General features: G+C 43.4%; 6 protein-coding genes and 4 long non-coding RNA genes across 16 annotated transcripts; 5 read left to right on the top strand and 5 right to left on the bottom strand.

Moving 5' to 3' along the window:
- Nucleotides 1-30282: 30282 nt before the first annotated feature.
- KCNQ1 (potassium voltage-gated channel subfamily Q member 1) lies at nt 30283-610804 on the bottom strand. Of its 2 annotated transcripts, XM_075928134.2 has the most exons (18): nt 610251-610804; nt 510573-510663; nt 444254-444380; nt 441936-442014; nt 440779-440875; nt 438177-438317; nt 425296-425406; nt 422622-422717; nt 421480-421608; nt 419888-420029; nt 417309-417335; nt 414264-414329; nt 410420-410540; nt 202939-203014; nt 190994-191088; nt 190278-190324; nt 189475-189536; nt 30283-32586 (listed from the first exon to the last, which is right to left on the bottom strand). In XM_075928134.2, exons 1-18 carry the CDS (start codon nt 610664-610666, stop codon nt 32401-32403), a joined length of 2109 nt encoding a protein of 702 aa, XP_075784249.1. In that variant the 5' UTR covers nt 610667-610804; the 3' UTR covers nt 30283-32400. The 2 variants fall into 2 exon arrangements, with proteins under 2 accessions (XP_075784249.1, XP_006134967.3); XM_006134905.5 differs by lacking the exons at nt 414264-414329; nt 417309-417335 and having other exon boundaries at nt 610251-610731.
- A 58181-nt stretch (nt 610805-668985) lies between these two features.
- On the top strand, nt 668986-717202 carry TRPM5 (transient receptor potential cation channel subfamily M member 5). Its single transcript, XM_089778668.1, has 24 exons — nt 668986-669144; nt 672305-672485; nt 674755-674921; nt 677675-677855; nt 679107-679171; nt 682047-682238; nt 684071-684173; nt 687978-688096; nt 688750-689100; nt 690293-690424; nt 691431-691554; nt 693246-693391; nt 694770-694882; nt 695447-695542; nt 698970-699228; nt 701347-701465; nt 702426-702558; nt 705443-705617; nt 707264-707429; nt 708236-708414; nt 711892-712024; nt 712888-712960; nt 714404-714494; nt 716597-717202. Exons 1-24 carry the CDS (start codon nt 669028-669030, stop codon nt 716695-716697), a joined length of 3516 nt encoding a protein of 1171 aa, XP_089634794.1. The 5' UTR covers nt 668986-669027; the 3' UTR covers nt 716698-717202.
- A 5417-nt stretch (nt 717203-722619) lies between these two features.
- On the bottom strand, nt 722620-727596 carry TSSC4 (tumor suppressing subtransferable candidate 4). 4 transcript variants are annotated; one of them, XM_075928141.2, is made up of 4 exons: nt 727441-727596; nt 726666-726796; nt 725439-725511; nt 722620-724814 (listed from the first exon to the last, which is right to left on the bottom strand). In XM_075928141.2, exon 4 carries the CDS (start codon nt 724727-724729, stop codon nt 723689-723691), a length of 1041 nt encoding a protein of 346 aa, XP_075784256.1. In that variant the 5' UTR covers nt 724730-724814; nt 725439-725511; nt 726666-726796; nt 727441-727596; the 3' UTR covers nt 722620-723688. The 4 variants fall into 4 exon arrangements, with proteins under 4 accessions (XP_075784256.1, XP_075784257.1, XP_075784258.1 ...); XM_075928142.2 differs by lacking the exon at nt 725439-725511; XM_075928143.2 differs by lacking the exon at nt 726666-726796 and having other exon boundaries at nt 727441-727515.
- Nucleotides 727597-736295: 8699 nt separating this feature from the next.
- Nucleotides 736296-815058, bottom strand: CD81 (CD81 molecule). 2 transcript variants are annotated; one of them, XM_006134911.4, is made up of 8 exons: nt 814788-815058; nt 783093-783207; nt 756568-756665; nt 750958-751032; nt 744158-744274; nt 743172-743270; nt 742388-742471; nt 736296-740636 (listed from the first exon to the last, which is right to left on the bottom strand). In XM_006134911.4, exons 1-8 carry the CDS (start codon nt 814851-814853, stop codon nt 740574-740576), a joined length of 717 nt encoding a protein of 238 aa, XP_006134973.1. In that variant the 5' UTR covers nt 814854-815058; the 3' UTR covers nt 736296-740573. The 2 variants fall into 2 exon arrangements, with proteins under 2 accessions (XP_006134973.1, XP_075784261.1); XM_075928146.2 differs by lacking the exons at nt 783093-783207; nt 814788-815058 and adding an exon at nt 768297-768582.
- Nucleotides 815059-840219: 25161 nt separating this feature from the next.
- On the top strand, nt 840220-846736 carry LOC142829243 (uncharacterized). The gene is made up of 2 exons (XR_012903670.2): nt 840220-842065; nt 843554-846736. It is a non-coding gene; the product is annotated as an uncharacterized LOC142829243 (long non-coding RNA).
- Nucleotides 844649-921002, bottom strand: TSPAN32 (tetraspanin 32). Its single transcript, XM_006134912.5, has 8 exons — nt 920891-921002; nt 917235-917349; nt 912576-912673; nt 893848-893922; nt 856186-856287; nt 853863-853955; nt 850968-851051; nt 844649-847871 (listed from the first exon to the last, which is right to left on the bottom strand). Exons 1-8 carry the CDS (start codon nt 920954-920956, stop codon nt 847776-847778), a joined length of 729 nt encoding a protein of 242 aa, XP_006134974.3. The 5' UTR covers nt 920957-921002; the 3' UTR covers nt 844649-847775.
- LOC112547731 (uncharacterized) lies at nt 856178-861461 on the top strand. The gene is made up of 3 exons (XR_003091543.3): nt 856178-856308; nt 859439-859602; nt 860624-861461. It is a non-coding gene; the product is annotated as an uncharacterized LOC112547731 (long non-coding RNA).
- LOC142829242 (uncharacterized) lies at nt 871270-923215 on the top strand. Its single transcript, XR_012903669.2, has 2 exons — nt 871270-871805; nt 922530-923215. It is a non-coding gene; the product is annotated as an uncharacterized LOC142829242 (long non-coding RNA).
- A 33608-nt stretch (nt 923216-956823) lies between these two features.
- On the top strand, nt 956824-959538 carry ASCL2 (achaete-scute family bHLH transcription factor 2). 2 transcript variants are annotated; one of them, XM_075928149.2, is made up of 2 exons: nt 956824-957949; nt 958654-959538. In XM_075928149.2, exon 1 carries the CDS (start codon nt 957190-957192, stop codon nt 957925-957927), a length of 738 nt encoding a protein of 245 aa, XP_075784264.2. In that variant the 5' UTR covers nt 956824-957189; the 3' UTR covers nt 957928-957949; nt 958654-959538. The 2 variants fall into 2 exon arrangements, with proteins under 2 accessions (XP_075784264.2, XP_075784263.2); XM_075928148.2 differs by having other exon boundaries at nt 956825-957949; nt 958651-959538.
- Nucleotides 959539-1035199: 75661 nt separating this feature from the next.
- Nucleotides 1035200-1090542, bottom strand: LOC142829012 (uncharacterized). The gene is made up of 4 exons (XR_012903226.2): nt 1090465-1090542; nt 1074554-1074644; nt 1049560-1049637; nt 1035200-1035512 (listed from the first exon to the last, which is right to left on the bottom strand). It is a non-coding gene; the product is annotated as an uncharacterized LOC142829012 (long non-coding RNA).
- Between the last annotated feature and the right edge of the window lie 29818 nt (nt 1090543-1120360).

The following is a 1120360-nucleotide window of genomic DNA, read 5'->3' on the forward strand; positions in this document are numbered from 1 at the left end:
TAATAAAATATAGTAGAAAGTGAACACTGTGCACTTTGTATTCTGTGTTGGAATTGAAAATAAGATAGAAAAAGTAGAAAAACAGCCAAAAATATTTAATACATTTCAATTGGTATTCTATTGTTTAACAATGTGATTAATTGTGATTCATTTTTAAATCACAATTAATTTTTTTGAGGTAATCATGTGACTTAATTGGGATGAACCAACAGCCCTAATTTTCACAAATTAAATGAACTCCCCATTTCACTGACATTATAAGGTGCATTCTCATTCTCCCCTTTCATTCTAAGTTACCTGTTGTTATCTGTGACTGGCAAACAGATGTTCCCCCTTCAGACAAGGGTTAAACTAGCTGCACCAGGAAAGGTCACTTATTTTATTTTGCTGACAATGCATTATCTCTGGTGCACTAATGTGTTTATTACCTTTTCCAGGGCAGTCCTTGAAGCAGCATTCAGATGAGCTGACCAATGAAACTCTATCTTTAACTAAGCACAAAGGTTAACAGGGGGTCATTGTCTATACATGTCAGGCATCAGCATTTTCTAAGTATGTTTAGTTAGAGTCAAGTGATTTTAATATAAACACAGGCTCACATTCCAGAGAAGCCTATTACATAGAAGCTGTTTATTACACAGATTTACAAAATAGAGTACACCCAAGGAAAGACTTCAGTGAGCAAAATAACCATGGAAAATTTGCTGCCAGTTTTCTTGATGAAAGTGTCACACCCAAAGTTTCCCCAGTCCTACGATCCTTATCTGAGTCAAAACTCCCACTTAATGCAGGGAATCCAGAACTAAGCTCTAGCTGAATGTGTGATTTAGAATTTCACAGCAGTTCAAATCACTCCCCTGACTGTCCCATCCACAGTGGGTTTTGGCCAATGGATCTAAGTAGCTGTTGATCCACTGGCTACTCTCCTACTGCACCCCACCACTATCACATAGCTTCATAGAGTCTTCATAGAGTATTAGCTGCCCCCCTCCGCTAATACAACACAAATTAGCCTCAATAATACGTTATGCGGCTGAGGCATAGAGTTTAGCAGGAGTCCAAAAGGCACTGGATATGAATAATAGGAACATTTGTGGTTACAGGACATAAGATAGAAGAATTAAACAAAAAGTATGAAAGGACAATCAGCCACCCTCTTGCAGAGAGAGAACCATCACAAAAATTCTCTGTGAGCAGTTTATTCCTGGGGCTTTTTGCATCTGCTTCTGAAGCATCTGACACTCAGGCTACATTTACACCACAGGGTTTTTGCGCAAAAATGGTCAGTTTTGCACAAAACCCCTCGGAGCGTCCACACCTCAAGCACGTTTTTATGTAAATAAGTTTACAGTGACTCAACAGAACAGAGGGCTTATTGCGGTATAGGTATTCCTACGAGGAATAACTCCTTTTTGCGCAAGAGCTCTTGCTCAACAATATGGCTGTGTCTACACTGGGCCACTTATTCCAGAAAATCAGCCGCTTTTCCGGAATAAGCTGCGAGCTGTCTACACTGGCCCTTGAATTTCCGGAAAAGCAACGATGCTGTACTGTACAAAATCAGCCACTATTCCAGAAAAACTATTCTGCTCCCACTCGGGCATAAGTCCTTATTCTGGAACACTGTTCTGGAAAAGGGCCAGTGTAGACAGCCCAGTAGTCTTTTCCAGAAAAAAGCCCCGATCGCGAAAATGGCGATCGGGGCTCTTTTCCGGAAAAGCGCGTCTACATTGGCCACAGACGCTTTTCTGGAGAAAGGGCTTTTCCGGAAAAGCAGCCTGCCAATGTAGACTCTCCTTTTCTGGAAAAACTGAAAACGGAATAGTGTTCCGTTTTAAGCAGTTCCGGAAATTCATGCCAGCGTAGACACAGCCTATGTGTGTGGACGGGCAGCAGGGGTTTTTGTGCAAGAATTGGCCTCCAGGAAAAATAACAGGTGGTCTCTTGGCCACTCTGTCCAAGTTAATCTGAACACTATAGTTCCTGTCTGCTGGTCCCCCTTAAAGCTGCAGGACAAACCTTGTGGCAGGACATTTGCAGAGAGCAGGTGCCTTCACCGCGCAGCTCTGCTTCAGCCACAATGGCTGACCAGCAAGCTCCCTGAGACTTCCCTGGCCCTTCCAGGGAGCAGCCCCAGGGGTCCCAGGACCCCCCAGCAGGACAAAAAGGTGTGCACCGACCTGAAGTGACCTGGAGATTGCGACTCTTCTCGAATTGTGGGGCGAGGAGGAGTTGCTTCAGGATCCCCGCGCCAAGCGCCGCAATGCGGAGATCTTCTCCTGCATGGCCGTATACTGGGCGGAGTGAGGTCATCCTGCCCAGATCATGGAACAAGTTCAGGCAAAGGTGAAGGAGCTCTGTCAGGGGTACGTGAGGACCATGGAGCGCAGAGTGTGCTCGGGGCAGAACCTCACACCTGCTCCTACTGCCCAGAGCTCCACCACATCTTGGGGGCTGGGGAAACCTTTTCCCCTCATCATGATGGACGCCAGCCTCGACACCCTGGTAGTCATCTATTCGGAGATTGCCCCTGAGGAAGAGCCGGAGGGCCAGACCCAGCCGGAAGAGGAAGAGCAGGAGCCAGAGACCGTCACCCTGTCCCTCAAGCTGGTCCCTGCCAGCTAGGACTTCTGCCAGGCCTCCTCGGATGCCTGGGAGAGATTTTCAGGTGAGTTGGCACACACACACACACACAGGGGGTGGGAGGCGGGTTCACAGGGATCAGGGGACACAGTGTAGCACATGGTGCTGCAGTCTGTGCAAGTCTGTTTATAAACGGGGCCGCTTGATGGTCCGGTGCCCAATGGGGATGTGCATCCCGTCAATGGCTCCCCCTCAGTTGGGGAACCCCAGGGCAGCAAATCCAGATGGATGACTCCCCGCAGCAGCAGGGAGTTGATGGCCCTGACCACCTGCAGAAGGAGACAAAGAAACACACAAAACAGAGAATGAGAAAGGGGGTGCATGAGCCCTTGGGAGGTGCCCATCCCCTTTCCCTCCTGTTCTCCAGCCCCTCCAGGAATCACCCCCTATGAGCCTGTTTCCCTCCCCCCAGCAACAGGGTTGTGTGAAGGGTGGAACAGCACAAGTCCATGGGGACAGGGCTTTCCCCCACCCGCACTTCACCCCCTTCAGTCTCTCCCAAGGGTCCCTTTATCCAACATTCTCTCCTTCCCCACATCCCCTGGGCAGGGACTGCAGCCCGCAATCTCCTTGCCTGCATAAACAGAGACCCAACTTTCCCACCCCAAACTGGTTGGCCACAGAGAGGTAGCTGTCTGGAGTAGCCAGCTTCTACATGGCTATTTTGACCCACTTCTGCAGGGGGATGGCGGGCCACAGGTGGCTGTCGTGTCTTTGGAGGGCAGGTGCCAGCCAGGCACACAGCTCCAGGAAGGAGGCCTTGCACATTCAAAAGTTATGCAGCCACTGCTGATCACCCCACTGTTCCAGGACAAGCCAGTCCCAGCAGTCCGAGCTGGTCTCCATCCTCCAAAAATGCCTCTATTTCCTGGGGTGCGGCAGCCAGACTGGAGCAGCTGCAGCCATGCAGAGGGTCCTGAGAAGGAGTTCGGAGTCAACGTCCAGCATGAAGATGTAGGCATCTGGAAGCAAATGCTGAAAGAACTGCAGCATGGCCATGTGGGGCCATCGCCTGCCCAGGGGCAGCTCCTGGCACACACAAGAAAAAAGCTGTGGCGTTCCAAAAAAGAACAAGGCAACCACAGCAGGCACTGCTGAAGTTTTTCTGTCCCTCAAAAGAGGTCTGCAAGCAGGCAGCAGAAACAGAGAAATAGCTGTCCAGGGGGGTCCCTTTAAGCACGTGTCTCTGCAGGACTCCGGCAACAGCAGTCGAGAGCAACTGGTGACCTAATGCCCGGATAGAACTGGCTCCGAGTGGTTTTATGTGTGGGAGCGCGTCCAATGAGTGTGGACGCTCTCTTGCGCAAAAGTGCATTGCTTTTTCAATACGCTTTTTTGTGTGGACTCGCTCTTGCGCAAGAAGTTTTTGCGGAAGATCTCTTCCACAAATAGCTTCCTGCGCAAGAAGCCTGTAGTATAGACGTAGCCTTAATGATTTCCTGTTCTGCCCCTTCCCTCTAGGGGCACCTAGCATTGGCCACTATTGGAAGACAGGATACTAGGCTAGATGAATCTGTGGCCTGGCCCAGTATGGCCGTTCTTATGTTCTTACTCCTACATTTTGACTCAGTCGGGAAGATCTGACACCACTCCCCTCACCCAATAATTGATTTCATGTTGGTTCTTAAGCTAATTTTGCCTTCTCATTACAACTAATCCCAAACCTTTTTAAGTTGGCAGTCTTATTTAGCTATGTGGGTCACTTAATCTATCCTACCTTTTATTCTTAATTCCCTGACTTTTTAAAATTTAAGCCAAGCTCCTGACAATATTTAATGCCGACTGAGGAGTTTTAACTGTCTTGTTTTCGTATGTGTGTGCATGAATTATATTTTGGTACATATTTAGTTTGCAGAACAGGAATTTCCTTGTTGGTCAATAATGGGAGAGCCTGGGGAGAGGAGTGGGAAGACTCCAGTAATTTCATTAGGATCATTGGCTTTATCTAAAGCTAAAAATCTGCTAGAAAGTGTGACTGAAACTTCATTCCTAAATGCATATGCACCAAACACAAAGTACTAGGTTAAACTAACATAAAAGTTCAGGCAATTCATAACATTTATCTGAGATATAATTTAAAGCTTTGGCTGCATACTTTCCAAAACAATTAAAGACACTTGTTCTGGCTCACTAGTTTTCTGCCTAGCTGTCTCTTTGCTTGGTGCTTTCATCTAGAATTGTGTGACCCATGTTTCCCTCCCTACTTGACAGAACAAGGTTTTTTTTCCTGGAATGCCCTGATTTGGTTCAGTTTCTCACTTTTTTTGGTGTGTTGTAATCAAGGCTCCAAGCACTTTACAGCAAGCTAGTCTTTAATTTTGTAGCATGGCTTCTGTATTTTCTGGGGAGGCAGATAGAAAATTGTGCAGGCAATTTTCAATGAGCTAGAAATGAACATATATATATATGTGAGCCTGCCTGTCTGCGAGTCTGTTTGTTCAAGAATTCCTCCTAAATGGTAACAGCTAAGAGGATCAAATCTGATATGCAGCTTCCTCTTATCCTAATGGAAAGCAAGATCTGGGCCAGGAAAATGGGATATGCCTGGAATTCGATTGTTTTCCATAATATGGAAAGGGAGGGGGCTGATTAGAGGGATGCGATACTGCAGAGTGACCACTGGAGGCAGCTGCACCAGGTCATCTTGCTAGGTAAGTGTCCCTCCTGCCCCAAATCTCTCCCCCCAGTCCTTGGCCCCAGCACCAGACTGGTGGGTGGAACACCACCGGGGCCAGGCAGGCAGCCCTACCCCCCGTAAGAGCCACAGACCGCCCACCAACACCGCGGGGCCACCCAGCGTGGCCATGCCTTGCTGGTCTACGTGGCCTTCCCTACTCCCAGGCTGGACCTGAGGAATGCTGGTGGGAGGCCTCTGTGGCATCCCCCTTCTCCTGGGCTGGGCCTGGGAATCACTGGCGGCTGGCCCCCCTCTGGCCCTGCCCCCCAGGCTCCAGGCTCCACCTTGGCCTCTGCGGCTTCCCCTCTGTCCCCAGGCCAGACCCAGGCAATGCCAAGTAAGTCTTCTCGTAAAGAATAAAATAATGTCCAGCTGTTGTTTTCATTGTTAGTTTTGATATCCTACACTGTCCACTTCCTTTTCCAGTTTCCCACATATCCTATATTTTTGCATAATCTGGATTTGTAGAAGTTGCCAGAGAGAAGAAGGTGGCGGCATCTGGCAGCTCGGAAAACATGGCAGGCATTTTAGGTTTATGGCATCAATATGTTAGTTCCACTGTATGATCAGCTGTGAAACAGTTAACAATGTGATACTTACAGTGATTCACTGATATTGTTGAGACAGAAGAGTAAATAAATACCATAGGCCTTTCACCCGTAAGAAAACAGAATACCAGTTAAGGTATTTGAGGTGGGGGCTGCTGAATGTGGAGGGGGGAAAGGCTTAACTGTGCACAACACTATTAACAAATGAAATGGTTTTCATTTTTTTCATTTTTTTCTGTTTTAGAAAAACAACAACGTGGCCTGGCACTGACATTAACAGTAAAGTTATATCCTTACAGCAGCAGCTGTATTTGTTGGGTATCAAAAACTCTGGTAGTCATCATATGCAGTGTGGTAGCTGTGTCGGTCTCAGGATATCAGGGGGCCAGGGTGGGTGAGGTAATATCTTTTAATGGACCAACTGCTGTTGGCGTGAGACACGAGCTTTTGAGACTTCATCGTAACGTGGACACGCAGGCGCTCAGCTTACAGGGAACCTTGCTCAACGTGTCTTTTTTTACTTTCCTACCCAATCCAGTCTGCACTTGAAGGTGATTCCTGTTGGTTGCGTTACCAGTTCAGTATGTATCCAGACAGTTTACTTAGAGTCAGTGGTGCTCACAGCTTTGTCGGCCCCTGGAAAAGGCAGGGGAGTCTGCTCCAGAGCGAAAAGGGTGGGGCTGGAGCTAAGCAGTCTTTAGTGCTGGCGGGAGAATGCCACTCCCCTGGCCCTAGTGCTGCCCAGAGCATGGTGCAAGACTCTCTAGCAGCTGTTTAAAGGGGCCAGGGCTTTGGCTTCTGTCGCTATCTTTTGAATTACTGATGGTAGTGGAATGCCCCTCTCCCCTTCCCCTCCCAGCTTGGTCAGCAGGCCTGACTAGAGTTATGTAGGTCTCAAACTTTAGATACATATATGACGGTGAAGAAAAAAAAAAGAAGAGTAGTGGCTTCTGACTGCTGTCAAAGTTGGATTGAGTGCCAACAAGTGGCACTATTGATGCCAACAAGCTGTTTGAGACAGTAACTAATTAAAAAGAAGAGGATGTGGACTGCAGTTGTGAAGGTAACTAATTTATACATCAGGCAGACAGAATTTCCTTCCACAAAATCAGGAATAGGCTTATAGAACAATAACCAAATCTTGGAACATTCTCTAATGATTGTATAGTAACACCACCACAATTGCTAGGTAAATACCCAGAAATTGCAGTGAAATTTTCACTGTTAAAATGGTATTTCACAAAGACTTCTGCTAGCACATGTATGGACTCTGCAGAATACGTCAACATGCTTTGAATTTTTTGTTGTTATTTGCGAAAGTGCAGTACAATGCAACAGAAACTGGTGATAGGACTAAAAATTATTAATACTTTACAGTTAAGCACAATGCACAGCTGAAAATGTGCCAATAATATTTGAATGTAACTTCTCAGAGTGCACATTTTTTGTTGTTGCAGGTGCTAATTGTAGTAGCACAAAACTATATGGTTCAAAACTTTGCTGGAGTTGAAAGTTCTCTTACAAAGCAATGAAAAGTTTGCAGACCAAAAAGAATATTGTTTAGACTTGTTGAACCGCTCAACATACACTATAGCACACAAAGTATTCAAATAAAAATACAGTACCCATTTGGGCCTTTCAAAACCATTCTTGGGACTTTTAAACATTAAAGGTGGTTCTTTGAATTGGTTTTATGTTTCTGGGAGATTCTTTTTTGTGAGGTTTGCTTTTTGTTTGTTTCTTTTTACTTCCTGAGTTTGTAGCCTGTGAAGTGGAAAAGAAATTTGATTAAGGATCTGCACTTTGCTTAATAAAATTAAGAATCTTCTAAAGACTACTCCAGTGGCAACTGCCTTTAAAAATCCCAAGCGATATCTTTGTGCGCTGATGGCTTTTAGTTTGGCCACTTATAGATGTATAGATCTCAAACAGACCTTTAGAAGCACCAGCCAGTCAGGATATGAACAAACAAAATGACAAAGCTGTCCACCACTGTGGACATATTCTGTGCCAATAAGAAACTCCTTCTATAAGTGGCCAAACTGATCCATCTCTCTCTGACAGACCCTTTGTCTAATGTGACTGTTGACTGAAGCTTTAAAGCTATGCAGTGGATAAAAACTTACAATCGACCATGTCCAATGACTGACTCAATCATGTGACGTTTCCCCCATGTACATAAAGGCATAATTGACACTGTAGACCTTGCAGATGTTTTGCAATTCATTTGGTTCCCACAATGATATCAGAAAATAAGTCTTGTGAACTGGCAATAACTGTTTTTCCTCTGAACACGTTCTTATCTCTAAAATGTATTTAGATGCAAATTGCATCATGGCTCATGTCATTGCTTGTCCCTCCACACCTCATTAAACAGACTATGTGACTGACTTTTTGGTGTAAATATAAAAAAAAAAATATTCAGGTTCTGTAAAAATAAAAATTGTGTCTGGCTTTTAAAAAGGGAGTCTCCCCCATATGTGTATATCTTAGCGCCTTCTCCTGCCTTCTGTGCTCGGCCGTCTGTCTTATTCTCTCTAATTTAATTTACCTTTCTGATCCATGTCCCTCTGATAAGCTAAAAAGTAAACTTTTCTATTGAGAATCCATTTGCCGTGCTCTCAGTTAAAGCTGATGCTATATACAAGTGGCCATATTTCAGCTGCATGTGAGAGGTGGTCTGGTCAAGTGAATAGAAGCCTGATTATAGCACTGGGAACTTTTGAGATCAAATACCAGTTCAGCCACTGACTACCCATGTGACTTTGGGTAAATCATTTCATTTCATTGTGTCTAGTTTTCCTGTCTGTAAAATGGGGATGATCACATTTCCCTACCTGCTTCACACTTCACAGAGATGTTGTGAGTAATGTCTGTACAGCACATTAAAGGGGGAGTGTGAGAAGAATTGCATTGTCTTCACAGGCACTGTATGAGGCTCCTTATGGCCTCCCCTGAGAGACTGCACACAGAAACGCTTTTTGGATTTACAGCAGAAATGGTTGGGGTTGAATGTTGCAAGTGCAGTATTGAATCTAGAATATACCACTATCCCTTCTCTCAGTGGTTCTGGTATGGGTATGGGTAGCCTACTCCTCCAGCCAGAAGAACTACTAGAGGTTAAGCATAACACTCCTGGACTAGCCAGAGGGGGCCAGTCAAGAGCAAAGCAAAGCACTCCTCCGTAGAAATGAGTATTCTGACTGACCCGTCCAGCCTTTGCTGGCTGGAAGCGTAAGGGATGGACACTATCCTCAGGCTTAGATGTCCCACAATGCAGTACTGACAGATTGAAAACTCAGCCCTTTTCAGTTACAAGTTTTGCAATAAAGAGTACTTGCTTCCTTAGATTGTGATTTCTTGTTCTTTGCCTCAGGCACCTGGTTCTTTTCTCTGTCACTTTCTCAACAGCTGATCTGAAGCTGCCAGGGGAATAAATGTAGAAATAAAAACAACAGCCCTGTAACATACAGCGGAAGCCCCCACAGTTTACCTGCGAGATTCAGGATTTGTCAGACTCATGAAAATAACCAACCTTTCCTTTCCCACAAATGAAATAAAAATATTTCCATTAACAATAGATTTTTTTTGGACTCTGAACCTAGACAAGAATTTGTACAAAAGGTGAAGTAAATTCTAAATGATTTCTTTAGAGAGGTTCGCTTCCACTCTGAAGCCTGAATCATCTTTTTTTTCTCTCTCTCAAGTTCCTCTTGTCAAAAATTACAAAAGCCTTACTCAGATCAGCAGTTGGCCTTCTTTGGAAGGAGCTCATATTCATGCACCTTCCACACTATCTTAGGTACCAAAGTTTAAGTCAACTTGATTGACACTCTTCTTAAGCATACTTGGCTTAAAAGTGGACCAGGGACTCTTGATAACATTACCCAAAACAAAAGAGCAGGGCAAGTGTTGTGCTCTTAGCAGCAGCATCCTCTGGTCAGCAAATAGGGACAACAGTCATTCCAGTCTTGTTTTTCTTTAAACAGAGCAAAGAGACTTATTCTAATTCAGAAATCTCATGGTGTGTCCTTTTAGATAGCTGACTGCTGTGCACTCCTTTTTTTTTTAAGTGAATTTAGGGCTAGCAAAAGGTGCTCGACTGACAGCGCTGGTCACAGAAGTCCTTTTGTGCACTGCATGTATAGAACATAGGCAGCTGCAGTGTAAGCTCCTCTTTTGTCCGCTCCATCATACACTACCCTCAATACATATAGAGAAAGTTTAAGGAACACAATGCCTTCTCAGGAGTGCTTGAAGAAAGAAAAACAACCCCCAAATTATCAATGCAAGTTTCTTGTGAGAAACACCTATCTGATTCTGCAACAACATGGTCTTGGGATGATTTTACCAGGGTTTCAAACAGACTTCTTAGAGTTTGCAGGTACAATATCAGTCAGAAGAGAGAATCAAACTTGTATCTTCCTCTATCACATTTCATGTCTCTATCTCTACCTTTTTCTCACTATGAGGAATTTTTGTGGTCAGAACCGTATCCTTATTAGTTTATATGTGCCTTATTCCTGCTAGTAGAGAATTGTTCCCTCCAGTAAAGGCTCTTAAGCCTAGTGAAAAGAGGCATAACTAGAACCAAAGGCTGGGGGGCACAAAACAGTCAAACCCAAGTGAGAAATATAGGAGGCCCGACTTGAGACGCGATTGGTTCTGGGGGAAGTGTCACAAGTCAGGGGCGTCGTAACTTGAACCTGCATTTACAGCAGGTGCTGTGTGCCATCGTAAATGCACACTGAGGACATAAGTTAGGGGTTTCCAGCCCCTTCCGCACTTACAAAAATGGTTGTAAGTCCGGGGGGTCAGAACTTAGGTGGTTGCAAGTTGGAGCCTCCTTTATGGCACAAATGTTTAGTAGTGAGAATGTAAGGGTACATCTACACTGCAAGCTTCTTTCGGAATAAACTATTCTGGAAGATATCTTCCGGGAAAGCTTATTTTGATATGAGCATCCACACTACAGGGAAGACTCAAAATTAGTCCGAGGCAGGTTCCCCTAATGTGGACGCGGTATCTCGATTTAGAGCCCCAGGAGGCACTGGGGAGGAATAACATTAGAATGGCCCTGGTGAGGAGCTATTTAGACGTAGCAGCAGTGGAGCATCCACACAGACCCTCTTCTGAAAAAGCTTTTTCGGAAGAGGCATTATTCCTTGTGGAATGAGGTTTATCAAAGCTGGAAAAAGCCCTCAGTTATTTTGATTTTTTTGGAATAACGGCTATTATTCTGGAAAAATGATGCAGTGTAGTCGCACCCTAACTGATGAATTCTTAGTCACTTGTAGTTCTCAGATCAAGACTGAATGCCTTTCTGGAGAATATGCTTTAGACAAACACAAGATATGTGTTAATCACAAATGATTGGTCTCAATACTGAGTTAAAAGGAAGAAGTTCTGTGGCCTATTTTATACAGGAGGTATAAATGGGTTCTTTTGGTCTTGGAATTTATTAAACTCTGAAACAAATACAACTAGAATGGGACCAAATAGCTACACAATCTTCACCATGGTAACTCATTATCTGGAGGGGACAAATGGAACATCCATTCTAGTTCATCTTTAGTCACGTTCATTCACTGATGTTCTAGAGTTACTGAGGGATCTTTGGGCTATAGCTTGAAAGTCAGACCCACGCTCCTCACAGTGAGTCAAATCAAATAGGGGAGATCCTTGGTCTCGGGGTGGAGGAGAATGCCCTTTAAGATGAGGGGAAAGGGTGCCAGGTCCTCACAACAAAGCATATGTTAGGTTCACGGTCAAAAATGTAGGGATCTTGCAGGTAATTTTTTCTGTAATCTTAGGGTACATCAACACTGCAGTGCTATTTCGGGATATTTCCGGTATCCTGAAATATCTATTCTGTGTCTTGATAGCATGCCCGTTATCTTGAAATATCTTTCGAAATAATGGGTTCGCTCTTCCGACATCCCAGTAAGCCTCATTTCACAAGGATTAAGGGACATTTCAGAATAGCGGTTTATTTCAATATTAAAATTACAAGTAAACTATTTTGAAATACACTCGAAATAAACAACACAATTTGAGTGGCACAAATTGCCTAGCTTATTTCGAGCTAAGGGTGCTGTGTATACGCACTCTTAGAGATAATTATGAGAAAAGCATCTTGGGTGATGTATGAAGATCTCTGATATTCTTTATCCCCCCCCCAATCTGGTATTCTTTCTGGGATTACCCTGATTTTCCTGGGTGATAGTCTCTTCCTAGTGACGGACACAGGTCAGATTTTCATATTGGTTTGATACTGGATGGTTTATTACTGTCACCTTTTATAGTCAGTGGAAGGGGAAGAATGCAGCACATTTCCAAGCTAAACAACTTCCTTCTCTGTAGCGCTGAGGTCAAAACTGACCTTTTCTTATAATCACACCTAACCACATTGTGTGCCAGACTCAAAGGCTGATGCTTCGGGCTGTGCAGAGTTGCACTGCCACAGAGGCACTAGAGGGAGGGATGTGCCTCAAGAAGATTGTTCGGTGTGCACGCTTCTGTGTGTTCTGCTACTTGTACAGAAAAGTGCCAAGGAAAGAGGGGGGCGGGATCACGGGGTCTCTGACTGAGCCAGTTGCTCCCTGCTAGTGCACAGAAATTGGTGCTCTTTGGACTATGATTGTCCTTGGCCCATGAACACGACACATAGGAGGCAGGAAAGGCTGTTTGCTCTTTTCCCTACATTGCTCATTTGCCCATGTGCCTGTGAGGAGTGAGAAAGGCTGCTTTTGGGTTAAGGCATTAGATTGGCCTTTGGGAGAGCTGGCTCCTATCCCAGCTCTGCCACAAGGTTTACTGTGTGATTTTGGGCACGCCCCATAATCTCTAGGGTACGTCTACACTACAGAGGAAGATTGAAGCTGTTGCTGTCGATTTTCCAGGGTTCAAATTAGTGGTCTAGTTAAGATAGCTAATTCGAAGCAAGAGGGGCACTCCAGTCGATGCTGGTAACCTGGCTTTCATGAGGAGTAAGGGAAGTTGAAGGAAGAGTGTTCTTCCTTCAACTTCCTGCAGTGTAGACAGCGCCAAAAGCCACATGAAGCCACTTTGACTTCAGCTATGCAATTAACATAGCTGAAGTTGAGTATCTTAATTTGACTTTGTCCTGTAGCGTAGACATACCCTATGTGACTCAGTACCCTACCTGTAAAATGGGAATAATGATAATTCCTTTGTCTGCATTACCTGTCCACTAGACTATAAACTTGTAGGGGCAAGAACTGTCTCTTATTATGTGTGCCTGTGACATCGACAGTTTTAAGCTGGGACCTCTCAGTGCTACTGCGATAGAATAATTAATAACAAAGAGGCCCTCTCAGTTTTGTTAAGGTTGCAGAAATTGGGAAGAATGAAAAATGAGTTTGTAAGATGGAAAAACCATTTACAATTTAAGGAACAGCATCAACTGGTTAAACAAGAAGCTCTTGGGCTGGATTTTGATTTCTCTCACACTGGATTTTGATTTAACTTCTGCAGAGCCATTCTTGACATGTGTCGGTTTAGGTGAGATCAGAACCAGTCTCTCAGCCATTGGTATGGTTCAGAGAGATCATGGTAGTAAAGAATGGCAAAAGCACTGCTGTCATTTACAAATGTGAAGTACTGCAATTAAGAATTATAGTATAGACCAGACCTAACCACACCTACATAGGATAAGCATAAAAGGACCCATTTTCAAACAGTCTTTATTAGTGCATCCATACGAGCACAAACTTACCTTCCACACCACACTTCACAGATGGAGAATGTTGGCTAGCTAGGGTTGGGAATGCAAGGCTTCCAATACTCATATCAATGTAGCCACCCTAATGGAAAATACTAGAGCTGGGGTGGGAGGGGAACTATAAAAATCCTAACATGTTCTTCCTATTTTTCATTGAAATTTCAACAAAAGTGCTATTCAAAATCAAATTTTGGACAATTTCAGCCAGTTCTAAATCATGGTAGAACAGAATAATGGGCCTGAGCTTCAAAATTTAGACTGGGAATTGGATTCTGAACTTTCCAGTGTTTGAGGGTGGCTGGAACTAGGATTTGTTTCAGCCCATTGCATTTACTTGACACAGTCTCCATCAAAGTCAAGGCTGACTCTGCCCCCACCAATATGGTCCAGGATGGCACAGTTCGGCTCAGCTTTCATTGCTTATGCACCATCAGGGCCCCAGCTCAAATCTGAATTGTGATAATGTGTGGACCCTCCTTGCATGGAAACACACACATGAGTTTGTTTTCCAGGTACCTTCCTGTTCCCAATCCACAGAAGATATGAGTTAGTTTCAGTCCTCCTGGCTAGGGTGTCTTGCAGGGGTGGCAGGTGAAGGCCCAGCTAGGGAAGGCAAGCTGAAGTCCCACTCCTTCCTCCTGAAGCCACACCTCTTTCCCCAAGACCATGTTCCTTCAACAACCCTCCCCCCCACCCTCAGCAAACCCCGCCGAATCCCAGCTGAGGACCAGGGCTGTCATGTAGCACAGACTCAGCCTTCCCCTGCCTCCGGGAACTGCGCGGTGCAGCGCAGACCCAGACCCTCATGGGCAGCTGAGCAGTGTAGGCATTTTTGGGAAGGCAGTACCTTCCTTTGCCTACATTATCTGCCATCCATGCAGTCTTGGTTCTTTTGCTCAAGCTGTAGCAGTAGGTTCCCACTGGTGCGTTTGCCAACATGAAAGCCATTACCCCTCTCTTAGACATTTCCAAATCTCCTTTTAGGAGACACATTTATACAACACAAATGTTAAAAACATTTTACAATTAGAAAAAAAAAACCAACAGCAGCAACAAACAAACCCCCCAAGCCCCCAACAAAAGCAACAACCCCCCCCCCCCAAATCCCCTTATCCAACTCTATTGGGTGTGTTTTCAGTCCTTTCTCCTTTCCATTCTCACTGATCAACTTATAAACAAAGCTCTAGTCCATACTTATCACTATCCCTCCTATGATACAGTCTTTAGTTTCATGACTTCTCAAACACCACAATATTTCCCTAGCTGTATACTTTGTGAGCCTAACCAAAAAAAAAAAAAATGCAAACCATACTGCATGTAATATCCAATATCCAAAAGAGTCCCAACTCAATCAAATTAAAATCAGATTTAGCCAGTATACTCAAAGCACCTTCCATCACAGAAAACTGTCCCCATACTATATTCTAACTTTTTGCCTTCCAAGTGTTTTGGCTGTACAGTTGTTCTAAATAAGATTGCAAAGATTTTTTCTTAACAGGAAATATATATATATATATATATTTTTTGCTGACCACACACGAAGAATTTGGCTGAAACATTTTGGCCCAAACTTTAAAAATAAAGGCTTTATGCAAGTAAACAAGTGTGAAGATTTCACTTTGAAAGGTAAAAGCTTTAGAAAGTTATGAATGACTGAAAATAATGACTTGAAAATAAACCAGTATTCACACTTAGTTGCCACTTTTTCTGTAATATCTATATAGATGACTGAGATCACTTTATCCTTTAACACCAGTATAGAGGACTCTCTCTTCCACTGCTAGGCTTTGAATCCCTGAATTTGTCACTTTGCTTTATTATGCACTATGGTAAACTGAGACCGATATTACAGTATGGAGTATTTTTAAAAGTCACTCAGGCCCCGATTCAGGAAAGCACATAAGTTCATATGCTTAACTTTAAGACAGGCTTAGGTTCTACTGACATCCAGTTAAACATCAGCTTAAATGTTTTCTTGAAGTAAGGCCTCATCGCCAATGTTTAAATTTAAAAAAATTATATTCGGTTTGCTATATGAAATAAGTATCAGAGTCCACCTGGGTTTAAGATGCTGTTTCTTAAATTCTACTTAATTGGAGCAAGTTAGGGACAACAAATGAAGGTAATACAACTAATCTGCAGTAATAAAAAGGATAATGTGGCACTCTGGGATCTTACTGACAGAAAAAGTTTTTATTTTCTATTGCTAATGTTGTTGGCAAACCTTTCTGGTGTGCTTTTCTAAAACTGGAATTTCATTGGACAAGGTCATGTATTATTTATGGTGTTTGCATTTGATGATAACCTAGATATTGCTTATTTAAGTCTCCAAAGAATAACAGCATTAAAAACAGTTATTATGGAGAAGCTGAAAACTGAGCAACGAAGGAAAAGGGAAATTTGTATCACACACTGGCTCTAATACTTAGAAAACTGGAGATCTTGTCAGTGAACATACCTATTTCCACAGGAAACTATGAAAATACATAATATTTTTTGGGGTTTTTTTTTTTTTGGTTCTGGATAAAAAAGTGCAATTCTTTAATAAATAAAGCAAACAACTATTTTTTAAAAAAGCCACCTCAGCAATTCATCGAAATGCTGGCTTTCGCAAAGGCTTGTCCAACCACAACCTAAATAATTCAAAGCATTGTCATTAGGCAGCAGCAAAGCCCTCCTTCTAAAAAGGCACTTGCCTTATCACTCTACAGCAGATGCTTCAGTCAACCATTGGATATTGAAAACATAAATAATGAAACAAAATTTGGAGACAATAGTATCTTGGCTGGGGACAAAATACTCACGGATACTGTCAGTCTCTGAGTAACCAAGCAGCAAAAGCTCAAGTGACAACAATAGCAAGGAGAAGAATAGAGACAAGTGAGGAGGCCTGTAGCTGAATAAGGCCTAGAGCTGCACATGCTGCTGTTACCGTAGAAACTAACCTCTCCCCTGAAGAGGTTTGCTGGGGCATTGTTTGTGGGACACAAGATGTGTCATACACCAGATGGTCGTGTGCTGTATAACTCAGTTATCTGAGAGGACAGAGTAAAGGAATGTGCACTACAGATCTCTTCAGAAAGCAGAGCAGGGCACCATCTGTTCTTTCAGACTGACGGCCCTTTTTTTTTTTCTTCCAAGAAAGGGGGAAGACGAAGACCAAATTTAAAATGATTCACTATTCAGAAAAAAAAATCCCAGTACAGTCACCATATTTGACTTTCATTTAGCTAATTTTATCCTTGGGTTTTATGTCAGGTGAATTGCATTTTTATGCATGGGAGAGCAGCAATGATTTCTCTCTCAGGAGTCTATCATTTATAAATAAAACCCTCTGGAGACCTCATCACTCCTTTACTATAGGAAGCCCTCAAAACAATTTTAGCCATATGTTCTTTAAAGTCTCTCTGCTCCCTTTATGTTGATACAATATGGGGGGAAAATAAGTCTTCCTTTCCAGGAATGGTTCTATATTTCAGCCAAGAGTTGTCAGAGCAGAGGAGGGGAGGTGGCACACAAAAAATCAGAATCGTTTGAATGACTGGTGTAGGAAGGAAATTTTAATTAGGGTATGTGTAATTCCAAGCAGCGATGACTAACATATCCGGTGGGTGAGGCAAATAGGTGTGGGCAGAAGAATAATCCCACATCGGTCTGCTGTGAAGGAAAGAATCACTGATTTCATTGGGTTGTATATCAGGCCCTTAGGAACTTATGGCAGTGGGGAAACCAGAAGGAAATTAAGATTCAATACATACAATGTGCTTTGATGTGATAGTGAGCCTGAGTGCATCAGTGCAAAGAACTCAGAACAGTGGAAAGTAGCAGGAAACCGGAATGTGGCTCCTTGTGGCTCCATATTATGGGGCTTTTTACCCTCTGACACATTAGGGGTTACTCACACATACGTCATCTGAGAACGAAATTGAGCGCTCATTGTTTTGTAACACTCTGTTAAAAATCCTTTGCAGCAGATCTTGGTTAAGTTCCAACTTAACAAGGACCTGCTTTGAATGAATTAGTTGGGACTGGTCCTGCTTTTAGCAGGGAGGTTGACTCAATGACCTCCTGAGGTCTCTTCCAACACCTGGATTCTATGATCCTGCTCTCTTCTCTGTGGGTCAGATTCTGTGATCTTCTGGTTCTGTGTTGAGTGGAGAACTCAAGAGGGAAGGGAAAAGTGACGTAAAATCATCTTTTTGCCATCCAGTTCTGACCTGTCCTTGGACTGCTGTTAATTACATCATTTTACAGAGCCTTCCAGAGCCATTATGCCAACACAGAAAAGTTTTAGTGAAGTTCTGAGGATGAGGTAGCAGCCACAGAGTGGCAGAGTGAATCCTGTGGAACCCTGAAAGGAGAGGATCCCATTCTTTCAGTCCCCAAAGAGATCCCTAGCACCCAGCTTCGCTGAGCTCTGGTTGTGCTGGTGGGTGGGACCTTTAATTTACAAAAAGTGAATTATTTTTTCCCTTGACATTCTCTGCCTTATGGCTGCAGTAACAAACACTGTCGGTGTTTCAGATATATATAAATAACCCAGCCATAAACTGCCCTCTCCCAAATGTGGAAAACTTTAGGTAAATAAAATATTTGCTTGATTGCACATTGAAATATCAGCCATATCTTTGAAAGAAACGTGTTTAAACGTGTTGAGATAATGGCTGTAGCTGCCTGCACGCTGGGGCAATTATGAGTAGGGAGCTGCACAAAGGCACTTACAGAAAGACTTCTGAGCTTGAATACATGTACTTGTGGGTGATTTGGATTTGAGAAGACAGCAACTGTAACTAATAACCCAGCAGAATATTATCCGGGAGAAGGCGAGAAAAACGTACCTTCCTACATCTGGATAACTGCCGTGCGTCCTCTCCCACAGAGGACAGGTGAAGTGTGAAGTTTTAAATTCTTGTGTTGCTCAAGAACCAAAAACACAACAACAAAAAATAGCATTAAAAATTTTAAAAGCATGGATGTCTTCTATTTCCTGAGCAGCTGGGTTCTGTGACTGGAGATCTCAAGGGCTGGGAAAGGAAGGAATCCACAGCCAGGATTGTAGCCTCAAGCCGTCCTACTCCCCTCACTCTGAACAAGGAACAGAGTCACTAGCGCCACACAGAAGTGGATCTGTTGGTTGAAGCCGCATGCTTCTGGGCTATCACCATGTGCCTGCTGCATGGGGGTGAGTACCTCTGCATGAAGAGGTAAGTTTTCTGGTGGACAAGGGATGTACACTCTCTATATTCTGTTTCCTCCTGAACAGCTTGATCACACTGGCTCCATTGGGAAAGGGTTTTGTTCCTCAGCGGATGCCTGTTTCATTAACAACAAAGATGAGCCGTGCCTGACAAAATGGATCTGAACATTGAGATTCACTGAAATCAACTGGAATCCTTCCATTGATTTCAATGAGTTTTCAATCATCCCCACGTGTGCTAGTGTCCCCAAACATCTTTATTTCTCAGCCATTTTTTTTTACAAGTGTTCCTCACTGAGGGGACTATGCACAGGTGGAGTGTGAAGTTTTAAATTCTTGTGTTGCTCAAAAACCAAAAACACAACAACAAAAAATAGCGTGAACAAATTTTAAAGCATGGATGTCTTCTATTTCATGCCCCCAAATCAATTAATAAATACTACTACTACTAATAATAATAATGAGCTGGCTGTATTTTTACCAAACATTAAAAAACAAAAGCACCTTTGGTCTGAGAACGTGAGCATGAAAAACTGTAGCCCCAGAGGAAAAATGTACTAAGAGTATTAGTACTTGAAAATCAGGTTTACTAATTTCCAATAATTAATATCCACAACCTATGCTTAGCTTATGTCTGGGAAATGTGGGCATTTCAGTATCTAAAATTTCTGTATACTCTCGGTGGGCCAAATTGTGGACTCTAGATACACGAGCTGGCTGGGTGGCATGCTGGGGATCTCTAGAGGAGCTAAAGAGAAAATAGCTCTTTTTCTAGGTTGTAGAGAGACAGAAGAAACTGCACGGCTGCCACTGGCCCTGTAGCATTCTGCTGCTCCTTTGCATGAGAGCGATTGACCCTGAAGATGTGTAGGCAGAGGAAAATGCATGAGTTTTACCTACCCAACAGCTCCTACCAGTTACGACTATGTGATGTGTCTACACTACAGCTTCCATCAACTACCACAACTCTATAGTCATGCTATACTACCTAGCTCCATTATAGTTATACCTGCTACCATTATGCCGCAACCATAGTACATTGCCTGTCTTCACCACAGCTTCCGTTAGCTATTGCTGGTGAAGAATTACAGCTACTAGGCTTGCTAGTACAGAGGTGGCCTAGATGTGTACTTCAGAGTACGGTGAACTCCACTTTGTGCTCCATCTAATGCCTATGAAGCTTCCATGTTCCTGAGCGGAGGGGAGCATCATGTACTGCTGCTGATTATTTGATTTCCATGCATGCTTTTATGCATGCACCTCTTCTGTGCATGGCTGCTGTGCTCACCTGGACCCACAAAGCTTGGCAAGTCTCCATCCAGCTATTTATAATTACTGTACATGCATGTAGGTTAAGCATTTTCCTTTACGCTATGCCAGGGGGTTTCAAACATTGGGTCATTGCTTTAAGGGTAAGCTGCTAACTGGCCACGAGGCATTTTGTTTCCCTGAGCATCTGCAGGCAGGGCCACTCACAGCTCCCAGTGGCTGCAGTACACCATTCCTGACAAAAGGAAGCTGTAGGAAGCGGAGCATGCTGGGCCATCACTTCCTGCAGCTCCCATTGGCCAGGAATGATGAACCACAGCCACTGGGAGCTATGAGTAGCCATACCTATGGATGCTCAGGGAAACAAAGCATCTCACGGCTAGCTAGTGGCTTACAAGCCATGACTCAAATTTTGAAAACCCCTGCACTATGCATTACACTACCCAGATAAGCCAGGAAGAGAAGGAATATTTTAATTAACACATAAAAAATCACCACAAGGAAATAACATCTACAAGGTGATTAAAAAAAAAAAGACAGAAATGGCGGGGGGAAGGGGAGGAGACAAGGAGATTATTATTTACTGTAGCACCAAAAAGCGTTAGTAATAAACTAGGACTTTCTTGTAATTGGTATTGCTGTACAGGCACAGAACAAAAACATGGCCCCTGCCTCACAGAGTTTTCCGGACATGGGGCAAAAGAAGGCTACAGACAGACAGGGAGCACAAGAAAACAAGGAGACTGTTGGTCAGCATGATAGGCAATGGTCTCTACACACCAGCAATCTAAATGCTGTCAAGTTTTTTGTAGGCATCACAAGAGAGTTTTAAGGAGGGAAATGGATAGATGTGTAGCACATGGGCCACAAGAAAAAAAACTGGGTATGCTTTATAGGGAGAATACATTAATAGGTAGTTAATAAAAATGTAATGAACAGATTTCATAACAGTTAATCTATAAGTAATTGCTCTTAATGATAGTTTATAACCATGTATAGTACTTTTTACTCGTGCTAACAGGCAACTGCTCATGTCTATACTATGTTTATATCCTCTATTTCTTATTTGTTAACTCTTTCTAAAACATTTATCAGTGTACCCCTAGTATAAATAGGCATTGCAAAGCTCCATGTTTACTTTTGTACAACTTTGATAGATACTGCCCATGCAAAATTATGGATCTTAAGATTCTTTAAATTTTTATTTACTTATTTATATTTTCACAGTTATAGGAAATTGTGAAGGGAACCAAATAATGGGGGAAAGGCGAGAACATTCAAACTATAATTATCAAATGACAGTAGATATTGAGATTCAAGAAGTTAAAGCTTTATAACGATTAACACACAAATCACAACATCACATGTCAAAATATATAAAGAAAATATCATCAGATCAAAAGTTATGGAGCAGAATTTTACTTACTTTGCAAGGCTATAAATTTCAACGATCACCGATGTTAATATTTTGTTGTTTTGCAGGTGTATGGTGAAATCGACACGTACCAATAAAAATGTAAAGTGAGACTAAGAATGGAATAGCTATTTTCTTCTAACAACTTGTTTGTAACACCATTCACAAAATGGTCAGTGTCCAACTCCCTCCCAAATAAAAACAATGTACAGAGGAGTTGATTTATGTCCTCGTAAATTGTTAAGTAGATCAGAATACAAAGTTTAATAACAATAAAACATGTTCAGTTATAATTAATAAAACTGACAAATCATATCCAGGGGAATGAGAGAGATAGAGATAGAGAGTGCTTGTTTTCAGGAAACTCCATCAAAATATAGCTGTCAACATTTCTGTTTCTAGACACTAGACCAAATAAATGAATGCACAAAAACCTGCAGAAAAGCAAAAGCTTTTAGATCTGCCACAAATTGACATGATAAACTATTCTGAATATAAAACAGCTACAAAATATTTCAGCCTAAATGTTTTTAGTTATATTTATGCATGTGGTAAATTATGGCCAAGGAAATTACTTAAAGACTCTTATTCACCCCTAAAAGTTTTGCTGTTCTCTGTTCCAAACAAAGCCTATGGAAGATTGTAGATCCTACTTCTGCACCTGGCCTAGTGATTTACCAGAAACTTGACAGGGTCGTGGAAGCTTTATTTTCTTTGTTCCATGGGTGCCTGCCATGGAGAGCCAAGGCTGGATTAACTGAGTCTAAATCCCTGGGCAGTTTGCCAGAGCAATGTTAACGCTGAAGAAAATGGAACTCCCCAAAATGATTTCAGAACCAGCTCTGTATATTCGTTGTTCCTATGCTCAAAAACCATGGGAAGAAAGTATAATGGCGCATGTCAAGCTGGCAAGCTTTTCTCCATAGGGTCTGCCAGTGTGAGAGCTAAGTGAGCTACCTTGGACAATGTTTTTTCTTTGGGCAGGGCTGCCGAAAGGGAGGTGTGTGTGGGGGGAGGAGGGAAAGGAGGGGGCGGAGAGGAGCAAAGAGAGCCTGAGGATCTGGACTGCCAACGCTGCTACCACAACAGCAGTAGCATCCGGAGTCCTGGGCCCTTTAAATTTCCACTGTAGCCCTGCACAGTGTGGTCCAGGCAGCACTAAGAGTCTGCCCTCCCACCAAGGCCCTGGAGCTGAGCTCCTGCCCCCTCTCCCACCCCGACATTGCTCACAGTTCAGCAAAGAATTGTCATCAGTTCTTTTCTGGTAGCACTCTATCACTAGTAATGTGGGTGTCTTTGTGGCGAAGAAGATACTGCATTAAGATAATGTGCCTTTCCAGTCTAATTTGCCTTCCCAGTGCCTCCATAATCTTTCTTGCTAGCATTTCATTTTGCTTGAGGCTCTGCCATGTCCACTTTTCGCACACTATCATTCATAGGGCTCTGAGCAGAGTTAAACCCTATGGTAGCGGTTGAGTTATAACCTTGCTGAAACTGATGATAGTTGTAACGCTTCACTTGTAACAGACAGATGAGGATCACAGCTAAAACAAGCCATAATGGAGCCTGCCCATAAACTAGCACTATGTAGGCAAGATTTCCACTGGGTATTATTCTGCTAGTCCATACATTATGGACAGTAATCAGATCACCTCTTAATCTCCTCTTTTTAAATCTAAATAGACCAAGATTCTTGAGCCTATCACCATAAGGTATGTTTTTAAATCCTTTAATCATTCTGATGGCCATAAGCACCAACTCCATGGCCAAGAACAAATGCCACAGAACTCACCTGAAACATACCTGCCTGATGATGAGTCTCCATTTACAGTTACATTTTGAGACCTATCAGCCAATTTTTAATCAACTTAATGCGTGCCATGTTAACTTTATATCATTGTAGCTTTTTCTTCAAAATGTCGTACGGTACCAAGTCAAATGCCTCACAGATGCTGATTACATCAACACTGTTACTTTTCTCACTGAAACTTGTAATTTCATTAAAAAAATAATGAGTTAGTTGACAGGATTTGTTTTCTTGAAACCCATGTTTATTTTGATAGACTTGAAAGGACCAATGTGAGATTAGGAAGGCTGGTAAGAAAATTGTACACTATGTACAATAAAAAGGGTTAAGAACACTTTATATACAGTATATAATGTATACAGTATATATATAACCAGCTTATAGTACCTCCTGATAGTCCGGCATATCTGATTATCCGGCAACACCTAGGTCCCATAGGTTCCAGATTATCGGAAGTTTACTGTACCAAGATACAATATATTATCAGACAGATAGTGAGAGACAAAAAAAGCATCATTTAGAAAGTACAAATTAAATCCTAGTGAGGAAAATAGAAAGGAGCATAAACTCTGGCAAATGACATTGTACAAATATAATTAGGAAGGCCAAAAATAATTAGAAAAAGAGCTAGCCAAAAATTCAAAAAGTGATAGTAATTTTTTTAAGTACACAAGACGCAGGAAGCCTGCTAAACAATCTGTGGGGCCACTGGACAATTGAGATGCTAAAGGAGCACTCAAGAATGATAAGGTCATTGCAGAGAAACTAAATGACTTCTTTGCATTGTTCTCCACAGCTGAGGACATGAGAGAGATTCCCAAATCTAAGTCAATCTTTTTAGGCGACAAATCGGATGACCTGTTCCAGACAGAAGATGTTTTAGAATAAATTGATAAACTAAACAGTAATATGTAATTTGGATCAGGTGGCATTCACCCAAGAGTTCTGAAGGAACTCAAATGAGAAATTGCAGAATTACTAACTGTGGTCTGTAACCTAGCTTTTAAAACATATTCTGTACCAAATGACTAGAAGATAGGTAATGGGACACTGATTAAAAAAAAAAAAAAAAAAAAGCGCTCCAGAGGTGATCCTGGCAGTTACAGGCTGGTAAGTCTAACTTCAGTACCAGGCAAACTGGTTGAAATTATAGTAAAGAACAGAACTGTCGAACACATAGATGTACATAATTTGTTGGGGGACAGTCAACATTGTTTCTGTAAAGGAAAATCATGCCTTACCAATCTACTAGAATTCTTTGAGGGCGGTCAACAAGCATGCGGACAAGGGGGATCCTTTGTGTAATAGTGTACTTAGATTGCCAGAAAGCCTTTGACAAGTTTCTTCACCAAAGGTTCTTAAATAAAGTGTCATGGGATAAGAGGGAAGGTCCTCTCATGGATTGGTAACTGATTAAAAGACAGGAAACAAAGGATAGGAATAAATAGTCAGTTTTCAGAATGGAGAGAGGCAACCACAGTTGTCCCCCCTGGGGGGGTTTGTACTGTGACCAATCCTAGTAAACATATTCATAAATTATTTGGAGAAAGGGGTAATCAGTGAGGTAGCAAAATTTGCAGATGATACAAGATAGCTCAAGATAGTTAAGTCCAAAGCAGACTACGAAGAGCTTCAAAAGGAACTTCTCAAAAAACTGTTTGACCAGGCAGCAAAATGGCAGATGAAATTCAATGCTGATAAATGCAAAAGAAACAGCCTGAGTTCAAACATAGGGCAGAAGACTCTGAAATGTCTCTATATTTGTTCCCCTCTTATTTTTAAAAGCCACAGTTTGGAAATACTTCAAAACAAAATCCCAAACCAAACAAACGAAGAGCAGGAAAGATATATAAGCAAAGGAAGTGGATTCTCCAGTTTTTCATGTCTTCAAATTAAGAATTCCTTTCTGAAGACAACCTTTAGTCAAATATGCTATTGGGCTTAATGCAGGGGTAACTGAGTGAAATGTATTGGCCTGTGATATACAAGAGAGCAGACTAGCTGATAAGGCCTTCTGGCCTTAAGCTTTATGAATTTTTGAATCAGGGTTTGCAGTATATGAGGGATCAAACCATGCTGTAAATGATATTGGGTGCTACTTCCTTGTACTTGGATCTGCAAAAAGTGCATTTTCCTATAGCATATCTAAGATTATATCAACAAATTAAGTGCTGAGGAATATGACATGCCTTGGCAGCCCGAAGTATAAGAGAAAAGTATTACAGATCTAAAACTGCTTTTTCTTGTAACAAAAGTCTCCTTTAGGTAGCATACATTACATATGTAACCCTTCTGTCAAGTTGATCCAGCTGCAACGAGGGCTGGATACCATAGCTAGAGGTTCCTTTACAACAACAAAAATGCAGAACGGGCTTGAGTCCCCACCTAGTACCCTGGAACAATTATCCATCCCACCGGGCATGTCTGAGGCAATACTTCCCCACTCATAAACAGAGCCTGAGTGTAGAAAATACTTTTAATGAGAGAAGGAAAGACATCTGACATTAATTAGGGAAAATGCCAAGAGTAGGATTCATAATCATAATACTATGAGCAGGACACATATCCCAGAGTGTGTGGAACAGAGTCTTCTGCCTCATGTTTCTTGAGTCCTACAACTAAAAGTTCTTTTTCTGTGTGCCTCTCTACTCCTTCGCCATTCTCCACTCACAGTGGTTGACCTTGGTCAGTGAGGACCCAGGTTTCAGAAGTGCATCTGTGTGAGTTCATCTTCCTCCTGGAGAAGAAGGCTTACTCCACCATTTGAGCACTTCCTCTGGCTGGCCACCCCAATAAGTGGGGTCCCCCTCCAATGGCTCTCCTGCCAGCCACTGCTCCTCTCACCAGTTACCTTCTGCACTCTGCCTCTCTGGTGTGACCTCTGCATGTCAGTCTCTTGAGATTCCACCCAACTCTTAGTGAATTTCAGCTCTGTGGCTGGGCAGAGATGCAGTTCCAGCACTAGTGATAGAAAAGTAGCCGTGTTAGTCTGGTGTAGCTGAAACAAAAAACAGGACTATGTAGCACTTTAACCATCTTGTTAGTCTTTAAAGTGCTACATAGTCCTGTTTTTTGTTCCAGTGACTAGTGACTGTCAGCTCTTTTGAGCCTTTAAAATAACTAAAAGCTCCTAATGGAGTCTTTTATCTCTGCCTTTGAATAGTGGAGAAGACAGGTTAAACCAGACCAGGGACTCTCAGGAAGAGGTCACTCCTCCTTGCTGGGATACTTATCCCCACACTTCTCTATTTTCCAGGGCTCTGGCATTTGAGCCCCTGGCCTAACAAGGCCCTTTCAGCTGAGTGTGCCCTCCTCATTTGGGACAGATTAAGCAGAGCTGTGTTCCCCTTTACTTACACAATGAAGACATTGATAATAACATTGCACTATCCCAGCATTCAGTATTAAAGTGATTTGTAACCCAGCCAAGAATGATCACGTAAATCTATGCAGTTCCTGTCTGCTAGATACCTAGGCAGAATAGGTGAGAGTTCATTCAGACTCTGCATTAGATAGATAGATAGATAGATAGATAGATAGATAGATAGATAGATAGATAGATAGATAGATAGATAGATAGATAGATACATAGATAGATAGATAGATAGATATTAAAGTGGAGTTTACAAAGCAGGAGCCAAGATCAGAGTAGATTCAGTCAGGGTAGATAGGTGTGTTTTTTCGACTAATATTCACGATCCTTTTAAAATCTATCACTATTTGCTCAGAATCAAAGAAGACACATCCAACAACAGTCATGTCTGATAGGGAAGATCATGCTGGAAATCTCAACTGGAATAATTTCTAAACTGTAGCCAGCTGGACATGAAGAGGTGCTCTCAAAAGGCACAGGCTGGGGAAGAGCCAGAGCTGAGGTGTTGAATTCTTACACAACCTAAAAAAAACAGGGTAAAATTCTCATTTTTACTCCCCCGCAAAAAACTGTAAATGAAATAGCGAGGTAGCCCTCTGAGATATGACATTTGTATTTTGATGAAGTAGTTCTTTCTCCCCCACCCCCGAATATGTCGACTCAATGTGGGTAGGATAGGAATTTCCATACATGCACATTCTTGCTTCGCTACTCAGTTTCAGCTGGAGACTGGAGGCAGAGGTCTTGGTAATGGACACAGCATTCCAGAAAATTGTGGCCAATTAACTGAAGCCCATGTCTAGCTTTCACTTGCTTTCTCCAACATCCCCTACCACCTGCTGGTGAAAGCACTCTTTTGGTGACTCCATTTCTGCTGCCAGCATGCTCACTTCCTTAATCCAGACCGCAGCTAGATTAAGACATGCATGGCAAGTAAAAAAGAGTTTTCCATCCAGAATCTGTACAGCTGGCCAAGAGGTATAAAAATTCTATTTACTGTACCTCTGAATGAAGACTAATGGGTGGGTCTTCTCTACTCCAGGAAGAACTATAGTGCCTATATTTCAGATGACAACCCTGTAAACAGGCTCTTTTCAGGAACAACTTGTCATAATTTTGACCATCTTAACAAAAGGGGGCTCTGACTGATCAGAATGTGGCCCATTCCCGAGGAGGAAACTCATCCTGGACTTTGAAAAAGCATAAGGTTCTGTACAAATTCTAAGCAATGTTAGTGTATTTTGAGTATCTAGTACAGTTTGTCATACTGATCTTGGGACTTAATTAGAAAATGTAAGAACTATGCCAAAAAGAAGTCACTTTAAGTTATCAAATCATTAATAATAACAGTTCCGATGGCTCAATGATTCTGTGCAGATATGTGATTATAGTACTGCCTGTAATCTTCCTTATTATTAGTAAGGCTACTAATCAATGAATTGTTTTACAGGAGTTCATCTGCTTCGGCTATTTCCTTCCGACATGAAGACAATCCTCTAAAATACGTGGCCTATAACAAAACTCAATAATGAGTTTTGGCTTTTGAATCTTTTATTTTTGGCCCAAGAACCAAGATAGATGGCTTAATTAAAAAAGAGGTCCCCATTATCCCAAACTGTCAGGCTACACTTTCCTGTCCCTTACAGCAGGGTAAATCCAGAGTAACTCCATGGAAAAGGAGCTGCTCTAAATTTACACTGGCATAACTGACAGCAAAATCTGATTCCTTCTTTCTTGGGTGATTCTTCTGAAAGAATAATACAGTGAAACCTTTGTTATCTGGCACTCTGTTAACCAGAAAACTTTGTTAACAGGCATTGCCCCCAGCCACAATACTGTCACATTTTCAGGCGCACAAGCCTGCCTTGGTTTACCATGATTGGCTTAAGAGTTTTTTATTTAAGAAGTACTAATCATCTTTAACTCAAAATAGAAATGTGAGACCAATTGCCTCACACTACAAAACGACTAATATTAAAAACTTGAGTTTTACTATTATTGTCCATTGGTTTTTCCTAGGTTGAAGGGACCCATAGATAACTGGAATTTTTAGATAACCGAAATGCCCTAATCCCCGAGCGTGCCGGATAACATAGGTTTTACTGTACTACTACTACTACTACAACACAGATATGGGGAAGACGGAGGAGAAATTGGACATGAGTCTCTTACACAGTAATTCTCTTTACCTGCCTCTGGCAATATAGTGGAAATTCTTTAACTCCACTTTAAGGCCTATTTACACTGGCAGAGCAATATTTCAGGAATAACTAGGACTCTGATCTCAGTGGTTATTTGAATCCATGCTTCCATTGGCGAAGATATCAGGATTCCTCTGGAAGGACATTCTGTGCTGCAGAATGAAGAGTTAAGCCAGAAGAGATTTAGGATAGTGATGGGCAACCTAGGCTAAGTGAGTGGGCTGCATGCATGGCCCTCCATTTCAGTGGGCCACAAGACTGCCATATCCAAAAGAGTGATAGAAAGGTAGCCGTGTTAGTCTGGGGTAGCTGAAGCAAAATGCAGGACAATGTAGCACTTTAAAGACTAACAAGATGGTTTATAGATGATGAGCTTTCGTGGGCCAGAAGTGGGTCTGGCCCACGAAAGCTCATCATCTATAAACCATCTTGTTAGTCTTTAAAGTGCTACATTGTCCTGCATTTTGCTTCATATATCCAAAAGAGTCTCCCAAGGTAGGGTAGACTGCATTTGCGTGCCTAGAATTTGCAAGGTGTGCCGAAAGAACCATAGCAGCACTTTGGTCGCAGAGGGAGAGCACGGCTCTCACAGCAAATGTAATGTGCATTCAGCACATAGCTCACTTCATGTCTTCATGTGCCCTTGCTTTATGTGCACTTTAATAATACTGGTGAGAAAAAATCTATGCAAACAGAAACCAGTGGGATCTGGCAACCCTGTCATGGGCAACGGTAAACAAAATGTTTCAAGGGCCACACGTAGAACCCTGATGGGCCACATGCGACCCATAGGCCTCACATTGCCTACCACTGATTTCAGAGCTGGTCCTATATTTCTGAAAATAATAACTATTTCTGAAAGTATAATTCTGGATCCAGATCTGGAATAGTTAGGTGTAGACCTGAGAAATAACCACAATGAGATTTGAAATCTTTTGGGAACAGACTCTAAAGCAGGATTTTGGTGAAGGTGGTTTCTGAAATGTATACATCAATGCGTAAACTGCTTGCTTTTGGATCCTGTGGCCTGAAACGTATTGTGTTCCATGCTATTCATACTGAGGTTTGCCTGCCAGAAAGAAAAGGAAGATATGATCTCAGAAGGATTAACTGCTAGCAACAGAACTTTCTTGACAGCTGCCCCGGGTCTCTGGAAATGTGTGAACACAAACCTGGTTACTTTTAGAAAGAGCTGCCTCATTGCTTGGATCTTCTCAAAAAATTAAATCCTGTTTTCACAGCTTTCTACTTAAGATACGGGCAGAACAGGAAGATGGAGGTTGATCACTCTTACTGAGACCTTGTGTTTCAAATAAGGTACCCACTCACTATGCTTATGGACTCAAAAATATTAGTCTTTCTGAAATGTACTAAGTCTGTAAATTTTAGAACAAATCAAAGGCACAGTATCCCTGTCTTGTATTTTATTAGGAAATTAACAGTCAGATTAATAATCTGAAATTACATAGTGAGCCTCATTAAAAAACAAATTCAAAATCATCACAATTATTTTTGATTTCTATAAAACATAATGCCCAGAAATAATCCCTGTTTAAATCTGGAAATATCTACATCCTTAAAATCATCTATTGTACAGCAGCAAGACTGAATAATGTTAACAATTGATATGAGGAGATACACTATGGTTTGCTCTTTACCCAACAAAGAGAAAATGTTAGAAAATGAAATGTTTAAAACAAAGTCCAGAAATATTACCTATAATAGGAAAAAGACTCCCTAAGAACTCAGTTCCATTGACATGCACAAGTATTTCAGATTACTCATATGTTTAAGTGTGGTGAAGTTAACTTCAATATAATATTAAATGGCTTAATATTAAGTGGCCAATTCCTTTCAAATGCACAGGACTAAGTACTCAGATCTTGGATTTTTATATCTATTGCTAAAACAATAGAAGAGTTTGTGACCTAACTCATCTACCCTCCTTTTCATTTATCAGCAATTAACCTAATTGTTAATATGGCTTATTTGTTTTGTAATCTCAGTTTCAGTAAGGGTGAACTTCATCCATGTGCAGACAGCCAACACAAGACTTGTGCACCACTGAAATCCCACTGAAGCCCTTAAAGTGAACAGGCTTTTTTTCTGGCTTTCTCTATTAGGTGAATTTCACTCTATGTCACGTAAGTTCACATCCTGCTTTTGTCAGTCATGTGAGTAGTCACACTGGGCCAAATTCTGCTCTTGTTAATACAAAACAAAGTGTGAAGAAACTCCATTAACTTCAGTGGAGTTACTCCAGATTTAAACTGAAATACACGAGGGCAGAATTTAGCCCGCTGACTTCAGTGGGAACTACTTGTATGAGCATGACAGGTTGGTTTTGGAGCCTGGTTGAATGATCAAGTCAATGAGAGTCTCTGATTTTAATGGCCTTGGTTCCCTACATTAGGGCTTAAGCTTTTGAGATGTTGAGTGTCTCCAAGGGGGAGCTGAGTATTCTGAGTCCCTGATTCAGAAGAGCACATGATTAAGTCTATTGCTAGTCAGGAAAAACATGCATAACTTTTAAGGATTTAATGTATGTGCTTCCATGCTCTACAACTAGAAATGCCTTTCTGAGTTGGGGCCTCCATTCTGATGGTGGATTCAAGCACTTGACCAGCAATATCCAGCTTCTTTAGACTTCTGTATATATTTACCTGTAACATTTTTGGAAGAAAATGCTACAAAAATTAGATATAGAAAGAATATAAAAGCAGTGAACATTCATTTTTAAAATCTCTTTCTGGACACGCACATTCAAATAGTTGTACTAACATTTAAATATAAACTCTTTGGCAGCCGTTTTCTAGAAAGTTATTTTTTTCATTGCAATATTTTATCCTTCTCCCATGAAAACTTCATATCTTAAAAAAAATCTATAGCACTTTCCCCTATGAATGGTATTGTTTCCGATTAACCACTATTTCTTCCCTGAAGAAAAAAAAAAGATTGAAAAAGCAAATCTAGTCATTATCAGGTACGTGTTTATGTAACAGAAAAAAAAATAATAATTCACTGTGCGGTTTGTCATTCTCTAGAAAGTTAGTGGTATGTTTATACAATAAAATCAACATAAGTTACCCCATTTTGCTTTAAAATCTAGTTAGTAAAACTAAATTGCTATCAGTAGATTCATAAACAGAATGCACACATTGCTATCTAAGTTCAAGTATTATTATTTTTCTTTAAAAAGAGCCATAAATTCCTTGTAATTTTGTTTGTCTTCTACATTGTTTTGGTCTTTCAGTGCTATGATGAATCGCACTTAGGTGTTCTTGAACAAAATAAAAATGGAACTTAAGAATGCACTGTGTTAAAACAACACAGCACAGAGGCCTTGAGGCGTATTAGCTTGATAAATCTTCATCTGATATGAGTGACTGTCTTTGGAAGGAGTGTTTCAAAGGCTAGACACATTGGTACAGTAGTGATGTGTACTCCCATATGGCCGAGATTTCCAGATTCACACCTTTCATGTCCATTTAAAAAGGGAAAAAACAGTCCCCTGTATTTCTACCACATCAGGATATGTCATCTTGGATTCTTCTTGGAACTGTCAGTTGTTCGTAAGTCGGGAGGAAGAAATCTGAGTTAACTGTGTTGGTTCTCTGAGATGATCCATTACTGCTTTGGCCATCCTGCTGATTTGAAACCAGGTGTTGCAGCATATCTGTAATGAAGTTCAATTTCTTGTCCATTTGAATTACCTACAAAACCAAAGAGAAACATCATTCAGGGTCAGAATTTGAGAGAGTAACACGACGACATGGCAGAAGAATAATATATTAAAATAGCTGTTTCATAATTAGCATTGGCACCACTCTTTCTTATTCATGCCAACTTCTGTTACTGAAAAAAACCAAGATACTGAATCCATCCAAGTGCTGGTGTAAGAGAGGCTTGTTAGAATTCTAGCTAGGAATGTGCAAGTCCTAGAGGAATCAGGGTCTTAAAGAGCAGGATTCACATGTCAAAAGTTAACTGGGAAGCAGAACTTAGGGCTGAAGAGTCTAATTTAATCTGTTTTTTAAAAAAAACCATAAGAAAAACTTCTAAAAAGTCTATCTGTGCTAACTGTTTCAATATGCAAATTCCTGCTTTTCTTGGAGTGATCTTTTTGTCAGACACAAACTTGTGAGTAAAGCTTGTGTTCCTTGGGTCAGATTTTCAATGGCATTATGACCCCTTGAAACTGCTCAAGTCACAAAATGCCAAACAGACCCTTGCTGGAGGGGAAATCCCTGCTGGTATAAATGCATGGCAGCCAGGTCCTATGTCTGGGCCAACTCCTAGTCCAACTTAAGTGGGTTCAGAGGTGCCATCTTCTCCAGTTCCCAGGTGGTGCTCAACCTCTGCTCCACCCTAAGGCCCGCCCCACTCCATCTTTTCCCCAATACCTGAAATAGCAGCCTGGAGATGCTAAGGAATAACTTAGAAATGTCACTTCCTTAATTATCCAAATATTTTCCTAAAAGAACTGTGCACAAACTTTCTCTTTCTCTCTCTTCTCCTATGCCCCCTTCCCCGCAATAGGGATCTCACTAGAGAAAACTCTGATAAAAAATCTATATTGATGGTGCTCCTGCAAAGGTGAGCTATTCAACTCAACAGTGGGTTGAACTGAGGTTTTTCAACAGCTGTGCATCCCGGTGATGAAGCTATGGAAGAGTAAGTGAGAAAGGAAGGCTCTTGCTGGGAAATCAAATTATCTTGCTGGATAATTTTCTCTAAGGAACCAAGGTTAGCTGCAGCAGCTGTGCAGAGCAGGAGGCCCACAGAAGCGGATGAAAGGCTAATTATTATTGAGCTGAGCCATCTGAGATTAAAAGTACAGGCCTTGCTCTGTGCCCCTGCTTTTCTGTGTGAGCCTTTAGAACCACCAGGCAGAGTTTGTACAATGAGATGGGGCTACTTGGTTCTAATTATTGGCATTGAAACTGTTTTATTTTTAAATAAAGAAAAAAATATTTCCTACGTGAATTTAGTGCTCATGAAGGGCTCAATCCAAATCCCACTGAAGTCAATGGCAGTTTTTAGAAGTCATAAATTTCCACAGACTTCAATGGGCTTTGGATCAAGCCTATAAAAAACTGGATTAATAGCTCGAGATGCTGAACTCTTTCTATAGATAATTAGGGGGTGGTGAGATTTAAGCACCCTTATGCTGTTCCACTCATGTGACTTGTCCTGGTCAACCTGTATCTTCTATTGAGACTGCCAATGGATGTCCTCCATTAGGAACTTGGCTGAGAACAACAATAAATTTCACAAAAGCTAAAGAACAGCCACCAGAAGGCCACAGGATTTTGCTGCCACTCGCTTTTGGTGCACTGGAACCAGTGGCCCTGTGGTGAAAGACACTCATGCTAGCCTTTCCTCTGTCTTCCTGTTTTCAACCAAAGATTAATCCATAACATATCTCTGCAAACTACTATTCATTTGCACTAGTTACAAAACTATTACAAGGAAGTAGTAATAACAGTATTATACTTAAAGAGGATTTAAATACATTTAATATATCTTGTATAAAAATGTAAGATTTCCCCTTGAAGCATGCTTTCAAACACATTTACTTGATTAGAAATTAACGATGGTGCCAAAAAGTGTAAGGAAAGGAAAGCAAACACAAAAACTGCTGATGTTAGCGTAATCTCAACTCCTCTGGACAACTCTGATCCTTTTACTTAAAAAAGCAAACTGTGCTAATAAAATAGAAAAATAACTCACACTGATTTTGTTTTTTTATGAAAACACTAAAGAAAGTGCTTTTGGCAGACTTGATTATATAGAAAAAGACTATGCAAAGTGTATGTGATCAGATGCTGTAGATGCAACTCATTTTCAATGTGTGTATGTTTTTATTTTGTAGAGTTGTTGGAACTGGGCAAGCAGTGGTTTGAAACTTTTTTTTTTTAAATTACCCTCCGGCATTATTCTAAAATCACACACAGGAGTTTCTGTGGATGAAAGCAGCATCTCCCCCACAAGAATAAATGTTCTCTCCTTAAAAAAAGCATGTGCACAAGACACATACATAGACTTCAGTTGAGTTAAGTGGATTTATAGCATTTTATGATCTAGCTCATAGAAACTAATCTAAATCCTCATGAAGATACATGAAACTGAAATCATACCAGAATAGCTTTACTCAAAGGCTGAAGGTTCAGAGAGAAAACTTGGGATCACTCATCATGAGCAATAGTTACTCTCACTCTGATGAAGTTATGGAAGTGTGTGCTTCCTCCTACACACCACACAATCCATTGATTGCACTATGTCATGATGAGCCACACAAACTATTCTGTTTTATGGCATGTTTTCAGAAAAAAGCTGTTTAGTTCTACATAGTCAGAAATAAAAACACATGCCAGCTTTCAAAAATGGTACGAAAAGCATTCCGGGGGTGTTAGTGAACAAGACAGAAATTATTCTTGTTGAGAAGGGGGGGGAGAAGTAAAGAGTAATTTGTCTTTTAAAGTTCAGTAGACCTGTATACTCTTTTCATTTTAAAGATTCCATAATTTTAAGCATCCATGCAAATTTACAGTCAAATTAGGAAGATGAATGATAACAACTAAACACATAATAATCGAGTGTGAAAGCCTCACTCCCACTCCAGCTCTTTGATACCAGGTAAACAGGCCACAGTGACCAAAAGGGGCTGTAACAGCGCCAATTGCAACTGGATGAAGATTACCCAATGAAGTCAACATGGAAGGCTGCCTTCTGAGGAACCAGCTGCAAACCCCGATGTAAGGAGTGAGCCGGGGAAGGAGGACGGATGGGTCAGGAGAAATGTTTTGGGGAGCGGAGCTGTCAACTGTGGAAACTTTGGGAAGTGCTGTGGCTCACAGGAATAACTTATGATACCATCTACATGTTTTGTTAGTCTTTAAAGTGCTACCAGACTTTTTGTTATTTTTTTAAGATTATCCTGTATAGACTAATTCGGCTACCCCCTGAAGGAATAACTTAGACAGCTCCCCTCCCCATCCCCCTGCCGATTTCCTATATGATGCTAAGGAACAGCTTTGGAGCAGGAGGGTGCAAAATGGATGAAAGCTGCTTTAGTTCCTCCTGAATTCTGTGTCTCTGAAGCATAGCATAGAACAGGCCTACTCAATTTTAGAAGCCCCAGGGGCCACAATGATACTCACAGCACATGCCAAGGACTGCAACTAAAGTGGGGTTTCATATACATGCAAATATATATGCAAATATAAGCAAATAGCTTCTTTCACACTGACATGCATGAATACAAAGATTAAGGCAAGACTACACAAAATGCAGTCCCCATTTAAATCAGTTCTGCTGATATTAATAAAATGCAATATTTACCCAATTTCCACCCATATGATGGCACTTTTAATGAACGACAGTCCAGGAATTTAACTACTAAAATGCATATCAACATAAGACCATTATATTGACCACTTTTTTGTTTTGTTTTGTGTGTTGAGCACTAAGACCCAAACACAGTGCAGTTTGGATTTACGCGGGGCTCCTATCCCTGCACTCACTCTTAAAGGGGACATGCTGTTTTATTTTAATTTTTTTTTTTGCTCAACTTAGGTCTCCCTCCCCTTTTTTCCCCTTCAACAGAATTTTTTCCCAGTGTTTTTTTTTGGGGAGGTGGGGTGTTCAGTATTTTTGTTTCAACCATCTGGCAACCCTAATACTCATGTATGAACTAGTTAAAATGTTTAAGTATATGGGAGAGGTCCCTAGTTATACTCCCATATGGCTTCTTATCGAAAAGGACCTGACTGTTTTTTATTGTGCTATATCTTACAGTCATAATTCTCCTTATTCTCTGGTCCTCTGAGGAGAAACTTTTGCTTTCAGCTGCTCCGAGGCCTTTCTTTGTCATTGCAGTATCCTCTCTCTGTGGATCACATTCTGAACAATCCAATGTTTTCTCTGGCAAAAGCAAACTTTTCTGTTCACCTTAGGAATCGCACAATCCTCTTTAAATGGGCAAGATTCTGAACTGCAGGGAAGGTTGTAACAGCAGTACTCACAAAATTCCTTACATTAGTTTATGCAAGCACATGAGGAAAAGATCCTGTCTCCAACTGTAAGACTCTCTACATTACCCTTTAGAAAACAGGTCTGGTATGTCTGGAGCTAAACTCCCTTTTGCAAGCCATTGTTCTAACTGACTGTGGTATCAGTCTCCTACATATTTTATGCAGGTTTCTTGATAATAGGTGGAGAAGTTTCAGATATCCAGTTCTCTAGTTCCCTTCTTATCTATATCACCACTTTTAGTATTTCAGCACCTACAGAAGATTGGCTACGTCTACACTGGCCCCTTTTCCGGAAGGGGCATGTAAATTTCACCAGTCGTCGTAGGGAAATCTGCGGGGGATTTAAATATCCCCCGCGGCATTTAAATAAAAATGTCCGCCGCTTTTTTCCGGCTTTTAAAAAAGCCGGAAAAGAGCGTCTACACTGGCCCCGATCCTCCGGAAAAAGTGCCCTTTTCCGGAGGGTCTTATTCCTACTTCAAATAAGACCCTCCAGAAAAGGGCACTTTTTCCAGAGGATCGGGGCCAGTGTAGACGCTCTTTTCCGGCTTTTTTAAAAGCCGGAAAAGCGGCGGACATTTTTATTTAAATGCCGCGGGGGATATTTAAATCCCCCGCGGATTTCCCTACGACGACTCGTGAAATTTACATGCCCCTTCCGGAAAAGGGGCCAGTGTAGACGAGCCCATTATGTTTAACCATGGAAACTAGGGATGTCAACTGGTTAATTGGTTACCCTGTTAGCATCCCTCTTACTGGGTGATGCTTACTGGGTAATGGTTAACTGGTGCCCGGGAGCAGCCACGTGCCTGTGGCCCACCGTGGACAGAGGGCTGCTCCAGCACCGCCAGGCCCACAGCCACTGCAGCCCCGCATGGGCCAGCAGCCCCGAGGGGGGCTGGAGGTGAAAGAGCAAACAGCCCCACACTAGGCTGGAAGCAACAGTCTTGTGCAGGGTGGGAGCAACAGCCTCGCACGAGGCTGATTAAATGGGATTTTACTTCCCTAGTGGAATCATGGGTTCCAAACTGTTCTTTTTTGTTATATCCGTGGTAAGAAATGGAAAAGGAAGATAAATCTTGGTGGCACATTAATTTCATTGTTTCTGCTCTACCTGTGGTAGAAATAGCTAGTGGAGTCAGTATTCCTAAAGAGGTTCTTTCTGTTTAGGTGTGGTTCCAGGACACCAGAAACCTTTGTTATGCCATTTATAGGACTCAAGATCGCAGATTCATGAGAACTAGAGCTCCTGATTTAGCTTTGTTTACTCTGTAGTCAGAGATTAGGCTGAATGCTTGCAGTAGGCTAAGGCTAGTCACTGAAGCATTTATAGGAAAATATAATTTGCACGAAGAGAATTTTTTTTTCTCCAGACCATCTGTACTTTCCCCTGAGAGCTAGCCAAAGAAGGGTAGTCTGTGTGTGGTTGGTGGGTGGGTGAGGTACATCGGAAGTCCGACCAAAGCGGAAGCCCTCTCCTTTGGTACACAAATCCCTGGCCTTAGAAAAAGAAAAACTTGAACATTTGAGCAAAAATTAGAACGTTTTATGGGCTTTACGTAACATGTTTCTTTGCTGGTCAATAAAAATTATAGTCACCATGGCAACTGCTATGTAAAAAATGCTACCTTGGAAAAAGAAAGCACCTGCAGATATAAAGACATTTACTACACCCCAAGTTGATTTTTGTAAAACTCACCAGGCCTGAAGGAAACCTTCCTGCACAAAGCTGGCAGTGTCAATCTCTCCCTCATTTAGAGGATACTAAACTCATCATTTTGTCAGTAGAGACTGGCATTGCTTCAGACGTACTCCACAATTTTAGAGTAAAACTTTCCCTCAATTCTTTTTAAAGCTCTAAAATAGGAACCTCTGAATGGAGGGACTCTTTGTTGACAACAGCCGTGGTCTGGCAGGACCACATATGCTGTTAGACCAGAGAATCCTAGTGGAGGGCGAGAAGCGGGATCCCTGTGGGGGGACAGGAGCCCAGCCAGGCTGGCTGCAGGAGCACCAGCAGCCTGGAGTCCTGCTGCAAGAATCTGGCTGAGCCGGCATCAGGGCGGCTGGAACACCAGTGGGCTCTGGTGGGGCAGTGGTCTGCCCTGGCAGGGCTGGAGTCAGCCATGGTGGGGCTGGAAGCCCTGGCAGCAGGACATGGGCTACCGCCGCAGTGCTGGTGGGGCTGGGAGCCTGACATTGCAGCGGGCTGCTGGTGGGGGAACAGGGCCAATGGTGGGATGCGGGGAGCAGATGGGGAAGTTGACAGCTGGGCCAAGAAGAGCTAGGCTGGGAGGTAGGGATGTGAACAACTAGTCGACTACCTGATAAGCAAATGCTTATTGGATAGTCGACACGCTAGTCAACTAGTCACTTCCCCCCCCTTACTGCTTCTATCAGAAAGGTAGCAAGGGGGGGAAAGAAGAGAAGGTGCTTCAAAGTGGTGGCACCACATGGAGCCTGGGGCCAGACCCTGGGCTCCATGCAGTGCTGCTGCTTTTATACACTGCGTGGAGCCCAATATTGGACTCCCTGCAGTGTTTCAAGTAGGCAGTGCCACATGGAGCCTAGGGTCAGCTGGGGACTCTCCTGATGATCCCAGGCTCCATGTTGCACTGCTGCTTTGAAACACTGCGGGGAGCAAGATAACAGCGGGGGACTGCTTTAGTCCTCTACTGGCCCTGGTCTCCCCGCATTGCTTTCGCCCTAGGGTTGTTTCTACACTTCAAAGGCAGAAGAGCCCTTATTGACTAATCAAATAGTCTATGCAAATTGCATTGACTATTCGATTAGCCAAATAATCAAAATTTTACATCCTTACTGGGGGCCAGAAATAACCACCCTTGTTCCAGCAAAATTCCTCATTAGGGACCAATCAGGTCCCAAGGATACTGGACCAGGGAGGTCCAACCTGTACCTAGTCTCTGTTAATCAGTGAATGACAAGGTGCGTTTTCAAGTATTCAGTGATGACCTTGGAAAGAAACTTCCAACTCATCAGGTGTGGAACACAGCTCAACACAACTTGGATTACTGTGAGGTGCTTTCTGTCTATATTAGCGAAGCATTGGCTCTGGTTTCTAGCGACTTATCTGGATCACAAACGGAATTGCTGTTAAAAAGTACTTGATACTATAAATTCCTCATGCACTATAAGGAAATTAAGTTTTGTCACATATTTCTTAACTTTGGCAAAAAGCTAACAAATTGATAAAGCAGTTTCTGAGAAGCAACACCAGATTTTCTTGGATGGTACCACACATTATATCCAGCACCAACCTCTGGCCATTTAATCAATGACTGAAGGGTTCTTGGCGTTTTAAAATAAATTTTGCATGACTCAAATGTACTGTTCCACTTATAAAATCTTTAGTGCTCCGGATAGTCAGGTTACAGGTAAAGAGCAAATTGGGTAATTTTTCAAAATGAGATGTTTATGTTTATCAAAATTGGGGGATTAGAAAAAGGAAACCATAGTAAGATGGGGTTTATTCATGTGAAATATTACTGAAAAATAAAAGTTGCTGATTCTGTTCTTATTTCCTAAGGTGTAAATATATGTCAGGTACTTTACACAGCCCTCTTCACCACAGTACTGGAGCGCGTCACAATTTTTAGTATGTTTATCCTCAACTCTGTGAAGTAGATAAGCATTGTCCCCTCCAGTTTACATATGTCAAACAGAGACACAGAGAAACTAATTGGAAACTTGCCCAAGGCCACATAAGAAGTCAGTGGCAAAGCCCCATCCACCAGACAAGCCTTAGTCCTCTAATGCTGACGTGAATGAAACCAATGGAATTAGCCCTGCTTTTAACACTGATATAATCTCTTCACACATATCTTTACCAAAGAAAAATGCCTCATAGCTTTTACCCTGAATGTTTTATGTGAATAAAAGTCACAAGTGCTTGAGGCCTTTAATTCAGAAACTCCAAGGGAGTTCCACAACTTCATGCTAAATAATCCGATCCCTATTTGTTACATAGTATTAACTTAGCACAGTTTATTTAATATGAACATGTTTGCGCAGTATTTTTGGGAGAGGATAAAGAGCTATTTTCATACTGTTTTTCAGAGAGTCATGTGAGATTCCCCTTTAATTTTGTTCAGCAACATGACCGGTCATAAAAGAGCAGCTCTGACAAATTAAACACACACAATCATTTTGGAAAATTTTTTTTAAATCGGTGCCTTCAGAAGCTGTGACTTGCATAGACACCAGCACAGAAGATGGGTTGCACGTTTGAATGGCTGCACTTTTTAAATGAACGTCTCTGCAATTTGCAGGAGGTGGACAACTCACGAGGAATGCTCAAAGAGAGTGACAAGCTCTTTTCCCTATGATGTGCAATCAGAGCAAGCACTTCACATAGGACGAGAACAAGGTATACTGTACAATAAGCCATTCAAAGACTATTTTTGATTATTTCTGGCTACTCACATGAACACCATTTACAATCCCGTGTTCATGTTTCTGGCAAATGGTCAGAATGGCAAGCACATGTAACTGTTAAGAGAGATGCGTGAGTGTGTGTCTGCCTGTGTGTGTGTGTGTCTGTCTGCCTGTCTTGATGAGATAGTAAAATGAGCCTAAAGACTCTATGGATGATTAAGACTGGCAAGGCTATGGCATGATATAGACAGAATATGTAAAACATGCAGGATGTGTTTTTTAATGAGGCTTAGTTTGATGTTTGACATTGTTTAGGAAGTTATGTTTGTTAAGCATCCAACAATCTGCTTCTTCTGATAAGGACTGAGCAAAGCTCCCACTTCACATCTCCAGGTCATTTAAGAAGGGTTCCAACAAAACCCGGGAACAAGTTAATAGAAACTCTCCCCCCGCCACATACTGGAGTCTGAATGAGTATGTGTGTGTGTGTGTGTGTGAGAGCATGAGAGATTCCTTTAAGTTCTTCATACATTAAAGGGGGGGGGGGGTACAAACACACAATTTATTTTTCCTTTGCAGGTTTGGTTTTAGAACAGAGTCTGAAAATATGACACAATGATAGAGATTCCGTATCTGAGAGTGACTTAACATATCGTAGGACCTTCATTAGCTCTAAATAGAACGAATTATCATAAGAACCTGATGTGCTTTAGGAATTATTGCTCTCAGCTATGGCTATTGCAAATGTGAAGAACCATTTTCAGACCAAAGTGATTTTACAACCTAAATTGATCTATAATTTCAAATCCATACAACATTAGTGGGCTGATTTTTTAAAGCTGTGCCACTGATGCATTTATTTCTCAAGCATAGCCTTACAATCAGAATCACTCACTTTTTCCTCTCCAATTCCTGTCAAGGGGATAGATTCACTCATGCAAGCAGCATGGGTAAAGAGAGTCATTAAGCAGGAAGGAAAAAAATGAAGCTCAAGTTAGTGAGGCAAAAGTATCAGGAAACATCCTTTCACACAGACTCTTTGTCCTCTGCTGCAAATATTTTTCAAGAGAGGCAACTGATACTACAAAAAGGAGGGACAAACACCCCAAAAGCACCTCCCTCTCTCCCTGCCCATCACATTGATGGCTCCTGAAGCGACAAAGGAAGCATTCATTGGATATTCAGAGAAGGGGTCCTGATCAAAAAGCTTGGTCTGTAAAATACCGAGGAACAGTCTTTCCATGACCAATCACAGCTTCCCCAGATCTTGTCTCTAAATCTGACAGATCATCAGCTTTGCAATGAGGGAATAACAACAAAACCACTATCAATTTATGTTTAGACAATAACATCTCACATCTAGCAAACACCTTTCATTTCAAAGTGCTTTACCAATGATACATCACTGAAAAGCAGTGGTCCATAGGGTGGCAGCCCGGGCTAGACATAACAGGATAGGCAAACCCAGACTTAGGGGCGGGCGAGCCGGGCAGTTTCCCGGGGCTGCCATTTTCAAGGGGTCACCAACAGAGCCCGACGGAAACCTGCTTGGGACACATGGCAATTAAAGGGGCTGCACCCGCATTTTGGCAGACCCTGTATCTTTTTTTTTTCTCCTCCCTCAACAAATTTTTCCCAGCAGTTGCCCAGAGCCATCAATTGGTTAGGACCGACCCTGAGGATAGGTGAAAGGAAATATTGGCCAGGGAAACTGGAATCAGGCCCTATCAACAGAGGGGGGGAAGGGAGGAGGGGAGGGGAGGAGGAAGAGAGGGAGCGAAGGGCCATTTAGCCTGGACCTCAGGAGAGAAAGGGGCCTCAAATTTTGACATTTTTCTATTGAATTATTTCCATTTATTATACACCTTGTAGCTGTAACAGAGACAACAAAAGAAGCTGTATATACCTGCAAAAAATTGATTTAAATCATTGTGGGACCTCTGGCTTTCACCAATTTTTCGGTCACATCTGAGTTTTCATCTCCATGACTGGACACTGGGCTAGCTTCTGTGTTTAGTGATTATACATTATGAAACGCTGTTTACAGTCTTTGCAATGTTTAGAGGTTTTGAAAGTCATAATTAATTCTGTTACCATAAAGTGCTTTTGCTTAGTCTGAGGGTGAGTTTAACCTTTAAATTAGATATTTATCTTGCATAGGAGATTTTCGGACTACTGTTTCTTCGTATGTGTCTTTGTATACAATAACCATATCAGGCTCAGCTGTAAGCTACCTCTTCATCCGGTTTTAGATTCACCTTTAAAGGCTTTTTTTTTGTGATAATAAACTTTATATTTAATCTGGCAATTGCCCCATGTTCATATTCATAATAATGCACCAGTTATTAGAGGAATTTAATGATGGGAACATGTTAGCAGATGAAATTTCAAGACTTTGAAATAAGACTATAATGGCTGCAGTAAATAACACCCCCAAACTGTTATCTAATATTCATTGCAAAGTATATATAATTAAAATGTTGTATGACCAATAGCCTTTAGTGAATTAATTTATTATTGTGTGTTTCTGTGTTTTAAAAGAACCCCTTTATAAAAATGAAGCAAACATTTGAAAGTGGTGTAAATAAGAGATAACGAAAGCAACAGAATGAAGCAGTAGTTAAGAGTTTAAAGCCAATAACATCATTTTCCATAGAAAAAATGCCTCAGCCATTAGATGGTGACCATACTGACAATAATACTTCTGATGATGAAAACTTTATGCCCACAAATTACATTTCAATGCCACTACCTCAAAATGAGGAGGTCATTAATCAAGACACAGAAATGCCAACAGTAGCGATAGATGCAGAATCTAGGCTCAATTTAGAGACTGTGCTGGCAGAAAATGAGGACCTCAGAGATGCTGTGCAGAAAGAGCAAGAACTTATGACTAGCACAGGATGGTGTAACAATAGGACAAGAGTGTTTGAATGGGCTGATAATGCTTAACATTAACAGTGATGTTGGAAGTAAATCAGATTTTTCTTCAACTATAAACAAGTTTGCATACAGAAAAGCATTCTTAAAATAAAGAGTTTTGCTTGCAATTTCATTTTTAATATACATGCTTTAGTATAATGACTTAATTGTTAATAAATAAATGTCTGAAGTGTTCATTTTCATATATTCTTCGGGTTTTAGTATCACCCTGTGGATGAGAAGTTAGATTCGTTGGGGATCTTAGGCTGGGCTGGGGCCTCTAAACTCAATGTGGCCCAGGCCTCTATCATTCTCTGAAAGGGCCTGACTGGAAGACTCTTCTTTGGAAAAAATGCACCATAGGATCCTCAGCATTCACAGACAGTGAGTAGATTCTCAGTTTGTAAAGACCTGATTTGAATGACTGGTTCACAGTTAATTCCATGGAACTCAATATAGGAAGCTCTCATGAAAGGCAGAGTCAAGCCTGCTCTGATTTAACATTTGTATAGGCGCATATATTGCTGAGTGGGAAAGAAAATGCAGTGGGCTAGGGACAGCTCTGACATTTATTTCCACTGGTTATGAATTGGCTCCTAATTCATGAGAGGTGGAAACAAATATGGCTGACACTTTTCATCCTCAAAGCAATGACCTAACTGCATTTAAATCACAGCAAGAGAGGTATAGGTTGGACATTAGGAAAAACTTCCTCACTGTCAGGGTGGTTAAACACTGGAATAAGTTGCCTAGGGCCGTTGTGGAATCTCCATCACTGGAGATATTTAAGAGCAGGTTGGATGGACATCTATCAGGGATGATCTAGATCAGTGGTTCCCAAGCTTTTTTTATGCCACGGACTGGCAAACCCATTCACAAACTTCTAGGCCAGCCAGCAACATTTTATTTGCACATTCGCATATTCATCATGTAAATAATGAATATGCAGATAAAATGTTACCAGTCTGCCAAAGGCCTGCAGAGCCGCCACACAGCAGCTGGCTTCAGCTGTTCATGACGGTTCTGGGGAGGAAAGAGCCTAAGGTGCATGGGACAAAAGTGAGACATGCGGGACTCTCGGGCCCGGCATGGGGGAAGAGGGGTCTCCGCATGTCTGGTTTCTTCTGCCCTTCGCCAGTGGCCTGATCGCACAAAGCAGAAACACAAAACCTGCCAGGAACAAACTGTGTGAGGCCATTGGTGCATTGGAGGGCCCGAACAGGTCTCCATGGCCCAAGTAGTTGAGCATACCCTTTGTCGCTGCGCCGCTCTGGAGGCCTGCCACAAACAGCCAGCTTTAGCTTCAGCAGCAACCTGCCATATGGCGGCTGCTGGAGCTGAAGCTGGCTGCTGTGCCCCCAGAGCCAGCCTCGGCCTCCAGAGCTGCCGCAAATAGCCAGCTTCAACTCTGGCAGCCTGCGGTCCGGCACCGGTCTGTGGACCGGCAGTTGGGAACCACTGATTTAGATGGTGCTTGGTCCTGCTGTGAGGGCAGGGCACTGGAGTTGATGACTTCTCGAGGTCCCTTCCTGTTCTAGTGTTCAATGGTTCTATGATTAACTGGCCCTCACTCTGCCACTGTGAGGTAGCTAGGTCTCACAGACGGGAATCGCCTGATTTTCAGGGGTGCTGAGCACTCTTCAAAGTTCCCAAGGGCACTTTCCATAGGAGCAAGGTGGGGAGGTTTGCCCTGGTTTCTCTGGGCAGTATTTCTGCCCCACTGCCTGTGTGCAAAGTGTTGGGCACTGGCTGTTGCATCTGAACAGGAGTTGTGTGTGCTCAGCACATGTGAGAAGTCACATTCTAAATAACTAGGCCAACCCCACAGAATCAGTCAGTGTCAGAGCAAAGATTAGAATTTAGCAATTTCCAGTCATGTGCGCAGACCCCTGGGCTACATCTCTCTGTTACATGCCTTACTGATTTTGGATATTAGATAGCAGCATTCCCCCAGCTTCTGCTGCTTTTTATTAAGAAAGTGGAACAGAGGAATAGGTAGACATTCTAGGGTTAAATAAGCAAAAGACTTGAATTGGAATAAAGAAACCTCCAAAAACTCCTTAACTTAAAAAAAAAATTGACTTCTTTCCAAAGTGGACTCTAACGTTTCTTGCATCCTTGGCTCTTATTCCAGTGTGATACTGGAAATATGACTAATAACCCCCTGCCTGAATACTGCTGATAATTTCACCATTGAGTAGCTGTCCTGGTTCTGGTTCACCATAGTATTCACTGAAGTTGCCAAGATTTTATTAAAGAAAAAAGAATGAGATACACACGCAGAGGTCCCTAGAGTTATAAGTACACTTTTCAGTCCATGCATTTCGCTTCTATGCTGTTATAAGACATTTTCCACCCCACTCCCCAATAGTTATTTTCAGATGCCTACAAAGACTGTGGTTCTCTCTTTTTGTCTCTGACACATGCACTTTTCTTAATTCAAAACAGGTTTGAAACTGCTGCTATTTATTTTAAGCAAACATGCCATGTCTCACACTGGGTTAGGTCAGCACTGCTTATGTTATGTTTCACACTTCACCCAGAGAAGGGAGTCATATTCCTTTGCAGAGCAGAGAAAACCAGACTAGGTGCCCTGGCTTTCTAACTGGAGGAGAAAGCTGAGGGACACTGGCATTTTGTGCATTGCATAGGAGGCCCCCAGTCCTGCTTACAATGGAAACTCAGTTGCAACTTTAACTATGATACCATCAGCAGCTCTTCAGAAAACAAAATAAAACAGAGGGGGGAGGGGGGGAAGAACACCCTCCATTAATCAATAAGCAATTAATTTTTTGCATGAGCACTCTCCACAGCTTGAGACACTTTTAGCTTTCATAGATTCCTGGATTCCCAGACCGGAAGGGACCATTCTAATCTGACCCCCTGAATATCACTGGACATAACACTTCTCACAAGTGAATTCCTACAACATCCTTTAAAAATATCCAATCTTGATTTAAAAATGCCAACGATGGCAACTCTTGATAAGTTGTTCCAACAGTTAATTATGCTCCTTGTTAAAAATATAGGCCTTATTTCTAGTCCAAATTTGTCTAGCTGCAACGTCGAGCTATTTGTCTACAAACATGAGGGAAGGTAGAATTTAGGGTACGTCTAGACTACATGCCTCTGTCGCCGAGGCATGTAGATTAGGCTACCAGACCCCTGGGATGAGGTTTAGCTGGGTGGTCGACAAATACCTTTGATGTCGCCATCCACGCGTCCAGACTATCGCGCTGAGCCGACAAACAGCTGATCAGCTGTTTGTCGGCTCAGCGCGGCAGCCATGTCAATTTAAATGAAGCGGCGATTATTTAAATCGCCGCTTCATTTTACTATGTCTGGTAGCCTAATCTACATGCCTCTGGCGACAGAGGCATGTAGTCTAGACATACCCTGAGAAAGCTCAAATCTATGCGAATTTGGAAGGGGCTGTCCTGCAAAGCAGTGTGCATTATCTCCTGTCCTGAAAAACACAGGCCATTACTCCCTGTTGTAGCAGGCCTTCTATTCTCTTGGAAACTTCAAGAAGAATGTCCCAAGGGACAATCATAGAATCACTAGAACTGGAAGGGACCTCGAAAGGTCATAGAGTCCAGTCCCCCGCTCTCACGGCAGGACCCAGTACCATCTAGACCCGTGGTCCCCAACACGGTGCCCGCGGGCGCATTTCAATGCGCCCGCCAGGTGCTCGGGGCTGGCCTGGCCCCGGGCACATGGCGCACGGGCGTTTGCGGGGGGAGCACACTTGGCGGGGGGAGCGCCGGGCGCGCGGCACTCGGCGGGAGGTGGCGGGAGGGAGCGCCGGCCCCGGGCGCGCGGCACTCGGCGGGGGGAGCGCCGGCCCCGGGCGCGCGGCACTTGGCGGGAGGGGGGGAGCGCCGGCTCCGGGCGCTCGGCACTCAGGCGGGGGGGGGGGGGGGCCGGGGGCGGGGGGAGTGCCGGCTCCGGGCGTGCGGCACTCAGGCGGGGGGGGGGGGAGCGCCGGCTCCGGGCGCGCGGCCCTTGGAGGGGGCCCTGCCCCCGGGCGCGCAGCTATGGGGGGGCCCCGCCCCGGGCGCGCGGCCCTTGGAGGGGGCCCTGCCCCCGGGCGCGCAGCTATGGGGGGGCCCCGCCCCCGGGCGCGTGGATGGGGGGGCCGCCCCCGGGCGCATGGATGGGGGGGGCGCCCCGGTCCCCGCCCCCTGGCGCCCGGCGGGCAAACAGCCACGCCCCCTGGCGCCCGACAACCTAAAAAGGTTGGGGACCACTGATCTAGACCATCCCTGATTGATGGCTATCCAACCTGCTCTTAAATATCTCCAGAGATGGAGATTCCACAACCCCCCCTAGGAAATTTATTCCAGTGTTTAACCACCTTGACAGTGAGGAAGTTTTTCCTATTGTCCAGCCTAAACCTCCCTTGCTGCAGTTTAAGTCCATTGCTCCTGGTCCTATCCTCAGAGGCCAAGGAGAACAATTTTTTCCCCTCCTCCTTGTGACACCCTTTTAGATACAATCTATACCTTACACCCAAAACAGCCTGGGTGCAATCCCTGCACTGTGCTTGGGGTCATATATATGAACAAGAAAAGGAAGCTAAGCAAGAGAGAGTTCCTGAAAGACTCCCATAGGCTCCAGGACACTAGCCTGGCCTGACTCTTAAAGATTCAGTTTCTAAGAGGTGTCTACATCGTGCAGCTTTTAATGACAAGGCTGTGTAAGCACAGCCCTGTTGCTACAAGTCATCGTGTGTGAATAGTTTTTGCCTGCACTTTTGCGGACAAAATATTTCCACCTCTAACAAGTGGGTGTAACTTTGCATTCACACACACACACGTGGGGGAGGGGTTAAAGTACCCATGAACAACAAAAGTTTTGTCAAGCAAGTGTGCAGAAAAAGCGTAAGTTTGGTGGCTCTCACTCAAGGTTCTGGGGAAGAGCATTATGAATTTGATTAAGCTGCTCCTTCCTCGACCTAAAGCTTAAGGGAAACAGAGAGAGACCCTGCCTACGTCTGAGAACAACAGGTGTGCTAGAAACTCTGCAGCTCGGAGTCTGTTTGGAGGCCTTCTTAGAAGGAACCGTTTTTTTAACTCCTTAGTTTATGTCCCCCTTTTCAGTTCTAGGTCAGGGAGACATCTCCAATCTTTCAGTCCCCTTCTTATCTCCAGGAAATGTCCTGAATTGGAAGAAATGCACACTAGACATGATTTTCAAAAAATGACTAGTGACTTTGAGTGCTTAGGTGCTCAGCTTGAGACACCAGAAAGGAGCCTGGTTTTCAGAAAGCATTGAGTGCCTGCTCTCAGGACATCAGGACCATTTTAGAAATCAGGTCCTCAAGTAGAGCACCCAAAAATCACTGCCACCAAAACACCAGGCAGGAGAAGAGGATAGCTATGCAGCATGAGCACATTTCTCGCTGGTACAGTATGAGAGGAAAAAGACTGGCTCCCCTGTAGTCTCCCCGGGCACATCTATACTTACCAGAAGATTGACACTCTGGAGATTGATCTTCTGGCATTTGATTTTGTGGGTCTAATATAGACCCGTAAATCAAACACTGAGGGCAGCTCCTACTGGCATCCGTTACTCCTCCTTTCGTGACGAGTCAGGGAAGCCGACCAGAGTGTTTGCCCCTATCAGCCTCCTGCAGTGTGGATGCCACCAAGGCTCAGCTTAAGGTAAGCCAACTCCAGCTACACATTTTACATAGCTGGAGTTGCGTACCTTAAGCCAACCTTCCTGGTCTAGTGTAGACCAGGCCTCAGTGTGGAATCCTGATCCTACGGAGGTGGGGGAGGAATGGGCTGGATTGAGAGTCTAAACTCATTAAATGTTTGAGTTGCACTGAGATCCCTGCATGGTAGGTGCTTCAGGTGTGGAGAGAATAATCATTAGATTATTGCAGGATAAAAAAAGACCATTGACTTGTTTTAATATTTAGCATAAAACATCAAGGATGACTTCAGTTAGTTTTTCAAAAAGACTTTCTGCCTGTTAATTTTTTAGCATCTGTGATCTATTCATTATTTGCAATTTTATCGTTATTAAATGGGCAAAAAAAGACAAAAGCTCTTTTATATCCTAAATCAGTGCACAAAATTAATAACCCTAAGATGACTTATGAGCAATCAAAAGAGAGCGAGAGAAAAGCAATAAGAATAACAGCTAGTTGTGAGATTCCCTGAGGGCCACTGGTGATTAAACTAACACCAGCATGGAATCTGTGTTTGATGTGGTCACGAATTTGTTTTCAAAAAGAAAAAAATTTAAAAGGGTTCTTTGAAGATAAACTTTTGGAGCGCAAGCTCAGCAATGTAATTGGACCAGAAATACTTCGATAAATATTACAATAATGAAGATGTCATTTATGAGCTAGTGGCATAGGAAGGTTAGCAATCCCAGTGATAAGCACACATTCCCTTTTGAACACACACAAAGCACATTGTATGTAAAGGGCTGCCTGTATTCTTTGCCATTACATTCACCTTTACAAACAAACAGACAAAAGACAAAAAACTGTAGTGGGAAATCTCATTGAAATTAAAGGAAATCACTTAGAATCCCAAAGGCACTTTTTTTTTCTTACTAGGGGCTGCACAAAGTACAACTGACATTTATTTGTGACAAAATGTCTGAAAGCAAGATCTACTCCACTGCTCCTTTAACGGCTAACCCCACCTCTCTGAAATGGTGTTGCTGGAAGTATTTCCTCCAAAAGGATGTGAAAACAGCGGTCTCATTTTTCATATGTTCTCAGCATCACAAAACCCACTGAAGTCAACGGGAGACAGCAGCTCTGGCTATCATAGTTACTTGTTGGCCATTTCAGTTGGCATCAGGGCTGAGGCATGTAAAACCAGGGCCAGGAGGCAGCAAAGCAGTGAAATGGATTGAATGTATCAGTCAATGAGAACCCCTGTGTATGGAAGCAGCAGAATCATTCTGCTGGCCTCTCTAACAGGGAGAGTAGGAAAACCTTACGTACAATAGTAAAATAAAAAAAAATAAAAAAATCCTGGGCTCCACATGGCGCTGCTGCTTTGAAATGCCACATACAGCCTGGGGACACCTGAGCTGGCCCCGTGCTGCACGCGGTTTTTCAAAGTGTCAGCGCCACATGGACCCTGGAGTCTTATAGAGGCAGCAAAGGGGGAGGAGCAACTAGTTGACTAGCCTGTTGACTAGTCATTCACATCCCTAGTCACAAGAGTGAAATGCCTGCAACCTGCATGGAAATTTTAAAAAAACAATATGATAGAGGCTCAAACTAAATATTTACCCCAAGTAAAGGGGTAAAAAAAACCCCAAAAAAACCCAACAACATCATCATGGCTAAACAATAGGGTAAAAGAGGCAAAAAAGGAAGGGTATCTTTTAAAAACTGAAATTCTACTGAAGAAAATAGAAAGGAGCATAATAAACTCTAGCCAGTCAAATGTAAAAGTTTTACTTGGCACAAGATTTTGCTTTGTTTCACATCTCATCCAAAAGATGACACCTTCATCTGCACAGTGTCTCTTTACTACATGCTGGGCATAGTTTATTACTGACTCAGGGCAAAAATATCACTTAGTGAATCACCACCACCATTTTCTACAGCAAGCAGAGTCCTGCATATCCTGGAAGTGCCTCACTCATGTTCCCAGACAGCCAGCCTGATGCAGAGTTTGTAAGGTCTGAGAGACTCACAGTACAGTCTGGCTGAGCTGCAGGCAGTTCTTAATTTTCCTTCACATGTTTTCCTTGAAAAATTGAAAAGGGGATACTATGATGTTAATTATTTCTTCCCCCCTTCTAATCTTTCCTCTGCACATTTATGCAGGCATTACAAAGTAAAGTCAAGTAGGGTTAAAGCTGAAGAAGAAGCTTAAGCAAATGGAAGTTATTTAAATCATAGCAGGGTAGCATTTTTTTAGGGCTGTCACAATTAATCACAGTTAATTCATGCAATTAACTCAAACATTAATTGCAATTAAAAATTAATCATGATTAATCACAGTTTTAATCACACTGATAAACAATAGAACATCAACTGAAAATTTGTAAATATTTTTGATGTTTTTCTACAATTTCAATTACAACAAAGAATACAAAGTGTACAGTGCTCACTTTGTACTTTTATTACAAATATTTGAACTGTAAAAATGATAAACAAAAGGAATTTACCTCATTTAAGTACTGTAGTGTGATTGCTTTACCGTGAAAATGCAACTTATAAATATAGCTTGTGACATAACTGCACTCAAAAACAAAACAATATAAAACTTTAAACCCTATGAGTCCACTGAGTCCTATTTGTTGTTCGACCAATCAGTGAGAGAAATAAGTTTGTTTACATTTGCTGGGGATAATGCTCCCCACTTCATATTTACAACATCACCTGAAAGTGAGAACAGGTGTTCCAATGGTACTGCAAGGTATTTATGTGCCAGATATACTAAACATTCTCTTTGGGCTCTTTGTGCTTTGGCTACCATCCGAGAGGATATGTTTCCATGCTGATGATGCTAGTTAAAAAACTAATGCAATAACTAAATTTGTGACTGAACTCCTTGAGGGAGGATTGCATGTCTCCTTCTCTGTGTTTTACCCACATTCTGCCATACATTTCATGTTATAGTAGTCTGTGATGGTGACCTAGCACATGTTATTCATTTAAAAAACTCTTTCACTGCAGATTTGACAAAACGCCAAGAAGGTACCAAAGTGAGATTTCTAAAGATAGCTACAGCACTCGACCAAGGTTTAAGCATAAGGTTTAAGCATCAAGTTTAAGCATTAAGTATCAAGCAGAATCCATTAGCAGCATCGACACATGTCTTCTGGAGTGGTGGTTGAAGAGTAAAAGAACATACGAATCTTTGGCACATCTGGCATGTAAATATTTTGCAACACTGGCTACAACAGTGCCATAGAAACACCTGCTTTCAATTTCAGGTGATGCTGTAAACAAAAAGCGGACTGCATTTTTTTCTGCAAATGTAAACAAACTTGTTTGAGTAAACATGAAGTAAGACTTGCAGGTTCTAAAATTTTACATAGTTTTACTCTCGCAAACAATTATTTTCTTCATGTGTAAGTTCAACTTTCATGATAAACAGAAGAATACTATTTCTTTGTTTTTTTACAGTACAAATATTTGTAATAAAAATAAATATAAAGAGAGTAGTGTATGCTTTGTATTCTGTTTTGTAATTGAAATTAAAATACTGGAAAAGGTTGAAAACATCCCAAGATATTTAAATAAATGGCATGCTATTATTTTTAATCACATGATTAAGCATGATTAATTTTTAATTGCCTGTCAGCTCTAATTTTTATAAGAATATTTTATATAAAACTTTGACTTCTACACATTTGGAGTGCAGTATTGCAATATGCTGAACCCTCTAAGGTATTCTCTACTCTCACTGAAATGTTGAACTATTAAGATGTACACATTCAGGAAAACTAACTATATGTGAAAACACACAGTGAGTCTTGAATGTGATTTGACCTCTCAACTGCATCATCTCTTGGGATACAATACTTTCCTACGCAGCCCTCTCCTTTCAGTGCAAGGTTCTTCTTTTGCAAAACAGTCAAGATTTTCATCTTGTTATAGAATTAGCTAATATCGCTTGTCTATTTCTTCAGGATGTTTTAGATCATCTGCAGGCTAAATTACCAGTAATAGTCCATGAACTCCCACTCAAAAGCTGAGTGCATACCTCCTGTGCACTGCAGTGATTGCACAATACAAGAGGTCAAAACAAGGTTTCTCTCCTTGTGTATTGTAACCACAGTCTATTTACAATTCTATGGATAATTTCATTATTGCAAGAGGCTTGTATATCAAACCTGGACAAAGAAACTTTCCATGTGTAGAAAATGACTTGAACTTGACCCTTGTCTACAGTCCCCACAGCCTGTGAGTTCTTTTGTTTGTACAGTGAGCACCTGTACTAATTACGCATGTCACTAACTTGAGGTCACTGTTTATGGCAAAGGTTTGTATTCACCACCACAAGGGACAGACCATAGGAGCTGGAAGCAGGGATGTGGGGGGTGCTGCAGCAGCTTCTGGCTTGCAGGGGTTTCCATTATATACAGGATTTACAGTTTTGGTTCAATGGTTCTCAGCATCCCCTCTATAAAATGTATCCAGAATCACTGGGACAAACCTTATTATATTACTATAGCAGTCACTCCAAAATGGTAAAAAAAAAAAAACCTTCCTTACCAAACCTCAGATCAAGCAAACTCAACAACATACCAAACATCAAATTCTCTGTAGGTAAAGTTTGCCTACTGAAAGGTTGCAATATCCCACTGCACGGCCCGTCAAGACCGTGCTACTCTAGAGAATCTAATTGACAGGTGAAGATGAAAGGAGTAATTGGATGTTATTGTCAAAATCTAGTATTATTGTTGGCTTAAAAAAATCAAACAATCCTTTTAACTTTCATGTGGACTACTTTTTTTTGATAGGATCTTATCGTACAGTAAAGCCCTGACACAGCAAAGCTTACAAGCATGTGAGTAATGTCAAATGAATCATTTCACTCACTGTGTAATTCATGGGGACCCCTTGTGTGCTTATTGTTGCACATGTGTTCAGTGCCTAAATCAGCACCGACCCCATGAGCGAGGGGCCCAGGCATGACAATCAAACAAATAATAATAAACGATTGCCTCTGCTGAGTTCCATATTTTAAGTCCATTCCAGCCATTGAAACATTCTTCAATTTTCCACATTAGGTTCTCTCCCTTTCTAGGCGATATTAGTCATCACCATGAGTCTCCCTAGCTAGACAGACCATTGTTAGCTCTGGGCTGAGAGATGTAAGTAAGCTGGTGAGCCCCGGTGCACCACTCCAGCAAGGAGGAGCCGGCAGACTGGGGCGCTCGGCTGCAGGAGGCAGTGCGGCACACTCCCAGCCTGGCTCCTGGGGGCTCTCCTGTGGGAGAGGGAAAGGGGCTGGCTGAGGTGCATGCCACACCACACCCGGACAGCCCCAACCCCAAGCCCTCTCTCCCCTGGGGACCATTTAGGGAGGGCAGAGTGGCTGAATCCCCCCCTTCCCCAAGAGTCATACTATTGTTTAACAGTGTGATTAAAACAGTGAGTAATTGTGATTAATTTTTTAAATTGTGATTGGCTTTAATTGGGTGAGCTAACCGTGATTAATTGACAGCCCCAGTTGAAAAGTTACTTCAGGTTCATGCTTGCTCCAAATTAATACACCCCCTTTTTGTTTTGTTTTCCTCAATGTAGTAATTACATCATTCCTGTCACCTAGAGAGAATTCAGCCAAGTGGTGTGAACAGGGATCTCTGCTGAAATGCAGCAGCCATCTTGCACCAGCAGCAGCATACAAGATAGGGTACTCAGATGTCCCATTTTTAAAGGGACAGTCCTATTTTTCAGCCCTTGTGCAGGAGTCCCAATATTTTATTAAAAACAAGCAAATGGTCTCCTATTATCTATCTCCCCCCACATCAGAACTGGCGTGTCCCGCTGTTGGTCAGGTCCCTGCTCATCAGCTGCCCTCCCACTAGCAGTGAGTGTGTGTGTGGGGAGAACCCAAAGTGGCTGAGGGGGTGGATGTGCAAGGCTGGTGACAGGGTGAAGATACAAGTTCATGGAGTTGACTTGCTCCCCCTGCTGGTCTGCCAGTGTGACTCCTGCTGTGTACTGGTGCTCAGCCAGGTAGGCCCTGCCTCCTGCCCCGTTTTCAGCTGGCACCAGCTGTGCGCTGTGAGCTTTGGTGGCTGGCAAGTGCGGGCAGGCACCAATCAGCAGCCAGTTACCTATCACTTCTTCTGCCCACTCATCAGCCGTTTACGCACTTCCCCTCTTGCTGCCCTATCCCTGCTGTGCCCATTTGCTCCCCAGCTCTGCTGATTTTCCATATCCCCACTGGGGCTTGTACCACTCCCTGTGCTGTGCAGAGGACTAGCCGCTGGCCAGCAGGTCCCTTCTTTCCCTCATTGCAGGTGCCCTGGGAGAGCCCAAGACTCTCTGGTCTGGGGCGCTGGCCAGGAGGTGCTGAGAACTGTCTGGACCAAAGCCCCGCACAGCACTGGCACAGGAATGCCTCTCTACTAAGCTGTGGAGTAGGGAGCAATTTCCAGCCTGTTCACACCCTGCGTCTGCAGGCTCCATAACAGCCCCAGAGCAGAGCCTCAGAACCCTCTTCACCCCCCTCCAGTTCCCTGCCTGGCTCCTGCCCCCAGGGAGTGGGGGGGCTGCTCTGTCCCCTATGCTGCATGCACCCTTCTGTGCTGAACCACCTGTCTGGCTGGGTTCACTGAAGCCCCTGTGGCCAGGTTCCCTGGCCCTAGATGCACAGTGCAGTCTTAGGGCTTAACCCCTTCCTGCCTATGCTGTAGCTGGGGGAGATAGGAGACAGCTGGGTTATGTTGGCGGCTAGCAAGGACCTGGAGGTGTTAACTGCCTATTGACACTATGTGTCATGATCATGAGGAATGGACAGCAGCCTGGGGATTAAGGAGTTAACAGTACCTAGCCAGGTATCTGCTCAGCCAATAGAAATGCAGATAGGGATTTCAAACTGAGACAAAGGAATTTTTGGGTTTTTCCCTCCTTTGTCTCTGGGCAGTTTCTTTCCAGATACTGAGGGGGACAGACATTTCTCTCTCTCCAGGGCTGTGTCCAGACTCCATGCCTCCGTCGACGGAGGCATGTAGATTAGCCAGCTCGGAAGAGGGAAATGAAGCCGCGATTAAAATAATCGCGGCTTCATTTAAATTTAAATGGCTGCCCCGATCTGCCGATCAGCTGTTTGTCGGCAGATCGGGAGAGTCTGGACGCGATGCCCCGACAAAGAAGCCTTTCTTCATCGACACAGGTAAACCTGGTTTCACGAGGCTTACCTGTGTCGATGAAGAAAGGCTTCTTTGTCGGGGCATCGCGTCCAGACTCTCCCGATCTGCCGACAAACAGCTGATCGGCAGATCGGGGCAGCCATTTAAATTTAAATGAAGCCGCGATTATTTTAATCGCGGCTTCATTTCCCTCTTCCGAGCTGGCTAATCTACATGCCTCCGTCGACGGAGGCATGGAGTCTGGACACAGCCCAAGAAAAGATTCTTCACTATCTGTAAGTAGGGTAAAGTTTAGATAAACTTTATTGTTTACGGTTTGGGAATGGGAATCTGATGTCTGTGCATTTAAAAATGGGTTTTCCTCTCCTTTGTAACTAAGCTTTTGGCCAATGGGGGTCTCCCATGAGTGTATTAATTGGTGACTTTTCCATCTAGTCATTATGCTTGCAACAGGAGTATTATGGTGATAATAAAAGTTATTTCTTTTTTTATTAACCTGATAATTTTTGTGTCCTGGTTTTAATTTAGGGCTGAGATTTCCCAGGTGACTTCTTCCCTGGTTTTCATACCATTACTTGGGTGGTGGCAGCAGATTTTTATCCCCAAAATCTAGGTTTTTAAGATTTTGGGGGGAAGTATTATACCAAAGCCTGGAAAGATAAGGTTTTTGGGTACTTTTGCAGGTCCCCACTTCTGCATTCATCATGCCAGAGTGGGAAAAAGCCTTGAGAGTGGGCAAGAAGGAACATGCTACTTCCAGCCGTGGGTGGGGGCAGAAGGGAGGGGAGAAGTAGAGATGAGCTCTGCAAAGTCATCCCCCTTCCACTGTGTGTGGAAGCAGCTCCCATCTCTTCCCTCCCACACAGGGCCAAAAGGCTGCTGCTGGCCACATTCTTGTGTGAACCCTGGCAGAAATCTGGGAGAGGGGGGCAAAGGTGACCCTGCGGGCCCATTCATATGTTGCCTCAGAAAGACGCAGCACCAGATACCAGCGGGTCTGTCTTGGGGGCCCGGCCAAGAATGAATGTCAGAGAATGCTGGACAGGGAAATTTGGGCTTATTGATTGGCCACTCCCCTCCCCTGTGTGAGAGAGGTATACAAGAGTGTGTGTGTGTCCCCTCTCCCAGTAGGAACCGTAAAGTCTTAAGGATAAGATGGTAAATAAAAAGATCCAATTGCACAGTATTTCTTTTTTGTAGGGGCTCAGTCAATGTAACGTTCCCTTAAACGTTTGTACTAACTCACTTGAATGCAAGTAATTTTACCAAGTGTCCTGTATTCAGAAATATGGTCACCCTCACACAAGAGAACATAACTTCTCCAAATAAAACTGAAAGCAGGAGCTAGGTGGGCAGAATGATTGACAGATGGAGCCACTCTCAGCCACCCACCCAAAATATGAATGATAAAAATCCAAAAAGATCCAAATCCCCAGAATCATAAAAGTCTACACAGTAGGCCCAGAAATATTACTTACACCTTCTAAGCAAGACCTAGACAAATTACATGTTTTATAGAAAATTACTTCTAAGTAGGGTTGCCAGATGGTTTCAACAAAAATACCAGACACACTTGACATGACATCACAATCTACATTACATCATATTTAGAAAATACCGGACATTTATATTTTCTCAATTTGTTTCCTGAACAGAAAACTCAAATACTGGACTGTCTGGTTCAAAACTGGACACCTGGCAACCCTACCTCGACGTCCATTAATTATACTCAGTCCTGCAGCACATTTATAGTTTATGAGCGTGTGGTTTAAAATGTTAATGAAAAACATGCACATACAATTCTCATACTATTTATATGACCGTTCTCAACCAGATCAATTAAATAACATAAAAAAAAATGTCCCTCCTAGCATCCCGCTTTCTGGAGTGCCATGAAACAGCTCATCATTGCTCAAATATGAAATGAGCTTCCCAACAATGTATTGGAAACACACAATGGCCCTCGGCTGTTAGCTGGATTGAATCAGGAGTAAAGCCACTGATGTCAATGGAGTTAAACTAGTTCAAGTGAGCAGAAAATCAAGCCCATGTTTAATACTTCCTACAATGGTCCATTCCGAAGACACACTATAGCCCTCCCCTCCCCCAGTAATGACAATTTCATGTTGCTATCACCGATATTTTTAAGGGGATCAGTAATTCCTCTTTACACTATCAGGAAAATTGCAATGTATAGAAAAGCACAACCACTTGACATTTTTATTTCATTCTTTTATTTAAAGGTGCAGATTTCATTTCTTATAATAGCATGTAGTCTATAAATATACTGTAAAAGAGCTACACAAACCTGGCCGAATAAAGTCTAAGCTGCTAAAGTTTCAGATAGAAAATTACAAGGTCTTTAGAATGTACTGTAAAATTAATAAGTGTAAGGTTATTTGAAGTATAATTTTCAAAATTTGTTTGCCTTGTATTTAAACACCCACTCCTGAGACTGCGTGTAAAAGCCCCAAGCTGCAGAACAATAATTGGCTTGTGAATTAGGACTGTAAATCGCCTATTTTCAGATTGCGACAGACATTAGAAGTATACATGATTGAGTCAGCAGTTACTAAGATACATTCATACAGTACAGGCTACTCAAGACTCAAAACCACCATTTATCACTTCCCAAGAGAACAGTTTCTTGGCAAAGCTCCTCTGAAAACAATTTTTTTTCCAAAACAACTGACCATTCCAGCATGCAATGAATACCACTATAATTTGGACTATGTTTCATATCAAGCAGCCTGTGTGTTAGTTTTCATTTAATTAAAGAAGCCCTTTTTCCAGATTTCTAACGTCTGTTTGCAGCAGGGGTAGGTACTACAATGAACCAGTTCTAAAACAATGCCAATCGTGGACTGAACAATACAAAGTGTAAACAAAAACAAAGTTTGGAGTAATGTTGTAAGCCTAGCTTACGTAACATCATGTTCAGCTGCTCTGCCAAACTACTAGCTTTTGTTTGTAATAAAAATAACTATCTTGGGTTCATTTTTTTCTCATACTCAAAATCTGTAATAGCTCAGAGTTGTCTATTAGAATTCTGTCTTGTTGTATTATTGTCAAATATTATAGGTGTTGCAGCAGAAATGAGAGAGTGCAATTGTGATCAGGACCCTATTGTGCTAGGTACTATACATACACAAAGTAAGAGACCATCTCTGCCTGGATAAAATTGACAATAGATCAGACACAAGGTTCCCTCTAAGCTGCGCAGCAGTACAGCCCTGCAGTTGCTTAATCAGCCCCACCCAGTCAGGCAGCTCTGTGCGCGGAGCCCTGAGCCCCAGGCTAGACAGGGCTGATTAAGACGCTGTGGGGCTGTACTGCCACACAGCTTAGAGGGAACCTGGATCACACAAACAAGCGATGTAAGAAAGTTATTTCAATTCCCATTTTGCACATGGGGAACTGAAGCATACATGACTCACTGGCAGTCACACAGGAAATCTGTAGCAGAACTAAGAATCCAAGTTCCGTGTCCTTAACCATCAAGACAATCTTTCCTCTCTAATCTTACAGTCGCTTAGGCCATGTCTACACTAGGAGATTATTTCAAATTTACTAAATTCACTTCTGGACTCCCGATTTTAAAAATTCGAACTTCCATGTCCTCACTACGGGAAAGAATCGAATGGAGTCCGAAGCAGGCTCTGTTAATGTGGAGGCGCTACCTCTGACTCAGAGCCCCAGGATGCACTCTGGGGAGCTGCGGGAGGCCTCCTGGAGGCCAAGAAGTTTGAATTGGCAGCAGTGGAGCATCCACGCTAACGTTATTTCAGATTTACAAGTTCAAAATTAGTGCTATTCCTCATGAAAAGCAGGACTACAGAGTTCGAATTCTGCAACCCCTTATTCCAGAATAACGGGGTTGATAGTGTAGACACACCACTGACAAATTTGACCTGGGGGGGGGTTATTTTGGACTAAGGTCCTAGTGTAGACCGAGGCTTACTGCAAGAGAAGTACTTAGCAAACACTATCAGTTATAACCGAAATACGCAAGGGCCAAATTCTGCTGGAGGATATACACACAAAAGTGCCTGAACACAACAAGGGAAGAACCTGGTGATAGCTCTTCCAAGTTAATGTACAAGTAAACACTTGTGGGTCATGGCTCAAGGCTTCAGAAAAATCAAAATTGAAAAAACAATAACCCTTTTTTTTTTCTGCTTCCTTCTTTGGCAAATTAAATCTAGATTCCACTATTTCTCATGAGAATTTGTGCTGTAAACAGCCATAGCAACTATGGAATATGTCATACTTAGGAAAAAATCAACATTGAAGTAATCTAATAATGGATTTCTCCAAACAACTGACATGTCCTTCATCACCCTTTAGACGTCCCCTGTTATTTGCGAAACTTCAGTGTAAAATGTCTTTTCCTCTGGGCAGAAATAGTCTGGATCAAAAAACAAATAGTCATTCTCTTCCAAACAAACTGAAAAGTGATTAGGAGGGAGAAGGGGAAGGTTAAACTGTGCAGCAGAAGTTGGAGGAAGAAGGGAAAGAGAGAGAAAAACAACAAGAAATTCATACTGGCTGTTAAGCCAATTTTTACTCCATTCCCTCCCATCTCTTCCACTCACTAGCCATATAATTCATCTTCCACTCACTAAACATATCATTCACTATGAAGTATAAGTGCACCCTATGTGTGTTTCTCAATGAGCATGTACATATCATTGGGGGAACCGGCTGCATTACCTACACTTGGGGTTGCCCAATGCTTCTCATTAAAAGACCCTATTTCAGTTGCTTTTAACTTTTCCAAACTTTACCTTTTCTGGCTGAAACTTTTCCATTCTGGCTGTCTGCCCCAGTCTGCTGGTGGTGATTTTTTTTAGTTTACAGCCTGTCTCCGACTTACGAACCGGTTACGGACCAAGCAATTGGTCGTAACTCGGTTTGTTTGTCAGTCGGACCCCATTGAGTTACACATGACCGCGCTGTTCGTAAGCGCGGATTGCGTTCGTAACTCGGGGTCCGCCATTTATGAGACTTTTGGTCATAACTGCGAACGGTCATAAGTCGACTGTTCGCAACTTGGGGACCGGCTGTAATCTAAAACGGTTCCTTTTTTCAGAGAATGAAGTTAAGGAAAAATACATCTTTTGGCCTATGTTAAAAGGATTGTTATGATTATAGTGATTTTCTTTCCGAGCACGTAAGAACTGGAGTTTGACACAGGCTTACAATGTCATCAAATATGGAGGGTCTGTCAGGATAACAGGAAAAGACACCCTCCCAATGTCATATTTAAAGTCTCCACTCTAATCTGGGGCTGATAGAGTGGGATGTAGAGCTGAATTTCCATCTGCAGGAAATGTCAACATTTTGAAATTTCTTTTCATGCTGTCAAAATCTGTCAAAACTGCAAAAGATTCTGTGGAACCGAAATGCCCAAATATATTGATCCAGAAGCATCTAAATGATGCCATCAAAACATTTTATTTTGATAATGCTAAAACGTTTTCCTAATGTCAGACTATATTATTAAAATCGAAATGAAATTAAACAAATCTACGCCTACAACTCCACTCTCTTACTTCTTGTTCAACCAATCACTGAGAGAAACAAGTTTGTTTACAGTTATGGGAGACAACATTGCTTGCTTCTTATTTACGTCACCTGAAGGTGAGAACAGGTGTTTGGATGGCATGTTTGTACCCAGCATTGCAAGATATCATGTGCCCAAAATGCTAAACATTTATATGCCCTGTCACACTTTTATCACCATTCCAGAGGATATGCTTCCATTCTGATGATGCTCTTTTAAAAAATGTGTTAATTAAATTTTTATGACTACATTCCATGGGGGAGAATTGTATGTCTTTTGCTCTGTGTTTTAGTTGCATTCTGCTACATATTTCATGTGACTCAACATGTTCATTTTAAGAACACAGTCATTGAAGATTTGACAAAACACGTAGATGGTACTAATGTGAAATTTCTGATGATTGCTACAGCGCTTCACTCAAGGTTTAAGACTCTGAAGTTCTTTTCAAAATCTGAGAGGGATGAGGTGAGAAGTATGCTTTCAGAAGTCTTAAAAGAGCAACACTCCAGTGTGAAAACTACAGAACCTGAACCACCAAAAAAGAAAATCAACCTTCTTCGGGTAGCATCTGATTCAGATGAAAATGAACTTGTATTGGTCTGTATTTCTTTGGATTATTATCAAGCAGAACCCACCATCAGCATAGACACATGTCCTCTGGAATGGTGGTTGAAGCTTGAAAGGACATAAGAGTCTTTAGTGCATCTGTCATGTATCTTGCACTAGTGGCTGCAACAGTGTCACATGAATGCTCATTCTGACTTTCAGGTGATGTTGTAAACAAGACGTAGGCAGCAGCATCCCCTGCACATGTAATAAAACTTATTTGTCTGAGTAATTCGCCGAACAAGAAGTAAGACTGAGTGGACTTGTAGATGCTAATATTTTACATTGCTATATTTTTGAATGCCATTGTTTTTGTACATAATTTTACATTTGTAAGTTCAGCTTTCATCATAAAGAGATTGCACTACTGTATAGTTGTATTAAATGAATAAAAAATACTAATTATTTTATTTTACAGTACAATTTTTATAATAAAGCAAGCCATGTACACTTTGTATTCTGTGTTATAACTGAAATCAATATATTTGAAAATGTGAAAATATCCAAAATATTTATATAAATAGAATTCTATTAGTAAAAGCACAATTTTTAGTAGTGCTAGTAATTGTGATTAATTTTTTTAATCACTTGAGAGACCTAATTTTGATATTACAAGAATCCACTCAGGGGAATCACTATCTGAGGGAGTTGGCCTGTGAAGAAATTCCTGCCATCAGAGCTATCAGTTTTTAAATCTTTTACAAAGCTGGAGAATTTCCTGTTTCTGTCATTTCGTCTAGCTGGCTCTTTCCAGCAGGAATCCCTTGAGAGGAGTTTGTTTCACCCTGCTTAGAGCTGTAACTACTAATGCAATGAATAATGTGACTGAAAATAAAATAGGAATAATCTCAGGGCAGCAAAATATATCTGTCTCCAGATTTGCTTCCCTGAATTCCACTAGGGTTAATGGAGTAACATGACCTGCCTGGGGATCCCCCAAAGCATACTGTGTTTTGGATCAGCTGTCTGAATATATGTCCATATGGAAAATGCTACAATGGCACAGATAGAGACACCCCAGTGTCTTAAGTGCTTCAGTATAGACATTACGTAGACTGATTGGAGAGATTTGATCATCAGGGCAAAATATCCACCTACCTGACAGGTGGTAGCTATGGAAACAAAATAATTCTTCCATCATCCTAGCACTGTTTACACCAGGGGTTAGATCAGCATAGCTGTCATGGATATTTCATGCTCCTGAGAGATGTAGCTATGCTGATGGAAATCCCCAGGATAGACTAGCCCTGAGATGTTATAAGTCTGAATTGACAACTGATACTTTCCATTTCTAGCTCCAAAGGAGATTTGATTCTGCCTCACGAAAAGTCAGTGAAATCTATGGCAAAACTCCCAAAGGGAGCAGGATCAGAATTAGGGTCCTAAAGTGCTCTCTCTTTTCCAAAACATAGTTACTCTTGGGGCCAATCCAAAAGGTCTGCAACTCAGGTCACTTGATACTGGGAGTCCATTAATGTTACTGCTAAAATCAGTGTTTTTTGTATTTTTTTTATAAAAATGGTCTCTCCAGACTTTCTAGATTGCAGAATGTAAATCAGTATCAAGCGCCAATAGGCACATGTTGATCAGATCACAGGGAAATGTGGGCAAAGTCCCACTAGCCCATCCCTAATTGTAAGGTTGGCTTTGTAGGGAGAGCAGAAAGTCTGGCTGAACACTTATCCTTAATTGTTTATTTGGGGGATGTAGCAAATTCTGGCTCAGCAAGGGTATCATTGGATTAAAGGCCACACTTGCTTAATCTCCACCATCTGATGGGGTAGAAATCACAAACGTGATCTTGACTTTTTTATGGTATATGTTCCCAAGGGACACTGTATTCCTGATAGCACTGATCTTCAGAGCTTAACAATCATCATCAGCAAGGGTCTTATCTATAACTACATCCTGATGAGACCAGGTCCACCAATGGGAGGGCAAAGGGGGCAATTACCATGGGTCTGGTGAGCCAAAAAGGCCTGAGGCTCCTGGCTGCCACTAACACTTTTGCAGCAGTATCCAGAGTCCCAGGCCTTTAAACACTTTATGACACAATCCAGGCAGTGCTGCGGGAGAAGGGAGAGTGGAGTGCCATAGTTCAGGCGGTGCTAAGGGCTGGCTGCCTTGGCCCCTTCCCTTCTGGGAGCATGGAGCCCCTTCTCCAGGAGCCCTGTGGGTCTGTCAGCTCCCTTTTGATGGCTAGCAAGACCTGAAAAGGGCTGTTTTAATGAAAATAATTATTTGCTGAAGTTCGTTACATACAAAAATACTTCTGCGCGCTGAGATTTTTCAGAAGCACGAGGAGAACCGACTTTCAAGGGGAGTTGGGCATCTACTTCCCAAATGTGCCTTCGAAAGTCTTCCGCACAGATTCCAATGTGTTTTACATATTTAAATATTTTCTTATAATTTATTGCATCCTTTTCAGGAGTTGATATAGGTAAGAAACCCAATGTCATGCTGGCGACAGATGTAATTTCAAGCCACAGATTTAGGAGCAGCATATAGATCACTTGCCTCTTCCCCAACATCACAAGCCTTTGTCTTCAGGATTCTGGTTTGATCCCTTGGCCTGATCTGTGAACTGAAGTTGCTGATTTGGACAGGATCTGAAACAATGATGTCTAGGTAGATTCCAATTGGTTTTTCCATTGAGTTTGGGTCCATCTCTCGTTTGTTCCATATTGTTGCTGGAGGCTCCCAATTCAGGTTGAACCTCTCTAGTCCAGCACCCTCGGAACCTGACTGGTGCCCAAACCTGAAAATTTGCCAAACCACGGGAGGTCAATATTGTTTAGCAGCATTTCCAACACTTCCACAGCTTTCTGGGCTCTTAGAAGACATGTAGGGGTAAATTAGAGCTAAATAACAGCACAGAGCACTGAGAGCCAGGACTGGGGGCTGTAAACAAACTTTATGGGACCATGGAAAACTTGGCCACACCTATGTTAAGCGGACATCTTGGCTAACTACAATCATGCTGGACCATGGATGTTGCCAGATCAGAAAGTGCTGGACTAGAGAGGTTCAGCTTGTACTTCCAAACTCACAAACCATTGTCACGCTTTACATTCCATTAGGTAGCTTTTCAAAGGCCAAGGGTGGATCCAAAATGGTAAACACCGGAGCTATAATTCTCTACTAGTAAGGCACCATCAGTGGGTAGCAGCCCTGATAGAAAGTGTAGTGTCCAACAAGACTCATGCATTTTTACCACTTTGTCATTAACAGGACTTGGAGCTGTGGTAAAGGTGGCTGAAAAGCCCATGCTTTCTCTACACTTGTGGAGCTGATCTGGAGGTGAATTGTGTGTCTTAATTTCCCAAAATGTGTAAATGTTTTGCCTCCTTCCTAGGCATTCAAACCAAGCTCACTCGTCACCCTTTTTGCTGTGTAGCTCCTCGTTACTTTTCTCCATGAGGTGGCCATAACCCCTCTTTCCCCTCCTACTTGCACAGCAAAGTTGGCAGCAACTTTCTACATGAAGCCAGCATCACTACCACTCTGTGGATTGGTTGGTAGGTGGAAGAGGGCAATTAATCTCAACAAGCCGGTGGGCCAAAACTTTGATCAATACATTGCACAAAACTCCCAACAGTGGTCACATGTATAGTCCCCTTTGTATTTTCATAATTTAACAAAACAGTTCCATATCATTTCAACACAACATGCATCTTTTCATAGACTCTTTACAGACTCGATACTGTGATGATAAACCCACAGAACCAAAGTCCAGAGTCAGGGCCAACTGATTTAGGATCAGAGGTCTTGGGCTGCAGGACTGAAAACAGCAGGGCCTGGTCTATACTACACCAGGAAGATCAGCTTAAGGTAAAATGCATGGCTGAAGTCGTCTTACTTAAGCTGAGCCTTGGCGATGTCCACACTGCAGGAGGCCGATGGGAGCACACACTCCTGTTGCTTCCCTTACTCCTTGCAAAAGGAGAAGTACCAGACACTGGTGGGAGCTGCACTCAGCGTTTGATTTAGGGGTCTATACTAGACCTGCTAAACTGAATGCCAGAAGATCAAACTCTGCAGCGTCGATCTTCCAGTAAGTATAGACATGCCCTAGATATTTGGGCTTGGACTGGAGACCCAACTCTCAGGCCCACTTCCCCTGCATGGTGTCAGAGCCCAGATTCCAGCCCGAGTATCGACATTGCCATTTTATAGACTCTCCGCCTGAGCCCCACAACCCCGAGTCAGCTGACCCAGGCCAGTTGTGGACATGCCATGGTTCTTTTATTGAAAAGTGGACAGTATCCTTCCTGAATCTGATTGGCGGCATAATTTATCTTAAGGCCTCCCCACATTCTGTCCCTGTTTCCTGCAAGGTATCTCCTTAATAGACTTTCCATCTGGCTGATGCAGTGAATTCCTCCTAGGGATGCCAGGTGTCCGGTATTCAACCGGATAGTCCAGTTTTTGGGCCCTCTGTCAGGTAAAAAAATCCAGAAAATACCAGACACATGCAATGTCCGGTATTTTCTGGTTTTCTGGCTGGGTGCCCGACAGAAGGCTGGCACGGGCAGGAGCGGGGGGGTGGCTGTGAGGCGGGGTGTGAATCATTTCACAAGGAGTAACGGTAGTTCGAACTAGGAAGCCTAGTTCGAACTACCTAGTTCGTGCCCCGTGTAGCCGCGCTGCACGGGGTTCGAACCAGCGGGGTTTTAAAAATGGCGGCTCCCCACTTATGCAAATGAAGCCCGGGAAATTCAAATCCCGGGCTTCATTTGCAAGTGTGGTATGCCTACATTACCCTGCTAGTTCGAACTAGCGGGGTAGTGTAGACATACCCTGAGTTATTTCACAAAAGTTCCTGTTGAAAACAAAACAAATAGTCAATTTTCATCATATATAACTTGCTACTAATATTTTCCTTGCAATAGTTCCCATGGTTGTTTTTATACTAAAATAAAGGCCCAAACATTTATAGCCAGCACTCAAAGCCAACTAATAATTTATTTGAACCATATTACAAAGCTCAGGAGAATTTCTGAATGAAACATTTAGTGAACAGACTGATAGCCAAGTTCTGCCTTGGAGCCCTGCCACAGTAATACTGAAGATGCAAGGAGTTCTCTCAGTGACCAAGACATAAACTGAAAAACAATCAGATGACAGTAACTTTTAAATCGAAGTTAAGAAGGATAGAGTAGGTTAGGAAACTGTTAGTCTTAATATTCCTGACCTTGTCAGTGGTTCCTTGCTATGATGTCATATTTAACATTTACCACTTGAAAAGAAGAAAATCCAGATTTTATTTTTTATCCATATGACCATAGTACAGCTAAGGCAAACTGTTCATTTTCTGTGCAGCATGAGAATTTCCATTTACTGCTAGAGCCCTTAGCACAGTGGTCCCCAACCTTTGGAGGTTGCCGGGCGCCAGGGGGCGTGGCTGTTCGCCCGCCGGGTGCCAGGGGGCAGGGCCCCCCATAGCCGCGCGCCCAGGGGCAGGGCGGGGCCACCTCATATACGTGCGCCCGGGGGCGGGGCGGGAGAGGGGCCCCCCCCATTTCCACGCGCTCGGGACCACCTCCAAGCACCACGCGCCCAGGGCCGGCGCACCCCCCTCCAAGCGCCGCGCGCCCGGGGCCGGTAGCCTCCCTCCCCCAAGTGCCGCGCGCCCGGGGGTGGCGCCTCCTCCAAGCGCCGCGTGCCCAGAGCGCGGGCGGCCAATTCGCGGTGCTCCCGGGGCCGGTGCTCACCGTGCGCCATGCGCCCGGGGCTGGCTCCGGCACTGTGCATGCGCAACATGCCCAGGGCCAGGTCAGCCCCGAGCACTTGGCGGGCGCACACGAATGCACCGTGTTGGGGACCACTGCCTTAGCATATACAAAGTCCTAAGGATTCATTCAGAGTTACAGTGTTTGCATGTGTAAACTGCAAGATCAAGCTCTTACTGATTAATCTGAAGAGGGAAGCGCGCAAAAAAAATTCGGAACTTTAAGAAACTTATGTTTGGGAAGCTAAACGACAAGGACACATTTCATGGCTGAGCATGATGTCTTGCCAAATGTAAGCTAGAATCCCGTTTCAGAAGCAAACAGTCCTCAAGTGTACAGAGAAACAATCTTAGAATCTGGCTTTTACTTAGTTAATGAAAAAAAAAATCCAGAATCCTGCAAAAAAATTGAACTGTTCTGTGACTGAAAAAACAAAATACCAAGCTTAACACCATTGTGTAGCTAAAAGAAAATGTATCCAAATAGGAATACAATATAAAAATACAGACCTTCCCATTTACTCATCCCCTCGTGATGCAGAACAATTTGCTTCCAATTTTGCAATAAACTGGAGTTTTCTAGCACCCTGTGGCTTTGGCTGGACTGAGAGCACTGGGTTAGCCTTGATTTGAACTTGCTGTTTACAATACACTGTAAACTCTTCCCTTGCAGCAGACTTACAATGAGGACTGTGTGAAAACATTCTCATATCCAGCCAAAATCAGCAAAAAGCAACACACTTTAATTTTTTTGTTTCTTTATAAAATACTTTTTCTAGTACAAACATGAAGAATTTAATTTTCCACAGACAGCAGAAGTTTGTAATTTTTACCCAAACTATAGAATTTTGTCATTTTTACCATAAAATGCTGATTGGTTAAAAAACAAACAAACAGAAAAACCCCGACTTTTTGCCCTGAATAAAATTTCCAAAAACTTTTCATATGTGAACAGATGGGATGCCAGAATTGTTTGTTTCTTGTGCAGTCCTAATTTCTATATTCAGCTGAACTGTCTCATCTCTTCAGAACCATTATTCTGTGTAATCAGTCAAGCTGGGAATGTGTGTGGATTTTTTAAAGCTTTTAGTTTTGTAACTGATGGTTTTAGCTTGTGAAAAGGTTGGGAAGTTAGGTTCACTCAGCAACCAAACAGAATCTTATCTGGAACTCATCTGAGCCTCCTGAGCCTGCAAAAGTGGGCTCAATATATCAAGAAGTCTGGCTTTCTTATGGCATTTCAGCACTTCTAGATTCAATTTAGCGGCAGAAGCACAGACACAAGTTTTAAAAAAATTAAAAAGTGACCTAATTATTTTTCAAACCGAGAAAAAGTTTCTGAGTCAAGGTTGAATAATATTTCAACTGACTGATCCATCCCTATCTTATTTTGCACATGGAGGACCCTCCCCCCGCCTCATCTGAGAATCCCTTGGTGCTAAGTGTGGTACAAACAGAGAACAAAAAAGATCGTCCCTGTTCCAAAAAGCCTACAATCTATTCCCAACACTTTTGTAAGAGAAGGGATATTTTTCCTATTTTCTGGATGGGCTAAGTGAAGCACTACAAAGTTAATGAGTTAGCCAGAGCTGCAAAGCATGAGCGAGTGGAAATACAACTCTAGCTGGACGGACTCCCAGTCCCGTGCAGGCTGACACTAGACAATGTAGTAACAGACAATTTTAGCATGTGATTATTTATAGCCATTGGAATTTCTTAGATGTGTCACTTCAAATCCCTTTACCATGACAAAATTATAGATTAATTAGTTGTCCAGGAACATGTGGAAGGAAATTTAGTTTCCTTTGTTTAAGCACATCTATCCTACAATTAAACACCTGTGGCTGGCATGCATCAGGTGACTCAGGCTCACAGGACTCGGGCTGCAGGGCTGTAAAACTGCCATGTGAACGTTATAGGCTCAGGCTGGAACCTGGGCTCTGGGACCCTCACATCTTGCATGGTCCTATAGCCTAAGTCAGCTGACACAGGCCCTTGGTGTGTCTTTAATTGCAATGTAGATGTGCCCTTACAGCAGGAGTGGGCAATAATTTTTGATGGAGGGGCCACTCCAAGAATTTGGTAGGTGGTAAAGGGCTGCGTCCTTCCATTATATTAATGGAGGAGGTAAGGTGGCTGGGATGGAGGTTGAGTGCAGGGTAGAATTTGGGATGCAGGAGGAGCTTGTGACCTGGGGCTGGGAATTAGGGGCACAGGAGAGGGTGCAGTGTCTGGGAGGAGATACGTGCAGGAGCAGGGAGTGCAGAGGGTTTGAGTTGTGACCTGGGGATGCAAGAGGGGAAGCATAGGGTTGGGGGAGGAAGGAGCTGAAATGCAAGGTGCAGGCTCTGGCTGGGAGGCCCTTACCTAGGTGGCTCTCAGACATCAGCCCCAGAGGACCAACAGGCAGGCTCCCTGCCTTTCACATCTTTGCATGCCACTCAAAGTGGCTGACTGCAGGGCCATATGCTCTCTGAGTATCGTGAACCCAGGCAGCACTCAGTGGCTGGTTTCTTAACTCACGCTGGCTAACCTGTACTAGTAACTAGGGCAGGGCTGGCCTTAACATGAGAAGAACTGAGGCGGCCACCTCAGATGCCAGACTGTGGGGGGTGTGGGGAGGGGCACCACTAGAACCCACAGTGTAGAAAATTGTGACTGCTGCTGGTGCAGCAAGGGGGCGTCATTTGAGCTCCCTGCTCCAGGTGCCAAAATGTTGTGGGCCGGCCCTGAACTTGGGTTAAAATATCAGTGAAGACATGGGAACTCGGCTTTCAACTCAGGTTGGCAGCTGGAGTTCAAGCCAATAGGAGAGCCTAGAGTTGAACTAAAACTGCTAACCTGAGTTAATACACTGTCTTCACTGCTATTTTAACTGGATGCAGGCAAATAAAAAATGCACTTTTCCCCTCCAGCAGTGAAGAACATACCCTCGGAGAGAGAAAAAATCGGCCCTCATTCCTGGGGTTGCAAATTGAATGAAATTAGCTGAATGCCGAATTTAGCTGTTAATGTCTTCATAGTGTTTAGTACAAGCCTAATAAAAAAGCATGTGTTAAATGTTTGTTACTGTATATTTCTGTTAGTATATAATCTCTTCAAGTACCAGTGATTAAGCAATCAAGGTAGCATAGTAACCTTTTCACCGTCTGACTCTGTTATCTAAACAAAGAATATGAAATATGAAGCGTTGGAGTTTGGCTAAAGTTGTTGTGTAACAGGAACACTGGTGAAGCATCTTTCAAAATGGAGTTATTTATCAGACTCGAGAACTCTCTTGTATTTTTTCTCTCTGTGCACACTTACAAACCTGACCCAACTTGTTTCCAGAACATCGAGGACTCTTGTTGCCAAACAATGAATGCAGTCATTTTTTACAGCCACACGCTGAAATGGGGGAGAGGGAGAAGCTCTTTGTTTGCAACTGTGAACAACTGTGTCCAAACATGTCTCCTCAGATTTTTTTGAAGTTACAAAAGCAGTAAGGAAGAAAACTGATTTCCTTTGCTTGCACTGGTCTTTTCTCTAGGAACTTTCCTTTGCTCCTGGTCCCATTATGGATAAGTTAACTCTTCAGAAAAGAGCTGTCCCAAACCTCAGTCCAGATCAACAAACAGAACACATACCTTTTGTTCGGTTTTATAACCTTTGGTGAATTTTCCCCACCCTTGGCTACCAAAAGACCTTCTGTCTTCACATTAAATCGATTGGGTGCCTCAGTGTATATGACAATCTTTGCTGGCTTGGCTGCTAGCTTCAAATTTTATGGATTGCAGGGCTTCCCAGGGAAAGGGGAGGGACAATACTTTTTGGAGGCCTCTCCTATCCAGAGAGACTTGGAAACTCATGAGCTGTGAGAACTGCAGCTGGCTAAAAGCCAACACAGAGACTGTTAGACTTAAAAAAAAATCTCTTAATGGACAATCACCAAAAGCTCTGGGATCTGTTAGTGAGTCAGAGAGAAAACTAGGAAGCTAAAAAGATTTGGCTGGGTTGACAGTGGAGAGGGAAAGACAGGATGCATTAAAAAAGGGGGTGGATCTCAAAGGCAATAGATAAACATCAGAGGGTATGTGTCATCCAATATGCAAAGGCATTTCCAACCAAGAAAAGAGATAAAACAAACCTCATTGTTCTAAAAACGTTAAAAACCTCTTGCCAAAACCTGGCTGCTAACTTACAGCCTGCTGCGTGTAACTTGTTCATACCTGATCCACCCCGAATGTGGATCCTGCTCATTCTTGTTTACCTCTAAGTAAAACCCCAATCATTGCCTGTGAGTGCATTTTCAAACATGTGACCATTATAACACATGATACAAATGCACACATCTGACCAATGTTTTTACAGGCAACGGAGAGAAAAGGGGGAGGAGAAGAGCGAGATCTGGAAAGAGGGAGGAAGGGAAGCAGGGAGGGAGAGAGTGGTTTTGTCCATGCATGTTCTTGTAAATGATCTTGACTTAACCCTCCTGAAACAGATACTGGATCAGTTCATACAATATATTGGCCACTTCTCAGAGAAAAAAAAATGTCCATAAGCTGGATGGGTCCCTTGTTGCTAAACCCAGCAATGAAGCTGACTATGTGTCTTGCTGTGTTATTCTAATTTTTAAGCCAAACCCCAAATTTTGTTCTTCCTTAGGAACATACCAAAAGGTCAATACTTCAAGAAGAAACAGACTGAAAGAAGCAATTGGAACACAGTGTAGCGAGCTCTGGGTACAAAGCTGTGGAGCTACAGATTTTTGTAGCATTTTGCTACTTATAGTGGTACACATCCAGTTGGGCCGACAGATGCGCTGGGCCCTGGAGCAAGATGGGGCAGAAGGAGGGGGGGAGACTTGGCTCCTTGGAAGGAGTAAGGCCTCAGGTGGAAGGGGCAGGGCTGGGGCTAGCCTCCGCCAGGCAGCCCTCAGCGCCACCCAACCAGGCAACCCTCAAGGCTGACTTGAGTGCGCAGGACAGGCCCCCGGTGGTGATTTAAAGGACCTGGGGCTCAGGCTGCTGCTGCCACCACAGAAGCCTTGGCCCCTTTGAACTGCAGGGCTCCGGGGCAGTTGCCCCCTTTGCATCTCCTTCCCCACATCGACAAGCCTGCACATATCAAACAAATATACTGGATTTAGTTATGTAATGAGATCACCAGTGTTTTTTTCTCCAGGGTTCTCTTAGGCCAGTGTTTCTTAAACTTTTTAAGACCGAGGAATACCAAACAATCATTTTTTTTTAATGAGGAACACCAAGAATTTTTTGTTGAGGAAAAAAAAAAAAAAGGTTGGGGGAAAGTTATTTAGAAAAAAAAGTTGCCTGCCCCTTTAAGGGCAGCCATTTTGAATTCTGTTGTTCTCCGTGGCACACCTCCAACTATCTCACGACACACCGGTCTGCTGCGGAACACAGTTTAAGAAACACTGTCTTAGGCTGTGCAATCAAACCTGTTAGACTGGGAATTAACTGGATGCACAAGCAATATTACATCTCGATTTTAGAGCAACAGTGCTTTCCACAGGGCTGAATGGCTTCAGACAGTTGGTAATGGGAGGAGGAAACTTTTCATTTCTAGAGCACTTGTTTCAATCTAGTTCAGGTATGTACGTCTAAAAATTATCCTCATCTGATGGCTGTTCAGTGGCTTAGCTATGTAATGAGTTTCAGTGGACAGGTATCAACATCACAATCAGCTTTCATTAAAACCTTGGACGTGGAGGGTGAACTGTACTTTTAGCCTTAGAGTTGGTCCCTCCAACTTTGGGTTAAGGAAACTTGGTAGGACAGGGAGAAGAAATTTGAATTAACAGACTCAGTTAAGATTTTAGTCTCTAGTGCTGACAAATCCACCAACAATAAATTCATGTTAAAAGAAAAAAGGAAAGGTTTTATTAAAGCCATTCGTGCAAAGGATAGAAACACTGCCTCTTCAATTGGCTAGAAGGGGATATCGTGCTCTAAGGGTTTCTGAAACTGGAGCATAAAGCAGGGTACCTCTTATTAAAGAAATTGTCTCATGGATAACTTCCCTGCCATTCATGGCCACAATGATCTGTAGTTTCTATGGACAGTACTATACAGAAAGTTGCTAGGCTTACACCTTAAAAAAAAGCAGCTAGTTTGGATGCCTCCAGTACTGAATGCCCAACTTGAGACACTTTAAGGAGGTCTGGTTTTCACAAGGAGCACCCACCGTGGCATTGGAAAACGTTCAGAAAAGGGTAACAAAAATGCTTAGGGGTTTGGAGTGGGTCCCATATGAAGACAGATTAAAAAGACTAGGATTTTTAACTTTAGAAAAGAGGAGACTAAGGAGAGATATGATAGAGGTCCATACAATCATGACAGATATGGAGAAAGTGAATAAGGAAAAGTTATTTACTTTTTCCGATAACATAAGAACTAGGGGTCACCAAATCAAATTAATAGGTGGCAGGTTTAAAACAAACAAAAGGAAGTTTTTCTTCACGCAGCGCACAGTCAACCTGTGCAACATCTTGCCAGAGGATATTGTGAATACCAGGATTTTAACAGAGTTCAAAAAAGAACTAAATAAATTCACGGAGGATAGGTCCATCAATACTTATTAGCAGGGGTCGACAAACCGCTGAATCTACTCTCCCATGGCGAGTAGATTTCAGCCGGTTGCTCCGTGCGCCCCATTCACTGGTGCTTCGTGCATGCGCAGTGCCAGTCTGGTGCATGCGCGGTATGGGGCTGGCAAGTAGCTCTTGCTGGGGTTTGTCAGGCCTGCTTATTAGTCAGAATAGGTAGAAATGGTGTCCCTAGCAGCCTCTGTCTGTGGAAATGGTGACAGGGGAGGGATCACTTGATGATTACCTGTTCTGTTCACTCTCTGGGGCACCTGACATTGGTCACTGTTGGAAGACAGGCTACTGAGCTAGATGGACCTTTGGTCTGACCTAGTATGACCCTTCTTATAAAAAAAGTCAACCTTCTTTAAAATGTCTCAAATTGAAAACCCCTAAATGGAGGTACTCAAAATCACTAGCCATTCTTCAAAAATATTGGCCATGATGTTCTTACTTTCTTTGAATGCCATTTAGCATTTGCAAGCAAGCAAGACAGACAGACAGACAGCCCACAGAAAGGATCAGCCATCTGCCTGCAGGAGTTACAGGAGGAGTGCATCCCAAATGACAAGTAGTCCAGAGACTGTGGTTTGGGCTCCTGAGCTATGTTCCCTCAACAGTGGATTGTGGGTATTAAGAAATCCCTTTTCTGGATGCATGACTCCCCCCTCCTTCCTCTTCACAAAGACACTTTATTTTAGAGTTAACAAAAGAGAGAGAGAAAAAATGAATAAAAATATATGCTGTATATTTGGAGTAATCGTAACTGCACATAGATTATTTTTCTAAAAAAAAAAAAGTATTCGGAGGCCCAGAGCAGGGAAACAGTTATTTTTATATGTAAAAAGAAGCCTTAAAAAAGGTCTGAACATTTTGCTGGCAGATCTAATATGAGCTAAGTTAAGTTCAAAACTATGTAAGAATAAGTCCAGACTTAATCTTAGGTGGGCATATGAAAGCTTGCATAACACTAGATATCCTTTCAATATGCATCAGATAGTTGCCAACATTTTTATATAAACATTAGATATTAAACAGTGTAAAAGAACAGTCAAGCATTTCAAAACGTACCAAATGTTTCCTGAAGTAGCATTCCTTAAACAGGGAAAAATAACTACCTCATCAAGCCACCTGACACAGTATTCCTGGGTATGTCTACACTACCACCCTAGTTCAAACTAGGGTGGTTAATGTAGGCAACCGGAGTTGCAAATGAAGCCCGGGATTTGAATTTCCCGGGCTTCATTTGCATATTGCCGGGCGCCGCCATTTTTAAATGTCCGCTAGTTCGGACTCCGTGCCCGCGGCTACACGCGGAACGAACTAGGTAGTTCGGATTAGGCTTCCTATTCCTAACGAGAAGTACCGGTAGTTCGGAATAGGAAGCCTAATCCGAACTACCTAGTTCGTGCCGCGTGTAGCCGCGGGCACGGAGTCCGAACTAGTGGACATTTAAAAAAGGCGGCTCCCGGCAATATGCAAATGAGGCCCGGGAAATTCAAATCCCGGGCTTCATTTGCAACTCCGGTTGCCTACATTAACCACCCTAGTTCGAACTAGGGTGGTAGTGTAGACATACCCCCTTTGACAATGTATGTCTCAGGATATTGGAGAGTTTCATCAGCCCCTAACTTGATTTATGAAACCAACAGCCCTCTTAACCAATAATATTAACCAAACATGGTGCATTGGTTAAAAAAGACCCAAGAGAGCCCAGAACCTTCCCTAATTTTGAATTGGCTGTAACAAGTCACATAATAGCTACAAATGAACAGAGGTGGCCAACATGGTACCAGTTTTGCAGATGATAAATTGCTGATCCCAAAACTTACTTCTGTCTTTCATGGTGATTTCCAATTCCGAAAGCCTGTCTGTGGCCTCCTGACAAGTTCTTGAGATGCAGAAGTGGTGGTGAAAGCTTAAAACCTTTTCAGATTTTTTTACATTGATTTTATTCATGGTGCATTGTTCATTTCCCTACGTGTGCTTGGTGTTTAATTTCATAACTATGGAAACTCTTTAGTAAACAGATTATTATCCAATCATGGGGTACAATAGGATCCAGAATCTGTTGCAATTCAAAGACTAAAAAACAGTCTAGGGGAGGTAATTTCTAACACTTGAAATCTTCTTGAAATGGCATTTGTTGGGGTTTCGTTGAAGTACAGAGAAATGTGCACATATTTCACCAAGCAAGATGCCCTACCTATTTATACATAGTGAATATATCACAGTGTAGATTGGGACTTGGTGGATATTTTTATATTAAATAATATAAAGCACATGGAAATAGCCCCCTAAGTTCTCTGCTCACATAGTTAAGGGCTGGAATTTATGAAGGGAATTATTCAGATAAATAGTAGCCCCTACCCAATCTTCTTCCCAAAGCCAGAGGTGATAGCTACATACAAACATGGGCCAGCTCTTACATCCACTGACAACTTCAGTTTAGCAAGCAGTAAATTCATTCTCTTTTTTATAAGGACTTTTGACACGTTTAGGGCCTGACTAAGCTTCCACTGTCTGTGATGGGAGCTGGATTGGGCCATTAGTTCTTGAAGGAAAAAAAACATAACTATGGGCAGGGTGAGGGGTGTGGGAAGGGGAACAGCAACAAAGCCATTTGGGAGTTATCATTAGAAAGATGGAAAAAGGCGCTATTACACTGCTTAAAATAATGTATATTAAGTAACGGGTACTAACACGCACATTACATTAGTGTATGTAATTTCTGAAGGAAGTAGTTCAGGGGTAGGCAAGTAGTTCAGGTGGAAGGGGCAGGGCCATGACACTTCTGTGCTTCCCTGCCCACACACCCTGATTGGTCTGGGAGTGGGGGAGCGCGTGAAGTCTTTGCCCCCTCCTCCCCCAGAGAGAACCACCAGCTGTTCTGAACAGCTGGTGGTACCGTCTAGGTGCCCGGTCCCCTTGCAGGGTGGGAGGAGACTTTGCACACTCCCCCACCCCCAGGCCAATCAGAGCTTGGGGGCGGGGGAAAGCACATGAAGTCTCCTCCCATCCTACCACTTCGTGTAAGGAGCACACGGTGCTTCTAAGTGCTGCGCTCTCCCTGCAAGATGGGAGCAGGGCAGGAGGAGATTTTGTGCACTCCCCTTGCCCCCAAGCACTGATTGGCCAGAGGGCAGGGGAGCAGCAGGCCCTCCATGGGCCAGACCAATCTAATGCGTGGGCCAGATCCAGCCCACAGAGGCCCTTTTGCCCACACCTGACGTAGTCTCTAGCTCAGAAATCACTCAAATGCAGGGATACTTTAATTTCTTATTAATTAATAGGTACAACCCCACCCTCACATCTCCCCATAAATCAGGATTTATAAGTAAAGTTACAAAATGTCCTGAGTCCACAGAAACACACGTTCTTCCTTTCCCATCCTTTCTTAATATTTCATTTTGTAAGTGTGCATATCAGATGTGTTAATATCTGGTCTAGCCCTCTTCTGGATAAGTTCATTTCCTATGGAGGCACTGAGCCAAACTCTTCTTAAGCAGATAGGAATTCTATTCCCAATAGGAGTGAAGCTAAAGAGGTTTAACAAGCCTCTGGAGAAAAAAATGGCATGAATATGCTGTATGCGTGTAAGTTAAAAGGAATGATTATAGCAGTGATTTCATTTGCATGAACCAGAACCATTAATGAGCAGTACAACTAAAACCAAAATCAGGGTCATTGTGGGCTGGACTCTTAGCTGATGTAAATCACAGTGGGTCCATAGAGTAAATGGAGTTGTGCCAATTTACACTAGCTGAGGATTTGAGCCTCTATTGTTTAGTAAGATCAAAAAGTTTCAGAAGAGTCATCTGGTTTTCAAAAACATTACTCTGTCTTGTTAGAGAAGGGGTCAGGTGACTAAAGACACCATAGCTTTTAACGTAATTCAGGTTCAATTAATGGAAGTCGCAGTGTTTTGCCTTGTGTGTCACTCAAAGTATTACTGTACTAATTTTTTTCATACAAAAATGTTACACTGTTCAACAAACAAACAAATCCTTTATAAATGCTGGCATCGCATATTCAGACCTTATGTGACAACGGTTTACAATTACTTGTATTTACTTTACAATTCTAACAATGAATGGATTTATACCAACAATGCCAGTAAAAAGCAGCAAGATAAATAGAGTTTTCATCATCTTTAACTTATCCAATGTCTGACATTTCAAATGAGGGGTTAGTTACTTGAAAACTAGCAAGACAACATGAAAATGTAAAGATTTATTACTTCCACAAAGTGCTTCTCAAGTCATAGCAACTTGGTTTTCAGTGGGAAAAGTTCCGACATAATCCCTGACAACTTGGAAGTTTAATTGCTGACTTTACCAGACTCTTCAAATGTCTTTTGGCTTGTGCCAAGAATGAAAATTATTTATGAATTATCAAGTTTCAAGAATATGTTGTCTTCATGTCTCAGTACAGTATGTGCAATGTGAAACCATGGTATTATAACCACATGACAATGAATCAAGTTTAAAGTTTTATAGATATATATACTAATGGGGGAGAGATTATCTATTATAATTTAAACTTAAAACTTACTGAATGACATGTCTATTTTAACACAAAAATAGATTAAAACCTTTAAGTGGTATAAAACTTACAAAAACCAATTAGGTAAGATGCTTGTTCAGTACTTTAAGAACTAAATTTAAATTTTTATTATCAAAGATCATGCTTAGTGACTCCTAAAGTTGTGGCAGGACAAACGCCATTCACCCAAATCCTTTCAGAACAGGGAAATAAGACATTACAGGGAAAGACTTATGCATTCCTTTCCACAACATAAACACTATTGATAAAATACTGTGATACTCCACAAGGTTTTCATTTTTACATCTAACAGATCCCCAAAGCAATATGGCTCCTAAGTAGGGATGTAAAAATCCTGGTTAACCAGTTAACAAATTAAACGCTAAGTCAACCTAATGTTTAACCATTAATAGACTAAGTGGGATCTGAGGTGGGGACCGCTTCAGCCTTGCCTGAGCAGTCCCCAGGGTATGTCTACACTACCCCGCTAGTTCGAACTAGCGGGGTAATGTATGCATGCCGCACTTGCTAATGAAGCCCGGGATTTGAATTTCCCGGGCTTCATTAGCATAAGCGGGGAGCCGCCATTTTTAAATCCCCGCTGCTTCGAACCCCGTGTAGCGCGGCTACACGGGGCTCGAACTAGGTAGTTCGGACTAGGGTGCCTATTCCGAACTACCGGTACTCCTCGTGAAACGAGGTGTACCGGTAGTTCGGAATAGGCACCCTAGTCCGAACTACCTAGTTCGAGCCCCGTGTAGCCGCGCTACACGGGGTTCGAAGCAGCGGGGATTTAAAAATGGCGGCTCCCCGCTTATGCTAATGAAGCCCGGGAAATTCAAATCCCGGGCTTCATTAGCAAGTGCGGTATGCATACATTACCCCGCTAGTTCGAACTAGCGGGGTAGTGTAGACATACCCCCAGACAGCAGGGGTCCCACCCTCAGCCCTGTACTGGGGCTGGCTGCAGGCTCCACACCCCACGCTGGGGCTGGTGGTCCACCAGCTCCCCACCCCCAGCATTGGTCTGTAGTAGACCCAGGTCCCCGCAGACAGAGGCTGTCCCACTGGATCAGCTCCTGCCTTTGGGGCACCCCTGCAGATAGGGGCTGCTCTGGATGAGTGCAACCCCTATCTGTGGCGAGACCCCCCCGGGGCTGGAGCAGCCCCCTGCCCGAAGGAGGCACGAGGAGTAACAGTTAATTCGAGGGAAAGGTTTTGGATTGGACTACCGCGTCTACATGCGGCAAGTTAAATCGGGCGACCAGCATTTTAAAATGGCGACCGGCCATAAATATACTAATCAAGCAGGATATTTAAATCCCGCGCTTCATTAGCAACTTCGGTATGCTTCATTTGCCTCCCTAGTCCGAACTATGGGGCAAATGTAGACATACCCTAAAGGAGTTCTTCTTCTTCCTGCCGGTCCTGTATTAAACAAAATAAAGGCAGATTTTCCAAAAGTAAAGTGCTTTTTAATAGAGAGAATTTTCAGAACATCTCAGACTATGACAAAAAAGAACATATAGGGCAGGGGTGGGCAAAAGGGCCTACGCGGGCCAGATTTGGCCTGCCAAGCGGGTGGATCTGGCCCGCAGAGGCCCTGCTGCTCCCCCGCCCCCAAGCCAATTAGGGTCTGGAGGCAGGGGAGTGCACGAAGCCTCCTTCTGCCCTGCGTGCAGTATGTGGCACTTTGAAGCACTGTGTGCTGCTCACAGGGTGGGGGTTGGGGGGAAAGGGGGAAGAGGGAAGAGTCTTTGCACGCTCCCCCACCCCCAGGCCACTCAGGGCCTGGGGACGGGGGAGTTGCGTGAAGCTTCCTTCGCCCTGCCCTGGCCCTGTGAGAAGCCCGTGGCACTTCAGAGTGCCACGTGTTCCTTGCAGGGCGGGAGGAGGCTTCATGCACTCCCTTGCTCCCAGCTCCTGATTGGCCTGTGGGTGGGGGAATGTGCAAAGCTTCTTCCAAGGCATAGGTGCCTAGTGGGAAGGGGGGGGGGGAAGGGGCTTCTTTCAGGGCATGGGTGCCTAGTGGGAAGGGGGGAAAAAGGGGCCAATCATGGTCCAGGGATAGGGTAGCCCCACCCCTTCCTGTTTAGGCCCTGCCTCTTCCAGGGTGGCCCAGGGTGAAAAATTTTTGAAGTGGCCCCCGGGTGAAAAAGTATTGCCCACTCCTGATATAGGGCCTGCTTCTTCATTGCAAACTGAGTGCCACGTTAACGGAAATGCCACTGAATCAGAATAGCATGTGTGACGGGGCGGCCCCGCCCCACACTCAGGCCCAGGGAAACCACATGGTGCCGGGGGCGCAGAGGGCCCCACCCACGCAGCCCTACTGGGCATGCTCCCAGGGAAGCCAAGGTACAAGAGGCTGCAGGCCTGCTCAGAAGGGGCAGCCCGCGGGCAGAGCTGGAGCTAGCGCCCAACCGCTCGAGTCGCAGACCAGACCACCGGAGAGGGAGTCGCCAGGCCTGCTGAACGCGCCGCTGCCAGGCCCAAAACGGGCTCGACCCCAACGGCAGAGCCGCCGGCCGACACCCCGTGACCCAGGCACCGGACCGGCCACCGCCGACCCCGACGCTGCCTGGGGAAGTGCCGCGACAGCCGCCGGACTCGCGCCGACAGTGGGGCCGCGACGGGCTGGGAGCTGGAAAAGCCCCTGAGGGCTCGGTGCGTAGCGGGGAGGAACCCTGCCGAGCCAGCGGTGGGAGCCACCCGCCACTAATAGGGCCCTGGGTTGGGGCCCAGTGGAGAGCGAGGGCCCGGGCCCCCCTACCCCTCCTGCCTTTAACCCCAGCGAGTGGGGACTCAGCTAAAGGACTAGGCCGCAGAGCCTGGATACTAAGGACTAGGCCAGGAGGCCGTATTTCCCCTAATACAGGGGCTGGGTACTTTGGGACTAGGCTTCAGGGCCTGCGTACTAAGGACTAGGCTGGGAGGCCCTATTTCCCCTACTACAGGGTCAGTGTACTTTAAGACTAGTCCAGTGGGCTGTATTTCCCCTAATAAAGGGGCATTGCACTTGGGGACTAGACCCAAGTGGGCTGAATTATGCCCTGGACAGAGGCAGCAACCCCAACCGAGAGGGGATCCCCGCAACACGATGTAATACCTACTTTTTTGGGTACAAATGACTTTGCAACATATTCGGCAATGGAGAATTAGTCCTACTGCATCAGGTTTTCCCCTCACACCAGTGAGAGTGACAACACAGCTGAAATCAAAGGCTGTTACACTTGCATAAAGCTGATTTAAGTGAGATCAAAATCAGGCCCTTTGTTCTTAACTAGAAAAACTAGTTTTGAGGCTGAATTGTTTTCATTTATTTTCTAAAATAGCGTGTTCATAAAGACTTATCATTGTACATTCCTACTGTTTTCATACAAGAAATGGTGATGGACCAAACCCTGGAGTGCAACAGCTCCAAAAGTGGGCAAAGTTCAGATAAAGAATCAAACTTTGCTGCTACCTCTTGCCTATAATAGGCCAGGCCAAACAGCTAGCTCCAAACACCCCCAAACACTGGAAGATTTCAGTTCTAAATTTTGTGCCTCAGGCTCATCTTTAATGTATGAAATTTGTTTTAAAATTATATTGTATATGCTGCAGAGTCTTATACGATCTGATCAAAGCCTGATCAAAGCCTGACTGAAGTCAATAGGAGCCTTTCACCTGACTTAAGCAGGTTTTGGATCAGATTCATTGGGAAGTTAGATAGTTTAATTGCCCAGGGCATCAATCCTTGATCTTTCTCCTCACTTGACAATAATGGTCTTGTTGGGTTATTGTGGGGACTGGACTAAAACCAACAAGTTCATCCATATTGGCCAGTGGCTCTCAAACTTTTCCATATTATCATCCTGTGTTACAAGAGAAAACATCTCAGGATCCCTTTACCCTCTAGCCCTAAAAGATTGGAGGAACAATTTTCATGACTCCCAGTTACAGAATCCATGACATAGGCAATTTAACAGTGTATTTGTTTTTGACACATCAAGCAAATTACATTTTAGACAGAGAGAGATGGGAGTAGGAGGAAGTCCAAATAGCCTGAAACGTATGAGAGAATACAGTAAGAAAGGGTACAATAATTAGTGATGACTCATTACACAAATATATTAGGATAATCTTGAGATCAAGAACTCAGCAGGATTGAAGAAAGCGTTCCTGCATTTCATTTGGATTTTTTTTTTCAGTCTACAGTAAGCTGGGTTTGGCAAGGAATCGATACAATTGAACTAAGGTTCTGAACTCACGAGGAATAACCCAGGTCAGTAACAAACCATCTCTCTGTAACATACAACCATCAGAAATATCACTTTAATAGAGCCCTGCGCAGATACAAAATTTGTATCTGCATCCATATCTGCAAAAGTGAGCTGCAGATATCCAAAATTTGTAGGGTTCTAGATACAGAATTTGTGTCCACATCTGCAAAAATGAGCTCCGGATATCTGCAGATTTGCAGGGCTCTGCACGTTACGTATCACATACTAAAAACCTAGCCTAATCCCAGGCAAACATTGCCTATCACTGTGTTTTCTTAGTTTCCAGGAGTTGTGTTGTTCAGGAAGGTTTAATTCCCCCCCCCCCCCCGTCCCATTTAGGAAATCAGTTAAGCCTTATACACTTAAAAAAAATTTGAACAATTGCATTCATGACTAAAAAAAGCAGAGGATCTAAATATTAGTTTTGTTAGTGAATAGATTCTAAATGTCATCTGACAGTTCACAGTCATATGTATCAAGTGTCTTGGAAATAAAACAGCAAGTGTATGTATTCCGAAGGATTTATTTCTTTCCTTCCTAGAGTACCCAAGAATCATGCCATGGGATTGAAGACACACAATTCTGCCAGCTTCATGTAACTTGACAAAAATTTCTTTACTTCTCTTGTTTCTTCCTGGAATTACTGCTTCATTCTGACAAAACTGTTCTGAGTCTGTATGAGTGTGTCTAGACTAGAGGGTTTTTTCGAAAAAAGTGTCCTTTTTTCGAAAAAAACTTCCCCTGCATCTTGACTGCTGCCATGTTCTTTTGAAAGTAAATTGAAAGAATGCAGCAGCTTTTTCAATCGTGGAAAACCTCATATTACGAGGAATAACGCCTTTTTTCGAAAGTGCTCTTTCAAAAAAAGGCATTATTGAATGCGAACTGTGCTTTTTCGAAAGAGAGCATCCAGACTGTCTGGGTGATCCCTTTCGAAAAAGCGGCTCGCTTTTTCGAAAGTACTGGCTGTAGTCTAGATGCTCTTTCGAAAGAGGCTTTTTCAAAAGATTTCTTTCGAAAAAGCCTCTTTTGAAAGAGCCTTGTAGTCTAGACGTACCCTATATGTGAAACTTCCATGATATCTATTTGTTCACTTCTGTGATATTTCAGTTTGATAACAATGCAGACCTAGGACAGTATATGAGGAAAACTCCTGCCATCCTTTTCCTCTAACTCTTCCCTGACAATCGGCAGGTACTAGCAGGTTCCACTAAGCTACATCTTGCAAATGTGATACAGGTGAGCTGGAGCTGATTCTTCCACATTATTATTAGCATTACAGTAGCATGTACAGATACCAAGTAAGATCGGGGCCCATTGTAAAAATGGTCCTTGCTCTTAAAACTACATAGACAAGACAGACAAAGGAGGGAGAGGACACAGAACAGAGTGGTGAAACGACTTGTCCAAGGTCACACCTCAGATCACTGGCAGAGCTAGCAACAACACCCTAGTCTCAAAACAGGGCTTTTCCCTTAGACCATGCCTGCTCTGATGGTGACTGAACAAGAAGTAAGACTGCATGGACTATAGCACTAAGGTTTTATATAGTTTTATTTTTGAGTGCAATTATGTGACTATCTTCATCTGCAATAAAGAGATTGCACTACAGTACATGCATAAGGTAAACTGAAAAATACTTTTTCTTTTATCATTTTTACAGTTCAAACATTTCTTAATAAAAATGACATAATATCTTCAATGACTACAGGCAGTCCCCGGGTTACATGGATCCGACTTACATCAGATCCCTACTTACAAACGGGGTGAGGCAACCCTGCACTAGCTGCTTTCCCCCAGCAGACCAGGGAGACGCAAAGCTAGTGCCCCCCCAGCAGACCAGGGAGACGCGGAGCGGCTTTTCTCAGCAGACACCTCAGCTTGAGAATAAAGGACTGAGGGAAGTGAGGTGTGGGAGAATAAAACTGAGCTCTGGAGAAATGTTTGGCTAGAGTTTCCCCTACAATATGTACCAGTTCCGACTTACATACAAATTCAACTTAAGAACAAACCTACAGTCCCTATCTTGTATGTAACCCGGGGACTGCCTGTACTTCGTGGAGCAGCTGGTTCTGAAACTCACAAGAGGAGAGGCAATTCTTGATTTAGTCCTAAGTGGAGCACAGGATCTGGTTCAAGAGGTGGACCACTTGGAAATAGTGACCATAATATAATTAAATTTAAAATCCCTGTGACGGGCAAAGCACCACAGCAACCCAGCACTATGGCATTTAATTTCAGAAAGGGAAACTACACAAAAATGAGGAGGCTGGTTAAGCTGAAATTAAAATGTACAGTGCCAAAAGTAAAATCCTTGAAAGACGCATAGAAACTTTTCAAAGACACCATAATTGAGGCTCAACTTAAATTAAAAAACACAGCAGGAGAACCAAAAAAGTGCCATCATGGCTTAACAACCAAGTGAAAGAAGCAGCGAGAGATAAAAAGGCATAATTCAAAAAGTGGAAGTTAAATCCTAGTGAGGAAAATAGAAAGGTACATAAACTCTGTCAAATGAAGTGTAAAAGTAAAATTAGGAAGGCCGAAAAGGAATCTGAAGAACATCTAGCTAAAACCTCAAAAAGATTTTTTTTAAGTACATGAAAAACAGGAACCCTGATAAACAACTAATGAGGCCACTGGACGATCAAGATGCTAAAGTCAACATGGCTTCTGTAAAGGAAAACCATACCTCACCTATCTACTAGAATACTGTGAGGGGCTGGGTAAGGGGGATCCAGTGGATTTAGTGTACATAGATTTCCAGAAAGCCATTGACAAGCTCCCTTAGAAAGGACCTTAAGCAAAGTAAGCAGTCAAGGAAAGGTCTACTCACGGATTGATAACTGGTTACAAGATAGGAAACATAGGGTAAGAATAAATGGTCAGTTTTCAGAATGGAGAAAGGTAACTAGTGGTGTCCTGTAAGAGCCCAAACTGGGACCAATCCTATTCAACATATTCATAAATGATTTGGAGAAAGGGGTAATCATGGAGGTGTCAAAATTTGAGGATGATTCTAAACTGCTCAAGACAGTTAAGTCTAAAGCAGGCTGAGAAGAGCTTCAAAACGATCTCACAAAACTAGGTGTCAGGGCAACAAAATGGCAGATGAAATTCAATGTTGATAAATGCAAAGTAATACATGTTGGAAAACATAATTCTAACTATACATACAAAATGATGGGGACTAAATTAGGGTATATCTACACTACCACCCTAGTTCGAACTAGGGTGGTTAATGTAGGCAACCGAAGTTGCAAATGAAGCCCGGGATTTGAATTTCCCGGGCTTCATTTGCATCTTGCCGGGCGCCGCCATTTTTAAAGCCCCGCTAGTTCGGACTCCGTGCCTGCGGCTACACGTGGCACGGAGTAGGTAGTTCGGATTAGGCTTCCTAGTCCGAACTACCGGTACACCTCGTTCCGGGCTTCATTTGCAACTTTGGTTGCCTACATTAACCACCCTAGTTCAAACTAGGGTGGTAGTGTAGACATACCCTCAGCTATTATCACTTGAGAGAGATCTTGGAATAATTGTGGATAGTTCTCTGAATATACCCACTCAATATGAAGTTGAATTAAAAAAAAAAAAAAAAGCAAGCAGAATGTTAGGGATCATTAAAAATGTTAGGGACAGAGAATAAAACTGAGTATCTTATTGCTTCTATAAAAATTCATGGTATGCCTACATCATGAATACTACGTGCAGACGTGGTCACCTCATCTCAAACATATATCTTGGCATTGGAAAAAGTTCAGAAAAGGGCAACAAAATTATTAGGGGTATGGAACAGCTGCCATATAAGCATAGATTAGTAAGACTGGGACTTTTAAATTTAGAAAAGACAAGACTAAGGGGGGATATGACAAAAGTCAATAAAATCATGGCTGTTGTGCAAAAAGTTAAGAAGGAAAAGTTATTTACTTGCTCCCATAACACAAGAACTAGGGGGTCATCAAATGAAATTAATAAGTAGCAGGTTTAAAACAAACAAAAGGAAGTTTTTCTTCACACAGAACATAGTCAACCTGTGGAACTCTTTGCCAGAGGATGTTGTGAATGCCAGGTCTTTCACAGAGGTACAGAAATGGAGGCTAGGTCCATCAATAGCTATTAGCTAGGATGGGCAGGAATGGTGTTTCTAACCTCTGTTTGTCAGATGCTGGAAATGAGCAAAAGGAGATGGATCACTTGGTGATTATTTGTTCTGTTCATTCCCTCTGAGGCACCTGGCATTGGCTACTGTCAGCAGACAGGATACTGGGCTAGGTAGACCTTTGGTCTGACCCAGTATGGCCGTTCTTATGTTCGCACTGTATACTTTATATTCTGTGTTGTAATGGAAAATATAGAAAAACATCTAAGATATTTAATAAATTCCAATCGGCATTCTATTTTTTAGCTGGGCAATTAAAACTGTGAATAATTTTTAATTGTAATTAATTTTTTGAGTTAATCATGCAAGTTTATTGCAATTAATCAACAGCCCTAAACTGAAGTATTATTTTCTATGCTAAAAAGTCATACCCAATTGAAGTGTAATCTGCCAGTTGACTGTAACTACTGTAAATATTTTCATCATATTCCATTATATATTTACTGTACTAAGGTTGACAAAAAGCTTAAATGTTAAAGGATTTTCAAGCAAGTCCAATTAAAAATAATTTTCTTAGAACTTCATGAAGTATTGTGAAATTTGAAATTCAGTTCTACCCAAATACACGTCTAGACTTGAAATTTTATGTTCTACCCCCTGAGGTACTCTACGATCCCCAATACTATAGTATTCAAATGCCCCACGATTTGAATGCATTTATTTTCACAACATGCCTGTGAGATAGAGGAGTATTATTAGCCTCATTTTACAGATAGGAAATTGAGGCACAGAAAGGCTAAGTGATTTTGCCAAGGTCACACAGGAAAACTAAGCTGGGGTTCCTTTAGTCGTAGGTAGACACACTAACCACTGGACTATCCTTCCAATTGATAATGGCCCTTCTCTAATTAGACACAGCCAGAAGCAACTCATGTCCCTGACAAATCCAATCCCCAGTTGAGTTTTCCAGCAAAAGTAATTATTGACCTATAATTATCAATGTGGAAGAAGAAAAATGAAGCTACTTTCTGAGATTTCACCAGGGAAACAGTAATATTTAAACTTGCGTATCACAGGGTCTAGGCTCAAAATTGGGTTTCACAAAAACAAAACAAACAAACAAACCTGAACAAATTCCTAACACTGACAGTAAAGTTTATGACCCTATTTATTTGTATTTTAACTGTTCTCCTACAGCATTTCCAACCCAAACAGTACTGGCTGTGCTGATTCACAAAGGAGGACAGGGAATTCCACCATAAAAAAAAGTTTGATTCTTCAAAATAAGCAATAGGAACAGTGTTAAATAGGATACAATCATGTTGCTTTTTGAAATACTTTATTACTTAGAAGTGCTCTGACTTTAGCTATGCTGATGATGTTGTTTTACAGAATGTTATTTTTATCTTGTGTCCCTGTAACAACTCTTGAAGGTAACTCTTTCAAAGAAAGCGAACATGTAAAGGATACTTGCACTAGCTGTCCCTGCTAGTACTAGTAAAAAGGCTGCATCTTTACTTCAGATGCTGATAGCGAAGTTATTGCCTTTACTACTCTCCCACCGAGAGTGCTTTAAACAAGCCACAAGAGTTTTCAGAAGAGTCACTAGCTACCTTACCAGAGAGTATTTTTCTTCCCTTTCTTCTGTGTGCACTGGCTTAGAAGATTGTGGCTACACTTTTTGCATGACAGTGCCACCAACAATATAACCGTCACTATACAGACTGTACAGGTACAACATGTTCTATTTGTGACTACACCTTTACACCACTTGGAAGCTTCTGCTAGTCCAGGAAACAACTGCATGCTTACTGAGAAGTATTTCATGCATGAAGCATTTTCTGGATGCATTTTAAGGTAGTGACTTTGATTTATAAAGATCTGAATGGTTATCGTATTTCAGAGCAATGAGTTCTTAACTTTTTTTTTTTGCCCTGTGATTAAAAATAATAGGATAAAAATTGTCCGGTGACCTCCATGTCCAACAATCCTTTGCAACCACAAAGGCAGGTGACATTTGATTCATGACAAGAAATTTGGGTAATCTGTGGATGCTGGATGCTGCAATGGCTCGCCTTGAAGTGGGGTCTAGGTGCTAGTCAAAGGGCTCTCAAGGCCCCTGGAATGTGTCTGTGGGGTAAGGGCGGGGGGGAGGAGAATTTTTGATTATTTATGCTGTTGACAGCCAGGGTCACAGAGGGGTATGTTTGCACAAAGAACCACTTTACCTCCCCTTCTCTTGAGTTATGCTGAGCTCTCCTCAGCCAGGGCAAAAGATCAGAGCCTTGAAGTTCTCTTGTGGCACAGTGAAATTTTGTTAGCTGCATGAAGAAACTGCACTGGATTGAAAAAGGCGCACTAATGGACAAAATTCCCTCTAGATCTGCAAAAGTTAAACCCATTTCTTGGTGAACATTTAGTCATGTCAGAAGGAATTTTCTCCTAGGTGAAGGCTGGCTTTTCTGCCTACAATTGAGCTATTTCTATCCAGCAGAAAACACACGAGGCCCAGGGAGTTCTAGGATCAGACAAAAACATGTTTGCCTTTGAAGTGACCCTTGACTTCATGTAGTCCTTCTTGGGGTACCAGACTCCATAGTGAGCTAGCAGGATATTCTGTGGAACTCTAATGGGCAGATGTCTGGCAGGGATGAAGATTCACCGTGGAACTAAATCCTGCCAGACACAAAACTTGCCCTGAAATCCAATTGACTATTGCAGTGATGCTTCACAGAAGCAAATGAAGTCTTCACTCTTGTGCCCCTCCTTCCATGGGGCTGGAGCGTGAACGCTAGCTCGCCCCAATGTGCGGGGAAGACCCAAGTTTCTGCGCCCCCGTGTGGGGCCGGAGTGCGAGTGGAGTGTGTGATGTGTTTGCTTTTCAGTTGGGGACAAGGTCAGTACATTTTTCTTCTCACTGGTGTCTAGCCCCCACCCATTTTTTTGTGGTCAGTGGCTTCTAACCGAAAAGAGGTTCCCTACCCTGTCTTAAGCCAAACCAAAATTTCACAGATACCAGTAGTTGAATACAAATAAAACCCAGTGAAATGTAAAAGGGGAAATCCATTAGCCATGTGGACCCACATCGGGACCCGCGGGGGTTGTATGAATCTTTTTTTTGGGTTGGCTTTATTGGGAGCCTCTTTGGTCATCTGGGAACTGAGCTTCATTTTGTTTGCATACAAAACCAGAACTGAGCCCAAGTTTGAGTGAAAGTGGGCCCAGATTTGCTTGACAGACTGGAGAACTTCAACAAAACTTTCCATGCACCTGGATTGGGCTTTGAGTTTGTAATGAAACTGAAAAAGAGCCAAGTTTCTCCTGGCTCTGTTGCCAGGCTTTTGCCCAGATTTACAATTCAGTGCATTGTAAGACACCACATATTTTTCCTTTAAAAATAATCAATAAGAAAAAAATGTTATTTGATTTTTGAAAGGGGTAAATGTTAAAAAAACAAAAAAACCCAAACCCCACAAAACCCAATAACAATGCTGGTTGCTGTCCAAGAGCAAGATGCAAACTCGCAGCATATGAGTAAATATCATTGCAATTGGCCCAGCAGTTTTAGGATAGACTGATAGCTTCAAATGCAGGACACTTAAAAAAAAAAAAAAAAAAAAGATAGAAGACAGAATGATTGCTGTTTGTCTTGGCTGGCTAGCACAAACTCCCCACCTGCATTTGATTCGACTCAGTCTCCAACTCCTCCCTCACTCTGGAGCCATGAAAATACAGGAAGTCAGGAGGGGAACAGAGACAGAACACTTTGTACTAGCAGCCAGACCACTGTTTAACTTTTTCAGCCAAAAAACAAATATGAATATGGAAAGTCTTTATGGCTAGATACATCAACATTCTTAGCCATTCTGAAAACCCTTTTGCTGTTGCTCATTTGAGGTTTTCAACCTGTGGATTTCCGTGATTATTAAACCTGTATTTCTAGGGCACCTATTGAGCAATTATCAAACTGTATAAAAAGCCCCATCATTAACGGGATCTACCTGCTTTGCATCCTGCAGGACTCTGTAGTTGTCGCTTGAACTCTGTCTTGCTTATCTCTTCATTTTCACTACTCATTGATAAAGAAACACACGAGAATTCTATGCGCTTCACAGTAATAAAATCTGAATCCGGTCCAATAGAAATACACTGACTCCAAGCTTCCAAACACACAGGAAAGGACAGACATACAAACCCCAGCAAAACGCTTATAAAAAAGGTAGCGAGGGTTGTGCAGAATGTTTCATATGCAAAGTGAAACTACTAAACTTTGTCCAACTGGCAAAACATCGAAAGGGAAAAATAGTTTTCAGGCTAGTCTGCTTCTGCACATTTGCTTCACCCTAAGCACTAAGCAGCTTTCAGCAGCACCACCATCCAGAAGTTAGGTCTGCCACGGGGAAGAGATCAAAGAGTAAATTCCACTTTGTGTAAGAAGCCTTTGCCAGCTTAGGCTTCTCCACATAACCAGGATGCTTCAGCTTCATGGGGGAAGAGGGGATCACACAGGCTAAGTCTAGACTGCAGGCTTTTTTCGGAAGATGCTTTTCCAGAAGAGATCTTCTGGAAAAACTTCTTTTGAAAGAGAGCGTCCACACAGCAAAAGTGCATTGAAAAATCAATCTGCTTTTTTGATTGGACGCGATCTCACATTTAAGTTGTGGTTACTATGGAGAGAGTGACCACCAGAGTACCCATGCTTTTTCCTGAAGGCCTCTCCTTTCGAAAAAAAATCCCTCTTCTCCATCCTCACATGCCTTTTTCCAAAAGAACTCTTTCGTAAAAAGGCTTCTTCCTTGTAGAAAGAGGATTACCAATATCGGAAAAACCCCTCTGTTCTTTTGACTTTCTGTCGAAAGAATGCAATTGCACTGTGGTCATAAGTATGGTTTTTTCAGAAAAATTGACATTTTTCTGGAAAAACTCTGCAGTGTAGACATACCCACAGTCATTGAAGGAGACAAAGGCAAAGAAAGCGAATAAAGGGCTGAGAGATCTATCATGAATAGGGTTGCCAGATGGTCTCCCAAAAAATACCAGCCACGATTGCGCAGAAGCCTTGCGGGGGTGGGACGAGTGTCTGGGACTCCCAGGCTGGGAGGCGGGGCCGCCATCAGCGCTGGAAGCCTGTGATTGCGCAGAAGCCTGGCAGGGGTGGGGAGAGTGGCTGGGTGTCCCAGACACTCCTCCCACCCCCGCCAGGCTTCTGGGCAATCACAGGCTCCCAGCGCCGATCGTGGCCCCGCCTTCCAGCCGCTCCCCCCGCCCACACCAGGCTTCCGTCCGGTGCGCAGCCGGAAAAATCAGAGAATACTGGATATTGCACATGTCCGGTATTTTCTGATTTTGTTTACCGGACAAAGAGCGCAAATACCGGACTGTCCGGTAGAATACCGGACACCTGGCAACCCTAATCATGAAGCTTTACATTTGACAGCTACAGTACTGTATCTTGTGAGCCACACAGGTTGAAGTGTCCTCTATATTTAATGTCCAGATAGGCCTAAGCATTTGCCTGGGGACAGGGAAAAGTGCTGATCTGAATTTCACAGGCAATTCCTCCATCTAAACCAGACTGAACTGCCGAGCCTGAATACTCCAACTCTGGTTGTTCACAATCTGGATTTAGTTTTGAATTTTTCAGTTTGAGCCCAAATGGATAAAAGATTTACTGCGAGAGGAATCTTCCAAGTCAACAAGTATTATTACACAGGAATAGCAAGGAACCAGGGAAGGTTTACGCTAGTGAGTTAAACAGTAATGTGTTTGGGGAGGGAAAAGGGAGACGGGGGGAGCGGGGGACAGGAAAAAGAAGTTCTCACCGATTTGTGTGTATATGAGTGGGAGAGACAGAGTGGTTGGGGACTGTCTACTACTTTTTCAAAAACTATTTTTATACTTGTTTTGGAAACAAATCCAAAAAAAAATGAGAGGGGAAAAATCCTAGTAAAAGTCAGTCAGGCAAATAAAGACTCAATAGCAGAAGCTAAGCCTAAGTGCATGGGGTCTGGCAATACACCAAAAAACTACGCTGTGAGGAACAGACAGGGCAGCAGCAACTACTCCTTCAGGCCTTACAAAACCTCAAATACAAAAATGCATCCTCGTATTAAGATTTATCACATAGTGAGACATCAGAAGCTTTAAAGGCAAAACATGCATTGCAGCTAATGAAGCTAAAGCTATTGAAGAAAGCAGCAGTGGTGAAACACAAGACATTAAAGAGTCAGGCATCATGGATTACTTTGACAATAGAAAAACATCCCTCTGCCTTCATAATCAGAGCATCAGAGAGATTAATTCTAATATTCTGCTCTCACCTAAGGCTTGGGGCTCGCAGGGGGGTGAGAAACAATAATACAGATAGCAAAACCTGACTTCCAGTTATTGTGAGGACACTGAAAAAAAAATCAGGTTGTGCTAGGTTCCCCCTGGTGTGCTGCCTGGAACTGGGATGCCACCGAGTCCTCTTACTCACCAGCTTGGGCTCCTTCTCAGCACTGTGCTGGTGTGACAAGCTATATGTCCACCAGCATTCACACAGGCAGAGACACACCAAGCTGCAGTTACATGCAGGCTGACCAGCCACTGCATGAGCCAGTAATAGAGCCTACAGCCCAGACAGCTCCAGCTCCCCAGCCTAGCACCCCAGAACTGTACTGCCCTGCCGTGGTCAAAACTCCCAACAGTACGAATGTATTACCCACTTTGCTTCTCCTTCAATGTAATGAGCAATCTGCAACAAGCCTGTGTTAATCAAGCTGAGATTTTTACCAGACACTTCACTTAAAAACACACTGCTTTAGATAAAGCAAACCCCCCCACGTATTTATTAACTATAAAAAGATACATTTTAAGTGATTATACGAGACAGCAAACAGATCAAAGCATATCATAGAATCATTTTGAATTATGACCCTATCCTCCAAAGCAATCGCAACCCCTCCCAGCTTGGTATCATCTGCAAACTTAATAAGCGTACTTTCTATGCCAATATCTAAATCGTTGATGAAGATATTGAACAGAACCAGTCCCAAAACAGACCCCTGCGGAACCCCACTCATTATACCTTTCCAGCAGGATTAAGAACCATTAATAATTACTCCCTGAGTATGGTTATCCAGTCAGTTATGCACCCACCTTATAGTAGCCCCATCTAAGTTGTATTTGCCTAGTTTATTGATAAGAATATCATGCGAGATCATATCAAATGCCTTACTAAAGTCTAGGTATACCACATCCACCGCTTCTCCCTTATCCACAAGACTCGTTATCCTATCAAAGAAAGCTATTAGATTGGTTTGACAAGATTTGTTCTTTACAAATGGGAGGTGGTAGAATCTCCCTCTCTGGAGATATTTAAGAACAGGTTAGATAGACATCTGTCAGGGATGGTGTAGACGGAGCTTGGTCCTGCCTTGAGGGCAGGGGGCTGGACTCGATGACCTCTCGAGGTCCCTTCCAGTCCTATTATTCTATGATTCTATGAAATCCAGCCTGGCTGTTCCCTATCACCTTGCCACCTTCCAAGTGTTTGCAGATGATTTCCTTAATTACTTGCTCCATTATCTTCCCTGGCACAGAAGTTGAACTAACTGGTCTGTAGTTTCCTGGGTTGTTCTTGTTTCCCTTTTTATAGATGGGCACTATATTTGCCCTTTTCCAGTCTTCTGGAATCTCTCCTGTCTCCCATGATTTTCCAAAGATGATAGCTAGAGGCTCAGATACCTCCTCTATCAGCTCCTTGAGTATTCTAAGATGCATTTCATCAGGCCCTTGTGACTTGAAGGCATCTAACTTTTCTAGGTGATTTTAACTTGTTCTTTTTTTATCTTCTAAACCTACTCCTAGTAAATGAATAAAACAGCAAACTAAGCATAAAATGCTAGATAGATTGGATATGAATGATCAATTTTTTGCCTTGGCCAATGATACAAGCATTCTACCAGGTTTCCATTCATAGGCTAGAAAAGTGTTTCTCAACCTTTTTTTATAAAGTACCCCATTTAAAAAAAATTATAAGTACCCCCAGTACCTATAGTTTTCATACACACAACATTTTTTCTACCATTGCAACACATTTGTTTAAACAACTTAATTGTAGCTGGGATGAAATTTTTCAGTGTAAAAAGTACAAAAATAATAAAGTGCTATAAAACAAAAATTCAGTTTTCTCCAAATTTCAGTTGTGCTGACGTACCCCCCAGACTTCTCTAGAGTACCCCTAAGGGTACTCGTATCACTGGTTGAGAACCACTGGGCTAGAAAACCCTTTAGCCTGCCACCAACACTTCCCACAGTTCAGTCTTTGTTCCGCAGGCATTCCTAGGAGTTCTCATGTGGAGAGTAAGGCCCCATCTTACACAGCTTTCATATATGGCGGAAACCCTTTTTCCCAATAAGTGGTCCCAGCCCAATCTGTGGAAAAAGCCAGGTACCCCAAATGGAGTTCAGTATCATGTGGTCTGGTTGCATACCCTTGCTGCAATACAGTGGCTATTACTTAGAGGTGAGCCAAAACATGCTCGTTCACAGTCCATTGCCTTTGCTGATGAGCAATTAGCTCTTGCTAGCTTCATAATGGTTGTACCTGAATGGCCAGTGTGACAGGTTCCTCCTGGGGTGCTGCCTGGAACTGGGGTACAACTAAGCCCTCTGTCTCAACAGCCTGGGCTTCCTGTCAGTGGTGGCATAGCAAGCTGTGGACACGCTCTCCTGGTCTTACACTTCCACAAGCAATCACACAGGCAGGGACACACCAAGCTGCAGTTACATACAGGCTGACCAGCCACTGCATGAACCTGCAATAGAGAGGCTACAGCCAAGGTGGAAAACTTTGTCACAGACTTCACAGTGGAGAGACAATGGCTTCCCCATGATAGCGCATTTCCAATTTAAATTCCATTGCCTCTTAACCTGCTGATTATGTTTCAAATTGCCTGGCATGGTGCCAGAGGCAGTAATAAAAGTAAACAAAATTATCATGCTACTACAAGTTTGGTTTTGTGGGGCCTCCATAGCTGGGTGGTACCTAAATAAAACCGTCTAAAATGCCAGCAGTCAATCTGAGGTTTGGTTTTGGATCCACCCTTTGTTTAGTTTGGCTGTGGAGCAGGTCTAAAAGTGGGTGGGGTGAGATATAAAAACACAGAGGCCTCTTATTCCTGTGGGATGGCCATGTTTTATGGTGCTCTCCCTTTCCCTTTGTGGTGAGTTGCTCCTTTGGGCTATTAACTATGATCAAGAAAGCAGACACTCACTTCAGGCACTCTGAATGCACGTGGCAGGGAGGGACCTTGGCTTAAGAGTCAGAGCAGGAGTGAAAAAAATCCAGGTTCTCTTCCCAGTTAATGAAGTTTCTAGTGAATTGTTGTGTGATCTGGGATGAGTCATTTGTTTCCTATTTGCAAAATAGAAACGTCTCTATCTTAAAGGGGTAACGTAAAGTTCTTTGAGATCCTCTTACAAAATGTGTGATATTAAGTTAGATTATAAAAGCATCTCCTTCATGCCCTATTTATACCAAAGATTATTCCAGCAAATTAATGTATTGCCTCTGGAAAGCCCATTATTTTGCTCTACAAAGCAAATAATAGGCACTACAAACAACCAAAGATATTAATTTGAATCACCAATATGCTGTGAGTTGCAGTATTCTTGTTCAAGTAGATGCTTAGGTTTATACAAGGTGTGCAGCAATTCTTGCCACAGGTGAACTTGAAAAGCATGTTCTGCTTGGTGCTTTTCCTTCACCATAAACAAATTGTGTGTACAGTCATGTCCAAACCTTTCCATTAGTTATGCACAGAGTTGTTGGCATTATTATTTTTACATGACTTAAGTGTCCAATTCCCAGAGACTTTCAATAGGACTTAGGGGCTCTTGAAAAAGTTCCCCTCTTGTCTATTCTGCACACAAAAATTGTGCAGGGGCTTCCCCACCCCTTTGAATTTCCCTACTTTAGGAAATTTTCCCTGAAAGTTTCCCCTGTTGTTAGCACCAGTTCAGCTCCACCAGTGGCAGCAATGGAGTGCGAGTCAGTATAGACAAGGGGCCTGCAGCCACCAGCATTTTAAGCACCGGGTCACACAGAATTGTCCTGAGCAGGTTGAATGACATGGTGCTTGAAAGGGGAGCCCTGTCTATATCTGTCAACAGTGAAGCTGTCCTGGTGTGAGCAATAGTGGCATTTTACTTTATTTTTTCGAGAAAGCAGGCTAGCGTAGACAGATCTTCATCTGATGTCAATTTGTGTAACTCTGCAAGGATATGGTCCACAATTTTCAGATCCTCATTGGGGATGCATATTTGTTTAACTTATTTCTCCTCCCTCCACGGTTGCGGATTGGTTGCACACTAGTTGGATGCTGGCCTCCATCTCAGAGCTGGCTGCATGTCATGAGTGTTCTACCTCTATAGGCCCCTGTCCTATAATCAGATCCATGAAGGCAGACCTCTGTGCTTATACAGAGTCCCAGAGAAGACAACAAGGCTCTGCTGCAAGGGCTAAGGCTATATCTGGGGTGATCATCTGCAAAGCACCTAAGGATATCTCAGAATGAAAGAAACATTTAAATTACTATTATGTTTAAACAGCTTAGTTTGATTGCCTTAAAAAGACAACCAGTGAAAATGAGATCCATTTTTTTTTAAATCTTCCATAATTTGATGTGGAAATATAAAGCTATATATGGGACACGTCCAACCCACTTAATTATCCTTATTAACACGAGTCCAACAATTGACAGATACTTCTTCTGCTGTTACATCTCTTGATTTGTTGTTTCTACTCCAACTCATCTGATGAAGTGGATTTTACCCACAAAAGCTCATGATTCTATATACGTTGGTTAGTTTCTATGGGTGCCACCGGACCATTCGTTGTTTTTATAGTTAGTTTAATATCCATAGCTTCAAATTTCCCTAACAGCCTTTCCCCCAAATATCTGCAAGGATACCATATTAAAAACGTAATGCTGCTTCAAATAGCACTAGAAAGGTTTATGAAATCAGGCTATCCACAAACCTACATTGACTGGACACAAATAAAAATAAGAGATTTTCATAGAATTGGCTGCATTCAAGAAAACAATAGCTGAGAACAGGCCCCATGTAAATCAAGAGGTGCATCCAGCTCCTTCCTCACCTATGCCCAGCTATCTAAAAAGGAGAGGAACATATAAGTCAGCTGGCATGTAAAGAGTGCAACAGTAATGGAAGTCAGTAGAAAAGAAAAGATCTCTCTGACACAGGTCCTAGGGAGTGTTCCTTCCTGGCCACTCACTTGAATGTCTGTGAGAGGAACCCAAGCCCCTGTTGCTTTGGATTCCCAAGGATATATTAAGCAGTTGGGGTCTGAACACAGTCAATCCACTGTCCCAATCTCAGTACACTCTCAGGCTATGTCTACACTACAAGTTTTTTGTGCAAAACCCACGGTTTTTGCGCAAAAACCATCAGAGCATCCACACCTCAAGCGCGTTTTTGCACAAAACCCCCCAAAAACCCCACAGCACCAGTAAATCGACAGGACAGAGGGGTTTTCCTGGTAGATTTATTCCTCTCACCATGAGAAATAACTTGTTTTTACGCTACAGCTCTTGCGCAAAAAGGCATGAGTGGACGCTCCGCAGGGGTTTCGTGCGCAAAAAGAGCCTATCAGAAAAAACACAGGTGCTCTGATGACCATTCTGTAAATGGCTACCAGAGCTTTCTTGTGCAAGAATGTCCATGCAGTGTGGACGCTCTCTTGTGCAAAACAGCATCACTTTTGCGATGAGCTTTTGCGGTGTGGACGCGCTTTTGCGCAAGATGTTTTTGTGGAAGATCTCTTCCGCAAGAAGCTTCTTGCACAAAAACCCTGCAATGTAGTCAAAGCCTCAGAGCACAGACCTTTTCTCTCTATCCCCCATGAGTATTGGAACATGGGGTATGTCTAAACTACATGGCTCCGTTGACGGAGCCATATAGATTTGTTTGTTTGGCAAAGGGAAATGAAGCCGCGATTTAAATAATTGCGGCTTCATTTAAATTTAAATGGCTGCCGTGCTGAGCCGACAAACAGCTGATCAGCTGTTTGTCGGCTCAGCATGCTAGTCTGGACTCTCCCGCGCCGACATGAAAGCCCTTTATCGACCTCCCCGGTAAACCTCATCCTACGAGGCATAATGGGGAGGTCGATAAAGGGCTTTCAGGTCAGCACGGGAGCGTCCAGACTAGCGCGCTGAGCCAACAAACAGCTGATCAGCTGTTTGTCGGCTCAGCACGGCAGCCATTTAAATTTAAATGAAGCCGCGATTATTTAAATCGCGGCTTCATTTCCCTTTGCCAAACAAACAAATCTACATGGCTCCATCGATGGAGTTTAGACACACCCCTGCTGTCCAGCCGTTTCTGCCCTGGAAGTGCAGCAACGACCTTTCAGACTCTCCAGTACTCAAACACACTCCTCGCTCAGAACTCCACCCCAAAAGGTGTGAAATTTGTTTTACAGTGTGACTCTCTCCGGGGCATGTGGTAATTGTGAAGCAGTCAGCACATGCACACTTTCCAATCTGTCCAATTTATGCTCTTTACTTAACAAGAATAGCACAGGAGAAAATAGATCATATAAATCATCCTAAATCACAGTGTCCTTCACTAAATCCTAGCTCACGCTTCCTTTGGGAATCCTTGGCGGGGGAGAGAATTTGTGTTCTGTCAGTCAAGGAGGCAGGATCCTTCATTCCCTAGCCTATTCTGTCCCTGCAGCAGTTAATATGGTGAAAAATGGCTCTTCCCCATTCCCGTCTGAGTCCCTTTATACATGAGTTGTGCATGAATGCCTAGCTGACGAAGGCAGACCCCAGCCCCGCCCCTTCCACCTGAGACCCTGAGCCTTTCACAACCACTCTCCCGTGGATCCAAGCCCGTCCCCCATACCAGGTTATTGCCCTCAGCCCCATTAATCTCACCAGTCCGAGTGTGTGGCACGGCCTTCCTGCCCAGCCATAGTACCTGGTGGCTGGAGACCGGGTAGCTGCACCACAGCTCAATCCTTTCCAGACAACTGAAGGGCTGGACAACCATGCTGTGGCCTTAGCTCTCCCTGGCAGCCAGACAGCTGGGCTGTACCATGGCCCCAGCCATCCTGGGTGGCAGAAGTATGGGCAGTTTTGAGAAGCTAATGTCTTCCCTTGCCAACGTTATCCTCAGCCCATGCCTTTACAGGTCCCTGCTGGGATCATCTGATACTTTTGTTTTGTCCTCTGGGAATTTTCCATTGCTTCTACTACCCCATTGTCTTCAGAGATGGGAGGAAGTATCTTCTCCCAAGGGCTACATCTATACTGCACCTCTCTTGCTCAAAAGCTTATGCAAATGAAGAGGGGATTAGCATATTGCCATGCTTCATTTGCATAATTAATTAGGGGCTGTGTTTGCACAAGAGACTGAAAAAATGAGGAAGAACGGCTGTTGCGGAAGAGGAGGGGGTTGTGCAAAAAGGAGCCATCTATACAGCTCCTTTTTGTGCAAAAGTCTCTTGTGCAAAAACGGCCCCTAATTAATTATGCAAATGAAGTGTGGCAATATGCTAATGAAGTGTGGCATAGGCTTTTGCGCAAGAGAGGTGCAGTGTAGACGTAGCCAAGTAGAACAAACTATTTTCCCCAGGGTGTATCAGCACGCAATAATTGATCACGTATTCAAAGTAATACACTGTGAATAGATGCTCGATCATTGAGTACTGATGATTCACCATTGTCTCGGGCCTGTACACAAGGTGTGTGTGAAGGGTGCGAATGCACCCTCTCATGGTCCCTCAAGTAAGCCTGCTCCAGCTGGCCAGGAGAAGGGAAGGAGCGGCTCGCTGCCCAAACCTCTCTTTTCCAATGCTCTGGCCAGCTGGGGGAAGGTTGGGACTCCACTAGGAGTAATGCCCAGCCATGCCCCGGCCTCTATTCTGTGGGGAAGAGACTATTCCCCCTTGCTACACTGCTGTATAAATTCACATACACAATATAAGGCCTATGAACACCAGTGGTTTAATAGTCATCACCCATGCATGACTGACACTCCAAAAAAGTATAGCTGTGTCTAATGCACTGGGGAAATAATTCCAGAGCAATATATTTGTACACAAGTATCTATAAATACTGTTGATTGGTGATACCTAGTATTACTTCTCTCTGGTGTATGTGGTTGTTGTACCTGTATAGAGACATGGGAACACAGAATTTCTTTCAAAATACCACCCTGTTGGCCCTGATCCAGGACACACATTTGTGTTCATCCTTGAAGTTACACAAAGCACAACGGCTGCTTAATCACACCACTGAAAGAAAAGCTCTTCATATTCCATTATAAAAACTGTCATGGCTTCCAGATATTTTAGGATGAGAATGGGGAAGGGTGAATCCAGAAGAAACATCTTGGGCACAGACTGTTAATGGATTGGGTAAACAGTGGTAATGAGGCAGTTGCAAGGTTCACAGATGACTTTATTCATTTGCCCTAAATCTCATATTTTGTGATTTGTGCTGATTCTTTAGTTTGTGGGATTAGTTACAGTTCACTGTAAGTTCTAACTGTATTTCCATGTAGTGTGTTAAGGCCTGATTCAAAAGTAGTTGTATTTGATAAAAAACAGATGTTCTTAAAAGAGACTCTCTCCTTCGCAGTACAGAACATTAGTCTTATTAATTTGGTAAGGTACGTACAATTTCTAAGCACAGAATCCCCTTGCATGACATATGACATTATTATAATTTTCCCTGGGGAGGGACTTGTAAATCCTGGGGTCATGACCTCTCTGCCTCATGAGAAATGGAGAAGCACATGGTTCTAATTTTATCTTCAACCCTGCCCTCATACTGACATGTATGTTTACAATACGGTTCATCTGTTGACCCTTCACTCACATTTAAAATATTAGCTAACATTTTTCAGGCCCAATCATGGCTGTACACAGTGATTAGCTTTTAGACCCGTTGTTTTCCTTACTGAATTTCAACATTTGCAACTAAGCCAAAAGCCCTTTACTGGCTTTCTGATATGAAAACAGTAACAAACACCACCCATTTTGCATTGATATTTCTGCTCTTGTTCTGACACTGTGCATTTCACAGCCTTGCATACAAACCATCACCAGACTATTATGGAGGGAGAGAGAGACAGAGAGAGAGCATGTGTGTGTGTGTGATTACACTTTGAGGGTGAAGCACGGCTGCATAGCCCTCTGGAAGCGGTCCAAGAAGTTTGGCTGTGGGAGACACAGTCCCTCCCAGAACACCAGGATCCCAGAGAGATATGCACGCTCCTCCATCAGACTGATAGTGTTTTCTCTCTGAGTTTAGATAGCTTCACTGTCCACTGGAAGGGAGCACGTCAGCATCTCTTCCTCCAAATGCCCTTTGTTCTATGCTCCAGTACATACTAAGAGGGAGCAGTCTTTGCGCTTTGAGAATCCCAGGCTCTGTAACTGTTCCTGGCTTTCCTGCAACGTTGGGAAGCAGGAAACTCCTGGGCATTTTCCCCACAACCCTTGTACAACTAATAGACATAATCTAGAGCAGTGGTGGGCAACATGTGGCCCATCGGGGTTCTACGTGTGGCCTGCAAGACATTTTGTTTACCGTTGCCCATGTGCTGGATTGCCAGATTCTGCTGGTTTCCGTCCATATAATTTTCCCATCGGTGTTACTAAAGTGACACGCATGTAGAGCAAAGGCACATGAAGTGAGGTGCACACGGATTGCACACAACACTGACTGTGAGAGCCATGCGCTCCCTCCGCATCCAATCAGAGAGCTGCTACAGTTCAATCATCACAGCCTGCAAATATTATGTACGCAAGTGAAATTAGAAAAATTACTCTGTCCTGGAAGACTGTCTTGGTGATACAATTTTGCAACCCACTGAGATGAAGAAGGGCCACTCATGCGGCCCGCTCACTAGCCTAGGTTGCTCATCGCTAATCTAGACCTTAATCAAGGTGGGATTACTTATACTTGCCTTCCTCGCTACAGGGGTGTTGTGAGGCTTAATTAAGGAAAGTTTTGAGCTCCTTGGATGGAAAGGTGCTTAGAAATGCCATATGTCACCTCGCTATTTTTCATAATCTTACTTGTGGAAGAGGTGTCAAAAATGGATACACTGAAAGTAAAACTGGTAAAAAAAATTCAACACAAAACCGTTTTGTCAAAAACTTCTTTGTTGCAAATGAAATTTTCACAAAAAATTATTATAATCCTTTTAATTTCAAAGCACTCTAAAAAGAATTAAAGGGTCTTTTAAAAGGAAAAAGCAGATTTTAAAAATATATTTTTGGACCCCACCACTACATTGCAGGAAAATATTCACCTTTCCCTCAGTGGTTTACTCCTTTCTCTTTTTCAACTAGAAAAGTGGGGGAGAGGAGGGAGGTTTTTTAATTTAAATAAGAAAAAGAAAACTACTTTCAAAGAACACAGCACTTTCATTCTTAAGTGGTAAAGACTAAAAGAACACTTTATCTCACTCTTTAGCTCTCTTTCTCTTTAAACAAGGGGAAAGTAAAAATGATTTTTTTTCAATTAAAAAAATAAAAAGTGAGTAAAAGAGGCTTAGTTAAATTCCATTTTTCTCTTGTTTTAATTTCTCTGCCCCCATTATGCTTTAATCCTCACTAAAAAAAGGGGGGAATAGGAAGTCAAGTAAAAAGCTTGGAGAAAGTGTCTTCTCCCTCATGCTTTTGTTTCGCTTTTAGTTTTATTTCTCCCCACAATTTTCCAGTAGCAAAAACAATAAAACATTTTAATTTTAAAAAGTATGTTTTTCTCACCAAAATGAAGTAAAAAAACCCCCAACAATTGAATAATAAAAACTTTTAGGTTTTAAAAAAATGTATAAACTGCTCCCCCCAACAAATAACAGCTTTGACAAGATCTATTTGCAAGATTTCAAGAGGTGTCAGTGAACACTTTTATCTTATTAAAATGAGCTACAGTTCTTGAATTATTTCCATTATTTCAGTGATGAAAAATAAATATATATGATACCTCAAACTGCATGGCAGTATCACATTTGTAGCTTATCTGGCACAAAATATTTGCTACCACTTCATAGTACTATGGCTTAGCACTGTGAATTAGATACCATACAATCTACTGCCTAACTAGGTAGTATCTGCCATTATCATATTTGGTTTCCACCAAAATTACATACATCAAGAAACAATTTTCTGGCCTGGATTTTCCAACACTATCACACTGAGGTCTCATTTTGGAGGAGCAGTGCAGTTTGAGGGTTATTGTGGGAAGACTTTTTCAAAGCTCTGAAAGTGGTGAGATCCAGCGTTATTCTGATTTGTGGTGGACTGGAATACCACAGCCAAGAGAAAGCCTGACACTTGCAGGCCTTGCCTTGGCATAGTCAGCTTCAGAATCCCTAATGATATGTGCGTGTAGAGAGAGCACTGTAGTAACATGCTATCTTCATCCAGATATAAAATACACAGATGTACACTAGAAACCATAGACAAGTCACTACTTACCACACACTGACTTGGAGATCTTTCTGTTCCAACCACTGTGGGCACCACAGATGCAACCATGTTATAACTTGGCAAATAATTTTGTTTTAATAACATCCCTAGTACTCTCAGGATAATTTATAAGGGTCTAATCTTGCAAACTTTATTGATAGTCCTAGTGAAGTTAATGGGATTACTCATATAAGCTGGTGTTAGAGGATCAGACCCTAATATTTGAATTATTTCTGTATTCATATATTTCATTTAATTTGTTTTCCTTTCTTCTGTTGTCTATAATTACCAAAAACATCCACAGCTTGCCAAAATGCTTGGCAATCTTGTGTCTCAAGGGCTGATGCCAATGATGCTGCTATTGGAGTAGTACTAGTTTCCAGCATAGCTGGCGCCTTTCCTCAAAGCAATTAAGACATCATGCCACCTCTGCCTTCTACCATCTCTGATTTTATTACCTTGAACTTAAGAGTCTCTCAGTGTGGTATAAAATCAGTGAAAGCCAAGCTCAACAAGGAGGCTAACAGTTGTCACGTTTGCAATTTACTAATCGCTTGGCCTTATTCCTAGTTCTATATATATTTGTATGCATATCATTCTTGAGGGCACGTCTACACAGCAGCGTTATTTCGGAATAACTGACGTTATTTCAAAAATAATGTCGAGATGGAATTCTTCTTACTGCGACTTCTGTAACCCTCATTTCATGAGGAGTAAGGGAAGGCGAAGGAAGAGTGTTATTCCTTCGACTTCCTGCTGTGTAGACAGCACCAAAAGATGAGTTAAGCTATTTCGACTTAAAGCTACGCAATTAACATAGCTGAGGTTGTGTCACTTAATTCGACTTTTGCCCTGCTATGTAGACGAACCCTGAGATAGTTACACCTTGGAACACACTATTAACCTCCCCATGAAACTATTTCCAAAAGTTTCTAATGCAGCACTTTACATTGTTTATTTTGTGGCTTATGCACAATTGTAAGATACATCATCTGCTCACTGAAGTTGTGCCATTTAATCATACATGATAAAGCTGAATTTTTCCTCTTCAATGGCTGGGTAAAAAGCCAGCCAGTGAAGTGAAAGAAGATGCAGAGGTTTACTGGTACAAAAATTAAATTCTGATATATTAGTCTGGTGCTAGAAGATGTGGAATTTCCTGCCTCTTATTTTCACCAATACAAGCTTATTACTGGAAGCTTCTGTTTAGTGCCTGCATGCTTTTTTTATTCCCATACATCTTGTGACAGTGAAGAGCAAATACATTTGCCACACAATATTCTGGCTATAGATTGCAAAATAAAAAAAATTGTACGAGCTTAACATGGATTAGACTGGGGTGGGCAATAATTTTTAACCGGGGGCCACTTCAGAAATTTTTGAAGTCTCCCCAGGCCGCCCTCGAAGGGGCAGGGCCTCAGGTGGAAGGACACTTCCATGATTCTCTGCCCAGAGACCCTGACTGGTCTGTGGATGGGGAAGCGTGTGAAGTCTTTGCCCACACCCACCCCAGAGAGAACCGCCAGATGTTCTGAACAGCTGGCAGTTCCTTCTAGGCACTTGCGCCCCTGAAGATGGGAGGAGTCTTCCACGCTGCCCCCAGGTCAATCAAGGCCTGGCTGTAGGGGAAGCATGCAAAATATGCCTCCGCTCAACAAGGGAGCACCAGGCTTAGAATCACCCGCCAGCTTGCAATTGACTAAGTACTGAACCCCTTGCAGGGTGAGAGAAGACTTTGCGCGCTCCCCCCTCTTCCAGGCCAACCAGGGCTTGGATGTGAGGGGAGCGCACAAAGTCTCCTCCCATTCTGCTCCCGTCGAGGCCCTGATTGGAGGATTCAGATATGGGGACACAAATTCCTTTGCTGTAACAAGTGAAAGAAACAGTGTAATAACAATTAACTGAATTTACACAGCACCTTCCATCTAAGTCTCACAAAATGCTTTACACACATAAATGTACCCTCAGACCATGTTGGGGAGGAAAAGAGAGTGGTATTACTGCCATGTTTTACAGATGGGGGAAACTGAGGCAGGAACTCCCAAGATCATATTCAGTCAATTAGGGCATGTCTACACTAAGAAATTCTTTTGAAATAACTAAATTTGAAATAACTCCCAAAATAACAAAATTGAAATAGCATGTCCCCACTACGGCGGTGTCTCAAAATTAGTCCGAGGCAGGCTCCATTATCGTGGATACCCTAACTCAACTTAGAGCCCCAGAAAGCACTGGAAAGTAATTACTTCAGTTTACTCTGGGGAGTAGTTTTTTCAAAATAGCATCAGAGGAGCATCCACACTACCGCTATTTCAAAATAACTATTTTAAAATAAGCGTTATTCCCTGAGGAAAGCAGGAATACAGATTTTGAAATAATTAGCCTGTTATTTTGAAATAATGGGCTTGGTAGTGTGGATGCTCTGCTTGTTATTTCAAAATAAGGGGAGGGGGTATTTCAAAATAACTCCCTAGTGTAGACCAGGGTTTAAAGAGTAAGGAGATGAGCCCAGGTCTCTTGACTCCTTATTGTGCATTTTATCCATACCAGCATCCTTTCTTCTCATGGATCGTAAATTAATACCCAGTTTATACTTCACACAATATTTTTCAGTCAAGGGTAGTGGCCAGGGATGACTCTGAGCTATGGAAAGTGATTGGGAAAAATTACACCACATGCTACTCATATCAAGGCTTCTTTTTATGCCTAAGGAGCTCTTTCTGCCTTATACTGCTGATGTCAATATACTCTCTCCTGGCAGCTGGAAGAATGGCAAGCTTTTGAGCTTCTCATGCCAACCTAATGGATAACATTCTTTGTGTAGGAAGATACAAGATAGTATGTTGCTTTTGTGGGTATTTATATGCTGGAGCAAAGAGGAATATCTTGTGTATATTTTTCCATGGCCATAAACACTACTGTTACAGTAAACTGCAGCAGACTCATGCTATGTCTACACTACAAAGAAAAGTTGGAAAAGTATCTTTTCCTGCTTTTCTTCCAAAAGAGGCTTTTCCGACATTTGGTCTGTCTACAGGGGGCTAAATATCAGAAAAAAACCCTCTTTCAGAACATCCCTTCTTCCTCATAGAACGAGGTTTACAGGGATGCCAAAAAAACGCATCTGCTTTTCCGAAAGCTTTTTCGGAAAAGCAGATGCATTTCTTGGATGTGGCAGAGCTTTTCCAGGATACCTCGAAAAGTTCTGCAGTATAGACATAGCCTCAGTGTTTTGACTTCATAAAGGTGACAGGTTAAATCAATCCCATGGTTTCAGGAAGCCTATAGACCAAGTTCATAGTTCAAGTTCTTGGTGGCAGGAAAGCATGAATAAGGAGATGAGTTCAATATAACTAGGCCCCATCCACTTTGACACAGTATGCAGCTGGATATATTCAGAGGTATTTGTATTTTCAAATTAATTACATTTTAGAGCGGCAGGATGGACAGGGCACTGGACTGGGACTCAGGAATCAGGTTCTGTGACTAGTTCTTTCACTGACAAGCTGTGTAGCTTTGGGCATGTTTCACCTCCCCATGCCTGCTTCCCCTCCTGCCCTTTGTCTGTTTCATTCATCTTCTCTTCCATACAGGAACTATTTATTTGTAAAAAGCTGAGTGTGATGAGCATTGAACCTCACTGAGTACTACCTTAATACAAATAATTACTATTGACAAATAAAAGGCATCAATACACATTTCACTTTAAAATATGATGCACTTTGTTGACCACCATACTTATGGTGAGAAAAATTGTTTTATGTATTAAAAAATTGATGAGGACAGCAGCATGCCTAAATTAATTTAAAAGGAGCTGGTTTGAACATTAAAACCACTGTAGTAGACATAACAAGAAATGCTTAAGTATACCCAGTGGCTGTGTCTACACTGGCATGAATTTCCGGAAATGCTTAAAGCGGAATACTATTCCGTTTTCAGTTTTTCCGGAAAAGGAGCGTCTACATTGGTAGGCTGCTTTTCCGGAAAAGCCCTTTTTCCGGAAAAGCGTCTGTGGCCAATGTAGACGCGCTTTTCCGGAAAAGAGCCCCGATCACCATTTTTGCGATCGGGGCTTTTTTTCCGGAAAAGACTACTGGGCTGTCTACATTGGCCCTTTTCCGGAACAGTGTTCCGGAATAAGGACTTATGCCCAAGCGGGAGCAGCGTAGCTTTTCCGGAATAGCGGCTGATTTTGTACAGTAGAGCATCGTTCCTTTCCGGAAATTCAAGGGCCAGTGTAGACAGCTCGCAGTTTATTCCGGAAAAGCGGCTGATTTTCCGGAATAAGTGGCCCAGTGTAGACACAGCCTCTAGTTTTAACTCTTTCTCTCTCTCTCTCTCACACACACACACACACTTTATCAGTTTATTAAGAATCCTCACATAAATCCTTTGCTGAACATCGGAAAACAAGACAGCTAGCCATTCACTCAGTTAAAATGATTTGAAAACATTGACTCTATTGAGGGTGATTTATTTATATCTGATTTGGGGAGGGAAAGAAACTTGACAAAGTGAGAATGTACTTTCAGGCTCTAAATGTAACAGATGTTGTTTTGGTCACTTCCAGCTGGCTGTGAATTTCGAGCCCCAGAACTGTGGTTTAGAATGTGGTACAAGTGTTGGCTGAATGTATGTTGGAAAAAAAGGAGAAGAAGCTTGCATGCAGAACCTGGCATGCATTGTTAAAAAAAAAAGTCTGTCTTCAATTATTTTCCATTACAGCATTGTCTGTATATAATTGTTCCATGTTTTCCATTATCGAGTGCCAAATGAATCAGTATGTTAGAGTATAGAATGTACAAATTCCACTGGTAATGCTGCCCTATCTCAGTAAACAACATGTAACACAAATCTCACTTGACCAGTATGACGTTCACATAGAATGAATCCGGATTTTTCAAATGTACAACATTATTTACCATAACTTCCATCAACAACTGAGACTAATGACCAAGGAAGCTATCCAGGCAATGGAAGCTTCGACACTGATTTAATAAGAGCAGGACTAGGCCATAACTTGTCACTCGAGCAGCTGTGATACATTTGGAACCTCAACTTGTACATGCAAACAGACATTTTCTTACATAAAACAGATAACAGCATATCTAACTGCTCCTTTTTTGTGCATGAAAATAGGCATTTTGCACAGTCAAAGCATGTGCATTTTCTGCAGGTGCCATGTTTGAAGACTGGCCCTAAATGTAATTTTGAACTCAGTTGCAATTATAAGCAGAGTCTCAATAATGCCCAAGAATTGGAGCATAAATATCTGCCCTCATCCTGCTATAATGCACTCTATTAGTCCCTTCTGCCGGCTACATGAATCGCAGACAGCAATGTGGGGAGGACAGCAGCCTCTGTGGAGCTGTTATGTTGCCTCCCACAAGTAAGCAGGATGGGGAAGGGAATGAGTAGAGCCTTGGGAACCTAGCTGTGTGAGTGGAAAAAGGGAAATACAACATGCCAGGGATGGACTTGGACTTGACACGGAATATTTGTCTCCTGGGATTTTAATTCTATCAGGTACTTGCTGCTCTTTGCTCATAGTTCATGGCAAAGCCAGTGTACAGGCAGTCCCCAGGTTACGTACAAGATAGGGCCTGTAGGTTTGTTCTTAAGTTGAATCTGTATGTAAGTCGGAACTGGCGTCCAGATTCAGCCGCTGCTGAAACTGACCGCCAGTTCTGACTTACATACAGAATCAACTTAAGAACCCCAGGCGTCCCCAAGTCAGCTGCAGCTGAAACTGATCAGCAGCTGATTCCAGGAAGCCCGGGGCAGAACAACTCTGCCTCGGGCTTCCTGTAGTCAGCGCTGGTCAGTTTCAGCAGAAGCTGACTTGGGGACGCCTGGGGCAGAGCAGCTGGGGTGCTGCTGGGTTGCTCCAGTAGCGCCGCTCCTCGGCGCTACTGGACCAACCCAGCAGCACCCCATCTGCTCTGCCCCAGGCGTCCTGATTCAGCCGCTGCTGAAACTGACCATCAGCGGCTGAATCAGGACACCTGGGGCAGAGCAGCTGGGGTGCTACCGGGTTGGTCCAGTAGCGCCCAGAGCGGTGCTGCGGGACCAACCGGCAGCGCCCCAGCTGCTCTGCCACAGGCGTCTGGAGAAAAGCCTAGTCTGCTGGGGGAGGCGGGGCGTACTAGCTGCGGACCAGGAAGACGCGGACGCGCCCAGCAGACCAGGAAGACGCGGGCGGCGGACCGAGACGCACCACGGTCCCGCCACCTGGGTCCTCCGCGGCTTTGCTCCCCGTCTCCCTGGTCTGCCAGGGAGACAGGGAGCAAAGCCTCTGAGGATGCCAGCCGCGGGACAGCCGCGGGGCGTCTGGGCTGTCCCGCTGCCGGCTTCCCCGAGGCTTTGCAAAGCCGCGGGGGGGCTTGGGCAGCTCCGCTGCCGGCTTCCCCGAGGCTTTGCTCCGCGTCTTCCTGGTCTGCAGACCAGGGAGACGCGGAGAAAACCCCGGAGTACACGGGTGGCAGGACCGCGAGGTCCTGCAGTCCGTGTCCTCTGGGGGAGCCCCGTTCGTAACTGCGGATCCGACATAAGTTGGATCCGCGTAAGTCGGGGACTGCCTGTAGTTGCAGAACAATTTTGCTTTTTATCTGTAATTAAACAACTAATTAATTTAATCAGAAAGTTAAATACATGACTAAAGATGACTACAGAATACATGCAAAGTAGTAAATATATCAGGATTCTAATACTATATGTATTAACATCACTATGTAATGGGTAAGAATATATAAATCAGACATATAGTTAACCATCCTTGTTTGTGAATTAGTGGCACCGAGATTAAAAACAGTGTGATTACACTATATCAGTAGTATATAGGACAAAAAGCTATGGGCTTAAATTGCAGCATGAGAAGTTTGGGTTGCACATTTGGAAAATCTTCCCAGCTCTCATGGTGGTTAAGCAATGGAATACATTTCCTAAGAAAGTGGTAGAATCTCTGTCACTGGAGATTTTAAACAACAGGTTAGACAAACATCTTTGAGAGATGGTCTAGATCAGGGTGTCTCAAAACTCCCAGCTTGCGGATCATTCCTGGCCAGAGCAGATACACAATCTGGCCTGGGAGTCCTGGTGGGCCGGGCTGCCTATTTCCATCTCCCAGCCCTCACCTCATCCACCTTCTCCCCTCAGGGCTTCCTGTCCTCTAAGGGACATAGCTTCAGGATCCCTGGGGGTTTCTGGTGTGGGCCAAGGGTAATAGTGAGAAGGAGCATGGCTTGAGATGGGAATGGACAGGCCTCCTCCCAGCCCACTGGGACTCTTAGGCCACATTGTGCAACTGTTCTGTCTGGGAATGGCCTATGAGTCAGGACTTTGAGACCCCTGGTCTAGATGGTAACTTGGTCCTGCCATAAGTGCAGAGGCCTGAACTTGATGGCCTCTCAAGGTTTCTTCCAGTTTTACGATTCTATGATCTGCAACATACCCATGCTATAATTACAATCCCCTAATTCTACGACCAAACTACCAAAAGGTACATATTTAGAGAAAGCAAACTTAAAATTGTATCGTTATATACAATACAACCTGTGGAACTCCTTGCCAGAGGAGGCTGTGAAGGCTAGGACTATAACAGAGTTTAAAGAGAAGCTAGATAATTTCATGGAGGTTAGGTCCATAAAAGGCTATTAGCCAGGGGCTAGGAATGGTGTTCCTGGCCTCTGTTTGTCAAAGGCTGGAGAAGGATGGCAGGAGACAAATCGCTTGATCATTGTCTTCGGTCCACCCTCTCTGGGGCACCTGGTGCTGGCCACTGTCGGCAGACAGTCTACTGGGCTAGATGGACCTTTGATCTAACCCATACGGCCGTTCTTATGTTCTTATACCTTGTCCTACCCCATTCCTTCTCTCTCGCTCTCTCTTTGTTGTTGGCCATACATTGCCCTCACTAGTCATATCATGTCTAAATTTTAGATTGTAAGTTCTTTTGTACTGCCAGCTCACTTGAAGCTGTTGATGTTTGAATGTATTCACACACTGAAATGTGATGTGAAATAGCAATAGAAACTAAACCAAAGTTATCTCCAGAAAGGCATGGCCAGGTCTCTCAACTTTAACGAGGGGAGTGACAACACACACATACTGACACCATCCAGATAAGCATTTTTAGGCAGAAGTTTCAAAAAAGGTGGGGGGAGTTGTGATTTGCCATGGAAAATACTCCGCTCATATCAGGGCCACTTGTTAATTGAACTTGGCAGAAGTTCCAAGTTTCTTTATATTATCAGGACACTCAGAAACCAAAGCTGGATCAGCTAATGGTAATGGAGCAAAATGTTCATGCATAATGCTTTCACTGGGGTTTGTTTTTAAAGCTGCTGTTGTATGGAATAAGAGCAATTGCAGCACATTTCTCTGGTAAACACACATTTTCAGAACAGCTGTTGCTACTTGTTTATTCTGAAAAAAAAGGCAGGGAATAATGGAACACAGGAACTGTAACATACTGTACATTTATAGCTGAATGGTCTGTCTAAAGTTGCTTAGTTCATCAGAGCAGTTCCAAAAACATGTACTTGTTCTGAAACCATATCTCACTAGGGATAGGACAGCAGGTTTTAAATCCACACACACCAAACAGCAAAAAGCAACCTACTTCTAGGTAGGAATGTAAGTGAGTAGTCGAGTAGTCAACTACCTGATAAGCCTAGGTTTATCGGGTAGTCAGCTGGGGGGTGGGGGGGGGGGGGGGGGGGGGAGCCAGCTAAAAAGCTGGTTCCCCTAGCACCATCTCTGAAGTGCTGCCTGGCCCTCCCCCTCGCACTGCTGCTTCTATCAGCCCCATCCAGATTGTTTTTTTGGTGGGATCAGGGCTTAGAGAGTTTGCAATGTTTTGGCAGCTGAAGTCACCGAACAGTGTCACTTGAGTTTTAGTAGCTAGCGTTTGTATTGGGACTCCTGTCCTGAGTACTTTTTGATGCCACTGGTGATGCTGACAGTGGGGGAAACTCAGAGTTAGGTTTTGTAAGACAGTTTCCAATGTTAAGTGTCCCCAAAAAGAATATTAATATTCAAACACAATATTCTGATATAACTTTTCAAACCCATAGTACATGTGCTTCAATCTCTCTTCCCCCTCTCCCCCGGGATCTGAACTGCACTCACAGAAGTCAGACATGTAGTTGTGAAAAATTGGGCCTTAATATTTAAATATTAACCACAAACATTTTAACCTTAACTTTTAAAACAGTTCTAAAGTCACTTTTCATCAAGAGGCCAGGAGATCACAAATACCAGTTGTAACTGAAAGCAAAAGAAGGCGTAGGGCCAATTCACAAAGTTCAAATCTGTAGCCAAACTTCAAAGATTGGAAAGGTTCATAATCACAACTTTGGTTTGGGTAATTAAACAGCTAGACAAGTAGTTTGAGGGCGTTCAGATTCTGGGGTTGTGATTTGAACTACAACCCCCTTCAGCTGTTGAGTTCAGATCTGAATATTACAGTGTGGCGAGAAAGGTTTCAATTCTCAGATAAGGCTTTAGGTCCATGTCTATCAGATATAGATGGTGGTACATTAACATTTCTTACTGGATAGTGTTCTGGACTGAGCGAAATGAGCACAGTTTTCTTTTTAGAAGAAGAGAACCAAGTAAGTTAAGTTATGGCTATAACAGTCCCGTGCTAAAGCTCTGGTGTAATCCCTTTTTAGCATGATATGGTTTATTAGGGAGTATCTTATCCCATGGAAGTACAGGCAGTCCCCAGGTTACGTACAAGATAGGGACTATAGGTTTGTTCTTAAGTTGAATTTGTATGTAAATCGGAACTGGTACATATTGTAGGGGAAACTCTAGCCAAACATTTCTCCAGAGCTCAGTTTTATTCTCCCACACCTCACTTCCCTCAGTCCTTTATTCTCAAGCTGAGGTGTCTGCTGAGAAAAGCCGCTCCGCGTCTCCCTGGTCTGCTGGGGGAAAGCAGCTAGTGCGGGGTTGCCTCACCCCGTTTGTAAGTAGGGATCTGATGTAAGTCGGATCCATGTAACCCGGGGACTGACTGTATCTGATAAATAAACATGGCAAACAACATTTTGTGTTTCCAGAAAAACTAGCTGTAGAATATTTACACTGCTCAGGCCCAAATTCTACTTTGTTACTGTGGATTTACATTAGTGTAAGAAAGAGAATTTGGCTCCCTGACCTTATTGAAACAGGTAGTGATAGCTGAAATATTAACTGATCTTAGAATAATATTTTTGCTGCTAGAGATTTATTTCTGTATAAAAGTTTATGGAACATCATATTCTTTGCCCTTTAAGTCTGATACCAACATATGTAAACACCATTGGAGTTGGTGTGCCCTAGCTTAATCCAAACTGGCTAAAACAATGGAAATATCTTTCTGGAACCATTGTGGGTTATATCCAATATAGTTAAAAACATCTGAATGCAACCACAAATATGCTGGTATTTAGCTGTGCTATAAAAACATTTTTCTGTCAGAAAGTACTGGGACTAATACAGTAAACTACTAGTACAGTTAACCCTTGGAGTGAATTACATTTAGATGCTTGATAATTAAGGTACTGGGATTTTTTTATTTTCTTACAAAGAGCACAAAAGGTTCCTAAGGTCTAAAATATTAAATTACTACTCCTATGTTTATGACATCTTTCAGCCAGAGTATCCTAAGCATTCAGAATTTGTGAAATTACTGTAAATACCAGCTCTGGACCTCACCCTTCACGCCTTACACAGGGTGTCCTCCAGTAGCTTCAAAGGGACCTTTGCCTAAGCTGAATGAGTGGAATTGCACTCTCTGTGAACAGAGAGGTTTTTGCTTCATCACTGAAATGCAGCTGTATCTAGGGGAGAATGGAAGTTTTAAAACATCACAGAGTAACATCACATACCAAATAAGAGAAAAGGAGAAAGGTGCCTTATCTAGCCAAGATATCAGGGGCATTTTTAGGTTGCAGAATATAAATATCCTGTAATGAAGCCAGAACACTACTGGGACTTTACTGTAGTTAGGCAAGTCATGAAAATTCAAAGATCAAATAATTTACTGAGAAAATTCATCTAGGAGATGCAGGGGAGTGGACTTGATGATCTCGAGATCCCTTCCAGTTCTAGCATTCTATGATTCTATAACACAGCTAGCTTTAGCTTTAATAGTCCTTGTCTAGTTGAAAACTGCTCTGGTGTTTTTAATAAAAAATGGTCAAAAGCCTAGGCTGGCATACTGAAAGTAAAGGCCTCCACCAACACACTACTCCTGAGTGCAGTCCTGGGTCCCTGGCTTAGTATTGACTCAGAAGTAAGAGTATCACTTGCAGTAATTCAGGTCAGTACATATTCAATAAACAGAGTGCATACAATTGTTAAGCAATGTGCATAATTCTTAATACATATATTTTTATATAAACATGGTGTTGTCAGAGTGGAATTTTTACACACACACACAACACAGGTAAACATTTCAGATGTGTGTAGGTGACTTGGTGACTTAGACATTTCGGTGCTGAAGTCTCAATGAAAGTCAAAACTGCTTTGGAAAATGGGCCTTAGACATCTAAGTACTTGAATATTTTGCAAGTGTTCCCCTAGTTTTTATTTTTTCAAGAGTAAAAGAAAATTTAAGAGGTAGATTGTAAAACTCTTAATCTAAACACAGCAGTTTATTTTTCAAATAAATTAATACTCAGTGATTAACAACACTTGCATCCATATTCAAATTCTACTCAACTGCTGATGGATTGGAAAAGGTCAATTATATAAGATGGAAAAAAATGGCAATTTATCGTAAGTAGTAGCTTGGCCTCCTTAGTAGTTTGAATATGGGCATCAGTTGCAGACATGCCACTGACTGTGTGATCCTGGAGCAAAACACTTAACTTCATTTCTTTGTGCATCAGTTCCTCTTGTGTAAAATGGGACTAGTCATATTATCTCACAGAGATGTTGTAAAGATTAATTAATGTCTATTGTGCCTTGCAGTTGTGACATGCTATATGGGTGCATGCCAAATATTATCATTAGCTGCTAAAAGGCAGAGATACTTGTAATGCTTTCAGGATCAAAGCTTGCTGGGCATTTGGGATTCTCCTCAGAAGGAGAATGTTGAACTTAGCATATGAAATTGAAATGGAATAGATTTATCCAAATATGAGTTCCTGGTTTTGGCCTGTCAGTAACACAGTCTTTGTGTTTGCAAATTGATTTAAAAGCAGCCCCTATAGCATGCAATATTCGCAGAAAAATGTACTATTATAATATTCTTTGGTTGGAAAATCATTAAAATACTGTCCACTACCATAAAATAAATGTCAATTTCACACTTCTAAACCAAATCAAAGGGGAGTGCTACAGACTGAAGCAGCAGTCAATTTAACAGTTATATGTGTGCAGAAACAGTGCAAATAAGATAACCTTCTCCAGCTGGTTGAAAATCCAAGCTTTCCAAGTTTTTTTCTGGACCTTCACTACTAATATATCAATAATTTAATCCACTGAATGCTTACATTAATTTATAAATAGGAGTGGCATCTGTTTCTGTACTCTTAAAAAGTAGCTGGTGGTTTTTAAAAACGTGTTTATTTGCACATATGCTCCCCTTGTCTTCATGTTCATAGTTTAAATGCTGTTTTAATTTTTTTTATATGAACATATATAGGAGTCAGACATACAAGTTCTTGAGCACTCTGGCACTGACCCAGCAAAGCCCTTACATAAGCATGGCTCCAGTTCAACAAAACACCATCCAGGCAAGCACTTAAGCACATTTTAAAGTCCCACAGACTTTAATGGGAATTAATCTCATGTGTAAGTACTTTACAGAATCAGGGGCTATGGGCTTCATCATGCACTATACAAATCACTAGGAGCTTTCCCACTGATTTGAATGAGAACAGAATTAAGCCCCATATGCCTAAATTTTAGCAGCTGAATGGTTTAACAGAAGACCATTGCTGACTGGACCAGAGTGAGGCAGGATTGAACCTGTGGGGCCCTGGTCCATGACTGGGGTTCCTAGGTATCATAATACAGATAACACCATAATATAAAGGTGTATCAGTGAAATAACCTAGAATACAGTCAAGTTGAAAACTACATTACTAAACAATACAAGGAATAGTTGATGAGTTTTCATTGTTGTATAAAAATACTTTCAACCACTTCCTTGACTAATGAGTTTATAACTGAGAAATTGGTTTTGGAGATGGGGTGTTAGATGTATGGACAATAATCTACATGTCTTTAGGATTTGTGAAACAAACAAAAACTGAGGTCTTTCAAATCTTTTTATATTCTTTCTCTAGGTATTTCAGGATAGGCAGCTAATGTTTCAGAATGATGTTGTTTGTATATATACATTTTTGCATAACTAATCTATTCCTTATCTTTACCTGTTCTTCTTATAGGAGGCTCACAAGTCCTCCTATTTCCCAGCTTCATTTTCATAATAAAATTGAACACACCCAGAACATGTGGTTTTGTTACAAAATCAGCCTCATCAGCTGATCAACAGTTTCATTGGCTTTCAAGACATTCAAATATGAAACTGGGTGGGTGGGTGGGTGGGTGAGAGAGAAAAATCCCAATGAATTGAAAATAGAAAGTTTGCATGACCTCTTTGAAAAATCAAACTTGCTGAATTTCACATAATTTCAGTCATGAGTAGCCATTGTTTAATTTTTGGTATAAAAGCAGTAACAATTTATGCAATCTGAATTTACAGTCAAGATACAATAAGATAAAATGACAAGTGTTCATTGTTAAGAGTGGAGTGACCTGTTTGCCACATAACTTCAAAAATCAATAATGATAGATATATGTGGAAAATGTGCATCTTTTAACACCCTTTAAATGTAGAAGAAGAACTTTTTAAGTAGACTAGAAAGCAAAACACATCTCTCTCTCTATATATGTAAAAAAACATTTTTCCTGCTGGACAACAGAATGTTCCCTGCTGGGTGACAGAATGATGTCATCACATCATCACTATCAACAGGCTTGCTCAGTGAAGCGAAAGTGGCCAGAAAGAGGAGAGTAGATGAGCGTTGCGAGCCGAGGGCGCAGCTCCCTAGTTTTTCTTAAAAATAGGAACGGAAATTGAAAAATAGCACCTAAATAGTGTGAGGTTAGAATTAATCCCATGTGTACTCTTCAGCACAGAGTACCATTCCCTTGATGAAAATAAATGAAAGGGAAGTGAATGAGTGGTATTATGAATTTGTCTGATTTTCAAAGGTATATCAGTAGTGTATCAGTCATCTCTGGCTGCATCTTGCTTAGCAGGTGGGAAGGTCAGACCTTTTATTTCCAGATATCTGAAGAGCTGGACAAGAGGACACTCAGAAGGTTCACTGCTGGATGGCCAATTGACTTCAAGGGAATGGTGTAAAGTACTACTCAATGCATGAAGAGAGATCACATTTTGAACTTTGAAGGCCTTTTTAAGATATGTTGTAGAAATATGTAAAAGAACCACATTCATTGCAATTTAAAAAGCTTGTTTCTGAAACATCAAAATTAAATGTTAATCTTTTTAAAAGATTTTTTTAAAAATCACTATTTGATGATTGATCAATGGATCATGATGATTCATAATTCTAGTTAGACCACTAAAGAACATCAAGTGGGAAATGCTAATACTTCCTTTACACAGTACGCATTTAACCTACTTATTCCATTTTAAACAATAAAGCAAATTCTTCTGGGAGCTCTATCCCCTTTCCTACTTCACTTCTCTCCCTAAAATGAACATTGCCAGATTACCAGTGTGAAATTAGTGGCTAGGATAAGTAAGGCTGGGAAAAAAATCAGTCTTGTAAATAATATGGTTGGGGCCAAGTGTTGACCTCAGTTATACGCACATCTCTCTCCTTTGTTTAAAGTTCTGATTTTGCAAAGCACTTCCGCACACATCCTTCTGTAATCAGAAAAGAACATAAGCTCATGTTTTACCTTAAGCATATTCAAGCATTCTTAGTGATGGATTTCAGCTTGTGCTTGGACTGAGCAGATAGAGAAGTACTTCAGCGAATTGGGGCTACAAGTAGGAGTTGTATGCTGCTATCATCAAAGGATAGCACTTGCTCATTACATTTTTGCATGGGGAAAGAAAGGAAATATGGGTTCCAATCCTATAATTCCTTATCTGCAGGAGCAGTCCTTCATTCAGCATAGTGCTACTAATGAAGTCAACAGGAGTTATTAAGGATGGATTTGCAGAACCCGCTCAAGCGTATGATGGACTAGATAAAATATCTCTGTAATAAAGGAAATATAACAGCAATAGATGTTTTTCACATTGTACATTTACTGCAAGGTTTCTTTTTTTCCTATATGTGTATTTTAAGTTTTCCCAATTGCTTGGTTCCATAAAATCCACAGCCCTCTGCTGGCTCTGCAGAGAATTTTAGAAGTAGAATGGAATTTTAAAAGGCGAAGACCACATGTCCAGTATAATAGCTAACTCTCTGTTCTTGGACACCATGTACATAAAGTAAGCTGTAGACCAGAGAAATACTTTTCATACCTTTCTTAATGGAGCACACAAAGATTCCAAGATTTTATTAATTCAGTTACATCTGTGCTCTCAAACCTTTAGGTAGTAGGGAGTGTGCTATTTATCTTTTGGTTTCTCGTATGGAATTCACACAAGACTTGTTGCTAAATCATTTTCCCTGTACTTCTAGTACAGGAAATTAACTATAAATGAGCTATGAAAACAAATCATTCTTCTACAATTTTCCATTGATATTGCTTTACAATTTTAGTACATTCAGGCAAAGCAATATAGATAAAAACAAGCTTACAACATATTAACATACTAATCTTCAATTATGCAATTTCCTGTTTTAACAGACATTTCTGTTAAATGCCATAAGACATTTCTTGTTTGTTTTGCATAGCATACATTTTAGCTGAAAACAACCTTACAATTACAGCACTGTGGTAACGCCCTAATAGTTAAGACTATAAATACAGTTTCATTTTGAGAACACTGTCTGCCAGTGCTCACAGTTTCAAGGAAGAAAAAACAAATTAAAGATAATTCCTTTTCTCATATTTTATGATGAACTGAATTTTAAAGTTTGGTAAAATTCTAGTTGGTCATTTTTGAGGTATTCAGGATGTTTTTCACCAGCTAGGGATTTTTTCGTAAGTTTTTCCCTGCATAAAAACTATACAATTAAAAAAATCCACAACAAAGTTTGGACTTAAATTGTTAGGACTATCCTTTTAATGTGTTTTAAGTAACTGGTTAAAACACATACTCAATATAGAATATATATTTGCCTCAAAAAGACACAGAAAGATACAAGTTGAACGTCTCCAGTCCAGCGCACTGGTCCAGCAATATCTGTGATCCAGCATGATTTAGTTAGTTGGATGTCCAACTTATCATGGGTGTGGCCATGTTTCCCATAAAGTTTGTTTACAGCCACCAGTCCTGGCTCTCAGTGTTCTGTGCTGTCATTTAGCTCTAATTGATCCCTAAATGTCTTCTGAGAGCTCAGTAAGCAGTGGAAGTGTTGGTAATGCTGCTAGATAATATTGACCTCATGTAGTTTGGCAAATACTCTGGTTTGGCGCCGGTCAGGTCCTGAGGATGCGGGACTAGAGAGGTTCAACCTATACTCATAAGATACATCCACACTAGCCCCCTAGATCGATCTAGGGAGGCTAAAGAGGGCGACTGGAATTGCAAATCAAGCCCGGGATTTAAATATCTCGTGCTTGATTTACATGTTCCCGGCTGGTCGCCGTTTTAGAAATTGACTAGCCCGAAGTAACTGTCATTTACATGTTCCCGGCTGGTCGCCGTTTTAGAAATTGACTAGCCCGAAGTAAACCTCATTGCAGGAGGAATACCAGCTAATTCGAGTTAGGGCTTTAAATCGGAATCCCGTTTCACTGCCACGTGTAGACGCGGGCAGTTACTTCGGGCTAGTCAATTTCTAAAATGGTGACCAGCTGGGAATATGCAAATCAAGCATGGGATATTTAAATCCCGGGCTTGATTTGCAATTCTGGTTGTCCTCATTAGCCTGCCTAGATTGCTCTAGGGAGCTAGTGTAGACGTACCCATAGATACCTTTTCCATGTCTACTAAGCTACTTTAGTGAAATCTTACAACAGTGAAAATCTGAGGTTAGTTTACATGATGTGGAGTGACTGAATGAAGCACTAGAATCTGAATCCAGTAAACACACACATGTCTGTATGCAGGTGCACATTGTGGGTTAGACATTTCCCAGGTGAAATGCAGCCATGCAGAAGAATAGGGGGGAATTTTAAGGGGGAGTTAGGCTAATACACCACTTGTGCATTCCTAGATGGAAGTGTCAGGCCCAGGGATCAGAGCAGAGATTGTCCCTCAGATGCTCCCACTCTGAGCAAGTAGGAAACATTGGAAGCCATAGTTCCATTGCCTGAGTAGAGCTGATGCCATGGGATAGGGTTCAGGAACTGGTAGGGTTGCCAGATGGTTGAATAAAAAATACCGACTCCCCCTCCACCCCCCAAAAAAAACCACCAGGGGAAAAATTCTGTTGAGAAAAAAAAGGGGGGAGACCAAAGTTGTTGGGGGAAAAAAAGGACCCTGAGAGTTATTAAGAAAAAAAAATTAAAAATAAAAAAACCCAGCATGGCCCCTTCTTGTCTTCCTGCTCTGGGCCAGAGAGCTCCCTTTTAGAACCAGGTAAGCGGGGTGGAGGTGGGGTGAAGGGGAGGCTGGGCCTGGTTGCTGAGTGTAAGGTTGCCAGGTGTCTGTTATTGACCTGGACAGACTGGTATTTTCACCTCCTGGCCTCCTGGGAAAATCAGAAAATATTGAACATTTTAGGTGTCCGATATTTTCTGAATTTTTTTACCAGACAGGAGGTGAAAATACCAGACACCTGGCAACTCTAGGAACTGGAGGGTGGGCACAGAATATGCTGTACCAAAAAAAAAGAGATGATACAAAGTATTTCCTGCTGAGCCATACACCTGTGGACTCCTACAGGGGATAATGCCTATGAAATGCAATGCCTCCATTGGCTTCACCTGATATTCTGTGACTATCACACCTTGCTACAGACTAGACTTTAGCACCCATATGCAACCCTTACATACGTATTTCTCTCTCTATATGTGCTGAGATTGCATGAATTTGGTCCTCTGTATTTTTCTGGCAATATGATTGTTTATAAATAAAACTGGTTGAGAAACCAACATTATTCCCCTGAAAATATTGTGCAGGCAAAATGCCTGCTTAAAATCTTTCAACTGAATTTTTTGGGGGTTTTCATGGAAAGTTTTGTAATGACATTTTTTGGTGAAATCCTGACCCTTTAAAAGTTTGTGATGAAGCTTCCAGTGGGCCAAGTTTTCACCTTTTATTTCATTCTAAAATGGCGTAGTGTTTGGATCCACATATCTTTGTGTCCTCTTCCCCCCCCCTTATCACTGTTTTCACTTTTTCAGGTATAAAAACTATGAGCAAGTGGAGAAAAAAACCTAATTTTTCAAAATTTCTTGCCATTTTCCAACTTTCTGGAAGGGAAAAGGAAGCAATACAAATAGAAAGAAGAAGAAACCTAAAATTCAAAAAATCATTTTTTTGTTTCAAAAACTGAAATGAAATAACTTTTTAAGTCAAAATAAAACACTTTTTTCATTTAATTCATTGTTTTGGGGAAAAAACCACAACAGTTAGTTGAAATAATAATTTCCTCCACAGAAAATTTCTATGAAATGTGTATGTTCCAATAAGCAAATATTTTGGTTGAAAAATTCTGACCATCTCTACTAATAGAGGACCTTTCATGGTTTGCAGAGTTATACTGTTAAGGCTATGTCAACAATGCAGGCTTTTGCTGGCAGAGAGTATGCTAATGAAGTGCAAAGCAGAGCAAAGCCGCGGAGCCCGAGGGCAGCAGGACAGCCACGGCGCGTCTGGGCTGTCCCGCTGCCCCCATGCTCCGCGGCTTTGCTCCGGATGCCTGTGGTACAGCAGCTGGGGCACTGCCGGTTGGTCCCGTAGCACCACTCTGGGCGCACTGGACCAACCCGGCAGCACCCCAGCTGCTCTGCCCCAGGCGTCCTGATTCAGTCACTGCTGGTCAGTTTCAGCAGCGGCTGAATCAGGACGCCTGGGGCAGAGCAGGTTGGATGCTGCTGGGTTGGTCCAGCGGCGGCGCTACTGGAGCAACCCAGCAGCACCCCAGCTGCTCTGCCCCAGGCGTCCCCAAGTCAGCCGCTGCTGAAACTCAGGAACTGTATATACTGTTCCAAAAAGAGCTTATTAGTGAAACAGTATGTTTGTGCAATTATCTCATGATATCTATCAAAATTCAGTCTTAGGGGAAAAAGGCAAAATACAGTATTAGTATTTGTCTGCTATAGCATAAACATAGTTATTAGTTAACAGATCTTTCCTGACAGTTTCTATCTATTCCACAACATAAATGTGGGTGATAGTCATTTAGCATTTTGTGTACATTTTTTCCAGCAGCCTAGCAATCTTCAGAAATTAGAATATGCTCTTTTAGGCCCTGATCCAAATTCCCTGGGAAGTACAGGCAGTCCCCGACTTACGCGGCTCCGACTTACGAACGGGGCTTTTCTCGCCCCGGAGCTCACGGGCGGCGGGTCGCCACCCGTGTCCTCCGGGCGAGAAAAGCTTCTCCCAGTCTCCCTGGTCTGCTGGGGGGGTCCAGCAAAGCCGCTGAACCCCCCCATCAGACCAGGGACACCCCAGCAAATCCGCCGCCTGGGCGGCTTTGCTCGTTTGCCCGGGAGCAAAGCCGCGGCGGCTTTGCTCTGGTGTCCCTGGTCTGCTGGGGGGGTCCAGCGGCTTTGCTGGACCCCCCCAGCAGACCAGGGAGACAGGAGCAAAGCCGCGGAGCACGCCCGCAGCGGGACAGCGCAGGCGGCTTGGGCTGTCCCGCTGCGGGCGTGCTCCGCGGCTTTGCTCCCCGTCTCCCTGGTCTGACCAGCAGACCAGGGAGATGGGGAGCAAAGCCTCAGAGCACGCCAGCAGTGGGACAGCCGCGGCGCGTTTGGACTGTCCCGCTGCCTGCGTGCTCTGCGGCTTTGCTCCGCGTCTCCCAGGTCAGCAGACCAGGGTGACGGAGCAAAGCCGTGGAGGACTTTGGCGGTCCCGCCACCCCCGTCTCCCTGGTCTGCTGGGGGGTGGGGAGGTGCAGCTAATGCCCCCCTCAGCAGACCAGGCTTTTCTTGCCTACCCCGGGGTAGAGCAGCTGGGGGCTGCCGGGTTGGTCCCGCAGCGCCGCTCCGGACCAACCCAGCAGCACTCCAGCTGCTCTGCCCCAGGCATCCTGATTCAGCCGCTGCTGGTCAGTTTCAGCAGTGGCTGAATCAGGACGCCTGGGGCAGAGCAGCTGGGGTGCTGCTGGGTTGCTCCAGTAGCATGGAGGAGCCGCGCTACTGGAGCCACCCAGCAGCACCCCAGCTGCTCTGCCCCAGGCGTCCTCAAGTCAGCCGCTGCTGAAACTGACCAGCAGCTGACTACAGGAAGCCCGAGGCAGAGTTGCTCTGCCCCAGGCTTCCTGGAATCAGCCGCTGATCAGTTTCAGCAGTGGCTGACGCCAGTTCCGACTTACATACAGATTCAATTTAAGAACAAACCTACAGTCCCTATCTTGTACGTAACCGGGGACTGCCTGTAATGAAATTCAGATAGAGTGGCAGATAAGGAGAAGCTGCACATTAGCTGTAGCTCTGAGGGCGTGTCTAGATGAAGAGTTAGGTCACAGCAAACTGGGTTATAAAGAGCTATCTAGAATAAATGTGCTGCATAGTAACTGTCTGTTTGGATCCCGCTTCTGTACAGTAGAAATTCCCTTGTTCATGCTGATCTACTCCCACATCAAAACATTACAAAGTAGGTCAATCTGCATGAGGGAACTTTTAGCGCAGGGTAGCAGAGTCCACACAAACAGGTAGTATAAAAATATGCTGTGCTCTACAACTATGCACAACCAGCTTGCTTTTCATTACATATTCATCTAGGCAAGTCCTGAGACATGGTAGGAGATAAGGGATGTTGTTGGATTAAGATATTAAAAGATTTTACATTGATGCAGGAGGAAGAAAGAATCAACATCACTGATAAAGAACTGCAATAGTAGCCATGGATTTTAATCTGATACAAATCAATTGCAATACAATGGTATAATGCAGGGGTAGGAGCTAGAATTGATGAATTCATTCCAGAGCTTAACTATCCTTGTTGTTAGGTAGAATTTTTTTCCTAATTTCTAACTTAAAACTCCCTTGCTGCAGATTAAGACCATTATTTCTTAGCCTATCCCAGTGGCCATGGAGAACGATTATTATGTGTTTATAACAGTCCTTAACAGATCTGAAGACAGTTATCAAGTCTCCCCTTAGTCTTATTTTCTCAGGACTAAACAAGCTCAGTTTTTTTAACGTTTCCTCACAGGTCAGGTTTTCTAAACCTTTTATCATTTTTGTTACTCTCCTCTATACACTGTCCAATTTGTCTACATCTTTTGTAAAATGTGGTTCCCAGCACTGGACACACCACACTAGATGAGACCTACTGGTGCTGAGTAGAGTAGGACAATTACCCTTTTTATCTTACATACAACATACTTCTTAATAACATCTCAAAATGGCATTAGCCTTTTTTGCAGCTGCATCACACTGACTCATATTCAATTTATGATCCAATATGACCCCCAAATCTTTTTCAGCAGTACTACCACTAGCCAGTTATTCCCCATTTTGTAGTTGTGCATTTGGTTTTTCCTTCCTGAGTAAAGTAATTTCCATGTGTCTTTCATTTAATTTAATCTTCTTGATTTCAGACCAATTCTCCAATCTGTCCAGGTCATCCAAGTGCTTGAAACTCCTCCCAATCAGGACCCATCCCCAGATTTTATAAGCATGCTCTCAATTCTGTTATCCAAGTCAGTAATGAAAAGATTGACTAGCAGTGGACATAGAACTGAACCCTGTGTGGGGACCTCACTAAAGACACCCTCCCAGTTTGATAATGAGCCACTGATAACTGTTCTCTTTGAAACAGTCTTGCACTCTCCTCCTTATTTAATCTAGATCACATGTTCCTTGTTTGCATGAGAGTGCCATTATGGACTCTATCCAAAACCTTACTAAAATCAAGATATATCATGTCCACTTCTCCCCATCCACTAGATCAGTAACCCTGTCAAAACAGGAAATTGTGTTGTTTTGGCATCAGTTATTCTTGATAAGTCCATGCTGGCTATGCATCAGAACCTTGTTAACCTCTAGGTGCCTACAAATGGATTATATAATATTTGTTCCAGTATCTTTCCAGGTACCAAAGTTAGACTGACAGGCCTATAACTCTCTGGATCCTTCTGGTGGTTCTTTTTTCAGACAGGTACTATTTTTATCCTTCTCCAGGCTTGTGCAACCTTACTCATCCTTTAAAAGTTCTCAGAATAGTTGCTAACAGCTCTGATTTGGGCCTTCTTCATGCTATGGAAATACAAAACATAAATAATATGAAGTGAGGTGACTGTTAAGGGTAGTGTGGGATGAGTGCTCACTATTTAATAAGTTTTCACATTTCAGTCACTGGGGGTACTGTGGATATAAATGAAAGAAAATTCAACTTGAAAACCCTCACTTTGATAAAAAGAGGAACACGTGAAGTGAAATACATTGGAAATGTTTCCTAGAAAGAGGCGTTATAGTTGGCTTGGGGGAGTATATACCATTATTCAGAACAAAATGTAAAACAGACAAAACAGTGCAGATCACTGATGGGTTGTTTAAGTTAATTGTGAGTGAAAATAGAGTTCTAAAAAGTTAGATGGAGCAAAAAGCTGCCATGTTGTTAGCATTTTATCAGAAGCAGCAAAGGGAATGTAAAGAGAGTAGTCAACGAAAAAAAATGAAGCACAAGTAGCCAAGTATATTTAGAAACAAAACTCTTAAAACATATTGGAAGATTGCACAATAAAATGAGTTTAGTAAGGCTATTAAGGGCCAGATTCAAAGCATGATGAAGTCAGTGGCAAGACAGCTATTGACTTCTGTAGGCTTTGGATTAGACCCTAACATAGCAATGAAGAAATTGCAGGTTACTAAAAAAAGGCACCTAAATGATTTATTTACCTCTGTATTTGAGACGGAAAATATGGACTACATCTTTGAAGGCTGTGTTTGTGGGTACTAAGGAGGACAAACTGGAGGAGTCTGTGATTATTGAAAACAGCCATAAAGAAATGTTTGGATAAAAGGAAGGATGATAACGGATAGTGATTTACAGCTAGAGGCAAGGCATACAATTGTGCGCGTTCACGTGCTCACTGTGAGGTTAATTTTGTAATGACACTCTGTAGTTCAAAGTCTGCGTGTGTAACTTTCAACACATACCTTATAGGTAACTGAGTATGTGTCTTTAGATAAAAATTAAATAGAGATTATTAAAACAGAAATTTATTGTAAAACAAAATAAAATTGGATCTCAGGGTTCAGCTGATCACCAGACTTGGTGTTAGAAAGGACTTTCCCCCTACCCCAATCAGATCTGCTGAGACTATATTTCCTCATCCCTTTCTCTGCAGCTTGGGGCACAGATTGCCTCTAGGATCATCTGGGCATATCCCACTTTATCAATTTCCTGTCATTGCTGGGCCTTGGGCACTGGCCGCACTTTCGTCTCTTGTTATCTAAACTAGGGACCTAAGTAAAGTCTTTGTTTGGCCTTAATACAGAGGTAATCAGATAAACTTTAGTAGCTTGTAACATACAAACTGGCCAGGAGATTAGACTAATAACTTCTTTTGGTCTTAAACTCTAATAAGAAACCATGAAATCTTCTTGGAAAGAGTTTGCAGAAGTAAATGGCACTTTTAGCTGTTACTTTAAAAAACAGTATTAATTCATTTCTAGCTTGTAAAGAAATTGAGATCTGATACTTCAAAAAACAAGTCAGGGCAGGTTTTGTAAAGAGATAGGATTTAATGGGAGAGAAGCTTTTCTTTGGTCTCTCTTCTAACTAGTCACATGAACATTAGCCAAAGTGAGACCTTTCAGAATATGAAGTACCACATATGGATCGAGTTCAGGTCCAGTCTCAGTTTAGACACTTCATAATATTAGCAAGTATAGGCATGTCTCAACAAAACTCTCTAAACCTTTAAATATGAGCTTACTCTTTTGGTCTACAATAATTATTCTTGAATACATGAGCAACTTACGCTTCCTTGCTGTAGGCAACAATTCTGTAAGTATAAAGTCTATTCTCACAATGTCATTTCATCGACTACCATTTTACAACCCTTCTCCTCATACAATGCCATTCTTTTGGTCCCTCAGGATACTGTCATAAACCAGTTCAAATTCTGGACTGGTAAGTACTGGTGTGTAGTACAGAAAGGAATCAGAGTTAATTTTTTGTGTAATTTCCCTTTAGTGTCTAAATAAGAGTATGTCTATAATGCATGGCTATTTCGGGATACCAGAGGTATAGCTACCCCACATCTACAAAAGCCACCCGGTATTTTGAAATATTTTTCAAAATAACAGTTGTGCTATTTTGGCAACCCCCGTGGAATGAGAGTTAAGGGGTGTCTTGAAACAGCACATTATTTTGAAATTTGGCACTGTGTAGACATGCGAGATTTCAAAATAAGCTATTTTTAAATAGGTTCAAAATAAGATACAGAATTTGCCTAGCGCAAATCGCATATCTTATTTCGAGTTAGGGTGCTGTGTAGACGCACCCTAAGTGTCCCTCTCCCACCTGGAGGGGTTGTGGAGGAGAGCTTGTTTCCATCAAAATGTTCATATTTTGTACAGCTTTGTCAATAGCATTCTCCATGATGCTTTGTTAATAGCATTCTCCATGATACTTTGTCAATAGCATTCTCCATGGCATTCTCCATGATGGATGCTAATGCTGCTCTTTGGAGAAGCCACCTAGATATTCTCATTTGTTTTCTTCGCTATGAAAAACCCAAGAGATATTTTAATCCATGGTTCCAAGTTGAGAACTACTGTTAAAAGTTTTCTACCTGAGAATGTTAAAAATTCATGACACAGTCAAAAGACATTGCCTTTAAAAATCAATCCTCTCAAGCATTGGGCAAGACACAGGCCAATCAATGCCAGTACATTTTAGTTGTTACTGAAGTACAAATAATTATATTCTTCCCCTCTGGTCAGGAAACACACACAAAGGTTCCCTCTAAGCCAGGGGCGGGCAAAATTCTTTGAAGTGGCCCCAGGCTGCCCCGCAAGGGGCAGGGCCAGGATGCTTCTGGGCTTCCCCACCCACCAGACCATGATTGGTCTGGGGGTGGAAGGAGCTCCTTTGCCCCCCCTTCCCACTACGCACCTATGTATCTGGCAGGGCGGGAAAAAGGTTCACACGCTCCTCCATTCCCAAGTCCTGATTGGCAAAGCCTCCTCTCACCCTACCCCCAACCCGCAAGGAGCACGGGGCCACATGCTTCTCGCAGGCTAGGAGGAGGCTTTGCGTGCTCCCCTGTCCCCAGGCCAATTGAGGCCTGGGGACAGGGGAGCTGCACGAAACTTCCTTCGCCCTGCCCCCACTATACGCTGTGTACTTCTCACAGGGCGGAGGGGAGGGCAGAGGAAACTTTGCGTGCTCCTCCTGCCCCCAAGCCAATCATGGTTTGGGGGCAGGGGAGCTAGGGTTGCCAGATGGTGTAACCAAAAATACCAACCCCCCCACCCCGTCAAAAAAACGGGGAAAAATTTTTGTTTATAAAAGGGGATGGGGGAGACCAAAGTTGCTGAGCCAAAAACAAACAAAAAAAAGGACCCAAAGAGTTATTATGCAAAAAAAATTAAAAAACCAGCATGGCCTCTTTAAGAACAGGAGGGGCTGGGCTTTGACTCTCCTAAGAGGCTGCCGGCAGCTGGTGGCCATCTTGCCTCCCTCCCTGCTCCAGGCCAGACAGCTCCCCTGCAGAACCAGGTAAGCGGCGTAGAAGTGTGGGGGTGTGGGCCCGATTGCTGAGTGTGTCGTAGGGTTGCCAGGTGTCCAGTATTGACCCGGACAGTCTGGTATTTTCACTCCCTGGCTGGGAAAAAAAATCAGAATATTCTGGACATTTTAAGTGTTCGATATTTTCTGAATTTTTTACTGGACAGGAGCCAAAAATATCAGACTGTCTGGGTCAATACTGGACATCTGGCAACCCTAAGGGGAGTGTGTGACGTCTCCTCCCGCCTTAATTGGCTTGGGGGCGGAGGAGTGGCAAGGCCTCCATGGGCCAGATTAGCCTTCAGAGGCCCTTTTGCCCACCCCTGCTCTAAATGGTGCAGCAGCACAGCCCTGTAGCTGCTTATCAGTGCTGTCCAATAAGGCAGCTCCATGCATGAGTCCTGAGCCCCTGACTGGGCAAGGCTGATTAAACAGCTGCAGTGCTGTTCCGCTGCACAGCTTAGAGGGAACCTTAACACATCTCAACTATTCCCAATGCAGATCAAATACAGGAAAATGTTGTGTGTTAAAGTCACCGAGACCTAGATTTTTCCTTAGGTCTATACTAATTAGACTCAGATGTTTGAATCTGACAAAAGAGGCATTTGGTTATCTAATTCAGTGATTCCTAACTACTAGGCCGTGGACTGGTGCTGGTCTGCAAACTGCTGGCTGTCGGGCTGCGGTGGCTTCCGGAGCTGAAGCTGGCTGTTCGTGGTGGCTCTGGGGTTGGGGCTGGTGTACATATTTTTGGCAGACTGGTAACATTTTATTCATATAGTTGCATATTCATTAGTTGCATAATGAATATGCAAACATGCAAATAAAATGTTACCGGTCTGCCAAAAGTTTGCTGGTCTGTGGTTAAAAAAAAGGTTGGGAACCACTGATCTAATTCACCCACTGGCAAGTGCATGACTGTTCCCTACAGTATAATATCCAGTGCTTTTTTCAGTGTCATTTTAAATATCCAAAGAGATTGAGCTTTTGGGTTTCCACCGTCTCCTCTCCAGTATTTCAGTTTTCCCCCTATTCTGCAACATGTGGCCACTACCAAGATTTGACTATATAAACTGAAGTAAATGAGCATTATGCCCAAATAATAGCAACTCTTATGTGGGTTGAGAAGCTTTCAGAGCCGCTGAAGAATCGTCCCACCAAGCACAGGCATGGATTATTGCTACTATACATGGAACTCTTGAGACTAATTATCCTGCCTTTCTTAAAATATTATTGTCCCGCTTTCACTTATTTTATTCTTTGTTAAGGTGACGGTGTGCATAAATCCAGTGAACACATTATGGATTATTATAAAACAATGTTATAGTAATTGAAAAACAAAGTTAAAGTGACAGCCAATTTAAAAGCAATCACACTTCGGTATGAACATTTTTTACCTGCTAATGTTACAGGTAACACCTACGACAGGGAAGGGAAACTTCAGGCCTGGGGGCCGAATGCAGCCCCTGGCTTGCCTGGATATGTCCCCTGAGGCTCAGGCCCCTTCCCCCCTAGCATTGAGCAGCCCATGCTGGTGTTCTAATCCGCCCCGCACCGCCCGCAAGGCTGGAGCACACAAAATGAACTAGTCTTGAACCCTCCAGACTCTGGTGTTCAAGGGGAATGTGGGGAGTGTCTTTTTCCTCAGTCGGGGGCCACATCAGTGTGTGCATGGTTTTTTGTGTGGTTTTTCTGGTTTTTTTGCTTCTCATTTGTGTGCAGCCCCTGACTGATTTCTCTGTGGGTTAGCAGCCCCTGACCCAAAAAAAGTTTCCTACCCCTGACGTTAGATAACTACAAAACAAAGAGGTTTGAGGGAAAAAAATTGAGTTCTTTTGTGCATCTGGCAGCACTTTGTCTCTGATTCAGCAAAAACACTCAGGCACATGCTTAAATGTGACTAGCATGATTATGCTTAAACGCTTTGCGGATTGGCCTTTCTGTACAATCAATTTCAGTGTTCCCCTGTCGAGTCAGGCGTGGACACCTGATTGCAGGACTGGGGCCATTTTCACTTTGCCCTGAAATCTGTGTAAGTCTTTCATGCAGTAGCAAACAGGAAGATGTGATTGAACTCCCGCCTTCCCCCACCCAAATTGGTAGGGAAGTTCAGGAGCAAGTGAAGTCCCTGAAAACACACGTTTTATCTCCTAATGCAAAGCACTATAGAATCACGTTACAATGAACTGTAAACTAAACACACATTTTCCCCTGCATTTTACAGTCTTTATACAGCTTTGAGAAGTGCACTTACTGCCTCCCACTCAGTCTGCCACATCACCAATCCACAGTCATCTCTGGTACTAACTTGCTTTGGCAATATTTCTCCACTTGTCCAACCCACAGGTCCCACAAACTCAAGTTTTCTTTGTCTGATCACCTTGCTATCCTGAATTACTCCAGTTATGCAGCTGATGTACAGTGTCACCTGCAGCATTTCAATTCAAAGGCAAAAAGTCGCTTATGGTACGTCTACCCAGCAGCGTTATTTCAGAATAACTGTTGTTGTTCCAAAATAAAATAGCACACGTCTATGCTACAAACCTTTATTTCAAAATACAGCCGCTCCCCCAGTTGCGAACGATCGAGTTACGACTGTTCGCACTTACGACCAAAGCTCCCATGAAGCGGTCGTAAAGGCAGTCCCTGAGTTACGAACGCGACCCGCGCTTACGAACAGCGTGGTTGTGTGTAACTCAGTGGGGTCCGAGTTACGAACAGCTCGAGTTACGGCCAAGTGTTTGGTCCGTAACTCGGAGAGATGCTGTAATGGCGAACCGGAGGACTTCTTACTTGCATAGACTTCTTACTCGCATAGACTTCTTACTCATGGTAACCTTCATTTCACAAGGAGTAAGGGAAGTCTAAGGATGTGTGTTCTTCCTTCGACTTCCTGCTGTGTAGATAGTGCCAAAAATCGAGTTAAGGTGCTTCAACTTCAGCTGCGCAATTAACATAGCTGAAGTTGCATATCTTAATTCGACTTTAGCCCACAGTGTAGATGTACCCTTAATGTCCTGGTCTCAAATACAGCAAGATGCTGATGGCAAGAAACTGCAGCAATTTCATTGTACACTTCATGGTAATACTCAGGGTCTTCCAAATGTGACTATGGGTTGCTAGAGTAGCAGCCATAAGTCCAATTCTATGTTGGATCTCTAAGGGATGTTTAGCATGCCTTGTAGTCATCCCAGTTAGGTTCTTACACACCCCAGTGCCTCCTCAGATTTAGGTAGAAATATCTTTGCCTTTTCAACTGACAGCGAGATATCACCATTTTGTCTTTTCATGTGATATCTTTAGATCTAACTCCTTTGTTTCAGCACAACTCTTTCTAGCAACTTTGTTTGCACCTCTTCTTGCAGTGAGCCAATCAGGTATTTCAGACCCAGAAAATACTAAACAAACAACAAAACAAACAACCCCTTCCCCCCAAAAAACCCCAAAACAAACCCACAACAACAAACCCTGAACCTGAGTAACAACAACCCTTATATATCCTGAGGAAGGAGGGGGAAAAAAGAAGGCGGCATTTGGCAATTTGTAACTATTTTTGGAATGAAATTATCTGGCCCCAATAATCACCTGGTACCTGATATTAGAGGGCTCTTCAATTTCTCAGACAAAGGCATAACAAAAGCCAATGGCTTTTGAACTCAAGAAAGTTTAAATGGGAAATAAATGCACAGGCAGAGTAATTAACCACTGGATAGATTACCAAAATGTGATGGGTTTGAAACTGCTCTGTAATAATTGATGACTACAGTCTGTTGGCCTGATGATTTGGGATGTGATCTGTATGATTTTATTAGTTTACTTAATACAGGACTCTTAGGGTGCGTCTAGACAGCACCCTTATCTCGGAACAACCTACACAATTTATGCTATGCAAATTATGTAGCCTATTTCAAATGAGCTTATTTCAAAATTTGGCGCTGGCTACGTAACACCAAATTCGAGACCTCCCTTAACCCTCATGGAATGAGTGTTACAGGAATGCTGGAATAGTGCACCCGTTATTTCAAAATCTATTTAGGAATAATGGCCACATTTAAAAGATGCACAATAGTTATTTTGGGATACTGGAGGTATCCCAAAATAGCTCCACTGTCTAGACATACTGTTAGAAATACAAGTAGGGGGAAAAAAAGAATGGTACAAGATAAGCCATTTCTCAGCAAACACTTGGGAGTTGTTAAGGGACAATCTTAGGATAGAAAAAGTCCCACGAACACAAGAGATCAAAAGAATGGTGGCAGGTTTAACAAATAGAAAGGAGTGGATACTTGTTTTACAGAGCTAGTCTGAGATACAGGCACCCACTGGGGGTGACTGAAGAAGTTAGATCTCGGTAGGTTGCCACCAGTTAAGGTGGGGTGCCTTTAGATAAAACAAATATGCACCTGGACCACCTTTGTTTCTTTAAAACCCTTCTTCTCTAAACACACTGTCCCTACTGTTAAATACATGGTACTTGGGTTTTAAGGCTGTTTTGTCATTGAACAACACTTGTTACAGACTCCTCAAAGAAGAACCCAGTTTTCTGACTGCAAATGAACTTGCAGGATGAGAACGGCCAATACACAGGGTAACATAGCTCAGGACCAGATGTCAGAATGAGAGAACTGTGGAATTTCACCTCAGGAGATATAAAAACACTCAAGAGAGATCATAGAGGGGACAGAGGTGCAGCTAGCTCTGCAACCATGACATAAGTGAGATCTTAAATTGCCCATCACTTGCAGCTTTTCAATCAAAATAGAATGCATGTTGTGATCCCTATAAGCTTAGGCTGTGTCTACACTGGCATGAATTTCCGGAAATGCTTAAAACAGAATAGTTTTCATTATAAGTATTTCTGGAAAAGAGCACCTACATTGGCCACAGATGCTTTTCCGGAAAAGCCCTTTTTCCGGAAAAGCATCTGTGGCCAATGTAGACGCGCTTTTCCGGAAAAGAGCCCCAATTGTCATTTTCGCGATCGGGGCTTTTTTCCGGAAAAGACTACTGGGCTGTCTACACTGGCCCTTTTCCAGAACAGTGTTCCAGAATAAGGACTTATGCCCAAGCGGGAGCAGCGTAGCTTTTCCGGAATAGCGGCTGATTTTGTACAGTAGAGCATCGTTGCTTTTCCGGAAATTCAAGGGCCAGTGTAGACAACTCGCAGCTTATTCCGGAAAAGCGGCTGATTTTCCGGAATAAGTGGCCCAGTGTAGACACAGCCTTAGTGTTTGGGTGGCCACCCAGCAGAGGTTCAAATGCCACCCAACTGATTAGGAGAGTGCTCACAGCCTCTCACAGCTTGCCACATGTATTTCTATTGGTAGTGCACATCTACACATGCCTTGGTGCACATAACAAAATTTATTTCATGCACGGATGGAAAAAATTAGAGGGAACACTGGATGGATGTCTTTCTGAAGGATATGGTTGAACAACAGAGTAAGTTGCTGGCCTCAATGCAGCTTAGGTGTTTATAATGGATCTTTCTGGCCTTTAAGTAAAAGAAACACCTGTTTTAAATTCTTACGGATAATTTAATATTTATTTTTTTAAATCTAAAACATTTATCACCTTTGCTTCCCTCTACACCTAGCCTCTAAGTGCTTTCCCCTCCAAAACAGGCATTTGCCTGCTCTAGTCCAAAGCAACAACAACAAAATAGCATTTCAAAATTATTTTGTAGTTTGGCATTCACATTGTACTGGTTTGGAAATGGGACAATGAGGTAGTATCTGTTTAGGCTAGCAAGACCCACTTCAATCCCATATGGTCTGGTCAATCACCCCCCAAAATGCTACTGGATTTCTACAAGGAGAAACGAACAACAATGCCATCAAGCTGCACACCAACCCCCAACAGTTAAGTGGTAAAACTAATAATACTGAAACCCAAGCCACGAGAATGTTAAGACTGAGTTTTTGTCATAACTTCTCCAGACCCCATTCTACTACAGAACTGCTGATTTCTTAGAAACCGAGTGCATAAAATAGACCTTTATAGCTTTAAAGGCAAGGAGGGGGTCTCTCTCCAGTGAGATTTTAATGAACAGACATTAAGACTTGGACTATAAATAAGTCACTCGGAGGACTGGTATGTATGCACAGTAGTGTAACATTCCTGTTGATTTTATTTCCTGTGATTACAGTCCCTCAGTGGAATGACAGTTAATATTTACTAGGCTGGGGCTAGTGTGGTAACAAACCCCAAGCAAGGTAAAGGCTCTCTATGTTCACTCATAAGCTTAATGCACAGAAACAAGGTGAAGCTGAACGAGACTGGAATGAGGTTAAATGTAAGCACTTCAATATTATTTTTAGAAGAAACCCAACAAAAGTTTAGTAAGTCAAAATATGAAATGCTCACTCATGTGCGGTTCAGTTATGTATAGTTAGATGTGTTTTGTACATAAACATTCCTCCCCTCTTCTTCATGTGTTAGGTGTTCTTGTTTTTTGATTTCAACATGCTGATTTGGTGTTCAGCACAACTTTCTTTGGTAACAGGACTAGCTCTTATGCTTTTGCACATGGGGGTTGAAAGAATTTGCCTACCAAGGCTGAGAACTTCCTCCCATGGGAATTTTTTTTAAATGAAAATTTCAGAAAATTTGAAGATATTCTATAGGAATTCAACACTTATGCCCATACCAGTGGATCAACAGGGTTGAAAGTGGTCTGGGCCCTACAGAATCCCCCCAGTTCACCTTCCAGCTCTTCTACTATCGGGTGTCAAGTGGGAGAGAAGGGCACGTGGCCAATATCTTTGTATGTTTTGGTGGTCCTTAGTTGTGGCATTGCCCCTTGGTAAGCTATAGCAACATAAAGCTGTTCTAACATACTTTGGTGAACCCAACCACAGTGCAAAAACCATCTCTGTTCTCCTCCCCTAAAACCTGTCCCAGATACCAGCATCTGGACCATGCTGTCTACAGAAACACCCAAATCGTACAGCACATATCTATGTCTGATCTTGCCAGGTGGAGATGGAGCAGTCCCAGAGCATTTGGCAGTCACTTTTCCAATTGCTAGTCTTGGGGAAATTAAAGTGAAAAAACAAGGAGGGCAGAGGTTGGTAAGACAAACAACAAGACATTACATGTCACTTTGCAAAACATGACCTCCAACTTTGTGTGTTCAATCCTGTGTCCACTGTTATTAATGCCAACCCTGGACTAAGTCTTGGACTTAGCACTTTATTACCTGATGAATTATAACTGCACATTATTGGTGATAACACCCAATCACGTGCAAACAAGTGCAGCATATTCTGCTTTGTATGCCTGCTATTAGTATGGTAAATTACACTACGCTTGGAAAGTGGCTTACAGTTAGGGTTGCCAGGCGTCCGGTTTTTACCCCGACTGTCCGTTATTCAGGCCCCCTATCCAGTAAAAAAAACAGAAAATACCAGACAGGTGAAATGTTCGGTATTTCCTGTTTCCCTTGGATGGAAGTCCGGAGGGGACAATTTTCCCCTGCTGTGTATGGTGGAGGTGGGGGAGTGAGGAAAATGTGGGGCCATTTAAAGGCACAGCACCCTTTTTTTTTTTTTTTTTTTTGCTTAACAACTTTGGTGGGTTTTTTTCAACAGAATTTTCCCGGTGTTTTTTTTTGGGGGGGAGAGGGGGACTGCTTGGTATTTTTTTGTTAAACCATCTTGCAACCCTACCTACAGTGCACACATTATATGGGACCAGTCATCCCAAGTGCTTAGTACCTTACAGCCTACATCCTTCATAGGAACATAGGATGATTAGTGCTTGTCAAAGTGCTGACAAGAGTGCACCATTTACATCACTGCAAAACAAATCCTATTCCAAGTGATGTCTGAATACTTTTCACCATTACCTTGGCATACAATAGGCTTAACTTTAAAGGTATGACTTGTTTGCCAGTCTGGGTGTGGAAACCTTTTAAAGAAAGAATTAACAGCACCAACATTTCCCTGATGCATAGCTCTTATCATCTGTGGATCTCAAAGCACTATATATAAAGGACACGAAGTATCATGACCCCAATTTTATATACAGGCAGTCCCCGGGTTACGTACAAGATAGGGACTGTAGGTTTGTTCTTAAGTTGAATCTGTATGTAAGTCGGAACTGGCGTCAGCCGCTGCTGAAACTGATCAGTTTCAACCGCTGCTGAATCTGGATGCCAGTTCTGACTTACATACAGATTCAACTTAAGAAACCCAGGCGTCCCCAAGTCAGCTGCTGCTGAAACTGATCAGCGGCTGATTCCAGGAAGCCTGGGGCAGAGCAACTCTGCCTCGGGCTTCCTGTAGTCAGCCGCTGGTCAGTTTCAGCAGTGGCTGACTTGGGGACGCCTGGGGCAGAGCAGCGGGGGTGCTGCTGGGTTGCTCCAGTAGCGCGGCTCCTCCACGCTACTGGAGCAACCCAGCAGCACCCCAGCTGCTCTGCCCCAGGCATCCTGATTCAGCCGCTGCTGAAACTGACCAGCAGCGGCTGAATCAGGATGCCTGGGGCAGAGCAGCTGGGGTGCTGCCCGGTTGGTCCGGAGCGGCGTTGCGGGACCAACCCGGCAGCCCCCAGTTGCTCTACCCCAGGGGTAGGCAAGAAAAGCCTGGTTTGCTGGGGGGGGGCACTAGCTGCACCCCCCCCCCCCCCCAGCAGACCAGGGAGACGGGGAGCAAAGCAGCGGAGCATGACCGCAGCGGGACAGCCCGGGCGCGCTTGAGCTGTCCCCCTGCGGGCATGCTCCGCGGCTTTGCTCTCCGTCTCCCTGGTCTGCAGGGAGACGGGGAGCAATGCCTTGGAGCACGCCCGCAGCGGGACAGCCCGGGCGTGCCTGCGCTGTCCCGCTGCGGGCGTGCTCCGCGGCTTTGCTCCTGTCTCCCTGGTCTGCTGGGGGGGGGGTCCAGCAAAGCCGCTGGACCCCCCCAGCAGACTAGGGACACCAGAGCAAAGCCGCCGCCTGGACCCCCCCAGCAGACCAGGGAGACCGGGAGAAGCTTTTCTCGCCCCGGAGGACACGGGTGGCGACCCGCCGCCCGTGAGCTCCGGGGCGAGAAAAGCTCCATTCGTAAGTGCGGATCCGACATAAGTCGGATCCGCGTAAGTCGGGGACTGCCTGTATAGGGAAGCTGGGACACTGAAAAGGGAAGTGGCTTTCCCTGTGCCATACAGTAGATCAGAGCAAGGCTAAAAACGGATCAAAGGCATCTTGGCTGCCGGTCTAATGTCTTTATCCATCAGTCTCTGCCACAGCCAAACACGCTTTTTTGGCAGCAAGGTGGATAATCTCAGAAGGTCTCATCTATTAATACAGCATACACTTGGACAAAGTTTTGTTTGTATCCTCTGCTATAAAATCTGTTTGTATTTATTTACTGCTTAGGAGCCTGTTCCAGTAGGACAGGGGCTGCCCCTAACTCCCACTGACATCAGTGGGACTTGAGGGCACTGATCAAACTCACAGGAGAAGCTGAATTTCTGGCAGAACTGGGAATGATTTTCTCAACCCACACTGGAGACCTTCCTACCTTTTTTTTTAAAAAAAAGAGAGACCTTCTCAGAATTCAAATGGCAAAGAACCCCACAATGTTTTGTTTTCTTAAATGCCATGGTTTTTAAGCTAAGTTCATAGTTTGTCAAGGCCTGACTCTAAGGTTTTGACTGCCTAGGATTGGCAATATCAATGAATATATTTATGTTTCCCTGTGTAACTGCCACTAGGCGGATTTGAATCTGGGACCTCTGAAACTGAGTATAGGAACCTCTACCTTCTGAGCTAAAAGCCAGCTGCCTCCCAACCCATGCTGTAGAAAAGTCTTAACTGTTGCTGTGGTCTAGGTACCACTTGCATTGCTCAGTAACCACACTATGTGTGTGGGTTACACCTGCAGACTCTAACCTAATCTCTAGATAATTTATATTAGGACTAGACTACAATGAGTCATGCCTAGCCTGCTGGAGGGGGCTGAGTAGGAGTTTAAAAGAACAATAAGATGAGAAAGGATGTTTTATACCAGAATTCTTAGAGCAGGAAGTGGAGGGCAGGGAGCAGGTGGTACCATAAATGTTGCATCCTCCCTTACTGGCTCAAGGAGCTGGAGTAGCAAGAAGAATTCATGCCACATGAATGGCTAGTGCAAAATGCACAGCACACTTTGCACCTGCTAGAATTACAATCTGCATCACTGTTCATCTGGGGTGGTGCAGCCCCACATGGAAAAAGTTCCCCAATTTTAGCCCTTAGTATAGAACTCAATTATCACCCCACACTCCATTTACAAACTGATCTGCTATATAATATAAAAATCAGCCTGGCTACAGAAACACGAGAGAGAAAGAATCATAACAGGAAAAAACTGAAAGTTAAACCAGATTTAATTCACAATAAAATGATCTCTTCAGCTGACGAAAAGTGCCTGCCTTGGTTTCTTTATTGGCCTCTTTGATGTGAGCAAATGTGCACTGTATTAAAAGAATTTTGAATAAAATAGACATTTGCTCTTTGACGAAGTAATGACTCAGAATCAAAAGGGGAGGTCAGCATGGGGACATGATGGTTTTGAGGTCACACTAATTGCTTGTTATACTGAAAATTAGCCTGTGTTCTGACAGAGTTTAACAAGAAGTCGTAAGGCTGATAAGTTTTAGATGTATTGCTTTCTACGGACCTCCCCTTACATCACAATATAATAGCACTTTGTGTGTGTGTGTGTGTGTGTGTGTGTGTGTGTGTGTGTGTGAGTGAGAGAGAGAGAGAGAGAGAGAGAGAGAGAGAGAGAGAGGCAAATGCTCCTTTTAAAACTGTGCCTCTCTGATGGTACCAAGGAGCTGCTTAGGGTGCCTCTAGCATGGCTGATTCTACATCAGTCTTTGCCAGCCCAGCCCCAGGGTACAGAGCATGGCAAGGTGTACAGAGAGGGGGAACAGCCAGACATAACGTCGATTTCCAGCTGGAGCAACAGCTCCTCATAGGCTGCTACACACTAAAGTTAGAGCAGACGCCAACTGTGTCTAACTTATGAAGGGGCTGAACTGACCCATGACTGGCAGGAGCCGGGAGCACAGCAGTGACCCTCAGCCGGCTTTGCTCCCTCACTGGGATTTGCCACATCACCAAACAGAGCTTGGCTGAGCCCAGGATTAGGGCCTTAGAGTGCTTTGCCCCTGCTCTTTTGCTGCTGTGCTGCTGGTAAAAGCGAAGCCATGAAAGATTTTGCTGTTACACCATAAATAACTATATTTTTAAGTTGACCTCTCATCTATCAGGCAATGTTTGCATATGGTAGTTTATTGCACACCTTGCTGCTGATTGTACCTTACTGAAGAACCAGAGTTTGGACTTCACACCCTTTCTTCTGTAAACATTATCTGTCTACTCTTAAAGTAAACATTCTTTACTCTGTAATAATGGTATCTTGGCCCTCATCTTCTAGGTAAGGAGTTTTAAAAACTATAAGATGAGAAAGGATGCTATTTCCAGGCTCCTGCTTATATGTTCTAACTTCTGCTTCATTTCTTTCCCAAAGTTATTTTTAGGCTTTGCATAAAGGTTATTTCTCCTACAAATACCCAAAGCATTCAGTATCCCCCTATCACTTTGAAAACAGCCTATATATGGGGGTGAGGTTAACAGTTTATCAAGCTCTTCAAGCTACACTGGACTAGAGGTTAGTAGAGACAAAATATTTACTTTCTTTACAGTGATCACAGCACATTTCTAAAAGCACATTAGACAGTTCACATTATACTCAAGAGAAAACAAAAATCTATTTCTTTTCACATATCTCCGCTGCGTAAAATAAAATGCTACACACCGTGACATTCCTGCACTGCTGCCATGAAATAGTTTTAAATGTGACTTTTGACTGAAATGTGTTGATTTTATTCTTGATATGATGTTTTTGTTATACATTAAACCTTGGGAAGCCCATCTGGTATTTGGCACAGGGCTTGCGTCCAAGTTCAATATATAAGCATTTAACACCATGAATTAGCTACTGTGCCTTTTGGAACATTACTAAATCAAGTTCCGTACAAATGAGGGCTCTGGGTTCAAATGACAGATGAGCCTCTGAGACTCTGTGCTATTTGGGCAAGTCACTTCATCTCATTATAGCTGAGGAGGGATGAAAAACAGGTAAAAGACAGGCTATGCTACTGAAATCCAGGTGCTGAATTAGCTACCATTTCCTGAGCAAATATATTTCAAAAGAAGGTAGCTGAGGTTTTGCTAATAGAACGAGACCATCCATACTGCTGGCTTATTTATTTTTAGTAAGAGGGAAAGTCAAGACATTTTCTCTTGTGAAATTGGTTTGGTTACATTCAATTGGTCAATTAACTCTGGAGCTACGGGGATAAAAATAGCAGGGTAGATGTTTGGGCTCAGGCAGGAGCCTCGGCTATGAGATCTCCTCCCTCACCAGGTTTTAGACCCCAGGCTGAGCATTTATACTGCTATATTTAACCCAACAGCCCGAGATCAGCGAACTGCAGTCAAGTGACCCGGGCTCTGAGACTCAACCCCACAGGTTTTTCTTTGCAATGTGGACATATCAGAAGAGGTTAGAGAGCCAGTCTGGAAATCAGGCTATCTGGTTTCAACTGTCTGTTCCAGGAGTGATTTCCTGTTGGGCAAGTCAGTTCTGACTCTCTGTGCCTCCATGCCCAGTCTTGTGAGGATAATTGTATCAAGGATCGTGAGATAAGAGCTAGGTGCCCAGTTTCCAGTGGGATTTATGCATGTAAGTCTGCTTGACTCTTTTGCAAATCCCAGTCCTACTGCAAAGGAATGAATTTATGGCCCTTCTATGTCTTATCTTATATGTGTTCTACCTTTCTGTGACTTGCTTCTGGCCTAGCAACAACTACATTAAAATCCCTTCCTCCCCAGAATTCAGAAACTATCTGTGAAAGACCATTGTCCAATAATACTTGTACATAAAAAAATGTATACTTTGCTAACACTGGTCATATTTTCCTCCATTGGATCAACTGTTGTCACCCTACTGGTGAGAATATGTGATTTTTCTGGCACGAATAAATATGAATGCTCTAAGCACAGAATCAGTATTCTGCTAATTTTCTTATGACCTGCTTCCCAAAAAACAAAATAACACAAACCAAACATATGGTATAGAGGTAATTGGTATTGAAAAAAATGATTAAAAAAAGGTAGCTAGCCATCACTAGAGGGGAACTTTTATGTATCAGCATTAATTTTGGCCTCTTTTATGAGAAATTATTTTAATCCCATATTAAGGGATATGCACATACTGGAAATATTTTTAATGCATTATAATTTAATGAATAGAAATAAATAAAATAAACCTAAATAACATTGCTAAATAATGCATTTTCCTTCTCCAAGTTAGCAGGGAGGACAGACTCCTCCCCTTTAAACTTCAAAGAAATGTCAAGTTTCAGAGGAGTAGCTGCATTAGTTTGTTTCAGCAAAAACAACACAACTTTTAATACCCATCCTGTATAGCACCTTAAAATCTAATTCCAGGATTCTGGAAACATAAGAAGTTTCTGTCTTTAAATAATTTGTCAGCATCTGATAGATGCTAAGTTAGAAAGAAAAATACAGTAGACTTACAGAGACACTTCTTGTATGTTTATGTTTACTATGTTTTCATTTGCTATAGCAAAGAACTCAGTGCTTCATAACCATTTGCCACAAGAGCAATGCACCTGTAGCAACTCAGAACCTGGAAACCAATCCTTTAAAAATCAACTTCAATTAACATGCCTCTATGTCACCTGGGGCACCTCTGAGGAGAAAGAAGTGGATATGAAAGTGTGTTTGTTTTACTTTGACATGCCATGCAATAAGAAATTTCATTCAATATTTATTTAAGGATTTCAGTAGTAAGTCCAGAGTTTGTGGCAGATGAATGAATGTTTTCACAGCACTGTTGTTACTGAAGTTGTAAAGTTTCACTTATGATTGAATGTTCAAGCTGGTAAAACCCCGTGTCTCTTTACTACTCACAGATGTGTCAGAAGTAAATTTACTAAATGTCTGTTTTTTATTACTGTTCTGTTGATCTCTTCTGTTGACGTTCCAAAATGCAAGTTAGGGGTATCAGGGAATGCATCTTTCAGATATTCACATTTAAGCATCTAATTCATGTAACATAAAACACACTACAACAAACTGTAATAAAACAGTCTAAAAATGTACAAAGAAAAGGAGAAAGTACTTTTGAAAGCAAAACTTGATTTTATCTCTCTCAAATGTCATTGATCCAATTCTGGAAAGATATATGTGCAAGCATATAAAATATGTGCGGAAAAATAACATCCCAGGTGTTCAGATTCAGTTAATTTCAGACATGAATGATTTTTACAAGAGAGATTTCATCCCTACAAATTTAACAACAAAACTATCAAGTCTACATAGAATAAGATGTTAATTTGCTTATATTTTATCTAGATGGAGATCATCAATATCTCATGGCATCAAGGTTAAATCCAAGACCTAATTGTACATCAAGGACAAATAACTTTCCAACTGTACAACTGCTAACTCCTAATAATCTTCTAGGAGTTCAAGGTCAACCATTCAAACATACTGTCCAAGGTTATGTTTTTATAAATCTCTGATTAATTTCTACTGTATTTCTGTTGCCCTCCCAAATATTCTAGGCTGTTGGTATGCTTCTCTCTATCACGGGGGTGGGTAATCTAAGGCCTTGAAGCCTGATACGGCCCCCGGTTTGCCTGGATCCAATCCCCAAGTCTCAGGACTGCCTTCCCCAGCATTGGGGAGCCTACACTGGTGCTCCAGCCCCTCTACTGCCCTACTGCAGGGCTGAAGCATACAAAATCTATTAGCTTGGGCACCTCAATGCTCTAGGGTGCGAGGGGAATGTGAGGAGTGTCTTTCTCCTTCTCAGTCAGGGGCCATGTCAGTGAGGATTTGAGTTTTTTTCTTTTCACTTTTGTGGAGCCCCAACTGATTTTTCTGTGGGTCAGCAGCCCCTCAACCCAAAAGAGGTTCCCCACCCCTGCTCTATCATATAATGTTTAGGCCAAGTTTATATACTTCCTATGAGGATTATAAAAAGAAGCATCATGCATACTTATGACATTATATAGATAAAAAAAATGTATTTGTTTTTTAAAATCCTCCATGTTCTTTACCAATAAACTATCAAATTAATCCCGGAGACTCCAATCCTGCAACCATGTATGTTTACACATAAGCAAACAGCAGTATGGTTTGGAGAAACGAGTATTCAGGAAACAGGGTGTCCTGAATTGTACTCAGGGGCTCTACCAATGACTTGCTGTGTGGTCTTGGGCAAGTAAAACAGAGATAATAATACTTACTCACGAATGTTGTGAGGATTAAATAGTTCAAAGCATGGTACAGACATTAACATGGAAAGCACTGTCTAAACCCTAAGGATTATTATTTCCATTGACCTGAATAGGTCTATAAGTATGAATAAAGATTAAAGGGTCAGATCCTTAATTTTTGGCTCTGGTAATTTTTTTTAGTGTGCAAATAACCTCTCTCTTTTTACCAGTTCTTGCTGATAATTCCTCCACTCACTTGTCAGTATTAGAGCATCATCTTAATTTCTGAGATAATCATGAGCTTTGATTGTTAATCATGAGCTGTTCAGGGTAGGGAGTACATCATAAAATGTATTTGTTCAGAGCAATGGGGGCCCCTGTTCCTGATTGGGTAGTGCCATAATGCATGTGTTGTTACACATTATTATGTATTTATTAGTTTAGGTACACTGGCACTGACTTTAGTAGGGCCAGAATTTAACCCATTCACTTGAACATGTGAATCTCCCCTGGAATAGGGAAGACAAAAATATTTTTGTTTGGGTGGTGTTACAGGTGCCAAGACACACATTGGCCTGATTTTCGCTATTGCCAGAAGGCTGTTTCTTTTGCCTTTTTTAAGGATGGCTTTTTTTTTGGTAACTCCTTTAGCCACTAAAATGAGAATATTTAATTTGCTGGCTTTATCTGTTGACAAATTAAGCAGTGAAAAAGCCCTTTTTTCTGATAAACACGACGTAACAAAGATTCATACTTAATGTGATTAAGGAACTGAAAGATCAAACAGTTGGCATCTTTCAGGACCCTTTATTTTAATCAAAGTCATTGGATTCTGTCCTCACAATGAAACTGACAAAGTGCTTTGTATAAAGCATCGACATACAATATAATAGTTTACTTATGTATATACTTGAGAACATGCTATTTTGTAGAGGAGCTTATAATGTGTTTGGATTGATAAATTATGTACAAGATTCAATACAAAAAATGTGGGTTTGTTCAGCATGGCAGGTATTTTAGATTCACCACATAGTATTTACATAATCAATGCCTTTTTTTTCATAATACATCTAGTTCAGATTCTGGTGAACCTAAATTAATTATTGATGTCACCAAAATGGGCTTTTCTGTGACATAGCTAACACACATGTATGTTTAAATACCTGCAAAATAACTTTGATTCTTTTTATCCTCTAACACCATGAGCATTTCTTTTTGTATTATCAGAAAGGAGTTTAATATCTTCTTGTCAAAGCAGCTGCTATTAAAGGATGTAATCTAAATGTGTTACATTCTGAATATTTACTTTTGCCTTTGACGTGACTGAGATTTCTTTGCTCAGAAGGGTTCAGGCCATGTAATGTATATCGCCTCTTCCCCCTTATGAGACTTCTTCCCCAAACTTATTCAACATATGTTTTTGCCTTTGTTACGGTTCACTTTCCTCTAAAATTATTTCTTGAACTGAATTACTGCTCATGTTATCAAATTCAAGAGCTGACTAATAAACTTAGCAAAAACAACATGTATTTCATTACTTGTGTTCTTCAGCTAAAACAGACCTCTTTTATGCACATGCTGTTATTTACCAGATAACACTGCAGATGCTATAGATCTGTCTGTTTCTTTTTAAATTGCTTTCCAGCTCTTTACAGTAAAGTTATTCATATTGGTCCAACAGAAAGAATTCAATATTAACCGTATCTTGGTAAGATAGTATTTGTATACAAATACTGTAAGATTATAGCTGACTTACATAATGGTGTCACAGTGACTATCTGGTCCCTTGCTCCAAGCACCCTTACTGTCCTTTAAATAAAACAGCTGTGAAATGCATCAACTCTTATGAGATGTAATCTACTATATCATAAAAAAAAATCCTAAAGTCCTAAACCGGTTTTGACATAAATTGCATGTGGCATGTACCATGTGGCTTCCTCCAGAAAGCAAGCCCAAGCCAGGACTGCTGGCAGACTCCACCTCCTTCCGTGACTGAGTATAATCAGAGGGAAGCAAGATTGAGCAGCAGAGATTTGCTGCAGGTAATGGTATAAGCACATAAAAAATGGCAGCTGTCAGAAGGATCCATAACTTGTTTCAAAGGCACAGTAACATGACCATGGCTAATGAAATATTTTGCAAAGCAAAAGTAGGTATAGGACAAACGGTAAATCATGTGTTTTCTTAGAGGTAACTTTCCTTTGGAAAAATGTGATTTCAAAGAGCAGACAAAAAGAGATGAATATTCCATATAAATCCATATCTAAAGAGCACACTGCTTTGATGGAAACTTTTTTCTTTATTGTTCTATGCTTTTAGGACCCAATTCTGTGCCTCTGAAGTCTTCATGAAAACCAGATCAAGCCTTTAGTTGCTGTAATAAGTTGCTTTCAGATCCTAGCATTGTACAGCTTCAGAACAGCCAGTACTTTCAAGTGCTCTTGTACTTTCTTGTATAAAACACAGAGTTGCTTTGATAAGCGTAGCTTGCTAAATTCACTTCATGAAAGTTATAAACAGGAGAAAGACACTAATTCTATTGATCCTTACACTTTCCAAATGTCCAATATTATTTTTGCAAAAAAAGCAAACATGATTCTGGGATGCATTAACAGGAGTGTTGTGAACAAGACACGAGAAGTCATTCTTCCACTCTACTTTGTGCTGATTAGGCCTCAATTTGAGTACTGTGTCCAGTTCTGGGCCCCACACTTCAAGAAAGATGTGGAGAAATTGGAAAAGGTCCAAAGAATAAACTGATGCACAAATATTAAGGAGAAACTGTAATGCTTAGTTTTGCCTCTGAAATATTATTTCAGACACATTTTAATTGTCTGTTTTCTACTCTTTGAAAGATGACTTCTGGTTTGGAAAAAAGAGCCACTGGTGAAGCGACTGTCTAGAAAGGAGTACAACAGAAAGGGATCTAGGGGTTATAGTGGTCCACAAGCTAAATATGAGTCAGCAGTGTGATGCTGTTGCAAAAAAAGCAATCATGATTCTGGGATGCATTAACAGGAGTGTTGTGAACAAGACATGAGAAGTCATTCTTCCGCTCTACTTTGTGCTGATTAGGCCTCAATTTGAGTACTGTGTCCAGTTCTGGGCCCCACACTTCAAGAAAGATGTGGAGAAATTGGAGAGTCCAGAGAAGAGCAACAAGAATGATTAAAGGTCTAGAGAATATGACCTATGAAGGAAGGCTGAAAAAATTGGGTTTGTTTAGTTTAGAAAAGAGAAGAGAAGACTTAGGGGGGACATGATAGCAGTTTTCAGATATTTTAAAGGGTGTCATAAGGAGAAGGGAGAAAATTTGTTCATCTTGGCCTCTGAGGATAGAACAAGAAGCAATGGGCTTAAACTGCAGCAAGGGAGGTTTAGGTTGGACGTTAGGAAAAAGTTCCTGACTGTCAGGGTGGTTAAACACTGGAATAAGTTGCCCAGGAGGTTGTGGAATCTCTATCTCTGGAGATATTTAAGAGTAGGTTAGATAAATGTCTATCAGCGATGGTCTAGACAGTACTTGGTCCTGCCATGAGGGCAGGGGACTGGACTCGATGACCTCTCGAGGTCCCTTCCAGTTCTAGTATTCTATGATTCTATGACCTTATAATGAAATTAATCATAACTTGCAGATGATACCTTGCTGGGTGGGGTTGTGACTTCTTTGGAGGATAGGGACATAATTCAAAATGACCTTAGCAAGTTAGAGAAATGGTCAGAGGTAAACAGGATGAGGTTTAATAAAGAGAAATGCAAAGTGCTCCACTTAGGAAGGAACAATCAGTTCCATACATACAAGATGGGAAGCGACTGTCTAGGAAGGAGCATGGCAGAAAGGGATCTAGGGGTCATAGTGGACCACAAGTTGAATATGAGTCAACAGTGTGATGCTGTTGCAAAAAAAGCAAATATGATTCTAGGTTGTATCAACAGGTGTGTTGTAAGCAAAACTCGTGAAGTCATTCTGCTGCTCTACTCTGCACTAGTTAGGCCTCAGCTGGAGTACTGTGTCCAGTTCTGGGCGCCACATTTCAAGAAAGATGTGGAGAAATTGGAAAGGGTACAGCGAAGAGCGACAAGAATGATTAAAGGTCTAGAGAACATGACCTATGAAGCCAGGCTTCATGAACTGGGCTTGTTTAGTTTGGAAAAAAGAAGATTAAGGGGGGACATGATAGCGGTTTTCAAATATCTAAAAGGGTGTCACAAGGAGGAAGGAGAAAATTTGTTCCTCTTGGTTTCTGAGGACAGGACAAGTAGAAATGGGCTTAAAGTGCAGCAGGGGAGGTTTAGATTGGACATTAGGAAAAAATTCCTAACTGTCAGGGTGGTGAAATATTGGAATAAATTGCCAAGGGAGGTGGTGGAATCTCCCTCTCTGGAGATATTTAAGAACAGGTTAGATAGACATCTGTCAGGGATGGTGTAGACGGAGCTTGGTCCTGCCTTGAGGGCGGGGGGCTGGACTCGATGACCTCTTGAGGTCCCTTCCAGTCCTATTATTCTATGATTCTATGATTCTATGATAACTGTGAGACACTCCAGGTGTGTAATGAACCGAAGATGATAAAGGAAATAGCATCAGTGTTTCTTGCACAACAGCAGTTCATCTCTGTTCAGCAAAGGCATGGCCCTGACACATTTTGACTTCAGTGGGACTTTAGCACATGGTTAAGCTCTTTGTTCCCCACTTAATTTTGCATCAAAATCAATGACAAAACCCCCATTGATTTTAATGGCTCAAGACCATGACTTTTCTACACTAGGACCAAAAGAAGTAAAGCAGATAGTATTATGATTACATGCTGTAGCACCTATCTCATCTACAGAAGCATAATTTTTAGCAATCTGAATCCTGCACTGGTGGATAGAGTTGAACAATAAGAAATGGGCTTTTTTAAGGCCTTGAATGAGTTGATTTTTATTTTGTACACTTATAGTTGGTATTTATTATTATAAAGTAGAGCTGGTTAGGCATTTTCTGTCACAACATATTTGAAGTAGAGGTTGGCAGAAAATGTGGTTTCTGCAAAAAATTGTGCTGAAATGTTAAGATTTTTCCATCAGAAAAACAAAATGTCTATTTTGTTTGGGTCAGGTTGAATCAAAATGTCTGTGATCACATCAAATTGAAATGTTTCCTTTTGGGTTGGTTTGATGTTAATTTATGAGCTGTTGAGGTGCCTTGCCATAGTTTGGGGGCACCAAGACCCTGTTCCCACCAGATTCCCTGGGTGGATTATGTCTCCCATGAGGTTCTATGATCAGAGAACTTCTGTGATGCACAGTGGTGGCTGGCTCAGCCAGAGAGGAGACCTCATTGCATGCTGTAACATGTAGTCCAACTGGGTAACTGTCTCATTTGAGAGAATGACGAGCCTGAGGCATCTAAGCTTCTATTCCAGTGAGGCACTGTGATTGCTTCAGTAGACACCGTTTAATATCAAACTGGCATCAAATGTACTATTTTCACATTTTTATTTTGAAATTTTTTGGAATTTTTTCATTCCACGAAAAGGTTCAGCATTTCATTTAATTTTCATTCCAATTTGAGATGAAAACCCACATTGAAATATAAGAATTTCCAACATGTTGGAAATTATTATTTTCAATCAGCTCAATTTCCAAATATGTTTTTGTCAGTCTGTTTTTTGGCTTAGTTTTCTATCAGGAGGAAATTTAAAAAAAAATGAAACATACAAATCGATGTTCAGTATTTGATTGGAAGATGTCTAGACTCATAAAGTTCAGAAATAATATGAGCCCAGATTATCCAATACAGTGGAGAAAGCCTCAGGAAAGAGTTAGTGGGGCAGGAAATCACTAAGGGTACATCTACACAGCAACATAAAAGTTGAATTGAGTAACACAACTTGAGCTACGTCAATTGCGTAGCTGAAGTAGAAATAACTTAATTCGGCTTTTGGCACTGTTTACACAGCAGGAAGTCAAAGGCAGAACACTCTTCCTTCAATTTCTCTTACTCCTTATGAAATGAGGGATACAGGAGTCAGAGTAAGAAATCCTCCAGCTTGCCATTATTTCGAAATAACGGCTTTCTGTGTAAACATACCCACAATGAAATTCTATGACCTGTGTTGTGAAAAAAGTACTTTTTAGACTGAAAAATCTATGAATCTAGAGAAACTCTGTGAACTTCACTCATCATAACCAGCCATATGGCCAGTGAAAACTGGGGGTAAAGAAGTGTATGTTTATATATGAAATCTTTACATCATATCTAGACAGAAAGGGGGGCATTTTTAACATTTAAATCATAGAATCAAAGACCAAGGAGAACAATTTTTCTTCCTCCTCCTTTTAATACTCCTTTAGATTCTTGAAAACTGCTATCATGTCTCCTCTCAGTCTTCTCTTTTCTAAACGAAAGCCCAATTCTTTCAGTCTTCCTTCATAGGTCATATTTTCTAGACCTTCAATCTTTTTTGTGGCTCTTCTTTGGACCTTCTCCAATTTCTCCACATCTTTCTTGAAGTGTGGGGCCCAGAAATGGACACAGTACTCAAATTGAGGCCTAATCAGCACAAAGTAGAGTGGAAGAATGACTTCTCGTGTCTTGTTCACAACACTCCTGTTAATGCATCCCAGAATCATGATTGCTTTTTTTGCAAAAGCATCACACTGCTGACTCATATTTAGCTTGTGGACCACTATAACCCCTAGATCCCTTTCTGTCGTACTCCTTCCTAGACAGTCGCTTCACCAGTGGCTCTTTTTTTCCAAACCAGAAGTCATCTTTCAAAGAGTAGAAAACAGACAATTAAAATGTGTCTGAAATAATATTTCAGAGGCAAAACTAAGCATTACAGTTCCTCCTTAATATTTGTGCATCAGTTTATTCTTCATGTAAAAGCAGTTACCCCGTTTAAAAAAAATAAATGTGGTATAGAAAGACTGGGAGAAATGCCAGAGGATATGAAAATCCACAGATCAGTGCTTTCAAAAGAAAACAAAAAGTCAACATGTAAAATTTTGCTGAGGAAAAGATGGCAGTTATATTATCATATTAAATGCTAATATCTTCATTTAAACAAAATGACAAACTGTGCTAAGTATATACAGTTTTGTTAGCTTACTGAAGAATATTCCTTCTTCTTCTCTCAGGGCACATCTACACTGCAGGAAAGATCAACGGTGCCAGTCAATCTTCTGGCATTCAATTTTGTGTATCTAGTATAGACCTACTAGATCAAACTCAAAGGGTTCCCACAGTGGTACTGGTACTCCTGCTCCCCACAAGGAGTAAGGGAAGCCAACAGGACTGTTTACTGCCAACAGCCTCCCACTGTGTGGACTGTGCAGAAACGGAACGTAAGATACGTTGACTCCAGCAACGTAATTTACATAGCTGGAGTTGCGTATCTTACTTCGACCTTCTGATGTAGTATAGACTAGGCCTCGCTGTCTTTTGTATACTGTTTTACTTTGAAGTTTTTATGTTTTTTTTTATAAAAACAAAATAAAGATACAATTTTCTGACATTCAAGATCATACAAGGCAGTCTGTGAATTGAAATGGGCATTGACTCCAAATCTCTTAGTGCCTAAACCACACCCCCATCCTTCCTTTCATGCACAAGTGGCATCTGCTTTCCTATTTTTGTTATTATTTTCTGTCTAAGGATAGGTCTACACCACAATTTAAGGTGTAACTGGTCAAACCCATGTTAGCTTTAATCTAGCTCAATGCAGGTCACAACAGCAGTGTCACATAGTGGCATGCATGCAGGCTAGCAATGTAAGTATGTGTCCAAGGGTCTGGAAGGCTTCGATGAAGAGCCTATGCTTCCATATCCTCATTGCTATGGTTACCGGTGCTAGGTAGATTTGAGCTATGGATGGCAAGGATTCCCATGCTACAATCACACCTTAACTGGTGATGTAGACCTACCCATATGCTATCAAAGTAACTTTCTTCAGAGTAACTTTCTATATTAAGGATCCAGTTTCCTGACTAGGCTCAGTTACTAAGGATTTGAGATGTTTTTCATAACAGCAAATGAGAAAATAAAACTTGACTATTTTTCAGGCTTTTCAAAAAGCATTTACAGCTCTAATCATGCCCCGTTTCCCCTAATCTGCACTGTCATATGAGATTTATCAGTGACTTCCTAAACACTATACAACAGTGCCGACTGCTGAAAAGGAGTAAAGGGCTGGAAGGAAAGCTCATGAGTCCAGTGTAAATGAATGGCACACAGGGGACTCCACTACTTTTCAGCAGTCAGCACCATAATATATAACTTATTGGCACATAAAGAAAACTTCTGAAGTTCCTAGTCTTGATTTCTCTGTAATGCACTGAATCTCTGGGAATCTGAGGTTTTTGTACTGGCAGATTGTTTAGTCCTCATCCCTGGAGATAACGGAGCTGACAATTTCTAGTGCTACATGGATTTAAAGATACATGGCTGGAGTCATTTGCTTTCACACATTGAATGGCATTTATATATTTACTCACACAATAGGATGTTAATTGTAATCCAACTTTCCCCATGAAAATGGAAGCTTCTTCAAAGTACTATAATTATATTTGTCTTTAGGAAAAAAAGAGCTATTGAAATACAGATCAAGGTAGTGAGTCAGTAAGATACTTAAGCACATGGCTGACTTTACGCAACAGAGCAGACAGGTGTCAGCTGACAGGTGTCAGCATTCACTTGTGCTTAAAGTTAGGTATGTGCTTAAGTAACTTACTGATATAGGGCAAAGTGCGTAATATTTAACTTTTAAATAGCCTTTTTCTAACCCCAAATGGGCTATAGTTCCAGGCAGCGCTTTCCGAGAGGAACACAAAATGGGATGTAGTCTGATCTGGAACAGAACATAGCATGCCAAAGCGACATAATTAAGAAGATGTGCAATGTAGCAGAATAGTTCCATGCAGACTCACAATTAAATGTCCAACAATTCTACTCTATGCAAGTTCCTCATCTTCTTTCACTGTCAGTTTTGCCTTTGTGTTTTACTTTCCCTTATATCAGGAAAGTATTTAAAATGGTGTTGGCCTGTTTTAAATTAGGAGTTACAAACAACTCCTGATGCTCAGTTCCTGCTGCCCTACAGAGGCACTCAATACCCGTTCCCCCCATGTGCATGTAAATCCTGTTGCCATTAGTGAGAGTTATGCACATGAAGGCAAAGAGAAATCAATCTCCTAAACGATTACTGTTTGTGAGGGCTAGTGAACTGGGCCATAATCATTAATAAAGAGGAAAAAACATAGCAATTTTATTTAACTGGATTATTCTAAAGATACCTAAAACCACAGAACACGGTAAGTTTCTCTTTATCTCTTTACTTCCCCTTTGCATTTTCATTCCCTTTCAGCTCGCCATTCTTTGGAGATACTATCTGGCTGGTTATAATGAGGGACACAGACTCTGAATCATGATGTGTATAGTCTACAGTGCTTACTAAGGAAATGTGCTGCCTGATACAGTCCAAGAGGACCGTGGCAGGTTCAAAGCATTTCAAACTATAGCATTCTTTGTCCTACTACTAAATATCCTGAAGAAAAAAATATAATAAAAAAGATACCACTCCACTCATCCTTCAATTCGCCGCCATTTTTGGTAGTGAACTATTTCTTGGTTCATCTAGTTCAGTATCATTTCTTTGACGTTAATCAGTATTACATGCCTCAGACCACAATATAAGAAATATCAAAATGCACATTATAGAATCATCTGCCTATAAGATGTAGGAAGAAACGTCCCCTATCAATTAGTAATTGTTATATTAGGGCATATATATATATATATACACACACACACACACACACACACACACACACAGAGAGAGAAAGAGAGAGAGAGAGAGAGAAGGGTGGGATTAGTAGTGTTGCCTATTATTAAGACTGCTGAATGCATTCTATTATAAGATCCTGTTTTCAGATATATATAACATTTGGTCAAATTTTTACCATTTGGGCTGAACTTCAGGTATCTGTCTCAGACTGACGTGTTTTGGAAAACTTCATCTGTTTCAGAGAACAAGGCTAAGGAAAAAGATGTTGTTGGACCATGTTAAATTCTAGTGACCTTTTTTGAAACCCTGTAGTGGCATGCTTCTTCAAGCCAGGAGTTGAAATTTGGTAATGTGTGGCTTTGTGTCAGGGATATGACTTTGGCCACCCCCAAGAAACTCCACTCAAATTTGGCCAAATTATAAAACTTCCAAACTTTGCAATTTACACATGCTCAACAGACTTTAGCTGCTAGATTCTCTGAAGAGTCTGTCTGCTCTCAGCACGCTTCAGGCTGGACCCAAGCACAACTTTCTCTGCAACCCCACCCAGGAGTTCTTTTGGCCACGACTGCACTGGGTCTCTGTAGAGATCCTGTGTCTCTCCCTGGAGGAGGGGGGACAGGGCCTGGTCTGCACGTACAGCCAGGTCTGTACCTTCCGCCTTCAGGCCCTGCAGAGACTCCTGTATAGTGCAAGTAGTCCGGTGTGGAGCACCAAGGGCTCCAATTCGTCTGGCAGCTCTTTCTACTTCACTCGAGAAATCTTCTGCAAAACTTCTCAGAGCTGCCGGAGAAGTTCCACCTGGAGTTCTACCAGGAACTCTTTCAGAAGCTGTTCTCGGTGACCAGGTCCATTGTGGCCACCGAGGGAGCAGACCTCCTCATGGAGTCCCTGCTACTTAAACCAGTCTTGTGTGTGCTGCTGGTGGAGTCTCCCTCGCTGTGCTGAAGGTTAATCCTGGCAGAAACCACTAGAAGTGGAGACCTTTGGGACTATGACAGGGGGGACTGGGTGGATCCCCAAGGGTTTGTTCACTGCATGGGGGTCTCCACCCTCCAAACCCCACTGTGCGTTCTCCAGGAGGTGAAGGCAGCTTTGTCACAGCACTCTCATTTTCCTGCAGCTAGCCCTGCAAGAGGGTATGCCCTTCCCCCTGGCACTGCAGGCCCTCTGGCCCATGCTCACCTGCAGGCACCACCCTCTTCTCTGTAGTTCCCTCTGGCTGCGATTTCCTGCCAATGGGAATTGTGGGAACAGAGCTTGCTGGAGCTCACAGAGATGTGTCTCCAGCTGGGAGAGAAGGAACGATGCCATGCAGAGTCGCCTGCACGGCCCCCACAAGGAAGGGCAGGCCCAGAACACAGGGGCTTTACAGGTAGCAGCCCGTAAAGCCCCTTTCTTAATCTGGCACTGCTGCTGGGGCCGGAGGAGCATGTCTCTCTCCTGGCTGTGGAAGCTCAGTGTGCAGCCACCCTGAGCGCTGGTGAGGGGCTTATTAGGCAGCTGCATAGCCACACAGCTTAGAGAGAACCTTGATGTGGGTGCTACAAGATTAAATCTTTGTTTATTCAGTTTGACTTCTTATAAAGAACTGAGTTAAAAGAACTTTATCAAGGTTACAAAGTCAAGTGCACAAAAGCTAGGAATTGCCAGAAATAACATTGTCTTTGCAACCTTAATTTGGCTCCCTTGTGTATATGCATTATAATGTGGTCTTCCATTGCATATCACATTCTATTTTTTCCATGGGATGCCTGCCTTTTTCAGTGCACAGAATGGACCAGCTCTGGGAGTAAATCAGGGGTGTGTAGTGAAGCAGTCAGTTGTGCGTCAGACCCCAGTTAGTTTCTACCGATGTTGGAAGGTTTGTAGTGAGGCAGGGGACTGCAGTAAAAGAAAGGATGCGATAATAGTTAAAGCAGTAGAATGAATTCTGGAGAACTGAATTCTATCCCTGGCTCTGCCACACCGTTCTTGTGTGACACTTGTTAAGTCATTTAAATCCAACTTTTCACAAGTGATTATTCATTGTATGTTCCTCATTTTCTGAATGTCTGATCTAAGACCTTCTCTGTGCTTCTCTAGTTCCCCATAACAAAAATGGGGCTAATAATACCCTCCCTTTTCATAAGGTCCAGGATATTATGAAAATGTATTCATTACTATTTGCAAATCACTTCCATTCCACAGTTATGAGTGATATAGAAAAACCAATAAGGAAACTCTATCATCAGAACAGGGTTTGAACAGTGCAGTAAATAAGCGCAAGATCAATATTTAGATTTTGGTGGATGTCCTCACAATCTAAATACATGTGTAGCCCTTTTAAAATCCTAATAACTTCTTAGTTGCAATAATATACTTGACAATGAGTTCTACAGGTTAATTACAAGTACTGTAAAAAAGGTTTTTCTTTTACCATTTTTATACCTATTGCCTTTGACTTTCATTGGCTGTTACTGTCTTCATGTATTATGAAAATTAATAAATAAGAGCAGCCAATTCATTTTCTGTATGCCTTTCATTATTTTGCATACCTTTGTCTTGTCCCATCTTTATCACTTCTATAAACTAAATAGTCCAAATCTTTACAGTTGCTCCTCAAATGGAAGTTTTTCCTTGCTTTTAGTCATATATGTAGCCCATTTCTGTACCCTATTTCTGCTATATCTGCTGTGAGACTGGATGAGAGTATTCCAAATAAGGGAGATCATCTATTTATACTATAGCACCGTCATATTTTCATTATACTTTATCCTTTCATTAAATATCCCAATATTTTCTTAGCATGTATGACTGCTGTAGTGTATTGAGTAGAGATTCTCATTGGGCTCTACTTATTTCAGAAGCCAACAATGTGTATGAGTAGTTCAAATTAATCTTTTTAACACTGCTACTTTCTACATCTTACTATATATTTTAGAAATGTGCATCTGTCTCTCTGTCCATCCATCTGTGAGTCCATATGTTCAAGAACTCCTCCTAACAGATAAGAACTAGGACTACCAAACTTGGTATGCAGCTTCTTCTTAGCATAATGTAAAGCCAGGTTAGGGTTTGGTTGTGCAGGATTAATGGGATGTGTGTGGAATGTGACTGTTTTGTATCAAATGGAAAAGGAGGGATGTGAGAGCAGGGACAGTTGTACTCATGCATGACCACAGAGGGGCAGCAAGCACAGAGGACAGTTACATTCATGAATGACCACAAGGGAGCAGCAGTCACCATCTCGGCCTGCCCCAGGGAGTACCGGTCAGCTGCTGTGTGGCTCCCACCACCCCCAGACTGCCCTGTGAAGAAGCTGGTGGGTGGCCTGTGTAACCCCCACCATCCCTGCCCTGCCCCCAGGGCCTGCATGGTCTCCCACCTCCAGGTCATCCTTGGGGAGCACCAGCAGTCTCCCTGTCCAAGCCCGGCCTCAGGGACAAGCCAGAGTACAGAATGCATGACCCCGATCCAGACTTGGCCATGCCAGGTAAGTCTTCTAGTTGTATTTATAATTCATGGATCAAGAATATCTAAATTTATTCGGTAAAAGACATGAAAGGAGTAGCTTTTTTTACATTCTACCTAAATGCAGTTATTCTTAAAAGGAAAAGGAAAAATTCTACAGTGTAAAATTATTTTTCCCTTCCAAAATAACACTGAAAATTGTAACAAATAAAAGGGGGAGTGATGTAATTCAGTTATTCAAATGCTCTTCTTCTCTAAAGTAACAGATTTTTTTCTCTCATAAGCTATAAAATCATCTTAACACCTCTCCCTCCCCCCCGCCCACAGAACAACTTAGCTTCTGGGTATTAACTGTAATCCACTTTACAAAATTAAGAAGGAAATGTTTTTTCAATAGGTAATACCAAGTTCTTTTGCACAATATTGCTGAAACAAGTCTATTGAGCCTGGAGGCAGCACTATAGCACCTGGGAGGAGCACACTAAGAGCCAAATTTTTCTCTTTGATCCCTATGTTATTCCCTTTGGTATGTGCATCCAAAGGCAGAATGTGACCCGAAATGCAATACAGCCCAGAAAATGTTAGCAGGACTGTCTTGCAGACACTTTCCCTTTCATTCCTTTCATTTATAATCATCATGCAGACTCTCTTTTCTGCTTGTGACCACTTACCATTCCTGTTGTAATTGCTCCAACTGAAAGCCAAGATCAGTATATTTTAGGAAAGTATTTAATGTACTTTTAGCTTCTTTTAATGCTGTTTACTAGCTGGAAATAAGAAGTAAGGAACCAGAACAATGTGACCAGCCAGCTCTCTAGAAACCCACAGATCACTGTCTAGAAACAATTGTTTTCAATCATGAAGAATAAGTCTGCACAAAAGATGCAGACAAATGACTAACATGACTTACCTGAGAAAACTGTCAGAACCACCAACTAATTAGATTCCACTAGAGAGTCAGAGGCGTACCAAATATTAAAGATGGGATGGGTTCCATGTTAAGAGAAACCAGGGCAAAAGATTTATAATAAATTAGTTTCTAGAAGGTCTCTTATGGGCTTTGTGCAATGTTTGTTTGGATTTTGCCCAGCAAGAATAAAGGAGTATGCAGTACTATAACTAAAGCAGTATACTCTGATAAACTATACCACCAAACTATTTTTAGCCAGTTCTAGGGTTGCCAGGTGTCCGGTATTGACTCGGACAGTCCAGTATTTTTGCCTCCTGTCTGGTAAATTTTTTTATAGAAAATACCGGACACCTAAAATGTCCTGTACTTTCTGATTTTTTCCTGGCCAGGAGCCGAAAATCCCGAACTGTCCGGCTCAATATGGAGGCCGCCTGCTAGGGCCAAAAAGCCTCACCACATGGTTTCTAAAGGAGCCACAGTGCTGCTGCTTTTTTCTTTTTTTTTCTTTTTTTTTTTTGCTGGCGTGGGTTTTTTGTTGTTCAGTATTTTTTCTGAAACCATCTGGCAACCCAAGCCAGTTCAGTGTACTGGAATAAAACAGGAGAAGCCAGCTGCCCTCTTCACAACTCCTCTTAGGCTTTCTGGCATGGCTGTACACCCCCTACCCTTCTACAGAGCTTTGTAGCTACGCACACAGCAGGAAGAGGGCTGGGAGTTCTATTCCTTTCCTCACTGGGAGGGGCTGAGAGGAATGGAGTAGAACTGCCAGTCCCACCTCCCCAGCCCTCATAGCCATGGCAGCTATGTAGAAAGGCATTGTGGGGTGGGGAGGGAAAGAGTTTCAGAGTCCTTGGCTGGGGTGGAGTCATGTGGGGAGGTCACACGGCTCTTCTCCTCCTGTACCTGCAAAGACGTGGGATTAAGTACGCAGAATTAGCAGTATTCAAATATTGGCCTCAATGAAAAACAGCACTGAAAAGTTTCTTCACTGAGGCCAACACATTATCATGTAGTTCTGTTAAATGTAGGTATGAGGCAGTTTTTACCTGAAAAAAACCCCTTGCCTTTTCCAGAGCAGAAAAATTCACACAAAATATTGGTGAAAATTCCACTTACTTTTTATTACTGTTATTTGTGAATCCAGGTCATCTTTTTTACCTCTGTGGCAAGAGGTTTACTGTAGACAAGTGTAGCTTTTCCCTGGAAATTAAATAACTGCTCTTCCATGCCCAAAATCCAAGGACAATGTTTGCGATATTAGGTCAAAACAGTTCATTCCTTCATCCCATTCCATCCAGCATATTTTTATATGCTAGAAAAGTATCCAAAATATTAAGCTGAGATACAAACTAGATACAAAAAGTATCCAAAATAGTACGCTGAGATACAAAACAGTCCTCAAGGCATAGTATATAGAAGAACATGTTTGAAATCAGAATAGGAACAGACTTTCTTGCTGTAAAAATATTTTTTTAAACTGCTGACAATGCCCTCTGCAAAATATTGCTAGAGAATTTTCATTCTTGCTAGCAATGTCATCACAAATCAGAAAGATTCTTAGAAACAGCCAAGAGGTTACCTGAGGTGAAGATACTGATCAGCCTATTCCTTCTAGAGGAGGATTATTTGACATCTCTCAATGTCACCTCATATGTTTACCAATCTAGACTCTATTTCTAATTTCATATTTCTTGCCTACTTTCAGAGGACAAAACTAATGCTGTCTTCTCTCTCACACATACACACACTCCACTGCCACCAGAATAAATGCTTACAGTCATTCCCATTGATGGTTAGCATGACAAGCAAAAATAAGTAACATCTTCCTATGTCATATTATTAGGAAAGCAAGAAACTGTGAGAGAAAGAGAGCCTTAAGACATCTCTTAAGGAAATTACATGATGACCCCCAACCTCTGGCCATTGCTGTACAAAACACAGGTCAGAACCGGCCATTTTTCGGCATAGCTGTAACTGAACTCTTACAGGTCCCTGCAATGTTGCCTGGAAGACAACTAAACACCTGGGCTACGTCTACACTGGCCCCTTTTCCGGAAGGGGCATGTAAATTTCACTAGTCGTCGTAGGGAAATCCGCGGGGGATTTAAATATCCCCCGCGGCATTTAAATAAAAATGTCCGCCGCTTTTTTCCGGCTTTTAAAAAAGCCGGAAAAGAGCGTCTAGACTGGCCCCGATCCTCCGGAAAAAGTGCCCTTTTCCAGAGGCTCTTATTCCTACTTTGAAGTAGGAATAAGAGCCTCCGGAAAAGGGCGCTTTTTCCGGAGGATCGGGGCCAGTGTAGACGCTCTTTTCCGGCTTTTTTAAAAGCCGGAAAAAAGCGGCGGACATTTTTATTTAAATGCCGCGGGGGATATTTAAATCCCCCACGGATTTCCCTACGACGACTGCTGAAATTTACATGCCCCTTCCGGAAGAGGGGCCAGTGTAGACGTAGCCCTGGAGTTTCACTGTTTTAACCAACCTCTACCCCATCATTAAATTGCTCTGTCATTGTTGGTTTTAGCTTTCTAAATGAGCCATCACTGTTAGTGTTGTTTTCCAAAAACCACGAGGATTGTGGAGGTTCAACATCTCTGAACATCACTCCATTAATTTATCCTATGTGAATTGCAGGACTGGGGCCTTTAAATCACCACAGGAGCATCGTGCCTTTAAATCACCCCACATGCCTCTGTCACTGAACTCTATTGTGTCAAAAGATTTTTCATGGACAGACTTTCACATGTACCTGTGGAAGTTCAAAGCTCAAATATAATCAACTTGACTAAGGGAAGACAGGAGAGGTCCAGTAGTAAGGAAGTGTTGGCACAGATGGCTCTGGCCTCTTCCAGATTCCTGTATATCCATATCGATACATAGGGATCTTCAGAGTATGTGGGTTATTTTCCTCCCCTTTAGCCCTTTTCACTATGTGAGGGAGAAAATTCTAGTCTCCAGAGTCTCTCCACGCATTGATTTCAATGGGGATTTTTCCTGCACCAGGATTCTTTCTGAGACTGGGAATAGGTGGAATCGTAGAGATACAACATTGAATTCATTGTTGAAAGAGCTATTCACCCCCTCCCTGCACACATCTTGCACTTAGTCTGGTTACCTTCTGACTGAATACAGATCACTCATTATAAAAGAAACCTGAAACACCTTGGCACTCTTCCAGATGCTAAACAAAAAGGAGTTGTAAACTTTAACCAACCTGCCTTCTTCCTAAGTCTGGCTACAGAGCCTGATTTTCTGAAATTAAATCTTCTTTGTCCCTCCCATCTCATAAGAAAACAGTACACTCCTGGAAGGTCTCTAGGATTAAAGACTTGCATGAGTCAAATAAGGGTCGCCTCTTCCTCTTCCTTGGTCCCCATGGCCCTCAAGGGTAACAACAGAGGGCATCTGACAGAATGTTAAACCCTTCAGCAAGCAATCATCTTGTCTTAGGCACAAAGGAAAGAATAAGCATGAGAAGGAAAAAAGGAAGAGAAAAAAACATGGAAAGTTGCATGTTATATTTTTAAAATACCACTAACCTCTTCCCTTCTCAGAGAGAGAAGGAAAAAAAGTCATGAGGAAAGTCAATGGTAGGCCACCTGATCATAGCCCTTGAGGACATGCTCAATACTTAATTGCTATAGATCATGGTGACAGGTGCTTCAGTTGTACCTGAATCATTCAGAGAGAGAGAGAAAATTCTCCATGTATGATGCTCAGATATTATGGTGGTTGCACCTTATAAATTCTTGTAATAAGCAAATAAAAAACTTCTTAACCAACATATTTTTATATGCAGGCCTACACTATGTACTCTTCTTGCACATGAAAGGCCCAGAATAAAACTGCAGGACTAGGAGCAAAGCCAGATTCCTCCTCAGCATTGGCCATTAAAATATGCCTAGTATCATTTACCTCACATGTAAAGGGAAGAATGAAGAAAAAAATCTAGGCCCTCTTTTTTTTTAAGCTTTAAACTAGGGCTGTCAAGCGATTAAAAAAATTAATCGCGATTAATCATGCGATTAGTCACGTCTGCTGCCCCTTTGTAACGCTGCGGTGGCATTTCAAAGGGGTAGCGCTGCGGAAGCCCAGAATCAGCTCGAGTCCTCAGCTGACCCCAGGCTCAGTGCATCTGCCTCTTTGAAATGCAGAGCGGTGTTTCAAAGGGGCAGCCCCGCAGGAGCTTGGGATCAGCTGGAGTCCCCAGCTGACCCCAGCTCCATGCAGCTCTGCCCTCGGAAAGGCCACTCCGATGTTTCCAAGGGGCAGCACTGCGGGAGACCGGGGTCAGCTGGGGACTCCAGCTGATCCTAGGTTCCTTATGCACTGCCCCTTTGTAGCGCTGGTAGCAGCACTTCAAAGGGGGCAGTGCAGCATTAATGCCTGCAATTAATGCATTCATTTTTTAAATGTGTTAATCCTTCCCTGTGTTAATTGCATGCGTTAACACAGATAAATTGACAGCCCTGCTTTAAATTAAAGGAAGCTGTCTCTTTTCAGCATCTGTACAGTACCTGGCACAGTGGGGCCTGAAGTCTGATCCATAGTATTACCATCATATATTTCTTACTATTAATAATAACTTTGGATCATTTGGGGGCACTTGTCTAAGTCTGCTCTTCTTCCTGTTTCTACAGAAATACTTTTTGACATAGTTTTTCAGGAGATTACATCACACAGTAGCCACAGCAAGTTGCCTGTGATTGAGAGTACCCATTTGTGCAGGAGATGTGACGTTCTATTCCTTCTCACAGTACACACATAGCCTGATTTTTCAGTGGTGCTGAGCACCCAGACCTCCCTAGTGCATAAATGGGAGTTGCAAGGACTCCGCCACTCTGAAAATCAGGTAAACAGTGAAAGGGCAGGAAAGGGAAAGGAAGGGGAAGCCACAGAGTTGCATCTCTCCTCCCCTTCCTTTGGCAGCACAACGAGCTGACAAAGAGTGGAGGAAATTGAGATGGGTGGAGCAAGACCCTTCCGCAGAACAATATGGCTGTGTTTAAATGGCTTTCTGGTCTCCGCACATACAACAGTCTCCTTCTCCTTACCACAGCTGCCATACTGTAGCTGGAGCAAATACTAGCCTGAGACCTGAAAGCAAAACTGGCCACTCTCTTTTCCCTGTCCAAACACCAAAGATAATTGCAAAAACAGTGAAAAGTAAATGAAGATTTTAAACTCCTTTTGGTTTTAATTATCTACTGTATTAACTGTAATATAAGTAACCACGCTGGTTTTTAAACATGTATCTTGTTTTTAACTTGACAGCAACCCTTTAACATTTTTTTTAAAGTTTGCTTTTATTTTTCTTAACGTTTGGGTGGAGCTTCTTGATCCTGTGCCCAGTTATATACAGTACAAAATGTTAGACTAAATTATAGATACACAGTATGCCAAGAAATTCAACACAGTATGGTTTGCCTAGGCTCCCTCAAAGAAAATATGCACATATTAAGGTTTAGAATAGCTGGCCCTCCAAGTCACAACACTTCTATACTCTGGCACGAGATGACTGCGAGTACCCTTAGTAGCAAAGGGACCGGTTAGCTCATGGACTCTAAGTGCCATTTATGGTCTATGTATAATAACATGCACAACTCACATCATCATTTTGGTATAAAGTAATACAAGAGGTAGGAAAAAGAAAAGGAAACGAGCACAGAAGGGAAGGTGGAAAACAAACCAGATATGTCAAAATGGCCCTCTTTGTTATTCAACACCAAATTCTCACAGAGCCCTGATATCAAGTTGCAAAGTGGGTAGAAGAGGCAACCCCCTTTAGTAGCAGAGACAGCATCTTGAGCATTGGCAGAAGTTGCTTATCGGCACTAGTAGCTCCTTAGTAGTGATGAGCTCCTGTATTTATCTCTGCTATTCTATTTGGTTAGCCTTTTCTGGACAATTAGCACCCCTTCATTAATTACATAGCACAACACATCTAGCCCTGTTCTCTTTCCAAGACATTGACTTTACCATGGGGACAAGATACTTCAGGGCAGGAAAAGGGTACTTGGCTCAACCAACTAGTCTTCTTGGAGTTTATCTTCCTTTAGGTCAGTTTTTTCAATCATGTCAAGGAAATATTTAGCTGTCTCAAACTGCTGTGTACTAAATCATTCTTGTAGATCAGTAGTTCTCAAACTTTTTGGCCCATGGACCATGATGACAAAATGGGTGTAGGAGGGGTGGGGGTGGAAGGTAGGATACAGGACTGATGGGAAGTTGTGAGGGGTCTGGCTGGGAGGGAGGGTGCGGGTGGGGGGTCTGGCTGGGAGGGATGTATGTGAGGGGGATGGGGATAAACGTCTGGGCATGAAGGTGATGGCAGGGCCTTACCTAGTTCTGTGTCCCCCGCCACTCCCAGGCACCACCCCTCACTGCTCCCATTGGATGAGATGCCAGCCAATGAGAGCAGCAGGGAAACCTCCAGGTGAGTGGTTTCTTGCACTGCCATTCCACCGGCCGGGGGTGAGGAGTGGCAGTGCATGAAGCGGCTTTCTCCCCCGGCAAGGTGGATCCAGCTTGCGAGGCGCCCTCTTACCCCCACACAGCAGGAAGCTGGCACTGGCACTGCAAACTCAAAAGGGGGCTCCCCACTTCCAGAGAGGTGAGGGCCAAGCCCCAAGCCTGAGGCCCACCTGCAAGACAGTCATGGATCTAGTGGTCCGCAGACTATACTTTGAGAACCACTGCTGTGGATTTCTGTGTCAATAAACAATATCCCCTGTCTTCAGAGCAAAATATTCACATTGTGCCTATAATTTTATTAGACTGTGTTCCCTGGATTTCAAATTTTTCATAAGCATGAACAGTTTAAATCTTGTACGGTTGAACTTGTCTTACTTTTCTTACATATTTTTGAAGAAATCATGTGAATTGCTCTGATGTCTGAGTGTCATCATGAGAGTAAGACTGACATATAGGATTTTCCACCCCCAAAAATTCAAATTTTAAATGATCCTGGCTGCCAAAAGATCCGCTCCTTCAATAGCAATAATTTCCTTCAGATGAGTGATCAAAATATTACAAAGTACTTTTTGAAAGTACTGTCATATGTGCTTCTTTGGTTTTACATTGACTCTCATTGATCTCTATTGATACATTTTGGTAAGCTTGCTTACTTCTTTCAGGATATTACAATTTTGCTAGAAGTTGAATTTCTATAACAGCTCCTGAATCCATTTCCCTTGTTGATGCACAACTTCCTTGTTCATTTTAACCATTTGGAGATTGTGAATTAATTATATGTTCTACCAGGAATGCATCTGGTATAGCAATCAGGAAAATATCTATGTTTCAAGTGTTATTGTGTATGTTTTGATTTGTTGCTGCTGGTCATACATAATTTTTTCTATGTTTAATAGTCTAAAGCACCAACTGAGGGTATGTCTACACTACCCTCCTAGTTCGAACTAGCGGGGTAATGTAGGCATACCGCACTTGCAAATGAAGCCCGGGATTTGAATTTCCCGGGCTTCATTTGCATAAGCGGGGAGCCGCCATTTTTAAATCCCCGCTGTTTCGAACCCCGTGCAGCGCGACTACACGGGGCTCGAACTAGGTAGTTCGGACTAGGGTGCCTATTCCGAACTACCGGTACACCTCATTTCACGAGGAGTAACGGTAGTTCGGAATAGGAACCTAGTCCGAACTACCTAGTTCGAGCCCCGTGTAGCCGCGCTGCACGGGGTTCGAAGCAGTGGGGATTTAAAAATGGCGGCTCCCCGCTTATGCAAATGAAGCCCGGGAAATTCAAATCCTGGGCTTCATTTGCATCCCTAGTTCGAACTAGGAGGGTAGTGTAGACATACCCAGAAGCACCAACAGAATCCAGATCCTTCTGGGCTACATGCACAACTTTTTAGTATTTCTACAAAATGCCCAAATTGTGGCACTACTAGGAAACTTTCTAGGCACCATCCAAAGATATAAGAGATAGTCCCTGCTTACAGGAAAAAGTATGAAGAGTTTCTAAATGGATAAGATGAAGAGTGGAACTGGAAACAGAAGAACAGTAAGGTGAGGTGACTTGCCTAAGGCTATATAGCCCGTCAGTAGTATAGCCAGGAAAAGAACCTAGGGATTGCTATAATATATTCCCTAATTCCACACCCTTATAAATGGATTGAAACTTTCCACTGTTCAGGACCGATTCCTTATTATATTACAGATCTGTTATACTGTTGCAGTGATAGAGAGCCAGAGAGCAAGAAAATCTGACCATCAGTAGTACCACTGGGACGGAGAGATCTCTGGGTGATGAAGAGCTGCCAAAATAGTTCTCTGCCATACTTCTCTCAGGCCCTGGCTCTGAAGGCATAGCCATGGGTTCTGTGTTCTGGCTTATCATGGTTCTTGGCATAGCACCTGTGGTGACTCTACAGTTTAGTAGAGGAGTGCAGAAATGGACAAACCTCATAGTATAGCAGGTAACACCTCTTATTATGGTTGCCCAACACTTCCCAGTAAGTTGTTTAAAATGACTTCTAATTTAGCCAAAATGTTAGCTGTTTACTCAGAAAATTTGCAAGCCAGTTATCTGCCGTGGGCCATTTTTTTTTTCAGATCAAACAGTTCAGCTCCCAAAAGAAACTAGGGAAAAATATTATGTTTTGTCACGTTAAAGAATTATGGGCAAACTTTTTTTAAAAAACATCTTATGCACCCATGGGTTGTGGACTTGAAATTTGGCATAGGAGCAATTTGTGTGTCAGGGTATATCTGTTCATGTCTCTGAAAATCCACTCAAATTTGGTCAGATTATAAGCTTTCTTGGGCGGGGTGGGGTGTGTGTGTGTGGATCACAGTATGCACATGCTCAGTACAGAATTGCTAAACCTTTGCAGTTAAAAATCGTTTGTGGATTTCATCTGCACTGGGCATACTCCAGCCCAAGGTTGAGCAGGATTTTCCCTGAAATTGCAGCTCTGGGCTCCTGTGGGTGGGGCCAGTCTAGGCCCCATTCAGGTCCGACATCTGAGCTGAGAACAAAAAGCCTGTGCTCTTCAGTGATGCACCTCACCCCTTTGCTGGACCCAGGCAGCACAGAGGAGGGAAGCTACATGAGCACAGGGGGCAAGTGCTGTGTCACCGAGGTATGGGGAGTCAAAGAAAATGGGAGAAGAAGCCACTGGCGAAAAGGAAGAGGGGGAGAAAGGGAGATTAGGATAAGAAACCAGGGACAGGATGGGGAGAAGAGACTAATATCAGAGAGGGAGACTGGGCCTAGGGGCAAGTGCACGGAATAGGGTTGCCAGGTGTCCGGTTTTTGCCTGGACAGTTCGGTATTTTGGCCTTCCGTTCAATAAAAAAACAGACAATAACTGACATGTAAAATGTCCGGTATTTTCTGTTTTCCTCGGACGGATGGCCGGTGTCATCTGCAAGGGTGGGGGGAGGGAGGGAAGGGAAGGGCGAGGGTGTTAATTTAAAGGTGCAGCGGACTTTTTTTTCTCAAAAAGAGGGCTGGAGGCATTTGCGAGAGCAGGGAGAGCAAGGAGCGTGGTAATTTAAAGACGCAGCAACCTCTTTTTTTTTCAACCAATTTTTCCCTGACTGTTTGGGATTTTTTGTGAAGGTATCTGGAAACCCTAGCACAGAATGGACAACACTGGCTTAAAATACAACTATTAAACATTTGTTTTCTCCTCATTATTCAATATGTTGCTAAATGTCACTGCTTCAATTTCGGTAACAAATGAACTGGGGTTGTATAGACATCAGTCAATATCCTCATACACTCCCAAAGCAGGTCCAGTCTGTGCTTTTATAAGAGGCATGAATTCTTTAGGGAAAACCTATGTGTGCTCACGTAATTAAAAATTACCATCACACACATGCAAAAGTGTACCATATTAAGTTGCACAGGTAACCTTAATTCTGTCAATTCCTAACTTTCAAGTGCTTAACTTTGCAATCTCAATATTAATTGCTTAATAAATAGTTTTTGTGTATGTAATAATACATATGTAGGCAGTCAGTAGACTATATACACAGAATTTGCTTGAAACCTAATTTATTTAAAGTTTTCATGGCACTGTGCAATAGCATTTGTGTCATCAGAGTCTTTCCCACCCTGCACCCATCCACCAGCTGTGGTGGGGGGTTGGGAAGAGACAAGCCAATCTTTTAGTCATTAAAATCAGTTAAGCATTTGTAAACAACAGCTATGTATGTGTAGTAAAAGGGTGAGTTTTTATTGCTGTAGCAGTCTCATGACTGACTGACAGATAGCCTGTGTTCCTCATTGATAATACATCTAAAAGGGTTTGAGAAAAAAAGTTATTTGTTTTGGGTTTAACTCACATACAATTTTCCTGGATTTATCCCAACTTCTCTTTTTAAAAAAGGCCACAATAAAGGTCTCTATTTCAAAGCCTGATATGTCGATCATTTTCTTAGTTGTATCTCCACATTTAAACCTACATTGTATATCCAGTGCATATACACAGAAATTAGGGTGACCCACTATGGAGAACTACTGCTTTTTTTTTTGGTATTTAATGTAGCTTCTTTAATTTAACTGGGATTTTCCCCCTTCATCCAGGTGAAATGCAACGGATTTATTTTCTCCTGCCTCTATCACCTGATCACAAACCCTCAAATATTCAAGAGTTCCACCCTTCAATTCAATTTGGGATGTCTGATGTAGCTGGATTTGTATGTCAATATCTTGGATCAGTCCACAAATATTCAGATCAGCCAAGCTGAGAATCTCAGCCTCTCGCACACTCTTGTATGCTACCCACATTTAGTTTAGTGGTTTAGCCAAAGCAGTGCAGTTTGAGCTGAGTGTGAGGGAAGAGAGTCACTGGCAACCAGTTTGGCGAGGGGAAGTCCACCATCGGGGCCCTCCTCATGGAGGTAAGGCACTCTGGGCCTGCAGTCCCTGCGAGGGGAGGGGGAAGTCCTGGAAAAGGGGCTCCCTCGGGAAAGGGGGATTCGGGGCTGGGAAATGGGGGTGGGGGGAAAGCCCCGTCCTTATGGGGTTGTGCCGTCCCGCCCTCACACAGGCCTGCTGCTGGGAGGATTGCCTAGGGGGTGTGGCTCCTGGGGTGTTTGGGGAAGGGGAGGGAAGAAGAGGAGGGCAGGCACCTCCCAAGGGCTCAGGCACTCCCTCTCTCATTCTCAGTTTTGTGTGTTTCTTTATCTCCTTCTGCAGGTTGTAAGGGCCATCAACTCGACTCTGCTGCAGAGGGTCATCCGTCTGAGAGACCTGGACCCGAGCGTGGCTGGATTTGTTGCCCTGGGGTTCCAGAACTGCACTGGAGCCATAGACGGGACCCACATACCGATCAATACACCAGAGCATCGAGTGGCCCAGTATATTAATAGGAATGGCTACTTCTCCATGGTGCTGCAGGCCCTGGTCGACCACCATGGACAGTTCACGGACATTTTTGTTGGGTGGTCAGGCAGGGCACACGATGCCTGAGTGCTTCGGAACTCTAGCCTGTACGGAAAGTGGAGGCAGGGACATTCTTCCCCCACCATGAACTAGCAGTTGGGGACATGCAGATGCCATTGTGCATCATGGGGGACGTGGCTTACCCCGATGCCATGGCTTAGGAAGCCTTATACCTGACACCTGGACCCCGCAATTTAATAGTTCCACATGCACGGACTGCAGCACAATGTTCAGCCTGAGTGATACTCACCCTCCGCCCCAGTGTGCCCACCTCCCCCGTCCAATGTGTGTGACAAACTGAGAGCACTCACCTGAAGATCCCTCCCCAGCATCAGACGAGGCCTGGCTGACAGGCATTGGCTTCAGAGACAGGGTGACGGTGCCTGTCTCCTCCTCCATGCCCTCCAGTCAGGCGATGGCGGGGGTCTCGAGGCCAGAGTCCACCACGGTGGATGGGGAAAACGTTTCCCCATCCCCCAGGATCTAGTGGAGCTCCTGGTAATAGGGGCAGGTGTAGGGTCCAGCCCTTGAGCGCAAGCTGCGCTTTCTGGCCCTGACGTATCCCTGGTGGAGCTCCTTTACCTTACTCCGGACCTGTTCCAAGGTCCAGGGTGAGTGTTTGCGCTCTGCCAGGGACTCAGCCATGTGCTCAAAGATCTCAGCGTTGTGGAGCTTGGAGCGGAGATCCTGCAATGTCTCCTCCTCATGCCACAGCTTGATCTCCGCTCCGGACCAGGAGGGTGCCTGCCTCTTGGTCCCCCTGGGTGGGTCCTGGAACCCCTGGGGCTACTCCCTGTGCGATCCAGGAGGGTTACTGGGGGCTTGTGGCTCCGCTATGGGTGGCAAGGCCTGTGGCAGGGAGAGCTAGCCGCGCAGTCGGAGCACTGCTTTCAGGCCAGCTTCCTGCCACAAGACTTGTCCAGAGTGCCTGCAGCTTTAAGAGCTGGCAGGAGACAGGAACTACAGAGTTGTTATTAGTATGGACGGAGTGTCCACCAGGGCACCTGTGTTCTTTCCTGGAGGCCTCTTCTTTCTAAAGAAAACCCTCCTTCCCATCCACACACGCCTTTTTCCAAAAAAGCTCTTCGGAAAAAGGCTTCTTCCTCATAGAAAGAGGAGTACCAATGCCAGAAAAACCTCTCTGTTCTTTCAATTTACTTTAGAAATAACCTGATTGCATTGTGGACGTAACTCAGGTTTTGTCAGGAAAACGACCATTTTTCTGACAAAACTTTGTAGTGTAGACATACCCAGAGAGAGAGAGAGAGACAGAGACAGACAGAGAGAGAATGAGAACAGAGAAAAGCAAGAGTAATGGATGTCGTACAAGGGTCAGTAGCTAACATTACTGGGTCCAAGACTTTTTAATAGTAACACCCTTACTCTCTGCTTAAATATTTAAAAAGCGTTTTAAAAAACATATATATAACACCTTTACTCCAGCTTATCCAGTCCCCTATATGACTGTGGGGGAACTGTGCTTGAAGGCCAGTTCCCACATGGTTTAAAAGCTCTTATATATAACATAGTTTCAGTATGTTTATATTGGCTGGAGTGGATTGTTCTGTGTTTTTAGAAACCCTTCTCAGGTGCTGAATATTTTTTAAAATTAATGGAACTCTGTTACGCCCCTGTCCTCACTGATCAATATCATCATAGGAGGCTGAAGAGGCTTTATGAAGAAGTATAGAACGAAGTGAGAGGAAGGATGGTTTGTAGTTAAGGCACTGGGTTGGGATTCAGATAATTCAAGTTAAATTCCTGGCTCAACCAGACTTCCAGTGTAACCTCGGGCAAGTAATTTGATCCCCCTGTGCCTTAGTTTCCTCTCTGTAAAATGGAGGTGATAAGACATCCTCTCTCCCACTCGTTTTGGTCCTATATATTTAGACTGTAAGACTAATAGGGCAGAGACTCTCTCCTGCTATGTATGTGTACATCACTGTGCACAGAGGGCCCTAATTTTGGGTGAGCTCTTTTAGCTACTATTGTATTACAAAAAACAAACAGCAACGAATTGCTACTTCTCACATAGTTCCATCCCCGCCAAGTAATAAAATCAGTTTATGGAACAGCCAGAAGCTCATATCTTAGTTTGTGAAATAAGGGCGTTGGTGAAGCCATTCTGACTACATTGTGTCATATTTGTATAAATTAATACACGTCTTTGATTTGCACACACAACGATAAACTGTGGTTTTGGCACAAGCTCTGTGAATGGGGCAGTGTGTTTTTATGTGTACTCGGGAGCTTTGATGAAAGCAGATTATGACCCTTTGTTGCCTTCCTGATCCCTAAGTGTGATAAACTCTGCAACAGCCCTATTCCTGGCGTTAAGACTCCATCCGTTCCCCACCTCAGCCTGAATGGGGGAGCAGTTGCACTGTAGGAGCTGAAACCCCCTGTTTTTCTAGTCTCAATGGAGTTAGCTGACACAGCAGAATACAGGAGAGAAATATTTTCCTTTTGTCTGCACTTTTAATGCAGCCAAAAAGAATCTAAGCTAAAATGATTCCTCTTGATTTTAATGCACTTTTTCTCCCTGATACCCATTTCAAATTAAAATAAGGATCAAAGATTTTAATTCTAATGTGGTTTTTTTTTGTAAATAAACAAGAACATTAGGCCAACTCAGTCCAGATCATCTAATTTCCCTGCAGCTGCACCTTCTTACACCGGAGTTGAATTTAGTCCATTATTTTAAAATATGTATTGATTTTTTATCAACAACAATTTAATACTATAAAAATAAATAAAGCTAAAAGAGACTCTTATGTTTGATTTTATCTAGATTTGAGAGAAGAAGCCTTCCTGGGTTTTTTTTATAACACTTTTCCCATTTTCTTTCCTGTAGGGTATCTACTCCAGACAACTCCACCACGTGCTCTGTCTGCATAGTCACTGTGCATTTCCACACCACATCAGACGTAAACAGCATACACATAAGAATGGTGTGGGCTGAGTTTCAGATCTTGCTTTCATCATCGGTTTATCTTTGAAATGCTAGACAAAACAGGATTTGTGCGGTTTAACGGAAGATCAGTCACCTCGATTTGCAGACCTTATGTCCACTCACATACCTACTCAAATATAAACACAACAAGATCCCCAAAATAGTAGTTAATTTAAAGTCTGTTTATTGGATTATTTATTTGATCAGCTGATAAACTCCTGATGGTTTCTCCTTCACATTTTGGTTTTTATGAGTTAAACACACACACACACACACTCTCTCTCTCTCTCTCTCTCTCTCTCTAACATAATTCCCACCCTGGGCACGGTGGGAAGAGCCAGCTCCATGCTCCTGGAAGGGGTGGGGCCTCGGGTAGAAGAAGCAGGGCTGGGGCAGCCAGACTTCAGTGTCACCTGACTGTGCTGTACCTTCCCAACCAGCCCTTAGCACCATCCAAAGTGTGCTGCCTGGGGCTCTGGAAACAATTTAAAGGGCTCAGAGCTCTAACAATTGCCACAGTACCGTCAGCTGGGAGCCCTGGGCCCTGTTGAATAGACAGTCCTTGGGGTAGTTGCTCCTTTTCTCCACAGATATTTGAATCACAAGGAACAGAACGTTAATCCTGTACATAAAAACTCATTCATTATTGCTAGTCCCAAACATTCAAAAATCATGAGTCAGGACCCCAGAAATCACAGCTGGCTTAAAACCATGCTTTTAAAAAAATACATTTTGTATTTGTTATTTGCTTTCTGGGTTTTGATGGGTCAGGGTAGATTTGAATCACATTTTCCATCTTTTCTATGCAACCATGAGAGCCAGAAACTGGCGATGAAAACCTGGTACCTCACAGAAATGACAAAAATCCCATTAACTTCAATGAGAATAGGATTTCATTTTTGCTTTGTTTTAACATGAAAACTGAGGGCCTCACATAATCCCATGACTCTAAGAGCCCTCAGGCTTTAAGAAAAAACACCAAACATTGTGAGACTTGGCAATATTGGCTTTTGTGACCCAGGTACACAACTTATAATGAAGTACTAGTGAAAATAACATTAATTTAATAGAATCAAAATTAAACTATTGATCTTTTTTATTTGTACTGCAGTAGGACCTACCGGCTTCACTTAGTTATTGCGGGCCCATTGTGCAGACATGGAAAACAATTTTATCACCTGAAACTAAACATACTCTTTTATAGAAAACTTTCTTCATATGTTCAGATTTTCTACGCTTTTCATTTTTGTTTTTCTCCTCTGCACTCTCAAATTCATCCACATCTTTCTTAAAGTCAGAATCGGACACAGTACTCCCACTGAGACCTCACCAGTGCTGAGTAAAGCAGGGCAATTATCTCCCATGTCTTACATTATACACCCCAGAATGCTATTAGTGTTTTTTTATCATTGCATCACACTGTTGACCCACATTCCATTTGTGATCCACTATACAGTGAACCCTCGTTTATCGCGGTAGATAGGTTCCAAACCCGACCGCGATAGTTGAAAATCCGCGAAGTAGGGACACCATATTTAACATGTATACAGCGAGCCCTCGCTACTTCGCGGTTTGACCATCGCGGATTCACGTATATACATAATGTAATGAAAAAAGTCCGCGAAGTCGTGAATCCGCGATGGTCGAACCGCGAAGTAGCGAGGGCTCACTGTAACCTCCACATTCTTTTCTGCAGTACTACCTACCACCTAACCAGTTATGTCCCATTTTATAGCAGTGTGTTTGATTTTTCCTTCTTAATTGCAGAACTTTTCACTTGTCTTTATTGAATTTCTTCTTGCTGATTTCAGACCAATTCTCTAATTTATGAACATCATTTTGAATTCTCATCCTGTCCTCCAAAGTGCTTGCAACTCCTCTGAGCTTGGAGTTGTTTGCAAATTTTATGTGAAAGGGAGATGTGGTTTCAATTCTGTTTATAGAAAAAAGGTATCTCACATCCCATAATACAGCACCAAACCAGCTACCTTGCTCTTACATTACTAGTTCAGAGATTCGGTATAAGGGACTAGTCAACTACCCGATAAGCATAAGCTTATGGGATAGTTGACTAGTGATGCGACTAGTTGCTTCCCTACACACACACTTGCTGTCTCTATCAGAGAGAGGCAGCGAGGGCAGGGGTGGGGGGGAGGGTGATGGAGCAGGAGCTAGTGATTCCCCTGCTGGCCCTGTGCTCTCTGAAGCATCTCAACCTTTAAAATGTACAAGAGGGGCTCTTGAACATTTAAAAAAAAAGCCCTGTGCTTTTGAACTGTAGCACCCTTCTAGACTAATCAAATAGTTGATGGAAATCCCATTGACTATTTGATTAGTAAATTAATCTACATTTAACATTCCTACTCTGAACAGAGAAAAGGGTCTGAATGGGTAGTGATTAATCTCTTCCACAACTTTATATTTATTTTAAATCTTCATTATCCATCACATGTATAGTTGCAAAAAAAAATTGTAGAGTTGATAAGTCATTATTTGCTAGTAATTATATCTGTATTATTGATTGGATAGATCTTTCTAAATTTAATTTCCAAACAGATCATTTTTAGTTATATTTCTGAGCATCCAGAAGACTGTATATTGTCAGATCTATCTCTGCATAATGCCAAAATTTAATATCTGCCTGAACTGGATAGTACAAATATAGATTCAACCTGCAAAATGCTGAACATCTCCTTCTGTGGCGCACTTTTCTGGTCAGGAAAATAAAAGGCATGACATTTTGAAAAATTTGTAATTATACTATTCACATTAACTTTTCAGCCTTAATATTCAATAAAAAATAACTTTTAACGTTTGTTCTGCTGTTGCTGTATACCAGTGTGAAAGACAGTCTTCATTTTCCTGGCAGGTTCAAAATACTTGCCTTTTAAGGATGTGCTGCTATTTATGGTACAGCAGGAAGTAGAGTAACAATCCCCAAAAGAGTACAGGTTGCTGTGCTGCTGCACACTGAAAAAGCACTGTGAATAGTCATGACTTAAGGAAGGCAGACATTTCAAGGAAAACGGAAAGATGAGCAATATGTTAAGGACTCTTTTCAGGTGTACAGTTGTCAGTATTAAAACCAGCATTTGCCAACAGCTTGAGAAACATCTAAGGGTATGTCTACACCACAGCGTTAATTCAAGTTAACTTAATTTGAAATACTTAATTCACAAAAACTATTTCAAAATAGCGTTTTATTATTTCAAAATAGCACGTCCACACTGAGTGGACCCTGAATCGAAGGTAAGGCTGGCCAGAACCAGTGCCAGCAGGGCTGGTTAGGACTTAGTGTGTGGGGCTGCTGCCTGAGGTTAACTGAGCTCCATGCTTAAAGGGACCCTACCCCCACCCCGGACAGACAGTTCTCAGGGTTCCCCGGTTGCTTGTCCTTGATGAGGGACAGCAAAGCCGTCCTGTCTTGGACTGCCCTGAGTGCCCGCACTCGGGACACCACAGCACTCGGTCACATGGAGCCAGAGCTGCCCCTGGGCACGCCGGTGCGTCTCGTGGGGTTGTTGCTATCATCCTGGCTGCACTTGCTGCAGGCTGCCATCTGAGGGGTTCATCGGGGGGCTGTCAGGATCCAGGAGGCCCTGCGGGAGAGCGTCCACCCCGAGGAGACCTCAGAGCCACCCCGATCCTTACCACTCGGGGCTCATGCCCCATTCCTCCCTCATGTCCTTCCACTTACCCCTCCTTAGCCCCCTTCCTGATGTCAAACAAAAGACACGTATGTTCAAAAATAGAAACTGGGTTTATTGAACAAAACGGGGGCAGGGGAATGAACCTCTGGGAAGACTGGGGAAAGGAGGTGGGAAAGGGGAAGAGAGAGAGTGGGAGAGGGGAGGAGGGAGCTGGAAGGAGAAAGTAAGAGAAAGAATGGGGAGGGGAAGCACAGGGCTCAGGGTTGGGGGTCTCGCTGGACCAACTTGATTTTCATGTGAACCTGCTCCTGGGTTCGCATGTGGCCTTTGATGGCCAGGTTGGCATCTATCCTACCATAGATGGCCATGTTCCTCCATCTAGTGTGGAGATCATGGATATTGGGGGCATCCCCCCCAAACCTGAATAAGGTCCATGATCTCCACCCTGGAGCAGGAAGGTGCCCACCTTCTCCGGCCCCTGTCAGGATCCTGGGAGCTGGCAGACTGCTCCTAGGGAGCAGTGGAGGGCTGGCTGCCAGTGGCTTGCTGGCTCATGTTTTGGGGCCACTGAGTCAGGGGCCCCGGTGGCCACTGCTGGCTCTGGGCTGGCAGGCTTGAAGCTGGCACAGGCACTATGGCCAGGGTCTACCCCTTTAATGGCTCTGGGGCTGGGGGAGAAGAGAGTAAGTTTTTCTGGTTGTGCCCAGAGTGGCCACCAGGGCTCTCTGGGAAGGGCTAGAGGCCCCTTATTTCTAATTAAGTCTCTACACAACACTTAATTCGAAATAGCTATTTCGAATTTGGAGTTACTCCTTGTAGGATGAGCTTTACCAAATTCGAATTAAGCACTCAGCTATTTCGAATTAATTTCGAAATATCAGTTTGCATGTATAGATGCTATTAAAGTTAATTCGAAATAACGGCTGTTATTTCTAATTAACTTTGCACTGTAGACATACCCTTGGATACTAGAGTTTTCTCCTGTATTTAAAATGGGAAATTACTGTATTAGGTGTGTGGTATAGTACCTTTGGAAACGTAGTCTTTTTAATGACGATCACTGTCAGAACATATTTGGCTTAGAAAAATGACAGCTCAATTAATTTTTTAGCTTCTCTCTCAGTCACCTCACATGAAAAAAAAAACCCTACTGCATATCATCCCCTTCACATGCTAGCCCTGTGGGCCTTATTACTTCCTGTGCTTCTGCACTGCAGACTCTAAAGGCATGAATCAAACCCACACAGAAGCATATGGGAATCAATACCAAATGCTGCCAACTTTGTCAGTGAATTGGCATTACAAAGAATGGAGACAAAGGTATTAATGACAATGTTCAAATGGATACAGGAATATCTATAGCTTCTTGCCATACGTGTGTCCAATGACAACAATAAGAAAGAGACTCTTGTTAGTCCACTCATTGTTAATACCACTCACCAGTGGCATTAGCTTATCAAGTAACATTAAAATAGAATGAACAGTACAAGTTCTGCTCAGGTTCATCTCATCATATACATTAAGGGAAGCAGTTTCCCTCTTCCGGATTTTTTTTCCTATTGCTATTTACATACATGGACTGTGACCTCATTTAATGTCCAACATCAGTGCGCACAGAGAATCCATAGGTGCGGTAAATACTTTGATTTATAATTATCACAACCCCCCCTCCTCCGCATTGCTCAGCAAGATGGGATCATAGACTCCAATGACAAATATGAATATCAACATTTTTCCACCCTTCCTGATCAAGGCAGATTCATATTTTGGATAATCATGACCACATTATGTTAAGATTAAAGACCTGCTTCCAAGTCCCCTAAGTCAAGGGGAACAGTACATTTGACTTTAATGGACTAAATCTTTTTGCACTGGATATATGCTTGGATTTTTTTATTACAAGTGGCATGGTGTACCATGTACCTTGTGATACTACAGAACATCAGCTTTAATACATGCTCATCGGTTTGGTTACATAGGGGAAATTGGTACTTGGAATTGAATAAAACACCACAAAAGTTTGAGCATAAGCCTACTAAGCACAGTATCAAAATAGAAACTATTCAGTAACAAGAAAGTTTGGAAAAGAAACTAAGATATGATTTGATTAGGGCGTTATGTATCCGGTTGTGGGGGGGGGGAGGGGGGCTGGGGTGAACCTTTCACCTCTGGAAAACAGGAGGGAACAGATGGGGGACATTGACTGCTGATTACAGTACAGTGTCTAATTTCCATCCATCGATGCTAGAGAGGAATGAAACACTCTAAACATAAAAAGCAAGCAAAAATATCCCCCTCCTTTTGAATGAAGTATTATGGACAATCTGTACCTAGAGTTTAGCAAAGAATGATAATTCTAGGGGTTTCCTCAGCAATAGATTGTTTCACAGGATGCAACACATTTGCAATGACAAAGCACAGGAAACAAAAGTTGTTTGTTTTGAATTTATGTTAACAGTGGGGAATGATGGGCCATGTTCTTGGAATTGTATTTAATATTTAAAATTGTATAGATGCCCTGTGTTTGGAAGTAGGAAGATATTGTTAGCATTTGGGCTTGATCATTTGACATGCTGTACTCATGACCGCTGACTGACTACAATGAAACTAATATAAGGTGCTCAGCACCTAACAGCATTGGCTGTTGAATATGTAAGAGATGCTTCATGCAGAAAATGTATTTTTTTAAGTGCCACTATTATAAGTACACAGTAACAGCATGGGGTAATGATTATGTTGATAATACTATGAACTTCTATAATGTGGTTTTTTCAAGTGTCCAAAAATATCTTCCAAATATTCAATAATTAAACTTTATACCACCTGTGTGACGTATATAAAGAATAACATATCATCTTTCACTGAAAAGCAGCTCCCACTTTTCAGTAAAAGTAAAACCCTATAGCTATTTATGAGTGTACAGCAAAAACATAAAACAGTTTAAAGCAGGAAGTGAGGAAAAATGCATCAAATTTCATACACAGTGAAATCTGTTAGGAAGACTCTAATTTACCAGTGTTCAAATTTACCCAGGACATGGGGGTTACTACACCTGTATTAATATGAAAGGGCACATACATTCTATAATGATGATAAGCATCCAGGACTTCAATTTTACATCTTGTCCAAAGATGCACTAAGGATTTTTTTTAAAAAAAACATGTGTCATCAATATGTAATAAAACTTGCAAATTACATATTTTATCAGTTAGATACCACGCACAGTATATAACTAGAGAAATACTTATTCATTATCCAGTCTAGATGGCTTTTAAACAATAACAGATGTAAAAATCCAAATTTCGGTATGAAATCTGCATAATGGGGTATTATTTGATGAGGGGCCAAACAGCAAAATCCAGGCAAAGGAAAATTAGTTCCAGTAAGCAACTGGATCTTAGATTCCATCCATATTTAGGATCCAAGGGTATGTCTACACTACCCCGCTAATTCGAACTAGCGGGGTAATGTAGGCATACCGCACTTGCAAATGAAGCCCGGGATTTGAATTTCCCGGGCTTCATTTGCATAAGCCGGGTGCCGCCATTTTTAAATCCCGGCTAGTTCGAACCCCGTGCTGCGCGACTACACGCGGCATGGAGTAGCTAGTTCAGATTAGGCTTCTAATCCGAACTAGCTGTACTCCTCGTGGAATGGCCTAATCCGAACTAGCTACTCCGTGCCGCGTGTAGCCGCGCGGCACGGGGTTCGAACTAGCCGGGATTTAAAAATGGCGGCACCCGGCTTATGCAAATGAAGCCCGGGAAATTCAAATCCCAGGCTTCATTTGCAAGTGCGGTATGCCTACATTACCCCGCTAGTTCAAATTAGTGGGGTAGTGTAGACATACCCAAAGTGAAGGAGTGAAGGAACCATGCTTAAATATGGCTCCCACTAAATCAGTTTCTAATACATCTAGTATATGCTATCAAATCACAATAGAAACCAATTTAGCCAGGACAGTGTTTAAACTAATTTTCAGATTCAGTTTAAAGCCCAATACTAGGTTTATCAACTCTCCAGAACTGGCTTGGAGTCTCCAGGAATTAAAGATTAATCTTTAATGAAGGATTATGTCATGTGATAAAATCTCCAGGAAAACATCCAATCAAAACTGGCAACCCTAGAGCACACAGAAGGCCACTAAGGTACCACTACTCTTGCAGAATGTAAATAAATTCCATACTTAGCTATTGTATTGAGAGACGAGTCCTGTAGTTGCAAAAGATTCTTTGTAGGGAATCTAAGTTTAACAATCACATGGCTTTTGCAGGGAAGTAGGTGCACTATACAAGGAAGGAGAATGGGAGGACTGTTCCAATTTGTACAGAAGCACAAATCACCACCACAAGAGGTCAAAATACCGCTGCATGTTTCTCTGTTGAGTAATAACATGTAGGAACAACTTCTCAAAGAGTTCTACTTTTAAGGAGCAATTCTGTCTTTCATCATGTCAATAGACAACAGAATAAATCACTAAATCATTCTTTTTATTATGAGAATTTAGAAATATTTCTAAGGATTATAAACTACTTCCCATGATAAATTTATTTTCAATTTGACTTGTATATCTAAATTTTACTATAGCAATGGATTGTAGCAATGATTTTATGAAGGAGAAGTCTATTTTAATTTCTCAAGGATTGTTATATTCTGCTCTTCATACACAGACAGAACCTTTATTGATTTCATTGGGAGTTATGACATATAGGTAGAGCAGATTATCAGAATGCAGCACTGCCAGGTTTTGCCCATGCTGTATGGTCAACTGATATTCTAGGATTTTGACATTAAAATATCTATGGGAAGTTAAGCAATGTGTCCACCTGTAACTAGAAAAATTCACATTGGGAATACTATTCCTAAAATAACAATTAGAAAGTAGTTGGATAGGAATATATTAATTTTAGTCTCAGCATGTATCTTAACAGTCATAAGAACAAAAAAATAAAATCACACTGGAGAGAAGAAAGGATCCATGACAAATTAAGGTTCTTGAGTGTATTGCAGACTTTGTCCTGGATCAAACTCAATGCACTCTGAGAATTAAACCATTGGTATGTAGTGTGTTCTGCAGTTTGATCAACAGTGGCACATAAAACAGCTGTGCAGATCTGGAAAACTGCTTTTGATTTTGCATTTGGTAGCCAGCCAGCAGCAGCCAGATTTCATGGGTTGTGAGTAGGCTGCCAGCAGGGCTGGACATTCACAGATGTTACAGGATAAAAAGAAAGCTCTGTCCACTGCAAATGAATTGATTTGTTCTTGCTGCATTCCTACTCAGCCACATCCTCTGAGGTGCAAGTTAGAGGAACAGATGGACAGGATGGGGTTCTTGACTTCTCTTCATCTTTCAAAGGACAAGGCACTCGATTCTGACTCTTATGTAGCACAGAACAGTAGCTAAACTAAAATGTGTTCTGAATACATATCAGATTGTGAGTTGTAACTCTTATTATTATAGGCCTTATAGTGACACTTACAGTTAAGGTTGCCTGATGCTATTATAAGAGTGTATTTTCAGTTGTCCACAACTGAAAAATTTAAAGTGTTTGGGGTGATTTTTTTAACTGTTTTTTCTTTAATTTAGCCCTGTGATGGGGTGTGCATACCCCTCACTGAAGCAGGTGGGGTTAAAACTCTGTGGTTGGAGGAGGTCTCGCCCCACCCCCACACCCAGACTGGGCATGCTCCAAATGCTAGGGCAGCATAAAAGGCCAGGAAGCAGCTCAGTCTTGGTGGGCCTCAGATGGAGAAGGACCTCCAGCTGGAGCTCAGGGCTCTACCAGCTAGCAACCCTGATAGCGTGAACCAGAGTCCCAGAAGATCGCTGGTACACAGCCCCAGAGGAGCCACAGGAAGAAGCAGTTGCTGGGGAACCAGAAGACCCAGCGACCACATGGATGCCAACCCACCAGCACTGGTAGGAAGTAACCCAATGAGGATGCACTTGGCAAGTTTTGGCTGGGTTCCCTGCTGAGGGAGTGGCAGACCACTCTGCCACTCACAGTGCCCTGGATTGGGACCCAGTAGAGTAGGGTGGGGCCAGGTCCCCCTACCGAGGCAGTTGCTGCCAAACCCCATGGACTCTAGCTGATAGCCCTTATCCCAGGGCCATAAAGCCTAACAACTGACTCTGGCTGTTAGGCCATACTGCCCTGAGACAGGGGCTGATGGACTTGGGCTACCAAGCTGTGTTGCCCTGAGTTAAAGGGTCAACAACCCCTACTGACTTTGGCTACCAGGCCAGGCTGTCCTGTGTTAATGGACTGTTCCTCATGGAAGCTAGCCTTTAGGCGGTACTACTCTGGACCAAGGGCTGGTGCTCCTTGACAGAAAGAGAGAGATTGCCAGAGGTTCAACAGCCAACTAGGTGGTGTCCACACCCTGGCATACCTTCTCCTAAGAGACAGGGAGTGAATATGCTGCGACAAGCCCCCTTGTGCATATGCATTATGATTCATATGATCATATACACTATTTTCCCTAGGATTCATTCCTCATTCAGTACACAGGATAGATGGGTGATATTTTATACAGAAATATTAAGGGGCATTTGTTTTCCCCTTAGAGATCTCATGAAAGGTGCCAAACTCCACCACAGGAAGAAAAAAATATTTATTTTAATGGAAACAAAGGTGTGTTTTATATGAAAATTCAAGGTAGTTTTTGCTGGTGGAAACCATTCTCCCTGCCAACTGTTCCTAATTTCTAGAAAATAATGTATTTTTGGGTGGAAGGTAAATGCACGAAAATTCAGATTTTTTGCCAAGAGTGCAGAATTTTTCTATAATACATGATAACTGCTGGCAAAAATGGTGACATTTAACTATAGATAAGAACCACTTATTAATACACCAATTTTTTTTCTTTCGCATACTATTATTTGTGAAGCAACATAGCTCTTGAACAGATTTGCTTGTCTCACCATTACAGACAAGTATAAATGCTTTGTCGGCAGTGACAGGAAAAGGCCTAAAAAGAACCCAAAAAGATAAGTGGTCTATAAGGTGAAGAGACAACTTGAAAAAGCAAACTACCTAGGTGAAATCCTGGCCCCACTGATCTCTATAGAGTTTTACCATTGCTTTAATGGGACAATTATTTCACCTCTGATATTTTGGCTATTATTATGCTATATGCCAGTAGTAACTTCGAATACCTCTTCTGCAGACAGAGACTGATAAATGGATGCAACTTGCCTTGGTACCCTTCCTGCTGGCACAAAGAAGCTGGAAACTATCTAGGGAGAAATTGCTTGGCATGGGGAGTCCTGATTTGGGACAGAGCCAGCTTATATGCCACTCCCCGCTCATGGGCAGACCATGAGTGGGAGCTAGCCAGCCTCTGTGTCCAGCTGGAGGACAGGCTATAGGACCATTGGAGCAACCTGAGAATCAGAGAGCTATAACCAGCTTCACGAGAGCCCTACACCAGCGATTGCCTCCAGTGCAACAGAGAATCTGAGTCTGAATCTCTTTATATAAAAGCATATTAGTTACCTATCAAACAGATGTATTAGATGGAGTGTTTATCTACCCTACTTAGGAAGTATCATATTTCCCCTGTCATATTATTTGAATATACAGTAAATGAAACCATGAATTCACACTACTGGGGCTCTTTTGGGTAACAATGATTCCTAATTTGGTTCCTAAACCACTGAGGTCAGAGTATTACTGTTCTACATAATTAATTACTATTTGCACATCCTTATCAATCAGTACACCTTGAGTTTATGACTGTTATGTCGAGTAATGGAAGTATAAAAATACTGCTTATTTAATTTTGGTCGATCGGGGGCAAATTTTAGCCTTGTTTTTAAGTATCAGATCTAGTTTCTTTGAAGTTTATTAGGTGATCTGATGGGTTCAGAGATGTACATTATCTAATCAATACAGCTAGTCTTATGTACAAAAAAATTATCTGAAAGTAGTGGTGAGATGAAAAAATAAAGACATTTCAGTTTGACAATGCAAATATGCTGTTGAATATAGTAGTATCTATGTCAATATACAAGCTATAATGAAATCATTTTTTACTGCAGCCACAGGAAGAATTTGAGAACATCTTCTGCCTTTCTCTAAAGAAATGCTAAACAACATGCTGAAGATAGATTTCAAAACAAAACGGAATCCTTAGAAAATACTGCCAAAAAAATAAAGATCCAGTGTAAAATTTTCAAAAGCATCTAAGAAACCTAAGTCACTTTTGAAATTGGGACAAAGATTCTGACGTTCTACTGACTTTTAATGAAACTTAGAACTCTGAGCAGATTTTCAAAGGCTCAAGTGGAAACTAATTTTCAACAAGAGTTAGGCACCTGTGACTTTGAGCATCTTCACATGTGAAAATGGCACTTAGTCTCCTTTGATATTCACACACTTTTGAAAATGTTACTCCAAATTAACAGGAGATGAATATATGTAGGATTGTATTGTTTAATAACTTAGTGCAAGTTAATAACTTAATTTGTTGTGAAGGCCAAAACTATAACAAGGCTCGAAAAAGAACTAGCCAGGATGACGAGGAATGGTGTCCCTAGCCTCTGTTGGTCAAAAGCTGGGCATGGGAGACTGGGAAGGGATCACTTGATTTTTGCCCATTGTAGAAAGATAAGATCCTGGGCTAGATGGAGCGTTGGGCTGAACCAGTATAACCATTCTTATGTTTTTATAAGTAAAAGCATCCAGATCGGTTAACTTAAACGGATTAATAATTAAATCACACACAATTTTTAAATCATCCACTGCAGAGAGCTGCACTTTGAGGAGTTGCTGCAGCTTGCAAGCTTCAGTCTGAATATACTTGGATTTAGAAAGTGGATTTCTGTTTTCTGAACCAGTTACAACTCAAAATCTTTTAACTGTGCGTTTCCAAATACTACCACCCAGAATCTACCTAATCTTTTGGTAACAAATTAATTGCCAAGGTGAGACTTGTTCAATGTTTGTGATGTTCGACATCTTTAAATCCACCTCGAGGATATACAAGGATAAGCAGAAGGCCAGATTTTTGAGAAATGGGCTGAATTTGTGTGTATCATTTCCAAGCACACTGCATAGCACTTACATTTGCAAAACCTCTTTGGGTGCCTATGCGGCCTTACACTGCCTTACCATTGTGTAGTACACACTTCTTCACACACCATCTCTGACCCTAACTCTTTAATCCATATATTTTCTTTAAAACACCATACACCACCACTACATAGAAGTAATCCTCTGAGCACAATCATTTACATTTTAGTGGTGTATGACGGAGAACTAAGTGAAAAACAAACAAGTTGTTGGTGAATGGCTGTAGATTAGGTGTTTTGTTTGCTAGAATTACGGTAAGAGCTTCTTTTCTCAAGATACTTCATAAACTGTGCTTCTAGTTATACTCATACCAGCACACTGAATGAGTGAAAACGATCATGATATTAAAAGAACCCTTGCAAATCTTAAAAAAGATTTACTGAGAGACAGGGAAGGCTCCAATCAATGCTTAAGTCTGTGTCAATCCTTAAAAAAAATTGACAATTCTATATTTCTGAATTTGACATAGGTCTTTATCTTTCTGTCTAGCTCATCATGTGTAGCTAGCATTGAAATAAAGGGCTGCAGCAAAGCACTTAATTTGTGATTATAGAACAGCTTTCCCCTCCCCCCCAGGCTTGATGTCACTTGAAAGGAAAAACTCCATTTGTCATAAAGAATGAAAACCAGGACAGAACAACATTTGCTCCCCCTCTCTCTAAGGAATAGTAGGTGGAGTTATATAAACAACAGAGCAATGATCAAAGAGAAATCTTGGGACTGTAATATATAAGAGTATTAAAGGAACAGAGCCTTTTATCTATCATGGAGGAAGGAAGTAGAGCATGAAGACATGTGTAATATATACCATTAATAATCAAAAACCAAGTGAGTAACAAAAAAGTCTGAGATTAATTAAAAATCTGATTTCTTCATCTGTGCTGTTAAAACAATCATGAAGAAAACACAACTTCCAGTGTTACAATGATTGTCCCTCACTTGGAAAAGCCAGGCATGTTACTCCATTTTAAATCCTATGTTTTTTCCGAAATACTATGAAACACAGCGCTGTACAATAATGCACCATCTCCATCCATGACCATTCAGGCCTACCTTGTCTTCCACTCTGTTCAACCTTGCACCAATCGTGTTGCTCCCTCGGTCTTTGCTTTTTTCTGTGGAGCAAGGCACATTTTTAAATGAACACACGTTGTTATAATAATATAGCATTAAGCCATAACATGGTGTGTTTAACTAGTCCACCAGTGCAGAATAATTGAACACCTTTGCTAGGATGATAGTTTTATTTAATACAAGTAGCATTTGTTTCTTTTATAGCAATAGTGCATACCAAGTTTTTAATAGCTCTTTAGTCTAGGGCACTTTCAATCTTAATGTTATGCTTTAAACCAAGAGAATGCTGTTCTTAAGTTTAGTTTATGTTTCTAATTACCATTGAAAAAACAAACTTCCACAGTGGAAAGCTCTACAACCACCTTGATAATGTGCATAGAGAATGTTTTATCTGCATTTTTTCAAAAAATTTAAAACCGGAAATGACATTAACAAATAGCTGTCAGAGGCCAACTGGATGATCTCTATATATGTTCAAACATATCTCAAAACAAATAAATAAATATACTGTTATTTAGTATAGTCTAATGATTAAAGCAGGGGGGTAGGACTCAAGGCTCCCGATTTATGGTGCTACCTTGGGGAAGTCCACTACCCTCTCTATGCATTAGCTCTCATGTTCGTAAAATACAAAAAGATACATCACATATCACCATAGTACCTGAATGTTCTACACATTTTTGTGGTTTTTAGCCATATACTTATGCAATAGACATTTTTCAATTCAAGCTTGTAACTGATAAGTCTCCATTTACTACAGGAATTAAAATGTATCATCTTACCTGAGACAGAAATAAAGAGAGATGGCTTCCCTATAGATTGGTCCAGTCTGTAAACAGAAACAAATTATATTGTTTGTTAACAGAAGGTAACTGTTCCGCAGATTTTAAACAACAGAATATTCACTTTCTTCAGTTGAAAAACTTCCTCTCTAAATAATAGGTTGCCGTGTTAAAGTCATTCTGCTTTACAGTTCAAATGAACAACTTCATTTGATCCAAAGTTGGCCATAGAAGTTAAGAAAATATCAATTCTATCTGAGTGCCTTAATTCTTTAGCCATTTTATAGATTCTAGCAACAACCAACACTTTTCATGATGATCAGTAATGTCTCATAGCTTCCTGAGGCTTCCTTTGTTGTATCCATCTTAAGTATTCTTAAATTACAGGATCCTTGGGGCAAGTACTGTCTTTTTATTCTGTGTTTGCATAGGGTCCGGCATAGTTGGAGTACTGATCTATGTTTGGGGTATGTAAACACTAAAGCAATACAAATAATAAGTTGGTTCAGATCATTGGTTCTATACGATTTCAACTTTTTAAAAACGTATCAAAATAAAAACCTTTAGTGTAAATTACATCAAACAGTATTTCTGTAATTTTGCAGTCCTACATGTCACTTATAATCCCTTAAATCTCATTCCCAGGTTACTGTACTATATATCAGAACATGCTTCACAGACATTTACAATTTAGGATAGAGAACTTTATGCTATACCTTCTTTGCAACTCCTTGATTCGCACCATCAAGTTGAGATGACCCTGAGAATACTGTTCAATAACATCTCGTACATCATAAGGTTTTCTAGCTTGCTGTAAAATAAAACCCAGAAATGAAGAACCTCAGAATCACCATAGCAAACACAAGAACATGCCTTTGATTTGTCTCAATAACAGATTTTTCAGAAAACTTGCGCTGATGATTTTCTGCCCTATTACATGCACGAGAGAATATTAGGACTTCACAGGTTCTTTTACCATGTCCACGAACTTACAAATTATGTTTTATGAAGGGTCTGTCTGTTTTTCCCCCTCTCTTTCCCTCTCCGAACTTCAGAATATGTACTTTTGGACAGGTTACTGAGGAATTGAGAGAGCATGGAAGAAGTGTTTGCATGTTGCTCCGAGGTTTGTGGTTATCTTGGGCTCTTCTGGAAGTAAGTGTCATGCTCAGAGGCCAGTTGCCATAAACTCTGTCTCTTGCAGACAGATTTCTCTCTGCTGAGTTGGTAAGCCAAAGGCCAGCACTTTTGCACTAGCCCATGCTTGAAGTACTCAGCCACTGGTGTCAAAGAAGATTGCCCTTTGACATGAGACAAGTAACCTTAACGTCAGGCCAGTGTGTTAATGTTGCTGTGCCAGTGACCTTATGGAGGACTGTGTCTTGAGAACAGGGCAGCAAGATGTCAAGCTAGAGACCTCCCTGAAATCTGGGCCTTCAATCAAACCAGTATTCTTGTTGGGTGGTTGCATAAAAGCTCACATAGGCCCGAAAGCTGACAAATACAGAGAACAAGATGTTCTGTGCAAGTAATCTTGACACGAGTCCAGCAATATATATTTGTAGACTCCAAGACCAGATGGGATCACTGTGATCATCTTGCCTCCTCTATAACATACACCATGGAACCACACCCAAAATAATGCCTACTGGATATCTTTTAGAAAAACATCCAATTATGATATAACAATTGTCAGTGAGGGAGACTCCACCACAGCCCTTAGTAAATGGTTCCAATGGTTAATTATGTTCACTATTATAAATGTATGCCTTATTACAATCTGAAAACATCTAGCTTCAACTTCCAGCTACTGAATGATGTTGTATTTTTCTCTCCTAGACTGATGAGCCCATTATTAAATATTTTTTCTCTATGTAGGTATTTATAGACAGTAAGTCACCCATTGACTTATTATTTGTTAAGCTAAACAGCACCAGAAGGCATATTTTCTCATTCTTTAACCATTCTCTTGGCTCTTCTCCAAACCCTCTACAGTTTATCAACATTCTTCTTGAACTACTGACATCCAAATGGACACAGTATTCCAGCACCCTACATGCCAGTTCCAGATACAGAGGGGAAATAATCTAGCTATCCCTACTTGAGATTCCCCTGTTTACATATCCAAGAATTGCATTAGACCTTTTGACAACAACAACAGTGACTCAGAAAAAGATTTAGGGATTGTGGTGGATAATCAACTGCTTGGGGTAGAAGTTGGTTCTTAAGAATTTGGGCTGTCTTCAAAGTCAGACACCTTCAGCAGACTAATGTTCTACTTCTCACAGGTTTAGCAGTTTTCTTTACTCTCTTGAATGTTTTCTCTTAGTCCATAAATTTATCAGATTACTACAGATCATCACTTCCTTTTCAAATCACTCTCTCCTTTCCTCCCTCCCGCCCCCCCCCCCCAGTTCAATCAGTTTATTAAGGGAATTTTAGTTCAGTCCGTCAGATTCCCATCACAAATCAGTGTAGCTTTGGGTCACTTCAGAATTGTGGAATTAGCAGGGGTGACAATTCCACCTGAGCATGGACAGAGTGATGGAAGACTTCACAGCAAACTTGACACTCAAATAAATCCTTTTGTTAGCACTAAAAGTCCAGACCCTGGCCCAGGTCAGCTCACTTGGGCTGCGGGACTAAAATTTGCAGTGTAGAGGTTTGGGCTCAGCCTGGAGGGCAGTGCCACATCAATTTTCAGCCCAGGAGGCCCAGCCCTGCAAGGCTAAGGCAGTTGACCTGGAGTTTGAGACTTGGTGCCCTGGGATTTTTAGTGCAATGTAGACCAGCGTTCCCTCTATGCTGCACTGCAACACTGCTTCACAGGGGATTAATAAGCCCTGCCCAGTAAGAGGCTCAGGGCTCTGTGCAGGGAGCTGACTGGCTGGGCAGGGCTGATAAATCACCCGTGAAGCTGTGCTGTCCTGCAGCTTAGAGAGAACACTGGTGTAGACAAACTCTAAGATTGTGTCTACGCTGGTGTGATCTTGCGCAAAAGCAGCGGCTTTTGCGCCAAAACTTGCTGCCTGTCTACACTGGCCGCAAGTTCTTGCGCAAGAACACCAACATTCTAATGTATGAAATCAGGGCTTCTTGCGCAAGAACTATGATGCTCCCACTCAAGAATAAGTCCTTTTGCGCAACTGTTCTTGCGCAAGAGGCCAGTGTAGACAGCCAACATGAATTTCTTGCGCAAGAAAGCCCTATGGTTAAAATGGCCATCAGAGCTTTCTTGTGCAAGAGAGCATCTACATTGGCAAGGATGTTCTTGCGCAAAATCACATCTCTTGTGCAAAGGCACATGCCAATGTAGACGCTCTCTTCTGGAAGAGTTTTTGCACAAGAACTTTTCCTTCCGCAAAAGAGTTCTTGTGAAAAATCATGCCAGTGTAGACGTAGCCTTAGATTCCTTAGAAAGGGGCAAGTTCCTCAGCTAGTATAAATCAGGTATTGCCAATTTGCACAAGGAGATAATCTTGCCCATGGACTGATAGTGTGTACACGATACAATAAAAAATGAGAATACACAACTATGCCCTTACAACACTGGCTGGGTTGATTTAGTTGGCATTGGTCCTGCCTTGTGCGGGGGGCTGGACTTCATGACCTCCTGAGGTCTCTTCTAGCTTTATGATTCTATGAACACTGAGTCAAGTAAAATTCAGAACAGCTTATGACAAGCCTAATTTAACAGAAATGAAAATAACAGGCCCGATCTTGCATTCCTCACACTCACAGTGATGGGATGTGGAACCCTGATAAAAAAAAAGTAGGTATGTAGCCTTCTTTTTAACTTACTCTGCTGCTTCTCTCACCTAAGGAATAGTAAAGATGGAGGCTAGGAAAGCTTATATTGTGTGTGTAAAATTAGACTGATCATATTTCCTTATGCTGAATATGGGACACCTGGTCAAATCACTTGTCTTCAACTGAGTTCAATGACAGTCCATCAGAACTATGCAGTACAAACATTGAAACTAACATCAAGCTGACTGAGACCCCGTTGAAAGAAATCCTGCATAGCTGGATTCTTTTTATGTACCTTCTTGTCTTTAAGGCTTTTTTAGAGTTTACACAGGGAGGGGTCAGACACACACTGATCTGATCTTCCCTGCCCAGCACTCTCGTTAGAATGGACCCATCCCTCTTGGTATCTGGTTCTGTGTCTTCCCAAGGAAATATGTAGGACGGCACGCAGGGTCACAGCCCCCTATCCCCTGCAGCAGCCTCCAGCCACGGCATGGAGGTTTGAGCTGGCCTGTGTCTCTGCAGAGCTCATCTCTTCCTCTTCTCCCCCACTGTCCAGTGGCATGAAACAGCTTGTTCCTTCCTGCCCACGCAGTGTGGAATGGTAACAACACCTGCAGGCTGCTGCTGGCCACTGACATAACTCAGCCACTTCCTGTCCCCTGCTACAGCACCGGCAGGAAGAGGTTATGCCCTAAGGATGCCCTGTGCTCTGAGGCCTAGGAAATCTGACTGCTGGGGCTTCAGCCAACTGCTGGGAGAGGTGGCTCAACCTGGGAGAGTGTCTAGGGCACAGAGCAGCCATGAGCTCCCTGAGGGCAGGGGGGGGGGGGGGGAAGAGGGTGCCTGAGGGGATGCTGTGAAACCTGCAGGATCTGCATATGAACAGTCTGGGAACTGCTTTCCCCACCTGCAACTCCAGATCTTAGTTGGGGGGCAGAGAGGCTGTGTGGGGATTTGACACACGCAGGGCTTGGCTCCTCCTGGCCAGTGCTCCCTGCCAGAAGGTATTGAGCTTTCTGAGGTGCTGGCCAACCCAGAGGCAGTGGGGGAAGGAAGGAGCCTGCCAGCCAGGCTATTAGTGAGCTGATTGTTCTTCCCAGTGGCTGGTTCTCCACACAGTGCTAGGAGTGAGATGCACCCCATTGCAGAGGAGCAGCAGGGCTGGAGAGAGGGGGTGAAGGAACAAAGCAGAGAGAGGAGAGCGAGATGGGGACCATGTAAAGGGCCCATGGATGAGCAGCAGAGGTGACTTGTAATTGGCTGGCTCCTGTCCGCACTCACCAGCCACCATAATGAGCAGCAAGCAGCCAGAACTGGCTAGAAACGGGATGCGGGCAGGACCCTGCAGGCCGAAAGCTGGCACACAGCGGGGCTGCACTGATGGACTGATGAGGGAGTGGCCAGCCAGCCATATATACTGAAGCTTTCATCTGCCACCACCCTTGAAAATTCACCCCCACTCCTAGCCCTTGGGCCATTCCCCCACTGTCCACTGACGGACAGGCTGCTGGCAAGCAGAGAGCTAGCCAACGGCAGGACTTGCCAGTTCAGAAAAGGGCAACAAAAATGATGAGGGGTTTGGAGTGGGTGCCATTTGAAGACAGATTAAAAAGACTTGGACTTTTCATCTTGGAAAAGAGGACAGTAAGGGGGGGGATATTATAGAGATCTATAAAATGACTAGTATGGAAAAAAGTGAATAAGGAAAAGTTATTACCCACAATATAAAAACTGGGAGTCACCAAGTGAAATTAATAGGCAGCAGGTTTAAAATAAACAAAAGGAAGTTTTTCTTCACTCAGAGTACAGTCAATCTGTGGAACTCCCTGCTAGAGGATGATGTGAAGATTAGGATTTTAATAGGGTTCAAAAAAGAGCTAGATTGATTCATGGAGGTTGGGTCCATAAATGGCTATTAGCCAGGATGGGTAGGAATGGTATCCCTAGCCTCTGTATGTCTGGAAATGGATGACAGGAGAGGGATCACATGATGATTACCTGTTGTATTCACTCCCCCTGAGGTATTTGGCATTGGCCTCTGATAGACTGGATATTGGGCTAGATGGACCTTTGGTCTGACCGAGTATGGCCTGTCTTACATTCTTACTGATGGGAGGAGAGGAAAACAGAAAATACGGGACCATTTGCCTGTTTTTAAGAAAAAATCAGGGCTTTTGCAGGAGGGCTTATATACCAGGCTGTCCCTTTTGAAATGTGACATTTGCTCATCTTATGTAAAGTTAAGCTGCATTTCTAGGTAGGAATGTGTATTTAAGAATCGGTGCTGATTATCTTGTGCTTATTTTATCTAATTTGGAGGGTATGTGAAAAATTGACACAGTAAATGAACTTTCAGGAGGAAATATTTATCATGATTTAACTTACTACTTGGAAGGTTTGTTAACTTGGCTGGCAAAAGAAAATCTGCAAGTTGGAATAGAATATCCAAGCCTTACAGTACTGGAAAAGGAAATATATAATCTAGTTCCTACATTTCAATGACACTGCCTGTTTCATGCTTTTACTAATTAGGAGCATTACTAATAGTAATAATTACCTAAATGTGTTGGTATGATAGAATATACCCTGTATTCAAACCTAATATAGTACTGTAATAGTCTTTGTACAAAGTCACCTTGTAAGGTATCAGTTGAAAATTTGTAATTTGCTGATCGGTATTGTCCTGGTAAAACGTGTATGGCAACATTGTATCGGAAGTTATAAGATTGTCCTGTATTATTAAAATATATTCTATATCCTACAGCTCTATCCAAACAAAGTCGGCAAAGAGGTCTGTACTAAACAAAGGGATGTGCGCTCTGCTTAATTTGCATTTAAGCAGTAAACAGTCACCGAGAAGGAAAGGAAAACAAAGGAAGTTCGAACAGGTGCAAGAACCAGGAGGAAATATCCTTCCACAAACACTTTGCATCCTGGAACTCAGCTGGAAATGTTTTTCAAGAGGGAGAAATGAAGCTATAAAAAAAAGAGGGACCCACCCCAAAAGCACACAGCCCCTTCCTACCTCACACATTCACTGTACCTGAAGAGACAAGAAAGCAGCCTCTGGACTCTGGAGGAAGGATCCTCACCTGAGGAGTTTTGTCAGTAATCTGCTGGAGCATGTGCTAAGAAATTTTGCTTGAAACTAACAAGTTTGTTAAGTTATTATCTTAATGTATCTTATTTTTATTTTTCCTGTAACCATTTTATTTCTCATGTAACCAAGCTGTCTGTGAGCAGTAAGACATAGTAAAGAGCACCCCCAGGTTACAGGACAGAGGTGACCCAGCTACTCATTAGTATGGATTGTATCCTGGTATGCCAGAGTTAGGAAAGAATTTTGCATCAAATTCAAGAAGAGAGTTTTCAGAAGGCACAAGAGTGAATGACAAACATTAAAAATGGGCATGGCTTCATATTGTTGTTCCTTATTAGATGCATGCTAAAGCAAGAGTCAAACTAGGGAAAGGAAGAGGAAAGCCAATGCTAAGGGAATTTCTGGGCAGCACAACCAATAGTCAAGTACAAATATGCGCAACAGCCTTTGAAGTACATGTTGCTTTGAACAATTTTGTTTTCCAGAGCCCTATACAGTGATTATAGCAGATTACATACACAGTTCGTGATTGATAGCAAGGTAACCGAATCACATATAAAGTACAGTCCAGTAAGTGGTAAAACTTTGAATTATAAGGCTATAAATACTTCAAGAACTTCTGGTGACATCATTAAAACCACAACAGAGACACTAGTTCCTCATGTCATCACCAGAACACCAAGCTGCATTTTAGCTTTGTACACCATGTACAGCAGATTTTTAATGTTAGATACTTACAGTGCATGAATGAAAGTTATTTTTTGCAGAAAACTAATTTCCTTTCAACAGAAAATTTCTGGAATGAAACAGATGCTTAAAAAAATAGTTTTAAGGCTCAGCAATCATATCCTGCTCTCCTGTCCTGTTTGTGTGGATCAGACATGTGCCAGTGCACATAAATTTGAGCCCAGGAGTTTAAAAGCTTTCACCATCGTAACAGCATGTAAAAATGTTATTATGCTCATGAATTAATTAAATAGGACGTTCAAGAATTGTACTCTGCTTTGAGAATAAATTATAGTGTGGATAAACTAGACTGTACTAGAAGTGGTTGATTGATTCCTTATGTGTGAAATTCACTCTTGTGCAGAGGGATGGAATAAGATTTAAGACAGCAGTAGGCAGCCTATGGCCTGAGGGCCACATGCAGCCAATTGGGGTTCTATGTGTGGTCCGCAAGACTTTTTGTTTACTTTGTGCCCATGCACAAGGTTGCCAGATTCTGCTGGTTTTCATCTACATAGGTATTTTTCCCTAACTGTATTACAAAAGTGACACACACGTAAAGCAAGGGTATGTGAAGTGAGGTGCATGCTGATGGCACACATTGACTGTGAGCTGCCTCTGCATCCAATCAATCAGCTTCCCCCCCCAAAAAAATTTTAGGTATGCATATGCAGTTAACAAAACGGTCTTATACCAGGAGTCGATCTTGGTTATGCCAATCTTGCAGCCCACTGAGATTAAGAAGGGCCACTCCTGTAGCCCACTGACTAACCTTGGTTGCCCCTAACTGACATAAGGCATTACCCATGATCCTGTTAAGCCCTCAACATACCATTTTCTAGTAGACTCTATAGAACAGTGTGCTGTGGAGAGAAGAGAATTCAAAATGGCCACCCTTAAAGGGACAAGCCTCCCCCCCCCCCCTTTTTTTTTTTTTGCTCAACAACTTTTCCCTCTGGGCTTTTTTTTTTTTTCTCAGCAATAAAAATCCTTGGTGTTGTCCATAAAAAAAATTATTGTTTGGTGTTCCTTGGTCTTAAAAAGTTTTAGAAACACTGCTATAGAACCTTTCCCTCAATAGTGATGTATTCACCCTTGTGGAGACAATGCAGCTCTGTGGCCGTGCCTAGTGATGCCATTAGACTTAGAGGGCTGTGTTATAAAATGGCCTCCAAATGGAGCATGCATTTCTGCTTTCCTCAGAAATGAAGTTGTCTTTTGGTGTTACTTTTCAAGCCATTGGACATGTCTATGTAGTCTCCATTTGGTTTCTCACAATGACTTTTTAACAAGTCTTTGAAACTGAGCTCTGATTGTCATTTTTCCTTGGCAGCCCCACCATCCCTTGTTGACTGATATCTTTTTCAAAAACAACATGTAGCTTCACAGAATTTGATAGACAGGTGTATCCTGAATAGATCTGGCACAGCTTAGGCACCTTGCTGCATTGGGACCTATTTTGAATACATTTGGGACATTTTCTTTATTCTTTCAACATCAAACTTCTGGACGCATAAAAAATAAATATTTAGGCACTGATCTTGCAAACACTTAACTTTAAGCACAAGTTGTCCCTCTGTACTAAGTCCAAATTTTTTTATTTTCTAACATCTTGATTTTCAACACCAACAAAAACATACATTTTCCACGGAAAGCAGACACTTTACATATTTAACTCTAAACATTTTATTCCTTTAAGGTTCCACTTTCTGGCCTACAATAGAACAAAGTAGATTTACAATATAATGTACACTCAAAGGAAGAATGCTTGATTTCTCCCAATTTGGTGCGAGTTTTTCAAAAACACATAATAGAAGCATAAATCCCATTGAAATTCAATGGCATTTGTGGTCTTTAAGACAAGTAGAACATTTTTTGAAAATTTTCCCTTAAATACCTTGGAACTTTTTGGAAAACCAACCCCTAACTTTATTATCAGAGATCTGGAAGTTTTGGATAGCTCCAAATAAAACTTAATTGGAAGATTCTGCAGCACATCATTAGCATGTAGAATGGTCTTGAGGTCTATTTCATTTAGATGTCAGCTGACAACTCTTCATTAATTTTGAATGGCTAAGACTAATTGTTAAAAAATAATTATACATGCTGGGAAGGTTAGACAACATCCTTACGCAATTTGGACAGACAGTGCGAAACATGTTTTCTTGCAGACGGGAAAACATATAGCAGAATGGAGGAGCCATGATGGCAAATTGGGTACCAAGCACAAATAATTTTAAGTATGAAAAGAATAGTCCCATTCTGTTCAGTCCAATGTTTTTTCAGCTTCTGTCTAACAACTGATCTGTTACAGAGGACTTTAGTTTACTTTCCAGGTAGATAATGTTGTACAAGATAATCAGGCATTTTTAAAATCTGTTTTTGACAAATCCCAGGTGGGAAGTAGATTATAAGGTGTGGAACTACTGTTAAGTCAAAACAAATATTTTCAGGGTCTAAACTTATGAGAGGAATGGTTCAGCAACTGGCAACACAACCAGATTCTAGAATGTGGGTAAATCAAAGCTTTATATAATTGGCAAATTCAGGCAGTTTCTCACAGTAACATCAGAAAAGCACATCTCTGACATCACGATGAACTCCTTTCGAATTTCAAGTCCCTGCCCCCAAAACATGGAGAAACCAGATTTTCTCAGCTAATTGGGTGTAAGAATTATTTTTTATATGGCAGAACACTGGATATTTCATTAATCTTATTCTCAGAAACAGCTAAGCCATTTAAATTGAAACTTTGCAGAAAAATGTGGCCTGAGGCAAAGACCCAGCATGGAAGGTTTCAGCCTGAACAGTTAAGGTTTGGCAAAGTTATAAGCAACCAGAGACAAGGCCTTATACTAGGAAGAATCAGGCAAGTCTAACTATAAGAGGCAATACCAGCTGTACCAAATTTAAAAATCCAGATGAGATTTTGTTTTCAGAAATCACTACACAGTAGCAAAGTAGTAAAATATTTTTGTAACATTAATACATTTCATTGGTGAAATCAGGGCCTAGATTTTGTGATTGCCAGAAATAAATGTGCCATTTTATATCTTATTAACATAGGGAGCTTTTAAGGGCTGCCAATAATTGTTGACCAACTTTTCAATAATTCTCATATTCCTTCAAACATTTAAAGTGGAGGAGTAACAAACTCATTTTAGATGGTGTGTACTGAAGGTGGGAAGTGTATTGTTAAGGATTAGGGTGGGCATATTTCCCTATGCTGAATATGGGTCACCTAGTAAAATTACTTGTATTCAAGAACGTTCAATGGGAATCAGTCAGAACTATGCAGTACAAACATTCAAATTAACATCAGGTTGACTGACCCCCTGTTAAAAAGAAATACTGTGTAGGTGGATTCTTTTTATTTACCATCTTTAAGGCTTTAGAATTCACAAGGAGGAGTAACACACACTCCCTTAAGCCCCCATTCATACATGGGGAGAGGTGACACATGCACACTTCAATACACCTATCACTGAGGGGTGGGGTGGCGGGGGGGGGGGGGGGGGTTACTGGCTAAAGCCCTGTGCTCTGGGTCCTCCATGCCTGGGAGGGCCCCCAGGACAGATTCCACCCCTCCCCCCCCCCCGTCTGGTACATAGTGCCAGATTTTCCTACGGTAATATAGGTCGGGGGTGGGGAGGGTTCACGTGCCCTCCTCAGATTTTTGTCAGGGTTCACACCAGAATGTGGCCAGCAGCAGCTTTCTGCACTGTACAGGAGGAAAGGGACAGGAGCTACTTTCAGCCACAGGAATATTGCATCTTCATCCCACCACTAGCCCTTGCATATCTATTGTCACTGTCGGCCACTTAACCCCCTACTCATCACTGGTGGGAGGCCAGCTGGTGAGCAGGGATACTGCCAACAGTAGGACCCACCAGTATTGATGGGGGGAGAAGACGACAAATATGGGACAACTTGCCCATTTTTAAGAAAAAGTTGGGAAACCTCCAGGACTTAATTATGGGACTGTATTGAAAATGTGGACATCGGGTCACCCTAGTTATGATTATTAATAATGGTGACGAAGTCTCTTTGGAAAATGGGACTTAGGTTCCCAAGCCACTTAACCCCTTTTGCAACTTTTACCTATTATGCCTATTGTGCCAGGATTTTTGAATGTATTAATTGAATGTATTACCATATATTTATTAATTCGAATTAGCAATTACAATAAATGGGGCTAAGACCTATATTTTAAAATGTAAAACTAAAACACAGAGAGGGAGATTTGCAAAAGGCCAAAGCAATATAAGGGCACAAAGCCCATTGACTTCCATTAGTAAATTGCTGATACAAGCTAAACTGATATGATATGATATGAGCTGTTTAAAATCAAACAGAGTGTTGACACAGGGGTTTCTATCAGGTCAACTAAATTGGTTTTAAAACACCCACAGCTTTGACAGACAGGTGCAACTTATTATTGACCAGGCCAAAGTTAATTTGCTATTGTTAAATGCTTATGTATCCAAAATACCAGCAACTAAAATGAAACAGAAGAAATGTCAATGTAGGCTACTGACATAGTGATAACTGATTATCTCATGAACTTGGAGAGGGGTTTCTTACTTTTGGAGAAGGAACAAGAAAAAGGAAGCAAAAACCTAGCAGTATGTGAACAAATTTCCATCACTATCCCTTATCAGGATTTCATTAACATCGAGTACAAGATAGAAAACAAGGTTAAGGTAGTATTTTAATCTCTAAGTCTACTGAGTCAGCATGACAGTAACTCACAACTCAGAATTAATGAAGACATATGAGAATGTTTGTATTGCAAGAATGAGACGGAGATAACAGCAGGTGAAAGGTCAAGTCCATTAGCAGAAAACAACATTTTAATTCAGGCTGCATTTCAGCAGCTTAGCCTATTCCCAGTATGTCCACAGTTGACTAACCTGCTGCTAAACAACCACCCTATTCAAGGACAGAGAGAATAGTGGGTGTGACTCACCATTACGGACTTGAATTGTGCAAGTCTCTTTTTTCTTAAATGCATAAAAGAAACAATAAGCCAGGAATATAAAAGGGTTTATTTAGAAAACCAAACCTCTGTTCAAAACGTACCTGAAACTTTTTCTTTGCCACAAAGTACTGCATCCGACGTATCACCTTAATAGCAGCACGGTGGTGTTCTCGCAGCCTGTAGGAAAAACATTATGAGTGAGTTGGATCAAAGAGAACATCTCCAGCCATATAATAAGGATAATAACTTTCAGTAAGGGCTTTCGTGACAAGTGGATGTTTATGAAAGAGGCAACAATTCCTTCCAGGCCACAACACACCGTTATTGGGACCACACACATACACACAATTTTATCTCTACGACTTACGCTTAATGTACTGCACAATGTTAACTTGTGACCATATGACTCTCTCCCTGAGGCTACGTCTACACTGCAGAGTTTTTGCGCAAAAACTCGTGGAGCATCCACACTATTACAAGTGCATTCTTGCGCAAGAAAAAGTACAGTAGATCATAAGAACACAGAGCTTTTTGCACAAGAGTTATTCCTCTTTCTATGAGGAATATGCCTTTTTGCGCAAGAGCTCTTGCGCAAAAAGGCACGTGTGGACGGGCAACAGGGGTTTCTTGCACAAGAAACCTGTATGGCTAAAATGGCCATCAGAGCTTTCTTGCACAAGAGAGCGTCCACACTGCCATGGATGCTCTTGTGCAAAAGCACAGCTCTTGCGCAAAAGCACATGGCAGTGTGGTCGTGCTCTTGCGCAAGAACTTTTTGCACAAGAACTCTTGCGCAAAAAATTATTGCGCAAGATGCCTGCACTGTAGACGTAGCCTATGTCAGGTGTAAAATGAGGTTTTCTGCGGTAGAAAAAACTGCTGTGAAGTTTTTTAGAAAAAAGGCCACTTTTTTTGAAAAAAGCCCTGTAGTGTAGACACACCCTCTCACATGAAGGTCTTTTACATGTCTGAATCTCTTGCAGAGCACAACTCAGCAGTATTATTAGCCCTACACATAATCTATTTTTTTTTCTGAGTAGCCACACATCTCCTCCAGCAAACTGGTTTTCCACAGTAACTGGTGAAATTTCATCTTCATTCACAAATTTACTCCTCCCTGTCTGGAAAACCAACCATTTTCATTTAGAATGGCCACATTGGTTCAGACTGATGGTCTATCTAGCCCAGTATCCTGATTTTAACAACGACTAGTTCCAGATGCTTCTGGCAGTTGGAGGTTTACAGACACCTGAAGCACGACTGTATCCTGACCATCTTAGCTAATGGCTATTGATTGACCTATCATCCAGGAAATTAGTTTTTTTTTAACCCTGTTATATTTCATCCCATGGCAATAAGTTCCACAGGTTGACAGTGCATGGTATGGAATACTTCTTAAGTTTGTTTTAAACCTGCTGCCAGTTAATTTCATTGGGTGACCTCTTGATCTTGTGTGACAGTGTGAATAAAACTTCCTTATTCACTTCCTGCACACCATCTGTAGTTTTACAGACCTCTGTCAGTGCCCCCCCCCCCCCCTATCTCTTTTTTAAGCAGAACAGTCTCGGTCTTTTGGATCTCTCCTTGTATGGAAGCTTTTTTATACCTAATAATTTTTGTTGCCTTACTATGCACCCTTTTCAGTTCACATGTATGTTTTTGAGATGGGGCACACATTATTCAAGGTGTGGGTGCACCATGGATCTGTACAGCAGCATTATGAATTTTTCTGTTGTATTATCTACCTCTTTCCTAATGGTTCCTAACATTGTTATCTTTTTTGACGATGGTTGCATACTGAATAGATGTTTTCAGAAAACTATTCAGAATGACTCAAAAATCTTTCTGGAGTGATACTAGCTAATTTTGACCCCAACACTTTGTACACATATTACTGTTTATGTTTTCCAATGTGCTTTACTTTGCCCTTATCAACAATGAATTTCATCTGCCATTTTGTCGTCCTGTTTTCCAGTTTAGTTCAGTTTCCAGATCCCTTTGTATCTCTTTTCTGTAAGCTTTGGACTGAATTATCTTGGGTAATTTTGTATCATCTGTAAATTTTGTCACCTCACACTTCATCTGCTTTTCCAAACCATTTATGAATATGTTGAATAACACTGATCCAGTACACATTCTATCGGGGTCAGCTATTTCTCTCTCTGCTGTGAAAACTGACCTATAGATAGCATCCTGTCTTTCAACCAATTACTGATCCATGAGAAGATCTTCCCTTTTAATCCCAGGGCTGGTTACTTTCCTTAAGAGCTTCTGTTGAGGGACCTTCTTAAAGACTTTCTGAAAATCCAAGCACACTGTATACATTGGATCACCCTTGTTCACATTTGTTGACCTCCTCAATGAATTCTAATAGATTTCCGTTTACAAAAGTGGTGTTGACTCTTTCCAAACTTACTGTATTTATTTATGCATCTCATAACTGTGTTCATTATTATAGTTTCAACCAATTTGCTTGGTACTGACGTTAGACTTACAGGCTTATATTGCCAGAATTTTGTCTGGAAACTTTTTAAAAAATATGTGTTATATTAGCTACCCTACAATTATCTGATATGAAGCAACTTTAAGTGACAGGTTACATAAGCACAGTTAGCCCTGAGATCCTCTTGGATGAATACTATCTGGTCCTATTGACATATTACTGTTCAATTTACCAGTTAAAATACCTTTTCACAGAAAAATGTTAGTTTTTAACCTGGTAAGAATTGCTTCTCGTTTTCATAACTCCTTATTCACCCCACCACATGCGGTTTTCTAGCACAGCCGTTTTTAATCACTCTTTGTTCAAATGTTAATATTTACTTCTATGAAAGGAAACCAGAAAACTGAAAGACGTTTCTTTTATTCTTCTACACCACATCCCCTTTAGAAACTCCCACATAATACTTGTTGTTCTGTTAACACTGAAAATACCTGAGACCCTTCATACAAGGTTCCCCTGCTAACCAAGGATCAAATGTTTTTGCAATAAAAGAAGGAATAAGGATTTTAATTAATAGCCAAGAATATGATTCTCAGTTGTTTGATGTCTTCTGCAAACTGATAACAAATGCTTTTGTAAATGTAGAGTTTAAACATTAACTTGCTATATTTGATTGTATGACCATCTGTAACACCTTGGTAATCCCAGGCAGAAAGGAGATGTATTAACAAAACTATAATTTCAGGAACTCCATCCTATGTGCATATTTTCCAACCAGCTGTATAGTACATTTTCCTTTTTTAAGCAATATTTTCATGACTTGCTGCACACTCCTGAAAATCTTTTAACTGCAAGTTGAGCACTCTAGAAATCTAGCCCCTACATTTCACAGGTTTGGACTTGCTTAGCTTTAGCAAAAAGTTTTGTAAATATTTCATGTGGGTGGGGAGAAAGAGAGCTGAGTTATTTTAAAAAAGACCATTTCCTTTACATATTTACATAAAACCGTGGATTAGACTCTATGATAAACTTTCGTTAACTTAATTGATATCTCTGAAGTGACCTGCAAGTAAATATTTGAGTGCTCCTAATAATGAAGAGAAGTATCCCACACATCATTATCTTAAAATTAAGCTTAAACATTTTATGCCCATAAAATCCAGATCTACAATCACTGACTCTGGCTTCAGGTGACACTACAACATACATGTTGCTGGTCAAAAGCCAGATAAGGCTTTCCCCCACCTTTCCTGGCAAGGTTTCAAAGTTATTTCATTCTCTTTCTCTGAACTCTCTCCTTCTTTAAGTGAATTTAATGTTGGTGAAAACAATCCATCCCTAATGGCTTGTTTTCCACTGCATAGGTACAGCATGACAATAGCTTGCAATGCACAGTAGGCTTGTTGTCAGGGTCATCTCAGGAGGTGGGAAAGATATGATAGTTTTAGTGTCTATTTGGTTTTCAGCCATAATGTTGGCAGTGTCGGTTTTAGCAGTGGTGACAATGATCTTGGATCAGAACCAAGAATTTATTTCACATAGCTGATTGAGCACCTATAAGCAAGCAAATGATTTTCAGTTGCTGTCAATACAATTTGAAATGAATTGGTGTTATATTGTAGAGATGAAAGACCTAAATTGAACCACCTTTTGTAAATAAGTTTAATGTTGATAGCATAAAAGGCTACAATAAAAAGAAACCCACACACGTTAGCAAAAAGCAAAAATAGTCTCAGTATTGAGCCAAAAAATATCCACCCCCCCAAAAAATAATTACACTAGCAAAAAAATCATGAGATCAAAAGATATTAAAAACATTGGTTCCTTCTCGCTTTCTGAGACATTAAGGGTGCGTTCGCTGCATCTTTTCAAGGTTTTCTGCAACCTCGAGGGCCAGAAACATAATGAAAGCTGAGATTCTCATGCAATATCATGATTTCAGCAACTGGGGCTTTAAGGAAATTGTGGCAACAAAAAGGAGTTGGCAACAAAAAGGAATGTCATTGGCAATTACAAACAGATCTGTTTAACACAGTCCCTGCAAACTTTTATTCACACGTTTGACTTTACAGATGTGAATAATCCTGTTGACTGTAGCTGACTAACTTGGACTTCAGTGGGATGGCTTATATCTATAAATTTAAGCATGTGCCTAAATGTTTGCAGGATCTGGGCTTTGGATTGTATGCCTTTTACACAGACATTCTTTCTCTGTGCTTTTGCATCTAAGAGTATATTATTAGCGCTCAGTTAAAATAAAAATAAATAAAACATAATGAAGCTTATCTGTCCCTTGACAGGCACTGATTTTTTTCATTATAAAAGGCACATAAAACATAGGACATTTAAAAACTAAAATAAATGAAAATGTCACCCATGCGAGCTGACAATTGTGTACAACATCCACACGCACAAACTATGATAGTGGAAAGCAAATACATAACAATGACAGGCACACTTGTTATTCTTTAAAGAATTTATGCTTATCAGTGAAAACCATGTGTGCATTATGCTGCGATAGATCAGAATCAGTTTACCCACTAAATGCCTTGACAAATAGTTGATGAACAATATGTTACACCACATTCAGCAATGCTAATTTGACTGTAATCCCAAATGCAATGGAAGCACAGCTGCAGTCAATAATATATATTCTGACACTCACAAACACTGTACACAGATCACGAGATTTCCATTGGGCTTGGAATGGAGAGATGGAATAACAAATAAACAATGGAATGGTTAACACCACAGGAATTGTGCCTCTGAATTGACTGAGATATACTTAGAGGGGCAGTTTTAATAATCCCTTGAAAACTGAAAGAAATACGAGGCAAGTAGGGACAACGGATTAATACAAACCAAAACCAGTTATATTCTGACATTTACGGACAAGGCTTTACATTTGCACTCAAACACAGTAATAATGCATGGCTGTCGGAGGCACTCCTTGTAATAACACAGTCGGGTGTGAAAAACCTAACACATAACTTAGTGAGTCAAGCCTCAATACCATACGTTAGACGAAATTTATGCCGTAGAATTGTTGGCGTTGGGCTTCTTCCTTTCCTTTCCTTTCCTTTCCTTTCCTTTCCTTTCCTTTCCTTTCCTTTCCTCCCCTCCCCTCCCCTCCCCTCCCCTCCCCTCCCCTCCCCTCCTTTCTTTCTTTCTTTCTTTCTTTCTTTCTTTCTTTCTTTCTTTCTTTCTTTCTTTCTTTCTTTCTTTCTTTCTTTCTTTCTTTCTTTCTTTCTTTCTTTCTTCCGCAACTAGTTTACTTGGTTATAATGGAAATCACCACTTGGAGAAATGTAAACTCTTCAGCAGCCAGTCAGAATTCTAAATCTGAAATGACAGCCTTACTCCCAAGGTTATAATATCAGGGCTGCCGATTTTTAGATAATCCTAGAATCATATGCTGATTGGCTAGTGAGAAATTTATAATGCTCAGCATATATTGTAATAGAGCCATTTAAGATAGAGCAAACGTGTCTTTGACCAAATAATCTTTTTATAACATAGTTTCCTAAAATTTTGACACATTTACAAAGGTATGTTCCCGTCCTGCAAGCCTAAAATTTACATAGACTCATGGTGAAGTGAATGGGTTTCTGCACAGATGCAAGAATCCACACCAGAAGTACAGATTGCATAGTTGGGAACTGAAGCCCCAAAACTGCAAATGAACTGGTGGGACACCCCATTGGGCATTGCTTTGTAGGATCAATATCTAAAAAAGAATTTCCATGAAGATACCTTTTTGAATATAATCTCTAAATGGGTTCATTAAATGCAGGAAGAAAGCAAGCTAAACCATTTTCCTATTTTTGTACAAAATGCAACAATTTTTCTGGAGAAAAGAAACATTTCAAAAGGTTGTTGTCCATAACAGAGCACACAATACTGACATGAGACAATTAGAGAATTGTTCAGTGTGAGGATTTGGTCATGTCTATGTGCAGTGTTCTACTAATTTAATAATATAAATTTTAATTAAGATACAGATATTTTATACACGATGAATTTAAACAACTACAATTCATTCAGTACAGGCTATAATACATTCTTAGAAATGATGATTAAATATTAGGAAACTGGTAAAATGTATGCAATTTTCAATGCTTCTCAAAAGATTTATTTTTCTTTTTTTGTTCCTATTTAAAATAGGTTGTCATATTCCACTCAGAAAAAAAGCCAGGAAGTTCCTAATTTGAAGTTGTCACTTCATCCCGAGCTCACGTCAATGTGGTTTCCTTGTTTGTTTGTTTTTCATAACAACATGGGCTCAAGGATGGATTGGCAGCCTAAACTTTGGATTTCCTGCTTTTTGGTGATTTGTGTCACTGTCTTTGTGACGTACATGTTTGGAACGCATTCTCTGATTTTGCATTTTGCTTGTCTGTTTATTTGCAAGAAGTTGCATAATTTACTAAGAGGCAGTATTATATTTAAAAATCTTCGTCAATTTCATATACATTCTTTAGTAATTGCTAGCGCACATACTTGTTTCAGGAAGGTGATTCACATACAGATTTAGTACTAATGTAAATATTAGAGCAGTGAGGCAAAGGAAAGGTGGTACTAATTTCCTATTGATACTGTTTGTTGATTTTGTTCACTTGCACAATATTATTACCATCAGGACCATAACGTTTGCCATGGTCCTTCCAAGGTACACGGACACTGATATTATCTGTGGTTAAAACTCAATACTGTCTACCCTGGATAAGCACTACAAGAACTCAGAAGCTTAGAAGGAAGGAGTCGCAGATTTATATTTTGTACAAAATGCCCATTTTTCTGTAAGTTTATCGCTGAGTTAAGTTGAGCTCAGTGTTTAAGCATATTTAAATTCTCTGCAGTCTTCTTGGATTTTTGACCTTAGACAGAAATAAAGTACTAAGAACAAAGTCTGAAGTTGGTTGGCTTGAAGTTTTTGGCACTAATCTGTATTTAGACTTGAACTTTATCTTTAACACATCAGATTTTAATAATACACTTCACAAGTGAACTGGAATATATTTTCCACACAGGCACAGAAAACTGTGCCTTGAAACAAAATCTGGTGAAAGAAATTCAGAATACCTACATTAAGCCATTTCATTAGTGCAGTTATGTCTAATGAAATCTTTCATCATTTGTTCTCTAGAGCTTTTCAGCATAGAATTTGCTATGGGCCAAGGTTATTCTTGTCTTTTCACACATTTTGTCATTCCTTGAACATTATGCTTGAGGGAGCTGCTCATTATTGAGCAATGTTTTAAATGTGATGGGTTGAAATGGATTAAATTGCATCTTTTTACATTATACAACAGGAAATGCTTGACCACAGTACTAGAGACTGAAATCAGAGTAACTGCCTATTGAAAACAATGGGTGCTACCCGGCTTTCTTTTATTATTATTCATTGTTGGAACTTGGAAACCATTATTTACAACAGATATTTAGGAAAATAGACTTTTGAAAGAATCTTTATGATTTATTGAGAGCGCCCAGCAAAAGAACCTCACCCATAAATGATTCATTAAAACATCCTGAGGATGTATTACCAAAAGTTGCCCCTAAGTGTTAGAAAAATACAATGACACTGTCAGGACAATATGAGTACACAATTTAAATTTAGTAAAAATGGGCTTTGACCAAGCTTAACATTAAGTTAAATGTTTCTGTATTATTGTCAAACTTATAGAAACTGCTTATTTGTAAAAGAACAACTTTCTCTCTAGTATTTGCAACCCAAACATTCCAGCTTCCTGCTAATACATGATTAGAAACTGACTGCAAACACAAATTAAATTGATTAGTTTATTTTTTCAATGACTACACTGGGCTAAATGCAAAAAATAAACAGTGCATAAGTGGTGACAAGATTTTTTAAATTCTTTCAGTTTTAATAACCAACTGTGTTATTATTAATTAGATCCAGGCAAGAAATTTTGTCATGAATCAAGTATTTATTTAACTTAATCTTTTTCTGTATGCAAACACGAAAAGCTTATGAGTGTCTCAAATGAATTCATTATTCCAACTACTGAATCATTCAGTATTGCCATTAAACACTTTCAGTGACGTATTCCTGGTGTGTAGTTTGCACTTTAGTAGTCTGCTGCACATAACTAATGCTAGAAACATGACCAGTTTTGATTAGACTTATACATCACATAATACTGTTTCTGTTCCCTGATTTGGGGGAGATAATGGTTTGGCTTTCCCTGTGAATACTACAGATTACAAATTCAAAATTCAAGCATGTTCTGTCATATTCACTTCAAACTCAATCTTTTGGTGAACATATCCACCCATAATTTTTTGGGGCTATAATATCGCTGAATGTCAACATAATCAAAGTTAAAATTTGAATTATATTTGCAGGATTTTCCCTAGTATTTTCACAGTTCCATTAGTAAAAGATCAGGAAACCTGTTGTTTTTAAATATGAATTTTAAATGCTGCAGTGTCCCTTCAATCCACTGCAACTTCTATTTAACACCAACCTTCACTTCTGCTCTCTTAAAAACAAAACAAAACATAGATTTAAACCAGAAATTACCTATGTAATTTATTAATCTCCATCTCTCTTTGCTTTAGAGACAAAACTGGTAGCTTGTTTTGTGGTTCCTTAACAGACATGGAAATACAGCAGCATCGCATATATGAAATATATACTATCATGTTGTCTTTGGAACTCTAATAAAGAAATGTGTTTAATTAACAGTAAAAACAGAGTAGTTGCTAATCAAAAGCATTTTCAGAAGAGAACAAAATTTTGTAAAGTATCTTTCCCACGGAAGGTTATAAAATGATTTATACAGCGTGCTAATGATGGTGTCTATGACAGTGATTCAGGAGAGCATAACTTTTTAGAACAGAATTTAAGATTTACTCAGTTCAGCGCCACGTAAGCATATGCCTGAATGCCAGGATGTGCCTAGAACAGGGATGGATTTTAGCATGTGCTGACTGATATGCTTTTGTGAACCTATGTCTAAATGTGCAAATGTGGCATCCAGAATGAGCTCAGCAAAAATGTAGCAAAGCACAAATGATATTCATAAGGGTAAGTTGGCCAGGACATTGGTGTAATGTCTCCTTTGAAGCATAATCTCTCTTTACAATGCAGCATCTCATTTATACCTCAGTATACTGGCAGAACTCAGTAAGGAACTCAAGTCTATTTGACAGTTGAATCTTCTAAGAACAAAATTCTGAGAAATATTTCTGTGGGACTGAGAGGATGGGCAAGGGCTTGCCCAAGGTAAAACCATCTGATGACTATTCTCGACTATAGTGTCCAGGGTGTGTGTCTTCTATCTCTTCCCAGGTTCTTGTGCACGCCCCTCACCACATCCTCAAAGTATTACAATCATTGACTCCTAGCTAACAGAGAATAGATCAGAGTCCACTGTTACAGTACTTTAACTGGTCAGCAGAAGACACATTTACATAGAATGCTAAATATTTTAAAACCAACTAGAAACCACAAACTCTGTTGTATTTTACTGAAGAGTCTTTGTATTATATCAAGCTTTAAAAAAGACTAAAATAGTTTGCATTTTAAAATTGGCCATAATTCATCTGTGCTGCCTACGTTCGTTCTTGTATATTTTGTGAAGGACAGCTAACTATTTTAAGTGCTGATGAGGTGCAAACACTATAGTTGAGGTCATATACAGTACAGTCTTTCAGGGCCAAATCCTCTGCTGGAGTAAATGGATGCAGCCCCAGTGATTTCATTGGGGTTCCACCCAGTTACACCAGGAGAGAACAGTGGCCCTCTCTTTGAAAGCTTAGGCTGAAAATCTGGTGAGAGCAGACTCTCTCATGAGATTGCATGTACTTCCTGAACAGTCTCTGGTATATATTTTGACACTGCTGCTTCCACTCTTGGCACCAGGATTTGCTAATTTACACAAAACAAACTAAAATTTGAAAAGAAAATATTCATTTTAACTCCAGAGTTTGGAGTAAAGATACGGCCCAGATCTCATTTATTTGTGATACTCATTCCTTTTCAGGCAAGTTTCCTGATACTAAATCACACATGCCTTCATGTCTTCCCTATCTACAATATATTAGGTCCGAAGAAAGACTTTCTTACATTGTTTTAAGGCCAAACAATTCAAGAGTAAGTGGACACAAGTGTGGTTATAGATAAGTAAACAGTTCATGGCACTCTCTTATAACCCTGATCTGATAAAATTAAGCTCCTTTTTTTACAGACACATAGGAAAGAACCCAGGGTTGTAACTTCACTGCATGAGAATTTTCGGAATATGCATTCTGTTTTGCATCTACTAATTAAGAGTACATTTTACTTTTAAAAATGCTTTTAACTTCCTCCTCCAGCAGAAATGGTGACCCCTAGAGTTTACTTATATGAAAACAGAATGGGCCAAAATCAGTGGTGATAAAAAGATTAAATAAACTGGTCAGAAAAAGGATATAAGTGGTAAAACAGTGTAGCTTGCACATATCTGTCCTCCAGTGAATGTGCAAATTTAATGTAACTTACCCATCAGAAGCAAATAAGGCATGCTTAATTAATAGGAATGTACCAGTACAGGTTGAACCTCTCCAGTCTGGCATACTCGGGACCTGAACTGTGCTGAACCAGAGAATTTGCCAAACCACGGGAGGTCAAGATTGTCTAATATTGCATTACAAACACTTCCACTGCTTACTGGGCTCTTAGAAGACAATTACGGGTAAATCAGAGCTAAATCACAGCACAGAACACTGAGAGCAGGACTGGTGGCTGTAAAGAAACTTTATGGGACTCTGGGAAACTTGGCCACATCCAAAATAAGTGGACATCCTGCTAACTAAAATCATGCCAGACCAGTGCTGGACTAGAGAGGTTCAACCTATATAAGAGAAAGCAGCCCTCCTGTCGTACTTGTTTTATACTCCCTGGTTTAATGCTCTACCAAGTGGCCCACTTGTACTGAATATCCTTGGAATGCCAAATTGATGCAAGTTATATACAACTTTATATACAATATGCAGCTTATGTGACAACTACCTCTTTATTGAATTTGTCCTGAGATGTCCATATGCCCATTGAGTTTAATCTTAAAATGGATGGGACTAGAACACCCACCATATGTGCGCTGAACAGATTACTAGAGCTTTGCAAGTCTGCAACTGTCCATTTTTTCATATGGAACCATGTTTGCATATTGTAAATCAGATGTGGATACAAACTGTGTATCCATACAAGGACCCACACTTTCCATACACTATTTAACCGAAACCTGCAAAACACTGATTGTGTAGACCTTATCCCACCAAGGCCTTGAACCAAACTCATCCAGAGGGCTTTGGCTGTTTGCTTTTGCTGCACATTGTAGTTTATTTAACCATGCTTTTTCAAAAATATGCTGCATCGCACATCTTAGTTTAGGTTTGCCATGTAATGCCAGTTAAAATCTTATTTAACCTTTCTTGCTTTGCAACAAAAGGAGGAATTCTTTATTGTATCCACAGCTAAAGTAGTTCACTGGGGAATTGCACTAGGTCAAAACAATAGTGCATTGCTTCTTATTAAATTACACATAATGGCTCCAGCCAGAGCCTCCTTCAATTTTTTTCCTCCTGCCCCAATAATTTGTTTTTCTTTTAGCTGTGGCAAATACACAGGCAAAGGGATTTCCTATGTTGTACAAAGAAATGACAGGCAAGGAGCCTGATGCATTGGTACACTCTAGTTTTTGTGCTCCAGCAAGGCACAGCAGTTGAAGGCTTCACTATACCCATCAGTTCTAGACAAATAAAACTACTTAGAAAATTAGTATTGACTATGGTCTCCTCCCAGTTTCCTCTGCTACTCCCTTTCCCCACAGTCAGCTTTGCTGTTACAATGAGAGGAGTCATAAGACAAAAAACACCAGAAAGGAAAGGATCGTCACTTGGCTTAAACCGTTATATTCACCTTTTTTTTTAAAAAAAGGAAAGGGACCCAGATAATGCTGTTGAGTGATTCCCAACCTTCTACGCACACACAATGAAGTGCTGAGATCCCTTCTCCCATTTAGCTGTAAGAAAAGGAAGGTGGATACAATCTCTTTGCAGCCCCTAGATTGAGAACCTATGTACTATTTCATGGTTGTGTGTGAAATATGTCTGGTTTTAAAAAAAACCACACACACAAGGCCAAATTCTGCACTGATTCACAGCTCATGCAATGTCAGGATTCAGCGGGGTTGGATGGGTTGTTAGGTTAGCACAGCTTTTGGCACACTCTCTCTACTGGAACTTTGGATATAACTTACACACACTGATAAATGTGTTGTCCTGCAGCTACATTTTGTGTGTGTGTGTGTGTGTGTGTGTGTGTGTGTGTGTATTCATTGAGGGAAAAAAGAGGACAATAAAATAAATCTCTTGCAAACAAGTTTTTTAGTTTGTGAAACCCAAAAATAATGAATACCTCAAAAGCCAGGTTACACAGGACTGTGATATGGATGCTTTGTTTCCCTTTTGAATACTATCGTAAGAACAAAAGATAGAATCATAGCTCAAAACTGCAACTTTTAAAACTGGAAGTGCTTTCAAAGATTTGTTGCTTTACAATGGTGGAGAAACACATGGGATTTTAACTTGCGGAGAGCAGCCTTTCCCTATAAATCACAGCGTAATCCGAAACCTAGAAACAGCACAGGGGCTCACATTTATGGATTTAAAACAGATGAATAAAAAACTTGCTCTTAACCCTTTCCTTATAATTTCTTCTGGGTACAAAATGAACACTAATACACAAGATCTGAATGAAAGCTAACATGGTAAAAAATCAAGATCAATACAATCCTGAAAATGTCTAAAACCTCAGCTGTTTGACCAGCTTCCCTTAGGCTACAAGTGAAGAATTGTCCTAATGCAGAGTATTGTCAAATAGTTAGAGCATAATCCACTATTCGGACTGTTCTTTCATCAACTTTTATTTAAGCAGTTTATCTTGTGGAGATTAGGATCTCTTTTATAAAGAATGAACAGCAAATGCAAGCCTCTGGTTTTGAATGTCAGGCCATATTTCACTGGGAAAACTCCAACTAGAAGCCTGTCGTCTCACCATAAGGGTATAAGCTACTTAATCAGGCAAAAGGAGAACTAATACCAACACATTAGCAATAATTTTGTCCAAAGAAAATTGTAATAGTACTAGCATGATATAAGCAGAGTTTATTTATTGTCTTTTAAGGCCTCCACCTATTACCCTGGTGTTTATTTTGGCCCTTCTTTGAGTACTTCCCTATAGTGAATTTGATGAAAGAATACAACACTGCTGAGTAAAAATAAACACTTAAATGGATGCTGTTCACATAAGGAAAAAACATAACAAAATAAACTTAATTGAAATAGCAACACTGCAAAGAAACTTCAGTTTAAATGATATCACGGGAGGAGGTTCAGCATCTCATTCACTCACATTCAGAGCCCGAGTTCTAAAAAAAATAAGTGCTGGAATGCAAGGTCAGGAGGCGGGATTTTTGAAAACAGGTTCGTATTAAAATTCCAATACGTTTAGCATGAATAATCCTTGGTTTACTTTACAATGATTAGAAGTACTGGGATGCTGTCCCTGCTGACCCCACACTCCAAAGAAGTGCTGTAAAGGCTTTCTCCAATGTTCCAACATAGCTTGAGCCTTGCTTTCCATTCATGACATATGTGTGTGATTCAACACGAGACTTCTTACTTAGGATTATCAACATGCACTTTTCATTGACACAAAATTGACACAAATGTACTGCAAAATATTACCCAGACCCAGACCCAGACCCAGACTCAGTAGGCATTTTGCTTTACTCTTTCCAGGTACCAAGAAGGCATATCCATGTCGGCAACTAGGTTTTCCCAGGTTGCCTTAACAAAAAAGCAAGAGCCTGACACAAAACTACACTCTTTTCAGCTACAGTACCCAACTGGTACAAATTGGCATAGCTCATTTCACTTCAATAGGTAGGCCAAGACGGAAGATGATATCTCTTCTCTTTTGAGCAACCCCACATCTGACACTTTTACCCACTTTTCTGTTCTGTCCCTCCATGTTGCTGTTACTGTTTAGCCAACCTCTTCCAAACAGCTTTCCTCTCTGACTTTGACTCTATGCTCTCTCTCTTTCTCCCTTCAGTCTCTCATGTTCTGCCTCAGTGACCTCAACTTCAGTGCTGATGGTCTTTCTGATCCTTAGCTGCACATTTTCATATCTTCACCTCTTTGCTCTACTCACAGCTGAGGTGCAACTTTCATAGTTACTAAAATGGCCATTCATTTGGTCTCACCAAGCACTGGTCTCTCTCTCATGCTCAGTTGCCTTTCTCTGAACCGCATCTAGTCACTTTCAGTATCGTCCCTCAGTCCTTCTCATCCCTGTCATTCAGATTTGCTGTGATGTCCAGTCCATCAACACGGATGACTCAACATCTGCTCACAACCCTATCCTCCTTGCCTTGTCTTTCTTATACAGTGGCTGATTCTCTGATCAACCTAAACCTTTGTTTGCCCCTGCCACCCAACTCAAGGTCTGCCCTGTTAGACCTCCTAAGCCTTAGCTCATTCTCCCCTTCTTTCCCCCAACCCCCCACAATTTGCTTCCAACCCCATGGAGCATCTCTGGCAGAAATCCCATGACCAGGTTGACTTCCTCCACGACAAATTCATTCTCTCCTCTTGCAGCTCTACCATCTTCCTTGCTACAGCTTCATGTCTGTAAGTTAATGGATTCCCACACCTGCAATCGCAATTGCGTTTCACCACCTTTGACTCACTCCTCAACTCACCTCCTCCCCTCTCACTGCAGAGGATTCACCAGTTTCTTTAAAGAGAAAATGGAACATAAACTTTCCCTTCCCATTGATGGTTCTTCTCTTTCTATTCCCCCTTATAAACTCTCTTGTCCCCCTCACAAATAGGGTTGCCAGGTGTCCGGTATTCTACCTGATAGTCCTGTTTTTGCGCCCTCTGTCCAGTAAAAAAATTCAGAAAATACCGGACATGTGCAATGTCTGGTATTTTCAGTTTTTCTGGCTGGGCGCCGGACAGAAGCCTGGCGGGGGACGGGGGGGGCTGGAAGGTGGGGCCGTGATCAGCACTGGAAGCTTGTGGTTGTGTGCAGAAGCTGGGCGAGGGGGGAGTGGCTAGTAGGTGGGGCACAATTGGCACTGGGAGCCCTCAGCTGATTGCATCTGAAGAGGAGTGACACCTTGGGGAGGAGGAGAAGCCCTGTCCCTGCTCCTGAGCACTGTTCAAGCGTGTTGTCGCGCCATAGTCCAGAAGAGAAGCCCGCAGGTGCTTTGTAGTTGCATTTAGGCACCTTCCACGGGCGCTCAGCCAAAACTGACAAGGGTGGAATTTCTGCTTCTTCCCACTGGGACACCCAAAGACCTGGATATGGGGGAGTCACCTTCCTACCCATGGTCGCCCTTCTCCCCCTCCCCGGCAGCTTAGTGGCTCTTGGTAGTAGACACACAGGATGTGTGTTCGGCGTTAGTGGGTTTTTTTTTTTTTTTTGCCCAACAAATTTTTAGCCCGTGTGTTCAGTATTTTTTGGGAGACCATCTGGCAACCCTACTCATGAACTTCACAATTTCTCATCTACTCTCCTCCTCTTCCAGCCCCGTATGCCCCAGTGACCTCACCTCATCCCTCCTCTTCCAGCCCCATGTGCCCCAGTGACCTCACCCCATCCCCTCAAGCCCACTATCCTGCCAGTCCTTATTTTTCTCTTTAACCTCTCCCACTGGCTCTTTCTCCTCACAATACAAGAACGCTTTAATATCTCCCATCTTAAAACAAGCAACCCGCACACATATCATCCTTAGCCCCACTTGCCTCTCCAGCTCCAGCCCTACAGTCCTCTTGCAGCTTTAAGCTCATTGAGCACAATATCCATAATTACCTTCTGGTGTTCTCCTCTAATTCCAAACCTGACCCTCTCCAATCTGGGTTCCACTTCTGGAACTCACATATTGTAGGAGGAGAAGAGCTCTTGCCAAAGTCTCTAGTGTCCTTTTCCTAGGCAAAGCTCAAAACCAGTACTCCATTCATGCCTTCCTTGACTTCTCCAGCCACTTTTACCTTTGCCTTCTCTATTGCATTAAACATAAAATGTTTGTCTTCACTTTCAATGCCCTATCCATCACATTATCCACACTCATCCATGATTGGCCAGTGATGCCAGAGTCCATTGCCCACTTGGCAAATTTCAAAAAGCAAACACAACCTTTTGGCTTTCTCCCATGCTGTCCCTCATGCTTGGGAGGAGCTTCCTTTAGTAATCTGGAAAAGTACTTCATTTTCCTTCACCTTGATATCCACTACCTCACCCCCACCAAATCTTGACTATAGTTAGACTGCTGGAGTATGGATATCGGCACTTATTGTCTTATACCTTGCAAGCTCTCTTGGGTATGGACTGCCCTTGTGTTGTATGTATGTACAGTGCCTAGCACAAAGGGGTGTTGGCCCAGGGCTAGTGCGACTCCGTGCTATCACAATGCAAATAATAATACATATTTACTAGCAAGCTGGGGTTTTTTTCTGTAACTTTATTTATTGCCGCTGGAAGCTTTTGGTTACCGGGTTTCATGATCAGTTAATAAGACAGATGTCCTACAGTAATAAAAAATAACTCTTCATTCTCAAATTTCCACCAGATCAGAGCAGGCAAGCTGATTTACCAGACCACATTAGAATTGCTTAGTAAGCACTTGGCAGATATCATGATAGAAAAAGGATAGACAATTTCCAGCTACAGCTTAAAAATATGAAAAAGTTCAATTTAGGACAGCAGTTGACAAAGAGGAAAATTAAAGACAGAAAGAGAGCTGGCAAGATGTGGTTCTGAGAATACTGTAGAATGCATTGTAAGGTGCTGAGAAATCAATCTGATGAGAAGCAACAAAGGGCATTTAGCAGCACATCTCCCATTGAAAGTCAATCAGAGATTGCCACTTAACTCCCATTTGTGCCTTTGAAAATCTCTGCAAGGCGCTCAGAAGAACAACTGTCCTATTCTTAATTATGCTATTCTTAATTATGTACACCATCTCTATTAAACAGTGATGACTTTGCAATAAAAATACACATATTAAATAGAAGAGTATTCTAGACAGACAGAAGTTTCTAGAAGGGTGGTAGCGGTATTTTCTCAGGAGAAGCTGCCCTGTTAGCTTTTGAATGAAAGTCCTAAAATTTAATAAATATGAAATTCCTCTCCAGTGTGGCAAAGTGCATCAAAATACCTCGGTAGCTGACTCATACCCCATCCGATTCCAGTTAGGGGTGCTAGTTAAATGTAGGATCTTGAATGAGGTACAGAGTTTTGATGTTGGTATATGACTTTGAATGACACAAATATTTTATTTAAATCCTTACCATTGTAGCCCTACTCTCCTTCAGCATTATAGCTGGTGGAGAGGTTAAAGTAAGTAAAATAAATATGGGCCTGGAATATAGTTAGCTGTACTCTGCCATTCATAGTACAGGTCTGAGGTTTATTTCTTTCCTATGCGTGGGATGCTATATCTGGAGAGAATGAGAAAGCAAGCAGAATGTACATAAGCCATAATGAAATGAAATGAAATGAAATGTTTTCAGAAGATTCAGACACATAGGGGATATTTGCATTACATTTGCATTCAGACACATTGGGGATATTTGCATTAGTCTTCCATCTGGTTTCTTAAACTTGCTGTCACTCAGTTAATATCTTGAGGTCATACTCAGGGTATGCAAAATGCTATAGAATTTTCTTTCATATTAGTAATTATCAATGATTCTCCCTCCCCATTTTGGAAAGTGGTATTAATTTTGTTATAGTGTTTTTTGTATGTTTTTTCTTTTTTAATTTTTCTTTTCTTTTCATTATTTAGGTTTCATATAATACATATTTATAAACTGCAGGACATAAATGAGTATTAAAGGAAGACTTTGGCTCCTGTCTGTCCTACTATTTGTAAGATTGTCCTGCTTTTCTTGGGGAAGTGCTTATGACCTATTCATGGAAATCCTTGCCAGAGGATGTTGTGAAGACCAGGACTTTAATAAGATTCAAAAAAGAGCTAAATAAATTAATGGAGGATAGGTCCATCAATGGCTACTAGCCAGGATGGGTAGTAGGGATGGCAATGACTATCCGACTATCCAATAAGCAATGCTTATTAGATAGTCGACAGGCTAGTTGACTATTTGCTCCACTCCACTACGCTCCCCCCCCCCCCCCCCCCCCGCTGCCTCTATCATAAAGAAGCAGCAAGACAGGGAAGGAGGAGGAGGGGGAGAGGAGATGCTTCAAAGTGGCAGCACCACATGGAGCCGAAGACCAGACCCCGGGCTTCATGCAGTGCTGCCACTTTGAAATGCCGCATGCATTCAGAGTTCCTGGTTGACTCCTTGTGGCACTGCCGCTTTAAAATGCTGCAGGGAGCATAGAGCTAGTGGAGGACTGCTTGAGTCCCCCGCTAGCCCCGTGCTCCCCACAGCGCTTTCACCTTTGAAGTGTAGCAACAGCCCTAGGGCTGTTGCTACACTTCAAAGGCGGGCACACCCTTATCGACTAATCAAATGGTCAATGGAAAATGCATCAACGATTTGATTAGCCAATTAATTGAAATTTTACATCCCTAATGGGGAGGAATAGTGTCTCTGGCCTCTGTTTATCAGAAACTGGGAGTGGATGACAGGGGATGGGTCACTTGATGATTGCCTGTTTTTATGGCCATTCCTATGTATTTATGTTCTTTTATTCATGGACCCTGAAATTCTGTTCTGAAGCCCATGTTCTGAAGTTCTAAAGCCCATGAGGGCTTCATGTGAAGAGCCATGAACATGACATAACATTCTGATGCAATTTCACCATGGTGTAAGGAAACGAATTATGTTACTAATGGTTTAAATACCAATGGGCAAACCAGTTAGGATAAAAGAAGAACCAATCTGAAACATCACCCAGCTTTCAAACCAAAAGTTAGACAAATGACTCAGGAAACTGGATAAAGGCCTTTAACCTTTAGATTGCTGCAAGAGTCTTGATGCCACCAAGGCTCACAATAACTGAAAATTACTCCACACTGATGGTTGCTAGGTGTCTTATAAAGCAAGCAAGCAAACAAACAAACAAACACCATCCTACAGAGTCGCTCAATTTCTAATGGACCAAAACCCATACTATCACAAAGGGTGCTAGCTAGAAACCTGGTTGGCTGTCTCAGAAACCAAGGGCTGAATTATAATGTCCTTAGGTCAGGGTTATGAGTTATATGAGCCCTATAGAAAAGCTTACTTTGCTGCTGCTGCTCATTCTGGGTGTAATTCATCCTTGTGCAAAGAGCCAACACAAGCCCGTTCAAAATAGATTTTACTGTGAGGGTAAATTGCACCCTCTGTGGATAAACAGAGAACTTCAACCACGAGTACTTCTCAGGATTGTGAGAGGCCAGACTTTTCAATTTTTTAAGCACCTCTGAAAAGCTCTTTGTAAATACAACCTTTAAAAATCTGACCCTACATTCATAGACAAGTAGTTTGAAATAACCTCAAACCAGAAAAGAACACATTTTTAGTTTTGAAAAGTATAGTTTAATTTGAAAGTTTTGATAACTTTCTTCAAGCTAATTTATTTAATTGTATTTATTTGTTTATGTATTTATTTATTTATTGTGCGTGCAAGCCAAGACTTGAAGCTCAAGTGCTGACATGCCACAAGAAAGACTGTTCCTATGGAATTTCCAGCCCTAGTTAAAGGCAGGAAGAACCAGAAAACGCACATGAAACTCTGTTCCCACAAGACTTCCAGCCCAAGTTTGCAAACTCAAGAGGTTTGGATGATTCGGAAAGACTCCATACCTTATGGTGTTTACTTGAAGCTTTTAATGTTTGCCTAACGGGTTTAAAGGTGAATAAATAGCATGGTTTGGTATGCCCTGCAATTTGCTTGCCTTCACCATATCTGGTTTTTCATTTATTTATTTAATTTAGTAAGCATGCAAGTTTGATTATATCTCATCTTATTACCCTTTATCCCCTTTCCTTTTCCCTTAGTTTTCATCAGGCTTGTCCCTTGGATAAAAATAAAGTAACAGTAAAGATGGGTAAAAAATTACTTGTATTATTATATGGTTAAGCTATATTTGTGTTTCAGTGTGAATTTATTTTACTAGTCTGAGAGGAGAAAAATTCTTGAAGTGCTCTCTCCCTTACTGCAGACTGGATTGAAAAACTTCTAAACTGCTGTTTTATCAAAGCAAGATTAACTCAGAGCCCCGAGGAGGATAGCTTGTGTGCAGCCAGGCCTGGAACCAGGACAGCTCTTAAGCATATGCTTAAATGCTTTTCTGAATCTGGAGCCAAGTGGATGCCATGATGTCGCCTGTATTGGACAAAGACTGCAGTAGAACAGACACAGTCAATTGTGTAAGGTTCAGCATTAAAGTGCCATACATTAATAATAAGTATTCCAGGCAACTAATGGCCACAATTGAAGCCAGCTAAGAGTACAAAGAACTGTTTGAGAAATACATTTTTGTTCTCCTCAATATGTAGGATAGTTAAAATAAAGCCTTGCAAAAGTTCAGTTCACTACAGTTGGCATTTCCATATGGTGTACGGTTAGCAGCATATGTAGATTACTTATAGACTAGATTCCATCCCCCTCTCCAATCTTAGTAGACTGACGGTCACTCATTTCCTACCCAATTATGGCCTGTGCCATAAAACTTAATAAGAATGTATAAATATGCTTTTGCCACATTAGTTTTCAAAAGTGTAAATAAAATCAACAAGACAGAACTATCTGTTTGGTTTTCAGTATCTACTATATATTTGAGGGAGTGAGTTTGTTTGTCTGTGCATGTCTGTCTGTTCAACAGTTTCTACTAGATGGTAAAAGCTAGAACCACCAATTTCAGTATATAACTTCCTCTTATCTCAACTGTAAACAAAATAAGGGTTTGGTTATTCTATGAGAATGGGATGTGCCTGGAATGGGAGGGAAAATGAGACAGAATCACCAGGCAGGTGAAAGGGGCTGGCCGGGGGCACCCTTCCCTGTCCAGGACTGTCCCTGCCCCAGCTTCCCCACCCAATTCATACACAAACATTGCTAGCTGTTTCCCCTCATCACGGAGTAAGGGGAAAGTGCACAGTTTGCTGTATTCCTTACTCTGGCTGGGAGTACACAGGGAGCAGAGGAACCTGGACTTGCCCCAGCTAGGGACATGCACCGCTCCCCTCCTGCCCCCGGCTCTGCCTGTTGGAGCTACAGCAATCATGGATAGGTGCTTATCACCTGCCTCAAGCTGCTGCAATGAAAGAAAGCTGGGGTAGTCCTCTGTCCTCAGGAGAGACTGCATACTGAAACCCTCATGCCCTGCCCCACTCCAGAGCAATTATTTAAATGAAACATGTACATTTCCATTTTATTTTCCAAAAAATAAAAATTGAATTAAGGACCCAAGCAATGCCAGGTAATCTTCTAGTAATATATGTTTTCATTATTTCCACCAAAATGAGGCTTATAAACCTCTCAATAAAAGTGTTTGTTTTTCTTTCACATAAAAAGTTACAGTTAATATTTCACTGTTCACAAACTCTTGGCAGTTTTAACTGGAAATCAAACTGCATATACTTTGCATATACTCTTGCTTGAATAGTGTAAGGATACTTGCACTGAGCTGCTGATTTTGTTTGTTTTAACAACAGTATATTGGCCTTTTTGTTTTGAGGAGAAAAGGCAAAAAGTAATACATGAAATGTTACATGTTGTGAATGAGGAGACAAAATTAGGCCAAATTCTGGGCTAACTTTGGTAATCTTTCAAAAAATATGATATGCTTGTAAAGTCTGTGTGTCTGACCACTGCATGAATATGCTGTAGCTTTTCAATTTAAAATTATTCTATAACATTTACCATATTACATCTCCAGTTACTGAGTGCCTTAAATTAAGTCACCGAGAATGCATATGAAGGTTTAAACATTATTCCTCATGGGGGGAGGGATAGCTCAGTGGTTTGAGCACTGGCCTCCTAACCTGAGGGTTCTGAGTTCTTGAGGGGGCCATTTAGGGAGCTGGGGCAAATCTGTCAGGGATGGTATTTGGTCCTGCTGTGAAGGCGGGGGACTGGACTTGATGACCATTCAAGGTCCCTTCTAGCTCTATGAGATAAGTAGGTATAGGTGTGTCTTTGTCTTTATAACACAACCTCCCTCCACTCCCTAGTGAATGACTGGAAGCAAAGCATTGGAAAACCTGGAACTTCTGGTTCTAAAAGCATCGGCTTGTACTGACTAAGTTAAGGGCAGGGCAGTTAGTCCAAGCCAGTAGAGAGGGACAAAGTCACGCCATATAAGTGCAGCTGATAGCTGCCTTACAGTAAGTACATTTACATAGAACCAATGAAACTTCCAAACTCCTGATCTAGTATGTCCTGGGCTCAAAAATTTTCGAAAAAAAATGTTCACTCTTTCATCATCCCTGTAAACCTCGTTTTATGAGGAATAAGGGATGTGTCTAAAAAAACCTTTTTCCTGAAATTTGGCACCATGAAGATGTGCCACATTTTGGAAACGCCTCTTTCAACAGTAAAGCGGAAAAAGATAAGCTATTTGCATACCTCAAATTTCATATCTTTAGCTGATTTAACTCTGCAGTCTAGACGTAGCCCTAGTCAAGAATCTGAAGGAATGGCCTCAGGATACTATGTCCAGTACTCTAAATAATGTGCCACTTATCAGTGTATGAAGCAGAGTGTGTAGTCAAAAAGGTGGAGGAGGGTTTCTGCCATTAAATTCAATAAGAACAACTCTTCCTTTTCTTTTGATTTTTCTGTAAAGTTTACAATGGTAATGAATTTTTGACAAAACAATTATCCTGATCAGTGTGATAAAGACATGGTTAAGGAAATTCTTGGAACTATGGTGGCCTTTGGGGAGAGATCTGAGTGTCTGAGATAGTGTTAGCTGAATATTAACTGAAAAGCCAGTATGGCCAAGGAGGAAAACAAATCCTCTGAAATATATCAGTTATACAATCTTCCAAGTCATCTTCCATTCAAAAAATGAACTTATAGGATGGTTGGAGAGTGTGTGGCTCAGGAAGTATGGAAAAGCAAAACACAAGCATCTAACCACTTGTGCTAGTCTTCTCTTAAAAGCAGAAAGGCAGGGAAATCCTGGCAAAAAGGACATTCTGAAATTATTTTTCATTTTTATCCATTCAGTGAAAATGAACTTTTTCCATTCAAGTTAGCTTTCTCTCCCAATCCTGATCTTACTGAAGTCAATGCAAAGCCATTAATTTGCATGAGATAGAATATCACCCATTATCTTCAAGTACATGGCTGACTCTTTCAATTTCTGCAGAGAGGGTGTGTCTAGACAACATGGCTCCATCGACAGAGCCATGTAAAGTAGTTTACCTGACATAGTCCATGAAGCAGGGATTTAAATAACCCCCACTTCATTAAAATAAAAATGGCTACCATGCAGTGCCAACAATCAGCTGATCTGGCACAGCGCGGCAGTCTAGACGCGGATTGGTCGACAACGGAAGCCTTTGTCGACCGCTCTGTTATGCCTCGTGAAATGAGGTTTAACGGAACGGTTGACAAAGGCTTGTCGACCGAGCCACGTTTAGACTGCCATGCTGTGCCGGATCAGCTGATTGTCGGCACAGCACAGCGGCCATTTTTATTTTAATGAAGCGGGGATTATTTAAATCCCAGCTTCATTGACTATGTCGGGTAAACTACTTTAACATGGCTCCATTGACGGAGCCATGTAATCTAGACACACCCAGATTGTTTAACAACCAAACCTGATTATTTTCAAAAAATCATAACTGCTACTAAAGATATTTCCAGTGCATCCCACCCTGAAAATTAAGCATCTGTAGCTTTGTTTGGTACAGTGTCAATTTAAAAAAAATGAAATTTGAAATTTGTAAAAAAAACATGTCTATTTGTAAAAGTTATAATTACCCTTGAATACTTCAGTCACATGAACAGGGACTTTTTCCTGGGTTTCTCTGTAATAACAAGAACCTCGTTAATTTGGAACATGCTGTTGGGGTGGGAACAGGGAAGTGAAAATATGTTTCCCAACCCTTTTAAGTTCCCCCCCTGAAGAAACACATGGCCAGAAGGATGTCACATGAAGATTAACCAATAGTAAAAAGAACGCATATGAGTGCATGAGTATTTCCTGACCACATCTCATACAGGCACATTGCTGCTAAGGTCAAAGAAAGTATATTTGGAAACAAAACCAAAAAGGATATCTTCCCCCAGTATACAGTTGGCTCCCAACTCAAATGAGCCATCATATATTTATGCATTTTCTGCTCATAGTGCTATTTCAGATGCTGACCAAGTTTTTCCCTTGAAAGCCAGAAAAAGAGAGGCATGCATTCTATTCCCAACTCTGCCAACAAAATTTCCAGAACACTTTTATATCTACAGAATGTCTAGTCCAGCCTCCAATGATCTTCTTAGATATTAAATGATAATTCCTAGCATAAGCTCCAAAATAATGAGGCAGAAAATACAAAAGCTATTTAAAATGTGTTAAGACATGCTTTCTATACATTTGTTAATTTGTCTTTTCATAATTTCCTTAGATTGATCTCTTATGATAGTCACTCAGTATTTTACTCCAGTGACTTACTCTTTGTATTTAATATAGTTACTTTAGTCGCCTATGAGCTCATGAAATTTTAAGCATAGTGTTCCCATTCAAACAATTAATTTTTTCTAACAAGATTCTGCTTGAAAAACGAATGAGATTGTAATAGACAGGAAAACGGCATTGTTAAGATCACCAAGATATAAAATGAATGAATAAATAAATTGTTGTCGTCTATGTTCATTAGCCCAAAGCTGAACAAATATATAGCTGACACTGAATGAAGTAACAACAGTTCAGCCATGTGTTTTTCTTCTGTAGACCTTCATGCAGAATTTTCTGTGCCTTTTTTCAAACATTAGTAGCTTGAAGATTCTGTTTAACACCTTACTTCACTTACGATCATTTTATGCAACTTTCATTGAAATAAAATTACCCGAAAGAGTAGTTTGACAGAACTTTACATTTTTACAAATACACAAGGGATGGAATACAATCTTGCTACTAGACTCTTGTCCAAATTTCTAACAGGTTACAAACATGTAGTTGGAATGTACTGTATAACTATTCTGCTACCAAGGACATAAAGGATAACAATGGTAACAAAAGATATTGTAAATTCCTAATATTCAGCATTAACTGGCATTGAGTGAACGCTGTGGCTTTTATAAAAACTCTTCATTTAAAATGTTACTGCCAAGAATAACATTTTGATGCTATGAACATAGAAAAAATGTATAGTTTGAGTAACTTTTTAGGCCACTAAACAGGATTAAACTTGGGTTGGACTAACCCAACCCCAAGTATTCAAATATCATGAATCAGGTTTCTCCCCCTCCAACGAGACTGGCTTATAAACCATTAGCTTTTAAAATACATTCCTCTTTCTATGAGGAGAGAGGAATGGAGGTGGTATCTGCTTTCTGGCTTTTAAAACACTAGGATACACTCTGGTTACATTTGCAAGCTTTTCTCCACAACCATTATTTAAAATGAAATTGGAAATTTTCACATAATTACCTGTTTGTAGATTATGGGGCTTTAATAGAACTATCAAATATCACAAGATTTATGATAAAATCATAACAACTGGCAACACTGACAGTGGTGCCAGCTATATGCTGGTGCCCCAAATCATCCCATTGGCTTGGATCGGATGCTGTAGGGTAACATGTGGTGTACCAGGTAGCTATTTTGTGAAGGTTAGGATTGCCAGGTGTCCAGTATTGAACCTGACAGTCCGGTATTTTCACCTCCTGTCTGGTAAAAAAAATTCAGAAAATACCGGACACCTAAAATGTCCAGTAGTTTCTGATTTTTTCCTGGCCAGGAGGCAAAAATCCCGGGTACTTACCAGGGGAGCTGTCCGGCCCAGTGCATGGAGGCAAGATAGTGGGTGGCCGCCAGCAGCCTGTTAGGGCCAAAAAGTCTCAAAAGCAAAGAGTTTCTTAAAGGGGCCACTTTTTTTTTTCTTAACAACTTTGGTCTCCCCCCTTTTTTCTGGTGGGTTTTTTTTGGGGGGGGGGAAGTGTTCAGTATTTTTTGTTAAACCATCTGGCAACTCTAGTGAAGGTGTGCATGTGCTACTGGTCATATAGAGCTGCAAACCACAACAGGCTATATACAGATGTTGCCACCTTGTAATGATGGTGCAATACAAGGGTCCAGTGGAGCAACTGGGATATATATTGCCTTGCTTTCTACTTAGGTCCACTATGTGGTATGGAAGGAAGTTGGAGTTACCCTGTACCCTTTCTCCTAATTAATCACATCTACATGACAAGCTGGATCTCCTTAAAAGCATGGCTCTCCATAAAGGGAAGGATTTTGCCTGCATTCGCTTGGCTCCTGTTATAATGAAGTTCTCACTAATCAGGGCTTTTAGTCCTGTAACATGCAGGCTACAGTTTTTATCTGTCTTCCCTCGGACTTTTTATCTCAACTAAACATGCCAAATTCTGTTGTCTTTGAGTTCACTAAAGTTTGCTGTATTTAAATTAGGAGAGTTCATAACAGATTCAGAAACAAAGTCTGCATCACAGTTGAAGCATGAAGGCCCTGATGCTGCAAACACATAAAACTTTAACTTTAAGCATCTGACTATTCCCCATGTGAGTAAAGTAAAGCACGTGCATAAATTGTTGCAGGATTGGGACCTGGCCTTCTTTTTCCTCCTGGTTACTCAAAGAGCAGGCAATAATCAGCTTATTAAAGCAGAGCTTTAGAAAAATGTTGATATTTAAAACTAAATGTAGCACCCTAATTATTAGTTGAACAGCATAATAGCAAATGGATGATCAAAGTCCGACCCCGAAACATTTTTTCAAAAACTACTCACATTCCACCAAACCAAGCCAAACTTAGGTTAGTTTGTCACTGATTAGATGAAAGTATACAAGCTTCCAGCCTATTGCAATTTAAATGCTTGAGGATATACAGAGATGATGCCAAGATGATATCCTTCCCAATCAAGTCAGTATCAAGAGCTGCTCCACTTCTCCTGGGAGATATGTCTTGCTTTGTTTTTAAAAAAATGCCCAAATAATTTTTCAAAATGAACATTACACACAAATGCTTACTTTACATCTATCCATCCGTGACTCATAGAGACCCGAACCAAAGCACTATAACATGAAACTTCCCAGCCACTGGAGTATTTCTCATGTGAATCCAGACTTCACAGTTTAATCTTTAATAAGTTGAAACCAAATAGTTCTGAAACTGGCAAGTCTGAATTCAGATCAGAACTTTATGTTTCAAACTCATTTTTAAAGAAGTAACCTATAGGAAGTCTCTATATTTACCAAATATTGATTTTAATCCATGCAGCCCAGTTTGCTGTGGAATACACTTCGACTTCTTTAATCAGGCCAACCCTGGGAAACAGAGCTAGGGATTAAAGCTTTTGCCAGGCCAGGGAGGGAGGGAGACGGACAGAAGTGGGTTACTTACCTGGTTCTCTGTGTCCCCCATTGCTCCCAGGCACTACCCCGTCACTATGGGACTGGCTGGGAAAAGCTTCTGACAGTGCATTGCTGCGCTGTGGCTTCCCCTGTTGGGGGAACGGCAGCGCACAGAGCTGCTTCCACCTCTACCTGCCAGGGTCCATACCACAGTTGTTCCCAAATTATTTTTTCTCTTTTATTGCAGTAAGTAGCACTAATTGATTTTTTCCCAAGCTGTCACACTAGTTATCTTCAGCATAATACTCTGCATTGGGGGGAGGAGGGAAGAGAGAGGTATCCTTTCAGGAAATTTAGAGAGTACTGGCTCTCTGTAAAAAACTTAAAAAAAAAAAAAAAGATGAATTGTTCGCTCAGTTCAGTTTCAGCACTATACAGTGGTTCCCGACCTTTTTTATACTGCAGACCAGCAAACCCATTCACAAACTTTTGGTGGGCTGGCAACATTTTATTTGCATATTAATCATACAAATAATGAATATGCAAATAAAATGTTACCAATCCACCACAAATCCCATCCCCCAGAATTCCCCAGTGCCAGGCCTAATCCCTAGATCACCCCGCCCCTCCACTACCTCTAGCACCAGCCACTGATCCCAGAGTCCCCTGCCTCTACCCCTTAGAGCCCCCCCACCAGACACCCCAGTGCCAGTCTCCTGTTTTCAGAGCCCCACTGCACCCACTTTTCCCAGCGCAAGCCCTCAGTCCCCAATATTAGGCCCATCCCCAGAGCCCCCAGTGCCAGCCCTACCCCCATAACCTCCTCACTACTAGCCCTGCTCTCAAAGCCCCCCCCCAGTGCCAGCTCCCCACCCAGATGCCCCAGTGCTCCCCCCAGTGTCTCTCCCCACCTCTTAAGAGTTCCCCATGCCTTAGAGCTCCCCAGTACTAGGCCCACCCCCCTCACCTAGCCCTGTGCTGCCTCCCAGACACCAGCAGATAGCTGCTGCCTGGCTCATGGCTGCTCTTCCGCATCCAGGAGGAGACCCACCCCGGCCCACTTCCGGTTGGCTGAGAGGTGGGACAGGACGTACCTCTCCCAACTGCCACAGTAGGAGGGGAGGGACTGGGCAGTGTACCCCAGACCCGGCCCCCAGAGCCACTGCAGTCCGGCAGCCAGCGTTTTGTGGCCTACCAGTGGTCTGCAGATTGCCGGTTGGGAACTGCTGGTGTATACAGCTACTGGTCCAATCCAGAGCCAAGATTTTGTACTGGGGAAGAGGAGGGGGAAAAGAAGACATTATAATTTTGACTGGCCTTGTGGGGCCCTACCTCTTTCTACCAAATCTAACCATTTTTCATTTGGTAGTACAGTAAAACTCCAGTGGTCCGTAATCCAATGGTCCGGCACTCCTGATGGTCCGGCACCATCTGGAACCCGGAAGTGCTCTGGGCAGCCGGACAATTGGAGCTGCTCTGCTCCCGGCTTCTCCGATTCAGCTGCTGCTGAAAAGTGACCAGTGGCTGACTCGGGGAAGCCGGAGGCAGAGCAGCTGGAGTGCTGCCGGGTTGGTCCCATAGCATTGCCCCTCGGTGAGCTTCAGGAGCGGCTGACTTGGGGAAGTCTGGGGCAGAGCAGCTGGGGTGCTGCCGACTTGGTCCCGCAGTGCCAAGGGGCGCATTCCCCCCATTCCACCCCAGACTCCTCATAGCCCCCCCCCCTTCCTATAGTCCAGCATATTTGATAATCTGGCACCCCCTGGGTCCTAAAGGTGCCGGATTATCGGAAGTTTACTGTACTTCGTTTTAAGCCTTGACTAAGTGTCCTGTATGGTGTTGGTTTCATGGGAATTTAGTGTCAAAACAAAGACTTTAGTGGCCAGTAATCATTGACTATATTAGGAAACAGAGGCTAAGAATTAACCTTTCATTAAAATTACTGTTGACCTTATAAGAGCAATTATTAGTCAATGAAAAACTTGTCCAAGCCTCACAGTTCATATAATTATTTATGTTTATTAGCAAACAAAATATCATCAAGGGCTAATGTTATTAAAATCACACAGTACTTTAATACTGATGATTTACAGGGTGACCCAAATATGTTAATCTAGGGCCTGTTAAGATTTAAAAATATGTTAATTTTTTGGTCTGATCTAATTACTACTAGTCACTGACCAAAGACTCAACTAGGCATCTTGGTTTTTTTTAGTGGAGGTGGAAATTTTGTTTAGAACACATAGAGTTAAAAAGTAACCACTAGGTCTTATTTGGATGATTGTGGAGTACCAAATTTAAATCCAAGAGAGATTAGGAGAAAATTTGCTGCAGGCTGTCAGACTTCATTAAGTTAATGGAACTGGTAAATTGGCTCATTTCCAGCACATTGTAGAAAGAAAAGTGTTTTCAGCTAAAGAGCGAAGGTGATCCAGTTTCGCTTTGGCAGCTCAGGGAGATTAGCTATAAATAATGGCTGTACTGAAATGACTTATATGGGGTTGCTTGATTAAAGTGAAGGGAGGGGGGGAGAAGATATAAAACCCCAAAGTTTAAAATAAATTATATAGGGTGCTTGTTGATTTTAGCTGAGAAATGTTATCTGTATATGTTTTCTCTGAAAGCACGGCTACTAAAAATTAATATCTTCACAAAAGGCTTTACTACTATTTAATGTACCAATAGACATGAGAAAAAAACCAACTTGACTTGGATCCCCACAGAAAAAAAATGTGCTAGAATAATGATTATTAAACCTCTATGCTGAGGCATCTAGCTGTGCACCCTAGAGTTAATCTAGTTTTCCATATTGGTGATACAACTTCTGAAATAGTGCACAGAGTTCTAAATGCCTCAATAGAAAGACGTCAACATGCTGGAAATAATCCAGAGAACAATACTTACTAATGTGCTGGCAACATTTAATCTTTAAATCTTATATGCATCTTTAACAACCGGTATGTGTTTGAGAATGAGGCAAAATAAATGATGATGTGACATAAGGCGACATAATTAAGCATAGTAATATAAATAGCAAGGAAATGTTAGGCCAAACAGCCCTATGAAAAGATTCCTAACAGTGATATCTATTAGACTGCAAAATAGCCTCCCAGAGGAAAAAGTGCAAGTTTCATTGCTTGAGTAGTTAAAACTAGACAAAACACTGAAGATTATATGGCAGAGCACTTCCTGAGTAGCAGAGAGATGGACATGATAGCTTAACAGGGCTTCTACATTTCCAGTTTCTGAGTCTACAAACTATCTCCAGGTGCCCAGTACACTGGGATTTTTACTTCAAATAATTGATAAGAATAGCTTTGGTAAGCCTTACTTGTGCAAGCAGTCTTTGGTAGTAACAAAACATTTGGTTGCACAAATAAAAGATTTGGGAGTATGCTCTCAACTGTTATTTAAAAAGGGAAAAAACCAAAATATTTATCATTTGCTAGTGTATCAGCTCAGTGCACATTCCTCATTTTCAAGTTACCTATGTCAGAAGAACTTGCCACAGAAAGGACGTGAGCAATCCTATGAAGTAGGTGTTTCCACACTGCTAACAAAGCTTTCAAATTGAAATTTAACAAGCAGACCCATCAGGATTTCCACAGACCAGTGTTTTGAGGGTATTCAGACCCAGGGTTCTGGACAGATCGTCCACAGAATTCAGATCCAGATTTGGGTTTGTATTTCTTGACTTTCAAGATGGGAAAGTATTCTTTTAAAATCCAATGAAAGATGCTGACTCACAAGACTGCAAAATGAAGTCCTACTTGTGCCTAGAGATGTTAAGAGTATAACCAACTATCTGATAAGCTAATGCTTATTGGCTAATGCTGTCAGAGAAGCCTCCTCCCTGGAGGCAGGCAGGCAAGGGCTGCTGGTTGCAGTCCCAGGGAGGCGGTTTTGTTGCAGCAGTGAAGCCACCCCCGGGAACTGGGTTAGCAGGGGCTGGCGGACCCGGTCTGGGGAGGCTTTGCTGCAGGCTCTGTAGTATAAAGCTTGTTTAAGCTTTATACTGCAAAGCCTGCATCGTGTAACTGATGAGATTTTCAACGGTTACACGGTTACCTATTTAACCGACTTTAACATTCCTACTTGGGTCTAACACTGCTACCAGCAACTCACTATTTTGCTTGAGTCTTAGTCCAGCAGGCATCCCTATCATTTTAGTTCTGTTTTGCTGGCTGGCTTGCTGGAGCTACCAGCAATGAGGATACATTAGTGCAGTGGCTCTCCATCCCTCCAGACCACTGAACCCCTTGCTTTGTGCACCCCCAAGTTTTACCTCACTTCATTACCTTACCTCAATTCAAACCCAGGGATCTGGACAGATCGTCAACAGAATTCAGATACAGATTCATAACTATCAGCTTACAAAATGAGAGATAAAAAATACAAACATCTCACCGCTCACTATTACTGAAAAGCTGCCTGCTTTCATTTTTCATATAATTATAAAATAAAGCAACTGGGATATAGCAACTGTATTTATATTTCAGCACATAGTATATAGAGTAGTATACAAAAGATTATCTGTATGAACACTAATGACGTGTGGGACAGAGGTGGGGCCTGCCAGGGGCGGCCCTAGACTAGCTGCTAGCAACTGGCGCCCTAGGCAAACCATGCAATCAGCACCCCCACCTCCAAACCCCTCAATGATATTGCGCCACCATTTGGTGCCCCATTTAACTTGGCGCCCTAGGCGACCGCCTAGTTCGCCTGTATGGATGGGCCCCCCCTGCCTGGGGCACATGGGGCCATTGTCCCACTCCTCTCCTCAGTGGTATGGGGAGGAATCATATGGGAGGACAGTCATGTGGCTGGTGCCCCTCGCTTTCTTCCTCATCATTCACTCCTCTGTATGACATTTTTTAGTAGTTATTAATGGTTCACAATCATGCTGGAAGGGCATAACAACTGGGGTGCTGCACGGATCTGTTTTGGGGCCAGTTCTGTTCAATGTCTTCATCAGTGATTTAGACATTGGTATAGAGAGGACGCTTATTAAGTCTGTAGATGATATCAAGCTGGGAGGGGTTGCAACTGCTTTGGAGGATAGAGTCATAATTCAAAATGATCTGGACAAACTAGAGAAATGGTCTGAGGTAAACAGGGTAAAGTTTAATAAGGACAAACACAAAGTGCTCCACATAGGAAGGAGCAATCAGTTTCACACATGCAGAATGGGAAGCGACTCTCTAGGAAGCAATACTGCTGAAAGGCATTTAGGGGGTAATAGTGGAGCACAAGCTAAACATGAGTCAACAGTGTGACACTGTTGCAAAAAACAAAAAAAAAAGAAAGAAAAACCAAACATGATTCTGGGACTAACAGGAGTGTTGTGAGCAAGACATAAGAAGTCTTTCTTCCACTCTACTCTGCGCTGATTAGGCCTCAGTTGGAGAATTGTGTCCAGTTCTGGGCACCACATTTCAAGAAAGATATAGAGAAATTGGAGAAGGTCCAGAGAAGAGCAACAAAAATGATTTAAGGTCTAGAAAACATGATCTATGAGGGAGGGACTGAAAGAAGTGGACTTGTTTAGATTAGTAAAGAGAAGACTGAAAGGGGACTTGATAGCAGTTTTCAGGTATCTATAAGGGTGTCACAGGGAGGAGGGAGAAAAATTGTTCTCCTTGGCCTCTGAGGATAGGACAAGAAGCAATGGGCTTAAATTGCAGCAAGAGAGATTTAGGTTGGACATCAGGAAAAACTGCCTGCCTGTCAGGGTGGTTAAACACTGGAATAAATTGCTTGGGGGGTTGTGGAATCTCCACCATTAGAGATATTTAAGAGCAGGTTAGACAGACACCTGTCAGGGATGATAGATGGTGCTTGGTCCTGCCGTGAGGGCAGGGGACTGGACTTGGTGACCTCTCGAGGTCCCTTCTAATACTAGTGTTCTATGATTCTATGATTTTAGTTTGTACTAACTTAGCTAATGCTTTCTATGTAGCCTGTTGTCAAACTAGGCAAATATCTCAGTGATTTAATGTACTCCCGAAAGACCTTTGTCTACCCTCAGAAGAACAAATGCTGCTGGCTGAGAATCACTACTTTAGTGTGTGAGTATGTGAGTAGCAGAGGACAGAGACAGAGTAAGAGTGATGCAGACACCTATAATCTCAAAACAAAAATAAAATCACTAACTCATAACCCTTAGGACACTTCTCGGCTGTCTGATAGTACTGACTTTTGCTTCACACTCACCTGGGCCACATTCAAACCTGTTACCTAGATATTACCAATTCCCCCAGGCATCAAGCCTCACTGGGGGTTTGTCTACACTACAGCACTAATTTGAACTAACTTAGTTCGAATTAGTTAATTCAAACTAAGCTAATTCGAACTAATGGATCCAGACTAAAAAACTAGTTCGAATTAGCATTTTGCTAATTCGAACTAGCATGTCCACATTAAGTGGACCCTGAACCGGGGTTAAGGATGGCTGGAAGCAGTGCCAGCAGGGCATCAGAGGAGGACTTAGAGCGTGGAGCTGCTGCCACAGGCTGTGCTTAAAGGGACCCAACCCCCACCCCGGACAGACAGTTCTCAGGGGTTCCCCGCTTGCAAAGCAGTCCTGGCTTGGAGTGCCCAGAGTGCTGCACTTGCCGCAGGCTGCCATCTGGGGAGAGGGGGCAATTGGGGGGCTGCAGGAGAGCTTCCACCCCCAGAAGCCCGCAGAGCCAGCCCAGTCCTCCTCATCAGGGGCTCGTACCGCATTCCTCCCTCACCTCCTTCCAATTACCCTTCCCTAGCCCCCCTTCCTGAGAAAATAAAGAAAACATGTGGTCAAAAATAGAATCTCTCTTTATTGAACAAAACTCGGGGAGACTGGGAAAAGGAGGTGGGAGAGGGGAAGAGAGAGGGTGGGAGAGGGGAGGGCAACTAAAATGATCAGAGGTTTGGAACAGGTCCCATATGAAGAGAAGCTAAAGAGACTGGGACTTCTCAGCTTAGAAAAGAGGAGACTGAGGGGGAATATGATAGAGGTCTATAAAAGCATGAGTGGAGTGGAGAGGGTGCATCAAGAGAAGTTCTTCATTAGTTCCCATAATAGAAGGACTAGGGGACACCAAAGGAAAGGAATGGGTAGCAGGCTTCAAACTAGTAACAGAAAGTTGTTCTTCACAAAGCAAGAGTCAACCTGTGGAACTCCTTGCTGCAGGAGGCTGTGAAGGCTAGAACTAGAACAGAGTTTAAAGAGAAGTGAGATAAAGTCATGGAGGATGGGTCCATGGAGAGGTATTAGCCAGGGGGTAGGAGTGGTGTCCCTGCCCAAAGTTTGTGGAAGGCTGGAGAGGGATGGCACGAGACAAATGGCTTGGTCACTGTCTTCGGTCCATCCCCTCCAGGGTCCCTAGGGTTGGCTGCTGTCGGCAGACAGGCTACTGGGCTAGATGGCCCTATGGTCTGACCCAGGACGGCCATTGTAAGCTCAGGGCTCAGGGTCGGGGGTCTCAGTGGACCACCTTGATTTTCATGTGCCTGGGTGGCCAGGCTGGCAGCTCTCCTGCCCAAGCCGGCCACTTTCCTGTGCCTAGTGCGGAGGTCGTGGACGAGGTCCGCACTAGACCAGGCGGGTGCCCGCCTCTTGCAGTCCCAGGCAAGTTCCCGGGAGCCGCCAGCCTGGTCCCGGGAAGAGGGGGAGGGCTGGGGGGCATCGGGTGGCTGGCTCGAGCTGTGCCAGGTGCAGGGTCTGCTAGCTGGGTGCTGGCAGGCTTGCACCTGGCATGGGCACCGTAGCCAGCCCGTGCCCCTTTAAGGGCTCCGGGGCCGGGAGGGGGGCAATAGAGTTTCCCTGGTGTTGGCCAGAGTGGCGACCAGGGAAAGCTGGGGAGGGCTAGCCTCCCACTTGTTCAAATTAAGGGGCTACACCACCCCTTAATTTGAACTAGTAAGTTCGAAGTAGGCTTAGTCCTCGTACAATGAGGTTTACCTAGTTCGAACTAAGCGCTCCGCTAGTTCGAATTAAGTTCGAATTAAGTTCGAACTAGCGGAGCGCTAGTGTAGCGCCTATCAAAGTTAATTCGAACTAACGTCCGTTAGTTCAAATTAACTTTGTAGTGTAGACATACCCTGGGTGTGTAGGTATTTCAATATCTGTGCATGTCTGGTTTTACTTTTGGTTTACTGGTGACTGATTTGTAAATTCTGCCAAAAGAAGTAAAATATCAGGTCCCCCGTTTATGAATGAAAGCTTTATTCTGCTATAGGATTTCTGCAAACGTGAGGCTGCCTCCAGTAACCAGCTGAGCTAAACGTGAAAAAAGACACATAAGTTCACTAACATGCAACACTTTCAACAGAGTGCTGGAAGAGGAATTTATCCAAGACTAAGAGTGCCAATCATGTTCTGACGCTGCTGAGGTGCCACTTTGAGGAGTTAAGTGAGGGATTTAAGCATGCCTAATACAGTGTTCTCTATTGCAAAAAGGCTGGAAATGTGACAACAGACAAAATTGTCAAGATAGAGTGAAAAAGAAAAAAAGTCCTTCAAGGATATTTTATCTCCTGGAGGGAGCAATATGCAATGTGGAAATGTCTCCAGAGGAATTATCACTAGGAAAGATTTGAACTTCGCTACTTCAAAAAATGATCCATGAAAATGGGACCAATTTATACTGTTTATACTATGCGCAATACGCTGAGGTAGAAAAATAATAGTCCTCTATGCCCTGAAGAAAAACATACACATGAGTACCAAACTAAAAAAAGATTTTCCTAGCCAGCTGGTTAGAAGGGAAAAAATAATGCTTCTTGCTTAACTCCCACTGCAAAGCAACAAATAAATAAAATAAAAATAAACATACTACCACCACAATCTACCACTTCACAGTACTGTAAAATCTATAATTAGTTTGTCACGTATTGAAGAGTATATTTAAATGATGTATTGACTCTCAAATCATTTGAATCTTTTTTTTCTTATTTTTTCAGGCGGCGGCCTTTCATTTACTAACCAACACAGAGAAGACAGACTGGTAATATTTTCACTTTAACAGTTATAATGTTGAACAGTTAAGCATGCAAAAAAAATTATGATATGTACTGTGCAAAATACATGATTTCTTAGTTCCTACCTCTAGTGCCTAAAGCATAGTCTGCTAACCCTAGCCAGGACAGCATGTGAACCAGACAATAGCTTTTCATGGCACTTTCAAAAAGACAAGCAAACCAGTCAGACGAAGTAGCAGCCTTTGCGGCTGCACAGGTAATAGCTCCATGTGACCTCTGAAGGTTAGCAGCTGCAGCAGCAGTTTGAGGCTGAAGAGAGCCCAAAGAAATGAGGTAACTACTAGCACTTCAGCAGGCCCACTGACAGGGACGAAGCAAAGCAGTTACCCCATGGTTTAGTTATTCAAAAGGGCCCAGACCTCCTGATCACTGCTGCTACTATGGCTACAGTGGCCAGAAACCTGACCTGAGTCATTTAAATTGCTACTGGAACCCCAAGTGGCTTGCTCCAGACAACACTAAGGGCTGGCGGGGGTTATGGCACCATAGTCTAGGTGGCACTGAGGGTTAGCTACCTAGGGCCCCACCCCTTTTGCTCAAGGCCCCACCCCTTCAGGGAGAATGTTGCTGCCTTGCCCAAGGACCTGGCAATTTTGTCGGCCCCCGTGCACTACAGTATCTAAGTAAACAGGGCAGTCAGAAATGGAAGCTGAACAAACTAAGATGACAATTTTGAGCTTCTTGAACCAAGGCCCTTCGGCAACCACCTAAGTTCATGAGTAGCCCCATTTAAATCGATGAGTAGGAATGAATTTGAGTATGTGCTTAAATACTGAAATCAGTCTAAGACAGCATGCATGAAATGAGTTCCAGAGGCTTTCAGACAATCAGTTCAAGACACACACCAAATTTCCAGATCTGGAGGCTAGGTGTTCTATAAAAAATAAAATCCAGTTTAAGGGATTATGTATTATATCCACATCATAATTCTTTCATTTGAAAAAAAATGAAGTAAACAATTGCACTGAAGTCATTCTCATATTAAGCTATAACCATATATGTATTAGTACTGCACAAGTCATTCTCCTATATGGATATATTAAAAGGACTATATTCAACTACTTTTTTATTTTGAGTCTCTTTTGCTTGAAGTTGTGAAAGCCTTTAAATGCTATTTATTTCCATACTGATTTCATCCATTTACAACTGGCAAACGTTATCTTTTCTAAGTACAACAGGAACCTGTATGATTTGTTTTTTGCTTATTTGCTTTCTTTTGCATTAGTATCAAGAACAGTACCAATAATTCACTATAGCAGTTGTGACTGTTTACTACTAATACAGGGAACACACAAAAATCTAACAACAAAACACATGTTCTTTTCTTAGTGACAAATTGGTGATTATATATAGATATATGAAATATATCTATGTATATATATATATAGAATTAGTGGCATGAAATTTGAACCTGGGCTATTTACACTCTAAGGGCATGGAGATCAATGTTCTGGCATACAATTAGCAGGTCTAGTATAAACCTGTAAATCGAACGCTGAGGTTCGCTTCTGCTGGCGCGTGTACTCCTCACAATTGTGAGGAGTAAGGAAAGGTGATGGGAACAAGTAGTTCCTGAACTGGTACAGCTGTTCTGCTGTACGATCTCTAGTGCAGACAACCTTAATCGACAGAAGAATTCTTCCATCAATTTAGCTACTGCCTCTCAACAACAAATCTCGCTGTGGCTCGGAATAAAACAATTTGTTGCTAAACCCACATACGTTTTGTTTATATTTTCCCAATGGAAAATTGAAAAATTTTGATGAAAAAAGATATTTTCTTTGGAAAGTTTTTGATTTTGTAGATACCACATTTTCATTACAAATTACTGCTCAATTCAGATTCCATATATACTTTATTTTCATAAGCTTTACTTCCATTTACAATTTTTTAAAAGACACAACACTGAACAAGAATATGAAACTTTAACAAACTATGCCTGGTGATATCTTTACAGCATAAAATATCTTGTCTGCTTTATTAATTGGCATTTTAAATAAAACAAAGCAGGTTACGTGTTCATTAAAGTCCATGGGATGCATTTTAAAAGTGGTGCGTACACTCTTCCATACAAGACTAGAAATTTGGAGGAGAGCTGACTTCAATTCTTTTATAGTACAGTATTACAAATACAAATCCTTTCACTTTGTCACAGAATTGAGTTTGTTGATATGCATGTAGCTCAAGATATTTCAAATACAAGACAGTAACAAATGTGGAGTTTTTCCTAAAATATTTGCTATGAGCATTTGAGGCCCATCATTGATTGGACAAAATCATTTTGCATAGATTACACTTATAAATTCAAGAAATTAAATATACGTAATAGAATTTTTTATTAATGTGCTTGCAAAAGGGAAGTAAAAGAACAGTTTTTCATTTTATTGAATAGTAATCACACACAGTACATTTAAATCAGAAACTTGTAAAGCTTCCATTACTCTCTCTATAACTAATTTGAATTATTTTGTGATTTGTAAAAATTTGTAAAAATTTTCTTTGCACTAAAATAACAGTTTAATAGGCAACTCGATTTTAAATTTGTTAGCAAATATTTTTTAGGAACTCTAATCATAATAGTCATGACATTTTTCAGATGGAAAAACCATTATTTAAACCTTTCACCTAGCATAGGCTGGTGTAAAACGTAGTGCATTCAGTTAAGTGGCAGGATTGTTTATGTAAAATTTAGTTTCTATAGGAAATGGTGAAGCATGATTTTATTTTGCACAAACAAATCTACAAACAAACTCTTCGATATATATATATATATATATATATATAAAAGATTATTAAACAGAAAATAATCCAGTATAACAATATACAGGAAGATGTCAAAATCATGTCAAGAAAACTGTTCTCATGCGGAAAATTCCCTAGCAACAATGCAATACCTATCTTCCAGAAAATATAATATAGTGCACACATGGGGTTTAAATATTTGTACTAACATTCCACTACAGTGTTTAGTATTCAGCATTTTTGTAAGGAACCATACAGGACTAAAGAGAGGTCAATAAACCAACTACTTTGGGCAATGGTGTAAATTTTACACTGTAAAATAAATATATAAAATAAATTAGTAAAATAATGAATGCTCTTTTTATTGTTTCCACATCAGAGTGTGTTAATAAATTGAATCTTTGTCATTATCCAGTAATTTCACTGCAACCAGTCTAATACTTATTTTTAAAAAAGACTCAATGCCAGTCTAATTAGATTTGCATTTCAACTGTTTAAGTCACAAACTATTTCCATCTCAGTTCAGAAGCCCTGTTTTCTGATATTCTTAATGAACAATACTTTTATTTAAAAGATGTGATCCTTTCATGAATTTCTGGTTGTTTAGTAGTTATGTGAAGAGGGTATTTCATGAGTTCCCACAGATAGCATTTAAATTTTGTGCAGATGCACACACACATGCACGCACTCAGGACAAACAATAACATTTAGCTATACCCAAGATTACTATAACCTAGAACTCATCTCCCTTTCATACTTTTCCATTCTTAGTTGCAAAATGCTAACTATTCACTTCCCCTAGTTAATATTTTAATTTAGTGCTTGTAAAATACGCTGATTTGACTGCTCCATATTTCCACTGATTTCTTGGCCTTTTTGTAGGGATGGTAAATAAGGGTGTCGATCAATGAAAAATCTTTTGAAAATTGTGTAACCATTCAAGGCCTTTTACGCCATCCAACAAAAAAAAATATGAAAGGCTATTTCTCAGTAGTTATGTTTAAGACGGAAAAGCTTATGCCATCTTTTTTGCATCAGATATGTGAAAATATTTAGCTAGTGATACAGTAGATGAGTGGGGTAGGAAAAGAAGACATCTTCCCCCCACTTACAATGTTGGATGAACACATCTTCACTATGAAGGAGAATCAGTGTGAACATTTTCCTGTGAGAAGGAAATCAAGCAATAGGAGGAGCTCTTTATCTGAGAACAGATAACAATAACAGATGACAATAACCAGGCTCCCCCACCTCAGTTGCTACGGATGAGACTCGCATACTGCATCTTTAACCAAGGTCACTGTTAATGAGGCACCATAGCAATCCGCAGTTAGGAAGCACTGACCCAGTAGTGTAACTAGAGTAATGAGAAACCTCCCCACCTCTGGCTAATCAAGCAAACAAAACCACAACATGCCTGGTTTCCTCCAGCCCAAATAAGGGAAATTCAAGGTTTCTCTCCAGCACAGCACAATAATCCCTGTGGAAATATAATCTGAACCAAATCAGTGGTGCACACCAATAAATACCTGCCTGTTCCTCACTGACTCAGATCTACACTCTGAATTCTCGGTCATTTCATGACCCACATATTCAGATACAGTAACTAAGCATATGCCCTAGATGGCTAGTATATATGCAATCCTGAGTTGCGTGCACACGTCTTCAGCACTCTTAAAATCAACAGGAGTTGCTCCTGTACTTCAGGGCAAATCAGGTTCCATTGAATGTTCTGGTTCTTTTTCCCTCTCACCATTCGACCCCCTCTTCCCACCCACACACTGTTTTAGAGCAGCTCCAGGGGAAGAGAATCAAGGGTTGTGTGTCAAAGCCTGTGCCACTCTTTCACTCCTGCCCAGCTCCGTGGGCAATCAAGCTGGGGAATCTGAGTCAGGAAGAGACTCTCAAACCACACAGAGCCTCTAGAGCTCCACCTGCAAGATGATCTGCCAAAGGGCAGACAGATCCAAAGTTCTTTGTTCAGCAAACCCAGCTGCAGGGCAGAAGCCTCTTGCCAGTAACATGCACAGAGGTTGCAAATTACTAAATCAGATGTAAGGCAGCACTATTCCCAAAATCATACATCTAATTCAGATCTCTGAGTTAATGTTTGTAAAAAGCCTTGAAGATGAAAAGTGCTTATATACACAGAGTTCTTAGTAAAATTATTAAAGCCAACACTTCATGAAAAGAGAGTAATTATGCTATTACTCTTCACACATATGCGTTTTCCATAAAAACAGAAATTTGAGCCCCAAATCAGCCAAGCAGTTAAACTCATGCCAAACACTTACGTACATGAGTAGTCCCACTAAAGTTAAAGTGACTATTTACTTGCTTAAAATTAGGAACAATAGACCCAGAACCATTAGGTGCCTCAACCCCAGCTAAATCCCAGTTTCAGGTGCCACAGCAACCCACAAAACCTCTTGACACAGAACCCTACAGGTCCCCAGAGTCACTTGGTGCCCACATGTTCCGAGTGAATGTTCCCAGATGCCTGTATGTCTGCCTATGTGCATACATGCTATAGTCTCTCTAGGCATCCAGATACCTATCTTTCACCAAAGCCCCAGTGTGATTCATGCCCATCTAGCTTCCCTGCAGGGCCCAATCGAGTAGGTGAATGCAGAGGGCACCTACTAGATCAGCTCCCATTTGAAATCTGAGGAGTTGGTGGTCTTCTGATAATGGTTAGCCCACACTTAGCTGGGATGTGAGACACCCAGGTTCAATTCCTCATCTCCCGCAGTGTGCCTCCCATCCTTTTCTTTTCTCTTCAGTATCTGAGGAAGTGAGTTGTAGCTCACAAAAGCTTATGCCCTACCCCAATAAATATCTTTAAAGTGCCAACCAGTCTCCCTGTTGTTTTAGCTGAAACAAACTAACACAGCTACTCTGCTCCCTCCTCCCCCACAACCTGTCATCAGACCTAAGCTGCCTGACTCCTGAAAAGGAGTTTACAAGTGTGGTTCACAAGCAGAGATACGAACTGTTTTACAGCCCAGACTTGAAATAGGCACCTACTTCTGATACAGGGACTAGGCTGTGTCTTGCTTAGGTGGCTCCCTGCTTAACAGGCAGTCTTTCATGGATCCCCGTCCCAGGATTTGTGGATCATATTGTTCTTAGGCACTTAAGTCCCTTTGTGGATCCAGCCCATACTCGAGTCAGGTCCTTTATGAATCAGGGATTTGGTCTTTATCATTTGGAAGTCCTATATATGCTTAAATTCCTACATTGATGAGTAATAAGTTTTTCTAATTACAATTCCTTAAATGAAAAATGTCACCTCGTTATGCATTAAATGACGTCATACCAGTGATTCAGAATTTAAAAGAAATACAAAGTTCTCCAGACTGAGTTCTGCAGTAATTGGGATAGTAAATTAATGTGAAGTAACTGTATGTATTTTATCACTGGTTTGAAACCACAGATAACTCAAATCAACACTTACCCTGGTTGCTTTTATTAAACATGAAATGTGAAACCAAACTGCACTAGCTAATATGCTCTATGTTCCCTGTTTTTCCAGGAGATATTACCTTGGCTCATTTTTATTTATGACTTTTGTACTCTTCATTCTGTATAGAAGGATAGATTCATTTTAGGCTGCACAGTTTATGTTCAAGGCAGAAAACAAATCAGAAGCCAAAAAGAATTCAAGATAAGATTTTTCACTGAACAATGCAAAGGAGCTGCCATTCTCCGGAAACAAATACCATAACAGAGAAAAAAGGAGGACCTTATTTTTAATAATTTATATTTAATTCCTGTCTCAAGAAATAGAGTAACCGAATTTTCTTCTCTGGAATTGGCTACATTGTAATGTACTGCCAAACAGATTCATTACAGGGGGAAGGGAAAACTTCTCAGAACACTTCCCTCCTTGTTATGAGCCTGCATACATTATATCAAGATGCACAGTTATCTCTCTCACGGAGGCACTAATTAGTGCTAATAGTTGAGTGCACTTTCTTCACCTCAGAGTTTGAAAATATCTGAATTCCCACATATGTAAAGCTAGAATTTTAAAACACTCATATTGCCTGCAAACTAGTGACTACACAATCAGTGACTTTTTGACAGCCAGAGGGGTCCTTATCATTTGGTAAAATTGATTCTGCTTTACAGGGGTTCTGTTGATTCACCCAGCAGTAAGGCTTTTACAAATAATTATGGGGAAAGGTGATGTTAGTGGCAATAGAGTGTAATTTTAGTTAAGTAAACCCTGACATGGTTCTTTGCTTCATTTATCACCAAAACGGTTAAAAAAAAAAAGACATTATCTAGAAATTTGATATCTGAAAGCAAAAAAATCCAGATTGCTTTGAAATGTTGTCTAATAAATCACAGATTTTATTGCAATAAAAGCTATAATTGATATTTATTGATATTATTTTAACTGATACCCTAAATAATGAATCAGTTTAATTAAAACTTAGTACATTACTGAGGTTAGTAGATGATTGTGCATGCTATGTACAATGGTTATGTAAAACATCTTTACAATTTCATACTCATGTGTATAAAAGCCACTGGTACATTTTCCGTAAATTTAATAATATTCACTTGCCACTATCTTATTCCAATCTGACATTCTCTTACACACATATCTATATGTACGTTCCTTATAGTCAGTGCTGTGAGAACTCCCCATCTGGTCTGCAAACTGTAGAATTTCCTTTCCCATCTATCTCAGAAATATAGTCCCATGACCCAAGGGTCACCATCTGCTCAGTTACACTGGCACAATGCCTAGTATGCTCGAGGTAATGCCACCGTCCTTTCCTCCAATTGTAAACTCCCAACAAGGCAGACATCTACCAGAGTGTTTGCACACAATGAGGCAGCTCCCAGTGAGATTATAGTTAAGACACCACAGAAATTCCCTTCATCTACAGTAGCCTAGGATGTGGGAATGACCAAAGACACATGCAGTCTCTCTTGATCAAAGGTCATTCTTAGGAACAAAACAGTCAGTGCTGATGTGTCCAAGATAGCATAATATAACACACACACACAAACACACACACAATTGTGTCTAGCATGTGTGGTTCCCCTGATTGCTCTTGTAATGATCTTTGCTTCACTCAGTATTCATTTGCGTACAATTTCCTATTCTCAAAATGCCCTAGAGCAGAACAAATTATACTAAACATAAATGAAATCAAGCAAAGTTTTCATTGAGAACTATTCATAACATTTACAAATAAGCCTCTCCTGTTAAGTTTCTCAGCTATAATTGGCAGGTCCAATTTTACACCAGAGATTATATTTTTAAAATATGCCTATGAAATGCAATGATGAAAGACATCTCATCCCAGTGCAAGATTTTAATAAGACTAAAAGAACAAGGACCAACTACACTGTTAGTATTGTAAAAGGAGAAATATACTTCACAGAAATAAATACAAAATCCCACCAAATTAAACATGATTTAAGTGCTATCAAATCTACAAATATTTTAATATTATAATTTCTTCAGCTGTGTATTCCTGGATATTAAAAAAGATTCTCTGCTAATGAGTGTTCCTGAGTATACGCAAGATTTATTACTTATTATGATATATTCCAAATTATTCTCTAGTACTATAAATCTGGAGTTACTTCACTGGGTTAAATAGAATTACTCCAGATTTATACTACTAAGAGTAAAAACTCCCCTTAGGCTTAACTACAGTAAAAACAAATATTTGCCCTTCTTGTTAACACTTTTGAGTTGATTTTCAATGTTTCCAAATATATCTTTAATTTAAATTGAGGTACCTAATAGATATATGCTACCCCAGACTGAAAGAAGGGATGCACACTTTATAAATGATTGGCTGTAGGGAAGGAAGACTCAGTAAAGACATACAATATAGTGCATAGTAGCAACATTATATATGCCAACAGATCGGATGAACAATGTCAAAATGGATACATAAATTCTGTGGCATGTCTGTTAATCAGATAAGAAGTATGCCAGTGCACAATTTCATCTCCGTGTCACATTAAGCCATTCTTCCTCGCCATTCAGAAGTATCAGACACAGTTCGTGTTTCTACATTGGTCTGTAAGCTCACTAGTTAGATAAGAAAGTATTATGAAATAGCAGTGAGTCGAAGACTACTTACTAGTAGGACCACACTGAAATAGGCTGTCGTAAATAATCTTATGTTTAATTTGAAATTACAACAAAATATAAATACCCTTCTCCTGAGCTCTTCAATTCATAATCATCATACAACCACAGAAAATACTTTTTGTCAGGTGAAGTTAAAGCTGAAGGCACATTTCAGTGGCTTACATATGTAGTACTTCTTAAGTTAAAGCTAACCCTTCCCTCCTAAAATGGCATTAGAATCCAGGAAATGCAGAATTAAGGATTCATTTCTCAATCAAGGCATCAAAATTTTGTTAAAGAAATTCCCTGAAAAGGATGGAATTAAGTTTTTGTTGCTTTTTAAAAAAATGGTCCTAAGCCCTGTTGGAGACGAGCCTTCTTCTCAGACTCCCAAAAGATGTACAAGAGAGGAAGACAGAGCCAGCAGACTTTAGTGGTGCTTGCGGGCTTAGGGGAAAGGGGAGAATGCCCACTTCAGCCAACATTTTCCATAAACGCAGCCAGTGAAGTCACAATGCCTAGAAGAGATTAGCTCCTGGATGAAGAACAACTGGCAAGAATAAAGTGATGCTAGCTGGAAAGGAAAATGCTTTGAGGAGACAGCCAGGATACAGTCCTCACATCTCAGAGAGCTTGTCTTTCTCCATTTAGTCAAAGTGGAGCCTCATGGCCTTATTTAACTCTAAACTCCTAAAAATATTTTTTTAAAAATTTTTCTAGTTACAGACTAACTCAGCTACCCCTCTGAAGCTTCTACATTCTTAGATGGAATCAATGACTAAAAGCACAACATTCTTCTACCTTCAACTTTGTAGGAAACTCCGTTTCTTCCTCACTGACAATGATTTGGCCAGTGATCCATGTGTTTGAAACCTCCAGCGTAGATTACTATAGCTCACCACACATGAGCTGAATGTGGGTGAAAGCAAACTCCAGCTTGCACTGCATATTGGACCTGCATTTCAGTGATTTCAGAAATGAAGCCTCCAATTACTAGAAGGTGGGACTGGAGGATGAAATTGCCCTGTTCCATTCATTCCCTCCGAATCACCCAGCACTAATTCAGACCATTGGTCTGACTCAGTTTTTGGCCATTCTTATTTTACATAAGCAACTAACCTGTTATAGTGGGAAAAATTCAAAAGTTCTACTAAGTGCGTATCTGCAGTTTTAGGTGCCTACCTTTGAAAATTTAATCAAAAGGCACTATATTGAGGGAACTGAAGATTTGCTACCTGGGTTGGAATGAGGAATACCAACTACTAGAGAGTCAGAAGTGGAAAACAGGAGACTGTTGGAGTGTATGTACTGGCACATGCAAGTTTCCAAACAAGGAAGCATATGGATGAAAGTGCGATTCTCACCTAGAAAACCACGATGAAAATGGCACCTCTGAACTAGGGATGTAAATAACAGTTTAAAAACTTAATTGGTTAAACAACTAAATGATAACGTTTAACTGGTTAACCGTTGGTGGGCAGTTGGAGCTCCACCTGCCCACCTGGATTGCTTCAGCATAGACGATGCTGGAATCCTGCCCACCTGCCCCAGTCGGGGCCAGGGTCTCGCTGGCCTACCCAGGTAGAGTCAGAGTGGCAGGGAGATGGCGCAGCACTAGCCTGCCCCACGCATCTGGATCTGGAGTCCCACCAGCATCATGCCCAGGTCAATTCAAAGAGGCTAGGGCCAGGGTTCTACTGGCCTGCACAGGCCAAGTTGGAGCAGCCAGGGTCCTTCCTGTAGCAGTGGGAGTTCTGCTGGCCTGATGCAGGTGCTGCCCTGCCTGCTGCCACCACACAGCTGGTTAGACTCAGCTAGGGCTGCTCCAGCCTGACATGGTGGGCCATCCAACCAGTTACAGAGTTAGTATTCTGGTAAGCCTAATGCTTACCAGGTAACTAGTGAACCGGTTAACCTTTTTCATCCCTACTCTCAACTCATCAGATCTCTTCCTTTTGTAGTCACATCTGCATAGTTTGCTGAATAAAATACATTTTCACTTAAAAAAAAGCCCTCCTATTCCCAATTCTAGAGGAGAGTAAACGCACGCATAACCAGCATCAGGAAAATATCTTGTTAATTAGAATTATAGTAAACAAGTTTAATTAATAAAATTAATGAAGGCAAAGGGTAAAGAGCATAAGAACTGCCAAACTGAGTCAGACCAATGTTCCGACTACTCCATTATCCTATCTTTGACAGTGGCTATTACTGGGGGAGTGTCCAGAATATGGACATTTTGGAAAGTTCCACCCATCTTCCTTCACAGCTTCTGGCAGACAGTGATTTAGGGTCACCCCCAGCATGGGATTTTACCCCTGACCATTTTAGCTTCTAATCACTGATGGACCTATCCTCTATAAACTTATCTAGTTCTTATTTGAAACCTAATATGCTTTTGGCTATCACTATATCCCATAGCAGTGAGTTCCACAACTTAAATGAGAAAAGAATAATTTCTCTTGTTTCTATTAAACCCTCTGCATATTAACTTCCTTAGGTGACCTTGACTTGTATTATAGAAAAGAGTTAAGAGCACTTTTCTATTCACCTTTTTCATACTTTTCACAATTATATATTCCCTCCCCACAATCATCTCTTTTCTAAGTTGAGCAGCCCTAATCTTTTTTAGTCTCTCATTATATGGAAGCCATTCTATCCGCTTGATCATCTTTGTTGCCCTTCTCTGAACCTTTTCATTTTTGAGATGGACATAGTATTCAAGATGCAGGCTCACATACATACATACATTATATATAAGCTGAAGTTTTCAGAAAATTATCCACAATGAATCCTGGAGCTCTTTCTTGAATGGTAACAGCTAATTTAGACACTATCATCATATACTCATAATTATTTTCCCCCATGTACATTAGGGATATAAGCAACTAATCCACTATACGATAAGCAAAAGCTTATTGGACAGTCGACACACTAGTTGACTAGTTGCCCCCCGCCCCTTACTGCCTCGATCAGAAAGAGGCAGCAAGTGGAGGAAAGAAGAGGGGGGTACTGGAGGGAGCAAGCTTAAAAGCCAATTCTGCTCAGCTCCAGCTCCATGGGAGGGAGCAGGGGAGAAGCAACGGACAACACTTCAAAGCTGGCACGCCGTGTGAACAGGGCCAGCAGGGAGTCCCCCGCTGATCCCGGGCTCCATGCGGCACTTCCGCTTTGAAATGCACAAGAGCCCCGACTGGGGGCTCTTGTACACTTCAAAGGCGGAACCCAGAAGTTCTTATCAACTAATCAAATAGTCGATGGAAATCCCATTGACTATTCAATTAGTTAATTAATTCAACATCCCTAGTGTAGTTTACTTTGCACTTATCAGTGTGAAATTTCATCTGCTATTTTGTTGCCCAGTCACTCACTTTTGTGAAACTCCCCTGTAACACTTGCAACTTTCTTAATTAACTTCTTCACTATTATGTAATACTTAAAGGGGAAGCTTCAAATTTATTTTGAAAGATTTAAATTCCATGAAACGTTTAGGACCAACACACTGAGAAGAATTTCTGAAGAGAGGCCTACTTCATACAATGCCACTAATTAACATTCTGTAAATGTGTGCTGTTCCAGGTCACCTTCCGTTCCTCAGAAATGGGATAATTCTCTCTACGGTACGTTTCTCTTGAAAATTTGCCAAGGGATTAACACATTAAAAGATGACCACACTGCGAAGAAAGTTGGCTATCTGGTTTATTTTGTGTTTGGCCCTGTATGATTGTAGATTAGGCCAGCATTACTTGTCAGATAATACATCTAATCTAGGAACATGAGAATAGACCGATTGCTGATGAATGCAAATGTCCTAATTCTGAAGCTTCACAAATGAACTTAACAGGGGCCAGAAAAGCCATATTAAATAATGATGCAGTTCTTAAGAAATAACTAGTAATTTAAAACATCTCTAAGGAATCAGTGGAACAGATGAAAAACAGCCAGTAGCAGCGTACCCAGCGAATGGTTGCTCTTCCTAAATCAATCCTGAAGGTAAAATTAATTTTGCCAATTAATTTTAATTAAGAAAATTAATTTTGTATTAAGGCAGTTGGTAGAGCTATATATCTTTATATCCAAGTATAAGGTCTGGCCCACTGCATTGAAATGAACAGTGTAAAAGTGAATATATTACCATGCAAATACAACAGCAATGTAACATATTGAAAAGTATCCAATTTTTTGATGATTAGCTAAATTCTTCCCCTTTTCCTCTTAAACTGAACTCTTTTTCTAACTCACAAGGGGGAGGGAGCTAATTATGTTTGCTTAAAATAAAAGTTATTGAATTGTTAGGGAATAAAGAGGCTGTCCAGTACTGCATTTTTTCAATACTGCAGTGAAAAGGAGACTTTCTACAAATATTTTCCCCTCCAATTATCCTGTGTTATATGAGTAGAAGAAATATTGTAAATTACAGCCATGGGCAATATAGTTTAATTTATTACTGAGTGGTGGGGAACACTGCTTTGGAAATGGCAGCCTGTGAAACTGTAAAACTAAGCAACTCTGAATTAATCCAGTTTCTTCTCCCGGAGGCAATTAGAGATAACACTAACAGACTTCTTTGTGACCTACTGAGATTTATAGCCTACCATGTTAGGACTCTGGTTGAGCCAGCAAGATTAAGATCAACAAAGCACCTGGTAGATTGCTATCGTTTAAGACAGACTTGACCAGTGGCTCCAGGCTAAAATGTGCATGAGAAGAAAGAGTCTTATGACACAGCCGTCTTTTAATTTTATCACAGATTGAATACATTTGCAATGTACCCATCTGTAACCAAACACTACTAATGTTAATAGATCTAATCTATGGACAATATTGTAACTAGCATGGAGGCTGTTTCCAAACTGTCAGGATAGTATTCTCATTAACATATAATGGGTGGTCCCCAATGTATTCTCCAGTTGATGAGGCCTCATGCAATTTGTAAGTCTTTGTTTTGTGCTATTTTTTACAAAAGCAACCATTAGCAACAGAATGAGCTATTGAAATACATCAGGAACCCTCACAAATCAGGGTAAAATCTCTGCCAATTTACTACTCTATGAGGACCTTGTGACAAAACAAAAAGCCTATGTCCCTTTGCCACTCATAAATATTTTATAATTTTTAAGAACAACAGCCTATGAGGTTAAAGTTCAGGTCCCTAGTGAACAATAAGACATTTGTCAGACAATAAAACGGTAAGCTATCCTTTGTTTTACAACAACACTGAGGACAACTAAATGAGACTGTTGGAAGTATGGGGGTTTGCCAATATTCCACTGTACTAAAATTCTTTAGGCAAGTTAACATTATTCAACGTTTGGCATATAAAATATACCTGATAGTCTACAGGCACATGCTACATGGCACTATATTATTGTTTGGACCGTGCAACTTATTTTTCAAAATAAACACCTGTCAGACTAAGAAATATTTATTTCATCCTCTTCCGCTGCTGGAAAGCAGTGTGGTCTACCAATTGGAGCAAAAGAACTGGGAGCAAGTTACTGCCTTCCATAGCCAATGCTGTCATCAAATTGCATAACTTTGGGCAAATCATTTTACTCACTGTACCTGTGATTCACCATTTGAAAAAAGAGGGATAATTACAATTGATTGCAACACAAGAGTATTGTAAGTTTAATTAATGTGAATAATACACGTTGGTTAATCAGAGATATAGATGAGATATTACAGCTAATGCTTAACATCCACTGTGGCCAATGTAACTTATGGATAAATAAATCATTTGCCACAGTTTTGTACCTGCCAACCACTATTTTTCATTTTACCGAATATGAATTGAAGCCCACTGATACATGTAACAATATTTAATTATAGATTTAGGCTTTTATTTTTTTAAATATTAAACTAATATTGTTTCTCATTTCATTAATAACTCATAAACCATCATTTAATTGGTGACTCTAAAGGAAACATTTCATTATTCATCTTTAAAATGAAAATACTATACATGTTACCATACACATGGAAGAGATGAAAGTCAAATGTTTTTATTACAGAGTAATTTTTTTATCAGCACAATTTCACAGCCTACCATTTTTGTAAGAGCAACCTCTCATTTACATGTCAAAATCAGTGCAAATGAATCTCTTAAGATGTTTGGATGGATAGATTTGTATCCACACTTATATGTGGGCACAAATATGAAGGCAAAAACCTGCGTCCACCTCACAGGCCAAATCAAATTCACTATAAAAACTGTGTTTTATATTATTTGTTCTGTGATTGCATCCAGAGTCCCAATTCAGGACTGGGCTCTACTGTGCTAGGCAAGGAACAAAGAGACCATATGGTCCTTAATATTGGGTTTTAGTTAAAAACCTTAACTGGAGTTTAATGAAAACTTTCTGCTCCACTGAAATATTTTCATCATCTCAGTCAAACCTATATCCGATACATGCCAGTAACATATATTTTGTCCTACAAAATGAAATGCAAAGTGTAGTCCTCAGCATGCCTCTTTTGTATGAAGGTTCAGCATTAACGTGTGCTCCTGTCCCAACACCCGATGATATTTTCACCAAACTGCTAAGGGCAAGATTTTCAAAAATTAGTGCTTAAAGTGAGGCTCTTAAGCTGATTTTTCAGTCACTCAAATCAACTGAATGATTTTGAAAAGTGTTGAGCATGACCCAAGAGCTGCTAATGTCATGGCAGAGAGAAAAAAAATGACACTAAAATTATAGTCAATATCCTGGTTAACACCAGACAGAGGTAGGTGTCAGAATGTCAGTCACCTGCAACATTCATTGATGGGTGATTTCTGCCACAGCATTTGATTGGTTACAAGCATCTGTCAGTATTCCATGAGCAGATTTGAGTGCAGAGTATCATACGTTTGTTGCTGCTTTTTTACTTCAATTTTGAATCTTCATTAAGCCTCACTTTCCTATTTTTATGGCAATCTTTTCAACATGGAGTAAATTCTAATTAGGACATTACTTTTTCCCTAGAACTCTGATCTTGCTGCCGTCATAGTAAATCTCTCCAGTGCAACAACAATTCACAATGCCATTTAAAAAGGTCTCTAAATATTTCAAGCAGTCACATCTACATCCTCCACAGAGCCCAACGGAGGGACAAAACAAACAGTTCTTCTGCTGAATCAACCTTCCCCAAATACAATGGCCCAGAAACTAGCCTGCTAGCATTTGTTACTTTTACTAGTGCTTTACAATTGCTGGAAATTTAGGTATAATTCTTTGCCCATTTTTAAGAAGTGCAGGTACAGTTTCCAACTCTCTGACAGGAAACAAGTGTGTATTTTGTTTCACATTGTCAAGAATTGCTCAAACTTTATTCCCTTATTACAAACTTTACTTCCATCCAAATGGATGTCCTCTTAACTGTTTCTTGAATGAACCTAGTGTTTCAGTCTTGGCAGTCTGTTCCACAAATTCACTACTCCTGGGTTAAAAATATTGCTAAGTTCTCTGTGTTTTTAATTTGCTTTTAAACAAGTTTACATTGTCCTCTTACATTTGTTGGTGAAAAAAATGAGAGCTCTTTTTGATGGAAATATTGCGGCTTAGGCATGGCTGAAGGCATGGTTGATGGGCACAGAGAATATCTTCACAGCTAGGAAGCTTAATTAATGGAAAGTTAGCTGACATGAAAAACCTGTGGGATTTCCTAGAGGAGATATCTTTTCTCTCTGTCTTCTTCATTATTAAATTGAATACATACATCAAAAATAAATGCATGCTGATAAATCTATAATTTCTCTTGACTACATAGGGTATGTCTACACTTGCACCCTCTTTCGAGAAAGGGATGCAAATGAAGACATTCGAAATTGCAAATGAAGCCGGGATTTAAATATCACGCACTCCATTTGCATATTTGCGTTATGGTGCTATTTTGAAATACAGGCAGTCCCCGACTTACGTCGGATCCGCACTTACGAACGGGGCTTTCTCGCCCCGGAGGTCGGGGCGAGAAAGCCCCGTTCGTAAGCTGCTCCGGTGCCCCTGGTCTGCTGGAGACCGTCTCCAGCAGACAAGGGGCACCGGGCGGGTTCCCGCACTTCTGAGGCTTTGCCAGAGCAAAGCCTCAGAGGCGCGGGGAACCGCCGCTGCTGCCGCTTCAGTCTGGGTGCCTGTGGTCTGCTGGGGACGGTCCCTAGCAGACCACAGGCACCCAGACTGAAGCGGCAGCAGCGGCGGTTCCCCGCGCCTCTGAGGCTTTGCTCTGGCAAAGCCTCAGAGGCGCGGGACCCCCCCGCGGCTGCGGCTTCAGTCCAGGTGCCTGTGGTCTGCTGGGGACCGTCCCCAGCAGACCACAGGCACCGGGACTGAAGCCGCAGCCACGGCGGGGTCCCGCGCCTCTGAGGCTTTGCCAGAGCAAAGCCTCAGAGGCGCGGCACCCCGCTGCCGCTTTGGCTCTGCTCCCCGTGCCCCTGGTCTGCTGGGGGGGGGGGCGCAGCTAGTGTGCTCCCCCCCCCCCAGCAAACCAGGCTTTTGTTTTGGACTCTGGGGCAGAGCAGCTGGGGCGCTGCCGATTGGTCCTGCAGCGCCGCTCTGGGCACTACTGGACCAACCCGGCAGCACCCCAGCTGCTCTGCCCCAGGTCCTGATTCAGCCGCTGCTGGTCAGTTTCAGCAGCGGCTGAATCAGGACGCCTGGGGCAGAGCAGATGGGGTGCTGCTGGGTTGGTCCAGTAGCACCGAGGAGCAGTGCTACTGGAGCAACCCAGCAGCACCCCAGCTGCTCTGCCCCAGGCATCTCAAGTCAGCTTCTGCTGAAACTGACCAGCGCTGACTACAGGAAGCCCCAGGCAGAGATGCTCTGCCCCGGGCTTCCTGGAATCAGCTGCTGATCAGTTTCAGCAGCAGCTGACTTGGGGACGCCTGGGGTTCTTAAGTTGATTCTGTATGTAAGTCAGAACTGGCGGTCAGTTTCAGCAGTGTCTGAATCTGGACGCCAGTTCCAACTTACATACAGATTCAACTTAAGAACAAACCTACAGTCCCTATCTTGTATGTAACCCGGGGACTGCCTGTAGCGCTATTTAGAAATAACAGATGCTGTTAAGATGCAGTTATTTCAAGAGAAAACCCAGAGTCTAGAGACGCTGAGCAGTTTTGCAGTCCATAGGCAGCCCTGAGGAGGCTTTTGTAAAACTTATCCTGTTTAGCCTCCTGTAGAGGCCAGAACGTACCCGCACTCCCCCCAGGCAGAATCTTTTGTGCAGTGCTCTCCTTGGAACATGCTTCTGCAGCATTCTAACTAACCCCAGCTAGTGCAGTTTCTTGCTCCAATGTATGCTGGATACTAATCCAATCTTGACTAGTTCCAGGAATCAGGACTACAAAGATTGCATTAAGCTGCCTTTGCACTTCCCCCTTTTTGCACTCTCCTCTACTCATAAGCCAAGCTCACTTTACTGACATTTTCAATGGAGCAGACTAGGTATGCCCAAAGGCAATACAGGTGTTGTGCCACACAACATATGCTGTATGTGGAATTTCCATTCTCCATCAGAGGGCTACCTTGTCCAAGCTTAAATACAACAAAAACTGCAGCTATACCATTAGGGAAAGCCAATATGACAATCACCCATGCATTGCCTTTTCTGGGATTTTTAAATATATATAAAACCTTTAGAAATGGCCCCTTTCTTCCTTTGACTTACTCTTTGAATATATGAACATGCACTTCTGATCAAGGCAAGAGAGACTCCTGGCTCATGAGGAAAGACATTTATGAAAGTAATATCAATCAGCAACAAAGGCAGAAAAGGAAACTGTGTTTAATCTTGCTTCAGTGACATCTTGGCACTGCTTTGATTGCAGGACCCACAGTAAACAGCAGTGTGTTTGTGTGCAAATAGCATTCTACTGAATGATGTCTGCACCTGTGTAAACTGACATCAATATCTTTTTATTTGGTTTATTTAAGGAGTTCACAAGAAACACCTGCACCAGGTCAGGCGCAGATGATTCTTCTTATTGATTCGAATGAAAGCAGGGGGGGGGGGGGGGGGGGGGGGGGGGGGGGGGGGGGGGGGGGAGGAAATGGGGGAAATGGAGGGGCGAGGGTTCCTTGGACACTTTATACAGCTGCATGTATTTCTCATGGATCTAAAAGAAGCAGAGGTGTTGCTTTAATTCTTACCCTCATTTTGTAAAGCTAATAACCACAAATATAAAATAGATCAGTAGAATTTAGAATACTATAAAAAAATCAAGTGATATATTTCAGGGGAAGGGGTGACCTTAAGAAAATAGGAATTAACTTTGCCCCCAGCCATAATCTCTAAGAGGGTGCCCCTTACAGCACAGAAGGGAGACAACAATAGGCTGCTGGGACAAGACAGTTGACAGGAAGACCTAGAGAGGACTTATTCCTTCTGGACACCACTCTGATCTTTCCTTTTCCTTCTCATTGCAGTCGGGGTTATCCTGTCTTTTCAGCTAGCTGCAGAGAGCCATGGAGAGCCTGCATTAACAGTGGCTGCAGCCTGGTTGCCTTCTTTTACCCACTTCCTCCTGCTGCTATCCTTCCAGAGTGTGCTATCTTGGACATCATAGCACAGCATATTCTGGTTTGGGGAAAGAGAAGAGTTCGAGGCTTTTAACTCCCCCCATTAAACTTAAAATGAAAATACGGATATTAGGGAATCACTGGGCTTACTTTTTGTTTTTGTTCAAAAAGCAAAGTGAGGAAGGCTCCTTTTAATGGATTTTGGGAGTTTCTGAATAGGAGGCGCTTGCTCTTTCAACTTCAGGAGAAGTGGAAATCTGGGATTCAATAATTAATAACATTGGAAAGAGGAACAAAATAATTTCTGTACTCATTAACAAGTGACATGCAGACTAACAGCTGACTGTTTTCTTATGGTGACTAGTTTATGCATGCTACCTCCCAGCTTAGCCAGATAGGAGCTGAAGACATTAGAACTTAATTCCTAATGAAACACAATACTTTTTATTTTTATATAGTGTTGGTAAGATACAGAACTACAAGATGATTTAGAGTCAACTAGAAGGTAAAGTGGGAAGAAAAAACAGATTTAAAGCAAAGCAAGATTTCATACAATGAAAGTGTTTTTGACAAAACTTGGGAGTAGGAGAGTGTTCCAGACAGATGAGGCAAGCAGAAGTGAATGATTAGCTATCTATGGAGAGTTATGGGACAGGAGACAGGGAAGAGACCAGAACTGGAGAAGCAAAATGAGCTGAGTGGAGAAAGCCAAACAGTTGCTCAGAATAGATGCTATACTGATGAGCATATGAAAATTAGACAGAGGTAGAACAGAAAACAAGCAGTTCATGGAGATCTCTGACAATGAGGAGGAACAGCTGGAAATTAAAATTAATAGAAAAAAGTGACAGAATTTGAGCACAGTAAAGCCTGCTCACTATGCCTGAAGGAATAGACCTATAGGAAATAACTGATTGGGGTCTTAAAAAAAAAAAGCATCTTTCTGGGATATGACTGACCTTGTTTCATTGCAATGAAATAATTGTTAAATTTGTAAGTAACACAGCAAGGATACAAACTCTTAAGATGCTCATCACAAACTGTTCCCAATGTGATATCTCAGGGTAAATTTTATGATTTCTGAATTTCTAAAAATTCATGGAGAGAGTCCAGTAAATCAAAGCAGGCAAAACACAATACAAAGGAATTGGAAAACCACATTCTTCCCTCCCCACCCCCCCCACCCCCGCCAAGAGGAAAACTCAATAATGGGCTCATTTTGCCAAAATATACATGTTTTCATTATTACAATACAAAAACAACCATTTCAGCACATTAAGCAGGTACTTCAGTCTTACTGAAATTAATGGGGCCTCTGTTAGAACTACTGTATTATCCTGTTTGCAGTTCATATAGTCACAGAATTTAAGACCACGAGGAAGCCTAGTGAGTGTCTAGACAGCCCTCCTGCTTAGCACAAACCACAGAATTTCACATAGCGATTCCAGAATCAAGTCCAGAGACTGAGGTGTGAACTTGAGTGTCTTTGGGAAGATATCTAAGGTTGTGTTAAAGGCTTCCAGTGGTGGAAAACCAACCCCAAGTCTTGGTAAAATGTTTTAAGTGTTAATTTCTCTTAGGCGTGGTCTACACTAAAGGGCATAATTGACTTAAGATACACAACTCCAGCTATGTTAATTACATAGCTGGAGTAAAAATGTCTTAAATCATGTTTTTGGGCAGTCCACACAGTGGGAGGTCGATGGGAGCAAATGCTCCTGTCCAATTCCCTTACTCCTTGTGAGAAGCAGGACTACCAGAGCTTACAGGAGCACCCTCTAAATTCAAAGTAGTGGGTCTTCACTAGATCCACTAATTCGAACCTTAGAAGATCAACTGCAGCAACATCAATCTTCCGAATAGTGTAGACATGGCTTTAGTGCTCAAAAATGTATACATTATTTCCAGTTTGATTTTGTCTGGATTTGGTTTCTAGACATTGGATTTTGTGATGGTTTTGCCTGCTAAATTAAAGAGCATTCTACTCTAAGCTATCTTCTCCCTTTGTAAGTACTTGTAGACTGCACCCAGGTCATCTAAATAGACTGAGATTAAGTCTCTCTAAGAGGCATATTTTTTCAACCCTTGAATCATTCTTATGGCTCTTCTCTGAATCTCCTCCAATTTTTCCTTTTTGAAATCGGGACACCAGAACTAGGCACAGTATTTCAGTAGTTACCTCACCAGCACTATATAAAAAGATAATATAACCTACTTGTTAATCCTTGATATCCCCCTGATTATACATCCCAGGGCAGGAGTGGGCAAATTGGTCTGCCAGGGTTAGCACTTGGTGGGCCCTCACACTTTGTATTTATCTGCACCTTCACAGGTATGGGGGATCGCAGCTCCTGTTGGCCGCAGATTGCTGTTCCTGGCCAATGGGAGCTGCGATTTTACCTGCCGAAGCGCAGATAAATATAGCGGCAGTGACGTACCAGTGGGTATGTCTACACTACCACCCTAGTTCGAACTAGGGTGGTTGATGTAGGCAACCGAAGTTGCAAATGAAGCCTGGGATTTGAATTTCCCGGGCCTCATTTGCATCTTGCCGGGCGCCGCTATTTTTAAATCCCCGCTAGTTCGGACTCCGTGCCCGCGGCTACACGCTGCACGGAGTAGGTAGTTCGGATTAGGCTTCCTATTCCGAACTACCAGTACACCTTGTTCCATGAGGAGTAACAGTAGTTTGGAATAGGAAGCCTAATCCGAACTACCTACTCCGTGCCGCGTGTAGCCGCAGGCACGGAGTCCGAACTAGCAGAGATTTAAAAATGGCGGTGCCCAGCAAGATGCAAATGAAGCCTGGGAAATTCAAATCCCGGGCTTCATTTGCAACTTCAGTTGCCTACATTAACCACCCTAGTTCGAACTACGGTGGTGGTGTAGATATACTCAGTGACTAATCCTGGTGAACCACCATCGTTTGATTGCCCACCCCAGCCCAATAGTTACATTAGCACTCTTTGCCATGGCACAGTACCTGAGAAACCATGCTCTCTCTAATTTTGTCGTCATTGTTTCTAACAACCATTTGATGTTTCTTATGGGAAAGCACAATGCTGTCAAACATTCCTTATCAGATATTTGGGGATACCAAACATTCTGGGACCTATGTTATTGAGCACCAATTCTTTAATGAGTGGATGTTTATTTGATGGTACCTCCAGCCACTGCATCCGTGATATGTTTTGACTGTCATTTAGTGGGACAGCAAAGCACTGTATTGTTTCCAGGTCAGATGACATAAGAATCATTTTTACATGTGAATTAAAATTACCTATGGCAAGGACCGGGTAGCCTTGCGTCATATACAATGGGAATCCAGAACCAACGATCCAGCTGGTAGGATGTTAACAACTGATAGGATGCTAACAACAAACCCGTATGGCAAATAAGGGTTTGTGGCTAGAGACCTGCATGGATACAACATTTGTATCCTCATCCATAGCTACAGAAATAAGCAGTAGATATCCACTGTGAATGAGGATATTTGTGGATATAAAGCAGTTATCCACAAACTGGCAGAATTCTAGATGCAAAACTTGTATTCTCAGCTGCAAAAATGAGTCACAGATATCCACATCCATGACCATGGGAACAAATACTTGCCAATATAACGTGGATCTAAAGCAGATATCTGCAGATTTGCAGGGCTATATAGATGGTTAAAATGACTGTTAATCTACTACCAAGTTCCTGCTGTTCTTCTATCCAGAGGATCCTTTGCATGGATAACACATTTGGAATGCTGCAGATCCTTATGTAATTCAAAGCCAAGGTCCTTTTCTGTGAACGGACACATTTGGAGTGGTTTTAAATCATATATTTTTGTGGTGGCTATTCAGATTGCAGGGCTGAGTCCAGTTCCACATAATCAGACCATCTCTACATTGAGGACATTTTAATTAGCTGAGATGACAATTTGAAGAACGTCAATTAAAAGCTCTTTTCTCAAGTTTTCACATACACATCCTTTTGCACCTTTGTCAGTTTTAACACATTTTATTGAAAAGTTCAATCTAACCCAGATGTTTGCTGACAGACATTTTGCAGGTGATGACGGGACTTCACTAACTCAATACATATGATTTTAGTTAATGTGAATTTCTGACCATTTTTATTTTATGCTCCTAGACCTGTATTCTAAAGCACTGCTTGAAAATCCTGTCCATGCATCACAGGAATGAATTAACAGTATGTGTATGAACTTTATAGATGTATTTACCTTCACTCAGGAGCATGCTAGACAGTATATTCTCTCAAAAAGTGTTAAACAGACATTAGTTTCATTGAAAGCTACTGAAGGATTTCCTGATGGTATGTGAAATAAATTGGTAGTCTCAGTGCCAGATTGATAACAAAGTATTTAGGTGCCTAAAGATACAGATCAGGTGCCCAGTGGGATTTTCAAAAGCATCTTAACAAGTTAGGTGTTTAACTCTCATTGAAAGTTAAGGGCAGCTAAGTGCCCAACTCACTTAGGTACCATTTTGTAATTCCTTCATTCCTAGCAGATATGAATTTAGATCACGTAGAGCACTACAACTGACACACTTGCTTGCACTCTCAGGAGACAGGCTAAGGGCTGAATGGGTGTGGGAACTGAACTACCTTTTCACTCCTAGAGATGGTTGCTCTAGATAAAGGCTGAGGTCTGGTCAATTTGGCAGAGCGGGCAATGGTCTATTTGTTCTACAGATAAAGAGAAGACTACATTGCACAGTTACTTAAATTCCCTACCAATTCTCTGCTTTAGTATACTTAATGCAGCAACACCAGATAGCAATGAACATCCAGACCCATTGTGTAAGAAGATGAAGAAACTCTATTCAAGAGCTAGACAATATAATAAATCAGGGTTCCAAGTGACCTTGGACTGCTTGTCTCAAGCAAGTCAAATTGGTGAATGGTTTAGTGCAACCCTTCAAGATGGTTTGATGCTCCATCCTATCCTCTCTCTGAGACTGAGGGCAAATGTCCTTCAGTCAAAGCACAGATCTGTCACATGGTGTTTCATGCACCTAGACACTCCATGCAAAGAGAAAATAGGAGGGGCAGGAAGAACTAGAAATTAGACAACAAAAGGGTCTTTATGCCCTTCTGTTAGCCATTTCTAACTCAACTTTATAAATAAATCATTTGCTTTTTAAATTACATTTTAAATGTTTATCTTTAAATCTTTTAAACCTATGGATTACTTCTGCTAAATTTAAATGGCAATTTCTTCATTTTACAAGTACTTTCTTGCACATTGCATGTGCTGCCCCGTTAAATAGAAATGTTTTATCACCACAATAAGACATGATGGGTTGTGTATCATGATCCAGTAATGACCCACTTACATTGGCTCAAGGCCAGAATACTCAGGCATGTCATTATTAGACCATAACATACTCCCTGTCAAGTCTCATTGCTTAAATGCATGATGGAAACACATTAAGTAAAAAGCCAGTTTAAAGATGTTACTTAAACAATCAAGGAAGTTAAATATGCAAGTAAACATGCTACACACTATATCAGAGAATCTTTAACTTCCAGAATCTTGTCTATCATATGTGAAGATTCTTCTTAAGAAAAGTGATTTTTTTTTGTTGCTTGTTTTTTAAAATTACTGTATGTTAACCACGAAAAAATCATCGTAAGGAAATGTTGCACAAAAAAAAATACACTGAAATAGCATTAACAATCTGGCTTGATTCAGAAAAAGAAACAGGAAATTCAGAGCTGAGTTTGAAATTCTATTCTTAACCAGCATTATTGTGTCTTTGGACTGCTGAAAATATGATACCTAAAATGACAAACTGAGTAAGGTTGGCTAATAATTCACTTCTACTTTTCAAGTCAGAATTTCCTTGTTTCGCCTCAGTTTAATGTTGTTTTTCTGTCATTTACTTTAGATTTATTTTTTCTCCAATTGTATAATACAGTCTCTCAGGGTATGTCTACACTACCCTCCTAGTTCGAACTAGGAGGGTAATGTATGCATACCGCACTTGCTAATGAAGCCCGGGATTTGAATTTCCCGGGCTTCATTAGCATAAGCGGGGAGCCGCCATTTTTAAATCCCCGCTGCTTCGAACCCCGTGTAGCGCGGCTACACGGGGCTCGAACTAGGTAGTTCGGACTAGGGTGCCTATTCCGAACTACCGGTACACCTCGTTTCACGAGGAGTAACGGTAGTTCGGAATAGGACCCTAGTCCGAACTACCTAGTTCGAGCCCCGTGTAGCCGCGCTACACGGGGTTCGAAGCAGCGGGGATTTAAAAATGGCGGCTCCCCGCTTATGCTAATGAAGCCCGGGAAATTCAAATCCCGGGCTTCATTAGCAAGTGCGGTATGCATACATTACCCCGCTAGTTCGAACTAGCGGGGTAGTGTAGACATACCCTCAGAGTCACTAACGTTTAGCAGTGCCATTCGTATACAACAATCCTTTGAGTTACAAAGGATAGCTCTTCAATACAAAACAGAGAAATGGAGGATGATTTGACAAGTAGCTATTTCATAACCCCAGAAGTTTTTAAGATTTGCTTGTGTCAACACTGTTAAACCTGTTTTATGAGGAATCTCTTCAAATGCATGGAAATTGGGCTTGGCCACACTTTGGGGCCAAGAGCATTATGAGGGAGTGATATCTAAAGAGTACTAACTAATGTGTTGTGCATGGTCCATATAGACTATGCTAGTGTGCCTTAATATAATACTGTTTCAAATAGCATTATATTAAAGTGCACTAGGGAATTGTAGTCTGCACCAGCTAGGTCCACATGGACTAATTAATGATAACTCTTCAGAGCTCCTGAGAAATCATACCCCCTTAGTACATATTACCACACAGTACAGACAATCCCTACAGGCAGCTGTCTAACAAATACTACTCTCAGAGTGCTCTTTCAGTTCTTATTATTAACTGCAACTCAGTTTAACAAGGGAGTGAAGCTCTCAAGTGAAGAAAATGTATCCTTCCTCTTTACGCATACAATCTTGCTAAGTCTGGGATTATATGGCTACTCTTTCAATATTCGGAATTTTTAGTAATGCCTCAACTTTTGGAGTCATGGGATGATGTGAGAACTTTAGTGCTTCACAAAGTTAGTTTCTAACTTGCCTAACTTTTCTCCAGACCTACATGAGCTAAAATGTTATCTCAACATAAAAGCTGATCATGAGCTGTAATCACCTTAGCCTAGGAGCTGGGAATCTATGAAAAAAAGTTAATATTGCAAGAATTGCAATACAAATTTGACAGAGTGGCAACACCGTCTTACAAGTTGTGATCTAGAACATTTTGCATATGTTGCCCCACATATTATATAGAAATTAGGAGAAGTGAAGTTATCTGTAGATAGCTGTTCAATAATAACAGAAACCAGAATTATTTGTGCCCAGGGTCAGTTCCCCGAAGAGTTAACAATCAAGATATACAATGTGAATAGGCAACTTTCTGTACAAATAAAAGGAAGGAATGAACAAGGGAACTGCAACCAATAAATTCAATGGGATCAAGTTTTACAGGAGTCTTAGTTATTCTTTTTAGTTGTTTTGTTTAAGAATTAATTTTTTTTACTCTTCTAGATTCACACTGACTAAGGAGGAAAGTGAGATTTAAAGAGGGCTTTAGAGGATGTTCAGAAGTGACTATATCATCACTTAAAACTCATTCGTTTTAAAATAATGTTACCTCAAATCAACTGAAACATTACTCCTCAACAAGGCGTATATAGCTATGTCTTCACAGCACAGTTAACCTAACTCACAGACAAGGGGATCAAATAGCAAAATCCCACCCTGAGAACTGTGACACTGCTGATTCCACACACACTTGCATATGTATCTCTGGTGCCATATCCCATTGTTCTTTATGTTGAGAAGCTCTGTGATTCCTTCCCAGTTAATTGTGACAATTGCTGGAGAATTTGTCTGTCCTTTGAGGTTAATTGTGTGGGGGGCCATTTTCTGCAACTCCTTCCAGAGCTGGTGGATGAGCATGAGTTAGAGTGTAGCATGGTGTCTCACTCATTCCTCCAACCATCTAATCTAGACCAGTCACAAAGCATTTCCAAAACTCAGTCAGGAGTTTTCCTGTTTGGATAGTAGGGAAGGTTGGACTAAAATCCATATAGGAGCTTGGGTTAACTGCACAGTAAAGACATATTCTATATGTGCCAAGTTGCATCTCAGTTGTTTTTGTGATAGCTATATACAAACAACTGTAGTTAGTTAATGTGGTGGTTGCTTTACGATAATTTTTACAGTTCCACGCTTTCCCATTGTTATAGAGACTTCAATTTTCAAACAGTAACATTTGGACAGAGACACAAAATTTTCAGCCCCCAAAGACTGTTTCAAAATATGTAGACTGATTTGTAAGTATAACTGTAACGGACACCATCATGCATCGTTAGAAAAACATTTTGTGCAAGGAATACTTCACAATTCAAATAACAATTTCTCACTTATTTAGCAGTAAACATGTTGCTTTTCTCATAATGCAACAGAGCTAAATTAAAGATATACCTATTCCTACCCCAGGAAATAAATTACTTGTTCAGTTAGTTTCTGCACAGTTTAAATATATCATTAGTATGAAAATGGTCCTTTTTTATGAGGTGTTGTTATTTCATAGGATATAGTTAATGTTTAGGAATGTGTATATCATATACAGAAATTATATATAACACATAATGAAACACATCTGAAATTACAGTGCCACTGCAATTAAGGTTCTGACAGACTCTCCTTTTATAAAAACTTACATTTTCAAGGGGTTACAACTCTAGGATGAATACTGTAAAATGCATTTGGATTCTGAGGATTTGTTTTGAAACAAATGCTTTTTTCCCCATAGAGAAAACAAACAAAACCAAACCTCTCAGTAACTTTGGGAAGCTTCATGCTCCTGGATTTGAAAAAGATAGTTTTGATTTTAAATAGTTTTTTATCACCCTTATTTTCATTGGCAGTTAAGACTGGATGGCTAATTTACAATCTGCAATAAGTAAGGGGTGGGAATAACTACACTGCTCCAGGGGAAGACCAGGGAGGCAGACGGCAGGTCTGGGTCTGTCATGGCGCACAAACAGTTTTATTGTGACAAACTGAAACGCACAGTAGAGAGAAGAACATGCAGATCAGTGCCGCACCATCTTGCTTGAAGTGGTTTCCATCATATACTGTATTGGTTTGCAAACTACGGGTCACGACTAGGATTACCAGATGGTTTAAAAAAAATACCAGACACACTTATCTCAGATCGGGGGCGGGGAGAGGAAGAGATGGACCAGCCGGGAGAGGAGCGGGGCTGGCTGGGGGAGATTGGGGGAGAGGGGGGACACAGGCCAGCGGGAAGCAGGGCTGGCTGGGAGGGGGTTGGGGGAATGGGGCTGGCTGGGGGGTGGGGCGGACCAGCTTCTGGGGAGCAGGGCTGGCCGCGAGAGGGTCGGGGGGAACGGGGCTGACCGGAGGTGCGAGCGTGGGGGGGGGGAACTGGCTGATGGGGAGTGGTGCTGGCCCAGGCTCACGCAGATCCTGGGGTGCTGCCCGTCCCATACACAGTCCCAGCATAGATTTTTCCCCATCTTGTGTGATCATCCAGAACATACAGATTGTTAAGTGGCTGAAAAGAATACCCAATAGCACACAGCCCTTATAGATGCTGCAACTTTATGCTTCTTTTGGTGTTCAGGTAAAGTGAATACTCAAAAAAAAAAACCCCAAAAAACAAAATACAACAAAACAGGCTATCCTTGGATTATTGCAAATAATTCCTTGACTCCTTAGGGGAAAGGATACATAATAGTAAATTGTGAGACAGATTTCTGTGCATTGTCTACAACAAACATATTTGTTCAAGAACTATATAATTGGAACAAAACCCTGCATGCCTGATGCCAAAGAAAAGACTATTTATGCCTGAGTACACTGGAGAACTTGTTCATGCTTACGTAACGATTGCCCCCATAATGCTGCCAAGGTCAGTGTCTGCATGGATTTATTTGCATCAGAAGTGAATGATGCCTGGGGGCAGTTTAAACTTGTGCAAAAGCCATTTAATTTTTCCCTCCTTGTTTATTGGTCAAGGTCAACATCTAACCATTGTTTCCAAGTTTGTCATATTCCAGTATAGCTCACCCCTACAGCCAAAAACACCCTACAGCACAGCAATGAGCAACCTAGGCTAGGGAGTCGGCCGCAGGAGTGGTCCTCCTTCATCTTGTGGACCTCAAGATTGTTGTAACCAAGACAATCTCCTGAGATAGGGTAGTTTTGCTAATTGTGCTTGTATTCCTAGAATTTTCAGGGTCGCCAACTGAAACAGAACAGTGATGTGATTGGATACAGAGCACACAGTTCTCACAGTCAATGCAGCATGCACCTCACTTCACGTGATAGGAAAATAAAAAACCCAAGATTGGTAACCCTGCCCATGGGCGACAGTAAAGAAAATATCTTGTGGGCTACACTTAGAAACACAATGCGCCACTTGCGGCCCTCAGGCTGCATGTAGCTAATCACTGCTATAGGATCTCCTTTCAGATAGAAGTAGATTACCTCAAATGTAGAAAAGTACGCTCAGATATTACTGTTAAGGGTTCGTGACTGGCATCCACATAACTACACATGACCTCTTGCAAAAGTGGCTCATAAGTGAGCAGGATCTTATTCCAGATATTCTCATCTATTTTAAGGCGTCAATCTTATGTTTCTTATTCAAGAAAAGCCTCACAAGTTGAAGTCAAGGAGCATTTTAATGTACCAGTAAAGTTCGTAAGCATGTACTTAAGTCCTCTGTACTCACTAAAGCATTCAATATGCATGCTTAAGTACTTTGCTGATTCAGGGCCTAAATAAATAAAAAGTGGAGAGATTCAAGATCTCTGTGCAATCTGATTTTACACAAGGCGTAAATTCCTTCAGAGCAGGCCATTCACCTTTTTCCCTCTCTAGAAATTACCAAAAATAAGGTATTGCTATGGTAAAACCTCACCTATGAGAGTCACTGTAGAAATCAAATGTGGTTCTGCTGGTTAAAGATACAATTGTCATCATTTAAGCAGCAACTCATTTTCAAAGTAGCAAAGAATTAATATATCCATTCAACATATTGTGACCTACTGGATCTGTTTTAAAAAGGAATATTTTTTAAAGTTATAGATGTACAGATCTTGCCCTCCATAAGTATAACTGCTACATTTTAGAGTTTATAAAACAGTAACTTCCTAAAATAACTCCACATTTTCTAAATTACATTTTCTTCAAAATTTCCAAAAATAAATTCCTTCTTGCGCTGACAGTTCATAAGCAAATTTCAGTGATTTATACATGGAAATTGCTAGTCAAATTACTGCTTTCTGTATAAAATCTTGTTCAAAACTTTATATTAAACAATGCTACATTGTGATGAAAGGTTCTTTGCAAGATTCAAAGATACTAAGTTCAGTTTTACATCTGGAATCTAATATCGTGAATTCATGTTTTTATTCCATTTTTTCTTATTATAGTATTTAGAGCATTTATCTCTAATGAGTAAACAAGCTTCTCTACTAAGTACTTTCACAAACAACTCATATGGGTACTGAGGGAGTAGGATGAGGAATCAGTTTTCTCTTTTCCCAATAGTTGTCAAATCTACATAAAAAAAATTAGAACATTTTTGCCTGGAATCTGCTGATACCTGATCAGTTAAGAGCTGATCATGGAAATATAAACCAAAGATAAGTAGGGACTTGTAGGACAGTATAGCTATGTTTGTAGATGCTGCAGAGAACAGCAATAAGGCTCCTGCATGACCCTGAGTCAGCCAGGGGAAGGCACCAGCTGAGATCACCTGAGGAGTGGACAAACTTCAGACAGGAGGTGCTGGGAAGCATAAAGACATAGTCCCTCAGGGTGGAAAGTAGGGGCTTGTAAGCACTACCACTTATGTTGGTATAACTTGTATCCTTAAGGATGTGAATAAGTCACCCCCTGGAGCAACATAAGTTACATTGACCTAAGTCAGGGATGGGCAATAATTTTTGAAGGGGCGCCATTTTGCGAATTTCTGGAGTGTTTGCAGGCCACACCAGAAGGGGCAGGGCCTTGGAATCAAGAGGTGGGCCCAGGAGACTTTGAGTGCTCCCCCGCCCACGGATGCTGATTAAAAAGCTGGCGGATCCCTTTAGGCACTGGGCGTAAGGAGACTTCCTGCATTCCCTCTATCTCTAGGCCAATTAGGGAGCACACCCCTGGAAAGAAAGAACGAACATCAGGAGGGGGGCTGAAGGCAGGCTTTCCCCTTAGTTTGGGAGGTACCTCGCCTCCCCTCCCCTCACAGTTTCACACCTCCCAGCTGCTGGGAAGGACCTGGGGGTAGGAGAGTGGACATAGTCTCTGGCTCCCCCGTCCTGCTCCGCCAGGGGCACAGTTCCCTCTGGTGCCATGCACCCCTGGCGGGGGAAGGAAACTTTGCATCCTCCCCCCATCCCCAGACCAATCAGAATCTCTCACCCTCCCCCCTCCCCCCACCCCATGCAGTTCCCTCCTAGCAGGGCAAGGTAGACAGCGAGAGACTTTGTGCACTCCCGTGTCACCAGGCCCTGATTGGTCTGGGGGTGGGAAGAATGTGCGAAGTCTCTTCCCCCTGCCAGGGATGCATGTTTCTCTCTGGTGCTGCGCACCCCTGGTGAGGAGAGGAGACTTCACATGCTCCCTTGACCCCAGGTCTCGATTGGCCTGGGGGCATGGGACTGGCATGGTCTCGATTGGCAGGCCTCATCCAGCCCACAGAGGCCCCTTTGCCCACCCCTGACCTAAGTGCTGGTGTGGATGGAGCTATGTTGATGTAGGTGATTTAATTACGTCAACGGGAGAGAACTCTTTCATTAGCATTCAGCATCTTTGCCAGGTGTAGCGCTTCTTGCATAGACTAGCTCTGGGATGGAGACAGCAGGGGTCTGGGTTTTATTTGAAAAGAAAGACTTTGTTATAATTTTCTTTATGAAACTAGTTCCACTGAGTTCAGTGCACTAGTCCTAAGAGTGAAGTTACTCTCATGCTTAAGTGTTTGCCATATGGGGCCTTAAATGGTAAAAGTACAAGGTAACAGTAATTTAAATGTCCTTGATTCTTAAATGCCTCAAGTGGAGAAATGATAGAGCAAATCTATCTCCCTGTCCCTTTCTGACTCAATCTAAAATTCTCCTAGAACTCATATCCAATGTCAAATGTAGACGCATTTAAACATATTCAGATTAAGCAGAGATTTCAAAATACAAATAATTCCACAAAAATTGCTGTTTTGTTAAACCAATGAGGAGTCCTGTGGCACATTAAAGAATAAGGCTATGTCTACACTGCTAGGAAAAGTTGGAAAAAAATTCGCAAATTGCAAACCGCAATTTGTGTATCTTTTTCCACTTTTTTTTTTTCCCAAAAGAGGCTTTTCTGAAATTTGGTCCATCTACACGGAGCCAAATTTCGGAAAAAACTCCTCTTTCAGAACGTTCCTTCTTCTCTCACTGAGAGGAATACAGGGATGCTGAAAGAACACGTCCGCTTTTTCAGAAACTGTTCCAAAAAAGCAGATGTATTCTTTGGACGTGGCAATGCTTCTCCAGTTATCCCGGAAAAATTCTGCAGTCTAGACATAGCCTAAGAGATCAGAGCTCATCCTTGATCTTCTCCTGTTTGCTGTACAGGATGCTGAGATGGTTTCTGAGTTTCTCTGACAGTGTATGGCACAATCTATCTATATTTCTGTGGTATGTTGAATGTAATGGATTTACATTACATTACAATCGTAAATTCATTATAATCAACCATTACAATCATTAAATACATTGTAAATCCATTACAATCAACATACTATATAAACTATAGTGAAAGACAGTGCCACACACTCTCAAAGAAACTGAGGAACCATCTAATTAGCATCCTGTACAGCAAACAGGAGAAGATCAAGAATGAACTTTAATCTCTTAGGCTACATCTATACTGCAGGCTTCTTACGCAATAAATTTTTGCGCAAGAGTTCTTGCGCAAAAGTTCTTGCCCTAGAACACATCCACACTTCCATGTACTTTTGCACAAGAAATGTGCTGTTCTTGCGCAAAAAGCCTGCAGTGTAGATGTAGCCTTAGTTTTTAAGGTGCCATATCTTGCTTTTGCAGATACAGACTAACACAGCTACTCCTCTGAGACTTGTTTTGTTTTAAAAAAATCTACTGAAGCATATTTCAACAGAAAATTTTCTGCCAGTTCTACTGAACAGGATAAGGCTGTTACAGATCTAGCATCAATGACCTGGCAGAGCTTGGGAAGTTCATATGATTGCTTCAATTTCAGACAGTTAGTGCTGGATGTGAACTCTCAATTTTAATTGGGAACAGGTGTATTTTTCCAAGTTAGCAGATATAATGAAATGAAAATTAGAAACACAGGAAAACTCCCTCAAGTTTCCCTGGCCTGTATCATTTCTAAAAGGATGTACAGACAAAAATCCATTTGGGAATTTAAAATTATTAATGAAAATGTGCAAATCACTTACAATTTTAAAAAAATAGTAAACTTGGCCTGTAGACAACACTTAAATAGCTCATAGAATATTAGATTGTTAAAGTTTCAGCCAGCTTTTTGCTTTTCATGCATACTGATTATATTTCATTAAATCTCATTTTACACAGAAGATAAAAGTTGTGTGTAGAAAACATAGGACCAGATTTCCAAACAGGCATGTATAAAAGCACACATACTTTTGAACTTGCTCAACTTAGCCACAGAAAAATCCTGATGAACAGTCTCAAGTCAAGGTTTGTGAGAGCACACAGCTATGCATGGTTACAAAAGCAGCTGAGGTGTTATATTGCAGAAGGGTACATTTCTCTAAAAACCTGGCCCATGAATAACCAACTCAAAAAGTTAGATAATTTTGTCCATGCTAGGGTCTGTAATAATGGCAGAAAGTACTTGGGGCAGATCTCCCAATTTTTTCCCATCTTAATACTTGACGAAAAGTCAAAATCTCCGAAGTTTTTATGAACCAATAATCCCTTTTTATGGATCAGGTCAATTAAACATTTCATTTTAATAATTTCAAAACTAAAGTTTAATTTAGATTTTCACTTTTTACTTTTTTAATGCTTTCAAATATACACTAACTAAAATTTTGAAACCAAAGGTAATTTTAAAATATGACATTTTATTGAGCATTTTTAACAATTTTGAAAACTTTTTTCAAATATTTTGACTCAGAAGACTTGTCAAAATGGACACTTTCTAAGGAACGGCTTCAGTTTCAAAGAAATGATATTTCCCAAGGAAAAAATGTTTTCTCAAAAAATTCTCAACCAGTTCTAGTAAATTACTGTGACCCACACGCCTTCTGGTGTGGTTCACGTTCTCCCATGTAGTGGCACTTACAGAGAGAGAAAATGAGTTTGTTCTACAGCCTTAGCTGGCTTTTTGCTCAAGCTGTAGAGTAGGGGTGGCCAACCCACGGCTCACGAGCCACATGCGGCTCTTCACCACAGAAAGTGCAGCTCACGAAGCGTACCAAGCGGCCTGCGAAGTTGCCCCCATGCTCCTACAAAGGGCCCCTGGTTTGGCACGGCGAAGCAAAATGGCATCATCTGACAGGAGCCTGATGTGGCGAAAAAGCCAAACTGGAGTTTTCATTTAAAGGGGTTAGCATCTTTATTTTTTTGCTCAACCAAAGGCGGTGGCTGGGGCTTTCCCCCTCCTCAGCTCTTTGAGCTATGTCCACCGCTATTTTGGCTCTTTGCCTGTAACGTGTTGGCCAACCCTGCTGTAAAAGCTCATACACTAAGCTGCAGCGGTCCTAGGTTCGGTTTCCCCTGTTGGCATTACATTAGCATTGCTTGAGTTACACCACGCTCAAGGTCTGACCTTAAGTTTTCTATGTTCTACAATATACCTGCATATCAGATTCTGCTATGTTTTCAATTTCATAGTTTTGTAAAAATCAGCAGGTTTAAAAAATCTTCATATATAAATTGAACCTCTCTAGTCTGGCACCATCTGTGGTTGACATGATTTCAGGTAACCAGATATCCACTTATCCTGGGTGTGGCTAAGTTCCCCGGGGTCCAATAACGTTTGCTTAAAGCCACCAGTTCTGGCGCTCAGTGTTCTGTGCTCTTATTTAGCTCTAATTTACCCCTAAATTACCAACACATCCATTGCTTACTGGGCTCTTAGAAGAGCCCAGTAAGCAATGGATGTGTTGGTAATGCCGCTAGACAATATTGACCTCCTGTGGCAATTTTCTGGTTCAGCACTGGTCAGGTCCCAAGGGTGCTAGACTAGAGAGGTTCAACCTGTATCACAGGTATTCCTGCAGCTGATGTCATTTGTGATTCTCAGCTAGTAAGTACACATTCATATTCTATTTTGTAAGAACAAGGCCCTCTGCCAGAATATGAAGCAAAGAAAAAAAAAGAGTGATTCCAGATAAGTTGAAAATATGGCCAAGAAGATGTCAGGTCAAAACAAAGTGAAAATCAAAATGCCTTTTAGGTAAGAAAACTTCAACTACATTTTAAAAAATTAATCTAAACCAATAAATCAACTCACTACAGTTCAAGAATAGATCTAATTGGTCTGTAATGAAAATGAATAAAATAACTGATTCCAAGCAATTATAGGTAGTACAAGCTCATAGTGTTTTTTGTTTGTTTTTCATTCCCTGGCTAACTGAACCAACACATCATTTTTCAAGATCTAAATGTAAAAATCTAGTCTTGTTAATAATATTTTTTTCCTAATCTCTTTGTTGTCTGCAGAGCATCCTGGAGAAGGACCAACAGCAATGTTTGCCCATACTGCTGTACTTTGATATCTTGTGCACTCTGCAATTATTTAGATGGTTAAAAGAAAAAGGACTGTGAAATGCATTGTGCAACCACAGATGACATCATGTTAACCCCTGTTACTGGATTCCACCCTCAGGTCAAATGCCTGAGCCAGTGTCTAGCACAGATGAATGATGTCATCCTCACACCACCTCTTTAGTAAGAAAATGCAGTGGTCCCTGTCCTTGTCTAGTCTTCACAGACCCTGAAGTTCCTAAGATAAAAAAAAATAACGAACCTAACCAGAAAATGACACAAAATGAACACAATATACCAACACCACTGAAATATGTCCTAAGAAAAGATGAAGGTGGGATCATATACAAAGAAGCCTGCATTAGCAGGTTGCAGTTGGCAATGATATGGACTTCAAAACAAAACACACAGAATGCACAACAGCAATCGGCAGCTAATCAGTCAGCAATCTAATAGAACAGTCCTTTAGCCAACAAACAGAATTCCATTACTCCAGGGATAAGGCTATAACCTCTCTCATAGATTTGTGACAGATGAGAAAGACAGATTAGATGGATTTATGCAAGTGAACATTTTTCATGGTGAACCATAACTATAGTGAGAAAATGTGCATATCTAAGGAGAAGGAAAGTCCCATGTTGCCGCAATACATTGTAATGTGCATAATCATTTTGATTACAGTGTTTTACTTCTGTGGGGGAAAAAAACTCCCTAAGGGTTCACTGTAATTTACATAATCAACTAATTAATCATTTTCTTTTGGGATAGCTGAGCCCTACAGAGACAGAAGGGCAAAATTCATTCCTGAATCCAGAATATACTGGGACCTTAATACATATCTGGTGCTGTCTTGATTTGGCTGTTACTCCGGTTCACGTGTGGAGGGCTGAAAAGCTTCCCTCCACCTCTTTTCAACTACAGTGGAGGGGGCCTCATATCCAGGGAGCTTGTGAAGGGGAATCTCTGCACTTTCCAGAGTACAGAGGAAGTACCATGGTCCAGCATAAAAAACAAGATTTTGGACAGGCTGGGGTCAGGATCCTTATTTCCAAGAGCCAGGGATGCCCTGATGCAAATTGGCAGCAGCTGTGATTCCAACCTTTAAGGCTTTGTGTAGTGGGGGTAAAAGTGGAGGGTATTGTATCTTAAATGCTGACTCTCCTTTCTCCTCATTCCAAGGGTTTCCTCCATTTTATTTCCCAAAATAAAGATATAATTTTGAACTTTCTGCCTTCCTATTTTTAAATATTTACACAGAATTTCTGAAGTTTTTAAATCTTTTAAATGACTTTAAATCATAATCTATCTAACACTGACTTCAACAACAGATGGATAATCAAATTTTACTATGTGGAAACAGAAATCATAGCTATAACATGGTTTACCCAGACTTCTAAGCTGCTCGCTTTCTCTCTCATCACCAAAAAAGTATTTCTCGCCTTGTTCTAACTCTACATTCTGATTACAGAAATACCATTAAAACAAACCCTCTCTCAAAGGAGTTTCAGTAGGAGTGAAATATTTACGATCAGGAATATAAAATATCAAATTCCATTTTCGTCTGACAATGTGGGCAGCTAAGAAATTCAAATAAATACATAAATGTCTGGTTTCATTTACATTGTTCTTTTCTTTTCCATCCAGCTACATTTTTGTCATACAGAAAACAAAGCTTCCTTTTTTAGGTTACATTTACACCATTACAATCCTCTTTTTTGATATTTCTCCCCTCCGATCCCGTCTCTCCTATATGCCAGTCAATGTAAACGTGAGTGAATAATCCATTGTCTGTATTTTTCCACTGTTACCCCTCTCCTCGCACCATCACATTCTTTTCTTTCTGCTAGGACTTCCCACAGCTTCCCCCCCGCTTTTTTGTTTTTGTTTCTTAAGGTAATTGGTAATCTGTCTCAAGCTATCATTTCACTTTCTCTGTCATCCTTATCATGTACTTCCTTCCCATGTTACCCTCTCTCCATCTTCACTACAGTCTCTGGCTCCGTGGTAATTCTCCATCTCTTTACCTTTGACCCTGCCTCTTCTGAAACCAAGTTTCAATCTCTCACACTGAAGGCCTTTCCTGTAGTCTTTAAACGTGCAACCATTTACCCTGATCTCCAGAACCTATCTACTAACTTGATGAGGCGGCTTCCACATTAGCTGCCTTGACTGCTTCCACCTTCTGTCCAGGAGCCCCTCCAATTAGGCATCTGTCCACCAATGTTCTTTCTAACCTTTTTCATGGATGTACATATTTTTCCCTCCAAGAGTGGAATAATTTTTTTATGTGCACTGAGGTCCATGCGAATGTGCGCCACCAGTATAAACAAAACCTAGCTATAGGCGCTCTGCTAATCAGGTAGGCAGTATTTGAATCTCTCCTGGGTGACCACACAAGTGTACAGCTTGTTTATCAGTGTATGTGTGAGATGACTGCCAACTAAAAAAGAGCTCCTTTAGCTCTTGCAGTAGAAATCTGTATTTTTATTATAGCTAAAGGACCAGGTATGTATTTTCACCACCAAAAGAGTTTGTGTGTCATGATTAGCCAGCAATTGTTCCTGCAGTTTATAGCACAAAGATTCATTACAGATAACTTACGTTTATAATACACATTTAATAAAGCACTTATCTTAGGTTGTAGGTGCCTGTGCACTTTGCCAGAAATTAAAAAGTCACTTACAAAAAAATAATGGGACCATTGGCTGCAACTCAATCCCAACCCCAAAATAATTAACTAGAGATTAAACAAACCCAGACAATACTCTCCCACCTAACCACAAATACTGGGCTTTGAAGTGCCGCTCCCGCCTCCAAAGCCTGAGCAAACAGATGGGCCCTGCAACTCAACACACCAGGGCTACTGAAGACTGAAGGGGAGAAATAGGTGCCAGCAACTTCCTGGCAGCTCCCTCTCTTCAATACCAAGTCACCTCCTGCTCAAGTGTTTGTCACAACCACAGCTGTGGCAATATGGTATGAGAAGTTTTTGCCTAACTCTTGGATTTGAACTCCTGTGAACCTGAGATGCTCAGGATAAGCGTGCATGGGAGGGAAGAGACTGGCTCTCTGTGTGCATGCATGCATGTGTGTTAAGAGAGAGAGAAAGAGATGCTGTCCTATAGGAGCTAGCTCAAGAGGAGGATAAATAGCTACCCAAGTACCACCAAAACAAACTCTCCTTTAGTTCTAGTAGCAGGTTTGTTTGTTTTTTAACTAAAGGATGAGAATTGTAGTCCCAATTCCCAAACTGCATGCTAGGCATGATTTATCTAGTAACTCTGTCTTCTGACTTTACCCATGCATGGATGCATTAAATGCACCACCCATTGGAAGGCATTTTGCAAAGTTATCAAATGACTTCCTCCTGATCTAGACGCAAGGCTGCTTCTTTATTCTAAAAAGTCCAGCACCTTTTACAATAAATGCACCCTCTGCACTTCACATACTTGGTGTCTGGGTAATGCAGACAGACCCTGACTGTCTACAGGTGGAGTCGATCCTGTGACCTGTGGAGCTTAAGTGTATGAGCCTCCATTGCATGAGCTAAAAGCCAGCTGACTGATAGCTAAGGCTGTAGAGCAGATCCATTATTTTCTCTGTAAGTGGTCTCAGTGCCCCTAGATGGAACAGCACACCACACCCACCTGGTCTAAACTAACACTTTAATCTGAAATACCCCTTCCCACCACACTACCAAGGCTGCTATTCCAAAATAAAGGGCTGCAGAATCTGATTTCTGTACTCCTCTGCTTTTCATGAGGAATGCTACTAATTCTGAACTTGTAAGTCCAAAATAAAGTTAATGTGGACACTCCAGTGCCGTTAATTCCAACTAATTGGCCCCTGGGAGGCCTCCTGCAGCACCCCAGAGTGCTTCCTAGGCTCTGAGTCCAAGGTAATGTGTCCACATTAATGAAGCCTGCCTCGGACTACTTTCAATGCTTCCCTGTAGTAAGGACTCGGAAGTTCAAATTTGTTGAGTCAGGAGTCCATAAGTCAAATTAGGAAATTTGGACTAATCTCCTAGTGTAGACATGGCCATCTAGAAGGTGTGGAGGTTATATCTAGCTGTTGCAATGGTTAAACAGAGTGACGATGTAAACCTATTTTCCCAAGTTTGTGACTTCTGTCGTCTCAGACCCAAGTACTCCCTTGTGGGAATTCATAAGATGGGTGACTTATTACAAAGTACTCCTAAATTTGATCTTTTCAAAATCCTACTGGTTAGTGCTGGGAAATGCTGGCTGCAGCTCCTGTCTACATTAAATCTCCCACCACCACAAACTTCAAGCAAAGAAAGGTTAATATGGGGGAGAGAAAGGGGGAAGAGTTTGTAGCGCACTTAATAGCCCAAAACTTATATAATTTAAAAATTAAGACTAAAGTGATGTATTCCAAAGTATGGCTAGCTGTTCTAATTCTGTTTTTAGAATTTCGTTGTTGTTGTTTTGTTTGTACTGTCAATGCCATTGTGACATTCAGGCCTAAAAATGCCACTTGTGTTTTTCTGCAAATGAGCAAAAGACCTGAACTGTGCAAGCCCTGAAAACTCTACTGTGCACTTTGAACCTAATTGCAAGCCAGGAACTTTAATGCTGGTTTAGAAGCAGACAGAGATGTATAAATAAGACTATTGTTTCTAAAGAGTAAAGCTTAAATTTTGCTATATGGTAGTTAAAGTGGAGTATAATAGACTATTGTTTCTATGAATAGGTTCTCCAAAGTACCAATCAACACCTTATCGTTAACATTAATCATTAGGATATCTTCCCCAAGATCAAACAAACACTTCTGGAGAGTTCAAGCTTTGACTTCAGAAAAGTTTCGGGGTAATAACAGATTAGATTTAAACATGTGCAACCGTATCCACGTACAATGGAATTCACTTTAATGATTAAATGTTACATAAAGTTATTTAAAGATTTAGAGAGACTTCCTTGAAACAAATGTGATAAAACAACAATGAAAAACCATATCTGGCAATGTATCAATGGCCATATTCTTATCATGTTATAGAGAACGATAATGCCATTTCCATAACAGTTACTTCTTAGAAGTGTTTTATTTACCAGCAAGAAGCTGGCAATATTATTGTAGAAATAAATTTAACTCTTTCCTGAAGAAGTATTTGTAGTAAATATCTTAAACGATTGTTTTACAGTGTTGCTGTAGCCAGGTTGGCTCTAGGATATTAGAGAGACAAGGGGAGTGAGGTAATGTTTTTTTATTGGGCCAACTTCATTTGGAGTGAGAGAGGCTTTTCTGTGACAGTCCGAGTACCTTTCCAAGACCCAAAGAAGAGCTCTGTGTAAGCTCAAAAGATTCTCTCTCTCACCAACAGAAGCTGGAACCAAAAAAGGAAATCCCTCCCCCACCCTATCTCACCTTAAACTACTAAAGTTAAAAAGTTGTGATTTGTTTTTCTGTTTTAGAAAGGTGGGAACTGCCACACTGGATCAGAACAGTATCCTATCTCTGACATCAAATGTTTCAGAGGAAGAAATCCTGCAGTAGGCACTTAGGGCATGTCTACACTATGGGATAATGTAGAATTAAGATGCGCAAATTCAGCTATGTTAATTGTGTAGCTGAAGTCCAAGTAGCTTAACTTGACTTTTGGCACTGTCCACACTGCAGGAAGTCAAAGGGAGAATACTCTCCCTTCGACCTCCCTTACTCCTCGTGGAAGCAGGATTACCAGCATCGACCGGAGCTCCCCTTTCAGTTCGAATTAGTGTGTCTTCACTAGACCCACTCATTCAAACCCTGGAAGATTGACAGCAGCAGCTTTGATCTTCTCTGTAGTATAAACACATCCTTAGGGAACAGCTTGCCCCAAAGAGCAATCTCTTCCAACCCCACAAGAATTGAAAGTTGGCTTATGCCCTAAAGTAGGGATAGAGAACCTAAAGCCCAGGGGCTGGATGCAGCCCCTGGCTTGCCTGGATCCAGCCCATGAGGCTTGGGGCTCCCCCCACTCCCAGCATTGGGGAGCCCATGCTGGTGAGGGGTGTTTTTTTCCTCACTTGTGTGCAGCCCTTGACTGATTTTTCTGTGGGTCATGGCCCTATCCCAAAAAAGGTTCCCCACCCCAGCCCTAAAGGCAAAGCATGAAGTTTTATATCCCTTTCAAAGTTCTTGGGTTGTTTGTTATTCAATATTTTTCCCATTATAACTGTATAACCTTATTCGCCATTCATGCAGGGGAGGAGGGCTTCCTGATCCTCTATATTAAAGCTTTTGGATCAAATTGTTCTTTGCATTCATGTGGCCAGGTAAAAGGTTTATGGCTAGGATTCCTCTGTGCCCTGCCAAGACCCACCTGTTGTAACAGCCCAGCAGAACAAATCGCAACTGGCACTGTAGGAGAGCAGCCCGACCTTATCTCCCCTGCTGTTTTAAAAAGGGTCTCTTCCCATATAAAAGATTCCAACTGCCTTGTTTGGTCATCAGCACTCTTTGAAGAGAAATACTCACAGCAGGAGAGTACATAAAAAGCTGCCTGCCAAATAGACACATTTAGCTGCCTCGCACAAGCAAGGGACCAGCCCTATTAGTGGCACCAGAAGAGTTTCTTCTCATCTGAAGGTGAATCTCTGCAAATGTCTGAAGAGTGCAAGCTTAAATCACATCTCACAGGCATTCAGGCAAATAGCTCTGACTGCAGCTACTCACAAACTGGGTGTGAATACTCCCCAAGTGAATTCATTATTCAATTCAATAAAACACAGAATTCCCCCCCCCAAATATTCACATACCTCTATTGTTTGCCCATTCGTAAAGAGTCAAATTTAAGCATGAATGATGAATTAAAGTTCTGAAGTTTCCCTCTATAATCTGGTGTTAAAGTCTCTTTGGGTATGTCTGTACTACAAAGTTAATTTGAACTAACAGACGTTAGTTCGAATTAACTTTGATAGGCGCTACACAGGCAAACTGCTAGTTCGAACTTAATTCGAACTAGCAGAGCGCTTAATTCGAACTAGGTAAACCTCATTCTACGAGGACTAACGCCTAGTTCGAATTAAGTAGTTCGAATTAAGGGCTGTGTAGCCACTTAATTCGAACTAGTGGGAGGCTAGCCCTCCCCAGGTTTCCCTGGTGGCCACTCTGGGCACCACCAGGTAAACTCGTCTGCCCCATTCCCGGACGTGGAGCCCTTAAAGGGGCACGGTCTGGCTACGGTGCCCGTGCCAGGTGCAAGCCTGTCAGCACCCAGCCAGCAGACCCTGCACCTGGAACGGCACGAACCAGCCACCCGCTGCCACCCAGCCCTCCGCCTCTTCCCGGGACTAGGCTGGCGGTTCCCGGGAGCCTGCCCAGGTCCGTAAGAGGCGGGCGCCCACCAGGTCTAGTGCGGAGATCGTGGACCTCATCCACAACCTCCGCAACTAGGCACAGGAAAGTGGCCGTCTAGGGCAGGATAGCTGCCAGCCTGGCCACCCAGGAGCAGGTTTGCATGAAAATCAGGGTGGTTCAGTGAGACCCCTGACCCTGAGCTTACAATGGCCATACTGGGTCAGACCAAAGGTCCATCTAGCCCAGTAGCCTGTCTGCCAACAGCGGCCAACATTAGGGATCCTGGAGGGGATGGACTGAAACAATGACCAAGCCATTTGTCTTGTGCCATCCATCTCCAGCCTTCCACAAACAGAGGCGGCCAGGGACACCATTTCTACCCCCTGGCTAATAGCACTCCATGGACCCAACCTCCATGACTTTATCTAACTTCTCTTTAAACTCTGTTCTAGTTCTAGCCTTCACAGCCTCCTGCAGCAAGGAATTCCACAGGTTGACTATTTGCTTTGTGACGAAGAACTTTCTGTTATTAGTTTGAAGCCTGCTACCCATTCATTTCATTTGGTGTCCTCTAGTCCTTCTTTTATGGGAACTAATGAAGAACTTTTCTTTATGCACCCTCTCCACACCATTCATGCTTTTATAGACCTCTATCATATCCGCCCTCGGTCTCCTCTTTTCTAAGCTGAGAAGTCACAGTCTCTTTAGCCTCTTCATATGGGACCTGTTTCAAACCCCTGATCATTTTAGTTGCCCTCCCCTCTCCCACCCTCTCTCTTTCCCTCTCCCACCTCCTTTTCCCAGTCTCCCCGAGTTTTGTTCAATAAAGAGAGTTTCTATTTTTGAACATATGTGTCCTTTATTTTGTACATCAGGAAGGGGGGCTAGGGAGGGGTAAGTGGAAGGAGGTGAGGGAGGAATGGGGTACGAGCCCCCGATGGGGAAGACTGGGGTGGCTCTGCGGGCTCCTCGGGGTGGAAGCGCTCCTGCAGCCCCCCGATTGACACCCCCCCCCCGGATGGCAGCCTGCGGCAAGTGCAGCCGGGCTGATGGCCGAATCCTGTGATATGCCGAGTGTGGGCATTCAGGGCACTCCGAGCCAGGACTGCTTTGCTGTCCCTCATATAGTTAGACAAGCGAGCGGGGAACCCCTGAGAACTGTCTGTCCGGGGTGGGGGTCGGGTCCCTTTAAGCACAGCCCTCGGCTAGCCTGAGACAGCAGCTCCACGCTCTAAGTCCTAATCTGATGCCCTGCCAGCACTGCTTCCGGCCATCCTTAATCTCGGTTCAGGGTCCACTGAATGTGGACATGCTAGTTCGAATTAGCAAAACGCTAATTCGAACTAGTGTTTAGGACTAGATGTACTAGTTCGAATTAGCTTAGTTCAAATTAACTAATTCGAATTAAGTTAGTTCGAATTAGTGCTGTAGTGTAGACATACCCTTTGAGTGCCAACATTGTCCTTCTGCAATGTATACTGGACAGACTTCTCATACACTTCGCCAAAGAATTAATGCCCACAAATCAGACATCAGACATCTTCACAAGGAAAAGCCTGTTTTTTTTTCATTTCAACCTACCTGGACATAGTCTTAACGACCTTACTACATGCATCTTACTTCAAAGAGACTTTAACACCAGATTACAGAGAGAAACTTCAGAACTTTCATTCATGCTTAAATTTGACTCTTTAGGAATGGGCCTTAACAAAGATGCTAACTACCTTACCCATTACAAAGATGGCTTCCCCACTTATCACTCCTGATTAGTCATTCATTGACTCATAAATAGCTATTCCCTCCCTCTCTCTCCCTCACCCCAGCTTCTATACTAAATCTGATTTGTCAGTTTAATAACGTGTTCACTTTTTTCATTGTATTCCTTTGGTATCTATGGTCATGCCAATTCTCTTCCAGAATATGATCTGAGGAAGTGGGTCTGGCCATGAAAGCTCATCACCTATTAAACCATCTTGTTAGTCTTTAAAGTGCTACATCGTTTTTTCTTTTGTTTTAGCAAGATCAGACTTACACAGCTACCTCTCTATTACTATTCAACATGTTGGGTCACCAAGTCTTCCTGAATTGTCAAAATGGGTCCCCATCTGGAAAAGGTTGGGAACTGCTGCTCTAGCAGCTTATTTCAGCAACAACAAAAGCAGGTGGAATCCAGTATCAGAGCAAGAATGTCTTTAAGTACTATACGTCAGCACTATATCAGAACTCACCCGAGATTCACTCACTATTTTGGAAAGGGAGAGATAGATAGAATGATGAAATAAGAGCTTATGTTGTAAAACCACTCCAGAGGAATGTCTTGCAAATCTAGTACATTATCTTGTGCTGGGAGCACAAATAATGATCATCCTGAAAGTTGAAACTTTTGCATAAAGTAGATAATTAAAAAATCTTCCAGTTCTGCTAGCTGCTTAAATTTACTGGAAAAAAATAGTTGTAGATCCCCAATAAAACATTGCTAGACAACGATGAGTGCTACCAGGTGTTTTTAAAAGCATTTTAAAAATAAAAATAAATCAACTTCTATGATTTGACCTTCAAGACTTGTGCTACTTTTTGTTCCTGAATTTACGCTGAAGCCAACTGAACAAGAGCATTATCTTAATCTTCTCTCAAAAATACAAAACTCTCTTCTCTGAGATAACTGTGGTAAATTGTCCTGGATAAAATGGGCCTGAGTCCATGTGTCAGGCACAATAGAATATAAAGCTGTTTGCAATTCTGGACATTTTCCCATGTAAATGAAAGAGTCTGGAGAAACTGATGAAGACTTGCAACTGCAATGAGACATAATCCTGGAAAGGACAAACCTCTGGCTAAAGCACATATCTGATAAAGCAGTTAATATTTTCAGGGCATAAAATATGATCTCTTTGAATAATCAAATTACTCTGATGATGAAATTAGGTCATTTTCTGGAATTCCAGCAGAAAGCAGGACAGAGCCTTATTTTAAAGGCCAGTGATATCTCAAAGTAGTGGCAAAATAAAGGCTGAACTTTCAGTTTGTTCAGCAGATTCTGCAGTGGAATTGGATAAATTGGACTGCACTCCTCCAGGTGCATTCCTGTATCAGTTTTGTTGGTTTTCAAAAGGTCTTGAAACAATTAACTGGCCAATTGACAGAGGCGCTGTGTCTAAGTGAAGATAATTAGTTTAAGGATCAATAACATGATTTGCTTTGAAAACCCTACCTAGGAGACAGTAGATTGCCTTGCCCTTTGAATCCTATCGGCTGAATTGTCTGGCCTACTACATTCATGCCCTGTTCAAGTGGCGCAAAGTAGATGGGAAATCTCTGCTGGCATGTGTAGAATCAGTTTAACTGACTCCTCTGTCAATCGTTCTCTTCACCCTGGTACAGAGGATGGGTTGGGGAGGAGGGGCCAGGAAAGCACTGATCCTCCATTAGCACAAGACAGTTTGGGAACCTTATACTAGTGGGCTACGTCTACACTGGCATGATTTTCCGAAAATGCTTTCAACGGAAAAGTTTTCCGTTAAAAGCATTTTCGGAAGAGCACGTCTAGATTGGCAGGATGCTTTTCCACAAAAGCACTTTTTGCGGAAAAGTGTCCGTGGCCAATCTAGATGTGATTTTCCGCAAAAAAAGCCCCGATCGCCATTTTCGCGATCGGGGCTTTTTTGCGGAAAACACTACTGTGCTGTTTACACTGGCCCTTTTGCGCAAAAGTCTCTCGGAAAAAGACTTTTGCCCAAATGGGAGCAGCATAGTATTTCCGGAAAATCACTGACGATCTTACATGAGATCGTCAGTGCTTTTCCCGGAAATTCAAGTGGCCAGTGTAGACAGCTGGCAAGTTTTTCCACAAAATCAGATGATTTTGCAGAAAAACTTGCCAGTCTAGACACAGACGAGGTGTATATCAGAGCTGTTCCTTGACAGCTCCAGCTTATGTGTGTAGCCAAGGAAGTGCGGGGCTGCTCTGTCCCCTAAGCACTCTCCCATACTGAGACACCTCTCAGTCTGGGTTCACTGAAGACCCTGTAGTCAGGTTCCCTGGGCTCTGATGCACAATGAATCCTTAAGGCGTAACCCCTTCCTGCCCACATTGTAGCCAGGGGGAAATAAATGGCTGGGTTATGTCAGTGACCAGCAGTAGCTTGGAGGTGTTAGCAGCCAGGAAGGCACAAGCTGCTTCTAGTCACAGGGAAGTGGGGAAAGGGGGGAGAGGGGAAATGAGATGACCTCTTCAAAGACTTGGGCCAAGTCATCCCTAGCTCCACTTCCAGCATTTGAAAGACCTTCCCTCCTGAACAATTGCTGACAGTCTGCTGCTGGCCATGTTCTGGTGTGAACCTTCACATAAAGCTGGGGAGAGTGGGCCTGTTACCTTGAGAATTTTACCAGATGTCCTGTATTCCCCATAGGGAAATATGATCACCATAATTATAAAATGATGTTCTGTAACCAATAGTAAGTAAACTCTGGTAAGGCAACCTGTGAGGACAAATGGGTTGCTAAGGTGGTAGGAAAATTAGGTTGTGTAAATGAATATTTTTGTAAAGAAAAGGCCTCTTTTGAGAATACATTTGGCATAATTCTGGTCTGTGCAGTTTCTGTGTTTTATTCAAACTAAAGCACAATAGAGGGGACTGCTTAACAGACACAACTTGCTCTAAACTCGTATTCAGTAAAGCTCTGCAAACTTCAGAAAAAGAAAACTTCAGAAAAGTTGTACAAACATCATACAGACAGCTCTTCTTTCAAGGGAGAGTGGGATGCTTTCCCAACTTTGCCTATCCCCAGGCTCAAGCATGACTTTGTGTTATGGGGTGCGTGGGCGTGCCCTATCTGGGACCCGCAAGCCCACGCCCTGCTATCGGTCCTGCAAGAAAACTCCTCGTTGTGTGCTCTCCGTCACCCACCCTTCCCCGTGTCCAGCAGGGGTGGTTCTCTCCTAAAATCCTCTCCTCCGGTGAGTCAGCGGGCCGGCAAGGTGAGGTAGGGGGGCTCGGACCCACCACAACTCTGAGCCCCGACCCAGGGCCCTAAGGACTGGGGACCACACCCCAGTTCCGGTTGGTGGGGGGAAGAATCCGCCCCGAAACACACCAACACCCCGGGATTGCTACCCTGCCCTGGGTCATTTCCTACCTATCCCGCCGAGCCGCGGTGGCGGTCTTGTCCGGTGGCCCCTGTAGGGGCGGCTCTTGCAGCCCCCCATGAAGCTTCCCACTGGGCTGCTCCCGCCATCTCCTCTGCACTTCCCTCTGTGCTCCTCCACTCTGTGCACCTCAGCCCTCCTCGGCCCTGTGCACCTCGGCTCTTCCTCCCTCTGTTCTGGAGGTAGCACTCCTTTTAAGCGTCCCACCGCCGCGACGTCCGGCACGCCACAGGAGGGGCCTGCGTCAGTTCCTCTGGCCAGTCCCCCTCCCTGACTCTCGGCTAACTCCAGCTCGGGCTGGAGTCGCCAAAAGGTTTGCGCATGCACTGCCTCTGGCGGTGCCGGGCTGCCAGCCCCACGGCTTCCCTGCTTCGCTGGGGCCCTGTGACCTCAGGCACTACCTGCCCTTTCGCACCCCCGGTCCCTCCTTGGATATGGCGGCGCAGGCTGCTCAGGGCCAGAGCCAGTGCGGGGCCGCCGCTTCTCCCCAGCACACCGGGGACGGTGCCTCGGCTGTGCGGGACGCGGAAGCCGCCCCGTCACACTTTGTCATATATATTTCTTCTTTGCAGGGGGAGTCTCAGTTGCCATAACGTTTGGGTCCTAATGCAGCACTCTCATATTAAAGGAAATCTGGCTAGTTCGAACTAGCGGGGTAATGTAGGCATACCGCACTTGCAAATGAAGCCCGGGATTTGAATTTCCCGGGCTTCATTTGCATAAGCGGGGAGCCGCCATTTTTAAAACCCCGCTGGTTCGAACCCCGTGCAGCGCGGCTACACGGGGCTCGAACTAGGTAGTTCGGACTAGGATTCCTATTCCGAACTACCGGTACACCTCGTTCCACCGGTAGTTCGGAATAGGAATCCTAGTCCGAACTACCTAGTTCGAGCCCCGTGTAGCCGCACTCCCCGCTTATGCAAATGAAGCCCGGGAAATTCAAATCCCGGGCTTCATTTGCAAGTGCGGTATGCCTACATTACCCTCCTAGTTCGAACTAGGAGGGTAGTGTAGACATACCCTCTGAGTTGAATGAGTGTAAGTGCTGCATCTACAACCACTCAAATCAGATTGCAATCCCTTTATTTGCTGCTGCACTCCTGAGTAGAACCACAGAGTCCAATGAGATTACTTGTGAGAAGAACTTGTCACAAATATATGTGGAGAGTTCACAACGGCTACGTCTAGACTACAAGCCTCTTTCAAAAGAGAGCGTCTAGACTACAAGCAGATTTTTCGAAAAAGTGAGCTGCTTTTCCAAAAGAGAGTCTAGATGCTCTCTTTCGAAAAAGCACACTTTGCATGCAATAGCGCCTTTTTTTGAAAGAGTACTTTCGAAAAAAGGCATTATTCCTCATAAAATGAGGTTTACCGCGATCAAGAAAACTGCCGCGTTCTTTTGATTTACTTTCGAAAGAACGCGGCTGCAGTCTAGATTCAGGTGAAGTTTTTTCGAAAACAGGCTACTTTTTTGGAAAAAACCCTGTAGTCTAGATACACCCAATGTGGCCTTGTATGTCTGCACAGTGCCTAGCACAACAAGCCCCACCACAACAGAAATTAAATAACTCCATAATAATAATGTAATTGATTCTGAGGCTACCAGGGATACAGATTCTTTGTTAGAAAACACACAATGAACTAGGGTTGCCAGATGGCTTCAACAGAAATACCGGGCACACTTGACATTACATCACAATCTACATTACATCTTATTTAGAAAATACCGGACATTTATATTTTCTCAATTTGTTTTCCGAACAGAAAGCTCAAATACTGAACTGTCCGGTTCAAAACCGGACTCCTGGCAACCCTACAATGAACAGAGATGAAACCTAATTTACAAAGTCACTATCCTGGGCACTATGTGCATCTCTTGAAAAAAGCCTTGAGACTCTTTAAGAACAAGTGATCAGAATTTCACTTTCAAGTCTTATCCACAAGATGCCACCTTCTGTAGCACAGTGCCCTTTAATACCATGTTGGAGCACTGGTTTAACAGTGAATCACAGGGGAAAGCGCCTCTTACTGAACCTTAGAGGTTTTCCGTTCAGGTCTCCACTCAGCAGGAGCCTTCTTAGCCTGTTAAATCTGTCACATCACTGTCTGAAGAAAGTTTGGGTGTAGCCCCAAGAAAGTGATTCCCATATATCTGAAACCCAAAAGAAGGTGGCTGTTTTTCAAGGCACTTTGCCGCTGCCTGCAGGGTGAATCCAAAGCAGAACAGCAGCATGTCATAATCCTACAGTGCTTTAACAATGACACTCTCCAGTGACTTTGTCACAATTAGCTAAGTCTGTTAATAGAAGTTTTCTTTAAAAAAAAACAACAACAAAAACCCAAGGTTACTGTGCTGTGCATATAAAGTGAGAGTATGAGATAAGGCTAGCCCGCTGCCAGAACTCAGAGCCATTTATGCTGTGTGAAAACGGAGCTGCCATGTTATCTTCACAATCCTTGACAGCACAGAGAGATGAAAAAGGGAGTGGGGGCCGGGCAACAGAGACAGTGGGTATTGAAAGAAGTCGGATGCTGGGAGGAGGGTGAAAGGTCCTGGCAGCTGAGAGGTGGAAGGAGACGGACTACCTACATTTCAAGGAAATAAAGGAGCAGTGTATTAAAAATATGGGAACAAGTTTATTATTAAGGGACCCCAGTTCACAAAGTTTTATTCATGATTCAAAGTCACACCCTGGTATCAGTGTATAATCCTTTGCATAAATCTGTTTGCAAATAGCACTTTTAAATTTCTTCCTCACTAGGCAAGGATTGAAGGCACCAAATAGGAGAGGTCCCTTCACATACAGGACAGGTGGCCTCCCTCAGTGGGAAAGGGCTGAGAGATAATGGTGGATTCTGGCATGAGACAGAAGGGGAGATTTGGTGAAAGAGGGCCTAGAAGCATAGCAAGATACACAAAGGGAGCCCCCTGACAGCACTCATTGTATCTAGGTCTACCCTTTCCGTACAGTTACTGTTGGCAGACTATCTGCTTACCTTTAATCTTGCCAAGTTCTGGCTGAGCTTTTTATTTTCCCCTCCTAATTATGCATCATTGCCCCATTAGGAATTGAGCAGTTTTTATTAAGTTGCTCTTTATCTGTTTGGGCGAGTTAGTGCTTGTTTCATTTAAAAAATAAACTTCTTTTTTACGGTTTTAGTTACATTATTAGCATTTACCCCATATCAATAATCGAGAGAAAGGATTACTTTAAAAATGTTCATCATTTAGCATTACTGAGCCTACGCCTTGTTTGTCTGCAACTGGCTTGCTCTGCAGCACAGGCATTACATCTCTTCTCAAAGTATTTTAAAACCACTGTCCATTCTCTCTCACACTCACGCTTCACTATCCTACTTAATCTTACTGTGACTTACTGTGATTCAGATGTTGATTTTCAGCCCAGAATAAGCTCCACGTTTCTTTTTGTGTTTACTGTTGCACAGGCACCAACACCAAATGTGAGTGATACTACACTCACATTTATTCACAAATATAACTGATGTCATTTAGACACCTGAGGACTGGAATATGCTCACATGACACCATGAACTGCACCCATATCAGTGGTATCCACATCTCTCTGTGGCAACAGTTTGTGGGAACAAAAAATGGGCTTTTAAAAGAAAATTGGTCCCAAGTCCTTTTAAATGTGTTGGCATTTCTCCACTGTGCTTGAACAGCCAGCACATGTGGAAACTGGCTTTCCTGACATTGCAACAATATACTTTATTAAATTTAATTTAAATATGAACATTTTAGTCCAGGGATTTCTTTTCTAATGGCAACCATATCTGTATTCATTTGTCTAGTGATCCTCTCAGAAAGCTTCAGAATTTGGATGTGCATACTTGAAAGGGGTTTTGAGAAGAAGCAAAGCACATTTATTCATTCTCAGAACTCTGGGTACTCATGCATAGCCTTGCATTATTTTTCATGTGGCTCTAGCAACTTGTATCCCATGAACTGACCTGGTAAAGTACACACACATCTTGTTCCTCTGTATTTGTTGCAAGCAAGACTGCACTTTGCTAGAATGCCTTGAACAAGCGCATATCCTTTCATATCCTTTTAGTTACACAAGTGGGAGCTTCTATTTCACTGTTTATTCTCAATGAAAGGGTGAGCAGTCAAGTCAAGCAGTAGGCAAGGCAGCAGATGTGCACAAAGCACCCATCTGACAATGGCCAGGGTTCCCACTGAGACTTCTGAGTAGAGAATAATTGTACTTTCTTTCCCCATGAACCAAGGGTACAAAATCACATTTATGTGTGTAAGCCTGTGAGCCTTCAACATGTGCACTAGTCTACGTTAGGGTGACTGATGAAGGCCAGCTTGACATTTGGTTCCAAAAACTGTGATGGTTACAATTTTGAATGTAATAAAAATAAAAAGTAATATTTGTTACCAGTTAGTCTTATTAGTTTAATTAGATTTGTGATGTAAAGAAAACAGATTATTTTAGAGCCTGATTTAAGAATACAGGAATCATCCATTGAAGACTTCTAAAGGTTAGATTTTAAAATGTTCTACATGCAGAAAAAGGACTAAAATGAATATAAAATGTTAATATTGAGTTTCATACTGTGTGCGGTTTTCATGTTGATCCCTTCTGGGTTCTTTCTAATGTTGTCCCTTTTGCCTCTGAATTCTTTCTCCTTGAAGTATTCTCAACCTGGTATTTTCTGTCTTTCTTATCCATTTCCATTTTTTTTCTGACCTATGTTCTATCTTCTCTGGGTCTGTTTCTTTAAATAATTGAAGACCTCCTCCTCCTCCTCCTCTCTTAACTCACTCACTCACCACCAGGACCTGAGACACTGAAATACTTATAAATAGTGCCATGTGCTTTGATAAAAACGACTGCTTTTGTATGTCATGAAATTGGCAGATTTAGAAAGTAGGGCAATGAATGGAAAAGCTCAAATATGAGTTTGATATACAGTATACAGTATTCCCCCTCACCCTCTCCACCTACAAACACAGGAAAACCAAAGCTGATGGAAGCTTGACTGAAGCTGAATTAAGAATGACCTCAAAGCTTCTCAGCATGGGATGGTTTATTAGCAGCCTCAAGACAAAACCCACAAAGCAGTTTTACTCCCTAAGAGCGAGAAGCCTTATCATGGAGCCTTTCAACTCCCCAAGAATTGCCTTTTCCCCCTCCACAGAGAGATAAAGGGGAGAAAGAATTATTCTTAAACTATGTTAGATGTTTGGTTACCTGTAGTCCACTGGATCTATTCCAATTCCTATTCAATTTATCCTCATAGCATCCAGAATGGATTAACCACAAATATCTTTTATAAAAATATAATTTTGAACTCCTCTTATATATTTGATTAGACAGCCGAATGGTAGAACCTGTATTAGTTGTAATCTTTCCCTATATGCTAGCACGCTTATCTTCCTACAATCTTGGAGCAGAAACTTAATTAAAAGTTCCTTTGGATTACAAAGATTCACAGCTCTCTAAGTTAGTGAGCCAGAACAGCAGTCTCCTCTGATAGATCATTCAGTGAATTAATATTCATCCCTCAATTTCAATTATCCAGTTTCTAGTAGGGGAAAGGAAGGGTTATTTTTTTAAACTGATCAAAGGTAATTGGAGAACTTCCCTCAAAGGGCAAGTTACTAAACATTCCTCAGGACGCCTGGTGCTCTTATTGGACAAAATGGCATTTAGATATGTTCAGATCCCACAATCCTTATACATTAATGGGAGTCCTGAACATGTGGGGACAACAGAATTTGATCTCAAACTTGTACAAAAGCTTTCATCCCTGGCCTTGAGACAAATCACTCCCCACTATGCCACCATCTTTCTGCGGTGCTGTAACATGGCCGTCAGGTCATACTGGGATAACAAACAAATAACCCACAGAAAGTGCTTTCGTTGTAATAAGAGGTTTCCCAGAAGCTGAAGTAGTCTCAAAACTCATTTGGAGCTATGGGATTTCTACCACTCCTTGGCAAATCATTCCAAGTGAACCATAAAGCCATGGATTATATTTATTCTGGGATTCAATATTGTAGCTTCTGAGATTGTTATATTTAAATTATGACATATCATAACAAGTAACACAATTATTTAATGAACACTCTCCAAACTTTTTTTCTATGCCCAACAACTTCTCATACTTCTATGAGATCAAAAATTCTTTAGCATGCACTGAGATCTCTTGCTCCAGTGATGGATAAGAGACTGCAAAATTCCCTTATGAAATCCTGACATTTTAATGTCACAGAAATGTTGGACATCAAAAAAATTAATACAGTACCTCACATGATGAACACCTATATTTACACACATTCCTAGTTACTATATGAAATAGGTGCAGATCTAAAATACAGACATACCAATGGAATATAACTTGCTGTAACTGAGAGCAGAAATTTGGCACATGGTATATGAAAAACTATACACTTACATTTTACTCCTTTATTTTCAGCCATTAAAGAAAGAAAACAAAAGGAACAAAGTATCATTTGATTTTATGCTGCTCACACTGTATTGCCATGACTCCTACACTGCAATAATCAAGATCAGGAAATTTCAGCCCACATCCACATGAGGGACTTTATGAGCTAGGCCTACTTACTAGAACTAGTGTCACACAGTAATGGGAGTATTTCTGCATATAGTGCTTTCAGGTAGGGTTGCCAGGTGTCTGGTTTTGAACTGGACAGTCCAGTATTTGAGCTTTCTATTTGGGAAACAAATTGAGAAAATATAAATGAGAAAATATAAATGTCTGGTATTTTCTAAAAAAGATGTAATTTAGATGGAGGTGTAATGTCAAGTGTGTCTGGTATTTTTGTTGAAACTATCTGGCAACCCTATTCACTGTATCCATCTAATTTTTCACCCACAAAGCACCAGATAAATGTATCAAGAGTAGCTCTTTGCTTTGTTCCTATAGATTTCCACTGGCCCAATGTGCTGAAAAATAACTTAACATGGTGAAAATCCTGTGACTGTCTGATGGATCTGTTTCTCCCTCTGTCTTGTTCAAGCTTTTACACCATTCCCCTCACCTCAGTATTAGAAAAACTTAAAAAACAACTAATAATTTAGCAGCACCTCAAAGACTTACAAAACTTTAAGGTGCTGCTAGACTATTAGTCTGTAACTGGAAAAACTTAAAAATCAATGAACTTGCCTACCCCTCTGAAGCTCAGTATTAGAGTTATCTCAAGCAAGTGATAGACATCATGGGAGTGTCTAGACTACAGGCTTTTTTCAAAAAAGGAGGCTTTTTTCGAAAAAAACTACCTGCGTCTAGACTGCTGCCGTGTTCTTTTGAAACTAAATCGAAAGAATGTGGGAGTTTTTTCAACCACGGTAAACCTCGTTTTACAAGGAATAATGCCTTTTTTTGAAAGCGCTCTTTCAAAAAAAGGCACTATGTAATGCAAACTGTGCTTTTTTGAAAAAGAGCATCCAGACTGCCTGAGTGCTCTCTTTCGAAAAAGCAGCTTGCTTTTTCGAAAGTACTGGTTGCAGTGTAGATGCTCTTTTTCGAAAGAGGCTTGCAATCTATACATAGCCCATGTGACCAAATCTGTACACAATGCACTGAATGTCAAAATGTATCATGCCAAAAATAAAATAAATAACTTGTTTCTTCAACATAGGACCATAAAAGTAAGATAAGTTAAGATGTGTTCTTGAAGAATCTGTAGGAAAGTTATTGAACAAATACGGGTAGAGTTATATATTGAGATAACATATCTCATACCCCAAGCACCAAATGTTAATGTGCTTGAGGAGATCTTTTAGCCCATTGCGCTTTCCCCTAATGTAGATGGGACCCTTGTTGGCAATTTCAGAATGAGAGGCTCCAGGCTGAAGCACTAGGGGCTAGTTCCTCCAACTTAGAAATGAGGCACAAAGGTTTGTGCTGCCAGTGCCTCTGGGCAAATGGTAGCAAAGATGACCAGCCAGCACCTTTTACTTGCACCTAATTATTCCCATGAAAAAATATATCAACAAAAGAGGAGGGGAAAATACTTTTAAGCTGTGGGACAGTGTGGAGTAGGGGGGCTCCGGTTTCACTCATACAGATACATATGAATGCAGCTGCACATGCATGAGACAGATCACTGGAGAGAAATAGGGTGCTTCTTCCTGAACTTGCAAAGCAGATGTGAAAACTGCATTGGAACGCATGAATTTGTAGATGAAAAACATCCTAATGGCAAAGACTTGTCAATGAAAGAAGATTAAGATAGGATAGAATGAACAGGCAGAACTAGCTCCATACGGTAATCTATGGGAGCCTTTAACACTCCAAAGCTATCACTCCTTTCATTGTTGTTTGTTTTTTCAAGCAACGCATGAAATTTATTTTCTAGAAGCTCCATCTCATTTATTGTTCCTAAAACTTTATTTGTTCATGTACTTATTTTCTATCGCCCCCCTGCCTACCCTCTGTCAGTCAGTCAGTCAGTCTCTCTCTCTCTCTCTCTCTCTCTCTCTCTCTCACACACACACACACACAAACATTTTTGAAAAATTGAGAATTGAGGCCCTGTTTAGAGTAACTCCAAGGCTCTCATTAAAGTGACTGTGCCATTAAAATGATTGTGCAAGTCTGCTGCTTGTGGTCCACACTGCAACCAAACTCTAATTACCACTGGGGGCTTTTAATTCAATTAGCATTTAATTACTGCATGAACCTTTTACATTCAGTCCATTTTTAACTTCCAGGCATTTGGAAGAGCAATTTTAAACAGTCTCTGCTGAAAAGTTAGCATGGTTTTGTGTTTCGAGTAACGGATTACCTAGAATATGAAAAAGCAATAGCAAGTGTACTACTCATGTGGTTAAATGCAATCACACTCCTCTGCTCCCTCCCCAAAAAGAACAACAACAAAAAAAGCAGAGAGTTTATACACTGAATTTCATTTTTTGAGATGTGTGGTCTTCCATTTTTATGACTCACTGTAATTGCTTCTCTCTCCAAACTGTGATTTCTTCTAGTAATGTAGCAGTGGAACTGATCAGTTAAATGAAGCATGAACTGCAGCCTGCAGAGAGCTGGATTAAAAACTGCTGAGTTTTCAACATGATCCTTAATCAAAAAAGCTTTTTGGGGAGGGAGGGAGCTAAGGAGGGGCTGGAGAATGTAAAATTAAAGCGGAAAAATATATTTGTACATAGCGGTATTTTTATTTTGTATATTTATAGTCTATAATAATTGTACCTAGATGCAGTAAAATGTATAGCAATTAAAAGATGAGTGCCTACAATAAAGGACCAATACTAATTTTTCATGTGTTCACACTGAACCATGTCACAAAGGCTGCCTAGAAGAAGGATGCAAGGAAATCATGCAAGAACAACAAAATAACTCTCTCCTCTTGCAACAGTCATCACATACATTTTCAGACAATCCTGAGATGCTAAACTCCTAATTCTTTAATTTTTGCTTTGTATAATCCTGGAATGAATATTTTAAAATAACAAAGAGATATCCTCAAACTCTGTCTTTGTGGTATTTGAATTAAGTCAACATTTCAAATAGCTGATAGAGTGAGAAGAAAGAGTACAAGGAAAGAAAGCAAGAAAAAAAAAAGGAAACATTATGTTGCTGTCCTTATATGCTGTCAAATTGACCTCCTTTGGGTAAATAACACATTTCCCCAGTTCATGTAGAAAAGCCATTTTCACTACTCTGCGCAGTCCTTTTTAAAATTAATCCTGTGCTCTGCAAGGCTCATTAACCATGTTTACACAGAAAAGTTGGGTCAGTCTGACATGCCAGTACCTACGCTTCATTTTCTTTTTGAGCCATAATGCATGCAAGTGTTTTTCAGATAACTTCCTGTCTCCCTCTGTCCAGGAGCACTCATTAATATTATAAAGAGTTGGACTTTGAGGATTGTTCCTCCCCCCAAACTAACCAAAGTCAGTTGTGTGTTTTATTATTACACAAAGCCCCGAACCCTATTGAAATGCTGCATGTGTATTTCTTTCCCTGCATCTAGATTAGTTTTACAAACCACAAACTTTCATTCAATAGGCAAGCTTCTTGAAACATTTTTAAGTGAAAACCAACCAAAACCAAAATTTCCACAGAAAATTTTTATATTTTTCAATGACTACATAGGACTTACCATCCAAAAAAAAAAAAAAAAAAGAGTAACAAGTGTTCAGTTTCCAGTAAATATTTGTATTTTATTTTTAATCATAGAAAATTTCAACTGAAAACCAACACACTTTACAAAAACAATTTTTGGCAATTTTTAAGGGAAATCTTTTATGGGAAAAAGAACATGTTGATTTTTTTTTTGTTTCCTCCCCCACATGTTCAGAAAAATAGAAAAAGTTCATTACAAGTAACTCTTGTTGTGCAAGAGTTGCTTCTGTGCGTTCCGAGCTGTAGAATATGGTGGCTTGGTGTTGAAATCCAGAATTGATTTTAAAATGTCATGTTTGTAGAGGGATGCTTGAGAAATCTTGTGCGAGGGTGACATCACTAATCTATGCCATATAAGAGAGTGCACTTCCACAACCGCCTCAGTTCCTGCTCTCTAAGGGTGTGTCTAGATTACAGGGTTTGTTTTTTTTAAAGTGGCCTTTTTTCAAAAAAAACTTCTCCTGCGTCTAGACTGCTTCCATGTTCTTTTGAAAGTAAAGGAATAATGCCTTTTTTCTAAAGTGCTCTTTTGAAAAAAGGCGCTATTGCATGCAAACTGTGCTTTTTTGAAAGAGAGCGTCTAGACTCTCTTTCGAAAAAGCAACTCACTTTTTCGAAAAATCTGCTTGTAGTCTAGACGCTCTCTTTCAAAAGAGGCTTTTCAAAAAGATTCTTTCGAAAGAGGTTTGTAGTCTAGACGTAGCCTAAGGGTACATTTACACAGCATGCTGATTCTAAAATAAGCTATTCCAGAAGAAATACTCTGAAATAGCTTATTTCAAAATAGCATGTCTACACTACAGGGACGCCTCAAAATTAGTCGGAGGCAGGCTTCCCTAATGTGGACATGCTACCTCAATATGGAGCCCAGGAGGCACTGGGGATTAATTACTCTGAATGGCCCTGGGGAGGAACTATTTCGAAATAGCAGCAGTGGAGCTTCCATACTACTGCTATTCCAAAATAGCTATCTGGAGTAGGTGTTATTCATCATGGAAGTTTACAGAAGTCGGCATAAGTCAGCCGTTATTTCAAATTTATTTTGAAATAACAGAATTGCTGTGTAGATGCTCGCATTGTTGTTTCAGAATAACTGACATTATACCGAAATAAAGTTGCCATATAGACATACCCTAACTACAGATTCCAGATGTTATATTCTACTGCAACATATAGGGGAAGGTGGATGGGTTGTTTAAATATGCAGAGGTGGCTCTTGAAGAACAACAGTTACTGGTAAATAACCTCTTTTCCCTTCTTTGGCAGTCTCTCTCTGTTCCTACTTGAGGAAGATCAATAAGCAGTGTTTCACCAAGTGGATGATGGGTGAGGAGTTCTTAGCTAAATATGGACCATTGCACTGCTCTTCCAAAGTAGGCTAAATACAAAGAGTAGTGCCTGGTGAAAGTGTTCACTGAACTCTAAATTGTTGGCTTGCTTACTTAAGAAAGAGCACTGATGCTATGGAGGGGCTCTAGTAGTGGCCCTATAAATCAGAGAGTACTGGTTTCCTACCTAAATGTAACAATGTTTTATATACCTAACAGTCCCAGTCTCCTCCTCCCCCCACTCTGGTAAAACCAAAGTCCAAGCACCTGCTTTACATGAAGGGTTTATATACAAGTTTCCCCTAGGAGAGAATGGGGAGTGAAGAAAACCACAGTGAGGGCGTGTCTACACTGCAGCGTTTTCCCAGAAAAACAGCCATTTTCCCAGAAAAACAATACTTGTGTCCACACTTCGATTGAGTTCTTTCGACAGAAAGTTGAACAAATGGAGGGGTTTTTTTCGATGGCCATAAATGTCTTTCTATGAGGAAGAAGGCTTTTTCCAAAAAAGCTTTTTCAGAAAAAGGCATGCGTGGACATAGAAGAGGGAGTTCTTTCGAAAGAATAGGCCTCCAGGAAATAACACGGGTGCCCTGGTGGCCACTCCATCCATACTAATGACAACTTAAATGCGAGATTGCATCCAATCAATCTGGATGCTATCTTTCAAAAAAGAAGATTGCTTTTTCGTAGCACTTTTGCTGTGTAGATGCTCTCATTCTAAATAAGCTTTTCATGAAGATCTCTTCCGGAAAAGTTTATTCCGAAAGAAGCCTGCAGTTTAGACATAGCCTGAGGCAGGTAGAAATCTGAGACCGCCATTAGCATGAAGCTAGGTTAGAGCCCCAGGGTGACTTTTGTGGAGCATAGCAGAAAGTAGACTGATTATCAAAACAGGAAGCTCACACTCTCTTTTAGCAGATGAAATTGTTACCAGGAAGGCTGTCTAGTCTGAAAATGGCTTTAGCAAGAGGCTTGCAAAGACAGCCCTCCAGCTTTGTTATGAGAAGACTTCGGACCAACAAGTCTGGAAGCTCCTTAATGTGTGTGTGTGGGGGGGGGGGGGGGAAGGAATATATTTACTATACCCTTGAGAAACCTGGAGAGTGGTAAAAGATAGCATTGTCTTCAATATAATTGTGATGAGCAAATATTGCTGCCAGATAGACTTGATGAGGCTAAAGCCTTGAGATTTAGAAGAAGATGGTTCTTGGCAAACAAAGGGACCCCAGCATGAACCCTTTAGTGGTGGCTCAGATAGAAAACAATTTCCAATTATGTTTATAGCATCTCAGGGTGAAACCCTTACTGGATTGCAAGAAGATGGGCTTAGACTCCGTAAGAGCAAAACCAGGTGATTCTAGTCAACAGATAATCCTCCACATTACAAAAGGTAGTGTTTCTGGGATACCATGTGACTGAGCTGGCTCTCCAAAGTCATCTCTGAAGGAGATGAAGGTGCACTGAAGTGATTCTGAACTGGACTGGAAAGCAGTGTCTAGAAGGGGACTAGCATGTAGTGCTAGAAGCCTTGAAACTGTACCCCATTCAGCCATGGAGAGAGAACAGGTTATGGGGGAGATTCCAACAGGGGAAGAGTCTTAAGATAGTTAGAGAAAGCTGGTGATGTCAGCCTTGTGTGAAATGTCTGTGCCTTACAACAGAGGAGGCTTTTCAAGGCAGCTCTGCAGCTGCACGTCAGGTTGCCCTACCCCACAAATGAGAATGTACAGTGCCCACAAAGGAGGACACATATTTTCCAGCCTACTCACCTCACTAAGTTGCAACTGTAAAACGGTACAAATAATTAAGATGCAAAAAAAAAAAAAAAATTCTGTTCAAAAGTTAGCATAGCAGCAATTTTGCTGTTCATTCAAGTTCCTGTGTTAAAAGTTCCTTAGCACAGTAAAGAGCCCAATTGTAATCTGAAAAAGGGCATTTAAAGAATCTAGAAAAATCCCATTTGTGACATTGCAGAATGGCTCAATGTCTTGATCTTGTCAAAGTTCACCGACATTTATGGGTGGGAAATGGGACAGTTACACTCTCTTTGTAGACAACTTGATTATAATAATCAGAGAAAAGAATAGGATATGGGTAGGCAAATCAGGTACAATTCTGTTCCACATTAGACTTGTTGTAATTAAGTCAGCTATGATCTCATAGCAGTATAATTTTGAGGTTGGTGTTGAGGAGAAAGGCTTATATTGAAAGCTAGTTTGACCGCCCTCAGATAAGAATGTGACTCATGTGAGTGGGAGAAACTAATGTAGTGAGATTTACATTTTTCTGTACGCACACAAAATAGAAGATTTGTATATGAGACAGAGAGACAAAAAGAGCACATACTTTTTATTTACTCACAGTTGTAAGGAAATGCTGAACAGGAAATGACCAACAACTCTGTTCTTTTCAGGACAGCTGACAGACGGGCAAAAGAGGACAATTGCCCCAGGACCTGGCGATTCAAAAGGGCCCGGGGCTTCCGGCCATTGCTGCTGCTACTGCAGCAGCGACGATGGCTGGAGCCCCCGGCCTTTTAAATCACCGCCAGAGCACTGCTCCAGGCAGCACTGAAGGCTGCCTGTCCCAGCTCCACCCCTTCTGCCTAAAGCCCCTGCCACATACACACCTTGCCCAGGGGCCCAGCAATTCTGTCAGCTCCCCTGGTCTCTTAATACAATTCCAGATGCCACCCACCCCGCTAACAGCAGGAGCGGCCCGTCCATATAGGTGAACTAGGCGGTTGCCTTGGGCACCAAGTTAAATGTGGCACTAAATGGTGACGCAATATCATTGAGGGGTTTGGAGGTAGGGGCGCCGATGTCATGATTCGCATAGGGCGCCAGTTGCTGGCAGCTAGCCTAGGGCCGCCCCTGACAACAGCTAGGGGTAATTGATGATATGTAAGAAGGGAACAGTCCCAGTTGCATGGGAGGGAGACACTTGCCAAAGGACAAACCTTTCCTTTGAATTTCTGGCCAGCTGAGAAAGACATGTGCTGATTGGCCAGTATTCCCCAGCTCTCAGTATTTAGACCAATGCAGGGGACATGTGGAACCTCCTTCAGCTCAGTTCCAGCAGCCCCATCCTACCTGAATTAAGATTGCGAACCTGACCTGATAGATGCAGGTCTAGCCAAATGCCTGTTTAGGACAGTCAGGAAGGAATTTTTCCCCTCTTCTGGGCCAATTGGCAGGGCAGTTTTTGCCTTCTTTGCTGCACCTTCAAGCCACAGTGGGTGAAGTAGGAACATGCAGGGTACTTAACCAAAGTCCTGGGATGCTGATGTTTATTCATCGCAACGCGTGGCTAGTTTCCAGTGAAATTGTGAGAATAAAATGAATGAATCCCAGAGGTAAAAGACGTGGGCTTTTGGTGATGAGCTTTGGACTCAGGAGATAAGAGAGAGACATTGTTGCCTTTGTGGGCAATGATCTAACCTTGTGGTCTCTAGTCTGGTCCATCCTGTGTCCCTCCTTCTGGTAGGGAGGATGCTAGGATTCAGACTGGGCACTACTGGGTGGCAGGAGAATCACCACACATTAAGGGTGCTAGTTACAGGTTATATAATCAAGAGCCCTGTAAAGCCCTCCTCTTCACTGGAACCTATTAAATGTCTGGTATAGGAGTGTATGGGTGATGGGGGGGCAATCCTTCTCCCCTATATTAAAGTTTAATAAAAGTTGCTACCTTCCACTTAATTCCATGCATGTGTCTGCCCTCATTTTGTCACTGTATCCGCACCAATTCCATGCTTTATTTTTGTGTGCTGCACTCCTCCTCTGCTAATATATGTCTAGCTCACCCTTTAATCAAGTGGTTGTGCTGTATTTGCTTCATTGACCTGATCTGATATTGTATAGTACATCGTGCTGTATGTTTACTGTGGTGTATACAAAATCATTCTGACACAGTTTGTTATTTTCACATTTAGCCCCACAGCAGTGCAAATAATCCAGCTTACTCTATATAGCATGGCAGATACCTTTATACAGCAATTCTGAATTTTACTTTTTATTTCAGATCACTCAGCTCTGACAAAAGCAGATAAGCTATTGAGCCTTCCTCAAAATACATAATCTCTTCCTATACAGTATGTTATCAAGGCAATATATCTTTTAAAATATCTAAACTGAACACAGTATGCTAAGAAGTTAGGCAGACTTGTAATAGTGCCTCATACAAGTCAATTGTCTCATGATGAATTCAAATACATTATTAGAATATAGTTTATAGTAAAGTAGAACCTAACTCCTGAACTGTTTAATTTAATTGCAAAGTGTGGACTGCAATGTTGGTTGTAATGAATTTCCATGTACCTTTTTTAATGTGAAAAAAAATCTATTGTTATAAAAAGTTTCTATTGGAGAGTGAAACTGTATCATATAGAATTTTGTTTTGTCATTGACAGAACTGAGTAGTTCTTGCCCTCTCCATCTGCCTCTATGTTTAAATGTAATATGCACTGGTCTCATAGCATTAGTGTTTATTGCTTATGCCTGGAGGTTGCTTTCTTAACAAATGTGTTACCAGCAGGGCTGACAGCCACCGGGGCTCCTGGGGCAAACTGTGTAGGGGACCGGCTCCATGCCCCCAGAAGAGGCAAGGCCAAAGACAGTCAGCCCTTAGCACAGCCCAGAGTGTAGCACCCCTGTCCCAGCTCTCAAAGCTGCATGGAGCAGTGCTCCAGAGGCAATTCAAAGGGGCCCAGATTTTTGGTCACCATAGCCGAAGCCTGTCTAAACATGTAGCTATTTGGGAACAGTTATTCCCAATTAACTTCAACTGTGTCTACAAACAGAGTTGGCCAGGAACAATTAATAAGGAACAATTCTACGTGTGGGCAAGCCTATTGTATGCTAAACTAATCGGGAACAAGGCATTCTTATTCCAGAATACATGGATTTATCCAGGAATAGCTGCTCCTGAATAGTTGTCCTTGGATAACTCCATGTCTACACAAGCCCTACTATAAACTATACATTAACGTGTTACCTCCACCTAGTTATCTCCTGATAACACAATTAATAACAAAGTATATACTAGCAATCTGGCTGTGTTACACTATATTTGTTGTTCTGCAATTTTAGCTTCAGTTTAAGGAAGATAAACTGCTGTCTTTTTTAAAATGTAAAAATCATTATAATAAGTAAAACTGTAAAGAGATCAAAATCACATTGATATGGTACGTGAAATACCGCTCTCAGAAACTAGATAAAAAATTCTTACTTTGATATCTTTGGTCTGAGGAAGAAATAAATTTATCTGACAACATTTATTCTTGTAAACTCATGGTACATTAAAAAAAAGCTAAGTTTTAATGGGGACCTAGAGACTACTTAACCTATCTGAAATTAGATTTTCCTGAGGCAGAATTAATAATGGCAGCTGCCACATTAACATTAAGGTAGAAGCCCTGTTCTTTTTTCAGGTAATAAAATAAGGAATTTTGTTCATCTTGTTAGTGAGACTTACTCCTGGGTAATCAATCATAGAACATGCTGAAAATTGTGTGTTCAGCAAGGTGCAAAGCTGTCAGAGTCCATAACTATTATTTAATGATTTTCACTAATATCTATAAATACTGACTTTAATGTAATATGTCAGGGCTGGTTGGTGCAGTGGGTTTAGTGACCTCTTTGGCTTCTACCTCTTGTAGACCTATGTTCAAATCCTGACAGATTAGAAATTACTATGGGTTTCTGAGAGCATTACATTACCCAATGGACCTTCATCCAGATCACAAAACCACAGTGCTATTTGGCATGACTGAAAGTGTGTGCTCAGGAAAGACCTAAGGCAGGATATCAGAGGTAAAGCAGATGTGCATTGATGCATAAGGGAAACTTGCCCAAACCATACCTGGCTCAAGGCACTGTTTTCAGTTTTTCATGAGTACATGAAAACATGATCTGGTAAAATTATCTTCAGTTGATGTTCTTTAATTTCAAAGGACAGTACCTAACTCAATAATAAAAGGACAATTTAACTCTTACTGGTAGGAAAATGTTCTTATCACATAGACCATGGATCCAAGCTGGGTCATTATGTTATTCTATAGATGGTGCAAAGTTTTTTAATAATGTAAATTGAAGTAATTTTGTTAGTTTTATTTTTAAATTATGGGACTACCCACATGTTTAGAGGTAAGCATGTATGTAAGCATTTGCTGGGTTAGGAGTAAATATATGTTAATGAAGAATAGTATTAATAGAAATCTTAGAAATGCTTAGAAATCTTATGTTTAGAAAAGCACCAAATTGTTTTTGTTAAAATAAAAGTAATCTTAGCTGAAATTATGTGTAACTAACTTTTTTGTTGGACACTTTGATTTAGGGCAAGGGATTCAATATTATATGCAACCTCATAACGTATTACACACAAAAATCTATATTAAGATAAAGTTAAGGCTGCACAGTAAACATTCAAAGATTTGGAAATGTCTGCGAAACCTTCATCTTCTTTGATCACATGCATGATGATATAATCAGGGCTGAAAGTAACTTACATTTCTTACAAGTACTATCCAATCACAGCCTACCCCCCTTGGACAGGGGGTGAAGGGTTATCATATGACAGTATCTGTAATAGATACAAGTGTGAAGTAGAGAGTGGGGGGCTCAGGGCATGAGGCTGGGGTGTGCAGGAGTCATGGCATGGGGCTGAGAGTGTGAAGGAGGCTCAGGGCAGGGAGCGTGGGGGTGCAGAGTGAGGGCAGGGGCCTGTGTGTGTGGGAGTCAGGGCAGAAGGATGGGGTGCAGGAATCAAGGCAGGGGCTGGGGATGGGAAGGAAAGTATCTGGGGGGCCCTGGGGCTGGGTTACCTCACCCAAACCACACCACCCACCAGCTGGCTCTCAGTGGAGACCCCTAGCCAGCTCTTGCCATAACGCAGCTGGTTCTTGCGGGAGCAGCGCGCCAGTATGCACGGTCTTATTTTCACCTCTGGATACAATCACTGATTACATGATCACATGCTTTCCCCCCCCTTGGGATTCCTGCCTCATTCTGTGCTCAGGATGGATAGTATGATAGTATGGAATATTTTGTTTTACTGTCATCATTCAGTACAGGCCACGCATCCTTACTTACTGCACACTATTCAGCCTCTGCTCTGAAGAGAGAATTATTCATTTCCTCCTGGGCTTTCCTATTTAGGAATGTGAACATTTCCTCCTGGGCTCATCGGTTAACTCTCACGGTTACACGCAGCCTCCCCCTGCCCTGCTGCCTCCCACAGAGGCAGTGGGGGGATGGACCTGGCTCCATGGAGCCATTTGCCCCCCATGCTGCAGCAGCACAGGGGAGTGTGGGGGAGGGAGGAAGGCAGGAACTGGTAAACACAGGCTTTCAAGCTGGCCGCAGGCACAAAACCCCATGCTGTTGCCTCCACAGAGGCAGCAGCACAGGGAAGGGCAGGTGGAAGCTCCCTATGAGCATCAGTTCCTCTCCTGTCACCCATTTCCAAACAAACAGAGGCTAGGGACACCATTCCTACCCATCCTGGCTAATAGCCATTGATGAACCTAACCTCCATGAATCTATCTAGCTCTTTTTTGAACCCTGTTAAAGAACTAGTCTTCACCACATCCTCTGGCAAGGAGTTCCACAGGTTGAATATATGCTGAGTGAAGAAAAACTTCCTTCTGTTTGTTTTAAACCTGCAGCCTATTAATTGCATTTGGTGACCCTTAGTTCTTAGATTGTGGGAATAAATAAATAACTTTTCCTTATTCACTTTTCTCACACCAGTCATGATTTTATAGACCTCTATCACATCCCTGCTTAGTCTCCTCTTTTCTAAGCTGAAAAGTCCCAGTCTTTTTAATCTCTCTTCATATGGGACCTGTTTCAAACCCCTCATCATTTTTGTTGCCTTTTTCTGAACCTTTTCCAATGCCAATATATCTTTTTTGAGATGAGGCGACCACATCTCTACACAGTATTCAAGATGTGGGTTTTATATAGAGGCAATAAAAGGGGACTGGAGAGGCTGGGTCAGCGCCCCTCCCTCCCCCTTCCCTGTCACCAGTCACTGCAGTTTTAAAATGTTGTTTTGTGTATACTATCTTAAAGCATTTGGATAGGTTTATCAAACAAAATAAGCTCAAATTCTAGTTAATATATTACGGCACTCTAAAAGCTCTCTCTTTTTAAAAAGCATAAAGTAAGTAAAAGGAGTATATTTTCAGGTCAGCAATGTTTCAAATAATATGACAAGAGAGATCAAAAGACTTTTGATAACTGTATCAAAACGAGAAATTACTGTTTACTGGACTCTGATTGTTTTAATGCGAAAGTCTGATTTAAAAAAAATCTAATAAATGCCACATCTACCGTATATTTTGTTCAGGAATTTGAAAGCCATCTCTCTATTTCTATATTGGTTAATATAGTTCAGTGGTTTTCAAATTGTGGGTCAGGACCTCAGAGTGGGTCACAACCCCGTTTTAATGGGATCACCAGAGCAGGCTTCAACTTCCTGGGGCTGAAGCCCTGATGCTTCAGCTTTGGGTGCCAGGGCGCAGCTTACAGACCCCCATGCTTGGGGCTTTGGCTTTGCCTCTCCCCCTATCCAAGGCAGCAGGGCTTGGGCTTTGACTTTCACCAGGGCTGGTGTAAGGTCTTTGTAGGCACTCTAATTATCATAGGCCTTTAAATTAGATTATATATACAAATATAAGGGAGAAATGCCCTCTCACCTATATGTTTAATAGTTAAGTGGATGTTATACCTGTATGCTGTGTGTTGACTAAAGATAGCAAATTATTAAGTTGGATTTAGCAGCTGTCTTTTCTTATTTTCAAGTCAATTATGAATTTTTTTTAGGCCCTACATTTTTTTGTAGGCCCTAGGCACCATGCCTATCGTGCCTAATGGATAATCCAGCCCTGACTTTCATTCTTCTGATATCTTGTAATAATTTTTGTTCTCAGAAGGGGGTTGCGGTGCAATGAAGTTTAAGGACCCCTGCCACAGCTCAAGTTATAAAATGTGGGCAAAGATATAGGACATATTTTAAGAGGAATTACACAAAAATGACAAATAATCATTACTGGAAATAATTTGGCTAGCTAACAATATGTACTGAAAGTTTTCTTAAGGGGATTAGGGTTGTAGTGCTGACCAAACAGAATATGAGGAACTTAGTAATGAGTGGGGGATTTCCACAAAATGCAAGCCTCTATTTGTTTGTTTAATCTAAAATTGGTTTATGCTGTGCAGAATCCTGACAATTATATCACTGCTAATTTCAAAATCTCAATAATCCTTCCTTACTATGAAAATCCTCTAAAGACTAAATCCTTTATTCAGTCATTAATTTCATTGTGTTTTATTAACATGCAACCTTATGGGCTCTCTACATGTGCAATTAAGAAAAAAAACCAAACCTTTGTGCAGATTAATGAAATCTATTCACTAGTGACAGTGCCTTTTTATACTTCCAGTGTAATTGCTATTTCTGTGTTTTTCAAAAGCATATTTTTGGCTCTCCATTCCTCTTAGCTAGGTCTGGATTTCACATTTATGATTTGATTTTTTTTCCAGTCCATACTACTTACTCTAAATGAACGCCTATAAAAACAGAGATGAATTTACATTACTCTTCTCATTATTATAAACCAGAACTACCTCCTCAACTTAGTCCTTGAATAATTTCCAATAGATAATATCTGCAGACACTGCCAAGATTCTCTTAAGGCAATATTCAGAAAAATGTCAGTGTTAAGCAATTTTGACTTCAGAACTTCCACAAGCTACTATGGTTCAACTGTGACTGAGCCAACAGTCTCTCTCCACTGCACCTGAAAAAACTGGACACACTGTTTTTGCAACACCTCGCATAAGGCTGAGGTCCAAAGTCTTCCTACACTCACTATCATGCCTGTTCTCCAAAAGTTAGCCTACTTGATGTGAAAATAAACCGGGCTAACAATACGTAAAGGGAAGACTTTCTAGTGTGAACACCATCCTCCTCAAACTAATGGATCTCTAAGGCAAATAAACTCAGGGTACATCGACACTGCAATCAGGGGAGTGACTGTGGCTTGTGTAGTTTTAGCTAGCTTTACTCTAGCTAAAAAGAGCATTGAAGATGCAGTGATACCGATCCCAATGCAGGCAGCACAAGCCTGTCTGGAACCCTAAGGATGGCTCATGTTATACCACAATCTGTTCCACCACATCCATGGTGCTATTTATAGCTATGCTAGTTAGAGTAAAGCTAGCAAGGGCATGCCTATCTGAGCTGCAGTCACACCGCTGACTGGCAAATCTTGAGAAGTAGCACCAATAGTTTCTAGGGAAGTTAAATTCCCATCCCTCCTCCCCCGCCCTCCTACCAGCAGGGGACCATGTTTCAATCCCCTCTTATTCCCTCTCTTCCCCACTCCTTCCACTCCCTCCCTTTCTCTCCTAGGACACCAGATCTCCTTCATCCAGGGAGTCTCCTCTCTCTCTTATACATATAGTATTACTGATGAAATAGCTGATGAAAACGCTGGTCCATCTAGAAGTTAAGGACAAGCTGTTTTCCAATCTACTATATATTTGAGAGATTTTGTGCAAGAACTGTCATCTGAAGAGGTGGGTTGCACCCATGAAAGCTCATGATACCATCTACATGTTTTGTTTTACAGTGCTAATAGACTATTTGTTGTTTTATACGTTTTTCCTCCTAAATAGTAAGAGGCAGGACCACCAAAACTGGTATGCAGCTTCCTCTTATCATAACATAAAGCAAGATAAGGGCTGAAACTCTGCCCCTCTCCCACCTAAAAGGACGCATAAACAGTGCAGGACCGAGCCATTCTGGTGCCCCGGGCAGACAGGTTAATTGCACCCCGGGTTGGGGGAAGGGCATGCACGGCTCCACCTCCACCCGGCATGTGGGGCAGGGCACGCGGAGCTGACAGTGGCAGGATGCATGTGCCCTGCCTGGCCCAGCTCAGCTACCACCGCTGGCAAGCAGGAGGCAGATGAACCTGGACCTGCTCCAGCCGGAAGACATGCACCCCTCCCCAGCAGTGCCTGCTGCAGCTGCAGTGGCCATGGAGAGGCGTTTCTCACTTGGCCCCAAGCTGATGTGGTGAGAGAGGGCAGGAGTAGGTCTTCTCTCCTCAGGACAGCTTGATACTGAACCCCTCATTCCTACCCGCACCCCAGAGCAATGACTTAAATGAAGCATGTACATGATTATTTTATTTCCCAAAACAAACAAAAATTAATTGAGTTAAGGATCTGACTAATCCGGTGTAAATCTACTGTTATCTTAATAAGGTCACTGACGTACAAGTAAGCACAGAGTCGAACAGTGAGTGCAACATATATGCCTGTTAAATATAGAGAGGAAAGTCCTGGAGAAATATTAGTAGTTGAGCATGAAGAGCCAATCCTTTGCTTGCTGCACTGCTGGAGTTACTAGGCAATAAACTGGAAGGTCTGCAATGGCTAAGATTCAGGCTTCATCTACACTAGCTCTTTTGTTAGTCAGGGGTGTGAAAAAACCAAACCGCTGACTGACAGAAGTTTCACCGGCACATGTGCCAGTATAGAGCATGCTATGTCGGCCGGCAGGAGAGCATCTACCGCCGACACAACTACAGCTGCTCGTTGGGGGTGGTTTAATTATGACAGCAGGAGAGAGTGGCTTGATGAGAGTGGCTTGAGAGTGGCTTGATGAGCCCTCACAGCAGAACAGCTGCAACAGTACATGTAGACATAGACTTCACCTCTGGGACCACTATTGTAGCTCCTGGCTTACAGTAGCTCCAGAAGGTCCTGTACGCCCACTTCCTAAGGAGAGAATGGCTTGTGGATCCAGAGGGTATGTCTACATTTTATTCCTCTTCCGAGAGAGGAATGCAAATGCAAACACCCGAAATTGCAAATGAAGCGTGGATTTGAATTTCCTGCGCTTCATTTGCATAATCGCATTATGGCGCTATTGCGGAATAGCGCTATTTTGAGAAAAAAAAGGGGTGATTTCGAGATAAAACCCTTCCTTCAAAATAACCGTTGCTCCTCATTTTTTTAGGGTTTTATTTTGAAATAACACCATTTTTTTCTCAAAATAGCGCCATTTGGCAATAGCACCATAACGTGATTATGCAAATTAAACACAGGAAATTCAAACCCACACTTCATTTGCAATTTCGGGTGTCTGTATTTGCATTCCTCTCTTGGAAGAAGAAGGAAGTGTAGACATAACAACAGAAGTTGCAGAAGTACTGTCCTTATCAAACTCCAGGTTTACTATATGCAGGAGTTTGGGGGAGGAAAAGCCTTCTGAAAGTGCAGGTTCCTGGCATCTTTCTGTCCCCATGGGCAGCACAACCATTCCAGTTCGGAGGTGTCCTGGCCACACAGCGGCAAAGAGTAGTTGCACGTGAATATTCTAATACTGCCTAGGAAAGAAGCCAGGTAATATTGAATATTCTACAGAACACATATGGCATAAAAGTAACATGACAAAATAGAAAACAGAAAAAAAATACCAATTCACGTTATAGTTTGGTATTCAGAGCCATTTTAATCCTGCTATTTCATTATTCTTTATGTAAAGAGAGCGAGAAACATAGTTTGCTATTTACAGAATCAGAGAATGTGGACCACATGAATTATGTATTAGGACTTTCAATTAGTGGGCGTTAATGCCTGCGATTAACACAGGGCAGAATTAACGCGTTAAAAAAATTAACTTGCTTTAATCGCACAGGTCAGCAAACCAGCATAAGCGGCTGTAGAGCTGTCTCTGGTAAGGCACAGTAATGCACACCACCACCAGAGGGTGCATGGAAAAACCAAGAAGCCAGAAAGGAGGAAAAAAACCTGAAGACGTGGTTCCAGCTCCAATGGAGAAGTAAACAAGAAAAGTAAAGACCCTGACACCCGTCACTCTCCCTCCCAGGTGACCATATTTTAAAAAATAAAACAGCCTGGAGGGGAAGGGACTTGCCCAAGTTGTCCTCCTCCCCCAGCAGGACTCTCCCAAGCAACCCTCTCTTTGCCTCCTGGGGCTGGGATTGACCCTCCTCCCATATCTGATTCTGGGGCTGTCCCCCCTCCTGAACTCTGCACTTCCCATGGTGGGGTCTACCCCCCTGTCCAGCCCTGGGACTGACCCCTCTCCTAAGCTTGGGAGCGGACCCCTACCCCTGAACCCTATGCCACCTGCAGTTGGAGGCTGAGCCCCTTGAACTCTGCACTGTCCACAGCACAGTCTACCCTCCTCCGGCCCTATGCTGCCCCAACAGCTGGGGCTGAGCTAAAAAAGGACTCTCTTGAATAGGACACAAATATATTGATTATATAGAAGAATTTAAGTTCAGCTTTCATGATAGAATTTGCACTACAATACTTCAGTGAGGTGAACTGAAGGTTTTTCTTACAGTGAAAATGTTTTGTAATAACAAATAAATATAAAGTGAGCACTATACACTTTGTATTCTGTGTTGTAATTTAAATCAATATATTAGAAGAGGTAGAAAATATCCAAAAATATTTAAATAGATAGCATTCTTATTACTGCTTTACAGCATGATTAATTGCGTGATTAATCGTGATTAATTTTTTAAATAACTTGGCAGCTCTATTATGTATGCTATTTAATGAGCATGTAGAGAATATGCCTATTTTTCAACTTTTCTATCTCTACAAGATCTACCAGGACTCAAGAAATACTAATTTTATAAATGTACAGTCAACTGTACTTTTGCCCAAAATTATTATAATAAGTCTCACTCCAATAAACCATGGACCAAAAAGCCATAAGAAAAAGAAGCTACAGCCTATACAAATATATAACAGCTCTATTAGGCATGAGGATTGGATCCACATGTGACTTTAATAAACATTTCATAGGTTACATCACTAGTTATGTGAAACTGTCACTTTTGGTAAACCTCAGATGTAAGGTGAAAAATATTCAGCTTGGTCCTATGTAGATCTTATCTCAATGTGCAAGGTTCCAAAAAACAAAACAACCAAAAAAAAAAAAAAGAACCCTGAACCAACCCATTTGATCTTTGCACTGTATTAACTGTTAGTTTAGGATTCAGCCTGCTGTGCAGAGCAATTGTTGAAAGACTTACTTTAAAACTCCACGATACAGCCCAGAGGCTGAGCCTAAAATATGAAATGCTAACTTTCATTTATATGACATGTTGTAACATTTATGTAAATCCTCAAAGATAACTTTTGTTTTTTATATTAGCTACAATGCCATTTAGAAAAGGTCATGCCTTGCTCTTTTCTCACTTTGTGTAACTAAATCTAAAATTCCATTCAAGACGACGCTGCCATGTAACCGCCTGAAAATTAAAGATTCTTCCAAATGCTTTAAAAAATCAATTAACATTTAAAAGCTCCATGTTAAAAAAATGTGCATTGAAAAATAGCAGGTACAGTACACAACAAATTAGTTCCACCACCTTTAAAGTAACAGAGACAAGAATTTCATCTAGGTAAGTGAGTTACAGCCAATGACCCCGAGGCATCAGTTGCAGCACACATGAATAGTCTTTCAAAGTGACCTGCCAGCACAGCTGTTTGCACCACCATCAAATGCTTTCATATAAAAAAGGCCCGAAGCAGGCAGCAATCTATCATGTGGAACTTGCTACTGGAGAGAGAAAGGGATGGAGCAAGTCTAAAAAAGTGGTAGGACAGGATTGTGGGGAAAGGAATCAAGGCTAAAGGGAAACAGAACAAAGTTCATTACTGTCAGGGCAGGGGGAGGGGAAGGAGATGAGAAAGAGAAACAAAACTGAAATGGAAGGGAAGAGAAGCCAAAAATCTCATTTTGTAGAGGTGTTACTGATAAGAGAGGAGAACAAGATAGTTTCTGACAACTCTTTTGAGACATTTTGCCTTGTTTTATGATGGCCAGTACTTTATATGGTATCAGGCAGGGCCAACCCGAGCCCTTTTGGCGCCCTTGGCCCGGGCACGCAGTGCCGCCCCCGGGCACGCAGTGCTGCCCCCGGGCGCACGGTGCATGCACGAGCCTGCCCGTGGGGCGCGGGCCCGCCCCCCCAGGGTGCGCAGGCCTGCCTCAAGTGTGCACGGTGCATATGCGGGCCAGCCACGGCCCCTGACGCGCAGCCTGGGGCCCGCCCCTGGGGCGTACGGCGCATGCGCGGGCTGGCCATGGCCGCTGGTGCGCAGCCCAAGGTCTGCACCCAGGGCGCACAGCGCATGCGCTGCTCAGCCCGACCTGGTCAGTGCTGCTGGCGTGCGCGCCGGGCCATGCAGGGCCCTGCAGCTGTGGGGGGAAGGGCGCTGCTGGCTGGCGCCGCGGGGCCAGCACTGCGGGAGCCGGGCGCATGGCGCCTGATGGCAGCTGTAAGGGATGCTGTGAGCCCCTTTCAGCTGATATCAGGCACCCCCCATCGGTTGGCACCCCGGGGCAGCTGCCCGGCTCGCCCATGCCTCAGTCCGGCCCTGGTATCAGGTACCAAGTTTTGTTATTCTCAGAGGTATCCTCTGAGTGTTCTGGGCAGATCCATTGGTAGTGCATATGCTACTAAAAGGGAAGTGGTGTTTAATTGTTCTAGGGGTTTTTTTTTCATCTGAATGCTGACAAATTTGTGATGCGTTTCTCTCCTAGGGACCATGTCTACACTAGGTGATTATTTCGAATTTACTAAGTTTGACTTCTGGGCACCTGATTTTACAAATTCAAAGTTCTGTGTCATCACTACAGGGAAGAATCAAATGTAGTCCAAAGTAGCACGTCCACATTGATGATGCCTACTTCGGACTCAAAGCTCCAGGCAGGACATGACAGCAGTTTTCATGTATCTAAAACAGTGTTACAAGGACGAGGGAGAAAAATTGTTCTCCTTGGCCTCTGAGGATAGGACAAGAAGCAATGGGCTTAAACTGCAGCAAGGAAGGTTTAGGTTGGACATTAGGAGAAACTTGCCAACTGTCAGGGTGGTCATGGCAAAGGTGTGGTTGGTGCCATTTCCCGTTGAAGGGACTAGTCACCCTGGTCTGGTCTACACTAGGACCTTAGTCTGAAATTAACCCCGTCCATCACCAGGTCAATTTTCTAAGCGAAGCATCCACACTACCAAGCCCGTTATTCCAGAATGAGGGGCCACAGAAATCGAACTCTGCAGTCCTGCTTTTCATGGGGAGTAATGCTATTCCCAAACATGTAAGTCTAAAATAATGTTAGTGTTAGGGTTGCAAGGTGTCCAGCTTTGAACCGGACAGTCTGGTATTTGAGCTTTCTGTCCGGGAAACAAATTGAGAAAATAAGTACGTTTTATTATTATCAGGAGTACGTAGTTGCGTACTGCGTGGCTGGTATATAGACTCACACTGCGTGAGCATGTCTACCAGCCAGGCACAGTACGCAGCTACTCAGTAGAGAGGAGGGGTAGGGGACGGGGACGGGGCAGGATGGAATTCCCGGGGACGGACTCGCTTGCGTGCCCCGCTGGGACTGTGAGCGGGACGGGCAGCACCCTGGGATCTGCATGTGCCCAGGTCAGCCCCACTCCCTGCCTGCTGGTTCCTCCCCGGCTAGCCCCGTTCCCCCCGATCTCTTCCCGGCCAGTCCCCCCCCCCAGCCAGCCCCGTTCCTCCTGACCCCCTCCTGGCCAGCCAGCTCCCCTCCCAGCCAGTCCCCTCCTCCTGTTCTGAGATCAAGTGTGTCCAGTATTTTTTTGAAACCCATCTGGTTAGTGTAGATGCTCTGGTGCCACTAATTTGAACTAATTGGCCTCTGGGAGGGCTTGGTAGTGTGGATGCATTGCTTAAAAAATTGAACAGGGGAGGAGAAGAGGGCTAATTCCAGACTTCTAATGGGAAAGTTGAGGAGAACAACCTTGGGGAGGAAAACTGAGGCATGGAGTGCTAGCCATGCCATACTTGACCAGCAAGGGGCATTCTGAGATATCCATGACAGCCTTCACTTCCTTTCTGAGAATGTGCAAGTTCTAACTCTTTGCTTCTACAGTTTTGCTTAGAACCTGTTCATGACAATGGCACCAACAAAGCTGGCTTAGTGGGAAAAATCTTGCATCCCTGAAATTGATGTCTCCTAATGATGGGCAAAAACCTAGGAAGGCTTTTTTATTAACACATTCTTGTGTTGGTCACATTTTGGCTTTGCAGACTTCCTCTATGTTTCTTGATTCACATTATTGCAGAATTGTCCATTACCAGGATTTTTACACTTCTTCCTGAAACAGGTAACCTTGGCCACTGTTGAAGACCAAATACTGGAATTTATGGACCAGTAATCTGGTCCAGTGTGGCAATTCCTGTATGTCTAAAACCAGGGTTGGTTTGGATCTGGGTCATATTTTATGTGAACACAGTCAGTTCAGTTTATAAGATTTGGGCACTGGAAAAATGGAGTCTTGGTTTGATCCCATCACTGGTATCCACAGGGTGAAATTTAGGCCCATCAAAGTTACTAGAAGTTTTACTATTTATTTAAATAGAGCTAGAGTTTCACCCACAGACTCCATTCCTCCCCCCACTGCACATGCCCATATGGAAGAAGACTATCAGAAGCTGCACTTAATGAAAAGCAGAGTACTAATGTTTCCTTCTTCCTAGCTGTGGAAAGGAGTCAACCACATTTAATACTTTATTTTAATACTTGCCCCGCCCCAAACAACCAAAGTGAGTATGATTAAAACCAAAGATCTTAGCTGCTACTGTAGAGATTTTGTTAGGAGTAATAATCCCAAGGGGAAACCAACATGGGTGACTTGTATCAGTGGCAGATTAACACATGGCCCATAGAGCCCTAGTCAGCTTGGGGCACCTCATAGCAAGGGCCAGAAACAGTAGAGAAGAAGGAGGCAGGTGGAGGGTCCAGGGCTCTCCACAATGGCTCAGGATTTCCGGGCCTTGCACGGGGGAGGAGAAGTAGGGGGGGACTCATGTTGAGGGGGTAAGAGTCACCTTAGCCCTCCCACCAGGAAGAGACTGGTGACACAAGCAGGAGCTTCACTTTGCGATAGGGCAGCTGATCATCCTTTCATGAAGTGCTGTTGCTGCTCTGTACCCGCGCAAGGCTACTACACCCATTTAAAGAGGTGAGCAGGCATAGCCGTCCGGCCCCCCAGTTTCAGCAACCCTGGTCCCCATGGAGTCTTTGTACCCAGAACTCCCAATAATCTGCTTTCCATGATGAGGTTGCTATTTGCCATGCATATAAGAATTGTGCTATTCCCTCTCTAACAACAAGAGGGGAAATCAAGAGGAAGGGATAATCTCAGGAAAAAGGGGGACAATGAGGGGAGGAGGAAATGAGATGGAATCAGGAAAAATTATTTCTGCAGTTTCCTTTTTTCCTTTTCCTGAAGCTCACATTAATCAAGGATCCTGTCTCTTATTTTGGGCTCTTGATGAGGTGAAACTGAATATGTTAAATGCTGCCTGAAATGAGGCATAAAATCGAACCATTGTTTGACTAAGAATTGCTATTGCTCTCATGAGTAGAGCCCATCCTTAAACCTGGGTGGCACGAGGGCAATTTCTGGGAGGAGTCTATTGTTGCGGAGAGATACATTTTGCGTTGACACATCTGTTTTCCTTTCTTTTTTTCTGAAGCCTTCAGTCTAGTTATTTACATTATCTGAACCTCATACAATATACTACATATGCCGATTCAGAGTACACGTCTGTGACCAATGCAATACAGCAACTCAGACTTTCCTATTTGACAGCAAAGGCATTAGCGAAGAGAAAATTTATCTTAATTTAAAAACATCAACAAGGAGTCGGGTGGTAGTTTGAAGATTAACAAATTTATTAGGGTATTAAAGCATAAGCTTTCATGAGCTACAACTCACAACCTTTCAGCCAATCCATTTGTGGATGGGTGATATGGTGCTGAAGTGATATGATGAATCCCATTTGCTTTCAAAGAATTTCCAAACTCTGAGAGACAAACTGTGGACCGCTGTTGCTCACAAGTTGTTCTGGAAGACCAAAATGACAAAAGATTCCCCGTAGTTTTTGGATAGTACTCTCAGCAGTAGTGGAAGGCATTATAGGGACTTCTGGCCATTTGGAATGGGCATCTACCACCACCAAGAACATTCTACCTTCAAATGGGCCAGCAAAATCAACGTGAATACGTTGCCATAGTTTTTCAGGTCAGTCCCATGGTTGTAGAGGTGCCAACTGGCACACCCTGCCATGAAATACAAGGGATAGCTCAGTGGTTTGAACATTGACCTGCTAAATCCAGGGTTGTGAGTTCAATCCTTGCGGAGACCATTTGGGGCAAAAATTTGTCAGGGATGGTACTTGGTCCTGCTGTGAAGGCAGGGGACTCAACTCAATGACCTTTCAAGGTCCCTTCCAGTTCTAGGAGATAGGTAATCTCCATTAATTTATTTTTAAGTTCTTGCCTTCTCTTTAATGGCACCACCAAGCCAGGCCACCTCAAATAACTTTCTGCTATTTCTTTCATGCACACCATTCCACAGTGACCTGAATGCAGCTGTTCTAACATCTGTTGTCTCAGTCTCTTTGGAATAATGACACACATTTCCCACAACAAGCACCCAGAATGGATCAATAACTCCATCCTTCTAGACATGTAGGGAACAAGGTAGGGTGGGACCTGAGAGTCCCGTAGAGATGTTCCATGCATCGCTAGATCCATAACTTGGGACAGTACTGGGTCAACATGAGTTGTACTCTTAACTTGTGCAGCAGTGATGAGTGTGTTCTCTACCTGTTCAAAGTAGATTTCCTTCTGGCCACTATTTTGATGTTTGACTGGCAAAGGCAGCCTAGAGAGCCTGTCTGCACTGCCATGCAGAGAGGTTTTCAATATCTGATGTCCCAAAAGCCACAATGCCCATTGATACATATGACCAGCAGCCAATGGTGAAATGCCTGTGCGTTGACCAAAAATTGCCATCAGAGGTCAATGGTCAGTGAAAAGAGTAAACTTCCATTTAAACATGTACTGGTGAAATTTCCAAAGCCCGAAAACAATTTCCAGTGCTTCACACTAATTTGTGCATAGCTAGTTTCAGCCTTGCTTAAGGTGCGTGAAGCAAAAGCAATTGGTTTCTCTTCTCCCGAAGGCATAATGTGTGACAAGACCGCTCCCACTCCATACGGGGAGGCAAAGGTAAAAATGGATCAAAATGCTTCAGGACCTGAAAGTTTAGAAATGCACATTTAGCCTTGTTAAATGCAACATCACAGGCTTCAGTCCACTTCCAGCTCTTGTTCTGGCCAAGGAGCTCATGAAGTGGTTTTAATAGTGTGGCTAACTGTAAAATAAATTTTCCATAATAGTTCCATGGTTCTAGAAACGAGTGAAGTTGACTAACATTTTGAGGGAGTGGAGCCTCCACAATAGCCTATATTTTTGAAGGGGACTTACGATTACGAAGATGCTGGTAGCAATGATGTGTCCCAAATATTCAACAAAGGACTGAAAGAATTCACACTTGTCTTTGTGGACTCGAAGGCCATACTCTTCCAGTCTTTGTAGGGTAGCCTCTAAGTTCTTAAGGTGATCCTCCTCGTTCCTGCCCATGATCAGGATGTCGTCAAGATAGCACTGGACTCCTAGCAAGCCACACAAGATCTGGTCCATAGCCCTCTGGAACAAAGCTGGGCCAGAAGTTATTCTAAAGGGTAAATGACAGTAACGATAAAGCCCTTTATGCATTACAATAGTCAACAGCTCTTGGGACTTCTCATCGACATGCATCTGTAAATATGCTTGACTCAGATCAATCTTGCTGAATTTTTGTCCCCCCAGCCAGGCCCACAAAGAGGTCATCATTGTGGGGAAGAGGGTATTGCTCTTCATGCAACACTGGGGGTATGTCTACACTACCCTCCTAGTTCGAACTAGGAGGGTAATGTAGGCATACCGCACTTGCAAATGAAGCCCGGGATTTGAATTTCCCGGGCTTCATTTGCATAAGCGGGGAGCCGCCATTTTTAAAACCCTGCTGGTTCGAACCCCGTGCAGCGCGGCTACACGGGGCACGAACTAGGTAGTTCGAACTAGGCTTCCTAGTTCGAACTACCGTTACTCCTCATTTTACGAGTGCAAATCTGAATGGAACCATCTTTCCTCAATATTGGAATTATTGGAGTTACCCATGTGGTATCGGCAACTGATATTAGGACTCCATTTTTTACTAGGCGCTCCAGGTCTGCTTTAACTTTTGGCCTGATGGCATATGGCACAGTTCTGGCCTTCAGATATTTTGGTTGGCTGCCAGGTTTAATGTTCATTTTCATGGTGATTCCCCTCATACTTCCCAGATTTTCTCCAAAAACAGCAGCATGTTTCTTTAATATATCGGTCAGACCTGTTTCTTCTTTGGTCATCCGGTGCGCTTATGCCCAATTTAACTGGATCTTCCTAAACCACAATCTACCCATTAAGTCTGAGTAATGACCTTTCACCACAAACAGTGGCAATTCAGCAGTCTGTGCACTGAGCTCCAACTTAACATCAGTAGTGCCCAATATGGGTGCTGCTTCTCCCATATATGTCTTCAGAAAGATCTTTGTTGCCTTAAGATGCTTTAGCTTTTCCTTATACGCAATGCCTGAGACCAACGAAACTGCTACACCGGTGTCCACTTCCATGCGTACAGATTTGCCATTCAACAATGGGATTACCCAGTATTCATGGGACCCCCCTGCCAAAGACAAAACGTAGCAGGGCACTTCTTCTTCAGACAGGTGGTCACCTTGATCATCAGGAGTCTGCTCAATGGTATGCAGATTTTCCTTTTTTGTTTGCCAGACCACAGGCCTTTTTTTCTTTTGTTTGCAGGTACAGTCAGCGTGTCCTTTTTTTCCACACTATCGACACACTAGGACCTTACACCAGCATTCTGATGCATGGTGACCCCACTTCCCACAGCGTAACATTCCTGCTCCCCACTGTTTTGTGGGTAGATTCTTGGGACACCTTTTGCACCTGCTGGGGTGCAATGAGGTACTGAGCCTCCGGTGTGGCCAATTCCATGGAGAATCAACATGAGCCTTCTGTAGGGTAAGCTGAGCTTCTATTAATAAACGCGTCAGTATAGCTTTGCCACACACTAACCTGTCACATATGGCATCATTTAACATCTCCTTAAATTCACAGTGTTCCGCAAGCTTTTTTAAATTGTACAAATTGTACAATTGTTTCACTTTCTTTTTGATCTCTGTTATGGAACCTATAGCTTTTTGCAATTACCAATGGTTTTGGAGCATAATGTGACCTGAGGATTTGCACCATGTCTCTTTAAGATTTGGTCTCTGGCTTAAAAGGGAGCAGCAAACTGCATAGCAGAGGTCTTAGCTCCTACAACACTTAAAAATGTTGGCACCTTATTCTCTTCATTAATGTCATTCGCAATAACAAATGTTCAAAAAGCTCGGTATATACATGCTATTGCTCTATAGTCTCCTCAAAAAGTCCCAGTTGCTTCCGCAACTCCATTCTTTCTTTCTTTTTTATTTTTCAGCCTCTGGGCTTCACTGATCTTAGTTTCAGTTTGCACTGCCAGTGGAGCAGTCAGTTCTTACCTCCACCTTCCAGAACAGCAAAAAGATTTGTTTTCTTACATTGACTTCTACTTCTTCTGTTCCTGGAGGCAGCACAGGTATCCCATCCTCATCACTACTTTGTTATATCATTTGGAGTTCCACAGTTTAGAAAGAAATCACTGGAAACACAGAGAGCTTGAGCAATTGCAAGTGTCCATTTTATTTCATAACACAGAACTAACTAGAACCCGCCTAAACCAGCTGGGCCGACCTCTAGTGACTTAACTCAGTTACTATAACAACAAGATCTAAATCTACAACCCAATACACAACAACCACCTCCTCCTGCCCTACATCACAACCTAAGCCACTGCACCCCAATCCTCTACCCTAGGTCACAACCACATCCTTCACACAAACTCCCTCCTAGACTCCATATCTCCTTCTGCACCCCAATCTCTTATCCCAGGCTCCCTTCTGCACCCAGCCTGCATCCCAGACCCCATACCTCCTCCATTAATATCATGGAACAGTGCGGCCCAGCACTTTCCAAAATCTTGAAGTGCCCCCCATGAAAAATGATTGCCCAACCTCGACCTTGAGTTTGCCAACCAGTGATGAGTGCATCTCTCTGACCTGCATTCCATTCATTTTCCCTGAGAGTAGGCAGAGTGAAAGATGTTCCAGCCAACCACATGTATTGCAGGAGATAATCCAAAGAGCCACTTGTGGTTGGTTATTATTATAATGCAGGCAATCCCCGAGTTACGCGGATCCGACTTACGTCAGATCCGCAGTTACAAACGGGGCCCTCCCTCTCCCTGGTCTCCAGCAGACCAGGGAGAGGAAGTAAAGCGGCGGAACACACGGGCAGCGTCTGGGCTGTCAGCTGCCCGCGTGCTCCGCGGCTTTGCTCTGCTTTGCTCCCCGTCCCCCTGGTCTGTAGACCAGGGGGACGGGGAGCAAAGCAGAGCAAAGCCGCGGAGCACGCGGGCAGCTGACAGCCGTGGAGCACGCAGGCAGCGGACAGCCGCTTTGCTCCCCGTCCCCCTGGTCTGCAGACCAGGGGGACGGGGAGCAAAGCAGAGCAAAGCCGCGGAGCCCGAGGGCAGCAGGACAGCCACGGCGTGTCTGGGCTGTCCCGCTGCCCCCGTGCTCCGCGGCTTTGCTCCGGATGCCTGTGGTACAGCAGCTGGGGCGCTGCCGGTTGGTCCCGTAGCGCCGCTCTGGGCGCTACTCGACCAACCCAGCAGCACCCCAGCTGCTCTGCCCCAGGCGTCCCCAAGTCAACCGCTGCTGAAACTGACCAGTGGCTGACTACAGGAAGCCCCTGCCCCAGGCTTCCTGGAATCAGCTGCTGATCAGTTTCTGCAGCAGCTGACTTGGGGATGACTGGGGTTCTTAAGTTGAATCTGTATGTAAGTCACAACTGGCGTCCAGATTCAGCCGCTGTTGAAACTGATCAGTTTCAGCAGCAGCTGAATCTGGAAGCCAGTTCCGACTTACATACAGATTCAACTTAAGAACAAACCTACAGTCCCTATCTTGTACGTAACCCGGGGACTGCCTGTAGTATTAGACAAAAAGAGCCCAAAGCAACACTTTATTGCAGCATTTAAACATATTAACTTACTAAAAGAAATACAGTAGACTTCTGATAATCCGGCACCTTTTGGACCTAGGTGGTGCCGGATTATTGGATATGCCAGAGTACCAGGAGGTTCTATAAGGGGGCATACTCCCCAACCCAATTGCCCTCCCCTCCCACCTTATGCCCTGGTCCTGGAGCCGCCGGTACAGCTGCGCGTCTCCTTCCAGGCACTGGGGCATGTGCGCTGAGCGGCCTGCTTTTCAATGAACTGGCCAGGACACCTTGTGCCACCCAATCCCCCTCCCCTCCCCTTCCATTCCCCAGAGCCAAATGCCTCCCCTCCCTGCTCCTCCAACCTTATGTCCGTGTCCCAAAGCAGCTGCCTGTGCTCGGTGGCCAGCTGCTAGCACATGCAGGCTGGACTCTGTGTGCGCTGGGGACTGTGAGCGGAACAGTGCGGGCCGTTAGTGCTCATGTGGCTCACAGCGGCCCGGCCATGAGAGTGGCTGACCTGAGCAGGTCCAGGTTCCAGTTGATGCTGGACTATCAGGAGTGCCGGACAAGTGGATGCCGGACTATTGGAGTTTTACTGTATTCATAAACTAGCTTTTCCTCTATATTAAATACAATATCTATACACAATAGGTATACAAGGCAGTTGGGTGATTGTGGTAGAACCTCCATGCATAAAATAATTGGCACTGTTTACTAACTACACCTGCAGCCACATAAGCAGTATGTTTTAATAATGGCAGAAATATTCGTCTTAAGAGTCTGTCACTCTATAAGCTGCTACAGAACTATAATTTTTACATTAGTTTAGTTATAACTTGGTGTGTGCACATACATATATACAGCCCAATTTATTAGTGTCACTTGGCATCTGAGTGTGCAAATACAGCAAGCCTGTCCAGGGATCACAGTGGTTCAATTTGTAGAACTCAAATTCTGCATGTTTGCATGCTAATGAAAGAAAAAAGAATTGGCATCTTCCCTGAATTATGTGTGGTGCATATTAATAAATGAACAGCACACTGCCCAGGGAATGAAACACAGGGATCAGAAGTTCACTTCCTTGCCAATTTTTTCTTGACAATTTCAAATATTTCATTAGTTTTTTGTTTTTGCAGAAGGAGCTGAAATGTGCTTAGACAACAAATGCATCTTTTAAAAATTATTGCTGAAGTTGTAGTCTATTTTTAGAAAAAATACTCACTAGGGAAATAAGCAGGGCATTAAAATTAATTATTCCATGGTCTGTGGCAGCATAGCATACATCTGCCTTTGATTAGCTGATGTAAGTAAAGTTAAATGTATCAAAAGGCTATATCATGGTTGTAATTAATTCATAACAATGCAATGGCAGCCACAACTGTATATAATAAACCAATTCCAAAGGTAATTTGCACGCATAGTTTATAAAGACCCTGTAGCTCTTTAAACATGTTTCTTTGATTGTAAACAGCTGATGTACTATAGTAGATTCAATTTTTCCAGCTATGCTTCCAAAAAAAGATTACATTCAAAGCATAATAAGGTGAACTAAATCATACTATAAATTGAAGCTTTATGCATCATTTTAACATACCACTGTCAATCTAATTTAAAGAAATCTAAATATATCAAAATGCTTGAAAACACTTGATATTCAAAATAATAATAAAATTCCCCTAGAATTAGTGCAGTGATACAAACTTTTCACAAAGAGACTTTATTGGAATTTAGCAGCTCTTTAGCAAGGTGGTATGTGACAACCCAAAATATACCAGGGAGAAGTTTCTGTATTAATTGTGACCGTCTCTCCAAGGAGTCTGCACAAGAGCTCCAGTCTCCTAGCACAGGTAGCACTGAAATAGCTCACCTATCAGCCTTCACTATCAATCACACATAGGAATCATGATAGAAATGTAGCCTATAGGAATCAGAGGACCCTTTTAAATGCAGAAGTTTCTTGAAAGAGCCTATAGGACTAAGATACAGAACCCACAGCACTTTCAGTGATGCTAAAAGATGCTGACCAGTTTTCAGGACAATTAACAATCAGTTAATCCATATGGAAATTTAACACTTCAAAAATCTCTCTTTTCACATGTCAGATTTGCCTCCTTTTAAAAGCACTAATCCTAGAGCAATGGGGGTCGGAGAGGGAAGTACAGCACTAACTTCTCTTACAACCTTTGATTGTTAAAATAAAAATAAATCATCACAGCATCAATGGCTTCTTAGATTTTTGGTTTGAATGTGAGCTATGTAGCAAATCACACAAGGATTTATATCACCAAGGGCTATGGTTCTAATGCTCTTTTCCATGGTGGTTAAAACCTTGTTCCATGAATAGTTCCAATGAAATCAAGGGAATACTTTGCAGAAAGCTACTACACATTGTGATTATAGATATCAAACTACAGCCCTAAATCTCCTTGTTTCCTTTGAAACCGATAAGGCTAAATCACTCTTCAGCACAGTGCCATAGTAACTTTAGAGTCTAAAGACTCTCATCAAACTAGGTGCTTTTATATCCACTAAGGATCTTCCCTCTCAACCAAACAAGAGAATTAATGAGGCCAATTCAGCTGCCATATATATATACACATAACAGAACTAGTCAGATTATTTTTTGCATGGAAATAAAAATTGATTAGATTCATTTGGTGGTCAGCTTTCATTTTGCTAATAATAATAGTGGATTTGATTATTGGTGTTTTATTTGCAGCCTAATACGATTTTTGGTATAAAAAATATATATCTTCTCTCTCGGGGGGAAAAAACACTCGGTGGTAGAAAAACAGTATTTCTACAGGGTTAATTTTCTGGTTTATTTTAGCATAAAGGTACTAAATCTAAAAATTATATGTTGAGTCTCTAATACCTCACTGTAAACCAATCAATTTTGTGACTGAGAAAAAAAATCCAAAAACACATTCAGTGGAAAGACCAGTGGCTAACAAGACATTTACATGATTTACATACCACGAACAGAAGGAGATCATTTTCTTTCCTATACAGGAGAAGAAAAGTCATATCCTGGAAATGTGTAACCAAAGATAACATTTGAAAAAGCACTACATGGTTTAGGAAACAAAGCAGTGCTTACTTTGTGCCAGAGCTTGCCGGGGTTGACCCCAGTCTGCTCTCTGGCACCTTTTTCATTACAAATTAAGCACTAAACCAAAGTTCCATTTTCAAAAGTTAATGGGACCTGGGCTCCTAAGTGTCTTTTGAAAGAGTTCGTAAACATCTCTCCATGTAGTCATTTTTGCAAATTTTAACTCAAGATTAAAAACAAGCAAAAGCTTCCCTCCACCTCAAAATAGACTGCAGATGTCACGTAGATTGCACATTGAATCCTAGGACATGGCTTTGCAAAGTTACTTATGAGGTGAAGTTGGTTCAAATATGGCCAAGAGAGCTGGTTGAAAAAAAAAACTGAGTGAAAAGGTTTTCGTTGGAAAATTCAGTTTAGTCAAAAGCCACGTTTTGAAAAAATTAATGGAAAAATGACCTTTCACTTGGATTTAATAATATCAAAAACAGTTAATTTTGATATGTTAAAGCCCTGTTTATATACTGCTAAAGTGTTTATTTCTACTTTTAAAAATTCATTGTACCTATGTTTCTATTATTAAAATTCTATTTTATATTATACTTATATTCAACATTTTATATTTTTACAGCATTTTGACATTATTGAAGCAAATTGATTAAATGTTTCTGAGCTGATTTTTTTCATAATTTATATTCCGCAAGAAATTTCAAGATTTCAAACTTTTGCTCCAATTTTGAATGCAAAAATTTTTCAAAATGTCAAAATTTCGCATGGAAGAGAAATTACATTTTTGGAGCAACTCTATTGTTCAACAAAATTGATAGTTAATTACTTTAATAACAAGGGACTAATTCTCATTTATACTAATGCTGCCTGACAGTGCTATGGCAGTGCAGATAAAAAGCTTCTCATTAACTTATATAGCTCTACACTGGGAGAACTGCTGGTAGTTCACTTAGGCTATGTCTACACTGCAGCACTATTTTGGGATACCAAATAGCTATTCCATGTCTTTTTGAGTGTGCTCGTTATTTTAAAATATAACGGGCTCGCTATTCCAACGTTCATGTAAACCTCATTCCATGAGGAGTAAAGGATGCTTCGGAATAGCGATTTATTTTGAAATAAATGCTGGGTAGACAGTGCCAAATTTTGAAATAAGCTATATCAAAACAACATCGAAATAAGATAACACAATTTGCATAGCTCAAATTGTGTATTTTATTTCAACCTACGATGCATTGTGGACGCACCCCTAGAGAACAAGAGTCACTGAAAAACTCTGTACAGATAAAACAGATTAGAAAAATATCAGAGCAAAAGGCAGGGTATCAGGAGACCAAAGCTTGAGTCCTAAACTGTGCCATGGACTTACCATGTGGCCTAAAATAACCATTAATCAAGTAACTTGATCTCTTCTGCTTTAGTTTCCCCATCTGTAAAATGGGGACAATAATGCTTACCTCAGCATGGTATAAGAATTGATTATTTAATAATTTTGGAGCACTCTCAGAGACCTCAGGAGAGAAGGTAATAATAATACTTTACTTTAATGAATGTGTAATTTATTTAGGCCCTTATTTAGGAAAACATCCCTATTTAGGAAGGGATATAGACACCTATTTCAGTGTTTTTCTGAACTCAGGCCTTAATCACTAACAATGAAAGCAAGTGTTCATGTCATAGTTATTTCTTCTTGTTCTTGCAAAAATTTTAAATCAATTCTAACTCTAATGTCAAAAAAATATTCTCATAATGATTAAATGAACATCTTATGGCCAAGTACGATAGCATGACATAATGAAGAATCCCTCTTAAAAAAACAAATTATATAATCTTATTCTAGACTCCTTGTGTGTGTGTGCTATGATGCTGATTTTAATATTATTTTCTACAGGATTCCTGCTTCATATAGTTCACTCTTTTTATCAGTAAAAGAGATATATGCACATCTGCTGCTCCCCTCCCCCCATAACAAATATTCATACTGGGTTTCATAATAAACAAAAGTGTTTTTATTAAGTATGAAAAGTAGGATTTAAGTGATTGCAAGTGAAAACAGACAGATCAAAGCAAGTTACTAATACATAAAACATGCCAGCTAAGCCTATATACTACGGGGCTGTGTCTACACTGGCATGAATTTCCGGAAATGCTTAAAACAGAATACTATTCCATTTTCAGTTTTTCCGGAAAAGGAGCATCTACATTGGCAGGCTGCTTTTCCGGAAAAGCCCTTTTTCCGGAAAAGCGTCTGTGGCCAATGTAGACACGCTTTTCCGAAAAAGACTACTGGGCTGTCTACACTGGCCCTTTTCCGGAACAGTGTTCCGGAATAAGGACTTATGCCCGAGTGGGAGCAGAATAGTTTTTCCGGAATAGCGGCTGATTTTGTACAGTAGCGCATCGTTGCTTTTCCGGAAATTCAAGGGCCAGTGTAGACAGCTCGCAGCTTATTCCGGAAAAGCGGCTGATTTTCCGGAATAAGTGGCCCAGTGTAGACACAGCCCGGGAGATTATTATTCATCATATTTCTCCCCCCAGTCCTTGTTTGAGGTAAAATCCTTCAAGTCAAATCTGATCTTTTTTCTAGCCTAGGTCTAACAGCTTCTTGTGTATCCTGGCAGGGAAGGGACTCAGAAGGCAGTTTCAAAAGCCAGTTGAAGACAATCATTGATTGTTTTCCCTGCCTTAAATAGTATTTCCTCGGGGTGGGAAGTCTTTGTTCCAGTCTCCCTATTCCGATGGAAAAATACCAAATTCAAATGGTTGATGATTACCTGTTCATTCCTTCTGGCATTGGCCACTTGGCATTGGTCACTGGTGGAGGACACGATACTGGGCTAGATGGACTTTTGGTCTGACCCAGTATGGCCATTCTTATGGATTCCAGCAACAGGTGACTGTGATGGGGCATCTGCCCCACACAGACCCTTTAAGGGTCAAAACCCAGTCTGGGAGAGGGCTGGAGCCAGCAGCTGTGGCAGGCATTAGCCAACTAGGGTGCAGCTGAGGGCAGTATAAATAACGGCTCCTGGAGAGGAGGAGAGACTCAGACTCACTCTTGCTCCAGCTGTGGAACAGGAGGGACCTAGCTGCCAGGGAAGCTGGAGGCTTCCTGACTTAGAGCAAGGGGAAGGCAGGCAGATCTGGGAAAGCTCTGGCCAGGCAAGCTTCCAGGCCGCAGGGCCTGAAGCAAGGCCTGAGGCTATTAGGGCTGCAGAGAGACAGCCAGGTAGGTAAAGGCAGCAGGTCCACACTCCCTTGCCAATGATAAGTGGCCGTTTCAGACTGCAATTTGCCCCTGTGGCAGGGGCTAGATTAAAACTGGCAGTGGATCGGTGCCACTGAAGCAAGGTGGGTGGGTGTTCCCCAAGGGGGAGGACCCCAGAGTGTGGAGGCACTACAGCAGGGCAGTACCGAGAGGGGAGGATGCCATGGTCTGGGAGGGATGTGGGTCGTAACACAGGGGTGGAGGAAAAATAGGTAGCAGTGGGAGAGATACCAGCTAAAAGGGGCACTCCAGGGCTGAAGAGCTAATACCCAAAGTGACCAGCAGGAGGCGCCTGTGGCAGTGAGGTCACTATGTTACAGTGACATAGTCATGTGTCTTTTTAGGACCAACCACAGTTTGGGCCTACAGGAAAAACAAAACCATTTACAGATTATATCTTGAGCACTGGGCCATTAAGTTCCTTAAATACCGCTTATGTCTTTCACTATAAGACCTGTATTTATAAAACAGGTTTTCACTTAATATTTCTAACTTCACATACAAGAATGATACATGGACACAAACAGAATATATACATTCTGGGAATTACTCTTGAATGGTAGGCTACTTGCCTTGTTCTGCATAAAGCATATTAGAGTTGGGCATATTCATATTCAAAAACATTTCCATAAAATTATTGTCGCACAGCATCATACTTAATGTGCCAAATGAAATCAATAAGATTTGTAAATGTTCAGCATTTCTGCTAGAAAGCCAGTATAGTCTGTAGAAATGAGCATTAGGTTGGGAGCCAGCCCATCTTAAATTCTAATCCTTGTTCTCCTATTGATTCACTGTGTAGCCTAAGGAAAGTCTCTGCTAGTAAGGGGATAATAATGCTCTCATCTTATGATGGAGGATAGATTCATTAATATCTGTGTGGCTTTGTGATACTAGAATCACGAGCACTGTATAAACATCTCTGGGGAAATTAATAATTGTGTATTCAGTAAGGGTTTCAGATGGTCTGCATTAAACAAGAGATGGGGCACCTCATAAATGAGGAGGATAAAGATGTTGAACAAGTCGCCTAACTGACATCCGTTCAGGTCACTCTGAGCCCTGTGTGTAAATCAGAATGGTTGCACACAACGATATAAGTGTCTAAGCAAGGTGCAAGCCTGTGGAGAATTGGGTCCCATCTATTTAACAGTAGATGAGAAGCTACTATTAGGGCCTTCGGAATATCTCTTACATTGGTTAAGCCAGAACAGTGTATTTCTCGATCTCAGTATTTAGAACAAAGGCCCGTATTCAGAGATGTTCCCTGTGGGTCTGACAACGCTCAGATTGAAACAACAACAGTCACCATTCACTGTAGAGATGAGCCACACAGATGAGTTCATGGCTGGCATTGGCAGGCCCCTTCTATAAACATCCTTGACGTGCTGTTGAATGTCAAGCTAATATCCAAGGGTGACAGAATGGGAGTGCGGCCTGGAATTCTTGATTAGTATGTGCTGAAGCAGGAGGGGAGATAGTTTTGACCTAACCAAATTGTTCTAAAACCCACATACATAATGACGTCTTGTCACGAATGATGCTGGATTTTATAGGCTCCTTTTAGAACTGTTTGGCAGAGCTGGCTTTTGCTCCAGCACAAAAACAAAGAGATGTTTAAACTGGACAGAGACAAGGTTGGCAGGTCAAAAAAAAAAAAAAAAAAAAATCAGACCAGCTCTCCCCTCGCCCACCGAGCTCTCAAATATTTAATTAAAACATCAATGTAAATGATTCCGTACTTGTGAAAAGGGGGAGTTGGAATTGTGCTGAATTTCTCTTTCAAAATAAAAATCACAGGCACTTATTAACAGCCCTAGAATAAGAAAATCACTTGAAATAGGGGAACAGAAGGCATTCAATTACAGAGGCGATATATAGTGACTCATCTCTAGGCCACCAACTCAAATATTGGACAGATTAGTAGTGACCGAAAATTAATACTTTAGGGTATGTCTACACTACAAAGTTAGTTCGAATTAACAGACGTTAGTTCGAACTAACTTTCATAGGCGCTACACTAGCGCTCCGTTAGTTCGAATTTAATTCGAACTAACGGAGCGCTTAGTTCGAACTAGGTAATCCTCAATCCACGAGGATTAAGCCTAGTTTGAACTAGCTAGTTCGAATTAAGGGGTGTGTAGCCCCTTAATTCGAAGTAGTGGGAGGCTAGCCCTCCCCAGGTTTCCCTGGTGGCCACTCTGGCCAACACCAGGGAAACTCTATTGCCCCCCTCCTGGCCCCGGACCTCTTAAAGGGGCACGGGCTGGCTACGATGCCCGTGCCAGGTGCATGCCTGCCAGCACCCAGCCAGCAGACCCTGCACCTGGCACGGATCGAGCCACCCACCCGATGCCCCCCAGCCCTCCCCCTCTTCCCGGGACCAGGCTGGCTGCTCCCGGGAGCTTGCCCGGGACCGCAAGAGGCGGGCACACGCCTGGGCTAGTGCGGACATCGTGGACCTCGTCCACGATCTCCGCACTAGGCACAGGAAAGTGGCCGGCTTGGGCAGGAGAGCTGCCAGCCTGGCCACCCAGGAGCAGGTGTGCAAGAGAATCAAGGGGGTTCACTGAGACCTCCGACCCTGAGCCCTGAGCTTACAATGGCCGTCCTGGGTGAGACCAAAGGTCCATCTAGCCCAGTAGCCTGTCTGCCGACAGCAGCCAACCCTAGGGACCCTGGAGGGGATGGACCGAAGACAGTGACCAAGCCATTTGTCTCGTGCCATCCCTCTCCAGCCTTCCACAAACTTTGGGCAGGGACACCACTCCTACCCCCTGGCTAATAGCACTCCATGGACCCAACCTCCATGACTTGATCTCACTTCCCTTTAAACTCTGTTCCAGTTCTAGCCTTCACAGCCTCCTGCAGCAAGGAGTTCCACAGGTTGACTCTTTGCTTTGTGAAGAACTACTTTCTGTTACTAGTTTGAAGCCTGCTACCCATTCCTTTCCTTTGTTGTCCTCTAGTCCTTCTATTATGGGAACTAATGAAGAACTTTTCTGTATGCACCGTCTCCACCCAACTCCTGCTTTTAGAGACCTCTATCCTGTCTCCCCTCCGTCTCCTCTTTTCTAAGCTGAAAAGTGCCAGTCTCTTTAGCCTCTTTTCATATGGGATCTGTTCCCAACCCCTGATCATTTTAGTTGCCCTCCCCTCTCCCAGCCTCTCTCTCCCCCTCTCCCACCTCCTTTTCCCAGTCTCCTCCAGTTTTGTTCAATAAAGACAGATTCCATTTTGGAAGACACGTTATCTTTATTTTGTACATCAAGAAGAGGGGCTAGGGAGGGGTAAGTGGAAGGAGGTGAGGGAGGAATGGGGCACGAGCCGCCGATGGGGAGGACTGGGCTGGCTCTGCGGGCTTCTGGGGGTGGAAGCTCTCCTGCAGCCCCCCAATTGCCCCCTCTCCCCAGATGGCAGCCTGCGGCAAGTGCAGCCGGGCTGATGGCCGAGTGCTGTGATGTGCCCAGTGTGGGCACTCAGGGCACTCCAAGCCAGGACTGCTTTGCAAGCGGGGCACCCCTGAGAACTGTCTGTCCGGGGTGGGGGTCGGGACCCTTTAAGCACAGCCCTCGGCTAGCCTGAGACAGCATCTCCACGCTCTAAGTCCTCCTCTGATGCCCTGCCGGCACTGCTTCCGGCCATCCTTAACCCCACTTCAGGGCCCACTTAATGTGGATGCACTAGTTCGAATTAGCAAAACGCTAATTCGAAATAGTTTTTAGTTCTAGATGCGTTAGTTAATTCGAACTAAGCTAATTCGAACTAATTCGAACTAAGCTAGTTCGAATTAGCGCTGTAGTGTAGACATACCCTTAGTTCCAATGGACAATCCCGGATGCACTATCCTAGTGATGTCACTATAGCCACTGAGCTCTTCTGACACTGGCCCCACAAGGGTTAAATAATTTTATAATGGTGGTGGGATTGTGTTTCAGGGGAAGAGGAGTACCTTAGTCAATGTGCCATAGCACCAAGATAGTGCACAGTGCCGGAGGCAACAATCCAGGCTGGTCTACATGCTGTGGAAGCTAAGAAAGGAATGAGTTTCAGACAGCCTACTCACTGTTCCTCTTAGCTGGATGAGGTCATGACTCATGAAACCCTTCTCTCTCTCTCACTCTCCAAATTAATTTCTGCTGGAAGCTATTCTTATTTTTTATTCCTAAATAAATCTTTCCCACACTCTCGCATATAAGTGACTGTCCATAGTTTGTCTTGCTTTTGTTAATCTTATCTTATTTCTTTTAGGGGCAAAGAGTAATAACACTTCATACACTAAGTCCTGCACAGCACTGTAACTGCAAAACTGGGTCCTGACTTTGTAACTTTCCTGTTTCGGGTATTTCATCTTACTCTGTGTGTGCACATCGTGCAACTTTATATACATTATTAAGTACTAGGGGGCTGCGCCTTCTGCTCACTATGCTTGCCAACCCCCCTCTGACTGCCGCAGCTGGAATAGGGCCTCCCCTCCCTACCAATGCTGCAGCGGGGGGGGGGGGGGGGGGGAGAGGGGACCCTGCCTACCAGCCTTTCCTACAGCCAGATGGGCGCTGGGTCCCAATTGGGGACTAATTGGCCAGGCTTCATTTTAAATAAAGTAAAATATTATGTCCAACACAAAAGATTTCAACATTGTCTTTAATTACAGCAGAGGTGGGGAACCTTTTTAGGGCCGGGGTCCACTGACCAACAGAAAAATCAGTTGGGGACCACACAAGTGAGAAGGAAAAAAAAGCCCCTCCAAAACTCCCAACCCTCACTGATGTGGCCCCGCCTAAAACACCTCATTCCTCTGGTGCTCCAGCACCATGCTGGGGAGAGGGAGGACTGAAGTTCAAGACCTCAGGCCAGATTAACTCTTCTGGGGTTCCAGGGTTAGTGGATTTTGTAGGCCCCCCCAGGCTGTGGGATGGAGCCAAAATGAGGAGTTCAGTGTGTGGGACAGGACTGCCAATGAGTGGGATAGAGATGGAGGTGCAGGATATGGGCAAAAGGTGGAGTGCAGGAGGGGGTGAGGGTGCAAGGTCAGGGTGGGAGCTAGGAGTGCAGGAGCAGGCTGGAAGTAGGCTGTATAGCCAGTGGGAGAGAGTGGTAGCAAGGGAGGGTGCAGGAGCGGGGGGGGGGGGGGGTTAAGGGATGTGGCCAGGAAGGAAGGTGCAAGAGCAGGGAGGGGGGAGGTGTCTGGCCAGGGGGGAGGTGCAGTAGCAAGAGAGGGTGCAGGAGTTCACCAACATCCCTCCACTCCACTACGCATGCCAACCCCACTGGCTGTTATACATGCCAACCTCCCCCACACTGGCTGGTACCCTCACCAACCTCAGCCTGACAAGATAAGGAGTTTTCCCAGGGAAAGGGATAAGTTTAGGGATGTTGCTTCCAGGTACCATAGGCCAGTATCCAGGGGGAACCCTGCATGCAGGCCTGGGACTCTCAAGCTCACCCAACAGCAAGTCCCACTCTTCCAGTGGCTGGCTCCAGTCTTCTCGAGAGAAGGAGCACTGGTGGCCATCCAGCTTCCATTCCCATGAGTCCCTATGACTCTAAACAGTGCCTCAGCTCTCAGGGGCTTAGTAGACTCTGAATCGGCCATTGGTTTCCCCTTCCTCCCAAAGACGGTGTGCCTCCTTGAGTTACCAGCACAAACATACCGAAGAGCAAAGTGAGTTCCTTGCAGGTTACGTGTGTTTGAGGGCAAAATGATGACTCTTTCCCATACTGCTAAGCCCTTGCATAGCATTTCACACCTAGATACTATAAATTGTTAATCTAATTCAGACAATAAGGTTTCAAGGATTCCTTTCTCTTTATCACGGATTTGTACATATGATTTCCAATCCATACATAAGGTGCTGATGTGTCTTGGCAGTGACTGTACCTCAGTACAAAGCCATTCAGATTTCAATGGAGAAAAGGTCAGAATAAATTGAATAGTTAGGCTCAAATACCTATCTTTGTATTGCAATTTTCAATTTGCAAGAATTATAAAATATACAAACTGAATGTCCAAAAAAAAAAAAAAAAAAAGGTAAAAATGTAAGTTAAACAATGTAGGCCCTGTGCATTGTTGCCTATTACTGCCACAAGGAAGACACAACTTGGTTTCTGTTGCAAATGATCTGTGATGTTTCTTTGGTGCTTTATTATAAAGCTGATAAATGGCTCACCAGAAACATGGTGAAAGCTTTTTGAATTCACTGTGCGATTGAAAACAAATTAGAAACTTAACTTTGTTGCATGAGGGATCATCCTTCACAGCATGGCCTTTACAATGTGAAACTAATTACTGCAAAGAAGATTTATGATGTTTACCATCAAGAATTCAGGGTCAGTTTGACCAAATCAAGTAACTTTAAACCACAGGCTTGTCTGACACTAAATAGAAGAATAACTGCCCCAAATATAAAAATAAAAATGAATATTGTTTTTTGCTGAATTGTTTGGCTAGAGTATAGGAATTAAGGGTTAAACAGATCTAGAGTCAAGCTTTTGCTTTATGGGATTTTTTTTGTCTTGTTACTCTTTCATAGACAAGGCAGACAATGAAGAGTCTTAGAAAAATGTGTTTTACTTTTTGAAGTCAAATTCTAATTAATCCACTAAATATTCAGAATCTTGAATGTCCAATTATTTGAATGCAATCATGCAAATTATTATCAAAATAGGAATTAGTGACTTAAAAACATTGCCAATAATACAACCGAGATGTTGGGCTTTATATCCACTCATGACCTGAACAAACATTAGTACAAATAAAATAATGCTGAGATTTTAGCCAGAAAATTTGACAATTGCAATAGATTTTTCTCAAATATATACAGAAAGCAAATTACTTAATTAACATTGCATTTAAATAGATGTTTTAAAATCAAGTATTTGCTTCCTGGTAATGAAATGTCATCCTACTTTTAAACTGCACAATTTTCTCCTTGTTAACATGCCTAAAAACATTGACCACACTATTTACTGCTTATTTGGAAATGGTCATTGTTACCTGACAACACCAGAAGATATTTACAGTTCACCTTAGGCAGGCTTGCCTCACTTAACAAGATGCATATACAAGTCAAAATCCTCTAGTATGGGAAGAAAATATATTAGAACTAGTCCTCCAATAATTGGTAAGACAAGTTTCATGATATTTTTCAAATAAATTAGACTATTTTTATTACTTACCCAGTTCAAAACTATTCATAATATGGGTGTTTATATTTCAGATCGGAAATAGCAAAGCTTTTAAGCCTGTGCTTAACTCTAACCATGTGATTAGTACCTTGCATAGGAACACATATAAATGATTTGCTGATTTGGGGCTCATGTGCCTGAAGGTGAAAAATGTTGAGTATCATCAGCTCCCATCAACACAAGGAAAGCACTAAGCACTTTGCACAAAATATAATTACAATCGCAGTTAATTGTGGTTGCAATTCTGCATTCAACAGTGTTGTGGAGACAAGAAGAAAGTATTTAGTGTTTGCTGGTGAAAGCAGATGCCTCCTAAAAAACGGCATGTATGAGACTGCCAAATCAATACTACCACTCCCAGATATTATGCCTCAGCCTACTAGTCCTGGTACAAAACTATAGCAATGTATCTGGGAGAGTGTGAATTTTGTCAAAAAGTCTGGTTTATCTCTATCCAATAGCTGTGCAAGCCTGGTGAAACTGTTGGGAAAAGGAGGAGCTGCTGCATAGGTAAACCAGTTTAATTAACTGTGTGTGTAAATATCATTTCCCTTTCAAAATACAATTTACAATGTTTTTCTTGGAAAACACTAGCTCATAGGTTCAGCAATGGCCTAGCCATGACCTGAGCTTTTCCAGTAGCCATGCCAGGAAATGATACCCAATAAGTAATGAGTATATTTTGGGAACTGTTTCCTCAAGGTTGTTTAAAAAAACCTCTAAATCAACCTTATGTAGGGGAGCTTTAATGGGGTTTGTCCCCTTAATCTGTTAGAGACTCTTGACAACCTCCTCTTCAGTTTAATTAGTAACACATATTAAAGTCTCAGAGGTCGGGTGGTAGAGCAGTTTTAATTTCTCTCAGGTCAGCACTAGTCTGTGGGATTTGGTTTTCGCTCACCATGTAACATTTTTCACAATGTTCCTGTATGCTCCTGACAAGTTAATGGGCAGGTGGATGGAGAAAGAGGTGAAAGTTGATGCTAAGTACTGGGCCATAGGACAAGTAATAGGGATGGAGAGGAGCGAGCAGGGCTTGGGGGCAGGGTCTTGCGGGGGAGGAGGTGGCATGGGGGCAGGGCCTCTAGGGAGAGGATGGCATGAGGTAGTGGGTTTGGGATAAGAGGCTGCATGGCGGCAAGGCCACAGTTTGGCCGCCAGTGGCTCCTGAATTGTTGGGGCTCTTCTACCACCTCTGGTGCAGAGCCAACAGAGCAGTGAGACAGTGAACAGGATTCCATTCCAGCATATATACCCTTATGAGATCTTTTAATTAAGACACAACTCCTATTTCTCACTAGCAATGATGGGTGAGATAGGCTAACACAGCTTGATTTTCAGATTCCAGTGTCAACATAGTAAACATTATTTGGTTGTAAACGAAGCAAATTCTGACACAGAGCCTCATTGTGCTATTTCTACAGATACTTTTCGTTGTGTGATCCATTTTAATTAATTTAGTCTCAACAAAACTCCTAAGGGGGAGGTATGTACTTTCAACAAAGGGCACACAGAAGTTAAAGGGAAGATTTTTCAAAGGCACAAACAGGGAGTTAGGCACCTTAACCCTATTGTTTTCAATGGAACTTTGGTACCCAGCTGCCCTTTGGGCTTGATAATCTCTCCCCTCGCAAGCAATTTCTTCAAGACATACCAGGAACACCCCAGGTCTCTTCAAGTACTGTACCATAACTACAACCTCCACCGCTACTATCCACATTCTTACTTTATGTGTTGTTAGCACTGTGCTTTGTGTTTGCGTGTCTCAGGCACTTCATTGAATTAGGCTGCCAGTGATATTAACGAACTATAATCCTGCTTTTGGAATGAGTGGAAAAAATTATTATTTCTGCCACATAATAGTAAAGTCACAATGAGTTCTTGGATAGGGTATCAGATCAGTTGCTGGCAGATTTTGGCAGGCATTAAACACAACCTACCACATGGCATAATTTCAGCAGGGATGTCAGATTGTGGTCCATGAAGCAGCTCATACATGATTTATTCAAGTTCGAAATATACGTCTACTAAATAGGAGTCACTGAGTCCTGAATGGAAAAGCTTATTATATTTTAAATATTTCCATAAGGGAGCAGCATTATCCAGTTCTCTTTTTTCTCCGATATAGTCAGAACGAAGTCATTTACTAGATTCAGTAAAAAAGGATTCCAGTTTAAACAGAACTGTGGCCACAAAAGGAATATGTTCGATCCATGTTACATCAGTGATGCTCTAATTAAAAATGCAACACATTTGGAAAAGGCAAACTTTTTTGATCTATTCTGAAGTGACTTCTTAAAGGAATACACTATGTGTAACTATAGCATTCTTGAATGTCTTTCACTATGAATGAGCTTTTTTCCATGGACTAAAATGACCCAACATACATTTAAAAACCACTGCAAGTTCAAATAATTTTGCTTCCCGACATATACAAAGATTTCACGTCCCAACATACACAAAGATTTCCTAGATTATTCAGTAATGCTTGGAAGCTAACCCAAATGTTTGGGAGCTCACCAAAATAACATTTCAGATATCTGCCCTAATGCTTTCAAGTTGAAAACCCTGTAAAATCTTTTCTTTCATTAAGGCAAGGACTCAGATTTGTAGCTTATTAATTGAAAATACAAAAGCTAACATTTCAAAGCTTACTGACCTCCATGTAAAGTTATCTTTCCTAGAATGAAGTTATATTTAATAAACACAGTGTCAGTAATCACAGAGGACCAGATCTTGGGCTAGCAGACTGGAGTGGGGGCACTCCCTTCATAGAATCACAGAATATAGAACACTAGAACCAGAAGGGACCTTGAGAGATCATCAAGTCCAGTCCCCTGCCCTCGAGGCAGGACCAAGCATTTTCTAGATCATCCCTGAAAGGTGTCTGTCTAACATGCTTTTAAATGTCTCCAGTGATGGAGATTCCACAATCTCCCTCTGCAATTTATTCCTGTGTTTAACCACCCCGACAATCAGGAAGTTGTTCCTAATGTCCAACCTAAACCTCCCTTGCTACAATTTAAGCCCATTTCTTCTTGTCCTATCATCAGAGGCCAAAGAGAACAATTTCCTGCCCTCCTCCCTATGACACCTTTTTAGATACCTGAAAACCACTATCATGAACCCTCTCAGTCTCTTCTTTTCCAAACTAAACAAGCCCAATTCCTTCAGACTTCCTTTATAGCTCATGTTTTCTAGACCTTCAATCATTCTTGTTGCTCTTCTCTAGACCCTCTCCAATTTCGCCACATCTTTCTTAAAATGTGGTACCCAGAACTGGACACGATACTTTGATTGAGGCCTAATGAGCGCAGAGTAGAGCAGAAGAATGACTTCTCGTGTCTTGCTCATAACACTCCTGTTAATGCATCCCAGAATCATGTTTGCTTTTTTTGCAACAGTGTCACACTGTTGACTCATATTTAGCGTGTGGTCTACTATGACCCCTGGATACTCTTCTGCAGTATTCCTTCCTAGACAGTCACTTCCCATTCTGTATGTGTGATACTGATTGTTCCTTCCTAAATGGCTTACTTTGCATTTGTCCTTATTAAACTCCATCCTATTTACCTCAGATCATTTCTCCAGTCTGTCCAGATCATTTTGAATTATGACCCTATCCTCGAAAGCAGTTGCAATCCCTTCCAGCTTGGTATCATCTGCAAACTTAATAAGTGTACTGTCTATGCCATCATCTAAATCATTGATGAAGAAACTGAACAGAACTGGTCCCAAAACAGACCCCTGTGGAACCCCACTTGTTATTCCCTTCCAGTATAACTGTGAACCTGTAATAACTACTCTCTAAGAACAGTTATCCAGCCAGTTATGCACCCACCTTATAGTAGCCCCATCTAAGTTATATTTGCCTAGTTTATTGATAAGAAGGTCATGTGAGACCATATCAAATGCCTTACTAAAGTCTAAGTATACCACTTCTCCCTTATCCACAGGGCTTGATATCCTATCAAACAATACTTTCAGATTGGTTTGACATGATTTGTCCTTTACAAAACCATGCTGACTGTTACCTATCACCTTATTTTCTTCCAGATGTTTGCAGATGAATTCCTTAATTACTTGCTCCATTATCTTTCCTGCAACAGTTAAACTGACTGGTCTGTAGTTTCCGGTTTGTTGTTCTTTCCCTTTTTATAGATGGGCACTATATTTTCCCTTTTCCAGTCTTCTGGAATCCCTCCCAACTTCCATGATTTTTCAAAGATGATAGCTAAAGGCTCAGATACCTTCTCTATCAGCTCGAATATTCTAGGATGCATTTCATCAGGCCCCGGTGACTTGAAGACATCTAACTTTTCTATGTATTTTAACTTGTTCTTTTTTTTTTAATCTTTATTTTATCTTCATTCTGGTACTGCTCTATTCTGGCCTTTTCCCCCATGCTGGTTTAGAGCTACCTGAGGCATGTTTTAACTTATACTGGACTACAATATCCCAAGGACCCAAAAGACAGCCCACAATTGACTGACCCCAAGAATAGTGTTCCTGTCAAAATCCCTTTCCTCTGGTGTGCCAGTGGCAAGGAGATGGATCGGTGTAAGACCCTATATAAGAACTCTAAGCCAAAGGATAACACGCTTGCATTGGAATCATCTTTTTGGGGCTGATTAAGTAGGCTTCATGGGCAGATTAAATCAGCAGCACAGCAGAAAACAGCTGACTACACTGCATCAGAGAATCTGGTTGTGAGTCACCAACTAGCAAACTCAGATTGCAGAACTAATTTCAGTACCCCCAATAGAGAACCAGATCTTTCTCTGAGAACTTCCTACTTGGCTCAAAAGGAATATTAGTGGCAAGAGTCCTGGAACTGTTTATACTATGGAAGGGACAATGTGAAGATGATATGGCCTCTTTATAATAAATACTATAACAATATATCTTTTAATAACAGAAGGTTAATCTGGGTCTCTGGGTATAAAAATGTCCCTTTTAATAGTTGGATGGCATAGCTGCCACACTAAGAAAAATACTGTGTAAGGTAGTTTCTATATTTAGTTCATTCAACCTCACTTCCACTAACCACAAAAATAAAGTGCAATTAACTTTACGATCTTTCCCTGGGAAAATGTGAGGTAAGAAAATCATGACATTTAAATTATTTTTCTAAAGGGCACACTATTTCCAAAAACTCATCTGAGTGTTCCTTTCCAGAACTTTCAGTAAGCAATTAGTGTCACTGAGCTATAGGAAACACCCTGATAGAGTATGAGTTGAACTATTAACCATCATTCTTCCCATGACTTTATTTCAGAATGTGACTTCAGAGTTCACACTTTATAAGGGAAGGAGGGTTTTATATTCAAAACACTAACAGAGGAAGCTGGAAGCAAACCTCAACAGAACTCCATTCAAGTTTGTTCTGCTCATCACAATCATGAACTCCTGTTCCCAAATTACTCAATAAAACAACAACTGAAAGAAAATTTACAACTTTCAGGTACAGTAGTATGTTACGAAAGAAACAGTTAATGCTTCTGTGTGTGCAAAGGCAATTCTGCAAACTACAAGTGCCATTTCTGTCCAACTGTTGAGCATATGAGCGTGTACTATTTGGCTGTACATCAAGAACAGCTGTCTGAAAAGTAAAAACAACACAAAATATATCCAGTTACAATACGGAGGAGGACACAATACAGATTTTTTCCTTTTACCGAATGGAAGCGTCGTACTGCCAACTTTCACAGTGGCTTGAAAATTAACTAACATCTTTGCTAGCATCTTTAATGAATTATCAGAGATGTCCCAGGATAATAAAAGGTGTCTTTCACAATTAAGTTATACTTGACACATTTTCCTGTGTTGTCTTCTTGCCCTGTTTTCAGGCATTGTTCACAAAATACATTCATTGTAGATTAACAATATGAATATGATGGGGGGAGGGGCAGGGGAAGACAAATTAAATACAAATATCAGTATCTTTAGGCATATTTAGGCTCTAAAATCATAAGAACAACATCTTTACTAATAATTTAACCACTGAAAGGTGCACTGTAATTTACATTTTTCTAAATAGGATTTTATATAAAAGTTTGTGGCAAACTTTGTGTGTCTTAAATGACACAAGTGGAGATATTTTTTCCAGAGAGAAGGTCTTTTAGAGAAAGAAATAGCCAATATTGCATGCTTTGGTATTTCATGTAAGTCTTTGTTGTCTAGGAGAGTTTAATAACACTGATTATTATTTATCCTGGTCTACAATGACTGCTCTACCATAGTCAAACATGACAGAATTCAGTAACGTAAACCATGTGTTTTGGCCCTTTTCACATCTCCTACTCCGAGGTTTCCTCTCTTCTGGTTTTTTTGGCTGTTACACCTACAGCCCTTTGAGAGCACAATAAAAACTGGCCTTTGTGCAGCCAGAGATGGAATTTAACTCCACAAAAAATAGGCCAAGTTTAGAAGTGTGAGCACAATCCAAACTTATTTTGACATTAGACTAAAAATTACTAGACATTAAGCATTTGCGGTAACACATTGACAACTCCCATGTGTAATCCTGAGACACTCCACCCCCCTCGCAGAGGTCAGCCCTATCAGAAGCTAGCAGAGTCCCTCCTTTGTTCTCACAGGAGGGAAGGAGCAAAGAAGTCTGGGGGTCTCCGGGTCTCTAAAACTCAGTCATCACAGCCAAAGGAAAAAGATGAAGCAGGACCTCACTAACCCTGGACGGTCAGGTGCTACACATAGTTGAACTGGAACACCCAAGGGCACGTGGTTGCATGACTGGCTTAAGTTGCACCCACTACCTAAGCCAGTGAATTGGGTAGGCTGTCTGAGCAACAGCACGGACTCTATGTGGCTTTACTTCAGACCTCACTCTTGGGTGTCTCCTGTGACCTTCATTCAGCCCCTTTTCCTGTTTCCTGCTCTACTCCCTTTCTTTTCTTGGTTCCTGCCTTGCTCCTTCTTGGTGTCTGCTCCTGGGCTTGTTTCTGGCTCATGTCTTTCCACTCCTGACCATTGGCAACGAGTCCCAGCTCCAAACCCAGCTTCTGATTTTGAATTAATTCCAAATTACTTATCCCAGCCCCACCCATTAGGCCAGGCTACCTATAGCCATGCTCCTAACATATTGTCCTAACTCATGTCTTAATCTCAACTAGTCTGCGGACAGGGCACACTGCTAAATCAGTCAAAATATATGCATGAATCACTAATCACCATAGGTCAATATCAACACTACAATTTCTTACTCCATTCAGATACTAATACAAAAAAAAAATAAAGAAAGAAAACAACCTGACTGATAGCCCAAGGAAGAGAAAGTTGTTTATAATCCTCATGAAAATGTGTATTAGCAATGGACATCCACAGAGGTGGAGCACACCACAAACAATACCTCATTAACCTTAGTGGCCACATGTTACTGAAGCAAGGGCTGAAACAATTAGAGTAAGTCATTAACTACTTCCAGCTATCTCATGTTCCAAAAATAACACATTTTGTAACCAAGTCACAAATGCCTGTAACAAAGAAAGTATTATTTACTTAATCCACATGCTAGCTGATAAACTCCAACAAAAATAGGGATGAATTGTGATCTCTACAACCTGGGGCAACTCTGCTGGCTTTAAATGAGTTATTCTGGATATATGTCAGCGTAACTAAGAGGAAAAGTTAAATCTTGTTTACTGTGCAGAATATCAGTACTCTGCTAATCATCATGTGGCTATGTCATGCAATGCTGACATAGTTAAATATCCCCAAAGTGAGGGAATGAAAATGTCTTTCAAGTGAAGAAGAGTAATTAGATAATGCCTGCAATCTGATCCATTGATCATTGACTACTTATGGTATAACTTGACAATGTCGTTAATCTTGGCAATTTGCTAGTTGATGGTAAAGGATATCTTAGTGTTGTATTAAATGTGAATGTGCCAAGTATAATTTTTTGTTGATTAGAAGTATAATAAAAAAGCCCAAGTTCAGCTACACGTTACTTGGCTTTATTAATTAGTATACAGCTGCTCTCCGAGTTACAAACGAGTTACGGACCAACACTTGGTCCGTAACTCAAACTGTTCATAACTCGGATCCCATAGAGTTACATGGCGACCATGCTGTTCATACGTGCGTATCGCCGTTCGTAACTCGGATCCACATTTACGACCGCTTTGGTCGTAAGTGTGGATGGTCATAAGTGGAGGTGGCCGTAAGTCAGGGAGCGACTGTATGTAACCTGCCCAGCACACAGATCATACATGCATAAAGGTTTTGGGTGTCAATTTTAGATATTTGCTCAGTTAGGTTACGTTATCATCTCTGAAATTTTATTTCAAGAAATGTCCCTAAAGCACTCAATAGTAAAACAGCAGCCAAGGCCTCAGAAAAACAGATTCTGTATGTGTATATGCAATCAACTTGACACAGATCCATTTTAATGTATTTTTTCTTTCTTTCAGAAAGAAAGCTGCCTTCACCTTGCAGCTTTCCTCCTCACTTAAAAAGAATTATTTGAGATTATAATCACATCTCCGTACCAACCAATTATGATGAACTAAAAGCAGGATTGGAAATTCAAGGAAGGAACAAGCAGTAATACCAAAACAGTTCTGAGCAATCATGTTGTTATATAAATATCAGTAGAGTAAGAATAGAAGAAAGGAAATCCGTAATATACATGATTTTTTCAGGATAGGTTTGATTTATTTGTAAATTATGAAGTCCTAGCAGCCCTTTAAATATAGTATTTACAATGATATGATGCAAAACTAGGGAAAAAAGATCAAAGTCCTCATTATCTAAGGCCCAGGATGACTGTGTCTCCCCTTATCTCTTCAAACTGCTCATTTCAACTTCCAAGGGAAACTGGGCTAAAGACAACAGGACTTCACTGAATAAAGAACCCATAAAACGAAGCTACATTTGAACAGGTAGTAGGGAAGACAAATACATTTTGGGACAAAAAATCAACAGTGAAGTCAACAGATGTCTTTTGTGATTATCCATCTCTCTTTAATAATACCTATTCTGTATTCTTTATATTGAGTCTGCCAGAATTCTTGAATAAAGAACATAAAAAAGACTCCCTCCGATGTTAAATACTACTGTTAATATCTTTCTATTAAAATAACTAGGTTAAATTAGGGAAGTATTGTGCAGCCTGAAGCGGGACAATGAGTTCCTCAAAAAGGTGTGTGCAGTTATCAAACCCTGCATTACTGAAATGATAAATAAGTAACAGAAAGAGAGCTGAAAAAGGAAGTCCCATCACCACAAGGAATGAAGGTAGGTGAACTGTTTGAAGAAGGGATATCAGGTGCTCTGCTAAGTAACAGTCCTGAGATAAAACATATACATTTTTTAAAAAAGATTTAAGAAAAAGGGGGAGATGTTGGGGACAGGGTCATCCTTGAGCACCAGAGGTAGTCCTCAGGCTCAAGACGTCTATTAAATTCTCTCTCTCGGTTCATCAGTCACCTCAGAATAAGACATGTTGTCATCAAAATGCTAGAATGTTATAGTTTGGAGCTATAACAGGCCAGCGTGCTACAAGGTACAAAGCTGATCCAGGGTAACTAGGTGCTTGCTGTATCTTTCTTCTCATCCTAGTCAGTGTGCTCCTGTTCACTAGCTACAAACCAATCAAATTAACCCTAACCTAAATGGAAAGAACTGTTAGCCCTAAGTGCAACAAGTCAGCTTCAGAGAGTCTTAGGGTGCATCTACATTGCACCGTTATTTTGAGATAACTATCGTTATTTCGAAATAACTGCAAGTGTCTACACAGCCATTCCATTATTTCAAAATAATTTCAAAATAATGGATGGCTTATTCCAAAATCTGTAAACCTCATTTTATGAGGAATAATGCCTATTCCAAAATAGCTATTTTGAAATAAGGCATGTGGAGACACTCCGCTGTTGCTATTTCGAAATAGCCCCTCACCAGGGCCATTCTAAGTTATTCCTCCCCAGTGCCTTCTGAGGCTCTAAATCAAGTAGCATGTCTACATTAGGGAAGCCTGCCTCGGACTAATTTTGAGGCTTCCCTGCAGCATAGATGTGCTATTTCAAAATAAGCTATTTTGGAATAATTGTTCCGGAAATAGCTTATTTTGAAATAGCCGTGCATTGTAGACATCCCTTCAGAGGCTACTGTCTACAAGGACCGGCAGTTGTATCTGCAGATAAAAAAAGGAGCAAATGTAAAGAAAAAGACTAGTTTGCTGGCTAGCAGTTAGAGAAGGCAGTCCACCTACAGTAAGTTACTTTTTCCTTAGGGTACATCTACACAGCAACATTATTTCAAAATAACTTAGTCTGTGTCTACACAGCAGGCAGTTACTTTAAAATAATGTCAAAATACTGTCAAGCTGGAGGACTTCTTACTCCATTCCTGTACGAGGAATAAGGGAAGTCGGAGGAAGAATGCTCTATTTTGAAATAGAAGCGCCTGTGTAGAAGCACCTAAATTCGAAATAAGCTATTTCAAAATAAGCTACACAATTGACAAGCTCAATTTGCATAGTTTATTTCAAGTTAAGCCCTGCTGTGTAGACACCCTATTATTTACACAAGCTGTGAACTGAATTCTGTGATTACATTCTTATAAAACCTTAGACACTGACAATTCAGTCTTCTGTGCAGAGAAGAAACAAATACAAATAGTCTCTCTCATATTTTCTGAGCTACTTCCCCTTCTTTCTCAGACAAGACAAACACACAAACACATTACAGGACAGTTGATCAATTGACTTGGATACAGCCAGTCCACCCCATTCTGTCACTGAGCATTTGTGCCACTTGAGCTAAGAGAAACATTTATACATTCCTTAGGGAATTCAGACCAAACTTCCAAAGTGGAGGATAAATGGAGCATAGCCTAATCCTAACTACAGAGTGAGAAATAGAAGATTTTAAAATAGAGTCTGGGGATGAGGAAGTAAAATTCTGATGAAAGAATGTGATAAATCCTTCAGGTACCTGCTTCACATTCTGAAGTTTATGCATCTGTCTGGTTGATTACCTGGAAAGCCCTTCTGTAGGAGATAAAGAAGTTGGCCAAATCTTTGTCAGAATTTGAATGTAAACTGAATCTTTTCAAATGCTAAAACAAATTAGTTTAAAAATAAAAGATAATTATGTTTGCAATCTGCTTCCAATCTGGGAAGGTCTGAAATCCCCAATTCTCTATATCTATCCAACTACTGGGTGGAGACACAAATTCATACCTACATTTTGCATGTTCCTTTAAATAGCCTAATACTTCAGGCATTTGCATTTGCCAGATCCATGAGTCATGACTTACATGCTCTGACACTGCAATGATAGGCACCATATAAATAAGTACATTAAATGGATTAGTTAAATTAGATACACCTACACAGAATGCTTTCAATTGATACCTAACATCCAGCAAAGTATAGGCATGAGTTTATTACACAATTTTGCACATCAACAAGTAGAGGATGAGAGCTGATCTCATGCGGGTCAATAACAAAGACTTTTTTTCTAGGTATTTTCTGCCTTACTAGATATCTGGCAGGAAAACAGCTCTTTAATGCCTTCTGGATAATTCAGACTGGCTATAGCTCCAAAAATGAATCCATGATGTGGCACAAAAGCAGCTTTACTTTGTATCTGTATTCTGGTTAGCAATGATCCCTCTCTCCAGATTACTCTTGCCAAATGCAGTAATAATTTATATGGGAATGGATAAGCGAGCCTATGCCAGCTCTTCTAAAACTCTTTGATTAAAGTTATTTTAAACAAGATTTTAAAATCTCTGTATTTATCAGCTGCTATTTACATTCTCCTATGCTGTTAGTAGACTGGAAAGAGCATTACATGGTATGTCATCATCTGTTTTCCCCAAATATAGAATAGACATATTTATTGTATTCTTCTGCCTTTTTTTAGCATCGATTGATAATTCAGCCATTATCATTATTATGATTTTTTTTGTTCCTAATATACATGAAAAACTCCTTATAATTCTTAAGTCTGCTTCTCATAGATTTCTCCTTAGTTCCCTTTGCTACCCTGAACTTTGCAGGTGTCAAATTTTCCACAATTCTTAACTTCTGATTTATACCACTCCTTCCTTTCATTTGTCCTCTGCCCTAGAACACTGTTAAACATGGCATCTGCCCCAAGAAGTTTGCCTGAGAAAGCCAGAGATAAGAACAGTGATAGGTCAACTATCTAGATTCAGGGGAATTAGAAGCACATGAGATCCAGCATTTGGATCCAATCACAGCAGACTGGATTCCATCCAGAGAACAGACCTGGACCTGGTTGTGATAAACATCCTAGCTTTTGAGTGTCGTCCAAAGAGAATTAAACCTCCAAACCATTTGAAGTTTACCCAAAATAAGTTGTTTAAAATAAATTAAAAATTCCAGAACATATAATTCCATACTGCACTATGAACAAACTGCTTGCAAAATAGTAATTCATTTGAAGGACAATAGGAAAGTTTTGGGTTGTAGAAGAACAGAAACGATCAGATACTCCTGTATTACCACTGTTTAACTGTGGTCAACTGAATTTGAATTAGAAGTGGTCCTAAGCTAAATCCAATATCTATGTACCCTTCCCCTCCAAACTTAATTATTTTCAAGGTATGACTCTGAATTTTGCACCTTGAACCCATCTCCAAATGAAAATAATCAAATTTAAGCATAAAAATACAATAAATACATAACTTAAAAACATATTCCTTTGTTGAGAGCAGACCTTCCATACCAAGATTTTGCCCAGAGCAGATTTCTATGGTTAAGCTATAAAGTTATGAAAATAAGAGTTTATAATGGAAATACTAACAGATGCTTAAATAAAGCAGTGTTAGCAGGAACAACTACAGGCAGTCCCCGGGTTACGTACAAGATAGGGACTGTAGGTTTGTTCTTAAGTTGAATCTGTATGTAAGTCGGAACTGGCGTCCAGATTCAGACACTGCTGAAACTGACCGCCAGTTCTGACTTACTTACAGAATCAACTTAAGAACCCCAGGCGTCCCCAAGTCAGCTGCTGCTGAAACTGATCAGCAGCTGATTCCAGGAAGCCCGGGGCAGAGCAACTCTGCCTCGGGCTTCCTGTAGTCAGCGCTGGTCAGTTTCAGCAGAAGCTGACTTGGGGACGCCTGGGGCAGAGCAGCTGGGGTGCTACTGGACCAACCCAGCAGCACCCCATCTGCTCTGCCCCAGACGTCCTGATTCAGCCGCTGCTGAAACTGACCAGCAGCGGCTGAATCAGGACCTGGGGCAGAGCAGCTGGGGTGCTGCCCGGTTGGTCCAGTAGTGCCCACGGGCGCTGCAGGACCAATCGGCAGCGCCCCAGCTGCTCTGCCCCAGAGTCCAAAACAAAAGCCTGGTCTGCTGGGGGGGGGGGGGGGAGCACACTAGCTGCGCCCCCCCCACCAGCAGACCAGGGACACGGGGAGCAGAGCCGCAGCGGCAGCGGGGTGCCGCGCCTCTGAGGCTTTGCTCTGGCAAAGCCTCTGAGGCGCGGGACCCCCCCGCGGCTGCGGCTTCAGTCAGGCTGCCTGTGGTCTGCTGGGGACCGTCCCCAGCAGACCACAGGCACCCTGACTGAAGCCACAGCCGCGGGGGGGTCCCGCGCCTCTGAGGCTTTGCCAGAGCAAAGCCTCAGAGGCGCGGGGAACCGCCGCTGCTGCCGCTCCAGTCTGGGTGCCTGTGGTCTGCTGGGGACGGTCCCCAGCAGACCACAGGCACCCGGACTGAAGCCGCAGCCGCGGGGGGGTCCCGCGCCTCTGAGGCTTTGCCAGAGCAAAGCCTCAGAGACGCGGGGAACCGCCGCTGCTGCCGCTCCAGTCTGGGTGCCTGTGGTCTGCTGGGGACGGTCCCCAGCAGACCACAGGCACCCGGACTGAAGCCGCAGCCGCGGGGGGGTCCCGCGCCTCTGAGGCTTTGCCAGAGCAAAGCCTCAGAGACGCGGGGAACCGCCGCTGCTGCCGCTCCAGTCTGGGTGCCTGTGGTCTGCTGGGGACGGTCCCCAGCAGACCACAGGCACCCGGACTGAAGCCGCAGCCGCGGGGGGGTCCCGCGCCTCTGAGGCTTTGCCAGAGCAAAGCCTCAGAGGCGCGGGACCCCCCCGCGGCTGCGGCTTCAGTCCGGGGCCTGTGGTCTGCTGGGGACCGTCCCCAGCAGACCACAGGCACCGGGTCTCATGCGGCAGCAGCGGGGGTTCCCGCGCTTCTGAGGCTTTGCTCTGGCAAAGCCTCAGAAGCGCAGGAACCCGCCCGCTGCTGCCGCTTGGGTCTCGGTGCCTGTGGTCTGCTGGGGACGGTCCCCAGCAGACCACAGGCACCGGCACCCAAGTGGCAGCAGCAGCGGTTCCCGCGCTTCCGAGGCTTTGCTCTGGCAAAGCCTCAGAAGCGCGGGAACCCGCCCGGTGCCCCTGGTCTGCTGGAGACGGTCTCCAGCAGATCAGGGGCACCGGAGCAGCTTACGAACGGGGCTTTCTCGCCCCGACTTCCGGGGCGAGAAAGCTCCGTTCGTAAGTGCAGATCCGACGTAAGTCGGATCCGCGTAAGTCGGGGACTGCCTGTATAATAAATGCCATCTTGATAAGATAAAGGTTCATGAAGTATCCTCTGTACCTACTGCATTTTATACTGCCATGTTCTTGGTTTTTTCCAACAAAAGGCCATCTGTAGCAGTAATCAAATCCTATCATATAACTTGACTTTCACTTCATATTTTCCAGTATACATTCAACCATTCATTCTTGCATTTCTACCAGCAGAAATATTTCCTCTGCAATCTAATTTCAATAGCTCTCTGAACCAACCTTTTTTTTTTCCTTACAGCAATTGTCCAATTAAATATGGGCACTAAGAAATTCTCATAGAAGTCAAGCAGCTAAATACACACATACACACCACACACTTCAGCCAAAGTGTAGACTTTTTATAAGACTACTTCTGGAAGACAAAGTGTTTCATTTATAATGAGACACGTTGATTACAATGTAGTATAGAGCCAAGGGCAATAAAAACAAGGCACTGCAACCATGAAGGTTTATCCACAGCTGCAGAGACGCTTCTAATTAAGACAAGGCATTCCAGCCAAAGCTTGGATAAGAAACAAGGAGAAAATGCTACCATGCTGCTTTTCCATCTTCGATGCTGTGCTTAGCCAGGTAGTCACCCTTCCAACCCTACAATAGCCCTTTTTCTCTTTTCTGTCAGGAGAAATACAATACAATATAGAAACATCATTAAAAATATCAGAATTCTGCACCCACTGAAGTCCATAGCAAAATATTTATTTTGATTTCATTGGAAGCAAGTAGACCAACAGTAAATACTTTTATAAACTCACCCCTCCCTTTTTCTTGCTTTTCTTGTTTTTTCCATGAGTTTTCTAAGGTTTTCTTTCTTAATTCCTCTCCTCGATCCCTCTTGTGCTTTGAGATCTTGCCCTCTGCAAAGCAGTTTCTTCAAGCTAGAATCTCTCTCTTATGCTGAGGCCTGCATTACATACCCTGGCCCATTTGGACACTGAGTTCTTTAGGCATGCAAAATCCCCCCTTACACCAGGAGAAGCAGTTGTAAGGGAAATACCTCTCCCTCCCAACAATGTTGGCACAAGTGAGTATGTCTGGCTGACAAAAAGTGCAGCAGTGCCCTAGAGATCCCTCACCCAATCACAACCATGTAGCCACTCACAGCCACAGGGCCGTTCATATCCATACACAGAATTTGCAGCTGCATGGGGCACAGGAAAATGTGGGGTATCACTGGGTCTTAATGTCCACCTATTACTATCCTTGTTCTGTGGCTCTGCTTCCTCTAGAGATGATCTACCTAACTTAAAAGTGAAAAAGCCTCCGAGACCTACTAGCTGAATACTGAACCTAAGAAAGAGCCATTCAAGTGATAATGAAGCCACTTAACAGGCATTTGCCAACCCCAGGCCTATATTGTCAGTTTCTGAATTTATTGTGTTAGTCTACAGGACCTTAGTTAAAATTCCCCTTCAATAATATTTCATTAGTGTGTTGCTAAAAACTATAAAATCTCATCTCTAAACAAATCATCCCCTCCCCCCCCCAGCTGCCACAGGGCACCTGTTTCATAGTACTGCATAGGGCCCCATAAATCCAAAGGACATTCCTGCAGAGCAGGGGTGGGCAATAATTTTTCATGGGGGTCACTTCAAGATTTTGGAAAGTGGTCGAGGGCCGCACTTTTCCATGATATTAATGGAGGAGCTGTGGGGTCTGGGATGGAGGTTGGGTGCAGAAGGGAACATGGGGAAAAAGAGGGGATATGGGGTCTGGGAGGGAGTTTGGGTGAAGAAGATGGTTGTGACCTAGGGCAGGCGATTGGGGTGCAGGGGTTTGGGTTGTGATGTAGGGCAGAAGGAGGTTGTAACTTAGGGCAGGGGACTGGGCTGGAGGAGGGGTACAGAGGTTTGGGTTGTGACCTTGGGCAGGAGTTTGGGGTGCAGGGTTTGAGAGGGGGTTTGGGTTCAGGAGGAGGACAGAGAGTTTGGCTTAAGTGGGGTGGTGGTAGAGGATTGGGGGAGGGAAGGGCTGGGTGCAGGCTCTGCTCAGGAGACTTACCTGGGTGACTCCCAGCCAGCAGCCCAGCAGGTTTCTTAGTCAGCCAGCCATCCTGCCTGACTCACTGCCACACAGGCACCAGGGGGCATGTGCGGCTGGGAATAAGAGCCTGAGGGGAGGGGAGAGTGATGCTTCACGCGCTGCGTAGTCCTGTGCTGGGGGCGGGAGCAGCACATGAAGCACCACTCCTCTCTCCCCTGGGCTCACAGCTAAGAAAGAAAAAAAGCTGTGGAAGCCTTTTCTGAGCGGTATGGGGGGGGGGGGGAAGAGTGCACAGGGCAAGCAAGGAGTCTGCCCGAGGCTCTCCGCTGCATCTGCAAGCCAGATCCGGTGACTTGGCCGGATCCAGGCTCGGGGCCATATTTTGTCCAGGTCTGCTGCAGAGCCAGCCTGCTGGATTAATAGAAGTAGTGCTTTTGTAAAACTTGCACAGGGAGCTGAGGCTAGTGGATCAGTGCATACATAACATGGGCAAAAAGTTTAAATCTCAGTATATTTTGCAAAATGACAATCTAAAAATAAATCAGTTTGGGTCCATTGCAACATTTTTATTATGATCATTCTGAGACATTTTGTTTCAATGTAGACATCCCTTCCCCCCCTGCTTTTTACAATCTTTTTAAGGAATACATTTACTAAAATTTGTAAACAAAAAGTGTTTTTGACTCAACCCTCCATCCCTCCCCCACCCACAACTTTCTGGTTCAACAGTGTCACAGCAAGATGTTTCAACAATCTCAAAACTACTTTAAAAAAAAACACATTTTTTTAAAAGCTGGTATCCTGCTGAATCCATAACTATTTCACAAACTGTTCTGTTTTCAATGAATCAGCATTTTGACCAGGTCCCAGCTGGATCCTTACTCTGGTTTATCCCATTGCTACCCTCTATACCTAAATACACAAATCCCTTTCATGAAACAAACGGTGTCCTGCATGGCCAATCTGCCTCATTCATGAGCCAGAGAAGAAGAGATGTAAGTAGGGTTGCCAGATGTCCAGTTTTTAACCAGACAGTCCAATATTTGAGCTTTCTGTCTGGGAAACAAATTAAGAAAATATAAATGTCCGGTATTTTCTAAATAAGATGTAATGTAGATTGTGATGTAATGTCAAGTGTGTCCGGTATTTCTGTTGAAACCATTTGGCAATCCTAGACGTAAGTGGGGCAGGGTCTTTATGTTGGCCTTCTCCATCTGGGGTATGTCTACACTAGCCCCCTAGTTAGAACTAGAGAAGCTAATGTAGACATTCGAACTTGCAAATGAAGCCCGGGATTTAAATATCCCAGGCTTTATTTGCATGCTCCCGTTGGGTCGCCATTTTAAATGCCAATAGTCCGGACTAACTGCCCGCGGCTACACATGGCAGCTAAATGATAATTCGAACTAAGTCCTTAGTTCGAATTACCTGTTACTCCTCCTGGGATGAAGTGTAACAGGTAATTCAAATTAAGGACTTAGTTCGAATTACTGTATAACTGCCGCGTGTAGCCACGGACACTTAGTCCAGAGTAGTGGCATTTAAAAATGGCAAACGGATAGGAACATGCAAATAAAGCCTGGGATATTTAAATCCCGGGCTTCATTTGCAAGTTCGAATGCCTACATTAGCGTCCCTAGTTCAAACTAGGGGGCTAGTGTAGACATACCCTGGGTGAGTTTCACTCCTACAGATTATGCTTGACAAAAGCTTCTCATTTGGCTCCAGGACAACCACTGTATGCCCCAATAATATATTAGTGTCATTGGCTGCACCTGTAAAATGTTTATCTTCTAGGGTTGCCAGGTGTCCGATATTCTACCAGACAGTCCAGTTTTTGTGCCCTCTGTCTGGTAAACAAAAATCAGAAAATCCCAGACATGTGCAATGTCCAGTATTTTCTGTTTTTCTGTCTGGGCGCCAGACGGAAGCCTGGTAAGGAGAGTGCCTGGGAGGCGGGGCCGCGATTGGTGCTGGCAGTCCTAGCCCCTACCCCCATCCCTGCCAGGCTTCTGCACGCAACCAGAGGGAGTCCCAGGCTGGGAGGCGGGGCTGCAATCGGCGTTGGGAGCCTTGGGTTGTGTACCGAAGCCGGGCGGGGGGAGTGGCTGGGAGGCAGGGTGCAATTGGCGCTGGGAGCCCTCAGCTGATTGCGTCTGAGGAGTGACACCTTGGGGAGGAGGCAAAGCCCTGTCCCTGCTCCTGAGCACTGTTCAAGCACGTTGTGGTGCCGTAATCCAGGAAAGAAGCCCGCAGGTGCTTTGTAGTTGCACTTAGGCGCCTTCCATGAGCTCTCAGCCAAAATTGACTGGGGTGGAATTTCTGCTTCTTTCTATTGGGACAAGCAAAGACCTGGCTACGGGGGAGTCACTTCCTACCCATGGTGGTTCCCTTAACACGCCCCCCCCCCGCCATTGTGTTGCCACGGGGGCTGCCTCTCTCTGCTTTGGGTAGCAAGCAGCAGGCTCTGCTGCCTCCCCCTTTGTTCCCAGCTTGGTGACTCTTGGTAGTAGCCACACAGGATGTGTGTTCAGTGTTTTTTTTTTTTTTTTTCCCCTCAACAAATTTTTAGCCCGTATGTTCAGTATTTTTTGAGAGACCATCTGGCAACCCTAGTAGCTTCAGGCAGAGCAAAAAAATAAAAGAATGTAAATATGCAATAATTAAAACAACAACAATTCAGACTAGTTTAAAATATCCTGCCATCCTCCTCCTGGTCCAATGTCCACTGGCGGTGGCATGCAGGGTACACATGTCACAGTGAAATGCAGGCTTCATCCACAGTCCTGTGTGTAGTTTTACAGGTCAGTGAAAGGCTCTGGCAGTGAGACACTACCCTGCTAAAAATACACAACTATCCTGCTGTTACTAGCAGGGTGTGCTGGGGGTGCAAAATCCCTTGGGAGGCTGTGAGCAGGTTCAGATGGCCATCCAAATAAGGCAGAAAGCAGGGCCAGCATTAAATTCACAGGGGCCCAGGGCAGAATGCCAAAACCTGAAGTTAGCTTAGTGGTGCCCCAAGGCAATTGTCCTCTTGCTACTCTCTAACACTGCCCCTGGCTTGTACTCTACTGGATATGCAGAAAACCAGTTGTAGTGACACAATGGGGCCATAGAATTTTTATAGCATGTTGCGGGGAGGAACAGGGGCTCAGGAAAAGAGATTGAGAAACCCTATTCTACATGCCATTGTAAGTGTAGGCATAGCCACAGAGGTTTTAATGCAGCTCTTCATCTGTAGTCTGATTAACTGACATTTCACTTGTTATGAAAACAAATATTCATGATGCATAACATGTTAACCTGGGATGTGATAATGGCCTAACTGTACCTAGAATTTCACCACAGAGATAAAATCCTGACACCAATGCAATTGTTTTACTATTTAAAAACCTTCACTATGCTTTTGAAGACAAAAATTATGATAGTGGAAGAACATGAACATACTTTAAAAGAAATTACAATGGAAGGCTAGTTCTTCCAAGGTGGTGGAACAGTGCTAAGTCAGGGACCAGAAAAGGAGGGTGTAGCAAAAATGGCTTCGTGAGGTATTTGCTGCTGCTCGTGGACTGGTTTGGTCCCTAGTTCAACTCAGAGCTGCTTTAAATATGCTCTAAATTGCGCCTGGCTGCCTAGAGCTCTAAGAAGGGCAATCCAGTTATAATCCCCCTTTTTCCTCCCAGCAAGCAATCAGAAGGATGCTATAGAATGAGTATAAATTCTCTGTACAATAAGAAATTAGCCATTTAAGTAAATTTTACAGACTTTTTGTGTCACAAATGTGATGTCAAGGGGCTGGAGTGAGGTTTAAAATTTGGCCCAACGTCAGGAAATTCAACACCTGGTTCAAAGAACAAAACCTAATTAGAGCCCCTTGTGCCTACTCAGTACTTTTTGGTATCATGAGCGTACTTGGGCACAGCCCACTTCTTCAAAAGAAGTGGGTTGTGCCCAAGAAAGCTCATGATACCATCTACATGTTTTCATGTTTTGTTAGTCTTTAAAGTGCTACCAGACTATTAGTTGGTTTTTTAAGTTTTTCCCGTTAAAGACTAACAAGGCTTTGAAGCTTCATTACTTTTTGTTACTATTGATGTATTTTACTTTAGAGCGTCAATACAAATAGCCTGAGCTGGGACTTTTGTGCTGATTCAATGCATAACAAAAGGTCAATAAACATTATGCTGAGATTTTTATTTTCTTTTTAAAAACTGAAAGACTTGAAAGCATTGGTGGTGTACAGGTCTACAGCTATACGAAAGGTGGAAACACCAAGGAGAGTGAGGAATTATTTAGCATGATTCATGGAGGTTTAATCTAGAAGTAATGGTCTGAAATTGAGTAAAACAAAATTTAAACTAAATAACAACAGTAAATTTCCTAACAGTGAAATCTATTAGGCTTTGGAACAATCTCTCAAGAGATGCATTATCACTTGAACAAGATAAAACTGGACAGTACAAAGCAGTCAAGAAAATATTGTAGGGTACAGCCCTGCATTGGCAAAAGTTTAAAGTTGATCTAAAATGTCTGACTTTCTCCACTTTCTATGACGTGTGGATTTTTTAAAAATGGGATTAGAGGATAGTACTGTATATTAAAATAAAATAAAATGATCTAGACCCCCCACACACATTGGCCAGCAATTTCTCCTTTTTAAGATTCCCACATTTTTCTCTCTTCCAATTTTAATAATGCATTTGAAGGGATCTAACAGGTGTGGAGGCTTTTTTGCTGAGCATGCTAGTACCACCCCTTTCAAAGTTGGTGCACTCTGGCATGTGCTGCACCCTACAGAGTGTGAAAACTTTGAACTTCTCATCAGGTCTTAACAACAACTCTGCCTCTGTTTGGTCTCTTGTACACAGATTAACACAAATATGTTTGATGGAAAAAAAGCAGCTTTTGGTTTTCCTACGCTGCATTCAGTGCACCATTTCTGAATGATGAAGACTGAAAATCGGCACAATAGTTCAGAGCAAACATTTTAAAAGAGAATGATTTGAGAAGGTATAAATGCAGATTTCTTGTGGGATTTTCAAAGAACTATTTCATCTTGAATATTGATTTAGTCCAAAGAGAGCATGAAACAAAACAAAAACATAAAACCCAACAAAACTGGTTTCTCTGTTGACGGAAGGCACTTCCTTAATTTCTGTTAAATCAGGTACAACTGTTTATCATTCTTCCACATATACTAAAACTTTTTGCTTAATGTTTCTTGCAGAATTTACTGAAAGAAACAACTCTAAAGAATAAGGCCCCAGTTCAGCAAGGCACTTAAACTTGTGCTGAAAATTAAGAACATGACCAACCCCATTGACTTCAATAATGTGCACAACTTGTTTGCTTTATGGAGATAGATCACTCATGTGCTTTAAGTTAACTACATGCTTGTGTGTTTTACAGAATGGGGACCTGAGTCTCACAGATCTCTACCAATGTAAATGAGAGTCACAAAGGGTGTAAACAATGTATGTTACTTTGGAAATTTACCAGCAAGTGTACAGAGGTTCTTTATCTTAGCAAACTGTGTGTAAGGATCCCATGAAATACATCTCTCTAAAAATACATAAATGAACGACAAGCAGATATTCAAAGATGGATGCTTGTCTATACACAGAAAAGTGGGCCACAGGGGAGGCTGATGGGGCAATGGGAGCAGTCCAGTCCAGTTCTCAGGTATAAAACCTGATTCTTTTACATAGCAAATAGCAAACATTGTACAATTTTTGCCATCAACTCCTTCTAAGGGTTTAGGATCTTTTGATAGTTTTGCAATATTTTTCATTATCAAAACATAAAAGGATAATAAAAAAGGACATTCTCCTTAAACTTAGATGGCCAAAGACTACAGACTTAATTCCCCACTCCAAGTATTTCATCCAATAATCTTTAAGACTGTATTTTGAATAACATTTCTATTAAAGAGATTTTTAAAAAATCATGTTTACAATACCAGCTCTGAAGGCAGCACAGAAGTAAGGTTGGCAATACCAGAATCCCCACTAAAATAATCTTGTGACTCCCCTGCAACTCCCTTTTGGGACCCCAAATGGGAGAAACTCTGGTCTCCCCTATGAAATTGGCATAATATAGTATAATTTATACCATAAATTATTTAAATATTTTTAAAAACTACTTAACTTCCACCATTTAAGATGTTTACATTTTCAGTGTGGTGAATTTTTTATCTTGGTTTTCACACAGTCACCACTCATTGTTCTGTTTGATGTGCAGAAAGAAAATTGTATAGGCGATTTTCAAATGCAAAAATGATTTAAAAAGTGACATATTTAAATGTACATGTATTTATTAACAATTATTGTATATAACAATATTTAACCAACATAAATGTCAGACACAAGGTACAGGGCCTGACAGTTGCCATGAAAATAAGCAAAATTAGAATACAATTGTAGGACTGGAAGGGACCAGAAAAAATCTTCTAGACCAGTCCTCTTCACTCAAGGCAGGACTAAGTATTATTCAGGGCCACCCATGACAGGTGTTTGTCTAACCTGCTCTTAAAAATCAACACTGATGGAGATTCCACCTTCTCCAAAGGCAATTTATTATAATGTTTAACTATGCTGACAATTAGGACGTTTTTCCTAACGTACAACCTAAACTGCCCTTGCTACAATTTAAGTCTATTGCTTCTTGTCCTATTCTTGTGTTTTGTTTACAACACTCCTGTTAATACATTCCAGAATGATGTTTGCTTTTCTTCCAGCAGTATTACATTGCTGACTTATATTTAGCTTGTGATTCACTCTGACCCCCCGGTTCCTTTCCATAATACTCCTTCCCAGGCAGTCATTTCCCATTTTGTATGTGTGGAACTGATTGTTATTAAGTGGAATACTTTCCATTTGTCTTTACTGAATTGCACCCTATTTACTTTAGATCATTTCTCCAGTCCGTCAAGATCAGTTTGAATTTTAATTCTATCCTCAAAAGCACTCGCAGACTTGCCCGGCTCTGTATCATCCACAACTGTAGAAGTGTACATTATCAAAATCACTGATGAAGACATTGAACAGAACCAGACCAGAACAGAACCAATCCCTGAGGGACCCCGCTTGATTTGCCCTTCCAGTTTGACTATGAGCCACTGATAATTAATCTGGGAGTGATTTTCCAACAGTGTATGCACTCACCTTATAATATCTCCTTCTAGATTGTATTTTCCTAGTTTGATTTAGGGATGCGAAGGACTAGTCAACTATCCGATAAGCAAATGCTTATCAGATAGTGACAGAATAGTTGACTAGTCGCTTCTCCCTCCCCTTGCTGCCTCTATCAGACAGGGGTCAGGGTGCTCCGTGCAATGCTGCTGCTTTGAATGCCATGAGGAGCCCGGCATCAGGCTCCTTGTGGCATTTCAAAGCAGCAGCGCCACGTAGAGCCCGGGATCAGCTGACCCCATGGGGACTCCCCAGCTGAGCCCAGGCTCTGGGCAGTGCTGCCACTTTGAAATGCCACGTGGAGCGTGGGATCAGCTAGGGGCTCCTTGCAGCTTTTCAAAGCAGCAGGGCACACCACATGGAGTCCAGGGTCAGCTGGGGAGTCTTCAGCTGACCCCGGGGCTTCAGCGCTTTTGCCTTCAGCGCCCTATCGACTAATCGAATAGTCAATGCAAAAATGCATTGACTATTCGATTAGTCAATTACCTGATACTTAACATCCTTAGTTTGATTATGTGGTTGTGCAAGATAATTTCAAAAGTCTTATTAAAGTCAAAATATGCCACATCTGCCACTTCCCTTCTATCCACAAGGATTGTTATTCTGTCAAACCAACCTAGTAGCTTTCTTTGACATGATTTGTTATCGACAAATCCATGCTGTTACTTATCACCTTATTATCTTCTAAGTGTCTGCAAATTGGTTGCTTAATTATTTGCTCTGTTATCTTTCCAGGTACTGAAAATCAAACTGAGTGGTCAGTGATTCCTCAGGTTGTCCGTATTCCCCTTTTATTGACTGGGATTATATTTGTTCTTTTCCAGGCCTCTGGAATCTCTCCCATCTTCCATGACTTTTTGAAGATAATCACTAATGGTTCATATCTCCTCAGTCAGCTTGTTGAGTATTCTAGGATGCCCTAGTGACTTCAAGACATCTAACTTGCCTAAATTAGGGTTAATCTAGATTCTAGATTGACAACATAATTTTGCCACAATTTTCCCTCAGACTTACCACAAACAAAGACTCATGAGAATATTGAAGAATATTTCTGTTCTCACTTTTGAAGGCCCAGTTCAGAGAAGCACTTAAGTACATGCTTTATTTAAAATTACGCATGTGTTGAAGCATTCTGCTGAAGTGGGAACTAAGTCTTTTGAATTTGTCCTATTTTTCGCCTTACACATACTTCAGCATATGCCTCTATCGTGTAGCACATAGTGTACCAAGTCCTGATTCAGCTACATGGATCTATTGGAGTTTTTTTAATATCTCTAAGAAGTGTATGTGAAGCTTTTTTCTTTTGGACTGGTATTTTTCTGTCCAGCTTTCTCCTGCCTGGCTTACTGAATCCACCATAATTAACTGCCCATCCTCCCAGTTAGTCACAACTGACATCTTCTTCTTAGCAGCACCATTCATTATTTCACAACAGCTGCTTAACTGACTTCTGGTGGATCCAATTTCGTAACATAGGTTTGCAAATTAAGGTCCTGGTAATAAGATTTGAGTTCAGGTTACGCTCCTAAAATGTTTTATGTTGCTCTTGGTTTAGTTCACTATGCCATAGCATACAAGTTCGGTTTCTATTTAGATTATTGCCACAATCATTACACATAAACAGAGCTTGAAAACCTAAGTAGGGATTAAGGCCCATTAAGTGTTATGCAAACAAACAAACAAAGACATCTCTGCTGCAGGACAAAATCTGGAAATGAAACAATGTAATGGAATCAAACCTTGTTCTTCCTGAAGTCAATGACAAAACTCCTATTGACTTTGGGAGGGCAGGATTTCACACCTCTCCCCCGCCCTTTAAGGAAACGTTGTTGATGATTTTGTAAAATACTAAAAGAGTGGGAAATTAAACCACACCCAAAATATAGTAACTGCAATTTTTGCATGGTACACTAAATTATCATCTTGTTGAAGCACCAAAGGTATATTTCAGACCTCTGTATATTCTTACTGCAATTGGTGATGCTTTTGACAAAAGTCTTGGTAAACAAAATTAGAAAGACAAGGTAGATAAAAGTTGCAGAGGGGTAGCTGTGTTAGTCTGTAACTGAATTTTTTTTAATTAAAAAACAACGAATAGTCCTGCAGCACCTTAGAGAAAAAATGTAGATGGTATCATGAGCTTTCGTGGGCTCTTTATTTGAAGAAGTAAGCTGTGCCCACAAAAGCTCATGATACCAAGGTAGATAAAATAAGATCTTTTATTGGACCAACTTCAGTCTGTTCTATATAAGGTCAAAAGCTTGTCTCTCTCACCAACAGAAGTTGGTTCAATAAAAGATATCTCCTCACCCATCTTGTGTCTCTAATATTCTGGGACCTACAGGCTACAAACACCATGGCAAAAAATAATGGTAAACAAACAGCAGACATGCTTAATATCTCCTCTCCCCTCCTCCTGTCCCCTCTCTCCCTCCCCCACCTCCCTTTCTCTATTAGGAAAAAAACCTGGATTATGTTACAAGTGAAAATAAATTTGGTTGGTCTTGTCTAGTCTCCAGCTGTCATTTGTCATCTTCACAAAACCACAGCACAGTTTGTCACTGTTTGGCACAATTGACTCTGTCTGTTCAGAAGAGGTCAAGGGCTGGAATACACAGGTTACAACTAAGGCACATTAGTGGAGCTATGTGTGGGAGGCTTATGCAGTCTGTGCCACAACATGTGCTGTGAGTCTCATGCTTTTCTGAGCATCTGTTTAATTAAATTAGTTTAATGGAACAGAAACAAATGGGGGAGGGGGGAGGAAAAAAGTGGAGAAAAATATTTGCCAAATGGGAAAGGACAAAATTGGATCCACAAAAGTATTTTATTTTCATGCTTATTTTCAAAATGAATCAGTAACAAGGGGCTGCTTAATATGCTCGTTAAGTTATATGAAAACAGCAGTTTGTCACAACACTTGTGTATTACTCTGACAGATTCTATACAATCAGGCAATGATGATTATTCTACTACTTGGATAAACCACTGATTTACCATCAGTGCTTAATATTGGGATTACTGTCCCTAGGAGCCTTCAGAAATTGTTGTATAATAAATAAAGTCTGTATATCAGCCATGATCTCATCACTAAATTATACAATGTTTTTAGGCAGTTTTATACACTCACAGAACACTCAAGATCAGAAGGTTTAACAATCAAGTTTATAAATGTTATTTGAAATTATGCATATAAAAGTTCTGTTGTTTTTCTTAAATCTCAGTTATTGCTTTAGTTAATTTTGAACCCTAAACACTGGAGGAAATGCAGGTCAGCTTATTTCTCTGAAATTGTAAGAGACTCTTTTTTTGTTACTAAGTTCCAAAACTGAAGAAATGACTAGTCCTGTGGCAACTTAGCCCTGGTTTACACTGGGGTGCTATTTTGAAATAACTACCCTTATTTTGAAATAACAAGCTGAGCGTCCACACTACCAAGCCCATTATTTTGAAATCAGGGGCTGGTTATTTCAAAATAATATCTCCTACTTTCCATGAGGAATATGCTTATTTCAAAGTAGTTATTTCAAAATAGGGGTAGCGTGGACACTCCACTGCTGCTATTTCAAAATAACTACAGGCAGTCCCCGGGTTACGTACAACATAGGGTAGGTTTGTTCTTAAGTTGAATCTGTATGTAAGTCAGAACTGGCATCCAGATTCAGCCGCTGCTGAAACTGACCAGCAGCTGACTACAGGAACCCGAGGCAGAGCAACTCTGCCTCGGGCTTCCTGTAGTCAGTGCTGGTCAGTTTCAGCAGTGGCTGACTTGGGGACACCTGGGGCAGAGCAGCTGGGGTGCTGCCGGGTTGGTCCAGTAGCGCCCAGAGTGGCGCTGCGGGACCAACCGGCAGCGCCCCAGCTGCTCTACCACAGGCGTCCGGAGAAAAGCCGGGTCTGCTGGGGGGGGGGGGGGGGCGGGGCTGCGCCCCCCCCCCCCCAGCAGACCAGGGAGACGCAGGCAGCGGACCAAGAAGCACTGCGGACCTGCCGCCCGGGTCCTCCGCGGCTTTGCTCCGCGTCTCCCTGGTCTGCTGGAGACCAGCAGACCAGGGAGACGGGGAGCAAAGCCTCTGAAGACGCCGGCAGCGGGACAGCCGCGGCGCGTCTGGGCTGTCCGCTGCCCACATGCTCCCCAGGGAGACCAGCGGACCAGGGAGACAGGGAGCAAAGCTGTGGAGCACGCGGGCAGCGGACAGCCCAGACGCGCCGCAGTTGTCCCACTGCCGGCATCCTCAGAGGCTTTGCTCCCCGTCTCCCGGGTCTGCTGGTCTCCAGCAGACCCGGGAGACGGGGAGCAAACTCCGTTCGTAACTGCGGATCTGACATAAGTCGGATCTGCGTAACTCGGGGACTGCCTGTACTCCCCAGAGTCATTGAAAGTATTTACTCCCCAGTGCTTCCTGGGGCTCTAAGTCAAGGTAGCGCATCCACATTAAGGGAGCCTGCCTTGGACTAATTTTGAGGCTTCACTGTAGTGTGGACACCGAAATAGTTATATCGGGAGTTATTATTTCGAAATAAGATATTTTGAAATAATTTTCTAGTGTAGACATGTCCTTAGAGACATGAGCTCATCTAAGGAAGGGGGTTTTACCCATGAAAGCTCATGATACTGTATATTCTTGTTAGACTCTAAGGTGCCACAGGACTTCTCATTTTTAAAGTTACTGACTAACACAGCCACCCCTCTGAGACTCAAAAACTGAAGGTTTACTATTTATAGGAAGCCTGTTTTCAAGGCCAACCGAAGACAGGCACTACACTCTGGGTATGTCTACACTTGCCCCCTAGTTTGGACTAGGGAGGCAAATAAAGCATATCAAAGTTGCTAATGAAGCACGGGATTTAAATATCCCGCGCTTGATTAGAATATTCGCGGCCGGTCGCCATTTTAAAATGCTGGTCGCCCGATTTAACTTGCCACATGTAGACACGGTAGTCTGATCCAAAATCTTTCCCTCCAATTATCTGTTACTCCTCATTGCACAAGGAGTAACAGTTAATTCGAGCGAAGGGTTTTGGATTGGACTACCGCGTCTACCCGCGGCAAGTTAAATCGGGCAACCAGCATTTTAAAATGGCGACCGGCCGCGAATATGCTAATCAAGCGTGGGATATTTAAATCCTGTGCTTCATTAGCAACTTCGATATGCTTCATTTGCCTCTCTAGTCCGAACTAGGGCGCAAGTGTAGACATACCCTCTGACAGCAGGGCAGACTTACACTTTGTAAGCCAGATGGAGGTTATAACTTCTCTAGAGATTTAAGTTGTCTGGTGCAAATGCTGGTACATAAATCCTTCAAAGTCTGATTTCATTGTGAAGTTTATTACTACCGGGTTAGTGCTGAGGCAAAAGCTCATGGCATAAGGAAGAGCTAAGTGAAAACACAAACATATAATATCGCCAAATCATCAACCAATTACCAGTTAATGTTAGTGATGAAAATATATAAGCAGCATGCTTGATATGAAGTTTTCTATTTATGTTACCAAGGGGTTTTGATTTCATTAGTGACCTGCATTAAAGAGTAAATGTAGATGAATACATGGAATTTTTGTTGTCATTTTAATTGGGTAAATAATGTGCCCTGCTGTTTTATGTTTGCTTTGGCTGGTTTGCAACAATAGTTAAAAGAGAAGGAGAGAGAAACCAGCCAAATATACACTTTTTGATTTGAAGGTTTGCATCTGTAAACTTGTGAGACAGCCTGCAGGAGCTAGTGATAATTCGTTATCTTATACAAACAGACAACATACAGATTACAGAGAAAGAAGAATTGGCTGAAACTAGCTAGGACTGCCCAGACAGTGAGAGGCAATTTTTCTTTCTTTTTGCTGTCTTAAGAAAAAGAGTGGGACTGTCTGAACTGCAGGCTCATCCTTCCACTTTTCATGCTGCTTTGGAATTTTGTGCAGATGTAAAAGCCTCTTGCTAGAACGTGTGTCTGATAAAGCGTAGGAAAGATATTGCTTTACATTTTCAATCAAGAAAACTGCTTACTTGAAACAGTGTTTTAGCCTATAATCAAAAGAGAGAGGGGAAAATTGTGAGTGCTCTGTGGAATGGACCATCTCTTTATGTGTTTGTACAGAACCTAGCACAATAGGGGTCCTCGTCTAAGCTCCATGGCATTACTGAAACACAAATAAATAAAGAACCTCCACCAACTTGATTTTCTAATTGAGTAAAACAGTCTCTCTCACTAGTTAGTCTGCCCTACTTTTCTTTAGTCAGAGCCCATTAATCATTGCAGCAGGCCATCTTTTATTAATATCTACTGGAGAACAACTCAATTGACATGCAAAAATGCTGTTTGTTTGTGGAAATCTCAAGTACTGAGGGGCACAAAAAATTTGTTCCACAGTATATGCAGTGCATACAATTGTCACAGGATGCCTAGATAACCGCATACAAATTCCATCTATGCCTAGCAATGAAATGCTGTGTTCAGCATAAGCTGGCATAAATGAAAAAAGTCGTCTTTTCAGTGGGACAGATGAATGAGAATATACTGTGCTGCTGATGCCCCTTCAATTTTGTATCCACTTTTTCCCAGAACACTCAATGAGCTAGGGTCTGGTTGCCTCAAGTACCATCTCTCTTTTTGCATGCCCAAGAATATTAGGATCAACAGGAACATTATGATAGGTAAAGTCCAGGGTTAAACTCTGAAGGAACCACACAACTGTGGAACTCTGTGTTGGAGAAACACAAGTCTTGCTTCTCTCAGACTCAGAAAAACATTTACAGTCCATCCATATTTCGCAAAATACTTAAACACACGTGCTGTTGTAACCAATGGGACTCAAATACATGTTATGAATTACATATGTGCTTCAACGCCTTGCTGAATAGGGATGAGACTACATTCATGCTTAAAGTTAATCATGTACTTAACTTGTTTTTTTGTTGAATCAGGGCCTTAGAGAAAAATGGAAGGCATATCTGTTTGTTGAGGCCTTCTTTCAGTAAGGGTACATCCTCACCAGGGGATTGCCAACCATCAGTAAATTTATGGACAGTCTGTAAAAAATTAGCCAAAATTGGACACGTCCGTAAATTCCGTAAAAAAATGCAGGTGCCTATAAATTTCATAGAAGTCCAGTAAAATTTCAAAAACCAGCAATTACTCTATAGCAATTAAATTTCTCCTGTGCTGCTTCAGCCATTTTACTGTGGAGCAGCAGAAATTGGACGTTTTAGTGGTTTATTTAGCTTAATGGTTGAGGTGACGTAACGTGAATCACGTGATCCACATGATGTTATCATCTACATTATCCCGCCAAATTAGCATCAGCACATTGATGTATGAATGACAACGATTACTTTTCACTTTTGGCCATTTCTGTCGTCTTAATATAGTATAAAAATTATGTCCATAAAAAAAAATTTGTATGTAAATTTTTCCCATTTTGTCCGTAAATGAAATTTCTGTCAGTTGGCAACCCTGGTCCTCACAGCAGTGTTATTTCACAATAACTAATATTATTCTGAAATAACTGTTTGTAGTGTAAATGTGGACTATGTTATTTTGACATAGTATCAGAATCATGTCAAGCTGGAGGACTTCTTACTCCAACTCCTGTAACCCTAATTTTACACAGAGTAAGGGAAGTCAGAGGAAGAGTGTTCTTCCTCAGACTTCCGGCTCTGTAGACAACACCAAAAGCCGAAATAAGCTATTTTGATTTAAGCTACACATAACAGAGCTCAAGTTGACAGCTCAAGTTGCACAGTTCAAGTTGTACAGCTTATTTCGTCTGTAGCCCTGCTGTGTAGCTGTGCCCTAAAGGAAGACTACATAATGGCTGGGGACACTTTTGATTTCCCCATGGTATGTTTCCTCCTAGAATAACTAGTAGACATAGGACTTGGCAGGACTTGGTGTTCGTAATCATGCAGCTAACTTTTGGGCAAACTCTTTGGCCTGAGGAGCAAATTTGGGTATGGAAATTTTAAGGAAGGCCATGAATGTGGATGTTACCGAGGTGGGACCCTATGAGGTGTAGCGTGAGGAAGTGTCCCCTCTTAGCTGCGTGGCCAGACAGCTTCACAGGTGTTTAATCAGCCCTGCCCAGTCAGTCAGCTCCCTGCAGGGAGCCCTGAACCTCTGACTGGGTGGGGCTGATTAATCACCTGTAAAACTGTGCACAACTTAGAGGGAACACTGGGAACACTGAAGGGGCTTTATAAGGGATATTACCGAGGGGGAGGAGGAGGAGTACTCTGTGTGGTGTGACATGGTCGGGGGGAGGAGGGTTGGCTCTTCCCAACCAGGCTGTCCCAGTCGAGGCCAGACTGAAGGGTCCGACAGGCCGAATATGACTCATGGGCCATAGTTTGCCCCCTCTGGTCAGATACTACTGTAACATGAAGAGAACATTAAAAATACAGAGCTGCAAACAGGTGCTGTCATATTACATCAAAGCATGTCAGAACACAGATTAATGAAAAGAGCTTTTGGTTTTGCATCCAAGCATTATTCATAATTGTTAATCTCCGGCAGTTCATATAGAAGTAGTACCTAGAGGCCTTAACTAGAAGTTCTGGGCTCTGTATATATACAATCACTATTCTGGATTGCTTACTAGCTGCCATGTTTATATTTAGTAGAATTGAGAATGATAAAAGCTTGAACTAAACATCTCTCTCTCTCTCTCTCTCTCTCTCTCACACACACACACACACACACACACACACACACACACACACACACACTATTGTAGATGATTTTTCAAAATACATGGAGATATCTAAGACCTTGAAAGCTAATATACAGAAATTCAAGTCCCACATTTTTTATTTGCTAAGTATCTAATGTCATTCTGAGTTAGTGTCTAAACCAGCTAAAACGCTAATGCTAAAATGTCATGTGAACTCAATGTAATATATAACCCTATATTGTGATATATAATATTTTATAAAAATAGAGATTACACCTCCAGAAGAACATTCTTTATTATACATCTATACACAGACAATGAAATCTCATGGAAAAATACACACTGTAAACATCAGTGTTTTCCAGTGGAGGACAGCTGCTGTAATATAATCCATGGTGCCTACTGCCAGGATTTTCCACATGAGTGCATCTTCTTTTAACTGCTGCTCAAACACCGGCTGACAGAGGAGCTGCTAGACTGAACATGTGTCTGCACTCCGATGACAAATACATGGAACAGCAATGGAATGCTGAGCAAACCTCAGAGTTTTGGCAGGAAGTGAGCTGTACTCCCTACACCTTCATCTCCAATTCACAAACACTTTTGTTTTTTCAGTTACAGACTAACATGGCTACCCTCTGAGACTTTTGTTTCAGTCCTTAGTGAGAGTTCTTTTACTTAAAGCTACAAACGAGTGTGTGGGTTGCAAGCTGTAGGCATAAACTATCTGTGGACTATTTAAGAAAATGGCAATATGGCAATATGACTTTTTATATTTAATCTATGCTTTACATAACGGGATCTGGGTGTAAGGGCTAGAGGTAGTTATTAGGCAAGATGTGATTAAACCATTTGCTTTGGCTTAGATAAAAGGAAAAGAAGGGTGTGAGAAGAAATCTGTCAGAGATATCGAATCTTGTCAGGGAAGGGAATGGATTGCTGGTAAGAAGCTGTTCTTAATATAAACTAACCCTAAAACAAGAAGCCACAGATTAGTGAGAGAACTGAATCAGATTTCCTTACAACAAAGGCTGTCTGAATTGCCAAAAGTACAACAGCAATTAAGGAGGACAAATCAGCTTAAAAGGAGAGCTGAGTAATGATGTGGAAAAAGTACAGTGCTCCCTTGAATTAATGACTATGTAAGAAGTGTGTATGGACAAAAACACATGTAGGCACCCACACACAGTTCTCTGATTTTACTGATACGATTTTCAAGATTCAGTCAATAGGTGGGTATATAGTTTTCTTTTACACCTATATTGAAAGCCTTAATAATGTCATCATTTTTTCTTGTTGCTGTTTTCCAGTTTTTACACTGGAAAAACCTTGTGAATGGTGCAGCAGCTGTACCAATCTTATATAAGATATCACAACTGCTGTTTAAGGAGTGTGCAAATGGAGTGGGAGTTGAAGTGGCTATAGTGCTATTCAAAAAAAATGTCTTAAGCACATATACATTTTTATTGATAAGACTGTTCAAAGACTTCTCTGTCACTGACTGAAAAATTTAAAAAATTGAAATCAAATATTACAAAAAGTGTAGATAAAATGAAAGGAAGAAGCAGTAACAGATTCATTTAAGAACAGAAACTGAAGGACTGATGTTCATTGGTTAAGGAAGCAATTAGGACTGAGGTTTGTGAGCACATTATAAAATCCATACCGTCCAAAAAAGTCTCACTGGGAAATGGGGAGGAGATAGGGACATAGGTCTAGAGAGAAACAAAGAGAGTAGGAAAGGAATTAAGTTCAATAAGCAAACACGAAAAGGTATTTTAAGAAACTGAGTATTCAGCTATCTTAACAAAACTTCTTTCGAGTGACTGTGAAACAATACTTAATCAGCCCCAATGTGCACCGATCCCCAAGTGATTTTGGCAGCACATATATTGTACAGAGATAACATCATACAGTTATCACTTCTTCTTTATTTACCTTACTAGTATCAGCTTCCCATAGGTTTCATTTCTTTAGTGAACGTACTGTCAGTATATGACTGTTTCCCCAATACTGTCTAATGTCTCCAGGCAGTATAAAGTAAGCCCACAGGTGCACCTGTGTACTACAATTATTTTGCGTCTAGACAGATCAGTGAACTGGTCAAACCAGTCAGGGAAAAACTGAGAGAGTAAAGGCTATTTCCTCCTAAAGAAGACAGAAGCTCCAGAATGGAGGCTGGAAGATTCCTTTCCCATCTCCACACCCCTAAGGATACCAAAGCACACTAAGCCTAGTAGAGAACACAGATACTTTCATTTCTGCACTTCGACTATGTATGTTTATTTGGAAGTAATCACAGTACTGCCAATCCCACGTATTAAAAAATCATGAGTCGCCACCCCGCCAAATCATGAGATTCTAAAAATAAATGTTGGGGTTTTTTTTTTTAACCTTCAACTTCTTGAGTTTTTAAGGTACACTTGAGTCACATTTTTAAATACCTCTTCACAGTAATGAAGGCTAGAAACATGACATCTGGGATTGTCATTACATGATTTCAAGAGCTGGATTTTTTAGAAAAAGATCAAATGCTGCGAGAGTCATGATAAAATGATGAGAGTTGGCAACCCTTTCTACATTCCCACTCTGGTCAGGAATCAGCAAAACACTTAAGCATATGCTTGACCCAAGTACAAATCTAAACCCTAATGAAGTCAACTACTGAGAAGTCATATGAACTTTAAGCACGTGCTTTAAGCACTTTGCTGAATCAAGGCCTATGTGGATTGAGAATGTTACATCCAAAATTCAGGTGTTCATCAGTTGACCTCTCTCCATTGATAACTCAGCAATTTTTTAGGGTGTGGCATGGGAGGGGCCTTTTTCGTTCAATTGGTCAATTCCAAGGACTATTGCACCTGGTTTTGTACTGTATTATTATTACAGGCAGTCCCCGACTTACGCGGATCCGAATTACCTCGGATCCGCACTTACGAACGGGGCTTTCTCGCCCCGGAGGTCGAGGTGGCGGTCGAGGGTGGGAGGTGGGAGGTCGAGGTGGCGGATTGACCGTCTCCAGCAGACCAGGGGCACCGGGCGGGTTCCCGCGCTTCCGAGGCTTTGCCAGAGCAAAGCCTCAGAAGCGCGGGAACCCGCCGCTGCTGCCGCTTCAGTCCCGGTGCCTGTGGTCTGCTGGGGACCGTCCCCAGCAGACCACAGGCACCGGGACTGAAGCGGCAACCACGGCGGGGTCCCACGCCTCTGAGACTTTGCCAGAGCAAAGCCTCAGAGGCGCGGCACCCCGCTGCCGCTGCGGCTCTGCTCCCCGTGTCCCTGGTCTGCGGAGGGGAGGGGGGATGCAGCTAGTGTGCCCCCCCCAGCAGACTAGGCTTTTGTTTTGGACCCTGGGGCAGAGCAGCTGGGGCGCTGCCGATTGGTCCTGCAGCGCCGCTCTGGGCACTACTGGACCAACCCAGCAGCACCCCAGCTGCTCTGCCCCAGGCACCCCAGCTGCTCTGCCCCAAGTCAGCTTCTGCTGAAACTGACCAGCGCTGACTACAGGAAGCCCGAGGCAGAGTTGCTCTGCCCCGGGCTTCCTGGAATCAGCTGCTGATCAGTTTCAGCAGCAGCTGACTTGGGGACGCCTGGGGTTCTTAAGTTGATTCTGTATGTAAGTCAGAACTGGCGGTCAGTTTCAGCAGCGGCTGAATCTGGACGCCAGTTCCGACTTACATTCAGATTCAACTTAAGAACAAACCTACAGTCCCTATCTTGTACGTAACCCGGGGACTGCCAGTATTGTATTTGGTTTTAACAGCTAACAATTCTATTACCAATTATTACCAACAATCCTATTACCAATAACTTTCCCGGGCACCCACTAATGGATCTAAAAGTGACGATATTATTACAAAGCAATTTAAAAAAACAGCTGAAGAGAGAAGCTACAGAACTCGGTTTCAATTACATGTCTGACACCTGTACTAAAGGATCGAACAAAGACCTGACCTGGATGGACCACTACATTCCACACCCTAACGATATAAATAGCTAAGCACCAGGTACTTACAGCCCACTCTGTTCGCCTCATCTAGCACAATCTAATTGACAATATTTTTTCCCTAGTTTTTTCCCTTCTCTTTCCCTCCCCATTCCCTCTCTTTCTCTGCTATTTATTTGTACCCTGTACCCCTTATTTCATTCACCTGAAGAAGTGGGTTGTACCCACAAAAGCTCATGATACCATCTACATTTTTGTTAGTCTCTAAGGTGCTGCTGAACTATTCGTTGTTGTTTAAGTATGACCAGTTATGCATTCCTAGTACATTTACTTGGAAAGCAGAATATGAAGCTACAGAGTAGTAGCTCCATGTTGATATATGGCCCCTGTGGGATAAGATGACTGAAACGTGTATTCATAATGATACAAATAAGCACATGCTTAGTTCAGCCATATGGATAACTGTCAGTCAAAAGGGCCCTTCTTAAGCCTACCTCTTCTGACCATTGTATTCACCCTTGCAACCTTTGACATTGTAACTTGTGGCAAAACAGTAAAAACAAAAGTGAACTGAAGGGCTCCTCATAGAATTTAACTTTCCTCTTTATCTTTGTCTGTGAACGTTGTAAAGCAACAGGTTAGCATAATTAAAATATGTCTGATCTGTGATGCCCCTTTTAAAAAGTAAAAATGTGGAGTAAAATATGCCAATTTGTACCAGTAAATGGTGAGAGAACTTACCACTGAACAGGAAAATGGTGGGGAAAGGACACTGAAATAGAACAAATGGAAAATAAACAGTAGAGAGCCCTAGGAGACAATGAAGTTACAAGTTTCAGGCCTGCAAGCTACTGAGTGCCTTTAGAGATACAAAGCACCCTCAGTTTCCACTGACTTTAGAGACTTCTGCTTCTTCCAAGAGGTGTTCAGCAGTTTCAGCACTGAACTCCTATGGTACAGCTACACCATACTCTTTCAAAACCAAATCTCTTGGGATTTAAGTCAATTTTAAAACTAAGTATTTTGTGGACATTATTTTATAGGAAGATAAGTATGGGAAAACGGAAAGATCCAAAGGCACTTTGAAAATCCTGTGATGCGAAGATGGAAAGCAGCAGAGCAGATACCACATTACCTTGCCCTTATAATTCGAGGCCAGGTGAAACCTGACTCCGTATTTTTGATTTTTCCACAGAAAACTGAAAACCTTTGTATATAAAGTTCTAACTGATGATTTCATGCTTTACTGGATGAGGCTCAGTAAAGCCTGCACCTCTGTAATGAACATCTATTATGTCAACTGGAGACAAGAAGGTAGCCTGCAGGGGGAAATCTCAGCGTGAACATCAAGGGTCAGACATGGCTGTGCACAATCAGACATTTAATGAATTTCTGCAGACAGCTGCTTACATAACCAACAGCCAAGCGATATTATGAGGCCTTCAAAAAGTCCTTTCTAAAACATTGAGGCTTTTGCTTGTTGGGGAGGGAGAAGTTTGAAAAGATAAGAAAACCAAAATGCTAAAATCCATAAGTTTCAATAGCCATAATTATTTATAATAGCTTACAACTACATGGATTAAGCTTTAATTATTGTACTGTAGCAATGTGTCTGTTATTGAAAGTGGTGGGAAGCCAGTTTTAACCTGCCAAATATGATGGACTTGCTATTTTAAACAAAGGCAGAAGAAATTTGTCACCGGAACAAAAATTCTCGGTGTTTCATTATCCAAATTCTTAAAATGATTGGCAAGCTTCACTTCTGAGTCATATAGGCTAATGGATGACACAGTGATCATGAAGGGTAATACTAGTAACTGCTAGTCTAGTCAGGTATTCTTTCTTCCTGGAAATGCAACCCAGGACACCCTGAGGGATTCTTCTTGGCACAGATGCAGAGAAAGATACACAGAAAGAGAGAGGACAGGAACACATTTTTCAAAATGTCTTTTCCCGTTGTTCATCTGTCAAACAGAACAAATGCATTGTCCATTCAGGATTATAAATGAGCACAAGCCTAACATTAAAACCAAACTTCCGAAAACACACATTCTAGCACTTTGAATTACATCCCTGACAACTTTTATTCAAGATAAAAAGACGTACAAGACAAAAAGTCATTTCCATAATCATACATAACCATAAGATAGACTATGAAATTATACACTTTACCATCAAATGAAACAGAAGAGACACTTGCCAGAGTCTCTCTCTTGTCCTCTAGAATTACACACTAATTTGACAGTTCCAGCATAAGGCTGATGCACAACCCAAGCATGATAAAGATTCTGTTCTTTCTAATTTTCTTAATCCCTTTGCTAAAAGTCTGCTAGTTACATATAGAACAGTCCTGAGGCCCTGACTCAGCAAGGAGCATGAACACGTGCTGTGAGCATTTGAGTACCCCACTGAAGTTAATAGGAGTGCTTCTTTATTTAAAGTTAGGCATATGCAAAAGTATTTTGTTGCTTTGGCACCTAATAGACACTGAAATGAGCTCAAACTGCCTCCCCTACAACTTAATGTAATCAATTTGACAAAAATAAACAATTAACACTAGCTTTCAGTTTAGGTTGGACTAAAGTAAATCTCCAGATAGACCTTTCCTCTTCCTAATGATCCTAATATTCATGTAACCTATTTCTCTCCCCAACCTATTTATATGTGCACACGCATGCATACACACGGACTGTTTGTAAAGATTCTCTTCTCTTTTACTTTTAAACAAGGCTTTAAATCAGGGGTTGGAAATAATTTTTGGTAGGGGAACCACTCCAATAATTTGGTAAGTGGTTGAGAGCTGCACTCTTCCATTATATTAATGGAGAACGTGCGGGGGTCTGGGATGGAGGTTGGGTGCAGAAGGGAGCAGGGATTTCGGGTGTAGGATCTTGGAGGGAGTTTGGGTGAAGGAAGGGAACATGACCTGGGGCAATAGACTGCGGTGAGGAGGGGATGCAGGGTCTGTGAGGAGAGTGTGATCTGAGGTAGGGTGCAGGGGTTTGGGTTGTGACTGGGACAGGGGTGCAGGATCTGGGAGGGGTCTGGGTAAAGTAGAGGATTCTGGCTTGGGGGAGGAGGGTAAGAGGAGTGCAGGGCCTGGGATGGGGTTGTTACATGGGGCAGGAGTGTAGGTCAAGGTGCAAGGTAGGGAGGGGGTTGTAACCGTGGGGCAGGAGTGTAGGACAGGATGCAGGGATTTGGGTTGTGCCAGGGACAGTAGATTGGGGTGCAAGGTCTGAGAGGGGGTTGTGACCTGAGGAGGGGTATTGAAGGGGATGCAGTGTCTGGGAAGGTGTACTGTAGCTGGAGCAGGAGTACAGATGGTTTGGGTTACATGGGGGTAAGGAGGCAGGGTTGGGGAACAAAGAGGCTGGGGTGCCAGAGACCAGCTCTGGTTAGGACATCTTACCTGTCTCCCAGCCAGCAGCCGAGCAGGTTCCTTAGCCAGGGTGCCAGCCTTCCAGCCCCTGTACTGCTCAGGGCAGCTTCTGGGGCCATGTTTATTGTTCTGAACTAAATGTTGTAAGCCTGGAGGATGAGGGAGAAGGGGCACTTCACATCCTGCCTGTCCTGCAAACAGGCAGCTGCTATTGGCCAAGTTACTGGGGGCAAGGGCAGCAAGAGAAGCCTCTCTCCCTTCCCTCCAGGCTCTCAGCATTCAGAAACACACCCAGCTGCAGTGCCTAGCGGGGGCAGGGCAAGAAGAGAGCCAGCTGAGGCTCTCGTGGGCCAGATCTGGCAGTCTGGTGGGACAAATTTGGCCCACAGATCATATTTTGCCCAACTCTGTTTTAAATAGTGTGACTCTGTACAAATGTCCTCACCTCACCCAGACTATTGCAGGAACCATGAGCAAACTGGAGAAGCCAAATAATGGGCAATTATTCCTTAAATTATGAAAATAGAGACAATACCAAAATAGAGACAATGGATTTCAGGAAGGCATATTTTATGCTTGCCTCAGAGAACTGGCAGGTAAGGTCTCATGGGAAGCAAGACTAAGAGGAAAAACAACTGAAGACATTGGGCTGTTTTTCAAAGGGACATTATTAATGGCCCAAAAGCAAACTATTCCACTGTGTAGGAAAGACAGAAAGTATGGCAGGAGACCACCTTGACTGAAAAAGGGCAAATATAGTGCCCATCTATAAAAAAGGAAATAAGAACAACCCAGGAAACTACAGACCAGTCAATTTCACTTCTGTGCCAGGGAAGATATTAGAGCAAGTAATTAAGGAATCAATCCGCAAACATCTGGTAGAAAATAAGATGATAGGTAACATCCAGCATGGATCTGTAAAGAATAAATCATGCCAAAGCAATCTGATAGCTTTATTTCACAGGATAACAAGTCTTGAGGATAAGGGAGAAACATTGTTCTCCTTGGCCTCTGATGATAGGACAAGAAGCAATGGGCTTAAATTGCAGCAAGGGAGGTTTAGGTTGGACATTAGGAAAAGATTCCTAACTGTCAGTGTGGTTAAACACTAGAATAAATTGTCTAGGGAGATTGTGGAATCTCCATCAATGGAGCAAGTTGGATAGACATCTATCAGTGATGATCTAGAGTTTCTAGATAGTGTTTGGTCCTGCCGTGACAGCGGGGGACTGGACTTGATGATCTCTTGAGGTCCCTTCCAATTCTGGTATTCTAGGATTCTTTTTTGAAGTGATAGCGTGAGGTAGATTTGAAGTACAGGCAGTCCCCGAGTTACGCGGATCCGACTTATGTCAGATCCGCAGTTACGAACGGGGCTTTTCTCGCCCCGGAGGTCGGGAGCGGCAGGACGCCCAGATGCGCCGCGGTCCACCGCCCCCGTCCTCCGGGGTGAGAAAAGCTGCTCCCCGTCTCCCTGGTCTGCAGGGAGACGGGGAGCAAAGCCTTGGAGCATGCCCACAACGGGACAGCCCAGGCGCGCTTGGGCTGTCCCGCTGCGGGCGTGCTCCGCGGCTTTGCTCCCAGTCTCCCTGGTCTGACCAGCAGACCAGGGAGATGGGGAGCAAAGCCTCGGAGCACGCCAGTAGTGGGACAGCCGCGGCGCGCCTGGACTGTCCTGCTGCCCGCGTGCTCTGCGGATTTGCTCTGCGTCTCCCAGGTCAGCAGACCAGGGAGACGGAGCAAAGCCGTGGAGGACTTGGGCGGTCCCGCCACCCCGTCTCCCTGGTCTGCTGGCGGGGGGGAGGGGTGCAGCTAGTGCCCCCCCCCCCAGCAGACCAAGCTTTTCTTGCCTACCCCTGGGGTAGAGCAGCTGGGGGCTGCCGGGTTGGTCCCGCAGCGCTGCTCCGGACCAACCTGGCAGCACCCCAGCTGCTCTGCCCCAGGCGTCCCCAAGTCAGCCGCTGCTGAAACTGACCAGCGGCTGACTACAGGAAGCCTGAGGCATAGTTGCTCTGCCCTAGGCTTCCTGGAATCAGCCGCTGATCAGTTTCGGCAGCAGCTGACTTGGGGACGCCTGGGTTTCTTAAGTTGAATCTGTATGTAAGTCAGAACTGGCATCCAGATTCAGCCGCGGTTGAAACTGATCAGTTTCATACAGATTCAACTTAAGAACAAACCTACAGTCCCTATCTTGTACGTAACCCGGGGACTGCCTGTACTGTCCCTCATTTGACTCCTATGATGCTTTAAACTCAGAGCTAGCTGGCTAATTGAGTGGAAGAAGTGGGGGAGAGGGAAGAGATTTAAAGCTTGAGTACTGCTGACACTGAGGGCAGGCCTACACAACAAATTTACATGGGTGCAGCTACACTGTTGTAACACATCTGGTGAAAACACTCTAAGCTGATGGGAAAGACTTCTTCTGTTGGCTTAATCATAGAATCATAGAATCATAGAACTGGAAGAGACCTCAGAAGGTCATCAAGTCCAGCCCCCTGCTCTAGGCAGGACCAATTCCAACTAAATCAACCCGGCCAGGGCTTTGTCAAGCCGAGACTTAAACACCTGTAGGGATGGAGACTCCACTACTTCCCTAGGTAACCCATTCCAGTGCTTCACCACCCTCCTAGTGAAATAGTTTTTCCTAATATCCAACCTGGACCTCTCCCACCACAACTTGAGACCATTGCTCCTACCATTGAGACCATTGCTTCTACCATCTGTCACTACTGAGAACAGCCTCTCACCTTCTACAAGAGGTGGTAGCAATGTTAGCAGGAGATGTTCTCCCAATGACATAGCATTGTCTACTATGGGAACAGGGAAGGCTTTAAGGTCCATACAGCTACATTGCTTGGGGATATGGATTTTTGCTTGGGGATGTGGATTTTTCACACCCGGAAGTAAACATGTAGTGTAGACTAAACTTGATTGACATGCACTGGGGGTTCAGGGACAGCTGGAGTTAGCCCAACTCATCAAATACTAATCCAATCAAACCATGTTGCTAAGCTTATCGCTGTGTAGAGGTAATACTGTGCAGTGTGGTTGCTCTCATTTGAGAGAAGCTTGGTGGCGTGGAGTGGAGTGACCCAAGGTGACAGTTGCTCTGAAAAAAAGACCCTATATAAATTGGAATATGGTAAAATTCATTCCCCATTGGAAATCTGAAAGTCAAGGCGTACAGTGCTTGGCCGGTGCATGAGAATACATTACCTGCATCAACTATTAAGGAAAGACTGTGCACCCCACAATCTGTATCGGTGTCTGAAAACATTAGTGTTTGATCCCACCCCTACAGATACTCCTTATCTGATAGCACTCAAAGCCACATTAGGTCATGTCTACACTACCATTCATGTCAGGAAAAGGTATGTGGCTGATGGGTATTAAAAACACCGTAGAGTGACAAATTTTGCCAGAATGAGTGGTAGTGTACACAATCCTGTGTCAGTGGAAGAGTTTCTACCATCAACAGCTACCATCGCTAATGAAGTGATTTTATTATGTCAACGGGAAAGTTCTCTTCCCATCAGTACAGAGTGTCTTTCCCTCCAGAGATCTTATAGAGGTGCAGCTGCATCGGTACACGTGTACAACTGTCAGCTCGCTAGTGCAGACATAACCTTAATCATCATTGTCAGAAATCTTGTCTGTTATAGTTTTTTTCCTAGAAGCACAGTCTGCACAAGAACCAATGCAGTGCACAGAAACACTGAAAAGAAGCCTTACCTAAAAATACAAATAATAAAAAGAAGAAAAGGAAGCTGGATGGGTGAGGAAAGGAAAAGAGAAGAGCATGGTAGGGGGTGACAAACAGGAAAGATCTTCTAGAGGAGTGAATCTAAAGAGTGTGAGAGGCAAAAGAAAAAATGAAAAAAGAAACTAGCAAGGGGAAGAAAAAAGCTCCTTCTCTTCTGAATGTTTCTGCAGTCAGAACTAGAATTTCATTTATGAGCCCTTTCCATCAGGATCAATAGGATGGAGTAAGGAATTACAACAAAGCAAACAAAGAAAATTATAGGCCTAACTTTCAGGGCTCCATGCAATGGGTTCACCTGCAAAACTCTCAGAGCACCTGTTACATTTGCATTTGTTTATGCTGACCTATGATTGCATGTGCAAATGAGGTTGTTGCATGCACAACAGTTGCTCATAGATTGTTACAGGTGCACTTGTTCAATTTGCAGTACCTTACAGCCCTTTATGGCCAGCCTTATTTCCCTCACGAGTTTACAAATTCTTTCCAACACTGTTGCTGGGAAAAGCTATGGCATAGCTCAGAAGGACAATAATATTCATAATACTTTCAACAGAAAACATCTCAAAGCACCTTGCAAACATTAATGAAGCTTCAGCACACAGTTGTGTGGTAGATATGGTTATTCTCACCTTTACAGACAGAGAAATTAAATAAACTGAATCAGACAGTCAGCAGTAGTCACAGATTGAGACCACTCTGATTATACAGTCTGTCAGGATAGAGGCCATAGAATTCCACCAGCATGAAATATTTTTTGTTCCTCAGGGTACTTATCTGTCAAGAATATTTGAGGTGCAGTAGTTCGATAATAATGCTAGTTAATATCACAGAATAACTAAGAAGGCCTTATGGGCGTCAGAGCTTTGATTTGTGCTAGGTCTGGTGAAAGCAAGCAAGTAACTTGATCTCTCTGTGGTTCAGTTTGCCACTTGTAAAATAGGCATAATAGTCCTTCCCTATGTCACAGAAAAGATACATACATTAAAGAGTGAAACTTGCTCAGTCATAAGTGCCATATAATTTTGGAAGTCCAATCAGTGTGAATGAGGTGTTCATTACTTTCAGCTAGCATTCACGTAAATACTAATCAAATAATATCTGAAATCAATTTTAAACACATGGACAGAGACCCAGGAAGAAAAAAAAATACACACATTGGCAACCAACAGGGAAAGCTGCCAACTGCTCTTCAAATACCATTTCAAACAATGTCAGGTTTGTATAAAAAAATCTATGTCCAATTTGCTGCTACTAGCAAGTTTTCATGGAATTCAATGGGGACTGTTATAACCATCCAGTCTGACTTAATTTTCTTTAAGAGACTGGCCTGGGATATATTGCACCATGACCACTCTGAATGATGCAGGGTCCCTCGGGGGCTTCAAGCTATCTGGCCATAGAGAAGCCCAGAGGCTACTGTTGTTTACGTTACGGGCCACTCAGGTCCTCAGGACAGTCCCAGTTCAGTCAAGGTGCCTATCTCTCATTCTCATGCTTGGCAGCAGTATAACACAGCAGCTGAGAACGGGGGCTACTATCGGTACATTCTGCCCGATTGGTTGGCATATGAATTCTGAAGTTAATGATAATAAAAATGACAAATAGCTAAGCACATTCCCTGCTGATAATCTGTGAGGAAACTTCCTACCTGTTGGGGACCATTAGTGTCACACACAACTGTGAGCAGAGATTGCGTACACTACTTTCCACCTCTCATCTGCCCCCTGGGCTATTCTTACCCTACACTTCTGTTTGCAAAACCCCATTAAATTATGGTTCCAGCACCACTCCTGGACAGAGTGTTCTATCCTCTTCCAAAGTGGTTTTGTTGGCCCCAAATTCCCTACCCTACATCAGAGTTTTGGAAGACTCTTCTCAAGCCTTTTGGCTTCAGCCTCACTTGACAGCCAAACCAATTGAAAAAAATGGCTCTGTGGGAGTTGTGCATGAGCTGTGTTTTAATATGGTTTTTAAACATAGCAGTATGCTGAGTGTAGATGGCTCTTTGGAATAAAAATAGGAGAGGATTTTAAATCCAGGTCAAATATTATTATTACACCTTGAACACAGCAACTTTGGAAATCTGTTCTTTCCCACTAAGCACTGTGCTCCTCCCACTAGTAGCATCCTGAGCATTACCCATTGGCCTTCCTAAGGATATGTTGTTCTGTGCTGCCAAACACTGAGGAAGAAAATTGAAATGGGTCTTCCCCAGTGCTATCATACAACCCATCCAAAATAAACAGAGAGACAGATCTGCTCAACCCTTTCAGAAACCTTTCGCAGAAATCCACAACCTTAAACCAAGTTTGCTTTCCAAAGAAAATCCTTTTTCTTTAGCATTAAAACTGCACCAAGGGAGATTTATGTGCAAGTTTCCTGTCATCTCCCTGCCATGAGGTGATATTGACATTTCAATGAGATTTTTGAGGGTGACAAGTATGAAACATATCGTAATCTGAACTATCCTACACCAGTGATCAGTTCAATAATGTTCCCCTTAAATAACCCATTTTGCCCTCAGGTGTATAAATATCACTTAGCATGGGAGCAGTCAAGCATTTCCCAGCTCATTTGGCTCCTCTCTACATCCAACATCAATGAATTTTACTTAAGTATAAGAAAAATGTGCTTATAAAAATAAAGTCCTAGTAGGTTCATTTTGTCATCCAGTTGCCTATTAACCCATGGTCAAGAACATGGAAGTGTAATTACAGTCTCAATATATAACATGACTGCCCTCTTGTGTTAAACTACATCCTTTGCATAAACTGAATACTGGAAAATTTCTTTATAGAAAATTTTGGTAAATGTAGACCATTTGGTGTACTATCCACTATACCTAAAACCTCTCATTTTACCTTTTCCTACATTAAAAATAAGTCCAATAGGAAATGCAAGAAATTAACAGCGTCAGACACTATTACAAACTAAGAGAGCTGTTTTGGATGTTTGGATGTAAACTTTTCAATTAATCAAATGTAAACTACTATTAAAAATGACATGATCACAAAACTAGCAGCACAGATAGTTTCCTTAAGAGTAGAAAACTGAAAAGATCCAGCCTCTCCTATAATAGCTGTTAAGAAGCTGTGCTTCTTTGCTTAAACTAACCTGATAAGTTAATGATATAACTGATTATACACTCCTTCGGAATACTGGAATTATAATTTAATAAACATCTACTTAACTGTGGAAATGACATCTAGATATATAACATGGTTTTCACCCAGACAGTTCGGTATTTTGGCCTTCCGTCTGGAAAAAAAACCCAGAGATACCGGACATATAAAATGTCTGGTATTTTCTGTTTTCCTTGGACAGAAGGCTGGCCGCTATTGCGAGGGCAAGGGGAGCGAGGTAATTTAAAGGCACAGCGACCTCTTTTTTTTTTTGTTCAACCAATTCTTCCCTGCCTGTTTGTGATTTTCCATGAAGGTATCTGGCAACCCTATGTGAGAAACTACTAATTTGCTTTCAGATTTATGCCTTAACTATATATGTAACATAATTTGTACACGCAAAACAACTAATTTGCTAAGTATCTGAGATTTGCAAGTCTGAGTTTTTGGGATATGTATATTTATAGGCATTTTTTGCACATTATAGAAAAATTAGGCCCTCTGTATAATTTACGCAAATTTATATTTAAAAAAATGTAGATCTGGCCTCAGGTACTATGGGTCCTGTCCCAAATTAGACAGGCAGGAGCCAAAAAGGCTTTTGGTAACCCTTGTAGTACATTTGAAGGGTGAAAGAAGGGCTGAGTATCTGACCAGACAGGATGGAGATGTCACTAGGGGAATAAAGGACGAATTCTTCTGCTGGCAGATTGAAAATGAAAACACTCGGTGGAAGGCTGCAGCAGGTGGATGGGCGTGGACCAAGAAGTTTGTCACTGAGAACCCAGGGCGTTATCGGCCTCATCTTCATGTTTCATGATGGGGAAAGAGGGGTGGGAAGGGGCACTGCAGGCAAGGGAAATAATACAGGAGGAGAACGCTGAAGTGCTGACACATCAGAATCTCCCAAAATGCCAAGAGCCTGTGATTTTTCACACACACAAAAAACATTTGATTAGTCCACATGTAGGGACAATAGAAAGTAGATCTGGTCAGGGATTTTCCAACAGAAAGTACAGTTCTCATATTAAGTTTTCCATGGAGAAAATTTCAATTTTGCTGGAATGAAATATTTTGTTTTGGATCAGTTTCACATCTATCAAAATATTTTGTTTTGTGAAACTGACCCAAAATGCTTAATTTCAAATAACTTAAAAACCACATTAAACTGTATTTCCTTATCAGTGTATTGTTTTGTGGGAGTTGTAGTTTGGACCCCCATTCCTTCTTAGGGTCTAGGCTCCTTGGAAGATACCTCCCATGCAGCAACATGAATTTTCCTCTGACAAAGCTGCAAGGAGCATCATGGGAGTCACATAAGTCTGGATGCATCATGGAAAATGTACTCCAGCCAAGGAGCCTGTCCTATAGGGAATAAAAGGAGCATCAGCCTCCCAAACTACAACTCCCAAGAGGCTATGTGCCACAGTTAGTTAATATAGTTTAAAGTGGAGCTGACTCAAAAGAAGTTTCTGATCAATTCAACCAACCAAATCAAACATTTGATTATGGGAGTGTTGAATTAATTTGCTCGGGTCAAAGATTTTGAAATAAAACCTTTCAACAATTTTTAATCTTTTTTTTTAATTTCCATTCTGTGGAAAATTTCAAATTTTGTACTCCTCAGTTTGAGTTGAGAACAAGAGTTTGAAATATGAGTATTTCCCACAGGATAGAAATCTTGGGCTCAGACCCACTAGCAAACATACTTTCTTTGCAGGCCTACCATCTGTGCTTCATCAAAGATTCTGACTAACTGGTCAATTTCCTTTCTAGGTTACAAAAAAACTCCCTCCACAGCCTTCTTGTGTCAGCCAATCATCATACTTCTTGCCCTCCATACCTTTCACTTCAACAAGAGACAGGCTATAGCTATACTATAAGGTAGGGGTGTGAGTCTCAACTCACACACACATCCTGGACTAGCTTGACAAGAGCTAGTGCATGCATGAACAATAGTATAGCTGCCAGAAATGCCAGTTTTCTACTCTCACAAAACCAAATACCCTTACCCTATGCCTCCAAGGCTCTGCCCCTTCTCTGAGGCTCTGCTCCCCACTTCCCCAGACTCACTCCAGCCCCTCTCCTTCTGTTGCTCACTTTCTTCACCCTCACTCACTCATTATTTTCACTGGCAGAGAAGGTCAGAGTTCCAGTTGGGGGTGTAGGCTTTGGGTTGGGAGTGCAGGAGGAGGTTCCAACCTGGGAGGTGGAGCTGAGGGGTCGGGAATATGAGAGAGGTCTCCGGGCTGAGGCAAGGGCTATAGGCTTTGGGGCTGGGGTTGCAGGTTCCAGGGTGAGGCCAAAAGTGTGGGGTTCAGAGTGCAGGGGATCTGGCTGGGGTGGAACTGGAGATGAGAGGGTTGGGGTGCAGGAGGGTGCTCAAGGCTGGGATTGAAAGGTGTGGAGAGCGGGAGGGAGATCATGGTTGAGGGCAAGGGGTTGGGGCACTGGGGGCGGGGGGCTCAAGGGTGCTCACCTCAAGTAGTCGTCCCTCCCAGTTCCTATGTGAGGCATGGCCAGGCCACAGTTCCCAGACAATGGGAGGTGTAGAGGTTGCACCTGGGGCAGAGGCAGTGTGTTGAGCCCCCTAGCTGCCACTATACATAGGAGCCAAAGCAGGGGAATGTCCCACTCTTACCCAGAGCTGCATGGAGCCACGTCAGGTAAGGAGACTGCCTGAGCCCTGCTTTGCCACTGACAGGACTTTTAACAGCCCGGTGAGTAGTGCTGAGAGGAACCTCCAGGGTCCCTTTTCGACTGGGCATTCCAGGCAAAAAACGGACACCTGGCAACCCCTAGCAGCTTCACTAGCCTGGGCAGAAGCAGCAGGGGCACAGCTTAACCCTGACAATTACAAACTTGCTTGAAATCTTTGTGTACATACTTAGTATAGCTCTGCCGTGCTACCGCTGCTCATGCCACTGTGGCTACAGGACTAATATATGGCAAACTCTCTCTCCCTTTCCATTCAAACTGTCTTTAAGAGCCTCTCTTTTCTGAGATGCATTCCAAGCTGTAATGGTCATAAACCTAGCATGTTTAATAGTGGACTGCATCCCTGCCTTTGGACTACAGGTTCTTAAAGGGTGGGACTTTCGAAGCATGGCATGCATCACACTAAGAATGAAATGGTAATTATAAATCGTATTGGTAAATATACAATTCCAGAACCCATGTACATGAAAATGCAATAACACTGATTAACTCTGAGAATTCAAACTTGCTTTCAGTTGTGCATGAGGTTTTTAAGATTATTTTTGTGTTTCAAAATGGAAGTGATGTAATAGTAGGTAGCAAATTTGAGACTTGAGCCCTGATATGATAATGAAGGATGGTTGTGTGAAACGTTACACATCACAACAAAACCTCATATCGCCCTGTAGGAAAAAACGTGTCCTTGAAGCTTGACAGGTATCCTTAGGTGGGTAGCATAAAAGCAAGAAAAGAGAAAATTATAAATAGCATTTATTATAACAAAGGGCAAAACAACTTAGTTCCAGAGCAAACAACAAAGGATAGATAAAGATTATGTCCAATAATATTATTCAAATGAGTATCTAAAGTCTTATGTGGCCAAGACCGATTTAAATTTCTAAAATAAAAGCCAGATGGATTCAGAATTACTGCTAAATTAAAGGTCTGGTAGAATTTCTCCACTTATTTCACTACCAGCCATTTTAGAGCCCAAATGGGGTGCTGTTCTTGCATGGAGTTTCATACTTCTGTTGGATGCAGTGGGAGTTCCATGTCTACAGAATAAGACTCTTCAGGAGGAAGTGTGTGTGTGCAAACTTCTGCCTCTCATTCGGAAAGCTTCAGTTTCTCCCAAAGCCAGACATGCTAGTTAAAGCAAAATTATCAGTGCAGACTGTAGTTTAACTTCTAAGTCTATTACTAGAGCTGGTTAATAATTTGAAGAGCAAAATTCACAAAGTTATGCTAATAAAACTATTTGCATGGGGTGAAACTTTCCATACCGTAGAGGAAAAGCCAGCAGCACATATGCAATTTTATAAATTATATGAATTATCTAAATACAAAACACTTTGAAAAAATGCTGTCAAGAAGATGGCTTCCACCAGTAGTAATAGCTAAATTACTCAGAAAGTAAACATAATGGAAAAGTTGATAGATTGTGTTTCAGAGCCCAAATTGTCATATGAAAGGCTTACTCTCATGTATCTCTCTGCCATATTTAATCTCCACCAAAAAGGAGATTAAATCTCCCTTCCTACTCCATGATATAATTCGAGTTTTTGCAGGGATCAGGAACTATTTTCAGCTCACACTCACACTTGCCTTCATTATTGATCTCTGTGATGCAGCCTACTCGGAAGTCCTAGCCCTGAGGAAAAGATTGCACCTGCTGAAGAATGCAGCATCATGCCTCCTTAGCAAAATAGATTACCAAGCAAGTGCCTCCTCACTTTGTTGGATCCCTATAAAATACTGCATCAAATGAAATGCCTCAGTCTTTATTTGCAAAAGGCTTTAACTGGCCAGCATTCAAGATTCCTAAAAGATGAAATTCCCTTCTGGGTTCTTAAGTACCCCCAACAGCACCATTCCTAAGGGACAATGAAATGCTACATCAAGGACTAAACTTATTTGTATAGGAAATGGAGCTTTCTTGATGGCAGACCCATGACTGCTGAAATCACTCTCACACAAGCCAAAATCGACAATAAACCTCACGACTTTCTGGTCCAAATACACTTTCCATCTGAGAAACTCAAAGTATATTCAGTTTAATGTATTAAGACGTGCACACCCACATTAAACTTTTCTCTCTGAAGGGAGCTACAGCAAGGAAGTGTAGCATAACAGTCTAGTCTCCTAGTTCTCTGGAACATCTCAGATACCATACTGATATGTGTGGCACAAGAACCTAAATAGAACACAAACTAACCTACATTTTACAACTGGACAAGGGTTTTAATTTTTGCTCCTCTTTGAAACATCACCTAATAACTGTAAAAGGTAAAATACCTGAGCAGGTAGATCTCTTGATGGTGAATTTTGAGCTTCTCACCTGATCTGATATGATGAGTGACAGAAAATACAAAAGAGCATATTTGGAAAGCAGAGACAAAATAACTCATTATAAATCATCTTATTCTAACATGGGTTCTTGACCTCCCTCCCCAAAAAAGGTGTAAAACTTTAAAACCTGGGGGGGAGGGAGACCTAGGAAAACTGAAGGCTTTTATTTGCATGCATCAGCAAGTCTCTCTACAATAAGATCCCCATTTTTCTAAGGCATGACACTATTTAAGATAAACAGCATCAGGAAGGAACTAGATGAAATCCAGGACACAACAGCCTCTGCAGAAGAGAGACTCTTGAATGTATTGGCTCAATAGAGGAGATATGAAGCCAAGGAAATAATAATTTATCTATTTTATAATGTATACATGCATCCATAACTAAGCCTCTGGAGAAGTATAATTATCAAAAAGTCTCAGAGGGGTAGCTGTGTTAGTCTTGAAGGACTCCTTGTTGTTTTTGCAGATTCAGACTAACAGATTTATTTGTACATAAGCTTTCATGAGTAAAAACCATGTCGTCAGATGCATCTCCTTTTGGTAATTACAATCAAGGAAACAATATCACGACCAAGGTTAACTAAAGCGAACTTGTTTAATACCATCTCAATATATCTTTATAATAATCTTCTCAAATTTTAAAGCTGTGCTCTATGCTGCATCCTGAAGCCCAGAGTTAGTGGCCTATTAGATGGAAGTTAAGCAGTAGATGTGATATATCTTGATTTGAATAAGGCTATTGGCACAATCCCACATGACAGTCCTCTAAGCAAACAAGGAAAATGTGCTTTAGATGAAACACCATTGAGGTGGATGCATAACTTTTTGAAAATTCATAGAGACATCCATGCTTTGACATCAAACTGGGAGGGTACCTGTAATGGGATCTGGGCGGTGTCAATCTTGAGTCCAGTACTACTCTACCTTATCAGTGAATTGATAAATAGAGTGGAAATTATACTTATAAAATTTTTGGATGACACTGTATTGGGAGGGATTGCTAGCCTTTTGGAGAACAGAATTAGAATTGAAAACCATCTTGGCAAAATGGAGAATGGATCTGAAATCAACTAAATTAAATTACATGAAAATAAGTGCAATTTGACTTCATTTGGGATGGGGAAATTCAATGCACATCTCTGAAATGGGGAATAACTGACAAGTTGGCAGTACTGCTGAAAGGAATCCGGGAGTTACAGTAGATCACTCAGTAATTCCAAGTCAGCAATATGATACAGTTGTTAAAAAGGCTAATATTCTGGGATGTATCAACAGGAGTAGAGTATGTGAGGCACAAGAAGCAACTGTTTTGCTCTACTCAGCACTGGTGAGGGCTCAGCTGAAGAACTTTGTCCAGTGCCACACTTTAGGAAAGATGACAACAAATTAGAGAGAGATCAGAGGAGAGCAACAAGAATTAGAATTGGTTTAGAAAATATTACCTGAGGAAAGGTTTAAAAAATTAGTAACAGCCTTCAAGTATGTTAAGGACTGCTATAAAGAGGACAATGATCTATTTTCTCCATGTCCACTGAAGTAGGACAAGAATTAATGGGATTAATCTGCAGCAAATGATATTTAGGTTAGATATTAGGAAAAACTATCTAATTATTGGGGTAGTTAAACTCCAGGGCTTTGTCTACTCTGCAGGGTTTTTGTGCAAGAAGCTTTTTGCGGAAGAGATCTTCCGCAAAAACTTCTTGCGCAAAAGTGCATCCACACCTCAAAAGCAATGTGCTTTTGTGCAAGAGAGCGTCCACACTGCATGACGCTCTTGTACAAGGAAGTTCTGATTTCCATTAACAGAATGGCCATCAGAGCACTGTGCTTTTTGTGATATGCTCTTTTTGCGCAAGAAACCCCTGTTGAGCATCCACACACATCTTTTTGCACAAGAATTCTTGCGTGAAAAGGAGTTATTCCTCATGGGGGAAGGAATAACTCTACCAGCAAAAGCCCTCTGTCCTGTCAATTTACTGTTGTTGGTTTTTTTGCGCAAAAACGCGCTTTGAGGTGTGGACGCTTCACTGGGTTTTGCACAACAACCTTGTAGTGTAGACATAGCCCAGAATAGGCTCCCAATGGAGGAATCCCTGTTACTGGACATTCTCTAAGAATGGGTCGGACAAACACCTGTCAGGAAAGGTTGAGGTTTATTTCATCCCATCTCAGTACTGGGGGGACTGTACTTCATGGTTATCAAGGTCCCTTCCCACCATACATTTCTAGGATCTTATTAAGTTTAGGTTTTGTGGGACATGTAGGGGAAAAGAAATGCAAAATCAAGGGCCTTCCTTTGAAAATATCTTATGTCCTTTCTCCATAGTTCAAAGCTAGTTATTAGCAGTGAAAATGTTCAAAAGATCATTTTAGTTGCCCTTATAGTACATTGAATGAAAGTTGTTATCTCAGGTAGTCAGAGCCAAACAACAGAGGCCTTTCTAGATCAAAAACCAACAACTTGAATTGCATCTGGAAGCAATTTGAAAGCCAGACAGAAGTGAGACAACAGGTGCAACATGTTATATATCAACACTGCCAAGGCCTTGTTTCCACATACCAGGGGAGTGATTCAGCAGAGATCAATCTCCCAGGAGTTAATTTAGTGGGCCTAGGAAGGAACCGCTACATCTACTGCTGATTGCATTCCTGCCAACTCTAGTACTCCACAGGAGTACCAGAGTAAGGGAAGGTAATAGAGACACTCTCTCCTGATGACACTCCACCCCCGCAGAGTGGGGATGCTACAGTAAATTGAACTAAGGGTATGTTAACTCCAGCTATGCTATTCACATAACTGGAGTTGTGTACCTTAGGTCGACTTTGGCCCCAAGCATAGACCTGATCTAAGTGAGCAGGCAACTACACTCAGCACAAGCTGATGCTGCTAAGTTTTCTCCAAGAACACCTTGATTATAGTAGTCTAATCGGGAGATCATAAAATGTGGTAATATCTATATCAGAGAGGAAATGTTACAACCTTCTGGCCAGATGATGGAAAAGTGTTTTGTTTTTTTTGTTTGTTTGTTTTTGTTTGTTTGTTTTTTTAAACTGACAGTACTACTTTTAAGCTCTCCTGACTTTCAGAACTCATTAACAAGCAGCGGGGCCTCATCTTCTGCAACCTTTTCATACATCTCAGCATCAGTCTGATCATGTCTGTACCAAACTTCAGCTCAATTGCCCAAGACCTCATTTTAGCCAAGCATTAGGAAATCAGAGAAAAATGTACCATGCAAGCGGGGTGTGATGCCAAAAGACTTCAACCTCAGTATTGTCAGAATAATGATATCATTGCAACCCACAGTCTCTATAACTGGTTGATTAGGGCTAGTGATGCAAGAGAAATATGCAGAACTTGACATGAAAGAGCCTTCTAGACAGATAAGCAATTGCCTAAAAGCAGCCTCTAGGACCAGAGCAGGATGGAATGGATGAATAACCACAATGCCGTTGTAACCCAGAATACTGAAGATTTCAGCAGTACAAAGAATCAAATCAACCACAGCTGAAAAATGTTTTCAGATTTGGTGATAATTCATTTATCTCTACTTCACATGGTGACAAGTATCAGAGGGGTAGCCATGTTTGTCTATACCCACAAATCAACAAGGAGTCCTGTGACACTTTAAAGATGAGCAGATTTATTTGGGTGTAAGCTTTTGTGAGCAAAAACCCACTTTGGCAGGCTTTGTCTCTGTTTCACAGAAGCCTATGCTATTTGGCTGTATTTTGGTGTACAAGGAAGTGGGCTGTGACACAACTGTATTTATCCAAAAAGTAAATATTTTAAAAGAGAGGGATTTTTTTCTAGGTGAACTTTTAAGTATCAACTTATGCTCATATGTCTTCTCTCTTGCTGATACATCTTAAAATATATCTGAGAAGAACAATGAAAATAACTATAAGTTGCAGTGTTTCTCTTTGTAAAACACAGTGGGGTACAGTTTGTAGAAAAGTCACAACTTTTGTGTGAGATATTTTATCCAGTTTTAGACCTGTTCTAGGCACAGATTCTACAGCTGCAAATTTCTTAGAAGATTACACTAAAGTTACATTAACTTTACCTACAGTAGTACTACAATAGGTATCCTACACCATTAACAGCTTTCCAAATCATTTCTTTGTGGCCCAGTACTGTGTGTTATTTTTCTTTAACATTTCTGCTTTATTCATTATATTAGTCAGGAACACTTAAATCAGTTGTTCAATTCTATTTTTCCAACATATCACAGTTGGCTACACACAATGGTCTCTGGTGGAATACATTTGAAGTGAAATGTTGCCCAAGAATTATAATATAAATCTCTTGAGCCACTCATGCAGTCACTGTTTATTGTCACGCAGTTTCAAGCCTGGATTTGGTCACTGAATTAGATGGTTAGAGCATTAACATACTAGATGTCCTATTCTCTCTAATGGTGACATGTTATGCTTTGTTTTCTAGTTATGTCACAAACTTGTCTATATTTATACTGTTGCCCATATTTCTCATCCTTGTAGTCCTCTGAGAAGATACATTTTAACATATTTTTTTTAAATTTGTTCACTGCTACGGGCAAAACTCTTCTCTCCAAGTCACATCATGTGATTTTTATTTAACCAGATTAGACAGATGAGAATTTTCCTCAGCAATGTGTTACTAACTAGTTCTGTATCTGATAGTAAACTAACATGCAGCTGGTAAGTATATCCTGGTTTATATTCTAATTTTGTTTTGGATTCCTGCATCTTGTATTGATGTCCAAGAGATACTCCTATTACAGAGCCTTGATAGCCATTCCGAATATTTTGTTACATTATTTTAATTTGGTATATATAGCATATGCTAGTATGCACCAATTCATATAACTCAGCATGAGCTGCACTATTTAATAGTTTTGCTGTATTTTATGGTCATCAACTCGGTAAGCTGCTTATTATATAATTAATTGGAAGTTCAACATATCATTGCTTGGGTCCTTAACTCAGTTAATTTTTCTTTTTCTTTATTTAAATCATTGCTCTGGGGCAGGGCTGGGGATGAGGGATTTAGTATGCGGGCTGCCCCAGTGAGAGAGGACTATCCCAGCCCTCTCTGACAGCAGATACTTGGGGCTAGGTAAGAAGCACCACTCCATTGCTTCTGCAACTTCAGAAGGAACCTCCCGGGGAGGGGCTGAGGCAGGTTTCAGGTTAATCTGCCCCTCCTGTGCTCCCCAGCCAGATTGAGGAATGGAGCAAACTGGGCACTTTCCTCTCACTCCCTGACAAAGAGGAACAGCCAACAAGGTTCTCATATAGGGTTGCCAGATGGTTTAACCAAAAATACCGAACACCCCCCACCCATCCTGCAAAAAAAAACATTGGGGAAAAAATTCTGATGAGGGGAGAAAAAAGGGGGGAAGACCAAAGTTGTTGAGCAAAATAAAAAAAACAAAAAAACCCCAAACAAACAAAAAACAAACAAAAAACAAAGCCGAGAGTAAATAAAAAAAAACCAGCGTGGCCCCTTTAAGTGCAGGAGGGGAGAGGTTGAGCACTAAGACCCAGGGAAGGCATTGCTTCCCCTTGCTTCAGGTCTTTAAGCTTTTTGCTGGCAGCCATCTTGTTTTCTTGATCAAGCCCTCCCAGGTGAGCAGGGGTCCCGGGGGAGGGGTGGGGGAGGCCAGGGGCTGGGCCCAATTGCCAAATGTGTCATAGGGTTGCCAGGTGTCCAGTATTTCTGCCTCCTGGCAGGGAAAAAAAACCAGAAAATACCGGATATTTCAGGTGCCCGGTATTTTCTGAATATTTTTTACCAGACAGGAGGCGAAAATACAGGACGGTCTGGGTCAATACCAGACACCTGGCAACCCTATTCTCATAAGAATGAGGAGGGGTGGCTGCAAGCTCCTCTCCATGCCCTTCCTAAAGGGTGCCTGGAGGTGGGAAGCTCGGGGTTGGGGCAGTTCCAGACTGGGGAGAGGAGTGCCCCCAGCCAGCCTCTTTCACCTGCCTGGTGATTCTGTCTCTTTCCTGTATGGTTTTATGAGTCACCGTACACATGGGGAGGGGAGAGGGAAAGCTTCACCTATATCGCCCCTCCCACCACCCTCCTGCACAACCAAACCCTTACCCTGCTTTAAGTTAAATGCAGGACAATGTAGCACTTTAAAGACTAACAAGATGGTTTATTAGATGCTGAGCTTTCGTGGACCAGACCCTGCTTTAAGTTATGAGAGGAAGCTGTGTACTAAATTTGGTGGTCCTAACTCTTGCTGTTTAGGAGGAATTCTTGAATAAACAGACAGATGGAACAGACTCACTCACAAACTCTGTCTCAAATACATAGAAGATAAAGCATTTTAAAAAAACCTGCTCAGTTTATTTGAAGTAACTTTTTATGAACACAGAAGATATGTTTTTTTCACAAGTGTTTAGCACCCAATAGATCTTAAAAGTTATAAAACATGCAGTATTTTAAATAGTCTTGTATCCATCACATTCACATCTGAAGAACAAATAAAGTTATCCTAATAACTAAAATGAGAAGTTTTTAAATTTATGCTTTTTAATTTTAATTCTGGAGTTAGATCAAGATAGTTATAACTTTAACACAGTGAAATACTAGATAAAATAGAACACTTTTACTGACTCCCCACAAAAAAAGTTTTTCTAGTTATTAACCGGCGTGGTGTGCAAAACAAAATGATAAAAGTTAGTAAGCAGAGAGCTGCTCATTGTTATTACATCACAGGAGCCCTGTGCTTGTGAATCACTAAGCAGCTGGAGTCTGGTTTAATTACTTAACATCAATCAAGATGTGTACCAGCACTGGGAGGCCAGTGAGTGTAACATTCTACCGCAACACAAAAGAAATAGCTAAGCTATCTTTACTTCTGCTTACGCTGTATGTACATAGGAAAATGTGTAGATTTTACTAGTTGAACAACACAGGGGAACTAATATTCTCTTGCATTGTTCTTTATATATGGCACACTTCTAGCATCTTTTCAAAAAGTTTTCAATACAGGAGCTTGCATTGTAAAAGGCAGAAATATAGGCACCAATTGTTTCATTGAGCTTTGATAAACCAAGGCACTCAAACAAAATGATTTCCATTGCACATGATGAAAAATGGAATGGTAAGTGCTAGAGCAAGTGAATGGATGTCATGAATGCTGAGTTCTCATCCTGGCTCTTTCCCCTGTAAAATGTTCTGATCTCCACAGTCCAAGTGCAAGGCATATTTCTTTGATAATGCCTTAATTAATATGAACACATTGGGCTCAACACAGGAGTAACAATGCGATCTGCTTTGGACACAAGTTCAAACTAGATTATCTAACGAATCCTATAGTGAAGTATACGTATAAAAAACCCAATCACTACACTGTACATACAATTTTCCCCCATTGTAGGGGACGAGAGAAATATCAACCCTCCTGTAACACATTAGTCATGCTTCTTATTGCACTGTTGAAAGGGCCTTGGATACCCAAATGCTGAGGGCGGTATAAAAAGCCTGCAAAAAATAACAAACGCTAACATCTCTGTATCTTGGTTTATCCATCTGTAAACTGGGAATAACAAAAATTACTTATCTCCTAAAAGACTTAATTAAATAAAGTTTAATCAAATTTGTAAAGGATTTTAGATGACAGCTCTCAAATAAGTGAAAGTGCTAGTAGTAGTAGTAAACATGGAATAAGCCAGAATGAAAACTCTCTGATTCAGTTGTCGAACATGTAGCAGGTTACAAATATACCTTTGCATTTCATAGAATCATAGAATACTAGGACTGGAAGGGACCTCGAGAGGTCATCGAGTCCAGTCCCCTGCTCTCATGGCAGAACCAAATACTGTCTAGACCATCCCTGATAGACATTTATCTAAGGGTATGTCTACACTACAGCGCTAATTTGAACTAACTTAGTTTGAATTAGTTAATTCGAACTAAGCTAATTCGAACTAACGCATCCATACTAAAAAACTAGTTTGAATTAGCGTTTTGCTAATTCGAACTAGCATGTCCACATTAAGTGGACTCTGAACCGGGGTTAAGGATGGCCGGAAGCAGTGCCAGCAGGGCATCAGATGAGGACTTAGAGCATGGAGCTGCTGTCTCAGGCTAGCCGAGGGCTGTGCTTAAAGGGACCCGACCCCCACCCCGGACAGTTCTCAGGGGTGCCCCGCTTGCAAAGCAGTCCTGGCTTGGATTGCCCGGAGTACCCACACTGGGCACATCACAGCACTTGGCCATCAGACCGGCTGCACTTGCCGCGGGCTGCCATCTGGGGAGAGGGGGCAATTGGGGGGCTGCAGGAGAGCTTCCACCCCCAGAAGCCCGCAGAGCCAGCCCAGTCCTCCCTATCGGGGGCTCATACCCCATTCCTCCCTCACCTCCTTCCACTTACCCCTCCCTAGCCCCCCTTCCTGATGTACAAAATAAAGGATAATTGTGTTCAAAAATAGATACTCTCTTTATTGAGCAAAACTCGGGGAGACTGGGAAAAGGAGGTGGGAGAGGGAAGAGAGAGGGTGGGAGAGGGGAGGGCAACTAAAATGATCAGGGGTTTGGAACAGGTCCCATATGAAGAGAGGCTAAAGAGACTGGGACTTTTCAGTTTAGAAAAGAGGAGACTGAAGGGGGATAGGATAGAGGTCTATAAAAGCATGAGTGGGGTGGAGAGGGTGCATAAAGAAAAGTTCTTCATTAGTTCCCATAAAGAAGGACTAGGGGACACCAAAGGAAAGGAATGGGTAACAGGCTTCAAACTAGTAACAGAAAGTTGTTCTTCACAAAGCAAAGAGTCAACCTGTGGAACTCCTTGCTGCAGGAGGCTGTGAAGGCTAGAACTAGAACAGAGTTTAAAGGGACATGAGATCAAGTCATGGAGGTTGGGTCCATGGAGTGGTATTAGCCAGGGGGTAGGAGTGGTGTCCCTGCCCAAGGTTTGTGGAAGGCTGGAGAGGGATGGCACGAGACAAATGGCTTGGTCACTGTCTTCGGTCCATCCCTTCCAGGGTCCCTAGGGTTGGCCACTGTCGGCAGACAGGCTACTGGGCTAGATGGACCTTTGGTCTCACTCAGGACGGCCATTGTAAGCTCAGGGCTCAGGGTCGGGGGTCTCAGTGGACCACCTTGATTTTCATGTACACCTACTCCTGGGTGGCCAGGCTGGCAGCTCTCCTGCCCTAGACGGCCACTTTCCTGTGCCTAGTGCAGAGGTCGTGGACGAGATACATGATGTCCGCACTAGACCAGGCGGGTGCCTGCCTCTTGCGGTCCCAGGCAAGCTCCTGGGAGCCGCCAGCCTGGTCCCGGGAAGAGGGGAAGGGCTGGGGGGCATCGGGTGGCTGGCTCGATCTGTGCCAGGTGCAGGGTCTGCTAGCTGGGTGCTGGCAGGCTTGCACCTGGCACGGGCATCGTAGCCAGCCCGTGCCCCTTTAAGCGGTCCGGGGCCGGGAGGGGGGCAATAGAGTTTCCCTGGTGTTGGCCAGAATGGCCACCAGAGAAAGCTGGGGAGGGCTAGCCTCCCACTAGTTCGAATTAAGGGGCTACACACCCCTTAATGCGAACTAGTAAGTTCGAACTAGACTTAGTCCTTGTAGAATGAGGTTTACCTAGTTCGAACTAAGTGCTCCGCTAGTTCGAATTAAGTTCGAACTAGCGGAGCACTAGTGTAGCGCCTATGAAAGTTAATTCGAACTAACATCCGTTAGTTCGAATTAACTTTGTAGTGTAGACATACCCTAACCTACTCTTAAATATCTCCAGAGATGGGAATTCCACAACCTCCCTGGGCAATTTATTCCAGTGTTTGACCACCCTGACAGTTAGGAACTTTTTCCTATTGTCCAACCTAACCCTCCTTTGCTGCACTTTAAGCCCATTGCTTCTTGTTCTATCCTCAGAGGCCAAGATGAACAAGTTTTCTCCCTCCTCCTTATGACACCCTTTTAGATATCTGAGAACTGCTATCATGTCTCCCCTCAATCTTCTCTTTTCTAAACTAAACAAACCCGATTCCTTCAGCCTTCCCTCATAAGTCATGTTCTCTAGACCTTTAATCATTTTCGTTGCTCTTCTCTGGACCCTCTCCAATTTTTCCACATCTTTCTTGAAATGCGGTGCCCAGATCTGGACACAATACTCCAATTGAGGCCTAACCAGTGCAGAGTAGAGTGGAAGAATGACTTCTCGTGTCTTGCTCACAACACACCTGTTAATACATCCCAGAATCATGTTTGCTTTCTTTGCAACAGCATCACACTGCTGACTCATATTTAACTTGTGGTCCACTATAAGCCCTAGATCCCTTTCTGCTGTACTCCTTCCCAGACCATCGCTTCCTATGCTGTATGTGTGAAACTGATTGTTCCTTCCTAAGTGGAGCAGTTTGCATTTGTCTTTATGAAACTTCATCCTATTTATCTCAGACCATTTCTCCAATTTGTCCAGGTCATTTTGAATTACGACTCTATCCTCCAGATTAGTCGCAATCCCTCCCAGCTTGGTATCATCTGCAAACTTAATAAGCGTACTTTCTACACCAATATCTAAATCGTTGATGAAGATATTGAACAGAGCCGTTCCCAAAACAGACCCTGCGGAACCCCACTTGTTATGGCTTTCCAGCAGGACTGTGAACCACAAATAGTATTTTCCTAGTTTATTGATAAGAATACAGGCAGTCCCCGGGTTACATGGATCCGACTTACATCGGATCCCTACTTACAAATGGGATGAGGCAACCCCGCACTAACTGCTTCCCCCAGCAGACCAGGAAGATGCAAAGCTAGCGCCCCCTCCCCAGTAGACCAGGGAGACGCGGAGCGGCTTTTCTCAGCAGACACCTCAGCTTGAGAATAAAGGACTGAGGGAAGTGAGGTGTGGGAGAATAAAACTGAGCTCTGGAGAAATGTTTGGCTAGAGTTTCCCCTACAATATGTACCAGTTCCAACTTACATACAAATTCAACTTAAGAACAAACCTACAGTCCCTATCTTGTACGTAACCTGGGGACTGCCTGTATCATGCGAGACCGTATCAAACGCCTTACTAAAGTCTAGGTATACCACATCCACTGCTTCTCCCTTATCCACAAGACTCGTTATCCTATTAAAGAAAGCTATCAGATTGGTTTGACATAATTTGTTCTTTACAAATCCATGGTGGCTGTTCCCTATCACTTTGCCACTTTCCAAGGCTATGTCTAGACTGCAGGCTTCTTTCGAAAGAGCCTCTTTCGAAAGATCGCGTCTAGACTGCAGGCGGATCTTTCGAAAGAGCAATCCGCTTTTTCGAAAGAGAGCACCCAGCGAGTCTGGATGCTCTCTTTTGAAGAAGCCCTATTTACATTGAAGAACGCCTTCTTTCGAAAGAGGAACTTTCAAAAGAAGGCGTTCTTCCTCGTGAAACGAGGTTTACCGCCATCGAAAGAAAAGCCGCGTTCTTTTGAAATAATTTCGAAAGAACGCGGCTTGAGTCTGGACGCAGGGGAAGTTTTCGGGAAAAGGCTACTTTTCCCGAAAAAAACCCTGAGTCTGGACACAGCCCAAGTGTTTACAGAAGATTTCCTTAATTACTTGCTCCATTATCTTCCCTGGCACAGAAGTTAAACTAACTGGTCTGTAGTTTCCTTGGTTGTTTTTATTTCCCTTTTTATAGATGGGCACTATATTTGCCCTTTTCCAGTCCTCTGGAATCCCTCCTGTCTCCCATGATTTTCCAAAGATTATAGCTAGAGGCTCAGACACCTCTTCTATCAGCTCCTTGAATATTCTAGGATGCATTTCATCAGGCTCTGATGTCTTGCAGGCATCTAACTTTTGTAGGTGATTTTTAACTTGTTCTATTTTTATTTTACCTTCTATAATTACCCCCTCTCTACTAGCATTCACTATGTTAGGCATTCCTACAGACTTCTCAGTAAAGACTGAAACAAAGATGTCATTGAGCATCTCTGCCATTTCCAAGTTTCCTGTTACTGTTTCTCCCTCTTCACTGACCAGTGGGCCTACCCTCTCCTTGGTCTTCCTCTTGCTTCTAATGTATTTATAAAACGTCTTCTTGTTTCCCTTTATTCCCATAGCTAGTTTGAGCTCATTCTGTGCCTTTGCCTTTCTAATCTTGCCCCTGCATTCCTGTGCTGTTTGTCTATATTCATCCTTTGTAATTTGTCCTACTTCCTATTTTTTATATGACTCCTTTTTATTTTTAGATCATTCAAGATCTCGTGGTTAAGCCAAGGCGGTCTTTTGCCATATTTTCTATCTTTCTGACACATCGGAATAGCTTGCTTTTGGGCCCTTCATGTCCCTTTTCATGCTTACAAGAGTTGGTAGGTCTCCTCAGCCAACCCCACAGCCCACCCCAATCTGCAATCCAGTTTACCTGAAAAAAAATGTCAACCCATGCAATGAAATCCTGTTGCCACTGAAGTCTATAAAAAAATTGCGACTTACCTTAATGTGGCTAGGATTTCAATCTTGATCTTTAACTACATTTCCACTTGGTGATGTCTTATAGTGAGGAGCAAACAGTTTGCTATGAATAATATTAGTTGCAAGTGCTGACACGTTTTCATTATGCATTTATTTACAAATAGATATGTCATTATTCCAAGTTTCCGGCCCAGTTCTTGATCCGCAGGCAAGCTGCACAGCTCAGGGGGACGACTGACCAGTGGCTTTAAGCCACTATGGTCAAAAAGCCCCCAGATCGGGGGGTGGAACCAATCATCTTCCAGCTAAATTAGAGTCACCCAAGGGCTGCTCTTATTTAGCAGGCAGGGGTCACCAAGACATTGGGTACTTTCTCCATCATTTTCCTCCCTCATACCTCCTGCGCTGAGGACCAGGAAGGAATGGTGGTGTAGGAGCTACTATTATGGTGCTACTCTGCTCAGACATTCTCCTCGTTCAAGGGAAAGCCTTGAATGGCTTGTTAAGTCAGCTCTAAAGCCACGTCACTTCCTGCAGTGCCCCAAAGCAGTTGGAACAGACCAGAGGATCACATCCCTCATGTGGCTGGAGTCTTACCTAAGTGAGATATTTCTGATCATTTCCAACCAATGCATAAGTTGTCCCAATTGCTTTTCATGCACACAGAATACCTCAAATGCAACATAGTTCCTCCTTTGTGGCTGATTATTAAATAAAATGGAAGCTGTTAGCAATATTTAGTGCAGAGTTTGAGATTGTGATACTAAGTGATTCTTTGTATCAAACAACTGAAAAAAGAAAGCTGCCCAACACATACACATAAGCACACAAAACATGTCTTTAGAAAGGAAATAAATCAGGGGGAGGCATAAAAGCAAAGGATAATGACCATCCATGCTTGTAAGAAAAAAAAAAAAGAAACCCTGCTTTTACTAAGATAATGTCTTATTATGGGCGACTGCTGTGATTGCTGCTCTGCAGAATGCCCTGCAATTAATGATAAAACAGGCCTTGTGCAAATCCTGGTTTAAATATTGTTAACTGCATTTCAAACAGAATTCCTGTGACAGCAGAAGTCTACCATTAGCACTGACCTCTTGAAAGTGAAAAAGCAATATTTGCTCAGACTTCACAAGGACGTTTGAAAATAAAAGAGGAAGATAAAAAAGCAGGAATCTTTTACAATATGAACTATCAAATCAACGCAAATAGGGTTTTCATTCCTTGATAAACCTATAGAAAAGACACAGATATAAGACTAAGTTGAAATGAAGGGTCAGCCACAAAATATCTGTAGTGAAAACAGAGATCATAAATAATAAAAAATAGCAAAGATGTGAGTTTAAAAAAAAATAACAACACAAGAGTGGTAACTATGTCACTACAATCACAATTTTTTATTTTTATTGTATTATGAAATGTCCAACTCCCAGATGTTTTAACAAATGTATTTTATTGTAATAAATTATTTGGATTATTTGCTATTAAATTTTTCTTGCTCTTTCATCTTTATTTGATGATTTTTGGTATTGAAATGATAAAATTAATTATGTAATTATTGCATCTATTGCACTGTTCAGGGCATAGAAATTAAAAAAAATCATGCTTATATAGTTGAAGTGTGAACATCTGTTACTTATGTATAAAATTATGTTTATAAATACACTATCATATCATAGAATCATAGAATAATAGGACTGGAAGGGACCTCGAGAGGTCATCGAGTCCAGCCCCCCACCCTCAAGGCAGGACCAAGCTCCGTCTACACCATCCCTGACAGATGTCTATCTAACCTGTTCTTAAATATCTCCAGAGAGGGAGATTCCACCACCTCCCTTGGCAATTTATTCCAATATTTGACCACCCTGACAGTTAGGAATTTTTTCCTAATGTCCAATCTAAACCTCCCCTGCTGCACTTTAAGCCTTGTCTCCTTGTCCTGTCCGCAGAAACCAAGAGGAACAAATTTTCTCCTTCCTCCTTGTGACACCCTTTTAGATATTTGAAAACCACTATCATGTCCCCCCTTAATCTTCTTTTTTCCAAACTAAACAAGCCCAGTTCATGAAGCCTGGCTTCATAGGTCATGTTCTCTAAACCTTTAATCATTCTTGTTGCTCTTCTCTGTACCCTTTCCAATTTCTCCACATCTTTCTTGAAATGTGGCGCCCAGAACTGGACACAGTACTCCAGCTGAGGCCTAACTAGTGCAGAGTAGAGCGGCAGAATGACTTCACAAGTTTTGCTTACAACACACCTGTTGATACAACCTAGAATCATATTTGCTTTTTTTGCAACAGCATCACACTGTTGACTCATATTCAACTTGTGGTCCACTATGACCCCTAGATCCCTTTCCGCCATGCTCCTTCCTAGACAGTCGCTTCCCATCTTGTATGTATGGAACTGATTGTTCCTTCCTAAGTGGAGCACTTTGCATTTCTCTTTATTAAACCTCATCCTGTTTAGCTCTGACCATTTCTCTAACCTGCTAAGGTCATTTTGAATTATGTCCCTATCCTCCAAAGAAGTTGCAACCCCACCCAGGGGTTACATGTGGTCTAAAATGAAGATTTTGTAAAAATAAACTGATACTGACACTCAGATCAACAGAATGTTTCCATAATATTATTTTTTACATAACTCTAACAGAAGCAGTTGTACATTTGTGTTTTAAAATACATTAGTCTATATTACCACTAACCTAAACATTTCAATATCACGTACTAGAATATGTCTAATAAAATACTAGTGCATTAACAGAGAAAAATTATACTGTGTACTCTGTAACTAGGAACAAAAGTAAAATTGAATTATCATTGTCCAATTTGAGGGAGGCAAAATAGGAGTTAAAAATCATGCAGGTTTTATAGAATTATCAATGACAGGCATGATTAACAACATGGACAGGGCTGGATTAAGGGGGTGGGCTAGCCAGGCAGCTTCCCGGGGCGCCAACCTATGGGGGGGCACATGATGGCAGCTGTAAGGGGCGTCGTGTGTCCAGCCACACGGCACCCCTTAGAGCTGCAATCAGGTGCCATGCGTCCAGGGCTGGGGGCTACGCGGCGCCCCTTAGAGCTGCCATCATGCGTCATGCGCCCAGGGCCGATGGCCACGTGGCACCCCGATTGCAGCTGTAAGGTGCTCAGCACGCACGGGTGCGAGGCCGCACATGCGCCATGTGCCCGGAGGTGGAGCCGTGCATGCATCGCGTGCCCGCTGCCCGGGGCGCAGGAATGGCTCGAGCCAGCCCTGAACATGGATGCTTATATTAGGAAACTGCTTTAAGTAACAAATGCTGTAAGCTATTCCTAAATGTCTTTTAAGCCTGTGATAATCCTTCCAAAGTGGAGAGGAAGAGAGAAATGCCAAAAAGACAGACATCCAGAAAATTACATGAAATTCACAATTCAGACTAAGAATTAAACTAACATTATATTAGAAAACCTTAAAAAACAACAAATAGTCTTGCAGTACCTTAGAGACTAACAAAACATGCAGATGGTATCATGAGCTTTTGTGGGCACAACCCACTTCTTCAGATGAATGGAATTATTAAAGATCCAGTTTCTAAATAAATAAATAAATGCTACATGAAGCTGAAGTAGTGAGTTGTGACCATAAAAGCTCATGATACCATCTACATGTTTTGTTAGTCTTTAAGGGCTATAACCTTATGTAACATGGGCATTCTAATGGACTCTTTCTTCCCCTTTTTTTCCTCTCCTCCCCCCCCCCCCCCCCCCCCCCGGTCTCCTATTTATTTAGAAACTGGACCTTTAATAACTCCATTCATCTAGAAAAGTGGGTTGTGCTCACCAAAACTTACAATACCATCTACATGTTTTAGTCTCTAAGGTGCTGTAAGACTATTTGTTGTTCTTTAAGTTTTTCCAGTTACAGACTAACTCGGCTACCCCTCTGAAGCTTTTTAACATTATATTGATATTATGTTAGGTCATACCTTCTTATGACAATTGGTGTTCATTTTATGCTCTAGTCTACTATCCTTACTCATGCTGACTATAAGTCCTACTGCGACCAACAGGAGCTTTGAAAAATCAGGCCATTTATTTCAGGTGTCCAAATGAGACTGAGGAGCCAGCTTTTGAAAATCATGATCCTTATTAGAATGGGTATGAATTTTTTTGAGAAACATTTTTTTGCATCAGAAAAGGCCATTTATCCAAAACTGAACATTTTCATAGCAAAAGGTTGTTTTAAGCAAAATTTTCAAATAAAAATAAAAGTTCTGAAATTGCTGGAATGTTTCACTTTGTTATTTTCAAAAGAAAATATTCTGTTTTTCCACTTCACAATGAGTTTTTTTTTCTTTTAAATTTAAGCTATAGGTTTTTTTTTCATAAAACGATAGAAATAAAAGAAAAAATAGCAAAAGAAAATATATTAATTGACCTGGATTGTTTATTTATTTATTCTCAGTTTGGGAAAAATTTTGAGATTTTGACTTTTCGTCCCAACTTGGTACAGGAACACATTTTTGTATATCTCAAAATTTTTTGTGATGGGAAGAATGTTTTCTGTTTACCTCTATCAGTATATATTTGTACACATAATATTAATTATTTTAAGAGGGATAAGGGATCTTTCGGAAAAGGCTTTATTTTCCGAAAGATCCGCGTCTAGACTGGCGCTTTTTTCCGGCAGAGCTCCATTAGCAATTATGATACGTCTAATTTGCATCCCTGTTATGAAAAAGGGATGCAATCTAGACGTAGCCGGTTTGTATATTTTGTTTTCTCACATATTTATTATTTTTTTCATTTAGAGTTTGCGAAACAATTAGCATGATAGAACTGTCCTTTCATATGCAAAACCCCATGGAAAGATCACAGTACTGGGCATCAATAATTAGCATATTCATCTCAAGAGAAATTTTTAGGTCTTAATCCCACAAAGATTTACACACACCTAACTTTATGTACCTGAATAGTCCTATTAAATTCAGTTGGAACTGCTCACTTGCTTAAATTTAACTTAGTGCATAAATCTTAGCAGGGCTATAACCTTTGATATTTATGATATGCCTAGAAGCCTAAAAAAATGCAAAACTAGAGATTCTGAGGTATTAAAGGTTACAAATTATTTCTATCAATTTAAAGTAAGTGAGACAAATAGAAATGTACCCATATCCTTCTAATATGAATGTTGCCAAGTAGTTCTGCTAATAGTACAGTAGGAAGCTTTTTTTTGCCACAGGATTTACATTGCCTGTCAAAAGGAAGTATTTTTATACTCTGAGGTAAAATCAATTTCCAGGTATGTTGCCAATCATATGCCTCCAATTAACCGGCAAGTATTACTCATGCTTGTGTGGCTTACAGAATCAAAATCTTTACTGGTGCTCATTTCTAGAGTCTTTTGGAGAAACTAATTTACATGTTACGGAATCAAGAGATGCTATTTGTTATGCACCTGGGCTCTGAAATGGTCTCCACATTGCGATTTCTTACATAGAATATGGATTGATATTAAAGTCTAAACTGCAGTTTTATTTGATCTGACTTTTCTATGCTAGTTAGTTACCTTCATAGTTCAGAAGGTATTTTTGTTATGTATTCTGGAATACTTGCATAATGGGTACTTTATCAATACAAACTCAAATATGAAGCATTACTTGTATATATGTTAAACAAAGTGCACTTTTAGAAAGCACATTTCTATTTCCCTCAGGAAATAAAAAATAATTCTCATTCTGGCAACTTAAGACATATTTATGATATCGACTGTAACCACAAACTACTTTTGTTTTTATTATATTGCAAACTGTATGATGGAAGCGGACTGGGTGCTTGTGAGACAGTGTGTGCAGCAAAGCCCTTTTATCTAGCATGCTGAGGGAAAGGGAGGTGCCACTCAACTGAAAACGCCAATTAACCAAGGTAGAGGTAGTTGTGGCGCCAGAAGGGGAGGTGCAAACAGTTCCCCATCCCTGCTGCTCCTGGCAGAGGTATGGCCAGGTGGCTCTGTTGCAACCAACCATAGTGCTTCCATCAGCAAGCATCGCCCCTCACAGCTTCCATTGGCCACAGTTCCCGGCCAATGGTCTGAGAGCCATGGAGTCAATGCACAGGGAGGGGAGACAAAGGCAGCGTGCCTGCAGGACCGCCTGGCCACACCACCGCCAGCCACAGTAGGGACAGGAAACTGGTTGTGGGAGATGGGGGCTGCTGGAGGTGAGTATCCCTGCCCTCCAGTACCCTGAGCCCCCTTTCAGACCCAAACTCCCATATTCCACGTCCTCTCTCATGCTCCAGCCCCTTGCCAGCCCTGCACCACACGCAGTGTAAACCAGACATTCTCTCCAGATCAGAAATGCCAATTTATCAAGCCAGCTGGTTGGTGAAGTGCCAGAGAAAAGGGCTTTTACTGTATATTGCTCATCCCTAAATTTCATGTCTAACATTATATCTGGATGCCAAACTTCTGGTCTTATGCCTGGAGTGAATGACGTGCCACAATTTTTCATATATTTGTTCCTTACAGTCTTTGAAGAAAAGAACGAAAAAGAAGCATGCGTCCACATAATAAAAGAACAATTTCAATCAAAAGTTTAGTAGTATCATAACTAGGCTTAGGATTATAGCATTACATAAAAATGAAATGCAATACAGAAGCTTGTTTTTCAGTACTTCACATAAGCACACCACTTTCTCCATTAACAAAACCAAGCTTCAGTATTTTGGTACCTCCCTAATATTTGATATGATCCATTACTTGGCATACACAACCTATTACTTGATGGTAAAAAACCTGAACATTTAAATGTATAAGTCCTCATCCTTGTCCGATGCTCTCTCATCTTTAGGACTACTTTATGTATTTCAGGACAAATATGCACCACAACATAACTGATAAGCGCAATCTCTAAGTGAAAGAACTTTACAAATCTGATAACATCCATTGTCTAAGACTATTATGTCCTTGGTACTTTGAAACAATTTTTTTTTTGAAAGAAAAAATATGGCTTACCCATTTGTATCTCTCTTTGGGAAACTGTCTTTCATTGCTAACACTACACAAGCGCAAAAGCATAATTCATATAAAGAGGTATATTTTGCAGCACTTTGGCACTCAGAACTAGAGCATCTGCAAGATGACGCCACAGATTATGATTGAGAAATTAGGATATAAAAAGAAACAGGTACATGACCCGTATGGTGAATTAAAATAAAATATGCAAAGGAAAACATCAGATCTGCTTTTGCTCCTCAGATATCACTGTCTGAAGGTGTTTGGAAATGTATTTCTTCCTCCTCCTAACTGAGCCAATAACAAATCTTTTAACACAAGATTCTTATATTTCTCCTACAAGTACATCAGTGTTTAAACAATTCAGCTGACAATGTAAACTTTTCATTTGCAGGAAGATTCAAACGTTCTCACAAAAGGGCCTACACAGTGGGGGGAGTTAAGAATCTTTTGTGTCAGAGTTGTTGCTCCCAAAGCACAGTCTGGTTCTGACAAAGCACTGGCTATGTGGACATTCTTGTCATGACCCTGAGACTTGAGACTTTCTAACGTCTCCCAGGCTAAGCAAGAAGACATGCTCAACTTACGCTGGATTAGATCAGACTCCTTTAAAGTTGACTAGAGAAAGATCTGCTCTCATGCTTATCAGAGTATTCCCTGCCTTCCCGATAAGCCCCCAGTGGGGGACTGTGGGAGTAGAGTCCCTCACAACTAAGTCAAAACTCATGGAAGAGAAAACAGATTCTTTGCTCTGTCAGGCTACCCCACCAACCAGGTCCCTGAAGCGGGGTCTGACTGTTCCAATACAGACCATGCAGTGGCTAAGATGGAACTGAAGAGGCAGTCAGTCTGCTCTGTCCTTTACCTCGTCAGAGATACAAGTAGATTGTGGGCACATGTGCAGACCAATGGACACAGAACACATGTGTACCCCAAGCATGGAATACACAGAGACCAACAAGCACAGGAGTAGTCAATTTTCTTTCCTGGTTTGTTGAAGGAATCCTTAGTACTCTGAGAACTGGAGTGGGAGACTGTCTCGCAGTCTTCTACTGTAGGGGTAAAGAAAAAGGCTTCTTCCAAACATCTATCAGGTGTTTGAGTTAAATAAGCGCTAACAAACAAAACAAAACAAAACAAAACATGAAGAGTTTTAAACTAACTAAAAATCCCTTCCCCTCTCAAACTGACCAGATTTCAATCTATTTTCTCTGGTGATGCCATAATCCCACTGCATCTCCACTCTTTTTAGGACTCCTCCAGCACCAAGTAGGAAGTCAGGGCCTAATATTTCTAACATAGCAGATAAACATAAGCCTTTAAAAAAGAAACAAATATTAACAAGTGCAACCCTTTTCCTGGCCACCTTTACACAAAGCAGCAATAAAGGTACAAATGATAATTTTCTCTGTTATAGGAAGATTCTCTTTTACAGGGGCTACAGCTGAAAATGAAAGACCTATAGTTGAGAAAAAAAAATATTTCAAGACACATATGTTGAAAACATAAAATGGGAGAATGTAACATAATCCTCAATAGAAGAGTGATTCACAAAGTACCGGTATCTATGAAAATCTTGAGTCTATCAACCACCAGCTGTCCACAGACATCAGCTAAAAACCAGAACCTTGTGTCACAGAAGAATGAACTTTTCTTTAAGTCAACATGAAGATTTATTTGCACTCAGAATATACCAATGTCAAGGTGAAACAGTTTGACTCAAATATTTGAGATGGCCTTATCAGTGCCATATTTCAGCTCCTTCAACTGCACTAGATGCACTTGTCTAAAGTCAACGATTCCCCTATTCAATAGTTAGTGACTTACTGTGAGATGTGAGTTATTGGGGTCAGCAATGTTTCACCCTCCAAGTCAAGCTCATCTGCAAAGCTGTTGGTCCTGGTGAAGGGCACCGTGTTCACATCTAAAAATGCAGGGCTCTTTTTCACTATGAGGAAATAAGCAGATAAGGGTTAGAACAGTAGGATGCTGCTGTTTTTAAAAGTCTGAATAACAGGCTTATTGCGTGTGAGGATACATTATAGTATTTCAAAAGCTAGTGGAAAAGGTACAAACAAGACAGACTTAAAAACAAAACAAGGACGCTAGAAAAAATATCTGTAAACGGGACAAGGGTGCAGTGAAAGCAAATCGAGACATTCTCTTCTTGCACAAGACTTTCAGCATCTGATCATGTGACACCCTAATGCCCAATCCTGTAGCAAAGGAGAAGCTGCTGTGCAAGAACCTCCAGTTGAGGTAGCGAATACAAAATTTTAATTTGGCGGAGTCAGGCCCATTTGGGTTAAAATGATCATTGTTCTGGGAAGGACAGGAACAGAGACCTGCTTCCCATCTGTGTGTGCCCATTAAGCATTTAAATAAAGAACACTCAGATGATTCAGGGATGGGTACTTTAGATGTAATAATAAGAACTGTCTGAGAAGAATCTGACACAGTATGGACTTTTTTCTGATCTTATTTATGCTCAGACAACCTAATCATTAAGTAAAGGCATAGGTCTGCTGTCCCTTAAATCCATAGGCACTGGAAGATTTATACCCCTGAAATTAATGTTTGATACAATTTACACCCTCTTCATGTACTATCCAACATTTAGCCCAAATCAGAAGGTATAGGAAGTAATCAACACACAATTCTTGGCCATTTCATTTTGTAAGGAGTAGATCAAGTGCATGATCCTGCTCCTATATAATTCCTTGGGGGTTTTGCTTTCACTGATTTCAAAAACCACATGATTGGGAGCATCTGGAAAAAAAAGAGCAAGTTTTTACTCCAATACTAGCAGCTGAAAAGCAGGGTTCCTTGATCACAGTACTACTCAAGAGCCAATTTTAGCATTAAGGTGATGGGAGTTCTATAGCAAACAATAGTGAACTCCAGCATCACCTACTTTTCCTCAGTAATATCCGTAGGATTAACACACAGCTACATTCAAGATAGAGGTTATGAAACAAAGAGCAGAAGAATTCCAGCTAAAACATACAACTTTACAAGGCCTTAAATAGTTGTGTTAAACAGACTCCTCTTTGGCTGTTATTAAATACTGAACATTCAGTGTTCTGCCAGGCATGTACGAAAACTCACTAGTTTCCTAAGTCTTAGAGGGGTAGGTAGCCACATTAATCTGTATGTGCAAAAGCAACAAGGAGTCCTGTAGCACCTTAGAGACTAACAGAGTTAGTAGGGCATTAGCGTTCGTGGGTAAAACTCACTTCATCAGATGAATCAGAGTGAAAATTATAGAGGCAGGGATAGATAGAGAGAGAGAGACTAGTATAACAAAAGAAGGGGGTTACTGAATAGAGCCAGACATTTAATTATTTTATTTTTCTCTCACACACACATCAGGCTTGTAAGTAGCCATAACGTGGGGGAGTTTGAGAAGCGGGATACATTCCATCAGTTTCACACAGAATATGTGTACTGAATAAGGATTTAGAATGGTTGTCTCACTACAAACCCCTCTCTTGGTATTCACACATCCCCATCAGCTGCTTTGAGTGAGCCAAATCCACACTGGTTCACATGCACATGTGTGTCTTTGTCCCCCTGCCTCTGAATTTCCACTCCAATTCATCTGATGAACTGGGTTTTACCCATGAAAGCTTATGCCCTACTAAATCTGTTAGTCTCTAAGGGTACGTCTAGACTACTGAGTTTTGTCGATAAAAGTGGACTTTTGTCGACAAAACTATACCAGCGTCTACACTACCGCTGAGTGCTGTCGACATAACGTCGACAGAACTCAGCAGTTTTGTCGACACTGGTAAACCTCATTTTACGAGGCATAACACCTTCTGTCGACAGAGTTATGTCGACAGAAGGTGTTATTGCCTGTAGGGTTGCGTCTAGACTACAGGGTTTTGTCGACAAAGCAGCTTGCTTTGTCGACAGAACTGAATGTGTCTAGACGCTCTATGTCGACAGAAGTTTTGTCGACAGATACTGTCGACAAAACTTCTGTCGACAATACCCTGTAGTCCAGACGTACCCTAACATGCCACAGGATTCCTTGTTGTTTTTGCAGTTTCCTAGAGAGGATTTTAAAAATCTCTTTATGCAGTCTGATTACTAAAGACAATGCTATTGAACTTAAAGCCACATGCAGTGCTTGCAAGCACTCATTACACTGTAGCTACATGAAGCAATGCTTACAAGAGGATTTCCAATTGTTCAGTTGTTACAGTTATTGCTTTCTTGTTTAAGACAGAAAAGGACAGAAATGACAGATGAAAAAGGAAGATGGAATTAATGTTGTATCCCACCTGATTTGAAAAATATAAGGATACATTCTCTCCTAGGAGTAACTAGAAGATAATAAGAGGGGAATTATATTTGCCTATTGCTTGCTTCTTTCCCCTGGAATTTTCTGGTAACTACTTAGGGACAGATTATGGCCAGCCCTGGTCTTTGAAGAATCCACTTCTACTCCCTAGGTGCTGTGCACTGTGCCATTGCTTCCTCTGAGAAGGAGAAGCAAACCTGATCTAGTGAAAAATTTGTCCTAATTCCAGACCAAAGAGTTCAGAAGAAGGTTGGATAAATTAAAAAATGTTTGTAAGTAATCTGTACTAAATTGATGGATTACTGTCTCCCCCTGCTCAAACTCACCGATAGGCTAGTTACAAGCCTGATGTGAGAGATACAGAAAAATAAAATCCTTAAATGGATGACTCATGTTTTTCTCATATGAGGTAAGTATATGGCAGTATCTGACCACCTCACACGGTTTTTAATGTACATATTCTCACTGTGAAATAGGGGGAAAAAACAACAAATGGTCTGGTACCACTTTATAGACTAACAAAACATGTAGATGGTATAAGGAGCTTTTTGTGGGAACAGCCCACTTCTTCAGATGACCGGAGTTAACCCCATTTCACCAGTGGAGAATGGAAACCCAAAAAGGCTAAAGTCACATAGGAAATCTATGGAGGAGAAGGGACTCAAACCCAGGTTTCTCAAATCCTAAGAGGCTAATTGCTGATCCATACTTCCTCACAGGTATTAGATATTACTGTCTACAGATATGTTTTTAAAGATGCTTTTATAAAGAAAGGAATCAATGTTTGTGAATTGATAAAATAATGAAATAGACAATAGATGCAGTGAGGAACATCTAGTCTGAGTTGTAGGGAAGACATTACAACCATTAGAATTGAACATCTTACAATTTTCTGCCACCCTACTGTCCCAATGACTGGAAAATCAAACATTAGATTGATACAATAATTTTTTCCAACCATCTGATATTTGTGTAAGTATAACTAAGTGTTCTAGTAAAATGTTTTAAAATATATTGCTAATAGAGGATATTTTAATAAATCAACTTGGATTTCACAATTTTACCATCAGCTTAAATACAATGGGCAAATAGGTTTACTCTTTTTGTAGGGCTGATTGACGATTTTCCATTTTAACTGTTTTAACTAAATGGAAATGCACTTTCTATGGAACATTTTGATTTTTGGTTTTCAGCTGAAAATTTTCAGGACACAGTTTAAATTTCCACTGACAAAAATGGGGAAAGGGTTGGAAACAAAAAGAAAAAAGCCCCTCATTTTGCCTGAAAGTCCAAACTTTGCAATGCAAAGACTGAATTCCTGTCAGCTGCAAAGGAAATGGATCGTTGAAATAGGAGCTTTACCTGGAGAAGGAGGTGCACTGGAAGATGACTGCTCTGCAGAAAGAGATGCCCAGGATTGCTGACGGTCTGAGTCACAGGAAAGATGCACACAAGAGACAGAAAGAAAGGAGGAGAGAAAAGAGACAGCTGGAGAGACAGCAACATGTCTTCCTTTAATGCAAAGTCTGTGTGGTATTTGTCAACTTTAAAATTAAGAAGGAAAAAGGCTAACACAAAAGGAGTTTTGATTCAGGTCTTTTCATTTACTATTGATTAAATATAAGTGTTTTGATGAGTATTTTGTTCCTCTTTTCAGAATCACTGCCTCCCTGTGCCTCCCCTCCCATGCACAATGTAAGTAAGTCTATAGACTGTAGCTTAACATTCACTCATGCACCTAGCCTGTTCTGCAGCAGGATTTGGCCATAGCTCTGCCTTTGTGGAGCCATGAGTACCCCTGCATAAAGGGAAGATAATTCTGACTGACATTTCCACAGTCCACACAAGCACCAAGAAGGTAAGTCTCCTTGTGCACTACCTCTCCCAACTATATAACCAAATAAGGACCAGACTCAGTCTGGCCCTTGAAGGTCATAGTGTAACTTCTTGTCATTTTTTCTCCCTCTTCAGTACATTATATTATAGGTGGACACTTTCCATTTTAACATCCTGTTCTCAATTGCTGATAGCCTTGCCAAACTTTAACCACTTGGGCTAAAATTTCCCACATCGGCTGTCTGCCTCAGACTGGGACTGATTGTGCCAAGAGACTGGGAGTCAAGGAGGGAGTACGAAGAATGACATGAGATGAGGAGCCCAGAGAGTGGGAGAGAGGGGAGAAGACTCAAGTTGGGCAAAGAGATCAGGCAGGGATATTAGGATTGTGAGTCAAGGCAAGATGAAGAGTAGGACTCAGGCAAGGAGCCCAGAAATGGGAACTCTGACTGGCTGGGCTGCAGAAAAATGGTATGTGATCACGTAATGAGAGACTTCATCGTAAGGCATATGCACAAGGAGGCTGACTTAAATTTTCACAGGCAACCTTAATGCTGGTATTTCCTACCTTTGGGGTGTTTCACTCTGCAACCTTAACATGACTGAAATGCCTTTTGTATGTAGAAATGTTCCCATGCTTGGCTCAGAGAAATATATATTTCTCTCTTTGTTTCCTCCTCCTAAAACCATTTGGAGGACACTGGGTGCCAGGTGTTAAGTCTACCAAGTTCATTTTGTGCCTGTGTAGGAAACAGATTTTATACTTGCTGGAGAATTCTCTCTGAGAATTCCCTGTCTTGGGAGAATCTCTTGGTGACTTAAAGTAAGTAGCTATGCTGTTCCTACTCCTCTTCTCTTCTACCCCTTCTACAACCAGAATTGCACTGATTGAGATAAGGAGGGGAAAAGTGCTAAGGACAGTATGGGAGGGAGGTTCTATTATGCTTTGGGGGTGCAAATTAAAGCTGCATCTCCATTCTCCCTGCAGCTTTGAGTTATACTACCAGGATCAGGGTAGAGCAGAATCAGGGAGCTACAATGAGCTTCCTCTCATCCCTCCATCACCACTATGCCTGGGTTCTGTGTGGGTACAGTGGAGAATTCAGCCCTGTATACATCTGAACAGAATAATCCAGTTCTGGAGTATTTAGATTCAATTATCTACTGCTTAAGTCAATGGGTGTTTGCCATTGTCTTCAATGGTTGCAGGTACTTATGTTACTATCACTGAAGTATTGATGGTTTTGCACAGCTCTTTCTCTAACTCTAAAACTATGTAGGAAACACTGAAAATGTAACTTATAAGGAAACACTCATAAGAAAACTGCACTATGACCATACTGAGAAAAAGCACATGGACATAATGGCATAAACAAAGAATCCAGACTGCCGTTATTTTCTGCAAAAAGAGAAAGTGTATTATTTAATTTTCAGGTGCCCACTTATCATCACAAATGCCTAAGTACATTTTTATAGAGGTATTCTCTTGTGCATGCATTTTTGTGTGAATGAAAGCGGAGGTGATGCCTGGAAATTTTGCTGGTGCCACACTATTTGCTTACAAAATGACACTGGTTCAATCACAGGTTGTTTAGTCATTTTTACAAAAGAGTATAGCTGGGTTAAGAATGAAGCAAGGAATGGATGGTGTCCACCACTGAACCAACAAATAAAAAAAACTTACTATATATTTTAGAAATGTCCATCTGTCCTTCCATCTGTGAGTGCATTTGTTCAAGAACTCCTCCTAAACATTAAGAGCTAGGACCACCAAATTTGGTATGCAGTTTTCTCTTATCATAACTTAAGGGAAAGGAAGGGTTTGGTTGTGTCAGGACAATAGGATGTGCCTGGAATTTGACTGTTTCTCATAAAATGGAAAGGGAGGGGTCTGGCAGGAGGGACAGTTATACTACAGAAGGACCACAGGGAGGCAGCAAGGGGCCAGAGATGGAGACGGAGCAACTCTAACCCCACTGGGCTAGCAGGAGGCAGGAGTGGAGAAAGGGACAGCTAGCTACTACATATTTCAGAGGGTTTGTCTGTTTAAGTGTCTGTTTGTAGGACATGCACCACTCCCCTGGCCATGCCTTCTGTAGCTACAGACAGGCACAGGCACTTCTCACCTAGCCCCAAGCTGTTGAGGTGAGAGAGGGCTGGCATTGTCACTCAAGGCAGCCTGAATATTGAACTCCTCATTCCCAAACTCACCCAGAGCAATGATTTAAATGAAGAAAAACAAAACTCATTTGAGTTAAGGACCCATACAATGCTGAGTAAATCTTCTAGTATGTAAGTTAGTAAATAAATATTAATAATATTTATAATATAATATTAATTAACTTAATACATATTTTATTAAAACATGTCCTCATAATCAGCTTTTTAATTATATTGTGATTGTGACCAGATGTGGGAGAAATAACATTTCTGTCTCACACACAGTCTTGAGTAGTGAAGAGATCATAGCAAGCTATTTGTCATTAGGCACACACAGAAGAGCACATCACAAGCTATGTTACATTGTCAAAGTCTGGCATGCTGTATATAAAATTATTTTCCTCAACTTACCAAGCCACTTTAACATTCCTGTTTGTCCTGTACACTTGTAAGAGTTTTGTGAGAACAAAACACAGATCAAAAGAAAACAAAAGAAGTGTCAGAAGAAATGAGGAAAACTTTTGATTGATAGCTTAAGAGTTGGTTCTGAAGGGACACTAGTATTTGCTTGCAAATCATATGTCCCCTTACTACATTTAGGGACACAAAATCTCCATGATGGGACTTGGCAAATTAAGCCATTCATAAAATTACCACATTGTGCTGTTTTGTGGGCAGATATTTCTTAATGATTGACCTATCCTTATTCACCTACTAACTACAATAGCATTTGGCACAACAGCGTTTAAGTGGCCATTGTTACTAAGGAGAAGCTCAGGAAGACTGAAAAAACAGGGAAGTTGCAGAATAGGGCTGTAGTACACCAGAGTGACATCGAGAGATTAGACTTTCTGCCTGAGCTAAAACATACCTGGTTTCAATAAACACTGCAATCATCTCCTCGTTTTAATGACTATTAAATTTAAACAAAGTCAGCCAAGTTTCTGAAGAAAAATTTAAGAGCTTAAAAATCAATATGATCTGTAAAATGTACCTTTAAAATTATACCTTATTTGATGTAGTTAATGTTCTTTTAGCCAGAATTAAAACATAAAACAGCTTTTAATACAATAAAAAGAAATGTAAAATAACTGATGAATTTACAATGCAACTTCAAAAGCAACAAGATTCTAATTGCAACAGGACTATAAAACAGGTTCCTTTCTCCTTCCATATGGATCGATGACCTAGATAACTCAGAAGAACCTACATTGATGAAAAGTGCTGTCTATAATAGCTAGATGGTATTATTATAAAACCATATTAGATGAACTTGAAATAATAGCTTTCTGCCTCCAAACCCAAACCAAGGTGGGGAAAAGGGAATACATAGCTTGCAGTGACAGACCAGATTTCAAGAACAGTCATGGGTCACTGTTTAAAGCTGGGTGTTAGCAGATATGGTTCACCTGAATTTAATTTGGGAAGAGAACATAGGACTGGAAGGCTACATCTACGCTGCAGCTCTATTTCAGGACACCTTCAGTATTCCGAAACAGCTATTCTGTGTCTTTTGAGTGTGCCCGTTATTTCAAAATATAACAGGCTCACTTTTCCAACATTCCTGTAAACCTCATTCTGCAAGGAGTAAGGGATGTTTCAGAATAGTGATTTATTTCGAAATAAGTGCTGTGTAGAAAGTGCCAAATTTCAAAATTAACTCTAAATAAGCTACACAATTTTCATAGCTCAAACTGTATAGCTTATTTTGAGCTATGGGTGCAGTGTAGACACATCCTATGTGACCTCAGAGGTCCTCTAGTCCTGTCCTCCACATGGGAGATGATGGAGACGCATTCATGGCTAGCTACAAGTACTACTTATAAGCTGGAGAACTAAGTGGCTTTGGCATCAGTTGCAAAGAATGTACTTTTCCTGTCAGTTAGGAGAAACCTTCAACCTTGTCCTGTCTGCATTTTCACTAGGGAGTACGTCTACATAGCAGCGTTATTTTGAAATAACTGATGTTATTCCGAATGTATATAGTGCGAGTCTACACTACAAGGCTTTATTTTGAAATAATGTCAAGCTGGAGGACTTCTTACTCCCACTCATAGTAACCCTCATTTCACAAGGAGTAATGGACAGTGGCGTAGTGATGGAGGAGCAGTTGCCTCCGGGCACCATGCTAGAGAGGCGTCAATTTAGCAGTAGAGGGAAGAACGGCGCTAGGAGTCCTAGGACCCTGTGGGTGCCAGCCAGACATGAGAGGGAAGGACAGCACTAGGACCCAGCAGGCACCAGCTACTTCTGCACCTGCAGGATATTGAAACTGAGCATGAAGCACCTGGCGGGGGTAGCGCACAGGACAGGGGTTCAGGCGGAGCATGCGCAGAATGCAGCTGGCACACAGGCCCCGTCTGTGTTACAACCCCCACAATCCCCTTCACCACCAGTCAGTCCAAAGCGCCGCCCATTGGGCTGCAGCATCCAGGTTATCAACTGTAGCCCGCCCCTCCGAGAAACCACAGCTGCTGATTGGCCAGAGGGAGTATCAGTCTGGCTGGAACTGGACTAGCCCGATGCACCGGAGGGAGCCCCATGTGGCTGCGGGACAGACAAGGGGGAGGGTTTGGCTGGGGGCTAGTGGGCGTAAATTTTGCCTTTGCCCCATGGCACCTAACACCCTTGCCACTGGTAATGGAAGTCAAAGGAAGAGTGTTCTTTCTTTACTTCCTGCTGTGTAAACAGCACCAAAAGCTGAGTTAAGTTATTTCGACTTCAGCTACGCAATTGACATAGCTGAAGTTGTGTAGCTTAATTTGACTTTAGCCCTGCTGTGTAAACGTCCCCTAGGAGAGCTATTGGGCCTCATCAAGACCAACTAGTGGCCAAAGCATGGATAGAAAATAATCCTTGTTTGGACTCCTAAGAAAGTGGGAGGGAGCAGGTCTTCTCTCATACATGACACTAACCATTGAAACTTAGTTCATTTGTGTAATTAATACATAGCCCAGTATTTTGCAGAATGTTATAAAGGAATTTCTTACCAGAATTTTCATATGCATCAATACTGAAATCAGATTTCCGATCATCCACCACATGGTCGTAAGTGATATGTGGAACGGTTAACATTTTATCTGGGGAAGAAGGTCCATTGTCCTTCTCAGTCTTAAACTTCTTCTTCTTCACCTAAAAATATGAACACAAATTAGATCTCTTGTAAGAATAAGGGATGTAAAATCCCATTTAAATGCGCCATGGGTGGGGGTGGCTGCTCTAGGTATGCTGGGCATTGGTTAACCAGTTACTTGGTTAGCATGTCAGTAAGGCAATACTTCCCAGGTAACTGGATAATTGGTTAACCCTTTAGATCTCTAGTAAGAATACACATTAGATTGCCCCGATAATGAAATTTACTTGTCAAGTATCAGAGGGGTAGCCGTGTTAGTCTGAATCTGCAAAAGCGGCGAGGAGTCCTATGGCACCTTATAGACTAACCGCAGCATTGGAGCATAAGCTTTCGTGGCCAAAGACCCACTTCGTCAGATGTAAGTGACGAAGTGGATCTTCATCACATGCATCTGACGAAGTGGGTCTTTGCCCACAAAAGCTTATGCTCCAACACTGCGGTTAGTCTATAAGGTGCCACAGGACTCCTCGCCGCTTTTGGAAATTTACTTAGTTAACCACAGAGGAGACTCTGACCTTTTAAAATCTCCCATCACATGAATAGAATGTTAAACTTGACGTCCTGGACAAGTTATAAATTGTGTAAATGCAGTCTGCCCACCAGAATTCTAGTTTCACTTGGATTACAGTATTACCTTTCATTTCTTGTCTATAAAGAGGTAGCCTGTCACCTTTAAGGAGAAAGGGCCTGGATCAGCAAAACCCTGTTCTAAGGCTGGTCCTTTAAGGAAAAGTGTTCTATAGGAGGATCAGCTGTCGAGCTAGGAATAGAAGTCAGGTGTCTAGTCAGGCGACTATACACTCAGCTGATAGAAAAACTGCATGGAGCTCAGTCACAGGTTGGTGGAAAGGAGTGAGAAATAGCACTTGTGAATCTAGTGTCCAGAAAGACTTGGATGGAGGCTCCCTGGAGCAAAACCTGCACCTCCATGTGGATAAACCAGGAAAGTTGATGAAGATTTCAGAAAAGCCCCAAGAAGGAGGGCTGTGGTCACCCTGTCTTAGGAGTCCTGTTTTTAGGGCTCCCAGCACCCAGAAGCCATTGTAGAAGGTGGGTATGGGCACCCTTTATGCTACTCCTCTGGTAGAGGTTGCAACATGTGGGTATTTGCATGTTTGCATAAAGCAAGTTTAGGAAGGCCTCTACTTTTTGGATAATTGATCCTCATGCTTGTGGCAAAGCAAGTAGGACAACTTTTTTTTTCAGATTTCATCCCAAAAAATCCCAAACATGTATATCATAGAACTCAGTTGTATCTGCCTACTACAGTTCAGTTTACCTTACCAGATATTTATTACAATTATACTATACATACACAGTTACCATTGCAATATCCTGTAAGACAAATACAATTTATAGCCTCTGGAGAGTGAGCAAATTCCATCTACTCTACCAAGCAAATGTATTCACTGAACTACCAAAATGGGAAAAGAAATCAAGGTTACTTACTGATACCATTGCTGATTTCTTTGGTTTTGGACTAGGTGACATCAAATGATAATTTCTTGCAGGTTTTCTTACGTATATTTTCCATGTAGAAGAATCTGGGTTTTCTGCTGCATAGCACCTCCATGCAGTCTAAAATAATTGTTAGCAGTACAATTATTACAATAGAGCATTGTTAGAGCTACTAAAATGTGATTTTCTTGAAAGTTAAAGAGGATATTAGAAATTATTGATGTGTTCAGGTTCCTTCAGAAACATAGAGAAATGTATCATTGGGCTTTGTGGAAAATCCTCATTTTGTAAATTCAATCCATCTAATTTAAAATTGTTTGATAAATAAAAAAGAGGGAGAAATGTGCATGTAAGCACTTTTTATTGCAATAAGCAGGATTAGGATAACACGAAGAGGGTATTCTGGTGGGAAGCCCTCTGGGCTGGGACAGAAGAGACCTCAGTTGAATTCTCTGCTCTGCATGGACTACCTGCGTGGCCTTGTTTGGGCTTATCACTCAATCTATCCTCTGCATCAGGTCACTATTTGTAAAATGGAATTTTCTAGACTGCCTGACCTCCCAGGAAGTCAGCTCCATGAGTAGTTGGCTCCCCAACAATCTACTTGATGAAGAGCAAGGAAGCTAGAATTCCCAATCTCTACAACAGTCTTCCTGGTAGGCTGCTGGAGTTACCCTGGTGAGTTGTACTCCTGGAAGCCTAGGGAGCAGAGACCAAAAATTTTCCATTTTGGCTCCTCCAAACTAGAATTTTTTGAGCGTGTTCCTCCCATGGGAAATTTTGCATATCCAGCATTCTTTTTAGACTTGTAATAGGTTTTGGGTTGTCTTTTTTTTTTTTTTTTTAACTGAAAATGCAAAAATGTTCTGTAGGATAGAAAATTTGGTTGCTACAAAGTACTAATCTGTAGTTGTTGCAAGATGAAATGAGAGTATTGTTGATCAGCTCTAACAATTATAGCATCAAACAACCAACGATTTATAGGATATTTTTCTGCAATAAATATTTCCAATTGCTTGAGCCTTTAAGGGTGGGATTTTCAGTCACCTAGCACATCTGGATTTCCAATTCATTTTAACACTGAAATAAAAAAGGAGACAATACATGAATTTAAAATGTAGCAGCTTAGGTACCTGAATGAGAGATGCAGCAGCTGGGATTTGACGGTTAAAGTGTTTCTGTCTTTGTTTCTGTTGTACCTTCAGGGCAAAGCCTGACCCAAGAATTCCCTATGGGAAGAAAGAAAATAAAGATCTAGCTTTTTAGGAAAAAAAAAAATTCAACAATCTGGCCAAATTACATCACATTAATAAAACTGTTTTCAGCATCATAAAACAACTTAACTAATTATTCAAGGGAAATAACTTAATGTGTAGTAGTTTTCAGTCTCAATTGGTATTACTTCTTGGAACTTACAATGTTAGTTCTTCTGTGGCCTGATCCAAAGCCCATACAAGTCAATGGGAATCTTTCAGCTTTAGAATAATAAAAGTAAGTAGATGGTATTTAAGAGTCTGAAAACCACAAAAATGTTTGTGCAGATGAAGAGTCAAATTTGAAAGAGAATCTTTACCCTGATTTGCCTATCCCTGCAGTGTGATGAGAAGTCAAGTATAGGTGCTTGTGTATTATTAAGTCATAAGCAAGTCTCTTTGGATGCATCTGTAGTTAGGGTTGCCAGATGGTTTACCAAAAATACTGAACACGCCCCCCTCAAAAGAAAAGCCAAAAAAACCAAACCACCGGGGAAGAAATTCTGTTGAGGAAAAAAAGGGGGAGACCAAAGTTGTTGAGGAAAAAAAAGGACCCCGAGAGTTGTTAAGCAAAAAAATTAACACATTTTTAAAAACCATGTGGCCCCTTTAAGAAATGCTTTTGAGGCTTTTTGGCCCTAACAGGCTGCCAGAGACCTTCCACTATCTTGTCTCCCTGCTCCGGACCGGACAGCTCCCCTGCGGAACCTGGTAAGCACCCGGGATTTTCGCTTCCTGGCTGGGAAAAAAAAACAGAAAATACTGGACATTTTAGGTGTCCGGTATTTTCTGAATTTTTTTATAGGACAGGAGGTGAAAATACCAGACTGTCCAGATCAATACCGGACACCTGGCAACCCTAACTGTAGTAGCAAAATTGGGACCTATGATTCTCCACAAGTAGTAACAATTGTGAAAGCAGCAGTGTTTTCAGGTCTCAGGTGAGTTTATCACCAGGACATCTGATCCTACTGAAGAGCAATCAAAATATAAGGAAAACTACTCAGTCATTCCAAAGGTAAGCATAGTCCACTTCTCTTGTTTCGTTAGCACCTCCTCTGTGGAAACATTTAACGTAAGGTTTAATGACATAGTGGTAAAAACAATGGAGATCTGGAACGGCACCACTAAAGAATATTGGGTTCTAATAATCCCAGCATAGGCAAGACCCCAGGACAGCTGGCTATGTCAGTTTGACTGAACTGATGTCTGCAACTCACCAAATGTTCCAATTAGAAATTAACAGAAAATGCATTTTATTATCTTTGAAAACCATTGAACAGAAGCCACAGGGGTGATGGTGATTAAACAAGTGAACTGTACTGCATTAGAAGCATACAAGCCTTAATATAAACAAACTATTATTACCAGGAGGAAAACACACAACTTCTGTTAGTTGCTCCTGCCACTGTGGGGAAGCAGATCGTAATAAAATGATCGTGCTCTGCTTCCCCTGAAGCTCCTGCCACCACAGGAAGTGCAGGACCCCCAAATTGCTTCTCTCCCTGGGACTCACAAAGCTGCACCCTAGGGGACAGTATGCCATGAGGGGGAGAGGGTGGGACAATAGTGGGAAGAGGTGGTACTTGGGAGCCAGTAATGGACAGGCCTACCCAGCCCACCAAGGATGTGTCTAAACTACATTGCTCCATCGATGAAGCCATGTAGATTAGGCTGATCAGCAAAGGGAAATGAAGCCGCGATTTAAATAATCGCGGCTTCATTTAAATTTAAACAGCTGCCGTGCTGAGCCGACAAACAGCTGAGCAGCTGTTTGTCGGCTCAGCGCGCTAGTCTGGATGCTCCCGCGCCGACCTGAAAGCCCTTTATCAACCTCCCCGTTATGCCTCATTGGATGAGGTTTACCGGGGAGGTCAATAAAGGGCTTTCAGGTCGGCAGGGGAGCATCCAGACTAGCGCGCTGAGCCGACAAACAGTGATCAGCTGTTTGTTGGCTCAGCACGGCAGCCATTTAAATTTAAATGAAGCCGCGATTATTTAAATCGCGGCTTCATTTCCCTTTGCCGAACAAACAAATCTACATGGCTCCGTCGACGGAGCTATGTAGTTTAGACGTACCCTAAGAGTCCACGGCCAGATTGCACAATTACTCCAGGTGGGGCTGGCCCACGGGCGGGGAGTGTGAAACTTCTGATTTAAACCCACTGCCATCAATGACACTTAAGCACATGCTGTAGTGCTTTGGGTTTATCAGGGCTTTAAAAAACTAAAACATCAGCATTAGTGCACTCACAACAAACAACTACCATGTGAATTTGATCTACTGTACACCTTTCAAACTTGAAGAGAACGGTGATCTCATTTAAACTTTCATTTTTAAGCTAAAAAACTGCTTCAAGGAGCACTCTTAACAAATGTAAACTGCACCAAATATAGCACTATGTAGTAAGGAAGCACTTGAGTTCTTTTTAGCTACTTTTGAAAATTTTAAATAAGTTTGGAAGTTGAAAATATTATTCTTAAAATATACAACAATCCATTAATTCCTTTAAGAACAAACTACCAAGAAAAAAAAATCCAGAAGAGAACCTACCGCAGGAAGGGCAAAAAACGAGATAGCAAACACAGAAAAACAAGATGCAATGGTCTTTCCTATCCACGTCTGAGGTACCTTATCCCCATAACCTATAGTCGTAACAGTCACCTGTAAAGAGAAGTGCATATGGCATTACCAAAAACATTAACATAGCCTTCATTCACTTCTTGACATGCAGATTCAGTTTGTTACAATCAGAGGTGCAGAATTATGCACAAGTGTATTTTTTGCATAAAGCTTTTATGTGTATTAAGAACTCGTTGCTGATATTAAATTCTAGTGCCGATCAAAAGTTTTTCCACACAGAAAAAAAAGTATACTTTTTTTAAAAGTTCGTTTTTAAAAAAACATTTGGTTTCATTTGAAATTTTTCATTTAAAAATATGGAAGGAAACTTTTGATAAGAGTTTAGTCTGTTCTTCAGTTTTTTTCCTCTCTTTCTCCTTGCTATGTGTTTTTGCTGTTTCTGGGGGCTTGTTTTCAGTTTTTATTTTGAAGGCTTTTTGTTTTGTTTTGTTTTGTTTTTATGGGAAAAGGGACGAGAGATTGCACTGCAGTGTTGAATTGGTAAGATTAGTCACATGGTAGGATTTTTCAAAATGGAATCTTTTTATTTGTGAAAATTCTTGTTTTGGGGGAAAAATTTTTATAAAACACTAACTTCCAATGGCATCTTCCCCTCCGTTTTTTCTTCAATAAGGTACATTACATTTTTTCGATCTATGTATTTATATGAAAGCTGTGTAGGGCATTTTTCAACATCATGAGTAACACTGAAAACAAAAATTTGGTACTGTTCAATTAAGACCGTTTTCAAATTAAGGTCATAATTCTGGGTCTTGTCACACAGAACATACAAAGCTCATTGAAAACAATGGGGCTTCATGAGGCTGCAGCTACAGGGCTGGATTGTAAACTGCTTCCAATATTTTCATAGGGCTTTGACCAGGATCTCTCAATAAGCTTGTCCTTTAGCTATGCCAGGCTCATGGATTCTTATTTTAATATCTAACAGAGGTGGTGGAGTGCCCTGAAAGACAGATGATGGTTGTAATATCAGCTGGGATGTCTGATGCTCAGATTTATTAACCTCTAAGGGAGGCTATGTTTCAGCATTTATAAAATAACTTTGCTACTATGTATTATATATTTTTAGACAGGAAGACTCCTTATTTTGGGCAGCTGGAAGTTATTAGACATTGGTCCTACTCCCATTTTTCCCATGGTCTGTATGACTTTGGGGAAGTCAATTCACCCCTCTGTGCTTGCTTCCCCATTCACTGAATTAAAAAAAAGAGAGAGAGAGAACAGGAAATTTAAACAAAGTACATGTTAACGTGTTGCAAAGTACAGGCATTGACTTGTCTTCATGAGTTGGAAAACTTTACACTCTTCCTTCAGCAAACATTGCCAGCCCAGTTCTGCTCAAGACTAAATTGCTGATTTTATTTACATGCAGGAGATGTTTGCTAAGATTACTTCATGGCTCTTACATGTAAAGAACATATGCATTGAATCTGTACAATACCATACAGGGTAATTCTGAGATACATTAGTGCATAATGTTGATGTAAGGAGCAAGGGCCAAACTGGAGAAATTTCTGTACCGTAACAAATCCCTAAAACTCACATAATATGTCAGCATAAACTACAAAACAACTTAACATGCAACACAAAGGAAACACCTGCAAGTTAGGTTTTCACAATACTGATGTGAAGATTACCACAATACTGGTGGAGCATAGTAAGGCTTATTAAGACTAGACCAAGTAATTATTTACAGGAAGTCATGGGTTTCCCCTGTGTGCAGCAGAAATAATGGAATCGAATATAACAATAACAACAACAGTGCAGTAGGTGTAAATTCAGCCCCCAAGACCAATTAAAATTCCCACCAGGTTTGGAAGCTAGGTATTCTATTGGGTAATTTTATCTGGTGGCTACATGTCCTAGTGACATGTCACTGGGACTGGAAAATGGGAATGTGGGTTCTAATGTAAACTATTCCATTAATTTGGGCAATGACCTTGGACAACTCACTACACCTCCGTCTGGCTTGCTTCCCCTCCCACCCTCTGTCATCTGTAATACAAATAACGATAACAATTAATTCAGTACAGCATGTTTCCACTTGGACGTCTGTGCCAGTGGTTGTCAGCTATTAATGATATTTTACACCCATGATATTTGCTTCCCAAAGTGAATTCAATTATGAAATTATGAGTTGAATTATGAAACATCTGAGAATGCAATTTATTAATGTTTTTATCTCTGTAAAATATATATCACAAAAATTAACAGTTACCAACTCACTTATGCTGCAAATTCACTGCAAGTCACAGCTATATACTCTCTAACATATATTTACCATATATACTTGATCATAAGCCAATTTTTTTTTTGTAAAAAATGACAATAAAGAGCAGGGGTCAACTTACGAATGGGTCATTGCGTTTTACCAATTTTTTTAACTTGGGGGGTGGGGGAGGAGTGCACAACAGACTTCAGTTCCCAGCCCAGCAGGGAAGCTACTAGTGCCCAGGATGTTTTATGTACCTGGAGTTAGGGATGTATGGGACTAGTTGAGCAGCTGATTCCCAGCTCATGCCCGGTCCCCTGCTGTGCCTATGCTTTTTAAATGGAGTAAAAGCTGCTTGGACACTGGGGGTGGGACTTGATTAGCTGATTAAACACAATTTAACATCCCTTCCTGGAGTGTCTAGAGCTCTTGAGCTCCCATTGGCTGCTGTTCACTGTACCCAGCCAATAGGAGTTGTGGGAAGTGTCACAGGACAAGGGATATGCTGGCTGCCACTTCCCGCCGCTCCTGTTGGCCAGAAATGGCGAATCACAGACACTGGGAGCTGCAGGACTGCATGCCCACAGACACTCCAGGTAAACAAAATGTGCTGACATTCTAGTGGGCTAACACTGACAAGCAGGGACTGGAGTTTGCAAACCGCTGGTGCAGAGTCGGCTTATGAACAAGTCATTGTGATTTTTTTACAATTTTTTTTTTTACTTGGGAGAGTTAGCTTATGAATGAATGGGCTTATGGTTGAGTATATTCGATATTTTAAAAAATTATAAAAACCCAATATTTAATTTCACTGAAATGTAGCATATTTTCAAACCTTCATCCCCCTCTCCAAAAAATACATTAAGGGCTTGTTCCTGCATAATGTAAACTGTATGAATAAATGCATAGGCAGAATTCAGGGGAACCCTATCTTGCATCAATGAGATTTCAGTGATCCATCTATCAAGTTACTCCTGTCTTGTAACAGAACTAGTGTCAAAAGGTGGATATAGCCTTGGGCCAGATTTTCAAAAGTATTTAGTTGCTTAATAATGCAGATAGGTCCTTTTGAAATCCCACTGGAACCCTAAGTATTGCAAAAACACATGGAATGTCACTAAAGATTCCCGTCTCCCTCCTCCCCACAGCCCCATGTACAATACCTCCCACGAGTAAATTAAGTTACCTTGCAGAGTGAAGAGATAGGCGAGAATCTTTTTTATTGGACTATTCAAGCCTTTCTGCTCCACAGAGCTCTTCCTCAGGTTTGGGAACGTATAGACGCATTGCAGATGCATTCTTCCTCTAATCTACCTGAAGCACTATGGGACATCCAAGGTTGTATCACAATGGTACACACTCCCCAGCCCATCTGGAATAAAACTGTCATCTCCTTCTGTTGTGATGGCCATTGGTCCAAATGCTCTCCTGTCTGCTTTCTCCAATGCCTGGCACCTTGCCTAGTCATCTGTTAATTGTTACACCCACTTTGCACAAGCATAAACAACTTATTAGGCTCTATATGCTCTTATTTTACTAGACAGTATGAGATCTGCACAAAATAGGAAAAAGCCCACAGCATATATTAAAGAGGCAGATAATATTACATTTTGGAAGTATTACAATGTGATGTAATTGTTTCTTTATTTACATTCCTTATATTAAAGATGTACATTGTAGCACCAAGTGTACCCCTAGAAATTACTGCCTACCCCCCAGATGTGTACATGTCCCTTGCCTCATTTCAGGGAGAAGGATTTGATTTATGTTCTCCACACGAGAATTAAGTGTTGTGTACTACTGGACACTGGCATTCTGAGAGACAGCCTGATATTCAATTTGCTTTCCTAATCATTGCTGTTGTATGAATATTCCAATAGATTTTTTTGAAGCAATTTCATTTCCTGACAGTCACCAGGTCAGCCTCATAAGTCCCCTCTGAGGTGGGTAAAGCATGTTACTATTTACCATGGCTATGTCTAGACTACATCCCTCTTTTGAAAGAAGGATGTAAATTAGATATATCAAAATTGCAGATGAAGCCGGGATTTGAATTTCCTGTGCTTCATTTGCATAATCGTGTCATGGTGTTTTTTCAAAGAACGCTATTTTGAAAGTGAAACCAGTCTAGACGTGGTTCTTTTGAAAAGAAAAGCATTTTTCAAAAGATCCTCTAAAACTCATTTTTTGAGGAGTACAGGATCTTTCGAAAAAGGCTTTTCTTTTTTAAAGAACCACATCTAGACCGCAGTTTCACTTTCAAAATAGTGTTTTCAAAAAAACGCCATGACGCGATTATGCAAATGAAGCACAGGAAATTCAAATCCCGGCTTCATTTGCAATTTCAATATGTCTAATTTACATCCCTCTTTTAAAAGAGGGATGTCGTTTAGACATACCCATGCATGAGAATGCAGCTATCATTGGGGCAGACTGCAGCAGCTGTTCAGAAGTATATAGAAACACTTCCCACCGTTTAGGAGGGGAGGTCACAAAGAATAACGCATCCAGCTGAAACGATTGGAGACAGAATATATTTGCTTCCAATTAAATTCAGTCAGGATGCTAGAATTAGCACTTGTACTCTTATTAAAAGTATCATGATGTCTCCTCCAAAAAACAGAAGCTCAGTGTCCCCTCACATAAAACTTGGTATTGAATCGGAGCTGACTGACAGAGAAAGTCTGTCGTCTTGTCAATTATCTACATCACTTTATACAAAACCTAGATGTTCTTTGTAGATCTCCTATCCAGTGACCAACCCTGAAACTACCTAGCTTAGGAGATCTGGCAGCTCAAGGAGGTATGCTAAAGTCTGAGTGCTGGAAACCAGACGAAAGCTTTGGACTTATCTGGATGTGTACAATAGTTATTTTCTCTGTCCTGAGAAAGAGAGGCCGGTACAAAATTTAACCAATTTGCCTTCAACAACTGCAGAGCTTAAGAGGCAAACCTGATGTTATTCCTTATTATTTGTAATGAAAGACATCACCTAAAAGACTTGTTACGAAGATTTTAAAACCTTCCTGCAATTTTCAGATTTAGAAATTAATATTTTAAAATAAAATTTTGCAAAAGTGAATTGATGATTTATTGCTTTCAGGGTTGTGATTATTTTTATTCAGAAGTAAATGGCTTGATTCTTACATGTACACACAGTCTTATGGCTCTATACATAGACAGTAAAACTCACAGGCTATGTCTACACTGCAAGGTTTTTGCACAAAAATGGCCGGATTTGTGCAAAAACCTGCGGAGCGTCCACACCTCAAATGTGCTTTTGCATAAGTAAATCAGAGCTTTCTTGTGCAAGAGCATCCATGCACTACTGCTTTGAGGTGTGGACGTGCTTTTGCACAAGAAGTTTTTACGCAAGAACTCTTCCACAAAACACTTCTTGCACAAAAACCATTCAGTGTAGAAGTACCCACAGAGAATACAGGTGACTTTGTATTTATGCCTGATAATTAACCCATTGTTAGGTGTTTAGATTTTACAGTACCCCGATATCCACTTCCATAGTTTGAAAGACTGAAGGATGCAGCATGCCATCCCACGTTTACTAATCAAATGAATAGGAAACAGTGAGAACTCTCCTGATCACCATCAGAATCAACAGCCAGCACCAAATACTGGATCTGAACTCCCCAGTGTTGAATCTGAGCATTTGATTCTAGAAATCTAAAGGAACGGAGAGAGTTTCTATGATCTAACTCTGATGATTTTGTGTAATGCCCAGTTTCTGCATATAAGACCTATGAATAACTTTGGCATGGTTCTACTGGCATGACCCACAAAGAGAAAGTAAAACAGCCAATCCTCATCTGCAAGATCAAAGAAAATGTTTGAGGAAAAGTTTGCTACATAAGAAAAGATCCCGATAAGAGGATTTTCCTGTGGGGAAATTTCTACAGATAATTTCTTCCATTCCACATTTTTACTGTACTATTCTTAGTGATGTAATAATGTTATCAGTAAAAGAAAAGCACTATATACATGACTCAGAGTTAAGAAAAACAAGAAAAAAGGGCAGTTTTAATTATGCAAAATAGTCAAGTATCATATAGTCCTAGATTTATGGATTCCAAGGACCAAAGGCACCATGGTGATCAGGTAGTCTGGTCTGTATAACACAGGCCATAGAACTTCTCAGCATCCATTCTTGATTTAAAAATCATCACTGATGGAGAATCCTCCACAAATCTTGGTAAATTATTGCAGGGATTAATTACCCTTACTCTTTAAAATTTATACCTTATTTCCTGCCTGTATTTGTCACTTCAGCTTCCAGTCACTGGTTCATATCATACCTTTTCTCTGCTACACTGAATGTCTCATTATGAAATGGCTGTTCCCCTTGCAGATATTTATAGACAGCAATCTAGTCATCTCTTGACTTTCATGTTAAACTAAATTGATCGATCTCCTTGAATCTAGCACTATAAGACATGTTTTCTAATCCTTTCGTCATTCTCATGGCTCTTCTCTGAACCCTCTCCAATTTATCATCATCTTATATGAATTGTGGGAGCCAGAAATGGACATGGTATCCCAGTAGAAGTCTTACCAAAGAGAGAGAAAATAACCTCTCTGCTGTTAATGGATATTGCCCAGTTTATGCATCCAAGGAATGAATTAGCCCAGGAGGAGGCAAAATATGGACAATGGGCTGGATCCAGCCTAATATGATCCTCTGGGCCACCAATGTCCCATGGGCCAGCAGGACCCTCAGACAGGCTCCCTGGGAGCTGCCTGGGACATGCTTGCTGGCATGTGCAGTTTTGTGAAGTCCCCCCAAAGGGGCATGGATGCATAGGTGCACCTGGCTCCCGCAGATCCCAGGACCAAACTGGATAGTCTCTGTGACAAAGGATAAATGGACGCAAATCAGACATCAGTAACGGTAACACACATGAATATGTAAGGGAATATTTTAACATACCTGGACACTCAATCATGGATTTAAAAGTAGCCATTCTTCCATTGGCATGTTGGCATGAGAAGTTTTGGAAGAAACGGAGAAAACCTATCCCACAGGTCTTTTCTGAGGAGGTGAAAAGTCACTTGGACTACCCATAAAGTCAAAGTTCAGAAACAAGATGCAAAATCCCAAGCCATTTGCATTCTGAAATCTGAACTTAACTCAAAAAACCTACAACATCCAGAGAAAACTAGGACGGGGCAAAGGTAAGTGCATTCTCCTCAGTTCAGTCTGCAAATAACAAACTGTAGTTTTTCATTATATGTCCAAATCTGAGCTCAATTTACAGTCTCCTCTGGAATTCCAGACTGTATTTAGGAAAGCCCCCAAATGATGTAGGCTCCCTTTTGTGAGACAACATTCCAAAATGTATGTGTAACTGCCATTAAATGATTAGAGTGGATCAACCAAATTTGATCAGTAAAGATCTTTGCTGATTCAGCAACTCTTTTATGCACTGATTAAAGTTGAGTCTGAAAAGAATTCCCATTCTAGTTCAGCAAAGCACTTAAGCAAGTGCTTCAGTCCTGCTGACTTTCAATGGAACTTGAACAAATGGCTAAAGATGGTATTATCTACATGGTTATGCTGAACTGGGCCTTAAATATAGAGAGGGGCAGCAAGCAGGCAGCTGTCTATAAATTATAAAATTAAAAGAAAGAAAAAAAGGACACATACCTCTTTCAAATAAATAAGCACAAGGCATACCAGAGCGGTCGACAAAGGCTTCCCTTGTCGACCGCGGAGCTTCCAGACTGCCCGCTATGCCAGATCAGCTGATCGTCAGCACAGCGCGATGGCCATTTTGATATAAATGAAGCGGGGATTATTTAAATCGCTGCTTTATTTTGCTATGTCTAGTAAACTCATCTACATGGCTCCGTCGATGGAGCCATGTAGTTTAGACACACCCTACCTGTTAGTCTGTGACCTCCCTAGAGCAGCCTGAAGTTGAGTCTGGCAGCATTGTATAAAATTTTTGCTTCATCAGTTCTGGCAATTAACATACATTCTATCAGAAAAGTGTTGCTACTTATTTATTACCAATTATTTATTATCTAGAGATAAAATACAAATACAGTGATATAAAACAAAGAGAGAAATATAGGAGGAGGGGCAAATCTAAATAATAGAATCATAGAATACTAGGACTGGAAGGGACTTCGAGAGGTCATCGAGTCCAGTCCCCTGCCCTCATGGAAGGACCAAATATGGTCTAGACCATCCCTGACAGACATTTATCTAACTTACTCTTAAATTTCTCTAGAGATGGAGATTCCATAGCCTTCCTGAGCAATTTATTCCAGTGTTTGACTACCATGACAGTTAGGAACTTTTTCCTAATGTCCAACCTAAACCTCCCTTGCTGCAGTTTAAGCCCATTGCTTCTTGTTCATTTTGCTATGTCTAGTTAACTCATCTACATGGCTCCCTCGACGGAGCCATGTAGTCTAGACACACCTGTACAGTATGAAGTGCCATGTGAATTCAAATTAAGGAAATTATGAAGAGGAAGGTTTTGCAGGAGATGATGCAATGAAAAGTATTTACACTAATTTAGCAAATTGTGTATTCTTTCCTTATTTTTCAAAAGGGAAAAAGCTGGCTGGGATAATTCTATAGGACCCTTTATCCAACACTCGCCACAAAGAGTCTTTAAATTAATAGAGATTGCCTATCTCCTAGAACTGGAAGGAACCTTGAAAGGTCATTGAGTCCAGTCCTCTGCCTTCATAGCAGGACCAAGCACCATCCCTGACAAATATTTGCCCCAAATTCCTAAATGGTCTCTGCAAGGATTGAACTCACAGCCCTGGGTTTAGCAGGCCAATGCTCAAACCACTGAGCTATCCCTCCCCCCTTAACTAATAAATTTTGCTATGTCTAGTAAACCCATTTTAAAGGTTGGCCACCACGACAAAGAGAGACTAAGTGACTTGCCTAAGATCACACAGGAAGTCTGTGGCACAGCAGAGACTTGAGTCCAGGTCTCCCAAGTCCTAGGCTATTGCCTGGGACCAGTTTTCCATTTGACCATGATTCTTCTCCATTGGATCATCCATCCACTTGGCTGTAGCCATCAGTATGGTAACGTGACTCATTTCCTCTGTGTCTCCTCCTCATTGTTCCCAGCTTTTATAATTATATTCTTTTTCCAACCCCTTGCCTCAATGAGACAGGGACCAGGATGAAAGATGGCAATTCAACGTTGACTACATGGAAGCAAGTGTATACATCAGACTAGTAGTGGAAGTGGAAAAAAGGAAAGTATCGAGGACAATGCCTATGCTTTGCATTACCCTACTGGCTAGCAGCCAGTTGATCCTAGTGGCTCAATCCTAGGTCGCAGCAGTGGCCTGTGATATATTTTTCACATATGGTTGTCCAGGCAATGGCAGCTGTTCTTCTCTGATTAAGACCTCTTGACTATTCTCCTTATTTCTAGCATAGCTAGTTTAAGCCTGGTCTACATTGCAGTGGAATGTCAAATTAAGATACGCAACTCCAGCAACATTAATTACATAGTTGGAGTCAACAAACTGAGTTTCCGGACCATCCACACAGCGGGAGGCCAACAGGAGCAAACGCTCCCGTCGGCTTCCCTTACTCCAGGTGAGGAGCAGAAGTACCAGCACCAACAGGGACACCTTCTGAGTTTGATCAGAGGGTCCTCACTATACCCACTAAAATAGACCTCCCCTAGAAGATCGACAGCAGCAGCTTCAATCTTCTGCATAGTATAGATGTGGCCTCAGATTATTATACCATTCTCCACCTAGCGACTAAATTTGGTATTAAAACATATTTTAAATCAAAATCCTTGGACTAGGGAATTCATATATTCTAGAACCCTATCTCTAGTAACGTCCTGCATTACAATGGAGACTTCAGCACAAGACTCTCCCCGTTATAAAGTGGACCAAATACATAACTTTGTCATAATCAGGGGCTGGGGAGAAGTGGTACGTATTACTCCCACATCTGATCATCTTGTTCCCTAAAGCAAGGCCTGACTGCATTGTTCTCCTTCCAGGTAAGAAAAGCTTTACTCTAATTTTAATGAACCAGTCATGCCTGGCAGAGGTACAACTTTCATTTCTAAGATCAAGATCAGTGTACTGAGATGTGGCTGCATCTGACACTGTTAATTTAAGTGTCACATGAATCTTGCACTGAAGGAGGAGAAAAGCATGCTGTGTCATCAAAAAAGCCCTGAAAAACGTACGTGCTAAATAGCAGCTTCCTTGTGCTGAATGCCAAGTTTCCTGATCTGAGAAGTGGCTATATTAGTCTTGGTGGACAGAAAGAGAAAGAGCTGTGTTTGCTGTAACAGCCTAATTAATTGGTGTATTCATGAGCGATACTTATACATTTCCTGCAGTTGATATGCTCATCAATAGATGTTTTAGAGTTAAAAAAGCAAGTGGTACCATGTGTAGAAATTGAGAAGACAAAAACATGATAGATAAATAAATAAATAAATAAATACAAATAAACAAATAAATAAAAATCCAAAAATGTATCTCAAGAAAGCACAATCTTCCTAGTCCAGACTGCAGGTCAGACGAATATAGTGCTCCATTTTTTCTTCCTGTGACCTATTATTTTTAGCCACACTATTATTAAAAACCAAAGTCTGCTATGTTATTTAAAGCCTGGGGAAAAAAACGACTCCAAAAATAAAGCATATTATAAAAATGCATATATTGAGAGATGGCATGGATGATCTAAAGGGTTATTTCCATCTCTCACATTTATAGCCTTTTGATAAGTACCATAAGGTAAAACAGTACTTTTTGACACACAGTGCAACAACTGTGACAGTCTACTACTACACTACTATAATTCAGAGAAGGAAAGTGGAAGTACAAAACAGAACTCTCAGAACATGGCTGACAAACAATTTAATAAGTGCATGTGAAAGGACAAGAGAGAGAGAGAGAGATCATTAGTAGATGCAACAAAATTGGTGTGTTATTAGAACAAGGGAATGGACAACTCTGGAGTCAGTAGGCCTAAGTTTTGACTCTTGCCTTAGCTGAGAGATGCCAAGGAATCAGTTCGCCAATCATACTATGAAGGCAGCCAAAAAGAACAAAGTTTCCATCATTCACAGCCTAATGAATGACATTTTGGAACACAAGAACAGCAGAACATGCATTTATGGGTGTTCTAAAACGTTCATACCAATTGTGCAGCAACTAGATAGTATTGTTACGTAAGGGTGCCTAGCCATTACCACAAGAGGAACCTTATAAATACCACATGTTAAAAGTGCAAGAGGATACTAGATGGTCAAAATTGGGGTATCATTGTGCTAGACACTATATGAACAAAGGAAGAGTTCCCTGCTCCAAAGTTCCCTGCACAAAGTTCCCTGCTCCAAAGTACTTATATTGCCTGGGCTTGATCCTAAGAGGTTGCTGAGCACTCTGTGTCCAATATACATTGCATAATTTTCAGCATGGGAGTAGCCTTACTGGCTTCAATAGGGTTACCCACAGGCTTAAAGCTAAGGTAGGGCATAGGTCAGTGATGAGCAACAAAGACTAGTAAGTGGCCTTTATGAGTGGCCCTCCATCTCAGTGGGCCTCAGCAGCCCACAGCCCACTGGGGGTACGTCTACACTGCAACCCTATTTCGAAATAATGAGCGCTATTCTGAAATAACTTAGTCCACGTCTACACAGCCGGCAGATATTTCAAAATAGTGTAGAAATACTGTCAAGCTGGAGGACTTCTTACTCCAACTCCTGTAACCCTCATTATAGGAGGAGTAAGGCAAGTCAGAGGAAGCGCATTCTATTTCAAAATAAGTGCCAAGCAGACACTCCCTATTTCGAAATAAGCTATTTCAAAATAAAATACGCAATTGAGGTAGCTCAATGTGCGTAGCTTATTTTGAGTTAAGCCCTGCTGGTTAGATGCACCCTGGGGCTCCACCTGCAGACCCCCTGTCTGCCCCTCTCCCCTATGCGCCTCTCACACACTGGGACACCAGAGCTCTTCACTTCCTACTACTTCACCTCCTTCCCTCCCAGCACTTTCAGAGCACCATGAATCCGCTGATTCGCCTGTGTCCCGGCTCTTCCCCCCTCCCTCTCAGAGCTGGAACACCACAAATTAGCAGGGTCTAGTGCCCCAGTGAATGAGAGGTGCATGTGGGGGGGCAGACTGGGAGTCTGTGGCCCACAGGTTGCCCACCACTGGCATAATCAGAGCTAGAATGCTCTGCAACTAACAAGAACTAGAAGTTACAACACATTAATGTAGCAAATAATTGGAGGGTACCAGAAAGGATGACAAGAGTAAAGTAACAAGAACTTAAACATAGCTTAGTTATGTGCTTGGCTTGAATGTTCCAAACCATTGTAAAGGGGTCACCTCTTTTATTAATAAAATAAATGTCCACAATCTACTGTTTCTGTTTATCTGTTTCTGTTTATCCTCACATGATAACAAGAAAACAACAGAAGATACTGTAACAATGAAGCAATTTTAATTTCACTTCTGCTGTACTCCCCATGCAGAAACTTATGTTTGTAAACAATAATGTATGTTAGCTGTCATTTTATATCACAAAGTGTATCGTACTTACCACTCCCCACCACAGGGCATCTGCATAGCTTCCAAACTCTGTTTGTCCTGAGTCATTCACAGCATCTTTTTCAGCCAGATACACAAAATAAGATGAAAAAATAAGGCCCAGAAACCCAATGTACAAGGTAGTTATCAATTCCTGAAAGCAGAATAAAAACAAATAAAAATATCATTAGAGAGCTTTAAACTGTGTGAAACTGGAGTTTTTGTGCAAAATAATAAAAATACAGGTTAAACCTCTCTAATCCAGAACTCTCTCGTCCAGAAACATCTGTTGTCCAGAATGATTTTAGTTAGCTGGATGTGCACTTTTCATGGATGTGGCCAAGTTTCCTGTGGTCCCATAAAGTTTGTTTATAGCCACCAGTCCTGGCTCTCAGTATTTTGTGCTGTATTTAGCTCTAATTTACCCCTAAGGGTATGTCTAGACTACATCCCTTTGTCGTCAGAGGGATGTAAATTAGAGATACCGAAATTGCTAATGAAGCGGGGATTTAAATATCCCACACTTCACTGGACTAAAAATGGTCTCTGCTTTTGCCACTTTGCCAGCAAAAAACGGCAGTCTAAATGGGGATCAGTCAACAAGGAAAGCCTTTTCCGACAGATTCCTTATGCCTCGTGCAACAAGGTTTACAGGATTGGTCAGAAAAGGCTTTCCTTGTCGACCGATCCCCGTCTAGACTGCTGCTTTTTGCCGGCAAAGTGCCACATCGGCAAAAAGCAGCGGCCATTTTTATTCTAATGAAGTGTGGGATATTTAAATCCCCGCTTCATTAGCAATTTTGGTATGTCTAATTTACATCCCTCTGGCAACAAAGGGATGTAGTCTAGACATACCCTAAATGTCCTCTAACAGCCCCATAAGCAGTGGAATTGTTGGTAATGCTGCTGGACAATATTGACCTCCTATGGTCCAGAAAATTATCTCGTTCGGAACCAGTCTCAAAAGCTCCAGACTGGAGAGGTTCAACCTGTAATTAATAAGCAAGTCTCAGAGGGTTATCTGTGTTAAGTCTGTATCTGCAGAAGCAACGAAGAGTCCGGTGGCATCTAGAGACTGAAGGTATGTCTACACTACCACCCTAGTTTGAACTAGGGTGGTTAATGTAGGCAACCGAAGTTGCAAATGAAGCCCGGAATTTGAATTTCCCGGGCTTCATTTGCATATTGCCAGGCACCACCATTTTTAAATGTCCGCTAGTTCAGACTCCGTGCCCGCGGCTACACGCGGCACGGAGTAGGTAGTTCGGATTAGGCTTCCCATTCCGAACTACCGTTACTCCTCGTGGAAATGAAATAAAGTTAATTTCAGCAGTTTATTTAAACAGGTCATCACACTTTCATCTGGTGCAAATTAGGGATGTAAAGGACTAATCAACTAGTCGCTTCCTCCCACCTTATCAGATAGAGGCAGCAAAGGGGGACCGGTAGGGGTGGACTTAAAAAGCGGCAGTGCCATGGAGCCTGGGGTCAGCTGACCCCGGGCTCCATGCGGCATTTCAAAGTGGCAGCACCCACATGGAACCCGAAGTCAGCGGGACTTCCCACTGGCCCTGGGCTCCACACGGCGTTCCAACTTCATAATGCACAAGAGCCCCCACTAGGACTCTTGTACATTTCAAAGGCGGAACGCAGAAGTGCTTATCAATGGTCTGCTACTCGACTAGTAAATTATCCCATCGACTACTCGACTAGTAAATTAATCACTAGACTGATCCTTAGAGCAAATCAGTTGAGCTCAGCAAAACTCAGCCTACCCAGTGTTGTACAGAAATGTACTTGTGCTTCAATTGCATATATTGGATTTCAAACAACGGTTCATGACTTTTGCAAATAATCTGGTGAGTGCTGCTTGTACTGCGGTTGCAATTGAAAATTAACTCTTTGGTCAAAATTTTGAGAGAGATCTGAGCTCTTAGAATCTTAAGTCTCACTGCCAGTCAATGAAATTGAATGAAACTTAGACTAAGTATCTAAGTCACTTGTGAAAATGGGACTTGAATGAAAATTTTACACTTAGGGAAGTAACCTGTTGTCCTTTAAACACAGAAAAGCAACAGTACTTGCATAAATTGAAACAATCACCCATGTCCCTAAGTTCATATATTTAACAAGAAGACGACATCTGCCTACATTCCATGCTTTTATATCATACTGTTTACAAGACAGGAGAAAACCTTGTCCCAGTAACTATCTATGAATTATAATCTATTTCCTCGGGCAAAGCAGTTGGGCACATAGATGATACAGTATTGGAGATAGAAAGGAATCACAAGAGAAAGGGATCTGGACCAGTTCCTGAGGAATCAAATCTCTGAGGTTTCTCTCTTTACAGCCATATTACAAGGGAACTTGAGTTTTACACCAGTTAGAAGCTAAAACTTTCTGTCAATTTAACTTAATATTAAATAGTCCTGGGAAACCACAGACCTCTGCAGTATGTAATGTAAAGAATAATAGCTGTCTGTGTTGTAGCAGTATTATGACCGAATCCAAGTACACTGGTGTGACACAGAAGACCTGAAAATGGTTATAGCAGGAAAAATTGTTTTCTTATTCTGTTCCCAGGCATTGTCCCTATGCCAGATGTGACTTACTTGTCTGTGTATGAAAACTACCGATCCCAACAGTCTCCATGTGCCACCCTGACGGTCGACATGCAGCATTCGTAAGATCTGCAAAAACCGGATACCCCTGGAATACAAATTTTAAGTAAGTGAAGCTGCAAGGGCCTGAAGATACAAGAGAAACCACAAAGAATGAAGGGAAATGATAAATTAAAATACACTGATTACATCACAGTCAGGTTACTATATTAAGCTTACAGGTTCCTCCTGTGTCCCCCATCTTTTATTCAGCTCAGCCTAGCCTATAAGACAGACAAATGTGAGCAGCTGTGGGGGACTGGGAATAGGCTTTCACTTATATGGTTAGCAGGAATGCCCAATGATTGAAAAATTCTAGAAACATATTGCGGATATTATGGAGATTGTTAACTGGCTGATCTTCAAGTCTCTGGTGGTGTATTTTAAGAGTCCCAAAGGGGAAGCAGAATGTGCAGAAACAGATGATTTTCCACAGCATGAAATTTAGACACCTTTTCTTTGGAGGTCTTTTCATCTAATGGGCTAGATAACAATTTGAGTTTCCAGAAACTTTTGCATAGTTGATCATGGAAATAATGCGCTCTCTAAGCAATCCTGTTCTACAAGATACGCTGAGCCGCACGGTCACAGAATGTTACTGAGACTAAAATTCAACCCATCATTCAGAGAAACCTGCTAAGCTGATACACCTGAATAAATAAGATATGTTCAGTCAATTGTTGGCACACAGAAATTCCCTCATTATCATTTCCAACAGTCAATCTCTAACTCCAAAGATACTATGAAGAACAGCCTAAAAAAAAGTAGACAGCCAAAAGAACAAAAAGTTGGGGGAAAAACCCCATAAAACTAGCTGGCAACAATGAACAAAATTTGAGCGCATCATTACTACTTTGTGGATGTAGTTTTTGTGAAGCTCTAGCTTTATTATATACAACTTCATTATAATGAGTGGGAAGATATGAGGGGAACACTCTAATCGATAACAGTTCATGGTAACAGAGATTAAAATCTGGTCTGGTGTGTCAACACAGAGGCCAGTGGGGTGGCCACTTATAGAATTTAAGGGCTGTTACAGAGAGAGGAGAGGAATAAAAAACCTTTATCAAAACAGACAACATTATCTTCAATTATTTATTTATTATTACCTGATAGCTGAGGTTGCAAAGACTTGACCTTTGGAGCCCACACAAAGAACTATCATTGAAGCAACAACTACAATTAAATCTGGAAAATAAAAATAAGGGAAGATAATGAGTTCAAAGCTTCATGCAATGCTTTGATAAGATTGTGATATAAATCCAATGCAGACATTATTTTAACTGTGAGAAGGGTGACATTTTTAGACAGCTATCCAAATAAAGTTTTAGGATTATATATCTACTAGCTCTGTTGTAACAGAGAAAATATATTGTGGTGTAGTAAAAATGGTTTTATTGCCAAGAGTCAGGGATGGCTGCATTTTTAATTAGTGGCAACATTAGATACAACACAGATCATTCCAATAGTGTGTCAAAAAGCCTACATGTTCTATATACCCTACATATTTTACAATATTTTGTAATAGTGGTTTTTTTAAATGTACTGGCACTGCTTTTTACTTCTCCCATCTATAAAATCAGGTGACATGTAACATGAATCTAACTGTTGAGACTTGGAAGAAAGTGAAAAAGTGTAACTAATAGATTTTACAAGTAGAGTCTTGCATGGATACAAATTTATATCCACAGATGTGGATATCTGCATATAAATCCCCATACATGGAACCACAGTTCTTTCCTGAAAGTTGCAGCGGTAAAAGTAGCAGAATGTGGAATCACCACTCCCAGGACCCTGTGCCCCGTGCTTGTAGCTCCTCTGGCCATGGTAAGATAAATAATCTTAAACTTTATTTGGATAAAAATAAATTTTGGATTAAAAACTTTTGTTTGTCTAAAAACGTTTCCACATTCAGCCCAGTGTTCAGGCCTGTCCTCATCCCTTCCACGCAGCTGCCTGCATCTTCTGTCCAGTGGAATGATAGTAAACCTAATGTTCACCCTAGAAGGGGGCGGAGGCGGGGGCAAATACAGCTGTGTTGGAAGGCATGGCAGCTCCACGTTCTTCTCCTTTCACAACTAGGGTTGCCAGGTGTCCGGTATTCACCCAGACAATCCGGTATTTTTGGCTCCTGTCAGGTAAAAAAATTCAGAGAATACCGGACACCTAAAATGTCTGGTATTTTCGGAATTTTTCCCCGGCCAGGAGGCGAAAATGCCCGGCACCTGGCTACCTTACAAACACTCATCTCCCGGCCTCACCCTCTCTCCCCCCCGAGCTCCTCCCTGGCTCCCAACACCCCTGACCCAAGCCCTCATGCTTACCTGGTTCCCCAAGGCTGCTGGCACAAAATGGCTGCCGGCCAAAAGACCTAGGGGAAGCATTGCTTAGTGCTCAACAGCTCCCCACTTCCTGCACTCAATCTTAAAAGGGACATGCTGTTTTATTTTAATTTTTTTTTGGCTTAAGTCCTTGGAGTCCTTTTTTTTTTTTGCGGGGAGGTCTCCCCCCTCCCCCTTCTTTTCCCTTCGACAGAATTTTTTCCCAGTGTTTTTTTGGGAGGGTGTTCAGTATTTTTGTTTCAACCATCTGGCAACCTTATTCACAACTGCAGTTCCCAGGACATCCCTGCAGTTCTGGAAATACCAATTTCAATTCTGCTCTGGGCTCTATTTGCAAACTTCTCTAAAAACTAACTAAAATAGCTTTACTTATGCAGCAGTGGTCACCCACCAGTTGATCACGAATGGCTGGTCAAGCCTGGGGAGTCTCTCAGTCAATTGCGATTGGTAGGCATCCTGCCCGCCCCTGCCTCATGCCACCTGCCCATTTCCAGGAGCTGCCAGAGTGGGCCTGCGTGTGGGGGGGGGGGGGGAGAAGGGGCAGAGGCAGGTGTCTCAGTGCACTGTTCCTACCTGAAAGCACCCACTACAGCTTCCATTGGTTAGGAACTGGAAACTGGGGCCAATGGGAGCTGATGGGGAGAGTGCCTGCAAAGCCACATGACCCTTATCCAGGAGCTTGCTGGCCCCTTCTGGGAGTGGCATATAGAGCCCTGTGTGGATACAAATTTCTGCCGGCAGTTAGATATCAGTATCTTGAGTCACAGGAGAGGAACACAAAAGCTAGTGCCCTGCACTGCCACTTCCTTCTGGCAGTGTGGTTAGTACATATCTCATATGCTGTGGCAGGGGGAGGGGAATCTGGGGAGGAGAATCAAGTTGAAAAGGTTTTTTTAAAACAGGAACTAACAATGCCACAGATTTCTCAAAGTTCAATTCTCCCCAGATACTAGTGATAAATGTTCTTATTCTAAGCTGGCTGGAATTACTAAGGAAACTCAATTTTTTTAAAATGGTCAAGGTGTTTAGAGGAAAGTGGCTTTTTTGTAGTGTTTATGATAGTTGTTCAAACCACGTATACTTACCAATTATAGAAATAGGCTTCCTAGCAAAACGAAGCCGTCCCCATAATCCAACATATTTACTACGGCATCCTGCTGACCATAAACGAACCACATACTCCGTTCCAAAAAATACCACTAATACAATTTCCTAGTGGAAACAGATAGGGAACTAGATTAATTTTCTAGTTTACATATTCGCTCGCTTCTTTCAGGTGACATTATGTAACACAGAAAATGAAATGTAAAAGTTGGGAAGAAGAAAAGGATGCAACACGCCAAGAAGATCCAAACTATAAAACCTCAGGAAACTGTGTAAGCAGTGGGAACTGTATGATAAAGAATAAGCTCAAATACCAGAATGGCATGCTGTTTGGATCTTCTCTATGTGCTAAAACTGAAACCATTCTGCATAATTTACTTGGCTTCAATAATTCAAACAGAGAGATGCTTGCCTTAGCCAAAGAAAACAAGCAGACTCTGAATTCAAAAGACAAATATTTTGCTAGTATATCTCATTTCCAGAAAAAGTACACTGTACACACCATCTGCAGTATCATCTTAGCCAGCTATTTACCTACCCTTTTATAGCCTATGTGCAATCCACACTTTTAAAAGTAACATTTTTGGTACCCAATTGTGGCTTGATAGTTTCCAGGCTGTTTTAAAACATGGGGCAAAATCCTGTTCCCAGCCCCTAAAACCAATGGAAGTCTTGAAAAGGGTTAGGAATTCACTTACAGAACAAAATGAAGTAAAGATTGATAACCAAAATCCCATACTAAGCTGAAATTCTGGGCTTTTGTAAGAAATGTACAAGAATATGGTTCAGGAATTTGGTTAAAACACTGTTCCGTGGCAGCTACACTGCCAGGCTGAACAGTTAAACATTTTAGGGCAGTGACCCAGGAGATTCTGGCATCTACAGTGGATGGACTGGAAGGATCTAACATCCCTCTGAATCTGACAGGAAAAGAACAACACAAAACTGGAACTTAGCTGGTGTGATTTTCAGGGCACTTTTATCTCCATTTTAAATCCCCAAAGAGTAGCTTTTTGTCAATTAGCAGATGATGGAGTTTTCATTATATGTTTTCAAAGTAACAGAGTTGCAATCCTGTATTTTTTTATTTAGAAGCCATGTTCAATTTGTATCTATTGCAACAGAATAGCCTAACTTAGCATTAAGTAAAACCTTAAAAAACAACGAATGGTTTAGCAGCACCCTAAAGACTAACAAAACATGTAAATGGTATTGTGAGCTTTTGTGAGTACAATTCACTTCTTCTTCAGATGAATTAGCACTAGGTAGAAATCATCCCTTATTGAGGGCAAAATGGGAAAATATACAGGACATAACACCTAATATGTTAAAATATTCACAAGGAATTATGGTTCTAAAAATAATTAAAAGGCTATACAACAAACTGCATGGTTTATTGGAAAAACAAGATGGGTGAGGACCATCTTCTGTTGGTAAGAAAGAGAGAAGCTTTCATGCTGTGTAACTCAAAAACTTTTCTCCCTCACCAACAAAAGTTGATCCAGTAAAAGCTATGATTTCACCCACCTTGCTTGGGACTAATACAGCTACATCAACACTGCATGCACCAATGGCTTGTTGGAGCAGTTTGGTGCCTGAGTAAACAAGAATGACAAGAGCCAAACATTTCTTCAGTAATAGACGATCCCAATTGTTGCGGACGAGAAGAGGGCATGTCGCCAGAAAACATTCCCTCTCTAAGACTAAATAACAGGACAAGTCTGTGACAGCTATTCCCTGTATGTCATGACATTGCACCACTTAATGATGATGACGATGAGAGAAGAAAAGGGCTGAGAAAAGTGACCACTTTTAGCTTTCATATAGGGGAGATTTTAATTAATTAAAACACTGAAGATGAAGTCCTGGTCCCACTAAAGTCAATAAAAGCATTGCTTTAAAGGTTAAAAGAGCAATAGGGCTGCCAAAACAGGAAAAAGAGAGCAACTATTCTTATGCATCATGGTCCCAGTCCACTGACTTTAATGGGAGTTGGACAGAGTTCTAAAATGCCAGCATTCTGATGGTGCATTAAACTGCTCATCTCTGGTAACTAAGTTGTGCAGGTGCAAGTTGAAGACACTCTGTCATTTTTCAAAAGGATGTTGGCCAACATTCCTGCTCTTAACGTGATGGGCCCTAATGCCCTGGACTTTAAGTTGTTGCCAGGTGCAGCAAGATAGCTCTCACAATTGTCTGCAATGTTTTTGTGCTCCTAAGAGTTTTTCAGTTTCAAGCAAAATGAAATACTGGCCACATCCTTGGTTGCTATAAAGATGGAAACTGGCCAATTTACATCACCCAAGGATCTGGTCCATAGTCTGTTCTAATGTGTGAAAGGAATAAACAGGAAACCTTGTGAGAATTTTATTCAGAAACACTACCATGTCATTTTTTTAAAACGTAATGGGCCTTCATTTGTAACACAGTATAAAACAATACAATATCCTATATTTGATATAGTAACTTCATATGCAATAGGACTCCCCTTTTAGTTAGCTTTAGTTGAATATATTTTAAACCTTCACTGAAATGCAAATGAGAACACTGTCCTGTCTATTAAAAAAGTGATTCAGTATTAAGGCAGGAATGTCATTTATTTTATGAAGCACTGATTTATAGGATATAATCAACATGCTCTAATATACTAGTACATTTCTTTATTGAAGCAGGCTAATGTAGCCTCTTTCATCTCTGGTATGGAGGAAACTCCCTCAGCGAAGGACAATGACAAATCATTAAGCAGAGAGTTAGCTGTTTCTTTCATGCAAACGACATTATTTAAGCAACAAACCTATGGCCTCAACTCATATGTGATGTGCACACAATAGTGTTCAGACTGCCCCAAATAGGGATTAACAAAACAAAAAAGAGAAGATTTACTTGGAAGGAAAGTTAAACTTTGTGCACAACAGCAAATGCTATTTCTTGACCAAAAACTGTAGGATTATCAAGATTATAGTTTCATTATTAAAACAAGAAGGGGAAAACCAAAGCCATGGCTATGTTGTTGATTTTTTAAAAAATGTGTGATTTTTTGAGTGCAAAATTTGCATGAGAGTTGTGTGGGTTTTTTAAAAAAAAGACTCTCCATGGTTCATTGGATAACAGGAACACTGGCAAGTATGCAAATGTGGGCTGTCCCAAAGACAATGAAACAGACATGTAGTCAATGGTTACTGTCATCCAGTTCTTTGCGTGACATGCAGACAAGCTTAGAGAACATTGATTGTTCTATAGACTCCTGTGACTGGAGGGAACGACCAGTCGGCTTACACCAAGACACATTTTTCACTCCTGACGTTTTGATAAAGGCTTATTGACCTAAATGAGATCCAAGTTATTCAGGGAACATCAGGGGTGAAAGTGCACAAGCTGTTCTTCATGGTTATACACAAAAACTCCAGGTATCCATTAGCAACTGGCAAATTCCCCCTCCTCTACCCGTGGCTGTGTGACAGACAAAAGTGTTTTTAATATCTTGCCTTGTATAAGTCTAATAAGTTATCTAGTTGGGGGGGATGAGGCAGATGAATTTTTGTCACTACATTTATATGTTAGCTGCCAGATAAGTTGCAGACAGGAGTGAGAAAAGTTATAGATATTTAAAATAACTCAGAGCAGTCATTATAAAGACAAACTTAGTTGTCCTCATGAACTCCTAGAATATTCCCTTTACAATCCCTCAGTAGCTGAGGTTTTGGTGATTTTTTTGGTAATTTTCTAAAATAATATGCGCTATTTTACAAAAGCCAATTGAACAGATAGATATTGGGGGCTTAACTCTCCTCTCAGACTGTTGTCAATCAGGTGTAAAACCAATGCAATGAAGAGTTACACTTGCATGAATCATGACCGTAAGTCACATCTCACTCCTGAGACTTTGAATAAATCTGAGACACAGCAGGAATAAACTTGGCCCGTTATTTATTGAAAATACTTTTTTCTGGGTGCTTGCTTAACGCATGTCCACTGAATTCATTGCCTAGAAAAGGCCGATGTGCTTCAGCATGTGGCCCACAGACCAGTAATATTGGAGCAAGAATACAAGAAGATCTAAAACAAAATCAGCAGAGTGAAAGAAAACGAAGGAGGAAAAAGGGAAGAGTGAACAGAGGGAAAGGCTGATTTGGAAGAAGAGACTTTTTGCTGGAAATATAAGGCACTGCACTATGGAATAGAGTTGGGAGGAGTTGCTGAAACAATGCAGCTACAATTCTTATGGTTCCCCTCCCACATGGAGTGGAAGCAATTGTAAATTACACTGTATCTGCCTGATCTGAGCTAGAGATCTCATTACAGATATATCACTAAAATTACTGTTAAATGAATGCTTACAAAATGACTGAGACAACACCTGCATGCACCTAGATGCATAGCATTGTGCAGGCCTGGCAGCTTCAAGACACTGCAAAAATGTTTCATGTAACTTTTTCACCTAGTATGGACAGTTCCCTTCTGGTTCTCTTAAGACTGCACAGTGCTAGCTGAAATACATAGACAGCAGTAAGATCAGATAGCCTAAGCAAGAAGTATCAGAAGGGTAATCATGTTAGTCTGTATCTGCAAACACAACAAGGAGTGTGGCACCTTAAAGACTAATAGACTTATTTGGACACCAGCTTTCATGGGCAAAGACCCACTACATCTTATGCAAAAGGTAAGCACATAGACTTAGAGGAAAAGTCAATAAGGAGGTAAAAGGCTTGACTTGACTGTAGTGCAGAAAGCAAGCAAGCAAAGAAGGAAAATTATGTTATGTTCCTTATGTTTAGAATGCATATTAAGAAACTGAAAGTGCCCAAATTACTAAATAAGGGTATGTCTACACTACAAAGTTAATTCGAACTAACAGACATTAGTTCGAATTAACTTTAATAGGCGCTACACTAGCACTCCGTTAGTTCGAACTTAATTCGAACTAGCGGAGCGCTTAGTTCAAACTAGATAAACCTCATTCCACGAGGACTAAGCCTAGTTCGAACTTACTAGTTCAAATTAAGGGGTGTGTAGCCCCTTAATTTGAACTAGTGGGAGGCTAGCCCTCCCCAGCTTGCCCTGCTGGCCACTCTGGCCAACACCAGGCAAACTCTTCTGCCCCCCTCCCTGCCCCGGAGCCCTTAAAGGGCCACGGGCTGGCTACAGGGTTTGTGCCAGTTGCAAGGCTGACAGCACGCTGCCAGCAGACTGTGCACCTGACACCCCATGAGCCAGCCACCCGATGCCCCCCAGCCCTCCCCCTCTTCCCGGGACCAGCCTGGCGGCTCCCAGGAGCCTGCCTGGGGACGCAAGAGGAGGGCGCCCGCGTGGTCTAGTGCGGAGATCGTGGACCTCATCCAGGTTTGGGGGGAAGCCTCCAATGTCCACGATCTCCACACTAGCCACAGGAATGCGGCAGTCTATGGCCGCATGGCTGCCAGCCTGGCCGCCAGAGGCCACCACCGCAGCAGGGAGCAGGTCCGCTGCAAGATAAAGGACCTGCGGCAGTCCTACTCCCGGGCCTGCCTGCCAGAGGCCGACCCAGAGGCCTGCCCCCCACTTTCTGGCTCTGGACTGCATCCTGGGGGCTCATGCCATCCCTGCCCCCCGGGTGGTGATTGACCCCGGGGCAGAGGGACCACTCCCTGACACCGAGGAGGAGGAGGAGGACGCCGAGAGCCAGGAGCCTGCCGGAAGCCTGCCCAGGACCCAGGACCCCCGAGGCACCCCACTGAGCCGCTCACCTGTGTCGTCCGAGGCCGGGGAGGCCTCCACATGTGAGTACCATCATGCTCCCCTTATGTGTACGGGGGGCAGGGGAGAGAGGGAGCCCAGGGACCGTGCACCTGGGCCTTGCCCACCACGGAGCAGCAGCTGGGTGTCATGCAGGGGCCCTGGCCTTGCAGAGGGGGGCTGGGTTTCACCCACCTGGGCCCCAGGGAGAATTGACCGCTGCTCTTGTTTCACCACAGCCTCAGCACCTGGGACTACAGGGCGCACCACCCCGCCTGCAACAGCCACCTGCGCCCGGGCCAGCAGGAGAGCCAGGAACCAGGAGGACTACCAGCGATGGCACCTCCGCTTCCTGGATCACCAGCTCCGCACCCAGGACCACTGGGTCCAGGAGGACCTTCGGCTGCACCAGCGGAGCTTGGAGGCACTGGAGGAGCAGGGCCGTGCCCTCAGAGGCCACCTCCAGAGCCTCCTCGACCGGTTCCCGCTTCCTCCTGCTCCTGCTCCTGCTTCCTCCGCAGCCCCCGTCCCTCCTGCCCCAACCTCCACACCCATTCCCCCCCCCCCCGAGGGCCCTGCACCTGCAGTGCTGCAAGACGGGAGAGGCACGCTGACCCCCACCCCTGAGCTTTCCATTCCCTTCCCCCCCCTTCCAGCTCCCTCCTCCCAGGTTTCCCCCTCCCCTCTCCCACCCTCACACCTCCCTCCCTCCACCCCACTTATGTTAAATAAAAAGAGATTTTTGTTGGCAAAACAGGTGTCTTTATTTGACATTAGGAAGGGGGGTTAGGGAGGGGAAGGTGGGGAGGGTGGAAGAAGGCCCCATTGGGGCATGCAGGGAGAGTTCAGTCCTCCTCCTTCTCCTCCACCAGGAAGCTCTCCCGCAGGGCTTCCCGGATCCGGACGGCCCCCCGCTGGGCTTCCCGGACAGCGGCGGTGCGGGGCTGAGCGTAGTTGCCAGCCATGTGGTCAGCCTCAGCCATCCAGGATAGCAGGAAAGCCTCCCCCTTTCTCTCACACAAATTGTGCAGCACAGAACATGCTTCCACTACAGGAGGTATATTGTGCTCGGTGAGGTCCAGACGGGTGAGGAGGCATCGAAAGTGGGCTTTCAGTCACCCGAAGGCCCCCTCCACCACAATGCGGGCCCTGGTGAGCCTGGCATTGAAGGCCTGGCAGGAGGGATTGAGGTGCCCCGTGTAGGGCTTCATCAGCCACGGCTGTAGGGGGTAGGCGGCATCCCCCACCAGGCAGACGGGCATGTCCATGTCCCCGACCCTGATGTGGCGGTTGGGGAAGAAGGTCCCGGCCTGCAGCCTCTGGCACACGGAGGAGTTCCGGTACACCCGTGCGTCGTGTGCCTTGCTGGACCAGCCCACATTAATGTCCGTGAACTGGCCCCGGTGGTCACACATGGCCTGCAGGATCACGGAGAAGTACCCCTTGTGGTTGACGTACCCGGAGGCCTGGTGTTCCGGGGCATGGATGGGGATGTGCGTCCCGTCGATGGCCCCCCTCCCCGCAGTTGGGGAAGCCCAGGGCGCCGAAGCCCTGGATGACAGCGTCCGGGTCGGCGAGGCGGACCACCCTGCGGAGCAGCACCCGGTTGATGGCCCTGACCACCTGCAGAGAGACACAGCAAAGCGCAAATCAGTGGGGCGCCCGGGTGGCTGGGAGTGTTCGTGCCCTGGCAGTGCCCCGTGCCCCACTCCTGGAAGCCACCCCCCCGGGCGGCGTGAAGTATGGCCGGGAGAGACTGGTGCGGGGCACTTTCGCCTCCTCCCCCCCCCCCCCTTTTTCCCTGGGGCGGCCCATCCCCTCCTTGCAGCCCCTCTTCCCCCCCGGTCCAGTGGCCGACGAGTGCCGTACCTGCATGAGCACTGCTCCGATTGTGGATCTCCCCACGCCAAACTGGTTCCCGACGGATCGGTAGCTGTCCGGCGTGGAGAGCTTCCAGAGGGCGATGGCCACACGCCTCTGGAGGGGGATAGCGGGCCTCATGCGAGTGTCCCTTCTGCGCAGGGCAGGGGCGAGCCACTCGCAGAGCTCCAGGAAGGTGTCCCTCCTCATCCTGAAATTCTGGGTCCACTGTCGGTCTTCCCAGCGCTTCAGGACGATGCGGTCCCACCAGTCGCTGCTGCTGTCCAGACGCCAGATGTGGCGGGGCACGCTGGCGTCCGGGCGCCGCCGCGGCTCCTCCATGGCCCCCAGGGCGGCCAGGTGGAGAGGCAGGGGGCTGACGTGCACCAGGTGGTGCCAGGCAGCCTCCAGCCATTGCTGGCAGGCTTGCAGCAGCAAGTCCAGAAAGTGCACCAGAAGGTGCAGGGCGAGCTCTGGCTCCATCTTGCCACCTGCAGCGGCGTCCCTGAAGGGAAGCACCAACACAGACGGGCACAGAGACCAACGCCTTGCTGTCCCTCGGCGAGGTTGGCAAGCAAGCAGAAAAGCTGAGAACTGGCTGTCGGGGGGGGGTCCCTTTAAGCACGAGCCTCAGATAGCCTCAGACAGCAGCCACACAAAGCAACTACTGACCTGATGCCCTGCCAGAACCGGTTTCAGCCGCCCTTAAATGCGCCCCTGCGTCCAATCAGTGTGGATGCGCTAGTTCGAATTAGCAAAACGCTAATTCGAACTAGTTTTTAGTTCTAGATGCGTTAATTCGAATTAGCTTAGTTCGAATTAACTAATTCAAACTAAGTTAGTTTGAATTTGCGCTGTAGTGTAGACATACCCTAATAGTGCGGGGGGAGGAGGGCTTCAGTTTAATTCTTGTTTTTTCAAAGATCTTACACTCAACCTTTATAAGTTAAGAAGAACATTAAAAAAAAACAAACCCTAAGAAGCCAAAACATTTTAGCTTCTCCCACAGAGCCTTTATCTTTACTTTAGAAAGTTTAGTGTTCTTTGCCAAAATTCCTTATCTAGCATATTTGGCATTGACTGATGTGGGTTAAACAAATATCAATGGAAAACATTAAAAAAAGGGTAATGGTATCACGCTTCTATCTTCAGAGTTCCATAAATTACTCCTAAGAAGTTACTGGACACAAGTAAAGCCTTTTATAAATGTTTTTAATTAGAATGAAATAATATTTACCCAAACCTACTTGTGTTTTGAATAAGTGAAGCTTATGATGAAAGAGAGTTGGAAAAGCTGATTGTTTTGCCTTTCTGTTTTTCCCTTAATCACAACTAGGAGCATAATACAATAATTCTGGGGTCTGCAAAGATCCTGTTGGCATGTATTTTTAGAATGGAATTTTTAAAAGGTACCAGACAATCAAATCTTATTGAATTTCAATAGGACTTGGTCATCTAATTCTCTTAGGCGCCTTTGAAAACCTGAGCCTTGATGCCCTTAGTTTTTTTCTCACTAGATTAACCTAAATCCCAGTGAAGGCAATGGGAGTTTCTTCACTGACTTCAAAAGACTCTGGATCAGGCCCCAAGTGTCTGTTCTGAGGCATAGCTTTGCATGTCAAGGCACACTTTCTGAGCAGCTTTGTTTCTGACTGGAGTTTTCACATAGAGTCCACTCCGGCAAGCCTTTCCTCACAATGCAACCCAACAGGATCTTCGTATTCAGCAATGAAATCCAAAAGTTCATGATGGGGTTCAACAGGAATTTGCACACACAAATAACAGCAAAGCTTGCCCATTTAGTTCATAGTACAGGTTGGACCTCCCAGGTCTAGTACCCAAGTGGTCCCAAAGAAGGAAGTTTGCCAGACCAGGGGAGATGAGGTCTCGGGTTCTTCCAGGGCTCCCCTTCTAGTCACTGGCTGGGCCAGTGCGCTGCCCTCCACTACTGGTGGGGTTTCACTCCCAGCTGCTGCCCTACTCCAGCCCGTTGGGCGCCCTTCCTCTGCCGACAACAGCTAAGCTCCTCTGGTTGTAGCATCTCCCTGCCCCGGGTTGGCAGAAGCCCCGGGATGGCAGAAGATCCATGTGTCCAGCCAGAAGGGGCTTCCCTGCTTCTGGCCACCAGTAATATCCACCCCTCCACACCCTGATGGCAGGGTTTCCACACTCCTGGCCTGCGGGGGCTCCACACCCCTGGCTGGCAGAGCTCTGCTCTCAGCTGGCAGGTCTCCCTACCTAGCCCCGCTCTAGCTGCCAGCCCCTGCCTGGGCTTCCTGTCCCCAGGCCATTAGCCCTCCAGGCTGCCTGCCAGCTGAGCTCCCAGCCGCTGGCAACATCTGTGGCTTGAGCTCTCTGGTCCAGCACCATCTGCAGTCCTTTTGGACCATGGATGTCGCCATGCCACAGAATCCCGGATTACAGAGGTTCAACCTGTACTTCATTTCATTTGGAGTTACTCAGTTATTAATACCGCAATGTCTTCCCCTGATCCCTCCACGGAATGTTCTGGTAGCTTGTCTTTAAAACTAGAGTATTTGGTAAGCATGAGGAAGCTTCAACCTCCTCATGTCTGCCAAAGTTATAAAAATAACTCCTTTCTGTATATTCAGTAACATGTCATTCAGGACTTCAAAAAAGTCTCTGGAAGAAATTCATCCTGGACTCACTCTATCCTGCAGAAGAGGATACACCATTATGGCTCCAAACCAGCAAAGTACCTATTCATACACTTAAATTAAATCCCATTGAGTTGAACAGTGCTACTCACAAATGAAAGTTTAAGCACATGCTTAAGTGCTTTTGCTAGATAAATATGAGCATGCACTCAGCACCTTGCAGGATCCAGTTCACAGATCATAGTTCACACCTCTTTCTTAGGACAGACAATATGTTATTACAGAATCACAGACATGTGGGGCTGGAAGGAACTTTGAGAAGTCATCTCTGACCGGTGTTTGTCCAACCTCTTTGTAAAAACTTCCAAGGATGGGGATTCCACAACATCCCTTGGAAGACTATTCCAGTGCTTAACTATCCTTATAGCTATCAAGTTTTTCCAAATGTCTAATCTAAATCTCCTTTAGATCAAGAGTGGAAAGGAACAGTTAAAAACCACGAAAGATTCAGGGGAAACCCTGCAGTCTACGTTTTTGTCCTATAGGAAACTTTGCATCATTAATACTGTTTACACAGAGGCTAACCATTTTCCCACAACTGGCTATTTTTGCCCTGCCTGCTCTCTCATTTTATGGTATTCTTTCAACAACCTTCCTCATTCATTTTCACAAAAAGCTAGATTCACCTGCTCCTCATCTTGCATTGCACACTTCATAAATCTTCCTCCTCTTTCACAACGGACACCAACATTTATTAAATGTGCCATTCCTTTCAGAAAGAAAAAAAACCCCATTATCTGTCTTACCCAAACTGCACCATCACTATTTATAAGGAAGAATCTGTCAATTGTCAGGCTAAGTATTATAACTGACCCTGCAAGAGCTTCATTTTATGCATTTAAAGTGAAATATGACGATAACTGATATTTTTAAGCTCTAAAGGCCAAATTCTACCCCTACTGTGCACATACAACTAGTCTGGCAAAAACAGCTCAAAGATCATTAGAAATCAGTAGTGTCAAAGATATGAATTAATGTAGAGCTTTTGTGTTGGAAGCCAAGTTGTAGAGGTAAACAGAATTCAGTGCAGGCTTCACTTTAAACTGGGCTGGTTGAAACTTCGTAAAGTTTCCGCGAACAAATTAAAAATAGGTTTTATTCCATGGGTCTAGAAAAGAAACATTTTTTTGTTTGTGAAAATTTTATCAAAAATTATTAATTTTCACTTTTCCCTCCTTGTCGTCCCTTTCCTCCCCTTTTCCATTTTATGATGGGAGAGGGGGTGACGGAGCGCACAAGGCAGGCTCCCCTAATGTAGAAGTGCCACCTTGATTTAGAGTCCCAGGAGGCTCTGGGGAGTAATTACTTTGAATGGCCTTGGGGAGGAGCTATTTCGAAATAGCAGCAGTGGAGCATCCACATTACTGCTATTCCAAAATAGCTATTTTGGAATACGCGTTATTCCTCGTGGAATGAGGTTTACAGATTTTGAAATAAGCCGTCCATTATTTCAAAATTATTTTGAAATAACGGAATTGCTGTATAGACGCTGTCATTGTTATTTCAAAATAATGGCCGCTATTTTGAAATAACTGTGCTGTGTAGATGCATCCTAAGTGTTAACTTAATACAGATAATCACCAACAACTTCAGACTCAGCCTGTAGACAACTGCACGATTAACCAATAAGCCTGGGCTTATTAGTTAATCTTATCGACTACACACACCCAGGGGTGGCCCGTGAGCCTAGGCGAGCTAGGCAGCTGCCTAGGGCACCGCTGGCCCGGGTGCCCGATGATGATGTCACGGCCATTGATGGTCATGTAGGCAGGGGCGCCGATTGAGCCAGCTGTTGCAGCCGGCCTTGGGCCACTCCTGCATGCACCGTCCCCCTTCATTTGCTGCCTTTTTTAAGCCAGCTCCCCACAAGCACTGGATCTCATGGAGCTCCTGCACTCCATCCCCCATAGGGCTGCCTCTGATAGAGAGGCAGCAACATGGAGGGTGAGGGGGGACAGGCGGGAGCCAGTACACACAGTGAGCCAGCTCCCCTCAAGGACTGAGGCAGCAGCACGGGAGTGGGACCAGGAGCGCAATGGCTAAAATTTGATGCGGTTGTATGACTATCCAATTACACTCTAAAATTTCTACTTCAGAATTGGCTTGCAAGGCACTGAGAGCCTTCAACTCCTACTGACACAGCTCCTCAATACTTATTAGCCAGGATGGGTAGGAATGGTGTCCCTAGCCTCTGTTTGTCAGAGGCTGGAAATGGATGACAGGAGAGGGATCGTTTGATATCTGACCTATTCTATTCACTTCCCCTAGGGCAGGGGTGGCCAACCCATTACAGATGAAGAGCCAAAATAGTGGTGGATATTGAGGAAAAAAAAAAAAAGGCCCCGGCCGCAGCCCTTTTAAGAACAGAGCAGGCATTGCCCTTTTAAGGGCGGACATTTTGAAGTCTGCACCAGCATCCCGTGCAGACAGAAATACGCTACCCCTTTCAGAACCACAGGTGCAGGAGCCGCAATTTTTTCTTTGAAGAACCACATGCCGTTCGCGAGCCACGGGTTGGCCACCCCTGCTCTGGGGCATCTGGCATTTGCTGCTGTTGGAATACAGGATACTGGGTTAGATGGACCTTTGGTCTGACCCAGTATGGCGATTCTTATGTCTTCAGAGGGAGTAAAGCATGCTCAGCAACTTGCAGGACTGAGACCTCACACACTGGGTTACAAAGGAAGAGAACACAGCACTGTATGGGAAGGAGAGAATTAGACCAGAAGAGGGAGAACCGAGGAAGGAGAAACACCAACTCTGAAAACAGGATAGGAGCGAGAAACGAGATACGCCAGAAAGAGAGAAGTGTCTCACTCGGAAAGGAGAAATAAAAAGAAAAGAAGAAATGGAGCTTAAGTAATTACTCTAGGACCTGGCTGCAGGCTCCTCTAGCCTGTACTGAAATCTGTGCTGCCACAGCTTCTCTGCTAATGATACTTTTGCTAGCTAGACTGATGTTAGCACAGGTATGTGAGGCAATCACAGCTCCAATGGCAGCAGTATAGACATTCCCAGGTTGTGCATGTATGTGTGCAAACATTTTTCTTGCCTCTTGTGCCGCTCATCTGATGTGGTTGCTAACATCCCTGCAAGTTTCTCGCCACCATTGGAATGAAACAGATTGCACCACAAATGGCTGATATTAAAATTAATCACTAGCTAGATGCGGTAGGAACATCCACTCCTCCCATACAAATAATTCATCCACTCTCCTGGTAAATCTTTAGTGTTATGTATGCTGCTTGGAAGCGCTCACTCAGAGTCATGCGTTCCTGTCCTTTTTGTTATTAAAAAATTCCAAGTAGCATTCAGTTTAGAGACCCCAGCAAGCTGATGGGGAAGAAAGGGTACGAATCAATCTTTATTTCCATTACTGAAAAGGACTAGCCTGCATGAATTCTAAGTATGACATGGGAAGAGGTCTCCGGAGTCAAGATGTTTTAGAGCCACTGATAAGATTCTGGTGCAACAAGCCAAGAGAATGTATGAAGTCAGCTTTGAGCACCAAATTACAACAAAGACATTGACAGATTGGGGGGAGTTCAAAGAAATGTAATTAAAATGAACCGAAGGATATATATGCGAAGAAAGATTAAAAGGTTAAATATGTATCATTCACCTAAATGCTTGTCTACATGAAGCAGTAATCCTTCCTACAGGAGGGATTTCTAATGTGCAGTAACAATAGATCAGTGTAGACTCTTCTGGGGAACCAACTCAAAGTTCTCCAGCGCTCTCTAATATAGCACTGTATGAAATTATATGACACGAACAAGCACCAGCAGCCTTGACATGGACCAATTAGTGTTACACTTTAGAAATCCATCTGAGCACTTGCTTTAGAAGATGACAAGACCAATGTGATGGCTAAGGTGGTCAGACATAACAGTCTATGCAGTACTGGAGGCAGAGGGAGAGGATTTATTTAACACACTGTAAGGAAAAATATTATTAGTCCATGAAATGATCTCCCCAGGAAGTGGTGGAAGCTCCATCATTTGTGACATTAAAAGCTAGACCAGTTGTGACACTAGTAAATGTGCTGTTGGAAAGAATCCCACATTGGCAGGAGATAAAATAATTCACCTACCACATCCATTCAATTTCTAAAATGTATTATTTTCTATCTTCCACTTTTAATCTGAGGAATTTGCTCTATTACTTGCCAAATGATTTTATTTTTAAAGAAGCATTTAATACCTGCATATTTTCGTTGGCAATTCAGATTTTTAAAGTCCATCTCTTCTCTTGTCATCCTGCTAGAGGCTAGATGGTAAGTCATATATTGAGGCAAGATACATTTTGAAAAATTAGATGATGCCAACAATCTGGCAGGTCACCAATAGCAGGACATATTTTAAACATATTATCAGATAATCCAGAGCTATGCCAAGCAATGATAATATTTTCCAATAAAAGTGTAGCTGTTATTAAATTTCAAATCGATTTATTTTGATTTCAAGCATTACCAGATTTCTGCCAAAGCAGAAAGTGAATTTTGAACAGGCTTTTTTTTTTTTCTTCCAGAATCAGTAGAAGGTGAGGCAAGAGAAGGCTATTAAGCTTTTAAACAAAAATTCAGCATGATCAGAAACCAGGTGTCCTTTTTACACATGTGGGCAATTGCTGGTCAGTTATTGGTATCACACTCTCTGATGATAAGAGTTTATGCACCATATTTCTATTTGACATTTCCATAAACACAACTTGCTTGTGCCTTAACATACTTGAATTCTCTCCCAGATCTGCTCCAGGGAATATGCATCATGCTCTTCCACACAGCTGCAATAACAGTCACACACTAAACCTGTAGTCCAGGCACTTAATACACCTCACAGGAAAACACATGTGCTAGTTTAAGCTAATAAAAAAAAACCTCTCAAATGCCATATGTGCAGAGCCCATTCAGTCAACATTTTAATGCTGCTTCTAAAGTTTGTGAAGGAGGAGAGAATTATTTGACATACAAATAAACCTCACGGAAGGCAACAAAGTCAGCATTGCAGCTAAGTGGCAAATGAGCTTCACATACTGAAGGCAAATAGTTTCCTTCTCTCTCTGATTTACTGGTGACTTCCAGTAAGTGTAAAATGACTGTGGCTATCATTCAGCGCATCAGGATTACAGGCATACCGAGAAAGGAGGTTAATTTACATCTAGCAAAGCACACGGCTAACCCAGTACACATTCTCCCTAAAGCTTTGATAATGTTCCAAACAGACCAAACACACTTCTATTTCCAAAATAAAGATTTAAGTCAGATCTCTCTGAAGTTACATACCCCATTAACCAAACTACTGTTACGTGCAAAGACTTATATTTTTAGTCACATTCATGTTTCTATCAGTCTCTGGTCCAACATAAACATATGGTGCAACAGAGGCAGTTCTTTTCAGAATTCAGTTATGGAATGAGTGTGCTAGTTCTGTGGAACTCCCTTAATTCACAATCACATTTTCCCCCTTCCAAACAAAGGACAAATGCACCATTCATTGCTGGGGAAAAAAAGTTCCCTGAAAAACTTATGGCCTCTCTCAATGATAGTTGGACAGACTTCCAAGACAACAGATACCTCAGGAAAATACTAGGTATTAAATGGAATAAATTTACAACAAATGCCAAGATTCATCAGAAAGTTCAACAACCCTTTATCAACAAACGTCTCCAGAAAATATGATGGAAATACCTGGGACGTGTGTTAAGAAAGAAGCCAGAGCATCTGCTATGGCAGGCATGCCACTGGGCAGCTGGAAGAACACATAAAAAGGGGCTGACAAAACGAATCCTTCTGCCAAAAAATTATTCGGAGGTGGAAAAATTATGGGATTTAACAGAGGATATGAACAGAGCAGCCCACAACAGATGAGCCTTAATGAATGTTTGAAGACGCTGGAGTTACTCTGATACAGAAGTATGCATTACGGTCTCAAAATCACTGCTACTACCGATACAGCAGAAATAGCAGCGATGTCTAAATATACTAATCTGTTGTGCCGATTAAATTAAAGAGGTGCAATAGCACCCCTCTATTACTGCATTAGTATTAAGTTTGGGTTCAGTTTTTCACTTACTATGTCTACACTCGCGGCTTCTTGCACGAGAAATATGCAAATGAGGCTAAGTGTGGAATATCGCCGAGCCTCATTTGCATACCTAATGAGCCACCATTTTTTTCAGAAGAGGCTCTTACGCAAGGAGGAGCATCTATACTGCCCCTCCTTGAGCAAGAAAAACCTTCTCGCGCAATGCCGTTACACCTATTACTTGACAGGAAGAACGGCATTGCGCAATTCATTACTAATTTAGGACAGAGGTCTCAAACTCCTGGCCCACAGGCCATTCCCAGCCAGAACAATTGCACAGTATGGCCTGAGAGTCCTGGGCATTACCATTCCTCTGCTAAAAATAACCTTGTTGAAGGGTCTTAATTACAACTTCTGCTTCCTCACAAGCATGTAACATGTGACATGCTTACCTTATACATTTACAACTATTTTAAGGAAAGTATAAATGAGAATCAGGACCATAGAGTCTTATCTTCCAATTCTTTAGTTTTATGCCACAGCCCTCTAATGGATTAACATTTCAATTGTAGTCTACATTAAAAACCTTCAATTTGCAGTAAATGTTGCACTAAATATTTATCAAACATCAACTGCCTTTCATGCATCCCTTGTTTTCACTTATGTGAATCATATCCAAGTGGAGCTGAGGTGGAGGCAAATAATCTCGTGTGTCCTGATGTTTAATGTATACAGCCACAAAGTTTGGTGCATTTTTTTGAAGCATTGTTGCATGTTCTTGCTTCAAGGATAGAGGATAAACACATTTCCTGGACAGCTGATAGGGCAAATCCTCAGATTACTGTATATAAGTTACAGGTTGAACCTGTCTAATCCAGCACCCTCAGAACCTAACCGGTGCTATATCAGAGAATTTGCCAAACCACAGGAGGTCAATATTGTCTAGCTGCATTACCAACACATCCACTGCTTAGTGGGTGGTTAGAAGACATTTAAAATTAAATTAGAGCTAAATAAAAGCACGGCAAACTGAGAGCCAGGACTGGTGGCTGTAAACAAATGTTATGGGACTGCAGGAAACTTAGCCACACCCATGATAAGTGGGCATTCAGCTAACTAAAATCACGCCAGACCATAGATGTTACCGGACCAGAGGGGTTCAACCTGTATAACAGCTCCCTTTAGTAAATAAGCTCTAACAACATTTAATTGCCATGACCATATTTTTGTCCCAACTGACAAATTCCTAAACCAAGCAATGATTTCTCTTTTTTAAATTACACCTTCTGTAGCAACTCAAAAAGTAGTTTATGTAGACAATACTGTCTTGGAATTTGCAGTTTGTGAGAAGTGGCTACAAATACTTTATGCTAGGTAGAAACAAAATTACTTCCTATCAGGTGTGAAATAATTTACCATAAAGAAAGTCACACAAGCCCTGATTTTGAACACATTGTATACATGATTTGCAGACCGTTGGAATGGTATCTTCAATTTGTATAACACTCTTTGGTCAATGATTTAGGAAAAACTGGTAGTTTTGTGCAAAGTGTTTAGTTTTCAGTGCAATAGGAAGGGGTTAGCATTATGGGACTCCTGTGAATACTAGGATTCACATGTTGCTGACTAAACCAGCACTGTGCTAAAAGTTAACTCAGAAGGATGGATCTTATTTATTCCTGTATTGAATAGTAAGACATAAGCTTAAAAAAACCCAAATAGGTTTTAACAAAACTGGAGATATTTGTACAATCTAATTGGCTTATATGCCACTGTAGTTATATTTTTCATGGAAATTCTCGCTGCATTAGTTTTGGCAACAATTAAAGACTATTTCTGGAATCTTTAAAACATCCAGGAGTGCCTTTCAACTCTAATTCATACCCTGTGACTTCATTTTTTATTAAAGCAATAAAAGCAGGTTGGCTTCACTTTACCTTAAACTCATTTTCGTGTTAGAAAAATTAAATAGATAAGCCAGCCAAAATCGGGGCACATCAAAACTCTACGCATGCATGCCATTTCCCCTTATTTTGAAAGCTCAGATGATCTTATGTTCTGGTCTAAGAAAGCATCATGACAAGGAGAGAGGAAAAATAAGGAGCGATTTGAAAGTTTATTCTGTTTCAAGGTGTCAAGTTTGTATCTTCATGTTACTACATTTTACTGCTGTTCAGTAACAATGTGTATTTCTGAATCACAGACAATATGATCATGGTACTATGCAGCAGAATTTACTCACAATATTGGTAGGTGGAATATTTCTGGCATTTTGTTTTATCTGAGTCACAGGACTAGAATTTGGCTGTAAAACTTTAACTCTATATGGTCTATTCTTCAGTCACCACAATAAGCTAAATTCCGATCTCCTTATTCACACCAAATGTCACTTTATTCCATGAACAGTTCCACTGAGGTCAATGATAATGCCCTTTAAGTCAGGTACTATCAATCATGAATAAGCTCATCAGAAGCAGGCCCTGTATGTAGGGGTGAGGTGGAGGGAAGAGAAAAGAGGGGTGGAGGGAAGGGAAAAGTTATACGTGAAAATCCCCCAGAATAGACAGAAGAACATAACTACTTAGTGAATATATATAGAATTACGACTTTCATAGGTAAAACCCACTTGATTCCTGTTATTTCCACTCCAATTCATCTGATGAAAACTCATCATTCTACATATTGTTGTTGGTCTCAGAGGCTACGTCTACACTACAATGTTTCTGTGCAAAAATGGCCATTTTTGCACAAAAACCAGTGGAGCGTCCACACCTCAAGTGCATTTTTATGCAAAAAATAAAAAACAACAAAAAAACAGTAAATTGACAGGACAGAGAGCTTTGGCCAATAGAGTTATTCCTCTCCCCACGAGGAATAACTCCTTTTTGCGCTACAGCTCTTGCTCAAAAAGGCATGTGTGGATGCTCCACAGGGGTTTCTTTTGCAAAAAGAGCCTATCAGAAAAAGCACATGTGCTCGGATAGCCCTTCTGTTAATGGCAATCAGAACTTTCTTGCGCAAGAGCATCAATGCAATGTGGACACTCTCTTGCGCAAAAGCACATCGCTTTTGCAATGTGCTTTTGAGGTATGGACTCGCCTTTGCGCAAGACGTTTTTTGTGGAAAATCTCTTCCGGAAAAAGCTTCTTGCACAAAAACCTTGCAGTGTAGACAAAGCCTAAGATGCCACAGGACTACTCATTATTTTAAAGTTACAGACTAACATGGCTACCCCTGTGATACTACTTAATGTTTAGCATGAGGCGTGATATTTTTGTAAGTTTCTGCCCATATATCCTTTAATCCTCCTACACACAAAGATTTGATACTATTGTAAATAATAACCGGAATTCTCACTTACAACACAGGTAGAACATTACATTCATATTGAGGGTGCAAAAAAATATGATAGTTATACCGCATCACTTAACAACATTAAAACTAATTTGTTGCCTCAACAATTAAAATACAAAAGACAAAAACTGTCTACAGTTTGAATTTGCCACTAGCTAACATACTGAAGAATATAATTACTGGGAGCTATTTTGCATTGGCAGGATGCTGAACCAAATGACCCAATAGGATTTTGCCCCTCAGGGGCCTGTGATCCACACGATAAAAAACAAATGAGCATCAGCAAGCTGCTACCCCAGATCTACATGTTTGCAACTGCAAAACCAAGAGGCTTCTCTACTCAATTTCCAGACAATCTCACCAATACGAGCTGTGCCTGGGGAGGGCATGGTGCAGTTCCAAGAACAATAAAACAAAGCAGTTTGTTTATCAACTATTTTATGCAGACTCTAAACTGGATGATCAGCCTGAGTGGACAGGAAAGGGGAGCAGCTCTGAGAGAAATGTGTAGAAGGCATTACAGTCATAACACCAGCTTGGTTTCAATGTTCTATGGTATGGATAGGGCCCTACCAAACTCACAGATAGGAAACAAGCATCACGGACTATGAAATCAGGTCTCCCTCCACCCCATAAAATTTGGTCTTTTGTGAGCTTTTATTTTATACCCTGTAGATTTCAAGGGGGAGGCCAGTGTTTGTCAAATGGGGGGAGGGACTGACCCAAAAAAAAGAGTTTGCAAAGTTATTTAGGAGGGTTGCAGCGTTGCCACACTTACTCCTGCACAGCCTTTGAAGCTGGGTGGTTGGAGAGCAGCAGCTGCTGGGACATGCATGCAGATCTGAAGGCAGCACATACCTGCCATCCTTACTTCTGTAGTGGTGGTTCTTCCTTCAGAGCTGGGCTTCCAGCCAGCAGTCCCCATTCTCCACCTGCCCAGTTCTGAAGGCAGGGCTACCATCATCGGCAATGTAGAAGTCAGGTAACAGTACTGCAACCCCCTAACTTTGACACCCTTTCCTCTATGTGTGTGCGCGCGCGCACACACACGCGCCCTTTGTGGGTCAGGACCAACGCGATGAAATTTCACATTTCAATAGGTGAAATCATGGAGTTTATTATTTTTAAAATCCTATGACCATGAAACTGACCAAAATGAACTATGAATTTTGTAGGATCCTAGATAGGGAGCTTCCAGAAAACCAAAGAACTGAAAGGTCCTCATGGAGTGGGCATAAAAAATCCTTAGGAGGTAAAATGGTGCAGTACTTCTGAACCCTCCCAATCTGGTTTCATCCCTTATTCCTTAATAATTTCAGATCAATTAAATTTTTTTCACTTCCAGATTTCAGCTCTGGTTCGATTTACCGGGGGTCTGTCTACAATAACTTTGATTTCCTCATTTTGGGTCCTGGAAATTCTGCAGAATTTCTTCAGTTTATTGCAGAAAACTCGTAGTTTTATTACCACTTAGGAACAAGTTACAAATACATATTGTATTAGAGTCTCCATACTACAACTCTTGATACTCTCCTCTAAGTACTAGGAACCAAAAAGTCCCTCCTCTCCACATAAACATTTATCAAAGATGCCCTGCCCTGATGATATCAGGCATCTGATTGAATTAAGAATGCTGAAAACAGAACTCATGCGGAGGGATTCTCAAAGGCTGACAACTCAGCTGATCAACCTTCAAGGGAGAGACATATGGTTTGGGCTATTGCCTGACCAGGCATTTTCATTTTCTGGTTCATGATGGTCAGAACAACCCACGGAGATGAACTATTTACAACCAGTGGCTGGCTGAAGCTGTGAGAAAAGTGAACCATGCATTTCTCTATGCCCCACACAGTCAGGATGTTGTTCTGGGGCCCTGAAATGACATTCGGTTGCCTGCACACATTATAGTTATGTACAGTTCATTCCTGTTACACACAGCATTTACTGACACCCCCAAAATTACAATGACTTCCATGTGTGAAGACTAAAAAATGTGTTCAAATACCAGTTCTGCTAGCAAACTGAGAAGGAGCCAATTTACCTGCCAAGTTTCAAGTGGCATGCTATAATCACATATCATGTCCAGAACCCACAGATCTTGTGGAAAAAATTAAAGTAACAGCAACAGCAGGAAACTCATGTATGCTCTATAGTCTCCACTTACCCTATTCTCCATCTGTAGTAAGCAGAAGCTTTTGGAATTTGTTCTATAGAAATCCGTCTACTATGTTCCTATGCTTTACATACAATTTGAGCGTTCATAGATTTAAACAATATTCACATATAAAATATTGCATGTAATTCCTCAAAATTAAAATGTTCTCTTCTGACCTTTTTAAGGCAATTTCAGGCTGAAATAAAATTTGAAAAGGTCACTGACTTCAGATTTTTCTACATAGAGAACCAAGCAAATTAAAACTCTTTCAGCAAATTTAACCTACAAGGGATTTAAAGATTTTTTTTTAAGTCCCAAATGAGTGCAATGGAAAACAATCACAAAAAATTGAAAATTATTTCAGAACCATAATTATCCTCTTAAAAATCCAACAAAGACTATGAAGAGAAAAGGCATAATTTAGAATAAAACAGATTAAAAACTGTCTTTGAAAAATAGTTTTGTCTAAAAGTAATTAGATAATCTTTGACTTTCCAAACTGCTAAATGAGTCAGTTATTTCTCATGTTCACCATCATAATATTAAACCCAGTCAAAAGTTTCTGTGGTTACTATCAGATGAAACAAGCTGATTTCCCTGGAGAATTAGCTACACTGACCAGATGTCTGTAGCCAGCTATTCCCCAGAATGAGCAGAGAGAAGCACATGCAATGCCTTCTCTGTTACCATGGAGATAGGTTTTCCCATCCACTATGCAGCCCTGCTTATAGTAGCTACCAGCTGTTGTCTAGTCTCTCAGTCCATCAGAGAGACTGAGGAAAAGTGGGAGACCTAGGACTGGTCTTCTCCCAGCCTGAGACCCATACGCTTTAACCACAGTTTCCAACCTTCAGTCTACTTAACCGCCACTTTGGCTCATTACTATTGTTTAAAGCTGTCTTACAGCATACAGTGTTTCCCCTGCCCTGTTTCACAGATCCATAATTGGTCAGCATCAGCAGACAACTGCTGGGTATAACACGCTCCAGGCTCAGGTTTTCCTGACAAAGGATTCTACCCCAGCATTCCAATCTAAATGGTTTTATAAGCTTAATTCCAAGTCTCCGATACTAGTCGATTTCAGGTTGCAGACATTATTCTCACTCCTCACTTTCAAACAAAAACTCTGTGGATTAATGACTCCCTATCCTTCCTGGCAGGCTGGTTAATGCCTTAGATTCCCATTGCTTTTTAACCTCTACAGAACATTAATCCCTCTCTGGGCATGATGATGAACCACAGAAAACAACATTGGTTAGGATTTTCATTCTTGCATTTTCCTTTTGAATGCAGCCAAGTTCAAATGTCTAATTACAACTTTGCGGAGTTAATGATCGATTTAACAAAGGCTTTAGAGTATCTTTGAAGTCGGAACAACAATCCAAAGGGGGTTTATAATATTAACTGTGCAGGGAGCCTACAGAGACCTTTCTTAAGATTGTTGTTAGCTAAGAGAGACAAAGTCAAGTAATTTCAAAATACCGCTTTCATAGACCCCATGGCTCTATCTGATTGTTGCATAGCACAAATCTCTAACTAATGTTTATTTTTAGCTCTGAACAGGGCTGATCATTAGCCTATTAATTCAAGCATGTTTAATTCAATGTTCTTCACCTAGTCAGCTAGGCATATTTGTAATCTTCAAGTGACTGCAAACAAGTTTATATGTGGTAACAAGCTGTATGTAATAGGCACTTAGCAAGACTGCTAATTATTCAAGTTAGGTACACATTCAATGAAGGATGTGTATGCATATAATTATGAATGATCACATTCACTGATGCCTAAGATAGGCAGCCTTCCTTCCCTTTGTTGAAGGCAAACATTTTTCCTCACATAATCATAGCAGTTGAATTCTTCCTTCAGTTGCATGCCCCACAACTCCTGCTGACAACTGTGAGAGCTGCAAATGCACAAAAGGGAGGGCATGTTTTGACCACTATACTTTGTTGATCTGACATACGTAGCCTCTCATGTATATATTATAGGCTGTAGGAACACTAAATCAGAACTGAGGTTTATTAAATAAGAGGTACTCTGGGGTTGCCTTGTGTGCCATGCCTTCCAATTTAAGTCTACCAGTTGTTTCTAAGTTATTAATCTCTTGGCTTTTTTCCCCACTAGCTGTGAGTCTTCCTCACAAGTACACAGAAGCTTGCATTGGAAACAGATGCAAATCAACTTCCCAGATAAAAACACCCCCAAAACTCTTTGGATCCATAGCCAAATCTGAACTCTGTTTTCTATACTGATCAGGTATAATATATAAGGTCAAGTCCTGCCTTAGCCAGTGCACTGAGTGTGCAAAGATATGCACCCTACTGTTGCAGGAATCCTGCTAGTCTGTCCAATGGGACACATTCCGCAGAGGATTTTGCATCCCCATGTGGAATCTGCTGCTGCTGCTGACTAGACAGAAGCTAGCTCGGTGAGTGGGAAATGGAGACGAATGAGCAGAAGATGAGCCTTAAACTACAGACAGCTTACACATGGGGCTATGCATGGACTGACATCAGCTCATGGGATTCAACCTATGTGAGGCTCTCTTGGGTGTTATGAAGAAATCTTGCTCTTTGCATGAGGTCCATCTACAACTTTATCTTCTTCTTGTATCTCATTGCACCACCGGGCTGGATTCTGTCCTCAGTTAAAGGAGCCCTTTGTTTCACACTAAGGCTACGTCTACACTGGCCCCTTTTCCGGAAGGGGCATGTAAATTTCACCTATCGTAGTAGGGAAATCCGCGGGGGATTTAAATATCCCCCGCGGCATTTAAATAAAAATGTCCGCCGCTTTTTTCCGGCTTTTAAAAAAGCCGGAAAAGAGCGTCTACACTGGCCCCGATCCTCCGGAAAAAGCGCCCTTTTCCGGAGGCTCTTATTCCTACTTCGAAGTAGGAATAAGAGCCTCCGGAAAAGGGCGCTTTTTCCGGAGGATCGGGGCCAGTGTAGACGCTCTTTTCCGGCTTTTTTAAAAGCCGGAAAAAAGCGGCGGACATTTTTATTTAAATGCCGCGGGGGATATTTAAATGCCCCGCGGATTTCCCTACTACGATAGGTGAAATTTACATGCCCCTTCCGGAAAAGGGGCCAGTGTAGACGAGCCCTAAGGGTATGTCTACACTGCATGTCTATTCTGTAGCTTCAGAGGGGTAGCCTAGTTAGTCTGTAACAGGAAAAACTTTAAAAACAACAAATAGTCTAGAAGCACCTTAAAGACTAACAAAACATGCAGATGGCCGGTCATCTGAAGAAATGGGTTGTTCCCATGAAAGCTCATGATACCATCTGCATGTTTTGTTAGTTTTCCAGGTGCTACTAGACTATTTGTTGTTTTTTAAGTTTATTCTGGAATAGTTATTCTGAAATAGCTTATTTTGAAATAGCACATCTACACTGCAGTGAAGCCTCAAAATTAGTTTGAGGCAGGCTTCCCTAATGTAGATGTGCTATCTCGATTTAGAGGCCCAGGGGAGGAATAACTCAGAATGGCCCTGGTGAGGGGCTATTCTGAAATAGCAGCAGAGGACCATCTACACATGCCTTACATCAAAATAGCTATTTCGGAATAGGCATTATTCCTCATAGAATGAGGTTTACAGATTTTGGAATAAGCTGTCTGTTATTTTGAAATTATTTTGAAGTAACGTAATGGCCGTGTAGACACTCACATTGTTATTTCGAAATAACACTAGTTATCTTGAAATAACTGTGCAGTGTAGACACACGCTAAGTGAGCCAACTGAATTAAACTTCAGGTTTATATCTTTGGAAGCTCAGCTGTAAAACAAACCAATCATATTTCTGATACTTTTTCTAAGGCCACATCTACACTAATATTTATACAGGCAAAACTTTTATCACTCAGGAATTTGAGGAAAAAACACCTCACCGAGTGATATACGTTCTGCCAATGTATGCACTCACGTGCATAATGCTTTGTTGGGAGATATCCTGTGGCTACAAGAGCGCTCTTTTAGTGGTGAGCTGTATTGGTAGTGTACACTTGTAACTGTAGACATGGCCTAAGTATGTAATTGGTGCACAGAACTGAAACATTTGAATTTCAGCACTGATTAAATATGTGCAATAGAAAACCCCTTCCTCTCCATTTAGCCCAATATGTTTAACTATTGGGTCAACCTCTTCTTTTGGCTTAGCAAGCAAAACTACCATTGCCTTTAACAGGAATTCTGCATGCACATTTAAAGAAAAATGGTGGCCTAGTTTAGTCTGAGTCAGTTGAACTGGATTTTGAGGTATTTCAGGATTTTCACAAGTAACCTATAGAGCTAAAGTACAAGACTACAGTAACTACCAACATGATATGTGCATTGCAATCTTTAACTCTGCTAAAGCAGAGCATTCTGCAGTATAACCTATGAAATTAATGTTCAGAATTCCATAAGAATCCATCTTTAGCCTGGCCAGTTGGCTCCGAGTCCAACATCCTGACTTTAATGAGAGTTCTGTTTAAGTAACAACCTCAGAATTTGGCTCAAAATGCAGAATATATCGTGACCTTGGTTATGCTGCATGCTCCTCATGCATACTCTGCTAGCAGGAGAGTAGCTGGTGATCAAGGCTTCCATCCAAATCAACAAGACCAAAGATAGTTTCATTGTCCAATTTAAAATGTATGCCAGATGTGGAATGGTTTGCAGATCAGGTCATGCAACTGACATACATTTTAAATCTGGTAAAAAAAATCAGCTTTTATCAAAGAATTTGTAAACAAATGGGTATTTTTTATATGAAACATTTGTTAGAAAACAGTAAAATCAAATAAGAAAACACTGATTTTTGTCTTTGTTTTACTGTTCCTGCGAAATGGCATACATAGGATACAACAATCCGTTATGATTGAGAGGACATATCCAGACTACTTAGTAGTCAGACAAATAATGCTAATTGATTATTGAGGCTCATCTGAGAAAATTGGCTTTCCTTTCTAGAATATATAAAGTGCCTTGTGATCTCTTTTCATATCTAAGGGTATGTCTACATTACTGAGAAGATCGAAGCTGCTGCTGTTTGAATTTCAGGTCTAGTGAAGACATGCTAATTCGAACTGATGGGGCACTCCAATCGATGCCGGTAGTCCTGCTTCCATGAGGAGTAGGGAAAGTCAAAAGGAGAGTGTGCTTCCTTCAACTTTCTGCAGTGTCGAGAGCACCAAAAGTTGAGTTAAAATACTTCAACCTCAGCAACACAATTAATGTAGCTGAAGTTGCGTATCTTAATTCGACCTTATCCGGTAGTGTAGACATACCCTGAGAGATTATTCTTCATTGCTTTATGTTAAATCATAACTTGATTACTTCCCTAGACTTTATCTTAATGTTATGTATTTTTTAACTCATGACTACTTTATGTATGCCTAGAGTTGGTCAATATTTGGGGAGGGGGCAAACAGTCTCACTTGACTGAAAGTTTCATTTTTCGGCAACTAGACTATTGGCAAATTCCGTTTTGAATTGTTTTGGCCGAATAAAATAATTTATTCATTATTTTACAAAATCACAACTGTTCATTGACATTTTCTAAACATTGTTTTGGCTTTTCATTTTGAAATGACATTTTGTTTAAAAAAATCAGAAAGATTGATCAAAGTAATGGAAAGGATAAAAACCATCTCAAAACACAGCACAATGAAACAGAAAATAATTTGTTTGGATCATAATTGGTTTGCCCCATAATGAATGTTTTTCAGTGAAGCATTTTGGTTTTAAAAACTGCAAAATTGTGGTTTCATTTCAACACAGAACAATTATTTGGAGAGGGGGGGATTACTTGGTTCTGTTATAGGAGCAAAATAATCAGTTACTTGCTCAGCTTTGTTCATAACATTCATTACCTTACAACTGAACCTTTTTAATGACAAAAGCTTGTAATGAGGCACAGGTCTACAGAGCACTATTTTAATAGGAGGCTGGGATACACCCTCTGCCACACACAAATTATTGTTAATGTCAATTCAACAGCATGCTGGATAGAGTTAAGGGACTGATGCCATGTTAAATTTTGCCACATAACTGAAGGGAGGGTGAAGTGGTTATCCATTTCTGATAGAACATGGAGCTATTCCTTTAAGAGACAACAGCACAAAAACACTCCCAAAGAGTAATATTTTGCCTTTGGGAAGAACTGATTATTAAAAAAAAATCCTGGAAGATCAGAAGATCACACCTAAAGGTCCTTCACCTAGCTATCCTTCTCACTTACCACCATCACCACCACCTGTTTCAGATTATACAACCTGGACATTGTGTTGTGCCAGCAACAGACTCACTATATTATTCAAGCACAAAGTATAAACATTTCCAGCAAAACGTACTCAAATATTAAGTTTGTTTGCCAAATGCCTCCCACAGCTTGGCTATGATTATATAAAAGAGTTTCGTTTAAATGGAAAAACAAATTAATAGGTTCCTTGGTCCCTCTCTCTGAAAGCATGTATAACCCTGCAGCACAGAGGGTTATCACAAGTTATGGCAAAACTTAAAAAACAATAAATAGTCCTGCAGCACCTTGAAGACTAACAAAACATGTAGATGGTACCATGAGCTTTCGTGGGCACAACCCACTTCTTCAGATGACAAATCTGAAGAAGTGATTTGAGCCCACAAAAATTCATGATACCATCTACATTTTTTGTTAGTCTCTAAGGCAGGGGTGGGGAACCTTATGCCCCGGGGGCTGGATGCTGCCCCTAGCTTGCCTGGATCTGGCCCCCAAGTCTCAGTCTCCCACCTCCCCAGCATTGGGGAGCCTGCACTGGCTTTCCAGCCCTCTCATTGCCCCACCACAGGGCTGGAGCACACAAAATCTATTAAGCTGGGCCTCCCTAGGCTCCAGTGTGTGAGGGGCAACTGGGGAGTGTCTTTCTTCTTCTCAATCAGGAGACACTTCTCACTTATGTGCGGCCCCCGATTGATTTTTTCTGTAAGTCAGTGGCTTCTGATCCAAAAATGGTTCCCGTCCCCTGCTCTAGGACTGAAGGACTGTTCACTGTTTTTTAAATCTTTTCAGTTACAGACTAACACGGCTACCCTGGTGAGACAAATTATGGCAGAACACTTTTGTGAGACCTCCTCGGCAGAAGATTACTCAATGCCAGCCAAAAGCTGAATATAAAGCACTTTACGAAAAAAAGATCTTGAGTGCCTAAGTCTCAATGTGCCTCAGTCTCTTTTGAAAATAGGACTTAGGGCTTGTCTACACATGAGTCAGCAGGCAGCAAACCAGGGTGTGAATCTACTGAGCACTAGCTTGCCACACACTAAACTGGCAGAGTGGCCCGTTTACATGCACTAAAAATTCCATCACACACTTTGATTAGGGTGAACGTGTCCCATTGTGGCTAAGATTTTTAAGCCTTGTTCTGACATTTTTGACAAAACTGAACATTTGTCTTATTTGCTCTTGGCAACTAATGATCAGTTGGCAAAACCAAATGAAACAAATGCCCAATTTTGCCAAAAAATGGTGCGTTCCTCCATTATGGTGTGGAGCAACATTTGGGGTGGGGGTGCAAGCTGCAACGCCAGGCAGCTCAACCCAGCCCTGCATGGGAAAGAAGGGGGACTGAGGCAAGCCCTCTCCAGTGTCCTTTTTCACTATGAGAAATACACACATATTACAACAAAAACAGTAAAAAAACTCCGGTCATCTGAAGAAGTGGGCTGTGCCCACGAAAGCTCACGATACCATCTACATGTTTTGTTAGTCTATAAAGTGCTACCAGACCACTGGTTGTTTTTTCCCGTTCAGACTAACTCGGCTACCCCCGAAGCTTCTGAACACATATTACAAAACATGAAGTATGGTAATGCTGCTAGATCATATTAACCTCCTGTGGTTCAGTAAATTCTCTGGTTCAACACTTGTCAAGTCAAGAGGGTGCCAGACTAGAGAGGTTCAACCTGTCTTACAATCCACTAAATGTGATGGGCAGAGCTCTGGAACAAGTAGTGTGAGCTCTTGTGTATCACACCCCACCAACACTACCCAGCGCCGGAGGATGCAGCACTAACCACAAAATCCTTGAAGTGCCAATCGATACCTCCAGATCAACAACACATAGTTCATACTTTAGAAAGCTAAAAGGCCCAGGAGGTTTGTGAGATATATTGTAGGTATTGTATTTTAGCGCAGTGTTTCTCAACCTTTTTTTTATAAAGTAACCCTTTTTCCAAAAAAAACCCCCTTTTTTTAAAAAATATTACAAGTACCCCCACTACGCACAGTTTTCAGACACACACATTTTTTTTCTACTGTTGCAACACATTTGTTTAGACAACTTAATCACAGATGGGCTGGCGATGAAATTTTTGGGTGTAAAAAGTACAAAAATAATAAAGCGCTGTAAAACTTAAAACCAAAATTCAGTTTTCTCCAAATTTCAGATTTCTCTCGAGTATCCCTGAGGGTATCCATAGCACTGGTTGAGAAACACTTTTTTAGTGTATAATGCACATTTAAATCTAGTCCTATTGTTGGTTTATCATACAGTGTGCCCAGAAAATTATCATGAGAACTCTTAGGTTTTTAAAAGCTGCTTTAAAATGTTGATACAATGATAAAAGCTTCCCCTTGCTCAGGATCAGCAGCTACCTCTCTTCTGCCAGAAAGGAACAGTCTGAAACCGCAATTACCATATGCCCTGAATTGTAATTGCAATTTCAGATGGCATATACATACCTTTACCATTGGGTAAACAGAGATGGTGTGCAGTCTGATAGTTACTTATATGCAGTTTGTGAAAAAACAAGCCCCAAACACGATCATCCTTCATTGCACATACTGTTGCATGCTTAGCTCCACTAAATTAAAATGGGCAGGTGTCCCGGATAGCTCTAGTTCTTAACACCCGGCAAGGAATTAAGAAATTTAGATCCATAGTATGATACGTGCTTTGGACACATCTTTAGAATGTGTATTAGGCAAAATGAGAGTTTTTATAATGTTTAGTATAGATGTGGTTTCTGAAACTTGTGGCTGTGATCACATGGAAACAATAATACTTCTCTTACCCCATCGTTTAATTTTATGGATTGGTTATACTAGCTATTAGTAACAGTATGTAAACTATCACAGCAATAAACAGAAAAGTTGTATTTTCCTAAGTGATATCATCAACTAATCCAAAACACTAACAACATCTTTTGCTGTCAATCTGGCAGTCATTTTAAGATGTGCTTACTGCATTTTAAGTTGTGGGGTTTGTGTTTTAATGTCCACCAAAGGAAATGTGGTAATGTGCTATTTTAATTCAGTCACTCTATAGGCTCATTATTATTACGACTTACTAGAGAGAGAGATGGAGTTGTAACACACATCCAAGACTCTTTGGTTTTGTCCATCACATAGTGATGGACATGAAGTTGGTCTCAGTTTCTAATGTCTTATTTTATTTCTATAGTGCCATGGTGTATAACAATTTATGAGGGTACCCCAAAACTACAATCTAACAAAACCTATATAGTAGAGAAGAGAAAAAAAAGGGGTTGTTTGGGCTTTTAAACAAATACAGTAGCTTATTTTTACCCAAGATTAAAAGCTTTGACAAGCCAAAACTGTTTAAGTGGGCCAGAAATCATTTGAAAGAGGAAACTCCCTGGTTTTCTGAAAGACTAGGAAAGGTGTGCTGTTTATTCTTCTGAAGCGCAATCTTTCCTGGATTAAAAGCTTTAAGTAGCAGAAAAGGCAAATGCAAGAAATTATTCTTGGGAATGTTTTAAGAGGCCTAGTAGAAATTTTAATTCATTTTGCTCTTTTCAGGATTCTGTGAACAACTTTAGAGAAGTTTAAGGGTACGTCTAGACTACATGCCTCCGTCGCCAGAGGCATGTAGATTAGGCTACCAGGCATAGGAAAATGAAGCGGCAATTTAAATAATCGCCGCTTCATTTAAATTTACATGGCTGCCGCGCTGAGCCGACAAACAGCTGATCAGCTGTTTGTCGGCTCAGCGCGATAGTCTGGATGTGCGGGTGTCGACATCAAAGGTATTTGTCGACCACCCAGGTAAGCCTCCTGGGATGAGGTTTACCTGGGTGGTCGACAAATACCTTTGATGTCGTCACCCGCGCGTCCAGACTGATCAGCTGTTTGTCGGCTCAGCGCGGCAGCCATGTAAATTTAAATGAAGCGGCGATTATTTAAATCGCCGCTTCATTTTCCTATGCCTGGTAGCCTAATCTACATGCCTCTGGCAACAGAGGCATGTAGTCTAGACGTACCCTTAGTCTGATATTTATAGGAGAAAAAAAGTTAAAGTCAAAATTCTTCTCACTAAATTCAGCAGGTTGGTTTTCTTGAGATTAAGTGTTCTTTGTAAGTTGTACTCAATACCAATGGTTTGAACCCAAAGTAAAGCTCCTACACTTTTTTAAAGTTATATGGAAACTATAACTGTTAAGCTGGTTAGTAATCAACTATTATGACATACACAAGTTCCATGATTAACAACTATTGGTTGGTAATGAATTTTAACAACACCTCATGACAACTCTTCTTTTCAATTGTTCCTATTCCAGCTTTTTGGAAATAAAGGTAGTTTGGGCTAGGAGTAAGAGCTGGGAGATAGAAAATTACATGTTACAGTGAAGTGGGTACAGATGCGTGCAGAATGTTTTGTGCTTGTGTACTTACAGGAAGAGCAAAGATCAGAATTATTAATGGTAAATTATGAGGCAATACGAAAAACTATTTATAGCTTTATTGTGTAGAAAGATGGGCTCAAATTCTTTTAAAGCCTTTTTCTACTTGTTTCTTTATGTTTGAATTATCAGGAATATTTATCTTGGAGAAGGACTGTGGCAATATTTTTGAGGACATGCACACTGAAGTTAGAGGCTGTAGCTTGTGTTCGGCTATCCAAAAATATAAATGAGACTATCAAACTGACATTTAAAACTGCCTTGAAAAAAGGGTATCTTTCTCTTAGTCATGTTTAAATAATTGTATTTTACAGTCTTAGACCCTTTGATTCAAGAGACATGCATGTTTTTAACTTTAAGAATCATGAATATTCCCATTAAGCATATACACAAGCATTTGCAAGATTAGAGCCTTATTTGGGGGCAGGATATGCCCCCAATAGTTATGTTCTTCACAAATCCAAACCCTCAACAAGATGGTTTACTGTAGGGTTGCCAGATGGTTGAAACAAAAATACTGAACCCCCTCACCCCCCAAAAAAACCGGGAAAAAATTCTGTTGAAGAAAAAAAAAGAGGAGAGCCAAAGTTGTTGAGCAAAAAAAAAAAAATTAAATAAAACAGCATTAAAACCATTAAAACAGCATGTCCCCTTTAAGAGTGAGTGCAGAGATAGGAACAGGGGAGCAGTTGAGCACTAGGACCCAGAGGAGTCATTGCTTCCCCTCAGTCTTTTTGCTGGCAGCCATTTTTTTGCCGGCAGGCTTGCGGAACCAAGTAAGCATGGGGTCTTGGGTCGGGAGTCTGGGAGTGTTGGGGACTGGGGGAGGCTGGGGCGGGGGGAGGCTGGGGGCTGAGTGTTTGTAGGGTTGCCAGGTGCCCGGCATTTTCACCTCCTGGCTGGGGGAAAAAAATTAGAAAATACCATAAATCTTAGTAACAGAGGGGTAGCCGTGTTAGTCTGAATCTGCAAAAGCGGCGAGGAGTCCTGTGGCACCTTATAGACTATAACTGAAGTGTTGGAGCATAAGCTTTCGTGGGCAAAGACCCATTTCATCAGATGCATGTGATAGATTTCCACTCCATACGGCTAAATGCAGTGCCTTGCATGGTGTCAAGAATCAGAGTGGTAGCCGTGTTAGTCTGAATCTGCAAAAGCGGTGAGGAGTCCTGTGGCACCTTATAGATTAACTGAAGTGTTGGAGCATAAGCTTTCGTGGGCAAAGACCCATTTAGTCAAATGCATCTTAGGTGTCTGGTATTTTCTGAATTTTTTTTACCGGACAGGAGGCGAAAATACCAGACTGTCCGGGTGAATACCGGACACTTGGCAACCCTAGTTCACTGATGATTTTATTACAGTAATTGATCAAATGGAGGGTCTCCTCTCTCCACTTATTTTTCTTTTCAGTTTTGCTCTTTCTACTCTGCACTTCTCTCCTGTTTTTTCTTCCAAGTCATTTAGTCAGTCACTCTCTTCCTTGAGCATGGAATTAACAAGTGCCACATTGCATGGGCTCTTATCTGAGGAAAAGAATGTTAAAGGAAGACAGATTCATACCCTCTTGGGTATTAGGTTGGGTTTTTTTCCCCCATTTTGAACTGAACGGAGGTGCCTGATGCCAAGTCAGCAGGTGCCTTATAAGTAACTAACTAGCTCCAAAAGCACCAGATGTAAAGACTTGGAAATATTCAAAATCATTGTCACTGTCAGAAGATGGAATCATGAAGAGGAGCTACACCCTCCCCCCATCCCTCCCACACACAAAAGATAGCTGAATAAGATGATTTATGATTTTATTAACAAGTCTGATTATTTCCAGAACAGGTGACACAGTGAGGCTTTTCTCACAATGTACTCTTCAAAGCAGATAAACCAGGCAAGTGATTCTGCATCTATTTTCACTGAAAACAGTAGATTTAACATTAAGAAAAAGTAGCGACTATAGCAACCATGATAAATATTCAGAGCCCTGGAATGAAGGAAAAATCATCCCAGATTACTTGAGAGACTATGAAAGAGGTGTGACAAGTAACACAATGTTCGGGCTAGTGTTTTATGCATGTGCACCAGAACCTTCCAACTGTTTGTAGATCAAAACCAAAAAGACATTCAATAGAATTTAATACAAGTGCTGTAGAAAACTTGGTGTCTAAAAAAACAACGATTAGCCCTGTGGCACTTTAGAGACTTAACAAATACATAGCATGAGCTTTCATGGGCAAAACCCTACTCTCTCTCCATATATATATATATATATATATATATATATATGTATTTATTAGTCTCTAAGGTGCTACAGGACTACTTGTTTTTTTTTTAAGTTACAGACTAACACAGCTACCCCACTGATACTTAGCTGTCTAGATTTAGAAGGGATGTTCTCCAATTACAGCTCATGTGGATTTACAGCATTCTGGGTAAGGCTAACTGTAAAAAAACAAAACTCAGCTGAACTTGTCAAATTTTACTTAGATATAAGATTAATGTTACACAAAATATGGCATAGTTTACATGATTCTACCTAAAACCACAACATTTTCCTTAGCACCTGAAATGCAAAATGAATCCCACCCAAGTTCACCCAAAGTCAGTCTACAACCTCAAAACTTGGCCTAAATTTCAGGAATCATAATAAAATCCCCCCAAAAGGTTGAGTTGTAGAGGCTGTTTAAAGATGAGCAGCGATCTCTCCAGAAAATGTTAATACCTTTTGCCCCCCTCATCACTAGCCCCATCCTCATGAGTGCCACTGGACAAATGGAAACCACCACATCACAAATCTAACCCATCATTCCTGGAAACAGTCACTGCAGGGAAAATCATTGAGTGTGTGTGTGGGGGGGGGGGGGGGAGAGGGGTGCAGTTTGAAATAACAGGATTTTATTGCTGTTGTAGCAGATCCTGTTAATGGGGACTATCTCTGTTTAGCAGTCAAATTAACAGAATACCTTGCAGCACAGAATCCTCCTGTGTTTTCTCTGTAGCACAGAAGGGCTCTATTGGCAATTAAAGTGTTAAATTCAGGCTAGCAAATATTTCTATTTTTTCCTCCAGATGAAAAAAGTCTCCTCCTATCAGAGTGCAAAGAGCCAAGGCCTTTGCAAATATAGTAAAAATTCTTTTAGCTACTTAAAATACAATGTTTATTTTTACATCAAAGATTTGTAGACTGAATTACCTTGAAGCACAGTGTGTGTCCAAGTGGTTTTTTTTAATATGCTGGTTGTTCTAGACCTACATGTTGCAGACTAATATAAATAAGTGCATCTTTCATAAAATTTATTTTGCAAACGGGCTAGACTGCTGGTTTATATGCAATAACTGTACTTTCACTTTTCATCATTCTTTTTGACCACAGGTTCCCCTCCACTCCTCCTCTCATTTCAACTTCCTGTGGGGCGAATATATTGGCATAGCCAGATGTTTCAAAGGGAAGTCTCTCCACCCTCCCCCGTCCCCCATGTGCTCAAGTAGCTAAAGTGGAGCACAGACCGTGCTTTACCGACACCAATGCCAAGATGAGGTCTCCAATGCGTGTGTCAGTGATACAAAGCTCCAATTCAGTGAAGAAAGAGGGAGACCCAAGAACAAAGATATGCCATTAGTCTGGATATTTGGAGGCATGTGATGGGTCTGACGAGAGTGTTATTACACATAAAAATACACTATGGAGATATTTCTTTTAGTCCACTGAAGGACTGGTTATTCCATTTATTGCTGCTAGCCCCCTAATATTTATATAGCCCCATTGCTGTCTGTGCAGCACCTAGCACAAATGGATCCTTGTCCATGACTGAAGCTCCGACACTACAGTAATGCAAATAAATAGTAATAAGGTCTGAGCCCTTCACTGTCTGTAATGTCTTTTATCCTCCCAACACCTCTGCCGAATATAGAAGTACTTTTATGCCCGTGATAGAGATGGAGAAGCCAAGGAAGAGAGAGGGGGCCCTATTCCCAAATATGGGGGGTGCCTCACAGTCTTCTGTTCGGAAAAGCGGCAAAGTTCCCTCAGAGACCGGGCTTACCACTAACAATGGCTCTGATGGTACTGAAGGAAGCCTGATATTTGAGATCTTGTTGCATTTTGGATAAAGACCATTGCTAGTACCGGTTGAACCTCTCTAGTCCACAACCCTCTGGTCCAGAAACCTCCATTGTCCAGAATGATTGTAGTTAACTGGATGTGCACTTCTCATGGGTGTGACTCAGTTTCTCACGATCCCGTGAAGTTTGTTTACGGCCACCAGTCCTGGCTCTCAGTATTCTATGCTGTTATTTAGGTCTAATTTACCCTAAATGTCCTAAATGTTCTTTTAACGGCCCAGTAAGCAGTGGAAGTGTTGGTAATGCTGCTAGACAATATTGGCCTCCTATGGTCCGAAAAACTCTCGGGTTCAGAACTGGTCAGGTCCTGAGGGTTCCGGATTAGAGAGGTTCAACCTGTATGTGACTAGATAGGTCAGGGGTGTGCTGGCCTCATTACTGGAGACAACTGGCAAGACAGAAGGAAGAACAAGCTCTATCCCAGAGCCCAGCATGTAGCCTATTCCCTCATGAGCCTGGCCACCTTCACAGGCTAGCGTGTATGATCCCACTTCTGCCATTGTGCCTTTTGTATGCAGTACTATTGTAGCCATGTTGGTTCCAGGATATTAGACAGACAAGACGAGTGAGATAATATCTTTTATTGAGTCAGCTTCTGATAGCAGGTGAGAGACACAAGCTATCAAGGATAAACAGAGCAAGCTTGTCTCTCTGACTAGCAGAAGTTGATCCAATATATTATCTCTCTCACCTGGTCTCTTTAATTGTGCCTTTTGGAGATTTTGCTGACAATGGAGCAGCTCCAAGCCCTTATCACCAGCATAACTGCGAGAGAAATTCTCCTTGAACTCTTGCCACTTTTTTGCCAAATGCACAAGGGCTAGAGAGCATCACACTGAAAAAATTGGGGTAACTTCTAAATCCAGGTTGTACTTGCTGTCCTGTGGATGCTTTCTTATCAAGGCATTATTGGACATTATTGGACTATTGGACATTATTCCCACAATTATCACCATTTTAAATGTAAATGATCATCAAGAATGAACCGACAGCATCTGAAGCATCAATTCATTTCTATGATGGCATGCCAGAGAAGCAGACTTCTGAGAGACTGGGCCAAATTCTGCCCAGTAAAGTGCCAAAGTGGGAACATAAGCAAAATCTGGGACATGTGTAGGCAGAGTATTTTTTCTGCACCAAATTAATAAGCTCTGTTTGGCATTTAAGTGAATCTTTCATGCGTTATCCCCGCTTTTCTGTTCTTTTTTCCATTTCCAAGGGCACATTTGCCAAAAGATTTTCTCACTAAAGAGAAAACATGTAGGGGCTGGTGTTCTCTATAAGCTGTGTGTATGTGCAGCCATTCAGGGGAGATTCAAATGCCGCCCAGGTGATTAGCAGAGTGCCCACAGCTAGGTTTTTTTTGCTTCTACTGGCCATGCACATCACACATGCTTTGGTGCACATAACATTTATTCTGCACATGGATGGAAGGATTAGAGGGAACATTGGTAGGGGCCATATTTCCCTTAAATACTGAACTACTATTTAGACACCAAAATAAGCACTTTTGGTGTCAAGCATTTTTGAAAACCAAACTAATTGTGAATGTTGATAAGAATTTGGGGACACATTTTTAGATTACTATAAAAGACAAGGCCACAACAATCTCAGAGATACAGACCCATATTGTCCCTTACACTTTCTGTTTTACTGAGTATTTTTGTCCTTATTTTGGCATGAAAGGGCATGATAAATGCATTCACTGGTCTATTTCATTTTACAAGCGATACAGTAAAAGAAATTTGCTCCTGGGAAAAGGCCTGTCTAGTGACATAAGCAGCACTGGTGACTGACCCCTAGGGCAGTGGGACAGTCACTACACAGATGGGAAATAGCTGGGAAGGAGCTACAAGGAAGCACTGACAACACATTAGAGTCTACTTAATGCCTGAAAACTCAAGTCCAGGGTCCAGATGCTATAATTTGAATGTGGTAGCATCATTGTTCGAGAACTGATACTAAGTGACAGATAGATTATATTATGTAAAGTTCAGCTTCTGGCTGTCCGCAGTGGATTTTAATTCAAACAAAGGGTTGGCAAGCTACTGACAATAAATAAATCAAATTAAAAGCCACACTGCTTTGAAACTTTAAGCCCTACAACCAGCAATATTACAATAGATTCATTTGATAAAGAACTGTCTGCCTTAGACCTAGTAATACTTTACCACGCCAATAAAAAATTATTGATTTCTTGTGGTTATGAACTGAGAAGAGGGAAAAGAGAGAGATTACAGACAAAAAGCCCTCTTTGTTGTGTATATCTCTTCCACTGTGCTAATCATCCTAATGCCATTGTTCTTTCTAGTCCCACTGCACATAAATGTTATCTTACTGGGAAATAAAACAAACTGAAGTAGAAACAAAAGAGTATTTTCCTGAGTTGCTTCGTTTACATCCCCAAATTCAGGTATAAATAAAGATCATGACAAAATAATTTCAAGTATTCCTCTACACTAGGCTAAAAATGTATTTGCATTTTAACATATTTAAATTGGGAATTGTTTGTGTTTGGCAGGGGAGAACAGGGTTTTTATACAAAAGCTGGAGATTTGTCCAAGGAACTAAAATAATTAAAAATACATTTCTAACTCAAAAAAGGAAGCTTGCATCACTAATTGCATCTTCCATTGTGCTTCCGTCAGTGTCTGTCCTAATTCTTACAAACAGCCAGTTTTCTGCCAGAGGCATAAGCCCATGTGTCTCTTCATTGGATCCAGGGTCACTTAATGCCAAAGCTGCCTGGCAACATAGCTCCAGTGAAGCCAGGGTCACTAGGGAATGCTGTCCAAATAGCTGCTCCTGGAACTCCCATTTAAAAGTGTTCCCTGGCAGCTACTATCCCAATGGTAATATAAAACTGTCCCCATCATGCCATCTCTCCACAAGTAGGTGCCAGCCAGTTGTAAAGTGCCACTGAGGCAGATGATCACAACCTCAACACCAGGTATATGAGCCATGCACAGATGTCAAAGGACTGATCCTGGATAGTGTCCCAAAACAGATGGTAACTTTAATTACATACACTTAAATTACTATTTATTGAAAGTCTCAACCAACAGTGAACTGGAGTGTTCCTTTTTAGTTTAAATTTATTGTAACAATTTTCTTATGGGCAGTACAGTTATTATGCAGGTTCAGTTCCTTGTACTCCAGCGCTGACAATTCTGTACAGTAAGTAGAATCTCAGTGTTACAATCTGACCATTCAACCACATTTATTTGGAACTGGAAATAAATAAGGCAGAAGCGGAGAAAAAACAAAACAAAAAAGCAAATACAGTACAGTTCTGTGTTACATTAAACTATTAAAATAAAGGGAAAGCAGCATTCTTCTTCATAGTAAAGTTTCAAAGCTGTATTAAGTCAGTGTTCATTTTGAAAGAACACACAACATGTTGTTCAGAATTACAAACAGTCTCCCTTCTTGAGGTGTTCTTAACTCTGAAGTTCTGCTGTGCTAGGGAGTTCTATTACATATCCTATCCCTCCTTGATTCATAAATCCAGAATGCCCCCTTGGCACCCCAGACAACAGCCCCTTCATCTGTAAGGAATTATCTTATTTCACAGAGATCATCTGCATGTGGATGGCTGCAAACACTACCAAGAAAAATCAGCCATAAGAAGTTCCTTAAAGAATTTTGGCCATTCACACAAGAACTACTTATGGAAGAAATGAAAGCAATAAGGTTCCACCTATGACTAACTCCTTACCTCCCTGAGTGGAGAGTAGAGAACACCAAGGACAAGTACTAACAGAGGCTCCTTTGCTAAGTGGAATCTAAAACAGTCAGCAATAGGGATGTAAAGAGTTAACTAGTTACCTGGTAAGCATTCCCCTTACTGGCATTCTTACCTAACTAACGGGTTAACTGGCTGGGGTTGCATTGACTGAACTGGGCCTGGCCTGGCTGGAGCAGCATCCCCACCTGCAGTGCAGTGGGCCACCCAGCCTGGCCAGAGCACCCCTCACCCATAGCACAGCAGGTTCGGCCTGGCTAGACAGGAGCATCCCTTGCCTGTGGTGTGGTGTGGTGTGGTGTGGTGTGGTGCAATGGGCTTGATCCAGCCTGGCTGAAGCAACCACCCACCCATGGTGCAATGCAGTGCAGTAGGCCTAGCTAGATTAGAGCAGCCTCCTATCTGCAGTGCAGTGTGGGCCATACTGGGCACACATAGGCCTACCTCAGCCGCTCCTCCCCCTCCCCCCCCCCCGCCATGGTTAACCGGTTAAACGCTTTGTTTAACCAATTAACCACTTAACTGGAATATTACATCCCTAGACAGCAACAGTGTGATCAGTGCTAAAGAAACCCTTGCTCCAAGAAACTACAGAGGTGAGATGGAAATACTCTGAAATGGCTCAGATCCCGCCCCTCTGTCCTAAGTCAGAAAGTCATCATAAGCAACTATTTCCTCTCCTCTGAAACCTTCCTCTAAATGTTCCCACAGGCTTAGGTTCCTTCTCCCTCTATTCCATATGTCTGCAAACTATTAGGAGAGCTAGTGAGACCACACAGACAGAAGGGGTAGCACGAGGAGAGACACACCCCAGTCTACCACTCCTCTACAGCAAGCAGCAACTTTTTCAATGCTTAGCCAAAATCAGCACCTGGGCGAAGGGTTACTATGCTGATATAACTGTACTTTGACCTAACAGCACAGTGAAGCAGGTGCACAGAGTAACAGCTCGGCACTGTGCATTTACCAACAACCGTCCCTCTCTCATGTTTGTTTTCTATATATTTGGAAGTCTCTCTCCTGCGCGCTGTCATTGCAGATGTGATCAGATGGCAAGGGTTATTAACCTTGAAGTTGCTTTCCTCTTCTACTGGTCTGAAAGTCAGTTTAGAAGCCCAAGTGTGCTAACCTCCAGGACTAGTAAAGGCTGGTTGACTAGTAACACCTACGTATTTGTTCTGGCTTTTTTCCCTTGGAAAGAGGCACAGCAGGCTGCATTTTTGTGTGTACCTGGATGAGTAGTTAAAGTTTCATATCTTTAGATGGTATCAGTCACCTAACCTGACATCTAACAATGGACACTAAAATTAAAAAGGGAATGCTTGTAAAGAGTATTTTATGTGATTGCCATACATTGACAGTACTTAAGAAACCACTACTCTTCTAGTATCACAAAACATGTTGATCATTTTATGCAAGATGCTAATAAAGTGCCAGCCAAGGGCCCAACTTGAAAACACATATTACTCAGCATTGTATTTATTATCAAGTATGCTGGGTGCACGTATTCTGGTGTAAGGAACAGTAAATGTTCAAGGATCTGTTCCTTACATTTCAAATGGGAAATACTGCTAGAACCAGCAATGTCTCTAGAACTGCAACAAAGCTTAACTACACACGTCCTAATCTCCTTTATGTATACCAATACCATACTGTTTGGGTCTAATTGTGCATACTACTGGTGTTGGAAGACACACATACACATATTGTAAGTACAGTATCCTGATTATGAGTATTAGTTTTAAGGGCTAACATCTTGTTTGTGAATTTCCAAAAGCAAAGGTGGTATCTGAAAATGAGGATGTGTTCATTTCAGAAGGCAAGGAGTTAGAGATCCTTGCTATAGCCACTATAGGCGCACAGTGCTCTGCTAATTTTTCAGGCTGCTTTCTGATGCACTTATCTTTTTACAGTCCATTTTTTAAACTCAAAACCATGGATGAAACCTGGCCCCAGTCAAGTTCGGAGAGTTTTGCCATAATATCACTGCATGTTTTCCTAATGGAACAGCCAGTCAGATACTTACTACTGTTTTACAATTACTGTTTTTATCATTCATTTTCAGCTCATTCCACCTTTTTTCCTCCTGGAAAAGGGAATATATGTCCCACACTGTTTAAATGTTTTACTGATACCTTGGATCCTAAAATTCAAGTCAGACATGTGACATATGAATATACTTGCATCTGCATTAAGTGATTTAGAGGGAAAATTACTATCTCAGACCTGGTCAACACACATTTTTTGTATTGGTATAACTAAGTTGATTTCTTAGTGCACTTTTTCTTAAACCAAAACATTTATAGCAGTGCAACTTCTACTATAGACACAATTATAGTAATTCAGAAGGGATTTATACCAGTACAGTTAATCTTTTTCTCTCACAGGGATAACCTATACTGGTATAAACAATTATAAGTGCTGATAGCATTTATGCCTGTATAGTTAAAGCAATACAAATAAGCCTGAAGTGCCCTTTCAAGTTCAATGAGCCTTGTTTAGATCAGCAAAGCCTTGCTCAGATACAAAATTTGTATTTGCATCTACCTCCATATCTGCAAAAATGAGCTATAGATAGCCGCGTCCATATCTGTAGATGCGGATATCTGCGGATTTGCAGGGTTCTCTTGATCAGGGCTCCCCCTGGCTCTGAAGTTTATTTCCTGGAGTACACAATTCCAGAGAAGATGCCACAAGAAACATGCAATGGGATTAGGATACAAACACATTCACAGAAATTGTTCTGTTACCTTGCTTATTTGTTTTCACCTTCTAGTTGCCAAATTAGGTACTGTGTGCCAGATCCTTCACTCAGTGTGAATCAGCATGGTCAACTTAGACTTCAGGGGAACTACGCTGATTTACACCCCCTGAAGGATCATGGCCTATAGATATGTCTATCAAAGCAATAAATAGGTGGTATAAATGGAAACAAAAACAGGGGTTGGCATTGGGAACTACTGAAATAGGCAAAAGGAAGCAAAGTGTGCCTTAGTGACATGCTTTTCTTTACCCTTTAGAGACGACAGATACCTCCTCTCCACATAGACTGGCAATGTCCAGTGCTCCACAGTTGGGGAACAACATGGGTGGAAGATAGCAGAGATGGAGATACAGAAGTCTGTGGAGGAATTGCTTTTGTAGCAGTAGGAGCTCCTTCTCCACCACAGCTGCACCAACATGCCTGGAAAATACAATTCTTGGCAGTTCAGCTCCTAAAGCATGGAAGGGCAGGTAGCCCTGACAACCACACAGAATGAGTGATTCTCTATGGGGCTAATACAGGGTGTATGTGGTTCATCACAGGTTTTACTGGGTATGTTGCCATCTCTCTTTGTGGTGGCACAATCTGATGGTTACTTCTCAAATTTTAGCATGAGGAAATTTGAGACATGCTTTAGAAAGGAAAAATGGTAGTATCGTTAAAGGCACTGGACTCGGGAGATGTGGGTCTAGTTCCCACCTTGGCCACATGCCCCCCACTCAGTAGTGTTGCCAGCTCTCAAGAGTTGTGGCTTCTGGAATCAAGTGGTAACTTGAGAGATTGAACTTTCATTAACAATAAACAGCCTTGTCTTCATGTCCCTGGAAGAGAGTTTGAAAGCATGACCTGAAGATACCTTAAAGCTTCAAAAACTGGAAGGTAAATAAAAAGAATCCAAAATGTATTATTTTGGGGGGCATATGAATTCTTGAGGTTGGCAATTTACTCTCTTGCTTTCTGTCTCAGTTTCCCCTCTATAAAATGGGGATAATACTACTTCTTCTCTAAGCCTTTGCCTATCCTTTCTATTTAGATTGTAAGCTCTCGAAGGCAGGGGCTGTCTCTCACCACATGTGTGTACAGTACTAAGCACAACAGGGCTACGCTCTTCTGGCTGGGCCCTAATATAATGAAAACAACATTAATACCTTCCCTCAACAGGGCAGCATCCAGCTTTATCTGAAAATCATAGCGAAAATCTACCGCTTGAAGTTTCATGTGGTAAAATCTTGAAGGCTATAATTGTCCCATCATCCCGCTGTGTGAACTGGGCTGATCAAGTGTGTTGGAAGATTGCAAGCATGAATGTGTTTAAAGTACTTTACAGACGCAGGATTAGTAAAGTATTTTAATTTCCCCATCACCACCACTCAAGGTTTCCTCTAGTCTTTTCCATTCACGTGCACATTTATTCCAGGCACGTGAAGAATAACATTTTATGTGCACCAAGATGTGTGTAAACGCACCACCAGTAGAAACAAAAACCTAGATGTGGGCATACTACCAATCAGCTGGGGGGGCATCTGAATCTCTCCAGAGTGGCTGCACAAGCGCACAGCTTACAGGGAACACTGCTACCACTACTATGTACAGTAGAGTCCCGATTATCCAACCTAAACAGGACCGAGACGTGGTCGGATTAACAAAAATGTTGGATAATACGGAGTACAGAATTACCTGTAGTTGATTACGGTGGCCTGGCCCCTTCCCTTCCTGCAGCCCCTGAATGAAGGCCGAAAGAATGGCCCTACTCGCTGCCCTGTAGCTCTGGGCATTGCTGCTGCTGCTCCTGCCGGCACCACTCGGTCTCCATTACTTCCCAGAGGGAAGGGGCCAGGCAGGAATGGGGACCAAGCGGCGCTGGCAGGAGTCTCCGACCCGTGAGCTGGACTCTCAATCGCCTGCCATGCGCTGCAATTCAAAAGAGGTCAGCAGCTGGGGAATGAGAAATGGGCCAGGTCACATGGCAGGCGGCCTGGGGCAGCGCGGGGTTTTAGTTTTGCTTTCAGGGGCTGCTGCTGGAGCCTCTTCAGCCGGGGAGGCTGCATGCGGCATGGCACCCTAGGGTTTATCTAGCTATGTCGGATAAAGCGGAATGTTGGATTAGTGAAGGTCAGATAATCAGGACTCTACTGTATATCCATTCCCAGCTCCTTTTGCTAAAGCTAGGAGTTCAAACATCTCCTGGAACACAGGCATCAACTTCCCTGTCTAGAGGCCAGATGTAGTGCAACCACCACATACATCTGGCCCATTTAAAAACTGCCCATTTAAAAACTGCATTGCAAATTTGCAACCAAACCAGCACTCTAGTATGTTACATGAAGATTTTGCTGTGATGAGAAATTGAATAGGATCATGCTAGTGAACTTCCCTTTGCAGCAGACCCCCCTCTTTCTCTTTTACACATGGAATGCCTAAAGGGATAAATGACAAGTAAATCAATTTCCCTGAACCCCAGGAGTAAAACACTTGTACCAAGTTGTGACTAAAACAAAAATCAGAAAGGATTTGGGAAAAGGCTCATACATGAGAACACTGACTGTGAGCTGGAGAAAAAGTAAAAGATTAGTAATTGAAAACGGGGGCCATGTCAGGAACAAGAAACAAAAAGAAGAAGATAAACAAGCCTAAGGAAAGGTCTCCATTATCAGAAATTCCCTAGCACACAACTGCATTAAAGGTCTTTTGCACCACTTATGCTGTATTTGTTATAGAAGATATTTTTTCAAACTTATTCCTTCAGTACACAGAGCTAGGACTAGCACTGAAAGAACAGAGCCACTGAATCAACAACTGCCTAGGGCACCCGTTACCTCTCTCTGTTTCTGATTAAGTCCACCTGAAAATTCAAATGCAACATGGATTCACTGACAGCTGCTAGACATTCTCTGTGTACTTTAGTGTTGTACGTTAGACAACCACAAAACCGTCAAAGGGAAGAAATACATAACTTTCTTTCACAGATCTGGGGGGATCAGTCTGCATGTTTATTTTTCCTAAGAGTAACTCTTTAAAGTCCTGCAGTTCCTGGGACCAAGTCAGAATTCTTAAGTTTCCATGATCCTAAAAATATTCTAGCGTGCAAAGGACTATGTGGAAATACCTGACATTTATTTGTATAATCAGTATACTGTGGTACAGTTCTCCTGCTGCAGCCAAAGCGCACTCTGCTCCGACAGGGGGAGTGCAAATTAATCATTCGGTCTCCAGGAACAGTTTACAGAATCCTACTCAGGTTGTTCTAATTAGGACTTCTGGGCCTGTCGCAGCAATCACCAGCATACTGATACACCCGCATCACACTTCTCGTTTTCCAAAACCTCCTGCCTTGGTTCCAAAATGGGGGTCAAAGTAGGGTTGCCAGATGGCTCCAACAAAAATACCAGACACACTTGACATTACATCACAATCTACATTACATCTTATTTAGAAAATACTGGACATTTATATTTTCTCAATTTGTTTCCCGAACAGAAAGCTCAAAACCAGACACCTGGCAATCCTAGGTCAAAGACGTACTATTACAGCAGCTCAAAACTATCTGGGTTCCTCCACTGGCTGGGAGACCAAGATTTAGCAGCTTGGTGCTGCTGGAGCAGGAGGATCTTGCTGTAAACAATTGAGTTCAGAGTACTATGTATTTATACTGAATATACTGTCACACAGCCTTGATCTTGCTAGTGCTATCCTCACAGAACTCTCAGAAAGTTCAAGAGAAAGGCACAAAGGGTTGTTGCTTTAATGGCTGTTAATTTATACTTGCCAAAGCCATGTTTTGTCTTTAAAGATATCAGAATACAAGTTGAAAAACAGATTTAACACGTAAGGTATTTATAGCAAAATAAGAGATTTTTAGACCAAGCAGCTAGTCATAAGAACATAAGAAGGGCCATATTGGGTGAGATCAAAGGTCCATCTAGCCCAGTATCCTGTCTGCTGACAGTGGCCAATGCCTGATACCCCAGAGGGGGAGTGAACAGAACAGGTAATCATCACATTATCCCTCTCCCGTCACACATTCCCAGCCTCTGGGCAAATAGGCTAGCGATGGCATTCTTATCCATCTTGGCTAATACCCATTTATGGACCTAACCTCCATGAATCTATCTAGCTCTTTTTTGAATCGTATTAAAGTCATGGTCTTCACCATGTCCTCTGTCAAGGAGTTCCACATGTGCTGCATGAAGAAAAACTTCCTTTTGTTTGTTTTAATCCTGCTACCTATTAATTTCATTTGGTGACCTCTAGTCAAAGTTGGAGCCTTGTATGTTGTTTGGAGGAGAAATTTACAATGAGTCTGATAGTTTTCTTGATGCTGTCTCGTCTATTTCAAGCCATGTGCAAAGTCCTGCAGGAGTTTCTTTGTTTATGCCTCTTTCCCTCCCACATAGTGTCTTTAGTAGCACTAGACCTAGAATCATAAGAACGTAAGAAGGGCCATACTGGGTCAGACCAAAGGTCCATCTAGCCCAGTATCCTGTCTGCCGACAGTGGCCAATACCAGATGCCCAGAGGCAGGAAACACAACAGAGAATCCTCATGTGTTCCCTCTCCTGTCATCCATTTCCAGAGAAACAGAGGGTAGGGACACCATTCCTACCCATCTTGGCTAATAGCCATTGATGGATCTAACCTCTGTGAATCTATCTAGCTCTTTTCTGAACCCTGTTAAAGTCCTAGCCTTCACCACATCCTCTGGCAAGGAATTTCACAGGTTGACTGTGCACTGAGTGAAGAAAAACTTCCTTTCGTTTGTTTTAAACCTGCTGCCTATTAATTTCATTTGGTGACCCTAGTTCTTATATTGTGGGAATAATAAGTTTTCCTTATTCACTTTTTCCATGCAGTCATGATTTTTTAGACCTCTATCATATCCTCCCTTAGTCTCCTCTTTTCTAAGATGAAAAGTCCAAGTCTTTTTAATCTCTCTTCATATGGGACCCATTTCAAACCCCACATAATTTTTGTTGCTTTTTTCTGAACTTTTTCCAATGCCAATTTACCTTTTTTGAGATGAGGTGACCACATCTGTATGCAGTATTCAAGATGTGGGTGTACCATGGTTTTATACAGAGGCAATAAGATATTCTCTGTCTTATTCTCTATTCTTTTTTTAATTATTTCTAACATTCCATTTGCTTTTTTGACTGCCGCTGCACACTGAATGTATGTTTTCAGACAACTATCCACAGTGACTCCAAGATCTCTCTCGAGTAGTTATAGCAAAATTGGTCCCCATCATATTGTATGTATAGCTGGAATTCTTTTTTCCAGTGAGCATTACTTTACATTTATCAACATTTAATTTCATTTGCCATTTTGTTGCTCAATCACTTAGTTTAATGTAATCTTTTTGAAGCTCTTCACAGTCTGCTTTGGCTTAACTATCTTAAGCAGTTTGGTATCATCTGAAAATGTTGCCACCTCACTGTTTACCCCCTTTTCTAGATCAGTTGAATAGGATTGTTGAATAAGTTGAATAGGATTGGCCCCCGGACAGACCCTTAGGGGACCCCACAAGTTACCTCTCTCCACTCTGAAAGCTTACCATTTATTCCTACCCTTTATTTCCTGTCTTTTAATCAATTATCAATCCATGAGAAGACCTTCCCTCTTATCCAATGACAACTTACTTTACTTAAGAGTCTTTGGTGAGGGACCTTGTCAAAGGCTTTCTGGATATCTAAGGAACTATATCCACTGGATTCCCCTTGTCCATATGTTTGTTAACGCCCTCAAAAACCTCTAGTAGATGAGAGAGGCATTATTTCCCTTTACAGAAACCATGTTGACTCTCCTCCAACAAATTATGTTCATCTGACAATTTTATTCTTTACTTTAATCCCCCTTTCAGTGTTCTTTCAGGGCCACACATAACACTTATCCAGGCTGTTCCTCTCTCCCTGACATTGTGTCCTGTTCTAGCTTGTACACATATGCTCTCTCTGGCTTGGTCAACACATAAAACTTTGGTTGCATAGCCATGACACTCAGGATTGCAAAAGCCCACTCCTCTGAGCACTACAGCTATGCTACTCTAATCATGTAGATTCAGCGAGAGGGACAGAAGAATGTTTCCAGCAACCTAGCTACTACCTGCAGGGAGGTGGTGTTCCTACTCGTGATGTAAACACCTAGTCAACTAGTCGACTATCAGATAAACATATACTTATCGGACAGTCGACTAGTGACTCGACTAATCATTCCCCCCCCCTTGCTGCCCCTATCAGAGAGAGGCAGCCGGGGGGAAGGGGAGAAAGCAGCAGACAGTGCTGGGGCTCTGCAGTCCCCCCCCCCCTCCTATCAACTAATCAACTACTCGATGGAAATTCCATCCACTAGTTGATTAGTTGATTAAACACTATTTAAAATGCCTAGTTCCTGCAGCACTACCATAGGTTGTGTCTCCATTAAAGAATTATGCTGGCATAGATACAATATCATAGCAATAAGCCACTGCGTTCTCTCTGTTTTTGTCTGAACCACAGCTTGTCTCACCTACTACACCTAGTAAAATCTTCTACCCACATGATGCTAGTTTCTAGAAAGACTTCATTATGCCTTGTTTTAGATTGGGCTCCTAAATCATCTCTTACAGCTATCTTACAGGAAGGGTGCATTCACACCCATTGGTTTCTTCAATGGGTGTTAACCCACAACAACATGCTCTCCCCCACCTCATTAGCCCCCTCTTTCGGAGGTGGGGATTATTATCACACAATGTTCATGAAAACATAATTTTCTTTGTTAAGTACAAACTTGGGCCCTAATCCTGTTAATACTTATCCACCAGAGTAATCTCACTAAAATAAATAGGACCCATCATATACATAAAGTTAATCACATGCATTTGCAGGTATGGGGGGTCTTAAGAATGACAATTAGAACAGGACCTGATCCTGTTGCCCTTATTCACATAGGTCAAGGCTGTACATTGAACCTTCAAAAATTGATTCTGATTACATTATATTTTAACTTGTGGAATAAAATCCCAATGGAGGAGCTGGAGGCTGCGTCTGACATCTGAAACTAAGCTGGAAATGATCTTGTACTAATAAGACCTTTTTGATCATTGCCTGAAGTATGTATGATGCTGGCTTGTTCCATTCTTACATATAGGAAGCAAAATGAAATGTACAAGACCCTATAGGGCCCAGATTTCTGTGTAGAGGTAGGTGTCTAATTGTTGTAGGACAGAGACAAGAGTCTAGCAGAACTCCTACAAATGGAATTTTCTATGTGCATTTTCCCTCCAAGTCAACTAGGTATCCAATGTTAGATATGCACTTTCAGCATGGAATAAGAGGGAGTTGAAAATAAAGCAATATTTAGAAAACAGTCTGCAATCTATTTTATCAGTTGCCAAAAAGAAAGCCTCCAAAAAATCCAGTCACTCTTCTTTCTTAGAAACTTAATTAAAACCATTTTACCAAATGTATTACCTAATTAGTAGTTGCAAAATAATATTCTTCGTATATTCTATTCTCTAGTAACTCATGGAACCTCCTTTCTTATAAATCTTTGGGATTCACTGCAGTTATGCAATTATGCCACACCTGCAGAGTCTAGTCAGCTATTCACACCCAGAGCTACTTAAAGTAATTCAACAGCCACCAGCTAGTGACAGCTGGCAAACCCAAACCTGTCTCCGGTAGTCTATCATATGTAATCAATTGCAAATAGAGCTTCAACAGACTCATCCTATTATTTCCTGGCTAATTCCCCCCGGGAAAACAAGCCAGCAACCCTCCGCTGTGAATCATGATGCTAGTAATACCCACCCTCCCTCTACCCCTCCTTTGCATCAGTTCACTACACTGCTTTGGCTTTTCAGCTTGGTATCCGTTATGTTATGTCAGCTGTTACATTACGCTTAAAACAATAGACTCCAGCTGGCTGAGGTCAGATGTAAAAACAAGGACCTAACAAAGCCACAGGCCCTCCAGTTATACTGAAATTGAGATACATACTCAATGTAGCACTTAATGACAAACTACTTTCCAGACATTTGGGCAAGGCATAAAGGAAACACCTGTCACTGCAAACATTACACACTAATCCTGATAAATCCTAAATTTAAAAATCCTTCTTTTCACTGCTTGCCTCTACCGTATGCCAGCATTTCACAGGCTTAGATTTTCCCCCTTCAAAGTGGAACTTATATTTTTCCTCTATTTATTAAAAAAGTGTTATACATTTTAAGGAATTTGTAATTACATGGAAGATGTGCTTGCTATTCTAGGGCTTTGGTTTTGAGTCACTGATCATAGAGCCACACTGACGAGGAACTCACCCAATATGAGCTGTCTGATACAATACAGAGAAAAACCGGATACAAAAGAAAACAGAATTATACTCTCTACAATTCTTCGTGCAATTTTTTTAGATTGACCTTCAAAACAAATAACAAATAGTCTAGTACACTTTAAAGAAAAACAAAATATGTAGATTGTATCATGAGTTTTTCCTGCTACAGACTAACGCGGCTACCCCTCTGAAGTGTCAAAACAAAAGTTGCTGAATCACTAAATTTCAGCTGCACCCAACATATGAAAAAAACAAAGACCTGGCATATATGTTTGAGAAAGGATTGACAGCACTGGAAATATAGAATATAGATAATCCAGCCCTGCCCTTCTAGTGTCCTTCATATATAAAGAGTTGAAGGAGCTTGCTCTAACAGTGAGAAGATAATTTAGTCTCCATACCTGTTCAGTCTTCCTCTGTGCAAACATTGCCAACAAGGGCACTGATAGTGGCAACAAGTACACAACATGGATTGTCTATCGCAATCTGTACTGAGGTCACCATGTCCTAGCACATTAGCCACCAAACAGCCAGCAGATGGCAACAGTTCATCACTATTGGCCTGTTCTAGATTGCACTCCTGTCACTTAACAGCATTACTTGGAAGGCCTTTCTTCCATGAGTCATTCAACCCCAGCCTTCAAGTATCAGTCCCACTAAACCCCAGTCACTTCACAAACATTCAATTCCATGTTACCAGAGAAATAACAAGCAAATTCTGTCACCCTTAGTCCAGGTCTACACTAGATCTAGAAAGTTGGCTTAAGGTATGCAACTCCAGCTATGTAGAATAAGTAGCTGGAGTTGCATACCTTAAGCCAAGCTTGGCATTTGGCTCACATCAATTTCCCTTACTCCTTGTCACTGCAATGATTACAAGTGCCACCAGAGCTGCCCTCAGCATTTGATTTACAGGTCTATACTAGACCCACTAAATCGAACACCAGAACGTTGATCGCCTGCGCAGTGAGTCAAGGCATGCCCTTAGTTAAGTTGGCAAATATTTTACTCCAGAAGTAGTTCTGCTGAAATCAATGGAACTAGATGCAGAGTAAACTACTCTCACAGTGCATAAAGGGTAGCAGAATCTGGCCTATATATTTTTCAGAGGACACATAAACCACACAGAACAAAGATGCAAAATTACTTTTGAATGGGCATAGACAAATTGGCTCAGAAATATTAAAAAATTCTCCCCTCCCCCATTTCTAGCACTGAACTTGACCCAAATATTTTTAAGAGTTTGGATACATTATTTGCTATCATTGGCAAAGACAAGAACCACAGACACAGCAACACTGGAAGAAAGGCTCTTCTATCTGTAATTCCTATTTTGAGCAAAAATGGAAAGGCCAGAATTTTCACAGAAACCTTCTTCTCTTCAGATTGCCAGTCCAATGTTCCAGACTAAAATGAGCACCCAAACCTACACCCATCTGCACCAAACAAGTAGAGGTAGTGAGACACCTCCACAACAAATGGGTTCATCACTAGCAAGCTAGAGATGTACAAAAAGGTCTTTGTGAGAAGCAAGATGACAACAGTTGCCTACTCTAGCAGTTTTATTGCTGAGACTTGTAATATTTGGTGTTTTTCTTAAAAGTCCCAATCTCCAGAGTCTGGCAAATACATGAAACTCAGCTTTCCTTAAAAATAATTCCTATCCCTTATAGCTGAAGGGAAATGCTTGAAAACACAAACCCTCAAGTCTCAAAAACCAGAATGCAATTTTTTTTTTCATTTTTTTATGTCTGTTACTTCTTGGGGCTGACAATGCTAATAACTATAACATGATAACATGGATGTGCCCATCCCAAGGTGCACAACACACTAGATTTGGTAGTAGAAAGCGAGACTTCAGTTCCATTTTTGGTACTCTTTCTTACTCTCTCTGTGCTCTGACATGTGGCGATAGAGGATTAAAGGAGTGTGTTTCCACATTTCTTTCTACAACTGTCCCTCTTACTAGGGTTCATAGTGTTGGTGTTTATGAAGTTGCTGCTTAGCTGTTACGTCATATTGCTAGAATGCATTTTTGGAAGTAATGTTAGAGCTATTGAACCATGTGAGTTTGTTTTCCCATTCAAGATTTTCAAGGGTAACAGTTATATGGAAATGCTGAGCTGTCAATAAGAACATTACAGGAGTGTATAAACACCTTACAAAGTAATCCAATATGACTTTTTCCTTCCTCTCTCCTCCTCAGAAATAATTTGAGTTGTGGGGTTCTTGTTTACCAATAGTAGTTTAAAAAGCCGATCTATTTTGAAAGTTTTAATCCTGTTTGAAAGATCATCTATTTATTAAAAGCTAGATCATTGTCTTATCTACTTGAGAACTTCGTGATTTTCGATTCGTGTATGTGCTGAAATTATTCACCCTAAAAGTCTCCTCACATGGTTCAATGGTGCTTCCTATAGAATTCAGATCAGAACTGCTCCTCCTCACTGTGCATGTTTATTTTAAACATACCCTTCATTAACCAAAAGGACCAATGGCCATTCTTTCTCTGAAGTGTGACTGTGGCCATATAAGTGGTGCCAAAGACCTTTAATGCAGCTATATTTTCTTGTGTAGCTACTAGTGTGGACACGTTTTCCCTCCGTTACTCCCTCTCTCCTTCCTCTGGACTTCTCCCCAGTCTGCTCCCATCTCTCCAATTCCTTCCCTCATCAGTTTCACCTGCATCACTTCCATAAGTCAAACACTTCTACCAAGCTGAGTAAACACACACATATGAGTACTTTGGGAAACACTCAGTCACTAAATTAAATACATTATTTTCAACCCAATTTAGTTATCCCATTACAACTCTTGCCTCCCCTCTCCCCCAAGGGCTCTTTTATTTACATTTTAAAGTGGCTTATTTTGGTTTATTTGAAACTGGTTTGTAATTGGCTTGAGATAAGTTTGGGGTAAACTGAAATAAAGGTATCTACATAGTCTTTTGTACTGGTTTAATTAAATCTATTTAAAATCACACTTGAAATGTAGTGGTTCAACTTTCTCATGTCGACACGTGTAAGTACCAAACCTGGGATCTCGGGAGCTTAGTGCATGAACCCCTACTGCTAGAGCTAAAAGCCAGTCAGCGCCGATATAAGGCTGCAGAGAAAACTCATTCTTTTGCTCTGTAAGTGGCCTAAGTTCCATGACGTGGGACAGTGAACCACATCCAGAAGGCAGGTGGGTTACATGAGCTCTTACTTTTTTCCCTTGTCATCTCTCTCCCTTTTCCATCCTTTTTACTTCTCTTGACATGACTGAGTGCAGGTCAATACAGTCACCATGGAGCATGACTGCAGCTCGCTTAAAGAAACCTGAGCTAGCTGTAATCTAATTCCAGAGCAGTGAAGCCCTGTGAAGCCAGGTTCAGCATAATTAGGCCTACACATCATTATCTGTTCCAGGCAGGCTTACCTTGCCCCCTTTGAATCTCCTGCTGCCACAGCTTCATTGGCACAGGCCCCAAAGCTAGCTAACTTGGATACACCTAAACAAGCGGCAGCCCCACCCTGTGATTGCAGGAGGCATACCCTGAGCTGGAAGATCCATTTGTCTGGCTTACTGCACACAACACAATGATGCACAAATGGGGCTCGCTGGGAAAAGCTGCTGGGATTCCTTGGGCAGCTTATCCTCAGAGTCCTACTCAGGAGAGAATGATCATTGTGCTTCCCAGAACAGAGCTGGTAAGAAATAGGCAGCTGGCCGGGGGAACAGCTGGTGGCACAGCTATCACCGGAAGAACTACACAGCAGAAAAGTGCTTGTTTGATTTATACACCCAAATTGCTGGGTTTCAAACAGGCTCTAGGTAGCAGCAAGTCAAGGAAGAGAGGGGACAGCTGGAGCCTGTGGGGATTTTTAGCCCTCTCTGCAGTGAGATGTCCTATGAGGTTACATGCCAGATATCTTCCTGAAATCATCTCCAGATGGCTTGCTGGTATTTGAAACAGGAAACTAGATCTTTATTTCTAGTATCAGTGGCAAATGTGTATTATGCTGGTTCAAATTCAGGTTATATGAATAATGGATGAAAGTATTAAACCTGATGGTTGTTTTGAGGGCACACATGATATTAAGAACAATTACGCCTTGAATGTAAATACTGATTTGATCACACACACTCCAAGTGCATTATTGCTATTTTCCAGGAAGGAGGGGGGGGGAGGACTAAAGCACAACAAGAATCAGGCCTGTACGCAGGAATTTTGGGGGGGGGGGGGCGGCAAGTGTGCTTTTTTTATAAATGTGAACCACAATTTTTTTTAAATATAAAGGAGTTCAGAACAGCTATGCAATGAGTGTGCGTGCATAAGAGAGGTTAATGAAAAATCTGAGTAGGGGAAAAATCAGTGAATGGGGAAAATGTTCTAAATTCTTCGCTCTTTCCAGAGAACAGATTTTTAATATGAGATTGAAGATTGATTTACAAATCTCTCTTCCCACCATCCACTAAAAGTCCTCATTAATATAGCATTAAGACATACCATATATGGGATTTCTCTTCTTAACACACAAATGGTCAGATCATGGCCATTACATAATGGAACTTTAGAACTGGAATGCCTAACATTTCAGAGATGTCTAAAATACCACAGCACAATCCACTACTATCAGAACTATGCACCAAAAAAACAGACTAAACCAACCAACCAAACCCTTTCCCCCTAAATATTAGGTTATCAGTGAATGAAAGTTAAAATCCAGATTAATGTCAAATGTTGCAGCTCCATTGTTGTACAAAAGATTGCCAAAGGACAGAAAATCCAAAGTAGACGGATTATGGGACAGCTCTTGGACAATGCCAGAACTGAGTTTGTGCAGCTCAATTGTTCTTTCAACCACCTTTATGCCTCTCACAACAAACCTGGCCTATGCCAGTTCCAGACTAGGCCCTCAGAACAACTCAAGTAGCTTTAGGACTGTATTATGCCTATCTGTCCAGGTCTGGCAGCTGAGGCCATCTGCAGAAAGAAAGATGCTCTGGCCACAATGCCTGTGCTTGAGGCCTGGTCGAAACTAACCCCCGCTGTCGATCTAATCTATGTCACTTCAGCTACCCAAATAGCAGAGCTTAAGTCGATAGACTTAATATTTCCAGATTCCAGGGCTTGGATCTGGAGATTTGCTTTGGCCACACATCTAGTTAATACAGTTATCTGAACTGTCTTGCTGGCTCACTACTTATGTGGGCTTTGGAAAACCATTCCAACTACAACGTGCTTGGCAACGACTGGATCCCACGGGACAAAACGCTCCACAAACTTAAACCTTAAAGGAGCCAGTTCTAGGGCACCTAGTCACCACCCCGGGAGAGAGATGTGCACTTCTAGGCCCCCCGGCCTGCACTCCTCACACATCAACTGGGCAGAGGAACTCCAGCCTATCTGCCGTGGTGTCCCAGGGGAAAGCAGGAGCAGCTGCAGCATGAAAAGGTAGGGTGCTCCTGCCTGCCTCCTGCCTGCCCATGGGGTGGGCAGGAAGGTCTGACATCTCCACAAGGGGCCTCTGTCCGCAGCCAGGGCTCCCTGGCGATCCCTTTGCCGCTCCCCCTGGCACCAGTTGGGTCCATCTTGCCCTGGATGCACCGCTGCTCCACACCAGGGGAAAGGAGCCAGAGCAAACACTCGGCCACAGGGACAGAGCTGCGGCAGCTAGTGTTCCATGGGGTGGGTGAGCTGTGAGCCAGCTTCCTACTCACTCCCATGGCAGCCCCAGCTGCCAACTGAGCTGGGTAGAGAGGGGAAGGCGGCCAAGGGCCTGGCACCCCTACCAGGCCTCAGGAGAGACCAGCACAGGGACCATGATGGGGGAGGTGCATTCGCACCCTTCGCACCCACCCTGCGTACGGGCCTGAGAAATGGTTTGGTCCAGGCCATACTGCAACTCAGTGGAGTTGTTAATAGAACCCAAGTCTCCCAACCTTCCGCCCAACATTCATTCCCTTGAGCCACAGCTGTCCCAGTGAGTTGTTGGTCTCATTCCAATTCCTTGGAAAATCTGTCCACATTGTAAACCCTTCTCCCAGCCAGCCAGCATGAACTGACACAGCCCTACCAACTCCATGCATTCAAAACTACAAGTCAGACCACACCCCACCAATCTTGAGATCTTTTAAAAATTAATTTGGGGCTCTCCATTGGCTTTCTTGGTTTTTGGTCCTTCAGGTCACACTCTGTTTATATGAACACGACAATATTTTCTTCTTCCCCCAAATGAAAGCTGAGATTCTAAGCTCCGAGAGGCAAGCTTTTGAGAGAAACAGCCAATGTTATGAGAGTTAGGAATATTACTGACATCTCCATTGGCTGTCCCAGCAGAGGGGAAAGGTTGAAAGGACATGGAGACCAAACTACCTTAGCCCTGGCCCTTTTGGATCAAGGCCCTTTTGGTATGCTGCTGGGACAGTGCAAGGCCTATATTGAAGGTAGTACCAGCCCCAGAGCAAGGAGTGGGGAAGAAGCAGCTCTGTGCCCTAGGCAGAAAGGGCAAAGCCTGGGGCAGCCAGCCTTCAATACTGCCGGGAGTGCGGCACTAGCCCCCTCCCAGCCTCCAGAGCCACGTGGCTTAAAGGGGCTGGAGCTCTGACTGCCACCACTGATGTAGTAACGGAGGCAGCGGCCACGAGCCAAAGGCCCCTTTGAATTGCAGGGCTGGCCCATAACATTTTGGCACCTGAGGCAGGGAGCTCAAATGACGCCCCCATGCTCCCTTGCTTGGGCCAAGACTTTGAAAGGTCTCAATTCTCTAGGTCCTAGTGGCGCCCCTCCTCCCCCAAGTCTGGCACCTGAGGTGGCCACCTCAGTTCGCCTCATAGTAAGGCCAGCCCTGTTGAATTGCCAGGCTCTAAGGCAATTGCTCTCTTTGCCCCCTGCCTTCCCGTCAGCAGGCCTGGATAGTCCATGGGTCTCTAGGCTTCCTGATCTTTTCACGCTGCCACCTTTCACATACAATAAGCTCACTTCATTTAAAAATAATAGATCAAACCTCAAAGTTCATCTCCCAAGTCCCTACTCAACTCCACATGAAGACTGGGATCGACTCTCTCGATGCGATTGTTTTGCTCTTCAGCTCTGATTCCAACCCTGTTTCTCTTAAAATTGAGAATAAATCCTCCTGGCAGCAATAGAAATAGAGCCTGATTGAGAGTCTTTTAAATATATGTAAATAGGACTATTTGTAGGGATAATATTTAGGAGTAGGAGAAAGAACCCAGAACATACAAAGCTGAAAATGATATATACTCGCCATAAAAATGTGTATAAAAATTCTGGGGAGGAAACTGTATTTAACTGAGATTCTTCTTCCAAGAAAATAGCTTTTTCAGGCACACTGAATAACAACCTTCAGTGGAGCAGAATATTTAATCCTCTTGGATCAGGCACTTGGATTTTCTTAGATCACGCTGAGATAACGGCATTTTGCTGCATTCTGGCACCATAAAATCCTTGCTTATGAAAGTAAAAGAAAATATGGTCGTTCTGGGAACATACAGCTGAGTTACTTTTTTCCCCCACAGTTTAAATATTGTACTTTAAAAAAATCAATTTTTACACAAATACATGACATTCTCTTCATGAGTCAAGGCAAAACTCTCTTGTACCAGTACTTTAATGGGCCAGAATACAGTCCATGTACCCTTCAAAATGATGAGCCTTTCACAGACTTGGCTCTGACCCTGAGCTCATATTGGCTACTTGCCAATGTACAACCTGAGAGTCAAAAACCTGACAACATCACCATCTAGTGAGGAAAAGTGAAAATAGCAGGCTGAAGATTGTGACTAGTTTGAAACTGACAGAAATCATTTCTAAACTCATTATAACTGTACTTAGGGCATGTCTATGTAACTGCCATAGGGCAGATTTGAACCTAAAACTTCTGGAGCTTAGTGTAGGAGCACAGCTTGAGCTATAAAGCCAGGTGGCTCTCAGCTTAGGCTGTAGCACTCCCATGTTCTTATCTCTCACTGTAAGTGGTCTAAGTGCCACTACATGGGTCAGTGAACCACAGTAGGGGTGCATCTACACAGCACCATAACCTTGAAAGAAGATACACAATTTGTGCTACGTAAATTCCATAGCCTATTTTGAAATAGACTCAAAATAAGCTATTTCAAAATTTGAAATGAAGCACTATTTCGAGTCATCCCTTACTCCTCATACAATGAGGTTACAGGGATGGTGCAATAGCATGTCCGCTATATTCTAGAATAGCAGACGTGTTGAAAAGATGCAGGGTAGCTATTTTGGGATACCTCTGGTATCCCAAAATTACTTTGATGTGTAGACATACCCTAGGTGTGTGGGTTACATCTACACTGCAAAAGCTATGCTGGGGCTAGCTTTTACAAGCTAGCTAGAATTTAGCCAGGATAACAGTGAAGACTGCAATGCAAACATGAGCTTTAGGCTAGACAGTACATGCCTGGCATGGATCCTGGATATGAACTTGTTTTGCTAGCCTGCTGTGAAGCCCATGCTGCACTGGACTGCACTACTACAGTTACCTACATTAGATCAGGTAGGCTAGTCCTCTGAAGACATATCATAAAACATAAGAATGGCCAAACATAAGAATGGTCAGACCAACAATCCATCCAGCCCAGTATCCTGTCTGCTGACAGTGGCCAATACCAAATGCCCCAGAGGGAGGGATGACAACAGGTAATCCTCACATGATCCCTCCCCCATCACCCACCTCCAGAGAAACAGAGGCTAGGGACACAATTCCTACCCATCCTGGCTAATAGTCATTGATGGACCTAACCTCCATGAATCTAATATCATCGAATAATATCATCAGCTGGGCCCGGCGGGAGCACCACCTAGCTCTTTTTTAAACCCTGTTAAAGTCTTAGCCTTCACCACATCCTCTGGCAAGGAGTTCCAGAGGTTGACTGTGCGAGACATATGCTTAGACATGGTTTTGCTTGGTGTTCTTCATATCCACATGTAGTGATAAAGTTCTTGTTTAACATTGCAAGCTGGAAAACACTTCAGAAATATGATTATATTTTATGTGAAAAGGTTACCCCTCAATTATTTTTGTAATTTAAAAGACATTATTTAAGACATTATTCAAATTTTTAAATGCTACTTCGTATGTTCTATATGTGATGAAATAATTCTCTATTCCCTAGTTTGTAGTGGAAAGACTATACTATTCCAGAATAGCTATGTTGGTATGACTCCCCTACTTAAATATATTAGCACAAAGAGATTTTATTTCAGTATAATTACTCCACTTTGAGCAGAGTAAGGTCTTGTTTATACACAGAGCTACTCTGGAATAGCTATTTAAAGTACACATTAGTTTGGTCATGTCTTTATTACACAGAAGATTGACTGTGGGAGGGTTGATCTTTTGGAATCTTCCAGGGTTTGAATTAGTGGGTCTAGTGAAGACCCACTAATTTGAACTGGGAGGTTGCTCCCATTGGAGCACCGAACAACAAACACTCATTCTCCCGCTTCGTTCAATGCTACCAATTGTTTTCCCCCAAATCAGTATTATTTATTTGTATTGCAATACAGCTATAATTCCTACACCTGGACCAAGCTTACATTATCCTAGCTGCTGTACAGATACAAAGAGAAAAGATATTTGCCAAACCAAAGGAGTTTGACAGAAGTTTGCTTTTAACATATGGGTATAAGCACTCCCACACAGGTCTTTTTGAGTTCTCCCCATGCCTGCATTTGCCTCTCTCACCCTTCTTACACCTCTATTAGGGCCAAAAGGTTGCATTCCTTGAGTCCTGAATGTAGCTACTCATTTCTAGTTCTTCCATCCTTGAGATCATGCTACTGTTTTTCTCCGAGTTCTTCCACAATTTCGTATAAAAGAGTATCCCAATTCCCATTGTCAAAAATAGATTTTAATAGCCTATTACATAAAAACATCACAAGATTAGCACAGAAAGTTGTAAATCTTTCTATATATTTTAGAGTGCATCTGTCTGTCTGTGAGTGCATTTGATCAAGAACTCCTCCTAAACGGTAAAAGCTAGGACCACCAAATTTGGTATGAAGCTTCCTCTTCTCATAACTTAAAGCAAGGTCAGAGTTTGGTTGTGCCAGGACAACTGGAAGCACTGGGAAAAGGACGGTTTCCCATAACATGCAAAGAAAGGGGTTGCTGTTCAGAGGCATGTGATATAAGAGTAACCACTGGGGGGCAGCAAGCTCACAGGGGAGAGCTATCCTGCAGTGTCTAGTGCAGGCTGCCCTACCACCACAGGAGTGGCCAACATGGCTGGAGCTCCACTATCTTGCCTGCCAGTATACCGAGTAAGTAGCTCCAATGCCCCAAACTCTTTCCCAGACCTTGGCTGCAGTGCCAGAGAAAAGGAGGAAAAAGGCCCCAGGTGGCTGAGAGGGAGCTGGGGAGGAGAGAAAATGCCCCTGAAAGCTGGGGAGGACTGGGGAGAGAAAAAATGGTCCTTGACAGCCAGAGGAGGAGGAACTGGGAGGGAGGATCTGGGAAGAGAAAACATGTCCCTGGCATCTGATGGGGGGCTGGGGAGGACAAAAATACCCCTGACAGCTGGGATGGAGGGCGCCCTGCAGGGAAGAAGAAATGCCTCTGGCAGATGGGACCCCCTGCCCTGACCCCTTCCTCAACCTCTACCCCTCACTCTCGCACCCCTACCACCCTGTCTCCTGCAATCCCCCCACATTCCCAAGGCCCTGCCCTGAGCCCCGCACACACCCCACCAGTCCAACCCCCTGCCCTGAAGGACCTGGCAATGCTCAGTAAGTCTGCCAGTACTAATATAAGACACATTCTGATATCCTTATATCACGTTCAATGGCATCTTAACTCCGGGTATGTCTACACTACCCCGCTAGTTCGAACTAGCAGGGTAATGTAGGCATACCGCAATTGCAAATGAAGCCCGGGATTTGAATTTCCCGGGCTTCATTTGCATAAGCGGGGCGCCGCCATTTTTAAATCCCCGCTCGTTCGAACCCCGCGGCTACACGCGGCACGAACTAGGTAGTTCGAACTAGGCTTCCTAGTTCGAACTACCGTTACTCCTCATTCCACGAGGAGTGAGGAGTAACGGTAGTTCGAACTAGGAAGCCTAGTTCGAACTACCTAGTTCGTGCCGCCTGTAGCCGCGCAGCACGGGGTTCGAACGAGCGGGGATTTAAAAATGGTGGCGCCCCGCTTATGCAAATGAAGCCCGGGAAATTCAAATCCCGGGCTTCATTTGCAATTGCGGTATGCCTACATTACCCTCCTATTTCGAAATAGGAGGGTAGTGTAGACATACCCTCCATGAATAGTTCCACAGTCAGATAAAGTCTCTAGGGCCATTCAAGTTACCGTGGAGGGGACTGTACCACAACCAGCGCCTTAATCATAGCCCATGGGGACACACCTTTGACCATTTAATGTAAAAATATTCCATGCTGACAGTCAAGTCAGTCATTGATGACAATGCTCTCATGAAGAATCTTCCATATAAAACACACAAAGAGCAATTTTTCACATATTTACTGTATAGATTTCATTAAACATCTGCCAGCTGACTCCGCCCTTTCCTGTATACTAAAATATAAACCCAGATTAATATTTGCTTTCGCATGCGTGTGTACACCTAAACCTCCATATAAAAGTTTACATGAAAACAATTTGGATGAACACAGAATACATTTCTTTATTGAACTGACTGAATGCCTGTACAAAGCCTTTTGTTTAAAACATGCATTTGATCTATTTTTTATATCAGAGGAACTTCCTTAATTAACCCTTTGGGAAAAGAAAGAAAGTCAGGATTTGCCATTGCTAAATATTGATGCATATGGTGCTTAATGATTTCTTTGTTTCGGTTTTTGTCAAGGAGATGGATGGTGACGGGATAGCTAATATAGTGAATGATAGTGGAAATGGGATAGGTTTAGATGTGAAAATAAAAGAACAAGTTAAAAATTACTCAAGAAAAGTTAGATGGCTGAAAGTCACCAGGGCCTGATGAAAAGCATCCAAGGAGCTGATAGAGGAGGTATCTGAGCCTTTAGATATCACCTTTGAAAAATCATGGAAGTTGGGAGAGGTTCCAGAAGACTGGAAAAGGGCAAATATAATGTCTATCTATAAAAAGGGAAATAAGAACAACCCAGGAAACTACAGACGAATCAGTTTAACTTCTGTGCTAGGGAAGATAATGGAGCAAATAATTAAGAAATCCATCTGCAAACATCTAGAAGATAATAAGGTGATCGGTAACAGTCAGCATGGATTTGTAAAGAACAAATAATGTCAAATCAATCCGATAGCTTTCTTTGATAGGATATAAGCCTCGTGGATAAGGGAGAAGCAGTGGATGTGGTATACTTAGACTTTAGTAAGGCATTTGACACGGTCTCGCATAACCTTCTTATCAATAAACTAGAGAAATGCAACCTAGATGGGGCTACTATAAAGTGGGTGTATAACTGGTTGGATAATCATTCTCAGAGAGTAGTTATCAATGGTTCACAATCATGCTGAAGGGCATAACAAGTGGAGTTCATCAGGGGTTTGTTTTGGGACTGGTTCTGTTCAATGATTTAGATGATGATGTTGATCAAGGCATAGAGAGTACAATTATTAAATTTTCAGATGATACCAAGCTGGGAGGGGTTGCAAGTGCTTTGGAGGATAGGGTCAAAATTCAAAATGATCTGGACAAACTGGAAAAATGGTCTGCAGTAAATAGGATGAAGTTTGATAAGGACAAATGCAAAATACTCCACTTAGGAAGGACAAATCAGTTTCACACATATAGAATAGGAAGTGACTGTCTAGGAAGGAATACTGCAGAAAGGTATTTAGGGGTCATAAGTTTAACATGAGTCAACAGTGTCACACTGTTGCAAAAAAAGCTAACATGATTCTGGGATGCATTAACAGGAGTGTTGTGAGAAAGACATGAGAAGTCATTCTTCCGCTCTATTCTGTGCTGATTAGACCTCAGTTGAAGTACTGTGTCCAGTTCTGGCCACTGCATTTCAAGAAAGACGTGGAGAAATTGGAGAAGGTCCAGAGAAGACAACAGAAATGATTAAAGATCTAGAAAACATAACCTATGAGGAAAGACTAAAATAATTGGGCTTGTTTAGTTTAGAAAAGAGAAGACTTAGAAGGGACATGATAGAGGTTTTCAAGTATCTAAAAGGGTGTTACAAGGAGGAGGGAGAAAAATTGTTCTCCTTGGCCTCTGAGGATAGGACAAGAAGCAATGGGTTTAAACTGCGGCAAGGGAGGTTTAGGGTGGACATTAGGAAAAACGTCCTAACTGTCAGGGTGGTTAAACACTGGAATAAATTGTCTAGGGCGGTTGTGGAATCTCCATCACTGGAGATATTTAAGAGCAGGTTAGACAGACACCTGTCAGGGATGATCTAGACAGTGCTTGGTCCTGCCATGAGGGCAAGGGATTGGACTCAATGACCTCTCGAGGTCCCCTCTAGTTCTAGGATTCTATTATTCTATACTAGTGGGAATTCCCAGTACAGGATTAACTAAATTAATCAGAACTTTTATCATTAGGTACAATAGAAATGAAGATTTGTTTTAGAAGTTAAGAGAGTAAGGTAATCAATAATCAGCAATAATCAGTTGCATGTTCCATGATAGCATGAACAAATGTATCAAATGCAAATGGTTATGGCAATGAGGTGTTTCACTGAATTTGATACCATGTACCCAATATGAAATATTACACTTACCAGCAACTTGTAATTGAGTGGACACACCAAGTGTACTATAATTTTTGAAGGCAATGTGATAAAAAGTTAATATTATTGTATAGATAAACAGAAATGACTACAGTTAATACAAAACTCCATGGATGCACTGAAACCTCTCTCTCTCTCTCTCTCTCTCTCTCTCTCTCTCTCTCCCTCTCTCCCTCCCTCCCTCCCTCCCTCCCTCCCTCCCTCTCCCTCTCTCTCACACACACACACAGAGCCTACTAAGCATGAAATTAAAATTATAAATGGTGTTCCTATCACTATGTGGTTAATTTAAAAATATGTACCAGGCACATACATAATGGTTCTCATTAAAATTTAGGCTAGGAATAGATAATGTGCCCATTACTGTCATATGCAAACTAAATTTAACATATATAAAAATTGATCTCCTTGTTACCACTTGTAGTTACTAATGACTATTTTTTAATTTAAGAGATCACCCTTTGATAGCACACCTAAAGCTGGTAATATTGTGACAACAAATGAATAATCTCCCCGAGAATTAGAATCTAGGCCCGGAGTGTGGAGCCACATGTTCATGTGCTTAGTGAGTAATGGAGATATTGCTCTAAGCTTTACATTTGTCTTTAGCCATCCCCTTGGCAAATACAGGTAGCAGCTTTCGTAGGCTCTGGAGAAAGCAGTCTCTACTGAAGAGAAGATACTTCCCCTCTCATCCTGGGCAGATCCTAAGCTATGACAAATTAAACAGGCTAAAAGCGTTCCCCTTGGGAAGTGGGGCTTTAAGGCTGGATTCATCCCCCATTAAAGTCAATGGGAGTCCTTCCATTGTCTTCAGTAGGTTTTGGTTTAAGTTCTAAGAGATGTTAAAGAAAGAGAAGTGGTACAGTCTTGTTTGAAAGTCTCAAATGGGTCATAAATGCTGCATCAGAAATTGTGGGTGTTCAACTGTCCTCTCATCCTGATTTTGTACCAGTGTGGCTACATTCATTTCTATGGAGTTATCCTGGATGTACAGTGACGTAAGGGAGAAAAGAAACACACGTATAATGAATGAGCACGTGCAGGAATTTACTGTTTTAAATTCCAGATAACAATGCAGAATATTAACAAGTCACAAAAATACAGACTCAGCAAATGAGAATTAAGAAAAAACAAAAACATACACAAACACAAACATATTCATCCAATGAAGGTCAATGTACATACCATCCAGAATAACGTCCCTGTGGCCAGAGTTGTATATTGTTCAATTGTAGAAAGCACACTGAATATAAGGCAGATCAGCACTATAAGGAAACTGGGGGGGGAAAAAAGTAAAAATTACTAAATATCTTATACTGTAATTTAGTTAAAAAAGGGGGGGAATGGGAGGGCAGGTACAATAAGCTAAATTTTCATTTCATTCTTTAATTTCTTTTGTACATACAGAAACCGGCCAATGTGAGCTGCTTGTTAGAATAACAGGCAGCTAAGAAGAATCACTCCCCCTCTCCTGGGTTCAGTTATCATGAAGCACATGGCCCGGCAAGCAGGCTGGATGGCTAGGAAACTTTTTAAACTCTGCAAGCAGGCAGGCAGGCTAGTTTGGCAGCTGACAAGTAAGTCTCTTGGCCACAGCCTGCTTCTGCCACCCCAGCCCTTTACTGCCCCAACTCTCTGCCCCCCACTCACTCAACATACCCAAACCCTCTGTCCCCCTACTACACCCATACCCCCTCCCAGATCTGGCATCCCAATCTCCTGCCCCAGATCACAATCCCCTCCTGCCCTAGGTCACATCCCAAACCCCTGCACTCCAGTCCCCTACCCTAGGTCACAACCGCCTCCTTCATCCAAACTCCCTCCCAGACTCCAGTCTCCCTCCTGCACCCCAATCGCTAACCCCAAGCTGCCTTCTGCACCCAACCTCCATCCCAGACCCAGCATCTCCATTAATATCATGGAAGAGTGTGGCCCTTGACCACTTTCCAAAATCTTGGAATGTCCCCCTCCCAAAAAAATGATTGCCCACCTCTGATTTAGGCACCTAGAGCACCTGGTTTGGCCACAGTTTTGTAGATCACAGGGGAGTCAGAACCTAGGTCTTGGACACCCATCTACCTCCGTGAAACCACCCTATGTGATTTGTCAAAGATCAAATACAGACTGTCAGTGGCAGGGCAAAACATCAACCTAGGGTTTCACGAGTTCCTGGGGTGAAAGTCTTAATCTCCATGCCATCCTCTATCATCATACCTGGACCTAAGTTATACCACATAAAATTCCTCATGAGTAGGACCCTAACAAGTTCACAGCCACACAAAATGCATCACACATTGTGAAATCTGGCATCCTCTTGTGAAATCTGGCCTTTTGAGCACCTTTACCCTTTACTACACAGATTTCAAGAGGGAAGCCAGTGTTTCTCAAATTGGGAGTCCTGGCCCAAAAGGGAGTTGCAGAGGATTGCCAAGTTATTTTAGGAGGTTTGCAGTATTGCCACCTGCCTTTAGAACTGGACAACTGGAGAGCAGTGCCTGTAATACAGTAATTCCTCATTTAACACTATAGATATGTTTCAGAAAATGATCGTGTAAAGTGAAAACATGTTTTGCAGGGTCAGTTTTCCCATTAAAAATAATGGAAAAGCTGGGGGGTTGTGTTTCAAGCGGTGGTGTCTGTTGGGACTGGGACATAACGTTGGGGGAGAAAAGGGACTGGGTTACGGCAGGGCGGGGAGGAGTTTGGCTATGGGGAAGGGAAGGAGAGGAGAGGGGAGGAGAGAGGGATTAGGTTGGGAGTATGCCCCTGTGACGGGTCTGCAGGGACTCGCACTGCGTCCAGCGAGGGGGGTTCAGCGGGGAATAGTGTGTCGAGCGGCAAACCCTCCGCTGCTTTGCCTGCTGGGCAAATCGTGCTTTGCCTACCGGGCCTGCTGGGGAAATCGTGTTATTCCGGGGATGGTCGTGTAAATTCAAAAAACGTTCCCTAAAAAAATAATCATGCTATCGCGAAAACGATAAAATAAAATAAAATAAAATAAAATAAAATAAAATAAAATAAAACAAAACAGCATGGCCCCTTTAAGTGCAAGAGGGGAGAGGTTGAGCACTAAAACCCAGGGAAGGCATTGCTTCCCCTTGCCTTAGGTCTTTAGGCTTTTTGTTTTCTTGATCAAGCCTCCTCCCAGGTAAGCAGGGGGCCTAGGGGTGGAGGGGCCAGAGGACCAGGGTGGGGGGATGGGAAACCGGGGGTTAGGCCCAGTTGCCGACTGTGTCGTAGGGCTTGCCAGGTGTCTGGTATTTTCGCCTCCTGGCAGGGGAAAAAAGCAGAAAATACCACACATTTAAGGTGTCCGGTATTTTCTGAATTTTTTTTACCGGACAGGAGGCAAAAATACCGGACTGTCCATTTCAATATCAGACACCTGGCAACCCTATTCAGAGCTGAACTCACAACCAGCAGCCACTGCTCTCCAGCTCCGAACTTGAAATAACAAATGCACAGAGAAGATAGGATACTGCCAGGACATAACTAATGTGTACATATTTCAAAGTATCTTACCCAATTACATGTTCATTTGCTTTCTCCATAACCTCCAAAGGAAGACATGCCTAAAGAAATACCACAGGCACTAGCTAATATAAGTGGGTATAGATACAAATATCTAAGGATGTCTTAGTAAAAAGCCAGACAAAGGCTAAAGAGTTCCTTCAAGAAAACTAAAGTTGAATGCAATGTTGTACATGGCAGCAGTTTTCAACCCGGGGTCTGAGGCCCTCTGGTACGATACAAGCAGGTTTCAGGGAGCCTCCAAAATGAACCAGAGAGCAAGGCTGGCATGAGATTTGCTGGGGCCCCGGGCAAAACGCTGAAGCCCTGGCCTTGCCAGCTAGGCTGAAATGCAAATCCCAGGCAACTTAGCTTCAGAGGGCTACCTGTGGTGTGGGGCCTGGGGGAATTGCCCAGCTTGGTACACCCTGAAACACTGACCCTGGCTTTTAATATACTAGATCTGTAGAAAAGCAGTTGTTGTGGCACAGGTAGGCTGTGGAATTTTGATAGCATTTTGGGGCAGGCTGAAAAAGAAAGAGATTGAGAATCCCTAGTACACGGCATATGCCTACCAGTGTCCATGAAAAGGGCACGTCAGCTAGCAGTGCTCGCTCATAACAAAATTTAGCCAGTCAATACATTAACCACCAGATGGCAGCAAATCACTTTCCTCTTTCAGGAAAGGCTATTGGATTTATCCCAATCAGCAATAAACACCAGTAACATCTCCTTATTCAGAAATGGTGTAAATCAGCACCTGCAGCATACATTCACTGAAAAGAAACAGCTCTTACTCAATGAGATATGTTTTCCATACAATAGCTCATGCTAGTCAGCCAGGAGTTCATTTTGGATTCTGACTGAGCGCACACTGACAAGAAAGGAAAGAAAATAGGTGTTGTGTTCTGCTTCATGGCAATATGAAGCAGAGCACATCAGTAGGGTTGCCAGATGGTTTAACAAAAAATACCAAACTCCCTTCCCCCAAAAAAAACACCACCACCAGGGAAAAATTCTGTTGCGGAAAAAAAAAGGGTGGGGGGAGACCAAAGCTGTGAGGGAAAAAAAGGAAGGGGGGGACCAAAGTTGTTAAGCCAAAAAAAAAGTTGCTGCTCCTTTAAATGACCCCACGCTCCTCACTCCCCTGCCCCTGCAAACACGGCAGAGGAAAATTGTCCCTGCTGGGCTTCCATCAGAGGGAAACAGAAAATACCTGACATTTCACATGTCCGGTATTTTCTGTTTGTTTTTTTTACTGGACGGGAGACCCGAATAATGGACAGTCTGGGTGAAAACCAGCCACCTGGCAACCTTACACATCAGGCTTTATGCAGCTATTAATGAGGATTAATATTCCCTGTGGGTCATTGTCTCAATGACTTGCACAGCACAGAAGCATTTTTTCTGCATTTACCTGAGGCATCAGTTTCTCATCCAGGATCAATCAACTCTTGGCATTGACTAAAGGGACCAATACAATGTTCACTGGAGACTTTTAATTGACTTTAATAAGTACCGTCGCAAGGCCTAGGATTCTGATGGGCATCACAGGGGACTACTATGGTTGATCCTATCTTGGCAGTCCCGAATCACTCTTCACTGCCTAAAGAATCTTTGCTGGCCTAGTCTTGGCACAGAACCGAGTACAAACCTTTCTGGATCAGGGCGTAATACAAATAGAAGACTGTGGGTTACTGCTTGGGAGGCACCAGGGAATGAGGAGGAGGCATAACAATGGTGCTTAGGGCATCAGTGCACAAAAGTCTGACCCACTTAAATTCACTGGTGATATATTAAGCAAGCATTGAAATTAAAGTTTTCCAGTGCCTAAAAGTAGAAGATTTCGTGTTTACAGTGCATCTGAGATTGTGCTTCCTACATCAGGTAGACAGGCACTAGATTTGCTGCAGTTACTATGCTAAAAATATTTGGGGGCAGGAGTGGCTTGGGTTATCTTCCAGAGTACATACCCATCCACACGGAGGATGCCCTTGGGTAGCTAGCCTGAATCGCCACCAGCACGACCCCCAGCTATAATGCTATTTTTAGCATGCTTGCTGAAGCAGAGCTAATGTGGGGTTGTTTACCCAAGCTGGGAAATCCTCTCCCAGCTGCAGTGCAGATGTACACAGAGTAATAGATGCATTCACCACTGTAACTCTGTTCCCCTTGCACTATGTCCAAAAAAGGAAAGACAAGGAAACTGATCATACCAAAATGACTGTAAAAGAACGCTTAAGTGCCAGTCTGTGTCCAAATGCAACAAATGAACAGCCTGCTTAGGCACCCATGTTTAAAAACAGGGCTGGCACTCATGGTTATTATGCATGAGATATCAGAATGCATATGGAATGGACATATGGAATATACCAACAGCTTTGATGGGAATGTATTCACATTTCTATGGGATTATAGATGCAAAAATAAAATGCAAATGCATTAGTTGTATATGGAAAAACCGTAGATGCACGATTCATAAAAAGCACTGTGCTAACAGAAATTCACAGACCTGCACAAAATGAATGTTTTAAATAGTTATAAATTAAATCCTTTGTGAAAGCAAAAGCAAATTTCTTCAGATTGTATCAGAATTCGAGCTGGTTGGAACTATTCCATTGGAATGATTAAAGAAGCAGAAGAAATCCCGTATCAGCAAAGAAGAAAACTACAAGGGCCTTTATTTCCGACCTGGTGTAACACACAGCTTCACATATATTCAGACAACTCAAACATGATCAAATTGAAGTTACTCAATTCCTCCTTGCGCCCACAAAGAATAATCACCACAAGACTGAGAAGAAATATAAGAAATTGCAGTTTAAAGGGTAATTTGGTAAGAAAGATAAAAGCACCTGAAAACACAGGCTCTTCGTAGCAATGCCTGCTTAACCATAAATTAAGTGGTAACATTGGGGTACTATGATATGCACTGATGGTCTACAGTAGCCGGAATAAGCAAGTTCTGGGCTCACCTGCTGAGTGGTGGCTTGAATTATGTTAAGAATTAATTTTGTTTTTAAAACATGTTTTTTTCTGATTTTAAAATATATTTTAAAAGACCAAAAATGAAGGGGATTTAACATAAATGCTTTTCTTCTGATAACTGAGTGCTTTGAGAATTAAGGAAGGAGTATCCCAAATGATTAAAGGGCTTCATTAACATAAAAATTATTTGCAAGTTACTAGCAGGGAGGAGGGCTGGAATATCCCACCATCCACCTGCATACTTTTTTATATTACTATGACCACCTAGCTCTAATACAGCGCTTTTTGTCAGCAAATCTCAAAGGAGGTCAGTATCAACATTCCCAATGTACAAACAGGGAAACTGAGGCACAAATCAGTGTAATTTTCCCCAATCACCCAGGAGGCTTGTGGAATAGCCACAACTAAACCCATGTTGCCAAAATCCCAAGCCGTTGCTTTAGCCATTAGGCCACGCAACCTTGTCTCTTCATTTGTTTTGTGTAAATTGTAGAACTAGGGCATTCTTCAAAGATTTCTTGATGCCTTCATGAGGGAGGTTTATCTGGTACTAAGAATGGAGTGAGGTGCACAGAACTGGCACAAACAAAAATGCTGATTCGAAGTTATAGGGCAGGCCTACCTGAAGCAAAACTAAGCCCAAGTTTTAGTGTGTGTGGGCAGCAGTACTAGGTCAGTGAAAGACAAACTGTTTTTAAGAAGAGGTTGTCTGTCAACATCAGGAATATATGAGGTTTATAAAAGAAAGAAAGAAGATTTAATTGTCGTGTTAAGTTCCATATCTTAGGGATGGAACTACACTTCCCTCAGGTTGGCAGGGTGAAGATACTTTAAAAAGGTGCCACCTGGTTTTGAAGTGGCACAAGCAAATGTGGATGTATTGGAAGGGAAATCCCTATCCTGGCAATTCTGCTACCACCTTGGCTTATATGTAAAACACATCCTGACATTCAGTCAAACGCTGCCCAGATAACAGTGCATTTCCAAATATCTAGGATTTTTATATTTAAAATACATATTAACAAGCACTTTTTCTACTTCCTAGAAGAGGAACTTTTTCTAAGTTATTGCCGTATAAAGCTCTGACTGAAATCACTACTGTATAGTGCATATTTACAGATGCATAAATATTAAATTTGTTCAGGATCTCCCACCAGCAAAAGACCTGGATATGTACCTATCTTTTCAGTAGCAATGATATGAAGTTCAATTCCACTTCCTCACAAGCACACCCGGGCAGCATCAGTTCCTTGTGCTTGCAAAGTCCTCCACATCAAGAGAGAGGATGGGATGTGCAACCTTAAGAGAAAGCCATCTATGCTATCCAGGAATTTATCTGAGGGGAAATATTCCCCACCTCACCAAACACACAACTTCATTAATAAAGAAAGGGACTCAGCCAGAAAAGCAACTCAGCCCCAGCAGGAGCACATCATACGATCACCATGCTATTTCTCTAAAGAAATGCAAATAGCAGTGCAAAAAAATTAGAGGTTGAAGAAATCTCTTAGGTCACCTTGTCTGTGGCCCTTCAAATGCAGGAAGGATCACTGCCAGCGTGTCACTATGCTATCAAATGATCAGCCTCTAATTGAATGGCATCTTTGCTCTGTGCCCTCTGTGGAGTGTCAGGCAATTTTCTAAATTTGCTAACCCAATCTCAAAACGTGTTTTTAAAAAAAATATTTTCAGGGAGTTTTCTCCTCCTCCCCACCGTCACTTCTGTATTCTTTTAATATACAGAGCTGTATTCATTTCAAACAAATGAAAAATGTGTGCATCATTTCAGTCAGAAATGAAGGGTCATATTCGCTGGCATGTTCTCTTCCCTTTATGCTCTTTGAGTACTACACAGGAAACAAAATTTATTGAGCTGAAGATTTCCCTGCTGTGGAGGAATCCCCAGCAGGTATAAAGCCAGCTTAACCAGCTCATCTACCATCACCCGACAACAGAAAAGGAAAGGCCAGAGGAGGCTTTGCTCAGAGCAAACCCCAGATGGTGGACAACTGTATTAGCTGCTGGAGTGTATGCAGCCTCCAAGCTGCTCTAAATGCCAACGGGGCTGTGGCCAGTATAAAACCAGACCAAGAACCAAGGCCATAATTTTATCAGGTAACAAACATAAGGAAGATTTATAGGGACTAGAATTGTAGCCATGGCTCTACACATAAATTGTTTGCAAGAAAGTGTTCTTTAATGAAAAGAAACAAACAATAAGAAACAAAGATATAGTCAATAATAGTTTGGATGTAAGCCTAACGTTTATGTACATTTCAATACACGCTGTAAATATTCAGATCAGAAGGACTGTTCTAACTCTAGTTTCTGTTCTGGAATACACGGCATTATTTACAACTTCATACTATTATTGCAAGAGTTTCAGCAGGAAGGTAAGTCACCTGGCAGCACAATGCATTCAGAGCACAGTTGATAACATAACATCAGTGTTAATGCATAGGTGCTAGAACTATAGGTGAGGCGGCTGCTACTGCAACCCTTTGCTTGAAGTCATTCCCATTGTACAGTACACAGGGCTTTCAGTTGGGTTCAACAGTTGTCAGCACCCCTAGTATAAAAATTATTCCAGCAGCCCTGTGTTAATAGGAGTGTTTTAATGCTTCGTTCTCCACTTAAATTTTTCACAAAAAGGGACACTTTTGCATACCATTTTTTGTCATGCAGATTACTTTTTGCTGTGAGAATGTTGTAACTGAATTTCTTCTGAGAATGAAGAATAAATTTGTCTAATGGAAAAAAAATCATTATCAGAGAAGCATATTTCCGTATTTACTGCAGAAGCCGTGCGTGGGAATAGATAAGACAAAATAAAGCCCTGAATGTACTTCTGTGATATTCCATATACACATCCATTTCCATATGCAAATTCCAGCTACATTTTGCACTACTCTGATCTTAGGAGCAAAACTACTAAGTAATGCTTGGTAGGAAAATAAAATAGCCACAAAATTATTTGATCCTATAATAAAGACTCAGAGGGGTAGCCATCTTAGTCTGTAATTTTAAAAACAATGAGTAGTCCCGTGGCATCTTGGGGACTAACAAAAATATATATAATATTTTGAGTTTTCATGGGCAACACCCACTTCTTCAGATGAGCTGGAGTAGAAATAATCGGAACCAAGAATTTATAACAGAAAAAGAAGGGGAATAAAGAAAAAAAAGTCCCTGTGAATTATAGTACCAGTGCTAATGAAGCTAATTGAGTGGGTTGGAAGTGTCCCTATACTTACCTTTTGATGTAAATGAGGAGTTAAGTGCAGGGAAAGCTGGCTTTATAATGCAACATCCAATTAATGTCTTTCTTCAAGCCCAGGAAAACAGTGTCAAATTTGCAGATGAATGTCAATTCCACACCCTCTCTTTGTAATTGGCTTGTGAAATTCCTTTGTAGAAGAATGGCTGTTTTCTCCCCTCTCTCCCAGCATTTTTGGAGCCCATAAATCACCTGATTCTCACTCGGTCCCTGCTGCCCCTAAGCTGGAATGCCATGAATCAGCTGTTCATGATGTTCCAGCTCTGGGAAAGAGAGGGAAATGGGGGGATGGAATGCAAATCAAGGGTTTTGCGGCTCCTCCAAAAGTGCTGGGGGGAAGGGGGTATAGAAAGTGTGGGTCTGTGGTGCATAGCGCTCACCAATCAAAAGTAGTAGACATTCTCAGGCTCTCACCCTGTAATAGCCTCTAACTCAGTGGTAGGCCACCTACAGCCCACAAGCTGTAGACCCTCTGACTGTCCACCCCTCCCAGACACCTCTGGGGCACCAGAGCCCCACAATTCCTACACCTCCTCCTCCCCCTCCGCAGCACTTCTGGAGGAGGCATGAAACCCTTGATTTGCATTCCATCCCCCCACGTCCCTTTCTTTCCCAGAGCTGGAACACCATAAACAGCTGATTTGCGGCATTCCAGCTTGGAGGATGGGGGCAGGGACCGAGTGAGAATCAGATGATTTGTGGGCTCCAAAAGTGCTGGGAGAGAGGGGAGAAAGGAGGTAAGTGCAGTGTTTCAATACCCCGGTGTGCAAGAGGTGTGTGGGAGAGAGAGGACAGACGGGGGGGCCAAGGGTGGAATCCCAGTGGACCGTGGGCTGCTGTAGCCCACTGAGGTGGTGGAGGGACAGTCAGGTGACTCACCCACCATTCCTGGTTGCCCATCCCTGCTCTAACTGAATAGACTATTGGATCCATGCAAAGCTCCAGTGAAGTCATTGGCTCTGCATGGCCACATCTGTGTGCTCACATGTTACTCAGGACTAATAACTATGGCGACTAATTCTTTAATCTAAAGGAGAGTCTTCAACAACAAACATTGTTCAATTCATTAACTCTTTTCAATGGCTTTTTTTGTGTATCATACGCTACCTGGGTTTGTAACTGAATCAAATGTACAGTTCAACAAAGGTATCAAATGCACTCCTGATCTCCAGATAGATGTAATTTATGGGTTACGCACTAGTTGAGCAATTCAGCAACGTTTATAAATACCTTAGATGCACTCTGACAATTTTTTTTATTTCATAAATCATTAGTGAATGCCAATTATTTATGGAGCGTCTCTGGAACAATATCTGAAAAATGTTAATGACTAGTGTTATGATGTAACACAAATTACCTCCAGTTCATGGCCCATTTCATCCTTGCCAATCATATCTTTTGTGATACAGAATTACTACTTCCTTTAAAGGTAGAAGAAAAAAAAATAATAGAGTGAAATTCCTTAGGGTATGTCTACAATTGCACCCTATTTTGAAATAGGGATGCAAATGAAGATATTCGAAATTGCAAATGAAGCCGGGATTTAAATATTCCACGCTTCATTTGCATAACCACATCTTAACGGCGTCTGTTATTTCGAAATAGCCCTATTTCGAAATAGCACCAGAATGTGAATATGCAAATGAAGCGTGGGATATTTAAATCCCGGCTTCATTCACAATTTCGAATATCTTCATTTGCATCCCTATTTCAAAATAGGGTGCAAGTGTAGACATACCCACAGGAAGCAAGGACGATCTTCCTTACAGGAACAAAGTATAAATTCAGAAAAAAGAAATTAATCACCCAGACAACACCTTTGGCCTCAAAAATCAACTCACTTCTAATACTCAGCTTAAAATGACTCATCCTAGGAAAGCCTCAGCAGTGGTCTGAAGGGTAAACAATTTTGTTTTCCATGACCCACTTACAGAATCAATCTTCAAATTTTGCCAAGACACACTTAATGTAGGAACAGAGATCTGATAATAAAGATGACACTTATTCCATAAGCAGGTCTGCCAACATCGGGTAAGCAAGGGCGGATGGGGCAAAGGGGGCAAGTGCTCTGTGGCATGGCAATTCAAAAAGGTGACAGCGGCTGGAGCCCCGGGCTCTTTAAATTGCTAGTGTCCTGGGTTGGTCTGAGGTCTGGCTTGTGGGGGACAGCGCAATGCAGTCCGGGAAGCTCTGAGATCTGACTTCCCCCAGCCCTGCCTCTTCCTTGTGAGGCTCCACCCCTCCTGGGAGTGTGGTACCTTCCCCCCCACACACACACATCTTGCCCAGGAGCCTGGCAATTCTCACAGCACTATTGGCCATAAGTTACTGAGGGTCCACTGGCACAATTAGAGCAGTTTCAGGAGTGTCTCAGCTGGGATTCCCAATCAGAGGGACTACCCAGACACGGAAAGAAAAACATGTCTAAGTGCATTTCTGGTTGGCGGCCAAAGTACACATTGCAGGATCAGGCTCTCTGACAGCTGCTTTATAATAACAATACTTAGCTTTTATATAGTACTTTACATGTTTAAAGTGCTATAGGAATTAATTTGTTAATATTTTTATAAATCCTCTGCCTTACTCCTGTGCAGATAGTGAGTATCAAAGGAAGCATAATAAGTAATAAACAAGGTCAAAGGGAAAATACTACTTGCTTCTGACAAGCTACTGGTGCATGATCATGAGGATTGAGATGTTCTTCAACATTCAGTCAAGAATTCGGCTGCTTTTGTAATTTTGCACACAAAGCAACTGATCCAAGGCACCGTCAATAAGAGTCCTTTAGATTGCACTGGGCTTTGGATGAGACTTAGAAAGACTACTGCCAAGCCAAGGGCTAAATCTACATCTACCTATGATAAATTAAGGATGGAAGACCTGGAAGGCAAGCATTTAATGACAAATACAAACAGCAATTTAAATTTTGTCAAAGGTCCTTGGAAACTCAAATATAAAATGAAGTTAGCAGTTCTGAGTACAGTAAAAGGAGAGCATCTAAGATATCCATTCTTTTCTGCATTGCTTCTTTTCCCTTTCCTGCTAGTTTTCACTGTCTCCTCCTGTCCTCGGAATAAACATTCTCATCACCATGATGAAGGAAAGTATGGAATAAATATATATTTCTCTCTCATACACAGTACTCACAGAAATATATGACAATAAAAAACCTTATGTTAAAAGATCTGTAAGGCCGCTAAATCAAGCACTCAAAAGTAAAGAAATGCCAACATTAAGGTTGCTTTGTGCAACTATAATTTGACACCCTCGTGCATATGCATTAGGATACAATCCTTAATTACACGATCACATGCTATTCTGCTCCATAAGACCCTTCCTCATTCAGAGCACAAGATGGATGGATTTCAGTTAACAAGCAGCTATTCAATATTGTTTTCTCCTCATTATTCCATGTGTGACCCCATGCCTTATTTACCAGACACTATTGAAACCTGCTCTGAAACCAGAATAATTAATCTTTTCATAGGCTTTTCTGTGGTGCTCATTTATAGTATCCAAGTTTTTTGCAACCATTAATTTATTTATTTTCACAATGCTCTTGTGAAATGAAGGGGTATTATCCCGATTTTATGAATTGAGACAGAGCAGTTAAGGTCAAAAGTACCTACTCATTTTGCATACCCAATTTGAAATACCTAAGGACCTGATTTTTCATAATACTGCACATCGTACAGCACTTAATATGTTCAAAGCACTGTCCACAATTATTTCAGCTGCAGATCTGAGTATACAAGCACTTCTGCAAATCAGGTCCCAAAGTTTCAAGTGCTAATCAGAAAACGAGAACACATCATTAGTGATCACCTGCAAAAGGTTTGGCTCAAGTGCCTAGCTCAACACCACACAAGAATTCTGTGGTGGAGGCAGGGAGAGAATCCAATTCTCCAGAGCGCAGCGTTCAATTGTCGTAACCATGAGACCATCCTTTCTCTTTCTACAGTCCCTCGCCTCATGAACTACACCTGTTCCAACATCTGAACAAATGAAACAGGGCACCTGTAGACAAACCTCTTTCTTAACCCAACTTTAATTCACTCCCAGAGCCGGTTGGTTTTTTATACCGAATGAGGCAGAGGTCCTGCGGAGAAAATAGTATTTAATTATATGCTCCCATATTATCACAACACATACACACAAATTCGGAGTGGCCATCCCAGTCACCATGCTTTGCCCTCCCCTTCCGCCCAGCGGCCACCTCAGCTGTCCTAGGGCCGAGCCTGGCATGGGGCAGCAGCAGGTGTTACGCCCCCCCCACACCCTAACCCTAACCCTAACCCCCCCCCACACACACACACACACACTCTCTCTCTCTCTGATGGCAGGAGCCAGAGCAGCCCAGAAGCATGCTCCATGCTGCCCTCTCCCAGACTGCTGAGCATAGCTTCTCTGCAGAAGCCAGAAGCAGAATGCTCCTCCCACCCCCTCCGCTTCCCAGCGCCACAGAGAATCAGGGCTCAGCAGGCTGGGAGGGCAGCACGGCATGAAGCAGAGCAGGCTGCTGGGCCCCACTCCTGTTCCCCTGCTGCCATGGTGACGGGGGAGACCCCGGTTGCCGATGTACCAGGCCCCTCATAATTCCCCAGCTTGAGGGAAGGGGCAACATGGGGGTGGAGCATTGTCCCAGGCCCTGCACCGGGGGGAGGGGTTTGCCTCAGGTCCCCTTCGAGATGGTCCTGCATATACACAAGGAGGCAGATATAAAATTGCACAGGCTACTTTAACTCTGTCATTTCCCAACTTCTGAGTGCTTAACTTTGTAACCTTAATATTATTTGATTGTGGTTTACTTGTATGAATATATAGATGTATGTACTTTGGTTAGAATTTCCTACTTTTTTTTAAAGTAAACTGAATAAAAAAGAAACCTGCTATTATACCAACACTCACACAGGTCAACAGTAGGATTAGAACCACTAGAGCCACAGCACGAACTTTTGGCCCTTGAGGTAATAGGCAATGCAGATCTTGAACCCAAGCCTGTGGAAACTGAGTGGCAGCCTTAAGTTCTGCACCAGGGAGGGGGGTTGTAACAAAATCACTAGATCTGCTGCTTATCATACGCCAAAACCCAGTTTCTGCCTCTTCAGTTGGTTCCCATTCCCTCACTCTAACTCCAGTTATTGACTCTGTCTTCCCCCCTGGGACAACTGACTCCCATTACATCCTTGATGTGGGCTCCTGTGGACCTGACCAAAGCTTTTGATTCTTTCATGTGGGAGTCTTTCCATTGACTTGAATGAGCTTTGATTTTTATTGTGGTTTTAGTCAAATTTTACAAATGATGATGGGCAAAAGAAATTAAAAAATAATAATATTATGAAACACCAATGGGATCAAGCTCTTGAACCAATAACTAGTTTTTTCTCTGTGTGAATGGAGCATAAGTGATAATGCACTGATGTTACTTTCCTGTCAGCTCTTATTTTCATAACAGCTTCTGCTGATTAATGTGTTACAAAGTTGGAGGTGTCTGACTTTCAGGAAGAGTTACATCACAGACCAGCAAGCGCTCTTCGTTTTATCCGAGAACATTTGCCTTGTGCTTTCTTGCATCTTGTTAACCCTTTCTGCCTGCCTGCTGCCTCTTCACAATTCTTCTGTGGATTTAACTTGAAAAACAAGAAATAGTCTGGTAGCACTTTAAAAACGGCCCATGAAAGCTCATGATACCATCTACATGTTTTGTTAGTCTTTAAAGTGCTACCTGATCATTTATTGTTTTTTAAGTTTATCCTGTACATACTAACTCGGCTCCCTGAAGCTTTTATGGGTTGGTTTGTTATAAATAACACAAACACACTCATCTCTGCAGGGGTTCATACCTTTTTCTCCAAGGGCCATTCTCCCAAACCTGCATCTTTGGATTTTGTTTGTCTGCAACTCATTGGGGGGAAAGTGCATGTAAAGCTTTCCAAGTTACCAGCCTGTCCAATACGCAGCTCTATAATGCAAACACTAGCACGGTTGCCTAAAACTTTTGATAAATAAATCATGTTTTGCTAAACAGCTTTTTAGCTGCCAACAATTTTGTGAAGCAAAGTTCAATCTCCACTAAAGATACAGTTTTGATAGTTCTGAAGCAAACAGAAAGTATGTTGCACTGCTCAGATGAAACGCTGGCAGATTCTGATCACATTCATCAACATCCATGATTCATATGCTATCTACATATACAAAGTGTTCGTTCATTATAAATGCATGACAGCATCATTATTGAATCTCATATCTCTGTGGTTTTAATATCTTAACGTTTCCATATATGAACATTTAGTTTTCAAACTTCATTACAGACAATGGTATACGAAAAGGACTTTTCATTTTGCAAGCACTGAAAAGGATTCTATCACAAGCTATAATCATCAAGTAGCTCACTAATTAAAAATGCATTGCATTGCAGAGAGTACACGAAAAATGGGATGCTGTTTGCCTAACAAGTTATTTCAAACTTTACACCTTGCTGGGTTTCCAGACTGGGGTTTCATTGCTATGCTAGTACACAGTGAAGTCTGGGATATAATTTATCTTGGGCATTTAATTAACATTACATCAACACATCTGCCCCTAAACTGTCAATCTCTTTTTGGCTACTTCACCCCTTGAATATTCTTGGATTAGTCAGTGGATAAAAATGTAGGTGCTTAGCAACCTGTGGGAGAAAGAAAAAGGTAGATTTTCTGGATGCAAAGAGGTCCAAAGCTTAGATAGAAAGATTGGTAGTAAACTAGAGTAGCAACTCAAGAGACTGTTATGCTGAGAAAAGCTAATGCTGGAGTAAGAGAGTTGAAGGGACTGACAGATTTGTGTAAGCTAAATGTCAAAGGACAACATGAGCTCTCCAACTCTATGTTTATAGAATTACCCTTAATGTGTCATTGAAGTGGAGTGTCAGGGATAGAGGATTAAGTTCATATAATCTGAATATAACAAGCAGTGGTTTAAAAAAAAGTGGGTGAGTGAGGAACTTTGCCTTGTTAAAAGCAGGATGAATAAAAAATTACAACATAATTATATTTTATTTTGATATTTAAATTATAATGCATTTTCTTATGGTTAAAAATAAATTTTAAAATGAAATCTAAATGTAATACAAACTATATTAAATGTATATGCTGTTCTCAAAACATTTAAATAAAATATACTAAATCCAGGAGCTTCTATTAAACATGAAATAAATATACTTTTTCACATAAAGAAAAATGTAAATACTATAATAACGAGCACCAGAGAAAAGCCTATGAAAAGATTAATTATTCTGGTTTTAGAGCAGGTTTCAATAGTGTCCAGTAAATAAGGCATGGAGTAACACATGGAATGGTAAGGCACAAAAGAAAGAATAAGGGGGTAAATGATTTAACTTTTGAGATCAAGCTTTATAAATATGACACAATGGGTCAGGTACAATATTCAGAGCTTGATCCTCTAGGGCAGGGCTACTCAACTTTGGAAACCCCGGAGACCACAATGATACTCACAGCACATGCCAAGGGCCACACCTTAAGTGTGGCTGCATTTACATGCAAATATTTATGCAAATATATGCAAATAGCTTCTTTCACACTGACGGGCATGAATACAAAGATTATGGCAAGACTACACAACATGCAAGCCCTGTTTAACTCAGTTCTGCTGATATTAATAAAATGCAACACTTACCCGATTTCCACCCATATGACAGCACTTTTAATGAGCAATGACAATCCAGGAATTTAACTACTAAACCACATATCAACAGAAGACCATTATATTGACTACTTTTTTGTTTTGGCTCCCACAGGCTGCATTTTGAGTAGCCCTGCTTTAGGGGACCTAAGAGATGTGCTATGAGTTCAAGAGATTAGCAGGCATCACTGGCATTGGGATCCAGCATCTGACTCCAGGAGATAACTTCATGTATGTCATCATGATCATCCTCTGAGCCTACTAGAGTGGTCTCTTTTCCTATTTTATATCTTCTCCCTACCGAAGCTCTGATTAGCTCAGTTCTCAAATTATGAATATTTAGGACTCCACCCATCATGGAAGCTTACTGTCCAGTTCACGGAAAAAAGAGATCAGCTCAATGATTACTAGCCCTTGTTCCTGGATGGTTCTGGGTACTTCAAGTAAACTGTCCTACTCTGTCTCCTCGTACATAGAGATACAAACAAACAGAAATCTATTTATTAGGGCTGTCAACTGACCTGCATTAACGTCTGCAATTAACGTAGGACAGGATTAACACGTTAATTTTTAACACATTAATCACAGGCATTAATGCTGCACTGCCCCTTTGAATGCTGCTCTGGCGTTTCCAAGGGGCAGCGCGTTAGGAGCCTGGGATCAGCTGGGGTCTCCAGCTGGTCTCTGGCTCCACTGTTGCAAAGCCCCTTTGAAGCGCCAGAGTGGTACTTCAAAGGGGCTTTGCAACAGTGGAGCCAGGGATCAGCTGGAGTTCCCAGCTGATCCCAGGCTCCTAATGCACTGCCCCTTGGAAATGTCGCCACAGTGCTTCCAAGGGGAGCGGCTGCATGGAGCCCAAGGTCAGCTTGGGATTCCAGCTTATCCCAGGGTCCATGCAGTGCTGCCCTGTTGAAACACCGCCATGGCATTTCATAGGGGAAGTACACATGATTAATTGTGATTAAATTTTTTAATCATGCTATTAATCAATTACATTTTTAATCGCTTAATAGCCCTACAATTTCTCTCTCATTTTCCTCCCTCTCTGTCTCTAAGAGCACGTCTACATGGCAGAGCTAAAATCGAATTAAGCTACACAACTTGAAATACATTAATTGCGTAACTGAAGTAGAAATAGCTTAATTCGGCTTTTGGCACTATCCACACAGAAGAAAGTCGAAGGAGGAACACTATTCCTTCGACTTCCCTTATTCCTTGTAAAATGAGGGTTACAAGAGTTGGAGTAAGACGTCCTCCAGCTCAACATTATTTCTAAATAAAGGCTGGCAGTGTAGATGTGCACTATGTTATTTCGGAATAATGTCAGTTATTCCAAAATAATGCTGCTGTGTAGACGTATCCTAAATAAAATACTGTAGAGTAAAAAGCATGTGTGTTACATGAGCCAAAGTATTAGTTCTTTTGTTTTGGGGGGGAAGGAATGCAAGATACAGGGAGGTACCAAAACTAGTGTAAAGGCTCAATTTAGTTTAAAACCATCATATTTGAATGGCTAGATCAACCAATGAGAATTCACCTTTCTTTAGAAAAATGAGTACAATAGGAAAAATGAGTAGTACAATGTCCCTAAAATCTAGGCTCTTCCCTTGAATTCAAATCGTGATTTAAATCAATTCATCCCGGTAAAAAGAATTTTTTGTGTGTTTTAAGAAAACCTTGCCTTTTAGTAAGACAGCAATATGTATTTAAAATACCACATAGAGCTGCATTCCTTATCTGATATCGGGCATGTATGGGGAAAACTTGTCTTACGATCAACGTGGATCAATGGGACATTGAACAGTCTAGGTCCATGAAAGTAAATGAGTACTTGGTTGTGCAAATGTTGGAGATCAGAGGTTCTCCAGAACTTTAATGTGTTTATTAAAAGGTTTTCCTTTTAAAATAGAAAGTGGACTGGGGTGAAAACAAAGGACTGGGAGAAAGAATTCCTATGTTCTACCTTTGGACTGATTTGGGGACCTTTAACAGTTACTTAAGTCTATTAAGCTCATTGTAGCTGTCAGCTTTGAAATCCTTGTATTAAAAGTGCTAGCTAACTGTCTGCTGCCTAACCAACTCAGCGAACAGATTTAGCAGAGAACCAATTAATCTGAGAGCAGTTTTTTAAATGGTGGAAATTAAACAGCCTCCACAATAGACAACTTAGAAATGTAACCTTTTAATTTGTGTCCAGATGCTATGGAAGTGGCAAAGCATGAATTACTCTAGCAAGGGCTTAGAGAAGAGCAATCACTTGCAAAGATCTGTAGCCAAAGGCAGCATCAGCAGGAACTCTCCAAGGATAATCACTAATGCTTAGTAAATAGAAAACTTAAAAAAAAAAAAAAGACTAGGCCAGCAGCACCTTAGAGACTAACAAAAAAATGTAGATAGTGTCACGAGCTTTCATGGGCACAACCCACTTCTGTGTTCACGAAAGCTCATGGTATCTGAAGAAATGGGTTGTGCCCACGAAAGCTCATGATACCATTTACATGTTTTGTTAGTCTCTACGGTGCTGCAGAACCATTTGTTGTTTTTTACGTTTTTCAAGTTACAGACTAACAGACTACCACTCTGAAGCTTAGTACTGTAAATAGGTTAGTCTTTACAGAAAAGGAGACAAGTTAAACATCGGGCAGCTCTAATTCTTCCATTTATATTACCTATGGATCTGCCATGTGCTTTATTGAGGAATACGTGTGTCAAGTTAGGGTGGAGAAACATGCTGCTTAATGTCACACCTTCCCCTTCACCAATGCAGTTGAGGCCACAAAAGGTATTTAACAGAAGGAAAAGTAGCCTTGTAGACATGTGGAACAGTCTCTTATCTGTAGGGACATACCAGAGTTCCCTTCATGGATTTGCACTCTCTCGCCACTGTGCAGTATCCAAAAATGTCCAAGGGAGGTCAAAGCTAACAGATTACTGTGCCAGTCACTTGATGTCACTTTCATCAAGAAGCCTTAACCAGATAAACAAAATGAGAATATCCTCTGCCTGTGTTATCTTAAGACTGGCAGATGGAGCTTCCTGTTCATTTGTATTTGTTCCAACTGTAAAGCAAACTACAGTTTCTGCTTCCTGCAGGAAACAGTGGCACTGTTTTTAAACTATCTGGGGCATTTTTAAGCAGAGCAGCTCCTTCTTCTAAATTCTGCATATGCAAGCTGAGAAATGGGATCATCTAGCTAAATGATCTAAAAAAGACCATCCAGCAGACAAGGTCATCTGCTCAATGAGACATGCAGAAAATGATAAGCAATACTAGCACCAGATTAAGGCTTATTTGGATCTTCTGGAAGATTAGAATAGTGACCATAAACTATTTATGTCTGAGAGAAACACAAAAACACGAAGTACACCAAGATTCTGAGTCACCTAATATACAGAGTTGCAATTATTACGGAAAAGGCCTTAGCTGAGTGTATGACTGGAACAGGAATGCGTGCCAGATATTAAGATACTCTATTTTATTTAAAAATAAAAGGCTACTGCCCACCATAAAGACAAGAGTAATGCCTTGGGGAAAAGGCAAGATGATTACAAAGCAGTGTTCTACAGTGAAGTCAAAATACTTGCATGGAATATTAAAAGGTGACCCAGGAAAGATTAAATATCAAATTCCAGAAACTTCACCAGTGTGTGTTCAATAACTTCAGAAGCGAGGCCACTTGGGAAATTGTGAATATAATTATCCTACAGGTCAATTAATTTCTTCTCTCTCCCTCGGACACGTCTTCTCAATACTATGCTGTAATGTCACAGCCAGCATTGAACCACAGCAAAGCAGGGAGACAGGCACAAGAAGTGTAGGGGAAAACATCTAGACCCTCTGCATCCCTCCCCAGGTCACCCCTCCTACAGCCTTCCCCAGGCCAGAATCTTTTCCTGCCCCCTTACCCCCTCCCAGACCCTGCACTCCAAACTCCTGCCCCGGTCACAACCCCCTCCTTCACCCAAACTCTCTCTCAGACCCCAGACCCTCTCCTGCACCTCAGTCCCCTACCTACTCCAAGCTGCCTTCTGCACCAACCTCTATCCCAGACCCTGCAACCCCTCCATAGAAAAGCGTGGCTCTGTCCACTTACCAAAATCTTGGAGTGCCCCCCATCAAAAATTATTGCCTACCCCTGAACAAGACTCTGCTAGCCTTTAATCAAAATCACTAGTTTAAAAAGTCTGTCAGCAGCAGTTCTGTAGAAGTGTTGCAAGTGTATCTAACATAACAAGCAGAACTAGTTTGAATAACATGATAAATGAAAATGGGCATAAATACTGTATGTTAAATTGTGCAACACAACTGAAAGCCTACCCTTTTTCTTACTGCAAGACACAAAACAGAACTTATACAGTAACAGTCTAAGGAAAGGTGAGTTTTTGGGTGGCGGTGAGGGAATTGGAAAGGTGTGTCCGAGAATCCAATGCTTCAGTACCAGTAAAACTGGTTTTCCAGCAGTGACACAGTACTGTTGATTTCAGGGCTCCCTGGTCAGCTTCTCCTCCCCCTCTTTAAGTTCAAGGCAACTTACTTTAGCATCTGAGTATCAAATAAACATTCAATCTTATGTTTGTTTGAAACAAGCCTCTGAAAGACTGCCAAGCTTAGACTACTGTTCTGGTGTTTTTAATAGGACCTCATTTTAAAAAAAATTAAAGTTACAGGTTTCCACTACATATACATGCATGCATACGCACACCCCCCCACACATCTTTTTGGAACACAGAAAACCTAATTTTGGGAAGCAGCTTTAATAACAGAGTGTACTACTTTTTCTCTGATTTTTTTTTTTTGTTGTTGTTTTGGTTTGGATGATGGAAGGAAGCAGCTATTACCAAGTGTTTTCCCTCTTCAGTCATAAATCCAAAGGACAACGGGCCATGATTAAGTAAATATTTCTGAAAGGGGCAATTGAAATGTGCAATGTATTTCATTGCATTTGTACATCACCTAGCACAATGGGATCATTGTCCATAACTGGGTTTCTCAGGTGCTACCTTAATGTAAACAAAGATAATAATATATGCTCTTAGGAACACCAAATAACTGTTCAGTTAAAGGTCATAATTCCACTAAAGGATGTGCAACAGTTTGCTTGTTTTTTATTTTATTACTAGAAGATTTACCCAAATTCGCTTTGGTCCTTAACTTGATTAATTTTTGTTTTTCTTCATGTAAATCATTGCTGTGGAGGGGAGCTGAGGAGCAGTGTTTCAGTATGCAGGCTCCGGGGATAGAAGACTACTCCAAATCTGTCTCACCGCAGCAGCTTGGGGCCAGGTGTGAAGCACCTCTCCATGGCTGCTGCAGCTCCAACAGGCACATCCGGGGGACGGGTGCACATCCCCTGGCTGGGGTAAGTCTAGGTTCGTCTGCCCCCTGTGCTCTCCAGGCAGAGTGAGAAGTGCAGAAAACTGTACAATTTCCCCTGGCGGACAAACAGCCAGCAACGTTCCTGTATGAATGGGGGTGGGGGAAGCTTCAATCTCCCTGCCCCTTCCTAAAGGATGCCTAAGGGGTGGGTGGTTTGGGGCTGGGGCAGTCCTAGAGGAGGGAGTACACCTCTAGCCACCCCTTTTACCTGTCTAGTGATTCTGTCTTTTCTGTATGGTTTTATGAGAAGCAATCCAAGCACATCCCATTTTCCTGACACAACCAAACCCTTTAAGTTAGGATCAGAGGAAGCTGCATACCAAATTTGGCAGTCCTAGCTCTTACGGTTTAGGGGGAGTTCTTGAACAGACACTCAGACAGACAGACAAACTCTCTCAAATTTATAGCAGATGGTAGACATCTAGAGGCTGCATGCTGTATGTGCCCAAAGCACATGTGTCTGTTTAAAACACTCTTGACAAAACAGTAAAGAAGTGAAAGGAAATTTCCCCATGTGACAGGTATAGAACTGAAGCACAGCGGGCCAGATTGTCAAAGGCACTGAGGCACCACAAGGTAGAACAGGTACTTAAGTGCTTCTGAAAATCCCATTTAGCAGGTTAAGTGCCGAACTCCTATTGAAATCGATGGGAATTAGGTGCCTAACTCTGGTCAGATACTTTTCAACATTTGCCTAGGCAATAAACGTCTGTATCATTAGTGCCCTGCCCCAAGGACCCTTCTGCACTCAACCTCCTTCCCAGACCCCACATCCTCTCCATAGAAAAGTGCGGCCCTTGACCACTTCACAAAATCTTTCTAAAAAAAATTTTTTTTTGGTGGGGGAGGAGGGCTGAAAGAGGAAGAAACTAACACATTCTATCCCACTTCAAACAGCTCTTGGGTAATGTTAGGTCTTGTATGTAAAGTCCATCTACCATGCTGGAAATTGTCACATTAAAATATAATCCCAGTAGCTCACAAATTTTTGTTTTCTTTTAGAACAGCTATATGTTAAAATAAAAGACCTGTACCAATGCAAGTTGGCAAGGAAGACAGAAATCCTGCTTGGATTGCAGGAACATCACCCTGTATAAATCCCTAGCTGTTAAAAGGAGGGAAAGGATTGTAATTCCCACCAGGGAATATTCAGAAATGAGGCTCCACCTTTTGGGTCTGCCTCTGGCTAGCAGGTGACTGGTACATTTTTCAAGCCTTCTATATTTCTGAGGTTCACATCCATGTAGCTATGGTGCAATTAGTACCTCAAAACAATTTTTACAAGAAGTACAAAAGTACAGGGCCCTTAAAGAAATTCCAGTTTAGTAACTAGGAAGTGTTGTTATTCCATAGGTTAAAATTCATGATGCACAGGAGGTGTCTAGCATGGATTGCTAACAGAAAAGGAAGTGTATCTAACACTTTTTCTCCTCTCTAGAGAGAGACCGGGATAGGAAGCGATGACAAATAAAACCTGGGAGAGGCTTTTGCTTTTGTTTTCCAAAAGTGAAGGAGATTTTAGCGTCTCAGGGAAGAAAATTGAAATAAGTTTTTGTCTTTAGAGAGAGCTAGGCAGTTTTTAAATCTAAAGTGGTGGATTCTCCTTCCAAATGAGGGGAACTTGACAGATTTGAGGATAGAAATCTGGAAATCTGAAATTTTGTGTACCCAAAAAACCTAAACTGCATAAGTTTCCCAACATCCCATTTTTCTCTCTCGAGCTCTATCTGCAAGTAGTTTTTAAACTCTGTAAAAATCAAACAAATGATTTTCAACCTAGTTTTTCAACCTAAAAATGTCTGAGTCCATTAACTTTATTATTCAAATACTACTTTTTGACACTCACAGAAATTCCATTTGTGTAATCCGGTGCTAACAGTTATCACATTTAAAAGCATTTCCAAATAATTCAAGTCTGTGATCTAAAACTGATTCTATCCGTTCACAAAAACCTATCACAGCCACAGACTATCCTGTGAACTATTAATAGTTTAATTCACCTTGTTCATTTGTTTACTTCTTGTCATTGTTATAAAAATGCAGATGAAATTAAATCAAACTTAGTTTGATTACATCACAAGAATGAAAGTGACTTTCTGGATGGGTATGAATTGTGCAACTTGGGTAAGCTATTTTTTGTAAATAGACATCACTAGCTCTAGATCAAAGATGTAATTAACAATGACAGTGTATGGAAAAATCTCTATGGATCCCCCTAAAAGCATACTGTCCTCCACTTCAGTGGCTTCTTAAAATTATTGTCTGAAAACCATGGCAAAATAAGAAACATAAAAAAAAGAACTTCTACAAGTAGTAATGTTAAACCAAGATCCAAGGGAGTAATTACAGTACTCAATTTTATTCCTTATGAGTCAGACAGATATTATGCCTTCACAAATGTGATGTGGATGCAGTTGAGGAAGTGCCAAATATAGAAGGGGCACAAAGTTCAGTATAAAAGTATATGAATCTTAAACCAAAACAATTAGAATTTCAATAGTACTTTCTCGTCTTCAAATTCATGCACAAGCATCAATGTGGTTTGCACTGAGAAAGCTTTCTGTATCAGTAGAAAATTGATTTAACTGCTTGGCAGGCTATTTATATTAGTAAAAAAATAAAATTACATAAAAATCAATGGAACTAACACGAGACATGAAATCTCAAACAAGGAAAAAAACTAACTACTAAACTTTCCTATAAATAACAACAGAGTAGGGGTAAAATATTCAAGAGAGTCTTGGGTGGCTGCTTTCATTCAGAATTAAAAGTAACCTTTAAGAAGGATAAAGTTACAGTGAATTTAGACCATTTCTGATTGAGAGCATTCAGACAGGGTTTAAATGCATTTTAATTTATCTTTAGTTAAGTCACCTTAACTTTTTAGCTCCCCTTGTGGACCAGCTGCCTGTCACCCTGTGCTGCTGCCTCTGATACTGAGGCAGTAGCGTGGGGTGGCAGCAGCCCCTGTCCGTGTTGGGGGAAGCAGGGGCGGGGGGCACTGATCTCCCGGACCCAGCGTGAGCCAGAACTGAGCAGAGCTGCCTGCCTGCCTGGCTCCTAATACACTTTAAAAGCAGAGCTGCAGCAGGGGGAAAGGGGAAAGAAATGTCTATAGCATTAACCTATAAGCTTTTGCTTATCTGTTAGTCTACACTATTGCATCACTAGTCTATAGTAAGTACTCAGTATAGTTTAGCTATCCTATTACTACCTTTAATAATGCAAGGGGAAAATAATTAAAAGCTCTTATAACTACAATAGCCTAGATAGCTCCAATCTCATTAAGTCTTTCAGAATAAAATTATTACGTATGTGTTGAAAGAAGGAAGTGAATTTCTATTAAGAGTGATACAAGACAAGGAAAATGGAATATAAGAATTTAATTAAACACACTAATCAACTTGAAGAATAAATGAAATGTCAATCTATTGTCGAAGATCTCATGTCTGATGATGCTTCCAATGAAATCCTTCTTAGTAAATAGGATAACTTTCACATATCTATATGCAAGAACTATCTTTAATTTTTCATGTAGGACAGCATGAAGAATATTTTAAATTTAAACTAGTAAATAAATAATGTAATCCATTTAAGAACTAAAGAAATGCAGTTTATTTAGATATTTTAAATAAAAGTTCTTACACTATGTCAATATATAGTGATTTCAAATACATTTTAATTATTTTAAGCCCCAATGATGAGTTATGCATGTACTTAATTTTATACATTTGCAAATAATCCCATTTACTTAATGGGACTATTACCCATCCACAAAGTTAAGCAGATGCATAAGTCTTTGCAGGATCAAGGCCTTACAGATTTGTTCCTGGGAAACTGAGTTGTCATGGCTATACTATCAGGAAATATAAAATGTCAAATTTATGTCACAGTTCAAAGCCCCTGAGGTTAAGCAGCTACTTGAGTGTGTATATTTAGAAAGTGTTGGTAGAATGTATTGAAATGATCTGCCAACATATCAAGAACATCTGTTTGAGCAACACATGTCCTCAATGTAAACTAATTATGCTTTGAGATAACACATTTTCCAAGCTATTCTTGGAGAGTTCTGAAATATTAGAAATACTAATCAGTACCAAGTCATTAAAATAATAGAACATACAGGCAATATAGTGAATTATTGTCAGAAAGACAAGAATAATTCGCTCATACTTCCCTATGTAGAAACTAAGGGTATGTCTACACTTAAGTGTTATTTCAAAATATCTTAAGATATTTCAAAATAACGCATCTACACACAAAATGCATTTTGAAATAGTGAGCATGTCCACACTGAGTGGACGCTGAATTGCATTTAAAGCCGGCCGGAACCAGGTCCGGCAGGGCATCAGGTCAGGAGTTACTTTGTGTGGCTGCTGTCTGAGGCTATCTGAGGTCTGTGCTTAAAGGGACTCCCCGCTCCACCCCGGGACAGCCAGTTCTCAGGTTACCCTGCTTGCTTGCCTACCTTGATGAGGGACAGCAAAGCATTTTGTCTCTGCGTGCTCTGGTTGCCCTCATTCGGTACACCACAGCACTCGGCCACATGGAGCCAGAGCTGCCCCTGGGCACTCTGGTGCTTCTCATGGAAGAAGCCTGACTGCACTTTCTGCAGGCTGCCATCCAGGAGGTCCATCGGGGGGCTGTCAGTATCTAGGAGGCCTGCGGGAGAGCTTCCACCCTGAGGAGCACTAAGAGTCTCCCTGGTCTGCCCCACTAGGGGCTTGTGCCTCATTCCTCCCTCACGTCCTTCCTCTTATCCCTCTCTAACCCCCCTTCCTTATGTCAAATAAAAGACAAGTATGTTTAAAAATAGAAACTGGGTTTATTGAACAAGACTGGGAGGGGGGATGAAACTCTGGTGAGACTGGGGAAAGGAGAGGGGGAAAGGGGAGGGGAAAACCTGGGAGGAGGGAGCTGGAAGGGGGAAGCAAGGGAAAGCTGGAAGGGGGAGGGGAAGTTCAGGGCTCAGGGTTGGGGGTCTCGCTAGACCAACTTGATTTTCATGTGAACCTGCTCCTGGGTTCGCATGTGGCCTTTGGTGGCCAGACTGGCTGCTATCCTGCCATAGACAGCTGTGTTCCTCTGACTAGTGCGGAGATCATGGACATTGAGGGCATCCCCCCCAAACCTGAATATGGTCCATGATCTCCACCCTGTGCCAGGAAAGCACCCGCCTTCTCCGGGCTCTGGCAGGCTCCTGGAAGCTGGCAGACTGCTCCTGGGAGCGGTGGAGGGCTGGTTGCCAGTTGCTTGCTGACTCATGTTTTAGGGTCACTGGGTCAGGGGCAGTGACTGCTGGCTCTGGGCTGACAGGATTGGAGCTGGCACAGGCACTGTGGCCAGAGTCTACCCCTTTAAGGGCTCCAGGGATGAGGGAGGGAGAGAGAGTGGCCACCAGGGCACCCTGGGAAAGCTGGAGGCCCCCTATAATAAAATAAGTGCCTACACAGCACTTATTTCAAAATAGCTATTTCGAATTTGGTGTTATTCCTCGTGGAATGAGGTTTATCAAATCTGAAATAAGTGCTCCGCTATTTCAAATTAATTTCAAAATAATGGTTTGGCTGTGTAGATGCTAGTAAAGTTATTTCAAAATAACTTTGCTGTGTAGACATACCCTAAGAGAACTGTCAGCATTAGGAAAGGAAAGCAAATCTGCAGACTGCACCACCGCATTTCATATTGAGAGTTTGCAATGGGATTTGGACATATCTGATAACTCATATAAAAAAAAGGAAGTCCCTAAACCTAACAGGTACAATTTCCAAAAGTGCTCAGCATTGACCTATATTCACTCCCTCGTTGTTACAGAGTTAAGCCCACACTGAGCACCTGTGAAAATGCCAATGGTTTCAAAGGCCACCTCTTTTTCTCCACTTCAAGAAAGCATGGGGTTTTTTTTTTTAAAAACAAAGGGCTACAGTGCTGTAAAATCTGCACAGAGCCAAGGCACAGGGAATATTTACCTTGATCTTCTTAGTCAATGTCAACTTTACACCTCCACATGGAGTTTCTCTCAAATAACTCCCATCAAGATAAAAGCTACAGGACCATTCAAAAATCCTGCACTTTCGATAGCAACTGCAATCAGGATGTCTCAAAGAATTTTGAAGACATGTAATTATTTCTGCCTCACAATCCCTCTAAAGCAAGCAAGCACTATTATCCAGCTGGAAAACCAGAGACAGGGAGTATAGGTATGTCTACACTGCAGCTGGAAGAGTTTTGCCGCTTGGGCAGGCAGACTCACCCTGGCAAGGCTTAATCTAGTGCACTGAAAAGCCGTGTGGACATAATTGCTTGGGGTCTTAAGCTTAGGGGATTGGGTGGGGTTGGTAGCCTGAACTCCAGTCCGAGTCTTAACTTCCAAACAAGGGATGTTAAATATTGGTTAATTGAATAATTGAATTACCTCATTAATTACTACTAGTTAGTCAACTATTCTATAGTTCCTGGGGGATGAATCCGACATATATTGCACTGTGGTCTCATTCCTGACGAGCCCCCTGTCATTCCAAACTGCTGCTTCTGTATCAGAGGCAGCAGCGCAGGGTGCCAGGCGGGAGCTGGTCCATGAAGGGATTTGGTTTAAAAAGTAGCTTCTTTGTGGACCAGTTGCCTGCCGCCCTGTGCTGCTGCCTCTGATATAGAGGCAGCAGTGAGGAGTGGCAGCAGCCCCTGGTGCGAGTCAGAACTGAGCTAGACTGCCTGCCTGCCCAGCTCCCAATACACTTTAAATGCAGAGCTGCAGCAGAGGTGCAGCAGGGGCAGGTCCCGGACCCGTCGCAAGCCAGGGCTGAGCCAATCTGCTGGCCAGACTGCTAAAAAACGTACTGGTGGGGTGGGAGGAGGGAAATACTTTTTGGCTACGTCTACACTGGCCCCTTCTTCAGAAGGGGCATGCTAATTTTGAACTTGGGAGTAGGGAAATCCGCGGGGGATTTAAATATCCCCCGCGGGATTTAAATAAATATGGCCGCCGCTTTTTTCCGGCTTGGGGAAAAGCCGGAAAAAAGCATCTAGACTGGCGCGACCCTCTGGAATAAAGCCCTTTTCCGGAGGATCTCTTATTTCTACTTTGAAGTAGGAATAAGAGATCCTCCGGAAAAGGGCTTTATTCCGGAGGATCGCGCCACTCTAGATGCTTTTTTCCGGCTTTACCCCAAGCCGGAAAAAAAGCGGCGGCCATGTTTATTTAAATCCCGCAGGGGATATTTAAATCCCCCGCGGATTTCCCTATTCCCAAATTCAAAATTAGCATGCCCCCTCCGAAGAAGGGGCCAGTGTAGACGTAGCCGTAGTGTACAGCATTAACCTATACGCTTTAGCTTATTGGTTAATCGACTACACTATCACATCCCTATTCCAAACTGCTATTTTTTTTTATGACCAGATCTTCAAAACCAGAGCTCAGTTCTCATTTAGGCACCAAAGGCTTCTCCAATGGGGATGTTACATCAGATTAACTGTAGTGTGCTAACCTTAAAGTGCCTTGCCTCCATAAACACTCTTTTTTTTAAAAAAAGAGCAAACCATTAGATGTCTTAGTAAGTAATCCTCATTGGAACAGGAATGACTGCTTTGCAGTGAGTTTGTTTGCATTAAGGTTCATGTGGATGCATTCCCAGCTACTCCGCTTCTAGCTACTGTCATTATGCTGCATGGTTTCACACCTGGACCTTTGTACCTGTGGGCCTTCTACTGCTTTAGGATCATCTTCATCCCTGATCTCTATCTAAATACAGAGGGCAGCCCAGGGAGCCCCTTTTCGATACCAAGTCATAGCAAGCTCACACTTTCAGAACCACAAACCCACTCTGGCAGCAACATTTGCTTCCTGAACTACTCCATACACACTCACCCACCCACCCACAGTGGCCCCTCTGTCCCCTGCCCTCCCCCGCTCAAGATGTGAGGGCCAAAAGGGTTAAGAAAGTATCAAACAATGTGCATGGCAGACACAGAAAAAGGGGGGAAAGGCAACAAAAAACGTACTTTGGTTCACAGTTAAATTAATGTACTCGGCTTTTAGCTAAATTGGGATTTTTGTGAGGTACATGGCCTACAGAGACATTTCAAAGGGCATCAAGATTTTTAGAGTGTGATAAAGACATTCATTGATATCTGAATGCCTGTGGTTCAGAAAGGCTACTGTGTAATTCTATTACATTTACAGTTTATTTTATGCTGATCCAGGGGGTAAAGAGGGAAGTTACAGCGGGGGAGGAAGCAGAGCCCTGGGCCCTTTAATTTGCCTCTGGAGCGCAGCTCTGAGGGCTGGGGGGGGAGGGGGGCAGCGCCACAGTCTGGGAGGCGCTGGGGGGTAGGGTGCCCCTGCCCCCACCCTTCCACCTGAGACCCTACCCCTTTGGGGGCACAGAGTCGGACCCTCTACTAGCTGTTGCCCCCGCCCCCGTATTGATCTGTAGGTATCATACAAGAGAAATTAAAGCAAAGACAGTGCTCTATTTTGGCATGCACGCCGCAAAGCAAAAAAAACCTCCCTTCGGGCTCTCCATAAAGGCGAGTGTTTCCCTCCAATTTCTGTAACTGGGGTGCATGTTGGGGTGCAGTGCTGCATGTTGTCTTGATTTGCCCACTGCCTTTTTGAACAAGACCCTTTTGCCTGAGAGTAACATTCTGCTACATCAGGAGAGTCTGCAGGGGTGTCCACGCAATTCCTAACTTGGCCCGGCTACCTGCACTTTCTCCCCTAAACCTCCGCAGTTTTCTACTCCCCCGTATCTAGGTATGGCTACACAATGCCGTTTTCTAGAAACAAGGCTGTGTCGACCCAGCCTTGTTGCTAAAAGTCAGCTTGTATAAACACTGTTTGATGGCACTCTTGCTGATAAAAAATAGTTCTAGCCAACAAAGCAGCATTCCTCGCACTTTCACATTCACTTGCCCCAGCAAAATTTTGTGTTCATGGAGGGACGGAGTCCAGCACCTTTGAATGATGAAAGTTTTGTCATTCAAGTACAAGTGTAGATACACCCTTTATTACAGGTTTCTTATACATGGGGAAAGTTATTTTTAAAATGTCTTACCAACTTTTAGTGAACAATGAAGTGGAAATAAAAGATGGGATTGGCATTCCAAAATTCCACGTGGAAAGTATTTTATAATTGCTGGCATGTAGACTAAGGATTAGGACAATAAGTTTCCCTTAGACCTACACAAAGAGACGCCTGCACAAAAAGGACCTTTCTCACCTGCAGAAAAGCTGCCTGAGGATGGGAGAGAGAAACACAAGACAATATGCTCCAGGAATTACAAATGCTTCTCAACAGAAGGCCAGGAAGGCAGAAATGTGAAGGAATGGTTTTCAGGTTTCTCCCTGGAAAGGGACATGATGTAGATACAAACAGCTGTAACGGAGAACCTTTTGTTACAAAGTTTATGCACAAGACCTTATAGGGTTGCCAGATGGTTTAACCAAAAATACCAAAATACCTCCCCCCCCCCCCCCCCTAGAAAAAAAAAACCACCGGGGAAAAAATTCTGTTGAGGAAAATAAAAGGGGGGGGGGGGGATCCAGAGAGTTGTTCAGCAAAAAAATAAATAAATAAATAAACAGCATGGCCCCTTTAAGAAATGGTTTTGGGGCTCTTTGGCCCTAACAGGCTGCCAGCGGCCATCCGCCACCTTGTGTCTCTGCTCTGGGTCAGACAGCTCCTCTGCGGAACCCAGTAAGCACCCAGGATTTTTGCCTCCTGCCCAGGAAAAAAAAAAATCAGAAAATACTGGACATTTTAGGTGTCTGGTATTTTCTGAATACCGGACAGGAGGCAAATATACCGGACTGTCTGCGTCAATACCGGACACCTAGCAACCTTAAAGACTTATCAATGTTCTGCAAACTATAAAGAATGCACCAGAGTAGGACCACCATTTCCACCACCCTAATTACAAGCTCTTCCAACAACAATCAACTCCACAGAGGAGAAAGAAAGATGATCCTTTCTATTATATCACCCAAAGTTTGGGCAAACTGATTTTAGCCACCAGGCATCATTTTCATGGATCTTAAACATGCATTACATTCTTAATTAATTGGTTTTGACTTTATTCACCGAGGAACATTGTTCCTTATGTTAACTTGATGCATTTATTTTGAACATCTTGGATGAAACATTTAGTTGCAGTACAACTCAATTCATACACCAGTGGAGCCCTACATGGATATAAAATTTTGTATCTGCAGCCGCATCTCTATCTACAAAAATGATCTGCAGATATCCAAATGCACATGACAAAGTGGTTTTTAACCCATGAAAGCTAATGCCAAAATGAATCAGTTAGTCTTTGAAATGCCACAGTGACTCCTTGTTGTTTTTGCAGATACAGACTAACATGGCTATCCCTCTGATACTAGTCACTAAAAAGAAATTTGAAAAGGTGAACTACATGTGTGTAATTGTCTTACGCTGAAACTGTTACTGAATTCCAAATAAGAAAAGGAAAAGTGTGTCCAATTACAAAATTTTCACTTTTACTATTTAGAAGGCTCCTATAGAAAATCCAGCTGTAATCTCTTGCAAAGATATGAATTCATCTTCTGTACAAATAAGTCAAAGAAGTTGTGATGCACAGAATTGATAAGTACAGTAGAACTACAGAGATAAGTACTGAGCAATAACAGCAGAGACCAAAAAACGCAAATAGAATACAATACCACATTAACCGTAAACTTCTAAAAAAACATAAAGGGAAAGTTTTAAAAAATTTTACAAGGTAAAAAAACCTGCCTTTTATTTACATTAAGATGGTTAACAGCAGCATATTTCTTCTTCTGAGTAAAGTTTTAAAGCTTTATTAGTCAATGTAAACTTTTGAAAGAACAACCATGGTTTTTTATTCAGTGTTCTGAACATTTCAGAGCTATGAAGCATCTCCATTCCAGGGCTACGTCTACATTGGCATCCCTTTCCGGAAAAGAGATGCTAATGTGACGAGTCGGAATTGCAAATCCGCGAGGGATTTAAATATCCCCCGCGGCATTTGCATTTACATGGCTGCCGCTTTCTTCTGGCTTGGGGATAAGCTGGAGAAAAGCACCAGTCTAGACGCGATTCTCCGGAAAATAAGCCCTTTTCCGGAGGATTTCTTATTCCTACTTTCTTATTCCTACTTTCAAGTAGGAATAAGAAATCCTCCGGAAAAGGGCTTATTTTCCGGAGAATCGCGTCTAGACTGGCGCTTTTCTCTGGCTTATCCCCAAGCTGGAAAAAAGCAGCAGCCATGTAAATGCAAATGCTGCGGGGGATATTTAAATCTCCCGCGGATTTGCAATTCCAACTCGTCACATTAACATCCCTTTTCCGGAAAGGGATGCCAATGTAGACATAGCCCAGATGTTTATAACTCTGAGGTTCTACTGTACATTGTCTTCAGCCTTCTCCACATAGGTTACAACTGCACAATAGCACTAAAAACTTCCATGTCAACATTCCTGACAGCTGATCTACCAGCACCAAACTGGCTTGCATTAATGGCCAGTAGCAGCTACGGTGGCAGGATCCACACAGGTATGGCATCACATTTCTCCATGTTGATGGACAGTCTCATGTCAATTTTTTGTCTCTACAACTCCAGAGTGAGCTCTGTACAGAGTTCTAGAAAAATAGCCTTTTGTCATCCAGAATTTCAGTCATCACTGCTGGTCATCCCAATTCTGCTTTACTATCCTGGCCCACCACTCGATGAGCTGACCAAGCCGAGAAATGGGAGTCCACTAAGTCAAGCTGTTCCAGAAAAGTGAAAAATTATCTGATTTCATCTGTCTGGTCCTCCTTCCTCTGTAGTCTTATTGCTGCAGCAAGAGTGGTCTATGTAACTATGCCTCCTGCATTGTGCCTAGCATAAATGGGGCCCCAGGCTTGGTTGGCACTTACGTATTATTTTAATTAACATGATTAATGATAAACTCATCTGCCTGTCAATGGATATGCATTCTGTTCGTAATAAACGTCACCATCAAGGCACTCAGCAATGTGACCTCTGGGCTATTCAATATCACTATGAATACGGCATTGGCAAAATGAATGGATGCCAGGAAAGAACTCACAAGACTATTAGTTTAACCCCTTCCTCCTGCACATCCAGAAGTCCATTAGGTTTTGGTAGGGATCTCTCAATGTACCGCAAGAAAAAAAGTTATAGAGCAAAGAGCTGAGTGGCAGAGCATTGCACCATGGGTTATCTGCCCAGAAAGCTTAACACTTAATTCAAACAAGCACATAGCTGGGTGGAAACAATGATTAACAAGAAAAGTACCTTTAGCCAGCAAAACAAGGCAGTGGGGTTGCACTTCTGTTTGACAAAGTTAAATCAAAGTAATACAATGCAACATTCCTGTGTAGACAAATCCTAAATGATGGTTGGAGTCTCAGGACCAGAAGCTCCATTTGTGACACTTTTACCTAGGTTTTCAACAAAATTCCTCTGGAGAGATGCTGAGTATATTTCAAAATATGTCTCTTATGCTACCTCTACATTGAAATGCTATTTCGGGATACCAGAGTATCCTCGTTCCACAAAGAGTAGGGGACATTTCAGAATAGAGGGTTACTTCAAAGTTTGGTACTTTCTAAAGTACAAAATAAATAACTACAAAGTAGAAAAGTACAAAATTGAGCTTCGCAAATTGCATATCTTATTTCAAGCTATGGTGCATTGTAGATGCACCATTAGTGACTTGCACCCGATTGCATAATAAGAATTCTGTTCTGCCACTGACATTTGTTCTATTCAAAAACTCCTTCTGTTTTAACTAAAAGGAGTAAAGTTTGTCATGATATTAGACCATCAGTCACCTTACAAGCATTGTAATAGAAAATAATGGTTTAGACAACAATATTTGAACCACACTTTTTAAGTGAACTAAGGGTATGTCTACACTACCCTCCTAGTTCGAACTAGGAGGGTAATGTAGGCATACCGCACTTGCAAATGCAGCCCGGGATTTGAATTTCCCGGGCTTCATTTGCATAAGCGGGGAGCCGCCATTTTTAAAACCCCGCTGGTTCGAACCCCATGCAGCGCGGCTACACAGGGCACGAACTAGGTAGTTCGAACTAGGCTTCCTAGTTCGAACTACCGTTACTCAGAAAACATCCAAGCAGTGTGCAGCCAAATAGAATGTTAGGAATCATTAAAAAAGGGATAGAGAATAAGACAGAGAATATTTTATTGCCACTATATAAAACCATGGTACGCCCACATCTTGAATACTGGGTACAGATATGATCGCCTCATCTCAAAAAAGATGTATTGGCATTGGAAAAGGTTCATAAAAAGGCAACAAAAATTATTAGGGGTTTGGAACGGCATCCCATTTGAAGAGAGATTAAAAACACTTGGACTTTCCAGTTTAGAAAAGTGGAGACTAAGGGGGGATATGATAGTTGTCTATAAAATCATGACTGGTGTGGAAAAAGTGAATAAAGAAAAGTTATTTACTTATTCCCACAATATAAGAACTAGGGGTCATCAAATGAAATTACAGTAGATTTCCAATAATCCGGAACCTATGGGACTTAGGTGGTGCCGGATTATCAAATATGCCGGATTATCAGTAGGTACTATAAGCTGATTATATATATACACTGTATACATTATATACTGTATATAAAGTGTTCTTAACTCTTTTTATTGTACATACCGTATACAGTATACTGTAATGTTTTAAGTTTTTTAAGCCTTTTTTACCCTTTTTGCTCAGTTCAGCTGCTGCCGCTGTTACCTTGTGACTCATTTTTTGCCGAAGCTCACTCACTAGGCTCTTGCCATTTTGATGCCGGACTATCAGGAGTGCTGGACTATTGGATGCTGGACTATTGGAATTTTACTGTAATTGGCAGCTGGTTTAAAACAAACAAAAGGAAGTTTTTCTTCACTCAGCGCAGTCAGCCTCTGGAACTCCTTGTCAGAGGATGAGGTGAAGGCTGGGACTTTAATAGGGTTCAAAAAAGACCTAGAGAGATTCATGAAGGTTAGGTCTGTCAATGGCTATTAGCCAGGATGGGTAGGAATGGTGTCCCTACCCTCTGTTTCTCTGGAGGTGTGTAACAAGGGAGGTATCATGTGATCATTACCTGTTGTGTTCCCTCCCTGTGGAACATCTGGTATTGGCCGCTGTTGGCTTACAGAATACTTGGGTGGATGGACCATTGATCTGGCCCAGTATGGCTGTTCTTATAAGTAGTGATTTTTTAAAGGATTAACATTTAATTTTCAAGTTTGGGAAACAATTTTTTTACATTACAGTGAATGTGTTTCTTTTAAATATTTCAACATCATCTTAAAGAGTCCTTGGGAGTTGAAAATGTAGGGTCAGATTGTGATCTCTTGCCTTGCCTTGAGCAGTACTTTATTCCATGCCCTGGAAGTCTTTAGAGGAAGGCGCTACTCATTGTGAGTAAGAGTATTTCCTCTAGCTTTTAACTAGTTAGTAGCTTCCTTGGGTTAGTAAATTTTTCATTAAGATGTATTATAATGTGCTGAAAGCTGGAGAACACCCATGATACAGAGCATACAATAAATAGTAGAAGAGTCAGCACTCATATCACATAAGAAATCTGGTATGGGTGGCATTACTTAATCCGTGGGCACCATTGCAAAGGCACCATATCAGTTGGTAATAAAATCTTCCTATGTGACTGCACCTTTCCATTACAAGTGAAGGCTTTGTTCTCTTCTGGAAACCTTTGGCAACAGTCTTGGAAAATGACAAAGTGTGGAACTGTTAGAGGCACATACATAACATAGCATAAACATGACAAAACTTGATCTGAAGAAGCAAAATTTAAATGTTTGCCTAGCCAATGCTATATGTATGCTAGCCAACATGAATGCTCTGCTCTGGTCTATAAGAAATTCTTCTTCACCAAGTGTTTGGATAGATTTCTACTCTACATGATCCATATGCCTTGGGCATACAGACAAAGAACCTTGGCTTTGAACATCAATAAGTAACTCAATGGCAGGTGAAGGCTGTGTCTCATATCCCTGGGCGGATTCAGGGCATGGTGACATGCACAAGGTGTGCTTGCAGCCCACAGGCTACGGCCATTCAAAAATTACAAGCTCATGCATCCAAGTTGCATGCATCTAGTACGGTATGGACCTATGCTTCCTCATGTATTTGTGCACTTCTGTATGTCAGACAGAGAACAGCTTTTATATGTGCAAGTTACCTTAGTTACCAACAAAAATTTAAAATGGGAGGGTAGTTAGGATTCATAAAAGCCTCAGCTAGGGAAACGAAATTCAGGGGTTATAATAAGCTGGCATCCAGACAATCATCTTAATGATCTCACAAGGTGTGCAATGTCTTACTCTCTCAAACTTGTTAGTTTTTAAAGTGCTGCATAGTCCTGTCTTTTGTTCAATAGAGTGACTGATATAAATTAGACCAGAGCGCCTAAAAAATTTATCATTCTGTGATTTATGACTACTTCTCAAGAAAGTGTGATAAACTTTGTGATTAAATCATTTTCTTTCACTGTGTTGCATAAAACGGACGTATGAGAACAGTATTTAACAGTAAAAATAAGAGCATAATCATCTACAGTTTCTCACCTCTCTACGAAGCTAACTGAGTCTGAGGGAAACCCAGCACTGTGGCCAGTAGCAATCAAACTAGTGCACGACTTCAAGGAGCTAGAAATGGGAGTTTGAGTGGTGGTGAACAACTCAGAAGTTTTACCCATAATGTACTGTCCCTAAAACAGATTTGTTATATTTAAGTGTTTCCTTTTGCCAGTGATAAGCAAGTGAGCCTCTTTACCTCAGACAAAAGTACCTTAATTTATAAAGCATTGAATAGAATTTCTGGCCCTGGAAAGATCTTAAACAAGAGTCTAAGATCCATCAATTTCAATTATACTGAAATACATGCTTAAAAGCAATTTCTTAAAACAGGGTCTTATGTGACCCTTATATCATCCAAAGGGAAACACATCTAAAACTCTTAAACATCCTTTCGATCCTGACTACCATGTTTGTCTAAGAATTTATGTCTCTGTAAAAGCAGGATCAGATGGTAGTATATACACTAGAACCTCAGAGTTATGAACACAGAGTTGTAAACTGACCAAACACACACATCATTTGGAACCAGAAATCCACAATTATGCAACAGAAACAACAACAAAAAGTGCTAAACATAAAACTACAAATAAAGGGAAAGATTTCACAAGATTAGGAAGCTGCTTCCTTGCTTGTTTCATTTAAATTAAGATATATAGTATAGTAACGGTTTAAAAGCTGTAGTTAGTCAACAATCAATTGTAAACTTTTGAAAGAACTATTATATTGTTTGGTTCAGAGTTACGAATAATCCCCCATCCCTCCAGGTGTTTGTAACTTTGAGATTCTATCGTACAGCATGTTTAACAGCATTGAAAGAGCTAAGAGTTATAAGTGGATGAGCATGATTGGAACTTTTGAGCAGTAACCCCACCACTCATAAAAATCAGGAAAACAATCAGAGTAAATGTACTTTCACTCCAAACCCACATGACAGTTACAGCTGTTAAATTAACAAAATATGGAAACTGCTACAAGTGAAAGTTCACTATGGATGAGAACTGCTCCAATGGAAATATTCCAGCAGGGGGCTCCAAAGCAACAGCAAGTGTTCTTTGAACAGCAGGGCAGGAGACCAAGCATCAATTTAAAAAAAAAAAAGTTAAGATACATACATTACAGCCGGTGAGTTAGAATCTCAACTAAAGTTTTGGATGAGAGCTTTTGATAAAGTATCCAAGCTAGGTTAAAGTGAACGAAAGCTTTTGGTTTTGTAAAAATATTCAAAAATTAAAGCTGGTCAAAATAATCAGGTTTTACATACAAACATCTACAATATATTCTTTATTTGGAAATTTCCTGTATAAAATTAAATTGCAACCAAATCTACTAAAAAGTTGGATGGTGTATAAATATTAACTACAATGCTGCACGTCTTTTTAAATTCTTATTCCTTAGTAAGTTACAAGCTATGTGGATCAAAGTTTTGGGCTATCACAAGAAATTCACATACTATCCAGGAGTAATGAGTTGGAGAATGGACTGCATATATTGCAGTAGACATAATTCACGGCATGCTGTTGCAAAATTATTCACGTCAAAGTCTGTAACAGAGCACTAACAAAGGTAATTTATAGCCCTATCTAACAACCAATGTTAGAAAACCCATTGTTTATTTTGAATGGTTTCTGTTGTACTCTGCCCCAAATGGGTTTGTAACTTTGTTATGAAAAGGCTCTCCCTGCATTTATTTCTTTAGCAAAAGCATCTCGTTCATCAACATAACTGACTACTGCACCAAACTGGCCTTCCTCAGTTTTGAGAAATGTCTCTTTGGTCAAACATCAGCTATGCTGATTAAGGAAATGGCTGCCTAAGGAAACAAATAGAAGTTTTTTCAGTGTTCTGAATTTTTCAAATAAAAAATAAAAATGTGATGTAGACCAGTAAATATTAAATAAAATGGTGTATTCCCCATATGTTCTTAATGCGGACAAGTCTGTCACAAAGAAAAATGGCCAACATAGTACTGAACCAGGTAAAAATAATGTTTAGATAAGCTTTCTGGGTCTCTTCAAGTTTGGTTTTTTTACAAGTTTACTCAACATACATTTGTCAGTCGTTTATATTACAGATAGCAGAACTGTTATTAGTTGTTAGCAGCCAGAAAGGGTTACATTGGAGGATTTTGTTCCTACAGTTACCAGTCAAATTGATGGTCAACCCAAGAGGAATTCTATCCATAAAGAATCACGTATAGCTCTGAGATGTACAACAGATTGATTGATTTTAGATGAATGTGTGTTTACTGACTGGCTCAAAGCCTTCCACAAACTTCCATAAACCTTATATGGGACAGAAGCTAACGTAAATTGAGGAATGGTCATCTTCTCTATGCTTCACAAAGTAAACTAAAACAAGTAAGGTTTTGATGAAGATGCTTGAATCTACAGTGTCACATTTCAAACGCCATGCCTGTCCCCATTTAAACTAAAACAAATATTGCCTTACCTCATTATTCTACTTTCTTAAATATTACCATCTCATTGCATACCAGCTGGCATAGTAACATCTAAACGGTCCACTGGCAGAATAATAAATGTATCTGGAATGATACTCCAAAGCTGTCACTCAAAATATCACAAGAAAAAAATATTAACACCCAATAAGTAGGTTGGAATGCGTAACTTTCTATCTAGTTCTCAAAGTTCAGAGAATTTTCTTGTTTTTAATAAATCTGCAAGATTACTGAAAAGTTTCTGTTATCTACTGAATATTGCAAGTCTAGAGGCACAGAGCTTTAGCATCATAGCTTATGATTAACTAAAACCAAAAAAAGTTGGAGGGCCATATATCTAATTTCAAATGCACAAGATCTTTTCAACTGACCATGGTAATTTTTATCATAGTTTTTCAGTCAAAAGACAAGGACATTAACCAATTCATGGTTAATTAATTCCACAAATGGAAGTTAATAATAAAGCAAAAACATGTTGCAGTTCTACACAAGCAACATTTTACATTCTGAGCCATCTGAGGACATCCTAATAGGTAGGTAAAAATGATCATCCTCATTTAGAGAGGTAGCAAGGTTAAAAGAATTCCCCAAAATCACACAGAAAATCTGTTGCAGAGCTCGGGATCCTGACAAATGTAGATTCACATCAATCAAAACATTTAATAAATTCATGTCAGATTTGCTCAATTGTTTCCAGAGAAAGAACACAAATGTTGAAACATTTCATTTTGATATTTTCAAAGTGAATGAGTCAAAATTACTTTTCATTTTTGAATGTTATTGCATTGGATCCAAAATCTTTTTCCCCTGACTTTTTCAGGTCTGCCACCAAAATAAAAAAAGTCAGCATTTCACACAATTCTAGACCTGATTCTCAATGCCAAGCTTCACATGAGACAGCCTTCCTCATATAATACAGCAACTCGTAGCTGGCAGGAAGTTATCTTAACTACGTTTTCAAGGTACCTCATGTTTGCTTTAAGGAACCTGAATAGAATGTACATCGTCTAAGGTACAATGCACATTAGGAGTGGTTATCCATCATTCCTGCTTCTTCCTTGAGCCATGATATTTAGGACCGAGTCTGGAGTCCTTTGCTCTTCAATATACCTCTACTGCATGCTACGGGAACAGGCAAGACGGCTGGGTTTCCTCCTCTGTAGTAAACAAGGACAGAATTTATTGATTCTCCTTTCCCCAAGTGAAGAGGAGCGTTTGGGGACATGAATAAATAATTGGTATTTTTAGGATGCAGCTCCACGATAACGTATTTTAACAGAATTTTGAAAAGGAAGGTGAAGCGAGAGATCCTTACTCCATCTTTTCTTATTATGATCTCCTGAAACATATCAGAAGAAGAGCTGTACAAATAATGGATTATTCGGTTTGTTGAAATTTTAAAAATGGGGTCAAACTAAACATTTTATTTCAATTTTGATAATTTATTAACTTTAAAAGAAATGTTGAAACAAAGTCATGACACAATTGGAAATAAAAGTGTTCATTTAAAAATGCTGAAATGAAATGTTTGTATTTATCCCTGAATTTTGGGGTCCCCCCCTAAAATGAACAATTTAGGGTCAGCAAATCTACACTTTTTGCCCAAAATGCTTTGGCTCTAATTAGAAGATACGTTATCAGCCAAGGGATTTCCATAAAGCAAAGGTGTCTGGTGACAATGTCAAAAAATGGATGACAGCATAAGAAAGACTTCCAGCATAGCCCTGAAAAACCAGTCATCTATATGTGGAGAGCACATGCCACAACCTGGGATATTTGATTAAAGGCCCAGTAGGGGCACCATTAGCTACCATGTCTCCACAATATCCATGCAGACCACAGATCTCATCTGTGCTCTTCTTAGCCCAACTTTCCCATGGTCATTTATAATAATTTTGGCCAATTCAGGGGTGCAATTCAAAAGGCTGACCTTGATCTTTAAGGCCTAAATAGAAATGGTTTGGATTCCTGACATCTGACTGACAGCCTCTCTCCTGGTGTTTTGGTCAGTTCAAGATCTTTTATTAACAGTTTCTTGATTTAACTTGATAAAAGCTGGAGGGAGGTTTTTCCTCAAATCTGCAGTCCACTTATCTTGCAGGTATAAAACATAGAGTGATAATCATCTTGGCACACAGAGTTCTGTGCTACCCTAAGTTCTTGAGTAGAATAAGGACTTGCATGAGCATTCTGCCCTAGGGCGAAGTTCACTTCTTCTGAGTGTTTTATTAAGCCATTACATTAATTTTATATTATTTTTATCAATGAGCTCCAAGACTTTGAGATCGATAAATCATTAATTTAAATCCTTGTAAGAAAGTGGCAGATTCTAGGACACTGGGTGAACTCCACTAAGTCAGTCTAATAGCTAGTGCTTGCACGCTCCAAAGAGATGCACCATTCTGAGTCACTCTACAGCTAGGTCAGGTACACCCAATTAGCTCTAATCTTACAGTGTATGAGAAGCAGGAAGTGAATTAACACAGTGCAGCTAGAACTAGAAAACAGCATCCGAGAGGTCATGAAAGTTCAGTTATTGGTATTTGGGTCACCAATAAAACCAAACCACAGTAACAAGTACATTAGAATTTTCACAGAGTACAAGTACGCTCTGTACAGAGTGGGGTGGGAGCATTTCCAGCAAAGCCAAGAAAAGGATCACATCATTCAGCTATAGCATTCTGCTTCTTGAAAGCACCATGAATTATAAACACCGACTAACTAGCCAGGATCTTATCTTAATTCTGGATTGGTGTGTAGGGACTAGTTTAACTGGGGACAAGTCTATGCTACAAACTTAAGTTGACATACATTGATGTACAGTCACTTCAGTAATTGCTGTATATTTTCATGTCCACATTGCCCTCCTACACACACACCTCCACCAAGAGTACATGAAAGGAGCCCTTTCAATGATTTAATGGATGGTGTTGTGAAGAACTGGCCACCAAGAGCCCTGACGCCAGGGCGGATAGTCCAGAGCGCCAGCTGCTACAAGTGAGGGTGGAAGCAATGGAGAAGGTAAAGACTTTGACAACACTTAACTCCAACCATAAAAGGTTAAGCCTCATGCAAAATAATTATGTCTCCCAGAACCACGGACTCAAATCTGGTTACGGTCCACTTGGCTTAGTTCCATGCAGTTAGTGCAAGGGGTTAGGAGTGATTTTACAATTTTAAAATGTTGTCTGGAAGTCTTATCTGCTCTTTTAAAAGGACATTAAAGATCAAGTAATTTTTGTAAGATCAATCATTTTCCTTAGCGAAAATTTCTTTTTTCTCATTTGCTGGGTGTTATATTCTGAGCCAATTGGTTGTCACCCTCTAAATATGTTTAACTGGCAAAAAGTGTATATTATTTGTAGAGCACTTGGACAAGCAAGGTTCCAGGTAAATATATATTACAAAGAGATGCTTTCTGAAACTGCTTAAGATAAGGTATTATCCTATCCCTTGGGTTTGAAGATGAAGTTATTTGCGTTTGGGACTGTTATAATAGTATCTCTCTTTCCCCTTTGTTACCGCTTTATAAATATTCACTCAGGCTATGTCTACACTGCAAGCTTCTTTCGGAAGAAGCTTTTTTTGGAAAAGATCTTCTGAAAAAATTTATTCCGAAAGAGAGTATCCACAGTGCAAAAGTGAATCAAAAAAGCGATCTGCTTTTTCGAAAGATAGTGTCCTGACTGCATGGACGCTCTCTTGCATGTAAGCTGTGATTGCTATGGATGGAATGGCCACCAGGGCACCTGTGTTTTTTCTTCTTTCCTCTTCTTCCGAAAGAACTCTCTCTTCCCCGTTCACACATGCCTTTTTGCGAAAGAGTTCATTCACAAAAAGGCTTCTTCCTCGTAGAAGGAGGATTATCAATGCCGGAAAAAACCCTCTGTTCTTTTGAATTTCTTGTGGAAGAACGAAATTGCAGTGTGAACGTTTTTCCAACAAAACTCTGTAATGTAGACATACCCTCCGGGTTAGATTCACATACCCTTACGCATGTGGAATAGCACCTATGACACCAGTTGTCTTAATGAAGGAAATACAGGCATCTGAAGAGTATGGTATGATTTAGTCTTGAGTATCCAAATCTAACCTTGAATAACTCACTTTTGTACAGGCTTTGTCATATTTATTTTTAAGCAAATCTGTATACTGCTGTGGTATTTTTTTAAAAACCTTCTAAAATATATTAAAGTGCTTTTCACCAAGCATGTGATTGTAAACCTCTACACCTTTGAGTGTGGGATAGGACAGACCTTTTAACGCTGAACAGGCTTCTTTCTAAATGGTCATTTGTTGCTAATGCTATTGATTTTTTGGCACTTCAAACCTTGTTCTTTTCAGCAGTACAACTGCATCTCTGTTTGCTAATAGACCATAACCACTCAGAGCATCACAGTTACACCCACCAAATATAAGCCTATATTTACCTATCCACCTGTGGTTTTATTTAAAAAAAAAAAAGTCTCAGCTAGTAAATGTTTTCCTAAATACTTTTAACAATATGCTTATTGTGACAGTGCACCAGTGTGTGTTCTGTACAGCTTTTCAGATACAGTACTGCATTAATTTAAAGGTGTGAATGCTTCTTAACTCCAAACCCAAGATTGTATTCAATCATGAATGGGCTGGTAATTCCTCTTCTCCATATACATCCTAAAGTAAAGTTTGTTATAAATGGGAGTTAATATTCTGTAGGGCATTTCTTTTACTATCGATATACAATCCAACATGGCAAACTATTTGGTTAATTATAGAGTCACAGATTGACCTAAGGTACAAAGTCAAGTTGTCATTTGAAACTTTCAATGTCTCCTAGTTTCATCTGGCTCAAAAATTCCACAGGAAAGCTAGGTTTTTTTCCTCACAATAGTGTTGTACATTCACTTTTGATCAAAGCTGACAAGTCAAAAGAACTGTACAAAATTTGGTCTAGTTCATACTTTGTCCAAATAGATTTTCCCACCAATTTTTTTAGCCTTACCGCCAACTATTCACTTAGACTAAGACTTTAAGACCAGAAGGGGAAATCATGATCATCTAGTCTCATCTCCTACACATCACAGACCACAGAATTTCAATCACGCACGCCTGTAATAGGCCCATAACCTCTGGCTGAAGTCCTCAAATCCTGATTTAAGACTTCATGTTATTTGAATTCTAAAACGGTCTGTCAGAATCCTGCTTTCCCAGAACTAGCAAAAACCAGGTGTGTCCACCATTCACTCTAGTTTAAACCAGCAAGTAATCTATGCTCCATGATGCAGAGGAAGGTGGAAAACCTCCAGGGTAGATCTGCGGAAATTCCAAATATGGCAATCAGTTAGACCCTAAGCATGCATGAGTGAGACCCACCAAAGACATGCCTAGGAAAGAATTCTCTGTAGTATCTCAAACCCTTCCCCTTCTAGTATCCCATCTCTAGTAGTAGGAGAGATCTGCAAATTTCTCACCTCCTCCCCTACTGACATCAATTCTCACCTCAGAGCAACCTCAAAAATTATACACTTGTTGGGCTCAGTCAGAATAAGTGCCTCAACCTCTATCCCAGTTACAGTCTTGAGGTAGAGATTCTTCCTGGTGCAATACCACTGTGAAATATAAGGCTTACAGGCCTTCTCTGCATTGTTATGATTACAAGCAGAAAAGAGTTCATGTATAAGCATCAAATAAAGACCATTGGAAGCATGGTTCCCATCTGAGAATAATTGAAAAGAAACTGTTTGTTTTAATTATCTGGATTCAAGGCAAAAAGATATGTGACATCATTAACACAGTTCTGGGCTGGACCAATTTTCAGCGATGAAAAAATGCTGCTCTAAATATGTAAACTAAAGTTTGTAAAGTGAATTCTTGCTCATATTTCTTTATGAAGCCCCCATGCCACAGAAAAGGAACAGAATTCCCCTTCAACAGAATTTTTTCCCTGGTGGGTTTTTTTGGGGGAGAAGGGTGTTTGGTATTTTTGTTGAAACCATTTGGCAACCCTATATCCAGTACACTATGATACTATATAAGTAACATTCAGAATATTTGAATTCTTAATTGTCTTTAAGAATCTTGCTTGTCCAGAAATAGCAAAAACCGATGCATCAGGCATAGACATGCAAAGAAAAAGAACTTTGAGAGTCTGGATCCAACTAAAGCCATTCAGAAAGAAAAGGCCATTGAAAAATAGTAACAAATAGGCCATCACGTGAAACAAAGGAGTTCAGCTATATGGGTGCTGAGCTGGCCTTCGGGAAAATGGAGCCCTGGGCAAACTTGTGTTTTGGTGCCCCTTAGTCCTGTGGGCCTAGTGCCACCCATGGGCTCCCCAACACCTGCACCCCCATCTTGTGTCCCCATTACCACTAATCTCTGCACAGTGCCCCCTTCATCCCAACCCCTGCAATTTCCTTCCACCTGTGCCCCCAAGCTCTGCGCTTCCAGCATGTCCTGCCACAATGCACCCGTGCCCAGTACCCCCCCCTTTGCTCATGCCCAGTCGCCCCAGACATGACCCCAACCCTAAGACCGGCCATGTATGGGTGTTACCTTGGTCTGTGTATCTACAGGCCACGTAGATGAATATTGTGCCTGTTGTTCAGGCCACAAGAGGTAGAGTAATAAATGACAAGCCAGGAACTGTCAATAGCAATTATCCCTATATTTTCTGAAGCTGAAAGTTTGAGTGATTAGCTATTGTTCTAGTGAGCAACTTTCAGAGGAGTAGTAGTAGCCAGAGGGTCACAGGCAGGTAGTTCAGCAGAAAGAAAAGCTTTTTTTTACTAAGCCTCATCAACAAAGTATTACAGTTAGTCCAACCCACTCCTTCTATATTCAGGGCAGAGCAGCCAAGTAAATAGCTCCTGCCTCCACTTCCTGCTTAAGGCAGAACTTCTGGCCTAGGAGGCAGCACTCCCAATGTAGGGTTGCCAGGTGTCCGGTATTCAACCAGACAGTCCGGTTTTGGGGCCCTCTATCTGGTAAAAAAATTCAGAAAATACTAGACATGTGCAATGTCTGATATTTTCTGGTTTTCTGGCTGGACTCCCAACGGAAGCATGGCAGGGGTGTGGGAGGTGTGCCTAGGAGGCAGGGCATGATCGGCGCTGGGAGCCTCTGGTTGGGCGTGATGACTTGGGGAGGGGGAGAAGCCCTGTCCATGCTCCTGAACGCTGTTGCAGCGCATGGTGGAGCCACAGCCAGACTCGCTCGTGCTTCGCTGGGACTGTGCGTGGGACAGGCAGCGCCCTGGGATCTGCACATGGCCGGGTTAGTCCCGCTCCCCGCTGACTGATTCACTGCCTCCCCCTGCTCCCTCCCTGGCCAGCCCTGCTTCCTGCCAGCAGGTTCTCCTCCTCCTGATCTCCCCCAACCAGCCCTGCTTCCCACCGGCCATCCGATAGGAGCAGGCTGGGGGGGGGAAGTGTCTGCCCCAGGGAGAGGGGGCAGGAGCAGACTGGGGGTGCAGGATCTCAGGGGAGGAACAGTGGGTACCGGATCTGGGTAGCAATTTTTTTCCAGTGTCTGTAACAGGGTTTATTAAACAGATGCAAGTCATTCCCATGTGGCAGCCAGCTGCTGCTCCACACGGTCACAGAATAAATTAGCAGCCCAAGAGCTGAGTGTGGAATGGAGGCCATACCTCGCCAGGAGCTCAGGGAGTCCGGCCGGCAGTTGAGCTTCTTGTAGCTCTCCAGGCTGGCCAGAGTCCAGCCTGCCATCGCCCTGTAGTCCAGGAAGAAGGTGCTCAGGCCAATAATGGGCTCCAGCAGCCCCACATGGCTCCAGTAGGTGTGAGTGCACAGCGCGTGCGAATGCAAAGTGTACAGGGGAGGCACAAAGTGGGAGTGGAGCAGCAGGGACACGGCCATGGCAGCAGCAGGTCCTTCATGGGCAAGATGGCAGCCGAATCTGCTTTTGCCCTCCAGGCTGCTCTCAGGCTCCCAGTCCCAGGCATGGCTTCCTGCCTCTCCACTGGTCAAGATTCTTTGTTACTGCTGCCAGAGGAGGGGAAGGGAGCAGGGGGGAGGGAGTGAGTGCACATGCCAGAGCTGTTTGTAGTTAGGGTTGCCAAGTGTCTGGTTTTCGCCTGGACAGTCTGTTATTTCTGGCCCCTGTCCGGTAAAAAAAACAAACAAAACCAACAAAAAACCAGAAAATACTGGACATGTAAAACACTGACAACATCTTCATCATATGGACCCACGGGAAGGAAACCCTTGAAGAATTCCACAGAGATTTCAACAATTTCACCCACCATCAACCTCAGCCTGGACCAGTCCACACAAGAGATCCACTTTCTTGACACTACTGTATAATTAAATGATGACCACACTTCCACCACCTTATACCAGCAACCTACCAACTGTTGTACTTATCTACATGCCTCTAGCTTCCCTCCAAGACACGTTTCCCAATCTGTCATTTACAGCCAGGCTCTAAGATACAACTGGATTTGCTCCAGTCCCACAGACAGAGACAAACACCTACAGGATCTCTATCAGGCATTTTCAAAACGAAAATACTCACCAAGGGAAGTGGGAAAAAAACAATTGACGGAGCCAGACGAGGACCCAGGCATCAGCTTCAAGCCAAATGTTTGTGCTGCATAGGAAACTACCATGAAATTTGTCTGGCTGGTTCATGTCTTTGAGGGGTGAGTGAGAGGTAGAATTGGGGAAATAGTTTGCCAGGATAAATCTGAAGTGCAGGTCCAGTGGAATGTTCACACTGACTCACTGAAACCAAGTGAGAGAATTTGTATTTCTAGTAACTCCTCCTCATCTATTTTAGGGCCATTTCTGCTCTCCTGCCTCCCTTTTATTAGGGTTTTTAGGTTCTCCCATTTTATTCATTTCAGTCCCTCCCATTCATGCCCCCAGTAGAGGAATCTGTAACAATGTGTATGTCACTAAAGATATGACATCATTTGGAGTATATTATTTATTCACGTAATATTCTTAATAAAACAGTACTTTACACGTCACGTACAGGAAAGAATGACTGCCTAACTCAAACATAAAAAGAGAGTAACTGTTCAGGGACAACTTAAAAAACAACAAATAGTTTAGTAGCACATTAAAGACTAACAAAACATGTAGATGGTATGATGAGCTTTTGTGGGCACAGCCCACTTCTTCAGATGACCAGAGTGTTGGAACTCCAGAACCAAGAATAAATAAGGGAATAAATAAGGAGGCGGGGGGAGAAGGAAAAAAATGGGGGGGGAGAGAGTGGGTAGATAAATTTCAAAAGGGATAGTGGAGCCAGTCTGTAACAGGAAAAACTTAAAAAAACCCAATATTAACACCTTAAAGACTAAATAGTTAAAAGAAGCTGATAAGAACCATTAGTTTGCACTAGGAAAGGAAGAATACTAACACCAGATTCTACACAGACATCAAGAACCATTAGCACCTTCATTGGTTGCTTCGTTGATAACGTGAGAGACATCGGAACAGACATGAAGACAGTAAGGATAAGGACATGCGCAGGAGTCATAGGAGAAGTGGGCTTTAAGGCAAGCGTGATGTAATGTATCAGGCATCAGCTGCCCCCTGCTGGAAGCCACACTAGCAGCTTACCCCATGATCAGTTTCAGAAAGAACCAGTGAGAATTAGTCCTCAGGCACCTTGAGAGTGCCAGGAGCAGGCAGATAACAATCAAAGACCAGCAGGACAGATTTTTAAAAAAAGAACCTGGTGTGACAAAGTTCTTGCTCTGTTCAATTTGTGATGTTACATGTGATTTCTACTGTCCTACAATAACCCTATGTGTGTGCCTGAGTTTCCCAGGGCACTGTACACACAGCAAGGTGGTGGTGGGAATTTCAGCGTGACGGTCCCCTGACTATACACAATGGTTGATGCTTTCTGTAACCTGAGCCTGGGAGAGGAAGTGTAACCAGGTGACACCTTTTGCCCAGAAAGCTGGACAAAGGCTGAAGGTACTGCTGGCTGCAGAGGGAGATGGGCTGCTGGGTGTGTGACTGAGTCTGGCTGGCTTGGGATGCAGAGACTGGGGACAGGACCTTTGGCTCTGAGCCCTGTCCCCAAGATGGGTTGTACTGACTGCTCCTGGATTCTGTGCTGACAAGTCTGTGTTACTCTGATTTCCCTGTGGACTAATAAACCTTCTGTTCAGCCTCTTAGCTGAGTCTCACATCTGACTGCAGATGGTAGTGCAGGGCCCAGTGCCTCCCCACACTTGGTGACAACTGGAAGATGTTACTAGGATGCATTGCTAAGCGAAGCCAGCACAGGAAAGGAAAGCTCTCCTTATTTTAACCAATGACCTGGTCCAGTCAAGGGCTCAATCTTGACAACACAGGCAACGGATCCCTACAAAGGACTAGTTTGTTTATGTTGCAGACTTTTGAGATTATTTATTTTCTGTAAACCCCACAGGACACTACTGGACTGTGTGCTGGCCTGACTGGTGAAGAGGACCATTGTAGTACTAGAGTGAAAGGCTCTTGCAATACTATGCCCTGCCACAAAGGGATGCTCTGGTGGTAAGTGCATGTGGAAGACTGGAAGAAAGTGAAACAAGCCAATTAAGCGAAGTGGAAGAACTTCCCATGGTAAAAATGGGAGAACAGATTGAGGGGAAAACCGAAATGGGAAGGTATAGAAGAAAATGAGTAGAAATACAAGAAACATCTACAGGTTAATTTAATTCAGAGAGATTATGGACCTATTGACCTTCAGCACAACTAAAGCAGGGAATCTGGTTACGATGCCCAATTACAACAAAGCTTTCAGTCTGTGAAATGGGCTTAATGCTACCCATATATCATAGCTGTTGCCTGGTTATGGTACACAGCACTGAACTCCAGTATATAACAAGGGACAACAGGAACAGCTGAGCTCCAGTTCAAGAGGACAGCAGCACATTTGTACATGCTCTGGCTGAAGCATGCCAATCAGGCAAAGGTGAGCTATTTTAAAGGAGAACTTGGGTTATGAATATCAAAACCAAGCTGCCATACAACCTATTTAAATGCTGAAAAGAATAACTTTACAACACACCGGTTTCTCCCACTTATCAACGAGGATAGAAGATTGCACCTTTGTGTCAACTCATTTTAAATTTTCTGTGGGGGTAACCTTGTAGTCCAGCCAGCACACAAATCTCACATAATATTAAAGCACTCCCACTACCCTGTTTGAGACACTCATTCCCAATTGCTATATCCATTAAGCCAAAACACTCTAGGGCAAAAAGCCAACAATCAAGCAATCAGGAAAAAGGAAATCCCTTGCATAAGATTCATTTGCCTGAAACTGTCTCTTCAGGATATAAAGTTCACAGTCTACTTCACTAAAAAAATACAAGTAAAGCTTCCTGGGCTTTGACCCAGAATAGACTTGTATATCCTCCTTGCGTCTGTAACAGAACAGGGGAGGAGTTAAGTGACAGCCAAAAGTTTCCAGGAACAGACAGTGCCTACAACTCTTGAATTCAGTTAGGCCTAGTCTTTAAGGTCTAAGCTTAAAGTTATTTCCCACTCAGGTCTGGATTTGTACCTTTCGCAGCCCTAAATATGGCATCTTCAGCATCCCCTTCCCCTCCCGCATCCCCATGTGAACCTGCCTGGAGCCCTCTGCATTCTTGTGTGGCCCACTCTGCCTCCTAAACTGTCTCTAAGAGCTCCTGCAACTTTTCACTTGAGGAAAAAAATGCATCCAACACCGGCCTGCTGGCTGTTTGCCAACTGCTGCCTGCCAGACCAGTCAGTTCCATCAGCCAGCTCAGGCTGCTGTGGCAAAAGGTGACATTGCAGCACATTTTCTGTAGAAAACAAACCCTACCTCCCTCGGGCAGGAATTCTGCACAGGCTGCAAGAGTTACCTAAGGGGAAAGGGCATGACATTAGACAAGAGCGTATGGGGCATCTTGGCAGGGGGCAGAGCAGATCAGGAAGTTCCCTCCCACCCGAACAGTACGGCTAGCAGTACAGCCCAAAATACTGCAACTCACAACTGCTAAAAAACCTTAGCAACTGACAGCTAACAATAGCCCAGCGGGGCACACAGGTTGATATGGAGCAAATGTTGATGCTGTGTTACCTATGCTGACCCAAACGGTCCTCTAGCTGTTGTCACACAATACCTGATATCAAGTGCTTTGGCCACAATTGTAAACTCAACTGCCCAGGGGTCCCACAGACCACAAACACGCCCTAACCCCCTTTAAAACTCTGCAAATTTTGAAATCCCTTTTCCTGATTGTCCAGCTGAGTGAGCACACCTACCAGTCCTCTACTGTTGCGTGCCATTACCAAGTCAACCATGCTGGCTACACACAGTGCTGGACTGAGCCATTCTGGTGCCCCTGGCAGACAGGTTAATTGAGCCCCGGGTTGGGGGAGGGCGCATGCACGACCCCACCCCAGCACGTGAGGGAGGGCGCATGTGCAGCCCCGCCCCCACACCGGCGCACGGAAGAGGGCGCACGGAGCTGGCGCGCAGCCCGGGGCCACCCGGGGCGGGCCAATTCTGGCCGTGCAGGGCCCCGTGGCTACGGGGGGGGGGAACGGGCGCTGCTGGCCAGCACTGCAAGGGTTAACACAGCCTCCATCCTGGGCAGCCGCTGCAGGGTGGCCGCTGGGAGCTGCTGCAGCTCGCGATCTGGGAGCCGGGCGTGCGGGGCCTGATGGCAGCTATAAGGGGCACTGTGCGCCCCTTACAGCTGTCTTCAGGCACCCCCCATAGGTTGGCGCCCCAGGCAGCTGCCCGGCTAGCCTATGCCTTAATCCGGTCCTGGCTACACACTCCAGACACACTCCCATCTAGAGTAGGCTGGAGATATTGGATCTGCTGGGCCTGTTACACCTGAGGGAATTCTATGCTGTTCCTCCCTTCTCCCCCCGCACCACCCTCAAAAAAACCAAAAACAAACAAACAAAAAAACCAGTCCCCAGTATTCTAAAATTCTGCACATTTTACTTGCCAATAAATAACTGTGGCGGCTCCAGCATGGTAGCAAGGAACTCAGGCCATTGTTGGCATGGAGGTAGGAGCTCATCCTGCAGCTTCCCGTACACTGACCTGAAAGAGCCACGGATGATGCATGCATAGCTACTGTGCATGTCAGAGTTCCTTTCCAGTCTTTCTTTATTAAGGCTCAAAAAATTTTTAAGTGAAAATCCATTTACTGTTATTTTCTTTTGATTCTTTGTTAGTTGGCTGTCTTCGTAAGTGAACAAACCTTTCATTTTGAAAATGATTTCTCTTTATGAGCTTAACACAAAAGGTTTCTAATGCCTGGTGGCAGTGAAAGTACGGGTCTTGTATGCTCACAATCCACAGGATCGGTGCCAAACAGCCCAGTTGTGATAAATTTACAAAAGCTCCCCAACATGAATAAGTGCACTGTCAGGGATGTATGCACAGATGTACACCACGCACCACACAGTTCCTAACAGGCCCCCAAACTGCGGTGACAGGTTGACCACAGAAAACCACAGTACCATATTGTGGCTCACGGTTAACGTGACCTTTCAGTGCCCCCTAAAGCCATTCAGTTCCTCTGATTGCCCTTGCACCTGGCTGTTGGAACACAGCAGACAGCTGCTCCACTACCACCCTCCATCTCAGCAGCGAGTTTTTGCCTTTTGCTTCACAAATATAATGGCGGACACAACAGGCAGCTCTGAACACAGATATTTTTCTCACTCAGTTCTAGCCTGTTGAATAACCAATGCCAGCACCATTTCAGTCTATCAAAAGCACATTTAGCAGTCATTCTGCACCGGCTGAGTCTGTGGCCGAATCTCTCCTTTATATTGTCAAGCCGATCAATGCACAGCTTCGTTATCCAGAGAGGTAAGAGGTAGGCAAGCATCCTCGAAGAACACTATTGGCATTTCAACATTACCTACATTAACTCCCCTGTCAGGAGAACAAACCCTTGCCTGTAGCTTTCTGAACAGTCTTAAAAATGCAAGCGGCACGTTCCTTCCCAGGCAACACGGATGTCAGTGAAAAGTCCTTGGTGACTCACCAATGTTTGCATAACCATTGAAACTAGCCCTTCTCGTTGATGTACTCTAGGGCAAGGCACTCAGAGGTCAAATCAGGGAGGCATATTGTCATCTAATGCTCCACTGCTGTTTGGAAACCCCATGGCTGCAAAGTCATCCACTATGTCCTGCACACTGCTGAGAGTCAAAATCTTGCATAGCAGGGAACGATTAATGACTCTTACACACTTGCATGACTACAGCCCCTCACAGTTGATTTTTCAACTCTAAAATGACTTCCTTCTTACTGGAAGTAATCTGTTATCGCAAGTTTCCACAGTGTGATTGCCACTCACTTCTCCACCATCAGTGGAGCTCTCGGTTTGGTGGCTCTGTGCCGGACGGCTGGAATGAGCTCAGCTCACAGATCTGGGAATATAGCTTTGTACTAAGGATGTTAAATTGCAGTTACTGACTAGTCGAGTAGTCGATGGAATTTCCATTCACTATTCAGCTAGTCGATAGGCACGTCTGCATTCCTTCTCTGAAATGTACAAGAGCCCCTGCATTTCAAAGCCATGGAGCCCGGAGTCAGCAGGAGACTCAGAGTCCCCTGCTGACCCCAGACTTCATGCTGCGCTGCATGCTGCATACCCAGCTGATCCCAGGTTCTGGGGAAATTACGCGTGGAACCCAGAGTCAGCTGGGGAGTCCAAGGCAGCATTTCAAAGGGGCAGCCACTGCACAGCTGATCCCTGGTTCAGCTGTGCAGCGCTACTGCTTTGAGGTACCCGTTCCCGCCTTTGCTGTCTCTATCTCATAGAGGCAGCAAGGCGGGGCGGGAGAGAAATCGACTAGTCCTTAACATCCTTACTATGTACATATGTAAGTTGCATCACATCACCCTGAACCTGCATTACAACGTGATCCCAACAGTCAATGCTCATTATTGGGTCAAGAATGTGGAGCTCCACCATTTGAATACCACCAGCAACTGTGAACTGGTTTGTGTTATGTCTCTCATCAATCTACCCTCCAAGAAATCATCAAGTTCTCCATAGTAGTTCTTGCAGTCCTGCAAATACCAGAGGATTGGGCAAGCTGGGCTTCCAACACTCATGACAATCACGCACAGCTGTCACAGATAGCAGACATAAACAAGGCCAGCATAGATTAGTGGAAAATTGCAAACAGATGCAAAAATTATGGTAGAAATATTACTGGATAGAGATTACATGATGGGAAGTTGACCCCTTGCTGCCACTCATCTGTGCACACCTCATTTATGCCTCGCTATGCTCTCCTAAAATTACCTAAAAGACTGCGTGCTGAATAGTGGCAGGTTGACTACCCTGTTCATTGACACAGCACTAGAGAGTATGCACAGCACAGACGCAATGAGCCAAGTATACATGTGCACAAACGATGTACTAAAAGTGGTGGCTGTATGCTGACGTAACTTGTATTTGCAGACCTTTGTAGTGGCCTTAGAAAGGGAAGATCCCAATCCTTATTCTTCAGCAGAGAATCGTTATTCTCTTATTCCTGCATTTAATTTCCCTTTCTTACAAAGGAGGAAATTAGTCTTGTTTCATTTCTCTGTATAACTGCAATCCGTAGCAAGAGATACCCAGCACGCGGGAATCAATTAAACCTATAATCAACGAAAAACATAACAGTATAGGTTTCAAGGAAAAATGAGCAGCTGTTATCAACTAGCATGCACTTAAAATGACCTTGTCTGACTCCCCAGGCTAGGTCCTCTGTGAATTTTGTTAGTATGAAAGATGAATTAGGATTTATGGAGTTGTCACACTCCGACAGATCCAAGTCTGTAAGACAATTCTACACTCCTTTATGGATGTGAAACGTGGGTGAGAGCACCTCACGAGCCTGGAGAGGTGTTACCAACGATGACACCAGAAGATCCTTCACATCAAGTGGGAGGATCGCTGCATTGTTGCACAACCATCAATATTCTCACTGAAGCCAATGGCACCTGCATTGAAGCAATGATCCTCATGCACATACAGGCAGTCCCCGAGTTACGTGGATCCGACTTATGTCGGATCCGCACTTACGAACGGGGCTCTCTCGCCCCGGAGCTTGCAGGCAGTGGGACCGCCCAGAGCGCAGCGGTCCCGCCACCTCGACCTCCGGGGCGAGAAAAGCTGCTCCGGGTGCCCCTGGTCTGCTGGGGACCGTCTCCAGCAGACCAGAGACACCCGGAGCTAAGCTGGGGAGGCAGAGGGGTCCCGCACCTCTGAGGCTTTGCTGTGGTAAAGCCTCAGAGGCGCGGGACTCCGCTGCTGCTGCAGCTTTGCTCCCGGTGTCCCTGGTCTGCTGGAGACGGTCCCCAGCAGACCAGAGGCACCAGGAGCAAAGAGGCAGCGGCAGCGGAGTCCCGCACCTGGTCCCTGCTGCTGCCGCTTTGCTCGGGTGTCCCTGGTCTGCTGGAGACGGTCCCCAGCAGACCAGGGACACGGGGAGCAAAGCGGCAGCGGAGTCCCGCGCCTCTGCTGCCGCTTTGCTCCGGGTGTCTCTGGTCTGCTGGGGACCGTCTCCAGCAGACCAGGGACACCTGGAGCAAAGCCGGGGAGGCGGAGGGGTCCCGCGCCTCTGAGGCTTTGCTAGAGCAAAGCCTCAGAGGCGCGGTACCCCGCTGCTGCGGCTTTGCTCCCCGTGTCCCTGGTCTGCTGGGGGGCGGGGGGCGCAGCTAGTGCCCCCCCCCCCCAGCAGACCAGGGAGATGTGGAGCAAAGCCCCGGGCCTGTGGTAGAGCAGGTGGGGCACTGCCGGTTGGTCCCGCAGCACCGCTCCTTGGCGCTACTGGACCAACCCGGCAGCACCCCAGCTGCTCTGCCCCAGGAGTCCTGATTCATCCGCTGCTGATCAGTTTCAGCAGCGGCTGAATCAGGACACCTGGGGCAGAGCAGCTGGGGTGCTGCTGGGTTGGTCCAGTAGCACCGAAGAGCGGCGGCGCTACTGGACCAACCCAGCAGCACCCCAGCTGCTCTGCTCCAGGCGTCCCCAAGTCAGCCGCTGCTGAAACTGACCAGTGGCTGACTACAGGAAGCCCCTGCGTGGGGCTTCCTGGAATCAGCCGCTGATCAGTTTCAGCAGCAGCTGACTTGGGGATGCCTGGGATTCTTAAGTTGAATCTGTATGTAAGTCAGAACTGGCATCCAGATTCAGCCACTGTTGAAACTGATCAGTTTCAGTAGCGGCTGAATCTGGACGCCAGTTCCGACTTACATACAGATTCAACTTAAGAACAAACCTACAGTCCCTATCTTGTACGTAACCCGGGGACTGCCTGTACTAAGCTGGGCTGGACTGTGACCTTCCAAGAACAAGCTCTCTACTCTTAGCTCACCGATGGTCAGAGGAAATGCTACAAAGACACAGTGAAAGCATCTCTCAAGAAAACTGATGTGAATATCACAAGATGGGAGAAGCATACCTTAACTAACCTTAGTAGTGCCACATCCTCAATCAGGCCGTGGCCTGCTTTGAAGAGAAACTGAAAAACAGAAAGTGAGAGAAGGAAAAAGAAAAATCTTTTTCCCAGCAGGCAGCAGACCTGCCAGGAAACATCTGTATCTACTGCAAGTGGACATGTGGTTCTAGGATTAGACTCCTGAGTCATCTCAGGACCCATATGTAAATTTGTGGTAGAGATTATCCTCGAATCGAAGTATCACCAGTGATGATGACTTCCCCCATACACACACAGGTTTTTTTATTGACAGAACAAGTGAGTTCTGTTCTGAACAGCAAAGAAATCTTAGTATAAACAGAGCTAAAACAGATTGTAAAAAGATGATCTATTGGTTTAAAGTAAGCCATCAATAATCTGACTTCTGGGCATAAAATCAAAGTAACTAATAGCAGAAAGTCTCATTTGCTTCTCTGCTAACTCTTCAATGCTGAAGTAATATTTGGGAGCCCTCATGGGTACTCGGATTCTCATGGGTACTCAGAAAAATCCTCCATGAAGTCCCAATCGAGTACTTGGCTTTTCAAATGATGGTACCATTCATTAGTATGAGATCATCACAATCTATGGGTGCATTTATAATTTAAAAAGACAATAGAAATAAACAACAGAATGCATAAAACTTAAACCGCACCCCACAGAAAACAGAATCAACCCTGTCAGGTAAATGAGCTTAGGTCAACAATCTCAGGCTCTATCAAGTAATTGGAAGAACACATTCCAAAATCAGGCATGCCAAATTCTCAGCCCCCATATTCTAAAAAGTCCCAAGCTTCCACACCAGGGACCTCAAATCTAGGGACCATTAGCAAGTGTGTGTTCCATCTATAAAGCAAAGGTATAATATGTTCTACGAGTATACCACTGATCATGTTGACCTCTACAACAGCAGAAGTTTCCATGGAGTCTTGAAAAGTAGCTCTGAGGTGTTAACTGTCATTGAATCAGAAATGGTAGGGCTAGAAGGGATTGTAAGATGTCTGAAGCAGGACCAAGTAAATCTACACAAGCCCTGACAGGTTTTTGTCCAAACTGTTCTTAGAAAATTCTAATGTTGGTGATTCTACAATCTCCCTTGGAAGCTTATGCCAGTTTTTCACCATCCTTACAGTTAGAAAGATGTTGCTAATATCTAAACTAAAATTTCCTCACTACAAACTAAACCTGATACTTCTTATCCTGCTTCCAACTGTTTTCCGTGTCCACAAATCATACTCCTCTTTATAACAACTCTTATAATAGTTGAAGGGATATCAGATTTCCCCACATCACCTCAACATGCCCAGTTTTTTCAGCCTTTCCTCATAGCTCAGGTTTCCTAAACTATTTTTGTTACACTCCTCTGGACTCCCCCTCCACAGCTGAGTGGAACAAGTACTTCCTGTGTCTTACACATGAGCAGGGACCCAACAAATTCACAGCCATTCAAACCAATTCATAGACATTCAAACCACATCCTGGACCATGAAATCTGGTGTCTTCCTGCCCTCCTGTGAAATCTGGCCTTTTGTGTACTTTTACCCTATGCAGATTTCACTGGGGAGACCAGCGTTTCTCAAATTGGAGCTCCTGACACAAAAGAGAGCTACGGGGGAGCATGAGGTTATTTTAGGAGGATCAGAGTATTGCTGGTTTTACTTCTACGCTGCCTTCAGATGGGCAACTGGAAAGTGGTGATTGTAATGTTGTCACGTGCCCAGCTTTGAAGGTAGTACTCTGCTAGCAGCCACACAGAAGTAAAGGTGGTAATACCAGACCCATCTAGCCCTTACTTCTGCACTTTTGCTGGTGGTAGCTCTGCCTTCAGAGCTGGATTCTTGGCCAACAGCTACAATGGATTATCCCACTGAATATAAGAAACGATGGTAAGCTCTTAACTTTGCAGGTACAAATGAAAAATAGTAGAATACATACTGTCCTCAAAGACATAAAGCCTAAAATAAAATACAAAAGCATAAGTGCTTATTTGTGGTGCATATATGCATACAATCAGGTATATTGTTGGCATTCAACTATTCAGCTCAGGTGCGCGTACAGCAGATGAACATCTATCTTGTCATCGTGTACTACAGTTCATATTTAAGAGTTCTTCGTAGCGCTGTTTAAATACACAACGGTGAAAACTCTGACGCAAGTAACCTTTGTTTCTTCTGCAACAGATTTGTAACATTAACTCATTGACCTATAAATATTTAATGTGTAACAACATTGTTTTTTCCTAAACCAATGCACTCCTCCATTTATTGAGATGCAGCTTTAAAATTGGGCTTTATCAGAGTGACTTTTCACTAGAATTTCCCAAAGTAGTTCACCTGGGAGGAGAGGGGGGAGGGAACTGAGCATCCTTCATATGATTTATCCACAGAAGTGGATGGTTAACCTTTTCTGAAGTGGCCATGAATTTTAAGTGTCCAACCTCAGACATGTGTTCCTTGGTTTTCAGAGCTCCAGGGATGTGAGTTATCTGCACTTTCATAAATCTGGCACAAAATGTTTCAAGCAACATCCCAAAAGTAGCTCACACTTTGGAAAATTTTGCAGTGATTACTGGGTGTGCTCATTCAGAGTGTGACTACTGAAGAATGTAGCCTTCGACACAGAATAGGTTAGATAATGAAGGCACCTCTCTGTGGTTGCATGTGTCAAACTATTGGTAGCTATATACACAAACCAGTATGTGGCAGATAAAAAAGGCAATGTGGCAATAAAAAACATTTTAAACAAGCACAGAAACAGACTTGAGTATCTAAGTGGAAGAAACAAACTTGGAGATAAGTTTATAAATATGTTACAGGCCTGCTTTTTAACTACACTGTCAAGTTATTTGTCATGACTTCATAGATAAGTAACATGTTGCCTAGGGGCTCATCTAGACTACGCGGAACAAAGCGTTCACGTAGTCTAGATGAGCCCCTTAGGAGTCAGGAACTCCTAGGTGCTGTACAAAGACAAAACAAAAATATGGATGCTGTCTCAAAGAGCTTACAACCTAATCATAGGACAAGAAACAATATAAATCCATGATACACCCATATCTTGATACTAGAAAAAGTTCAGAAAAGGGCAACTAAAGTGCTAAAGGATTTGGAACAGCTTCCATTTGAGAAGAGATTTCAAAGACTGAAACTTTTTAACTTAGAAAAGAGGAGACTAAGGGAGGATATGATAGAGGTCTATAAAATCATGACTGGTATGGAGAAAGTAAATAAGGAAGAGTTATTTACTTGTTCCCATAACACAAGAAGTAGGGATCGCCATATGAAATTAATAGGTAGCCAGTTTAAAAACAAACAAACAGGAAGTACTTCTTCATGCAATGTACAGTCAGCCTGTAGAACTGCTCACCAGAGGATGTTGTGAAGACCAAGACTTTAACAGGGTTCAAAAAAGAATTAGATAGATTAATGGAGGTTAGGTCCACCAACGGCTACTAGCCAGAATGGGTAGGAATGGTGTTCTTAGCCTCTTTTTGTCAGAAGCTGGGAATGGGCAACAGGGAGAGGGATCACTTGGGGTATGTCTACACAGGAGTGTTATTTCAGAATAATTGACTTTGTTCCGAAACAACACAGTCCACGTCTACACTACAAGCAGTTATTCTGACATAATGGTGAGCTGGAGGACTTCTTACTCTGACTCCTGTAACCCTCATTTTATGAGGAGTAAGGGAAGTCGGAGGAAGAGTGCTCTCTCTCAGACTTCCTGCTGTGTAGACAACGCCAAAAGCCCAAATAAGCCATTTTAGCTTAAGCTACACAATTGACGTAGCTCAAGCTGTTTAGCTTATTTCGGCTTCAGCCCTGCTGTGTAGTCGTGCCCTTGATGATTACCTGTTCTAGTCATTCCCTCTGGGGCACCTGGCATTGGTTGCTGTTGGAGGACAGGATATTGGGCTAAAGGTACCTTTGGTCTGACTCAGTATAGCCGTTCTTATGACAAGCATAGACACCAACTCCATAGGTTCTCTGGGGCCAGAGCACCCACCCACACAAAAATTAGAGGGTGCTTATCACCCACCAGCTGCTAGCTCCATCCATAGTGCACCCACTGATAAACTCCTCCTCTGTCTCCTAACACCTTCCAGTCACCACAATCAGCTGTTTCACAGCGAGCAGTAAGCTCTAAGAGGGAGGATCGGGGATAGAGTGCGCACAGGGGAGGGGGCAAGAAGAGGTAGTGCCTGCAGTGGGAAGATGTGGGATGGCATGAAGGTTTGGGGAAAGGAATCAGGCAGGGGTGGGACCTTGCGCGGAGTTGGGGGGTGAACACTTCCACCCCAGGCCCAAAGGAATCCAGCATGTATGCAGACGGGGGAGGGGAGCACATGGAAACAATGTGACAGGATAGGCTATGGGGTCAATGCATCTTCAGCCTAATCATTATCAAGTTTTTGGTAGACATCACAGCAAATAAACATTTCAAGGAGTGATTTGAAGGAGAATATCCAGATAGTTTTATGAATAAAGTTTACTCCCCAGAGCTCTATAGAATCTTAAAAATAAAACTGTTTTTCTCATCAAAATTTTTCAGATTGATACCTTTATGATGAAACCATAAAAGCTCCAGTCAAATTTAAAATCACCAAAACAGCTGAAGGATGCAAAGGTTAACTGTAAGGTATAAGGACACCCTAGGACTTTCAACAAATATTGGACTTTCATACATGTACATTAAAACACATTCTCCCCCATTAGGATGTTCATTAATGATACTGCTAATTGTTTATTTGGATAGTTGGACTTTGCTGCATTTGACATAACAGGGAGTCCTGGGATATCTTCCTATTGATTTGTAATTTTTAAAAAATCTTCCAGCAAAACAGTTGTGGGAGGGCGGGAGTGCAGGGAGTGTTTCTGTTTTTCCACCCATCTATTGCACATGTACTCTGCTTTACTACTGTAGAATGACTCAGGAATCCTGGGGTGAGATCAATAGTTTGTCCTTGTATATGGCTGGCTTTTCTTTTAATATTTTCCCTTCAAGACAGAGACACAGTAAACAAAACAAAACAGTTCAGAAATGTGTGTTGTTCCGTCTTGCTAGCACTAGGGATGTAATAGTGTAGTTGATAAACTTATTAACCAATAAGCACAAGCTTTTAGGTTAATGCTATACATTTCCCGTTTGTTCCCTCCCTCTTGCCAGTAAATTTTTTAGCAGGCTGTCTGGCCGCACAGCTCAGTCCCGGCTTGCCCCAGGTCCGGGACCTACTCCCACTGAAGCTCTACATTTAAAGTGAATTAGAACCTAGTGGGCAGGCAGCCCAGCTCAGATCTAGCTTGCACTAGGTCCAGGAGCTCAGACCACGGCCCCCCCAGACAGGCTGCTGCCACCCCGCGCTGCTGCCTCTGTATCACAGGCAACAGCGTGGAGCAAAAGAGCCAGTCTGGGAGGGGACCAGCTCCCGCCTGGCACCCCACACACAGTGGCAGGGGGCTCCTTAGGAGTGGAGACAGATTGCAATGGCTGTAGGCCCCACCCCTGGTGACTGTAGAATAGTCAAGTAATCAATAAGAATGCATGAGGTTAATCAACTATTCAATTAACCGGTATTTAACATCCCTAGCTAGCACCACTTTCATAGGTACAATAATTACCTTATAATAATTTTTTTTTTAAATCCCACTCTCCTGACTTAAGGATAAAATATAAGACATGTAATTTTCCACCATTCGTCATTTTAGCAAGTCAATAGAATGTGTGACTCTTTAATATCTAGGATTCTTTAACTAATTCATTAACCAGTTGTTTGGCTGTGGTTTGGTTGTGATTTCTTTTTAAAATAGGAATTATTAATACCACTTCTCTGCCTCTCTCCATCTTTGTCACCTGAACATTGTAGATCTCGTAACTAGAGACAAAACTACTTGCTTATCATCACCCACAAACAAACGAAAGCAATAAGTTACTGCTGCAGGATTATGCGACGACAGGTAACCACCAACATCTTAATTGTGTGCTTTTAAATCAATATCTTTAATGATTTGTTATAACCCTGCAGCAGCATGACAAATAAAATCAACACTTGGTAATATTAGAGCACACTGAATTATTCAGGATATACTAGAGATGTTGTTAGTAAGGTTAGTAAGTGTTGCTGTATCAGCTGTTATTTGAAACAGCATCTGAGGTGTCTTATTTTTAATGATTTGGGATGGAATTTCTAAAACCACCCGCGTGGCTTAGGACCACAAGTCCCATTAACTTTCTATGAGATTTATGACACTCATGCACTTTTGAAAAATCCCACCATTGGTTATCAGAAATCTAAGCCATGCTACCTACAAACAGTACCTGCATTGAACTGCTTACAACCTGCATATTCAAACTCAGCTTCTTTATGGTGTGCAAAGGAACAATTTAAGGCTTTACGATGGCATTATCAGAAGCCCAGAATATGAGGCAACACATAGCTGGGCTCCCCTAGAACAGAAAGAGGACCAGACAACTGTGAATCACTTCAGACCACTTTTGGTCCTGTTCCTTCCTTGCTCCAGGGCATGTGAGGTATATTCTGTAACTGTCCTTTAGCTGGCACAGATTGCTTTCCCCTGCCTGTCGACCCAGCTGCTGAATAACATTGTTTCCTTGTAAACAGCTGAAAGGTCAGCTATGCATATATGCCAATATGTTTTTTTGTTCAGTAAAAGAATTTCCAAGGAATAGAATTCAGTGGATGTAGAGGGTACTCAGCACCATCCAGGAGCAAGCCAATAACATATCTTGCAGTATTTGCCATTAACTATACAATTGATCCTTACTATAAAATTATAGTACACGTACAAAATACACCAAGTTGGGACCAAGGACATAGATGACTTTATAAAAGGTTTTGGACAGAGAGCAGTTTCTTGGTATGGATATTATATAAGTTCCTGGTCTTTAAGGAAGTCTTGGAGAACATACATGCAAACATTCACTACACGTACTATTCTGCTTAAACCTAGCTGGAGGTGTTTTGATAAATTGGGAACAATTTCCTTTGCTTAACCTCAGACTCAGAGATGGTTCCTGCTGAGAAAAGGTATCAAAATTCTAGAATGCAACTAGAGCACTGAAGAAGTTGGCTTACAAAAGACTTAAGCTGGAGAACTATGGAAGAATTTAGACACAGAACCTCGGGTGTGCCAGATTTCCATTCAAGACACATTAGAACAGCCTCAAAGGAACTCCTACAGTCTGATATGCTAGAGGTTCTTAGAATATAGTACCTTCAAGCCACACCTCCCCTCACTCCTGACATGCATGCTACACTGAATGGGAGCGTTGGGTGGTATAAACTCAGCCATTCAAGGAAATCCCCAGCTAACCTATTCAAGTACCTTCAGCCCCCTTTCTAAACCAGCCTCTACCCCAAAGGGAGGAGGCTGTGCAAACCAATTTCATCACATGTGAACCAGCATTGTATTTGGGGGCAAAGGGAGATATAGCCCAGTGTAAAGTTGTTACGGAGTAGTTCACCACTAACCAAGTAGAGAAGTACATGAATGGACATTTGGTGTTTTACTGGGGGGCTTACCATTTGGCTGGTGAAAACTGGGCACTGCAAGCTGAAGCAGTGGGGGCACAGGACCAGCAGGGGACTGGGCAAGAGGAGGAGGGGACTCCCCTTATATTTTAGCCTGGGGAACAGGAGTACTACTTAGGCCAATAGGCACTGGCAAGTTTTCCAAATGCTGTGTACTTCTGCACAACAGGTGCATAGAGAAATATGGTCAATACACACCCTGGGGTCTTCTTTCCACAGATTGAGTACGCAGTATGGGGAAGTGGACAGCCTATGTGGAGACATGTGCGCCACAGAAAAGACAGGATCACAGAGGAAGGATTCAAGTATCAGAGAGGTAGCCGTGTTAGTCTGGATCTGCAAAAGCGACAAGGAGTCCTGTGGCACCTTATAGACTAACAGATGTATTGGAGCATAAGCTTTCATGGGCAAAAACCCACTTGAACATGCATCTGACGCAGTGGGTCTTTGCCCACGAAAGCTTATGCTCCAATACATCTGTTAGTCAATAAGGTGCCACAGGACTTCTTGTTGTAGAGGAAGGATTGCTAGTCTGGGACTTGGAAGACAGTGGTTCAGTTCATTTCCTCAATATGCCACAAGCTTGCTGTATAGCTTTGGGAAAGTCACAATGTCTTGCTGCCTCAGTTCCCATCTGTAAAATGAGGATACCCCATAGAGACAGAGCATTCCATAAGGTTATAGATCCTTTGGCTCTAGGAAGGCTGGGCACAGTGAGTTCCTCTAGTTCAGAGCTACATTGCCTGACTAGGAACAGCACATGAGCACATCTTTGTTCCATTTCAGAGCTTGTCCATTGTTTTGACAAGATGGATAACATCCTAATCCAAAGATTGTCACACATACAGTTGTACCTCTGCAATCATACCTACCCTTGCACTCTCAGCTGTACAATATCCCTGTCACAACTACAGCAAAAAGTCATATTAGGAAAGTATGTGTCTTTTCCATGACACAGTATTTTGTCCACTGGGGAATTAGGCTAACCACAGCTTCTGCTACTTTATGCTCTTCATTTCCTTGCCCCCTGCTTTCATCTGTTCAATTCCCCCCAGCTAGGAGAGCATAGAGAGACAAATCCTTTTAACCAGCCTGCTTTCTCCTTTTGCTCTGTTGGTGCTCCATTGGCAGCAAGTTCTCTATGCATCACAGTTTGGGACCCTTTGCTTCATTGCATTTTTAAAGAGCTCTTCAGAACTGGATCTCGCTTTTTAAAGCCTGACACCATCAAGTTAGATAAAACCTGAATAAAAAGCTAGAAAAAAATAACACAAAACAAAAACCTTTCTAGTTGAAAACTCATTCAAAAATACTCCATAAAAATCAAGAGCGGTATGCCTGAAAACCAAAATGACAGCAACTCTACCAAAGAGCTGTCCCATGACTTGATCAGTCACATTCACAACATATTAATATTGATCTACTAAGTGATTAGCACAATGCTGAAAAAGTTAAGACCGTAGGGCTTTGAAAAGAGTCAGCTTCCTCTTTCGGCCAGTTAATCCACACTATATACAGTTAGACACTTGTAATTAAGTCTATCATTACTTCTCCATAGCACAAATAACTAGCACTCTCAATCAGCACCCGGGAAATAAAAAGATCGGCTACACTGACGCATTTGCATAGCATGTTCTGTTGTGGAAAAATCCTCTAACTTGTCTATCGACAGATACAGAATCTCCAAAGGAGATTGTGTTTGTTAAAGAACTGGTGGGTGCCACAGAGTTCAACTGATCATAAATTGTGTGTACAATCCACAAATGATTTGGTTGTTAACTGTTTGAAACTGCAGAAAGGCTGTGTTGGTTATCTTATTGGTACTACCTGTAGTTTTATGTAATTGCACTATTTACTTATTGTAGATAGTGTGCCTTTATAAAGAACCGCTCCTACTCTATAAGTAAACTGAACTGCTCATTTAAAAAACAAACCAAAATACAGGCCAGTTCCTTTCACAAGAATTGTGGAAGCTTGACAAGATTAAGTATGACAGTGTGAATATAGTGTGCTTATTTAAAATTAAGTTAGAAAAGTTAAGGGCACAATAAAGGAGGAGGTAAAGGAGGCACAGCAAAAATACACCCCTTCCTCCTAAATTGACTGAAGCAAAGAAATTGGCATAACTAGGTTGCCTCTCAAAACACTCAGGCATAGCAGTTCTGAATTGCTGGCTACTTGTATATTGCCTGGTCTATCTTCTGCCATCTGCCTACTTTTAGCAGTGGCAGGGGCAACAACAGCTGTCTACAGTGTTACAATAGAGAAGTGCTTTTCACCACAGGACATCTGAAAAAAAAAAGGGAAATGGTTTAAGATTGTGTAATCCCAGGCAATTTCCTTCCATAGTCAGTGCCATGTGTAAAATCCTTGATTGCAGAAAAATAACTGATTAATCCCAGCCAGGGAAAGTCAGCTTTCTTCTCCATTGGGGCATACTTTAACATAAGAATGTGAAAGTGAAATCAAGTAGCTACTCCAGCCTCCCACGGCTGCTTTTCTAAACATAACTTGTGAATACACCTGCAGAGAGCAAAGAAAGGAAGAGGCATAGAAAAGGAAAAAAGTACAGAGAGATACTACAAGGAAAAAAGGTTTAGAGATATGCAGAAAAACAAAGGAAAAGAAACAGACTAAGATGGGGAAGAGAATGTGATTAATATTTGCACAGTGCTTTCAGGATGCCCATTGCTATATACAAAATACAGGACTATGTAGCACTTTAAAGACTAACAAGAGGGTTTATTAGATTATGAGCTTTCATGGGCCAGACCCACTTCCTCAGATCAAATAGTGGAAGAAAATAGTCACAACCATATATACCAAAGGATACAATTTAAAAAAATGAACACATATGAAAAGACAAATCAAATTTCAGAACAGAAAGGGGATGCGGGGGGGGGGGGGGAGGTAAATGTCTGTGAGCTAATGGTATTAGAGGTGATAATTGGGGAAGCTATCTTTGTAATGGGTAAGATAGCTAGAGTCTTTGTTGAGACCCCAGTGTAGAGTGTCGAATTTTAGCATGAATGACAGTTCAGAGGATTCCCTTTCAAGAGCAGATTTAAAAGGTCTTTGTAGCAGGATGCAGGTAGTTAAGTCATTGAGTCAGTGTCCTTTCTGGTTGAAATGGCAAGAAACTGTTTTTTCTTTGTGATCCTGTCTAATATCTGTTTTGTGGGCATTGATCCTTTGGCGAAGTGTCTGAGACGTTTGTCCAATGTACAAAGCAGACAGACACTTTTGGCACATGATAGCATAAATTATATTCCTGGATGCGCAGGAATATGTGTTCTTGATCTTATAACTCACTTGGTTAGGTCCAATAATAGTATCAGCAGAGTGAATATGTGAACAAAGCTGGCAACAGGGTTTGTTGCAAGGGAACACCACCCTGGTACCCTGCTTTTTTAACATGTGCTGCAGTACCTATCCTCGTAAGTTCCCCTCTGGGTCTCCCAGTGTCTTACTTTGATCAATATGGGTTTCTACCAGTTTTCCCTAACTAGAGAGCTTTCCTCACTGCTCTGAGCTGCCTGCCTCATGCTCCAGCTCTCTTCCCAGCTGGGCTTTATCCTCACTTAAGACTGACTGTCCCTCTTCACTTCACCTTCTGCTCTTTATGGGGAATTGCCTGATTCACCTCAGGTAGTGCTCTTTCTGTAATCAGGTTTGCTCAGGCTTGGCTTGTCTAGACTAGTGTCTGAAAGGGTACCGCGGAAACACTTTCAGCAACACTTTAACTGGATGCCCCAGTTTGTTTATGTACCGGCGCCACAGCCACGGAGCCTCGCAGCTCCCATTGACTCCGTTTCGTCCTTTGCAGCCAAGGGGAGCTGCGGAAAGTGGCGTCGGCCAGGTCACCGCTTCCCACAGCTCCCCTTGGCTGCAAAGGACAAAACAGAGCCAATGGGAGCCAGGAGGCTCCGTGGCCGCGGCGCCAGTAGACTGGCCACCCCGGTTTAAGTGTTTCTGAAAGTGTTTCCGCGGTGCCCTTTCAGACACTGGTCTAGGCCACAAGGTAAGTTCTCCTGTGATAAGCACTCAGTTTGCACACAAAAATGTATTTCAAAATAAATGAAGAGGATGGGGCAAAACTGAGAGCAGGAGCAGGCACAACACATTTAGCAAAATGCCAAACCTATGCAGAAATCCAAATATGCAGCACGCAGGCCAGGGACCAAAAGCAATAAAAAGCAATATGTAGGCAAGATTTGTTTTAATTATTTCTTCTTTCCCCACTCCTCTTCCTCATGTTTATTGGCATATCGTCTAGCCTACAAGATATCTGGGCAGCGACCTCTCTTATAGGTTTATAAACTAGCCAAAACACTTAGGGGTGCTGTATAAGCAAAATAATATTCATTATACTCAAAGGCTGCGTCTAGACTGGCATGGTTTTCCGCAAATGCTTTTAACGGAAAAAGCATTTGTGGAAAAGAGCGTCTAGATTGGCACGGATGTTTTTGTGCAAAACCAGTTTTTGCGGAAAAGCGTCCATGCCAATCTAGACACGGTTTTGAGCAAGAAAGCCCCGATCGCCATTTTCACCATCAGGGCTTTTTTGCGCAAAACGGTTCTCAGCTGTCTACACTGGCCCTCTTGCACAAAGCATTTGCGCAAGAGGGCTTTTTCCCGAACGGGAGAGTCATTGTATTTGCGGGAGAACACTGACAATCTTACATTAGATCGTCAGTGTTCTTGCACAAATTCAGTGTAGACAGCTGGCAGTTGCTTTTGCGGAAAAACTTGCCAGTCTAGATGCACCATATAATTAAGGAATTTGTTAATTCCCACTTGTATTATTTCAAGAAAATTTTTGGGAATTATACAGAAGCCATACTGAGTATGGCAAATTTATGTCAAAACCTAGGTTTCCACTCCAGCTCATCTGATGAAGTGGATTTTACTCACATAAAGTCATGATGCTATATATTTTGTTTAGTCTTTAAGGTGCCACAAGACTAGTCATTGTTTTTAAAGTTACAGGCTAACACAGCTACCCCTGTAAGACCTAGGAAAGTTAGAAATAACTACATCCAGTGGCAGAAGAAATTTACCTCTCTGGACTCAAAAGACCTGATACATATTGTTATTTCATTTTACGTACAATTTCATTTGCTTGTCATGTCATACTCATTCTGTGTGGAAAGGCACACATATCATTACATAAGGTGACCAGACATCCTCCTTTGAGGAGGACAGTCCTCCTTTTGAGGGGCTTGCCCTCCCCAATAATTATGTCCTCCTTTTGTCCTCCTTTGAAAATAATTGTCCTTCTTGTCCTACTTTGCCAAAAAAAAAAATCCCGCTGTTTTTTAAAGTATCATTATACTGCAATCTAGTAGCATCGCTGCAAAGTTGGCTGATCCGTGCATCTGTCGAAGTGCTGGACGTGTGCACTTGTCACCTGTCAGAAAAGCCGGTAAGTTACAAAACCGATTGAACCCCTGTTAAAAGGCTTAATATACAGTAAAAGTATGCTATGCTAAAGATGTGAAGCTACAATCACTAGAGTGAAGAAAAACGCAAATGTTAAAGTTCCCACAGAAACTGTAGCTACTGTGACAGATATTTCAGCTTCCTGCAATATCCTTGGAAGACTTTAAGTTTATGCATTATTGTGGACTTAGATTGTATGTAAGCTCTCTGGGTATGTCTACACTACCCCGCTAGTTCGAACTAGCAGGGTAATGTATGCATACCGAACGTGCAAATGAAGCCCGGGATTTGAATTTCCCGGGCTTCATTTGCATAAGCCGGCCGGCGCCATTTTTAAATGCTGGCTTGTTCGAACCCCGTGCCGCGCGGTTACACGCGGCACGGGCTAGATAGTTCGAACTAGCAAGCCATTCCGAACTATCTGTACACCTCGTTCCACGCCTCGTGTAGCCGCGCGGCACAGGGTTCGAACAAGTCGGCATTTAAAAATGGCGCCGGCCGGCTTATGCAAATGAAGCCTGGGAAATTCAAATCCCGGGCTTCATTTGCACGTTCGGTATGCATACATTACCCCGCTAGTTCGAACTAGCGGGGTAGGGTAGACATACCCTCTGAGTGGGAAGGTATGATAGATATGAGACCTGGGAGTTCAAAAGATAATATTGAAAATATGTTAGACAAAGAATTTTAGACCAATAAGTGTTAAAAGAATTTCCTGGGTAACTCCTAGGTAGAGGTTAATGCCAATACCCGAACTCCCAGACTTTTGAAACATTGCCCTGAGGAGAAGACCACTGTAAGTGGATTGCCTGTTACAGAAGGCCTAGATCAATGGCTTAAGCCATATAAAGGAAGGACTGATCAGCCAAGTTTCAGTTCTGGTTCTAGAGCTAAGATAGATGAACTTCTAAACTTAAGAAGAATCCAACTATGCGGTTTTAGGATGTAAAACTTACTAGAGTCTCAAGTTAGAATTAGGGGTGACCTTTGGTAAGCTTTTTTTAGCATGTGTGTAGGTTCTTTTATTGTCTTAGTATGTTGTCTCAGTTTTGCCTGAAAAATAAATATATTCACTCAGAGGGAGCTGTGTGGTAATTTATAACTGCAGGCAATACACTGGTCATAACTCTCAGAGTATGTCTACACTGCAGTGTTATTTCGGAATAACTGACATTATTCCTAAATAACACAGTCCATATCTACACTACAAGCTGTTATTTTGACATTCTGTCAAAATAACGTCAAGCTGGAGGACTATTTACTGTAACCCTCATTTTATGAGGAGTAAGGGAAGTCGAAGGAAAAGCTTTGTGGCACTGTGTGCACTGTGTAGACGGCGCCAAAAACTGACATAACCTATTTCGACTTAAGTTACTCAACTGATGTAGCTCAGGTTGCGTAGCTTATTTCAGCTTTAGTCCTGCTGTGTAGATGTACCCTCAGAGAAAAAGCAAACTGCAGGCCTTTTAGGCAGTGTGGCTTGCTGGGGATAATCACAGTATAAGGTAGTGAGCAGTGTAGCCTGAAATTCCGCAGGGAGGAGGGAATGAGACATGAGACTCTGCCCATGAAAAAAGATAGGCCAGAAACCTAAAGTGTCCTGAAACTGTGTTAGTGTAATCATCACCAGACAGATCTGAACCTGGAGCTTAGTATAGGAGCCTCTACCCTTTGAGCTAAAAGCCAGCTGCTTCTCAGCCCATGCTGTAGAGGTCTCTTGATCTTAGCTGTTGCTGTGGTCTAGATGCCAATGCATAGGACAGTGAACCACACTAGATGTATGGGTTACACTAGCTCCATTTCATAAATTCAGTCATACCTACCTATTCCTCCTTTTCTGATTGAATATGAAATTTAACACTGACTTCCTGTCCAAAATCATATGCCATAAAATTAAAAATGCAGCCCAGTCAACATCTTCCTGAAACCACAACTTCTGTACTTCTTTACTGTGCAGTCTCAGCTATGCCTTAACACATTTTTTTTACATCAAAATATATAGCTCGTGGAAACACTACTTGCCAGAAACAATATCTATAAAACACTGCACAGAACAGAGTTGCCAACAGCAGATGACGTTAAACAAACAGCAACTCTCCACTGCCTAGCAATTAAAATTGATAAGAGCCCTGTGTTCTTCTGGAATTCTTTTCAACTAACAGTGAGCTCTGGAATTGCCAACCACTGAAGGTTTTTATGACATTGCTTTTTATGAACGCACAGTCTTACAGGAGCTGATAAGTGTTTGTGTGCGCTCTACTGGTGTTTGCGAATGGCCAAGACTGTTGACAGGGAGTTTATTGTTGTGAAAGACACCAACAGCACCCCAAGGACAGCCTGGGACATTCCAACACTTGTTAGAGAGGTGGCAATTTCTCATTAAATCGCACTTCACCATGACTTCACAGACCCCCAGCGGAGATGATAATGCCTTTAGACTTTGATGCATGGAGGTTGGGAGAAAGAGATTATTTTACTAATTCCAGAACACCAAGAACTCCTTATTGGGGAAGGTGGGGGTGGGGGGAGAAAATGAGGTTGAAAATACACTGGAGATGTCAGCCATTGCTGGCGAGCCACTGATGCTACTGAACTGGCAGAGACTGCTTCAGAAACGGCAGCTTCCAAAGACAACTGATTGCTGAGAGAGGGAGACAGGCAGCAGGGGGATCAGCATCCCCAGAGTGGGTGGCTTCATGCTGCCTTTTAACTGGGGTACTACAAGCTGGCAGGTGCATCCTGCCAGGGCACAGGGATTGGACTGTTCCCATCTTGTGTGGTTTATCACTGGAGTCCAGCTGCTTCTTCAGCCACAGGCTGGTATCTACCCAATCAGCCTCCAAGCTGGCTGCATGAGAGGCAGAGGCGGGGTGGGGGGGAGCAGCAACGGAGGAAGATTTACCTGGTGTTGGTTGGGTCATTAACTCAGTTAATTTTGGGATTTTGGAAAATAAAATGAAAAATGTACATGTTTCATTTAAGTCACTGCTCTGGGTTGGGCTGGGGATGAGGGGTTCAGTGTGCAGCCTGCCCCAAGGAGAGAGGACAACCCTGTACTCTCAGCGCAGCAGCTTGGCGCCAGAAGAGAAGCACCTCTCCATGGCCACTGCAGCTCCAGCAGGCACAGCTGGGGGAGAGGTGCATGTCACCTGGCTGGTATAAGTCCAGGTTTGTCTGCCACCAGTGCTCCTGAGCCAGAGTAAGAATTGAAGCAAAATTATGCACTTCCCCTTGCTCCCTGATGAAGGGGAACAACCAGCAATGTCCCTGCACAAATCAGGGGGGAGGGCATCAGCTCCCCCCCTACACACACACACTTCCTAAAGGGCACCTGGGGGTGAGAGGCTCAAGACTGCGGTAGTCCTGGAGGGGAGCACACATACCCAGCCAATCCCTAAAAGGAAAATGCATACCAAATTTAGTGGTCCTAGTTATTATTGTTTAGGAGAAGTTCTTGAACAAACAAACAGGCAGATACACAGACAGATGAACAAACTCTCTCAAATACATAGTAGATGAGGAGGCCTCAGACTGAACTTTTGTTTAGGGCAGCGGATTGGCATGAATGGCCTCTGTGAAAACTATTCTGTAGTGTCACTGCTATCAGCCATGATTTGATTAGTGAAGCTAACTCAAAATTGGTATATAGCAGTGATGCTATTTATTTATTTATTTGCACTGGGGTAGCACCTAGGAGCTCTGATCACAGACCACTTTGTGCTAGGAGATGTACAAACACACTGCAAAGATTATACCAATTCCAAAGAGTTATATTACCATTTACAGTACCTGCCAATAGGAGTTTCATAATGCAATCACACATTCAACTTATTGTGATCCACGCAAGTAAGAATGCTGTGACAACTCACAGCCACTATTGTTCAAAGATTCCTTCTCATCCAGTCTTGTTATATTTCAGTTTCAAGAAACTTCTGATGAAATGTAAGCAGGGTATCCATCAGGACTGTAAATCCCCATGCCCTACTTTTGCCTAAAGACGCATGGAAGTGACCAGTTGGACATGTTACAAGAAAAGTATATTGGCTAACAATATTGAATATTAAAATTAGCACCATGAGGCTACTTCTATTCTGAATGCAATTCTGCTCTTGAAACAAATGTTACTTACTCAATGCCCATAGCAGTCCATAGAAAGACAAGGATCAGGCCAGGCTCCATATTATTAGTCAAAAGCATCATTAAATGGTTTTAAATAAAAAGAAACCTGTTCCAATAGATATAGTAAAAAGGAATTCACAAAGTTTTGTTAATATTTTTCAAACAGTTCTTGTGGCTCAGGAGTTTGGAGTAGAAAACTGAAAATTGGAGTAGAGTATTTTTATTGAGGTCCAAAAAGTGTAGCTTTTGCATTCCCCAGAAAAATCTGTCCACTTGACAGGGGTAGTGTCACCCAGAAAGGCACCAACTAGTGCATTTGAAGGACAGTTTTATTGTGACATAACAGTTACACAAGTGCCAGCAACACCCCTCTGCCATGAAAATTGGCCAAACCAGACAGTCTCTTCGACAAAAGTTAAATGGATACAAATCAGACATCAGGAATGGTAACACATAAACCTGTAGGGGAACATTTTAACCTGCTTGATCACTCAATCCTGGATTTAAAAGTAGCCATTCTTCTACAAAGGAATTTCACTAACCAATTACAGAGAGAGTTTGCAGAACTGAAATTCATCGACAGATTTAACGCTGTTACCCTGGGCTTGAAAAAAGACATTAACTAGTTGGCACATTACAAGCCAATTTCTCCTGCCTTTAACATCTGCATTTCCAATCAAAAGTTATGTATGGCATGTATCCTTAATTATCCTCATCAACACAGGCACTTCTTCAATTGACAGGTGGTACTTCTGCTGATATATATGTATCTTGGTTTCTGTTATTTCCACTCTAATTCATCTGATAAAGTGGGTTTTACCCACGAAAGCTCATGATTCTATATATTTTGGTTAGTTTTTAAGGTGCCTCAGGACAACTTCACATTTTACAAAGTTCATACTGCTATTAGTGTGTCATGCATTCTTCCACACCATACTGAGTCTCTGGCATCAGTTTCAAATGATTATGTAGAGTTACAGCTACATATGAGTTGTAGACAAAATGGACCAATCTTCTCAGTTGTTGTGAAGATGATGTCCATAATGTTTGTGATGAACTTAGATACTAAGCTGATGAATGTTGCACAAATTGTCATCTGTCCGATGCACTGAATGAACAATTCCTACGCCCCAGGGAGTAAAATTTGGATTGCTAGGCTGCCTTCATTACCCCATTTGCTAAATCCGAAGACTGCTTTATATAACCTCAACATTCTTTTAACATGGGCTTTAGCATGGAATAGTAAATAGAATTATAACTAAATAATAATTATCCAAGCTAAAAGATGTCACCATTCATAACAGGCTGAGAAAATAAGAGCCATGAAAAGCTGCAATCCCTAATGTATATCAATCTGACAAGATCTGAGCAGGCATAATGTGTTTAATTTGAATATTTATGCTCATATATATGTGTCTCCCATATGTAAAACAAGTCAAAACAGAAAACTCAAAGAGACTGTTGAGTAATAGGATGTCAGATAACCTGATATCTTAGAAATTGCCATAGCCGACACATTTACTCTGTGGAAAATGTTGGGATAATATTATCTCAGTACTTTCTGGATCACTGATAAGATAACAGCTTATAATCACATGGAATTTATTCTCACTACTGTTATACAAATATATACTTTTTTGTATCCTTGTGATGTTTACCTTCATTTCTGTGTCTCCTAGGACACAGGTAAATGAAATAACCCTGAAGGATCTATTTACGAAATAGTCTGTGGGAGCGAGGATTTGATTAAACTAGTGAAGGTCTAAGAAAGCTTCTTTCTACATGACACAAAGCACATTGACCCATGTGGGATGATCATCATTTCTCCAAGGAAGCGTTCAAAATATTGTCACCTCCATAGCATTGTCTTCTACCTCCATTGGCCTGCATGGCAAAGTGGTCACTGGGATTGCATTAACTTAATGGAACTGGATCAGAGGAGACTGCTACTTTTTGCAGCGCTGTCTCCTGTTTTGCTCCCGGGTTTCCTGACAGGAGTAGACACAGCTTTTGTTCCAATTATAGTTATACTTTGATACCTCTTCTTTGCTTCCCTTTGTGGCTGCTACTGAACAGGAGATTCCAGCCAACCACAATGTGGTTTGTACTAAACTCAGACAGGCAGTCCCCGGGTTACGTGGATCCAACTTATGTCGGATCCCTACTTACAAACGGGGTGACTCACCCCGCACTAACTGCACCCTCCCCCCCCAGCAGACCGCCCCAAGATGCGCTGCGGAATTCCCGCCGCCCGCGTCCTCCGTGGCGAGAAAAGCCGCGGAGGACGCGGGAGGCAGGACCGCGGCGTGTCTTGGTGGTCCCGCCACCTGCGTCTCCTTGGTCTGCTGGGGGGGGGCACAGTTAGTGCGCGTCCCCCCCCCCCCAGCAGACCAGGCTTTTCTCGCCGCAGAGGACACGGGTGGCTGGACCGCCGAGACGTGCCACAGTCCCGCCGCCCCCGTCCTCTGCGGCGAGAAAAGCCTGGTCTGCTGGGGGGGGGGAGGGTGCAGCTAGTGTGCCCCCCTTGTCCCCCAGCAGACCAGGCTTTTCTAACCGCTGGTCAGTTTCTGCAGTGGCTGAATCAGGACGCCTGGGGTAGAGCAGCTGGGGGGCTGCCGGGTTGGTCCCACAGCGCCGAGGTGCAGCGCTACTGGACCAACCCAGCAGCACTCCAGCTGCTCTGCCCCAGGCATGTCCAATTCAGCCGTTGCTGGTCAGTTTCAACAGTGGCTGAATCTGGACGCCTGGGACAGAGCAGTTGGGGCGCTGCCGGGTTGGTCCCACAGCACTGAGGTGCGGCGCTACTAGACCAACCCAGCAGCACTCCAGCTGCTCTGCCCCAGGCATGTCCGATTCAGCCGCTGCTGGTCAGTTTCAACAGCGGCTGAATCTGGATGCCTGGGACAGAGCAGCTGGGGCGCTGCTGGGTTGGTCCCCGCAGCACCGCACCTCGGTGCTGCAGGGACCAACCTGGCAGCACTCCAGCTGCTCTACCCCAGGTGTCCCCAAGTCAGCTGCTGCTGAAACTGATCAGCGGCTGATTCCAGGAAGCCCAGGGCAAAGCAGCTCTGCTTCGGGCTTTCTGTAGTCAGCCGCTGGTCAGTTTCAGCAGCGGCTGAATCGGGGACACCTGGGGTACAATATGTACCAGTTCCGACTTACATTCAAATTCAACTTAAGAACAAACCTACAGTCCCTATCTTGTACGTAACCCGGGGACTGCCTGTACTGTCAAGAAGGAGTGTGGTTGGAAGACCAGCAGACATCCTTAGGAACCAGCTCCTTTCTGAGCAAAATGGGGTTCTCTTTCCCACAGGACGCATACAACTGTTCAACTGGAAAGGAGCAGAGTGTCCATAATCTGGCTCAGCCTCCCCAGTCTACTCTTACCAGAAGAGGCATAGTCAAGGAAAGACCATGAGAGAAGCCTCCTGGAGGTTTCTATTCTTGGTACATGCAACTGAGGAAGGAGCAGTTAGTGTTTCTGAGAACAAATCAGGGACACTAAGAACACACCAAAGTGGATAAAATATTAATCAAGGAAAGAAAAGTAACAGAAATGAAGTAGTGGGGAGACAAGCCACAATGGCTAGGAGCGTGTGAAACAGATTTCTAAAAAACCTATCAGTAACACCCAAACAGTTCATAAATTACATAACAATGAAAGTTGCCATACTTCTAGCTTCTGGAAATCTAAGTCAGCTACTCAAAATTCTCTCCCAGGCTTTTCCACATTGCAACAGAAATTCTGTAGAAATGTAACCATATGTAAAGTTTAGAGGTATAACATTCAGCCCCAAACTACTACCTGTTTACTTACAACTGCAACACACCTTTTATTGCATTCTCAATGCTATGTAATAATATCTACTAAAAAGTAAAGTGTCAGCTACTATTATACCCAGCACTCGAGCGCCTAATTTTTCTAGAGTGATTTTGAGGAGTTCAGTTTTAGGTTTAGCTCAGTGCCCAAATTGAGACAGAGCTCTCTCAGGTCCTGGGTCAAGACTGTGAATGAACTCCCACAGGAAGTAAGGACCATAAACATCACCTTTCCCACTGAGTGCATGGTGAATTGCTTTATTCCAGTGTTTCTCAAAGTGGTCCATGGACACACTCTGAGAAAGCGGCTACTGGGTCTCTCTGATTTACTTACCAGCTCCGAACCTGTGGAGCCTCATGGCTCTCATTGGCTGCGGTTCACCACTGGTGTATAGAAATACACACAAAGAGTGAGAGTAAAATAAGAATTTCAGAACAAATCACTCCACACACTTCTACTTCTGGGTAAGAGATGAGAAAACACATGTGACAAATGTTAGTCACACTGCTTGCTTACTGCATTACTGGAAGGCTCTCAAATACAATGGTGATGAGTACAGTATAAGAACCTATACAGAATAGAAATCTTAATGGTTTAGCACTTTCTGAAAAATTAAGCCCTTTAAAATGTCTCAAATTAGGTGCCAAAAACACTAATCATATTTGAAAATTTAGGACAAGCGTTCACAAAAGAGTTCTTATAATCATAATACAAATATCAATGCTCATGACACTTTTTAAGGCCCCTTTTAGGACACTTTCTATGCATGTTTTTTTAAGTTTATTAACACACACAGTCCATTGGAAATCAGTGGGGATACTCAAGTAGTAAAGTTAAGTATGTGCATAAGTGTTTGCAAGATCAGAGGCTAAGGTATTAATAAAAATGTACTTAATTATTCCTCTGTACTACTGGGAATCTAATCACCTTCATTGTCGGAGTGTACAAGAAACAGAATGAGAGAACTAACTAGAAACAAACCACTTCGGCAACAGTTTACCATGATTGGTTGCAAACAGCATACTTACATTATATGTAAAAAAAAATTAAATCATGGTGTCATTAGTGGCAATGGGTATGAAAATTCATTTATTAAAAATAAATATTGAGACTCTTTCAATTAACCAATTCACCATAAGAATATTTAGAAAAAGAATGACTTATATGACCATTTCTGAGTTTTTAGCAAGTTGCCTCAAAGGAAACCAACCAGCAGAAACTACAACAGTAGATGCTTTATCCTCTTTGTTTATTCTTGAAGAGAGAGCCAATTTGGGGCAGTTTTTGTTAAACAACCATTTGGTGCTATTTGTAAGTATGAAGAGCAAAAATTACATTGTCTAAAATGAATCAGGAAATGCTAAGCTCTCATCTCCACTCCGTGTATATATTAATTCTGATGAGTGCTATTAGGAGTTATCTACGTGCAAAAAATAAGTGAAAAAACTAGACACCTACACATTCCATTTCAGTTACTGGATTCCTCTAGCAACAAGATAGAAGCTTTCACAATTTCATATTATCACAGTTAGGGAACTGAATTATCAAATTATATATTTATATCATAACAACTCAATAGATATTAGTGAGAGGAATGGATGAGACACATATTGCCATTCAAATAATCAAATATGAAGCATGAAAAGATCTGAATCAATATTTGCAAAAGCAAGAGAAAATACAATGGAAGAGATGCAGATATTCAGCCTTGTACATCTATTTGGTTTTGTTCAAAATGTTCAAGTTTGATTTAAAAAAAATCACTTTGATAAGTAGGAATATATAAAACAGATACCTAAAATAATAATTAATTACATACAACTACATAGTATAGGCTAAGCAGTAGCAATGACTATTATTAAAACTGTCTGACAATTTCCCTGTAACACCCATTTTCAGTTCCTTACAACTTTTGCAAACTTTAAATGTTTTGGATTGTGGTTTTCCAGGCTTCAACTTGTGTGTGCCTCAGGCTGAGGTTTTATAATAAAAAAAAAGATTCAGACTCTTTTAAGAAAAGGAGGTAAATCAAAATAGGTAGTTTTGCTATGTCAATAGCTTTAGTACTTAAGGAGTTTGGAGAAGGAACTTGAAATTTAGCAGAGAGTAACCCCTGAGGTCAAAGAATTGACTATCATCATCCCTTTGAATATTGATCAAAGGACTGAAAGTCCTTTTTTCCAAGCCGGAAAAAAAGCGGCGGACATGTTTATTTAAATTCGCGGGGGATATTTAAATCCCCTGCGGATTTCCCTATCCTGACTTACCTGATTTGCATGGCTTTTCCGGAAATTGTGGCCAGTGTAGACGTAGCCCACTTGTCATTACCTATAGCCCCCAACTTAAACCCGTCCAACACATTATCAATAAACTATAACCTATACTGGAAAAGGATACTACACTCCGAGAGGCTCTGGGAGACACACCCATAGTCTCCTATAGACAACCACCTAACCTCAGGATGATTCTTACCAACAACCACAGGACATACCACACTAATACCAACCCCGGAACTTTCCCTTGCAACAAACCCCATTGCCAGCTTTGTCCACATATTTACTCTGCTGACACCATCATTGGACCTAACCATTTCAGTTACAAGATCAAGAACACATATTCCTGCTCATCCAGAAATATAATTTATGCCATCATGTCCCAACAGTGTCCGTCTGCTATGTACATTGAACAAAATTTTCAGACACTTCGCCAAAGAATCAATGCAAACAAAACAGACATCAGATAGTTTCACAAAGGAAAAACCGTTTCTTGTCATTTCAACCATACTGGGCATTGTTTCAACGACCTCACTACATGCATCCTGCTTCAAAGAGAATTTAACACAAGATTACAAAGGGAAGCCTCTGAACTGTCATTCATGCTTAAATTTGACACTTTACAAATGGGTCTCAACAAAGAGGCTAATTATCTTACCCATTACAAAGATAGCTTCCCCAATTATCACCCCAATATCATTATCTCATAGACACTAACCTCCCCCCCATCCTCTGCTCTGTTCTAAAATTTGATTTGTCAATTTTATATGTGTTCACTTTTTTTTTTAATTGTAACCTTTTGGTATATATGGTCATGCCAATTTTCTTCCACAATTTGATCTGAGGAAGTGGCTTTGGCCCACAAAAGCTCATCATGTAATATACCATATCGTTAGTCTTTAAAGTGCTGCATGGTCCTTTCTTTTGTTTCAGCAAGACCAGACTAACATGGCTACATTTCTATCCCGATTTTCAAGTTACTCAATTTGGGAGACAGCAGGAAGGAGGAAAATATAATTTCACCAACTTGCTTTTCACTTGTTCAGTTCTGAAAGAGCAGACTTGACCTGCACTTCACATGCTCCCAGACCCCACGGTGTCCTCCGCATAGTTTCTCAACAACCATGCACAAGTTATAGTTCCCAACTGAACACTCACAAAGTGTATCTCCTCTTGCTGCTTCCCCTCAGCAAAATCCCCTTTGTGCCAGGGGAAAAGGAAAACTGGGCTTGGAAGTCCACAGGGCTCAATCTTCCGTTGTGCTGAATGTGATGGAGAAAAGTAGCTATAAGCCAGCTTTCCCACTCCACCCAGTCTTGTGCTGATTGAGGGCTGCAACAGTCCCCAATTTAACTTAAAGAAATTTTGGAGCTGCTTGTAAAATGCCTTCAGAACCTTGGATGAAAGGAGCTGGAGAAGGATTACAATAACATGAACAAAGCAGAGAATATGGTTTCCTTGCCTTATTAAACCAACCCCCTTGGTTCCTATGTGTATTTTTTAAGCAAGCACTAGAGAGATGTTAGCAAGAAACCCACCTCATCCCTCATAACTTTTCAAGTAGCCATGTCAAATCACCAGAAGACACAATTCCACATTGCCCATAAGACGGCAGCAAGGAAAAGCTTATGAACACATCTGTCTTTCCATTGTCATCATTATGGGTGTGTCTAGACTACACCTCTTTGTCGACAGAAAGATGTAGATTAGGCACGTCGAAATTGCTAATTAAGCTGGGATTTAAATATCCCACGCTTCATTAGCATAAACATGGCCACCACTTTTTTCAAAACTAAGCTTTTTTGAAAAAAAGCAGCAGTCTAGACGCGGATCTGTCGAAAATAAAGCCTTTTTCGACAGATCCTGTATTTCTCAAAAAATGAGGTTTACAGGATCTGTCGAAAAAGGCTTTATTTTTGACAGATCCACAGGGGGACATGATAGCGGTTTTCAAATATCTAAAAGGGTGTCACAAGGAGGAAGGAGAAAATGTCTTCCTCTTGGTTACTGAGGATAGGACAAGGAGTAATGGGCTTAAAGTGCAGCAGGGGAGTTTTAGATTGGACATTAGGAAAAAATTCCTAACTGTCAGGGTGGTCAAATATTGGAATAAATTGCCAAGGGAGGTGGTGGAATCTCCCTCTCTGGAGATATTTAAGAACAGGTTAGATAGACATCTGTCAGGGATGGTGTAGACGGAGCTTGGTCCTGCCTTGAGGGCGGGGGGCTGGACTCGATGACCTCTCGAGGTCCCTTCCAGTCCTATTATTCTATGATTTTATGATTCATTTGCAATTTCAACATGCGTGATTTGCATCCCTCTGTCGACAGAGGGATGCAGTCTAGACCTAGCCTATACGTATTACAATGGAAGGCCATTATGCTAGGCACTGCACAAACATATAGGAAGATTCCATCTCTCTGTATGAAGAGTACAGTCTAATCAATAGACTTCTATTCATTTTTCTGTGGTTCAACAAGTCCCCTGAGCCTATATTGTAAATTTCAGCATTCCAATGTCTCACTTTTGACATCTTGATAGGGCCACAATGTTTTCTTCTTGCAGCTGAGACAGTGTTTTCCTAATTGGAACTGAACAGCCAAGCATCCACCAGCTTTACATCAAGCCACTAATGTACTTTCAGTGTCCATTAATCACAAAAGTGAGTTACTACACAGTTTAAATTGTCTGCAAAACATAGTGCATGTGTCTTCTATTGCATATGTTGGCACTGTTTGCTACAGTCAATCCAGAGCTCAGATATCTAGAACTAAGCTAAATTGTTTCATTACAACTGCGTGATCATTTTTGCTGCGATTCGATTGCAGTGAAGGCTTTCAGAGAGGCCTGTCTATAGAGCATTGCCTATTTTGTCCTACTTCCTCTGGAGCGGAATAGAATAAAACTGCCAGACTTGCCTAAGCAAGCATATGACATACCTGTGGCAATGTCAACATGATGCCCATTGGTTTTCTTAAGATCATTTGTGTGTGACTCTTCAGAAGGCTGGCAGAATAATTTTTCTGGAGAAGAATGTTTAACAAATATAATACCTCTAAGAGCATGCTTTATACAGATGATCATGTTCATCCACTGCTCCCAGGATTTGGAGGACTGGTATTCCAAAATTCACTTTCACATACAAAAGAGACAAGTGTAAACTAGTTTTTTTCAAGCTTTTATGCCAAGTCCACACAGAGGAGGACAAGCAGCTATGGCTATCAGGCACTCACAAAACAACCTCGTCAAAAGAACATTGCTAAGGTTGCAAAGTCCAGTGTGATGGAACATTTAGGAAATGCCAGAAATAATATGAGCTGTTTGGGCCTATGCGTTAGGATACAGTCTTTAATTAGACTCTTATTTTTCCACAGAATTCACCATCCCAACATACACCTCATTTCGTACCATGGCCCTGCTTAGTTTGTCAGAGCCTTAGTTTGTCAGAGGGCATGGTGTGGGCTTTTCCATGTGACAACTTCAGGCAGATGTCTTAAAATATGAGTTCAGTAGATTCACAACTACTACTAAAGCTGGAGTTTCGTCTAAAAAAAACATTTTAATTATAAAACCTTCAGGCTTCCACCTTCCTTCCCTTGACTGACATTTATGCAAAAGCCATTTCCACAGTTTCCTCATTCAACACAATAGAAACTGGCAGTATAAGTGCCAGTGCCATGATGGTACTAGACCATGTTGAGCATGGAATAAAGCAGGTTGTGCCACAATGCCTCACTGTACAATGTCTAATTTTTTGTTGTTTTTCTCCCTGATGGCATTCTTTTAATAATTAGCTAATACAAGAAAAAGTAATAATAAAATCAAGCCTATTTACATGGCTTAGTCGTGTTTCCCATTCCACATATGGTTTCCTGCTAGTCTCTCATTCAGTACCTTTTACAAAGAAGAACTGGAACACCCTTGACCTTATAATAAATGTTATTTTTGAGTTTCTATGAGGCTAAAGTTCAGTTTATCTTAGTCACTAGAAGCCATTGGTTATTACTGAATTGAGAGTCTGATTATCTTAAATGAAAGCAGATGCTCTTAAAATTGGAGAAAGAAAGAAAGAAAGAAAGAAAGAAAGAAAGAAAGAAAGAAAGAAAGAAAGAAAGAAAGAAAGAAAGAAAGAAAGAAAGAAAGAAAGAAAGAAAGAAAGAAAGAAAGAAAGAAAGAAAGAAAGAAAGAAAGAAAGAAAGAAAGAAAGAAAAAATGCTGTGGAAATTTTGGTGAGGGAGGATCTAAACTTGAATTACACCATATTGTAATTAAGAGAAAAGTCTTAGTCTATCGGACCCAAGAACAACAAAACCCGCTCTCTGTTAGAGCTTAATAGATTAGATTTGTATTTGTTTTATAGTAGCCCCCATCTTGTTTGCCAAGTGTTATCATACAGCATTATTCATTCCCCAATACCTGATTAGAAGGATTAAAAGCTGTTTGGATGCTTCTTGTTTCTTTTTATTTCTCCTTCCCCCATGTTTGTCACAGGAAATCTGCTCTCATAAACAAAAAGTTTAAAGTCTGGGATATCATTCAAACAGTGCATTTTTCTTTTCCTAAACATACATTAACATCTAAGAAGCCTAAGTACATACAGTACTTCCTTAACGCACATAATCATTACAGTATTTTGTTCAGATTCACACCTTCTAGTAAACATGTCTAAGGCCTTTTTGGATAGGTTCCTGCTCAAACTGGGCTTGAGTTTATAGAACTAATAAGAATTAGTGAGAAAACAGGACTCCAACCGATTTTAAAATCATGTTAATGGTAATCACATAAGTCACATGCTCAGACATTGCCTTTGCAAAAAGCATAATTGGTTGTTTTGACACAGCAAATGGTCCTGACCCCATAATACTCAGTCTTCAAGCAGTATTCTTTTGCTGAACTGTTTCTCCTCTACCTCACCCACCATGCTGAATACAGAACAAAAGGAAATACCAACAACTTCACATTGCTGTAACAGCAATCTTAGATGATGTTACAGTATTACACAGTGAGTCTGGGAGAGTACAAACCAAACAGCTGTGGCTGAGGACCATTAACTTGGTATTAAAAGATATTCTTGTCACTATGTAAACAATGAGAGACTGCGCTAGTTCACTAGGGCATTGAGCCAAGCAGGGAAGACTTATTTGGGAGCTGAGAGTAAGGTTTGCTTTTAATGCCCTCTATTCCAGACAATACAGTCAGGGTGAGGTGCTACTGTACACTAAACAGGCATGCCCTGCTAAGCCATCTGCACCGCACAGCCAACAAATTAGACCGTGGACTAGAGAGAGAGCAATCATCTAGATTGCTGTTACAAAAAGGAGGGTAGGAGCTAATGTGGATCCAGGAGACAATACCACACTGTCTCCCCCTCCTCATTCTCTCATCTTTGCTTTCCAAAATATAGAAGTGTGGCCACTGGACAAGCATAACCCAATAACAGGAAAGATATGAAGTGAAAAACAAATACTTGTCCGTCCTACCAGAGCAGAGTATCAGCGTGCTGCTAGAGGGGATTACAACACAACCTAGAACAATGGGTCCCGGTCCATGAACAGGGCTCCCAGGCACTACAGTAATACAAATACATTCCAATTAAAACTAGTGCTTAAAACCAGCACTTCTACTCCTAGACATGTGGGGAGGGACGAATTAGACCTATCCACTCCATCACCGCTTGACAGGAAGAATAACCTGTCTCTCTAGATACATGCACATACACTGGGTATTCTCCAAGGCTACTTTGATATTTTCTCGGCAAAAAATATGCAAATGAGTCCCTCATGAGTCAATCTCATTTGCATATTTTCTGCTGATCTGTTTTTGCACAAAAACAAGCAGTGTGGACGTTTTCTTTTTGAGCAAAAAACCCTTTTTCTGCAAGATCCGTCTACTGAACGCCAGCACAAAATCGAATCAGCAGAAAATATGCAAATGAGATCGTGAGTCCCTCATTTGCATATTTTTTTGCCGAGAAAACTCAGTGTAGACATAGCCCAAAGGAATAAACAACCTCATGTATGGTTCAAATATACACAAAATTTGAATATGCCATCCCTATTGACATTTTTTAAATGACATTGCAAGTTATAAGACTTTAAGTACAGGCAGTCCCCGACTTACGCGGATCCAACTTACGTCGGATCCGCACTTACAAACGGGGCTTTCTCGCCCCGGAGGTCGAGGTAGCGGATTGCTACCTGAGAGCTCTGGGGCGAGAAAGCCCCGTTCGTAAGCTGCTCCGGTGCCCCTGGTCTGCTGGAGACCGTCTCCAGCAGACCAGGGGCACCGGGCGGGTTCCCACGCTTCTGAGGCTTTGCCAGAGCAAAGCCTCAGAAGCGCGGGAACCCGCCGCTGCTGCCGCTTCAGTCGCGGTGCCTGTGGTCTGCTGGGGACGGTCCCCAGCAGACCACAGGCAGGGGACTGAAGCGGCAGCAGCGGCGGTTCCCCGCGCTTCTGAGACTTTGCTTTGGCAAAGCCTCAGAAGCGGGGGAACCCGCCCACTGCTGCCGCTTCAGTTGCAGTGCCTGTGGTCTGCTGGGGAGGTCCAGCTTTGGCTTTGCCAAAGCAAAGTCTCAGAAGCACGGGGAACCGCCGCTGCTGCCGCTTCAGTCCCCTGCCTGTGGTCTGCTGGGGACTGTCCCCAGCAGACCACGGGCACCGGGACTGAAGCCGCAGCCGCGGGGGGGTCCCGCGCCTCTTAAGGCTTTGCCAGAGCAAAGCCTCAGAGGCGCGGCACCCCGCTGCCGCTGCGGCTCTGCTCCCGTATCCCTGGTCTGCTGGGGGGGGGGCGCGGCTAGTGTGCCCCCCCCCCCCAGCAGACCAGGCTTTGGTTTTGGACCCTGGAGCAGAGCAGCTGGGGCTGCCAACTGGTCAGTTTCAGTAGTGGCTGAATCAGGACGCCTGGGGCAGAGCAGCTGGGGTGCTGCTGGGTTGGTCCAGTAGCGTCGAGGAGCGGTGCTACTGGAGCAACCCAGCAGCACCCCAGCTGCTCTGCCCCAGGCGTCCCTAAGTCAGCCGCTGCTGAAACTGACCAGCGCTGACTACAGGAAGCCCGAGGCAGAGTTGCTCTGCCCCAGGCTTCCTGGAATCAACTGCTGATCAGTTTCAGCAGCAGCTGACTTGGGGAAGCTTGGGGTTCTTAAATTGAATCTGTATGTAAGTCAGAACTGGCGGTCAGTTTCAGCAGCGGCTGAATCTGGACGCCAGTTCCGACTTACATACAGATTCAACTTAAGAACAAACCTACAGTCCCTATCTTGTACGTAACCCGGGGACTGCCTGTATGTGAAAACAGTACTCAACTCCAAGATAAGTGCACTTACAAAAATACTATAATTAACAGTAGAGATGTGAATGTTTAACCCATTAAACCAGTGGAGGCAGGAGGCTGCTCCAACAGCTTTTGTCCGCTGTGGACCCAGGCATCCTGCAAGGAGGAGCTGCTTCCACCCGGATGACAGAGCTGTCCCTGACTGCAGGGTGCCCTGCCCTGCTGCAGGCAGGGGCTGCTCCAGCATCCCAGTTGAAGCAGCCTCTGTCTGCAATGGGCCTGGGCACCCCACAGACAGGGGCTGCTCCAGCCTGGCAGATACAGCCCCTGCCTGTGGGGGAAGGGGCTTCTCCAGCCCAATGACACTATGTTTAACCAGTTAACCAATTAAATGGGATTTTACACCCCTAATTAACAGAAGGCCTCCCTGTACATTTATGGATTCATTTTATACTACCAAGAGGAAGGTAGGGTTGCCAGGTGGCTTCAACAAAAATATCGGACACGCTTGACATTACATCACAATCTACATTATATCTTATTTAGAAAATACCAGACATTTATATTTTCTCAATTTGTTTCCCAAACAGAAAGCTCAAATCCTGGACTATCCGGTTCAAAACCGAACACCTAGCAACCCTACTGGAAGGCCCTGCTTTGTTAATCAACTTGACTTCATTCATAGGTATAGACAAAGTTCACAAGGTGTCCACTTCCTTTGGCTTTTGCAAAAACCTTTGATAATGTCTGATCTTATAAGCGCCGTTTTAAAATGCAATTTATGCTGAGTGCCAGTTGAAACTGAGGAAACAAAGCTCTGCTGCAAAGAGAGGAGTTTTAAAAAACGATTAACAAAAGAAACAATGGTTTCCCACAGAGATTTGTACACAGAACTCTGTTTTCATTTCTACATAATTGCCCTATGCAAAGAAACTAATAGAATTTATTTCAAATTACAGGCAGTAGAATGCCACAGGTGTAAAAATTCTGGGAGAGACAAAGTTCACCATGAAGAACAAAACAATTTAACAATTAATATTTGATATGAATATAAAGCATTAGATTTGGGATTCAGGATCATGAGTGGAACCAAAAGCAAATATAGGCTACAGCTTTAAATATTAGGTCTACTGAAATGCAGTAGACCCTAGTGATTGCATTTTTTTAAAATAAAGAGCACTGGTGACATAGTATAGTGCCAATTGTTGTATTGCTATGTATTGTATAATTCTGTTAAAATTACACCAACCCAAACCTGTACCAACTAAGAATCTGTCAGAATTTTCCTTACAACTTTCTGATAAAAAAATGGATGACCATAACAACAGAAAAAATGTACTCAAGCTAAACCAAGAGCTTCATTCACTAGATGATCTGAAGTTTGTTTTTTTTAAATAACAAAATATCCACTAGTTTCAGTGTTTGCAGATTCACAGTCATTTTAAGTAAAGTCCTTAACTTTACTTAAAGTCGAACAAAGGAAAAACTGACCCAATCTCATACTCAACCCAAATGTTTCTGAGGTTTAAAAAAGGGTGGCTAAGGGGAGGTTTGGCTTATGTATTTATTCCAAACATTTAAAAAAAAGGCATCAGCATAAGAGCAAGTCTGTGGAGTTCTGTTTGTTTTGAAGTACGCTCCATGTGTTAACTCCGTGTAGTTGTTTTTATTTTTCCTGCATGCACTTCTACCATTTGCTCTAAACGTGAGATGCACATGGAAGTGTTGCATTGTTATGGAACAAGCCTTTTCTTAAAATTGGTGGCAAAACCTCAAAGTGGCAAGACTGGATGGAGAGAAGAATTATGACTATGTTCCAGCTAACTGACAATGAAATTTAGAGAAACAAGATGAGTGAGGTCATATCTTTTATTGGACCAACTTCTGCTGGTGAAAGAGACAAGCTTTCAAGTTCCACAGAGCTCTTTTTCAGGTCTGTGGAGCTCAAAAACGTGTCTCTTTCTCCAACCGAAGTCAGTCCAATAAAAGATATTACCTCACCCACCTGGTGTCTCTCACATCTTGGGACCAATACAGCTAAAACAACATGGCAAATAACAGAACATTTTGAAAAAGAAAAAATCTTCATTTCTGGACACCTTTTGCCTCCCATGACCATGTCTCCAGTAAAAAAAAGCTGTGTTTGCTGGCAAAAATGAAAATAAAACTGACTCAAAATGCTCTCAGAGCAAAACTGAGTTCTTTCACACAGTTCTTTTATAGCTTAGATATATCAATCATTGATTGTTATGTGTTTCTGTTTCTTGGTGTTTCGGGGGTGAGAGGTAGGTTTTTTTGTTTGTTTTATAATTTCTTATATTTCAAAGATGTGAATGTATTACTTTTTATGATTTGGCTTTCCTTTTTAATAACAACATGTTTAAATATTAAGGAACTGACTTCAAACCACAGAATCCAAAGTGAAGTCCAGAATGCTATCTATCTTTCCCTCCTTTGATTTACAAACCCAGATTTACACTTCTAGGATACAAATATTGTTAAGAGCATAGGGGGAGTATATGCTCTGCATATGCACGAGAAGTAAACAAATAGATGGATTCTTTCTTTGAAAATGTGTTTTCACAATCTGTGCTGGATAAACAGGCCAGCATTCCAGAAATACACTTGAAAGCAAGAATTTCAATATTGGGCCAATTTGCAGTTACATGTCTTTCTCCATAATACTGTGTGATAACACTGCATATTTAATAATTCATTATTAAAAAGGGTTGACCAACAATGTAATAAGAATACTCTGTCTGCCATTGTTTATCTTTTGTGCACACACACCCATGCTGCTATGAAAAATTAGCAAACTCTGAACATTCATTGCACAGTTTTAAAACTAGCCTCTTGGCTAACGTAAGTCTGTGTAAGCATCTTAGATGTCAAATAAACTGTGTCATAATCATCACTGATCAAACATGAGGTATACAAAGGCAAAGTAAATTGAGGCAGATACGTGGAACAGAATGAAGATAAGATAGAAGCTGCTTATTGTACACAGGAACATAAGAGTTGCTATATCATAGCAGGTCTATGGTCCAGCTATTCTAGATTGTTGTCCCTGGTAATGGCAATACGTTGTGCCTCAGAGGAAAACGCAAACTAAAAATAAAACACACCTAGCCACAAAAAAGTACTTATATAATACAAAAGGCAACTGAAATTTAAAAAAAAAACCACAACAGCAAAAACTTCTTTCTTCCAGGGGATTATATGATTTTAATCTACTAAGTAAAAAGGGGTTCTTTTCTTCAGATATTTTCAGTAGATTTTATTCATTGCCTTACATGATTCTGAATCTTTGTGTTTGTTATGAAAAGTCAGTTCCAACATAGGGGCAATGATAGTCATAGGGCTTTAGCTGCCTTCTGCAAAGAATGAACTGAAGCCCTTCCAGTTCTGATACTCTTTTCACTATAGGAAGCACAAGTAACAACGGCCACACACTTCCATCTTACTGCTTGAAACTGATATTTAGGAGGTGGGTGTCTTTGGTAACAGGTGCAGATGCTGGGAGGCCCTTAGGACCGCACCAACTCCACAAAATATTGGGAAGTTTCTCTGTAGCACTGTCTTCCTTTTCTCAGCTGTGGCACCTAGGATTGCCACGGGCTGGTTCTTCTCTCAGGCTAAGTCTACACTGCAAAGTTTTTCCAAAAAATACTGTAGAGCACCCACACCTCAAGCTGGGGTTGTCAGGTGTCCAGTATTGAATCGGACAGTCCGGTATTTTCATCTCCTGTCCGGTAAAAAAAATTCAGAAAATACTGGACACCTAAACTGTCTGGTATTTTCCGATTTTCTCCCTGGCCAAGAAGTGAAAATCCCAGATGCTTACCAGGTTCCGCAGGGGAGCTGTCCGGCCTGGCGCAGGAAGGCAAGATGGCGGGTGGCTGCTGCAGCCTGTTAGGACCAAAAAGCCTCAAAAGCACAGCGTTTCTTAAAAGGGTCACGCTGTTTTGTTTTGGGGTTTTTTTTTTTTTTTGTGCTTAACAACTCTCTTAAGTTCTTTTTTCCTTTTTTTTTTCCTTTGCTCAATAACTTTGGTCTCCCCCCTTTTTTTTCCTCCACAGAATTCTTTCCCCATGTTTTTTTTGGGAGGGGGGTGGAAGTTCAGTATTTTTTGTGAAACCGTCTGGCAATACTACCTCAAGCGCATTCGAAAGAACAGAGGGGTTTTTCCAGCCTAGGTATTCCTCATTCAACGAGGAAGAACGCCTTTTTGTGAAAGAGCTCTTTCACAAAAAGGCATGTGTGGATAGGGAAGAGGGGTTTTTGCGCAAAAAGAGGAAAGAGGAAAAAGCACAGGTGCCCTGGTAGCCATTCTGTGCATAGCAATCAGAGCTTACTTTCGAGAGAGTATCCATGCAGTCTGGATGCTCTCTTTTGCAAAAGTGCATCGCTTTTTCGATGCCCTTTTGCAGTGTGGATATGCTCTCACGCAAGAAGTGTTTGCGGAAGATCTCTTCTGATAAAAGCTTCTTGCGCGAGAAGCCTGCAGTCTAGACGTAGCCTCACACATACCAAAACTACTGGATATATTTTCATGCTAATATGTGAGAACTAATTTCCCAATAAACCTCTACTTGTATTCATAGAAACCATACATCTAAATCTCCCATTACTGTGCTAAGTTTTATTTACATTAGTAGTATGTAGAGCATACACTTGAACCAATTTACCTGCTTAGACCAATTACAAGGGATAAATTAAAATGACTAAACTTAAAATGATGTGGGAACAATCCACCTAGCAGCAATAACATTTTCTGTCACCTCTGGCTCATGAATCAACATATGTATGTAAATGTGCAACTTACTTGGTCATAAATTAATAGATGATTCCCAGTTCAACTCTCCTGACAAACTCTGCCCATTACTTATGATTAATGGATACAAAATACAACATTTCCTGTTCACAAAGATTTGTTGCTCATTCTGTCTTCTTCAAGATGATTCCCTGGTTTGGCCTGGGTGAAATAAGACATAGATCTTTCAAATGGCCTGGGCAGAGCCCAACTGTCTTATGCTACGTCTATACTGCAGGCTTCTTTCAGAAGAAGCTTTTCTGGAAGAGAGCTTCTGAAAAAAGTCTTCTGAAAGAGAGCGTCCACACTGCCAAAGCGTGTCTTTTTCGACAGATAATGTCCACACTGAATGGATGCTATCTCGCATGTAAGCTGTGATTACTATGGGCGGAGTGGCCACCAGGGCACCTGTGCTTTTGCCTTTTTCCTCTTCTTGTGAAAGAACTCCCTCTTCCCCGTCCACACAGGGTTGCCAGATGGTTGAAACAAAAATACCGAACACCGCCTCCTCCCTCTCCCCCCCCCCCAAAATAAACACCGGGAAAAAATTCTGTTGAAGAAAAAAGGGGGGGGGGGGAGAGACCAAAGTTACTGAGAGCAAAAAAAAAAAAAAAAAGACTCCAAGACTTATTAAGCAAAAAAAATTTACAGCATGTCCCCTTTAAGAGTGAGTGCAGGGATAGGAATGTGAGTGAGTGCAGGGATAGGCCATTTTGTGCCGGCAACCTTGCGAAACCAGGTAAGCATGGGGTCTGAGGATGTTCGGGGGGGGCAGGGTGAGACCGGGTGCTGAGTGTTTGTAGGGTTGCCAGGTGCTCGGGGGGAAAAAAAATCAGATAATACCGGACATCTTAGGTGTCCTGTATTTTCTGAATTTTTTTACTGGACAGGAGGCGAAAATACCGGACTATCCAGGTGAATACCAAACACCTGGCAACCCTACGTCCACACACGTCTTTTTCTGAAAGAGCTCTTTCAGAAAAAGGTTTCTTCCTCGTAGAAAGAGGTTTACCAATATCAGAAAAAAACCTCTGTTCTTTCCATTTTTTTCCGAAAGAATGTGATTTCAGTGTGGACGTAAGTGAAGTTTTTTCAGAAAAATGGCCATTTTTCCAAAAGAAATTCTGTAGTGTAGACATAGCCTTAGTCAGCAGTTGCCACTGCTGCTTATTCTGGCCTGTAAAAAAAAAGAAAGAAAAAAATACCTGAAAACTCTAAAAACAGAAACTGTCAACACCTCTTAGATGAAGGGAATCTGCTACACTATAGAATATGCAGTGGTCTGACCAGTACTAAAGAAACAAATTACTCAGTGCTGGAGACCTTGCAAACTATGGTCCAGTATCTAACACCCTTCTTCTAAGCAATCTAATTGAGTAGCTAGTGACAAACAGTCTCTAATACCAACTGTCAGCTGCCAGCACCCTGGATCCCTCTCAGGCAGGCTTCAGGCCAATCATCAATGCAACAGGTGCGGTCTCTGACCTCCTGCCAGTCACAGGCAAGCCAAGCACATCCACTGGCATCCTGCTGCAGCTCTAAGCAGCACTTGACACCACTGAGCACCGAATATTCCTGTCCTACCTCCGAGAGGTTATAGACACAAATGGAAATACCCAGACATGCCTCTGGTTTTTCCTTTCAGACTGAACTCAGAGGATCATTACTGGAGCTGTTCCTTTGCCTCCACACCCTCACCTTTGCAGTGCCACAGGGCTCAAACCTCTCCTGATGTTATTCAGCATCTTCGAGAAGCCATTGGGAACTGGTGGAGCAATGCAGGCTGAAGTGCCAGCCGTACGCAAACAACATCCAGCTCTACATTTCCTTATGTCAAATGTAAACAGTACTATATACACAGGACACTAGTTAGAGGCAAGCCAGCCAGCTGACAATATACTGGCAACTCTTCCATCACGGTATCTTTCTGGAACATCCTTCTCCTGCCCTCAGCCATGAGGTGCTTGCCAATGTCTTGGTGCTATTGCACACCCAAATAGAATGACAGCAAAAAAATACCATTTTTCTATTTGTGATTAGCCAGGAGATAAATCCCATCTGATGAGGCAAAGATTGGTCAGAATGATCTATGCATTTGTTATCTCCACTTTTGATTATTGCAAAGAATAGCTTAAAACACAGCCACATTCTCGGAAAATGCATAGTTTCAGACAAAATGCATCAGCCTTCCTACTTAATAACACAGGCTATCATGAAAATATGACTTTGGTGCACCTGTCCCTGAATACAGAGTCCTGTTCAAGGCTTCTGTGTCCTGCTTGTCACAACTTCCCATGGGATTTGCGGCCTTAGATCTCTGAGAGGGTAGCTTTCTCTCCATGACCCAGATAGCTACAGCCCAACAGAACAATGCAATTGCTGTCCAGCACTGTGAGGCATGGTGACAAAACTTCTACAGGAGCTGAGACAAGGCTATAGAATTCACAGGCAAACCATAGCCAAGAAACTCATCACATGAACAAATAAATGTAGAACTCTATCTTTCCACTGTGCTGTCCCTCAGCCATTTCTTTGTGCACACAACACACACAAAAACAATAAAGTAATGAAGCTATTTCTCATACAAGATGGGAAAGCAGAGAGAGAGAGTGTGTGTGCTCGCAATTGGTATTTCTATTTTTAAATATTTGAAGGACATGCAGATAATGATATGGCCATATAAAAAGAAAGTGCACCTCACATCTGAGTTTACTAATGTCCCTGGCCAACAATAGCCCTTCAACTCCATGGTTCACCCACAGTACATCCAATTCTATTGAAGAACCTCAGCTTGTCTGTTCCTTCAGTGTCCCATTTCCTTCAATGTAGAAAGTAAAGGTTGCCACCCACTTCATTTTTGGCTTCCGTATCCAGGTGAAATATTAAGGTTGCCAGATACCCAGTTTTTGGCTATCTGGCAACCCTAAATGGCACCCAAACCAAATATCCGGTTACCATGAGATGAGGGGAGGCACCGGGCCATTATCTTGCACCTACTCCTGCTCAGCTCCTACCTGCAGGCAAGCTCCTTGAGATGATCTAGTGAGCAATAGGGGAAGGGGAGAGGAGCCTGGAGGGGCAGGGAGAGATGGAATATGGATGGGGCCTCGAGAGAAGAGGTGAAGTTGGGGCAGTACTTGATGAGGAGAAGCAAGGGAGGAGTAGGGCTTCGGGAGTCCAGTTACCAGCAGTTAGAAAGATGGCACCCCAAGTTATCAGAAATTGGAGCAGAGCAATGGCCATACTGGATCAGGCGAAAGGTCCACCTAGTTCATTATCCAACACCCTTAACAGAACTGCCTAACCTCTGGCTTTTGGTCAAAGTGACCTTTTATTCAGGTCACTGGCAATTCATGGAAGCTTCCAGCTAGTCTAGCACCTGGCCAAGCTTTTTTTTTCTTTGGAGTCAGGGATGACTATTTCCTCTTAGCCATCACTAAAAGCGGTTGTCTCCTCTGGCTGCTGGAGACAGTCATCTAAAGAAGCCCTATCCTTGGCCTAGCCCCACAGTGGAGAATAAATGCACAAGGGGTTTGGTTTGGGAAGGATGAGGGCCCCACGGAATCACAGGGAGAAATACAAGAGCTGGAGGAGCACAGGCTGTAAACCAAAACTCCTGGAGGAACCCCAGGGCAGAGACAGGACTGCTGGAGATGGTGCACAGAGAGAGAAGTCTGTGGCTGGCAGCATACAAAAGAAAATACAAGCTCATCTCCCCCTGCTGGTAGAAGGCAGCAAGTGGCAAGTTTCTTTAAAAAAATCTTTACTTCCAAATGCCAGTCTGGGGAGGCAGTGGGAGTTCACTGGGGAGGTAGCATCTCCATTGTGTCCTTCCAGTCACACACCATGCATTCAGCCATGTGCACTGAGGTGTTGGAGAATATTTAGCATCACTGTCTCTCATCAATTCACTTGAACAGTTCTTTTGGAGCAGGGGATACTCACTGGGGTAAAGCTCATGCCAAACATTTGTGTGCCCAATCTTTCAAAAAAATAAAAATAAAAATCTTTCTGTTCACCTTGTAATTCCACTCCTAAAACAGAGCTGCAAGATCTTAACTTACTCGCCTCCCCCTCAAGCCCCAGGAAACAAGACTAGCCCACACTACCTACTAGCCACCTGCAAAATTCTATTTAAACAATTAGGGCTAAATCCTCAGCTAGCGTATATCAGCATAACACCATTAAAGTCAACAAAGTTATGCCAATCTATACCTGCTGAGGATCTGGCTATAAAATTTGAAATTAAGGAAACACAGAAACTATCTTTGTTTCTTTTTTCAATTGTATAACTGCAAAAGTGTTAAACTGTTCTTTCCTCCAGTCTATATTAAAAAAAAAAAAAAAAAAAAAAAGACTGCAGAATTGCTCCATTTTTCATTCAGGAGAGAACTGACAGGGCCCAGCTACTGTTTAAACCTCTGGATAATATTCAGGGGATATAAGTTTACAATCTGAGAACGACATGTCTGCAAAACAGCATGGATGTCACTGGCATGAATGTCACCTGGCCATGATTTCTGTTCTTCGTGTATCTTTGGTACACCCAGCATGAAGGTAAAACACCTATAATTTTAGATGATATTAGCAAATACGTTCAAAATTTATTTGGGTTGCCTCAATTTTTGGCACATACTGCACTCAGTTCTACAGATGAAAGATTCTGTATTTAGTGCATAATTATAGCCTTATTCATTATTAAATAATTACCAAATAGTTACTTTGATCATCTGAATTTTTTTTTAAAGTTATCTGTATCACTAGAATGGATTTGGGTCTCGCCATTAAAATGCCAAAGATGCCAGTTCAGATAGAACTTGCCTGATCAGACAGGGAAACCTCTGCACTATGCAGCTTTCAAAAGTGACTTTATGACACACTAACATCAATTTGCCTTCAGCCATTATATCATTTTTTACCTAAATGATACACTGACCCAAGACATCCATAACATTTCTCCTGGATCTTATTACCTGGATGTAATATTGCAAATTGCTCAAAGGCTATGCAAACCCTTTATACCATCGAGATTAAAAGGCATTAATTTTTCATGCATACATTTGTAAGCTGCTGATGAACAACAGCACTGATCTGCCACGGTGTTGGTTCAGGACTGGCACACTGCTCCATGTGAGAAGACACTATGGACACTGTACGTAATTCAGTATCTGAACACAGCTACAGCACCACAGCTTTAACATACCACAGAACTCATCTCCTCACTTGACTACAATCACTAGGGCTATGTCTACACTGCAGGCTTCTTGTGCAAGAACTGTTTTGCACAAGAGTTCTTGTGCAAAAGTACTTGCGCAAGAGCACATCCACACTGCCATGTGCTTTTGCACAGGAGCATCCACGCATCCATGGCAGTGTGATGCTCTCTTGCACAAGAAAGCTCTGATGGCTATTTTAGCCACAGGGCTTTCTTGCGCAAGAAACTCCTTGCCCATCCACACTGCCTTCTTGCGCAAGAACTCTTGCGCAAGAGGGCTTATTCCTCGCGGAGAGAGGAATAACTCTTGTGCAAGAAGCCCTCTTTTCCGACGCTTTACTGTAAATTTACTTGAGCAAGAACACGTGTGCAGTGTAGATGCTCCACAAGTTTTTGCACAAGAACAGTTGTTCTTGCGCAAAAAGCCTACAGTGTAGACGTAGCCTAGGAGTAATGGCACCATTATAAGCTAGGGAAAATGTCACGAATGACTGTCTCCATAATTGACTCAGGCTAGGTAAAGCTACCATTTCCATCCACTACAACATGACCCTCATCTGTCTTCCTTTAGAGGGGCTGCAGCAGCAGAATAATTACAATACCTAATGTGAAGGGGATGGCGAAAGAAATAATATACTGTAACTGAATAATTCAGAATAAATTATTTAAAAGCCTGATTTGCATCAAAGAATGAACCATTAAGCATTTAAGATGTAACCTACTTTATCTCTTTCTATATCAACAAGAAATAATTTGTGTCAGCCATAAAAAGAACACCTCGTTATGAAAGGCACCTGATGCTATTTTCTTATTCTAAGAAATATGTAAGGCATCTTCAATTCTTGGATTTTATTTTTTTAAGGCCCACTATGACACAACTATAGGGCTGTTTTGGACTTTTTATGCACAATCTGGAATGAGATGCCTATGGGCAAAAGTTTGATGTTTAAAGCTTGTTATGCCTACCAGAAAACCAGAAGACAAGTATTGCAATACTTCATAACTAAAGAAATTCAGTCAAACTCCTGCCAATCTGTAGGTCCTAGGGAAAGAGGTAAAGGCCATATAAAGTGAGGAAGTGGGTTAACAAGCTAGACTTTCAAAACAGGTGCTATTATTGCTCAGTTCAGTCATTACAAAGATGTTTGATGCAATCTTTATAGGTACTAAGGGCCCAATCACTTGAACCAGATTCTGGCACATTACCTACACTGACATTTTCCTTCTCCTCCCTCTGTGGGCCATAAGTCAATTAACAGTCCTGGGGATTTCTGTGTGAGTACTTGCAGAGTAGAGCACTATCCAGTGTGAGAAAGGGTAACAGAATCAGCCCAGAATAATTTCTCAAACAAGCATTAACAGATAGATTAAACTGCCCTGCGAAGAACAAAATTTATTTGCTCTGGTAACATGGCTAGCATAAGGAGTTCTCAATACTTCATGCCTTGCTCACCACCTTGCTCAAGAACAGTAATGAATGAATGGAACATGCATAGGTCAAATACATTCATTAAAAATAGATACAGGCCAGACTAGATAAGATTTACATTTACTTGACTAGGCAGATTTTGTTTAGAAAACCTAAAATGAAAGTAGTGTAGAATCTCCGCAGGACCCACATCTGTGCACATGCACACCTGACCCAGCAAAATAAATTTTTGCTCTGACCAGGGAGTGCAACAACAAACTATTAATAAAACTGGGGATGTGAAATGTACCACAGGCTGCTTTGTAAGTCGGTCGGCTGGAGTTTGAAAGGCAGCAGGTTAGCTCAGTGCAGTGTGTCCTTTCCAAGAAAAAGTCAGAGCTTTCCTTCCACAGCTGACTGTAATCACCATGCCAAAGCCTAGGAAGCAGGCTGCCCTTGCTCTCCACCCCGCCACCCCCACTTTGCCAAAGTGGTGCCCATGATGGCAGCAGCAGCAGCATTTGACCGCGAGCAGCGGCCAGAAGGACATCAGAGGGCGGGCTGCAGGACCCGGTGCTGATCGCCCCGCCAGGGCACGGTGGCCCCATGGGGTGCGCAGCGGACTACTCACACAGTGAAGTGATACACGAAGCACTTCCAGCCGGTGGGTCTCTCTAGGAAGTTATAGACCCTGCCTTGGATGTGGGTCCTGCTCAGCAGCGGGCGGCGAATGCTGTAGATGGAGACCCGAGGGTCCGGGCTGATGTGGGGCCGGGGGCAGTCCGTGTCCGTGTTCACCACCACCATCTCGCTCTTGAACGGCGGCTCGCCCCGATCCGCGTCCCGATCCGGCTCCGCGGGCGGGCTGGCATCCGGCTGCCTCGGCTCCTGGACCGCGGCCATCGGGGCGTAGTGGGCATGGGGGGTGTTTTCGGCCAGCTCCAGGGCGGAGGGCTTCTTGCTGGGAGTCATGCTGCCTTTCCGGGACGCAGGCAGCCGCCCCAAGCTCCAGCGTCTCTTCTCAGACTTGGGGGAGGCGGAGGTCATGACCGGAGGGGGAGGGAGGCGTGTGCGCGGGGAAGGAGGCGGCGGGGCAAGCCGCTGCAGGGCAGGGCAGGGCGGGATGCAGCCCCGGCGCTGCCCCGGGGAAGGAAGGCGGGAGGGACAGCCAGCCCACCGCTGGGGAGTCTCGCACGCTCCCTCCCCCGCTCCCGGAGCGCCTAGCCCGGCCCACCCCGAGGGACGGCCCCGCCGTGAAAGGTACGAGGTCTCCGCCTCCCTGCCACCCGACCCGAGGGAGGCTGCGAGCCCGGGTGGCAGCGGGAGCTGCCTGGCCCCCGGCCATTCCCCTCAGCCTCTGCGCGAGCTGCTCCGGCCGCCGGGTGGCGGCCAAGCCCGCGCCGGGCTTGCTGGGGGCTGCGCCTTTCCCCTCCCCCTTGTCAGAGCCAGTGTCAAGTCAACCCCATAGGCGCTGCCCGTTCGGGGGCTGGGACAGACAGTGCCCCGCAACATGTGGGAGGCTCCCTGCTGTGGGGCCTGGGCTGGGACAGACAGTGCCCCACAATGCGAGGGTGGCATGGCTGGCTCCTTACCATGGGGTCGGGGCTGGGACAGACAGTGCCCCACAATGGACGGGTGGCATGGCTGGCTCCTTACCATGGGGTCGGGGCTGGGACAGACAGTGCCCCACAATGCGAGGGTGGCATGGCTGGCTCCTTACCATGGGGTCGGGGCTGGGACAGACAGTGCCCCACAATGGACGGGTGGCATGGCTGGCTCCTTACCATGGGGTCGGGGCTGGGACAGACAGTGCCCCACAATGCGAGGGTGGCATGGCTGGCTCCTTACCATGGGGTCGGGGCTGGGACAGACAGTGCCCCACAATGGACGGGTGGCATGGCTGGCTCCTTACCATGGGGTCGGGGCTGGGACAGACAGTGCCCCACAATGCGAGGGTGGCATGGCTGGCTCCTTACCATGGGGTCGGGGCTGGGACAGACAGTGCCCCACAATGCGCGGGTGGCATGGCTGGCTCCTTACCATGGGGTCGGGGCTGGGACAGACAGTGCCCCACAATGCGAGGGTGGCATGGCTGGCTCCTTACCATGGGGTCGGGGCTGGGACAGACAGTGCCCCACAATGCGAGGGTGGCATGGCTGGCTCCTTACCATGGGGTCGGGGCTGGGACAGACAGTGCCCCACAATGGGCGGTGGCATGGCTGGCTCCGTACCATGAGGCCGGGGATGGGACAAACAGTGCACCACAATGGACGGGTGGCATGGCTGGCTCCATACCATGAGGCCGGGGATGGGACAGACAGTGCCCCACAATGCGCGGGTGGCATGGCTGTCTCCGTGCCATGGGGCCGGGGCTGGGACAGACAATGCCCCACAATGCGCGGGTGGCATCACTGGCTCCCTGAAGAGGGCCCAGGATGCTGCCTTAGGATGGGACCAGATCTGGGTGGCACCTCTGAGCAATACATAAGCCCTGGAAAGGGAAACGAAAGAAGCACCCCTGTCTTTGTGTGTGTCTTTTTTTAAGGGGTTACAGATGGGCTCACTACCACAGGCAATTTTCAGAGGTGTCCGGCTTGCATCACCCAAGCAGGGGAGCAAAGGCCCTCTTCAGCCCCTGCTCAAGTTAGTTACCTAACACTTTTGTGGATATGATCTCCCTGTGGAGTAAAGCAAGTGCGGAGTGGGGCGAGAAGATAGCACCATGTCACACTGGCCAGCCACCAGGGAAGGCTGCAGCTGTATCCTTTCAAAGGCTGCAATAAGGTGAAAGTAAGATAAACTTTACTTTTAAAGGATGTTTTTGAGGATCACTCTCTTGACAGGGCTGTATTCATGTAGTTGTAACACTGGTACAAGACTATGTCTACTGACACAAGGTACTCTGCTTGACCTCTAGGTGTAAATAATTTATGTCACACTTGAGTGCTAAATTGTTCTTTTTATTATTTTTGCTCCCTCACTCATGCTCCATTTGTCCATATTATCAACTGGTTTAATTGTATCTGGCATGCAGATTATGAGTAGGGCTTATCTGAAATGATCTCCCAGGAGGTTATTCTACTGGATATAGCTGATCAGTCAAAATGAAAATGTTTTGTGGAGAAAGAGTTCCTGCCCATTTGCCCTCTTGGCTCCTAGCCATTCAGCAGCCCGACTTGATAGGCTGACGAATAGTTGTGAACCTGGGAGCTTTGAGAATGCCAGCCCCCAAATTCCCAAGCTGTCAGCTCTTTCAGTAGGACAACCTCCCAAGATCCTCAGCTCCAGGGCAGCCCTCTAGGCAGACGACCCCTAAACCAGAGATCCCAGGGTCAGTGTCTTCAAGGCAGGCCACCACTCAGACTGCCCCAGAGATAGCAAGCTATTCCCTTTGTCAAATTAATTCAAACATTTTTGGATTTTCATGCCAAAGCAGTATCAAACTCATATTTTGAAATATTGAAATCATGTGTGAAATGGAATCACCTTTCTCCATGTTATTCTGTTTGTGAAGTTACAGGTGTGGGGACTGTCTTCCTTGTTATTTCTCTGTAACAGCGTCTTTCATAATGGAGCCCTGGTTTTTCATTGCAGTTTCTACATGCTATCATGATATAAATAAATGATGAATATGTGTTTGAACTAGAGAGTTTTGCCCCTCAGCTCTCATACCATAGTTGACTCACTCAACAACACCTTTAAAATATATTTACTTTTGTGAAGGCCCCCTGTTATATGTGTTGACCATTACTGTCAGGCTATATGAAGGCTTGGCCTAGTTTTTCTGTGTACTGTTTTAAGCAATGACTGACTTTACTATGACAAATTGTTTCACACCACAGTTACATGAGCCTACATTGCAGCAATTAACTAACAATTTCTATTCCCAGACAAAAAGGGGAATTATCTTTGATTTGGAGAGCTCTTTTTTCCCCTTCTACACCATAATAGAACAGAACTAGTTAACAAGCATAGCTGGGCTGAGTTCATAAGCAATACTTGTGCTTAAAAAAATGTTGTGGCAAGATAAGGGGCTATATAAAGTTAAACAAAAACAGCCTTACTAATTGCCACTTCATTCAAACCAGAGAGAGCTATGGAGGAGAATTGGGCCAGATCCTCAGGTGGTATAAATGAGTGTGATTTTATGATATGGCCTATTGTCTTTTAAATGAAGAAAAGAAAAGCATTGGTCTTACAATGAAAACTAATTACATCTGTTTGAAAAATAAGTTGGCAGTGATTGTTTGTCATGTGAAAAAAACAAACATGATTAGCAAGTCACCTTAGCAAAACAGCATGCTGGAAGAGGGGAGGTCTGTCTTTCACCTAATCAACAGCCAGCCAGATTGTGCCTAATTGGCACATATCCATGTTGAGAGTGACATGACTTCATACCAATCTGTCAAGAGCTTTTGTGCCATGTAGGGAGAATCCACATGCTGCATACCCTTCCTGACCCCGCCAGCTCCACTGATCATATATGGGTGTTGGAGGTCATGGTTGTGCCTCCTCACTGTCCCCCTTGTGGTACGTTGTGCTTCTGGGTTTGCTAGGAGAGAACAGACCTTGTGCTCCCCCAAGTGCACAGCTTGTAATTATGCTGGTGCATAGGATGTAAGGGGGAAGAGAGTATCTCTTCAGATCTTGTGCACCTGTAGAAGGGCCATGAAAAATCTGCTTTATCATAATCAATTGTATGACTTAAAAACAAGGTTTTGATGTCTAATCTAATCAAAATGATCATTGGTTTTTGGGTTAGCCAATTGAAGTGCTGATAATGCAGAGAAAAGTTTTCAGTTTCAGTAGAAATGGAATGATGCCTTTTCTCTGATCATCAGAATCGGCAGGGATTTTAGTAATATCTGACTGTGGTGTGTTGGGCAGTCAACAACACCATCCATGTGACTCTTTGGGCCAGAGTATGAGGATCCTCTACCCTTACTTATGTGAGGGTACTCACAAATAGAGAAGTAGGGTATTCACAAACTAACTTTTTGTATATTTCCAATCTCTCTTGTATATTTTTTCAGTTGTTTGTATATTTTTTCCAAAGAGACTTCCAGTCTCCTCTTTTTGTATATTTCCAATCCCTTTTGTTATGGGATTATTTAAGCAGAGTGTGTAAATGAAAATGTAAAACAATACAATTACTATCTATATCCACTGAGGTATAGCACATTGGTCCTTGACTAGGGCTCCTAGGCCCTATGATAATATCAATAAAGCTTTGACATGAAAAAATTAATATGTGTTTTTAAATGAAATAGGACCTCTCTATAAAATCAAGGCATGCCTTTCTGGACTATATAGTAATCCAGTGGTCATTAACCAGTAGAACGGGATCTACTGGTAGATCTCAGAGCCTTTGACAGGTGATCCTGACTGGTTTGGCCAGGAAGTTATCAAGTGCTGGAGCTTCAGTTGCTCCTCTGCTCATTGTCATGCTGCTCCTGCCCTTTGCCTTGGAGTTGCCCCCTGGGGAGCCTCCTGCTTGCTGTGCAGGGTGTGGGAGGAAGAAGGGGGAAGTGCTGATGTCAGGCTGTTGCCCCCCCCCCCCCTTATACCTTATCTCCACACAGATGGAAGAGGATGGAGGGAGCTTGGCAATGTAAATCTCTGTCACTCTTGCACACTGTGTGTCTGTCATTCTCACAAACACTCCCCCCCCAACCCAACACACAAGTGGGGGGGGGGGGGCTGGCGTTGCTTCTGTTACTGCTTGCAAAGTGTGTTATGTTTAGTTTTTGACTGGTCTGTGCATTTCATAATTTTCATTTTTCTCTTACACGTAGGTTTAATTCTTTGAGTAGTGAGTTCTAAAATGCCTAACCAGTCATGGCTAGAGTAATTATCCCTGTTGTAACTGCTGCTCCTGGAAGTGGCTAGCATGTCCCTGAAGCCCCTGAGAAAGGCAGAGCATGCTGTCTCCACATGCAGACACCAATCCTGCAGCTCCCATCGATCAATAAGGGGGAACCGTGGCCAGTAGGAGCTGTGGGCTCACTGCCTGTAGATGAGGGGCAGCACATGGTGCCATGGAGCCATTGCTGTATGTGCCAGCTGCTTTCAGGAGTGGTGCAGGGCCAGGGAAGGAGTAAGCCTGCCTTAGCCCCACTGCTCCACCACCCAGAAGCCATTTCAGTTATATAGTGCCCAGCCAAAGCATGCTTCCTGAACCCCGTCCCAGCCCTGAACCTCCTCCTGCCCCCAATCGTCTGCCCCAAACATCAGTCCCCCTGTACCCAAACTCCTCAGAGTTTGCACACTGCAACCCCTCCTGGATCCCAACTCTGGGCTAAGCCTGGAGCTCCTCACACACTCCGAACTACTTGGCCCAAGTCCAGAGCCTGCATCCCAACCCTTTACCCCAGCCTGGTGAAAGTAAGTGAGGATGGGGGAGGAAGGAGGATGGAGTGAGCAGGGTGAGGCCTTGGAGAAGGGGTGGAGCAAGGGCAGGGTCTCAAAGAAGGGGTGGGAAGGAAGCAGGACAAGGGTATTTGGTTTTGAGGTAGATCTTACACTGAACTTAAATTGAAAAAGTGGCAGTTAAAAAGGTTGGAGACCATTGCAGTAACGCCACACAGACAAGAAGATTGAAAAATCAAGAAAAATAAGGGACAAAGAGGCCTGAAAGGTAAACTTTAAATTTGATCAGGATGCTGGCTGAAACCTGAGTAATTGTTTTAAGGCTACTGTGACATGGTTTTATATTTTCTTAATTAAATTATCAGATAACAAAAGAGATGGCAGGAATTCTGAGATAGGTTTTAGACTTGGAGAGCAGGGAAACTTTTGCATAACTCAAATAAATTACTTCCAGCTTACACAACAATACCTAAGATGGAGTGAGTCATCTTGTTAAAGAAGTTAAAGAAGAAATTAAAAGGTTAAAAAATAAAATAAATATATTTATTCTTAAGTATCCATAAACAAATACAAAAAGGTGAACAAATAACATGAATTAAAGGTGATACTAAATGACTGAGTTTATGACCTAGTGGCATAACTGAAAGCTAGTGGGATGATTCTCTCAAATGAAATGTCAAAATTGAGTTCTTGAGTACCTGAATCCAGGAAATAAATTACTTTAATTATAATGCTGAAGAGTCATTAAGTGCCTGGTATTTTATCTACAGCATGCATCATCTTCAAATATAAACAATTATATAACATGTATGCACCAATTCCAGTTTCTTTTCATTACAAGTTATCCTTGTTTCTCTATTAATTTATATGTACGTTTTGTATTTTGTATCTACTTTACAAAAGACAAAAATAATTTAACCAGAAGAAAACTCTGAGGAGCCCTATATTGAAAGAAGATGGAGAAAGGTGTCAAAAATGTTTACCAAGTGATGCAGCAATATTTTGATACCGGGAATGGTAGAGAAATGCTTTGGGTCAGGAAGTTACGGGGAATTAAAAATTAAGAAGGAACTGTAATTCGGTCAGCTTTTGTCACTGTTGCTTAGTAGTAATTACAATTTACTATCTATGAATGACATGGTAAATATTTAAATATTAAAAAAGAAAGGTTAATAGCCATTAATTGTTATTTTAATTTATTACAATAAGGTTCTATGACATACATCTGCATCTGAAGGAAGAGGATACATTTGGAATTGAATTTTAAAAGGTGATCAGCATTGGCCTAACTCTGCTCCCATTGGAACCTATGGCAAATTTCCCAGCCCCATTAATGTTGATAGGAGCAGAGTTAGTCCATCTTTGAGCATTCTTGAAAATCACACCCTGAGTCTGTAGTATATCACAAATTTTTGTCCCATTGTGGGACTGTGTTTATATCTATCGCCTATGTATGCAGTTGAATGTGAGATGCATTTTAAGGGCTTCCTGATCTTTTGAGTATATTATACAGCATAAAAATGCTGAGTCACATCTTTCATTATTACTGAACATTTATAAGAAAGAGTTAATGCAGCAAGTTACAGAAGAAGGACACACAAATTTTTGCGTTGTTAATTCATGTAGATTGAAAGCGTACAGTTGCTCTGTGTATCTTGAAAACCAGAACACCTAGCACTAGCAATTATGGGCTTCCGTGTCAGACATAGTTTTTCAGCATAACTAAGTTTGACTGTTATGTCTGCATTCTAGCTGTTGCTGCAAAGGGTTTTTTTCCGTTTTCTTCTCTCTCTTTTTTTTTTTTTGTTGTTTTTTTTGTGCTACTTCCTGTTTCATCAAAACTTCTGTGCAGCTGGAGAGAGGGGGGTGGGGAAAGAAGTTTTTTGATGTAAACAGAACTTTCCATTAAGAAACAGCAAAATATGTTTTAACAACAACAACTTGCTTAAAATCAGTGCTACTGCATAGCTGAATTCACTGTAGAGTCTCCAGGTTAATCATTCTGTAAGAAGTCCGCTTAAAAAGCCAACCAAAGAAATAGGTAACTGTGACTCAGTAAGGAATTGAGCAGCATTGTCCTTAATGAACTATGGTTCAGTGGAATACTGAATGCTCCTGACACTTCCCTACTATGCAGAGTTTTGCAAACTCTCACAATATTCACTGTTTTTCTTAGAACCCCAACTCCAAGAGGCATGTAATTATGTGAGAATCAAACAAAGAAGAAAAAAAGTTTGTAGCACTCAGTGTTGCAGAGTAAAGCTTGAAAATGAGACCCCAAAGAAAGGGTAGGGAACCTCATGCGGACCCCCTTGCCTGGATCCAGCCCTCAAGGCTCAGCATTGGAGAGCCCATGCCGGTGCTCCAACCCACCAGCCACCCACCTTCAGGGCTGGAACACACAAAATCTATTAGCCTGGGCCCCCTTAGGCTCTGGTGTGCAAAGGGAATGTGAGGAGTATCTTTCTCCTTCTCAGAGAGGGGCTTCTCACTTTGCTTCTCACTTGTGTGCAGCCTGCGACTGATTTTTCTGTGGGTCAGCAGCCCTGACCCCAAAAAGGTTCCCCAACCCTGCCCTAAAGGATCAAAGACCAAAAAAGCAAATAAAAAGACCCCTAAATTTGTTTTATTTACTGTTTTAAATCTCATTCTCACTATCATGATTTTTGAGGAGTGAGTAAAAGTATATATAGGCTACTGCTTGGAGTTTTCAGTCCACATGTGAATGAATTAGACCTAGTTTTAAATTGTTAATAAATTAAAATGTGTCCTCATACCATACTACTACAATCAAATACTGAGATGTTTAAAGTTACATATAAGAGTGGTCACCCAAATACCATTAAAACTAATGAGGACTGAGTGACCAGATATGATGTAGAATTTGTCCCAGTCCTCTTTGTACTTTAACCTCAGGATCTCAGCAAAGGGGTGCATCATAAATACAAGTATTACAATATATTTTCTTTTAATTATTCTGTATCAGGATGAACTATTTTAAATAAAGCCTGGTCTACACTAGCAAGTCTTAGCGGTATAGCTATGGCAGTTAAACATCATACTCCTAACTTAAAAAACCCGCACAATCCTAACTAACAGCTCTGCCAGCAAAGTCTCAGTGTAGACATACTGGCAGAAAAAAAAATTTTTTTTTTTGCTGATGTAGCTTATTCTCTTCCGGGAGCTAGTTTAAGCCAGAGGAGTGGAGGAAGTTTTTGCTGTTATAAGCTGTGTTTCCCAAGAAGGGAAGGGGATGTGTATGTTGCTGGTATAGCTCTACCAGCAAACCTTATAAGTGCAGAAAAGGCCTAAATTTGATACTGACGAGGAACAGAGGTATTAGGTTTCTTTTTTTTTTTTTTTTTTTTTAGGGTAATAGTTTAGCACAGAGGCCCTGCTTTCACTTGGTATTCAGCAAACAGCTGGTGTAGCTCAGACTCAGACTTGTAATGTCAGAAGGGACCACCATGATCATCTCTTATACATCATGATCCCCTCCAACACATTGCAGGCCTGCTTCATCGCCACTCTGAAGATAGCAAAAAAAGCCTCAATTTACACCAGTTGAATTTACTCTGGTTTCAATCAGGGATAACTTCTAGCTGTGAATACTATGACTTCTCGTGTCTAGCCAGAAATTCGTACCCACGCAGCTATAATCACTGCTGGCTACTGATGGCTGAATTGGAGTTAAGCCAAATATAAACAAGACCTTGTATATTTCTCCCCTTTATGTGCACTTCTAAATGCTATTATTGTGCCTATGAATTTTAAGAACAGATCTCATTGGTATGTATTCTATTCCATTCAAGAGCCCAATAACGTACTTTTACTGTCCTTGGAATATTATGACTGAGCTTGGAATATTATGATTTGAACTCTCTGCTGCTGTTTCATAAATTTAGACTGTAATCCTCCAGAAATTTCTGAATAAGTTTAACTTTAAGCATGCAATTTATTCCACTGACTTCCCATTGAAGTAAATGGAATGATTTGCATGCTTACATCTGTGTGTGCTTAACTTTTAAGTATTTGCTGGACTGGGACCTTATTTTGCTATCCGTGGTTTAGGAAGCAGGTTAAGGAAATTCCTGCTTCTTTCTGCCTTGTCTACTCACTAGGTATTTGGCCTGATTTCAGCCATTGCTGGCCAACTATTGCTATAGCTTCACCAGCACAAACTCCTAGCTTAGGCAGAGAAACCTGCATTAACTACCCTTTACATCAGTATAGCTTACCCTAGTATCTGCTGTTTGGCTCCACTGGTGCAAAATAGGGGCTTTGTCCATGTAGACTGAAGATTTGTTTTTGCATAGTTACACAGGTAGCTGGAATTTCAGGGCAAACCTAAGTTCACTTTTTATCTTTTAGTCAGTGCATTGTAACTACTTTCCTGATCTATGCTAAGTGACAGCAGCTTCACACTACTAATGTCTTACTCATGTTATTGTCAGGCGAAAAGGGACACAAATTACAGCAGTCACTATAACATGGATGTTATGACCAGTAATCCCAGTTACAGACAGAAGGTAGCTACTTTACCTGGCACACATTTATGCTGGGATGCACTCAATACATAACAACACAGGAGTATGCTGCCAGTTCCTTTTAATAGCCCTAATCTACACTGTTACTAACTCCTCCCACTAGTCCAGCTCTACCGGTAGGAGCACTAGTGGAGGCAAGGCACCAGTCACCAGAATTTTAACCACTGAATCATCTAGACCTGCTCTGAATACAATCAATGATAGATAGCACCACTGGGAATATTAGGGTGCAATGTCCAGGATAGACCACAGTATATTATCATGGCTGACCTTTAACCCTGGAAATACAACAATGGAATGCTGATAGGCAAACAACATATACCTGCCTTTTCTGAAATATCACCTTCTTGTGGCCACTTCAGGGTCTAACAGCATTATAGAGAATAATTCCTGACGTGACTGAGCAAAGTGTGAGCAGGCCAAGTATAATATTCAGTGCATGAAGTCCGTGTTAACTACTCACCAGACTCATAGACTGTCAGAAAAGCATAGAATGTTTAAACATATGCTCTTGCATTAATTCTTTTAAAGAACAATGAGACCGAGACAATAGCTTACAATTTAGAGGGTTTTAACTGGTCTGAACAAATACTTTGCTATGGCAGTCTATTTTCTCTGCAGATATACGTGTGAAGTTGGGACTATGAGTGGTAGATAAGTAGTCACATTGCAGGAAATAAAGAGGAACATATTATTTAGCACATAGCAGAGATGGTTGATAAAACCTGACTTTAGAGGCTGCTTGGATAAGCTACTAGAAGACAAAACTACTATAATCAATTTTTAAAAGCATCATGCTTCTGGGCAGCACTTATACATAAAGCTCCAACCTTTCCTACCCAAAACACATGGAGCCCATATCTAACTTTATACACTTTTTCATCCCTGACATTAGCTCTTACACTTTATTTCTTTGCTGGCTTAGACATATTGGGGGATACATGTCTTTTTGCAGGAATTCTAGTGCTTACAAAGTGCCCTGGATTTAGACCCCAAAGCACAGACCCAACAAAGCATTGAAGCATACAAGAATTCCCACTACCTTGCAGTGTTTCAAGGCAAATATGTGCCAAAAAGCTTTGTGAGACTGGGGCCTACATTTTTGTGATGAAAAGTATTTTAATATTTGCTGTTTGTGCTTTCAGCTTAGTCCCCTCATTTGCATATTAATTGATGCTTCAGTTCCCTCACTGAATGTTGAAAACTATTATCAATAGGAAAATGTCTCAGACAAGCAACTTCCAGTTCAAAGTTTTGATCAAGTGAATCTTGCAAAAATCTCTGAAAATACACATTCTTTCTAGTTCTACTCTTGGAAATGAAAATTCACTTGTACAAATGTTAATGGAAAAGCTACACAGGAGGCTGTGAATACCATCTAGTTTCTATATTATTTGCCCAATACTAGTTAGTGGTGTTATCAGTGTGACCGAGAGCTTTTATCTGATTTTTTAAAAGAACATTAATGCTAGATATTTGTCTATTTAAGAGAAGGAGCTCGTTTCTCCAAGGGCCCTGTTCAGAAAGTATATTTGTGTAGGAATGAAGGAACTGGAATTGCCTATAGCAGAAGAGCACCTTCTATATACATCAGCTTTTGCTAAGGTTATTTTTTCTCCTTGTGATTAAAGCAAAGGCTGGTGGGACAAAAGGTGAATACTAAAGACTATGTTTGCACTGGAAAGATTTAGCAATGAAAGTACTATCAACATTCATAAGTTGCCAAAAAGAAAGTCGACAAATCATGTTTACACTGCCACCCTCTGTCGACATATCATGACCACAGTGCTAGCTCCCCCATTGGCAGAAAGAGCAAAGCAACGTGGGGAAGCATCCCATAGTGCCTGGCGCCATCTTCAGTCACTAGGCACTGTGGGAACACACAACGTAGTGCTAGGTATTTGGGGAATGTGAAAAACATCCCGTCAGCCATCTCTTTGCTTCCCAGCCCTTCTGGGGTTTCTGGTTTACTTTCACACTGCTTAAATGACAGTCCTGGCTGCAAACTCCAACATCTGCTGTGAGAAATCTTGGATCGCAGACTTCTTTCCCACATTGGGTTCAATGTGCTTAGGACATCACGCATTGCAGCAGAGCTACTTATGCACTTAATAGCAGAGGACAAAAACTTGGATAGCAGAGGACAACACCATGAGTGACAGGGACAGTAGCGAAGGGGCACAGCATTGAGTTGTCACAGATCAACTGTGTGCAGTAGAGTGTTGCTTTGGGACAAGGGAAGCCAGAACTGAGTAGTGGGGTGGCATTGTCATGCGGGTGTGGGATGAAGACCACTGGCTATAGAACTTTGGGATGTGTAAAGTAACCTCCCTAGAGCTGGGTGCTGAGCGGGCCCTCAACCGTGGCACAAGAACACCCGAAGGAGAGCTGCTCTCTCAGTAGAGAAGTGTGTGGCCATTGCTTTGTGGAAGCTGGTGACTCCCGATTGCTACCATTCTGTTGCAAATCACTTTAGAGTGGGGAAGTCCACCATTGGGGCAGTACTTAAGCAAGTGTGCAGGGCAATAAATCACATTTTGCTGCGTAGGACTGTGACTTTGGGAAATGTGGGTGACATAGGGGCTGGCCTCGCTGAAATGGGCTTTCCAAACTGTGGTGGGGCAATCGATGTCACACACCTTCCCTCAGAGTGCACCATTTGTAAGGGGCACTTCTCCATGGTGCTTCAGGTGCTTGTGGATCACTGTGGGTGTTTCACAGACATAAATGTGGGGTGGTCTGCAAAGGTTCAGGATGCACCCATCTTCAGGAATAGGGACCTATACAGAAAACTGCAGGTTGGGACTTCCTTTCCAGACCAGAAAATTACAGTGGGGGATGTGGAAATGCCTATAGTGATCCAAGGTGACATGGCTTACCCCTTACAGCTCATGAAGCCTTACATGGAGCACTTAGCGGTAAGGAGCAGTTGAACAACAGGCTAAAGTGATGCCACATGGTTGTTGACAGGCCTGTACGCAGGGGGGCATTGATGCGAAGGATGCGAACATGGCCCCCTCATGGTCCTTTGGTATATATGGTTGTGACAATTTTCTTCCACTATTTGATCTGAGGAAGTGGGTCTGGCCCACGAAAGCTCATCACCTAATAAACCATCTTGTTAGTCTTTAAAGTGCTACATAGTCCTGTTTTTTTTCTCCCAGTAAGTGTGAGGCTGGGGCAATGTGATGCCCCAGCCTCCGTTCCCCATGCTCTGATCAGCAAGGGGAAGGCTGGGGCTGATTTTGCCCTCTCCCCTGTCCCCTGGAGCAAGGCCAGAGGGCAGGGCAGTCATCAGCCCCTCCTACGGTTCACACCTCCCCACATACACAGAAATTCCTGCATATGGACCTGGTTGAATGTGCCTTTGGCAGACTGAAAGGGAGATGGCGGTATCTTTAGGGCAGGCTGCATCTACTGAAAGATCATATCCCCAAGGTGTGGGCTGCGTGCTGTTGCTTACATAATTTGTGTGAGTAAGATTGCAATGTTTGCCCATGCGTGGAACAATGAGACTCAGTGCCTGGACACACAATATGAACAGCCACAGGCTTGTGGTGTCAGAGGAGCCCATAGGGTGCCCATCAATATCAGGAGGCTAAGTAGCTTCTGTTCTTACATGCATCTCCTTACCAGTATTTGGTCCTGCCATGAGGGCAGGGGACTGGACTCGATGACCTCTTGAGGTCCCTTCCAGTCCTAGTATTTTATGATTCTATGATCATGCTCCATTTTCTCTGGTTGAAGCTCTGAATGCCGCAACGCATCCTTGGCCAGATCCTCCCTTGTCTTCTAAAGTTTTTCCTTCATTGACAGAGTCAGTCTGCAGGACACATGCCTGATGTCTCAAGATCTGCTCTGGAAAAGTAACAGTTAACAATAGAGCAACTGTACTATTATAACATTTCACTAACACGCACATATCTGAACAAAACTGGCCACTTTTCTTTTTACCCTAGAGGCAAACACAGATCTCTCTAGACCCTCTGATCAGGGTGAGTTTTAAAGGTTAGGGGAAGGGGGGCAAGAAAGTACAGTCTGTGCTTGTGCAGCAGGTGTGCATGGAAACAATTTGTAATAATCCTACACTTGTCCACAGTCTGCAATTACTCAGGCTAACATACCCCTGCTGAAGGTGAACAGGCAAACCCAGGCTCTGCTTCTGGATGTGAGTGGGGGAATGCCCTGCTCGATATGCAGCCAAACTCTGTGATGCTTTAATTTTGGCAGGACAGTCTGAGGAATGGTTTGGGAAAGTGTCGTACCACGGTGGTGGGGGAAATGGCAGCCCTGCCACGGATTCTCCATGAGAAAATTAATAACTACATCAGGAAAAGCTTGTCACCAACTCCATTCTATTGATATCGCTGGGTAGCCAGAAAGTCAGCCTCTGGTTGCTCCATGCCACTGCCAGCCCCATCCCTGGCTGCAAGAGCAACTTCCTGCACTGTCCCACCCCAATACAATACACAACAATCTACCACCCTGTGCCACCACTGACCTCCTTCCCTTGGCTGCACTTTAGCAACTTACCACCCTGAAAGGCCAACACTCCCCCCCCCTTTGCTTCTTGCATCTCCACAACACCTTACCCTGCATGTCTTCCCTTGCTTGACCCTGCGTCCCATCCCTTTCTTCATGCTCCACATCCAGTTGCTGAGAATCCTCATAAACCTCAGGACCTGAGAACAATTCCTGGCCTGGTGCACAAGTTGTCACCAGATTGAACCAACTTCTCATCCACTTCCACGTTTTCATCAGTAACTTCTGCCTCCGGGTTAATTCCTGTTTCTGACCCTGTGCTATTGGAAGTATCCACATTCTCCTTAGGTGTGGATGTGGGGTCCCCACCTAGGATTGCACAAGTTCTTTATATAAATGGCATGTTTTGGGTGCAGCACCAGACTGGTCGTTTGCCTCTTTCACCTTCTGGTATGCCTGCTGGAGTTCCTTTATCTTGACTCTACGCTATAAGGCAGGCATGTCCAAAGTCCGGCCCGCGGGCCAATTGCAGCCCGTGTTCCGGTTTAATACGGCCCTCGCTTCCTCCCCCTCTCCTGGCTCCCCGGTGCTCTTTTGAACTGGCGCGCCCAGCGCGCCGCCTCCGGCCGCGCCGCCGCCACCACCGCCGTCCATGGCCTCCGTGGTCCTAGAGCCTGCCCTGTAGGGCACGTCCGCAGCCCCGCTCCCCCGCTCGGCTGCAGGTTCGCCCTGCCCCCGGGCCGCCGTGAGGCCGGCGTGCCCTGCGCGCTCTGCCCACCTCCGACCCTGCGGGCCCTCCACCTTGGGGCTGAGAGTGCTGGGACGGCCCTCACGCATGTTCACTTCTTCAAATCTGGCCCTCTTTGAAAAAAGTTTGGACACCCCTGCTATAAGGCATCTCAATCGTACCCCTTCACAGAAAGGGCTTGAGAAACATGACCATACATGTCCCAGCTCCTACGGGTCACTGCACTGATTCTTCACACAGAACACTGATAAGATCCAAACACGTTGGGGAGCTCCAAGTAGGAGGCTGTCTTGAGCATTTAGGGAACCCTGTTTCCCTGAGAAGATGCTCTGAGGACCACTACACAATGAGCCAGACACCAGGAAAAGGATTTTAAAGTTCTGGGGGGTTGCAGGTGGGAGGGACACATCTGTTCACCTGTTTACATAACTGCAGCACAGCGGAGGTCAGAGCACTGGCCAGAGTGGCTAATCAGGCATTGTGGGAAACATGACAGAATTCAATAAAAAACCTGCCGTAATACACGCTACATGATTGTTGACAGGAGAGGGAGAGAGAAGTTTTGTGTCACCAAAACTGGGTACTTGTGACTTTTGTCACATTGCAATGTAAACGCTCTCCAGGGTTTGTCTCCAAAAAGAGTTTTTTGTCAACAAAACTTGCTAGTGTAGTCAAGGACTAAGTATTGTAAGTTAAGTATTATAAAAGCCCTGCCTAAGCCCTAAAGGAGACGCTCATCCTTGGCTAGGCAAGAGGAAACCATTGTATTTGTATCTCAAGCCTGTTTTGGCAAACAGCAGCCTATTTTCCTCCCTGCCCTACTGTTTAATTTGTTTATTTAGCTATTCAGGAATTTTCACCATGGCTCATCTGAAAATATTTCCAGAACAGGAACCAGAAACCTCAGCACAACCTGCAACACACCTGGGTTCTTTATGAATGCATGTCAGCCAGATTCTAGTCTCAGCTACATAGTATGACTGAGCCAGTATCTTAATGTTGCATCCAGTGCCATGTGTGACACTATATACATACATACATAAGTGCAGAAGCATCTAAGATTAGTGTCTGACTTCATTCTTTAATGAGAGGTCATATCATTATAACATCTAATTGCATCACACATTTGTCAAAACTCTCTTATTTATATGGGTCACATTCTCTCTCCCACATTGTAATAAGCATGTTCAACTGAACTCTGAAAAAAATTAGCTGCTCTTTCCAATCAGGATTCCTCAAACATTTTAAATTCTGCACCTGGATATTGGATACAGGCAGCATCTGTGGCTGCCAGAGAGGTGTTGCAATATTTCTGGGAACAGATACGCTCTCGCTGGCTGAAGCAAATTCAGAAATTGCTTTGGCACAAAGGTGCACCAACAGAAGACAGGTTGCTTACGTCTCTTACCTGAGGACTTCCAACAGGTCTTCTTAAAACTGTAGCTCTAGAAATACCTTTTGCTTCAGGACCTCCTATTCAATAATCTACATGCAAATTATGATCTTAAGTAACTTGAATCAGTGTCACTCAAACCATTTTACAAATCTGAATGAAGTTCATAGTAGTTCTTTGAGAGACGTTAGTATTGTTATCCCCATTATGCAGATGAGAAAATTGAGGTAAAGGGCTTGACTTTTAAAAGTTCTGAGTAAATACATTTCTCAGAAATCTATGGGAGTTGCAGATGCTCTTTAATATTGAAAAATCAGGCCTTTTAAGATTTTTCTCTAGATAAACTGTTAGAACACAAACTCTGAGGAGTCGGTCTTGCCTTGCCACGCCTTACAAAAACTGGCTTATGAATAAGAACATGCATAACTCTGAGACACTTTAGACAAAATACATCATGTAACCTACCAATTTTGAAGTTACAATCTGCTGAATGTGTAGATCCTATTTTTGTGTATGTATCATTCTGGTATGTGAAGTTAGAAATATGAAATGAGAATCTGTTTATAGTTCTGTATGTGTTAAAGAATATCATTTCAGATGCTCCCAATGTTAATGATTTGGCACAGTGAGTATCTATTAAAGAATAAAGTAACCTGATTCCATCTGGTCATATTCAGAATCATTCTTCTCTCAGAAAGCAAGTTATTGAAGTAGGCCTTCCCTTTCTCTATCCATGTCAATCATAAAACTCTAGTAACCCGAGTGGGAATTTAAAATAAGCAATTGATAATGGTTAGGCAACTGATGTTTTATGACTGCTGTTTATTTCACTATGCCATGTAGTTATAGCAATGTTGGTCCCAGGATATTGGGAGGCCAAGAAGGGGTGAGGTAATATTGGAGTACCTGTCCCAAAACCGAAGAAGAGCTGTGTGTGGCTCAAAAGCTTGTTTCTCTCAACAACAGCAGTGGTCCAGTAAAAGATATTACCTCACTCACCTTGTCTCACCTAATACAGGACAGGCACAACAAGGAAAATAACAGAATACCACTGGTTATCACCAACAGCCCCCAGCTAAAATCCCTCCAGCACATCATTGACAATCTACAACCTATCCTGGAAAGTGACCTCTCTCTCTCAGACCTTGGGAGAGAGGCCAGTCCTTGCTTACAGACACCTCCCAACTTGAAACAAATACTTACTGGCAGCCATACACCACACCCCAGAAACACTAATCCAGGAACTGATCTCTGCAACAAACCTTGTTGACAACTCTGTCCACCTATCTTTATAAGCAACACCATCACAGGAACTAACCACATAAGCCACATCATCAGGAGCTCATCCACCTCCACATCTATGAATGTAATATATGCCATCAAGTGCCAGCAGTGCCGCACTGCCATGTATATTGGCCAAAACGGACAGTTTCTGCACCCAAGGATACATGGACACAAACACCTGTAGAACACTTTAACCTCCCTGCACACTCAAATTTAACACGATCAAAGCTTCCTCATCTCCCCCTGCATACAGAGATGCATAAAGCCATACACAAAAGAGACAGAATCCCCAGGCAGGTGAAAAGGGCTGCCTGGGGGCATACTCCAGCCTGAGTCCTGAGCTTCTCTCCCCTCAGTCCCCCTTTGGGGAGAGTTGGGAGGCAGCAGCCCCCGATTTGCATGGGAACATTGCTAGCTGACCCCCTTGGTCTGGGAGCCAGGGGAATGAGCACATTTTGTTGCATTCCTCATTCTGACTGGAGAGTGCAGGCAGCAGACGAACCAGGAACTGCTTCAGCCGGGGAGACATGCACCCCTCCCCTGGCTGTGCTCGCTGGAGCTGCAGCGGCCACAAAGAGGTGCTTCTCACCTGACCCCAAGCTGCTGTGGTGAGAGAGAGATGGGGTAGTCCTCTCTCCCCAGGGCAACCTGAATCCTGAACCCCTTATGCCCAGCCCCATCCAAGAGCAATGCTTGAAATCAGGAGTGGGGAACCTCACACCGAGGGACCATATATGGCCCCCAGCTTGCCTGCATCTGTCCCCTGAGTGTCAGGGTTCCACTCCAGCATTGGGGAGCCTGCACTGGCACTCCAGCCCTCTGCCGCCCCACCAGGGGGCTGGAGCACACAAAATCTATAAGCTTGAGCCCCCCGAGGCTCTAGCATGCAAGTGGAATGTGGGGAGTGTCTTTCTTCTTCTTAGGTGGGCTATGTCAGTGTGTGTGGGGGGGTGGGGGGTTGGTTCTGTTTTTCACTTCTCACTCGTGTGTGGCCCCTGACTGATTTTTCTATGGGTCAGTGGCCCCTGAGCCATAAAAGGTTTCCCAACCCTGTTTTAAATGGGAAAAAAATTGAGTTAAAGACCAAGCAACATCAGGTAAATCATTTAGTAAATAATAAAGTTGAACCAAGGTATTTGTGACCTTTGACTCTCATAGGGTATGTCTACACTACAGCGTTATTTCAAAATATCTTATTTCGAAAGATATTTCGAAAGAGTTAATGCAAAATAAGTTATTTCGAAATAACGCATCTACACACAAAATGCATTTTGAAATACAGTTTTTCTATTTCGAAATAGTGCGTCCACACTGATTGGATGCTGAATCACATTTAAGGGCAGCTGAAACCAGTTCCAGCAAGGCATCAGGTCAGTAGTTGCTTTGTGTGGCTGCTGCCTGAGGTTATCTGAGGCTCGTGCTTAAAGAGACCCTCCTGGACAGCCGGTTCTCAGCTTTCCCTGCTTGCTTGCCTGCCTTGCTGAGGGACAGCAAAGCATTTTTGTTTCTGTCTGCTTTGGTTGCCCTGACTTGGGACACAACAGCACTTGGCACCATAGAGCCAGAGCCACCCCTGGGCACTCTGGTGCTCATTTTGGACGTGTTGCTGCAAGCCTGGCTACAATTTCTGGAGACTGCCTGGCAGCATCTGTTGCAACCCAACCCCCAGGCCCTCTTCCCGACCCCCCTAGGGGCCGGGGAGTAGCAGCAGCAGTGCCCAGACGCCAGCGTGCCCCACCGCATCTGGCATCTGGACACCAGCGGTGACTGGTGGGACCACATCGTCCTAGAGCGCTGGGGAGACCAACAATGGATCCAGAACTTCAGGATGAAGGACACCTTCCTCGAGCTCTGTGAGTGGTTTGCCCCTGCTCTGCGGTGATGGGACACGCACATGAGGCCCGCCATTCCCTTCCACAAGCATGTGGCCCTCGCCCTCGGGAAGCTCTCCATGTTGGATAGCTACCAATCCGTAGTGAACCAGTTCGGTGTGGGGAGATCCACCGTCAGAGCAGTGCTCATGCAGGTATGGCAATTTCCGGCCACTGTGCCAGGAGGGGGTGGTGCAAGGAGGGGATGGGCAGACCTAGGGAAAAGGGAGGGAGGTGGTGAAAGTCCCCTCCCCAGGAGGATTTGGTCTGTCTCAGCCTCACTACGGACTGTCCACGTTGGCCAGGATTGCAGGGGGGTTGCTCCTGAGACTGGGGGCGTACGACAATGGTGGGGAAGGAGCACTCTCAGCCACCCTGGCACCCCAGTGACTCTCAGTGGTTTTGTGTCCCTCAGCAGGTGGTCAAGGCCATCAATAGAGTGCTTCTCCGTAGAGTCATCTGCCTCACCGATTTGGACGCGATCATCGAGGGGTTTGGTGCCCTGGGTTTCCCCAACTGCGTGGGGGCAATTGACGGGATGCACATCCCCATCCATGCCCTGGACCACCAGGCCTCCCTCTACATCAACCGGAGGAGATACTTCTCGGTCGTCCTGCAGGCTGTGTATGACCACTGGGGCCAGTTTGTAGACATCAACATGGGCTGGTCCAGCAAAGCACACGATGCGCGGGTGTACCGCAACTCTTCCGTGTGCCAGAGGCTGCATGCCAGGACTTTCTTCCCCAACCGCCACATCAAGGTCGGGGACGTGGACATGCCAGTGTGCCTGGTGGGGGATGCGGCCCATCCCCGTCAGCCATGGCTGATGAAGCCCTACACGGGACTCCTGAACCCCTCCTGGCAGGCCTTCAATGCCAGGCTCAGCAGGGCCCACATTGTTGTCAAGGGGGCATTTGGCCAGTTGAAGGCCCATTTCAGATGTCTCCTCACCCGCCTGGACCTCTCCGAGCGAAATATTCCACACGTGGTGGTGGTGTGTTGTGTGCTGCATAATTTGTGTAAGAGGAAAGGGGAGGCTTTCCTGCCAGCCTGGATGGCAGAGGCCGACCACTTGGCTGGCCTCTACACACAGCCCTACATGGTGGCCAGCCGGGAGGCCCATTGGGGGGCTGTCCATATTCGGGAGGCCCTGCAGGAGAGCTTCCACCTGGAGGAGGAGTAAAGTCTCCTTGGCATGCCCCACTAGGGCTTTGTGCCTTATTCCACCCTCACGTACTTCCACTTTCTGCTCCCTAACCCCCCTTCCTGATGTAAAATAAAAACACGTGTGTTGCCAAAAACAAACTCTCTTTATTGACCGTAAATGGGGTGAGGGGGAAATGAGGGTGGGAAAGGGGAGGGTGAAACCTGGGAGGAGGGAGCTGGAAGGGGGAGGCAAGGGGAGGAAAGAGGAGGAGAAGCTCAGGGTTGGGGAGTCTTGCTGGTTCACCTCTTGCGTTCAACTCCATGTCAGCTAGTTGTAGTTACCCCTAAGGCTCACCCACAACCTTGCCCAGGATTGAAATGAAACACCCAATCCGTAGTGGCCTTGTCTACACGACAAATGCTGAAGAAGTGGGCTGTGCCCATGTAAGCTCATGATGCCATCTACATGTTTTGTTAGTCTATAAAGTGCTACCAGACCATTTGCTTGCTGTTTTTTTGCTAGTATAGATAGAGCAGTATAGTTATCCCAGCAGAGCCCCCTAGTGTAGATGCAGCAGATTCCAACAAGATTTTTCTGTTGGCACAGTAATACCACTTTTCAAAACAAGCTAAGCTAAGCCACGCTCAAAGAGGCACTCTTCTGATGGCTAAACTGCACCTACACTGGGGTTTTGTTAACATACCTATGTCACTAGGGCTTTTCATATTCCTGACCCACACAACTATGCCAACAAAGTTTTGAAAAGTAGGCCTGGCCTAACAGTGTACAGCATCACCACAGACCTATCCAGAACAGAAATTGAAGAAGAATGATAGTTCAAAGTGACTGTGCAGAGAGAATTTGAGGCAGAATTTTGTAGTTAGCCAAGCTAAAATTTGGTAAGTGAATGGGGCAGAGGGAGACGGGACATAATGTCTATTCTAACGCACCATCAGATTTTTTTTAACAGGATGTCAGGACTACAGTTTTCTCTCTCTCCCCCTGAAATTGGCACCTCCGACAGCACGGTGTCCTTTCAAACTAGGTTGGAGCACTGGAACACTACAGACACAGAATGGTAACTACCGAATCGCGGCTGTTCTGTGTATTCTCAGACAACCCAGTTTCCTTGTTTCTGTGAAAGAAAAGAAGGTAAACATGGGTGACAGGTCATTGAATTAGCACAACGGTTCTCAAACTGTGGGTCAGGACCAGTGTTCTTTCTAATTTTTCCCACCCTGGAGTGGAATTCATTTTGTACACCAATAGGGAGGTGATGTTCAACATATCACCTTCATGTTGGTGCACATAACAAAACTAATGTGGGAGGGAGCAAGGGATTCATAATATGGGAGGAAGCTCAGGCCTGAGGCAGAAAGTTGAGTGGCAATGGTGTGAGGGCTCCGACTGGGGAATAAAGGCTATGGGATGGGTCAGGGTTCGGGAAAGGTTTGGGTTAAAGGAGGGTGCTGCTGTGAGAAGAGAGGACTCCCCCCACCTCTCTCTCCTCACAGCAGCTCCTGAGTATGGGGGATCATCCAGTAGCCAGATGGAGGCTTGGCCAGGCTGGAATGGCAGCTGTGGCCAGATGGGGTATAGGGATGGGGCTGCCACAGCCAAATCATTGTGGCCAGATGGGGGCTCACTCACAGGGTCCTCCTGCAGTATCAGGACAGGAGCCAGGCTGATGCAGCCAGATGGGAGCTGGGCCAGGATCAGGGGCCAGAGCCAGGCCAATGCAGCCAAATGGCTGGGCCCGGATCAGGCTGGACTGCTGTGGCAGGATTCAGGTCAAGGCTGCACTGCCTGTGGTGGGGTCTGGTCTGGAGCCCAGTGGCCCTGGCCAGTGGAGGGTAGGCTAGTTTGAGGCTGGAGGGTAGGGCAGCCCTTCTCCGGCTGCCACAGGTCCCAGTACTGTGTGGCTTAATTAAGTGCCTGCATGGCACTAAATAGGCAGTTGTGAGGCCACTCAGCTGCACAGCTTGCAGGGATGTTAGGTTGGGACCCCAAAGTGGGACATGACCTCATTACAATGGGGTCTGACTTAGACTTGCTGGGGTAAGGCGGAGACCCAAGCCCCATTGCCCTGGGCAGCAGGACTCAGGTTACAAGCCTCCAGGGTTGAGCTAAAGCTCAGGTTTGCCCTCCACCCCAGGGCAGTGAGATTCAAGCAGACGCAGGCTTTGGACCTCCCTTCCTGGGGTCATGTCATAATTTTTGTTGTCAGAAACAAGTCACAGTGCTATGAAGTTTGAGGCGCCCTGTATTAGTAAATTTAGTGGCTCTTCTGCTCATCCAATTCCTCTGAAGCAAACACAAGAAAGGAGGATTTCCCCTTCTTCAAGCCATGTAGCAGCCCACTTTCAAACCCAGGGGCTTTCAAACCCACTTTCAACCCCTGCGTCCACAGAGAATATACTGCAGTCTGTTTGACCTTTGAAATGTATGTGGATCTCCAGTTAATTGTAATGGGAATTATGCACAGTTATTGAGAGGAGACACATGCCTCCAACGATCTCTGCTGTATGACAGTACTACAAAGACAAACTCTTATAAATCCAGCTATAACCAGAAAACCTCTGACAGCTCCACTAAAAACTAAAACAAACAGAACAAGTGAATCAGAGCTGACCTATCACAATGACCAGCTCCACCAACCTGGAATTTCTGGTTAGTTTAAATTCAGCAAGATTTGATTTTTCTATGGTGCCTTTCAGACCGGTACCCTAAAGAACTTAGCCAAGAAATGAGTTGCGAGATGACAATAACAGAGGCAGTCCTGGGGCTCGTAGACATTCTCTGCATTTGTGTACTTGTATTTTTATATAAATTCCCACCCCTGTCTCTTTTGTGGGGCCAAGAACTCCAAAGCCAATAGAAATGCCAATTCTAATTCTTCTCTTGTTATACTGGAGACAATGAAATCTGAGATATCTCTAGCAGTCCGCGGGGATAGACCACTGCAAAACATGTATAAGTGGGATCAGAATCAGGCCTACCATGTTAGGCTATGTCTACATTGCAGGCTTCTTTTGGAAGATACAGCTGTCCACTGCAGAGGTGTAAATCAGGAGTAACTCCACCGAGGTCAGTGATGTTACACTGACTGGTGTGAAGTCAGAAGTAGGTTCATAGTCTTTCCCTATCTAGTCTTTGCATTGATAGAAAAGCGAAAAGGCAGAGAACTTGGACATCAAAGCTCTCAAGATGCATACTGGTAATACTAAAATAACATTCACAGAAATTAGTGGGACATGTAACAAATTTGAAATGAGTTTTGGACAACCTATATATCTATAGACTAACAAAACATGTAGATGGTATCATGAGCTTTTGTGGGCACAGTCCACTTCTTCAGATGACCGGAGTGTCATCTGGAGAAGTGGGCTGTGCCCATGAAAGCTCATGATACTATCTACATGTTTGTTAGTCTATAAAGTGCTACCAGACCATTTGTTGTTTTTTTCTGTATAGACTAACTTGGCTACCCTCAGAAGCTTCTATATATGGTTGCTTTTGGTCTCCTAGGCTTGTGAAGAGCAATTAAAAGTCAAATGAAATTGAGGGTCACAGTAATGACTCTAATTAATTAAAAAAAAAAGAAAAGATCCTCACTACCTTGCTATTGCCTGCACAGAACGCAGCTGGATGGGTAATACTAAGTATTGCCCATAACACCTCCAAGCACTAGGGATGAAATCCTGGTTCCATTGGAGATATAATGGGAGTCTTGCCATCGACTTTAGTGAAGCTTGGATTTCACCCTAGAATTTTCCTATATTACCATTAGCCACTTGCTTCACATTAAAAAACAAAAACATCCTTTTAAATAGGTTTTGTAGTTTACTGGGAAATTCAAGCAGCATGGAAATTTCATTTCCTGCCTGAAGCAGCAAAACATAGAGCCAGTTAATTCTGATTTTCCTGCAATTTCAGAGTTCATTATAAACTAAAGAAAACAAGGCTTTGTTTTAACTATGCAGTTCATTTGGTGAATGTCTGAAATTTTAAAATTGCCATTGTCAATACAGTTTCATATTATATTCCTAGAGGTCCCTCTAGCGGCTAAAACAGCAGGCTACTTTAGCCCAACCAACCAGACCATAGTACAGTAATTCCTCATTTAACACTATAGATATGTTTCAGAAAATGATTGTGTTAAGTGGAAATGTGTTATGCGGGGGTCAATTTTCCCATTAATGGAAAAGGTGGGGGTTGCGTTTCAAGCGGTAGTGTCTGTTGGGACTGGGACATAAGGTTGGGGGAGAAAGGGGACTGTGTTACAGCAGGGAGCGGGGGTGTTTGGCTCTGGGGAAGGGAAGCGGACGAGAGGGGAGGGGGACTGGGTTGGAAGTATGCCACTGTGCCGGGTTTGCCGGGACCCACACTGTGTACGGCGAGGGGGGGTCGCCATGAGCGGCGGACCCTCCGCCGCTTTGCAGGGAGGTGAGGGAAGCCCCGCGCAGTTGCCAGCGACAGGCCGGCTGGGGAAATCATGTTATTCCATGGATGGTCGTGAAATTCAAAAAACGTTCCCTAAAAAAAAAAAAATCTTGCTATCACGAAAACATGTTAAGTGGGTACGTGTTAAATGAGGAATTACTGTACCAGGACAAGTGAATGAGACTGCCGGCAAGAGACATGGATCAGGGAAATAGCCCACTTCCTTCCCTGACAGGCCCACAAGATACCGACAAGCTGAGGGACACATTCCACTGGGGGACGCACTCCATCCATGTACCTATCCGCTTCACCACCACTGACTGTGACTCTATATGCAATATGGGTGGCATACCCAAGAACACTTATTCACTGATTATTAACAATTCACCCACCTTAATCTGGGACAGTGCTGATTATGTACGCTATGTATCTCGTGAACTGTGTAAACCGATACTTGTAATTTCTTATAACCTACACTTGACCCCAAATATACAGTGTCTTCTTTTTTTAGCTAATGCTATGTGAACTTTATTTGAAACATTAGCTTTAATACAATTCTTTTGTCTCATTGTGGTATTTACACACTAAAAGCAACCGATGAGGTTTTTCTCAGAGCAGAACATGAATGAATAAATTCTTTGCCCTTGGTTCCCTACCTCCCAAATGAGTCAAAAGAGTAGGAAAAAATCTCAGAATCAATCTTTTCTAAGGGATTCAAAATCTCAGAAACTTATTTTTTCTTAGTTATCAGGGGAGTCATCTTTTGCTAAAAGTTGGTCACAAATGTTTTGAATATAATTTGAATCTTCTGGTTTTGAAAATGTTTGTTCACAAGCTGAATTTTGATGTTTAGACTTCAAACTTGCAAACTAAGATGGCCCCCAAAATTCACCGGAAGGTGTTTGACATACCAACAGCATGTGTGCGAATTTGTCAGCATCAAATTGTTTGGCATAATTCCTTTTCACTCTATTAAGAATAGAAAATGAGAACACATAATTTTACCACCTATAGCACCCTAATATTCAAACTTGTAGTCATTCATGTGTCATAATACTAGAAACGGGGTATCATAATTCATAGTTGTCTCCTTTTATTGCATGCTTAGTATTTGCTTTGTGTTACATAGTGCTGTGTCACTAGAGTAGAGTTAACATAGATGTGATGGAAAGAGAGAGAGCCACAGTAGCTAGATGACACAGTGGTTTATGACACTCATATTGATCACAGTTGTGGGTAACTTATGCAACTACTAGTACATCTCAAGAGAGCCACACCAGTTTCCTTTTGTTGCTGCATTCATTTTCCCAGAACTAAGTAAAGAACATGTGAGAGAAACAGGTGAACAAGGATTACTCAAAGTAGACAATGGCCTCTAGAAAAAATCTGCAAGATGTCAAATACAGAGAGGCCATTGACAGAAATGAGTCCATCTTTCATTCAGAACAGGCAGTATCATTTGCATGGCACAGAAGCTGCTACGCCTTCATTATGCCACAGAGCAGCCTCTGTCTGCAGTGGGCACAGGCTGCTACAGAGGTAGTCGCTCGGGGTAGCAGAGTGCTGCCCAGGAGTGGAGGTGGGTGGGCACTGGCTGCCGGTCCTGCCCCTGGGGACTATTGAATAATCATGTAACCACAAAAATTTGATGCTGTTGCACAATTATTCAATTAATCGCTAACATCCCTTATAGAAACTACGCTTGGATTAATCTGAGATTGAGATCCATTGAAAATGTAGTGTAAGAAACAAAGATTTCAGTCCAGAAGTTGGCTAATGAAGGCACATTATGAAAATGAAGCTGCTATGCCCAATATACTAACAAAGGCAAAATGCAGAGGTAAACAGCTGTAACTGATGTCTCCCATGGGCATGCTATAGTGATTCCAACAAAGACATCAATGTCCGCACTGCAAGACAGTCCAGTACTGCCAAAACTATGGACTGAAGACAATACATGTGTTGTGATGCAGTGTGTTCTGAACAGAGACTCAACTCTGTAACTACAAGCAACAGTAGTTGACAGTTAATGAAGGCAACTGCATTGGACCACCAAATGAGTGTTTGTCTAACTGGAGTAAATGGTGGTACTGTGGGCCAACTATCACCTAAATGGTTACATCCCATTTATGAGGTCGGTGATGCAAAAGAGTGACGGCACCAAAATTACTGACACAGTGATGCTTTGGTTCCAAAATGCGCTTCAGCATGCAGCCAATTAAGGACATGTTTTGGAGCTATCTGATGTCTGGCATCGTGACTGCAAACTTGCAAAGAAAACAGGCACTGAAATTCCACATTCTGGCATGAGTCAAAGATCATCATTGAAGGAAAAACTCCAAATTCATACTGGGGATTTAATTCAGTTCATTGCCGGACTGGTCTCCTGCTGGGAAACAAAAAGTATAAATTTGTACCTATATCTAATAAAAGATTCTCACCAGGAGGAGGAGATAGCCACCCCTGTTTACTGCCTTCAGGAAGAGGAAGACACATTTCTGTCACTGGTGCATATTTGCATTGAAAATTTATAGAGACTTTGCTACAGAGCTTTCAGTGTCAGTGAGAATAATGTAGCTGCGTGTATTCCAAATAACATGTGCATGTTCCCACTGCTTAATTTATGCCAGGCCGGAGCACTGGCACCTCAAGGCTTGGCAGTTCATAGGCCCAGCATGTCTGGGCTTGCTGCATCAGTTATGAATGTAAAATAATTGCTTAAGTCCCAGCACCTCTTTCATTACAAATTAAGCTCTGCATGTTCCTCTGCCTGCTCTATGAGGGACAGCCTCTTTTTATGGACAATGTGATAAAGAGAACCTCAAGAAACAAGAAGCAGTGAAATTCAAGGTGCTTAGTGGCGAGGAGTCCTGTGGCACCTTATAGACTAACCGAAGTGTTGTGGAGCATAAGCTTTGCCCACAAAAGCTTATGCTCCAACACTTCGGTTAGTCTATAAGGTGCCACAGGACTCCTCGCCACTTTTGCAGATTCAGACTAACACGGCTACCCCTCTGATACTTGACACCATGCAAGGTGCCTAGTATGCCTCAAGAAAATACATATATGCTGTGAGTGGTGCAAAGGAATGGCCATCAAATCACACTGGTCTTGAATACACTCTCTATTCGGCAACAAAGTAAAACAACTTGTTTATTTTTTTTCAGGGGAGCAGCCACTGCATTAGTTATAAAGGAATCCTAAAGGCGGCCAGAGCCCTCACAGAGAAAACTATACCAACTATGGATGCTAAGAATGGCACTGTTATTTCTCCCTACTTGGTTCCCAGGAAAGTGTTCATTATGCAGCTGACAATCTTGACATAAATGATGCTTTTCTGGATGGCAAATACCCATTCCAACCAACCCAAGTCGCTGATTGTCAAAGAAGATCTGCTCCAGGCTATGTCGACACTGCAGGGTTTTTCCAGGATATCAGAGGTATCCCAGAAAAACTCCACCATGTCCAGGGAACACCTTCTTCTGCTTTTTTTTTGTGGAAGAGCAGATACACTCTTTTGGAAGCCCTGTCTTCCTCTTTCCACGAGGAAGAAGGGCTCTTCCGAAAGAGGAGGCTTTTCCGAAAGTTGGCCCAGTATAAATGGGCCAAATTTTGGAAAAGCCTCATCCGAAAAAACTATCGGAAAAAGGTGCGCAAATTTTTTAGCACACTTTGCGTACCTTTTCCCAATAAATCAGGGTATGTCTACACTACCACCCTAGTTTGAACTAGGGTGGTTAATGTAGGCCACCGAAGTTGCAAATGAAGCCCAGGATTTGAATTTCCCGGGCTTCATTTGCATCTTGATGGGCGCCGCCATTTTTAAAGCCCTGGTAGTTCGGACTCCGTGCCCGCGGCTACACACGGCATGGAGTAGGTAGTTCAAATTAGGCTTCCTATTCCGAACTACCGTTACTCCTCGTGGAACGAGGTGTACCGGTAGTTCGGAATAGGAAGCCTAATTCGAACTGCCTTCTCCATGCCGCATGTAGCCGCGGGCACGGAGTCCGAACTACCGGGGCTTTAAAAATGGCGGCACCCGGCAAGATGCAAATGAAGCCCGGGAAATTCAAATCCTGGGCTTCATTTGCAACTTCGGTTGCCTACATTAACCACCCTAGTTCGAACTAGGGTGGTAGTGTAGACATACCCTCAGTGTAGTCTAGACATCGCCCCAGATCTGATGCTGACTGAGCCATAAACAACAGTACACAATGTTCTTGATGCAACTGATGCAATCATACTAGCAAATGTAAGAAATAATAGAGCTGCGCCAGTATTCAGGGACTGTTTTTTGCAGAGAGTCATACTCTGAATGTGAGGAAAACCGCAAAACTGCAGTGCAGGCAAAGTATGGTATTTATCATTAAACATCAGAATGAGAACCCAAAATGAGATGTGTCTGGACACATTTCAACCAATTGCATGTGACAACAGAACCAGAAATAACTACCACTGGATACTTGCCAATCATTCAAATCCTCTGCCCATGATCTATACACCCTCAATGCTATTACAAGCACGTCATCAGTGTATGTGGTTATAACTGGTGACATTCTGATGGAACTAAAATGGACCACATCAGAGTAGAGAGAGTGACCTATTGAATAATTAGGAGTCCTCCGTATCCCAGTCAATTTTCAAAAATGTATAGGCCAGCACACACAGGCTTTAGGACTAGCAGATGCTTATACTGAAAGTGGAATGTTTGAACCAAGCCCAACAGAACAAGCTATGAATGCCAGGGTGAGGTGGATCCACAAATGGCATTTCAACCACTCTGGAGCCTGCGTCCTACTACTACTCTGGGACTTTATAGCAGCATGTGATGAAGAGCTCAAAAAGGGTATCGTCAAAGCTGATCGGTCACATTCTCATGGTGAGTTCACTTCAGTTCATACCTCACGAAGATTTTGAAATCTCACCTCCACATGTGGGAATACAAAAGGTGGAAAGTTGTGTGAATGGCAGGTTTTGGTGGCAGTACATGGGAAGGTAGCCCTACAGTTCATGTTCAAACATGCCCAGAGAAAAGGAAATTGATTGGGAGCTGCATCCCTTCCATCTGTCTGCTGCCATTCTTCCTGAGAGATGACCACACAAACTATGCAACGGGGCGGGAGGAGGAGGGCCCTCCGCAATTGCTGACATGCATTCATTTCCATTGGGAGTGCTCAAGGAGTTCCAGCGAGAGAACTTTGGTGTCAAGAGATCATGTCAGAATTTCTGCCTCTTTTAAAGCTTCTAATGATTGTTATCCGAGGGTCTGGGATGTATGTTTCATACCCTGTTACTCCAGCCAACATGTTAGCACTGCTAAACATAAGGCGCAATCACAACTATGACAGATATAACAGGTAACTCACGCTTTCCTTCAAACATAGGAGCCCTGATCTTGGTTCTGCTGCTGCTACAAAATGCTCTCCTTAGTGCAGCAAAATGACTCAAAACTTTTATGGACAGTTCAGCTGAGGATTCCCCTATTGTGTGTGTGTGGGGGGGGGAAACCTCAGTTACCATAAAGCCGGTGTTTTCAGTTCTCTGCCATCCACTCCCAGCTCCCCCTAGGCAGAGAGTGTGTTTGGGGCTGAAGGGAGCATTCCTTCCAGAAGCAACACCCTAGTTTAAATGACTACTCTGGCGTACAGTAACCAAGAGTAACCAAGCTCTTCAAGTGACTAGTGATCTCATCTGTCTCCACTTTTGGCAGCCAAGGTTGAGACATGTGGAAGCCTTCTTCTAGGTGTCTCAAGCAGGGGGCTCCAAAATCGAGCACAAAATCTCAAGGCATTTTTTTGGGAAAAAATACCAGTCTCTTCAAAGTTACATAACATCAGGGCTACCAATGGGGGAAGAGGGACAAAGGGGGCAATTGTCCAGGGGCCTTCCGATTTAAAAGGGTCCAGGGTTTCTGGCCACTGGTACCATGGCAGCAGCAGAGGCTGGAGTCTCAGGCCGATTAAACTGCCGCCAGACCCCCACATGGTGTAGTCTGGGTAATGCTAAGGGCTGAAGCTAGCTCACAGCCCTGACTCTTCTGCCTGAGGGTTGGCAGGAGCTGAGCCCTCTTCTTCCCCTCCAGCATTGCTCAGGGCCTGGTGAAGTCTGTCCACAATCTTGCATAATACAAACTAGTTTAGCTCTTTGGACTTGTCTAACTGATGAATTAGTGCGTGGCTAATGTGGGTGTAAATCTACACCATGCCACGTGGCTCCTGAGACCATGAACTAAGAATGTTGTAGTTTACTTTAATCTACTCTACCTTGCAAATAGGTGTAAATCAAAGTGCACTAGAGGCTTTTCAGCAAGCAGTAGCCAGGTCTACATGGCTGGTGAGCATGCAGCATGCTAGTGCATGGTAGGTTTACACCCCTGTTTGCTGTGCACTAATTTGCTACCTAAACAAGCTGTCACAGCACAAGGGTAGCTGACCATTTCACTACTAATCCCTTGATTGGTTGCTTGCTTAAAGAAATCTTTACTGTAGTTATTACAGAAAAGACAACTTTCTATTATGCCTGTAAAATAATGGAATTCAACATATACCTAGTATGGTAACTTAGTATGTTAACAGAAACATGGTTACAGTGAAAATAGTCAGAGGATGGAATGCAAACAAAAGAGTGCACGCACACACACACCATTTTAAAGCAATCCAGATGGATTAGGCAAACCCCCAGAAGAGAAACAAAACTGCTGTTCTCCTCAACAGACAAGGTAGAGATGTCTTCCTGCTTTCATATTAATTTGTGACCTGATTTGACACAAGGGAATACATTCTCCAAAACTACACCCCATGCCCTGTCCAAGTAAAGAAAAGGAATCCAGTCTGGAAGAGGCAAGACAGGTGAATTTAAAGCCTAAAGAAAACAGCAAGATCTGTATCAGGGACGCTGGGTATTTAGGACATAAATTATCTTAACCCTGAAAGGTCTGAAGCCCAACAAATCAGAAAAGCACAACCCATGGCAGTTAATGCCATCTTGGAAGGCAGAAAACAACAATGGAGGAGATGCGTCATAGAAAGCTGCCACCTGAAAAGTTCAAAGTTCACATCAAGCTTTAGTGGGTCAGCTGCTCCTCAGCATAACTCCATGGAAATCAACAGGGCCATTCAGATTTGCATCAACTAAAGATCTGGCCTTAGGTATCCAGCAACCCCATTCAGAAAGCTGCTTAAGGAGGCAGCTGCACTGTGACACTGAAAGGAATGAACAAGGAAGGTAATGCAACATATATACGTGGGTGGCAAAACAACACCGCTACATAAACGCACAAGTATGGCTGAAGTTCCGCGCACCACTTATTGAAGTTTTTTATCTTGAGTCCAAAAAGTTTCTGCCTCTTGAAGAGGTTTGGTTGAAAATCTAAGGAGCAGAGAGCAAAGAGAGGACTTGGATTGTGTAACCTGAAGAAAGTGTGCCAGGGTTTCTGCAGCTGGGGAGAGGCCATGGAAGGCTCTTGGCAAGGAGATTCAGGGTTAACTAGCTTCACTGATACATTTATTCAGCACCCAGTCTGGGGCATTTAGTTGAACACATCACCTAGAAAATGTATAAATATATAAAGTGGGATCCTTCTCGTGTCAAATTCTGATTGTCATTTCCGCTTTACCTGTGCAGAGACATTCATGTCTACTATTTGCATACACACATTTGTTTGATGAGGCTTCTATTCATTCCCTGAGTACAGCGATTGGTTTCATCAGGTGCTGTTGCTGTTTTCTTTTATTGTGTTCAATAGGAAGGATGCTTTGGCTCAACAAAAAACCTCTCCCTTCACAATAGGAAAAGGAAGCAGCATTCAATGCCTTTTATCCCGCCACACTGCACAGCGGCTTCAATAGTGCAGGTGGCCAGTCATGCCCATTGCGAAGGATAGCCAGCAGGTAAGAACATTTATAGTATGTAATTTATCCCCCACACAATAAGCTTTGAGAAGACGCTGCAGAAGTCATTCAGATTGTTAAATGAATTTGTCTCTGGCCTTTAAAACTTTTCCTTTTCTGGAAAAAGAATGGAGGTTCCCTCCTATCACCTCTCTTGGCAAGCCTTTGAAAATGACATAGGGGCTCAAGAGGTGGAGGAATCTAATGGGATGCTGCATGTTCTCTTCTCCTTTCTTCATCTGGCAGTAATAAGAAGAGAAGGTATGGACTATCCACTACTGCTTCCCTTCCATTTGAGCGGTAGGTATATAATACTGCCTGGGACATGAGCTTTTATATCTAAAATGTTATTTGTCTGTGCATTGGACTCCTTTCCATACTTTGCAGGGCATTATAGTCATAACTGTTTTGTTCAGCTGTTGAAACAAAACACAGAACATTTCTGCTTCAATATTGTTATATGAATTAGGAATTGTTTATGGTGATGGTCTGAGCTGATTTAGACCTCAACAGAAGTCTACTGTTTCATTCCCCTCTGCATAGGTGAATTCTATACTAGACTTGATTTAAAATCAAAATCCCGGATCTGAACATCTCCCAATTTATCTCTGTAATAATGAGACAATCAAAACTCTGCATGGGGCCCATCTCTTCTCCAAGGCCCAGATTCTGTGCTGTGATGCAGCTGCTTTGTACCACACTGCCGGCATGACACACCTATGAGGCCTGTTTACCTGGATATGGGAGAATCACCCTAGTGCAGGAAGAATCCAACAAATCCAAACAAATATTTTCTAGATTATATGATCTGGCTGTTTACTGTCCTTTTAAATGCTCCTGAAATCATGAAAATTAAGAAGAATGAGACTTGCACGGTAATTTAATTTAATATCTGATAATAGCATTTTAGGTTAGGTGTATTTTTAATTTTAAATTCAAAATAAATTTAGATGGAATATACAACGTAGCAGTAATAATAAAACTTTGCATTTCTACAGCTCTATTCCAACTTTGTACTTCTGTTGCTAATATTCCAGGATGCAACCATGCTTTGCAAAAATAAATAAATGACAACTTTGCAACACTTTTCTGATGGGTAATGCAAGACTTTTTACACTTTCCTAGCTTTTGCATTTCACAATTCATAACATTCTGATCTGAATATTTTTCAAGAAAGGAGACCAGCTATGTGAATTGGCATAGCTCTGCTGAATTTAAGGGAGAAATACCAATTTACATCCTTTATTTCCACCATACTGTCATGGTTACAGAGTAATCAGTGCCTCATACTCTTTTGTGGTCCCCTATGAATAAATTGCTCAGGTGACAGGTTTTACTAACATCATCCCTCTTTTCGGAAGGGAGGGTATCTGTGGTTCTAGACACAATCCTGGAATGGCAACCTCCCTGTTCCAGCTGCATTAACATGATAACAGTCCTAAAAGAATCAGGCACCGGCAACTAACTTGTCTCAGAGTGCCTAGGGCCCGCAGCTGATCATATCAGCTACTTCTAATCTAAACAAAGGTATTGGCTATATCCACTCAGAGGTCTGAGTCAAGCATAGAACACGGTTACAGCTAAAAAAAAGTCCTGTACCTCATTACTTCTCTCAAACCTTAAGTACACTTAAATTCCTTAGACACATCCCATAGAGTCTCTGCTTCAGTCTGACTGCCTTGGTGCTTTCTCTTTTTCTCAGGGTATGTCTAGACTGCATCCCTCTGTCAGCAGAGGGATGCAGATTAGGCAGGTCGACATTGCAAATGAGGCATGGATTTAAATATCCCATGCCTAATTTGCATAAAAATGGCCACTGCATTTTGCCAACAGCACTTTGGCAGCAAAAAGCAGCAGTCTAGAGGGGGATCTGTCAAGAAAGAAAGCCTTTTCCGACAGATCCTGTAACCCTTCTTGCAGGAGGCATAAGGGATCTGTTGAAAAAGGCTTTCTTTCTCGACAGATCCCCCTCTAGACTGCCGCTTTTTACTGCCAAAGTGCTGAGTTGGCAAAACACGACGGCCATTTTTATGCAAATTAGGAATGGGATTTTTAAGTCCGTACCTCATTTGCAATGTCGACCTGCCTAATCTGCATCCCTCTGCCGACAGAGGGATGCAGTCTAGACATAGCCTCAGAGTCTTTCAGTTCCATCAGCTGGTTGCAACTCCCTTCTTCCTTTCTCCAGTGAATGCTTTTTAAGTAGTAAGAGTCCTTTTGATCTCTAGGCAAAATGGCTACATAACTTTTGGCTGGTGCCGGAAAAAGCAACTTCTCAATTAATAATACAGCCATTGTTCCCTTAGTTCCCTTGAAGTTGTTTACCCAGGGAGGTCTCATCTCTGACTACTGTTTACTTCCAGATTGCTTTAAACAGCCCTTTTTAATTCACCTTCCTGCAGTCAGACAGAAAATGTCAAGCCCGTAAACTGAGGTACAGGTACTAGACATAACAAATAGTAGTCCCCTCGTTCTCCACAAATAAATGGACTGTCTGTTGTTAGGGTGAATATTTACCATGGTTTCCACTTTCCAACTGCATAATCAAGCACATTTCAATGTAACCGAAGTTCCATTAGCATGCCTACTCTCACATCTCCCTGCATGCACCAGACCACACCACCTCCATAGAGGAGATGGCTTGGTTGAAATATTTTGACTCCCTGGAATCAAATCTTTGGGTTCAAGTAGTGGCAGGGTCAACTGAACCTTTCTTTCCTCTAAGAAGTATTATAGGAGTATTATAGCACTTACTGTCATTTTAAATGGCAGAAAACAACTGTGGGCAGTTGTTATGGAAAACAGGCAACTGAAAGAGTTCAGAGATCATACCGAGCTTTACTGGACCACATTTTCCTCATCTGGTGTAAATTAGCATATGTGACGTAGTGGGGGTATTTGCTGGGCTGTGGTGACCTCTGCTGTCTGGAGCAAGACCCAGCAGGGAAAACCTCACTATGCAAAGGTGATGCCAAACTTGTTGAACCAGATACCCCCCATGGAGAGGAACAAAGGAAGGGGGAATGCTGCCCTGGCTGGGGAGCAGGGCTGGAAGAGTGTGGGTTGGTTGCTGTCTGGGAGCATGGAGGAGACAGCCTAGGGAAAGGGGCTGGAGTTTAGGGGCCCAGTCTCCCCCACATCTCAAGGGGGCCTGAGGCATCCTAGCCCAGATCTGTGACCAGATTACATCTGTGCTGTGCTGTATCCTGGAGAGGCAATAAACTTCCTCTATTCCACCGGCTGGTGCAGTCTGTTTGTGCCATTTCGGGGTGCAGGAGACGGGGGACCCCCAACGCGCCATCACAGCATATCTCCACAGAATTCAATGGAGCTATGATGATTGGTACCAACTGAGGATAGGTGATTGTATTTGGGATTAAGCTAACAACAGAGTTTCCATTTGTTCTGCATGGACATCAAGTTTCCATGGAACTACTTGTAGCAGCAGGGATTGGAGCTGTATACTTGGCAGAGGACAACAAAACCCCCAAACAAACAAAATAAAAACAAAACAACACCCTCCTCCCCCCCAAAAAACCCACCACCCCTTCTATTATCTTTCTACAATGTGCTATATAAGGCTTGCTTGTCTAACAGTTTGTCTGTACTGAGAATATTTGTACCAGTATGTTGCACCAATCCAATTCACCAGTGCAATATAGTGATATGGGTCTTGCATTGGTGCAACATATCTGCTCTGGGAATTGCATCTGCGTAGCTACAATCGTACAAATATCCCCAATGCAAATATCTACCACACGCCACCTGAGAAATGGATGCATTTCTTTACTGAAGCTGGGTGTATAGATTATATAATCAATTTTCTGCCCAGTTTTACTCATGGAAACTAGACCTGTACATTCCCCATGATAAAAAGTTCTTCGTATAATTGGTCACCATGGCACAAGGTGCCCACCCAGTAACCAATGTAGGCAGGCCAGGAGCCAGCTAACATAGCCCAGAAAAAGTGGGCAAGCTAGGCTATAGAGGGAACATAGTCAGGCGACTCAAGAAATGGGCTGCTTCAAGTAGATCATCTGGGCAGTCCTTACTGGCAGCCCAGCCATACACGTAAGCACCTTCCCTCAGAGGAACCCCAGAAGTATTGTCAAAATTTAAAAAAAACACTCCCCAAAATTTCAGATCCCTGCCTTGCTCTCACCGGGGGAGAAATCATTTGTTGCACACAGCTGATTCCTTCACCCATTGCAAATGGGAGTCATTCTAGCCCATATTTTGTAAAACACTTCAAGGAGTTTGTGATCATGCCTTTTGGGATGACAGATTCTAAACAGGTGTTTTCCTCCCTCATACCTAAACAATCCCACCTTCAGTAGAACTCTCTTACAGATCGGTGGCATGAGAAACCCAGTGAGGCATACCCTTTAAAGCAAAGAAATGTCAAATTAGGGGAAGTTTCTGTAACATTCCTTCCCCTCACACGTCACCTTCACCAATTCCTCTAAGTTGCACTAACACAGAACTTGCATTCTGACCATAGATTAAGTAAGGAGATGGGTGCACTAATGAATTGAACAGAGTGTTGAGTGGGCATGGGGAATTTGGCAAGCCCTGGCATGACTTTCTTTGCCAGAACTGGACCTCTAGTAAAGTCCTGATCTGACAAAACAAGAAGCCGACCAGGAAGGTCAGCTTAAGGTACACAACTCCAGCTCCATAAAATACATTGCTGGTGTTGGCTTACCTTAAGCTGAGCCTTGGTGACATCCACACTGTGGGAGGCCAGTGGGAGCAAACACTCCCATTGGCTTCCCTTATTCCTTGCAAAAGAAGGAATGCCAGGTACTGGTGGGAGCTCTCTTAGGCTATGTCTAGACTGCAGGGTTTTTTCGAAAAAAGTAGCCTTTTTTCAAAAAAACTTCACCTGCATCTAGACTACAGCCACGTTCTTTCGAAATTAAATTGAAAGAACGCGGCTTTTCTTTCGACGGCGGTACTCCTCATTTCACGAGGAAGAACGCCTTTTTTCGAAAGTGCTCTTTCGAAAAAAGGTGTTCTTGAATGCAAACAGGGCTTTTTCGAAAGAGAGCTTCCAGACTGTGTGGGTTCTCTCTTTCGAAAAAGCGGCTCACTTTTTCGAAAGAAGAGATTGCAGTCTAGATGCTCTTTTCGAAAGAAGCTTTTTCGAAAGTATCTTTCAAAAAAGCCTCTTTCGAAAGAGGCTTGCAGTCTAGACGTAGCCTCAGTGTTTTATTTACAAGTCTATACTAGATCCGCTAAATCAAATGCCAGAAGATCAACCTCCAGAGCATCAATCTTCTGGTAAGTATAGACATGCCCTGAGTGTGGAGGAGAAACATTTGCCCCAGTTCTATGGGGCATTAATAATATGGGTATTTCATGATGTGTGGTGACTAGGGATAAAATATGACTCAGACCAGTTCTCTCCCTCTGTTCGCCAAATATTCCGAATCAATGATTGCATAAAATCAGATCAATATTTCTGCAGTTTTGTTTTCTTTTAGAAACAAAACAGATTGCTATATTCCTGAGGTTTGGCATATTATAGCCCTTAGCATCTCTGCTTTATGCAAAAGGGACGCTCACTTTTGCATACACTTCCTCTTTGAACTGCACATAAAATATGCTTAGTTTCATAAACAATGTTATGCTATAAGTAAGGGAAGTTGTGAAAAAATCAGTCTAACAGAAGAGCAAAGTGTTTCTGTGATAATTACTCTGACGAGAGACTTATACATAAAAAAGATTTTGTGAGAATAAAGAGTTTAGGCAAAATTACTTCGTCCATTTTAAATGGGAAACAAGGTACTTTTAAAATACGGATTTAGCATTGACTTATATGGTGTTGTTTTCCTTGTCCTTGGCCTAAGTCTATTTCCATTGAAGTCTAAGCAGAATTAGATCAGCGCTGGGAACTTTTGAGAATTCTACCTTTCAGTTCTGGAGGTATAAAGATCTAGTAGATGAACAACAAACGCCAGATCTGAGTATAGCCACAGCAGACAACTTTGGGCCTTTCCTAATTCTGAACTGTGATTTTATTCACTTTATGGTACTTTCTCCAATTTCCTGTCCACGTGGCATTGCTCATATGCAAGCCAACTTATACAAAATCTTACCTGAAAAATTTCATTGGATATCTAATTCCACCTCCACTCAATACTGGTGATTCTATGTGGAACTGAAGAACCCACTATTGAAAGGGATTAAATACAAGTTCCTGCTCTGTACTATAGCAATTGTAACACTATTCATCTTACCGCTTCCCCACAGAACAAATGGCTTCACTTTACCCACAAGGTTATGGTTTGGCTCTGCCTGCTTATCAGTCTTTTCTTCCTATCTGCTTCTTCCACTGTTCATTTCCCTGCCATTTCTTCTTCCCATTTTATCTTTCCCCATAATCTCTTTCCAGCTGTCCCGCCCTCGCATTGATTCACATCTGAAACAAACTAGTTAAAACCCACAAGCAAATTTTTCCTATTTAAAATGACAATATTCAAATAGCCATGGGTTTTGTTTACTGCTGTCAGCTGACGATGTTAGAAATGAAAAGGCAAAGCATATGTATTTGCATTAGCATTTTGCACGCTAGCTTGTTCAAAAGGAAATGAACTTTTAAGGGGATGATGCTTAAGGATCCAATCCAAAGCCCACGAGATCAATGGGAAAACTTCAGTGAGTGCAGCAGCTGGCCTTTAACCCCAACATTTACCTACAAAAAGGAAGCAAAATGCCATGCAACATGTTCTGTAGCAAAAGTTTAAAAACATAATTTGATTCAATAACAAACATCTCAGCTTCTATACAGGAGGCCCCCGACTTGCGACACAGTCGGTTCCTGGGGAAGCGTTGCAAGTCAGGGGTGTCATAACTCGAACCCGTATTTACGATAGGCACTGTGCGCCATCGATCGTAAGTGTGGGCCGAAGACATAAGTTTGGCACCTTCCACACTTACAAAAATGGCGGTGGCAGTGGGTGGCAACTCTGGCCATCGTAATGTGGGGGTTTCCTGTATCTTTATCTGTTCTTAGGTTATTTCTGGTGATCCTCCCTCCCTCCTTTTTTGAGGGTGCCCTTTATACTGTCTACACATATACAAACACACACAAGATATCTTTTACATAAGTCCCAAACATCCGTTTTTCTGTAACAGAGACTGAGTAATTTCAATTAACAATATATGTTAAATCTTTCCAAGTACATAGTGACTCCAAATCACTTAGGATACGTCTAGAGTACAAGCTTCTTTCTAAAGAAATCATCTAGACAGCCACAACTTTTGCGAAAAAGCCCTGTCTGAAGTCAAGAACGCCTTTTTTCAAAAGAACTCTTTCGAAAAAAGGTGTTCTTCCTCGTAAAATGAGGTTTACCGCTGTCGAAAAAACCGCCGCGTTCTTTCAATTTAATTTCAAAAGAATGCGGTGGCAGTCTAGACGCAAGTGAAGTTTTTTCGAAAAAAGGCCACTTTTTTCGAAAAAACCCTGTAATCTAGACATAGCCTTAGGCATGTTTGAAAATGTTACCTATGGTTTTTTAATTTACTACTTGATTGCTCAGTTTTGTTTTGAGTCCTTTACTACAGTTGGTGTTTCCAGTCAGAAGATTTCTGGGCTTGGTATGTTTTCTCTCACTGTCTCTATCAATTGATGAGGCTCTCTGGTTTGGGAATGCATTCACAGTCATTGACAGTTTAAACCACAACTTTTTATCAAGGTTTGAACCCACATGTAGGCTATGTCTAGACTATAAGCCTCTTTCGAAAGAGGGTTTTTTGAAAGATAATTTTGAAAAAGCCTCTTTCAAAAAAGAGCGTATACACTACAACCAGTACTTTCGAAAAAGCAAGCCGCTTTTTCGAAAGAGAGCACCCAGGCAGTCTGGATGCTCTCTTTCAAAAAACCACAGTTTGCATTACATAGAGCCTTTTTTTGAAAGAGCACTTTCGAAAAAAGGCATTCTTCCTCGTAAAATGAGGTTTTCCACAGTCGAAAACACTGCTGTGTTCTTTCAATTTACTTTCGAAAGAACGTGGCAGCAGTCTAGACGCAGGGGAAGTTTTTTTTTAAAAGGCCACTTTAAAAAACAACAACCCTGTAGTCTAGACACACCTGTATAGGGCTGCAGTTATGTCAGCTGAGCTCAGCAATTGTTGTGCTACATTTATGGTAGAATTAAAACAGTGTTTAAATTGGATTTTTAGATCACAAAGAGGAGCTGACTAGAATAACTACACTTTTCCATATATATAATTTATTAATTTTTCCAGATTCAACAGATGTACCAACATACCAGATTCATCATAATTCACAAAGTTAGTAAAAAGGGTCAGGATGTAGTGAGGGAAGGGGACATACATTTCTATCATCAGGGTCTATATTAATCATAGACTTCTAAAAAGTGAGCCCAAATTGCTTTGATTTTTTCAAGCATTCCCCTTCCATAGCTATACACGCTATGTCTCAACGAAGTTTTATCGTCTCCCAGCTATTGGCACATTCATAAAATCATAGAATACTAGGACTGGAAGGGACCTCGAGAGGTCGAGTCCAGTCCCCTGCCCTCATGGCAGGACCAAATACTGTCTAGTCCATCCCTAATAGACATTTATCTAACCTACTCTTAAGTATCTCCAGAGATGGGGATTCCACAACCTCCCTGGGCAATTTATTCCAGTGTTTAACTACCCTGACAGTTAGGAACTTTTTCCTAATGTCCGGCATAAACCTCCCTTGCTGCAGTTTAAGCTCATTGCTTCTTGTTCTATCCTCAGAGGCCAAGATGAACAAGTTTTCTCCCTCCTCCTTATGACACCCTTTTAGATACCTGAAAACTGCTATCTTGTCCCCCCTCAATCTTCTCTTTTCTAAACTAAACAAACCCAATTCTTTCAGCCTTCCTTCATAGGTCATGTTCTCTAGACTTTTAATCATTCTCGTTACTCTTCTCTGGACCCTCTCCAATTTCTCCACATCCTTCTTGAAATGAGGTGCCCATAACCGGACACAGTACTCCAACTGAGGCCTAACTAGTGCAGAACAGAGCGGAAGTAGGAATAAGTAGGAATAAGAGATCCTCCGGAAGTAGGAATTCAAAGTAGGAATAAGAGATCCTCCGGAAAAGGGCTTTATTCTGGAGGATCGCGCCAGTCTAGACGCTTTTTTTCCGGCTTTTCCCCAAGCCGGAAAAAAAGCGGCGGACATTTTTATTTAAATCTGCGGGGGATATTTAAATCCCCCGCGGATTTCCCTATCCTGACTTACCTGATTTGCATCCCTTTTCCGGAAATTGTGGCCAGTATAGACGTAGCCCTTGAATATTCTAGGATGCATTTCATCAGGCCCTGGTGACTTGCAGGCATCTAACTTTTCTAGGTGATTTTTAACTTGTTCTTTTTTTATTTTATCTTCTAAACCTACCCCCTTCCCACTAGCATTCACTATGTTAGGCATTCCTTCAGACTTCTCGGTGAAGACCGAAACAAAGAAGTCATTAAGAATCTCTGCCATTTCCAAGTTTCCTGTTACTGTTTCTCCCTTTTCACTAACCAATGGGCCTCCCCTCTCCTTGGTCTTCCTCCTGCTTCTAATGTATTTATAAAAAGTCTTCTTGTTTCCCTTTATTCCCATAGCTAGTTTGAGCTCATGTTGTGCCCTTGCCTTCCTAATCTTGCCCCTGCATTCCTGTGCTGTTTGCCTATATTCATCCTTTGTAATTTGTTCTACTTTCCATTTTTTAAATGACTCCTTTTTTATTTTTAGATCATGCAAGATCTCGTGGTTAAGCCAAGGTGGTCTTTTGCCATATTTTCTATCTTTCCGACACAGCGGAATAGCTTGCTTTTGGGCCCTTAATAATGTCCCTTTGAAAAACTGCCAACTCTCCTCAGCTGTTTTTCCCCTCAGTCTTGACTCCCATGGGATCTTACCTATCAGCTCTCTGAGCTTACCAAAATCCGCCTCCCTGAAATCCACTGTCTCATTATCACTGCTCTGAGCAGATTTAAGTGAAACCCAGTTAAAAAAGACCTAGCATTAGTGAGCAAAGTTTAGAAAATGGTTTCTAGTACAGACGAGACCATAGGAGCTATCTATTCTTCTGGCTCATCAACCAAAATGAGGTTAATGGGAGCCACCTCGGCTATATTTTAGGTAGTATCCTACAATACTAAATACTTTCTGAACAAACATAGAGGATCAGAGTTGGTTGACACGGCCAAGAAAATCTAAACCAATGGGGACATGGCTAACTTTTCTATCCCTCTTCCTGCTCATTGTCTGGAAAGCTGTTAGTTTCATTGGGTCATACCTTTTAATTATGATTCACACCAAATTGACGGGATGGCTTCTGCTCCCCCATGGCGAAACTTCAGTGCAACCGGACTGGGTCTAAGGTATAGGTATGCTCTGATGTGCCCAATTAACTCTGCTTCTGAGAAGGGTGGAGATTCTAATAGTGACTGAGTCAGGGTGGGGAGTGTAGCTGACAGCAGTGTCCTACATTCTCTTTCCACACAGTGGTAGGTAGAAGGAGTTAATACTACAACTAGATACTGTGCGAACTAATGGCCAGCACCCTCCCACTCTTTCAGTCCAACAGCTCCACACAATTCCCTTGTGTTCAAAAGGAAACGTTAATAAACAAGGGGCAGCTAATAAACAAAAGGGGCAAAGAATGTAAAACAGAAAAGGACACGTCTCTTCAGGTGACATTTGCCGGCCCTGTTGTGACTATTGCCTGGCTGACTCCATCTTCATTGAAGTTCAAACTAAGGATTTATTCCCATGGACATTTAGTGGGTGGCAAGCGTGGGTATAGATGTGCCAGGCAATAGCTGTCCTTGTGGCTCTGGCTAGTGTGCCCTGACCATTCATCAGTGTTCTTTGACCTACCCTGCTTTAACAGGATGAGATCAATGTGCACTAAGGAACGTGCACACGAAGAGTTGATCTGAGGCAGGCTACTGTGGCAGACTCAGATGCTAACTTACCGAAAACTACGTGTTCCTGGAGACAAGCCCAAAGTTACCTGGCCCATGTGTAAAAATGGTTCATGCTCAAATAAGACCAGCACATGCTCAGATCCCAGAATGGAGATAACCCAGCCAGGGACTACATTGTCCACTCCTGTAGTAAAACCCACAGAAAGGAACCTTTGTAGGCACCCCATCATAGATTTCCCCCCACACGCGTTGTTACTTGGAGGGGGTGGGGCATGCCCTCTACAGAATGAACCTGGATTGACTCCCCAATCCCACAGGATTCGCAGGAGGTCAAAACTATCTACATTCAGGCCTAAGCCTCTGTACTAGCTCTGGATTCCCAGGACCCAACACCCCTCCCCAACACCTAACTCCCTGTGGCTCCCATGGAGCTGCTCTACCTGGGTTTCCATACTCCTCGGACCCTCTTCCGAAGCAGATCCCCAACATGAAGGGGGGTTCTCTGGGAAAGCTACTGCAGTCTAAGACCTTGGGAACAATGCCAGCAGGGGAAAGATGCTGACTATTCCATCTACTACTAGCTGGTATGGATGTCAACTTGCATGGAGCACTTTCTGCCAGAACTGGACAAATACAAACAGGGATAATTGGCCAGGCAGTAGTACACCTGAAAAAGATCAGGGGGCTACAGCAGATCACAAACTGAATGAGAAGTCAACAGAGTGATGCTATTGCAAAGCCGGCAATGTCAACCTGGGATGCGTTATTATGAATATCAGATGTAAGACAGGGGAGCTTAGTTTTCCACTCTACTCAGAACAGGGGAGGCCTCAGCTGGAGTACTCTGTCCAGGTTTGGACACCACCCTTTCAGAAAGATGTTAACCTGAGGAGAGAGTTCAGAGAAAAGCTACAAAAAGAAGGGACTTAGAAAACATGACTGAGACACTGTGCCATGGAAATGAGTTTAATATGAACACGCATAACTCAAATATGCTTTATGCAAATTGAGGCATGTGACCAGGAGTGCTAGGCAATTTGCAACAAGGTGGGGAGGGGCAGTTCCTGCCTTGTGTTTCATTCCATAGGGGAGGGAGAGTTATGGCCTAGTGGCAGGGGGGCTGTCCAGGCTGTTAAATGCCCAGGAGGGGTAGAGCAGCAGGGGGTAGGTCCAGCCCAGGGATGAAAGGAAATATGTGTCTTGAAGGAAGGTCTTAGGGAAGAGGTGGGGGTCCAAGGAGCCACTGTGGGGGCTGAGGATCACAGGGATTTGATAACTGGAGGACAACCCAATTCTAAGGGGGAAGATGATACCAGGCTTATTAGGGAAGGCTTTGTTATGGCTGGGAGCTGTGTGCCTACAGCTCCACAGGGGACAGATGGCCTGGAGGTGGGAGTGCAGGAATGTCTCCCCACCTTTTGCAAAGGGGCCTTGGAAGCGGGTGCTGGGTCTGTATCTATAATCCCAGTCTGCCCACCTGTCCTTCAGGTTTCAAGGGGGAATTGCAGGTCTGAGCTCCCAGAAGGAACCCTCTTGGGAACAGTGTCTGGGGAAACAAAGGTGCCAGACGGTGGGCTACCAGTACCTGTCAAAGCTAACACCATCTCTTTCAGACAGGAAGAGAACAACCCTAGAAAGGTGATCAATGTCTGTCAATAGCTTAATGGACCACCCCAGAAAGGCGGTGGTAAATACCTCACAACCAAAGGGTTTAAACAGAGGGTGTGATATGGTAGCCAAACTTGGAAATGCCCCTTTGTCTCAGATTTGCTGGTAACCTTATGACTTTTCCTACCTCACCTATGGATTGACAAAAAGGAACTCACATTGAAGTAAACCCTTTGAAAATATGTAACAGACATGATTTTTGGAGAAAGCTTTTAACATACTAAGGATAGAAGCATGCAGCTTCTAAGGTAATACCAGTACACAAACATAGAGCTGGGTGTAGCAGCAAGGGCATAACAAACCTACACTGCTGTGTGGACAGGGAAACTGAGGCACGCTGCCTTCTGGCATTGATGGCTAAAGGCCAAGACATCTATACCTTAAAAGACATTATTATCTGCATTCTTGGGGCACTGCTGTACCCCAAAATGTTTTCAGGTATCTGGGGGACAGGAACCCAGAATTTTGGAAAAACACCTACGAATGACATCACAGGGTTTAGTTACACTGCATGGACGTGTACAAAAGCCAGACAGAAATTCTGAGCAGAATGCCTCTGCAATGGACACTGTCCAATCCTGTTGTAGTGAACTCGGGAGAAGTGTGACACTGTACCCCCATATAATTATGGAAATGTGTTTAATATGAATATGCATGACTAAAATATGTTTTATGCAAATTGAGGCATGTGATCAATCATTCAAGAGCTTGCAAATAGAATGTGTATATTCTATTTGTGTGCATGTATCATTCTTATATGCTAAATTAGACATATGAAGTGTAAATCTTCTTAATCTAGGTTTTCTAGTGAAAGACATTAGTGGTACTTAAGAAACTGAATGTTCTGGGGCTCAAGGCAATGATAGTTTAGTTGTTCCTGTAAACCTGGATTGTGGTTGGTCCTACAAAGGCAGGTGACCATGCCCTTTGGTGCTGGAGTCCATCTTGAATTTTGCACCCTTTCACACAGGGGGAGAGGGAGAATTAAACAGAGAATCCCCATCCTGGGGAAATCTCATTTAAGGGGTAGGAAGCAAACAACGATTGTCTTCAACTGGTTTCACAGACTGTTCCCCACCCCAAGAGGATACATGAAAGGACCTGGAAACAAAAGAACTATGATGACAGGGGTGGAGATAACTTACTAAACTAGGTCAGGAAAAAGTTCAGCTCTGGCCTGAAGAGCTTTACCTGAAATAAGGACCAGAGGACAATTTGTAACAATTTCTTTTTGCATATTAGGGCTTAGCTGGCATGTTTTGTTTATTTTAGCGTAATAACTTACTTTGATCTGTCTGTTTTCACTTGTAAGCATTTAAATCCTACTTTTTATACTTAATAAAATCACTTGGGGTATGTCTACACTACAAAGTTAATTCGAACTAATGGATGTTAGTTCGAATTAACTTTGATAGGCGCTACACTAGTGCTCTGCTAGTTCGAACTTAATTCGAACTAGCGGTGCGCTTAGTTCGAACTAGGTAAACCTCATTCTACGAGGACTAAGCCTAGTTCGAACTTACTAGTTCGAATTAAGGGGTGTGTAGCCCCTTAATTCGAACTAGTGGGAGGCTAGCCCTCCCCAGCTTTCCCTGGTGGCCACTCTGGCCAACACCAGGGAAACTCTATTGCCCCCCTCCCAGCCCCGGACCCCTTAAAGTGGCACGGGCTGCCTATGGTGCCCGTGCCAGGTGCAAGCCTGCCCTCACCCAGCTAGCAGACCCTGCACCTGGCATGGCTCGAGCCAGCCACCCGATGCCCCCAAGCCCTCCCCCTCTTCCCGGGACCAGGCTGGCGGCTCCCGGGAGCTTGCCGTCTAGGGCAGGAGAGCTGTCAGCCTGGCCACCCAGGAGCAGGTGTGCATGAAAATCAAGGTGGTCCACTGAGACCCCCGACCCTGAGCCCAGAGCTTACAATAGCCGTACTGGTCAGACCAAAGGTCCATCTAGCCCAGGAGCCTGTCTGCTGACAGCGGCCAACCCTAGGGACCCTGGAGGGGATGGACCGAAGACAGTGACCAAGCCATTTGTCTCATGTCATCCCTCTCCAGCCTTCCACAAACTTTGGGCAGGGACACCACTCCTACCCCCTGGCTAATACCACTGCATGGACCCAACCTCCATGACTTGATCTCACTTCTCTTTAAACTCTGTTCTAGTTCTAGCCTTCACAGCCTCCTGCAGCAAGGAGTTCCACAGGTTGACTCTTTGCTTTGTGAAGAACAACTTTCTGTTACTAGTTTGAAGCCTGCTACCCATTCCTTTCCTTTGGTGTCCTCTAGTCCTTCTATTATGGGAACTAATGAAGAAGTTTTCTTTATGCACCCTCTCCACCCCACTCATGCTTTTATAGACCTCTATCCTATCCCCCCTAAGTCTCCTCTTTTCTAAGCTGAGAAGTCCCAGTCTCTTTAGCTCCTCTTCATATGGGACCTGTTCCAAACCTCTGATCATTTTAGTTGCCCTCCCCTCTCCCACCCTCTCTCTTCCCCTCTCCTACCTCCTTTTCCCAGTCTCCCCGAGTTTTGTTCAATAAAGAGAGATTCTATTTTTGACCACACGTTTTCTTTATTTTCTACATCAGGAAGGGGGGCTAGGGAAGGGTAAGTGGAAGGAGGTGAGGGAGGAATGGGGTACGAGCCCCCGATGGGGAGGACTGGGCTGGCTCTGCGGGCTTCTGGGGGTGGAAGCTCTCCTGCAGCCCCCCGATTACCCCCTCTCCCCAGATGGCAGCCTGCGGCAAGTGCAGCCGGTCTGATGGCCGAGTGCTGTGATGTGCCCAGTGTGGGCACTCAGGGCACTCCAAGCCAGGACTGCTTTGCAAGCGGGGCACCCCTGAGAACTGTCTGTCCGGGTTGGGGGTCGGGACCCTTTAAGCACAGCCCTCGGCTAGCCTGAGGCAGCAGCTCCACACTCTAAGTCCTCATCTGATGCCCTGCCAGCACTGCTTCTGGCCATCCTTAACCCCGGTTCAGAGTCCACTTAATGTGGACATGCTAGTTCGAATTAGCAAAACGCTAATTCGAACTAGTTTTTTAGTCTGGATCCGTTAGTTTGAATTAGCGCTGTAGTGTAGACGTACCCTTGTTTATTATCAAACCCAGTGTAAATAATTGTTACCTGGGGAGGGAAAAACAGCTGTGCATCTCTCTCTGTCATTGATAAAAAGGGTGAGCCTTCTGAGCTTTCTCTGTGTAAAATTTGTATACAGAGTAAGATGGATATATCTAGGGTTCTGGTCCCTTTGGGGCTGTGTACTGGGGTGCTGTGCCAAGTCCCTGTGACAGACCCTTCTCTGAGCTAAGCTGGTCTCAGTGTCTATTGCTCTACAGTGGGGTGTGACCCCAACTCTGTGTCTTTGCTGGGAGAGACCAGGGTGGACAGGGTGATGACGTGCCTCCAGGAGTGGTAGGTAGGCTCAGTGATATGACCAGGTGACAGTCTCAAGAGGATCTCTCTGATCCAACCCATTACATTGATCTCTGAGGAAAAACTGAAAGAACTGGATAGGTTTAGTCTAGAGAAGAAGACGACTGAAGGGAAACATAATAATAGTCTTCAAGGTATGTAAAAGATGATCAATAATTATCCATGTCCACCTACGGTAAGAAAGGAAATAATCAATAGAGTCTGGAACAATGGAGATTTAGGTTGGTTATTAGGAAAAGCTTTCTAATTATAAGGATAGTAAAGAACTGGAACATGTTACCTAAGAAGGTTACATCATCTTTGCCCTTGGGAGTTTTGTAAGAACAGGTTATACCAATGTCTATTAGGGATGGGCTAGATATATTTAATCCTGCCCTCAGTGCAGGGCAATGGACTAGATGACATCTTGAGGTGCCTTCCTTCCCAACATTTTTATGATTCTGTAACAGAACCATAGGGCTGGAAAGAATCCCAAAAGGTCATCAAGTCCAGTCCCCTTAACTCATGGAAGGACCAAGCACTATCTAGACCAGTGGTGGGCAATAATTTTTGTAGGGGGGTCACTTCATGAATTTCAGAAGTGGTCATGGGCTGCCAGGAAGGGGCAGAGCCTTGGGCAGAAAGGGGTGGGGCCAGGAGACTTCACGTGCTCCCCTGCCCACAGACCTTGATTGGCCTGGAGGTGGGGGAGTGCATGAAGTCTCTGCTCCCACCCTGCCAGGGATGTGGGGCACCTAGAGAGAACTGACAGCAGTTTTGAACAGCTGGCAGTTCTCTCTGGTGCCGCACCCCCCTGGCGGGGGAAGAGGAGACTTTGCATGCTCCCCCATTCCCAAGTCTTGATTGGCCTGGGGGCAGGGGAGTGGCAGAGCAGCTGTGGGCTAGATCAAAGGGCTTGGCAGGCTGGAGCCAGCCCGCAGAGGTTGTCTTGCCCACTCCTGATCAAGATCTGTTTGAATCCTCCCCCTTCTTTCCCTCTTTCCATGTGGGAGCAAGAACTCTTTCCACCTGGATTTAGACTTTAGTTCATCAAGTATATGCATAAGTGCTGTGCTGAATCAGGGCCTACATGGCTACTGTTTTAACCCAGTTTAGGAAATGGCTTATACAACCGTTACAGCCTGGATTCTACCAGTAAATACAGGTGGCTTGGACTATTACGTGATTATATATACCATTATATAATAATCTGTCCCTGCCTACCCACAATTACATTATAATGACACTTAAAAGTGTGCTATAGCCCAGGTATGCTGGTAGTACGGATGGTATCACATGACTCTAAAACATATTCCATAACATGTCTGGCTTTGTCTGCACTGGTCACTGGTGCCATTCAGAAACATGGTTCTGACCAACAGTTTGCTTGGATCAAAACAGATCTCATTTGGACCCTGACTGAGTTTCAGTGTCAGCTTTAGCAGGGACCAGTCACCACATGGAAGGCCCCCAAAGCAGGTAAATCATGGCTTGGCAGTCTGAATGGTAACAAATTATGCCATAGTGTTACAGACCCCAATATTATAATGGCCCAGTCCTGCCAGCCTGTCTCTAAAAGACTACTTCACAGAGATAGTGCCTCGTCAAAGTGGATCATACAGTGAATCATTCACACTTAGACCCTCCCTAGGTCTAAATGATGTTGATGTATGTGTAGGTGGCACTGGCAATTGTCTGGGTTTTTTAAATTGTATTAACTTGATAGGCTAATTTGAAATAGTTTTATGGGTTATTGAATTTCAGGTAAAGTATAATTAGAGCCACATTCTTTCCTTGGACATTGAAAATTAAATACAACAGAAGCATCCAGGTCAGGAACTGACCCACTAATACTAATAATACCTTTCTTTTATATTGATAATGAAGTTATAAAAAGATATGTTTACATAGACCTGAGCCATACCTAAAAGTAGGATGTCAAATACATTGTGTTTGAGCTTTAGAGTTGGTTGGTTTTTAAATATATACTCAGGTTGGTGGCCTGAATGGACATCTATTTGCCTCACAGGGAGTGGAAAACTCAGAATCAGAGCTCATTGAAATTTTCTGAAAATGTGATTTTATAATTAAATTTTCATTGATATTTCGGGGGGGAGGGGAGAAAAATATTTCTGGGGAGAGGGGAGAAAACCCTTCTGGTTTTCAGTGTCTTCTGCTTATCACACATTCCTCTCTTTTTCCTTCTTGGAAGGACTTGTTTTTAATTTTCTCCACTGCTTAGGCCTCAGTGGGAGGATTGTGTCCAGTCCTGGGCACCACATTTCAAGAAAGATTTGGAGAAGGTTCAGAGAAGAGCAACAAAAATGATTAAAGGTGTAGAAAACATGAGCTGTGAGTGAAGACTGAACGAAATGGACTTGTTTAGTTTAGAAAAGAGAAGACCGAGGGGACAGGATAGCAGTTTTCAAGTACCCAGAGCCGGCCCAAGCCATTCTTGCACCCCAGGCCTTGGGCGCGTGGCGCCGCCCCGAGGCACGTGGTGAATGCACAGCCCCGCCCCTGGGCGTGCGGCTCATTCTTGCACCCCGGACTCCAGGTGCGTGGCGCATGCGTGGCCCCACCTGGCCCGGCAGCATCGCGCGGCTCTCCTTACAATCCGGCGCCCTGGGCTATTGCCTAAAATGGTGTTACAAGGAGCAGGGAGAAAATTTGTTCTCCTTGGTCTCTGATAATAGGACAAGAAGCAATGGGCTTAAATTGCAACATGAGAGGTTTAGGTTGGACATTAGGAAAAACTTCCTAACTGTCAGGGTGGTTAAGCACTAGAATAAATTGCCTAGGAAGGTTGATCAGGGATCGGGGACCCGAGGGAAGCGGTGGCCTGGCCCACACCGCTTCCCACAGCGCCCCATTGGCTACAAACAGTGAAATGGAGCCAATGGGAGCCACGAGGCTCTCTGGCTGTGGCACCAGTAAATAAACAAACCGGCACAGCCAGTTAACAAGTTTTTCAAAGTGGTTTCACGGACCACTTTGAGAAACACTGGTCTAAATGGTGCTTGGTCCTGCCATGAGGTCCCTTCCAGTCCTAGTGTTCTATGATTCCATCAGTATATGGGCTAATCTCCTGTTGGCCACTTTTTCTGCATCCCTACAATCAAATAATAGAGCATATCCTCAACTAGCGTAAGTCAACAAGATTCAGCTAACTTCTATGGAATATGCTGATTTATACCATGTGAAGATCTTGCCCAACAGTGATAACATGATACGCTTGGGTCAGTTCTACACTAGATCTGGAAGGGTGGCTTATTGTGCCAACTCCATGACCACGGGGGGGCAGCAAGCACCTCAGCTGTATGCCGCAGTCGCTGGCCAACAACATGAGCCCCTCCACCAGGGCTTGTTTTAGGGAGCAGCTGCCAGCCATCTTGCCACCCTGGGGACCCCTCTGGCACCTCCAGATCAGCCCCGGAGAGAAGCTGATGGGTTGCCCCTCCACTCCTGGGCCAGCCCAGATCCAGGAAATGCCAGGCAGGTCTTCTAGTTTCATATAAAAAGCAGGCACTTAAAAGAACAATCTTGTGTTCCAGTTCAGCATAGTGATGCTGACCATGACAGCAGAAGCATTAAAATAAAGATAATCTGCACTCGTTTAGAAAACTTTAGCCACGGTGAAGAAAACCTTTAGCTTCTGGTAAGTATTTTAGTTTAAGAGCATTTCCATTTTGAAAACGGAAACAAGTGCAAATGATCTGGATGCTAGGATGTTTGCATTGTTGTAAGAATCACATGGATTCCAGCCCATAGCTGCCTAGAATAACACATGCAAAACAGCACACACACCAGGCTTTGCATTTGCATTTGAGGGCAAAATCTGCAAGTCAGTTGGAAATGATCTTTATGAATCACTCATGGGAGTTTGTTTTTGTGTTTTTGCTAAGAGTGCCCCTTGGAACTTCAGGATTGTATGGCCTGTGTTCTATAAGAGATCAGACCATGTGATCCCCATCATCCTTTCTGGCCTTGGAATCTATGAATGTCCTCTCCAAAAAGCATTTAATACAAAGGCAACATTTACTAATTTCATCTGCATTGCTTGTCACCATGCTTTGCCTGACATGCCACTGAATCACCACTTAAGTGTGGACATACTAAGACTCCTACTGATTATTTATTCCTGCTTAGAGATTAGATACAAGGGGAATAAGGCCTTGTCTACACTTACTGCTTTGGGGATTGATCTCCTGAGGGTCAATTTAGCAGATCTAGAAAAGACCCCCTAAATCGACTGCTGATTGCGCTCCCATCAACTCTAGTACTCCACTGGAGCGAGAAGAGTATGAGTAGTCTCCCATCAGCCCCCAGAAGTAGGGATGCTGCGTTAAGTCAAACTAAGGTACGTTGACTCCAGCTACACCAGTGTTTCTCAACCAGTGGTATGAGTACCCTCAGGGGTACTTGAGAGAAGTCCAGGGGGGGGGGGGTACTTCAACACAACTGATATTTGGAGAAAACTGAATTTTTGCTGTAAGTTTTACAATGTTTTATTATTTTTGTACTTTTTACACCCAAAAATTTCATCGCCTGCCCAACTACAATTAAGTTGTTTAAACAAAAGTGTTGCAACAGTAGAAAAAAAAATTGTGTGTCTGAAAACTGTAGGTACTGGGGTATTTACAATTTTTTTTTAAAGAGAGTACTTTATAAAAAAAGGTTGAGAAACACTGAGCTACACTATTCACATAGATGGAGTTGTGTACCTTAGTTCAACATTGCCCCCTAGTGTACACCAAGGATATAATATCCCCTTTAATCAGTTAACATTAAGTTTATCTGGTTAACCGATTAAGTGTGATCCCATGAGTGGGGGCCACCCTAGGTTGTGCTCCCCTGCCCACAGACCCTGATTGGCCTGAAGGTGGGGGAGCACATGAAGTCTCTGCCCCTTGCCCTGCCTGGGGTGCGAGGCACCTAGAGAGAACTGCCAGCTGTTTTGAACAGCTAGTGGCTCCCTCTGGTGCTGCACGCCCCGCGGGGGGAGGACTTTGCGCGCTCCCCAGTCCCCAGGTCTCTATTGGCCTGGGAGCAGGGGAGTGGCAGAGCAGCCACAGGCCAGATCAAAAGGGTTGACAGGCCAGATCCAGTTGGCGGAGGCTGCTTTGCCCACCCCGATCTAGGCCATCTATTTGAATCCTCCCCCTCCTTACTCTCTTTCCATGTGGGAGCAGGAATCCGGTCTGTATCAGGCACTTGCATGTAGCATACCATCCTGAACTCCTGAACTATACCCTGTTTCAGGGCTGATGTTTTGCCTTTCTGCTGTCAGAACCACCTTTCCTGCCTCGTGATAATGCAGGCCTGGATCACTACCCTGTCTGCTGTGCAGCTGTTGTACTGGTTATTCCCAACACTGGCTCCAGTATTATCACAACTGAGGCCGGGGATCAAAGCCTCCACATATTGATCACTGCATGAGAGTCTTTTATGATTTCCCCACTGCAAGGTCAAACGTAGGGTCAAAAAATTAGTGTCAGTCTTTGGAAGGGTCTCTCTCCAAAAAAACAGACAGAAACTTCTGTATATAACCAGAGATTGTGAATAGCATTAATCAATGGGTACCTGGAAAGTAAAGCTCTCATTCTCTGTGCATCTTTGTCCTGAAAATGGTGCTGGATAAAACATGCCCAGACTTTGGATAAATTTGGATCTGTCTCCAGATCTGAAATTTGTGACATAAGCCCATCAGTAATGCACAAACCAATCCCTCCCACCCATATTGAAATATCTCCAGATATTTAGTCAAGCTTGAATTCAGATTCAAGCTTTCGTGAGAAGTCCAGGCAAGAGTCTTACTACACTATCATAAAATATAACAGATACTTCTGATTAGCAGATTTACATCTAGCCCTTGGGCTATACCCTGCCTTACTTCCTGGCCTGCATCTACTAGGGATATTAGTGAGACTTTGTCCATGGAAAAAGGGTTGTAGGTGACCTTTTAACTATAACATTTCTCACAAAGTTTCACTTCCTTGTTTCTATAATATGTGTTGGGTCTAATCTGCCAGTATCCTATTCCTTATGTTGTACCAGTGCAAAATGGGCATCACACATTACCCTTTTGAATCTGATGGTGCATTACACATCTGTCAATAACTGCCCAAGAACATAGGAAATTGAGCCTTAAATTCACACTGTACATTCAAACCTGAATACTTGTATTCTCATCAAAGTCCTTTGTTCAGTGAATAAAATTCTATTGTAAAAAGATAATTGCCAAAAGCAATTACAGAATATTTACATATTCTTTTCCAGAATATTGTTCTCAAAGCTATTAGAAGAAAGAGCAGCATCTCCAATGACAAAGTGGACTTAAATAAGGTGTGAGTTTGGTTCTATGATGATGCTGATCTAAAAAAGGGACCCTTCAATGGAGCAAATCTGAAATCTCATTATTTAAGGTAAATTTAATTAATCTACAATGGCGCTTTTATAACTTCACAGGTAGCAACGCACCTGAACCAAACCCTCCTTTCCAGACACCTCCATGCTTGAGGGAACTCCAGATACATGTAGCCAGATATAACTCTTCTCATATGCCTCCCCCATCCACAAGTCTCTCCTGTTAATTCATTATTGTATAAGGCCTAAATCTTACCATTATTTATCTGACAATTACTCTGATTTTTTATTTAGGCAGAGCAAAAAGAGTACTAGGAACAGAGTACAAAAATCTCATCATCTAAACAGACAGACAGATGAGGGACAAAACTTGGGAAGCAACCAAAAGCAGCACCACTGAAGAATGAAAAAGAGCTTGTTGGTCCCATACTTTTTACAAATTAGTTATGGAGGTTGTTTGAATGATGAGCTAACACTTCACTGTGTAGGATGAGGGAGTTCACAGAAAAGACAGAGGTGTGGCAGAAGGATTGCAAAGCTGGGCAGAGGTCAAGGGTAGGAACAGGCTTCAGAAGAGACAGTTACTAAGGCTGTGTCCAGACTCAGGGGTTTTTTCGAAAAAAGTAGCCTTTTTTCGAAAAAACCTCACCTGCGTCTAGACTGCAGCCACGTTCTTTCGAAATTAAATCGAAAGAACGCGGCTTTTCTTTCGATGGCGGTAAACCTCAATTTACGAGGAAGAACGCCTTCTTTCGAAAGTTCCTCTTTCGAAAGAAGGCGTTCTTGAATGTAAATAGGGCTTCTTCGAAAGAGAGCATCCAGACTCACTGGATGCTTTCTTTCGAAAAAGCAAGCCGCTTTTTCGAAAGTTCAACGTGCAGTCTAGACGCTCTCTTTCGAAAGAGGCTCTTTCGAAAGTATCTTTCGAAAGAGCCTCTTTTGAAAGAGGCTTGCAGTCTAGACATAGCCTAACAGTGGAGAGAATAGAAAGAAGGAATGTAAAAGGAGAGAACAGAGAAATATGCTTGATGTAAGCTGTGCAGGGGACTTGAAGAGGGGGACAGCATGCTTGAATTTGATGTAGTAAGGCAAATTACACTCTATCTTCCCCCAGTGCATCACTGAAATATATATTTTAAAGAGACTCGCTTTTGTCTGTGTTTTGATCCTTGAAACAGAATCTGTCCTTTCGCAGGATTTTTACTCCCTACCCACTCTAGCTTATTACTCTAAAGGTGCTCACAAATGTTGGCATGCTGGCAAGACCTCATTTTTGTTTAATAACAAATAATCCACATTCCACATTTAAAAGAAGACCTGGATTTTTCTGTCAGTTTGGGGTGGGGGACGGTTGAGAACACTGGCAAAACATTGTTGAAGGCATTGAGGAGGTTGGTCTGTGCATGTCATGGATACACACACACAAGATTTGGGCACACTCACTTTGAACAATGTGACAGCTTGTTTCTTGAAGTCACTCACAGATGGGCTGGCAAGTGTTTCATTGCAATCAACAACCATTGTGAGAAAAATGCTCATTCATAAACAGAAACTTCTAAGAGGTGGCAATACAAAAAGGGAGGCCAGATTGTGGAACACCCAGGTATTTAAGGAATATATTTAGACATAGTCTCCATGTAGGTGCAGGGGAGTTTTGCTTTCTCTCAACTTGAGCATGCTAGATCATTAATCATATTCAGCCAGTCTGTGGGAAAGTAGCAGAGCCATGGTACACACATTACACTGACAGCATTGCTTGCTTAAACCCGATACAGCACAGGCCCATTAGATTCACTCAGGTAGTGCGGTTAGGGATTTCTCATAGATTTTAGTGATAACTGAGCTTGTGCAATGTTGGGAGCATGCTTTCCCTCTTCCGCAGAGGCAAATCTACATCCACGTATGGATGAGTATGGATGAGAGCGTGGGACTTTCAAGTTGTACTTAACAACTACAGACCATTCAAGTCTCAAACACTGAAAATGAGGCACATGCAATCACTGAGTCACTCCCACAAACAGCTAGGGCTGAACCTCCCCAAATACCTTCAGGCCAGTACAAAAGGATCAGCTTTGTTATTCTGGGTTGTTACAGGACAAGGTAGCATGAGGGTAGCCCAATGGGATGACAACATTGAGAAGCTGCACCACAGACATTGCTAGTTGTTGTCACCGGCACAAGTTGTTTTATACAAGGCCCCACTTTTCAGCTTGTGAGACATGGGCTCATTTCCTGGCTCTGAAATAGATTTTCTATGTGACCCTGGGCAACTCACACAACCCTCGGGCAAATCTTTGTGCTTTGGTTTACTATCCTCAAGATGAGAGTAATAGTACTTCCATCGTTTTGTCTACCTCAGTCCTAAACTCTGCATGTATATGCACAGTAGGAGCCAGCCTTCACACTGCTTAGCAAATGTGAAGGCTCTTGGCTGTAACACAGTGTTTTACTACAACTATAACATTAATATTAAGACAAAATGTTAAAGCAGGTATAGTCAATAGGCTGACCGCAGACCAAATCTAGACAGCCAGATGTTTTTGAACAGACCCCAAAATCTTGTTTATTTATTTATAATTATTATTGTTATTAATTTGTTTAAATTATTTTCTCTGGCGTCTGGGAACTTGATTATATCTTAACCATGAAATTTAGACTTTGACAATAACAATTGACGACTCATATACTAAAGGGCAAAATAGAGGCCTATATATGAACATCTGGAATGATTAGTAGTTTTTAATGATTAATATTAACTTTGGCAAATGTGACTTTCCCAGTCTAACCTGAATATTTGTGATCTCTTACTTTTAAGTGCTCCCTTATTTCAGAGAATTCAACTGCACTGATTATCATATCACTGCTCCAATGGAAGAGACAGAAGCCAAACTTTGCAATAATGACAAAGAAGAAGCATTCAGAAGGGAATTGCCATACTGGACAGGAGAAATTGATTTCCTGGCTTCTGGAAAGAAACGGGGGAAGGTACAATACTTCTTCCATTACGGACTTGAGAGGCTCTTGACTTCTATTCCTATTGTCTGATTATTTGCTTTGCAATCCAAAATCACGCAAAGGTCAAAACCAGAAGTGCAGCATCAGTGTTGTATGCTGTACAAGCCCACGTGGAGTCATGGTTCCTACCTCAAAGAGCTTACCGTCTAATTTCCAGTAAGACACACACATATATTTAACAAACAGGAGGAAAGAAGGAAGAGGGGAACAGTAATAAGGTCCCCTGGCTACATAAACACACATCATGCACCACTGGATGACTTTGAACCATTTGCACTTTTTAGTGTATTTACCCTTCCCAGCTTGTTTATTAGCATATTATTTGCCTTTTAAACGCATACCTATTTAAAACATTTTCAAAATGTCCCCTTTGCCTATTTATTAAAACTCTATTCTGATTTCTTTCCTCTGCACTTCCAGAAAGAGGCTTTTGTTACCTTCTGTCCATTCCCCATAGCTACGGTCTCCCTCTTGGATACAATCTAGTCAAACTCCCCAGAGTCCTCCACAGTCACCAAGACTCCAGAACTTCTCTCCCTTAAGCCACTCACCAAGGCTTGTGCCGATGAAGGCATGGGATTTGGAGCAGATCCTCAGCATAACTACTTTGACCTCAATGAAGCTGTACTGATTGACACTAGCTGAGGATCTGGCCTAAAATACGTAAAGTACAAAATAATGTTCAGGTGAAGGTGGAAAGGGGACTCAGGAGTCCCAAGCTCCCAGCCCTGTGCTCAAACCACTAGGCCCCACTGTCCCTAGAGCAGCGGCTCTGAACCAGGGGCATGCAAAGACCTTCCAGATGGTACATCAACTCATCTAGCTATTTGCCTAGTTTTACAATAGGCTACCTGAAAAGCACTAGTGATATCAGTCAAAACTTAAATTTCATACAGAAAATGACTGGTTTCTACTGCTCTATTTACTATATATTGAAATACAATATTTATATTCCAATGAGGAATATAGGGTAAAATGAGAAAGAAAGCACTTTTAAAATCCTAGTGCACGGTGACACCTTTGTATTTGTATGTCTGATTTTCTAAGCAAGTAGTTTTTAAGTGATGGAAACTTACGGGCTACGTCTAGACTGGCATGATTTTCCGCAAATGCTTTTAACGGAAAAGTTTTTCCGTTAAAAGCATTTGCAGAAAAGAGCGTCTAGATTGGCACAGATGCTTTTCCGCAAAAGCACTTTTTGCAGAAAAGCGTCCTTGCCAATCTAGACTCGGTTTTGCGCAAGAAAGCTCCAATTGCCATTTTCACGATCAGGGCTTTTTTGCGCAAAACAATACCGCATTGTCCACACTGGCCCTCTTGCGCAAAAGCATTTGGTCAAGAGGGCTTTTGCCCAAACGGGAGCAGCATAGCATTCCACAAGAACACTGACAATCTTACATGAGATCGTCAGTGTTCTTGCGGAAATTCAAGTAGCCAGTGTAGACAGCTGGCAAGTTTTTCCACAAAAGCAGGTGCTTTTGCGGAAAAACTTGCCAGTCTAGACGCAGCCAAGGTGTACAAGACAAATCACACTTACAAATGACACCAATCCTCTAGTATTACTCATTGCTCCAAACACAGCACTGAGAAGTTGAAAATCTCACCTGTGACAGTCCTCTATTTATTTTTAACTTTAGTAGGTGCTCAGATGCCACAACAATGGGTGGGATGTAGTAATCATAGGAAGGTAACAAACTCATGTGGTCAAAATAGGCAGATGAAAAAGAAAAGGCAGTAGGAAACAAAAATAAAGTGGAGTTTCCTGTCTAAACTGCAACCAAAAATATACTTTTAAAGTGGTTACTAGCAGCCAAGATTAACAAAAAAGAAGAGGAGTAATTTAAAAAATTGCTGTGGCTTTACAGAAAGTGCTGAACATCCAACCTCTGAAAAATCCTTTAAGATGTCTCAGGTTGAGCATTTAACAATAAAGAGAGAGAGCAAATAGGGCCTAAAAATCACAGAGCACATCTCACATCTGGCCTTATGTGTAGTGCTATAAATGTGCAATGCAAAATAAATTAAAATGGATGACCAAATTCTATGCTGTATCTCCATGGAAGGCAAGATTTGCAGATAGGAAATCGCCTCTGATTGTAGGCTGTGGCAGGACCAAAACAGGCCCTGGTGTCCGTTAGGCAGCCCAAAGAGCTGCTCTATGTTATAGCAGCCAATTGCCCCAATGGTTCAATCTGTATCCCTAGTCCTGGTTCTGTCCCCAGCACACATCAGTATGCCAGGACAAGTGCAAGGGAGTGCTGGAGGGCCCAATGCAAAGTTTATCCCTAGTTTATTGTGGGCTTCTTTACTGTCCTAGTACGCCAACAGAATGGCATGTAGAGATTGGAGTCCATACCCATTAGCTCTTACACTAAATTAAGATAAAAATGGAAGGACACATGAGATTCATGGAGGCAATGATAAAATGTGCTAATGAAAAGACTCATGGGGCACATGTGGAGAGTTGTATAGGCTGCTGATCAGTAGATTTTTTTTTGAACAGTAAGCTTCCTTGAAGAAACATATTTTGTTGTTTTTATATGTGTGTGTGTGTGTGTGTGTGTGTGTGTGTGTATATACAGTGGATTTTTTAAACTAAGGATAGGTACACATTGCAGAAACAAAAGAAAAAAAGTGTTAAAACCACCTTCTCTCTCTTTGTAACTTATATCTTATTTAACAAATAATACCTTTTATAGTATAACAAAAGCAAGCCTTGCAGAAAGCAAAACAGCAGGTACAGATGCAGATGTGGATACAAATTTTGTATCGACGCCTAGCTCTATACTTATCTGGCAAATCCTTCTCCAACAAAACCTCAATTGGATGAACACCAATCTTGATAATAGCCAGGTATGAACCATTTCCTATAATGGGAGGAATGGGTGAAGAGGGAAGGAAATCACAAAAAAATGATATTGAAAAAGGCCAAGTCAATATCCCTTCACGTTCCAATGCCTCCAGTGCATTGGAAATCACTTTGAAGGACAAGAAAGCAATGCAGTGTACCACACTGTAACTTATCCTTTGTATTTGCTTAAGTTTTGAGAGGCACAATGTTACCAATTAATGAGATATCAGTACAGTAGAACCCCTATCCTGTTATTCAATGCCCTTTTGTTTGTTACAGTTTGTTAAGGTTCCATGTGCTATCCATCCTGGAGTTATATTTGATATTATGATTAACAAGTGGAACCTACCTGCTCCCAACTTGGTTGTGTCTTTAGTTGGAGAAGAAGAAAACTTCCAAATGAAACCTTGGTTACGGGACACCTTAAGAAAAGGACTTGTAAAGGCCGCACAAAGCACTGGTGGGTTCAACTTCTAAATAGGGAACATAATTTCTTTTGCCTCCATCCTAAAGAGTTCCCATCCAACATTTGTTCTCTTTCAACATTAATTTCAGTAGAATTGCTCACATGCTTAAGAATTCAGTGCATGCTTAAGTACTTTAATGGATAATTGCCTGTACCTGTATCAAGATATTTATTAATAATCCAAGTTACTGTAGTGTGATCATCCCAAATAATTATTTACTACTCCATCCAACTTACTTCAGACAGTGGTTCTCGCAGCTGGTAAACATTTGAAGTTTAAAGTGCAGTTACACACTCACAGGTTACTGGAAAAAAGTCACAGTGGGCTCCCTATAAATGTTCTTTCTCCAATTCCCTAGTAATAGTGGGATTTCCAAAAGCACTCGGCATTGGCCTAACTCTACTGCCGTTGAACTCTGCGTTGACTGCCATGGGCACAGAGTTGAGACAAGAGAGTGCTTCTGAAAAATACCACCTGCATTTCTTCACCTTAAAAATGTAGGTGAAAGATGGATTATTTGGGGGGCGGGTTTAAATAGCAGCCCTGAACCTGGAATCTGAAAGTTCAACTTATCTATTGTATCTCATTCCACCTCTAAATTTCAGAGGTGAAAGTAAGTGGGTGCACCCAGGTGTGCAGCTCTGACAAGAGCTGGCTGAGCTGCAACCAAAGCCAGCAGGGAGCTATTTAAAGAACTGACAGGGACCTGGGTTGCAATAGGACTGTACCTGTAAGAAACTGTTAAACTACTTTTACCTCTGCCCCAATAAAGAATTTTTTATTGGACCTGTGTTGATAATTTTGTTGATGCAGAAACCAGAAGAGAATCCACCTCACTTTCTAGTCATTGCAGTGCAAACAGGAATGAAAAGTATTTGAAATATTGACACTAAAATGGGCAAATAGGATTGAATACACAAAGGATACACACCTGTCAGTTAAGAAGTCTTTTTTCTATTTGCTTCTGTGAGCGTAACTGCATGTTGAAATTTACAGAGTGCTTAAAGCATACTTTAATGTTCACTGTGGTACATACTCTGTTCATATTGCTTCGCTGGTTCAGGAATAACAAAAAAAAAACCTAGTGCCATTTTGTTTTTCAGCAAACAAAAAAACCAAGTACTAAGGTAGTATCAGAAGTACCATAAGCCGAAAAAGTTAGAAGGTCACTGCAACTGCTATTTATGCTATTTATGTGATATGTAGATGCTGCAGGCTCTGGCTTATTTTTCTTTCCTTTTTATAAACTGACACAGTTTGGGAAATATGCTAAGTCATTAAGGCCTGATCTACACTAGGCCAGGCAAGCCGGCTTAAGGTACACTGTCCAGCTATGCAAAATGCATCACCTCAGCATCTACACGGCAGGAGGCCAACGGGAGCACATGCTCCCATCGGCTTCTCTTACTCCTCCCAGAATGAGGAGTACAGGACGCCAGCAGAGGGTGCCATTAACATTTGATTTGGGGATCTACACTAAACCCACTAAATCAAATGCTAGACGATCGAACTCTGGAGGGTCGATCTTCTCCATAGTGTAGTCAAGCCCTTAGTGACAGTGACCCCAGGGTTTGGTTGCCACTCCTACATTCAGCATCTCGGCCTGGTAACCATTGTAGCTTGCCCTATGCACGTGAAGAACAAACAGAGCTCTTCTGAGGCGTACACTCTCCAGTATACCAGGGAGCAAACAGAAGAGCATGTCTGCTGCTTTCCCATTCAGCTAAATAGAAAAGCCCCAACCCAACTTCACATATACCAGCCATTTCCAACATTCCATTATCAGTCATCTCAATTTACTCCTCCATCCCAACTGTAAGATGCCACCCCTTCTCAGGTTCCCACCTTTCATATCTTTCTTCAAGAACTAGGAGTGGCCCAGATATGCAGACTGTCATATCTTTACTATCAGTAATAGCATTTGGCCACTAGATGATTCGCTGTGCTGCACTGAATATCCTAGCTGGAGTTTGGTCCTGGCTAAACCACGGTGACAAAGCCAGAACTCAAGTTGTCTGACACGTTTGTTTGTGCCTATTAGAGAAAAAAATGACAAACTATAAAGTTGCCCTGTTTCACACAGACTGTGATTCTGTACATAATCATATTGACTATTGATACCTGCTTGAGCCTCAAAAATCTAACCTCTCACAGGCCCTAAGAAAAGCTAAAGCCAGCATGGAAAGACACATAATTAGAGGTACTCATGTACCAAATGGTAGATCAGCTAACTCCATAATGTTCTTATGTAATTCATTTCAGGTGCCTGGATCTTTACCAGTGCTCTGCGTGTTGGAATAACGCGGCATATAGGGCAAGCAGTCCGAGATCATGCACTGGCTAGTACTTCAGCCAAAGTAACAGTGATTGCAATAGGAATAACTTCATTGGGAAAAATTCAGCACCGAGAGATTCTGGACAACATGAAGGTATTTTTCTCATAGAACTTCTAGAAGGTGGTCATTTAAATATAAACCGTCTTCCGAAGAATAATTATGAGCTGCCCAAAAGGACAATGCCAAGGAGCAAAATGAGAATGAACAGAAAAGATCTGAAGTTATATTAAGATCATAATTATGCTGCACTGTGTACACTGCATATAGACATCACGCCTTGCTTAACAAGCAAGTCTGCAAACATCCAGCAGGTTCTGGTATTATACATTTGATTAGTCCATGAGAAAAGTGCTGACTTAATAAGAGCTTGGAGGAAGAACTTTTTTTAATACATGATACCATTAATACTTGACACTTATACAAATTTTTATATGAGGATCTCAAACTGCTTTACAAACTTCATAAGAAAAAAAATGTCATTAAGTATTCATTGAATTTGAATGCCTGTATTTTTGGGTGCCCAGCCTCACATACTTTGGATCTGTATTTCAGAACTACTGAGAACCCCTTTTTTTATATGCAGTCAATGAGAGACCTAGGTGCAATTCATGTCCGAGTGGTCTCAATTATAACATTAAAGTCAGTGACCAATTTTGAAAATTTTGGCCCTAGTGACCTGATCAGAATCATAAAGTGACTCAAAAGTAGAGTCCAGAATGTAATCAAGGTTCCAGTTCTGCTGTTCTAACCACAACACTGCCTTACATATTATAGTCAGGGTGCATTAGAAAGCTTAGTGTTGAAGAGGGCCCCTGGACTTAGGATTTGGCCTTTGGCTATTGAAATGTTCTTCTCACGCTTGGCATCCAGTCATAAATTATTTAGATGGTACCTCTGCTGTGCCCGGAACTTTCCAGACAACTGCGATGACACATCCCTGCCCAGAGGATCTTACAATCAGGAGTATACAAAACAAAAAGATGGCGGAGGGACGAGAGAGGCTTGGAAGGGGAAAGGGAAGAGGCGTGGGTTTGCTTATTGAAAACCATCCTGCTGCAATATGAGCTAAATTAAAGGAGTCTGAATGAACTTAAAAAACAACAAATAGTTCTGCAGCACCTTAGAGACTAACAAAAAATATAGATGGTATCACGAGCTTTCGTGGGCACAACCCACTTCTGAGACAAAACAAGAGAGGTGGACAAACCTAGTTTGAGCTGTCACTCAAATAATAGCAGATAGATACGAAGAGGAAGGGATTTATTGCCAAAATGGGCAAATTATATAGTGTATATATAAAGCCATTGTGCCTAGTCTGTGGTTCTCAACATTTTCTGAGCAGTGACTCTCTGTAACAATAGGAAAAAACATAGTTTTGGAATATCCCACTTATCTGACATGGGGAAGAAGGAGAAAAAGAAAAGATTGTGCCCATCCTCAAAGAAATGCACACCATTAATCTTTTTGTAACTCACTCTCTAAAGGGTGCAACGCCCAGCTTGAGAACTGACTGATTAAGACCACACATTGTCCTGCCAATAGAGTAATGCTTCATAGATTGAATGAGCATGTATATATCATTCACTAAATGAACTGTTGGTATAAAGACAGTCCTAATACAGGCAGTCCCCGGGTTACGTACAAGATAGGGACTGTAGGTTTGTTCTTAAGTTGAATCTGTATGTAAGTCGGAACTGGCGTCCAGATTCAGCCGCTGCTGAAACTGACCGCCAGTTCCGACTTACATACAGAATCAACTTACATACAGAATCAACCCAAGCGTCCCCAAGTCAGCTGCTGCTGAAACTGATCAGCGGCTGATTCCAGGAAGCCCGGGGCAGAGGCTTCCTGTAGTCAGCCACTGGTCAGTTTCAGCAGCAGCTGACTTGGGGACGCCTGGGGCAGAGCAGCTGGGGTTCTACTGGGTTGGTCCAGTAGCGCAGCCGCTGGACCAACCCAGCAGCACCCAAGCTGCTCTGCCCCAGGCGTCCTGATTCAGCCGCTGCTGTAACTGACCAGCAGTGGCTGAATCAGGACACCTGGGGCAGAGCAGCTGGGGTGCTGCCGGGTTGGTCCAGTAGCGCCCAGAGCGGCACTATGGGACCAACCGGCAGCACCCCAGCTGCTGTACCACAGGCGTCCGGAGCAAAGCCGCGGAGCACGGGGGCAGCGGACACCCCAGACGCGCCTGGGCTGTCCTGCTGCCCTCGGGCTCCGCGGCTTTGCTCTGCTTTGCTCCCCATCCCCCTGGTCTGTAGACCAGGGGGACGGGGAGCAAAGCAGAGCAAAGCCCCGGAGCACGTGGGCAGCGGACAGCCCAGACGTGTCTGGGATGTCCACTGCCCGCGTGTTCCGCTGCTTTGCTTCCTCTCCCTGGTCTGCTGGAGACCAGGGAGAGGTCCCCGTTCGTAAGTCGGATCCGCGTAACTCGGGGACTGCCTGTACTTCCCATGTCAATGGAAATGCCCCATTTCCATGAGCAGAGACTTGGTCCTCAGAACCCTTCAGGCTCTGTTCCCCAGTCAAAGTTTGTGGCCCTTTTTGTTGTCTAAGCTCAGAAATGTATATTGCCAGTGGTTCTGAATGGATGCCCCAGGCACAAGTGCGACGTTTACTGTCAGTATATTTTGCAAAGTCCAAAAGGGGACCTAGAACACTTCATTTTCTAGTGCTGCCCAATCTTGTTCCTTTTCAAATATGCCATTCTTTTCCTGCCAATTTTAAAGAGACTTTATTGGAAGGGTATGAATATTTTTCTTCTGTGACAGTGGAAAATTACTAAATTGGACAAAAATATACAATTTTATGAAGACTAAAAAGATTGAAATGCATATCTTCTCTCTTAGAGTGAAAATCTTGTGTGCTACAAGTCAGATGATAATGGCCAGGGGCCACTGTACTCCCTTGACAACAATCACTCCCATTTTATTTTGGTGGATCAGATAAATCCAGATGAGCCAGATGGAACTACTAAACTACGACTCACTTTGGAAAAACACATTTCGGAACAGCGCACTGGATATGGAGGTAGGTAGATACAAATTAACTGAATTTTCAGACAATATATATGTGTTATACAAATTGCACACCATAGCAATCTGTATTCAGTGTTGGCACAGTTTTATATTTGAATACTATTATACTTATTTTTGATTTCTCATGCTAAGTATTCCATAGCTCTTTGTAAAGCTAAGTCAGCTGCGGCATTAGCAAATACAAAATTGTTCATAATCAAAACACATTCATTCCATATCCTACTATCAGTATTTTCATGGGCAGCTGGTTTGGAATGTAGAATCCAAAACAGAAATAAGAAAAGTACAGAACAAAAACAAGTTGAGAAACTGTTACAAAGTTGTGGGTTGGATTTTAGTGATGTGCAAAGAATGCTGCAACTTGTAAAATCATACTATGGATACTACTGGGTGAAATGCATATCTTTGATGCACACCTTCTGAGTAAGGGGACCATGCTGGGAGGTAAGAATTGGTTCTTGGAAAGGTACATGCATCTTCTTTTCATATTGTACTGCTTTTACTTTAGATGATACACTTGTGTATATTCAGTTATTTGGTCTCTTGAACTTTATTAGGAATGAACCATAAGTGTAATCAAACAACTGGCTACACCTTTTGGTCAACAAAATGCAAAATGTATAGCTGAATTCAGCTTACCTTAAGCCGAGCCACCACGGCGTCTACATTCAGAATCCTATTGGAAATGGAGAAAAGAAGAAAACATCCTCTTTTTCTAGCCTATACACATTGACAGTTTTTAAAGTCAGAGTCTATTAATAGTCAATCGTTAGAGTCTATTTGCTGTATGTGATCTAATTATATTTGAACCTATCATTCTAAATACTGGCTCTCCGAGGGCATGCCCATCCATCCTAGATACTTACATGGCACCCATCACTGTAGCATCTCAACACCTCACAATCAATGTATTTATCCTCACAACATGCCTGTGAGGAAGGCTGTGCTATTATTCCTATTTTACAGATAGGCGCCCAAGATACTAACTCGTTAGCCAACATCACTTAGGAAGTCTGTGGCAGAGCAAGGAGTCAAACCCTTGTCCCAAGCTAACAGTAACTATGGGACCATAGTGCTTTTCACAGCTCTTGCTATCAATCATCCTATTGCCTGTGCTCTCAGTGCCACTGCTCTTGTTTCAGTCTGTGGACCATATGATGGAACAATGCTCTCCAGAAGATGGCAGCAACACAACATCTTTATGGCTGTAATGAATTTAAACATTATGTTGTCTATTTCACAGGAACAGGTAGCATTGAAATCCCAGTGCTTTGTTTACTGGTAAATGGAGGACCAAAAACACTTGAGGTGAGAGGCAATGTGTGATATTTAAAAATTTATTTAAAAAATCCCCACAAAGGTAAAAAAAAATGTTTTGTAATGGCCGAATCTATCTATATATTTAAGAAAGCTGTGTGTCTGTCTGTGAGTCCGTGTGTTCAAGAATTCCTCTTAAACAGTAAGAGCTAGGACCACCAAATTTGGTATATAGCCTCCTAGTCTCCTAGCTTAAAGCAAGTTCAGGATTTGGTTGTGCCAGGAAAATGAGATGTGCCTGGAATTGACTGTTTTCCATAACACAGAAAGGGAGGGGTCTGCTAGAAGGGATAGTTATGCTCCACAATGACCACTGGGGGCAGCGAGCACAGGGGACAGTTACAGTGCAGAGTGACCACAGGGAGGTGCCTGCACTAGGAAGAGAGTGGCCAGCTAAGGCTGGAGCTCTCCATATTGCTGGCCACCAGCCCAGGTAAGTGGTCCCCCTGCCTCCAAGCTCTCCTCCCCGTTCTTGGCCACATTACTGGACATGGGGGGAGCCCTGCTAGCCAGACGACCTGCTGACGAGTGGCCCTGCTCCCCGCCAAGGAGCTGCTGGCCATCAAGGGGGGTTGGCCAGCACAGTCCTAGCCTATGAGCCACTGGGCAGCCAATGTCTTCTCTTCCCTGTAAGAAGCCTTCAGTGGGACTGGGCAACCTGGCCCCAACCACCCCCCCTTGAAGAGCTATCGAGAGGATGGCAATGCAGCCCTGCCCTCCCCCCATGGGAGCAGTTTGTGGGGGCTAGACAGAATGGCCCCAGTCTCCTCTCCCCATGAGGAGCTGCCACCTGGGGGGGCAGGCATCCCCTCAAAGAGCAGCTATTAGCTGAGGGTGCCAGCTAGTGCAGTCCTGACACCCCAGGGAAGAACTGCCAGGGTAGTGTGGCTCTGGCCCCTGGAAGGACCTGCTGTCAGCGCAGTGCCACCTTTGCCACTACTAGTGAAAGTCTCCCCTAATCTCCCAGCCCTATGGCCTGAGCCCTTTCTGCCCTGAATCCTGTACTCCTCACCTGTCAACTTCCCCACACATCCCAGCCCTCTGCCCTGCCTCCTGCACCCCACACACTACCAGCCCCCTTCCCTGAGCTCCCCATATCCCTAAGCCTCTGCCCTGCCTCCTGTGTCCCCCACACCCATAGCCCCTTGTCGTGGAGGACCGAGGAGTGCTGGGTAAATCTTCTAGTGTTAAATAAATACTTAGCAGAATGTTTTGCTGGGTGCCAAATACAACTCTACATGGTAAGATATCACACAATTTGCAACACGGTTGTTTTTTTAGTACTAAAAATGTTAAATTTAACATATTTATTAATTAAATCAGTACATACCTTACCTGCAAGAAATACTGCAGTTTGAGCAAATTCAACAGTAGTATTGCTTCATTTTTAAAGTATCAGCAGGTCACTTAAATTTCCTATATGACTACGTAATATGAGCCCAACAGCTTGTGCATCTCACACTAATAACTCCACCTGCCTTGATTTAAAGATTCCAAGTGATGGAGGAGGATCTACCAGACACCTTGGGAAGCTGTTACAGTGATGAATGACTTTCACTTTTTAAAAAATTGTGTGTGGTGGGGAGGGGTTGCCTTGTTTCTTATTTGAACTTTTCTAGCTTCAATTTCCAGACACCGAATTTTGTCAAGTCTTTATCTGCTAGATTCAAGTACCCTCTAGTATCCAAGATCTTCACTCCATGTAGACTGTGATCAAATCACCTCTTAACCAGTTAAATATAGCAGCAATTCCTAGTGCAAACCTACTGATCCTCTCCAGAAATCTTTAGGGAACAAGATTGGGCGAGCAAAAAAAGACTGGGTGGTTTTCACCTATGAACGGTGAACGAGTAGCCGACAGCAATGGTAAAAATAACAATCACTTGGTCATATCTATCAGGGATTATAACATGTATTTAAAAAAAAAAGGTACAGGCTGACAGCTGGCATTCAGAACTGCCAGTCTCATTAGCTATTCACACACCCCACAACAGAAATGGGCTGATAATGAATTATGATGATTTCAACTAGAATAATATTATTTTTATTTGCCTCCGAAGGGTACAACTTCCATGGCCTCCCTTGTATCTCATTGTGATTACATGACAGTTCCCATCTACATCCAGGAATAAATGCCACTCTTTGTGAATGTTTTCAGCAGCCTTCTTATAAACATTCAGTTGCCAGGTTTCATGGCTGATGCTGAGTAATAAGATGCAGTGTTCCCTCAAGAAATTTTTGCTTTACAGAACTTGCAGTCAACCTCTGCAGGAGTACTCTGGCTCACAGAGGAGTTCCCAATGTGTCTCTTTTTCTTCTTAATCCTTGTTCCAGTATTCAGAATTTGGGATTTTATAACAAGCTACCACAGACTAACTATTTTTAAATCTTGAATACCCACATCAGTCTTCTCAGCTAGCTGGGAAGATAATAGTGGAACAGGGTATAGAGTTAAGTGGCTATCTTGTATCATGAACAGAGCTCGTCCTAGGGGTGGGCTGCGACCGCATTTCAGTCTGACCTCCCGAATCCTCCCCCCAGGTTTCCTGACTCCCCTCCTTTTTTTTGCTCAACAAATTTTCCCTGGCGGTTTTTTGTTTTGTTTTGTTTGACAAATTTTTGTCCAGTATTTTTTTGAAACCATCTGGCAACCCTATGGGCGAGCCGGGCAGTTCCCTGGGGCAGCCAGTTGGTTAGGACTGGCCCTGATCATGAAGATCTTGAATTTTCGTGCTGAGGCTGACTGGGGTACGGAGTGAATTAGGTTCAGGTATTCAATCACCTCCCTAGTTGCAAGGTATTAATATATGAACACATTGCATTTTGTCTGTCCATCACTACATTCTACCGTATTTTTAAAATGCAGAGAATTTGCAGGGGCTTGGAAAACTCTGCTCCCTGGCTTATCTTAGCTGGATCTGGGGGTACAGCTGACATCTTAGCTGCAGCAGTGAATGAGCCACATCTTCTTGTGCCACAAGTTGTTGAAAAGCAACTTAAAGAGAAATTCCCTATGGAAAACTTTTCATGGAAGGACATTCTCCATTGGACAGCAACAGTAAGCTAACTGGCTTATTTTGTTAATGTATCACACACTCAAATCCTGATATCATTTCTATTGTATGTGCTTCGTCAGGTACCCACTGCTCATATTCAGAATTGCTGGGAGGCTTCTCAGAAATATGCTAGAGATACAAATGTCCTGAGATTAATGGTACACAAAAAGGTATCTGAGATCAGAATCAGGCATTCAGTTAAGAGTATTCTTATTTTGGCTTTGTAATTCAACAGAACACTTAGGGCTCTATCTTCCACTAAACAGCCAGTGCATGCAAACCCTACAGTCCTCCTGGAGGCAGAGACACATGATTCAAGCTCTGCAGTTGTGGATGTTCTGCAGTTGTGGAAGATGAGACCCAGCTCATGATGGAAGCTGGATTCCGGGAGAGTGTGAATAGACTACTGCTTCTCACCATTCCTTTCACTCTCTCCATCACCATTCTTTTCCAGCAGCAACAACAAAAGTTACTCTTAAAACAAACAAAAGACTAATCAATTCCCTCCCATCAGGCATATAAATTCCTAGATCAGAGGAACAATTTCCTTGTGCTGCTTGTAGGGACAGTTAGTTACCTTGGCAGTCAAGATGTGGGGGACAGTGGGCAGTTCAGTGTTTTGTCCCAAATAAACTAGTTGGTATATAAATCAGCTGACTCTGTCCTGTGACCTTCAGATCACTTCTTGTACTGTAATCTACAGGTTTAAAATTCCACACATCTGTCCCGTCTGTTAGAAGTTTGCCAGGGCATCCTCACTAGAGGATTCACGCAGAGGCATGAGGTCCTAAAGTCTTGTTAGCAGCACAATGAGGAACTCAAGAGGCAGAGACATTCAGGGGAGGAGGAAAAGAAAGCGTTTTGTAGACTTGCTGACTGTATATCAATATTGAATTGCCTTTCCACAAAGCAATTTTAAAGACCCTGGCCTTAAATAAAGGAAAGAGCTAATGGGAGGAAAGAAGACAGGTCATGGAATGGAAGGATGGAATAACTAGAACCCACTGCACGACATGCGCTATCTACAGAACAGCTATTGTCAGTCAAGAATGGGAGAGAAGAAGGGTCATGGACTTACTGCACTTGGACTCAAAGCTGGGAACAGATGGGCTACGTCTAGACTACATCCCTTTTTTGGAAAAGGGATTTAAATTAGACGTATTGCAATTGCTAATGAAGCGGGGATTTAAATCTCCCGTGCTTCATTAGCATAAAAATGGCTGCCACTTTTTTTTGGCACGGAGCTTTGCCAGAGAAAAGCGCCAGTCTAGACGCTGATCTTTCGAAAAATAAAGCCTTTTCCAAAAGATCCCTTATCCCTCTTGAAATAAGGGATAAGAGATCTTTTGGAAAAGGCTTTATTTTTCGAAAGATCAGCGTCTAGACTGGTGCTTTTTTCCGGCAAAGCTCCGTGCCGGAAAAAAGCGGCAGCCATTTTTATGCTAATGAGGCGCAGGAGATTTAAATCCCCGCTTCATTAGCAATTGCGATTCGTCTAATTTAAATCCTTTTTCCAAAAAAGGGATGTAGTCTAGACATAGCCAAACAGTTTTCAGATCTCAGATTTGCTGTGGGACCTTTTGGACAAAACACTTGTGCTCTCTGTGCCTCATGTCCTCCCCCCTTCGCCCCCCCCCGCCACCGCCCCAGCTGTAAAATGGGCTAACATTTCTCCCTTCCTTCCACATGCTCTGCCATGTCTATTTAAGATGGGAATTCTTTGGGGCAAGACCTGTCCCATCCTATATATGTCATCTCTACTGTGGCTCTGGGTCTGTCTGTAAGATCAGTAGTGAAAGGGTGAAGAATAAAACAATTTGTTTCAACCTCGTAGATTCAGAACATTGTCTCCCACCAGCATCTTTTAACAGTGCACAATTTTGAGCAAGAAGGTTCTGATGAATTAGACACCGTCATTTTGAAAGCTTTGGTCAAAGGTAAGAATCTCTTTCAGGTGGTCTTGCCAGTGCTAGATCCACTACGTCTATATCTGAGATTTGCCCACATTTTTTTCCAACCTGAGATTATTTGCACAATAATTTACAGTCTTCATCCCTGAGAGCAAAGTGTGCCTATGTTATTGCTCCACAAAGTCTAGTTGGCATGTGCCAAGAGCTCACTGAGACTACAGTGTTCAGACAAGATTTGGGAGCATTTTTAGAATACATTTTAAATGTGTAATTTCAAAATTTGACCAGAAAGTGAATTACTAAAATATCTAGTGTCCAATGTGAAACAGTAAAATACCTAAGTGCCTAATCCAAAACCCACTGAACTTAATTAAAAAGCTCTTATTGACTTCAGTAGGCTATAGGTCAGTCCTTCAATACTAATAGTAGCCTGATTAAAAAAATCTCCCACTCATCAAAATGTTTTTATTAAAACTTTTTTCTTTCAAAATACCCTAATGGAAAAGATAGACAAGCCAACTCTGTCTCTTATGAAACAGTCAACTCAGATGAATTTTTATCATGTGATAAGGGCTATATTTGTTATGTTTCTATTTTAAATAGAGGGGTTTTTTACATTTAAATGGATGCGCAGTTACAGTTTGAGGATGGTTAAATTATATAAGAAGTTAAGGGAAAGATGGTACCAGTTCTATTGAACATATTAATAAATGATCTGGAAAAAGCGGGAAATTTGCAGATTTATACAAAACTACTCAAGATAGTTAAGTCCCAGGCAGACTGCAAAGAGCTTTTTAAATTATTTCTCAAAACTGAGTGACTGGGCAACAAAATGGCAGATGAAATTTAATGTTGATAAATGCAAAGTAATGCACATTTGAAAATATGCCAACTATACATATAAAATGATCGGGTCTAACTTGACTGTTGCCACTCAAAAGAGAGATGTTGGCGTCACTGTGAGTAGTTTTCTGAAAACATCCATTCAATCTGCAGCAGCAATCAAAAAGCAAACAGAATGCAGGGAATCATTAAGAAAGGGTTAGATGAGACAGAAAATATTATATGCTATATAAATTTACAGTATGACCACATCTTGAATAGTGTGTGCAGATGTGGTTGTCCCATCTTAAAATGTACATTGGAATTGAAAAATGTTTAGAAAAGGGCTACAAAAATGATTTGAGGTATAGAACTGCTTTCCTTTGAGGAGAGACTGGAACTTTTCACCTTAGAAAAGAGATGATTAAGGAGGGGATATAATTGAGGTCTATAAAATCATGGCTGTTGTAGAGAAAGTAGATGATGAAGTGCTACTTACTCCTTCTCATAACACAAAAACTGGGGGTCACCAAATGAAATTGTTAGACAGCAGGTTTAAAACATATAAAAGGAAGTATTTCTTCATACAACGCATAATCAATCTGTGGGACTTTTTGCCAGAGGATGTTGTGAAGGCCAAGACGATAACAGGGTTTGAAAAAGAACTAGGCATATTCATGGAGGATAGGTCCATCAATAGTTATTAGCCAGGATGGGCAGGGATGGTGTTTCTAGACTCTGTTTGTCAGAAGCTGGGAATGAGTTATGTGGGATACATCGCTTGATGATACATTGGAATTGAAAAAAGATTTAGAAAAGGGCAACAAAAATGATGTGAGGTATAAAACAGCTTTCATTTGAGGAGAGACTGGGACTTTTCACCTTACAAACGAGATGACTTCTGTTGCCTCTTTTGTTCATTCCCTCTAGGTTACCTGACTTTGGCCCCTGTCAGAAGACAGAATACTGGGCTAGATGGACTTTCGGTCTGACCCAGTATGACTGTTCTTATACCACGCACCTTAAATAAGGGGTGGTTCATAGTGGCACTGCCCTTGGAACAAGCCAGAGACCAACCTGTGCCTCACAACTGTATCTCCAGTGGAAAAGTAAAGTAGTCTACACCATCACCATCCTTTCCAAGGCACAGCTTACCAGCTCCCACTCCCCATCCGCTGAGAAACACTGGCAGGCACATGGCAGACGAATGAGTCGAGGCTAGGGTGACCATATTTCCCCAAAAGGAAAATGGGATACTGCAAGGCAGCTGATCTAAAGACCCCCAGCATTCCCCATATGGGGCTGGCTCAAGTCCTCTCTGCCTCCCACTCATGAGGAACCAGACTGAGGCTCCCTCTCACCAGCCACACAGGACAGCTTTAACCCCCCCCCCCAACACTCACCCTCACAGGGCCAGCCAGGCCTATGACACTTGCCTGAGCCTACTTTCCCACTCACACATACATGTTCCTCCATGCTCCACTAGGGGTCACCCCTCTCTTTTGGCAAAACTGGATATCTGTCCAGTTTGATCTTGCCAACAGACGGAAAGAGAACTGGGACAAATCCCCAGTTTTGTAAAAAATGTTGGGATGGATGGGACAGGGTATGCAAAAGGGACTGTTCTGGCCAAAGCAGGATGTATGGTCCCTCTAGTCAAGGCTCTACCTGCTCTCAGCTCACCTAAAGGAGAACAGACAGCTCAGTGGAGGCTGCTTTCCCTCTCATGGGGCAAGTTGTGATGCTGGGTATTGCACACAAGGGAGCATCTTACTCACACATCCGCCTTTGCATGAGCCTGTAAAACAGGCCGCAATCTCATCCTAACTTAGCTAGAACCTTTACTCTGACATAAACACTTTCCTACAAACGCTGTGTAATCAGGATGCTCTGCACAATGACTGAATTGCATATGCCTCCCAGCGCAAGGATGTGGCTTTTACACCTATGTTCAAACTGATGAAAAACACAAAGCAAAAATTCACTTATTGAATTTTTGCCTCTGTTTGGAACCAAAAATCATCCTTCTAATAAAGAAAGAGTTAAATAATCTTAATGTGATCATCCAATGGCACAAATAGAAGCTTTCCTCAAGGTAAAGCCTGGTTAATTTTCACATGCAGGACTTAGGTTCTGCGCTTACAAAATATCATTCCCACTAAGTCAGACCAATAGTGCAGTGGTGACAATGGCAAGGGAAACAGAGAACTAATATCAGTGAATCTTATTCTTGAAAATGGGAACAAACAAAGTGGGCTGCTTGATCAGTGTTCGTGCTTGATGTACAGTCTTCTGTTTGCTGGTAGATGATGCAACAGGGACAGTTGGGTATAAGTGCTATCAGGTCACACTTGATGTTATGGAATTTTTTTAAGTAATGTGCACTGTCATATTGCAGTGTATTAAATGATGCATGGTTGCTGTCTGTGCCTCTTAGAAATAATACCGTATAGAGGAATTGAAATGTGTCCGAGATGTTATATTCTGATTACAGACATTTTAAGAAACTAAACACTTCAAACTAAGCTTCCATAGTGAAACTCCCACTGCAGTCTCTCTTCTGAAAGTATTCTATAGTAGAATTGCCAGCCATTTCACTCTGTGTTGGGTCATCCCATGAGAGGGGGCGGGGGAGAAAGGCGGGAGAAAGGAGGGAAGAGAGTTAAGACTTTACCAAAAAAAAAAAAAAAAAAAGCAGCAAGCCTCCAAAATCCACATCCTGAAGAACTAGACTGAGTTTAAAAGCCCCAGACCGTGTCACTGGCGGACTTTGGCTAGCAAACATTCAAAAGGTGAGGTAGATGTAGATTTTGAGTCCACTGTTTATCAAGTAAGAGGAAAGGGGGTGGGGGAGTGTGAGAGATTTCCAAGGAAGTAACTCACAAATCTGAGGTAACTGGACAAGATGTCTCATTGTATTGGACACGTCACACTGATTACGCTTACGTAATGTCCAGTTTAATATAACATCACACTGCTGAATGTATTCATGTTTCCTGTTCATGTCAGCCTGTAAAAGTCACAGTCAGGAAGCCCAGGAATACCTGGATGAATTGAAGCTGGCAGTGGCCTGGAATAGAGTGGACATTGCTAAAAGTGAAATATTCAATGGTGATGTGGAATGGAAGGTAATCGATTTTACTTGCTTAGATTGTAGCTGTGTTTATCATACTGTGTAGACTGATGAGATTGTCATATAGCTTGTGGAGCATACCAGATCAGTGTTACTAGAAACTATAGCCCTCTGATTCCCCATGAAAGCACAGTAAGTGGAAGTGAGCATTGTCCTAACGTTGCTTCAGTCTTTCTTGACTACAAAAGGAGTATATCAGAAGAGCCAAGAATAGATCAGCTGCCATAACTCTTCTGTCCTTCACCTCCCCTCAAACTGCCAACAGCCCTTGGGGCATCCTTTGGTTTTGTATTTGGATAGCAACTAATACAGCAGGGTCCTGTTCTATCACTAGGGGCCCTTACGCACTGCCACAATATAAGTATACGTACCATAGTAACAGGGTGCCAATAAATACTAATTGTGACTGAGTTTTTCCATTACGCACTCAATTATGCGGAAAGACCTGATCAGAGGCCATTCTTTCATTTCACTTCATGCCTCCCCTCCCACTCAGAGTCAGTCAGATGATGGCAAATTTCAATGACTGCTGATGCAGTCTGGATTTAAACAGTGGGTAAAAGTCTAATTTCCCCATCCCTACTCCTGTGTCTTACAGCAATACCCGTACAATATAAATATTTCTTTTTGCGTTTCATGGAAATCTAGTCCTGTGACCTAGAGGAAGTGATGATGGATGCTCTGGTGAATGATAAGCCAGAATTTGTAAAGTTATTTATTGACAATGGGGCCAACATGTACGACTTCCTGACGTACAGCCGACTTCAGAGACTCTACTGCTCCATCCCTCAGAAATGCCTCCTCTATGCGCTCCTGCTGAAGAAACATGAGGAAAGTAAGCTGACTCTAGCAGGGATCACTGGTCAACAACATAAAGAAATGGTGGATGTCTGCCCACTCTTTACCCTCCATGAAGTTTCTAGAGTTCTCAAAGATTTTCTTCATGATGCATGTAAAGGTTTCTATCAAGAGGTCAAACCAGGAAGCAAGAAGAAAGCTGTGAGTTACCGTTAAGTTTCACATACTAAACTTCTGTTCTCACTATTTTCAGATTTTATTTAGAGCTGTCCAAATTAGAGAAGGTCAGGGCAGAGAACTGGAGGAACTTGACAATTCTGTCATGTTTTTCAACCAACTATAAAATTAAAAAATCAAAACATTTTAACCAAAGTTTTAATTTTTGAACCAAAAAAATGGAGGATTTTTTGGGAAACATTTTGTGATTCCTCTTTATTCCCCCACCTCTTCCACCCACAGCTCTAGGTATTGTATCCTGAATTAAATCAAGTGTGAGTGATGGATTCATAGAAGAGAATGCAGGGACTCAAAAAATAAGATCCGTGATTCAGGTTTATCAGCAATTCTCTAGGACTCAGATCTCCAAACTACAAATTCCAGCAGAATTTCAAGTAGATATGCCAACATCTTCCCAGTTCTTTTATGGCTCAGGGACAAAAATAGCTGACAGACCTTGTCCACCCCAATTTCAACATGATCTATTTATATAGACTAAACGCTCAAAATATTTGAGGAATAAACTGAATTTTATTTTAAGCTATTTTTTGTGAGAGATGAGCTGTGAGGCTGAACAGCTAGTGTTTGGACTAAAAAGAGAAGGGGTAGTCCAGTGTTCTTCACTGTACATGGGGCCTTGTTGAGACTGGTTTTATTTTTAAATAAAATACTTTTTGTTGGTTTACCCTGAAGCGCCTTCCTTTGCCTCAGTTATGCAGAACCCTAAGTCCGCATTTCTCAAACTGTGGGTCCCAACCTCGCGGGGGGTTGCGAGCAACTTAGAGGGGGGTCACGGTATCTCAAAGTTTGAGAATCCTTGCCCTAAGTAATTCAAGTCCAATTTAGATGAGCTAATCACAGGTTTTCCTTGGATATTACACTCAGAGGATGAAATCCCAGCTCTAGTGAAATCAATTGGAGTTTTGTCATTGATTTCAATGTGTCCAGGATTTCATCCCAAATGTTCTCACACATATTAGGTTGTACTCTGGATACAAGCCCCTTTGATTCAGTATATAGACTGAATTAGTTACCTGTGGGTCCTAAGGCACAGCAAAAGGATTTGAAAGTTGCTGGCACTGCTGGTTTGCTGCTTGAATTGTGTAGCTGGTACAGACACATCTGACAATATATTAAATTACAATTAGATTTTAAGTTTTTAAGATATGTATTTTAGGATAAAACAAATGCAAAACGGTTACCTGGGCACTTGGATATGAACCAGAAGAGCGAGAATCCCTGGAGGGATTTATTTCTATGGGCAGTACTTCAAAACCGGCACAAGATGGCAAACTATTTCTGGGCTATGGTAAGCATCAAGATAGAACTCCTTTAGGCCTCATACTGGCAATTTGTTTTATATCTGAAATATTGGTATATTCAGTCGTGTGGTTATGAAGTTAAGATATATGTGTTTGCCCTTCAGGACATGAGATATGGAGTTTTATGGAGTTTTTCCTCTGAATTGCTATAGGGAATACAGCTCAGCCTGGTAGTAGCCAAAAGTTACATAAACACGGTGTGAGTCACAGCTGGCCTAAATCAATGCAGCTTCAATATCTACAGTTAAGCTCTCCTGATGAACACCATAAGAGCATCTGGCCCTTGATTTTAATCACTGTCCTCCAGGCAGTCAGTAACCCTTTGCCTCTGACCTCAGATTTTGTTCCTTTTTCCTACGGGTTAATTGTGTGTTTGGTTTTCGCACCATGAGGAAGGAAGAGGCACAGCAGCAAACCCATTGCTCATGATCTGCATCTGCGGGGAAAATGGGTTTCTCTGTTTCTACCAGTCACACTTCTCCTCCTGGCCCTTGCCTGCTGTTTGAAAGTCAGGGCCCTTTAAAGGATCTCCAGCAGGGTTCTCTGTAAGCAAGCTGAGGACTTGGGCAGCTACTCAGGAGAGATTCAAATGCTGCCCAGCTGATTAGCAGAGCATCCCTACCAGCAGCATGTGTTTCTACTGGTGGTGCACCTCTGCACATGCTTTGTTGCACATACAATTTATTCTGCACATGGGTGGAAAAAATTAGAGGTAATACTGGTCTCCACTGGGGTTTCCAAGTATGGAGATGACTCCCAAATTACTTGTCTGAAAAAAATATACTACATCTATAGTAGCAGTGCAACAGCATTCCCAAATCAAATATTTCAGCCCAAGCTTTTTGCTACTTGTGCCCAAGCAAACAAAAAAAAACTCAGAAATGTTCCACAGATTAACCTCCCCGTTTTTCAGCCATCTCCAAGTAACAGTCCCATACTTCAGAATCATTAATATTTATCATATGCTGCCCCCACCTCTTTTCCATTTCCTAGGGACAGGAAGGTGTAGCAGCAGCTCTAGCGGCTTGTAAGATCCTCAAGGACATGTCTCGACTAGAGACAGAGGCGGAAGTAGCCCGTAGGATGAAAGAAGCCAAGTATGATCGGCTCGCTTTGGGTAAGAAATCACAGCCTTTAAGATCATTATCAAATATTTAAGATGTGGCTTGTGCTGGAAAGCCAGCTAGCAAAAAAAAAAAAAAAAAATCTTAAAGTAATAACAGCCGACATGCTCCAGTGAGTAACACAATCTTTCTGAAGCTTTGCTGGTCTCAAGTTTTCAGATATCACACGTCAGAATCACCTCCCTCCCTGCCAAAATCACAAGAGTAATGTATTAATTATAAGATTTGAAAATAATCCCCTATTTAGGGTCTATCTTATGATTTTTAAGGCTTTCAAGGAAATTGACTAGCCCCAATTTAAGTGGAATCATTTTGGGTTCAAAGTACAATCTGAAATACACACACAAAAATGAAGGCACCTTGCTAGGCACTTGGGGAGATACCACTATGCCCTTCTAATCTCTAGGGAAAGGGGGTAAACTGTCACTCTCTTCTATCCCTGTCTTTATAATTGTGCCTTTGTCTCTCTCCATAATCTTACCACCCCCCTCTCACAAAGTTAGATTCTGAAGATTTCCAGAGCTGGCTGGTATTGTCCAAGCTGCAAATATCATATGAATATCTTCTCCTCCTGAATTTTAGTAACTTAAAGCTCCCGATCCTTGACTAAAGTAGGAAGTGCAGAAGTGTGTGGAACTGACAGAGAAAATAAAGAGGGAGCCAAAACACTTTCAAACCTCAAACAAGGTTTTTAAGTATGGGTTTGGAAATCTATTCAATAGCTTGTGTCGGTTTATTATTCAGACCAGCTTAATTGCCCAATAGATTTACTCCGCAGGCTTGTGGCAACTGTATAGGTACCAAGGCAAAGATTCTGAACAGCTGAAACCAATCAGCTTGCTAGATTTTAATTTAACACTCCATTCCAAATGGCAGCTAGAATTAAAAGAATCACAATCCATGATATATGACAGATCCTAGCAACAGCCAGGATTAGATTAAAGCAATCCAGGGCCCTAGGCCAGAGGTGGGCAATAAAATGGAGGCAATTCACTGGGGTTAGCCCATGGTGGGCCACTGCCGCTATATTTACCTGCACCTCTGTAGGTATGGGTGATCACAGCTCCCATTGGCCAGAAACAGTGATCTGTGGCCAACAGGAGCTCTAATTCCACATACCTGTGGAGGCGCAGATAAATACAGTGGTGTACATGCCCACCGGGGCTAACACTGGCAGACTGGATCCAGCAAGTGAGCCGATATTTGCCCACCCTTGCTGTAAGCGCACCCTGACACACAATACTCCATATGGCTTTGACCTCCTCATTGATGTATTGGTGGCAGTTCTGCATATGAAGTGGCTTCACAATTGGGCTATTAATGTGTATTTATGTGCTTTTAAAGGGGCTTTTATGCTATCTGTGAAAAAATTTGGGGATGAGAAATTTGTCAATAAAAAGTCAATATGCAAAAAAAAAAATTAAACTGACTCAAAACTGAGAAGAAGTCATATAAACAGGAAAGGGGCAATGAATGGACTCCTAAAGATATGAAGGATTTCTGCAATAGCTTTTTGCAAACACATATTTAAGGAGACATTTTCAAAAGCATTTTTACTACCATTCCCTGAATTTTGACTCTTTTCCCAAGAAAAATATACAAGTTCTCTCTTCTTCCCGAGGGTGTACGCACAGACACGTTTTCCATGTCAGACCTATAACTCTACGTTTCCTTTGCTGGGCAGAGCTATTCAGTGAATGTTATCATAACAGTGAGGAACGAGCTTTTGCTTTACTGGTGAGGAAAAACCAATACTGGAGCAAAACCACCTGTCTCCACTTGGCCACAGAAGCAGATGCCAAGTCTTTCTTTGCACATGATGGTGTCCAGGTAAGCAAAATGCAAGGAGATTCCCTTGTGACTTTCTAGGGGGCAGGGTTGTACTCTTAGGTATAAGCCTAAATAAAGGAGGAGTTCATCGATAAACTGCACCCTCCCAGGAAACATCCCGTGGATGCAGAATTCCTCTGGTGTTCCCCTCTGGCACCAAGGCATATTCTACTGCAGTCCATTATAGAGCAGCATACTCCCTTCCTTGTGTCCAGCCAGGCCACCAGTGAAGAGCTCAAATCTCTGGCTCCATCTCTGTGCTTTCTCCTGCCCACCCACTACCAGGGGAGCAGTAGGAATGCAGCTCTTATTCCCTATTTCACAACTGAAACCAGGATCTGAGCAGGCCTAATAAAACTTACATGGTTGTGTTAGGCCCAACCAAGGGGGTTTTTTTCTTCATGACCAAGTTAACTTGAATTTTAACTTGAGCATTGCCCCCAACTCAAGGTTCTGTTCACACGCAAAACCATTAGGGTATGTATGATGGTGCTTTTATCTTAAGTTTGCTGCCCCATCTGAGTGTACAAGCTCCAACTAAAGTTAGCACAATTCCATCCGCTGCTATCACCATCTCTCCGTAGCCTGGACACAGACTAGCTCCACTTGAGTGCTGCTAAGTCCTCCAATGTCTTCCCACAATTCCCCACACATGGACAGAAAGGAGATTCTTTCCAAGAGAATTGCAGGGGAACGTATCATAGAGGAGATCAGTTTGCTGCAGCACACAGAACCACAGGATATGCTCCTCAAAGCCTTAGTGCCACACATGAACAAGAGCCATGCTAGCATGGACACACCTGTTCTCATCTGAGATGGGTCATTTTGGCTATGTCTACACTGCATCCTTCTTGCATAAAAGCCTATGCAAATGATGCATGGATTAGCATATTGCCACACTTTCATTCGCATAATTAATTAGGTGCCTTTTTTGCACTAGAGGCTTTTACGCAAAAAGGAGCCATCAACACAGCTCCATTTTGTGCAAAAACACCTTCTTGCGCAAGAGCCGTTCTTCCTCATTTTTTCAGAAAGAATGGCTCTTGAGCAAGAGAGGGGTTTTGCACAAAACAGAGCAGTGTAGATGGCTCCTTTTTGTGCAAAAGCCTCTTGCTCAAAAATGGCTCCTAATTAATTATGCAAATGAAGTGCAGCAATATGCTAATCCACGCTTCATTTGCATAGGCTTTTGTACAAGAGGGTGCAGTGTAGACAGAGCCTTTAAGACGAATTACAGAGTGAAGAAATACCCACAGCCTAGTTTTAGGAAGTGTTTCCTGCCCTACCCTTCATAAAAGACAAACGTGATTTAGCTGCATGTTCACTTGCTTTGTCTCAAAGCCGGGTTCATTTTCTGTTCTTTTTCTTTGACTTTCAGGCCTTTTTGACCAAAATCTGGTGGGGAGACATGTCCACAAGCACTCCAATCCTAAAATTAGTCAGTGGATTCTGGTGTCCTCTCCTAATCTACACTAATCTCATAGCTTTCAGGTATGAACAAAGCATTCCTATGCATAAAAACTGTCCTGGGTGGGTGGGGGGGAAGAGTCTGAGTCAATTAAGTGAAAAATACAACACACGCTCAGAAATAATCCCAGAAAGAAATGAGGGTGAAATTACCTCTGCTCGGCCACAAAGCCCTAAGGACATGTCTGCACTGCTGCTGAGAGGTGTATGCTAATTCTGCTCATGCTAGTGCACTAAAAATAATGTAGATGTTGCAGGACAGGCATGGTATGGGGTGCTAAGCGACCACCAGTGCTGCAATGCCCACACTACTATTTCCTAAGAAGCCGTACGTGGTATGTTACAGTTGTATGGGAAGCCATCTGCCATGCTAAAAACATGAATGTATTAGAATGTGTTATAGGCCCCCTTTTGCACTGGCATCTACAGGGGGTGAAATTCACAGCCTTACAGGCTTTCTCTAGCCTCCTAAGAGCCTCTTAGCAAGAAGAGACTTCAGGCCAGGCTGCTGTAACACAGCAGCATAGATCTCAGTTTAGCTGGGAAGAGTTGCTTTCCATTCTCTTTCAAAATTATATTTTCTTACAGTGAGGAAGTACAGTCAAAGAATAAGCCAGACACATGCAGAGAGCTGGACAGTTTTGACACAGAAAGGACTTTGCTTTTTTCCAAAGATGGGGATACGTAAGTCTGAGTCAGTCTTGTTGTTTGGAAGTTTAATTAAGACAACAGTCAAAGCACAGGCCATTTCTCTGGGATTAATGACTAGCTGATAACACAAAGGGCAGCTGAGGTGCCCTTGTCAGTCATTAATCCTCAGGAAATGCCCTGCCTCAAGGTCATTAGTGTTATTGCTGTGTAAATGGAAAGGGGGATAAATAGGAACATGGAGTTATTTTTAAATGAACAATGAAATTTCAGTCAATCTATGCAGTTCACACACAAAGGACTTAATTAGCCACATTCTCCCAAATTTCCTCTTAGCATTCCATTCAGCTAACAACAGCTGCCGTGCATTTCACTTAAAGCCTAAAACGGCATAGGACCAAGTAGCAGGCTGCTGAAAGACATACAGAAAGCAGACTCTGGACTCATTCAGCTTGGGGAGCTGAACTCTGATACTTTATTCCTCTCTACCAGATCTTCATGGTCAAATCCAAAATAATAATCATTATTAAAACAACACCTAGTCCAAGATCTTTCTATCCTGAGCAGAGTCCTATCAGGCTAGGTGATTGACACACACAGCCTAAGAGACAGGCCTTGCTCTGAGGTGCTGAGGGCATGTCTACTCTGCAAAGGAAGGTTGTGATTGGTTGTTAACCCATGCTGAAGCCATTTTCACCATCTCTACACAGCTAGTTACCTACGCTAGCTAGATGAAACCAAAACAAGCTACAATCCCACCTTCCCTGATAGTAAAGGCATAGCCTTTATTTATAAACTAGCCAATTAGCCCGTCATAAGACGGGATTTTCAGGTCTTCTCTCCTGAGCTCTGTCTCTCTCTCTCTCTTTCCTCCTACTGCCTCCCCTGCTCTCTCTCAGCTCTCCTCCGCCTCCTGCCTCTCTCTCCGTCTCTTTCTTTCTCTTCTCCCCCTCCTGCCTCTCACTCTCCCTTTCTCTTCTCCTCCTCCTCCTCCTGCCTCTCTCTCCCTTCCATCTCTCCCCGCCCCCCTTTCCCTTCCCTCCCGCCGTGGCGCTTGGCTGAGTGCTGCCTGCTCAGCTGGGCTGCTATGAAGGAGGGGGGGGTGGAGCGGTGACGTACACGGCCAGGGGGCGTCACCGTCCTCCCTTCCCCTCCCACCCAAACAGCCCCTTGCGCTGCTGGCTCCCCTGACAGCCCAGCTGAGGGGTGCAGTGGTGCGCCCCTCAGCCGGGCCGTGCGGGAGAGGGGAGGGGGGGCAGTGACGTAGACAGCCTCTCCCCCGGCCGTGTAGGTCACCGCCCCGCCCCTTCCCTCCCTCCGTGGCGGCTCGGCTGAGTGTTGCGCGCTCAGTGCTTTTGCGGAAAAGCATCCGTGCCAATCTAAACGCTCTTTTCCGCAAATGCTTTTAACGGAAAAACTTTTCCGTTAAAAGCATTTGAGGAAAATCATGCTAGTCTAGACGTAGCCTATCAGTCTGTTTTCTGTTCCATTTGTTATTGTCTCAGGAGTTTATTTTCAACAGGGCTTTCTCTCCATCCCAGATCTGTTTCTTTTTGTGAATCCCAAGTTATAATTATTTACATCTGTCAGTTGCCATGGAAATGACTGGGCTCGTGACATAAATTTAGTGTGATGACAACTTCTCCCTGAAGAATCAATCAGGGAGAACAGGCTGCTGTGAATTAAAACATTAAGAAATTAGCAAAAATACCAGGAGAAATTTTAAAAACCTCACAGAAACAGTTGTTTTGTGTCTTATTGAAGATTCAGAGGAAGCTTTCCTCAGCATTCACAGCCCTTATATGATCATCTTCATGTCAAGGAAGACACAAATTAAAGGTGCAATAACATCCTTAGTCTACTGACAGCAATGTAGATGGAAATAAGCGCAGCCAGAGGAGACACTAAAGTTATATATAACTTTTATATGTACACACACATGCACACACACACACAGAATGAGAGATTTTACTGCATCAGATTGCTGCCAAATATGGTTTTTGGTGGGGGGTTTTTTTTTGCATTATATACACAGAATAACTCATAATTTACACTATCTAGTACTTCATATTCTGAAGTATTGCAATACATTTTCCATCAATTATCATAACACTCAGGCAACGGCAGTGCAGTCAACACTTACATTAATAACTTACAAGCCTGACTTCTTTACTGAAAAGTACTGTCATACTTTTTAGTGATTCACTATCATTTTTAAGCTTAGAACCAGATGGAAATACCATTACTAGCACTGAGTAATACCTAACTTCTTGAATAATTTCACTGATATCAGCAACATGAATTGAGGAATAAGGTACCACTCAATGTGAGTAAAGGTGTTGCAGTCTGGCCGTAAAGGGCTATACATGTTTTAAATCATATATTTAAAATAAGTCCATAAGTTATGTGAGTAAGATTGCCTTGGTTTATCAGAACCAAAATAATTTTAGAAGATAAATTTACTTGTCACCATTTATGATGGTTGTTTGTTTTTCACACCTCTCTCACATTTTGGACAATGAATAGTAACTAATCCATTTCCATTTTTATCCTCATGCACTAGTATGATGCTGCAGTGTTTGTACTGTAAAAGTTCAAGGGGTATGTTTAAATCCCAGCCCTCTCCTCCAAAAAAACCCCACAGACATAACAAACCAACCCCTTAAAAAACCTATTCCACTGTACTGAAAAGCAAACACCAAAATAAAGGAATGATAACATGTTGGATACTGTTTTGATTTAACATATACAAAGCTTTGCTGCTGTACTTGGCAGTGTTTCTACTATGGCAAGGTGCTTCCAGTCACTAAAGATCTTAGATTATTCAGGATCAGATCCCCAGTTGGCAAAAATCAGCATACCTCTGTGGAAGAAAACATTGTCCTCACTCTGCGTTTGTAAGCAACAAGTAGCCAGAGGCAGTTTTATTACGAGCTGCAGCACGGGAAAAACTGGTTCGGGGTGGGGGGGGGGGAAGGAGCCCCCACTCCCCCTACGAGGCAGATCTTCGAATATAAGCAATTATGAAGCAGTTTATATACTGTCTATAAATATAATAACAATAACAATTAGTCTCCTTCCCATTACAAACACCAATGGCTAACAGTTATTTAGTTCCACCTAGATGCTCCTTACCTCAAGGTCCCTGCCAGAGTCAGCATTCTATCCTTACCTCCGTATGGAGGCGAGAGGCAAAGCAGCATCTAATTACAGATCTCGCGTTGTCAGGCCACAGACTTAGCCTGACTCCTGCTCTCTTGTTAACAAGACCAAGATGGCTGCACACAAATTCCCTTATTCCCTTTTCCTGCTTCCACACCTCCAGTGATTTCAACATACACCAGCTGCAGAGCTGGCTCCCACTAGCTCAGAGAAGAACCTCAGCTCTGTGCAGGATCAGGCCCAGGGGTCTTGTACAGTTTTTAAGAAGCTGTCGCTATAACTTGATCTCTTTGTTTTACAGGGCAGATGTCAAATTAGAGAAGCAGAGTTCTTCTGAAAACATAGCATGGGCAACGTTCATGTTTACTCGCTGGAAAAAGTTTTGGAGTGCTCCTGTAACAGTATTTATGGGGAATGTTATCATGTATTTTGCTTTTCTGTTTCTATTTACTTATGTCTTGTTACTGGATTTTAAACCAGCACCGCCTGAGGGGCCTTCTGTTATGGAGATTATACTTTACTTTTGGGTTTTTACATTAGTCTTGGAAGAAATCCGACAGGTGAGTAATCTCAGACATACCTTCATTAATAGATTACTAAATTCAGGTAGTAAAATTCAGAGTTGATTTACAGACTGTGTAATCCCATTGTCCTCGAGAGATGGAATGTCAAGGACAGCTTTGCATAGGAAAGTGCTGAAAAACTTTCATTGCTCTGCATCTGCTCATTATACAGAGTGGCTATGTATTTCCTCCTCTCTCAAACCCAGCTGACATGCCCATCTGCCATCACACACACACAGCTGCTGCTCTACCCTCCTTCTTTCAAGAGAAGCTCCAGCTGCTACCAGTATGTTAGGCTACTAGGCTGTTTGCTGATGCTCTGGAATTACTGATTTCTTCCTCTGGTTACCTATGCAGCTCCACTCACCACAGTCAAGTTCCATTCCCCCAGAATTGCTAATCCACCCTACTTACTCCACTTGGAACAGTCCAATCTGATGGGCTGTGTCTAGACTGGCGTGATTTTGTGGAAATACTTTTAATGGAAAAGTGTTTCCATTAAAAGTATTTCCGCAAAAGAGCATCTAGATTGGCACGGATGCTTTTGCGCAAAAAGTGCTTTTGCACAAAAGCATCCATGTATAGACGTGCTTTAGTGCAAGAAAGCTCCGATGGACATTTTAGCCATCGAGCTTTCTTGCACAAAAAATTAACGTGCCTGTCTCCACTGGCCCTCTTGCGCAAGAGGGCTTATCCCTGAGCGGGAGCGTCAAAGTATTCGCGCAAGAAGCACTGAATTCTTACATTAGAACATCAGTGCTCTTGCACAAATTCAAGCGGCCAGTGTAGACAGCTGGCAAGTTTTTGTGCAAAAGCACATGCTTTTGCACAAAATCTTGCTAGTCTAGACACACCCATGCTGTTTTGCCTCCCTCTTCCTCCAGAATATTATATATATTTATATTCAGGAATGAAGAGATTAATGAGTTTTCTCCGTAATTAAATAATTAAACTTTTTTACTAAAATACTTTTCTGTTCAGTCCATTGGGTTATGCTTAAGATTTTTTTTTAAACTTTTCACCATTAAGCTTGCAATTATTTGTAGAACATCCTCAGCTTCCTCATTTAGCAGCTGAAATGGTATGTCCCCAATACTGTAGGAACTTGCCTACCTTGTATATACACAAATGGCCTTGTGTGTGTTTGGGATTGGAGGTGGGGGAGGGAAGGTGTAACAGGACTGCTTATCTTGTTGTAAACCCTAGAACTAAAAGCATTAGTGGGCCTTCTCATTAAACTCAAGCAGTAGGGACCAATGCTCCTGAAGCATGAGGATTAGTGTTATAGCCTCACTTTAACTGGAAAGCTCTGAATAGATATGGGAGCAACATTGTGAAAGTGCAAAAAAGAGCTAGATAGATTTATGGAGGTTAGGTCCATCAATGGCTATTAGCCAGGATGGGTAGGGGTGGTGTCCCTAGCCTCTGTTTGTCTGGAAATGGATGACAGGAGGGAGCACGTGAGGATTCCCTATTGCGTTCCCTGCTTCTGGGGCATTTGGCATTGGCTACTGTCAGCAGACAGGATACTAGGCTAGATTGACCTTTGGTCTGACCAGTATGGCCGTTCTTATGGTTTTTGGGGGAGGGTGTGGTCACCAATTTGTCACAAATCAGCTGAGCATATTTTAAATATGTTATATCAGACTGTTTCATCCTGTAGCACTGAGGTGATCAGAGAGACTGTTTGGCCTGAGGATTGCTTATAATACACCCATAAAGCCTCACACGCCCAGTTTGGAGACACTATATATGGCCAACCCAAACGATTAAAAAAAATGAGTCTGCCTTCAAAAACCTCAAGAGATTAGCTTAAATATCATGAGCTTTAAAAAAACCCCATATGTTCAGTTATTTTTATTTACATTCTGGTGCCTGAGATGTTAGTGTGCAGTTGGGTCATGTTTCTAAGCTTTTCTCTATTGCCATGGAGGGGAGGGGGTCAGGATTCAGAACATACATTCTTTAAAAAAAAAAAAAAAAACTGATATGCTTGAGTGATCATTTGACATTAGGAGCTGGGGTTTGCAGAAGAATAGCAAACATCACAGGGCTTGCAATAATATCATGGCAGCTGCCAACATAATAACAACACTGACAATTGCTCTCTTGCAGAGTTTCTTTACAGATGAAGACACGAATTTAATTAAGAAATTTAAACTGTATGTGGAGGATAATTGGAATAAGTGTGATATGGTGGCCATCTTTCTGTTTATAATTGGAGTGACCTGCAGGTTGGTATCTTTCCAAAGTCTTGACCCTGTATCTGTTTCATGTGAGATGGTCAGCTATCTGAAATATAGAGCCAGCTATGCATGTAGTGTAACATGGGGTAAGCATGATGGGCTGTTCTGCCAGAGTCCATGGGAGGTTCATGCATGCAACCAAGAGAAGGATCTGATTTGTATTTTTCAGTTTTGAGACAGCAGAGTCTATATTAGTAATAAATTGGGCTGAAAGCAACCCTCTATATGGGCTCTCCATTTCCACAGGGCTAAAAAGGCTGTCAAACAGACTACAGAAACACTTGCATAGAGAAATACTGTTTCCCCTTTGAGACTATACATCACTTATATCACATCTTATATGGCCTCATCATGTCTGAGACGGAGAGGCTGATGTTCCTGCAGTGGCTGGGTGCTTCTCAAGCTATGTCTAGACTGCTGCTTTTTATTGGAAAAAGGTACGCAAATATCCCTCCGCAATTTGCATACCTTTTTCCGAAGGTTTTGTTGGAAGACGCTTTTCCAAAATTTGGCCCATCTACACTGGGTCAGATTTCGGAAAAACCTCCTTTGGAAGAGCCCTTCATCCTCATGGCACAAGGACGACAGGGCTTCCGAAAGAGTGCATCTGCTCTTCCGCAAAAAATGTCAGAAGAGCAGATGCGTTCCCTGGGTGGAGCGGAGTTTTTCCGGGATACCTCTGGTATCCCAGAAAAACTCTGTAATCTAGACATAGCTTCATAGGCACGTTACATTCTTTTAACAGGGTGCGTCTAGACTGGCAAGATTTTCCGCAAAATCATGCCAGTCTAGACATAGCAACAGTGTAATGCCTGTGGCTCTTGTGAGGTACAGGCCCAAGCACATACCCTTTCTTCGCCTAGATGCGATATTGAATCAACATGTATAACTCTATAAACAAGGTATCTGGGTGGTGTTTGAGGCTGTTTCTTTCGGTCTGTTTTGCAGAATGCTGAACTCAACATTTCAAGCTGGCCGTACAGTACTTGCCATTGATTTCATGGTGTTTACTCTTAGACTTATACATATTTTTGCCATTCACAAGCAACTAGGGCCAAAGATCATAATTGTGGAAAGAATGGTGAGTATGCAGTCTTCCAGAGAGAAATTCTTGTGGATTCTGAAGCGCAACAAACAAAACAAAAAATTCTTGTGTGTTTATAATTTTAAGGAATTCAGTGCATCACTCTAATTTTTAAAGTTTTTTGGCTTATATTACATCTTCATTGTAGTCTAAGAGCTGTTATCAGCCAGATGTGGCTCCTCTCAAAGAGCTCTGTAGCATATAAGTAGTCATTTACCCTAATATACTTTTCACCGAGTTTGCTTAGGTGTAAATTATTATACAAAATTGCAGGGCAACTGTGAACTGAGCCCTTTTCTTTTTTGTTCACTCTCATTTCATACCTTTGCAATTTGGGCATGCACAGACTGCACAGAAGGATTACCATCACTTTCTTTCTCCTTCCCCACTGTCCTAGTCTCTTTTTCCTGTTCCCTTTCAGTGTAAATATAGCAGTTGTCTGGCTGAGAAGTTGAGGCTCCAACCCTTAGGCTACATCTACACTGGCGTGATCTTGCGCAAAAACTCTTTAGCGCAAGAGTTCTTGCATTAAAGTAGTTGTGCAAGAGAGTGTCTATACTGGCATGTGCTTTTGCACAAGAGATGTGCTTTTGCGCAAGAGCATCCTTGCCAGTGTAGATGCTCTCTTGCGCAAGAAAGCTCTGATGGCCATTTTAACCACAGGGCTTTCTTGCGCAAGAAATTCATGTTGCCTGTTTACACTGGCCTCTTGCACAAGAACAGTTGCGCAAAAGGGCTTATTCCTGAACGGGAGCGTCAGAGTTCTGGCGCAAGAAGCCCTGATTTCACACATTAGAACATCAGTTTACTTGCACAAGAACACGCGGCCAGTGTAGACAGGCAGCAAATTTTGGCGCAAGAGCGGCCGCTTTTGCGCAACTTCGCGCCAGTGTAGACACAGCCTTAGTGTATATTGGCTTTTAAGTCCAGTTGATGTCAACGTGATCTAGGTGTTTATATACTTTTGAGAAGCTGGGCCTGTGGGGGTTTTTGAGCAAAAAGAATCTGAAACAAGAGATAAGCCAGTTACAGAAGCCCTCTACCATCATGTGAGTGGCAGAGACGAGCATGGCCATCTAAAGATACTTTGGGTTGGTGCCTGGCAGAAGTGGGAGCTGCTTTCCAACCATAATTTATAATGAAAATTTGTAGTGCTCTGTGTGTTAAGGCAAAAGTGTTGATAGTTGTGTTTTTGGGTACAGACCTGAACAGTGTGGTGATTTTTATTTGGTTATGTTAACATGAGCTGTTTGACCTATATGATTTACAATTAACCTGGAGTTAATTTGACTGTAAATCCTAATATAGCCATGAACAAACTTTTATTTTTCAAGTCACAGCTCACCTCAGGCTCAGCAGAAATTCTATTCTAGACAAGACTTAAGATTAATAAACTGAAAAGCTACCAGATTGTTGACATCTGTGTTACCAGTGGAATCACTGGAACAGACATTCCATTGCTTGAAGTACTAAGAGGATAGATGAAAACCATGTATTAATATTTGTGTAGTATAGTCTCATAGTTTTTTGTTGCAAATTATGCTTACACAATGCACATGAGAGCAACTCACACCTGGAGCTCCTAACTCTTCCAGGCACAACATTATGCACAAGTGTTTGTGAAGGGTCTGTTACATTTATATTGCATTAAGTCACATAAGCAATTAATATTTTACAATGTGAATAAAAGCTCTCGTCTAGAGAAGACCACAGAATATGAACTTGATCCTGCTCCTATCCAAGTCAATGGGAAAACTCCTATTATCTTCAGTGGTACAGGATTGAGCCTTACATGAAAGAAAGGAAACCGTATTTCACTAAACATTCTCTCCAAAATTTTATCAACTGGGATAACATCAGACCTTTTCCCTTTAATAGCAAGGCAAGCCAAAACTACCTGTTAACTCCTTTTTCTATCTTGCCGTAGAACTAATGGCTTCTAACATAGAACAAACCCAATTATTTAATTAAATTCAAGTAACAAATACAGATCACAAAGAAATATTTCCAGATCATCCACTCCTCCTTTTTTAGCATCCACATCATAAACGCCATCTAAAGACAAATTTTGAATGATCTCAGACCACAACGTAAATTAGCAAAAGTTGAGACACTCCCACAATCTCTGTCAGTTTTATCTCATTTTACTAACTGGAATTTCAAATGATCTTCTGGAAGATTAAAATACCTAAGCTTTCAGCTATCTGACCAATCATAAAATCTAATTACAATAAATTAATGGACTGTTGGTCTAAAGGACTAATGGTCACTAATAGACTGTTACAAATCAGAAATGGATGAGACAAAACTATTCTTTCCCAATGGGAAAAAATTGTCAGACAAATATGTATTTCCAGTGTAAGTAAATATTTTAGAATATAATTACTTTTGCTTCTCTGGAGAAACATGTTTAAAGCAGAGGGCTTTAAAACTAATCTTCAAGCATATTACTCAGCAGAGAAATGGAAGCAAAATTGACATGAACCTTGTAAGCATCAATATTCATTCTCCATTTGGGATTTGATGCTGGAATGGGGAGTTTGAGCAGAACATCAGATACTCTTTAGATTCGCTTATTTTTCAGCAAGGTTGTCAATCCTTCTATGAGACCTTTCAGTACTTCATTAAACACACTTTTAATCGTGTAAAGGTCAGAATCTGAATTAAAACATGCCCTTAACTGGAATGGTTGCCAAAGAACTCACTGGGGGAAATCCTGATTACAAAACACAAAGAGCATGATAGCAGAGAGTTAAAAAGTACAGTGTGCATAAAAAATGTCTCTCAGTGCACCTCAAAAAACAAGCTTTAGAGAAATATGAGAAACCATCTGCCTGCTCTATATATTCATCTCAGTCAATATTTTTTTCTCTCCTTTTAGATGAAGGATGTTTTCTTCTTCCTCTTTTTCCTGAGTGTGTGGCTCATTGCCTATGGTGTGACAACCCAAGCCTTACTCCATCCTGATGACAGTCGAGTGGAATGGATATTCAGAAGAGTGCTTTATCGTCCCTACCTTCAGATATTTGGGCAGATTCCACTGGATGAAATAGACAGTGAGAAATTGGTTTTTAACTGATCAGACTACCATAGAATAAGTCCCATTAATCAGAGCACAGGCATCCATACTTAGGTTGTCACTTTCTTATCTTTCTCCTGTAGGAAAAAGTCTGCATGTTATGATGTAATGACATTTGGACTGCAATATCTGAATGTTATTATATATATTGTCAAGTTGTGCTGAAGCATCAGTGCAGGCCTTGACTACACAGTTAAACCTAGTTAGTTAAACTGATGCAAACCCTTGGGTTTATACTAAAGGTGCCGATTCCTCATCTTGCCAGGGGCTGCATGAAACCCCTCCTTCTCTAGGCCCCAAGCACCCCCCCCCCGGCCCTCTCACCCCCTCTTCCCACCGCTGCACCCTCTCATCATGCCTCCTTCCCGGAGAATGTCCTGTAGTCTCCCACTCCCTACCGGAGCATAAATGCTACCAGCTATTTGTAGCACTCCAGAAGCACTGGGAGGGATGGGGAGGAGTTGGTAACTGCATAGGCTCTGGTGTGTGAGAGCCATGGTGGGAGAGGGGAGAGCTTCAAGAAAGTTTTTTCCTGCAAGGCAAAACCCCAAGGTGGTAAACATTGCTGAGGCACTCAGAAGAGGCTTGCTTAAGATAAGGAGAATAGTCAGTAGGCCTCAATAGACTCTGAAAATCTGTTTTTGAACATCTCCAAATGGCCAGTTGCAAAGTCCATCTTGGTGATGGAGAAGCAGCAGAGGTCCATATCTCTGACAATTTAGTCCTGTGGGAGCTGCATATCCTTCACATTTCTCAAGCCAGGGCACCCTGTATATACAATATGGATGTGTATATTGAACCCACATTAGAAACTTTGGCTCTCTGTTACTCTCCAGTCCTCCTAAGAGGGTAAGGAGCCCGCTGCTTTCAGATGACAGAATTATTTCTGTAGAGCAGTAGAGTCTCATTCTTCTAAGTGCTGAAGCTCCAAATCCAGCTCTTGGACTTGAAGCCTAGTAAACCTGAGACATTTGGAATGAGATTCCCTTGGTGGTTACATCGAGTAGAGATTATATCTTATATTAAGGAATCAATAGTCACGGCTTTCGCTTAGAACATTAATGGAAAATGCATTGTTTGTTGTCTGAGTTTCTTGTTCTTAAATGAAGACAGGTTAAGGAATGCTAGAGTCAGCATTGTTCACACTGTACTTACCAAAGATCTATAGTACCTTGAACTTCAGGTACGATCCTTCTTGTGCAAAAGCTATCAGCTTGATGTAAAACTGAGAGGATGGCATGACCATATGAATGATTAAACATGGCAGCAGAACATGGAGAGTATGTCTGCAATGCCATTTAAGGTACACTTGTAGGGTAAGCATACCCATGCTAGCTTCCATCTGGCATATGTGGGGACAATTATAGTGAAGATCTGGTGGCACAAGCTAAATCTGCATGGGGGGTACAAGCCCACCAGGGATACTGGGTATGCAACACAAGGTCCTAGCCTGCACCAGGCTGTGTGCCACTGGACCTTCACGGCTGCTATTCATACTAGTTCAGTTAAAGCAAGCGTGGGAATGCCAACCCACACTAAAATTACACCTTATATTGCAATGTGGCATACCTGAGTGCAATATAAAACTATTGCTTTATTTTCCCCTTCCTCCCCACATTGCAGCATCACGCATGCGTCTTCAGAATTGTACCTCTGCCCCAAGGAGCCTGCAGGAAAATTCACCATTATGTTCTAATACCTATGCCAATTGGCTTGTCATACTTCTGTTGGTCATTTTCCTATTGGTCACCAATGTGCTACTTATGAATCTCCTGATTGCTATGTTCAGGCAAGTGTCACTTAATTCTGAGATGGGGATTGCACTGTGAGGGTGGGAAGAGAAGGGTTAATAAGAATGCATGTGTACATGTCCATAAATGCTCTCGTCTAAGTATTTTTGATCTATTAACAATGTTACTAGCTAGTGGCAATCTTCAGTTTGCAGGTAAACTTTTGTGATCACACAGTTTTTAATTTCCCCTCACACTTTCACTGTCTCCCTCAACGAGAGATATGAAAACTTTTTGCCTCTTTACCAAGAAATAAAATCAGATAAAAATCCACATATACACAAGGCTCCACAAAAGCCTCTTTGTATAAATATGCTGGTGAAAGCAGCTGTAAAACTGGCACTCTTGCCCATAGACGATCCTCTAATAGGGGAATCACTTGAACGGTTTAGAGGCTGACATAGCCTCTGAAATGTTCTGAAATGTGATTGTCCTTTTCATATGTGTTCATTTTTTTTTAATTGTATCCTTTGGTATATATGGTTGTGACTATTTTCTTCTACTATTTGATCTGAGGAAGTGGGTCTGGCCCACGAAAGCTCATCATCTAATAAACCATCTTGTTAGTCTTTAAAGTGCTACATAGTCCTGCATTTTGCTTCATCTTTAAAAAGGTGTGTGTCTTATTGTCCAAAGGCAATTATTGCAAGTAATAGCTTTTATTTAAAGAGAAACAATAAGAATTTTAGCAGTGGGGTGGCATTAACACAGACTAAAGTAAAAATGATGCTTTGGATTTTATAGTAATGAATTTTAAGATCACGGGGGGGAGGAAGTTTAACAATACTTTTTTTGTGTTTTAAAGTTACACTTTTCAAGTTGTTCAGGGCAATGCAGACATTTTCTGGAAATTTCAGCGTTACAACCTGATTGTGGAGTACCATGGCCGTCCAGCTTTGGCTCCGCCATTTATCATTATTAGCCACGCCAATCTGATTCTCAGACGAATCTTTAAAAAGATGGAGCACAAAAAGGAACATCTGGGTGAGTTGTTTACAAATAGCTAACCAGGAACCATGTGACTGGGAGAAGCCTGATGCTATATGATAAATCAGAAACAGAAGAGAGCAAATACAATTCATAAAACAAAATATTATATGTTCATGTATATGTCTTTATTCATACACATGAAAATACACAGGTGAAATGATTTATAATCTAGCTTATAAAATAAACAGTTCATGAGACATCAGCTGTTCTTTGTACAATGTAATTAAACTGTCTCATTTGTTTTTAGCAAATAGCATAGAGAAGGGAAGCATTAAAACCATGTTTGGATTCTATTCTCTCCAGTGGAATTCAAGTGAGAGGGGGAATGTTGTCAGAAATAGTAGCATCCTTATTATTTGTAAAGGGAGATTTTTTTTTATTTGCAGCCACTATACTTCAGCTTCTAATGATTGCTATGCAGAGCTCTCTAATAAAAAGTGCATACAATTTCATAATATCAACATGTTTCCCCTGCAGTAGAATCCTCCTTCCCTTATGCCACTTGTGCAGGCTGGCCCTGTGCTTTGGAATAGAATTCCAGGTGTTGTGTTTGACCTATAAAGCTCTAAACTGTTTTGGATCTGGTTCCCCAAGACACCGCCTCTCCCATTGTTAGGTACACTGCTATAGTCAGGGTCAGGAGTGCCACTATACCTGGAAACAAAAAGGGGCTGCTTGCAGGGCATTATCTGCAAGAATTCTCTTTTGAATTCATTCCTTCCCCTGGTTGGCCAGAGCCCAAATAAGTTAGTCCTCTGGTGGGCTGAAAGGATCTTTTTTTTTACCCTGGCTTTTGTGGAAGGCTGGCCACTTCATTTAAAATGTCATTGTCTTGGCCTACACTGCGAGTTTTTGTAGTAGAAAATATGCTAATCAGGGACTCATTAGCATAAGTCATGATCTCATTAGCATATTTTCTGCTGTTTCTTTTTGCACAAGGGGTTTTTGTGCAAAAACAAGCAGTGTAGCCGCTTCTGCTCTCTGGGACAGGCAAAAGGATCTTGTGCAAAATGGGGTTTTTGCACAAAACAAAAGCAGATACGCCGCTTTTTTTTGCACAAAAAGAAATGGCAGAAAATATGCTAATGAGATCACAACTTGAGTCTCTCATTAGCATATTTTCTGCTGCAAAAACTCAATGTATACGTAGCCATTATGAAATTAAAGGATATCCTATTGTCCTGAGTATTAAGAGGCTGTGTTTATGAAGCTTTATTTGCAGTGCTTGAATACCCCTTATTAATTATTAATTATTATTATTAATATGCCTAGACAAAGTGCATTTGAACCTGACTCTCCACAGGTTAAATCCCATTTAGATCACGGAAGGAAATGGCAATTGTATGAAGACTAAACATTTAACAACTAGCCCCACACCAAATTTCACTGTTGAAATAGCAATACTATATATTAAATCTGAAAAAAGCAGATTCCTCTTTCTTTTCTGTTGCTGCTAATGTAACTGAAGCATTGTTTCTTTACTTTAAAAGAGAGATAACTATCCATTGTTACAGTGTCAGGTGATTTTAAGGGCTAAAATTGCAATGGGGGAGGTTATAAATAGAAAGCCTAACAAACTTCAGCTAAACTGATCAGCGCTCACACATCAAGAGCAGAGTGGTGAGTCAGTAAACAATGTTATGTGTTAGGCCAGGTAAGTACCTAAGTTTGATAGCACAGAATAATGGCTGTAGTAACTGAACAGGAAACACATGGACCAAATGGAGAGAAGCGAGCAGAGTTATCTGGGACAGGAGAATGTCTGTCAAATTGAAGAGTAAGATCTACAGGAAGGTAATTTGGCCTATAGCTTTCTATGGCTCTGACTGCTGCACACTGAGGAAGAGGAGCAAATCTTGAATACAGTGGAAATGAAAACATTGAGATGGATGCCTGGAGTTACAAAGACGGACCGTGTTGGAAACAAATAGGAAGTATGAAGGTGGTATCTCAGAAAAGTTGAGGGAAATCAGGCTCAGATGGTTTGACCATGTAATAACAAGATCATTAAGACTATACAGGAAACAGAGTGATAAACTTAGAAGTAGAGAGTAACAAAAGACCAACAACTAGATGGTAGGGTGTTATGCAAAAGAATTTGATTAGCTGCAGACTTTCTGAGGAAGCACTTCAAGACAGACTAGACTGGAGAAGGAATCAAAGGGTGTGTCTAGACTACATACCTCCGTCGACGGAGGCATGTAGATTAGACAGATCGGCAGAGGGAAATGAAGCCACGATTTAAATAATCGTGGCTTCATTTAAATTTCAATGTCTGCCCCGCTCTGCCGATCAGCTGTTTGTCGGCAGATCGGGGCAGTCTGGACACGCCGCTGTCGACAAGGAAGCCTTTGTCGACTGGCGCAGGTATGCCTCGTGAAACCAGGTTTACCTGCGTCGATCGACAAAGGCTTCCTCATCGACAGCGGCGCATCCAGACTGCCCCGATCTGCTGACAAACAGCTGATCGTCAGAGCGGGGCAGCCATTGAAATTGAAATGTAGCCGCGATTATTTAAATCGCAGCTTGATTTCCCTCTGCCGATCTGTCTAATCTACATGCCTCTGTCGACGAAGGCATGTAGTCTAGACACACCCAAAAAGTCAATCCCCATGTAAATGGGATTAGAGCTAGACAAGAAGAAGTTAGGAGCAATGGGAAGGCATTCAGATATTCTCTTTGTAGACACTTCATCCCACTTCTGATCCTTTCTGCCTAGTGCCTTTGAGCCTCTGTGTACATCTCGGCTTCCTGCCTTTAAAGTAAAACCTCAAATAAAACAAAAAAAATGAAGGACTGGGCCTAGGCTTGCCAGATGCTTTCAACAAAATTCCCAAACATGTTAAACTTGGTTGAGCAAAAAAACAAAAAAACAAACCTGCGCCTTAAACTGTCCCTGCTGGGCCTCCGTCTGAGGGAAACAGAACCGGTGTTTTCTGGGTTTTTTTTTACCAGACGGGGGAACCCGAAAACCGGACACCTGGCAACCCTAACTGGGCCTCTGACTGTCCTGCCTCCAGCTATTTCTAACACCAGTCAGCCCACTCCTCTTTGTTGGAGTCTTTTTCCTTCACTAATAGTTAGCTTGGGGAGCATTGGTAAGGTCTGATAGTCAATGAGTCAGACAGTAGTATCTGTAAGTAGCTTAGAACTGCAGTATTTGTATAGCATTCATAAAAGCAGTCTTGAATGAGGTCACAAATAGGCTAAGGAAGATTTTTTTTTTTAGATATGTCAACACTCTTACAATGAAAAAAATGACCCTAAATTTTGCATTTAAAATGAAAACATGCAAGCCATAATTCTTTATATTATAATTTCATAACCTGATACTTCTGCCATGGTAAATCTACAGTTTATTCCCCAAATTGTAAAATGGCAAATCTACAATTCACTGACCTACCTTTCTGTACACACGTTGCCCCTTGTCCCCCTAGTGCACACGGATGCTTTTTATGTCTTTTTCCACAGAACGAGATCTCCCTGACAACCTGGATCAAAAAATCATAACATGGGAAGTGGTTCAAAAGGAAAATTATCTTGCAAACTTGGAACAAAAGAAAAAAGAAAGCAATGAGGAGAGACTAAAGAAAACATTTAACAAGTAAATTTAACAAAACATCTTTGGCATTTCCCCCAAGATGCATGGATCCCTGAGCTGCAGAAACTCCCAGCTAGAATACTTTAGACCTAAATCCCCCAGTCAGTAAGAACCTCCCACAAATGCCCATGAAATAGCAGCAACAAAGGGAGAGATTTGAAAGAGCTAGATTCAGAAAAGAAGTCACGGAACCCTTCAGGGATTACACTGAGGAGCATGCATGTATTGGGTCAAAGACAGACAGAAGCTCTCTGGGGAAAAGGCCATTGGGGGTGCATCTACACTGCACTGTAGCTCAAAATAAGACATGCAAATTGCATATCTTATTCTGATCTTATTTCAAAATTGGTGCTGTCTACACAGTGCCAAATTTCAAAATAACCCGCTATTCCGAAACGTCTTTTACTCCTTGTGAAATGGGACGAGGACGAGGATGTCCGAATAGCAAGCCGGTTATATTTCGAAATGACAGGCTTGTTGTGACGACGTGGATAGCTATTTCAGGATACTTCAGTATCCCCAAATAGCACTGCAGTGTAGACGTATGAAAAGGCATAAATTAGTTTGGATACATTCGGGTGAGCTCTGAAGAAGCTTTTGAACTTTATGGGGGGGAAGAGCTAGCATAGACATTGTGAGGTTTGTTATTCATTTAGAATATGAAACTAGTTTCTGGAAATAGAACACTATACTCTTGCTCTATGCGAGAGGGAATCTCTAAACATCCCTTTAGGTAGGGCAACCTTCTGGGTGCTTTGTCCTATCTCAGCAGTGCAAAGAAGGCAGCAGTGGGTCTATTATGAGATACTTGGCTGTAATTAACAGATGTCTTTGCTCAGATCATGTCTCTGCTTTGTTTCTTTTAGGATGGACAACCTGTCTAAATATTTTAGTGGAATGAAAGAGCAAGAGAAACGGCTTAGATCTCTGGAATCACAAGTAATACTTTTTATAAACTTGTTTTAGCTTTAGCTAATATTCTCTTTATTTACTGTTTGGACTGGACTTTGTCTACAAGGAGGGGCTGGTGTTGATATGCTTAGCTGGCCCAATAGTTCACTTGACATTACAAGAGCAAAAGGAAAGACGTCATTAGGGCCCTGGTGACTTGATTGTTTGTTCCTGTGGAGAAGGGGGAAAGAGAATCTTCACTGGCTTGCCAAATGTAGAAAGAAGGGGGAGGGTAGCTGCATTTCTCATTCTGCTGATCCTGCCACACCAGTCTTTCCCTCCAGGGGCTTCTGCTCCAGTGGATACTCTCGAGGGTAAATGCCAGTTCAATTTTCCCCATGTAGCTTTCTGCCTAACCTTAGCCCTTCAAGTCCTCCCTCAGACTGCCATTAAGAGATTTAACAGTGAAGTAACACTGAAAAACCCACAAAACTATTCTCCAGTCTTTGAAAGCAGGGAAATGGAAATCACTTCCATGCAATCAAAAGCCCCATAGAGCAGTTTCAGCAAGGGAATACCACATGGGCACAAGCTTTTGGAAAGTAAGATTTGATCCACAGACCTTAATGGTCACTCAAAGCACATACTGATAAATCCAAACACTACAGTATATAAAGCAAATAGAGCCCAAATCCATTGCCAGCTGGAATGTGTCACTTTTTAAAAAAGTGTGTCGTGCCTGCTGAATTTCAAGGCTCTGACGGGAAAAAATTAATTATTTACAAATGACACAGGCTGGCAGTTGGATTTTTATCTGTTAAAAGTAATAGTTTATGAAAATGCCCACATCCACAGTGACAAGTCATATTTCCACTGATATAATCTACACTGACTTGTTACCATATTGAATGCAAACAAGCGTTTCAAAGAGATATTCTAGCCTATAAATATGCAGCATTAATAATAGAAGGAAATTCCATCTTAAGTTTCTGATGACAAGCTGCTGAGGTTTAAATAAACATTTGTAAAACAGTTTTAAAATGTTAAGAACTATCCAAGCACTAAGTAGTACAGTTATTGTTTTCTATGTCACTAGTGCTCCCCAGTGAATGTCTGGCCTTGTGGCTCATCTTATCAATCAGAGAACTTTTCCACAATGCATTTTTCAGTACTCCTTAAAAATACTTTGTATTCAGTAAACAATGCTGACAAATGTACAGATAGATAGCCAAATTCAAAAGCAATACTCAAGAAATATTTTTAGCTCGATACATTCAGCCACCTATTTTGTTGGTTGAAAGTTTTTGTCCCCTGTAGATATCTGTATATAAACAATATAAATATTTATGGAACAAGCCATTAAGTTTTATTAGAAATGCTAAGTATGAAGTTTACATATAGCTACTGCTTAATTTTTCAACTTTTTAGATTTGCAAAAGTAATCTGGAGGATTACAGAAATTTATCATAGCAATCTCTGCTTGTTTTGTAGGTTAACTTCTGCTCAGCTGTTATTTCTTCAATGGCAGATACTTTAAGCAAAAATAACCTCTTATGCAATAGACCAGTACCAGAATATGCAAGTGAGTACTTGGAAAGATAATTGCAAAGCAAAATACTGCTGGTCAATAGTTCAGTAAAAGGATGTAAAAAGGCAAAGAGGTAGAAGACTCATGTAGGGAGGTAGTGGAGCAATGGGGATGAAATTATAAAGAGTAGCATTGCAACTATAGATCAGGGTGGAACCTAAGACCCCTGGCTTGCCTGGATCCAGCCCCCAATGCTCAGGGCTCTCCCCCACCCCCAACATTGGGGAGCCTACACTGGCGCTCCAGCCCTCCCAGCACCCGCCACCGTACTGTAGGGCTGCAGCACACAAAATCTACTAGGCTGGGTCTTCCTAGGATCTAGGGCTGTGTCCAGACTCCATGCCTCCGTCGACGGAGGCATGTAGATTAGCCAGCTCGGAAGAGGGAAATGAAGCCGCGATTAAAATAATCGCGGCTTCATTTAAATTTAAATGGCTGCCCCGATCTGCCGATCAGCTGTTTGTTGGCAGATCGGGAGAGTCTGGACGCGATGCCCCGACAAAGAAGCCTTTCTTCATCGACACAGGTAAACCTGGTTTCACGAGGCTTACCTGTGTCGATGAAGAAAGGCTTCTTTGTCGGGGCATCGCGTCCAGACTCTCCCGATCTGCCGACAAACAGCTGATCGGCAGATCGGGGCAGCCATTTAAATTTAAATGAAGCCGCGATTATTTTAATCGCGGCTTCATTTCCCTCTTCCGAGCTGGCTAATCTACATGCCTCCGTCGACGGAGGCATGGAGTCTGGACACAGCCTAGGTGTGCAACTGTCTCTCTCCTTCTCAGGGGTTTGGGGTTTGTTTTTTTGCACTTCTCACTTGTGTGTGTGGTCCCCGGCCCAAAAAATGGTTCAACACCCCTACTGTAGATCTGCAAGATTCCCAACATTAAAGAACATGGAATTTTTGGGGCTGGGATTGTCACTTATTACTTACAGCACTTTGCATAGCCTGACCTGGATAAGCTCTTGCCACTACCACAATATGTGTAATAATTATAATAGGGGAATAGTAATTGTCCAAGTTATCAGATGACGTAAATCAGCATCACCCCATTGACTTCAATGAAGCTACACCTGCTTGGGATCTGACCTTGTACCACTGGAAGGGGAAGCCTCACTGTTTGAGACATTTAAATCTTATCCAGACTAAGAAATAGACAATACACATTAGCTAGCTGGCACTGTGGCTGAGTAATAGTCTGATTTTCCATGTCTAATCTTGTCTGTCAAAAACAAATCAATATTATAAGGGGAAGTAACTAAGGAAACAAGATCTTGAATGGCAAGTGCCACAATATTACAAATTACACATGTAGAGGCCCAGATCCAGAGATCTATTATCTATGATTTGTGGCTTTATTGCCATCGCTCCTCCTTGATTTTTCCCAAAGTTTACCATAACAAACTACACAATCTACATTAGCAACTATAAATACAAGCGATTGAACATTTTACCAGTCACAGAAGGGGTAATTTGGAATATTTAAGAGTATCTACATAGTAAAGCATAAGAGTCCCCAAACATATTTTGTTTTCAGTGGGTTCAACTTCTGGAGTGAAGCACCGATCACTAGACACAAAGTCACGCAATGGAGTCTAAGTCTATATACTGCTATTTCTCTTACAACAGAGTTTGCAATAATGGACTGCTGTTAAAAGTGACAGTATTAGCAAATTCTCCCACTCCACCCAAGATTAGATTTTGTAAAAAATAAAATCCACTGTTTAAAAAAACCCACACTGGAACAATTAAAATATCTCCTTGTAGCATTTTCTGTTCAAGCATCATACTACAATCTCTCCATGAGAATCCGAAATTGACTAGAAACTAATACAAATGTTTTGTATTAGTACTTTTGTACTAGACAGTACTTGGTCTGCTATGAGAGTTAGGGACTGGACTTGATAATCTCTCGAGGTCTCTTCCAGTTCTAGTATTCTATGGTTTTAATTGCCTGAAGTGGAAGATGCAAAAATGAAACAGTTTAGTGCAGCTTTTCACTGACTGCTTAAATTTTGTATAGCTCTCCAATGGTTACTGTAAGTGTTTATTTTCATAATGCTTTTAAACTAATGCATTTTTTAAATCCTGTTAGGTTTTATGACTACTGCAAATCAAACATTCCTACCAGAAAGAAGTGAAGGCAAAGAACTTACAGAAGAGTCTGAAAATGACATGATGTACATTGATAATTAAATAAAGTTCTCATTTCCTCAGATGATTTTACCATTTTGAAGTACTTCTCTGATGAAATCCCAACCTCACTGAAGTCAGTGGCAAAACTGCCATTAAATTGTGAGGTCAGGATTTCACCATTAGTGTATTTGTGTATCATATTACTTCTACTTCCTTCTCACCATATTTATACACATGTAGTCAGCAGGGCGGTGGCATATTTCACACACACTTCATCCCATCCTTACACATACAATGCCTGCCAGCGTACCTGCTATATTTCTCTTAAAATATTTACTTACATTAAGGAAAAGCAGATCACATGCTAGAGACAATCATCTGCAGTAAGAACACTGCTCTCTGTCCATGTCAGACTTTTCCCTATAACCGTGTCTTGTATGAGTCTGAATCCTCCACAAAGATTGCCATGGTTGCCAGACTCGGCCCACAATATGCCCCAGAACCACTTCCTCTCCTGTTACATCTGTTCTGCACTCTTTGTTGCACCCTCTTCTCCTATCTTCTCTTCAACCTCCCATTTACTGGTTTTTATCTTCCCGTCTTATACTTAATGGCATCTCCTATTTCAGCCATAAAAAGGCTCCCTCTTCTACTCTATGTAAAACCTTAAGGCTGTGTCTAGACTGGCAAGTTTTTCCGCAAAATCATTTGATTTTGTGGAAAAACTTCCCAGCTGTCTACATTGGCCGCTTGAATTTCTGGAAAAGCACTGACGATCTCATGTCAAAAAGCATTTTCGGAAAATCATGCCAGTGTAGACGTAGCCTAAAGGAATTAGAATCATAGAATCCTAGGGCTGGAAGAGACCTCAAGAGGTCATCAAGGCCAGTCCCCTGCCCAAAGCAGGACCAACCCCACCTAAATCATCCCAGCCAGGGCTTTGTCAAGTCAGGACTTAAAAACCTCTAGGGATGGAGATTCCACCATCTGCCTAGGTAAGCCATCCCAATGCTTCACCACCCTCCTAGTGAAATAGTTTTTATTAATATCCAACTTAGACCTCCCCCACTGTAACTTGAGACCATTGCTCCTTGTTCCGCCAGTTGTCACCACTGAGAACAGCCTCTCTCTGGAACCTCACTTCAAGAAGTTGAAGGCTACTATCAAACCCCCCTCACTCTTCTCTTCTGCAGACTAAATAAGCCCCAATCATTCAGCCTCTCCTCATAGGTCATGTGCTCCAGTCCCCTAATCATTTTGGTTGCCTTCTGCTGGACCCTCTCCAATGCATCCACATCCTTTCTATAGTGGGGGACCCCAGTGGGCCTCCTAATGCACCCTAATATGCCATTAGCCTTCTTGGCTACAAGGGCACACTGTTGATTCATATCCAGTTTCTCATCCACTGAAATCCCCAGGCCCTTTTCTGCTGAACTGCTACTTAAACAGGCTGGGGACAGACTGAAACAATGCTTGGGATTCTTCCGTCCCAAGTGCAGGACTCTACACTTTTCCTTGTTGTACCTCATCAGATTTCTTTTGGTCCAATCCTCCAATTTGTCTAGGTCACTCTGGACCCTATCCCTACCTTCCAACGTATCTACCTCTCCCCCTAGCTTAGTGTCATCTGCAAACTTGCTGAGGCTGCAATCCATTCCTTCATCCAGGTCATTAATAAAGATGTTGAACAAAACCAGCCCTAGAACCAATCTTTGGAGCACTCTACTTGAAGCTGACCACCAGACAGACATCAAGCCATTGATCGCTACCCGTTGGGCCTGACAATTGAGGCAGCTTTCCAGCCACCTTACAGTCCATTTATCCAATTCATACTTCCTTAACTTGCTGGCAAGAATATTGTGGGAGACCGTATCAAAAGCTTTGCTAAAGTCAAGGTATATCACATCCACTGACTTCCCCATGTCCACGGAGCCAGTTACCTCATCACAGAAGCTAATCAGGTTGGTCAGGCACAACTTGCCCTGGGTGAAACCATGTTGACTATTCCTTATCACTTTCCCCTCTTCCAAGTGCTTCAAAATGGATTCTTTAAGAATCCCTACAATATTTTTCCAGGGACTGAGGTAAGGCTGACTGGTCTGTAGTTCCCTGGATTGTCCTTCTTCCCTTTTTTAAAGATGGGTCTTTTCCCAATCATCTGGGACCTCTCTTTATCTCCACAAATTTTCAAAGATAATGGTCAAAGGCTCTGCAATGATATCTACCAACTCCCTCAGTACCGTTAGATGCATTAAATCCAGACTCATGGATTTGTGTATGTCTAGCTTTTCTAAATAGTTCTAAACTTGTTCTTTCTCCAGCCAGGGCTGCCCACCTCCTTCCCATGCTGTGTTGCCTAGTGCAGTAGTCTAGGAGTTGACCATGTCTGTGAAGACAGGTACAAAAAAAAAAAAAAGCCCATTGAGTACTTCAGCTTTTCCCACATCATCTGTCACTAGGTTACCTCCTACATCCAGTAAGGGCCCCACACCCTCTCTGATCACCCTCTTATTGCTAACATGCCTGTAGAAACCTTTCTTGTTTCCTTTCACATCCCTTGCTAGCTGCAATTCCAAGTGTGTTTCACCTTCCTGCTTACACCCCTGCATTCTCAAGTAATAGATTTATACTCCTCCCTGGTCATCTGTTCTTGAATAGTAATAGAGAGGTATCTGTGTTAGTCTGAACTTGGTAAAACAAAAGGAAAAAATGTAGCACTTTCTTAATTGTATTCCTGTGTTATATATGATCATGTCAATTCTTTCAGAATATGATCTGAAGAAGTGGGTCTGGCCCACGAAATCTCATCACCTAGTAAACTATGTTGTCAGTCTCTAAAGTGCTACATATTTTTTTACTTTTGTTTTTCCACTTCTTGTAAGCTTCTCTTTTGTGTTTAAGCTCACAGAGGATTTCACTGTTAAGCCTAGCTGGTCACCTACCACATTGCTTTTCTTAGTGCGCATCAGGATGGTTTGTTCCCTGTACCTTCAATAAGTCTTGTTTAAAATACTGTCAGTTCTCCTGGACTCCTTTCTCCATCATATTAGCATCCCAGGGGATCTTGCCCATCAATTCTCTGAGGGAGTCAAAGTTTACTTTTCTGAAGTCTATGGTGTGTATTTTTCTGCTCCTTTCTTCCTTTTGTCAGGATCCTGAAACTGACCGTCTCATGATCACTGCTTCCCAGATTGCCACCCATACTTACTTCCCGTACTTGGTTCCCTCAGCACTTGAACCAGGAAGTTATCCCCAACATTCTCCAAAAATGTCCTGGATTGTCTGTGTACTGCTGCATTGGTCTCCCAACAGATGTCAGGGTGATTCAAGTTCCCATGAGAACCAGGGCTTGTGATCTGGAAGCTTCTTAGTTGTCTAAAGAAAGCCTTCTCCCTAGCCTATGTAAAGAATCCAGAGCTTCAACAGCAGAGAAGAGGTTTTTGCACTGATAGTTTGTCTCATCTCTAAATGGTTCTACTTTCCAGCATCTCATCTTGACTATGTTCAATTAACTCCTTTTCCTTAGCCCTACCTACTCATAGATGCAGAAATTGAAACATCTTTTGTCCTCAAGTCTTCACAGGCATGTTGTCCATTTCAAAATCCAAAGCATGTAACTATTCCACTCCCCTCAATTCTATTCACTATGCTCCCTGCATGCTACACTTTTGCTTTAATAATGGGTAACAGAAACTCTCCCAATGCAGTTTCAGAAGTTGGAATACCTTCTTTCCTTCCCAGAAATCTTTTGATTTGCTTATTTGTCTTGTCTAATACCTCTAAAAAATGAAACCTTATTCCACCAAAAAAAAAAATTCCTAGAAAATTAGGCCTATGGATATTTCACTTTTTGTATTTTCACTATAGTAATTAATATTACACTTGTATTTTTGACATGATTTTATTTGCCTACGTAGGCTAACTGGGTATGAAACTGTTAAACTTTTTTATGAGACAGTATACACAAATAAACTGAATTTTACCACTTAAAAAGTTCTCTTACTGTAATTTTGTAGAGATAGTGCCCAAATTTTTGGATGTAGATATACCAATATTGGCAAAACGTACTGGATTTCTTCGCTAGATAGGGGTTAAATTGGATTTTCTGTAAAATATACCTGTAGGCTCCTGTGTACCATAAGTGTTGATCCTGGTAAGTTGCACATATCTGTAGTCAGATTTCTTGATCTCAGAACCTACCTTCCTGCCACTCCATCCACAAAAACAGAACAGGTTTGAATGCCTTTTATACTCAAAAACAAGTTGTTTTTATTAATGGAAATTAGTTAAAGATATCCCACTATACGAGTTTCCTCATCTTATTTTGAAATCTGCTGTATCACACCTCAGTGGTCTACACAGGGGAGTAGATTTTGGCATCTATGCTACAATAGTTTTTTTTTGTTGTACTGATAGAGAGATGAAGCCAATAGCTACCATTTTAGGGACACTTTGTACATAGCATGCAGTCTTAATTTGTCAACCCAAAATAGTTTCTGCCACTTCTGATGTCATCAATGAATTCAGGTGCTTATTTTGCAATCAAAATATATAGCGACAAGTGTGAAAGTTATACCTCTTATCCAAAGTTCTACATGTCCCCTTCAAATCAGCAAAATGTGTGTATTTGGCTATGTCCTATTAATGCCCATAGACTCTCATTGTTGCACTCCAAGCCAATTTGTCCTGGACAAGGCACATTTCATAAGCCTGGCACTGTTGCCCCATCCTCTACTCATTGTACCTTGTTATTTGTTTCTGGAACCATCAACCACATACTCTGACAAAAGCAGCCCTGGTTCCTGTCCTGCAGGCAGTAAGTTTCTATAGAGATTTCAAGCATCCTATCAGTAATATTGCTAAATTTGCATGAGGGCTTAACCAATGTTTTTCTAATTAAAATACATGACTTTAGGGAAGCTGCAGATTCCAAGGAAAGAAGAAATGGCCTTTTACTGCCCAGTTATAGATATTACACCTTAACTGATTAACTGTATATTATTAAAGTATTAATTTAGAACATTAGTCAAGATAAAATTAAGCCAAATTGCCCTAGCAATATGCCATCTTCTAGAACAGCATTTCTTAAACTTTTTGAGACCATGGAACACCAAAATAATGTTTTTTAATGCGGAACACCTTAGGTTGCCAGATTTATTTATTTATTTTTTTTAAGAAACTAAGAGGCAGCACTAGGGAAAATTTGTTGAGGGGGGAAAAAAAGCACCGGGGGGAGTAACCAGGGAAACCTCAGGAGGTCGGACTAAAATGTGGTCACGGCCCCTTTAATTGTTGCATGTACCAAGCGGGCTTCTGTCAGCTGCCAAGAAAATACCCTAGGAACATCTATGATAATTTTCTTCCAAAAAATTTTTTAAATTTTTTTGTGTGTGTCATAACCCCTCCCTCACTCTCAAAGTAGTAACAAAACCAAAAAAAGAGGTTGCGGCACACCTGCGAGTTGTTCATGGAACACCAGCGTTCTGCGGAACATACTTTAAGAAACACTGTTCTTGAGCAGTTTCTCCACCTTTCTGCTACCAAGGACTGGCTTGCTGTGTTCCTAAACTGTACGGGACCACTCAGGGACTAGTTCTGGTCCACAGACTGGTCATTAAGAATGTCACCTTTCAACATCAGTTTTCTCTTATCTAATCAGAGGCAATGTTAGTATTTACTAACCTGCTTCACAAGTGTCTGCAAAGTGCCATGTACAAGTTTAATATTCATTGTAGTTGTTTTAATGATTCCATTTGCACTTTTAAAGCTATTTCAATATTACAAAAAAACCTTTAGTAGTAAGACCAAGTAAAAGAGGGAGGGAGGGGAATCACCTCTACATATTTAGAGTAAATTCCTCCCAAATTCTTACCTGAAATCCCAGCTTGCCAAATGAAACTTTGCCTATACTTCACTACTAATATTCCTAGTTGTATTTGATGTTAATATACCTATAGGTGGAAGACAGACCCAGAAACCAAATTACAACTGAATATTTTTATTGACATCCAAAGTCTAAAAGGTATCTCTTTATTGACCCATTTCTGCTGCAAATTCTTGCCTTCCAATTAGTCCACTTACAAGTCCAAATAGAAGCACGACAACTTATGGAGGTGAAACCACAACACAAGCACTGAGGGTAAAAGATGGTGGCTCTTGACCAATCAGTAGGCTGTCACACAAATTCCAATTGTACACTCAGCAAATTGAGAAATTGTTGAGGCTACTTCAAGCATGTAATGGCTAAAGTGTTTCCAGATATGTTTTCTCTCAACTGGCCTCAATTTTCTTTTAAACTTTTGCCAAATAAGATACCTTAAAAAGTAACAAAGGGAAGATACTCAGACTACCTTAAAAACTATTTAATCTGCCACCTGACTCTGCCCTCTCAAGTGTATGGCCAGTTACTTATTGCATTTTTATTTTCAGTGGCACAAGCTTGTCTCAATCTTTGCCTCACATGATCCCAGTTAGGGACATACACATTAAGGGAATGTTTCCCACCCCAAAGTAGGGAATTAGGATATTGACTTAATCCTACTAGTCTTTGTTTTTTAATACTTTAAAAGTCTCTCTCGTGTACTCATCTTCATTCCTTATCTCTTTTGACTCCCCACTTCTACAACGCTGGCCAATGGGTTCTACATTTTTCAGAGGATGGGAGGGTAGGTAGGTAAAGGAAGGTGGTCCTCTTGTATCCTCATTCTCTTGTTGGCATACTTGAGTTAAGGTAGCCTATCTGTGTGGTCAAGGACTCGACACTGCACCAGTGTCAGTTAAAGGGGCTTGCTCAAGAGAATACACTACACTCTCTACTCCAAGGACTGTGCTGAATCCACACTGTTTCCTGCAACAACCAGTCTGTGGATGGGGTTTTGGTGCCTTAATTTCTGACAAACACATTCAAAATAGCATATCTGGAAACCGTAAAACTGAGTGCTAGACAAAAGCCTGCCCCTGCCCCATTAGTGAGATATGAGCCAAGAGGGAGAAAACAAAGGTAGCCTTATATCACTGAAGCACCTGGATGGGTCTAGTTTGTTTCTCTCTTTCAAGACTCTTCAGCCTCTTCATGGTCTGCTTTGAGACGGAAATGCTTCCTACTCCTTTTCTTACTCCCATGAAACCCTACAGTTTCCACCAAATCATCTTCACCTGTGTGAGTAGAAACTGTTTCATGTTGTCTTTTTGTACCCGAATTCTCCAACTTCAAGCACTCCTCTTCCTCCATCATCTTCTTCCCTTCACAGTCTAAATGGCCCAGCTCAATTTTATCCTCCTCACTCAGGTAACTGGTCTTCTTGGGAGATTTCTGATTCAGACTTTGCATTGTGTTCATAAGCTTCTTACCATCCTCCTCTGGTGATCTTTTGTCTGAACCATGCATGCCTGTTTTTGTGGGTTTGGTAAAGATTATCCTTCCAGCACCATAGCTGGAAGGGTCCTGGTTGAAATATGGAGTGTAGCTGTCTTCAGTAGCTGAGCTTTGTTCTTCTCCTTTCTTCTTCAAACCCTCTAGGAACTCCATAGCAGCCATCCTGTTGGTCTTATCACTAGACTCTGAAACTCCCTCCAGACTGTACTTGGTCCAACGTTCTGGATGTGCCATGTAGTCAGGGACTGCTGGACTGCTTTTGGAAGCTGGGGGTGGCTTGCTTTGCCTTCCAAGGCTCTCTGCAACCATCTTGCTTGAAAGAGTGGGTGGAGGCAGAGGACGCTTAAACCTCCCATCAATAATGTTATCTTCACTCATTGAGGGCACTGCTAATTTGGCTGCCCCTTCCAGGCCATCAAATATGCTCTGGCTTCGCCGCGAGAACGTAGAGCTCATGCCTTTCAGATGGAATGGCTGGACAGGAGACTTAAGATTGTTTGAAGACTCAAGGATCTCATCTGAGCCATAACCTACATCATCCAAGGATGGTGGTTTTTCTGGAGAAACTGTATCGACTTCCGCTTCATCTGCTAAGCCAAAGTCTTCAGAGTCTGAATCACTGAGTGAAACTGTGTCAGAAGGTAGAGTGCCCTCATAATCTTTGTCCCCACCAGTCACTATACCCATAAAGGGCTCACCAGCACCTTCATCTCCCATCTTTGGGCTATTACTCAACTGTGCTCTCTTCCTTGGGCTCAGCTGCAGCAAATAAGGTCTTCCAAATATCCAGTGATTTTAAGGCCTGGAATGAGAAGGAACAAGTATAAATTCATCTGGGAAACAAGGACCACATTAGAAGAGGATGTTCTGTTCACATTACAGCAATTCACAGCCATGGAATATTGTGTGACTTAAGAAATGCTGCAAATGAAACAGGGAAGAACTAGTGTGAAGATACTGTTTCCTGCTCCATTCGGAGCTGAATATTCTCAGGACTCATTGAGGAAAGGGATTGCTGCAGCCACTGTGGTATTTTAAAAATACTGTGATTATTATTTCAACAAATATTGAACATAATTGACATTTTGTATAGTATGAAGTCATATTACTAGAAGTCTCAGGTAGATGTACCTCATTCTGTGACTTGATAAATTTTTGTTGGAAATAAAACCATGCTTTTGTGCACAAATGTGAACAATTAATACACATATGCAGGCTTATTTCAGAATACAGGACTAATTAAAAATAGGCTTTTGTTATTACCAGTACGCTACTTTTAATTAACAATTCAGGGTTTTTCCCCCTCCCTTTTTATTTAGATATCTATATTGAGAGAGACATGGGAAAAAAGATTACCCTAAACTATATAAATACAGGTTCTCAATGAAGACTGAAAACAGGCATGGAAAGTGTGCTAGTCACTCACTGTCTCTTGAGACTGAAACAGTTTCCCTTCCTCTGGGTCAGTTAAAGCCACCAAAGATCTCAGGTCCTGCACCCTAGAAAACAAATATCTATATCACAAGGTGGGAAATTTCTTATTTTAAAAGGTACAGTAAGCACATTTGTGAATCATCTTCCAATTGAGGCACTGATTCCTATTTTTGACATGAACCTACGCAGAGAAAAACCTTCAGACATTTCTGGGATTTAGGTTGGAAAAAGAACAATGCACTTTCTGCTGAGATAGACATCAACAAAGAAACTCAGGTCATAATGTCAAAATCATGGTCCTAGCCTATGAGTTCAATGGGAAAGGGGGGAAAAAATAGGTTTATTTTTTTTCTTTTTAGTTTTCTGTGGCTACAAAATAACCCATCAAAAATTGGATTTGTTAAATGAAAAGAGAATTTTAGCAGAGGCAGAGATCAAAATCAACGTGATCGGTATGAGTAACAAATTAGTAACCATTAGTAGCACTGCACACTACACCCATGGTGGTAAAATTTGCAGGGCAGAGTGGAGAATACTATGGACCAGATTTCAAAAGAGCTAAGCACTCATAACTGGGAACAGATTTTGAAAACCTGTAACCAGTTAGGTACCAAAATAAAAGACACATTGGGTCCTGCACTCCTTTGAAAAACTGGTCACGTGTCACAACAGACACACTTGAAAATACAGCCTTTACTTGAAGTGGAAAATGAACACTAGAAAAATCTGGCCCTGTGACACTTTACAGTCATAGTAGTTAGTGCAATAGCATTTGCAGAAACAACTGCAATCCTCTAAACGAGTGGTTCTCAAACTTTTTGGGCTCCGAAGCCTTTTACATGCATAAAAATTTATGTGTAGCCTCAGCGGTCCACTGATTGTATGTTGCGGAGCCCCAGCGGTCCACTGATTGTATGTGTTGTACCTATCGATGTTTCCAGTTTGTCAACTTCGCGGAGCCCCTGGAGATGTCTTGCGGAGCCCTGGGGCTCTGCAGAGCACAGTTTGAGAAACACTGCTCTAAACTATATGAAGAAGAAAAGAGCAAACCCAGGTACATAAGGGTTTCTTTCAAAACTGGTAGTTCACCACAGCAGGTGAGTTAAATTGCCTCACCAAGAGTCTCACCAAAAAGGAAAAGTTCCCAAGCTCTAAAAGCTGCTTGCTCCTTGACAACTCTATGGCTGAGTACTGACCCCTTCAACCCAGGGAGACTCACAGTTTCTTGGTGGTGAGCTGAATATGATATAACTCAGACAAGATAGCATCTCTCTGAATGGACAGGTCCCCATCAGAATCTTCCATGCTGGTCTCAGTCAATCAGGCCCCCCTCCTTCCGCCTCCTGCTGCCTGTGAGGGAGCCAGAGAGCACAGTCACTCAGACTGCTGCAGTGGGTCAGCTGTTACCACACTTGCAACTCCAGGGCAAGACCTTAGGGGGGACAGCGGTGAGTGATTGACCTCAGAGACCCTAAGCTTAGGTGGGCAAAGTCGAACCAGTTCTGCAGTTATTGCGAGCTAGCCACACCCCACCAGACACCACGAGCCTCGCTGACAGGGAGCACATCGCTATCTCACAGGCAACAACAAGTCAGCCGCATAGCACGTCACAGGCTGAGCTCCCAGGGGGCAGGAATCAGGAACCTATGACCCAGCCAGGGGGCGGGGTTTGGTTAGGGGGCGGGGCCTGGCTCAGAGGAACGGGACGCCTGGGAGGGGGGGATGACTGATGGGAGGGGGAAGGGGCGGGGCTCACCTCAAGGGATCGTTGACGCTGGGGAGAGGGCGGGGCTCGGTTCGGGGAGACGCAGGGGAGGGGTCGGAGCGGGGCTCGGAGGGGAAGGGGCGGGGCTCGGTTGGGGGAGGGGGCTCGGTTGGGGGGACGCCGGGGAGGGGTCTGTGACCACGGGTCAGGGAGTGAGGGGGTTGTACCCCGGTCAGACAGGCAAGGAACCGGCCCGCGGTGGCCGCACGGAGACTCGCCCGGGCCGTACCTCGCGGAGCGCGGTCCAACCGCCCTTCCTCGCAGCAGCTCTGCCAGCCGAGTAACATCCGGCGCGCTCCCCGGAAGGGAGCCCTGGCGGTCCGCGCGAAGCACGCTGGGAGACCGAGTTCCCGCCGCCCGCTGAGGCGCTCAGGGCCCCCCCTCCCCACAGCCCCGCCCGCTGCTATGCCCATGAGGCCACGCGGCGGGAGAACCAGCCGCCCGCTTGGCCTCCTGGGAGTTGTAGTCCCCAGCGCGCCGCGCAAAGAACGTAGGCCCACAGCGGCGCTGATCAGGGCCCAGGGCAAGGCCCCGGCCTGGCGAGGCGCCAGTTCAAACGCCGCCCTGTTCCGGCTGCAGCCTGCCGCTCGGTTACCGCAGCGGCCCGCATGGGGCACCTCCTCCGCCGCCCGCTCCAAGCCCGCCCCGGCCTGTGTGGGGGTAGGGCGCTTGTTGTCCCTCGAGCGCCCCCTGGCGGAGCTAGTGCTAATTCTCCCCAGCTTGCAGATGAGAACACTGAGGCCCGGCACAGATGGCTGCAGTAGTATTGGCAGCAGAGCGTAGGGAGCCCAGCAGCCAGTGCCCAGCTCCGTTGCTGAAATGAACATTCATTTCTAGTGCTGCTTTCATCCAAAGAACAGTACATAGGTTAGACCTCCCTGCTCCTGACCAGTCCTGAACAAAGGGCTTTTCTGGACCGGAGAGGTCCCTCCCCTCACAGCCCATGCCGAACTGCTACCACCATCCCTTCCCCCAGCTAGGGCTCCAGCCTGGGCCCCTGGAGCTCTCTAGCTGCTGCTGGCACCACTGCTGCTGGGGCCAGAGCTCCCTGACTGCAGCCCCAGCATTGCAGTTAGGGCTAGAGCACTCAGGCTGCAGCTGGGGCTGGAGCTCTGCAGCCAGGGCCAACCCCCTGCTACTGCCCAGCTGCTGTGACCACAACTCCCTGCTGCACCTCCCATCTTTTCTTCCCACATGGGGCCAACCTTCCCACTATGCTTCTTCCCCTGGCCAGACCTCCTTGTACTTGGACTAGTATAGTCCTGCCATACCTCAGATGTTGCTGGACTAGAGAGTCCTAGTTAAGGATAGGGGTGCCAGGTTTCCATTATTGACCCAGACAGTCTGGTATTTTCTCCTCCTGTCCAGTAAAAAAAATTCAGAAAATACCGGATACCTAAAACATCCAGTATTTTCTAGTTTTTTCCCTTGCCAGGAGGCAAAAATACTGGACACGTGGCAACCCTACAACACACTCAGCAACTGGGCCCAGCCCTCGCCCCCAGAACTCCTGCTTACCTGGTTCCACAGGGAAGCTATGTTCTGGCTTGATCAGGAAAACAAAATGGCCACTGGCAAAAAGCCTAAGGACCAAGAGGAAGCAATGCCTCCCCTGGGTCTTAGTGCTAAACCACTCCCCTGTTCCTATCCCTATTCTGACTGCACACCATACTGTTTTAATGCTGTTTTTTTATTGCTTAATAACTCTGTCTTTTTTTTTGCTCAACAACTTTGGTCTCCCCCTTTCCTCCCCTCCCAACAGAATTTTTTTCCCCTGTTTTTTTTTTTGGGGGGGGGGGGTAAGTATTTGGTATTTTTGGTTAAACCATCTGGCAACCCTAGTTAAGGGAGGTACAACCTGTACAAAGTAACTAATCTTTGCAATGCCACCCTTGTGAGGTAACCAATGATTCATAGCAGGGCAGGTGAAGAAAAAAGTATCACAATTCTAAATCACAATGCTGTAATTTCTGCCTGAGACCAAGTGAGAATGAGCCTCACTGGCCCATTAGAATGGAACACTAGTCTCTCACAGTAGCTTTGCATTTAGTAAGCAGGACATAAAAGTCTTCCAGACCTGATGTTTAACATTGTTCTGTGAGCTTGATCCAAACCTAGTTGCATTCAGTGGAAGTCTTCCAGTTGACTGCCTGCCTTGACAGCCTGCCCTGAGGTTTGGGCAAGGCCCTACAGGAATAGGACCTTTATTTTGACTGACAGTATGACTCTCATTCTTACCAGAGGAACAAAAACCAGGACTATGTAGCACTTTAAAGACTAACAAGATGGTTTATTAGGTGATGAGCTTTTGTGGGCCAGACCCACTTCCTCAGATCAATTTGATCTGAGGAAGTGGGTCTGGCCCACGAAAGCTCATCACCTAATAAACCATCTTGTTAGTCTTTAAAGTGCTACATAGTCCTGGTTTTTGTTTCAGCTAGACTAGACTAACACGGCTACATCTCTATTACTATTCTTACCAGAGGGTGTAGTACACTACATGCCCTATCAGTATGGGTATAAACAGTTGTATAAACAACAAGGAGCGGCCACACTTCAAGCGCTTTTGCGATGCACTTTTGAGGTGTGGACGCGTGGAAGATCTCTTCTGCAGAAGATCTCTTCTGCAAAAAGCTTCTTGCGCAAAAACCTTGCAATATAGACATAGCCCAAGGCATCACTTGGCAGAGTAAAGTATGCTTGAATCATCAGAGTGTAATGGAATGTTAAAGTGTATTATGCTGCTCAGTCATGAGGTGGCAGTGTGTCTAAATACATACTTTAAATTGAGCATTGCAGTATCTTATGATGAACACAAATAAGCAAGCTCTGTGATATGTCCGCAACTGGACACCGTCTACAGTAAAATAAAACAGAAAGAGCAGGAAAAACATCAACAAAGTTTGCAGTCAGAAAGAACAAAGCAACAACAGGTGCAGGTTCTAATCAAAATGCCACTCACTTCATATGGCAAATAAACTCCACAAAGAAACTGGAGATATATAGGTATTTTCTTTAATTTATACTATGGGGGAAGCAAGCAGAGCATATCTTTACATCCTTTGACATCACTGAATACAGTCAAAGATTTTGAATGGGTTGTAGCTATATTTGATTCATACTTTATACCCCAGAGAAATGTTGTTTATGAAAAAACCTGTTTTCACAAGTGAATTCAAGAACCAGAGGAAAATGTTTTACATGAACTCAGCATCTGTTAACCTGAGGGTTACAGTAGTCAGAATAAGAAGTCCTCCAGCTTGACAGTATTTCAACATTATTTCAAAATAACTGCCTGCAGTGTAGATGCGGACTAAATTATTTCACAATAATGCTACTTATTTTGAAATAATGTTGCTGTGTAGATGTACTGTTGGCCTGGGAGCTCTCTCTCCTTGCCTCTGATTTTATGATGACTTTTAATACTCAATTGTCTGTATATAGTTTCTAAGCTAGTTTTTGGGTTCTTCAAGTAGCTCCTGTCTTTTGTTCTGTTGTTGACTAATTCTGACTACTTTGCAATCTGTAAATCTCTTTTCAACTGTAGCTGTGAAATTGTGAAAGATTTTTATAACCCTATAACCAGCCAGTCTTAGATACTGTCACATTTTGTATTCACAAAACCACAGTTTTCAGCTATGTCTACACTATAGCCTTTTCCACAAAAACATATGCAAATGAGGTGATGCGTGGAATATCGCTGTGCCTCATTTGCATAATTAATGAGGCTCCATTTTTGCACAAGAGGCTTTTGCAAAAATGTGGAAGAACGTGGAAGAACGGCTCTTGTGCAAGAGGGTTTTTCCCCACAAAAACGGAGCCTAATTAATTATGCAAATGAGGCACAGTGATATTCCACGCTTCGCCTCATTTGCAGATGTTTTTGTGCAAGAGTCTACAGTGTAGACATAGCCTCATTGTATGAGGAGTAAGGGAAGTCAGAGGAAGAATGCTCTATTTTGAAATAATTGCTGTGTAGACTCTCTCAATTTCAAAATAAGGTACACAATTGATGTAGTCCAATTTGCATAGCTTATTCTGAGTTAAGCACTGCTGAGTAGATGCATCCCAAGACAGATAAATTCCAGCTGACATACATGAGGGGTGGAAAAAGTCATGTCCCAGGAGATGATGCATGTCCAGCTAGAGGTTCATGATGTAGCAAATGCATGAGCTATGGACATTTTGTATCTGCGTCACACTAAAGCAGTCAGGGAATTTGCTCATATTACAGATAACCAAGAGCCATTGTTTCTAAGATCTATCACTTGTGATGACAGAGCTTGCCTGGAGAGTGAAACTGAGTGGTCATGGTAAGACATTGATTTGAAAACTGGCTCAGAAGCGGATATGATGGTCATCTCAGAGGGACTTACAAACACCTTCAAGCCCTCTCCGAGCTGAAGTCACCTGACAGCTCTAGCTAGCCCTGCAGCTGTTGAGAATTGCATGGGCCAGTTCACCACAGAAACAACTTGCATGTGATCAGAGACCAACAATCTTCTCAGCAGCAATGTGGCAGGCATTCTCAATAGGCATTTTGCGTATCTTTTTCTGATACTTTTGTCAGAAGAGGCTTTTCCAAAATTTGGCCCATCTAGACTAGGCCAAATTTCAGAAAAAAAACCCACTTTTGAAAGCCCCTTTCTTCCTCATGGAATGAGGAATAAAGGGACTTCCGAAAGAATGTGTTTGCTCTTCCGCAAAAAAAAGCAGAAGAGCAAACAAGTTCCCTGGACTTGGTGGAGTTTTTTTGGGTTAGCTCTGGTATCCTGAAACCTCTCCCTCCCCCCCCCCCCACAGTCTAGCCGTACCTAAGAGCTACCAACTGTAGAACCTGATGACAGTGCTTATGTCAAATTCGATGGAGAAAAAAGAGGGACAACTCCAGTTGTAAAGAAAAAGAATTCAGTGCCCAGATCATATCTAGATGGACAGTGGAGAAGTTCAACAGAAACCATTTATATTTAGTTAGTTCCTCAGAAAGAAGAATCCACAGCAGTGTTTCTCAATAACTAGTCTGTGGGCCAGTGCTGACCTATGACATCTCCCTCACACAGTTTTTGAAGGCACCAAGTTGGTCCCTGACACAAAAAAAGTTAAGAGAAACAGAATTGAACATCTTATTTAAGCTAACCTGAGCTATACCTGACAGAGCATTAAAGGATTTTACGATGAATACATCTAGTGAGTAGAAGCAGGCTCTATGACCAATCTATGTCTGGTACAGAAGAACAGGACTCCCAATTCATTGGCTGAAGTGGATTTTGCTCACAAAAGCTCATGATTCTATATATTTTGGTTAATCTCTAAGGTGACACAAGACCACTCGTTTCTGAAGTTACGGACTAACACTGCTACCCCTGTGAGATTTTATGACTGTATGTATTCTATATGGCACTTTACTTGCCCATCCAGTGACTTCCCTGTTCACATTGTTTTTAGCAGTGCAGCATCCAGCTGTTTTCCTGTTGACACAGCCTTTCTCCTCTCCCCTCCCCCCGCAAAGAAAGGCTCCAGCAGCAGGAGGAAAGTGGGGGAGGCAGTTAGGGCCACATCTGCTGAAGTGTGCAGATATGCATAACCTATGTGCCACTGGAAGTGGTGTACAATGTGGATATAGCCTTAGAGGAATTTATTTAATCAGTTCTCCCAATACTGAATAATTAAGAAACAAACATTGCACTTATTCTAGGTCCCACCTAAAAACAAAGCTGCTATTTTATTCTCACGGGATATATGCACGATCTGCTATCATATCCCAATGGAATAAGGACTGTGGAGTAATCCTTGTTTTTCTGTCTCCAGGACCTCAGAGGTGTCTTCTTTCTGGGCATCCAACATGGCATCTATAGCTCCTATGAGAACATGCAATGTTAAAGTTCAGTTATGTTTGTGGTCTAAAATACTTGACTGAAACTAAGAGGGGCCTCATGGTGCATCATCTGTATTGTAAACTGCTGCTCTTTCATTTGCGCTGTCAGTTGTTAAATACATCTCTCTGCCTTCTGGAGTGCTGTTAACTACAATAATTTATGACACGAGAGCTGTGTTTGGAATACATTTTGGCAGCAATAGCAGGCAAAGTTAGAACAAAATGTCTTTCAGCTGGCTGTGGTTGAGCTGGAGTTTTAACACACAAGAGGCTTTCCCTTTTGGGGGGTCTTTAGAACATTCCCATGGAAACCTGCTTAGGTCAGGGTTTCCTGGCCAGTGGGCTTGTGTAGAGGACACCTGCAGAGGGCACCCAAGGCAGCAGTGCTGAGTACAGAGGCAAGGATAGGGAAAAGGAGGCAAGGATAGAGAAAAGAACCAACAGCGAGTACAGCCTAGCAGAACAAGGCAAAAATATTACACTGAAGGGCATGTGTGTTGGGGGAGGGGGTGACAATAGGGACAAAGCAGGTGATGTGGGAGCGAGGGGTTAGTGGAAATGGACTGAGGGATGCTTTTTAGTGGAAGTATTACTGGTTTGAAGGAGCCAGCCTGACCAGACGATCTAGCCCATCTCTTTCCAGCATCTCTACCTCTAGGTACAGGGTCCTTTCTGACTGGTGGCTTCTTGCCTACTGCATTTGCTGCTGTAATTCCCTCTTACAGCTTGTTTTGTACCTGTTTCATAGTGGAGGTCATTGTCCCTGTTTCTCCCCCTCCCTCCTTGCAGATACTTTAGTCCACATGCTGTGGAGAACTAGGGCTGAGCATACTTTCCCAGTCCCTGAAGGCGGAACAGCTTGTTCTGGCTGCAGCGGCAAGGTGTTGTCAAGCAATAAATGGAGTTACAACACAAAAATAGCAAGGTATGACACAAGCACGAACAGAAAGTAAAACAGCTTCCTCCCACCAATTCAGGCTGAGACAGCTGGGGGAGGAACCACAGAGCAAGGCAGCCATGCAGAAACCCATCAAAACAAGAAGGCAGCATTGCTGTATCGCTGCCTGTGGGACTCCGGATAGGCTTACACAGCTGCAGAGGAAGGGCATGTATGCACCAGTCCCCAGCCCTCCCCCGAGTACTGGAGCCCAGAATAACTTCTCATACTCCTCAGCCACTGGCAACCCAGCTGCCATCAACCAACCACTAGCTTTTTTTCTCCCTTCCTCACATAAATACAGACACAGAAGGCTGCCCATGAACTGTGGCAGCTCCCTCTGGGCTCCATAGCTGCTTCAAGGAGATGGGTTCATTCCTGGGCAGCATGACTCGACAAATAAAAATTACAAGAAGACTTTAAAGATTGGCTTTGTAAAGGTTGGAATGGTCTAAAAAGACAAAAGCTTGTTTTTAAATTGGTGTCTAAATGAACTGCCCAGCAGGCAAAACCAAAACACACACACACACAGAACCAAACACTTTTCCAGTTACAAGTGATCTTTAAGTGAAAGTTTTAAATGCAGTGTTTGGCAATTTAAATAATGCTAAAGCATAACAAAGGGGTCATCAGATAGGTGGTCTTCCCAGTGCTTGAGGCATGATTTCCTCCCATTGTTTTGGCAAGCTTTCCAATTAATTTTTCATGGTGCATCAGAAATAGTGTAAGCAGCATGAACAAAAGCACTAGAAGGATTACATGCTTAGTGATATTTAGTTGCAGTATCTGCAAAGTAACAATTACAGAGTTCTGTTGCTTATTTGTGTCATTTATCAGCTGTAAGAGCTCACTGCTGCCAGGTCTTCCTTCTGTAGCCAACCATGGCAAGACAAGCAAGCCTGCCTCAGTTTCCCCTTCATCTACTTTAGCAGGATTATTACCCTTCTTCACCACAGATCAGATCAACAGCCATTTAATTTGTCTGGGAAAGGAAGGCTGTTCCTCTGAGTCCAAATCTAGCCCTAGTACTGAACATACTTTATTAATGTTAACCTTTAGCAAATCCCTTCGACTCAGACCTCAAACTTCCCCTCCCCCCAAAGTACAGGTTAAAATGCAGCTGTCCTCTAGCTCTACATTCCAGACCACAAGTGGCAACAGCCACTTTGTTCTAAAGCTCCTCTGCTCTTATTCCAGGACCTCCATCTCTGTTTACATCTCTCCTCTTGCAGCCCTTGGCTCAGGACTTCTGTGATAAGGCTCCCTCCAAGCTTTCCTCTCCCCTGCCACAATCTGCACATCCTATCCCTTTTCATGGAGGCCTCCTTCCAGAATCAACTCTCTTGTTTCTGAGCTCACAGCCTTCTGTTCAGCTGAATTTCCCCAGCTCTGGCCGGGTCCCTCCAACAGTTCTGGATTGGGACCATTTCAAGGCAGCCTTTTCCCTTTAAGTGCAATGAACTGAAGGTGCTTCTCGGTTCACATAATAAAGGCTTTCAGACATGCCTTAGGTATACTTCCTGTTTTACATTTCTCAGCAGCTGAGTGATGGTTCTTCAGAGGTCTGGGAGAATCCAGACACCAATAGCCTTGACGGAGCAAATGAATTGGGCCAGGTCTGCTTTCATCCAGACCTGAAACCAGCTGCTCAGCGATGCAGAGAGAAAGGGATGCTTGGCTGATAGATATTTACTATCTAACTTTGAGAATTTAGTACTTAGCCTATGCCAGTTCACAGCTGTGAAACAGTTATGTGAATGACGCTATGATCTGCCATGCATGGAATTAAGCATCATCTGAGACCAAAGCTGACTGAGGACTCCTAGGGTTGTGTCACAGATTATCTATAACAAAGGAGCAATAAATTGTTAAAAAAAATTGAAAGAAATGTGTAAAAATTTGTACATGGAGAGAGTGTTTAATATCCTCACACTAAGGTATGCACTGCAGAGCTTCTGCTTACCCGTAGGAAACAACATGGAATGGATATTTATTCCTTTATTTGTAATGCTTCCAAAAAGATAACATTAAAAAAAAAATCATTTCCCCCCCAATGCGCCAATCACCAATGTGCACATGTCCAAATGGATAGCTAGGGGCCTTGAAGGTAAGGAAGCGGGAAGGGAAACTTGTCAAAAATATGACAATATATACTTAATAGTGAGGGAAGTTGAGGAGACAGTGTTCGCCCAAGTTTGATTTCAGCTCCCCCCTCCCTTCTCTTAGAAGAGGCGTCTGGGATCTTGTCCTCCAAAAGAGACAAACGCTGACACCACTTTTTTTTGTAAGTTTATTGTTTTTAAATATCACTTTTTTAAAGTAGTTATGTTTGACTCCATTAACATTCAGGTAATCAAGTGAAAAGACAATGGATGGGCATGATCTCTTAGCACAGGCACAGCCAAAGAGAGCAAGAAATGGAGGTTGCTTGTGTTTTAGACACATCTGTCTCCCTCACCCTCTCATTCCTGTTTCCGCAGAAGCCATGGTGGGAGCCTAGAGCCACCCTGGGATGCCTGTACTACCGGTCACAAAAGGTACAGGAGATGGAGATGAAAGGGCAGCTGTGGGATCACAGCACTGTACTTGCCCTTCTTGCTCAGTGCTAGAGCTTTGTCAGAGTGGGCAGATGGTAGCAGTTATCCCATTGCTGGACCCGCTGACAGATCAGAAAGCCATCCCATTGCACTCGGTTTGAGAACAATGAGCTCTTTGAGATATCCCCAGTGGCTTTTTAGTACAAAATTTGGTTTCTCCATTCGCCACCACAGGCCTCTCTGAATTTTAACCCTCTCATTTTGGAATTCATACTTGCTCCCCCACTGCCACCCCTCCCAATGGAAGGCATCTGCAGCAGCAGCTACTATTGGCAAGAGCCATGTGTCTTTACATAGTTCCATTCTAGAGGTTCCCCTCCAGCATGCCCATTTCGCCCCCTCCACCATCCCAGAGGCCTGGCCCTGCCCATGCTGTCTAAGCCTGGCTCATGAAGCATCCTGGTGTTAAGGTGAACTGGTTGTAAATCGTAGAGCATTGTCACACTATACATACTGTGATTAACATTAGATTTCTTTTCATAAAAAAAAAGTCAAAAACCAAAACAAGGCAGCTGGAGGAAGAAGTTAAACACACAGCGTTGTGGCATGCTCCACAATCTAAAAGAATCCCAAACATTCAGTTTAGTTGGCCGCAGCTCTGTTCCATCTTGGGTCTTCAATCCCAGTTTGGGTTAATTCCTAGCTCCTGTCCTCCCACAACAAAATGGGACTCGCCTCCTCTTCCTTGGCTTTATCACTGGTTTCTCAATGACTGGTTTCCTCTGGGAAGAGGATTCTCTTTACAGGGAGTGTTGAGCTCATAGCCACAATCTTGCAAAGCCCTAGATAGCGATGCCACTTCAATCCGCAAGAAGTCTTTGGGAGCAAGCCCTGGGTCTGCATGTTTGCACACACACATAGGCAGGATAGTATCTTGGAAGGAGCACGAGTTCTGCACTGTGCTTCTCTTCTTGCTCATCTAGCTTTAGGATCGTTATTCAGATATAGGGCAATGTCCCTTTTGGGTATACTGAGCAGTTCTCAGGGATAACTTGGGAGAGGGGGAATCTGCTCTCAAATTTTACTTAGGCCTCGCCTTATAAGAAATTTAGGATGAAAGATCAAAGGGGGGGGAGTGGTAGTTTTATTTAGCTGTTCCTCAACTCCTCAGGCTATTCTTGAGTATGACAGCTACTTCTCTCCCTCTCTGGCCTCGTTAGCTGAGAAACAAGGTATGGAACATGGTGATGCTCCTATAAAAACCTTGAAGAGAAATGGACAGGGCATTAATGCCATCTGGTGAAACTCATCTTTCAGCTTTCTTCGGTGACCCTCAGTTCCACTCTGTGGAGTCAGAAACTCCATTCCCTCTAACCTAGTCCCAAATCGCTGCCACCACATACAAAAGCCATTTCCCCAGCCTTCAGAGCTCCAAGTTCCATCAGCATCTCTTCCAGGCAGGCTTCTTTTCTAGGGCAGGAGGCTGCCAAGGTAGCGGACAACTACAAGGGCACTACCAGAGTTCCAAGTGCAGCGTTACTTTCTGGATGGCAAATTCCAGCCAGCCTAGGGCACTATTTGACCACAGATTTTGCTTCCATGTTTTCCCTCCCCATTATCAGGATTCAGATCACCTTGCTCCGCAACAGTCACTTCTTCCCACCTGCTGCTGCAAGAGGCAAGTCTAGTACCTTAAAGCTACAGCAAAGAACACACCTGACCTGCACTCCCTTCTTTGGAGACCCAATGAATCTTCAAACAGAGCTCCGGCTACTGACACAATATCAACTGAATAATGAACAATATCAAATATACGGTACAGGAAAAAACAAAACTGAAATGCTTAATGGCATATTTATACACATTTATCAACAGTCGACAAAGAGGCGGCAAGTTACACATCCATTCTGTATGCTAACAACCCTGATGCACATATATGTAAACACACATGCTCAGCTGATGAGTCACATTTTACATATAGCCACATATCAGAGGTGGCCCTAAAAATGTACAGTGGTGGAGGCACCTGGTGCACAATCTTCTCATTTCCAATGCATGCAAAATGGACATTCAGGGTAATGTTACTGTTAAGGCTGCTTCTAAAGTTTGATTACTTCCTGCTCAACCCCCAATCAATCAAGGGTGTGCTGATACACCTCTTCTCTAGGTTACTATTTTTTTAAAGCCCTTAAGTGCTGAAGAAAGGGAAATTGGGAGAAAAAAAATAAGCCTCTGGATTGATCAATTTACCCCATTGTGGTAATGCCTCATTCAGTGTGTAGCAATGGCTGTGAGCATAGTGGAGAGGGGTGTGTATAGCCTAGCAAGAATACAGGATCCCCTCACTCCAGACCTGATTTGGAACACTTCCTTTTGGCAGTTAAAAAGAAATACTTCAGAAAAACAAATATTCGTAAAAGGGGAGGGAGGAGGGAAGAGGGTAAAAGCAAGAGGAACCTCAGGTCTTAACTTGGCAGAGAATAAAAACTTCCTGCTTCTGGTCAGCCAACAGCTGCAAGATGCTGCAATCCCTGGCTGAAGTCCCCATAAGGATTTAGGGAAAGAGAAATAGCTTTGTTTAAAATATATCTATACATCTAGAGCATCTATATGAGAGAGAGAGAGACAGACACACACACAGACAGGCGTACAAGTTTTATTACATAGATTTTGGAGGCATATGCTATCCTCTGAGTATTAGCTATACTAATAGCTCAGCAGAGTGGCACACAGTTAAATACACACACACCACTTGCATTTTAACTATGCAAGAAGTGTGTGCAAACTGGTGCCTTTTTAAATTCTGAATTTCTCAGCTTCAGAGAGTTGGTTTCCAGCTCTTAATGTAGATTTGAAAGTGGAGGGTTTTTTTTTTTAAATGTTTAATAGGTTATGGGATTTTTGGCATAATTACAGCATATGATAATATGCCATGCACAAGCAAAACTGTATCAAAAAAGAATTATGACGCCAAGACAAAATGAGGTTAAATACACGAGGAAACACACAAAAGTCGCCCTGCATTTTTTTTGTGGATGATTTTGAGGATTCAGGACCTCAGCTCTTATCTACCCTCCCCCTTTTAATATTATTTATATAGAAATATTAGTTCAAATTAGGAACCAACAAAACCTGACTGGATGTTAAGCCTCTCCAGTCCCCATGTTACATGAATGGAAAGAAGCGTCCAGGAACATAAAGCAAGACTTATTTTTCAGTCATCTGCAGAATTTGAAGAAAAAAAAAATAGAGGGAATAAGAATTAATTCCTAGCCTATGAACTGAGACAGCTTCAGCCCTAAAGTAACAGGTCAGTTTGTTTTTTAAATGTGTTGCTAACCTCATGGAAAAAGTTAAGAGTTAGAATTTAAAATTGTAACTATTAAATTCACGTTTATTTAACATATACTGATCTTATTGGCACAGGCCATCTCTTCCAGATTCCTCTGGGCTGCATCTCAACTTGAAAGCCAGTGTCCCCTGCCTCTCATTTCTATCAGTCTTTGCACACCAGGGAATGCCACCATGGGGAAAAGAGATGAGAACAAAAGGACCCTGATTCAGTTTCCAGTTATGTTTTTTTTAGAAAATACCACCCCAAATAAAAAACCCAAGGCAAAAGTGTCCATTGTCCTCACAAGAGGCAATAGCCTGCTGCTCTGTCCCTCTGTTTTTGCACCATAACATCACTGAAATAAGAGAGAGGAGGGAGGGAGGGGGACAAAAAAAAAAAAAAAAGAGATAAAGGGTCAGAATTGCTGGTACAGTAGCTTTCCCTACCACACAAAACTGATGTGTAACTAACTCAGCCACAAGGTCATGGGAAAGTTTTACTTGTTTAAAAAAAAAAGTAGTTTAAAGTAAAAATGATAAGTACTGTATGGTAATATTGGAAGTATTTATATACATAGTTTTCTTTGTCTTTTGTTGAAATGTCTCCTGGTCACTTGGTGGCACTTGGGGTCCCTTTTGCGCAGTCATCTCCAACCTTCCCCCCCCCAGCTCTCCACTTCTCAGTACACAGAGCTGTTCCTTATGCCACAGCACAGTATCATGCTCAGGATCATTTCGAAGATCTGAAAGGAGAAAAAAGCTGCTAGTGAAATTTTCATTTGTAAGCTCCAGCCATGAGCTCTTCCTTCTGGCCAGAGCTTAGGGACCCAGAGAGTTTGCTTTCCTGGTCTGCTATGCTAACCCAGGACCCCCTCATTCTTCCTCTACACTCCTGGCACAAGAGGAAGTGTGGGGGGAGGGGTAGGTCACAGGTGGGACAATGCTATACCTGTCCTCCATTGAAGTTAGGCTCTTGGCTGCTCTAATTTCCTGCAGTGTTGGATACAACAGACTCGGGGCACTCTAGCTGGCTGTTTGCTGAGGTCCCTAACTCCACTGTGTCTTAGCAGAGCCTGTAGACAGTTAATAATTCAACCCATGATTTACAATGCAAGAACAAGACTATGGCCCAGCTAGTCCTGGTTTCTTGCTTCTGAAAGTAGCCAATGGATGCTTTGGAGGAAGAAGACGACATGTCTCATAAACTAACTGAAAAAAAAACATACAGGAAAATAAAATGTCTTGCTTCCCTCCAGCTGGGAGATATAGTTGCAGTGAAGAGAACAGGACAGCGATCTCTTAAAACATCACCTCGGCTAGAGCAGTTTTCAAACATTCTTAAGTGTCGAATGTCTGTGTGAAATTTAAAATGTTATGCCTCAATCACATCCTGCAGCAGAGAGTACCACAAGGTAGTTGTGCTTTGAATAAAAACATTCCCTTAAATCTCTAAGGGTGTGTCTAAACTACATGGCTCCGTCGACGGAGCCATGTAGATTAGGCTGATCCGCAGAGGGAAATGAAGCCGCGATTTAAATAATCGCGGCTTCATTTAAATTTAAATGGCTGCCGCGCTCTGCCGAGCAGCTGATGATCAGCTGTTTGTCGGCAGATCTGGGCAGTCTGGAGATGCCGCTGTCGACAAGGAAGCCTTTGTCATTTAAATTTAAATGAAGCTGCAATTATTTAAATCGTGGCTTCATTTCCCTCCGATCAGCCTAATCTACATGGCTCCATCGACGGAGCCATGTAGTTTAGACACACCCTAAGGGAGGGGCACCTGGGAAAATTCAGAACAAGCGCTTGTTCTACTGTGGACTTCATGAGTTAAAGCTCAGAGTAGAGCAGCCAGCCTGGAGACTTATGTAGTATTCAGTGGCTTGGTTGCAGGATGAGGGGAGAGAGAGGAGAAGACAGACAGAGTACTGATGTGAATGGGAACTAGAATGGATAAGGAAAGAGGTGCTGTGCTCTTGTCCCCCACTATGGTACGAAGCAGAGTGCATTATGGGAAGGAAAACAAACTAATTCCAGCCTGACTCTCAAGGCTTCCAGAATTAAAATAGTTTTGAAGGGAGATGAGATGGGGCCGCAGATTAAGGAATTTTGCCTTCATACTCCAGAGACTTGCCACTGAATGAGACTCTGGTACCAATCCTTCCACTAAAGCGACTCTAACTCTACTCTCTAGTGAGTCTGTGTTACAAAGCCAACACTCAACTTTGCACTCTTGGGATTGGTCAGGACTGAGGTGAACTGGTACAGCTGGAGAGACTGAACAAGGACTCTCTCAGCGAACAGGACAGGTCAGTTTTGTGACACAAACTCCCCCAGTAGGATTTTCAGGGTCTGTATTAGTAGTAGAGTGACATGGACTAACACAGCCCATGCTGTGTTAGTGAGTCAGTGGTAGTTATGTGCTTTCATGAACACTAGATTTATGGTTTCACTTAAAAAAAAATCCAGCTGAAAGTGCACCAGCATTCCTACTTACCATGATTACTGCCACCACAATGGCTGCAATACCAATCAGATACAACTTCTCTGAGAACAGCTCATCGATTTTCTTATGACAGTCCTGGTGAACGTAAGCAGAGAAGAACACATATCAGGGCAGCTTAGTCTCTCATTCTAGTTGTGTGCCAAGGCACATTTGTACAGAAAGGAGTGGTGTTCAATATTTCTACTATCCCTCCCACCCATTCCTATGAAACTTCATGGCATAATTTCCCATCATCAATAAAATAAATGGCAAAACGCCCACTGATTTCAGTAGGAATGAACATTTTGCTCTCCTTGGTAGCATCCAAAACCTTGTTTGGTGCATTTTTTGAGGAACAGCCAAGCTGGAGCCATCGCTAACCTTAGCATGCAAGGACTGCCCTGGACTGCCTTTTTGTGGAGGATTTGTTTGGTGCTGAATAGCCCATCCATTTCCAGTGGGCCTGTCAATGCTGGGGAGAGGATTTTCTTATCCTCACTCCTTTGCTATCTCCTACTTATTTCCCCCATCACCAACCTTTGCCAGCTAGGGGAGAGGACTGGCTCCTTAATAGAAATTATGACAGAAGATGGGTTAAGTCGAATGCATAGTGTTCTTCCCCTTCTTGATGGAGCTGATTTCCCCATCACCCTCCCAATTCAGGAATTGGGATGCAGCAACCCTATTGCTCTCCAAGAGAAAAGGCAAGTTTCCAATGTGCTTCAATCTTGACACAGAATCCCACAGATCTGCTCCCTCACCAATGTTCTATGGTAGTAACAGTAGCCATCCGTACCTGAAATGGACCGGTAAGCAAAGATTGTTCCTTTGGACACAGCTCAGTCATGAGCGAGATGCCGAAGGATGTCATGGCATTTGTACCGCAACAATCCAGCTGTAGGCGGAGAGAACACAGGGATAGCTTGGTTTGAATGGAGAGTTGCGAACTTCTAAATTCAATTTGGATTTCTGTGTGGTGCAGTAGCTGGATAGGATAACCATACCAGGTGTGTATTCCTGATTCCTGGAGATCCCAGGAAAATCTAGCTAAACCCAGCAGAAATGTTGGATGAAATCATCAGAGTTGAACTCCTCTTCCACGGGATTCTATTTAACGGAGGCATGGCACAGTTTCAAGGTAAGCAAAGGGGATTTTATTTAATCTCAGATCTAACTTACAACAGGGGCTATTCCATCACCAGACCTATCTCAGGTTTGTCTAATACCAAGCCTAAGCATCCAGGGCAAAATACTGAAATCTGGATGAAATTTAGTTCCCAGTGGGTCCTGTTTTTGCCATCCCTTGGATCAAATACTCAGACCTCTCTCTCCCCCCCTGTTCTTGCTGCCCCTCATTGCCAGTTATTTGAAGAGCCTTCAGAAAAAATGGTGGTTTTTTGCACCAAGTTCTGAAAATAACTAGGCTTGAGCTAACTCTGATCCTCACAACAAAGATCCTGTGCTGAGAAAGTTTGCCACTAGCTCCTGATCATGTTAAACTCCTCTCTACATGGAGTCCAAGGCACCAGCTTCTCAACCTCACTGCCTCTTCCCTCGCAGGAGGAGCAGGTTATGCACAGCAGTGCTTATTCCTGACCACTTCTGTGAAGTCCCATGAACTGAAGGAGGAGTCATCATAATCACAACACATGCATTGGTCAGATTATTCCCAGGTGCATATCCCCTGTGGATACCTGGCGACATTATATTTGGATGTAGTACTGTAACAGATTATTTTTGTACCCAATAGAAAGACCACCAGAACTATCCCAGGCAGCCTACCGTTTCATGGAATGTCTTCACCACAGTTTTTGCATTAGTTGCATCAGAAACCCCAACTTCTTGCTGCAATGCTTGTTGTAATGCTTGGTCATAAAACTGCTTCACATCTTTAGCAATCTGCAGAGAGAGAGCAAGAAAATTCCCTCTTACCGGCACAGAAAATAAAACGAAACTGATCCTCCCAACTTCCAAAACAAAAAGTGAAACAGACACCAGGTTGCCCAGCTAATGGCAGACCATTCTCAGTGTCATTCCCAGAAACCGGGTTTTATTTATGATCATTACAGCAATATCCTAGATGAACCTTATTGATCTATGTTGAAGTTCATTCAACACAGTTTAATATCCTTGGAGTTTATATTAAAAATGTAGGGGGATAATATGGAACTTCTTTGCATTAATCCTGTCTTCCTGCTAATCTCTAGGACAATACATGTAAAAACAGAATATATTTCCTGCAAAATACTTGGGGGTGAGGGAAATGCAAATGACTCACGCTGAATCTATTCTTTTGAAGCTACCTCTTGAGTAGAGAAACCTGTCGTCTACTGATTTCCTGCTCCTGAAATCTACAGTTCAAAGACTGTCAAACCATGTAAAGGATGGACTAACTTTTGTTCTGAGCAAAGAGTGTGATGAACTTGAAACCACAGAAAAAAACTGTGGGAGGTACTTTAAAGGAGTAGTTCTGCCAGAGAACACATTGGGGGAAGGTGATCTCTGGTAAGTTTATTAGCATATGGGAAAGGCTCTTATTGTTTTTAATATATTTGCTATAACACTTTTAGCTTAAGAATAAAATATGCTTGCTTAGAAGAATTGCGTGGTAAGCTTAATCGTGGGTAAGGTACACTTCTTGCTCTCCGAAGAGAAAATGAACAGGCCTGTTTAGGCCCATTATGATTATTTATAAATGCACGTTGGAGAGCCATTTTCCTGCAGCCTCACAGAGATCAAAGTACTTAATGTCAAGACAAAAATTCTAAGAAGAGCTTTCGGTCACAGTTAACTCACGTGATTAAAGTTTTACATTTATCTCAATTATTCACAGTTTTAATCACAATATTAAACAGAATATTAATTGAAAATGTATAAAAACATCCAAAATATTTAATTTCAAATATACATTTCAATTACAACACAGAATACAAAGGGTACTGTGCTAACTTTATATTATTTTTGATTACAAGTATTTCCACTCTAAAAATGGTAATAGTATTTTTCAATTCACCTATTACAAGTCATGTAGCACAATTTCTTTATCATGAAAGTGCAACTTATGAATGTGGATGATTGTTACTTAACTGCATTCAAACACAAAATAATGTAAAAGTCAAGAGCCTACAAGTCCATTCAGTTCTACTTCTTGTTCAGTCAATGACTAAAAACAAACAAACAAACAAACACAGCACCACCCCGCATAAAAACACCCAAATTTACAATTAAAGGAAATAATGCTTCCTGCTTCTTGTTTACAATGTCATCTGAAAGTGAGAACAGGCATTTGCAAAATACTTTGATGGCCAGCATCACAACATATATATGTTCCAGACAGGCTATGGAGTCATGGGTCTCTTCATGCTTCAACCACCATTCTAGAGGACAGATATCAATGCTGATAGTGGGTTCTGCTAGAGAACAATCCAAAGCAGTGAGGACCCATGCATGTTCTTTTTCATCATCTGAGTCAGATGCCATCAGCAGAAGGCCGATTTTTCTTTTTTGGTGATTCAAGGTCTGTAGTTTCTGCATCATAGTGTTTCTCCTCAAAGACTTTTGAAAGCATGTTCTAAACTTTGTCCTGTCAGATTTTGGAAGGCACTTCAGATTCTTAAACCTTGGGTCAAGTGCTGTAGCTATCATTAGAAACTGCACATTGGTTCCTTCTTTGCATTGTATCAAATCTGCAGTGAACGTCTTAAAATAAACATGTGCTGAGTCATCATCCAAGACTATTATAACATGGAATATGGCAGGATGTGGGGGCAGGGGTGTATGTATGTATGGGGGGGGGGGGGAGATATACACTTATCCTGCAAGGAGTTCAGTCACAAATTATATTAATACATTTTTTAAAACAAGTGTCATCAGCATGGAAACATGTCCTCTTGAACAGCGGTCAAGCATGAAGAGGCATATGAATCTTTAGTGCATCTGGCATATGTAGGCTCTAAAGGTTTACACTTATTTTTGAATGCAGTTTTTTGTGCATAATAATTTATAAGTGCAACTTTCATGATAGAAGTATTGTAGAGCAATCTCTCTATTAGGTGATTTGAACAATTTCATTTGTTTTTACAATGCAAATATTGGTAATCAAAATAAATGTATAGTGAGCACTGTACACTTTATATTCTGTATTGTAATTGAAAATCAATATATCGGAAAATACAGAAATAAATATGTAAACAGTATTCTATTATTGCTCAACAGTGTGACTGCACAATTTTAATTGTTCAATTAATCACAATTAATTTTTAAAATTGCTTGTCAGCCCTAATTATAAGCTTCATTCATTACACAAAGCCTTTCAGCAAATGATAGCTGTTAGAGAAAAGAAACTGCCCCCCCCAGTAAAAAAGTTTGGCCAGGCCGCTCTTGTTCTGCAGTACTCCTTGAGAGAAACCGGCTGCACCCTTCCTGCATACCATTGCCTTTAGAAAAAGGAAAGGTGTGAAAAGGGGAAAATAGCCTCAGACTCTCCCACCCGTCACCTTGGCATGAGAACTGCGGGGCTTACCTGGTCGCATGAAACCTGCACAGTTTCGGCCCAACCCCTGGGACACAGACCCCCCACTTGGTGACCATTGGGCCATATATGGTAATATGCAAGCGCAGGAAAGCGATGTACGGATTTGGGGATAAATACCCATGGCACAGTTTACTCTAGGAGGTCTTTGCAACACACGTACCACCGTGCATGTGCCTTCTCGTATACTTCAAAGCGCTGCCGGCCTGATCAACCAACCAGCCACCTCCCCCGACTCTCGGGCGTAACCAAGGCCTTCGCAACCAAACCGATATCTGTGAAATGTTCCGTGTGCTGTGTAAGTTGGTATGTATGATTTGATTTTTTTTTGTTGTATTTAGCTTAGTGTTGTAGTTGTTTGTGGGTAGTACATAAGAGTTTGTAGTTATCACTGTTATTTTATTACTGTAGCTGGATATTTTAAGATTAGAGACTATTCCCCTTGCCATTCCCATCCCAATATCTCTGACACGTTTTACTAGAAACCATAGAATAAATTTAATAAATACTGTAAATTCATTATTAACACGGTCTATTAAAATCTTAGAATAAATACTATAAATTCACCACTGTCATAAATAAATATTTTTTATTTGATAAAACTGCCCACCTGGTTCTGTCCTTCCCCCCTTGGGTATTCATTATCGGACCTGTGATTCTTGCGACAATAGCCAAATATTCTACAAATGTTCTCTGCAGGCCAGAAGCAGATTATGGTTTTGTAGGGCCTTGGGCTCAAGCAAGTGGGGGTCTATCCCTATCCGCAGTCTATGGCCCCACCCTCTCTGGCACTCCTGCCATGGAAATGGGGTCAGGACGTGGGGTTTCCCCCACCCCACCTGGCTTGCAGGGTAGGCGGGCAAAGTGAGTCAGGGCACAGGGGCACGCTCACTTTTCCAAATCCTCCACAATTGGCTGGGACCCCTGGGGACAGACTCCATTGGCCCAGAGACTACTCTGTCACAGGCTGATATATTCAAAGCTGCGTAAGAGGGATGAACATTATAGTTAATAGGAACTGGTTGCCAAAATCTGCTAGGGAGCTTTGAAAAAAAAAAAATCAACCGTATTGTATAATCACCCATTTCCTCACTAAAACACAGTCACCTGTGAGGCAGAATGTGGCAGCAATCAACAGTGTCAGGCATGCTATGCAGTGCCAGGGATACATAGTGAAGGTTACACAGCTGTTTCCTCACACTATACGTTAATAGAAGACCTCAGGATCCAGGGTGGTTGGCCTGGCACCATTTACAAGCCCTAAAACTCACTTTAAAATATCCTCCCTTGCAAGAAAAGCAGTTTTTCCTAAAGAAAAAAAAGGGAGGTAAGAGGAGCAGAAGGAAAAGGTTAGAGAGCAGAAACAGGAGGGGACAGAGCTTTTACACAACATCTGTAGCAAGCCATCTCTCAGAGTGCGGGGTGGCCAGCTCATAGAAACCCATTTTTATTTTATTAATTGCTCTTTGTCTCCCCTCCCTTTTACCTGAAACATTGGATTTGAGTGCGACATCAACATGCTAAGTCATTCATTATCACAGTCAGGGGAAATTTAATCCTTCCCCCCTCCCAAAACCAGTCTAAGCCATCTCAGAAATCAAGGAGTGCCTCTGATTGCCTAACCAAGCAGGCATGAAGGGTTGTAAGAAGAGAAAAAAAAAATGCAGCAATTCCATTTATTCAGCACAATCTGGACTTGATTGGTGGTCAAATATTGCTAACATTTCCTCTCAATGAATAGGATTCAGTACCACTGGTACCAATTAATGTAAGTGACCTTTTGAGCTGTTCAGCAGTGAGATTTACAGAAAGTCACCTCTCCTTTCACAAGAGTGCCCCCATCAGCCCCAGCTCTTTCCTCTCCCCCTGCTATTAGTTAGGATGGTGGCAGGGAACCTAAGACCTGGGTGCTGGATGCGGCCGTTGGCTTGCCTGAATGTGGCCCCTGAGGCCCAGGGGCCCCCCCCCAGCATTGGGGAGCCCACACTGTTGCTTCAGCCCCATCTTCCCACAAAATCTACTAGCCAGGGCCCCACTAGGCTCTGGTGTGTGAGGAGAATGTGTGGAAGGTCTTTCTCCTCAGTCAGGGGCCACATCAGTGAGGATTTGGGGTCTTTTTTTTTGCTTCTCACTTGTGTGAGGTCCCCAACTGATTTTTTGGGGGGTCAGTGGCCCCCACCCCAAAAAAAGGTTTCCCAACCCTGAGTTAGGAGGTGCTTCAGTAGGGTGGATAGGATGGGAGGGCAGAAACAGCCTGCCAGCATTATTAGCCAAGATTGCCAGCCACCACACCCTTAAGCACAGGGAAACCAGATACAAAAAAAAATTTGATCAAAGATGAGCTTGAATTATCTCCATTCATATTCAAATGTTCAATTAAAATCACAAGTAGCAGATTCAGCTGCTCTCATTATGTTGGCAAATCCTTGACCTCTTTTAGGGTTTTTTACTGCCGCCCATCTCCTTGGTATCTAAGAGCTTTCCATGCTTGTTGTTTTTTTTTAAAGCAAATTCCTAACGGGGTTTTACTCCTCTTGTCGCCTCTCGGACTGTCACCAACAATACCCAGACAAAAGTAATACTTACATAGCCCACCTTCAACCATCCTGAAAGGGTTAACATGCTTAGCCATGCAGAGTTTTTTCTAATAAAAGTAATGTGTCTATCCTATGAATCACTGCTTGAGTGTTTCTGCCCACAGCTGAGTGAGGTGTCTCAAACAGATCTGAAATGGAACTGACAACCACCTGCTTGTGTTGTTTAATTAAACTTCTTAATAAAGCAGTTGACTTTCCAATGCTCCCCCTCCCCATGCTGTTTCTTCAAGCACAGTAAATCTCCTTGTCTTCTTGAACCCCCCTGATGGTGATGTGACCAGAATATTAATGTCCAATTCCTCTCTCACTGCAGGATTGCCAAGGTTTTCATGCAGAGGCAGTCGATCCTTGGAGGAGAACAGAGCATGTGTGCAATGTTATACTAGTTTCCAAGGAGTGTTTTGCCAAAAGAAAGGTCCAGATGCAAAAGATGGAGCCAGACCCACTCTGCCTTCTCTCTTTAGGGAAGGCTAGGTTTTGGATGAGACATCTTCCCCCCAACATCTCTCAATCAGAAATCCAGGCATACTGCAGGGCTACTGAAAGGGAGGAATTGACATGGGGACTCAGTAATGTTATGTTTCGAAGAGAACTAGAGTTTGGTCGGAGGGTATCCATGCAAGGCAGCTGCGGGGTGTGGCAGCATGGGTGGGCAGGGGGAAGAGAGCAGAAAGGGAGATGTTGCTGCTATGAGGAGGAGAAGGGAGGGAGTTTCCTAAGGTTCTGTCCTTCATTTCAGGCACCTCAGAACAAACACACTCATCCTGAGGCCCCAAGGGTCAGACATTGAATACTGAAATTTCAGGCTCCAAAGTCCACATAGGCTTGCCAGAGAGTAAGTTTGTCATCCTCACCTCAGGTCTGGAGACGCCAGTACACAATACCTGGCCTGGACATGGTCTTTGCATCTAGCGCAAGCATGAAATTAAAAGGCAGCAGCAAGCTGCACCTGGCAGGATGAAAATCCACAGCAAGTACCTCCAAGGAACAGTAATTTGCAATAGAGCCCTTCTTACAGTGTAGCCTGGTCCCTAAACCAGGCCACTTGCTGGGGTTTGTTTCTGTAAGTTCAGAGATTCCCTTCATGCTGTGCAGCCAGAGTTGCTCTCCTTTTTCCCCAGGAGTCTGTGCAAGGGTCCACTTTTGTTATGTGTATTGCAGTAGCACCTATAGAATCCAACTGTGATCAGGGCCCGAGTGCTGACTTACTGAACTGAAGAGTATTATCCTCATTTTATGGAAGGGGAAGGGAGGCACAGAAAGGTTCAGCAACACAGCCAAGATCATGCAGCGAGTCTGTGGTAGAACCAGGAACTGAACCCACACATCCCGAGTCTCAGTATGATGCCTCAAGTGCAAGATCATCTTTCCAGCAGCTGAGACAGAACCATAATAGACTCTTGCCCAGCCACAGGATCGCACGGGAACAAGGATTTCAGGAATGTTTTTCTTACCTGATCTTTGTTGACGAATCCCCAGATTCCAGCAGCCACTTCACAAGCAAACAGGATCACCAAGCAAGTGAAGAACTGTGAAGACAGATTAGGAGAGAAACATCAACAGGCGTGAACACAGGGCAGAGAAAAGGGTTTTGAGGAGGGCAGCCCATAGTTCCACTGGATGAAGCATTGAGCAGTATAAACAACAGATTTTCCCTGGTGGGACAACTGATCAGGATAAAAATAGGACTTTGATGGCTTAAGGATTGTGTGACAAAAACATTCCATATTCATGGTACTGGGAGAGACCCTTGAGCAGTTCCACTCTGGGTACAAATTGGGCTGTTATGGCTTGGGAAGAGATCATCAGGGGCTTGTCTGTCAAGAAAGGAAGAGGGCTCTATGGGAAATTATTTTTCCTGGGATTACAGGGCATGTTGTGTGAACCTCTTGTCTTGCCTCAAGCCACTCTAGATTTGCTAGCGTGGGGCTAAAAGCACGTACCAGCCACTGAAGCGCAGCAGTGCATCAGGCTGTGATTTATGTAGGGTTCTCTTGGCAGCTGCCGCCTTGCAAAGCTACTGCAGTTTTTTGCATAAATATGAACACGTGGTTCTCACAGCCTCACCAGACTGCCACTTAAAGCGCATACTGAGGCTCTTTTCGGCCAAGCCAAAACCTCCAGCTACAAGATTCCAAAGCCCGGCAGAACCACTAGATCCTCTCATATGACATGCACAATGCAGCCTAAGGAACTTCCCCCAAATAATTCTTAGAACAGATCTTTCTGAAAGACATTCAGCCTCGATTTAAGGAATGCCAGCAGTAGAGAATCCACCCTGACACTCAGTAAATTGTTCCAATGGTTAAATTACCTTCACTGTCAAAAATGTCTGTCTCATTTTCAGTCTCAATTTTTCCTCACTTCAACTTCCAGCCCTTGAATAATGTAGCTTTGTATGTCTGGCAGAAGAGCTCATTATCAAATATTTAGAGACCAGTGTTCCCCGTAAGCTGTGCGCTCGTGCAGCTGCTTAGGAGAGATTCAAATGCCGCCCATCTGATTAGCGGAGTGCCCACAGGGAGGTTGTGTTTCTACTGGTATTGCACATAAAAAATATATTTCACACGTGGATGGAAAAGATTAGAAGGAACACTGTTGGAGACTAATCGAGTCACCCCTTAACCTTCTCTTTGTTAAGAAAATAGTAATTATAAGATCCCAGAGCTCTGTCTAAGACAGGTTTTCTAATCCTTTTAGTCAGGACTTTTTCCAACTCAGAAAGATTCTTCAATTGTGGACACCAGAACTAGACAATATTCCAGCAGCGGTTACACCAGTGCCAGCCTACTCCTACTTGAGATGTCTGTTTAATATATCCATAGATCACGTGAACCCTTTTAGCCATAACATCCCCCTGGTAACACCTGTTCCGCCATCATGAGGGACAGACCCTTTGGGTTTCTGGGTGAACCTGGGGGTTCATTTTCTAGTCTGGTTTTGGGAACCTAATGAAAAAAAGAGAAGCTCAACCACACTGATCCACATCATGTGCCCTCTAAGTGTTCCCGCAGCATTCCTGTGGGGACAGCCTTCTGAGCATTTCCCACAGTCTCTCCTGATTCACAGCAGAGTTGGTCTAGGGAATAGAGTAAGGCCAATGGCTCAGTTGCCTTGCAGCCAATTTCATGGAAGCTGAAATGGAAGAGAGATAGATGTGGAGATGAAAGAATACATCATAAAAAGGGAGAACTATATTATTGGCAATTGAGATTTCTTGCTCGGTTTCGCTCACCCACACACATGCCCAATGATCCTTGGCAGTCAGGAAAAAAGTTTTTTTAAACTACTTGGAACAATTATTCCATAGCTAGTTTTTGTGGCCTCTGATTTGGAACTTCAGAGGCTAGACTCCAATGTGTAAAATGAAAGGGATTACAAGAAAGTAGGAGAAGTGGGGTTCTTTACAAGAGAAAGCTGTAGGCACTTGTAGCAATGCTGGCAGTTTCTGGTGTAACTTAATCCAAACATCAGAGGGGTAGCCGTGTTAGTCTGAAATTGCAAAAGCGGCGAGGAGTCCTGTGGCACCTTATAGACTAACCGAAGTGTTGGAGCATAAGCTTTCATGGGCAAAGACCCACTTCATCAGATGCACCTATAAGGTGCCACAGGACTCCTTGCCGCTTAATCCAAACAGCTGATGCAAGGGTGCTGTAATTTCCAGACTGGACACTAGGTTTCACTCTTTCAGTTGGTATCTAGTGAGAAAAAGGTGCTTATTTACACGACCTAGGAAAGCCACACTTTTAATCATTTTGGCAATGTTTCGAGACACCCCCTCTAGACTCCCAACAAGGCACTTGGTACTTCCAGAAAAAAGTTACCTCCCCCAGAGAACCCATGTCAGATTTCACGTGGCACCCAGCGCAAGCAGGGTTGGGATTTAGGGAGGTGGGTCAGCTCCATGCAGGCACATGCTATTGAGGCTCAGTGCCTTGACTGAAGGTGCTCTCCAGTAACATGGAATTCACACCGTCTATTGCTTACCCTTCTCCTCAACTGAAAGCTTTACTACATTTTCCCATAAAGCAAAAGCCACATTCCCAGGGTACAGCTAGAAAGCTTGCACTTCTGTTTCAGGAACTCCCATTAATGTTCTAAAGGTCAGATTACTGCAAAACAAGAAGCAGTTTATTTCTTGCCTTCCAAAATGCTATCTAGCATCCCTAGAAGCAAAGCTCATGATGCATACTATGCGTGCATCTGCTACCAGCACCTCCTCTTAGGGCTATCCTCTTCCCGAGTCTCCTTTCCTTATGTAGTCTCCTATGCTCCTGAAACTTACATGGGTGGAGATGACAGCAGCACAGAACTTTCAAGGTGTTCAAGGGGAGGAAAACCATCCTCCTACCAGCCTCACAGCGAGAGCCATGCCTGTGGCATTAGATCATTTCTGTGGTTCCTAGTCTTCAGCATCTCTGTCTCCAGCCTGGCTTTTGTGGACAATTTAAATGCCATTGACGGCTCTGTATCACTCCTGTGTAATGAATGTTTCCCCCTCGAGCACATGAGGAGTGAGGTCACAGGAGGGAAACACATCCTGGTTTGAAACACTTGCCTGGCAAGCTCCATGTCTCAGTGCACAGCGGAGGCATCAGTTTCTCTCGCATAACCACGGCTTTTCAGGTGTCATTCAAAGGTGCCAAGTGAAGGCCGGCAGCAAGTGCAAACTGGAGGGAGGGAAGCTATCAGCACTGCTAATTTCATCCACAGCAGACAGTTTCACTAGGAAACCGTCTGTCACCTACCCATTAAATCCCCTTCCAGACTCCAAAGGGAGACCAGGTATTCAATTACCATAGCCCCTGGGCTTTACAAGAGCCTACTGACAGGAAGACTGTAACCTGCTGTTCCCAAGCTCCTCAGGACTCCACTCGGACAATGCCTGCCATATCTGCCACTTGGCTCCTCTTACCTTGGTGGTTATCAGTCATCATACCAGCTCTTAGACAGCACTCTTCATCAGTAGATCTCAAAATGCCCCACACAAGAAGCCCAGAATCATAATCACCATTTTATAGATGGGAAGCTGAGGCACAGGGAACAGAAATGACTTGCCTAACAATCACTCATCCAGCTGGCGAGTGCCGTGAAACTCTCTCGTGGAAAGCCAAACAAACTGGAGTCTAGTCTTAGATTAAAGTTAGTTCTAGGCTGGGTTGTAAACAAATAATCTTCCCCATTTCTCTGCAATTATAGCGGGGTGTTAAGACAAAAGTTAACAGAGGGGGCCACCGGAAATGGGCTCATAAGGATAGATTTATTTCCCAGAACACACAGGATGTATCATTGCAATGTGTCTTAATTCCAGGCACTCCACGAACAAACTTGGGCGCTAGAACTTCTCCAGCCATAGTCCTTTGCAGCACTGGGATTCAATGCAGACGTGAACTTTCACCCAAAGCTCAGACCAAAATTTCCAAGAGTCAAAGAAAGTTCAGAAAAGCCAACAGTTCCTTCCTTCACTGCTTATTTTACATATTCATATGGCTCTGTAGTTCTGGATTCTGCAAGCACCAAAATGTCACAAGAATGGAGGTGGAAATATCATGAAATAGTGTATTTTACAGACTCAGGAAACCAGACATAGGATTAACCCAAACTTACATCTCACTCTGAACACTAAGGTTGGCTAAGATTCCCTCTCTTCACTAGCACCAAAATAATCTCCACTTTTCAATGGTTTAGTTTACCGGGTCTCCATTATACACAATCAAGATATACTAGACAGCGTAAGCTGATTAACTGGTGACTGTCTACCACACATATATACACACCACCTACTCCAGATTTAGACACTGAATAGTCCTTACTGGAATTCCATGGCTAATGGACAGGAAGAGAGGTCATGGAGATCAAGATGAATGGGGACAATAGCATTGTGTTCTGGTCTATTAACATTTACACAAAACCTGCCTGCGGTTCTGAATTGTTGGATCACACGAATAATGCTTGCTTACATGTGTGACAGAGTTCCTAGCATGTCTCATGAGGGCCTGGCAAAGTGTCTGCTCTGGGACAATTCACCCTTAAGGAATTGGGTTGTCCCCACAGGTAGAAAATGATTTCCAGGTGGTTTATGGGGGGGGGGGGGGGAGGGGGGGAAGACTGGGTTAGAAAGAAAGGAGGCAGGGGAGGTGTCTGTGGCTGCCTGGAGGCACTGTGCCCAGAGTGGGACAAAAATGCCGTGAGTCCCAACTGGCCTTATTTCCCTGTGACTGCTAGAATGAATCACAGTGCATCCTGCTTCCTACTCCCTCCCAGTCTACTGCTGGCCGCTACCCCATTCCACACATCAGAAGTTAGCAAGGAGCTGATGATGGGCACCAGCAACACAAACTTTTTGGCAGCTAGTCCAGAACTGCACAGTGCAAGCTCCAGAGTTGGCTTGAGAGCAAGGGAGGTTGCTCCCTTTCAGACACAGACAGCAAACTTCACAAAGGAACAGGGGATGGTGGAGAGAGAGACTCGGGTACCCAGGGAGACTACGCTCATCCTCAGGAAACAATGAAGCTATTGATACCCTTCATCAGTATCCGAAAGATTATTTCCCATCATCATCAACTAATAAAGATAGGAGACAACTAATCTTATCCAGTGGCCAATGCAACATTCTTTCCCTAAATGCAAGGGCGTCGTTTCAGGAGAGCAGCAGCTGTGCGTACCAGGACACGGCTAGCTTTTCTTCCCGTTCCCTTGACGGTAAGGGAGTGAGGGGAAAGTATTTGCATTCTGTGAATTACTCCTCTGCCCTCTCCCTTCACCACCCAGGAGTGAGAGGCATGCACAGAAGCGGTGTACTTTCCCTTTGCTCCTTTATCATCTGGGGAATGGGAAGAAAAGCAAGCCGTGTCCTGGTCCTCATAGCTGCAACCCCTCCCCTTTCCCCCGCCTCCCTCCCCCGCTCTCCTGAAACACTGCCCTTGCTTATTTGCTTTCCTCCAGCGCTCCATTCATAACAGTTTTAAATGACTCCCATTATTTCCTGCAAATGTAATTTGGCAAAGCGGCTATTAAAAAGATCTGCCTGTACCATGCAATTATTCAAGGATTGTGTCTCTTACCGTTCCCAGAAGGCACTGGGACTCCTGGATAGCACCGTAGCATCCTAGGAACCCCACAAACATCATCACTGCACCCACAGCGATCAGGATGTAGATCCCTGCAAAAGGAGAGACACACAGAGGTTGGGCAAACATGGTAGTGAAGCGTCTTCCTCAGAAACATTCTAGCCTTTGAATAGACTTAGTGCTCTGAAAAGCTCATTACAAGGTTTGGATAACAAATGGACCAGCAGAGGAATAGCAGGAGATGCTGTGCACCTCAAATGTGCTATAGGAGCAGACACATGTGGAGAAAGTACCATAGCTGACTCTTCACTCTTACAAACACCTTACTTTAAAAAACAAATTCACACTAAAATTCAGACATCATAAAAATACTAGAAGATAAGTGCAAACAATTGCTAGTTAAGGTTGAGTTCCAATGTCTGTTTCAAGCACTCCTAATGCCCACCCTTTATAGCGATGAAGGAGTTACATGCTCTTGCAAAAGAGATTTCTTTTTCACATAAAAATGCCCATAGCTGATCTCTCAGTTTGAGCCAATGTCTGCTTGAAAATGAAGCATGTGTGCACACACGTCAGAATCTAAAAGGGCCTGAAGCTAGTCATTTCAATCTGGTCTTACTTTAAGAAAAATCTAAGAGATCAAAGCAGCCCTTGATCACTGTAAGCAACTCCAGCCAAGCCAGTCTTCATAAAAAAAAATTAAAAGTCAATGCAATCGAGGGCAAATAAACAAAGCAAAAGGTTGCCCCTCTGAGTCAGTAAGACAGTGCAATGCGGACGTAGAAAAGTCAAGTGTTTAAAGTCCAAAGGTGCTAAAAGTGAAGTTTCATTGGGAGGACATATCCAGTGGGGACTCACAGAGGTCCTTCCTGGCCTAGTACTATTAAATAATTTAACTAATGACTTGGATAATGGAGTGAAGAGTAGTAGGTTTATAAAAATCTACTGATTATACCAACTGGGGAGGGCTTTCAAGCACTTTGGAGGACATGATTAGAATTAAAACAACCTTGACAAATACAGAGAATTGGTCTGAAATCAGCAAGATGAAATTCAAGTGCAAAATACTTCATGTATGAAGAAAAACTAGCAAATGGAATGTCAAAGCAACGTTGTATGCATGACATGGGAGACACTTGTCTTGCATTATTCAGCATTGGTGAGGGCTCAGCTGGAGTACTATCTCCAGTTCTGGCGAAGGCATGGCACAGAAATCACCAGCCATGTGCCACCTCACCCAGCTTAGGGAAGGGTCATAACAGCGCCCTACTAACCTAGGCCCTGCCCTTGATCTGTCCCCACCCCAGCCTTCCTCCGTCCCCACCACAGTGACTCTTCCCCCAAGCAAGGCTGCCCAGTGTCCCTTCCTCCCGTCCTCTCCAGCAGGGTAATGGCCTCAGGCCACTGTGATCTCCCAGACCAGGGCCGGACGGAGGCATGGGCGAGCCGGGCAGCTGCCCAGGGCGCCACCCCATGAGGGGCACCTGATGACAGCTGTCAGGGGCGCACGGGATCCCTGACAGCTACCATCAGGAGCCGCGCGCCCGGCTCCTACAGAACCGGCCCCGAGGCGCCAGCCAGCAGTGCCTTTCCCCCTGCAACTGTGGGGCCCTGCAGGGCCTGGCACGCGTGCCAGCTGTGCTGGCCGGGCCAGGCTGGGCAGCGCATGCGCTGTGTGCCCCAGGGGTGTGCCCCAGGCTGCGCGCCAGCGGCCGTGACCAGCCTGCGCATGCGCCGTGTGCCCCGGGGGGCGGGCCTGCACACCCTGGGGGGGAGGGGCTCGCGCATGCGCCCTGGGCACCAAAAGGGCTCGGGCCGGCACTGTCCCAGCCACTCCACTTTCCATGGGTGAGCAGCGGTTGTCCCTCCCCCCGCAGCGATGCAGCCAGAGCTGGGGCCATTGCTCTGCTTGTCCCACCATTGCTGGCGAGGACCCCAGCTGCAGGAATCAGACCCCACCTCCCGCAGCCAGCCTTTGGGGCATGCAACCCCTCATCACCTCCACATGGACTATGGTTCTGGGTGTCACACTTTAAGGAAGATGTAGATGAATTAGGAGAGAGTTTAGAGGAGAATAAGGAAAATGATAAAAAAAAAAGTTTTAAAAAGCCTGACAAGAGGAGAAAAGGTTAAGAAAAGCAGGGCATGTTTAGACTTGGAAAAAAATATTTAAAGGGTACCTAATAAGTCTTCAAACATGGTAAGGGCTGTTATGAAAAAGAGGAGGATCAACTGTTCTCTCTTTCCCCCTAGTATAGGAAGGACAAGTAATCTGCAGCAAGGGAGATTTAGGTTAGAAAATAAGAAAAAGTTTAACAACTACAAGGGTAATTAAATACTGGAATAAGCTACTGAGGGACGTTATCGAATCCCAGTCACTGGAGATTTAAGAACAGCTTAGAGAAACACCTGTCAAGGATGATCTAAGTTTACTTGGTCCTGCCTCATCACAAGGGGTATGGACTAGATCAGTGGTTCTCAAACTCATTTAATTGAGCCCCATTCCCCACCCCTTCTTTGTGTCTGTCACTCCACTCACCCATCCCTTTGGGTGCCCAGTCAGCAGCCACCCAGAAGTAAGGCAATACCATACCATCCTTAATTCTCATTGCTGCTAGCAGCACTGTCATCAGAGTTGGGTGTCTGATCAGCAGCCACTGCTCTTTGGCCACCCAGCTCTGATTGTGTGCAGTAAGTCACCCTGGCCTCAAGATTCTCTCACACATACACCCCAAAATAAATTCCACACATCCTAATTTGAGAACCTCTGGACTAGGGATATAAAAGAGTGGAGACATTTAAACAGGTAACCTATCAGTTACCCAAATAATTACACGAGGCTCCTGGTCTGGCTCCTGGGGAGCTGGCTGTCTCCCTATGCTGCCTCTGTATGAGAGGCAGCAGTGCAGGACAGCAGCCAGCTCCCTGGGAGCAGGGCAGCAGGTGGGAGCTGGTACTCGCCAGGAACTGCTTTAAAAGCCGGCTCCTAGCATGCACCAATTCCCGGGGAGCTGACTGCCACCCTGTACTGCTGACTCTTTATGAGAGTCTGCAGCATTGGTGGATATAGGGCAGGGCGAATGGGGCGGCTGCCCCGGGCCCCACGCTTCAAAAAGCCCTGTGCATGCGCCGTGGCGCCACCGCACATGCGGTCACTGTGCATGCGCCGTGGCAAAGGGGAGCCTCACGAAATTATGCTGCCCGGGGCCCCGCAAAACGGTCATCTGCCCCTGGTCTGCAGCATAGAGTGGCAGCAGGCTCCTCAGGCATGGGGCCAGCAGCCAGTTCCACACTGGCTGCTGGCCCCTGCTCCTGGGGAGCCAGCATGTAACCGCTAACATTTTCAGCAATTACATGGTTACAATAATGACCATTTTTTAACATCCTTACTCTGGACTAGATGATTTCTTCTCCCCCAGAATTGTACATTTCTACCGTTCTATTCTATGGCAGAGAATACCGAGGGAGCAGCCAGAACGTTTCAACTCTAACTTTTGGCATGTTTAACGTTTCATTGGTAATGCTACATTTATGCAACATGTTGCTATGTACAGTCACCAGCAACTGGAGGAAACCAGCTGCAAAGGAAATAAAAGGCTACCAAGGCCACACTGAGACAGCCTGGCACAGAAGGAAATTCAGCTACATGAAACCCAAAGGGATTTACTGTCAGTAACCAACTTCCTCTTGGTAATGGCCTAGTAACAGTTATTGAAAGGCAACATGATTAATTGTGGGAGGAATTTCTGCACTCTCCCTGATCACAACCTGCAAGTGTCAAGTTTACCAGCAGAATCTACAGTGCTCAGGGAACCCTTCCCTACAGTATCAGGTATGTAGTTCTCCAAGGATAGCACCTTTAAGTTCTTTTATAGAAGGACTAAATTCATACAGCACTTAGCACAATGGCATCTTGGTTCACAACCTAACCAAGTGAGTTATAAGATCAAGAACACATATTCCTGCGCATCCAGAAATATAATCTATGCTATCATGTGCCGAAAGTGTCCGTCTGCTATGTACATTGGACAAACATCTCAGACACTTCGCCAAAGGATTAATGCCCACAAAACAGATATCAGACAAGATCACAAAGAGAAAACAGTTTCTTGCCACTTTAACCAGAAAGGACACTCTCTAAATGACTTAGCCACCTGCATTCTGCTACAAAGACCTTTTACATCTGCACTTGAAAGGGAATCCTCTGAACTGTCATTCATGTTAAAATTCGACACTTGCCAACAAGGACTTAACAAGACTTTGAACTTTCTCACCCATTACCAAGACAGTTTCCCCAATTATCACCTGTAATACCATTAACTCACAAACATCCCACTCTCCCTACCTTTAATATCAGCAATTCACAGACACTTACCTTCCTTCCTCCCCCTTCCCACCCCCCCGCATTCCCCTTCTGTTCTGCAATGTGATTTGTCCTTTTCATATTTGTTCATTTTTTTTAATTGTTTCCTTTGGTATATATGGTTGTGACTACTTTCTTCCACTATTTGATCTGAGGAAGTGGGTCTGGCCCACGAAAGCTCATCATCTAATAAACCATCTTGTTAGTCTTTAAAGTGCTACATTGTCCTGCATTTTGCAGGGCTCCTAGATGCTACTGAAATAAACACTTTCAGTAACCCCCCCCCCCATCCTCTTTTCTGCACCTCTGCATCCGATTCACACTCAGGCTGGTTGGAGTAGTCACATGGATCATCTTGCACACTACTCAAATTCCCAACAACCAGGAAGACTTAGATCAATGGCCCGCGGTACTGTAGACTAAACCTAAGTTTCAGCTATCATTGGCTGAAGTCGACATACTTCGATCTATTTACCGTGGGCTCTTCACTGCAGTAAGTCGACAGATGATGCTCTCCCATCGACTCCACCTATGCTCCTCATTTTGGTGTAGTACCCTAGTACCTTGGCAGCTGATTTATCATGGTTATACCAGCCATGATAAATTGACCCCTCCCTCTCACATGGACTGATTGCTGTCTGTCAATCCAGCCAGTTGCGAGGACATGCCCATAATGTGTTGTCCCTGCTCCTGCCAACCCTGATGAGAGTTGGCTTTACATGGTGTGGCAAGGTCCTTGCTCAGGCCCCTCACCCTGGGACACCTTCTTTGTCCACAAATCACCAGGAGACCCTTTCTTGTGCAATGGCTCGTGCCTTTTATTGTCTATTTCCCCATCACCTTCTATTTACAGAGCTTTGGTTTTCCAGCAGCTAACTCAGCTAGCTAGCTAGCTCTCTCTCTCTCTCTCTCTCTCTCTCTCCCCTCTCCCCCCTTCTGCCTGGGGAGTGTACACAGCCACTCTCTAGCTTCTCCCCTTCCACTTCCCCACTGGCTGCCTTATCTAGCCCTCTGGCTAATGAGGCCCACAGCTGCCTCTCATTAGCCCCTCAGACCTGGGCTTGCTCAACTGGCTGTAATTGGCCTTTTCAGCCAGACTGTAGTGGCAGAGCTCTGGCTTAGCCAGCAGTTTGTCACAATTGTAACACAAGTGCACAAACAAATATCTAGGTGATCACTGAGACTTATCAACAAGGACAGGAGTCAGGAAGGGGCAGGAGCAACTCTTGGTAGCAAGGAAGCTTGTGGCAGCTGTAAACCACGGGAGATCTGGAGCCATGGGACATATCAAGAGTTAAAATGTTGTGAACCCAAGAGTTCACTTTAATTTAGACGTGAGTTCAGCTGCCACAGGTCAACTTGTGACCAATTGTTGCAAAGAGAGTAACAGGGAGAGGGGGATCACTAGTTCTAGGAAAGTGCCAAAACAAAGTGGTAGGACCCCAGTGAGGTGGGAAGTAGGGATGGGAAGTAGCGATTAATTTGCTAGTTGAGTAGTCAATGGAATTTCCATCGACAAGTTGTTAGGGAAAGGTTCACTTCCGGGTCTCAGGACAACCCTCCCCCCTGTGGCCACTCTGTATTCTGAAAAGGACAGAGCAGCTGCAGGTGGCCTATGGATGTCTCAGCGCAAGCTCCTTCCTCCCCCTCACCGCCACTCTGAATTCTTAAAGGGACAGAGAAGAGGAAGCCGGTCCCATGGGTCTCTCTTACTTGAGTGCAGAGCAGCAACAGGGAAATGAGGGGGGAGGAGGCTTGTGCTGAGAGAGATCCACCGGGAGGGGTTGCTACTGCTCTGTCCCTTTAAAGAGAGAGAGAGCACGCGCATGAGCTTGTGCTGAGACACCTGCAGAACTGGTTGCAGCTTTTCTGTCCCTTTCACAATGCAGAGTGGCAGCACGGGGGAGGGTTGTCCTGAGACCTGGGTGGGGGGGAAAAATCAGAGATTGAGCCAGCGTCTTTGCGCACCAGCTCCTCTCTGTCCCTTTAAGAGTGCAGCGTGGTAAGGAGGGGGAGGGGTGATCGTGCTACATGATAAGCTTCTGCTTATTGGGTAGTTGACTACTTGTTCACACCCTAGTGGGAAGCAGTGTTTTGGTGTGTGCCTGGGGAGGAGGGTGCAGAAAGGCAAGAGGCGATGAGACGGCATTAATATGATCGTGTAAGATGAGGATTGGCAGGAGGTCAGCATACACCACCACACAGACACTGACTGTTGACAAAGTCATTACACAATTTCTGAGAGCCTGTTTTGAAGCGTGAGGGAAAAGTTATGCTTGGAGGCCTTTCCTTAGGGAAGATCTGCTCAATAGATGTTCACATCTAATAGATGTTCTCATCCTCCGCGGCGAGAAAAGCCGCTCCGCGTCTCCCTGGTCTGCTTGGGGGGGGGGGGGGGGGCGCTAGCTCCGCATCTCCCTGGTCTGCTGTGGGGAAGCGCCCCCCGTGCCGCTGGAGGCGGCGACAGTGGGGGAGGCACCCTGCACTAGCTGCGCCCCCCCCCCCCGTTTGTAACTAGGGATCCGACGTAAGTCGGATTGATGTAACCTGGGGACTGCCTGTATTCACAAGCTTGTGCTATATTCAAGCTTGTGAATACAGGCTTGAATAGTTCGGGCTGAGGGGACAACCCCACTCCTTTTAAAATTCAACATGCTACTTTTCCTCCTGAAATGGGATTTAAAAATTTGGCCAATTAATTAAAAAAAAAAAAAAAGTGAAACCTACCCAAACATGGCCAAATCAAAACATGGGAGGAAAAACCCTTAAAAAAAATTGACTGAAATGTTTGACAACTCAAAGCCAATTTGTTTGATAAAAACATTTTTGGGAAGCAGTTGTTTGGATTTGAAACAAACAGGATTCCTTTCCCCACCCACCATGTTTCAGAATTAGTTTTGTTTCCAAACAAAAAATATCCATTAAACTTGCTCAGCTCTGTTCAAGACAGAATGCAGATGCAGGGAGTGTTCTCCCATTTTCAGTGGGAACATGTGGGAGAAATATTTGTTTGCACACATGGAGATTTGAGGACTGGCCAGGCCAGGCCAGACTCCTGGGCTTCTACTAGAGATGTAAGCGAGTAGTTGACTACTCGATAAGCCCAGCTTATCAGGTAACCAAGTCGACTACTCACTTCCCCGCCCCTTGCTGCAAGAGGGAGAGGAGGGACAGGAGCTAGTGCTGGGGGGAGCTGGCTTAAAAGCCAGTTTTCCCAGCACTGTCTCTGCGGTGCCGCCTGCTCCCCTGCTGCTGCCTCTATGTAGGGGCAGGGTGAGGGGCAGGGGAGGTTTGGTAGGGTCGGGGGTAGGTGGGCTCAGGTGGGCAGAGCAGCCCCAGTCCGTGGTGGCCAGGGCTGGCTGTAGACAGGGACTGGTGGACCTGGTGCAAGTCGAGATTGAGCAAGCCCGGCACAGTCCTGGCTTGTGTCGGTCTGGGACTGCTGCAGCTCTGCATTTTAAATGTAGTAGGAGCTGCCCAGCTCTTACTACGTTACAAATGCAGAGCCATAGCAGTCCCAGCTCCGCAGTACCTACCCCTGTTGCACCTCTGCAGTTTAAATGTAGTAGGAGCCAGGCTGCCTGCGCACCTGGCTCCTGCCACATTTAAACTGCAAAGCCTTATTGATGAATCATGTAAGTGATACAAATTGAATCGACTACACGATTAGTCAATTACCCATCTCTTAACACCCTTAGCCTCTACTAGGAAAAGTTTATTGTACGGCTGCTTCTCTCATGCTCAGAAGTAGGAGCAGACAGACAACAGGGACAGAGCCCTTGCTTTCTCTGCCTCTCTCTCTAATGAGCTGTCTGTAGGGAAGGAAGTTGCAGCCAATGTAGGAGGTTCCCTATAGCATGCTGATTATTTCCTTGAATGAAAAGGAGAATCTCAACATGCCGCCAGAGTCTGCTTGTAATGTACTCCAGGACCAGCCCATGTAAAAAGAAATACCCAAACTGGATTCTAGCCCTCTGGAAAGGAAACTGGATGCAGATCCATTCCCAAACACTCTCAGTTCATGGCAGAAGAAAAGAAGGACTGATACTACAGACCCCAGGTCTTACTTGGCATTTCCTGACTGAAGTGCCGAGAATGGAAGTTGTTCCTCAGTCAGGGGAAGGGAGGGCAGATAGCCTAGCCGGGAAACGATTGGGATGGCTGGGCCCGGGCTGCACTCGGAAAGTGACAAAAAGACTGAAAGGCTTTTGGGACTCAAGCCAGTTTCTTTCTAAGACACAAACAAATGGCCTTTATGAGCGCCAGAGCAATGGAAGCTACTGGAAGCCAGCAGAGTGGGAGACTCCTCTAGAGTTTATTTAAACCAAACAAAAATACTTTATCAGACAATACGTTCTTGTTCACTGGAGACTCCACAGTGACCAAATTAGCAGCTTTCCCGAGGGAAAGGCAGTGCCAAAAGGTTCAAGACTCGAGTCACTTGGGGAGAGGTGTCCTTGCATATTTTCCCCAAGCTTAGAGGCTCTGAAGCCCCTCTGAAACAGGCCTGGGGAGAAAGGGTGGCCCCCCCTCTCCAGACCAGGGACTTGGCAGTCAAAAGAATTCCTCTGCCTTGAACTCTGCAGCCTGACCTGGAAAGAGCAGCCTTTCCCAAGGAAGTGGATATATCTCATTAACACTATACTTACACTGACGGAGAACAGCAATGAAGTGGACACACTTAATCCTGGCCTCTTAGAGCGAGACACACACATGCAGTTTAGCAGCACACTTCAAATCCGGCAGAACACCTCTGTTCTAGTGTGACAACTCCCATTACTTTCAGGTTTCCTGCCCATATTTATTCTAGTCTCCCTGTGACGCAGTGTGCATACCTTGCACTGAAACAGGGGTGGTTAAAACCCTGTGGGGAGAGGAAGTCCCGCCCCTTCACCCAGACTGGGCGTGCTCCAAGTGCCGGAGCAGTATAAAAGGCAGCAGAACAGTTCAGTCTGAGCTGGTCACTGAAGGAGAAAGATCTTCGGCCAGAGCTCCTGGGCTACACCAGCTAACGACCCAGAGGGAGCTAGAACCCCAGGAGACTGCTGTGTCACAGCCCCTGAGCAACCCCAAGGAGAAGCAGCTGCAGAGGAAAAGGAAGACCCAGTCATTTCATGGGTTACTGTCCCCACCAGTGCCAGTAGGAAGTGACTCAGGGAGGGTGCAGGAGCAGTCTCTCCCACCCAGGTAAACTTGGTATGTTTTGGCCAGATTCCCCGCTGAGGGAGTGGCAGACTGTTCTGCCATTCACAGCTCCCTGGGTTGGGACCCAATGGAGTAGGGTGGGCCCAGGTCCCCCTACTGGGGCAATTAGCCCCAATCCCCCCAACTTATTGACTTGAGCTATGAAGCTGTACCGCCCAGCATTGAAGGGCCATATCCTAGTAACTTGAGTTACCAAGCTATGCATTAAAAGGGCCATACCTTATTGACTTGAGCTACCCAGCCATGCTACTCTGAGTCAGAGGGCTGCTTCTCACTGACTCTAATCACTAGAGTATACTACCCTGGACAAAGGGGCGGTGTTCATAGACTAAGAGAGATTGCTGGTGGACTAGGTGGCATCCACACCCTCATGTGCCCTCTCCCAAGAGATGATGGGGCGTGCATGCACCACGACACATTCCATTTCTCTGAAGAAGTGGATTGATACCATCTACATTTTTGTTAGTCTCTAAGGTGCTACAGGACTTTCATTTGTTAAGTTCATTCGAAACACCACATCCAGATACTGCATGTTTAGTCTTGCCAGCATCAGGTTGTGACCTTCATAACAGGGTTTGCATCCTATTGGAAACTGCCTCAGGCCCCATGCACCTTTATAGGACTATACAGAACTACAATACCAATAGTTACTGTTCAGCGTATGCTACATTTAGATAATGGTTTTGTCTGCCTTTGACATTGAATTTCTCAGCGTGGGTTTCAACTTTTACACCATTTAAAATACAGTACTAGGGTTTTTTCTGATTAGAGATATTTAGAACAAATAGAAACCCAGAGCATTTTTCAAATGAAGCATATAATCCTGTGAGAAGCTAGAGCTGCATTAATAACAGCCAGACAGCCAAGAACTCATTGTTTGCAATTTCAATTCATTCTCTGCCCTCTGCTTCTAAGCATTATACCAGCCATTGCTAACAGGAGTGTTGGATCCTAGGGAACAGTGCACAGACAATATAGCAATTAGGACAGTGGAAAGAAAGAACGTAGACTGATTAGGCTACCAGACCCATAGTATGATTCCATAAAGTAAAATTCATCTATTATGGTAGCACTAAGAGGCCTCACCTGAGATCAGGACTCCATTGTGCTAAGCATTGGATAAACACATAGCAAGAAACATCTCAACCCCAAAGAGTGTATAGTTCTAGTTTATCAACAAAGTCAACGGAGAGAGGAAAAACAGGCTCAGAAATGCAGCTTCCCATGGGGTCACAGCTCAAAGTTCTGTAACAAACACTGACATCAGCTGAAAAAAGTTGCCTGGTTCTGCATTTAACTTATGAAGTTGGCAGACTTGGACCAAACGTCAAGAGAGTCACTGAGGCTTGAGAACTCTAAACAAACCCGGAAAAAGTTTTGAGTAAAAGCTAGGGAGTTTCCAACTTCAGCAGCAGAACAGGTAAAACTTTGCCATGTTAACAGAATTTCCTCTTTGAAAGAGGGTTGGGAAGGGGCATTACAGAAGAGAGTGAGAACGTCAAGACAATGTTATCCATATAATGGTTTACACAGCTGAGGGAATCAAAGCCACATAGCTCTAGTTTCTCTTTTCAGCTGCAGAAATGATCCTGAGAAATTCAGAATGCAGTCCATGAGCAGGACGAATACAGAACCATAAAGTAGGCCTGATGTGGATCTCCTGGACTGAGCTCCTGTAAGATTCTTGGGGCAGATGTGGCAAGACAAACCCTGGTATCTGAGGAATGTCTGAGAGTAAGTCGTTCTAGATACGTTCTCACTTTCTTCCCCTGTAATGGTGGGTGCTGGATAAGCTCAGAAATGCTGTGCCTCTTGCTTGCCAGTGCAGTCGCCCTGGATTCAGTTCTGTGATGCACTCATGTCAGAGGGAAGAGATCTGCACTTCCCCAGGAGGGGCATGATGGCAAGCACACTCAGGTTTGAACATTGGTTTCCTCCTAAGCACCCATGAGGGGACAAAGCAAAACCCACTTTGTAGCCCCCTCACATCTTCCCTCTGCTCCAGCCTCACTCCCCTCAGCTCCATGACCGCCCCCCAGCCTGATGCCCTGCATTGCCCCATGCCCCCCATGCCCCATGCCCCTCCCATCCTGCCCCTGCATCCTCTGTCACTCCCCATCCTACCCGCACATCCCTGTGCCCCCAGTACACTCACCGGCAGGGCAGCAGTGCTGGGACTCGCAGCCCCTCAGGAGCAGTGCAGGGACGAGGAGAGGCAGGGGCAGGGAGAGGGCAGAGTCTCTTCCCTGCCCCGACCAGCCCTTTGCCTGCAGGCTGTGGCTCTGGGGTTGGGGCAGGCAGACCCCAGGGCTGGCTCCAGCCCAGCCAGGCACAGCAGGGTGCTGGGGAAGGGGCTCCTATACATAGCAGTGCGGTGCAGCCCAGGCCTCGGCATGCCACATGTGCCAGCCGCCCAGCCCCAGCTTTGCAGAGCAGGCTCAGCCCTACCCTGTCCCGAAGCAGGAAGCTGCCCCAGGGATGCACGCATGCGCCTATACTGCCCTGTCTCCCCACCCCACTCTGAGGAGGAAGCCGGAGCTTCAGCATGCAGCTGCGCAGCTGGGGCTGGAGCCACAGCACAGGCTCCCTGCTGAGTGGGAGGGGCAGGGACGGGGCTGAGCACTCGCCCCACATGCCAGTTTAAAAAAAAAAAAAAAAAAAAAAAAAAAAAAGGCCTGCGTGCTGCTTGTGGCATGCATATCAGGAGTTGCCGACCCCTGTACAGCTACATCCTTATCGCAAAGCACACAGCATATCTACAACAAAGCTGCAAGTGTAATTTCTAGCCCCGGAAGTCATATCTATGTGAGCTCAGATCAAGACTCTAATGCACGAAACCCAAAAAGGTGCCGCTATCGCAATGTGAGTAGGTAGGTGCTTACAAAAAAGTATCTGCAGCAGAGTTGCCTGTAAGCTGAGCGCTTGGGCGGCTCCCCACCCCAGCAACAGCCAACTGCCACCCAGCTGATTCGCAGGGCACCCGCAGCCAGCAGCATAACGTTTCTACTGCTGGTGCACGTCAATTAAAAATTAAAGGGGACATCGATCGGAGTCTTAGACCTACAATACTCTGGGCCCTATCCTGTTCCCCTGCTCACACCAGTGCAGCTACACTTCTATTTTTAGTACACAAGCTTGAGTGGAGCTAGCACAGAAACAGCTATTTAAGCAGGAAATTATAACCTCCAGCTCCAGTGTACATGCACCTTAAAAGATTGTCCTGCCAGGCCAGATATGAGGCCTGATTGTGATTTTTTGAAGACACGGTGCCAGTGCTTGGTCTATGCTTAAAACAGACCATTCTGATCTGCAAGGCTGTCAATCCAACACTAACCTTATTTTAATTAAAAAGCAGTATCACATTTTAAATTGGAATTGAAGCAGAGAGGAACTGAGGCCAGCACTTTCCTGGTGGAGCGGCTCATGCGTCCAGGGAGCCTAGAAAATCCTCCTTCCCCCCACCCAATAGCTCAGTCTTGCTCCCCCAAACAAGAGCTACAATGTGTCCCATAAGCTGCAGCTCCAGTCATGTGGTTGTCTCAGTCAATGTCCTCTGCTCCTCTCGCCCTCCCCCCCCCCCGTCCCTTTTTGAGTCTCTCTCAGCAGCTTTAACTTGTTTAGCTAATGGAATACAGTCTCTTCCACCCAGGTTGCTATGGCAATGTTTCCAAAAAAGCCCAGCACCAAGAAAGCCTGGGACACATTCCAAGTCCTGTCTACCCGCTGTGAGAGCCAGCGCTCACCCCTCTCCTTGGGTTGCCCTTTTAAAAGGGGGCGAGTGCAAGGAGGCACTAGCACGGGAATTCCTGGCCAAGCCACACCCGGTCCACACTTCCTTACTCTCAAAAGGAAAGAAGTTCTCGCCTGTCCTCACTCCTTCCTCTGGATGTCAGCTCCAGGGACCATTTGTCCAAGCCTTTGAGACATCTGCAGTGCTCCACGGCAGTGGATGGTTCCTGCCTTGCTGGAGGCATACCCTTACCAAGTGCCACAGCATTTTCTGGAACAGAGTGACCTGGTTTGGGAAAACTAGGGGCGGGGGCGGAGAGTGTCATCTCCATTTTACAAGTGCGGTGGAGGATGTGCACAGTGAAGCAGTAGGGTTGCCAGGTGTCCGGTTTTGAACCAGACAGTCCAGTATTTGAGCTTTCTGTTCAGGAAACAAATTGAGAAAATATCAATGTCCGGTATTTTCTAAATAAGATGTAATGTAGAATGTGATGCAATGTCAAGTGTGTCTGGTATTTTGTTGAAACCATCTGGCAATCCTAGGAAGCAGCCCTGTAGTGGAGGCCCTCCCTCCTGTACAGAGAGAGGAAAGAGAGACCTATGGACTGGTCCCAGGCTAGGAGGAATGCTGTTTGGAAAAGCAAGAGCTCCCTCCAGGCAGCAACAGAAGTAGCACTGCCTTTAAAGCTAGGGGAGAGGCACTAGGCAGGAGTAGGAACTCTCCTCATATACAAGGGAGGGGTAGCAGGACCAGTTTAGACAGAGAAAAAGATCGGGAGGGAGAGCTTGAGCTGTTGAGTTTCCCAGTGGAATTAGCCAAGCCAGCCACTCTCCCCAGCTCTGGATTATTTCTGATTCATGTTTTTCCATAGCAGGAGTGGCAACACAGCTCTCTCCCCGTTTCCCACCCCTGGCAGTGATGGAATTGGGACAGAAGAGCCCATGCCTGGCCCCTCCTCCTCCCTCGCTTTTCCCTTTCCTGAGAGCAGAGCCGCTGCTCTGTGGTCACTAATGACTTCCAGATGACTTCCAGCAGCAGCACAAGTGAATGAGCAAAGCCCAGAAACACTCCCAGGGATCCTGCATCATAAGATACGCAGGGAGAGATCAAAGCAGAGCATTCAGTGTGTTTGTAGGAAGGGAGCAGGATCCAAGTTAATGCAGGGTTGCTCTTAAATAAAAATGGGTAAAGGAGCTGTCCAGAATGCCACATTTTTGGGGAGCATCTGTGCCTCCAATCTGAGGGCTTGAATTACTGTGGCTGTGAAGGGAAGTTCAGAAAAGCAGCTATTAGCTTGTTAGCTTGATTGTACCTCTCCTATCTCCCTTCCCGCAACAGGATGGAGAAAGGGCACTTTCAGCACGATTCCATGCTCCTTCCTCCCTTGGTAGTTGGAGCACTGAAAGGCAGATCCATCTTGAGACGGCTTGTCTAGGTATGCCACCCCAGAGAACAAAGCCCCATCTTCCTTCCCATCTATCCCCTTTTCCTGAAGGGGCCAGCAGCTGCACGAATACAAAATAAAACATCAGAATGAGCACAGTGGGTCAGACCAACTGTCTCCCTAAGGCTAATGTCCAGTCTGCTGACAATGGCTAATGTCAGATGATTTTGTCGTCAGAAATCGAGACACCCAGAACACGGGGTTGTGTCACTGACCATCTTGATCAGATGCCATTGATGGACCTAGTGTCTAGGAACTCCTCACACTCATCTGAAGAAATGGGTTTTGCCCACAAAAAGCTCACAATACTATCTATATTTTTGTTAGTCTCTAAGGGCGCGTCTACACAGCAGGGCTAAACTCGAAATAAGCTACACTAATTGCGTAGCTTAAGTCAAAATAGCTTATTTCGACTTTTGGCGCTGTCTACACAGCAGTTATGTCAAAATAGAGCACTCTTCCCCCCCACTTCCCTTCCTCCTCATACTCGAACTCCTGTAGAGCTCATTGTAAGAGTCTGTTATTTTGAATTTATTTTGAAATGACAGGCTTGCAGTGTAGATGCGCACTATGTTATTTCAGAATAACTGGAATTATTCTGAAATAATGCTGCTGTGTAGACATAGCCTAAAGTGCCACAGGACTTGGTTTTTTACTCCAGTTACACTTTTGGGTTTCAGAACATCCCCAAGCAAGGAGTTCTTCCATGCATTGTTGCCTATTCATTTCATCAAGTGATCTCTAGTTCTAATACTATGTGAAGGGGTAAATAACACTCCCTGTTCACTTTCTCCACTTCAGTCACAGTTTAGCAGGCCCCCAGCACAGTCCCCCTTAGTAACCTTTTCTCTAAAATGAGCAAGTCCCAGTCTTTTTCATCTCTCATATGGAAGCTGTCCCATATCCCCTCATCGTTTTTGTTGCACTTCTCTATATTTTTTTCTAATTGTAATAGATATTTTGAGATGGCGCAACCAGAATTTCATGCAATACCCAAGAAATGGGCATATCATGGATTCATATTGGGACATTATATTTTCCATTGTTATCTACCCCTTTCCAAACAGTTCCTAATAGGAATGTAAAATCCTGTTTAATTATCTGGTTAAACATTAAATTTAACGGGTTAACTGATTAAAAGAGACTGGGCCAGCCATAGAGCACTGTTAGCTTTTCTGATTGCCAATGCCTATTGAAAGGATGATTTCAGAGAATTACCCACAATAGCGCCAAGATCTCTTTCTTGAGTAGTAACAGTTAATTTAGACCTCATCATTTTGTACGTATAACTGGAATGATATTTTCCAACTTACATAACTTTGCAATTATCAAGATGGAATTTCATCTGCCATTTTGTTGTCCAGTCACCCAGTTTAGTGACAGCCCTTTGTGACACTTGAAGGACAAGTATTACATACCTCAAGTAATTTTGTTTTGTTGCCTTACTGTTCAATCCCTTTCCCACATAATTTATCAATACATTGAACAGCACAAGTACTGGCTCACAGCAGGGTCACTCAAAGATCAAAAACTGACCATTTATTGCTACCCTTTGTTTCCTTTCTTTTAATCACTTATTGATCCATGAGAGGACCTTCCTTCTGAACCCATGACTGCTGACTTAGACTTTCAAAAACCCTGACAAGCTGCCCCAACAAAAATGCAAAGTACTCTAGATCCACTGAAACACACTTGTCTGGAGGTTTGTTGACTCTTACAGATGATTCTAATAGATCAGTGAGGCATGATTTCCCTTTACAAAAGCCATGTTCACTCTTCCCCAACATACTGTGTTCACCTAGGTGTATGATGATTCTACTCTTTACTAGCATTTCAACCAGTTTGCCCAGTAATGAACTTAGGCTTACCAGCCTGGAATTGCCCAGGGTTACCTCTGCAGCCTTATTTTAAAAGCTGTTTGCCAACTGGTTCCCTTTTATATTTCTAGCCCTACCTAGATTCTGACAGCTTGTCATTATTTTTGTTTCCTCTTCTACTAAAATGAGAAGTACACAGGAGACTACTGTACAAGCCAAGTCCTGACCCTCCAAAGTTTCAGCTGTTCAATCTGATTTTTTTTTCTGCCTGTTCCTCACACTTCACTGAAAATACTCCTGTAGCCCTTCAGGCTGTAGCAATACTTCTATTAATAGTTTGTTCTGACACTGAGCAGATACAAATTGGCCTTGGAGCGTTAATTGGATACATTTTCAAGCCCCCTAGGTTACCAGTCTGAATCCAGCCCAGGTCACCGCTGAGAGTTATGTAGTAGCCATTGTGAAATTACTTTTGGGGTTTTTGGTTACTATGGAACTGAACTACTTTCATTAGTACAGAAAAGCCAGGAACTGAACTGGTGAAGAAGGAAGCGTGCCTTAGTGCTAAATATGCCAGACTTTGACATCCCTAATGTTAACAATGTGTAATTGACTACATGATTTACTGATAAGCCTGGGCATATTGGTTAATCTTGTCAACTACCTGCACTCCCTCTCCCCCCCCCCCCTCCACTGCCTCTATGTCAGAGGCAGCAAGGGGAGGGGGAGCGAAAGCAGGTCCCCATGAGGCTCATGAGCTTTCAGTAAGCTCCCACGAGCACCGGATCTGCTTGCCCTCCTCCCCCCCCCCCCATACTGCTGCCTCGGATAGAAAGGCAGCAGCACAGAGAGTGAGGGGGGCAGGCTGGAACCAATACGCACAGGACGTCAGCTTTCAAGCAGGCTTCCCGGACCCACCGGTAGCTGGTGCTGAGGGGAACTGGCTAAAAAGCCGGTTCCCCCCCAGCACCAGCTCTGCAGTGCCGCCTGCTCCCCCCGCCCCATGCTGATGCCTCTATCTTGAACCCCCCCCACCTCGTGGACAGGGACTGCTGCCACAGAGGCAGCAGCGTGGGGTGACAAGGAACTCCCCAGGAGCGGGGCCGGGAGCACACTGGCTGCCAGCCCTGCCCCGGGGACTATCGAATAGTCATGTAACCACTAAGATTTCATATAGTTACACGACTATTCAGTTACACAATATCCAACATCCCTAGTTAACATCAGCCTAACTTTAGGCTAAATCAAGCTCCCTCTTAAGTTGGGCACCCAAAAATCAATTGAAAATGGCAGTTCAATCCCAAGGACTTTTCCAAGCACTAAATTCAACAAAATCCCCAAAGATGTAATGCTTCAAACATGGTGTTCCCTCAGATGTGCTACTACTTTGCAGACTTGGAAAGTCTTCCACGGCCTTCTATAGAACGCCACCCGAAGTCTACTTCCACTCTATGAACTCTATGTAACTAAGCTCTTCTGATGCTTAGTTGTTTTATCTAGATGCCTCTTGACTCTTACTGCAAACAGTGCAATTGTGTGGACACATCACCACAAAAGTGAGATGTTTGGAAGCCATTTTTTGGGTCCCAAAGGCAGTCTCTAAAACTTTTAGGACTGTCCCATTATGAAGATAATGGGCAGCAACCTCCTTCCCTGCCAGCAATTAAATTAGAGCCACACTGGTAACTATAATCAGGTTTGTCCTTCAAGTGTTGAATCTTTGGGCTCATTTAGAAAGTCTGTGTACACTGCTGTTAATGGGCTCAGGGTGGTTTTGTTTTCTTTTTGAACTGGTGATTTATGGTTGTCACTAAAGAGAAAAGCACACGCTCTGGCTGCCTAGCAATAAGCATGTATTATTCTGAGCTATACCTGATAGGAAGCAGCATTGTATTCTCACAAGGATTTCGAAGCTGCATGACTAGAAGCATGTGTGGAATTTGCACAGGGTGGTGCACCTAGTAATTCTAGGTCTACACTATACTACACTATACGGTTTTTGAACAAGAAAATCTACAGTCAATCAACAGAATGGAGGGCTTTCTGTGATGCAGTTATACCTCCTTCTATGAGGAATAACTCCTTTTTGTGCAAGAGTTCTTGCACAAAAAGGCACGTGTGGACGCTCAACAGGGATTTCTTGCTCAAAAAGAGCCTATCACAAAAAGCACAGGTGCTCTGATGGCCATTCTGTGAATGGCCATCAGAGCTTTCTTGGGCAAGAGTGTCTATGCAGTGTGGATGCTCTCTTGCACAAAAGCACATCACTTTTGCAATGTGCTTTTGAGGTGTGGACGCGCTTTCGTGCAAGAAGTTTTTGTGGAAGATCTCTTCTGTAAAAAGCTTCTTGTGCAAAAACCCTGCAGTGTAGACGAAGCCCTGGTGTTTTACATGGAGAGCGTCCTTAGACTCGCATATTGAGGAACCCCATCATAATACAGAAACAGTCTAGAGCAGAAGTGAGCAATAAGTGCTGATGGGGGGGAGCACTCAAAAAATTTGGAAAGTGGTCAAGGGCCACACTCTTCCATGATATTAATGGAGGAGGTATAGGGGTCTGAGATGGAGGTTGGGTGCAGAAGGGAGCTTGGGCTGAGGGAGGGAGTTTGGGTGAAGGAGGTAGTTGTGGCACTGGACTGGGGTGCAGGGGATTGGACTATTGGATTGTGACCTAGGGCAGGGAATTGGGGTATAGGAGGGGGTGCAGGGATTTGGATTGTGAGCTGGGGCAGGGAATGGGGGTGCTGGATCAGGGAGGGGATATGAGTACAGGAAGGGGCAGAGGATTTGGATATGTGGAGTAGGGGGTAGAGGTAGGGAGGGGCTGGGGTGCTGGAGGCAAGCTCTAACCAGGAGATTTACCAGCCAACAGCCATTCCTGAATCCATTTCCCTGCCTGCCAGTGTTCCCTCTAGGCTGCGTGGCAGCATAGCTTCACACGTGATCCTGACCAGTCAGCTCCGTGCACGGAGAGCTGAGCCTCTGACTGTGTGGGGCTGGTTAAATATCTGCGAAGCTGTGCTGCCACACAGTTTAGAGGGTACACTGCTGCCTTCCCTGCCTCTGGAGAGTCCCCTTGTGCTTCATGGCTGCCTGTTATTAGAACAGGCAGCTGCCATTGGCTGGTTTCTGGATAGGCTTTTTTTTTTTTTGCCCCAAATCGATTTTTCTGTGGGTCAGCAGCCCCTGACTCAAAAAAAATCCCCCCCCCCCTCGATATACAGGATGCATGATGTAGCTCAGTTCCCCACAGCAGCACAGCCTCTTGCCTGCCTTCTGCTTCCTTGGGTTTTCTCCACAGAGCACACACATGGTTCCTCCCTCCTCTGAAGGCAGGAATCTTCTACTATACTTTGAGCCTCATGCCTTTACCCCCAACAAGCCTGAGGACAAATGATGACAAGCTCACTGCCTCTGTAGATAGCTCAGTTGTCCCCCACTTCCTACTCGCAAGCTCCTTTCCCCTGCAAGCTCCCTAGCAGCTTCACTTCACAAACTGTATCATGACATTCCCTGATAGGACTGAAGGAGGAGAGAAGAGGAGAGGAGTGCCTCGACTGCCAGGATCACAAGATTATAACCTTAGGGCTGAACCCTACAAATCATTCCTCCTGCAAGCAGCCCCAGTGCCTTCAGTGCAACTACTCATACAGCAGACAATGAAATATTTGCAGGATAGGGCTCCTAGCCTCACTCGGATCATTTAAGTCAACCAAGTAGGACAGAGCTCCTATTAGGGACTACATAACGAGCCCTTTGTCAACAGGCTCAAGAGCCCAAGCAGCCGCTGCTCCTGGTCTCATCCCCACATTACTGCCTCTCAGAAACTAAGTCTACACTTTTTGTGCTGTCAGTTTCACCAGCAATACTGAACCATTGGTTTGTGTAATCATTAATTTCCACAGTCAGACAGGGTTCACATTTGTAACACTTCCATTGCTGATGAGGCCAGAGCCCTGAGGGCAGCTATCCCACAATGCGGCCCTCTTCATTTTGTTGATAGGTCTTGTGGGAATGAGCAAGTGACCATATGACATCCTGGTTCCATGCACAGTTCCCTTCTCCCCCTTCCCCAAATATTGATCAGGTCCAGTAACTCAGCATTGCTCCAAGCAGGAGATCGGTTGTTCCATGTAACAGCCATTGTCACCTGGCCAGATGGGTATGTGCTAAGAAAACAGGAAGGGGAGTTTCAGAGTACCCAAGGCTTTACTGGGGGAAGGGGTGAATGTCTGTTTACCTGGTGTCACAGCAGAAGAGCTGCTGGCCACAGTGGTCACCTAGGCACAAGACAGACATCCTCTAGAAGCTAAAGCTGTGTAAACAGCAAGAACATGTCTTCCCTTAGACATCACCGGTAAGAACAGTATGCTTCTTGTGGAGACTATTTTCTTTTTGCAGTGAAACTTCTGCATTTCATCACAAAAAAAATCATTGTCAAGTATAAGCACTCCCACGGGGTTTGGGGGGTGCGGGGTTTGCCCAAAAACGGGGATTTGGGGGGCTTTAAATAACAAGTATAGATAAGTCCTACAGTTTAGGAGAGGGAAAGTTTAGGGAAGAGCAGCACCTGAAAAATGCTGTCATTCTAGTACTTACAGCCCATGCAGCTTGGAACACATTAACACCATTACACACAAGTGCTGGAACTAGCAGTGCTGCCGCACCCCTTGGCTTGAAGCGGGTTCCATCATATACAAAGTTTATAGTTCAATTTAATGGCTCTCAACACTCCCACTGTAGTAACTGTTCTAGTACCCCTGCTATTTCATTGGCTTAGATACTGCGGATGGTCAAGTGGAGAGGTGAAAGCATTTTTCAGTCCAGTTCTTTATCCAAGAGTACTGGTAGCTAGTCTACCCACACTCTGAATTAAGGGTTAATTGATATTTTAAATGGTTAATCCACTGTTAGTGAGTCTGACAGAACAACAGGCTGCTTATAAATGCTGCATCGGTAGTATCTTCTACAGATGCATTTCTACTCATCTACCAGCACATGCCATGTCTACAGTGTAGAGTGGGGCATCGCAGGTGCAATTGTGGCATGCAGCAGTGTTTCTTGGTTTGCAGTTATCAATAAGATGATGGGGAGGGAATGCATTTGGGAGCAAGCCAACTGCTCCTTCAAGACACAGAGGGAGATTTTTAAAAGACAGAGAAGACAATCAGGCACCCGACATCTATTGAAAGACAGTGGTATGACTTTGAAAAAAAGTCTCTCACCACTGGGAGATATACCCGTGAAAGTGCACGCACCTGTCAAAATCTCCCCACTAGAAAATGTAATTACGAGCAGGGTGGGCAGGTGCTCATGCAAACATTTTCCCACTAGACTAGAGGATGTGAAAGAGAACATTCACTTTCACCTTCCACACCATTTCTACTCTTCAGAGAGGGATGGTACCAGGAATCAGCCAGCCCCTTTAAAAAAACAGCACCAGGTAAGAGAAGCAGGCTTTGCCCGTGTGCGTATATGATGCAGGAGCAGACTGCTCTAATGCAAAGAAAGCATGCCCATTCATACGGCCATACTGCTCCACAACAGAAGCATGAAACCACTCCTCAGGAAGTGCTCCCTGCCTTGTTAAGCTGCTGAAACACAATCCCACTGTCTTTTACAACAGCTGAAAGGGTTAAATACTATTTTCTAAATGGCTATGTCGACCGTGGAAACAGAGGCTCAACATGAAGACAACTGCAGAAAGTAGCTATGATTAGATATATTCTAAACCAACAAACCGAAAGAGCCAACAAATGAAAGCTTATGTCATGCCCTTGGAAGCCAATTCAAAACAAGTAGATAAATGCAGCAGGTTGGAGACAGTGGGAAGCTAAAGCACACCAACAGGGCATTTCCTGCAGAAAACTCCAGCTTCAAGCGCCTTTCAACAAGGAGTGAACACATGAATGGGGGCGGCAGCTGCCCATTGGCACATGATTTTGTAGCAACAGGTGCATCCAACGGTCAAGGTCTGGGGCCTGAATCATGGGAGAATCTCTCCCTCCCTCTACTGTACTTCCTTGCAGGCTCCTCCCCTCCCTAAGGCAGTGTCCCAGGGAGCTCTTTTCTTAACCGACATTTAACAGTCACTCACTAGTAAGGCTCCAACTTCAGAATCAAAGCAGCAACACACATCAAGAACAAAAAACCACAACTCTCCCCCCTCCCACCATTCAAACAACATCCAGCTGCTCTACTCCCTCTGCCAAGATGGAATGGAGAAACCTGGAGAACAAACACTGGGAGTGAGTCTGTGTGCCAGCGTGGTCACGGGGAAAGCAACAGCCTCATTTCTGGAAAGGAAGATGGAACCTTCCATCATACCACTCCCAGTGAGAGCAAAGATGTCAGGCACTAAACTCCATATCCCTTGCAGCCTCTCCTTGCTCCTCCTCCCCCTTCCCCTTCTACATTTGGTTGTCACTTTACCTCCTCCACATAGGTTCCCCTGCAAAATGACTTTTGCAGAACCGAGCTCCAAACTTGCTAATCTGCCTCCTACCAATCCCTGTAGCCTTACTAGGTCTACCAACAAAGCAGGGCTTCCTCCACAGACAGGCCTATTGCTTCCTGTCATTCCATAGCCCGGCCAACACTTGTTAAAAATACCCTTGGCAGAATTTGTGAATAAACCCTCTCACTAAAATATTCTGCAGGGGAAAGGATAGAGCAGAGCAGTAGAAGGCATGTTCCAGAAATCCCTGACTATGAAATGGGACTGTTGCAGGGGAAGGGGAGTGGGGAGAAGAGAGAGAAAAGCAGGGCATGGTGTTTTGAGAAGGGAATGTCTCGATTATTAAGTCATCCCAGACTCAGGAAGCAGCAGGGAGCAACTGAAGGAAAGGATCCACTGCTATTACAGAATGGGGATTAGTCATCAGCTAGGCAGATCTGTTTATGAATAGAAATAGCTTTAAATAAATGTATCCCATATCCATTCTTGAGTGTTGGGAAGGCCAACACTCAAGTCTGATAGCCCCATGTTGGGCTGCTGATTCAGTCACTTCAAAACATCTGCAGCTATTCGAGCCAATCATGAGCATATTCATCCTTGCAGAAAACCTCAGAACAGGGAGAAACAAAACCCTGGAAGAAACCATTTGGCTACTCAATTGTTCAATTCTCCCAGATTATGGAGTTTCCTTATTTTCTAGGTAGAGTCACTTCGGGCAGAGGTGCAGGAGAGGGATTCACTGTTTTGCCTTGAGAAGGAAGTTGATCGTTGAGCCAGCCCCTGGGGTCACTAGAGGGCTAGCTACTCTGCCCCTTCAGTCTCACCATGTTGGAAAGAGGGAATGGTCTGAATAAAGGCCAATGGAGCCCAATGAATTCTGCAGTGGGCCCTGGTGGAAGACTAAGACTCTGTGGATTCAGGAATTAACATCTCTCTTCTCTATGTACAGCAACAGAAAACTGACTAGGTGCGTCATGTTGGTTGAGGGAGTAGAAGATGAGCAGGGATGCCTTCCTATGAAGCAAATCATACTGGCGCCTGCTGGTAGCAGGATCTCTGACCACACAAACCATTGGGTCTAGCCTGACATGGCAAGTTTTGCCCATCTAATACTTCTGTAAAATTCATTAGAAAGGAAAGGATCCAGGTGCGTTCAAGCAACTGTTACACGCATTTACAGCCAACCTTGGACAATTTGGGCACACAAGGTCAGATTTTCAAGAGAGCTCAGCATCCAATATGAATGTTGCATGGGTTGTGGAGTTGTACAAAAAGCCTGGTTCATTGAAGGAACATATATAGCATGTACCATGGCACTTGGATCCATTTATGAGTTCTAGGACAAGTCTCAACAAGATGTTACTACAATCCTGGGATTCCCCAGTTGTTCAATTCTCACAGTGCACTCCAGATAGCCAAATGGCTGTAGTGAGACTGTATGACCCATTGTTACAACGCAGGGAAGAGTGGTGTGTTGGTGTTATGGGAGTACTGTCAACACAACCAGAGACGGTATCCAATGAACCAGTACAGATCTGCAGCCTGCCATTATATTGTCTACTGATGGCCTGCGTAGAGGAGTGGGTGACAATTCTAGGAACAATTCTCCACCATCAGTGGACAGCACTCTTATTTCCAAGTCTCTATGCAATCTCAAAATGAGAAGGGATTATCTCTACACCTATAAGCCACAGAGCTCTATGACTATCCCATACTGGGGACAGTCACCTCACCCTTCCTTTTCTCCAGCATTTGGACGGGGGCTGCCCCTTAAAATATCTCCTTCCAGGAAGAAGTGTACTTGCAGATACTGAAGACATCTTGTCTGAGTGGATAGTGGTGGGGAAGAAATGGGCTCATATGCATGTGGGGGGAGAAAAAAAAAAAGTCGGTATGGAAATCAGGTACACCACCATTAAAGTCAGAGTTAAAGTGGCGCAGATCTGAGGAGAATCAGACCCGTGCACACAGTTTTGACTTGAACAGGAACAGAGGATAATTTTTCCAGATGTCCTCTTCCCTCCTGGTCCCCCATCTATGACAGCATCTTTTTCCTGTGTCTGCTCTTGAGAATGCAGGAATGCTTGGTCCACATCCAGTACCCTGCAGTCTCCACTTCCCTCGCGCAGAGCCTCCTCAGCATTCCCCTTGCAGAGAGGCAGCTGGTTTCAGATACATAGTGCAGAGGCCAACCCTCTTAAGAGAAGAGGCCCTTGGTAAGGTCCCACTCAAGCAGCACTCCAAGAATTGAGCTGCCACTCAAGTACAGAGAAGCACAACCAAATAAAGGTCTCCCCTTTCCAACAAGTCAGCATGCAGACCAATTATTGAAATCACATTAAACCTAACACACTCACATGTGTCTGGAAAACATGAGTCATGCTGGTCTCCACAGTTTATTTTCCATTGCTGACTGTTCCTTCAGCTGCTCCACAGCCTCTCAATAAAAAACCAACAATCCTAGAAAACAGCTACCACAAGCAATTCCTCCTCCCCCTATGCCCAGTCCCATCACATAACTTCCTAATGAAGCTAAAGATTTTTTTTAAAAGGATACCTGTGAAAATCAAAATAAATAATTCTTCCCTGCTTGCAGAGAAAAACTGGATTTTTTAAAAAGATGCGTTTTATTTTAACCCCTTTCACCAAAGGTAGGCAATAATTTTAGATGGGGGGGCCACTTCACTAATTTTTTAAGTGGCTCTGGGCCACCCAGAAAGGGGCAAGGCCTTTGGCAGAAAGGGCAGGGCCTCTGGCAAAAGGGGTGGTGCCAGACACTTCCGTGCTCCCCCTCCCACAGATCCTGATTGGCCTGGGGGATTGGAGAGCAGTGAAGTCTTTGCCCCTACCCCTTCCCCCCACCTACAGAGAACTGCCAGCTGTTCTGAACAGCTGGCGGTTCCCTGTAGGCACCTGCCCCGTTGCAGGGCAGGAGGAGACATGGCATGCTTTCCCCCGCCCCAGGCTAATTAGGGCCTGGGGGCGGGAGGAGCGTGAAAAGTCTGTCACTCCCTGTCCCCGCCCTGCAAGGGGCACACAGTGCTTGCAGGGTGGGGGCAGGGAGTGAGAGACTTCTCAAAACCCTCCCGCCCCCAAGCCCTGATTGGCCTGGGAGCAGAGGAGTGGCAGGTGTGCATGGGCTGGATCCACCTGGTTGGCAGGCCAAATCTGGCCCACAGAGGGCCCTGTGCCCACCCCTACCTGTGACTCTAGGATTTGAGATAAATGTATCCTGTGTTGCATGTAATCATTCAGGATTTGCACATGCATGCCATAGCTTACTAATATGAGATATATTAAGTTAATACATGGAATGAAATGTGCCATATGCCCCTTAGGGGCACACACTAAGTTTTTAGGATATCTACATATGAACAGTGCTTTCTGTTTGCATTTCTGAGCGTGTCAGCTTGGGTGCAACAGTAGTGCAGGGTACCACCACCAATGGAGATAAATACAAACCCCGCTGCCTGCACACCCACATCTTTCCTAGCAGTACTTACCAACATAGAATGTATTCGGGGCCTGCTTGTCACCAAGATGCAAGTACAGAATATTTGTGGTCTGTGAATCATGACGGAGCCAGAGTGCCACTCCCAGAATGATTCCTCCTGCGAGCTGGATGGAAACCAGAAAGAAGGGTCCATAATTAGCAACATTACTCATTCCATCAAATGCGTCCAATAATACAGTCTATTTACATAGAAATCAAGTGCTTCCAGGGGCCTTATCCAATGTACAGGGGGCGGAGGCAGCCCCCTCTCCTGCCTCCAAGGAGTGCACAGCACATAAATACACATGGACCCCGCACATGGCTTCTTTGAATGGTGTGCAGAGGATGGGGCAGGCAGAGAGCCTGCCTGAGGCTCTGCTGGGCTGCAGGACAGTGGTGGGCCAGATCCGGTGGTTTGGTGGGCCGAATCCGGACCACACACTGTATTTTGTCAGCCCCTGCCTTAATCACTACTTCTCTCCAGCTCTTCACAATTGAAGAGTTTGTGATTTTAGTTGGAACATTTTGGCCAGTTTTGGTGGAATGTTTCCTTCTTATGATAGGGCAAGATTTTTTCAATTATTCTATGACAGGCCTGCACAACTCGGAAAGTGACGAGGGCCATATTACTCCAAAGAAAACGGCTGCGGGCCACAAGTAGGAATGCTCTCCCAAAAAATACCAAACACGTGGCTAAAAAATTTTGTTGAGAAGAAAACAAAACAAAACAAAAAACACCACCGCGTGTCTCCGCTTGGCCCCCTGGCATTTGTCTCTCCTTCACCCTGCCCCTTGGTGTCTTCCCCTTTCTCCTCACCTGCCCCCCTCCCCTCAGCACAAGCCCCTTCCTCTCCCCTACCTGGCTTCTGCCTTTTATAATCCGGCAGTCGCTGGCCATGATGTCACACCAGCATCCTGGCGTCTGCTGACGTCCCGCCCTCTGGCTCACACCCCAACTCCACGCGCTGGAGCTGCACGCAGGCATCCCAGAGGCGAGAACTGACGCACTTCCCCCTCCCCAGCCGCGCTCCACTCCTCCGCCTGGCTGGCGGATCGGATGGGGCCGCGCCACCCGTAGTTGTCACAGGCTGCACAGTGAGCCCCTGCGGGCCGCATGTGGCCCTCAGGCTGTATGTTGCGCAGGCCTGTTCTATGATTGGGAACCCAGATGTGCATGGTTGCAACACTCACACCATAGAAACTCTGGATATTTACAAATATAGTTTATTGATATGGTTAGCACGGTCACAAACACCCCAATTTCATAAGACAGGGAATGTCCATCCGTATTTCCATACCATAGACTTTCATCATTCCTTCTAGAACAATCTTAGGCATTAGCCCATCATCTCTCTCATTATTTTCACCTTCCCCATCACCAGGGACCATCCTTCTGGCCCTTCGAAGGACTGTATCTTCTTCTCCCTATTGCCCCGTAGGCTGGGGTGCCACTTTTATACCAAGTGATGCAGATGATAACACGTTTGATGCATGTTCAATAGGGGATGTTTCTAATGCTAAAGTGTTCTTTTCCTATTGGTCAATGTATCATTGCTCTTAACTTACTATCACATATATCAATTCATTGCTATGGGGCTTTGTGGTTATCTATTGCAACCTGTGTCCTGATTTCTCAACACAGCCTGGACCAATTATTTGGGACTTTTATATAATAATACATCTGCTGAGCCGGATGGTATTTTTTCTACCATCCTGTGTGGGTGAAAGGTCCAGAGCTAAGTACCCCTTTTCAGTCCCCGGGAAACCAGAAAAAAACTATGACCAGTATCTGGTGAGATCATGTCTCAACCACAGAAGTCTGACACCCTCCGCTTCCGCTGAGCTTGTGAATGGCCTGTTGCAGCATGGACAAAAGATAAAATATAGCCCCATATTACTTGACCTGGACTGTGAGCTTATGTATGTTCTTTCATTCAAGTGCAGCCCTGACCTCTAATTGGCTGTAATGAAGACATGGCAGTCATTTGGAAAGTGCGTTCAGAGGCCATTTTAGTATATCCTAGAACAGGAGCCACTGCACTGCAGGGGAACCCGACTCACTAGAAAGCCTAGGGCTAGGCTGTATGGCACCCATGATGCTCCTATGCCTAATGGCATCTGGACTGCCACACAGCCCCGTCAGTGCACGGCACACCAACAGGCTTGTGGTTGGCTGTGTGGGGGAAGGCAAGCAGCATATGCAAACAGACAGGTACAAGCAGCAGGACCACTAATTTGGGGCTCTTACTAGACCCCAGCTAAGAAAGGGCCTGGACCTGTACCTAGCTGGGTTAATGGCAAAGCCCCCGCCTCCTGCAAGCAGTTGAGTGCTGCTGTGTTAGTATTAGTGGGCCTTCACAAACTGCAATGGGCAGACATAAGGCCTAGTGTATTACACCTGAACCCAGACATCAGTCCAGCTAACACAAAGGGCCTACGGGAATGCTGAGAGCAGTTTTTAGAAGATTTCTTGCATTACAGCTTTAAACTATTACCGAATTAATATGTTTGTATTAATTTAAATTATTAGCTTGATAGGCAAGTAACTTGGTACGCTATAACAGTGGCAAGCTCTATTATGAATGCAAACATATGACTGACTACTCATGCAAATTGTTATGTAGTAGCCTATAACACACTCACCATCACCCAATCTGTGCACACAAGTATAAAGCCTATGCAAGCATGCAAGTAGGTCCCCTGAAAAATTTAGCCCAGTAAACATCTAGTGATTTTGCCCATGTCAATTTTCAGGGACTTAGATACAGTATTTAACCCTCACCACCTCAGTTTGCTTCAGGTAGGTCAAGACTCTCTAAATATTTGCTATGGAAAAAGTGACTAAAGAGTGGGGGAAGGAAGGAGACAGAGTTCCAATTGAGCTCCATGTAAGGAAGGTAGGAGCTTTAAAAAAAAATTGGAAGTCAGAATCCAGTCTGGAGTTTCTCATTAGTTGTCTAGGATGATAATAAAATCCACATTTGTTTATTCAGTTGGAAAGAAGAGAAGGGTCCATAATTAATCAATGCCACTTCTAAGGCAAAAGTCTGTGGACAGCTGTTAGCAGGAGAACCACCCAAAAAGAGGATGTCTGGGCTCATTTGGACTTGACTGTTGCATTTCTGTGCCTCTTTTTGGCTGGCTCAGTCCTTGCCTTCGCCCATCTCACTCACCATAGTTACACACCAGCAAATGAGATCACATTTGGGAGGAATCCAGGAGCAAGTTGTCTCAAAAGGGTGTGTCTACACAGCACCCTAAACTCGAAATAAGATACACAATTTGTGTATCTTATTTGGAATCTATTTTAAAATAGCTTATTTTGAAATTTGGCACATGGACACAGTGCCAAATTTCGGAACAACACGCTATTTCGAACCACCCCGATCCCTCATGCAACAAGATTTACTGGGATGCCGAAACAGTGTGCACCAGTTATTTAAAAAATATTTCAAAATAACGTGTGGCTTGTGTAGATGCGGGATAGCTATTTTGGGATACCTCTGGCATCCCGAAATTGCCGTGCAGTGTAGACATTCCCTATGAGCTTTGAAGGACAGACAGGGAAGTATTTAAAGAGAGAAGAGTCTAAACACTTTTTTCATGATAAGGTTAAAGACAGAACTATGTTATCAATTCCCTGAAAAACATCCTTCCCTGAAAAACCACCAAAAATATATTAATCATCATTGAGGAATCTGGTAGGGATGTAGAGGGCTTACCGGCATATTTGCTGGGGTAACTGGTTAACCAGCACCAGGCCTCCCTCTCCCCTCCCCAGCCCATCTCTAGTGTGGCAGGCCCTGCCTAGCCTTCCTGGAGCAGACCCCTACCCTTGGCCCGGCCTGAGCAGCCTGGTGATAACGCAGTGGGCCAAACCGGGTTGGGGCAGCCCCTGCTGCCAGCAGCATGGTGTGTGATGGGCCGGTTAACCAGTAAAACAGGCAGTTTAACCAGCTGACATTTTAAACAGGATTTTACATCACTAAAATCTGGCCACTTGTGGTTTCACAGGGAAGGAAGCAGGAGGGAGAAAACTCATTCGATTGCCATAGCAACCCTGGCTTCTACTGGAAGAGCTCTTAGCCCAGAGACAGCTCATAAAACCTAGAGTTAGACATTTCCACCCAGACAGCAATTTCTCCATTTGCTTTTTTTCCTTCAGAGTTAGTGGAATTTTGGTAGAGTGAAAAAACAAAAATGCTGCACTGCTCCTGCTTTCCCACCACTTTCTCTGACAGCCCAGCTCTCGGCCTCAACTCCTCTGCACTCTGATTCAACAGCAAAAGGGAAGACAGTCCGCCATCACTGTGAGCTGGATGCAAGTAGTAACTGTCACTATGTCTCAGAGAGGACCTAGAAGCAGCACATTAACCCGGAAGCTAGGATTTACTGTAACTTCCACTCCAATTCATCAGATGAAGTGGTTCTTACCCATGAAAGCTTATATCCTAATAAATACTAGTTTCTAAGGTGCCACAGGACTCCTCGCTGGTTTCAGGAAGACCTTGCAAGCTGTGTTCTCAAATTTTCTATTGTCTTGTTTCCGCTCACCATCAATCCCAATTTGGATCTAGGGACAAAAGTCACACTATCCATAAGGGGTTTGAGAAGGTTTGGGACCTATCTCCACCCCATTTCTGGAACACAAGTCCTTCCTCTTCTGCAGACCCTCTGTTCCTTTTTACCTTTCCACTGCAACAGAGACTTCAAATATGAACTTCAGTCCAATAGGGCCTGAGATGACATACAGCAATGTGAGCCAGCTGCTGGGTATGATTTATATTACTGTAATGCCTAGAGTGCCAAATAAAAAGAAGAGACTCATTGTGAGACATAGTAAAAGAGACATACTGTAAATTTACAGCGGGGGGTGGAGGCTAAACTGTGTGAATTAGGAAGGGATAGCTAGTGTGACAATTAAAATGAGCTAACTAATGGAGAAAAAAAAAGCGTTCACACTGGGTCTCTGTGAATCCCTAAAATAGACATTTGCGGTCTGTAAAGCAGTAACACAGCCATTAGGTATCTTTATTTAATCCATTAGCATGAGTATCAAATTTGTGAGTATCAAAGTTTGATACTTATGCTCAGGGCTTGACAAACGGTGGTGAAACCTACTCGCCAGCCCTGCACTGCGCATGTGCAAGACCCGCATTACGCATGCACACGCCGCTGGTGAATGGGGTGGCTGGCTGAAATCTACTCACCATGGGTGAGTAGATTCAGTGATTTGTCAAGCCCTGCTTATGCTAATGGATTAAATAAAGATACCAGATGGCTGGGACTTTATCAACCTACCAAACAATGAAGATGCCAATAGTTCTTTGTCTGTCTAGGATCTGCTGTTCGTACTCTTCCTCTCTTATTGCCTGCCAATGGTTTTTATCTGCCTCTTTTGACTATCCAATCTTTAGGTGTTTATAGACTATTTGTTTTTCCTGTTACATTACAGCTCAATTTTCCCCTTGATATTTTTATACCCTCTGCTTCTTCTTGTCCCCCCCCCCCTCATTTTTTCCTTCTGCCCCCCCCCCCCCCCGTCCCCATTTATTTTAATTCTGGACATCCAACACTCTGGTCATCTGAAGAAGTGGGCTGTGCCCATGAAAGCTCATACCACCATCCACATGTTTTGTTAGTCTTTAAAGTACTACCAGACTATTTGTTGTTTTTTAAGTTTATCCTGTACAGCCGTGGTCACCAACCTGTCGATCGCGATCTACTGGTCGATCTTGGGGGTCCAACCAGTCGATCACGAGGCTTTTGGGGGGCCCCCCTCAATGCCCCATTCCCCAAGATGAATGCCACGCTGATGCTACCTCCAGGAACAACAGAGGTAGCGCGGGCTTCCAGTGGGATGGGAAGAGTTCTGCAGCTGCACACCTGGTACCGGAAGTGTGCCGGCTGCTCTTCCTCCCGCCCGAATAGCTGGTGCGATACCTAAAATTCCAGCCCATTGCATGCTGGGGACTTTGTTTCCCTGCTGCCTTTCTGTGCACGGGAAAGGGGTTGGGTGTCCCGGACTGCGCCGGCTCTGGCTGCTCAGGTACCTCGTGCTGCCGCGGGGAAGGGAGGAGTAAGGCGCAAGCTTCCCGAGAGGTTGGCATGGTCTGGGACTCCCCTCTCCCCCACAGGCAGGCAGCAGGGGAATAAAGTCCCCAGCACACCGGCTCCAGCTGCTCAGGCAACACGCGCTGCCCAAGCAGTTGGGGCTGACATGGTCTGGGACTTCCCTCTCCCCACCCACCCTGCAGGCAGGAAGCAGTGGAATAGCACGCCAGCTCCAGTTGCTTGGGCAGTGGGAACGGGGAGTGGGGGCAGTCCCAGACCACGCCAACCGCAACTGCTTGGGTTGCGCCTTACTCCTTCCCTCCCCTCCCCGCAGCAATACGCACTGCCTGAGCAGACAGAGCTGGCTCAGTCCTGGACACCAAACCCCTTCCCCGTGCGCAGGAAGGCAGCAGGAGCACAAAGTCCCCAGCGCATGACGGACCATCCTTTTAGGTTGGGGCTGGCACGGACTGGGACTCTCCTCTCTCCCCCCCACCCGGAAGGCAGAAGGGAATAATTCTCCAGTGCGCCAGCTGGAGCCGGCGCGGTCTGGGACTCCCCCTCCCCACGTTCCCAGCCCACACAGGAAGGCATCAGGCACACGACGAACCAGGATTTCGGGTACCATGCTACTGTTTAGGACTTGGGAGAGCAGCCCACGCACTTCCTGGGCCTTGGCCTGCAGCTGCAGGATCCCCAGGTACTGGTCCTGGTCTCCTCCTCCTGCTCAGGCCCCCACAAGTACCCTGCCTCACCACCCACAGGCACCCTGTCCCTTGCCCCAGCACCTAGTCTCCTGTCCCAGCACCTACAAGCACCCTGATCCCTGCCCCAGCACCCATTGGCACCCTACCCAGCACCCTGTCCCCTGTCCTGGTACCCGCTGGCACTCTTCCCCAATACCATGTCCCCTGCTCCCACCAGCACAGCTGGGGCCACATTAGTGAGGCTTGTGGGGGTTTTGGAGGAGTTTTTATTTTGCATCTCATTTGTGTGGCCCCAACTGACTTTTCTGTGGGTCAGTGACCCCTGACTAAAAACAGGTTCCCTCCCTTTTCATAAATAAAGACAATGCAGAAACTTTTTGGGTTTGACATAGTATTTTATTTAAAAATGAAGCCTGGCCAATAAACCCCCAATTGAGGCCAAGCCCCCATCTGCTCACAGCATCATAACACTGCTGCACTCCTCCTTCCCCCAGACCCTAGATCTGAACCTATCATACACCGAAACCCCCTGTCCTGAGCCCCTCACATACCCCAATCCAAATTCCTGCACCCTCATATCCACAAGCCTGTGGCTTGCTTAGTACTCCAACCCTCCATCTGACCCCAACACTGCCCGGCCTGAAGCTACCTCCCCGACTCCACCTCTTCTCCACCTCCTCCTGCATCCAGATTTCTTCCCAGAGATTGCACCTCTCACCCCTTCCCACACCCAAATCACTCATTCCCACCCCAGAGCCCACACATCCTGCCTCAACCCAGCGAGGGTAAGGCTATACTGCAGAGTTTTTCAGGATTCCGGAGAGATCCCAGAAAAACTCTTCTGCATCCAGCGATGCTTTTGTTCTTCCACTTTTTTTAGTGGAAGAGCAAACATGCTCTTTCGGTAACCCCTATATTCCTCTTTCCGCAAGGAGGGTGGCAGTTTTAAAGTGCTGTGGCACAGTAGCACTTATCTGAAGAGTTGCTTTAACGTTATGCTCAGCAGTGCCAAGCTATTCACATTTCAAAGGCCACCACAAAATAAGGATGGAATGTAGCCCTTCCAAAGAACATAAGAATGCCCATTTTGGGCCAGACTATCTAGACCAGTACCCTGTCTTCTGACAATGGCTATGCCAGGTACCCCAGAGAGAATGAACATCAAGTAATTCATCCTTGTCACCCATTTCCAGCTTCTGGCAAACAGAGGCTAGGGACACCATCCCTACCCAGCCTAGCTAATAGGTCCATTAATGGGTATCCTCCATGAGTTTATTAGTTCTTTTTGAACCCTCTTATAGTCTTGGCCTTCACAGCATCCTCTGGCAAAGAGCACCACAGTTTGACTTTTTGTTATTTCTAGGTGGACTTCCTTTTATTTGTCTTAAAACCAGCTGCCCATTAATTTCAATTGGTGATCCTCTAGTTCTTGTGTTATAAGGAGGAGTAAATAGCACTTCATTATCTACCTTCTCTACACCAGTCATGATTTATAGATCTTAATCACATCCAATGTTTCCATTAATCTTTTAGAACTATGTGTGGATTTTTCCATCCACGTGAAGAATAAAATTTTAATGTGTACTGAAGCAGGTGCCAGTGTGCACCACCAGTAGAAACAACCCAACTGTGGGTGCTCTGCTAATCAGCTGGGCAGCATTTGAATTTCTCCTGCGTGTCCGCAAAGGCGCACCTCTTACAGGCAACACTGATCGCCTCTTTAAAAAAAGAGGACTAAGGTGCAAGTATTCTTAATCTCTCCTCAAATGGAAGCTGTTCCATACCCCTAATAATTTTTGTTGCCCTTTTCTGAACCTTTTCCAAATCCTATATATCTTTTTTTGATATGGGGTGACCATATTTTCATGCAGTGTTCAAGACATGGATGTACTATGGATTTATATAGAGGCAATAGGATATTTTCTGTCTTATTATGTATCCTCCCTTTCTTATGGATTCCTAACATTCTGTTCCTTTTTTTGGCTGCTGCTGCACATTGAGTGGATTTTTGAGTGGATTTTTCAGAGGACTATCCCACAATGACTGCAAGACCTCTCTCGAGTGGTAACGTCTAATTTAGACTTCATCATTTTGTATGTATAATTGGGATTGTTTTCCAACATGCACTACTTTGGGTGACAAAATGGCAAATGAAATGTCATGTTGATAAATGCAGTCACTCTGTTTTGAAAGATCCTTTTGTAGCTCTTCACAGTCTGCTTTGGACTTCACAATCTTAAGTAGTTTTGTACTACGTGCAAGTTTTGCAACCTCTGTGTTTACCCCCCTTTTCCAGATCATTTATGAATATGCTGAAAAGGACTGGTCCCAGAACAGACCCCAAGGGGACACCACTATTTACTTCTTTCCATGCTGAGAACGGACCATTTATTTCTACCCTTTGTTTCCTATCTTTTAACCAGTCTAAAGCTTCAGTCTTTGGCCTGATTCACAATTAAAATTCAGAATGATTTCTCTACTTTACTCAGGGGTGACATAACCATCAGCTTAAAGGAAAGTTTCCGCTGACCTATCTTACTGCCATTTAGAATGGTGGTTTTTCCTACAGCAATGGAAACTTTCCTTCTGCCAACGTAAGTTGTGTCTACTCTATGGCAACATTGCTCAAAGTGGTCTGCACATCCACTCTGAGAAAGCATCTACTGGGCGGCTCCGGTTTGATCATGCTGCTTCCTGAGTCTCCCCATGGCTTTAAATGGCAAACCACAGCCAATGGGAGCCGCAAAAGTAAACAAACCAGAATGGCCCAGTAGCAGCTCTCTCAGAGTGGGTCCACTGACCACTTTGAGAAACACTCCTGTATGGGGTTATGTGGACATTGCTACAGCTATGTGATAGTTATGTAGTATAGTCCCTGAAGTGTGGACAAGACCTTTATATAAGAAGAGCTAATCTGAAGGACTGCCAGGGAAAAGAGACAGAGCAAGGGCTGATCTCATCCACAGGAAACCAAAGAATTTCTAAAAATACAGTATTGTAAAATTTTGCTGGCACCTTTACATCCCTCCCTCTCGATTTAGCAGCTAGATGTCTCATTTGCCAGCGAAAATACAAGTCAGTCAGCACGTAACTAGTGAGCTGCTAAAATTTCTTGCTCTCCCCCTTGTATCTTTCAGGAGCAAAAAGGCAAATACATGATGTATGCAGAGACCAGGAAGCAGGGAACAAACCAAAACCGATTCTGGATTAAAATCAGCTATGAAACTGCCAGCTGCTTCAGTGGGGATTGAAGAGAGAGGCGTCTGGTGGGGTGACCTCAAATCAAATGTGATCCAATTATTACAGGAAAAGGAGGGTTTACTGTGCTCTTTGGTCTGTTCCATAAAATCCACGTAGAGCGTTGGGGTGTGTGGATAGGTCAGAGACAGATGTCTTCAAGCCCCCACCCCCAGGAAACGTCCCAGTTCTGCTCAGACAGACTTGGCCCATATGCTGTAAAGATGAAAGTTACTCATTCAATCACACATCTCTCTGGGATGTAGGGGCATTGCAAGCGTCCTATGGGGACATATACCATTCAGGCTTAAATGAGCTGAGACTCAAGCTGCTTACAAAACTGAAAGGGTTATTATTCAATATATATTTTAACAGGATCACCACCACCTCTCCAGATTCCCTTCCCCCCGCCACACACACTTAACTCTCAGAATCAAACCCTTAAGCTATGCTCTTGGCATGTGCACATGACACAAACACAAAATAACTGAGCAGCTCGAGAATCACTGTGAAAAATAAACATGGTGGGACTAGCTACTTACAACCTTGTTTACTAGGCTGGTAATTTTAAGACTATAATGTGCCAACAATAGGTGCACGTCAAGTACAGACGACTACACAATTAACTGATAAACTGATAACCCCAAGCTTATCTTGTTCGATTACACGCATTCCCCTCCCCCCCAGCAGGCAGGAACCAATATATTATTGGGCGTGTGCCTCTCTCATGTTCACACTGAGCAAGTTTGCACTACTCCCAAGATACACAGAAAACAGTGACAGTTAATTAAAGCCCTGATTCTGCAATCATCTCCATGAGGGTACACCCATATGGTGCCTTTACAAGTAAACAAACATCTATGGTAATGGTAAACCTCAGAAGCCATTCAACAGCTTGGACATGGGTACATAGCAGTGGGCTTTAAAGTAGAAACAAAAAACAGGACTATGTAGAAACACAGCATTTTAGAGAGGAGATGTTTGTGCAAGATTATAATTTAGAAACAATATTATGATCCTAGGAATTTGTAGATGTGCCCTGAAGGTAGGGGTTGGATATAACACCTGGCTAACCTGCAACAGGTCTCTTTAGAAGCTCTCTAGTTGCTTTATTCCTTTCTCTTTCATTGGTTTGTTTTTTAAATGAACCCCAAGATCGTTAGATACATGACTAGATTTATTGTCAGTACTGGATAGACTGTTTATGTGTAAATCTATGCTTTTCCCGTGAGAAAAGTAATGTTTCCATGCTGAACTATACACTAAAAGGCAAAATGTAATTTACTAAGAAATCAAGTACAGAGAATAGCTACAATTTAAAAGCATAAAGGTCTCGAAAATAACAGCACATTCTTTGTATATTAAAATATGATAGAAACAACAAGGATCTCTTGAAACTGATAAAATAGTAATTAAACCAAAAGATCTTAAGCCTCAAATACAAATACTGAGCATTGACGTGATAAATGTTTTCACTTCATAGCACATCTCTATTTTCACACAAGGTATAACAAAAAAAGCACTAATAATATGAGCAAAAACCCCAAAGGGGGAAAGTAAAGAGCACACTACATACTATGTTTAGGTTGGCAAAATTTTTACCTGTTCTGGGAAAGAATGCACATCTGAAATTAGACTTCGTATAAAATAGATACACTGGGCAGAAAACAGATTTGAATTCACAGAGAAATGCTGAGGAACTGGCCCATTATTATTACTACTAGTCAGAGTACTGGAGTGTGATATACTAAGGGTGTATCTAGACCAGTGGTTCTCAAACTTTTTGGCTGAAACCTTTCTGTTGACCACCAGCCAACCACCCATGATGACAAAATGCTTTTGCATATCTCTAAATACACCTTAAATACTAAATCATTCATATCATGCTACTGGAGTGATAACATATGTGGGCATATATAACTGGTAAGAATGGAAATATCAAAAGAGAGACAACCACCCCCCAAAAAATAACCCTCCCTAATCCTCACTGATGTGGCCCCAAACTGAGACACCTCACTCCTCTCCACCATGGGGCTGGAGTGCCAGGGAAGGGCGGGGAGGACCAAGGTTCAGAGCTTCCCACAGGCCAGATTAACTTTTCTGAGGTCTCAGGGTTAGTAGATTTTGTAAGCCCCCCATGGCTCTGTGGTGAGGCCAAAATGAGGGGTTCAGGGTGCAGGAGGGGGCTGCAGGGAGAGGGCTGCAGGAGAAGGTGATGGTGGGGGGAGGGATCTGAATGGGAGGTAGAGTGCTAAAGCAGACTGGGAGTAGGGGTCTGTCTGGGAGGGGTTAAGGAGCCTCCAGACTGTGCTTCCCTGTGCTGCCATTCCCCCACCCTCCAGCATTTAAGTCACTCCCCCCTGTATCTGTGTGCACTTGTATCCTGCATGTCACACTTCGGCTTTTATGAGCCTAAATTACACTGCAGGGGGACCCTAGCCCACTCCCAGACTTTGCCCAGAAATGCCCATCTTGTACTGCCCAATCCTCTTCGGGACCATACAAGCTCATATAAAATCTGTAATTTTATTGCTAGAAATTCTATGCACAAACCTTGTTAACACTCCAGTTTAGATAAAACAATAAAACAATATTTTCAATGAATACAAGTAATAAGACTTAAAAGCCAGAAATGGATACCAGGAAAAACCAAGTGTCTAACTTAACATGCTCTGTTCAATTCAAAGCAGTATTTCTCATAGACTCATAGACTCATAGACTCATAGACTTTAAGGTCAGAAGGGACCATTATGATCATCTAGTCTGACCCCCTGCACAGTGCAGGCCACAGAATCTCGCCCACCCCTCTTAGAATAATCCTCTCACCTATGTCTCAGATATTGAAGCCTTCCAATACTTTGAAGGCCCCAACATGCAGAGAGTCCTTCAGCTGTGATCTGTGCCCAATGCTACAGAGGAAGGCGAAAAACCTCCAGGGCCTCTGCCAATCTACCCTGGAGGAAAATTCCTTCCTGACCCCAAATATGGCGATCAGCTAAACCCTGAGCATGTGGGCAAGACTCACCAGCCAGACACCCAGAAAGTTCCCTATAGCAACTCCTATCATCCCTCCATTGACCTATTTCCAACTGGAAATGAATGGTCAATTAGTTACCATTTCTCTCCTCACATGTCCTCAACAGTCTTACTGGCTAAATTCCTTAGGATGCTTTCCTCAGTCCTCCTTGTGCAGTTAAGAGATGGACAAAAAGAGGAGGGGAATATGGGGTGACTGCCCCTTCTTTTCATACAGTCCTTTAGAGAAACATTTCCAATTGGGAGGATGGTGACAGGCAGACTGCATGGATGGGAAGCCCATGCTGTTTCTTTGCTAAAAGGCAGATTGTCTGCCCATGCCCTCTTTCTTGCTAAGCAGGTACTCATTGGCAGGACATGGCCTACTGAGTTTGGTGTCACCTGGCCAAGGCATCAGCTTGCCCTCTGTCTCTGAGGAACTGGTTTTGTCAGACTTGGAATAGGTTTCAACCGACATCTATACTGCACACCTTACAGAAGCACAGCTGTGCTGCTACAGCAGGGGTGGGCAAAAGCCTCTTAGCAGCCAAAGTGCAGCTTAAGTTGCACCCGCAATTAAATCATACAACTTTACATATAGTATTGCCACACATTTTACCAGGATGATAATGATCCAACTTTAGCTTTCAAATAACCCTCAAAAGGCATATCTTGCGCAAAGATTAATACTATATAATGCACTGAGGTAAATACAAAAACAGTTTTCCGTTATAAGTATTTCCGGAAAAAGCGCGTCTACATTGGCAGGATGCTTTTCTGGAAAAGCACTTTTTCCGGAAAAGCGTCCGTGCCAATGTAGACGCGCTTTTCCGCAAAAAAGCCCTCATTGTCATTTTCGCGATCGGGGCTTTTTTGCGGAAAAGAAATCTGTGCTGTCTACACTGGCCCTTTTCCGGAACAGTTTTCCGGAAAAGGACTTTTGCCTGAACGGGAGCAGCATAGTTTTTCCAGAAAAGCACTGATGATTTTACAGTAGATTGTCAGTGCTTTCCCGGAAATTCAAGGGGCCAGTGTAGACAGCTGGCAAGTTATTCTGGAAAAGCAGCCGATTTTCCAGAACAAGTGGCCAGTGTAGACACAGCCACAGTGTTTCAGTGGAGTGGCACTCAAGGTAGAAAACAGAGAGAATGCCTAGAGTTTTAAGATTGAAGGACAAAGTAAAGAGTCCTAATTACTATTGCTGGCTCTATTACAGAATTGCCTAGAGGATATGGGCAAATGCTTTTCACACACTGCTTCTCTGTGCCACAGGAATGGGAAGGGATAATTCTTACCTGCATCACAAAGGGAGTTTGGAGTCTTGTAGCACATTTGTACAGGGATATGAGAACTTCTGGAGAAAGATGCTAATATTCACGGAGCCCACATAACATGACTAAAGGAACCCCATTTGTTCAAGGGATTCAAAATCCCAATTAGTTAACTGGTAAAATGTTAAATTTAGCCAGTTAACCAGTTAAATGGGTCCAAACTCCCTGTGAACAGAGAGTGATCTGGCAGCAGCCCCTGTCCACAGGGGGTCCCCGCCCACAACTCCAGCCCTTTCCCTCTCCGTCCATTAACCATAATGAGGTTAACCACTAACATCCCCGATTTGTTTTCAGACACCTATGGTATCTCTGAAGCACCAATTTTTTGTGCACTGTGAGAATGCATGTTTTTCATACTTGTCTGTTGTGTTCTTAGATCATCATTATGGTCTTAAACTGCCAGACTGATCTTTTTTTGTATGGTCTCCTTCTCAGAGTAGCTCTCTTAACACTTACTCCTTGTTGGGTATTATGGATATCCAGGACAAAAAGAACAGTGACTGGATCCATAGTCTTGTTCTTCAGAGCCATTATGTTCTCCTTCCCACCCCACTGTGGATACTTTTTAAAGGGAAGAAAGTCACCCTCAGTTGAGAAGTTGGAAATTTTAAGTCATAGCAAGACTTGCAACAGGCTGGCCACTCCCAGGCTTTAAAAAACACAAAACCAGAGAGCGGGTAAGAATCTGGCAATGCTCCCAGGGAGATTTACTGGGCAGGAAATGTCAGCAAACCATAACAGTGTCTGAATGGACATCAGTGAACACCTCCCTGGAGGAAAGGTCTTTTATGCCAACAAAGTTGACTTGTTTATCACAATAAGTTATATCCTACGTCAAGTGTAAGCTCTTCCAGCATTATATCACTCTGACAGGTTTAAAATGAGACTGAACGAGTTCACAAGGTTATGTCCCAAGTTCACATGGACTGCTCCCACAGTCGTGACACCCATAGTCTCAGCAGTCTCCCCTCAGTCTGTCCCTATTTTTCACCTTACCATGATTTAAGGCAGGGGTGGGGAACCTCAGGCCCAGAGGCTAGAGGCAGTCCCCAGCTTGTCTGGATCTGGCCTCGGCCCCCCTAGACTCAGCCCCCTCCCCAGTACTGGGGAGTCTGCACTGGTGCTCCAGCCTCCCCGGTGACCTTCCCACAGGACCGGAACACACAAAATCTACTAGGCTGGGTCCCCCTAGGCTCTGGTGTGTGAGGAGAGTGTGAGGTACATCTTTCTCCTTCCCAGTCTGGAGCTGTATCAGTGAGGGTTTGAGGGTTTTATTTTGTTTTTCGCTTCTCACTTGTGTGCAGACCCTGATTTTTTTTTGGGGGGGGGGGGGACTGTGATCCCCCAACCAAGAAAGGTAACCCACCCCTGATTTAAGCGATTGATTTGGTAAAATGGGAAGTCTGTCCTCCTCAACAGTACATCAGGAGTCATGCAAAACTTTGAGAACCATCAGGAAATTACACTTAAATTAGATGAATGAAGATATTGGGATGTCGATTGGTTGGTGAAGAGACTGTACTACATAACTCTTCCTCTTCAAGAGTAGAATTTCACCAGGCCCACAATATTGTTTGTAAAACAGTTTAAAAGGAAAACTCTAGTACAATATGAAGGCATATTCAAGGTCTTAATATGAGTTTGGCTTAAACCCCAACTATTGAAGACAAACATGAGACCAAACATGTGGGAAGGAGGAAATTATCCCATTATCTGCCTACTGCATGGATGGGAAACCTATATAGCCCATGCCCCCCTCCCCAGGAAAGCCCCCTTCTGTCTTCCCTCTCCCCAGAACCCCACACTCCAAGCCTGCTTCCCAGCAGTCCCTCCTCTGAGCCTCTTATTTTGGCCCCACCCCAGAACCTAGGGAGGGCCCACAAAATCTACTAATCTCCAGAAGAATTCATCTAATTCTGGGATTAAGCCCTGAGCCTCGGTGCCTTCCCCTCCCCTCATCTGTGGGGCTGGAGCTCAAAGGGAGTGAGGTGTCCTTTCTGCTTCTCAGTTGGGGGCCACATCTGTGAGGCTTTTCTTCTTCCTCTTTCTCACTTGGGAGCCAGGGGTCAGTGGTTTCTGACCCCCTCTCCCTACCCTCCTCCCTCTCTCTCAAAAAGTCTCCATCCCTGGCTTAACTGCAACAACATTTACACCTTCCTCTCATGCATCTGCTGCTGGCCACTCTTGAGACAGGACCTGGACTAGAGCAGCGGCTCATACTTTTCGGCCCACAGCCCAACCTGGTCAACACAAACCTTTTAGTGGACCACTAGCCAACCACCCATGATGGCAAAATGCCTTTTTTGGGTTGGGGGCCACTAATCCATAGAAAAAAATTCAGTCAGGGGCTACACACAAAGAGGCATCCCCCCAATTCTCGCTAATACGTCCCCCAACTGAGACATCTCACTCCATCCTCTCACGGGAAGGGGAGGAAGAAGAAAGAGAGAGGACAGGCAGGACCAAGGTTCAGGGCTTCCCACAGGCCAGATTAATTTTTGAGGTCCTGGGATTAGAAGATTTTGAAAGCCCACCTAGGCGCTGGGGCAGTGTTTCTTAAACTGTGTTCTGCAGCACACCGGTGTGCCACGAGGCAGTTGGAGGTGCGCCGCGGAGAACAGAGTTCAAAATGATGGCCGCCCTTAAACAGACAGGCGACTCCCCCCCCCCCCCCAACTGAACAACTCTCAACAGCTTCCCCCTGAGCCGTTTTTTTGCTCAATGACTCTCCCCTGACCTTCCCTCCCCCCCAACCCCAACAAAAAATCCTTGGTGTTCCTCATAAAAGAAAATTATTGTTGGGTGTTCCTCGGTCTTAAAAAGTTTAAGAAACACTGCTCTGGAGTGAAGCCAAATATGAGGGTCTCAGTGTGCAGAAGGAGGCTGCCAGGGAGCATGATAGAGATGGGGATGCAGGACAGAGTGAGGGTTGGGGGGTTGAGTGGGAGATAGCGCTGGAATGGGCTAGGAGTGGGGGTCTGGCTGGGAGTTTGGGTACAGGAGGGGGTATCTGGCCAGGAGGTAGAATGCAACAGCAGCCTGAGGGTGGGGTCCCAGGCTGGGAAAGAGGATGCAGGAACAAGGGAGGGTTCAGGAGTGGGCTGGGGTCATGGTGTCTGGCCAGGGGGCAGGAGCAAGGGAGGGCGTAGCGTTTGGCCAGGAGGGAGGGTGCAAGAGTGGGCTGAGGGTGCGGGGTCTGGGCTTGAAAGGGATGGAGGGCACTTATCTGGCTGTGTGTCCCCTGCTGCGCCCAGGTACCGTGTCCTGCTGCTCCCATTGGCCAAGATTCTGGCTAATGGGAACAGCGGGGGTGTAATATAACAGATGATCTGGGAGGGTCAAAACAGGGAGAATTGCTCAGAACAGGCTCTTTACATCTCAAGATTGGGGTTCTTCCCTATAAGGCACCAAACCAGTCACACAGAGCACGTCATCTGCCACCTTAGGCAGCAAGAAGTCTCATAAGCAATCCCCCTTAGATACTCTAGCTTTACCTGTGCCACAACTATGCCTTACACAGATGAGAGGTTATAAAACCAATCTCACCAACTCCAGATACGTTCTCCCAGTCCTAAAGGGCCAGCCGCAGTCCCAGGTCAATTTCTACCCCAGATCTTACCCAAAAGATCACGCTGGGCCAGTCCTAAAATCTAAAGATTTATTAATAAAAAGAAAGAAAAGGTTGAGAGTAAGATTGGTAAAGAAAACACATTACATAAATGAGTCACCAAGTTCTTAATGCAGGCTCTTAGCAGAGATGTAACCAACTGCAAGCTTACAAGTCTCTGGTGTATATCCTATGTTAGGATGGGTCCACAAAGCTTTCCGGGCCCTATGTCCTTATCAAAGGTGCTTCTGGAGCCAAGGGCAGGAATGAAGACAAGATGGAGGCAGCCTCAGGATACCTTTATAACCTTGCTCATGCAGAGGGAAAACCACCATTCTTCTGGGTGCTGGTGCCTCCCAAATGGGACTGATCACATGATCACCAAACCAGTCTATGTTCTTTCTAGGCAAGGAGCCATGGAGTTATTCATGTGTGCCCTTCTCAGGGCATTGTGTGGCCTCAGGTATCAACTGACAAGCCTTAAGAGCCATTGTCCATGCAGCCCCAAATTTGGGGCAAATGCACAATAGTGGGTACAAAAGTGATCTGCTTGTTCAGATTAAAATTCAATAACGTGACATAGGGAAAGCCTCCAGTCAGCGTGTTCATGCGCTGCCATTCCATCAGCTGGGGGTAGCAGGAGTGTCAGAGCAGGAAGCCAGATCCTGCAGTCAGGCTCAGGGCTTCCACACCCCCTTCCCACCCACCCCCCATCTGTGGGAAATCAACTCCGGGCCCTCTGACCTCACACGATTTCCATACCAGGGTTTTAGAAGTTGAAACACTGGTTACACTGTCTACCTTCCTCTATCACGTCAAACCACAAGGCCACACGCCATCGTAACAAGAACAGAAACACAAGGGACACACTAATGAACCCAAATGAGTATTAAATACAGAACCCCCTGTACTAACATCCCAGAGCAACTTAGAGTGTGTTTCTACTGTAAAGTCCTGAGGCCAAAGGAGTACAGCTGAGATTTAAAAAAAAAAAAAAAAAAAAAGGAGGCCCAATGGGTTAAGACTAGAGATGAGAGCATGTATCAGCAGCAGCAAGGGAGGGAAGGTGGGAGCTGGCTCCAGTGGGGGGCAGGTGGGAGCTGGCTTTAAAGCTGGCTTCTCTTGAGCACTAGCTCCCACCTGCTCCCTTCTCCACCGTATGTAAACATGTAACTGCTGAAAAAATTCAGCGGTTACATGTTTACCAAAAATTAGGTTAGCTAACATCCCTAGTTAAGACACACAACTCCCATTAATCTGAGGGGCAGTCAAGTGTCTAAATCTCCTAGACTGCGTTGAAAAACATCTCAGCATGTGCCTTTCTGAAGGATTACTCCCACTGAAGCCTGTCAGAGAGACAATGACGGTGAGGTAATACCTTTAATTGGACCAAATTCTGCTAGAATTTTTTGAGATTACATGGAGCTCCTCAGATCAAGGTACTATCTACCCTCCATCTCTCTCTTCGCTATTATGGGATCGACATTGCTGCAACACTGTATGCCATCCATGCACAAATAAAATAGTATTCCTGTCTTACAAGCCAGCTCTTCTTCTGCTTTATTGGATTACCATGGTTCATGCCTCTTGTTTAAAAGAAAGGGCATGAAGGTAGACAGGCAGCTTGTTATGCGAGGTTTACCTCATTTCACTTTGTTTTCTTTCCTTTCCATTCCAGGTGGTTTCTCTTTTTAGACTGAGTTCCCTAAAACAGGAATAAATAAGGAACCTAAGCCATGTCCATGAAAGGGAAGTGAGCAAAGGCAGGAGGAAAGTCCAGAAACATCCAAAGAAACAAAATAAAAAAACCCCTAAGTTAGAGACAAGAAACACAAGTGTCATTAATCAAAACCAGAAAGTGATCTTTCATATAATATATTCACCATGCCATGCCTTCCTCTACCTCTAACAATACCATATATTCCCTCTACAGACAAGAGAAAATAGCTATCTGCTGTCTGGAAAACAGAATTAAAAGGGAACTCTGTTATGCCATCTAATTAGACACTTCCCTGGAAATGCAGTCAGTGTGTGCTCTAGATCTGGAAGACTGCCACTGGCTGCATTAGAGTCTAAGTTGGGTGATCTTTTTCAGAGCAAGTCAATTTCTTCTTGGTTATGTTTAATTATATTTTAAAAGAAGCTATCTGGCTTCCTGTAGTCTCTCTGGGGACACTTCTTGGTGTGGACCAATCCAATTCTGAATGAAGGCAGCACAGCTCCAAACCCTGGACTGGGCTCTGCTTTCAATTCAGTCCAGTTAGTACAGGCACTAACATCTGCTTGCCTGCTCAAGATTGCAAAAATGAGATTGTGAGGGGGCAGAAGGGGAAGTGAATCAATCTTCAATGAAGTGAATAACCAAAACAAGCCGTGATCGAACTGTCGTTTAAAGATAACCAAACCTCTAGAACTAAAGCCATCATATCTACACACAAGACTGAAAAAGCAGTTCAAGCAACCTGCTACCAGTGACACTTCCATCTTGAGATATGAGGATGTGCAGTTTTTCTTTGAAAAACCCTATCTGAATTAGCACTACCTAGTGCATATTTTTCACATTTCAAAGACAGGTTTTCAGAGGAGCTCAGAACATCAATAGCACAGCTCCTCAGCAAACCTGGACTTTAACACAGAGAAACATGTGCTAAGTGCTTTGGAAACTCCTGCCCCAACTCTTAGTGCTGAGCACTTGGCAGTCTGGCCCTCAATGACCTAATGAGACACAAGCTAACTGCAGCCAGTATCAGCCCCTTTTGATGTCCAGATGTTGATTTGCACTTCTGGAATGCCTGTCTTCAAAGGATCTCAAAGCACTCTATGACTTTCCTATAGTGAAATGGAGGCAGAGATCAGGCGACTTCCCATTCACACAGCAAGTCAGTAGCAAAACTAAGAATAAAATCAACTCCCAATTCCCCGTCCTATGATTCGACATTTAAGCAATGCATTCAAGTATCTGGCCGTGGTTTCATTTACGACTACAACAATGCAAGTCAATCCAATTGAGGAGACCACCACTGAGAAAGAATTGCATCTGCTCATAAGGACTGAATTTTGGCACAACTCCTATCAACTTCAGCGGCACTGCCCTGGCTTTTGTCAGTGCTGAATAGGGCTGAAATGACTTCATATTTAAAGGAGCACTTGGGAACATCAAGCACGTTGCCAAAAAAGCCAGGCCACCACCAGCTGGTGAAAATGCCTCTCAGACCTATAGTCCTTTTTTTTTTTTTAAATGGAAAGGAGCTGCAGATTCTAAAGTCCTTTCTGAAGCTGACAGTGAGAACTGAATACACTGACACTTATGGAGTTAAATATATCAGAAGGGATGAGAACCCACATGTACGGTACATACGAATTACAAATGTTTTCCATATTGTTGTAGCCATGTTGGTCCTAGGATATGAAACACATAGTGTACTGTGAGCAAAAAGTCTCTTGTCTTGGACCAATACAGCTTGGGGGGAAAAAAAAGGAAAAAGCTCCTCTTCATAATTAGCTGTGATTCAGAGTATCTTCCCCAGATTGAAGTGGAAGAAATGTGTTAACTCCTTTATGCTTAACAATGTTGGGTTTGCACATCATAACTCATAACTCAGATCATCTGAAGAAGTGGGCTGTGCCCACGAAAGCTCTTGATACATCTACATGTTTTGTTAGTCTGTAAAGTGCTACCAGGCCTTTTGTTGCTTTTTTAAATTCATCCTGTACAGACTAACTTGGCTACCCTGTGAAGCTTCTGAATGTTTAAAGAAAACAATCAAAATGGAAAATAAACCCCTCTGCAGAAAGAAGAGGAAGAGATAGTGGACTGTTGTAGCAAGACATACAACTAGCAAGTTTCCAGCGAGTCCATGATTTTTGCTATCTTGCAGAGTTATGAATGTCGCTCCTAGGCTCATTTTTTGAAGGTGTTGGTCAGGGTTCCTTGGAAGAGGACGACAGAGATCAGATACAGAATGGTCATTCTGTGAGAAGTGTTCACCCACAGTGCTCAATCAACTACAAAAAGAGAGAACCTCACTCACCCTTCCTACAAACTGTAAATGGTATATATAGCCATTCGACCACGTATACATGCATAGGTACCAGAACTAGGAATGCTGCAGCCACCCCATGGCTTGAAGTGATTTCCACGGTAAAGAGATTTTATAGGTTGGCTCTCAGCTCCCCCTCATGTAAAAATTGTTGCCGCACTCCCTGCAAATGGCAGATTAAATCTTCTTTTTTACTACAGGCAGTCCCCAGGGTTATGTACAAGATAGGGACTGTAGGTTTGTTCTTAAGTTGAATTTGTATGTAAGTTGGAACTGGTACATATTGTAGGGGAAACTCTAGCCAAACATTTTTCCAGAGCTCAGTTTTATTCTCCCACACCTCACTCCCCTCAGTCCTTTATTCTCAAGCTGAGGTGTCTACTGAGAAAAGCCGCTCCGTGTCTCCCTGGTCTGCTGGGGGGGGGGGGGGCTAGCTTTGCGTCTCCCTGGTCTGCTGGGGGGAAGCAGCTAGTGCGGGGTTGCCTCACCCTGTTTGTAAGTAGGGATCCGATGTAAGTCGGATCCATGTAACCCGGGGACTGCCTGTATATATTTTGAAATGTGCGTCTGTCTATCCGCCCCTCTGTGAGTCCATTTGTTCAAGACACCTCCTAAATGGTAAGAGCTAGGACGAACAAATTTGGTATGCAGCTTCCTCTTCTCTCTTAAAGCAAGGTAAGGATTTGGTGGTTCCAGGACAATGGGATATGCTGGGAATTTGATTGTTTCTCCTAAAATTGAAAGGGGGGAGGGGTCTTGTAGGAAGGACAGTTATATTGTAGAACTAGCCAGTTAGCCTGTCATAAGACGTGATTTTCAGTCTCTCGCTCCGTGTCTCTCTCTTCTCCTCCCACTGCCTCCCCCCTCCCTCTCTCTCAACTCTCCTCCCCCTCCTGCCTCTCACTCGGGGGACCGCAGAGTCCAAATGGCCTTTTGGGCTCAACACTCCCCATGCTGCATAGGGGGCGCGGAGCCCAAACAGCTGCTTGCGCCACTTGCTCCCATGCAGCGGCCTGGCTGAGCGGCGCAGAAGTCAGCCGAGTGCCACAGCAGGAGGCAAAAGGGGGCAGGGTGGTGACATTCATGGCCAGAAGGCGGGGCCTGGAGCCGCTGTCACGCCGCCCATCACCGCCCCACCCCCCTTCCTCTCCTGCCGTGGCACTTGGCTGCCTTCTGTGCCACTCAGCCAGGCTGCCACGGGGGAGCAAGCAGCCGTTTGGGTCCCACATTCCTCATGCAGCATGGGCCGCTCAGAGGGAACAGCCAGCATTTCAGGCAACAACGCCCCCCCAGAGGGAACAGCCAGCATTTCAGGCAACAACGCCCCCCCAGAGGGAACAGCCAGCATTTCGGCGTTACAGACTCTCAGACACTGGGCTACTATATGATGATCACAGGGGAACGGCAGGGGGCCAGAGATGGGGCCCAGAACAACTATAAGCCCATTGGGCCAGCAGGGGACTGGGGTGGAGAAAGGGACAGCTATCAACTGTATAGTTCACAGAGTGAATTTGTGCATCTGTCTACCCTTGGTTGTGCCTTCTGCAGCAGCCATAGACCCAAACTGCTGCCGTGAGAGGGGGCTGGGGTTGTCCTTTCTCCTCAAGGCAGCCTGCATACTGAACCCCCACCCCAGAATAACCATTTAAAAGAAAAACAATAGTTAATTGAGATAAAAGCTTCAAGCAATGTCGGGTACATTTTCTAGTGTTTATATAAGCTAGTATAATATTTAATGTAGCCATCCATCAAAATTAGGAAGACTTCCACTATGCCATACCTGTTAGCATGGCCTCATAGCTTCTACATAAGGTCTTAGGCTAAAGGACTTAAAATAAGAAAAAAAAAGGGGAGGGGAGACCTTTTTGGTAGGACACTCTCCAATAAGTTGATAGAAAGAGACAGTCCCTCTATCCACTTCCATATTATAGCTGCCTTATTAAGAGTTCAAAAGGTACTGAAGGCTGAGAGGTGGGGGTGGGGAGGAGAGGTCATCATTTATTTACACTACAGCTGAACAAACATGGGGGCGGAGACAGAGGTTTTTCCTCTTGTTTGGTGAATGAAGTTAAAGCTTAAACTGCTTCCTTTCTTAAGCCTTGAAACAAGCTTTCCTTTAACATGCAATGAAAGTCCAGAGTTCTGCCAAATTGTTGTCCTCCCTCACGCTTCTGTGCCAACAACATGGATTCAGTGCAGATAAGCAAGTGAGTCTGGAGAACTGGCAAGGGCAACAACAAAGCAGCTCTGCATACCAACCAGCTAGTCTGCTGTTAGCCCTGAGAAACTGTGGGAGGCACCAAAATTTAACAGATCCTAAAAACTACTCCATAGGTTGAGCAGCATATTGAGTGCTGAGCACCTCTGACGATCTGGCCCCAATTATAGGTACCAAAGTCATTTGAAAATCTAGCTCTGTGCTCACAGAGAATGGACACTGCAAGGGGATAGTGACTTAGACTGAGTGGCAGAACTTCAAACAGAAACGTACAGAAACCTTACGTTAAGACCATGGTCACCAACTGGTAGATTGCAATCTACCGGTTGATCGCAGGGCCTCTATGAGTAGATCTTTAGCTCCTTCTGGATTTCGCGCCTACGCACAACTAATTTTGGATTGGCAGTCTGCAGAGCAGCTACTCATGGAGCAGCAACATAGGTGAGTAGCTGTGGTGGGATCTGTTGGGTCAGGAGGGCTGAAACACCCTGGCCAGCTGGCCCTGATGGAGGAGGCTGTGCCGCGCACCAGCTGATCAGGCCACTTTCCTTCTGCTCTAGCCCACATGGAGCATGGTGCCTCATGGCTGAGCACCATGGTCAGCTGGCCAGGCAGCCACTCCTCTTTGCTCCAGCCCAGTTGCCCTGCGCTCAGCCCGGGGAAGCTGCGCCGCTCTCCTGCTGGCTGGGAAGCCCTTTCTCTTTGCTCCAGCCCAGCTGGAGCCAGACTCAGCCTCCTTGGGCTAAGCGCCGTGCAGCTGGGCTAGAGCAGAGGGGAAGCTGCCTGGTCAGCTGGCCACGGTGTTCAGCAGAAGCAGAGGCTGCACTGCACTCCAGATGATCAGGTGGCTTCTCCTCTGCTCCAGCCCAGGTAGAACGTGGTACACCTGGGCTGGAAACCATGGCCAGCCGCTCCTCTGTGCTCCAGCCCACCTGAACTGCGCTCAGACGTGGGAGACTGTGCCTCACTCCAGTTGGGCTGGAGCAAAGAGGAAGGGCTTCCAGATCAGCAGGAGCGCGGAACAGCCTCCCCGAGCTGAGTGCAGGGCAGCTGGGCTGGAGCAAAAAGGAGGGCTGCCTGGCCAACTGGTCATGGTGTTCAGCCTAGGTGCACTCTTCTCTGCAGGAAGGGGGAGTTGGCCCCAGAGGAGGCACCCGCTGGAGCTTCCCTGCTCCAAAGGGGGAGAAGTCCTGGGAGGAAGTAGGTGCAGGGGACTCCCTACTCCCACTGGAACCCTGTCCCCTCTCCTCCACTGGCACCCTGCCCCCTGTTGCAGAACCCTCCCCCCTGCCCGCACCCCAGAACCCTGTCCCTTGCCCCCACTGCCACTCTGTCCCCTGCCCCATCAGCCACTAATACCCTTTCCCAATACCACATCCCCTGCTCTCACCAGCACAGTTGGGGATACATTAGTGAGGCTTGGGGGATTTTGGAGAAGGTGGGTTTTTTTGTTTGTTTGTTTTTGTTTTGCATCTCCCTTGTGTAGCCCCAAGTGACTTTTCTGTGGGTCAGTGACCCCTGACCCAAAAAGGTTCCCTGCCCTTCTCATAAATAAAGACAGTGCAGAAACTTTTTGTGTTTGACATAAGTCTTTTATTTAAAAATGAAGCCTGGTCAACAAACCCCCAATTGGGGCCAAGCCCCCATCTGGCCACAGCGTTATAACACTCCTGTACTCCCCAGATCCTAGATCTGAGCCTATCATACGCTGGAACCCCCTGCTCTGAGCCCCTCACATACCGCAACCCAAATTCCTGCACCCTCCTATCCACAAGCCTGTGGCTTGCTTAGTACCCCAACCCTCCATCTGACTCCAACACTCCCCAGCCTGGAGCCCCCTTCCCGAGCCAGCGTCCCCTTCTCCACCTCCTCCTGCATCCAGATTTCCTCCCAGAGCTTGCGCCTCTCACCCCTTCCCACACCCAAATCCCTCATTCCCACCCCAGAGCCCTCACATCCTGTCTCAACCCAGTGAGGGTACAGCTAGACTGCAGGAGTTTTTCCAGGATTCCAGAGATACCCCAGAAAAAACTTTTCTGCATCCAGGGATGTGTTTATTCTGCCGGGTTTTTTTAGTGGAAGAGCAAACATGCTTTTTCAGTAACCCCTATATTCCTTGTTCCACGAGGAATAAGGGGGCTGCCAAAAGAAGGGTTTTTTCTGACAATTGGTCCAGTCTAGACAGGCTAAATGTTGGAAAAACCTCTTCCTACAGAAGAATTGGAAAAAAGTGACAATGTAGAGTGTATAAGGGCTGGGGATAGCAAGTGATGGAGAGGAGGAGAATTGAGAGGGCGGGGCTTCAAAGTAGGAGTGGGGTTTTAGGGGAGGGGTGGGGCAGTAGATCTTCTCTTGTTCTGAGACTTAAAAAGTGATCTTGAGTGTAAAAAAGTTGGAGACCACTGCATTAAGACACCACTATCTCCTTCCTAAGCTCTAATTTCAACTGGTAATTAAAGATTTCCCACTAACCCCAATACAGTACATCAAGCATACGTGTTCCAATAAAGCACAGTTATGAAAGCTACAAGATACCGTTAGTCATGCCCTCCCAAGAGTACAGCTGTACAGGAAATAAAAATATAAAAAGCCACACACCACAGCAGCGAGTCTCAGGCATGGCTTAACTGACTGAGGCAATGGGCTAAAAATAGACAGGTAGAGGGTTAGGCTCCAGCTGCTCCGAGACCCTCCCCAGCCCAGGCTCCAGTTCAAACATCTACATGGCTATTTTTAGCCCTGCAAGCCTGTGTCAGTTGAATGGGGCTGAGACTTGCTTCTGCAAGGCTGGGGGGGAGAGGGAATGTTCCTAGCTGTGTAGAGATACCTTAAGATAGCAGTGGGCAACTCAGGCTAGTGAATGGGCCACGTGAGTGGCCCTCCAACTCAGTGGGCTGCAAGGTTGTTGTAACCAAGACAGTCCCCTGGGATAAGGCAGTTTTGCTAATTGCACTTGCATACCAATAGGAAAAAAACTACATGGACTGAAACCAGTGGTATCGTGGGCCACACTTATGACCTCACTGGGCTGCAGGGTTGCCCACAACTGCCCCAAGACATCTCCCAGCTTCTGAGCCTCTAAGCAAGCATCATTTGGGATGAAACTGCTTGATAACGAGGGTCAGTAGTGGAGACAGACACAGCTTATGTGCTGATCCCAACCACAACCAACTACCCATGGAAAGGTACCAGTCAAAACCTTCAGAATGATGGGCGGGCATAGTTCTCAACTCTTAGTCCTGAGTGGGAACAAGGATGGCACCAATGGATGGAGGCTCAACAGGGCCAAAGCAGTCTGTCATCTGTGCTGGGTTCGAAACAGCTCACTTGATGAAGCTTCTGCCACCTATGAGGTTCCCATGCTATTGCTCCCAGTTCCAAAACAGATTTACAAGGGAGTCCTTCGTGCCAATCCTTAAATCAGCAGAATAATTGCCACTGTGTGTTGCTGACACGCCTGTAGGTACGTTTGCTTTGCCTCTTTAGAGTGTTCTCTTCCTGGTGGAGATTCCAGCACTAAGACTAGACATCCTGTATTTTGGGGAGTTCAATGCCTCTCAGGACCATTTCTGACAGTCTGAACATTCCATTATTCATGGAACAAATAGGAGGCACTTCTATTCCTTCTCTGAAGAAGGAGCAATCAGGATCTCTCGAGTTAGGCAGCCAAAACACACTAGTCACTTCTGGAAACATGGGCCATGGCTTTTAATAGTAGGTGCAAAATGCCACTATTAAACAGCCCTTCTAATGAACTTAGAGCACAACTCCAGCTCTACCAGTCCTTGACCACCTCCTCCTCCTCCCAGTGTCAAATAAAATAGCTCTATTGGAAAGGAAGGCAGAGGGGGGAGGAGGCTCTGTCCCTCTCTTGACAGACGCAGGAAAGGGTCTCTTCATTAAGGACATTTTCAAAAGAGAGAAAAGAGAGTGCACTAGTCTCTACGAAAAAGCAACATTGACACAATTAGGAAAACAGTCATTTCCTATGAGACAGACCAGGGTGGATGTGAACAGGCAGGTTTGCTCTGCAACTGCATGTTGTTCATATAGTTGCTGTACATCCTTCCTGCTGGAGCTTAGCGTCGCCACAAAGAACAACTTCCCCCCCAGTCAAAAAAAAACCAACACACAAAAAAACCCACAACTAAGCCAGGAAACTAGGACAAAGAAAAGAAAAAGCTCCTTGATGAACTAGGTAACTGGGAAGGAACAAAGAAGGAAAGAGCAGTGACTCCAAAATATGGTGCTTAGATGAAGATGCTAATTTTCTACAATCTTGTTATAATGAGACTGTTGGAAATATTGCATGAGGCTCATTTTTAAACATGAATGTACACCAGAGATGAAGTGTCTACGTTCTGGTTATGATTTCATAGGGAGCTATTACATTGGAGAACATGCAGTGCAACAAGGGTGGGTTGCAGTTGAACTTACTTTAAAGGGGAATTAAGGAGATGCCAGTGTGTCCAGACAGTAGTACTGAATACATGGGAAAGGATAACAGAGGGCAGACATGTGGTCCAGCAGTTGGAACAGCAAAAAGTCTGAAGTTCCACTCCCAGATTGAAAACTTGCTCTCTGGATGCCCTTGGGTGTCACTTTACCTATCTGTAAAATGGAACTGATGCTTTCATGGCCAGAGCCATGTTGATTAAGCCATCCATGCTTGTAAATATTCAAGATCTTCTGAGGAAAGGTGCCAGAGAAGTTCACAGCACTGCAAAATGAGATCACATCTACACTACAGACTTCTGCTGGCATTAGTCATCAATCAGTGGCATGGTCCCAGACAGACACAGCTATGCCAGCCCCTATTACAGATGTCATTATACTAACAAAATTGTGCTTTGACTGGTACAATAAGTAGTCCTATGGCACCTTAGAGACTAACAAAAACATATAGGATTATGAGCTCAGCTCATCAGATGAGTTGGAGTGGAAATAACAGAATCCAAGGTGTATATATAAATGCAAAAGAAGTACCGGACAATTATCAGACTATTATGAAGACATCATCAGACATTATCGGACAATTATGAAGCTAATTAAAAGGGCTGGACGTGGGAATTTTTTTTAAATTACAGACTAACACAGCTACCCCTTAGACTTTTTTTATTTTTTACTGGTACTGTGTGTGTGTTGGGGGGGGATGGGACTGTAGGTGTGTGGAATACATTATACTGCTATAAGTACAGCTTTGCCAGTATAGCTACTTGCAGATTAGGCATGCTTGGCAGTATGGCCCAAGTTAAAAGTGCTGCCAACTTACTGAGGAGAGGAGAGCTGGAGCCCAGGGAAGCAAATAAATAGGAAATCCCCAGAAAACACAATCAGTTATCGGTTAAAGCAGTGTTTCCTGTGTCTATGACCAGCAAACCAGAAAAGAAGACATTTGTAGATAATCATCTTTCACTAGCTGGGGTGGGATGGGGATGGAATCATATAAACAGATTATCTTGAACAAGTGCTGTCAGTTCACACAACCAAGAAGAAATGGGTGTTTCAAAATAATATTTTTTAAAAACTTCAGACTTCACCCTCAGTGAACGCTTCATTTCACAGTTCCAGGCACTGCATTTTCTAGCTGTCAGCGGACCCAGGGATTCCCAGGGAACCAGAATTTCATGGGAATGAAAAGGAGTTCCCAGCAGTGTCTCCTTCTAGTCTAAACTGCCTCTCTGAGATGGTGCTGCTCAGCGGTGGGGTCCGATCAATGGAAATATATGCGGTCAACTCAGTTTAAAAGTAGGGTGAAAACGGATGTATCCTTTCCTGCCAGCAAAAGCAGGGCAGGGAGGTGGTGTTCCACTACTGCACAGGCTGTAAAAAAGCTGCAAGAACCACCAATCATCTGAGACAGCCCTAGTCATCCTAGCACCAAAGCATCACTGACTGACCCTAACATGTCCAGCAATAACTGGACACATCAGCTCCAACTCAGGAAGGAAAAGGCATGAGAAATAAATAGCCAAACAGAACAAAGAACACAGCCCTTCACCCACAAAAAACCCTGGGGGGGGGGGGCTCATAACTGGGACAAACATGTTGACCTTATTACACAGACAGGCCTATGCAACCTATTGTTCAATTAACACAGCGGTGTAGAGCTGATTAACTATTCATTGCAGGCAACTACTAGAAAACCCCTCTTGCTACGTACAGAGTAAGATTTACTTCTCAAATAACATGAAAAACAACAGGGCTCAAGTTCTTCAGACCGTTACTTAAAAACAACCAAAACCGGATCTCTTCTAAAATCTAGAGCCGTGGAAACTCAGGCAAAGATTTTCCCGAGATTCGGGGTGTGGTCCCTGCAAAATTCTCCAAGCAGGGAGAGAGTGCGAGACGATGGGAGGGGTGTAGATCGCCCTTCTATGTAGCTCGTCCTAATTTGTCTAGCTTATAAACAACTAACTGGCTTTTAACTCTCTCCTTCCTACCCGTAGCAGCCCTTTCCCAAGCAACCAACTCTCAGTCTTAATCTCACAGCAACAGTTTCCCATTCATATCTCAAGGCTGGGAAACATCTTCCCCCACTCTGTCCGGATTCCCTGTTCGCAATACCAGAGGAGGAGGAGCACTAGATAGATTTTTTTAAAAATCAGGTTTACGTCTCTCCTCATTTTGAGCTAATTTGTTTTTTAGAGCCAACTTCACTCTACATATTAGAACATTTGGCATCAAAACTAATTACAAAGATAAAAAATCTTTATAGAAGAGATTCCCCCCTTTAAAAAAAAGGAAAGGAAAGGGGGGGGGGAACAGGTCTGACTCCAGTTTCCAGCCTCTAATCACGGGTTTGCACGCTTTAGTGATTATTTAGTGCCCATCTACTAGAACGCCAGAAGACAAATCGGTGTGCAGATGTAGTTATAACTCATTCCCACGAGCGAAACACCCTCAGATGTTATGTAACTACGCACCAGACTTAGTACCCACACCTTCTCCACTCAGCAGAGATAAACAGAGCTCCTCCATGCCTCCCAAGCGTCTACCAATTCAGTTTACAGGTGGTTTACTAACTCTGGAGGGCGTCGGTGCATTTTAACCCTGGATCAATCAACGAAAGCCTTCCGAATGTAACAGCCCGTTAAAAACCACCTCTAGATTTACGGGGATTTTTAAAAAAAAAAAAAAAAACCCAATTCTGAACGGTTCCTTAGCAGGATAGGAAGAGCTCACGGCTCAGGCCCTTGTGTGTTTCCAATGCAACAACCATTTTTCCTGGGCTAAGCCTCCTCCATCTTCCAAGCCCTCTGCAGCTCCCTCATCGCTCGTAGCGGTTCGGGGCAGGAGGTTTTGCGCCTCCCGCTCACGCCAAGCAAAGCCAAGTCGCCGCTCCATGCTGAGCCCGCTGCATTGTTTGGGGGAGGGAATCTCCCCCCCCCCCCCAGCCAGGAGGAGAAAACACAACACAGCCCCCCACGCATCGCAGGAGACACCACGCCGCCCCCTGCAGCGCCGCGAGACCAGGGGGGAAGACGCGCACTCACCCAAAAGACAAAATTGAAGACGAAGAGCAGGTATTTGATGCACTTGGTGCAGCCTTCCACTCCCATGGCGGCAGAGGTCGGTGGGCAGAGCTGCCTGCCAGACGGGGCCTGTTAAATCAGAGCGAGCAAAAGCGCCGCAGCTCTTGTAGAGGGTGGTCCTCTCTGTTTTCCTTTGGGACTTCCGCTGACTGGCGAGGTGCTAGGCTGTTTCTCCGCTTTATCTCCTCCCTCCTTCCACTACAGACACCCCCCGACTCTGTTGCTAAGCCAGGATCCTCCCACTCAGACGTAGGTCGTTTTTCCAGAAGAGGCTACCGCCTCCTGGGGGCAGCCAGCCCAAAGTCCCCCCGCCGACTTTCAACCCACGTCTGAAATGCCACAGAGATGATAATAAATAATAATAATAATAATAAATAATACTTGGCCGTTCTCAAGCAACTCTGAGAGGAGACTGATGGATAAGTAGCTCTGGGTCCCGGTTTACAAATCAAAGTGACTACTGAAAAATATATTGCTAAAGGATCATTGAATTCAGCAGTGGAGCCGCTCTGTGCCTGGGAATTTTTCCAGATGCCTGCTGGAAATTTGGGGTAGTTCAGGTTAAATCTGGCCGTTTTAAATTTGGGAAAGCTTTTGCGCATTGATTTCCCCCCCGGCCCCATCCCCATCTAATATGTATAATTTGTATTAGACCTGATGCCACAAAACACCCTCGCATCCCCAGCTCCCTGCCATAACACCCCTGCACCCCCCCAAGCCCCAACCCTGTTCCCTTAGCCCATCATACACCTCAACCCCCCTGTCCTCAGCCCCTTATACATCCCAACCTGGACTCCTGCACCCCCCACAACCCCAGCCCCTGCCATAACATCCCTGCACCCCCACACTCCAACTCTGTGCCCATTATACACACCAGCTAAGACTCCTGCACCCCCACATCCCAGTCTCATGCTTACTCATGCTTAACTATACTGTGGGGACTACTCCCATTGAAATCAATGTGACTACTTAGGGAAGTAAACTTAAGCACTCCATCTGAGGCCTAATCAGTGTAGAGTAGAGTGGAAATCTTGCTGCTTGTGTCTTGTTTATATCAGTGTTTCTCAACCAGTGGTACGAGTACCCTTAGGGGTACTCAAGAGAAGTGTGGGGGATATGTCAACACAATTGAAATTTGGAGAAAACTGAATTTTTGTTTTAAGTTTTATTGCGTTTTATTATTTTTGTACTTTTTAGACCCACAAATTTCAGCGCCCACCCTGCTACGATGAAGTTGTTTAAACAAAGGTGTTGCAATGGTAGAAAAAAATTGTGTGTCTGAAAACTGTAGGTACTGGGGGTACTTATATATATATATTTTTTTTGTGAAGGGGTACTTTATAAAAAAGGATGAGAAACACTGGCTTATATCACTTCTGTTTTTACATACTGGAATGAGGTTTGCTTTTTTTGCAGCAGTGTCAAACTGTTCACTTGTAGTTAGTTTGCGGTCCACTATGACTTCTAGATCCCTTTCTGCAATACTCCTTCCTAGGCAGTCATTAGGGTTGCCAAATGGTTTCAGCAAAAATACTGGACACACTTGACATTACATCACAATCTACATTACATCTTATTTAGAAAATACCGGCCATTTATATTTTCTCAATTTGTTTCCCGAACAGAACGCTCGAATACTGAACTGTCTGGTTCAAAACCGGACACCTGGCAACCCTAGTCATTTCCCATTTTGCATGTGTGCAGTTGATTTTTCCTTCCCAAGTGGAGTACTTTGCAGTTGTCCTTATGGAATTTCATCCTATTTACCTGAGACCATTTGTCCAGTTTGTCAAGATCATTTTGAATTATAATCCTATCCTCCAAAGCACTTGCAACCCCTCCCAGCTTAGGATCTTCCACAAAATTTATACGCATATTCTATATGTAATTATATAAATCGTTGATGATGATAGTGAACAGAACCAGACCCATTACCAAGCTCTGTGGGACCCCACTCATTATGTCCTTCCATAATGACTGTGAACTATTGATAATTATTAGGGCTCGACAAACCTTTTTATCTACTCGCCTGTGGCGAGTAGATTTTAGCCGGTCGCCCTGTTCACTGGCGGTGCACACATGCGCAGTGCGGGTCTGGCGCATGCATGGTGTGGGGCTGGCAAGTGGATTTCGCCGCGGTTTGTCGAGCCATGATAATTACTCTCTGGGAATAATCAACCAGTTATGCACCCACTATATAGTAGTCCACTCTACGTTGTATTTCACTAGTTTATTAATGAGAAAGACATTTGAGATTGAATCCAAAGCTTTTCTAATGTCTAGGTAGACCACTTCTACTACTTCCTCTTATCAACAAGGTTTGCTATGCCATCAAAGAAATCTATCAGGTTAGTTTGACATGATTTGTTCTTTAAAAATCCATGTTGACTGTTTCTTCTCTCATTATCTTCTAGATGTTTGCAAGTGGATTCCTTAATTATTTGTGCCATGATCTTTCCTGTTACAAAAGTGAAAATGACTGGCCTGTATTTCCTGGGTTGTCCTTATTTCCCTTTTTATAGGTGGGCTTTTTCCAGGCTTCTGGAATCTTTCCTGTCTTGTATTATCTTTGAAAAGTCATGGCTAATGGCTCAGATATCTCCTCAATCAGCTCCTTTGAGTATTCTAGGATGCATTTCATCAGGCCTTGGGAACTTGAAGACATCTAGCTTGTACAAGTAATTGTTAATTTATTCTTTTTCTAATTTTTTTTAACTCCGGAACCTACCTTATTTTCACCAGCAATCACAATGCTAGGTGTACAATCACCACCAGCCATCTTAGCGACAACCAAAATGAAGCCATTAAGTACCTCTGCCATTTCCACATTTTTGTTATTGTTTTCCCCTCTTTACTGAGTAGTGGTTCCAACCTGTCCTTCCCCTTCTAAAACATTTGTAGAATATTTTCTTGTTACCCTTTATGTCACTAGCTAGTTTGAGTTCATTTTGAGCCTATGCCTTTCTAATTTTGCCCCATACATAGTTTTGTTGTCTGTATTCATCCTTTATAACTTGATCTAGTTTCTACTTCTTGTGGGACTCCTTTTTGATTTTCATATCACTCATGATCTCCTGGTTAAACCAGCGTGGTCTCTTCCGTACTTCTTATCTTTCCTGTGTTGTAGGAAAGTTTGCTTTTGCACCCTTAATAATGTCCCTTTGAAAAACTGCCAACTCTCCAATTTTTTTTTCCTCTTAAGGTGTGTCAATACTGCACTCATAGCTCGAAATAATCTATGCAATTTGAGCTATGCAAATTGCATAGCTTATTTTGAGTCAACTTTGAAATAGCTTATTTCAAAATGTAGTGCTGTCTACTCAGCAGTTATTTCAAAATAAATCGCTATTCCGAAATGTCCCTTACTCCTTGTGGAATGAGGTTTAGAGGGATGCCATAATAGTAAGCCTGTTATATTTTGAAATAACAGGTATGCTCAAAAGACGCAGAATAGCTATTTTGGGATACCTCTGGTATCCTGAAATAGCACTGCAGTGTAGACGTAGCCCAAGAGACTTGCTTCCCATGGGACCTTCCCTAACAATTCCCTGAGTTTATTAAAGTCTGCCTTCTTGAAATTCATTGATTTATTTTGCTTTTTTCCCTCCTACCATTCCTTAGGATCATTAACTCTATCATTGCATGATCACTTTCATCCAAGTTGCCTTCCACTTTCAAATTCTCAATCAATTCCTTCCTACTTGTTAAAATCAAATCTAGAACTGCTTCCCTCCAATAGCTTTCTCACCTTCTGAAATTAAAAAAAAAATGCCTCCAGTACATTCCAAGAACTTGCTGGAGATAATGTCTGAACTACATAGGGAGAATAATATCAAAATGAAGATGGCAAAACTATTATTTATGAATGTAGCACCTACAGGTGCCAACGAAGATCCAGGTCCCATTGTTCTGAGTATTTTATATACACATAGTAAGAGAGATCCAGATCCTCAAAGGTATTTGGACACCTACCTCCCACTGATTCTTAGGCCAGCGAGTCCTTGCTGCAAAGAGCTTACAATTTTATTAAACAAGATGAAAAAAGGGAATATCCCTATTTTACAGATGCGGAACTGAGGCACAGAGCTATTGAGTGATTATCCTCTTTTCACACACACAGTCTGTAGTAAAGCCAAGAACTGAACCCATACATTCCTGATCCTTAGTCAGTGCTTTAATTATAACAGCATTTTTTGTTTGGTCTTCTGTTATAATCTGTATTGGAATTAAATATCCCCCCGGGAACATTTCAAATACAGTATTCCAGAACTGCAATGCTGAGCCTTCCATCAGTTTAGCCTGAGATCAGTTTGATTCAATGTGAAATTATCCAGAGTGTCCACACTTCAACACTGGAATTATATCCACTTGTTGGCAACACATGCATATTTTATTTCCTTATACTAGAGATGGGTCAGTTTGCTACCAAATTACAACCAGATGAAATCTGTTCACCCTGAAGGGAATCATATTTTCTGGGTTAAATCAGCTGGTGGTGCAATACATCCAGGTTTCCTGTAAGCTTACACTGGTATCAGAGAAACACATTCCGTGACAAGCACTCCAGCTTCTAGGAATGTACCAGAAAGGAACAAGAGGGGGGCCCAGCAGCACAGTGTTTATTATAGCTTTTGAATCACTGGTGTCCATTTTATTATGGGTAAATGAAAGTACCATGTCAAAACTTGTGTTTTTCTCATGTGACCTTATTGGGAAAGCAGAGATCTGTAAAGCTATGGATGGTGTGGAAATCCACTTGGCCCCAGAGCCTCAAAGATAATTAGGTGCCTAATTCCCAATGAAATAAATACGAGTTGGGTCCTCTGAAGATCTGAGCCTTGGCTATTGGGTAAAACTGCAGAGTTAGATGTGTGTAAATATGAAGCAAATTAGTGTTTCTTACCAGCAAAATGACAGGCTTTGCTCAGGCTAGTTTAATCCTTCTGTATTCTAGAAGGAAGTAACGACAGGTATTATTCTCCCGGGGCACTCACAGAGAAACCATTCCCCCATGGAGAAGGAAGACAGGGAAGTATGGCCCTACTCCTTCCATGCTGGTCGTTGAATGGACCCAGCACAGTGGGAGGAACTCAAAGGCTGGCCCACACACTAGGAAGCTCGAGGAGACCTTATGCTCTCATTATGGTGGTGTAAAAAACTGCACTTAAGAGGCCAATGGGAATACTGTGGGCCATCATCAGGGCTTAATTATGACATTCTGAGGCCCTAAACTATGTTAAGTGTAAGTGGCCCCATACATTAAAAGGAAATGTATTATTTTCACAGAAAGGACATTGAATATATAAACACCAAAGCTCTATATTTGCAATATATACAAAGATGAAGTTGTAAAAACAGAATAATAATGGCCTGTTTGCATTACAAAATAGTTTCAAATTAACATTTTGTCTACAGTTTCTTAATTGGTAGATATGAAAACTTTATCTCTACAGCAACACAAAAGCAGTTACAGTTACACGGACCAGGTTGTTGGAGAGTGTTAAGCCTTTCCTGATTTGTATTTTTCATCATTAACTTTCATTGAAAGAGACCCTTTGAACAATATCTAATTAGGTTTTAAATGATCTCCTTGGTTTCTCCAATGAACATTTCCAATTTTGACATGCTGAGGGAGCTTTCTGTGTCTAGTATGAAATTTCAGCTTCAGTCAAGATGTCCCAGAGACCAATATTATTGAACTTTGTGCTCTTTTTTCAGCTGTGATTTCAGGCTCTATATCCTCCTTTAGTCTAGTGATCACATTCACGTCTCTAATATCTAACTTAGTAGAAGCGACTTGTGCTTGCTGTGGCTGATTCTCTTGATCAAGGCTGGACAAGATGCGGCCTGGGGGAGCTGCATCCAATCCACCTAACACATTGATCTGGCCCATGAACTACATCTGGCTGCTTTCTGTTTCTATCCGGCTGCCCGTGCCACTGAATTTCCAGGCAGCGGCTCAGGCAGCAGGATCCTATTTCAATGGCTCATGGTTCCCAGTTGTGGCACTACCCAGCAGGTGCCAGAGTCGTGAGCCTTTTAAATAGCAGCAGCAATCCCGGGCGCCTACTAGGCAATGTAGTAGTAGAAGGGGTAGGAGCCATGAGCCCTTTGCTGTGTTTTTAATTCAAAATCTCTGGCCGCAGACAACTCTGGGGAGAGTCTAGTCCCTAACCCTGACCCAGGTCCCACCCCTTTTGGGCATGGAGCCAACCCATGACCATCTACCAAAATTCATTAAGTGCCCCTCCCGTGAAAATTATTGCCTGCCCCTGCTCTTGAGTACAAGGTTCCTCCTGTCAACCTGTGGTAATTTAGCTGTTTTAAAACAGTTCTTTGAGCTGCTGCTGCTTTTTCTGAGTATGATGACAGCCACTTTCAAAATTTCTCATTTTCCATAGCCCTCTCTGTAATGATGACAGAAATAAGTTTTAGACAAATTCTTTGGACTAAATGTGTATGTAAGTAAAACAGAAGTAAACAATACAAATAAAAATACAGTAAATTATACAATTTAATAGAATCATAGAATCATAGAATAATAGGACTGGAAGGGACCTCGAGAGGTCATCGAGTCCAGCCCCCCGCCCTCAAGGCAGGACCAAGCTCCGTCTACACCATCCCTGACAGATGTCTATCTAACCTGTTCTTAAATATCTCCAGAGAGGGAGACTCCACCACCTCCCTTGGCAATTTATTCCAATATTTGACCACCCTGACAGGAATTTTTTCCTAATGTCTAATCTAAACCTCCCCTGCTGCACTTTAAGCCCATTACTCCTTGTCCTGTCCTCAGAAACCAAGAGGAACAAATTTTCTCCTTCCCCCTTGTGACACCCTTTTAGATATTTGAAAACTGCTATCATGTCCCCCCTTAATCTTCTTTTTTCCAAACTAAACAAGCCCAGTTCATGAAGCCTGGCTTCATAGGTCATGTTCTCTAGGCCTTTAATCATTCTTGTCGCTCTTCTCTGTACCCTTTCCAATTTCTCCACATCTTTCTTGAAATGTGGCGCCCAGAACTGGACACAGTACTCCAGCTGAGGCCTAACTAGTGCAGAGTAGAGCGGCAGAATGACTTCACGAGTTTTGCTTACAACACACCTGTTGATACAACCTAGAATCATATTTGCTTTTTTTGCAACAGCATCACACTGTTGACTCATATTCAACTTGTGGTCCACTATGACCCCTAGATCCCTTTCCGCTATGCTCCTTCCTAGACAGTCGCTTCCCATCTTGTATGTATGGAACTGATTGTTCCTTCCTAAGTGGAGCACTTTGCATTTCTCTTTATTAAACCTCATCCTGTTTACCTCTGACCATTTCTCTAACTTGCTAAGGTCATTTTGAATTATGTCCCTATCCTCCAAAGAAGTTGCAACCCCACCCAGTTTGGTATCATCTGCAAACTTAATAGATGAGTTCTCAATACATTTTTCATCTCTGTTGGGGTATTTAAATTGTGGAAATTTTTGTGTGAATAAGCAATGAGACTCTTAGAGGATTTAAAATGGCAGTAGAGGATATAGGATGCAGATAACCCACAAGCTTAAAGCTCAGCTCTTTATTATATTTGTGAATTTTACCCCAGTAATAAACAAACCATCAGAAAATTGTATGCAGGTCATATTTTTCCAATACATTGATTTGTTTTGTTTTTATAGAAGGTTATGCTGAATTACCAAATGTTGGTACAAAAATTAGTAGTAGAAAGTTTTTATTGAAATCAGTTTAAAAATAATTTTATATTATAAATGTTGAGGTTATTAGCAAAGTTTCAAAGAAAAATTAAGATTTATGAAAGTGGAAATATGCCTTCAATACTTTTATCTTTTGCTCAGCTTGCTGTATAACAAAAGGAACAACCAAAAGGAAGTTTTTCTTCACTTAGCACACAGTCAACCTGTGGAACTCCTTGCCAGAGGATGCAGTGAAGGCTAGAACTTGAACAGGGTTCAAAAAAGCGCTAGATAGATTCATGGAGCTTAGGTCCATCAATAGCTATTAGCCAAGATGGGTAGGATGGTGTCCCTAGTCTCCGTTTCTCTGCAAGTGGGAGACAGAAGAGGGATCATGTGAGGATTACCTGTTGTGATCCCTCCCTCTGGGGCACCTGGTATTGGCCACTGTCAGCAGACAGGATACTGGGCCAGATGGACCTTTGGTCTGACACAGTATGGCCTTTCTTATGTTCTTATGTAACTGAGGGTGAAAAAACGTTTTGTTTTGAAGAAGCAGTTATTGAGTCACTTTAAGCGGCCTGTGTCACAGGCTCTCTGAGGGAAAGGGCTTACTGGTAATTGTTGCTTTGTGTTTCCCTAGCACATGGACACAAGAGTGGCTGCAGCACCTCATTTCCTCCCAACAGGGTGAAGATAGTAAAACCTGTCCACCAAGGCTACGTCGACACTGCAGGCTTTTTGCGCAAGAACAGCTGTTCTTGTTCAAAAAGTTGCCGGGTGTCTACACTGCATGCGCATTCTTGTGCAAGTAAATTTACAGTACAGCGTTGGAAAACAGGGCTTTTTCTGGAAGAGTTATTCCTCTCCCACAAGGAATAAGCCCTCTTGCACAAGAGCTCTTCCACAAGAAGGCAGTGTAGACAGGCAACATGATTTTCTTGCGCAAGTAACTCCTATGGCTAAAATGGGTGCTGGGAGATCGTTGAGGAAAGAGTGCCACATGAATTCAAAGTACAGGTTGAACCTCTGTGGTCCAGGACTCTGGTCTGGCAACATCCATGGTATGGATGGACTATGGATGTTGCCAGACTAGAGAGCCTCAGCAGCAGACGTTCATATTTTTATGCTTCCATCTACAGCTTCAAGGCCTTTGGATGTCTCATACCTGTATCTCATAATCCAGCATTTTTTTACACCATGTCGTGATGTAACCCTGTTTACCCGTACCTGCCCCCTGGAGACTCAGTGGTTCTACCTCCCACTGGTTCACAGTTTGAGATTTTAGTGTGGATTCTTGGCAAGTACATTGTGATATGGCTTTATTTTTCAGCTGATCTGAGGCCTTCCACAGTATAGTTCTCTTACCTTGGCATTGGATGAAAGACTGTAATAGTATTTACCCCAGACCATACTTTTGTGATCTTTGTGTCTTTCCCCCTCATCCAGCATGGATTTATGTGGCACTTTTTCCCCCTCCATTAACTGATGATGAGGCTCTAGTATAATGGAGGTTAATATTCTCTTGCTGAAGTATTATTAGAAAAACTATATTCTCACAGGCTTAGTAATAATCTAACATCCTGTTGTGCTTTCTATTCTAATCAGAGCCTGACCTATTCTTAAAAATGTGATTTAATCTATATGTACAGTACAGTACAGTTTCTGATTAGTGGAAATAGTTAGTCCTAAAACTTTAGTAAAATGTCAACTTTCTCATGTTTTGACATGAATTGCCCTTGCAGAAAAACCAAGGGAGTTCAGATCAGATTCTTTCAGTGTTTCTTCATAGTTTATGCAATCAACTGCAAACTTTGTTTTAAACCAGTTCTCAACGTTGGCTAAAATGTAAAATTCTTAATAGAGTAATTTTACCTCATTTTACATTTATTTATTTTAATCGAGTTACTTCCTGGATTTGTAATTGTAGTCTTTCCGATATCTTTGACTCCACAGTAGAAAAACTGAACTGTAACAAGTTCAATAGGTGGGAAAAAAGCAGTAACAGTCAGAGTTAAGAAAATTGGGGAGATGAAAGAACCACTTGTTGATCTGTGGAAGACTGGTTCTTGTAACACCAGTGTTGTGCAGATTTAGCAGTGAACACCTTTGTGTAATGGTATGGATAACATCTATCAATATTTATTTTCTATGTAGAAAAATTGGACAGTTAATTTAGGCATATTGAGCTGGAATATGATTTACTTAATTATTAAAATAGTGTGTAAACATTGAATGGAGTCTTTGTATTAATGCATTTTCGATACATTAGTGATCTCCATGGGCAGACCCAAATGTTCTTTGTACCCACAGCTCCAATAAATCTGAATCTGCCTCTGATCTTAATGTACAGAATAAAAGCCTGGTAGAGACAACACAGATGGTTTCTCAGAATTATGTTTAGTTTGTGATGTTTTGTATTAGTGAGTCATGTCAGGGTGTTGCAGTATAGTACATGGTGGCTCTCATCTATGTGGAAGAATCCAAGAATGTGGTGCATCTTTTGCATCTTTGTGGGTTCACGGCAGAAATACTTTGGAATTAACGAAAAAAGAATTCATACTACATTAAAACGGCAGTGTGCCTCACGTGGTCTTATCCACCCTAAATACATAAGAACGACCATACTGGGCCAGACCAAAGGACCATGTAGCCCAGTATCCTGTCTGTCAACAGTGGCCAATTCCAGGTGCTTCATGGAGAAAGAACAGAATGATAATCAAGTGATCCCTCCCCTGTCACCTGTTCCAAGCTTTGTCAAACAAAAGCAAGGGACATTTTTTCTGGCCATCCTGGCTAATAGCCATTGATGGAGCTATCTTCCATTAATTTATTTAGTTCTTTTTTGACTCCTGTTATAATCTTGGCTTTCATAACATCCTGTCACAAGGAGTTCCACAGGTTGACTATGCATCATGTGAAGATATACTCCCTTTTTTTAAAAAATCTGCTGCCTATCAATTTCATTTGGTGACCCTTAGTTCTTGTGTTACGAGAAGTAAATAACATTCCCTTAGTTACTGTCTCCAGAATAGTCAAGGTGGGTGAAGGTAGGGTTGTGGGAGGCAAGCCTCAAACCTGCTTCTAGTCCTGCCCCTTTTGCCCAGGCCCCAATCCCCACAATCCCCCCCAGCATCATTGGGAGGGCAGGCAGGATGTGGCCTTGCCTCCCTGGCTCTGGAGCATTGGGGAGAGTGGAGGGCACATGGCCTCAGCCCCCTTTTCTCCAGCCTGCCTGTTATGTCTCTTGTGCCCTCCTTCCTCCAGCACAGCACTCCCCCATCTCTGTGCAGCTAGAGCAGAGAGAATACATATGCACCAGCAGCAGACACAATTTTCTACATTCTGGGCCCTAGTGGTGCCCCTCCCCCTCCCCCGCAGTCTGGCATCTGAGGCGGCTGCCTCAGCTCACGTCATGGTAAAGCCACGAGGAAACTGATTGTGACAAGAACATCAGAAACCTCTTTGAGATTTATGTACGTCACAAACGCAAGGCCAAATTTACCACTTCCTTCCTCAATGTGCAGGCCTATCAAACATATGCTTACAAGTAAGGCACTTTCTGGAGGTACACAAAAGCTTTGCAACCAGGGCTTGGCTCTGCCACTAGGGTTTGCAGATGGCTGAAACAAAAATACCAAACACGCCCCCTCCCGCCCCCCCCCAAAAAAACCCACCAGAAAAAATTTTGTTGAAGGAAAAAAAGTGTGTGTGTGTGTGGGGGGGGGGGGGGGGGGGGGACACAAAGTTGTTGAGCAAAAAAAAAAAGGACTCCAAGAACCTGGATCACTGCTAGGGGTTACCAGGTAGTCATTTAAAAGAAAACAAAAACCCGGACATGCTTCATTGGGGCGGGGGGAGGGGGAGGAGGAGACTGCGGTACTTGCCTGGAAACAGCTAACGGGGAAGGAGGGGTAGCAACAGGGCTGGCCAGGGAAGATGGGGGGGCCAACAGGAAGCAGGGCTGGTCGTGGGAGGGAGGGGGGGCTGGCCACGGGATATCGGGGGGGGGGACCGTCCGGGAGGGGGCGGGGCTGGCCAGGAGTAAGGGGGGCGGGAAGCACAGCTGGGGGAGATCGGGGGCCACGAGGGTGGCCTGGAGAAAGGGGGGGCAGAAGCAGAGCTGGCGGGGGCGGGGAGAGGTGCAGCGGCGCTATCCGGGGGAGATCTGGAAGAGGAACGGGCCAGCGGGAAGCAGAGCTGGGGGAGGAGGGGTTGGGGGCCGCGGGGCTGGCCAGGAGGAAGGGGGAGCGGGAAGCACAGCAGGGAGGAAGGGGGGGGCCGGAAGGAAGGGGGGCGGGAAGCAGAGCTGGCAGGGGTGGAGGGAAAGGTGCAGCGGCACTGGCCAGGGGAGATCAGGAGGGGAAGTGAGGGAGAATCAGCCGGCTGGGAAGGGGGGGGTGAGCAAATTGGCTGGCGAGGAGCAGGACTAACCCGGGCACTTGCTGCCTGTCCCACGCAGGATCCCGGCAATGCACGAGCGAGGAGGAGGGGAAGCCTCCTCAACTGACTCCGCCGCTGTACACCCCCCTGTCCTTGCCACACTCAACTGACTGAGGGGTCCCGGCAGCAATCGCGGCCCCACCTCCCAGCTGGGACTCCCAGCCGCTCCTCCTCCCCCCTCCCCCCCGGCCCATGCCAGGCTTCTATCCGGTGCGCAGCCGGAAAAATCAGAAAATACCGGACATTGCACATGTACGGCATTTTCTGTTTTTTTTTTACCGGACAGAGCACTCAAATACCAGACTGTCCAGTACAATGCCGGACACCTGGCAACCCTATCTGCCACTGGATTCTACCCTGCAGAAACTGCGTGCGCTCTCCATAAGGTGTGATCTTAGTGCTGCTTTATTTCTATTTCCCTTCACCAATATCATCACAGGCCCCCATGCTCCCACCTATTTACAATCTTTGCCAAGCTTTAGGCCCTATCAGCAGAACTTGAGGGGAACCAAAAGCTCTATAGTGAGGCTCAGTTAGATCTAATGCATAGGCCCCTGTGCGCACATGTGTACGTGCATGCTCGCTCTTTCATGTGCACACTCCTCTTCTCCCTCCTCTATTACCTTCCTGTTCCTCTTTTATTAGCCTTGGGCTGATGGGGCCAATAAAGCTTTCCCCTCCACCCAGACCTCCAACCTGATTAGATAATTATCTTAATCAGTTTCCCCTTGAACTCTAATTAGCCTCTAAGGGTATGTCTAGACCACATGGCTCTGTCGACGGAGCCATGTAGATTAGTGTAATCGAAAAAGGGAAATGAAGTGGCAATTTAAATAATCGCCGCTTCATTTACATCACAATGGCTGCCGTGCTGTGCTGATCAGCTGTTTGGCGGCACATCGCGGTAGTCTGGATGCTCCGCAGTCGACAAGGGAAGTGCTTGTCGACGGCCCCGGTAAACCTCATTCCACAAGGCATAACGGGGCGGTTGACAAGGGTTTCCCTTGTCAACCGCGGAGCATCCAGACTACCACGCTGTGCCGCCAAACAGCTGATCAGCACAGCGTGGCAGCCATTTTGATGTAAATGAAGCAGTGATTATTTAAATTGCCGCTTCATTTTCCTATGTCTAGAAACCGCATCTACATGGCTCTGTTGAGAGATTCATGTAGTCTAGGCATACCCATAGTGAGCAGAGCACAGGTACTCTTTCTGTAGAGCGTGAGCATGACCAAGACCCTCGTGCACATCTCCCTCGAGTGCATCAGATTGCAGCACTTTCTCCAGCTCCTACAGAATCTTCTCCTTAGGCTCTGGTTGCACTTTCCACAGCACATCCTGGATGAGCCCAGAGGTGAAAGTAACTTAAATTTCTTACAGTTACTGTCGTATTGCAACCTGCCTGGGGGAGGCTCAAGGCAGGGAACAGAGGGACTGGGATGTGCAGAGGAGGGACTCGGGGTGGGGAGTTAGGGTGTATGTGTCTGTGGTGGGGGCCACAGCCTGGAGCATGGGGTCTGGGGTGTGCAGTGAGGAGGAGGGGTGAGGTGTGTGCGTATGGTTGTGGTGGGGGCCAAGGTAAGGTGTGGAAATGTGTGTGTGGGGGGGAAGGGCAGGAATTAGGGGAAGGGCTTGGAGCATAGGGGGCTCCGGACTGAGACTGAGTGTGTTGGGGGTACAGGAATCAGGGTTGGAGGTGTGAGGCGGGGCTCAGGACAGGAGGTTAGGGGTGTGTGGGTCTGGGGGCAGGGGATGTGAGGAGGGACTCAGCTGAGGGTTCGACTGGGGAGCTCAGGACGGGCGTGGGGGGTGCAGGAGTCAGGGTTGAGGGTGTGTGGAAGGGCTCAGGGCAGAGGGTTAAGGGGCTGTGGAGGGCAGGGGGCTGAGAGTGTAGGGGCCTCAGGGAAGGGGAACGTGGGGGTGCAGGAGTCAGAGCAGGAGCTGGGGGGTGGGAGTGCAGGAGGAAGGGCGCCATTTAGGGAGGGCAGGGGAGACTGAACCCCTCAGATTCGTACCAGAACACTCCTTGCTCTTCCCCTTCTTGCCACTGTCAGGGAGCAAGAGGAAAGCACCCAGCATGGGCCACGCATTCCTCTGCCCCATGCCCTCACCTCCCCCGCCAGGAGGGTGAGGATTGCAGGCCAACTGTATGTTTTCCTCTCACTCCATGAGAGTGATGGGAAGGGGAAAAGCAAGCAGCATCCTGGGGAGTGCGGTGGAGTGAGGGGGGTGTTCAATCCCTCCACCCTCCTAAATGGTGCCCGGGGGGGGATGGGGCTGGGCCAGTCCTGAATTGATGGAGGGGCTGCACCCCCAGAGAACCCCTCCATTTGGCCCAGCCATGCCTCCAACATGCCTATGCAGCCTCTGGGGTTTCTCATCTATCTTGAATTACAATATTGACTAATGATATTGGATATAATTTGAGATGCCTCCACGGACCTGAGTTTCAGAACGTGGGTCCTCAGCACTTTCTGAAAATCAGGCCCATTTAAGATGTCTCAGATTAGGCGTTCCGTATCACCAGCCACTCTGAAAATCTTGATTTTTTTTTTAAACAAGGAGGTCTTGGGTAGTAACGGAATTTTGCTTGCTAGCCAGCACCAACAATATCAGTGAAAACTTTTGATTATTGCAGTTATGCAAGGATACCAGTGGACAAGAGGGAGAAGCCTTCCTGCCTTCCCCTCACGTATATCTATACACATGTGCATGTATCTGAGGAATAGACTAAACGGGAGTGAAACTGGATGTGACCAGCTATTATCAAGTTTCTCAAGGATCAGGCTATAAACACAACATATTGAAAATCTGTTTATTTAATGTTATGATTTGACAAATCAGGGGGATTTTTTTCATGGTTGCTTTGGATTACAAGGATTCTAATTCAATGGAGTACATTATGATTATTCATGGTTCAAACGGTAGTCTCAGGTTTACCCTTTTTCCCTCCCTCATTAATCTGTTCTGAAAATACTCGAAAAATCCCGACATTCTTAGCTGCAACATTTCTGAATAAAATTTGTGAAGAGCTTTTGGTTAAATTTCTAATCAATTAGCTTGGCTGTCACATTTTCTTTGCTATGGGAAATGTGAATGAAATAGCCTGGATTTCCAATTACCTTGAGTCTTACAAAAACACAAATACAGAAAATCTTTAAACAAGCCATCTTGGTATCACATCAAAAGAGTGTGTTTTGGAATTTTCAGAAATTCACATTGCAGTCGGTGGGTCTAAATCCCACAACAAGAATAATGGCAGACAGTACTAAGATGTTGGGGTCTAGCCCAGGGGAAAGGCTTGAGATTAATATCAAACAGCAAACTGTACATGATACACACTGTACATTCATTAAAAGTAGATTCATGAGGGTGTTTTATTGCAGGGCAAGTGTTGCTATCATGCTGTTTACTTGCAATATATTATTCAGACGCCAAGGCTATGGCTACACTGTAGCCTACTTCCGGAAAAGCTTATGCAAATGAAGTGTGGCATTGAATATTGCCATGCTTTATTTGCATAATTAATTAGCAGCCACTTTTGCACGAAAAAAACCCTCTTGCGCAAGAGCTGTTTTTCCTCTTTTTTTCAGGAAGAACCGCTCTTGCCGTCTACACAGCTCCTTTTTGTGCAAAAGCCACTTGTGCAAAAATGGCTGCTAATTAATTATGCAAATGAAGCATGGCGATATTCCATGCCATGCTTCATTTGCATAAGCTTATCCAGAAGAAGGCTAAAGAGTAGCCGTAGCCCAAGATTCCCTGTGTGCTGTATAAAGTTCCAGTTAATCATTGGTCCCTGGCAAACAATAGGGACAAAGCTGGAGTTTGAGTTTTGGGGAACCTATTTGCTTGTCGCGCTTTTTAAAATAAATACTTCTGGTTCAAAGGAGACCATGATTTCATATATCATAACATTCAAGAAGCTTAACAGATCACACAATGGGCAGATACACGTTATTTAATTTGCAATGAATGATACACTGAACAGACAGAACTATAGGAAAGAGATCTTTATTCAGCATGCATGGAGGTGTTACATGCAGAGGGGCCTGTAGTTCTCTGGTAGCAGCTTTGCCCCACCTTACATTCCTGAATCCCTCCTGAAATCTGACCCTCTTTAACTAGTCTAGTTCCTGTCATCACATTTACACGTAAATAGCGTGCCTGCTGCATGGCCATTGGGACGGGTTCAGCATGCTCTTTTAGTAGGTCTGCAAAGCACTTGTCTATTCAGAGAATCAGGAACTGACAGTCTGCCTCACCCCTATCTGTGGCTGCCTTCTTTTGCAGGGAATTAGCTACTCATGGGGTGCTGGCAGAGAGCAGATCTGTTCTAATTATGCTTGGTCCCTGCACAGAAATGTAGAAGGCAGGGGATTGAAGCTTGGATTCTTTCCAGGCAAATTTGTGAGTACTTTGTTACAGTGAGGAGAAAGCCAAGAGAGCAAAACAAAATAAAAAACCTAACTTGCTTTTGCTTGGCAGTGGATGCTCTAGGAAACAACATTCCATCAAAATTACATCCAAACCTCACCCAAGCAACAAGGCAGGGTAAATGAAGACACCACTACCACTAAGGGGACCCAAGACTTCGCACAAGTAATGTTTCACATACACGCATTTGCTGTTGTGATCATGCTGACACTTTCCCTGCAAGTGGAAAATCTCCCATTTCTAATGGGAATGAGTTTCCAGAGTTTGTTTTCTGTGAACCATATGGAGCAGCTGGCTCTTCCTTGGAAAATCCTCTATGCTCCTCATTTGCAAATTCAGCTCACTCCCAATTTTATCTTCAGCATTGTTTTTTGTTTGTTTTTTTCTTAGGAAAAATGTAGCTCTGCCTATTTTTTTCTGTTTTTAATAAAGACAACTACATGCTGTCTGTACAATCTGTCTCCCTTGCTACATTTAAATATTTATGTTGGTGTTTCTATGATGACAGTTGAGTTTCGTGTAATGTGAAGTAGGGAAGTATTGGAGCACAACTACCCCACGAGGAAGTTAGAGGCTTCTTTTTTGCTCAACAAATTTTTCCTGGCAGTTTTTTTGCTTGACAAAACCCTACTACCAGCACTTAGTGCTTTTTTTTTGTAAAAAAAAAAGAGTGAAGTTGGAAGGTATAATTAGTGTCACAGACTGTGTCTGATAGTTTTGAAGGGAGAACTGCTTTCAGAATAGTGATAGAAATGTAGCCATGTTAGTCTGGTGTAGCTGAAACAAAATACAGGACTATGTAGCACTTTAAAGACTAACAATTTGAAAGATCACTTTCAGAAAGCAGTGATCATTGGAGGAAGCCATGGTTTCCCATGCTAGGATACATGAACTCCCAGGATAAGTCTCCAAAACTACCTGAACTGTTTGAGCCTAGCCCTCTCCCTTCAGAAAATTAAGCTGGAAATCACAGGAGCACAAAATTTCCCATGAAATCTGAGGCACTTTTGATTCCCCACTGTAACGAAAAAGAGAAATGGGGGGAAGAGAGAAATAACATCACTATTTCTGCAAGATTTGGATCAACTGTGGGTTTATTAAAATGGATCACTCCTTCAAAACACTGGCGTTCTACAGATGGAAGGGAAGCCAGTTGTATAACAAATGCATAATCAGTAGGAGCTAAGGGCTACCAGGGATACCATAATTGCTGCTAATGTCAAAACTATAGAGGTTGTGGCCAAAAAGGGGACGAGTATGTCTACAAACAAATAGGGATAACTGAAGAGTTAAACAAAAACATGCCTATTAGGCTTTGGCGGCAAAGAGGGGATTTCTCTCTTTTCCGAAATATAAATAATGTAAATGAAGGTTAAAGTGAAATCTGCAAGGAAATGTGCCAAGAGCATAGTTCATTATTCTGACTAACAGATCTGAGGAGGAGCATTGTGAGGTTATCCCATAGGCAGATTTCTGGGAGTCATGGTGTGATTCAAAGCACCCTTGTTTTCTCATTCTGTGTGTTACTTTAATAATATCTGCACAAAACATGCCTTGTGAGATATTATTTAAAATTAACACACTGACAATAGTCTTGCTTAAATGTAAGTACTGAACACTTATAAATATCAACTGAAATTGTGATACATTTTGGGAAGGACTAAACTCATTTCTCAAAATCAAAGGACAATTTGATGCCTCTGGTTATTAGGGATGTTGCCATTGGGTTAAATAGGTAACCGTGTAACTGCTGAAAATTGCAGTGGTTACATGCTGCAGGCTCTACAGTATAAAGCTTTGATAAGCTTTATACTGAAGAGCTCACAGTGAAGCCTCCCTGGAAGCAAGGCTACAAGCCTCTGCCGGCCTGGGTCCCAGGGAGGTGACTTAATTGCTATAGTGAAGCCTCCTCCCCAGAAGTAGAGCTGGTAGCTCTTGCCCGCCTGGCTCCTGATGAGATAGCTTTGCTGAGTATAACTGACATCATTAACTGAGAAGCATCAGCTTATCCGTTAAATGGTTAGTTGTCTACACTCAAATATCCCTACTAGCTAGGTGTCATTAGTTGATTGGCAATTGCCTATCAAGTGGCCATTCTTTGGCAATGACGGAGAGCAGGAATAGATCCATCTGCATTTTAGCCAACATCATTGAATCTCTTTCGCCATGGGACTCCACATCCCCCCATCGTCACTGTTAGTAAACACTGTAGCTAGGGGTAACCTTTCGGAAAATATTTCCAAAGGTGACTGGACTATAACAATAAGGGGAAAAACCACTCCAATCTATAGTGCATTCTCTCTTTCCTATGATAATAAAGGAACCTTATATGGTTGCTGGGTACACATGGTGAGGATTTTACCTTGAACCAAATCTAGCTTGTTAAGTTTTAGCCACTAGGAAAGCGTTTTATCTTTATTTCTTTTGTAACCATTTCTGAGTTTACCTTATACTTGTACTCTCCATTGGTAGTTAAATTTGTTTTATTTCTAATCTAAAATAATGTAGTGTGGTATTTAAACTGAACTGTTTGATTATTCTAGTCAAAATAGCAAACTGTTAAATAATACTGACCCTTTACAGGGGAAACAGACCTTTCATATCAGATCTTCCCAGGAAAATGTTGGACAGTGCAGACACTTTTTTTAGAAAATTCAGATCTGGCAGTGTGTTGGGATCACCCAGAAGTAGTAACCAAGGCTGGTGGAAGCTAGAGTGTGACTCAGTGACTGGAGTGATGCTGACAGGTTGCTGGGGCCAGAATTACATCTATACCCAGACACTCAGGCCTAGTTTATACATGGCAAAATGTGTAGCTGGATCCGGTTTACCTTAAATCAGGCACACACAGCGTCCACAGTGCAGGAGGCTGATGGGAGCACATGCTCCCGTTGACTTCCCTTACTCCTTGCAGAATGAGGAGTACTGGACACTGATGGGGGCTGCCCTCAGCATTCAATTTACAGGTCTGCATTAGACCTGCTAAATCGAAGGCTAGAAGATCGCCCTCCAAAGGGTCAATCTTCTTTCTCGTGTAGACATGCTCTCAGGCTATGGCTCAGGCGGGTCCACACCTCAAGCACGTTTTTGCGCAAGAAAATCGACAGAGGGCTTTTGCCAGTAGAGTTATTCCTCTCCCCACGAGGAATAACTCCTTTTTGTGCTACAACTCTTGCACAAAAAGGCAGGTGTGGATGCTCTGGAGGGTTTTTTTTCGCAAGAAACCCTAGCAGAAACCCCATCTTGTGCAAGAGTGTCCATGCAGTGTGGACGCTCTCTTGAACAAAAGCACATTGCTTTTGCAATTCACTTTGAGGTCCAGATGTGCTTTTGCACAAGAAGTTTTTGCGCAAGAACTCTTCTGCAAAATGCTTCTTTGCGCAAAAACCCTGAAGCGTAGACAAAGCCTCAAGCTGTGAGCTGCATGCTGTTAGGCTGTTTGTGAGCAGCCCAGGTTGGGAGCTACAACAGCAAAGCATCTGAGGCATCCTAGCTTGTGGGGTAGGCGGCAACAATTGTTCATTGGTCTGGATTGCATCCTGGAATGTGCCATACAGCAGATGTCAAGAATATGTTTATTAGTTGGAAAGCACAAGCAGCGTCTTCAGCCTTGTCCAAGAAAAAGAAACAGTCCCTGCCCTAAGGAATTTACAGCTGGAATAAAAGGCCAGCATAAAGTGCACGAGTAGATCAAGATCATATCTTAAAATCTCTTCCTTTCCTTTCTTTTTTAACTATCTAGTATAATTTCTGGACCTAAGCTTAATAAACAGTAGGCTTCCCAAATGGTGATTTTCACTAATATGTTTGCTATTGACAATGATTCAATGACTCCTGTGCAAATAAAATCACCTGCCTTTTCAGAGTGGCTGTGAAGACACACCTGCTCCAAATTCTCATTCAAATATTTGAACTCATCTTGGTGACTTTTGCTTTTAATGAACAATACTGCAGATAAAAACATTGAAACAAGAATATTCATTTGATTGGCAGGAATAATCATTAACATTTTTTCCTCTATATTTGTCCAGCTCAGGGAGACAACACTTTTTATATAAGAAAAGATATCTTATTGGTGGACAGGTCTGGGGTTTACAATGTTGGAATTTATAACATTCCTTCAGGAACATTCTACTCCAGAACTCTCACAGACTGAATAACAGCCTTATATTTCTGCCATATAAAGAGAAGTGTTCTTATGTGCTCTTATGTTTAACTTTTTTGATGCTGGTGATGTCTAGCTCTCCCTAAGCACTCATTTATTTGGCTGCCTGAAAGATGCCAGTAGACTAAGATTAGCAAGATAAAGATAGCACATAATTTTTCATGGAACTCTGCCCTGAGTTCTCTCACCCAAAATTTGATCTTCATTGTATCTTCATTCCTATCACCACATGATAAAATAAGATCAAACAATCCAAAGTTCTTGAAACCTTCCCAAGAGCTAATTGGATTTGGAGTATCTCTCAAATTTTGTAGTTGAAAACACAATCTAAAGACCATGCTGTCCTAGAGCCCATATTGTCACTCCAATAGACTTATAACTTATTGTGGGTTTGAATAGCCAGTTCTAAAAGTGTTGTATTATGCAAGCAAGGTAGTAACAAACTTCAACAGAACTTCATTTACCAAAAGTGGAATCTCTTTACAAAGCTGCTGCAGCCCTCTGTAGCTATCATTCAGCCCCTGCCAATCTTCTCCCCCTCCTTCCTGTTTCCTGTGCTTCCAGACTCCCAACAGCCAATGCTTCCAGTTCTAATAATTACAAGCAGCATCTAACACACCACAAAAAGCTATATGTATATTTCCAAAGTGTACTCTCTCTTCAAATTGCCTCACCATTTTTTCCAGTACTTTTCTCCACTGTTCTACCGGTTGTAACAATTTGATTGACAAATATGATATTTACTACTAGCTGCTAATGCTTCCAGAAGAGGTTCTGTCTTTTAAACCCTTTCTTGTAACACAAGGGAAATAAATAGCACAAATAAGAGCTGTTGGCACTACCGATTATTAAGGTTTGCTAGTGTAGACATGACCCTAGTGACTTCCCATTTCAAGAACATTTTCAGCTGCTTATAACTTTGCCAAATTTTACTTGTTAGAGCAGAAATTTCCCAAGCCTGGTATCTGCTTCGGGCTGACTTCTTCTGGAATATTTCAGCCCAAACTGTTCAGCTGTTTCTAAGATCAAGGCAGGAGGAAAATGTGTTGTTTTGCAATGTTAAAAATATTCTGGCAAACTTTTTTTAGAAAAGCTCGTGTTCTCCCTCCTACTTTGAAGCAGGGACTTCAACATTGGCAGGGGTGGTCTCTGTGTCATCCCCATGAAAATCTTCCCTTATATGGCCATGTTATATGTCTTTTAAAAATCACACTTCACACGTGTTGAGCAGAGATATTTTTAGAGACCCTGCTCTAGGAATTAATATAGGTGTGCAGAGAAGGAGGCTGTAGTGGGTTGAAAGCTGCTTCTTTCACTGCAGAAGTTGGAAGATGTGAAGTAAGGCAGCAGATTGTAGGAAAGGAAATGATGGTCTCATGATTAATACAACTGAATGCTGCCAAGGGAACTAGATTCTATCCCTATCTTTACCACAGAATTTCTGTGTAACATTGGACAAGTCACTTAAACCAAGCCTTTCATGGGGAATCACTAATTGTGTTTTCTATTTTCCTAGCTCAGATGTGAAGATTTCCTGGTCACTCACAGGTGCTGCTAAAGTCAATTTAAGCTATGCTTTGAACACAGACAATGCTATATGCAAAATACACTGAAAAAACAAATCTTTCTCTAAGCGACTCAAAATTAGTGGATGCTTTTGACCCTAATCTCATTGTGCCTCAATTCCTTTTCTGTAAAACAGAGATTATAATATCCTGTGACATCACAGGTGTGTGTGAAAATAAAGACATTAATGTTTGTCGAACACTCAGGATATGTCTATACTACAGAGTTCTTTCAGAAAAACAGCGGTTTTTCTGAAAAACTTCACTTATGTCCACACTACAATTGCGTTCTTTTGAAAGAAAACCGAAAGAACAGAGGGGGTTTCCGACATTGGTAAACCTCTTTCTACAAGGAAAAAAACTTTTTCCAAAAGAACTCTTTTGAAAAAAAGGTGTGTGGAGACAGGGAAGAGGAAAAAGCACAGGTGCCCCTCCATCTACAGTAATCACAGCTTACATGCGAGATAGCGTCCACACTGAATGGACACTATCTTTCAAAAAAGGAGATTGCTGTTTCGATGCGCTTTGGCAGTGTGGATGCTCTGTTTCGGAAGAAGTTTTTTCAGAAGATCTCTTCCAGAAAAGCTTCTTTCAAAAGAAGCCTACAGTCTAGACGTAGCCTCTGAGATGCTAACATCATAGGACAATAATCACTCTTTGGCTACGTCTACACTGGCCCCTTTTCCGGAAGGGGCATGTAAATTTCATGAGTCGTAGTAGGGAAATGCGCGGGGGATTTAAATATCCCCCGCGGCATTTAAATAAAAATATTCAAAGTAGGAATAAGATCCTCCGGAAAAGGGCACTTTTTCCGGAGGATCGGGGCCAGTGTAGACGCTCTTTTCTGGCTTTTTTAAAAGCCGGAAAAAAGCGGCGGACATTTTTATTTAAATGCCACGGGGGATATTTAAATCCCCCGCGCATTTCCCTACTATGACTCATGAAATTTACATGCCCCTTCCGGAAAAGGGGCCAGTGTAGACGTAGCCTCTGTATTCACAGAAGGGTTTGAATCTTATGCAATAAATAAAGCTTAAAGCCCCAAACTGAAAAACAAAGAGAAAATAAAATACTGACTAGCTATACTTTTAAATTAGCAGCATCTACTCTGTGCACTGAAAGAGGCAGGGGTCCTGTGGGGGGGAAGGGGGAGACAGCATGTGATCAAGTAATTAAAAACTGGACCTACGGAATACACACAGGAAGACCCCATTAAGATTGCAGAGGCAACCTTCCTTCTGGCATTTTCTAACTTTGCAATGCTTGGCTTTGAAAGTTTGATGGTGTATTTTTTTAACCAGGGTTTGGTTTTGCCTATGTAAAATGTAACATAAAAGCCCAAACTCACAGAGAAGAGAAGTCTTTTCAGGTAGCAGTTTGGAGACTGAGCCACTCCTGTAGCTGACTTCTGACCCACAGGCTCTAGGAAGCCTAACAGGCTGCAGCTGCTTCAGAGCCTTGCTGGTTAATCCCTGCCTTTCTGTTGCTGAGCTCCACAGCTTTCTGAGCCAGGAAGTGTACTCCATCATACACCTCATTCATTTGACCCATCTGCTTTCCCTTGCTGGTTCTCCTCTTCAGCCGCAGCATTGGCGCATGCGCTTTCTGTGTTTCCCAGCAACATGGAGTCTGTTTCTGCAGCATTTGCAAACAGGCTTCAAGCAGTGTTCCTTCTAAGAGTTTCCAACCATGAGTGGAGTGTGTTTTGTCTTGTGTGCAAACCATGAGGTCGTGTGTCCTTGTTTGGATGTGTGCCACTGTGGCACCCACCAGTGGTGCTGCTCCCCGAGAAACTCTACCAGACAGTGCTCCCCCCATACCATGCGGCCCTGCTGCCTGAGCAATCTGGCCCCCCCACCACTCGGCCCCCAGCTGTCGGAGCAGCCCCGCATCCCCCACCATGCGGACCTGGCTGCAGCAGCCTTGCCCCCCCATCACGCAGCCCCAGCTATGGCCCTGGCAAGGCTGCTGAAGCAGCCACCAGAGCTGCCCCCCCACCACACGGCTCCAGGAGGAGCAGCTGCCTGTGACATGGCTCCGGCCGCCGGAGAAGCCATGGCCTGCCACGTGGCCCTCAGTTCCAGCCAGGGTTGCCAGATGGTCTCCCCAAAAATACCTGACACCTAGTATTTTTTGGTTGAGAGAAAAAAAAACACGGGATAAATGGCGATTGCAACCCTGCCTCCCAGCTGGGACTCCCAGGCTGGGAGGCGGGGTCACTGTTGGCACTGGGAACCTGTGATTGTGCAAAAGCCTGGTGGGGGCGGACTCCCAGCTTGGGTGGGGGGAGTGGCTGGAAGGCGGGGCCCCATCGGCGCTGGGAGCCTGTGATTGCGCAGAAGCCTGCTGGGGGTGGGGGGAGTGGCTGGGACTCCCAGATACTCCCCCTGTCCCCGCCAGGCTTCTGCGCAATCACAGGCTCCCAGTGCCGATCGTGGCCCTGCCTTCCAGCCACTCCCCCCCACAAGCCAGGCTTCCGTCCGGTGCGCAGCTGGAAAAATCAGAGAATACCGGACATTGCACATATCCGGTATTTTCTGATTGGTGTACTGGACAAAGAGTGCAAATACCGGACTGTCCGGTAGAATACCAGACACCTGGCAACCCTAGTTCCAGTGCTAGGGAAGGGCTGAAGCTAAGCCAGGGCCACGTGGTGGCTGCCTTGCTGCTCCTGGGGCAGGGCAGCTGTCCACCACATGGTCCTGGCCTGGAACAGCTGAGCAGCCACTGTGTGGCTCTGGTGAGGAGGTAGGCTGGTCTTATCTGTTAATCTTATGGACGCGTAAGGGAGTAGGAGTTGGTGCATGTGAAGAGCTGGCTTAAAAGATAGAAAGGCAGCAGCGTGGTGGGTGAGGGGGGCAGGCTGGAACCCATACTCGTGGGAAGATGGCTTTCATGCCAGCGCCCCACACGTATCGGCTCCCGCAGACCCACTTGCCTCCTACAGATACATTGTGGGGGGGGGGGGCAGGCAGGAGCGGTGCTGGGAAGGAGCCAGCTTAAAAGCTGGTTCCTCCAGCCCAGCTCTGTGGTGCCTCCTGCTTTCCCCACCCCACCCCACCCCCTGGGTCCTCTATTAGTGGCAAAAGCATGGGGGGGGGGGACAGGGCAGGTTGCCACGATGTAGCCCCTGTCTGTGTGGAGTTCAGACCCTCTCAGAGACAGGGGCTGTTGCTGCATAACAGCCTTGTCTGTGGGGAGTTTGGACACCCACCCCAGACTGCAGCTGCTGCCACAGGGCAGCTTCTGTCTGCGGGGATCTTGACCCCCCTGCGGAGAGGTGCTGTGCTACCCCACACTGCTGTCTCTGTATCAGAGGCAGGAGTGCAGGGCAGCAGGCAGGAGTCAGTCTGCGTGGGAAGCTGTTTTTTAAACTGCCTCCCTTTGCGGGCCAGCTTCTGTCTGTCACCCCACAGGCAGCGCAGAATGGCAGGCGGCTCCCTGGGAGTGGGGCCAGGAGTGCACTGGCTGCTGGCCCTGCCCCAGGGACTATTGAATAGTTGTGTAACCACTAAATTGTTATGCGGTTACGCAACTATTCAATTACACGCTATCTTAACATCCCTATTGCATTTTTGCCTGTGGAGACATGGCCCTATTGACAAGGGTGACAGATACTGCAACTCTATGCAGTATCTTCAGGGACCACTGTATCAAACTTACGAATGGTTTTACTTGTTCATGAGGGAGGGCTACACAACTCTTACAGCAGTGGTGGGCAGCCTGTGACCCGTGGGGGCTCCACCTGCGGCCTATGGACTCCCTGGCTCTGCCCCTCCCCCACGCACTTCTCACACACTGGGGTACTGAAGCCCTGCACCTCCCCCTCCTCCTCCCACATATCTCCTGATTTGCGCTCCATCCCGCCCCTCAGAGACTAGGAGGCAAAATATAAAATGCTGAGCTTAACCTGACCAGCGGTCTTCATTCTGATTCAGCAAATGGATATGGCTGTCCTTTGAAGGGGAATCCCAAACTCTCACTGACCGGTTGGAAGGGACGTTAGTCTTTCCCTGTGGAACATGAGTGATTTCTGGTACATTTTCTATGGGTCTAACTCTGTTTATTTTTTTTCTGTCTTTTCTCTGTAATGCTTTTGCCCTATTAACAAAGGTGCTTGCTTATAAAGAGCTGTGGGATAACATATGATTGCAGGCAAGATGCTGTTTACAGCCCTCAGAGAAAAGGCAACACACAGCTGCTAGCCATTGGGCAGACTGGCTTTGCTGCGAATATCATTTCACGGTTGAAAGGCTGGAGGGCTGTGCAGACTTGCAATTCCCCAGTCAGAAGCAAGTGGGACACGAGTTCCTGCCCAGAGACAAGTGACGTAAGACTGGACTTGGCATGCCTGGAGTAGAATTCATGGGGGAGGAATACACAGACTGTACTCCTGAAACAGTGAAGACAAATAATGATGCTCTATTCCTCCTTATTCACAGTTCAGGACAGATGTATTTAACCACACATTCTTTTAAGCAGATGGAAGCAGACTCACAATTCATAAGATTTCATTTTTCTGTTTCTGTAATGAGGCTCCTTGCATTTATATCTAACAGCCACATTAAATAACTTCTCTGTTTTCATGTGCCTAAAATAAAAGTACTAGTTTAATAATTAACAGTGATTCAATTAATTGGTGCTTTGTAGCTTGCTTTTTTATGACTTGCTACCTCTTCCTGAGTTCTCAAAGTGACTCTGTCCTGTGGGATGCTTAACAAAGTCATTATAAACACAGCATCACTGTCTTTCATAACACCGCCTTCCCTTTCTTCATCAACACTCATAAAAATAAAAGTGATTCTGTTATGTGCACTGCCAGTTTATAAAGCACAGCTTCATAATAAATGATAATACTAGGCTTTTCTGCTGTGTCTTTCAGCCAAGGATATAAAAGCCTTTCCAGTCATTCATCAGTCAGGACTTGCCAGTTGACAGATTTGGGAGGTAGGTATTATTTAATTTCTATCGGACTAATGTGTAAACTGAGGCATGGAGGGGTTACATAACATGACTTCCCGAAGTTTACCCAGCAAGTCAATGGCAATCAGGGAGGGGGTGACCAGAACAAGGAAGAATGTTTCCAGTAGGTACAACCAAGGAGGAATGGGCGATTATACTGGGGGCCAAAACAGCGTGTGGAATAACTTAGAGCAGTGGTCACCAACCAGTAGATTGGGATCTACTGGTAGATCTTGGAGCCTCTGACAGGTGATCCTGACTGGTCTGGCCACGAGGCTACCAAGTGCCAGCAAATGAGCTGCTCCTCCCTGCACTGCTGCTCATCTCCTGCCCTTTGCCTTGGAGCTGCCTCTCCCTCCCCCCATCCGCACCCCCGGGAGCCTCCTGCTTGCTGCGCAGAGCAGGAAGGTAGAGCTGATGTCAGTGTGCCCCCTCACGCCCTGTATGCTACCTCCACAGAACAGAGCGGGGGCACAACAGAGCTTGGGAGAGAGGTTGTTTGCTGGCTGCTTTTGAGAGTGGTGCAGGGCCAGGGCAGGGGTGGTGCCCCACTGCACCACCACCCAGGAGCCATCTGTGATAAGCAGTGTCCAGCTGGAGCCAGCTCTGATCCCCTGCCCCAGTCATGAACCCCCTCCTGCACCCCAAGCCCCTGCCCCAGGCTCAGCGCCCCTCTCACACTCCAAATCCCTTAGCCTGTCCCAATCCTCTGCCCCCGCCTGGTGGGAGAATGGGGGAGGGCGTGAGCATAGGCAGGGCCTCAGAGAAGGGGCGGGAAGAAGGTGGAGCAAGGGTGTTGGGGTTTGAGGTAGGTCCTGGATTGCACTTAAATTCAAAAAGTGATCTTGTGTTTAAAAAGATTAGAGACCCCTGACTTAGAGCAGTCACTGGCTTCTGTAATTTATGATAGCCAATCCCTTGCTTCCTATGGGCTGCTGTGGAAGCATGAACTATGGTGCCATTCCAAGCCCTCCTGTGCTGTGGCATGTGAAGGAGGAAACATACGGCCATTTAGGGATTGTGGGTTGCGTCCCTGACCCCTTGTAATGCCCTTACAGTCTTTGTATCTTGCCACAGTAGCGTACGGGAGCCAGGGTGAGAGGACAGAATCTGTCACCAGGAGTCCTGGATCCCAGTCACTTGCTTGAACCACTAGCCACTACTGCCTTTTAAAACACCTTTTCCAGCTTTAACCCAACTTACTGAATGAAGAGCAGCAGAAAAGAAAGTTACTGTCAATCTTCTGTATGGAAGATTGTGATTGTAAAGGGGGGGGGCATTATTTAAAGGTGGGTATAAAGGGAAATGGGGAAATCATTTGTTCAGCACTGGAAGGGCTGTGAGGAATAACCCAAAGTGTATTTTGATGTACTCATTATTTATATTTGAGGGGATCTGGGATACCCTTTTTGTTTTTGTTGGCCAGGCTGTTGGTGTGATGTGTGTCCACAATTATTGTTGTTGTTTCAATAGATTTTGGGCAAAACTCATTGAGGATTCCTGGCTGAATGTCCTGACTTCAGCAAGGAGGGGGAAACTGGCCACCTTACTGAACAAAAGTCTGCACTCTAAGTCTGCTTCTTGATCAGACACATAACTGGCTGTACTCTAGATGCACTAGACTTCTATAAAAAGGATGCATACCAGATTCCCAATCCCACCACGACAGCAAGCAAAAAGCTTAACATGCATTTCGCAGGAGGAAAAAAATCCCAGCCAGCTCGCTTCCCTGCCCCCTACATCTGCAAACTCCAAAACACAAGACCTCACTGGCACACACAATGCATGGATATCACACCATTTGCAGATGTGACAAATACTGGATACTTGCTTGCTTCCCACAGTGTAAATCTAGTGATTCATGAAAGACTTAATCATTGGGTTTGGGCTCTCTTATTTTATTTATGGAATATAAAGGCGGCTGAAACGATTTCACCAGCCCCTTAGGTTAGAAAGAACAGACTGGTCTTCCCTGGGTAGGCAGGAGAACTTCTTGTGGCTTCTCTGATGTTCGTTATCTGCTTAGTATTTTAAGGTGGGGGGGTGGTGGTGCTGACTTTAACAATGTCATCCTTACACCCAAATCTAAACTACTATAAAAGGAGAGGTGTCCATCACACCATCTGTCACAGAGAACATTTGAGAATACACTGGGAGACCTGAGAAGTTTCTAGAAATCTAATATATACTAGCAGCTCCCTCGGGCGTGTTGCCCCACGTTCCCCTAGCGACATGTCCTGGCTCTCCCACAGGGGCAGGCCTTTGTGATGCCGCAATGTGCCTCGGGAGCTAGAGTTACGAGGGGTTTGACTCGCCAAATGGGGGAACTGTGGGCAGCGTCCCAGAAGTGGTGTCAGAAATTCGGTGGCGGGTACCGCTGCTGCTTGTCCTGCCCTTGTTGCTGCCCCCTGCCCCAGCCCCAGCCCCAGCCCCAGCCCCCCTTTCCCTGGCTCCAGGCTGTCCATGGCAGCAGCAGCAACTTCTGCTGCCTTGCCACCAATTTTTAGGCGATCCTGAGGTGGCAGCTGTGATCTCAGCTCGGCCCTACATGGTGAGGGGACCTGGGGTCCTGAGAATTGGGGGGGCACTATCTGAAGGGGGATCTCGGCCACCCTATGGTTGCCAGGGGAGTCTGGACTGGCCGGGGGTGCGGAGCTCTCCACGTGCTGGAGCAGGTAACACCCTGCGGGCTGCTGCTCCTTCCCGTCTTACTCTCAGTGAGAGGTTTGTGGGGTGCCCTTTGCCTTGTTCTTCCTTGTGACTTCATCCATCGGCCCATCTACCCTACACTGGACCCACCTGTGGTCCCCCCTTCAGCCCTGGGTCAGCCCAGGGAGCCTGCGCAGAACCCGTCCCTCCCCACTCCCGGGCCCAGGCAATGTCAGGTGAATCTGCTAGTGTTCATTAAATATGGTAGTTAAATAGATGTGACAAAACAAGTAATGAACTAATTGCTCTTTAAACAAATAGGCAAATCATAATCTCTTCCTCTTGCATTTTGTGAGGTCAGACTTGTACTAGTTCTCCAGTCACCATGGAATCTTCCAGCCAAAAATAAACAAAAACTCCACAAACCTTCCGTCCATGTTCTTGACATGTAGTTAGATGCTCACTTGTTCTGTTTTAGCTTGCTTTATTGCTTCCAAATTACTGGCTCCTGATCTAAGCCCTAGTTGGTTACTGGTATGGGGAGGTGGATTACTGTAGCAACAAAGAACAGAAGCAGAGCTGGCTGGCCTGTTCCCCTTCCTCAACGCTTGATTCAGACATCTCTGTCTTTCACTGCTAGGATGTGCTTGTATGCCAAAGCGACTGCCAGCTGTATGCAGCTTCTCAACACCAAAAGAAATATTGTCACACCTAGTTATACAAACATCACAGCCACCCAAACAGCCCTGTGCGCCTGCAGAAGGAGTGAAGGAAGGTAGCATTTGGACAGGAAATAATTTTTTTAATGAAGTACTCAAGAGTCACATGACGTTCTAGCTGGCCTTTGGGATAAGCATAGCATTGGGTTTGACAATGTTACACAGAGAACATCAATTTAACTGTGTAATATGGCATTACAATTGTCTATCATACACTTAAGAAGTTGATTGAAACAAACAGTGGGGCAAATCTGCAGCTGAGGATATAGATCCTATGTGTAGAATTAAAGTAATCTAAAACGTTCTGAAATGGAACCTTGCAGTTTCAGCAAAGGGCCTTGCCAACGAGAGCTGTGATCACAAGATATTTCCTATAGTTAGGATAATGTTTCCCTTTTAAATTAGAAATGCAACCACGAGAAATAGCTAATTCATCATTAACAACACCTTGTTGTTTTATGCTAAAGAAAGTGATATGTCAATTAGCATACTGAACAGCCGAAGTGAAGTAAAAATCTTTATGGTGACCCTATCCAAATAGCTATAAGGATGAAATGACCATAACCGGTGATAAAGAGCATGGCTAGTAGATGACTTTATCAGTTAAATTGTTTCAGGTTATCTAACCATCTTGGTATATAGCCGTATATGGCTGTTTTGTCTGATTGTTTCATTATTGGTGTTGAACCAAGGAAATGGGTCAAGTAACTTTATATTGCTGCATAATGAACAACTACATCAAGGAATGCCATGAGACTCCATATAAAGACAAGAGGTTGAAAGTGGATATCTCTGCAAACTATAATATGCTGATGGAACTGCAGCCTGGGAAAGGAGGAGGAACTATGCAAAGTTACTCAAGATATATTACAAGAGAAGCCTACAAGAGCAGCTTGTGGAAGTCAACTGCTGACTGGAGCCTGCACTAGCAATTGTCTTTTAAAAGACTATTATAAAAAATGCAGCAATAGCGGGCAAAGGATGTTGCAAGCTGGTATATGACCAAAATGTATAAAATGTATAGTGCAAAAACTGGTATGTCCTAAGCTATCCTGTCCTATAGCAGAGACGCCTCTCAGAAAGATTAAGAGTGATTGTCCACACTAGGAATGCGAAGGATTAGTCGACAGGATAGCCAGCTAGTCGCTCCTTCCCCCCCCCCCTCAAAGTGGCAGCACCGTGCAGAGCTCCAGTTCAGCCGGGGACTCCTCCGCTGAGCCCGGGCTCCATGCAGTGATGCCACTTTGAAAGGGCGCCACAGAGTTTCAAAACAGCAGTGCCTCACAGCCATCTACACAGCGCTTTTTTGCGCAAAAACCTCTTGCACAAAAGGGAAAGGAAGAGGAAATGCAAATAAGTACAACATATGCAAATGAGTGCTCCATTTGCATTTGCTCTTCAGCAAGGGTCTCATAGTTTAGACAACGCTTTTGAGAGGAACAGTGCCTGGTTTTTCAGAGCACTCAGCGTGAATTTATGTGATTGATTTTCTTGTGATACATTGTAAAATCCCATGTTAAAATAAATCTTTTTTTACTTTCCAAAATTTCTTATTTGCTTTTTAAAATCTATTTTGGTCGGTACATTTATAAATTACTAAAGCTCTCTAGTGCGTGTTTTTGTTCAGGAACAAAATGGACTATGGGAAACTTGTAAATCAGTTAAATTAAGTTACTTATTCCATGTGCGTTCTGATGTATTTCTTTCTTCCAGGGGAAATTAGTTATTTGGAGGGGGGAGGGTAGGCAAGGTTGCTGAATGTGAGTGGTTGCTTTGCTAGGGTTTGTGGAGTTTGATTGATTTGGTGTGTTTGTTTTGGCAGTGGCTGAGTGGACATTCTCCTGGCTGAGAGTATTAACTAGACTATTTTTCCTTCTTGATGGCATTTTAGTTTTTTTGTTGCTAGGGTCTGTTTTAACACCTATCCCAGCTAGACAAAAGCCAAACCCTAATCTAATCATTTATTCCAGTGCCTGAAAAAAGGCTGGTTCTTCACAACCGTCCACATCTCATACCAATGCTAACCAGGCCTGTCTGTGTCTCTGCATGGCCCTGATTCCACAGCTCGCTGCCTGTCACATTTCCTGCCTGTCTTTCAGAAATGTCACATCTTCCTGCCCTGTGCTACCCCATGATCATTTCCACTAGTCAGCTGGCAATGCAGAAAAAGCAGGTAATGCAGTAAATGGAAACATGAAGGTATCAGGTCCAAGCTCTAGTTGCCTAGCCACCAGCTTCTTTGGGAACTCTGTGGATAACTTTCAGATGGTTTCCCAATTCAAAGGTTGGAAATCCTTGCTGTGGTGGGAAAGCGGGACAACTCTTTTCTAGCTCTCTCTCAGAATGTATTTGCCTTTCCGGTCCAGATGGTTGCTGAAGTGGATGGAGAACCAGAGGAATGAAGTTAAAATCATCCCATAAACCTAAGGCAAGGAATCAGAGAAACAAAGAATTAAATATCAGGACTGATTGTTGGATGTTACTTTATCAAAACCATTGCACAGGAGTAAACTCACATCAGTACTGAAGATAATACACAGGTCTCTCTGAGCTACTGTATCAGGCTGTTGCATACACAAAAAAGGGTCATGAAATGAAATGCTAAGGTTGAAATGTTAACAGAGAGAATAATACTGTGGTTAAAGCACTTTCCTGAGACTCTGGAAATTTGAATTCAACTTCTGCTCTTCCACAAACTTCCTGTGTGACCCTGGGACAAATCACTATCTCTATGCCTGAATTTTCCATTTATAAAATGGGGATGACGGTACTTTCTTTTTCCCATCCTCTTCCTGGTCTGTTTAGACTGAAAGTTATTTGGGGGCGGAGACTGGGGCTATGTCTACACCACGGGGTTTTTCTGGGATACCAGAGGTATCCCAGAAAAACTTTGCCAATTCCAGGGAACACGTCTGCTCTTCTGCTTTTTTTGGTGGAAGAGCAGATGCAGTCTTTTGGAAGTCCTGTCTTCTGCCTTCCACGAGGAAGAAGGGCTCTTCTAAAAGAGGAGGCTTTTCTGAAATTTGGCCCAGTGTAAACAGGCCAAATTTTGGAGAAGCCTCTTCCAAAAAAACTACTGGAAAAAGGTATGCAAATTGCATACCTTTTCCCGATAGATCAGTGTACCCTAGACATAGCCTGTTATGTACAGCATCTAGCATAATGGGGCTCTCATTTCAGTTCCAATACCATAACATCAGAAGTGAGTCTAAAACAGGAGTTTCAGTATTCACATTGCCACAACAAAGTTAAGTCTCCTCCTGTGTGCAAACAGTCTGAAATTGAATTGCAGCTACAGACTTATTCACTTATTGAAGGAAGATTTTTCTGGAGAATTATTAGAGCAGATGAAACTTAATATTCTATGCATGGAACAGGCCTCAAGACACGCACTCTGTCTTCTAACATGTTTTATTACAAGCCCAGGATCCTTCTGTAGACATAATCAATGTACATTGTGTCTGCCAAGCGGTGACTAGACACTACAGCAGGCTTGTACTGTTAGCAGCATTCTCCAACCATTGGCTGCTAGATGCACTATGTCTGTGCATCTGTAATGCAGTGGGATATCATCTCACTTGCCCATGCACCAACAACACTCTCCAGCCACTGGATTCCTGACCCTTTTTCTACAGAACATCCAGGGCTGGACTAACTCTTCTGGGGACTGCCTAGGTTCCAGGGTGAGGCAAAAAATGAGGGGTTCAAAGCAGTGTTCCTTGTAATTTTTTCCATCCATGGGTAGAATAAATTTTATGTGTATCAAAGCATGTGCAGATGTGCACCACCATTAGAAACACATGCTGCTGGCTGTGGGTACTCTGCTAATCAGCTGGGTGGCATTTGAATCCCTCCCCAGTGGCCGCCCAAGCTCTCAGCTTACAGGGAACACTGGTTCAGAGGGTGGTGGGTGCTAAGACACTAAGGGGGTGAGGGCTCCAGCTGGGAGTGTAGACTCTGGGTGGGGTCAGGGATGAGGCATTTGGGGTGCAGCAGGAGGCCCACAGGGTTTGGACAGCGGGCGGGAGCTCAGGAAAGGAGGTTGGGGTGAGGATGTAGGGTCTGAGCAGGAGGCCGTGTGCTGGAGCAGGCTCTGGGGTTGGGATGGGAAGGTTTAAAAGGAAATGAGGGTTCCGGAGGGGGCTCAGAGCAGGAGGTGGGGATGCAGGATCTGTGAGAGAGTTAGGGTGCAGGAGGGGGCTCAGGGCAGGAGGTGGGGGTGCAAGGTCTGTGAGGGAGTTAGAGTGCAGGAGGGGCTCAGGGCAGGAGGTTGGCCCAGGTCTGCAACCCCAAAAGCCCCTTCCTTAATCCGGCCCTGCTGACTTGCGTGGTTTTCTAAAAACAAAACTGTTCAGCACACCAGTTGTCTTTTCTCCTGAGCTTGGGTATTCTGCAGGGGCGAATCTACTCCCTACAGGACTGCACTTCACAGAATGCCCGAGAGTCAAGACAAGTCTCTCTGCTTCCTGTTTTCTAGCCTGCTTCTCACAGGATTACACAGGCCATCTGCCTGAGTGTCTCATCATACACTGGGTTCTGTTCTCAGCAGCAGCCTTTCTATACACTGCAGTTCTCCAGCTCAACTGAACTACTTGCTGGTTCTCCTAATACCAGGTAATCTTCAAGTAATCACCTGAAACCTGGCCTCACAGCCTCAGTTGGGAGACAGCTGACCTCCAGTCCATCATAGGCTTAGCTTCCACAACTTCTTCCTTCAGAAAGTTACTGTCTTGACTATCTAACAACATTGCAAATAACTGTTATTTTTGTAGGAAGCTTAATTATGAGAGGTTTTTGAGACATTTCCCATTATGAGTTTTCAAATTTTTTTCCACAAAAAAAATCGTAGTTTAAAAAACATAGTTGGTAAAAGTATCTGGGTTTTGGTACCAGTTTTCAAAGAAATCAAACTTTTACCAAAACAATTTTGATGTTTCTTCAAAAAATTTTGAGCAAGATGAACATTTTCTTTGACAAATGTTTCCAAGGTTTAAAAAGATTTTTTTTGGGGGGGGAGGGGCAGAAGTGTCTGATGACAATCTTTAGATCAGCTCTAAGCACCACAAGACAATGTTGGCTCATGTGGTGGTTAGAATGTGGCATATCCTCAGCCACAGGACATAATATTTAGACTCCACACCTTGACAATGGGATTCGGATTCTGAAAAAGCCAGTTTCCATGGCTGTTCCCCAAGCTCAGTGTAGAACCTATGGCTGGCAGGATTTTAGTAAGCCTGTTGCAACAGAGAACTGGCTGTGATCCCTAAACTGACGGGAAGCCCTATTGGCATCTAACCCGAGAGACAGTATAGCTCCTCCCCTCGTCTCTGTGGTGACTCACAGCTTCAAGGTTATTTCCTTTGCTACTAAACTCCCCGCTGCTGGCTCGTCACTGCCACATCCAAAAACCGGTCTCCTGGATGTGAGTTTTTCAATGCAACCGGCTCTCCCAAGCCACTGAACTATTCCTGCCTCACCTATTTAGAAAATTAGTGTACTAAAGGAACAAACGTAGCTACCATAAAGCAGATTGTGATGATCAGTAGCACAGAGACGAAAGCCATATGTTTTTTTAGGAAGTCTTGGATCTCTTCGAGGCAGTCCTGAAATGAGAGAGAGAGTGTATGAAAGCATAGTGACAGCTTGGGGGAATTCACCTCTTCCCCATCTCTCTCTGCCTGACAGGATTTAACATCGTCCCTCACTGCAGAAGCAGCTTGCAAGCCCTGTTTCTCTCAGACCCTGCATCATACAGACAGCCTGTCTAAACAGCACCAATCAGTTAGGTTTGTTCCAGCCTGCTTTCCTTATCCTCAGCCCACAGAGAGTGCTGCAGCAACCCTGCAAATACTCCTTGACTTTACCTGCTCCTGAATGCAGCGTGAATTCCGGCACCAGTGCCTTGCTGCAAATTGTGTTATACTTGGTGGTGAATGGGGTCTATATCTTCCTTGTTCTGTTGCCCTCTGGTGCTCTCCACAGTCAGTTTCCTGTAGTATATCTATCATTACCGTGATATTTTTGGGATCACACCAGGTAACATATATTTCAGGATTGAGAGAGCGCACGCATGAGAGAATGAAAGAATGAATTGTGTTTGCAAAGAGGGAAGAAAAAGGAAGATGGGCTGAAGGCATTTGAAATGCACAATAATGTTGTCTCTGACAAGCTGTGGTTTTAGTCTGCTATGCATGGTCCTACACGATGCTGAGCGCTCTAGTTGGAATTAGCAAAAGCACTTAAGCTAATGTTTAAAATTAAGTATATGAACAGTCCCACGGAAGCATGAGTGTCAGAGGGAGATGGACTATTCATATGTTCTAAGTTAAGCACTTGCTAAAATGCTTTGGATCAGGCCAGAGTGCTCAGAACTTCGTGGAACTGAAACCAAGATAAAATGAGCTGCAGCTGCTAGGACACACAGTCACTTCCTTCATGCCCATAAATACTACAGAATGAACCCCTGCAGTTTATCTGCCTTTACTATCAGCAGGAGGGAATTCAAAGCATAATAGCTATGTAAGCACCCTGCTGCTTCACCACCACACAACAGCCAAATTTCTTCCCATCACTTCCTTTCCAGGACCCGTATTATTCTCAGGTGCAGCCTGTTCTGCAAATTACACCTCAGAATTCAGTTGTCAGAAGATGGGCATAGTAGAAAGATTGCTAGCCCAGGTTACCCTGAATCATCATGAATTTGTCCCATGTTCTGCAAATTGACAAGCAAGGTAATTAAAATGTTCTGAATTTATACCCTATGTGTGATGATGTTGCATTAATACAGGATGCCTTTGCATTACCATAGCAACACAATCATTTTGCCTCCTAGGACAAATGTACATACTAAGATGGCAACTTTAATTAGCACTGCTGGTCAAACAGAGAACAAAATTAAACAGTCCAGGGAAATCTATGGAGAAAAATCCAAGTTACAGTCTCACAGCAGAGATTATCTGTTATTAGTTCTGTTAATTTGCTTTCTCAAAAAACCCCACAAAAAAAACCAAAACCTTGTAGAACTAACCAAAAAGTGGTCTATGCCCTTGAAAAAGAGGGTGGAGGGGAGGAGGAACCAGGTTTCTGGATTCCTAAAAGCTAGGCAATTTCCTGTGAATTCTTAGCAATTCTCTAATACCCTTGAAAAAATTTTTACATATGGAAATCTGCATGTTCAACTTGGCGCTATCAGCAGTCAAAGTACCTCTCATGTTTCCTAATTTAACTACAAATAGAGATGTTTGAATGAACTGATGGGCATCTGACGTCACACAGAAGCATGATGTCACATGTCCACTTCAAAGTCCGAGGCCAAGAAAAGAAGCTTCTGAGACATGACAAATTGAAAAGACAAGGCATTTCCAAGGCTCTTTAGGACTGCAAACATCAAACCAGATGAGGGAAGAGCTATGGAATTGTATCTGTGGCTCAGGGAACCACTGAGCCACTGCCAGCTCTTCTAGCTGCTGTTTTCAGTCAGCAAGACGCCAGTTTGTAGTTCTCATTAAAAAAAAATCAATACCCTTCTTTTAATGGCTACATCTGAGGTGTCTCTTGGCAGCCAGTAAGTAGGAGTAGACATGATAGCAAGGGACAGGGTTGGTAATTTCCCACCACTTTATTCCTCAAAAGGTCACCATTTATCTCACTCCATCTGAAGTTTCCCCTTCAGTAGTAGAGAAAATGTATGTGAAAATATGGTCAGAAAGCTCTAAGAGACATGGTCACGGTGCAAAGACAATAGAGGCAGGTGAGGGGGGAACTGGCTTTGAACTGGGAGCATGGAGTCTAGGTGAGATGGAAGATGCTCTTGTCAGTAGCTCCATGGAAAGGTTTGGGAATAATGAGCATCCTGTTGCTGCACTGGCCCAAAAGGCTATGGCTTGCCATTTAGACAAAAGACGCAAGTTAATAATGGTCTGTTGATGTAGAGGACCAGTCAATAGAGTCATCCAGAGGAAACAGCATGGTAACCTTAGTTATAGTACTGCCTTGGGTTGTAAAAGCTGACCAAGCTAAAGGGTGAGGCCTTCATTCACTGCTTCTCTCTGCCACATGTAGCCATTTCAGTTTAGACTAAAAAACAACAAATGGTCTGGTAGCACTTTATAGACTAATAAAACATGTAGATGGTATTGTGAGCTTTCGTGGGCACAGTCCATAACTCCGGTCATCTAAAGAAGTAGGCTGTGCCCACGAAAGCTCACGATACCATCTACATGTTTTGTTAGTCTATAAAGTGCTACCAGACCATGTGTTTTTTTTCTGTAACAGACTAACCTGGCTATCCACTGAAGCTCCAGTTTAGACTAGGTGAAGTGGTACTTTCCCCCCTACTCAAGTTAACTAGCAGCTAAAAAATAATGGGTCTTTCTTGGCATCTGACAAGTATGAACAGATCCTGGATTACTCACTTCTTTGGCTGTGCCCATTTGTTCTGATGGACATGTCTCATTTTCAATGCTTCCTGTTTCTCCAAAAGGTGACTGCTTTCCACAGCACAGAAACTGAGACACAAGAAACAAAAACTACATTACTGTCTGGGTTCTTCTCTTACCAACCTTCTCTCTGGCAGACTGCGGCAAGATGAGTTGCATCCAGGGGAGATAAAACTTCTCTATCTTCCTTATTCTGGGCTAAGATTTCATAACCCCATGGCTTCAGAGGATGAATAGTAGTATAAATATATCATTATAGCAGTTAAAATCAGAGGTTAAATGTCTTAGAGCCTGATCCAAACTCTATTGAAACATATGGAAGTCTTTACATTGACTACAGTTGGCATTGTACTAGGTCCTAAATTCTCTGTTCACAGAGCCATAGGCTAATCTGTCATTCCCTCTGCTCCTCATCTGTATCTCTCAAATGTCTGGACTCAGATTTTAAAAAGCTGCTGCTGATTTTGCGTGCTCAACAACAGATACTTGGGGCCAGTGCTCCCTGTAAGCTGAGCACTTGGGTGACCACTCAGGAGAAATTCAAATGCTGCCCAGCTGACTGGCAGAGTCCACAGCCAGCAGAATGTGTTTCTACTGGTGGTGCACATCTACACCACCTTAGTGCACATAACAAAACTTATTCCACACATGGAGGGCAGGAATTAGAGGGAACATTGCCTAGGGACTGGTTTTCATTAGTGCTGGGCACCTGCAACTCTATACAAAGCCACACACAGGAGCTGCTTGTGTTCAGCCCTCCTGGAAGCTGGGCCTAGGTTATTTGTTGATGAGTACCTACAATCAGTGGCCATTGGTGAAAGTGTTGGGCTTAGTTACCAGTACCTCAGGGGTTCTGACAATACTGAGAGCACCCAATCAGCAGTGCAGGGAGAGTCACCCATGTTCAGCCTGTGAGTGTAGTGGAGTCATTCCCCATGTGTTTCATTGATGATTTGCTAGTAAGAAAAGAGGAAGCTTTATCTAGTGGTTAAAGCCCAGCATTAGAAATCTGAAGAGAGAGGGTTTCTGCATGGTTCTCATTTCCAAGAAAACTTTGAGCAAGTTACTGAACTTCTCTGTACTTTTGTCTCCCCCCTCTGAAACATGGAGAGGGCAATACTTCCTCCAGCCTCACATGGGTGTTGCAAGAGTTATAATTATTGCCTGTAAAGTGCTTGGAGGAGCCCAGATGGAAACAATTCTACATACACGAGCACATATTAGTGCTGAGAAATCAGGACAGAAAATTGAGAGCCAGAGGGAGGAGTCCAGAAGCAAATAAGCAGCATTGACCTTTCCCTCCAGTCCCACAGCGTGACATTAGATCACTATTCAAACTGACCTTGCTGTGCAAGCGGATGGCATTTCCTTTACTCAGCTGTCTATAGAGGACTCCTATGTTTCTCTCCATAGGAAACATTCTCTCTACCACTGTGTTATCTCTTCTTGTACACAATAAGTGAAACAATCCCTAGGCTCTGTGCAGTCACATTAATCTACCTACTGAACCACAGAATCGGGGTGATAGATCTCCTTTAAATCTACAAGCTTTGCTGCAAGGTCAGGATTCCTCAGAGCTAGGTGGCTTGCTTTTAACATGTCAGTGGCTTAAACCTTTGCAAAACAAAACAAAACACAGGACATTTGGCCCTGATGTTGCTACATGGGAAATTTACTGCCAGTTGGTCGTATTGCTTAAGTTACGCCTTCAAACACCCTCACACATTGGAGCACCCCAGGCTATTGATTCTGGAATGGTAACAAGGGCTTTCAAGAAGAGCTCCCTAGCTTTCAGGTGTATAGGCTATTCAGCCACTATTAAGGACCTGGCATAGAATAGTAAAGTGACTACATGGGGGTTTTGGAGTGAACTGCCGACTCAGGGAGGTGAGGCTCTTGGTATTTGGCTGAAAGTGATTATCAGGAATCTGGATCTTCACACTGAGAACTGGGGAGGGGGTGGGAAGGTTACCATAGCATGATGATTGCAAGTCTTAATATTGATAGTACATAATCCGCTGTAGTCCTATGAAAGTCCTACTTTCACCCTGCTGCTAATTCAGCCAGCAAAACCTGGCAGTGCCAAGCACAGAAAGGCAATAGCATTAGTGGCCTCAGGAGAACTGAGCAGGAATGTTCTGATTGAAGGGGGAAAATATCCCACCACTGTGGTATTTGTGCAGTTCAGACAATAGAAAATATAGCTCTGATCCAAAGCTAACTGAAGGCAATGTAAAGACGGTGAAGGACAACATATCTTGAGCCTGGATATATCAAGAGTGGAAGCAAAGCGACTTACTGTTTCATGGATAGCAGCTAGTTCCTGCCGCCTGAAGCTGGATACGTTCCTCCTCACTTCCTCGTACACAGAATCATACACATCCATCATGGCATCTTCCACCTACAAAGAAGACATGTCCAGGTAGGGAGGGGGGGGTCTTACCAGACAAGCTACTTTCCATTGTTGTGGTGCAAACATAGGAACTCTTCCCAGGTATGGCGCAGTGGGGGTGGTGTCTGATCTGTGACCCAGGATCCCCCTGTGCTGTGATGGGAGATTCTTATTGACTTTCCCAAATGTGTATTAACCCAGACACCCAGGCTCAGCCTCCCAGGGAGGGAGACAAAGGAAGGAGGGCGGAGACCAGCACCTGGCTGGGGGGCAGGGCTGGAAGAGAGGTTTTTAGTTTTCTGTCTGGTATCATGGAGGAACCAACCTAAGCAATGGGCTGGTATTTAGGGGCCCAGTGTCCCCCATTTCAAGGGGGGGCTGAGGCATCCTAGGCCTGCCCTGTAACCAGATTGCATCTATGAGGTGCTATATCCTGGAGAAGCAATAAACTCCCTCTATTCTACTGGCTGGTAGAGTCTGTTTGTGCCGTTACGGGGGTGCAGGAGTCAGGGGAACCCCGATGCGCTGTCACACCAGGCTAAGTGGGTTAACTAATAAAGCCAAATAAGTAGAGGGCTCCCTCAGATCTATTAATGAAATTCAAATATAGATAAGAGGAATTTGAACTGCATTTCTTATATTGCCTGGAATAGAGTGTTCCTACAAATCTAGGGAGGGTGTTTTTTAAACACCGTCCATGGAAAGGACTGCAGCTGTTTCTGGGATTAGTACTAAGAGGTATAATATATTCAGTACAATATACAGAGCATTACCTGTTTGGTTTCCATTACAATTGATTTTAGTTACATGACGAACCCAGGAATTGTGCTGAATAATTATTCCTACATTCTCTTCTATGTGACATCATTATGAGCCAAGGTCTTTTTGTTTTTATGCACTAACATTTTTAAACTTGAAGTATTTGGCTAGCTCTAGCTCTAAGTCTTTTGATACAAAGATTTACCGAAATAGTTCACAGTTTTTGACCAGCTCTGAGGTGTTTTGTTGAAACAATCTAACTTAACACCATGTAATCCAGAGAAGGTTGGGGAGCCGACAGACTCGCCAGGACCCTGGGCAAGGTGGAGGAGGAGGGCAACTCTGTGCTCCCAGAAGGTGGGATGGATGAGAAAGAGACAGCCCGTGCTCAGGACCGCACCACCCCTCTCCCCCCTGCTGTCCTCAGTGCAATGCACAGCACTCTAGCATCAATTTAAAGGGCTCGGGGCTCCAGCCACCACTGCTACTATGACAGTGGGAGCCTGGGGCAATTACCCCACTTGTTCCCCCCACTGCTGTGTATGGCTAAGGCACTAGCCAGAAACCTGGGTTCATTTCTTTACTCTGACCCAGACTTCTTGTGTGACCTTGGACAAGTATTGCCTTCTGTAACATGGGGATAAAAACACTTCCCCAACTCGCAGGGGCAGAGAGCCAACAGGCTCTGCAATGGGTAGGGGTAGGGGCATCCAGCCCTCAGCACGTCCCGGAAGGCACCACTCTGGCCCCCAGGTAACCCTCAGCTTGCCCAGAGTGTGGTGTGCTCCCTCCCCTTAGCATTGCTCAGAGTGTGCGGTGCAGTGCTCTGGCAGCAATTTAATGAGCCTGGGTCTTCAGGTGCCATCGCTGTGACTGCAGCAGCAGCAGTGGCTGGAGCCTCAGGCCCCTTTGAATCTCCAGGCCCCAGGGTAACTATCCCCTTTGCCCCCTGAGGTTGGTGAGGAAAAACACATTAATGAGTATGAGATGCTAAAACATTCTGATAATGGGTGCCATGTAAGTTCCGTGGATAGGCAGCTACACCCGTATAATACAAAAGTAACTCCATTCTAAATCAGTGGACTTACGTGAGTGTAAAACTGGAGTAATACAGTGGGGAATCATCCCCTAAATATTAACTGAAAATGTGAAATCTCAGCTTCAGAAATTCAACCAACCTTTGATCAGCTTTCAAAATTAAACAAACAAACAAGTCAACTGCCCTTGGTTCTAGCAGGGAGCTGGAAAAATTCTACTTCTTTCTTTCATTTTCTCTTTCTTCCCAATATTGATCTGAATAGGTCGAAAGCTGAAGCTTAGCTCTTAGAACAGAAAATTAATCAGACTGACAGTAAGGGGAAGGAGAGGAAACAAGTGCAGTTGGAGCAAACCCATCTCTCAGCAAGGTTTTGCATCATGTCTTAAGGGTTCTGTTTAGAAAATTACTTAGAAAAAGACAGTAGTATTCTTTGCAGCTCAGCAATGAAACAGGGATCATTAGAAAATGTTAGCCATTACTGTGACATTATTCTGCTTTGCATGGCTGACCTAATTACAAGTCACTATAAGGGGTTTATAATTAAGGAGGAGGCTGGAGAAACAGAGATGACTTAATTTTGGCCTTAATTCACAGCAGGTATCAAAATACTACCCCAAAGGTATCAACAAGGAATAGATAGAAAGGGATTTTGAGATGCTTTTTTATTGTTATGGGGCATATTAAGGAGATTGTTAGTTTCGTAGCAAGGGCTTCATAGACCTTGCTAAGAAAGCAAGAAGTGGTAGAATGAGAAAATTTCACAAAATTCAGAGAATTGCAGAGGAAATAGCTGGTAATTTGCAGTCCAGTTGGTTCATCCATCAGTTCTAATCCACAGAATACCTCTGATCTCCTTAGGGTGATGGGGCTTTGCTATTACACACAATATAATCAATTAACATAACAGGTGTGGGTAGAGAGACCTAGTAATGCACTGATCAATGGTCTGATGAAGATACAAAACTGTCAGATGCGGTAAAACAAACTGCTCCCAGGAAATTAAAATTTGCCCTTGCACCACATGATACATGTTGTATCTGCTTGTTCAAGATGGAAGAACAGAGTGAGGTTGATCATTTGGGACTCCAGGTTTTCTATTTTGCAGTACTGCCACAGTCCTGCTCTTCCTAAGAAAACTATGTATTAGTCACAGACATGCTATTGTGAATAGACTAGATTTCAAACAGTGAGTGTAAAGCAGTGGTCACCAATCTTTTTCAGCCCAAGATCACTTTTTGAATTTATGTGCAACCCAAGATCTACCCTAAGATAATGTTGTAGATAAACAGTCTATTTTAAATGTATGCTATGTAAATCTTAAATCAAGTATTTAATTATACATTTTGTCCTCTATTCACCAAGTCTCAGTGACACACCTGTGACTGAACATTATCTGCCAGTGCCTTGAAGTCTGGGTTGTAGTTTGAGATTGCTAGTCGTATACAGTCCATCAGATGGGCATCTGTGAGGCGGATGTGATGCTTGGACTGGATTATCTTCATTTGGGAGAATGCTGTCTCTCAGAGGTATGTGGAGCCAAAGTAAGCCTTTTGAAAGCACAAGATGATAGAAGCAGGTACTTTTCTCTGTTTACAAGTCCCCCAAAATCACTGTCCCTTGCTCTGACTTTCAGCTCAATATCAATTTGCATATCATTATTTCCATATCAACTCCACTGCTTTGTAAATCAAACACCTAATGGAAGTTGGTAGCCAACCTGCCAATGTTTTCTACCAGAAGGAATGGATTCAAGACAAACATGACAATTTGTTCCGTCACATATAATTCCTGAACTTGCCCGTTGACTTCCTCTGCTAATTTCCTCAGGTGTGCACAAAGTTTTCTTGGTGGAACCATTTTTCTTTCTCTTTGATTTCTTCTAGTATTCTCTCTAGACTCGGGAAGTGATGTAGCATTTTATCCTTTAATTGGGAGGACCACAGGCCCAGTTTCAAACTGAATGCATTCACAGCACTGATCATATGTGCTAAGTCTCTGTCCTTTCCCTGTAGTTCACAGTTCAACTTGTTCAGTTTTGATGTTATATCTGTAAAGAACCCGAAGTCTAGCAACCATGCACTGTCTGACAACTCACTTCACACTTCAGTCCTTGATTTAAGAAAAGTTGATTTCAGGCATCAGATCTAAAAATCTTTGCAGGATCTTCCCTCGACTTAACTGCCTCACATCAGCATGGAGGATTAGTTCACTGTGGGCAACATTGAGTTTGTCAAGTAAGAATTTAAATAGGCGATGTTGAAAGGGTCTTGCTCGAATTGCGTTTACAATCTTAACAGCTTTCATTACATGAGAGAAGTCCATAACTTCACTCACTAATACTTGCTGGGGGATTATACAGTGATAATTGACAAAAGGAGGGTAATCAGGATCATTTCTGCAAAATGCGACAAAGCCAACATTTGCACCAAGCATGGCTGATGCACCATCCGTTGTGATGGAAACCAGTTTCTTGACTGGAATGTTTTTCTCGAGCACATACCTTTTGAATTCATTGTATATATCCTCATCTCTTGTTCTCTCTTTAAGGGGCAAAAGGGTGAGAAGATCCTCCTTAGTTGCCATATCCTTAAAAACCATGTACACAAAAACAATCAGCTGGACTCTGTAAGTCATGTCGACAGATTCATCGAACTGCAGTGATAAGCATTTGCAGTCCTTCAGGTCCTGCTATAGTTGCTAAAAGACGTCTTCAGACAAAGATTCCACTCGTGTTGCTACTGCGGAAGCATCAAGTGACATGCTCTGAATTGCTAACATTATTTCTTCTTTGTTTTTAAAATCTTTGAATAAAGAGTCAGTGGCCACAGTCGTTGCTTCTTTAATTACTTTGCCATCTGTGAATGTTTTGCCAGCAGGTGGCAAATGCGAAATGATGCTTCAGTGCAGGCCTTGCCTTTTGCTGCTGGTTGAAAGAATGACTGTCGAGCTTTCAAAATGGCCTTCAGTATGTTAACTTTCGTTGTACAAAGCATACTGTTCAAGAGAAAACTGTCCTTGAATTGACTATATACTGTTGTGTGGTGTCGTTCTAAATTACCCCTTTTACTTAGTGATAAACTTTGATTACATATAAGGTATACACTCTTATCTTTTACATTTGTGAACAGAAATTCATTTTCCCATTCTACGTGGAAGTTGTACATTTTCGACTTCTTAGGTGGCCCAAGCTGGCCACTCATCGTTATCACCAGCCAGGGACATTATAGCTAAAATAAAAAGCAAGATAGCACTAACTACCAGATGTGTGATATTTGTGTTTTGGTACAGCGTGGTGATAGTATTGTCAGGGTCAGACTGAAGACAGCTTTTACTGCTGCTTGGATTTAAAATTTTCATAATTTTTTTGTGCACACTAGTCAAAATGGTATGGTCTGCTGGAGCTGGAATCCAGCAGGGACAGCTTCACTGTGTCCTGGCTCCAGCCGGAGCATAGAGGGGCAGCTACCTGACCAGCTGGCCATGGCATTCAGCCTGCCAAGGCTGCACCATGTTCCAGCTGGTTGGGTAGCCTCTCTTTGCTCCCATATATGGTGACTTGGCTTTGGAAAGATGGAGCACCGCGTGTATTTCCATTATATGGGTACGTGTACCCCATCCACTCCAGCCCTTCCATTCTCATTCCCATGCACTGAGGGAAACTCCCTAGTGGGCAGGGCCGGGCAGATCTGTGGCTGGGGAGAGACCGAGGCTCCTTGAATCTGGGGGTTTGTATTTAAACAGCAAGGCCTGGGCAGGGATTTGCATGCGGGTTGCACCCAGCGGCTATAAGATGATAAAGAGATATCTAAGGCAGGACGCATTGTCTGGCGGAGCAGCCTGCAACACGTCGTCATGTGTGGGATGGGATGGGGAGGTCACAGGGCTGTAGGAAAAGCCTTTCCACTGAGTGCAATGTGCCGGTTTAGCAGGGTTTGGTGCGCTCCAGCAGTGGCACAGATGCCGCCAGTAGAAATGAGCTGCCATGAGTAAAGGGGAAGGCGATTCCTTTCTGCAATACTAATTAATGAATATCTTGCATGCGGATAGAGCCAGTGGGGAAAGTGGTGGAGAGACCCCAGGCATTGGGTCATGTCGATAAAGACAAACAACTGCAGTGAAGGAGACGGAAATGGAGACACGAAGGGACGATGCAGCATTGGGGTTTGTGTCATGAAGAGCTTTGACTGCACTCAGGGAGTCCCAACAGTTAACAGGCAGGGGAAGAAGCAGCTCGTGGTTTGTGTCACTTGAAAGTGAATCGCTTCATGGCTATTTAGCCCAAAAGCACCATTGCAATCAGCTAACCCAGTCCCTGCAGTGCAGCCTCGGCGGGCTGAACCCCATGGCCAGCTGGCCGGGCAGCCGCTCCTCTTTGCTTCAGCCCAGCTGCACCACGTTCACCCAGGGGAGGCTGCGTTGCACTCCTGCTGGCTAGGTGGCTGCCCTCTTTGCTCCAGCTGGAGTGAGGTGCGGCCTTCCCAGGCTGAAAGTCCCAGCCGGGTGGCTGCCCCTCTTTGATCCAGCCCAGCTAGCCGGGGTGTTTCAGCCCTCCAGACACTGCCCAGCCGATCCTACCAAGCTGCCACAACTACTCACCTTCTGATCTCTGGGTGCTGCTCTGAAAATAAGAGCTGATCTAAAAACGTAATTGTGCACAGCCGCACAGTTCATGATCAACTTACGGAGCCACCGCGATCAACCGGTTGGTGACCATGGGCGTAAAGGAAGAGATGAACTGTTAGCAACCTGTCATGAGACAGTAATTAGTGGCTATATAGACTGAGCTTTACCTGGCCAGCTCTCTAATACAGATTTCTAGAACCAGTCTGTCATGTCCCCTCCATTCTTGAAGAAAATTAGTTTGTGAATATGCATAACTCAAAGATGCTTTATGCAAAACAGGCCATGTAACATAATTTTTTAAGTTACCATCTGCTCAATCTGTACATCCTATTTTTCTGCAAGTATGTGAAGTTAGAAATATGAAGTGTGACTCTGTTTTTAATTCTAAATGTGCTAATGAGGGTCATTAGTGATACTTTAGGAACTTAATGGTTCAATACTAAAACCTCCAACCTGCGAATGGTTTTATTTTTCCTTTAAACCCAAACTGTTGTTGGTCCTAGAAAGACATGTGACTGTGCCACTTGGTACTGGAATCCATCTCGAATCTGATACTTTTTCATGCAGATGGGGAGACTGACCGGGAGGAAGGCCCAAGGAATAGAAGCAATCAGATCTTTGTATTCAGATGGCTTTCAAAACTGCCTCACCTCGCCTAAGAGGATACACATAAAGAACCAGAGGGGTCGCGAGCAACTTGGGGGGGGGGTTGCAGCTGGATTCGGTTTTTCACTTGTGACCCCCTCTCCCGGGCCATGAAGAGCGGCAAGGTGGCGGAAGGCAGCTGCCGGCAAGCCGTGCAGCATTGCTGGGGCTGCGGGACTCCAGGAGTGCAGCTCAACTGCAGGAGGAGGCTAGGCAGCGGGAGAGTGAGGCCAGCGCCGGGGCAGGAGCAGACGCGCAAAGGGCCAGCTGGGGCATGGTTGCTGGGTGACTGAATGCTTCTCCAGCTGGGAGAGGGCAGGGTCCCTCAGACAGCAGGCTGGGGGATAGGGTTAGGGCAGAGGACCCAGAGGTAAATAAGGGCACATGGGGGTCAGAGGAGGAGGCAGAGGAGAGGAGGGGGGGGGGACCCCAAAGGGACACGGAGCAGAAAAGAGGCACAGAGGAGAAAGAGATGGGGGGGGGGGAGGAGCCTGCAGGGAGGAAGGGCAGAAGGGACCGCAAATGCCTTGAAGGAACCCCAGGAGGGCAAGGAGTCTGGTGATAAGTGGGGAGGAAGAGACCCAGGGCAGTGAGGGTGGAAGCGGGGGATCACACAAATTCATTTAACATTTTAGGGGGTCGTGGTATCACAAAGTTTGAGAACCCCTGGTTTAGGGTAAGAATTTGCACATTACAAGTTTCTTAGTGTGTCAGAATCAGCTGGAGTCTTTTGTTTATTTTAACTCGGTAACTTACTTTTATCTGTTTTCACTTGCAATCACTTAAAACTTCCTTTTTATACTTAATACATGAGGTTTGTTTATTATTAAGTCCAGTGTAAATAATTGTTACATGGGGGACCAACCACTGTGCATATCTCTCTTCCATTGTTAAAGGGGACAAATATCTTTAGGAGCTTTCTCAATATAAAACATTTACACAGAGTAAGACAGATTTATTTGGGGGTTTGGTCCCATTTGGGGGTTGGTTTCCTGGGTGCTATCAGCAGCCTTATAGCTGAGCCCTCCCAGAGCTGATCCGTGCATTGGCTGATGGAAACAAAAGCTTATAGGAGGACAAGGTGGTACGAGCCCCAGAGAGCAGGAAGGAGGGCTCAGTGAGTTGATTAGACTGGGTATCAACCCCATGAGGAGTTTATAATCCAACGCATCACATAGTCACATTTTTATCTAATTCCCTAAAAGTAGTGGCCTTTCAATACAAACAACAACAAAAAATCCTCATGAAAAGATTCCTATTTTTATTGAAAAGTGAGACATTTTAAAACAAAAATACCTGAAAAAATTTCCATTAGTTTCCTGATTTACTCTCTTAATACTATATACTTCTGGAAAAACAAAGAAGTGAATGAGAGAAAGAATAAGCCAATCTGCTTCTCCTGCCAAGAAGCGTATTAACTTTATTTGAATTTTACCACTCCAAGTGGTAGACACAGATATAGATCTGGTCTGGGACTGAGCTGACCTCTTATTTTGTAAATCTGGACTTTGATTGGCCTTCTGAAGCACATCACTGTGGACTATATTTTTGGGACAGAGAGTGTATTTAACAGGATATTGCAAAATCCTGAGAAGGTTTATGGTGCTCTAAATGTAATTTTATTATATACAATTATCATGCTATTTAATATTGATAGTTAATGAAGTTAATTATTTAATAAGTTTGGCAAGTTAAAAAAAAGAGATCCAAAGAGACTTCTAAAATTGGGGTTTTTAAAAGGATGTAAATAACTTAGATGTTTAACACCCACTGAAAGTCAACTTTAGGTTCCTATATTTTGAAAATCTTGGCTTGAGGGTCCTGGAAAGACCCTTTCCATGGTACTGACTAAAATTTTGGAACAAACAAGCCAGGGAACGTGTGAAAAATCCAGAAGTGTTAATATTAAGATCTAGTAAATATTTGGAGAAGATACTTTGGGAAGTTTAGTTAGTTCTGAGGTTTCAAGCTTGCATGGATGTAGTTGGTCTTTGCCTTATTTAAAACCCATTAAAACAAGCGGAAAGACTTTTATTAACTTAAATTATTTTTGTGTCAGGCTGCTAGTTGTTTACCTCAGTGATGAGCCAGTGTTTCCTAAACCATCAGAGAGGCAAGACAGCATCAGCTGCTGCTTAAAGTGTACATGTGGTTAAAGAAATCCCCAGCCCTCAGTATGCTTCAGGTGACAACGGAAGTCTGTGACCATAGTTATTTTCCAAAAGAGTGACATTATGCAGGCAGTTCAATAGTCAAATTGGGTGAACATTCATACATATTCTGTATTGATCATGAACTTTATCCCTAGAAGCCCTTTTCAGAATGTCACACACTCATGTCACATGCAAACAATTCTAGCATAGATTAAATGCAGTAGTCTAGATGTTCACAGCTGTTTGTTGCAGAACACAGTACAGCATGCTTGGCTGGTACGTGATGGTCATAGCTGCATAAAGAGTGGATTCATTCTTCCTCTAAAGCACCGTATCATAGTGTGTATCGGAGGCAATATATAAACACCTACAAAAAGGAGCTGTGTTAGGGTAGGAACTTGTTTAGATCCAGACTACACCATTCCTGGGTAAGGGCAAATGAATCACTTGACACATTGCTTCTTTTGCATTGCTGTTCCTATCCAGCTGAAAATGGGATGCAAACTCATGGATGAGAAACTTCCCCTCTATATGTGTTCTAAGGAAGATATTGTGTAAGAACAATAAAATAAGATAAAAATGCAACTGAAAGAAAATGTGAGATTGAAACATCACACTGAAATTCTGTACCCAATGATGTCAAATGGGAGTTTTACTGATGTAAATGGGGCCAGAGTTTCACCATGGATTTTTTTCAAGCAAGGGGCAAGGCATGCTGGTAAACTAGCCTGCTTAATTTCTTTCGCACTGTTGTTCTCTCTTGATCCCTGGATTCATGGGAGTGGTACAGTAGCTGGTCCATTACCTCAAACCTAATGATTGTTTCCTTGGGTTTCCCAAGGCAGGTGCTGAGAATGCAGGGCAGTCACTCACAATTCAGCTCACAGGATGCCTTTTAATGTCCAGTTTGAGTGGTGATGCTAATATTGTTAGTAATGTGCTTTAAGAAAACCACAGATGTGCTAAGAGCCTCAACACGGACCTGGGGCTACTACAGAATGGATTTATCAGTTTCAACAAGAAGTCCCTGGGATTGATTTGTATCAACCTTTATTTTAAAAAGGCTTCCAAAAGCACTCATATCAGCATAACTGGGGTCAAGTCACTTTCTAGATTGCTCCCTGCAATCCTGATACCGAGGCTGTCTATAAATATGGCAAACCATGCATGTGCTTCTTCTTGGAGCTCCCCCTCACCCTGCTTCCAATACACAGCTTCAATTCTAAGCAGGAGCAAGAGAAACTACCACTTCTTTCAGTTCCCAGTTGTGTTCTTTGCTGAAACACCTCAAATTAGTCTTCCAGCCTGCTGACATGCCCAAGTAGGCTCTATGTTGAGTGAGGTACTCTCATCTCATTTACATCAAGGTTATTTGAGCAGTGTCTGGCATATAAACTGCACATGAGTTTGTTCCACATGAGATCAAGACTGGGTGCTTGTCACCCTCCAGGAGTCTCTCTCATCCCTTTCTCTCCCATCCCCATCCCCTTTCAGGCTATCCCAGTGAGCAATATGTTTAAATACAACTGGGGTTTTACTAGAAACTAGAGCCTCTTTGTCTCCTCTAGAGACTAAATCACATCCTTATCTATTACTTATCTTCTCTAAGTCAGAAATTGCACTTGAACAGTGTTCGGTTAGCTGTAAAGGAGGATTTTATTTTTAGGGAAATTGGAATATATGCATTACACAAGAGTGTCTGTCTTCATGTTTTACCTTACCCTTGTCATGCTAAAGATTGCCAAGGGAAACTGCTTCTGAACATCAGTGTTTAGGCAACCTAAGCAAGTCAGCCGATGGCTTATTGGAAAAATTAACCTGTTTAGAACTGCACCAAGAATGGGCCTAGACTACTTTTACCTAAAACAGTCAATGAAGATTGTTTACTAAGTAATCTGTTAGCAAACCTGGAATTTGAGGACAGATACATGAAGTTTTATCATCATCAAATGACTGGCCATTTTCTTGAAAAATGATGGCGCTGCACTTATTCTTATTTCATCAGCAAAGTCCTGATAAAGCAGAGTTATGGAAGCATTCTGCTACAGAGTGATTACTTCTTTTTGGTGGGGTAGGGGTGGGGCTTTGAGAGGCCACAACTGAGATCATTCATAGTGGCCGCAAAAGATATGATCATTTCAAGCTCCTTGTGGTCTGTAGCATGTTATTATTAAAATATTCTCAAATTTAACAGTTTTAGAGCATTGCCACTCTAATCCTTCATAATAATAAGGAAATGATTTTTACAATTCCATAGGTACTCAGTTTTTTTAAGTGCAAACCCATGTGTGTTCATCACACTTCAGAATCCTGGAAACATTAAAAAGCAAATTCCCTGCTCTGTGGGATTATATGAGCTAAATATAATAGGGTGAAAACATAATACACCCAGGTGGGAAGGACAGCAGGGAATTTAAATAGGAATTAGTGAAGACAGGAGTAAACAATGGTTGCACTGTAGTACTGTGCTTATTCTCTTTCACACTAATAAACCTTAATAGTCAGAACTGACAGAAATTACTACTGCCATGCATGTTAGGCCATGATGAGAATCTAGGATACTGGATCTTGATCATTCAAGCAGTGCCCTAATTAACAGCAAGGCCATCTGCTGGAAAGACCACCAGGGCTTCTGACAGTGGTAAAACCCGAACACGATAATCCCTCAGTAGTTAAAGATCCATCTACTATTTCCGGAACTCTGCTGCTACCTGACACCCACACAAGAATCAGAGCTGCAAGCTCATTGGTAAGTTCCCGCTGTGGGGCTGAAAAATTAAATCACCATTTTACTGAATTATAGCTAGCAGTCTGCCATTACTTCATGTATTGGTAACTTCATGAATTGGAAACACTTTGGGATGAATTTGTTAGTAGCCTTGCAAGAATTGCCTTGTAAGAATCAGTTAGTGTGACTTTTTTTATATTGCAACTAAAGCACTATTTAAAACTGTTAATACACTTGTAACTAGCATTAACTCCATATTGTAACTGAAACCCCATTTTAAACTCTCTACTGCCTTAAAGTTAGGTGTGTATCTGTAATCTACATAGGCGGTGGGCAAAGACCCCAGCCCAGCCCAGCCCCCAGCCTCTCCCCCACTTCTGCTGCCGAGGCTCCACTCCCCATGGGAGACAAGCAGCCTTCCCGCCTCTCCTCCCACCACAGGGAGGCAGGGCAGGACAGTGCACCGTGCCCTCCCTGCAGCATGGAGAGGGCAGGAGGTGTGCCCTGGCCCTGGAGCATGGGGAGAGCAGGTGGCGGGTGGTTCCAACTGCCCTGACCCTGGAGCATGGGTGCTCAGGGGCAGCAAAACTCCACCCCCAGAACACCCCAGTAGGCATTTGGGGGGGGGGGGGCAGAATGTGGGCGGGGCGGGGCTGAGCTGGTGGTTTGGGAAGGCAATGCCGTCCCCCGCCTACCAGACCCGCCACCCATGGTAATCTTATTTAGAAGTGTGAATGTGTGTGTAAAACAAGGGTGGGGAACCTTTTTTGGGTCGGGGGTCACTGACCCATGGAAAAATCAGTTGGGGGCCACACACAAGTAAAAAACCCTCACTGTGGCCCCTGAGTGAAGAGACAGTTACTTCTCACACTCCCCTCACACACCAGAGCCTAGGTGGCCGCAGGCTAATAGATTTTGTGTGCTCCAGCCCCACGGGGAGGAGGGGTTGGAGTGCCAGCTTGGGCTCCCCAATGCTGAGGGGACCCTGAGTTATGGCCCCTGGGCCTGAGGTTCCCCATCCATGGTGCAAAGGGATCAGTCCTGTGTGGGTGACCAGCTGCCAGCACTACCTCAATGGCAGAAGAACAGTGGCAGTGAGTCCCGTAAAAGAACCCACAAAGAAAGAGAAACAAAAGCCCCATCAAGAAAAGATCAAAGTCCCATCTGCCGTTAACTGATGATTCATAGTCACACAGGGTGTGTCTAGACTACACCTCTCTGTCGACAGAGAGATGTAGATTAGGCACAGCGAAATTGCTAATGAAGCAGGGATTTAAATATTCTATGCCTCATTAGAAGGGCTCGACAAAACCTCTTACCCACTGTCCTATGGCAAGTAGATTTTAGCAGCTGGCGAGCTGTTGACGGGGCGGGGCTGACCCACTGCAGCGAGGGCGACCTGTCCTGCACTCCAACGACACCGACCCGCGAGCTGCATGGGGAGCGCGGCGCTCTGACAGCAGTCTGCGTCATTTGCTCCCATGCAGCTGCCCCGCCGAGGGGGGCTGAATCCTGGGACGGGAGGCGGAAGTGGGGGTGGGGCCGCACACGGACTTAGGATGGGGGCAGAGTGTGCGTGCGTCCCTGACATCAGGGGGAGAGGTGCCAGCACAAGAGAGCACTGCATTCAAAAGGGGAGTAGAGGAGAGCAGAAGAGAGGAGGGAGGCAGAGGAGAGGAGGGAGGCAGGGGAGAATGAAGACGGAGGAGAGTAATGGAGGGAGAGGGGAGAACAGAGGAGTGAACTAGAAGACGGCGGTGGGTGGAGGAGTGAAGGGTGAGGATGGAGGAGGTCAAAGAAGGCAGGAGGAAGACAGGGAGCGGAGCAGAGAGCAGAGTGTGGGGGCAGAGGACGTGAAAAGAGAAGCAGAGGCAGGAAGTAGCCCAGGACAGAGCTCCTTAGGAGTGCGGCGGACAAACATGCTGTCCCGGTCGTCCCATTCTCCGGTGGGGGTCATGCAAAGGGGGTGGTGAGTCCCTTTTTTGTCTGGCAAGTAGGGTTTTGTATAATTTGTCGAGCCCTACTCATTAGCATAAACATGGCTGCCGCTTTTTTCGAAACAGTTTTTTCAGAGAAAACGGCAGTCTAGACGTGGATCTGTGGAAAATAAAGCCTTTTTCGACAGATCCTGTAAACCTCATTTCTCAAATCTAGACTGCCATTTTTTGTGTGAAAAAACTGTTTTGAAAAAAAGCGGCGGCCATGTTTATGCTAATGAAGCACCAGATATTTGAATCCCGGCTTTATTAGCAATTTCAATGTGCTTGATTTGCATGCCTCTGTCAACAGAGGGATGCAGTCTAGACGTAGCCACAGTGTCCTGGGGCAGTGGGACAGGACTAAAACATATAAAAAGATGAGTGCAAAACTAGAGTATTGGGTCTTTTGGTTCCACAATCTTCCTTCAGGAAGATCAGTGCGCACTGACACAACCTGTCTCCCCTCATGTTTAGAGCCCCTGGCCAATGGACTAGCATGAGCAACCGAGGCTGGTAATTATAGCCCATTTGTAGAACCATGTGTGTGTGTGGTGGGTAATTTTAGTAACTAAGGTCAGTAAAAGAATTCTGCCTTCACAATAAATGTGGCATATTGCCTGATGCCCCAAATAAGATTCTGTTAGTTCTATTTCTAAGGGTATGTCTACACTACCACCCTAGTTCGAACTAGGGTGGCTAATGTAGGCATTCGAACTTGCAAATGAAGCCCGGGATTTAAATAGCCCGGGCTTCATTTGCATGTTACTGGGCGGGTACCATTTTTAAATGCCCGTAGTTCAAACTACCAGCTTTTAAAAATGGCGCCCGCCCGGGAACATGCAAATGAAGCCCGGGATATTTAAATCCCGGGCTTCATTTGCAAGTTCGAATGCCTACATTAGCCACCTTAGTTCGAACTAGGGTGGCAGTGTAGATATACCCTAAGAGTAGACATACCCTAAGAGTCTAATAGCATTACTCCTCTGTGAGCAGACTTGTTTATAAACTATAGCGGCAGAAAAGTTAAACACACATTTCCTTGTTTATGAACAGCAGATAACAGGCCAGAATCTCACTTAACGGGCCAGTAAACAGTTCCCCCAGAGGAAGCTAGCAGAGCTTGCTCTTTCATCAGTGAACACTTCCCCTCCTGAGCCTCCCACACAGAGGATATGACAGAGCACAGCAGCAGAGTCAGGAGTTTGGTAGAGTTCAGTCACACTATGCGAGTCCTCAGCTGCAGTAAGTTAGTGCAGCCGGGAGACCATCCTAACTCCAGATGAAGCTGGATGTAGATGTGCCCTGAGGATCAGTGTTCCATAACTGATTGATCCAAGCCATAATCTGCAGAGGAAGCTTTCTCTTTGGAAGGTTGTATGTAGTTGTCATGGTCATGAGGGATGGGCAGCAGCTTGGGGACTAAGGGGTTAACTGTACCTAGCCAGGTAGCAGTCAGCCAATAGAAATGCAGATAGGGATTTCAAACTGAGACAAAGGAATTTTGGGGTTTTCCCTCCTTTGTCTCTGTGCCAGTTTGCTCTCTAGATACTGAGGGAAATGGAAGACATGTCTTTCTCCAAGAAAAAAACTCTTCAAAATGTGTAAGTAGGGTAAAGTTTAGATAAATCCATTAGGTTTTATTGTTTTCTGTTGTGGGACTTTGGATCTGATATCTGTGCTGTTAGAAATGGATTTTCCTTCCTTTTGTAAGTTTTGAGCCCATGGGAAAATTCCCCATGAGTATATTAATTGGTGACTTTTCCATCTAGTCATTATGCTTGCAACAGGAGTATTGCTTTGATAATAAAAGTTCTTTCTTTTTTTATTAACCTGGTATTGGTTCAGTTCTCTGTCCTGGAAAATCTGTCTGTGGGTTCCTGCATGTCTCTGACTAGAGGACAGCAACCACAGACTGCAGTTTATATTTTCTCTCTTTTTCAAGCTCTTTGGAGAAAAGAGCTTGGGGTGCTTTGGGGTTGGTTTCAAGTATCCTCTTTGTGGGTTCAAAAGCACTTGATGATGGCAGCAGATTTTTTTATCCCCAAAATCTAGCTTTTTAGGATTTTGGGGGGAAGTTTTATACCAAAGCCTGGAGAGAAGGTTTTGGGGAACTTTTGCAGGCCCCCACTTCTGCATTTATAATGAGTGGGGAATCAGCCTTGACAGTAGTCCTAGGTTTTTGTACACTGTGTCACTAGTGTACTTAATTTGCAAATGAATGGAAACACAAAAGGAAGTCTTTATCCATGAGGTCTGGAGAATGATCACATTATTCATCTAGTATACATCCAGACATTTAGATTAGACAATCAGTATTGAAAATGTTGGCTGAAGAGATTGATCCTGCTCCCCATTCAAGTCAATAGAAAAACGCCTACTGTCCTGAATGGAGAGGGCTTTAGGAGTCCATCCATGGAGTGTAAGTAACTTTACACAAATAAAACTGTAGGAAAAGAAATAAAGCTTCTCTGCTTAAGGAAGAGCTACCTTTTCCCCTCTCTCTTGTGTACGCCTGTCTAGGATGCAAGCAAAGATCCTTCCAAAACTGGGGCAGGGAAGTTGAGAAGAAAACAGAAGTGGGAATGTGGAGCAGAAAGCACAGTGACACAAGAAGCGGGGAGTGGGAAGATGGAATGGTGTGGGCGAGAAAGGGGGGGAATAAGAGATGGAAGTGTGTATGGGGAGATTTAGGCAAACCAGTATCTGAACCACTACTGCTTATTGCTAAAAGCAACCAAGGTAGCAAGCCGAAAATGGGTGTATGCAGCAGCCTCAGCATGACCGTGTCAGAAGGGGAGGGGATTTCAATGTCACAGAAAGTTCAGTTTGACCCCATGTCCTTCCAGATGATGAGGTCTCTGTCTAAAGTGCTGAGCTAGACAAGCTTTCAGTTTTCTAAATGCGTATGTCCCCACAGGGATGTGGTTGTCAGGGCCTCAAGGCATGCAAACTCTGAAAAAACACATCTGGATAACTGACGATCAGAAGGCAACCTCTTCCCTAACCTTTAAAATTGAGTTCTTAAGTTTTCTTTGAGTGGCATGTTATTGTAATACTAATGCATAAACAGGGAAGAAAAGTTTAGAGTAGTTGGATTCTTTGGGAGGGGCTGTCTCTCTGGAGACATCTTGTGGTTCCCTCCAGCAGATCGATGATTGGCCGTCAGAAGACTGCCACTATGTCACTTGAGAGCCACTCCCAATGTCGGTAATTATTGAGGGTTGGAATGTTTTACTAAGCTGTGACGGATATGTGTAAGCACTTAAGACTGAATAAAGTTTAGTTTTAAGTGAAAGCAATCCTGTGGTGTGCTGTTTGGGCCCTGAACTGCAACCGCTAACCTCTGAAATCCTGTACCTCAAAGTCTTTGAAGTAGTTACTGCTTTGTCCACCACAAATCTTTAGACCCTCCCGTAACGTGGAAATGTAGTAGTAAAAGAACAATATAGGCATCCCTTCTTCATTTAAAAGAAGTATTTACTGGAACCCAACTGGTTGAAATAAGAGGAAAATCTGCTTTTCAGACACGAATAAAGGTACAGTAAACTTCCGATAATCTGGCACCTTTAGGACCCAGGGGGTGCCAGATTATCAAATATGCCAGACTATTGGAAGGGGGGGCTATGAGGGGTCTGGGGTGGGGTGGAGGACATGGGGGGGCGGTGCTGTGGGACCAACCCGGCAGCACCCCAGCTGCTCTGCCCCAGGCGTCCCCAAGTCAGCTGTTGCTGAAACTGACCAGCGGCTGACTCGGGGAAGCCCAGGGCACAGCGGCTCCAGTTGTCCAGCTGCCTGGAGCACTTCCGGGTTCCAGGTGGTGCTGGACTATCAGGAGTGCTGGACCACTGGATTCCGGACAATTGGAGTTTTACTGTACATCTAAACTAAATTCTGTTGTCAAATTCTGTGGGAATTTGCATATCTTCTTCTGGTCTCACTTTCGAAAGTGGATCTTTCGAAAGTGAAAGTAGTGTGGATGCAGTTTTTTCCGGAAAAATCGCATAAACTTCATTTTTAAAGGAAGAGTGGGGTTTTTTTTTAAAGGGTTTTTTCCCCCAAAAAACTGCATCCAGACTTTCACTTTTGAAAGATCCACTTTTGAAAGTGAGATTGGAAAAAGATATGTGAATTCCCGCAGAATCTGCATATCCTCTTTCGAAAACAGAACGTAGTCTAGACATAGCCGAAGTCTCTATGCAGTGATGATCCCACCAAGAAATGGATGAGTTGCTGGATGCCAAAAGTTCCATGGAAGCCAAAAATAAAGTTGAAAGAGAAGGAAAAATGTTTGACGATTGAGTGTGGAAAGCTTCAGCCTTGAGAAGCAGCGTTCTGTGATCTCTGCTGCCCTACAGACATGTACCTCTCCTCTTTCAAAGCTCTGGGAAGGTATCTGATAGCTATGTGAGTTGCTCTCTTTAGGGAACAAACAAAGAACAAACCACTGTAATGCCTCTTTTCTGCCCTGACAGGAACACAACAGCAGGAAAACTGCTGCTGTAGGGAGAGGGCTGGAGAGATTGCTATGCTGCTTTGACATTCCTCAGCATGAACAGCTCACAGAGCTATGAGGGAATCCCAAAAAGTGCAGTGACCTTCCCTTAATACTGCACTGTGGGATGCTTACCCACAGTGCTTTGCTCTATTCTTATGCCACAAGGTATACCGATTTTGTGGAAAAAGGGTTTTGCGCAAAAAGAAAATGTCCACACTGCTTGTTTTTGCGCAAAAACCCCAGCACAAAAATGGATCGGCAGGAAATATGCAAATGAGATTGTGACCCATGCAAATGAGTCCCTCATTAGCATATTTTTTGCGGAGAAAACGTTCAGTGTAGTCGTAGCCGAAATGTCGACAATGGGAAGCAGAAAAACTGGTTTCACCAGTTTTGACTTATGGTGACTTCTGAATTTCAGTAGCACTTTTGTTGCCAAACTTTCCCGGTATAGACTTTAACCTTTGAGAACATGCAGAAAGTGCTTTTCTGGAATCCATTATTCTGATCTTTGCCTTTAAATGGGCACTGAAGGAGAGTTCACAGATAATTCACAGCTACCTCAGCCCCCAGCACGTGTCCCTGCAAGGAGCAGTGTTTTGTGCATGCTAGTCTGAGTTTTACATTTTTCATATACCCGTTGCTGCTTCTTCCTTTGAAATATTCATCTTCGCACTCGGAATTGTAGCTTATACAAGGCTAATTTTGATTCAATGCAAATTGAAAAGTGAACCAGTGTTTCTGATCTTTCCCAATTAGAACATTTTTTATAAAATGCCACAAATTTAATAAATAATTTTTTTGCAAAGGTGATGTATAATGGATTTCACCTTTGCTTAGCATTTAAGACTCTAGCATTTTGTTGTTACAAAGCTGCAGTTTTAAATATGCTACCCTGCTCAATAATAAAATATTCAGATGCTGCTTTATTGTGAGATGCCTTCAACTGAATTCGGCCCTTTAGAAAAGCTGAGTGGTCTCCCAGGCTCTGAAGGAGGATGCAAGAGGCAGAGGGAGGTGAGGAATGCATGGCAGATCGACAGGTTCAGAGATTGCTGTTAGTTGATTGCAATATTCCTGAGGACAGACATCAAGGTGGGTAATACATTTATAAATCTTATAAATAGAGAGGGGACAATCTTACATTATTAGCTCTAAGTCCTGGAGCATAAAAGGCTCAGCTTCTCTTGTTGTGGTATAAAGGAAGATCATAAGCATTTGTGTGCAGATTCCTGTGAAAAATCTGTGTATGGCATTCACCACTCTACAAAAGCTAACCTATTAATTCATCCCCCTAGATATGCACCATACAGTGCAGAATGAAGTGGTCTAATCATTATGTCCACTTAAAGGCACTTGGGAAAATTGTTTCCTATGAAAAGACTTAACTTATTAAATACAAGGCTTGATGTAAACAATGAAATGAGTTTGCCACATAAAGAGATGGGGTTCATATTCAAGCAACATACTGATCCATGGGCAACCAGGAGCCTTGGTTATATAGGCCTTTTGGACTCAAAGATTTTGATCACAGGTAGGGTTGCCAGGTGTCCTATATTGAATCATACAGTTCGGTATTTTCACCTCCTGTCCGGTAAAAAATTTCAGAAAATATCGGACACCTGAAATGTCCAGTAATTTCTGATTTTTTTCCCAGACAGGAGGTGAAAATCCTGGGCTGTCTGGCTCAATACTGAGGTAGACTGGCAACCCTAGTGCTTATCGGGTTCCATAGGGAAGCTGTCTGGCCCAGCGCAGGGAGGCAAGATTGTGGGCAGCCGCTGGCAGCCTGTTAGGGCCAAAAAGCCTCACCACGTGTTTTTTAAAGGGGGCCACAGTGTTTTGTTTTGGTTTTTTTGCTTAACAACTCTTGGAGTCCTTTTTTCCCCCCCAGTACTTTTTCTGAAGCCATTTGGAAACCCTAATCACAGGCCACTAGAATGTTGGAGAATGTAATCATTAATGTTAATCTCAACTTCCCTTTAATGATCCTAAGCCCAAATCCAGCCCTTCTCCTGCAGAGAGCCCCTGCAAATTATACACTGATGGATCATGGCAGGAGCTGGTTATGGAAGAATCTCTGAAAAAGTATTGGCTTTTAATGGCACATGCTGCAGTCATTCAAGGCCAGTCTACAAGGAGTTGCTAAATCCCTGGTTCCTTAATTATTCCATGAATGATTTAATACTTGGGCTTCTGTAGATTATACTACGTGGACAACATGAATTCTTTCCTACCTACCAGCTGTCAGTGTGGCCTCTGGCCACAAGAAGTCACAGTTCAGTGAGGAACTAGTTCAAGTGCTGGAACAGTGGAGGCAGATATGGGGTGATGTGATAGAGGTGGAAGAGAAAGAGAGGATGCTGCTACTCCTACGATCAGGGGTGGCAGCTCTTTTGTGATAAGAGAGGAAGTAACATAGGCAGAAAGGCAGAGGAAGGAAGGAGTTGGCCCCCTTTTACCAGCAACTATGGTTCTCCCAGAAAGGTAAGAGTTAGACGACAGGATAGACTCACTAAAGGGAGGGGGATTAGCACAGCTAAAAGGGCTGCCTTTGGTGGGGAAGAGGGGGAGGTGGATGGGGAGAGAAACAGAAAACTAGAGTGGAGAGAAAGACAACAGAGGATGGAAAAACAGGAGGAGTGAGGGAACATGAAGTGGATAAAAAGGCGCTAATAGGGAAGAGAAAGAATGAGAGGAAAGATTCTGATTGTCTGGAAAAGAGAAGAGATGACAGAAGGGGGAAAAGTAGGAAGAGACACAACAACTTGGAAATGGAGAAGATGAAAATAAAAAGCAAAGAGAAAGAAATGGAAGAAGGTTAAAAAAAAAGTAACAAAAACAACAGGAAATTAGGGTTGCCAGGTATCTAGTACTGATCCGGACAGTCCGGTATTTTCGCCTCTTGTCCGGTAAAAAAAGTTCAGGAAAATACTGGACACTTAAAATGTCCGGTATTTTCTGATTGTTTTCCACTGCCAGGAGGCAAAAATACTGGACACCTGGCAACCCTACACACACTCAGCAACTGGGCCTGGCCCTCGGCTCCCGTTCGCTTACCCGGTTCTGCAGGGAAGCTGCCTTCTGGCTCCAATCAAGAAAACAAGATGGTTGCCGGCAAAAAGCCTAAAGACTTTTCTTAAAAGGGCCATGCTGTTTTAATGCTGCTGTATTTTTTGTTGTTGTTTTTTCTTTGCTTAATAACTCTCGGGGTCCTTTTTGGTCTCCCCGTTTTTTTCCCCCTCAACAGAATTTTTTCCCTGGTGTTTTTTTTGGCGGAGGGGGGTACGGGATGTTCTGTATTTTTGGTTAAACCATCTGGCAACCCTACAGGAATTTATGAAGCCGAATTCCCAAGAATGCCGTATTAGCATTGAATAGCCAGCATCAACAAAAGTGGTATAAGCATGCACAAATACAGGCCCCTTTCATGGACAATACCACAAAAACACACTCAGTATTTACATGATAAACTTAAAAAACAACAAATGGTCTGGTAGCACTTTATAAACCAACAAAACATGTAGATGGTATCATGAACTTTTGTGGGCATGACCCAGTTCTTCAGATGTATTTACAGACCGCTACAGCACTTATACACTTTTTAGTCTGGGCGTCCATTTTCATACCTCAGTTTTGGGGAGTCTAACTTGAGATACCTTAGGAAAGCATGATTTTTAGAAAGTGCTGAACACCTGCCCTCTGGAAATCAGGCCCTTTTAAGGTGTCTCAGGATGGACAAGCAATAACTTTGAGGCACCCAAAATCACTAGCTACATTTGAAAAGAATTAGGCTTTCGTTTTCACTGGCATTTCTAAGATGCTCAGCGCCATGGTACAATTTCTGACCAATTCACTTACATTAACAAATTACGCCTCAATGCCCTAGTGTGATAGGAAAAATATTGTCATGGTACTCAAATATCTGCACACGTATTTCCCTCCAGATTCACCCCCATGTATGGGGCTACTTAGACATGCAGCAGCCCCTGAATACACACAGAATATATACCCATTTAGGTACAGGAAGGTATGCGTACTTCAGCACCGTCAAAAATAGGTTATATACAGACTTAATGTGGCTCTACTCTATAGATAGCTTTCATGCTTTAATTCAAAGTGCTTACACATGATGAATTACAGCCTAGCAAAGCAGTTTGGCTTATACTTGCAGGCTGTGTCTACACTGGGCCACTTATTCCGGAAAAGCAGCCGCTTTTCCGGAATAACTTGCCAGCTGTCTACACTGGCTGCTTGCTTTTCCGGAAAAGCAATGATGATCTACTGTAAAATTGTCAGTGTTTTTCCGGAAAAACTATTCTGCTCCTGTTCGGGCAAAAGTCCTTTTCCGGAAAAATTGTTCTGGAAAAGGGCCAGTGTAGACAGCCCAGTAGTCTTTTCTGCAAAAAAGCCCCGATCGCGAAAATGACGATCGGGGCTTTTTTGCAGAAAAGCGCGTCTACATTGGCCACGGATGCTTTTCTGGAAAAAGTGCTTTTCCGGAAAAGCATCCTGCCAATGTAGACGTGCTTTTTCCGGAAATACTTATAACGGAAAACTGTTCCGTTTTAAGCATTTCCGGAAAAGGGTGCCAGTGTAGATGTAGCCGCAGTGTATGTATAAGCTAAAGGAGCAAACATTATGCACGCAGCAGTCATAGCTCATATTCAGCTACATCAGAACCTGCCAGTGAAACTCAGGTTATTGGCCAGGACAGCAGGGCTGTTTCTCCCTTTTTTCCAACAGTGCCATTCAATTTTCAACTTCCATCTGGACAGCCACCAGAAACCAGCTGAGGAGATTTTTAATGGAATGTCTCGTTATTGATTTATGTCATGGCAAAACACCTCCAGGTCCCAGGCAGGGCCTCCATTGTGCTAGATGTTACACATACATCCCTTTCTGCCCCCTCAAAGGAGAATTAGCTGAAGAAAAGACAAACGCTGAAACACCCAGAGAAAATATTATTGAGTCAACAGGGAAAGGACCAAAGAAATTTCTTGTCTAAATTCTAGGCTGGGGGTGGGAAACCTAAGGCCCAGGGGCTAGATGCAGCCCTCGGCTTGCCTGGATCCAGCCGCAAGGATTGGGAATTGGGGAACCCATGCTGGTGCTCCAGCCCCAAACTCTCTCTTCAACTCTCCCCTGCAGAGCTGAAGCACAAGCACTGTCTCCTCGCTGCGGGGGGAGGAGTCCCGAACCTCACGGGCTGGAGTAAGGCAAGCCACAGCTAAATCTGATCCATGGGCTCTGCCTGGTGGGGTTAGCTAGCAGCTCCCCATGCTGCTGCTCCCCCTCACCCCAGCTGGCACTGTAAAGCATTGCCCGGAGGCTTCTCCCACCCCCTCAAAAAAACTACTAGCCCAGGCCTTTCTAGTCTCTGCCTGGAAGGGGAATGTGGGGGAGTGTGCTTCTGCTTTTTTTTTTGTTTCTCAGTTGTAGCCCCTGACTGATTTTTCTGTGTGTCAGCAGCCCCCAAACCAAAAAAGGTTCATCCCTCCCCCACTGCTGTTCCAAGCTAATGCCCATTCTACAAACGAGTACTGTATTGGAGTGTCTGACAGAGCCACAATAAGGTCCCGGAAAGTCCAATTGGATAGTATTATGCACGTGCTGGAACTAAATGCGTTGCAATATAAGACAATTTCCTTACTTTCTGGAATCTAGCTTTCCTACAAGCCAGCATTTACTGCATCCAAGAGCTGGTAAATGCACACCAAGCAAAGGATCTGTGAATGACGCAGGGCAAGCAAAGGAGGCGTTAGCTCCAGTTTCACTTTTCTTCTCCAACAGGTAGGCAGTGGGAAGAGCTGGAAGTCGAGCTGCTAGAGAATGAGAATGGGGAGAGTGCCTAGGAGAATTATTTGTAACAGGTACTCTGTGAAACTTGGGTTGGGAAGGCTTTGTTTTATGCCCATGTTCAACCTCACCTGCTTTTTGATCCATGCTCATAAAACTCTGCTCTGACTGCAAAAATCCATTCTTGCTGCAGTTGTTTTATTTTTGCTGAGATGGGACCTAAACTTCCTGAGCTCATGGGAAGGGTTTCAAGGTTACTGCTGGCAGTGGTAAGATGATCAAGAACTGACAGTGATATTTCTCTTACCTATTTCTGAACCAGAGATCCCCAAACAAATCCAGATTTTGGTGGTTAATGAAGACCTGGAATTAAACCAGTCCTGTTTATAAGTACAGGCAGTCCCCGGGTTACGTACAAGATAGGGACTGTAGGTTTGTTCTTAAGTTGAATCTGTATGTAAGTCGGAACTGGCGTCCAGATTCAGACACTGCTGAAACTGACCGCCAGTTCTGACTTACATACAGAATCAACTTAAGAACCCCAGGCGTCCCCAAGTCAGCTGCTGCTGAAACTGATCAGCAGCTGATTCCAGGAAGCCCGGGGCAGAGCAACTCTGCCTGGGGCTTCCTGTAGTCAGCGCTGGTCAGTTTCAGCAGCAGCTGACTTGGGGACGCCTGGGGCAGAGCAGCTAGGGTGCTGCCGGGTTGGTCCAGTAGTGCCCAGAGCGGCGCTGCAGGACCAATCGGCAGCGCCCCAGCTGCTCTGCCCCAGAGTCCAAAACAAAAGCCTGGTCTGCTGGGGGGGGGGGGAGCACACTAGCTGCGCCCCCCCCCCAGCAGACCAGGGACACGGGGAGCAGAGCCGCAGCGGCAGCGGGGTGCCGCGCCTCTGAGGCTTTGCTCCGGCACCCAGACTGAAGCTGCAGCAGCGGCGGTTCCCCGTGCCTCTGAGGCTTTGCTCTGGCAAAGCCTCAGAGGCGCAGGAACCCGCCCGGTGCCCCTGGTCTGTTGGAGACGGTCTCCAGCAGACCAGGGGCACCGGAGCAGCTTACGAACGGGGCTTTCTCGCCCCGACCTCCGGGGCGAGAAAGCCCTGTTCGTAAGTGCGGATCCGACGTAAGTCGGATCCGCGTAAGTCGGGGACTGCCTGTACTGTCTTTATAAGTCATATTTTCCCTTGCTTCTTTAAAAGGGAAGCTTAAAAAAAAAAGGTTTCAGTTGGTAAAGCCTAATATTACTACAGTAGACTTCTGATAATCCAGAACCTATGGGACCTAGGTGGTGCCGGATTATCAAACATGCTGGACTATCAGGAGTACTATAAGCTGGTTATATATATACACTGTATACATTATATACTGTATATAAAGTGTTCTTAACCCTTTTTATTGTACATACCGTATACAGTATACTGGAATGTTTTAGTTTTTTTAAGCCTTTTTTACCCTCTTTTCTCAGTTCAGCTGCTGCCGCTGTTACCTTGTGACTCATTTTTTTGCCGAAGCTCACTCACTAGGCTCTTGCCATTTTGATGCCGGACTATCAGGAGTGCCGGACTATTGGAGTTTTACTGTAGTTAGCACACAGGTGACAGGTGAGCCCACTTAAACACAGAGCAATTACTGGGACTACACCAGGCATGACAGCAGGGTTCCTGCTAAACTGGGCAATTACACAGCTTCACAGGCGATTAACCAGCCACTCCCAGTCAGAGGCTTAGGGCTCTGTGCAGGGAGCTGACTGATGGGGTGGGGCTGATTAATCACCTGGGACGCTGTGCTGCTGCAGCTTAGAGGGAACACTGCAGGACAGTGACCTGTTTTCTGAAAAAAGTCAATCCCTTGATTTCTGGATCCAGACTTTCCTAATGTAGCTGAAAACTATAAAATAATTTCACTCTCATGGTGGGACCCAAATCTGTCCAATTAAAGCAACACACACACACAACAATCATGACTCATTTTCCTGGTACAAGATTTCCTTACTGTATGGTATTGTCAGTGATATTCATAAGGCAGCTTCTCCCCTCTTCTAGAACTAACTGCTCTGCAAAATTCAAGGGGATACATTTGCTGCTTGTGGGCATTTAGCCAATCAGAGCATAGAGAAGTAAAGATAACACATGAGCCTTCCCCAGACATGATAGGTCACAGGTGGGAATATATTTGATTGTCTGAGTCCTGAATTACTTCAGAGAGGGCTCAGGGTTAGCATTTCAGAGGGGTTGTAGGAATGAAGGGCACCAGACCTAGAATTAGACTAACAGGTGATAGAGCAGAGTTAGATTGATTGGGGTGAACTGGTAAGAGTTGCATGGTGAGGGTAAGCAGAGCTGGGGATGAGGTGTGAGTTCATACTGTGTTTGGGAATGGGTAGGGTCGATTGCTGACCTTGTTGAGAATGAACAAGAAAAATCAAAACAGTTTTCACTTCACAGCTTTCTCTGAGTTGATTTACCCCAGTGGACTTCAGCATCTCTCCCATTGTTTGCCTTGCAACAATACAGATCCTTCTGTGACACAAGGGAAAATGTAGACAGGATAGAAAGGCCATTTTACCAGGGCTAGGCAAGATGTTGGTGAAAACACCTGTCCCCCCTCTACTCCAGGGATAATGACAACAATGGAGCTGCCAAAATTGAGATACACCTGGTTTGCTATAATTACTGAGCCTTTTTACGTCCCTTGCCTGGCCCCTGCAAGCATGTGGCTCCACCTGGCAGCTTCCAAGTGCTGTTTCTGCTGAGATGAACAGACCTGCCAGGGCTCATTAGCACCAATGCATGTGAGCAAGCTGTGGCTGCATAGTAGAGTAGAAGGGAAAATGTACCCATATAGGGATAACCCCAGCTCTGCAACAGCAACTTCCTGTCTCTTTATCCCTAGCAGCACTTAGGAGGGATGGACTGGAAAGCTCGCTAATGACTTGGGATGCTGTGGAGTGGAACTTCTGGGAGTTAATTTTCTATGCCAAACAGAATCCCTGGCTACACAGCACCATTGGTGAATGACAGAGCAGTCCTTTGCCAGGTGCAGACCTGGAAAGTCACACGTAGGAAAAGCTTCAGCTTTAGCACAAAGCATTATATTATAGAGGGCATTATGCAGGATCCCACCATTCATCCACTCTGGCACCCTGGCTGGCACGGCCACAGCACACCTCGACTTTAGCCCTGGTGTTCAGGAGGCTGCGCAGCATGGTTTCCTCCCACCCCACCCTACAGTGTCCTGAGGAATAGCAGCATTGCAATGCTGCGACTGCACTCCCAGCCTCAAGCTCCCCTGCAACCTCCTGCCCTGACCCCTCCTATACCCCAATCCCCTGCCCTGAGCCCCTTGCACACTCCACAATCCCCTACACTGTCCACACCCCTGCCTTGATTCTTGAACACCCTACCCTGAGCCCCTGCCCACACTCCTGTACACTCCCACACCATCCAGCTCCCACCCCCACAACCTCCTTCCTACCTTGAGTGATACCCCCTGCCCCACTCCATCCCATACTTAAATTTCTTACAGGTACAGTCCTACCACAACCCCCCTAACTCTCAGTTCTGACCGCCTAGGGGAGAGTTGCAATACCACAGTGCTGTAAGACATTCAAGTTACTTTCACCTCTAAGCATGTGTGAGTTAATCTAGATAAGGCATGGCCAACCCACGGCTCACGAGCCGCATGTGGCTCTTTCCCCCCTCCCCCATCAGTGCAGCTTGCGAAGCCACCCCTGAGCACAGCCCATGCCTCCTGGCTCACCAGGGTAGGGAAGCCGTCCTGATCAAAATGGTGGATCCAATATGGCAACCGGAGCCTCCTGAGGCCAAAAAACCTTTTTAAAGAGACAGTCTTTTTTTTTTTCTCTACAACTTTTTGCGCTGGATTTTGGCTCTTTGTCCGGAAAGGGTTGGCCACCCCTGATCTAGGTAATGAGTCTACAACATACTGTAATACGTAGAGCTCTCAGAAAGAGAGGTGTTTTCTTGTGAGGGTCAGATTGGGAGTTCATACCCATTCCTAGCCTTCCTTTTCTTGTCTTCTGTAGCACAAGTAGAAAAAGAGGCACATACCACCTACCGCAGCATGGCTGACCTACACATCTTTAGCTCTCCTACATATCTCCTCTGAATTGGATCAACTTTGGCTGCTTTCCTTTTGTCATAATTAGAACATCCTAATCCACAGCCCTGCAGAGCTGGGATTTATTAGGCTCCTACATTCCAACAATCTTCAGCACTCAGGATTTAATCACTACTGATTATGCAATCATAGAACAGGAAATGTACAATATGTGCACACTTGAGGCTGGGTAAAGAACTTAGTATTTGAGGGTCTATCACCCTGTTGCATCCAACTGATTACTTCTGTTTTCCTTCCTTACATTTCTCCCAAAACATTTTATCATTTTCTATGAAAACAGAACAGGACAGAATCTACCATATAATCATAGAGTGCAAGGACATGCACCACTTCTTTTCCTTATTAGAAGTACCCTCACGTAAAAAAGTTAGGGCATGTCTGCACTAGGAAATTATTTTGAAATAATAACTCCTGAAATAACTATTTCAAAATAAGTGTATTCCCCAAGGAAAGCAGGAGTTATTATTTCAAAATAGCCAGCCCCTTATTTTGAAATAATGGGCTTAGTAGTGTGGACACACTGCTTGTTATTTTGAAATAACTCCCTAGTGTAGACCAGGGCCTAGAGACCTCAGCTCAGAAAAGCTTTAAATCAACCCAAATGTGGGACACCATAAAATACCAAAAACAAAACAAAATGAAAGAAATTTAAGATGCTGAAGGATTCATCATATCAGTATAGATCACTATAACCTCACATTACCTCACATTCATGTTTCTACATTATCCATATAAATAATTTAACATTAAAAGTAGAGGGAACATCAAATCTGTGTGGAATATACGTAATTCTGGGACAAAATAAGGCACATTTCAGAGGTAAGCCTTCTGTGGAAAAACCAAGCAGATATGAAATAAGTAGATTCATCAAACTGAGTTACAATGATGTTTGAGGCATACAATGTTACCTAATCACATGAGTTATTTCCATTGTCAGTAGATGTATCTTTAAGATGGAGAAAGAGAAAAAACATCCTATTTTTAAAGTCTTTGAAAAACACTTCTGTCTAGGTTGGTTTCAAAATGTTCTGTTGAAAGTGAAATTGTGTAAGTGGAAGCGGAGATCTCTATTATATGAGAAATTTCATGGAAAGTATCTACTTTCTGCAGAAAATTTCAATTTTTTTGTCAAAAAACAATATGACTGAAAACTGAAAACAGTTTTTGGCCCCAAATCCAAAATATTTAGATTAAACTATGTGGTCACCATGCCTCATCTGAACTGAAATTCAGTTCTCAATGCATAGTGCTCCTCTCTTCTTGAACTCGCTCATGATGCTTGGCCTCCCCTCATCAAGAGGAGAGACCAGTGGGTATCATGCGAGATTTAGTCTGGCCATGAGAGCCACATAGCTCATGAAGGAGAATAGGTGGTTGAGGTACCTGAACTAAAACTTCCATGAGACACTGCAGTAGCATTTCCAGATTGAACTATTTGGCTTTTTGTCAAAATATTTTGATTTTTTTTGCTGAAAAGTAGAAGTTTTCTCCATTTTCCAGCCAGCTCTACTTATATCCCCTAAATTTATCTGCAGTCCATTTGTTGGTGTTGACTGGAGCACCAACTCATCTAATATCCCAAGCTCATACAAACTGGAAAAGAATAAAATGTTAGTGCTAAACCTTGAGGAAAGTGCTTCTAATATAGCTCTAAGTAGTTGTGAAACTTTTTACAAATAGACATAGTACAAGAGTTTGGCTTTTTTTTTTGTCTGTATCTCCAAATCTGCTCTGTTTGACACAACCAGCCTAGACTATGCTTTTAGGAGAGCATTAGTACCAGTTTAACATTTTATTTTAAGAATATCTGAAAGAGAATGAGCTTGCAGTGTCTTCTGTGTTCAGTCTGTTGTTGAAATAGGAAGACAGCTCTTTTCATTTTCCTCAGGCTAATCATTAACAGACTACTGCAGGGAGTTCAGCCCATTTAGGAGATGTCCTGCGAAGTGGATTGTGTTACCGTGTTTGTTAATAAGTCCTCTTATTATGGACAGTATATTTTGTTAAGGCAAAGTCTCTATTTATCTGTAATTATATCTATGGAAATATCTGTTGCGAGAGAGAGCCGCTTGACCTTGTAATTTTTACAAATGCATTCAAAGAACGCTTTTCTACCACCATGTATCATGTCCTTTATCCTGACTATCCCTTTTACCAACGCCACATCTTTAATATCTGCTTTATTTTGGCTTTTAAGGCACAGGTTATCCCATAGTGATGCATCAACTAAGCTAGCAAGGCTGGATCTTGGAAGCGGTGAAATTTACTGTAGATCACTGCTCCACGTTGTTGAGAAAAATTGGGTTCTCTCTTAATGGTGTAAGAAGCTGTGTATAATAGGAAAGACAAGGAGCAGAGTAAATGGTGCTGCCACCTACTTTTTAAAGCCCATGCAGTTGAACCATTTTACAATGTGTCTTGTGTGAAAGGCCACATTATAAAGATAAAGATTCTGGTAAATCCAGATTTTAGCTCTCTGAGCTTTTTAAAGGATGTGTGTGATAAGCAGGATGGTTTCCTTTTCTCATGGAAACGGTGTCATTTACAGATAAAGCAAAGAACTTTGCTAGCAGCTGGCTCAATACATTCTTCTAGGACATATGTTCATTTTGGCAAATTTAGTTCTTCCCATTGAGAAATGAGAAGAAGCTGCTACCTCACAATGCAGTTATAACAGGCAGAAGGAGGAGTGGGCACCCACACTGCACCAGATAAGGAACTGGGGGAAATAAGAGGGTGCATGTTTACCCACACAAGGGAAGTGGTGGGATAGCTCCTTACTGCTTTTAGCAACGCAGAAAAAGCTGTTCTTTCTTTTTGTTCTCTCTTACTTCTCTGTGATGGAGAAGATATTGGATTGCTAAGCGGGAACTGACCCTTTCACAAGGCCAAAGACAACTTAGAGGTGGTTAAGCTATGAGGGAAAGAGGAGAAAATTTCAGAAAAATTTAAAGTAGTTTTCACTCTGCATGTTTTCCCCATTTGTGGCTTAGTTTCATTTTATTCCTTTCCCCAATTTCTCACTTAAAATGGGCCTGGGAGGAAGAATGAGAATTGAGGGGTGAGTAGGGGAAATTAAATTCTTCATTTTCCAATTTGATTAAAAAAAGGCTGAAAATTTCTCAAAACATTTATTACCTATTTTGAAAATAAAAAGCCATTTCATCAAAAAGGAAACATTTTTGGTTTAAAAAAACCCCACTCAAAGCTAGGGTTGTCAGATGTCTGGTTGCACCCATGATAAGTGGACAGCTGGCTAACTAAAATTCATGCCAGACCATGGATGTTGTCAGACCAGAGAGTGCTGGACTAGAGGTTCAACAAAGACATTAACTGGTTGGTGCATTACAAAGCCAATCTCTCCTGCCATTAACATCTGCATTTTTCACATCAAAAGCTATGAATGGGACACATACAGCCCTCTTAATTAGCCTCATTAACACGGTCCTACAACTGACAGGTACTTCTTCTGCTGTTATATTTATCTATCTTGGTTTCTGTTATTTCCACTCCAGTTCATCTAATGAAGTTAGTTTTGCCCATGAAAGCTCATGATTCTATACATTTTGGTTAGTGTCTAAGCACGGTCTACATGAGAGACTATGTAGCACTTTAAAGACTAACAAGATGGTTTATTAGATGATGAGCTTTCGTGGGCCAGACCTACTTCCTCAGATCAAATAGTGGAAGAAAATAGTCACAACCATATATACGAAAGGATACAATTTAAAAAAATGAACACATATGAAAAGGACAAATCACATTTCAGAACAGAAGGGGGATGCAGAGGTGGGGGGGAGGGTAAATGTCTGTGAGCTAATGGTATTAGAAGTGATAATTGGGGAAGCTATCTTTGTAATGGGTAAGATAGTTAGGGTCTTTGTTGAGACCGACGCGTAGAGTGTCAAATTTTAGCATGAATGACAGTTCAGAGGATTCCCTTTCAAGTGCAGATTTAAAAGGCTTCTGAAGCAGGCTGCAGATAATTAAGTCGTTGAGACAGTGTCCTTTCTGGTTGAAATGGCACGAAACTGTTTCTTGCCATTTAAACCAGAAAGGACACTGTCTCAATGACTTAATTACCTGCATCCTGCTTCAGAAGCCTTTTAAATCTGCACTTGAAAGGGAATCCTCTGAACTATCATTCATGCTAAAATTCGACACTCTACGCGTCGGTCTCAACAAAGACCCTAACTATCTTACCCATTACAAAGATAGCTTCCCCAATTATCACTTCTAATACCATTAGCTCACAGACATTTACCCTCCCCCCCACCTCTGCATCCCCCTTCTGTTCTGAAATGTGATTTGTCCTTTTCATATGTGTTCATTTTTTTAATTGTATCCTTTCATATAAATGGTTGTGACTATTTTCTTCCACTATTTGATCTGAGGAAGTGGGTCTGGCCCACGAAAGTTCATCATCTAATAAACCATCTTGTTAGTCTTTAAAGTGCTACATAGTCCTGTATTTTGTTTCAACTACACCACACTAACACGGCTACATTTCTATCACTATTCTGCATTAGGGAGTTATTTTTATAACCTCCCTTATTTTGAAATAATAAGCAGAGCATACACCCTACCAAGCCCGTTATTTTGAAATAACAGGCTGGTTATTTCAAAATCTGTACTCCTGCTTTCCTTGAGGAATAAACTTATTTCAAAATAGTTATTGCAGGAGTTATTATTTTTAATGTATTTATTTTGAAATAATTTCCTAGTATAGACATGCCTTATGGTGCCACAGGGTCGCTCATTGTTTTTAAAGTTACAGACTAACACGGCTTCCTTCTGAGACTTATTCTTGTAAACCTTAAGTTCCCTGCCCCCTCCCTTGAGGTCTGAAGTGAAAAATGTCACTAGGTAACCTATTTGTCACAGAATTTCTCAAACCCAATCTCATGTATCTCTGAATTATTTCTTGTCTCACACTTAAAAAAAAAATCTCTTACCACAAGCACATTTTGTAAATTCATGCAGGGATGTTGTGATCTTGGCCTCCTTTCTGTGTTGATGAATGCTAAAAATTTCCTTATGAAAAAGTCAGTGTGTGGCTTTAGCTAAAGCCATGGGAAATACACATAAAGACTGCAAAAATCCTCTCTGGCCTTCTCAGCATGCTCAGTGTGATAGGCAATACATTAATTATTGGAGGCCCTGGGCTTCCATAAATACAGGGCTATAAGTTGCTATAAGTTGCCCCAGTGTACATCTGTTCCACACTAAAGTCGCTGACGCTTGTAGGAACTTATGCATTATAAGTCTTCCCATTTCCCGCACTTAAGTCGTGCAAAAAAAAATAGTCAGCCATGAGAAAAAAAATCCCCTCTTTAAGTTGTTTTGTGATAAGTCCATGTTCTTTGGAACATATCATGGATTTATAGCGAGGATGGCCTTCACAGGCTGACAGACGAGTGGTGATTTTTGTGATATAAATAGATGGTCTTTTAATGACCCAGGTGGCTTTTATGGGGATTTGAATGGCTGCAGACTTTGGATGCTCAGGACACATTTCCCAGGCCAGTGATAACCTGCATTAACCTTTGTTCCCCTCCAGCCTAATCTGGCCAAAAAGGGTAGCTTTTTAGTCCTGCTTTAAGGTTTGAAGAGAACAGTCATACCATAAAGTGACAGGATTTAAGGAAATTGTTCTGTGTGTCACATAAAAATAACAAGGCCTTCCAACACCCTACTATTTCGCTAAAAGATTCCTCGCAGGATTATTCTAATCATTCATTTCTAACCTAGAATATTTTAAAGGCTTTGGTGATTACTCTGTGTATCTGAGTTCTGGGAAATTATTAGCTGGAGTCTTATTCTAATTGACTTCTTCAGAGCTCATGTTCCTGGAAGCAATAACTCAATAAAGCATCTGCATTTCATGGTAACAAGGCTATTGGTTGGCTTTAATCACTGAGGAAATAAAGGCCAGTTCCAAATAGTTTAGCAGTACTGACATTTTAAAATGGTAGCAATTGAGGTATTTGTATTCTTTGGCAAGCAAGGCTCAAACAAACTATATCTACTTTAATATGGCCAAATTAGGGTTACCAGATGGCTTTCAAAAAAATACTGGACACACACAATCTCAGAATGGGAGGGGGGGGGCTGATTGGCAGGCGGTCATGGGGATCGGGGCTGGCCGTGGGAGATCAGGGGAAGGAACCGGCCAGAGGGGAGCAGGACTGGCTGAGAGGGGGTCGGGAGGACGGGGGCTGGCTGGGGGAGATCAGGGGAAGGAACCAGCCAGCGGGGAGCAGGGCTGGCTGGGAGGGGGTCGGGAGGAGCGGGGCTGGCTGGGGGGGAACCGGCTGGCAGGGAGCGGGACTGACCTAGGTGCATGCAGGTCCCGGAGGGGCGCACAGGCGAGTCTGGCCGCAGGGCTTCCATCCCGCCCCAGCCCTCCCTCCTCCCCCTCCTCTCTTGCCCCCCTCCTCTCTACTGCGTAGCTGCGTACTGCCTGGCTGGTGGATATGCTCACGCAGTGTGTGTGTGTCTACCCGCCAGGCAGTACACAACTACTTGCTGATACTCATGATAACAATAAAACGTACTTAATTAGAAAATATCAGAAATTTATATGTCTAGTATTTTCTCAATTTGTTTCCCAAACAGAAAGCTCAAATACTGGACTGTCCGGTTCAAAACTGGACACCTGGCAACCCTAGGCCAAACTGCATCTGAGAACAAAGAATATAGGCTGTACATACAGTGAGGGTGTGTGTGTGGGGGGGTGGAGTTAAAAGGTCTTGGGAGTCATAGTGGATAATTAACTGACCATGAGCTCCCAGTGCAACACTATGTCCAAAAGGGTTAATGAAATCCTTGAATGTATAAATAAGGGAACATCAAGTAAGCCCAGGGAGGTTACATTACCTTTACTCAAGTGAACACTGTTGGAATATTGTGTCCAGTTCTGGGATCCACAGTTCATAGAATCACTGAATACTAAACCTGGAAAGGACCTTGAGAGGTCAAGTCCAGTCCCCTGCACTCATGGCAGGACCAAGCATCATCTAACTCGTTCCTGACAGATGTTTGTCTAACCTGCTCTTAAAAATCTCCACAACCTCCCTAGGCAATTTATTCCAGTGGTTAACAACACCGGCTGATAGAAAGTTTTTTCCTAATGCCCAACCTAAACTCCCTCACAGCAATTTTCCCCATTGCTTCTTATCCTGTCGTCAGAGGTTAAGGAAAATAATTTCCCCCCTCCTGCTTCTAACAACCTTTTAGGTACTTGAAAGTTGCTATCATGTCCCCTCTCATTCTTCTCTTTTACAAACTAAACAGATCCAATTATTTCAGTCTTTCCTCATAGCTCATGTTTTCTAGACCTTTATCATTTTTGTTGCTCTTCTCTGGACCTTCTCCAGTTGTCCACCTCTTTATTGAAATATGTGCGCACAAGTGGACACAGTAATCCAATTGGGGTATGTCTACACTACCCCGCTAGTTCGAACTAGCAGGGGTAATGTAGTCATCCGCAGTTGCAAACGAAGCCTGGGATTTGAATTTCCCGGGCTTCATTTGCATGAAGCCGGCCGGCGCCATTTTTAAATGCCGGCTAGTTCGGACCCCGTGCCGCGCGGCTACACGCGTCACGGACTAGCTAGTTCTGATTAGGCTTCTAATCCGAACTAGCTGTACACCTCATGGAACGATTAGAAGCCTAATCCGAACTAGCTAGTCCGTGCCGCGTGTAGCCGCGTTTAAAAATGTAGCATTTAAAAATGAAGCCCGGGAAATTCAAATCCCGGGCTTCATTTGCAACTGTGGATGACTACATTACCCCCGCTAGTTCGAACTTGCGGGGTAGTGTAGACATACCCTTGGAGTCTAATCACTGTAGAGCAGAAGCATGACTTCTTGTGTCTTGCTTATAACACTCCTGTTAATAAATCCCAGAATTATTTTTTTGTAACAGTTGCACACTATTGACTCATATCTAGCTTGTGGTCCATTATGACCCTCTTAGTTTCCTTTTTTCAGTACTCCTTCCTAGACAGTCCCATTCTGTATGTGTGAAACTGATAGTACTCCACTTAGGAAGGAACATTGCATTTATCCTTATTGACTTTCATCTTATTTACCTCAGACTATTTCTCTAATTTGTTCAGATCATTTTGAATTATAATCCTATTCTCTGAAGCACCTGCAACCTCTCCCATCTTGGTATCATTCACAATACCTCATCCCAGGAGGCATACGTGGGTGGTCGACAAATGCCTTTGATGTCGACACCCGCGCGTCCAGACTATCGCGCTGAGCCGACAAACAGCTGATCAGTTGTTTGTCGGCTCAGCACGGCAGCCATGTAAATTTAAATGAAGGGGCGATTATTTAAATCGCCGCTTTATTTTCCTATGTCTGGTAGCCTAATCTACATGCCTCTGGCGACAGAGGCATGTAGTCAAGACGTACCCCTATGTCACTTCACCCCACCACTCCACAAACAGGTTTCCAATAGAGACAGAGTGAACATGTCATGATATAATACTCAGCCACAAAGGAAAAGGTACCCTGGGGAATTAAGTGTCAAACTGTGACTCTTTAGCTTCTTCATTCAGTAGGCCATTTGGCAAGGGAAATATCTCATCCTCCCTGCTATCCTGCTACTTGATTCTCAAAATGGGACATTCAGCATACCACCATGAAGGACTACTCTGCACAGTCCACTGTGGGTTCATGGTCCACAGTTTAGGAACAGCTGTTTTGTAAATATGGTCTTCCAGATGAGAGCTATGCCATATCTTCCTGAGTTTACAGACAACCTGAAATGAGGACTTCAAGAGCTATGAATTGCCCCTGATTCATTCATTTCAATGTGGCAGCAACCCAAGAATGATATTAAAACTGGTGGTTTCACTATTTCATTGCTGACAGTCCCACATTAGCTGGATGTTTCTATCTCCTATCATTGCCGGTAAAGGGGAAATTCAGATTGGTCAGAAACTATCTTCAATCTTTGTGCAAAACTCCCGATTGACATTAGTAGAAATGTCTGAAATTGAAAAGGTTTGAGACAAAAGATGGCTTTTGAAAGGAGCAAATAGTTTAGCACAATATTTATTTCCTTCTATGTTTTTTTAAAGAAATTATTTGAAATAAAATCTTCCTCCCAGATATTTCTTTTTTGGTGGCAGTCATTGCTATTGGATACCATCTAATGACTGGTTCTTGGTTTTTCTTAGTAAGAAACCTTTTACTTACTTCACTGTTGTTAGTGTATCTCCAGAATGCAGCCTGTATCAGTGCACAGAATATAATGGCAAAACAGAAGAATCCCTGAGGATAAAGAGAAAGCAGTGTTACTTACAGCGTTTCCTCTCAGCGGTTGAAAATATTTATGTGAAAACACAACTGGAGACTAGTCAATTACATTGGCTTTGACAGGCTTAATGCAAGTGACATTTAAAAGTTACTTTTTTTTAAGCAGAGCTCCAAATTTCAGGAGCTTAAAGGAAGCTAGCTACACAATAGCTTTAAAATTCCCTAACAGGGACCATAACTACCAAATGGTATATATTCCATGTTCTAGCAGTCTCATACTTGTATTGCAGATTTGACAAAATGCTAAGAAGATACCAATGTGAGATTTCTAAATAGCTACAATACTCAATCCAAGGTTTAAGAATCTGAAGTGCCATCTGAAATCTGAGAGGGATGAGGTGTGGAACATGCTTTCAGAAGTCTTTTAAAGAGCAACAACCTGATGCAGGAACTGTAGAACTCGGGGGGGGGGGGGGGGGAGAGGGAAGGAAAAGAAAAAAGAAAATCAACCATCTGCTGGTGGCATATGACTCAGATGATGAAAATAAACATGGCTTGGTCCACTCTGCTTTGGATCATTATTGAGCACAACCTGTCATCAGTGTGGAAGCATGTCCTCTGGAATGGGGGTTGAAGCATGAAGAGATTCTTTAGCAAATCTGAAACATAAATATCTTGTGACACTGGCTACAATAGTGTCATGTTAGCATGTTTTCACTTTCTGGTGACATTGTAAACAAGAAGAGGACAGCATTATTTCCCCCAAATTGTAACCAAACTTTTTTTGAGCAATTGGCTGAACAAGAAGTAGGACTGAATGGACTTTAGGCTCTAAAGTTTTACATTTGTTTTATTTTTGAATGCAGTTTTTTTGTACATTGTCCCACATTTGCAAGTTCAACTTCATGCTAAAGAGACTGCACTACCGTACTTGTTAGAGGTGAATTAAAATACTATTTCTTTTGTTTTTTTTTGTAGTGCAAATATTTGTAATCAAAATAAATATAAAGTGCACACTGTGCATTTTACATTCTGTGTTGTGACTGAAATTAATATATTTGAAAAGATAGAAAACACCCAAAATATTTAAATAAATGGTATTCTATTGTAGTTTAATCAAAAGATTTTAAAAATTGTACAATTAATCACAATTAATGTTTTTAATCTCTTGACAGCCCTAGAAATTAGATTTAAAAAGTGGTTCTGTTCTAAAGCAAGACTGACAAAAACTGAACCATCTTACTCAAGAGATCCAAACTTCCCATGTGCATTCTGAGCCTGTACTCTGCCTGGGGTAGTAATAAAAGACATATAGAACTTGTTTTTCATGGAAGCTTTTATTGCTTTTTGAAATTTAAGATTGGAATTCATTTGGGTGTTTATGTGCTTATCTGCTTTAACCCAGTAAGTAGCTCTTGTTTCCTTTTCCTTTTTAAGTATAGTAAATCCTAAGGGTATGTCTACACTACCCCGCTAGTTTGAACTAGCGGAGTAATGTAGGCATTCCGCACTTGCGAATGAAGCCCGGGATTTGAATTTCCCGGGCTTCATTTGCATAAGCGGGGAGCCGCCATCTTTAAAACCCCGCTGGTTCGAACCCCGTGCAGCGCGGCTACACAGGGCACGAACTAGGTAGTTCGAACATTGTCTTTGGTGAGAGATCTAAAATGCAACTGACTTGGGATAAATGACTAGTCTTTTGGGACTGGTAATAACCTGACTGTTACTGTGGTATGTGGTGTATCTATCACAAATATAAGAGTTTTTTTCCTTTGGGAGACAAGACAGATCAGAGTATTGAAGGCATCTGTCTATATCATGTTTAGGCTGTTACAATGCCTAAGGAGTTTACACATGATAATTGGTTGGTGAAATCAGTATAGATCTTACAATCAATATGGGATTTGTTTGTAATAGTCTGCCCTGAGCACGGTGCTCATGCTTTTGAATTAAAGCAGAACAGTTAGACAGGTATAACCCTGGGAATCTTTTTCCCAAGATCAGGAGGGCTTCATTTGTTTCCTGACTTCTAGCTCTCCTCCGCTTATTCACGTTCAGACACATCAGGCTGAAGAAGTCTCTGGCTACTGGCTTACGCCATTAACTTTGTGCTGCAGGAATGGAATCTGATCACAACACAGCTGATGCCCTTTGACACTAGGGGAGTATGTACAGCTGGTGTAACTGGTTCCTACGCTAGTGACCTCACTGAGAGCAGAGAAGGCTGTGGACAGAGCATCCCTGAGGACTAGATGCTGGTAGACAGAGCAGCCTTCAAGCTTCTTTTAACTCTGCCAGGACCCTGGCATACTGGCTAATGCCATAACTAGCTCTGTTGTGGCTTCCTCCCCTCTTCTGCACTGAATGAAAATTTAGTACAGCTGAGAATCTGGGCTATCATTTGTTAATAAGGAATGAAACCATAATTATGTTTTTAAAAAGATACCCAGCCTTTTTAAACCTCAGCCATAGAATGCAATAGCAATAGGTAATCAGGCAACTACCCCAACCCTCAATGCAATTTTTATATAAGCACTAAAAAGAGAATACCCAGAACCCATGATTTCAACAAGAATATAAAAATACTTGCAAGAGGCTTTTTTATAAAAATTCCAATATTTTTTAGCATGAATAATCATGTCTTTACTTCATAATTGTCTGAAGGACTGTATTGCTGCTTCAGCTCTTCCAGAATGACCCGTGCTCTGCTTTATAGTCAGTCTTTGGAGAAGAAGCACACTTTGATCTGGTCAGATGAGGCTTGAATTCATTATTAATTAGGCTGCCAAGAAACAGGTACACACGTTTGTCCATGTACAACTATGCACCTTTGTAAATCAATCAAGTGCTCGAATGATATGGCTGAATATGACAAAAGATGGTGATGAAAGTGGACTTTAAAAGAATTTGATACAGGAAAAATGCAATCTGTTTGCTTTCCTTTGATAAAGTTAGAGTCAGTCTGGACAGTGGATACTGCACAAATCTTTTGTATTCTTCTTCAGGCCTAGTGACGGCAGATCCTCTCTAACTTGAAGTTTTTAAATCATTACTTGAGGACTTCAGTATTTTAGCCAGAAGTTATGGGTCTATTAGAAGAATGGGTGGCTGAGATTCTGTGGCCTGCAATGTGCAGAAGGTCAGACTGGAGCTAATCATGATGGTCCCTTCTGAGGTTAAAGTTTATGAGAAAAGGTTGAAAATACACAGCATTACTGACAGTATTTCAGGCTCTCCAGGGCAATTCTCTGACATCCTGGATTGGGAGGTCTCAGTGTCCAATAAGCAGCTGAACTATTATAATACCCCATACTCCCAAAATAAGGCAAGTACGGGCCTGTCACTAGGGTTGCCAGGTGTCCAGTATTGAACCAGACAGTTCAGTATTTTCGCCTCCTGTCTGGTAAAAAAAAAATTCAGAAAATACTGGACACTTAAAATCTCTAGTACTTTCTGATTTTTTCCTGGCCAGGAGGCGAAAATTCTGGGTGCTTACTGGGATCTGCAGGGGAGCTGTCCGGCCAGCGCAGAGAGGCAAGATAGCGGGCAGCCGCCGGCAGTCTGTTAGGGCCAAAAAGCCTCACCATGCATTTCTTAAAGGGGCCATGATGGTTTTCTGTTTTGTTTTTGCTTTTTTTGCTTAACAACTCTCGGGTCCTTTTTTTCGGTATTTTTCCTGAAACCATCTGGCAACCCTACCTGTCTCAGAGGAGGGGGGCAAAGATGGCAGTTGTCCTGGGGCCCCGTGATTCTAAAGGGCTGGTGCCATAGGTGTGTGCAGCACATTTCATTAGGGAGTGCACCCAGGGAATCTTTTTTTTTTTTTTTTAGGCAAACATTTATTGAATACTCAGTCATAAAGGACATTATTTTTATTCATCAAACAAACTAAAGAAACTACAACTTAACTAAACTTAATTTTTTTTAAATTAACAACTACACTTTACTTAAAAAATACAAACTTAAGTATGGGATATTGTACTTCTTAGTTTGTTTTTTACATGTGCAATTTGGCGCTTATTGCATAATACAGCAATCCATACTTTAAAACTAAAAGAGCGTGTCATGCGAGTAAATGAAAATGCAAAGCCACTCTTTTTTAAAGACATTATAGGGTTACCAGGTAGTCTTAAAAAAAATACCGGACACACTTCATGGGCGGGGGAGGGACTGGCCGGGAGGGAAGCGGGGCTGGCCAGGAGGAAAGGGGGGGGGGCGGCTGACGGGAAGCAGAGCTGGTCAGTGGGGGGAGGAGGGAGGGCGGAGCAGGGCTGGCCGGGGAAGATCGGGGGGAAATGGGGGCGGCCAGCGGGAGCAGGGCTGGCCAGGGAAGCTCAGGAGGAGAAGGGGAGAACTGGCTGCCGGAAGCAGGGCTGGTGGCGGGTGCTGCGGGGCTGGCCGGGGAAGATCGGGAGGAAAAGTGGGGGAGAACCAACAGAAGGGGGTGGGAGGGAGGGGGAGGGAAGAGCGTATCAGCCGGAGGGGAGCGGGAGTGACCCAGGCAGTGCAGATCCCAGGGCGCTCCCGCCCCCCGCACGGTCCAGGCGAAGTGCGAGTTTAGTCCGGCTGCGGCTCCACCACGCGCTTGACCAGCAGGCAGGAGCACGGACCGGACTGCCCCTCCTCCTCACATGCAACCAGGGCTCCCAGTGCCGATTGCATCCTGCATCCAAGCCACTCCCCCTGCCAAGCTTCCAGGCGTCCAGTTGGAAAACCAGAAAATACCGGACATTGCACATGTCCGGTATTTTCTGGATTTTTTTTACCACACAAAGCCCCAAAAAACTGGACTGTCCAGTAGAAAACTGGACACCTGGCAACGCTAAGACAGTGATTGGAGCCCAGAGGCTTAGGCCCTTTAAATGGCTGTCGGAACACTGTGTAGCACTCTCTGAACAGCTATAAGTGCTCGGGGGGTACCAATCTCTGGACAGCTGTAAGGGCTATGGGAGGATGGGCGTAGCATGCTTGCTGCCTTGACTCGCCCCTTCTGCTTGAGGCCCCACCCCTTCCAGGAGTGTAGAACCCCCCACCCCTCTCATCCAGGGGCCTATCAGCTCCCCTGGGCAAGTAGATAGAAATGCTATCAGGTGTCAATACAGAGAGCTATACAATATAATAGATTGGAGAAGGAGGTTCAGCTATAGCAGAGAAGTTTCTCTTTGAGCTGTCCTTTGCTAGGTTTTGATTTCTTTGTAGCCAAGAGAACTTGAACTTGAAGGGTGACTCATATGTGTCCCTAAGTGGAAACCAAGCTGGGAATCACCGCAGCCACTGAGCTATCTGTTGTGCTGTTTGACAGCTGCTGCAAAGAATTGCAACAATGTGCAGAATCTCTGGGTAAGGCCGATGAGGAGTGATGTCATGGCTCTGAGAGAGGCCAAAGACAACACTACCCCTCTGTGCTCTGTGAAGGGACAATTCGCCACCACTTCCTACAGCTGGGTCATAGCACAAAACTGACTCTGCAGTGGTGAAGTTTTAACCATTGAAGGTGTAAGGTCCAGTGTGCTTCAACAGCAGCCCTGAGAACTACAAGTTGTGGACTACAAACTGCGGCATGTTGGGAGAATTTCCTGGTTCCTGCCAGGATGTACCCTCTGCCCCGAGCAGAGTCTCAGCAGGGACTGAGTTAGAAGCTTCATGCAGAGAGGAGGGGCTGCTGAACTGTGATCCTATTCTATGTTTTTTTACGGAGAGAATAAAGCCTGTTACTGGTGGTTTCTCTGAGTGGGTCTGGTCTGAGGTGCACATATAGTAATACACAACACAGAGCACACCAAGGAGCTGCAGGCCTAGCCTCCCACAGTTGTGTAAGAAGTCACAAGGCTCCCCCTATGAATAACCTCACACTGGGCTAGTGAACAGGAGGGGTTACAAAAGCAGAACCGGAGTCCAGAATGGAGGAGAGGTGAAGTGTACCCAAAAACAGTTCCAAGACGTGTTCTGATTACTATTCACTAGAGCTGGTTGAATTTTTCACATTTTTTCCACTTTAAAAAACAACAACACTGTTCATGAGAGATTATCAGCATTACTGAAGGTTCCTGCTTTTGATGGAATTTTCCAAGGCATTTTAACTCAAATTTGTATTCAATATCAGTATGAAAATATGGTTTTCAGAAAATGAAAAAAAATGATGATTATGAAAAAGGTTTCATGAAAAACTTTAATACAAAATCAAAATAAATCCATAGCCTTCTCAAACTTTTCTCCCCCACCCTCCTGAAAACTGGAATGGAAAGAATTTCAAAATGTGGCACAAAAATTTTCTGCGTTCTCCCCAACCAGTTCTACTACTCATCAAAACTTTCAAATATATCAGATTATTATGTAGTTTAGGATCCTTTTACACATCTCCCACTATGTCCACCCAGTCCGTTGCCTGTCAGTGTCTGCTCCACCAGTATTTGTTTTATGCAATTTGTTGCCAGTACTGATATTCACACCCTGTTGGGAGATCTCCTTCCATCTGCTCTATGATATATAATTATATAGCTCCTAGAGGTACTCATAAATGAATTAAAGGCGGCTTGTTCATGTTCTAGCCAGAAGGTTTGAGGCCTGAGCAGCTCTATAATTATTTTAGAAGGTATTCTTAAAAGCAGCATGTAGGTTTGTTCAAGTGCAAACAGCTTTGGTTGCCTTTTCTTCACTCCCCCACAATTCTAAGAAGACAGTGATACATTTGTTGCAAGATGATGCAGTACATTCTCTTTTATGAGATCTAGGACATTTGGCCCCATCCAGTGCTGTCACTGGGCAAGCATTCCTTCCTTACGAATTACCTTCTTTTCATTCTTGCTGCAAGGAACAATTTGTTTTCTGTAAACGTGGCCGAAGGCATAGAAATGTCTTCCAGTCCCCCGACTGGCCTATCTTTTTATCTACCTTTCTCACGTTTACCCTTCAAATAAAAACCTTGCTAGACATCAACTTCCCTTTTTATTCAATTCAGTGAAACTCAGATCTTATGCTGCATACAGTTAATGGTGCTATCCTCAGCTGTGATGGAGCTGATTTTCACTACTCAACTAATGCAAAACACCACCCAAACTAGCAGAACTAGCCACAGAAGGGGCACTCTGGGTTAAGGAGACTCCTCTGGTGGCCCAGATTCCATTCAACAGCACCTATAATAGTCTCCTGGAGCTAGAATAAGGCCTCCCTATGCCTTAGGAATCCCCACAAACTGTAACAGCTCGTTCGGGATACAGAAAGCTACAGTAAGTTAGAGTGAAGGCTGCTCTTATGCCAGGTGACTGGGCCCAACACAGCGGCCCAGGATTGGGGGGTAGGTAGGCAGGCTTCCAACTATCCTTGCATAACACTTAACCACACACAGTATATTTACGGTACAGTTCCATTGACAGGATCTTTTATTTAATCATCTGTTTAATCTGTGAAAAAAGAAAAAAAATACTCCCCCATTTATCCATTGAGAGGAAACTGTATTCTGGTTTTCTCTTTCTCCATATGATCTGCTAAGAAGCTGTGAGCTCCATCTGCATGAGACACCAATTTAGTGCTGACTGACTGAATGCAGCAAGATTTCAGTGTCGTGCTGGCTCTACCTCTGCCAGTTTCCTCAGGAGGGAGTGCAGCTTTCCATGAGTCCAGGTAGCCTGATTTCTCATTGACTGGTGCATAATTGATGCAAGTACAGGCTCAGCCTAGGAAACAGATGACTGCCAAAGCAAGGCATTGGAAGTGCACTGCTGTGCTCTTATGAATCCCTAACACACTTGCCTACAATTATACATCTGGGAGCAGTAAAGCAAACGGCTTCTGCTAAATGCCTGCCATAGTGGTACGTCACTCTCAATGACACTGAAAAGCTGAGCTGGATCAGACAGGACTGAAGGTTTTTCTTCTTGATCACTGGGCTGGAACCAGTCTTTGGCAGAGTTTACTGGTCCTGAAAACTTTCCATTCTGGCCTAGCAGTGTTTCCAGCCCTAGAAAGCTCAGTTATTGGATTTTCAAGATGCACCATTCTGATTGGCATGTTACTTACTGCTCTATTTTTCTCTCCCTTCCTTTGCACTTCTGCCAGAACTTCAGTACCCCACATCTGAAGAATCACTTGAGTTGAAGATGTTTACTTTATGCTAACTGTTCTAGAGAGACTGCTATTTCCTTCCCCTTGCATTTCAGCTCTGGGCACTACTCGAATGACAGGACATTTAGATTCAGTGATATGCAGTGTGCCACTGGAAACTGTATCCTTTCTTTTCTTCCTCACGGTTCAGGAGACAAAGCATAAAACCCTCACCGGCCCTTTGGTTGAAGATTTTTTGGACACTAGCGCAGTACCTTAAACCACCATTTCCAGTTCCCTGGAAACACAGCCTGAGCTCTGAATATTAACCTAAGTTCCACATGCATCTCCTAATTGAGGGTCTGACCACCACCCTGTGCTGTAAGGTTCACTCACACTTTTCTTTTAAATATCAAATTACAAAATTATGGTATATAGGGCCTATCTATACTGGGCATATGTGTAGTGGAAATATAGTAGAGCGAACTTCTGGGCTGTGTCTAGATTGGCCAGTTTTTCCAGAAAATCAGCCGCTTTTCTGGAAAAACTTGTCAGCTGTCTACACTGGCCACTTGAATTTCTGCAAAAGCACTGACTTCCTACTGTAAGAAATCAGTGCTTTTTGCGGAAATACTATGCTGCTCCCGTTCAGGCAAAAGTCCCTTTTGCGCAAAACTTTTGCACAAAAGGGCCAGTGTAGACAGCTGAGATTTATTTTGAGCAAAAAAGGCCCGATTGCGAAAATGGCGATCGGGGCTTTTTTTCGGAAAAGTGCGTCTAGATTGGCCATGGACGCTTTTCCGCAAAAAGTGCTTTTGTGGAAAAGCGTCCGTGCCAATCTAGACGATCTTTTCTGAAAATGCTTTTAACGGAAAACTTTTCCGTTAAAAGCATTTCTGGAAAATCATGCCAGTCTATACGTAGCCCTGGTGTAGGTGTGCTGCATTGGTATGAAATGAGTTTTCCCTTCAATGTGAATTACCTTGGTTTGAAATCAGGGTAAGCCCCACTACTGCAAGTCCCGTATCATTGCGTGCATTACACCACAATGCGTGTGTGTGTATGGGGGGGGGGAGGGACTGGAATAAAATGCCTGTAATTGGCCCTTGTGTGCTGAATTCAGGCTGGAGCTGTGGGACTATAAAACCACAGTGTAGATGGTTCAGGCTTGAGCTGGAGGTTCTGGATCCTCCTCCCTTGCAGGATCCCAGTGCCCAATCAGCTGCAGGTGTTTTATGCCAGTATAGACATAGCCCTAGAGGCCCACAACCAAGACTGAGGTGCCCCATTGTGCTAAGCACTGTGCCCACTGGTGTTAACACACAGCTCGTTCTGTACAACAGGGGTGGACAATAAGTTTTGAAAGGAGGCCATTTTGGGAATTTCTGAAGTGGTCATAGGCTGCCCGGAAGGGGCGGGGCCTCAGGCAGAAGGGGTGGGGCCAGAAGAGTTTACCCCCTCACACACACACACAAACACTAATTGGTCTGGGGGTGGGGGAGCATGTGAAGTCTTAGGCCTCCGCCCCCATTGCCCTGCCAGGAGTGTGCAGTGCCTAGAGAAAACAGCCAGCGGTTCCCTCTGGTGCCCTGTGCTCCTGGTGGGGAGGGGGTAGGAGACTTCTCACATTTTCCCATCCCCAGGTCTCGATTGGCCTGAGGGGAGGGGAGTGGCAGGACAGTTGCGTGCCAGGAGCCCTTTCAATTACTGCAATTGAAAGGGCTAGTTGCTGCCAGGCAACACATTAGCATCAGAGCCGGGAGCTACTGTGGGCTGGATCAAAGTGCTTGGTAGGCCGGATTCAGCCCACTGACAGCTTTTTGCCCAATCTAAATAGAAATGACAGCCGAAGTGTAGGAGGGGAAACTGAGACACAGGGCAGTAAAGTGACTTGCTCATGGGTCAGACAGTGTCAGAGACTGTACTACAACTCTGGTCTCTGGGCAGCTAGTCCAGCATTCTATCCAATGGGCCACAGGGACTCCATGTTGATGGTCTATCCAAGCAATTAATCTACATTGTGCATTGGCAGCAGTTTAGCTATATCAGCAGCAATATTCTCAGTGCAGCAGGCCCTATCCCTTTTCTTTGAGTTTCACAAGTATGCAAACATCAATGCCTTAGTTTCCTCCTCTGTTAGATTCAATAATGAAATCCTCCTAGCAAGATACATTTTATATGGAGAGACCTCTTTAAATCAATACCTAATGCAAGAGAAAAGATTGGTTCATCAACAAACAAAAAAGCTACAGAAAGGGACTTTAGACTGTTGCTGTTTAACACTTCATAGCCCAGGAGCATGCTGCAGTGCTGTGAGACCATATCTGGAGCTAATGTGTCCTAAATTCTAATCCCAGTCCTTACATCTCCTCTTCTCTCTATTGTTACAGGTAAACATTTAACCTATTTGCTTTCATTACCTAGTGGGCTCAGAGGACTGTGAGGAGTTGTTACTGAAATGCACTTGCATGGATAAACAAACACAGGATTAACCTGTGGAACTCATTGTCACAAAATATAAAGGCCAACAGTTGAGTACCATTTAAACAAGGAGAGGACATTTTTTATGAACAACATCTACTGCAACATTTTACATATAGAAAAAAAAAGGATAAGGAACACAAACTCTGGAGGATGTTGGCTAGCTACTAATTTAAGGGGATTGGGAAGGAATTTCCCCCTTGGACAGATAATGCTATAGTTGGCTATTACAGGATTTCTTGCATCTTTTTCTGAAAACTTTTCTACTACCCAGTATCAGAGACACTTTCTTCAGTAAGAGGAGCTCAAGGTTTAGCTGCTAGTAATGAGCTCCCGAGTTCTTTCCTGAATTCTTTCAAATTTAACGGAACTCTTCTGAGAATTTGGTATTGACTAAGCTGGCAACCCTCTGGCTGTGTCTACACTGCACCCCTTTTCCGGAAAAGGGATGCAGATGAGACAAGTCAGAATTGCAAATGAAGCGGGGGATTTAAATATCCCCCGCTTCATTTGTATAAACATGGCTGCCGCTTTTTTCCGCCTCGGGGCTTTGCCGGAGAAAAGCGCCAGTCTAGACGGGATCTTTCGGAAAATAAAGCCTTTTCCGAAAGGTCCCTTATTCCTGATTTTAAGAGGAATAAGGGACCTTTCGGAAAAGGCTTTATTTTCCGAAAGATCCCATCTAGACTGGCGCTTTTCTCCGGCAAAGCCCCGAGCCGGAAAAAAGTGGCAGCAATGATTATACAAATGAAGCGGGGGATATTTAAATCCCCTGCTTCATTTGCAATTCCGACTTATCTCATCTGCATCCCTTTTCCGGAAAAGGGGTGCAGTGTAGACACAGCCTCTGTGTCTACAAGAACTACTGTGATTTCCAGTTCATGTACGCACACATGTCTCTACTGTTTCCTCACCTTCTCTATTGTGCTTGCTTCTGTTATTTGCTGCTTATTGTCTAAATCCTATATTGTGTGCTTTCTGGGACAGAGTCTAGTGTTATCAGATTGTACATTAATGTCCTAACCCTTGTCTGGGGTCTGTAGGTACTACTGTAATACAAATAAATAACGAAATTTGTATGAAATCTGAAGAAGTTATTTGAACTTTCCATCGTTCAGCAGACGTGCTGGCCAGTACAGCTGGCTCTGGACTCAGGCTTTCACAATTAACACACAGAACAAGTTTAAACTTTACCACCGAATGAACAGCATTAAGCTTATTTGCAGAGCGGTGGTTGTGTAAGAGGCTGGTGAGATGCGTGGCAGTACAATCCGACCTGACCTGTCTGATAATGCTCTTCCTAGAACTATAGGGGACAAATACAGAGAAAAAACAGACAAAATGGTGGTGAGATTTGGAAGAAAATACTGACTCTAGTAACCAGATTGCAGGCAGCTCCTGTTTTATTTTAAGAACTTGACACCCTCTAGTGGTGCAGCAGGGAAGAGAGGATAAGTCCATAGTTTGTTTAGTTCAAAGGAAAACTCCAGCCATTTTAAAGGTTTTTCTGCTTAGAACTACATATTTCTGATTCCTTGTTTGGGTCAACAAGAAGCTTGGACCTTATGACCCCTCCCCAGTAGACATAGTCACAGCAGATCCAGGTAAAAAGAGGTGGTCGCTGGGCTCTTCTGTCCAGGGCTGGCCTTAGGACAAATTATGCCCTAGGCAAACTTATATTTTGGTGCCCCTTGAGTTTAGTATGTGGTAGTGTTAGTGAAAATTTCAGAAATAAAGTGGTAATCTCAAAAGTTTTCATAACTTTTCTAAAAATAAAGACACAAAATTTGATTCAATTTTATTAAAATAATAAAATGTCAGAAACTAAACATTAAACAAAACACTAAACTAATGAATAAGAACAAATACAAAATGTTGTTCAGCAAGATGCTTTTGCTGCTGCAAACTGTGACATTGCTTGTGACAGGGTGAGATTGTGAGCCACCGCATTCTCCATAGTCAGACAGGGGGGCGGAATTGGAGTGTCAGGAGATTAAGGGACCAGACATGTCCTTGGGGCACATGAAGGAAGCTGCTCAGTCCTTTGCTCCCCTGGGTGCAGGGCCTGCTAGAGTCTCTGCCCCTTACAAAGGGAATTACCATGATCAGTCCCATGGCCAAGCCCTTCCTTGAAGAGCTACGTGGGGAATGGATTATTTTAGATTAAATATTTATCCTAAAATACGAGGCACAGAAGGCAGGCTGCATGGGAATCCAGAATCATAGGTGGGGAAACTGAAGCAAAATGCAGGACAATGAAAGGCATTGCCTTCCCAAACTGCTAGGCATGGCCCTGCCCACCACCTCCCCTCCCCCAACACCTACTGTAGATGTTCTGGGGACAGAATGTTGCTTTCCCCAGCGCCTGCCCTCCCCACTGCTCCAGGCTGGGGAAGCTGGGGATGTGTGCTACATGCCCTCCGGGGGCAAGGAAGGCTCAGGCCCGCTCAGTCCGTGTTGCCTTCTCCCTCTCTGGGGAGGCTGGGGAGCATATGCTCTTCCCCTCCCCATGGTGGGGGCAGGGCCTCAGCAGAGGGGGTGGGGCTGTAGGTGGGGGCTCAGCTGCACTGACTGCCCATGGCAGGCTACTACTTATGAATGGCATCAGATTATTGTGAAATGGAACAGTGGGTGAAAAACCAGAGTGGGGGTCACACACGTACACACAGACCTGTGCACTTCTCCTCCCATGGCCCAGTCAAAATTGTAATTTCTCAATGAGATGGCTCCTCATGTCCCCTCCCTGTTCATCTGGGTGGCTCTCTCTGCACTCCTTCCTCCCCACAGGCACTAGTTGCCTACGTACACATGGGCTTTCTAGTGACTCCCAGCCTTTGCAGTTCACATGCACATTACCATTGAGTTCACCAATTTTACTCCTACAATAGGGGAAAAAGCACATTCTCCTACCCCCATATGCTACTAGGCATTTCTTCCACTGCTTTCCTCTCCCTTGTCCTAGATGCACACACACCACTCTTGCCTCCAGCACTGCAGGACTGTCTGATGCCAAGGCATCTCCATGAGTAGGGCCTAACACAAACAACAAGGCAGTGTCTAAGACTCTGTTGCTGAAACACACACAACTTCCACTCCCACAGCAAAACACAGCCTTCTCGTCTCCCTCCTTTCTCCGCCTGCAGAAGTGGTATTTGTTAACATGCTTGGTGCTTTACAAGACACAAGAGGGATGCTTTGAAGAGCTCAACACCTGAAAGATGAAGCACAGTGGATGCCCTGGGAATCCCCAAAGAAGCAAACCAGATGGTTCATATGTCACCTGATGGGATTGTTTTGCTAGAGGCGGTTGGCAGCAATGTCCCAAATGACATGGCATATTACCATGTCCCAAACAAAATACCATATTGCTTTAGGAAGCTAAAATAGTTTTTGTTGAATTAGAAAGCAGACCATATTTTCAGCAGCATTGAATCCAAGTCTCTGAAGATGCATAGACATGCATACACATGCAGTGGCAGACGTGGGCATGGCCAGGACACAGTTATTTGCCACTAAAAACTAGGACTGAGATGTCCAATGCTTGTTGGGAGATTTAAACACACAATAGCTCCCCTGAATATTCGCAGGAGCCATTTCCCTAAATTCCCTGTCAACTTTGAAACCCTCATCTTATTCGTTTGCTAACCCATAGGACAATGATTCATCCTCTGGTGTTTACCATACCGATTGTTGGACAACAAAAATTTCAGTTCAAGAAAGGGAGACAAGTCAGGTCTCTGGAGAGGTGACAATCCTGCTTGACTTTTGCCAAAACTCTCCCCTGGACTGTCTTTGATGTTTCCCCTCACTTCAGTTCCCTAGCTGCAGGCTGAGTAAAACAAAAAACAAAGTAAGAGGTATATCAAATCTGAATGAGAAGAAGGACAAGCTAAAAGGAGGGTAAAGAAGATGGATGGGCAGGCAACGTCAGTGTATCAGCTGGCTGGTAGGCAGTTAGGAGACAGGTGAAAAAGGACAGAAAGAGGAAGATTGTCAATTGGTATCTGAACAGCTCTGGCAGGCACTTAGCAGTATTGTCTTTTGGGTGCACTCAGGTCTTGTTTTCCAGCTATATCTCACCACTGTGAGGTTTAGAAGCACTCTCTCTCTCTCTCTCTCTCTCTCTCTCTCTCTCTCTCTCTCTCTCTCTCTCACACACACACACACACACACACACACACTCAAAAGAGAAATAATTAAAAGCCCACAAGATGGGATTGTTTTCCCTTATATACCTGAGATGGGGCTTTAAGAAAACCACCAAAACGACCAGCAGTTGGCAACCAATATATGTGACCTGGGAAAGGGTGCGCTCCCAGCCCCGACTTCTCATAGGAAGCACGATAGTTTGCAATAAACAACACATTAAAAATAATGCAGAGGAGAGTTCAGTAATCAACTGTCACCAATTAACTACCCACAAATGGGGCAACGCAAAGGTACTTTTTAGCAGGTGCCATGCTTAATAGTACAAAATAGGCCTGACAAGATTGTCCTGAGTCATTAGAGAGTTGTGATCTGAAGACTTATGGTAAATTACATTCCCAGGTGAGCCAATAGTCTCCCAAGGCCTCTGGGCAGGCTGCAGGAGCAGGGCGTGGAAGGGGCAGGGCTGGGGCAGCCAGCTCTCAGTGCCACCGGGACTGTGCCCCCCTGCCAGTATTGTCTGTGGTGTGCTGCACCGCCAAGGGCTCTGTAGCTCACCACTGGAGCTCCAGCAGCAATTTAAAGGGCCTGAGACCTCTTTGAATTGGGGCAGTTTTCCCCCTGTCGGTAGGCTGGTACATACCTTATATTTAAATAAATAATGGTAATTTATTATTTGTACTGCACTAGCATATAGAAGCTCCCACCAAGAAGGAAGCTTTGGTGAGCTTTGTGCTGTACATACACAGAGAGGGTGCGTCTACACTGCAGGGCTTAACGGGAAATAAGCTATGCAAATTGATCTACGTCCATTGCATAGCTTATTTCAAAACAGCTTATTCTGAAACAGAGCACTCTTCCTCAGACTTCCCTTAATCCTTGTACAATGAGGGTTACACGAGTCAGAGTAAGAAGTCCTTCAGCTCGACAGTATTTCAGCATTATTTCGATATAACTGCTGGCTGTGTAGATGTGGACTAAGTTATTTTGAAATAACATTGCTGTGTAGACATACCCAGAGAGACCTCTGCCCCAAAGAGCTTACAGTCTAAACAGAAAAGACAAAAATGGGAGGAGAAAGGATGCGTCATGGTCTCTTTACAGAGAGGGGAACTGAGGCAGAGACTTACCCAAGGTCACGCAGGAAGTTTGTGACAGACCTGAACCTAGACCTGATGAGCCTCACTCCAGTGCCTTAGTCATAAGGCTGCCCTTCTATAGCTGGGGTGGAGAACCTAAGGCCTAGGGGCCACATCCAGCCCTCGGCTTGCCTGGATCCAACCCCCAAGGCTCAGGGCTACTCTCCTGATTTTTCTGTGGGTCAATGGTCTCTGACCCAAAAAAGTTCTCCACCACTGTTCTGTAGCAATTACCATGCATACTCACATATAAAGTAACTTGCCTATAAAATGTCACTTCCCCTTATTTTCTACATGCTGTAACCACTAATCAATCATTGAGTCAAATAAAAAGTTAAGTGACAGGGTTAATATGCACCTTATTCTTTCAATTACAAAAACCACGCTATTCTCATCTATTTCAATTTAAAAAGTCATTGATGTGACTATGTTTGTGAATGAGTCTCTATTGTTTTTGGAAGTGTATAACCTTTCATTTGTATTCAATACTTCATTGTGAGGAAACCTAATGTTAGAGGGTTTGGTTTTGTTCTCCATACCAGCAGTAATCAAGCTATCTATACATTTCTGCCTCTTTCTGATAGAGGCAGCAAGGGTGGGGGGAAGTGACTGGTTAATTAGCATGTCCACTATCCGCTAAGCATTTGCTTATTGGATAGTCAAATAATCAACTAGTCCTTCACATCCCTAGCCTGCACACACAATTATACATTCTATTCTAAACTATACATTTATTTCTTTTCAATTGGCTATGTAGTTGACATTTTGAGAAGAAAATGTCCATCTCATGCATATACCAGCTGATGAACACCAATGAGTTTCTCTTACAAGCTTGTGTTAGGTAGAAAGTTGGCCTTGACAGCATGCTAGCACAGTTAATGCAGTCAAAACTGGGCTGGTGCCACCAAAAGTTCTAAGCTCACAATAATCCTACTATATATTTTAGAAATGTGTGCCTGTCTGTCTGTGAGTCTGTTTATTCAAAAACTCCTCCTAAACAGTAAAAACCAGGACCACCACATTTGGTATGCAGCTGCTTCTTATCAGAACTTAAAGCAAGGTCAGAAGTTTGGTTATGCCAAGACAATGGGATATGCCTGGAATTTGATCATTTCTCATGAAGTGGAAAGGGAGCGGTCTGGCAGGACGGACAGTTATACTGCAGAATGACCACAGGGAGAGGCCAGAGATAAGGACCAGGACAACTATAACCCCATTGGGCTATAAAGGGACAGCTACTTACTATATATTTCAGAGAGCGAGTTTATATATCTGTTTATCTGTGTGTCTATCTCCCAGCTGGGGGACATGCACCCCTTTCCCAGCTGTGCCTGCTGCAGCTGCAATGACCATGGACTGGCACTTCTCACCTAGCCCAGGTTGCTGCAGTGGGAGAGGTTGTCCTCCCTCCCTGGGGCAGGCTGCAAACTGAACCTTCATCCCTAGGCCCACCCCAGAGCAATGATATAAATGAAGAAAAACAAAATATATTTGAATGAAGGATTCAAGCAACACCAGGTAAATCTTCTAGTCATGAATATAAATGTTTACAAAACACTTCATTTTGTAATTCAGTTCACTGGAGTTAAGATTGCTATTACACAACAGGGCGGAACATAGGACTTCCAAATCTGACTCAAATATCAGAAAAACAAAGAAACACTTCATTAAGGACATCCTATCGAAGAATGTAAACCAGAAATAATGATCATCTTGGCAAATAGGCATTTCCCATTGACCCCAATCAGAGGCATATGCAGACAGCACCTCTGAAAAAAGAGGTCACATATGGATAAAATCACCTCCCCTCCCCCGAGTCACTTTGAGAGGTTAAGCACAATTGTGCCTTGAAAAGCAGATTTGGCTGTCTTCTCCCCCATATGTTTCTGGGGGTACAAAGCAAAACAATTAATCAGCACTAAAAACACTACATTTAACTTTCCATAAGCCAAGTGTTGGGAGCATGTGGGATACAGTCATAGCTTCTTCCTGTCAGGGCTGGCCCAACCCAGGGCACCAGACTTTAAATTAAACAGAAGTGATTTTTTTCTCTATTTAAAACATTTATTAATATGTTATCTTATAAACAAAAGTATCAAATATTGTATTTAGTAGTGTCAGCTACTGGGTGGTTTACCTATAGGCTGTGTCTACATTGGCACCCCTTTCCGGAAAAGGGATGCTAACGAGACAAGTTGCAATTGCAAATCCGTGGGGGATTTAAATATCCCCCACGGCATTTGCATTTACATGGCTGCTGCTTTTTTCTTGCTTGGGGATAAGCCGGAGAAAAGCGCCAGTCTAGACGTGATTCTCCGGAAAATAAGGCATTTCCAGAGGATTTCTTATTCCTGCTTTCAAGAAATCCTCCGGAAAAGGCCTTATTTTCCGGAGAATCACGTCTAGACTGGTGCTTTTCTTCGGCTTATACCCAAGCCGGAAAAAAGTGGCAGCCATGTAAATGCAAATGCCGCGGGGGATATTTAAATCCCCCGCGGAATTTGCAATTCCGAAGTCTACATTAGCATCCCTTTTCCAGAAAGGGGTGCCAATGTAGACACAGCCATATAGTGTAATTGAGCTAGGATGAATGAAAAGGATAAAGAAATCAATAAGCATGTTTATTTTTATTTATACATTGTTCATTTCGAATGCCAAGTAAATGAAGGTAAGTTTTCATTCGAGGCTTTTAATTTTTCTCTGTATAGAATGTGGGAGAGGGGGCACAAAGTCACAGTTCACATGGGGTGCCAAAAAATCCTTGAGCCGGCCCTGTTCCCTGTATCTCCACATCATGGTGCTATCACAGAATTTGGGAAAGCAGTTACCTACCCACCTGTGCCCATATAACCAAACACTTACCATGGCCATGAGGCACACTGATTCTCTCACTGTGGCAGCAGTACTCAGAAGGGCTGCAAGGACCAGAGTCATACTCAGACATATCCCGCTGGAGAATGCTGGGGGAAAGGCACACAGAGGAGTTTTAATAAGACATGAAGTCCTAGCTGCCTTTCTCTGATGGGAACTTCTGTTTTACCTTGGGCAGAGTTAGGTTCCTTTTGACAAGCAAGTTCTACAAACTAAAGCTCTCAGGAGAACTTGCATGTCATGAGGAACTTTTGGATTTTTGCTCCTCAAGCCACTAGGTTGGGAGGTCTGAGAACATCATGGAGCTAAAAAAAATCTCATACAACAAGCATCACACCACCCCAGCCTGCTCCCAAACCTGCTGAAATCTGAAAAAGGGTGACATAATTTTGTGACAGGACAGAAATTTTCATACGGAAACTGATGCCATTTTGCTCTGTTGAGCCTGAAAAGAAAGGACTGTGTTAAAGGGTGTACATAAGAATGGCCATACTGGGTCAGATCAATGGCACATCTAGTCCAAAGTATCCTGTCTTCCAACAGTGACAATACCAGGTGCTTCAAAGGGAGTGAACAGAACAGGCAGTTGAGTGATCCATCCCCAGTTGTCCACTCCCAGCCTGTAGAAGTCAGAGGCTAAGAACATCCAGAGCATGGGGTTACATCCCTGGCTGTCTTGGATAACAAAAGTAATCTTGGCAAATGGAAATAATTTATTTATGCAAAGTGTATAATATTAAAATGAAAAAAAAATAAAACCCCCCAACAACAACAGGAAAATGCCCTCTCTGGGCTTTTCTGTATGAACACTTAGTTTGTGGCAAGCTGTAATGTAAATCTACCCAGCTTGAGTGTGGCATTGGCCATGGTCAGAAGACAGGACACTGGGCTAGAGGAATCTTTGGGTACTTCTACACTGCACCAGACGTATCCTGAAATCGCTACCCCCATGTCTACACAAGCCGCCCATTATTTTGAAATATTTTTTGAAATAACGGACATGCTATTTTGGCGTCCTGGTAAACCTTGTTGCATGAGGGATTGGGGATGGCTAGAAATAGCGCGTTATAGCGTTTCGATATAGTTTCAAAATAAGATACGCAACTTGCATAGTGCAAATTGCTTAACTTATTTTGAGTTTAGGGTGCTGTGTGGACGTACCTTTTGGCGTGACTCCATATGACTGTTCTTAAACTGTGCACTAAATATTTTTATCTATGCCACTTTGAAATGGGATAGAGCACAGTGCTCTAGGAAACTTTTAGTGCACAGCAAGAGGGACAGCTGGTTGGCTACTTAGAGTGCATCTACACAGCACCCGTAGCTCAAAATAAGCTATGCAATTTGAGCTATGCAAATTGCATAGCTTATTTCGAGTTAATTTTGAAATAACTTATTTCGTAATTTGGTGCTGTCTATACAACGCCAAGTTTTGAAATAAAACCACTATTCTGAAACACCCCTTAATCCTCGTGCAACAAAGTTAACAGGGACGTCAGAATAGTGAGCCTGTAATATTTAAAAATAATGGGCTTGTTTCAAAGATGCGGAATAGCTATTTGCGGAATAGCTATTTCAGGATACTGGAAGTATCCTGAAATAGCGCCGCTGTCTAGACGCACCCTGGGCTCGTCTACACTGGCCCCTTTTCCGGAAGGGGCATGTTAATTTCAGCTATCGTAGTAGGGAAATCCGCGGGGGATTTAAATATCCCCCGCGGCATTTAAATAAAAATGTCCGCCGCTTTTTTCCGGCTTTTAGAAAAGCCGGAAAAGAGCGTCTACACTGGCCCCGATCCTCCGGAAAAAGCGCCCTTTTCCGGAGGCTCTTATTCCTACTTCAAACCCACTTTGAAGTAGGAATAAGAGCCTCCGGAAAAGGGCGCTTTTTCCGGAGGATCGGGGCCAGTGTAGACGCTCTTTTCCGGCTTTTCTAAAAGCTGGAAAAAAGCGGCGGACATTTTTATTTAAATGCCGCGGGGGATATTTAAATCCCCCGCGGATTTCCCTACTACGATAGCTGAAATTAACATGCCCCTTCCGGAAAAGGGGCCAGTGTAGACGTAGCCCCTTAGTGCACAGCAGACTAGTATGGGGCAGATATATACCCTGTTTGCCATGAGCACAAGTGTACGTATAGCTAAGTCCTGTGTGTGCACTGAAGAAAAATCAGTTACAATACTGCAATATGAAGAGTGCTCATATTGGATGTTACTGTAATATAGATAATGGCAGACGCTTGCTCTTCAGGGTACAGTACAGATGCAAAATAAGGGGCAGTCTCTGCCCCAAAGACCTTACAATCTAAGGTCCTGGCCCCACAAATACTTGCCTATATGCTTAATTTTTGGCATATGAGTAGTTCCAATGACTTCAGTGTGACTATTTTTGTGTGCGAAGCTAAGCACATGCACAAGCTTAGCTCAGAGGCTAAAAAGATACAAAGGGATTGGATTGCAGGAAAATGCAAGAGCCTTTCAACTCATCCAGTGATCATCTGTATATGGCTTCCTTGTCCCATGACACTACGTTTATCAACTTTTGTGATGTCCCCACGCCTCACCCTCTTTGCTCCCACAGTTCCAGCAGATTCACGTACCTGTTATTTTTGCCAGAAGATCACAAGTTCTCTTTACAATTATCTCTGTGGTCAGATAAAGATCCTACTGAATCACGGTATGTTCAAGGGGAGTTTGTGTTCCAGTACCCACTATCAGGATCTTATGCATGGCTGGTCTCCTGCAACAGTTGTCTCCTACTTCCGGGCCAGAGCAGAGTTCTGATATCCCCTGGGAGGGTTCAGGGAATGCCCGGATGCTCAAAGCTCCTCAACATAGTACTCATGGCTAATAATGTACTGCACTAGTACTCCTGGCCAGCAGGTGACCCCCATGGCTTAGGGAAGCAAGACCCCAAAGCCCTGCCCCTTCCTCACCCACCAGAGCCCAGCTCCCACACTGTGGCATCTGCTGGCCCGTGCCCTGCCCCTGTAGTGTGGCCACTGGCCTTTGTCCCCTCCCTGCCCTAGGGTAACACACCCTGCTTTCCTGGCCCCAGAGATCTGGAGAGCCGGCGTGTGACACGGCTGCAGCCTGCTTTGGAGAGCCGGAGGGTGGCACGGCTGCAGTCTGCTCTGGAAAGCTGGTGTGTGACACGGCTGCAGCCTGCTCTGCAGAGCTGGCGTGTGACACGGCTGCAGCCTGCTCTGGAGAGCTGGCAGGTAACATTGCTGCAGTCTGCTCTGGAGAGCTGGCGGGTAACATGGCTGCAGTCTGCTCTGGAGAGCCGGTGGATGGCATGGCTGCAATCTGCTCTGGAGAGCCGGCGTGTGACACGGCTGCAGTCTGCTCTGGAGAGCTGGCGGGTGGCACGGCTGCAGTCTGCTCTGGAGAGCTGGCGTGTGACACGGCTGCAGTCTGCTCTGGAGAGCTGGCGGGTGACACGGCTGCAGTCTGCTCTGGAGAGCTGGCGGGTGGCACGGCTGCAGTCTGCTCTGGAGAGCTGGCGGGTGACATGGCTGCAGTCTGCTCTGGAGAGCCGGTGTGTGACACGGCTGCAGTCTGCTCTGGAGAGCCGGCGGGTGGCACGGCTGCAGTCTGCTCTGCAGAGCCGGCGTGTGACACGGCTGCAGCCTGCTCTGGAGAGCCGGAGGGTGGCACGGCTGCAGTCAGCTCTGGAGAGCCGGCGGGTGACACGGCTGCAGTCTGCTCTGGAGAGCCGGAGGGTGGCACGGCTGCAGTCTGCTCTGGAGAGCCGGCGTGTGACACGGCTGCAGCCTGCTCTGGAGAGCTGGAGGGTGGCACGGCTGCAGTCAGCTCTGGAGAGCCGGAGGGTGACACGGCTGCAGCCTGCTCTGGAGAGCTGGCGGGTGGCATGGCTGCAGTCTGCTCTGGAGAGCCGGCGGGTGGCACGGCTGCAGTCTGCTCTGGATAGCCGGCGGGTGACATGGCTGCAGTCTGCTCTGGAGAGCCGGCGGGTGGCACAGCTGCAGTCTTCTCTGGAGAGCCGGCGGGTGGCACGGCTGCAGTCTGCTCTGGAGAGCTGGCGGGTGGCACGGCTGCAGTGTGCTCTGGAGGGCTGGCGGGTGACATGGCTGCAGTCTGCTCTGGAGAGCTGGCGGGTGGCACGGCTGCAGTCTGCTCTGGAGAGCCGGTGGGTGGCACGGCTGTAGCCTGCACCCTCAGGAGCTGAGACACCAGCCCCAATGCTGGATGGCCAGAGTGGCACCAGCACTGGAAGAACCGGTGGCACGACACAGCCCCCACCCTGCCTGCCCTTGCCTCTCACATGACAACAGCAGGCTGAGACAGGAGGTCTGGGGGACTCCGGTGGAGCATGGGCGGGGTCACATGAGGCAGTTTGGGAAGGCAGTGCCTTCCCATGCCTATGATACTCGCTGACCCTGCTGGTACTCTAGGTCTGGTCTGCAGTAGCTGAAGCCTGGGGAACATTAGTAGACTCATTCCTCCATTATTCCTCATATGAAGCCAAGCATGTGTCTCATACAGAAAAGAGGAACCATATGTCTATAGTGACTGCACTTCATGTGGAGTCTTCAAATTTCCTTTCACTACACCCTAATTTTATGCAACTCCAAAAAAGTTGGCCCTCCCAGGAAATCTCTGCTGGACAACAAAGGTCTGTCACTTACCTACACTGTGGAAGATTCTATAGGGGTTTGCTTCAGAGGAGACACCACTGATTACGCTGAAGTGAGCCCCATAGCGGGTGATAATGGTCAGTACGGTGACTGACAGCCCCAGCAGCTGAAAAACAGAGATTTTACTGAGAAAGGAAAGTAGTAAATGAAGGATTCACAGAAAAACTACCGTAGAGCTTATCAAGCGCACACAGATATTTTAAGCCATGCCAAATGAGAAACAACCTGTTCCCAGAGAGAATTAGTTTACAGTATATGCCTGAAAGTCACATGTGATGGGAACCTCTGGGCACTTTAATAGATTAAACTCTTATCAGATCTGTATAATTACTGCATCTGAAACCACACACTCTAGCATTTCTTCTGCTCCAGAATCCTAGGGACAGTTACTGGGAAAAAACAGAGGAATCAGGGTTTCACAGACATATCTTTCAATGTATTTACATGGCACCAATTCCTGTAGCATTTAGGTTCTGTCTAGGCTGCAGGTTTCTTTTGGAAGAAGCTTTTCTGGAAGAATCTTCTGAAAAAACTTCTTCCAAAAGAGCGCATCTGAAAACCTGAGATAAGCTACTTTGACTTCAGGTACACAATCAGGCTACATCTACACTGCAGGCTTTTTGTGCAAGAACAACTGTTCTTGCTCAAAAACTTGCAGAGAGTTTACACTGCATGCGTGTTCTTGTGCAAGTAAATTTACAGTAAAGCATCAGAAAAGAGGGCTTTTTGTGCAAGAGTTATTCCTCTCCCCACAAGGAATAAGCCCTCTTGCACAAGATCTCCTGCGCAAGGAGACAGTGTGGGCGGGGAACAAGGGTTTCTTGCGCAAGAAATCCCTATGGTTACAATGGCCATCAGAGCTTTCTTGTGCAAGAGAGCATCACACTGCCATGGACGCTCTCGTGGAAAAGCACATGGCAGTGTGGACATGCTCTTGTGCAAGACCTTTTGCGCAAGAACTCTTGTGCAAAACAGTGCTTGCGCAAGAAACCTGCAGTGTAGACGTAGCCTCAACATAGCTTAAGTTGAATTGCTTAATTTAGCTTTAGCCCACAGTGTAGACATACCCTTTGCTAGCCATGAAGACTAAGCATTGTAAGCCAACACAATGGAAGCCCCATTTATATATGAACTGAACAAGGGCATGGGAAGTTAGCAAGGCAAGGCACTGGAGATTAAATTGAACCATCAGATGTTACCCTGACTCAGGGGATGAAACTGTGGATTTGGGGGGAATGTAAGGAGAAGGCAAAAGGCAGTTTCACTTTGCATTCATGAAAGCAAGATCCCAGCCATGTTGCTGGGAGATTGCTTTAAGTGAGAAACTAATTTAGACAAGGGTTTAATCTGTTTAGACTCTAAGAAGTGTGTTATATTTTTTATGTTATATGTAACCGTTTCTGTTTCCATTATTAACCTTATCGTGTAAATCTGAATCTTTGATAATAAACTCATGACTGTTTTCACTATCTCAGTGCTGCGATGTTATGTAAGAGTTGATCCTCAGCTGACTCAAACAAGCTAGTGTGTACACTGTCCCCTTGAGCTAATAGACCTGGTATATCTGTGAGCGTTCAGGACTGGACACTGCAGGAATACTCCAAGGACTCCAGGGCTGGAGCGTACTTATTACGAACCTGCACAGAGACAGTAAGGCTTGCTATGGCCAGGAAGGAAGTGTTTGGGTTGATAGAAGCTGGTGATTTCAAGGAGCTAAGCTACAACAGGCACAGACGGACTTCATCACACTATGGGCAGGTGGCAGTGAGGTGTCTCACAACCGTTGGTGCCATTCTGGAGTGCAACATATACTGTAACAATTACCCCCAATTTCAGTACAATAGAACTTAAAAACAATTATGAATTTTTAGGTTATTTGCAACTGAGAATCTGTTATTCATACACAGTATCAGGTCCATACACAGAGGGGGTGCAAAGGGTAGGAAAGCTCCCCCTTGAGGTCTCCCAAGTAAGCATGCTCTGGCCTGCTAGAAGAAGGCAGGAGCAGCACACTGCCCCAAGCCTCCCTCCCCCATGCTCTGAGCAGCCAGGGGCAGGCTGGGGCTGATTTCCCTGCTTACTTGGGGGACCATGGTGAGGGTGCATTCATACCCTTGCAGTCCACATTTACAAAAAAAGCACCCCTCCACCCCCCCACATACATACACAGAATTTCCTGCGCACGGGCCTGAATGTAGTGCTGTGTCTAGCTTGAATCAGCTCAGATTTTCTGCAGAAATACCAATCTAAACAAATCCTCATAACCTCACAATTGCATGTTATTGTTTGTATCCATATGCATAGAATACAAAATAAGCTAAACTTGAGCTAAGCAACTCCCCCTGCAGCTGGTTTGAGTGCAATTCTACCTTGCGTATTCTCAGAGTCACAGACTTCGTAAGCACAAGGAGAATCCCTCTCTGAGGGTACGTCTAGACTACATGGTTCCGTCGACGGAGCCATGTAGATTTGTTGTTTTGGCAAAGGCAAATGAAGCCGCGATTTAAATGATCGCGGCTAAATTTACATTTACATGGCTGCCGCGCTGAGCCGACAAACAGCTGATCAGCTGTTTGTCGGCTCGCACGCTAGTCTGGACGTTCCCCCTGTCGACATCAAAGCCCTTTGTCGCCAGCCCCGGTAAACCTCATTCCACGAGGAATAATGGGGCTGCCGACAAAGGCCTTTGATGTCGGCAGGGGAGTGTCCAGACTAGCGCGCGAGCCAACAAACAGCTGATCAGCTGTTTGTCGGCTCAGCGCGGCAGCCATGTAAATGTAAATGAAGCCGTGATGATTTAAATCGCAGCTTCATTTGCCTTTGCCTATGTGTCTAATCTACATGCCTCTGCCAACAGAGGCATGTAGTCTAGACACAGCTTGAAGGAAGAACAATGTATTACAATAAGAGCTGGTCAACTACATTTAGCATTTACATTTTTTCAATGACTTTTTCCAAAACTTTTTCTCTCCCCAGTCTTTTCAACCAACTATAGAACTCAAATATTCATTCATTTTTCTTTCACTCTTTTTTTGAAAAAGAGGAGCTAATTTCAGTGCAGTTTTCCCAGAACTCCTTGTAAGAGTTCACCACATTTCATCACATTTGCTTCTCCAGATCTATAGATCTATAGTATTACATTTGGTTTGCAGTATGGACTTAGACGATTCCAAGTTACATTCCATCCAATACCCACATCAGTAGACAGCCTTATGTCAAACTACAAAGATGTTCCAGCTTATCCAATACCTCAAGAAATTGTAATAAAATACCATTTTACACATCCACGTGTAATAAAATACCATTTTTTAAAAGAAAGAAACAAGAGAAGATATCCCTGTCCTCATCTTAAAACTACCTTGTCTGATGGCTGAAACATATTTCTTACTTGAAGGCTAGCCCAGAATTGTGAAATAGTTGCATTACAGTGACAGCTTGAGAAACTAAAAGCTTATCAGTGACAGAAGGCAATGCTGGGGAGCAGCGATAACAGTTCAGGATGCAGTAATTCATACAGTTTACTTTTTTCGCCCCAGACTTTCTCAACTGAGAGAAACAACTTTTACCGTTCCTCTATAAGAAAGAACGTTAAGGTGGTCAGTTTACTTATCCCAAGTTGTATACAGGTTCCCTCTTACGGCTGTTACCATGACAAAGAGGCTGGTCACTAGCAGCTGGCATTTGGTGGCCCTGACCCAGTGTCTCCGTCCCATGTTACCCTCTTCTCATCAGTTCTGGCAACTAGTCCCTGGAGAAAAGTGCTGCTACTAAGCTGAGGCAACTCACAGGAGAAGCTGGCAGAAGTGCATCTTGGGAAGTGTAGTCTTACTACAAACTGGTATACCTTCCCCAGAATGGATTATTATTAGTAGCATTTTTCATCCAAGGTCCTCCATGTTTATAAGTTTTATTATTAGCTATGAATATGAGAGCTTGAAATGAACCTTTTTTTAAAAATATGTCACATGATTTTAAAGTCAAATGTATTGAAATATTTATCAAAATGAGTATTGAAATTTGTCATTTTACTGAAACCTAGTGTTTTGGGTAAATTAAAATGTATAATATTTTATCAAAAACATTATTAAAACAGCAAGTTTTTGTAATGTCTTTGATAAACATAAGTCACCAGGAAAAGAAACAATTTTGAAAAAAAGTTTCACAAAAAGCTTTGGAGTGTTTGGGAAAAAAATTGTTTGATGAAAACTGTTTTCTATTAAAAACATCTGCCTGCTCTGGATAACAACATATTATTTGCCTCACCCCCAAAATACAATCCTCTCTGACACAAGAACCTAGTAACATCCATATTCCTGGAAAAGAGAGAATTTCCCACGTATGTCTGAGGGTAGAATGTGGTGTGAATGTGACATGGCACCTGTTCTAGACAGGTATGCAGCTTGAGAGTCCTTTTTTAACATTTGAAGATCAGATTTCTTTGGTGGCCAAGAGTGTCTTTGGGCAACTTAGTTTAATCCACCAACTGTGACCCTTACTGAACAAACATGACTTGGCCACAGTGATCCATGCTCTTGTTACATCCCGACTGGATTACTGTAATGCACTTTATGTAGGGATGCCTCTAAAGAGCCTTCGGAAACTTCAACTGGTCCAGAATGCGGCTGCTCGAGTTTTAACCAGCACTAGTTATACGGAGCACATTATGCCAGTACTTCGGCAGCTGCACTGGCGTCCGGTATGTTTCCGGGCACAATTTAAGGTTTTAGTTATGACCTATAAAGCCTTAAATGAGTTGAGTCCAGGGTATCTGAAGGACCGTCTTCTCCCATATGAACCTGCCCGGGGATTGAGGTCAGCTGGGGAGGCTTTGCTTCATGTTCCCCCACTTGCGGAGATAAAATTAACATTTACGTGGAACAGGGCATTCTCAACTTTTGCTCCCAGGCTGTGGAATTCTCTTCCTCGGGATATTCGCATGGCGCCAATGCTAGCGTTGTTCTGGCGTCAGGCTAAAGCCACCCTTTTTACTCATGCTTTTATTAATGTTTGAGTCTGTATGTGTGTGTTCCTCATCTCTATGTTTTTAGTTGGTTATGTCCCTCTGAGGTCTCATATTTTAAATTCTCATATTTTAAATTTTTATATATATTTGTAGTTTTTGTTTGTTCTTTTAAGCCGCCTTGAATATTTTAAATAGAAAGGCGGGGTAAAAATATTTAAATAAATAAAATAAATAAATAAACCTGCAGAATCTTTATTGCTGCTGATGATATGGGAGAAGGAAAGGAGCCAAGCTGACATTCAGACTTCTGTTTGTATTTGCAGGGCTGGAAGAAGAAAAATAATATTTCTAACTGAAAACAGAGTACACTTGATATGAAAATTAGAGACAAACATGGACTCTCCCCTACACATGTCCATTTCCACAGTGACCTGTCTAGTAATGCTGCACTTCAAACAGGAAATCCAAGTTTATATTTTCCCTATGAAAATCACAATCAGCTTTAAGGACAATCTAGATGCAGTGTGACACCAAGAGAGGATGAAATCAAAGCATTCAGAATGAAATTCATTCATGTGCAGAAGGTCTGAACAGGAGTCCTCTTTACTGCTTTCCATAGACACAATAATCCTTAGCTTCAGGGCCAGAAGAGAATGTAAGAAATGTAAAAAACAATGTCTCCCTTTTCTACTGACTGATTTTACAGGTAACAGTATCTTCATCAGTTGGTAAGGATGAAAAAGCCCAGGAGAGGAGGAAACAAAATAGGCAAAGAATGGAAACTACATGATACAGAAAGAAAGAACATCAAAGAGCAAACAGATTGCACAACGATGGCCTGGGAAAACAACGGGACATTACACCATCTCAAGTGCATCAGTATTTAGTAAAGCAAAAGTTTTCTTGTGGGTTTGCAACCCGGAAATCTTGCAAGATTTGAGTGAAATTTACCACCACTGTTTGTGAGAAGGTGATCTTTGGAGAAGGAAAATAAATTGCAGGAAATATGGGCATGCCTTATATCTGAAGAAATTCCTATTTTAGCTGTAGCAAGAGAAATGTCAGTCCAGTGGTTAGGCCACTAAACTGAAAAGTGGGAGATTTGGTTTAATTCTCTGTTTTGGGCAAGTCACTTAATTTCTCTGTGCCCTATTTCCCATCTATAAAATGGAGATGATGCTTTCCCAGCAGCAGCAGGGCAAGAATAAGTACATCAATGATTGCCTGGTGCTGAGATACTATGCTAGTGGAGGCCAGATAATTAGAACTGCACCATTTTTCAGTTTCCTGGTAATTCTGGGTCTAGGTTGAACTACAGGCAGTCCCCGGGTTACATGGATCCGACTTACATCGGATCCCTACTTACAAATGGGGTGAGGCAACCCTGCACTAGCCGCTTCCCCCCAGCACACCAGGGAGACGCGAAGCTAGCGCCCCCCCGCCCCCAGCAGACCAGGGAGACGCGGAGCCGCTTTTCTCAGCAGACACCTCAGCTTGAGAATAAAGGACTGAGGGAAGTGAGGTGTGGGAGAATAAAACTGAGCTCTGGAGAAATGTTTGGCTAGAGTTTCCCCTACAATATGTACCAGTTCCGACTTACTTACAAATTCAACTTAAGAACAAACCTACAGTCCCTATCTTGTACGTAACCCGGGGACTGCCTCTACAACGTTTTTTTGAAATTTTTGGTGGATCAAAGAGTCAAAAAATTGTTTCAGTTTGAATGAAATATATTTTGATTAAATCAAAAAGCTTCCTCTTAGTTGTGACTATTTACAAACATTTTAAATTAAAATTATTTTTGAAACAATGCAGTTTTTAACTGAAAAACCAAAATAGTTCATTTTCTAAAAAATTTAAATAAAATGTATTGATTTATCAACTTTTCTTATTCTCCCTCCCTTGACAAAGTAGGGTGGTGCAGTTGAAACATTTTATTATATGTTTTAGTATCACCACATTTTTGGTACAGAGTTTTGGCTGAAAATTTTGTCCAGCTCCGTATACAGCAACTTACAAGATGGAAACAATTAAGGCTAGCTGTAGGTGGTACATAATTTTTAAGTGTTTACTTGTATTGCTTCCTTTTAGTATTGTAGGATCAAAAGAGAGACAGTTTTATTTCAATTCCTTCTTGTACATCCTGAAAATAAATCCCTGACACAACTAGTGCAAAGCCACTGAAGGCAGTTAAATAGATGCCAGTGAGGGCATAACTGGACAACTTAGTTGCACATAGGTGTAATTTAGCCAGCAGAAGCTTGATTGCAAGTGACATTGAATAAGAAAAAAAGCACCCAGCCTGACTGCCACATCCCAAATTGAATTTTCAGGCACAGCAACTAGAGATTGACACATCATGAAAGACTTAATACAGAATAAAAACAAGTAGTCCCATGACACCTTAAAGACTAACCAAAATATATAGAATCATGAGATTTCATGGGCAAAACACTCATTGGTTCACAGGACTACTCCCTGTTTTTAAAGTTACAGACTAACATGGCTACCCTTCTGAGATTTTGTAATACAGAATAATATGCAAGAGATCACAAGGAACCACAAAACCCCATCCTTTCAGTGACTTTTTAAGCCAACTGCACCTTTAAATGGTAATGAACATTAGGTATTCTTCTTTTAAAAAATAAAGATCCTCTGCTTTTCCTTTCTATTCTTTAGTTTCCTTCTGTAACCCAAATTCCATAACGCGTAGGACATATAGAAAGAGAAAACAGGCAGCAAATTCACATTGCCCACTAGAGGTCCTCACAGGCTAGGAGAATGGACTGACATTTTCAAGTAACCAACCTGTCAAGTTCAATTCTTGTGACAAAACTTGATTTTTCCCTCCATTATCTGCATATACTGGTTCTATTTACAAGATGTGGTAGTGTCTCAAAGCTTCCCCACCATTTCCAACAATGGTAGAGCTTTATCGGTGTAAATAACACTTGGAGCCCTAGGGCAAAGAGAGATTTGCTGGCTGCCCCCACTGCTTTATGCAGCATTTAAATTACAAGATGACAGGGTGGTAAAAATGCTGGAAACCAATGAAGTTTTGTCTACCTTTGGGCTCCCTTAGGGCCATGTTAGGGACTGATAATTCTGGTAGGAATTTTTCCTCAAATACCCAGAATGTCATTCTGTTACAGTAGGTTGCTAGGTGCACGCCTACACAGCAGGGCTAAAGCTGAAATAAGCTACGCAACTTGAGCTATGTCAGTTGCGTAGCTTAAGTCTAAACAGCTGAATTTGTCTTTTGGTGCTATCTACACAGCAGGAAATTGAAGGAGGAACTCTCTTTCTTCGACTTCCCTTATTCCTCATAAAATGAGGGTTACAGGAGTCGGAGTAAGAAGTCCTCCATCTCAACATTATTTTGAAATAAAGGCTTGCAGCGTAGACATTTGATCCTTCACACAGGATATGCGAGCTAGAACAGATATAGCCTAGGATACAGCATTTTATTTGAGGGGCATAGAATTATGCTCTTTGTTCTACATAATAATAGCGGTAGAAGATGACCCGGAATAGGATTTATACCCCATCCACCACACAAGGGCTGTGTCTAGACTGCACCCCTTTTGCGGAAAAGGGATGCAGATTAGACACATCACAATTGCAAATGAAGCGGGGATTTAAATCTTCCCCGCTTCATTTGCATGAACATGGCTGTCGCTTTTTTCCGGCTCGGGGCTTTGCCGGCAAAAAGCACCAGTCTAGACGGGGATCTTTTGGAAAATAAAGCCTTTTCTGAAAGATCCCTTATTCCTCTTAAAATCAGGAATAAGGGATCTTTCGGAAAAGGCTTTATTTTCTGAAAGATCCCCGTCTAGACTGGAGCTTTTTGCCGGCAAAGCCCCGAGCCAGAAAAAAGCGGCAGCCATGCTCATGCAAATGAAGCGGGGAAGATTTAAATCCCCACTTCATTTGCAATTGCGATGTGTCTAATCTGCATCCCTTTTCCGCAAAAGGGGTGCAGTCTAGACACAGCCAAGATGTTTTGTTCAAAAGCTTATTGTAAGTTTCTTCTTCTCCCCGTCCCCTTCTCCCCCCCATTCCACAGCAGTAGGGGGCAGTCCTGAGATTATGCTTTCACCTAATTTCACAGGGATGGGTATTTCAGGACTGCATAGAAATTGTAGAACTGCAAAGCAGGAGGAGACCTCAAGATATCAACTAGTACATCATCCCCTACACTGAGGCAGGGCAAAGTATACCCAGAACATCCCTGACAGGAGTTTGTTAAACCTGTTCTTAAAAACCTCCAATGAAGTTTGCAAATTCTGCAACCTCCACTGAAAGTCTATTTCTGTGCTTCTCTATCTTTATAGCTAGAAAATGTCTCCTAGTAACTAACCTAAATCTACCTTGCAGTAGATTCAGCCCATTACTTCTTGCCCTGCCTTTTGTGGACATGGGGAATAATTGATCGCCCTCCTTTTTATAACATCCCCAAACATTTAAAGACTCCTGAAGTGTGGCTTGTACAGCAGCAGCTCCAGTTGTCTCTCTATGGAAGCCCTGCAGATGGCAGCATCCCAGATTTCGAAGTAACACTGCATCTGCATTCTCTCTGCATTGTTAATAAATGATGCTGAGAGGCTCACCTGCCAAAAGTTAGACCAGTGTTCTTAACTCGTTTCAGTCCATGGACCACCAGGCCAATCAAAAAATTTTCGTGGACCACTTCCTTTTTGAGACATGATAAAAATGAGCAGACAATGAACATTTTGGTTTGAAATTTATTTCTTACTGACAGATTTTTGGATTTCTTCTCACTGACAAGCTTTTCAACGTTTGGCGTAATATTTGATAATGCACAATGAATATCGCTTTCCACTGCAAGCCGATTCCTCTGTTTGGACTTAACGTGCAACAAGCAGGAAAATCCAGTCTCACACATATAAGTTGATGTAAATGGCAAAAGAAATCTGGCTGCTTGTGCTGACAGATTTGGGTAACTCCCGGTCACACTGGCCCAAAATTTCTCTATGGTAGACTGCTGGTACATGTCTTGAGCCACAGAATCATTTTTCAGATCCAAGATCTGTTCCTCCTGCAGATCCTCTGGAACACTATTAACATCTATTGTAAATGAATTGCTGATGAAAGATAATCCATCCCTTGTCCTGTCCACCTCCGGAAAGCATCGTTGGAATTCGTCTTGTAGCTTCCGTAAATGATCAAGAATTTGTGTCCGAATGGCTTACTTTTCCCCGACCATGGCATCCACATATGGAAATTGAACCAAATTATTGCCTTAGACTCTTATGATCCAGCGTTCCAATTTGTCAAGAAAAGCCTTGATGATGCTTTGGTGAGAGAACAGATTTGCACCTTTCTCTTGCAGCTGAAGATTCAGTTTGTTCAAGATTCCAAAAATATCGACACAAGGGAGCACAAGTTGCTCTACAATGGTATGAGGCTTCTTGGCCTGTGCAACTTTGTATGCAACAATGTAGGAAGTGCGCACCGCATTGCTTGTCTTATTGTAGAATGCACTTGTTGAGTTGAGGCGCTGCCGTTTCAGACCTGATAACCACTGCTCAAAAATAGTCTTCATCCTTTTGCAACAAGTTGGGGTGACAGTTTTTGAGATGGAGTTTCAGCTTAGCTGGCTTCATTGAGTTATTCCCCAAGACTTTGAAACAAGTAACACATTGTGGCAAATCCATGCCTTCTTTTTCTTGACAAGTGAAGCCAAATTTGATGTAGTCCTTCGAATAGTTACACTTGACATTTCTTCCTGTCATTGCCATTATAAATAAACTATACCACACCTGTAAAACAGCACATGTAGCACAGGATGAATGACACAGCAACCGCTCAGCATGACGGTGGCAGCAACACTGATGCTCAGAGCCTCAGACGGAAGTTACTGGCAACACAACACAGTTGCGTCCTAGGTGACGCTATGGATGACACACCACATGCTTGTGAACACGATGTAAAACAGCCTAACGGCAGCACCTGCTCACGCCATGTGATTTTGGACAATGTTCCTGTGGACCACTGAAAAAGTCACCATGGACCACGAAAAGCGACAAGGAGTCCTGTAGCACCTTATAGACTAACAGATGTATTGGAACATAAGCTTTCGTGGGCAAAGACCCACTTCATCAGATGCATGAATCTGACGAAGTGGGTCTTTGCCCACGAAAGCTTATGTTCCAATACATCTGTTAGTCTATAAGGAGCTACAGGACTCCTTGTCGCGTTTGCAGATCCAGACTAACCCGGCTACCCCTCTGATCATGGGCCACTAGTTGAGAACCACATAGTTAGACAAAACAGACAGGCAGGCCACTAGTAGAACAAGGATTCTAAATATATTATTAGAATCTAATCAATTTAAGCTGGTGGTGTCCTTTTAGAGGAGAGGGGAAACCAATCACATTCCTGTGTGAAAATCTTCACTTCTGCTGTCATGGACTCCCTACAATGACTGTAACTGGATGAGATTAGGAGGGAAAAAGTATTGTTATCTGCTATTTTCAATGTTCACTTTCTGCATTTGAGAGCATATTGTAGATAGGCAGTTTCACCACTTTCTGTATGTAGACAATTGACTCCAGACCCTGTGGGCATTCTGCATGGACAGATCCTTGATCTCAGCTTTAGTGGGGTTCCTGTATGATACAATGTGCAGGTGTTTGCCCTTATTCACATTCCCTGACCACTAGATTTTCCCACAAGGCAGTGCGGGGGGGAGGTGGGGAAGAAGGAGGGGGGACAGAGGAGAGAGAGAGAGAGACTTTCTTACATAACTGAAAAAAATTGGTTGTTTTTCCTGGATTTTGGTTTGCAGAAGGGAAGCTCAAGGCAGTCTTCCTTTTCCACCAGAGGGAAAGGAAAACAGGAGGCAGAAGGTGCTGCTTCTTTGGAAAGCAGGGGAAAAATCAGCAGGGGAGCATGTCTTCCTGTAGATTAGAAGAAGGGAAGCAGATGTGGAATCCCAGTTTGGACATTTCTTCTTGTCCCATCATATGCCCAGGTACTCCACCTATTGAAGGGAAAGTCTCAGAGAGACATCAACTCTGCTGTTGAGTACTGGTATTGACTATTCAGCTTCATATTTTCTCACCAGATACATTCTCATTGCACCCATTAGTAAAGCAGAGGCTGAGTTCCTCTACAGTATGTCTACACTGGCAAGATTTTCCGAAAATGCTTTTAACGGAAAAGTTTTCTGTTAAAAGCATTTTCGGAAAAGCACGTCTAGATTGGCAGGCTGCTTTTCCACAAAAGCACTTTTTGCAGAAAAGCGTCCGTGGCCAATCTAGACGCGGTTTTCCGCAAAAAAGCTCCGATCGCCATTTTTGCGATGGGGGCTTTTTTGCGGAAAACACTACTGTGCTGTCTACACTAGCCCTTTTGCGCAAAAGTCTTTCAGAAAAAGACTTTTGCCCGAACAGGAGCCGCATAGTATTTCCGGAAAAGCACTGACGATCTTACATGAGATCGTCAGTGCTTTTCCGGAAATTCAAGCGGCCAGTGTAGACAGCTGGCAAGTTTTTCCGCAAAATCATTTGATTTTGCGGAAAAACTTGCCAGTCTAGACACAGCCCAGGTGTGTCTACACTGCACCGTTTTTCTGGAATAACGGCCATTATTGTGGAAAAACAATACTAGCGTCCACGCTGCAATTGCGTTATTTCGACAGAAAGTCAAAATAACAGACAGCTTTTTCTGATGGCGGTAAACCTCATTCCACGAGGAATAAGCCCTTTTCTGAAAAAGCTTTTTCAGAAGAGGGTGTGTGGACGTACTCTTGCGCAAGACCTTTTGCACAAGAACTTTTTGCAAAACAGTCCTTGCGCAAGAAGCCTGCAGTGTAGATGTAGCCATCATGTTTATTACTTCCCTGAGAACCCAGAAGCCTTGGGATTTAAAGCTCAGGTTCTATGCTGGGACGTAAACATTAATGAGCAAGTATTGGAAACAACAGGAGTTCACTAGGCCCCCTGGAAGTGAGCCTGGACGGAACACACAAGGGCTACGTCTACACTGGCCCCTTTTCCGGAAGGGGCATGTAAATTTCACTAGTCGTCGTAGGGAAATCCGCGGGGGATTTAAATATCCCCCGCGGCATTTAAATAAAAATGTCCGCCGCTTTTTTCCGGCTTTTAAAAAAGCCGGAAAAGAGCGTCTACACTGGCCCCGATCCTCCGGAAAAAGTGCCCTTTTCCGGAGGGTCTTATTCCTACTTTGAAGTAGGAATAAGACCCTCCGGAAAAGGGCACTTTTTCCGGAGGATCGGGGCCAGTGTAGACGCTCTTTTCCGGCTTTTTTAAAAGCCGGAAAAAAGCGGCGGACATTTTTATTTAAATGCCGCGGGGGATATTTAAATCCCCCGCGGATTTCCCTACGACGACTAGTGAAATTTACATGCCCCTTCCGGAAAAGGGGCCAGTGTAGACGTAGCCTAGGTGCCTGGTAATCTAGCAACGCTGTATTGCCTGCAGAGGGGCTCTTTCTGGAAGAAAGGTGAGTTTTATTTATTTTAAATCATAAGGAGAGTTTGGTACTTTTGTTTCTCCAGCCCTGCAGATTGTAGGAGAGAAAACTACTTTAAACCCTAGAGAAAAATGAAGACTTGATTTACTATGAAATGAGGGTGTTTGTGTACTTTCTCCTCTCTGATTCTGGACAAGGGAGCTTACAGTTGCAAATATATAAATTCTAAAGAAAAAATCCTTTTTGTTTAATTTTCCCCTCTGCCTTGCTGGGGTTCTTGTTTTGTCTGAAGTGTTTTCAGAATGAGATGGTCTGATTTTTCATGCTGGTAATGCATTCTTTTGATTTAAAAAAAATTGCATTATATGTTATAAGATCATACAACATTAAAAAAAAAAAGTTGAGACCGTTCAATTGAACCCAAACGTTTTCCCCCTAATTTTCCCCAGAAGAATTTCAAAATCTTCAGTCTTCATTCCAAATTGGACAGAAGCCAAATTTAGAAATCTTTTTGTGAAATGGAACTTCTGTCCTCCATGAAGCATGGTGGGGAAATTAATCCTGCCAGGTTTAAAAATGAATAAAAACTGTTACCATCAACTGGCTGTCTGGTGGCCTATATGAATTTAGTTGGGGTTTCAGGTCAGCTCTTGTAAAAGTGATTTAGGGGACAGAAATGAGATATGAAACCTTTCATTGCTACCATATTACATCCAGCAAAACAGAAGGCACGAATACTTGACCATATACCTTCCTATCTTGACTACAGTAAATTGTACTTCAACTTCTATACAAAATGTTGTATTCAGTTATAACCATGCATAGTCATAATTTGTCCTTCCAGCTTTGATTAGAAAATCTGGAGATACCTATTTTAGAAAGACAGTAGCAAGCACCTTAAGAAACTTCAGCTGAATATCTAACTAAAGAAATACCACATATCCATATGCACACAAATATTACACATTACTCTGAATAAATTGCTCATGTTATCCATTTTGTATACCCTGTCACCAAATAAACGGATACAATCCAATTGTGCAATGAAAAAATCATAATGACAATCCCAAGACAAGACAGGGTATTAGAAAAGGCTTGAAATAATATGTGACTATTTTGTTTACCATATTAATATATTGCTGTAATCTTAGCTTATTTTAGGAACATTTGGGTCTGAAATAAGTGATGTCATTTATAACCAGAGGTAATTAAGAATTCAAGCATTCAGTTGATTAGGTATGATGGTTTCCCAAGACACATTGCACAGCGGGTGTGAACAGGCAATGTTACTGGATGTGTGCATGGTGAGTTAACACATTTCTAATTTGATGTCTCGTCACCTGACCTAGCTTACATGGGAATAGCATCCTGAAAATGCTACAGCAAGTCTCCTTGGCCTCACAGACTAGGAAAGACACCCCAGACCTGTTCTCCACTCCCATCAGCAGCTTCAAGGTCCCAGTCCTTATCTTTAAGATGCTCGGTTGTCTTGGATCAATGTATCTAAGCCATGTCTACACTACAGAAAAGATCGAAGCAGCCGTAGTTGTTCTTCCGGGGTTCAAATGAGTGGTGTGATGGGGTGCGGTCACAGAGGGCCTCTTGGGGATGACTCCCAGGGTGCTGACACGGCCACTGCCACTCACCTTCCTGCTCTCTGGGGCTCCTCACTGCCCAGTCCTGCTGGGCCAGCTCTGCTGGTCTCCCCCAGCCATGGCACCGAGTTGAGATCCCTGCCCCCCTGAGAAGCAGTACAGACACTGAACCTCTTCAGGTCCAAGAAGAGTGCAGTTTAGAGCCCAGCCTCCTGAGAGAGCACTCCCCAGATGGGATCAGACCCCAAAGAATTGGGTAAGCCACCTTTATGAATGAAAGGGAAAATGTGCACACTGCTTGCCTTCCCAGGTAACAATTACTTATACTTGGTTTTGATAGAAAATAAAAGTGATTTTATGAAGTACAAGCAGTAGGATTTAAGTGGTAATAAGTGAGAACAGGCAGAGCAAAGTAGGTTACAAATCAAAAGAAACAAAAACACTTGGCTAATTCTACACTAAAACCTCAGTACAAACTTTTCAAACACACCCTAAAACCTCTTTTCCAGCTGCCCATCCAAACCCGGGCTGTCTTCCCACCCTGGGGTCTTTGGCTCCTTTCCTTCAGGGGCAGCCTAGCCAAAAGAACTAGGCTTCTGCTTTCCTATTCTTTTTGTTAAGGAATTGAGGCCCTTCCCTACTAACCACTGCTAGGACTTAAGGACAAAAGAAACAAAATACAGGACTATGTAGCACTTTAAAGACTAACAAGATGGTTTAGTAGGTGATGAGCTTTCGTGGGCCAGACCCACTTCCTCAGATCAAATAGTGGAAGAAAATTGTCACAACCATATATACCAAAGGATAAAATTTTTAAAAAATGAACACATGAAAAGGACAAATCAAATTTCAGAACAGAAGGGGGTGGGGGGGAGGTAAATGTCTGTAAGCTAATGATATTAGAGGTGATAACTGGGGAAGCTATCTTTGTAATGGTTAAGATAATTAGAGTCTTTCTATCACTATAAGGACAAAAGAGATTGTCTTACAGTTGCTTATCAAGACTTTGAGGGTAACACCCTCCATGTCTCTCATTCACACATTTAAACCCACAAAGTATTCCCCACTTCATATGTCTAATTTTACACACACAAATGATACATACATCAAAGTAAGATAAACAGAACCAGCGGATTGTGACATGAAGATTGATGGGTTACACGAAATAATTCGCTCAAAGCACCTTTGAGTTATGTATATTCATATCCATAAGTCCATTTCATAAAGCATCGGGGGGTCTGTCACAAGTGGGTCTAGTGAAGACACGCTAATTCTAACTGAGAGGGTGGTCCTATCGACGCTGGAAATCCTGCTCCTATGAGGAGTAAGGGAAGTTGAAGGGAGAGTGTGCTCCCTTCGACTTCCTGCAGTGTGGACAGCGCCAAAATTTAATTTAAGATACCTGGACTCAAGTTACACAACATAATCTAACTCAAGTTGCGTATCTTATTTAGAACTTATCCCCTAGTGTAAACCTAGCCTAAAGCTCTGGGATAAAGACCATGATCAATACCTTTGCACCTGTGGCATACTCAAATTTACTGATATAAGATAAAACTCGTGCAGAAGACAGAGCTTTCTTAGGGCTAGCTCAAGACTGTGTAATGAACTTCCCCAGGAGCTAAGGACCGTCACTAACATTACCACTTTCCATTCCAAATGCAAGGTGCACTTCCTTTGACCTGCCTTCTCTAAGGCTACGTCTAGACTGTAGGCTTCTTTTGGAAGAAGCTTTTCCGGAAGGGTATGTCTAGACTGCATCCCTCTGTCAGCAGAGGGATGCAGATTAGGCAGGTCGACATTGCAAATGAGGCAGGGATTTAAATATCCTGTGCCTAATTTGCATTAAAATGGCCGCCGTGTTTTGCCGACTCAGCACTTTGTCGGCAAAAAGCGGTAGTCTAGAGGGGGATGTGTCAAGAAAGAAAGCCTTTTTCGACAGATCCCTTATGCCTCCTGCAAGGAGGTTTACAGGATATGTCGAAAAAGGCTTTCTTTCTTGACAGATTCCACCCCTAGACTGCTGCTTTTTGCTGACAAAGTGCTGAGTCGGCAAAATGTGGCAGCCATTTTTATGCAAATTAGGCACAGGATATTTAAATCCCTGTCTCATTCGCAATGTCGACCTGCCTAATCTGCATCCCTCTGCCAACAGAGGTATGCAGTCCAGACATATCCTTCCGGAAAAGCTTCTTCCAAAAGAATCCTACAGTCTAGACGTAGCCTTAGAGAAGGCAGGTCAAAGGAAGTGCACCTTGAATTTGGAATCATAGAATAATAGGACTGGAAGGGACCTCAAGAGGTCATCGAGTCCAGCCCCCCGCCCTCAAGGCAGGACCAAGCTCCGTCTACACCATCCCTGACAGATGTCTATCTAACCTGTTCTTAAATATCTCCAGAGAGGGAGATTCCACCACCTCCCTTGGCAATTTATTCCAATATTTGACCACCCTGACAGTTAGGAACTTTTTCCTAATGTCCAATCTAAACCTCCCCTGCTGCACTTTAAGCTCATTACTCCTTGTCCTGTCCTCAGAAACCAAGAGGAACAAATTTTCTCCTTCCTCCTTGTGACACCCTTTTAGATATTTGAAAACCGCTATCATGTCCCCCCTTAATCTTCTTTTTTCCAAACTAAACAAGCCCAGTTCATGAAGCCTGGCTTCATAGATCCTGTTCTCTAGACCTTTAATCATTCTTGTCGCTCTTCTCTGTACCCTTTCCAATTTCTCCACATCTTTCTTGAAATGTGGCGCCCAGAACTGGACACAGTACTCCAGCTGAGGCCTAACTAGTGCAGAGTAGAGCGGCAGAATGACTTCACGAGTTTTGCTTACAACACACCTGTTGATACAACCTAGAATCATATTTGCTTTTTTTGCAACAGCATCACACTGTTGACTCATATTCAACTTGTGGTCCACTATGACCCCTAGATCCCTTTCCGCCATGCTCCTTCCTAGACAGTCGCTTCCCATCTTGTATGTATGGAACTGATTGTTCCTTCCTAAGTGGAGCACTTTGCATTTCTCTTTACTAAACCTCATCCTGTTTAGCTCTGACCATTTCTCTAACTTGCTAAGGTCATTTTGAATTATGTCCCTATTCTCCAAAGAAGTTGCAACCCCACCCAGTTTGGTATCATCTGCAAACTTAATAAGCGTACTCTCTATCCCAATATCTACATCATTGATGAAGATATTGAACAGTACGGGGAATGGAAAGTGGTAATGTTAGTGACAGTCCTTTCTTTTGAAAGAGAGTGTCCACACAGCAAAAGCACATCGAAAAAGCAATCTGCTTTTTCGAAAGATAGCGTCCAGATTGATTGGACCTGTGCTTTTTCCTGGAGGCCTCGTCTTTCGGAAAAACATTCTTTTCTGCATCCACACACACCTTTTTCCAAAAAAGCTTTTTTGGAAAGAGGCTTCTTCCGCATAGAATGAGATTTACCGCTGTCGGAAAAACCTCTCTGTTCTTTCAACTTTCTGTTGAAATAATGCAATAGCAGAGTGGACATAAGTATTGTTTTTCTGGAAAAACTGACATTTTTCCGAAAAAACTCTACAGTGATGCACCCTAAGAAACACAGCAATGTGTGTGCATTATAAACTATCAAACAACAAAAAACTCCCAACACACTACTTCACCTGGGGAGAAGATGAGCGAACACACAGCAGGGAGATTTTAGCCACATTGCTTAACACACAGCTGGAAGATGCTTATATACTACAGTGATGGCTGTAGTGATAGAAGAACCTACATAGATCAAACAAAATAAGGATTCCCTCATGGTGCTCCCATATCATCACATATGCTTTCTTCTCTTCCACCTAGATCTGTGTTCACCTGATAGTTTGTAACTTACTGAAAGGCTCCTTGAGGGGTCACTAAATCACTTCTATACTCCTGCTTTTGAAGCATTCCTTGTTCCTTGTCTCCGCAGAGAAAATGCTCCATCTCCTTCCATCACCCACTCATTAACAACAGGCACATCAACACACCTCATAGGTTTCCTCAGCAGTCATGGAGATTCAAACACCTGGATTTTTTCAAGCTATAATTTATTTTTGTTGCCAATGAGGATACCAGTGATGATTGCCTCTTGTTCCTCTATTGCTTCAGAAGTGCTTTTTCTCCCACTGAAAACGGCACGTGGAGATTAAATTATTGAACAGAAATGTGTCCATATTTTGTCTGCATTGTTTTTAATATTCTTTCACATGCTATTCCTTGATCCTGCAAGAGGCCTCAGAACTTAGCAAAAACATCTGTGCTGCATGCATGCATGTGTGTGTGTGTTTTTAATGAAGGTGATTAAAAGAGTGGTTACTACAAATCAAATATTATGATCAGACTTTCAGATGTAGACACCTTGACAAAACTGTCAGAGCTACATAAGGAGATATAAAAACTGGAATTTATGTGCCTATCAGTTCAAGCATTTAAGAAGGCGTCTAGGTGTGCTAGTAGGTGCCAATAACTGAACTTACACTTGTGATTCTGCTACATGAGAACCATAGGTAGTTGGTTTTCAGAGTTAGGCATGAAAACCAAGGTCATATTTGCTATCCTTCATCAGTTGTTGCACTAACTTCAAAGGTAGTTTCCAAAGCATACGGCTATATTTACTAGCAGATGTACCCGCAAATGCTCGGGTCTTTAGCAGAATTTTCTTTTTTTGAAAATAAATGAAAAATTTTCATGTTTTATTTCAATGATTGTATACTTTAAAAATGAAGGAAAATGAAGGCTGGAGTGAGGGTTCAGGAGTAAGGAGAGGCAGGCTTAGGGCAGAGGGTCGTGAGTTGGGGGGGCTCAAGGCAGAGAATGGTGGTGGCCTCGGGGCAGGGGGAAGGAGGTGGGGGGGCTCAAAAGGAAGGATAGGGGTGTTCAGAAGTCAAGGCAGGTGGGAGGTGCAGGACTCAGGGCAAAGGTCTAGGAGGCAGGGTGAGGGTGGAGCTGCTCCAGTGGCAGCTCCTCCCAGAGGGCTGTGACAGTGCTCCCCAGCCAGGGGCTCCTCCCTAGGGGTTGGGGCTGCGCTCCCCAGGGGGTAGCTCCTCTTGGGAGGAGGGGAACCAGGTCTCTGTGCTAGTTAGATGGGGGTTGGAGCTCTGTGGGCTGGCCCTGGCCTGCTGCTCCCTCCCAGCCTGCAGCTGCTCTGGGGGAGGGGGCTTTGCTTGGGACAGTGGTCATCCCGTCCTGTAGCTTTTCGGAGGGGAGGTGGTGCTCTGTGGGCTGCCCCCTTGCCCTGCAGCTGGTCTGGGGAATGGTGCTTCCGGGGCTGCTTCTGGTGCCTCCAGCAGCCCTCTTCATCCTGCAGCCTATTTGGGAGGTACTCGAGGGGGGCTCTATGGACTGCTCTTGGCCTTCAGAGCTTCCCCACGGCCTCCAGGCTGTCTGGGAGGGGCATAGGCTCTGGGGCCCTGCCACCTGCATACTGTTGAGGGGGTGGTGATGAAGCTTCAGTGGGTCCCCCCATGTCCTGCAGGCTATCTGGGTGTGTGTGTGAGGCTCCAGGGGTTGCTCCTTCCTTCAGTGGCCCCCCTGCCACTTACAGCCTCTCCGGGATAGAGAGGGCAGGCTCCAGGGTTGGAACGGGGGGGCTCCTTACCTGGTCTGGAGCTACGCAAGATGGCGGAGCTCCAGCCCCGCTGGCCACTCTCTTTGTGCTACAGCTCCCCACAGTGGCCACTCTCAGTATCACATCCCTCTGCTCTCTGCCCCCTACTTTTCCATGTTATCGAAAACAGTTCCATTCCTGGCACTTCCTGTTTTCCAGGCACAACCAAACCCTGACCTTGGTTTAAGTTAGGGTAAGAGGAAGCTACATTCCAAATGTGATAGTCCTAGATCTTACGGTTTAGGAGGAGTTCTTGAACAAATGGACTCAGGCAGACAGACAGACACACTACTATATTATATATATATATATAAAAATTGATTAGGCTACTTCCTTTTTTCCTCCCCATTTTCTCTTGAAAGGCTTTTTCTAAGAAGCTTTTTCTATTGGTTATTTTTAAATTATAAGTTCACATCTATTCTGGATGAGACTGTAGTGTTACAATTCTCTAGTTCTCCAGTTACCAAAGTACTAGGCTCTGATTCAGGAAAGCATTTAAGTACGTGCTGAAATACCATTGAAGTCAATAGAATTTATGCATAGGAGCTGGACTTAACTGGGACAACTGAAGAGGGAAGGGATTTTCACTCAGACTTTTACAACACTTATTGAATTCCAACACCGCATGCACATTCCAATGGAAAACAGGTCAGTGAGGGCGCATCTACACAGCAGGGCTTAACTCAAAATGAGCTAAGCAAACTGAGATATGTCAATTGCGTAGTTTATTTAAAAATTGGGAGCGTCTACACAGCACTTATTTCTAAATAGAGCACTCTTTCTCCAACTTCCCTTACTCCTCGTACAATGAGGGTTACAGAAGTCAGGTAAGAAGTCCTCCAGCTTGACAGTATTTCGACATTATTGTGAAATAACTGCCTGCTGGGTAGACGTGGACTAACTTATTCCAAAATAACGCTAGTTATTTCAAAATAATGTTGCTGTGTAGATGTACCCTTAGGGTATGTCTACACTACAAAGTTAGTTCGAACTAACTAACGTTAGTTCGAACTAACTTTCATAGGCGCTACACTAGCGCTCCGTTAGTTCGAATTTAATTCGAACTAACGAAGCGCTTAGTTCAACCTAGGTAATCCTCATTCCACGAGGATTAAGCCTAGTTTGAACTAGCTAGTTCGAATTAAGGGGTGGGTAGCCCTCCCCAGGTTTCCCTGGTGGCCACTCTGGCCAACACCAGGGAAACTCTACTGCCCCCCTCCCGGCCCCGGACCCCTTAAAGGGGCACGGGCTGGCTACGGTGCCCGTGCCAGGTGCAAGCCTGCCAGCACCCAGCCAGCAGACCCTGCACCTGGCACGGATCGAGCCACCCACCCGATGCCCCCCAGTCCTCCCCCTCTTCCCGGGACCAGGCCGGCGGCTCCCGGGATCTTGCCCGGGACCACAAGAGGCAGGCACCCACCTGGGCTAGTGTGGACATCGTGGACCTCATCCACGATCTCCGCACTAGGCACGGGAAAGTGGCCGGCTTGGGCAGGATAGCTGCCAACCTGGCCACCCAGGAGCAGGTGTGCAAGAGAATCAAGGGGGTCCACTGAGACCCCCGACCCTGAGCCCTGAGCTTACAATGGCCGTCCTGGGTCAGACCAAAGGTCCATCTAGCCCAGTAGCCTGTCTGCCGACAGCGGCCAACCCTAGGGACCCTGGAGGGGATGGACCGAAGACAGTGACCAAGCCATTTGTCTCATGCCATCCCTCTCCAGCCTTCCACAAACTTTGGGCAGGGACACCACTCCTACCCCCTGGCTAATACCACTCCATGGACCCAACCTCCATGACTTGATCTCACTTCCCTTTAAACTCTGTTCCAGTACTAGCCTTCACAGCCTCCTGCAACAAGGAGTTCCATAGGTTGACTCTTTGCTTTGTGAAGAAGAACTTTCTGATACTAGTTTGAAGCCTGCTACCCATTCCTTTCCTTTGGTGTCCTCTAGTCCTTCTTTATGGGAACTAATGAAGAACTTTTCTGTATGCACCGTCTCCACCCAACTCCTGCTTTTAGAGACCTCTATCTTGTCCCCGCTCCGTCTCCTCTTTTCTGAGCTGAAAAGTCCCAGTCTCTTTAGCCTCTCTTCATATGGGACCTGTTCCCAACCCCTGATCATTTTAGTTGCCCTCCCCTCTCCCAGCCTCTCTCTTCCCCTCTCCCACCTCCTTTTCCCAGTCTCCCCCAGTTTTGTTCAATAAAGACAGATTCCATTTTGGAAAACACGTTATCTTTATTTTTTACATCAAGAAGAGGGGCTAGGGAAAGGTAAGTGGAAGGAGGTGAGGGAGGAATGGGGCACGAGCCCCCGATGGGGAGGACTGGGCTGGCTCTGCGGGCTTTTGGGGGTGGAAGCTCTCCTGCAGCCCCCCAATTGCCCCCTCTCCCCAGATGGCAGTCTGCGGAAAGTGCAGCCAGGCTGATGGCTGAGTGCTGTGATGTGCCCAGTGTGGGCACTCAGGGCACTCCAAGCCAGGACTGCTTTTCAAGCTGGGCACCCCTGAGAACTGTCTGTGGGGGTCAGGACCCTTTAAGCACAGCCCTCGGCTAACCTGAGACAGCATCTCCACGCTCTAAGTCCTCCTCTGATGCCCTGCCGGCACTGCTTCCGGCCATCCTTAACCCTGCTTCAGGGTCCACTTAATGTGGACGCGCTAGTTCGAATTAGCAAAACGCTAATTCGAACTAGTTTTTAGTTCTAGATGCGTTAGTTCGAATTAGCTTAGTTCGAATTAACTAATTCGAACTAAGTTAGTTCGAATTAGCGCTGTAGTGTAGACATACCCTTAGAGACACAGAATCCCTAATTCTTGAAATTAAGTATAAGGGCCCATAAAATATATATTTAGACCTCTACAATAACAACCAAAATGTTCGTTTACAAAACCAGCAAAGAAATCAGATGATTTTTTTCTGCTTTCACCCTAAAATAAGTTTTCCAGACATTCTTTATACATCATAAAGAAAGGAAAACAGGGACAAAACCCAATTGTAAAGAAATCTTTTGAGTGTCATCCTTAAAAAGAGCAGAAAGAATTGTAACTGTCAGAGCTGCAGTTTTGGTCAGGATGCTAGCGTGAACAGCTCAACTCTTGTAATAAGTAGCATGGATTTTTAAATGGCCACAGTAGAAAGGACCTTTATTTTACATCTGAAATGAAAGATAGCACCTTCCTGAGCACAGTATAACTTAGCACCCTGGAACCAGATTATAAGGGAAATGTGCCTCTCATTCCAGTTCTACTCCCTGTAGTCTCTAGGCCAAAGGCCTTCAAAGAAAACCAAATACGAACTTGTACAATTTACAGCTGATGGGATCATAGGAAGAAGGAGATAGATATGCTTCGCCTCAGTGGTATAGCTATACTTCATCAGCTGCCCACAACTGATTCATGTACTCTGGGCATGGAAAACTCTTAGTTCAAATGCAAAAGCACTCCAATGGTGAGAGTGTACTCTGGGGTATTAGGTTCTAGGGAAGTGGTGGGCAATAACTGGCCTGTGGGCCAGATGCGATTCACCAGGTTAGACCCTAGTGTGCCATTGGCACTTTGTTTACCTGCATCTCCGCAAGTATGGTCGCTTGAAGCTCCCATTTGCCCAGCCAATGGGAGCTGCAGAAAGCAGCACAGACCAGGACTGGGTTTTCCCACAGTTCCCTCTGGTCAGGAATGGTGATCCATGGCCAATGGGAGCTCCTGTGGAGGTGCAGGTAAGTAAAGCATTGACAACCTATTAAGCCACATCCAGCTTATTTCCCACTCCTGCTCTATGGGATGTCTAAACAGAAAAAGCTGTGAATGAGCTATCCTCCCCCAGCTAGCATGGATAACAATAGCAGTAAAGAAAGAGTCGTGTGGTCTTCAAGGCATAGAAAATATGGCAAAAGATCAGCTTGGCTTAACAAGGAGATCTTGCATGATCTCAAAATAAAAAAGGAGTCCTATAAAAAATGGAAACTAGGACAAATAACAAAGGATGAATATAGGCAAGCAACACGGGAATGCAGGGGCAAGATTAGAAAGGCAAAGGCACAAAATGAGATCAAACAAGCTACAGGCATAAAGAGAAACAAGAAGACCTTTTATAAATACATTAGAAGCAAGAGGAAGACCAAGGACAGGGTGGGCCCACTGCTCAGTGAGGAGGGAGAAGCAGTAACAGGAAACTTGGAAATGGTGGAGATGCTCAATGACTTCTTTGTTTCGGTCTTCACCGAGAAGTCTGGAGGTGTGCCTAACGTAGTAAATACAAGCAGAGAGAGGGTAAGTTTAGAAGATAGGATACACAAAGAACAAGTTAAAAATCACTTAGGAAAGTTAGATGTCAGCAAGTCACCAGGTCCTGATGAAATGCATCCCAGGATACTCAAGGAGCTGATAGAGGAGGTATCTGAGCCTTTAGCTATGATCTTTGAAAAATCATGGAAGACAGGGGAGATTCCAGAAGACTGGAAAAGGGCAAATATTGTGCCCATCTATAAAAAGGGGAATAAGAACAACCCAGGAAACTACAGACCGGTCAGTTTAACGTCTGTCCCAGGGAAGATAATGGAGCAGGTAATTAAGGAAATCATATGCAAACACTTGGAAGGTAATAAAGTGATAGGGAATAGCCAGCATGGGTTTGTGAAGAACAAGTCATGCCAAACTAATCTAATAGCTTTCTTTGATAGGATAACGAGCCTTGTGGATAAGGGAGAAGTGGTGGATGTCATATACCTAGACTTTAGTAAGGCATTTGATACGGTCTCGCATGACATTCTTATTGATAAACTAGGCAAATATAACTTAGATAGGGCCACAATAAAGTGGGTGCATAATTGGCTGGATAACTGTAGTCAGAGAGTTGTTGTTAACAGTGCTAAATCCTGCTGGAAAGGGATAACAAGTGGAGTTCCGCAAGGGTCTGTTTTGGGACCCGTACTGTTCAATATCTTCATCAATGATGTAGATATTGGGATAGAGAGTACGCTTATTAAGTTTGCAGATGATACCAAACTGGGTGGGGTTGCGACTTCTTTGGAGGATAGGGACATAATTCAAAATGACCGTAGCAAGTTAGAGAAATGGTCAGAGGTAAACAGGATGAAGTTTAATAAAGAGAAATGCAAAGTGCTCCACTTAGGAAGGAACAATCAGTTCCATACATACAAGATGGGAAGCGACTGTCTAGGAAGGAGCATGGCAGAAAGGGATCTAGGGGTCATAGTGGACCACAAGTTGAATATGAGTCAACAGTGTGATGCTGTTTCAAAAAAAGCAAATATGATTCTAGGTTGTATCAACAGGTGTGTTGTAAGCAAAACTCGTGAAGTCATTCTGCCACTCTACTCTGCACTAGTTAGGCCTCAGCTGGAGTACTGTGTCCAGTTCTGGGCACCACATTTCAAGAAAGATGTGGAGAAATTGGAAAGAGTACAGAGAAGAGCGACAAGAATGATTAAAGGTCTAGAGAACATGACCTATGAAGCCAGGCTTCATGAACTGGGCTTGTTTAGTTTGGAAAAAAGAAGATTAAAGGGGGACATGATAGCGGTTTTCAAATATCTAAAAGGGTGTCACAAGGAGGAAGGAGAAAATTTGTTCCTCTTGGTTTCTGAGGACAGGACAAGGAGTAATGGGCTTAAAGTGCAGCAGGGGAGGTTTAGATTGGACATTAGGAAAAAATTCCTAACTGTCAGGGTAGTCAAATATTGTAATAAATTGCCAAGGGAGGTGGTGGAATCTCCCTCTCTGGAGATATTTAAGAACAGGTTAGATAGACATCTGTCAGGGATGGTGTAGACGGAGCTTGGTCCTGCCTTGAGGGCGGGGGCTTGACTCGATGACCTCTCGAGGTCCCTTCCAGTCCTATGATTCTATGATTAAGAAGCCAATGCATATCCAGGAATCTTGCTGGGCTTGCACTACCTGCTCGGAAGCCTGCTCTGTGACATCCTCGTTGCTAGGCTGTGTCTAGACTGGCAAGTTTTTCCACAAAAGCAGCTGCTTTTGCAGAAAAACTTGCCCGCTGTCTACACTGGCCACTTGAATTTCCGCAAAATCATTGACTTCCTATTGTCTGAAATCAGTGCTTCTTGCGGAAATACTATGCTGCTCCCGTTCAGGCAAAAGTCCTTTTGCGGAAAAGGGCCAGTGTAGACAGCTCATATTTGTTTTGCGCAAAAAAGCCCCGATCGCGAAAAAGGCGATCGGGGCTTTTTTGTGCAAAAGCATGTCTAGATTGGCATGGACGCTTTTCCGCAAAAAGTGCTTTTGTGGAAAAGCATCCGTGCCAATCTAGACGCTCTTTTCCGCAAATGCTTTTAATGGAATCTTTTCCGTTAAAAGCATTTGCAGAAAATCATGCCAGTCTAGATGTAGCCCTAGTGTTTTCTGTGTTAAGTGGATTCAAGCTAGCTTGGGTACTCCAGCCTACATACCCTCAGAAGCCTGCACATGCCTGAAACACCGATAGCTATTTAAACTGGTTTTTAGTTTTGGGGCACTTCAGTTTTGTTTTATTCCTCACAGCGTTGAAAAAAAATGCTGCATCATATCTTACTCAAAGACAAGCAGAGACATGGGCAAGGGTGGGGCTGTGAAAAGATGTGGCCTCCAGGTTAACTGTAAAATATGGATGCCCCTTATGGCTTAAAGCTATGCTTTACTTACATGGTGCAATTTGTACGAAATACAAGTAGCTCCAGTTTGTGAAGCAACAGAAGCTGTTCTCCCAACACATTATCAGATTTCACCTTCAGCTATTCAAGCTAAAGAGGAAACGCACAAAGTTACCAGATGTAGCCCAGATTACTAGATTTTAAGGTCAGAAGGAACCATTCAGTCATCTAGAGTGACCAGCTGCATAGCAGAGGCCAAAGAATTTCAACCAACGCTCCTCTATTGAGCCCAGTAAAGCATGTGACTCGATTGTCATCTATTCCAGAAAGCACCCAGCCTTTTTGAAGACAAAGGGACACGACCCCACCACTTCCCTTGGTACTTTATAAAATGGTTAAATCACCCCTGAGGTTAAAACTGAACTAATTTTTTAATTTGAAGATGTCTAGCTTTAGCTTCCACTGGTTTTCCAGCCACTGGTTCTTGTTATGCCTCTCTCTGCGAGGTTCAAGTGCCCTTGAGTAGCCAGTATTTCCCCTCCTGGAAGGTACTAACTCAGTGGTGTTCAATCTCTTTTCATTTGCAAATCTCCTAAAAAATGTCATGTGGAGGCATTTGGAAAACTTAGACATAATCTGCTGACCCCCCAGGCTGAAAACCACTGTACTAACACACCATTGATCTCTTTGATAAACAACCAGAGGAATATCAGAGAAACATAGCATTTAAATTAGACTGAGCCCAACTGAGAACCTATTGACAGCGTGATACATCTTGCAGGAGTAGAGATTATCCTGTCCCTCCCACTGCCAAAGTAGGACTCTTCCTTACACTATATTCTCCAATCCATGGTGCAATTTAGGATTAAATTACTCAATTGATTCTGGGTTCTACAAGTGGGTCACAATTTACTATACAGGCAACTGGAAATTTAAAGGTCAGTATATGCAGCCGACTTCATAAAAGATTTGTCAGTGAAGCACACTTCACCCAACACAGTATTAGTATCTCAAATACTAAACCTATTTTTGTACTGGCGTTTTATAGTATCTCAGGCTGGGCACTGACAATGGGCTTTCTCCACACACTTAGGAGACAAAAAGGTTATGTTATAGCCCATCAAAAGACAATTCAGTTTTCTGCACTGGAGAATGTTGCAAAAACTTTCAGCTTCAGTGCAGCTGACCTTGTCAGGAATACACTTCCATATGAATGTTGGTTCAACAAAATAATAATAATAAAAAATGGCTGCTGTACCCTATCCAAGGTAGCAGTGAAATGATTAAAGAGCAACTGGAGGATCCCCCTAGCAATTTTAGCCTATGGCACTCAAATGGTACTGCTCAGACTGGTAATTAGAGATAAGGTCAAAAGACACATGATAAAATTGTGGTTACTTGTGGCTTGCTCCAGGGCAATGCCAAGTCAGGATAGCACAATGCATGCACCGTAGGGAGGTTGACCAAGAAAGAGGGCATCACAGATAAGAACAAGTTTCAGAGGGGGAGTCACATTAGTTGGTTTCAGCAAAAATGAGAACTCCTGTGGCACTTTAAAGACTAGGCTAGCTCACTTCCTAAATTCCATGTAAGCTGCATGGCCATGCAGTTACCTATTTACAGTATCTCCTCAGCCCTGCCGCCCTAGGGCTGCACTGCCCAGCACTGATCCTGTTGCAGCTGGGGTGGCCCAGCTCAGCTCTGACTCTGCCACGGCCAGAGCCCAGCCCCAGCCTTGATCCTGCCATGGCTCGGGAGGCCTAGCTACAGCCCATCCCTGATCCTGGGGAAGCCCATCCAGACCTTGCCACAGCCAGGGCAACCTGGCCCAAGAGCTGCCATGGTGCTGTTCCAAGGAGAGAGAGCTGGGGAAGTCCTCTGTCCTTGTAGTAGCCCCTGAGCACTCTCTTTCACCTGAAACGCCTCCCAAACTTGGCCACACTCCATAGCTTGTACTCCCAGCCAGAGTCTTTACGCCCTTATACTGCCAACCCTCTGACCCCTCCCCCCACTATGAACCTCTTGTTCCCCCACCACATGAATTTTGTTATGTGCATCAATATAAAGGTGACGTGTTGCACATGACCTCCATATTGGTGGATATCAGGGGTGAAAGTAATTTAAAAATTCTTACAGGTACTGTCCTATTTCAACCTAGGTCCCTTCCAGCTCTTGAAATAGCTCCCTGTTGGCTTTTGCTGCAGCCCATCCAGCTCTTGTCAGAGCTCTGTACCATGGCACATCTGCTTACTTTCACCTCTGGTGCACATAACACAATTGATTCTGCTCAGTGGTGGGAAAAAATAGAGGAAACACTGCTCATTACAAAAGTAATTTCTCCCCTTTTGGTATTCTCACCTTCTCATCAAATGTTGGAAGTGGGCCACGTCCACTGATTGAATTAGCCTTGTTAGCACTAGTCCTCTTCATAGCAATGCAACACTCCCATCTTTGTATTTGTGTATACATCCCTGTCAAACTAGTTTCCATTTCATGCATCTGACAAAGTGGGTCTCAGCCCATGAAAGCTTAGGCCCAAATAAATTCCTTGGTCTTAGGGCACATCTTCACTTGCCATGCCAGAGGTCGACCTTCTGGTATTTGATTTAGTGGGTCTAGTTAAGACCCATGAATTGAATGCTGAGGGCAGCTCCAACTGGTGACTATACTCCAGCACGTGCGAGGAGTCAGGGAAGCAGATGGGAGCATTTGCTCCCATTGGCCTCCCACTGGAAGGACGGTGCCACACTCATCTTAAAATAAGCCAACTCCAGCTACGTATTCTACATAGCTGGACTTGCTTATCTTAAGCCGACCTTCCAGGTCTAGTGTTGACCTGGCCTTAAAGGTGCCATGAGATTCTTTGTTGTTTTTACAGATAAGAACTGTGTGCACCTGTGTGGGGGAAAGTTTGAAGGCACGGGCGATGCATAATGTATGTAGCACAGCCAACAGACTAACAATGAATGGCAACGCCATAGAATCATAGAACCATAGGGTTGGAAGAGACCTCAAGACGTCTTCGAGTCCAACCTCCATCACTCGAAAACAAAGCTCAGTCACTTAGCTGACACCCACAGCAATTTCACACTCTTATGAGATAAATTCTGCCTCATGGAGACTGCTCTTAGTAGGGGACAATGAGGAGCCACACCATCCCAAGGGGAGCTCAGGAAGGGACTGGACTTCAGAGAGGCACAGTCCCTCACCGAACTCTCTGGGATGCAGGGAGAGAGCATGATAGAGCTTCCCATGGCTTCTTGCCTACTCTGTGAACTAGTGATGGAACGGGCCCAAGTAGGAGATGGGCAGCGGCAGCATCTGAAGTGCATGGAGAGAAGAGGACAGCTTGTTGAACTCTTCTCTGCATAGTCAAACTTCCCCTACTCCAGGCAGCAAATGGAGTGATGAAGGGTATGTCTACACTACCCCGCTAGTTCGAACTAGCGGGGTAATGTATGCATACCGCACTTGCTAATGAAGCCCGGGATTTGAATTTCCCGGGCTTCATTAGCATAAGCGGGGAGCCGCCATTTTTAAATCCCCGCTGCTTCGAACCCCGTGCAGCGCGGCTACATGGGGCTCGAAGTAGGTAGTTCGGACTAGGTTCCTATTCCGAACTACCGTTACTCCTCGTGAAACGAGGTGTACCGGTAGTTCGGAATAGGCACCCTAGTCCGAACTACCTAGTTCGAGCCCCGTGTAGCCGCGCTGCACGGGGTTCGAAGCAGCGGGGATTTAAAAATGGCGGCTCCCCGCTTATGCTAATGAAGCCCGGGAAATTCAAATCCCGGGCTTCATTAGCAAGTGCGGTATGCATACATTACCCGAACTAGCGGGGTAGTGTAGACATACCCTCAGAGATTATAGCCCCCTCTTTCCTCAAACACACGACTCCTATTCCTTTAATGATTTGCTGTTGTGGGGGCAGAAGCATCACCCCCCAAATGAAGTACTTTGCTGGCAGAAGGAACCACCACTACTTATGGAACCCACATAAGCTTTAATCTCTTAGGCTGCCTTTCAGGACTGAGAACAGGGAGAAAAATAATTTCATGGTCATTATGAGACACTCTGTATGCAGAACTGCAGGCAGCCAAATAACCAGGGCATTGTTTCCTCAAAATACTTTCTCCTTGCTGTAGAAACTAGCCCCCAAATGTGACAGAATTACTAGGAGGGTGCTGGGTCTGACTCAACCCATTCAGTCTTTCCCCTACTGTCTCTAATATGGTTATACTCCCTTTAGAACTTGCTTCTAAATAAAAAGTACCACACTGTAAATCACCCAACTCTGCCCTTACCAAAACACACACAAGCTAAATTAATTAGAGCAAGCTCTCCTTCACCCATCACAATTACCTGAGAACATAAACACAAAGAAACCTCACAGCCAAAGTCTGCATTCTTTGGCTCATCAGAAGGGTGCATTGTGAAGGCTGATTAACATGCATATAGCACATACACACAATCAAAGCTAAAATAAACTTTTAAACCCGGGCTGTCTCTTTTCAGGAAGGGAAAGGGGGAGGGCATTGCATTTGCCAAGCTTAAAATTCACGATGCAACTCTGCAATGAATGGAAACAAAGTTTGCCTGTAGCTGCCTTAAAAGAAACAAAACCAAAGAGAAACCACAAAACCTCCAAAAGGATTTTTTTTTAAATTTCCAAAATGTGTCTTAGAAACCTTAGACCGAGTCTCAGGCATTTTCAAATGAATTTTAAATGAGTGAGAAGGGTGCTAGGGAAATAGATAAAAGCGTCATCAACTTCAGAGACCATAATCTGTGGAACAATAAACCACATTTCTATCTCTCTTTTTTTGGAGGGGGGATTAAAAACAAGTTTTTTTCTGAAATTGTAAAGAACAAACATATAATCAGAAAAAAAAGACCCCCAAAGCCATAAGAACATAAGCATCTGTTAAAAAACATACATATTCAAGTAAATTAAGGTTACAAATCTAATCACTCAAAAGTCATGGAATGCAAATAATAGACTTGAACACACAACTTTAATTCTGCTCCCTCCAAAGGATGTACTGAGATAAAAGCTTCAGTTCTAAGTCTCAGAAGGATAGCTGTGTTAGTCTGTAAGGCTGTATCTACACTGCAGGATTTTTGCCAAAGAAGCTTTTTGCAGAAGAGATCTTCCACAAAAACTTCTTGTGCAAAAGCGCGTCCACACCTCAAAGTGCATTGCTTTTGCAATGTGCTTTTGCGCAAGAGAGTGTTCACACTACATGGACGCTCTTGTATGAGAAAGCTCTGATGGCCATTCACAGAATGGCCATCAGAGAACCTGTGCTTTTTCGGATAGGCTCTATTTGTACAAGAAATACCTGCAGCGTGTCCACACTTGCCTTTTTGCACAACAGCTGTAGTGAAAAAAGAGTTATGTCTCGTAAAAGGAGGTTTAACCACACTGCCAAAAACCCTCTGTTCTGCCATTGTTCTGTTGATTTACTTGTGCAAAAGCACATTTGCGGCTACGTCTACACTGGCCCCTTCTTCGGAAGGGGCATGCTAATTTTGAAAGTGGGAATAGGGAAATCCGCGGGGGATTTAAATATCCCCCGCGAGATTTAAATAAAGATGTCTGCCGCTTTTTTCCGGCTTGGGGAAAAGCTGGAAAAAAGCGTTTAGACTGGCCCGATCCTCCGGAATAAAGCCCTATTCTGGAGGATCTCTTATTCCTACTTCAAAGTACTTCCTACTTCAAAGAGATCCTCCGGAATAGGGCTTTATTCCGGAGGATCGGGCCAGTCTAGACGCTTTTTTCCGGCTTTTCCCCAAGCCGGAAAAAAAGCGGCGGACATGTTTATTTAAATCCCGCGGGGGATATTTAAATCCCCCGGATTTCCCTATTCCCACTTTCAAAATTAGCATGCCCCTTCCAAAGAAGGGGCCAGTGTAGACGTAGCCTTGAGGTGTGGACGTGCCGCAGGTTTTTGTGCAAAAATGGCTGTTTTGCGCAAAAACCTTGCAGACGTGCCTAACTGAAAGAAATTAAAAAAACACAATGAATAGTCCTGTAGCACCTTAGAGACTAACAAAAAATGTAGATAGTGTCATGAGCTCTTGTGGGCACACCCCACTTCTTCAGATGACTCCCTGGGTGGATTTAAGGTGCTACAGGACCATTCTTTGTTTTTTAAGTCTTTCAACACTAAGAACACTTACACATGTGCTTCACATTGAGTATACTGGCAGTCCCATTGACAGGATGCACTATATTTATTTTCATTTTTAGATGCTTAAGCTAATGTTTCATCACAATTTCCTGTACAACATTACTGATGTCAACGTCAGGTGCTAGAACCCTTAGTAACTTAAATAATTCTCATGTAAGTGATCCTTGATGAAGTGAACTGGATTACTGTGTGGGGAGCTTGTATTACATGAAGACTGGAGGTTCTATGTGCTACCATAACACAATAATAATGATCAGGTCATTGCACACCTGAATCCCCATAATTAGAACCCTGCAAATCCACAGATATCCACTTTATATCCATGGGTATTCACATCTGTATATGTCAATGTAGATATCTGCAGCTCATTTTTGCGGATGGAGGTGTGGATGCAGATACAAATTTTGTATCCATGCAGGGCTCCACCCATTGTTTCCCCAGCATATTGTCATTTGCACTTGTGCAAAATTACTTGATTGCATTGTGCGTTCACTTTGGATTGGTGCAAATGATGACACAAATTGCAACCTCTGATGGATAAATTTTCCTCTATATTAGGTACACCATTGTTTACTATGTGATTGTATAGTGCTTAGCACAAAAACATCCTGATCTATTTGTGACTTACTGGTGTAGGGTAATATAAGTGATAATTATTAATTTCAACTCACAGCTGCTGTTTATTAAAGGGAGATATGTTCCCCATCTGGAGATAGAGTATTCTCTGAACAGCTTTTGATCCTAATTATTCAAAGTAGTTGTAGTATAAGCATATACTGTATTGTACTATATCTTAATTGCAGTGTAGAAAATTTATTTTTTCATATAACAACTTTATAAAGAGATTTAAAACTGAAATGTTTCCAAGCACTGGAAGTACTTTCTTAAATGTAATGTGAACCTAATTTCACTACTATAAGAATGTCTACTGAATTTACTTCTACTCACTTAGGTCCAAATCCTCAAGCACAGATTCAGCCAGATTCAGCATTCAAATTCAGTGGCCATTTTTGGCCTACAAGCCAAACATTTGGCCTACAAATACATAATGCCATATGAATACTCCTTTGTAGGATGAATATTTAACAGAAGATGGGGAGCTATGTCTAGACTGCAGGTTTCTTTCAGAAGAAGCTTTTTGGGAAGAGATCTTCTGAAAGAGAGCATCTATATAGCAAAAGTGCATAGAAAAAGAGATTTGCTTTTTCAGAAGATAGCATCCACACTGAATGGATGCCATCTTGCATTTAAGCTGTGATTACTATGGACGGAGTGGCCACCAGAGCACCTGTGCTTTTTCCTCTTTCCTCTTCTTTCGAAAAAAATTCCTCTTCCCTGTTCACACACGCCTTTTTCCAAAAGAGATCTTTTGGAAAAAGGCTTCTTCCTCATTTAAAGAGGTTTACCAATGTCGGAAAAACTCCTCTGTTCTTTTGATTTTTTTTTGAAAGAACGTGATTGCAGTATGGACGTAAGCAAAGTTTTGCCAAGAAAACTCTGCAGTGTAGACATATCCTGATAGAAAATCTGTTTTTATAGCTAGGTTCTGGAGTCATGCAGCATGATTAGAGTTCTAAAGTGCTACTGCAATACAAACCATAAATAATGAAACCATATATGAACAATATGCAATTAATTTTTTCAGCATGGTAATGTCAAGGAGCCCTAGGCATAGACCAAGACTTCATACTTCAATAACTCTCTCCATAACCCATCTTTCCTCCACTCTCTGCCTCCCCCAAGTCATAGCACTGCAGGGAGCACATACGAAGTCTACAATAACACAATCTTTCCACAGCAAATAAGGCTTGCCTAGCCCAAACAATGGAACCCAGTACTGAATTCCATCAATCCAACTCTGGCAAACAACTTGGAAACAAGGTAAGTCCTTCACCATGCTAGGAATGGCAACAACAACAGTAAGTTTGGGCTAGTAAGGAAAGCATTGTTCACAGTTTTACATGGAAGGTGCTTAGGCGCTACAGTGATACATAGCAGAACAAATCTCAAAAAAGATGAGTATCCTCCAGTGAAATCATCTCTCATGTGCCTAACTCTAAGGGCCATTCATTCAAGCATCCCAACTCAGTTGTTGTGATGGCATATGGAAAAAGCTCTATGATACAGCTAGAAACCAAAACACACACAGCATCAGAGTAAATCCCATAGAGGTCCATGTAAAAGCTTTGATAAATTTTAGCGGGCTTCATGCTTACAGTGTAAAGTCAGTACCTGAATTACCACTGGAAACCAATGCAGTTGTCAAGCAGGTGCAATATGTTTCCTGTATCTAATACTGGAAAACAGGCAGCAGAATTTTGCATCAGTTTTCACTTGTTCTGAGTGGCCTCTAAGTGTAGCACCATAGCCCACATTGTAGTAACCCCGTCTGGAAAACGAAGGCAAGGGTTAGTATGGCAAAGTTTATATCTGACAAAAGTCTGAAGTATACATATACATGTTAATAAGTACGTTGTCACCTTTAATTCTATCAGAAAATGAGGTGCCAGTAAGATCCCTCCCCCAAATTGTGAATCTGTTGGAGAAGGGGGCCATACTAATAATTGGAACAGAACCATGCCTGCTGTCTCTTCTGGATTCTCCTCCCAAAGAACTAGCATCCTCTATGTTTGCTGTACTAAATGTGTATCATACTTGACAAAAGCTGCTACAGTGTATCTAATAAATTCACAGATAAATGATGAAACATGTTTTTTAACATGGATCTTAATTTGGGCTCTCTCCACCCAGGGCAGCCAATGTATAGAAGTCAAAAGCTATAAACTAGCTTTGTGGCCTGTGAGATGGGAGTCTAGTGCTCACATCTGTATTAAGCAAAATATTCTGGTGATATCACTAAAAGGGAAGCAGACAGTAAGATTATTGTAAAATGGAATAAAGTTACTCATCTAGTTTTCTTATTGAGCATATTCTACTTATTTAAAATGCATTCTTCTCAACCAGTAGAAGCTAGCATTGGGAAAATGTGTTTAAGTACTATTTTTAATCCAGAACAGATGAGTTTTTCTATAAAAATCACTTACTGCATTACATTGTATTAGCACACTAATTTTAACACTTTTTGAATTCTTCCCTTTTAAGCTCATATTCTTTAGACACTGCAGGAAATAATCTTTCTGAAATTTGCCAAGCTGCCAATGTTGGCACTTGGACTGAGGCTACTGGTTTTTACTTTAGTTAAACTAACAATATTGTTTTGAGAGGAAGTGTGTGAATATTCGGGAAAATGGAAGAGAGAGATGGGGAAGGGAAGTCATTGCTTCCTGCTCTGAAGGCTTTCCCTGTCATTCAAGGTACTATAATTCCAGTATTTGCAGACTAGGATTAATCATACCACATTTCTTGCCAATGCCATTTGATTTCCCTTTCATTTCAGGGCCCAATCCAAAATCACCTATCCATTCCATCTTCTTGCTCCAACATAGCCCATGAAGCTTCTTTCATGTGTAGGCTTTTCCTTTGATGTATGACTCAATCATCTTAATTTATCCTCAGATTTATGAAGTAGGGCAGTTTCTATTTAACTCTCTCTCTCTTTCTCTCTCTCTCTCTCTGAACAGAAGCACAGAGAGATTAAGTGATTTCCCCAAGGTTGAAGGCTATATCTAGACTACTGGCCTCTTTTGGAAGAAGCTTTTCTGGAAAAGATCTTCCAAAAAATCTTCCGAAAGAGAGCATCCACACTGCGAAAGCGCATCAAAAAAGCGATCTGCTTTTTTGACAGATAGCATCCAGTCAGTGTGGATGCTATCTCACATGTAAAATGTGATTACTATGGGCAGAATGGCCACCAGGGCACTTCTGCTTTTTCCTTTTCCCTCTTCTTGCAAAAGAACTCCCTCTTCCCCATCCACACACGCTTTTTCCGAAAGAGCTCTTTCAGAAAAAGGCTTCTTCCTCGTAGAAAGAGGATTACCAACACTGTAAAAACCCTTCTGTTCTTTCGATTTACTTTTGTAAGAACACGATTGCAGTGTGGATGTTACTCAAGTTTTGTCAGAAAAATTGCAGTTTTTCTGACAAAACTCGGTAGTGTAGACATATCCCCAGTCTGTGAGAGAGCTGGAAATGGAACTACAATCTCCTCTCTTCCAATCCAGTTCCTTAAACATAAGATTATTGTCTGTGCTATAGACTACTTGCCTTGTCTTCTCTTTCTCTACACAATCTTGACACAGATAAAACAAAAGGACTATGCAGAACTTTAAAGACTAACAAGATGGTTTATTAGGTGATGAGCTTTTGTGGGCCAGACCCACTTCCTCAGATCAAATTCTGGAAGAGTATTGGCAAGACCATATATACCAAAGGAATACAACGAAAAAAAAAGTGAACACATTATAAAATTGACAAATCAGATTTAGAACAGAACAGGGGTGGGTAGGGAGGAGGGCTAGAATCTATGAGATAATGATACTAGGGGTGATAATTGGGGAAGATAGTGATAATTGACACAGATAGTGAACCTGAAAATGCTTTTTCTTTAGCTCTATTGTATCAGCTCCACCTTTTAATTTCAGCTCTCTGAAATCATCTTTTCCCTCCTGCCCCTATCCTCCAAGCACTTAACTTGTAGTCAAAAGAGACTACTGGAAGGTTTGATTTTAAACAAGTTCACTGGTCTTTGCACTGGCAGGGACTTCATTTTTCTCTCCCCACACTGTTTATTTCTGCAAAATGTGTCTTGTTAGAGATGCACTTTATTATACAACATATGAGTTCAGAATGTAATTTGTGGCTATAACTGCCATACAGTCAATGTCTTAAGTATAAAAATATATTTTATTGTACATTTTTAATACTGCAAAACATTTTGAGAGATGCATTTTGTTATAATTACTGTACCGTAACTATAGCTATAACTTTACAAAGGTTATGGACGCTTTATGAATACAAAAGGTTCTATTGTATCATTTAAATCCATCTGCCTGCCAAGTATATTGGGAACATATAGTTGATTCAAAAGAAACACTTATTAAACAGATACAGGTAGCAAATGCAGTGATCGAGGCTGAGTTGCAAACAGTGTTGCCAGTTCTCACGATTTTATTTCACGTCTACCAACGCTTGGATTTTTTTTTAAGATCTAGACTTAAAGAATGAGAATCCCAAGGTTCATTAAAAATGTTTTCTAGCCTTCATGGTTGCAAAGAAAAGCTTGAACACGAAATGTGTGCGCTGAAGACCTCAGAAACCAAAAAGTATTTTAAATCATTTATTGTGATTTTCAGTGTAATAATATCATTACCTGGGGGCTGATGTATGATTGTCCATTGCTTATGTGTGGCAATACAGTCCAACTTCCGTGACCACTTCTTTTTCCTCATATATTTTTCAAATTTCTTTTGAGCTGACATTTCCATGTTTGGTCTCAGGTCAAAGGTGATATTTGAGTAGAAAGTTTGTATAGGACAATTAGTCAGGTAAGGTGTTACAGACAGTATTGGTTATTCTGCAAACATGGCTATGCAAAATAATTTTATATTGTAACGTTTACGTCTACACATTTCGTGGGGAGGGGAAATTATTATGCAACTGCTGCAAGTGTGTACTGGAAAAACAACATTGCTTTGAATATCTAAAATAATGTTGTGGTGTGTTCGGTGCATATCTGTGGCTCAGCAGCGTGTCTGGCAAGGAGGGTGAGAGATTTAGTGCTAAACAGTCCTGAGGTTTACAGTGCAGGAGGAGTGGGTAGGGGGGAACGGAACGGGTCCCTTTATGTGCGGGGTGAAATTGAGAATGAGGGAAGGTCTTCTCCTGTTTCTCTCTGGGGAAGATAGTATGGCAGGAAAAGTACACTCCCCTTAGTGCAAGCGTGCAGGAGCAGAAGGAAAGGAAGGTCTCCCTCTATGCCTGTTGCTTACAGATGCAAGAGCGAGAGCCTTCTTAGGCCCCAAGCAGGCTGCATTGGGATGCAAATAAGGCAGAGCGCGTGCTCCTCTCTGGGGGGAGGGATTGTTTATGGAACCTCCGCCGGGAGCCACGCGCCAGGCGTACGAAGCTGCCAAGCGAATTCCCCATTGGGTGGGAGGAGGCTCCGGAGCAGTGCGGGGGCGGGTGGGGAAGAGGGGGGGGGGGGGCTGTTGTGTGTGTGGCGCGCGGTGCGTCGCGTGCTGCTCCCGGGGGCTCGCGAGCGGCGGCAGCAGCAGCGCGTGTTGATAAGGGGCAGCGCTGGGAGGAACCTGCTGCAGAGGCGCACTGACAGCGCGCAAGGGAGCACGGCTGGAAAGAAGGGGAGGGGGCAGGCTACGGAAGCAGCGGCCGCCGGGGTTGGGACTGAGCGAGGCAGCCGCGGCTCCACGCGCTGGGCACGCTCCCACTGTTTGCAATTAAAGGGGAGGGGGAAATATTTGGCAGGGTTTTTTTTACCCCCCAAAACCTGTTTTTGCAAGTCCCCCCCCCCTTGCAAACTTTCTCCCACTTGCAGCCCCGCCCCGGTCACCTGCCTCCGGAGGCTGAGGCAGGGTAGATGCCCCGAGATGAACGGCGGGCCAGTAGCAGCTGCCATGCACCAGCCATCCCCGCCTTGCACAAGTTTTCCCTTGCACGGATGCGGCGCCGGCTCCTTGGGGATGAAGTTCCAGCCGATGCCAGGTGCAGCAGCCTCCTGCTCGGTGCAGCCGCCGCCGGGGGCCGCTAAGAGCCCGGCGCAGAACCGCAGCGGCCCCTCCGCGACGCGCTGCAAAGGCTCCAAGCGGCGCTCCGGCTCGCCCGAGCTCCTGCGCTGCAAGAGGCGCCTGGCTTTCCCGGGGCTGGCTGGGCAACCCCCGCACCCGGCGGGGGGAGCCGCAGCGGTGGCCCGGCGCAACGAGCGCGAGAGGAACCGGGTGAAGCTGGTCAACCAGGGCTTCCAGACCTTGCGCCAGCACGTGCCCAACGGCGCCGCCAGCAAGAAGATGAGCAAGGTGGAGACGCTGCGCTCGGCTGTGGAGTACATCCGAGCCCTGCAGCAGCTGCTGGACGAACACGATGCCGTCAGCGCCGCCTTCCACGACGGCCTCCTGCCCCCAACGCGGGCAGCCCCCGGCGGCTGCTCCTACTCCTCCGCGTCGCCCTCTTTCGCCTCCTCCTCCTCCTCCTCCGGCGGCCGGGAGGGCAGCTCCGTGCCGGGATCCCCGCACTCGGCCTATTCCTCGGACGAGAGCGGCTACGAGGGGGCGCTGAGCCCCGAGGAGCGGGAGCTGCTGGATTTCACCAGCTGGATCGGGAGCTACTGACCGCCGCGTGCCCTCCCCGCAGGTAAAGCGGCCGGCGTGTGACCTTCCGTGCAACCCCCCCCCCCCATCCTTCCCCGTGCGTGCAGTAGGGGCAGTGACGCTGCAAACAGCTTGTGGCTGCCGAGCTCGCGTGCCCGAGTCGGTTGCACTGGCCCCGGGAGCTGTGGGGTTGCATGCCCCCCTCCTCCTCCCCCAAAACCAGTTTAATCGCAAACGTGAATGGACTTGGCCTTTAAGCCAGCTCGTAAATACGCAGCCGGGGGGAAACGTGTGGGTCAAGTTGAAGCACATGCTGCCCGTGAGTTCGGTTGCAAGAAACTTTCCCCAAACTTTTAGGTCCCCGGTGAGTCCCAAGTGGAAATAGCTGCAACCTATAGGTTGTGAAGATGGGGGGGGGGGGGGAAGTGAAGTAGAGAATAAAAACGTTCAGATTTGGGTGGCAAGCATCCAAAATAAACGAGGAACCGGAATTTATAGCAGTCGCTTTCTGAGGGAAGGGTGGAGTGGAAAGGTTACATTGGCCATGTGGGGCAAGTTCTACTTGTACTTGATAAAGGCACTAAATCACTGGCACATGGCTTTGGAAGAGATGTAAACTACACGGACATTAACGAGAGTAGAAACCGGGCCAGCGAGGAAGCTGTGCATCTCTCCCAGGAGTGGGGCAGAGGCTTGCTAGTCACATGCTGCAGTGCTAATGGCCTTTTCTCTTTTTCTTTGTAGCAGCCTTGAAAGCAGAGATGTGCAGGACCTCAGTACCTCATTGTCCTTGATGCCTAGTATGATGCAGAAGAGTAAAATGGACTCTTTTTTTACATGTGTTCTACCTTCAAGGAGCCCTATTACCAAGGTCTTTAGGGACTGGGCTTACCTATCTACCTATCAGGGTTCTTACTCCGAACAAAAGACTATGGCTCTTGATTTTTTTTTTTTTTGTGAAAGTGCAATTATGTAAATAGGTTATAGGGACCAGTATCTTTAACTGCTGTTGTACAGGAGTTTATGGTACCCTCCAAGGCTTTAATTGCCAATGAAATGATTTGGTATACTCATGTTTCAAGGGATAGGTTGAAATCTACCAGGCTTCCAATTTTTACCATACACGTGCTTTTTTTTTTTTTTTTTGTATTTGGGAGGGGATGAAAAATTAACACTTGATGCTTCCTTTTTTCTGAAGGGGGAGGGAATTTTTGTAATGTCAAAGATTCTATTTTATGTGTAACTTGAACTGCCTATGGGAACACTATCAATATGAAGACTTATTTTTGTACAAGAAACTTTAGAAAAGGGGACAGGGAGGAGGAATTATTTTAGTAAATCCTATCCTCTTGTTCCTTAACACTGCCAGCTAGAATGTTTTGAGAACTTACACAGTTTAGATAATATTTTTTTCCAACACTTTACTAAGGACTGTAAAAATGTATGTTTTGTCTTAAATGTGGTGTCCAAAGTCTTGTCAGGTGTGAAGGTTCACTTATCTGAAAACTGAAGTTTAATGTTTTGAAGGCATTTTATATGCACTCGCAAGGGTTTCTTAAGTGTGTACATAAGCAGTTTTTAAAGAGTATTTTATGTAAATTGACTTTATAAATAAAATCTATTTATAAATGGCTTCTGTAGTTTCAAGATGCACATTTCAACCATGTCTACTTCCCATTTTGCCTGAGGGAGGGCTGTAGACATGGTGAAAACAGTTAATCATGAGGACACTTGTATAGTAGCAAATAATTATATATGGGGCAGTATTGTGCATGCAGAAGGGAAATGAGGGTAAAACAAGCAGCTTCTCCATTCATTTGCCCACACTGACCAGTCCTTATGCCCAGCTGAGTGCAACAAAGTTCACAGTCTCATTCACAGTCCTTATGCCCAGCTGAGTGCAACAAAGTTGTGTATCGCTAGGAGAACTAGTCACCCAAAAAATGAAGAAGGTGAGATTATGAAGGGGCCATGCTCCTCCCACGTATGGAGTGATGCAATGGGTGTTCTCCCTGGGAGGCTTCCCTCTTCCCAAGGTGTAGCGGTGCAACTATCCCCAGTCTTCATTGTGGTGTTTGGCCTAAAGGCACAACACAGCTCTGAGTAACTACTGGAGACTATGGTTGTTTGAGGTCTGGCTTTGTAACTCAGGTTAGATTCTGATATCCTTACTCAGGATGAAATCAGTGTAACTGCTCAAGATGGGTGGAAGTATCCAAATCTGGCACAATGTTTACTGAAGTTATGTAAAAAGATAAATGTAGAATATTAAGTAAATGCTTATTCAGAGACAATAAACACTATTATTTAAGAATTTCAGATGAGCAAGTATTTCAGGTTCCTACAACTTTATTTAAGAGTATATACTTCGGGGTTTATGCTGAAGGCATGTTTCAATGAAAATGCCCTCCAACTATTGGGGAAGAATACTGTGAATCAGCAATGGCCAAATAAGAAACAGAGAATATGAATGGAAAAACAAAGGCCCTTATTTTCTAACTATGGTGGTAGCTAATTTAATTCAGTGAACTGTAGCAAAGTGGCATAGGATATGCTGAATGAACTCAGAACAAACTACTGAAATTCAAACAAACTTTCCAAAAGCCATGTATATAGCTCCTCCTTACTCCATTGGAGTAAGTAGTGCATATATCTTGTGAATCAAGGAAAAAAGCAATGGGAGGATACAATTGTACCTCTTCCCTATTTGATTTCAAAGCTCTAACTCGGATTCTTTATATCATACAGCACATCATCCAAGGGTACTGATCCTCAGTCCTAATAGATAAAAGCCCACTGAGGTTAAGGGTTAGACTTTCAGAAGTCCAGGGCACCCCCCGCTCTTTTAGAAGTCAAGAACCAAGGGTACTTCAGCTGCTTTTATAAACCAAACCGGCCTTAATGTAAAAGCATTTTAGTGTCTTAGGAGTCTACATCCTATGCAAATATAATGGTACTTACATCCCTAAATCACTTTTGATTTTTTCCCCTGAAACTTTTCAGCACCATACAGCACAACAGTGGTAGAACTGTGTGTACAGTTCTGGTTGGCACTCCCAGTCCTATAACTAGGCCTAGGGGTTGTGAATCAGGTTTGGGACAGTGGTTTTACAAATTCCATCCCTTTTCCTCCCTTTCATTTAAAAAAAATAACTATTTCTACCTCTTCTAGTTATCTCAGACAGGTGAGCCAAATATAAACTGATGCAAGGATGTCTGCAAACAGCCTGAAACAGTTGCTCCAAGATAGGTTTTTAGGTATCGCAGACACCCTGCTCTCCTCATATTAAATGGGAGGTGAGTCCTAGCTAGATCCTTGTCAGGAGACCCATCATGAAAAAGACCGAGAACAACTGAGGTCTAGATAACTATAACTGTCTAAAGAAGCAAAATAATCCAAAGCCATTAATGTGTTTGATACCATATTTGAATTGTTAATTTAGTATTAAGTCATTTATTTGCTTCTAAAACACTAGATTGTCTAGATATCACTGCAGCTGTATTAAAGTGATCTCAACTGAAACAATAGTTATATTTTCTACAAGTTGGACCTCGCCGGTTCAGCACTGTCGGGACCAGACTGGTCCCGGATGAGGGATTTTGCCAACTTGCAGGATGGTGGTATCACTGCTGGCCCCATCCCCTGCTCTGCTGCATCACAGGGCTTCTCGCCTCCCTTCCTGCAACCCAGCTGAGCTATGTGCCAGGCTCCTGGCCCCTCTTGGGCAGTCCAGGTGCATCACAGTGGGCTCCTGTTCCCCCGCAGTACACCAGGACTCTGATCCTGGAACATCCACAGTCCTCTTGGGCCATGGATGTTGCCAGACCAGAGAGTCCCAGTTTATGGAGGTGCAACCTGTAACTGTAAATGATGAGGTGCTAAAAGTCATGAAATATTTAAGTCTTCTATAGCTGTTCAATAGCCTGAATTATGAACTGAACCTATGGTCAATCTCCCATGTAACTTTATACCAATTTTCTGGTAAGGTCTGACTGAACATTCTCAATCATCCTGTGTAATTTTCCAGATGATCCAACAGAATCATCTTGAAGATAATATTGAACAAAGATGTGAGCCAGAAATAGAAGTGAGAAAAATCCCTCTATGTTTGGCTACTATAAATAAACTCCAAATAAAGCTTCTTGAACTAAGTAGTTCTAAGTCTTTCTACTGACGAGGAAAAATATATATTGATACTGGTTTACAGAAAGTTTTAGGGAAGTGAGAAAAAAAGATTCCACTTAGCTTCAGAATGTGTGAATCATTACAAGAGGATATAGTTTACTTCTCAATGCAGCAAGCTGAGAAAACATCATTGGAAGAAAGAACAGAAAGATCAGATACTGATTTTGAAAGAACTGTGAGCGGAACAATGATTTTAAAGAATTCTTTTATTTATAAGCTTTCTGAAAAATAAGATGGAAAGAATATGTCAAACTAAAACAAAACAACATAACCAAATTAAGCCACCTCTAACTCTTCTTCCTGCCAGCCATTTTAATTTCATGTGAGACCTAACAGCACTTTTTTTGTTTAAATGCACAAACCATGCAGAAGATATTATAAAAGCGCCAAAGTACTAAGGTGACTTCACTCTAGTGTTTCAGCATCATGCTTTCTCAGGGCATGTAAAAGTCCCATATATTATAACTGCTCTGTTTTCATGTAGGCACTTCTTCTTATTCTTTCGAATGTTGTGTTTCTTCATCAAAGTTGGATGTCCAAGCTCTCCAGCCAGTGAACAGTGTCGCTGGTTAGACTGTGGATATCCTCCAATGAGCCAGTGCATTTTCGTGTTGGGCATTCCCCAACAATGTGATGCATGGTTTGTGGACTGTCACAGTCACAAAATGGAAATGGCAACAAATTCCATTTATGCAGTAGATAACCGCTCCTGCCCTGACCAGTCCTAAGCCGGTTTAGGACACACCACAGTCTCCAGGGAAGATCGAAGCCTTTCTGCTCACTGGTGGGATCTGACACAAGGGCTACGTCTACACTGGCCCCTTTTCCGGAAGGGGCATGGTAATTTTTGAGATCGTAATAGGGAAATCCGCGGGGGATTTAAATATCCCCCGCGGCATTTAAATAAAAATGTCCGCCGCTTTTTTCCGGCTTTTAGAAAAGCCGGAAAAGAGCGTCTACACTGGCCAAATCCTCCGGAAAAAAGCCCTACTTTGAAGTAGGAATAAGAGATCCTCCGGAAAAGGGCTTTTTTCCGGGGGATCTGGCCAGTGTAGACGCTCTTTTCCGGCTTTTCTAAAAGCCAGAAAAAAGCGGCGGACATTTTTATTTAAATGCCGCAGGGGATATTTAAATCCCCCGCGGATTTCCCTATTACGATCTCAAAAATTACCATGCCCCTTCCGGAAAAGGGGCCAATGTAGACGAGCCCAAGATGTTTGGGATGTCTACTTGCTGCCATTCAGCTTGCCATAATTCCTTGACATTGGCTGTGACTCCCTTTGCTTCCTGCCAGGGAGGCTTTCAGGATTTTAGATGCGATGTTGGTGGCTGATCAAAGTATTTCAGGAAGAACAGCTCTTGCACAAGAGGGGCTTTTTGCACAAAAAGGAGCTGTCTACACAGCTCCTTTTTGCGCAAAAGCCTCTTGCGCAAAAACAGCCCCAAACTAATTACAGGCAGTCCCCGGGTTACATACAAGATAGGGACTGTAGGTTTGTTCTTAAGTTGAATCTGTATGTAAGTCGGAACTGGCGTCAGCCGCTGCTGAAACTGATCAGTTTCAACCGCGGCTGAATCTGGACGCCAGTTCTGACTTACATACAGATTCAACTTAAGAACCCCAGGCATCCCCAAGTCAGCTGCTGCTGAAACTGATCAGCGGCTGATTCCAGAAAGCCTGGGGCAGAGCAACTATGCCTCGGGCTTCCTGTAGTCAGCCGCTGGTCAGTTTCAGCAGCGGCTGACTTGGGGACGCCTGGGGCAGAGCAGCTGGGGTGCTGCTGGGTTGCTCCAGTAGTGCAGCTCCTCGGCGCTACTGGAGCAACCCAGCAGCACCCCAGCTGCTCTGCCCTGGCATTCTGATTCAGCCGCTGCTGAAACTGACCAGCAGCGGCTGAATCAGGACGCCTGGGACAGAGCAGCTGAGGTGCTGCCGGGTTGGTCCGGAGTGGCGCTGCGGGACCAACCCGGCAGCCCCCAGCTGCTCTACCCCAGGGGTAGGCAAGAAAAGCCTGGCCTGCTGGGGGGGGGGCACTAGCTGCACCCTCCCCCAGCAGACCAGAGAGACGGGGGTGGCGGGACCGCCCAAGTCCTCCACGGCTTTGCTCCGTCTCCCTGGTCTGCTGACCTGGGAGACGCGGAGCAAAGCCGCAGAGCTCGTGGGCAGCGGGACAGTCCAGGCGCGCTGCGGCTGTCCTACTGCTGGCGTGCTCCGAGGCTTTGCTCCCCATCTCCCTGGTCTGCTGGTTGGGAGACGGGGAGCAAAGCCGCGGAGCACGCCCGCAGGGGACAGCTCAAGCGCGCCCGGGCTGTCCCGCTGCGGGCGTGCTCCAAGGCTTTGCTCCCCGTCTCCCTGCAGACCAGGGAGACGGGGAGCAGCTTTTCTCGCCCCGGAGAACGGGGGCGGCGGACCGCGGCGCATCTGGGCGTCCCGCTGCTCCTGTCCTCTGGGGCGAAAAAAGCCCCGTTCCGACGTAAGTCGGATCCGCGTAACTCGGGGACTGCCTGTATACAAATGAAGTGCCGCAATATGCTAATCCATCCTTCATTTGCATAGGATTTTGCACAAAAGAGGTGCAGTGTAGACGTAGCCTTATTCTGGGATGGTTCCTATATGGTGGGGGGGGGGGAGGGCAAAAGGAGGACTGTATGTGGGATTTATATGTAAACTGGACAATGAAAGGGACTTTGTTAGCTATATATGACCACACTTGATTCTACATTTCAGTCTGTAGCTGGAGCAACTGTTGCCAGTGCCAACTAGAAAGTCTTTGGAACTCTGCCTTCCTAGAGTGTTCTAGACCATAAAGATAACATAGACCTTTCATAACTTATGAAGTGAAAAGTTCCAGAGTGAGAAAACTGGAGACCCAAATCTTTTATCTATAGAAGTGGCAGGGCAGAGGAGCAGCACAAAATCTCCCACCCTCACCAGTTTGGAGGAGTCATCTCTGTGGGTGAAGGGGTAATTCTGAATCCAAGTTAGTTCAATATTTGACTTTTCTCTTGAAACTGCCAGTAAGGATGCAAATTAGCACCTACAGTGCTGTGCTTGTGTGCATTGTGTCCATTGTAAATAGAATTGTGATCATGAAAATAATTATAATAGCAGTCATCCAGACAACACACAAATGTAACAATTTTTTGGTCACCATGAATCTCGACTGGATCTGAACTAGCAACGTAGAGCTGTGACTGGATATTCCCATCAGCAAAGATATGAGCCTTTCAGTCTCCTCTGTTCTGTAAGACTGTAAGCTTTTCAGAGTGGGACATTCTTTTTGTTCTGTGTTTGTACAACATCTAGCACAATGGGGTCCTGTTCCACGACTAGGCTCTTACAAATTCAGGTCGAACCTCTCTAGTCCGGCACACTCTGGTCCAGCAACATCCATAGTCTGGCATGATTTTAGTTAGCTGAATGTCCACTTATCATGGATATGGCCAGGTTTCCTGCAGTCCCATAAAGTTTATTCATAGCCACCAGTCCTGGCTCTCAGTGCTCTGTGCTGTTATTTAGCTCTAATTTACCCCTAAATGTTTTCTAAGAGTATGTCTACACAGCAGCATTATTTCAGAATAGCTGGCATTATTCTGAAATAACAGTGCACGTCTACACCACAAGCCTTTATTTCAAAATAATGTCTACTTGTTATTCCAACGCATGGTAATCCTTATTTCATGAGGAGTAAAGAGAGTTGAAGGAAGAGTGTTCTTCCTTTGACTTCCTGCTGTGTAGACAGTGCCAAAAGCTGCGTTAAGGTATTTTGACTTCAGTTACACAACTGATGTAGCTGAAGTTGCATAGTTTAATTTACTTTAGCCCTGCTGTGTAGATATACCCTCTGGCTGTGTCTAGACTGGCAAGTTTTTCCGCAAAATCATCTGCTTTTGCGGAAAAACTTGCCAGCTGTCTACACTGGCCGCTTGAATTTCCAGAAAAGCACTGACGATCTCATGTAAGATCGTCAGTGCTTTTTTGGAAATACTATGCTGCTCCTGTTCTGGCAAAAGTCTTTTTCCAAAAGACTTTTGCGCAAAAGGGCCAGTGTAGACAGCACAGTACTGTTTTCCGCAAAAAAGCCCCGATGTGCCGCGCTGTGCCGGATCAGCTGATTGTTGGCACAGCACAGCGGCCATTTTTATTTGAATGTAGCAGGGATTATTTAAATCCCCGCTTCATTGAGTATGTCAAGAAAACTACTTTACATGGCTCCGTCAATGGAGCCATGTAGTCTAGACACACCCTTACTGAAAACAAGGGACAACACTGAGAATGGAGCAGCAGAATACATAATGAAACAGTTTGATATCCCATCCTAACTTCTGGACCAGTTTTTGAATTAGTATAACTATGTTGGTTAAGGATGTGAATTGGTTTTATCAATTCACCAGTACAACCCTAATGTGGAAACGGTTGTATTCTAGACACACCATAAGAGTTACAGAGTACAGAAATGCCTTCTGTTCTCCCCCACATTGGCTATGTCTAGACTACATCCTTCTGTTGGCAGAGGGATGCAAATGAAGCACTTCAAAAGTGCAAATAAAGTGGAGATTTAAATATTGCATGTTTCATTTGCATAATCATGTAATGGTGCTCTTTCAAAAAAGTGCTATTTCAAAATTGAACCCACAGTCTTGACACGGTTCTTTTGAAAATGGGGAGTTTTTTCGAAAGATCCTGTAAAAAAATGAGGTTTACAGGATCTTTTGAAAAAGCACCCATTTTCGAAAGAAGCATGTCTAGAGTGCAGTTTCAATTTCGAAATAGTGCTTTTTCAAAAGAGCGCCATTATGTGATTATGCAAATGAAGTGCAGGACATTTAAATCCCTGCTTCATTTGCACTTTTGAAGTGCTTCATTTACATCCCTCTGCTGACAGATTGTGTCAAAGTTGTTCATAGTTCCTATCCTACCCCTCTCCACTGCATTTCACATGTCATAGCCATTTCTAATGAGGCAGAAACATACTGCATGACCATGTCAAACCCAGCTTGTACTTCTTGGTCTGAAAATAATCTCTATTTTCCACCCATATTCTTCTCTTTTGGTATCATAGAATCATAGAGCTGGAAGAGACCTCAGGAGGTCATCAAGTCCAGCCCCCTGCTCAAGGCAGGACCAATCCCAACTAAATCAAACCCAAGTCTTTGTCAAGCCAAGACTTAAAAACCTCTAAGGATGGAGATTCTATCACCTCCCTAGGTAACTCATTCCAGTGGTTCACCACCCTCCTAGTGAAATAGTTTTTCCTAATATCCAACCTAGACCTCTCCCAGTGTAACTTGAGACCATTGTTCTGCCATCCATCCTACTGAGAACAGCCTTTCTTTGGGACCTCCCTTCAGGAAGTTGAAGGCTACTATCGAATCCCCCCTCACTCTTCTCTTCTGCAGACTAAACAAACTCAAATCCCTCAGTCGCTCCTCATAGGTCATGTGCTCCAGCCCCCTTATCATTTTGGTTGCCCTCTGCTGGACCCTCTCCACATCCTTTCTCTAGTGGGGGGCCCAGAACATTATGTTGAGTGGCATGACATGAGGCTTTGTTCTCGCTCCCCAAAGCAAATCAATCCTAGTAAATGTTAAAAATACCTTCACAACAGACTATACCTCATTGTAATTCTGGAGTTCTGCTACAACATATCAAGGGGAAATTGCTGTCTGTCTCCCTTTCCTCCCTCCAAAAAGCCTTTTAGAGAAGAGTGATTTCATAAATACTATATCTCTGTCCAGTCAAAAGTAATGACTCTTTAAGTAAAGGATCTGTAGGCTATTCCAAAGACTTAAAATCCAAAGAACATTTCACACAATTTTGTGGTTTTATCACACACCAGATACACAATGGGGCTGTGTCTACATTGGCACCCCTTTCCGGAAAAGGGAGGCTAATGAGACACATCGCAATTGCAAATTCTGCGGGGGATTTAAATATCCCCCGCGGCATTTGCATTTACATGGCTGCCGCTTTTTTCCGGCTCGGGGTTTTGCCGGAGGAAAGCGCCAGTCTAGATGCGATTTTCCGGAAAATAAGCCCTTTTCCAGAAGATCCCTTATTCCTACTTTCAAAAGTGCAAATAAAGTGGAGATTTAAAGGGATCTTCCGCAAAAGGGCTTATTTTCTGGAAAATCGCGTCTAGACTGGCGCTTTTCTCCGGCAAAACCCCGAGCTGGAAAAAAGCGGCAGCCATGTTCATGCAATTCCGACTGGTCTCATTGGCATCCCTTTTCCGGAAAGGAGTGCCAATGTAGACACAGCCTAAAGTGGAATCCCTTGCAGAGCTGCAGACTTGTAAAGTGGGACAGAGGACAGCAGGAGCTCAAGATTCTTGATGACAGCTTTCAGTTTACAGCTTTTCTGGAAAAAAAACCCTGGACAAATAGTCCAGTAAGGTTCCAGAAGAGGAGGGATTTATAAGGTTCTGGAAGAGGAGGAATTTATTCCTCATGTCCTGATGAGATTGCAAAGTAGTAAACATTTGGTTTACAAATGAGTCTGTTGCAGATAATGACTAACTGTTGGTTTCATTTTATGACTTTCATTTATAGATCTCCTCCTAAAGATCTCCTTACAAACCAGACACAGCACAGACAGCAGCAACAAAGACCCTACACACCACGTTGCTTGTACCTATACTCTGGCCTGAAAGAAACAGTCACTAGGAGATTAATGGTGTGCCTGCGGAAGACTTTCAGTTATGGTGTCCTGTGAGATATGGGCACCAATATGCTAGGAACTGGTCCGAGGTCATTAATTCTTTTCACACTGACTCCTGAATAGCTGGATGAAAACAATTTTTAATCACTACTTATCTGGGGTAGATCTAAGCCAGGAACCTAGAATTATATTTTGTTACCAGCCCTCTGACCTGTCCACTTCCTGGATCTGTGAAGATCATGTAAAATTAGATTTGATTTTGAGCACTCTTCCCATGGCTTTGTTGGCATCAGCAGAGCCTGGGGATTTGTTTTTCTTCTTAGCAATCTACAATATTCTAGCTCTGGTACCCAAGGAAATTTTAGTAGACAGTATGTTAAATGTAGATAGAAACACTGCACTAAACTACATTACAACGAGTATAACCTCAAAAGATGATCCCTATGGGGAAAATGAGTCTTAATGGTCTAGAATACAATAAGGTGACAGAAATTAACTAGCTGAAAAATCCAGCCAAGAAAGCTACTGTATGACTAAGGCACAAATTAGGCTGCCTATATTACCTACTGCACAGCTGTAGGGAAACAGTTCTCTGTAAAATGTGTTCAGACTGCAGTCAGCAGACCCTTAGCTCAGTTAAGTTTTAATATTTCACTGGGAATTTTTATCACCTTATGAGAAACTTCTATTACCCCTTTAATTGGATCTGGACTATTATACCCCCATGTGACCTTTTATAAACAGGTTTAAAGAATTTTTTCCAACTTACTTTTCATAGATCTTTTGTCTAGGAAAAGGTTCAAATCTTACTTGAGAGAACATACAACTCTGTCATGGCAACAGTGTAATCATCATTATGTCTTTTCTTAGGGAGAGGCAGGTGGTCGGCTTTGCCCCTTTATCCTGGATGACAAGAGGTGGAGCTACAAGGAAAGCACCTGTGTTCCACTCTTAGTTAACAGGAGGCCTAAAGGAAAGGGTTAATAGAGGCTGATGTATCTATCTCACTTTATATGGGTGTTAGATGAGAGTCTTCTCTGGTCTGGGGACGTTAGAGCAACCCACAAGACAACACTCTGCTATGTAAGTCCCCTAGATGTGGATCTTTGAGAATAAAATTTTGTCAGCCTTCCCCAGAGAGCTGTTTGATAACTTCACTCATGTCTCTGTTTCTACTCCTCTTCCACCTAAGACATTACCATTGTCATAGAATACATACATAAATAGAGCTATTAGGGTGTGTCTACACAGCAAATTTATTTAGGAATCACGGCCGTTACTCTGAAATAACCATGCAATGTTTACATTGCAATTCTGTTATTTTTAAATTATTTTGAAATAATGGATGGCTTATTCCAACTGCTGTAAACCTCATTCTACGAAGAATAATACCTATTCCAAAATAGCTATTTCAAAATAAGGCATGTGTTTCAAAATAATAGCAAGGCTCCACTTCTGCTATTTCGAAATAGCCCCTCACAAGGGCCATTCTAAGTTATTCCTCCTGGGCAGGGCTGGATTACCCAATAGGCAGACTAAGCATGTGCTTAGGGCACCAGCAAAGCAGGGGCACAAAAAAAAAAGAAAAAAAAAAAGAGATTTGACAGGATAGTATTGTTTTTTATTTTGAATTACATATGGGAGGGCACCATAATCTTTTCAGTGTTTAGTGCCTCTAAAGGTCTTAATCCGGCCCTGCTCCTGGGGCTCTATATCGAGATAGTGTGTCTACATTAGGGAAGCCTGCCTCAGACTAATTTTGAGGCTTTCCTGCAGTGCAGATGTTCTATTTTGAAATAAGCTATTTTGGAATAACTATTCCAGAGTAGCTTATTCTGAAATAACTGTGCAGCGTAGACGTAGCCTTAGTGAAGTGAAGCAGTTGTGGGCAGCAGACAATAGGGATATTCAAGGAAGCCATAGCCAGGTGGTGGGACACATCAGAACCATAAAAATGAGCCCAATATTTTTCATCTGATTTTATTATAGAAAAAAGCACAAAGGGAAGATAACTTTTAATTTGTCACTGGGATGAAGCACACTGGGAAAAGCATTGGGAATTTGAGTTAGAGATTGGCTTTAAGGGCAAAAAAAATCTTATGAACTAACTTGCTCAAGATCAACCAGCAAGCCAACAACAGAGCTGTGGGTAGAATGCAGGTCTCTCAAGTCCCCGTGTAGCACTTGATGCACAAGGCCATACCTGCTTCTGTAAGCCTGCACTGCAACCACCATGCTACTGACCACTTGATCCTACAGTGGGCCTTCACATGGCCACAAAGACCCATTCACTCATTATCATATCTGATTGCAAGAGTGCGGTCTATATTTGTATAATAAAGCACATCTCTCCCTGTGTGATCAATAACAAGCTACTAAAAATATCTGTTCTAATTCATTTTTCTGGTGTATATCTCTTATTACTTTTTCATTTCACTTGGCTCAGCAGTCAAGTGAGACAGGTCATTTTCACTTTGGGTATGTCTAGACTACATGGCTCCGTTGATTGAGCCATGTAAACTAGTTTACCTGGCATAGGCAAAGAAGCAGGAATTTAAATAATCCTCGCTTCATTAAAATAAACATGGCCGCCATGCTGTGCCGATGATCAGCTGATCTGGCACAGTGCGGCAGTCTAGACGCAGATCTGTTGGCTGGGGAAGCCTTTGCCTACTGATCCTGTAAACCTTGTTTCATGAGGCATAAGGGATCGGTCGGCAAAGGCTTCCCCAGCCGACAGGTCCACGTCTAGACTGCCGCGCTGTGCCAGATCAGCTGATCGTCAATACACCGTGGCGGCCATGTTTATTTTAACGAAGTGGGGATTATTTAAATCCCCGCTTCTTTGCCTATGCCAGGTAAACTAGTTTACATGGCTCCGTCGACGGAGCCATGTAGTCTAGACATACCCTTTGATTTATAAACAATTTCTCTAATTCTCAGAAAGTGACCTATTGTCATTTTTGTTGTGTGATAAGCATTCCCTTAAAGTGCTGAGGTACAAAAAAAAAAGTTTAATTGAAATGAAAATATCATGGAAAGTTTTCTAGGCAGAGATTTTGAATTTCAAAAGTTTGATGAAATTTTAATTTAGGAGCTTCAAGTTTTGAAAAAAGGAACCAAGATTTTTCACCAGTTTTTTTTTTCTTACTAGTGTGGTGTGTGGGATGAAATTATTTGGAGGTTTAACAAAATTTGAAAAAAAATCTGGAGAAATAACTTTAAAAAAAAACTTCGTTATTTACCACTTCCCCACATACCTGTTTTCTGAGTGATTCTGTTTGAAATGGGTTTTGTAAAATTATGTTAAAACAACTATGTTTTGGGAATAAGTTATATGAGAATCTGCTTTTGGAAAAGAGACTAAAAGATGACACTTTTGGGTCTGAAAACCTGGGGACATACAAAAGAGGATGCAATTATCAAAGGTATTATAGAGCTGGGGCAGTAGACAAAGAGTAGGAAGAGTAGGAAGACGAATAAGCAACTGAGTTCTGGAAAGACTGAGGCCTTCTCTACACTTAAATGTTAATGCAGCATAGCTACTGCTCTCAGGAGTTTGAAAAAATGAAAGCTCATGATACTATATATTTTTGTTAGTCTCATGATACTATATATTTTTGTTAGGTATGTTTACATTAGCTAACCTAGTTTGAACTATTGTGGCTAATGTAGTCATTTGAACTTGCAAATGAAGCCGAGGATTAAAATATCGTTGGCTTTATTTGCATGTTCTCGGGCACCGACATTTTTAAATGCCCGGTAGTTCGGACTCCCTGCCCGCGGCTACATGCGGCATGGGCTAGGTAGTTTGAACTAAAGCCCCTAATTCGGACTACCGTTACTCCTCCTGCAATGAAGAGTAACAGTAGTCCAAATTAGGGGCTTTAGCTCGAACTACCTAGCCCATTCTGCATGTAGCCGTGGGCAGGGAGTCCAAACTACCAGGCATTTAAAAATGGCAGCGCCCGGGAACATGCAAATAAAGCCTGAGATATTTTAATCCTGGGCTTCATTTGCAAGTTTGAATGACTACATTGGTCACCCTAGTTCGAACTAGGGTGGCTAGTGTAGACATACCCCTTCGTGCCACAGAACTACTCGTCAATTAACTATAGTTAAACTAACCTACCTTCCAGGTATACATGTCTAGGTTGATGGAAGAATTCTTCTATCAATCTACCTCCTGCTCCTTGGGGAGGTGGATTACTTACATGGACAGGAAAACAACAATAGCCACCACCCTCCGGTAAGAACAGGAAAAGAAGGTTAGGAGCTACCAAAACAGACACTAAAGGAGCATTCAGCAAGGCAGGAGGAGAAGCAGGAGTGCAAAATGTCAGTGGAGTCAAAAGAAGGAAGGAAGTGGAAGAAAAAAACGGTCAACAGTGTCAAAGTCTGTAAACCCTTTGACCTTGCTAGAAGGATGTCCCTAGTGATCTGTGAGTATTTGGAGGATTAGAGTGCGACAACAGTATGTAAGTTCATATGTGTCCAAAGTGCTGAAAGAAGAGACACTCTGATTCTCATGATACAACTACTTTGCAAGAGCATTGCCTGTGATTTTAATGATAGAAAAGCAGTGACCTGCTATACATCTACCTCAACATTTTTGTATCCTCATTTCTTTCTCCTCTTGGTTCTCTTTTCCCTCAGGGACTGAACTCCAGCTATTTAAAAGGTATAAATATAATACTTATCCAATCATGAGATACAGTAAATTGTATAGTACTTTCTTTTTAACTTTGGCTTTCTCTAGAAACAAATCTGCAGTACATAGAGTTATTAAAAAAAGCCTCAGGTGAGGGTTTTTTCCCTTTTAAGTCATTGCCACAAACTGGCCAATGAATAAGTAAAATGTTAACACTCCTAAAACACGAAACAGTATCTTTAAAAAAAAATTATTAATTTGGCAAGAAAATGTTGTCTAATCACTTTTGTATTGTTTAAGACAATTAACATCTGCAGAAAGGGGTTTCATGTTAGCACGCATGCACACATACATGGAGTTCCCTGAAGATTTTATGAAGGAGTTAAATTCCCTTTGGCAAAATGATTTATAACAGAAGCAGCTGCGGTCCATAGATTAATAACGTACATCAAAGAAGTATTTGTAGGTACACTCCCTCCTGCTCAATCCCAAGCAATACATTAAATGACAAAATTTCATTTAGTCTACTAGTCCGCTCTCTTCTGTCATGAGCCTGTTGATTTCAAAGGAATAGCTTAAAGTGAAGTTGTAGTCATGTGGGTCCCAAGATATTAAAGAGCCAAGATGGGTGAGGTAATATCTTTTATTGGATGCACTTCTATTAGTGAAAAAGCTCGTTGCTCATCCAGTCTCTCTAGGCTTAAAGCCAGGCATGTTTTAGTAGCTTGCTGACTCAGAGTGATGGATCCTCCCAGGGATGCTAGGATGGTTTCTGTAGAGGGTGTCAATATATCTTTTTCTGGGGAAGATGTTGTTCTGCTCCACTGTAAAGAGCACACTGTAATATGGTGATATGGTAGAAAAGAGTCCAGCATTCTAGACTGATTGTACCAAACATTCTATACAGATGTAACTGCAGTACATTGGACCATTACAGTAGAATGCTGGAATATTTTATGTCCATCCAGTCTTTGGTCTTGCTAAGGAGCCAGCAAACAAGGATACTAATTGATGCCAAGGGTGGTGGTGGTTTTGGAGATGTGGGCTCCCATTTGCTGGGAACTTGACTGAGACCACAAAATTCGTGTCACATATATATGCCACCTAAAAGACATTGCTGATGACAGCCTGAAGTCACTACTGACTGGGGTGGACCATAGTTGGTGAAAAAAAATATGTGGGCCAAGTTAAGATCTGGTTTAAGCTGAATTTGGCTCTATCTGTTTTGCTGAAAAAATGCTAGTGGGTTCCAGCAGGTGAGACTTGGATTTAAAGACAATTACAGACCTTGGTAAAGCCGATGGACATGCAAAGCACTCTTCCAGGCTCAACAGATGAAACAATTTAACCCCATGATGTAATAAAACCAGCTGGAAGGCTATCACCTGAGGTACTGGGCCACATGGCAGATCAGATCTAAGCAGTGTAAACTGAGGGGTTTCTCTGTTAATGTACGCAAGGGCACGGATATCAGTTACAGGCTGTATGTGCTGGCAAGAGAAGGCATTGTGAGAGTGACCCTAAGAGGGAGAAGAACAGAGCTTCTTTGGGTATATTCACACTGCAACTAGACGCTGTGACAAAGCTCTGGCGTGCCCCATGAGTCCCATGCTTCGAGGAGGTTATTATATGCCTCAGAGGCTCATTGTCTCAGTCTACCGAGCCAGTCTCATCATTGGCAAAGTCAAAGGATTGCGGAGAGACCCTCCGTAATCCTGGGCCTCCTTTTTCCAGGCTTAGACATTTTAGTGGTGTGGAGAGGGTTGGGAGGAATCCAGGCTCACCCATTACTCCGGATTCCAACCCAGGTAGCAGCAATTGACAGGGATTTTTCTCTAGTCCCAGTACAGCAGCCTTCTTCCTGGGCCACTTCCCCAAACACTCCCCATATACCCTGTCCCTGGTACCTGAGTGAATCTTGCCTGCTTCAGCACAACCACTATTTCCTTTCTCAGCACCACACTTCCTCCTCTCAGTCCTTCACTCTTCGCCTTCCTCTTCCCTTACCTGAGGGGAAACTTTTTAAAGTTAGTGCAGCAGGCTTTAATTGGCTGCAGGTGTCTGATTAGCCTGCTGCTTCAGGCAAGCTCTTAATTAGCTTCAGCTGCCTGCCTGCCTTGATTATGTGGCTGCAGTCTCCTGCAGTTTATTCAGAAAACAGAGAAGCATTCACGCAGCGCCTAGTATGTCTGCCCTCCCCCAAACTATTGTAGCCAGCTGCGCTGAGTCTGTCACAACACCCATGGCTGGCCTGTGCCAACTGACTTGGGCTTTTGAGGTTTGGGCTGTGGTGATGTTTAATTGTGATGCAGTTGGCAGCCTGAGCTTGGGAAGCCGAGTGTCAGATTTGAGGATTTCTGAGCAAGGAAGCATTCTGCTATTGTTTGTTTACACTGTGTTCAGGGAAGCAGGTTTTTGCAAATATTCTGTGTAAGAAAGCAGGACTGCATCAAAGAACATAACCAAATCATATAGCCAATTTCTCTTGTAATGAAACAACCTTGCAAGGCCATGAATTTTGGCTAACTGTTCAGGCCAAAGACCATCCGTAATCCTGGGCCTCAACCCAGGCAACAACCATCTATAATTACCAGTTTCCTGAGTCACTCTCTTCTGGGTTGTATCATTGCAAACCATTTTAAGACAAAGGTTGTAAAATTAAGCTCTGATATAATCCTTTAATTCTCTATCTTGTGCTTATTCCATGTGATTGGTTCTAGTTTCCTAAAAACCATGACAAACTGAGAATGGTATTTCAGCTTTAGCTATAATATTTCCTTGAAAGTCTTCATCTTCAGTTTGCATCACAGCCTTCATGTCAGTTATAAATTAATACAGTATGAGCTGGGTTACTAGAGCTAGTTGAATTATTCACTGAGAATGAATTATAAGGGAATTTGTCTTTATTTTTTCTGTTTGTAAATCATGCATAGTGAAAACCTGATTTTCTTCAAATGGATTTGTAATTTGTAAGGATTCACTAAGGGTATGTCTACAATACAGCACTAATTCGAACTAACTTAATTCGAATTAGTTAATTCAAACTAAGCTAATTCGAACTAGTGCATCTAGACCTAAAAACTAATTCGAATTAGCGTTCCACGGGGCGTACAGCTAGTTTGGATAGGAAGCCTAATCCGAACTAGCTAGTTCATACCGCGTGTAGCCACGCGGCACGCAGTCTGAACTAGCCGGCATTTAAAAATGGCGCCGGCCGGCTTTATGCAAATGAAGCCTGGGAAATTCAAATCCCGGGCTTCATTTGCAACTCCGTATGACTACATTACCCCCCCTAGTTCGAACTAGGGGGGTAGTGTAGACATACCCTCAGTAAGTGGAGACAAAGGGCCTAAGCCACCTTTATGCTCCTCTGATCTTGATCCAGTCCCCTCAGAAAATTTGTAGAATCTGAAACTCCTGAGAGGCTGACTAAGGGGCCATGTCAGCAGTGAGGGATTTCTAGGGCATAGGAATCCCAGCCACATCTGCTGTGGTACATCCTGCTGTTTGGTGGCATAAAGGCCACTACAACAACTCTATGCCTCTTGAGGATCTCTTTATGCTGGGGTGTTGCTCTAAGGCTATGTCTACACAGTAGAGTTTTTGTGCAAAAATAACTATTTTTGCACAAAAGCTCGTGGAGCATCCACACCTCAAGCACATTTTTGCACGAGAAAATTTACACTGAATTGACAGAACAGAGGTGTTTTTGCAGTACAGGTATTCCTCTTTCTATGAGGAATAACTCCTTTTTGTGCACGAGCTCTTGTGCAAAAAGGTGTGTGTGATTGGGAAACGGGTTCCTCGTGCAAAAACAGCCTATCGAAAGAAGCACAGGTGCCCTGGTGGCCATTCTGTTAATGACAATCAGAGTTTTCTTGTGAGAGAGTGTCCATGCAGTCTGGATTCTCTCTTGTGCAAAAGCGCATCGCTTTTCTGATGCACTTTTGCAGTGTGGACACGCTTTAGTGCAAGACGTTTTTGTGGAAGATCTCTTCCGCAAAAAGCTTCTTGCATAAGAAGCCTGCAGTGTAGGCGTAGCCTAAGAGACAAACAGGCACAAAGCTGCCCCAGCACTGCTGAGAATCTAGCCTGTGGTATTGTTTCTGGTCCCTGGATGAAAGACTGAAACTTTTCAAACAAGTAAATAACAAATAGTGATACTCAACTTTCCTCTCATCCTCCGCAAGTCTGCAAAAGTGTTCCTAAGCAGTCATTAAAAATGGGAACCAACCTGTTTGAAATGAGCAGCTTCTTGCAATAAATGTTCTTGTGTAGGGGTTCTCAGACTGTGGGTCAGGATCCCAAAGTGGGTCACAACCCCATTTAATGATATTAGACTGACTGGGCCTCTGGGTCAAAGCCAAACCCTGGGATGGAGTTCTTGGACTTTGGCTCTTCTGCCTGGGGCAGAGGGGTTTGGATGGGCTCAGGTTTTGGTCTTCCTTCCCCCCATCCTGTGTCATGGAGTAAATGTTTGTTGTCAGAAGGGAGTCACAGTGCAGTGAAGTTTGAGAACCCCTGTTTTTATGGTGTGGTGGCTAGGACCATGAACAAGGAGTCAAGATTTGGAGTTCTGGTCCTGGCTCTACCACTGAGCTCCTGTAGCACTGCCAACCTTGAGTGTTGAAAAATCATGACTCAGGCCCTGGAAATTCTGAAATTAATTTCAAAATGATTAGATTTTTTAACTTGTAATAAGTTTGGGGTTTCTCTGACTTCTGGGTTTTGATCTCTCAGGGTTCATGTTTTCAAGTCTTAATTCTCAACAATCAGGGCTGGAAACTTACTTAAAAAAAGACAAAAAGAAAGAAAACTGTGAATGGTACATATTTCCTCATCTCCAAGAGATGAGCTCTAAGAAAAATGTGAGGTTTGGCAACAGGAGTAATGAGTGACATGGAATAAGTTACCTCGTCTGTATTTTCCTTTCCCTCCCCTTCTGTATTTAGACTGTAGGCTCATTGGGGTAGGGACTATCTCTTACTATTGGTTTGCAGAGTGCCTATTGCTCTGGGATTGAATCTCAGTTGGATTCTTTAGGTCCTGCTCTAAAACACACTCTGTTCACACGCACTCTTCTGTAGTATTTGACTGGTGCTGTGGGTATTACAGCACGTGGTCTGTACCACAGTCTAAAATGAACTGGAAGATACTATGGAAACAAGGAATATAAAATCTAAAGCAGGGTTTCCCAACCTATGGGTCAGGACCCAAATATGGGTCGCCATTACATTTCAAAAGGGTTGCCAAGTGTCTCCCCAGGTGGCTCTATCCCCCTCCTCCCCTGTTTTTGAATTGCCTTGGGTCACCAAGTCTTCCTGAATTGTCAAAATGGGTCCCCACCTGGAAAAGGTTGGGAACCGTCTAAAGTCTGATCCTGCAAGGTTCTGAGATGCCTGGCTCCCTGTGACTTAGGTCCATGTGGGAGAGGTGCTCTAACAGAGTGCTACTTCTCCAGACTGCACATGCACTCAGTCCTGAGAGTGATGCAAAAGAAGTAATCGAGCCTCATGGAGGCTTGCACAATGCAAGCCAATATTTTTTCCTTTCTAATTCCTTTCTAATTTATTAACAGAATGCAAATAAAATCTTGCAAACTACCCATCACACAGCTCCCACCATACGACAATCACACAGATGGAAGGGGTAAAAGAACTAAGAATAATTAAAATTCTCTATGAACGTCTTGCTGCCTCAAATAAAATACTTTCCTGGGGAAGGCAGTTCACCTAACAGCAAGAGACATATCACTTCTCCATTGTTAGTAAACATTTGTGCTTCTAACTTCTCAATTGCATTTTTACATGACACACACATGGCTTTTTTCCCCCAATAGGTGCTTAGAAGATTGACTTCTGTGGCCTTTGCATCAGACTCATTGCTTGCAAACAGTCTGCCTTATTGCTTTTGTCCCCTCTGTGCATCTTTCCCTCTTGCCTGGCAGCATGCTTCCATGAGGTGCCCCTCTTTTCCTTTCTGTCTCTCTACCCTCTTTCTGTCCCCATTTGCATGCAAAACACCTGCCTCTTTTCCTGGCTTCCCTTTTAAATAGCCTGACAAGGCTCATATATATTTACAACAATGAATCCTTACAGGAATATAGCTAAAAACAACAACAACCAGACAAGAGCTGTTGATTTTCTGTGCCCTAAAGAAAAGCCCTTGTGATCATAATGAAGTTCCAGGTCCTTTCTGAAGGACTCCACAATAGCCGCCATGGCTCATATGTGTAGAGGGGAATCTCTTTTATTGGCTCTCCCTCTGAGATTCCATTTTGTGCCACTGATGCCTTCCATCTCCTCGTCCCCCACACCTTTAAATTTATTTCCCATCGTATATCACCCTTCGTCCCCCAAAACATTGCCCTTTTCCTTTCTTTTCCTTTCACAAATCATGGGTGTGGAGGTGGGGGAGACAGAAAGGGGCGAAAAAAGAATAAGAAAATGAGTGAGAAAAAAGCTGGGGAGAGACTCTTTGGAGGAGGAGGAGAGTGTGAAAGAGTTCAGAGCACACTGAGGAACAATAGAAGCGGGCCAGCATACTCATTGTGCTATGCTCCTATCCATCTAAATAAAGGGAAAATCCTGACTTCGGTCTCAGCTGGGAGAAGTTTTGTTGTGTTTTATTTTTTGTTGCGGTTCCCTCCTCTTTCCCCCCCCCCATTCCCTCTTCCTTCTCCCCTCCTTCTCTTTTTCAAGATGGATCAAAGTGCACCCCCCTCCCATCACTCCCCTCCCCTTTCTTACAGCTCCCCTTCCCCCTTCAGCATAGCACAAAGCAGCCTTTTGTGGAAGCCATTGTTGTGGCCTTTTGCACCTCATTATCCTCATTGTGGGTTCCCCATTATTCCGCCCCGCCTCTGGTAAATAAACTCTAGAGTGAAAGGCAGGGAGAATGGGAAGGGGAGGGGAGAGGCGGGGATGCTGGGAGGAGAAGGATAGGGGATTTGCCTTTTCTTTTAGCCCCCACCTGTCATTTGGGCAAACAGCAATAGAAAGGGAGGAACAAATACACATGGGAAGGAAGGAGAGGGAGGGAAGAACAGGGAGGACCAGTCAATAACATAATAACAAAGATCTGTGTGTGTGTGTGTGTGTTTGCAAACATGTCTTGCGCTGTTGCTACCTGCAGTCTCCAAGACAGTCAGCGGAACCCTTTCCAGTGGCCTTAGGGCAGCCATTTCCTGACAAGAAGTCAGGACCAACTTGGGAACCATAACACATTCAAAGCACTCACCACATAACATCACTCTCCTACATCTCAATTTAAGCACATGAGCTCAGATTTTCAACAGCTCCCATTTAGGCACCCAGATACGTGGCCAGGTTTTAAAATGCACTCCATTCTTGCAATTCCACAATGGGAACTGAGTGAGAGGTGGGCTGCTGATGTGTTTTGCAAATCTAGCCCCAAACCAGAGCCCAAGTTGGGTTATTGTAAATACTGGAAGAAGCTTCTTATTAGGGTGACAATCATGTAGGTGCCAAACCAACGCTTGGGAACTAGGTTGTCATGATCATTTATGAACCATGACTAGCCTAACGTTGGAAAGCATTCAGTGGCTGTTTGAGCTGGTGATTGCAGACAGGATGGACATTTCCCGGGCTGTCTACAGTAGCAAGACACAAAGTTGTCCCTGTCTTGTTCCCTGGAAAGTCCATGTGTCTCTTTGTCCTCATCCATTTTCTCTCTCAGTTCTAATTCCTGTGTAGTTCTTTTCTTGGTCTCTCCCTCTCTTGCAGATTCCCATCATCTGCTGTAGAACTATGGGCCATATTTCTTCCTCACAGCGCTTTGCCCATGGCAGCTGCTGCTATCAGAAAAATGACAACACTTCTTCGTTCATTTCCCATGCAGCTGGTGCTGGGGTAGAGGTGCCTCATGGAGAAACACGGCCCTTCTGTACTACCCCACCACACAAGAACTTCAGCTGCTTCTGAAACATGCTGCCCATCCTGCGCTGTGCAGTTACTCAGGCAATAAAAAGTCACTAAATGCTTTGCTGCCCTAAGCAAACACCTAACCAGAAACAACTGGTGCCAATTGCCACAGATATCCATTTCGACAGAAGGGAAGTCAACTAAAATACCAAGTTCAATTACGCAGCTATAGACACAATAACAATATTTACCTATTTTGGAACTGCCCTCACTAGTTGTGTTAGTTTTCACCTTCAATAGGTTCTGAGCTTTAGTCACGAATGACACAATCCCTATGTACAGTTTTAAAAAAGCATTCTGGGATCCTTAGGAACAACAGGTGTTATTTAAATATATTAATTATGTTGGGGGGCACAGAGACATATAAGAGTGTCTTATTATGCCAGTGACATTATTAAGCTGACTACTTATAAAACTCAATTCATATCTAACAACAAGGGCTTCACATAAAATAAACGTTACAATTTCAAGACCTCATCTGAGACCTCATGACTTTTCTTCTCCAGGGTACTTACTTACAAAACACCAACATCTTTGGCAGAAGAACAGCATCGTATATGCATTTTGTGCTTTTTTAAAATAGCACATAAACAAACACATTGGTCCAGTTCCTTGCCCAGTGTATGTTGGCGTATCGCCAGTATTGCTCTTTTGATTTATGCTAGCTGAGAAGCTAGACCAGTCTTTTTCTTCAGGAAATACATCTGTCCATTATTTTTGTTATTTATACAGCAAATGTTCCTTGCCCTGAGGTGTTTATAATCCCATTTTGGGTACCTAAGGAATACAGAATCAAAACCGAATGTAGGTGCTTATAATCAGAATTGAATATAGACCCACAAAATTCCCTCCCTTCAGACAGTCCTGGTTATACAATAACCCTGGCTGTCTTTCTGAGAGGAGAGAAATAGCAGGATTTTGAAATACCTGGTTGGTTCATGTTTGCATATAAAGACTGATTTTATCTTTGCTGTACACAAAGTAAACACAAAACTGTTTTACGATAATGTAACAGGTGAAACATGCATCTGGAATGGCAAAACAATCTTTAGTTAAAGCTGATTCCATGCCCAAGAATTGTGCATTAGCCCTTTATATGGAGTGATTATCCTGCTCATGGAACCCCTGCTCCTCTCATCCCTATTGATTCAGTTCAACAAACAAATATCAAAAGGCAGAAAGTTAACAATCTCCAAAGGTATCTAGAAAGCAGTGCTGAAAAGATGACCTTTTTGTAACTCAATCTGATCTGGTCAAGCCAGGCTCTAGTCTTATATATGTATAAGTCCAGGGCTCAACAAATAAAGCAATTTACTCGCCCATGGCGAGTAGATTACAACCCGGAAGAGCCGGGTTCGGGCGATCTGCGCATGCTCAGAACGCTCTGCGCATGCGCAGATCGCCAGACAGCGTGGCTGGCGAGCGGGGCTCGCTGCGGTTTGGTGAGCCCTGTGTATAACATGCATATTGGGCCAGGATCTAGCAAAGTGTAGGGCACCATCCGTTCCATCAACATCATAGAACACTAGAACTGGAAGGGACCTCGAGAGGTCATCAAGTCCAGTCCCCGGCCCTCACAGCAAGACCATACATCATCTAGAGTTCTAGACCGTCCCTGATAGGTGTCTATCCAACCTGCTCTTAAATATAGCCAGAGATGGAGATTCCACAACCTCCCTAGGCAATTTATTCCAGTATTTAACCACTCTGACAGTTAGGAATTTTCTCCTAGGCTACATCTAGACTGGCATGATTTAGCGCAAATACTTTTAACGGAAAAGTTTTTCCATTAAAAGTATTTGTGCAAAAGAGCGTCTAGATTGGTCCCGGAGTTATCGTTAGAATGGTGCGCTTTTGTGCAAAAGCGCTTCTACATTGGCGGGACACTTTTGCACAAAAGCAGAAGCCTGGAACCATTTTGCAGAAGGCAAAAGGGCACCAGCCCTTTCCGGGGGCAGGGGCTGGAGCTCCTTTGAGACACGTGCTTAAAGGGATCTCCCTGGACAGCCGTTTCTCTCCTGTTGTGTGCTATAGGACCTCTTGCAGGGACTGACAGCCGTAGCAGTTTTTGTGGTTGCCCTCTGCCTTTTTGGACACTACTGCCTTGTGCCTTTTAGTGACTTTGCCTGTTTTTTTTCATCTGCCTTGTTTTTTGTGTCATGGAGCCAGGGGTGGCCATGTGCCATTTTGGAGTGCCTACAGCTGGTGCTCCAGGCTGCTGCGCTCCTCTTCCAGGACCTGGAGGTGCAGGTCACACTTGATTCCCTCACCAGGGAGACCATGGCGTCTCTGTGGCATCCCCACCCCACCGTGGAGAGGCCACTGTGAAGACTGGACACCAGTACCGACTGGTGGGACTGGCTGGTCCTGGGGCAATGGGACGACCAGCAATGGCTCCAGAACTTTCACATGTGAACGAGGACGTTCCTGGAGCTGTGTGCCTGGCTTGCTCCTGCGCTCCAGAGAACCACCACTCGGCTGTAGGCACCCATCCCTGCCAACAAGAGGGTCGCCATCGCACTATGGAAGCTGACCACCCCGGACAGCTACCGAGCGGTGGCACACCAGTTCAGGGTGGGCAGATCGACCGTCGGTGCCGTCGTGATGGAGGTAAGTCCCAGGGGAGTGGGGAATAGGGTGGGGGGAGGGTGCTGCACTCCATGGCCAGGGGCAGCCAAGACTCCAGGCTGGGTCACCCAGGGGTTTGGGCCGTCCCTCCCTTGCACAGGCCTGCTGTTGGGGAGAAGTAGGGGGAGGGGGCCCTGGTGTGTGTGTGTGTGTGTGAGCACAGAGGGCATCACGGGGGGGGGGCCCAAGGGAGTGCACACTAACCCTGCCTTATGTGATGTGTTCCCCTGTGTTTCTCTGCACCCTTCTGCAGATCGTCCATGCCATCAATGACGTTCTGCTCCCGAGAGTCACCCGCCTGCGCAATGTGGATCCTACGGTGGCCGGCTTCGCTGCCCTCGGGTTCCCCAACTGCGGGGGAGCCCTGGATGCAACCTACATCCCCGTCCGTGCTCCGGAGCATCGAGTGGTCCATTTTATGAACAGAAAGGGGTACTTCTCTATTGTACTCCAGGCCCTCGTGGACCAACGTGGCCGCTTCCTGGATGTTTATGTGGGCTGGTCTGGCAGGGCACACGACTCCCGCATCCTACACAACTCCGGCCTGTTTCACAGGCTGGAGGCGGGCACTTACTTCCCCCAGTGGGAATTACTGTCGGGAATGTGCCCATGCCCACCTGTGTTGTGGGGGATGCGGCCTACCCCCTGCTGCCCTGGCTAATACGGCCCTACCCGGGGTGGCCGGACCACAACCAGGCCCGGTTCAACAACTGCCTCAACTGGGCCCGCAACCAAGTTGAGTGCACCTTTGGGCAGTTGAAAGCCCTGTTCCGTTGTTTGCTCACCCGTCTCGAGATAGGTGAGCAAAATATCCCAGAGGTAGTGGCCGCGTGCTGTGTGCTCCCTTGTATACATTTTCAGCATTGGCTACTGGAAAAAAAATATTGGAAAAATCAATCTAAAAGAGAAGCTTAAATAATTAATTTAGATTTTATTTTATTTTATTTGCTAATAATGGTGTCACAGCAGCTTCCTCTAAAGTGGTTGGCAAAATAATGGCTTGTTGCTGTAGTCCATTTACTACTGGGCAGAATTCCTATGAAATAATTGCCATAACAAATAGCCTTAATTGATTGAAAGGGCACAGAGCGTGAACCACCCTTCTGCTCTAGTGTTGGTCTCTATGGCTACATCTAGACTGCATCCCTCTGCCGACAGAGGGATGCAAATCAAGCACTTCAGAAGAGCAAATGAGCCGGGGATTTAAATATCCCGGGCTTCATTTGCATACTCATGTTCTGACGCTGTGCCGATCAGGCGCAGTGTAGAAAGTGAAAGTAAAGTGTGGCTGTGGCTCTGCCTCGTTTCTGCCGACAGCGGGGGCTTTTCCGGCAGATCCTGTACTCCTCACTGTCGGCAGAAACATGGCAGAGCCGCGGCTACACTTCCACTTTCGATACTGAGCCTGATTGGCACAGCGTCGGAACGTGAGTATGGAAATGAAGCCTGGGCTATTTAAATCCTGGGCTCATTTGCACTTCCGAAGTGCTTGATTTGCATCCCTCTGTCGGCAGAGGGATGTAGTCTAGACATAGCCTATGAAGTGTAGGGCCCTGATTTCAAATCCCGTGAAGCCCACATTTCCATAGATTTCAAAGAGCATCGACTCAAGCCCAGAATGAGGCATACTGAGGGTTGGTTCAATAGCACCTTGCTTTATTGACACCTGGTGCTGTACCTGCTCTGTGGATAAATGAAGGACTTCAGTCTCCATGGGGGAGATTTCAATCTCTCACAAACACTAAATTCACTTAGCACAAAAGGGAAAATGTGTTCCACACCTACCTGCCCATGTCTTTCCCTCTGGCAGTCATATTTTAAACTCAAATCCCATTATGTTGACAGAATAGCTGTAAGACCTGGAAACGTTAACACAATCATCTTATGTGTAACAATTTGAAAAGCAAAGCTTCAGGATATTAGTTCTTTGAAATTAAACCTCTTTTCTCTTGGTGCTGTGCAGAACATTTAGCAAAAGAACCAAGAGCAGCTCAGAGGATTGTTAGTATACTGGAACCGGAGATTCTAGTACCTTGAGTTTAGGGAAAGAAGGGTCACAAGAAAGGGACGCCAATAGAGGGGGCACGAAAAGCCAGAGCTTTGGAGCCAGTCTGGATGATTGTTCAAGCTGCGTTAGACAGCTGGAAAGCTCCCCTGAGCAGGCATCTGAAGAGTACCCTTGATTAGGGAAAATCCCTGCATAGTGTAAAGCAGTGGTTCCCAAACTTTTCAGCATCATGTCCCCTTTTTGATTTTTGAGAAACCCTCATGTCCCCCCCAATAGCAGCAAAACTTGTTGGGAAAAAAAAAAAAAAGGAACTGACCGGGGCTGAAAAACAAAAATAGCTGCAAAATTTGGAGGGGGGAGGGGGGGAATTGACCGGGGGATGGGGGATGGGCTGGGTCACCTCATGCCCCCCCCTGGAATTTCTTCATGCCCCCCCCAGAGGGGCACCCCCCCCATTTTGGGAACCCAAAAGCTTGTATGGCTGACTTTATGCTACCTGTCCTTGCTCCCTGGCCTACGGCCAGTGAAAGATTTTTCCAGGCTCTGGGCAATGTGGGCAGCCTCAACTCTGGGTCCCCAGAAAGAGCAGGGCCTCCGATGGAAGGGATGGGGCTGGAGGCCAGCCTCCTCCCCTCCCCCCAGACCTTAGAGCCGTGATTTAAAGGGCCTGGGGCTCTGGCTGCTGCTGTGGTAGTGGCAGTGGCAGCTCAGAGCCCTGGGCCCTTTTAAATAGCCAGGCCTCAGGGCAGCTGCATTCCCCTGACCAAGGGGACACTGAAGCTAATGGGACTTACAGACATGCTTAAGTGCTTTACTGAATAGCCAGTGACTGCTGAAATGGACCTGGAAGAGGAATATTAAGGAGCAGGAAAGGTTGGGAGAGGGGGCAGGAGGAGGTGGAAAGCAGGATGGTGGATTTTTAGAGAGCATTCTTGAAACAAAATAGAGTACTGTAGATGCTACAAAGTCAAACACAATGGACCAAACTAATATTTTGTGCTATTTCACTGGTACTTATATGGCTTGCATAAGGCATGGCTACTCCGGGGGGCCACAATGATACAACATATGTCAAGGGCCTCAACTTAAGAGTGGTTGCATATACATGCAAATGCGTATGCAAATGCATGTGCAAATAGCTTCTTTCACACTGATGGGCATGAATACAAAGATTAAGGCAAGACTACACAACACACAGGCCCCATTTAAGTCAGTTCTGCTGATATTAACAAAATACAATATTTACCCGATTTCCACCCATATGACAGCACTTTTAATGAGCAATGACAGTCCAGGAATTTAACTACTGAAGCACATATCAACAGAAGATGATTATATTGACTACTTTTTTGTTTTGGCTCCCACAAATAAACGGGCCCGGGGCTGCATGCGGCCTGCGGGCTGTGTGTTGAGTAGCCCTGGTATAAGGGATGAATTGGTCACATTACATTAAAAACATTGCATCTGATTCTCCTTTTATTGTGGACCAGATTCCTGGTTAATGTAAACTGGTGTAGTTGCATTGACTTTGGTGGAGTTATTCCCTTTTGCACCAGCTGGGGTTCTGGTCGTTACACCAGTGTAACCATTGACTACAGCAGAGTCCCTTCTGATTTACTATGGTGTAAGTGAAAAGAATGACCGGATTCATATGTAATTCAATGAACCCAAACAACCTGAGAACCAGTGAACCTAAGAAATTTGCACTGATGTAGCTCCATTAATGTTGCTATCCTAGTGCAAAATACAAATCTCTGATGTATGTGAGTCACCCCAATGTAAAGAATGATTTGCTTCTGTAACATACCAAATTACATTACTCTGGGGGAAAACTCTGTTTTATATTGGTTTGCACATTTGCCCTGTGGGTTTGCAAGGCTACACCAGTGTTGATTTCTTGAGTGCAGACAAGGCCTTACTGTCCCCAGGAATCTCAGGACTGGGTTGAGTCAGAATAGGGAAAAATACTCAGCAAAGAGATAAATATGCATGCTTGTATTTCAGTTTCCACATTGACCCACTAGCCCACACGGACACATCACCTGACCTCGCTTGGGTGGCTTTTACTGCCCTAACTGATACTATAAAAACGTAAGTGGATTTCATTCAACACACTAAATGGAAACTCTTTTAATTGCCTCAGTGCTGAAAGACAAAAACTAAACTAAAATAACCACTGCCATAACCCAATATTCCACATGGCTATAGCCCCAGATTTAAAATCCACATATGTATATAATGAATTTCCAAATGCAAGATAAGTCTGCATCTGTTTGCCTACAATACAAATGTTAGATAGATAGACAATCATATATGGCAGCAGAAGTGAAGGAATATACAAATTAATAATACAACCCCCCTCACAAACAAACAAAGAAAAAGCCCTATGAGTCTCAGAGTTTCCAGCAGAGAGCAGATGCGGTAGCCACGTGTCTCTCTGTCAGCTAAGGCGCAGAGTTGCTTCTGATTGGGTCCTGGCTCGCGTCCTGGAACCCTCGCTCTGTTCCCTCAGGCCCCCTGGTGCTTCTGAGTTACCTCCAGCCCCTTTGGTCAGTGATTAATGGTGACCATCAATCAACCAGTCCTGCAACAAATGCAATAGGCAGTTTGAGATAAACCTTTAAAAGCCTTGCTCCCCCTGCCTTTCCCCTTTTAAAACCTCATGCTGAGATTATTGCATTAAATAAACCAGGATTTATTCAGGGTGTCTGGAGAACAGGTCTCCTCTTTTCATATTGAAATGGGGAGTTATCAATAGCTCCTTTGAAGTTGGTTCCTCGGGGAAAATAATATTGTCTTTGGATAACATGGAAGAGAACCAGTAATGGCACAGTCTGAGTTACAGGGAAATTGTGTTCTCATAAGGAATCTTATTAACCTGCTTAAAAGTCTCCACGTAGAACAGAGAATTTAGTATAACTGAGTACAGCATGTGTAAATTCGTCATAGGACTATTATGGTGTTCAGTGTTTCATTTGTATTATGATTATTATTTGTGTTACAGTAACTGTACTCACACTGATGTAGTTACACAGATGCAAATTTCCCTAATCTCACCAATACCTCAGTTCAATCTCTAGCTGGGACTAAAACTGGACTACCAGATTAAAGATGGGTAGATGGGATTTTGTTAGATATTCCTTTCTCTGGTTGGACCAGTGGTGGGGATTACCTACGAGTGCTAGTTTATAGCCTCATTTGCTGAGCATGATTCTTTTATTAGTAACTTCCTGTCCTCACACATCAGGGAATCGTAAGTGCAAAATGGCTGATACTGTTCCTTGTTTCAACCACTGGTCTCCTGGGCAGTGGGTATAAGAGGCAAGGGGAGACAATGCCTTCTCTGGTCATTGGGCTCAACTGCTCCTCTCTTCTTCATAGCTGCTGGAACTAGGGGTGCTGGGGTGGTTTCTTTATATTCAGGTTTACAGTTTTATTCAATGGCTCTCAGGAGCCCCACTTTATTGTTCAAGAACCCCTGCTCTTCCTATCCCTATTGTGACTCTTCCTGTTGGCTCCCACAGTAGGCTGTTGTCGCCTGGTGAGTCTTCCTTGGGAGGGGATTTAGTAACTTGAAAGTAAAAAACCTTCCACCCACCCCCAAGACCTATTAGCATAACATTGGACCCATGAAAGAACTATTAAGTCAGGGTTGGGCAGCCTATGAGACAAATATGGCTCTGTAGGGAGCCAGATATGGCTCTTCTGGAGCCCCAACTCAGCCTCCCCTTATTTCCCCCACATGAGAGAACCCGCACTGGTGCTACAACCTTACGGCCAGAGCGTCAGTGCCTGCTTCTTAGGGAGGGATGGGGGGAGAGATCCCCAAGGCTCCATGCCGGATCCAGCATGCAGGGCACAAGCGGAGCAAAAAATGTCTGGGTGACTGCTCTTTTCCTTCCCTCCACATGCGGGGAAACAAGCAGCCAAAATGGCTCCATGTGCACCGCCCTTTTTTATCTCTCTGGGAAACACTTCCCTGGAGGCTTCCCCTGCGAATCCTTCTTGGAGGCTTCCTGGGAATGGGAGCAGCAGGTGTGTTGCATGGTGCCTGCCATGTGGTACACAAACAAGTGTCCCCACCCCCTCACTCACCTCCATGGCCAGGCAGCCCCTGCCCCTTGGCCAGAATCCCCCCCTGTCCTAAGCCCCCTGGCCAAAATACTCCCTACCACCAGCCCCCTAGCCAGACACCCCCTGCCCTTCTTCCTACTCCCTGGCCAAACACCCCTTGCTCCTTGGCCAGAATCCCCCTGCCCTTTCCCCTGCCCCCTGGCTAGAATTCCCCCTGCCCCCTCTCCAGGCTCCTCTGGCTAGAATCCCCCCTGCCTCCTGGCTCCTCTGGCTAGAATCTCCCCTGGCTGCTGGCCAGGCAGCCAGTCCCCAGCCCACTTCTGCCCCCTGCCCTGTGGCCAGACCTTGCATCCTCACCCCCTCCCACCCCCCACCTCCTCTTGCCCACTTCCTGCACTCCCATCCCTATCCCATTCCCTGGGGCTGTGTCTAGACTGCACGCCTTTTTCGACAGAGGCTTTGTTGACAGTATCTTTCAAAAAAGCCCCTGTCGAAAAAGAGCGTCTAGGTTACATTATGCGCAGGGCTCGACAAACTATTGAATCTACTGTCCTGTGGCGAGTAGATTTCAGCCTGATGCCCCGTTTACTGGCGGCGCGCACATGCACAATGAGGCTCTTGCGCATGCACAGTGCGGGGCTGGCAAGCGGCGTTCGCCGCCGTTTGTCAAGCCCTGATTATGCGGATCAAAAAATCGATCTGCTTTTTCAAAAAAGAGTGTCCAGACTGCCGGACACTCTGTCGAAAAAAGAAGGCACCCGGAAGTGCTTCTGGCAGGGCAGGCGGGCAGCCTTTATTTCCAGGTGCTGCTACATGCCCTTTGCAGAGACGCGTGCTTAAAGGGATCCCCCTGGACAGCCCTTGCTCTGCTCCTGCTTCTGGCTTGCCTACCTCCTAGATGGAAAGCAAAGATGCTGCAGTTCTTGCTCTGGTTGCCCTGCTTCCTCGGACACCACAGCGGTTTATTTTCTGGGTTTTTTTCTTTCTGATTTTCACTGTTTTTGGCCATGGAACCTGAGCTGTCCCTGGGCAGGTGATGTCCCCATGCTGCCATACTGCAGCTTCTGCTGCATCTGCAAGACTCTGTCATGAATCTCCTGCCCCCTGTGAACCCGGACCGCACTGAGGAGACCCTTCTCTAGGATGCAGGAGCTCTGTCCTTGCCCCCAAACTTTTTTGAGGACAGGCAGATTTGGAGGCACGAGACGAGTTCAGACTGGTGGGACCGGCTCGTCATGCAGCTCTGGGACGATGACCACTGGCTCCACAACTTCCAGATGCAGAAGGCCACATTCCTGGAGCTGTGTGCCTGGATCGCCCCTTCTCTGCAACACTAAGACACCCACCTGCGGCCCGCCATCCCCCTGCAGAAGCAGGTTGCAATCGCCCTGTGGAAGCTGGCCACCCCCGACAGCTAACGCTCTGTGGGACAGCAGTTTGGTGAGGGGAGGTCTACCATCGGGGCCGTCTTGATGGAGGTAAGTCACTGTTGGGGGACAGGCCCTGCTGAGTGGGGGGAGTGGGGAGGATTGAGAAAGGGGGACTGCCAGGCAAGGGCAAGAGGGAGTGGGGGATGGAGTGGCACTTGGGAGCCGCTCCTTGGCCACCCCTGCACTGATGCAGGGGAGGAGGGGTGTCCTGACAAGTGGAGGGGTGGGTTGGGGGTGGGGAGGGTTCTCCTCCCAAGTGTTTAGGTAACCTGTCTAACTCCCTGGTTTCTGTCTGTCTATTTGTCTCGTGCTGCAGGTGGTGAGGGCCATCAATGCAGAGCTGCTGAAGAAGCTCGTCCATCTCGGGGACCTGGACAACATCATTGCAGAGTTTGCTGCCCTTAGAATCATAGAATCATACTAGGACTGGAAGGGACCTCGAGAGGTCATCGAGTCCAGTCCCCTCCCCTCACCACCCTCTGCCCCCGTTCCCCTCATGCCCCTCTGTGCCCTCACATATGACTTGCTCCATGCCAGCTTTCCTCATGCCCACCCCTTCTTTCAAGGCTTCTCCCAGCACTTCCTCCTCCAGCCCCTAATGCCCTTACCCTCTCCCCTCCCGGCATCACTCTGCCCCCTTCCCACTAACACCTCCCCTCCTGCCCTTTTCCTCATTGTCTGCACTTGGCCCCCTGGCAGTTCTCTCTCCTCTACCCTGTCCCTTTGGTGCCTTCCCCTTTCTTCCCCCTTTACCCTCCTCCTTTGCACAAGCTCCTTCCTCTCCCAGCCCTTCCCCTAGTTTTCTCCCTCCCCCTCCCCCAGCGCACAAGCCCCTTCCTCTCCCAGCTCTCCCCTACCTTCTGCCTTCCACTTTGCAGGGCCGGAGTCTGCACTCCGTCCTTGGATTCCGAACCCGCAACTCAGCCAGATGGCGCAACACAGCACCCAACAGTTTTAAAATCCCGGGCCGTGACGTTACGTCACACCCGGGCGTCTCCCTGCCCACCGGTTTGAGCACGCTGCGCATGGCAGCAGCAGCCGGCAAGGGGGAGCTCAGTGGAGGTTGCGCACGGCAGGGATGGCCCAGGGCCGGGACTGGGGTCAGGTGAGAGATACTCCGGGAGGACGTGCAGGGGGGCAGTGGCCCTCTCCAGCTCCAAATATTGGTGGAGCCTGGGCACCACGGGCCCATACAACTCGCCGCCCATGCCTGCCTGGTCTTCCTCTGTCAGGGGTTGGTCTACAATGTGGTGGGGTAACTCAGACTCCACCACACGCAGTGGAATCCGGGCTTCCCCACTGCCCAGGATCTGCTCCAACTCCTGGTAGTAAGGGCAGGTCTCTGGGGCTGCCCCGGAGCGGGAGCTCTGGTCCTGGGCGTTGGCATATCCCTGTCGCAGCTCTTTGACCTTGGCCCTCACTTGTGCCATAATGTGGGGGTGATGCCCTTTGGTGGTCAATCCCTGGGCCAGGTGCTCGTAGATGTCCTCATTCCTACGGCATGTCTGCAGGGCCTAAAGGGCTTCTTCCTGGGACCAGAGCTCCAGCAGGTTTTTGATTTCTGGCCCTGACCAGGCTGGTGCCTGCCTTTTGGTGCCCCTGGGTGGGTCCTCCTCTCTCTCCTGAGAAGGGCCAGGGGGGTCTTGAGGCTGGGACATGGCTAGCACTGGTGCTTTGGCTAGCTGCCGGACAGCAAGGCCTGTCTGGGTGCCTGTGCCGTTAAGAGGCTGCGGCCAGGAACCACAGAGGTGCTCTACATGTAAAAGCTAGACTGTCTACCAGGGCTTCTTCCTGGAGGCCTTTTTTTCAACAGAACAGGCTCCCTGCATCCACACACACCTTTTGTTGACAGATCTGTGTCGACAAAGATGTTCTTCCTCGTAAAACGAGGTTTACCGCTGTCGACAAAACTGCCGTGTTCTGTCGACTTACTGTTGACAGAACGCGGTGGTAGTGTAGACGCAGGTATAGTTTTTTCGAAAAAAGGCCACTTTTTTTGAAAAAACCCTGTAGTCTAGACACACTCTAGTAGCCCTGTCCCACACACTTAACCCCTAATTTTTGGCCTCATCCCAGAGCCTAGGGGGGCCCACAAAATCCAGTCACCCTGGAACCCCAGAAGAATAAATCTGGCCTGAGGCCTTGAATCTCAGTCCTCCCTGCCCCTCCCCCCACTATTTTTTTTTTTTTTTGCTTCTCACTTGTGTAGTCCCCAGCTGATTTTTCCGTGGGACAGTAGCCCTCAATCCAAAAAGGTTCCCCACCTCTGCCATAAATAAAGACAATGTTGAAACCTTTTGTGTTGGACATAATATTTCACTTTATTTAAAATGAAGCCTGGCCAACAAGTCCCCGATTTGGGCCCAGCCCCCATCTGGTTGCAGCGTCATAACACTCCTGTACCCTCGCACACACCCACTTGAGTCCATTATAAACCTGAACACCTTGCCCTGAGCCCCTTATATCCCCACATCCCCAGACTCCTGCACCCCCACATCCGCAATCTCCTGCCATAACACTCCTGCACTTTCACACACCCCAACCTTGTGCCCTGAGTTCATCATACACCCCAGTCTGAGACCCTCCAACCCAGTCTTCTGCGCCCCTACATTACTAGCCCTCTGCCATAAGATTGACAGAGGACAACCTGATTGCATGAACGAAGTTGGATTTGACCAGTTATGGTGCAAACTTCAAAGAAATGTGTGAAAAGATGCAGCAGCAGAAGCCCCATTAAATAAAGTCTGTGAGTACAATGTTTAATTAATGCTGTTATTAATCATCATGTCAATTATCAATAATATTACGTTGTATATTTTCAGTCATGCAAATGGGCATTCTTATAAGGCTCTTTGTTGACCACTTGTTCTGAATTTTGATGTAGTTTGGCTCTTTGGTTTGAAAAGGTTGCCGACCCCTGCATTAAAGCATAATGAATTTTAACCGTCATGTGTCAACCTGGAGGTATATACTGTCACTTTCTAAACTTACTGACCAAAATAGATGTGCATTATTCTTATATGTCTGCAAGTTTAAAACTTGCTTTAAATAATTCATTAGTTTGTTGATGATGATTATAAAATCACATCTCTAAAAAAAATCCTTGTATAGATTTTTAGGTGCACGGTCTGAGGGTACAGCATGAGCCTTCCATCTTCAGACATGTAAGTTCTTCAAAAGCCCACCCTTATCTAAAATATACATTTTAATTTTAATTACTGTGGTATAAAAACTTGCTTCCAAAGGCTTCCTGTTCTTTCTGTCTGTCCCTGCTCCAATTTTTTTTCTTCATCCCCCCTGTTGAGAGAGCCCTTAAAGGGACAACGCCTCTTTTCTTCCAGATAGTCGGACAAATGTATTTCCCCTTTTTAAACTTCTGACTATTCAATGAACTAGTTTTAAGAGAACCCTCTACCAAAATCAGTACCTTTGTAAAGTATAAAATCCTTTGTTATTCCTAAAATCTTAGGAAACCTATTTTAATACAAATTCATTGTGAAGATTCATTAACTTGTCTGTCATTATGGAGATCACACAAAACTAATATTCCCTTTTCCTAAAAGCAATAAAATTTGTTATGAACACACTAAACAGCTCTGACTGATAAATTTAAAATAATGTCTCTGTGTCAGGGCATTAAACATGTAGTAATCTGGAATGATTACTTTATGAAGGCTTACAAATACATTTTAAAATATAAATCAGCTTAGAAATACTGATTAAGAAATGTAAAACAGAGAAGAGGTGCATCATGTATTCCATAATATTTAACGTTGTGTTCAGAAGGACAGTTGACTTGCCTTTACTGGAAAGTTTCTCTGACAAACTTCTGGGCATATAAAAAACCTGGGACTGACATTTTTTATTCCCAAATCAAGTGTTTTTAGTAAGGTATCATCTGCATGCCCAGTCTTCACAATCTGGATAACAGGGATTGTGGTGCTTCTGAGTTACCTGTAGCCTCTTTGGTCAGTGTTTAATGGTGACCATCAATCAACCATTTTTGTACGGATATTTGTTTTGTTTGGATATTTGTATGGCCAAGGCTTTGGCATAGTTTGGGGACACCATTATAACACTGTTAGATTTTGTCTGTGTTACAAGATGGGCCTGTTTCCCAAACATGGTGGTTCTGTAGTTCAGACAAGCTCATTGTATGGCTACGGTTCACAATGGAAGGGAAGAATAGAAAGAACAGGAAACCATTTTTTGATCTTCTTTGGTAAAATGCCTAGCAGAATGGGGTCCTGGGGGTCTCGGTGCACAAATGACACTCCTAGGTACTACTACAATACAAATAATAGTTAATAACATACATTCTCCCACTGGTCTCTACTCAAGGGCCTATACCCTAAAGAGCGGAGAAAACTATTAAAATAAATACCATGGTTTTATTCCCAGCCAGATTTTTCCTCAGATCTAATGCATACGAGGGTGCTGAGAGAGTTGGCTGATATTATTGCAGAACTATGGGCCCTTATCTTTGAAAACTCATGGTGACTGGATGGATAGAAAAAGGCAAATACAGTTCCTGTCTTTAAAAAAGGGAAGGAGACTCTGGGGAACAACAGACCGATTAGACTCGCCTCAGCACCTGGAGAAATCATGGAGAAGGTCCTCCAGGAATCAATTTTGAAACTCTTGGAGGAGACAAAGAGATTAGGAGCAATCAACATGGATTCACCAAGGGCAAGTCATGCCTGACTAGCCTGATTGATGAAATAACTGGAGTTCTGCAGAAAATGAGGGATTACAGTGGACAAGAAGCTGGATATGAGTCAACAGTGTGCCCTTGTAGCCAAGCTAATGGCATATCAGGCTGCATTAATAGGAGCAGTGCCAGCAGATCGAGAGAGGTGACTACTCCCTTCTATTCAGCTTTGGTGAGGCCACATCTGGAGTAGTGTGTCCAGTTTTGGGGGCCCCACTACAGAAATTGTATGACCAAATTGGGAAGAGTCTAGCAAAGGGCAACAAAAATGATTAAGAGGTTGGGACACATGATTTATGAGGAGAGGCTGAGGGATTTGGGCTTATTCAGTCTGCAGAAGAGAAGACTGAGGGGGGATTTGATAGCAGCCTTTAACTACCCGAAAGGGATTCCAAAGAGGTAGGAGCCAGGCTGTTCTCAGTGGTGACAGATGACAGAACGAGGAGCAATGGTCTCAAGTTGCAGTGGGGGAGGTTTAGGTTGGCTATCAGGAAAAACTACTTTATTAAGATGGCTGTGAAGCACTGGAATATGTTACTTAGGGAGGTGGTAGAATCTCCATCCTTAGATGGTTTTAAAGCCAGGCTTGACAAAGCCCTGGAAGGAATGATTTGGTTGGGGTTGGTCCTGTTTAGAGCAAGGGGCTGGATGACTGCCTGAGGTCCTTTCCCATGCTAATCATCTATGATTCTATAGAGCAATCCTAATCAACCAGAGACTACTGAGCCAGGTCCACTGGGTAGGCCACTGGTGTGGGCCCCAGTAGATAAGTGCTCTAGATTTAGTTCTGCCACTAACCTGCTAGGTGACTGGGAAAATCACTTCACTCGTTGGTGCCCCTCCCACACTTTGTCTGCCTGATCTATCTGGACTGTAAGCCAAGCTGATTAGGATTTTTTTTATGAAACTTTTTTTTGTTGGAAAATGCTATTTTGTCAAAACCAAACAACAGGGCCAATTTAGACAAAGTCCTTCAACTTAAAATGTTTTTGGAAGAAGTTTTGAAATTGTCAAAATAGGTCTTCAGCATTTTCAAAATGAAAAATTATAGTTTTCTCATATGGAATGACTTTTGTTTTTAAAATTGAACCTCACGATACTATAAGTTTTTTAAATTATCAAAATTGAAATAAAATATTTTAGCTGATCCCAGTCAAAGGATTTTTCAAATTTTTGATTCATGGACATTTTCAAGATTTTGACTTTTCATTCTAATTTGGGAAGGGGATTTTGTTTTTTGAGATATTGAAAATGTTCATGTGATGGGAAACCATTTCCTGCCCATCTCTAATTGTAAATAATTTGGGTGGGATCTATTTCTTATTATTAATATGTACCGCATCCGGCACAATGGGGTACCAGTTTTGGTGGGTGCCTTCAGGAACTACCACAATGAAAATAAATAAAATTAATAAGGACAAATATAAAAGATTCTTAGTCTCTGCTTCTCTATTATCCTTAAGTAGTTCTGATGATAGCAGTTTTCAAATATGTAAAAGGGTGTTATAAGGAGGAGGGAGAAAAATTGTTCTCCCTGGTCTCTGAGTTAGGACAAGGAGCAATGGGCTTAAATTGTAGCAAGGAAGGTTTAGATTGGACATTAGAAAAAACTTCCTAACTCTCAGGGTAGTTAAACGCTGGAATAAATTGCCTAGGGAGGTTGTGGAATCTCCATCACTGGAGGTATTTAAAAGCAGGTTGGATAGACATCTATCAGGCATGATCTACACCAGGGGTACTCAACATGCAGCCTACAGGTGGGATCCTTTAACATGGCCTCCACTGGGAACACGCTGCACAATGGCGAGTCAATATAATGGTCTTCTGTTGAGATGCATTTTAGTAGTTAAATTCCTGGACTGTCATTGCTCATTAAAGGTGCTGTCATATGGGTGGAAATCAGGTAAATATTGAATTTTGTTAATATCAGCAGAACTGACTTACATGGGGCTTGCGTTTTGTGTTGTCTTGCCTTAATCTTTGAATTCATGCCCATCAGTGTGAAGGAAGCTATTTGCATATATTTGCATATATATTTGTATGTATATGCAACCACATTTAAGTTGCGGCCCTTGCCATCTGCTGTAAGTATCATTGTGATCCCAGGGCTTCCAAAGTTGAGTAGCCATGATCTAAACAGTGCTTGGTCCTGCTGGAGGGCAGGGGACTGGACTTGATGACCTCTCGAGGTCCCTTCCAGTTCTAGGATTCTAAGCTCACTGGATATAAAGTCAATAGTCTATAGCAGTGGTTCCCAGTCTTTTTGATACTGGGGACCAGCAAGCCCATTCACAAGCTTTTGGAGGACTGGGAACATTTATTTGCATATTTGTATATTCTTTAAGCAAATGATGAATATGCAAATAAATTGTGTCACTGGCTCTACCTGTCCAGCAGGTTGTTCCGCCCGCTCCCCCTGGTCCCAATCCTGGCTGCTTTATCGGCCAGCGCTGGTTCCCCCGGCTGCGTCCGGCGCTGGGCATTCTGCGTCAGTGTGCACGGCGCCCAGACTTCTCCCTGGTCCTGGCGCCTGTCGGATCTAGACCTGCCACGCCCAAGAGGGCCGCACCACCACGCTCAGCAGTGTGGTGTGCTGCTACCCCGCCACACAAATTAATAGGATCATGCACGATCCTTTTTCTAAGGACCGGTATTTTTTTTCTATGGACCGGTACTGAGCTGTGGACCACACTTTGGGAAATGCTGGTCTACAGCAAGGTCCTTTATTTTTAGCTTTTATTTTGTTTAAAATGTCTCAGGAATTTATCAAAGTTTATTACAAAAAAATAACATATAGGTGAAAATTGGTGGGAAATATAACAGTTTTCTCTCTAAATATGAGTTAATACTTGGGGGTGAGAGGACAGAGATAAGCAACAAACAGTAAGAATATTGAAAGTAAAAGCAGTTCAATGCTGGCGTTTGTTCAATGAAGTGTACATTAGCAGATGTACATACGCATGTGTATCTCCCACACTACTCATTCCTACCTCCCACTCAGGGGTCTCTTAAAGAGATATCTCCCTGTTAGGTACATGGGTTACAGATGTGCATGGGTGTGTATCTTTCAAAAATTGCCTTTGTTTAACAAACAGCTTTGTATTTACACTTAGGCTAATTTAATATTAATATTAACATAAACACATATACCTATGTAATATTTTTGTTTTAAACATAATCGGTGTTGTCAAATGCTTGAGTGGTCCAAAATTCAGATGACAATCTGAATAGCTTTGTAAAACTCAGTGATTTTTTTGGTAACCACTAAAAACATAGCGCCTTACCAGTAGAGCAGTTTTATATCATGGTTAAAAGAAATATTCTCTGACTATACTGGTCAAGGAAAGCGTTTTAGATTGTGCGAGCAACAATTACATTTAAACAAGGTTTGTTTCTATTAAACTCAGTTTTTGCCTAACCAAGGTTGTTCCAAGGGATTCAGGGGTGACCCCCCCACTGCAGGTCCTGCCCCATGCCTTTCCAAGCCCCGCCTCTTCTCCTCCTTCCCCGAGCAATGGGGACTGTTGTGGGGTAACAGCCAGGATCTCCCCCCACCCACATTCACCATGGTGGTGGGAGTTGGAGAGGCCCAATAGCCTGCTCCACTTTGCTCTGGCCCGCCCTACTGCACCACCCTCTTGGCCTGTTGCGCCCTGTTGAGGCTGGAGTGCTCTGTTTTCTGCTGCTGCCTCTAAGAAGTGGGCCGGGAGAGCTGTGCATCGGTATGGAGTGTAGCAGGCTGCCAGGCCTCTCCGGCTCCCGCTGCCCAGATGGTGTGTGAGACAGACAACCTCTGCTGCCTCCCCACACTAGACCCCATAGTTCTTTGGGTCCCTCCTATAGGGACAGATGGGATAGCTGCTGTGAGGCCCCGAAAAGCACAGAGGAGCCTGGGACAGCCACCCGAATTCGTCCTATGGACAAATGTGCTTCACACACCTATGTGCCTAACACATTTTCGACTGTACAGTGAATAGTGCCAAAGTTTACATCTCTGTGCTAGACAAAACCAACCTTCCTTCCTTCCTGTTTTGAATTTCTCCTTTAAACAGGTAGGCAACCTGACAGGTTTTGCCTGATTATCAGAGAGGTTTAGGTATCCAATCATAGCACCAGAGAAGCCTGGGGTTGCAAATATTTTCAGTAGAGATCAAGCTACAGGATTGTTTTAATGGAAGTGAAGCCTTTGCTGTTACTGGCTGGAGAGATTTTGCTACACAGGTAGAAGAGCAGTTTTACATCCTGCCCTCTATAAATGTCACCCTCCCGCCCTCCCGCCCTCCTGCTCTCATTTGCTTATAATCACTGAAATGCTTTGTCTCATAAAAGAAATAAAGTTTTACGTGCTTGCATTGTGTGCCCATGGATTTCTTTTCTTTTCAGCCTTGTTCCTCATTCATAAGTATGCAAATTATCTAACGAAATCCAATTAATATCCAAATCAATTAAAAGCACCACCCTGATGCCTGAACATTTCTCAACTGTGTCTTTATCAGCCTCAAATATCTCTCTCTTATTTGAGTGCCTAGTGTTTACCCTGGGCGTTAAGAGCATTTTGAACTGTGCCATAAATGTGTTCACAGTCTCTATTGCATACAGGGGAGCCGACAGCCTCACCGGGCCAGTGGACAAGGTGTGTGTGGAGGCGGGGCAGGGGGGACTGCTCTGAATTCCCGGAAGGGGCACAGTCTCAGGCAGAAGGGGAAGGGCGAGGGGCAGCTGGCCGTCAGCACCACCTGGACCAGGTCTCCCCTCCCCCTAGCCCTCAGTGCTGCTTGGAGTGTGCCATACTGTGTCCCCAGCTCTCCAGGTAGCCCCAGTGTTACTGCAGTAGTGGTGGCAGTGACTGGGAGCCCTGGGCCCTTTTGCATCACTGGGTCACGGGGCAGTTGCCCCCTTGGCCTCCCCAGTTGGCAGGCCTGATTGCATACATTGAGGCTATGCCTACACTCGCGACCTCTTGCAGGAGAAATATGCAAATGAGGCTTAGAGTGGAATATCGCCAAGCCTCATTTGCATACCTAATGAGCCACCATTTTTGCAGAAGAGGCTCTTGCGCCAGAAGGAACTGTCTATGCTGCCCCTTCTTGTGCAAGAAAAACCCTCCTGCACAATGCCGTTATTCCAGAAAATAATCAGCATAGTGGTACGTCTAGACTACAGGCTTTTGTCGACAGAGGTTTTGTTGACAGATACTTTCAACAAAGCTTCTGTCGACAAAGAGCGTCTAGACTACATCCAGAGTATAGACGCAAAGGACAGTGTAGATGCAATAACGCCTTCTGTTGACAGAACTCTGTCGACGAAAGGCGTTATTCCTCGTAGAATGAGGTTTACCGCCGCCGACAAAACTGCGGAGTTCTGTCGACGTTATATTGACAGAACTCAACGGTAGTGTAGATGCAGGTATAGTTTTGTTGACAAAAGTGGACTTCTGTCGACAAAACCCTGTAGTCTAGACACACCCTCTGGTCTAACCTGCAGCTCCCATACTATTCCAGTTCTGAACTTGAGTGTATCTCAGATCAGGCAAAGGATCTTCACCCTGGTCTGTCTGAAACAATCTTCTGTTTCCTGAGTCATACAGCAGCATTTCTGTGCCCATCTGAATTGGATTCTAGATACATGCTTCAGAGGGGAAAAGAGAATCTAGAAATTATGAATTGCTTTTCTTTGGTGAGTGCTCTGAACAGCTAGCTCTGCAAAATTCCTAACCTTTTTAATCTCGCCTCATATGGAAGCTGTTCCCTATCCCTGATCATTTTTGTTGCCATTCACTATCCCCCCCGCCCCATTCTAAATATTTTTTTGAGGTGGGGCAATCAGAACTGCATGCAGTATTCATGGTGTGGTGCACCATTGATTTATACAGCTGCTTTATAATATTTTCTGCCTAACTATCTGTTCCTTTCCTAATTGTTCCTAATGTTCTGTTTGCTTTTTTGACTGCTGCTGCACACTGAGTGGATGTCTTCAGAAAACTATCCATAATGAATCCAAGACCTGTCTTGAGTGGTAACAGCTAGTGTCTGACTTAGACACCATAATATTTTGTTTAGTTGGGGATATGTTTTCCAATGTGCATTACTTTGAATTTATGCAACACTGAATTTCATAAGCCATGTTGTTGCCCACTCAGCTTAGTGAGATCCCTTTGTAATTCTTCACTATCAGTTTTGCCAGTTTTGCACAGTGAAGATACAGGCTAAATCATGTGAGTGCCATTAGTCCTCCAGCATCTTTCCATAATTCTCCTGTGTGCCCAGAAGTACAGACAAGTTGTTCCACAATTGTGGGCAAGAATTATGGCATCACTCAAAGAACCATGGGGCATGCCCTGAGAAGTACCAGCAGCACACACAGGAAAGTGCAGCTGCAGTGAGGATGCGATATCTCAGACAGGGTTTTTCAGTATGGCTATTTGCACCTGGGTGTCAATCACCCAGGTTAACTCTGCAGTGAAGATGTACCTGAAATATCTTGTCCAAAGTCACACAGCAGATCTGTGGTAGGGGTAGGACTAGAATCCCAGTCTCCTGATTCCCAATTCAGTGCCTTATCTGCTAGCCCATACTGCAGAAATCACCCTTTGACCCTTCATCCCTAGTGTAACCCTATTTTACTGCTGCACATTGTGGTGTACATATGTATGCTAAACCTTAGTATGACACAAAGACCCATTCATGGAAGGGGTGGTATACAGAGCTGAGCTTTTTCAATGGCTAGGGTTAAACAGATCTCTTTTTTATTTCTCTTTCTCAAACAACCTAAGGGTCTTTCAAAAACTCTATGGCCTGATCCCATTCCTACTGAAGTCAATGGATTTCCAAGCACTCCATAAAGTGCTTCTTGTGAAGAGACACTTGCTATACATAGCCACTGTCTATCTTGTTTCTAGGATGCACACCGAAAGCCATAGTCTATTTGATAGTCCAAACATAATATAAGAAAGACACAACAAACCGAACAAGTTGAAAATCTGGAAAAGTTTAAAATGGAGGAGAGGTAGATAGAATATGCGGTGAGAAGATGGCTGAAAATAAAATTCACATTTAAAGTGAAATGTAACACATCTGTCTCCTTGAACATTTATAGGTGATTGACAATCTGTCCTAGACGCTGCCACAAGTATTACACAGAGTGACGAATCCTGCTTGCCTTCCTCTCAAGCCAGTCCTATTAATTTTCATTGTCTCATTTGCCTGTTCATGCAGGGTAAGGAAGCTGAACTGAGCCCAAAATAAGAAGAGAGGGTTGAAAAGCAGACAAGTAGAGAGATCTCTCTCTGTGTATGACAAGGACAAAGGCTGAGTTTCCTCTCACGTTTTTGCAGAATACCCTTCAAATGCCGATTCCTCACCTTGCCAAATCTACCGCCAAGTGGAAAAACATGGCAGATCTCATGCCTCCTCTAATGCAGCGCGTTAGACCCAACACTAACCATGTCAATTAACCTGCAGGGACAAAGGGAATGAGGGCTAGGAAAATCAACCTACACTACCCATGAGTATATATCCCATTAAGCATCTCTAGCCCATGAAGAAGTCAGAAAGGGACCTGGTTTGGCATCTTAATTGATGGCTTCTTGACAGAAGGTATCAGTTTGTTTTGTAACTAACATCCACGTAAAGCATTAGATTGTGGCAGAGGAACAACAGGGACAGAGTGGAGTCACTCTGAGGGCTGGAGAGGGCAGGATATATCATTCTTTGGTAAGGTGCTGCCTAATTCACCACCAATGGCCAGAGAGCTACGTGTGATGGTACAAGAGTGAAACTCTTCTATGTTTGTAAGTGAGGGAAGTTCCTTATTTATCCCAAGACATGTGTGAACAAGACCAAGAACAATGTAGAAGTCTTTGTGGGTGGCTATTTCTCTCCCAGGCAACTGGCAGCAGTGTCATGCCCCCAGGTGTTGCTCAGCCCGTGTTTTGGCGTGAGTTCTCGCTGCTGACAGAATACTGCACCCTAAATCCTGGTTTGCGTGAGTTTGTGGGTGGATTCAGGCAACACAGGAGATAACTGAAACTGCATGAGCGGGCAAGAGCTATGTTCAGATTCCTTCATCTTTTAATGAACTCAATTGTTATTTTTTCTCCCAGCTTGCCTCCGGACTCTTTAATGACACCGACTCTAAGTGTAACACCTCTGTGACAGAGATAATTCCATGAGCGAGGTTGGCCCATCACTGTCTGTCATGGAGATTTTCAAAGCTTTATGGGTGATTTGGACTCCCTGTTAATGGGACCTGGACATGTAAATCCCTTAGGTGGCTTGGAAAATAGCCTACATTTCTCCAGTGGCAATATTCGAAATGCGACACACACCCATTTTGTGCCACACATAAGTTGCCCTATACCAGGCAATCAGCTACCTGACCTCCAGATGAGTAGGTGGATCCCGCCAAAGTTATCAAACCTTCTTTGATGAAGCCTGCTGACTCATCTCAAAGGCACACGCAAAGAAACCTACAAAGAAACCGAAAAAATAAACTCGTGCTCTGACATAGCACAGTGGAGGAGGTGGGCGTGAAGGAGAGCCTAGCTATTACAAGTCTCCCTTCAAATGTTGTTAAATAATATTTTGCTGTTGGAGCACGACAGGTGTGGAGACTTTGTCAGGTAGACACAGCCTTTGGTAGGGCAGTCTGCCAAGTCTGTTTCCTTACATAAATCTTTCCACTTCAAGGTATGCAATTAATCCCAACTCCGGCCTCCATTCACCACAGAGCTTCTTTGTACACAAGGTATATTAATCATCAGAAGGGACTTTTGCACCTCTGCTATCATTCCTGCATTACTGGCTGGGCACAGCTACAGAGTTCTTAAAGGGCCAGCATAAAACCTGGCCCCTTCCTGCAGAAGAGCTTGGCTGTGAGCTTGGCTGTGGGATTTGAGGCCCGGCAGTCAGAGGGGTGTGCATGGGGGAGTTTCTCTTACAGCATTTGCCTGCACTATTACAGGTTACAGACAATGTCCTGCTTTTGCAAGAAACCCACATACATCAGATCTTCTATTACAGCTTCCATAGAAACAAAGCCATTAACAAAGCAATAATAATCCCCCATTCCAAGTATCCTGAGAAGATTTCAGAATAACCATTAGAAAGAATGATGCCAAAGCAAAGCCAAGAGGCCTGGTTCTGCAAGTATGTGCATGCATGCTTCAGTATTGAGCATACACACATGTGAATAATCTAGACTCCTCTAGTCTGGCACTCTCTGGTCTGGCAACATCCGTGGTCCAGCATGATTTTAGTTAGCTGGGGGTGTCCATTTATCATGGGTGTGGCCAAGTTTCCTGCAATTCCATAAAGTTTGTTTACAGCTACCAGTCCTGGTTCTCACTGTTCTGTGCTGTTACTTAGCTCTGATTTACCCCTAAATGTCTTCTAACAACCCAGTAAGCAGTGGAAGTGTTGGCAATTCTGTTGAACAATGTTGACTTCCGATGGTTTGGCAAATTCTCTGGTTTGGCACCGGTCAGGTGCTGGGAGTGCGGACTAGAGAGATTCAACCTGTACCAGAACCCTCCTGCCAGCCCCTAGCCTGACTAGCTGGGTTAGGAGCTAAAGCTGAGCAGAAGATCAACAGGAATGGGATCCTTCCCCCCTAAGCCCCTCAAGAAGCTGCTCTGTGCTTCCTGTGTGTTCTATCCAGAGATTCTATGCAGTGAGTGACGGCAGCTCCACAACCCTGCAATGACTGTTTCTTTCTCCCACTGTCAGGGGACTTTCTGCTTCCACCCTTGTCCCTAATAGTATAAATGCCAGCAGAGGTGTGTATGGCACCTATATGTTTGGATGTGTTTTGGGTACGGTATGAGTGTGTGCACAAGGTTCCCATTTCTTTACCTTTAATGGGTGTTTGGCCAGGTCGAGTGACAGGAACAAGTGCTGGCGTTTGAGTCTGCAGCCCTCAGCCTCAGGTTTGTGATTCGGGCTCCATCTTGAATGTGGACGTGGACATGATGATGACTCCCCATGTTTTGGAGAGGCCCCGCCTTGTTTTATGCTAAATTCTCACCTTCCCACTCAGCCCATGGCTTGGCACCCGTGTTCCCTCTAAACTGCACTGCAGCTCAGCTTCACAGGTGATTAATCAGCCCCACCCCATCAGTCAGCTCCCTGCACAGAGCCCTGAGCCTCAGGCTGGGCGGGGCTGATTAATCCCCCGTGAAGCTGGGCTGCCCTGCAGCTTAGAGGGAACACTTCTTGGCACATGATATGCCTTCATTTCAGTGGCGTAGGTAAAGCAGGACTCTTGGGTGGATCCCAATTTAGAGTGAGCGGGCAATGACAGGAGGGCATTGGCAGGAGCCATTAGAGCCACATCTCCCCCTCTGCCCTGCAAATTCCTGGTGTGTGTGTGTGTGTGTGATAGACACTCTGGCCAGGGCCTTGGAAAAATGGGGGGGGGGGGTGTGAAGAAAAGTGCATCCCCGTCTATGCTGTTCCCCGCCCCGGCCTGGCATTCTAGTCAGGGAGTGGGGTTGGAGGCTGCTCCAGCTCAGCCCTGCTCTCCTGCTGGGGAGCAGGGTCAGGGCCTGAGAGCTGCCTCACTCTGGCGCTCCAGCTGAGGAGTGGAGATTGGGGGCTTGCAATCCCCCCATGCCCCAATCCCACTCCCTGGAAAGAACGCCAAGTGGGAAGAGAAGGGCAGATCCGTGACCCAGCTTGGCGGCTGAAGCAGCGGATGCGTAGAGTGGGGTAAATCCTGCACCCTGACCCCGGACCTCAGCAAAAGTGCTGAGTGGACAATCAGGGCAAGCTCTTTGGCCCAACCCCCTGCTCCATCTGGAGACCTAGAGCTGGGCAAACCCCTGCACCCTGACCTTGCTCCCTGGCAAGAGCACTGGATGGGCTGAGCAGGGCAAGTGCTGGGGCAGGAGATAGGATGGGGGGGCTGCATAAGTGGGTGGGCCATGGCCCACTCAGGCCCACCTATGGCTACACCCGTTTCCTATCCCCATTCCACCATGTCATTTAGGGTATGTCTACACTACCCTCCTAGTTCGAACTAGCGGGGTAGTGTAGACATACCCAAAGAGACACTCCAGCGACTAGTTACTTACTACGTCTTTCTACAATGAATGGCCAAGGGAGCCCCGATCTTTGTTGAGGCTTTCAGGTGCTAGTGAATGATAATAAATAATAATAATAATTTGGGGAGTCTTCCCTTTCCCTCTCTCACCAGTTTCTTGCCCTCACTTCTCCAGTTAGTGATTCCTGTTGCATTTTGAAAGTGAATTTTACAGGGCCCCAGAACAATAGCTCCTCTCTGTCTGTCTCTCTCTTTCTCTTTTGTTAGCTCTCTTCCGATTGCTTTTGGAAGAAAACCAGGACCTTGAGTTTAGCGGACTTTCTGGCTGCAGGTAAGCTCTGTAAATCTTTACTGGGAAGGAAATTACTTTAACTTGGACTAGGTCTCTAGGAGGGGGTGGGGATTTGGCGGGAAAGAACATTAAAAAAAATCTCAACAGCTGGCTAGCATTGGTGTATGTGTACCCAGAGCTCCCATATCTCCAAGGCCTCGTAAAGATTACAGACGTACTTCTTCAAAGCAGCAGAGATTGGAGTGTGGGGAAATAGCACAGTCACCCTCCCTGACTTGGGCTGTGCGGAAACACAGAGAGGCCTTTCAGATCCATCTGCTCATGGAGGGTCAAGGGCTAGGCCTTCATACATGCGATAAATAGGGTGGGAGGGAGTCATTAGCGAGGCTGGTGCTTATTAAATGCTTCAAATGAAGCTGAACTTTGCTCATCTCCCAAGACATGCACCAAACAGCACAACGAACATCCCATTCCAGGCTCAGATTAAATTGGTAATAGCATGGCAGTAGCATGCACCCAAAGATGTGGGGATAGTGCCCAAAGGCACAAGAGTGCAGAGGCATGATGGTTTGCTCACTCTTCACCGGTGGGGGAGTTAATCAATCATGCCATTACGGCCTGGATTGGGTCCAGCCCTGACAGCGAGGGCCCGAGAGATCCAGCGAATTGTTCTTATGTGGGAGCATAAATCCTATATGCTTGGTTTTGGAGAATCTGGAGTCTGATTTGTCTTGCATACCCCAAGTTTCTCCCCACTGAAGAATGACTTGCTTACAAAATCAGACGTAAAACTACAGAAGTATCACAGCGCACTAGTACGGACAAATTCTACATCAATCAGAACATAAATATTGTACTTACATTTCAGGGTGACATATGAGCCTGTTTTTAAATTTGTGAGCCTTGTCTGAACCCCAAATTTCAGGAGACAGGGCTGAGGCACGTAACTTAGCTAGGGTGGCGAACTCTGGACAATTGCCCTGCTTGCCAACCCTTAATGCTGGCTCTGTACTTGCAACACCCCCTCCCCAAACCTGTACCATGACCCCCTGGGGTGCTACTACCCCCGAGCTGAGAAATCCTTGATCTAGACGAGTTGAGTACTGCATGGAAGACCTTTGAAAACCCCTGAATGAGAACCACTGACCCAGACCACATGGATGTTGATTCCAGGGCAGCCTTAGGGCCAGACAAACTGGGCCGATGCCCAGGGCACTGTAGCCAGAGGGGTGGAGGGTACTGGGCAGGGGGCAATGTGTCAGGACATGCTGGAAGCGCAGAGCTGGGGGCACAAGTGGAAGGAAAGTGCAGGTGTTAGGATGAAGGGGGCACTGTGCGGATGTTGCGGGCAAAGAGGGCACAATGCAGGGGTTACTGGTAAAAGGGGCACAGGATGGGGATGTAGGGGTTGGGGAGCCCATGGGTGCCAAGGGAAATACGTGGCACTAGGCCCACAGGGACCAGGGGCACCAAAACACAAGTTTGCCCAGGGTGCCATTTTCCCTAAGGCCAGCCCTGGGTGAGTCTGATATGCTAGAGGCCATGAAGTTATCACAGGCACCAAGCATACCGTTACACAGCGATACACTGTGTGCCAGAGCTGCCAAATGCAGATACTGATCTCTTGGCCAGATTCTGGTCTCAGCTAGACTGCTGTAAATACAACATCCTGCCACAGACTTCCAGAGAGATGCTCTGGATTTTTATTTGTGTAATGGAGATAACCAAGCATTCTCCTGTAATGTGAAAGCACGTGGAGACCTTATAGGGGAGGGACGATTCAAACAGCATCTTCCTGTGTAGGAGCATGCTGGGAGAAGAGGGTGAGAAGAAAATTCCTGAGGCTGTAAAAGAGAGATCTTTCTCTCCCTTTGTGCAGTTATCTCTCTGCCTGGTGCAGCTCTGGGCAGATCCCAGGGTGAGCCTTTGTTAAAAAAGTAGCGGAGGAGGAAGCAGTTTGCTCAGGTGTTCATCAAGCAGAGTTGGGGTTGCCAGTGAGTCTTGCTGGTTGAGGTTCTCTCACATTGCACCGTCATTTCACCACAGCCACTCGGATGAGGTTTCATTATTTGCTTTTCCAATTTTACTGCTACTCCCTGGGGAAGTTACAGACACATTCCATACCAGACCAGCAACTTATGAGATAGGGTGGGCCCAGGAGAACCAGTTAGGCTTGTGGGGGTTGGAGACAGTTAAACATTACATCTGGGAACTCCTTGTGAAAAGCAGCCCCCAGCTGCTAGCAAAGTGGTGCAGAAATCCAGTTCTAACTCTTGTCCTTTCCAGGGAGACCATATGTCCCTGTTTACTTTTCAGGGAAGGTGATCCAATAGCCTGGTGAGAGGTGACCTTATAAAAACAGACAAAGAGACACGCGTCAGTCTATTGTAGAGAGGCACAGAGACCCAGTTCAGCTCTTCTCCTTTGTAAATGAAAGAACTGGAGTCTACTCCTGATTAATGTGCAAAGTTCACCTGAAACAGTCAGAAAGAGAAACCCTGGGTTGAAATGTGTGTGTGTGTGTGTGTGAGAGAGAGAGAGAGTGAGTGAGAGAGAGAGAGAGAGAACCACTAAAGGCTCATAGGCTTGGGTTTTCAAAGTGGTGCAAAGGAGTTAGGTGCCATCTGTTGGAAACCACTGCAGTTTGATGCCTGATTTCTTTAAGCTCCTTTGAAAGTCCCAATTATAAGTATTAGAGATGCCTGGAGAGCAATGCATGATTAGCAATGGAAGAACATAGGATGTGCCATGCTGGACCAGCTCAATGGTTCCTCTAGTCCTGTCTCTAGTCTCCAACAGTGGTCAGCACCAGATGCTTCAGGTGCAAGAAACTTCTAGAGGAAAATGATGGAATAACCTGCTTCTTCCTAAATCCCATCAGTTTGTGGCAGGCCTATGCCTTGAAACATGAGGGTTTGTATCCTTTTAAAAACAAATTTTGATCCTGTATCATAAGGTAACTGTGGATGTTCTCATTGTCTAATGATTAAGCAATTTCTGAATGCCATTAAGCTCTTGGCTTTAATTATATCTTGCAGCGCTGGGTTCCAGGGGTTAACGATACATTGTGTCAAAAAGTATTGTTTCTTTTACCTTACTAAGCTATGTGGCTTTTCATTTTCATTTGTTTGTCCCCTTTTTGTATTATAAGAAAAGGTAAAAATGAGGGCCAGGTTTCCCATCTTGATCCCACTCAGTATTTTATATAAATCTGTCGTGTTCCCTCTATCTATTCTCTGAACCAAAATAATCCCACTGTTTTCCTCTCTTTTACTGTGCATAATACATTTTCATCAGTGATCCGTTCCTGGCTATTAGCCAAGATTGCCAGGGACAACTCCCCACTCTGGGTGTTCTTAAACCTCTGCCTGCCAGAAGCTGGGCCTGGATAGCAGGAGATGAATCACTCAGTAATCACCCTGCTCTGTTCATTGACTGTGAAATGTCTGGCACTGACCACTGTCAGAAGACAGAATACCAGGCTACATGGACCGTTGGTCTAATCCAGTATGACTGTTCTTATGTTCTCTCAATTCCTGTTGATTCTGTAGGTTTCTTTGTTAGTTGTGGAGAAAGCTACCTTGCTTCTACATGTCTCCTCAAGTTTTCATAGGTTTAGTGCTCTGCAGAAAATGCTAGAAAGAGAACCTATGAGCTTATGTACTCTGAATTTAGTATCCATAAATTCCCATTGATTTTAAATGTGAGCTGAGAAAGCTGAGGACCTGTGGTATGAGGCCACTTATTTTGGAGTCTAAATATGGTTTAGGTGTCTATGCTCATAAACTGGTAAGTATGAAATGTTAGACCAAGGTACATTATCACAACTTCATCTTCTTCGTGATGATGATGAGCTATATTAAACAACAGTTGACTGTCTCTTTTTCAGGGGATGCTCCATAATAGGTTGTTAATCCATGTGGCTGGGTTGCATTACATGTCTGGGTGGTTCTTAGTACTGCAGGAGAAACTGCACCATTCAGCTCTGATTAGGTTCAAAGTTAAGGAGTAGTTACATCTGATCTCCTAGCATTAGTATCTTGAAGAGAAGCTCATCTTTCTCTCATATGCCACTTTTCACCCAGATGGCTTTGGGTCCGATACCAATAAAACTGGAGAATGATTTCTGAGAGTCACAGCCTGGTGGACATATAGAACCATTGCAAGAGGTCTTACTGTTCGTAGGATCAGAAGTAGAATGTTAATTTGCCATTTCAGAATGAGTGGAGACAACAAGAAATAACAATCCTAAAACGATGCATAAAGCAATGGATGAAAACAGCCACAATAGGGACTGAATTCTATGGGTGTCACTTTGTAACTCAGAAGCATGCCCCCTTCACCAGACTTCTACCCTGCAGCTTACTAAGATACAGCAACATAGCATAGATACTGCAACATAGGTCATAGGAAAAGAACCATCTTTCCCTCAAACTTTCATGCTGGGAGTGTAGAGAGGAGCATCTCATCCAAACCAATGGGAACTACAGCTGCAAAATAGGATGACTTCATGAATGTAGCTAGCACCGCAAATAAAATGGTAAAGAAGTGACAATAATTTGATGCTTTAAGACAAATACAAACACGTTCTCTCAAAAGAACCAGAAGTCTTCACTGGTAGCCTCTAACTCTCCATATCGACAAGGATTAGGGCAGGAACATAGATTTGGGAAAGAGCAAATAGCTCTTTTGCTTGCTGGATAGTCTCAGCGGTGAAGCGAGTCTGAAATCTACAGGGGGGGGGTATGGAAAGCAGTGGGCTGTGTATGAAATCTCATTGAAAAAAAATAAAAAATGTCGAAGACTTTTCTGTTTCCCCCACTGGTTATCTACAGCTTTCTGGGAGAAAGAATGTCCCACAATCCTCCCTGGAGTGGATCTCCCTGAATCCCAACGGTGCATTATTATGCATTCTGAAAGTAAAGATACAGGGGCCTAATCATCATTGCACCCAAGATCAATTTAACAGAGAACCCAAGGGTGGGATGTGGGGCTGGAGTGGGGAGCAAGTAGGGATGTTAACTGGTTAACTGGTAAGTACACTGGTAAGCATGAGGCTTACCCAGCATGCTTGTTGGTTAACTGGCCTTTGCTTGTTAACTCTGGCTGTGGCCAGACTCATTGGCCTGGATCAGCTATGACCATGAAAGAGCCGGTGGGCCAGAGTGGTGGGACACCATGGCCAGAGTGGGGGATTGGACAGCTGGACTCCAGGACTGAGCGGCAGGATCCCACAGCTCGATTGGGACGTACGTTAAAACAATTAACCAGTTGGTTATTGGTGAACTGTTTTAACATCCCTAGGAGGAAGCTTATACTTAGATTGTGAACTCTCGGGGGCAGGAACTATCTTTTTGTTCTGTACAGCTCTGTTTTATTTGTACAACTCTGATCACAGTAGAGCTCTGGCCCTCGCTGGGGCTTTGGGTCCTACTGCAATGCAAATTAACAAAACTACTACTAAGAGGTGACTTCTGCTACTTTTGTGATCCTCCTATTCTGGGCTAGCCCCACAGGAGATTTCATTAACCTCTCTCTCTCTGTCTTATTAAGAGGGAATCTGCCCCTTCATTTGAAATGCTCTCCCACCCCAATCTCCCTTTTATCAGTTCCTTATTAATTTAAGGCTGGCTTCTCAACTTGATTTCCTGAGCCTCTCTCTGCATGCTCTTGAATACCAGCACAGCCCTGCCGTCTAGATATCAGAAGATCACTCTGATTTCTCCCAGTGCCTCTGCTGTCCTGGTATCAAGCTGAACCTGTTCGGTAGAGGGGCCTGAGGCAGTGTGGATTCCAGCTCTCTCTCTTCTGCTCCATTTAATCTGAGCACACTAACCTCTCCCTCTCTTCTCCTCCTTGCTTGCCCCTAAGCCTCAGGCTTTGAGCTGTGAAAGGCATAAGGCAGGGCATCACTTACACACCTGGGACAGGTTGCAACAAGCCTGGCAATCTTTTACACGGAAGGCTTAGGACTCTGCAAGTTAAAGTCCTTTGCGAAGCCGCCTTCATCTGGTAAAGGGTGCTCAGCTAACAAACGCCCAACAAGCTCCATTGTCTGGTGGAGGGTTTCTTTGTCTCTTTTGCTTTGTTGTGTTTAGTCCAACATTCCCCCTTTCACACAGAGTGAGCGAGATTAGATGGCTTCAAAGGAAAATAATTTATGGCTATGCCTCAATCATTTCCCTATTTTGGGGACCCTATATCACAGCACGGACATTGGTCGTTTTTTTCTTCTCTCCCTCTCTCCCCATGCAGTGGAACAAGGAAGTGTGGGGGGGAGGGGGGGAGACAGAGGATATAGGCACCTATTAATAGAAGTATTAATGTAGTAGTCATTGCAGGCTACTCTCTGTACTTGGTGTTTGGGGCAGTACTGTGAAACCTTTGTTATCCGGCACTCTGTTAACCAGAAAACTTTGTTAACCGGCTTTGCCCCCAGCCACAATACTGTCACATCTTCAGGGGCACAGGCCTGGCTTGGCTTATCATGATTGGCTTAACAATTTTTTATTTAAGACGTACTAATCATCTTTAACTAAAAACAGAAATGTGAGACCAACTGCCTCACACTATAAAATGACCAATATTAAAAACTTGAGTTTTACTATTAATGTTCATTGTTTTTTCCTAGGTTGATGGGACTCACAGATAACCGGAATTTTTAGATAACCGGAACGCCCTAATCCCTGAGCATGCTAGATAATACAAGTTTTAATGTGTATCCTAAACCATGGGGGTGGCAGTCCAGAAATGTGATGTGTGCTGTCCACGCTAGTTAGACGGTGGTGAGAGCTGTTCAGAAAATTTCAAAAGTTTGGCAAAATATCTGTTCTGCATACGTTCTAAATTGTGCTTCATATAATTTTACCAGCCTCCAGCTCCATGCTGTTCCCCAGTAGCACTTCGCACACCAGCTACAACTCAGCACTGGCCTCCATTCAGGTCTCATTGCCAGTCCCCTAGCAGCTAGGTCTTCCACAACATCAGCCACACCCCCGGCCTTCTGCTAGCAACTTGACCCACTGCTCATATACAGCAGCCAGTATTCCAAGGGTTGGGAGCTCCTGATTCAGAGAATCAGACCAGAAGGCTAAGGCAGGCAGTGGAGGCCATTCATGGTGCTGTATTGCACTGCTTGTGCAGTTTATCCAAGCTGACTCTGAAACAGGGTCAGAGCCAGTGTTCACTGAAGTCAGTAGAAGCTCTTCTGTTCACATCAGCGGCCCTTGGATCAGTAGAGCTCTGCAGTTCTGTGAGTATCTGCATCTACAGATGAGAATGCAAATATCCGCAGCTCATTATTGCAGAAATGGATGCCGATGCAGATACAAATGTTGTATCTAGAATCCTCCATATATGTGGATATCTGCTTTATACTCATGGGTATCCACAGCTGTGGATGTCAGTGTGGACATCCGCGACTCATTTTTGTGGATACAGATGCAAATACACGTTTTGTATTCAGGCAGAACTCTATGGATCAGGCCCACAATGAAGAAGAGAAGAAACTGCCTGGCCCTGTGTGAAAGGTATGTCTTTTTCTGGGGATATTTTTTAGGAACCTCTTTCTAATTTCCAGAGAAAATCCCTGCCACTCTTTAGGCTTGCTACAATAGCCTTATTCTTCGCAAAGGCCCCAATGAAGTAGCAAATAATAGCCAAGGAGAAACCTGGAAAACATGCTGCTTCCATTTCCCTAATATAAAAACTGTTTCCCTTGCTCTCCAGTAGGGTATTTTTAATAAATAAACCAGTCAGAAAATATGAACTTGGCGGAAGGTGAGCCTAAAACATGAGGACTAATCGAGAGGTGATAGAGTGTGGAAAACCCTTTCTTGGAAGCAACTCTGATTCTAAGGAAAGGAGAACTGGTATGAACATCTCACTGCAGCGACAGGGTTGGCCTGCTGCCATATGCCGTCCAGCAGCTTCCTCTCCCAGGGGATTTGGAAGGGGAAAACCAGCAAACACTTGAGAAACAAGAAAGAGAGAGAGCAAAGGAGCAAAATTTACCCCCAGCAGGTGTGATGGGTTTTGAGAGCACGTGAGGAAGGGGGGAGCACATGGTAGCAATGACGGGATACCATGGCTGTAGTTCTGTACTGTGCCTCTAGGATGAACGCTGCAGAAAAGTACTGCCCAGGGATTGGAGGGGACTGTTAGGAGAGCTATAGCAGCTTTATACCATGCCTATGGGCTACTCTGCTACTCATAGTAGCCCTAAATTCCCATAGGGCCATACATTATGGGGACTTCTATATTGCCCCGGTCGTACTCCTGGATCTCCCACAGTGCTGCAGTTTGCAAGGAAGCCTGTGTAAGCATAAGCTGACCCATGCACTTCCTGTGCAGAGGAAATTCTTTCCTAGCTATCTGCAGGGAGTTAATGGTGCCTATATTTAAGGAATTGGGGCATAAGTGGTCTGGCCTAGCAGTCACTTCTGGGCTGGTGAACACCAGTCAAGGACAGCTGTCAAGAAGTAATCAGGAAGCAGGGATCAACTCAATCACTAGAGCTGGGATTGATATGCAAGAGTCAGGATCAGAGAGAATATCAGTCTGAAATTGGGCGGCCAGAAGCACAGTGAGAGTCAGGCTGGGGTTGAAGATTGGATATCGGATGCAAGGTGTGGTCTGAAATCACAATGAGCCCAAAATCTATGTGGGTGCTTAAAGAACTTCCTGGGTCACCTTCCAGGCTTAAAAAGTGTGCATGGCCAACCAGAGGGCTACAGGGTGGTGTCACTCTGGCTGACTTGGATGGGACTTTTTGCAAGGGCTAGTAGCCATAGGAGTCCTTGGATAGTATCTCCATAGCCTCCTGGTGGGGCTGTGGGAATGTTAGCTAGTGCAGGCTCTGGAGGTGGAGATTCTAATATCCCAGCTCCTTATAGTACAATGAGCACAGGGACGCCAGTGGAGGGAAAAACCTCCCTCTTGGTTTTCTGTATGAAGGTACACAGAATACAAATCCTGCTGTTCCCTCCTCTTTTCACTGCTGTAGGCATCATCAACATTGGGCAGGAGAACAGATTCAGGGCAGGATGGGGAGGGAGTCCAGGTGATATTAGTGCTGTCCCACCTCTTATTCTAAGCCCTAATTTCTCCTTGGGCAAGTTCACACGGGCCCCATTTTCCTTGCTACTCAAAATTCTCATTAAATCAAAGGGGCTTTTGAGTGGGTAGTTACGACAATATGGCTTCCTATGCTGGCAGTCTCTGCAGCATCCACCTCTGCAGCATCCACCCTGTGCTGGGTTGTACACATGGTTTGGAGGACTGCAACCAACACTTGGTCTGTCAGGGTACGTCTAGACTACAGGGTTTTGTCGACGGAAGTTTTGTCGACAGATACTGTCGACAAAACTTCTGTCGACATAGAGCGTCTAGACACATTCAGTTCTGTTGACAAAGCAAGCTGCTTTGTCGACAAAACCCCATAGTCTAGACGCAACCCTACGGGCAATAACACCTTCTGTCAACAGAACTCTGTTGCCAAAAGGCGTTATGCCTCGTAAAATGAGGTTTACCAGCGTCGACAAAACTGCTGAGTTCTGTCGACGTTATATCAACAGAACTCAGCGGTAGTGTAGACGCAGGTATAGTTTTGTCGACAAAAGTCCACTTTTGTCGACAAAACTCAGTAGTCTAGACACACCCTCAGGGTGCTAACACTGGCATATGGAGAGTGGGTTAGGTCCGACCCAGATCTTCAATGAGGGGGAAGAAGAAACTTGAAAGGATCCTCCCTTCCCTTGGGCACTTGCACAATGGGCAGGCACAGCTGCAGACCTTGGAGGCTCTCGACTTTCCTTTGCACTCAACCAATTGGCTAAAGACAGGAGCAGACACACAGCGGCTGCCCTTTTTCTGTGCTCCCTACAGCCTAGGAGGCACTGTGCTAGATTCAGGGATAATGCTTTCCAGATGCCTTACTGCCGGTTGTGCTTCCATATCTCCCTTGGGGGGGAATGTACTTTGAAGACACAATAGAACCCTGCATGGTTAACTGAATGCTGCCAGAGCATCTTCACACATTAAATTCCCTCCACCAAATAAGTTTTAATCATATTTTTAAAAAATGTATTAAGGGAGCTTTGGACCTTGCTTCTAGTGTGAAAAAAGATTTTGCTTCTGAGTGCAGTGTCTTAGAGCATCATTGCTTTTGCTAAAAGGAAATTTGCTCATGATGGGTAAAACACAGCATGTTTTGTGTAAGCAATAGGACTTGACAAGCAGTGCATTGCTGGATGATTATACCATGCCTCAGGTGGTGTAATAAGGCATAAGGCCAATGGGGGTGACTTTTACCATCTGAGACATGCAGCAATCCTATTCAAACGTACAGCCTAGAGTGATTTGTTGTGATTAGGAAATGAAACATCTAAAAATAAGGAAACCAGTCAGACCCATGACATTATACACGCAGAAGCTGCACTCTATCCATAAGAGCCAATCAGAATTCTCCCACTGTGTCTGATTTGTTCTATAGCCATGTTTTCCCCTGGCATGTCCCTTCATATCACCAAGTGTTCTGAAAATTAATCTCCACCTACACCAGGGGTCTCCAACCTTTTTAAACACAAGATCACTTTTAAATGCCATCCAGGACCTACCGCAGACCCAAATACCCTTGCCCCACCTCCATAGTGCCCCTTCTCTGAGGCACTGCCTCTGGTCACTCTGTATTCCCTCCCTCCTCCCCATCCTTCCTCCCTTTCACCAGGCAGGGGCAGAAGGTTGGGACACAGGTTCTGGTCTTGGACTAAGGGATCTGGAGTGTGAGAGGGGCGCTGAGCTGAGCTGGGGCAAGGAGTTGGGGTATAGGAGGGGGTTGAGGGTAAGGCTCTGTAAGGGTATGTCTATACTACAAAGTTAATTTGAACTAACAGCCATTAGTTAGAATTAACTTTCATAGGTGCTACACATACCAACTGCTAGTTCGAACTTAATTCGAACTAGTGGAGCGCTTAATTCAAACTAGGTAAACCTCATTCTACGAGGACTAACGCCTAGTTCGAATTAAGTAGTTCGAATTAAGGGCTGTGTAGCCACTTAATTCGAACTAGTGGGAGGCTAGCCCTCCCCAGCTTGCCCTGGTGGCCACTCTGGGCCAAACCAGGGAAACTCTTCTGCCCTCCTCCCGGCCCCAGAGCCCTTACAGGGGCACGGTCTGGCTATGGTGCTTGTGCCAGGTGCAAGCCTGCCAGCACCCAGCCAGCAGACCCTGCACCTGGCACGGCACGAGCCAGCCACCCACTGCCACCCAGCTCTCCGCCTCTTCCCGGGACCAGGCTGGCAGCTCCCAGGAGCCTGCCCAGAGCCGCAAGAGGCAGGCGCCCACCTGGTCTAGTGCGGAGATCATGGACCTCATCTGGGTTTGGGGGGAGGCCTCCAACGTCCACGACCTCCGCACTAGGCACAGGAAAGTGGCCGTCTAGGGCAGGATAGCTGCCAGCCTGGCCACCAAAGGCTGCATGTGAACCCAGGAGCAGGTTTGCATGAAAATCAAGGTAGTCCAGTGAGACCCCCCAACAGTGAGCCCTGAGCTTAGAACATAAGAACATAAGAACGGCCGTACTGGGTCAGACCAAAGGTCCATCTAGCCCAGTAGCCTGTCTGCCGACAGCATACAACACCAGCTACCCCAGAGGGGATGGACCGAAGACAATGACCAAGCCATTTGTCTCATGCCATTCATCTCCAGCCTTCTAAAAACAGAGGCCAGGGACACCGTTCCTACCGCCTGGCTAATAGCACTCCATGGACCCAACCTCCATGACTTTATCTAACTTCTTTTTAACCTTTGTTATAATTCTAGCCTTCACAGCCTCCTGTGGCAAGGAGTTCCATAGGTTGACTATTTGTTTTGTGAAGAAAAACTTTCTTTTATTAGTTTGAAGCCTGCTACCCATTCATTTCTTTTGGTGTCCTCTAGTCCTTCTATTATGGGAACTAATGAAGAGCTTTTCTTTATGCACCCTCTCCACATCACTCTTGATTTTATAGACCTCTATCATACCCCCCCTCAGTCTCCTCTTTTCTAAGTTGAAAAGTCCCAGTCTCTTTAGCCTCTCTTCATATGGGACCTGTTCCAAACCCCTAATCATATTAGTTGCCCTTTTCTGAACCCTTTCCAAGGCCAAAACATCTCTTTTGAGGTGAGGAGACCACATCTGTACACAGTACTGAAGATATGGCGTACCATAGTTTTATACTTCCCCTCCTCCTTCTTCCCTCTGGTTTCCCCCTTCCAGCTCCCTCCTCCCAGGTTTCCCCCTCCCCTCTCTCACCCTCTTCCCCTCTCCCACCTCCTTTTCCCAGTCTCCCCAGAGGTTAATCCCCCTCCCCCAGTTTTGTTAAATAAAGAGAGTTTCTATTTTTGAACACACGTGTCCTTTATTTTTTACATCAGGAAGGGGGGCTAGGGAGGGGTAAGTGGAAGGAGGTGAGGGAGGAATGGGGCACGAGCCCCGCATGGGGAGGACTGGGGTGGCTCTGCGGGCTCCTCAGGGTGGAAGCTCTCCTGCAGGGTCTCCTGGATCCTGACAGCCCCCCGATTTACACCCCCCGGATGGCAGCCTGTGGCAAGTGCAGCCGGGCTGATGGCCGAGTGCTGTGATGTGCCGAGTGCGGGCACTTGGGGCACTCCAAGACAGGACTGCTTTGTTGTCCCTCATCGAGGTAGACAAGCAAGTGGGGAACCCTGAGAACTGTCTGTCCGGGGTGGGGGTCGGGTCCCTTTAAGCGGAGCCTTCGGCTAGCCTGAGACAGCAGCTCCACGCTCTAAGTCCTAACCTGATGCCCTGCCAGCACTGCTTCTGGCTAGCCTTAACTTCGGTTCAGGGTCCACTCCATGTGGACATGCTAGTTCGAATTAGCAAAACGCTAATTCGAATTAGTTTTTAGGTCTAGCTGCACTAGTTAGAATGATCTTAGTTCGAATTAACTAATTCAAATTAAGTTAGTTCAAATTAGTGCTGTAGTGTAGACATACCCTAAGGGAGTTTGGACCCAAGGGGCTCAGGGCCTTGAGTTTCAGAAGGGGGTTAATGACTGGGGCAGGGTTTTGGACTCTGGTTCTAGTTGGACACTGCCTACCTCAGGTGGATCCTGGGTGGTGGTAGGGCTAAGGCAGGATCACCCCTATCCTGGCCCTGCACCACTCTTAAAGGCAGCCAGTGAACTGCCTCCATCCCAAGTCTTGTGCCCCACCCATCCATTCTGTAGAGATAGAATACAGGGAGGGAGGGGGACACCCTGACATCAGCACCCCCTCCTCTCTCTTCTCTGCCCTGCACAGCAAGCTGGAGGCTTGCGCGTGCAGGGGGAAAGGGGGTGGAGACACACACAGCTCCAAGTCAAAGGGCAGAAGATATGCAGCTGTGGGGGGCAGGGCAGCTGAAGTGCTGTGCTTGATAACCTCTTGGCCAAACCAGTCAGGATCACCTGTCAGAGGCTCCAAGATCTACCAGTAGATCCCTATCGACTGGTTGGTGACCACTGGCCTGCACCAAAAGAAAGCTCTGTGTGAAGGCTGTATTGTAGTCACTCCTCTGGGGTGTAATAAGTGGAGCCAGATTCTTACTCCCAGGGAGCACATGGGAGCTGGAATCTGGCTGTAGCTATCTGAGAATTCTCCATAAAGTTGGCATAGATAGCTCTTGTGCCAACTGCTTCCTATCCCCTGCACAGTGCTCATTTAGGAAAGGCTGTTTCAAGGGCAGAGCACAACTATATTTTGCTCCCTTCCCAGCTGCCACACAGCTCCTTTGGAGCCCATCCCCCAAAACCCAATAATGATACAGCTAGTGTTTGCTGGCAAGGAAGTCCCGGCAAAGCAGAGATTGCAGTGTATAAAGGGTGACCTCAAATGCTCTCTACTCTTCCTGCAGCAGTACCCCATAGGAACTGTAGAGGAATGGCAGGGAAAATAGAGCTGATGCTTTGACCAATTTTACTTTATTAGCTGCCTCATTCTTTAATAAATAGGTCTCTCAGGCAATATCTACACTAAGAAACTATTTCAAAATAACTAAATTAAACTTAACTCCCAATTTTAACAAAATCAGAATAGCATGTCCCCCTCTACGGGGAAGCCTTGAAATTAGTTTGAGGCAAGCTCCGTTAATGTGGACGTGCTACCTTGACTTAGAGACTCAGCAAGCATGAAGGAGTAATGAGTTCGAAATACTCTGGGGAGTAGTTATTTCAAAATAGTGGCATCGGAGCGTCCATGCTAACGCTGTTTCAAAATGACTATTTCTAAATTAGCATTATTCCCCGAGAAAAGCTGGAGTACAGACTTTGAAATAAGTGGCCCCTTATTTTGAAATAAGGGGACTCTCTGCTTATAAATTTGACCTAAGGGGAGTTATTTGAAATAAAGCCCTAGTGTAGACCAGGGCAAAGTGATTTACAAAGGGAAGTCAGTATAAATAGCCCCATTTTATAGATTGAGAAACTGAGGCACAGAGAGGTGAAGTGGTTTGGTCAAGGATCATCCAGCAGGCCGGTGGCAGAACCAGGAAGAGCCCTGAGTTTACTCAGGTTTACTGAGTCCCAGTTTAGTGCTCAGCCTGACTGGTTACAGTTAGTGCAGGCTGAATTATTAATTGAAAATCAATTAGCCCTGATTAATTTCATCCTTTTTTTCCCGCTAATGAACCACTCTTTGACTGTGACCTCTGAAAATTTAATACAAAATATAACATCAATACTGATGACTACATTAATACTAAGGATTTGTGTCCGCATACCCCCAGATCAACGCTCCAGAGATTAATCTCTTGGGGTTCAATGTAGTGGGTCTAAGAAGGACCACAGTGAAGACACTGCAGAAATTCAACCTAATGTACATCAATTCCAGTTACGCTATTTTTGTAGGTGGAGTTGTGTATCTTAAATTGATTTTCTCCCATAGTGTAGACCTGGCCTAATATTATAAATAAATGACAAGAAATCTTTAATGGCTCTGTCATGACTAGGCAAAGTTTTACAAGTATAGTGTTTTGTTAAAAACTCAGCAGAATTGTATATATGTTTTCCCACTTCTTCCTCACTATTACTGTGTCTTGTGCTGTGTGTATAAAAATGGCACAAAGCTATGGTGACCAGGACAGTTTTCCATAGAATGTCTAATGCTCCAACAACTTATTGTGGAACACCTGAAATGTCCCAGTTTTCCATTGAACCAATTAAAGTATTTTGAGAGGGGTAAACTACTAAATGTTTAGTCAAGACATATTGCACTAGTGAGTAGAATTTCTTTTCTGTTTACCAGAAAGATGAACAGTATTTGGAATCAAAAGAAAAAGGTGAATGAATGCAGATATTATTCAAAGCTTTTTTCTCTCTCTCTAAATTAATGTTAATGACATATGGTCAGTAGTTCATGATAGACTCCTTCAGACTTACTTGAAACAAATGAAAAACCTGTGCACTCCAGAAAATACACATGGGCTGCGTCTAGACTGACAAGTTTTTCTGCTTTTGCGGAAAAACTTGCCAGCTGTCTACACTGGGCGCTTGAATTTCCTCAAGAACACTGACGATCTCATGTAAGAATGTCAGTGTTCTTGCGGAAATGCTATGCTGCTCCTGTTCGGGCAAAAGTGCTTTTGCGCAAGAGGGCCAGTGTAGACAACGCGGTATTGTTTTGCTCAAAAAAGCCCCAATCGCGAAAATGGTGATCAAGGCTTTCTTGAGCAAAACTGCATCTAGATTGGCACGGACGCTTTTCCGCAAAAAGTGCTTTTGTGGAAAAGTGTCCGTGCCAATCTAGACGCTCTTTTCCGCAAATGCTTTGAACGGAAAAACTTTTCCGTTAAAAGCATTTGCGGAAAATCATGCCAGTCTAGACATAGCCATGTATTATTACTATTTCAGAATTTGGCAGTAGCAATCGCAGCAAACATTCTTGCACTGAAGTTAGTGATAACAATGACAAAATTGCTGTCTCAACCCCATTTTTTTATTTTGAAATTGTGTTCACTTTTTATATTCAGAGATGTCATCATTTAGCATTTGTGATTTCACAATCACTTTCATGGAACTAGATTTGTGACTTGAATTCAGGAATCAGGCAGGAGAAGGAAGCCTTTACAATTATTCCCAGACAACATAAACAGCAGCAGCAGCTGTGTGAATGGAAATACAGGAAATCTAAATAGGTAAATAAGGTTTTGGTAAAAGATTTTAAAATATGCTGGAGCATCTCTCTTTATAACTGAACTCACCAGGGAGCCAAATCTCTGTATAACATGTATTTTGGTCACTATCAGAGATTCTAAGAATCATGTTCATGCTGTAATGAAAGTGTATGACTGGAATATGTGGCTGAAGGAATCAACAATGTGTATAGATACTTTCACTTTAGGTTTCTGCTCCAAAAATGGTCCAGGAAAATGGCGAGTGAAATTTATTTATTTGCAAGAGCTGTTTGATGGCCTTTATGAAATGAGCTGGTTTCAATCTAGTTCCTCCTGGATTAGTATCCACAGAACAGAAAACACCACCATAAGTAGTAATAATTCCTATCCATGTTATCAGACTCTGGGAAGAGGCCAAAGAATGAATGGGCACAGAGAATAAATGACCATTTAGTGGTAGCCCATTCTGGTTAGAGTTGGGGTAGATTGGTGGGGCAATAAGAGGAAATTTGCACTTCAGTGAAAATGTCTTTTGAAATGGATTAAATTACTTGTGAGCATTCTTCTGACAATTCCCTAGTCTTCATATAGGCAACCCTTCAGAAAATTGAAGGGGAATGGAGTGAAGTCTATCATCCAACTTCTAACACACTGGAACATTAGCTCTTCACTGCTTGAAATCCTATCTTTCTTTTTTGCTAGGAACGTTGCACAAATGTTGATGAGGCTTAAATAGGGCGTGAAGAAGAATTGCAGGATTGAATGGAGTCAAAGAGAGGGTTTTTCATGCTTCAGAGGACAACACAAGACCCCTGTGGGAAGATGGTTCTACTTTTCTCATAAGTATTTTGGTTGTGATCATGCTGTGTGTTCTTGGAATGTTCCTTTCTCTTCCTCTGTTTGCCTACCCGGACAGTACCAGGACTTCTGCAGCTCAAGGGATATTTTACTTTAAGTGGTAAACAAAACGTTATACTGAAAACAGCTTTACTAGTATTGATGGGGGAGCAGGGAGCAGAGAAATGAAGATGAAAGGTCAGACAGAAGAAGGAAAGAAGAAGAGAAGAGATGCAAAGCAAGGGTGAGAAGAAAAGGTGGAGAAAAAAAGAGAGAGAGAAGAGAGAGAGAAGGCAAACAAGAAAGAAAGAAAAGGCCAGAAAAAGGATGGACAGAAAATAGGAAAAGGGAAGAAGAGTGAACAATAATTTAAAGGAGAAGGCAGAAGAGGCTAGAGGAAAAGAAAGGAGGAGTCCAAGAGGGGTAGAGGACCAGGAGGCTATGGAGATGAAGAGTTAAATATGACACTTCATAGAGTTCCTTTTCACCTTAATGCTTCTTTTCAAATGGAAATAGTGGGGTCAGCAGCACAAGGCTGATGCTGCGGTTGGACAATGGCATAGTTAGCTCTGCTCAGAGCAAGTGACAGAGAGAGAGAGAGAGAGAGAAGATGTTTGCTGGAAGAGCCCCCATTCTTCACTGGGAGTTTGACTGCGTGCGCCTGTTATTTCCTGCAGCTCTTGCAGAGAGTGGGGTGGAATAGAAGGTGGCGGTGGTGGGGGGGAAGTCTGGCCTGAGCTCCAGTTCTCTTTGCAGGCTGTAGTCAGGCTTGTCACAGAGGGCCCTCGGGGCACTAAAACTGGCTCAAAGAATGTTAACAAGAGTGTGTGTATGTTGGGGGGGGGGGGAGCCAAAGTATTTCAACACAAATAATCTTCAAGGAGTGTTCTATAAACAAAAAAGACGGCCTCACGCCAGGAGCACCTGCCTCTCATTGCATTGACATTAATTGTTTGGGGAAGAAGAAAAAAAATTCTTTTTGTTCTGTGTGTGTACGCCTGAGTGTATATATTTGTGTGTGAGAGAGAGAGTTGAAGGGGGATTGGCTGCAGTGATAGCACAGCATACTGTAGGCAGTGCCAATTTTTCCTTGGTCCTTTTTTTCAGTGGCCAGAGCACACGTCCTCACTCCTTAGAGGTGCCATGCAGGTACAGCCTGGATACAGATTCCATCTGGTCACTAGAAGGTGAATGCACTGCTATGGTCATAATGGATTCTTAAGTATTATTGTCATAACTAGAGATCCCAAATAAGATCACTACCCAACCTGAATACATGCTAAAAAAGGCAAAGGGTGGATTATTTAGAAAGGGTGGATCTGAGGATCAGAAATTAAGTGATTTGCTGTAATACGTCTGTGGCCGAAACAAAAATGGAACCCAGCTATCCCAAGCACCAGTCCAGTGTCGTGAAAAGGTTTGGGATAATTGCTCACCGCCAAAGTGTCTTTCTCAGCTCCATTGTTGAAATATTGGATTATGTCCAAATCATAATTGGGCTGGAAATAAAATAGTTGGAGGCAATGCTCCCTCTAATTGTTTATGTCTGTGAGCAGAATGAATTTTGTTATGTGCACTAATATGGGGATGATGTGCAAAATTCATTCTGTACATGGACAATCTGTGATGGGGAGGGGCTGAGAGGTGTGGAGTGTGGGAGGGGCTCAGGATTGGGAGCAGTGTTCCCCTAATCTTCTCCATCCATGTGTGGAATACATTTTTATGTGCACTGACGCATGTGCAAATGTGCACCACCAATAGAAACAAAAAGCCTTGCTGTGGGTACTCTGCTAATCAGAAGTGCCTCATCTGAATCTTTCCTGAGTGGCTGCACAAGTGCACAGCTCACAGGGAACACTGGTTGGGGGGTCCCCGCATCTCAAAAATAAATGAAGAGGACTTAGCCCAACGGAGAACAAGTCCAGTAATAACTACAAGGCTTCTCACCTCATTCTTTAGGGCTCTTTCTGTCTGGGGAATAAATGCACTTTTCAAGGATCTATGTAGAATGCAAATAGGATTTTCAGATATAGATCATTCTGCTCCAGGTTTCATCTGTCCATCTTTTTGGAGGATAGCAAGTTTCCTCTCGCTCCCTGGAGTTCTACGCTGAGCAACCTTAGCCATTAAGAATTTCAATAGCATATATCAGCCAGCTAGTGTTGGGATACTCATCAAAACCTGGCACAATTTCTCTTTTTATCTCAAAGCATGTAAGAAGATCCTGCCCACAGTGGGATCAGAAACATGATCGCTTACATCTGCATTTGAACACAGCTGTTTGCTGGTTAATGTGATTCTAAAGGATTTCCTGAAAACTAAACACATTTCTCCTGGTCACAGAATCAGTGTTGGCAGCACATGTGTTTATAGACACACTTGCAGGTAGGTTCTTCTTCCAGTGTGGCCGGGGCATAAATCATCTTTTGTAGATTACTCTTTGGCAGCCTTTGCGAGAGGCAGCTTTGCACAGCAAGGTTGAGAGATACTGTATCTGCTCAGGCAATGCAGCCTAAGGGCTTTGATACAATGAAAGAGGCGGCTGTAAATCAAGGGGTGAGGGTGGGCAGGGGCACAAGGTAATTAACACCTCAGGCTCTGATCATCTGTGATGCGTTTTTCCGGGAGGGATGAGAAAATCCACATTTCTTCACTCCAAGACTGAAACCCCGAGGGCAACGCATGACCCTCCCAAGCCATAATAATTCAGGAGCTGTTTTTCCTTCTGGCTATGTCTTGAATCACTCCAAGGGCTAGCCTTGAAAGGTCATCCACCTATGCAGGTCTACAGAGGATGGTTATTTCTGAGACTTCAGGATGGTGCAATGTCATAGGTATTACAGCAGGAGACAACAGCCCTTTCTCCATGAGTGGGACCCATGATAAGTAAGCAGATTTGGCTGTGTGTGTGTGTGTGTGTGTGTGTGTGTGTGTGTGTGTGTGTGTGTGACACTTCTGGAAACTACTTGTTCTTTCTTATGCTAGCTCATTGAGCACCCAACTATTCTAAGCTGCTCACCAGATGTTCAGGAAGAATAAGAAGTGAAGTGGAATCAAGCAGTGACCACCTCTGTTGAATGACGGAGGTCCGCAGATGGAATCATGTTTGCCAAAGCAATGAGTTGGTTTAGAAAAGGCCTCCTCAATAATAACCGGGTGCAGTCAAACCAGAAATGTCTCATTAGCTCAGGAGGGCCCATTTGGAAAGTTCCACTGGAGAGCAGGTTAAGGAGAGAGATTCCAATGGCATTCTTGTACCACTTTGCACCTTGCCTAGGTGGTTAAGTATCATTATGTTCATTTTGCAGGAGGGGAAATTGAGTCACAGAGGGAATTATGTGAGTTCCCAAAAATCACACCACAGTGAATGAGTCATTGAGGTGACAGTAGAACCCTCATTTCCTGACTTGTGAACTAATGTCCTATCCACCACACCACACTGCAAAATGAAACTGTATTCTAACTCTGAACATGTTCCCATGAAAAATATTTAGGTTTATGGATAGCTGCCAACACAATCCAGCAGACAGAGCTTCCTCTTAAGGCACCCCAAGACTTACTACAGAATGTGAATAACATTGGGCAGCTGCCCCATGTAGCAGACTCAGAAATTATCCAGCAAGTACTGTGAGCCATTCAGCTGCTGGAAAGGGGGTAGCTCCTTTGGTTTTAATGGAATCTTGCTGATTTACAGTTTGCCCCGTGTGATCCAGTCTTTTAGGAAGGAAGGCCTCGGCTATGCTTATAAGCTATACTGGCATTATAGCTATACTGGCAAAGTCCTATGAGTGTAGATTCATCCAATACCAACAAAAAGTGTCAGAATAGATTATACCAGTTCTTTGAACAAAATAAGCTATGCTAGAAAAAGTGCTTTTATGCTGGCATAACTGTGGTGCCAGTAGGGTTTTTCCCAACATTGCTATGTCATTTCAAAGGAAACCACACCTCTCACTGAGATTGCTACACTAGCAAAACTTTATGGGGGAAACCTTCCCTTGCGTAGATTCACAGGCTTTGAGATGGAAAGAGAGCTGCCAAAGGAAAATACAGATGAACCTCAGAGTTACAATCACCTCAGGAAAGGAGGTGGTTCATAACCCTCAAATGTTCCTAACTCTGAACAAAACATTAGGGTTGTTCTCTCAAAAGTTTACAACCGATCATTGACTTAGAATTTTGAAACTGACTAGGCAGAAGGCAAAATGCTGCTTTTCCTTTATTTTTAGTGGTTTATGTTTTACATGGTTCTGTACTGTATTAGCCTTTTTTCCCCCCTCTTTTGTTTTTGCTGCAGCCTGATTGTGTACTTCTGGTTCCAGGTTGACCAGTTAGTTTGTAACTCTGAGGTTCTATCGAATGGCTGAAACCAAATGTATCCTGTCCTTTGCTTTGAACAAGCTCCAGGATTTAATGATCAACTTCCTTATTATTAACTTCTCTTTCTCCTGATATGTATTTTGGCTGAAAAGACAGAATCTAAACTCCCCTTTCCCTTGCCATCTTTACCTCCACTTTATGACTGGGATCCTCTTAGGCTTCTTTAGTTGGCTTATTCTCTAGTCTCTTTGAACTTCAGTCTTATTCGACGGCATTCTGAACATCCTGGTGAAGTCTTTCTTGTCTCCCTTACTCTTCCTTCAATAGTTACCTTCCCTTCCACATATTCTGGGGTTATTTGCTCCAAAGAGAATTGAATACCCAACACTCTCCCCCGCCCCCTAAAAGGCAATCAGGACTAGCCAGAGGTAGCTAGAGAATGTATGTCCTGCAACCAGATCTTCTAGGTTAATGGAAAGTAGTGGGGCATAGTGAACCCGAGAGGGGATGAAAAGATCTTCTAGGGTCCTTTAGAACATTCCAAGAAGGAAGGAAGATCCAGCCATATTAGGGTCAGGCCATCTACCTGCCCAAAAGGAAAAAGACTCTTCTAGTGATACTTCATTTAAGGGTTTGGCTACATTGCAAAATTGGGGTGTGCTCTTAACTCAGATTAGCTAACCTATATTAGCTAATTTAGCTGAAAATATTAGTGATGACATTGCATCTTGGCTTTTAACTCAGGTTAGCAGCTTTATTCAACCCCAATTCGCTCCATGGGCTTTAACTCAAACAGTGAACCCGACTTAAAGTTGAGTTGTCGTGACTTCACTGCTATTTGAACCCGAGTTAGCAAGCTCATCCTGAGTTAAGAATATACCTTTTTGTCCCGCAGTGTTGTGGTCATAGCGTAAGACAAAATAAGAAGGTTCAGTGAATCTTGCAAGAACAGATTTTCACGTCATTTCTAAAGTAAAGAACTTGCTTTTTGAATAAAGCTCAGATATGAAACAACAAGCCTCTAGAAATCTGCCTGTCATCAGTGTTCAACAGCCCTGAATTCAGTTGAGGAATTCTAATAATCTCTCTTAAGCTTCCAAGACACAGATGGCCTTCCAAGGGCAAAGACCCAAGAGAAAAGGAAGGGGGAAAATTATAAGGGAACCAGAAGATTAATATAATGAGGGACTCATTTCCATAGCATAAAAAACACATTTTTCATAGATTAATTTTCACAGTTCAGCATTGCTGGTTAAAAAACATTGCGAACAAGTGAGATATCCCTAGGTCTATGTGAAGAAGAGATGAATTATGGTACAAAATGAGTGATATCTGTGTTGAGGGAGAAATATTTGAAAGACATGGTCCATAGTCTCCTTTTTTAGGGTCTGACATTCATCCTGTCCAGCCAATCTAGTCTCAGGATGAAAAATAAACAAATAAATCCCAGATTCACTCTTTATAATGAAGTCTCCTAGAATACCCTGAGTCGTGATGGCAAACTGATAGCTGATAGAACATGATCTCTGACTAGCTGGGTAATGGTCACATATCGTAACCATACCACAATGCTTCTTATATTTTTTAAATCTTACATCACACCTTAGACTCTTACATCTAAAAATTCTCAGCATCTGTCTGCCTCTCTCTCTCTCTCTTTTAGAGATTTGTGCATCTGTGTGTCTGTAAGTCCGTCTGTCGTTTCCTTCTATTTTAACTTAAAGCAAGGTTAGGGTTGGTTGTGCCAGGAAAATGGGATGTCCCCAGAATTCAATTGTTTTCCATAACATGGAAAGGTAGAGGGCTAATCAGAGGGACAGTTATACACAGAGTGACCACTGGGGGTAGCGAGCATGGGGAACAGCTAAACTGCAGAGTGATGACTGGAGTAGCAAGCATGGGAGACATCTATATTGCTGAGTGACCACAGGGGAACAGCCACAACAGTAACAGAATGGGAGTGGGCCTGGCCTTATTGCCAGCAACCAGCCTGGGTAATTGCCTTTTAAATAACAGAGATTGCCTATCTCCTAGAACTGCAAGGGCTCCTGAAAGGTCGTTGAGTCCAGTCCCTTGCCTTCACAGCAGGACCAAGTACCATCCCTGACAAATTTTTGCCCCCAAATAGCAATTGAACTCACAACCCTGGGTTTAGGAGGCCAATGCTCAAACCACTGAGCTATCCCTCCCCTCCCTGTCCCAAACAGTACCAGATGGGGAAGGCCTGGGACCACATCTGGGGCTGGGCAGTATAGCCTAGTCCCCAGGAGATGCTAGGGTTGGGTACCACAGCCCAGCCCCCTTGAGGAGATACCCCCACTCCAAGGAGAAGCTGGGAACTGTGCCCCCCCCCCCCCGCAAGAGATGCTCACTCTCTATGGAACTTCGGAGAGGCCAGGGCTGGGAATCATGGCCCCATCCCCTGCCTTGATTCCTGCACCCACCCTTGCTCTAAGCCCCACTACATACCCCAAACCCTAGCTTGCACCTCCACTCCTATCCTGAGCCCTACCACTCCTTCCAGCCCCTGTCCCGACTCTTGCACTCCCCCCCACCTGCCCTGGGCCCTCACAAGGACCTGAGCAATGCCAGGTAAATCCTCTAGTAATTCATAAAAGAGCTCCCTTAGGACATATTGGATCCTCCAGTTAAAGTATGTCGAATTACAGTCAGGACCCATGTGAATCTGCAGGTCCATTGCTGTGAAATGTTGTAATGGAACTTATGAGAGAAAATTGCAGATTCAATAACCAAGATTGGTCACAAACCCCTGTCATCCCCCAGAGCCACTGATTCTGCCTCCAAAGGCTTCTACAAGTGGGCTTGATGCCACAGCATTTCTGTGGCTACAGAATTACAAACCAGTAGGGACTTTTTTTGTCAATCTGTCACTTACACTGAAGATACTTGGGAAATCCAAGTAAATTCATGTGGGTTGCTCACTGGTTGCTCAAATACATTTCCCAATAAATCCGCCCTTGTCTCAATTCCCTTTTCCTTTAGTCCAGGGGGTCTACTCTTCCGCCACAAGGCGAGCAGTGGCCATGAGCCATTGGTACCCTAATGTGTTACAATAAAACTTCAGGTGTCTTACAGACACCATAGCACGAACAACTCAACTCCTTTGCAGTCCAACTGTAGTTCGATGCCATGTCCTACAACCCCCCCGCTCCAGTTTAACCATTAACAAGCTGGCTAGCCCCATGGAGACAATGGTCTGTTTGTTTAGCACCAAGAGCTAAAAAGGAGCTCCTATCGGGGGCCCTGGCAGATTTATCAAAGCGAAGTGATTAGCTCTATTAGAGAAGGGATTTGTGTAAACAAAAAGACAGGTGCAAAGAGGCTATTCCAGCTGGCAAAGGCTTCATAGAGCTTTCAGCATTTCAGTGGCAATAAAACTTCTTCCAGGAAACAGAATCAAACTGGAGAGAGAGCATGTATATTTTTAACTCATTAGCTCTGACCTTCTCATTGTCCATCCATTCTCTGTGGGACTGGCTTCCCCATCCCAGCTGTCACTAGTTCGAAGGAATGTGGCTTTTTATTAACCCCCACATTCCTCATTGTTCCCCACTAGGAGGCAGGTGTCCCTAAATCCACAGCGCTTCCCTCTGTTCTACATGCAAAAGGGGGACAGACTTACCTCCTTGCCCCTCACCCACTAGTATTTCCCTTCCCTCTCTTTTACCCTGGAAAAGGGGAATTGTCTTCATACTCCTTACCTTCAGAAAACTCTCCTATATCCTGTTGGAAACGAACGTTTCTGTCACAGCTTTAACCTCAGAATTGGCTCCTCCCCGTAACAATCAGATTTTTTTTCTGTACCACTAACCCTCTGCTCCCATACATACTGTCAAATCTTCCCTATTGTGTGTGGGAAAGGGATCTTTCTTTGTCTCCATACCTTCTGAATGTGCCCCCATTCTTGACACCACAATGGCATCTTCATAACTTGAACAAAGACACCTAAAGGAGGGCGACTTGGTATTTGCATCACCTTGAACAGCTAGGCAATTAAATGGCTTGTTACAGTCCAGCGGGAATCATTTGTGCCTCTTCCACGGAAATATAGCTCTGTATATCCGTCTGGAAGGTGAAATAGAACTTCTGTGGAAAGCCCCATGACTTTGACCTATCATGGGAGCCCCGTCTGTATCTGGAACAATTACCTGGACCCTGATTAGGATCAGAAATATGGCCCTTTCTTACACAGTGTATTCACTCCCTCTGTGTTGTTCTGTCACATCTACCAACCAAAGCCCAGTCCCTGTCTCCTGTTAACGGCTCTGCAGAGCAAGCCACATCTGTTGAAATGAAGGTGAAATTTTATTATTCTTCATGCATCATGATAAAAAATGTCACCTAAAATTCTGTAACTTATAAAACTCTTTGTTACCTCTGGAGATAACCAAAGCTGAAGGATCCCAGGTTCTCAGTGGTGTTTGCAGCACTGGCGATGTGAAAGATAGCCCTTTGCTTTGGAAACTGAGCAACCTTGACATGTAATTGGTTGAGAGTGGAGGAAGACAGCTAAACTACACAGCACTGTGTTTTCTTGTTTTGCAATAATATGCACATTTTTCTGATTCTTGTAGTGCCTAGACTACTTTTTTTAATGAATGGCCTCATTAGAGTAGCCATATGATGCATTTCATCTGAGTGTAGCAGACTCTAAAAGGTATTTGTAAACCAAATTGTACAGTTTTGGCCCAGGGCCAGATTTGGAAATGTATTTAGGCATCTAAAACTGCTTGGAATTTTCAAAAGTGCCTAGGCAACTAAGTGCTTTTGAAAATCCCACTAGGTGCCTTAACACATTTAAATATCTGCTTCTAAATCACTTTGCAATGCACTGAATGCTTCTCATATTGTTGATTTTCCCTTTCTACATGCAACAAATACTGTGTTATCCAACTCAGTTACACAATTAATAGTTACACTAGAAACAATATTCACCAGACATTTTATCACACAAAAGCATGGAATTTCCTGCTCTTTGTGTATACACAGCTGGGGTAAGCAAAACATGTGCACACTCACATATCTGAGCTAGACATAACATGGTGAATTAAAGGGTGGTGAGCTGCAGATCTAAATTGGATTGATTTGGTTGGGTTTAAAACAACCTTGGTCTACACACAAAGTTGCACTGTTTAAGTAAAGATTTGGATCCTGCAGCCACTCTGTGTGTGGATTTACATTGGGTTAGCTTGTCCTCATTAATTTGCAGGACCTTCCCATGTGACACTGATGGACAGATCTGCCCATTTATTTTGGTGTGTAAATGGGACTTGAGTTCTTTTGAAAATCTGGCCTTGATTGTGGCTGCTAAGAGAATCTGGTCACCTGTGTACCAGAAGCCAGAGGTGAGACCAGCTGCTAACATGGTAGCTATACAAACTCTTTCCTCATTGACCGCAGTGCCCCTCAACCCATAGAAATCCCCACTCCCACCAGCTCCCTCATTTCTCCAGTCACAAGTCTTCTTGGGAAGAATTTTAAAAAGTAATCAAAGCTGGAAAAACCCAAACTTAGCCATGCCAGGATTTGAATTCAAAACATATCTAACACCAGTGGAACGCTGATAAGAGGCTGTGGCAAAGCTCTGGCTATGCCCCATGGGTCCTGTGCTTCTAGGCGATTATGATATGTCACAGAGGCTCACTGTGACCCTCCACACTGCTTCTTATCTTTTCTAGGGGCCAGGGTCACAGCTAACTGAGCCATCCTCTTCACTGGCAAAGGTAAAGGATTGAGGTGAAACCCCTCCATAATCCTGGCCTCCCTTTCTAGGGGCAGACTTTTTAGTGGTGTGAGGCAGGTTGGGGAGGAAGCCGGACACCCCCACTACTCTGAGATCTGGTCCAGGGGCCCTAGCTAGCAGCAACTGATGGGTTTTTCCTCTAGCCTCAATACAGCAGCCTTTTTCCCTGGGCCACTTCCCCAAACACTCCCCTAATGACTTCTCCCTGATACCTGAGTAAATCTTTCCTGCTTCAGCACAAACACTTTTTCCTTTCTCAGTCCTCAGCTCTCCAACAGCACTTCCTCTTCTCAGTCCTTCCCCCTCCCTTACCTGAGGGGAAGCCTTTTCAAGTAGGGCAGCAGGCCTTAACTGGCCGCAGGTGCCTGATTAGTCTGCTGCCTCAGACAAGCTCTTAACTAGCCTCGGGTGCCACTCTGCCTTGATTATGTGGCAGCAGTCTCTGGCAGCTCACTCAGAAACAGAAAACCATTCACCCAGCTCCCAGCATGTCTGCCCTCCACCAAACTATTGTAGCCAGCTCGCTGCCCTGGGTCTGTCACAAGGCCCCTTTACACAAAAATGGGTAAACTGGTGGTGAACAGTCATTATCTTTAATGCACTACTTTTATTAGATTGGGAGCAAGGAAAAATTGATTGGAGCAGGTCAACGACCTACTGGCTGACCATAACAGCTGGATATTAATTGCACTTCTAGTCTCATGGCTAGCTGGCTTTACATGTATGGAATAGAAATGAGGCAGAGTGGTCACCTTGGTGGAGATTTAGATTCTATTCCCAGCTCTGCTACTGGTTCACCGTGGGCTAGTCATTCCTCTTCCCTGTGGTTCAGTTGTCCCATCTGTGAAATAGGACCGATCATGCAGGCCCTCTTTGTGAAGTGCTTTGAGATCGATGGATAAAAGGTGCTCTATAAAAAGAACAGATGATGAGTTATGACCCTGCTAACTGCAGGGCATGCTTACACTGTTCTAAAGCTGTCTGAAGTTAGTGTTTGTCTTTGAATGCCACTGCAAAATAAATGCCTGGGGGCTACATTTTCAACATAGAGGTGCTTATATTCTGTCCACAAAATATGCACATAAAAAAAAAGTTGTGAATGAAATGCATGTTTCCATTTGCAATTACCTGTTTGCATATGCACACACATATTTTGTGGATTCAATTTAGGCTCCTGTGTTTACAGAAATGTCACACCTAATACCTGTTCATGAATTAGTTTGAGGCTGCTGCTCTACCAGTTTACTCTGTAGATGTCTTACTTTCAAAATGTGCAGTTTTGTTCAATATTAGTCTCATGAAGGCTTCTTTCTTGCCCCCCATCATCTCTTCCTCTTCATCTTAGTCCCTCATTTCCATTAGAACAGAGCTACTCAGCGCGCGGCCCACGGACCACATGCAGCTCATGGCCCATTTGTTTGCGGCTCACGGTGTAGTTTGGGTTTATGCAGGGCTCAACATGTGGCCCACGGGTGGGAGCCAACACAAAAAGTGGTCAATATAATGGTCTTCTGTTGATATGCGTTTTAGTGATTAAATTCCTGCACTGTCATTGCTCATTACAAGTGCTGTCATATGGGTGGAAATCGGGTAAGTGTTGCATTTTATTAATATCAGCAGAACTGACTTAAATGGGGCCTGTATGTTGTGTAGTCTTGCCTTAATCTTTGTATTTGTGCCTGTCAGTGTGAAAGAAGTGATTTGCATATATTTGCATATATATTTGCATGTATATGCAACCACACTTAAGTTGCGGCCCTCATCATGTGCTGTGAGTATCATTGTGGCCCCCGGGGCTTCCAAAGTTGAGTAGCCCTGTATTAGGGGATGCCCATATGTTTTCTATACATAGGAGACTATAGCTGTGACCAGGTCTTTAACGGAGCAATGTGAGAGCTGTTAGTAAAACAGCAAGATGTATTCTCTATCGGCAAATAAAAGTGTTAATGTTTATGCAATCCAGAGTCCAGGATTCTGGGTGGATAGTGACCTTAGAGCAGTGTTTCTTAACCAGTGGTACGTACGAGTACCCTTAGGGGTACTCAAGAGAAGTCTGGGGGGTACATCAACACAACTGAAATTTGGAGAAAACTGAATTTTTGTTTTAAGTTTTATTGCGTTTTATTATTTTTGTACTTTTTACACTTCAAAATTTCATCGCCCACCTGGCTATGATTAAGTTGTTTAAACAAATATGTTGCAATGGTAGAAAAAATGTTGTGTGTCTGAAAACTAGGTACTGCAGGGACTTATAATATTTTTTTGGAAAAAGGGGTGCTTTTTTAAAAAAGGTTGAGAAACACTGCCTTAGAGTGCTTTGTGTTGTGCCCCCATGGCTTGCAGGAGTAGTTCTTATCTGAACTGGGAGGAAACCTCTCAGATTTGAAGATCACCTTCTAATCTGTAATCCCTCTTGCGTTAGCTCCCTTAATTTTGTTTTCACATCTCTTTTTCTGTAGTAGCTGCTAGGAGAGTGCTAGACCTACTATTTCACATCCTCCAGTCCAAGTTCTTTGGTGGTTAATAGGATAAATGTGGGTAACAATGCTGCTGACTTTAGAATGGAGGAATCAGAGTGGCCGCTTTGTGAACTCTCTCTGGGCCTAAACTGATAAGGGATGTTGAACAGTTTCCCTGTGTCATAATTGTGACTAAGGGCCCAAACCCTCTAATTCCAACAGAAGTACCCCATGCTCCGATGTCCACACTAAGGGTGTGTCTAGACTACAGGGTTTTGTCGACAAAAGTCCACTGCCACTGCCGCTGAGTTCTGTCGACATAACGTCGACAGAACTCAGCAATTTTGTTGACGGCTGTAAACCTCATTCTACGAAGAATAAAGCCTTTTGTCGACAGAGTTCTGTTGACAGAAGGCATTATTGAATCTACACTGTCCTGTGCATCTACACTGTCATGTCGACAAAGCGGCTTGCTTTGTCTACAGAACTGGATGTAGTCTAGACACTCTTTGTCGACAGAAACTTTGTCGACAGTACAGCTTCTGTCGATAAAGAGTGTCTAGACTACATCCAGTTCTGTCGACAAAGCAAGGTGCTTTGTCAACATGACAGTGTAGACGCAAAGGACAGTGTAGATGCAATAACACCTTCTGTCAACAGAACTCTGTCGACAAAAGGCGTTATTCCTCATAGAGGGTACGTCTAGACTACAGGCTTTTGTTGATGGAAATTCTGTTCTGTCGATGAAGAACGTCTAGACTACATCCAGTTCTGTGGACAAAGCAAGCCGCTTTGTCAACATGACAGGGTAGACGCAAAGGACAGTGTAGATTCAATAATGCCTTCTGTCGACAGAACTCTGTCGACAAAAGGCTTTATTCTTCGTAGAATGAGGTTTACAGCCGTCAACAAAATTGCTGAGTTCTGTCGACGTTATGTCGACAGAACTCAGTGGCAGTGTAGACACAGGTATAGTTTTGTCGGCAAAACCCTGTAGTCTAGACACACCCTAATAAAGTACTGTCGTTTCACATTTGGAACAGACTTCCCTGCTACAAGCAGTGCTCAGCATTCCCTTGTTCCAGCCACAGTTTCATTGCTCTGGTGACACATGTTCTGTTCAAAGTGAGAAGAGCGTGGAATGGTCCCTCCTCCCAGCCCTCTGAGGGTACATCTACACAGCAGCGTTATTTCAGAATAATGGGCATTATTCCAAAATAACATAGTGTGAGTCTACACTGCAAGCCTTTATTTCGAAATAACGTTGAGCTGGAGGACTTCTTGCTCTGACGCATGGTAACCCTCATTGAACGAGGAGTAAGGGAAGTCAGAGGAAGAGTGCTCTTCCTTCAACTTCCTGCTGTGTAGACAGCGCCAAAAGCCGAATTCAGCTATTTTGACTTACGCTATGCAATTGACATCGCTGAAGTTGCGTAGCTTAATTCGACTTTAGCCCTGCTGTGTAGACATACCCTGATGGGCTGAACCACTCACGTTCAGTGCTATAAAAAGTACCTGTATTCCAGACTAGTCAAACATACGTGTGACTCCCAATGTCCTCCACCCTCTCCACCACACACCTCTTGTTGTTTTATGGCCCTTTGCCATTATTTATTTTAACTTACATGTACACACAACCAATCATTTACACAAGTACACTCCCACAGCCACCATCTCTTACACACACTCCTTTTAAATGACATACTAATACCACAGCATACAAACTTCCCATCAGTACAAAAACAATCACACAAGCAAGCAGCACATGCATACTCACATACTTTGCTATACCAAGCCTTTACTGTATTCTTGTACAATCATTTCTGTTTTACCATTATCAGATAATTTGCATAGACAATGAGGGGAACTTGTTCCACTTTATCTCACCTGATACTGTACAGCTGTTGGAAACAGAAGGCTCAAAAAGGCTCTGCTCCTTCATTGAGATGTAAGAGAAAGAATACATTTCACTCCCCTGAATGCAAAAGCATGGGGTCTCCTCAGTGATGGCTGGATAAATTCATCAGAGTGACACGGGTGCCACAAGGAACTTCATTTATTCCTCTTCCAAAGGATTAATATTGGATTGGGGCAATAAAGGAGGGGAAAATAGACTCATGAAAATTCATGCAATTATTTTTTGGCTAATTTCTCAGCGTTTTGCTGCTGAATACAGAGGAAGTGCAGTTCTTGCTGCCTGGAAGGCATGTGGCCTAGTGGAATAAACAAGGGGCTTGGGTCCAAGAGTCAGAAGACTTGCATTCTAACCCCGCTGTGCTATTTTGTGACCATCACAAAGGAAATTCAATAAAACCCACTATGTTAAAGCAATGTTTTGAAACCCAGATTTTTGATTCCTCTAACAACCTTAACTCCCTCCTGCCTACACCTTACAATAAGACCTTTCATTGTGTGGTCACACAAAGTGTAGGTCCTTAACTCATGCAGCCAATGTGTGAAAAGGCAGGCAGGGCACAAAGATGCTCCCCATAGTCTTTCTAAACAGGCATGCTCAGACTGCACTCTGTCACCTAATCAAATCCATGCAAATGTTCAGCCTCATCAGCAGGCTGGGCATAATGGGTTCAAGGAGGGCAGCTGTTCCATATAAAGACAAGGCAGTGTTTACCTAACTATGCAGAAGTGCCTGCCTGTATGGCTCCGGGAGAACAGGCCTGCCACTACAGGAATAGGAATAAGTGTGCCAGAGGACGATGTTGCATACCCTGGATGTGGGGGAAGCTGATGGTATCAGCAGTAGCAGGTAGGCAGTCAGTGTGTGCAGCTTGCATGGAAAGATAATGGGAATATGGTCATGAATCCCAAAGATAATGGGAATTAATTCACTACTCTGAATGCTGGGGGAGGGGAGGGATTCAGGGCTATCTGAGAAGAAACATTCTCCAGATTCAGATAGCACTGGAAAATGTTGCCACCATGACCGATGTTTGGTAGTGCAGCACCAATAGTGTAGCGAGGGGTGGGGTGGGGCGGGAACAGTTGCCCCCGGGTGCCACGCTACAAGGGTGCCAATTTAACAGCAGAGGGAAGGATGGCGCTAGGAGTCTTAGGACCCGGCAGGCGCTGGCTGGACAGTGGAGGGAAGGACAGTGCTAGGACCCCGAGGGCACTGGCCACTTCTGCACCTGCAGGAAATTGAAACTGAGCGTGAAGCGCCTGGCGGGGGCAGCGCATAGGGTGGGGGTTCAGGCTGAGCATGCGCAGAATGCAGCCAATGCACAGGCCCCGTCTGCGACTACAACCCCCACAATCTCCTTCAATGCCAGTCAGTCTGAGTCTCTGCCCATTGAGCTGCAGCATGAGGGTCCTTGCCTGTAGCCCGCCCCTTCGAGAAACCGCAGCTGCCCATTGGCCAAAGGGTGCGTCAGTCTGGCTGGAAGCCGAACGGACTCGTGCGCCAGAGGGAGCCCCATGTGGCTGCAGGACAGGCCGGGGGCGGCAACTGGAGGTTGGGGGGCACAAATTTTGCCTTGGCCCCAGGCGCATAACACCCTCGCTACACCTCTGTGCAGCACACATGGTGTCAATCTTGCTGCACCCATGCACACCTCTCAGCTCCAGAATGGGGCTCTCGCTGACGCACGTGTGGTAGGAACCCAGCATGTTCCGCACAACATTGAAAATAAAGAGCCTGCAACCCCACAGTAAAGTGAACAGTGGTCTGGCAGGCCCACAGATGTGGGACTAGAGAGCCCCAATGGCAGAGTTGATTGGCAGCTCGGAGTGGAGCCAGCTGGCGGGGGCCAGTGGGGCAGCGGAACCTGCAGGGCACCAGAGCCCATAGCCAGCGGGGTCACTGGGAGCGCTGATGGGGTAGCAGAGCTGCCGTGAGGCTGGTGGGGCCACTGGGAACTCCGGTGGAGCAGTGGGATCGCTGGGAGTGCTGTCGGGGCTCGTAAGAGGTTGTCGGGGCTGAGCGCTCCAGCAGGACTATCGCAGCTTGCAGGGCTGGCAGGCTGGAGAGAGAAAGCTGGAGAGAGGAGCCCAGGTGGCGAGGAAATGAGCCCAATGGTGAGGCTGGTGCCTCACTTCCCAGATCTTCCCTGGTACGGCAAACTCCCTTGTCTGGTACCAGTCAGGTCCTGAGGATGCTGGGTCAGGGAGGTCCAACTATAGTTATCACTGCAATATCCAAGGAACTGCATATCCCCCTTACGCTTAGGATGGGAAACAAAGCCTACATGCACCAAAACACCTATTTGCACACTAACTCCCACCAAAGTCAATGGGATTTAAACGTCTTCATGTATCTGCTATTGCCAGTGGTGTCAGTTGTATCCTATATACTATGGACTACTGACTCATTGGGAGACAGATCAGCCATGGACGCAGTGCCCCCCATCTACAGTCCTATATACCTGAACCTCAGACAGCACCTATTCCAGTGTGGGTCCCCAAGACACTTATTATTAGCATGACACCAGGGCTACATCTACACTGGCACCCTTTTCCGGAAATGTTTAAAATGGAACAGTTTTCCGTTATAAGTATTTCCGGAAAAAGCGCGTCTACATTGGCAGGATGCTTTTCCAGAAAAGCACTTTTTCCGAAAAAGCGTCCGTGCCAATGTAGACACGCTTTTCTGCAAAAAAGCCCCGATCGTCATTTTTGCGATCGGGGCTTTTTTGCGGAAAAGAAATCTGTGCTGTCTACACTGGCCCTTTTCAGGAACAGTTTTCTGGAAAAGGACTTTTGCCCGAACGGGAGCAGCATAGTTTTTCCGGAAAAGCACTGATGATTTTACAGTAGATCGTCAGTGTTTTTCCGGAAATTCAAGGGGCCAGTGTAGACAGCTGGCAAGTTATTCTGGAAAAGCAGCTGATTTTCCGGAATAAGTGGCCAGTATAGACATTGCCCATATATTTGTTAGTAATATTAGTATGGTCCGGAGATTCCATCCAACATCATGGCCCTGTTGTGTTAGACAACGTACAACCCACAGAAAGAGGTAGTACCTACACGAAAGAGTTTACAACCCAACTAGACAAGACATAGAAAGAGGAGGAGAGAGGGACATGACCTGCAAAGAGAAGATTGGGAACTAATGCATCTAGAAATGAAGCAACTTGCCCAAAATCACACAGAAAGAAGAGCTGACCCTAGATCACCTTAGCCCCAGTCCAGTTCACCCTTCCACCCAGGACATCTATATTACAACTATCTTAGACATTAAACTTGTCATCATTGTATTACAGGGGCTTTGGGTACACTAAGTATAGTACAGGAACAGGGCAAGGTTAAACAGCTGCTATTTTTCATTCACAGTCTTTTTTATCCTGCATTTGGAGGAAAACATACCAAGTGTGAGATTCAACCTTGACCTCTTCCCTCTCTTCAAAGGCTTATGCCTGGCTTTTTCTACGGGACACTAAAGTGGGCGGTAGGACATGCATAGCACCTTGCATTCTCCCCCCGGCTCACACAAGAGCATGGAGTACATTTTCTTCTTCTGCACTGTTTTTGAGAGGGGCAAGTGCATCTAATTTGCTAAATGTACCTAGTTGCCAATTAGACCCAATAGACGACAGGTGACAAGGCCAAAGGGGGATTTCCACCAGGGTTGCTGCATCCTTAGATTACTCTGCAGATTGCTGTCCCACATTTCTGTTCCTCAGCATGGCATAAGATGGTCCTTGCGCCCCACTTTTTGAATGAAAGATGGAGTTAAATTTTATAGACCCTTTTAGGGTTTGCACTGTTGCTAAACCACCAGCTGGCCCTAACAGCACTTATTATGTAGATTGGCTTGCTGCTTGACAGAATGACCTGCCCCAGATTGCATGATGGCCTGGAGTAGTGTATTTCTATCATGAAAGATCAATTATTATGGCTGGACTGCAGGCAAATAACACTGTAGATTAATACTTCTTCTCTCCCCTTCTCTCTTTGCCTCCAGGGGATGAGTGTTTCAAAGTGTCTTAGGCCCAAAATGGTATCATCAGTATATGTGTTTAAAAATATAATAAAAGAAGGAAGCCCCTGTGGGTATGTATTCAAACACTTAGTCGAGTGAAAACACCCAGCTGCATGTATGTAGCATCTTCCTTCCCCGTCTCCCTGGAGGGCAGAGCTCTCTGTGGTGGAATGTAGGTGTGTACACGTGTCAGGGCTCAGTAACCCTTGGATTCCACCCTCTCCAGCACAGAAGGGAACCGCAGCCTGGCCCGCCTCCCCCATCCATGCGTAGAAGCCGGAGTGGGGGGAGGGTGACCCCCTCACAAGTAGAGGCGAGGGTGTGTGTGGATGACCCAGCCCTGCCCCTCCGTGAGTAGAGGCTGGGGGGGCAACCCAGACCCCCCTCTTGAGGAAAGCCACGGGACTTGCAGCCTTGGCCTCCTGAGAGAAGCCGTCCTTCCCCTCCTTCCCCCAGCACTGGTAGGAGCTGCCATGGCAGTGCAACCCCAACCCCTCGGAAGGAACCGCAGATGGAGCAGTGCCACCCTCGCTGTCATGGGCAGCTCCCCTCCCCCATCTCCCAGTGCCTGATGGGATAGAAGGTCTGGTCTCCCCAGATAAGGCACAGAGTTGGGGTGACTGCCCCCCTGAAGAGCAGCACAGACGCTGAACCAATCCAGCTCCAGGAAAGCTCAGCTATGAGGGCTCAGCATCCAGGAAACCAACCCCCAAAAGGAACCAAAACCCCAAATAAATCCATCTTAACCTGTGTAAAAGTTACACAGAGAAAGCTCATAAGGTCAGCTGCTCCCTTTATCAATGAAAGCGATCTGAACAGTAGTTACTTCTCCCCTGAGGTAACAATTATTTACCCTGAGCTTGATAATAAACAAGTATTTTTATTAAGTATAAAAAGTAGGATTTGGGACGGGTGGTTGCACATGAAAACAGGCAGATCAAAGTAAGTTAGTAAGTGAAAATAAACAAGAGAACACCAGCTAATTCTAATGTTTTAAGACACTTCTTAGATGCAAATTCTTGCCCTAACCAGTTGATCTAACATGTCTTTCAAAAGCCAAGCAGCCTCCTAGCTTGGGCCCTTTCCCTGTTCAATTTTTTAAGTTTCCAGCCCGCATTTTCAGTGGAAAGGAGGGGGAGGGGGATCTCCTGGTGTCTGGCAACTGCCCCTATTGTTTGGTACCCCCGTCCCTTATGTCCCTTTTATCCAAGGTGAGAATTCTTTGTGCTCAGTTCAAACTTGTCTCACCTTGAGGCTTTGTCTACACTGGAGGGTTTTTGTGCAAGAAGCTTTTTACAGAAGAGATCTCCCACAAAAACTTCTTGCACAAAAGCACATCCACACCGCAAAAGCACATCGCAAAAGGAAAAGCGCGTCCACACTCTCATGGACGCTCTTGTGCAAGAAAGCTCTGATGGCCATTAACAGAATGTCCATCAGAGCACCTGTGCTTTTTCTGATAGGCTCTTTTTGCACAAGAAACCCCTGTTGCCTGTCCACACATGCCTTTTTGCACAAGAGCTGTAGCACAAGAAGGAGTTATTCCTTGTGGGGAGAGGAATAAATCTACCGGCAAAAGCCTTCTGTCCTGTTGATTTACTGTATTTTTTTTGCACAAAAAGGCATTTGAGGTGTGACTGCTCCACTGGTTTTTGACAAAAACGGCTGTTTTTGCGCAAAAACCTTGTAGTGTAGACATAGTCTGAGTGGAAAAGTACCAGATCCAAAATGGGTTTCATCATCAGGTGGTTCTAGGACCAACCACAGTTTGGACTTCTAAGACCACTACTATTCACAGGTTGTTGGTTTGATCACCAAGCCATTAAATTTCCCGCGCATCAGTCATGGCCCTCGTTAGCACACACAGAACTATAAACAGATCCACATTTCATATTTCTAATTTCACGTGCCAGAATGATACATGCACAAAAATGGGGTCAGCAGATTGTACCACTTTTGTCTAAAGTGTCTTCAAATTATTCAGACTCCCACTCAGCATAAGCCAAGTTTCATAAAGCATGGGAGGCATGACACTGTCATTGACACCGAGCTCTGTATGCACTCAGAGTGGAAAGGATTGCCACTCGCATGATGGTCCTTCCAGGCATGCCCACAAGACGTAACACCATTGTCAGGGACATCTTTGGGTTGCGACAAACAATACTTATGCCCAGTGCTTAGTACAATGGACCCCTGGACTCCTGCCGCTACTATAATACAAACAGCAATGTTCTTCCTCGGTGCATTATTAGACCACAGCAGCTTGGATCTGTGCCATGCAGCTGCAGAAGCTCCACTCTCTGTGATGGGACAGGTGCTCAGGTGCAATGCAGGCATCTGCAGTGCTGGTAATCTGAAGAGAGGATCATCCTGGTGCAAGGGATGTAGAGACACAGAGCTGATATACTGGCTTGTATGCCACAGATCCTTCTTACTGCCCTCTGGGAAGCTAGTGGCCCTACACCAATCACAAGCTAGGTTTTTGGCCATTTCTAGTCATTTTAGGCCTCAGGGTTGCTTCTAAGTTAGCATGGGAAGGAAGAAGTGCTCGGAGGAGCACTAGTATTGTAGCAATGAAGCTGAGAGCCATAAGCCAACTTTGCATACCACCCAATTTGCATTTTGGGTATAACTCAATGATCTGGCCTTGTCTCTAGAGGAATTCACTAGGCGTTGTGCCAGGTAACAGTGCTGCCAGCGTTCATGATTTTTCATGCATCTCACAGTATTTGGCCTTTTTCCCTTAAAGTCCCAGCTCCTGGAATCTTGTGATCATGGAAGACTCTCAGCTTTCATTTCATAATATTGTTCTAGCACTTGATTGTTGAGAAGAACTTGGGAAAGTGGCCTGAGTGGATGCAAACATCTGAATAACCAGAAAGCAAATGAAAAAGAGCCCTCTGAAATCTCATGCTTTGGCAGCCAATCTCAGGAAAAGGTTCAGAAAAGGGCAACAAAAATGATTAGGGGTTTGGAACAGCTGCCATATGAAGAAAAATGAAAAAGACTGGGACTTTTCAGCTTAGAAAGGAGGAGAATAAGGGTGCATCTACACAGTGTGGCAATTTTGGGATACCAGAAGTATCCCCAAATAGCTACCCAGCGTCTTTTGAATGCGCCTGCTATTTCGAGATAGGTCTCAGAATAGTGGATGCGCTATTTTGGCATCCCTGTGTAGACGTGCCAAATTTCTAAATAAGCTATTTCAAAATTCAATTGCAAGAAGATATGCAATTTGTGTAGCGCAAATTGTTTATCTTATTTTGAGTTTAGGATACTGTGTAGACATACCCGAAGTGAGGATATGATAGAGGTGTATAAAATCATGACCGGTGTAGAGAAAGTGTATAAGGAAAAGTTATTTACTTGTTCCCATAACACAAGAACTAGGCATCACCAAATGAAATTAATAGGGAGCAGGTTTAAAACAAACACAAGGAAATACCTCTTCATGCAATGTACAGTCAGCCTGTGGAACTCTTCGCCAGAGGATGTTGTGAAAACCAGGACTTTAACAGGGTTAAAAAAACCCACCTAGATAAATTCATGGAGGTTAGGTCCATCAATGGCTATTAGCCAGGATGGATAGGAATGGTGTCCCTAGCCTCTGTTTGTCAGAAGCTGGGAATGGGTAACAGGAGAGATATCACTCGATGATTACCAGTTTTGTTTATTCCCTCTGGGGGCACCTTGCATCGGCCACTGTTGGAAGACAGGATACTGGGCTAGATGGATCTTTGGTCTGACCCAGTATGACTGTTCTTATGTCCTAGGATCCATCTGTGGCCTGACAAACTGTTTTTGAATGTCTGAGGAGGGCAGTACTGGTCTTCTATAGGAGGTCAGGTAGATAATCCCAGTGTTCTCGGTTGCATTGAAAATCTATGAATCTTCATTGCTAGATCGTATTTCTGAAGCATGAGCAGGCAACTTTATTTGTCATGCTCTGCAGTCTATCATTTTATCTCTATTATCTAGACTTTCCTTTACATTTTCTAGTCAGCCCTTGCCGACAAAGCAGGATCAATAGTACTTGGGTAGACAACCTCCCAGGAAAACCGGTGATTCAGTCGAAACCATTCTTCCCTGTGAGTCAGTGTGATCCAATGTCACAGGCTGGAGCTCGGGGGGATTGTGTGTCTGAGGTGTTGTTTTTGAAGTTGCACAAGAACAGACTAGCTCCAAAGTCCCATAAAAATTGAAATGTAGATCATTCACGCTGCCGTTTGAACTGAAGACATTAGTCTTTGCTTTTAGTTCCTGGCCTGAACTGGTTTGTGGAGTTGCTGTGCATTGTTAAGCAGCCGCAATTGCAGATTCATCCCCAGTTCTATATTCATAACCTCTGAACTAGTTGAATTGGCACAAATACTCTGTATCCACCATGTATGTAAAATCAGAACTGGACAAAACCCTCTAAATATGTCCTTAAAGTATTCACTTAAATCAATATGACCATTTATTTTGGCTGATCGTTTACTTTATGGGAGTTCCAATCTATTCAGATGGTTGCATTTTACACGCGTGCACACACACACACGCACACACACGCTTGTGGAAAGCACATTTTAAAACTTCTCAATAAGTTGATTCTCTCTAGTCCAGGACTCTTGGACCTCACTGGTGCTGAACCAAAGAATTTGCTGAACCATGGGAAGTCAATATTGTCTAGCAGCATTACCAACACTTCCACTGCTTACTGGGCCCTTAGAAGACATGTAGGGGTAAATTAGAGCTAAATAACAGCTCAGAGCACTGAGAGCCAGGACTGGTGGCTGTAAACAAACTTTATGGGACCGAGGGAAACTTGGTCGCACCCATGATAAGTGGACATCCAGCTAATTAAAATCATGTTTGATCCGGATGTTGCCGGATCAAAGTGTGCCGGATTAAAGAGTTTCGACCAAAATAAAATAGAGATCAAGGTATAAATGCTAAGAGAGGCAGTGTGAACTAGGGATACTTGGCATGCAACTCAAGAAACATGGGCTCTGTTCCTTGTTCTGCCACTGTTCTGCTGAGTGACCTTGGACAAATCATGTCCGTGCCTCAGTTTCCCCAACTGTACACGCTTGGTTATGATACTTCTGGTGCAGAGACAGTACTTGTTTTTAGATCTGTGGACCAAAGTACCCTATTAGGGCTAAGTGCTTTGACAGTTATGCAAAATATTTTTATGGGAAGAGAATTATATCATGATGTACACAACTAGTCCAGTGAAGAGAATATTTAAAACCTGCAGGGGGGGCATGCTTTATGTCAACAGACTGTGTCTCTAATCAACCTTCTTCAGTGAGGATTTAGCCCTAGTTTAGTTCAGATTGGGAATGGCCTTCACTTCCTCATTCAGTTTTCAGGATCAGTGTATTGCACCCTCACAATGAAACGAACTGGTGAATGAAACCTAGTACATTTAATAAAAAATGTGAAGTCTAAAGGTGGGAGAAGGGGGGACAAGGTGGCATGGGGAATGGGAGCAGAAAGGCTAACCAGGTGAGGCATGCAGCTCTGGTGGAAAGATTTATAATGGGTGTGTGTGTATGTTGGGTTATGGGGAGGAAGAGAATGATGAAAAGACTCTAGCCCTGGCAAAACTAATGGAGTTGAGATTTCACCCTGTGTGTACATGAGATAAAATCAAGCTTTCTGCATCCTCCCTCATTTTCAGTCAACTCCTTGTGACCCATTCCCCTTCAGTATCTTTTGAGGGTGACCTTAAACCCTTGCCATTCAGAACACCAGCCTGACCCTCTGTTTTCTGGTCCTTTCAGCCAGACATACTATTGTCTGAAGCCCTTTGAAATGAACTCTGGAATATTCCAGTGCAGTCAGGCTTATGTCTGGGGAAGACTTTGGTTACAGATAGTTCCACACTGCTAGTGGTGCATTCCTAATCTCTCCCTCCCCTGCTTATCCCCTCCCCCCCACCTCAAACAGTCTGGCCTTTTGTTATCTTCAAGAAAAGCAGTGAAACAGGATTGCTCAATTAACATATATGTACCTTGGCAGGGCACCAAGCAGAATCACTGACTCCACCCTGCCTTTCCTTCCCTATAGCCATATAGTTACTCCCTCCCTCTTTTACATACCATTCCTCCTCCCTATCTAGACTAATCTTCATCAGTCACTGCTCCGCCACACTTCTGCTCTGACATGCTTGGAGTTTTGGTACAATTCCTACGGCAGGTTGTGTCATGTCCTCTCGTGCTGGCTGCTTTACATGGATCCAGGCCCATGCAAAGTGTGCCTGGAGCAAGGCTCCTCTCTCGCGCTCAGTAATTTAGGGCGTATTTCCTTATTGCTTGGCACGCTCACCTCCTTGCTTTGGAGAATTCGCTAAAATGCAGCACAGAGTGAAAATCAGCCAACATGTTGCAGCTTGTGCCATTTCAGCTCACGGCCCTGTGATTTAGACACTCTGGGATGCAGTTGGGTTACTTCTGGAATGTCAAATGAGTTTCACTTGTTTAAAAACAAAAAAGGGCAATTGATATCAGGTTTATGGGCAGGTCAGCTCGCTCGTCTATGGAAAGTGCCTCTATTTCTCTGCCTGTCTGACTCACTGTTTCCATGCTGCAGGAAGTACAGTATCTTTTTCTTTCCTCCGCAGAAGCCCTTATCCATGCAAGAGATGGTAGAACCTGTTAAAAGAGAAGATGTCTGTTTCAGTCTCTCCTCCCCTTCAGTTCTGCCTCTCCTGCTCTGCCTTGTGCATTTTCCGTTGGGGTATGTCTACGCTACGGGATAAGGTCAAATTAGGATACGTAACTTCAGCTACGTTAACTCAACTTTTGGTGCTGTCCACACTGCAGGAAGTCGAAGGAAGGGCACTTTCCCTTTGACTTCCCTTACTCCTCGTGGAAGCAGGATTACTCGCATCAACCGGAGCTCCCCTCTCAGTTTGAATTAACATGTCTTCACTAGACCCACTCATTCAAACCCTGGAAGATTGACAGTGGCAGCTTCGATCTTCTCTGTAGTGTAGATACACCGTCGGTGTCTCTATTCCATCTCTCTGTGTCTCTTTCCTTGTCCCTCTGAGTCATGTCAATCTATCTCTCCCCATCTCCATATATTCTCCCTGCCTGCTCATTTCAGGTGGCTGTGGTATTGAATCCTGTTATGCTAGAGGGCATCCTGCCCGGTGGTTCAGTGTTACTCATCCTACTTTGCATGGCATCTTAAGAAGTGCTTCTCTTTTTCCGCAAAGGGTCTTTCAGAGTAGCCTTCTTCACCATCACGTAAGCCCAGTCAGGTTGCGTACTGCCAATGGATGTGAATAACACAGTCCATTGGACAAGGTGACTGGATGGTGGTGCTGACAGGGTTTGTGGTATTGGTAAATGAAATGCCTGTAAACAACCACAGACATCAGCTGACTTTCAGCAATCTTCAGCAATTTGGAGAATTGGGAAGCATAATCCCCCAATGGAACTCAGCCAGAGCATAGAGGAAGGAATCCCCTGCATGGAAAATCAATCAGAACACCCCATGGGACGAGCTGTTAGAGTACCCAGATGAATCACACGATGTAGAGCTAGCCTGACCTATTCTATGATTCTTCTGGATGATCAGTTAAAATGCAAATGAACTATATCTCCTGCCTGTATTCCATGTTTACATGCAGCATCGTTTCCCAGGGCAGCTCACTGGTCTAGTTAACAGTCAGTGTGACAATCTACAGCAGTTATGTGATCTGATATTCCAGTTATTTTGAATAACAACATGTATTTGCATACAGGCAGTCCCCGGGTTATGTACAAGATAGGGACTGTAGGTTTGTTCTTAAGTTGAATCTGTATGTAAGTCGGAACTGGAGTCCAGATTCAGCCGCTGCTGAAACTGACAGCCAGTTCTGACTTACATAGGGTATGTCTACACTACCCCGCTAGTTCGAACTAGCGGGGTAATGTATGCATACCGAACGTGCAAATGAAGCCCGGGATTTGAATTTCCCGGGCTTCATTTGCATAAGCCGTCCGGTGCCATTTTTAAATGCCGGCTTGTTCGAACCCCGTGCCGCGCGGCTACACGCGGCACGGGCTAGATAGTTCGAACTAGCAAGCCATTCCGAACTATCTGTACACCAGGTGGAATGAGGTGTACAGATAGTTCGGAATGGCTTGCTAGTTCGAACTATCTAGCCTGTGCCGCGTGTAGCCGCGCGGCACGGGGTTCGAACAAGCCGGCATTTAAAAATGGCGCCGGACGGCTTATGCAAATGAAGCCCGGGAAATTCAAATCCCGGGCTTCATTTGCACGTTCGGTATGCATACATTACCCCGCTAGTTCGAACTAGCGGGGTAGTGTAGACATACCCATACAGATTCAACTTAAGAACCCCAAGTCAGCTGCTGCTGAAACTGATCAGCAGCTGATTCCAGGAAGCCCGGGGCAGAGCAACTGTGCCTCGGGCTTCCTGTAGTCAGCACTGGTCAGTTTCAGCAACGGCTGACTTGGGGACGTCTGGGGCAGAGCAGCTGCGGTGCTGCTGGGTTGCTCCAGTAGCACCGCTCCTCGGCGCTACTGGACCAACCCAGCAGCACCCCAGCTGCTCTGCCCCAGGAGTCCTGATTCAGCCGCTGCTGAAACTGACCAGCAGCGGCTGAATCAGGACGCCTGGGGCAGAGCAGCTGGGGTGCTGCCGGGTTGGTCCAGTAGTGCCCAAAGCGGCGCTGTGGGACCAACCGGCAGCGTCCCAGCTGCTCTGCCCCAGGGTCCACAAGAAAAGCCTGGTCTGCTGGAGGGGGGCACACTAGCTGCGCCCTCCCACCCCAGCAGACCAGGGACACAGGGGAGCAAAGCGGCAGCGGGGGGTGCCTCGCCTCTGAGGCTTTGCTCTGGCGTGGGACCGCTTTGCTCCCAATGCCCCTGGTTTGCTGGAGACGGTCCCCAGCAGACCAGGGGCACCGGGAGCAAACCCGCAGCAGTGGCGGGTTCCCGCGCTTCTGAGGCTTTGCCAGAGCAAAGGGGAAGCCTCAGAAGCGCGGGAACCCGCCGCTGCTGCGGCTTTGCTCCCGATGCCACTGGTCTGCTGGAGACGGTCCCCAGCAGACCAGGGGCACCGGGAGCAGCTTTTCTCGCCCTGGAGGTCGAGGTGGCTGACCGCTGCCTGTGAGCTCCGGGGCGAGAAAGCTCTGTTCGTATGTGCGGATCCAACGTAAGTCGGATCCGCGTAAGTCGGGGACTGCCTGTAGTACCTTTCACACTAAGGGACCTGAATGGATTTGGAAAACAATATATGGAGATCAATCACTTTTGTCTTGGACTCACAATCACCCATGTCTACTGGGGAGTGATAGCCACTGTTCAGTATACTGCCCTACAGTAGTGGGAGGAGTCAGGGATAATAGGGCCATTTCTGTCTTTAAAGAAATTTGCCAAAAGAAGTTTAGAGCCAAATGAAAAAAACAAAACCAACCAGCCACTAGATTTGCATATACCTTTTTTTCTGCATGCAGTTACCATCTTTGAGTTCTCATGTGAGTAGAGTTGTGCTTACAGAGGATTTAAAGTTTTCAAAATTTGTCTTTGTTAGAAGAGAAAACCTGAAATTTTAAAATTCTCCACAAAGGATTTTTTTAAAAATGGGTATCATTTTAAAGGTTTCATTTCACTTCTGACTTTCTGTAAATGTGTATGATGTTGTAACATAATACTACAAAAGTAACTCACTGAAAAGTCATGTAAAAAAAATCAAAATATTTGGTACCAAAAATATCTATCTGGGATATTCTGACAGAATATGGCCCTGCTGAAGTTTCTCCCACCAGTGCTACTAGTGAGGTGCTTGCTGCACTGGTTTGCAGGCAAAATGCCATTGATATGAACCCTTGCTGGCTAACAAAGTCTGCAAAAACTTGTAAGTAAAAATGGAGAGGTTGGGTTAAGACCCCTTTGGAAACCTGGACTTCAACAGACAGGGAGATCTTGGTTCTGGAAATTTGAAACAATAGAGGCCTGAGTCAATCCTGGTAGGCTAGTGAAGCCATCATTTCCCAGATGTTAAGTACAGGCAGTCCCCGGGTTACATGGATCTGACTTACATTGGATCCCTACTTACAAACGGGGTGAGGCAACCCTGCACTAGCTGCTTCCCCCCAGCAGACCAGGGAGACGCGAAGCTAGCGCCCCCCCCCCCCCCCCCCCCAGCAGACCAGGGAGATGAGGAGCGGCTTTTCTCAGCAGACACCTCAGCTTGAGAATAAAGGACTGAGGGAAGTGAGGTGTGGGAGAATAAAACTGAGCTCTGGAGAAATGTTTGGCTAGAGTTTCCCTACAATATGTGCCAGTTCCGACTTACATACAAATTCAACTTAAGAACAAACCTACAGTCCCTATCTTGTACGTAACCCAGGGACTGCCTGTATTTCAAACCTGGCATCATCTCCTCTGTCTAGTGGAACAGCCATAAGGCCTAGAGTTCTAATCCTATCTCAGCCACTGATACTTTGGATATGTCACAGAGCTGAGCTCTCATGTTCTTTATTTTTTATTGAATATTGGGGTGCTGTACAAGACTCCACCGCTGACAAGTCCTTTCTCCCTGAGGCTTGCACTGAAGTAACTCTTCAGTGCGGGTACAGTGCCTTTCTCTGTGGCTTAGTGTGCAAGTGGCCAGAGTTGGAATCGTAACAGAACTGCAATGGGATGTATGGGCATGACGTTCTGCCCCCTTCCCTCATTCTGATCAAGGATAATCAGTCCTTGGGCCCTCCTCCCCATCTATTGCCTGTGTCTCTGCCTCCTAGCCTACGCTCTCACGGTGAGAGGCAGCTTGAGATACTTCAGTGTGGATGGAATGCCAAGACTCTACACTATGTCTACACTACGTGTTTTGCTGGAAGAGGCAATGGAAATGAAGTGCTGATTAGCATTTTATTGTGCTTCATTTGCATAATCTCTTCCTATCTGTTTTTGCACAAGAGGTTTTTGCACAAAAACATGCAATGTGGACAGGTCCTTTTTGCGCAAAAAAAACCTTTTTGCACAAGATCCTTATATCTCCTTTTTTTTAGGCATAAGGATCTTGTGCAAAAGGGTTTTTTGCACAAAACGGACCTGTCTACAATGCTTGTTTTTGCGTAAAAACCTCTTGCGCAAAAAGCTCAGCAGAGAATATGAAAATGACAGCACGACAAATGCTAATGAGCACTTCATTAGCATATTCTCTGCCAGCAAAAGCCTGCTATGTAGACATAGCCTCACTCTCATTTACTAGCTTGCTTTCTGTCTTCAGGAGCTTCTCCTTTTGTGGGTCTCCTTGGACATGTCTGAGGCAGCAGAAAAAGGATCTCCACTGATAGCAGGAACAAAAAGGACTTAAAGGGAAAGGAGGCACATATAGCCCCATAGAGCTAGAAACTGCTGAGGAACACCTGTGGCCCCAGTAGACTACTGGCTGGAGGAGTAATAGGAATAGAATAAAACTGAATACAGTAGACTTCCGATAATCCGGAACCTATGGGACCTAGGTGGTGCCGGATTATCAGATATGCCGGACTATCAGGAGGTACTATAAAATGGTTATATGTATACTGTATATAAAGTGTCCTTAACCCTTTTTATTGTACATACAGGCAGTCCCCGACTTACGTGGATCCGACTTATGTCAGATCCGCACTTACGAACGGGGCTTTTCTCGCCCCGGAGCTCGCGGGCGGCGGGACTGCCCAGAGCGCAGCGGTCCCGCCACCGCGTCCTCCGGGGCGAGAAAAGCTGCTCCGGGTCTCCCTGGTGTGCTGGGGAGGACTCCCCAGCACAGCAGGGAGAACCGAGCAAAGCCGCACAGGCAGCGGGGTCTCCTGCCTCTGCGGCTCTGCTCCTGTCTCCCTGCTGTGCAAGCCGGGGACTGCCTGTACTGTGCACAGCAGGGAGACAGGAGCAAAGCCGCAGAGGCGGGGGACCCCCCCAGCACAGCAGGGAGACATGAGAAAAGCCGCCTCCGCGGCGGGACCTCTGCGCCTCTGCGGCTTTGTTCGGGTCTCACTGGTCTGCTGGGGGGGAGGGGGCGCAGCTAGTGCGCCCCCCCCCATCAGACCAGGCTTTTGTTGCGGGACCCCTGGGGTAGAGCAGCTGGGGTGCTGCCGGGTTGGTCCTGCGGGGACCTACCCGGCAGTGCCCCAGCTGTTCTGTCCCAGGAGTCCAGATTCAGCCGCTGTTGAAACTGATCAGCGGCTGATTCCAGGAAGCTGGGGGCAGAGCAACTCTGCCTAGGGCTTCCTGTAGTCAGCCACTGATCAGTTTCAGCAGCGGCTGAATCTGTAGCCAGTTCCGACTTACATACAAATTCAACTTAAGAACAAACCTACAGTCCCTATCTTGTACGTAACCCAGGGACTGCCTGTACTGTATACAGTATACTGTGATGTTTTAGTTTTTTTAAGCCTTTTTTACCCTTTTTGCTCAGTTCAGCTGCTGCCGCTGTTACCTTGTGACTCATTTTTTGCCGAAGCTCACTCACTAGGCTCTTGCCATTTTGATGCCGGACTATCAGGAGTGCCGGACTATTGGATGCCGGACTATTAGAGTTTTACTGTAGTGCAGAGTGCATGGTCATGCATTTAGGGACTAACAACTAGAACTTTTGCTACAAGACGGGAACTTACCAGTCAGACCCAACAAGGGAGGAGAAAGACCTGAGTGTATATTGGTTGATCACAAGATGATTATGAACAATTAATGTGATGCGGCAGTGACAAAGGCCTGCTAGGATGCATCAGGTGAGGTATTTCTATGGGGCATGGTTCACTTGCAATTTTAAACTAGTGTAAATGGTGAATTTTCTGTCATTCGGAGTCTTTAAAACATGATTTGAGGACTTCAGGAACTCAGCCAGAGGACAGAGGTCTATAACTGGAGTGGGTGGGCGAGGTTCCCTGGCCTGCAATGGTCAGACTACATGAACACGATGGTCCCTTCTGACTGCAAAGTCTATGAATCTTTGGGAGTCCTTCAGTGGCACCCACTGCTACCTGACTCCACTGAGACAAGTAGGCATGAGTCCAAGGGAGAAAATGGAAGGGAGGGATGTGAAAGATAATCAGTAAGGTCCCAGACCTCAGTGAGAGGAACTATTGGATGGGTATGCAGAAAGGAAAAAGGAGATTGGCCCCTCATGGTGAGTTCTGGCAGTAACCCCGTCCCCCGCTTCCGCTTCAATCAGATGTTATTTTATTTAACAATAAATAAGGAACAAGGAACTTCCTGATCCACTCATTTCAAAATGCTGGGATAAAAAAACATCTAGGAACCACAATGAAATTAGTTCTCCTTGCAAAATAATTCCCCCCCACAACAAGGACCCCCATCTCCCTCCCCCCCGCCTGCTTAAGACAGTTAATCTAATAAAGGTGGAGAAGAACTGTACTTGTAATAGGCCCAATTCTACCATTCTCATCAAGCAATCCCAGAGTAAATTGCTACTCAGTCTGAGCATTGATGGCCTTAAATTTGGGGCTTCTTTGTGGTGGCCTCATAAATTGTCCAGTGAGGGGGTTACTTTCTGTCACAGGTTACACTGTATTCACATTAGCCGGATTAATGGGTGGAACAATTTACAACATAGAGAGTTTAGGAGGAGAGAGAGACCAGCCTTACGAAAAACCCTAGCACTCCCTAAAGTCAATGGCAACATTCCTGGTGAGTTCAGCAAAGCCAGGATTTCACCCAGACTTTTACAGTCGCACCTATCTTCTCTGTTGGGTAGGTACAGCTGAAGTAGTGGCTATTAAGAAAGTGAAGGAGTAAGGAGAAACACAGGCAAATATCCCCTACATTTGAAGATTCTTGATTCATGAGCACATTTGCTCAACGCGGCAATTTGTGCCATATCAGTAATCTTATCAGGCTTGCCTGCCTTTGCCACCTGCAATCAAAGATATCAGGCGGGTCATAAACCAGTTTGTTTTAAGTTCCTCTGCACTAAAGAGGAGAACAAGTTTCAAAGTGAACTTATTGTTTTATTTTTGTCATAAAAAAAGAATAAAACATGACCGGCTCTCTTTATGATTCAGTGATTGTGCACGTTTCCTGTTGGGAAGCACTGGTGCCCTGCTCTCTGCTGCAAAGTCTGAAACAGTGAGCGCTTGTGCTGCTCTGGGCATGTGTAAAGCGACTTCTGAGATGCTTCCCTGCAGCCTCTTGGGGATAATTCACCTTGCTTCTGTTCCCACCAGAGGAAGCCACATGGATTTGCATAGCTGCACATGGGCAGCAGGGGCTAAGAAGTGTTTCCAAAGAGTCACAGAGGCTGCCAGAAAAAGGAAGCTCAAGTTCCATGGAGTCGCGCCCACCTTTTCAAGAGTGTTACTAGAAGATTCTACCGAGCCACTGGGGGTGAGGGGGACAGCTTCTTGCACCATTTTCCCCACCACCCACACCAGTAGAAGACAGAACCCAGTCTGCCTCATCTATGTTATTGACAGCTCTGTTTTGCTCAGGCTCCTGGTGTTCTTTATCCTTGCGGTATGCAAGTGAATTCTTTATTTGCTTTCACTATCAACTTTTATGGCTACATGTATGCTCGGGTCCTTAACTCCATTCATTTTTAGTTTTGGAAAACAAAATGAGAATGTACATCAGCGAGGGGCAACCTGGTCTAGTGAGTGAGCCGCATGAGTAGCCTTCATTCATTTCAGTGGGCAGCAAGAGTGTCATAACCAAGATGGTCTCCCAGGAGAGGGTAGTTTTGCTCACTGTGCTTGTGTACCTAGAATTTGCAGGTTGTGTGGACTGAAGCATAGCAGCGCTTTGGTTGGACACAGATGGAGCGCACGGCTCTCACAGCTAATGTTGTGTGCAATCAGCACGCACCTCACTTCACGTGCTCTGGCTTCATATGTGTGTCACTTTAGTAATACCAGTAGAAAAAAAAACCCATGTGGACCAGCAGAATCTGGCAGCCCTGTGCATGGACAATAGCAGCCAAAATGTCTTGTGGGCCTCTCTGCTTTCAATGGGGATGGAAACAGGAGCTTGTCCCTGACTAAATCGACTAAACCCACCCTTTCAGGGGGCAAGAACCAGGAGGAATTATTTCTGTCCAAAGAGCTGCTACAAGACGTATCGGGGGGTATGTCTACACTACCCCGCTAGTTCGAACTAGCGGGGTAATGTATGCATACCGCACTTGCTAATGAAGCCCGGGATTTGAATTTCCCGGGCTTCATTAGCAAGTGCGGTATGCATACATTACCCTCCTAGTTCGAACTAGGAGGGTAGTGTAGACATACCCTGGGGCCAAACCAAAATCCAGAGTCTGGATTGGAAAATTGTGATTGGTCACCTCTTTCCGAAATGGACTGAACTCAATGCTTGAGGGAGTATAAGGTGAGGATGGTGACTGGAACACTCTGCAGAGTTGCAACATTCCCAAACTACGTCCATCAGCCGGTCTGTCCAAAATAATATGGTTGAGTTCAGAGTTTCATCCTATTCCTCTCTCTCTGCTTTGGCAGCCACAAGGGGGTCTAGCTTGGGCAGCCACAAGGGGGAGAAGCAGGTTCTTGCATTGTTTTCCTCACCACCCACACCAGTAGAAGACAGAACCCAGTCCGCCTCATCTATATTATTGACAGCTCTGTTTTGCTCAGACTCCTGGTGTTCTTTATCCTTGCAGTATGCAAGTGAATTCTTTGTTTGCTTTTGCTATCAACTTTTATGGCTACATGTGTACTCAGTTCAGAGCTAAGGATCCCTGCACTTGGCTTCAGTTGTCATGCCATGCTAGGCTGGGAAAGAAACAAGGACCGAAATGTTTCTGCACAAGGGAAGAACACACCCCAGCAAGCCTTTTACCACATGGAAGGGACAAAACTGCATGAGGGACCGTAGGGTTTGTATTCTCTCTAGAAAAGCAATGGGCTTTCCTGTGAGGGAATCAACTTTTTTCATGGTGGGGCAGAGAAACTATGAGGAGTTTCATGTACTAGTTGTGTGTGTGCAGGGTCAGGGGAGGTTGTTAAGTGCCTATTCAAACAGTCATGTTAGTTTGGCACTTAGGCAAGTAGTTTGGACACACATGGTCCCACACAGATATACCCAGAACAAATGTGCAGAATACAGCACGCACACATATGTTCATAGGCACAATGTATCTATCTAACTATGCTCCTTACATGCTCTCCACTTCCACAGTATGGATATGTCTACACTTGCCCCCTAGTTCGAACCAGGAAGGCAAATGAAGCATACCGAAGTTGCTAATGAGGAGTAACAGTTAATTTGAGGGAAGGGTTTTGGATCGGACTACTGCGTCTACACGTGGCAAGTTAATTCGGGCTACCGGCTATTTAAAATGGCAATCGGCCATGAATATGCTAATCAAGCGCGGGATATTTAAATCCCACGCTTCATTAGCAACTTCAGTATGCTTCATTTGCCTCCCTAGTTCGAACTAGGGGGCAAGTGTAGACGAACTTTATCATGGTATCTCACAGTCTTCAAAGCCTTATCCCACCCTGGGCAACAGAGCTGTGCTTTTCCTTTCATTTTGCAGCTGGGGAACAGATGCTCGGAGAAGCAAAGATTGTGATGGAACCAGGGCCGGATTAAGGGGGGGGGTCTAGCCGGACAGCTGCCTGGAGCGCCAAACTATGGGGGGAGCCTGATGGCAGCTGTAAGGGGCGCTGCGCGCCCAGCTGCACAGCGCTCCTTAGAGCTGCCATCAGACGCCGCGCGCCCGGGGCTGGGGGCCACACGGCACCCCTTACAGCTGCAATCAGGCTCCACGTGCCCGATTGCAGCTGTAAGGTACGCCGTGCGCCCGGGGGCGGAGCCACGCATGTGTCGCACACCCGCTGCCCAGGGTGCAGGAATGGCTCAAGCCGGCCCTGGATGGAACAAGAACTTGAACCCAGATTTTCCTAGTTTCAGGCTCTTGCTCCCAATTACTGGATCATGTGCCCTCTTTGTGCCTGTGTATGTGCTCAGAATACTCAATATGCACCCATGCTCACAGACACGTTTGCACACACAGCCATAGTTTGACACATGCTCACTCTCCATGTAACTGACACACACATGCACCAAACAATAGTGAGGCAAACACTAGCCATATCCTCAGATCCAAATACCTCACATTTGAAGCTGTGGATAAAAGTTTTGCCTCTCAGGACCATCTGTAACAAGCCCTCATGCATGAAGTTGGAATATTCACAGAAGACCCCCCAGGTAACACAAACACCCACATACAAATAAATGCACACCAAGAGCAGAAGCTACATAACACTGTTTCTGAAGAAAATGGGACAAAAAATTTGAGGCTTTAAGGGTTTCCTCTCCCCCCCCCCCCCCCCGCCGCCTTCCTGAGCCATAAAGGAGCTGATTTGCTGCAGGCTTAGCTAATTCAGAATCTGTTGCCTCCCCAGCCCTACCCTGCATTTTTAAACAGGACAAACAGGTTATGACATTAAAGTTTCAAAACCTTGAAGGGGTTCCTAATAGAGGCGAGGTTAATGCAGGGGCACTTTAGGCCTCCAGAGAAGGGGAGTGAATGTTTCACATTTGATACAGACACAATTTCTCCCGATCTGGGAAAGCAGCTGGCTCAGCAGGGAACCTTTTCTCCACCCGCCTCTCTCCAAAGTTGGAGAAATTTTGTCTCTTGGCAGCCACAGGGCTCATTATTCATGGCATCCCATAGCCGGATCTGAAGTCTCATTGCCCAAGGCCATGTTTCTCTGCTACCACAATCTGAACGATTTGGGCTGGGTTTTAATCCACATTCAGAATAGATGGCTTTGAATGAACAAAAATCCTCAGGTCTGTGCCAAATTTCATACTGAGTGCAACAGAATCTACCCAGGCCACTTCCTCAGTGCCAGGAACCACACCCCCTGGCTCCGAGCACAGTGAAAACCATGCATAGGAGATCCCCATGGTAGTGATTTACACTTCTAGCCTGGTGTGCAGTAAGATGAATGCACAGATACATTATGGTCCGGGCTAGGTACCAAATTTCCAGCACCATGCCATATTAGGATTTACACTACCTTATATTAGTGCCAGGAATCTCCTTCCAACCTAATGGGCACACACAGGCTACACACATACAGTGAAGCATTGTGTGTGTCTATGTTGGTGGGAAAGGAAGTAAATGGCAGTATGTTGCCTGAGATTTGGAGAAATCCCTGGTGCTGAGGCAGAGGTTCAGTAAGTATAGAGGAAGCCATTCATGTAGGTAGGAATGTAATCTACATAGTTTTATTGTTTTCTGTAGGTGCTGCACCTTTACATTTCTAGGCGCCTGCAATCTGCAGAAGGGTAGCCTTTTTTTTTTTTTTTTTTTTAAATGTAGTTTCATCCTTTTATAAGAAGACAGAAATACACATGCTGAGAGGCCGGTCTCAGAACTTTGCTTTTGTTCTTTCTTCTATTTTTTCCTCACTCTAAAATAAGTCATTTTGGACTAAAGGCATGAGCACCAAAACCTGCATGGAATTTTAACAAAGAAAGTCTTAAGAGGAAGACAAGCCTTGGATAGTATTCAAACAGCAATATCCTAGTGCCCTCAAACCATTGCATTGTTCCTGGCCCCTCAGCACTGGGCAGTGGGTATTTCACACAACATGTCTGAAGCACGCACTACGCTCCGACAATCCAAGGCCAGAAGAACAGCCTAAGATGGACCAGAAGGGATCTGACTCAGGCATAGAACAGACGTAAAGACAATTCAAAATCACTAAGGCTGTGTCTACATTGGCATGATTTTGCGCAAAAGCACCCACTTTTGCACAAAAACATGCTGCCTGTCTACACTGGCGGGGAGTTCTTGTGCAAGAACACTGACGTTCTAATGTGTGAAATCAGTGCTTCTTGCACAAGAACTATGATTCTCCCGCTCAGGAATAAGCCCTCTTGCGCAAGTGTTCTTGCGCAAGAGGCCAGTGTAGACAGGCAACATGAATTTCTTGCGCAAGAAAGCCCGATGGCTAAAATGGTCATCGGAGCTTTCTTGCGCAAGAGCGTGTCTACACTGGCACGGATGCTTTTGCGCAAAAGCACATCTCTTGCTCAAAAGCACATGCCAGTGTAGACACTCTCTTGCGCAAATACTTTAACACAAAAACTCTTGCGTTAAAAGTATTTGCGCAAAATCTTGCCAATGTAGACGTAGCCTAAGACATCCCTGCTTCTTCCCACATGTATGCACACCTGCATGCCTCCTACTTTATCTGTTTAGCTATCTTCCAATGAGAATAGCTCTGTCTTTGTGAATCAAATTTGATCTCATAATAGTGTAAGTAGCCCAGGGATTCCAAACCCAATTGGCTTTGTTATTCTTGGGCCTGGCCGGATGAGAGAAATGCATGATGCCCTCAATGTCTGAGAACAGGTTGAATCTGTGAGAGACTGAAAAGTATGAGGAACTTGGAAACTTTACAGCTTGTTTTGCTGGCTGTCCCTGAAAAGTAGAGGCAAGATGCAACTTTATACTATGGAATAAATAATAGAGCTTTAATAATTATCAGCCCAAACAATCAAGTTGAGGGAACAAGCAGGGCAGCCACTTCACGTATGTATTTATGCTTAGTGCTTTACACAGCAGTACAGAGTATGTGGAATCCAGTTCAAGCAGGTAAAACAAAGAAAAGGCCATTAGGGAAGTTCTCTGAAATCACTGCTCTACAGTAGGTGAAAAATCATTAATCTAAGCTTGTCTATGTTTGTCTTAACTAGCACAGAGCAAAACTCAGAATGTGTTCAGTTTGGGTTTGTATGGGGCAAATGTAACCCACTGCTGTGTATTGCACATCTCGCCATCCTCACTGCCCAGCTCCATGTCTGAGTCACACTGGGGGAGCTGGCTAGTAACGATCCCTGCTAATCAGCCCAACCGGTCAGCTCAAATGATAAAGGTTTGTGCTGATGTTGCTAGATTCAAACCCAGCTGTGGGCCCACAGCAAGGGATGCTTCTAGAGCTGGTCAGAAATGCTTTTGGGGAAAAAACTCCATTCATGGCAAACTTCAATTTTTTGTATTAAAAAATGATCAACAACTCCCCCCCCCAACGAAATATTTTTTTCTGAAAACAGAAATATTTTCAGTCAGAAATGCCATGGTAGTGATTCATGGCAGTTGTATTTTATTTAGTTGAAAATCCAATTTTTCATTAAAAAAACCCCCAGTTGAATTGGAGATTTTTTGACTAGTCCTAGCTGCTGTGTAAGCACCCCCAGGTTGATCGGAACATGACCTGTATCTTTCTAGAGCAGTGGTCTCCAACCTTTTTAACCACAAGATCACTTTTTCAATTTAATTGCAATGTAGGATCTACCTCAAACCCAAATACCTTTGCCTCACTTCCTTCCTGCCCTTTCTTCGAGGCCTCACTCTGCTCACTCCATCTCCCTTCGTCTCCCATCCTCACTCACTTTCACCAGCTTCGGGGTAGGCTCTAGTGTTAGGCCAAGGGGTTCGAAGTATGTGCTGAGTTGGGAGATGAGAGTGAAGGACAGTGTGTGTGTGTGTGTGTGTGTGTGTGTGTGTGTGTGTGTGTGAGAGAGAGAGAAACACACAATGTGTGAGCAGGGGCGGCCTGTGAGCCTAGGCAGACCAGGCAGTCGCCTAGGGCACCGCCGGCCCGGGTGCCCGATGATGACATCACAGCCATTGATGGCCATGAAGGCGGGGGCGCAGATCGTGCCTTCCACCTGAGTGCCAGCTGCCGCAGCTGGCCTGAGGCTGCTCCTATGGGTGAGAGAGACTTGCATTGCCAAGCTCCCTCCATTCCCTTCTCACTGTGTGGAGACAGGGTACAGAAGTGGGGGGAGGAGGACACTGACATCAGAGTCCTGACTTTTCTCTCTCCCACACCCTGCACAGCAAGCAGAAGGCTTCCAGAGGGAAACTCCAAGGTTGATGACAGGAGCAGCATGACAGTGGGTGGAAGGGCAACTGAAGTACCAGCGCTTGATACTTTCCCAGCCAAACCAGCCAGGATCACCTGTCAGAGGCTCCAAGATCTACTGGTAGATCCTGATCTACTGGTTGGTGACCACTGAAGAGGGTCTGCCCAAAACCATCCTGTCTCTACTGCACCAAGCGTTAGGAAGTTTTCCTTAGCCAAATCCCTCAGAAACCCTACATATAGGGAGAAAGATTTTCAGGCTGAAAAGCCAAGAGGCCAGTTGCTGGGCAGGGGAGAGAGGGAGGAAGGATACAAGACAGAGAAAGAATATTGGGAGTGAGTGGTCCATGATGTACATAAGCGGAGGGTTTGGCAGCTGGGAAACTGTACAAAGCAAAGACTGTAACTCCCCTTTTCCCTCCAGCTCTATAGTCACCCCCTCCTTCGTTCTCTGCCCTTCACAGAATGAAAGTCAGGACACTTTAAAGATGAATATGGAAGAAAACAGCATTTCCCTCTTTCCATCCCCTGCACTATTCTCTCCCAGCCCTTACGGCCTCTGTCAGAACTATTGGCCACTTTTTCATTTTTAGAAACCCTCTCTTTCAGGGGAGCGCTGGCTTACCTTTTGCTCCTCTGTCTCTATGCTCTGGTGTCCTCCTCTTCCTCCTTTTTCAGGGTGCTCCATTCTTCCCACCTTTCTATGTTTCTGGCCTCCATGTTGGGAGCCCAGATCCAGCCATGGTGCAAGTCACCAGGAGACCACTGACTAAAAACCAAGCAGGAAAGGCCAAAGGGGTTCTACCTAGCCACACTATCCAGGCTTCCAGAGGGACCAGCTCACTTCTAGCTGATTGGAGTTTGTTTTGTTTTGTTCCAGGGGCTCTAAGACCTGCTACCTGCGTTTTTCATCCTATTCATTCTTCAAGGTGTGACCAGTCCCCCTTTGTGATGCTTTGACATGGTTCCTGACAATCTCTATTCCCCTGTCAGGGTAGGCATGCTCTCCCTGAATCCCTAAGGGGAAGAAGGACTGGGATTGGGGAAATGTGGGGTGAAACCTTGGTACCTGTATAGTCAAAGGAATTTTTGAGCTCAGTGGGATCTTGAAGCAGAGTCCTGGTTCTATCCCTGGATCAGTGTGCAATTCTGGGCAAATCATTTTATTTATTTAAGCTTTAGTTTTGCTGTGTGGCCAATGGCTCTTAATTTGGACACATGTTGGTTCTTATTTTATTCAGAATTGGCCAGTCTCATGTCAAAGTCTATCTGCTCCCAGGCAAATCTCATAGAGAGGCTAACCTGTCTAGTACAGAATGGTATCTCCCATGAGATGCTGCTGTACACAAAAACCTTGATGACATCATCCAGCCATGTACATATGGCCTGGGGAATAAAGCTCATGTCTCTAGGTTGCAAAATCAAGAGGCTTCTGCGTGATGATCAGCAACTTCATTTGCTCAGTTAGCAGGCCATACACACACTCAGGCCTATATGGCTTTCAACCGTTGTGTGACTCAGTTTCCCTCACGGCACCAGACAATAAGGACTATATCTCCTGGACAGTGAACACTTTTCAGAGGAGTCAGGAAAAAATGTCAGTGAGGCCCAGCGAATGGAGGGGAGGCATTACAAAAAACATGTCTCTGTAGGAGGTTTTATTTGCTTTAGGGGACAAGGTGTGGGCTCATTCTCCTACCAGCTCAGATGCCCGTAAAGGGGCATAAGTCCAAACTTGTACCCAAACGCTACAATTAAAATGAAAAGTTTCAGGATTGTAAACATTTGTGCTGCCAAATGGGGGAAACCAACCCTCCCTCATTTGGAACATTCCATACAAAGAGACTAACCTTTACAGGGACCAAAGGGATTGGCAAGAACAGGATTTGTACACACCACCTGTACACACACAAGACAAGACTGTGCTCTGAGGATGGGACTTCCCCGGCCAGTTTTAAATTAAGAGAAGAGTGAGCCGCTAAGTGATTTCTTTTGTACTTTTATTTCTATTAATGATTAAATGAAAACTTTTAGCTATTCGGTTTGCTTCCAGTGCTAAGTCTGTGATAACCGTGACTCCAGCACTGATGTACAATTGGTGATGATTTCACAAACTGGGCATCACCCTATCCTGACTCCTCTAAAACTACTCACTGTAGGGGGAGGGAGCAATGTTCCCTCTAATTTTTTCCACCCATGTGCAGAATAAATGTCGTTATGTGCACCGAGACATATGCACATGTGGACCAGCAGAGCCTGTGGGCACTGTGGGCATTCTGCTAATCAGCTAAGAGGCATTAAAATCTCTCCAAATGGCTGCCCAATCACTCAGCTCACAGGTGCGGGGGAGGGTGTTTGTTAGAGATGATAGCTACATGAGCATACTAAGGATAGCTGAGATAGTAGAAACATGGATAGAGCTAAGTAAGTGAATTGAATGCAGTCCAAACCTTTCCATACCATCCCTGTTCAAGTCTCCTTGAGTTCAGGCATGCCAGGCAAGATCTTTATGATGTTGCACCTGTGTAGTGGGTGCAAGTCCAATCACCCACTGCAAGTCACTGAAGAGTTATCTGAAACAGAGTAATTCCACCCTCTTAAACAGGTTTGAGTTAGTAGCTTAGAAAGTCTCTCCACAAATAACAGAGATTGGAAGGGCCCTGGATCTCTGAGCTGGCTGTGCAAATAAACCGAAGAATAAATGAAATTAATTCATAGTGTATTATTTAGGTAATGCGTAAAGACCTCACAGTGGCAACCAGAACTCTATTGTGTTAGGTTCTGTACAAACACAGGTGAAGAGATGGTCCCCGTCCCATTATAATTACAATCAAAACAAACAAGACAGGTGAAGAACAGATTCACAGAAAGACTAGTAAGTGACTTTCCCAAGGTCACACAGTCAAGCTATAGCAGAACTTGTAACTCAATTACAACCTCACAAATTCTGGTCTGGTTCTTTAACTCCAAGTCCATCCTGATTCCAAAGTGCACCCTTGATTGCTAGGGACTGCCTCCCACAAACTACAGACGGGAAATGGAGGGAAAATTAGGGGCTTCCTCCATTGTACAAGCCCCCTCAGTAATAATGAAGCACGGAACTCATTAATGAAGCATGTTCCATCAGGACTCAACTGTCCTTCCTTAACTCATCTGAGACTCTCACTTCCCTTGGATAGGAAGAGCAGGAGGATGAGGGGGGGATGAAACCTGACTGTCAGGACTCCGCTGGGTGCATCTAAATAGCCCATTGAAACAAGCCTGCCAGGCTGAGTTGACAGGCTCCATCTAGTACTTGTATGGTTACCACATCTGAACTTTCAAAAAAGAGGACACCCCTGCGAGGGAGTGTATCTGTAACAGTATCTACCAACACACATTGTATTAATGCACTACATATTATAACATTATAACATATTATATAAGATTAATACAATGTGAGTTGGTAGATACTGATACAGATACATTCCCTCTCAGGGGTGTTCTCTTTTTTGAAAGTCCAAATATGGCGACCCTACAAGGGCTTGTCTACACATACAGCACAGCTACACTGATACCGCTGCACTGTCTGCATAATAAAACCACTAGGAGGCAGTAGCTACATTACTGGTTTATTCACACACCTGACCGAAGGTAGGTTGACATAAGCTATAGCCTAAAAATACCTGTGAAGTTGTGGCTTTGTCTGGAACTTGGGTTCTGAAGCTTGTTCCTCTCCCCACACTTCTGCCTGGGCCACAACTTCAGGCTATTGTGTGCACCATCATTTTTAGCGTGCTAGGGCAAGCCCCACAAACCCAAATCTTTCCAACTAGGCAAAAGGTTTGCTCCCCATTGGCTGGACAGAGTCTGTGCCACCCATAAAAGCCACTGAATGCAATAACTTTTCCATTGTGTCATGTCACAACACCAGCACAGAGACGCCCTGAGCAAGAGGGAGAGGAATGGCCTAAGAACAGTGAATTCCAAAGCCTCAGGCCCCCTCTGCCACATGGCTGGAGTAGGAATGTCCAGCCAGTCCCTGGATCCAAACCTCAGTGCATGCTTTCTAAAGTGTCTGAATAAAGCATTGCAGCCAAAGCGTCTGTGTGGAGGATGGAGGCATTGGGCCCTTGATCTTTTGCCCTGCATTCCTCTGGCACAAAAGTGACTCACTCTTCAGCCTGACAACCTATTTCCACACTGATGTGTGCCCCACAAGAGTCCGAGAGCCTTGTCATCCTGATTCAGCTTCACTAATGTCCTCCAGCAGGGCTCAGACTGAAGGCCACCCAGGAAGCAAGAGAGAATTCCTAGGGATGGAAATATTAGAGGAACACATTAGATACATGTAAGAATGAAGGAGATGGTCCCCTGCTAAATGCTGATCATTCCAGTCTTGGCTACTGACGATGTTTTTTTAGCCAGTGGATGGCGTGCAGGGGAGAGGGGGCATGGTAGGCGTCTCTTTGATGGGTGTCCTTGGTTCACTTTCAAAAACTCTGGGCTTTGAAATATCCAGTGTGTTCTATAGTGAACAGAAAGCCCCTTACTGAGAGAGAGAGAGAGAGAGAGAGAGAGAGAGAGAGAGAGAGAGAGAGAGAGCTGTCTTCCTGATTCAGGAACAATCACTGAGCCCCCAGGATGGTCTTAGACCGCAGCCATAAAAAGAGCAAGCAAAGGGAAAACCACACCTCTGCATAGGCTCCTTCCGTCTGCCCTTCCCCCTGAAGGAGAGAGCTGTGCCTTCAGATGAGGCATGTGCTGGCTGAAGGATCCCCGAGCTCCTCGGGTTGACATGGTGACATTTTCCCCTTCTTTTTTTCTTTCCCCAAGTGTCACTTCTTAGCATAGCCAAGCAGCTGGCACGCTCTAAATCCCCCTGTGGTATTTATGTGGGCACCAGCCAGGGTAGCTGCCTTTGAGCCCTGAAGGAGGCCGTCTCTCAAACACAGACATTAGGAATGAGGGGGAGGAGGAATGTAACACTCAAAAAAATAATAACCTGCAAACAAATCAGGTTTTCATTCTGAGTCACTCTGGGAACTTTTCCTTGCATCTACATTTTTTCCCCCAGTTCTTCTACATTATGAAGCCCTGGAGTACCAAACTGTCATTTTGCTTATTTAATCTTATTTTCTGTGAATGCTACGCTATAGGCAAATATTTGGGATCTTTCTGAGGACAGTGAGAACTTAACTATTTCGTGGCTCCATAGACATGTTAATGCGAGATTCAGGGAGAGAGCTCATCACTGAAATCTCTCCGCTTTCTGGAGGGTCGGGGAGGGAGGTCCCAAGATCTCAGTGCACCTATTTTCTCTGTGTCTCAGTTACAATCCCGACCTCCTGGTTTCTTTGGGTCTTAAATGACAAAGCTGGAAAGAATTGGATTGTTGAGGTTTGTGAAGTAATAACTCCCCCCCCAAAGCACAACAATATGATGAAGTCTCAACGACAGTTTTCTATGGATTATTGAAGCCATTCTATTTCATACTGCATGGGCCCCTTCTTTCTTAGGATGAATGTATCCTCATCCTGGGGACTACTTGCTTGGGGAGTCAGTGGGAGCCGAGACTCAGTATTGCAGTTTCATAAAGACATCCCTGAAGGAGAGGGGAGAATGAGTGAATGTTATCAAGAGAAAGAACTGAGACAGTCCCTAGGGAAACCCTAAGGACGCTAAGGAGAAAGGATCGAGTGGCTGGTAACAGGACTGTAAAGGAAGCATGATCTATGGAGAGAGACAAAAGCAAGTCCTTTGTGATTAAACCTTAGCTGAAGTCAGATCCTGAAGCTGTGTGTGTGAATTGTATTACAGAAAGTAGAATTAAAAACTAAAGGACACACATAGACTCTGGAAACGTGCCTTTGATTGAGGTAGTTGTTCTCCTTGCCAAGTGGCAGCCACTTGACACCATGAGAAGGTGTAAATGATTAACAGAGCCCCCTCTATTTTTTTGTCTGGACTTTCTCATTACACAACTTGTACAGCACCTCAACTAAAAGCTTTGAAATCCAAAGGTCAATGGTCTCCGAGGTGGACTGTGGGCAAGTCTCCCTCTAGTCAAGCCCACAGGTGGTGGGTAGGTTCTTTTCTTCCCTACAGTGCAGCTGGGGCAATCTAAACATGTAGTTAGTTTGGCTGCAGCGGAGCATTTGCAGATCTTGAAGGAATTCTCCAGAACACGGATCCAAATGGAGTGCTTGCGATTTCAGTGTGGAGTTTCCGGCAGAGCTCAGGTGCATGTGGAAGGCAGCCTACTGGAACAGCGCTGGCACTGTGCTGTTCTGAGATGACTTGAAAGCTTTTGCTGTGGGAAGCCACATAGTGCAAGAGGTGCGCTTCACAGGACCCTGGGAGCAACGGACAAGATCTGACTTTAAATGAAAATCCCTGTTAGTATCACCAGTGCTGGTGTAACTCCCTCTGCCCCCCAAAAAGTAGAAAGAAGCCAAGGAAAATGTCTAGTGTTGTAGAGAGAAGACAAGAATGGATCACTGATAAATGGGCTGTAGCTAGGGATGTGTCAACAAGTCTGTTCTTAGTCTCTCTGTCTAAGGATTCACAGAGGTCCTAACATTTCTTCTTTGCTTGTTTCACACACAAGATCTCAGTGTGAGGCTTTAACATTATGTGTGTGTGAATGTGTGTGTGCGTGTGTGCACACATATGTGGTGTATATGTCTGTCTGTCTACTTTCAGATGACTTGAATACTGCTTCCACCAAACAAAAAAGAAATAAGCAAGATCCACTGCTCTAGCTCCGGCCCTTTGTGCTGCTCCAATGGTGCAAATGGGCCAGAAAGCTACCTTATGTGGCAGCCGAGGAATCCTTGCCTTGTACCCATAAGACTCAACTTAGTGGTGGGGAATGGTGGAATGAGAGGGGACCTGACTAGAGAACAAGCCCCATTCAGCATACCTATCCCACAAGTTAGAGCAGTTCCAAGCCTTCTTTACTTCACACTGAGGAGTGAATTAGCCTTAGAGTCGTCTTTGTACTCCCTTGTCCTGGGGGCTCCATCTAGACTGCAGGCTTCTTTCGGAAGCAGCTTTTCTGGAAGAGATCTTCTGAAAAAACTTCTTCTGAAAGAAAGTGTCCACCCTGCCAAAGTGCATTGAAACAGTGATCTGCTTTTTTGACAGATCGTGTCCACACTAAATGGATGCTATCTCACATGTAAGCTGTGATTACTATGGATGGAGTGGACACCAGGGCACCTGTGCTTTTTCCTCTTTCCTCCTCTTATTGCGAAAGTACTCCCTCTTCCCCGTCCACGCACGCCTTTTTTCCAAAAGATCTCTATCAGAAAAAGGCATTTCTCCTCATGAAAAAGAGGTTTACCGATGACTGAAAAACCCCTCTGTACTTTTGATTTTTTTTGAAAGACTGTGATTGCAGTGTGGACGTAAGTGAAGTTTTTTCAGAAAAATGGCGTTTTTTCCAAAAAAACCTCTGTAGTGTAGACAAACCCTAAGTTCCCAAGAAACTGTGACATACTTGATGAGCTGGGCTATTATAATGTAGTAAGCAAGAAAACCAAGCGAAAACCCATGACAAATCCTTTAACAATCTCTTTGAGCAAAGCTAAGCTTTACTTTACATGTAGGTACAAGCCAGCAGAAACAGGATATGAATCTATTACAGGTGCCTGAGAGACCTCACAAGCCACCAGATTCCCATCTTTGGGTATTGCCAAATCTAGAGAGAAAGACCCTCACTGACTTCAGTGGACTTTGGATCAGAACCTAACACAGGTCATCAGGTCTATTGTGGCCGACAGTAATTCCTCTCTATACCTCATCTAGGGGTTCATGAGGTTGGGTCTCAGCCCAGTGGCCATGTGCCATGTTACAGACTGCCATTGCAAAATGCATTATTTGGCAACCTCACTGGCTGCGTAAATGGGGGGAACAAAGGACTTATTGGCTGTTTACCTTCTCTTATGTATTTAATAGTGGGCCCATTGCTGCGATACCTTAACAGCCTGGAAAGTGAACTCCCTTGGTCCTGTCCAAGTCTGGATTGAATTGGGGAAATTTGCACCTTCTGTGCTCCAGCTTCCCTGCAGTTTAATAAAGGAGTTTGTCTGAGGCTGACAATCTGACACTTCTCCACTTGAAGCTCTTTCTGCTTCTTGTTCCTCACCCATCCAAGCCCAAGGGCACATTCTGAAACCCCTACACGAACCCTTTCTTGGGCTTCTGCCTTTGGACAAGCTGCCTCCACTACTTTGGCTAGCAATAGAGATGCGAGGCTCCCATCACTGGCCCCATGGAGAGTGCAGAAACATTTGTTAAGAGCGGAGGGGGTGTCTGTTCTGACGATGCTGTGCTGCTGTTGACAGTCAGACCGGCCCTTCTGCTCTCTATTTGTTGGTTGCTAAGCAAACCTTGGGCTCACTGGGAGCCTGGAAGCTGGACAATAGATCAAGGCCCAGTGCTTTGTGTGGCCTGCTAAGGCCTGTCATTTAAGGCAAGCCTGCTATTGATCCCTAAAGGTCACTGAGTTTACCTTCGACTCCTCCTGCTTACAAGGGGAGGGGGCTGCAAAAGGGGTTTCTCCTATTGCCTCCTAGAGCAAGGTCTCCTTCTTCCTTAGCCAGCCCAGCTGCCCGTAAAGGCCTCATGGAGCGGAGTTCGATCAAGACGCTTTCTATAAATAGGGCAACAAAGTCTAATCCCTTGTAGTTTGAAGCCCGGATTCTGAAAATTTCTGTATCTGCTCATTAGGAATGCCTCCCTGCTCTGCTTCCTTGCTTCCATCTCAGATGTACTTTGAGAGGATAGGGTCGCTGTGACTTAAGACAAAATAAAATATAATAATAAATAATAATAATAAGTAATAGCCAAGAAAACCAGTTTTTGCCTTGAACAGAGCGTCTTCATACATTTACTGTTCTTAATTAACTCCTTATTTCCCTCCTCTGATGATGAGCTTTGTATATTAATCACGTCCCTCTTCTCTCAGCCCAGCCTCTTACTGAAACTCCAAGGAGTTTACGGCATTCCTTCTTTCAGCTACATTTCCACTCTGAAAAAGTGCCTGTCAGAAAATGGAACCTTTTACTCAACAGATCTTGCTCAGGGGCTACGTCTAGACTGGCATGATTTTCCGGAAATGCTTTTAATGGAAAAGTTTTCCGTTAAAAGCATTTTCGGAACAGACCGTTTAGATTGGCACGGTCGCTTTTCCACAAAAGCACTTTTTGCGGAAAAGCGTCGGTGGCCAATCTAGACGTGCTTTTCTGCAAAAAAGCCTTGATCGCCATTTTTGCAATTGGGGCTTTTTTGCGGAAAACAAATCTGAGCTGTCTACACTGGCCCTTTTGCACAAAAGTTTTGCGCAAAAGGGACTTTTGCCCAAACGGGAGCAGCATAGTATTTCCGCAAAAAGCACTGATTTCTTGCAGTAGGAAGTCAGTGCTTTTGCAGAAATTCAAGCGGCCAGTGTAGACAGCTGGCAAGTTTTTCCGGAAAAGCGGCTGATTTTCCGGAAAAACTGGCCAGTCTAGACACAGCCCCAGTGTTTGTCAAAGTCATAGCCGTTCATTTTAATGACAAATCATTCTTTATAACATTTCACGCTTCTTAGCCCAAGCAGAGACCACACAGCTTGGGTTCTATTCCTTCTCACACCGCAACAAGAAGAAAGGCAATAGGTGACTGTACCTGGGTGCAATATTTGAGGACAATTTCATTGTACAGGAAATAAGTGAGGGCAGCACTTGAAGATGGGTGAAGGTTTGCAAAAGTGCAATTGGGGGCTTAATCAGGCCTATGGGTGTTGCTGGAGTTGTAGATAACCCAGCTTAACCTTCAGATGTTAAGCTGAATTTTTATGGCTGTTGGTTAAGTAAATAATCTTGTTACTAATAAAGTGCGTGCGTTTGATTTGAAATTCATAGTGATAGTCACTTTTGAGAGAAGATCCATGCTTTAAGTCAGGCAGTCCCCTACTATAGTCCACTGAACACATGCTTGCAGTTGAAGGATTCTTGATGTACTCTATCCTGACCATAAGAGGGCACTCTGTTGCCATAGTGAGCATGGATTTCAATCTCTCTAGTCTAGTCATTCGTCCCTACATTTCATTTTCCCACAGTGCTCCAGAACTGGGACAGTTTTGAAATTCTTCCTTTGTGTCTACCATATTGATAATCAATATTTGTGTCACCCTTCCTCTCGCCTCTCATTTTTCTGTCCTAAGCCCATTTGGGTCAATATGTTGCTTGTATAAGTAAAAATCTAAAATCAAGATCCAAGCAGAATGAGGACAGCTGTTGGGCAAGCTGTCTTCACACAGTTCTACCAAGGTCACTCAGTCCTGATAGTCCCATTCAACCATTCCAGGCTCGTCTCTCGAACAAAAAAACTACTAGTTTTGTGGCATGAATTTGTGAAGTGGGTACATTGGGACTGGGTGGAGACAGCCAAACTCATTTCATTTATGATCTGCATAGAATTTGGATCCAGATATCCAGACAGAAAAGCTAAGGCCAGATTCAAAGCTCAGTGCAGTAAATGGGAATCTTTCCTTTGACTTATATAGACTTTGGATCAGGCTTTTGGTGCCTTGTGTTGTTTCCTCTGTGGCATGAATTCTGCCTTTCTGGGACTGAAAACCTCGTCTTCTCTCAGACTTCAGTACAAATGTATCCCAATTATTCCTTTGGTTAATTATCATTATTAACATGAATATTTATTTTTACTACAGTAGTACCTAGATGTCTCTTTCAAGGACACAGGAGACCATTGTGTAGCATGGCAGATTAAGTCTAGGATGATGTAGTCTCTGCCTCCCAGTCTTCACTCTAGAAAAAGAAAGGGTGGTGGTTTATAACTGTGGTTATAATTTGCAAATGCAGATTTTGCACTCAGAGTCACATGCAAGTGCAATTTTGAGGATATGTGTTTTAGAGGCCACCTTTGCAATGGGTTCCACTTGTATGACTCATTTACCCAACCCAGAATCATCACCATGACTCATGAGCCCACTGGGGAATAAATTATCTCTAGGAACTAAGTATTTCCTAATCTATATAATAGAATATTAGAACTGGAAGGGACCTTGAGAGGTCTTCAAGTCCAGTCCCCTGCTTTTACATCAAGACCAAGCACCATCTAAATCATCTCTGACATATGTTTATCTAACCTGGTCTTAAAAAGCTTCAGTGATGGAGATTCCACAACCTCCTTAGGCAACTTATTCCAGTGTTTAACCACCACGACAGGTAAGAAGTTTTTCCTAACGTGCAACCTAAACCTCCCTTTGCTGCAAGTTAAGCCCATTAGTTTTCGTCCTATCCTCAGAGGTCAAGAAGAACACATTTTTTCTCTCTTCTCCTTGTAACACACTTTTAGGTACTTGAAAGCTGTGATGTTCCCTCTCAGTCCTCTCTCCTCCAAACTAAACAAACCCAATTCTTTCAGTCTTCTGTCATAGGTCATATTTTCTAGACCTTTAATTATTTTTGTCGCACTTCTATGGACCTCCCCCATTTTGTCCTCATCTTTTCTGAAATGTGGTGCCCAGAACTGGACACAATTCTCCAGCTGAGCCCTAATCAGTGCAGAGTAGAGCGGAAGAATGACTTCTCATGTCTCGCTCACGACACTCCCATTAATACATCCCAGAATCATGTTTGTTCTTTTTGCAATAGTGTCACACTGTTGACTCATATTTAGCTTGTGGTCTGTCATTTAAATCTGGCTCTTCTCCAGCTGTCCCTCAGGAAGGTACTGAAGGTATTTACGCAGATTGCTGAAGCAAGAAGGACTAAAGCAATGGCCATCTTTTGAACCCACCACTTTTCTATTCTGTTTCAAGCGAAGCAAAACTTCACAGCCAATAGCATAATTCACTGACTTTTGCCGTGGCTCCCCAAGTCAATAGAGCTTGTCACCAGCACTTGAGTTCTTTGTTCTCCGATGAGTTTTGGTCCAATGTCTGAGAGAAAGAAAGTGTGTTTGAGGGGAGCAGGCAAGGAAAGCACTGGGTGTGCTTTCAGAACAGGAGCAGCTGGATGTGGCAGGCATGAAATCCCAGCAAGAACTTCATCATCTAAGCAGATAGGGGAAGGATGGCGTTGAAGTGGGAGGGAGGGGTAAGAAAAGGCTAAGAAACCCCTGTCCTGCCCTTCCCTGCACACCCTTGAAGCAGATGCATTGTAATTTCTTCCTATTGTCAGTGACCCGAATGGTTATGGTATAGTGGGGACCCCTGGCTTCGCCTCCCCAAGGAACGGAACATTTATCAGCGGACTCAATGCTGAGCAGTGACCATTTATCACCCCTCCTCCGCATGTGATAATGGAGCTGCATGCTTCCCAGCAGGCCCTTTGGTCTACATAAAAGACCATGACACTGTTGCATTCATGGCAAACTTTAAGTAGTTTTTCCTTCCTTGCTTCCCCACCCATCCCCAACCCTTTTTACTTTCTTTCCTCTTTGTTCCTTTCTTCTGGGTTTTTGTTGTTGTTGTTGTTGTCGTCTGCTGCTGCTACATTCAACTACTTGCTTCTTTTCATTCCCCTCAGTTGGAAGAATTTCTCTCTGAGCATTTTCCCTCCTTCCCTTTCTCTAGAGCTCTGAAGAAAGGGGGAGTTGTTGAAGGCAGAGGTCTTATTTCAAAGGAACTCCAAATTTGGTCTATGGTTTAGATTTTGTTAAAACAAACTAAACTAACCCAAAGGTTAACAGAAGTGTGACCATGCCTGAAAAGAATGGCATTCAGAAAAATCCCAGTGAGAATGGTTTTTTTAAGCAAATAAAAATTCACCCTGGAATATGTGAAACACAGATTTTGCAGCACTGAAATGATAAACAAAACTGAAACTGAGTTTGGGGATCTTCATTAAAAAAAAACAAACATCCTAACAGTGAAAAGCCAATGGGATTTCTAAGATGTTAATAGTAACATAGGCTAAACTTCACCAGCAGTTCCCATTTGGTAGCCTGGGGATATATAGCACTTCCCTATTTTGTAGAAATGTGGTGAAGATACTAAATACACCAACGAGTGTAAAGTGCTTAGATATTATAGGAATGAGTGCCAGACAGTTAAATAGATTTTCAAAGCAACTCACTGGATTTGGCATCCAACACTTCTAGACAGCTTTGAACATCTCAACCACAGAAAAAGAAAGAGGTTTGTTTATGATACATTGAAATGGGTTTGTTTAACAGTTTCTCCCATGCTTTTGCCTGCATCAATGAAAACATGTCCCTTGGGTTTGGATGGATATTTTTTGATGGCATAGACACCGCTATGTGTCTCTGTGGGTATGTCTACAGTACCACCCTAGTTCGAACTAGGGTGGTAGTGTAGACATACCCTGTGTTAGTGGAAGGGAGATCTTCCAAATGATGGGACACTGGCTTACCACTCTGTTTGGACAAAGGAGGGAACAATAAGAGAATATCTACGTACCACATGGACCTCACCGCTGGCAATGCCGTCCCCAGGGCAAGGCAGTTTGGAATAGTGAGATATGGGCAAAGGACTGCAAGCCTGGGAACGGACAGTGGAATAGGTAGCTGCAGCTTTCTCTTCCAGTTAACCAGGAGGCGAGGGTAGAAAAGAGGGAAGAAAGGAGCCCACCCCTAAACGATAGGTTTAATGTGCTGTTGTTTGCTGTTCCAAGGCACAATGAGTTGGCGATTACTTTACAGCATCCACTCTTTGAAGGCTGGAGGTGGAGTGTCTGGCGCTAATGGGGGGTCATTAGGCTGGCATGTTTAGTAGGGAGCTGGGAGAGGTGCTGAGTGGAAACCCTCCACCAGGAGTGGATCTGGTCACGTGATACAGTGGCACTGGCGGAAGCAGTGCCCAGTCTGCTAGGCAAGAAGGAGCTTGGTCAAGATGCAGGACCTCTGTCAGTGAGGGAGTAAAGCAGGGCAATGCGGTGTCAAGAGGTGTGGAAGCCCCACCAGTGGGTGGGAGAAGGAGATTGTTGATGAAGTGACAGGTGGTGGTGGAAATGACCCTTTTCCCCAAGTGTTTTTCTCAGGTATGTGACCACATTGTTAGTACATAAATGGGGCAGGCACAAGATGGACACTTCAGTAGCTGACTTAGGTGAAGATACCTTCAGTGCACAGCTGAAAGCATTAGCCTTTGTAGTAGGGGTCTGCCTACACCAGGCCCACCAAAAGGAGGAGGTAAAGGGGGCAGTTGCTACAGGTCCTGGCAATTCAAAAGGAACCAGGGCTCCCAGCTGCCACTATCACAGGAGTGGCAGCAACTGGACCCTTTACATCGCTGCCAGAGCACCGCACGCCACACTATGGTTGGCTCTGCCCTTCTGCCTGAGGACCCGCCCCTTCTGAGAGCATGGAGTCAGCCCTCCCCACCTTACCTATGTGCCCAGCAGGGGTATGTCTAGACCGCAGGCTTCTTTCGAAAGAAGCGTTTTCAGAAGAGATCTTCTGAAAAAACTTCTTCTGAAAGAAAGTGTCCACACAGCCAAAGCACACTGAAAAAGCGATCTTCTTTTTCGACAGATAGCGTCCACACTGAATGGATGCTATCTCGCATGTAAGCTGTGATCACTATGGCCACCAGGGCACCTGTGTTTTTTCCTGGAGGCCTCCTCTTTCGAAAAAACTCCCTCTTCTGCATCCACACATGCCTTTTTCTGAAAGAGCTCTTTTGGAAAAGGCGTTATTCCTAGTAGAATGAGGTTTACCGATGTCAGAAAACCCCCTGCTTTCTTTGAATTTTCTTTCAAAAGAACACAATAGCAGTGTGGATGTAAGTGAAGTTTTTTCGGACAAATGGCCATTTTTCTGAAGAATCCCTGTAGTCTAGATGCACCCCAAGTCTATCATCCCCCCTAATCTACACTGGAATAAAAGACCATGACAAGGTCATATCTGACCTGGGTCTCCTGCTTCAGGCTCACAACGAGAGTGGGAGTAACAACTATTGTGTAGATCAGTGTTTGCCAATTTTATTTGGCCACGGAACCCTTTTTTGGAAAAGAATTTTGTGGAACCCCTAATAACAGTCTTATATATGGTATATAACAGGCAATTGCACCACTGCGCGCACAGAGCTCAGTAGTGACATCATCATCCCCACTGTCTGGCTAAGCTGGCATTACACAGGGACACTTATCATGGCAAACACAAATGAACATTGTTCTCAATAAAATTCATACATTCTTAAATATTAATTTTTTTTAAATCATAAAATCTTATTGTAATGGAATTTTATCACGGAACCCTTATTTTCACTTTGCAGAACCCTGGGGTTTCCTCAGAACACCATTTGGGAAACACTGGTGTAGATGACCAGGTTTTGGCTGGAGCTTAGGGTCTGGGACCCACCCCACTTGCAGGAGCCCAGAGCTCAGATTCCAATCCAACTCCAAATGTGTACGCACAGTCCCTCAGCCCATGCCTGAGTGTAGCTGTACTCTAGAAGCCCTGGGCCAAGAGAACTTTGGGGCAGACTAAGGAGTTTTAGACTGAGGATCTGGCCCCTCTGGTTAAAGAGGCCTGATGCTGTAGCAAGCATGAGGGACATGAAGGGAAAACTGAGTCTGCAGAGAGGGAGGGAAGACGTGTCTGTGAGATCCAGAGGAAACAGTCCTTTTGGGGTGGAAACCTGAGAATGGCAAATCAAAGCATCCAGAAGGTAAGCCACCGGTTTTACCTCCCATGCTGCCCCTGGGCTTTTGGTGGATCCATTGCACTTAAGTCTTCACTATTACCCCTGAGAAGAAGAGAGATAATATAGAAACACCTGTACCATCCTGGTTGATTGGGCCAGCAACTTTTGAGGAGGTGGCGGTTAGCTCCTGGTCTCAGAATGACTGTGCAGATTCCAAGGCAAGACTGCTCGGTGGGGGAGAAAGGGACTCAAACATCCTCCTCCCCCTTCTGTTTAACACTTGCCCCCTGCTGGGACACCATCTGCTGACTGTCACGCTGTCACTGCCTCTGACCGGCTCCTCAAAGCCAACTGGAGGGGAAGAGGGGGGAGAAGGGAGGGAAGTGAGGCAGCCGCTTTGAGAGACTTCGAATGTTGAAAAGAACATCTTCCCTTTCAGAGCTAATTTAGGGGTCACAGAGTATGTGGGGGAGGGGAAGTTAAAGACCCTGACAATGTACGTTCCTAATAAATCTCTGCCACAAACATGTCTTTCCTGATGGTGCAGAGAAACCTGTACACATCATCCCTTTCTACCGTTTTCTGAGTGAACCCACAGCCAGTTCTGTGGGAAAAAATTAACTAAACTTTTTGGCATGTTTGGATAAACTGATTCAAATCCAGATTTTTCCATTGCTCTGATGTAGACACAATGAGTGAAGCGGTCCTGGGGTACAAGAAGAGCTAGGTAGCATGCTTTCATTTCCTTGTACTGTTTACACAGATGTCTGGCTCTTTGGGCGAGAAACTGATTCCTAGAGATACAGAAATCAGCCCTCAAAGTGCACAATGCTCTATGTATGTTTGCACCATTGTGGTTAAAAATCTCATGCCTCAATTTAAGAATGATTTTCCAATAATATATGTTTGTGCATGCTTGGGGCCCCTCAGCCCTACTGTATTGCAAACAATAGTAGTAATAATAATAATAATAATTTGAATATCCTGGTCCTAAAGCTCTCCAAACTTGGGGTAATTTAGATCCACACTTTGTGACTCAGACTCATCTCTAACTCTATCCTTTTGGAGAGAGATGTTCCTTTGGTGTGTATTATTACTGTGTCTTTGTGCATGAAAACAGAAACTTTGTTGCTTAGGAATGTATCTACCGCTGCTGTGTATTCCTCCCAAGGGATTGTATCTCTTCGTGTGTTTGTGGTGTCACAGTTTTTGCTGTGAAGAGGATGATGTGGCATGTTTATTAGGCCTTGTTCTAACAGATAAAGAGGAACTGACCACAGAACTCAAATTAATGATAGCTTTGGTTCAGGTGATCATGGCTTGATCACATTTATAATGTATAAGCTGAATAAAGATCAGATCAGTAAAATATATACTGGTAGTAAGTCCAATTTCACAAAGCTGAAAATAATTATAAGCCAGATCAGCTGGGAGGAAGATTTTAATCAGAAAATGTGAATGAGAATTGGGAATAACTGAAGAACTGCTTATTAGATGCCCCAAAAGCTTTTATCACACAAGTGAGGATGAAGGCTGCACTAGTTAAAAACAACAACCTGATTTAGAGGAGAAGTGAAGGCAGCTATAAAAAGCAAAATAAATAACCAATGGAAAAAAGGGGAAGGTGATTGTAATGAATATAAATCAGACATTAGGATTTGTTGAACACTCACAAGGGAAGCAAAGGGACACAAGGCCATCTGAAGTAAGTACACTGGGTGGGATTTTTAAAATTATATCAGGAACAATGGTATTGGTCCATTATTAGATGGAAACAGCAGCATTTTCGATAATGAAGGGATGAGGTGTAAGTGAACCATAACACATGTCCAATGATCAATTATGGTAATTCCTTAGCAGGTATGGCTCTGTGAAGTACCTTTCTAGAAACTAAAAGCATTTATGCCTCAGTTTCCCTGCTGACAACAGCATTCCGCAAGTTAGTAGGCTGCTTCCCACAAAAAAAGTCTTAAATAAATTAAATACACCTGAGCACACTCTGGATTCTGGGGTTATGCTCAGTCTCTTTTTCCGTGGACCACAGTGTTGTGTGCTCCACACCTTCAGGTGACACAGCTAAAGAGCAAAGAGTCCATGATGAAATAGTCAATACATACACAAGGAAAACACTGGCCCTGTTGATGAGATGGGCATAGTCATGATTTGGAGACTGTCTGTTACCCCACAGTCCATCCTGGGAGTTGAGATCTTCTAGGACACTTCTATTCACAGTGAGCACTCACAGCAACCACTGTGTTCACTTACAACCATTTCTAAGCCAGGGAATTGTGGATACTCTACATCAACTCACCGTACTTTTGCCTGAGGAGGGTGAGGGTTGGATGGACTAAGTGTCTTGGTGGTGTTTCTGGAAATTGGCGTTGGCCAACAACAGGCAGGGATTATTTTTTGTTGTTGTAATTTAGCACGTGGGCTTAGATTTTATCATGTGCTCAGTTTTATAATCCATAACATAAATAGAAGTAAATAATAAATATCTGAGATCTCCTTGAGCCACATTCTGATGGGTAACCATTCTCAGAGCCCACTGCTTTTCAGAGAGCTCACAATTAAGGGCCAGATTCTGACACTCTTAGGTTCAATAACACCTTAATTGACAAAAAGTCTCATTGTGGATACTATTCAGCTAACAGACCCTAGCCCGAGGTCATGCTTTTGGTGTTTCAGGGCTGATTTCCCCTAGAAAGTCACCTAAGTTCATATCTCTCCATGTTTAACACATTCGATTTTGCTCCCCCTGTGCTTTTAAAAATGTCAGCAATATAGGACATCCCAGGGAAGGAGAGGTCTGACAGAGCAATGTCAGATAGAAAGAATAAGGAGAAAGGGGTAATAAATACAAAACTAACAACAGTTTTGGCATTACTGAACAGTGCCAAAGGGGGGGAAGAAATACATTAAATAACTCAGAGACAACATTACTTTGGAAATTATTGTTATCACAGGGGCTATAAACTCTTGGGAGCAGGCATTCATCTGTGGCCAATGAGAAATTATCCAATAATATCTCCATCACCATCTCTGTGAGGTAGCAGCCTGAAGCCTGAATGGGAATGGGTCAGGATATTGACAGCTTCTAAGTAGAGTCAGAGCTAATGCTAGATGAGCTTCCTCATTTGGTCACTTAGGAATGGGAGGTGAGAAAGTGAGAGGTAGCTGGAAAAGTCAGCTGCACAGAGTGACAGTTTCTTATAGTACCGGCTGGTTTATGATGTGCTTTAATTATAATTACCATAGCTCTTCTAAGGCACTGTCTTTCCCTGGATCTCAAAGTAAAGTGCCAGGGAGTGTAAAAGGCAACCTGCCCTTACCTACCCATGATGAGCTTCATGGTGCCATAGTGTTGAGTTCCCCTTGTTTTTTACAGTGCATTTCCTGAATCTTATGTCTGTTTCAGCTTCTGGACAGCAACCTACTATCCCTTCTTCTAAGGGCTTAAAAAAACAACTGGGAGAGGACTGGGACAGAAAGAGGAGCATGGTGAAGACAGATGTCATAAAGAAAACAGCAGGCTGGGCTTAGCTCTTTTATCTCTCTCTATATTTTAGAGATGTGTGCATCCGTCTGTCTGTAAGTCTGTCTGTCTGCCTGTGAATCCATTTGTTCAAGAGATCCTCCTAAACGGTAAGAGCTAGGACCTCCGAATTTGACGTGCAACTTCCTCTTACCCTAACGTAAAGCAAGGTCACGGTTTGGTTGTGCCAGGAAAATGGGATGTGCCTAGAAATTGATTGTTTTCCATGACATAGAAGGGGGGGAGGGGCTTAGCGGAGGGATGCTATACTCACAGTCATCACTGGAGGGCAGTGACCTTGGGGGCCAGCCATACTGCAGAATGACCAGTGAAGGCAGCTGCACCACCAAAGGAGTGGCCAGCTGGGTATGGGCTCACTATCTTGCCTGCCACTGGCCCAGGTAAGTGCCCTCCCTGCCCCAAACTCCTACCACCCCTGTCCCTTCACCCCAGTGCTGGATCCACTGCCACACACCACACCCCAGGAGCAATGCCAGGACCAGGCAGCACAACCCCTGCCCCCTGACCTCCAGCACCTGCTCGGCCTACCCTTGTCCTCCCTGGGCCAGGCCCAGAGAATGTCAGTGGGAGGCCTGCATGTCCCCCTCCCTTGGCCCTGAACCCACCTTATGATCTTGGGCTGATGCCCCCTCCAGCCCCAGGCCCGGCCTGGGGAGCACCAGCAGGGGGCCTGCACAGCCCCCCGCCCCATCCCCCACTTCCCCTGGGCTGGACCTGAGCAACGCCGGGTAAGTCTTCTAGTATTTTGATATTTGTGGGATGCATCTTCTTGCTACCTGTGCCACTTCTCTTACCCCCAGCTTGGCTTTCCCCTGGCTGATTTGTCATTTTTTCATCAGGTACATTTCTTTGTCTGGCTGTGGTCTCTGCAATGTCTAATGACATTTTTTGAGGGGGTGCATCTTTATCCCAGATGCATTTGTCTATAATGTGGAGTATTTAGTGGTTAGAGGAGGGCAGGGGGACTGACAGCCTACATGGCCCCTGAGCCAGGTGAGTGTGGGAGGACTGGCTCTGTGCTCCCTGAAAGAGCGGGGCTTTGGGCAGAAGGGGCGGAGTTATGGGCAGCCAGTCCTGCATGCCATGCAGAACACAGCGCCCCCTCCCCCCCCCAGCCCTCAGAGCTACCCAGAGTGCACAACGTGGTGTCCGGGGGTGATTTAAAGGGCATGGGGCTTTGGCCATCATGACTGCCACAGTAGGAGCAGCAGTGTCTGGGAGCTCCAGGCCCTGGGGCAATTGCTCCCTTTGCCTCCTCCCATTAGCGCGCCTGGAGCAGGGGACGGGTAGTCCAGACTGTTGGGTTTCTATTCTTGGCTCAGCTACTGACTCACTGAGATTTTGGCTATATCCCTTACCTGGTCCATGGCTCCGGTTCCCCATTTGTAAACAGGGATATTAACATTTACCTGCCTCGCAGGGTTGTGGGAAGTTAACTCGTGTTGTGAGGCAACAGCAGTTCCTCAGATAAAAGAATTGTCAAGGCCAAAGCAACTACAGCCTGAGTTAAAGCCAACTGGCTTCAGTGGGCTTTGCATCAGGCCCTTAGCTTTTATTATTAAAGCAGATAATGGGGGAAAGCTTTTTTTAATCTTGCTTCAAAATCACATACCGTTTTTTTAAAGGCTCTCTTCAACCTCCCTTCACTGGCACAGCAAAGGAGAAAGTGCCAGGTCAACAAAGAATTGAAATACCAAACTTTGTGGTAGATTCCCATCAGCCTGGGCTTCAAAACAAACGACTTCAAAGCAGTACTGGCTTGGGCAGTCCTGAAGTTTTGCTGAGTAAAAACTGTCCTAGCAGCTCCATCATGTGGCAATTTGTCTTCATTGCTCCTGTGGTTTTGGAAATTTAAGATCCTGATTTGTGCCACATTTAGACTACATCTACACTGCAGAGTTATTTTGAGGTACTGCAGGTATCCCAAAATAGCTGCCCCGTGTCTTAACCGCGCGCCCGTTATTTCAAATATAATGTGCTCACTATTCTGACATCCCTGTAAACCTCGTTCCATGAGGAGTAAGGGATGTTTTGGAATAGTGGGTTATTTTGAATTATTACGAAATAAGCTGTTTTGAAATTGACTCAGAATAAGCTACACAATTTGCATCTGACGAAGTGGGTCTTTGGCCACGAAAGCTTATGCTCCAACACTTCGGTTAGTCTATAAGGTGCCACAGGACTCCTTGCCGCTTCTACACAATTTGTGTAGCTCAAATTGTGTAGCTTATTTCAAGTTATGGATGCAGTGTAGAAGCACCCATACACTCCCGGAGTGAAATGCTGGCCCTATTGAAGTCAATACGAATTTTTCAGTTGACTTTGATGGGACCAAAATTTCACTCCAGCTGCCAGTTTTTAAACTTTTAGGGTTTCAGGGACAAGGCCACATTTGCCAGATTTCTCCTGACTGATCTTTGAAGTGCTTTTAAAATGGTGTTCTCTCTCAGTACAGGCAATCCCCGCGTTACAAACATCTGACTGATGAACAGCCGCACATACAAACAAAAGCTCACTTGCAGCCCTCAAGCAAGGACATCCTTTGGATTTATGAGGCCCTTCAGAGTACTATTAAACTGGTGCCTCTCTGCCCAATGACAGCCCACGCAGGGGGATGACAAGTTTTTAGAGATGCGATTTTATAATCTTCAGCAACACACTAATGAAATATTTTTAAACAAAATTTAAACTAAGGTCCTGTAGACTAACACAGTAAATTCACAAACTGACAGTATATGACTGGGGCTGGCAAATGCCGGTTAAATGGCTTCATTTCTACCTGAACAGCTCTTTCACAGGTTTAGTGTTCTGCTAGGTCTGGCAGGCTTTTTCATTTTTAAGTTAACTAGATCCTCTCTAGAGGAAGCAAAGTGACAGAACAGGGATAGAAAGAGGCAGGTGGGTTGACATGAAGACCCAGTGGTGCTCCAAATTTTCAGATGTCCTGCATATGGGTAAGGAAGGCCCTGGCCTCAGGGAGAAGGTGAGAGGCACAGGTGGTGGTGAGAAGAACAAGTCCTGGTCAGAGGACTCCGGAGGAGCAGGAAGTGGTTGTGCAGCCAGCAGCTGGAGAGGAGCAAAGCTTTATAGGGGAAACCAACACCTCTCTCCAGCTGCTGGCTGGATTCACAGCTGCCTCCTGCTTCTCTGGGATCCTCCAGCCCACACCTGTGCTTCTTGCCACCTTCTAGTGAGTGGGAGCTGGTGCAGAGCCCTCGGGAGGAGGGGTGGCAGTTGGGGGGGATGCCTAGAAATCCCCTTCAGAATCTCCAGCTACCTGCTCATCCTTCTCTAATTAAACCTACCTTTCCGTAAGTACCAACTTTGAGGTTAAATTAAAAAAATAGCTCTACTGTTTTTTATTGCAAATATATGGAATTTCAGCTACATTACAGGTTAAATAGGCTTTTGTGGGCTCGTCTGAGAATCTAACTACCATTTATACCATTGTTTCTATGGGAAAATGTGTTCTGAGTTCCAAAGAACTAATTTACACATGAACTTTTGGAACACACCCCATTTGTAAGTTGAGGACTTCCTGTATATCCTGTAATGCCTACTTTATTTTCATTTCTAATTTTTCCAGAGTAGCCATTTTAAGCTCTTAGGTCAGTCACTCTATTACATTTAGAAACCTAAGTGCCGTGGCATCGAAATACCTTTGAGGATCTGGGCCTTTGCCCCTCATTGATATGGTCCCAGGTGGCAAAATTCAGATCTGAGTCCAGATCCAAATGATCCTGAAGTGTTTAGATGTTGGATCTAGCCCAGGCTGGACCTAAGCAGTGACTAACCTAGATGGAGATGCTTATCATGCTAGCTGGGAGGAGATCCCTGTGTGTGTTTAGAAGCACCATGCAAGGAGGGGTGATGCAGTTCCTTGATCTAAAGACATGCACACATTGCTGCCAATTTCAAAGCAACTGCTCTAGTAACATTTTTCGCAGGTTGTAAGCAAAGCAGCTTTTTCTGTTTCAACCTGATTCCGCCGATCAAATGACAGTAAATAAATGCCAACACTTTTTTAAATCAGGGGACCTTAAGATCCTTTCACATCACTTCAAGGTAGGTCAGCATTACAGAGAGGGAAACTGAGGCATGGAACAGTGACCTGATTTCCCCAAACCCCCACAGTGGCAAAGCTGGAACTAGAACCTAGAAATCCTGACTCTTACTCCTGTGCAGTAGCCACAAGAGAATCCGCCCCTTATTTACCACTGTGGCATTTCTTTCCCTCTCTTGCCCTCTCTCAGACTCTCCAGGAATAACCTCTAGTAGCGGGAGGAAGAAGCTGATGGAGCTCACTCCCTGCATCCCTGCTCATCATGAGTGACACTTCATCTGGCATGAGTGAGCAAGGAACCACAGGGACAAGTATTTGTCTCACTCCACTCAAGAACCCTGCCAAGGATGAAAAGGCTGAGCACAAACGTCCCAGAGACCTGCGCTTCCATAGCTGTCCAGCATGTGAGAGCTGCTACGGGATGAAGTAACCGGGGATGGGTCACCCTCTTTTCCCTGGCTGGTACAAAACCCTCGTTGGTGGGTTTCATATAGATCCCACAACCAGAAGGGACCACTGTGATCATCCTGTATAGCCCGTGCCATAGAACTTCCCCAATATAATTCCTAGCACAGATCTTTTAGGCTACATGTACACTACGAGTTTTCTCGGCAAAAAATATGCAAATGAGGGACTGCGCATTGCGCAAAAACAAGCAGTGTGGACATTTCCTTTTTGTGCAAAAACCCCTTTTCTGCAAGATCGGTAAACCTCCTTTTTTGAGGCATAAGGATCTTGAGGGAAAAGGGTTTTTTGCGCAAAAAGAAACATCTACACTGCTTGTTTTTGCGCAAAAACCCCAGCGCAAAAATGGATCTGCAGAAAGTATGCAAATTAGATTGTGCCTCATGTAAATGCGTCTCTCATTTTCATATCTTTTGCAGAGAAAACTGGTAGAGTAGAAGTAGCCTTAGAGAAACAGCCCATCTGAATCCTCTAGTTATCTACTATCTCTGGTGGGGTGAGAGCACCCCCTGCTGCTTAACTGTTAGCGCAGCTGAGCCAGGAACAACGCAGGTACTGGTGTTTTGTCAGCCTCCCAGCAGGGCGGATGAGCTGAGCCAGACGCTTTCACACAAACCCAGCAAGTTAAGTGCTGAGCCAATGACTGCAAAGCGGCCTCTACTTTGACATTATCCCAGCAAACCAGAAAGGCAAACCCGCAGATAGCAGAGCTATGCCTACAGGCCCTCACATTGCAACAGCTCAGTAAAGGCCTGAGCTGGTGACACAAGCTAGTCATTCTCAGAGTGGTTCGGGCCTTGACATCAGCCCAGCATAATAGAGCTGCTGAGCCACTAATCCCACAGTGAGCTGAGGTGTCACATCTGGCCTACGAGGTAGAGATGCTGAGGCAGTGAGCTTACAAAGGCCCATGCCGTGACATTGGTCCAGCAAGCAAGGCATTCAGTAACCTCCAAGAATTCTCTAGCCCAGTAGCTCCCAATCTATGGTCCACGGACCCCTGGTGATCTGCAACAGTACTGCAGGGAGTCCATGGAAAGTTTAAAATAAGGGCCCATCCTTACTTTTCTTTTTTTCTCCCCTACGGGGGGGGGGGGGGGGGGGGGGAACCATGCAATTTTAATAGATTGAAAAGGGGTTTGTATGCTCAAAAAGGTTGGGAACCACTGCTCTAGCCTGAGCGCAGAGTAGCAAGCCAGAGGTACCGGAGTCTCTAAATCAGAGCAGCAAAGGCACTTGCAGTGGCCTGTGAGTGAACATCAGGGAACAATGGAGACTTGCTGACCAGGTGATTAAAGGGTTCATCATCCCCCCCCCCATCCTGAGCTTGGAGGAACTCCCTCAGACTCCACGAGATCTTGCCGTATCACTGGCTGGTGATCTGAAGAGGTATCACACTGGAGATTCATAGACTATAAGGCCAAAAGAGACCATAAGGATCCTGTAGCCTGACCCATTGCATAACAGAGATGCTGATATGTCATCCAATTAGGCCTGCATCTAACCTACCATTTCTGGCTGTGATACAGCCTGTCTTTTTAAAAGACACCCAGTCTTGATTTAAAGAGTTCAAGTGATGGACCCCATCCCTCCATAAGCTCTTTCAATAGTTAATTCCAGTCAATTGTAATAATTTGTGCCTTGTTTCTAGCCTGAATTGGTCTAGTTTAATCTTCCTGACATTGAATCTTGTTATTTCTTTGTTGAATTAATTAAAGAACCATTTACTATCAGAAATCTTTTCACCGAGTAGGAAGTTGTAGACTATGGTCAAGTCATCTATTAAATATTTAACGACTAAGCTAAATAAAATGGGCTTTAAAAAATCTCTCCCTTCAAGGCAAATTCTTGTAGGCAAAGAGTGGGTGCTAGGTGTTTGCAGATGGATTCCTTAATTATTTGCTCCACTATCTTTCCTAGCACAGACCAGTTAAGCTATCTGATCTATAGTTTCCTGAGTTGTCCTTATTTCCCTTTTTATAGCTGAGCACTATATTTGCCCTTTTTCAGTCTTCTGGAATCTCTCCCGTCTTCCATGATCTTATTAAACATGATGGGTAATGGCTCAGATACTTCCTCAATCAGCTCCTTCAGTATTCTAGGATACATTTCGCCAATTTTTGTCATCTACAAACTTTCCCACCAATGATTTTTAGAATTCCTCCCCCTCCCCCAAAATAAAGATATTGGATAGCTTTGGGCCAAGCATCTGTGACATCACACTAGAAATGATGACTCTTCTTTGTTTGAGATCTGTTAGCCAGTTTTTAATTAATTTAATATGCAATACACTAATTGTATATACTATTTTAATCATTTTTGTATGGTACCAAGTGAAATGGCATACAAAAGTCTATTTTGTCAACACAGCCATCTATCTATCTGTCAGACTTATGTGGTTCCCATCACCATAATATCTGAAAATCTCACAGCCTTTAAAAAATGTATCTCTACAACACCTAAGGAAGTGCTATTATCTACATTTCACAGGTAAGGAATTGAGGGACAGAAAAGTTAAGAATCTTGCCCAAGGTTTCCTAATCAACCCAACTTGTAATGTCATCAGGAAAACGATATCAAATTTGTTTAATAAGACCTGTTTTGCATAGATACCTGTTGACTAGCATTAATTACTTTGCCATCCTTTAATTTTTCATTGATCCCGTATCAGCCTTTCCATGATTTTGTCTGGTATTAATGTCAGCTAAGAAGCCTATATTTATTCAAGCAATCTTGTCTGCCCTTAAATATTGGCACTAAATTAGCTTCCCTTCCCAGACCTCTGGACTTCCCAGGGTTCCAAGATTTGTTAAATGCCAACTTCAGTGGCTCAGACAATGCCTCGGCAAATTCTTTTAAAACACTTGCTCCACGTTATGAAGTGGGGGTAGAAGGAAGAGCTGTTGTCTGACTAGGTAACAGCATAAATACCTGATGGGAGAGAAGAATTGTCTATGCTGGGATTCTCCTACCTACAGTCTTTCTTCTACCAGAAGATCTGTTCACTTGGGCTGTGTCCAGACTCCATGCCTCCGTCGACGGAGGCATGTAGATTAGCCAGCTCGGAAGAGGGAAATGAAGCCGCGATTAAAATAATCGCGGCTTCATTTAAATTTAAATGGCTGCCCCGATCTGCCGATCAGCTGTTTGTCGGCAGATCGGGAGAGTCTGGACGCGATGCCCCGACAAAGAAGCCTTTCTTCATCGACACAGGTAAGCCTCGTGAATCCAGGTTTACCTGTGTCGATGAAGAAAGGCTTCTTTGTCGGGGCATCGCGTCCAGACTCTCCCGATCTGCCGACAAACAGCTGATCGGCAGATCGGGGCAGCCATTTAAATTTAAATGAAGCCGCGATTATTTTAATCGCGGCTTCATTTCCCTCTTCCGAGCTGGCTAATCTACATGCCTCCGTCGACGGAGGCATGGAGTCTGGACACAGCCTTGCTGTTTCCTAGTCCGTTTCAGGGGGTTTTAAAGGAAGACTCTTTCACTTGAATTTCTCCCTCCACTTCTGGAGACAAAGAAACCCTTAGGACTTGCTAAAGTAGAGAGGTACCTCCTTTCCATCTGATGCACACAGGTCTGTGACAACGGCAGCGATACTATAGCTTTCAATCTCAGATGCCTATTGCTTCTACACTGGATGGATTCCAGAAGCCTCCTATATTGTTACAAAATAATGCCAAAAATCCATACTTCTTCAGTGTGCATCACCCACCAAACAGCTAATATGAAATACAGACCACTTGAGAAACAAATCAATAAACCTGTCTGATTTTGATGGCAGATGCATTGCACAGTGATGCACTGTCTAAAAGCTCAATTACACTTCCTTCCTCGCTCCTCGCCTCCTGACAATTCCATCAGTTAAGCTCTCTTCAGCTTTACTATGTGGACTGATACCTAATAAAAGACTATACAGTACCATAGCATTGCTGGTTCCCTTTGGAAGGTCACTCTTAACTAGGTGTCTTTTTAGGGCAGTGTGACCAGTCTGGTCTGTCTACCATAATGTCTTTACTCCGACCCCTTCAGAATGTCCCGACCTTCCCCTTAGTCTTGCCTTGGAGTCGCTATGCTAGCAAGTCTGCCTATACCTTTAACTGTGCCCGTAGCTGGGGGGCAGTGGTGCGCTTCCTCCCTCTTGAATTGCCAGGCACTCCCTCCTTCAACGGGGAAGGGAAAGAGGGGGGCCTGGGCCCACCCTCACTCACGGGCCCCAGCCCAGGGCCCTATGGATGTGGACCTTCTGTGGTCCGGTCCGGCTGACAGGGGATCCCTGCCGAAACCCGTCAGCCCACGGGCTCAGTGCTGCCCTGCCCTGGGCTGCTTCCTCTCCCCCATGGGTCCTACCACCCTGTCCGGGGCCTACCTGGACCTCTGGTGGCTCAGCTACCTGGCTTTGCCTCTGGGCTTGGGTCCCCGTTGCTCCACGGGGGCCTTGCTGGCACACGACCACCTCCCCCTCTCGGCACCAGGCTTCGTTTAAATCTCCTGCTGCCCTTCGCGCTTGACGTGACATCGCCCCGACATCACGTGCGTGGCTTGGCCCTCCCTCCCCCTGCTGCATCTGGCCGCGTCTCGGCCACTGCGTCTGGGGCTGCCAGGCGCTCTGCGGCTCGTGAGCACCCGGCACAATGTCAGTACCTTGCCCCCTGTGCCGTAAACAGGGCGTTCGCGGTGGGGGCTACAAGGCGGGGCTGTGATGCCTCCTCACAGGTAGTTAAAGAGACAGTGCCCTGAAAGGAAAAATAGTGATGGTTTTACTGTGTACATTAATAGGAACAGAAAGAATTTCATGGTCTTGTATAAAGACTTGCTAATTAAATGAGGAATTAGGTGTTTAGCTTTTCTGAAAATCAACCAAAAGAGTTTCCAAACTTGGGTGCTGAAATTTAAATACCATGTAAGTGGCCTGATTTTCAAAAATACTCAGTACTTTTGAAAATCAGATCCATTATATACATACCTAAATATGAATTCTGGAGTCTTATTTTGGACACTCTCTTTTGGATATATTATCCTAAGGCTTTGGGGGAGAGTTACAAACATTGTAACTTGTGAAGCAGACAGCGACAGTAACTATAAACCCAAAAGGAAACTGGTCAGTCTAGTTTCATTGTCCACGAGGAGGACAGTGCAATACAAAAAGTAAACACCCGGCATGAATAGTGAAAAACTGGATGAGCTGTTTTCAGTTCTATTCCTTTCAGTTCCAGATTTTTAAAAGTGTTCAGCACACATCATTGAGAGGTCGTTCGTTATACATAAAGAATTCCTCTGTTATTAACAGTCAGGACAGTTCAGGAGTCACACATTTTGTTTTAAAGTAACTAGTTAGTTTTCATCACTAGACATTGACTTAGGGTCCATTGCTGCTTCCCGTTCCATTGCCATTCCCATTTTAATCATGACATCGCAATACATACAGAATGGACTCCAGTACTAGACAGCATCCTCTGTGCTGTCTTAATTTACATTGGGCCTGGTTCAGACCAGCCTCTGGGATCAGGTAGCTGTCATCTGTCTCTCCACCTCCTAAACAAGCTGGATTTTGGATGCAGGTGAGAAAGTAGCCCATTATGGCTACTCTATGCCACAGAAGCTAGCATTGTTCCCGTCTGTCTGCTGTCCATTTTGTAGTCACTGGCTCTTTTTAAGCCCTAATGCTTATTTTCCAATCTTTTGGTTCAGACAAACAGGGAGAGAGTTGATTTTCCACCCACTCTTTGCCTCCTTAGCTCCTTAGCCACAGCTCCCCGTCTCCTGCTCCTCACAACCTTCCACCAGGCTGCAAACAATCCCTGGCTTGTTAAAGGGCATGGGTGCATAAAGCAGCAGGTATTTGATCTGGTGTGTTGCTTCGTACACACACACACACAAACAGACACACACACACACTTACACACACACTAGGAAAGGTCAGAAGTGCAGAAAATGCCATGCCCCAAAGGGACAGATTATAAAGAAAAGGAGAGCGAGTGAGAGGACTAGAAGGACAGGAACACTGATGAAACAGCCCCTGTCACTGTACTAGGGGCTGTGTCAGCTTCATTGAACAATACTGATAAGAAGTGATCTGATGGGGGGTAGGGGACAGTGCAGACACTGCAACAGCCCTGCTACCCTGAGGGAGAAGGGGGAGGCGAATGGGCACAGTTAGAGTGTGAGCTGTTGCCACCACCCTCTGTGACATATTCCAGGGCTCCAGGTGGATGGGCTGGAAATGGATAGGGCGAGGCAGGTACTCACTGGCAGAGTTTACAGAGAGCCGCCTGGGGCAAGGCAGCATCCAAATGAAATGGAAAAAGAGAACGTGTTGTCATTAGCAGGCAAGGGACAAGATGCCTTGCTGGGCTTAGACTCGGCATCCAGCCTCGGTCAATGTGCAGAATTTCCTGTAAATTTGACAAGGGAACAAGATGGTCTTAAAATGGCTGCAGCCTCCCCAGCCCTCCCCCTTCCTTTCCCTCCATTAAGCAAATTGTCATTTCCTGAAAACAAAGGGACTGAAGCCAAACCCCTGTCACCTCAGGAAGCCACTTCTTTCTTTCTTTCTTTCTTTCTTTCTTTCTTTCTTTCTTTCTTTCTTTCGAAACTATCCCGGTGCCAATGACTTTTGAAAGAGGGGGGCAAGCTGAGCCCCTGGTGTGTCTGAACCCCACTGAGGAGGAGCCAAACCAGAGACCTAGTATAACCCAGCAGAAACTGGCATGATCATATGCTGAGCATTTGCACAATCTACTGTGGACACAATCTCATTCTGGTGATTCAAGTAGGTGGAGCTTGGTTTGTAGGGTGGAACTTGTGAAAGTGCCACTTTGTTGTCTTCCCCCCTACTCAAGTCCTGGTTGAAATTAGTTTCAGGTAGTGGGGTAGAACTGAGATTTCTGAGGGAACGGGGGAGTTGTAAGGATGGTTACCTTTGGAATGAAATGACAACATTCTCAAAAGACCTCACTTTATGAGCACTGAAATTCTGGAGAGTGGAGATAATATCATTGGATGGGTTTCCCTGGCTCACTGATGTATGCTTGATTGGAGTCTTTCAAATCTAGCAACCATCTTTGATACCATTGATAACAAGATTTCATGGGCTTGCCTGTGGACCCTGGTACTTTAAATCCAATTTATACCTGGTTGATAGCATGGAAGTTTTCTGATTAGCTACAGGAGCCTTTTAGGGTGGCTCCAGATTCAGCACTGCCTATTTCTGGTTTTTCACCCAGAACAGAGTTCCTGGGTTGGTAGTTCCCAGAGCACATGAGAACTGTAGACCTAGCAGTGATGCATGCAAAGAAAGAGGGAAGGGCATAATGAATTCTCTTTTGGCTAGGGTGAGGAATGACTCTGAGGCTACGTCTACACTGGCCCCTTTTTCGGAAGGGGCATGCTAATTTTGAAAGTGGGAATAGGGAAATCCGCGGGGGATTTAAATATCCCCCGCGGATTTAAATAAACATGTCCGCCGCTTTTTTTCCGGCTTGGGGAAAAGCCAGAAAAAAAGCATCTAGACTGGCCCGATCCTCCGGAATAAAGCCCTTCAAAGTAGGAATAAGAGATCCTCCGGAATAGGGCTTTATTCCGGAGGATCGGGCCAGTCTAGACGCTTTTTTTCTGGCTTTTCCCCAAGCTGGAAAAAAAGCGGCGGACATGTTTATTTAAATCCGCGGGGGATATTTAAATCCCCCGTGGATTTCCCTATTCCCACTTTCAAAATTAGCATGCCCCTTCCGAAAAAGGGGCCAGTGTAGACGTAGCCTGAGGGTGTGTCTACACAGCAGGGCTTTACTGAATTGCGTAGCTTATTTTGAAATAGCTTATTTTGAAATTGGGAGCATCTACACAGCACTTATTTCAAAATAGAGCACTCTTCCTCTGACTTCCCTTACTCCTCGTACAGTGAGGGTTACAGGAGTTGGAGGAAGAAGTCCTCCAGCTTTATTTTGACATTATTTCAAAATAACTGCCTGCTGGTAGATGTGGACTACGTTATTTCAAAATAACGCTAGGGTAGATACACCCTGAGGGAGCCAGAGCTGTTTGCTCATCTCTCTAGTGAGGAGGAGAAGAGATTGTGGTCTATGGCAGTTTCAAGAGAGAGTTTGGAACCATTCGGTGAGCTAAGTCTGAGGGAAAAGCTTGAATGTCAAGGGTGTCTAGTTCAAACACTGTTCTGCCTGAGACTGATTAAACAAAACCCAGCAAGGGGCTAGTGGGAGACTATACCAATTTTGCTTGCACTAAGCCAGACTCCTAAAGGGGAAACATTGTTTGGAAAAGGCTGGGGGCAGAGCACCTGCATGTGGGGACTGTAAAATTATTTTTATCATTGCTATTTTCAGGGGTCCCAGGTAAGTAAATAAGCAAGCAAGTAAACAAACAAATAAATAAATAGCACTAACAATAATACTGAACATTTGCGTACCTATCCAGGCTAAGATTTCAGGGCTCTTTAAATATAATTGTCCACATTTCACAGTCTCTTGAATAAGTGACCTACCCCAGGTCATACAGCAAGTCAACAACAGAATCCAGGTTGCCTGACTCTGAACCTCATGCCCCTTCCTGTAGACCGGGGGATCTCCAACTTTTGAGCGCACCTCCCTTCTTTGGGTCTGCAGTAGCTTCTGACCTGCCCTCACCACACCCATCACACACATGCATATGCGGATATATGCAGCAATAGTGCTTCACTGGAATCCGTTTCACCTTCTCTGTTTTCCACTTGAGTTGTTTTTTCTCCCTGTGCATGAATGAATCAATGATCCATTGCAATAAGAGCAAAACCCAAACTGTGATTGTGGTCGATGCTTACAATTAAATGTGCACACAGTGTCATAGTGAATGGATTAATGTACAGATGGCAATGACTTTGTATAATGCTATGTGTGCTTAACAGAACTCCATCCGAACACACAGTGCCTTATAGAGTCAAATGCACAGTGCTTTCTGAGACTTTTTCTGGAGGAATCAGCTTTGAGTAAAATGTGCTCCTTTCTCTAAAGCTTCTCACACCCTCCTCAGAATGCATTCCACATCCTCCCATGTGAAAATCTCTGCTCTATTCCATAGCTTCCCCCAGCAGCTTCCTTCCTTGCTAGTACTGGAGACTTTATGGTCCAATGTGGGAGCTTGGATTGCTTAGTTTTCCTTCTATTCCCCACCAGATTGTTTCTGGCCTTCTGTAGATACGGACATTTCCTGCAGATGATTGTTAAGAGTTGAATGTTGCTGAAATAAATACCTGTGTGGCAGAAGCAAGAAGGGGAAATTACAGAGCTCAGCGAGAGAGCCCATTTGTGAAGAGCTATAATTGCTGATCCATTAACAGCACTGGTGACTAACGGCAATTAAAAAAAGAAGAGAGGAGTCGTGTTACTAGCAACAGCAACAACACGGTCATCGTTTATAGATTCAATACATAGAAAAGAGCACGGACAGGCTACTGATTGTGGCCAGTGTGTGTGCGTGCACGCGCGCGCACAGATGCACACCCACGTGTGTATGACATTTTCAAGTTGATCCTTTTAAAACACCAAAACTGTTGTAATTAATATGTCTGTAATTCACCTCTTAGAATTCATAGTGCTTTCACTTAGAATGGACAATAGAAGAAGGTTAAAAACTAGAGTAGTTTCAGAAAAATAAGTAAAGGATCCTTTCTAAAGAGAGATGGGCAAAGCCAGCTGGCTAAGGCCTGATTCATAGTATGACTGGATGGAGAGGGCTGGCGGATGATGACTAAGCCAAATTCTGATTCTGGAATGGTGGGCCCACCTGGCAATAACCCATTGTAGATTTTTAATACAGGGTAGGGATTGATTGCAAACTGGCTTTGGTATTGCATGGACAGTTCATAATGAAGGGCTGGATTTTTATTCTGGACTCGGGGGAGGGGGGAGAGGGGAGAATGACAGGTGATTTGAACTGGATTCTGGTTGTGCACATATAAAAGAGCTGGAGGCAGCCTACTCTGGATTCTACTTTAGACCAGCAAATTGGCTTTGGATTCTATTGCTAGGGATCAGTCTTCATTCTTAGCCATGGCAAAGTCGAGCCCTAAGAATGAGGAGGAGGCAAAAGGCGTTCCAAGCCAGCTCTCTATCTTCTCTATCCTTCAGGGTGGTCATGAACTGCACTGTCCCTTTGGCACAAGTTAAAGCAACCACTGGACTATTCTAACTTACGCCAGCTGTAATAGTCCCTTGGGGACTGTTCTGTTGGCCCAGGATTTCTGGTGTAGAAAGTGTTTCTGCTGCATACCTTTAGTGCCTGGCCTGTCCCTTTCATTGCAGCGATAAGGGGTGGGTGACACGAAGCTACGTGCAGTGCCATTTTATGGACACAGAAGATATCGAAAAGGAAACGAATGAGAGAGAAACAAGGAGACAAACTAGGTTTAGGGATTCTCTCTGCGGGAGGCTGACTCAAGTTTCATTTGTTATGGAATTGATGCACTATTGCAATAATGGAATTCCATGGAAACCTGGGATTCTTTGCATCTCTGAGAGTACAGGGGAATCCCCAACTGCTCTTTCAAGGGCCACTGTAAGAGCAGGGCAAAGAGGATTTAGTTTGGGCTCAGGATCTGGCCCTAGTATTTTATACAAAAGCTCTTTTTCCACTGGGGGTTAGAATTGTGTAATGTTAATGGAGGGTGGTGACTAGATTTTTAGATTTTCATTGCTCACTCTATTTTGTGTGTGAAGCTGATATAACTGGGTGCTCATGAGAGCAAGGTAACTGGATACTATTGCCTAATGTAAGCACAATCTGTAGATGAGGTATCACAAACAGAATGTTCTTAGTCTCTACAATATATTTTATTTTCTCCCTATTTTACTCAGCAGGCGCAATGATCTCCTAGAGCATGGGGCTGTGTTACATGTGCTTACCTTATCGGAGCTGGGATTTTGATCACAGGATCATGGAGAAAGAAGCAAGCTGTGAAAAAGGCAAGCTCTAACTGCAATCCCACTTTTAATTACATGCTTGTACCACCCTTGTTTGTATTGTTGGTGCCTCCTAGGTACTACAATGATTGGTTCTCTAAATAGCAATGGTAGATTATATTTCACTGATACCAGGATAACATGCAGTCCTGTGGCATTTTAGGGTGTGTTTACACTGTACCTGGAGCTTAAAATAAGCTATGCAATTTGAGCTACGCAAATTGCATAGCTTATTTTGAGTTAATTTCAAAATAGCAAATTTCAAATTTGGTGCTCTCTACATAGCGCCAAATTTCCAAATAGAGCACTATTCTGAAATGTCCCTTACTCCTCATGGAACAAGATTTACAGGAAAGTCAGAATAGCACGCTCACTATATTTTGAAATAACTGGCTTGCTCAAAAGATGCAGAATAGCTATTTCGGGATACTTCCAGTATCCCGAAATAGCTCCACAGAGTAGATGTAGCCTTAGAAACTAACACATATATTACACCATGAGCTTTCATGAGATTATAAAACCTACTTCATCATCTGATTCATTTACCCATGAAAGCTCATGATCTAATATGTGTGTTAGTCTCTAAGGGTACGTCTACACTTCAATGCTATTTTGGGACACTGGTATATCCCAAAATAGCTATCTCACATCTTCACAGAAAGCCCGTTATTTGAGGCTCGCCATTCCAACATCCTTGTAAACCTCATTCTACGAGGTTTTGGAATAGAGCTTTATTTTGAAATTTGGCGTTGTGTAGACAACGCCAAATGATGAAATAAGCTATTTTGAAATATCAGCGAAATAAGATATGCAGCTTGTTTTGCTCAAATTGCCTATCTTATTTCGAGTTACGGGGCAGTGTAGACGTACCCTAAGGTGCCACAGGGCTGTCCATTGTCTTTAAAGTTTCAGACTAACACTGCTACCCCTCTGAGGCTACATACCAGGTTAGTTTATGCTCCCAGCCTTTCCCGCTGGTACGATGTGTTATGAATCAATAATACTCTTTGTTTTTCTTTTCTTAAGGGACCAAAAGCTGAATAGCGGTTCATGTTTTTTTTTTCTCAGTTGCTCACATTTCTGGATTTTGCACTGCAGAAAGAGAGCATAAAGAAGCTCTGAAAGAGGCATCCCATGCTTTCAGAACAGAAGAGTCAGAGGCATGGGTAGGAGCAGGAGAGTCACTATTTCACAGACATGAAAAATCCAGTCTTAGATATGTAACTGCAGCCAATGTATCCTGGTAAATTTCCTAGGCTTTCCCCTTCAGCTCTTCATGCTCACCAGAATGGCACGTTTATGACCATAACAAGAGAGGGGGGAGAGAGAAATGAGATGGGAGGGAGGGCTACCCCTGCTGCATGGTGCTTGTTAATCAGAGGCAACTTTGCTGCTGACCTCATCGGCCCTTTTATTTTATGCCTTGATTATAATGCAGTCCAAATAACACTGATTCTGATCAAACAGGGGCTTAATGGAGACCTTCTCCACTCATTGCCCTGGCTGAAAGGAGGGTCTGCGTCATGGGTGGCAGGGAACAACAGGCAGCTGTCTCTGCATCTGCCCTGGGCTGCTTATCGGCAGAGCAGCAAAAGCTTCTCCATTTAGGGCAATATTTGCTTTGCTCAACTGTGGAAGCGTGATAGGGGCTGTGATGAGACACATGTTCCCCTCCAGCCCCTTACGTCAGAGCTGTGTGCGTGTGCACAGACATAACCTGGCCTGCATGCCATGTAAGATGGGGGCTCTAAAAATCACCTCATTGTTGCTGCCTGAGCATGGGTTTCCTTTAAGTCAGTGAAGCCACATGTACTGGAAAAACAAATGCTGAAGTGTCATGAGTGCATGTAAGCCCCTCCTTAGCTTGGGCCCTGCTATCTGCCTTAGCACAGAATGGCATCAGCCTGACAGAAAAGCAATCTGAAAGCTGGAACTTGAATTCCACCTCCAAAAGAGCAGAGCAGCACAGAAACCTGTCTGTGAATGCCACCCTGGAGGGACGCAAAATGGCCTCCCACTGACCCAGAATTGAAGGAACCACTCTCTGAACCCTGGTGGGCGGAGCCAGGTAGGGCTTGCCCCTCTCCCTGGAAGTCAGGGGGCAGCATGGGAAGTATAAAAGGTGGGCCTTGGAGCTCAGCTGGAGGGCTGCCACTGAGGGAACTGGAAGCATTGGTGCCAGATAACCAGCCAGTGTGTTGCAGTGAGGACTCCTGCTGGCCCTGGGATAGATCATGCTGCCATTGGTAGGGCCCTTGGCTGGTGCCTAGTGGACCATGTGGTCTTGCGTCCCACCTGCCAGTCTAAACTGTAGGGCAGAAGTGTCCCGCACTGTAGGCCAAGAAATCTGTTTGTTGGCCATTCACCAAAGCTAGGATGCCCAACCCTCTGCTCGTGTGGCCATGAATACAGGACTGACCCACTGACTCCTTGCCACTCTACCTGGACTGTGGATGGGGCTATAATGGTTTGCTCCTCTGCTGATTGCAGACTAGCAACCCCCAGCAACCCCTTTGCTTGGACAGTTGGCCAGCTTCACAGGTGACGCGTCACCCACCAAATTCCCTTAACTGTGCGTGATGCCTGGCATTGTAGCGAGGTGATGACCCAGAAGGGAAGGGACCCCTAATAGTGCACTACACATCCTGAACCATATGTAATTAGTCTTTTCGCTGCTCATGGGGGCTTGGCTTCGATGGAGTTGCATCCAAAGAGAATCTGCCCCCAGGAAGTTCTGCTGTGCCATGTCTCTTGCCCAGAGGGAGTACCCAGCCAGCACTCAAGACAAACCCCTGCATTTCTCCTCCCATCTCTCCTTCTTCAGCCACACAGACAAAAACATACTTAGTCCATCCCTTCTTGTGTCTCCCTTAGAGACTGGAAAACTCGCTCCTTGCATCCTAATCCTTTCATTTCCTTTGAAAAGCCAAGAGGGATGATTAGATTTCACTTGATAATTTGAAAAATAAATAAATAAAACAACCACAAGCACCAGCCACCGATGCCGATATCGTTGTAGCTGCTGCAATTATGCCATGTTCCTGGCAGAACCGCCCAGCTCGTCACTCTTCCAAGGTTATTTCTCAGCCAATTTCAGGAAGTAATGGCTCCCATTCTCTTCCTAATGGAAGACCACTTGAAAGGATGATGTGGTACACAGAAAAAGAGGCAACTCGATGTGTCTCATAATGACAGATTATCCAGCAAACAATCCCTCCCACATTGCTAAGCACTGGCGAAAAACTCCCCAAAGAGGTTCAAATTCCTGTAGCATCCCAAAAGGAGCAGCATGCTCTGGGAGTAATGCTCATGTTTCGGAGCATGCACCAGTCAGGTGGAAAAATAATTTGGGAAGAGGTGAGTTTAGAATTTGTGCTGTATTATTGTTTGTATTGCAGCAGTATGTGGGAGACCCAGTCCTGGACCTGAGCCCCACTGTACTAGGTTCTGCACCAACACAGAACAAAAAGACAGACACTTTCCCAAAGAGCTTCCAGGCCAAGCACTTCTGCCTCAAGAACATCATTATTAACATGTATGTTGCAGTGGGGCCTTCAGCTCCAATCAGAATGGCCTGCACCATGTTAAAAAATACTGCAAAATAAAGGACAATAACTGACTCCCAAGGGCTGACATCTGCTGACAATACTGTAATTAAGTTCAACCATAAAGTTTTATAAAAGAAGGCAGGAAAACAACACAAAAAGCAAACCCGTGTATTCCAAAACATGAAAGAGCTAGAAACTTAAGATTTATTAGGCAAAGCAGCTGGCTACTTAAGAACCAAGCCCTTAATCTGAACTTGACATTGGACCCATCACTAGATCTGTTTCATAAAAGTTAACTGTTGGGTGCTTCTCTCAATCAAGCCTGTAAGGTTTCCCAAGAGTGACTGGTGATTTTAGATGTCCATCTTCAGAGGGACCTGATTTTCAGAAAGAACTAAGCACTCACCTAAGGTCCCTTACCAAAGGCTGTTAAGTAAATTAAGTTGTCATGGAATAAGAGGGAAGGTCCTTTTATGGATTGATAAAGACAGGAAACAAAGGGTAGGAATAAATGGTAAATTTTCCGAGTGGAGAGAGGTAACTAGTAGGGTTCCCCCAGGGTCTGTCCTGAGACCCATCCTATTCAACTTATTTATAAATGTTCTAGAGAAAGGGGTAAACAGTGAGGTGGCAAAATTTGTAGATGACACCAAACTGCTCAAGATAGTTAAGACCAAAGCAGACTGTGAAGAGCTTCAAAAAGATCTCACCAAACTAAGTGATTGGGCAACAAAATGGCAAATGAAATTTAATGTTGATAAATGTAAAGTAATGCACATTGGAAAGAATACAGGCAGTCCCTGGGTTACATGGATCCGACTTACATCGGATCCCTACTTACAAACGGGGTGAGGCAACCCCACACTAGCTGCTTCCCCCCAGCAGACCAGAGAGACGCGAAGCTAACGCCCCCCCCCCCAGCCAACAAGGGAGACAAGGAGTGGCTTTTCTCAGCAGACACCTCAGCTTGAGAATAAAGGACTGAGGGAAGTGAGGTGTAGGAGAATAAAACTGAGCTCTGGAGAAATGTTTGGCTAGAGTTTGCCCTACAATATGTACCATTTTCGACTTACATACAAATTCAACTTAAGAACAAACCTACAGTCCCTATCTTGTACGTAACCCGGGGACTGCCTGTAATCCCAACTATACATACAATATGATGGGGACTAATTTGGCTACAAATACTCAAGAGAGAGATCTTGGAGTCATTGTGGATAGCTCTCTGAAGACATCCACTCAGTGTGCAGCATCAGTGAAAAAAGCAAATAGATGTTAGGAGTCATTAAAAAAGGGATAGAGAATAAGACAGAAAATATCTTATTGCCTCTATATAAAACCATAGTATACTCACATCTTGAATACCGCATAAAGGTGTGGACAACCCAGGAAACTACAGACCGGTCAGTTTAACGTCTGTCCCAGAGAAGATAATGGAGCAGGTAATTAAGGAAATCATATGCAAACACTTGGAAGGTAATAAAGTGATAGGGAATAGCCAGCATGGGTTTGTGAAGAACAAGTCATGCCAAACTAATCTGATAGCTTTCTTTGATAGGATAACGAGCCTTGTGGATAAGGGAGAAGCGGTGGATGTCATATACCTAGACTTTAGTAAGGCATTTGATACGGTCTCGCATGATATTCTTATTGATAAACTAGGCAAATATAACTTAGATAGGGCCACGATAAGGTGGGTGCATAATTGGCTGGAAAACCGTAGTCAGAGAGTTGTTGTTAACGGTTCTAAATCCTGCTGGAAAGGGATAACAAGTGGAGTTCCGCAAGGGTCTGTTTTGGGACCCGTACTGTTCAATATCTTCATCAATGATGTAGATATTGGGATAGAGAGTACGCTTATTAAGTTTGCAGATGATACCAAACTGGGTGGGGTTGCAACTTCTTTGGAGGATAGGGACATAATTCAAAATGACCTTAGCAAGTTAGAGAAATGGTCAGAGGTAAACAGGATGAGGTTTAATAAAGAGAAATGCAAAGTGCTCCACTTAGGAAGGAACAATCAGTTCCATACATTCAAGATGGGAAGCGACTGTCTAGGAAGGAGCATGGCGAAAAGGGATCTAGGGGTCATAGTGGACCACAAGTTGAATATGAGTCAACAGTGTGATGCTGCTGCAAAAAAAGCAAATATGATTCTAGGTTGTATCAACAGGTGTGTTGTAAGCAAAACTTGTGAAGTCATTCTGCCGCTCTACTCTGCACTAGTTAGGCCTCAGCTGGAGTACTGTGTCCAGTTCTGGGCGCCACATTTCAAGAAAGATGTGGAGAATTGGAAAGGGTACAGAGAAGAGCGACAAGAATGATTAAAGGTCTAGAGAACATGACCTATGAAGCCAGGCTTCATGAACTGGGCTTGTTTAGTTTGGAAAAAAGAAGATTAAGGGGGGACATGATAGCGGTTTTCAAATATCTAAAAGGGTGTCACAAGGAGGAAGGAGAAAATTTGTTCCTCTTGGTTTCTGAGGACAGGACAAGGAGTAATGGGCTTAAAGTGCAGCAGGGGAGGTTTAGATTGGACATTAGGAAAAAATTCCTAACTGTCAGGGTGGTCAAATATTGGAATAAATTGCCAAGGGAGATGGTGGAATCTCCCTTTCTGGAGATATTTAAGAACAGGTTAGATAGACATCTGCCAGGGATGGTGTAGACGGAGCTTGGTCCTGCCTTGAGGGCAGGGGGCTGGACTCGATGACCTCTTGAGGTCCCTTCCAGTCCTATGATTCTATGATTCTATGATCTCAAAAAAGATATATTGGCATTGGAAAAGGTTCAGAAAAGGGCAACTAAAATGATTAGGGGTTTGGAAAGGGTCCCATATGAAGAGAGATTAAAAACACTGGGACTTTTCAGCTTATAAAAGAGAAGAGTAAGGGGGGATCTGATAAAAGTCTATAAAATTATGACTGGTATGGAAAAAGTGAATAAGGAAAAGTAATTTACTTATTCACACAATATAAGAACTAGGGGTCACCAAATGAAATTAATAGGCAGCAGGTTTAAAACAAACAAAAGGAAGTTTTTCATCACTCAGCACACAGTCCACCTGTGGAACTCTTTGCCAGAGGATGCGGTGAAGGCTAGAACTTGAACAGGGTTCAAAAAAGAGCTAGATAGATTCACAGAAGTTAGGTCCATCAATGGGTAGGAATGGTGTCCCTAGCCTGTTTCTCTGAAAGTGGGTGACAGGGGAGGAATCACATGAGGATTACCTGTTGTGATCCCTCCTTCTGGGACATCTGGTGCTGGCCACTGTCAGCAGACAGGATACTGGGCTAGATGGACCTTTGGTTTGACCCACTATGGCCGTTCTTATGTTCTTATATTCTCACATTCTGAGAATCAGGAACCTATGGTATGTCTAACATTGAGTGACTAGAAATTCAGGCACCCAAAAATTACTCTTAAGGCTGTCCAGAAAACAAGATTGATGTTTGGTGAAAAATGTCAAGGTTTAGACAGTTATTTTCTTTGTGCTTTGGAAGGAAATCTAGACCTTTTAAAAAAATCCTGACGAAACAAGGAAGTTCAGAATAGCCTATTTCTCATTGGTAAGGGTGTTCACTTGGGATGTAGAAGTCACAGGTTCAGATCTCTGTTCTCCCTGATTCAGACCTGAACCCGGGACTCAAATATATCCCAGGCAAGTGCTCTAATCTGTTGGCCATTGGCTGCTATTGGGTAGGCTGCTCTCTTCAGCTGACCAGAAATTCCATCCTGGCCTTGAGGAAATCTTCGCAAGAAAGCATTTTTTTGATGAAAAACCACTTAATTGAAAATTTCCTGACCAGCTTTTAAAAAAATCTCATTTTCACTTGCACCCATTTTTGCTCTGAATCCTTCTTTTCTGTCAAGAAAATAGAATCAATAGATGGGAGTGGGGAGTCTCTCTTGTATGGTTATTATTTGCTTACCATAGTGCCTACGATATTCTGGGTGTTTCCAGACAGAGAAGACGACGTGATCCCTGCATCAAAGAGCTCACAATTTAAGAAGAGTTGGATAAACAGAAAAAAAAACATTGGGGGAATATATCACTAAGATGTTTACAATAATGCTTACTCAGGCTTGGGAAACACAAAGTTTACTTATGTTTGCAATGCTTTAGCCTAAGTCAACTAGATTCCCAGTAGGTGATCTTCAACAAGTGGCTCTGCAGGAGAGATTTTTGAATGTGGACATCAGAGGGACCTGCCGGATGAATGCTGGAAGGGCTTTCCATGTGTAGGAGGAAGGAAGCATGGACAGATAGAAGTGGTTATGTGAGAATCTGACTCTGTCAGACTTTTTTCTCTCTCTTTCTCTCCACAACCCTCTTTTGTCTGGGAGAACTGGAGCTGGCTGGTCTCTCAGCTAGGGCAGACTTTAGCCTAGCAGACCTGTGTGGCTCAGCATGGAAGAGGAAGTGAAGGGCTTGTCTTGCCCCTCCTGATGATGGTGCTTTAGGCTATTTTTAGTTCCCCAGCTGTTCTTGCTGACATCTTTCAAGTTGTTTCTTTTGGAATCAACCCGCCTCTTTCCTCTGAGGATCACAGGGAGATTGGCAGTGCCATTTCTGACTCCGAGCTTGTAATCTCTAGCAAACCCATGGATCAATTTGTTTCAGTTGATTGTGAGATAGTGGTTGAGGGTGATAAACTAGAGATGTAAGAGTATAGCTGTGTAAACAGGTAATCAATAAGCATGATTACCCATTTACAAACTGCTACATGCCTACATGTGGCTCCTGGGCTAGCTCCCAGGGAACTGCCTGCCACCCCGTGCTGCTGCATCTGTATCAGAGGCAACGGCATCAGAGGCCACAGCATGGGATGGCAAGCAGGAGCCTATGTGCACCGGGAGTTCGTTAAAAGCCAGCTGCCAGTGTGTACCGGCTCCCAGGGAGATGCCTGCTGCCCTTCATGTAACCATGTAACCACTGAAAATTACACAGTTGATCAATTACATGCATTTTAACATCTCTAGAGAAAACTAAGTCACTGGTAGCATTTAAATGCTAGAGACATTTCATAGGGGGGAAAAAAGAGCAGAAGTGATGAGACAGAGGAGAGTCCCCACCATGGAGGCCACGGTGGTCATTAGAAGCTGCTCTTGCCTAGTGGAGGAAATAGAGGACCCTAGAGGCTGTTTCTTAGCTGCTTCACCCTTTCCCCCTAAGCTCATTCAGATAGGCATAATTGTGAGGCATTTGGTGTCAGGGCGACAGTGACATTTGCCAGGTTTTCAGAACACTGTAAAAAGGACATATTAAAGCTTTGGTTAGTCTATGTATCTCCCTAATCCTGATCCACTCTGGTATCTCTCAAGGATTAAACACCATCCTGAGTGTTCTTTCTCTTCAGGGAGGTCCTATGCTTTATTCCTGTGATGCAAAACCAGTTTTATTATCAAGCAGACTGCCCCAGTCTGAATAGGCAAGACCCTCAGCTATAAGAAAGGAGCTCAGCTCCAGAGAAAACAGTGGGGCTATGTCAGTTTACACCTGGGTAGCACATGTCCCATTATAGTTTCACCCACCATCAGGGGAAGATTCTGCAAAGAAAATACACAGTGTCCCAATGGAAGGCTCCCTAGGACTTTTTTGGGGGCGCTCAGCCCATCCCCTCCTACCAGCTGAGTGACTTGGGAAGTCAGAGTTTGGGCAGGGGGGTCTGAAATCAGTGGCATCTGCAACAGCAAAAGAAATCATAGGAAAGTGTTAAACTAAGCTTCTGCCCTTCTATTATCTAAAAGAAAAGAATAAAAAAGGAGATAATCCTTGTTTAAATATCACAAGCGGCAGCTGAGTCAGTGGGAGCCTTAGGCTGGAAATGTCAGGGAGGAATTTAGATTTTCAAAGCCGTTGCTAGCCTGCAATTATCATAAGTCACTTATGACGACCTCTTGACCTTCATTGCCCCCAACTGCACATCCAGAGCAGTAGGAAGAGGAAGTGGAGAAAAAACACATGGCCCTAGCAGTGGCAGATAAGGCAAACTGAACATGATCCTAGTTTAGGTACAAGACAATTCCCTTCAGGCTACAGCAAGGCTTGTGCGTGTATGTGTGCATGTGAGTCGGACAGAGAAAAAGATCGGGGGAAAGCACAAAGAAGCCAGGAGAAGAGGGGAAGAAAAGAGAGAAATGGAGGCAGGGAAGGAGACAAAGGAAGAATGTGAGAAAGAGATGACAAATGAGGGAGACTGTGTTAACCCCAGGTAAAAGAGTGATGGAATAGTGGAGGATGTTTTCAGCATCTGATTGCTTTTACAGCCATTTTGGAAGTGGGGGTTGAGGGAAGGAAAGTTCCAGGAAAGCCAGTTTTAGTTCTGCCTCATCTCCTTCTCTGGTAGTCATAGGGGACATCTACACAGCAGTGTTATTCTGGATTAACTGATGTTATCTTAAAATCATGCAGTCTGCCTCTACACTACAAGCTGTTATTTTGACATAGTGTCAAAATAATGGTGAGCTGGAAGACTTCTTATTCCGATTCCTGTAACCCTCATTTTATGAAGAGTAAGGAAAGTTAGAGGAAGAGTACTCCTTCTCGGACTTCCTGCTGTGTAGACTGCGCCAAAAGCTGAAATAAGTTATTCTGACTTAAGCTACGCAACTGATGTAGCTCAAGTTGTGTAGCTTATTATGGTTTTAGTCCTGCTGTGTAGACATGCTCTTAATGTCCTTCTCTGACAAAACAGCCTCGCTCTGATTGTAGTTTAGCAGGGTACTGTACTAAGCAGGCATGAACATCATACTTACTCCTCTTGCTGGAAGTTTGGGAGTCATAAAATTCTCTAGGTTGCCCATCCCTGTGGAACATACCCTTGAAGTCCTGGAGTTGATTGCACTGAAGCAAACTCTTATGGCCAACGTTCAGCAAGATGTGAGATGGAAAGACATTGACAGTCACTGTGAGGAAGGTATTGAGTTCCTATTTGGGCTTTTAAAAAAAAATCCTGGGCATAGCCAGCTGGTACACAGCTGAATGTGTTGTTTAGAGTAGTGGTCTTCTTGTGTTATGACCTTGGAGATGGCTCCTGGTTGGTGGTTTTGTAGCAATGGGGCACACATATTGGATCATTAAACTACATTGTCTAATCACTTTGAAATAGCTCCAAAGTGCAGCCACCCCAAAAATTTTGCATAAGGCACCATGGAGAATTCAGGGAGCTAATGACTGAAAACAAAATCCCACTTGAATGGCAACCCAAATCATCCTTTGTTTTACTTTTATTTGTCTGCATTTTTCATGGTATTGCTTGGGAGGGTCTCTCAAATTAAAATGGTACCTTTCTTCTGTGGTTGAGCAATAAAGGGCCCAGTCTTGATCTTGCTTACACAGCTTTGCACAGAGATATCTCTGTCAAACTTCACAGGAATTATCTCTACTTTGTATCAGTGTGTGAGAGACCAGAATCAGACCCCAGTTTTGCATAAGGCTCCCAGTTAGTGGAGGAGATTTTTAGGGGACAGATGAGGTTGAAAGAGGAAGGAGGAACATGAGATTGTAGGGTGTTCTGGAGAATGCTTTGTACAAACACCTTAGTATTTCTACAGGACCATAATGGCCGAGTCATCACACGTGCCACAAGGCAGGAAATATTTCAAAATACATGTTGTAGGTGTATCTCTGGATTCTGTAGCTGCACTACATATGGTAATCATTTTAGTTCTACAACTGTCTTGGAACTACTGATATGTCCATTTTATTTCTACACAGACTCATTCCTAGATTGGATAAAGTACTGGAAAAAGATTTTGTAGCCAGAAAGAACCATTAGATTGTCACCATGAACGTGTTGCGTGACATATGGCATAAAATTTCATCCAGTTACTCCCATATTGAGCCCAGTAACTTACATTTTATCTTCAAGAAAGACATTCAATGTTGATTTGAAGACTTCAAGAAATAGAGATCCTGCCACTTGCCTTGGTAGCTCGTTTCAATGGTTAATTAACCTCACTATTAAACACTTGTGTCGTATTTGTAACTTGTACAGGCAGTCCCCGGGTTACGTACAAGATAGGGACTGTAGGTTTGTTCTTAAGTTGAATCTGTATGTAAGTCGGAACTGGCGTCCAGATTCAGCCGCTGCTGAAACTGACCGCCAGTTCTGACTTACATACAGATTCAACTGTCCCCAAGTCAGCTGCTGCTGAAACTGATCAGCAGCTGATTCCAGGAAGCCTGGGGCAGAGCAACTCTGCCTCGGGCTTCCTGTAGTCAGCGCTGGTCAGTTTCAGCAGCGGCTGACTTGGGGACGCCTGGGGCAGAGCAGCTGGGGTGCTGCTGGGTTGCTCCAGTAGCACTGCTCCTCGGTGCTACTGGACCAACCCAGCAGCACCCCAGCTGCTCTGCCCCAGGCGTCCTGATTCAGCCACTGCTGAAACTGACCAGCAGCGGCTGAATCAGGACCTGGGGCAGAGCAGCTGGGGTGCTGCTGGGTTGGTCCAGTAGTGCCCAGAGCGGCGCTGCAGGACCAAACGGCAGCGCCCCAGCTGCTCTGCCCCAGGGTCCAAAACAAAAGCCTGGTGTGCTGGGGGGGGCACACTAGCTGCGCGCGCCCCCCCCCAGCAGACCAGGGACACGGGGCGCAGAGCCGCAGCGGCAGCGGGGTGCCGCGCCTCTGAGGCTTTGCTCTGGCAAAGTCTCAGAGGCATGGGACCCCGCCACTGCTGCGGCTTCAGTCCCGGTGCCTGTGGGGCGAGAAAGCCCCGTTCGTAAGTGCGGATCCGACGTAAGTCGGATCCGCGTAAGTCGGGGACTGCCTGTATTTATCTGGCTTTAACCACCAGCCATTGGTTCTTCTTAATGCTTTTGTTCACATTTCTCAGTTAGTGTAGGGAACACTCCTGCAACAGCAAAGGTTATGGAACATATTGTCTAATAAGAATCAGGCTATGTCTACGCTACCAGGTTATTTCAAAATAAGTAATTTTGAAATAATAACTCCTGAAATAATTATTTTGAAATAAGCGTATTCCTCTTCAATGAGTTATTATTTTAAAATAATAAGCCCATTATTTCAAAATACAGGCTTGGTAGTGTGGCTGCTCGCCTTGTTATTTCGAAACAAGGGGAGTTATTTCAAAATAACTCCCTAATGTAGACATGCCCTCAGAGACACCTTTGGGTTACTCCAGTTTTAAATTGATGTAAGTCCAGTGAAATCAACCAAGATACACCAGTGTAAAACTGTAGTAATGGGGAATCATGCCCAAGTATTTTGGGTCCTTAATGTCCATGAACTTTGGTTCAAACAGCCACTTTTGATATATCCTGAAGGCACAAAAATAGGCACAAAATCTGAATTAAAAATGAACTATCTCTAATCTTGAGTGGGTTGAATGAGGCTTGTCATTAGCAGATATATTTTGCTGCCTTTTATCTGTACAAGGATGGACATCATGTTTTCTCATGCTCTTTCCCTTTTATTTAACTCATGAAAATAACTCATGAATACTGATGATTCAGCTGGGTGTGAATCAATGTAGTTTGTATGGGATTCATTATGAAATACTGTTGGCAAATTCTGATTCAGAGTTAGTTGAGTCTACATAATAAATCTCATCCATTCAATTCTGCATGTAAAATATATTTCTGTCTATTACTGTGTAAATAGGCATCTCTATAAAGTCAATATGGTGCTATTTCCATATGATTTGGGACTCCTAGCATAGCCCTTGACCCTAAAATTATATCAGACCTATTGTTTGACAGATGGACCATTTTTATTCTCTGACGTGTGAGGGTAGACCTAGCAAAAGGGATAAGAAGTGGATTATTTTCTGTGCATTCAGAAGTAGTACGGAGATGAACTTTACAGTTATCTGTTCCTATTGCCTTCCTGGCTGACCTGGTGCTACCATTAAAAAATGAGAAAAGGGGGTGGAAGTATTTGAGGGGAATATATATATTTAACAGAAATTATATGTTGCTGATAATGAAAAGCATTCAGCAAACACTAACAAAAACAGTGCCTTTTCCCATGGCTATTTCTGTGTTGGCCATTTTCCATTTGCATCTGCAGGCAGATTCCAAAATGAGTAGCTGGGAAGCTGTGAGAGAAAGGGCATTTTAAATGGAAGGGGTAAAATTCTGGGCCCTTTGGAGCACATGGGATTTTGGCATTGACTTCGATGGGGCCAGGATTTCCCCCCACATTGTCTGCTGTAAATAACACACAGTGACATTCTTCTGGAGATGGAAATTGGTGTGTGAGCTTTGACGCTGGTTCAGCACTCCCCCTTCTGCGTCTGTCCCAAATGGTATAAATTATTTCCCTCAGTAGAAGGCTTGGAAACAGTGGCCAAGGGTAAAACTTCCAAAAGTACCTACATTGCTTAGGAGCCTGGGTCCCCCTTTCAAAAGCGACTTGTGCACTAAGTGCTAGAGCCTAAGTCTCATCAAAAGACAATGATTTGTGGAGAGTGAGTGCTCAGCACTTTCTGAAAACCAGGCCCTGTAGAGTGGTGCACGCTGGGTGCTCAAACTCATTAGTTGCTTTTGGAAATCTTAGCCACTGCTTTGTATAGAAAACTCCATGCTTTCATAGAAATATAGAACCCTAGATCTGGAAGGACCCTCGAGAGGTCATCGAGTCCAGTCCTCTGCCCTCATGGCAGGACCAAGCACTGTCTAGAGCATCCCTGATAGCTGTCAATCCAACCTGCCCTTAAATATTTCCAGTGATGGAGACTCCACAACCTCCCTAGGCAATTTATTCCAGTGTTTAACCACCCTGACAGGAAGTTTTTCCTAATGTCCAACCTAAACCTCCCTTCAGGGCTGGTCCTAACCAATTGGCAGCCCCAAGAGACCGCCCGGCCCATAGGGTTGCCAGATGGTTTCAAGTAAAATACCGGACAAAAAAAAAAAAGGAGGGAGGTCGGCGGTCGGGCCAAAATGCAGTCGTGAAAATGGTGGTCCCGGGCAACTGCCCAGCTCACCTGCCCCTAAGACTGGCTCTGCCTTCCTTGCTGCAATTCAAGCCCATTGGTTCTCATGGTTCTCATTCTATCCTCAGGGGTCAACAAGAACAATTTTTTTTCTCCTCCTTGAAAAGCCTTTTTAGATACATGAAAACTGCTATCGTGCCCCCTCTCAGTCTTCTCTTTTCTAAACTAAACAAGTCCACTTCTTTCAGCCTTCCCTTATAGGTCATGTTTACTAGACCTTTAATAATTTTTGTTGCTCTTCTCTGGACCGTGTCTGATTTCTCCACATCTTTCTTGAAATGCAGTGCCCAGAACTGGACACAATACTCCAATTGAGGCCTAATCAAGACAGAGAAGAGCGGAAGAATGACTTTTCATGTCTTGCTCACAACACTCCCATTAATACATCCCAGAATCATGTTTTCTTCTTTTGCAACAGTGTAACACTGTTGATTCCTATTTAGCTTGTGTTCTGTTATTTAATTCTGACTCTTCTCCAGCTGTCCTTAGGAAGGTATTAAAGGTACTTAGGCAGATTGCTGAAGCAAGAAGGACTGAAGAGATCTTTTGAACCCACCACGAGAATGAACCCACCATGAGAATGACATCTCGTGTCTTGCTCACAACACTCCTGTTAATGAATCCCAGAATCATGTTTGGGTTTTTTTCAGTAGTGTTACACTATTGACTCATGTTTTACTTGTCATCCACTATGATCCCTAAATCCCTTTCAGCAGTACTCCTTCTTGGACTATCGCTTCCCATTCTGTATGGCCGTGTCCAGACTCAGGGGTTTTTTCGGGAAAAGTAGCCTTTTCCCGAAAAAACTTCCCCTACGTCCAGACTCAAGCCGCGTTCTTTCGAAATTATTTCGAAAGAACGCGGCTTTTCTTTCGATGGCGGTAAACCTCGTTTCACGAGGAAGAACGCCTTCCTTCGAAAGTTCCTCTTTTGAAGGAAGGCGTTCTTCAATGTAAAGAGGCCGTCTTCGAAAGAGAGCATCCAGACTCGCTGGGTGCTCTCTTTCGAAAAAGCGGATTTTTCTTTCGAAAGATCCGCCTGCAGTCTGGACGCGATCTTTCGAAAGATGCTCTTTCGAAAGATGCTTTCGAAAGAGCATCTTTCGAAAGAAGCCCGCAGTCTAGACATAGCCTATGTGTGAAACTGATTGTTCCTTCCTAAGTGGAGCACTTTGCATTTGTCCTTATTAAACTTCATCCTCTTTATCTCAGACCATTTCTCTAATTTGTCCAGATCATTTTGAATTTTGTCCCTATCCTCCAAGGTACTTGCAACCCCTTTTCTCCTGACAAAATGCATAGTCCATGTAGTATGCCTGGTGGACCCTGTGCAGAAAGTTCCTGCTGCTTTCTTTAAATGTACTGTTAATTGTACCATCCACTCCTGTACTTTCACCTACCCTGAATAAAGCTGTTAGAAACCTCTCAACTTTTCCTTTCCATCTGTAAGTGGAGCCAGAGAACTTGATATGCTAATGAATCTGGCAGCAAGCAGGAACACACACTCACATTTCACTTATAGATGGGATCAGAGAGTGTTTGTTCCTGCAGACCTCCTAGTTCTGAGACTTACAGCTAGGAGAAGTAAAAATTAAAGTGACATTTTTGCACCCCATATTAAGGGACTATCTGCTGGAAGTGCCACAAGGAGAAAGAATAATTTCCCAGATTCTTGAAAATTACAGGAAAGCAGAATACAGCTTGCTCTAACCCTTTTGTTGTACAACTGGAGTTGTCCAATCTTCCAGTCTTCCTGCCTGAAGCTGAGAATATTTTCTGGGTAATATCCTTCATTTGAATTTGCACTGTGGGAAATGGGGATTTCTTAGAATAGACACCAGGATGAGGTTAAGGGTGGGAGGCAAAGGAGAAATCAGAGTGAGAGAGAGCAACAATAAATATAATTGTCCAAAATACTGCTGCTGATGGTCCTGTCTGGTGAATGACTAATAAGATCTGCGTGTCTCTAACGTATTGCTTTTCACATGTGTAATTTGTAGAGGCTGTCAAGTGCTGTGGGTTGGAGGCTGGTATATGCACTGTAGACATAGTGTGAGGGACGGGGACATTAGCCTTCATCTTCAGTAGGACAGGACTCAGGAAGGATAAACCAGTCAAAGAAAGTAGTTGAGCTGGTGGGTGAGAGAGATTGTTGATGCCCATGATTGTGATACAGGTTGAACCTCTCTAAATGGGAACTATGGCAGCAAAAGGGCCTGCAAAGCAGGCATCTGTGGGGCTGACATCCCAGCTGGGACTGGCAGCAGTGGGGTTGGGCTGGCAACCTGGGTAGGGCCGGAATTGGCGTCAGTCCACGGGACCAGCAGACACGGCCGAGGGGATGAGGAGGTGTGGAGCGGCAGCTGGGGCCAGGAGCATCGTCGGGCATAAGGTCTGGACTTGACCTCCTCTGGTCTGACAAAATCCCTCATTTGGGACAGGTCAGGTCTTGAGGGTGCTGGACCAGGGCGATGCATCCTATACACTAAACTAAAGCAACCACAGAACTAACTGCATGAAGCCAAGATATTTAGGCATCTCGGAACTAGATTTACAAAATCCACCTTAATCCTGACTTGCAAAATATCCTCTTTACGCCCTCATGCAGTTCTATCATTGCACCTTTATCTGAACTTGCTGCATACTGCCCTGTTCCAGTTTAGTATCATCAGTGCCTTCCCAGTGCACCACAATCCCCATTCAGAATACCTGTTTGGGACGTGATGTGTAGGTCAGGCCTGAAGTACATGAGATGTACCGAGTTGCAACCTAGCTTAGAACCTATGGGCACATGGCACAATAGAGTAGAGATGCATGTGCAAAACACTGGGAGGATGCACTACTTTTGAGCTTGTCTCTCTCTCATGACCAAAGGGATTTGTCCCTGAATAGAGGTCTTGTGGAAGGAGAATCCAGCCAAACATTAAGTGTTTATATTGCTCTCTTCATTTATAAAGCTCTGTAGAGATAATAACCAATAATTCCCTCCAACAGCACTGAAAAGTAAAAAGCCACGAGAACGATCAACCTATTGTATACACAAGGATATTAAAGCAAAGTGTTATATGACTTCCCCAAGGCCCCAGAGTGAGCCACTAGAAAGACAGACCCACCTTTACTCCACTTGCTCACATAGCTGCTCTGTGGACGTAATCAGCCCCAGACAACTAGTTTTTTAAAATTTCAGATTGCTTCTGATGTTTTGCCCTCTCAGCTGTAAGGATAAAAGTGTCACAGATTTTGCAGATGACAGATAATATTGCCAACTCCAAATGTTGGCAATATCCTGAGTTAAGCTCCCCAGATTTGTAAGATGGTCTTAAAATAATGAGATTGAATACTAATACTAATACTCAGTGCTTTTTTTGGGACGGCATGCATCGGTACGGTGCACTGTCACCTTTTTTTGGGGGAGCAATCGCTTTTCTCCAGCAAAGCCCCCAGCCAGCCCTTGGAGCGGAAGCCCACTCAGGACACGCAGCAATCAAAGGGGCCACTACTGCATTTCGTCCCCAACCTCCAAGCCTTTTTTTTTTTTTTGCTCAGCAATCCTAGTACCGGCACCTTTTTTGTTTACAAAAAAAGCACTGCTAATATTAATACTGATACTAATAATTTGAGCTCTTTTTATTTGCCTTCTGTTTTCCTTTTGGATGTACTTGGATCACATTTTCAGCTTTGCTCCACAGCCGTTAGGGCTAGAAACTTTTCTTTTTTACATGAAAGCTGATGGTCTCACATAATCACCCGACTCCAGGAGCCAGGGCTTGCAGTAAAACATTGCCCATCGTGAGACTCATCTTAGAATCATAGATAGGCTGATCTCTATAGGGGACATAAGTCTTGCATAGGCCTCGTGCTGCCTTCAGAGGGTTGAATTTCACTGTGTCTGAGGTAACTGCTGTCCTTAATTGATTCTGATTTGTCACATATGCAGAATTTGGTGCTCCTGGATATAAGCATTTTGCTAATGGCTTCCAGGAGGTAGAATCTCACAGGGCAATGGAAGGTACTGGCAACAGGGAAGATAGATGGAAATATGGGCAAATTTATGTACTCTCCAAATATCTCACACCATTCTGGTACTGATGTCAGCAGGAAGCAAAACTATTTCTTCTATTTTTTTTTCTGTATCAATGTCCTCACAAGTGACATTATGGGAAAACATCTACATTTGCTTTGTGGGTGGGAGAAGATGACCAATTATCTTTCCAAGTCTGAAAGGTTCCAAGGGGAGGTGCACTTTATTTTACCACCTGCCTCCTGCCTGTCTGTTCACTGTCCATGCTTCCAAAGACCAAATGACATTTAAGTGCTTCCCCATTGATCGAAGAGGAGATCGTTGTTTTGGATTCTGCAGTGGCAGTTGAATCGTCAATTTAATGTTTCTGAATTCTCATTCACATGCTCCTTGTCCATTTTCTGGCTCTTGTTAGTATTAATTGCTACAGCATTTCTCCCTCTGAGGCAGAAAGTGAGAGATTGTCGCTGTTTTTCTAAGACATCAGGACTGAATTCTAAGCAGTAAGGCCATATGAAAACATGGATTTTGTATGTGTTATTGAGGAAAAAAAATCGCCTTTTTGCTTGGAGCTACATTAGTATCCTCTCAACATTCGACTGGTGCGAAATTTTCACAGAATGGCAATTGCCCATTGAACCATGTAGGTTTTTGATATTTGGTTTGTTTCAGTGCAAAAACTGAGCTTTGTGAACAAAAATTTATATTTTAATATCTTCAAGACCTGCACTTGAAAACAGAATCTTAGATGAGTAAACCCAGTCCTGTTTGCATTTCAAAATGTCCTAATTTTGGGAAGGGGAAAATTCATACCTTTTTTATTAAGTATTATACATAATTAATTATGCAACCTCAGATGTTGAAGCTTTCAGATATTAAGATATTGAATCAGTTCCTCAGCTTGAGTGAATCCACTTGACTTTAGTGGTACTACACTGATCTTGACCAGCATATCATTTGATCCCTTTTGCACAGCCCTATTATTTCTAGGGCAGCAATCTCTCCATCTCAAACCATTGCTCTTGTGTTTCTTTATAAGAAGTCAGCATAGTGGGTTTGCTTTGGGATGTTTCATCTTTCCCACCCATTACCCATGAAAATGAGGCTGTGCATTAAAATAATGCTTTGTCATCATATGGATCTCAGGCTACGTCTAGACTACAGGCTTCTTTTGGAAGAAACTTTTTTCGGAAAAAATCTTCTGAAAAAACATCTTCCGAAAGAGCGTTCACACTGCCAAAGCACATCGAAAAAGCGATCTGCTTTTTCAAAAGAGAGCGTCCAGACTGAATTAGCTCATCACCTAATAAACCATCTTGTTAGTCTTTAAAGTGCTACATAGTTCTGTCTTTTGTTTCAGACTGAATGAACGCTCTCTTCCATGTAAGCTGTGATTGCTATGGACGGAATGGCCACCAGGGCACCTGTGTTTTTTCCTCTTTCCTCTTCTTCCGAAAGAATTCCCTCTTCTCCATCCACACACGCCTTTTTGCGAAAGAGCTCTTTTGTAAAAAGGCTTCTTCCTCGTAGAATAAGGATTACCAATGCTGGAAAAACCCCTCTGTTCTTTCAATTTTCTTGCGGATTCACACACCATGTCAACTGCCTGTCAAAATCAATTTGTCCTGGGTGCAGTGGTTTGGTCCCAGAGGATTCTCAGAAGTAAACAAAGCTTTGCGCCTAGCAAAGCCACCCTGTCTCATTGAGAGCGTAAGGAAACAAAGTGCTAAAAGTCAGGGCTTGCTAAATAATAGGGTGGCTGTAAAGTCAATGTAGACACATGGATTGTAATTATATTTTTTTCCCTCTTCCCCCAGTCCCAGAGAGGTTGCCAATGACGCTGAGACATGAGGTATCATTATGGGCTATTAAACTCTTTTGTGGCATTCAGTGAAGTTGAATGGAGCTGGGAATGGAAAAAAAGCCCGATTTGATAGAGCTGGCTACACACAGTTGTAATTGCTTAAAGTGGCAGACTATAATTATTCAAGACTATGGGAGGAAGGAAGGGGGAAGAGGACCACATGGGGAACTGAACACCGAACATGGTCATCGGTAGAACACTGTGTTCTTCATGGTTGATCATATGAAATGTCATCCCTCTGATGATCAGTAGGTGTACTGGTCACTTACACTGTAGTGTAGATCAGCCCTTTGACGCATATACGGTCAGCTACTTGGGTCTTATTGGGCTGCACTCACTGAAGGAGCTGAGGCTGGAGGAAAGGTAGCTTCAAGAACTCAGATGAATCCTGCTGTGCTCTCAGTGCCCTGCCCCTGCCATGACAAGGACAATCAAGGGTGCAAAGAGGAGTTTCAGGGGTTCCCTGCTCACTTGTCTAACTCGATGAGGGACAGCAAAGCAGTCCTGGCTTGGAGTGCCCTGAGTGCCCACACTGGGCACATCACAGCACTCGGCCATCAGCCCGGCTGCACTTGCCGCAGGCTGCCATCTGGGGAGAAGGGTCAATCGGGGGGCAGGAGAGCTTCCACCCTGAGGAGCCCGCAGAGCCAGCCCAGTCCTCCCCATCGGGGGCTCGTACCCCATTCCTCCCTCACCTCCTTCCACTTACCCCTCTCTAGCCCCCCTTCCTGATGAACAAAATAAAGGACACGTGTGTAAAAATAGAAACTCTCTTTATTGAACTAAACTCGGGGAGACTGGGAAAAGGAGGTGGGAGAGGAGAAGAGAGAGGATGGGAGAGGGGAGGGCAACTAAAATGATCAGGGGTTTGGAACAGGTCCCATATGAAGAGAGGCTAAAGAGACTGGGACTTTCAGCTTAGAAAAGAGGAGACTGAGGGGGGATAGGATAGAGGTCTATAAAAGCATGAGTGGTGTGGAGAGGGTGCAGAAAGAAAAGTTCTTCATTCGTTCCCATAATAGAAGGACTAGAGGACACCAAATGAAATGAATAGGTAGCAGGCTTCAAACTAATAACAGAAAGTTCTTCTTCACAAAGCAAATAGTCCACCTGTGGAATTCCTTGCTGCAGGAGGCTGTGAAGGCTAGAACTATAACAGAGTTTAAAGAGAAGTGAGATAAAGTCATGGAGGTTGGGTCCATGGAGTGCTATTAGCCAGGGGGTAGAAATGGTGTCCCTGGCCTCTGTTTGTGAAAGGCTGGAGATGGATGGCACGAGACAAATGGCTTGGTCTTTGTCTTCGGTCCATCCCCTCCAGGGTACCTAGTGTTGGCCGCTGTCGGCAGACAGGATACTGGGCTAGATAGACTTTTGGTCTGACCCAGTACGGCCATTGTAAGCTCAGGGCTCATGGTCGGGGGTCTCACTGGACCACCTTGATTTTCATGCACACCTGCTCCTGGGTGGCCAGGCTGGCAGC

This window comes from Pelodiscus sinensis, chromosome 5 (assembly GCF_052426305.1).
Source record: "Pelodiscus sinensis isolate ZL-2025 chromosome 5, ASM5242630v1, whole genome shotgun sequence".
Classification (NCBI taxonomy): domain Eukaryota; kingdom Metazoa; phylum Chordata; order Testudines; family Trionychidae; genus Pelodiscus; species Pelodiscus sinensis.

Excerpts from the sequence above, each read along its gene's own strand:
- KCNQ1 (XM_075928134.2), bottom strand. The coding sequence starts at position 610,666 with ATGACCTCCGCCTCCCCCAAGTCTGAGAAGAGACGCTGGAGCTTGGGG. Across the intron at positions 417,336-419,887 it reads TGATGCATATGAAAATTCTG|GACAAACAGGAATGTTAAAG; the intron begins GTAAGAAATTCC and ends ACAAGTGTACAG. Across the intron at positions 414,330-417,308 it reads AGGAATGTTAAAGTGGCTTG|ACCGTCAGCAATCCTGGGCA; the intron begins GTAAGTTGAGGA and ends CCTGTGACTCAG.
- TRPM5 (XM_089778668.1), top strand. The coding sequence starts at position 669,028 with ATGGAAGAGACAGAAGCCAAACTTTGCAATAATGACAAAGAAGAAGCA. Across the intron at positions 677,856-679,106 it reads ACAGCGCACTGGATATGGAG|GAACAGGTAGCATTGAAATC; the intron begins GTAGGTAGATAC and ends TCTATTTCACAG. Across the intron at positions 679,172-682,046 it reads GAGGACCAAAAACACTTGAG|AGAATTTGCAGGGGCTTGGA; the intron begins GTGAGAGGCAAT and ends TTTAAAATGCAG.
- ASCL2 (XM_075928149.2), top strand. The coding sequence starts at position 957,190 with ATGAACGGCGGGCCAGTAGCAGCTGCCATGCACCAGCCATCCCCGCCT.
- CD81 (XM_006134911.4), bottom strand. The coding sequence starts at position 814,853 with ATGGGAGTGGAAGGCTGCACCAAGTGCATCAAATACCTGCTCTTCGTC. Across the intron at positions 783,208-814,787 it reads TCTTCAATTTTGTCTTTTGG|CTCGCAGGAGGAATCATTCT; the intron begins GTGAGTGCGCGT and ends GTTTCCATCCAG. Across the intron at positions 756,666-783,092 it reads CCCGAATACATTCTATGTTG|GGATCTACATCCTGATCGCT; the intron begins GTAAGTACTGCT and ends CTCCTTTTGCAG.
- TSSC4 (XM_075928142.2), bottom strand. The coding sequence starts at position 724,729 with ATGGGAGATGAAGGTGCTGGTGAGCCCTTTATGGGTATAGTGACTGGT.
- TSPAN32 (XM_006134912.5), bottom strand. The coding sequence starts at position 920,956 with ATGGGACGGAGACACTGGGTCAGGGCCACCAAATGCCAGCTGCTAGTG. Across the intron at positions 917,350-920,890 it reads TGACCAGCCTCTTTGTCATG|CTGCTGGGGCTGTCAGTCAC; the intron begins GTAACAGCCGTA and ends TCTGTTTTTCAG. Across the intron at positions 847,872-850,967 it reads TCATCACAATCTGCTTTATG|GTTTATGGGATGATTTTAAC; the intron begins GTAGCTACGTTT and ends TCCTTGCCTTAG.